This window comes from Mauremys reevesii, linkage group 2 (assembly GCF_016161935.1).
Source record: "Mauremys reevesii isolate NIE-2019 linkage group 2, ASM1616193v1, whole genome shotgun sequence".
NCBI classification, from domain to species: domain Eukaryota; kingdom Metazoa; phylum Chordata; order Testudines; family Geoemydidae; genus Mauremys; species Mauremys reevesii.
The window spans coordinates 14,157,414-15,146,394 of NC_052624.1; the positions used below are offsets into that span (position 1 = coordinate 14,157,414).

Genomic DNA, 988,981 nt, shown 5'->3' on the forward strand with positions numbered 1-988,981 from the left:
TTCCACAATAGGTGTATGTGTACCCAGTACACTCATGGAAACTTTTGCTAGTAGTGCTGTTGGAGTAGTGCACATGCTACATCATCATGCCATCAGCTCTCTTCCTCACTCTTTCTTTCTTCTCACTGTCTGGCAAGGGTTAGAACTTCCTGTTTCTCTTTGAGTCATAGTTCTTAGCTCGTGTTTTTTCAAGAGTTGTTTAGGTTTGTTTAGACGTAAATTTAGTCCCTTAGTAGGGTTTCTTTTGTTTGTTTCATATAACCAGGGAAGAGAGGGCATGGGTACAACTTCTCTGCACTTCATGGATCCCCAGCTGCCCATAGCAGCCTTTTTGGGCCATAGGCAGCCAGATACAACTGATAGCTTGCCTAAGTTTCATCAGTGGCTGAAATGGTCTCTGGCGAACCCTAAGGTTGCAACAGTGACATAAACTCACCTTATCCCCATGAACCTTGTGGTATTATGCTAAGCACATTTTAACCAGACTAAAGAATCTGACCATTAGGTCTACCAGAAGAATCAGAGCAATTCTTTTGCAAAGCAAATTAATTGCATTCAGTTCACCAGCAACTATCTGTTTTGCTGTAAAAAAACTCTTGAAGGGACAGAAGAGAAACTGGGACCCGGACCCCAAGTACTCATGTTGACCAACTGACAAGTTGCTGGTCCAGTCAGGATCAGAAGGGACTAGTGTTTGCAGAGACACATTTGGATATGATGCTGTTGAAGAGAAGTTCTACAGGAATGAGACTGTTTAGTAGATTGTTAGAAAAAAATAAATTAAAAGCATAGAGAAGAAACCACAAAGTTTTTGAAGAAATGCTGGAAGGGAGTGAAATGCTGTAGTTAAAGGAATTAGTCTCACCCTTTAATTCAACTTTTGAAATTTCTTGAGTTTCTTTCTATTAAAGCACAAGTTGCTTGCTTTTTTTTTTTTTAAATCTTTACCTGTTACATTCTAATTTGATGTAAAATTTATGATCCCTTGCTTTTCTATTTTTTTCTATATTTAGATTTGAGTTGCTGGTACTGCTATAATGTGAACTCTTCAGGAAGGGGCTGTATGTATCTTGGTACGTTGTGTAAATCACTGTGTAAGCTTATGGTGCAATATAAATGCTGCATAAGACATCAGAGCCTCATTCAGACACAGAGTCCTGTGGAATTTTGTGGAATATTTGATTCAAATCTGTAATGCAGAAAATTAGATTTGGTTCGAGTTCAGTCAATATTTACAAAGTAGTAGTAGTTTTGCTTAAAATTTTGTAATATCTGCAAACTTTTCAAAACTTATAAGTAATCTTTAGTAGTAACATCTTTCAGCGTGTAAACTATTTGGGCCAGCCATGTTTTTGCCAGGTTCATGTATCGGATAGTGCCAAATCTGATTGATATTAGCAGGGCTTGATTCTGTTTGGGCCTTATCTGCTGTACCTTCCCTTCTTTGTGTGAAATTCACGCCAGGACCTAGAGTCTGCACAACATCCTGTGCATCACTTAAGGCCAATGGATAAGTTGTATAAAGCTTTTTATACCAGGCCTCATGTCTCAGGCGCTCTCTTTCTACTACACCCCTGTGGTAGGCACCTTGGACTCTGATGACCTTAGGGGGAGCAGTGTGACTCATCTTCCATCAGAAGGGCAGATTTAATCTCAGTCAAATCCTCAGATTGTTGCTTCAGCTCACCATAAGCACCTAAAGCATAACAATAAGCACATAATACATTATTTAATAATAATAATTGTGGCTAAACAGCACTTATGCACAGTCTTCAATAGTTGTTTGCATCCATTTAGGAATCTGAGACCATGCCAAGTGATATCAAAGATGCAATTCACTTCCCTCTATATAATACAAAGGGTGACGGATTAGTGTGTGCAAATTACCAAGGGATCTCCTGTCTGTCTAATCCAGGTAAAGCCTTGGCAAGAGTCCTCAATCAGCTTCTACAACACTGTGTCAAATTTCTTTGTGAGAGGCACTTGGATACCTCGGTGATAAGTGCTTTATAAATGCTTGGATTGTCTGTCACCGAGTGGTTTCAGAGTACCACTGATGTGATCTTTATTTTCTTCCAACTCCAGAAAAGGTAAGTGAAGAATAACTAATATCATGCAGTAAAGGTAAAATAATAGCTGTGATTTTATTATTTATTGTTTTCCACAGTTTTTAGTTCTTCTTCAGCTGAGTACTATTTAATATTCTCAGTTATTTGATATTCAGCTGAATACAGTACTACAATACGTAAATTAAAATGTGGCTGATAAACATGAGGAGAGAGAAGGCCATTGTGAACATTTTCATGTGGTAAGTACCTGTCCCTTACATTGAGCTTGGTTTTCTCGAGGCCATAGAATAAGGCCAGATCCCCATGTCACGATATTTGCAGGGAAGGCAGCTTACTCACTTACTCCACTTTCTGGAGCTAGAGATCATAGAAGCGTTTTACTGTTCCTGGCCTCTTACATCTTAAAGTGTCCCATGAAATGCAATGATTAATTCTTAAGTCCTTGATCACCTGAGAGGAGGAAAGATGGCATCTCACTGTCCCCAAACACTGAGAAAAGGGGAGAGGCCTCCCTCAAAAATCCTACAAGGAGACTTACAGACTTACTAGTCATTTCTCTGATGGCAGGACCAGCACTCCTACCAGCTGCATATAGCAATCCAGTATCAATGCGTGGACCCTGAAAACCTTTGGAGGACCTTGCTTTTTGAGACCAGATGTTAAAGGGCAATAGAAAAGCACAGGGCCACCCAATCATTTCAAGAAGACCTGACACTAGATAGAAGGGGATAATAATGCGTGGATACTAGTGAGGAAAAGTCACATGGCTTGTGGTGCTGGGGCTGTATTTTTTTTTTAAAAGGATAATTCAGATAAGCATTCAATTCTTAGATGCTTATCTGTGCCTGAACTCTAACTCTTTGGAAGTTTCCCCATCATCAAGTATAGTCCAGTTAATAAGCTATTTAATTGGAAAAACAAGAGTAAATGTATCTGTATATGTGTGTGCATGCACATGTGCATAGTGTGTGTATATACATCTCTACCCTGATATAATGCTGTCCTCAGGAGCCAAAAAACCTTACCGTGTTATAGGGGAAACCACGTTATATCGAACTTGCTTTGATCCACCAGAGCGTGCAACCCCGCCACTCCAGAGCGCTGCTTTATCACGTTATATCTGAATTCGTGTTATATCAGGTCATGTTATATTGGGGTAGAGGTGTATTTATATACATATACAGATAGAGAGAGATTTGCCGTAGATTTAAACTCCAGTAAATAGCTCTCATGAATGGTCCCTGTTGAAATGTAATGGAGCCTTCAAATCACCAGAAATTCAAATTGACTCAACATTGGTGAGGATAGAAATATTAGTTTTAAATAGTAACTCAGGACTTCACACAGCTTTGTTGGAAAATGACTGTTGCTGACAAAGTACAGATATTTTTAGTGTTAAGAACCTAACAAATTTCAGAAACAAGAACAGGCCTTATAGCTCAACAGGTCACAATCTTCTAGTTCCATCAGTTAAAAATAGTAAAGTTCTGGATATCATCAGAAAAGAGGGTAAAATGAATGCTGAAACAAATCCTAGATATCTTCCATTTTATTTGTTGGTTTTAAAAATGATTTTTAGGAATGTTTTCCAAGAGGCGGTTGGAGGCATTTCTTTTAGCAGAGTCTAATTATGCACTGGCTTCATCTTAACAATATCTATCAAAGTGTCTCAGATGCTTTCATGTTTGCAATATATTGCTTTATCAGACCCCTGAGAAGGGAAGATTCGGACACCCCAGAGTCATCTTCTTAAGTAGGTGTTGAGCAAATTACCCCATTACATTTCGGCATGCATTAGTCCATTAAAGAGCTGGAGATTCCTTTGTGTAACCAAATGGTTCCAGTGTGTACTTATACTAGTCATTTACTGTAATCCCATAAAGAGCATTCCTATTATCCTGTATTTAAAAGATGATGAATTTTACAGGAGTGTAACTTTAAAAAAATAATTTGATAAAAGGAAATATATTGGAGTTACATTAGCTTTCTTCCAGTCATTGGGTACAGAGGCCGATTTAAAGGACAGGTTACAAACCCTAGTTAATAGTTCCACAACTTCACATTTGAGTTCTTTCAGAACTCTTGGGTGAATGCCATCGGGTCCCGGTGACTTGTTAATGTTGAGTTTATCAATTAATTTTAAAACCTCCTCTAGTGACGCTTCAATCTGTGACAGTTCCTCAGATTTGTCACCTACAAAAGCCGGCTCAGGTTTCGGAATCTCCTTAAAATCCTCAGCCGTGAAGACTGAAGCAAAGAATCCATTTAGTTTCTCCGCAATAGCTTTATCATCTTTAAGTGCTCCTTTTGTATCTTGATCATTCAGGAGCCCCACTGGTTGTTTAGCAGGCTTCCTGCTTCTGATGTACTTAAAAACATTTTGTTATTACCTTTTGAGTTTTTGGCTAGCTGTTCTTCAAACTCCTCTTTGGCTTTTCTTATTACATTTTTATACTTAATTTGGCAGTGTTTATGCTTCTTTCTATTTACCTCACTAGGATTTGACTTCCACTTTTTAAAGGAAGTCTTTTTATCTCTCACTGCTTCTTTTACATGCTTGTTAAGCCATGGTGGCTCTTTTTTAGTTCTTTTACTGTGTTTCTTAATTTGGAGTATACATTTAAGTTGGGCCTCTATTATGGTGTCTTTAAAAAGCGCCCATGCAGCTTGCAGGGATTTCACTTTAGTCACTGTACCTTTTAACTTTTGTCTAACTAACCCCCTCATTTTTGTATAGTTCCCCGTTTTGAAATTAAATGCCACAGTGTTGGGCTGTTGAGGTCTTCTTCCCACCACAGGGATGTTGAATGCTATTGTATTATGGTCACTATTTCCAAGTGGTCCTGTTATAGTTACCTCTTGGACCAGCTCCTGCGCTCCACTCAGGACTAAATCTAGAGTTGCCTCTCTCCTTGTGGGTTCCCGTACCAGCTACTCCAAGAAGCAGTTATTTATAGAGCAGTTTTTAAACTAGGAGATGGGGGAAAGCCGACTGCTGCAGAGGAGCATGTGGATCGGACACAGACTTCTCTTAGGGGAGAGTCTGATGATAGAGAATCTCCAGGTTATAGTCAGGAGCAGAGGACGGAAGAGTATAATGTAAGGGCCGGGTCAGATGATAAACAGTCACATAAAAAAGAATCTGGCACATCAGAAAAGGGCAGACAAATAAACAGGGGCAGGTTTTTAAAGTGCTTGTACACAAATGCTAGAAGTCTAAATAATAAGATGGGTGAACTAGAGTGTCTTGTGATAAAGGAGGATATTGATATAATAGGCATCACAGAAACCTGGTGGAATGAGAGCACTCAATGGGACACAATCATTCCGGGGTACAAAATATATCGGAAGGACAGAACAGGTTGTGCAGGGGGAGGAGTGGCACTATATGTGAAAGAAAATGTAGATTCAAATGAAGTAAAAATCTTAAGCGAATCCACATGTTCCATAGAATCTCTATGGATAGAAATTCCATGCTCTAATAAAAATATAACATTAGGGATCTATTATCGACCACCTGACCAGGACAGTAATAGTGATGATGAAATGCTAAGGGAAATTAGAGAGGCTATCAAAATTAAGAACCCAATAATAGTGGGGGATTTCAATTATCCCCATATTGACTGGGAACATTTCACTTCACGTCGAAATGCAGAGATAAAATTTCTCGATACTTTAAATGACTGCTTCATTGAGTAGCTGGTACAGGAACCCACAAGGGGAGAGGCAACTCTAGATTTAATCCTGAGTGGAGCGCAGGAGCTGGTCCAAGAGCTAACTATAGCAGGACCGCTTGGAAATAGTGACCATAATACAATAGCATTCAACATCCCTGTGGTGGGAAGAAGACCTCAACAGCCCAACACTGTGGCATTTAATTTCAAAAGGGGGAACTATACAAAAATGAGGGGGTTAGTTAGACAAAAGTTAAAAGGTACAGTGACTAAAGTGAAATCCCTGCAAGTTGTGTGGGCCCTTTTTAAAGACACCATAATAGAGGCCCAACTTCAATGTATACCCCAATTTAAGAAACACAGTAAAAGAAGTAAAAAAGAGCCACCGTGGCTTAACAACCATGTAAAAGAAGCAGTGAGAGATAAAAAGACTTCCTTTAAAAAGTGGAAGTCAAATCCTAGTGAGGCAAATAGAAAGGAGCACAAACACTGCCAACTTAAGTGCAAGAGTGTAATATGAAAAGCCAAAGAGGAGTTTGAAGAACGGCTAGCCAAAAACTCCAAAGGTAATAACAAAATGTTTTTTAAGTACATCAGAAGCAGGAAGCCTGCTAAACAACCAGTGGGGCCCCTTGATGATCAAAATATAAAAGGAGCGCTTAAAGACGATAAAGTCATTGCGGAGAAACTAAATGGATTCTTTGCTTCGGTCTTCATGGCTGAGGATGTTAGGGAGATTCCCAAACCTGAGCTGGCTTTTGTAGGTGACAAATCTGAGGAACTGTCACAGATTGAAGTGTCACTAGAGGAGGTTTTGGAATTAATTGATAAACTCAACATTAACAAGTCACCGGGACCAGATGGCATTCACCCGAGAGTTCTGAAAGAACTCAAATGTGAAGTTGCGGAACTATTAACTAAGGTTTGTAACTTGTCCTTTAAATCGGCTTCGGTACCCAATGATTAGCTAACTTCCAATGTAACGCCAATATTTAAAAAGGGCTCTAGAGGTGATCCCGGCAATTACAGACTGGTAAGTCTAACGTCGGTACCGGGCAAATTAGTTGAAACAATAGTTAAAAATAAAATTGTCAGACACATAGAAAAACATAAATTATTGAGCAGTAGTCAACATGGTTTCTGTAAAGGGAAATCATGTCTTACTAATCTATTAGAGTTCTTTGAAGGGGTCAACAATCATGTGGACAAGGGGGATCCGGTGGACATAGTGTACTTGGATTTCCAGAAAGCCTTTGACAAGGTCCCTCACCAAAGGCTCTTACGTAAATTAAGTTGTCATGGGATAAAGGGGAAGGTCCTTTCATGGATTGAGAACTGGTTAAAAGACAGGGAACAAAGGGTAGGAATTAATGGTAAATTCTCAGAATGGAGAGGGGTAACTAGTGGTGTTCCCCAAGGGTCAGTCCTAGGACCAATCCTATTCAATTTATTCATAAATGATCTGGAGAAAGGGGGAAACAGTGAGGTGGCCAAGTTTGCAGATGATACTAAACTGCTCAAGATAGTTAAGACCAAAGCAGATTGTGAAGAATTTCAAAAAGATCTCACAAAACTAAGTGATTGGGCAACAAAATGGCAAATGAAATTTAATGGGGATAAATGTAAAGTAATGCACATTGGAAAAAATAACCCCAACTATACATACAATATGATGGGGGCTAATTTAGCTACAACGAGTCAGGAAAAAGATCTTGGAGTCATTGTGGATAGTTCTCTGAAGATGTCCACGCAGTGTGCAGAGGCGATCAAAAAATCAAACAGGATGTTAGGAATCATTAAAAAGGGGATAGAGAACAAGATGGAGAATATAGTATTGCCCTTATATAAATCCATGATACGCCCACATCTCGAATACTGTGTACAGATGTGGTCTCCTCACCTCAAAAAAGATATTCTAGCAATAGAAAAGGTTCAGAAAAGGGCAACTAAAATGATTAGGGGTTTGGAGAGGGTCCCATACGAGGAAAGATTAAAGAGGCTAGGACTCTTCAGCTTGGAAAAGAGGAGACTCAGGAGGGATATGATAGAGGTATATAAAATCATGAGTGATGTTGAGAAAGTGGATAAGGAGAAGTTATTTACTTATTCCCATAATACGAGAACTAGGGGTCACCAAATGAAATTAATAGGCAGCAGGTTTAAAACAAATAAAAGGAAGTTCTTCTTCACGCAGTGCACAGTCAACTTGTGGAACTCCTTACCTGAGGAGGTTGTGAAGACTAGGACTATAACAATGTTTAAAAGGGAACTGGATAAATTCATGGTGGCTAAGTCCATAAATGGCTATTAGCCAGGATGGGTAAGAATGGTGTCCCTAGCCTCTGTTCGTCAGAGGATGGAGATGGATGGCAGGAGGAAGATCACTTGATCATTGCCTGTTAGGTTCACTCCCTCTGGGGCACCTGGCATTGTCCACTGTCAGTATACAGATACTGGGCTAGATGGACCTTTGGTTTGACCCGGTACGGCCGTTCTTATGTTCTTATGTAAAGTATTGAGAAATTTTGTCTCTGCATTTCTTCCCGAGGTGACATGTTCCCAGACAATATGGGGATAATTGAACCCCCCCCACTATTATTGAGTTCTTAATTTTGATAGCCTCTCTCATTTCCCTTGTCATTTCATCATCACTATCACTGTCCTGGTCAGGTTGTAGATAATAGATCCCTAATGTTATATTCTTATTAGAGCATGGAATTACTATCCATAGAGATTCTATGGAACATGTGGATTCACTTACGATTTTTACTTCATTTGATTCTACATTTTCTTTCACATATAGTGCCTCTCCCCCCGCTCCCCGCACGACCTGTTCTGTCCTTCCGATATATTTTGTACCCCGGAATGATTGTGTCCCATTGATTGTCCTCCATCCACCAGGTTTCTGTGATGCCTATTATATCAATATCCTCCTTTAACACGAGGCACTCTAGTTCACCCATCTTATTATTTAGACTTCTAGCATTTGTGTACAAGCACTTTAAAAACTTGTCACTCTTTATTTGTCTGCCCTTTTCTGATGTGTCTGATTCTTTATGTGAATGTTTTTCGTCTGATCTGGCCCTTACATTATCCTCTTCCATTCTCTGCTCCTGACTATAACCTAGAGAATCTCTATCAATAGACTCTGCTCTAAGAGAAGTGTCTGTCCGATCCACGTGCTCCTCTGCAGCAGTCGGCTTTCCCCCATCTCCTAGTTTAAAAACTGCTTTGCAACCTTTTTAATGTTAAATGCCCGCAGTCTGGTTCCACTTTGGTTTAGGTGGAGCCCATCCTTCCTGTATAGGCTCCCCCTATTCTAAAAGTTTCCCCAATTCCTAATGAATCTAAACCCCTCCTCTCTACACCATCGTCTCATCTACGCATTGAGACTCTGAAACTCTGCCTGCCTACTTGGCCCGGCGCGTGGAACTGGGAGTATTTCTGAGAATGCCACCATAGAGGTCCTGGATTTCAGTCTCTTTCCTAGCAGCCTAAATTTGGCCTCCAGGACATCTCTCCTACCTTTCCTTATGTCATTGGTATCTACATGTACCATGACCGCCGGCTCCTCCCCAGCACTACACATAAGTCTAACCAGATGCCTCGAGAGATCTGCAGTCTTTGCACTAGGCAGACAAGTCACCATACGGTTCTCCCGGTCATCACAAACCCAGCTATCTATGTTTCTAACAATCGAATCTCCCATTACTAACACCTTCCTTTTCCTAGTGACTGGAGTTCCCTCCCCCGGAGAGGTAACCTCAGTGTGAGAGGATACCCTAACACCATCTGGAAGGAGGGTCCCAACTATGGGAAGGTTTCCCTCTGCTCCCGTTGACTGCTCTGCTTCCCTGGGCCTTTCATTCTCCGGCTGTCTGACCGGAGATGGGACAATTCTACAGTGTCCCGGAAAGCCTCAACAACATACCTCTCTGCTTCCCTTAGCTCCTCCCGTTCCGCCACCCTGGCCTCCAAAGCCCGTACGCGGTCGCTGAGGGCCAGGAGCTCCTTGCACTGAACGCACACATACGCCACCCACTCACAGGGCAGGTAATCATACATGCTGCACTCAGTGCAATAAACTGGATAGCCCCCACTCTGCTGCTGGGCTTCTGCCTGCACGGTCTCCTAGTTAATGAAAGGGTTTTGTTTAACTCAAGATGTTTTGACTGTAGTTTCCACACTCCCTTGTGAAACTCCCTGTTAGCAGCCCCTGGTCGCAAAGCTCCCTGGTCGCTTGCACACTGCTTTATAAAGCCCTGGCCTGCTTGAAAGCCCCGCCCACTGACTAAGGCTCAGGCAATTAACAGAGGCTTCTAGCTTTCAAACCTTCCTTTGAAGCTCACAGCTTCCAACTGCCAGCCAGGGCCAGCTCCAGGCACCAGCCGAGCAAGCTTGTGCTTGGGGCGGCAGATTCTACGGGGCGGCATTCCGCCCAAACCTAGGACGGCACGGCTGCTTTTTTTTTTTTTTTGTTCCCTGCTCTGGCCGCCCTGTAAGGGGCGGCGGCGCGGAGGAGGGGAGCGCCCTGCAGCAAACTCGGCAGGGCAGCCCGCGTCCTTCAATCCCCGCCGACCGGAGCGGCGCGGAGCCCTCCCGGCAGGCGGCGCGGCGGTCGGGGCCACGTGGCGAGCGCCCTGCTGAAGCACTGGCCACCCCCCTTCTCTCTCTCCCCCCCTCCGCTCTCTCCCTCTACCCCTCCCTTCCACTAGACCGGCGCGCACTCTGGAGCACAGGGAGTCCCCCTGCACCCTGGTTCCGGCCGCCCTGTTTTTTGTTTTGTTTTTTCCCCCGCTTTGCCGGCTGCGCCGTTGTCCCCCCCACCACCCCTGCTTTGCTGGCCGCATCGTTTTTGTTTTGTTCCCACCACCCCCACACTTTGCCGTGCCGGCCGCGCCATGTTCCCCCCCCCCGCCCCCCCCTTTGCCACTCTGGCCACGCCGTTTTTTTTTTTTTTCCCCTGCTTTGCTGCTCTGGCTGCCCCCCCCCCTTTTTTTTTTTTTGCTTGGGGCGGCAAAAAAGCCAGAGCTGGCCCTGCTGTCAGCCACAGCACATGGTCCTTCAAACAAACAAACAGACAGACAGACAAACACAAGCTCAGCACACAGCAAGTAACCCCCAAACACAAACAAACACACACTACAGACAGTCACTTACCCCAAGGGTGCTGTATTTGCTCCTCCTTCACCTGGAGAACTCCCTTGCGAAACTCCCTTTTAGCAGCCTCTGTTCGCCCCGTCCATCTCTTTCTTCTCTGATTCTTTTAGAAAAGCCCAGTTATCTTTTCATTGTCTTTTTTCTCACCTAGAACATTTCATTCTTAGGCTATGGCTACACTTAAACTTCAAAGCGCTAAGTGTAGTCAAAGCGCCAGCGCTGGGAGAAAACTCTCCCAGCGCTGTCCGTACTCCAGCTCCCTGTGGGGAATAACGGACAGCGCTGGGAGCCGCGCTACCAGCGCTGGGGCTTTGACTACACTGGCGCTTTGTAGCGCCGCAATTTGCAGCGCTGCAGAGGGTGTGTTTTCACACCCTGCTGCAGCGCTGCAAATTTGTAAGTGTAGCCAAGCCCTTGGATGTTAAGTATGGCAAAAAGAGCCACGCATAGCTCCCACATAGACTGTCATTGCAGTTATCCATGATTGATTCATCTTGTATAAGAGGTGTACAGCAATGAGATTTTCCTCTGGAAAGAAGTAGATCATTTTGTAGCATAATTTTGTATGGATTATGTTCTGAAATTTTTAATTCCTTTTGCAGTCTCTTGACTTGAGTGGGAGCAGGATCTGGCATATACACCTCTACCTCGATATAACGCGACCCGATATAACACGAATTCGGATATAACGCGGTGAAGCAGTGCTCCAGGGGGATGGGGCTGCACACTCCTGGGATCAAATCAAGTTCGATATAATGCGGTTTCACCTATAACGCAGTAAGATTTTTTTGGCTCCTGAGGACAGCGTTATATCGGGGTAGAGGTGTATATACGTGTCTCTCATATTATATCTGTCTCTAATATGCGAGACAAATACTTAGACTGGAAAGACCAACTGCATCTAAGCAACTAGCCCATAGTTACCTATTCAGTTGGGACTTATGTGATTCCCAAAATACATTCAGCTTAGAATACATAGGTGCAGTTGCAGTATCATTATTTGAGTTAGTTACATATTTAGTTTTAAAACTACCATAAAATGGTGCACAGGTGAGAATTTCAAAGGGAGGGTTTTACTTGCAGGAAAAGTGTCTGGTGTGATCCGTGCTCAGACTGAGTGAAAAATGAAACTACAATATTTATGAGATAAGGAGCTTATTGAATGCTGTCCAACTCCCTCATATTAATACTGTTGCATCTGAGTGGGAGGAAGGGATACAGAATATATATTCATATAGTTCTAAATCAAAATATGCATGGGAACAAAATACTAGTTCAAATTAGACATATCAAGGAGGAAGGAAACCTGCTTTTATGGCTGGTTAATATAAAAGTGAAAAATAATTTATCTTCATTTAAGGTAAACAGTATTCTCTCTTCCATTCGAAAATATAAAGTATCTGCTCCCTCTTCTTATGTCGTCTTTTATCTCCCTAAATTTTCTATTCCTATTCCTCCTCCTCACCTGAGCTAGAGGGCTCTAACAGAAACTTTAATACAACTACAGCATTAATGAGGACAAGAAGATTTGACCTCCCTAATTTTGAAATATGAATTGGGTACTTTCTATACTGGGCCTCAGAGTCTTGGTTAAAATCTTTTTGAAACTGGGCTTTATTCTCCTCTCACTTATATGAACATGAATCAATATTAATCCATTTAATTAAATGAAGTTACACCATTGTAAAACTAGTGAAACTGAGGAGTGAATCAAGGCCATTATTTTGTTAAGTGGAGGAGTCATTTTTTTCCTCTTTTATGCAATAGAAAATGAATAAAGCATATAAATTAAATGTACAGAGCTTAACTCCCCACTCTTTTACTTTGGGATTATGCTGATTTACACTTGAATTACATTGATTCACCACTGTGTTACTCCAGTTTCCCACCAATCTCACAGGCAGTGAAGGTCAAATAGTGTTTCCTCTGCCCACCCTTTCCTCACTTCATAGTAAAATGAAAATCCATCCAAATTTTTATGAAAGTCAGATGTTGTCTACTGTGAGCCTGTTCTCTTTTCATGAAGATCATAGAGGCACATAAAACTCTTAACTTAATTGAAGTTACTCCTGATAATTCCACCCAAGCGAGAGAGCAATCAGGCTTCTGTGGTTTACTTCTTCATAAAAAGAAAGAAAGGAAAAAAAGCCCTACAATTTGGTTATACATTTTCCTGAGGGTGCTATTAGAATGGTTTCTTAGTAATGTGTGTGTTTTCATTTGATTAAGTCAATAAATAAATCTTTCAAAGAGGAAGCAGCCAATGGTTGATATTGTCAGGGCAAACCCGTAGATTTACTTAATCCCAGTTGGTACTAGTGATGCTCACTTCCTAACTTGACTTTGAGTCACTACTGTAACATTGTTTAGTTAGACCACTGAGAGGAGAAAAATGGAACTTCTACTTAGGTAGATGATAAGCAAATTTTCCTGTTGTTTGAAATGTGCATTAGACCATTTAGCTGAAGATTACTGTATATAACAGAATGGTTTCAATATGTACTTACAATGGAAGTAATTTCCTGTTATTCTGTAATACCAACTATCCATTTAAGAGTTTGGATTTTACATCAGTGCAATTTCTTATTTCATTCTCTGATAGAAGGAAATGAGAATCCTTTATACTAGCTCTTTATTTTGACAAAGATGCCAATTAACTACTTTATACAATTAGACTCCACTGTTATGTGGACTGGAAAATGGCTTGAATTTTCCTCTTAAAGGAAAACCACAATATAATATATTATAAAAGCTATTCTAGTCTCTGTAAAAACAATGAGGAGTCCTTGTGGCACCTTAGAGACTAACAAATTTATTTGGGCACAAGCTTTCGTGGGCTAAAACCCACTTCGTTAGATGCAAGGAGTGGAAAATACAATAGGCAGATATAAATACACAGCACATGAAAAGATGGGAGTTACCTTACCAAGTAGGGGGTCAGTGCTAACGATCCAGTTCAGTTAAGGTGGAAGTGGCCTGTTCTCAATGGTTGACAGGAAGTGGTGAATAACAAGGGAGGAAAAATCGCTTTTCTAGTGCTGAATGAGGCTGATGTAACCAAGGTGGCCCATTTCAAACAGTTGACAAGAAGGTGAGAGTATCAGCAGAGGTAAATTACAAAAAACTAATTGTTGTTTTTGCTGATACAGACTAACATGGCTACCACTCTGAAATCTAGTCTCTGTATAATTATAAATCACTGCAGATCACATAAGGCTATACTTTATCTGGGAATGAACCTCCCAGCTTGAGCACACAGATTTCTGGTGGTGTAGGGGTCGTACTCGCATGCTAAAAATAGCTGTATAGATGGTGCTTTGATGTTAGGTCTCGGGCTGGAGCTTGGGCTCTGAAGCTGAGCAACAGCAGCATGTATATAGCTATTTTTAGTGCGCTAGTATGAGCCCTGCTACCACAAGTCTGTGGAGCTGGGGCTAGCAGGGTTACTCCCAGATGCAGTGATGATGTACTCTAAATGCTTTTGTAAATCATTCCCCAGCCTTTAAAATGGGTGAGGAATCCCCTTTTAAATTAATGCTTATTATGCCAACCTTGACTTATGAGGGTTTCCCCATGGTACAGCAGCCCTGTTTCCCCCAAGGGGTAAGCAGAGTTCAGTGAGGAGGCTGGAAGTTGTGTGGATAGACCGGATCCCTGCAGTGTCAGGACACTATGTATATTGGGTGGAATCTCTGTGCCAGTTCTATGGGATTGAAGGCAACTCCCACTACAACATTGAACGGAACAGTAGGGTGGAACCTCTGTGATACCAGAATCACTGAGTTTTCTGTTTTCTACAAGGAATAAACCACTTGGGGGACAGTTTGATCTTTTATTTGCTTTGTTTTAAATGTGAATTAAACTTTGTTTGAAGAACTTTCTATTTCACTTAACCTACTGTGCTCTAATATGCCCACAGAAGTTGCAAAATCCCATTTTTGCCAGATATCTCTCTTAGAAATTAGAAATTCCAGTGTTTGCAAGTAAGAAGCTCTTCATTTTTATTTTAAATGTAGGTATACCTGTTACAGTATCCAAGAGTTTTCTTGATTAAATATTATACAGTTCCACACTGAAAGCGTGAAATCTGTCAAAGAATTGTAAATGGAAATGTTGGACATAACAGTGGAAGAGAAAGAACATAGTATTGAAAAACTCCCATTTCTGAATGTTACCTGAGAAACTATACCTTATATTTTACTAAAATTTTCCACATATACCTCATCTCTCAAGTATTACAACCTTGCCTTCCACATAAAGTCTACTTGCTCTAGTTATGACTCCTGTATCTCTGTGAGACAAAGAACATGACATAATTGTGGTTTATTTCATGATCAGAATGTTCGCATCTTTCCAGATATAGCTCATGCTAACCAATCCTACTGCATATCCTTAAAAATGGATTTTATTGAAATAGAATTTACTATGATGTTTCTGGCTAATGTCTAGGCCATCTGGAAAGACTTGAAGTTTATCTTTAAGGATTTTGATACCACATTTTTCAGGACTGCTTGCAAACACTTTCAGTGAGTTGCATGTCTAATTTGCTCTCACAATTAGTACAGTTGCATTCACAACTGTGGTAATCGTAGGAGCAGATCACTAGTTAGACACGGTTACAATAGTGATGAGAGTCATATAAAAACCTAGATAGGTAGTGTGTGCAGTTGATCCACTTATGTGTAATTCCCCCATTTTCTTATTATACCTACTCCTTGTTAGTTCTAAAATTAAATTGTAAATTCTTCATAGCAAGGACTTTCTATCCATACTACAAAGTGCCTAACTTACTGTAAAAATGTAATACAACAGATAAACTGTATATACAACCATCAGCAAACATAAGGAATTAAACTGTCAGTTTAAAGAGAACTAGAAATCCTTGGTGCTAGAATAATAAATGCTTTTTAAAATCTCTGTTCATTACCCCAAGGTTCTTGATACACTAGGGAGGACAATAATTATGAGGCCTTTGAGTCCAGTCATTTCAATTGAACATGAGGTTTTCTTGTAAATCACACTATTTAACGTGTAATAGGTGCTATCCTTTTTAGATGGTGAACAAATATAATATGTAACACTGAAATGTTTCTCTTATTTAAGTATTAATTTATCTTGGATTCTGATATCCATTAAGATCCACCCAGTATTTATTTTGGCTATTTAGATTAAGCCATTTTCTATGCCCTATCCACTCTAAGGTATATTGCTTAGTCTTTTAGTGCTTTTGGATCGTCTTTATGCATTTGCACTCTGTACTCATTATTATTTTGCAAAGCCTATCCAAATGTTTTCTTTCCATAGTGGAAATCTTTGTTGCCACCTCTTGTTTTTGCAAGGATAAGTTTATCAAAGCAGCATTTACATTCTCCACATTTCAGTTTTCATTAACCCCAACATACATTTCCTGCTAGCCTTGTTTCAATGGTACATGCTTCCTCCCTTCAGTTACCATCACAATTATTTATTTGAGGTCTAAGATTCTTCTCTTTTTACGTTGATGGAGGGGAGAAAAACAAGGTGGAAGTAGAGTGGGCCAGCATAGAAGTAGGGAGTCAAAGGGCTCACACACCATGGTTGGGGATTCAAAAAATGAGCTTGGGTGAAACAAGTCAAGGTGGGAAAGGGTCAGATCAAAAGATCAGTTGCTGTTCATGATCTTCTCCTCCTAAATCTGGTGGATTTCCCATAGAGAACTGCATTGGAGTTAATTCTACAATAGGTAGCATTAAATCTTGGTCCACACTTCTAATCCCTTTGGTGGATGGGACACAGGTGGACAGGGCATAAGTGCAATGGAGAGAGAAAATGACATTGTAGCTCATGAGGTGACCTTGCTGCCAGGAGGTAGAGGAATGCCAGGAATTATTGCAGAAAGGAAAAAGTTGCCTGGAAATGGACCAGGGTTTTTCACATTTCCCCTCTACTTTTCACACAGATTCTGATGATCAGTGAGGGATTGTGGCTCACAGGCCTGTCCTTTCCAGAAGACTTTAAACATCTCACCCTTTGAGAGGATCATGTGACTCTCATTCTTTGAGGTGAAACCTATGGAGGGTTAAATGTTGCTTAGTTTCCCCCTTCTAATGGGTAGTTCCTAGGGACGGATAATTCAGCACCTAGTTTTTTTCTTCAAAATGTGCACAAATAGAGAGATACAGATGTAATGAAACAGGATAAAGTATATGTTCTTTAAAAATGTATTGGAACATCTTTTCATTATTAAGAGCTAGTTTGTTTCTTTCAACACAGTCTTGAGAAAGAAGTGGTGAGTAATGTGCCCCACCCTAGGAGGATTTCTGGAATGCAGAGTGACTGAGATATGAATGTCTGAGTTTCTTGTCTTCCCCAGCTTGCATGGAGATGGTGGTAGTAATTCTCTGCAGCCTATACCAGTAACAAATTCCAATATGCCTTCTCCAGCTTAGCAGCACTGACCTGGGAGGAGTGTGGGGTGAAGCCAAAGCTGCTATTCTTCAGTCCACTCCTTACCCCCATGTGCAAGGGGATGGTAGTCAGCACACAGAGGCTGATTTTTTCAAGGTGTTTAGGCACTTAAAGATGTGGATAGGTGCCTAGTGGTATTTTCAAAAGTTTCTGGGTGCATAAATGGTATTTATTTCAATGAAACAAGGTGGCTGAGGTAATATCTTTTATTGGACCAAATTCTATCAGTGAGAGACAAGCTTTTAACCTTACACAGAGCTTTTCTTCAGATCTGGGAAAGTTACTTACGGTATCACGGTTAAATACAAGGTGGAATAGATGGGAGATAACATGTTGTAGGAGGTTATTCAAGATGAAGTGGGAGTTAACATTTCTGCAGTCATAGAACAAAGGTTTAGTCAGTTATAAATTGTTGTAATGACCCATAAAACCAGTGTCTTAGTTGAATCCATGATTTTTAGTCTCTAACAAAGTTAAGAATTTAAGTTCTCAGGCTTGTCTTTTGAAGGTATTGTATAGGTTGCCTTTGAGGACGAGGACAGAAAAAGCAGTTATGGAGTGATCGCTTGTGAATAGTGTTCATCCATGGGTGATATTTTTGTCTTTTATTATTTTTCTGTATGACTTCATTTGAGAGAGTAATGATAGTCTCATTACACCCACATAGTAGTTGTTAGTGGGACATTTAGTGCACTGGATGAGGTACACCACATGTTCTGATCAGCATGTATAGGACCAATGGATCTTGAAAGGTATGTTGTGAGGGGTATTGATCACCATAGCAGTCGGGATATGTCTGCAGCTTTTGCATCTTGTTATGGCAGGGTCTGGTGCTGTTTTGAGTTGGGTGTCTGTGGGGAGCTTGCTTATGATGATGAGCTTGGTGATGTAGAGGGTTGTTTGAAGGCCAGAAAAAAAGGGGGGTTGGGAAAGATTTTTGTTTCCAAGATGTGGTTCTCATTGAGTATGGGTTGTAATTGGTTAATGATACCTCATATGGGTTCAACTGAGGGGTGGCAGGTTATAGTTTAGGGCAATGGTGGGCAACCTGTGGCCCATCAGGATAATCTGATGGCAGGCCGTGAGACATTGTTTACATTGATCGGCTGCCTGCAGGTCCCAGTGGCCGCGGTTCGCCATTCCCAGCCTATAGGCGCTGCGGGAAGCGTCAGTCAGCACATCCCTGCAGCCTGTGCCGCTTCCTGCAGTTCCCATTGGCCGGAAGTGGTGAACTGCGGCCACTGGGAGCTGCGGGCAGCTGTGCCTGTGGATGGCCAATGTAAACACGGTCTCCTAGCCCGCCAGCAGATTACCTCGATGGGCTGCCTGCAGGCCACAGGTTGCCTACCACTGGTTTAGGGTGTGCAGTTGGAGGGCTCTTTTTCCTCCTCTGTATTGAAGCAAGTTCTCTTGGGCTATTTGGATAGCCCATTCTATGATGTGATCTACTTCTTCGATGGAGTGTCCTTTTTTGATAAAGGCAGTTTTCAATGTGTTAAGGCATGTATCACAGACTTTCTCCTCAGTGCATATTCTGTAATATATGAATGCCTGTCTGTAGATAACAGACTTTGTGGCTATTGGATGTGTGAATGCAAGTGCGGTGATCTATGGATTTCTTGTATATAGTTGTCCGTAAGGTTCCATTATTGAAGGTGATAGTAGCATCCAGGAAGTTGATGCTCGTGTGGGAGTGTTCTAGAGAGAGTTTGATGGTTCGGTGCTAGTTGGTGAAGCTGTGGTGGAAATCTATGAGGTCATCATCTTAGGTCATCTGTCCAGAGGATGAAAATATCGTCAGTGTATCTCAGGTATAACACTTGTTTTGTGGTGCATTTGATCAGAAATCCTTTCTTGAGGTGGCCCATGAAGAGGTTGGCATATTGGGGAGCCATCCTAGTACGACTGACCTTACTCATGGTTTGGACAAAGTGTGTGTTTACTGTTGAATGTAAAATTGTTTTGGGTGAGGATGAAATGGATGAGTTTTGGGAGCTACCATTATATAAGAGTTGTGGATCTGGAATATCATCATAATACACCTGTCTTAGCTGTTGTCACTGTCTCCTTCACTGTCTCCTAAGTGGCCCATTCATCATCACCTCTCACACAAATCTTGCTGGTTTTGTGAAACAATGTGCTATATTAACAAAGAAGGACCAAACCATAAGCATCAGTGCCAGAAAACTAAGACTTAAAGAAGGAATGAAACAGAATATGTCGAAGCATGTTGCAAGGTTATGTTGGAAGCCCCAGGAGTTTTCTTCCTCACCTCTACAGAAGCTGCCAAAATCGCTATTCACAGTGGTAAATTGTGTCATTAACCCTGACTGCCTGTAGTCCACAGCAGAACCAAGCACTGCATTCTCCATTGTTAAATATTGCTCACATTTTGAAAGGCTTTGATATGGACCCTTATGATGACATCCAGATACCAGATTGCTTTCATTCTTTAGGTCAGCACATCATAATATTTCCTCTGTTGATCAGATACCCTGAAGGAGACCTCATCCAAAACCTGTGAACCAGCCCCCACTTGTTTTTGGTATGAGAGAGTCATGAGAATGTGGGTCTTCTTCTGACTTAGATAGTCAGTACTTCATCTGCAGAAGAAATCTTCCTTTTCCCTTAAAACATGTAATAGTCTGACCAATGCTGAAATAAGCTACTCTGGATATATTGGACCTGGCCAACTACGGCTCAGGCTTGAACCTTCCATTCCTGAGCGAGCTCATTGAGAAACAAGCCAAAAGTTGCTTCAAGCTCATCTTGCCAAAGCCAATATCCTAGACCCTGTGTAATACAGATTCAGGCCAGGACATTAATGACAGAAACAGTAAGGCACTGATGGATAGTCTCTTGCTTGTGATGGATCGAGGTCAGATCTCCAGTCTCATATTCTGTAGCCCAGTCTCCCACAATTCTGAAATGTATGGACTATTCCCCTCCTATCTACAACTTCTAGAGGCAGCTCAAGGCAGTAGCAAAACCCGTGATAGCCATGCTCCATTCTGTGGCCTGCAATCGGATCTTCTGCCTCCATTGCAGCAGTCAAGTGGCAGTCCATTTTGCCCTAACCTTTTTTTGCCAGCTTATTATCCATTTTGTGGGAGAGCAGTAGTGAGCAGCCTTTCTTCTCCCTCTTCTGAATCAAGTATTTAACCGTGGTGTGGTCTCAGCCACTCAGAGCTGGCACAGCAGCATCTCCCTGCCAGATGCCTCTGTCCCCGCTCATGCATGGCAGAAGTGTTGTGCAAACACCACACTAAACTCAAGCAGTGTTCTGTTTGAGACAGCTTTTGCAGGCTCTTCAAATCACAAAGTGTGCCCTGCCTTTTCTCAGGCAAGCATGTTGGATTCCCCCCTCCCCCCCAAAGAAGCCACGATTCCAACACAGAAAGAAAAGCCTGAGCTGGAGATGCAGAGCAGAGCGGAAAGAGACTTCAGAGATGAGGAGGACTTGCCTTTCATCTAGCTCCAGGTGTAAGATCTGGGGCAGAACAGGACCAAAATATCCCCTTCTTCCCAGCTTGAATCAGGGAACTCCAGTAACGAAAGCCTATCCCCCCAGGACGGGGAAGTGGAAGAACACTGAGGGAGATATATCTAGAGGTCTCAAGGTGTTGCATAAGGTGAGACACAAAGGACCAACAACATGTTAAAAAACATCTCACGTCTCCTGGATATAGGCGCAATAGAAAGAGTTCCCTCAGAAGAAAGGATTCTTCAGGCTATACTCCATTTTTGTCACTATTCAGAAGCATATGGAGGGAGTGGGGCAGTGGGAGGGGGGAAGGTTAGAGCATTCTTGGATCTCAAGTGGGTTCAGCAAATGGATGAAGTAAACCATTATGAATGGAGACTAGCTTTAGTGTTAGCATCCCTATTCTTGCTTCTTGCTTCTGCAACCATTCAGTACTACAAAAGCTACATCTTTTTTTTCCTTCCAATTAACATGATATTTTTTCCCCTCTAACTTTGAATCTTATTCTTTCAATATATTTTTCAGACTTGGCATTCTGTACTATTTGGACTAATGCATAAGTTGAAGGAGATGGAATAAAATATTCATATATGGAAGTATTTACAGTCAAAGTGCTTGCAGTACAGGCAGGGAGAGCCCACTAGATGCAGAGAAGAGTTTGTAAAACAGATTTTGCCTTTGTATTTCCTACCCACTCTCATTTCTGCATGGATCGAATAATATTTTAAAGGAATATTCTGCTAGGAACCTCCCCAACTCTTTGCTTACTCGGGCTACAGCCTTTCCTATGAGATCTCATAAAATCACATTAGTTAATTTCACATCTAAACTCTCCTCCCTCTCTCCTTTCCTCACATATATACACCCTTGCTGACAATAACACACTCTCTGGAGTAAGAGCTTCGCCAGGGTGAAGAGGAATTGCTTATGAGGGAAATAGAGAAGGTGATACCATGAGAGAATTTTCTGATCCTCTGGAGATAACTGGACTGAAACTTTTTTTCCCTTTGAATATAACCTTTGTTTAGAAGATGTGGAAAAGAATATAAGTCTTAGATGCTTAATTACACTCTTGTTTCTTCTTGACAACAGGAAGATAAATGCTGGGAACTTTTATCTGCTTAAGAAGAATTCAGGAAGCTAAGTAAAATCTTTCCTCAAGGTGAGTAGTTTGTACAAGACATTAACAGTGAATAGGAGTTAAAGAAAATGTGAATATTTACTTCTCATCTAAGCAGAGAAATGGAGTTTTTCCCACTCCAATTTTGGTGTATTTTATGCCTGTGATTTCAGATGATGTGGATAAATTAGGGATAAAGATAACATATAAAAGTAGTAGTAGATGGATCAGTAATTTTGTATGCTGAGATGCTAGATGCATGACTGTTATAAAATAAAGATTCCTTTTGTATATGTTTTACTTCAGAATCCAAGAGCCTCATACAATCTGCAATTATTTCAATAAATTAAAGTTTGTTACCTCATTATCTTATCTGAAAATGAATAGGTTTATTTTATTTCATGTTAAACTGACTGTGAATAACCTTTATATACTGAAAGTGGAAAAAGAATAGATCTTAACATTCTTTAGCCATCTAAATCAAAAGAGAACAAGAAAAGAAGTGGGGCTACTATGCAGTGAGGATGGAAGGATAATCAGAGTATGGGCCAAAACATAAATGAATATCTTGCCTCACTTTTCAGTAAGGGTGATAATGTATAACATGGGGGCAAAGGCAGGATGGTGAATAGGAATTAATATGTAAAAACTTAAATTTCCACATCTGAGGTGGAAGCAAAACTCAAAGATCTTAATGAGCTCCGGTCAGGGAGATCATCTCCATCCCAGAATACTGGAAGAATCGGCACATGAAATAGCCAATCCAGTAACAAGGATTATTAATAAATCCCTCAAATTGAGGAAGACACAGTATGAGTGGAGAATAGCAAATTCAGTACCTATATTTAAGAAAAGGGAAAAATTGTTTTGGGCATTTACAGGCCAGTTAATCTGATCTGAATAGCATGCAGGGTTTTAGAACAAATTTTGAAGGAAAAAATAGTCAAAGACATGAAGATAAATGGAAAATGGAATAAAATGTCACATGTGTTTACCAAAAATAGATTGTGCCAGACTTAATTGATATCTATCTTTGATATGATAACTGATTTTTTTAGACAAGGGAAATCAGTAGATGCAGTCTATCTGGACTTTAGTAAAGCATTTGACACAGTAACATATGGAAAAGATGGGGATTCGTACATGAATTGGTAGATGGATACAGAACTATCTAAAAGGGTGATGCCAACAGGTTGTGCTGAAAACAGACATATTGAGCTTGAGAGAGGCTACTAGTGGAGTTCCTCAAGGATTTGTCTTGAGACCAGTCTTATTGAATACTTTTTATTAATGATCTTGGGACTGAAAGTAGGAATGGGCTGTCACAAGTTGCTAATCAGGGCTGGTGCAACCATTTAGGCGACCTAGGCAGTCGCCTAGGGCACTAGGATTTTGGGGGGCGGCATTTTCTTCAGCAGCGATCGCGGCGGCCGGATCTTCAGCCGCCCCGGTCACTGCCGGCATTTAGGCAGAGGGAGCTGGGGCAGGGGAATGCCGGGAGGGCCGCCTGCAGCAAGTAAGGGGGAGGCGGGGCGGCATGCAGGGGAACTCCCCGCTCCAGCTCACCACTGCCCCGCGTCCTTCCCGAGCACGCCATTGCTGCTTCACTTCTCCCGCCTCCCAGGCTTGCGACGCCAATCAGCTTAGGTGCCGCAAGCCTTGTAGGCGGGAGAAGTGAAGCAGCCACGGCGTGCTCGGGGTGGAGGCAGAGCAGGGATGAGCTGGGGTCAGGGGGGTGCCTCAGGGCAGACGGTGGGGAGTGGGGAGCTGCCGCGGAGGGAGGGGCGCCTCAGGGCGGGGGCTCGGGGACGGGGAGGGCACAACGTGCATCCTTGCACTGGCCCTGTTGCTAATGAGACAAAGTTGGAAGGCATTATCAATATAGCAGAGGATTAGAATATTCTAGAGGAAGAACTGGATGATCTTGAGGCCTGGAGTAATAAAAATGGAATGAAATGTAACAATATAAAGTACAAAGTCATGCAGTTAGGAAATAATAAGAATTTCTGTTATAAGATGAGTGCTTATCAGTTGGAAATGATAGAGGAGGAGAAAGACTTGGGTGTATTAATCAGTTGCAGAATGACTGAGACACCAATGTTATATGGCCATGAAAAATGAAAATGCAATCCTATGATGTATCAGGTGAGGTATTTCCAATAGAGAGAGAGAAATATTATTATACAAGGCATTGGTAAGACCTCATCTGAAATATTATATACAATTCTCATCACCCATGTTCAAGAAAGATGAATTCAAACTGAAAAAGATACAGAGAAGGGCTACGAGGATGATCAGAAGAATGGTGAGTCTGCCTTAGGAGAGGAGACTCAAAGAGCTTCGCTTGTTTTAGCCCAGCAAAAAAAATTTAAAAAAAACCCAAAAAACACTGAGAGGGGATATGATTGCTCTCTATAAATACATCACTGGGGTAAACCAGAGAGAAGTAGAAGCTATTTCAGCTAAAGGACAATGTTAGTGTAAATTGGTCATGAATATATTTAGGCTGGAAATTAGAAGGTTTCTAATCCTCCAAGGGGTGAGACTCTGGGACATTCTCCCAATATAAGTAAGGCAAATAACCTAATCCAGTTTTAAGATAAAGTGTAAGTTTATGAACTGGGTTATATGATGGGGTTGCCTGCAATAGTAGGGGACTGGACTTGATGACCTGGGAGGCCCCTTCCAGTCGCATGTCCCTACTTTAGGGTGGATTTTTTGTTGGTCAAACCAAAAACACTTAATTGGGAGACTTGGAGGATGATGGTTAGTGATTGTGGTTTTATCAAGATGGCCTGCAGGGCAGTGATTCCAATGAGCCCAGCACTGGTGGAGAAAGAAATTAAATAATGGTGAAGCCAAGAGGAAAGTGTCTGAGAATAAACTGGATAGGTGGTGGAATTTGAGCAGGAAAGTGAAGATAAAGTCTTGAAACACCTCTAACTGACAGATGCAGGTCTCTTTCCTTTCATCTAGTAGGAGGGATGAAAGGTCTCAAGGTTTGTGTTTGAGGTAGCTAATGGAGCATTTATCCCTAAAGCAGAGGCATGTATATATTCAGCTCACCACAGGAACAATGGATAAATCTCTGGAAAGATAGTATTAAGTGGAATAGAAGACTGTCAGTCCTAACAACAAGTATACCTGTAGATGTACCTAACATGAAAACTTTCAGAGTTGACTGTCGTTGGAGCTCCGTTTATGGAGCTTGTGTGCATTTCATAGTCTTAAGTGTTTTGTACTGCTAAAACCTGAATCATTTTTCAAATGTTGTGATTTTTAATTGGGATTATTTTCTGGGATGAGGGAGATAAAATGTTTATTTTTAGTCTTGGCTTTTTGCCTAGGATAAGTAAGGCAGGTTGAAACCTGGCAAGCTGGCAGCTTTCATTGTCTAGGTTGTCTTATCAGATCACATTTAATGCAAAATAAATCTTCATAGATGAATTCTGCTTATGAGTTTCAATTTCTTTAAGAAAATGAATTTAAAAAAATGAAACAGCCAAATTACTAAATAATACAGGATAGAATTTGATACAAGTTGTGAACTTTTTCCAAGTTGTAGTTCAAAATTTTCAGTCTTTGGATGATCTTCTGTAATTTTTTTTTATAACTGATCAATCAAATTTAATGCAGAGATCATTTAAAATAAGGGTATTAAACTCTTGTAGACTTAAGGTTTCCTTGTTTTTTATAGATTGTTTTTTCTGGTGTTTATTCTAAACAATGTATGGCTCATTTTGAAAGTAATAATTAAATTTCTGTCAGCTTTGAGGAAAAATATTTCCCTTGGCACAGCTTAGAGTAACCTCAGGGCTAAGGATGGAAAGATCTTTGACATAGATACTAGATAGTGACTTCAGCCACAACAGTGCAAATCCAGAGTAACTGCATGACTTCAACAGTTACACTGGGTTTACACTTCAATGTAACTAAGATCAGAAGCAAGCTTCTTGTAAACTGCTACAAATAGGTAGGTAAAATGGGGTGAGTTAAAGACAGCATGGTATTTTCAACTCTATTTCTTTCTTTTTCACCTTACTTTAAATATATAAAGTTATTCTAATGTGTCGTTGCATTAAAATTTCTTTTTTTAAATGGGAGAACTAAAATATGTCTTCAAATATAATAAGTGTATTGGTTTGCTTTAAAATATATTTTAATTACATTAATATCATACTGTCAATTTGATTCGTTCATTTAAAATTATCAGGGGGGGGCTCAGTCGTCCTCCTGCTGCAACTTTGGAATTGCAGCCGTGAAAGGAGCAGAACATGGGGCCAGCAGGAGGCCTCACGCCCACATCTCCTCCGACGCAGCTGTACCACCCCAGCCCTTCCACGCAGGGTCTCCTACATCTGTACAGCAGCCAGCCCCACTGGTGGACAGGGCTGGGGGGGGGGAAGTACAGTAGCCGCACAGGAGGAGCTTCCGCTGTGGGGCCGCCCGGTGGCCCCACATTCTGCTCCTTTCTCCGCTGCGGTTCCCAGGAGAGCTCTGCGGGGAAAGGATCAGAACGCTGGCAGCTCCTCCATCGGCTGGGCTATTCCAACCCCAGCCCTGTCCTCCGGTGCGGCTGCTGTTGGGAACCAGAGGAGACAGCTCTGTGGAAGGGCAGGGGCTGGGGCCGGGGGTTCTGCTCCTGTGGTTCAGGGCTCTCCTGGGAACCTCAACGGGACAAGGAGCAGAACATGAGGCCACCGGGCAGCCCCACACCCTCAGCTCCTCTGCAATTGTCTTGCTGGTATATAATTGAAGAATTTTGAATATACTATATATTTCTTGAATCCTGTGTGTGTTAAATACTGATAAGTTTTTATTTAGCTAAACTTTTGCTATCTCAGAACTCCCCATGAGTGAAAACTATATTTTAGAAATGCTTCTTCTCCCCTTGAAGTCAATAGGCATTTTGTCCCAGTCATCTGTGACAGCAAGATCAAGACTTTACTTCCTGTGTAGCACCTAACAGTTGCTCAGAGGTCAAGGCATTTGCACAAAAATCTAGACCAGAAAGCACACTCTGGCTCGATTCCCAGCTCTGGCCAAGGCACCATCAGCAGGGATTCCAGAGTCCTTTTTGAACCCTACCTCCAATTTTAGGCCAGCCAGGCCCTGCCTGGTCCCTACCCATATATTAGAATACTTTTGCACTAGCTGCTAATAGTCCTCAGGGGAGGATAATATAACAATATTCACTTAAATTTAAAGAATTTTTTGCATTTTGAAGGGTGTTTGCTCTCCCCTCCTCTAATATGTTAATAACGTCTTCAACAAAACAACAACATTAACTGTGAGGAGGCATTTTAAATAATTTTTTAAAAGCCTTTGAGACTGGTAGACTTTTATGGAACCATTTGTGCTGATGAGCTTTGTGTAATATTTGGCAAATAGCAAAGCAAATATTGTATTCCCTGTGTTGGTGTCATTAGGCATAACCCTAGGTAACTCGGGAGGGTGGAAGACCACGAGTGTCAATGAAGCCTTCCTGCACTAGGCCTGATAGAACCAAAGTCCCTCCATGTCTAACCAAAGCCCTTCCATGTTTGAACTTTAATCAACCTAACAGGCCAGCAACAAAGAATGGAATGTGTAGCAGCTAGTTATCAGTTGCAACACCGCTTAAACTGCAACTGATTATTACCAGAAGGTAATAATGAGGCCTGCATGCTTCTGGCTAAGGGGCAAGATAACAGATCAAAGAAAATACGACAAGATAACGGTTCAAAGAAGAGTTACTAACGAGCTAGACTTGTAGCCGCCAAGTATGACTTAACTGCTTAATGTAATTGCTATTGCACAGTGTAACTGCTACAGGGGGGTGGAAAAGGCGGGGGGAGGGGAAGTGGGGGAGGATAGAAAAAGCTTAGCTCAAGTTATGTATAAAAAGAGACAAGCTGCTTGTATAGGTGTGCTTGATTTGAGACGTGTTAGCCTCCTTGCACCCGCTTTGAGATCTCAAATAAACTTTGTCTGCTTCTCCACCCTGGTGTGTTCATTGACGCGAAGCACACCGGGCAACGAACCCTGCTGTTGCTGTCCTCGGGCACTCTGTGCCGGCAACAGTGGGGCTCGAGGCTGAAATTTAGCCTTGCCCAGACCCCTCCCGGCGGCCAACGGATTGCAGCGATGACCGACGCCCAGCGGGCACCGGTGACTTCATCAAGGGCCTCGGCGGAGACGCGGTTTGGTCGACCCCGGAGGGCACAACTGTGCAACGCGCTCGAGTAGTGGAGAAGCGGCTGTGGGCGACGGTGGGGAACCGGTCTCATGGATAAGGTAGGACCAGTCCAGTGGTGTGGACTTTTTGCCTGTTAAGACCTGGGGACACCCAGTGTCTCCCTAGAGTATGGGGCAGGGACAGAGTACAGAAAGGGCATGGTGTACACCCTCTGAATGCATTCTGGCGAATTGGAAAGTGTTTGAATCAGATCCATTGACTAAAAGTAAACTGAAAAGATTCTGTACAGTAGGCTGGCCTTAGTACCAACTAGAGGGCCAGGAAAGGTGGCCACCGGAGGGATCACTTAATTATAATACGATCCTTCAATTACTTCTGTTTTGTCAGCGAACGGGTAAATGGAATGAACATATGTATGCACAGTTGTTTATGTTGTTAAGAGATAGGTCAGATCTTTTGCAGAGGTGTAATTTGACTCCGACAGGTTCGGTAGTAACTACTATTAGTCCCCCGAACCCCTCCCCGGTTGTGATGGCAGAGTCGGTGTCCCCTTCGGCTCCAACAGCCCCACCATATAAAGATGAGTTGCCTCGGGTCCCAGAGATTGCCCCCTCAGTGGGATTCTATCCGTTGATTACTGAAACCGTGGTAGCCCGCCCAGGAGCGGACGGGCGCCAGGCCACTACTATGCAGGTTTATACCCATGTACCTTTTAACCCAGTGGACCTGGCAGCCTTCAAGGCACAGGCAGAGGAATTCTCAACGAACCCCAGCAAGTTTATTTCAGTTTTTGAGGGATGTCTGGCCAATCACAAGCCTGACTGGGACGACTGTAATATCCTCATGAGGACCCTGTTGTCTGAGGTGGAGCGGAATCAGGTTGTGTCCAAGGCAAGGGAGGAAGCACAGCAAAGACATAATAGGAAGCCAGTGCAGGTTCCCATAGCAGAAGACATGGTTCCCATGGCAGATCCAAGATGGAATCCTAATGGTCCCCTGGATCAGACTCGCCTCACTATCTATAAGGAGTTGCTGTTGCACGGACTCCGACACTCGGCTGTCCGACATAACAATTGGGCAAAGCCGTATGAGATAGTGCAGGAGCCAAAGGAAAGTCCGGTTGCCTTTTTACAGCACATTCGGGACACCATAAGGCAAATGACAAATGCAAACCCCGACGACCAGGCAACTGAGGCAATCATAAAGGGTATCTTTACCAGCCGGGCCGCCCCTGATATTAAAAGGAAATTGCAGAAAAAGGAGGACTTAATGGGCATGTCCATGGCACAGATTCTGGAAACTGCAAACAGGGCTTATAGCCTTAGGGAAACAGAGAAGGAAAAGAGGCAAGTGAAAATGATGGTTGCAGCAGTACAGGCCAGTGGCAAGGGAAAGTTTCAGGAAGGTGGAGGGGGCCGGGGAATGAGAGGCCGTGGACGTGGGCGCCCTGGCTCACAGGAAAGGCGTCTGGGTCGCAACCATTGTGCCATATGCCGGAAGGAGGGACATTGGAAAAATGAGTGCCATGAAAGGGAAGATATCTCTATGATGGCGGTGGAGGATCAAGAATAGGGGTGTCAGGGGAGATGGACTATCCTGCCCCCGGAACCCCGAGTAAAAACGCGGGTGGGAAATTCGGAAATAGACTTTTTAGTAGACTCTGGAGCAGCACAAACCGCCGTGAACCAACCCCTTCAGCTGCCCGTGGCAGATTCCCTCACTGTGGTGGGCGCCACAGGGAAAGGAACAAAGTGTCCAGTGTATGCCCCAGCGGAATGTGCTTTGGGAAACAGAACTCTATCTCACAAACTGGTTTACCTCCCCGATTATCCAACGCCTCTACTGGGAAGGGACCTGCTTTGTCGCTTAGGTGCCACCCTGCATTTCACCCAAGATGAAATAACCCTCACCTTACCCCCAGAGAATGCGTGGATAATGACCCTTGCAGTTGAGCCCTCAGCCATGCAAGCCCCAGAGTGGAGCCAGTGGGAAGACCAGGTTTTTCCTCTAGTATGGGCATCGGGGGTCCCAGGAAAGGCAGCCCATCAAACCCCCGTTAATGTTCAGCTCCTGCCAGGAAAAGGTCCGGTGCGAATCAAGCAGTATCCGATCAAAAGGGAAGCCAGAGAGGGACTGCAGGAGACTATAGACCAGTTCCTAAAGTACGGGGTACTTCAAGAATGCCAGTCAGTTTGGAACACCCCCATCTTGCCTGTACGAAAGCCCAATGGCACATATCGGCGGTACAGAACCTGAGGGCGGTTAATGAGTGGGTTAAGACTCTGCACCCCTGTTGTCAGAGTGCTACCGGTGTGGTGCTCTGCTTTCTCCAATGTTGATATCACTCGGCTGCGTGCGTGTGTTCCCTCTGTGTGCTGCCCCAGCTCTTCGAAGATAGCTGACATAGCAGACCCGACGAGAATCCCCAATGACCACAGAGTCTAGTAAGGTACGAAGGCATGTCGACCAGGTTTATTGCCGTATTGGACACAGTAATAGTTCCCCGTAGAGAACTTAGTCTACCGGGCATACTATGAATATGTGCCCACGGTCAATGGACTCGGCTCAGTCAGTGGCGGGACTTTCCACTGCCCCCTCGGCCAGACAAAGACACCGCCCCAGGGATGCATTCTTATACACAGGTACAAATAAGTTACACATCACACCTAACGTATTGAGGTGCAACTCCTCTACGCAGCAAGGTACAACCCCCTTACGTAGTAAGGTGCCACCTCTCACCTTGTACATGTTGGTTTGAACAAAACAACTCTATCCATCATATTACCCTTTTGGCCCTGTCATTGGGATGGGTCAGCCTGTTCCTTGTTATTTGTGTGGAATGTACAAGTATGTGAATGTTCTGATATCTAGTGTTCAGTGCCTTTTAGGTACGTATCTTCTTGCAGCATCAGCCCTTTCCTTGCCAGCTTCTGTGAGCAGGGCCTGCCTCTGGCTCACAGCTTAACTTTGCTTTATGTTAGCAAAGTCTTGACCATTACTTTAGTTTAGGCCTCAGGCCTCAACTGGGCCTTTGATACCAAGGTTATATCTTAGGGCCTCCTCTTACTACATTCCCCCACTTTTTGTCTTTTTATGGGGAGGATGTTTACCCATCGTCCCGGAAAAGCATAATGCATGAACTGAAGATATAACAGCGTTTAGCCTACTGGGTTGTGGTTATCTTATTTTACCATCCATACGCTCATGCCCCATCTGTCTGCTTAGTCTGCACATTCCCTCGTACGACTGTTAGGCAGATTTTATTATCCAATTATTTTTTAGTCCCTTATGGTGGGCCTGGGAATGTTAGGCCCGGGACCATGACTGAGGAATGTAATATTATGATTGAGCCTTAGAGGCACTCCCAAATAATTAATATATATGAATTATATGGATATGTCATATATATTTGTAGTGTGTATGGGCATATATGTATAGTATGTATGTGTACATATGACACTACCTTATATCCAAGCATAACCATGTTTTTCCAGCCTGCTGGTGTACTCTGGCCCTTTTACTTTGGTGACACAGATAGAAACACACTCTTATTAGGGCAATTCCAGTGACTATCTCTCTCATTAGTAGTAGTAGGCTGAGTGTTTTAAAATACTGGGATAGGGATTGTGATAGTGTGTCCCACACTGCTATGTATATGAGCAGGAAAAGAAAAATTTGGAGTAGTGACACTACCACTGAGGCCTTTATATATAAATATATTGTAATTAGTTACTACACAGTACTGTCCATTCATGTTATAGGTTATCCTTAAGGCTGGTTGTTACCCTCTGGTCAGGAAACAGAAGTGGGTAGCTTCTCTGTTCCATTAGTTGATGTAGATCCAGTTGTTTCTTATGGATGCTGTCTTCCAGATAACCTACTGAATAGACAGTAACCAATTTATCTGTGTCAGGATTTAATATTGGTACCCAGACACTGACCAAGATTATTTTGAATAACATGTGCCTCAGTTAGGATGCAGTGTTTCTGACCCAAATTATGACTGGTGCTAACAGGCAATTTGTTTACCCAATTTGTAGTTACTGTGTAACTTAGTTTCTTTACCAGTTTGTTTTTTCCTTGCCTTCATGTTGTTTGCTGCCATTCGTTTGTTGATTTTTACCTGTGTGTTGGTTAAACAATTTAGCAAGGTTATACACATTGTACATGTTGTACAGCAATAATATAGCAGTACAATGATAATACAGTAGTACAGCAATAATACAGTTGTTTTTACACAGTAACCATGTTGAAATTAAATGACAGTTTTCCCGGTCCAGCTAGTGGTTTTTAGCTGATTATTAACTTAATTGTCCATATATGGTAGGTAGAGGTGTATTTGACCAGTCTCTTATTTATAAAGCACTTCATTTTTCTTTTCTTGTTGCTTGGGGGTTTCTTCACTGTATACAGACATGAACTGGTGTCTTCAGGGTGTGATATTTTTTGGCGTCTTTGGTCTGTGGGATGCAACTTAAACAACTTTTGTTAGTTAACATAGTAAAGTTTTTTTTGTTTGTTTGTTTTCAGTAACCCAAACTTAATACACAGTTTTAACTTAGTTTGTTTACAATGTAATAAGAACAATGTAATAGGGACTGAGCCTTTTGTAACACAAGCTATACTTTTGCAATTGTATAGACATTCATTTTGATTTGGGGTGCATTACTAATATTTAATACTAAATGTAATGCTTAACGGCTAAAATAAATGTTTACAATCTTCCATGAGAAGGTATATTGCTTTCCCTTGCTGAACACTTTGTTTCAGCAAAAGAGTTTGTAACATAATTTTAACTAGCTGTTTAGAGTTAATTTGCTTGTGATACCAACTTCACTCTTGTTAACTGTTTAGAAGCACAAACTTTAACAACCATTGCTTCCCATTAATATAACATAACAAAAGAAAAGCATATAAAACTAAACCAACTATAAAATTAAACCAAAATAATTTTTAATACAGATACATGCAAATACTTTGAGGGTATTTGAGGGTATACTTTCATGATGCTCTGTTATGTTTGGGAGCCAAAGGTGGAAACCTGTTGAAAATGTGGAAACCTGTTGAAATTGTTTGGTTAGCTTTATGCATAAATTGTTATTTTAAAACATTTTGGTTATGACATTCTTATAACTATATTTAAAAGTGCAAAGAAGTTTATAATAAGCCCAAACAAGGAATTGACATTTTGTTAATATTATCTTTACCTTAATGTTGAGGTTTCCCCTTACATTTTTGCTTTGAATAACAAATTTAAAAAAACAAAACAAAAACTTAAAAAACAAAACTATGATTGATAAAAGAGAATTCTTTTTGTTTGCAATTGCATTATTTGTTGAGGCAGAAATATATGTACATATATTTGTAACTGAAACCTTATTGAACTTTGCACAAAAAATTGATGTTAATAATATGGTGTAGCAGGGTGGACCCTGCTCCTGCCCGAAGGGGTTTAAAAAGTGGCCTGGCAGGGCTTGAGAAGACAGCCTTCAGGCTAGGCTGATTGGGGAAGTGGCTGCAGCTGGGGGCCACGCCCCAAACAGAGCAACAGGGCCTTATAACAAGGCAGGGAAGCCAGGAGCCAGAGAGTCTCTCTCTGGCTATAGAGAGAGATGGGCCTGGCTGCTTAGGGCTTGAGACTGGATACCTGAGTGCAGCAGGGCTGGGGAAGGCTGAGAAGCCGGGGAGCTCCAGCCTAGAGAGCCCCAGGCTGCGGCCTAGCAGTGGGCCAATAGGTACTGGGGGTTGCAGAGGGCAACCTAGGGGTAGGACAAGGCAGCAGGTCCAAACCCAACTTTGCCTGTGATGAGTAGGCTGAGACTGCAGTCTGCCCCAGAGTGTGGGGCTAGACCATGACTGGCAGTAGCCAAATACTGAGGCAAGGTAGGGATAGAGGGTGGGGGTTCCCTGAGACAGAAAGGGAGACCCAGAGAGAAAGGGGTACTGCTAGGGGGCAGCACCCCATGTAAAAGGGCACCGGGTCCAGGGAGGGACACGGGGGGCCTACGGACAGGCAGATCACTGGCCTGCAGAGGGCGCTCCAAACGCTGGACTGAGCTAATTCCCGGAGTGACCAGTAGGAGGCGCCGCAGGGGTGAGTACCGCCCTGTTACATATGATTATACCCCAACCATGATTTTAAAATAGTGTGGTACCACATCTTATATATATTTTCAAAAGGGTATAAAATTGACTTTTGTTGCAACAAAATAAAAATAATTTAAAAAAAAAATAGTCACAAGACACACACATGACATACAGGCCAAACTTACAATTAAAAACAAATGGCGCCAGAATTCTATTCATAACAATACAAAATAACACAACCAAAAATAAAAAGTAAAAAGGGTTAAACATTTAAATAAACAAGTTATTACCTTATTTAAAACTTGTAGCATAAATTTGATAAAATATATAGTAATATTTGCCAAATGTATTGTATTAATTTGGTAACCAGGAATTTTGCATTACTTTATATTTAACATTATTTTAAAACTCTGCTATATGGAAATAAGAAAACCCATGTTTCAAATATTAGTTAGTGGTTAGGATTAGAAGCAGAGAGTGCATTTCTGTTGCTTGGCAACCATATCTTCAAGAAAGTTAGGAATAATTCCAGCTGTTGCATTCCTGAAGGGTTAAAATAATTAATTTACTGAATTTAAAGATTTTACCTTGTTTTCTTTTTGTTTCTTGTTTTGTTCTGTTTTCAATTGCTTTATTTTTTGGAGGTTTCTGTAAAAACTATAACTTTTAAAACAGAGAGAGAGCCGAAGTGAGCAGAGGCAGGGGAAAAGGGGAGGCGGGTGAAGAGCAACCTAGGAAGGTAGCAAGACCTGAGCTAAGAGAGATTAACTCTATCAAGGTATTTGAAAGTACAGGCAGCAGCAGCAGCAAGTTTAGCAAACTGAGAAAACATATAAAGGACAAAACTTAACTGGTATGTAAAAATATATGAAAAAGAAGGTTCTATTTTCAGATATGAGCGCGGAGTGTGGTTCCATGGGTCAAAGCAATTGGGAACCTGCACAGTTGGGAATTGCGCCCCTAGTTTTTATCCTGGCTCTGAGAGGAGATTGGGGGTAGTTACCTGCTCTTGTAAAACCTGAATTTGTTCCTCCAGTGTCTGTTGCTTTTGTGTGCCCTTTTTTGCTGCAGTTAACTGGTTTTGGGCAGCTCCATGTGTTAATGCATCAATTCTTGGTGTCAATCCACTTAATTTCAGTTTTTTACTTTGAAATGCTTTTTTATTCACTCCCCTGAGATCGAGTCGCAGCTCCTGTCTCCTAATGTGCTCTGTGAACTGTTCCATTTTTTCCTTCATTTGATTTACCAATTCAGTGAGAGTATTGTTTGCTACTCTTTCCTTCTGTGCACTTACTTGTCCCGTTCTGACAGGCACCAGTCTAGGTTCCGGTTTAAGTTTAACTGGAACCCGGCTTTTATCATAAGGTGTTGGTTGCAATGCAGTGGACCCAGTTTCATCTTTTAATTTTACTAGGGCCACCTTTTTCCACTTCTGTCCCCATTCTTCAGGCACAGGGTAGCTACCTGAAGCCTGCTGTTTACCACCAATATTTATAACAGGGGACGGCACATGTATTTTTGTAGGTTCCTTACAGCTGTTTCCAGTGTTTTATTCTGTTCCTGTACTGGTTGTCTCTGGGCTGCTTGCCACCCTTCACAGCTTAACTTTGCTTTATGTTAGCAAAGTCTTGACCATTACTTCAGTTTAGGCCTCAGGCCTCAACTGGGCCTTTGATACCAAGGTTATATCTTAGGGCCTCCTCTTACTACAACCCCCTTGTTCCAAACCCGTATACACTGGTGGCCTCTATAGGGGGGCAGTACACCCATTTTTCGGTCCTAGATTTAAAAGACACTTTCTTCACGATTCCGGTCGGCACCCAATCTTAGGAGATTTTCTCCTTCGAGTGGGAGGACAAAAGAAGGGTTAAAAAGCAGCTTTGCTGGACTGTGTTGGTCCACGGGTTTAAAAATTCCCCCACCCTTTTCAGCCAGGCTCTGGCTAGAGACTTGGAGGAGTGGGACAATGAGGGCAGGGTCCTCCTCCTGCAATATGTAGATGACTTGTTAATTGCCGCTGTGGGTCTAACCCCTTGCCTTAAGGCTACTGTGAGCCTCCTGAACTTTGTTGGACTCCGAGGATATCGAGTAGCACGGAGTAAGGCTCAAATTGCCCTCCCAGAAGTACAGTACTTAGGGTTTCACCTATGGCAGGGGGAGCGGCAGCTTTCAAATGAAAGGAAGGAAGCTATCTGCCAGATTCCTATCCCAAGCAATCGTAAACGGCTCAGGGCATTTCTGGGCATGGCAGGCTTCTGCAGAATATGGATCCTGGAGTTCGGACTGTGGGCTAAGCCCTTGTACGAATGCGTTAAGGGGGCGGATCACGACCCCTTTCACTGGTCCTCAGAAGCCAACAAGGCATTTAAAGTGTTAAAAAGGAAGCTGATGGAAGCCCCAGCCCTGGGTCTGCCAGACCTCTCTAAGCCGTTCCAACTGTATGTGCATGAAAGGGAAAGGGGTGGCCCTGGGAGTGCTTACTCAGTTATTAGGCACCTGGAAACGTCCCATGGCATATTTTTCTAAACAACTGGATCAAGTTGCCAAGGGGTGGCCGGCATGTTTGCGGGCGGTCGCAGCAACTGCCCTAGTGCTTGGGGAAGCAGAAAAGCTGACTTTGGGGGGAATTGTGCAAGTGTATACTCCCCATATGGTTCAAGCCCTGCTGGACACTAAGGGTGGTCTCTGGCTTACCCAGGCTCGGATAGCTCGATACCAGGCTAAACTTTTAGAAAATCCTGAAGTTACCCTGCAGACCTGCCCCTCCCTTAACCCAGCCACCATGTTGCCAGAAACAGAGGAGCAGGAACACGACTGCCTGGATGTAATGGATGCCCAATACTCCAGCCGTCCGGACTTAAAAGATCAACCACTCCCGAATGCAGATTATGAGTGGTACACTGACGGCAGTAGCACTGTTACAAACGGACAAAGGAGGGCCGGCTATGCTGTTGTAACTCTCCATGAAACTGTGGAAGTGGAGGGTTTGCCTGCCAGGACATCAGCCCAGCTGGCTGAATTGGTAGCTTTAACCCGTGCACTTGAACTGTCAAAAAGGAAAAGAGTTAACATTTTTACTGATTCCAGATATGCTTTTGGAGTGCTACACGCTCATGCAGGTCTGTGGAAGCAGAGAGGAATGCTGACAGCCCAAGGCTCTCCGGTCAAGCATGGGACTCAGATTCTCTGGCTTTTAGAAGCGGTACAGCTCCCCTCAGCGGTAGCAATGGTGCATTGCAAAGCCCATCAAAGGGAAGATCGAGATGTGACTAAGGGTAATGCCAGGGCAGATAGGGAGGCCAAGCGAGCTGCTACCCTGGAACCACTGGAAGCTGAAAATGCCCATATGCATGCCCTCATCCCATCAGTAGGTGAGCTTGCAGCCCCTCAGTACTCTCACGAAGAAAGGAACCTGGCCGACTCGCTTGGGCTCCAGGAAAAGGAGGGATGGCTCCACTCCACGGAAGGAAAAATCCTCCTACCTAAGGGCCTGATCCGGCCAGTGCTACAGAAACTACATCAGACTACCCACGCTGGCAGGGAGGTTCTCACCCAGCTTATGAATAAATATTTTCTAACCTCTGGACTCAGACCCTTAGCATCCCAGGTTCAGGCTGAATGCCTGATCTGCCAAAAGAATAACCCTCGACCAGGAGTGTCGGTGCCGCCAGCCACTCTGGAACCTACCCCAGGCCCGGGATTGGTGTGGCAAATAGACTTTACTGAGTTCCCCCGGACCCAGGGGTTCAGATACCTTCTCATCTTAGTGGATCGATTCAGCGGATGGCCCGAAGCCTTCCCATGCCGTAACAACACTGCTAAAACAGTGGCCCTCAAGTTTGTCAAAGAGATCATTCCACGATTCGGGCTTCCCCAGTGGATGGAATCTGACAACGGAACACACTTCACGTCACAAGTCGTTCAAAAGATATCGGATGCCCTACAGATCCCCTGGAAGCTCCATACTCCATGGCGACCGCAGGCCAGTGGAGAAGTGGAACGCACAAATCAGACACTGAAGCGACATCTGTCAAAGGTCTGCCAGGAGGCTTCTCTTTGATGGCCTGATGCCTTACCCCTTGTTTTGCTCCGAGTTCGCGCTCTCCCAAAGGGCAGCTTAGGGCTCAGTCCCTTCGAGATTATGTTTGGAAGGGCATGGCCTATGAACGGTACACCGGTCCTGTTAGGGGAGTGGGAGGTAGGCTGCGGCTTCTTATCTCAGTATATGTGCTCTCTGTCTGCTGTTCTCTCTTCTCTCCACAGATATACCAAAGATTTGCAGCCTCTCCCGCTGGATGCCCCTGTCCACTCCCTGCAGCCAGGTGACTCCGTTCTCGTTCGTACCTGGAAGGATGAGCCTCTCCAAGAGAAGTGGAAGGGACCCCACACCGTCCTGCTGGTCTCCCACACCGCAGCAAAGGTTGAGGGACACAAGAACTGGATCCATCACTCTTGTCTAAAAGCAGTGCCTGCTCCTGAACGGTGGACTGTCCAGCCTGTGGAGAAGACTGCCAGCGACGATCTGGGACTTAAATTGTTATTTAGGTGACAATAAGGTCTGCTGGGAATGCCCTGTGCTCCCTTTGGACAGCCGCAGCGTATTTCCCCACGAGGACTCTGAGCATTGGTTGTGCTTATTTTCACAGGGCAGGCCTAACCTGGTGGCCTGGTCCCTTTTTATTTTTAATTTGCATGCTATTGGTGATTGTTATTTTGTGGGTATTTGAGGAATTGTAATTGTTAGGCCCTAGGGTCACTTGCCCAATATGGATTCAGGTCCAGGGCCTGCCACTGTGTTACTCTTTGCCATAGGGGCACTCCTCTCGTTAACTCCCGTTTCCCCCCAAGCGCATGCAGGATGGAGAGGAATCCCTGCCAACTTGGAAACAAACACGTATGAGGCCCTGAAGGTTTGCTTTGCCCAAGAGTTTAACCTCTCTAACTGCTGGATATGCTCCCAAATCCCACACCACGCAGCTGGGTTGCTATGGAGAGTTGTTCCCCAAAATTGGTCAGACTTCTGTCAAAGGTGGATGGTAACTAAATACAGCACCTCTGACAATGAAAGTTTACGATCTAACTGTACTGCAGAGGCTCCTTATGGCCTACACAATGGCTCTTGGAATCCCCACTATGATAGCATTCTTAAGCCCCGGCCTATTCGTTTACGCTCTCCACCAGCTGGCCTCATATGCTTTCAGCAAGCCAGTACAAGTAACCATACCTAGTTTGCAGGCAGTAGTATGTGTAGATTTTACGTTGGTCCTGATATAGACTTCACTGTCCCTATACTAAATACCACCGGGTGGCAGACCGGCAGTGTGTATTTTACCCTTTCCCCACAGGCCGCCCTGCAGGACCAAAGAGGTGACAATGGAAAGGTCAGTTATGGCGAATCATTCTGGGTCTGTGGTAATAGTGCCTACAAATGGCTTCCTCATGGTTGGCATGGAAGCTGTTATTTAGGCTATCTTGCTCCTCCCCTCCGAGTCCTAGCCCAGGCCCCCTCAGGTCGCCCCAGATACCGTCGGTCCTTGTACGCCACCCCAGAGTCCATTGATGAGGAAGACAGACTTGGTATGATCCTCCTCCCATCTTATGGGATGGGACGATTTTCTCAATTTTATCGTAGGCTCTCTATATTTCTCACCAAGTTTGCCAACGAGACCTTGGCCATAGAGAAAAGCCTTAACTCAGAGCTTTATCAACTCCGGTTGCTGGCCCTGCAAAACAGACAGGCCCTAGATTATGTTTTAGCCTCCCAGGGCGGGGTGTGTACCCTTATTGGGAACGAATGTTGTACTTGTGTCCCGGAAAACTCACAGGACATTAACAGGCACGTCCTGTCGGCCGAACAGGCTTTCAAGCAGTGGAAGGCCCAGGAAAGGGAACCCACAATTTTTGATTCCCTTTGGAGTTGGTTGCCCAACCTGGGAGGTGGCCTTGTGTGTCTTCTCCTCACAGGTGTGGTACTGTGCCTGGTCACCCTCCTCCTGATTGCTTGTTTTAAACTGCTCCGTAAGCTTTGTGCCCCCCGTTCCTCAAAAGTCCCGACATACCCTCTCATTGATGACCCCAGCTCCATGACACTCAATCGCATCTTGTCCACAGAATATGAGAAAACTCAGCCAAAGGCTTGTTGAGTATTCTCAAAGGAGGGAATTGTTGGTGTCATTAGGCATAACCCTAGGTAACTCAGGAGGGTGGAAGACCATGAGTGTCAATGAAGCCTTCCTGCACTAGGCCTGAATGAACCAAAGTCTCTCCATGTCTAACCAAAGCCCTTCCATGTTTGAACTTTAATCGACCTAACAGGCCAGCAACAAAGAATGGAATGTGTAGCAGCTAGTTATCAGTTGCAACACCGCTTAAACCAGTACCAGAAAGTAATAATGAGGCCTGCATGCTTCTGGCTAAGGGGCAAGATAACAGATCAAAGAAAATAAGACAAGATAACGGTTCAAAGAAGAGTTACTAACGAGCTAGACTTGTAGCCGCCAAGTATGACTTAACTGCATAATGTAATTGCTACTGCACAGTGTAACTGCTAAAGAGGGGTGGAAAGGGGGGGAGGGGAAGGGGGAGATAGAAAAAGCTTAGCTTGAGTTATGTATAAAAAGAGACAAGCTGCTTGTATAGGTGTGCTTGATTTGAGACATGTTAGCCTCCTTACACCCGCTTTGAGATCTCAAATAAACTTTGTCTGCTTCTCCACCCTGGTGTGTTCATTGACGCGAAGCACACCGGGCAACGAACCCCGCTGTTGCTGTCCTCGGGCACTCTCTGCCGGCAACACCTGTGTGCATTGCACAGAAATAGTGTCATTTCATACATCATTCACAGCTCTCATTATCAATACCACAACATCTGAATTATCCGAACAACAAATAACAAATATGGGTTTGGACTTTAATACATCAGAGCAGGTTTCATTTTAATTTCACAACATTACAGGCTGAACTGATTTCAAAGTCACATACATAATACAAAGCTGTATATAGACAAAGTTGAATGTTAGGGTATGTCTACACTACCAGAGTAGTTCGATTTTACTTAACTCGAATTTGTGGAACTGACCTTACAAAGTCGAACGTGTGTATCCACACTAAGGACAGTAATTCGACTTTGTGAGTCCACACTAACGGGGCAAGCGTTGACATTGGAAGCGATGCACTGTGGGTAGCTATCCCACAGTTCCCGCAGTCCCCGCTGCCCATTGGAATTCTGGGTCGAGCCCCCAATGCCTGCTGGGGGAAAATATGTGTCGACTGTCGTCATTCAACCGTCACTCCCGCCCTCCCTCCATGAAAGCGCCGGCGGGAAATCTGTTCGCGCACTTTTCTGGTCAGTGACAGCGGGGCCGCCACAGCACTGCGAGCATGGAGCCCGCTGCGATCATCGCTGCACTTATGTCCGTTGTCAACTCCTCACACCTTATCGTCCACCTCTTCCACAGTCAGCTGCTGAGAAATCGGGCGAGGAGGCTCCGGCAATGCGGTGAGGAGATGAAGTGTGAGAGTGGCACAGACCTCTCACAAAGCATGGGAACCCGCGCCATGGACATCATGGTGGCAATGGGTCATGTTCATGCTGTGGAACGGCGATTCTGGGCCTGGGAAACAAGCACGGACTGGTGGGATCGCATAGTGCTGCAGGTCTGGGATGAATCATAGTGGCTGCGAAACTTTCGCATGCGTAAGGGCACTTTCCTTGAACTGTGTGACTTGCTGTCCCCTGCCCTGAAGCGCAAGGACACCCGGATGCGAGCAGCCCTGACTGTGCAGAAGCGAGTGGCCATAGCCCTCTGGAAACTTGCAACGCCAGACAGCTACCAGTCAGTAGCGAACCACTTTGGCGTGGGCAAATCTACCATAGGGGTTGCTGTGATGCAAGTTGTCAACGCAATCGTTGAGCTACTGCTCTCAAAGGTAGTGACCCTGGGAAACGTTCAGGTCATCATAGATGGCTTCGCCGCCATGGGATTCCCAAACTGCGGTGGGGCTATAGATGGAACTCCCATCCCTATTCTGGGACCGGCCCACCAGGCCAGCCAGTATATTAACCAAAAGGGCTACTTTTCAATGGTGCTGCAAGCACTGGTGGACCATAGGGGACGTTTTACCAACATCAACGTCAGATGGCCGGGCAAGGTTCATGACGCGCGTGTTTTCAGGAACTCTGGTCTGTTTAGACGCCTACAGGAAGGTACTTTCTTCCCGGACCACAAAATAACTGTTGGGGATGTGGAGATGCCTACAGTGATCCTTGGGGACCCAGCCTACCCACTAATGCCCTGGCTCATGAAGCCCTATACAGGCGCCCTGGACAGTGACAAAGAACTCTTCAACTACCGGCTGAGCAAGTGCAGAATGGTGGTGGAGTGTGCTTTCGGACGTCTCAAGGGGAGATGGCGAAGCTTACTGACTCACTCAGATCTCAGCGAAACCAATATCCCCATTGTTATTGCAGCTTGCTGTGTGCTCCACAATCTCTGTGAGAGCAAGGGGGAGACCTTTATGGCGGGATGGGAGGTTGAGGCAAATAGCCTGGCTGCTGATTACGCCCAGCCAGACAGCCGTGCGATTAGAAGAGCCCAGCGGGAAGCGCTGTGCATCCGGGAGGCTTTGAAAGCTAGGTTCCTCAGTGAGCAGGGTAACCTGTGACTATTAAGTTTGTTTACAGAGAAGCTGAACCTGTCCCCGTTTCTTTACCCAGTTAATGTTGACTATCCTCTGCAGTTACATACCCCATTCACCCCATTCCCCCCCTTCCAACACACGTTTAAAAATAAAATACATGGAACTTTGTTAATAAACACCGTTTTCTTTAGTACTGATTTCACGGTAAAGGGTTAAAACTGGGACACAGACTGTGGTGGGTAGGGTGTGTGGTGCTGCAAAGACCGCTTCTAAACTCGAGGAATGACAGGCTCCTGCTCCTAGAGCGGTGCGCGCTGGCGGACGGGTTGTTTCAACGGAGCCTGCCACCCCCTCCTTCTCGGGACTCTGTGTGTGGGGGGGCTATGTGACTTTGCGGCGGGGGAGGACGGTTACAGATCAGCTGCTGCGTGGCTTTGTGGTCCAGGATAAGGACCGCTGCATAAGATCTCTAACCACCCTCCCCCGCCACAAAGGCACATAGCACCCCCAAAACAGAACATGAAAACAACCTCCCAGACTGACCAGGGTGCCTAGAGACTGCACTGTGTGTGTGACCTGCTGCTGAACCTGCCCCCATATCTGTACCCTGGTAAAGGTGACTGACCTGTCCAATTACCAACCCCTTTTCCCCCTTGAAACACAGTCTCCTCTAAAAGAACATGACAGAAACAGTAATTAACAGAAAAGTCTTTTTTTATTATCACCTAGACAGTTAGGGGATGAAACTGGGATGGGGGCTTGGGTGAGGCAGGAAGGAAAGGACTTCTCAAAATTTAGGGAATGAGAGCCTTCCTGTAACTGAGCACTGTGCAGGGGTGGAGTGACAGTTTTCACGGCCCCTGGCGCCCCTCCTTCTTGCTACTTTGGGTGAGGGGGGTATGGGACTTTGTGGCGGGGGAGGGTGGTTACAGATACACTGCAGTGGGGCTCTGTCCTCCTGCCTGCGGTCCTGCAGAACATCCACAAGGTGCCGGAGCATGTCCGTTTGCTCCCTCATTAGTCCAAGCAGCGTTTGAGTCGCCTGCTGGTCCTCCTGCCGCCACCTGTCCTCCCGTTCACTGTGTGAGCACTGGTACTGAGACATGTTCTCCCTCCACTGGGTCTGCTGTGCCGCCTCGGCTCGGGAGCAGCCCATAAGTTCAGAGAACATCTCATCCCATGTCCTTTTCTTTCACCGCCTAATCTGCGCCAGCCTCTGTGTGGGGGATGCCGGGGCAGGTTGGGAAACAGTCGCAGCTGTGTGATGGGAAAAAGGGAGTGAATTCCTTGCAAAGATACATTTTTGCGAACAATGAACATAGTCTAGTCTGTCTCTGTGAACAAGACCATGCACAGCACCTATCTCATGTGCACTCAGGACAAGTTCGAATTTTCGGCCTTCGCATTCATTGCCTGGGGTCTTGCACTGGAGATCAGACAGGCGGGGCAGGACAGCAGAACTCGTGGAGCAGGCACACATGGTAAGCCATAGACTTTTGGCTGCTTAAACCTTAATGTATAGTAGTGCCCTCCTTTCACGCTCAAAGCAATGGTCATAGTGTTTGCAAGTTACTGCTGCTGGCAATCCGGAAAGCATGAACTCTGCCCCTGTTCCACCCCCTCGCGGCTGTCCCCGGGAAAGATCCCTGTATGCTGCCCCTCTACCGCCTCCACCACGTGACTGTAAACCGACGCTTATTGTAATGTAAAGGAACAGTCAAGCATTCCCAATACTAACATTCCCCTAATTCAAAGCAGGACGCCCTAGCGAGATCACCCTGAGGAGGATCACTGACAGAGATAGAGACCGCATGCTGCGTGAAAGCCAGCACAAACCAGGGGCCTATGCCGCCATGCTCGTCGAGGCAATGCTCCCAGAGTACCTGCTGATAGCCTGGTGCGGAAAAGTGTCCTACCACGGAGGACCCAATAAGGCCACTCTCCCCAGGAACCTCCTGCGGAGCTTTACAATTACTTCCAGGAGAGCTTTGTGGAGATCTCCCAAGAGGATTTCTGTTCTATCCCCATATATATTGACCTTCTTTTCACATAGTTAATATTCCTGCTCTGTTAAAAATAAATGTTTACATGTTTAAAGCACGTACCGACTGATCCTTCCCCTGATTCAGGGTCCGGGTTAATGGCTGGGGAGGGTTGGTAGGGGATCTCAGTGAGGGTGATGAAGAGATCCTGGCTGTCGGGGAAATCAGCGTTGTAAGCGCTGTCGACTGCCTCGTCCTCCTCATCTGCTTCCTCATCTTCCCCATCCGCAAACATCTCTGAGGAACCGGCCATCGACACTATCCCATCGTCAGAGTCCACGGTCAGTGGTGGGGTAGTGGTGGCGGCCGCACCTAGAATGGAATGCAGTGCCTCGCAGAAGCGGCATGTCTGGGGCTGGGATCCGGAGTGTCCGTTTGCCGCTTTGATTTTCTGGTAGCCTTGTCTCAGGTCCTTGATTTTCACGCGGCACTGCGTTGTATCCCGGCTGTATCCTCTGTCTCTCATGGCTTTGGAGACCTTCTCGTAGGTCTTTGCATTCCGTTTTTTGGAGCACAGCTCCGAAAGCACAGACTCATCGCCCCACACAGCGATCAGATCCAAGACTTCCCGGTCAGTCCATGCTGGGGCCCTCTTTCTATTCTGAGATTGCATGGACACCTCTGCTGGAGAGCTCTGCATCGTTGCCAGTACTGCTGAGCTCGCCACGATGTCCAAACAGGAAATGAGATTCAAACTGGCCAGACAGGAAAAGGAATTCAAATTTTCCCGGGGCATTTCCTGTGTGGCTGGTCACAGCATCCAAGCTCGGACTGCTGTCCAGAGCGTCAACAGAGTGGTGCACTGTGGGATAGCTCCCGGAGCTATTAGCGTCGAATTCCATCCACACCTAGCCTAATTCGACATGGCCATGTCGAATTTAGCGCTACTCCCCTCGTCAGGGAGGAGTACAGAAATCGAACTAAAGAGACCTGTATGTCGAACTAAATAGCTTCGTTGTGTGGACGGGTGCAGGGTTAATTCGATTTAACGCTGCTAAATTCGACATAACCTCCTAGTGTAGACCAGGCCTGAGATATATTGGCCCTGATTCATGAAAGCATTTAAGCATATGCTTTCCAGAATAGGGGTGTATTTAAGGGTGTACTTAAGTGTTTTTCCTAAACTGGGGCCACTGGCACACATCTCATCCCCCTACATTGGAAAAAAGCTTTCAATTACCAAACAAATTCAACTGCCCAGAACTTTTGATTTGATTTTTTTTTCTTCCTTTTTTGTTTTTTGGTTTTGTGCCTGACTCTGTAGAGTTACATCCTCCTAGCCTGGTGTTAAAGGCTACAGTTCTAGAATGAAATGCAGCCAACTTTCAAAAAATCTGAAATGGTGAAATAGTCATATTATTGATGACCAGGAAAGCTATTTTGGAACACAAGATCTGCAGTTTCTTTACCAGAGCAAACGGGCAACACTACCAGAATATACTGGGGAATCTTCCTGTGGTGAATTCAAAACTATGTTAAAATTGCAAGCTGTCACTTTAAGTTTCAAGGTGGTTTTTGGTCCTCTTTACAGGCTAAGGGTCTCTGTAGGGAATCACGTGAGCTGGGTCTTCAGCAGTTAGTCTGCAAAAATTTCAGCCTAGAACAAGGTGGGTTGAGTTAGACACCCTTGCCTTAGGGAGCATCCTGTTTTGTTTATCTCTGTTTGGTTCTTGTGTGTTAGGGTTCTGGATTCTAAGGAATAAAGGAGTGTTACATTGCAGCCTTCCAGAAAGAGTATTTTATATTTTTATTATATAAGTTAGATATAACTTCTCTGAATGTATGCTGTGAGCATAACACTTGCCACTATTTTTATTTTTTTATTAATTTTTTCAAGTACAACAAATATACCAAAATACAAGATTCATTATAATACACAAGGTAAGTAAGGAGGGCTAGGATCTATCTTCAGGGTCTGCATTAATCACAGACCACAAAAAAGTCAGCACAACTTGCTTTGAATTTTTCAGGCATTCCCCGTCTGCTGAATGGCAGTCATTCATTAGCTGTGAGATCAGTCATATCACTGAGCCAGACATCAGTGTTTGGTGGGCATAGACTTTTCCATTTTTGCAGGATTAATTTTTTTAGCAACCAAAGCTGCACATTGGAACCATGCCATCTTATTACCAGGTAACCTTCAGGTATCAGGAATATATCCAAGAACGAAATTTAAGGGAGTGGGCTCCAACTTGCATCCAATATCAAATTGGTTATTTGATCCATCTCAACCAGAAATTCTTGATACAGGGGAGATCCCTAAACATATGAGTTAATGCAGCATCAAAGGAGTTACATTTCCAACAGTTGTCAGCATTTCTGAGGCCCATTACCACTCTCCTTTATGGGAACCAGTAGATTTGAAAAAGTGTCTTTTGGTGAATAAGCCATAGTCACAGGTCTGTAGTTGATTTTTTTTTTAACTGTAGATACAATTGTATTCCATTGGGTCTGAGATAGCTGTTTATCCAAATCTCTGTTCCAAACAACTCTGAAATTATCAATCTTTTTGGAAGAGATTTTTGGGCCAGACAATCATAGAAGGATACCATTTGCTGAGTAAATCCAGGAAGTTTTCTCCAAAATAACAAAAGTTCTGGAATTTTGGAACTTGCAGTGCTCCCAGGCCAAATACATCTATCAGTAAATTCTTTAAGTGGAGGTATTTCCATGCTCCACAGAAGGGCAAGCCAAATTGTTGCTGAAGATCTGCAAATGGTTTGTTTAGCATTGTCAGTAAGCTGCAACATGGTCATAATTCCTTTCTCCGTCCAATCCTTCCAAATCAAGGTTTTGTCACCGATTCTAAGGATAGTGTTGCTCATTGGGATCACCTTTCCATGGAAGAACGGATGGAAGCGGAACTTTCTGCCCAAGGTTGACCAAGCTTGCGTCCCAGTCATTATTGTGGAAGTTCTGTAGCTATCAAATCTCAGATAATTCGATCCTACAGTACCTGAAAGGAAAAGAGGGTATGCCAATTCTCATTCAATCTGAACTCATTTGGGGGTCTTTGCAGTCATAGCTAACAGCCACAAAGATGCCTGTCTTAACAAAAAGGAGATATGATAATTTTTCAAGTTGGGAAAATGAAATCCACTCAAAGATAGGGAGAGTTGTAATTTTTTTCAGATCAAGTCTAGGCTTCTTACTTGCTCCCCAAAAGACCATTATGATCTTACCTTGAGGAGACTTAGTTTTCTTTAAGCTAGAGTCTTTCTGAGAAGAAAGTGTCCTTTTTCCATGAGCCTACACAAAAAAGAAGCTTACAAGAAGTGGAAGCTTGGACAAATGACCAGGGAGGAGTATAAAAATATTGCTCAGGCATGCAGGAGTGAAATCAGGAAGGCCAAATCACACTTGGAGTTGCAGCTAGCAAAGGATGTTAAGAGTAACAAGAAGGGTTTCTTCAGGTATCTTAGCAACAAGAAGAAAGTCAAGGAAAGTGTGGGCCCCTTACTGAATGAGGGAGGCAACCTAGTGACAGAGGATGTGGAAAAAGCTAATGTACCAATGCTTTTTTTGCCTCTGTCTTCATGAAGGTCAGCTCCCAGTCTACTGCACCGGGCAGCACAGCATGGGGAGGAAGTGACCAGCCCTCTGTGGAGAAAGAAGTTGTTCAGAACTATTTAGAAAAGCTGGATGAGCACAAGTCCATGGGGGCGGATGCGCTGCATCCCAGAGTGCTAAAGAAGTTGGCGGATGTGATTGCAGAGCCATTGGCCATTATCTTTGAAAACTCATGGCAATCCGGGGAGATCACGGAAAAAGGCTAATGTATGCCCGTCTTTAAAAAAGGGAAGGAGGAGGATCCGGGGAACTACAGGTCAGTCAGCCTCACCTCAGTCCCTGAAAAAATCATAGAGCAAGTCCTCAAGGAATCAATTCTGAAGCACGTAGAGGAGAGGAAAGTGATCAGGAATAGTCAGCATGGATTCACCAAGGGAAAGTCATGCCTGACTAACCTACTTGCCTTCAATGACGAGATAACTGGCTCTATGGATGAGGGGAAAGTAGTGGACATGTTATTCCTTGACTTTAGCAAAGCTTCTGATGTGGTCTCCCACAGTATTCTTGCCGGCAAGTTAAAGAAGAATGGACTGGATGAATGGACTATAAGGTGGATAGAAAGCTGGCTAGATCGTCGGGCTCAATGGCAGTGATCAATGGCTCCATGTCTAGTTGGCAGCTGGTATCAAGCAGAGTGCCCCAAGGGTCGGTCCTGGGGTCAGTTTTGTTCAATATCTTCATTAATGATCTGGAGGATGGCATGGACTGGTTGTAATCAACTCCAGCATAAGTACTTGTGAGAAATTTCCATATAGCATTTGTCACAAAGTTCAGTGTGAGGTAGTGGGACCCAGCAAGCTGTGACTCAGTTCTCCATACCAGAAATGTGGGACTGCTGGACTGTCCCTTCATTGGAGAGTCTGAGTTGTGATGGTGGTGGGTAATAACTGGAAAATGTCATGAAACAATTCAATCATTGTTTAACAACACTGAAAATGTTGTTGTCTGTTTACTACATATTGTAATAGAGTGTGCTCTTTAGTTTGTAACATCATATTCCTATCTGGTTATTGCTGCTGGAAAATAAACCTACTAGCTTTCCAGTATTTGCAATGATTAAAATTGATTTTCTTACATAGGAACTTTGACTTTTGTAAAAAAGAGAAGTTATTTGATCTGGGAGGGGGCATTTTGGGGGGGGTTGGTTATTTTTGGATAATTGGTCTTGCTCTAGTTACCACACAGTGATATTGGAGATGCTGCATTGTTTCAAATGCTCTCTTAATTGTTAGCAGATGTTGTTGTTGTTATTGGTAACCTTCATAGTTATAGCACTTGGAAGAAAATTATTGGTTTCCTGTGTGCTGTTATGCTGCATCTCTTCAGGGCATCTTTCAAAGCCTAAATATTCATCCAGGGTTTCTTTGTGGGTCTGAGCAGAGTGGAGAGGGTGTCTATTTCTGTGGAATTGTGGGTGTTTAGTGTTCTTGAACAGTGTATTTTCCTCAATTCTTTTGTAATATGTGCTTTAGCTATTGATGTTGCATGCGCTTAGCATGTTAAGTACACTGCACAAAATGTATAGGTATACTAATGAGTAAGTGTGAACAGTAAATAATGCTGTTCAATTTAGTTACTGTGGTTCCATTTTAAGATCGCTGGATAATTCTAGGTGTAATGTATTTTACATTTTAGAAGTACCCATTACTTTTAAGTTAGATGTGTGAGACTTTCTTTCTTTTCCTCTTCTGTTACTTCTCAAGGTTGTAAGAGTTACATGTGCCACGGAGGCTATGCCTTTAATCCCAGCAGGGAGCTCTTTACAGCGTTTACCAGTAAAGATTCTGGAGACTGTAATTGACAGATTTCAAGAAAAATAATGTTTATTCTTCCTTGGCTGGTAGGACTGTGGCTGAGATGCAAGGCCTCTAGGGTATGTTGAGAGTTTAAAGGAAGAAAAATATATTAGGAGGCACTCATAGATGTGGTTGATCATCCCTAGATCTCTGGAAAATTATTCTGTCAAAAAGTGCTGGTCACCCACAACTCCATTTCATCTATAATATACCTAAATCCTACCAGTTACATGTAATCTAAAAATAAAACCTTGTCATTTACCAATCAGGAATGTAGTGCAATTTCTCCCCCTCCCCCCCATTTTTCTCTAAGTGGGAACACTTACAAGACAATTGGAAAGCTAAATGAGGTTGTTTGTCATTGACAGCTTACCTTTTTGGTAGTCACTTATCTTGATTCTTCTTTTTAGTTATTTCCACTACTAGGAGGAAAATCTACTGCAGGAGGAAAAGGATGAAAAGATGGCTGACTTTTCACTACTGTGTTCTAACCATTTCCGCCAGTTCACACGTGAATCTTTGGCTGCTATTGAGAAGCGAATTGCTGCCAACAAGAAATACAAAGACCAGCAACCTAAAGAGAAACCTCGTCCCCAACTTGACCTGCAGGTTTTCCAAAAGCTGCCTACTCTCTATGGGAATCCTCCTCAGGAGCTTGTTGGGAAACCACTGGAGGATCTTGACCCTTATTACAATGATCACAAGGTTAGAGACCACGTATGCCGAGGGATCTGATTTCATCCCTCCTTGATCATTTGTCAATAGGGAGCCTTTTCTGCTTTAGGAGTCAGAGAGTTAAATTTGGCAGTGCTTCCCTTGAATGATTATATTAAGACAGTTGTATTCAATCAAGTTATAATAAAAAAGACATTATACTTTGATCACTATGTGATCATGTAATAAAACCTTAGTTTTAAACTCTACTAATCATAGAGAATGAAATTCATCAGCATGAGGCATGTGCACCATTTACATTAGGGGTGGGCAAACTTTTTGGCCTGAGGGCCACATCGGGGTATGGAAATTGTATGGCAGGCCATGAATGCTCACAAAATTGGTGGTAGCAGTGCAGGAGGGGGTGAGGGTTCTGGCTGGGGATGCGGGCTCTGGGATGGGGCCAGAAATGAGGAGTTCAGGGTATGGGAGGGGGCTCCGGGCTGGGGCAGAGAATTGGGGTGAGGGCTCCGGCGAGGGGTCTGGGCTCTGGGGTGGGGGTGGGGATGAGGGGTTTGGGGTACAGGAGGGTGTTCCAGGGTGGAACCGATGGGTTCAGAGGGTGAGAGGGGGATCAGAGCTGGGGCAGGGGATTGGGGGAAGAGGGGACACTCAGGTGTGCAGGCTCCAGGCAGCTCTTATCTCAAGCAGCTCCCGGAATCATGTCCCCCTCTGGCTCCTATGCGGAGGTGCGCCCAGCCGGCTCTGCACACTGCCCTGTCCGCAGGCGCCATTCCCAGCCAATGGGAACTGTGGGGGCGGTGCCTGCAGACAGGGCACAGAGCTGCCTGGCCGTGCCTCTGTGTACTATGTAGGAGCCAGAGGTGGGTCATGCCGGCTGTTTCCCAGGAGCTATGCGGAGCGGGGCAAGCTCCCGACCCCACTCCCCAGCTGGAGCTGAGGGCTGGATTAAAAGGTCTGATGGGCCGGACGTAGCCTGCGGGCTGTAGTTTGCCCACCCCTGATTTACATCCTGCTTAAGCCCTTCAAATAGGGCTTAAGTGGGACTTAAGAGGTATATGTTAGCCCTCTATACAAGGATGAATGTCACTCACACTGAATTTAACATAGGACAGAGAATATAAAAATCTGTTGCTGCATGATGACTGAAAATGGAGTTATTGGTTTTTATCTAAAGTATGATCAAGCCTACTAGACCTATATGTAGGCTGAATCAAAGCCTCTACCTTATATGCAGCTTCTCTCTCTATAGGCTGCTAATAACCAGAACCACTTAATACAGTCTGTTTCCCTATGTTACAAATTTTAATAAGAAAATACTGCCTGTAAGTATACATTTTTGTTTTCAAAACAACCCATTCTTCCAAGTACAAAATGATTTCTAGACTATATTTTAGCTTTTAAAACATGAACCCAGATCTCTCACATCTCAGGCTGTTGGCTTTACTAGGATGGCTTGCTCTAATTCTCTTTGTTTAAATAATTAAATATAATTGGCACCGACACTTGCCTGGGAAAAGTTTCAGGTTTGACAAATCCACATTTTTCAATGAAAAAATTGTTTTGTTGAAAAATTCCTGACCAGCTCTGGTCAATATTAGTGAATGCTGAGTCACTGGTTCAGCAAATAAAGGCCCTGATCCTGCAAATGCTCTCACATTTTATACATATATAAACTTGACTCACATGAGTAATCCCATTTACTTGAATGAGAATGTGCTGACATGAGTAAAATGACTTCAATGCACATTTTGTGGGATCAGGGCTAAAGGAAGAAGTTTCATAGTGAGAAATTCCAATTCAGTAATTAATTGCCTAAATTTACCTTTAAAAAGGGACATGAAAAGTGTTCTCTAGAGTACACAATATTCTTTACTGAAACTTTAAAAATGTGTGGTACAAATATATAATGAATCAAAAAAGGTAACAAACAAGAATTACGAGGAATCTTTCAATATAAACAAACAAACAAAAAGCAAGTCAACCATCAAACTTTTACACATAATTATTTGCAGTTCTGCCAACAATCCAAACCCTCAATGTCCACAGTTCACTTTCTGGAGAAGTTTCATTAATTAAGATTATCTCTGTTTTTTTCTTAAAGACATTTATGGTATTGAACAAAAGGAAAACAATCTTCCGATTTACTGCCACACGTGCCTTGTGTATACTTAGCCCTTTTAATCCGATCAGAAGAACAGCGATTAAAATTTCGGTACATTCATATCCTTTCAGTTGGTTTCACCTATTCTAGTTTTTTTTCTTATGGGTATGAAATAATATGGGTGTAATACTGACTGTGTCATATTTAGAACATATCCTGGATCTAGCCTGTTTCTAAAAGCAATAGTGCACCTGTTTCAGATAATGGCACAGATAATTGTGAATTATTTTAGAAATGACTGTTAGTATATGAAACAGGAAGTGTACAGGGATCCACCTACAGGGAGGAAGGATGGAAACCAGGTAATAGAGGGCCTAATTCTGATCTCACTTATACCTGTGTTTAACGCCATTAAAATCAATGGGCTTGGTTCACTGTGGTGTTTCACCAGTTTTATGCTGCAAAGTTATGCTGAAGTAAAACTGGAGTATCACAGTGGTGAATCAGACAAAAGGACTTGATCCAGCCACTGTGGAGATCTAAGTACCACCAGTCACGCAGAGCCCTGCAAGGGTGTCCTATGTATCTTGCAGAGCTGTGTGTGATCTTAAGCTCACTCTTGCTGCAGTAAACAGGCCTCAGTGAAGAGGTGGTGCACATGGCTCTGCAACAGTGCAGGGAGGGTGATTCTGTTGAAGATCACCTCTCCAGCATGCTGAGTTGGGGGTCGCATAGGCTGGCCAGCCTACTTCAGACATGCCCCTTCTCCAGCAGGGCTGTCTGTGTTCAGGTCCATGGTGTAGCTGATGGGTCTTTTGAGGTCCTTGTCTGTGAGGATGGCTCCTACAATTGCAGCTAGTAGGCATAGTGGAGGCAGGGGAGGGAAGGAATCTTTTTACACACACACACACACACACACACACACACACACACACACCTTCTTCCTGAAGTGCAAGGTGCATGGCACCATGCCCCATCTGCCCCCTGCACACTCCTCCACAATTGGTTGCACATGGATCACATCTGCTATGCGGTAACTATATGTGCCTAACTCTCTGCACCAGTTGCAAGTGGAGATCCATACCAGCAGGGTCACTGAGTTGTGCTCAGCGCTGTTGCAGATCTCATGTGTGTGGTAGTGTAAACCCCTTGCACCATCATCAGGATCAAGCCCATAGTTACTCTAGTGTTAAAATCAGTGTCAGTGCTATCAAAAGCAGTCCTCTGCAGTTTGTTCCTGGCTTTTTCTTTGTTACCTTGGACAAGTTACTTAACCTCTTTGTTTCTTGATCTGTAAAAAGGGCATCATACAATACCTGCCTCGGAGTTTCATGAGGAATTTGTTGTTAGTACCATTACTTGTACGGCAGTATTGTCCAAGGGCCCCAGCTAGATGTCGTACAAACACAAAGTCACAGTTCCTATCCTCAAGAGTTTATAATATAATTTAAGACAAGGCTCCACAAATGAGTGTAACAAATCGTAAAAAGGAAGAAAAAGGGTAGAAGGAGAGTAGTGCCAAGCAGTGACGTCTCCCATATATCTTGTTGAACAAACTATTCCTGGGTGAGGAATAATGATTTTGTGGCTCATGCATTGAACTGGGACATTGACATCTGGCTTCAATTCCCACCTATCAACTATCTGTGTCACCCTGGACAAGTCACTTAGGCCCAGAGACGCAAAGCTATTTAGGCTCCTAATTTCCATTTAAGCCTTAATACCATTGTGGATCTGGACCTTTGTCTTCCTATATGTAAGAGGAGGATAAAAATAGATCCTTCGTCCTACTCTTTGTTGTTCTTATTTGTTTAGACTGAGTTCTTTGGGGTAGGGACTGTCTCTTATTAAGTTTTACATACCGCAATGGAGTCCCAATTTTAGTGGCTTGGGTTCATTGTGGTCTGACATCAATATGAATAACATACAAATCGAATTGTTAATTATGTCCTAAAATTTGAAATCAAATGTTAAATCTACAATGATTTAAACATTTTTTGTATTAGTGGAATGTTTTGATTACACTGTAATGTTCTTTACCTTAACTCCTGTTACTTACATTGTTCACTATTTTTATTATGTGCACTATTTTAACCAATTGTGTCTTCATGGCTATATTTGAGACCCGTAGGAAGATTAAGTCACCTAAATTTCGTGACTGGAGAAAGTATGTTGAGTAAGTATTTCTGTAGGAATTTATTTTTCCTAATTCTCTAGTTCTAATTAATTAGTTAATTGGCCTAATCTTGTATTCCTCACACAAGATAACGTCATGTTGGAGTCATTAGGAATTTTGCTTGTGTTAGAACTTCAGGATTACTGTTTTGTGGATATAGGGCCATCTTCTGCTTTCATTTGCTGTATTATAAATCCAGAGTAAGTTTTTGGGGTCACTCTGGATTTTCAGTGGGGTAAATGAAAGCAGAATCAGGCATTTAGTGCCAAAAAAGTGCTAAGTTCTTTTCATTATCTTTTGTCCACATTTAATTGTTCTAAATCCTAAACTCCTCCCTTAATTTTTACTATTTTTTTTTACTGAGGCAAGTCTCCAATCAATGTCATTATTGACTAAGAGAAAATATAAGATTTTGAAATCCTTACTGAATTCGTTTCTGTAATGTTGATTTGTGCACTATTTGCTTTAATAAAATGGTCTGTCAGATGCTTCTTGCCCATGGAACTTTGTTAATAAGGGGCCTTTTCTTCAGCATTGGCCAGATCTTGCAATTTTATCACGAATATCAAAATATTCAGTGTTTTTTCTTTACGCTTCAACTCCTGAGGTCATGTGAAAACCTGAGAATCTCAAACTTCATTTAAAAAAAACTGTAAACTTCTATCCCTCTCAGTTTCAAAGTTTGAAAACGTGAACCCTAATAACCCCAACATCCATGGCAAAGAACCCACAGCCTATTACTTTAAACATTTGTTTTATGCCAACCACATGACTTGTTGGGGCCTGACTCATGATTTTCAAACACGCCGTGTTGACAATACTGAGTACTCCAATGAGCTGTATGCAGGAACTCATGTTTTCAGGGGCCTAGGGACAATCTGAAATGGAGCTCCCCCCCCACCCCCGATCCTTCCAAACAAATACCACTGAGGTGAGGCTGTGGGAAATGGGGGTGGGAGTTGGAGAGTGAGCCTGCCCTGCACTCCCGCTGCAGCAGTGTCTCCTCTCCCTCTGTGCATTGCAACCTGGCATGCAGGGTCACAATGCCACTCACTCAAGTTTGAAGCACCAGTCAGTTTGGGTACCCTCCCAAACAGGGGGCTTGTGTCAAACTAGCCCCTTTGCCCCTCTTTGGGAAGCCCTGGCTCTATCGGGTTGGATCCCTGTGCCTGCATGAATCCCATTAACATCAGTGCATCTCCCTGTGGGTGCAGGGTTCTGCCCTTGTGGAGCACGATACAGGATCAGCATCTAAATTAATAACTTCAGTCTACCAGGTCATCTACTTTGCTAACTGTAATATCTGAATAAAACTGTTTGATTTTAATATATATCCCGCTTTGAAAACTAGTGTACATCAATATGTTTATCTGCAAGGGGCTCAGAATTTAGTCAAAGTAATATATGCTATGGTAATTCAAATACCTTTCCCTCCCCACCCTCAGAAAAAAGGCCTACATTGCTGTCAAATAATTCCTGAACATATTTTCTGAATACCAGATGCCTTTAAAATTCTCTAATGAGATCTCAATCTTGCTGAAATGATAAGTGCACTCAGAAAAGCCAGCAGAGCTTTTACTGTTAGTTTCCATTTTAAAGAAAATGCTGCCTTTAAAATTGAAGTCCTGTAAATTTGTATTTCTGTGAGCTTTTTTCCAACATTCTTTAAAGAAAGTGCTACCAAATGCACAAAGTGAACAACATAAAATGCACTGAGCAGCCACTTTGCATTCTTGAACCAGTGAAGATATGGCTTATTGTCAAAAAAATTAAAAGTGGACAGTGATTTGGGGTGGCTCAAATTAGGGATGCCCAACCTGAGTCATGTTAAAATTTTAGCAAACAAAAAATGGTCACACGTAAGCAAGTATACCACAGACACAGATGTTGATAGCCACATGGAGACTGCTGGCAGCTAATATTTCAAGTTGCCTGTAGGAGTTAAGTCCTGATCCAGTACCCACTGAAATCGATGAGAGCCTTTCCGTTAACTTCATTTGGGGGCACTGGGTCAGGTTCTTGGGCAAAGAGTCAGCTCTGAGTGAGTAAACTGCCTGTGCCACATACCCTCCTCCATTAATTGCTAATGTTCTCACATTTCTTGGACACTTTACTCCCCAGGTACACGTTCACAGCCATTTACACTTTTGAAGTATTGATAAAAATATTGGCAAGAGGATTCTGTCTGAATGAATTCACTTTCCTTCGCGATCCGTGGAATTGGTTGGATTTCAGTGTCATTGCTATGGCGTAAGTAAGAACATGTATATTTTAAAGGGCTATTATGAAGTTTAAATTATTTTTGCTTGTGTTTATTTTCTCTAGAACTTTAGTGAAAAGTTTCGTACTGTGCCCTTAAGACACAACATTGTAAGGAGTGATAACTGTATCTAGTGCTCTTGTATTCCCTTTGTTGTATGGTATACGGGATATCAACAGCATGCCAATCCCACAAAAAGAGGGTAAGGGGATTGTACAGAGGGTAAAGATAGCAACATATATGATATAGTCAATGCCATCATATAGCCATCAGTAGCCCCTTTTTGTGAAATAGGAAAAGAGTCTGACGACAGGAAGTGAGATGTAATATCTATACTGTCATGAAGTATCTATGTGCCACATATGTGCAGACATCATGGTAGTCAGTGGATTAAATCTGGGATCGGCATCACCAAAACAATGTGATCTTGAACTTTCTGTAATTAGAAAGCAATAAAATAAAATTAATTAAACCACAGTATTACAGGCTCCTTCTATCATACCAGCTTGCCGAGAAGGTCTGCAATCCACAGGAGTTCAAGACCCATATGGGATGTCAAATTTTTCTGTAACTTTCTTTTACAGCATACGTAACAAGGGGGAGGCAGAACTTGTTACTCCACGGTTTGATTACTCCAAACTTGCCTGAGTGATGAGAGTTCCAAAGAAAGTAGGCCTTTCAGTCCCTTATCTTCATTTCCTTTTATCACAATAAGGCAATAAACAGACAATACTATCATCCATAGTGTTTCCAGTTATTTCACTGTAGATCGTATGAAGTGTACTCCATCCCTACAGTGACAAGAGTTACTCCCTGCAGAGGTCCTCTGAGCTGCCTGCACAGACAGCTTCTCATTCACTGTACTCCCCATGACAACACACTGACTGCAGCTCAGTCACCAGAGGTGAGATGAGGAACTTCCTACCACACACGGAGACAGCCACAGGACTTTATAGTTCCATTAAATCCATAGGTCCCTTTTACTAATTCCCAGGACACTATTGACAACCATTCTAAGGGAAGTGTCACCAGCCAAGGCCGTGGGTCATGCCACAGTTTCCCCTGTTGGTTATGTAAGTTAATCCCGAGTCAGACTTCACCTTCAATAACCCGTTGTTCAAGGAAGGACTTTATTCATTAATCACCATTAAATTAAAATAAAGAATTCCAGGTTTCAGTTTTCCTCCTCATCAGAGGATGATCTTTCTCACCATCTCTAATCAGTAATTTGTCATCAGCCCCTCTTGCATTCCAGACTTTCCCGGTCCACTCCCATCCACTCTGGAGTAGTCTCATGTGCTGCTATTTCTCGATGGAGAGCTAATGTCTTAGATACTTGCTTCATCTTCAGAGTGTCTCTGTCAGCACACTTTATATTCCTGCTTCCTTCCCGGGCTCAAACTGTAAACCTCTCTGATCCAGAGGTAGGTACCAACTCGCTTCCTGGACCTTGCTGATTGACTAGCTCCCCACTGTCTCCCTTCTCCCGTGATTCTGATAGTTCTCTTTGGGCTCTTACTGTCTAAGCTGCCATTCAGGGCTTGTCCCTACAGCAGCCTATTTCACTTCCTGTTGGTTCCTCCAGCCTGTTACAGTCACAGAGCTTCGCTAGAGAGCTTCCTCTTTATGCTGTTCTAGCAGTCTCTGTCAGTGAAGACGTGACTCATTCTAAAGTCTCCAACTCTACCTCTCACTTGGTTGAAAGAACAGGTGTGTGGGTGGATAGGTAAGTGTGTGTGTGTGTGTGTGTGTGTGTGACAGACAGACAGAGAGGTGAGAAGCAGAGGTAGCAACAGGTAGGGCTGAGAATCATAGAATCATAGAATTTCAGGGTTGGAAGGGGCCTCAGGAGATCATCTAGTCCAACCCTCTGCTCAAAGCAGGACCAATCCCCAACTAAATCATCCCAGCCAGGACTTTGTCAAGCCTGACCTTAAAAACCTCTAAGGAAGGTGATTCCACCACCTCCCTAGGTAACCCATTCCAGAGCTTCACCACCCTTCTAGTGGAAAAGTTTTTCCTAATATCCAACCTAAACTTCCCACACTGCAACTTGAGACCATTACTCCTTGTTCTGTCATCTGATACCACTGAGAACAGTCTAGATCCATCCTCTTTGGAACCCCCTTTTCAGGTAGCTGAAAACAGCTATCAAATCCCCCCTCATTCTTCTCTTCTGCACACTAAATTCGCCCAGTTCCCTCAGCCTCTCCTCATAAGTCATGTGTTCCAGCCCCGTAATAATTTTTGCTACCTTCCACTGGACTCTTTCCAATTTTTCCACATCCTTCTTGTAATGTGGGGCCCAAAACTGGACACAGTACTCGAGATGAGGCCTCACCAATGTCGAATAGAGGGGAATGATCATGTCCCTCAGTCTGCTGGCAATGCCCCTACTTATACAGCCCAAAATGCCGTTAGCCTTCTTGGCAACAAGGGCACACTGTTGACTCATATCCAGCTTCTCGTCCACTGTAACCCCTAGGTCCTTTTCTGCAGAACTGCTGCCTAGCCCTTCGGTCCCTAGTCTGAAACAGTCAATGAAATTCTTCCATCCTAAGTGCAGGACTCTGCACTTGTCCTTGTTGAACCTCATCAGATTTATTTTCGCCCAATCCTCTAATTTCTCAAGGTCCCTCTGTATCCTGTCCCTACCCTCCAGCATATCTACCACTCCTCCCAGTTTAGTGTCATCTGCAAACTTGCTGAGGATGCAGTCCACGCCATCCTCCAGATCATTTATGAAGATATTGAATAAAACTGACCCTTGGGGCACCCCTTGGAGCACAAAACCCAGGACTGACCATTGGGGCACTCCGCTTGATACCAGCTGCCAACTAGGCATGGAGTCACTGGTCACTACCCAATGAGCCCGACAATCTAGCCAGCTTTCTATCCACCTTATAGTCCATTCATCCAGCCCATACTTCTTTAACTTGCTGGCCAGAATAATGTGGGAGACCATATGAGAAGCTTTGCTAAAGTCAAGGAATAACATGCCCACTGCTTTCCCCTCATCCATGGAGCCAGTTATCTGATCACAGAAGGCAATTAGGTTAGTCAGGCATGACTTGCCCTTGGTGAATCCGTGCTCACTGTTCCTGATCACTTTTTTCTCCTCTAAGTGCATCAGAATTGATTCCTTGAGGACCTGCTCCATGTTTTTTTCAGGGACTGAGGTGAGGCTGACTGGCTTGTAGTTCCCCGGATCCTCCTCCTTCCCTTTTTTAAAGATGGGCTCTACATTAGCCTTTTCCAGTCATCCAGAACCTCCCCGGATTGCCATGAGTTTTCAAAGATAATGGCCAATGGCTCTGCAATCACATCCGCTAACTCTTTTAGCAGTCTGGTATGCAGCGCATCATCCGCATAGACTTGTGCTCGTCCAGTTTTTCTTAATAGTCCTGAACTACTTCTTTCTCCACAGAGGGCTGGTCACCTCTTCCTCATGCTGTGCTGCCCAGTGCAGTAGTCTGGGAACTGACCTTGTTCGTGAAGACAGAGGCAAAAAAAACATTGAGTACATTAGCTTTTTCCACATCCTCTGTCACTAGTTTGCCTCCCTCATTCAGTAAGAGGCTCACACTTTCCTTGACTTTCTTCTTGCTGCTAAGATACCTGAAGAAACCCTTCTTGTTACTCTTAACATCTCCTGCTAGCTGCAACTCCAAGTGTGATTTGGCCTTCCTGATTTCACTCCTGCATGCCTGAGCAATACTTTTATACTCCTCCCTGGTCATTTGTCCAATCTTCCACTTGTAAGCTTCTTTTTAGTGTTTAAGATCAGCAAGGATTTCACTGTTAAGTCAAGCTGGTCACTTGCTTTTCTGAAGTCCAGGGTCTGTATTTTGCTGCTCTCCTTTCTTCCTTTTGTCAGGATCCTGAACTCGACCGTCTCATGGTCACTGTCTCCCAGGTTCCCATCCACTTTTGCTTCCCCTACTAATTCTTCCTTGTTTGTGAGCAGGAGGTCTAGAAGAACTCTGCCCTTAGTTGGTTCCTCCAGCACTTGCACCAGGAAATTGTCCCCTACACTTTCCAAAAATGTCCTGGATTATCTATGCACCGCTGTATTGCTCTCCGAGCAGAAATTGAGGTGATTGAAGTCCCCCATGAGAACTAGGGCCTGTGATTTAGTAACTTCTGCTGGTTGCCGGAAGAAAGCCTCATCCACCTCATCCCCCTGGTCTGGTGGTCTAGAGCAGATTCCCACCGTGACATCACCCTAGCTGCTCACACTTCTAAACTTAATCCAGAGACTCTCAGGTTTTTTCTGCAGTTTCATACTGGAGCTCTGAGCAGCCATACTGCTCTCTTACATACAATGCAACTCCCTCACCTTTTCTGCCCTGCCTGTCCTTCCTGAACAGTTGATATCCAACCATGACAGTACTCCAGTCATGTGATTTATCCCACCAGGTCTCTGTTATTCCAATCACATCATAATTCCTTGACTGTGCCAGGACTTCCAGTTCTCCCTGCTTGTTTCCCAGGCTTCTTGCATTTGTGTATAGGCACTGAAGATAACTCGCTGATCATCCTGCTTTCTCAGTATGAGGCAGGAGTCCTCCCCTCTTGCGCTCTCCTGCTCGTGCTTCCTCCTGGCATCCCACTTCCCCCTTACTTCAGGACTTTGGTCTCCTTCCCCCGGTGAACCTAGTTTAAAGCCCTCCTCACTAGGTTAGCCAGCCTGCTTACGAAGATTGCTCTTCTCTCTCTTCATTAAGTGGAGCCCATCTCTGGCTAGCACTCCTTCTTCTTGGAACAGCATCCCATGGTCAAAGAATCCAAAGCCTTCTCTCCAACACCACCTGCATAGCCATTCATTGACTTCCACAATTCGACAGTTTCTACCCGGGCCTTTTCCTTCCACAGGGAGGATGGACGAGAACACCACTTGCTCCTCAGACTCCTTTATCCTTCTTCCCAGAGCCATGTAGTCTGCAGTGATCTGCTCAAGGTCATTCTTGGCAGTATTGGTGCCCACGTGGAGAAGCAGGAAGGGGTAGCAATCTGAGAGCTTGATGAGTCTCGGCAGTCTCTCTATCACATCGTGAATCCTAGCGCCTGGCAAGCAGCACACTTCTCAGTTTTCCCGGTCGGGATGGCAGATAGATGACTCAGTCCCCCTGAGGAGAGAGTCCCCGACCACCACCACCCACCTCCTTCTCTTGGGAATGGTGGTCGTGGAACCCCCATCCCAAGGTCAGTGATTCTCCTGCTTTCCAATCAGTGGAGTCTCCTTCTGTTCCCTTCCATCAGATGTATCATCTAGTCCTCTCTCCGCATTAGTACTTGTGGAGAGAACATGAAAACGGTTGCTCACCTGTATCTGCATTGCTGGTACATGGACGCACCTCTTTCTTCTTCTGGAGGTCACATGCTGCAAAATTTCTTCACCATCCCTCTCTCCCCTCTGCACAGCCTGTTCCGATTCTTCAGATCGTTGTGCCCGTAGAAGCATATCTTGACATCTGTCCAAGAAATCTTCATTTTCTCTTATGCAACGCAGGATTGATACTTGTTTCTCCAGACCTTGAACCTTCTCATCCAATATGGAGACCAGCTTGCACTTTGTACAGACAAAGTCGCTTCTGTTCTGTGGAAGAAAAACAAACATGGCACATCCTGTGCAGGGCATAACAGCTGATCGCTCACCATCCATATTACCTTCTTTCTAAGAAAGGGAATAGTCTACTATGGGAATAGAGGAGACTATTACAGGGTGGAATTGATTCATTTTCTTATAGTGAGGAGAACTGATGTAGGAGGAATTGATAGATTTATTGTGGCCTACAGAGGAGGCAAACTTTGAAGTATTACTTGGGAATTTGATCAAAATTAATTATTTTCTCCTTCCTCTGGCCAAAATACTTTTGATAAATATTTTTAATAAGTTCTGTGTTGCTGTTTTTGGCTAAATTTAGAAGTTCATGATATTGTAGGATGTTGGTAGCATTCATAGCCAAGCACTAATTTATAAGTATGTGTTATTTGCAATAATCAGGAAATGGATCCTTGATACATAATACTCAGGATGAGACCTTGACATTTGGTTTGTTAATGCTCAAGATATTATATGCTCAGAAGGGTTAGCAATTAAGAAAAGTTGTATAAAGTATTTCCACGGTTCATTCAATTCAATAGCATATTGTGTCATGTCTTTATTTTACAGATATGCAGGGGAGTTTAGTGATCTAGGCAATGTTTTGGCCCTTCGTACATTCAGGGTTCTGAGAGCTTTAAAAACTATTTCAATACTCCCAGGTAAGAAGCCCAGATTTTTGAATATTTTCTCCCAACTGTAAGTGATTCTCTCCTCCAACCATTTCATTGGTTTTGCACGTCTTTTGTCTTTTTTTAATCTGAGTGACTTTGTGTTACAGAAACAACTGAATTTGTGGATCAGAGTGGTGTCTCAGGATTGTTGGCCCAGTCAGAATAATTTAAACACTGGAAACGATCTGCCATTTTATTTATTTTGATCATGTCTTTAAGCATTTTGCTTGATTTTTATAATATCTGTTATGCAGAAGGCTGTTCTAATTGTTCTTGTTTATCATTGTTTGACTGTGCAATGTTCTTAATGACTCAGCAGACTTCTGTTTATAATTAATATTTATTATTATTGGGTCAAATCCTATTCAGTTTTTACTCATTCCTTAATCAGGCAAATCAATTAGGCATTCGCAGGTTAACAACTGTAATCAAATTGGATATGATTGATGGGTCTCTTTCTGATCCCCTTGTATTATTTTGCTGTATGTATCTAGTGTTTACAAGTCCTCCCAAAGTAGCATCATTGCAAATTTAATTAGCAGGATATTTATTCCCTTTTCTAGATTATGAAAATCAGATTCTCCCTGGTCCTTGCATGGCTGAGGGTACAATTCATACAGGAAGGACAAAAGGAGCCTTTCCCCCTCCATACACTGCATGCTCCCTGCAAAAGTGCTAGGGACAATTGCTTAGACTAGAGGAAAAACTTCTTTTCTTACTTTGATTACTTTTGTTTCATCTGGACTATGTTTGTATTGAAAAGATACAGGAAACACTGGCCAATTAACTATGAACTTGTGGCTGCTGTATGTTGTTTTGACTCTCAAAAAGAACGATACATGTGTTCCAGTTTTTTAGTCCTTATACTGCTGAATTTTCTCTCTCTAGGACTGAAGGTCATCGTAGGTGCACTGATCCAGTCTGTTAAGAAACTTACTGATGTGATGATCCTGACCCTTTTCTGCTTGAGTGTCTTTGCCCTCATAGGCCTCCAGCTCTTTAAAGGCAATTTGAGACATAAGTGTGTCAGGAATTTTAACTCCACCAATGGAACTATTTATTTGGATGACAAAAAATGGGGCTCCTTTGATGAGTTTATTAATGATACAGGTACGTTGTCGTCTTGTTTCCTTTTACCATGGTAGATTTTATATATATTTTGACTCCTGCACCTCAAATTATATTGAAAATACAGATGAACTGCTACCACAGGACAGTGTTAGTCTTTAAAATGCCAGAATGGTTTGCAAAGGTCCAGGAATGATTTCTGCCACTGATGCTACAATTCCTTTCTTCCCCCCCACCCCATCAACCCATTATTGGAAACAGTGTTTACAAAGTTTCCAATAATAGGCATCTGTGTTTCCCAGTATGATACCATAGTAACTGAAATGCATATTAGCTCATTCTTTGACGTAATTTACAGAAGTTCCATCTTGTACAGTGTCTTGGTAGTCCATCGATCCGATGATGACAAATCTGTGCAGATCATCTGTTGTTGGTCTCATGGTGTGCCCTCTGATGACTGCACAAGCCAATTCTAGAGGTGCACATTTTGCTGCAGATGGTGCATGGGAAGTTCGTGGTCAGTGGATTGTGCGCTGCTGATGCTCTGTGACGTCGTTCGCGTGCCTCTTGTAGACGCCGGCAGCGGTCTTCCTCAAAGGTGATCCAGGTATTTCTAACTGTTGCACGCCATTGTGTTCTGTCACTGGCGGCGTCCTCAAGGTCCCTAGGTTTGATACTGCTGTACTGCAGATTGGCTTTGATGGTGTCCTTGTAACACTTCCGTGGACGACCTATATGCCGGATGCCCTGGGAGAGCTCACATATAGAAGCTGGCGGGGGATTCTGTTGGCATCCATGCAGCTGACATGACCGGCCCAACGTAGCTGTGACTTCATGATCATCATTTCGATGCTTGTCGTCTGGGCTCTCTTGAGGACCTCAAGATTGGGCACTTTGTCTTGCCAGCGGATCTTCATGATGTTGCGGAGGCAGCGCATGTGGAATGCTTCAAGCTGCTTGATGTGACACCTATATAGTGTCCATGTTTTGCACCCGTACAAAAGAGTTGAGAGAACAGCTCTGTACATGTAACCCTTCTTCCCCTCTAAGTTGGCAGCAACAAGGGCCGGGTTCAGTATCCAGGGGTTCCGTTTCAATAACACAATGCAAAACCGGCTCGAGCTCCCACCCAGTGACCTGGGACAATTACCTACCACCACCCCCCAGGCGCCTCTAGGAGGCAATACTTCCCCACTCGCAAGCACAGAGTCCGAGTGTAGCAAAATCCTTTTAATAAAGGAGGGAACCAATGCGGCATCATGTTGGAGAGACACCACAAACAGGACTATACACAAACCATAAGCAAAAAACCCACCTCCAAGTACATTTGGCACTGTCCTTTCCCCCTTAGGGTCTTAAGTCCAATCACCCCAAAGTCCAACAACCCAAAAGTCTCTGTCTCTGGTCAGTGTCACCCCAGAGTTCAAAAGTTTATCTGCAGAGTTTTACACACACACCCCCCCCCAGCCTGGGTGGAAATGGGTGGGGGGGGCGCACACAGGGTGTTAAGGGACACCTTACGTGGGCCAGGGCCGACTGCCCCGCTTCTCCGTGGAGTTCTGCTGCAGCCTTCACCACGACTGGCTCCACTCCACCAGCTGTGCCACTCCTCCAGCCAACCCGTGAACCACGTCAGCCGTCCCCGTAAACTGCTCCACACTGCTCACTGTTCTATGGGCTGCTCCAACATGCTGCAGACTGCTCCGCTCTGCCAGCCGCTTAGTGATCGATCTTCAGGCTCCCCCACTCAGTGATCTCAGCTCAGTAAGCTTAGCTCTTTTAGTGATTTCAGCTCTTAGTGGTTTCAGCTTATAGTAGGGGAGCCCCAGTGCCACATTGGCCCAACGTGAATTCAGGTCAGCAGCCTCTAGATGGACTCCTAAAGGATTCAAAATTAGCTCTGCTCTTTAACAGTGGAGAGAGGAGGATGTGCAATTGGTGTTCCAGGCCCTCAAAAGGGGCCCATACCATCAGGTACACACACCAGTCCCCAACCTCTCTCCATTCACTGGGTTTTGGAACCCATGTCCTTTGTCTAGCAAGTACTATTTAATGTAGGTTGAGTCATTTCTGTCATAAAGCAGTCTCATAGTTCCTCATTCACATAATTAAGGTGACAGCACTTTTTTTCCTTCCTGCCCCAATAACAAAGAAATTGGGGATCCCACAGCTATGAAAATAACCATCCCAGGCTGCTGTGTGTTATGCTAAGTGGAGTCGGTTTACCAATGCAAATGCACATTCTTGAAATTCCTTTGCCCACTCCTCATAATTTACCACTGGATGTCAGGGTAGAGCTCATCCTGACTCTGCTTACATACACAAGCAGTTTTGTTGACATCCGGATGTTGTGGTGGTTTAAAACTTTGACACGCAGACAGCCAAGTGCCTGGCTTGCTTTGGATATTTGTGCATTGATCTTATTATCCAGTGATCCATCTCTGGATATAACACTACCCAGGTATTTAAAGTTCTCCACTACTTTAAGCTGAGTGCTGTCAATGGAGATACTCGAGACAAAAGCATTTGATCCAGGTGCAGGTTGATGAAGAACTTCTGTCTTTCCGAGGCTGGTAGTTAGTCCGAAGAGTTGCGAGGCCTCAGCAAATTTGTTGACAATGTGCTGAAGATCATTTTCAGTTTGAGCCATGAGGGCACAGTCGTCAGCAAAGAGTGCATCAAGAAGGAGTTTCTGCACTGTCTTAGTCTTTGCATTCAGGCGACGGAGGTCAAAAAATGAACCATCGTGCCGGTATTTCAAGTATATACCTCAATCCAGATCTTTCATTGCATGGTTAAGGACGCATGCAAAGAACAGGTTAAATAGGACAGGAGCGAGAACACATCCTTGTTTCACGCCGTTGGTGATGTTGAAGGGGGCTGATGTGGCTCCATCAGAGAGTACTTCGCCTGTCATGCTGTCATGAAAAAGGCGTATCATCTGGACAAATTTTCTTGGGCAGCCAAGTCGTGTTAGAATGGTCCAAAGGGCTTCCCTGTTGACGGTATCAAACGCCTTTGTCAGATCTATGAAGACAGCATACAGGTGCATGTTCTGTTCAATGCACTTCTCTTGTATTTGTCTGACAGCAAACACCATGTCGACTGTGCTCCGGCCAGGTCAAAAATCACATTGACTTTCAGGTAGATTTGCCTCAGAAATACTGGCTATTAAGCGGTTCAAGATGATGCAGGCGATGATCTTCCCAGCAACGGAGAGGAGGGATATGCCTCTATAATTTCCACATTCTGCTTTGCTGCCTTTGTTCTTGAAAAGAGAGACAATAGTAGCGACGCGGCGGTCCTGTGGTATGTTTTCATCCTCACAGATGCTGATGATCACGCTGTGGAACGCTGCTAGTGCTGCTGGACCTGCTGCTTTGTATATCTCTGCTGGTATCCCATCTTTTCCAGGAGCTTTTCCTGAACTCATCTGGCTAACAGCTTTCTTAATCTCATCTATAGTGGGTGGAAAGTCAAGATCTGTCAGAGCAGGTTGTTGTGGAATTTCATTGAGGACATTATTATTCACGGTTGATGGTCTATTGAGAAGGTTGCTAAAGTGTTCTCGCCATCTTTCGTTGATGCCTTCTTTATCTTTAATCAGCGTTGTGTTGTCTGATGAGAGCAATGGGGTGGTCCTTGGTTTAGAAGGTCCATAGACAGTCTTAATAGCACTGAAGAACATCTTTGAGTTGTGAGTCTCAGCATAGTGCTCAATTTCTTTGGCTTTGCTCTCCCACCAGTTGTCTTGTATCTGACGGAGGTCTTTCTGTGTTTTGCTCTGAAGGTACTTGAAATGGTCCCGTTTAGACACTGAGGAGGGGTCATTCTGCCATTCGATAAAGGCTTTTCTCTTTACTTCCAGTGCTGAGCATATTTCTTCTTGGTTCTCATCAAACCAATCCTGGTGTGTTCTTTTCTTTGGTCCAAGAGATGTTATTGCTGTGTCAGTCACTATCTGCTTGAACTGGTCCCACTTTTCAGTTACAGTACCGATCAATTGTCCGTGGGATGTCAGTTTGTCATCAAGACTCCTCTGGAAATTGTTGAAACACTGAGCATCCTTCAGTTTGGCTATGTTGAAAGCAGGTCGCACATGCTTAGGGCGTTTGTGCTGAGAGGGAGCGATGTGAAGTTGAAGAGACTTCCTGACTAATCTGTGATCTGTCCAGCACTCTGTGCCTTGCATTACTCTGGTGATCAGTACGTCTCGGATGTCTCGCCTTCTGACAATGGCATAATCTATCAGATGCCACTGTTTGGACCTAGGGTGCATCCACGTCGTTTTGTATTTGTCCGCTTGTCAGAACAGAGTGTTGGTAATGGTCAGGTCATTTTCAGAGCAAGGGCTCAAAAGGAGTAGTCCATTGCTGTTCATTTTGCCTACACCATGTGGCCCAGTTACTCCTTTCCAGTTCTCGCTGTCAGCTCCGACTCGGGCATTGAAATCTCCAAGTAGGAGTAGTTTGTCTGTTACAGGTGTGGCCTTGATCAGTCTGTCGAAATCTTCATAGTATTGTTCCTTTGAGTTGTCAGAGCATGTTGGAGTGGGTGCATATGCACTGATGATGGTGGCATGACGTTTGGCATTTAGTGGGAAGCGTAGTTTCAGCAATCTTTCATTGATACCCACTGGAAGGTCTGGGAGTTGATGCATCAATGAGATTTTTATTGCCAGACCAACTCCATGTATTCTGTCCTCTGTCTCAGTCTTACCCTTCCAGAAGAAGGTGTAACCACTTTCTGGTTCACTCAAGGAATCTTCCCCAGGCAATCTTGTTTCACTTAATGCCGCTATATCCATGTTGTAGCGGGCTAGTTCTCGAGCAATGAGAACTGTCCTTCTCTCAGGTCTTGCAACAGCTTCTCGATCCATGAGGGTACGAACATTCCATACACCAATGGTAAGTTTCCTCAAATTTTTCTTTTGGTTTCGGCTGCAGGTTGGGTTAAACTGCCAGCCACGGCTTGCTGGCCAGTTGTTGTAGGGCACGCAATTTTTAGGCCACCTTTTCTAGGCCTCTCCCTTACTAGGGTGAGCAGTGCTGTCCTGAAGAGGGCTGCTCAGATGCCTGGGATGCTGCCGGGCAACTCTGCTGCCCCAGGTACAGAGCTGGACAACCACCTATCCACAGGCTGCCTGCGTGCAGGATTGGGACTACGACTCCCAGTGGTAACCTCCACCTGTCGCTTTGCCCCTCCCCCATCGCCGCAGGACTTGGGTGGTATGATGATGATGATTGATGATTTGCACAGGACCTGTGCGTGAAAACTTTTTAAGTGGTAGAGCTGTTGCTTGGGAGCAATCCCACTCTCTCGACCTTAGAAGCCAGACACCAATGGTACAAAAAATCGTCACGACTGGTAACTTCTTTGGTTGCAGTGGATGGCCTTGACGTCTTTCGTGCCTCGTCAAGCCCTTCGCTGTCCACAAAGCATTGCAGAACTGCCTTCTTGGCCATTGGATCTTAGTGATCTCTTTCACCCAGTCTGCCAGAGCTGACGTTGCATGTGGGGTAGGCATATCCCTAATTCACTGAGGGTTTGAGTCCCATCAGTTACACTCACCTGGTTTAGCCGGCCTGTCGAAGCCGTTGCCCCGGGTGTTGCCACTGCGCATGCTGCGGCTACTTGGAGCCACAAGTGAGAGCTGAGTGGATGGATCACCCCTGAAGGGGTATGACAAGTCCCCCCCATCAGAGGTGCTACCCCTCCCTGGGCACCCCATACACCCCAGTGTACTAAGCAGTTATATACATACAGTTTGCTGTACATTTAAGAAGTCTGCAGATTTATGTGTGTTGATGTGGACTGTGAACAGTTTTAGCTGAACTAAATATTCAGCTAAAATGTATGTTTTTCCTTATAAATAAGTTATATATCTCTTTATTCCATATGTGTTTCTTGACTACAGTTAGTGCTGAAAATATGGATGAGTAGAACAGATATCTGAAAACACAACAAAGCATCTTCAGAGGAAAGAAAGTGTAGGTGCATCAAGGGAAGAAAGAGTTTTATGAGGAAAAAATATCTCAAAATACATGAGAGAAACAACATGAGAAAAAACATTTGCATGTGCTGAATCTGGGGAAAGTTTCACCACTGAGTGAAATCTCCAAATACACCAGGAAATTTAGACACAGGAGGATAGGTCCCTTCCAGTTCTAGGAGATTGGTATATCTCCAATTATTACCTTTTATTACCTATCAATAAGCACTGTGTGTGGAGAAAACTATACTTGTAAAGGGGAAGTTAAAATACACAAAAGAATCCACCCAGGAAGGATGCCTTTTGCATGCACTGAATGTGAAAGATTTACTGAGATGGGATCTCTCAAAATTCACCAAAGAATCCAGTCAGGAGAGAAATTATTTACATGGACTGATGGAGGGAAAACTTTTAATGGTAAGTGTAGAGGGGTTGGACTCACCCCCGCGGCGCCTCCTGCTGGTGACTCCGGGAATTAGCTCTGTCCAGCGCTGGAGCACCCTCTGCAGGCTGGTGATCCGCCTGTCCTCTGGCCCCTGTGTCCCTCCCTGGACCCGGTGCCCTTTCACATGGGGTGCTGCCCCTGGCACTAACCCTTTTCTCTCTGGGTCTCCCCTCCTTGGGGAACCCCCACCCTCTATCCCCACCTTGCCTCAGTATTGGCTACTGCCAGTCATTGTCTAGCCCCACACTCTGGGGCAGACTTCAGTATCAGCCTACTCATCACAGGCAAAGGGGTTTGGACCTGCTGCCTTGGCCTACCCCTGGGCTGCCCTCTGCAACCCCCAGTACCTGTTAGCCCACTGCTAGGCCGCAGCCTGGGGCTTTCCAGGCTGGAGCTCCCCAGCTCCTCAGCCTTTCCCCAGCCCTGCTTCACTCAGGTATCCAGTCTCTAGCTCCTTACAGTCAGGCCCTTCTCTCTCTGAAGGCAGAGAGAGACTGACTGTGCTTCTAGCTTCCCTGGCCTTCTTATAAGGCCCTTGGCTCAGTTTGGGGCATGGCCCCAGCTGCAGCCACTTCCCCAATCAGCCCAGCCTAAAGCAGCAGCTCTCAAGCCCTGCCAGGCCACTTTTAAAACCCTCACAGCAGGAGCAGGGTCCACCCTGCTACAGTAAGGGAATTCTCAAAACCCACTGGAAAAATCCACACAGGAACCGAGTCATTTACAAGCAGGAATATAGGAAGAGCCTCACTCAGAAGGCAATCTCTAAAAATACTAGTGAATTCACACAGGAGAGAGATCTTTTCCATGCAATGGATGTGTAAAAGCTTTGTCTACAAAGAGGAATTTCAAAATACACAAGAGGAATAACATGAAACAGAAACCACTGACCTAGCCCTCATTTTTTTCTTTTAATTTTTAAATGTTCCTTTACAAACATTAACTTTGCTGTGTTGGACATAATTTATATTTCATTGTAGGATACACATTTGTGATTCATAGTGTTGCCCTTCCCCTGAGGTGTGGCTCAAGCCTCTCTGGGGACACTTACTACTTAGAGTGGATTCTCCCTTTTCCTTGCATGGGCTGGTTCTGGGCTCTTTATTGTGTTGTCTGGTGCCTCCACCCAAGGCGACTCATCACTGTGCCCAGGGCACAAGGGGTGCTGTCTTTTCGAAAAATGACTAATGCTGCTAATGGGCAAGGAGTATAAAATCCACTACATAATGGCAGAATAAAGCACATCTACACAAAGCAGAGCAAAGAAATGACACACCCAGAAATTATAATATAACAAAGGAGGTCTTTATTCAGAGCAGGACAATGGCATCTGGGAAAGGAAAGCCCTTAGGGTTAACTTATAAGTACTAACACATCAACAAATTTCCCACCTCCCAGCACTCACTGCTCTTCTCAAACCACAGCTCCCTCCGTGGCATCTTCCCAGCCAGATGGCATGCTAAGGTTGAGTCCAGAGACAAGTGCTGCAGTGCTGTGAACATTGGCCAGCATAAACAAATGAAAAAGGATCCTCTTAGAGTGTCTTCAATTCTGGATGGGGCAAGGTCATCTCCTGGCTCTTTAGTCTGGAGTTCTGGGGGTCTTGGCTGGCCTTTGGTAGACAGTGCTGAGTTGGATTGCTGACACTCTACACACTGCTGTGGATAGGGGTGGAACTGCCTGAAACCATGCACTAGATCCCACGGCAGTTCAATTCCCTTTCTGGGGAGTGGGAGTTAGAGACTTCCTGAGCGGCTGTTGTACTTTTTCAGCTCCTTGTCCTCCCTCCACTGCTTCCCTCCTACTGTATGTTGAACTTGGTCATTTTATGTTACCTTAAAATAAATTGTAATTTTGGAGCATCAGAGTAGCACAATTTGGGGGGCTAGAGCAGTGCAAAGCAGCCAAAGTCCGTTCTAGGTCCAGTACTATTAAATATTTTCATTAACAACTTGGATACTGAAGTGGAGAGTATGCTTATAAAATGCTTACAAAGTACTAGCAACCCCGCAGAGGGGTTGCTAGCACTTCAGATGACAGAATTAGACTTCAAAATGATCATAGTAAATTGGAGAATTGGCAAAGGTGAAAATAGTTCCACTTGGTAGAATTTCCCTTTCTGTTCAAAACAAGATATTTAACAAAGAAAAAAAAGAAACTTAATAATTGGTTATTTACACACTATGCAATGAAATCAGTAAGATGAAAGTCAATAAAGTTAAGTGAAAAGTATGACACTTAGGAAGAAAAAAATGAAAATAACTGGCTAAGCAGCAGTACTGCAGAAAAGTAGCTAGGGGTTACAGTAGATCACAATTGAATCTAAGCCAACAGCGTGATACTGTTCCAAAAAAGTCAAGTATATTGTATGTAAGACATGAGAGGTAATTGTCCCACTCTTCTTCGCACTGGTGAGGCCTCAGTTGGAGTACTGTGTCTAGTTTTGTACACCACACTTTAAGTAAGATGTAAACAAATTGGAGAGGGTCCAGAGGAGAGCAACAAAAATGATGATAGGTTTCGAAAACATGATCTATTAGGAAAGATCGAAAGAACTGGGTATCAATGGCTGTTAACCAGGATGGGCAGGAATGGTGTCCCTAGTCTCTGTTTTCCAGAAGCTGGGAATGAGCAACAGGGGATGGATCATTTGATGATTACCTATTCTTTCATTCCCTGTGGGGCACCTAGCACTGGCCGCTGTCGGAAGACAGGCTACTGGGTTAGATGGACCTTTGGTCTAACGCAGTAGGGCCATTCTTATGTTCTTATGTTTCGTCTAGAGAAGAGAAGGCTGAGGGGGTATGTGTGCTAACAGTCTTCAAATATGTAAAAGATTTTACAGTAAGGATGGTGATCAGTTGTTCTCCATGTCCACTGTGCGTAGGACAAGAATTAATCGGATTAGTTTTCAACAATAGAAATTCAGGTTAGATATTATGAAAAGCTTTTTAACTATAAGGATAGTTAAGCAGTGCAATAGGTTTCTTGAGAAGGTTGTGGAATCCTCATCTTTGAAAATTTATAAGAACAGGTTAGATCAGAGGTTCCCCAACTTTGAGGCATGCCCCCCTAGGAGGGTGTGGAGGAATGTTCAGAGGGGCGCAATGGGGCCTGGGCTAGCCCTCACGGGGGGGTGAAGAAGGAGCACTAACTAGTCCTGCCTGACCCCCTAGCCATGCCCCGGCTCTCAGCCCCGCCCCCAGCCTTGGCCCCTGGCCATGGCTCTGTTCCTGGCCATGGCCCCAGACCCGCTCCCAGCTCCAGCCTTTGTTCATTTTCCTCCTCACCCCACCCCCGAGCCACAGCCCTGCTGCTACCCCAGCTCCCGCGTTATATCGGGGTGGAGGTGTATCAGGGGAGTGCAATACTGGAACAGCCTACCGAGGGAAACAGTAGGGGCGAAGGACCTCCATGACTTTAAGATTAAGCTAGATAAGTTTATGGAGGAGATGGTATGATAGGATAACGGGCTTAGTCAATAGGTCAATTAAGTGCCACACTGGTAAATAGTACAATGGGTCAATGGTATGATATAACCTTTTCCAGAGGGTTTGGCTGGAGAGTCTTGCCCGCATGCTCGGGGTTCAGCTGACCGCCATATTTGGGGTCGGGAAGGAATTTTCCTCCAGGGAAGATTGGCAATGGCCCTGGGGTTTAGTACATACTTTTATCAAGCATCCTTCCATAGCGGAAGCATCCATGTTGTTCCCTTCTTTTGGAAGAGTTGTGTTGAAGTCTCAGTTAAGGTAAACTCCGAATACCTGCCTACTCATATCATATCACTGCTTGGGAATTGCCAAAAAAGAATATATATAGTGAGAAACACTCAACGAAGAAAGGAGTTTGACTTGTACAGTAACTGGAGTTCTTCAAGATGTGTTGTCCATATAGATATTCTATGACCTGCCCTCCTTCCCCACTAGTACAGAATCCTATTACATGTGGATTCTGTGGTTGCAAAGGAACTGTCAGGTGGGCGTACACTGCCCTTGATGCCCCTCATACAGGATCACAAGGACATTCAGGGCACATGTGCAGACCTAATGGCCAAAAGACTCCAATCTCCAGTGCATGGGATGCATGTGAACCAAGAGTGGAAAAATACACACACACCCCTACCTACCTACCTACCAGTTATTGTACAGGTACGTAAACACATGTCAAATTTACCTTTTGTGTCTATGTGCCCTTGCCAATATTTATCTCACTGGATATTTATCGTGTCATATTAAGCTAGGAGGTCCATGTTAAAAAGTATTTTGAATGTATTGAGCTTTCATTTTTCTTGTAGAAAATGTTTTGAAGAAGAATGGCACCAAGGATGCCTTATTGTGTGGCAACAGCTCAGATGCTGGGTAAGTGCAGTTAACTTTTCTTGGTTCTGAACTTTTTTCTTTGCTTCAGTACTTTTAGCTTAGCTCAGCCCACCAGTGACTAATGTGAAGAGCAAATTTCAAGTTCCTAAAGGCAACAGTAATAGGAACAAGGATAATACAAATATAACAAATAATAAGACAGTTTAATGAATGCCAGGGGATAGAGTTCGAGTCCATGGTTTCTATACTCAGATCTAAATTCTTCCTAGGCCTTCTGGCAGATGTTCTTGCAATTGCTTTAACTTTTTTCTCAGAAATGTATTTAATACACTTCCATTTAGGGAATTAAATTTCAAAAGAATGAGAGGTGGAGATGGAAGTAGTGTTAACTTAGTGTTTTCTAGTAGGGATGGGTACATCATTTCAGAAAAAAATGAAATTTAACCCAAATCTGTTCCTACCTCAAGGGTGTAGAAGGAGAGGAGTGACAAATAGGTTGGGGAGGCTCAGTTGCACTGCCTCTCCTCTACCCAGGACATCAGACATGATTTAAAGGGTCAGGGACAAGATATAGAGACTTTTTATCTCTTGATAATGCAAGAAACTCCAGCCCCCTCACAAATTTCAACCCTGCAGGAAGGAGGCAGAGTATCTTCCCTTTCATTCACAAGAGGAGGAGGAGAAGTGAGGATGCCGGGGGAAGGGAAGAACTTGTGGGGGATGTGGGCAGATATAGGGGCAGAATTGATGGGGTACAGTAGATGTGGGGTTGTGGGGGCACACTGATCTAGGGTCTGGGTGTGGGCTGTAGGGCTGATCTGATGTTGGAGCTGGGGGACAGGCAGAATTGATATGTCAATGAGATGTGGAAACTTTGAGGACAGGATTAATTTAATACAGGCATAGAAATATAAATCTGGATGGGCTTCCATCCCTCCACGCTGAGGCAGTACCAAATAAACCTTGATTATCCCTGACAGGTGTTTGTCCAGCCTAATCGCAAAAAACACCAATGACGGGGATTCCACAGCCTCCCTTGGTGCAACCTATTCCAGTACTTTACTATCCTTATAGTTTGAATTTTTTTTCTAATATCTAACCTAAATCTCCCTTGCTGTATTACCCCCAAAATCAGACTCCAGGCACCCTCACAATGGCCTGCCTATATCAGTAACCCACTTGTCTATTTGCCGGTTTGGTAGGTGGCAGGGGGTGGTCCGCCCTAGAGGAATTGCCGGGGTTTTACTAAGGGTTTCTCTCTGGCCCTTAGAGAACTCCCCAGGGTAGACTAACTCTGTTGACTCTTGGGAGGACACAGATACAGCCTTCCAATTGAAGGATTGACACTCAGGCAGTAATTCTTCAAAAAACAAATTAATCTTAATTTAATATACCAATATTCCCTGATACAATAAACCTTAAAAGCATATTTCAAGAAACAAAAATACAAATCCCATTAGCACATGTATGCATATCAAAGTACCCAATATGGCAATACAATACAGTTGGAAATAGCTTTTAAGTGGTTACATTCTACGTGTAGTGATCAATCACATGTAGAATGCTGACAGCAAGTTCTTACCTAAAACATTAAAATTGTATACATAGTAACAAACATACATACACAACATCCAACTTTATCATCTCTGGCATACACACTCATATGTCTTGGTTCCTTATACTATGGTCATCATGCTTACTTCTCTATAGTTTTCTTTCCCTCGAATCTGACTACAGTCCTTTTGCTCTGTCATGACTTCTTAGCTGTCACTGCTGCCACAGCTCTTCCTTCTACAGTGATTTCAGCTCTCTTCTGATCTTCTTTCTTCCTCTTCTGTTTCTCCAGAATCCCCAGTCGACAACACTTAGTCGTTTAGTAGGTTCTAGTCTCAAGATCAGGCCCAATGTTGTTAGAATTACTGTTAAATTGGGAATCCTGACGTGCACAGTTACAACACTTACACTTAGAAAACCTTGAATTTGCAATAGTTTCATTAGCACAGTTAGCAAAATCACAAACCCTCCACCGAGGAAGGTAAATAGAGAGAATACAGAATGAGATCTGAGCATCCATAAATTCACACCATCTCTTGCAAAAACACCTGAAGTGTTAGTCATCCTCATCATGATTGTTATCCTCTCATCTCCCAAGGCACGTAGGCTCGGAAACAGCTTTTATAATATGTTACGCTGATGCAACTCTGCCTATTGCATATTCAGTCAGCCTCTGACTAGTTCAGAGTCTAAAGATAACCTTAGTTCACAGTGTAAAAGGCAGAAAGTAGGGATAAGTCCTCTAAACAGTTATCCAGCACCAATTCTCCCAATGATTTCAATCAGACTATGCACATGTGTAACTCCGCAGAATTGGGGCTGTGTTTAAGACAAGATGCACTAAAAAAAGCAGAGGAAATGTTAACTTAAAATGGGAAATAATACTATCTATATACAAAACAATATTTAACATATTTGTGTGTACGTGTGTTTTTGTATTTCTCTCTCTGCCCTTCCACTCTATGGCCCTCTTTCCCAACAAAATATTGTAAGGGTGTGGAAGAGATTTGCTTAGCATGGCTTAGTGTTTGCAGGTCTCACGGAAGAAGTGACTCCTTATATTTCAGTTATAGTATAACTGAGTGTATAATCTGAGTTTTCACAGGAACTGAAGCTATTTACCTTTAAATTTGGACATTTTAAGTTTTCATCACTTTTTATTAATCATCTGTAGCTCCTGTCCACCTCAATATGTATGTCTCAAAGTTGGGGGAAATCCTGATTTTGGCTACACAAGTTTTGATACATTTGGCTGGGCCTTTCTTTCCTCGTTCCGCCTGATGACACAAGATTACTGGGAGCGTCTCTATCAACAGGTATCAGATTTACTGAATTCAAATATTAAATAAAGCAGTAATGTAGGTGGATAAATTTATAAAGTATTTAAAGTAAAAAGAGAGGAAAAGAAGTCTAAAATTAAATGATGGGCGCAAGTCACAGAATAAGTGACTATACTGTGCACATCCATATGATGAGAGTACTACAGCTAACTCACGATACAAAGCTTCTACTTCTTTCAATAAATAATTTTTACAAGGAAATTAAACTTCATGAAAAACACTTAATAGCTTGTTGTATGATAGGTCAATAAGTACAAAGCAGAAGATTTTACTAGCCTGGAGGAAAGATTCAAAACATGCTACATATATATCCCCCAAAAGGGGGACTACAAGGAACTGGGAGCGGTAACCTAATACAAAGCTTTGCACCTCTGAATCTGACTAAAACTCTTCCTATTTGATGGCTGTTTGGCAAGAGCATAGCCTCTTCGTACGGCGGTGTTTGCCAGACTTCCTGCAAGGGGACAACAAAATGCTTCCACAGCCCTTTAAACTAACCTTAATGTGCTGCAGTCCCAGGGAGCGTAGTGCAGCAGAAGGGGACTGAGATGTCACCGTGCACTGCTCCAGTAGCACAACAGAGCCTTCCCCTCAGATGTGCAGCTCCCTTTCTGGTCACCCAAACTGAGCTCTACTGGCCACCATCAGGAAGGTCATTAGGGCTCATTGAGGGTGGTATAGGAAGTGGGAAAGGAAGCCCAAATAGGCTGTGGAGGTTTAAAGGGTTTTTTTAAAAGCATTTTATTCAGGAATATGGAAATGTAACCAAGGTTTTTAAAAATACCTTAAAATAATATTTACTACTTTCATATAATGCTTTACATCTTGAATGTGCTTTTCAATATTAATTAATCTAATTAGACATGAAATGTCATTTCAGACTTCTTACTGTAGTGTGTACTTTGTGCTTACAGACTCTCAGAGCTTCTGGGAAGATCTACATGCTCTTTTTTATGCTGGTCATCTTTGTGGGCTCATTTTATCTGATCAACTTGATCCTGGCTGTAGTGACTATGGCATACGAAGAGCAGAACAAAGCTACTATTGCTGAAACTGAGGCAAAGGAAAGGAGGTTTCAGGAAGCCATGGAACTGTTGAAAAAAGAGCAAGAGGTCCATAAACTATTCCCTTGTTAATGATTGGCACTCTCCATTTACAATATATAACATTCGTAGCGGAATTTATCAGTCCCTCCTTATCTTTGAGTGTGTATAAACAATGACACTATGATCACTGATGAGAACAGGTGCCGGCTACTATCTTATTCAACCTTATCAGAGTGCTTTCTAGAGCAAATAGAAACAATTCCTCACTCATAAATACTACATGTGAGTAGTGAACAGAAAAGTGTGAGTAGTGAACATAAAAATGCAACATTAGTTCATGGTACTGTAAGCAAAATAGTATTGTAAAGGCTGACGGGTCTAAAATTCCACCAACCTATAATTTCCATAAGGACACATGAACGTTTTCTTTTTTTATTCCATTGCTCAGCTGGCCCATTCTTGTGGGTAGGCTGGGTATTGAAACATACAATAATTCTATTCTTTGACTGCTTTAGATTTTGATCCTAAGCCAATTGGAGACAATGAAAAGACTCCAATTGACTTCAGTGGATCAGGCTCCTAGAGAGCAGGATTCTTGTATATTTGAAATACCGCTGAAAACACAGATTGGAGCGATGACAGCAGACCACTGTGTGACTGTGGTCCTGAAGATACCCAACAGAGAGGTTGCGATTTTCAGTATTTAAGTCCTCATTTTGGGAAGTGGACAGATGTGCTAATATTCAAATTTTAAACTGATTCTGTACAATCTGTAATATGTACACAGAAAAATAGGAGTTGAGTGGTATGAATGATCCAAAGTTTTATATTTTGCCTCTGACAGGGGGAGTATCTGTTTGCACACAAACACTGCATGTAACCAATTGCTCAATTCTCTATATAGAGTGGGAAATCCTTCCTAATACCTTCAGTGATCAGCTTGCACCAGAAACACGAAGTTAGTATTTTAACCGTCTACATGAAATGATAATTGTTAACAAGAATTAATAGAGCCCAGCAGTACTTTTCCCTTAGTGATATCCTAACTCTGTATCTAGAGTATCAGCTATGTTTTTTGTTTGTTTACTTTTAGGCATTGGCTGCTAAAGGAAATGATTCAAAGTCACTTTGCTCCTTTGAAATGTCACCTTTACCCTCCAAAGAAGTCAAAGATAGAAGCAATAGGAGAAATAAAAATATGTCCTTAGGGATAGAAGATTATGGGGAAGTTCAAAAAGTTCCCAAATCACAGTCCAGTAGCCATCAACAAAACCTGGTAATTATCTAAATCGAAAATCCTTATAGCTTTGTCAGTTTTAGAACAGAAATTGCTCAAAAGCACAAACACAGTCCCATTAAGAAATAGAATGCTGTATTTATAGATATAAGCTAGCATCTGCTTCTTTGGTCTTTAAAACTAAATCTCCTTTCACCCGAGAAAGAAGTGGATAATATTTCAATGCAAAAGGAAAACTTTTGAGAAAGTTATGTGTGAATGAAAGCAGAGAAGATATAATGAAAGTGAGGCATCAACATGCACTGAAGCATTTTGCTATAACAGAAATATTTTCATGAACATTTAAAATATATGTAGGTGAAAATATGTTAACATTCTGTGTAATACTGGGAAATTAAAAAAAAAATTGGAACTGGAATTTAATTAACATTCCATAACAGACTTTTGCACTGATGCAGCTGTGCCACTGTAGTGTATCTGGTGAAGGTGAAGTGCTCTCCTGTCAGCATAATTACTCCACCTCCATGAGAGGCGGAAGCTATGTGGGCAGGAGAGCATCTCCCACTGACATAGTACCGGTGTGGGAAGAGCTTAAGTCGATGTAACTTGCATTGCTCACACCCCAAGCGATGTAAATTAGATTGACTTAAGCAGTAGTGTAGACCTGCCCTAAATTAAATCATTTTATGAGTAACTTTATTTAATGTTGGATTTACAGACCTTCCATGGTTGATTGAAGTACTAAAAATCTTTATAATTCCCAAGAAACATATTGCACAATGCTATGCCATTTTTCCCTTTTTCATTTTTTGGGACTTTTATTTTCTCCTTGCACTTACTTGTGGTCCCAGTGCAAATCAAATGAAATGCAGGCTCAGCCATGAAAGCATATTCAATTTCCAGTTACCTGGCAGAGTCATTGGCTCCAAAACTGATTTTGGTGATGATGAGATCTTCAGTGCTTTGGAAAATGAAATCCAAGCAGGTCACTATTGATGACACCTAATGTTGGTGAAAACCAAGTGTGCAAAGTCAAGCGAGCTATAATTATGACTCTGCTACTCTAAATTAGAACTGGCAAAATTTCTAGTTTGTGTGAAATTAGATATTTCAAATTTTGGTTTGATGTGGACCAAACCCAAATTTTTTAAAATTTCCCATTAATTGGAAATTCTGTAACATTTTTGTTTTGGAAATACCAGCACTTGGTATTTCCAAAATGAGATATGTGCCCTGGGGCTCTATCAGCTGCTCACTGAAACTAACATGATTCACGTAAATTTCAGTGAGCAGCTGCCAGGAATCCCATGGTTCCTGGGAAGCCCCACCATGTGAACTGCTCTGGCCAGGGACCCTAAGGCTTCTAGACTCCCAGGCCAGCTGTCTCCCCAGACTGTCTGACTCTCAGGGAAGCAGGCTCAACAGGTTGTCGGATTTGTGCAGCCCCCAGGGCAGTCCACATGGTGAGGCTTCCCAAGAGCTGCAGAATGTGGAAGTCCTGTATCTCTGGCCCTGGGACAGTACACATAGTGAAGTTGCACAGAACTAGGAACACCAGAAGCCTGGGGTCCCCAGAAGTCCACTAGACAATCTGGCAGGAACCAGCTAGTCTGTGGTTCATTGAGCCTGACATGTTTCAAACTTATCTCTTGAGGAATAAAAACTTTCTAGGTCTGGTCTCTGCCCAGAGGTGAATTTTTTTTAATATGAAAAATTTGAGAAAAAACAGAGAATCCATTTTTTGAGTATGAAAAAGAAACACTACAGATTAGTTCAGGATAGGAAAGGCAAACTATTATAATCAAAGAGAAGTTTTAGATGGGCAGAATCTCATTAACCAATCTGAAGTTTGTTCAGAATGCTGGAAGGCAAATACCCTGGGAACTGTCATTGCCACAAGGGAGTCAGGCCTTTGTTTTTTAACTCATTCTACATGGCTATTATTTCCTATAGAAGAGGCCCATTTTTCACTGCATGTCATCATTCATATGAATGTCCATGGCTATCCCTGACTAATTCTTACCTCACTTTGCCCTGTTTTATATTACTAACCATGTTTACTTCTTTAAACAGACCCCTGTATGTGGTGAAGTGAGCAAGAAGCATTTGCCCCATCATCTGACAGTGGACTATTTTAATGAGCCACTACAAAGTCAAAGGGCAACTGGGGCAGTCAGTACCATTACCTGTGTCCTGGAGGGTAAGTCATTTCTCATCATTTTTTAATTCAAACCTAAGCATATGTTGATATGAAAGATCAAAATCTAAAAACAACAACAACAACAACAACAAAAAACGGATGTTGGGTGTGGGGAGAGAATAGAGCCTTTGCAAATGCGTCAGTTAGGAAATACCAGAATAAATGTTCTGTGCATCCTTAATTTGGCTCCCTTGTGAATATATACCTGTCTTTCTAGAGGGGACCTATCTTTAAAAAGAATAACAAAGAGGAGCCAGGGGATTATAGTCCAGTCAGCCTAACTTGGATACCTGGAAAGATATTGAAACAAATTATTAAACATTTTATAAGCACCTAGTGGATAATAAGGTTATAAGAAATAGCCAGCATGGATTTGTTAAGAACAAATCATCCCAAACCAGCCTAATTTCCTTCTTTGACGGGGCTACTGGCCTAGCGGATAGGGGAGAAGCAGAAGATGTGATATATCTTGATTTTTAGTATGGTTTTTGACACAGTCCCACATGACATTCTCATAAGCAAACTCGGGAAATGTGTACTAGATGAAATTACTATAAGGTAGGTTCAAAACTTGTTGAAAGATCATACTCAAAGGCAATGTCTACACTGCATATCACTGGTGGCAGTGTGTAGGGTATGTATAGCTACACTCCACAGAGAAAAGCGTGCTGCAATGTGAAAGGCTCTGGCAGGAGAGGCAGCGGGAAAAGTCTGTGGCATTGGGGAGCTGCCAGAGTCTTTACAGTCTTTCTCCACTGTCTCCTCACACCAGAGCTTTTTCTTGCTGCTGGAGCCTTTCCCTGCAGTGGGGAAAGACTCTGGTAGTGGATAGGCAGCAGGACACTACACTGCTAAAAATAGCAGTGTAGCTAAAGGAGGCACTGTTTGGGTATGTAGAAAGGTACATACCTGGGTTCAGGCCTTATTTTATTCACCAAAGCAGTGCATCACCGTCTATACTACTGTTTATATCTATGCTGGGGAGCATGCAGTGTGTTGTACTTTACACACTGCCATAAGGAGCATGTAGTGTATCCAAAGAGTAGTGATCAATATGTTGCTGGCAAACTGGAGGAGAGGGATCTATCTAGTGGGTCTGTCCCTTGGTCTGGTACTATTTCATATTTTCATTAATGACTTGGATAATGGAGTGCAAGGTATACTTATAAAATTTGTGGAGGGCATCAAGGTAGGAGGAGTTGTTAGAATTAGAATTGGATTAGAATTGGAAACAACCTTGACAAATTGGAGAACTGGTTTGAAATCAACAAGATGCAATTCAATAAAGACAAGTGAAAAGTACTGCACTAAGGAAGAAAAAAATCAAATGCACAAAAAGCAAAATGGGGAATAAATAGCTAGATGGTAGTACCATGTAAAGGATCTGGGAGTTACAGTGGATCACAAATGGAATATGAGTCAACAATGTGATGAAGTTGCAAAAAAGCTAATGTCATTCTGGGGTGCATTAACAGGAGTGTTGTATGTAAGACCCAGGAGGTAATTGTTCCACTCTACTCAGCACAGGAGTTGCCTCAGCTAGAGTATTGTGTCCAGTTCTAAATTTAAGAAAGATGTGGACAAGTTGGAGTAGGTCCAGTGGAGACCAACAAAAATGATACTAGGTTTAGAAATCCTTCCACTATGGCATGATGCTTGGTAAAAGTATGTACTGCAACCCAGGTAGTTGCTATACAGATATCCAAAATGGGGATGCTTTGCAAGGAAGCAGCAGAGGCTGCCTGTGCCCTAGTAAAATGGGCTCTAACATTGCCTGGAGGATCTAAACTAGCTAACTCATAACCAAGTCTAATATGCCCCAAAACCTAGTTAGATAATCTCTGAGCAGAAATTGGTTGGCACATTAGTCTTGAGAAAAGAAGACAGAGTGGAGCTGATAAATATGTTAAAAATGTTTATAAATAAGATAGTGATCAGTTCTCCATCTCTGCTGAAATTAGGATAATAAGTAATTGGTTTATCTGCAGCAAGGGAGATTAGGTTAGGTCTGAGGTATGGGCTTCCAGGGGAGGTTATGGAATCCCCATCATTGGAGGTTTTTAAGAACAGGCTGGACAAACACCTGTCAGGGATGGTCTAGGTATACTTGGTCCTGCCTCAGCATAGGGGGCTGGACTAGATGACTTCTCAAGGTCCCTTCCAGACCTATGATTTAATTTTGTGACCACATACTTTTTATTCTACAGGAGCTTCTTTTCATTCAGTGCACAGGATGGGCAATGAATGAGGTAGTGATTGCAGAAGGAGAAAGGATGTTCTCTTGTGTTTAAGGCACTAGATTGGGACTCAGGAGAACTGAGTTCTATTCCTTACTCTGTCATATACTGTGATATTGGGAAAGATTATCATAGTGCATATGCACAAGGGAGCCTAATTAAAGTTCTTCAAGTATATGTCCCTACAGGTGCTCTACTGTAGGATGTGGGCATGCCCATATACTCTGTTGGAAACAGCAAAGTAGTGTCCGTGGGCCCATGCCTGCACAGGGCAGCACCTCCTGCTCAGAAGGAGAGTATATAGGGAAGGTCAAACCCACCACCACTCAATTCCTTCTCAACCATCTGCAGCTTGAGATGGAGAGTTTTGCTGTCTGCTGTATTCAGCTTCCTGCCTTGTCTTTGTGAATTCTTTATTTCATTGGATACCTTTATTTTATTTAGCACTGTTGTGATAGTTAGGGAGTGGGGCACCTTTCCCTTCTCTCCTTCTTCAGTCATTTGTGTAAGAGCACAATTTGTCATGCCCAGGACCCCAGGGTTTAAGACCTGTGAGATTTCCCACAGGTCCTTTCCCCACAGTGACAGACACTCCAGCTGGCTTCAGTGTCTGGGGGACTCTTGCAGCCTTTATAAGTGCAAGGTCTGTCTGGGTTCCAAAGGCAGATCTGAGAAAGACAGGGAGGCTAGACTTAAGTTCCTATTCATGGACTATGTCCTAGCTCCAGAGAGGTCCACTTCCCGTACATGCATCAGCTTCTACATCACAGGCTGCCTCAGTCCCAATTATTGCCTCATCTGCAGCCGCAGACAATAAGAAGGAAAAAAGTCTCTCCAACCAAGGAAATGAAGAAGAGGGCCAGATCACTCCATAAGACCCATTCTCAGGTGCCCTCTCATCCCTCTAAGGGTACAGTAGAGGCATTGATGCCATAGAAGAAGCCCTGTTTGGCCATACCTACCACCAAAGCAACCAGTGCAACAGCACTATCTGATATATTGTGGCACTATGAAACACTCAGGGGTACCATCCATGCCCCAGTACTGGTATCTCACTGTACCCCTGAAAGGGGAGATGTCTCTACGATCACCTTGGTACCACAGAAGATTCCATCTCACCAGCCAGTACTGACCCAAACTTTCTATCAGAGTCCTCTACCTCCTTCCAGGTTCCTTTCATCAGAGGATCTCATTATCTCTGGTGAACCTGAGTCAACAGTACTGGGGAAATCTTCCAGTGTTATCTCTCTGGTACCACTGCAAAAGTAGCAAGTTGAGACTAGTTTAAGTCTCCAGCCTTCAGTACTGGTTAGAATACTGAAGGACCCTCCCACCTCCATTTTGTTCAGGGGAATATTCCTCGTGCTCAGTGATCTTGATACAAGGATCCATCCCAGTACTGTACTACCCGACCCCACCCCTATGAGTCCCTTTCATGAGGAGGATTCTAGGGAACTTACCAAACATCATAGGCTCAGAGATTATGATTATCACTGGAATCCCTTGTTTTATCCCTCACCATAGTAGGGTTACTGGGATCTCTGGGGCCACTATGTTGATCAACTCCATTGGGTGCCTAAGAGAAAGCACTGATACCATACCAGCCACCAGCACCTACATACTGTCCTATGATATCACACACATTGGTACTGCACACTTTTCTGGTACTTGACAATATACAAGAAGAGCAAGAGTCTCAGGCCATGGAGATCTCACCTCCATTTCCCTCCTACACTGATGATTTTAAGACCTTCCAGAACTTCATGAAAAAACTAATGGACTTGCTTCAAATTCCAGTAGAAGAAGTCTAAGAGCCAAAATATTCCTGGCAGACATCTTGAACATCAGTCCCAGTGAAAGGCTTTATCCTCTCCCTCTAGAGCACATTCCCCTCCAGAGCCTGGAATGGAGCTCTAGATTCCTCTGCTGTCAGCAAATGTCTCTGAAACCCACTGGCAAAATGTCTCCTCCATCTCTGGCCATGTAGAGGATAACAACCTACTATTGCTGGTCTCATGAATGCTACTCTGAAAAATTATATTCTGTCCCTACTTCTGCCACAGAGTTCCTGTCTGATGTCAGTCAAGTCACCTAAACTAGTCTTTTAGTCACCTAAACTAGTCACTAACTGTGTTTTCCTTACTTTCTGGCTGCCTGACTTGAGACCCTGAGTTCTGATTTGCAGAAGTAGTGAGCACACCTAGCTGCCACTGCATTCATTGGGAGCTGTGTTTTGAACATATGTAATAATAATTCTATACCTTTCCTCATCATATATTTTTGACAGGTTTCCATGTCCCGTGCCATGATATTGAACCAATTAGAACTGTGCACCACCCCTCCTTTTGTCCTGACCACTTTTTGTCAATTGAATTGACCATATGGTGTTGGAAGCCCTATCTCCCCTCTTTTCCCAGTTCCAGGACTCTTATGTATGAACATTTATGGCTCCATCATCCATTTGGGGTGGAATTATTTTAAAAATATTATTTATTATATCCTTCTGTGAAGCATTAATAAAATCAGAGAATTATAGGACTGGAAGGGGCCTCAAGACATCATATAGTCCAGTCCCCTGAACTCCTGGCAGGACTAAGTATTATCTAGACAATCCCTGACAGGTGTTTGTCTAACCTGCTCTTTAAAATTTCCAATGATAGAGATTCCACAACCTCCCCAGGCAATTTATTCCAGTGCTTAACCACCCTGATAGTTAGGAAATGTTTCCTAATGTCCAGCCTCACAACACACCTGCTAATACATCTCAGAATTATTTTTACTTTTTTGTAACAGTGTTACACTGTTGATTCATATTTAGCTTGTGATCCAGATCTGACCCTCAGATCCCTTTTTGCAGTACTCCTTCCTAGGCAGTCATTTCCCATTTTGTATATGTGCAATTGGTTGTTCCTTCCTAAGTGGAGTACTTTGCATTTGTCCTTATTGAATTTCATCTTATTTACTTCAGACCATTTCTCCAGTTTGTCCAGATCATTTGGAGTTTTAATCCTGTCCTCTAAAGCACTTGCAACCCCTCCCAGCTTGGTATTATCCACAAACTTGATAAGTGTACTCTCTATGCCATTATCTAAATAATTGATGAAGATATTGAACAGAACTGGACCCAGAACAGATCCCTGCACTCAATATGCCCTTACAGCTTGACTGTGTACCACTGATAACTATTCTATTGGAATGATTTTCCAACCAGTTATGCACCGACCTCATGGTAGCTCCATCTAGGTTTTATTTCCCTAGTTTATTTATGAGAAGATCATGCGAGACAGTATCAAAAGCCTTACTAAAGTCAAAATATACCACATCTACTGCTTTCCCCCATCCACAAGGCTTGTTACCCTGTCAAAGAATGTATACATATAGATTTCACATAGATTACCTTCCCCCAACACACATACATGCACTCAGAAAACTGCTGTGTAGCAAGTCCAGTAGTGCTGCCTGTATGCTATTAATTACTCTGTACTTGTGGATTTATGTTAGCTCTGGAATGATGTTTTCAGTGATGCACATCTTGTTAGTGCATTGTGTGATTATCTTAAGTTCAGTCAGAACATTCAGTAAGACAGTCAATTAACAGAAATCATATCCATACCTATAACACATACCTAATCTATTCAGAGACAAATCTATTATCTGAACGTGACCCCATATGCCTGAACATCAAGCAGCACATATCACAATGTCAGTATAATATCTGCATTACAATATATATTGCATTTAGTGCCAGGCCATCCTACAAAGTCCATCAAAAAGCAATGTTCCCACATCAGTATTTGCTGCCAACCCATGTGCAAATTGGAAAAGAGTTTCTATTCTGCTTTTGGAGGGGAGGACATACTGTATCTCCTGAAGTGTATGAGATTTGACTGTGGCTACTTCTCTTTTTAGAAAGACAGTGTTCATCTTTCTTCAGTATACCCATTAAGTGAGTAAGCCATATATGCAACAGTGTTCTTCCATCTGCTTATGATGGAAAAATAGGCTAGCAGCTGTTTGGTGTAATTTAACATCCAGCCTTTTGAAAAAAAAAAGTGCAACTTATATCCTTTTACTCAAATGCATTCCATACACCAGATGTAAAAATCATACCCATCTTTTTCCATCATTCAATGAGATCCTCCAAGATAGCTGTTAACCTTACTTCCAGTTTCAATAACCCTGTCCAAATCTACTGGCAGTTTGGAGCTTAATAAATGTTGCCTATGTATTTGTATTGAGTTTTGTCCCTGGTATTTAGACTTTAAGTGACCTGAAACTTTTGCAAAATACAGGAGCGTTTACATGTGCATGTGAATTAGACCTAACCAAAATATAATTGTAATACTGTTTCACTTTGGCACTAATCAATCAATGAGTTGTTTGTCGCATTCAGCATGGTTATTAATGATATTGCACACAAAATGAGGGACACAAGAACAAATGCATGTAAACTGGACACTAGGAAGTTTAGACTTGAAATTAGACGAAGGTTTCTAACCATTAGAGGAGTGAAGTTCTGGTACAGACTTCCAATGGGAGTAGTGGGGGAAAAAGACATATCTGGCTTCAAGACTAAGCTTGATAAGTTTATGGAGGGGATGGTATGACGGGATAGCCTAATTTTGGCAATTAATTTGGCAATTGATCTTTGATTATCAGCAGGTAAGTATGCCCAGTGGTCTGTGATGGGATGTTAGATTGGTGGGATCTGAGTTACTACAGAGAATTCTTTCCTGGGTGCTGGCTGGTGAGTCTTGCCCACATGCTCAGAGTTTAACTGATCGCCATATTTGGGGTTGGGAAGGAATTTTCCTTCAGGGAAGACTGGCAGAGGCCCTGGAGGTTTTTCGCCTTCCTCTGCTGCATGGGGCACGGGTCACTTTCTGGAGGATTCTCTGCAGCTTGAGGTCTTCAAACAACAATTTGAGGACTTCAGTAACTCAGACATAGGTTAGGGGTTTGTTACAGGAGTGGGTGGATGAGATTCTGTGGCCTGCATTGTGCAGGAGGTCAGACTAGATGATCATAATGGTCCCTTCTGACCTTAAAGTCTATGAGTCTATGAGGGAGAAAGCACAAAAGTAGTTTTAATTTTTATATTTCTTGGTGAATCGGGAAGCAAGGTGTCACCCCAGTCCTATTTTTCCAGTGTTGTAGACAATAGGAATGTATGTCTAAGATGAACAAGGTTCTGATTAAAAACCTGTTGAAATTCAGTGGATTTTGAATCAGGCCTTGTCTGAAGAGAACGAGTTTAAATATGAATTTATTGATCTGGGGTTTGTTTAAAAAAATGAATGGAAGACTGAGAGAGTGCCTTATATAGAAAATGAATGATATGATTGTAAAAAATCTCAAGAAGATGTGATGGGGTTTGGGTTTAATTTTTCTGTGCTTTCATTAGTTGCTGTTCTTCTCTTGTCACATAGGACAGCACTAATTACCTGGTTATTGCTTTGTTTTCTTTGTCATTTGTAACTTCAAGAATCGCAACAGAAATGCCCTCCCTGCTTGAAGGACTTTGCCCTAAAATATCTTATTTGGGACTGTTGTCCACTGTGGTTGAGAATCAAGAAAAAGGTGGCAATTTTAGTAATGGATCCATTTACTGACCTCACTATCACTCTTTGCATCGTGATGAATACTGTCTTCATGGCACTAGAGCACTATAAAATGACAAAAAAATTAAAAATCATGATTGACGTAGGCAACAAGGTAAGTGAATTCTGACATTCACTATCAAGAATGAATTTATATATATTTCTACCCAGAATACAAAGAATGGTAGTAAGATTCATTTATTCATTCTTTGTTTAATTTCCAGAATATGGGATTCTCAAATATTACTCTTGTTTCGCAGTTGTTCTAAACATCCTTTAGAATAAGAGCAGACATGGCTAGGGTTTTTGTTGACAATCTGTTATGATATACATGATAAAAGTAGGGTTTGCTGTTCACTTTACTGATGTACCTATATCTATGCTACTATATTCGTGGGAGGGTGGTCTAGAGAGAGATGCTCACAGTACCTTTTAGGCAGACGTGACTTACTGTTTCTTTTGTCACAGGTCTTTACTGGAATTTTTACTGCAGAAGTGATCTTGAAAATCATTGCTCTAGATCCCTACTACTATTTTCAGCAGCGCTGGAATATTTTTGACAGCATAATTGTCACCGTAAGCTTAATTGACCTGAGTTTACACACCAAAGCTAAAGGAAGAAAAGCACATGGAAACCTGTTAGTTTTACGTTCCTTCAAACTGGTAATGACTCATATATATTCAGTCTCATAAAACTTTTTGCATGCATACAATGGAGAGGATTTCAGTTCCCCCATTCAGTGCAATTTCTACACCCTCATATTAGGAACTGGAAACTCATTTTGTCTAATTTCAAACCCATTTAAAAGTTTGACAAACAAATATAGCATTTTTTTTCACTGTGAGATGATTTAAAAACATGGAATGAAAGGAGTAAAAGAAAAATCCAATGTTAAAATCTAGTTAATGTTGGAGCAGAGAATGAAAAACAAATTCAGAGAAACTGAGAGAAGAAATGGAGGAGAAAAAATGTAATAAAGACATATTTATACTCTATAATCACCATACACTTGTACTATCCTGGATTTTAGGGAGGTGGTTGGTTTATCTATTCGTACACTATATCACAGTCTTCTTTTTAGTTAGAAACACTTTCTAAACAAACAAATAAAACAATCTTGGGGAAAGTGTGATTTTTTTTTTAAATTTAAAGTGAAAATGGCTTGCAAACTCAATTTTTTTTTTTTTTTTTTTGTAAATCCTACAAACCCCTGAAATAGTATTTCAGGTTCAAGAAGTCTTCAAAATGCATATTTCCCCATCCTTACCTCATTTCAGTTTGGAATGGAAAGTTTCTGTTCTTCGTATTAACTATTGCAACAGCAATTGCTATACCATCTCCAGCAACAATATTTAGTATTGTCAACTAGTTCCTCCTCCCATGATGTACTTTTGCAAGTTGTTCTTCTGCCTGTCAGAGACCATCACAGCAGGCAGCTTCTGAGGTGAAAACCTTGTCAAAATTAAAGGAATGGCTAAAAAGAAAAGCAAATCATGTGACAAACTCTACATAACTTTTGAAAAGATAGGCATCTGACCCTGAGAGAGAGAAATGTGTAAGCCTTTCAAATAAATCAGTCTCCGGCTAAGATTATTATTTTATAGTGCCCACGTGAAAGAATAAGGGTGTTTTTCTGAATCTGGGCCTCAGGTCCCACTCCTACAAACACTCAAGCATGTAACTTTACACACATCAAGAGACTTGGAGTTACTCTTGTGTGTAACTATTCACAGGTTTGGGGCCTATGTGATGGATTGGATGGACAAAGGAGGATACAACATGCATCCTCATTTAAATGTTTTTGGGATGTCTCCTAAACACCAATTTAGGAAAGGCATCCCTGTTCCAGAAAGCACTTAAGCATGTGTTTAACTGACAAACACATACGTAAGTGCTTTCTCAAATAGGGATGGATTTAAGTGTCAGCTCAAGTGCTTTCCTGAACTGGGATTTTAGCTGGTATTTGTGATTTGTTTGACGGTATCTCACTTTCTCCCAGTGCACAAACAGAGATGTATTGTATCTATATGTAAACTATATAGGCACACACTTTCCCATTTATTTATTTCCCCCTTTGCTCTACCAGTCTACTGTTGCCACCTTGTCAATCATAGTTGTTACTGGTTCCTCTTTGTGGTAATTTTTTTCTTTTTGATTAATTAGCACTGAGAAAGATCCCATAAGAATTTTATCCTTCAAGATTGGAGATTTATCATAACATTTATTTTTGAAGAAAATTACTTACCTAGTATTATTATTTTCTGAATGCATTGTACTGTGGTTATAATAGATCATCATTCACCAGCTCAGAATTATAAGATGTTATTATTTTTACCATTTTATTTTCAAAATGGCAAGGAACTGACTATTTAAAAGATTACAGGCTGTGGAACCTGACATTTGCCAGAGGCAGAGATCCCAAGAATCATGAGATGTTATGTATCAGAGGGGTAGCCGTGTTAGTCTGGTTCTGTAGAAGCAGCAAAGAATCCTGTGGCACCTTATAGACTAACAGATGTTATAACTTCTATAAATACAAAGAACAAGAATTACAGATAAGTAATTACCTTTCTGCATCAGCACGTAGACCCTGATCGAGCAAAGTCCTTTAAGCACATGCTTAATTTTAAGCATGTAAGAAGAGCCATTGAAGTCACATACTTAAAATTAAGCATATACTTTATGTGGCTCGCTTGTTTAGTGTCTGTGATACTGTGGTGATGGATGCTATACAAACTTAAGATAGATTCTTGGCCTGATTTACAGAGGTGCTGAACAGCTATGACTCCTATTTATGTCAATGGGAATTGTGGGTGCTCAGCACCTCTAAAATTCAGGATATTTGCATATAAATATTTGGTTATTGAAAATGGAAATAAAGTACAGATTATGATAAACAGGAATTTAAGTTCTGATTCTAGAAGATGTGCAAATGCAGGAAGAAGGAAATGCAATAACTTGCTTGCCTGAGAAACTCACAGTGGAAGGTGGTAATAAATTGCTACTAGTGGTATGGTAAACATTTATGTTATGGAATTGTGCAAAGACCACAACCAGGCTTGTGGCATCATTGTGCTAAAAGACACACAGATGAAGAGAAGGTGACAGAGATACAACATATATACAGATCAGTAGTCTATATTACATTGATCATATACTAACTTAAAATACCCTACATTTCATAGTGTTTGAGTAGTTTGAAATGTCTGCATAATGTTTTTAAACATTTTTAAACAGTGCAAAATGAAGACTATCTAATCTTCTGTTGTCTAATGCTATGTTTTATGTTTATACACAGCTGAGGGTCTTCAAACTGGCAAAGTCCTGGACAACTTTGAATACACTTATTAAAATCATTGGTAACTCAGTGAGTGCTATGGGTAACCTCACCCTGGTTCTGGCAATCATAGTCTTTATATTTGCTGTAGTAGGAACGCAACTTTTTGGTAAAAGCTACAAAGAACATTGCTCTAAAATAAGTGACGATTGCAAGCCACGTTGGCATATGATGGATTTTTTCCACTCATTCCTTATTATATTCCGAATTCTGTGTGGAGAATGGCTTGAAACCATGTGGGATTGTATGGTGGTAGCTGGGCAACCATTATGCCTTATTATCTTCTTGCTGGCCATGGTGATAGGAAACCTAGTGGTAAGTTTCCAGATATGTTTCTATTTTTATTGCCTGTACAGTATACAATATATTGACTTTTATAGAGATAAGGTAGGTGAAGTAATGTTTTTTTTATTGGACCAACTTCTGTCAGGGAGAGAGACAAGCTTTGGAGCTTACACAGAGCTCTTTCTCAGGTCTGGATTTACCAGACCTCATAGACTTCAAGGTCAGAAGGGACCATCATGATCATCCAGTCCATAAGAACATAAGAATGGCCGTACCGGGTCAGACCAAAGGTCCATCTAGCCCAGTATCTGTCTACCGACAGTGGCCAATGCCAGGTGCCCCAGAGGGAGTGAACCTAACAGGCAATGATCAAGTGATCTCTCTCCTGCCATACATCTCCATCCTCTGACGAACAGAGGCTAGGGACACCATTCTTACCCATCCTAGCTAATAGCCATTAATGGACTTAGCCACCATGAATTTATCCAGTCCCCTTTTAAACATTGTTATAGTCCGACCTCCTGCACAACGCAAGCCACAGAATCTCACCCACCCACTCTTGTAACAAACCCCTAACCTATGTCTGAGTTACTGAAGTCCTCAAATTGTGGTTTGAAGACCTCAAGCTGCAGAGAATCCTCCAGCAAGTGACCTGTGCCCCATGCTGCAGAGGAAGGCAAAAAGCCTCCAGGGCCTCTGCCAATCTGCCCTGGAGGAAAATTCCTTCCCGACCCCAAATATGGCGATCAGTTAAACCCTGAGCATGTGGGTAAGACTCACCAGCCAGACACCCAGGGAAGAATTCTCTGTAGTAACTCAGATCCCTCCCCATCTAACATGTAAATTCAAAAGCTTGTCTCTCTCACCAACAGAAGTTGGTCCAGTAAAAGATGTTACCTCACCCACCTTATCTCTCTAATATCCTGGGACCAACATGGCTACAAAACACTGCATAATCTACTGACTTGTCTTTCTATAAATGGTAGGTCTCCAAGAGATGGTGGTAAAGGGGCCACCCCATGTCAATCATGCTCTAGTAAATCCCCTGTTTGTCTTTCACCCTGTGGAACTTGTGTTCATATTTAAAGTAAGACACTTTTTCCAATATTGCATCACTGAACCTTTTCACAGAATATTCATTCCAATGAGGAAAAATTTTCTTTTTCATTTCAAGACTTTGGTGGAAATAATCACTAAGGGCTGAATGCTCAAAAGGAGTTAGGCTCCTAGCTTCTATTGAAATCAGTGGAAGTTATTGATAGATAAAAATAGAAGTTAGACTCCTAACTTCCATTAATAGTTACCATTGATTTCAATGGGAGTTAGATGCCTAAATAGAAAGTAGGAACCTAACTCCTTTTGAGACCGCAGCCCTGTGTTTGCATATCACAACCTGGTTTTTGTTTAAGAACTTGTTTCTCTACTGAGTTCTTTGCAGGCAATCTCTGGGCCCAACTTGAACCCACTGAAATCAGGATTCTGCCAGAACATAGCTCAATGCAGGCTCATAGTTCAGTTCTCTTTAGATACAAGACATCGGATTTGCGTCTCCTCTTTCTTATAGTAGGCTAAATCAGAAGTAAATACACTAAAATCAGTATTATTGCCCTACTGTAAAAGTAGAGTTCCTGCAAGAAAACTAACTCTCAGATGAAATTTTTGTTTTGAATTACTTTTGTCGGCTTTCTGCAAATCAGTGGAATCTCTTTTGTGGTTTTTTTAAACAAATATTAAGATGTGAACATTGTATTTTGTGTGGGAATAATAAAAACCTTAATCTGGAAGTAAGTTTGAAAGTACATATCAGTAACTTAAGAGCCCCAAACATTATAAGGATGTTTTAATTTATCCCCAAAACAAGCATTACAAACCCTGGATATTCAGAGATAATGAAAAACATCAGCCTAGCATGTTTATATGGCATCCTCCCATGTATACTCCCACATTTGCAAGCATAGTGCAAAATTAAGTATATAAAAAAGACTCATAAGGGGATACAAGACCTGATTCTTCTTTTGCTTACACCAGTGTCAGGAGTTACTCCATTGGAGGAAGTGCAAGGAGGATCATGACCAAAGATTCTCATTTTACGTTTTAAAATAGTAGATTGGAGCTGGCAGTGATCTCTTTTAAAGAGAAGCTTAGTGCAATAAAGCCAGAAACACACAGGAGACTGGGAATGAGAAAAGGGAAGGGGGAAGTGGACAGGGTAATTTGGGTTCCACCAGTGGAATCTGGGTTGTGGGAGCTGCCAGTCTCTCTCTGGTGGAAGTCTGCTTGGAGATGCGAGGCTCATGGCTGACCCTACTGCTCTAAATGTGGGCAGGGGAGAATCAGGGTGGGTGAAGGACATGTATATCAGTGCATCTGCTTCCTACAGAGCTCCTAGGGAGTCCTGGATGGAACTTAAAGCTGTCAAAAATCTTTTGGGGAAGCAGGGTGAGGGGATGTATGGTACCCACCTGGGAATGACTGTCTCTCCGAAAGCAAAGCATCATAATAATCAGGGGGCTCTGTTCAGCTAAAGAATGTCCAGCAGAGGACTTGATAACCAGCTATCAGCACCTGAAGGGTTTAAACACCAAAGAAGTGGGGGGAGGTAGAGTTATTTAGTGTGGGTTTTGGACCCAATGCAAATCTAAAGCAGCTCCACTCAGGTCTGGTGGCGTTTCACCTAAGAAAACCATCGTGAGACTAAAATCAGGCCCTCACTATTCTTTACTATGCTGAATCTGTGCTTTTAGCCTAATACTGGGGGTGATAGTTGCACTGTACAAATAATCTCTAGCTTCCTGTTGCCAATTCTGGCCAGCTAAAGGAACAATGCCCCCATAATTATGTATATCTGTAACTTTTGTAATTGTCTCTCCCTCAAGGAATTGATGGAATGTTGTGATACACCAACTTTTTTTTTTTCTTTTACACCACTTGGAAGTGCTCCCAGGAGACTGACTCTGAGGCAAACATTAAAGGTTCTTCAGTTTCTAGGCCTCATAAGCTGCAGAACCTGGTGGGTCCCAATATGCACTTGGTGAATTGCCTCCAAATGCCATACTCTTCCCAGTTCCCTCAGACACACTGTCTCCCAGACCCTCTTCTCACCAATATCTTTCTAGCTGCCATAAAATCTTCTCTCCTTCAATTGACATGATTTCTCGATTCAACCATCACAGCTAATACTACTAGAATTTATTCCCAGACAAAAAATGTTAAGCAGGAGGGTGCATAACAGTGATTTAAAGGTAATAAACACTGTAAGAATGTTCCAATCATCCCCAAAACAAACTTTATAAATAGAATGTTCAGAATTCAGGATAAACTTAAAGGAAATCTAAACATATTAAGATATGGAAATGCACAGTTAATGCACCCAAACAACCTAACTCTTTCCTATGGTGATGCCAGGCAATAACTATAAAAATCATTGATGCATTTTAATGCTTGTTGTTCCAGATTAGATTAAAGTGATTTTAAAAGATGTGTTAGATTTGTTTAATCTTTTTTTCCCCCTCCACGTATCACCACAGGGCCAAGGTAAGCCTCTTTGTGTGCTGTACCTGGGTGTTCCATGTTTGGACTTTTTAAACTCAAGATTTCTCTCTGCCAAGTTTTGCATAGATAGATAATACATTAATTGAAAACATTTAAGATAAAAAGGGCTGACTGAGAGTGCTACATTTTTATGTAATTTTAACTCACGTGTTAATGGATTTACTTGTAAATGCTCAGACAATTCATTCAGTACTCAAAGAGTAAATGCTGTAATTTTGGGGGAAGATGCAGAGTATTCTTCATACACATACAAAAAGTTTAAATTCTTGTTTAAAGAGCAGAACTCCACTCAACCTTAATTATATAGTCATGACCACAATTTATTATTTTTTTACCATTACTATTATTAACATTTTAAAACACGTTGCAGTAAAATTGTGTGATTTTCATACACAGGCCTGTATTATAGAAAAGGTCAGTTTTATGCCACAAAAATATGTTTTTTGTTTTTTTATTTTTTGGAGGATCATGACAACAAACCCTTGTGAGAGCTAAATATGTTCCATGAAAAATTATTTTATGAAAAATAATAATTTTGTTTTGTCTTAAGGTTGATGCATTAAGAACAAATTGTTTAGAAACTGACTAATCTTCAAGCCTCCTATTTAAATTTCAAAATTATATTGCCATGATTTTCTTTTCACTTCAATTATTTTCAGGTTCTCAACCTGTTCATTGCACTACTGCTGAATTCCTTCAGTGCTGACAACCTCCAAGCACCCGAAGATGATGCAGAGATGAACAACCTTCAGATCGCATTTGCTCGGATCCACAAAGGACTTCGCTTGCTGAAACATGCAACATGGGATTACTGTTGTGGAAAGCTCCGGCAACCAAAGAAAGCCACCAAAAAGAAAATGAAATTGGCTGCTGAGAACACATGTGTGGAGATTGGGAAAGAAGGGAAGAATTGTAAAGAAAATCACAGAGACAATGTGACTGAGAAGAATGGAGAGAAAGGCTCTGTTAGCATTCTTGAAGATTTTATCACCAACCCCAACAAGTTTGTCTGCGTCCCTATTGCTGAAGCAGAATCTGATAGTGAAGACTGTGAAGAAGATGATAATAATTCAAGTACAGTCACAGAAATGGAGTACAGTAAACAGGTAAGAAGCCTATTCAGGAGAAGATGTTTGAGACTAAATGCTCTTTAAAGGAGCTGGCAAAGACATAGCATGATCCAGCTGCAGGAAGATTAATTTAGAAAAATTCAAAAGAGAACTAAAGTGTAATTTTTCAGAAGTGAGGATAATTACCCATTGGAAGAATTTACCAAGAGGTTTGGTCAATTTTCCATCTCTTGGAGTCCCTGTAGGTCTTCCACTTCAGGTATCAGGGCATCCTGGCGACATTGATCAGAGATTTACGGTAGCAGTGTCAGCGTGGGTCACTGGGTGCCATTGGTGCCACGTCTAGCATACACACAACCTGAGCCCTCCAGTTCCTTCTCAACTGTCCTCAGCTGAAGACAGAGCCCTGGGACAGTGTTCATCACTCTTCCAAATCTTTCAGAAAAAAATAATATAATTAGTTAGTCAGTCATATAGAAAGTTATAGTTAATGTAGTGTTAGTTTTTATTAACCCCCCCACCAAAAAAGTTTACTTTTTATGTTTATCCTCCCCACATTGCGGGGGGGGGGTTAACCATTAAGATGCCTGGCTCCCCAGGCTTTAAGCAATGCCGCCCCTTCCATGAAGCAATGCCCATTTCGGATGGACAGTCTTTGTGTGTTCGTGTTCTTGGGGAGGCGCACATCCCACAAAAATGTGCCCACTGTAGCAATCTGAAAGCGAGAGCCCAGCATGACCAGGATCTCAGACTCAGAATGATCTTGATGGAGAAATCTCTCCAAACTGAGAGAGACATGGGACAGGAGACATGCCTTCCTCTAAAAGACTAAGGAAAAGGGCACAGACATCTCTGAACAGAGCACCGCAGAAACAATGGTGGTCTCCTACCAGGTTGCTACCCCCGATGCCGACACAGTCTTGGATGTGCACCTACAATGCTCCAGGCACCTCTGGCACTGCCGAATCCTGAGTTAAGGAGATGGAGTCAAGGCACAGATGGTGACATGCCTCCTCCACAGCACCGAATTCACCCGTAAGGGACACAGTACCAAGCGTCTCCTTAGGCACCACACCTCCTCCCCCAGTGCTGACATCACAGAAAACCAAGTCAGCACCCATCGCGATGACTAAACAAACAACACCTGACAGCACTGGCATCAGCGCCAATGAGAGCCCCCCCATCAGTATTGACATCAGAACCACCACATAATCTACTGCAACAGAGACTTTGGCTGTCTCACCGGCACTGCAGTCCCCACTACTCGGTACCGAGAGCTCTCCAGTAAGTTACAGAGGAGATCCCCATACTTTTCATGGCATGGTACACTTGTCCAGTGAAGGCGATGATGATGTGCAGGAACCATGCACTTTCTCGCCGCACCACTCATCACCGAAAGAGCGTTGACCATCCTGGAGCTAGATGGGCCTAAATACCCTTTCAACTAGCTGGCTCAACCGTGGACTGCCGTGGATGTATCAACCTATGGCCTTCCCAATGCAATAGGCACATTGGGCACCCTGGGCAACTTACAGGGGCCCCCACTGCAGGCCAGCCATGGCTCACAGGAGAGAGCTGAGGAATAATCCCATGTCTCCCACCCAGCAGCCAACGGAGGCTCACAATGTTGGGGATGACACAGAAACAGTCACTGATGTGGAAGCGACATCTCCTGCTCATAATTCTTCCTCCTTCACAGATGAGGCAATCATGCCACTGCCATCTACCACAGCGGGCAACTTCAGACAGTTCCAGGAACTGTTTAAGTGGGTCACCAAAGCCAGGACATCCCATTAGAGGAAGTGCAGACAAACCAACACAAGCTTGTTCAAATCTTACAAGCGGCATCTACTTCCAGAATCACCCTGCCCATCATTGATGCGTTTTTGGAACCAGCAGAGACAGTATGGCAAACATTGGCCTCAATTTGGCCGACATGCAAAAGGGCAGATACAAAGTATTACATCCCCGCAAAAGGGATGAACTTCCTGTTCTCACACTTGCCTCCCAACTCCTTAGTGGTCGACACCACTAATAAGCGTGGCAAACAACAACAGTTTAGATTGACCCCACAAGAGGCTTGACCTCTTCGGGAAAAATTTAATCCTCAGTGACATTACAATTCCAGGTCGCCAACTGTTTGGCCTTGCTGGCCAAATATAATTATGATAATTATTGGAAACTTAGGTTGTTCACAGCGGTGCTCCCCATGGAGAAACAATCACAATTTCAGGCCTTTGTAAGTGAGAGTCAGCTCATAGCTAAAACAGCCCTCCTAGCATCTTTGGACGTCGCGGACACAGCAGCCAGAACCACAGCCATAGTCATGTGCCAGGCATCCTGGTTACAATCCTCTGGCATACCTAAAGAACGCCAACTATTTTCAAACAAGACTAATGAGGTCCTCCACTCAATGAAAGATTCTCAAGCCACTCTTCGCACTTTGGGGATCTACACTTCACCTGCTAAGAGAAGACGATACCAGCCTTATCGGAGGAACAGGGATTCCTCTTCCAACCGATAACAGTGTCAATACAAGAACCAACAATATCACCAAGGTCGCAGTGATGGAGAGCACCTCAAGCTCAACCATAGACTTCTCAATCGGCTCCACCTAGGCCACAATTTTGAAGTTTTGGTCTAGGGTCTAGATGACCTCCCTCACCAGGCAGCACTTTCACCTGATCCGTCCCCATGCTTTGGTCACTACCTTCACCCATTCTACCACATCTGGGCATCAATAACCACAGACCAATTGGTGTTAGAGATTGTACAATCGGGGTATACCATTCCCTTTACCTCCCAACTACCTCCCCTCCCCATCCCTCTTCAAGGACCCTTCTCACGAGCACCTGTTATGACAAAAAGTCGATCATCTTCTATAACTAGGTGCCGTGGAATGAGTGCCTTTGCAATACAGGGGGAAGGGGTTCTACTCCCACTACTTCTTGACCCAGAAGAAGAAGAAGGAGGAGGGATGGAGACCTATCTTGGATCTCAGAAAGCTCAAAAGGTCATACACACTCAAAAGTTCAAGATGGTGACACTGGGCACGATACTTCCAGTACTGCAAAAGGGGGACTGGTTTTCAGCCCTCGGCCTCCAAGATGCTTATTTTAATATTACCATATACCCTTCTCACAGGAAATTCCTGTGTTTCACAGTAGAACACGAACACTTCCAAGAGTTTTCTCCAAAAACCTAGCAGTGGCAGCGGCACATCTATGCAAACAGGGAATAATGATTTTCCCTTACCAGGATGATTGCCTTTTCAAAGGCCCAATTCAAGAAGAAGCACTGTACTCAGTCCAGATGATGATTGCACAATTCAGGGATCTAGGGCTACAGATAAATGAATGAAAATCCACTCTAATCCCTGTCCAACAACCGGACTTTGTCAGGGCACATCTCGCTGCCATAGAAGCCAAGGCATTTCTGCCCCGAACAGATTCACAACTCTGACAAATCTTATCTCAGAGGTACAATTCAGCACTCAAATACTGGCTCGTACTGTCCAGCAACTGCTAGGACACATGGCAGCCACAACATTTGTGGTACAACACGCAAGACTACATATGTGCTGCCTCCAGGGCTGGTTGAAGTCAGTATACATACCCAGCAAGCACAGCCTACACAAGCATCTGACAGTACCACCCCATGTCTTGGACTCTACGCTGGTGGACAACACCAGAAAATGTTTGCATGGGCATCCCATTCCAACAGGAACCCCCATCAATAGTAATGACGATTGATGCTTTGCTGCTAGGCTGAGGCGCCCACATGCATCAGCATATGGTTCAAGGCAAATGGTCTCTTGCCGAGACTCATCATATCAATCTATTAGAGCTATGCATGGTCCACAGTGCCTGCAGACATTTCCTACCTCACATAAAGAACAAATTCATTCACATCATGACCGACAACATTGCATGCATGTTTTACATCAATCGCCAAGGAGGCACTCCATCACACTTGATATGCACTGAAGCCATGAAACTTTGGAACTAGTGCAAACACCACAACATAAACATTTTTGCCTCATACCTTCCTGGGTGTCAGAACACAACGGCAGACATACTAAGTAGGTACTTTTCTCAAGACCACGAATGGAAAATGAATGGGGGAGTCTTACTGTCCATTTTCCGCCAGTGGGCCCTCCCCTCATCAACTTGTTCACATCCCCAATGAACCGCAAATGCGCAGCATTCTGCTTGAGAGAGGGAATGGGACTCCAGTCACTGTGGGACAGCTTTCCCATCAAATGGGATGCACACCTCATGTATGCTTTCCCACCAATTCCACTGATATCACACATGATACAGAACATAAGAACAGACAAGGCCCAGGTTATCCTCATAGTCCCGACATGGCCCAGACAAGCATGGTACCCTTACCTGATGTACATGGCAATATGCACCACTTGAGCTCTTCCTCATCATCTGGACCTGCTGTCTCAGAATAATGGTTGCACTCCTTGTGTCAAGAAAAACACGTGATGGCCTCCACAGCACCACTACCATTTGTGTTGGAATATCTACTGGAGCTGAAATGCTCAGGTTTAGCAATGAGCTTGATCAAAGTCCATCTTGCAGCCATTACTGCATTCCATCATGAGATTGACAGGACCTTGATCTTCGCACACCTAGTTACTAAATGCTTCCTCACGGGTCACCAGAACATTTACCCAGAAGTTTGTCAACCTACCCTGGCCTGGGACCTCAATCTGGTATTGAAATGCCTCACCAGACCACCATTTGAACCCTTAGCCAACTGCTCCCTGCTGCATTTGTTCATGAAAGTGGCCTTTCTGGTTGCTATTACTTCCACCAGATGGGTAAGTGAGATGGGGGAGTTCATGTCAATCCTCCCTACACAATATTCGTCAAAGATAAGGTCACACTACGTCCGCACCCAAGATTCCTACCAAAAGTAACATCAGCCTTCCATATGAACCAACCAATCCATCTTCCCACGTTCTATGCCAAGCCTCACAGCACTCAGACAGTGGCCATTCTGCATACAGTGGACGTTAGGCATGCATTAGTATTTTACCTGGGAAGGACCAACCTTTCCCGGAAATCTCCTAGCTTTTTGTTTCTACTACAGAGCATTCGAAAGGCTGCATAATATCAACTCAGAGATTGTCTAAATGGCTCTCCACATGCATTGATCAGTGTTATCATATTTGGAACATGGACCCTCCTGCGTACATCAGAGAGCATTCCACACAATCGGTTTCTACTCGATAGCGTTCCTCAACAATGTTACGATATTAGAGATTTGTAGATTGGCCACTTGGGCCTCTGTCCACACATTCACTGAGTACTGTGCAATCACTCCAGACTCTAGGGGCTGACACCATAGTTGGCCTAACCATACTTACCACTATGACTCAAATGAACCTGAAGTCCCTGCTGCCTTCTGAGGGGCACTGCTATACAGTCACTTGAAGTGGAGCACCTCCAGGACAGCACTCGAAGAAGAAGAAGAGAAGTTTACTCACTTTGTGCAGTAACTGAGGTTCTTTGACATGTGTGTACCTGTGGGTGCTCCACTACCTGCCCTCCTCCCTTCTACTGTGGAGTTCGCAGTTGGGAATCTGAGGTAGAGAAGGAACTGGAAGGCTTGGGTAGTGCGCACACTAAACGCAGCACCAACAGCACCAGGAGACACCTACTGTGCACACACAGACACTGCTACCGTAAATCTCCATTCAACGATGCTGGGACGCACCTACATCTGAAGTGGAGCACCCACAGGGCACACATCTTGAAGAATCTCAATTACTGCACAAGGTGTGTAACTTTCTCATCTATGTTCAGCATCAGTAACCTGGTGAAGAAGAAATGTATTTGTTGGATAAAGTACACAGTGTCAAGGGCTCAAACTGTGAACCTTTAACGAGGAAGCCTCACCTTTTTTGTCCTATCAGCATGTCCCAGAAAATAATCCTTAGAAGAAGTTTGATGGGTTAAGAATGGAATGCCTCTGTCAGACTTATGTTTATTATTTTATAGTGCATAGAATCACATTTCTTTATATTTGTCTGAATTTTTGCAGTTCCCTTTTAACTATGGAGTCATGACTGACTATGACTCTAAAATGTTCCCCTTCTGGTCCTGAAGGCTGCTACATAGTTATACTGAGTTCCTCACTAAGTCCAGGTGCAAAGATTCCCATTGACATCAGTATGCTTTGGATCAGGCCTGGCTAACCTGTGGGTTCCATAATTTATTTTAGGTCACCGATGAAGACTTCCCCCGCCCTCTTTGTTTCTTTCTGTAAAAATAGAGATACTGAAGATGAGCAGTTCAAGGTGCTTTGTGTTCCATTTGGAGAGTTCTACTTTAAAATGATGTGTGCCATCCTTCTGCCACCAAAAAGAAAAGAGAAAATAAAATAAACACACCTAAAATTATCTTCAGCAGGAAAACCACCTGAGACAGAGGGGAGAACAGGGGTCGGCAACCTTTCAGAAGTGGTGTGCCGAGTCTTCATTTATTCATGCTAATTTAAGGTTTCACGTGCCGGTAATACATATTAACGTTTTTATAAGGTCTCTTTCTATAAGTCTATATGATATAACTAAACTATTGTATGTAAAGTAAACAAGGTTTTCAAAATGTTTAAGAAGCGTCATTTAAAATTAAATTAAAATGCTGATCTTACGCTGCCGGCCTGCTCAGCTCGCTGCCAGCCTGGGGTTCTGTTCATCTAGGCCAGCAGCGGGCTGAGCAGGGCCTGCGGCCGGGACCCCAGACCTGGGTGGGGAGGTTTCAAGGGTCAGGGCAGAGGGCTGGGGGAGGGGGTTCAGGGCAGAAAGCTGGGGTGGGGGTTCCGGGATGAGGGCTGGGGTGTGTGGGGGTGTAGGGCAGAAGGCTGGGTGTGGGGGTCGAGGGTCAGGGCAGAGGGCGGGGGTGTAGGGGGAGTGCAGGGCAGAAGGCTGGGGCTGTGGGGGGTTCACGGGTCAGGGCAAAGGGCTCAGTGTGTGGGGGGTGCAGGGCAGAGGGCTGGATGTGTGGGGTTCAGGGCAGAGGATGGGTGTGTGGGGTGCAGGGCAGAGGGCTGGGTGTATGTTGGGGTGGGGTTCAGGGCAGAGGGATGGGTGTGTGGGGGTGCAGGGCAGAAGGCTGTGTGTGTGAGGGGGTTCAAGGGTCAGGGCAGAGGGCTGGGGGGCATGGGGGCTGCAGGGCAGAAAGCTGAGTGTGGGGGGGTCAGGGCAAAAGGCTGGGGATGTAGGGGTGCAGGGCAGAGGGCTGGGGGGTATGGGGGCTGCAGGGCAGAAAACTGAGTGTGGGGGGGTCAGGGCTGGGGGCATGGGGGATGTAGGACAGAAGACTGAGTGTGGGGGGGGTCAGGGCAGAGGGCTGGGGTGCTCGGCTTGTCGGGGTGCTCCCAGCCCCCTGCCCTGAGCGGCTCATGGCAGGGGGCTGGAAGGGATGTGCCCTGTTCCACCCCTTTCCCCAAGGCCCCGTCCCTACCTCTCCCTGTCTCCTCTAGGGAGCTGCCTGCACGCTGTTGCTCTTCCCCCCTCCCCCTCGCTAGGGCCATCAGCTGATTGGCGCAGGGAAGGAGAGGGGGCGGGGCAGGAAAGCACCACTCTGGGGGAAGAAGGGGGGGAGAGGGAAGCTTGGTTGCCGCAGAACCAAGCTTCTGCCTCCTGCCCCCGCAGGGGAGAACAGTGGGCGGGGGGGGGGGGCTGAGTGGGGCTAGGGGCAAGGACTGCAGCAAGCAGCTGCGTGCCGCTTAAAATCAGCTCGCGTGCCATGTTTGTCACGCGTGCCGCAGGTTGCCAACCCCTGGTGTAAAGGATCTGAGATTTCCTCTGAAGACTTAAATGAGTTTAACATGATCCATCCTTCCATTGTTTGTTTATCATCTCTACTACAAAAAGAGGTAACACTGTGTTCACATCTAACATGGAATCACCAACATTAGTTGATTTCTTTTATATCTGTTTCATTTTTTCAGAATCTTATAAAGATCATTAATCAAGAAATAATTTTGTACTTTAAATTTTGTATTTATTACCCTATTTTGTGTTAATGCACAAGAACTCTATAATTTACTAGTCATAGAATCATAGAAGATTAGAGTTGGAAGAGACCTCAGGAGGTCATCTAGTCCAATCCCCTACTGAAAGCAGGACCACCCCCAACTAAATCATCCCAGCCAGGGCTTTGTCAAGCCAGGCCTTAAAAACCTCTAAGGAAGGAGATTCCACCACCTCCCTAGGTAACCCATTCCAGTGCTTCACCACCCTACTAGTGAAAAAGTTTTTCCTAATATCCAACCTAGACCTCCCACCATTGCTCCTTGTTCTGTCATCTGCCATCACTGAGAAGAAGCCTAGCTCCATCCTCTTTGGAAACCCCCCCCCCCACTTCAGATAGTTGAAAGCTGCTATCAAATTCCCCCTTACTCTTCTTTTCTGCAGACTAAATAAGCCCAGTTCCTTCAGTCTCTCTTTGTAAGTCATGTGTCCCAGGCCCCTAATCATTTTTGTTGCCCTCTGCTGGACTCGCTCCAATTTTTCCACATCCTTTCTGTAGTGAGGGGCCCAAAACTGGATGCAGTACTCCAGATTTGGCCTCACCAGTGCCAAATAGAGGGGAATAATCACTTCCCTTGATCTGCTGGCAATACTCCTACTAATTCAGCCCATTAGCCTTCTTGGCAACAAGAGAACACTGTTGATCATATCCAGCTTCTCGTCCTCTGTAATCCTCAAGTCCTTCTTTGCAGAACTGCCAGTTAGCCAGTTGGTCCCCAGCCTGTAGCTGTGCATATGACTCTATCATCCTAAGTGCAGGACTCTGCACTTGTCCTTGTTGAACCTCATCAGATTTCTTTTGGCCCAATCCTCCAATTCGGCTAGGTCACTCTGGACCCTATCCATACCCTCCAGCGTGTCTACCTCTCCCTCCAGTTTAGTGTCATCCACAAACTTGCTGAGGGTGCAATCCATTGTATCATCCAGATCATTAATGAAGATGTTGAACAAAATCAGCCCCAGAACCAACCCATGTGGCACTCCGCTTGATACCTGCTACCAACTAGACATCAAGCCATTGATCACTACCCGTTGAGCCCGAAGAGTTAGACAGCTTTCTATCCACTTTATAGTCCATTCATCCAATCCATACTTTTTAACTTGCTGGCAAGAATACTGTGGGAGACCATATCAAAAGCTTTGCTGAAGTCAAGGTATGTCATGTCCACCGCTTTCCCCATATCCACAGAGCTAGTTATCTCATCATAGAAGGCAATCGGGTTCGTCAGGCATGACTTGACCTTGGTGAATCCATGTTGACTGTTCCTGATCACCTTTCTTTCCTCCAAGTGCTTCAAAATGGATTCCTTAAGGACCTGTTCCATGATTTTTCCAGGGACTAAGGTGAGGCTGACAGGTCTGTAGTTCCCTGGATTCTCCTCCTTCCCTTTTTTAAAGATGAGCACTATATTTGCTTTTTTCCATCGTCTGGGACCTCCCCCAATCACCATGAGTTTTCAAAGATAATGGCCAATGGCTCTGCAATCACATCAGCCAACTCCCTTAGCACCCTCGGATGCATTGTATCTGGCCCCATGCACTTGTGCCTGTCCAGCTTTTCTAAATAGTCCTTAACCTGTTCTTTCACCACGGAGGGCTGCTCACCTTCTCCCCATACCATGCTTCCCAGTGCAGTAGTCTGGGAGCGGACGTTGTCTGTGAAGACCGAGGCAAAAAAAGCATTGAGTACTTCAGCTTTTTTCATATCATCTGTCACTAGGTTGCCTCCCTCATTCAGTAAAGACCCACACTTTTCCTGACCACCTTCTTGTTGCTAACATACCTGTAGAAACCCTTTTTGTTACCCTTCACATCCCTTGCTAGCTGCAATTCCAGTTGTGTTATGGGAGTCCCCACATATCTTAGCCACATAGGTGTTCACAATTGCATCATAACATCACTAATACATTTAGCTGCATTTGTTGTATTTAGCTTGAAGTATTCTCTCTCACTGGTGAAGGGTAGAGTAAGTGGATTTCAGTGAATGGAAATTGCACAATGCTGTATTTCTAAATATTGTGTGATGAGGCAAGGCCAGATGGCTACAGTAAAGTAGTAAGGAACAGGTATGTTAGCCCCAAGCTAAACAAATCCCTGGTACCATGGTAACCAAATGGCAGTTACTCCAGGTTAATCAAGACACCTGGGGCCAATTAAGATCCTTCTAGAAGGCAGTGGAGATAGCTACATTGATTGGAATACCTGAAGCCAATCAAGGGCTGGCTGGAACTAGTTAAAAGCCTCCCAGTTAGTCAGTGAGGTGGGTGTGTGAGGAGCTGGGAGCAAGAGGCGCAAGGAGCTGAGAGTGAGAGAGTGTATTGCTGAAGGACTGAGGAGTACAAGTGTTATCAGAAACCAGGAGGAATGTCCTGTGGTGAGGATAAAGAAGGTGTTTGGAGGAGGCCATGGGGAAGTAGCCCAGGGAGTTGTAGCTGTCTTGCAGCTGTTACAGGAGGCACTATAGACAGTTGCAATCCACAGGGCCCTGGGCTGGAACCAGGAGTAGAGGGTGGGCCCGGGTTCCCCCCAAACCTCCCAACTCCTGATCAGACACAGGAGGAGTTGACCCAGACTGGGTTCCACCAGAGGGGAAGATCACTGAGGTGAGCAAATCCGCCAATAAGCGCAAGACCCACCTAGGTAGAGGAGGAACTTTGTCACAATTGATATAAAACATTAATAGGAAGAGAAATAGTCCTGAATTACTGAAACAATGTGAAATAATTTTATTCAAAAATATCACTATAAAATTAACATTGCCTACTGTATTTTTCTTGAAATCTGAATTATTGAAATAAAAAGGTGTTAAAAGATTATCCCAGAAAATTCTTGTGTGTCCAGTGTGTTCTTTCTATTTGAATTGGAAGAAGTTCAAGTGAATGCTGTATATGTAATCATGAGTATTAAGCTTTGAAAATTGCTCCTTCGGTCAGAGAAAGGAAACATACCCTGTGGCCTGTGAGACCAATCAAAACAGCTCAAATTTCAAACACAGAATATTTTAAATGAATTGCTCACAAATAAACTAAAGTCCAGTGATTATTCACAGAAATATTTTGAAGAGTAATTTTGAACAGTGAATATATACAATTTGGAAACAGTAAAAATAATTGAATAAATTATTAGTTATGAGTTATTCACACATCTCTAGTGGTGTGACATCTTAAATATACTGAAATAGGATGGAAGTCTATACCAGTGAAGAATACATGATGTGATTACATATTCTCCTTCATGTAAACTGCCATGGGCATTTCATAGTTTCATTCTGAACAGAAAGTTTTAGAGCTCTACAAAGTAGTCCTTTGATGAAATTATATTTTCATGTTTTGCCTTCTCTATTTTTTCATGTGTTGTCCTCTGTTTTAATTGTTTTCAGCCCTAGCTAGTAGAGTGTTTTAAAGCCTATCCATGTTTGAAAACCACATATACTTAAATGCAGAAAAATTGGAATATTCCCATTTGTAAGCTTTACTAGAGTGATTAATCTGGTTCCTTTAAATATAACTGACTTCTTTTTGAACTGATGTGGAGATATTGCAGGGATCACATACACTGTAAAGCAGGAGGCCATTCCAGGACTGCCATGTTATTAATAAGTACAGAACCCAACTAAGTTTTATTTTTTTGAATATTTCCCTTAATTATAACTGTTCACCAATGTATTTATTCAGTTTATTTTAAAGCACAATGACTGCATTAAGGGAAAATTGATGCATTGTCTTTTCTTGTGTAGCAGCTTGATAACATCAGCTGTTCTGAAGGCAGCACAGTAGATCTGACAAATCCTGAGGAGCTTCTGAAACAGATCCCTGAGCTGGCTGAATACTTAAAGAAACCTGATAACTGTTTTCCAGAAGGTAAGGATCTGCTGATTTCAGTATGACTAGGAAGTGAGAAGAACAGCCCACAGTAACCTGTTCTCCTAGCTAACGCTGAGACACTCAACACCAAGGCACTCTGTCTATTTGCAGAGTATTTAATGCTAAAAATAGTTTAATAACACATAATTACCTAGTACTTGTTTAGCACTTTTCATCCATAGATCTTAGTAATAGTGAAAATGTATGTGAAATAGGCAGAGAGAACTTGTTAGTGTTTGGTTGAATTTCTCTAGAATGGTAAGCCTGGAGGCCCACTTTAAATTGCTGTATAGCTTTTAGCTTTACAAGTTTATTTCATGCCAATATTTGTGCTCAATGCATTTTTAAATTTTCAAAGCTGGCTCCTTCCAGCCAAAACTATCTATAACAAGATTATTGTGGTTGTCGCTAGAGGAAAAAGTTAAATATATTAACATTTCTTTCAACCCCTTATATCAATTATTACTCTGAACAAAGGATAGTCTCCCCATCTATAGTGGATGTAATGGTGTACCACATGTTAACAAGGTCAGTTCACAGTTGGATTAATTTCCTTCTGGGTTACAGTGCTATACAACTGTAAAGGAACAGAGTTCCTGGATAATTAACTCTTTGATTTCAGGAAGCCTGGCAGTGTTCAGATCCCTTTCCCACAGCATCCTTGCTCCTTGGCACTTGCATTAGTTGACATGCTGTTTCTTCCTACTGGCTGCAGAGTACTATCATAGGGTGTCTAGATCCAGATAGGGAGACTCAGAGGCGACAGCCAGCTACAGCACAAGACCTTCCCTCTATCTCCTCAGCAAAAGGAGGTTTTTGAAGAGCAAGAGATGGGACCAGATGAGGAAACACCACCAGCAACAAATATATCTTACTCCAGGGGTAGGCAACCTATGGCCACTGGTCCGGGGGAGGGGCTCTGCATTTTAATTTAAATTTTAAATGAAGCTTCTTAAACATTTAAAAAACCTTATTTACTTTACATAGAACAATAGTTTAGTTCTATATTACAGACTTGTAGAAAGAGACCTTCTAAAAATGTTAACTGTATGACTGGCACCTGAAACCTTAAATTAGAGTGAATAAATGAAGACTCGGCACACCGCTTCTGAAAGGTTGCCGACCCCTGTCTTACTCTTTGTCTGATCAGAAAAGAATGCTTTCTCCTCCTGCTTGTAGAGATGACTTCAGACATTTTAAGAGAATAGCTGAGATTTTACAAATTTCATTGGAGAAGGTTCAGGAAACCCACCATCAGCTGGTATATATAGTCCACACCATTCCCTAAGGCAAAGTAATTCCACCAATAAATGAAGCCTTTCTTGAACCACCTAAAACATTGGAGGTGCAGTCGCTGGGGGATGCCACAATGTGCAGGAGTGCAGACAAAAAATCCTTTCTACCTGTGAAAGACAGAATACCTATTTGCATGCCCAACGCTGAATTTGTTGGTGATGGATGCTGTGAATGAGCTCAATAAGCAACACCACCACTCCAAGACTATCTCATGATAAGGACCAGAAATGTTTGAATTTATTAGGCTGAAAGAGTAATTTTTTTGGCTTCTCTGCAGTTTAGAGTGGCAAATTATCAAGCTCTCATTGCTAAATACAATTATCTCAACCATAATAATTCACATCTTTTATTGAATATTTTAGTAACAAAAACAAGAGTTTTAGGCAATTATTGTGTAGGGTCAGCTTATTACCAAAGCTTCATTGGATGTGGCAGTTACAGTGTCCTGCTGTATGGCAACAGCACTAGTGAGAAACTGGGCATTGCAGCTGCAATCCTAAAAGAAGTCCAGAATACTGTGCAGAATCTCATTTGATGGAACAAAACTGCTTAGTGATACCACGGACAAACCTCTCCACCTACAGGAGTCAGGAAAGGATTTCTCATTATGTTAGTTTATCTCATTTCCTCCCTCTGAAGCATGAGGGATAGCCACAAGATGGGACATTGGAAAGGGAGCACCAAGACTCTGAGGTTGCACTGAGCATTCTCTCTCTCAGGTGCGTGCCTGGTGGGTTCTTCCTGACATGCCCAGGGCCTAATTGATTGCCATACATGGAGTCGGGAAAGAATTTTCCTCCAGGTCAGATTGGCAGTGACTGTGGGGGGGTTTCACCTTCCTCTGCAGTGGAGGGTGATGGTAATTTGCCAGCATTAACTGGGTATATCTCAGTTAATCATTTCCCTGCCACTGCAGGGGCGTTAGGCATTAGAGCACCTTGGTGCCTCCTATTTTCTGCCTGTGGCACATAATAGGTTAGTCACCTTTGGACAGTAATACTTTGGTCTAATTTCTGTTGTTAGGTTGTGGGCACTGGGTGGCATTGGTGGCCTGTGATATATGGGAAGTCAGACTAGGTAATCTGATGGGTCCCTTTGGCCTCAAACCATGACTCTGACACTCTTTAAAAGATCTGAGGGAAATGCTTTCTTCACTCAGGATTTATACTCCTAACAAAAGAAAATACAGCAGGTCACAGACATACCAAATCTCATCAAGTTCAATTTCCAACTCATCAGGGCATCATAGCCACCTAGAAAGAGATCTAAGTTCCAGAAGAACAGACCTTCCACATCTGCAACAACACAATATTCCACATCTGGCAAGCACTCATTTTGTATGCAGTGTTGTTGCAGCTGTGTCAGTCCCAGGATATTAGAGAGACAAGGTGGGTGAGATAATCTCTTTTATTGTACTAACTTCTGCTGGTGAGAGAGATGAGCTTTCAAGCTACACAGAGCTCTTCCTCAGGCAGCTGGTGACCCGAGGAAGAGCTCTGTGTAGCTTGAAAGTTTGTCTCTCTCACTAGCAGAAATTGGTCCAATAAAAGATATTACCTCACCTCACATTGGCTGAGAGCTGTGAACCACTTCACTGTTTGGATTTACAGCTGCATTACCCTTCTACTTCACTCTTCCTACCATTTGGAGACCATCTTTCCCTTTACAAAGACTCATGGGAAATGTTATATCAGACAAATGGGCATTAGAAGTGAAAATCCATTCCTTTACCTCACCCACTTTCCTTGTCCCTTTTCAGGGACCCCCTCACAAGAAGCTTTTTAAGAAAGGCGGTAGAATCTCTTCTACAACTAGAAGATACAGAACCAGTTCTATTCCCCTATGTGGGAAGGGTATTTACTCAAAATGCTTCTTAGTGTCCAAGAAGGTAGGGTGGAGACCTATTTTGGACCTCAGAATACTGAATAGTTCATCAGGACACAGAGATTCAGGATGGTTACCTACGCAGCAACAATAACAGTAAATCCAAGGGACTAGTTTGCAGACCTTAACCTCCAGAATGAATATTTTCTTATAGCAAAGTGATTGACCATGATCACTTTCAGCATTGTGTACTTCCATTTGGCTTTTTGATTGTCCCCAAGGTTTTCATGGAAGTTTTATCCGTAGTAGCAGCCTACCTAAGTTATTTAGGAGTTGAAGTCTCCCCTTACCTAGATGACTGGCTCCTCAAGGTTGATCTTATGACAAAGTACAGTCAGCAATAAACAAGGCAATAACCTTATTCAAGACTCTAGGGTTAAAACGCAAAGGAAAGTCTACTTTGATATTCATTCAGCTCATTGAGTTTATAAGAACCAACTTGGACTCCAAAACTGCCAGAGGTTACTTATCAGGGGACAGGTTTGATACAAAGTCAAGACTCATTTTCCAACTGCACTTGAGTCCACACAAAACAGCAAGTAATTCTAGAGTCATTATGGCTATATGTACATTTGGAACACCTCATGCCAGATTGCATCTTCAATGCCTTAAAACATGGTTAAAGAGTGCTTATATATCAAAAAACACAGTCTAAACAGGTCACTGAGTTCCTTAGAGGGTTCTTGACTTGCTCAGTTGGTGGAAGGATCCAGAAAAGATGTTCATTGGAGTATCTTTGCAGACTATAGTGATAAATGCCTTTGTAATAGTCTGGCGTGCACATCTTCTGGATCATGTGATCAGAATCACGACAGATGACAAGGCGACCATAGTTTACATAAATCATCAATGAGAAATGAGATCTTTCTCCCTATGTACATAGGGACAAAACGTCTTGAAGAATTCCAGCTACTATCCAAAGTACGCAATTTCTCCCCCTTCTTCAAGTACATGTCCTTAAGGGTGCTTTGCTCTGTGTGACTCCTAGGTACAATCCCATCTAAGGAGGTGGGTACTCTGGAGGTCCATCTAACACTGGCTGAAAAACAGCTCCCTTGAAAGCAACATCTGCTGAAGTACTGTGCACTGTTGCATAGTGTTTAGAAAAGGTGTGAACAGAGACCCAAGTGGCAACTTTACATATGTCTAAACTAGAAATATTTTTCAACAAGAAGCTGATTGTTACTTAGTGGACTGGGCCATAAAAACTGAATGGTACTGAAGATTAGACAAGTTAAAAAAAATCCACAATCCTCTTTTAAAGTCTTTGGGTGGAGATAGGAGTTCCCCTCATCCAAGCTGCAAAGGAGATAAAAAGTCTAGGAAAAGGTTTAAAAGATTTTGTTCTTTCCAAGTGAAAGGCTAATGTCAGTTTACATACTCTGGATGTTGGAAGGACATCTGCCCTAGAAGTAGTGTAAAACACTGGTAACTATAACTGTCTCTGGCTTTGACCCTTGCCTTGACTCCTCACCCTGTCTCTAGCTCCAGCCCCCAGCTCTCGTTCCTGGTCCCAGACTCCAACCACTAGGCCTGACCGGCCATGCCTCAGTCCTCACATAGCTTTTCCCCACCTCAGAACTGTCCCTGTTCTCTCTGCTTGGGAGAAGGCCTATGCCCCCAGGGATCAGGGGTTGAAAAACTGTGTTTCCTGCCCTGCTCCTTCTCAGTCAGTGGTGATCCTGGGTGCAGCCTTTCCTGCCTTGGGGAAGCTTATATCTCCACTAACTGCAGCATCTGCTGCTCCTTCCCTTCTAAACAAGAGAGGAACAAGAGCTTCAATTGAGGAAGTTTCTCATGGAGAAAGCCATAGATCCCAGTAGGATCTGGGTTGGGAGGACTTAGTGCAGCACCTCTCTGAGCATGAGCTCCAGAACAGACGTCAAATCTACTAAGTCAAAGGACCCATTGTGTTGAAAGAAGGGGTACACTTTAAACACAGGACCAGCTACACTTCCAAATCTGTTTCCAAAAGAAGGGCTATCTTCGCCATCCCTTACTGATGATGACAGGCAATACTAAGAATTCTTGTGGAGGGTAGCAGCTGACCTCCAGATCCCACTTCAGCATAAGCTCCTGGGCATCCTGCAGCCTGCTCATCCCAATCGAGTGGCTCTCTCTCTAAATGAGGCCATCATGGAACCTGCCAGGGTGATGTAGCACATCTATATCTTGCACTGCTGCACCTAAAGGGGCTGAAAGATATTTCGTACCTACCAAAAGTAGAGGAATTTTTGTTCACTCACCCTGTTCGCAACTACCTAGTTGTACAAGCAGCCATAGAATGGTCCAGGCAGCAACATCTCAAGACTACCCCTGCAGACAAGGGTGCTTAATGCATTGACCTGAGGAAGAAGGTATTCTCACTAACCAGCCTCCAGTTTAGCATTGCTAAGTACCAGGCCCTATTAGCGAAGTATGATTTTACGAAGTACTCCAAGTTCCTGAAGTTTAAGGAGAAACTCCCTCAGTGACAGAAGGTCCAATTTCAAACCCACGTTGATGAGGGTAAACTGGTAGCAAAGACATAGTGGACATGGCTACTACCACATCTAAAGCCATAGCAACTCTAAAAGTTATGCAGCGTGAATTGTGGCTTCACTCTTTGGGACTCTCAAGGGAGGTTCAGAATACCATCAAGGATCTTTCCTTCAAGTCTAATCTTTTTAAAGAGAACACAGATGAGTCCTTACACTCATTAAGGACTTCAAGACAGTCCTCCATTGCACTGGCATTTATTTCCCTGCCCATAAGAGGAGATACCATAAACAGCTGTAGAAGCCAATTCCTCTCCCACTATCTTTCTACCACCTTCTCCATACAGACTGTGCTGCAAGTGCCAGAAGATCCAAGGACCAAAATATGTAGTCTCATCCACCAACATATCAGCCACCCAACCTCAACGCAAAGAGTTACTTTTGCTGAGACATTCAAGAGTTGCAAACCATCACAGACACCATCTCCTGCTGCTTCCTAAACCATTAGTGGCTGCCTAGCATACTTCACTGACAACTGGAGGGCCATAACAATGGACAAATGGGTACTAGATATCATGCACTCTGGCTACATCTAGTTTCTTTTCCAATCCCTCTTCAGAGACCACTCTCACAAGGAAATCCTCCATCAGGAGGCAGACTCTCTCCTCACAAGAGGCTATAGAGTGAGTGTTTTCTGCACATTGGGGGAAAGTGTCCTATTCCAAGTATTTCTTATTTACCAAGACAAAGGGAGGATGGATACCAATTCTTGACTTGTCAGCTAAATATTTTTATTTGCAAATTAAAATTCGTTTTGCTTACATTGCCATCCATAATTCCCTCCCTTGAAAAAGATACAGGGCTTGTGATTCTTGACATGAAAGATGCTTTACTTTCATGTGAACTTTCACCCATCCTACAGAATAGCACCTAGGGTCCTTACAAAGGTCTTTTCAGTGGTAGCAGTTGGGAATTTCACGTGGCGCTCTTATACTTGCTCCATCTTCTGGCATCTTTGGGAATCTGCCTAAATATGGAGCGATCCACCTTGATTCTCACACATACCATAGACTTCATAGGTGTGACCCTAGATTCAACCTCAGCAAGAGTCTGCCTCCATCTGGACAGATTCCAAGCTATGAACAGCCTGATCAAACAAGTCACTCACAGACCTCAAACTAGAGTCAAGGTCTGTCATTCCCTGCTAGGACATGTCCCTTTGTACTTACGTAACACTATTTACCAAGCTTCACCTCTGCTGCCTACAAGCCTGGCTTTGGTCTTTTTACTTACCAGACAGATATAGCATGAATCTCAAGGTGACAATCCCTGCCAATGTCATAGCGTCCTTCGCCTGACTGAAAAATCCAGAGCAAATGCACTCCGAAGTACCTTTCCTCCCTCCTGCACCCGACATGATTACAATACAGATATATGCCTCATGGGTGACTGTACAACACAAGGTACATGGACACCTTGGGAGGACAGGATGCACGTCAATTTCCTGGAACCAAGAGCAGTCAGAAAGGCCTGCAATGCATTCCTCCCACCTGTGCAGTCCCAACATGTCCAGATAATGTTGAACAACATGACTGTCTTACATAAAAAAGGAGAAGAAGTGGTACACTCATGGCATTGATATATCTGGAACCGTAACACTCTCAGCGACTTAATTCCTAGGCATACAAAACTTGCTGGCAGAGAATTTCACTGAGTACTTCTCCACCAACAATGAGTGGGAGGTTACACAATTCTGTGCTCAACAAAATCTTCACTCATTGGGGAACACTATCTTCGGACCTTCAAGAAGAACAAGAAATTCAACATATATAGGTCAGGATTCTAAGGCCAGTACACTTCTGATATCCTGAGGTAGACCACCTGAGGGTATGCTTTTCCACCCATTTCATTACTACCCCAGGTTCTGCAGAAAATTTGTCACAACAAAGCATGAGTCAACTGACCCAGGCAATTCTGGTTTCCAGACCTCCTGTGAATGTTAACCACTCCTCCCATCAGCATTTGACCCTTCCTGGATCTGTTAACTCAGGAGAACAGTGGGCTCAGATATCCCAACCTGGACTCTCTTCACCTCTGTTCACCTCTTTGGATGAGCTTTCATTTTCCAAGGCTGTTAAAACTATTCTCAATCACAGTAGAAAAAACTCCCCCAGAAAATGTTATCTAGCTAAATGGAGGCGTATCTCTACCTGGCTGCAACAAAACTAGTTGTCTCCATAGGCTGCAGATATTCCCGACTACCTCCTTACTCTCAAGACATCAGGACGTTTTATTAGCTTGCTATAGATCAACCTAGCAGTGCCTAGTGCCTTTCACCATTGGGTAGAAAGCTACTCTGTTTTTACTCAGCTGATAACAACTAGATTCCTAAAGTGTCTCATTAGGATCTTCCCACCAACACTGTAATGGGACCTCAACCTTGTACTCTACTTACTAGGCCATGCTTTGAACCACTGGCCACATGCTCAGTATCCCACATGTCTATGAAAGTCACTTTCCTTGTTGCTTTCGTGTCAGTGAGAAGGGAAGCTGGGGTCACTTATGGCCCACACTCCATACAGTACTTTTGATAAAGAGAAGGCATCTCTTCATCTCCACCTGAAATTTATTCCTAAATTAATTTCCAAGTTCCACATAAATCAATTTACTTGGCGGTTTTCTTTCCAAAATCTCATGCCTTCAGCAAGGAAAGGAGGCTTCACCTCTATGTCAGATAAGCTTTGGCATTCTATCTGCAAAGAGTGAAACCAGTTAGGAAAACCACTTAGATTATTAGTTGCTATAGCAGAATAAACACAGGGTCAAGCAATATTTGCTCAGAGATTCTAAGTGGATTTCTGACTGTTTCCTCCTTGCTTTCAGTTAGCACAGTTCCCTGTCTTGAATGGGATGAGGACCCATTTCACTAGAGCATAGATTACTTCAGTAGCATGTCTCCGAGAAGTGCCTATGCTGAACATTTATAAGGCAGTAATCTGGAGTTGCATCCACACCTTCACAAAGCATTAAGCTTTAATCCAAGCCTCTTCTGCTGATTTCAGTCTTTGGAACATCAATATTACAGAATCGATACCCTCTGCATCTTTGCACCTCCTTCCTACTTGACTACTACTTACCAGTCACCCACATATGGAATGCATGTAGGGACCAGCACTCAAAGAAGAAATGGTAACTACTTACTGTAACTGGATGTTCTTTGAGATGTGTGGCCCCTATATGTATTCCACTAACTGTCCTCGTTCCGTTCTGCTTTGGATCATGACTGGATTTATACTAGAGAAGGAACTGGAGAGGTGGTCAGTCTGGACCTCCCCTTACACTTTGGATACTGAGCACAAGAATCTCCAGGATGCAAGAGTTGACCAATAGACTCTGCTCACAAGATTTTCCAGTCTCAGGTGCACTGTGCTTATGAGTACCCATATGTGGAATACAGAGAGGGACCACCTTTCTCAACCTCCAGTTACAGTTAAGTAACCTCCATATCTTCTTTCAAGGTGTATGGTGGAAACCCAGTTGCTTTGTACATTTGAATCTAGAATGAATAAATGACTAGAAGTTAGAATGTAGGAAACAAAATAATACACTGTTAAGAAGGTGAACTAGATGACCCGACAGCTCGTCTTTATCTTTAATTTTTATGATGCAATAACTCCTTCTGCTAACTGCATTATCCTTCCGTATTCCAGTGCTAACCGTGCTGTTGAAAATGCTGGTAAAGCTATGAAATTAGTTATTTTATGCTGCCTTTGTTTTGTGAATCTGAACATCATCACTCTGAGGGTGTTGCCAGTGTTCTCAACAATATTGGAAAGGTAGCTCACTAAACGGTGCAATTATTCCTCATTGCTTAAACATATTTTTGTAGTTTGTTTTCAAAGGAAAATGGACAGAGAGATGAAACAGCAGAGACACAAGTTTAAGGTGATCAAGGACTTTCCCCTGAACTCAGAAATTTTTATAGCAGTCCTGGATGTTCATGTTCAGTTATTTACCATGTGTTCCTCTTTCAGGCTGTATTCGACATTCCCCTTGCTGTTCACTCAATACCACAAAGTTTCCAGGCAAAACATGGTGGAACCTGAGGAAAACATGCTACAAAATTGTTGAACACAACTGGTTCGAAAGCTTTATCATATTCGTGATTCTGCTAAGCAGTGGAAGCCTGGTAAATTTAACTTACTCTCATATCAAGTTGAATTATAAATGATTTTTTAGTACAGGAAAGAGGGTGTATTTTCAAAGCTGATGTGGGGAGAAGAAGAAGAAAACTGGCCTAGTAAAGGGCTAACTTTTTTTATAATAATTAGAAAAATGCAGTAAGATGAATGACAGAATGAGCAACTCTAACAAGCTGTGATTTCCATTCTGGTTGTATATTGATTTTTCTGAAGCTTTGTCTGGCAGTTCTTTCACACACAAAGACTATCATTTTTATGTTCATCATTAAGACCAAAGAGTCTTTCCCGGTGCTAATTCTCTTGGAACATGAAGCTGAATCTACTTTTGAACTAGATTTTTGTATCCATCTGAAAAAATACTCCCCTAAAAATTACTGAAAATAAAACTCCCCAGGACAGAAGTGTCATGTGTCTGTGTGTGAAAGTTACAAGTTAGTAAGTTAGTGTAAATTAAATAAGTGTAAAGGGAGCTAGGTTTGTGTAACTTATATATTGAGGGGCTGGAAGAATTAATTAATTTTTGTCTCCCTCTTGACTTACACTCTTAGACTTGGGATGCCCTGCACCTTTAAAAGGTTTGGTCATACTGCACTCAGGTGCAGAGACTCACTTTTATGTTAGTTTCTGTTTTGCTGCCAAAACAATAAAGTGGTCAGCTGTATTTAAATTAGCAGTCCCTAAGTCTATCTTCTTGTCTGCTGGTTCCAAATATAACATTGGAGCTTCTAACCCATGGCTGTCCAGTGCTCTCACTGCCTGCCCAAGGAGAAAAAGTAAACTAAATAATATTATTTTAAAAAGGAAAAAAGTCACTTTGAGGCACAGGTAGCAGACTGAAGCTTTTGTCCCAAGGGGACAATGTCATGCCCAAGCTCCTGTCAGTCCAAAGGAACTGCAGACAAAGTGTTTTATCTCAATTTGATGGATAGATTGCCTGTCACTAGTACAAAGAAACTGTTAAGGATGATGTGCTTTCTCTTATGAAAAGAATGGTACTACAAAGTACAGTGTTAGATCTCATGAATCCCCAGTTTACACAATTTGTGTCACGTCAGCCTGAATTATCTGTGAATCAAGGTTGCATCTTATGGGGTATCCAAGTTATCCTTCCAAAATCAGTTCAGTCTCATGTTTTAGATGCTCTTCATGATGGTCATTTTGGCACTGTATGGATGAAGGCTATAGTCTGGAGTTTTGTCTGGTGGCCAGGGATAGATGAAGACATTGAGAGGAAGGTGAAGTGTTGTACTACATGTCAGCAAATTCAGCATGAACCTGGCCCAGCATATTTACACCCTTGGTTCTGGCCTCAGATTCCTTGGAGGACACATGTTCATGTGGACTTTGCTGGACCATTAGAACATTCTATGTATTTGGTCTTAGCTGACACCCATTTGAAATGGTCAGTTTTCAGAATGACTTCTAACACAGTTATCAAGACCATTAGACATCTTCATGCCTTGTTTAGTCAATTTTGTCTACTGTTACAGTTGGTGAGTGACAATGGATTTCAATTCTGTTCAGAAGAATTTCAGAGGTTCCTAGCATCAAATGGAATTCAGTACATATGTTCTGCTCCATACCATCTTGCTAAAAATGGATGAGTGGAACACTTTGTACGAACACTTAAGCAAGTTTATTTTGAGTCATCAGCAGAAATTGGACAATTTCTTGTTTGTCTTCAGGAGTACACCATGTGCTACTACCTTGCAGTCAACTGCAACTGTTTTTTGAAGCAATCATTGGGTATCTTTTGGGACCTGTTCTGTCCTGATGTTGCCTTATGTGTAGTCAAATTCCATGCAAAGTGATTGATTACATGAGGTTCGTCATTGTTCTTTTCAAATAGGAGATGTAATGTGGACTCACAGTTGTTGAGTGAAATGGATACTTGGGGAACTTGTGAAATGTATGAGACCTTTTTCCTTCATGTTTAAACTATGTGATGGTACTTTGTGGAAATGACATATGAACCAATTGCATCCTCAACAAGTACCAGAATCCATGACTATTCCAGCAGGACTCTCTGCTCAAACCTCCTTCCATTCAACTCTTAATTTTCATGACTTGTTGGAACAAATTTTAGTACCAGACCCAGTTGATTCTGTACCACAGACTGTTCCTGTTGTACCAGACATTGCTTCCCTACCCCACCAAGAGAGTGCAAAAACCAGTGCTTGCACCTGAACTTATACATTGTTTAGTGTGACAAAGCTCTGTCCTTGTCTCCGTGGGTCCCGCATTTCCTGGTGGATTTCGCTAGCCTCAGAGGCTCACTGTGACCCTTCACATAGCCCTTCTCTCTCTAGAGGCAAGGGTCACAGCCTACTGAACCATTTTCATCATAAGCCAGTGAGAGGAGAAGCTATCCTCCCTTGCACAGTCTCTGTTGTTTCCCAGTCTCAGTGATTAATCAGGGGAGGGCAAAGGGAGGAGCCTGGGCCCACCCTCTACTCCAGGCTCCAGCCCAGGGACCCTAATAATATCAGCTATGGTAGCTGACTTTTTTAGAAACAGGACACACACAATTCCCTGAGCTATTTCCCCACAGCAGCCCCCACTTCCTCAAGATCCACTTCACCCTTACCTCAGGGCCTCCTTCCTTGTGCATGATATGGTGTGTACTGCTCTCCCACAGCACAACTTCCTCCTACAGCTCCTGACATGTGTACCTCACTGACTAACTGGGAGGCTTTTAACTGGTTCCAGCCAGCCCTTGATTGGCTTCAGGTGTCCCAATCAACCTAGCTATCTCCACTGCTTTCTAGAAGGATCTTAATTGGCCCCAGGTGTCTTGATTAACCTGGAGCAACTGCCATTTGGTTACCATGGTACCAGGGATTTGTTTAGCCTGGGGCTAACATACCTTTTTCCTCACTACTTTACTGTAGCCATCAGGCCTTGCCCTGTCACATTAACTAGAGTTGCTATTCCAAGGTAGAATAATCCCTTGCAATTTAAGAGTCTGCAATAGTCCACCCACAATTTTTAGTTAGGTTATATAGTGTTTTATGTTATCCACATAAATGATAATGTATATATGTTTGGAAAGTATTTTAATGGAAGGTGGAGAAATGAGATATTCTGCACCTTTACGTAGTTTGGTCACTCTGCACTCAGTTGCAGAGTCTCACTTTCATGTTAGCAAAAATGAGGAGATACAGACTAACATGGCTACCACTCTGAAACCTGTCACCATGGAAGTCACTTTCATGTTAGTTTCTGTTTTGTTAGCAGAACAGTAAAGCCACTACAGCAGACAGCCCCTTCCAGTCCCTATTCAAACTAGCCATCCTTCAACAAAAAAAACGTCGAAAACAGACTTCAAAGAGAAACTGCAGAGCTACTATTCTTTTGCACATTTAACACCATTAATTTGGGTGTGAATAGGGACTGGGAGTAGCTGGCTCACTACAAAAGCAATTTTCCCTCTCTTGGTATTGACACCTCCTCGTCAATTACTGGGAGAGGACCATATCCACCCTGACTGAATTAGGTCTTGTCAGCACTGGTTCTCCACTTGTAAGGTAACTCCCTTCTCTTCATGTGTCAATATATTTATACCTGCATCTGTAATTTTCACTCCATGCATCTGAAGTAGTAGTTTTTTTTACTCACAAAAGCTTATGTCCAAATAAATCTGTTAGTTTTTAGGTGCCACCAGTCTCCTCATTGTTTTTGTGGTAGTTGTTACTGAGACTATAACTATTTACTCTTGTATCAGGGTTCTCGTAGAGACGGGGTGCAACTCCCAAACTTCCACATGTAACATATTCAGTATCTGAGGGACATCACATCTACTGCTGCTCCCTCTCAAAATTCTCCTTCTAAGATTCTGTTTTCCCAGGGGATCTTCTTTATCTGAAGAAACATGTCAACTTTCCACAGGGGTGTATGGCTAGAGCAGAAATGCACACAGAGTTTTGATTAAGAACCTGCTCTTCGCTTGTTGAAATAATCAGCTATGTGTGATTACTTCATCACTAAAAAAAGTGGCCACACACAATGTCCTTTCAGCTTTCATACCTGGAGGATTCATAGATGCTGATGTAATATATGGAGAAGCATAAAATATAGCGAAGTTGGCATTTCCATCACTCATCTTCACTGACTTTGTATCTTCTCTTTTCCCATATTACTGTTGTCACACACATTTCTGCCAAAAATAGATTGCTGTGCCACAAAATACAAATTTACTAAAGAAGTTCAACTGTATAATGGAGCAAGGACTCACATTTTTTTAATGTACGGTAATATTTTGTAGCCCCTCCACAGTGTCTAATGTCCATTTCATCATGATTACCTTCAGAGTGACTACTATTGTGTAAAGTTAAACTCTTGTGTAACTGTTCACAACATTACAATATTCCATTGAAATTTCTGTAGAGTGGGTTTATATCTAAGGATTATTATTTCAGGCATTTGAAGATATACATCTTGAGAAAAGAAAAAACATTAAAATGATGTTGGAATTTTTTGATAAAATCTTCACTTATATCTTTGTCCTGGAGATGTTTCTGAAATGGGTGGCCTATGGCTTCAAGAAATATTTCACCAATGCCTGGTGTTGGCTTGACTTCCTAATTGTAGGTGTAAGTATTTTTTTTTTAAATTGAGATATACCTATCTCATAGAACTGCAAAGGACCCTGAAAAGGTCATTGAGTCCAGCCCCCTGCCTTCACTAGCAGGACCAATACTGATTTTGCCCCAGATGCTTAAGTGGCCCCCTTAAGGGCTGAACTCACAACCCTGGGTTTAGCAGGGCAATGCTCAAACCACTGAGCTATCCCTCCCCAATGTATTTGATCAGTTCTGTGGACTGGATTACGTAGTATAGAACACCCGAATGTTCACTTTTTTTTTTATGTCCCAAATTGAGGCACCTTCATGCATCTGATGAAGTGGCTATTCACCCACGAAAGCTTATGATTCAATATGTCTGTTAGTCTGTAAGGTGCCACAGGACTCTCTGTTGCTTCATTTGAAGGAGAACTAATTTTTAGAAAATACCGAGCACATCTACCTTTTAAAAAAACAGACCTTTTAAATATCAGAGAGGTAGCCGTGTTAGTCTGGTTCTGTAAAAGCAGCAAAGAATCCTGTGGCACCTTATAGACTAACAGATGTTTTGCAGCATGAGCTTTCGTGGGTGAATACCCACTTCGTCGGATGCAAGAGTGGAAATTTCCAGGGGCAGGTGTGTATATATAAGCAAGCAAGAAGCAAGCTAGAGATAACGAGGTTAGATCAATCAGGGAGGATGGGGCCCTGTTCTAGCAGTTGAGGTGTGAAAACCAAGGGAGGAAAAACTGGTTCTGTAGTTGGCAAGCCATTCACAGTCTTTGTTTAATCCTAAACTGATGGTGTCAAATTTGCAAATGAACTGAAGCTCAGCAGTTTCTCTACTTCTAAGAGAAACTGCTGAGCTTCAGTTCAGTAGAGAAACTGCTGAGCTTCAGTTCATTTGCAAATTTGACACCATCAGTTTAGGATTAAACAAAGACTGTGAATGGCTTGCCAACTACAGAACCAGTTTCTCCTCCCTTGGTTTTCACACCTCAACTGCTAGATCTTTTAAAGTGTCTCAATTTGGGCAATAAAAATAGTTATTTTGTTAAAATTTTGGCTTCAACATTCCTACAGCTTTAATAATCTAAGATAGCATTAGTAACACAGGTCAAGTACATTTGTTTTGTTGAAATAGATTGGGTGAAATCTTGCCACCCCTGAAATCACTGAGTGTTTTATTATTAACTTCAATGTGGCCTGCATGTCACTCATTATTTTATACCTGTTAGTGTCCCATTAAGGTGCATTTCTATTGTACTGTACAGGCTGCCATTTCATACTTTCATGGATAGGACTTTGTAAGCATGGTTAAAAAGGGAAAAAAGAAAACCAGAAGGCAGGATTTTGCTAATATTTTTTGTCTCTCTCTGTTCAGGTCTCTTTAGCAAGTCTTATAGCTAACTCACTTGGATATGCCGAAATGGAACCCATGAAATCCCTTAAAATCCTGAGAGCCTTGAGACCATTAAGGGCATTGTCACAATTTGAAGGGATGAGGGTAAGAGTAAATAAAGCAATTACTGAAGCTTCTCTTTGTGAACATCAAGCATGTAAAAGGACCCTATTTCATATGGGTTTGCTTTCATTATGGTGCTGCACAATAGTTAAGGTTACACTTGAGTTAAATGTTAAGAGGAGTTTTTAAAACTTTATTTTGTAAAAAACACACTGAAATGGCAAAAAAAATCAAATCGTGCTCAAAGTTTATATATGTTTGGATTTTTCATAGTGGTTTGAAGAACAATGAATTGAAACACAGAGAACAATAAGATTTCAAAAATCATTCCTTTTTGGCTGATTTTGACTGGATTCTCTCTCTTTTCTTCCACTTGAATTCAGACATAGAAACAGTCACAAAGTGTTTGAGAATTTTTTTAAAAGAATGAAGAAAAGTAACCTTACACTTATAAATCTGGAAAATTTATAAATAGATTTACAAAAATAAAAATAAAAAATCCTTTGATATACTTCAGTTTAAATCTGGAATGCCATAATTAGCTTGTAACCATATGACTTCTGTCCATTGTTTGTCCAAACATTTTCTTGTTCGCTTTTGCATTTTCTTGGTGAATTAATATTTCTCCAGGAGTTCTCGTATCTGTTTGTTTTTGTTTGATGATCTTACTAAGTCCACAGAACTCTCATTGACTTCAATTGGACCAGGATTTGACCTTTAGGGATCTGGATTTGTTATTTTTGTATTTCCTTTTTATCATTACATGATTAGCAAATTATTACAATTGTATTCTATATCAGCAAGTGCACCACTAATACTGCAGATCACATGGCAACACATGATATGTAGGTTAGCAGTGTAAGTAACATTTACAAATCCACATAAGATTTCTGATGCAGACCACATAGCAAGGCACCATATAATTTTTTCAATAAATGAAAGCAAAAACTATATTCGAAAACACAAAATCCTTAATTGTGCTAAGGAAAGATAACTACGTATTAATTATGTATAAGGCGACGGGGCGTATAAGACGACCCCCTAATTTTACAGTTAAAATATAGGTTTTGGCCTATACTCGCCCTATAAGACGACCCCCTCTTCCGAGGGGGGGAGCCCAGAGCCTTTTAAATCCCAGCCGCAGCCGGGAATCAGAGGGCTCTGGGCTGCCCGCTGCAGCGGGGAGCCCAGAGCCTTTTAAATCCCATCCGCGGCGGGGAGTCAGAGGTCTCTGGGCTGCCCGCTGTGGCGGGGAGCCCAGAGCCTTTTAAATCCCAGCCACGGCAGGGAGTCAGAGGGCTCTGGGCTGCCTGCGGGAGCCCAGAGCCTTTTAAATCCCAGCCGCGACGGGGAGTCAGAGGGCTCTGGGCTGCCCGCTGCGGCGGGGAGCCCAGAGCCTTTTAAATCCCAGCCGCGGCCGGGAGTCAGAGGGCTCTGGGCTGCCCGCTGCGGCGGGGAGCCCAGAGCCTTTTAAATCCCAGCCGCGGCGGGGAGTCAGAGGGCTCTGGGCTGCCCGCTGCGGCGGGGAGCACAGAGCCTTTTAAATCCCAGCCGCGGTGGGGAGTCAGAGGGCTCTGGGCTGCCCGCTGCGGCGGGGAGCACAGAGCCTTTTAAATCCCAGCCGCCCGCTGTTTATACCCGGCGTATAAGATGACCCCCAATTTTGGGGGGCTGTTTTTTAATATAGAAAGTCGTCTTATACGCCGGAATATATGGTAATTATATAAACTCAGGAGACTGGCATTAAGATAGGGAGCCTATTATATCTATATCAAATTCAGATTCAGTGTATGTTTGTATGAACTAAAAGTCATTAATATCTATAGGATGTTCAATAAGTTGATGGCCCCATTCTTGTTTCTAAAGTAAAATTGTCTGCATTAAGGTAACAAAACCATCAGAACAATTTGAACCCTTGTTGATATTACTTGCATAAAAGGTCAAGAATTCAGTGAACATGGAAACTGGAGATAAGTCCAACTCACAATATTCAGATCCGAACTTTCCCAGAGTTTGGAGAAGTTTAGACCAGAGATTATGGTTCAACTCATAAGAGAAAGATGCACCAACAGTGAAGTTTGAAACTGGATTAAGATTTCCGTAACATTTACCAAAGATTGTTTAAAGGTTTTGGTTTAGACCCATCTCTAATGCAAACTAGATAATCTCCCCTCTGCCTCCTTCTTCCCCCAACATAGTAATTGCACTTCAAGGTTGAGACATTAGTTGGATACTATGGGGAAATTTGTGCTATCATTAACTAATCTACATACATGTTCTATGGATATAAGAATTCCAGCTCCAGGCCTGCCAGTTCTGACCCTTTCACTAGAACTAAATTCACTAATTAATAATCGTAATTAATAATGAAAATAATTTACCTTGGTCACTCACAATATGATATTGTACACACTAGTGATAGAAAAAGCTGGGGATTCAACTGAGTGTCTAAAGTCATACTTTGCCCCTTGAATCTTATATGTTCACCTAACTACTATGACCCTTGCCTTCAGCATCTCCAGGTCACATTGCAAAAACTCACACTACTTGAAGCTAGTTGTGAAGGACACACTATACTGATTTACAGTAACTGAGGATCTGATCCATACCGTGCCCTTCAAGATTACCTGTTGTGAATGTGTAATGTCATTTTTCTGTGATATGTAGAGAAATACTATATTAGTAGTTTAGAAGAAAGTGAAATACTGTGATACGATGGAGACTAAGACCTGACATTTTCATACTCAGTTTCAAAAATAGGTAAAATTTCATTTTTGTGAATCAATATCACTTTGGCTCAGGCTCAGAAGTGTCAGAGAAAAGAGGAAAAAAAGGCTTGTGTCAGCAGAGAAGACAGTAATTTTGATAGCATGAAAGAACTGAGCAGCAAACTCATTCAAATATAGACTGGAATTTATAGAAAGACTATTAGATCATTGTATATGAGTGCTAATGTGAATCATTGGCATATAGTAGTAGCAAAAACTTAGTAATATAGTGGGAAAACAATTACATGTTGTGATAGAGGGTGTAAATGCATTTTTAGATTTCTTTTATGTTAAGTCAAAGTATTTTATGTGGCAGAAAGGCTTTGAAACCTGGATAACTGGTCCAAATCTTTCCTCAGTTAAAACTATGCAACCCCTATTGAATTCCACAGGAATTGCACAAGTGTAGCTGAAGGCAGTTTTGTAAGTAACATATCTACTGCTTTTCTTTTTTCTGCTAAGCATTACCTATATGTGGGAAGATCCTACATAAGGACTTGCCACTGCCAGGGGATCAGTTCCAGATCCTGGTAGATCCAATGAAGGTGATGTCTGTCACTGTGGGGGTCCTGTGCTCTAGACACAGCTGCTTCTTCCCCTCCCAGTCCTTTGGCCCCACGGCGTCAGTTGGAGAGCCTTTATTAGGATAACGGGAAAGAAAGGAAAATGTGTTGTAGAAGTGGCATTCTATATACCTGTCTTGGGCAAGCTGTACTATCGGTATATTACAAGTCTGATGTGATATCTTTGTTGTCTGTTGGCCATAGAGGAAAGTTGATACGGGGGATTGTCAATCATCTGAACTGTCTATGGACAGTAAGATGTTGATGTCTCTGATCTATAAAAGGGAAGTGAACCAAAAGATTATATACAATTGTCTGTAGGCCATTTGCGATCGGTGGTCCATGATGATTTTTAATCCAGACCGGAAATTATATGAAACAGGACAGATAGAGAGGAGGGTTTTTGGTGTATCAGTAAAGGCAGCATGAGGATATAGGGGTATAGTTAAGACAGCTTGTACAATCTTAACTACAGATTTGTCCCCAGTGTTCTAAAAATGTTGTTCTGAATCAAGATATTTATTTATAACCTTAACATTATCATTTTGTCTTGGAAATGCTATAGTTTCTGCTCAAACCATATAGACCTTGAAGGCTTTTCTGGCCATGTCAAACCCAGCAAGCACAAACTTGACTAGTACAACATTTGAGGTTTCTTTCCAGCTCTTTCCCCTAATTTGAAAGTTGTATGAAACTTGTAAGAAACAAGAAAAGCTTGCCTGGGTTTGGGATTTGTTATGAATCCGAAATGTATTCACTTGAATATAGGGTGAATGTCATGCTATACTTGCACTCAGTTTAGGACACTCCCACTGCACCCTCCCAATAAGCCCAGGCTCCCACTTGAAATATTTCTTGGAGGGGATTCCCAGTGGCCTGCTTGACTGCTCTTTTTCAAAGTGTTGCCTTTGGGAAGCTAACTCGCCCCACTGGCTGTGCTCTGTGTGAAGGTTAAAGGATCACCCATATCCTACTTTTGAGGGGTACTGGGTTCTACTTTGTCCTTTACTGGGCAGTGAACAGACGTTCCTGTCCTAAGCAGGAGGTGACAGCTTTGACATCTGTTTACTCTATGAGATCATTAGCAGAGGTTACTCCTTGAAACACCTAGCCAGATGTAATGAGATCCACTTTGGAAGTTAAAGTCGCCATCATGCATGAGTCAGAATGTGTAATTTATGTAAATTGGTCATAAGTTCTGCTATTTCCCCAAGAGAGATTATGGTAGATCTTTTTTTTTCATACCAGTGGAGCTTGTAAGTCTGCTCAAAACTTACATGCTGAACTGACACTTTCCAGGTTACTCTTGAATTGTGCAAAACGTCTCATGGAAGTTACAGTATCTGCAGCAACCTTTACATATCTATGAGAGATTCATTATTGATCCTCTAATAACTGATTTTCCACACAACATGAATAAATGTCATGCTGACATGAATCAAAACAGACCATTATATTAATCCTCATGAAGAAATAATGTATTTAGAATCTTGTTCAAAACAAAACAAAACAAAAAAAGGGAAGCTCCAAAAGTGAATATTCTACCATTACATTCAAATACTTTATTGTTATTCAGTAGTGCCCCCAAGTGCACTAGGTGTTTCACAGAAAACAAAAAACAGGTTCCTGTCCAGAAGAACTGACAATCGAAGGGCCTGATCCTGCCAACACTATAGAGTAAGAATCTTTACTCAAAATAGTTGCCACTTCAGTAAAAGTATTTATGAGAGTAAAGTTACTCATGTGTGTAATTGTTTGCTGAAATGACATGGAGTTGCTTAGGGTACGTCTTCACTACCCGCCATATCGGCGGGTAGCAATCGATTTCTCGGATTTCTCATCTAGACGCGATATATCGAACTCCGAACGCGCTCTCGTCGACTCCAGAACTTCACCACTGCGAACGGCAGTGGCGGAGTCGACGGGGGAGCCGCGGACGTCGATCCTGCGCCGTGAGGACGGGTAAGTAGTTCCAACTAAGGTAGTTCGACTTCAGCTACGCTATTCGCGTAGCTGAAGTTGCATACCTTAGTTCGACACCCCCCCCCCCAGTGTAGACCAGGCCTTAGATTTTCAAAACAGTTGAATGTAGCAAATAGCTGTTTAAGGCTTTGCACATGTAATACCTATAGTAACTGCATGTTTTTCTTTCATTTCTCTTAAGGTGGTTGTGAATGCCTTAGTAGGTGCCATCCCTTGCATCATGAACGTTGTGCTTGTCTGCCTCATTTTTTGGCTCGTTTTTAGTATCATGGGAGTGAACCTATTTGCAGGAAAATTTGGAAAATGCGTAAACTTGACTGAAGAAAAATCAGAAATAAATAACAGTATTAAGAACAAATCGGATTGTTCAAAGTATAATGACACGCAAAAAATATATTGGATAAATGTTACAGTCAACTTTGATAATGTTGGTTCTGGTTATCTGGCTCTTCTTCAGGTGGTAAGTTCTATTTTGCTGACTGGCACATTGTGGGGTGGGGTGGAATCAAGGTTTTTCCAGTTGCTTACCCACATCTGCAAGGAGTGGGAAGCAGTGGCCCTGGGGAGCCTTTTGTCTCATCCCCTCCCCATGTTCAGACCGGCAATATGGTTAGCCCATTCAGGGTCCCTTCCTCCAGTGTATGCACATATAGTGTCCAGTGGTGAACTATGAACTTATTATGTAACCATTTGAAAATGTGCTCCTCTGATTTGCAGCTGTCTCCTGGGAAGACGGCATGAAATGTTTATTATAATTTCATTAAACTAAATGCAAAATTCTCTCCTGCACTGAGTAAAGCTCAGTGCAGAAATGGGAAGTGAGGAGAGAGCAACAGTGGGCTGGTTCCAATTCCCTGATTTGTTGTGATCAACCCCCCCCCCCCAAAACAATTTAGAGCTGTTGTCAGGCAGCTTTGTTTTTTGTCATTAGATTTGGATCCTTAATCAGCTATAACCAATGGAGGACCGCTGTAGCGGTACTTCACTGCAACACATGTCCTTCTTGCCCCTGACATGCTTTCTACACTGGTAGGGGTGAGGGAGGGTTGACACCTAGAGCCCAACTCTGTCACAAACTTGTCAGTAAGGAGAATGCCTACACCAGAGGAATTCTGTGCTGGGCATTTCTGGACAGACTATAGTCCCTTTGCACCATCTCAGAAGCACAAAGATGTTGTAAACAGGCTAAATAATCTCATCCTAAAACTTGAATATGATTTTAATAATTTTTCTGTTATTCTAGGCAACATTTAAAGGTTGGACAGACATTATGTATGCAGCAGTAGATTCACGAGGGGTAGGTCATGAAAATTAAAATGTTCTCTCTTGTAACCATCTCTCCGATTTTTACTTGTGTTTTGTAATTTTCATGCTTATTAGTGTTGGTGAACACAATGTGTAGATCTAATCTGTTCATTGTTTTTTTTGGTGCTATCTACTCACTGAGCTAAAATGGATGAGCATCCATTTAAAATAAATGGTCAAGCATTATTTATTAATTATTATTATTATATTTAATGTCTGTATTACTGTGCCACCTAGAGACTTCAGTCAGGATTAAGGTTCCACTGTATTAGGTGCTGTACAAACACAGAGGAAGATACAGTCCTGCATCCAAAGGACTTAAATTGAACAAAATTACCAGCATATCTTCCGAGGAAATGAATGAGCTCAAATTGTAACCACATTCGAAAATAATTTTCTCAGGTTTATTTAAAACTTTTTGTTGCTTTTTTCCAACAGTAATAGAATAACTTTTCAACCAAAGGTTTAAATTGGAAGAACACATCTAGGCCAAGATTCTCAAAAGCAGAAGCTTAAAGTTAGGCTCCTAAATAAGTGACCTGATTTTCAAATTTTGGGCGCTCAACAGTTCTTCTTCGAGTGATTGCTCATGTCTATTCCACAGTAGGTGTGCAGGCTCACCATGTGCACTGGTGCTGGAAGCTTTTCCCCTAGCAGAACGAATGTGGGGGGAGCACCCCCTGCAATCCCTGGAGTGGCGCCTGCCTGGTGCGGTATAAGGAGAGCTCCCCCCAACCTCCGTTCCTTCTTGCCGCCAGTGAAGGTGCATCAGAACTGCTCTGCTCCAGCTTTGTTGTAGCTCATCCCCAGAACTGATTGTTCATTCAGCATTAGTACCTGTAGTTAGTTACCTGTTTAGTTAGTCAGTGAGCCCGGGCCAAGGCATGCCCCGCGCCCTGGGGTTTAAGTTGTGCAGCTCTTGTAGTCATTCTATGCCAAGAAGTGATCTGCACGCAGACTGTTTGTGCTGTTTGGGAGAAACCCATATCAGCGAAAGGTGCAAGATTTGCAAGTCATTTAAGCCTCAGACCAAAAGAGAAAGGGACATTAGGCTCTGGGCCATCCTGATGGAGTCGGCGCTGACCCCGACCCCGGCACGTCGCTGCGAACTGGTACCCGGCACCACGGCGTTAGTACGCAGTGACCCTCCGGTGCCATTGACCAGCTGGCACTGTTCCCCGTCCATGGGTCACGCCAAGAGGGCCAGGAAGACTCCCTCTTTGCAGCGGCACCAAGGGAAGTTTGGGACAGAGGCTAGGCCCATGTTGGGCAGTCCTTGATCCCCACCGGGCCCCAGGCCTCTGACTCAAGTTGAGCGGAGTAGTCCGGCCCCTTCGAGACAGGCCTCTCCGGATGTCTGGATGCCATCAATGCCTGATGCCCTCCAAGCAGCCCAGGATGTCATGTCCACGCCAGTGCCCAGAGTGCCACCGATGTCGGCCCCGCGCTCCAGAGGCAAGCCACCACTGGGATCTCCACAGTTGCCTCCAGCCCAGTACTGGTCTCAGTTGAGGAAACGTTCCCAATGCCGATCACTGCCCAGCGACCGCTCAGGGCAGAGTCCAGGTGGATCGCCCTAGACACCAACCAGACTGTCTGGCTGTGTCCCATACAGCCAGGACTCGCAGCATCACTCATCCTCAAGGAGTGAATATCGAGGGTACCGCGGCAGGCGTCGCCATCGGTCCTCGTCTCGGAGAGGGTACCACAGTCAGTCGTGGCGTGGTTGTCGATGCCTTTCCTGCTCAGACACCCGCTCCAAGTCTTCACCAAGACATCGCAGCCCCAGGGGTCAATCGCCGTCGTCTCGCCGTCATGAGTCCACCCATTGAGGCCATTCGCGGAGCAGCTATTACCATCGGTACCGGTCCTCCACATTGAGATCGCAGTCCCATGGCCATTGTAGATCCTGGCACTGCCTCTTCTCCCAGTCCAGAGACAGCAGCAGATCTTACACCAGCACAGTCTCCATTCATTGCAGTCCTTCTATGGGCCAGGCCAGCCAACCTAGACAGCCAGCCCCACCAGTGCCAGAGCATCATGGCCAGTCCAATGGTACCAGTGGGTACTCTGGCCTCCAGTGCAGCCCCCAGTGGGAGCTCGCTCGGTGGCTGGAGCTTTGGAAGCACCATCGGCCTCCCTTCCCAGACCCCCAAGAAAGCAGTTGGTAGGACATATGTCCTCGGCAACGTGTCCAGAGTCCGACCAAGTGGTGGACCCTCCAGTGTCGGCCGACACCCAGAACACCGCACCAACCTCTTGGCCTTGCCCGGAGGAGGCGATTGCAGCCCCTGCAGGAGGACTTCAGGGCCCACCAAGCACTCTTAAAGAGGGTGGCAGCAAGCCTACACCTCCAGGCAGATGACATGGAGGAGCCCTCGGACTCCCTGTTTAACGTATTGTCCCCATTGGCACCCCGTAGGGAGGCCTTGCCCTCTCCATGAAGGGGTGGCTAAGATTTCAAATGCCCTGTGGCAAACACCAGCCTCATTGGTCCCCATCTCTAAAAAGGCAGAATGCAAATACTTTGTACCCACTAAGAGGCATGAGTACTTGTATATCCACCCAACGCCCAACTCTCTGGTGGTCAAGTTGGTAAACCACAGGGAATGGCAGGTTCAGCCAGCCCCGACCCCAAAGAACAAAGACTTTTGGAGACTGGACTCTTTCAGAAGGAACGTTTATTCATCTTTGAACTTCCAGTTACAAGTGGCGAACCATCAGGTTCTCCTGTGCCGGTACGAATTCAATCTGTGGGGCTCCCTGCCCTAGTTTGAGGACTCCCTCCAGGAGCACAATAGGAAGGAGTTCAAGGTGCAAATGGAGGAAGGGGTAGTGGCTGCTAGGGCGTACCTGCAGGCAGCCTTGGGTGCTGCGGACATGGCTGCATGATCAATGGCCTCTGCTGTATCCATGAGACGGGCATCATGGCTCCTCCTCTCTGGGCTGTCCAGTGAGGCACAGTCTTCCATGCAGGATCTCCCATTTGACGGGAAAGCTCTGTTTGTGGAGGAAACAGATACAAGGCTGCATGGCATGAAAGACTCACACATGACCCTCCAGACTCTGGGCCTCTATGTCCTGTCTCTGGCAAAACCTAAGTTCAAGCCACAGCAGACTCCTGCCCAGGCCGCCCTCGCAAAGTACAAGGCCATCCATAAGAAGCAGCGGGACTATAAGAGGCAGTCTCAGCCTGCCATCCAGCCTGGGTCCTCCAAGGGCAAGGAGGTAAGATGGGATGCTTATTTTTGATGGGATGCTCAGGGGCACCCTGCCAGTCCTCATCAGGGATTCACCCCCAATAAAGCTTCCCTTCTCTAACCGGCTGTGTGATTTCTTCCACAATGGTCACGGCTAACCTTGGACCGATGGGTCCTCAACACCATCTCCCGGGGTTACACCCTCCAGTTTACTTCCTCCCCACTCAACCACCCCCACCCCGTCCCTCTTGGGGGACCCCTTGCATGAAGCTCTGCTTGAGCAGAAGGTGGAGTGGCTTCCAGGACTAGAAGCAATAGAGGTGGTGTCTGAGGAGTTCATGCGCAAGGGGTATTACTCCCCTTATTTCCTTATCCTGAAGACCAAAGGGGGGCTCAGACCCATCCTGGACCTCCAAGGTCTGAACCAGTACATGGTGAAGCTCAAGTTCCACATGGTCACCCTGGCCTCCATCATCCCCTCCCTGGATCCCAGGGACTGGTACGCCATCCTCGATCTACAGGACACATATTTCCACACCAAATATTCAAGGGCACAGGCGCTTCCTCCATTTTGTGGTGGGACAGAATCATTACCAATTCATGGTCCTCCCGTTTGGTCTGTCCACTGCCCCCAGGGTGTTTACAAAATGCATGTCAGTGGTAGTGGCCTACCTCAGATGGCGGGGGGTCCAGATATTTCCCTCTCTGGATGATTGGCTTCTCAAGGGCACCTCCTGGTCACAGGTGAGGGATGATGTGGCACTCCTCCTGTCCATGGGCAGTGTCTTGGGCCTGTTGGTAAACAACACCAAGTCCACGTTAGTCCCGATCCAACACATAGAGTTTATTGGGTCGTCCAGGGCCTCTTTCCTGCCAGATAGATTCAAGACCCTGAAAGGCCTCATCGACTTGGTCACAAGGTTCCACAAGGTGACAACAGCCAGGGTTTGCCTGCAACTCTTGGATCACATGTCAGCGTTCACATTGGCGTGCATGTCCATCACGCCAGACTCAGGATGAGGCCCCTCCAGCTTTGGTTGGCCTCAAAGTTCTCCCAGGCCACGGACAGGATGGACAAAGTCCTCACTGTGCTGGACTCTGTGATTGCCTCCCTACAGTGGTGGTCCGCACCAAACAACATTCTCCAAGGGGTCCCATTCAGGGACAGGGCCCCGTTGTTGGAGCTGGTGTCCGATGCATTGGACCTGGGTTGGGCCATGTGGGAAACTTTCAGATCCAAGGCCTGCGGTCAGCTTAAGACCTGACCCTACATATAAACGTCAAGGAGCTCAGAGTGGTACAGCTGGCATGTATGGCCTTCCGCTCACACCTGGAGGGCAAGGTAGTCAGAGTCCTCATGGACAACATGGCCCTGATGTTCTATATCAACAGGCAAGGCAGGGCCTGATCCTCTGTCCTCTGTCATGAAGCACTCAGGCTGTGGGACTTTTGTATAGCCCAGGACATCCATCTGAAGGCCTTCCACTTACCGGGCGCCCAGAATGAGAGGGTGGATTGCTTGAGCCAGGGGCGGCTCCAGGCCCCAGCACGCCAAGAGGACCAGCGGACCATCCGCAGGCAAGCTGCCGAAGGCAGTCTGCCTGCCGTGCTTGCAGGGCCGGCTTTAGGAAGTGCGGGGCCCAATTCGAACAGTTTTGACGGCCCCCAGCAGGGATGACTTTAAAAAAAAAACATGTAAAAAAACATGTGGGGCTTGTACTCACTGGACAGTGCTCCGAGTCTTCGGCGGCACTTCAGCGACGGGTCCTTCACTCGCTCCAGGTCCTCGGCAGCACTGAGGGACCCACCACCGAAGACCCAGAGCGAGCAAAGGACCCACCACCAAAGTGCCACCGAAGACCCAGAGTGCCGCCGGGTGAGTAAAAATTAAAAAGGCACCTCTAGCCAGGGAAAGGATTCTCACTGGGCGCGGGGCCCTCTTAGGCGCGGGACCCGATTCGGGGGAATTGGTGGAATAGGCCTAAAGCTGCCCCTGCGTGCTTGGGGCGGCAAAATGCCTAGAGCCGCCCCTGTTTGAGCAGAGATTTTTCCTAGCAACATGAATGGTCCCGCCACCTGGAAGTAACCCAACGGCTCTTCCAAAGGTGGGGAACTCCCCAGGTGGACCTATTCACGAACTGGTGATGCCCCGGTGGGGAGGGGGGGCATAGGGAGAGGAGACTGGAGAGGGGTGCTATCTCTGATGCCTTTCTCCTGTCCTGGTCAGGCCGGCTTCTCTGTGCCGTGCCCCCATTCCCTCTAATCAGCAGGGTCCTGGAGAAGATAAAGTCAGACAAGGCCCAGGTCCTCCTGATTGTCTTGGCGTGGTCCAGACAGCACTGGTATGGGACCCTCATGGGCCTGGTGGTAGCTCCGCCATGACCTTTGCCGCTCTGTCCAGATCTGTTCTCTCAGGACCAGGGCCACCTCCTCCATCCCAACCTAACAGGTCTTTACCTCACAGCGTGGCTGCTCAGTGGTTAGGTGGAGAGGAAAGGACATGCTTAGAGCAGGTTCAACGCATTCTCCTTAAAAGTAGACAGCCCTCCACTCGCTGCACTTATTTGGTGAAGTGGTCCCGGTTTTCTAGGTGGGCGGCTGACTGGGATGTCTCCCCGGTGACCACCTCAATCCAGCTTATCCTTTATTACCTCCTGCAGTTGAGGTCCCAGGCCCTGGCACCCTTGTCAGTCAAGGTGCACCTGACAGCCATATCGGCCTTCCATCCACCAGTGCAAGGGCACATGATATTATCCCATGCTATGACTGGCCAGTTCCTTAAGCGTTTGGACCGTCTTTTTCCGTATTCTAAACCCCCAATCCTGCAGTAGAACCTAAACCTGGTGTTGGCTTGTCTCACGGGGCCTCTGTTTGAACCACTGCCTATGTGCTCCTGGTCTCACCTCTCATGGACAGTGGGCTTCCTGGTTGCAATCACGTCGGCCAGTCGAGTCTTGGAGCTCAGGGCCCTGACCTCCGAGCCGCCCTACATGGTCTTCATAAGGACAAGGTCCAGCTCTGCACACACCCCGTGTTTCTCCCAAAGGTGGTCTCCGCCTACCACATGGGTCAGGATATTTTTCTACCAGTCCTCTGCCCCAGGCCTCACGGGTCCAGTGAGGAGCACCCTCTCCACATGCTCGATGTGTGGCGGGGTTCTGGCTTTCTATCTCAAGCAGACTAAGCCATTCAGAAAGTTCTCGCAACTGTTTGTCGCCTCGGTTGAGCGTGCAAGGAGCCAGCCGATTTCCACTCAGCGGCTTTCCAGTTGGATCACTTTGTGCATCTATTCCTGTTATAAGCTGGTGGGTGTTCCCCCGCCAACCATTCTGAGGGCACACTTGACTGGGTGCAGGCCTCGTCGGCTGCCTTCGTAGCCCACGTCCCCATCCAGGACATTTGTAGGGCTGCCACATGGTCTTCGGTTCACAAGTTCACCTCACACTGTGCGATCATCCTCCAGACCAGGGATGACGCTGGGTTCGGCAGGGCTGTCCTCCATCCTGGGAACTTGTGAACTCCTACCCACCTCCAACAGATATAGCTTGGAATCACCTATTGTGGAATACACATGAGCAATCACTCGAAGAAGAAAAGACAGTTACCTTTTCTGTAACTGGTGTTCTTCGAGATGCGTTGCTCATGTCTATTCCACATCCCACCCTCCTTCCCCTCTGTTGGAGTTGTCTGGCAAGAAGGAACTGGGGTGGGGGGAGCATGCAGCTCCCCTTATACCATGCCAGGCAGGCGCCACTCCAGGGGTTATGGGGGGCACTCCCCCCTCCAGGTACTGGTAGGGAAAAACTTCCGGCACCGGTGCACATGGTGATCACGCACACCTATTGTGGAATAGACATGAGCAGCACATCTTGAAGAACATCAGTTACAGAAAAGGTAACTGTCTGTTCCCACCGACCTCAATCAAAGCTGTGGGTTGCTCCTCGAACCTTTGAAAATCATGCCAGTAAGATGTGATTCAACTTTAATTGAAGTCAATAAAGACTCCTATTGACTTCAATGGAAGTTGAATTGGGCATATATTAAGTCACAATATATAGTTTAAACAGAAGGTTAAAAAGAGAAACTTTTTCTTGTGTCCTTGCATGAAGACAGAAGTGCAACTCCTCTCACTCTCCTTAAAATAATTAATTCTTCAAGCTTTTAATGTTTTTGTCAGCAGCGTAAATGGAATGGGAGATATTGTCCTATAAGTTTCTTAGCACAAGTATAATCAACATCAGTGTGAGGTGCAGTGATCTCTTCCATATGTGGACAGAGAAGACCTTAAAGATTGCAGAGAAATCAAAACAACAGACAATAGCAGTAATACCACTAAAATACATTGGGCCAAATTCATTGCCCATTTACTTCATTGACAACAGAAAATTAGGCATATTATTTTTAGAAGATATTTTCAGGTCCCCAAGAAGGATAGCCAAGTGCTAGGAGAAACATTGCTCTCAGTAAAATTGTCATCCACATCTTCTGTGGTGTCCTTAGATTTAACTTTATCCAACAGTCACACTGTAGATTTTCTCTCCCCTCCTCAAATGCACTCATGAAATGTAAGAATTACTTATTCCTGGGGGGATTCTGTGCCAAAAAATTCAAAATTCTGCATATTTGTATTTGTCGTAATAATACAATATAATCACCCCAGTTTCAATTGTTTTGGTAATTTATTTAAACTACAATACAGAAAAAAAGTCACAATAACTATTCAGCATTTCCTAAACATGTGAAAGTTAAGTTACAAACACTTGGTAGCATACCCAGCATTCTAGTTATAATCCTGGATTTTCATTTAAATTACATTACGGAACACCAAACAGCAGCAGCAAATAAAATAAAATAAAATAAAGTTATTTTAAAGTGCTCAGACTGACAGACATGAAAGTCATACAGTTTTGCTAATCATTGTCCTGGACCTGGCTGGGTACTTTCGGAAGTGCTTGGTTCTGATTGTCCTGATATTTTATTTGCCCTCAAAATCTTTTTTTTTTTAAATGGGTACGTAAAATAAATCCTGAACTGTAATCTAACTCCATTGTGCCACTTTGGAACAGGAAAAAAGGGAAAAAGTGCATAGATCTTCCTAGCTGAGGATTTCCTTACTGTCATTTATAAGAAGGCTCCTTTACATCACATTGGAAATGTAACAGCCTTAAAACTTTTACAGGTTTTATGCTCCTGGGGAAATTGACTGAGAATGGGAACAGTTAACTAACAACAGAAACATTAACAATGTTACTACACAGGCAGGCTGCTACATTTATGCCTTAGAGAATGAGCTCGATTAAACATCAACAGCAACTTTAACAATGCTACTACAGAGGCACGCTTCTACATTTGTGCCTACAGGACATAGCTAGCCTCATGCACAATAAAAAGCTCTACCCTTCCATGTCAGGAGCTGCAGTCTCAAGAAAGAGGGACAGATTCTCTCTCTCTCTCTCTCCTTGGCATGCATGTACACCTAGCCTCTACCCCCACACCTCGCCAGTGATCAACCACACAGGCATGCACACCCAGCCCCTCTCCCCCGTCTCTGTGGCTGCTCCAGGCACGCTGGAATAGATGCACTGAATGAGCTACCGGAGAAGAGGCATGTCCTCTGGCAGATTTTTCTTTCTTTCTTATGCATTTTTCTGCACAGAAATATGCAGGCCATATGAATTCTGTTCTCCTGCAGGGGCGCAGAATTCTGTCAGGAGTACTTATTGTTGACAACTAGAAGTTTTTATCGAGAAAACTTTTTTCATGATTTGTAGTGGTATAGTAAATTTGATATCCTGCAATGAACTCTGCACAGGGGGATCGAAGCACCGATTTGGAACTCATTCTAGGAACAGAGGCATATTGTTTTCAGTCATTTTTCATCTTAGTTATCATTTTTGCAGAAAGACAAACAGCCAATGAAGGAAGATAATCTATACATGTACCTCTATTTTGTGGTTTTCATCATCTTTGGATCTTTCTTCACACTGAATCTCTTTGTTGGTGTCATTATTGACAATTTTAACCAACAAAAGAAAAAGATAAGTATATTGGATATGTTTCCAGGCCCCTAATATATCCCTTACATGTTGTCTTCAACGTATAGGATGCCAACTGTACACTGAAGCTCTAAAACATTTATTTACATTTATTACATGGAACACCATCAGTATTGAATTTAATTGAGGCAGCATTACAAGTGTAAATGCTATGAAGTGCTTCCCCTTCCCCATGCCTTTCCCATGTTTCCCTCCATGTAGCCGTTGGCTCCAGAGGCAGCACTGATTCAAGAGGCTGTGAAGTCAGCTACACAGTCCCTTGAATGCTACTTCCCCTACCTTGGAGCTAAGCACTGTGGGACAGGGTCTGAGGAGCAGCTCTGGGATTGGGCAGTGCAACAGAGCTGGTAAGGGCAGCAACAACAGGTCAAGGGGAAGGGGACAAGTTGATCCCTCCCCAGGACTGGTGCAAGGATGTTTCGTGCCCTAGGCGAAACTTCCTTGTCCCCCCACCCCGCATCCTTGCCCTGAGGCGCCCCCCCTGTGGCAGCTCGCCCTCTCTGCCCTGAGGCGCTCCTCTTGCAACAGCTCCTCATTCCCCACCTTTTCCCCTGACCCCCAGACCCCAGCTTACCCCTGCTCCACGCATGAGCAACCTGAGCACGCCATTGCTGCTTCACTTCTCCTGCCTCCCAGGCTTGCGGCGCCTAAGCTGATTGGCACCGCAAGCCTGGGAGGTGGGAGAAGTGAAGCAGCCACGGCGTGATCGGGGAGGAGGCAGGGCAGGGGTGATCTGGGACGGGGAGTTCACCTGCGTGCTGCCCCCCCTTACTTGCTGCAGGCGGCCCTCCCCGCACTCCCCTGCCCCAGCTTCCTCCGCCTAAATGCCGGAGGCAACTGGGGTGGCCGAAGATCCGGCTGCTGCGGTCGCTGCTGAAGAAAATGGCGCCCCCAAATCCCAGAGCCCTAGGCGACCGCCTAGGTCGCCTAAATGGTTGCACCGGCCCTGTCCTTCCCTCATGTGCCTAGTCATTTTCCTGCTTTCTGAGCCAGTGGAGTGCCACCACATAACTTTTTAAAATGCATTTGATCCCAATTAGGTACTGTGAGAAGGATTAGTAACAGAAAGAGATAAAAAGGCAGAAAAAGAAATGTTAGCTTCCAAAATTTTAGACTCTTGCCTGGCAAGGATGTTTTTTTCTCATCAATAGTAACAGTATCATTATCTCCATATACTTAGGTGGACAAGACATCTTTATGACAGAAGAACAGAGAAAATATTATAACGCAATAAAAAAACTGGGATCCAAGAAACCCCAAAAACCTATCCCAAGGCCATTGGTGAGACCACTTGAGTTCTTCCAACTAAAGTATTTCTAGTCAGTAAAAATCCATAGTAAAATTAACTTAATCCACCCAAAAATGTATGTATTAATTAATTATATATAATGTATTTGCTTCCACTGATGTTCAGAGAATGTTCATAGAATTAATTCTGTACCAACAAATTGCCACTGAAGGATTATAAAGAATACATATTTATGAAGTTCTTTGCAGAAATATTTACCATGGAATTGATTATCCTTCAGAATGGGAAGGAAATTATGCTATCATTTTTTATACTCTACCTTTCTCCAATATATCTATCTATAATGGAATTAAATAACATTGAAACACATAAAGACTGCTAGTAAGTAAATACGCATGCCTAAGCATGGCCACATTTTCATAACTAATACTAAATACTTTTTTTCCCCTCCGCAGAACAAATACCAAGGGGTTTTTTTTGACATTGTAACAAGCGAAGCCTTTGACATTATCATCATGATTCTCATCTGCCTTAACATGATCACTATGATGGTGGAAACTGATGATCAAAGTATAAGGAAGACTGACATTCTTAACAAAATCAACATGTTCTTTGTTGCCATCTTTACTGTAGAATGCATCGTGAAATTATTGGCTCTGAGACACTACTATTTCACCAATGGCTGGAACATATTTGATTTAAGTGTGGTCATTATGTCTATTGTTGGTATGTAAAACTATTCCAACAACCTCAGTAATAGCCCTTTATATTTCACCACCATATATCATTTTATGTTTCCATGCCCCGTTCCTTTCTGCTCTAGGAGTTGTCCGTGTGGTTTTGGAAGTCCACTCCTACCCTTTCTGGATTCCCTACGTATCACATTTGGACCCATGTGCATTTTTGGCACCATTAGCCATTTTGAAAAACAAATAATTTAATTTAACTGGAAACATCAAAAAATGAATGAATAAATATAGATTTCATGCCTTTTCCTCGTTTTAAGAGGAATACATGCTTTTTTTATGCACTTAGTACATTTATGAATAAAGTATATTAATCAGTTCGACAAAGGATGCAAAGTGTTAGTGACAGAGGAAAAAGTACATCCTTAAAGTTTGTTACATGTTTAAAGGGCACAGTGTTTCTAGAGACATCTTTAGAAATGTCCAAGATGGCCTTTTGTGGAATTATTCAGCATAGCACATTAAAAAGTCAATGTATTAAATACCAATAAAAAGGACCATATATGTAGATTTCTTTATCTAAGTTATTACAAAACCTATGTAAAATTATCCATTAGCCTTTTTTCCACCAGTCTTAAATATGTCTACTCCCTCACACTATTAGACATATTTGCAGTAGCAATAAGAGTAGTGGGACAAATGTATCCTAATCTCTTCCTCTTCCTCTTTCCCTTTCTACCTCCTCTGTGATGACATAAGGGTGAAAACAGACAAGCAAAGAAGTGGGTCCCTGTAAAGCCCATAATGATTAGGAGAATTTTAAAATGTATCTTCTCTTTTAGAGAAGTATTTCTCTATAGTGCATGTTGCTTCAAGGACTTCCCAGCAAATAGCAAAAATAAATAAGTAGACCTAAAGGGAGAACAAGAGAAAGAAAACAGTTCTTCTATCATGTGAAAAAAAAAGTATAGATATTTCCATCAAGTTTTGACCAAATGATGTTTAGAAGAGCACCTTTTTCTTTCTGTTGTCGTATGAGACTACTTGGGGCTGCAGTGGAACACTTTAGAAAGACCAGAATAAGTTTAGCATTTCGTTGCATAAGGACACCCCTGGACTAATCATCTGCAGGGATTGAATCTAGGACATCTGGATTGAAAAGAATAGATTCTACTGCTAGAGAAAATGGAATTCTCCATTAGTTTGATGGCATTATCAGACTTATAAAGTAGTCAAATCACAAGAGAAGGGGACAAAAGTCACACTGTTAGCATGGATTACACTTATATTTACTTTATCTGTTTCTGTCTTGTCTTGCTTACATGGTTCTCATCTAGGCATCTGAGTGCCTATGATTCTGGTGTCATGTTTTGGTTTGTTATTTGAGCTTTGATTTTTTTCAACCTTTATGACCAAATGTTAAAACACAGTCACATAACCTACACACCCAGTGGCTGTGCAAAATGCTATACATAGAACACCTACTTACGTATACATGTGTGTTCTCCATGTGCAGCAGCTCACAGATTTTATGGGCACAACATACAATTCCATAAAGGTGTGTTATTTTTTTAATTTCTAAAGTTTTACAGATAAGCCATTAATCTTTTTTTAAAATGTGTAAGTTTTCCTGTAAGAGTTGTCAATGCTAGATCATCAACGCATTAATGTCAGGGACATACCAGTTTTACGAATAATATTATTTCTTTTAGTTACTAATTCAGAAGAAATTAGAAATTCTAACTGATTAATCCTTTTTTTTTTCTCTTTAGGTACTCTGGTTTCTCACATTGTTAATGCATTTGAAAATTACTTCTCACCTACACTCTTCAGAGTCATTCGGTTGGCTCAGATTGGACGAATACTAAGACTTGTCCGAGCTGCCAAAGGAATTAGAACTCTCCTTTTTGCCTTAATGATGTCCCTTCCTGCTCTTTTCAACATTGGCCTCTTACTTTTTCTGGTCATGTTTATTTATGCCATTTTTGGCATGGCTAACTTTGCTTATGTTCAGTGGGAGAGTGGGATTGATGACATGTTCAACTTCCAAACCTTTGCTAATAGTATGCTCTGTCTCTTCCAAATGACAACATCTGCTGGCTGGGATGGTCTTCTCAGTCCTATTTTAAACACTGGACCTCCTTTTTGTGATCCAAACATACAAGGTGTTGTGGGAGAATGTGGTAAACCTGCTGCGGGTATTATTTTCTTTGTAAGTTACATCATTATATCATTTCTCATTGTTGTAAACATGTATATAGCTGTTATTTTAGAGAACTTCAATGCTGCCACTGAAGAAAGTACAGATCCTGTGGGTGAAGATGACTTTGATATGTTTTATAAAATCTGGGAGAAGTTTGATCCTGAAGCAACTCAATTTATTGAGTATTCTGCACTTTCAGACTTTGCAGATGCTTTGGCAGAACCTTTACGCATAGCCAAACCAAACAAAATTGAGCTCCTAGCAATGGACCTTCCCTTGGCTAGCGGAGATAGGATCCACTGTTTGGATATTTTGTTTGCTTTTACCAAACGGGTGCTAGGAGAATCTGGGGAGATGGACAAACTAAAAGAACAGACAGAGGAAAAGTTTATGGCTGCCAATCCATCCAGGTTTTTTCATGAACCAATCACATCCACGCTCAGACACAAAGAAGAGGAGGTTTCTGCCATTATTATCCAGAGGGCCTATAGGAGACATTTGATTCAACGGTCCATGAAGCAGGCCTCTCTCTTATATCACAGAACTTGTGATGGTGACATCCTTGAAGATGCTTCACAGAAGGAAGGTCTCATTGCATTCATGATGAATGAAAATTATGGTAGGAATCTAGACAAGTCTGAGACTGTGTCTTCAACATCTTTCCCTCCATCCTATAACAGTGTCACCGGGGACACTAATGACAACCTCCAGGTAAAGACGGTGGACTCTTCCAAATGTGATGTACCTATAGGTTGTCAGCTATCTCCAGACAAAGATAAAGAATACATTGTTTAATATTTTGTTAATAATGCTTTAAAATATTCACAGAAGATAATGATGTAAATATACAGCAACCAAAGCAGCCTTCTTTTTAAACATTAGTTGCAAAAGAAACTAAGGTACTTCTATCCTTAACTATGGGAGTTCATAAGCTGTCACCTTTGACCTTGCTACATTCAACTTTACTCAATGTTTATATTTAGATATACCTAGGAAGTATCTGTGTAGAGTCATAACTGTTATATTGGTGGCAGTTGTGAATTAAGGCAGAATCCTTGGTATCTTATTACTATGGCCCAGTCACAGAGCTGATTAGAGCTGCACTTTGCTTACTTCTGCTAACCAAACACCCACCCATTTAGATTGGTTTGCCTCGTTGTGAACCAAGTTCAAGAAGTGGAAAATAAGTTTCAAGATATCTGGAAAGAAATAGCTGTCTGGGAAAGGAGTGGGAGAAAATATAATGGTTTGTTAGGGTTTTGAAGTAGGGGGAGAGGGTGTAAACCTGGTAGACTAATGACCCCCAATCTTTTCAGTTCTGTGACCCATATACTATAAACATAGCTATTGCATGAACCATTGATATGTCAAACTGTACTGGAACTCCTCCAATATGATGAATTTAAACAATAGCCATGGTATGTATACTATTGTAGTCAAGTTACTGCAGTATAATGACAATAAATGTAATACTTAACATTCCAAAAACAGTAATGAATTACATTAGAATTTTTTTTTACACAAAACTGAACTGCTTTTCCTCTGGAATTATGAAGTTGGCATCTTTATCTTCATCATGTTTTCTTTCTAAAGATCTTTGTGACTCTTATGACATCATGATATCATTAGCCTGGACTTCTCCACAAAGAACTCTACACCTTGGCCTGCCTTCAGTCTCTTCTACCATGTGTGTAAATACTTATTTGAGATGCATGGGTTCATACTTTCTGTATGAACCATTTTGCTTTTCATTTACTGATTTGTCTTCCTTTCTTTTGCATTGTTAGGTATTCAGAGCCACAAGACCACTCAAGTCTCTCTTGACACTTACACTGCATATTTAAAACTGTTAATTGTATATGTAAATCACTTTTCAAGATAAGATTTTTAAAAAGTGGCAAGATTCATGTGACTATCAAGGGTGACTGGTCCAGGGGAGGCACAGCTTTCCTTTCTTCCCCACAGTGTTTTCAGACAGAAAAAAAGCTTGGCTTTGTGGCTGAGGCACTGGACTGGGACTCTGATCTGGGTTCAGTTCCTTGCTTGGCTACAGACTTTCCATATGACCATAGGAAAATCACGTCTGACTGCAGTGCAGATGTACCTTAATCTGTCTTTCACTCAGTTCCTCCTCTATAAAATGGGAATATTAATACTTCCTTTAATAAATCTCCCTTTCTCCCACTTTTGTCTATCTATTTAGATTGTGAGCTCTTTGGGCAGGGACTGGCTCTTACTATGCATACGTACAGTGCCTTGCACAGTGTGGTCCCAGTCTTAATTGAGGCTTCACGGTACTATTTGAATACAAAAAATAATAAATAATATTTATAATGCCTTTTATCTATCTTTCTTTCTGTTTTATTCCCCCTGCTTCTCCTGGTGTAAATGGTCTCTCACTATGGAGTTTTGGGCCCATGCTGTTACTTTCTCCCTGTACTTTGAAGCCAGACACCATGGGCAGTATCCTTTATTGGTGTGAATCAGCATAGTTTCATTGAAGTCTGTGACTCTGTACTATTGAAATCAGTGGAACTATGCAGCTGACCACCGTTCACTACCCCAGCTCCGACTTCTGCTCCAGCCCCAGATCCAGCCGCTGCTTTGGCCTCAGACCCAGCCCATCCACTACTCCAACCCCAGCAGCTGACCACTGTTCGCTGCCCCAGCCCCTGACTGCTGTTTTAAAATACCCTCCAAAAGCAGTCAAATTTAAATTCCTGCACATGTCCTTGTATGAGGTAGGTACCTGCCCCATCTTGTGGACTGCACACATACAATATTTAGCATTCTGCACACCAGCGATCTTGCAAAGCTTTGAATTATGTGTAAGTCTATGAAGCCCCCATCATCTCACCTTGCGAAAATGTACAATTACAAGTATTTCCTTTTCATTTGTAACCCTCGCTGGGAGACTAGCCAACCTTCATCTTTACTCTTCTGTTAAACAAGCAGGAGACTCTAGGACACCAAAAGAACATAGATTCATGTTTGTATGTTAAGGGCAGAAGGGACCATTATGCTTACCTCCTCTGATCTCCTGCATAACACAGGCCATAGGACTTGTCTGAATTAATTCCTGCTTCAGAGCCAATTGTTGTGACTGAACTAGACCTTATCTAACCAATCTTGATTTAAAAATTTACAGTGATGGGGAACTCACCACAACCCTTGGTTCCCTCACTTAAAAAATTGCACCTCATTCCTAGTCTGCATTTGTCTGGCTTCAATATCCAGACATTGGATTTTGTTATCCCTTTGTCTGCAAGCCCTCTATTAAATATATTCCCTATGTAGGTACTTATGCACCATGATCAAGTCACCTCTTAATGTTATCTTTGATAAACTAAACAGATTGAACAGATTGAGCTCCTTCAGTCCCTCATATAAGGCATGTTTTCCAATCCTTTAATCATTCCTGTACTCATTTTTAATTCTCTTCAATTTTTCAACATCCTTTTTGAAGTGTGGATACCAGAAGTGGACATAGTATTCCAGCCGCAGTTGCAGCAGTTGAACCAGTGCTAAATACAGAGGTAACAGACCGTTCCTACTCGATAATCCCCTGTTATTCAAGGATTGCATTGGTCCTTTTTGCCACAATATCACATTGGGAGCTCGTGTTCTTGTGATTATCTACCATTATTGCCAAGTCTTTTTCACAGTTGCTGCTTCCCAGGATCCTGTAAGTATGGCCTGTTCTTTTATGCATTAAGCTATATTGAACTATACATTGTTTGCTTATGCCTAGCTTACCAGGTGATCCAGATCACTCTGTATCAGTAGCCCCTTCGTTATTTACCACTCCCCCAATCTTTGTGTCATCTGCAAACTTGATCCGTAATAATTTTGTTTTCTTCCAAGTCATTAGGAAAAATTATTAAATAGCAAAAGACCAAGAACCGATTCCAGCACAACTTCACCAGACACACACTTGCTTGATAACATTTTGTATTATCAGTTAACCTCTGACTGTGACAGAGCACCAGTAAATATCTCCATAGTAAAGGGAAGTGAAACTGGCTACAACCAGTGATACTGCAGCTCTTCTCGGTATACCTCATCCCACTAGCTTAAGTGCACACACCTTTGACAGAAAATTATAGTAATCACCATGCTAATTTCCTTTCACATGCACACGCTGATCAGAACATGAATTAACGGAAAGATTTTTGGACCACTTAGCAATAATCAGTAAAACACCCATTTCTGTTAGTTCTATCAGCAGTTATACCATGGGATATAATTATTAAAAGGAATCATTCTGATTATCTAGTCCATTGGTTCTCAATCGATGGATAGCAACCACCAAGGAAGCCATGAAAGGCAATCAGGGGGTTAGAAGGTGTTAGAAATTTTATTACAATCTAAAACAAAGAAAATCTCACTCCCTTACTTCCTGCACAAGCTTGCCTTTCAAGTTAGTTTTAATCTGTCCACTTTTCAAAACATACAAATTATATAGGCTTACCGTTGTTACCACTGATACATTTTTACTCTTACTTTTGTAGCAAATGTAAGGGGGTTGTGAAAATTCTTGTCTTCGAATAAGGGGTCAGCAACCTGAAAAATCTGAGCAACACTTAGCTATCTGACCTCCCTCATAACAGGTCATTTCACTCAATTATTCCTCCAATGAGCCCAGTAACTTGTAATTGAACTAGACAGAACATACCATTTAGAAATACTCTCAATCTTGATCTAAATTTGACTAAAATTACAAGGCAATTAGTTCTGGAGTAATTTAGAATCTGAGAACATTAGCAGCAGGTGGCATGAAACTAGAAACGCAGGCTAGATAAAGGTTAAACTTGCTGAACACTTCCACCTAGTGGTTTTGGTTAAAATGACTTATAAAGAGAAACGTTCTTAACCTTGCATTCATTAATATGGAGTAAGGATGTATATTGTATGCTTGAAGTTCTTGTTAATAAGATACTATGATGAAGTAGGTATTAAACTGGGTGAAGCCAAATGATGTGGTTATATGATGTACTTTTTACAGTTCAAAACTCAGTGGGGAGATAGGAGTCTGAGTCCTATTTACTTATCTAAGTCATTTTTGAAAATGGGACAGAAGTTCCTAAGTCACATAGGTGCTTTTCAAAATATTATCCAAAGTTTTAAAGGACTCCTGATAGAAAGGGGATTTTTTTTAGGATAGTCCAAGTCTACAATCAAGGTTACAGAGGTTCTATCCAATGAGTGTCTCCTGCCAGGTTGTGTTTTCTTAGCCACTGAGTCACCAGAAAATTCTTACTACTTTAATGCCCTGTTATCAGTAACAGGACAGGGAGGCAGGAACCCTGGTTTCTTGTCCAAGCTCTGACAAAAGCTTCCTGTGAAAGCTTGCACAAGTTACTCAACCTCCCTGCCTCAGTTTCCCCACCTATGAAAAAGTGAAAATTGTTCCCCTTTGGTTCCTCCCAGGCAGCCAGCCTTCACAGTGAGATGCTCCCTGTACCCATGCAACTTTGGACAAGCCAGCTCTTGGCTGTGATCCTGGTGTTTGGCAGCCCAAGAAGAGCACTGTAGAATTCTCTGCATCTGAGCGGCTCATGCTGCAGCCTCCGGGTCCCTTTGCGGTGCAGATTTCATGAGAGTTTTAAAAGATTTGTAACTAAACAGCTCTCTGTTTCATCACTGGTTTTGAGGTTTTTTTCCTCACACCTGCTAAACTCAATCCCCTCCTTTGGGCTTTCTGAGGATGGCTTGGAGGATGGCACCTCCTCTCTGAAATGGTAGGCAGACAACAGGCCACAGTGAAACCTGGCTCCCAGCCAATGTGTTGTTGAGGTCCCCTCGGAGACAGCTGAGCAGGCCACATGGAAGCTCCCTTCACTGAGAGCAGGCCAGAACAAATGCCATAGAGCTGGGGGGTACGTTTTTCAAAGCCCCCACCCCTCCTTGTTTCCCTCATTCCCTCAACTTGGAGAGCAAGCAGGAAAGTTTCAACGGAACCCCCTGAGTCAGAGGAAGAAATCTCTGATCTTGGTTAGCACATAGGCTAGGTCTGTGCTGTAATGGCTGAAAAGGCCACAAAGCTTTCCCCTTCCCACAAGCTACTTTACCTGCAAGGCCTCATGAAAGGTGCCTGCTCCTGCAATGTCTCGGATACCAGTGAGTCACTCGTATCCAATTGCTCTGGCTTATTCCTTGTTCTGTGCAACTGGCCTCCCCTCAGCCCGGACCCAGCATGAGGTGAAGTGATTCAGATCCCTTTCCCCTGGAGATTGGCCCCATCCTCTCATCTTCCAGCCTCCAGGATCCCACAGGAGGTCAGAAAGTGGCAACTATTTTCCTGAGGGAGACTTACAGAAAACCTGTCTGCAGACTGCCCTTTCAATTCTCAGGCCTGGTCTATACTACGCATTTAAACCGGTTTTAGGAGCATTAAACCGATTTAACGCCACACCCGTCCACACTAAGAGGCCCTTTATATCGATATAAAGGGCTCTTTAAATCGATTTCTGTACTCCTCCCTATCGAGAGGAGTAGCGCTAATATCGGTATTACCATATCAGATTAGGGTTAGTGGTGGCCGCAAATCGACAGTATTGGCCTCCGGGCGGTATCCCACAGTGCACCACTGACCGCTCTGGACAGGAATCTGAACTCGGATGCAGTGGCCAGGTAGACAGGAAAAGCCCCGTGAACTTTTGAATATCATTTCCTGTTTGCCCAGCGAGGAGCTCCGATCAGCACGGATGGCGATGCAGTCCGAAATCAAAATCCAAAAAGAAGCTCCAGCATGGGCCATACGGATGTGATCGCTGTATGGGCAGGCAAATCTGTTCTATCAGAACTCCGTTACAGAAGACAAAAGTCCAAAGCATTTTTAAAAAATCTCCAGACAGACGCCATAGCAGGGACTCAGCACGCTGCTGCATGACAAGCGTAACAGAAAGCCAAAGAATCAAATAAACACTCATGGAGGGAGGGGGGACTGAGGACTCAAGGTATCCCACAGTTCCTGCAGTCTCCGAAAAGCATTTGCATTCTTGGCTGAGCTCCCAATGCCTGTAGAGTCAAACACATTGTCCGCGGTGGTTCAGGGCATAGCTCGTCAATGTACCCCCACCCCACCCCGGAAGGAAAAGGGGAAAAAATCATCTCTTGACTCTTTTAAATGTCACCCTATGTGTACTGAATGCTGCTGGTAGACGCGATGCCGCGGCACTGAACTGTAGCATCCTCGCCCCCCCCCGTCCTTGGTGGGTGATGGTACACTATGGCAGATATCTGTTGTCATCATCAGCCTTGTGGCAGATGGTGTAGTGCAATACTACTGGTATCCATCCTTGTCATCATCCCATAAATACTCCTGACTGGCCTCCCGGTCATTCCCAGTAGACGGTACAGAACGGCTGGTAACCGTCTTCATCATAGCAACTGGGGGCTGAGCTCCATCAGCCCCCACCCTTCATGTGTAAAGAAAAGATTCTGTACTGCCTGGACTATCATAGCAGCTGGAGGCTGCCTTCCCCTCATTTTATTTCACTAACAAGTCACTGTTTCTTATTCCTGCATTCTTTATTACTTCAGCACACAAACGGGGGGACACTGCAACGGTAGCCCAGGAAGGCTGGGGGAGGAGGGAAGCAACAGGTGGGGTTGTTGCAGGAGCACCCCCTGTGAATGGCATGCAGCTCATCATTCCTGTGGGATCTGACATGGAGCGGCTGTGCTCTCTGGTTCTCTGATACACTGGATCTCTGGTACACTTGCCCCGTATTATAGGCAGGACTGATTCTATTTTTAGATACCCTAAAGGAGGGATTGACTCGGGGAGTCATTCCCATTTTTGTCTTTTGCGCCCCCGGCTGATCTCAGCCAGGGGCACCTATGACAGCAGCAGAAGATATAGTGCAATACGACTGGTAACCATCACCTCATTGCCAATTTACAATTTACAATGGCATGGTAGATGGTACAGAACGGCTGCTAACCATCTCTGCTGTCATGCAAAAGCAAATGAATGCTGCTGTATAGCGCTGCTGAATCGCCTCTGTCCGCGGCATCTAGTACACATACGGTGACAGTGACAAAAGGCAAAACAGTTTCCATGGTTGCCACGCTATGGCGTCTGCCAGGGAAATCCAGGGAAAAAGGGCGCGAAATGATTGTCTGCCGTTGCTTTCCCAGAGGAAGGAATGACTGATGACATTTACCCAGAACCACTCACGACAATGATTTTTGCCCCATTAGGCACTGGGCTCTCAATCCAGAATTCCAAGGGGCGGGGGAGACTGCGGGAACTATGGGATAGCTACGGAATAGCTACCCACAGTGCAATGCTCCAGAAATCAACGCTAGCCTCGGACCGTGGACGCACACCACCGAATTAATGTGCTTAGTGTGGCCGCGTTCACTCGATTTTATACAATCTGATTTACTAAACCGGTTTATGTAAATTCGGAATAATCCCGTAGTGTAGACGTACCCTTAATGACAATTGGGAATTAAGAACAATTTACTTAGATGCCCAAAAAAACACAATGCAGAAAGCCATATTGGTTAAAACAAAAATGACTTGGTTTAGAGGGAAAGTGAAGGCAGCTATAAAAAGTTAAATAATAATATATAACATGAAAGAAAGGAGAAGATTGTAATTAATATAAATCAGAAGCTAGGAATTGTAGAAGATGAATAAGGAAAGAAAAGAGACACAAGGAGAAATCTATGGCTGGAAGAGTTAAGGACAATAAGAAAGAGCTTATTAAGTAAACTAGGAACAAAAAGTGATTATATTGGTATCGGTCCAATGGTATGGGTCCATTACTAGATGGAAATGGTAGAATTATCAATAATAATGCAGAAAAGTCAGAAGAGTTCCATAAATATTTCTGATCTGTATTTGGGAAAAAAACGATGATGTAGTCATATATGATAGCACTCCATTTCACTATAGCTCTGGATAACGTCAAACAGCAGCTATTACAGTAGACATCTTCAAGTAGTGTCCTTATGGGTGCCCAACTTCAGGTGTGCATGTGCTCTGCACCTTTGTACAGAGATTTTTGGTAGCAGTGCACATTCAGCCCTCACATGCACCCTACACATTCTCAGGCCGGCACTGAGGCTATATAGGGATGTATGGGTGAACAGCCCTCAGTTCCTTCTCAATCACCTTTGGCCAGAAATGGTGTTTAGTGGGTGCCAGTTTTTGTCCTTAGGTTTAGGATATACTACACAATTGTTACTACATTAGTTAGTTGATCAGATATATAATAGTTGGAATTGTTTCCATTTTCTTTTTTCCCTAAAAAATTTCCCCGATCTTTTCTTGACTGTTGTCTCAGGATGTTGCTCGCACACTTCACTGCAGTCTGAACATTCCACAACTCCAAGTAACCTCAATAGTTTTTGGGACTAGAGGTGTCCTGTTCATCGGAAGTACAACAGGTGTTGTTAAACAGTGGGAAGGAATCTACAAGACAAACATCTCCAGAAATAGAAAAGAGATCATCTTTGGTGTAACTGCCATCATCTTTTTTCACAATCTTGGATTGCCTGTTGGATTTGAAGAAATCAGGACTGTCTGTGAGTTCCATCAGCCTTCCCCTGACCAGTAGAAGGGTTCTTAATTTTCACCCATCCAACCACCATGAGGTGCCCAAAATGTCTTATGAATATTTTTACAGAAATTAGAGATCCTACTTTGCTTTGGGATCTCGATGTTCTTAACCCTCTCATGAAACAGCTGTTTGAACCACTAGTTGCTCCTTTTTACATTTATCTATGAGGACGGCTCTCTGGTGGTCGTCATTACAGAATCAAACCATCCAGAAAGTCCCCTCGACACTTTTTGTGTCTGTTGAGGATAGGTTTATGGGATCCACTCTCTCCATGCACAGACTCTCTAATTGAATCTCTGGATGTAGTATTGGCTGTCATGGTTGGTGGTTGTTCAATCTCCCCTATGACTGACTGACTGCACATGAGATATCATTACAGAGGTGTCATTAGAGGAGCTTTTGGAACAAATTGATAAACTAAACAGCAATAAGTCAACAGGACCAGATGGTATTCACCCAAGAGTTCTGAAAGAACTCAAATGTGAATTTGCAGAACTACTAACTGTAGTCTGTAACCTATCATTTAAATCAGCTTCTGTACCAGATGACTGGAAGATAGCTAATGTGACGCCAATTTTTAAAAAGGGCTCCAGAGGTGATCCTGGTAATTACAGGCCCATAAGCCTGACTTCAGTACCAGGCAAACTGGTTGCAACTATAATAAAGAACAATATTGTCAGACATATAGATGAACATAATTTGTTGAGGAAGAGTCAACATGGTTTTAGTAAGGGGAAATCTTGCCTTACCAATCTACTAGAATTCTTTGAGGGGGTCAACAAGCATGTGGACCAAGGGGATCCTGTGGATATAGTGTACTTAGATTTTCAGAAAGCCTTTGACAAGGTCCCTCAACAAAGGCTCTAATGCATATAAGCTGCCATGGGATAAGAGGGAAGGTGCTTTCATGGACTGGTAACTGGTTAAAAGATAGGAAACAACGGATAGGTATAAATGGTCAGTTTTCAGAATGGAGAGCAGTAAATAGCGGTGTCCCCCAGGGGTCTGTTCTGGGACCAGTCCTATTCAACATATTCATAAATGATCTGGAAAAAGGGGTAAACAGTGAGGTGGTAAAATTTGCAGATGATACCAAATTACTAAAGATAGTTAAGACCCAGGCAGACTGTGAAAAGCTACAAAGGGATCTCTCAAACCTGGGTGACTGGGCAACAAAATGGCAGATGAAATTTAATGTTGATAAATGCAAAGTAATGCACATTGGAAAGCATAATCCCAACTATACATATAAAACGATGGGGTCTAAATTAGCTCTTACCACTCAAGAGAGAGATCTTGGAGTCATTATGGATAGTTCTCTGAAAACATCCACTCAATGTGCAGCAGCAATCAAAAAAGCAAACAGAATGCTGGGAATAATTAAGAAGTGGATAGAAAATAGGACAGAAAATATCATGTTGCCTCTATATAAATCCATGTATCTTGAATACTGTGTGCAGATGTGGTAGCCCCATCTTAAAAAAGATATATTAGAATTGGAAAAGCTTCAGAAAAGGGCAACAAAAATGATTAGGGGCATGGAACGGCTTCCGTATGAGGCGAGATTAATAAGATTGGGACTTTTCTTCTTGGAAAAGAGATGAGTAAGGGTGGGATATGATACAGGTCTATAAAATCAGGACTGGAGTAGAGAAAGTAGACAAGGAAGTGTTGTTTACTACTTCTCATAACACAAGAAGTAGGATTCACCAAATTAAATTAATAGGCAGCAGGTTTAAAACAACAAAAGAAAGTATTTCTTCACACAACACACTATCAACCTGTGAAACTCCTTACCAGAGGCCAAGACCATAACAGGATTCAAAAAAGACCTAGATAAATTCATGGAGGATAACTCCATGATGTCCATCAATGGCTATTAGCCAGGATGGGCAGGAATATACAGCCATCTTGCAGTGCAACCAAGGAGCCTATAGCATAAATGGCTTTGTTACAGAAGTGTGAATTTTTGCAACTCAGGCAGCTAGCCTTGCTGGGCCCAGAGATCTGATCAATTCTAGATGGCTTCTGGTTTAATAGAGAGAACACAAGAATACAAGGTAAACTCCCTGATATTTGCCCTGGATGCTGCTGCTGCAGACATCCTCCCGTGCTCTACCGCTCACGGATGAGGAAAAGAGAGAATACACCAAAGTGATCTTTTGGTGCCCTTTTCATACGCAAACAGAATATTGCATACAAGACAGTTAAATTTAAAACAGGCAGTTGTGACGCTAAGAGCCCCTCAGTGCCTACTAGCGGAGGGCCCACTATAACGTAATTCATATCAGGCCTGACAAAGGCACTACCCCCAACACAGTGTTGTCATAAACCATATCTAAAAGGTGTCACGTAAGATATCCTTTGTAAACTGTTGACATGCCGAACACAAAAATCCCTGTGTGATACATGTGTGGGTAGTGTATAAAGAGTTACATTTGTGTAGTGGAAATGTGTTCTTAAAGTGTGTCTGGAAAGCAGCTGAGCCCAGCTTAGAGAAGGGAATGTGGATTCCCCTGTCTAACTATCTTGATTACAGGCAGAAGACAATGAAAGTATGTTTACATACAGTGAAACGCCATTTAGCCGACCCGCCATCATCCAGCTCTGCGTTAACCAGACAACCGGCACGCTCAGGTCCAGAAGGGAACGATCTCTCCTGTGGCCGCTAGATGGCGCTGCAGCCTTGCACGTTCCTATTCTCTAATTTATCTGAATTTTTGATGATCGGATCTGGCCCTAGTCCCCGTTCGATCGTATAAACGGGGTAAACAAAGCTATCAAGCTAACACAGAGAAGTTTAGTGAGCATGCCAGAGGATAGAATCTGCACCACTGGAATCCTTGCGGGCTCTTGAGGCAGAGCAATGGAGTTTGAGTAATATAAGGGAAACAAAAAGATATTTTAGTTATCCATCACTTAGAGGACATAAAAAACAAAAGAGTCCACTTCCATACCACATTGACAAGACTGAAATGACCTTCACAGGGCTGATGGCCTCGCTTGCGAAAGGACAGCAAATTTTATCCCCATGGTACGTCAGAAAGAGAGGATCTGGGTCCTACAGGTACTCTCTCAGGAAGTGAGGACCCTCCACAGGAAACGCCACATGCAAGATGAAGCCTGATCAGACCCTCTCAAAGACTTGATCTTTAAAATAATGCTCAGGACTATTTAAATGGAATTGATAGGGGCACACCGTAGTATAAATAGTTTTTAAATAATTTCAAGATAATTTAGAATTTTTGGGGTAAGCACATCAGTTTATAATTTAATTTAATAAATTTATAATTTATTATTGTCAAGAAAGGGAGCTGTGGAGTGATCATATAGTTTTTCATCTTCAATGGTTACCAGAGAGGTCCATAAGAACGGCCATACTGGGTCAGGCCAAAGGTCCATCTAGCCCAGTATCCTGTCTTCCAACAGTGGCAAATGCCAGGTGCCCCAGAAGCAATGAACAGAACAGGTAATCATCAAGTGATCCACCCCCTATCGCCCATTCCCAGCTTCTGGCAAACAGAGGCTAGGGACACCATTCCTGCCTATCCAGGATAATAGCCACTGATGGACCTATCCTCCATGAATTTATCTAGGTCTTTTTTGAACCCTGTTATGGTCTTGGCCTTCACAACATCCTCTGGCAAGGAGTTCCACAGGTTGACTGTGCATTGTGTGAAAAAATACTTCCTTTTGTTTGTTTTAAACCTGCTGCCTATTAATTTCATTTGGTGGTCCCTAGTTCCTGTGTTATAAGAAGGAGTAAATAACACTTCCTTATTTACTTTCTCCACACCAGTCATGATTGTATAGACCTCTTTCATATCCCCCCTTACTCGTCTTTTTTCCAAGCTGAAAAGTCCCAGTCTTATTAATCTCTCCTCATGCGGCAGCTGTTCCATGCCCCTAATCATTTTTGTTGCCCTTTTCTGAACCTTTGAGATGGGGCAACCACATCTGCATGCAGTATTCAAGATGTGGGCATACCGTGGATTTATATAGAGGCAATATGATATTTTCTGTCTTCTTATCTATCTGTTTCTTAATGATTCTGAACATTCTGTTCGCTTTTTTGACTGCTACTGCACATTGAGTGAATGTTTTCAGAGAACTATCCACAATGACTCCAAGACTTCTTTCTTGAGTGGTAACAGCTAATTTAGACCCCATCGTTTTATATGTATATTTGGTATTATGTTTTCCAATGCATTGCAGCAGTGATCTTAATAGACATAGGAACTTCCTGGTCAGGGAGATCTCTAATTGATGCTTAAGGCATGGCTCTTTGTTTTTGTGTGTTCACACTACAGTAGGGATCATGTCTTTCTGTTGGTTCTATGAAGTGTTCGGCTTCCTATTTCAAGAAGTGAGATCATTCAGTGAAATCATGCTTTAAAATGTGCTGCTGAGCTGGACTCCAGTTGCCCTCACAGCCATTCCAGCAAGGGTTACCCCAGGAAAGATGCTGGAGCACATTCAGGGACAGCTGAGAAAGCAACAACTGGAAAAGGAGAACTGACCTGAGGAGAGAAGGCACATTGGACATCATTGTAGAGGGAAGAAAAATAAAGTAACTATGGCCCTGATTCTGCTGTCAGATCTGATTTCAACGTCTGGGTCCCTTTTTGAACAGCACCCTGCACCCATATGACACTTGATAATAGTAACAATGCCTAAGTATATGGGAGAAAGAGTAGAGAACAATGCAGGTGTGAAGTGCCAGGGCAAAAAGAAAAGATGCTATAGAAATCAGATAGGAAAGGGGGCAGGAGTCATTTTTTTAAATTTAATTTCCTGTAGATGTTTAAAGCACCAATCTTAGGCCCCAGTGCAGCCAAGCACGTTGTCATATTTTGCCTGATTCTATTCCCATTGAAGTCAATAAGCATTACAATTAATTAAGGATTAAAACCCAAGAAGAAAAAAGGCTGATGATTCACATTAAAACTGAAGTAAATGTACTGGAATGAAGTTAGTTTTTAATTATTTTTAAGATGCTGGAAGGAAGGGCATGTTAGATTGTAATGAAAATTGTAGGAATGAGAGTGTGGAATAAATGAAAATTATTTCATTATCTTCTGTTTGCCTCCATTCTTGGTGGTGTTCTTCTCATTAGCTGGGCCTCAAAGGCATCACCATATTTGACTATTTCTGCTATTTTTATATGATAAAAGGCAAAGGAAGGTTTATTTTAATTTTTTCCATAAAGTACACAGCAGGGAAGGAACCAGAAAACTTTTATTGAGCCCTCAGAATCGTGCACAGGAAGTGACCTCAAGGACAGAAGTGAGGCAAAAATTCTCAGGTTGACAGCCCAGAACTTAAAGCCATGGGGAAGTGGACTAAGGCAGCGATTCTGAACCAGGGGTCTATGGCCCTTTGGGGGTATGTGAAGCCATTCAGGGGGGCCACAGAGCCCCATAGCTGAAACCCGGTGCTTTGAGCCCCAGTGCTGAAGTGGTGCAGGGCTGAAACTGGCGGCTCCTCTGCCCCAGCCAGAAGCAGCGTGGGGCTAGAGTCGGTGCCCACTCCCCAGGGTTACAAGGTGTCTGGTTTTTTTTATCAGAACACCCGCCCGAAAAGAGACCCTGGCGGCTCCAGTCAGCACCACTGACCGGGCTGTTAAAAATCCAGTCAGCAGTGCTGTGGGGCTAAGGCAGGCTAGTCCTTACCTGTCCTGGGGCACCATGCTGGGCCCCAGAAGTGGCCATCAGGTCCAGCTCCTAGGTGGGGAGGCCACAGGGCTCCACGTGTTGCCCAAGCACCGGTTCCGCACTCCCATTGGCTGGTTCCCGACCAATGGGAGCTGGAGGGCAGTGCCTGCGGGCGATAGCAGCACGCACTGCGGAGTCTCCGCCCCTAGGAGCCGGACCTGCTGGCTGCTTCCAGGGTGCAGCACGGAGCCTGCCTTAGCTCCCGCGCTGTGCTGCTGACTGGGAGCTGCCTGAGATAACCCTGAGCCCCTGCCCCAGCCCTAAGCCCCCCCAAACTTGCAGCCCCATCTGCACCCCAAACTCCTCATCCCTGGGCCCAACCCAGAGCCTGCATCCCCAGCCCAGAACCCATACCCCTTCCTGAACCCCAATCCCACAGTCCCTATCTATCCCCTCCCTGCACCCTGAGCTACTCTCCTGCCTGGACACAGCCCCAGCTACCCCCTCCCTGCACGCTGAACTACTCCCCTCCCTGCACACAGTCCCAGCTACCCCCTCCCTGCACCTTGAGCTACTCCCCTCCCTGCACACAGCCCCAGCTACCCGCTTCTGCATCCTGAGCTACTCCCCTGCCTGCACACAGCCCCAGCTACCCCCTCCCTGCATCCTGAGCTACTCCTCTCCCTGCCCACAGTCCCTATCTATCCCCTCCCTGCACCCTGAGCTACTCCCCTCCCTGCACACAGCCCCAGCTACCCCCTCCCTGCACCCTGAGCTACTCCCCTCCCTGCACACAGCCCCTATCTATCCCCTCCCTGCACACTGAGCTACTCCCCTGCCTGCACCCCAAGCTATTCCTCTCCCTGCACACAGCCCCTAGCTACCCCCTCCCTGCACCCTGAGCAGTTTTTAAACTTTTTGAACTGAGTCCCCACTTTGATTTATATTTTTTGGTTGCTCCCCCACAGGCCAGACAGGCTAGGTGGCCTCCTGAGTGAGTCAGGGGAGGGAGGTGCTGCTTCCTCCCTGGACCCTGCTGTGGGGAGCCTGCTCAAAGCCCGTCAGCCCTTGCTCCCCCCAAAATAGAAGTAAAGCTATGCCTATGACCAAGAGTCTCCCCCCTCCCCGAAGCCCACACTCTCCCCTCACCTGCCAGGCCCTGGTGTTTTTATAGCATGTTGGGTGGGGGGGGGCTCATCAAGAAAAAGCTTGAGAACCCCTGGACTAAGGTAGCTTTAAAACCACCTTTGCACCCTCCCAATCCTGGGCTGCTTCAGTGGCGGGAGTGGCCCCCAATGTATCTTAGGCCTGGTCTACACTACGAGGGGGGGGGGGTCGAACTAAGGTACACAACTTCAGCTACGCGAATAGCGTATCTGAAGTCGAACTACCTTAGTTCGACTGACTTACTTGTCCTGACGCCGTGGGATCGAAGTCCGCGGCTCCAAGGTCGACTCCGCCACCGCCGTTCGCAGTGGTGGAGTTCCGGAGTCGACCGGAACGCGTGGGGAGTTCGAACTATCACATCTTGATTAGACGCGATAGTTCGAACTCCGAGAAGTCGAACTCTCCGCATCGACCCGCGCGGTAAGTATAGACCGTAGGTCGACGCGGGTCGACGCGGAGAGTTCGACTTCTCGGAGTTCGAACTATCGCGTCTAATCAAGACGCGATAGTTCGAACTCCCCACATGCTCCGTTCGACTCCGGAACTCCACCACCGCGAACGGCGGTGGCGGAGTCGACCTTGGAGCCGTGGACTTCGATCCCGCGGCGTCAGGACGGGTAAGTCAGTCGAACTAAGGTAGTTCGACTTTAGCTATGCTATTCGCGTAGCTGAAGTCGCGTACCTTAGTTCGACACCCCGCCCCCGTAGTGTAGACCAGGCCTTAGGCAACCCTGTGTGCTGATCTAAGGTACAGCTGCTTCCCTGGGCTGCTGTGCAGGCTGCATTGTCACTTGGAATCCTTGTTGTGCTGTGCCCCCATCCCTAATATGCCATTTTCATCTCCAGGCCTGCTCCCCAGCACATCCCCTACAGCATGGCTTGCAAGGAGATCCTCACAGGACAGAATATGGTTATCTTCCAGTGTCTGCCCCAGGGGGACTGTTCCTTTGGCTATAATTGGATGTTTAGGACCCCTCTACATTGCTCCAGACCTTTTATCCAGTGTGCAGAGGCTGGAGTAAGGGGATCTTTGTTCTACCAGCTGCTATGGGTAAGTGTGTAGGGGCTCTTTATTTGGAGGAAGGGGCAACGGTTATGCAGAAAGTTCTGGGTAGGGGAGAGCTGTGTAAAGAGGTAGGAAGTAGCAGTGTCTCTGCTTGTGTGTGTGTGTGTGTGTGTGTGTGTGTGTGTGTGTGTGTGTGTGTGTGTTAAGGGTGCACACCATTCCAGGGTTTCTAAATCTACTGCTCACGGGTCTGGAGTGAAATCAACTAGGATTGGCCCCAAACTGAATAATTTAAAATTATCACTAGACTTTTACTTTTAAGATAAGTGTTATTATAGATTATGTGCAAATCTCTGTGGGGGTGTGTATGCAGTACTGCCAAGACCCAGCATTAAAAAATCATGTGTCAGGCCTTGAAAAATGATTCATAGATTCTAAGGCCAGAAGAGAACATTGTGATTCTCTAGTCTGACCTTCTGTATAACCCAGGCTATAGAACTTCCCAATATTACTAGAGCATATCTATTTTAAAAAATTAATCTTGATTTAAAAATTGTCAGTGATGGAGACTCTGCCACAATCCTTGGTAAATCGTTATTTATCAGATTTAAAAAAAAAATAGTTCTTTTATTTCTCTTCTGGTTTTGAAGCCTTTAGGGTTCATGTTTTTAATGTCCACAATTATGAAGACTATAAACGTTTTTCAAATGAAAGCTGAGACTCACATATAATCACATGAATCCAGGAACTGAGGCTTTAAGTAAAGTATTACTTATTATGAACATACAAGGGACATAAAAGTCAATAAGAAGAGATACATTAAGAGAAAGCCAAAGCCAAAGAAAAGTGTAGGCTTACTACTAAGCAGAGAAGGAGAGCTAATAATGGATTTCACTCAGAAGACTGAGGGTACGTCTACACTACGGGACTATTCCGAATTTGCATAAACCGGTTTTGTAAAACAGATTTTATAAAATCGAGTGCGCGCGGCCACACTAAAAACATTAAATCGGTGGTGTGCGTCCATGGTCCGAGGCTAGCGTCGATTTCTGGAGCGTTGCACTGTGGGTAGCTATTCCCTAGCTATCCCATAGTTCCCGCAGCCTCCCCCGCCCCTTGGAACTTCCGGGTTGAGATCCCAGTGCCTGATGGGGCAAAAATCATTGTCGCGGGTGGTTCTGGGTAAATGTCGTCAGTCACTCCTTCGTCTGGGAAAGCAACGGCAGACAAGCATTTCGCGCCTTTTTTCCCTGGATTGCCCTGGCAGATGCCATAGCATGGCAATCATGGAGCTTGTTTTGCCGTTTGTGACTCTCACCGTATATGTACTAGATGCCGCTCACAGAGGCGATTCAGCAGCGCTACACAGAAGCATGCTTTTGCTTTTGCATGACAGCAGAGATGGTTACTAGCCATATTGCACCATCCAAACCCTTCCATAAATTGGAACTGAGGATGATCATGGCTACCAGTCCTTTTGTACCATTTGCTGCTAGTGCCCTGGTCAATCAGCCAGGCGCAAAAGCCAAGAGTGGTTACTAGCCATATTGTACCTTCCATCGCTTTGTACCATTGGCTGCTGTCATAAGTGCCCCTGGCCGATCAGCCAGGGGCTAAGCAAAAATTGGGAATGACTCCCTGAGTCAATCCCTCCTTTTTGGTATCTAAAAATAGAATCTGTGCTGCCTAATATAGGCAAGTGTGCTAGAGAACCACCTGCTCTGTGTCAGAGCCCGCAGAAATTATCTGTATGCTATTCACAGGGGGTGCTCCTGTAACAACCCCACCTGTTGATTCCGTTCTTCCCCCAGCCTTTCTTGGCTACCGTAGCATTGTCCCCCCACTTGTGTGATGAATTAATAAAGAATGCAGGAATAAGACACACTGACTTGTTAGTGAGAAATGAGTGGAAGGCAGCCTCCAGCTGCTATGATAGTCCAGACAGGACATTAAGCAGTGTGTAGGAGAGAAGCCCAGCATCCCACTGCTAGTCCAGGGGCAACTGAATCTTTTCTTTACACATGAAGGGTGGGGGCTGATGGAGCTCAGCCCCCTGTTGCTATGATGAGGATGGTTACCAGCCATATTGCACCATCCATCCACCAGAAAAAATTAGGGCCAATAGGCTGATGACGAGGATGGTTACCAGTCCTTTTGTACCATCAGCTGAGGCTGATGATGAGGATAGATTTCCATCATTTTGCACGATCAGCTTATGCTGATGATGAGGATGGATTTCCATCTTTTTGTACCATCAGCCGCCATGACGGGGAGCAAGGAGGTTGGTGTTGAGTGCTGCACTATCGCGTCTATCTGCAGCATTCAGTAAAGATAGGGTGACATGTAAAAGAGTCAGAGGATTGTTTTACCTTTCGCTTCTGGGGTGGGTGGGGTGGGTGAGTAGATTGCCAAGCTATGCCCTGACCCGGACACTGTGTTTGACCCTAGAAGCATTTGGAGCTCAGCCAAGAATGCAAATACTTTTCGGAGGCTGCAGGAACTGTGGGATAGCTTCAGTCCTCCAGTCCATGAGCATCCATTTGATTCTTTGGCTTTCCGTTACGCTTGTCACGCTGCAGTGCGCTGAGTCCCTGCTATGGCGTCTGTCTGGAGATTTTTTAAAAAGGATTCTGAATTTCATCTTCTGTAACGGAGCGCTGATAGAACGGATTTGCCTGCCCTTACAGCGATCACATCCGCATGGTCCATGCGGGAGCTCTTTTTATTTTGATTTCGACTGCATCACCACCCGTGCTGATCGGAGCTCCACGCTGGGCAAACAGGAAATATTCAAAAGTTCGCGGGCTTTTCCTGTTTACCTGACCACTGCATCCGAAGTTCAGATTGCGTCCAGAGCGGTCACTGGTGCACTGTGGGATAGCTCCCGGAGGCCAATACCGTCGATCAGCGCCCACACTAACCCTAATCCGATATGTTAATACCGATACTAGCGCATTCCTCTCGTTAGGGAGGAGTACAGAAACCGGTTTAAAGGGCCATTAAAATCGATATAAGGTGCCTCCTAGTGTGGACGGTTTTGGCGTTAAATCGGTTTTACGCTCCTAAAACCGATTTAAACGCCTAGTGTAGACCAGGCCTGAGATGTTTAATACCTCTTTTGCTTCAGTCTTCACTAAAAAAAGGTTAATTGTGACCAGATGCTTAACACATTTAATATTAACAACAATGGGAAAGCACCATAAGCCAGAAGCGGGTGGGGGAGGTTGATTACCACTAGGAGGCACTGCATGAAGAATACTGGAGCATACCTTTAGTGAGTGCTGGAAAGGGTGTACATCAGTGATACTCAAACCTCAGTGGTTTAGGAGCCAAATTAGCAATCAGCATTACCCAAAAGAGCCACAGAAGTGTGAATTCATTGTTTCATTTACTATAGTATTATATATTCATATTTAAACAGTATGGCATGAGAAATATTTTGGGTGTGCGTGTATGGAACTTGATGACCATATTTGCGTCAAAGTGGATGGAGGAAGAGGATGGAAAACTCCAGCTGTTCTAAAGAAATGATGGTATCACCCAGATCACACACTACTGAGACAGACTTTGGGGAATTCAACAGAAACTATCGGTCTGAAATTGATGAATGAAACGGAAACTCCACAACATGAAGAAAAAGGAAGCAAAATTTAAAGTCTCTAAGGCCTGGTCTACACTAAGGGGGGGGGGTCGAACTAAGGTACGCGACTTCAGCTACGCGACTAGCGTAGCTGAAGTCGAAGTACCTTAGTTCGGGCTACTCACCCGTCCAGACGCCGCAGGATCGAAGTCCGCGGCTCCAAGGTTGACTCCGCCACCGCCGTTCGCGGTGGTGGAGTTCCGGAGTCGAACGGAGCGCGTGGGGAGTTCGAACTATCGCGTCTTGATTAGACGCGATAGTTCGAACTCCGAGAAGTCGAACTCTCCGCGTCGACCCGCGTGGTAAGGATAGACCTACCCTAAGGGACTACTCTAATTCTTGCATGCTCCAAACTCTCCCAGTGAAGTGTGTTCAGTGAATGCAGGGCAATTACATAGAACTCACTTCTAGACATTGAGAGTAGCACCAGCTAGCACACTTTGTCACTTGACACTATTTGGTATCTAAACACTTTAAAAACACCTAAGAAAAGTATTTTTAAAAGAGTCCATCCCTTCAAATTGAAATGCTGACACTGGCATAGTGCTTCGTGGTTTGAAAACAGCCTGTATGCACCCTCATGCAGTAATGGCATCTCTCTCAAGCTACTATGTTGTTTTTCTGAATTTCATTTTTCATTTTTATAATAATAGGTCTCTACTGTTAGGGTTGTGAAGAAAGTCTCAAAAATGTGAACTAAGTGAAGCTGATGCAAAGATGAGTTTGCAGAGGGTCTGGAACAATGGCTCTGAGGATTGTTAACTGCCACAGGAATCTCAGTGAAAGGTTCACTCAGCTGTCCAGTGATGACAATTTCACTGTCAGAATTAACTATTTCATCCCTCGTGTAGAAAAGGAAGAATCACAGACCTATATGATTTGCTGTGAGTGACATCATCTTTTGGTGCCACATATGGGTGCCATTTGAGAGATACCACCAATTATTTATTTTTTCTCAATTAAGAAGGAGCCAATCCCAAGGAGCCTAGCAGAACCCATGGGCCTATGGAAGCCACTAAGGGTAGCCAAACTCGTGAAATCAAGTAGCACGGGTGACCATGTATTGAACATCTGCGCAATCTGTGAGTGGTGTCTCATTTTGGTATTTCACATGGGCAGAGTTTACTTTATGGGGATGGCCTGGAAGAGTACCTCCATCTTTTTCTCACTCCATTTTGACCCTTGGGTTGAAATAACATGGGTAGGAGCGGAACGATTTCTTCATTCCCTCCCTCAGAGTGTTCTCCTCAGTCTTCTTATTTTTGCTACATTGTGTCCATTATTTGCCTTACCCCTTCTCTCTCAGAGAAATCAATGCTACCTTTATTTTGTTGCTCCGTCAACGGCGAAGGCAACTTTCCATCCCCTACATGGTTGTCTCCCTCTATTCTTGCTCTGGTGCTCTTGGAATCATACAGTCATAGAATATTAGGGTTGGAAGAGACCAGAGGAGGTCATCTAGTCCAACTCCCTGCTCAAAGCAGGACCAGCCCCAATTAAATCATCCCATCCAAGGCTTTGTCAAGCCAGGCCTTAATAACCTCTAAGGATGGAGATTCCACCACCTTCCTAGGTAACCCATTCCAGTGCTTCACCACCCTTCTAGTGAAACAGTTTTTCCTAATATCCAACCTAGACCTCCCCCATTGCAACTTGAGACCATTACTCCTTGTTCTGTCATCTGCCACCACTGAGAACAGCCGAGCTCCATCCTCTTTGGAACCCCCCTTCAGGTAGTTGAAGGCTGCTATCAAATCCCCCCTCACTCGTCTGCAGACTAAATAAGCCCAGTTCCCTAATAATTTTCGTTGCCCTCTGCTGGACTCCAATTTGTCCACATCCTTTCTGTAGTGGGGGGGCCCAAAACTGGATGCAGTGCTCCAGATGTGGCCTCACCAGGGCAGAATAGAGGGGAATAATCACTTTCCTCGATCTGCTAGCAACTCTCCTGCTAATGCTGTTAGTCTTCTTGGCAACAAGAGCACACTGTTGGCTCATATCCAGCCTGTCATCCACTGAATCCCCAGGTCCTTTTCTGCAGAACTGCCGCTTAGCCAGTCAGTTCCCAGCCTGTAGCAGTGCATGGGATTCTTCCATCCTAAGTCCAGGACTCTGCACTTGTTGAACCTCATCACATTTTTTTTAGCCCAGGGTATCTTCCTCTCCCGCCAGCTTAGTGTCATCCACAAACTTGCTGAGGGTGCAATCCATGCCATCAGCCAGTTCATTAATGAAGATGTTGAACAAAACCAACCCCTGGGGAACTCTTCTTGATACTGGCTGCCAACTAGACATTGAGCCGTTGATCACTACCCATAGAGCCTGATGATCTAGCCAGATTTCTATCCACCTTATAGTCCATTCATCCAATCCATACGTCTTTAACTTGCTGGCAAGAATATTGTGGGAGCCCATATCAAAAGCTTTGCTAAAGTCAAGGTATATCACATCCACTGCCTTCCCTAGATCCACAGAGCCAGTTATCTCATCATAGAAGGCAATCAAGTTGGTCAGGCATGACTTGGCCTTGGTGAAGGGCAAATAAGAGGGAGCTAACAAAGAAGAACCGAGGAAGAAGAAGGGGAAATTTATTTCAGTGTGGGTTTTATATTGACTTTGAAACAGGTCTTTGACGTGTAAAGCATCATCAGCCATTTTCAATCCAAGGCCCAGAGGGTGAAACCACATGTGAATAAGAAGACAGCAAGTTATGAAGGAATCTCAGATGGTGAAAAGCTAAGATGGAGAGATCTGAGACACAGAGTTGCCGGACAACAAGATGTGACAACTACATAGACATTAATGAATTTATCCTCACAGCGCCCCTTTGCGCTAGGAAAATCCTATTATTCCCATTCTACAGTGGGAACTGAGCCACCAAGTGATTAAGTGACTTGCCCAAGGTCACCCACAGAGAATATGGCAAAGCCAGGGATTGAATCTATATCTCCTGAGTCCAAGCCTAAAGGCTTAATAAGAACATAAGAACAGCCATACTGGGTCAGGCCAAAGGTCCATCTAGCCCAGTATCCTGTCTTCCAACAGTGGCCAATGCCAGGTGCCCCAGAAGCAATGAACAGAACAGGAAATCATCAAGTGATTCATCCCCTGTCGCCCATTTCCAGCTTCTGGCAAACAGAGGCTAGGGACACCATTCCTGCCTATCCTGGATACTAGCCATTGATGGACCTATCCTCCATGAATTTATCTAGTTCTTTTTTGAGCCCTGTTATAGTGTTGGCCTTCATAATATCCTCTGGCAAAGGGTTCCACAGGTTGACTGTGTGCTGTGTGAAAAAATACTTCCTTTTGTTTGTTTTAAACCTGCTGCCTATTAATTTCATTTAGTGACCCCTAGTTCTTGTGTTATGAGAATATTTGTGCCATTCAGGTTCTTCAAACTGATTGGGTGCATGAACACAGAATTACCTAATTGAAGTAAGTTATCAAAGTACTTTTTTCATAGCCTTTTTGAGGGAGAAAACATAAAAACCAGGCCAATCTGGGGTAAATTTTGACCCCCAGTAAGAGGAGCTGAAACTGAAACCAGCCTGAGGAAAAGACCTCAATTTTTCTCTCCTGTCTCCTTTGACAGTCCTGAAGTGGTACAGGGAACATGGCAGAAATATGGACAATCTGTTAGATTTTAACCTTTGCATTATAGCATTGTTTCCATTCACCATAGTAATTACGGTTTTCATCAATGCTTGGGTGCAAGGCTGAAAATCATCTTCCTTTCCAGTTGGTGGAATGTTGTTGGAGGCAAGCTATTTTGTGGGGGTTTTGGGGAAGGAGGTTTAACACATCTTGCTTTAATAATGTGAGCTCTACTGTATGTTTCAGGACACTGAACATTTTCTTCACACTTGGACACATTAGTTCATTCAGGCACTCCCTGCCCATCAATTCTTCTCTTAAATTAGATTAGTCCATTTTAATATTATATCTCAGGGTTTGATTAAACAAATAAATCCAGGCATTATAGTTTTTCCCCACAGATCTTTGAGAGATTCTGCATTAGTATGGCATACCTAATTAAAAAAGAGAAACTGAAAACTCATACAGATGCATCCTGACATATCAGCTAAGTTTATGTCAGGATTCCATTGAACATGGAATTCAAACAGACAGATGAAAGGAGAAATAGAACCCAGTTGTCCATGGGGCAAGGAGTTGAATTTCCAAAGGAATTTGATGCAGCTTTTTATGCAATCTAGCTGTGTAGTTGTAGTTGCCATTTTGTTACATTCTGACACCATTAACAAATTAGTAGCATGACAGTGATATGATAGAGCTGATATCCTTTATCTGTCCCATACAACCTTCTGTTTCCTGCTCCTTTTTTGGTAGTGCTCAGCTGAAGATGGCATAAGAATGGCCATACTAGGTCAGATCAAAGGTCCATCCAGCCCGTTATCCTGTCTGCCAACAGTGGCCAATGCCAGGTGCTCCAGAGGGAGTGAACCTAATAGGTAATGATCAAGTGATCTATCTCCTGCCATCCATCTCCACCTCTGACAAACAGAGGCTAGGGACACCATTCCTTACCCGTCCTGGCTAATAGCCTTTAATGGACTTAATTTCCAAAAATTTGTCTAGTTCTCTTTTAAACCCTGTTCTTGTCCTAGCCTTCACAACCTCCTCAGGAAAGGAGTTCCACAGGTTGACTGTGCGCTGTGTGAAGAAAAACTTCCTTTTATTTGTTTTAAACCTGCTGCCCCTTGATTTCATTTGGTGGCCCCTAGTTCTTATATTATGGGAACAAGTAAATAACTTTTCCTTATTCACTTTCTCCATACCACTCATGATTTTATATACCTCTGTCATACCCTCCCTTAGTAGGGTTGGACTAGATGACCTCCTGAGGTCCCTTCCAACCCTGAGATTCTATGATTAGTGTCCTCTTTTCCAAGCTGAAAAGTCCTAGCCTCTTTAATCTTTCCTCATATGGGACCCATTCCAAACCCCTAATCATTTTAGTTGCCTTTCTCTGAACCTTTTCTAATGCCAGTATATCTTTTTTGAGATGAGGAGACCACATCTGTACGCAGTATTCAAAATGTCGGCATACCATGGATTTATATAAGGGCAACAAGATATTCTCCATCTTATTCTCTATCCCTTTTTTAATGATTCCTAACATCCTGTTTGCTTTTTGATTGCCACTGCACACTGCATGCACGTCTTCGGAGAACTATCCACGATGACTCCAAGATCTCTTTCCTGATTAGTTGTAGCTAAATTAGCCCCCATCATATTGTATGTATAGTTGGAGTTATTTTTTCCAATGTGCATTACTTTACATTTATCCACATTAAATTTCATTTGCCATTTTGTTGCCCAATCACTTAGTTTTGTGAGATCGTTTTGAAGTTCTTCACAGTCTGTTTTGGTCTTAACTATCTTGAGCAGTTTAGTATCGTCTGCAAACTTTGCCCCTTTCTCCAGATCATTTATGAATAAGTTGAATAGGACTGGTCCTAGGACTGACCCTTGGGGAAGACCACTAGTTACCCCTCTCCATTCTGAAAATTTACCATTTATTCCTACCTTTTGTTCTGTGTCTTTTAACCAGTTCTCAGTCCATGAAAGGATCTTCTCTCTTATCCCATGACAATTTACATAAGAGCCTTTGGTGAGGGACCTTGTCAAAGGCTTTCTGGAAATCTAAGTATACTATGTTCACTGGATCCCCCTTGTCCACACGTTTGTTGACCCCTTCAAAGAACTAATAGATTAGTAAGACACGATTTCCCTTAACAGAAACCATGTTGACTTTTGCCCAACAATTTATGTTCTTCCATATGTCTTACAATTTTATTCTTTACTATTGTTTCAACTAATTTGCCTGGTACTGACATTAGACTTACCGGTCTGTAATTGCCGGGATCACCTCTAGAGCCCTTTTTAAATATTGGTGTTACATTAGCTAAGTTCCAGTCATTGGGTACAGAAGCTGATTTAAAGGACAGGTTACAAACCATAGTTAATAGTTACACAATTTTCACATTTAAGTTCTTTCAGAACTCTTGGGTGAATGCCATCTGGTCCCGGTGACTTCTTACTGTTAAGTTTATCAATTAATTCCAAAACCTCCTGTAATGACACTTCAATCTGTGACAATTCCTCTGATTTGTCACCTACAAAGGACTGCTCAGGTTTGGGAATCTCCCTAACATCCTCAGCAGTGAAGACTGAAGCAAAGAATTCATTTAGTTTCTCTGCAATGACTTTATCATCTTTAAGTGCTCCTTTTGTATCTTGATCATCCAGGGGCCCACTGATTGTTTAGCAGGCTTCCTTAAAAAACATTTTGTTATTACCTTTGGAGTTTTTGGCTAGCTGTTCTTCAAACTCCTTTTTGGCTTTTCTTATTACATTTTTTTCACTTAATTTGGCAGTGTTTATGCTCCTTTCTATTTACCTCACTGGGACCTGACTTCCACTTTTTAAAAGATGCCTTTTTATCTCTCACTGCTTCTTTTACACAGTTGTTAAGCCATGGTGGCTCTTTTTTAGTTCTTTTACTGTGTTTTTTAATGTGGGGTATACATTTAAGTTGGGCCTCTATTATGGTGTCTTTGAAAAGTGTCCATGCAGCTTGCAGGGATTTCACTCTAGTCACTGTACCTTTTAATTTCTGTTTAACCTCCTCATTTTTGCATCGTTCCCCTTTCTGAAATTAAATGCCACAGCGTTGGGCTGCTGAGGTGTTTTTCCCACCACAGGAATGTTAAATGTTGTTATATTATGGTCACTATTTCCAAGCGGTCCTGTTATAGTTACCTCTTGGACCAGATACTGCACTCCACTCAGGACTAAATCGAGAATTGCCTCTCCCCTTGTGGGTTCCTGTACCAGCTGCGCCAAGAAGCAGTCATTTAAAGTATTGAGAAATTTTGTCTATGCATTTCATCCTGAGGTGACATGTACCCAGTCAATATGGGGATAATTGAAACCCCCCACTATTATTGATTTCTTTATTTTGATAGTCTCTCTAATCTCCCTTAGCATTTGATAGTCACTATCACTGTCCTGGTCAGGTGGTCGATAATAGATCCCTACTGTCATCTTCTTATTAGAGCATGGAAATACTATCCATAGAGATTCTATGAAACATGTGCATTACTTTAATATTTTTACTTCATTTAATTCTACATTTTTTTTCACATATAGTGCCACCCTCCCCCCCCCCACCACCACCACGCAACCTGTTCTATCCTACCGATCTATTTTGTACCCGGAATGATTGTGTCCCATTGATTGTCCTCACTTCACCAGGTTTCTGTGATGCCTATTATATCAATATCCTCCTTTAACACGAGGCACTCTAGTTTACCCATCTTATTATTTAGACTTTTAGCATTTGTGTACAAGCACTTTAAAAACTTGTCACTGTTTATTTGTCTGCCCTTTTCTGATGTGTCAGATTCTTTTTCATTTGAATGTTTCTCATCTGATCTGGCCCATACTTTATCCTCTTCCATCCTCTGCTCCTGACTATAACCTAGAGAATCTCTATCAATGGACTCTTCTCTAAGAAAAGTCTCTGTCCATTCCACGTGCTCCTCTGCAGCAATCGGCTTTTCCCCATCTCTTAGTTTAAAAACTGCTCTGCAACCTTTTTAATATTAAGTGCCAGCAGTCTGGATCCACTTTGGGTTAGGTGGAGCCCATCCTTCCTGTATAGGCTCCCCCTATCCCAAAAGTCCTCATCTGAGCAGTACCACTGGGTTTAGGAGCCTCTATTAACATTTAGTTCCATTGAACCAGCAAACTTAAGGAACCAAGCAATTCTCTAGAGCAGTGATTCTCAGCGTGTTTTGGTCAGTGACCAAAAACAGGGCCACAAAATCATCCCATGAACCCACCATCTTTCACAATCATTTGTGGCCATGTCAAAAGAAGAAACAATGGGAAGGTTTTGGTTCATACTGCTTTGGTATGGGAAGGTTGCTGGGAGTGGGTTAGTTCTGCTGTAGCGTGAACACTGGTATATTTGATTGTAAGCTTTACAAAGGAGTGACTGTCCATTACTCTATTTATACAGTGCCCAGCACAATAAGACACCGACGTTGGTTGGTCCTGGGCACTGCCATAATATATATGATTCATAATAACAAGATCCTTCTCTGTCCCCCATTCTTTCCTTCACCACAGCACACAGTGCTGCTTCAAGAGACTGTGAAGCCAGCTCTACAGCCCTTGAAGTGCTGTTTCCCTTGCTCTGGCGTTGAGCCTTGTGCAAGTGAGTAGCTGTTCTGAGATTGGGTGATGGGTAGGAGGGACAGGGAGCAAGGTGTTCCTTCCTTCCTTCCCAAGACCAGACTTTATCTGGTTCAGATTTTATTTTTTATCAAAGACCAAAGCAATGGTGGGGTTGCCAACTCTTGCATTTTTATCACAAGCCTCAAAATTACAGTTACATGTCTTAATTCTCCAGCTCCTGGAATCTTGGGATTGCCTGAGAATTAGATATTTCATTTGGGGAAAAAAAGGAAGTTTTTTTTAAAAATAATGATTTTAAAGCCAATCTCGTGATTTTAGGGGCCTGACTTATGAAATTTGCATGCTTGGGGTTGGCTATACTCTATTGGGCAACCGTCCATGACACAGTTCCAGTACATCCCTCCAGCTGAAAAGATCTGAAGTAGAGTTTCTCCATCACAAATGTAGCATGTGTCCATGTTTCCTTCTGACAGAATGGCATAAAATGACACCATTCAGTTGCCTAGGTTGCCAAGTAATCTTGTGCTACATTTTTTCATTAATTAAAAAGAAACACAATTTAACTCTTTGGTTTCAAACATTCCCCTACACTGTGTGCTGCTTTCACATTGCATCACTGTGCTAGTGCATGACAGCCAGATAGTGTACTGAATAGTATATTTTCTGCATCTAATCTGAGTGAAATGCAAGAGAGTAAACCAGCATTGAGTGGAAAGTAAATGAGATTTTAAAAATATAAGGTGCTGTTAGTAATGAAGGGAAATGGGTTGGGGTTTTTAAGTGATTTTCTTTAACCCAACGATGTCCCTTTAAAGGAGAACTGAACACAAAACAAAAAGGATTTTTGGTTCCTGTATTATGTTTAAAGATAAACTTAGCAAATCATTTACTTATTTTGACTTCATTATTTAGCATAGAAATATCAGGGATATTATGGGTTTAAACCTCTGCTTTTGATTTTGGCCAGTGTGAACAGGCTGAGTCCCACCCTCATCCACAACAGAGCACACAGGCTTGGAGTTAGGACCTCCTACTTCAAAGATTTACTCAAATACTCAAAGTTTTGCATTCTGAGTAGTTTCACTAAAATCACTGAGACTACTCAGAGCAAGTAAAGTTAAACATACATAAATATGTGCAGGATTGGGGCATTAGTATCTAAAATTGACTCCTTCCTGGGGTCTGCTTTGTTGGCAACTCAAAAGTAATAGCTCAGTTTAAAATTATGTGTAGTTCTGCTCTTCAGGCTGCTCCTATTGTTTACCTGCAGGACATACTCTGGCTCAGAGAAACATGCCCACTCCTTTGTTTCTTTACAGTTCATCTTTGTTTTAAAGGTAATTGCTGCCACAAGAAACAATATTTTCTTTAGCCAGTAGAGGGAGATGTTGGCTTGACACAGAATTATTCATAATTATTGCATCACACCTACTATAGGAGCAGGGGTTGGCAACCTTTCAGAAGCGGTGTGCTGAGTCTTCATTTATTCACTCTAATTTAAGGTGTTGCATGCCATAATACATTTTAACATTTTTAGAAGGTCTTTCTCTATAAGTCTATAATATATAACTAAACTATTGTTGTATGTAAAGAAAATAAGGTTTTAAAAAATTTAAGCTTCATTTAAAATTAAATTAAAATGCAGAGCTCCTCAAACCGGTGGCCAGGACCCAGGCAGTGTGAGTGCCACTAAAATCAGCTCACGTGCCGCCTTTGGCATGCGTACCATAGGTTGCCTACTCCTGTACTAGAGGAAGATTCTTAAACAGTTTCTGTTTTGACATGATAGCAAACTTCATGTGGAACTTTGTGACTTAAGCTCACAAATAAAAAGTAAGTTATGTATTGTGCTTCACTGAATAACTAATGAACATAAGAACGGCCATACTGGGTCAGACCAAAGGTCCATCCAGTCCAGTATCCTGTCTACCGACAGTGGCCAATGCCAGGTGGGAGGCAACCTAACAGGTAATGATTAAGTGGTCTCTCTCCTGCCATCCATCTCCACCCTGTGACAGAGGCTAGGAACACCATTCCTTACCCATCCTGGCTGATAGCCATTAATGGACTTAACCTCCATGAATTTATCTAGTTCTCTTTTAAACCCTGTTATAGTCCTAGCCTTCACAACCTCCTCAGGAAAGGAGTTCCACAGGTTGACTGTGTGCTGTTTGAAGAATAACTTCCTTTTATTTGTTTTAAACCTGTTGCCCAGTGATTTCATTTGGTGGCCCCCTAGTTCTTATATTATGGGAACAAGTAAATAACTTTTCCTTATTCACTTTTTCCACACCATTCATGATTTTATATACCTTTATGATAGCCCCCTTAGTTTCCTCTTTTCCAAGCTGAAAAGTCCTAGCCTCTTTAATCTTTCTTCATATGGGACCCATTCCAAACCCTAATAATTTTAGTTGCCCTTTTCCGAACTTTTTCTAATGCCAGTATATCTTTTTTGAGATGAGGAGAGCACATCTGTATGCAGTATTCAAGATGTCGGTTTCTATAAGGGCAATAAGATATTCTCCTTCTTATTCTCTATCCCTTTTTAAATTATTCCTAAAATCCTGTTTGCTTTTTTGACTGCTGCTGCACACTGCGTGGACGTCTTCAGAGAACTATCCACAATGACGCCAAGATCTCTTTCCTGATTAGTTGTAGCTAAATTAGCCCCCATCATATTGTATGTATAGTTGGGGTTATTTTTTCCAATGTGCATGTTTGTTGACCCCTTCAAAGAACTCTAATAGATTAGTAAGACATGATTTCCCTTTACAGAAACCATGTTGACTTTTGCCCAACAATTTATGTTCTTCTGTGTCTGACAATTTTATTCTTTACTATTGTTTCAACTAATTTGCCTGGTACTGACATTAGACTTACCGGTCTGTAATTGCTGGGATCACCTCTAGAGCTCTTTTTAAATATTGGCGTTACATTAGCTATCTTCCATTCATTGGGTAGTGATTCATAATCTATATGAAAGATCAGTCTGTGTTTGCCTGTTAGAGCCAGGGCCAGCTCTACCATTTTTGCCACCCCAAGCAAAAAACAACAACAACAACAAAAAAACGTTCAGACTGCTGCCACCCGAACTGCCGAAGCAGGAAAAAAAAAAAAGCCACCCGAACTCTGCCACCCCAGAAATGGACAGAATGCTGCCCCTTAGCATGTGTGGCCCCAGGCACGTGCTTACTCCACTGGTGCCTAGAGCCAGCCCTGGTTAGAGCTATCTGACCATTTTTCATCAAAAATTAATTTTGAAGAAAATGTTTTTGTCAAAGACAAAAAAGTGAAGAACACGTTCATTTTTTAAGAATTTTCCAGTTTTTCATTGCAAAATCAGAAACCAAAGTCCATTTTTTAAATCCAGAAACATTTTCTAAAACTTCAAATGTTTTTCAAAAGCCAAATATTTTTCAATTTTTGGATTTCAGGTTTTCCTTTAAGAAATATTTGTTTGAAATTTAGAAAAAAAAATCTAAATTTTCCACAAAATATAATTGGCATATTTGCAGCACCTGTGCTGCTTTCTGGTGATCCTTTTAGAATAGCTCTGATTGCTTAGGAAAAAACAGGGGCACATTTTTGAGAAAAGGGTGTGGGCTGGAAGGTAGACAACAACTGATCGATTGGCTCCCCTAAACATACACATTTTGCTTATATCAGCTGCTTGTTTTGAACATTTTAACATGTCCAAAACTTGCCAGCATATTTCCCTTAAAAAAATGTTTAGGGTGGCAGAAAATGTCTTTTTATTTTATCTAATTTTTAAATTAGATAAAATAAACCAGGTGGCCCTATTTTATTTATCTGATTTTTCCACTTTTTAAGTGGTTTCAGTTAATATTGTTTTATTATTTATTTGTTTGTGTTGCTGTAGTGCCTAGGTGACATTGTCATGGACCAGACCCCATTGTGTTCGGCATTGTACAAACACAGAACAAAAAGCTTGTCTCTGCCCCAGAGACTTTACAATGTAAGTAGAGCTTACAGTCTAAGTAACTGCCTTCAGTTATGTTCTTTCATTAACAGTTTTATGACTGAATATTCTGTATGTGCTGAAGTAATGTTCAGAAAGGAAGACACACTCAAATAGCATGTACCTTTTTATAGGGAAAGTTTATGAAACACGGGGAAGTTGATTTATGGGACGGGACCCTGGACTTGGGAGATGTGGTTCTGTTCTCAGCTCCACCACTGACCTACTCTGTAGCCTTGGGCAAATCATTTCCATTTTTGTGTTTGCCTTGCACCTTTTATTCATCTTGGCTATTTACAAGTAAAATAAGTAAATATTTGACTTTAGTGTTTCCTATCTATTTGGGTTAGTTGGAACAAAAGAGCTCATTTCATTATAAAAAATAAACAAATAATATTATTTTGGTGGGATGGAGGTAATTTCCCAATTTTTAAAGAAAAATGAATCGAAGATAAGTCCTTTTCCACTTGCTCCCAGCATTTCACCTGAGGTATTGTAACACCACATTTTTTGCTTTCATGATAATGATAGATGAATTTAACATTTATAGTCATTCGGCTCAAAAAAGCCTTGCTCTGGTATAAGGAACCAGATTCACCCTGAAGGCAAATAAAAGAGAGGGACAATCAAGTCATTGCTGGGGGGGATGAAGTTAGTGTGTGCATGTAAAATGCTAGTCAGCAAACCTCCTTAAATTTAGCATCACAACTTGCTACACCCACAATCCAGCATTTCCCATTGACTAAGGTTGCTAGCTCTATCCTTATTTGCTTCATCATGTTACAAAATGCATGTAAAACTGTATAAGTGTATCATCTTGGGAAAACATTTTAACTACAATGTATACATGTCATTGACATTATTTTTAGCAATAATTTTTCATGTATGATCCTGAATGAGTTTCCACTAAGATGGTGTCTCACCTGAGATCCCATGTGATTGTCATTGAGAAGGAGGGATCTTGTGCAGGTTGCACATGAGGAGCAAGAAGACTGAGGAATAGGAGTTGAGCAGTTTCCAGGAGAGACATTCATTTGGAGCAGGAACTGGAGGCAGCATTGGTAGCCTGATGGCAGAGCAGATAGTTGGGTAAATGAGAGTTGGGGGATAAGACCTGGGATGGGGTAAACTAGGAAGCAGGCTTCCAGAGGCAGTCTATTTTGTTAAAGCACCAATAAATATGTACCAAAGCAATAGGAATCTCAAATGCACACACATAATTTTCAGCACAAATACATATCACAATGATCAAAAAGCCAGTATCAGCATAACAGGGCTACATCTTAGACCAAAGCAGGATACAGCCAAGGCAGTGATGCCTAGTGGCTAGAGCACTAGACTGAGATTCAGGAGACCTGGTTTCCATTCCCCGCTCTGCCACTGGCCTGCTTGGTGACGTTGGGCAAGTCACTTAACTTCCCTGTTCCTTAGTTTCCCATCTGTAAAATGGGCATAACGATCCTTCCATTGTAAAGTGCTTTGCAATCTATGAAAAGTGCTATATGTTGTCATTCCCTTCTTCTGTAGGAAAGAGCAATAAACCTGCCTGGCCTGGCCTGATGCCTTATCATGGTTCCTCATGAACATGGGATAAAATCTTTAAAAGCATCTAAATCCCATTTTCAGAGGGGAGTTAGACACTTAGGAGCCTAAATTCCATTGACTTTCAGTCAGGGCTTGTCTGTATGGGAAAGTTATACCACTATAATAGATGGTGAGAATTTAAATGGCTTTAGCTATACCAGTAAAGTATATCTCCCTGTGTGGTTGCTCTTGTTCCTGTACAAGACTGCCCTTTTTCTGATTTATCTTTCTGTTGCTTTGGAAGTGGGTTAAGCTAAGCTGCAAAAAGCCACTCTTATTCTAAAATAAGAGTGTCCACTGCCCGCTGACATTCCCAGTCTTTGTGCCCAACCCAGTCCTCTCCCCTCTACCAAGTTGATCACTCTCCATGTGTTCCAATCAAATTCCTCCTCTCCCCTCAATCCCATCTTCCCGCTTAAAGCAGCACAACCATTCATTTCTCTCCCCCATCCCCACTTCCCCTTCACAGCTGCTCCACCATTCTCTCCTCTCCTTCATCCCACCTATCCCTTCTCATATGCTGCACCATTCCCTCCTCTCCCTGTCCCATCTTTCCCCTCAGAGCTCCTCCACCATTCATTCCTATCCTCCATCCCGTCTTCCTGCTCCAACCTGCTCCACTATTCACTCCTCTCCTCCATTCCATCTTCCCCCCACAGCTGCTCCACCATGCAGTCCTCTCCCCCATTCCTCCATCCTGCTCACAGCTGACCCACAATTCACTCTTCTGCCCTTCCAATATTCCCCCCGCGCAGCTGCTCAACAGCTCACTCCTCTTCCCCTCCCATCTTCCCATTCAGAGCTGCTCCACCATTCACTCCTCTCCCTCACTTCCTACCTCTTCCCGCACAGTTGCTCCAACATTACCTCCTATCCTTCATACTACCTTACCCCTCTCAGCTGCTACACAATTCTCTCCTCTCTCTGGTCCCATCTCCCCCCTCACAGGTGCTGCAAATTTCACTCCACTCACTTTCCCATTTTCCCCCTCACAGATGCTTCACCATTAAATCTTCTCCTCCATCCCATCTTCCCCCCTCACAGCTGCTCCACAATTCACCCCTCTCCTCTGTCCCACCTTCCTCCTCACAGTTGCTCCACCATTCACTCCTCTCTCCCATCCCATCTTCCCGCTCACAGCAGCTACACATTTCACTCCACTCACAGTTCCATATTCCCGATCAAAATTGCTCCACCACTCATTTCTCTCTTTCATGTCCTACCTTCCTTCTCACTGCTGCTTCACAATTCACTCCTCTCCTCAATCCCACCTTTGCTCTCAGTTGCTCCACCACTCTGTCCTCTCCCCCATCCCATCTTCCTCCTCACAGCACCTCCACCATTCCCTCCTCTCCTTCATCCCACCTACAGTCACAGCTGCTCCACCATTCATTCCTCTTCCAATCCCATTTTCCCCTCACAGCTGCTCCACAATTCACTCCTTTCCTCCATTCCATCTTCCCCCTCACAGCTGCTCCACCATTCACTTCTCTCCCCCTCCCATCATCCCTCCTCACAACGGCCCCAGCATTCACTCCTCTCCTCCATCCCACCATCCTCCTCACAGCTGATCCACCATTTCTTCTTCTCCTATCCTCCTTCCCCCTCACAGCCCCTCCACCATTCCCTCCTCTCCAACACCCCATCTTCCCCCTCACATCTATTCCATCATTCACTCCTCTGCCTCGTCACATCTTCCCCCTCACAGCTGCTCCACCGTTCACTCCTCTCCTCTGTCTCATCTTCTCTCTCACACCTGAACAATTATTCCTTCCTCTTCTCCATCCCACCTTCCCTATCACAGCTGCTCCACCCCACATTCGTCTCCACCTCCCATCTTCCCCCTCACAGCTACTCCGTCATTCACTCCTCTTCTCCATCCCATCTTCCCCATCACAGGTCCTGTACCCCTCATTCTTCTCCCCCTCTCATATTCTCCATCACATCTGCTCCACCATTCACTCCTTTATTCCATTCCACATTCCCTATTATATCTGCTCCACCATTCCCTCCTCTCCCCCATCCCATCTTTCCCCTCAGAGCAGATCCATCATTAACTTCTTTCTGTGTCCCCCTTCCACCTTACAGCAGCTCCACCATTCATTCCTCCCCCCATCCCCATTTCCCACCTAACAACTGCTCCACCATTCACTTCTCTCCCTCCCTCCCTTCCATCTTCCCCCTCGTAGCTGCTCCACCATTCTCTCACTCCCCCATCCCATCATCCCCATCACACTGGCTCCACCATTCACTCTTCCCCGCATCACATCTTCATCTCACAGCTCCACCACCATTCCCTCCTCTCACCCGTCCCATCTTCCCCCTCACAACAGTTCCACCATTCAGTCCTCTCCCTCATGTCCCATCTTCCCCCTCACAACTGCTTCACAATTCCCTCCTCTCCTCCGTCCCATCTTCCCCCTCACAACTGCTTCACAATACTCTCCTCTCCTCCGTCCCATCTTCCCCCTCACAACTGCTTCACAATACTCTCCTCTCCTCGGTCCCATCTTCCCCCTCACAACTGCTTCACCATTCACTTTTCTCGTCCTCCCATCATCCCGCTCACAACGGCTCCAGCATTGATTCCCTCCCCCTCCCATCCTCACCCTTCAGTTGCTCCACCATTCATACCTTCCCGCTCAAAGCTTCTCCATCATTCACTCCTCTCCCTCACATCCCAGCTTCTCCCTCACATCTACGTCACCAATACCTCCACTCGCCCATCCCATCTTACCCCTCATAGCTCCTCCACCATTCTCTACTGTCCACGTCCCACCTTCCCTCTCACAGGTCCCCCACCATTCACTCCTCTCCCCCATCCCACCTTCCCCATTGCACTGGCTACACACCATTCATGCCTCCCCCAATTCCCTCTTCCACCGCACAGCTCCCCCCCACTATTCCCTCCTCCCCCGTCCCACCTTCCCTCTCACAGCTCCCCCACCATTCCCCCCTCCCCATCCCATCTTCCCCCTCACAGCTCCCCCACCATTCCCTCCTCCCCATCCCATCTTCCCCCTCACAGCTCCCCCACCATTCCCTCCTCCCCCTCACAGCTCCCCCACCATTCCCTCCTCCCCGTCCCATCTTCCCCTCCATTCCTCCTCCCCTCCCATCTCCCCTCCATTCCCTCCTCCCCTGTTCCATCCTCCCCCTCACATCTCCCCTCCATTCCTTCCTCCCTGTCCCATCTTCCCCTCACATCTCCCCACCATTCCCTCCTCCCCGTTCCATCTTCCCCTCACAGCTCCCCACCATTCCCTCCTCCCCGTCCCATCTTCCCCTCCATTCCCCACCATTCCCATCTTCCCCCTCACAGCTCCCCCTCCATTCCCTCCCCCCAGTCCCACTGTCCCTCTCACAGCTCCCCCACCCGTCACGGCTTCCCCCTCTATCCCGCTTCTCCTAATACTCGCTCCACCATCCCGCACGGCTGCCCTGAGCTGATTTACCCACTGAGAAGCGGCCGGTGGCCAGCAGGGGGCGCTGCCCGGTAGCGCTGGCGCTGGGGGACGCGCTCCCGGAGTCCGGCGCTAGCAGGTAGCGGGCAGAGAGCGCGGGGCGGGCGGGGCGGCGCCTGCTAACGCCTCCCCTGGGCTGGACGGGCTGGGAGCTGCGCGTCCCCACACAGGCTGGCAGGGCGCGGATAAATCATGCAGCCTCGGGAGTGGGCGCCGTCCGGGATGGGGAGGAATCGCTCCAGGGGGAAAGAGCCGCCGCAATGAGCTGGAGTTTCCACCCCTGGGGAGTTCCTGAACCGGGAGTCCCGCTCTGTGGATACAATGCGGTGACGCTGGGTTAGCAGGAAATAGTAAATAAAGCCAGTAAGTGTCTCTCTTTGGTTTGTTCGTTGTTAGGGGAGAAAAAGTCCTGTTCTGGATGGGGCCGAGGAGGAGAAAGCTGGGTGGGGGGGAGGGGGGGGCTGATCCTTCCCTGCTCTGGGGCCCCGCTTCCCTTGTGGTGAATGGTTCCGACACCAGAGTTAGGAGACCCCGTGAACCCCCTGCTGCCCACCCCTCTCCTCTGCCCTTCGCCCGCTCAGGGCTGGGCTGTAGGGTTAGGGTGCAGACTAGCGTGTGACGGGGAAGAAAGATAAGTTGGATCAGCAGAGCTGGTGCTGGGGTGTGAGAGCCGCCGCTTTGCCGCCGACGGGTGACTTTTTTATTCAGTCATCGTCGGATTTACTTCCAGATCGAAAAGCACCATCCCGATAAAGAAAATCAGAACAATGTTTAGATAATGTGATGTCGGACCCAGCTGGTCAGAAATTAAATAGCAAATTTGAAGGGGGGGAAAGCCCACAGTGATTTAGATTTAAAAGTATAGATTTAAGGGGCCGGTGTGTGTGTGTATAGCTCGTATTCGTTATAAGAATAAACATAGTGTTTATCTTATTTGTCAAAACATAACCTAGGATATCACGTGTATTGTGGTAGCAGCCTTCACCCCAAAGCAGTTTGCAAAACACTCATATTTAAAAAGGTTTGGAAGATACCGGTCCGAATTGAGATCTCCACTTGACTAATGATAATATTAAAATGAAAGCATGGGGCGATCTGGAGGACTCCTGCCCGTGGTGATCATGGTTTTATCAGGACATCTGTGAGGGTGGCAGTGATATACGGGGTTGGGGGGGCACCGTTTGAGAGAAGGAAAGGAGAAGTAAAGCAAAATTTGTGCAACCGAAATGTGGCTGCAATGGGAATAAATCGGATTTTTCTTGGAGATTTGGGTGGGGGGCGGTGGATTTGAGCTTTTAAAAACACATAAACACGCACAGAGCAACAGGTCTGGTTTTGCTTCGAAAGATCGACTAAAGGTGATTTGTGGTGCTTGACCTTAACCTTTCCTTTTGAGTTTGGTGGTGTTGGGGGTGGGGTGGGGGTGTTAGCCAAGAGAGGAGAGGTGTGTTAAGAACTAGGGAATGCAATTCCTCTCACCACTTTGGCAATGAGTAACTCTCCCGAAAGACAGGGCACCTAGTGGACTAAACACTGGGTGCGATCCAAAGAGGATTTATCAGTACTAAAAATAAACAAGTCCACGGATGTGTCCAATAGGCTCGTGTCCCGTTTCAACCTTTTCAGGGCCGATTTGCAGATTTTTAATTGTTATTTATTTATTTATTGTTGGGTTAAATGTCCTGTCCAAGGTGCTGAAGTTGGTTTTTCCTGACATTTTCCTGGATTTAAATGTTTTGGAGGAGTGAATTCTGGATTCTTTCTTTGTGGTTTGAAGTGAACGGTGGCAAGGAGAGGAAATTGGGATGTGTTTTGAAACACATCTATTTGATCCTTGCTTTTGGCCTGGGAAAACAAGGCAGGTGGAGATGCAGATGGAAGTGGCAGAATCCTATAAGCTTTTGGTGGCAGAGACTGTAAAAGGTCAGAGCTGCTACGGAGTGGGGATGTGCAGTCCACTTATTTTAATGGCCTGAGAGGACAGTGTAGCTGAAGATGATGGTGCTGTTTTGGGAGACACATTATTGCCAAGAAATACTAAACTAGCTGCTTCCCGGAAAGTTGGGGAGTACCAGTATTGGGATGAGATGGAAGAGAGATCTGCTGGTTTGGGAATAGTCTCTGTCTGCATAGCCTCATCAGATGGCAAGTGCAGGAGAAAGAGACCCTCAGAAATATACACTGGTTAGAAAAAATACCCAATTTCTATGGGGAAAGCAGCTCAGTGATGAAATAATTTTAATGTTGGCCTGTGGTATACATTGTGATATTTTTAGGTTTATATGTCAAAAGGTTTCAGCCTCAAGAAGTTGAGTTTACGTAATTCTCTGTACGTGATGATGCTAAGAATGTTCTTATACAAATATGACACAATTCATCATACAGTCTGTGATGTGTGTTTTTCTCTGGTTCTTAATGTTTACTCTTAGGCAGTGGTTCTCAACCAGGGGTATGTGTACCTCAGGGGGTACACAGAAGTTTTCCGGGGGATACATTAACTCATTTAGATATTTGCCTAGTTTTACAACAGGCTACATAGAAAGCACTAGCGAAGTCAGTACAAACTAAAATTTGATACAGCCAATGGCTTGTTTATACTGCTCTATATACTATACATTGAAATGTAAATGTAATATTTATATTCTAAATTATTTATTTTATAATTATATGGTAAAATGAGAAAGTAAACAATTTTTCATTAATAGTGTGCTGTGACAATTTTGTATTTTTATGTCTGATTTTGAAACTTGGGGGTACACAAGACAAATCTGATGCCTGAAAGGGGTACAGTAGTCTGGAAAGGTTGAGAGCCATTGCTCTTTGGCAATCAATAATACAACTTTGCATTTCTATAGCATCTTAAATCTGAGGATCTCAAAGCACTTTACAAACATACAGTTCAGATTCTGTCTCCCTTTTTCACATGGAGGAATATTTTTCTCCACAAGTAGCCCCACGGTTTCAGGCATGCAACAACCCTATAAGACAGGGAAGTATTATCATCCTCATTTTACAGAAGGGAAAACTGAGTTTAAGTAACTTGCCAGATGTCACAAAGGAAGTCTGTGGCATCACCAGGAATTAAAGCACACTTCAATTCCTGGGCTTTGGCCAGAAGGCTTCCTAGTTCCAAATTCTGGCTCTTTAGTTGGGAGTAAATATCTGTTTTAAGTGATGAAAACATTGTATACCTGAATTATAGCACAAACTGCCCCCTGTAATCTTGGCTTGTTTTTTTTTCCATCCAAAACTGAAACTGTGAGTGCACTTTGACCTGACAGTGTCTCTTTAGGCTTATCTTGCAAAGTTTCTAAATGAGGATGGAAATCAGGTCACATTTCTGGCTCTACAGGATTTATCTCATTTCTCTTTTTTCTAAGTAATTAGAGTCGCTAGTAATGAGCAGAAGAAAACTCTTTCAGGACTGGAATGTCCCTAACCTTTCTTGCTTTCTTCTAGTATTTGTGTCACAGAATCAACCCAGGTGATGTATTAGGTTGTCATGTGAGGTCTATTAGTACCAATGTGTAGGAACTGGTTACCTTTAGGGTTCAGCATAGCTACTGTGGTCACCGTTACAAATATGCCTATTTTTCCTTTGATAAATAGTCTTGCCTTGGTATTTTCCTCTACTTACTGCAGGGAACAAGTAGAATACTGCAGATACGGGGGTGAAATTATTTAGGGCCAGATCATGCCTAATCATATGCAGCCATGCAAGGGATTAAGATCTACTGTGTGCTGCTTCCTCACATCTTATCTTGGGTTTAGGGGGAGAGGAGTAATGGTGGGACTGTAAACCTGATAATTCATATATTGCACAAGCTTTTTAAATGTAGAAGTAACATGCAGGAAGTAATAAAATAGCACCAAGATTCTTCTTTACATTGACACATTTAGAAATTCTGTAGTCACATTGAAATTACACCCTTAAACTGCCCCTTCTTGCCTATTCTCCTCCCAATCTAAAACTGGCCAGACTTTTAAAAAATATTATAATTATTAAAAGTAACAGTAATAAGAAAACATTTCCTCTGCTGAAATATTTATATAAACTTTCAGATCAAACTGAACTTTTCCAGTTCACTCATAAGCTTCTCCAAAGGAGTTTACATTGTTAATACTAACAGTCCCTTAACTACAGCAGTGGTACACAATGCTCCCATCATGTTACATAAGTCTCCCCAAAATTTCCAGAAACATATAGTTCTAATAATACTCTAAATCCAGGTTATCATTTGAAAATTATCTACAGAATGTGCTTTAACTAACTTTGTAATTTGATGCCACATTAATATGGAACATTTTAAAAATAGTAATAAATGTTCAAACTTGGGTGCTTAAAGTTAGACACCTAATCTAATTTAGGTACCTGTGGAGTGTCTGATGTTCAGAAGTGCTTAGCACTTCAAAAGATTCTTGGAATTACCAGACTGGATGGGACCAATGGTCCATCTAGTTCAGCATGCTGTCCCTTCTACTTTCAGATATTTCAGAGGAAGGTTTAAAATGCCCCTGCAGTAGGCAGTTACAAAATAACTTACCCCTGGAGGAAGTTTCTTTCTAAACCCATTTGTTAGAGAGAGAGAGTGAGAGAGTGTTTATAATGACCCTTCAAAAATCTTGGGTTTTTTTTATTCCTAATATTTTAACTGAATATTCTTGTTATCAAGCTAAAGGTCCATTTTTTTGAGTCCTGGTGCCTAAATATGCAAAATTTCTTAACTTTTGTTTATAACACACAGTCTTGGAGTCTAGTCCTACAAGCATTCCATTTGTTGACTCAGGGATTGTAGGATCAGATCCTGAATTGGTTCTATGTAACCAGCATAATAACATACATTAGAAAAAGACCATTTCTGCAACTTTCACTGGATGAAATTCACCTTTTCCCAGAGGGTCAGCACAAGTCCTTTGCACCACTTAAATCCTCAGAATAGGTCCTGTGCTGTAATTTCCCTCACAATGAGTAATAAATTCCTATAAAATATCAACCTGTTTAAAACAATCTTTGTGAGTTACTAGCATGTAAACAAGTTTAAAGTTTATATATGGAAATATATGGGAAAGATTTAAGATTATTAGTTGAAAAAGTGGTAGGATTAGAAATGTTAGATTAATACTTCCCATGTTGAAATCAAGCCTTGCAAATCTTGTTCACTTGGTGGAGTTGTGGTAACAGTTATTAAGGAAAAATAATTTATTCCAGTTTTACTAGAAATCAGCTTTAGAACGCATCATTTAAGTATCATAATGTGGTGAGGATTCGGCCGTTTAGAGTACTCGAAGGTCTGATATTTTAGAGGTGGTTACATAATGTACAATTAAAAAATCACACTACAGCCTCTTTAAAATACCTGCCTTATTATAACAGGATAATTATGCTGGTTTTAATGGCGCTGGGTGCTTAGGGTAAGGCAACTTTATGTACCAAAAGTACATTACTTTCACTGATATTGGCAGCGAGAGTGTTTATGAGGACTTCATAAAAGATGTAGTGTAGTGTGTATAAGTTTTAAAATACTTTGTACGTTTCAAATAACAGTGTCCTCCCCCTCACCAAATAGGGAGTTCTCCTGGTCCCTGTTATAGTCCCAAAGCTCGCCACGTTTGTGTCTTCACCCCAATTCCCATCCCTGCTATGGTTCTCATGTTACAGAGATTGTCTTGCCCTTCTGGCAGAGGATAGCTGGATGCAAGTACTCCCCATATTAGTATAGAGATTGCTACAGAATGATGCAGAGGCTCTCTCTGCCTCCTAGTGGCTAAGCATACAGCTTCTGCTACATTCTCAGCCCCAGAGTGAAGAGCTGATTTTGAGTTTCAAACATGGTAGAGCAATGCACTACTCTGATGCTGCTGGATTGGCTTGTAGGGTTGACGGTAAGATCTGCTAGAATTGGTGCATGTAATATTTTGCTAATACAAGGATATGGAAAGGACTACAAGTATCTTAAGGATTTTTCTTTCCCTTCAACAGTATTTCACTTTGAAAGGTCTAATCTCCAATTAATGCATATATGTAATTCTTATTCATATGAATATGGGAGTTACTGTATGCATGTGTACTGATGGGAAAATAACCCCTTAAATGTTGTAATATACCATACAGTTACCAGTGATGAAGGCTGTTCTTCACAAGCCAAAGCTTTAAATTCTTATGCAGTTTTTGTTCCCAAAACCGATGGGCAAATTCTCAAAACTGATGGTCAAATTTTGCTCCTTGTTCCACTGGTGTAAATACAGACTAACTCCTTTGACTTCAGTGAAACTAAACTGGATTTACATTAGTGTAACTGAAAACAGAATTTACCCTAAAGGCCTCCAGTTTTGGCTCTAGGTGACAGTTTGTGTAGTAGTGTCAACATATGTCCAGTTATATTCCCTGTCTCAAATAATTCATTATTCTGTAAAAGTTTCCAAGAAAGCTGTGTATTTAAAACACTTCCAGAAAAATTATCTACAAGAATCTTTAGAGGTTAATTTTAGAAAATAATGTTATCCCTTCTGCTGAAACTAGATATAATTTGAAAGATAATGTACTGAGATTAAAATATAGCATGTAATTATATATTGCACATGAAGAGCTTTCCTGATTTTTTGTGGGTTTAGATTTTTTTCAAACTTTCTCAACAGACAGCCTGTTAAAGAGAGAAGAGTAAATAATGTTATGAAACCGCTCATCTTAATTTAAAAAAGAAATCACCACAGCAAACTGAGAGAAAGGAAGAGAGAACTAAAAAAATCTCTCTCTCTCTTTTTCATACCCCTTCTTTAGGCACTACTATAATACAAATAAATATTTTAGGTTTTTCTGTAGAGCCAACAACTCTACAATACGAGAGCCTGACCCAAAGCACGTTGTAGAAAGTGGAAAGACGCCTATTTATGTCAGTGGGCTTTGGGTCAGAACCTAAGTGCTGCATAGGAAAATTAGAGGTGTATAGAGAGATTTATGGTGGAGTCTCTGGAGTTTTGTGTTTTTCCTTCCCATAGTTAGAAGAAGCTATGCTTGGGGTATATAATTTAATTTTATATGCAGTACATATAAGCTTTAAAGCACAAAGAGACCTTTTAAACAACCAAATGGCATCCAAACAAGTTATTGGGAATGAATACTGCTAAATATTGTTACATACTGGAGTACCAAAGATCTCTCTGACTCTTTTGGTGGATTGTAAAACATGGTTATGAAAATGTAACCATAAGTGGAACTGATAAATGCAATGTTTATTTCCCTTCCACTGTTCATTTGGTGCACTATTAAATACCCTAATCAGTACACAAGTATTGTTCTGTTTACTGAAAGAAGCATTTACGTTTCACAATACATTTCATATCTCTTTGTTGTCCCAAAGGATGCTAAGTTAATAGCTCTCGACCCATTTGCTGTGACCTAAACAGAGCCATAATCTTCCTGCAATGCTCTGATTTACTGGATTACTTCCAACGATTTCTCCTCAGATTCCAGAAACATGCCCCAAAGCACTGTGATTTACTATGCTGCCTCCTTTGAAGTGACCTGGGGAGTGGCAAAGAAGTAATTCTGTGGTCCTGCTGCAGATAGCATGAGCGGCTGAATGTGAGATTTTGTCTGAAAAGTTTGAAAGATCTTGTTGAAGAAATCAGTTGTGGTTTTATTTTATTAGTGAGCTAAAGTGACCTTCAAAAAGTGAAACCAAGGCTTTTAGGTGTGTCTCTGGTGCCTCACACCATGGCAAATCTGGAGCACTTTTCCTGCAGTCAGTGGAGCTGACTGTAAAAACCTGGTGGTGTAAGGGTGGAGTAAGTGAGATCAGACTCAGCCCCTGAGTGAGGCTGTATGTATAAACTAAAATCACCATGAAAAGTTAACACCAGCAAGTCACGGCACTTAAAACACATCCAGTAGCTTCATAATAAAGGGTTCCAAAACTATTGTAAGTGCTTGACCCAAAGCCCAGTGGAGTCAATAGAAAGATTCTTATTGACTTCAGTGGATCAGGCTCTCCATTTCTGAAACCTCATTCCCCCTCCTGAGATTTTCAGAAGTTTTTGTTTGGGTATTTTTAGATAAATTATGTCAAGTGTTGTTGTTTATTGGGTCATTTACTTTAGTTAAAGAAGGAAATAAACTGGTAATATTGAAACATGGTAGTTGTACTTTGCTATGTACTTAATCACTCATCAGTCAAACACTGCAATGTCATTTTTTTATAGCCCTGATGCCTAGCCAATGAATGCTTAACCAGCATACTGTAATAATACCAGCAGGTAACGGCACATATAGACCAGATAGAGCTAATCACATTGTTTAAAGCGGACGGAGATAAAATCCTAGGTGTTAAGCGTGCTGCTTTCAAAGGTTAACTGCATTTTAAAACACTTTTAAAAAGTTAAATCATAAGGACTCGGGCCTGATCCAAAGCCCTTTTTAGTCAATGAAAATACTCCCGTTAACTTCACTGGGCTTTGGATCAGAGCTTTACTTTGTTAATTTATTAGTAGTAGTACAGTAGTTTATGAATATTTGCATTGCATCAGTGCCTAGGAGCCCCAGACATGAACCAGGACTCCTCAGGGCTAGGCGTTGTACAAACACAGACAAAAAGACAGGCCCTGCCCCAAAGAGTTTATAGTCTGATAGTCCGATAGTAGTGGGCCAAATTCTGAGTTTTTATTCAAACAAAACTGTTGACTTCAGGTTGTGTTTGCCTGTGTAAGGACTGAATAAAAGCAGTTTTGGAAGGTGCTTGTCCAGTAACATCTACCTAGGGACAGAAAACTCCATGAGGTACCCGCTTTGTACTCTGGCTTGAGGTGGGGATTGGCCTCTTGAAGAACAAAGCAAATATCTTCACCCACCAGACCCACACACGAATCTTGGAGTGTCCATGGGGAGCAGAGGGCAGCTGTGGGCTTTATGTGGCTCTCCCTCATTTCTCTTGGAGCCAAATGTTTGGACGGCTCTGGGAGCTGCTGCACCATAGATTCCCTTCCTGAAGGAACCCTAATGCAAAGTTGAGAGGTATGGGAAAAGCAAAAGAGGCCCAGGATAGCCTGGAACTTTCTCTGGGGACTCTGTGTGTGGCTGGTGGTGGTAGTAGTGGTGGTGGTGGTGGGTGGGGGGCAATGTGTGTTCTCTCTCTCAACCCTGCCAATAGTTGGTCATCGCCCAATATGTCCCACCTGCTGCATGTCCCTGGCTTACACAGTTCTTCCCCCCATACCTATCCCCAGCTGATCACCAGTCCCAGAATTTGGGGGCTACAAATATGGTTTAAAACACCGTTTGCCATTCCCTACTTCGATCCTGCATTGAATGCATCAGAAACTGTCTGTGTTTGGATATATGGCTTGTTACGAAGTGACTGTATTTACGTATTGTGTGTTTAAAATTGTGTGCTTCAAATATTAATAATATAAGAAAACAGGTAGAAATGAACTGGGTAATGGATCTGACAATACAGAGTTTAGTTATGACTGACACAGCTGCACATCCCCTATGTTGCTGGAAATTGACATCTGTAGTTTGGAATTCCAGTAGACAGGCCCTACTGTGGGTTGTCCCCCTGGCACAAAGTTGCCTTAAACCTGGAGAATCCAACTCTCTGAAGATTGCCCATGTGTAAGAGGTTATTGGGGGCGGGGGAAGATAGATCCACACAGCTGCTTCTGCACCACCCCTTCTCCTGCCCACCAGTGCAAGTGGAATAGACAAGGAAAAATGGAGTGTGTTTGGGGGATCCCTGGACCCTGGTATTTTGCAGCTGCCAGAAAGATTTCTGGGAGCTGTTAGCACCTGGCATAGATTAGCACAGCCTGTTCTGCAGACTGGCCTGGTGCCAGGGCAGCCTCATCATTGAGTGAGCAGCTAGGTGGCTTTGGGCCCCTCCTCCTCAGCTGTGAGTCTGGTCCTTATTTTCTGTCACTATATAAATCTAGTCTATCCCTTGCAGTAGTCAGATCAGAAATCTCGCTTGTAATTTAAAACCTTATTTTCATACACATTTCACAGTTTATTCCTGGTGAGAAGCAATTCTGACCTTGTGAACTTTCAGGCTGCCAGGCTGCATGAAATGGATGCAATGAACTTTTAAAGTTAAGAGCATCCTATCAGCAGGGGGGAGGAGTATCTATGTGTGATGGCCATCATCTTGATTGACAACCAGACTGAACTGGGCGCCTTCAGAGCTGAAAGCTTGAGCTAAACAACCAAGGCTCTGTAGCTGTGGGGGTGGGGGGTGTACAAGACACAGTCTCTGTGAACCAGGCACAAGAGAGAGGATATGTAACAACGGCTGGCCAGGGCAGAGGAATGGAGTGGTGTGCACATGTGCTGATAATATTTAAAAAAAGCAGCCCAATGCCCTTTGTTTATTGTGAGTTGCTGAGCTAAGAAGCTTTATCTCTGTTGCAGCTGTGATTCTGAAGGGCTGATTGTTTATCAGGATCAGGAAGAAATATTTTAAAATGTTGTTATCTTTAGGCTTGGTTCAGTGTTAGGCCTATTGACTCTGACAGTTCCCCCAGGAACATTTTTGGAGGACATTTCCATTTCAATGGGCGAGTCCCCCTTTAGTGAGATGATGATATACTGTATCCCTTTAGCTGCATTCCTATTGTAAAGCTTCATTTCATCCCCTCACCCCCTCCTTTACCGTGTCTGATAATGACTTTTTAAATTAGTCATCACATGGGGTGTGAACTTCTAGAACTGAGTGCACAGCCCAAGGAAGCAGACTCTGCTCTCAGCCACATGTATGTAGACAGAGACCCCCTTTGCCCCAGCCAATGCCAAACTCTGCAGCTGCTACTGTGGGCCGGGGGCTGCTGTTCCCTCACTACGTGTATCTGCACAGATTGCAAATCCACCATGTACTCGCTTCTTATGCAATCATAGGGAATGGCTCCATGGTACATATAGTCCAGTACCCCTGCCTGGCCTCTCCACAGCAGTCTCACCACATGTTCCTTCTTCTGTAGTAGCCACAGTGGCATGGGGGGAGCATTACCTCTATCATTTAGATTCATTAAGTCCTTTGTTCCCACGTAGTTCAATGTTAAATGGTGGCATCAATACACCTCTTCATTTGTTGACTTTTGAAATATTTTTTCTCCCTCCCTGCACTGTCTCTCATGTCCTTGTTTGATATGCAGAGCTGAATTTGAGAGCTGTTCATCTTCAGTTCAGTTCCAAACCAGTTCTGTGAAGTAGGTAACAGAATCACTCTGTTACATGAGCACCAGGACTTGCATTATAGGCCTTAGACCGGCCATGTGAGCTACACGGCTGATCAGTTCATTTTATAAGTCGGGGATGGGGGTCAATCGTGCTACTTTTACAAGTTACCCCTTGTGGGATAGTCATGGAGTGACACTGGCTTTAGTTTCAGGGCCTCAGCAAGTTTTCCTTCTCAAATGATGCTTCAAGGCAGCTCTGTTGATTGCAGCAGGGAGTGTAGTAATCAGTGAACCTCTGAAAATCTGGTGGGTCCATTCAAATAAGCATCTGAAGTTTAGCTGCCTTTTTGGCCTAGAAATCATGCTAGAAATTGCATGAGTTCAGGTATTCTTAAAAGAGTTGCATTACTCCCTGATTCTAGCCAGGGCAGCTTTTCTCATCTCAGTATATTTTGGTACTTCTGGTCCTGAATAAAACCAGGAAGAATGGAAAAATAAGAAAGTAAAGGGCAGAAGTGTTATCAAACCCTACCAGCAGGGGTGGCTGTAGGCATTTTGTCGCCCCAAGCACAGCAGGCAGGCTGCCTTCGGCGGTTTGCCTGTGGAGGGTCCGCCGGTCCCGCGGCTTCGGCGGACCTCCCGCAGGCATGCCTGCAGGAGGTCCTCTGAAGCCGCGGGACCGGCGGACCCTCCACAGGCATGCCTGCGGGAGGTCCACCGAAGTCGCGGGACCAGCGGACCCTCTGCAGGCAAGCCGCCAAAGGCAAGCCCCCGCGGCTTGCCGCTCCAAGTACGCACTTGGCGTGCTGGGGCCTGGAGCCGCCCCTGCCTACCAGACACCAGGGTGGGATTAACTCCCACTTTAGGCACCTAAATCCAACATTTAGGTACACTGGCATTCACAAATGCACCTAAGTTTCCACTGTTACACCCACCGAGATGCCTACATTTCAGCATCTGGCCATGCACAATGCCACCTCAATCCTGACACCACTCACCACCTAGCTCACACCTCAGCCCCAGTAGCAAGTCAGACTTTCCCTCAATTATCTTGTCTTCAGGGCGTCATCTGGCAGACATGCTCATAACATGCCTTAACTTGCACAAAAGATGGTGTGACATTTTCTGGGGGGCCCCTTATTGTGAGGCACCTTCCTACCTCCGGCCCTTAGCATGAGAAAGCCTTGTCTGTACTCTCCCAGCTAAAGGCAGCACAAGCACTGCTCTCTCAGTCTACACAGGCTCTGCTGTCCCTCTCCAGGCTAGTGATAGGCATACACCAACCTCTGCGCATCTGCCTGCAATATCCAGCTCTTGATCCAGCAGACACTCCCAGAATTCTCAGATCCTCTACTCCCAAAGAAACAGGACCCCACAGCTTGCCAGTTCCACTGCAGAACACAGCTCTGCTTAACACACAGCACTTAGATTTGTTTATAGAGAAAGCAAGTATACGTTTATGTAACAAAGAACAGATATTCAAGTAACAGCAAGCAGAAATATTGGAAACAAAGGGTTACGTATACAATAGAACCATCCCATGCATTCTAGAGCCTAAAGATAACTAGAGCAAAAGCTCACCCCAAATCCTTCTGGCATACTACAGCCAGGGCTGGCTCCAGGCACCAGCTTAGCAAGCAGGTGCTTGGGGCGGCTAAGGGAAGGGGTGGCATGTCGGGCTCTTCGGTGGCAATTCGGCGGCGGGTCCCTCGGTCCCTCTCGGAGGGAAGGACCTGCCACCGAATTGCCGCCGAAGAAGAAAGCGGCGCGGTGGAGCTGCTGCTGATCACGATCACGGCATTTTTTTTTTCACCACTTGGGGTGGCAAAAACCCTGGAGCCGGCCCTGACTACAGCCAGCTTGCTGTGATCTTCTGTTCCCGAGACAAATCACACTGCCGTCTTGCCTTCACAGTGGAAGATGCAGAGCATGCCTTTGTCCATACAGCTACAGTCCAGAAATCCATTGTCTTCACTTGCAAACAGGACAACCCCTGCTGCTTGTGTTTTGCTATCTAGAATCTCCCCTGGAGACTTTGCAATCCCTTGATAAGCATTTTGTTCAGACTATAAATAGACGTTCATTGTGAAGTATACAATACTCCATTACATGTAGCCAGACAGATAGATAAACTGCTCTTGCCTGAAAGAAACCTGTTTCTCAACTTTGACGTGACCAGCCCCAAGTCACAGACCTGAAGAACATAATTTTCACTCTATATACATAATTCCTTACACATTATCAGTACATACATTTCACAGTGATTATGAGCACCAAGTAACTGTAGGGATCTTACATGAGGCTCTTTGGTGAACTAGTATGCATGGATCCCTGTAACCTGTATGCCCTCTGCCAGCTGGCTCCAAGAGGTCCCTGATTCACAGCTGGGGGGGCCTTCTAGCCCAGTGATTAGAGCCTTTATCCAGGATGTGGTACCCACCTCTGCCTAATAGGGAATAGGGATTTGACCTTAGATCCCCCACCGCACAGGAGTGGACCCTAACCACAGGGATATGGAGTATTCTGGAGCAGGCTTTTTTCAGTGACCCCTGCTGAAGCAATTTTGTATATAAATATTTAAATATTCCTTGGGCCAGAAAAAGAGTGATAATGGCTCTATAGCCCAGTGGCTAGTGCACTCACCTGAGAAGTGGGTGACCCAGCTTCCAGTCCCCTTGCTCCAGTATTTAATTATCTATATACAGTGGAGCAGCTTCAGCAGGAGAGATTGACACTATCCCATAGCCCAGTGGTTACCACCCTCACCTTAGAGGTGGGAGGCTCAAGTCCTTGCTATACATCAGGCAGGGGATCTGGCTGCCTCCCACAGCCTGAGTGAGTGCTCTAACCATTGGGCTAAAGATTATGAGAGGGGATTCTCCTCTTCAGTTTTTTTGCAATAAAGCACTAACCTGGCTTACGCACCTAACTCCAGGAGCAAAGCACCTCCCTCCATTCCAGACTTAAGTGCCTAAGTTCCCTTGGCTTTACCCTTCTCCCTAGAACTTACTATTGGCAAGCTTTAATAGCTCTGAATGCTGGCTTTTGTGACTCCCATTCTCAGGCGCTTAACTCTTCCCATACTTTGTATAGGAATCCTGGGTGCCTAATTCAAGGTTGTGAATTCCCATAGGTAGCAAAGCACCTAAGTCTCCCTCGTGAATCGCATCCAAAGAGCCTGATTTTGATATCACTTGCACCTGTGTAAATCAGCATAACTCAATTGAAGTCAGTGTTTATGGTAATAGGTGGCAGTACAAAACACCTAAAATAGAGTGGAGTTACACCAGGGTGAGTCATATCAGACTCAGTGCTTTGGGGTGTACCTGGCTATGTAATTAGATAAAGAGCAACAAAGAAGGATGTTCCTAGAATACCTTTGCATCTTAGAAGTTTAGTTCCAGCTTAGTTTGAATTTTGGGAAAAGGTTCAGGAGTTTGCTTATTTTATCTGAAACACTTTTGTTAATTTCTAAGGAGAGGCAAATAAATATCACTCTACTGGAAACAGAGAACCAAAGGGAAAAACTATAAAAGGTATTTCTGGCTGTTAGCAGGGAATAGTTGCTAGTAACTAGGCTCCATGAAGTAAGCTACAAGGGGAGGATGTTCCCTAGTGGCATTATCTCCCATTGATGGCAATGCCCCAGATCCTCAGATGTTATAATTCAGCATAGCTACATGGACATCAGTGGAACTACACTTATTGACAGCAGCTGAAGCTCTAACACAGTTAGTTACATGTTGATGAAACAAATCCTACAACAGTGGTTCTCAGCCAGGGGTCAGAGGCCCCCTGGGGGGCCATGAGCAGGTTTCAGGGGGGCCACCAAGCAGGGCCAGCATTAGACTTGCCGAGGCCCAGGGCAGAAAGCCAAAGCCCTTCTGCATGGGGTTGAAGTACAGGCCCTGAGCCCCGCCACCCGGGACTGAAGCCGAAGCCTGAGAAATGTAGCCTCATGGGGGGCCCTGTGGCATGAGGCCACAGACAACTACCCTGCTTGCTAACACCTAACGCCGGCCCTGGCTTTTATATGCAGAAAACCAGTTATTGTAGCACAGGGAGGCTGTGGAGTTTTTATAGCATGTTGGGGGAGGAGGGGGGCTCAGAAAGAAAAAGATTGAGAACCCCTGTCCTGGAATACTCAAGGAACTGACTGAGGAGATATCTGAGCCATTAGCGATTATCTTTGAAAAGTCATGGAAGACAGGAGAGATTCCAGAGGACTGGAACATAGCAGATATAATGCCAATCTATTAAAAGGGAAATAAGGACAACTTGGGGAATTACCGACCAATTAGTGTAACTTCAGTACCAGGAAAGATAATGGAGCAAATAATTAAGCAATCAGTTTGCAGACACTTAGAAGATAAAAAGGTGATAAGTAACAGTCAGCATGAACAAATTGTGTCAAACCAAATTAATAGCTTTTTTTTGACAGTCACAAGCCTTGTTTCTGGGGGGAAGTGGTAGATGTGGTATATCATGACTTTAGTAAGGCTTTTGATACTGTCTCTCATTACCTTCTCATAAACAAACTAGGGAAATACAACCTAGATGGAGCTACTATAAGGTGGGTGCATAACTGGTTGGAAAATCGTTCCCAGAGGGTAATCATCAGTGGTTCACAGTCATGCTGGAAGGGCATAACGAGTGGAGTCCCACAGGAATCAGTTCTGGGTCCAGTTCTGTTTAATATCTTCATCAGTGATTTAGATAATGGCATAGAGGGTACACTTATAAAGTTTGCGGACGATACCAAGCTATGATTCTATGATTCCGTGTTTGCATTGGAAGAAAAATGTACTCTGAACACTGATGGCACGTCAGTGGATACATTTGATGTTTTTATAGTACTCCAAATTAAGACGCAGTCCTGTGAAGAGCTGAGAGCTTTCAGTTGCCATTCACTTCAGTTGGAGTTGAAGAGAATCAGGATTCAATCCTGCAATGTACTGAGTGGGAAATCCTGCCTCTCATGAAGTCAAAGGGAGTTTTACCATTGACTCCAATAGAGCCAGGATTTCACCCTGAGTGATCCTGTGAAGTTAGCACCATCAACTCCCACAGGTTTTAATCAAGGGAAGCTGAAAACACTTATCATCTTGCAGGAGCATTCAGTACAAAACAGGATTGGGCCCTCATCACCTCACAGCTTTGGGTCCATAGTATTCCATATTGTACTTCAAGTTTTCCTTTAAAATGGCAACATCTGGGTAAGTTAGACTGGATTTCATATTCATGCTTTTACGTTTTCCCCACTGCAGTATTTCTTTGCAGTGCACTTCTGTAATGGTAAATGTGAAAGTCACTGATTATGAAGACAGACTTTTTTATAGCAATGTCATGATTTGTTGTGCTTTCTATCGATCTTAGCGTTTCCTACTGCACCTGTCATCATCGTATGCCACACCGTATGTCAATAAGTGACATTACTTACATAATTTTCTCTACTACAGCGAAGCATTATAACACGTGCTATAATATAGTCAATAACTTTTCTAAAAAGCAAGTTGGCTGTATCGATCAGTGTTCTTTGCTGTGGTTAGTAAACAGCATGCTAAAAATAAAAAATATATAATCAAGATCAATGTCTAATTGATTTTAAGTTGTCATGTCCAGTTGAAAAACAGAACCAGTGCTTTCTGGGATGTTACTAATGTTCTGGAGCTTTATAAAGCTCAAAAGTAAATGGCCACATTAATAGCAAGGTCTGAGATCTGTTGTTTTTGGCTTTGTACAGAATTTTAGGCACTTAAAAGTCAGAAAAAGTTCAAGTGTTCATTAAATACTTATGAGAATGTGCAATGTCAGTGAAATTCCTGTAAAAATACTTTCCTGTGAGATGTGCTGCCTGGGAATGGTGGTTTCTTGAATCAGAAGATGCAGGGTGATCCAGTGATTGTTCAGAAAAAGAATGCTGCATAATTCTCAGATCAGCTTTATAGTGACAACAATTTAAAATAAATACAAAATGGATGAACTCTCATGAGATCTGATCTTGCAAAATAGCCACTAACTTGGGTTCAACTCTCAATTGCATCACAATTCCTTTCTGTTTTGGCTCTGGTCTGGAACCAAAACCATGAAGGGCAGGAATGGACGTTGGGGTTCAGAACTGTACCCTCATGTCTCGAAGAGGTGTGGGTTCAAGATTCCAGTTTTGACCCATCTCTGTTTGTAGTCAGAGTCACTGGTGTCACTGTAGTACCTAGAGGGCAGTCCTCAGGGCCGGGGAAATTGCCTGAAAGTTTGAGGTTGGGCAAGTACCCTCTCTCTCTCCTCTCTCCTCTGTTTAAGCTAGCTCCTAGTCTCTCTCTTTTCTGCTTTTGCTGCTACTAATGTTTGTCAAATTGTTTTAAAAAATGGAGGTGTGCATATTTAAAAAAAAAAAAAAAATGGAGGACAATATAACTGTGCCAGTTTGATTTTACCCTGTGGGCCATGATCTCTCTTCCTCTGTGCATCTGCCATGCTCCTCTGTCTCTCAGTCTAGTCAGCCTCTCTCTGATGGGAAAGAGGTTCTAGATCTAGCTACTTAAGGAACTTTGTTGAAAGGTTTTTTTCTTTTTTTTGTTTTTTCTTCTTTTTTATTTTTCATGTTTACACATTTTTCATTTTTTTATTTCAGTCTTTTTTTTTTTAATTTTATACATATCACAGTCTCTCTCTCTCTCTCTCTCCTCTCTCTCTCTCTCTCTCTCCTCTCTCTCTCTTCATATACTCTTTTTTTCTACTTCTGGCTCTTCTCATGAGGCCAGTGAGAGGGGGGCTACAGAGAGAGGTCCCCTAGAGCTGCCTTGGTGTGTGGGGTGTGGGGTGGAGGAGGGGTGGGGGAGGAGTGGGAGAGCTGGAGATTGCTGGTGTGAGCTGCTGTGTGCTGTGCCTCATTGCTGCAGTTTATTCCTCCCACTGCATTATGGCTCACTTGTGGGGTGGCTGGGGGGTTGCTTGGATAGGCTTTGGAGTTGAGAGAGAGTAGTCTGTGTGTACAGTAGCCCTCCTCAACTCTCAAAAGCCAGCTAAGCCCCCCCCCCCCTACCCAAGTGTGCTCCCATCCAGCCCCCATCCATCCTTCCCTTCCTCCCAGCTGTGTACACCTGTGTATGGTCCTGTCCTGTCTGGCACTGGCTGTCATGGGAGGGAATGGGGGAATGGGCAATGGTCCCTGCCCCATTTGCTTCATTTGGGGGGGGGCACAGGGGGCAGCAGAGCCAGGTCAGTGTGTAACACTGACACACCCTACTCATCGGGACTGAACCTGGGACTTCTGGAGCTTAGTGCCTGAGCCTCTCCCACATGACCTAACAGCCATATGGCTGTTAGCTAAGGCTGTAGAGCAGGTTCATTAATCTCTCTCTAAGTGGTATTGGTGCCACTAGATGGGACAGAACACCGTGCCCAGAAGGTGTGTGAGTTACAGCAGCAGCTGAGACCACCCAACTACTGCAGTGACAGGCCTGCAGGGAGTTGAAAGCAGCGCCCTGTATGTACTGGCCCCCCTGCTGGACAGAGTCCTTTCCTGACCCAGATCCACTTGGGTTGTAAGGTGGTGTGGGCAAGAACCATCTTGTTTGAACCTTTTGCTTGTGGTCTGTTCCCTAGGTTTCATGACTGGTCTCCTCTAGGTGCTAAATAATTAAAATAAAAAAAAAAACCAAATGTTTGATTTTGATTGTTTTTTTTTTTTTTTGACTGCCAAAGAAGAAAAGTTTGTAGTTTTGAAAGCAATTTGTTTTGTTTTGTTTTTAATACAACACACACACAACACATGGGGTGTTCTTTTCATTCAGTCAGCATTGAATTTATCTTCCTCAGTCAGGTCAGTCTGTCCTCCAGGTCCTCCTCTCCTTCCCCTTCCTGGCATGTGGCCTTCCCGTGATTTCATTTTGTTTTTTTTTTGCTCTGCCCTGTCTGAGTGGTAGGAATCTGTGCCACACAGGCAGCATGAACTCTTTGTGGCTGCTACTGTGGGCTTTTGGCTACAGCAACCCCTGCAGGTGTTGTGCCCATTGCCATACAGAGGGGAATGGTGGCTGGATTAACATAGCCACAAATTCACTGACTCTGTTCCTCCCCAGCTTTGCTTCATATACCAGAACAATCTTGTATACTAGGGGCAAGGACTTCCCATGGAGCTTCAATGTGTGCAAAAGGTCTGGATCCATTTAATATTTTTGTTGTTTGTATTTTGGTATCGCATAAGACCCCCAGTCATGGACCTCATTGTGCTAGGCTCTGTACAAATACAACAAAAAGCAGGTCTCTGCCCCAAAGAGCTTACATGTACTGTATCTTAAAAATTAACCAGCTCTTTTTTTGTAAGAGTGCAGGGAAAGAGCTGCCAGCAAAGGCCATTTGCAGGGCACAACAAGTTTCACAGGTTGTACAAAACTCAGGAACTATATACACCTCCTGCTACACCTTGGGTTCCATCCACTAGCACATTATCTAGTAACTGTTTACATATGCACAGATATAGGACACTCCTGTACCACCTTTGGCACCATTAACCTAAATTACAGTAGCACCCAAGGGTTCCACTCAGGGTCAAGGGCAGACAGTTCCTGCCCCAAAGAGCTCACTATCTCAATTTTAAAAAATGCCAAGGGTGGGAAGAGATGGGTAAAGAGATCAGAGCAATAGTGGGCATGTGGGTGGAGCTTTTAAGATTTATTTTTGTAATCATTTCATTTGTTCTGTCAGTTATCATATGTACTTAACATTAGTATCTGAGCACCTCACTGCCTGGGAGGAAATGAAGAGCTACTATCACCATTTTTACAGATGGGGAACTCAGGGCACAGGGAGGCTAAGTGACTTGCCCAGCATCACACAGTAAGTCTGTAGCAGAGCAGAGACATAAAGTGAGTTCTCCCAAGTCTTAGGCTAGCGCCCTAACCACTGGAGAATCCTTCCTTACTAATGGGGCAGGGAGAGTTGCCGGAATGGGGGGTGGTGAGTAAATAAGAACAAGGGAGTGGGGGAAAGGAGCAGGAGCTGGTGAGAGGAGGGCTGGGGAATGAGGCTAGCAGTGGGGAGACTGAGGAAGAGGGCCAGGAGGGGGAGGTGCTTGCAGCAAAAATGGCTGCTGCTCAGAAAATAATGCCCAATTACTGTCGTAGAGAGCTGTTTGCTGCCATCACTGGTATCCAGGGGCTGTGAAGACCAAGAGTGGCCTCTCCCTGACTTACATCTGCAGCTGCTGCTGTTCCTGGGAGTTGGCTCCACCCCTGGAGATTCTGCTGTGCTACCCACAACTTTTGTCTGGGATACAGGGAGGCTCTCTGGTTGAAGTGTCCAGGAAGTCAGGGTCTGCCTTAGTACAAGATAAGATGAGCTTCTCCCGGCCCCATTGCTGATGCTCTTGGCTGTTGCGGTCGCTGGTCTGCCTGGATTCTCAGTGTTGCAGGCAGCTAGCTGCTGCAATACAGGGTCTGGCAGCCAGACACCCTCTGCATCTCTTCTCTGCCCATCCCACCCCCGAGCTGGTGCCTGCCCAGCATGGAGCCTCCAGGGAAGAGGAGGTGGTAGTGGTGGCAGCTGGTAGGAGAGTGAAGGGAGCAATGGGGAGAGGGGGAGTAGGCAGTGGTGAGGGGGTTTTGAAAGGGAGAATGTGTTGCTAGTTCATCCAAAAGACTGATTGTACCAGCTAATAGCAAAAACAACTTCATCGGCTTGTCACCACAGATAATGCAACAAATAGCCTTAGGTGTACAGTAACAATAAAACAATGGGCATAGTAAGCTGAAAGCTCATGTCACCTGGGCACTGATTACAGTCTGTGTCTTCATGCAAATATGCTTTTGGTTTAGCAAGTGGAGAAAACCAGTGATGTTGTTAAACAACCTCAAAGGCACATCTTGTCTTCCTTCTCCTTTAAGTGTTGTTCAAGACCAGGTGCTAAGCAGAGCTATTATTATTATTTACTATTTTATTTTTTTAGGAGTATTTATAAGGTGCCCATCCCCATGCTATCACTGCTTACTTTGTGATAGTTAAAATAGAGCAATCTTCATCACATGACTAGGGAGTACACAGCATAGCAGCTGACCCCTGATCCCAGATGGCAGCTGGAAGATTAAATGTCAGGATGATTCTAGACCTTGCCTTTCATGAATGAAGAGAGAGGCGCTTTGTGTCTTGCCCTGAACATGGCAGGGAGGAAGTCAGATGTATTTCCAGTAGGATTGAATTCCCCCAGGCTCTAAAGACCCCTGCCCTGCTTCCGTAGCTTCCACCATATGAGAATCATTATTCCAAGCACAGTTGTTGGGCTAAGACATCAGAGGTGAGGCAGGCTCTAAAACAGCTGAGGCCAAGACCATTTTAGGTCTTTATAACTAATGCCCTGTACCTTGATTTTCACTTAGGAGTGAATTAGCAGTCAGTTGAGAGTGCAGATCCCAAAGGGTAATATTCTCTTGTTGATGTGTGCTGTGCAGAAGGTAGGCAGCCTCATATTGCATTGGCTGAAGCTTGTGTGGTCCCAGGTAGATTATGTTGCAACAGTTCAGCCTGGAAGTGACAGTTGTCTGGATGACTAAGGCGAGGCTTTCAGTTTATAGGAATAGTTGTAAAGATATTCCTAGCCAATGCTGCTATCTGAGCACTCAGGTATAACCCTCAGATTGCAAACCACTTTAAGGCTATGAGGGTATAGAAGTCAGATGCCTTCAACTTGTTCAAGTTTTTGCCTTTGCCAGTTCTTCAGTGTTTCCTCTTCTGGCCAACATCAACCCTGTCTTATCTAGATTGAGCCTTAACCAGTTTGATTTCATCCAGGTCAGTCTCTCTGGCAAGTATTGAGAGATCAGGGAAGCAGTTCAATTAGGCTCAGTTGACAAGGAGAACCAGAGCTGTGTGCATATTTATTAAAGCCATTGTAGCCTGTATCTCAGTCTGTATGACTTTGGAGCCCATGTGGTCCTTAATGTTTTCAGATAAAGACTGATAAGGGATGGCAACAGGCTTGCACCCTGTAGAACATAAATCTGAGAACCTTCAAGGGGAAAGGGCAGTTTTGTAAAACTCAGTCTGTGATGTTTTTGATAGCAGTAAACTGAGACACTGCCCCTACCAGGTCTTGTAGTCAAATAGTGCTTCATAGTAGATGGTTTTCAAAGCCACTAACAATTCTTGGAATATCAGTATGCATTTCTGGCTTCTGTCCATTGCTCTGAAGAGGTCATTGACACTGAGGTTAATGCTGTTTCCAGAGCTGGAGCCAAAGTTTGTCAGGTCAGCTGAAAGTTGACCTGAACAGGTGGGCATGATTGCTACATCCTATGCCTGGGAGAAAAACACAGCACTTGTGTGGAAATGGCACCCTAAGCTGTCCCATGGTGATGGGAATGCCTGATGTGCCTCCTACAGGAACCATCAAACACTCCTGTAAGTCTGGTTGGAAGCCAGCTTAAAGTTCTTTGAACAACTTGTCTTCAAAGTGGAAGCCTCAGTTGAGACCTTCCACTGAGCTCTAGGACTCTGTCCCAGTGCTGCACGTGAGGATGTAGACCCAACATCCCACTACGCCAATCTATTTAAAAGTGCCATCCTTGGATGAATGTGCATCTCCTTGACTTCGGTGGGAGTTACACAGGCACAGCCAAAGAATCCTGCACAGTTAGTGGCATTGAGTACACTGGCAGAACTCTGTACTTGGCAGGGATAGAATTCTGACCACAGCTGGTAGTCAGGCAATCTGCCAGTATTTCAGATGCATCAGCCACTGCTCATGATCTGATGCCTAGCAGCTGAGCTAATTTTTTTATGCAAACGTTGGAACGTGTTGAACTTGTCATGTGGGCAAATGCCCTCTTTGCTTTACATTTGCGCACGCATACCATAGTTAGAAAAGAAAGCATGTGTGTTTGTCAGGTATTTTGTTTTGGCTTAGTAAGAGTTTCTCTCTCTCTCAAATTTGTTTTCAATGATGTGTTGTGGGAAATCATACAAAAACTAGTATTTGTAATAATATAAAAATGCTGATTCTAGATTCAGATGTGCAATATGACTTACATTGCTGGGGACTAAAATAAAATCAAAAGTGTGCACAAATGCAGAAGTCTATCTTTGTAGTTGTACTGTACTACATGGTGCTCACAGGAGACTGGAATCTGACCCCAGGGGTGTCTTCTTTGTTTGTTTACTAAGTGGACGTGATCCTCTGAGATCCTCTCACTTCTTTGTTACCCTATTCAAAGTCTTTGCACAAAGCTGATCCGTACTCCCAAATCAGGTAAGTTGGATTCAGTTGCTCTGCTTGTGGGTAACTGAAAGGGATTGCTTAAGAGTTGTGTAAGGACTTTCCTCCATATTAGGAAGGTGAGGGTTCTTCCATTGCAGAATTCCTAGGAGAAAGGGGCTAGACTGTGGCCATGATTTTGACACCTGCAAAGAAAAACTGATTCTTCCCTTCCAATTGTCTTACTGTAAGCTAGCAAAAAAGAAAATGTAGGGCAGGGGCCATCATGTAGTCCTCAGTATACCCTGTTGTGTTCAGCATTTGCAGTATAGTATATGATATCAGACACATTTATGAGCATTATGTGCATGACATAGTGAATTTAAAAATAGAGCAGTCCTTTTTCTCTGATCGCTTGTTAGTTTACATCAAACGTTTAATATTAGAACAGGACTGGGTAGCTCAGTTGATTTGATGTGACACTTTTTACTTCCCGGAGTCAGCAGTTGAAATCTGTCTCAGGTTAGTTGTGGCTCCAGGTTATTAGCATTTGATCATCATGTTGCCATAGGCCAAAATGGGCTGCAGCGAATCAGGCATTTGCCTTTTGGACCAGTCAGTAATGTGTGCTGTAAGCCAAACCAATAGGTTGGTCATGCTTTGTCCCACAACAGCCAACAGACCCAGGTTTGGCAGCTGAGTGATCTTAGCAGCTGATTGGCAATCTGCTTGCTTTGCCTGTTCCAGGAATGAAAATGCAAACATTTTTTGTTGAACAAGGACATGAGGCTATCCTGGTCCCAAAGCCACAGATCTCACACTGGCACCTTTCACAGAAGGCATCATTTTGCTGTTTAGAAGCTGTCAAACCAGTTTATAACTTCTGATTTCCAAGTTTTGGAAGCCTGGCCACTCAATTAAGTGTTATGTTCGGTCTCTTGTGACCTGTTGTACCCACTCCATGTGCCCAGCTAAGCTGATAGCACTTTGATTCCTGTCAATAACTGTGTACTTCTCAGATCAAAGAGTATTATGAAAAATCCCACTCTTCTAAAGGCAGTATTAAAAAGGGGATGGCATTAAACAAGAAGGTGCTGGGATGGGAGCCAGCAGCAGTTACGAGAAGCAGAAAAGTTAAGGACTGTAAGGATCTTAATACTTGCAGGTTCTAGGAGGCGAGTTTTGAAATGGTGAAAGGAAGGAATATGGCTGGTTTAGTGCTTTTATTTTGATTTATATAGCAAAGCTGATACAAATTTTTAAACATAACTACTAATCCAGGGACATTGGCTTGAACCTGCCACCCACACAAAGATAACCAGTGAGCCAGCTGGACAATAAATGCTTTTCCTTTCCTGAAATCTCAGCCAACCTGACAATCAGCGTATAGATGAGCCTTCCAGTGTGTCCCTAAGGTCAAAACATCTATTTCCAACTAGGATGGGGGAGTGAGTATCAAAATGCTGGGTGAAAAACACCCTCCCTCTAGCATCTTCCTTTTATGCCAGGGGGCTGATAGAGCACTTCCTTAGATTGCAGCAATGATAGTATCACACAGGGAGAAAAGCAAGCTCTTAGGCAGGCAGTTCACCAACCATTTATAGCTTTATAGGGTAAAACCAGTGCTTTGAACTCTACCAGGCAACTGGGACAGATGATGGGGAAGTGACATGATGTACTCATAGTGTGAAATAAAGTTTAACAAGCCAGCAACCTCATATTGCACTGAATTAAGTCTGTGAACAGTCTTAATCCACATTGCAGTAGTCCAATTTCCTTGTGACAAAGGCCATGTTATATTCTGTACTGAGAGGAAGCATGGCCGAGTGCACAGGGCACTGGACTGGAAGTCAGGAGACATGGATTCTAATCTTAGCTCCCTCTGGACTGCTGTATGACCTTGGGCAAGTTACTTCACCTCTCTGTGCTCTTGGTTTCCCTGCCACCCTTCAGCTGTCTTATTTTTGGGGGGCAGAGGGAACTGAACAGCTTTGCCCCACCCCTTCTCCGAGGCCCCACCTCACTCACTCCATCCCTCTGTTGCCTGCTCTCCCCAACCCTCACTCAGTGGCTCATTTTCACAAGGCTAGGGAGGGTCCCTTTTTGACCAGGTGTTCCGGTTGAAAACTGGCAACCTATACTAGGCAAGCACACAATGAGACTTGATCTCAGTTGGGGTCTCTAGGTACTTCTGTAATATAAATTATTAGGGCCGGGATAGGATTGGATTAGGGCTGCAGTTTTGGGTCTGAATATGATTGAACACACCTGAAAATGTTCCCCAACTAGGCACTGAAGTTTGTTTATTTCAATGCCTATGTTTGGGACTGCCATGTTCAATGTATTCATTAACAACATCTAAAACCCCTGTCTATGCAACAAAATCTTCTGGACCAAATTAATCCTTGGAGAAGTCACAAGAGGTAACCAAGAATTAATCTGACCCACAATGATTAAGCACCATGCTTAAACAGGGCCAAGATCTATATGCGTTAGAGCATAAAAGAGATCAACCTGTGTTAAACAATGTGGCTATGGGAGGGGAGGGGGGACTGAGCTAAATGGATGATATTTAAAGCACTGATTTTAATCATGATTTAAATAATCAAGCTGAAAACCTTGAGTTAAGTAATCAGTTTTCATTGTGTTTTGTACTTGTACTTTAGTTATTTTCCTAAAGAAAAGTTGATTCTCATTGGTTGGTAATCATTAAAACACGTTGATTTGCAACTAAATGTAGCCTTTATACTAAATTAGGTTCCACTTTTTGCTAACCAGCAGGATATACTACTACAGGATACTACATCTATATATACTTATATAAGCAATTCTATAGCTTAGCTTGCATTTATTCATCTTCTGAATTTTTAAATTTTTATTATATTAGAAAATGGTGAATGATGCATTTTCTCATTTAACTTTTTTTTTTCACTTGTGATTTGTGTCAACTCTGGATGGAAATTAGAAGTCAATTAAAAATGCACAAAGCAGCATTTTAATGTTTTAATTAAATAAAACTACCTTTAAATGTGCTGAAGGCATAGAAAAGTTTATCAAATCATGTTTTGCATTGAAAACAAACTGATTTATTAAACAAAGGAAGTGTTATCTTTAGTTAGTGAATGGAATGGATTGTTTCTGGTTATCATGTTCTTTAAGATTTTAGAGTTAGTAGATCTCATCCTCTCATGCCAAGTTTTTATTCATAGACTAGAAGAGGAAAACAATTTTTTGTTTTTTTCAACTCCCACTTGGTGTCTTCATTTTGAATGAATGCACTACTCATTAAACTGAATTAGTTGAATAAAGTGAAATGAAGAAAACATTCTCTCTGCACCTACAGAAGAGGCTGAAGTGTCAAAAGTTGGTTTAGCACTTCAACAAACTCCAATTCCAAGCGCTAAGCCAGTGACTTCCACCAGTTCTGTGGTTTGACTTTCTTTAAAACCTGGCAGCAAACACATATTGCTTAATGTTATTTTTAATTTAAATGATTATAATTTTAAGATTTAACATAAATTGTTAATTTTAAATTTAATTTTAAATTGTTTAAATACAAAAAAAAATGTTAAATTCATCTTTTTTTATATCCACCCTGAGGGACATGTAGTGTAAATGGGGCACAGTGAACCCTCAGTTTGAGCTGTGATGCTTTAAAGCATTGTCTTTCATTGCCACCCCATTCCTGGGACAGCACAAGAGTGGTTGTATGTCAGGAGGGATAATCTCTCCTGCTCGGTGTGCACAGGGGAAGTACATGCTGCAGCATTCATTAAGAGGGTACAGATTGCTTCCCTTGGCACCAAGCCTCTCCTTTTCAGGCAATTTGATCATCAAAGGAAGGAGAGGGCAAACAGTCCCTGCTCAACTGCTGTTGTGATTGGCTCATTCCTTAGGAGGCTTACATGCCTCACTGCACCTAGGTAGGAACTGATCATTGCCTGTCCCTATACATTCCAAAATGCCTTCAAAAGTAGCTTGTGCACGTTTCCAGTCCTTGCTCCTATGGCAGTTTAGCATTATGTAGGTCTGTTTCTCACAAGTTCAGAATAGTGACTTTCCCGCCTTTCCCCCCATTCTGTATACACAGCATTTTTACTGTGCTGCAAGAGATGTGGCCTTGTCTGGGTTGGGCCATCATGGGCCTGTCTTCATGCCACACACCTTGTTCCTACTTCATCTGCATCTCATCTTGTAGTTACCCAGTCCCTCCAGAGAAGCCCTTAGGGCAGTCCACATGCTTGATGCTGCAGAACCAAATGGATTAATGTTAGGAAAGAGGGACAAAGCCAAGCTAGCAGAGGGTTTTCTAGAGTACTTTTTGCAGGGGGAAGGTAGAGGCAAGTGCTATTGTGTCAGCCACCATTTTGGCAACAGACTGGGAACTGAACTGGAAACCTTGAGAGCTAAAAGCATAAGCTGTTGCTGTTTGAATCTGAGAGCCTGGTTGTTGCTGGAACAGATTCACACACTTTGAAGATTGGCCACATAAAGACACTCACTGTAAGGTTATAGTAGGAAATCTCATTAGACAACCAAGGGGCTCGATGAAGAGCTGTTGGTGTCTGTTGGAATTATTTTTTTTTTAATGGATGCTTTCTGCTACATGTTGGGGAAGAGCACTCTCATGAATGAGAAAATGTGGCAAAAGACCACCTTGGCTTAACCACGAGATCTTGCATGATCTAAAAAATAAAAAGGAGTCATATAAAAAATGGAAACTAGGTCAGATTACAAAGGATGAATATAGGCAAACAACACAGGAATGCAGGGGCAAGATTAGAAAGGCAAAGGCACAAAATGTGCTCAAACTAGCTATGGGAATAAAGGGAAACAAGAAGACTTTTTATCAATACATTAGAAGCAAGAGGAAAACCAAGGACAGGATAGACCCACTGCTCAGTGAGGAGGGAGAAACAGTAACAGGAAATTTGGAAATGGCAGAGATGCTTAATGACTTCTTTGTTTCGGTCTTCACTGAGAAGTCTGAAGCAATGCCCAACATAGTGAATGCTTATGGGAAGGGGGTAGGTTTAGAAGATAAAATAAAAAAAGAACAAGTTAAAAATCACTTAGAAAAGTTAGATGCCTGCCAGTCACCAGGGCCTGATTAAATGCATCCTAGAATACTCAATGAGCTAATAGAGGAGGTATCTGAGCCTCTAGCTATTATCTTTGGAAAATCATGGGAGATGGGAGAGATTCCAGAAGACTGGAAAAGGGCAAATAGAGTGCCCATCTATAAAAAGGGAAATAAAAACAACCCAGGAAACTACAGACCAGTTAGTTTAACTTCTGTGCCAGGGAAGATAATGGAGCAAGTAATTAAGGAAATCATCTGCAAACACTTGGAAGGTTGTAAGGTGATAGGGAATAGCCAGCATGGATTTGTAAAGAACAAATCATGTCAAACCAATCTGATAGCTTTCTTTGATAGGATAACGAGTCTTGTGGATAAGGGAGAAGCGGTGGATGTGGTATACCTAGACTTTAGTAAGGCATTTGATATGGTCTCGCATGATATTCTTATCGATAAACTAGGCAAATACAATTTAGATGGGGCTACTATAAGGTGGGTGCATAACTGGCTGGATAATCGTACTCCCTGTGAACACACCTCTGAACACTGGGTCTTTGCTAACCAAGGCCAGCCAACTGTGAGTGGGCTGCAGCAGAGGGAGAGGGGAGTGATGTGTTAAGGGACATATTTTGTCAGATTTTCACACCACAATTAATGGTTCCCAATCCTGTTGGAAAGGTATAACAAGTGGGGTTCCGCAGGGGTCTGTTTTGGGACCGGTTCTGTTCAATATCTTCATCAACGACTTAGATGTTGGCATAGAAAGTACGCTTGTTAAGTCTGCAGATGATACCAAACTGGGAGAGATTGCAACTGCTTTGGAGGACAGGGTCATAATTCAAAATGATCTGGACAAATTGGAGAAATGGTCTGAGGTAAACCGGATGAAGTTTAATAAAGACAAATGCAAAGTGCCCCACTTAGGAAGGAACAATCACTTTCACACGTACAGAATGGGAAGAGACTCTCTAGGAAGGAGTACGGCAGAAAGGGATCTAGGGGTTATAGTGGACCACAAGCTGAATATGAGTCAACAGTGTGATGCTGTTGCAAAAAAAAGCAATCGTGATTCTGGGATGCATTAACAGGCGTGTTGTAAGCAAGACATGAGAAGTCATTCTTCCGCTCTACTCTGCGCTGGTTAGGCCTCAGCTGGAGTATTGTGTCCAGTTCTGGGCACCGCATTTCAAGAAAGATGTGGAGAAATTGGAGAGGGTCCAGAGAAGAGCAACAAGAATGATTAAAGGTCTTGAGAACATGACCTACGAAGGAAGGCTGAAAGAATTGGGTTTGTTTAGTTTGGAAAAGAGAAGACTGAGCGGGGACATGATAGCAGTTTTCAGGTATCTAAAAGGGTGTCATCAGGAGGAGGGAGAAAACTTGTTCACCTTAGCCTCTAATGATAGAACAAGAAGCAATGGGCTTCAACTGCAGCAAGGGAGATTTAGGTCCTAACTGTCAGGGTGGTTAAACACTGGAATAAATTGCCTAGGGAGGTTGTGGAATCTCCATCTTTGGAGATATTTAAGAATAGGTTAGATAAATGTCTATCAGGGATGATCTAGACAGTATTTGGTCCTGCCATGAGGGCAGGGGACTGGACTCGATGACCTCTCGAGGTCCCTTCCAGTCCTAGAGTCTATGAATCTATGAGCAGTTGATATTCTTATTTAGTCATATAACTCTCCAAATTGACAAACAAAACTCAGTACAAACATTGGACTCTCTGCATAACCCTAGAAGTGATTTATGTTAACTGTCAGTCTTGAACGTTATACTTACAGTTCAGTATTACAAGTTGCCTGGCTATGTGATTACCTGAATATATCATTGCAGCAGGGCCAGTGAATGATACTGTGGGATTGCCACAGGTTTAGCATAATCAGAATGCTTGAGGGCATTATTCAGATATTGCAAAGAACAGGAAATCTTGATTAATATTGAGTTAGCGGTCTTTTTTGTAATGTGGTTTCCAGTCCAATGGACATTTTGATAATAGTGTTTGGTCTGAAGGCCTTAGACATATTGACGGTCACAGATCAAAATACCTTAACTTTTCATAAATTATGCTGCCGTATTTATGTTAATGGATGCACAAAAGGACAGAATCCATAAGAGTCTAAGGGAAATTCTAACAGATATTCTCAACAATGAATTATAATACTACTTCAGAGAGCGATAGTGAATGTGAATCGTGACACCGCCTTGTCCTCCAAAGTGAAATTCAGGGAAGGCAGTTGTTAGGCTTGACAGTGCCAGTTCATCTGCAGAACATGTAGCAAGATCACATAGAGTCTTGTTGGGTAGTCCTCACAGAACGCTGAATGTGTACTTCCCGGCTACATCGCCTTTCGTATTTCCCCCATATACACAGGAAGGCTATATAATTTACCTCCTTTAACCTCTCAATAACTCTCATTTTCTTTTCTTAGCCAATGAACATTTTAATTAGTTCACTATAGAATTGGCTACCAGCATTGCCTTTGGTGTAAGAGCTAGAATACCAATTGATCTGGGGTAAGTGACTGATCTCTTGGGACTGGGAGCAAACTGATGTGATGTGATTTTTGGTTTGTGACCTTTTATCACAAAGGTCAGTTTGTCTGGGTGGTAAGATACTGGTACATTTGAGAGTCTTAAAGGGACTGTCTGTGACTCCATGGTAAGACTGGTATAGTGATCCAGGAGTTCACATTTTGTTACTGGCTTGGTGAAATCTAATTATAGAGCACAGCATCAGCTAGGGGTGTCTGCCCTGCTTTCTGACACTCTGCCCTGAGGTAGGCATTCCCAGTTGTGATCCACTCCAGACAGTGTGACAGGTGGCATATGGCCAACTTTGCCTCTATCCCTGAAAGCTCGTTATAGTATTGTGCATGTACATTCACAGTCTTTATGTGGAGTACACATGTTGTATGTGAGGAGTAACAGTGGAGATAAGAGGATGAGTGCAGAAGTGTCATAGTATGTGATACATGTTTGTAGAAGCAGGTCGATGGCCAGAGGAAAAGCTCCCCCATAATAAGGTAAAATCTAAGTTAAAGAAAGGCTCTTCTCAGACATTTTGGTTTAATGTTTTAATGAATTCAAACTATACCTAATTTGTAGAGGGGCCTAGAGGACTGGGGGCCCGGAGCCAGGAATTCCTGATTTCTAATCACAGATCTGCCACTGACTTGGCCAGGTCATTTAGAGCTAGACTGTGGTGCTGGTGGGGTTGTGGAGGGACATTGCTGCTGCCAGTACCCCAGGAGGAATTGTAGCTGACTCATCCAGAATTCCTCCTGGGAGCTGCCTGAGAACACATACTGCCACAGCAACGCAGCCACCTGGGGAGAAGAAGCAGCATGTTCTCTTCTCTGCACCTGGCTGCTGAGCTGGCTGGCGATGAGGATGGGCTGTGCCATGGCCTATCCCTCATCTGCACAACTCAGACACATTGTCAGTCCCCTGTGCAGGGGTCATCTGAGCACTTGGCTTGTCTCGAGCACCTGAGCAGGACCAGCTACAATATGGCTCTTAATTTCTCTGCACCCCACTGTCATCAGGTGTAAAATTAGGTTAATGCCACTTACCTTGTGTGTGGGGGGGGGGGAGATCAGCCCGTCATAAGGCTCAACAAGAAGCATGGGTTTTGGAGCTACAGACTGGGGAAGGGGCACGGCCTCTGAATCTTGCTCATCCTGGAGCTCCATATGGAAAGGATCTCTGAGAGGTGAGCGGGTGGAAGTCACCCATGTGGTGGGGCTGCTCCACTCTCCCTCTTTCCACTCTCTCTCTTCCTTGGCTTTCTCCCTCTGGGTGGTGGGATTCCAATGGCAGAAGATGCACCATGCAGTATCACCTTTGTGGTGCCAGCCAGGCCTGAAATTGGCCCCAGTATGATAAGTTTTCCTCTAAGATGAAAGTCTTTAAATAAAAGCCCATTTAAATAATCAAGGTTCCAGAGACAAAATGCAACTGGCCCATTTGCCCAGGAGATCATTTTAGGATACTTTTATCCCATCATTATTCTGAGATTAAAAACAATTGGTATTCTGCAGTTTCTTGGATTGCAGACCATCATCATTTATTCATCAGAATCAAAGTGCTTTATGTTTGTATATGACTAGTTAGGCAGAGTCTTACTGTCTGCCTCCTTTTTGTTTTTGTTTACTGTGCTCCAAGGTTTTGAAGCTGTTCTACCAACAAAATCTAGAACCAAGGTTGCAGCTCACTAACTTTTTTGCTATAACCTCATTTTCAGTCACTCAAAATTCAGAAAGATCCTTTTCTCTGGTTGATGGTTTCCATGTTTGAGTCTAATTCTGAAGCTGGATTTTTGTACTTAAAACCTAAAAAAAGTCTGTTCTTTTGGTTTTTGAGTGAGACAAGGGGGGAGGTTGGGAAATGATACTTTATCAATTTAAAGTATATTGTCAACTTGAAATCTAATGAGTTTAAAATATTATTTATATTACACTAGAACCAACAGGGCTCCAGCCAAGATCAGAGTCCCATTTTCTAAGTACAGTTACAAACACATAGCAATAGATGTCCTCTGTGCAAAGATGAAATGACTCACCCAGGGTCACACAGCTGCTCGATGTCTGTTTGACTTGGAAATAGGACTCCGTTCTCCTGGGTCCCAGTTCAGTGCTCCTATTCATTAGACCTCATAGGAAAATGTTCCCACCTCCACCCACCCATACACACACAGAGAAAATCTTGGCTTTTCCTTGAAAAAACAAAACGTTTTCAGTTTTCAATTTTATTTGACAGAAAATAAAAATTTTCCATGGAGATTTCTTCATTAAAAACTTTTTGTCAAAACCTCCATTTTTTTCCATTTAAAAATCTGTTTTGATGGAATATTTTCAGCCAGCCCTAGTATTCACTAGACTATTCTGCCAACCCTGAAACGTAGCTTTATATAGTAGTTCTGCTTTGATAAGATCATGGAGGATAAGTCCAGCAAAGGCTATTAGCCAAGATGGTCAGGGACACCACCCTATCGTCTGTGTGTCCCTAAATCTCCCAAGTGTGAGAAGCTGGGGCTAGGCAACAGGGGATGGATCACTTGATAAATCACACTGTTCTGTTCATTCCCTCTGAAGCATCTGACACCGGTCACTGTCAGAAGACAGTATCAGACTCGATAAGGGGGCAATTTCCCAGGGTCCTGGGCGATTTAAAAGGGCCTGTGGGCCCCCAGATGCCGCCGCTGCTGTAGTAGTGGCGGTGGCCAGGAGCCCTGGGCCCTTTTAAATTGCCCAGGCAGGCCGCAGGGCTCCTAGGTGCGCATGACCGTTCCAGGGTCAGGCCCCATGCTTTGGGGGTCCCCATGGGCTGGTGCAGGGTTGGTTCCAGAAGTGACGGTAGGTCCTGGAAGTGACGGATTCATCACTTCTTCCCTGCCCCCCCTCCCCAAGGACAGCCCTGGCCCTGGGGCCCAGAATTGCTGTCAATTTTTGTGGTTTTTAATGGCACATTTTCCTATTTTTAAAAATGTCTTTTTCTCCCCTATTACTATGTGAAAGACCCACAGAAACCAAGGAAACTTCTTGTAATTGGTTTTGTAGTTTCCTCTGCATAGTCAATCAAAGTGCTATCAAATGCACAAACAACCAAAAACATGGAGTGAAACATTTTTCTCTAATCTTGTTCATTCATAACAATCATTGGTTTTAGTTTTTACCTACCCCTTGTTACAAGTTTCAGACAATAGTGATTTTTGTGGTCTTCCTTTTTTGACTGTTGCCCATCAGCTTAGTATTGGAGTGTCCCCCATGTATTTAAAAAAAGACAACAAAGAGCCAAATTCTCTGCTGATGTAATGGTTCCCAGTGGCATTTTGCCCATTAGCACCAGTAGTAAATTTTTCTGCAAACATTGAGCATGCCTCTTTGTAAAAATAATCCATAAGAATGTTTGCCCATAAGTAACTAAAGTGGCTGAACTTTAAAACATCAGACTTTTCATGTGGCTAAACGTCAGTGAGGAATAGACTCTTAGTGAGTTTAGTCAGGGGAACAACTTTCAAAATAACTAAGACAAATGATTAAAATTCTGTGTTTAGACACAAGCAATAAAGTATTTCTGTTTGACCTATAGTGATGTTATCTGCCATACTATGTGGTTGCTCTACAGTCAGGGTGGAATTGATTTAAATCACTAGTCAGGAAGATATGATTTAATCATGGATTTCTACGTAAAAGTGCATTCTTATTGGTTGTTATAACCTTAATACATATTCTTCACAACTCAGAGATGGATGTAGGTTTCATTTTTGGAAGGTACACATTATACATTTTTAAAGTGATTTATTTTGAATACTTTTCAGATTAGTTTTACAGCTATTTCAGAAAATGAATGATTTTTTGGTTATTTCATTTACCAAAGGTAATTGAAGCAGATATTTATGAAGTCACTGGGAGGTGAACTATCTCCAATTCAACAGGAGGATTTTCTTGCCATGCTGTATTAGGAGGAGGACATCACCAGACAGACATTTAAATTGTTTTATTTAACTATAACAACAACATTATGTATTTTGGATTTTTTTTCAACAGCAAACACAAGCATATACATTTTTGACCTAGTTAAACGTTCAAGTTTTTTAAAATCAGGTTTGTTTTTGTTAAAATTGTTTAAAACTAAAATAGTTAAATGAAATATTTAAAAAAAAACCCAAAATTAAATTGACTACGTCAGCCAGGTCAACATCAGAAATTTAAAATATTGGCTTCTGCAGCTAACTTGGTCGTCTTCACCTTCATTTTCCTGTTTGTTCATAATCTGGAAAAGAAAAACAAGCTTTCCTGCTTTTTCAGGTCCCAAATGATTTCTCAATTTGGAATGAATTAGTCCAAAGGAAGAAAATATTCTTTCTAAACCAGCAGATGAAGCTACTGCTGTTAAAAGTGAGATTATCACTTTAACAGTCTCTGAACCCCAATGCTTAAGTGACTTCCACCAGTTCACTGGTGTGACTTTCTTTAAAACATCATCAGCAAACATATATTCTTGAATGGTTCACCCTTAGCTCTGAAGTTTATTATAGTTGGCATTATGGAGGGATGATTGCTGGATGTCCATGTCATTGCCAAGTCCTCTTCTTCAGCAGTTAAGATTTGACCCTGATATCGAGTATTGAGAATATTTGCAAGAAAATGAACTGAAGATAGTGCTTGTCCCATTTGTTTTTTTAATGCTTGTAATCTAACTCTGTCATTGCATATTTCTCTCTTTAAGATCTCACTTAGTTCCTTCCAAATTTCAACAGCGTTGGCAATAAAACAGCTATTTCCCTGCATTTTGTTCAAGGCTACAGAAATAGACTTCAGGGTACTCAGCATGTATTCAACATTTCTCTTAAGCCCAATGTTGAGAACTTTGGCTGTGACAGTGCCATCTATTTTTTCACGATTTTGTTCACAAACTGTCATCAGATTAGGCCAGTTCTTGATACAGTGCTCAAAACAGTCCACGACTGAGTTCCATCACACATCTTGTGGGAGAGTTAGCTTGGTTCCTCCCACTTTTTTCAGAGCAGCTGCTGCAAAGTGGTTGTTACAGAAGTATTTTGCAGTTTCAACAACATTAGTCTTTATTTTTGGAAGGCTGAAGTCTTTGGCTAGGAGGTGCATCAAATGAACACTGCAACCGTATGTTGTTAGCTTGGGACTCTCTTCAGTCTCTTCTAAATTTCTTCTCATCTTGGATACATTTGCAGCATTGTCTGTGACCAAGCTGCGTACTAGACATTTTATTTTTTTTTCACAGTTTGTTATAGCTTTTACTGCTACTTCTTGTAAGTATTCTGCTGTGTGTGCATTTCCTGATGTATCAATTGTTTCTGTAAGGAAGACATTCCCTTCTTCTGTTGTTACACAAGCTTGGACAACAGGATCACTGTGGACATTGCTCCACCCATCAAGACTCAGGTTAACAATTTTACCCTCTAGACTTTTTGTCTACTGCTCAATTTCTCTTTCATACACTTTATCCAGCAATTTGCCTGCGACATCTGCTCTGTTGGGTGGACTGTATCCTGGTCTTAATGACTGAGCCATGTTAATGAAGTGTGGGTTCTCAATCATACAGAAAGGAGTTTGTTTCATAAACAGACTAGGCAATTTTTAATCAATTACCTCTTTTTGTAATCTGCTGGTTCTTATCACAAACTTATCTATGGTTGTTTCTGGATGAGGGAGATTTTTTTTTTCCTTTTTGCTACAGGTGATATACTGTGGCTATGTGACATACATGATGTGACTGAAACACTATCATTGGCAGATAACTCTGAAACTATAGAAAATGATGGTGATCTTAACGGTGGATAGTCTTCAGAATCCTGTATGTTAAGGGTGGATTCTCCTAAAAAAAATAATAAGTCAATGCAGTTATTTAATTATTATTACCATACTTCTTATTTAGTATTACTCATTGCATTCATTGACACTCAGTACCACTTTAAAGGTGAAATTGTAAAAGGAAGATCTGCCTATTTCAGCTATGTATTTTTTTATCACAACTGCATCTAAAATGACAGTACCATAGAGTAACAACTATAGTTTTTGCCCATACATGAGAATTCAAGAATAGTCCAGAAGGAAGACAGGCAGTCCTTAAGAAAGAAGTATGAAATAAAAAAGTTTACCAACCTGAAGATCCTGCATGTTCAGACATGTTCCTTTCATCATCTTCAACGTAGCTTCCTCCTGAGGAGGAGCACTTCTCATGATGTTGTTTCATTCGGGCAACCAGGCCTTGCATTTTTTGTTGCACTGTTTGCATTTTGCATGTATTCCTGTCTTACCACAGGTAGAGGAACTTCATTAAAATATTCCCAATCTACGTCTTTTACAGCCTGCTGCCATTATAGGTTTTCCCTTCTAGTGAGAGAATGGTATGGTAGATCTCAAATCAATCAAGGCTACGCTTAGAAAGACCTCAAGACTTCTGGAATATGCTGCTCAAACAGTTTCACTTTTGTTTCTACTGCCTGTCCCTCCATCTCACATTTATCTCCAGACTTCTTCTCCTTGAACTTTTTGAAACTTTGCACTTTTAGAGAGAGGTAAGGGATTGACTGTGTACACAAATTTGCAGAGGGACAGTAGGGCTGAGGTCTGTTATTTCTCACATCTATACATTATTTTAAAACATTTTTGCTGTTAACAAGCACATTATCTCTGGAGACACAAATCCACAGTTTGAGAACTGCAAAACTAAGCATCTCTGATGGTATCTTCTAAACTGAGCACTGAGTCCCATTGGGTAGGTCGAAAGATTAATCTATACAGGAGCCCATGGAAACCCATAAGATTGAGTCCCTAATCCATGAAGTATTGGAACTCATTTACAAACCTTTTCTTAAACATTACGTGAATATATAGTCTCATACTATAGAATTAGAATGTATAATCCCTATTCCATCATGAGATATCTTTGAGCTATAATGTATCTTAATTAAAACTATCTTTAGATAGGTTTTTTTCCTCAAAAAGCATTTTATCAAAGAAATCCAATATAGATTAAAAAAAATCTGATTTTTTTTGTTCTTTAAAAATCTTTTTTTTATCCACCCTGTCTACAGTGCCACATTGGGGAGGTCCACAGCTTTATTAAGGTTTCTCCTGTAACTACAGAGTAGTGTTCTGGAATGTGAAACCTCTGGAGTTGCAGAATAACAATTCAGGAGTTAGGGTTTTTGTGTATCTGAGAGACAGTTGTAGTTTCTGGAGTTATGTACAGCAGATTTTCATATTGCTGTAATTCCATAGCCATTCTTTTTTGGGAGGGAGGGAGAAATCCAGCCCCAAAGGAAATTAAATACAAAATCTATGAGGCTATAATGTTAATTTTGAAAGTGTAAAGATTTTTTTAATTAGAACATGGAAAAAGTTAGTTTTCTCCTAGCAATGAGTATTCCCTCAGATTACACACATTCTGGGCTAGACTATGTTAGGCATCCTACATGCACTTATAAGTGGGAATGAGGGGAGGGTTCAGTGAACCAAATACAACTGTAGTCTTTGTGTTGATCTTTATTATTAATTGTATTACCATTGCACCTTGGCCTGTAGTCATGGACCAGAACCCCATTGTGCTAGGTGCTGTACAAACACAGAGCAAAAAGAAATCTTGCCCCAGAGAGTTTACAGGCTAAGATAAGAGACAACTGATGCAGACAGACAAACGGGGGACTATGTCAGGGCCAGGAGTTAGGCAGCTGAGCCTTGTGGTTAGCATAGGGCGAGGGGCCAGGTCTCCACACCACCTGGGGTTCAGAACCAGAAGGTCAGGAACTGAGAGTCAGATACCAGAAATCAGTCTGGATCAGGATCAAGAAACAAGAGCACGTAGTGCTAGGTAAGAAGCCCTAAGTAGGGTGGAGCCCAGCTATATAGACAAATTCCTGTTCCTCCTCCTGACTTAAGTAGGAGAAGCAGCCCAACCTGGAGCTCTGGTGTTCCGCCAATCAGGCCCAAGGATGGAGCCTGCTATCTGAGCTGCGCTTCAGGGAGTTGTAGTTCTGGCTGATGCCAGCCAGGTGTTGAGTGGACACTCTCCACCCCACGGACACATGGGATCCTGTGGACTTTGGTTCAAGACCTGCAGGTCATGACATTGAACAATGAGACAATATTGGTTAGCATAATAGGCTGTGATCTCATTGTCAAGTATTTTGTAGGCATTATGAAAAAGGAGATGTTAAGGGGGGAGCTGAAGAAAGATGATGCATTAGTTTTGTGGATGTTTATGGGGAACTCTTCCCAAGTATGAGGGGGAGCACAGGAGACGGTATGAAGGTAACAAGTGGGCAAAGGAAACTCGAGCTGATATTTCAATAGTGAGTAAGAAATAACACGTAGAGTGGGGATAGGTTGTGAAGGGCTGTGAAAGTGAATAGAAGTACCTTATGTTTGATGAATTAGAAAAGGGGGAATGGAGGGATGAAAAGAGAGGGTCACATGGTCAGAGTGATGGGCAAGGAGAATGATCTTTGTAGCAGCAGAGCCAGTGCCAAGCACTCCAGATTGGAGATGTTGTGCTACAGGTGTACAATACCACAAAGCAAGTGGTATAATCAACTTAGGTGCATAAACTGAAGAGTTAAATACATGGGACTCTATTTTAAACTAGGTTACTTTTATTAAGGACAGAGATAGTAAAAAATTAAACAATTTTAAGTGGGTTTCTATATATTTTTATATGAATTTTCAGTTCAATTTAGATGTGGGAAAATTAGGAATTGGGAGGAGCAGTTGTGATTTTCAGCATTTTAGCTTTTCAAGCTAGATACTCTGAAAACTGATGTCAGGGTTGCCTTATAGCTATATAAGGTCTCTTTGTTGTAGAATTCCCTTAGTAATCTGCATTTCTCTCTGCTAGCTCATTCCTTTGAGGAGGTGGAGGACAGGGTAACTGAAATCATACTGACAGGTTTCAGAGGGGTAGCTGTGTTAGTCTGTATCCCAACAGCCTGGCATCTGGAGCTGGCAAACTGTGACCTGGACAAGGAAAGATGCCTTTTTAATTTTTCTGTGGCCTATTCTATAACGCTTCATAAACCATAACATAGTCCTTGCATCATACTCCCCAAAATAATTCAGTGCTCTTGATAGGAGAGGCCAGATCCTTCAGCCCTGATCATGTTGTTTTGCACCACTCTGGCAGGAAAAAGCAGTGTTAAAGAAGGTTTAATTGTCTATCAAGGGAATTCTGAGTAATTGGGCTGATTGACAAACTTCAATTTAAACTGCTTTTTGATGGAAAACTGGATTTTTGACTAAATTATTTTTTTAAAAAGTTTCTGCTTTCCCCCGACACCCAGAAAACGTTGAGTTTTTGTCAATTATGCTGCCCCACTGCCCCATAGGAATTGTATTTCAGTTGCCTCAAGTCTCCACTCTCTTCTATGGATGAGGTTCCCTAGCGGGGGTATATCTCTCAGAATTTACCATGGCCAGGTATATCCCTGATGCACAGCCTTCCCTCTCTGAGTCAGTTACTCGGTATATTTTTTTTAAAATGACTGTTCATTTAGGACGTCTGAACAAGTTTCCAGCTCATTCCTGTACACTTTCTGTTCCAAGAAGCATGAGATGATCTCCTCAAATGTTTCTGTTTTTACTCATTGACCATTTGGTCCCATAACCTAAATTAAGCAAGAAGCCATAATAGGGTTGCCACTGCTGCTCACATTCAGAGCATTGTAAGGTATGAGGCCCCTCTCAGTATTGCCAACAACCAAGCATGCACTATTTACTCACAAATGCATGTTTAGATTGACTTATTAGTCAATGTAATGTACACAGTAATTGTACTAAGGCTGATGAATGTTTAAATTTATGATTTTTAGAAAAAAAATTATGGAACATGTTCTTTATTAGGAAAAATAATTCATAGTAAACAGATGAGAAGTGTAGGGAAAAGGTATGGGGTAAGTTTTCAAAGGTGCCTAAGTGACTTAGGAGCCTGGATTCAATTTTCAAAATGGCTTAGGTGCTTAGGAGCCTAAGTCTCATTGAAAATCAATTCAGGTTCCTGAGTCAGTTAAGCACCGAAGCCTAGGTGTTGTTTCAGCATCAGTTCAATTTAAGTAAAAGCAGCCAGGCTATCTGCAAAGTACAGCAGCTGGGCTGGGAGAAAGGGAAATTGTAGCTTTTAGCCTCTGCACCATAGTATTTATTTTAAAAAAATAATTGAAAATAGAGAAAATAAAAATGTTTACCATCTCCCCTCCCCCACTTCCTTACCTTCATCTGTCTCATTTACAAACTTGGTTATAGCATTATGTAATGATAATCAATGAGCTGTCATTCAGCATCAGCTTCCACATGGGTTTTCCATGCAGAGGCAATGAAATTGTGAAATAGTATTCAAGGTGAGTGACAGAAATAAAATGTTTCCATCTTCCATACTCCTGGGGACGGCCCCAAAGCCCACTGAAGTTAAAGGAAAGATTCCTGTTGGCTTAAGTGGGCTGTGGATTGGCCCCCAGACCCTAGGTCAGTTCTTAACTTTCTGATTGCTAAACTTGGCCTCCAGACATACACAATTTTAGATGGTAAACAGGCAGACTATCGTTCCTCCTTAGAAAACAATAATCTCTCACTCTCCCAGAGAGAAGAATCTCTTTCCCTCCATCAGAGTGAGATATCCGCCAGCTTTTCCAAACAATACTGTCAAATCTCCATTCCACCAAATAATGAAGCAAATTTTCAACACATTCCAGCAAAGAAAGGCAAACTCCCTTTCTTATGCTCTCCTTCTGCAGTTTAAAAAAAACAGGAGTACTTGTGGCACCTTAAAGACTAACAAATTTATTTAAGTATGAGCTTTCGTGAGCTACAGCTCACTTCTTCGGATGCATAGGACCTCCACTTCCTTTACCCACAAAGCTAATTTTGCTACTGTATTTCTCAATGTGTGAGTTTGAATTTTGCTCACACAGGTCGCCTGTTAATATTCATATTACAGTAGCACTCAGAGGTCCCACTCAGGATCAGGGCTCCACCATGCTGGGCACTGTCCAAACATAGGTAAACACAGTCCCTGTTCACAAGCACTTACAATCAAAGACAACTGGGAAGAGGGCGACAGCAATAAGGTCACATGGACCAGCTATGTGTGCAACTTGATGGTTAAAACTCATTGCGGGGTGAAGGGCTGGAGTGGAAGAAGGTATGTGGAAGAACCCTGGTGAAAGGAGTAAGGGAAGAAAGAGGGTTTATGCGAGGTGGGGGTAGCTTTGTGGGGGTGATTTGTTGATGGAGATGAAAGGCAGGGTGAGAGAGATGTCCCAGGAGTAGGTAGGAAGGGGCTGAGAGGAAAAAGGAGAGGTGTATGGTTCCAGGTCTGAGGAAGGATGGGCTGCAGAAGGATGGAGGTGCAGTGGGGGACAAAAGGAAGTAGCTGATCACTGTGTCTGAGCAAAAATCAGCAATAAATAGCCCATTGATATTGCAGGCAGTTGGGAAAATGTGTGGTGGAGTCTGGTGCCCCAGACTGAGTCTATTGGTCCAGTGGAGCCATGGAGGGGTACTAGGGTCCTTGGTGCTTCCCATATATGCTGGACTAACTAGTCTGCATCTCCCATCTTTCCCCTCTCTCTCATATCTAGTATTCTCCTAGATCATCTAATTCAGTCTCTCTTTGTGTGCCTCATGTGAAATGGGGACTGCTATATTTCCCCCGGTTTCTGTTAAATGTGAAATTCATGCTTTATTCCTGTCCTAATTCAGTGCCAATTGATGGAGACCCTGTTTTTGCTCTCAGAATTCAGACCAACCCAATATGTAAATATTGTTTGCTGATTTGTTTCTGCAGCTCTATTATTTCTTCCAATGAATGAAAGACCTCTTTGTAGCTTTGATGATTAGATTGGTGATTAGACCTGTACTCTGTGGGTGATCTTACAGGTATCACAGTTCCAAAAAAGGCCCAACCAGTCACATAGAACATGACTTTAAGGAATCAGTGTACAAAGCTGTGTTTTATTTATCAGCAATGACTATCACATAGTAGTTGTAGGGAATGTTTTAATCATCATTTCATAACATCCTGTATTTGTTAGAATTTATTTTTGAAAGTACATAGGAGTGGCTAAATCTGGCATATTTTACTCATATGTGTAGTGAATGGGACTGCTCATGTGAGTAGTATATGTAGGATTTGGCCCAATATGGAGCTATTAAATGACATCATACAGGTGCTTCCTGTTTTCAAGGTAGTAACTGTATGTAGGGCTGAATAGATTCTGAGTGCTCCACTCCATTACACCAGTTTTATGCTGGTTTAGCGCCATTGTTTTCAGTGTAACAAAGTGGGAAATTGTCCTGAATCTGAAGTCTGAGTAATTTATAGTGAATTAATTTTGAGGTCAATCTCTGATGATTATGCAGAATAGATACCAAAACCTGTTGGGCTTCAGTGAATTGTATTATTTGGAAACCTATACAGATGTGCATCAGTAACTGTACAGCACTGCTTCCCTCTGACTTATTTGTATAATGTCTGTATAATTTGAAATAGCAGCACATGAAAAGAAAGCAGTATATTTTAGCTCACTAAAAGTAATATGAAGTATTTTATCATCAGAGAATTGCTACTTGCTACCAGTATTTAATTCTAGGCATAACATTTCAGTCTCCAAATACTACTACAATATGAGGATGAAATCCTCTGAATTCATTTCCTGTTAGCTCATGTTAGTTTTCAGAAGACTTTATCTTATCAATAAGTCAATGGTAATGTCAGAATGCAATGATTCTGCTACAGTAGATGCCAGCAAAACTCATTAAACTGGATTTACAAGCAGATACAGTGGAGGCAGAGTTGGTTGGAAGCTGATAAAGGGCTTGTGGGTCAGTTATTCAGAGGTTTCATTTTTGATGTACTATGGAGGCTGCTGCTTTATCCTGACATGAATGTAATTTAAGTTGTGTCCTTCCTTTATTTACACCAGTTCTGCTTTTGGTTTATACACAAGGTGTACAAACATGTCTGATTTTAGGAAAGAAGCGTCTCATTACTGCATTAGGTGATGTCATAACCTGTAGAGTTGCCTGGCAAAGCATGTAACAAAGAAACTGAGTCTCATACCTGGGTTTACATGACAGTATCAGTGTGGCCCATTACTTCAATATTGTGCATTTCCTAAAAACTATCCTCCTGGAATAATAAAAATCTTAGCCACTTCAGTGATATTTTGTTGGACAGTTTCAGAAACCCACACTTCTTAGTTCCTTTCTTCTGAGTACAATGTTTGGTATGTGTGGCTCAGGGGATTGGTAACATGATATAAAACCTTTCATCTGTAGGTCACTAGCTTGAATTTGACCCAGGTTAGTAGGGACTGCAAGTCATTACCATCTGTTAACTGTTCCCTGGATTATGTGAAATAAATTGGGGAATTAGTCCCATTCCTAACAAACAGAGTGTTTGTGTCCCAAAAACTACCACCACAATTGTCAATATCCCTGTCTGCACTTTCAGCTAAGAGGCTAAGTAAGGGCTTAATTACTTGTACAAGTGGGAACTCTCTTAGCACACACACCAAAGAAGAGTTAAGAATTTCAGGTTGCTGCTTGTGTTGTATTTATTCTAAAAATAAACACAGGCCTTCAGCTTCCTTTGCCTTTTGTATCTTTCATGAGCACTAATTTAAAATAAAAAACACCAGTGACATACTTTCTGACATATGTGGTAATCTTAAAGGTTTTTATATATTTTAAAAGCATTCCTTTCTGTCTATCTTTAGTCATAATAGACTACAACCTCTGTCATTATAATTGGTGTGGGTCCATTGAAATGAGCAAAGTTATGCTGAGTTACACCAGATGGCGATTTGGCCGATGATAATCCATGTTAGGAACACTCCCTAAGTAAATCATTTTTTGTGGACTTGACTAAATTATGCTTTTTGAAAAAAACCCACAAAAAACAGTCATCAGCTTTTGCAGAAGTAATGAGTGCATTCTCTGAAGTTTCAAGGACTTCTTTATTCTGTTCACCCCTCTTATTCTCATGTGTTATGCCCTCTTAACATATACATCGGTAGCAACATAGAAATTATTCAGTATACAGAGAATCTCCCATAACATCTTCCAACTGAGGAACTTGAAGTACTTTACCAATGTGAATGCACTAAGCTGCAAAATGCATCTTGTGGATTGTGATTAAACTTTTTGAAAGAACCTAAGTCACTTAGGAACCTAGATCCCATTGTTTATTCAGTGGGACTAAGTTCTTAAATGATTTAAGTGCTTTTGAAAACATTATCTTATCAAATCATCCCAAACTCCTGGCAATAGAACCTTTATATCACCCCATTCCATACCTTTTTGCATTCTTCATAAACTGGATAATAAAGTGTGTGCATGCACATATGAGTTTCTGTACCTATGCCAGTAACCCTAAACTGTATATGTTCATCATTCACTCTGCATGTCCCTATCCCAGTATTCCTATGTATTGCACCACTGGAGACAGCACTTCACTCTGGGGGCCAAAGGAAAATGCCAAAGAGATATCAAAGGGGGGGGGGGAAATGCAAGTGTGATGCACAGCATCAAATAATTTAAAAGAAACCCATGGGGCTTGTGCAGACAACAATGGCTACACTTCAACCTAAATATATCTTACACAAAAAATACAACTTTGGAATATTGGGCTCAGTTTGTTTTTGTTTAACTTTTACATCTAATATAATTCAAATGGAAATGTTATTGCTTGTTAAGGGCCAGATTCTGTCATGGTAGTTCATGTTTAGTACTACCTTATTCTGTGAGGCGTCCCATTGAAATCAATGGGAGTAATTGAGGAGTAACTTACTATTCAACATGAGCAAGGCTGGCCAAGTCTGGCCATTAGCCTTTGAACACTGACAATAGATACTTACATGCCTCCGCCTAGCATAGCATCTGCACTCCTGAGAATCTTTAAAGTATTTATCTTAACAACCTACCTGTGTGGTAGGTAAGTGCTATTATCCCCATTTTACAGATGGTGAATTGAGGCACACAGAGAGAGAGTGCCCTCCCCAAGATCACAGAAGGAATCTGGGGCAGAGCAGAGAACTGAACCCAGGTTCCTTAGCTCCAGATTAGCACTGGTGTCACCAGGCTATCCTGCCTCTCATTTAGGGCTAGATTGTGTCACAGAGTCACAGACTACAATAAAAAACTAGCCTGTTGCTGTGCTGCCTGAGGGGTACCTAAGGGAAGGAATTGTGACTCCCTGTTTCCCTCTGGCTCCAAGGGGTGGTAATTTTCTGCTAGCCATCACCAGGTGTAGTAGCAGGAGCAAACTCCTGGGCACTCTGGCTCAAGGTCTGGGGAGGAAATGGAGGAACATAAGGGCTTTGGGTCTTATTCCCCATTATCCCCCTGCACAGGTGTGCTGCCCAAGGTATAATCAGGCCCTTATGGTGGAAGTCACCCATGTGTAGTGTTGTATTAATTTAGATGGAATATAGGGGCCCAAAGGGTCGAAGGTGTGAACATTACCCAGTCCCTGTCCTACATTAAATGGAGTTAAACAAGGTTCAGGGTTTGTTATACAGAGACCTCAGCCTGCTGACAGAAGAAGAAGCAATGGTCTCAAGTTGCAGTGGGCGGGAGGTCTAGTTTGGATATTAGGAAACACTATTTCACTAGGAGGATGGTGAAGCACTGGAATGGGTTACCTAGGGAGGTGGAGGAATCTCCATCCTTAGAGGTTCTTAAGGCCCAGCTTGACAAAGCCCTGGAGGGGATGATTTAATTGGTGTTGGTCCTGCTTTGAGCAGGGGGTTGGACTAGATGACCTCCTGAGGTCTCTTCCAACCCTAATCTTCTATGCTTAGTACCATGTCAAACGCACCATTAAAAATCATTTTAACCTTTTATTAAAGATACAGGAAAGAAGGGAAACAGAGCATTTGAAATGTACAGTATTAAACAAGGCTTTTGCTTTAACAGCATTCCTTGTTCCCTTTTGCTTTAGCTAGGGAGAGTTCTTAGAAGGAAAAAAAAACCATCTTGTTTGACAGTCTTTTAGATAGTATTTAAGATGAGAAAAAGTGAAGAATTCCTAGAGATGCGTTGCTGCTGTTAAAGTCTGATCTTGTTTCTTAAGACAAAACAAACACACACAAAGTGGGGAGAGAAAAGAACAGCAAAGATAGAAATGCACCTTCTGTCTCGGGCACGGAGTTTCACTTGCAGCCTTACTACAGGAGAAACAGTGGCACAGCACAGTCTCATCAGCCATCCCAAAAATTGGCAAACTTGTACCAGCACTGGGCTGCTTATGGTATTGCTTTTAGCTACATCTTTCTGGTCACAGGCTTACAACATGGTTGCAAAATATCCAGTCTTGGCTGGCTAAACCAGATTCTTACTAGACAGAAGGAAAAAGGACAGGGATAGGAAAGAGTAGAAATAAGTTTGGGGAAGAAAAGGACACATGGAGAGGGGAAAGGGTAGGATAGACTGACTGTCTCACATCCCAGGTGGTATTCGGAATTTAGCTGGCACCGGTGGAAGTGGTGGTGTCATCTGGGTCCCTCTCTCTGGCCTTGTCAAGATATCTCTCAGGATTAGGACAGAGAAGATCTGATGTCCCAGGAGACTGTGGGTGTGGCAGCCATGATGGTGAAGTCTTTCCAGTAGCCAATTTTGATCAGAAGTCTCTCTCTCTAAGGGAGTGATGGGTGGAAGAGTCCATCCCTTCATATTTTGTTCCTCACTTAATTGATTTCTGGTCCTCTACTCTTCTTGTTTACCAGTCATAATCTTAACTTTGAATTGTATCAGTAGGTCTTTGTTTGTACTAATTCAGTCTTTCTGTCTTCTTTTGTACCTTTTCCCATCAACATTTGTTCTGGATAGTGTGACATTCCGTGAACTTTCACTCACTTCTCAAGTTGAGCTCACAATTAGGGTAAATGTGTAGACCCATTTATGCCAACGCTAGAGAGCCAGCACAAGCCTGTGCACCACATAAGCCCTGTTTTGAGAACTTGAGTGAGTCTTAAATGTTGCATGGATCTTGTGCACTGGTGTGACTTTACCTTTTAAGAATAAAAACTGAAAGTGGAGAAAAGTAAAAGAAGGATTACAGTTACCAGGGGAGTACTGATCTTATCAAATACAATCATTTTTAATGTTGAAAGCATTTTATTGATTGTTTCCATTCACTACTATGACATAGGAACCAGTTATGTTGGTACTTTGGTATCTGATCAACCCTGTTTACATAACCAATCCATTTTTATCAGCACAGGCTGGTGTTGCCAGGGTTTAAGTAGGATTAAAGAGAGAAATGTTCATTCCATGCATAATGATACTACAGAAACACAGTGTGTTGGATAGGTCTTTGAAGCCTCACACTTCAAAAATGTGCCTGAGAGGAGTGGAAATATACAGACTCTGTTGTGAAAAATGTGAGTCACAACAGCCATTATCGCATTAAAAAAACCCTGCATTTCAGTTCTTTGATTCAGTCATTGATGATTTTCCTTTTTAAGTTGTGTGCTTTCAAACTATATTTAGAAACATCAGGGCTGACCCAGGCTATTTGTAGAAATGTTTGTACTTCATAGATTAGAAGAAATTAGACATGATAAAGACCCGTTAAATCATTTTGGCCATTTCCTGAATATATCTGAGTTTGAAGAATAACAATGTTAAATATATACTTTGAAACATAGCAGGTTTGATAAGTGTAGTGTAAGAATGAAAAACATTTAAACCTTTTTCCAGCACGAAAATGATGGTAAATAGAAATCTTGATAAGAGGTTATAAAAGGAGTAGCAGTAACTGCTGTAATTAAGATTGCATAACCATTTCCATTCTAACACTTTAATTTTAGTCACTTAGAACTTTCTGAAACTTCCATCTTTTGGATTGAAATATTCAAGGCTTGATCTATGTTTGAAGGTTTTTTTGTTGTTGTTTTTTAAAAAAAGTTTGAGCAAAAATAGTTCAGCCATTTTTTAGCATAAAGAGAATGTAGAATTCCCTTTCCCATTCCCATACTCCTTAGGAGTTGCAGATGTCAGTAAGATATGAAAATAGCCCTCATTAAGGAGAAGTGTCTTAGAGTGTTCTGGTGAAAATTAATTTTGATGTGACTGTAACCCACACACCTCCTGTGTGTGGTGTTCTGTCCCATCTAGTGGCACTGAGACCACTTGGAGAGAGAGAGATTAATGAGTTTGCTCTACAGCCTTAGCTAACAGCCAGTTGTCTTTTAGCTCATGCAGTAGCAGCTCATACACTAAGCTCCAGAGGCCTCAGTTTCAATCCTACCCGCCAACCACTGGGATCTGTCGGCATTACAAGTGAGGTCTTGTCCAGGATTTCAACTGGGAAGTCTCTGAAGCTCAGGACTTGCTTCCTCAGCTAGGGGAAGTATGTAACTCTCACACCTCCTGCATGTGGTGTTCTGTCCCATCTAGTGGCACCGAGACCACTTAGAGAGAGAGAGATTAATGAGTTTGCTCTACAGCCTTGGTTAACAGCCAGTTGGCTTTTAGCTCATGCAGCAGAGGCTCATACACTAAGCTCCAGAGGTCCCAGGTTCGATCCCGCCTGCTGATGACCAGGGTCTGTTGGCATTATATGACCGCTTACACAGTAAACTTTCCACACATTCTCATGCTACATTTGTGAAGTGTACAGCTAAGGAAGGCTGCACTACTCATACATATGCAGCTAGCTCAGCTCTGTCAGCAAAATGCAGTCAAGGTGTATAAGGGCTGACGCAGAGTTTGACAGGAAGCCTTGCCTCATCATTGCATGTCTCGAAAGTTTGCATGGGCTGAGCAACAGAGGTCCTCTACAGCTCTGGCGATAACAGGGGTAGTATACAGGGGCGGCTCTAGGAATTCCGCCGCCCCAAGCAGGGCGGCGCGCCGTGGGGGGCGCTCTGGCGGTCGCCTGTCCCGCAGCTCCGGGAGACCTCCTGCAGACGTGCCTGCGGAGAGTCCGCTGGTCCCGCGGCTCTGGTGGACCTCCCGCAGGCATGCCTGCGGATGCTCCACCGGAGCCGCGGGACCAGCGGAACCTCCGCAGGCATTTCTGCGGGAGGTCCACCAGAACTGCGGGACCAGCGGACCCTCCACAGTCATGCCTGCGGGAGGTCCGCCGGAGCCGCCTGCTGCCCTCCCGGCAAAATGCCGCCTCAAGCACGCGCTTGGCGCGCTGGGGTCTGGAGCCGGCCCTGGTAGTATATAATCATTTCCCTTCTCCTCTGATAACAAATTTGGTTCCATGTTAGAATTGGGCCACTGGGACTGATTCTCCAATGCATTGTACTAGGGTCTTGATTCTCCCCTCACACCAATCTTGTGCTAGTGTAACTTCAACAGAGTTGCTCCTATTTTCATCAAAGGAAGAATTAAGCTTCTTGTGTAGTAATTTTCATCTGTGTACATGATTAATCAAAATCAAAAGCTATTACCTGTGTACATGAGTTGGGAATGCTGATTTGCTAGCATTCTACATTCACTTTGCACATCTGTGCACGTTCATGTCCAGAGAATCTAGCCCACTTAGACTAAATGCTGAATTTGCCCCTCTTAGTTCCTGGGTCCACAAGCCCATGATTTTCAAATGTTTAATTGTGATTGCAGCTGGCATTTGCTGGTTTCTCCAATGAAAATGATGGGCAGGAAATGGATGGTCAGAATTTGCTACCTGACTGTATTGTTTCACGGTTCTCTGCATTGCTTCTCAGAATCTTTTTATCTACTGTGGTGATAAACCAAGCCAAAGAAAAGAATATTCTATACTGTACCTCTTAGTCGGTTGGTTCATTTGATTATTTTTTGTCTCAGTAACAGCACTGCAGTTCCCTCACCTGATAGGCTCTGGGGTGCCTACTTCTGACATAGTTAGTTCAGGGGACGATTGTTCTTCTCTCTGTTGTGCATAGACGCTTGAGATCCATTTGGATACAGGTACACACAAACATGTTTACAGAATTACCCTATTCAGGCAAACTTCTGTCCTAAGAAACCACCCCCAAATATTCCCCAAATGTACTGGCTACAGTGCTCCACCTGTATTAGAAGACCACCACTGTTAACCAACCAATTTTTGTCATTCCCTTCAGCGTCACTTAAGACATGTTTCACACTATAAGGACAACAGGAGGATTAGCTGGCCCATGTCTGCTGGTGTTATTTATGGGAATGAAAATGCCATTTGCAGTTGTGGTGTTGAGTCAGAGAACAATGAGAGTGTAAGAAAACTCATTTCTGGTTTGTTGAAAGGCGTTTGTAATTTCCTGTTTTTTCATGACAATGGGGATACAAGGAGGGGAACAAGTTGGGGAATTTAAGGGAAGATATAACTGAAGAAGAGTATACAGATTATCTGAACCCAAGACCGTATACTAATTCAGCTGAACCCTAGCTGTTCAGATTGGCAGCAATGTGAAGTATGTTGTACAGGACAATGCAAGTCATTCCCCTATGATATGTCATCATCAATGACGATCTAATGAATTCATCTTAAAACAAAGTCAGAACAGGAAAAACAATAGCTATTTGAAAGACTCCTTTCCTCAAATAAATGGAGTCAATAAATATGCTCTTTGTCATACAGGGTCCAGTTAAAGGTTTGTTTGCTAACAAAAAATGCTGTCATCACAGAGCTTAATAGAAGTAAACTATCAGGATGTATCCAGTACAAATAGACAAATAATATTTGAAAACAGAGAAAAATAGTAGTAGCTGAACAAAACACATGTCCTGCATAAGCAGGCCAAAGCAATAGTGTACCATACTTCAAAACCTGAGTGATTTTGTTTGTCACTGAGTTAGATTTTAATTTAGTACCATTAAGTATGGTCTTGCTGCTGTGGGATAAAAAGCCTCTTCATTTCTCATGTAATATGTGTTTTATTGATACATATTAGAGAATGAAGATTACTCTTGCTGGCAAAAAATTTCTCAGCCCACCCTTGGGTAGGGGACCAGCTCAAGGACTCTGTGCCATTTAGGTCCCACTGAAGACTTCAAAATAGGGCTTCAATGGGACTTAAACAGTGCATAGATATTGTGCAGGTTCTTGACATGGGGATGAATTCACACCAGTTTTCTTAATAATAATAATAATTATTAATGTATTTTTACATTAATTTTAACAGCTATCACTGTGTCTTTTAGGGAAGATCTGTAAGTCCATCATTCCTCTGGTGTGATTTTGCATTTGCACTTTATTCCTGTAAGTTAATATAGATGCAAGAATTCCCAGTTCCAGTCACTTATTTTCCATTCTGGCAGGAATTGGGAATGTTGAGAGGAAGCATACTCAGGGCAAGATATTTAATTTTGGGTGCCAAAAGTTAGACTTTTAAATCAAACTGTATTTAGATAACTAAATAGTAGTGGGCTGATTTTGAGAGGTGCTGAATTGGAAGTGTTGATTGCTCAGCGTGTGTGAAAATCAGACCACTTTTATTAAGGTGTCCAAATATGGATTTAGGTGACTAACTTTATGCTTATCTGAACATTTGTTCCTCCACTTTTCTAGGGTGGTGGGATGTAAAGCAGGAGAAAACTTGTAGCTGTTCAGGACACTGATATGAATGTGGAAGATGCCCCTTCCTGACCCTGCAAGAAAATAAATGATGTAAGAAAATATTATGGAAGCTTAAGGTGGAGATTTTCAAATGCCCTTAAGTGACTCAAGATTCTCAATCCCAATGACTTTCAATGAGACTTAAATGCCTAAGTACGTAAAGCACTTTTGAAAATGAGATTTAGGTGCTTTTCAAAATTCTACCTTCAATCTATAAAATCTCTTCAGATTTGATCACTCAGACAACTCTTCATTTGAATTACTCTTCCAATTAGTTTTTTTTCCCTGGTGTTTTATTGGCCACATACAATTGGGCAAAAAGTTACCTGATTATTGCTAACTCATGCATTGTTCTGTTTGCTGGCTTGCCAATTCTGTAGTCACTTACCTTGATCCCTTTTGTTTTAGTTGTTTCCCCTACTTGGAGAAATGACCAGTACAGAAGAAGCAGGATGAAAAGATGGCCGACTTCTTGTTACCATCGGGTTCTAATAGCTTCCACCGGTTCACTCCTGAATCCTTGGCCGCTATTGAGAAGCGAATTGCAGAGAAACCTGCAAAGAATGCTAAGCAGGAGCACAGAGATCAGCCAGATGATGAAGAAAAGCCTCGGCCTCAGTTTGACTTACAAGCTTGCAAAAAGTTGCCTGGTATCTATGGGACTCTTCCTCCAGAGCTCATTGGGGAACCACTGGAGGATCTCGACCCTTACTACAGTAACCACAAGGTTAGAGCCTTCAGAAGTGTGTGTTGTTTTACGTTTGCTTTCTAAGATGGGAGATATTTTATGCGGGGACTCAGGTTTTGTCTTTCCTCATTTAGTAAAAATGGTTTCTTCTGCTTTAAGGATTAGAGAGCTAATGTGGGCAGAACTTCCTCCAAAGAACTAAAGAGAGGGACATAGTGGAATAAAAGCTTAGTTCAAGTAACATTGAGTATGACTATATATTGTTACTTGAGAACAGAACATTAGATGAGTTAAATGAAATTGTGGGTTCTATCTACTGTAAATTCCTTTCTTTGCCTGAAATTCATGCCAGGACCAAGGCCCTGTGTATTATTAAGCCTAACTAGGGTGATCAGATAGCAACTGTGAAAAAACGGGACGGGGGTGGGGGGTAATAGGTGTCTATATAAGAAAAAGTTCCAAAAAACGGGACTGTCCCTTTAAAAACGGGACAGCTGGTCACCCTAAGCCTAACCTTAGCCCTTCTTGTTAAGTGGTTGTGGGCCTGGCCCTGGCCTTCTGCACAGGAGAGGGAGGATATCATACACATATAATAAAGATATATATATAATCATTTCCTGAAAAAAAAAATAATTTTTTCTGCAGAGGGACAGCAAAAGCCGAGGCACCATTTCAGTCCCATTGAATGCCAGTCGCCGGTCCCGCGGCTCCGGTGGACCTCCCGCAGGCGTGCCTGCGGAGGGTCTGCTGGTCCCGCAGCTTCGGTGGAGCTGCGGGACCAGCGGACCCTCCGCAGACACGCCTGTGGGAGGTCCACCGAAGCCGTGGGACCAGCAGACCCTCCGCAGGCATGATGCCGAAGACACCTTGCCTGCCACCCTCCCGGCGACCGGCAGAGCGCCCCCCGCAGCATGCCGCCCCAAGCATGCGCTTGGCGTGCTGAGGCCTGGAGCCGCCCCTGGGTGTCATTTAACTGTTGCAGTGTGCTGCCCTTCTGCACCAGGGTGAATTTCATCCTGGAGTGAATATCACCTGGTAAGAATCGTGTGGGCGGGACCAGAGCCACTAGGGTATGAACAGCTCCCTCAAAAGGCTGTTGACAGCATGACTCCATAACTTGCTTACTACAACTTGCTTTTCTGTACTTCAAACATGTTATAACATGGATGAGAAAATAACACCCACAAACATGCATTCTGAGAATTTTCAATTTTTTGATGTATTCCTCCAGACTATATGTTTCTCCCATAAGCCTGTATGTAAAATTACTGTATGTTTCCATGATGTAATCACTGGCATTTTTGTTCATATGTTGTACAAATTTATATAGACAAAGTAACAAAAGTTAACTAGACACAGAAGTAGATTATTTATCTGAGATGTGTGGACTCAATCTATAATAATCTGTGGCTATTTAAATACAGTGTGCCCAGGCAGAAGCAACAGGACACAGATGTAGTATTTTAGTCTTAAAAGCCAGATTCTGAATGGGTGAGTTCCAGAATTGCTTAAAGCTCACATCTGAACTGCCCTTGCTGCCACCATGTGCAGGTCAGTCTCTCTGTGCACAGATAGGGCATTTTATTGGCTGCCTAGCTGTTTTCAGTCCCATGCTGTGCTGGCAGCAGGAAGGTAGAGCAGCATAAGAGGTTCTGCACTAATTTTCTGCCATCTGAGGATTCCTTTTGCTTGGGGTGACCTTGGGGTGAACCTTTTAGTCCCAGCCACGTTGGCTATGGGGTCAGATAGTGCTGGCAGCGAGGTGCCCATCCTATGTGAGACTTTGGCCAGGAATCTGCACTTGGTGAATGAAAGAAGGAATTGGTGGAGGGTATTATGCATGAACAAGCTCCTGCATGCAGATGACATACCAATTAATGCATCCTCAAATGGAAGATCTAGAAGAAATAGTAAACCAGTGGTATGACTAGTGTGATAGACTCAGGCCAGTTGGGTACAGCAGAATAGCAGAAGGCAGATATACTGGCCACTGGATTAACAGTTTTCTGTTCCCTGACTGACCAGAGCAGGGGCTGCTCCAGGCTAATGAGAACACCTGAATCTAATTAACCTGTAACGAGTCAGGTGAGGCCATTCAGTTAATGTGACCACCTGACTCTAATTAAGGCCCTGCTGATACTATAAAAAAAGAGCTCACTCCAGTCAGGTAGAGGAGAGCCAGGGGAGAGGAAGTGTGGCTGAAGGGCTGGTTACTGAAGACACCCTCAAACCATCATTAAAGGAGCCCTAAGGTAAGGGTGAAGAAGGGAGAAGCAGGAGAGCTGTGGGGAAGTGGCCCAGGGAAATGTAGCAACTCTGGCAGTGAAAGGTTGGCTGCCAACAACTGCTACCATTAGGGTCCCTGGGCTGGAACCCGGAGTAGAGGGTGGGCCCGGGTTCCCCCCCAACCCACCACTACAGGAACAGGTCCTGGAAGGGGAAGTCAGGTCCCTGTCAGGACAGGAGGCTGAACAGAGACTGTGGGAGTTCTCTTACCAACCTCCTTGCAGCCTATGATGAAAAGGGCTCAGTAGACTGTAACCCTGGCCCTAGAGAGAGAAGGGCTACGTGGAGGGTCACAGTGAGCCACTGAGGCTAGCATAAACCACCTAGATGCGCAGGACCCACGGGAGCAAGGTCAGAGCTCTGCCACGCTAGTTAAAATGGCAGATGAAAATGAGCATGACTAAGATCGAGGTCATGTGGGTCAGTGGATATGCCATTGGGAAACTGGACGTAGAGATTAATGGAGTCAGACTAAACCAGACTGACCAGATCAAGTACTTCTGTTCATGGGAAGATGGCAAGTTTGAACGTGAGATATAATCGAGATTGGGGAGTGTTGGAAGAGCATAGAATAACATCATAGGGGTTGTGTATGACAAGCCTATGCCACTGAGACTAAAACCCAGAACAGTGGTGCACCCCACAATGCTGTATAGTGCAGAAGCATGGGTGACAAAAAAAGATGGCAAGTTTGATGATTAGGGATATTTGAGACAAGATGTCTTTGCACTATAAGAGGAGTTTCACAAAGACATAATTTGAAATGCAAGTATTAGGATGGAAATCAAAGTTGTAATGTGGCTGACAAAATCCAAGAACTGTGACTCTATGGATTTGGACACATGCAGAGGATGAATGAAGGAGACCTGGTGAAAATATCATGGGAAGAGAGGGTGATAGGAAAGAGACTCAGAGGAAAGCTGAGGAAGCAATGGATAGACTGTATCAAAGAAGATGGAAAGCAGGCAGTTGTCGGAGAAAAACTTAGTTCTCACTTTGTGGTTGGGTACAGCAAAGTCAGATACTTTATTCTGTTTAGCAGCTACAGCAGGGAGAGAGTGCACTAGGACATAGGGTCTCCCCTTCCTAGACAGGTCTCTCAACAGGTAAACAATTACAGCAGCATTTATACTTTTGTTACAGACAATAATAAGCAACAGCTGCATTTTGTTTATACACAGGTCATCCTGATATCTTGTTTTTCTCACTTAAGAGACTCCAGTCTACATTTTGTATTATCTGCACATTATTTACACAAGGTCGAACCAGCTTCTCACACAGTTCTTTTCCACTCGCCTCACACAATCCTCGCTTCTACAAATCTCGCATTATTAGGGTTACAGTTAGCCTAACTCTTGCTAACAGAGACTGTCATGCATTAAGATCCCCTGCAAATCCCTGTCAGTTCTTTCTCTACTTCCACACAGTCCTTGGTGCTAACGATGACCCAACCCCAGCTGATGAGCTAAGGGGAAGAAGATGATAATTGTGCATGAGCATATCCATCATAGTTCAGGTAGATCAATTTGTCATCATTAAGAAAACACCTTGAACTGTCCTGGAGCATGAGAGTTTGTTGGGTTGATATGGCTCTCGAGAGCAGGCCATGCTACAGGATGGGATTCTCATGGCCTAGTCCTACGAGGTGCTGAGCATCCTAACTCACCATAACAAGGTCATCAGTTACCACACACTTTGGAATAAATGCAGTGTTTCAAACACCAGGGTGTGTGACACAGGGTTTCAGAGGAATCTGCATAGGAAAGGAAGGAATTTGCCGCTCAGGGGGAGTTATGGAGGGAGGTTTGGGGCATTTTTCCTGAGGCGGGCAAAGACTCTGCATTTGGGAAGGTCTTTTGGGGGACTGTCCACTGGGTGAATGGAAATTCGCAACTGGAAAGCTCTGGGAAGGGAATTAAGGGCACTGGGATGGGAGGGAATCTGCAGTTGGGAACTGGGTGAGAGGGCCCTGATGTATAAATGCAAACATTAAATGTTCTCATTTAATTTTCCATTTTGTTTTCCAGACATTTATAGTACTGAACAAAGGGAAGACAATCTTTCGATTTAGTGCCACTCATGCCTTGTATATACTTAGTCCTTTTCATCCAGTCAGAAGAGCAGCAATTAAAATTTTGGTACATTCATATCCTTTCAGGTGACTTCCCACCTTCTGATGTTATCTGATACAAGCAGATGTGGGTATGAGATTATTTGGTTTATCAAACTGTTTGAAAGCTGGATATTTGATTTCATTTACTACAGACATAACTAGAAATATGTTGGATTTTTTCCTAAATAAGATGTGTAAAATGGCTTTTATGGGAAATACAGAACTTGTCTTACTCATGCAAACAGCCCCATTAACTTAGATGAGACTACTTGTGTGAATAAAGTTGAGCAAGGTTTGGCCCAGAGTTTGTAAGAGAGGGCACCTTTGGGAGTCAGTGCAGGAAATTTGCTCTGATGCATCAGGGGAATCTAACCAGGATAAATGTAATCTGTCCCCTTCCCCAGTCTGAAGCAAAGTTCACACATCTGATAATTCTCTCCTGGGATGCATGCATATCTCCTTCAGCACTGTTCCATCCTCATGGGCTGTCCTTGTGGCTGAGTGAATACAAAACTGTGTGGGGCTAGCACTACTGCTGGCACTAGACATCCCACAGTAGGTGAAGAGAAGGCAGGATCATTGTCTCCTCCCCAAATCTATATTGGTCAGCAAATCATGGAAAGAAAGGCACAATGCACTTTCGGAAGGAAAGCTGGGTGCTGTTGCTGGGGATGGTGTGATTGCACCCTTACATATCCCAGTGCAGAGTAATCCTTAAAAGGTACGAACCTGCACTCAGTGATGAATAGTTCTTTAGGTCCTTCCCCATAACCTCCTAGTCATTTAACTGATGACAGGATACAGAATTTAGAACCTCACCCACACAGATATTCAGAATTCCTAGAATGTGATTTACAATACCGCTTAAATGAGGTGAGCTGCTGTAGCCCTGAGGGAGGAAACAAGCATATATCTGAATTCTTGCAAGTTAAATAATCTAAACAAAGAAAATTGCTCTGTAGTGTTAATGCTGAACAATTTACCAAGGGTCATGTTGGATTCTCCATCACTGACATCTTTTAAATTAATATTGGATGCTTTTTCTAAAAGTTCTGCTCTGGGAATTATTTGGGGCAAGTTCGATGGCTTGTGTTATACAGGAAGTCAGACTAGATTATCACAATGTTCCCTTCTGGTCTTGGAATCTATGAAAATGATTATTTAAAAAATTAAACATTTGTACTCAATAATCCAAGACCCAGCTTGTTAAAAATGTACATCATGGACCAGATCTTCAGATGGTGTAAATTAGTGTAGCTCAGTTATAGTCAAGGGCATATCCCCCTCTGAGGCCCTGGCCCAACGTCTGTCTATGTAACTGAACAAATATGCTATTATGTCTTAGCAAAAAACAACAGTATTCATTTATGACAATAATTATAAAAAGTATTTTATCTGACACTTTAAAAGTTAAAGATCTGGATAGTATAATATTTTTAAAGTATGGGCCCAGATCCTTTTCTCATTTAAGTCCATGAGAGTTTTGCCATAAACATCATTAGCAACAACACTGGGTCCAATAGTTTGAAGCTTTCTGAGACACAAATGGGATAGCTCTAAGAGTGAAATTTGCCCTTGTGCAGAGAGCCAGCACAAAGTCTGTGCACCACATAGGTACCACTTAAGCCCTCAGGGTAGTGTATAGGCCTTGTGCTGGCATGTTGAGCCCAGGTGAAATTCACCCAGACAAAAATAATTCATTTTAGTCAGTTTGAAAGTAAATGGGACTTGATGACATGTGTACTGTACCATCCACTTGAACTGGATCCTCTATTCGATTCTACCATAACTTCATTTGTATTCCAAATAACACAACTCCCACTCTTCAATCATTTTATGTGGGATGGAAATTTCAATTTTCGTTCTGCTCTAGTCCTGAAGAAATTTAACAAATGTACAGCCTTTAAAACATTATAATCCATTTTAGCCATCTATCTAGGAGATTGGACTTAGCTGAAACATATTTACAAACACCCATTCACCTATGTGGTAACAGATTCCTCTATTTTGTTTATATGAGCATCTATTATCAATACCACTGCCTTCTTTTTGCTTTATCAGGTCTCCCAAGGTCTTCACAAAGGTTCCAGTATTGATAGCCATACTGAGAGCTCAGAGAATACACACATAACTAAAATGGATAGATGACATTTTAGTATGAGCCCATTCCATACGAGAAGTGTCCATAGCTACAAAAGAGTAATAGCAGGCATTAAGGAGATATCACAGAATTATTGATTTATTATCAAATTCAGCAAATTCCCTTTAAATGGATACATTATCCAGCGGAAGAATTAGTTCATGCTCGTAAGTCATGCTCTGTTGCTCTCAGAGAAAATACATGTGAAGGTTCAGATGACAATAGTTCAACTTAAAAATGAATAGATAATACCATCCAAGACATTCCCAAAGTTACTAAGAACTGTGGGGTTGTGTAGAGACATTTCATTATGGCTAAGCTTCACCTGAGAACAGTTCAACACTTGCTGCTGGAAACTGGGGCATGGCTACATTACAACAGGTACATTAGTGCAACTTCGCTGAAGTCAGTCAAGATCAATGGAATTGCATTGGTCTGAGAGAAGAATTTGGTAACTACAATCTGTTAACAGAAAGCATAAATGCACAACTCTCAGTTATAGGTCTGGGGGCCCATTCTGCACTCACACAAAACCATGCAACCCCAAGTGAAACCAATAGAGCTTGTGTATGTATTGCAGAGGGCAGAAATATGCCCCTGGTCAGAAGTTGCCTGAAGTGGTGGTGACCCAAATGATAAGAATGCAGGAAGAGCCTGTTTCAGTACCTTCAAGAGTCAAAGCAATGAGAGCCTGGGGTGTACCCTTCAGAGACATATCAGAACAAGAAATATGGTCAGAACAGGAGCATGATCTTTTGGGAGTGAAAGGCCATAAAGCTAACAACATTTTAGTTCCAGAAACACCTCAGTTGCACCTTAGTAACAGCTGTCTCATACATCAACAAGCGGAAGGAAGGAAGAAAGAGATCCAGTCTCACTAGGATGGCAGTAGAGTTCCTACGTTAGGCGGCATACCGTTTTCAGTCGATAAAGGCTATTCACATCAAGAGAACTCAAAATACAAAGGGCAACTGGCTGAACAAGAAGTCAATATTCCAAGCAGAATGGAGCTTCAATTGGCAAGTACTCGAGCAGATAATATCATTGACATGAACTCAGGAGCTGGATCTCTTGTCTTGCATGAGAGTATTGAGCTATCTTTTTTCCTGTAGAGGGAAAACCAGAAGTAGCAAATGTGGTGCACTGTCACAAAAGTGTCTGAAGCAACTTGTTTAGTAGATACCGTCTCTCCATTTCCAATTACTGAACATATAGTGCAAGTGGAAGAGAATGGCACAGGAGGCTAAAGGAAGAATCCTCTTCCAGACAGGACGAGGAACCCAAGGTTCTTGGATGAAGCAGATTTATCTACAGCTCCTCCTCTGGGATTTCCATAGAGAGAGGATCTGATTTTTCAGGGACCTATTCAACCTCAGTAGTCCAATTTATCTTTGACAATCTGGCTATTTAGAAAGATGTTCTACTAGGAAAAATATCCATAGGATTTGATAACACTTTGTTAATTGAATTAATTTGCATTAATAATGGTTTTTAAGTGTGTTTTTTAATCTTCTCATCCATGTAATGCATTCAAATTCAAATCCATTATTTGATGCGGCCGTATTCTTGAGAACATCAGGCTTATGTACATTCTCAAAAGGCAGGAATATATTTCAAATACATTTGGAGGAAGAAGTTGTCTTTGGGGTGAGGTGGGCCTACTCCAGGGGCCCTTCTTTTCATATCAGGATTAGTCTGCAAGGAGATGGAGCTGTCTTCTTCTCTTCCTCCTTCTATAAGAGTGGTGTTGGGGAAGAAGGATCAGCTTCCACTTCCAACCTAGTGGCACTGAGGCTAGATCATATCTTGAAGGGAGACAAGTCTGACCCCACTCCTAAATGAGGGACACCAAAGTTACCTCTAATGTGTGGGGGGAGATAAAAGGGCCATTTCTGCTTTTAGATGATACATCAGTTCCCAGCTCCTGTCATGATAGAAGATATTGTGGCAGTGCATTTTTTTTCCATCAGGACAGGTAGGGGAGGCGCACATAGATGGAGCACCTCATCACTTTTCTTGCTGGTGCCAGCTTTCTCCCAGATAGTACCAGTCTTCTGTCACTATTCTTGTTGGAAGTCAGTAATGTTGGAGATTATTGCCCTCCCGAGTAGACTGTTTCCATTGTCACAAGCTCAAGACTGAATCTTGTTTGTCCTCATCCATAGGCAGCTCTATTTTTATGAGGAAATTCTGCATTAAGGCAGGGGGACAGGAAACATGTCTCTGGCAGATTATATATAAGGCCATTTGAACCTGTTCAGCAATTTGGAATATTATAATAGGTCCCAAAAGAAGATGGATTCGTGGGAAGAGGACAGTTCAAAGGGGCACAATAAGTTCAGTTCTCTAAAAACACCATACACCTGTGTTCTTATTTTGGGGTTCTAGCTTCCTAGTATGATACCAGTGGAACTCACAATTCATAGAACTTTGATCCTGGAGGAACATGGTAATGGGGTAGAACACAAGCCACATCCCCTAATGTCCATTGTGCGCCATTCCTCAGTGGGTATAAATTCCAGTATTGCAAATAATTTCCTGATTGTTGTAGCTTCTTAGTCACTCTAGCTCTTCAGATCTACTGTATCCTTTTTAATACTTACCCCTTCCCTTCAGTTCAGTGGGTTGCTTGAATTGTTAGGCCCTGGCCTGGCATTTGTGTTGATGGTTCTGGCATTTGGTCTAGGGAATCTCAGCACTTTGGCAGTCAGCTGAAGTGGTCTTGGCTCCCATTCTTGGTGACAGGTGCCTACCTTTGATACTTTCTCCAGGTGATTTCAAATTGATATATGCAGAGAGAGAGATTGGTTTGCATTTTGGGTTCTGCCCGTGACAGTAAAAGGGTGGGGAAGGTGAGAAGTGAAGTTTGAGTTCAAATCAAGAGCTCAAGGACTGAGAAGATTGGCCTGGGGTTTTTGTTTGGGACAATCAGTAGTTCTAACTTGCCAAAGAATAGTGGGGACTAGAGCAAAATGGCAGTCCAATAAAATTTGGATTAATAATAAAACAAAGTTTCTTAGACTCTCAAATTTGGATGCCTAAAGTTAGCTACCTGTTCTTCATCCATGTTTAAGGCACCTAAATAAAAACAGCCTAGTCTTCAAAGGTGCTGAGCACTTGACTTCAATGCCAGTTGCTCATGGTCAGTGCTTTTGAAAATCAGGTTGCTTTCCTTAAGGAGCCAAAATATGGATACAGATGCCTAACTTTATGCATCCAAGTTTTAAAAAGTTGGCATAAATTCCATAAGGTGGTGAACTGTTTTAGCTCATCCCATCAGAGTCTCTAATCCCTGTGATGTGCACCAGTAGTTATCAAGTACCTTAAACAGATCTCTTTACTGTATTGTGCATGTCTCTTTCTGCTTATTTCTATTGGTATATCTTGGGAAAGACCAGGAGTGTCAGGTGAAACATGAGTCAACCAGGCAATTTTTCAGACGTGGAGATCTTTCTGAGTATCACACCCTGGGATATTTCATTGGGGACGAGCACTGCTCAACACCTTTTGTGATTCTGAAAGTGTAAAAACATGTTCTGGAATGAATAAATTATAGGAGTCAGAGTAAGTAACAATTGTAGGGCTAGCAGATGGATACTTAACAACAGATGGTATCACTGATCTGAATAGACCTGATCTTTTTTAATTCTCAAAACTAAGCAGGTTTGGGCCTGGTTAGTAGTTGATGGTTAACTGCTTGATGATACCTTGTGTTCTAAGGTTGTTACTTTTTTATATTAGCAAGGTCTCTCTCTGTAAACATTCTTTGTTTATTAAACGATATGGAGGAGATTGGGCAGAACTATATTTAGAGCTGGAATGTGAAATGAGAATTCTTGGCTATTTAACACTGAAATCATAGAAATGTAGGGTTGGAAGGGACCTTGAGAGGTCATCAAGTCTAGCCCCCTACACTGAGGTAGACCCAGTAAATCTAGATCATTCCTAACAGCTGTCTGTCTAATCTGTTCTTAAAAACCTACAATGACTTGAATTCCTTTGGAAACATGTTCCAGAACTTAGCTACCATTATAGTTGGAAAGTTTTCCCTAATATCTAACCTAAATCTCCCTTGCTGCAGATTGAGCCCATTACTACTTGTTGTACCTTTAGTGGACATGGAGAAGTATTGATTTCTGTCCTCTTTATAACAGCCCTTAACATATCTGAAAACTTAAGTGTCTTTTCTCAAGACCAAATATGCTCAGATTTTTAACCTTTCCTCATCGGTCAGGTTTGCTAAACCTTTTATAATATTTGTTGCTTTTCTCTGGACTCCCTCCAATTTGTCCACATCTTTCCTAAAGTGTAACACACAGAAATGGACACAGTACTCCAGCTGAGACCTCATCAGTGCAGAGTAGAACAGGACAGTTAACTCGTATGTCTTACGCACAATAATTCTGTTAATGCACCCCAGTTTTGCAGCTTTTTCACAACAGCATCATATTGATGGTTCTTATTAAATCTGTTATCCATTAAAACCCAGATCATTTTCAGCAGTGCTACCACCGGTCCTAGCCAATTTTGCAGTTGTGCATTTGATTTTTCCTTCCTAAGTGCAAAGCACTACACTTACCTTCACTAAATTTCCTCCTTTTGATTTCAGACCAATTCTCCAATTTTTCTGTGTTTGTTTTGAATTCTAATCCTGTCCTCCAAAGTGCTTGCAACCCCTCCCATGTTGGCGTTATCTGCAAATTTTCAGTGTTCATATTGTGAATAATTTATGAAGACACGGTCATCTTAACTGTACATTAATTGTTTTCCTGGGGAATATATCTTTACTTCAAGCACCAGCCAACAATAAGTATGACTAAGGGACTGGTTCCGCATGAACATATACTTGGCTTCTGTTCTACATACCTTCACACAAGCTAATTTTAAGGGACTTGAGTGGAAGTCAGCAAACTTTTGTTTAATTTGGCCTTTTGGTATAGAGAGTTGTATCCTACTTTCTGTTTTAGTAACTGTTTGTCTGTGATATGCCTTTGACTCAGTGGAAGCAGGAGCAGCCCCTAAGGCCAGGTTTTCAAAAGAGTTCAGCACCCAACAGCTCCCATTTGGGCACCTGAATGGAGTGGCCAGATTTTCAGATGTGCTCAGCATGCAGCTCAAGCACTTTTGAAATTCTTGCCCCTTCAGTTTGGGGCCGAAGTGGGAATTAGAGCTCTTTTGAAAACCTGGCCTCAATTGCGAGGACTGAACACACTTGAATCTCTGGCCTTCGTTACCCTACTAATTTCACACACCCTACTGATATCAGATGCTATACTCATCCTTTTCTTCTCATGACTACAAGATATTCCCATCCCAGCTGAAGTCATTATTTAATTGTCAGCTAATATTTTTAAACTCTCATTAAACAAATTTTATTCTGTAAAAACAGCCCCGACAGTGGTACCACATAATATTCTTCCAAAGCTAAATATTGCAACCGAGTCCCATCTCTCTGAGTGTCCACATTTCCAGGACCTGACTGGTGGAATTCTCCAAGCTTTACAGTTGTAAATCTCTTAAACCATCTTGGCAGTAGGTGGTACGTACCCAACTCTGCTGAGGTGGATGTAGCAGCTCCTAAAACCTCTACATTCAGTTCCTTTCTCACTGCTGACAGAAAGCATCTCAAACTGCTGCTTCCTTTTGTCATTACATACAGATGTGCCTGTTGTCTTACAGCTTTCTGTAGGGTCCATGGCCCAGTTGATTCAAGTTTTTTTTTTTCAAGCTAAGATTTCATCAGACTTTCTTCCTTTCATCTCTCCCACCTGCCTCTGTGAGTAAATCCTGAAACAAAGACAAGTGTTTTGTTTCTTCAGATAGGACTTGTAACAGAGTTCTGTTGCCTTTGAAGCACTCAGCTCCTCCACCCAGGTTGGAGGTTGAAGCTTTACAATGCTTGAAACATCAGCATGTATCCCTGACACAGCATGTATTAGGTGCAGGTTGCTAAGGCAAGCACTGCCTCAAAGGACCTGGAGCAGGTATCGACCTCTAATGTGCCAAGGCAATTATCACTAAGATTACTGACAGCATCTCAAGTCTCAGGCCAAATGCCCAGTCAAAGCTTCAGGAACATAGATCAGCACTGCCTCTGGAGTAAAGTCATTCCCTCTTTCTATGTGAAGTTGCAAGAATACCCTTTGACTCTACACTATTATTACTCTTTTTTTCTATTTATATTATCATAATGCCTAGGGACGCAACCATATGGCAGGATCCCATTGTGCTAGGCACTGTACAAACACCAAACAAAAAGACATCCCTGCCCCCAAGGAGCTTACAAGCTAAGCACAAGACAAGCGACAAACACTTCCTCTATCCTTGACTTCTGCCCTTTGTTTTCCCAATTTTCTGGCTACTCCATTTCTGGCAGCATTGGGGTTGATGGGCCAGATCCTGAGTTCCAACCACAGTTTGATTTCTTATAACCTTAATTCAGCTCCCTTGTTCATATGCATCATGAAATAGTCTAAATTACAAAATCACATACTATTTTGTCCACAGCTCCTCTTACTCATTCTCAATTATCAGCAGTGTTCATAGATCCTTATTTCTGTTTCCACATTCCTTTTTCTACAATCTCCCAGACTCTTCTGACTTTCTTTTGACTGTCCTGGCTCTAGCACTCCAAGCTGGTGTCCTATTCTGCTCCTTAGGCCATCCTATTATTATTATTATTATTATTTTATTTTATTTATTTATTTTATTATTTATTATTTGTATCATGGTAGCATTTAAGAGCCTATGTCATGGGTCAGGACCCTATTGTGGTAGGTACTCTACAAACAGAACAAAAAAAAGATTCTCTGATGACCTTACAATGTAAGTATATGGTCTCCTGGCTGTCTCTGTCTTTGATCTCTACATTTTGATATTTTCCTACTATGTCTCTGCTCCATTTTAATATTGCATTGGCATTCCATGACCTCTCTGTGCTTCTGTGTCTCAACTTCACCATCCTCTGTAGTTAAGGTTCATTTAAAGAACTGTCCAAAGGCTTTCAGATTTTTGCTTCCAAGTGGGTGGTTTGTTGATGCAGGTGAAGTTTCATGCAAGTCACTGCACTTTATCATCATGTAGCATATGAATTAGAAAGATACCAAACTCAGATTAGTTTAAGGGGCTGTCTACAAAGTCTAGTCTACTTATAACATACCAAAGTACACACTATCGATATTTCTTGAATGTATGGACAGTGCCTAGGTCACATATAGGTTGATCTTCAAGTTAAAATAAAAACTGGTATAAAATCAAATATTCTAACAATATTTTATATTTGAATATTTATTTTTTTAATGAATAGGACAAAAATCTCACTGCCAATAAAGTGAAATGCCACCTAAGCACCTCCCTTGTCAATGTGGAAACCTCAGTTTGTTGGATGAACTGGCCTTCAAGCTGCCTTGTGCTGCCAGAGTGGGACCCTGAATGTGACCCCCCCACCCCACCAAGTGGTTAAATTATTTTCATTGGTCCCAAGAGCACTGCACTATGCAATATTTTAAAGCAGAAGCTAATCCAAGACCCTTATGAACAGCTCTGCTTTTGCCTTTCCCTGCAAACCCTCCTCCTCCTACACAATTCCATTATTACATGCTTTTTTTGTGTAACTTCATATGCCCAAAAATCTCCAATATTCTGTGAGAGGTTTGTTTCAATCTTGTCTTTTTGATAATGTCCATAGTATAGCCTTTCCCTTGTGTGGTATTGGAAAAAGGAAATTCTTAATGGATGTTCTCATGTAAGTTAGCTTTGGTTATCATAGATTAAAGAAGTAACTTTAAAGGCAAAAATTAATGTTGAAATACCCTGTGTCCAGTAAGTCTGAGGCGATGTTATAGTGGTTGTTGTATGGGCCATCTAAGAAAGACTCCTGTGTAAGGTTGGGGGGAAAACAATGATTTGCCAGGGTGAACTGTGAGGAAAGCCAGAAAAACTGAGCTGCAGTCCAGGACATGGACAAGTGTTATCTGTTTTGGTTGTAGAGAAGTGGGCCATATATAAAGGCATTGTCCTCAGAGGAAATGTGCTTACTGCAGGAAGAGATGCAGGAACCTGAGGAAGCAATGGAAGAAAGGCGTGTAGAATGATACGAGTGCATATGTGTAGAATGATACGAGTGCATACCCACGAGACAAGTGAACCAGGGGTGGTGCTGATGACAAAGTGTACAGCCATTCAAGAGAGCCACATGGAATAAGGCAAGAGAGATGAGGGTGGGGGAATTACAGAGGTTGACACAAGTCATATTGAGATTACTGTGAAGATGGATGCCATGGTTAGGGAAGTATCAGAGGGGTAGCTGTGTTAGTCTGGATCTGTAAAAGCAGCAAAGAATCCTGTGACACCTTATAGACTAACAGACGTTTTGCAGCATGAGCTTTTGTGGGTGAATACCCACTTCGTTGGATAATTAGTAATCACACCTGAGCGTGGTAGGGTGAGTTAATTTAAATAATTGACCCCAGCAGCAGAGAATCAGGAAGGGCTGCTTAAATAGAGCTGGGAACACCATCTTGGGGAGGGACCAGAGAGCAGGCAGACTGCGGTAGAAGGCCATGAGAAAGGGTCTGTAAAAAGACCCATAGAGATTAGTTTAGGCTCCTGTGGGGGAACTGTGGAATAGGGCCTACCAGCAGCAGGGAGATCCCTAAGGCAGAGGTTCTCAAACTGTGGCAAGTGGACCACCAGTGGTCCATAAGCTCCATTCAGGTGGTCCGTGGGTAGTTCCCTCTAAGATGTGCACCTGGGCTTCCGCGTACAAGAGAATGAAGGGCCACCCACCTAATTAGTGAAACCACGCTGGTAAATTATTATTAAGGTTTTTTTTATATAGCGCTTTATCCAAAGTGCTTTACAATAGTTAGCTAATGGTACAAACAATATTTGGAAAGATCATTAAGTGGTCCACTGAGACCCTCAGCAATTTTCAAGTGGTCTGTGGGAAAAAAAAAAGTTTGAGAACTACTGCCCTAAGGGAAGATGCCAGAGTCCCTGGGAAAGGGAGGCAGTGAGGGAATCAGATGGGGGAGGAAGCAAGATAAGAGAAGCTCTGCAGGGGTCAGGAGAAGGGGCCAAGAAGTAGAGGACTTCAGTAGAGCCTGAGAGGGGCAGAAGCAGTATTCGTTTGGGTATTTGGGGCTTTTGGGGCTTTTCCCTTCTGCATTTGAGTCAGGGGACTTTCTGCTCCACACTGACGGGGTGCCAGTAACGTAATCAATAACAGCACAGGAGAGAGAGTCTCCCTGCTCTAAATTCTGGTGCCCAGCCCCACCTTGGCCTGGAGCATCCAGAAGCAGCGCTTACAGAGAAAGTCCAATTTTGCCCCTCTGGCCCTGGGATGGTATATGCTCCATCATTCTTTGGGGGTAGTGCATGTAGAGTCTGGTTACATGTAGGAGCTGTGAGGGGATGGAGCATGCTAAGTCACTCTGTGGGGACTGTGAATGCACTGTCTGGTCGGCACATGGGTCAGTGAGAGGACTGAGCAGGCTCACTGGGGACAGAATCTGTGGAGATTTTAGCTGCTAATATCCAGTCTGTACTAAGCATGTGAGAAGTGTGATTTTTTTTTCCCCAAAGGCTTATAACTTGGTCAAATTGGGGCAGATTTTCACTGAGATGGAAAAAGACAGATACCATGAAACACTTCAGCTCAGATGGTTAAAATTTGGCACAGTTGTAAGCAACCGCAAACAGGCTTTTACAATGGCAACCTTAATAAAAGGCAATGCTACCAGCCCCAACTTTTCATACATCATAATGTTTAAGGCCAGAAGAGACCATTAAATCATCTTGTCTGACCTGTATATCCCAGACCGTCACATTTCCCCCCGTTACCCTGTGTTGAATCCAATAACTTGTGTTTGACTAAAGCATATTTTCTAGAAAAGCATCCAATCTTCATTTTTAAGACATTACGGGATGAAGAATCTATTACATCTCTTGGTAGTTTGTTCCAATGATTTATCATCCTCACTGTTCAAAATTAGTGCCTAATTTCTACTTTGAATTGGTCTGGCTTCAGCGTTGGTTCTTGTTATGCCTTAATGAGCCCTTTTCTGTAACAGACCTTCACCAGTATCCTTTCTGGGCTTTCTCAGTTAGCACATTGATGAAGGTGCATTCAAGATCCTACTCTTATGAACAATCAGTAACTCTAAAACAGGGAATGGTGTCTTTAATATATAGTGGCAACCCCTCACCCTCAATTTTTACCCATTGTATCCTCCTTTAACAGGTTATAACAAGTGATTTTAACATTCCAATCATCTCAGCAGGTTTCCATAATGCCAATTATGTAGCTCCTCTTGCTTTTTACTCAGACTCCTAGTAGTAGTACATAAACTACTGAAAAATATCTTCTTTTCATGTTCATCATCACATTGGTTCAATTTGTTTGAGACATACTGAGTTTTAGTTTGTACCAGAGCTGCTGCCTTAGCACCTTCCCCTGTGGTGTTAATTTAATGCCCTCTTGACTGCTCCAGCTAGTCTCAAACCAAGAAGATTAGCACCCCCAACCCCTTACCTCTAATAAAGGCATCCCTGGAATATTGCTTGATTCAGTTTCTTACTCAGTACGGCTACATGGCTATATAAGGCTATATGATATATTTTGGGGCCGAAACAGAGTGATTGCAAATCTTTCCTTGTTTAGGCTTAAACTGAAGATTTTGCTTGTTTGAAAAAGCCTGAAAATCGCTTGCTGTCCATTTTTTTTCATAGAATTTTCACTGTAGTTGAAAAGTAATCCACAATTTTCTAGGTGACGCTCAGTCTTTTTGTACCTGAAAATATTTAATAACCTAAGCAAGTTACTTGATAGACACAACCGTTACACTCCAATCTAAGCCTGAATTAAGAAAATGAGGCAGGCTCCCAGATACCCTTTTTCAGTCACGCATCATGAGCCATAGGTCCCTGCAGTGGAAAATGTGTTTGGGTGAGTATTCCCTTTGAGTTCAATTACTGGTTTCTAAGTTTGCACATGGGAATACATGGAGTGGTTACTACCTATTTGATCTTGCTATTGCGTATGCAGTAGATCAGAAAACATTCCATTCTGTATTCAGCAGAGATTGTAATTCCACAAAAGGATGATTTTCATGTAGCTTAGACACAAACATTTCAGACATACCCTCAAAACTCATGTGAGATTGCTATTCTATAACATAAAATGATCACAGAACTATGATAAGGGGGAGGTGAAAATGTGTGTATCTTTTCTCAATTAACAAAGGAAATTCTCATTCCAATTCTCTTTTCTCTTATGTGTATCCCAGGATATCGACAAAATGCCAGGTCATTTTCCTATGCCTTCTGTGCTTCCCACTTATGGATAATATCAGTAAAATGTGAACCTTTATAAACAAATGAGAATCCCATTATACTTAGTACTTTTCACAGCATACAGCTTTTGTTTTAAAGAAATTGATTCAGGAAACCCAATTTTCAAACTTGAGAACTCAATTTAGGATGTCTAATTCCATATTTGGGGTCTCAAATCAGCATCTAGGTGAGTAGAATGCATATTTGAGAGTCTGAATGTTGCTCTTCATTTCCTAATAGAATATTTGGTGCCCTAACTGAGGCAACAATATTTATAAATTGGGCCTGTACATGTGCAAAATTACAGTACTGCCATGCAGCTACTAGCCTTTAGTACCCTTCCACACCCAGGGCATGACTCAAAGCCCATTGGAGTGAATGAAAAGACGTGATCTAGAGTTTGCCCCATTGCCAAGTAAGTTCAGATGACCTAATACTAATAGAGCGGGAAGGTGGCAGCTTTGAGGGAGGGTATCAAGAGCCTGAAGATGAATACATGGTTTTCAGACAGTTTTCCTACACAGTCTCTCCCTGTATATTATTGTCTACTGATAGTTTCTTCTTTGTTTCAGGGTGCAGCATAAAGTACTGAGACAGAATTAGCAGACGAGTGGTTTCCCTTTTATAGTTTAAAATGCATAAATGCTCCTCTCATACTGAGGTTCACACCTAAGCACACTGTCACAAAATCCAAACCTTCACATGATTATATGTTTTGGGTGTTGTATTCATTGAATGCTGCACAATCGCTGCATCCATTTTATATTCAAAATATGCATAAAAGATGTAGGTAATGAAATAAAGCAGGATAGAGCCCAAAGATTTTACTGTGATTAGGTGTCCAGGTATTCCTTCATATATAATAGCACACAACTTCTATGTGTTAATGTTTACGCATGCTACAAAATATGAATGAGTCATCAGATCAAATGTGCAGTGCTTGAAAAAATTAGGGACCTTTTCTGAGGTCTTTTTACACAGTCACGTTTTTCCTTAACTCGTATATTTACATTGTTCAGTATGTTTATTATGTGCACTATTTTAACCAACTGTGTGTTCATGGCACAATCGGAGGTTCAATCATGGAATAAATATGTTGAGTAAGTATCTCTGCAGCTCGGTATAGGCCCTACCTTTAGCTCTTCTATACTCTTTCATTGTAGTCTTCTCATTTTGTGTGCTGTTATCTAATTTTTTCCATTAATACTGACTTCTATGCAATATTTGTCCTGACAAAATGTTTTGCCAGGTATTTCTCGCCTCTGAAAACTCCCTTAGAAAGTAAGTTAACAATTTTCAGTCTACCAAACTCATACTTTTTGCTAAATGCACCTGCTATGCTACATCTGAATGGAATCATGTTATGATTAGAGCTCCATTTGAAATTGGCCTGCCTTCCTGAGTTTCCATGTAAGGGATTCAGAAGCTGGATACAGTGGAATATGTTACTGGACTTCTAATTGAATGATTTCAGAAAATACTTACAGAACATACTTAGTTCAAACCTAAAGGCATAATCCAAAGCCCGTTGACATCAATGCAGTCTTCTACTGATATCAGTTGGGCTTTGGACCAAGGCCATAATGAAAAGAGCTATGGTACATACAAATAATTTCTAGATATATTTTATGAGAAACCACCAAACCTTTGGAATTCTCTGTGGGGTTGTCTGAATTTCTCAGATGGTCAGAGCTCTCAGAAAACCCTCAGAGCTTTCACTGACCGTTTCCTGTTCTGTTTGTTTTTTTTTTTTAAAGCTAGCTTTAAAGTTAAGTCTGGTAAGTTTGCATTTCTGTAAGTTGTTTCAAAATGTTCCTTGTGGAAATAGATACCAGATGCACAAGCTAATCAACATATAGTACATTAAACAATTACTTTGGCTCATTGAACCAATCAGAACAGACTTTTTATTTTTGTCTGACATATGATAAACACAGCCATCTGCTGTTCTCTAGCCTGGTGGCTGGTCTAGTCAGGGCCTTAGGGAGAGACAGCAAAGTGCACTTCTTTTCTTTAGGCTTCCCAAGATCATGCAAGGCACATCTTCTAGAAAAAGAATTGCTTCCAGAAATTACTAACTTTAAGCCAGCTCTGAACCTAATAGCTGATTTGATCATCATAATATCCTAATATCAGGATGCATCATGTATTTCAGTATGATTATACTACCTTACAGCTATGTCTGTGGCTTTCTTCCACACCCCTTCCCACAATGTTGTCTTTTTCCTGTTGGAAATTGTTACAAAGTACAGTACCCATCATGTATTTGACTGAAATATGGACATCATATGGATGCATGAGTCAGTCTACAGGTCTGTACTTTGGAATTTGAATGTTCTAGAGGGAAAAATTAAAGCACTAGACACTTCCTTCAGTGAGTAAAATGTAAATAATGTCTTCAGTGCACCAAATAGGCTGTGCAACAAATCATAGTCAAGAACAGAAGCATTCATTGATCATGCAGTATGGAATGAATCCTTCTCTTTTCTTTTCATAAAAAAAAATACCTCTCTGTCTTTCCTCCTCAAATTCAAAGCACAAACTCAAAGGTAGCTAATTTTGAAGACAAGAATGACCCGATGAACTTTAATTTAAGAATTATTTGTAAAATTAGACCAATAATACATTTTGAGAATCTAAAATCACTCTGTTTTGCCTTGTTGCCTCAGTGAGGATGCAGAACCCCACAATGAACAAGAGAGTGGTGCTCTGTACATATGTTATAAAGCACCACTTAAAAATAAGTGGTATAAACACTTACATTTTGAAAAAAAGAAATGGATTTAACTTGGCCCCAAAAGATCAGTTAGCAGAGTGGCTTCTGTTGTTATAGAAACTCTTGCATTGCTGAAGGACCTCCACATCCATTCAGAATTAGACGATGACTGTGAAATCAATTAAACCAGCTGACATGTTGAATAAAGGAAAGGTCTTTATCATTTTAACGAGCGTATGCACAGTGAAGTTATTTTTTAATTCTTTGTATATCTTTTCACATTTATTAATGAAAACATATGCTTAAAGAGCCCCTGTCAATTGTTTGGCCTGTATTTTGGATACCAGAAGCAGCACCAAATCTAGAAGCCATGAAGATCTCAGTAAAAGACGTACTGCCCCAGTGGGAGCTCTGAGAGGATTCCTCTCCCACAACTGCAGGGAGGCTCACAGAGACAGTGGGCCTGCTAGATCACACCATTAGAGGGGAGGGGTGCTGGAGCAATTTGTATAGTGGGGGTACTGAGAGCCATTGAATCAAAATGGAAACCACTTCAAACTTAGGGGTGTGGAAGCACCTGTAGTTCCAGCACGTATGTTATAGGGTGTCTCAAACACTCACGTAATGTCCAACTGAGCTCTGCTGGCTGGTATGGAGGGAGAACAGGGCTATTGACTCTTCAGTGGCTAGCACCTCCAGGGGCCCTGAGAGGGGCTTTAATTGTGTCCAGCTGCAGAACTAAGGGCACTAGTACAAGAAGACTTTGCATCCTGCCTCCCTCTTAGTGCACTCATGAAACAGCTGGGCACAATCTGGTCCTTATTTGCTACACCGCCTATTCTTGCAAAACACCAAACCAACCTGTGGTATTTGTGTGTTCATGCAATTTTATATGGTGATGTTTCCATTCTTTAGATTATGAGCACCGGGGTAAAATCTTGGCTCTATTGAAGTCACTGGCAAAGCTCCCATTGACTTTAATGGAACCAGGATTTCACCATGAGGGCCTGAGCTAACACCCATTAGTCAAGTCATGACTCCTGACTTCAGTGGATTTGGCATCAGGTGCTATGTGCCCACGTGTGAGCTGGCATTAATGGACCATGCACGTATTTAGTACACACAGACTAGACCAGACAGAGAATCAGCATTCTGGGGAATGAAAATTACACACAAACTGCTATTTCCAGTGAAGAGACCCATGTGGTAGCATATGAGTTGTGAGGCTTTTTCGTGCATGTGCCATTTTTTTTAAAATGGGGGCACACCTACAAAAATCAGAATGAGAATTCTGCCTGGTTATCAAATGCATCTTCACTTCATCAGAGGAGTTAAAAATAAGAGGCCAATGGGGGCAGGTGGTAGAGAGGGTTGTTGGTGATGTGTTTTTAAAGATTACTATTTATTATTATCTGAGGGGGGTGTTAACTTTGGGCATCTCTCTAACACTCACCAATGGAAAAAATGAGGCAGTCCAGTCTGAGATGGTTTGGTCACATAAAGCAGAGTCCTGACAACCAGGTGAGTAAAACAATCCAACAGATCAGAAGTGAAGGAAAAAGACACAGGCAGGCCCAGGATCCCATTGTGTTGAGGCACTGCATAAACACATAACGAAGAGATGGCCCCTGCCCTAAAGAACTTACAATCTAAGTTTTTCTACTGATGTTAGTAAAAATCCATTTCTTTTTTAAGTACTAGAGCTATATAATTTCAGTTCTTTATTAGAAATGGTCCTGAGGGGAAATCCCTAGACCTGACTAATCATAGGGTGAAACCCTGGCTCCACTGAAGTCTATGAGGCCAAGATTTCACCCATGAACTCTACTGGGTGAAATAGGATCCAGCTCTGAATCCCGTAGCTCAGGTCCCTGGCTACTGTCCATACAGAATGTGCTCAGTTTTGGTCCAACTATATTTATTGCAAAGGAAAACTCATGGAATACTTCTATCCATTTTGTCATTCACAGTGAAGAAGCTGTTGGTAGTACACAAATTACTGTGGTAAATAAAAACACACTGCTGCCCCCTTTTTAAATCCCAGCAGGTCCAAATCCTTACATATAATGCATATTTTCAGTTAGGGCATTACACTGCTATTTAATGCTTGTGACTGGTGTTATTTACCACAGACAGTGAAACATCAGGAACTTTGCAGTTGGGAATCTGTCTTTGTAATGCATTAGGTGAAGCTGAAACATTATTTCATCTATTGAACATTGATATGATCTGGATAGAAAGAGATGAGAGGTATGAATAGAATCACTTAAATATTCACTTAAATATGATCTATAACAAGGAATGCTACATAATCCATTCCTTTTCCATTGACTATTGCTGGCGTGCTTCAGAGTCCAGTAACGTAATGTTTCTAGATAGTTTTCATGCCTCACTCGGTGACTGCAGATTCATCAAGATACGCTGCAATGAAGCCTGCTTTCATTATAAGGCTGTCACATGTGCTTCCCCATTTCTCATATGTTCACCGGGTCCACACGTGAAGCAGCTCACGAAGGGCCTGATGCCACAACCATTACTCATATGAGTAATCCTATTGTAATGAGTAGGAATTTCTCATCTGAGTAGGATTGGGCCCAGAGTGAATAAGCTGAGTGTGCCTCAACTTCTCCATTAACTGCTAATGCTCTTGATTTTCTTGGACACTTTACTCCCCAGGTACACTTTCACTGGCATTTACACTTTTGAATCATTGATAAAAATACTGGCAAGAGGATTTTGTATGACAGAATTCACCTTCCTTCGGGATCCATGGAATTGGCTGGATTTCAGTGTCATTGTTATGGCGTAAGTAGCACTCCATTGTTCTTTTTCAAGAGCGTGACATGCAGTGTAACTACTTTTTACCTGTTCTTTTTAGTAACTGTTGTTCACCAATGTACCAGCACAATACTTCAGCTACAACAAATCTATATGGAATTGTTCCTGAGTGGTTCTAGAGCAGAGAACTTTTTCCTAGGTTCCAGTACAGATTTTGGCAGCTTGCTGGGTGATCTTGAGCAAGTTGTTTAACCTCTCTGTGCCTCAGTTTATCTATCTGTAAATTGGTTATAATAATACCTAGTTTTATGCAACTTAATTAATTCATGTTTGTAGGGTGCTGTAAGATTCTTGGATGGAAAGTGTTATGAGAATGCAAGTGATGAAATACATAAATATATCTGTTTAGTGATAACTGCATTGCCATAAAAATTGAAATGCCTTCTCCTTTGTAATACTTCCATCCCTGACACAGGCCACAGAGGTAGCTCTGATGTTATGACTGTCTCCCTCTTGTACACAGAAAATAGTAACTAGTATGCATAATAGGGATTGTTAACAATAAATAACACATTTTAATTAGTAGTTACCTAAAATAAAATAAAAATCCTGTAAAAATCTCACCCGACCCCCAATAATACACCAGAAGCCAGCAAGATAATAACACAATTAAAAAGGAAACAAGAAGTTATGAGCTTTTCCCTGAAAGATGCCCCTGCACTGCTCCGGCATCGGTAGAGTGGGGAAGTGCTCAGGAATCTCTGGCCCACAATGGACGTGGTATTGAGAGGAGGTTAGAACAGAGCAAAGCTTCGGGATTTGCAGCGCTCTCGGTCACCAAGCTAGACTGAGCTGACAAACTCCTTTCCCCCCGTGTAACTTAACCAATACTTTTTCTGTGGGAACTGAGGTAAAACCCCCTGTGTTTTTTGAAGCTAAACAGAAGCTTGTTGCATATACTGGGAACAAGGTCCTATCACTGCCTCCCACTCCATGCTTGAGTGCCCTCTACATTGTAAGTCAGTCTATTTTGGGTTGTGGCAATGCAAAGGAGCTGGTGAGCAGATGGATCTGTCCAGCCAAGAATATCTCTGGTCTGGGGGAGCTCTCATCTGACACAGAGTCACTCATGTCTGACTCCGTGCCCACCTCACCATCCTGATTGAGTGTAGGCAGTGTGTGTGGTCAGAATGCAGTGAATTCCACCAATCCCCTGCTGGAACGTGGACCCTTGAGACTGGGGCCCATGCAGATCATCTCAGAAAGTCGGAACTCACCAATCAGCTCCTTGATGCCCTCCCACATCCTGCTCCAAGCAGATCTCAGTGTACAGGGGAATCTGGGCCATTGATTTCAGTGGAATTACACCAGCATAAACCTGGAGTGATGCCCTGGGGAATGAGCCCCAAACTCTATTTTGCAATATCGAATACACTGTGTTTATTTTGTCAAAATATTATTTTCTCTCTTCCTCTCTCCTTCCCCATTCTCTCTCCCATCTTGGTATCTCTGTATTTTCTTTTCTCTTCCTCCATCCTGACCTGTTTTCTGCTACATTTTTCTGCTGGTTTTTTCCCCATTGAATTTTTGTTCTCTCTGCCTTCTTTCTCCTCCTTTGTTTAAAGTCTCCTTCCAGCAGAATGCAAACATTGATATTTGAGCTGAACTCCTGAATCATCATATTTGAGTGGATCCAAAATTAGGTAAAATGTGTCCATCCATCCCTGGTCCAGGCACAGCTATGGGGCATTGAAGTTAGTTGCAAGAGTCTTATGGGGGCAGGTTTGGGATATAAGTTTCTACTAATATTGCTCAAAAGAACAATATTTAGAGGTGTAAAATAATTGCCATTATTTTCTATAAAAATACTCCCATTGACTTCAGTGGTCTTTGGCTCAGACCTAGTATTAAGATGGCCAGATTCTGACTCTGTAATTCTGAGTTACTCTGAAATCAGCATCTGGGCATGCCTATGATAAGCATTTAAAAATGGTGCCCTAAAGAAGAGGTCCTTTTGGGGGCCAACCCCATGTTAGTTGTCCTTTTTGCATCAGTTTAAGTTAAATATGTTCCCTCTGTGGTGCTGTGTGTGATCCTTCTTTATTGCATTTAAAAGTAGTTTGGAATAATACCCAGGGGAGGAGTGGTACAATTCTGCCATCCCCTTCACAGGCACGGAATGCCAGCAAGTAGCAGAAGCAAGGTAGTGTAGTTCCATTGTCTGTGAGGTGGTGGGTGGGGCAAGGAGCTCATGCAGGAGTCTCCAACTCAGAAGCTGTGTTATTCAGCAGTTCCCTCTACCCTAGCAGACAAAGGACTTTGAGGATGGGTAAGAGTGGACCAGGAGAGAATAACGGTAAGAATGGTGGGCCTGCCATAATGCAGAGGCTACCTAGCCTTGAGGCTGCAAAGTGGCTGTGCATCTGCTGCACGGCTGCTTCTCAGCTGAGCGGGTGGGGGGTGATATTCTATTCTCATACTGCATCACAAAACTACTTGGACTGGGTGAAATTCACTCCTGTGCAGAGAGGGCCAGCACAAAACTTGTGCCCCACTTAGTTTACCTGGGACTTAAGCAGATCACAGGTCTTTGGTGGCTCTGGTGCACTAGGATGAATTTCACCCACTTGTGAAGACACTAGAATTTAGCCCATCGAGCCTACAGGACTTTCCCTCTTTGTGATATTGTGTGTGCGTTTTAGTTCTTGCAGTAGTATGAAAATGATTTGGGGTCCAATTCTCCTGCCAGTGGCTTCGTAGCACCCACACAGAAGGCCTCATTGTTCTACAGAGTATGTTCTCCAGCAAGTGTAGAGATGCCATACTTCCTGTGCACTGTAAATGCAGTCCTTGGGTTTCCTGGGACACTTCTTGCTGGGGCAGAAACAAAGCCCAGGACAGGGAAGTTGCTGGCTGCAGCTACACAGAGTAGTAGTAAGTTTCGTTACCTCCTATCTGTATATAGTGCCTGCTCATAATAAAGAGTTATCTTGAAACTGGTCTGCTTGTCAGTAAGATACTACACCCTTTGGCAAGAGAATAGGCCCCAGTATTTTGTTCCTAGGCTGCCTGCCAAATTACTGTCCAAATGATTTTTTAATCACTTAAGGCCCCCTAAAATAGAGGGTCTGCAGTGAAAAACAAACACAGATGAAACAAAATTATTTCAATAAGCAGATGCTTCAGAATCAGCTTATACTCCTGTTGGTGCCTATTCTAAGCCATTTCGTATTAACATATTTTAATCAAATGTGTTTTTAACAGAATTGAGGGGTTCAGTTATTGGGTAGGGCTGGAATGGAATAGAAACAATCGTATTCTCCTCCAGTAGGAAACAGTTCTTCAGGCACTCAAGTAGCAGTGAGAGAGTTAAAATTGATTGCAAGACAATCTGAATGCTATGAATCTTGTTTTCCAGGTATATTTAACAGCAGACAGTGAGAAGCATTGAATATTGGGCTCTATTCTGACATGATTTGTACCTTACATGAATGCAATTTGCAAATCATTAAAACCAGAATTGTATTGAATCTCAGGTAGCTCTACAGTCTTGTTTGCTTATTGTTGGTGTGATATTATTGGTAGTTCTGCCTATGCACCTGGAAGCATGAGCAGTGAATAGTGTCTGAGGATTTGTAATGGGATAGGGTGTGCTGAAATGTGCGAGGTTTTATCCCACACAAATTCATGGGTGTAAAGCTTTGATGTGCCCAGCCAATATATATAATGTTGGTCTGAGTTAACTGAACAGCTATCAGGAGATAAAGTTGTTTTGTTAGCAGATGTTATTGTACAAGTCCTATAGTTTCTTTTAGAGTTATTGGGTCATTACTATGAAATTACAGTATCTCCCCTCCTGAGCATATAATGGAACTAGTTGTATAGGTCATAGATACAGACAGCATCTTTTAGTTCAATAGAACAGTAAGCATTGCAGAATGTACACAGGGTCTGTTTTCCATATTGTATGGGAGCATACAATATACAGTACTACACTCGCTGTGCACTTGCTGGGCTTGCTCTTCAGTTTTTAAATGCCATACTGTGAACAAAAGGCAATATCACTTGTATCATTTGGTTATATGCTCATCTACAGATTATTAATATACTTTTACAAATCTGCAGTGAGCAAAACCACATCCACGTGCCATAGATCACTTGTAATTTCTGGACATTTGGGGAGCTGAATTACATACAGCTAGAATGAAATTCAAACAAATGTGGAGGCTCTACCATTGGGGATGGAATAGCAGCTGCTGAAGGCAGTTTTCACACCCCCTCCTGCTGCAGAAGAGGGTTTTGGTGTTAGCCTTCATTCGGCTGGAATAGAGAGCTGTTGAGGGTGGGCTAAGGGAGGAACCACTGATTAGGCAAATCTGTTTGCTCAGACTTTCCCATGAGACTCTGGAGAAGAGAACCAGTGTTGCTATTGCAGGTCATAATCTGGATTAGCCGGTGTGGAGAGGCTGCTCTGTAACCCCTCCAGAGGTATCTGCACAAAACCCAGTGAGCTTCATCCTTGAAACACAAATTCCATTGGATAGAGGATCTGCGGGAACTAAAATTTGCAAATATAATTTCCCATAATCATGCTAGAACCCAAGAGGTTAGAAGGTGAGATGGTGGACAGGCTGCATACACTACACTAGGTTGGAGGAAATAGTTTGTGAAACAACCCCAAATCAGAGTTCTCCAATTAGTTACCCTAGCAGGAGCATTTACACTCACATTTTACCTCACTTTGCATGAGTTTCAGTGACAACATGATGTGCAAGGCTGTAGAGTGTCAGGACCAGTATTTTTTATGAGAAATGCATTACCACAGGATTGAAAGTATAGTCCTCACTTAAAATCTGTCTTCTGCAATTTCAGGCAATAAATAACTACTTTTCTCATCGTCTCTTATATCAGTTGTGAAATGTACCAAAGCAATATATGAGAAATAATTCCCTGGAGTTATTTACGTTGATATTTTCTCTTGTATTATATGTGATTGATTTAATCTGTTATGTCAGTATTACAGGGAATATTGTAGACTTAATTTTTAAAACTACAATAGGAAATTTATTTTCCTGTTTTTTTTTAAAGTTTTCAATCATTCCTGAGGGGATTAAATCTGAAACAAGATGGTATAATGTGTATAATATGCACTGCTGAGCACTGTTAAAACCAACTCCTACGTATAGTTTTAAAGAAAGCTATGCCTGATTCGTAAGATTTATGATGTAGGGAACATTTAGCATCTTGTACGATATGATATACTCAGGAAGAATGGCAAATAAGAACAGCCTTATAAAGTGGGTGTACTGTTCATTCAGATGCATTCAGTCTTACAAGTGAATACCCTGTTCATTCAATCCAATAGCACGCTCTACTGTATAATTCCAAATAACTGTGATTTAATTCTACAGGCTTGTAGGAGAAGTTGTGAAACTAGTCAGTTTTGCACCTCTTCGGACTTTCAGGGTATTGAGAGCTTTTAAAACTATTTCAGTAATCCCAGGTAAGAAGCCCTGATCCTTGCATATTGGCGCTCAGCTACAAGTGATTCTCTCTCTCTGTCTCTCCTTGTCCCCTTGACTGTTGTTTTTTGCTGGCGTTTTGTCATTGTCTGTGTGTGACTTTCCCTTGTTACAGATACATAACTGAATTTGTGGACCTGGGCAATGTCTCAGCCTTACGAACGTTCAGAGTACTTCGGGCGCTGAAAACAATCTCAGTCATTTCAGGTGAAAATCAGGTTAAACACTCAGGCTGCAGTTAAAGCCTACATGCCATTTCCAGTAGCAAATACAGTGAATACAAATGACTTAATATAATAGATACTGATTGGGAATGGATGAATGTAGGGAATGTGACCTGTCAATAGAAGACGTTTTTCATATGTTTTTCAGTACTGCTTTGTGGGCAAAATGAATCACAATTGTTTCCAAAATGACAAAGCTCACTAAAACGAGTACTACTGTATAATAAGCTTTTCTATGCAGTGCATCGTTAATCATATCCATAAAGTACTCATTCATGAACCATATGAAAATGGCAATGAAGTTCCATTAACATCTTCAGATTTTTATATTAAAAATGAAAGAATAAATGATGGCCTCAAATATATTTATTAGAACTTCCAAGTGCCTTTGCAGACAAGTCAAAGTTTGTGCTAAAAACTGAACTCATTTTATGGCTGGAAACATAGGTGCCTTAATTCTTCTGGTGCTGTTTTGGTTATGTTAGATCACAACCTTGGCTGAAATTCTGGTCCTGTTGAAGTCAGTGGGAATTTTGGCATTGACTTCAGTGGAGACAGGATCTCTCCCAATTGATATTTCACATTTTCAATGAAACAATCCCAAAGAGAGTCAGTGTTTTGACACAGTTCCATTAGTGAATTAACCCCTTTTCCCATAGCGTTGTTTTAATCAAAACCTCTTTGATCCCATTTTTAGCTGTTATTACTTACTGTGATTAATAATAGTTTCAAATTAGTGATTTATTCAGAGATGAGCCCATTTCAGAGCTAGCTCCATGGAAATACATTCTTGCCAAGTGTTATCTATGGACAGGTCTCATTCAGCCTCAGTGTTTAAAAATATACAACCTGCATGGCAAGGTAGAGAAGATCGCAAAAACCGTGCATGGTAGATCCTGTTGATGATTATCCTGAACAGATGTTGGCAATTACATGTTTAAATATATTTGAAAAATTAAGAAGACTGCTCAAAATCAAGCACAGTCATTTAAGTGTAGTGAAATTTTTCAACCCAGTAGATTGTAAACACTTGCACTATGACACTAAAATCAAAATAAATGACCGAGCTTAAGTATGTATGGTCATGCATGTTATCAGCTATGATAACCAACAGCCACATAGAGCTTAAAATGTAGGCATAAATACTGTGGTTGGGATGCACACATTTTTAAGAACACACCTTGTACAATTAGAGCCAGATTCTGCAAATCTTACTCATGCTGAGTAGTGCCTAACTCCAGTCTTAGTGTCATTAAAGTCAGTGGAGCTACTTGCAAAGTAAGCTAATACTCAGTGTGAGAAAAGGTGGTAACACCTGGCCTTTATTGAGTAGTTTAAGAGGTCTGAGGCTTCTGAAAACCTGTAGCATTTATGTTTTTTATTTTATTTGTCATCCTGGAAGGGTAAACCCAAACAAGCAGAAAAGCTTTGTTAAGATATTTTACAATTAGGGTGTTCACTGTGAAAATATTTCTGCTGGGGAAAGCCGTGATTTAACTGCAAGCCGAGCTCCATGATTTACAGATCACGTAAGGCAGTAATAGCTAAGCAAAAAAAAAAAAACAACAACAAAAAAACATAACAACAAAAGAGCTCTCTCTCTTTTGCCAGTAATTTGAAGACTAACCTGGAGGGACAGTCATCTTCACAGGATGCCTTTCAGTTTCCATCTTGGCTTCAATCCTGAACCTCTTCAGAGCACAGCCTACCAATTTTGCTGAGTTATGTGTGGTAATTCTGTGATGCTTTAAGAAATCAGAAAGTGAGCTGAAGCTTGTTTGGACTTCAGACAATAAATAGAATCTATTTTGTAATGAGAAGAGGGAGAGTACAAGATATTATTTAAAATACACCCAAACCTGTCTGTATTATTAAATACCTGATTGAGCCATTTGTTGGTGAAAGAAGATATCAAATATAATTTATTAGTGCAATATGCAGTAACACATGTTCTCTCTTTTCGTCCTCTGGATGTAGACTCAGCTAACTTTCTTATAACTATTTTAGTATCATGATACTAGGGGCCGAATACTTTGCTGACATAACTCCATGGAGTTTTTCCAGCAGGGAATTTGGCCCTTGGATTTTACCATCAAGATTACCTGTGTTTGAGCATGTAAAATTACACAAATGGAGAGATATGAATGATTGGGCATCCATTTAATTGCTAGTAAAACAGAGATGCATGAGCGCTCTCGTGCTAGTGGATAATTTCAGGTGAGTTATCCTTTTTAAAGAAATATTTAGGTATTCTTAGAAGTCTATTTTGGAGCTCAGTTTTGGTCTTTAATAATAATATAGGATTTTGCTGAGATGAAATATTACCACACAGTTGATTTTAAAATGAAAAATGATGAAAAGTAATATCTTAAATGCCATTCTTGGGCTGCATTGTATTTTTGATGCCTTTGTTATTTCTCAGATAAGGAGGGTGATTGCTGGAATTCACTCTCTTTTGCAAAGTCCTGAGGTGATTTCCAATCACGTTTTAGCATCATCTGGTTATTTATTTACGGAAATACGGAAATTTGTGAGCTTGGGGAAATTGCTTTCCTGAAATTATGGACCAGATCCTGAGCTTATGTAAGGCTTCCACCCACCAAAGTGCTCAGGGGCTGATTTTCAGAAATACTCAGCATTAGCTTAACTCTGCTTTACTGAAACAATGACAGTTTTACCATTGACTTCAGTGGGAGCAGTTAGTTTAATGCTTAGTGCTATTGAAAATCACACCTTTAAGTATGTGCCTAACTGGAGTAGACCCACTGAAATCAAAGGATCCATTGAGTTAAATTATCTTTTCATTAGATTTCAGTAATATTATGCCATTTACATTTACACTAGCTGAGAATCTGGCCCAATCTGTCTACATTAAATAAATTCAAGTGCCATTTTAAAAAAAAAATCCCTTGTCTCTGATTTCCTCATATATATCCATCAACTTCAGATGCTTCACTTTGGAATAAAGCCCCTTAATGTAGGTGATTTTATTTATTTATTAGAACTTTGAATCTCACTTATAGTTATGGCAACTAGACATTGTCCATTTAATTTTAAAATTTATTCCTAAAATTCTTGAGCCAGCCCACTGGGCAACTCAATAACACCCTCAATGCCCCATGTTGGGCCTGACCTAAATCTCACTGAAGTCAATGGAAATCTTTCCATCAACTGCAGTGGACTTCATATCATGCACTTTATGTGCAGAGAAATCCCTCCAGTCATTGATAATAACTAATAAATAACATAAATTAAACATATTCATTGAAAATGGCCAATCTCAGGCTGTGGAACACTGTCAGCAGGAGCACGCTTCGTTAGCAGGAGCCCTCAACTACAGAGGATGAACAGCAGAGCCTGCAGTACAAACACTGCCAACAGGAGCATCTCAGCTTCAGTGATGAGATGTGAGGGAGAAGTGGTGTCAGAGATAAATAAATTCAAGGTCTTTGAGGCCTGATCCAGCTCCCATTGAAGTTAGCATGAGTCTTTCATTGACTTTGGGAATTGGATAGGGTCCTTAAATACTGTAAATAACACTTTGGTTATCATTCGGAACTGAATTTATAGGCAGAGCTCAGAGCACAAGTCTTCAGACCTTATGCGTGAAATTTGCCTATGTGTGAAGTGACAGCAAAAGACCCTAAGCACCACTTAAATCCCACTTAAATCCCATTTAAGCCCCACTTTAAAGACATGTTACAGGAGGTCTTGTTTTGGCCCTCTCCATAAGGCTGAATTTCATCTTTGTAGTAGCAACATACTCCACTCAAGAAGCAGGCAGCCCGTGGGAGGCTTCTGGAGGGCAGCAATCAAACTTGGAGGTGGCAAACACATGTTACATGTTAATGTCTTTATATAAGATGAGCCTGGAAAATAATCATACTCTTCTCATTGAGAGATGATCTGCAGAAACACTGACAGTCCTATACATTTTCCAAGGTAGTAAAAACCTGTTAGCTGTAGTGTGTGTCTGTGGCTAATAACGTAATACACTCATTGGAGTGTGTTCTTTTCTTGCTACATACACGTAACTCAAAGAGACAGTAATGACAACTATGCAAATCTCAGGAGATGAGAATAGACGAAGTGATAGCAATCATCAAGCAAGTCACACTCGGTGGTTTTGTTTTTCTTTTCTTTTCTTTTTCCCGGAATATGCATGAAAGTGTCTGATGTACAGTAAGTGATTGCCAACATCTGGTATGGATGATGTACTCAATAATGCTAATAATCTATTAAATTTCATAGGAGGAATAGATGGTTTTCGGGGATGTGACTGTTTTTCACTGTTTGGTGTTGCTTGCATTTTTTATGGTTTGCAATTTGCTTTTGAATACTTATTATTTCATTAATCCCTGGTGATGTTCTAATGTGTTAACCTCTACTACTATTAATAGTAATGTTTTGGGCCAAATCCAGCTTGTTTACTCCCTCTATCTAGGTACACCATAGCATCTGAACTTAGTGGCTCTACCCATGTGAGAGAGAAAAACAGGATTTGGCCATAAAAGTGTGGAAAGAATTTAGTCATTCAGAAGAATATTTAATTAATTAATCTGTAAGGACCTGATCCAAAGTCCATTAATGTGAATTGACTACTGACTTCAATGAGTTTTGGATCAGGCCTTAAGACTTTCTGCGGCATGCCGCCCAGTTTGGTGCTTGACCTGCAAGAGTTAAATAAATGCCTTTAATGCTCTATAAATAGTATATTCTATTAAGCTGTATTGCAGTGTTCTCATTGGCATTATTTCAAAGGAGGATTAGTTCCATAGAAGATTTAATAGTGGTCTAAATTTGAATACATCTAGCAATTACCTTTTTAAAAACAACAAAAGAAAACAGGGAGACAGGGAAATGCAAAGCACCTGCAGCAAGGTTCTGAGTGCCCTCAATTCCTATTGACACAGCCCTCATAGCACCAGTACATAGCGTTTTGGCTAGTGGTGACTTAAATAGTGATGCACACGCCAAGTGACTATGAGAATGACAGTTACTTTTCTGGCCACATCTTGATTTTGTAAGATGTGACAAAAATACAGTGATCCTGCCAGAAATATTCCAAGTTCCCTTATGGTTTTACCCAGTACAATACACCAGTAATAGTGAAATAAGAGTAATTTATTTTTAAGCAATAATTATAATTTTATTACTAAAGCACTTTCCACTAAATTGCTCATAGTCATGTAAGTTCTAAAAAAAACCCATGAATAAATAAAATGAAAACCCCCCTAAAATGGAGTTCCCTGATCTCTGCACAGATTAAACATATAAAGCGAACACTGGAGGATAATCATTCCGTTTAAAACCATAGTAACTAAACTGATAGAGTAAGTTTCAGAAATCGACCTTAACATTAACAGCAGTGGGTCCTGAAATTGCAAACCTTTCCTCATGTTGTATATAATCTTACCTGTGTAAATAAGTATTCTCAGGGTTGGGTCCTAATATTGTCCTTGCTCATGCAAGGAGTTCCATTCTTCTTTCTCATGTGAGTAAGGGTTTGCAGATTCAAGTCTCTAACTGGCACGTAGTGGGTGGGATATACACCACACTAAATTTCTGTGTGAGATACCTTGTGATGTGCCAAAATATATCAAGGCATCTGGCAAGTTAACTAGTGTTATCACTATACTAAAGTAATACAGATGGAAACTCTGAGTTTGAATTCATATTAATAAAGTGGATGTCCTGCAGGACTTTCACATGGATTACTGAGGGGAGAGTGTATAGGATTAGATTTTGTGGGTTAGCTCTAGAGTTAGAGCTCCCCTCTAAAATCCAATTCTTAGTTGTACATCCCAAGTTTGAGCAACTACAAAAAGGCAAATGGCAGTATATGTAAAGAGCAGCCAGTGATGAAAGCTCAAACAAAGCATGTTGGTGAGTTAGATAGAAAACAATTAGAAAAACTGCTCTAATGTATTTACAATTGATTTTTCTCACTGGCTGTTTTGTTACTGTTCAATTTAAAACCATTAACAGGCTGATCCTGTTTTTCTTTATACCCACTCTGCTCCATGGACTTGTGTGAGAGTGTTGCCTGAAGAAAACCCGCAGATTTGGGCTGTAACCAAACCTTTTGTAGATCCGCAGAAAGGGAAAATACATTCTCGCATTGGGAGACCTATTGATTCTTGATTTGTTAATCTGGCCCCAAATGAACATTATCAGAAGAGCTTTACTCCCATTTAGGCACCAAAGTAAGTGGCCAGATTTCCAGAAGAGCTCAGAGCACTCAAAAATCTGGCTCGTATGTAGGTGCCTAAATAAAAGGGGAGCACTTTTGAAAACGGCTGTGTTGTGGGTACTGAGCACTTGAAAATCTGGCCCTGAGCTCTTTTGAAAATCTGCTCTTGGATAGTGTTTGTTCTACACAACTTTTTTTTTTTAAGCCAGTGTGCAGAGGGGCAAATGTTGCAGCCCTTTCTGTCCCACCATGGCACAAACTGGCTTGGCACAGGGGATCCAAGAGAGGTTGATGGGGAAACATGGCCTTCCTACAGCCTAGTACTTCAGTATGTAGTGCCTGCATGGCCATTCCACTTCCATTAATACACTTAATGGCCTATGTTAACAGTTATACCCTGCACAGGAGTGTAATTTGTTTACGCTTGTGGATCTGTGTAGTGCAAGATCCACTGGCCATGCTGAGATTTCAACCAGCTTTAGAAACAGCAATTTCCTTTTGTTTGTGAAACAAGTTTGAAGAGAGAACAAAAAAATGTTTTGCTTTCTTACAAACCCTTGTGTGTTTTCTGTTTTGCTTTGGGTTTTTTTAAACCATTTTTTGATTATTATTTTTTTTTTTGCCCATATAGCTCTAATCCAACTTTCATGGCTGTTTAGTGCTATGGGGTGGAATTCCTGGGAATCAAGACCTAATATGTATGATGATGTTCAGTGGGCAGGTCAACTCATTATGAATATGTCCAATTTAAAAAAAAGTTACCTGCTTTCTTTTGCATTTTTTTTCTTTTACCTTAATTCCTTTTAATGCTACCATATTAGTGTTATTAAGGACCAGAAGCATTAGTTACTGGTTACTGAATATTCATTAAAAATGAATGTTAATTAAAAAACATAGCTGCTACTGGCATGCAATTGCTCTGGAAGTCCTGCTAGATATTTATGATGAATAAGAGGGCGTTTAAAAAGGAATAAATCTTCCTTGGTGCTGTTTACATAATGTAGCATTCAAATATCTCCATATTTGATCTCACACTAAGGTTCACAGTCACCTCATTTTATACAAACTAGTTGAAGTTAATGGGACTCTTTGCCTGAGTAAGGCAAGCAGGATTTGGCCTTATTACATAAAGTGTTCTGACATAAAGCAGTACACACATGCTTCTTCATGTGATCACAAGTGATACAATTTTCAAACGTTCCTAGTGACTTAGACTCCGAAATCCAATTTTCAAAAGTCAGTGGGACTTAGGCTCTAATCACTTAGGTACTTTTGAAACTTTGAGCATGCTGTTGACAAATCAGTTATCTAAATCTTTAATATGTTTACTCTTACATAGAATATGCACTTGAAATATTACATACCATCTATGCAGTTTTATTTTATATATGATCAGTTTTATGTCTCATTCCTTGCCTTTTAGTTCAATCAAATATTTTTTCTCTTTGTTTTTAATGGCTTTTTCATTTAAAAAATAATAGGAAGAACAAACATAAATAGGAAGAAATTTGTCCAAAATATTAGGCCCAAACTACGTTTTCAGATTAATCACTTCTGCCTTGTTTGTGCCATCAGGTTGCAAATATGTAATATAGACCCTTTGATTAGGCACTGTAGCTTCTGTGCAGAGTTTCAGCTCTCAAAAGGAATTAACTACACCTTTGTTCCTGCTCCTAAGTCTATAAACTCTTGGCTTTTATCTCCCTAGGATTGAAGACCATCGTAGGTGCACTGATCCAGTCTGTTAAGAAACTTGCTGATGTGATGATCCTGACCGTTTTCTGCTTGAGTGTCTTTGCCCTTATAGGCCTCCAGCTCTTTATGGGCAATTTGAGACATAAGTGTGTCAGGAACTACACCGAATTTAACTCTACCAATGGCACATTTGATTCAGGCATTAAGAAGTGGAATTCCTTGGATGATTTTCTTAATGATCCAGGTAAACTCTTCTCTTTAACCTTTTAAGTTAGTTATCTGTCTCTTTGCATTATGATAATCAAAACCTATGTACAAACCAATTACTGCCAAAAATATGGATGGACTGAACTCCTCTCCCAGAACAATGGGCCAGTGGTTTGGGAAGCTCCAGATGTGCCACCATATTTTTACTGCATTGTTGGAAGCAGTGCTACTAGTTGGCACTTCGTAGGCTCATGTGATAATGACTGAAACACTCATTGCAGTTTTCAGAGTAGCAGGCATGTTAGTCTGTATCAGCAAGGTGCCACAAGTACTCCTGTTCTTTTTACTCATTGCAGTGTTGCCATTTGTTGAGACTTTTTTATTTTTTGAGTCTCACAAAATTTGATATTTTTCTTAAAGCTCCAGTCAGGTGATTATATGAAACTCTCACCTTTTTTACTCTTTTTTTTCTTTTCTTTTTTTTTAATCTAAGTTTCTAGCTCTCATAGTTAGTGGGAAAAGCTTGAAAATGTGACCCCAAAGACTAAAAAACCAAAAGGCAAATAAAATGAACCCAACCTTTTTAATGTTAAAAATCTCATGATTTGGGGGGATTTAACTCCCTATATGGAGTTGGCAGTATTGCATTATCTGGTGTTGTGATAACATTACCAGAAGGTGTGCTTTCTATGTCAGTGCATTTCTAAACAATCTACAGGTTGCTTTTCTTTGAATTACAAGTAAAAATATGTTAACACAACTCCTGTTTTAAAATTTTAAAAATTGCCTTTCATGTAAATAAACTTCATAGTCAGAATGAATGCCTCCACTATTGGCAAAAGGCCTGATCCAAAGCCCATGGAAGTCGATAGAAGATTCTCATCAATTTCAGTGAGCATTGGTTCAAGCCCTAAATAATTTAATGGTGCTGCTGAGGAAAGGTAAATAATAGCAGCATGACAGATGTGACTCATGGCTAATGTATGAAAGGTGAAATCTGTGAGTATTTTGTTACTTTATTTATTTTGAGAGAAAGGACACTCTAGTGGTTATTTTGAGAGGAAGGGCATCCTAGTGGTTAGACACTAGCCTGCAATTCAGGAGGTTTGAGTTCAATTCTCTGCTCCACCACAGACTTCTTGTGTGACCTGGGGTAAATCATAGAATCATAGAATATCAGGGTTGGAAGGACCTGCTCAAAGCAGGACCAATCCCCAGCTAAATCATCCCAGCCAGGGCTTTGTCAAGCCTGACCTTAAAAACCTCTAAGGAAGGAGATTCCACCACCTCCCTAGGTAACCCATTCCAGTGCTTCACCACCCTCCTAGTGAAAAAGATTTTCCTAATATCCAACCTAAACCTCCCACACTGCAACTTGAGACCATTACTCCTTGTTCTGTCATCTAGTACCACTGAGAACAGTCTAGATCCATCCTCTTTGGAACCCCCTTTCAGCTAGTTGAAAGCAGCTATTAAATCCCCCCTCATTCTTCTCTTCTGCAGACTAAACAATCCCAGTTCCCTCAGCCTCTCCTCATAAATCATGTGCTCCAGCCCCCTAATCATATTTGTTCCCCTCCCCTGTACTCTTTCCAATTTTTCCACATCCTTCTTGTAGTGTGGGGCCCAAAACTGGACACAGTACTCCAGATGAGGCCTCACCAATGTCGAATAGAGGGGAATGATCACGTCCCTCAATCTGCTGGCAATGCTCCTACTTATACAGCCCAAAATGCCATTAGCCTTCTTGGCAACAAGGGCACACTGTTGACTCATATCCAGCTTCTCATCCGCTGTAACCCGTAGGTCCTTTTCTGCAGAACTGCTGCCTAGCCACTTGGACCCTAGTCTGTAACAGTGAATGGGATTCTTCCGTCCTAAGTGCAGGACTCTGCACTTGTCCTTGTTGAATCTCATCAGATTTCTTTTGGCCCAATCCTCTAATTTGTCTAGATCCCTCTGTATCCTGTCCCTACCCTCCAGCGTATCTACCACTCCTCCCAGTTTAGTGTCATCTGCAAACTTGCTGATGCAAGGGTGCAGTCCACGCCATCCTCCAGATCATTAATGAAGTTATTGAACAAAACCGGCCCCAGGACCAACCCTTGGGGCACTCCGCTTGAGGCTGCCAACTAGACATGGAGCCATTGATCACTTCCCGTTGAGCCCGATGATCTAGCCAGCTTTCTATCCACCTTATAGTCCATTCATTCAGCCCATACTTCTTTAACTTGCTGGCAAGAATACTGTGGGAGACCATATCAAAAGCTTTGCTAAAGTCCAGAAATAGCACATCCACTACTTTCCCCTCATCCACAGAGCCAGTTGTTTCATCATAGAAGACAATTAGGTTAGTCAGACATGACTTGCCTTGGTGAATCCATGCTGACTGTTCCTGATCATTTTCCTCTCCTCTAAGTGCTCAGAATTGATTCCTTGGGGACCGGTTCCATGATTTTTCCAGGGACTGAGGTGAGGCCTGACTGGCCTGTAGTTCCCTGGATCCTCCTCCTTCCATTTTTTAAAGATGGGCACTACATTAGCCTTTTTCCAGTCTTCTGGTACCTTCCCCGATTACCATGAGTTTTCAAAGATTATGGCCAATGGCTCTGCAATCACATCCACCAACTCCTTTAGCACCCTTGGATGCAGCGCATCTAGCCCTATGGACAGGTGCTTGTCCAGCTTTTCTAAATAGTCCTGAACCATTTCTTTCTCCACAGAGGGCTGGTCACCTCCTCCCCATGCTGTGCTGCCCAGTGCAGTAGTCTGGGAGCTGACCTTGTTCATGAAGACGGAGGCAAAAAAAGCATTGAGTACATTAGCTTTTTCCACATCTCAATCACTAGGTTACCTCCCTCATTCAGTAAGGGGCTCACACTTTCCTTGACTTTCTTCTTGTTGCTAACATACCTGAAGAAACCCTTCTGGTTACTCTTAACATCTCTTGCTAGCTGCAACTCCAAGTGTGATTTGGCCTTCCTGATTTCACTCTTGCATGCCTGAGCAATATTTTTATACTCCTCCCTGGTCATTTGTCCAATCTTCCACTTCTTGTAAGCTTCTTTTTAGTGTTTAAGATCAGCAAGGATTTCACTCTTAAGCCAAGCTGGTCACCTGCCATATTTACTATTCTTTCTACACATCAGGATGGTTTGTTCCTGCAACCTCAATAAGGATTCTTTAAAACACAGTCAGCTCTCCTGGACTCCTTTCCCCCTCCTATTATTCTCCCACCTACTAATTCTTCCCTGTTTGTGAGCAGCAGGTCAAGAAGAGCTCTGCCCCTAGTTGGTTCCTCTAGCACTTGCACCAGGAAATTGTCCCCTACACTTTCCAAAAACTTCTTGGATTGTCTGTGCACCGCTGTATTGCTCTCCCAGCAGATATCAGGGTGATTGAAGTCTCCCATGAGAACCAGGGCCTGTGATCTAGTAACTTCTGTTAGTTGCTGGAAGAACACTTAGGGCTAGAATTTTCAAGGAGTTTGGATGTCTAAAAATGCAGAAAGATGCATCTTTCAGCACCTAAATACCTTTAAAAATATGGCCGTTACTGTGTCTGTGTCTCAGTTCTTAGAGCCCCGTGCAGATACAAATTTATATACACGGATGCAAATCAGTATTCGCAGAGCTGCAGGGCTCTGCTGGGAACCACAGCAGCGAAAGGAGCAGCACATCAGGCCGCTGCTCCCAGGAGCCAGCAGCTCCTCTGGCCCACTGGGGCGGACATCAGGCTCACCGGCAGCTGTCCCAGGTCGTGCTCATGTGTTCAAGTGGCTTGCGTGCTCCCAGACAGAAGACACGGACTGCTGCATGGAAGGGACTCCTGTCTGGGAGTATGCACGCTGCTTGAACACACTGGGGATGGCTGGGGATGGCTGCCGGTGAGCCTGGTGCCCCCGTGGGCAAGGCTGGGGATGGTACAACCATGCTGGAGGAGCTGCCAGCATGGGGCGCTGACTCGTGGGAGTGGCGGCCTGACGTGGTGCTGCTGCTTTTGCCACTGTGGTTCCCGGTGGAGCCCTGCAGCTCTGTTGATATCAATTTATATCCACAAATATCTGCATCTGCAGATATAAAATTGTATCCTCGCAGGGCTCTATCAGTTCTCCATCTGCAAAAAGAGGGATAATACTTCTCTATCTTTCAGAGATATTATGAGGATAAATACATTAAAGCCTGTGAGGTGCTCAGGTTCTACAGTAATGGATAGCAGGATAAAGCCCTTGGATAAACACATAGGGTGGAGAATGGACGAGAATCTGGCTCACTGTATAAAAGTCAGTAATGACATACATTGAAATTGTCTCTGTACAAATATAACATGCTATATAATTAATGTGATGGGGAAATACCTTTTTTGGTCAGGGGAAATGTTGCCTATTATATGAATAACAGCCTTGATGGGGTGATGGATTTGACTGGGTTAGAGTTTGGCTGTGCTGTATACATAGTAAAAAATAGTAATACCAATTAAAGATTTTAACGTGTTTTCATAATGATGGAAAATGAAGACAGTGTGGGGTAGTAATGTTCAATTACAAGTGGCGGACAGAAATCATTTAAACAAATGGGAGGAAGTGTTGAGTCAGTCTGGAAAAGTATTGAGGGGCAAGGAGCCACGTGTCTTTATAGAAACATTTAATGACTTCAGGATGAGAATGATGAAGTGTTTCTGGAGATGCTGGAGAAGATAGCTCCAGCTATCAGAATAGGAGCCACAACATTAACCAAAAAAGGATAATATTTTGTGGTGTATCAACAAGAGTGTTGTATATGAGACATGGAACGTAGATGTCCACTCTGCTCAGCACTGGTGAGGCCTCAACTGGAGTACTGTGTCCAGTTCCAGGCATCACACTTTAGGAAAAATGTGGATAAATTGGAGAGAGTCCAGCAACAAAAACAATAAGAAGTTTAGAAAACCTGGCCTATGAGGAAGGGTTAAAAAAAACTGGGCATGTTTGATCTTGAGAAAAGAAAAATGTTATCAGCTTCACTCTCAATCTTCAAATATGTTAAGGACTGTTATAGAGAGGACTGTGATCAGTTGTTCTCCATGTCAACTGATGGTAGGACAAGAAGCAATGAGCTTGATCTGCAGTAAGGGAGATTTAGGTTAGATATTAAGAAAACTTTTCTAACTAATGGTAGTTAAGCTCTAGAATAGGCTTCCAAAGGAAGTTATGAAATCCCCTTCATTGGAGGTTTTTTAAGAACGGGTTGGACAAACCCCTATCAGGGATCATCTAGGTTTACTTGGTCCTCTGTCAGCCTTGGTGGCATTTCAAGGTCTCTTCAAACTTTACATTGGTATGGTTTGATGATTCACACTCCGGTGTACAGGAACAGTAAAGGAGACTAACAGGTAGTGCTGAGTGGATATATTATGTAAGGCTTGGGATTTTGTGCTATTGCTTTTAAAAGCACTAGTTAGCCTAACTTGGAGTAACGTATCAGAGGGGTAGCCGTGTTAGTCTGGATCTGTAAAAGCAGCAAAGAGTCCTGTGGCACCTTATAGACTAACAGACATATTGGAGCATGAGCTTTCGTGGGTGACATGCATCCGACGAAGTGAGTATTCACCCACGAAAGCTCATGCTCCAATACGTCTGTTAGTCTATAAGGTGCCACAGGACTCTTTGCTAACTTCGAGTACAATATCTAATTTCAGTCATCTTTGTAGTTAACTTGGAGAGAGATTAGCATCGAACAAGAAAGATGATAAATGCAACTGGAAATTCTTAGATATGAGGTGAGATTAAAAAACAGGGATTGTTTAGGCTTCCAAAATGACAAATGAAAGGTGACTTGAAGTATTTAAAGCATGGGTTATTATAAAATTAAACTTGTTGATTTGTTTGAAGCTCTTGGACAAGCTAGAACTAAAGGACATGGATTTCAACTTAGAGACACTATATGTAAAAATGTAAAACAAATTTAAGGTTTGGGGTCTTTTTTTTTTCCTTCAGAAATAATGTGAAATAGGTGGAATGGTCTTCAATGGAAGAGGGAGAATCAAGAAGTAGCAATGTATATAAGGAACAATAGGGTGCTGGATACTGAATACTACAGAAAATCTGCCCTTTATTTATGTACTTATATAGGAGCTGAGCTCTTTGAAAATCTGGCCCAAATTGCAGCTGCTGAGCACTTGAAAAGCTGGCCAAAAGCTTTAAAAGTGACTAATGATTTTGGAGCAGCAAAGAATCCTGTGGCGCCTTATAGACTAACAGACGTTTTAGAGCATGAGCTTTCGTGGGTGAATACCCATTTCGTCGGATGCAAGTAGTGGAAATTTCCAGGGGCAGGTATATATATATGCAAACAAGAAGCAAGCTAGAGATAATGAGGTTAGTTCAATCAGGGAGGATGAGGCCCTGTTCTAGCATTTGAGGTGTGAAAATCAAGGGAGGAGAAACTGGTTTTGTAGTTGGCAAGACATTCACAGTCTTTGTTTAATCCAGAGTTGATGGTGTCAAATTTGCAGATGAACTGAAGCTCAGCAGTTTCTCTCTGAAGTCTAGTCCTTTGAAGTTTTTTCGCTGCAGGATGGCCACCTTAAGATCTGCTATTGTGTGGCCAGGGAGGTTGAAGTGTTCTCCTACAGGTTTTTGTATATTGCCATTCCTAATATCTGATTTGTGTCCATTTATCCTTTTCCGTAGAGGCTGTCCAGTTTGGCCGATGTACATAGCAGAGGGGCATTGCTGGCATATGATGGCGTATATTACATTGGTGGACGTGCAGGTGAATGAACCGGTGATGGTGTGGCTGATCTGGTTAGGTCCTGTGATGGTGTCGCTGGTGTAGATATGTGGGCAGAGTTGGCATCGAGGTTTGTTGCATGGATTGGTTCCTGAGCTAGAGTTACTATGGTGCGGTGTGCAGTTACTGGTGAGAATATGCTTCAGGTTGGCAGGTTGTCTGTGGGCGAGGACTGGCCTGCCACCCAAGGCCTGTGAAAGTGTGGGATCATTGTCCAGGATGGGTTGTAGATCCCTGATGATGCGTTGGAGGGGTTTGAGCTGGGGACTGTATGTGATGGCCAGTGGAGTCCTGTTGGTTTCTTTCTTGGGTTTGTCTTGCAGAAGGAGGTTTCTGGGTACACATCTGGCTCTGTTGATCTGTTTCCTTATTTCTTCGTGCGGGTACTGTAGTTTTGAGAATGCTTGGTGGAGATTTTGTAGGTGTTGGTTTCTGTCTGAGGGGTTAGAGCAGATGCGGTTGTACCTCAGTGCTTGGCTGTAGACAATGGATCGTGTGGTGTGCCCGGGATGGAAGCTGGCGGCATGAAGGTAGGTATAGCGGTCGGTAGGTTTTCGGTATAGGGTGGTGGTAATGTGACCATCACTTATTTGCATCATGGTGTCTAGGAAGTGGACCTCTCGTGTAGATTGGTCCAGGCTGAGGTTGATGGTGGGGTGGAAGCTGTTGAAATTGTGGTGGAATTTTTCCAGAGTCTCCTTCCCATGGGTCCAGATGATGAAGATGTCATCAATGTAGCATAGGTAGAGAAGGGGCGTGAGTGGACGTGAGCTGAGGAAGCGTTGTTCCAGGTCGGCCATAAAAATATTGGCATATTGTGGGGCCATGCGGGTGCCCATAGCGGTGCCACTGATCTGGAGATATATATTGTCATCAAATTTGAAATAGTTGTGTGTGAGGATAAAGGCACAGAGCTCAGCAACCAGTTGTGCTGTGGCATCATCAGAGATACTATTCCTGACAGCTTGTATTCCATCAGTGTGTGGGATGTTTGTGTAGGGAGCCTCTACATCCATGGTAGCTAGGATGGTGTTTTCTGGAAGGTCACCAATGCATTGTAGTTTCATCAAATTTGAAATACTTGTGTGTGAGGATAAAGGCACAGAGCTCAGCAACCAGTTGTGCTGTGGCATCATCAGGGCCTCAGGAATCCTGTGGCACCTTATAGACTAACAGACGTTTTAGAGCATGAGCTTTCGTGGGTGAATACCCACTTCGTCGGATGCAAGTAGTGGAAATTTCCAGGGGCAGGTATATATATGCAAGCAAGAAGCAAGCTAGAGATAACGAGGTTACAGATCCAGACTAACACGGCTACCCCTCTGATACTTGACACCATGCAAGGCTCTGCATTTAGCTGTATGGAGTGGAAATCCATCAACCTCATGAAGAAACTTGTACAAATACAGACAGATATCATCTTCCTTTCCAAATGCAAACAGATGGACATCATACCAAATGGACTAAAGGTAAAAAATTATCTGCTATCTACATCCTACACAGACCACAGTGAGAGATTATGCCATACTCTATCAAAGAAACTGAGGAACCACCTGATCAGCATCCTATACAGCAAACAGGAAAACATCAAAAAAGAGCTCTCCAACCTGGAGACTCTCATTAATAACCAAACTTCCATACAAACGGACTTCACTAAAATAAGACAGGAGATCTACATTATTCACTTCACCTCTCTACAAAGGAAAAAGGACTGTAAGCTGTCTAAACTCCTACCTGCCACATGGGGCCACAACCGTGGTACCCCCTAACCCACCCAGCAATATCGTCAATCTATCCAACCACACACTCAGCCCAGAAGAAAAGTCTGTCCTATTTCGAGGACTCCCTTTCTGCCCTGCCACCCCACCAACATGATACAGTTCTGCAGCAATCTGGAAGCCTACTTTCGCCGTCTCCGACTCAAAGAATACTTTCAGGACAATACTGAACAGCGCACTGATACACAGTTACCTTCCCACCAACAGCACAAGAAGAAGAACTCCACATGGACTCCTCCTGAAGGTCGAACTGACAGTCTGGACCTATACATTGAATGCTTCCGCCGACGTGCACAGGCAGAAATTGTGGAAAAACAACATCGCTTGCCTCATAACCTAAGTCGTGCAGAATGCAATGCCATCCACAGGCTCAGAAACCATCCTGACATTATAATCAAAGAGGCTGATAAAGGAGGTGCTGTTGTCATCATGAACAGGTCTGACTACCAAAAGGAGGCCGCCAGACAACTCTCCAATACCAAATTCTACAGGCCACTTCCCTCAGATCCCACTGAGGAATACACTAAGAAACTGCACCATCTACTCAGGACACTCCCTACACTAACACTGGAACAAATCAACATACCCTTAGAGCCCCGACCAGGGTTATTCTATCTACTACCCAAGATCCACAAACCCGGAAATCCTGGACGCCCCATTATCTCGGGCATTGGCACTCTCACTGAAGGACTGTCTGGATATATGGACTCTCTACTCAGACCCTATGCCACCAGCACTCCCAGCTATCTCCGTGACACCACTGATTTCCTGAGGAAACTACCTACGCTACATTGATGACATCTTCATCATCTGGACCCATGGGAAGGAGACTCTGGAAAAATTCCACCACGATTTCAACAGCTTCCACCCCACCATCAACCTCAGCCTGGACCAATCTACACGGGAGGTCCACTTCCTAGACACAATGGTGCAAATAAGTGATGGTCACATTACCACCACCCTATACTGAAAACCTACCGACCGCTATGCCTACCTTCATGCCTCCAGCTTCCATCTCGGGCACACCACACGATCCATTGTCTACAGCCAAGCACTGAGGTACAACCGCATCTGCTCTAACCCCTCAGACAGAGACCAACACCTACAAAATCTCCACCAAGCATTCTCAAAACTACAGTACCTGCACGAAGAAATAAGGAAACAGATCAACAGAGCCAGACGTGTACCCAGAAGCCTCCTACTGCAAGACAAACCCAAGAAAGAAACCAACAGGACTCCACTGGCCATCACATATAGTCCCCAGCTAAAACCCCTCAACGCATCATCAGGGATCTACAACCCATCCTGGACAATGATCCCACACTTTCACAGGCCTTGGGTGGCAGGCCAGTCCTCGCCCACAGACAACCTGCCAACCTGAAGCATATTCTCACCAGTAACTGCACACCGCACCATAGTAACTCTAGCTCAGGAACCAATCCATGCAACAAACCTAGATGCCAGCTCTGCCCACATCTACACGAGCGACACCATCACAGGACCTAACCAGATCAGCCACACCATCACCGGTTCATTCACCTGCACGTCCACCAATGTAATATACACCATCATATGCCAGCAATGCCCCTCTGCTATGTACATCGGCCAAACTGGACAGTCTCTATGGAAAAGGATAAATGGACACAAATCAGATATTAGAAATGGCAATATACAAAAACCTGTAGGAGAACACTTCAACCTCCCTGGCCACACAACAGCAGATCTTAAGGTGGCCATCCTGCAGCAAAAAAACTTCAGGACCAGACTTCAGAGAGAAACTGCTGAGCTTCAGTTCATCTGCAAATTTGACACCATCAGCTCAGGATTAAACAAAGACTGTGAATGGCTTGCCAACTACAAAACCAGTTTCTCCTCCCTTGGTTTTCACACCTCAACTGCTAGAACAGGGCCTCATCCTCCCTGATTGAACTAACCTCGTTATCTCTAGCTTGCTTCTTGCTTGCATATATATACCTGCCCCTGGAAATTTCCACTACTTGCATCCGACGAAGTGGGTATTCACCCACGAAAGCTCATGCTGCAAAACGTCTGTTAGTCTATAAGGTGCCACAGGATTCTTTGCTGCTTTTACAGATCCAGACTAACACGGCTACCCCTCTGATACTTAATGATTTTGTATACCTTAGTTCTTAGATACCCAGTTGGAGAAGTCTTGGGCCTGATTTTCAGAAAGTGCTGAGCACACGGTGTCCCAGGTTGGGCACCCAAATATTGAAATGCCTGAAATCATTAGTCACTTTTGGCCAGGTAACTATAGGAAATCTGGTATGTTAAAGGGGTATTAGTTCTGTTTTGTGCAGTAGCTGATGTCCTTTTTGTGGGTCAGGAGAGAATTTTCTAAGGATCTTGCTTTTCCTCAAGACTAGCTATAGGGCTTTTTGCATGGCAGTATTTTTACTTTCCTCTGGCACTAAACTGTATATAAACCAAATGTCTGGAAAAGTGTTAACTTTAAAAGAAATCCATATGATATTGACTAGAGATGGCAACTTTTTTCAGCTTCACATTTATCAGAGAGTTTTTCACTGAGCTGGCCACAGTGATGGCCAATTCCCTTTCCTGAGCTATTTGTTATTTTAGAACCTGATATGGCATAAGAGTACTTCAGATTTTCTCCTCCAACTATATATATATATATATAAACTTTGCATTTATCAACATTGAATTCCATCTTTCACCATGTTGCCCATTCACCTAGCTTGGTTACGTCCCACTGATGTTCCTTCTCTGGATTTGATTTACCGAAATAATTTTATCATCTGCAAATTCTGTCACCCACTGCTCTCCCCATTTTCCCTATTGTTAATAAATATATTAAACACTACCTGTCTTAGGGTACCCTGCTGTTAACCTTCTTCTATGACAAAAATTGACCTTTTATTCATACTCTTTGTTTTCTGTCTCCGATTCTTTTGGATTACAAGTCTGAACATTTTCTTTCTTTTCTTTTTTTTTAATAGTATGAGCTGGTTGGGTTTTCCAGGTTTCACCCACTGTCTGTAATCATAAATGCACTTGATCCTTTTAAAGCTTTTGCTTTCAGTTTCATTGTATGAAATATGTCAGAAAACAACATTTCCAGCCCTAGCCAGCATATTTAAGCACTTCGCTGCATATTGATGTAAAGCATATGTCTAAACAAATGGTGCTCAATATGCCTTGGTGTTTTTTTTCATTCAGCCTACAGTTTTAATGGCTATGCCTGCTGTGACTAGCCAGCCTGGGAAATGTGGAATGAGATTATTTAAAGACTGTTAAAATACAGCATGCCTATTGATCTCTAGCTATCTCATGTCTCATCCGCCCCATCACAGAGTCACAGGATGGTCTACTATAGAGGGAGTAGTAGTGACCACTCTAGTGAAGGTTGTGTACGTCTTTCTCTTCCAACCCCTTCTTTTCAGTCATAGATAAATTTTGGAAGAGTCCACCTTTTGAGCTGTTAGTGACATGATGGTGGAAGGGAATCTAATATGCTTTTAAAAATCGATTTCATTTAATCTGGGACCACAAACAGTATTCTGCTAATCATAATAATCTGGCTATTGTGTGGCATCATTGGAGGGCAGAGTTAAGGTTGTTTGAGTGCTTTCACCTTACGTTTCCATAACGTTAATAATTTTGGATTTCTTTTATGATTAAACTTCATTTTGAATTTCCTGGGTTAGAAACACTTGGGTTTGGGATAGGGACAACATCATTGCATTGTTCTTACCCTTAGGTCATGTCTACACTAGAGTCCTTACAGCAGCACAGCTGTACCAATGCAACTGTGCCACTCTAAGATCTCCTGTGTACCCCTCTGTGCTAACGGGAGAGAGCTTTCCTGTTGACATAATCAAACCACTCCAATGATCGGTGGTAGCTATATTGGCAGGAGAGCATCTCCCACTGGCATAGCACTGTCCACGCCGGCGCATCTGTCGGTGTAACATATGTCGCTCGGGGGGGTTTCCATACCCCTGAACGACACAAATTACAATGACAAAAGTGCTAGTGTAGACATAGCCTGAGATCACTGGCGTTTACTCAGCATTAACTCTAATTTAATATAGTTTCTCTCTAGGACTAAAAATGAAGGCCTTCTATCATTGTTCAGATGTCTTTTGGACACCTAGTGTGAGATTACTTGCAGACAGAGGGAGATGGGGAGGGATAAAATGGCTTTAAGTCACAGGGGACTGGACTCGATGACCTCTCAAGGTCCCTTCCAGTCCTAGAATCTATGAATCTATGAATCTTTGCACCCTGACAATCCTGGGCTGCTCTTGGGGCTGGAAAGCCCCAGTATAATGTAGACAGTGCTGTAGATCTTTCTAATTGCTTCAGCCTCCCCAGGCTGCCTTATGGGTAGGGTCCTACCAAATTCATGGTCCATTTTGGTCAATTTCATGGTCATAGGATTTAAAAAATAGTACATTTTATGATTTCAGATATTTAAATCTGAAATTTCAGGGTGGTGTAACTGTAGGGGTCCTGGCCCCAAAGAGAATTTTGGGGGTCTTGCAAGGTTATTGTAGGGGGGTTGCGGTATTGCCACCCTTACTTCTGCGCTGCTGCTGGCAACATCACTGCCTTCAGAGCTGGGTGGCTGGAGAGTGGCAGCTGCTGGCCAGGAGCCCAGCCCTGAAGGCAGTGCTGCTGCCTGCAGAGTTGGGCTCTCAGTCAGCAGCTGCCACTCTCTGGCCACCCAGCTCTGAAAGCAGCAGCGTAGAAGTAAGGGTGGCAATACTGCGACCCCCTACAATAACTTTGCAACCCCCCCATTACCCTCTTTTGGTTTGGGACCCCCAGTTTGAGAAACGCTGGTCTCCCCTGTGACATCTGTATAGTATAGGGTAAAAGCACACACAAAAACAGATTTCCCAGGGGAGACCAGATTTCCTGGTCTGTGACGCATTTTTCACAGCCTTGAATTGGGAAGGCCCTACTTATGGGCTACAGTGCTGTGTGCTGCAGTCCTGCCTCTGACATGCCCGTCTTGCTCTCATGCCCCACTTTCAGCACACCCCTTACTCCAGGCCTTGGGGCGCCTTCTGAAGGCAGGCTTATGGCTGTTCTCCACAGTGCCTGCACCAGGGGATTCCTGCCCCCAGCTGATACTGGGGCTTTTGAAGTCCCTTCACCATTGTAATGGGGCTGGAGTAGGGGTGAGGATGTTAACCCTAGCAACGTGGACATAATATAAGCTCCTTCTGTAGCAAGGTTTTGATCAATAGCTGAAAAGTCACAACTGTTGATTTTAATGATCATTTTTCAAAAATTGCTGCTTTTTAAACTGGCTTTTGAAACTCCTTTTCTATGGCAGTGCAACTTGCTGATTCCCAAATAGCACTAGTAGCGCTGTGTTGAGGGAAGTATGGAGCAGCGTCACCCCAGGGAGGAGGCTACAGGTGACACTGCACCTTGGGGAGGCATATTTCCTCCTGGAATTTCATAATGCATTGTCCTAAGGCCTCCCCCATGCCTCTCCACATCTCCTATTGTTTAGCTAGTGCCCCAGGAGGAAGTGCCTGCGCCTAAGAGAGCTCAGGGACCCCAGCTATACCTGGCCCTTCCATGAGAGAGTCCAAAAGGGAAGGCTTCTTGTGCTCTGCCCACTGATGCACACACCAGGACTAGGTAAAATTAGACTCAGTTAAAACGCCTAATAACGATTTTTTTAAATGCAGCTTTGAAAGTTTCTTGTGCAACAGTGCTGGTTGTTGGGTGGTAGGAGGGCAGGAGACAGTAGATGGGAATGCTAGAAAGTCTGGGGGGATGGGGTGGGAGGGAGACAAAGTGGATGGAAAGCAGTGAGGGAAAGCAGAATATCAGGAGATGCAGTGCGTAAGGATTTGCAGAGGAGCCAGTGGGTACCAAGTGGAGATGAGAGCAGCAGCAAATATCAAGGCAGGTGTGAGGGGAATCAAGTCAAAGCCCCAGAAGTAGGGAGAGCAACAGGAAAGCAGCTGAACATAATTATATGCAACCCGATAGAACTACCTGGCAGTGCCATTTATTCCTGAGCATTCTTTTCTAACAATACCTTTGATACAGCGTGTTCCTGGCTTTTGTGTGCGGTATGTTTTTCATCTCCAAACTCCTTTTCTCTATTAGAGATTTTACTGTGTGTGATATATCCAAATTGCAATACAAGTTTGTTTTAATCACTACAGGTTAATCACACACTAGCAGGTATGTGTGGGAGGGAAACGGGTGGGAGAGAACTGGGAGGAAAGGTTCTTTGTTGATTGGTTTCTTTGTTGTATACCAGAGCTGCAAAATTATGGCGCTTTCAGAGTTATATTTTAAATTTGGGATCTGGACATTTTGGTGGCTTCCAGTTCTCACTGCTGACAGATATGTGAGGGGGGAAATTTACAAGCCAGCATACACCCATATGATCAAAACAGACAGTCCCAAATAATAAACACTTCAATGAAACTTTTTCTAGAAAGCCAGCTAGAGGGCTTTACTCTTGGCAGTGAAGAACTATAGTTGAACACCACTCTGATATTGCAAATGCATTTTATTTTTTTCAAAATCAGAGTACATTTATTGCACATCAGATGCATTCCATGTTGAACAATGAATCACAGCATCACCCTAGCTGGGCATTTTAAGAAGGGAAGAGGAGCTGCCCTCTAAAATCACATAGCTTACTAACATGACACTAACTCATTTCCCTTCAGTGGGTCAGAAGCCACTGACGTTCTTGATAGCTTTCCATCTTTCTTGTTTTTTAGTGTTGGCTTTGCAGGAAAGGTCATGGCTTTTTGCCTAGCAGCCCTATGTAAGTGCTGGATGCACAGTTCTGCCTTGTAGGTCTTGACATAAGCTGCTAAATATTTAAATTTGGAATAAATTACCTTTTCTGGTAAATTTGCCTTTGTTTACTTAACAGACTATGCTGAGAACATTCTAATTCTAATCAAGGAGTAGTGTGCACTTGCATAGTTTGGCCTGTCCTCCCTAATCTATATAGGGTGAAAAGTAGCCAATATTTTGAAAAAGCCATGTTCAAACAATTAAGATGACATTGTCCATAGTAGGTTTCTGCTTCAGTTTGATTTTTTAAGACATTTTTTTTTAATTTCAATAAAAAATGGTTTAACTGTATCCAAGATTTGAGTTAGGGGGAAAATTGGTTTTGTTCATGTTAAATTGTTTTGCTCATATAAAAACAAAAGAAAACAAACCATCCTACAACCATTACTTGGAGAAACTCTAGCACCTTCATGCTTTGGAGCAAGTACCTGAAATTTGGTTGGAGGATAGCCCTGGGGTCATGGAGGTGCCTTTTGCTGTCCCTTGTATAAAAATCACCCAGATTTAGCCAAGTTATAAACCCATGAAAATCACCATTTTCACATGCTCAGTAGCAGTTTGTTAAGGGTTGGCAGCAAAGATCTCCACGCGTTCCATCTGCTATGAGCTTGCTCCTTTCTACAGAGGTATATGCCAATCTCATTTCAGGCTGCAAGCACCATTGACCTTTATCTATGCTGAGCATGCTCCCTGAGCTCACATAGCTTGAGCTCCAAGTAGGATGCAGCAGCAACAACAGCTGCCCTTGTAGCCTAGGGGAAAGAGTGTGGGGAGAAAGCCATGTGTGCCATTATGCAAATTATGTAATGAACTATTTGCAAAAGTTTGCATAAAACACCTCTACCCCGATATAAGGTGACCCGATATAACACGGGTTCACATACAACACGGTAAAGCTCTGACACGCAGCTCTGAGCAGCATGTTAAGGGTGCCGGGCCAGGGCCGAGGGGTTGGATAAGGGGCAGTGGGTCTCGGGGGCAGTGAGGGGCTTCCCCCCCCAGGGTCTGGGGGGGCAACTTTGGGGGCCCCACAGTCCCAGAGTGGCTCGGGGGATTAGCGGGGGGACCAGGAGCAGCCCTCTCCACTTCCCTCGCCCCAGCCCCAGCTGTGTCGCTGAGGGAGGGGGCTTGAGGGAAGGGATCCCCCTCGCACTCACCAGCAGCGGCGGAAGCGGAGCAGCCCGGCCCCAGCCCGCTCGACTCCACCAGCTCCCAGCCACGGCGCTCCGCTTCCCGCCACAGGTGAGTGTGGGACCTTTCCCCAACCTCCACCCTAGCGACACGGCTGGGGCTGGGACTAGGGCTCAGGCTGCATCGATCCGCTTGCCACCACCGGTGAGTGCGGAGGGCGTCCTTTCCCCAACCTCCCCACACTCACCAGCAGCGGGAAGCGGAGCAGCCCAGCCCCAGCCCACTGACTCCACCAGCTCCCAGCCGTGGCGCTCCACTTCCTGCCGCAGGTGAGTGCGGGACCTTTCCCCAACCCCCCTGAGCGATACGGCTGGGGCCACGACAAGGAAAGTGGAGCGGGCTGGGGCCGCGTCGCTCCGCTTCCCGCCGCAGGTGAGTGGATGGGGTCGGAGCAGTCAGGGGACAGGGAGCAGGGGGGTTGGGTTGGGGGTGGGGTCCTGGGGGTGATTAGGGACAGGGGTCTCTGGAGGGGGTGGTCTGGGAACAAGGAACAGGGGGGGCCAAAGCAGGTTCGATATAACACGGTCTCACCTATAAAGCGGTGAGATTTTTTGTCTCCCGAGGACCGTGTTATATCGGGGTAGAGGTGTATTTAAGATTAGGGTTAACACACCCTGCTCTGAGCAATGGGAAGGGTACGACATGGACCTGCACAAAACCTGGCAGTGCTTTTGGGGTGCTCATGGGTGACTGGGGAGTAGCTGAGTGAATGCCTGCTACAGTTGTTGGTACCATTGTGCATAAGGACCTTTTGGGAAACAGAACTCCTAGGGAGGCGGGAAGTGCTGGGGCTCTTGGGCACTTGAGCCTAGGGAACTTGAGAAGCCAGGAGCTGTCTGGGGAGTTGAGAGCACTAGGCCAGCTGGGGATTTGAGAGCTTCTAGCGGGGCAGTGGATGCTGGGTTTGATGTGGGGGCTGGGTTAGAAGCTTCTGGAAGTTAGGGGAACTGCCAGGGGCAGTGGGTGCTAAGGTTAGAGGCTAATGGGTCTTAGGGAGCCGCAGGGGTCTCTGAGTGCTGGGGCTGCTGGAGATTAGAAGGCTGCCATGATGTAGTGAACTCTAGGGTACCTGGGAATTAGAGAGCTGCAGGGGCCAGGTGGGAGGGGGAGGTAGAGGCTGCTGGGAGTTAGTGGGCTATGGGGGGCAGTGGATGCTGGGGGGTGAGGCTGTCAGTGGTTAGGAGGATATGGGGAGCAGTGGTTGCTGGAGCTGGTGGGAGTAGAGGCTGTTGGAGTTAGGGGGATGGAAGACTACAGAGCATAGTGGGTGCTGAACCTGGTAAGGGGTAGAGGCTGCTGGGGGCAAGGGGACTGCATGGGGATGGTGGGTGCTGGGGCTGGCAAGGGGTAGAGGCTGTCAGTGGTTGGGGAGATGTGGGAGGGAGGGATATTGGGCCTGGCGGGAATGGAGGCTGCTGAGAACTAGGGGACTGTAGTGGGTTCTGAACCTGCTTGGGTGGGTAGAGGCTGCTGGGATTTGGGAGGCTGCGAGAGGGGCAGTGGGTGCTGGGGCTGGTGGGGTTGAGGCTGTTAGTGGTTAGGGGCATGTAGGGAGGCAGAGGGTGTTGGGGGTAGGCCCTGTGGTGGTTAGGAGGATCTGTGGGAGGGGATGGGTGCTGGGCCTGGTGAGGGGTAGGGTCTATGTGAGGATTGGGCGGTGTGCAGGAAGTAATGAGGTCTAGGCCTGATATGGGGAGGTAATGGGCTGCTGGTGATTAAGGGCTTGCCGGAGGCAGTGGTGCTGGGCTGGCAGGGTAGTGAGTGGTAGAGGCTGCTGGAGATTAAGGGGATGTGGGGGGCAGTGGGTGCTGGGGGATAGATGCTATTGATGATCAGGGAGCTGCAGTTGGGCAGTGGTTGCTGGGGGGCAGAGGATATTGAGAGTGAGGGGGGCTGCAGGGACCAGTGGGTGCTAAGGACCTTGGGGTGAGGGGGACTGTGAGTGCTTGGATTTGTGGAGGACAGGGGCCTCTTTGGGAAGCTGCTGATAGAGGTGAAATGATTGGGGGGGTTTGCTGGGGAGAGCCTGCTGCACTTGGCTGTGGAGGGAGGCTGAGAGCAATACCAGGCCCGTCAGAAACCGATGGCTGTTGCTGCCATCGGTTTCTCATGGAGAGGAGGAACTGGAGTTCCTACTTAGCAGGCACCACAGCAGCCGTGATGGCAGAAGGGCAGGCCTTCAGGCAAATGTCTGCTGCCATCCCTCAGCTCAGCTGGGTGTGTGAGAATCTGGCTGAGCTGTGGGAATGAGTGGCAGGACTGTCAAATGTGTCACTGCCAAATGATGAGTGATACTTGGCAGCCCTGCAGGAGGGAGCTATGAGTTCTAGGCTCAACTCTGCTGCTGATTGGTGTTAATAAAGCTGCACCCTTAGGGGGGAGGGATAACTCAGTGGTTTGAGCATCAGCCTGCTAAATCCAGGGTTGTGAGTTCAATCCTTGAGGGGGCCATTTGGGGATTGGTCCCGCTTTGAGCAGGGGGTTGGACTAGATGATCTCCTGAGGTCCCTTCCAACCCTAATAATCTATGATAGAGCACTTAATATAGAGCAAAGCCTTATTCCCTGCCTTAGGAAACAGGCAAGGATCATTCTTTCAAGTGGGTAGCTAAGAGATTCCACTTCTATCAGAAGTGATCTTGTGCAATATACACTATCAGAACAGTAGCCGTGTTAGTCTGTATCCACAAAAACAACAAGGAGTCTGGTGGCACCTTAAAGACTAACAGATTTATTTTGGCATAAGCTTTTGTGGGTAAAAAACCCACTTCTTCAGATGCATGGAGTGAAAATTACAGATGCAGGCATTATTATATTGACACATGAAGAGAAGGAAGTTTCCTCACAAGCAGAGAACTAGTGTTGACAGGACCAATTCAGTCAGGGTGGATGTGGTCCACTCCCAATAGTTGATGAGGAGGTGTCAATACCAAGAGAGGGAAAGCAGCAAAGAGTCCTGTGGCACTTTATAGACTAACAGACGTTTTGGTTGCATCCGACGAAGTGGGTATTCACCCACGAAAGCTCATGCTCCAAAACTTCTGTTAATCTATAAGGTGCCACAGGACTCTTTGCTGCTTTTACAGATCCAGACTAACACGGCTACCCCTCTGATACAAGAGAGGGAAAGTTGTTTTTGTAGTGAGCCAGCCACTCCCAGTCCCTATTCAAGCCCAAATTAATGGTGTTAAATTCACAAATGAATTGTAGCTCTGCAGTTTCTCTTTGAAGTCTGTTTTTGAAGTTTTTTTGTTGAAGGATGGCTACTTTTAAATCTGTTATAGAATGTCCAGGGAGATTGAAGTGTTCTCCTGCTGGCTTTTGCATGTTACCATTCCTGATGGCAGAACTGAGTCTCATCTATTTAGTCACCCAACCTTTCAGACTGAATGTTCCAAATCTCTGTGCTATTTGGAACAACTAGACCATTCTCCTCTCCAGGACCAGGAATCTGAATTCCCACCATCCTATTGCTACCTAGCAATTCGTTATGTGAGCCATTAAATAAGTGTATGTTGCATCATCCTCTGATAGCTGCTCCACAGAGGATAACAGCCTGGTGCTGCTAACAGTTTCTCCTTTAGCACAAGTAGTAGTGGCCTGTGCTCTAGTTATAAAGGTCCTGGGTCCAGGTGACATACTGGAATTTCAATATGGTGACATACTGGAATTTCTGATTTTTCAGTTTTCTATCTTAAAAATCCTAGGAAATTTCATTAAAAAAAAAACCTGTGTTCAACTTTAAGGTTGCAAAGTCAAGCACTTGAAAATCAGGAAATACCAGTATTAAGGTTGCCTGTGAAATCTTAATGCATATGCACAAGAAGGCTGAATTATAATGCATCACAATTCAGTTTGCTCTAGAGGATCCCTGCCTCGTTCAGTGTACCCTGTGGACAGTGATTAAAGCAGAGGGTTGTAAGAGGAGAAGTTTGTTTTCTTGGGGTTAAGACACTGGATGGGGACCCAAGAGAGCTGGGCAGGGCCGCCCCGGGGGGGGGCAAGTGGGGCAATTTGCCTTGGGCCCCACAGGGGCCCCCAGGAGAGTTTTTCAGGGCCCCTGGAGCAGGGTCCTTCACTCGCTCCGGAGGCCCCGGAAAACTCTCACGGGGCCTGGGTCCCCGGAGCTTCTTCTGCTCCGGGTCTTCGGCGGCGGGGGGTCCTTCCGCTCCGGGGCGGAAGGACCCCCCGCCGCTGAATTACTGCCGAAGCGGGACCCGCCACCGAAGTGCAGCCCGGTCTTCGGCAGTAATTCGGCGGCGGGGGGGTCCTTCCGTTCTGGGACTTGCCGCTGAAGGGCCCCGAAGACCCGCGGCGGGGACCCCCTGCCAGCGAATTGCCACCAAAGACCAGGTTGCACTTTGGCGGCGGGTCCCGCTTCGGCGGTAATTCGGAGGTGAGGGGTCCCCGCCGTGGGTCTTCGGGGCCCTTTGGCGGCGGGTCCCGGAATGGAAGGACCCCCCGCCGCCGAAGGGCCTCGAAGCAGGGGCCCCCTGCTGCCGAAGACCCCAGGCCCCCGGAATCCTCTGGGCGGCCCTGGAGCTGGGTCCTATTCCTGGCTTAGGTTTCCCTTAAATATTGGTAACCATAATTTGGCATAATTCCTGATTTTGCAACCTTAATGTTCTTTTAATGCAATTTTAATGTACCGCATTTTTGTATATAATAGATAGATGAAAAGAGTAAAACTGTGTAGTTATCTGTCCACTGGCACTTACATACTAATCTGAGGGATGTTATGGAAAAACCAAAGATATAAACATTGGCAAAACAACCTATATTTCCCTAACCTTGTTCTTGGAAATCCTGAACTGCTCCAGCTGATGCTTTCCAAAATATTCAGCCTGAAGCAATGACTCAGCATGGAAAATTTGAACCCAAATGAATAAAGCCCAGAAAAATGATAAGCATTTGAAAACAGGAGCTTATAATGGAAAGCATTAAACAACCGTAGCAATTGGTTTTGCTGACAGTTTATCCTATAATAAGCAGGAATATAGAAAAATTAAAAGTAAAATGTGGACAGCTGGCTAAGCAACAACTACGGGGAAGATGGGATGTTATAACAATCTACAAGCAAGGATGCAAATAAGAAAGAGAGAATGGAATGATTTAGGATAATAATGCAAAGTGTATGACTAAGAAATTAAGAAAAAAGAACAAGTAAGGTGAATATCAGGAGAAACTTCCTGGCTGAGATGTAATGGTCTGTGAATCTCCCAAAGGAAACAATAGAAACTCTGTCACTTGAGGCATTTAAAACTGGATTTGCAGAAACACTACTAAATGTATCCTGTCCTGCTTTGGCAGGGAGATGGACCTGGAGACCTAATAGCTTCTTTACATCTCTAACTCCTGTGACTCCCTAATTCTGAGAAGGGGGAGGCATCCCATACAATATGCAACCAAGGCTGCCCGGGGGGGGCAAGTGGGGCAATTTGCCCCAGCCCCAGGCCCCACAGGGGCCCCCACAAGAATATAGTATTCTATAGCATTGCAATTGTTTTTATGGAAGGGCCCCCCAAAATTGCTTTGCCCCAGGCCTCCTGAATCCTCTGGGCAGGCCTGTATGCAGCACTAACTGTTCTTTGGTATTGTTGCTGAATTAATCATGGGCCCAATCCTGCTCCCACTAAAGTCTATGAGAGTTTTTACAAGTGAACAGAGTGGGAGCCAGATGAGGATGCACATCATTCTCTTGTGTTTTACTGGAGATGGTGTGGGTCAGATGCTGGGAACTCATGCAGCCTAAGGGAATGTACCTTTCTCTCAGCTGGTGGTAGGGCTCTCTTTTGAAATTTATTCCATCTTATCACATTTCTTTCTGACAGTGGATGTAGCTAGTAGTTGCCTACAGCAGAGAAAAGGAAAGATGGTTCCTATTAAGGACTCAGAGAACAAAGTAAGTTGACAGTTATTGGTTTATGGCTGCATACAAATATGACACTGGACCCTCGTCAGTAAAAACATGGAGAGAAGAAACTCTTATTGTAATAATTGTGGCCTGCTCTGGGGTATATTCTTATCTTAGTTACACCTGTGTCAACCCAGAACTCCACTGGACCGAGTTATTTCAGATTGGCATAGGTGTAACTGAGAGCTGGATCTGGCCCCTTATCTTTTGTGCTGTGGTTGTATGAGGTCGCTTGCTTGTGATAGGAAAAGCAAACATTCCTTCCCTGCACAGTCACGCTGTTCTGCTTTATAAGCTCTCTGTCACATCGAAAGACATCTGAGCTCCAGTCAACACCATCACACCCAATGCCTCTGCGGGGGGGGGGGGGCAAGAAAGGTTAGAAGACTAGGTTAGAGAAATAGTCGTTCTCCACTAACATAAGTGTGTATGTATACATTAGACTATAATAGGGTGATAAGCTGGTAGCTTGGACTATAAGGCTAGTTACCCGATTTTCAGACTTGCTAAGCATCTGCAGTGCAAATTTATTTCATTGAACTCTGCATCCGTTTAGCACCTCTGAAAATCAAGCCCTAGATACCCAATTCTGGCCCACTGGCTTGGAATGCTCACTTAATGGGAATTGCAGTGTTGCAACAGAGGGTAAAATTGATTTAGTCCTAAGTGAAGCACAGGATCTGATTCAAGAGGTGAACATAGCTGAACCACTCAGCAATAGTGACCACAGTGTAATTAAATTTTAACATCCTTGGGGGGGAGTACCAAAGAAGCCCACTATGGCTAAATATTAGAGTAAAAGAGGCAGTTAGAGGAAAAAAGGCATTAGAAAAAAATTGGAAGTCAACTCCTAGTGAGGAAAATAGAAGAGAGCATAAACTCTGGTAACTCCAGTGTAGAAGAATAATTAGGCAGGCCAAAAAATTGAATAGCAACTAGCAAATCAGCAATTTGTTTTAAGTACATCAGGAAGCTAGCCAAATAATCAGTGGAGCTGTTGGATGATCAAGGTTCTAAAGGAATGCTCAAGGAAGATGAGGCCATTGCAGAGAAACTAAATGAATTCTTTGCATCAGTCTTCACTGCAGAGGATTCTTTGTAGGTGACAAATCTGAAGAACGGTCCCAGACTGAGGTGTCATTAGAGGTGGTTTTGGAACAAATTGATAAATTAAACAATACGTCACCAGGACCAGATGATATTCACCCAAGAATTCTGAAGGAACTCAAATATGAAATTTCAGAACTCCTAATTATGGTATGTAACCTATCGCTTAAATCTGCCTCTGTGCTAGATGTAACACTGATTTTTTAAAAAAAAGCTCCAGAGGCAATCCTGACAATTACAGGTGGTAAGCCTACCTTCAGGCGAACTAGCTGAAACTATAATAAAGAACAGAATTATCAGACACATAGATGAACACAATATATTGGGGAAGAGTCAACGTTCCTTTTGTAAAGGAAAATCATGCCTCCCTAATCTATTAGGAGTGTTTGAGAGAGTCAACAGGCATGTGGATAAAAGTGATCCAGTCAATGTAGTGTACTTGGACTTTCAACAAGCCTTTGATAAGATACCTCACCAAAGGCTTTTAAGCAAAATAAGCAGGGATGGGACAAGAGGGAAGGTCATCTCATCAATCAGTAACTGGTTAAAAGATAGGAAACAAACAGTGAGAATAAATGGTCAGTTTTCACAGTGGATAGAGGTTAATAGCGGGGTTCCCCAAAGACCTGTGCTGTTCAACATATTCATAAATTATCTGGAAAAGGAGGTGAACAGGGAGGTGCCAAAATTTGCAGACAATTCAAAATTACTCAATATATCTAAGTTCAAAGGTGACTGCAAAGAGTTACCAAGGGATATCACAAAACTGGGTAACTGGGCAACAAAATGGAAGATGAAATTCAGTGTTGTTAAATGCAAAGTAATGCACATTAGAAAATATAATCCCAGCTATACAAACAAAATGATGGGTTCTAAATTAGCTGTTACCACTCAAGAAAGAGATCTTGGTGTTATTAAGGACAGTTCTCTGAAAACATCTGCTCGATGTGCAGCAGCAGTCAAAAAAGCTAACAGAATTTTAGGAACCATTACAAAAAGGATAGATAATAAGACAGAAAATATAATGCCACTATATGAATCCATGGTATGCTCATACCTTGAATACTGCATGCAGTTCTGGTCACCCTATCTTAAAAATATATATATTAGAATTGGAAAAGATACAGAGAAGGGCAACAAAAATAAGGGGTGTGGGACAGCTTCCATATGAGGAATGATTAAAAAGATTGGTGTTTAGAAAATAGATGACTGTAAGGACATGACAGAGGTCTATAAAATCATGAATGATTTGGAGAAAAATGAATAAGGAAGTGTTATTTACCTCTTCACATCATACATGAACCTGTGGTCATCCAGTGAAATGAATAGACAGCAGGTTTAAAACTAACATGAGGAAGTACTTTTTCACAGAACGCTCAGTCAACCTGTGGAATTCGTTGCCAGGGGATGTGGTGAAGGCCAAAATTATAACTGTGTTAAAAATAATTAGATAATTTCATGGAGGATAGGTGTATCAATGGCTATTTAACCAAGATGGTCAGGAATGTAATCCCATGCCCTGGGTGTCCTTAAACCTCTGACTGTCAGAAGCTGGGACTTGTATGACACGGAATGGATCACTCAATAATTGCCCTGTTTTATTCATTCCCTCTGAAGCATCTGGCACAGGCCAGTGTTGGAAGACAGGATACTGGGCTTGCTGGACCATTGATCTGACCCAGTATGGCCATTATTATGTTCTTATATAAAATTGGGTCATGGTATATAAAACTGGTCAGCAGTTTTTTGTTTGTTTGTTTGAAAATGCTGATTTGTGGAACCAGAACTTTTTGCAGGAATGCATTGGTTTCAGGACAACTTTAGTCTGAAGTTTTTTCAAGTCCAGGATGTAATTTATGGTCAAAACCAGAGAAGGAGACATTCACTGCAGAATAGCCAACAGTCCAGTGGTTAAGACACTCACTTGGGACAGGAGCCGCAGGTTCAAGTCCTTGCTCCAAATTAGGCAGAATAGGGACCTTGGGTATTCCACTTCCCAGGTGAGTTCCCTAACCACTGGGCTATCAGCTGTTGTAGGGTAGATCTGTCTCATATGTTTCTTCACAGAATTTTCAGAGGGCTCATTTGGGATCTGATGTGGAACAAAAACAAGTTGTGAAACCTCAAAAAAACATTTTTTTGCAGAACTGAATTTTTTTTCTGGCCAGCCTTATTGGTGTACTGTGTGTTTATGTGGCTGAATTCTGGTATGCATGCAAATGTAAATGCACCGTAACCTTGTTGAAAATGAGTGCTTAGGCTCTTTAATTTCTGACTGCTGAGTACTAATTGCAGATTTTTGATATTTTTGAAAAACAGAGAAAGTATTCCAGTACCATCAAAGTAAATAATTCATATACCTTTCAGTTGATCTGGGGCCATTCTTGTTACGCCCTTTTGTTCATTGTTTTAATATGGCAAGATGCTTATCTTGTTCTTTTATACTCCTTTAGAAACACATATATACATATGTTTAGATAAAAGTGCATGGCAGGTTACACATAAACCCTTAAATACACTATACCTTTTAGTAGATCTGGCCATAGATTTTTATTTAAAACTTCTCTTTGACACACAATGGCTTTTTTCAGAAATAGAGTGGAGGGGAATCAGAAATCAGAAAAACAAACAAAAAAGTTCATGTAAAGTAAGAAGTAAAAAATTTAAAGAAAATGAAACAATTGTCAACATTTTTCACAAAACAAACTTACTAATTTTTGACCATTTCTACATTTCAGAGGTAAAATGTGTTGAATTTAAATAGTACTGTGTTGCACTGACTGTGCATGTTAATGATACAATCAAGTGAGGAAAAGGTGAGGCATAAGGGTGCAGTGGAGCATGATCTGTAGTGTTACGAAAGGGGTTCTGTTCTTCAAACAACAATGATGATTGCTTCTCAAAGATCTCTGTTTCCCCAGCACATTAGAATATGTCTACACTGCACAGAATTTATGGTGACATGTACAGTACATGCACTGCACACACCCGTACCACAGCTATAAATAGCAGTGTAGCTGGGGAGGTTCTACTTAGGCGAGTAGAGTACAGACATGCCAGATCCATAGAGGTATGTACCCTACACGGTTCTCTATGTGCCCAAGTAGTGCCTCCCCTGTCTACACTGCCTCCCCACTGCTGGAGCCTTTTCCTGCTGCAGGGAGCTGCCAGAGCCTTTTCCCACCCCAGGGAAAGACTCCAGCAATGGGGAGCTGCCAGAGCCTTTCCCCACTGCCTTCCTTCTGCCAGAGCCTTTCACTGTGGCATGTAGCTACACACTGCATTGTGGGTGGAGCCCACCTTTCAATGAAGCATGTAGCAAAATGTACCCTACATGCCAGCACCAGTGGCGTGCTGTGTAGATACACTTTTAGGCAGAAGACCAAACCAACTTCCTTTGAGTGATGATGTGACCAGTGTGTGAGCTTGTGATAATACAGCAGTTTTGTTCTTCAGTGATAATTGAAGGGAGGGGGGTTATAGTATTATCACCGGGGAATCAGCTATTCATCCCCTTCAAATTCAAACCTGGCATGGTAACGGTCACTCTTACAGTGCAGACTATCCTCCATTGCTTAGATACTTTCCACCGGCAGTGCCTCAGTACTGATTCTCCCCCATGCATTCCATAAAGCTCTTTGCGACTTAGCATCCTGTCTGTTTTAGGAATGTAAATGTTTAAGTCAACAGCAGATGACAGATCATATGTGTACTCCTGGGATTTTAAAACTCATCCTGAACACTGCGACTTGTTTGTACACATTCTGTCTCTCTTGTTCTTTCTCAGTCCTGTGCTCTTGTTCTTTCTGTATCAGCTTTTTGATTCAGTTGACCATGGGTTGTTGCATCAGTGTAAAAGGGACTGAAACTTCACACCAGTGGCTCCAGTCAGTCAAGGACACAGAACTCAAGCAGTGGTGAGGAGTAATTGTGCATCATCACCAAAGGATTTGAAATGAGATCCAAGGGCTGGAAGCTGAGGCTAGACAAATTCAGACTAAAAATAAGGTGCAGGTTTTAAACTGAGAGGGTAATTAGCCATTGGAGCAATTTGCTAACAGTTTTGGTGGATTCTCCATCATTTGCAGACTTCAGGTCAAGATTGGATGTCCTTCTATAAGATATCCTCTAGCTCAACCATAAATTATGGGCTTGATGCCGGAATCACTGGGTGCATTATGCAGGAGTTCAGATTAGAGGATCATAATGGTTCCATCTAGGCTTAAAATCTATAAGAAGTGACAACCCTCCAAGTTTATCATTTTCTCCATGTTGTTCAGCACCTAAATGCACTGATATAATCCTTAACAGAGTGCAAAGCACCATCAGTATGCTGTATTTCTCTTATCATGTGGTCTCATCATGTGTGCTCACTACCCTAGATGTATGCCAGGGCAATATATGTTGAGGGGATTGTTCAGTAGTAGTAAACAAGGTTAAAAATCTTGGCAGTGTTTTGGACCAAGATCTTTCCAGAGAAAAACCTATGTGTCGAACAAAGTACAAAAGCACACTGTATGAGCAGTGTTTGTCATTATTTATCCTATGTTGACTTGTGAAAACCAACAAATGACCTCATGACCACCAGGGTCACTGATTGTAATTTCCTCCTAGCAGTAATCAGAACAGGCCTTTTCATTGATTGCAGCTTATTTGAAATGCAGCAGCATATCTGCTCACTGACTTGAGCCCTGCATTCTTTGCATTGTCTGCCTATATAAGCCTTTACTCCTGGGCAAATTCTGCGCCATTGTGCACACACAGAATTCATGTCCCATGCAGAATTTTTTTTCTCTGCAGAAAATACATTCTGCCAGAGAGGTGCTGCAGTTACACCTGTTGCCCATCAGAGGCTGCTGTGGCACCAGAACAGAAAGCAGTTGCTCCTGGGCGGGAGCAGCCCCAGCTGTGGATAAGAAAAAGAAGAACCTGGGTTCCTCAGAGTGCACTGCCTGTGGGGCCATGTCAGGAGGCAGAGGATATAGGGGCACAGACAGCATGGGGCACATGGGGCTCCTGAGGGGGTGTCACAGACTGGGGTTCAAAAGGGTTAGTGAGGGGGACAGACTGGAGTGGGGACTGAATGGGAGTGGGGGTGCAGGGACACATGGGGATGGGGAGAATGGGTTGGATGAGTGGAGGTGCATGGCCACTGGGGGTGAGGTCAGGGGTGGCTCCAGGCCCCAGCACGCCAAGCGCATGCTTGGGGCGGCAAGCCGCGAGGGGCGCTCTGCCAGCACCGCAAGGGGCTCGCCTGCGGCTTGCCTACGGAGGGTCCGCTGGTCCCGCGGCTTCGGCGGACCTCCCGCAGGCGTGCCGTGCTTGGGGCAGCAAAATGCCTAGAGCCGCCCCTGGGTGGGGTGCAGGGACACATGGCGGATGGGGGGCTTGGCTGAGTGGGGGTGCAGGGGCACATGGGGATGGTGGGAGGGGTGGCTAAGTGGGGGTGCAGGGACACATGGGGACAGAGGATGCAGGGACACATGGGGACGGGCAGATTTGCCTGACTGAAAAAGGCTAGGGGTCAGCTAGGGTCTGCATGGGGGAGGCTCCCTAACAATCCCTCCCTTCCCCTGCAAAAAAACCCTTCCATACTTCCACCCACACCCAACAACCCTCCATGTTCACACCCAGGCTGCTTCCCAGCAATTACTTCCTTATCCCTCAGCTCCTCCGTTACCCCTGACTCCCCCAAGCCTTTGCACTGTTTCTGACAGGTGTGGGAAATGCATTTCTGTATTGTAGTTCAAATAAATTGTTACTCAAAGTTCTGTATTAATATGCCTAGTAAGGAATCTATTTATCAAAAACATTTCCTCAATCTTTTTTGTTGTCTGTCTTGGTACAGACATACTTGCTGACAGGTATTTTGAAATAAATTACCAAAATAATTGAAACTGGTGTGATTATATTGTGCTGTTTTGACAAATAAAATATGCAGATTTTTAAAAGATGGTGCAAAGAATTTTTAAATTTTTTGGCACTTAATGCCCCCAGGATTAATAAGCTGGAACGCTTGGTTTCTAAAACCATTAACAATTTAGGTTAAGGCTGCAATAGAGACCTCTTTGAGCATCATCTGGGAGGGCATCTCTGCTCACACAACACCTGCTGTGTAGGGCTCTCCCCTTCATGTGTTAAGTCAGCAGGGAATTACTGCTTTGCTATAGGATCTAGGATATGTAGAGTATGTAGGGTATGCATGTAGGCTAAGTAGGATATGCACCTTGCTCCTTGTTGAAAATCATCTCAATCCACTTTCACCTGCTTCTGGAAAGCATCTGTTATTATTTAACACTGATCAGAGATCAGGGCCTCATTGGGATAGGCTCTGTACAGCTACTTAATTTTTTTCCCAATTATGCTTTTTAGAATATCCATTGTTGAAAGCACACACACACACACACACACATATATATATATATAAACTTACCCTTCTATTCCTATTTCTTTTAATATCAGACTTGTTTGTTATCTGTTTGAATGTTAAAAGGATGTATTTTAATTATATTATTATTGCCTTTATTTTGTCTTCTTTGTGTTGAACAAAGGCTACTAATGAATTTTAAATACTGATAGCAATCGCTAAGAAGCATTAAAATTATACATTTTAATTTTTACAACTGATTCTACAAGAACTGAAGTATGTTTCTTCCTGAAAATTAAAATCAGTCAATCAAACAAAACCTTTTATTCATCAAATACCCAGATTACTGTAACTATATATGCTGTTTGGTGGATAATTTTCAGAGATTGTATTAATATGGGAATGTGCTTGTTAGAAAGCAGGTTGTCAATTCATGATTCCTTCACTTTTGTGGCAGAAAACTACTTCATAAAAAATGGCACTTCGGACGCACTACTCTGTGGCAACAGCTCAGATGCTGGGTAAGTGCAATTAAAAAACATCTTTGCTTCTTTTTTCTTTCTTTGACACATTTTGGTTCAGTTCTGTCCATTTCTAACTGGCATGGAGTAGGGATTTCAATTTCCCAGTGTCAGTAATAATGGAAACAAAGATAATGACAATATCATGCATAATAATAAAATTTTCTAAACACCAGAGGAAAGAGGTTGGTGTGTCTCACTTATTGAGGTCTGAATTCTTCAGTGACCTTATTACAAACTCCTTTTTCAATCAGTTTAATTTTCTCCTCAAAAAAGTGCTTGGTACTCAATAACATTTTGGCTGAGTGGATAGTAGTTTAAAGGAAAGGTGAAGAAGGAAGCAGAAAAGTAGAATGGGGAAATAGACTGATGATTAATTCCAGTATTTCTAGCAGAGGAGGAAGAACAGAATAATAAATTCAAACCTTTGGCCAGTACTGAAACCAAGATGTTTTGGACATGCAAAGACACTTTGTTAATCTGTGAGCTTCATGTGCATGTAATGCAGGTGTAGAAGGTATGTATTCCAGTTTCTCAAACCTCTGTAGGCAGCAGAAGGAGCAGGAAATATAGGCCTCTTGAGATGCAAATTCAGGTTAGCTGCACAGAGGCAGGGTGAAGGCCTTCCTTCACATACTCATCACCTGTACACATAGTCCTTCTCAACTGTCTTTGATCCTGATTCTCCAGGCTCACTGGAAGGTGGTGTTGTGATGGAGGGATTTTACCTGGGGAGTGGGTGGCTCTTGTGAGCCTGAGAGGATTTAGAAGGAGGTTAAGCTATGAGGTGAGGAGAAGGGCCTATGATGGGAAGGGAGAGGGTTTTAAGCCCTTGAGGGGTTCTGAGCTGCAGGAAGTTGGGTAGGAAGGAAGAAGGGGGATCTCAGTGAGGGGGTTTGTTTTTGAGTTAAGAGGGAGAGAGAATTCTGAGATTGGTAGGTGGGTGAGAAGAGAGGCTTTGGGCCTGTTTGAGAGGGAGATGAGCGGGTTGGGGTGGGCTGAATTGGGACAGTTGAGTGTGGATGAATGATGAGATTGGAGATGTGATTGGCAGGAACTCTGGTGTGTCCGAAGGAGGATGTGTTGGTGAGGGGAAGATAGAAGGAGATAGGAAGGTAAAATCTAGGCTGCAATGTGGGGAAAGGCAGAGAGAAAGAAGAGGTCAGAATAGGATAAAACAGTAAAGAGCGCCAGAGAGATAAGCACTTTTTCCGCCTGCCACTGTCTATATCTGTATTTACATGCACACAAAGGATAACTGGATGTGTCAACCTTCCCCCTGCATGTCTTGTATGTCTGATCTGTATTGCCAGGCTGATTTAGACTGTAAGCTCCCTGGGCAGAGGGCCATGCCTTCCTCAACATTTGTTTCAGGGAAGGTACAACGTCAGCACTCAGTAAACAAACCTGGATGATAGTAATACACTGCATTAGTCCAAGCTCAGGCTGGACTCTAAGGCTATAGGGGAATTTTCTAGGAGGTCTCAGGACTTACAAGTCCCCTGAGGCCCTCCAAGCAGTGGTAGTTTAAACACAGGTCCCACTGATATGTGGATTTGAGTCCTGGCTGGCAGCAGGATACCTAGGGCGCAGACCTTAGTTCCATAATGCCATTGGGGCTGAAGGGGAGCAATCACTGCTGGAGAAAATGGGGATCAGGAAGTCATGATTTAGAAAAGGTTGGGGGTGCTGGATTTGGTTTCCGCCCTTTGGCCCCGAGTTTGAATTTAGTGTCTGGTTCAGGTTAGTCAGCTCCTTTAAGGGCCTGTGAGCCTGCAGCCAGGCGGCCCTGTTTGATTATTGGACCCAGCTGCAGAGGGTTCAGATTATGCCTATAAAGGGCTGAGAGAGCTCAGCTGAATGTGGGGAGGGCATTCGCCCAATTATATCCTGGAAAGTCCTCTTTTTGGCTGGTTTGTCCTCTGTCTGGTAACTGGACATGCTTTTGTCTAGTATTGGATGGGGGACACCATTTTGAATAGCATGCCACTCCTCCCCCACCAGCCTGACCTCGCGTGCGGTGCGCTCTTGAAACTGGTGTCCCCTGTGTGGCGTGACCTCACACACACCGTGCATCCAATGTCATGCCAGCAGGGGTCATTCCCAGAAGTGCCAGAATGTCCAGTATTCTGGTAACGTGAGCAACCACCCTAGTTGGATGGAAGCTGCAGGAGGGAGGCTGGTTCCTGTGACAGGCCCTGGAGGAGGGTGAAAGGCTCCTGCAGACTGTGTTGGTGAGGGGAATAGCTTTGTGTGTGTGTGTGTTACTTTTGTTTGGATTAATAAACTGTGGGAAGAGTCTGAAAGTGACCTGGTCATGGTGTTTAATCCTTCCGGGGGACACACCAGCAGCAGTCTGCCATACCTTCTGGGCTGGGAGCTGACACACTTTCAGCTAGATTCACAAGTGGGACTTAGGCTATGGCTACGCTATAGCTTAAGTTGATATAAGTTATGTGTGAGTTAGCCACCCTCCTTTAAGTGCCGGTATGGACAGCGCTATGTCAGCAGGAGAGCTTCTGTCCTTTGTAAGACACAAGAGGTAACTTCCCTGCTATACTCAACACTAGTGAGGCCTCAGTTTGAGTACTGTGTCCAGTTTTGGGTGCCAGATGTGGACAAATTAGAGAAAGTCCAGAGGACAGCAATAAAAATGATAAAAGGTTTAGAAAACCTGACCAATGAGGAAAGGTTAAAAAAAGCTGGGCATGTTAGTTTTCAGAAAAGAAGACTGAGAGGGCACCTGAGAACACTCTTCAAATAGGCTAAGGGATGTTGTAAAGAAGATGCTGTTCAGTTCTCCACATCTATTGAGGATAGAACAAGAAATGGTGGACTCAATCTGCTGCAAGGGCAATTTAGATTAGATATTAAGAAAAACTTTTGAACTATAAAGGTAAGTAAGCTCTGGAATAGTCTTCAAGGGAGGTTGTGGAATCCCCATCACTGGAGATTTTTAGAAGCAGATTAGACAAACGCCTGTCAGGGATGGTGTAGATTTACTTGGTTCTGCCACAGTGCAGGGGGCTGGACTTGATTACCTTTTGAGGTCCTTTCCAGCCCTATATTTCAGTTATTCTATTTTAAAAGTCATGGAGACATGGTGGGATATATTAAAATAACTGTATGTTCCAGAAACTTTCTTCAGGACACCTGAAATGCTCCCTTTTTTATTTAATCAGTTCAAACACGTTTTTTTTTTAAATCTAACTACAGAATGTTTGTTCCACATGTATTGTTGTACCAAGCAGAATTTGCTGGCATACCAGGAATAACAGTGAAGTGGAAACGAGGTTTAGTGTTGGGAAAAGTGTTGGAATGAAAAGTCAAATGAGCATGGATCTTCCATTGTTGTTTGCATTGTTGTTATAGCCATGTTGGTCCCAGGACATAACAAAGACAAGGTGGGTGAGATAATATCTTTTATTGTACCAACTTCTGTTGTCTCTGTCTCTTCCACCAACAGAAGTTGGTCCAATAAAAGATATTATCTCATCCACCTTGTCGCTCTCAAATGAGTGTGGATGAGATCAAAGCTGTTCTTCTTCTCAAATTGAATGTCAGTGACACTTGTTCAGTGTTTCATGACAAATACATTCAGAGCACTTAGTTACTGGGGAAAAGAAATCCTCCCCTCTGAGAAATAAGCATGTGTCACCGAGTCAGAAGTTGGAAGTAGTGACACCACCATGATTTTTTTTAAATACTTTTCCTGTTGTGTGACTAATTCACAACCTTAAACATAGATCTGCAAAAACACCCCTGTGTTTGATTTTAAAAATATGGCCACCTTTGGAAATATCCAAATTGATTCCACTTTGCAATTACAGCTTTTGTATCCCATTTCTGATTAAAATAATAGGGACAAAAACAGCTATTCTTATTGCAAAAGAGGTTAACTGTTTAAAATATTGGGCGTCTTTTTATTCTGTTCCCTAAATCTATGACATTTTAAGCACCTTATTTTAAGAGGGGTCAGAAAAGATCCAGCACATGGATCAAAGATATGGAAGCTCTTAGTCATAATGATAGACTAAAAGCTGTTTCAGCACCACTGGTGATATTATGTGAATTGGAACCGTGTAGTGAGGCTGCACTTCCTCCAAACCTCTGAGTTTCTTAGTGGCAGCAGGTGATACTCTATACTACCTGTTCAGCAGCCAGACTGTAGATATTAACACAGTCTACAGTATGACCAAGAGCTGGGCATGAATCACCAGCCATCCCTCAAAATAGACGTATGCACCCACACAGCTGGCTTATCTTTGAAAGATCCCATGGAAGGCATACATTTTAAGGAGAGATTTGAATGAGGAAAGGGAGGTTGATTGATGCACTGGTTGAGGAAGTCTTCCAACCATGGAAGGAGGTAAACAGAACAGAGTGGAGAATGATACAGAGAGTGCTAGCAGGCAGGGTTGGGAGCAGTGGAGTTAATAAGATGAGAATAAATGGAAATGAGAACAGGGATGCAGGTGGTGCAGAGATGCAGAGACTCGTGGAGGTAAAGGACCGGAAACTTGAACTTGAGATGGAAGGAGAGGAGATTCCAGCGAAGGGACACAGGAGACTTGGTGTATTAGTGTAATGAGTGATCATTACTATTGTGCTATCTGGAGTGTCTCGTGACTGTGAGTGCCTACCTCAGGGTAGACTGTCAGAAACATGGGCAGACACTCCAGACTGGTGGTGTGTTCTAAGATTAGATTTCACCAAGCCAGTTACAAATGTGAAATCCTGGATCACTATACCAGTCTTACCATGGAATCACAGACAGTCCCCTTAGACTCCCTAGTCTCTCCTGCAACCCAGACAAACTGAACTTTGTGATAAATGGTCACTTACACCAAAAATCACACCGCATTCAGATTGTTTCCAGTCCCAAGAGACCAATCACTTAGCCCAGATCGACTGGTACCCTAGATCTTACATCAAAGACAATGCCTCTAGCCAATCCTGTAATAAACTATCTAAAGGTTTATTAACTAGGAAAATGAGATAAGAGTTATTTAAGGGTTAAAACAAGCAAACATATACACACACCTAAGTTACTCTCTAAATCCTAAGAGTGACAGAGTTGTAGTGATCTGACAATTTAAAGTGTCTTTCAGGGCAGACCCGGAGGCAGCCCCTGGGGATCTCTGGCTTCTGTTCAGAGTCTCTGGTCCTGTCAGAGTTCAAACAGATGGAAAATTATCCTGTGGCTTTGTTTTATTTCCTTCCTTCAGCTTCCAAATCTACAGGACAAGCTTCCTTGCACATAGCATTTCTCAGGTGTGATAGGGCCATTAACCAGTCCATTGTTGCTCTTATAAGCCTAATACCTATTTAGAGCAAAACTAACACACAGGTGAATTGGTCTGTCTCCAACTATCAATTTTTTCAGTTCTGAGTTAATGCCTGCAGCCTGGGCAAGAATTGGGATCTGGCCTGCCAGATTCACATCTCTAGAAAGGAGAGAAAAAGTATCTTGCAACAGTACTTGTTGCATTTTGGATTTAGTTCTTTAGTAATGAACAGGAAAGTGTGTATCACGTACTTTGGATTTAAAAGACAAAACTAATAACCTGTAGGAAAACAATGAGCCTGAACTCAATGGGAGTTTGAGTAAGGACTGAAAACTGAGTCAAGTCTTCAGGATTTGGCCATGCATTCTCTATAAATAGAGCTGTCTTGAGGCCTAAACTCCATAGGAAACTGTATAGGACACCCATTTTGTAGGGACACCTCCAGCCCAGTCACCACTCCCTCTTGCCCCCCTTGGAACACCAATGTGGCTGTGGCTGTGGCTCCAGCCCCTTTAAGGGTTTCTCCTTTCCTTGCAGCAGCACAGCTCTAGCCCATAAGCAGAGGTGGTGGCCAGAAGGGCACCAGAATTATAGGTGTTGACTATGACTTAAAAACAAACAAAAAAAACCCACCTACGCTAAAGATTTATGTTGATCTCTGGTACATGTTTTTAACGGATAACAATAAGGGAAAAATGTTCTTTTTCATTTAACCAATTGGCTGCTGCTGAGCATTGGACTAGAAAACACCTGCTGTGCTGCTGAATACCAGATACATGCCCATTGTCTTCACTGGACCACAACACCATGGCAGATGTGATGGTGGAGGGCTGGCAATGAAAGGATTCTCTCAAGTTACATCAAAACTCCTGTATTATTAATGTAGTCACATTATGGGATTGCTCACTTTTCCTACTGAAAACTTGCTAATTTTGTAAAAAATGCTTATAAACCTGGAGTCTGGTGTTTCCTTATCAAAATAGGATACAAATGTAGAGGAGCCACATCAGTCGATTATCTCCTTCTGACCTCACTCCCTAGCCTCCTACTCCAACCCCCCCAAAAAAATGAAAACGAGTTTCAGCTTCTCCACCTGTCCTGAGTCTTCTCCCAATTTTTGTGATTTTTACAATGACATTTTACTATTTTTTCAGATTTTTTCTCTCTCCCCTGTGGCGGTGTGAAAGATGCACACAAACAACAGGGGAAATTGTCTGCTAGGGGAAACTCTGAAACTGACTAGACACAAAGTGCTGTCAAATGCACAAAGTAAACAAACTGGGCAGCAAAAGATAAAAGTAGCCTTCTGTTCTGTTTGTTTTCATTTATAGTAATCTCACATGCTACTTGGGCCAATAGTAAGAAAACCATTTTTCCAAGCAGTGTGGTTTTTCAGTCAGTGGTGTTCTTTTCAAGTCTCAAGGTCAGACTGCTTAACATTTTTTTTCCCTTTTGCATGACATGCACTGTATATTCAGCTCTTAGGCTGTAGTCTACAGTATCATACTAACAATGCAAGTACATTTGCATCATGTCTGTACTGATATTGCCAAAAAGGCTAGTGAATGGGAAGAAAAATCGGCCTCTAAAGCTACTTCAGGATATAAAACGAAGGCACCTTTGGCAACTGCATCCTAGTAACTGTTGCTATAGAAACTTTAGCTACCTTTATTCTCACTGTGACCTTGATTTTTCTTAGCAGGCTACTTAAAAATAACATATAATATATATAAGCCTTTGTAACTCTTTTGCTCTCATCTTAGTCTATAAATAAAAGGAATTTAGAATGGAAATCCTCTTAAAACATTTGAAAGTTATAAAATGAATCCTAATCTGTTTTAAAGTATCTTTACAAAGGTATTTGTTGTGTTGCTCTGTTTCACTAAGGCAATCTATACCAAGACATAAAATTCCATCTGCGACCCCCCTTTTTTTCATAATTACCAAGTATACAAAAGTGGCATTTTAATGATGAGCTTTACTTACAGCCATATTAACAGCACTTTTGTACAGTGTATCATAGTGATGCTATAGCCTGATGCCCCTCAACTGTAGTAATAATCCTTTGCACTTACATATCCTCCATCCAATGATTTCACAGTACTTCACAAATGTTAAGACACTCACCATACTCCTCTGAAGAAGGTAAGTAAATGTGCTCCATCCTGAGGAATGGGATGGTTCATTTACTTCGTTTTATGTACATTGCTTTACACTGCCCTATGCTGCATTTCTCACCTGAACCATGGCAGTTTGAGAGAGGTGAATAACTTGCATGACCACAAATACCATTCAGTATACAGCATCCTCTCCCACAGCCGCTACTCCATTGACAATAAAGAAGCTGTGTCGTGTAACACAGCCCCAACTGTGCTGGAAACTGTTGAATTGAAGGGGAGGATATACAGATAGCAACAATGGAAGTTTCCTTTATTCTGCTGCTGACAGCTATAACAGCTGAGGTTTTTTACCCATGAAAGTTTATGCCCAAATAAATCTGTTAGTCTTTAAGTTACCACCGGACTCCTTGTTGTTTAAGCTAGAGCTCTGGTTTGCCTGAAATTAATAAGCCTCCATTTACTATTGTTGTTGTTAATTATGTATTGTAGCATCCAAAGGCTCCATTCAGGATTAAGGCCCCACGGTGCTTGGTGCAGTACAGAGATATACAGGGCCAGCTCCAGGTTTTCTGCTGCCCCAAGCGCCCCCCCCCCAAAGCTGTGGCAGCGCGATTGCGCCGCTCTACTCTTCGGCGGCAGGTCCTTTGCTCCGAGAGGGACTGAGGGACCCGCCGCTGAATTGCTACCAAAGACCCAGACGTGCCACCCCTATAGCGGCCGTAGTGCCGCCCCTTGGTATGGGCTGTCCCAAGCACCTGCTTCTTTAGCTGGTGCCTGGAGCCAGCCCTGGACATACAGAAGAGAAATCCCTTGGCCTGAAGGGTTTACTACCCAAAACCACAAACAAAGGGGTAGGGGTTAGGGATACAGGTTGGAAGTAAATTAACTTGGTGAATATTTGGCTCAGCTTTGTTATTTACCTGGGGGGAAGGGAGGGGAGGAAAGGGGGAAAACAATAGCTACAGCTCATTGGCTGCTTAACCATGATCATCAGGCTGGGTCTCCCGGGCATCTCTGCAGAGGTGAGTCTTAAGGAGAATAAGGAAGTTGGTTCTGGTATTTTATCAGGGAGTATTTGCCATGCACAAAAGCAGCCTGGAAAATCTGGAGGTGTTTGAGGGCTTAGTTATGCAAAGTGCTGAGCACGCATGCCCCAAACCAACAAAGTGTGTGCTTAACTTTAAGCATGAGTCGTTCCACTGAAATACGCTTCAGTGCTTTGCTGGATTGGGGCTGGTGTGTTCAGCATCTAACAGAAGTGAGCCCAGTTGGCTGATGTGTGGCAAAGGCTGGGATTGCTGGCAGAGCGAAGGCAGAGTCCCTGTTTTTCCTTAAAACTGTGGCATCTTAAAATGCCATTGAAGATGATGTCATTTTGTAAAGAACTAGATGCATTCTTTTAACAGTTGGAGCTCATGATCCAATTACAAAATAATTTAATAAGCAACACTAATAATCTTATTACAATCCCTCGTAGCGGATAGCATATTTTAAATTAACTTAACTAAGTTTTGATGTAACTAACACACTCTTCATCTACTTTGTGTTGGTTAAAATCATATTGGAATGTGACAGATGTGTTTGTGGCAGGAGAGCTCCTCACTTCAATGTAAAAAACCACAAGAAAGCATGCATACAATCTTGTGAAAAATGCTATAGTTTACAGGGTGCACACTTTAGTACCCCACTCTTAGGGCTAGATTGTATATTTGAAATGCTGCATCTATGAGTGGATCATTAGTGTCAAGGACTGAATTCATGATTTCTGGGTCTAAAAGCATGAGCCAGTACTACCTGAGCTAAAGTAGCCAGCTCTGTTGGTCCAGGGCACAGCGGACTCATCAACCGCACCGAGTGGGTGTGGGTTACACATTTACAATCTGCCTAGTTAAGGGTCAGTGCATTCCCATGCTGCCCAAGCAACAGAACAGGAGCTTCCCCCTTGCTACAAAGGTGTAGCAGTCTGCTGCTGGCCCACACCAGTAGTAGATTACAACCTCCCTTTGCTGGTTTGTGCACTAGGGGTGGAGCCAAGAGTGCCCACTCCCCACCCACCACCTTGAGAGGGCAGTTGTGGGCGCATAATGTTTGTTTACTTCTGCATGCCTGATGTCAGGGGCTGGAGAGGCCACACAGCGGTACTCCCATTTGCACGGGTGCATAGGTTTGGTCATGATCTGGTTCTCAGGGTATAGGATTTATATGTGCCTGAACTGAAAGCCAGTGGGATTTTTTTGTGGGGTGGAGGTGGGAGGGGATTTGTTTTGTGGTTGCAAGCCAGTGAGCATGCAAAGGTCTGTGGACAATCTGAGCCTATATGCAGTCCCCTCTGTGTGATACCTAGATTTCAGCTAATTGCCTAAGTTGCCAGAGCCTCTCAGGGAGCACACCCTCCTGTTTCACATCAATTATCATTGTTGGGCTAATTTAGTAAGTCCAGTAATACTCCCTATTTGGAAGTCCAGTGGTCCCCTCTGTGTGTGCATGTGTGTGGGGGGGGGACCTCAGGCTTTTACCCCCGCTGTGTTGCTACGGGGGTGTTTCTCATTCTATTAAAATTTACCAATTAAAATTTATTTCAGTGATTTCAGCTATAAATCTCTCCTCTCATTTTCAGAATCTTTCAGTTTATTGATATGCCAACCCACAACTTTTACAGGAGCGATGAAGATTCCTTATAGCAGTTTTTAAAATTTGAATAGTCCAGTTTGTACCTGTCTATTTGCCTCCAACTTTTGCTGTCTGTTTATAAAACATCATATGTAATAGATGGAGTTGGACTTTTGCTACCTAGGACAATTGAGAGTACAGACCTCTGCACAGCCTCTCATATGTTTAGAGACTTCGGGGGGTGACAACATTAGCAGCTGTGAATTGCAACCTCCTAGCACCCTATGGTATATGGTCAAGCTCTGAAATGCTGTGATCCAACACACAGTAGTTCACCAATCTTCTTTCACTGTAAAGCCCGAGTAGTTCATTACAGCCTGGATCAGCAGGTTCCTGGGTTTGTCCAGATTAAAGTCTTGAGCCAGAGCATTTTGTAATTATGGCCCTTAGCTATTACTACCTGGACTGCCCAATCTGTGTCATTATTTAAAATGAGGTTTATTCTTAGGTCCTTTAATTTTCTGAACTGTTGCCAGCAAACTATGGTGATTATGGCCTGATGGATGGATGGGTAGATTGGTGCTTTTAACTGTTCTTAATTGATGACACTGTAATTGTATTGTGATTAATTGTACAGCACCCTGTGAAGGATTTATATTAATGTAGCTTCTTGTGGTTGCCAGTCTCAGTGAAATCCTGTCAGACTCTTTCTCCTAGAGCTGTAGAGCCTAAAGAGTCTGCTTGAAAATCCAAAGAGGAAGACTTTAACATCCTAAGTAAAATCCTGAGATTCCTTTTTAAAAAGAAAAGCACCTCAGAGAGAATAGGGATGGTTCCCAAAGAATAATCTTAAACGGGAGCCCTTCCAGCTAACAAATCCCTTACGGCTTCTTCATAGAACGCAGCCACTTTTAAAAATTTTCTTTTCCATGCAGTGTTTCTAAATTGTATGCACATCCTATGGATCACCACTCTTTGTGGGGGAGTTTTTCTACAGTAGGCTCACTGGGAATCTCAGGTGCGAGCAAAGGTCTCCTTTTGGTGTAAGAGGATGAAAGGCTAGTACAGATATTGGTTAATGGAGTTCTTCAGCTCAAGTGATAGAGGCTCATGGTTTTAGTACTGACGTCCCTCAAGTTTGAACACTGCCGAGTCCCCGGAGGTATACTTTGTACGTGTACTCCATGGTCATACAAGAGTCTTTCGTATTAGCAATCTATGATATACCTGTCAGGTCATCTTATGTTAGTGGGAAGACTGCCGTATTGCAAGGAGTTGTAAGCGTAAGTAAACTTGCACACATTAGTATTGTATTACAAACAGAAGATATTAGACCAGGTTTCTGTCACTCCCTTCAGCACCAGAAGGGTTACAGCACCATTGCTAGTGCTTTTCAAAAGAGAAAACAGGCATCCTTTCAGTAAACTGCCCCATGTACATATGAGTAACTGGTCCAGTTCGCTTCCACTCAAAAAGAAGTCACCCCAAGCAGTGATGGTGCCAGTGAATCTCAAGGGGATCTTCTAGTGGCAGTGCAGTCCAATGTCATGGTGCCATGAGGCTTATCTGAGATTTGATGTGAGTGGCCAACAACTCAATATTTCCCCCCCTTTAGCTACAGCCCTTCACCTATTCATAACAGTCATTGAAGATGGTCTCCAGAGAAAAAAGCATTCCAGAAATCCTTTATCTGTGCTGTATTTGGAGACAAAAGTCTTGCTCACTTGCAGTCAATGGCAAAACTTGCATTGACTTCATTTGGAGCAAGGCTAGGCCCAAAGTTAATGAAACATGATATCCTTCAGGCCACATACAGCGCTCCTCAGATGTTTCAGCAACACCTGCTCTCTTCGGGTGATTAAAATAAACAAGAGCACAGTGAAACAACCCAGTGGGACCACTTGGGATTGTTTTTCAGTGAAGAACTGAGGAAAGCCTTTCCCTGCTTGGATTAAAAAAAAAAATCCCAAGCAAAGTTTAGTCAGTTTTTCTTGAAAAAGGGAATGAGCCTTACAAAAACTTCTCATGGCCTGCGTGGCCATGCTGCCTCAAAGAAGGCAAAATGAATGTTTCTTTAGAGTCAAGAAATCATTGGAAAAATATGCTAAGCATACCATGGACACTGTTAGGTGTCTGCAGTATCAGGTGAAAGACAGAAATCTAATGAATATCTGGCACCTGATGACAATACATGCCATCATGTTGGGAGATGGGGCTTACTTGAAAGTTCATGTTCCACAGAGGAAATGGTCAGACCACAAATTCAGAGTAAACACATAGATTTTAGAAAAGAGAACAGCTGGAGTTTTATTCCTTTTCCTCTTCCCCAAGCCTGTAATGATAAAATCAAAGTAATGCAGGACTTGTGGATCTCAACAGAGGGAACCAAAGTAGGAAAGCTCAAGAAGGAGATACTTTTCTTAAACTGGGAGCAAAAGAATTGAAAATGTCTCTGCTTTTTTCATGTAGCATAGTCAATATGGACTAGATCTTCAGAGGGTGTAAATCAGCAGGGCTCCACTGAAGCACACAAAATCTGACTATATTTTCATTTGCACAGTTAAGAAAATGTAAACTATGGGGTGGAGGGTTTCTACCTTCATCTAAAGTCCCATGCAAAGATAGATATGGATGAATCTTGCAAAGTTTCTTTCTTTTTCTTTTTCTTTTTCTTTTTTGTTTTTGTTTTTGTTTTTTGGCTTTCAAAGCAGATTTATTTAAAACCTTGTGCTTGACTAATGATATTAGATTAAGCTTCTGAAAGTGTTGTTGAATTCATAATATTGGTATCTGGCACTGGAAGACTTCAAAACCACCGACAATGCACTGAAGAATTATCTCAACCCCAAGATCACATTGCTACCTTGTAATATAAAGATATGATCTATACCATATATATAGCTGTTCTGTTCAGGAAACAATACCGTGACACTCCCCCTCTCCCCCCCCCCCAACCACCATCACCACCGCATGACTGACTTTGAATCTATTCTAATTTTGGCTTGAATTCAAAGATTTACTTTGATTTGCTTCTTATTTATTAATATTATTATTTTATTTTTTATTTATTATTACTTTTTGGTTTGGTGTCAATTTATATTTTGTTTTACTAAACATTGTGCTAAAAAGCAATTGTGATTGAAACACTCTATTGTGTAATGGAGTGAGAGGGTTCTTCTTATTCTGTCACAAGACGTGTCATACTTGTTGGACATGTTTGCCACTCCACATGACTGGTGAAGAAGTGTTTTACAGGATCAACTGACTGGATATTGCTGATTAATAGCCCTGACTATAGACAAGTTAGAAAAATTTTATTCTTCTTTTTCACAGGTAGAGGTTCAAATTCACCAACTCCAATGCAGAGTATGTTGCTCTGTTCAAAAACACTGCTTGGAAACTGTTCTTTGTCATTAAAATGCCTTCACAAAGCCACATTATTGTAGCCATTCCTAACCATGTCAACTAGAGCTTTTACAGAGCTCTAAGACCCTTACTAGGCTCTTACCTATCCAGAGCATAAGCAGAGAGTATCTGAAACAACTGTGTGGAAAAAGGCATGCAAGTTCTGCTGAGTTCCTCTTTTCCTGCCTGTTAGATGGATCTGGTACACTTACCAAATTGCTATTTACATGGTTGCTTTAATAACTGAGGGTAGGTCTATACTTACCTCCCGGGTCGACGCGTAGCGTTCGACTTCTCGGAGTTCGAACTATCACGTCTAATCTAGACGCGATAGTTCGAACTCTGAACGAGCTCCCATCGACTCCGGAACTCCACCACCGCAAACGGCAGTGGCGGAGTCGACGGGGGAGCCGCGGACTTCGATCCCGCGGCGTCTGGACAGGTAAGAAGTTCGAACTAAGGTAGTTTGACTTCAACTACACTATTCGCGTAGCTGAAGTCGCGTACCTTAGTTCGACCCCCCACCCTAGTGTAGACCAGGCCTGGTAGAATTAGTTGTAATTAATGTACTTTGTTGCTGTGTATGGCATGCCATAGTGTTTTAGGAGGAAAAAAATTGTAAGGAGTTGTGAAATTTAATGAGAGAATGTTTTGCTTGCGGCATGCCATGTAATAAAGGAATTTGCAAGATGCACGGACTAGAAGCTTTCCTGAGAGAAGCAGAAAAGTCATTGCAGCAGTTTAGGTAAGGACTTTTCTTGGAGTGGATGTGAAATCCCAAGCTCCTCTGGTGAGTGAACAGAAAGGTTGGACACTTAGATGAAAGGTTCACTGGTCCCAGAGAGTGAGAAGAAGGTCAGGCTGAAGGGTGGAGTGCTCGGGTCACATATGAATATTGAGCCAGATCCTCTGCTGTCATAAATTAGCACAAATCCAGTGGCTTCAATGGAGCTTTGTCACTTTACACCAGCTGAGGATCTGTTCCAGCATTTCAACAGTTCTTGAGATAATTGTAAGGGGTAAGAGAAGCCTATTTATTGTTATAGTTAGTGACCTGGTTATCAATCCTCAATTCACCTGTTTAGGGTGGATCTTCTCTGTGTACTGTAAGCATTCAACCTTAAATGTAATATGTAATCTGAACTTTCACATGAGATGGAACAGCTTGCCTGTATGTTTCTATGGCTGTAACTTTCAACTGAAAGCAGCCAGTGTCATCTGTAGGAAAACCAGTTCCTCCACATTGAAGCCACCTGTAATTAGCTTTATTTTCTATTATTATTTGTAGCACGTGTCCAACGGGATATAGATGCCTAAAGGCTGGTGAAAATCCTGATCATGGCTATACAAGCTTTGATACTTTTGGCTGGGCCTTTCTCTCTTTGTTCCGCCTGATGACACAGGATTACTGGGAGCGTCTCTATCAACAGGTATCAGATTTTTTTCATTAAAACATTAAATAAATCAGTCATCCACTTACAATGATATATTGGTCTGTCTACATAACGAGTTAGGGTGTGACTCTATAGCAGACTAGCTTGATGCGCCCTATCTCGCTGTGTGAAACAGAAGCATGTTGGACTGCGCTGCAGAACTTTTAGTGCACAAGGGCTACACAGCAAATTAGTGAGTGGCAAGCTAGTGTGCTGTAGATTCGTGCCCTGGCTTGCTATGCACTAAGTCACTGTGTAGACAAGTCCAAAGTCAGTAGTTGAAGTTAGGAGAAAATTGGTGGAGGTTAGACACAGAATGAATGACTATCCTGTGTACATCCTAGTCAGGAGCCATCAGTTGCTGCAATGAATTTTTAGGAGATGATTGTCAGTGGATGGCTAAGGGCGGTTGGTAAATTGGAGAAAGAAGCTCTCATTGGGTAACTTGTTTGAATCTGAAAGATGTCACCATATAGTGACTGTTTGGTGGCTGGTGTAAAATGAGTTGGTGATCCCAGTCCCGCTCAAAGGAGAATGGTTTGCACCTGACAAAAACCATCACTTCCCTTGGAATGCTTCTTGACAGAATTAAATGCAGAAGGAGAGTAAATTGTACCCACACACCTAGGAGTGCTCTCCCCAGAGCAAACTTTCCATCAAGGAGGCCCTGAGGTTCATGTGCAAAAATTGTCTGAGAATAACTTGTAACTTTCATGCACAGTTGTAGCAACTCTGTGTGCAAATGGACAGGTCAGCTAAATACTCATTCTTGCATGCATTTGCTGTAATTGTATGTGCAAGTCTCAGGAACTGCATGCAGAAATTAGGCACAAAATTGCATGCACATGGTTGTGTGTGCAAATGGGCTTGTGCCCACTGAAAATTTGGTTTTCCATGTCAAGATTGAAGCACTTTGGTATAGACCATGCTATACAGTTCTTCAAATAAACTGAGGACTCCAGTTTCCTGTGCCACCATCTACACAATTTATTTTTATCTTATGAAAACTAGTAACACATTGAAATAGAAGCCAATTAAATAACTGTAATTCATTTAATGGGTGCAAAATTACAGGTACAGATTTGGAAGGTTCAAGTTGCAACTGTAAAAAGGAAGGCTGAACAATTAGCATTTAGTAAATGTACCACTGTCTGAGGGCAAGTTCTGTATTAGCACAGAAAAATTATATTCAGATGGCAAGTTTCTGAAGGTCTATATTCAAAGGAAATCAGTGTGCTGACTTTTTAGGTGAAGAATGCTTTCTCTGCAATTACTGATAAGTTTATGTGTTATCGAACAAACTCAGACACAGTATTCATGAGAAAAAACACTCATTTTAAAAATGCATCTTGCTGCATGACACAATGATCACCTGATTAAATTATGGCAATTTCATGATGAGAGTGTAACTTCCTATGATGTGATTGTTTTTATATTGAATGGGTTTCTGTTCAGGCTGTTAGCAAAAATCTAATTTAATTAAAAGTAAATATAAATCTTTTAAAACATTGTAGAAACCTTAAACTTAACTATGCATCAGACTCTTTATTTTTGTGCTTGCAGACTCTGAGATCTGCTGGGAAGATCTACATGCTTTTTTTTATGCTGGTCATCTTTCTGGGCTCATTTTATCTGATCAACTTGATCCTGGCTGTAGTAGCCATGGCTTATGAAGAACAGAACCAAGCCACTATTGCTGAAACAGAGGCAAAGGAAAGGAAGTTTCGGGAAGCCATGGAAATGTTGAAGAAAGAGCAGGAGGTCTGTAAACTATTTTCTTGTTAGTCTTAGCCTGAACATGCAATACAACAACACTCAATCTTTATTCTAAACATATAAGCCAATGAAATAAGGGCTCTATTGAAAATGAGTTGCTGATTATTGTCTTAGTCAGAGGGGTTACAGTCTTTTCTAGAAGAAATGTAATGGTAATGTTTGTGACCAGTGGGCTTGCCTACACACAGAAGCTGTACTGCTTTGCCTCTACCAGTATAGTTAAAATCGTGCAACTTCCCCACACTCTCCGCCTGCCCAACAGCATGGACACAGTGATATTGGTAATGGTATACAAGGCATTTTTATACTGGTCTATCTGTGTCCACACTAGTGATTGTACCGTACATCTGCTTTGGTAAACATCATGCCCCTAACTGCAGTAGTTACATGGGAACAAAAACTGTGTGGAACTGGACTAAAGTAGCCACACTTCTCTTCTGTACATGTTAACTAACATTCTTTTTTCATTTGCTTTATTAATCTTACAGTTTCAAACCACTATTAATATCCTATTGTTTGACAAAAATGAGAGAATATGTAGGGTCACCTGTTTAAAATATTTACAAGTCTGGGCTTATACAGGAGTTCTCGGACTTATGATGCCCAACTTACGTCGGACGCCACTTATGATGGTTTTCAATTAACTGCTCGTTTCACCCTTACAACACTGATTTCGCCCATACGACACTCGATTTGCATAAAGTTCACTTGAAATCACTTCCTGGCTCCCAGTCCTCCCTTCATTTCCCTCCCAGTCCCATTCTCCTTGCCCAGCCAGTCCCAGTCTTCATCCCCCGGCTTCCAGTTCCAGTCTCTGTCCCCTGACTCTCATTGTCCTCATCCAGGCAGGCCCAGTCTCTCCCATTCCTCCCCACCTGCCAGCTCCCAACCAAACTTTGTCTCTACTCTCCTCCCCCACAGGTCTGTCTGTCTTTATTTTTTCCTCTGCATTTGAATCAGGCAGCTTCGTCCTCCAAGCTGTCTATGCCCAGCAGAGGGATCATTGAGAACACAGGAGAGGCAATCTGCTCTCAGTTCCAGTGTCTAGCCCTAGCCCACCATAATCCAGAGCTGTAAACGCAGGGAAAATCCTGCTCATCCCCCAGGCGAAAACATGCCCAGTGCAGACAAATTTTTTAGGGATTTGAATTGCCGAGCTCTAGCAAGTGTCTACTGAGCATGTGAAAACTGTGATTTTTTTCAAAGGCTTATAATTTAGCCAAATTAGGGCAGATTTTCACAGAACAGCAAAAGGCACATCTCTGATGCAAAGGACAGCCCCTTCTCAAAGTTTAAGTCCCCCCTTCAAAGCATGGGGACACTAGAGCTTCTTAAAGAAAAGGACACCAGAATTATTTATCATGGGCAAAACAATGTATTTTTTTCTTGGCCTCATTCTCAGAAACAGCTTCATCATTTTGGCTGAAACTTTCTAAAAAAAAAAAAAATCAGCCTGAGGCAAGCATGGGAAAAATCAGCCCAAACAGTTAAAAGTTTGGCAAAGTTATAAGCAACAGAAAACAAAGTATCATACTGGGAAGAGTAGGGCAACCTTAATAGTACCATTTTTGGAGATAAAGAAAAATGTTATGGCAAGCAGAAAGGAAAATTTAAACTGTTCAGAATGGCACTTATGCTACGTGATACAAAGAGAACGCAGCTCTAATTGAGAGGCCTGCTTGGGGCTGATCAGTGATCTTATGCAATTGGTCCAACACATTCCTAAGGCTGAAGCTAACTCCAAAAGAGTCATTGAGTCTTCAAGAGGAAAAATACCTCAGCATACCAATTCAATCAGTTGATGCAAATAGACAAGGTGGGGGAGGTAATATCTTTTATTGGACCAACTTCTGTTTGTGAAACACACAAACTTTTGAGCTACACAGAACACTTCTTTAGAAATACGTCATATGAGAACAATGCCCAGAAAAGCATCTGAAACCTCCCTCTTCTTCTCTGCTCTAAGAAGTTTGTTCATGGAATATGTGTCCCAAAAGAGTTAAGTTTTGCTGTTGCGTTGTAATCTGTTTAATAGAGGATAATAGAGCTGCCCCCACTCCTTAAAATACATAACTGATTCTTTTTACAACTGTTAACTTGCTGCATTACTTTGACTGATGCTTGTGGGAGTAGGGGTATGTTCTGTTTCTTAAGGGTGATTGCTTGTTTGAGTCTGGTGGCTTACAGAAAATAACGATGAAGATTCATTAGATTCTACTATACCTGGGAACCTATAGCATTGTTCAGTGATTATCTGATACCTTCTGTATTCTGGCAAGGAACCTGCAAATGGGGGCCCTGCTTAGTAGATAATAGTGTGACCAGACAGCAAATGTGAAAAATCGGAACGGGGGTTGAGGGGTAATAGCAGTCTATATAAGATAAAGACCCAAAAATTGGGACTGTCACTATAAATTCGGGACACCTGGTCACCCTAGTAGATAATCAGTGGCTGTGGCTTTTTCCAGTTGGTTGGTACCCCCAAAATTAATCTTATTTGTTTTGCTCAAGTCTGATTTTTACCAAGTTTTCAGTAGCCTCTTAGGAGGTTCAAAACTCCCTGTTTGTGCCTGAGAGAATCCCCAGCTCTCATCAAATGCTTCATCATGGGTCTGCAACTTCTTTTCTAATATTTTGATTTTTCTTTCCTGGCTTTCCACTGACTTTTCAAGACCATTGATTTGTGCTGGCAGGCTTTTTTTGAATTCAGTTGCAGTTGGGTTTCTAGCAGCTCGCCTGTTATCAGAATTTTTGTGCAGTGATTCCATAAGATAGCTGACGTGGAGAACATGATGCAGAGGCATGTGGAGTTGAAAAGTCTGTCTTATCTTCTTTTACACCCATGGTTTGCATTTGTCGCCTCGGATCCCTGATCAGAGCTGGCACTGTCACTGCTTGGGATAAGATTTCACTTATAAAAATGTGTCAGCCAGCGTACCTAGTGTTGTTAGTATCATCCTGTGAAGAGCACAGAGATCTTGCAATGCACAGCCCAATGGCAGCCAGCTGGGCTCCACTCTGATTCACCCTTTTTTATTAAAGGGGCACTGCCAAGGCTTGGTAGGCCTAAAATTCTACCTGTCTAGTTTATTCTGGATGGAAGACATACGTATGACTTGAGTGTATGTGTGTGTGTGCACACACGCACGCGCGCACACACACACATTGTGCTGTCTGTCCATACTGGAGACCTAGCTGTTGAAATATATAAGAATCGTGCTCTTGATTACTTCAGAAGACATTATTTTATATTGCCATGCCTCTGCCTAAGCACACGCAAGGAGAAAACTGCTTGGATGAGAACATGACATGAACATGTGCACTTACAGTTTTAGACTGGAAACTTAGTATCCTGAATGTATTGCTGGTGAGTCATCAAGTGGATAAGTGGAGATGTTAGATTATTGCAGTGTTGAAATGAAAGAGCTGATAGAGTTTTTTTAAGACCCTGGTAAGTCAAATGTGGTATTTTTACAGTTAGTTAAATATTGTGACTAGTCCCTTTTTATATAATTTTAACTTTCACCATGAGCTGAAACTTATCAATGAAAACTAATTGCCAAAAAGAATAATCATTATTACTTACTGACATCCTAAACTTGCAAATGGTATATCTGCTATGTTCATTTTTTTAGGCACTGGCTGCTAGAGGAATTGATTCACTGTCACTTAGCTCATTTGAAATGTCACCTTTAGCATCCAAAAATGCCAAAGAGAGAAGAAATAGGAGAACGAAAAAGAGGTCCTTGGGGGTTGAAGATTATGGGGAAGACCAAAAGGTTCCCAAATCTGAGTATGATGGTGGTCAGCGAAGAATGGTAAGTCATTATCTGAAATGTCAATGACAATTTGCTTCACTCTGTACCTTGGTGAATAATCAGGGCTCTGAATGGTAGTACTGTAATTAAAACAAAAAAAATCCGTTAACAATAAACAAGGATCAAACACTGAGCATCGTGACTAGCTTGCACAAATTCTATATGTTATAATTGCGGAGAAAAACTTATCTACTCTAATTTCAAAGTCATCTTTTTAAATGCCCACTAAAGCATTTTTGTCATTTTTTTGTTTGTTTTTAAAACATTTCAAAATTTCCCCAGTCTCATTTATTTTCATGGTAACATGTTCATTGTAAATTGTAATCCATCTAGTTATGGCAACCATATCCCTACTAATGGGCTAGTGCTTTTTTTGCTTTTTAATGATGTACAGCGGACACTTGAAAAGTTTTCTTTGCTTTGCTTTTTAATCTTTTGCCTATCACCTCTCAGTACAAATGTTCTGGAATTGTTTTCATTTTATACTGTAGGGGAAATAGAAGAATATAGGTAAGCCCATTGTTTAAAAAGTTATTCTATTAATATAATTGATATGTGTGAATGTGAATCTGCAGATACTGATGACGGTTTCAGATATTAACATTTTTCTACACTTAATAGGGGGCAAAGTTTAAAGCAGTTTATTTGTTGTTTTTGAATAGCCATGTAATGGGCTAAGTCTTTCAATACTTTATTGTCAGTAAATTTAGGGACATTTGGCAACCATAAAAAAGTGCATGGAAAATGTGAAAGTGATGTAAGTAGATGTGACAAATTAATGACTCCCCAGCTCACAACATTTATACATGACACATTATGGTTTTTTAATCCTGAAAGGGTTTTCTTGATATTGTTTAATTAGTTGAGTGGGTTGCATTACTAATTATACCATTATTAATGCTAGAATTGCTGTTTTGATTCATTCTGAGTGGGTTTCAAGATACCAAATACCAGAATGAACCAGAGCTGCACACTTGTTAATGTGTTTCTGAGGTTATATTTCTTGTTTTCATTTTTTCGCCCCTGGATGTCATATGCATGAGGAACATGGAAGTAACCTTTCAAAGCTTATAGTAAATCATCTTTGTAAGGCTGTGCTTGGCATGGTTTGAGGGAATAAGACTGACTCATCATCATTCAAATGAAATCTGAGCTGCTGTAAGCACACTGCCATCAGGAATCAGTTTCAATGACTGTATCGTGGAAATCCAGATATGGATTTTTGACCATTTAGTAAATGGTCTCAGTCAAAATGAGGTGTCTTTTTATACAGTCGGCCTGAATTTTTATAATTCTTACTTACACCAGTGTAAATCAGGAATAATTCCACTGGAGTCGATGGTGTATATCTTGTGTGAGATCAGAATCAAGCCCAGAAAGTTTGACTGAGATGGTAGATACTGAAAAAAATTGATCCTTATTAATAAAGATTTAGACCATGAAAAAAGTTCAGATGGAAGTAGTAAGTACACAGACCATAAAGGTAAAAAAAAAAAAAAACCTATATTTCCCCACCAAATAGTCTCTCTTAATTCATTCCCACTTTAGAGATAGGAGAGAAGAGTTACAGGCTCTAAGCCTGTGTGCATTTCCAAACGCTATTTTCAGTAAGGCAGTGTTCCTTTTTAGGGTTTTTTTGTAAAGGTTGTTCAATGTTGGGCTTAATCACTGCTGATGATTTCTCAGGTTTGTAGTCTCTCTTTAGCTGATTCAGTGTATCATCAAAAGAGCCATTGTTTAAGTACAAGGGATATTACCTTGTAGTTAGATGAGCTGCCCCTTGAAAGAGACAGTGATACACTTACATTGGGATAACTATTCCAGAATCCACCATGTCTTCTCTTCTCTCTCTGCTTTTTTTTCCTCTTCTTCATCCTCTTCCTCTTCCCTCCTCTTCTTCTCATTCTCCCTACGATTCATTTCTTCCCTTGTTTCTTTATCTCTTGCTCTCTCTCACTTCAAAGTTTGTTCCTTAGCCACCTGTGAAGATGTACTGTGACACCTTCAGCTGGGGCTGGATTCACCAATCCACACCACTCTTACACTTCTCGTCTCCTTCCCCCACGTCCTTTCACTCTAATCGCATGGAGAGGGAGCAGGAGCAAAGAAAGTGTTTTACTACTAAGTGAACACAGCCTTGGCCCTTTACATTTCAGTACATCTTTAACAACCATGTATTAAACAAATACCTCATGGCTAGGAATGGTTATTAAAACTCAAAACCGTATTGAGGTTAATACATCTAAAGTAAATCCTTATCTGAGGCACTTGATTTAAAAGGGACTTACTGATCTCCTGCAGTAGATGGAGGAACTCAAAACCTTCATCATTCCAAAAACGGTGTTGCAAATTGTTACTTCTTTTCCCCTTTTTCCTTTCTGGGGGCTTCCAGACTCTGCTTGACATTAGCTATGGTCCAAATGCAAACTCAGTGAAGCGCAGAGCCAGCCATGGAAGTATATTCAGTTTCCGATTCCGTGGCAGAGACATTGGCTCCGAAACAGATTTTGCCGACGATGAGATCAGCACTGCCGGGGAAAATGAAAGCCAGCGTGGCTCACTCTTAATTCCAAGGATTGGGAGACGTTCAAGCATGCAAAGTCAAGCAAGCCATAGCTCTCACCCTCCTACTCCAAACTACATGCAGAATGGCAAGAGGAACAGCTCAGTGGATTGCAATGGTGTGGTTTCCTTGATAGGAGGAGGCACCGGGGCGCACAACCCAGATGCAACATCTCCTTCAGGGTTACTGCTGCCCCCAGTTATTATGGAAAACCCTGGGACAGGCGACGTGGTGAGTACAGTATGGTTTTTGTATGGTTTACATTCTTGTTTCTTTCACCAATGTTACTGGCATTTGCTATGATATCTGTAAACAACCTCAAACAATCACCAAAATCCTCTCATACAAACCATGGGCCAAATCCCGCATTTGTTTGCACCCTGTGCAGTCTCAGAGAAGTCCATGACCACTGGATGGAATTTATTGAGGCATTCTGTGTGGAGGCTAATATTTGTATTTTGGTTTTAATCTGGATTCTTTTGCTCAAAAATGTGGATATTAATGAAAAAATGAAATCTCCCCACCCCATTCTTCATGTGGTAGGTGTCTGATGGGTTCCTTCTGCCATTTCCACCTTGGGCATTGTCTGGTGGCCAAAACCAATATTTTAAAAATACTCCTATGTGTATTTCATTCCATCCAGTGATTTCCACACACATACACCCCTCTACTCCTATAGGTTCCTACCTTGAAACATCTAGCCATTGGCTATTCTATAACTGTTGTGGGGAGAGAATTGCTTATAAATCCCAGGTAGCTCTCAGGGAGACTTTAGCATCCAGTTTATATAAATCTCAGATTAGAACTGCAGATGATTAACTGGGTTTTGACTTCATGAAGAGTCTTTGCCACAGAGTACTGGGGTGGAGCAACATAATAAAAATAAGTGGCTTTCCTCTCGAAAGGGCCACATTATTTAAAAAAAAAAAATAACAACAAGGATAGTGCTTTTAGGACCTCATTGTGCAGCATCACTTGGCAAAACATCAGCTGCCATTAGTAAGTGCCAGGTATAAGAGGCAGTGTGGACAAGTTGACCTGCATAACCTTGTTAATTCCCCTGTCTTCTCTGTATTTATTGTCAGATTATCAACAAGTGATACGTAAAGTAGCTTTTTTCCCGGAGCTGTGCAGCTTCTTCCATTTCCAGCTTTGGACTTGAGAGGATCCTGCACCCATCTAGAGACTCCCTGATCTGCCCCACCCAACGTGGAGAGATCCCCATAATGAGATCCCAGTAGGACTTCTAATGTTCCCTATACAACTCTCCACCTCCCCATCCCCCAGACATTCAGTACTTTTCAGCATGTCCTCTCAGCACCCCAGTACATTCCTGCACCAACTCTTTTATAGAATCCATATGTGCTTCTGCTTCACTAATACAGATATTTTACAAAACCTCTGATGGGTTTGCCTCTCTTCAATGTGCCATTCCATTGCTCCCTTTCTGGAGACTTTGTGAAATACATTTTGCTTCCCTGGACTGAGATTGTGACAGGCCCTTACACAAGCTTGCAGGGGGCTGGGAGTGCACAAGGACCTTCTCCTCTTGCATGGCCTGCAAAAGGGGCTGAAACAGTGGCAGTCCATGCACAGCCTTATGGGTGCACAGTGCTTCAAAGAGACTGTCAAGAGACAGGGAGGAGCCTGACCCAGAGCTCCAACACCTGCCCTCTGTGCTGGGCTAAGGAGCAAGTCAGTGCAGGCTTCACCATATTAAGTGATGGTGTACCCTGCACAGTCTTGCAAATAGAGCCACTCATTGTAAACTTGAAGATGAATAGTCAGTAGTACGATTAACAACAGTATTTGTGTTCTATTTTCTGCTCCCAACATTAAAGAGAAGCATATTCCCACAAATATTTGCACCTCCATTTTATGTAACTATTTTGATACATCAACCTATTTTTAAAAACATGGAAGAAGACCAGTTCTAAAAGTTGTTGCCAGGTGGGCCGTAATCAGGGGTCTTAGAAATCCACTTGCCATGAAAAAACATGGAATTTGCATTTTTACAGAGAGTCTTTAGTTTTTACATTTTGTGAAAAAATAAAAACATATATTAACTTTTTACTAAATTTTACTGAAGTCAGGATGACCGTATTTCCCAAAGTGAAAATGGGACACTGTGTGGGACTGGCCTGAGCCACTTTCAGGTGGGGCTGACTGCCTGAGCCCAAGCGCCTGGCGTCGCTGCTCACCTTTCCTCTGAACCCCCCTCGGGGGAGGGGGAGGTGTCCCACTTTTTTAGCAAAATTGGGCATCTGTCTCGTTTGCTCTTGCCATCTGAAGATCATCCGTTAGCAAGAGCAATTGAGACAAATGCCCAGTTTTGCCAAAAAAATCAGAATGTCTGGCTTAAAAAAGGGACTGTCTCAGCCAAAACAGGACGTATGGTCACCGTAGTTCAACTGATACCTATATATATTGTGGCTAGGGAAACTAAAGTTCAGTGTTTCATTTTAATCCTGGAAAAATGCAGATTTTTATGGGGGGGGGGTTATCGGAGACTTTTGGCTTTTCTAACATGGAAAACTAGGATCCCTGTTCATATTATGTTACTGACCCTGCTAAGATCATGACAGAAGCATGGCTGTGTAGTAGCTAGAGTAGGGACCAAGCCCTAAAATCCAGATGTGGATCTTTAACTCTTTGCAGTCTGAGGATATTTGGATATGGAATTTTTGTTTTGGCCCTTTAAGAAATAGAGACCATCCTCAAAATGTGGTTCAGGATCTGGGTTTGGGAGTAATGGACCATCTCCGGTTATACCGTACAGTATATAGTATAGCTGCAGAGGCATTTATTTAATGAATTATAATGCATCATTTGAAGGAAAGGTGGAAAATGAGTATAGTTCCCAATAATAAATAAAACAAAACTAAAGCCATTAAAATAAATTACATATTTAATCATACAGATAATGGGATTCTGAGATAATGCAGTATGCCCATTATAATTTTTAATTCATTTTTATTTATTTAAAGTTTATTAAGGTTGATCCAATACAACAAACTTTACAGTTTACTTTGATTCAGTTTAACTTTCTATGAAACATGCCACAACTGGAACAGCTGTGAAGTACAAGGTTTATGAAGGATCATTTACTTGTGTGTTTATGAAAATAGCCTGAACCAAATCAGAAAAATGATGATAGTTTAGTGGTGTTCCCTCTTTTGTCTGTGTGTGCCAATCCTGCAAGGTGCCAAGCACCCCCCATCTCCTGTGGTCAGAACTTCACAGGGGACATTTGGTGCTTTGCAGAACTGGGTTCTTAGGGAAATTTTGAACTCTGCTAGCATTGCTCTTTATTTGCCAGCTTCTTTTAAAAACATATGTTGAAAATTAACTGGGCTAGATGGTGGGAGGGAGCGCTGCTGGCACTTCTGTGGTTGTCTAGGAAATAACGCCAAGGCACTATAGCAACAGATGTTCATTTAGTGATGCAATGTGAAGGATGTTGTGTCTTCTGTGAAACAGGTTTAATATCTAATCTATCCAGAAAATGTGAGATGGAGTTAAAAGCTAATTGGCAGCAAGCCCGGCTTACAGATTCATTATTTAAGAGAACTGTAAGAACTGTGCACAAATTAACTAAACTGTGGAGCAAATGCAGAACAGCTGATAAATTGAACACTACTGTGTGTTTTGAGATAAAATGGCTCTCCTCTTGGTTTATTGTTTGTATTTTTTTAGTTTTCTTTCAAACATTTTTTAAATGAATTATGTTGCTGAAGAATGAAGTTATCTGTTTATATATAAAAAATAAGATACAGCAGTAGTGAAGCTGCAAGTTTCTCCATGCTACTAATGTGTCTTAACTCCAGACTTGAAAGGTCCATTGCTTGAAGTGTGAGGGTAGTCCACCTGATGTTAATGCATTCCCTGAAATGATGGAACCAATGCAACAATGAGTTTTGAGGAGTTCGCATCTTACAACTTTCACCCTCTATAATTTTGCATGGATATTTATTTATTTATTTAGACATTTCTGGGGTGGTCACCACATTAAAAAGATTTGAGTGTCTACATTTTTGAGTGCCCAAACTGAGACACAACAGGCCCCGATTTCAGGTCCTCAGCACCTTATGAAAATTGTGCCCATTTAAGGTTTCTCAAATTGATCACTCAAAAACTGAGGCATGCAAAACCATTAATCACTTGTGAAAATATTTGTTTGTCTATAGAGTTGGCTGGAGTAACTTTTGTCCTGCAGATTTTACGTCAGGTGCAGTAGTTCAGATCCTGATGAACAACTTGGCGGCTATGTGCTATTCAGCTGCCAACCAAGGGCTAAGTCAAGATCCTGCCCATCTTTGGGAGTGGGAAACATATGTTCCTTACTGTTTTTCATCTGATTGTCTGCAGCAGAGTTTGCTACTCTGAGTGTCCAGGCTTGTGACCTGCATGAGTGGTCTGAGAAACCTTTGTCTGCTACAGAGATGGGATACTGCTTAGATGAGTGCATAAACTACAGAAGTCAGTTCCAAAAGTTGTATGTTCTGCACCAAGGGGTAGGGGAGGGATTAGTTGTTAGGCACAGACAGCTGTGATTCTGCATCAGTAGGGAACCAAGTTTCTTTGTTTTTCCTCTCCTCTCTATAATTCCCAAGTACAACTACCAAAACAGTACAGAGATCATGTAATCTGAGTGGCCCATGTTTGGGACCGTTAGTTCTGTCGTTGAGAGAGACTCCATAGTCAGCAAACAAGATGTTCATCGATAGTGTTCTAACTGCCTATATTTATCTACGTCTGTACTGGTGGCAGTGTGCTTGCTCACAAGCTGCTCTGCCTGTCTGACTAAGCCACCATGCAGTTAGATGTACAGCCTGCTCTACACTAGAAAATTAAGTCAGTTTAACTCCATTGCTCAGCGGTGTGAAAAACCCACACCCCTGAGTGATGGTTAAGCCAACCTAACACCCAGTGCAGACAGCACTAGGTCAGCAGAAGAATTCTTCCATTGAGCTAGCTACAGCCTCTGGAGGAGGTTGATTACTTATGCTGATGGAAGAACCCCTCCTGTCACCATATGTAGCGTCTACACTGACGCACTGTAGTGTTTTAAGTGTCGACATACCCTAAGTAACCCCAAGAGCAGCTTCTCTCTCCAAGGGACAGAGAATTGTGAAAGCAATTGCTTCTTTGCTACATGTCTCTTCACACTTCACCACACCTGTTGATACTTACATGCCACATAAAAACACCTGAAAAACTGAAGAAAGGAAGACAGAATTCTCAGGCACTTGTACTTGCCAAAACAACAGCTTATTTTTCAGCTCGCAATCTAGAAAACGCATTGAGATCGCATGGGGAACAAAGTAATGTAATCTGCATGCACCTTGAGCAAAGGTAGCGCCGTGTCAGACAATGGCAGCTCAGTTACAAAGGAGGAATGGACATAGAATTTCAGACATCGTTTGGGAGTTCACTCCAAATTAAGTCCAAGTTAAGTCTGAGTAGTGAGCTGTCTTGGAAATTTCCAGTATATTTGATATAACAGCATGTTAAGTGGGGCCTGATCCTGTTATTGAACCCATTGTATTTACATAGTGTAATTCTGTTGACTTCACTGGAGTTAGCCTTGATGTACACCAAAGTAAGAGAGAGAGAAATTAAGCTCTTGTAAGTTCTGAAGGTTATGTCCTTTCCTCTCCTCAGGCATGCTGAGCACTGTTCTGGGATGCCTGGGGTACTGGTCCTTGGTCTTTAAAAGAAAATGCTTATGAATTAAACAAGCAAATTGATGCCATGCTGCCAGCTTAAGCTTCAGTACATTTGCACCACAGTTATTTGTACTAAGGTGTCCAATTGCTTTGTTGTGCCTTGGTAAGAATTTTCTTCATTATTTAAAAGGTTAGAATAACATCTTGCACACAGCAGGTTGATCAGTTTGAACAGAACTATATTAATGGGCTGTAGCAATGCTCTTTTCTGTAGTTTGACACATCAGATCCAGTGAGGATCCCTAAGCAAATAACAAGAGGTTTCTGCTTGCTGTATAGAGTTTCATTAGGGTTAAGTTATAGACAGAATTCCATCCTGTCTTGTCTTGTGGAGCCAGCTGGAGCCCTTTCACTAACACCGTGGGGAAATCTCAGGGTTTTTGGTATTGTTTGTTCAGTCAAACAATTGTTTTTGGAGGTTAGAATAGGCAGGGAGCTGGAGTTGGGTATAAATCTCTGGGGTCATTGTTATTTATAGCTTCTTAGTGTTTAGGTGTACACTGATGGTCAGCTCCAGTGTTATTAGTGAGTCAACCTCAGCAGCAATCCACATCTGGGACATGACAATAACAAATCCAGATCCAGACTAACACGGCTACCCCTCTGATACTTGACAATAACAAAGTCACTGATTAAATTGGTTTTGAACATAGAGAGACAAAGCTGTGGTAAAAGTACTTGAGCTGCAGCAGTGGAAGGGAGAGACTAAACATCACCAGAACTAGGCTCGCAGAGACTAGTTTTCAAATGGAGCTCCATGTTTCCACTCTGAACTGTCAGGCTGGCACGTTCTTTTAAGGATTGATCTAAAGCCTGTCAATAGGAGTCTTCCCTTTGATTTCAGAAGGCAGCGGATCTAGTCCTTAATGCGCCTCATTGCTAATACGAGCATCCAAAGGATGCATTTAGATGTCCTATTAAGGTGTCTGTTCAAACAGGCCCATTCATGAGCTTCCAATTGGTCAGAATTTTTTTCCTCTAAAATAACAGAAAAGATAGAAGTTGCTCACTTGACTTCAGTGGGAGCTGTTGGGCACTCAGCACTTTTAAAAATGAGGCAACATATTTAGGTGCCTAAATAAGGATTTAGGAGCTTAACTTTAGGCATCCATTTTTTAAATGCTAGGCCTCTGTTGTCACTAATACTAAAACCATTTGCTGACCAAACCAGCTTTTTATTGTTGACTGCCATATAGAAGCAAGGAGATAATTTTTTCTCCTAGCTTTACCCAAGACTTGTGAAAAGGCAAAATGTCAGTGCTTTCCCTATACCGAGAAAAAGTGCTTGTTGACAAAGGATGCAATCCAAAAATCACCACTCAGATGTAATATAGACAAGAACTAGCTAAAATGCTAAAATAATACCCTCTTAGTCCCTCAGTTGCTACCACTGCACATGCAGAGCTTTACATTGTTGCTAATTTCAGCTTATTTGCAAACTTTGCTTAGGCAAATCCTGAATGAGCATATACCTGCAACTAATTATTCAAATATGAGATAAACATTGCAAGCTGCTTTAGCATACAATGCTGCTTCTCCTTTTAGAATGGCATTTCCACAAAATTAAAGCCCTTCATTTCATGGTTGTGTGCTATGATAGTCTCCTTCAATCTTGTTAAACATTTGTGCTGTCACTTTATTGGGTCCATTGTTTATACTGTAGCCTGTCCACCCCCTTTTTATGCTTGAAAAGGCTTTTACGGTACATGGAAAATTAAAGTTGAACCAGCTCCAAATGCAGCCTTTAAAATGCTGCCATAAAGGAGCCTATCTTCAAGCAGCACTGGCATACCTCAGAATTGTAGTTATTCAGAACAAAATACTGTTACAGTGTTATATATCCTCATTTATACGTAAATTACAGTGTGTGTGTATACACACTTACGGAATACAAGTGAGAAACATTTCCAATGAATGAAATAACAGCACAAAAATAGTCTTGCTTGTCCTGCTGGAGATGACTTTTTTAAAACTCTGATGTAGTTTAATGGCTGGACTTTAAAATGATCTCCTGCATTACTTTAAGAATTGTTATTTTTGTTTAATTTCTATTGAAATATAAGTACTATGAACCATTATGCCTGTCTAATGATAATACTGTGTATTTTGTCCTGGTTGCTTGATTCCTGGATGTATTCTCAATCTCAGAACACCTCAACTGCCAGTTCTACATACCACTGTTAGTTATCTCTCTTTCTAATATAGAAAGACACATATATTCCTTACAAAGGATAACTGTTCATAAATTTCTCCGACTAACATTAATCATCTTCAAGAATTTGTATTGATGGAAACTTTCTTTCTTAAGGGGTAGTGGAATGTGTAACAGATTTCAGACTAGATTGGGACTTGGATTCAGACCTATGCAAGGGAGTAAGAACATTGCTTACACTCCTACATAGTCACCCAGACCTTGCATTCTGACGCTGCATTGGCATGGAAGAGGCAGAACTTTGGATCCACCCTTCACTCACTGGTCAGTGCAGCTGAGCAAGTGGGAGGGGTCTGTGTGTTGTAATTTGTTGCAGGTGTAGGTCAGCAGCAAATTACATGCCCTTGCCCCAACTGAGCTATGAGGAAGCAAGGAAAGAACTATAACTTAGATATATCTCCTTCAAAAAATATTCACCCTTACTCACACTGGATAGTAACTTACTCTGCAAATAGTCCTTTTAATATCAACATGACTATTTGCTGAATAAGGCACATTGTCTCAGAATTGGGCATACTGTGGTTATTGAGGAAAATAGAGAAATTTGAAAATCCAATTGGATTAGAAATATTCAGTTACTATAAATAATAAACAAGAAGGGAGTTCTGCACTCTGTATGCTTTTATGTTGCTAGTCCTACTGAAACTAAACTCTCATAGAGATAAATTGTATAATGATAAATGTAACAGGAAGTATGCCCATGAACAATCCTGTTGGAAAAGTAATGTGGTGCATATGTTACATTTATTGTTGCAATTTTGGACCCTAAGGAGTATATTCTCTGTGCACCTGGGAGTAAAGAACATGTTTTGCATAAGGGATGCCGAGGTGTTTCTTGACATGAGCACTTCTGCACAAGCTAGCAGAGGTATAGTGTTTTTCCTTATAATCAAATGTTTGGGCTTTCTGGATGGCACAGTACAAGAAGCACTACTTTTATGTGCTAAACTGTGTATCACAGCAAGTAGAAAGATGATATGATAATTAAAAAGAGAAAGAGTTAAATCAGGGGTTGGCAACCTTTCAGAAGTGCTGTGCCGAGTCTTCATTTATTCACTCTAATTTAAGGTTTCGCATGCCAGTCATACATTTTAACGTTTTTAGAAGGTCTCTTTCTATAAGTCTATAATATATAACTAAACTATTGTTGTATGTAAAGTAAATAAGGTTTTTAAAATGTTTAAGAAGCTTAACTTAAAATTAAATTAAAATGCAGAGCCCCCCAGACCGGTGGGCAGGACCCGGGCAGTGTGAGTGCCATTGAAAATCAGCTCACGTGCCATAAATTGCCTACCCCTGAGTTAAATAATCCAGAATAATTTGAAGTGAGAGATTTATTTATGCTTTATAATTCTGCAGAGGGAATTAGAAGAGCAATTTCTTCTCTCTTATTCATTTTCATTTGTTGTTTCTTTTTACTTTGAAATTTGTTTCCGTAGTTCCTTTGCCAGGTTATTTCTTTTCCTTTTGTAATATTTTCTTTGACTTTTATGTATTTTATTATGTATGCCAAATTGGTGTGAATGGCTATGTAATTTTGTAAATGTTTTCTTTTTTAATAAAATGTTTTTATTTCTTTGATTTGTTGAGGGGTTTTTGAAGGGGGAAAAAGTAAAGCAAGCTAATTTATCTAAAATCTTTCTCTCTCTCTCTCTCTGTCGCTCTCTGTTCCCTTGCTCCATAAACCCCAGATAGCCTGATGACTTCTTATATTGTTCACATTTACAGGATTTTGTTTAAATAGGTTTTGATTACAATAACTTTTCCTTTATTATGATTTTGACTTTGATTATGATTCTGTCAGTAACTTGATGTACACTGATCAACTTTTTTTTTATAAAAGAAATTAATAACACGTTTTTTAAAAAGCAATTGCTGGTAGCCTGGTTTAGCCAATGATTGAAGTGGTGCTTTAAAATTCTTTATAGTAGTCTTCTCTGGTCTGCCAGTGGTTGATATTTCTAGCCACAGAACTTTGATGCTATATATTGTCAGTATTATGATTATTATTTTATGTGTAGTGGCACCTAATGGTCCCACCCCCACTGTTCTGGGCTTTGTACAAACATGTAACAAAAGGTCAATCTCTACTCTGAGGAGTACACAACATGCATGCAGTTCTGGTCACTTCAGCTGAAAAAAAAAAGAATAGGAAAAGATTCTAAGGAGGGCAACGAAAATGATTAGGGGTATGGAACAGCTTCCATAAGAGGAGAGATTAAAAAGGCTGGGATGGCTCATCTTAGAAAAGAGACAACTAAGAATGGGGTATGATAGAGGTCTATAAAATCATGACTGGTATGGAGAAATTTGTTAAGAAAGTGTTATTTACCTCTTCACATAACACAAGAACTAAGGATCACCTGATGAAATGAATAGGCAGAAGGTTTCAAATAGACAAAAGGAAGTACTTCTTCAGTCAGTGCACAGTCAACCTGTGGAACTTGTTGCTGGGGGTGTTGTAAAGGCCAAAATTATAACAGGGTTCAGAAAAGATTTAGATAAGTTCATGGAAGACACATCCATCAATGGCTATTAGGTAAGTTCATGGAGGATAGGTCCACCAATGGCTATTAACCAAGATGGTCAGAGTTGCAACCCCACGTCCCTGAATCTCCAAATGTGAAAAGCTGGGACTGAATGATAAGGGATTGATCCCCTCAAAATTTCCCTGTTCTGTTCATTCCCTCTGAAGCATCTAGCACTGGCTACTGTCGAAAGGCAGGATACTGGGCTAGATGGACCATTGGTCTGACCCATGATGGCCGTTCTTATGCTCTGAAGAGCTCACAGGCCAGACCAGAAGACCAGTTTGCAGGGTTTTTGTTTTTTTCCAAAATGTCACCACTGACACCGAATTAGTTTTCTTGCACAGTCCCGTCTTTGGTGGAGAAGTCACCTCTAAGGGCGATCCTGGGGTACCTAGGGCCAGTGGGAGTTCCTGGTAGTGCATGGCTCCAATGATGCACTGTCAGTGAGTGTGGCCAGAAATTCCCTGGACACAGAGATGGTGCAGAACCACAAGGCTTCCAGGTTGATGATCAAGGCCTCCTCATGGTCACTGCAGATCCAGAAGGATCCTCATTCCTCATGGTCACTGCAGATCCAGAAGGTTCCACGGGGCTTGTGGGTGGATCTAGTAGCTCATTCCTCTGCAGGGAGGGACAAAAGCAGCCAGCTTTTCTCCCCTATAAAGCTTTGTCAGGGAAACCTAGTGGAGATTTTCTCTCCCTCACCCTCCCATGAGTTTTACTGTAAAACATCCCCTGGACCCATCGGGCCTAGAGGTCTGCATGGGCCTAATTTGGGGCCCAAACGAGAACTGGGCACAACTGACCTGACCCAAGTCTGGGAGGGTTGAGTGGTTTTCCGACCCAACCCTTGCCCCCAAAACAGAGTCAGTGACAACGATGCCTCCTACCCATGTGTTCAGCTCTCCTCCAGCCTGTGAGGTCAGCGTGGCAGTGACTGTGTGCCCTGGTCTTGCTGTCCACCACCCCTTGCTGTGCTGTGTGTCCTGTGGAGTGAAAGATGCCGCAGCTCCTCTGCATGCTGTGCTGCATGCACAGGCAGCGGGGTGGTGGTGGCCAGCAAGAGTAGGGCATAGATCTGCTGCCGTACCGACCCCACAGGGAGGAGACCCAACCCCAGCCTGAGAGGATCTGGTTGTTTTCCCACATGACCCAGACCCAACACTTGTAGTCAGGTGCCATTGGATTCAGGTCAGGTTGCAGGGTTCTCATCTGGCCTCCATTACTGTAGCATCTGAGCAGCTCACAGTTTTTAATCTGTTTATCCCTATCATACCCTTGTGAGGGAGGGAAGTATTATCATCTCCCCTTTACTGATGGGGAACTGAGCCACATGGAGGCTAAGTGACTTGTTCAAGTCACACAAGGAGGTCTGTGGTGGAGCAGGGAATTTAACCTCCATCTCCCAAGTCTGAGCACTGGATCCACTGTCCTTTACTTCTGTGGGAACATTGGCATAAGTAAAGCAAGCAGGCTTTGTCTCTGTATGAAGTTGTAGCTCGTACTAAAAGAATTCTTACTGTTTGCATTCTTGTAAGTGTGACAGTATTAGGTCTCATCTTAGATACCACATGTGCATGAGAATATCCTATCCTGTTGCCTGGCTCAGTATTGCCAACCCAAACCTTGAAAATCATGAGATTGGCTTAAAAAATCATGTTTTTAAAAAATTATAAATTTGCAATTCTTTTACTTGCCTTCTGTGTTTTGAGCCTTTAGATTTTGTTTTTTCAAATGTTTCTCTGCAGCCACGAAGGCTAGAAACTTATATTTTTCTTTAAATGGAAGCTGAAATTCTCACAAAATCCCAGAACTCCAACAGCTGGAACACCAAATATCACGAGATTGGTGATAAATTCCTAAGAGTTGGCAACACTTCAGACCAAGAAAAGCCATGTGATGAAGAGGCACTTTTCACCCCTAGCATTTGCTTTGTTTGATATCAAAGGCCAATAACTGGAGCTTTTGTTCAAACCCCTTTTCCTTTCGTATCCATATAATTAAACAGTTAACACATTTCAGAAGTAATGTTATAATTATTGTAATCAAATAGAGTTTCTTTCACAAGCTAAGAGCCTACTGAGTTGATGTTTCTCTGATGTTAGAAATACCCTTCCTCCTCACTTGCGTATTTTTACATGTTCAGTCTGGATCAGTGCATCTAGATCAAGTGGCAAAATTTTCAAAAGAACTTGTCTGACTTTGATGCCTAAGTGATATTTTCAAAAGAGACTTAGTCCCAGATTTTTAAGGTTGCTCTGCTCAATGTTGCAATGCCAAAGTCCCATTTTCAAAATAAAAGAATCATGAAACATAGGCTCCTTGAGTTTAAAAATTCTACTCCATGTCTGCCCTGACTTCATCCTCTCTTGTGCCTTGCTGACCAAGAATGTCCCTTTAAACAGACCTCTCCATCTGATGAGGCAAGCAAGAAGCAGCTTTTGATGCCCCATCGCCTTTCAGTGGACCATTGTGACCAGCCATTTCAAAGACAACGAGCAGTGAGTGCAGTCAGTATCATTACCAGTGCCATGGAAGGTAAGACATTCCTTACTGATTTCTTAATTCAAACCCAAGTATATGTTGGTAGCAAAGATCATACTGTCATAAATTTCAATATCTGTTACTACAGAAAAAGTTGCTGTACTAGAGGTTAGTGTGATCATTATGCCACAAATATAATGCGCTGGATTGTAACCCTACAATCCAGCCTAAGAAGAGAGCAGCACATAGGTGCACTGCCCTGAAAACAGGGCTGGAACTCGGACTGTGAGTCACAGGTTAGTTCCTGCTTCCGCCTTGCTTCAGGGGGAAGTAATCTGCAGGAGCTCTACTGACTAAAATTACTGCCTACTCTACCCCAGTTCTGGTGCATGGGCCAGTGCATGGACAAGGTGGAGTCAAGATTCTGCCCTCCATGCAAGCTCCAATGATATGAGCAGCCCATACAGGCGTGTAAATCAGGTTCCTACATCCAGCACTCCAAAGTGCATCAAATTTAAGTATATACAGGAAAAAGAGTAAATGACATACACTTTTTTTTTGTAAATAACAATCAAGATGAGATATTCAAAAATCTTCTCATTGCCAGTCAAGTGAACTTCATTGCAGGTGCAACTTGCATTAAATGTGTTTCCAAAAAACAAAACCAATTTCAATCTTTTCTAGAATTTTTCCTAAAAGCAAAAATCGTTTTCTGAAAATAGCAGAGTAGGTGAAAATGGTAAATTTTCATCTGCATCAAGTTCATGATGTTGGACCATCCCAACTACTAAAATGTTAGTTCAGTGGCAGAGATAGCAAAATCCCCACCGCAAGATTTGGATCAAATGTATCATTATTTTCAAAATACTAGTATTTGTCCACGAATATTTACAAGACAAAAATACTATTTTTCCCAACTCTAAATGGGAGACACATGTAGTATATAAATAAAGTGAAAATTGCTGTTATTTATTTAAGGTATCCTTATTATTTGTTTTTATTTAAGGATCTTTAAAAGGTTCTAGAACAATATTAGTGTATCAGATCGCATATACTATCAACTCGTTTCTGACTGCATCCTTAGTCATTATTCACTTGAGGGGGAGGTTATTTCATCCCTCCTTCAAAATTTTACATTGGCAACAACTGTTATGCTTCAAAATGATGGCCATAACTGAGAGAGTTCCAAATATTTCTTATAAAGAAATGGTAACAGGCACTACTGTATGGAACAGTACATGTAATCCACTATACAGTCACCAGTCTCCTATAAGTAGACACAATTGCTGGGTCCCACTTGCTTCCAGGCTACCTGTGTCTGGACAGAGTCTAGGCACAATTTCTTGCTCTTGTTAAGGATTTTTCAATTGTGTGGTTTAATTGGGTCTTTGCTCTTGGGACATTGGGTTCTGTTTTCAGTTTATAAATACAGATTATATTTCTGTCCTGTATATGCATCCAGATCATAGAATGGACAAATATTTATATACCTAATTAAATAAATAAAAGTGGCCTCTAAAACTAAGCACACATCAGCTGGCATGCACAAAAGCAGCAGTTGTGCATAAAAACTAGTATTTGCATGCTCAAAATGGGTAATTAGAGGCGGGATTACCCAGTCTGTATGCACAAATACGAGTTTGCACTTGCAAATTTGGATTTTGCTCACACAAAAATTTATTCACATGTTTTCAAGCCTGTTTTTAGTTGCCATTTTTTATACTATTGTGCTATATAAACTTGGTATATCTCACCTCAGTCAAAGCCATAATCTGCTTAATCTGGGCCATTGGCACTTATCCCACATAAGAAGGCATCAGTTTTCAGACTAATCCACTTTAAAATAGATTATAATTATGTTTCATGAATACAGCAAGCTTTATACATCTCACTTGGTACTCAGTGAGGATGCCATTGATGATTGTGGCCCTGAAATGGTAATAGACTCCTTATGGAGCCTCATTGAAGTCACATGTGGGTACACCTACAATGATCCAGCTGCAGGATCGGTACCTAGTCACAGTTTGGGTTCTGTTGTGTATTGCATACATCCCAAAATTAGGGAGAGCTTGGATCCAGTATTTTGTTTATAAACACAGGGACATTTTTGGAAATTCAGATCCAGTTCTGAGTTTAGTTTTCAAACTACCCCCCTCCCCCACCACCACCACCACAAAAATCAGAATATTTATTAGGTGACTTGGTGAGAGCTCTGATAAAGATAAGTGATTGTCAAGTAAACAAACTTTCTACAACAGCCATTTGTGTAATATTTATTGTGGACAAGCTTTTTTCTGGGCTTCAGATTCATGATTCTATCTGAATAAAATCTATTTGAATAGAATCTCATAATATTTTTCAGAACAGCTCTTTTATCACCAGTGTAGAAATGAAAACTCTTTCCTCGAAACACAGAAAGACAGTGGAAAGTAATTAAATTTCTGGTCTACAAATCATAAACAATGACAATGAACAGCCGTCCCCCCTCCCCACCACTTCTTCGGTTCAACAGCATTCAGTGTATCGTGGCTACTGTTTCATAGTAACTGATACATTGTTATTAACAGAAATGCTTTTTCAAAACACATCCTTCCACAAAAGGATTCACCGACAAGTCTTGGAATACGTATCAAAGAGGTCTGTGTTCAGAAACAGTTTGTGTTATACAGCTGTGTTACAAATCTTTTTTGCAAGCAACTTTGATGTGTAGGCCGATGAGCCCTAGCTGATATAGCACAGAGGGACTCACCATGTGTAATTTAACAGATATTGAGAGTTCCCGGAGTTTTGTTGCTAAACAAAATCTGAATGTTTGTAGGCTGAGCTGGCCAGGCTGGAGTAGAGGCCATGACAGATCATTCGGTAGGCGTGGGAGCCTGAACTAAGTATATCACTGCAGTACTGGTCATGGAGAAGGGAGGTGAGCGGGCTTATCTGCACTTGCTCCTCTTTCCATGGCAGCCAGCATCTATTCATATGCCCTGGCACCACCAGCACCAGGTGTCGTGTAGAAGTGGCTTTTAAACCCCCCAGAGCCTGTCCAGGGGAATACAAACTTCCTGTGGCTAAAGGCCAGTTACTGTGGGCTAAGGTTTCTCCCAGGTGAAAGGTACAGGCCACAGGCAGGAGAGAGGAGCAGACAATGAGCCCAGATAACTCGTGTAATAACTTGAGTGTTGCCCCTAACTCAAGTACCATCCATATAGAAAAAATATTAACCTGAGTGTCATGGTGCTTTTAACCCCAGTTAGCCTATACTCCCAGAGGGACCAGCCAGAGCTGGAGTCAGCACAACTCATCAGCTGCTAACACGATCACTCTGTGCAGCAAAGGGCCATTGGCTCAACATCAAAAATCCACTAGCTGAAGATCTGGTCTAATGAGTTAAATAGTTTGGCAAAAAAAACCCACCTTCCTCTCTGTCAGCTGCACGTGTTTCATTCCATTTACTCTTATGATCTCATCATATCACTAGTTCTCCACTGAGTCCTACAAGCTAGAAAGGACTTGAATTTCTAATTTAAAAAAACTAAACAGGAACAAAACCACAAACAAAACCAATGTTCTGTGTGTTCTTTATACACCAGAAGGAAGCAAAAAAAAAAGGGCATGGGTCCAATTTTATTTTTCCCTTTGCAGTTCACCCTTAACAAAGGCTGTCATAGCTGCCATGGGTTTCAGAAATTAATGTAGGTAAGAAATAGTCATACAGCTGACATGGTGTTTATCATATTAAGCCATGGTGCCAAAATCAATAAATCTGTAAGAAGCTAGATCAGTTAGAAAAAGTTGCATTAAATTAATTAGCTGGTATGCTCTAATGTTTGATGCCTACCTATAGGCATCCACTATTGCTCTTAAATTATTTTGACAAATGATGGTCACTCTTCCTGGGATATAGTAGATAGTAAATACTATCTGTATTTTTGTTTTATTAGAACAGGAGTGCTAGCAACAGGCCTGGAAAATTTCTGTATCTGAACTTTTAGTAAAATTGGTTGGGATGTTTGAATACCAGGAAAGTTTTTTTTTTAAATCCCATCCCTGCTTAAAGATGATCCTTGTGTCTATTTTTAAGTGTTCTGGTGCTGAAGAGACTGAAGTAGAAACTTAAAATTTGCCAGGGGGATAGTCCTCTTTGAGGAGAAGTGTCTTTGCGTATTCCAGGAAAATTGGTTTGATTTGACTGAGTAGTAAGTTTTATGATAGCAGCCCCATTAACAACAGTCTGCCAACTGGATAACTGATACTTTTGATGTGGAGGCCAAATTGAAAAATCAGGGGAAAAAATTGTTTCAGGTGGACTGAAAATGGAAATGTTTTTAATTGTTCAGCAAAATTGAAAAGTAAAAAAATAAAATAAATAAAGTCAAATACAATGTTTTGTTTCAATACTGAGGTTTTTTAAACATTTTAATTTTTTTCAATAAAAATGAAGTACATTTTGAAATGAAACATCTTTCTGAAACAAAAAGTTTAAATGTTTCATTTCACAAAATTCCAAAACAAACCAATTCAACATTTCTTTGTTGCTGTTGGGTTTTTTTCGAATTGAAATAATTTGCCAAAGTGGACCTGAATTCACAAATCATTTTTGTGGACCCAAATCTGCCTTTTTCAGTGAATAAATGATTTGCATAAAAATTTCACTCAGCTCTAGTTACAAAAGATTGTAGGCTTCAGTGCACATACGTACATAACCAATGCAGTTTGTGTACTCAATTCAGTTCCTTTTGAAATCAATGGGAATTTTTCCTTTGGCTTTATTGGATATTAGACTGGGTCCTGAGCATTTTAAAATATAGTCCGCATTTGCACATTGAGATCAATTGTGTCTAACTTTAGCACATGAGTAGTTCTAAAAAGCTAGCTTTAAGTGTGTCGTTTTTATTGTGCAAAGGAGGTGGAACTTGAATGGGGTGCTTTTACAATCAGTTCCTTGATTCAGCAAGGGACTTAAGTGCATATTTAACTTTAACTACTTGATTAGTGGAACTGCTTCAGCAAGTGATTTAAGCATATACCCTAACCCGTGCTCAAGTACCATGCTGAATCAGGGCCAGCATGAGAAAGGTCTCCATTGCAGTTCCACCCAATTCCTTGCATAGTAAAAATGGCCATCGACTGATACAAGACTCTGTAGGAGCTTGGGCATATGAACCCTTTATTCCATCAGCACAGACATTGTTCTACATAACTGAAAATGTTATGTGACTGAAAGGGAACGTAGGGTAATATCCCACAGCCTCCTCGCCTTTGGGACAGCGGTCTTCATTCCAGACACAGAAAGGGCCTATGTACAAAGTATATAATCTGGCCTGCGGGATGCAGACAGAAAACTCAAACTCACGGGTGAAATCCTGGCCCCATTAAAGACCCAGTGACTTCAGTGATTTCATCCTATATTTTTAAAAGTTTGCTAATAGAATCCTAATATGTGATACTGTAGTTTTGTTGCCCAGTGAAGAGCATAGAGGCTGCTGGCTGTTTATAAACAGATTGTAATTGGTTGACTGAAGTTGTTCTTTATCATTCAGAGTTCTAATTATATAGACCAAAACCTTTAACCAGCATTCCATGTCCATAAAGGAACCAGAAAAGAGGAACATTAAATAATTCTGTTAATAATAATCATTAAGAAGATAACTGGCTTCTTTTATTTGTTTCACTGGTCTATGCAAATTATGCTTGAGAGGCCATTTTAATTATTTCCTGTTCAATTAAAATGGATGAAATATGACGAAAATCAGAGAAAATAGGGATCTCAGGTACTGTTTTCAAAAGCAGCTAAGTGACCTAGGAGCCTAAGTACTATTTTCAAAAGTGACTTAGGCACCTATGTTCTATTGACTTTTAATGAGACTTCGCCCAGGTCTACACTATCAACTTATGTCAGTATAACTATGTTGCTCAGGGGTGTGGAAAATCCATTGCTACACTGCAAAATTATGTCGACCTAACATATGTCGGCATGCAGCCAGCGCAGTTACTAAATCGCTAAACCTGGGTCCTTGTGTTGGCAGTGCTCATACTCACCAGGAGCGCTTTTATCGATTATATTGTCAGTGTGGGGCATTATGGATTGGGTCCTGAAAGCCAGTAACAGTCGACGTAAGCAACACAGTGACTACACTGACATCGCGTCAACCTAATGACATCCACCATGACTCTACGCCACTCAGTGGTGTTACTAAATCGATGAAGAAAGGCACTTATATCAGCAGTAGCCAAATTTATGTAGTGACACTTTCACAGCTAGGTTAATGTAAGGCAGCTTACACCGACCTAACTGTGTAATGTAGACCAGGGCGTAATTATATTGACCTAACCTCCAGTGTAGACAGTGCTAGGGTTTGCTGTCCATTGTGGAGGACCTACACCAACAGGAGAAGCTCTCCCATCAGCCTACATAGCATCTTCACTAAGCACTACAGCAGGACAGCTGCACTGCTGTAAGTATAGACAAGCTCTCAAGCTCCTAAGTGCCTAAGTCACTTCTGATAATATGATTTAGGCAATTTAAAAAATGGTTAGCTTACATTTCAGTTCTGTGAGGTAAATTTAAATCAGCCAGATACCGTGTTCTCTTTCCCCCACATTCTAGGCTATCACCGTGAAATGGGAAGTAAATCTGATCTTTCATATTAAACTAGATTTGTGTTACTATTGTAATTTTATTGTTTCCTACTGTTACTCTTGAGACGTTATAGCGGGGTCAGCAGCCTTTGGCATGTGTCCCATCAGGGTAATCCGCTGGTGGGCCATGAGACATTTTATTTACGTTGACCATCCACAGGCACAGTCTCCCCCGTTGACCATCCACAGGCACATTCCCGGCCAACAGGAGCTGCGGGAAGCGGCAGGTTGCGGGGAAGTGCATTATAGGCTTTGAGGATTACGTCAACACTGTGCTCAGTCCTATGCAATATGTAAAAAATAAAGACAATCCATGTTCTCAAAGAGTTTATATTTTACCAGGTTGTTGGGGTAGGACTATTTGTCTATTAAAAAGCAGATCAATCATAGAATCATAGACTTTAAGGTCAGAAGGGACCATTATGATCATCTAATCTGACCTCCTGCACAACGCAGGCCACAGAATCTCACCCACCCACTCCTGTATCAAACCTATGTCTGAGCTATTGAAGTCTTCAAATCATGGTTTAAAGACTTCAAGGTGCAGAGAATCCTCCAGCAAGTGACCAGGCCCCATGCTGCAGAGGAAGGTGGAAAACCCCCAGGGCTTCTGCCAATCTGCCCTGGAGGAAAATTCCTTCTCGACCCCAAATATGGCGATCAGCTAAACCCTGAGCATGTGGGCAAGACTCACCAGCCAGGCACCCAGGAAAGAATTCTCTGTAGTAACTCAGATCCCATCCCATCTAACATCCCATCACAGGCCATTGGGCATATTTACCGCTAATAGTCAAAGATCAATTAATTGCCAAAATTAGGCTATCCCATCATACTTATCCATAAACTTATCAAGCTTAGTCTTGAAGCCAGATATGTCTTTTGCCCCCACTGCTCCCCTTGGAAGGCTGTTCCAGATCTTCACTCCTCTTGGTCATTCTTGGTCATTTAGATGGATGCTGGTGGGTTTTCTTCTGTGCTTTGATTCATTTAAAGTATTCTCTTGTCACATAATTCAGTATTATTTGATTATTACTTCACATTCTGCTTCTCACTTAGAGCTTGAGGAATCACAACAGCGATGTCCTCCATGCTGGAATCATTTTGCCGTTAAATTTCTCATTTGGGATTGCTGTCCATTGTGGTTGTTAATCAAGAAACATGTGAAGTTTGTGGTAATGGATCCATTTACTGACCTCACAATCACCCTTTGCATTGTGATGAATACTCTCTTCATGGCATTGGAGCATTACAAGATGACAAAGGAGTTTGATGACATGCTTTACATAGGCAATCTGGTAAGTGAATTTGAACCCAAAATTATATCTGGAGAGTTTACTTCTGCTCTTTCAAGTTCTGAAGGCTGAAAACTATGGAGCTAGAGGTCTTAGGAAGAACCCATTAGGTGTGCTGCCAGCACAACCTTGTACATGTCATGCCAAGCAAGGGTAGCTTGCTTTATTTGGTGGCCCTCCTGGCATTTGAAGAGAAATGAAGAAAGGATACGTATCTACTGTCACTAAGCAAGCATACTCTGCTGCTCATTAGTGGACTGTAAAGCGTCATTTCACTGCTGAGACCAATAGCTTTCCAGTGGGTAACTATTCTAGGAAGTGAAGGAAGAAAGATCTTTAAAAGTTTTTAAAAATCAATAATAAGGATGTATAGGTCACTGAATATTAGTGATTTTTTTAAGTTAAAGAATCCTATGGAAAAAATAAGCTAGTGCCCCAGTGGGGAAGTAGCCTTGAGTTATCACTTTTATAGTTATACTACAGCCAAGATTTTCAAGTGTCTAACAGAGTCATAAAGTTTAAGGCCAGACAGGACCACCAAATCATCTAGTCCAATCTCCTGTATGTCATAGGGCACCAAGACCACCCAGCACCTACACACTAAACACAACAGGTTTTCTCAGTCTTGGGCTTCCCAGCTTGAGACATCTACAGAGCTCTGATTTAAGATCATGCTGAACACCCACCTTCTGGAAATCAAGCTCTTTTAAGGGCTTTCAAGTTTGGCACTCAGAAATTGAGGCACTCAGAATCACTAAACCTTTGAAACTATTAGCCAATAATAAGACAGTATATTCTCCTACAGATTATCATCCAGAAAGAAGCACATACTGGATTTAAGGTTATTTTCATTTTTGTAAAAAAAAATTGGTACTAATCAAATATTGAAATACTTGAGAAAGTATATATGTGTCCATTCATACAATTCCACCAACATGGACTCCTGGAGCTGACAGGTACAAATAGACAGAAGCAACCATTAGGCTTCTCAGAGTAGTCCTTTTCTCTTGGAATCTGCTGACCACCAGATACGGAATTTTCCCTCACTACTTCTCTCCAGTCTGAAAACTGCACCAATTGACTTCCTCCAGAAGTGTCAACTACTCTACTAGGCAGATGGACCCATCACCAGATCTTAAGCTGTTCAGTCTTGAGAGATTTCCCTTTGTAGCTATGGTCAGTGAGGGGCTTCTGTCTTGCTCCAAGACCTGTGTTATTGCTCTTCATGGATAGCATCAGCTATACAAGGAGCTAAATAGCCCTTTAATTGAGCTGCATTGGCTCCCCTTAACAGCAGACCCATATTCAGGAATTTTGGTGCCTTATCTTATTCCCCACATGGACAAAATGGAGGTCTCCCAGCTCGTAGGGCTTCTCAGCATGTGATCAGGTGGCAATTCTGCAGCTGCCCACTCTGACACCCCAGGGCAAAGATGCTCATGTTCCCTGCTCTGCACTTGGCCTATCATCTTTTCCCCTTGCCTAGTGTGATGGGGCAGAGTGGCCCCGCACTGGTACAGCAGGGATTAACTCTTCCTTCCTAGCAGAGGAAGCCCCGCCCCGGAAGCTCTGCTGGGCATGCTCCAACTGGAGAACAGATATAAAAGCCTGCAGATCAGCTCAGTCTGGGCTGACCGCCGGAGGGGAAGGACGCATGCCGCTAGCTCCTGCAGAGAGAGGTCCTGCGAGCCAGGATCTGGGAGTCAGCCAAGCCGAGGCAATACCTGAGACCCTGTCGGAGGACACCACAAGAGAGAAACAGACTGGAGGACTCCCCGCCGCAGATGACCAAGTATTCGTGGTAGGAAGTGACCCAGGGGAACTCTAGAAACAAACGGCCTTAGAGCTGTATTGACGCTCGGCATGTTGTGGGCAGATCCTCGCCAAGTGAGTGGCAAGGGGAGCTTGCCACTACTAGGGCCCTGGGTTGGGGCTCGGTGGAGAGGGCAGTCCCGAGTCCCCCTACTCTCCCTCACCCCCGAACCATGAAGGGGGTTTATATGGACTCTGGCCACTAGGCTGCGCTACCCTGCTCATAAGGGGGTTTATATGGACTCCGACCACTAGGTTACACTACCGTGCCGGATGGAGTGATAGTAGGAAGGAAGGCCAAGAGGCCATCACTGACCACCCACAGTGAGGCAAACGTAAGGACTTCAGAGTGGTGAGGCGCCGGCACCCCATCCTACCCCTGCCACAAAGGGACGCTGGGGTGCCCGCTCTGCCACACCCAGTCTATAGGTAACTTTAGATTCCAGGAGCACCTGTGTGACTCCCCCACAATTCTGCCTGGCACTGTTTGGATTACCTATGTGTAACCACTCTGAGTAGAGGAGAAGACAGAGACAGGAAACAAAAGAAGTTGAAAAGCAGTTGACCTTATCTTGCTCCAAGTCTCTCAGTACTGCTGTGCTGGAGCCAATTCTCCTGTTTGTGGTAATGATGAAAAAATAAAACCAAGCAGGCATTCTTCTTGCAGTGCTGTTTGCAATGGGCTTCAGTGAAAGGACAGTTCTTCAGATGAAATATCAGTGGCTCAAGACCATCCTAGGCCCTTCCTCCTCAGTTTTATTAAACCCAAAATTAAATGGGTTATTAGCAGAGCTGGGCACAGAACGGTAATTCTGTCTCACCAAGGTTTTCAATAGCTCAACATTTGGTTTTGTTTCGATTTGGAATGAAAACCCCAAATTTCAAAGTTCTCCACAAAAGGGAATGGAGCCTCAGATCCGGGCTGGCTGGCTGGAGCTGTGAATATTGGAAGCTCTGGAGTTCCCAGCTTTCAGGCAGTTCACTTGGTGAGTTGCCCCAGAGCCATGGACCCTGGAAGCAGAGGCAATCTGCATAGCGGGCTGCCCCAAAGCCATGGACCCTGGGATCCCTAGAGCCCCGATGCCCTAAAGCCCTGGACTGGCAGTCCAACAGCTGGGATGCTGAGGAGCCAGACAGGTGAGCTGGCAGGAAACCTGGCAGGTTTTTGATGGAAGGTCTGTAGGAGCCCTGCCCGAGTTCCGCTGGAACATTGCTGAGATCAAACAGTCTCTTCAGAATGTTTCGATTTTGGCAAATCAGCAAATTCTGATAAAACAATGTTTCAACAGAATTTTTCCAACTGGTTCCAGTTATCAGCATGACTTTATGAAGAATTTCAGTCTGTCTCAAGTCTCCTTGCTGCAAGTTCCTAAAAGAGCAAAATCAGGATTCTCTTCTTCCTAGTCAAACTAAATAATGCTAGTAGTTCTCCGCTGCTTTCTGATAGAGTTTCCGCTATTGCTATCCCTCCTCAAGCAGGTAGGGTAGTATTAAATGGAGGGAAATAATAGGGAATAAAGGACCATTTGCTTTTTTTCTCTAAAGAAATCATGAAAGAAACAATAGAAAGAAAAGGAAACAAGTGTCCTTATCCTCTGAGAATAAGAAGGGAGAGTGCAACTCTTCATCTGGCACTTGTGAGAATCAGTCATGGAAGAGCTTCAGTTCTGATGATATTATTTGCATCATAAAATTATGCAACAAAGCTCTGGTTCTCTGACTCCCCAGGCTCATCATCTAAAGAAGATAATGTTTTTATCTGTATCAAGAAAAATAGCAGAATTATACTCACATCTCTGCATGCTTCATCTGACCAGGCTACCTACAGTGATGCCAGTTCTTCAACACCATAGAGCAATATTTTCTATATTTTTCATCCTTCCAAAGAAATCAAGAGGTTATCGATCTAAATGAGATTGGTTAGCAACATTACTAGTACTTACCATAATCATATACCATAACCAATACCAGTTTATGGCTCCACTCCTGAAGATAATGTCCAAGTAATCCCCTATCTGGATGATTAGTTAGTGAAAGCAGTTTTTTGTACAATCACAGCTAGCACTGAACAAGGTTCCAGTGATTTTGTGATACATTGCTGTTTGGAATTCACAACTAATACACAGAAGAGTCATTTCTGCCTTTAGAGATTCTGATTCCCTCAGAAGCTCTGATGTCTTATTAGCCCTAGAGTTTCCATCTCAAAAGATTATTGATTAAAAAGAAATTGTTCCTCCTGAGTCATCCCTCAGCAAGACAATTGCATGATGTGCTCAGCATGATATCATCAGTTTTTGAGTCATGATCCTGGGTACAACTTCACAAATATTGACTATGGTGTTTAATAGCCCCATGGAATTTTCACTCACTCGAATACTAAGTATCTCTAACCACAGTGACTCAGAAATTGTTAACTTGTTGGAAATCAGAGGTGAGTCTGTTTGGTGCAGTACCACTGCTGGAGACCAGCTGAGCTGAAGTAATTTAGCATGTTGGTCTTTTAAGAAGGATGTTTTGACCAGAGAAATTGTTTTGAACAGAGAATTTTTATCTTCCTTATCAGAAAGAGAAAGGTATTTTAGATATGGAAACATATAAAATTGCTATATGGAAGTCTGTCTACCTGTTGATTCGTTCCCCAAGCATTATAGAGTAAATGTTGCAGCTTCCTCAAATGCAGGTTTGGCCATTTGTTCCTTAGCATTGCCATTTTATAATTCTATATGATTCTCCCTTATCTCATTTGGTTTTCCTAATTGTTACTTAGAGCCCATTAATCTGTCTTGCTGGAGCACTATTGCAGAAACTTAGTTTATAGGTTAGACAGAATTTCCTCCTGTGTGAACATTACTGATAAACTTAAGTCCATAACATATACATATCTTCTGATCTCCAGTGTGCATTGACATAGGCTGTTGTATCATGGAAAATCAGCTGCTGCAATATGCAAATGCAGTAGATGATTTTTCAAGACACACAGTTGTGTGCACCTTTCACCAGAGGGTTAGACTCAAAATAAAACAGTATGTGAAAAACTGTGTGTCTACATACTACCTTCTCTTCTAAGCCAACTATTTACAACCTTGTACTTACGTATTTAAATCAGTTCTGAAGGTATTTTTAAAAGCATTTGGCATTTTCACAGTTTGTGAGTAGGGGTTCAAATAAGATACCTCCTTTAAAATCTGGTTTGCTATCAACAAACAGGCTCCCCTCCATAAATATGTGTATATTTTACAGAAAAAATGTTCAGATTAAAAAAGTTTCCCAGTGTAATATTTGAACGAGGTTATAAATAAACAAAGTGTTCTCAAGGCACTTTCAAAAGCAAATTGCCGTGTCTATTTTTAAAAGAATAATAAGACTCAAATTAGAGTCCCTAATCTCCATCACTGCCAGCAGTAACCTGAAAGTGCGAGGACTATGCTGCATGGGATTCGTGCAATAACAGAAACAAAAGGGCTAACTCTACAGGTATGCTGGAAACCAAAAGTACCTCTTTAACTGTGTCATGCAATCACTCTCACCTCCCCACTGAAATTGACGGACTTAAGCTTTTTAAAAAGCACCTTTATTCTCTCACCTTATTATTGATATCTGTTTGTATGATGGAGGGAGCTGAAAATTAGTGTCTTAATTCAAAGGCATAGCTCATTCCCTCCTGTTGTTTGTTGACAGCAATACTAATATTGTAAAAGGATCAGACAAGCCCAGAATATTGATAATACTGACAATAAGTACTGACAGTACATTAGAGATGAAAGAAGAAAGGTTTGCTGGAAAAATGTTGTTGTCTCTGTATTTTAATGCAACCTATCGGTAGGAAATCATTCATGACAGGAGATGTGTTTACAGACTGATTTCACTTCCTCTTTCCTTTCCACAGGTCTTCACTGGGATTTTTACAGCAGAAATGATCTTCAAAATAATTGCCTTAGATCCCTACTACTATTTTCAGCAGGGCTGGAATATTTTTGACAGTATAATTGTTATCCTAAGCCTAATGGAACTGGGTTTATCCAGCATGGGAAATCTGTCTGTTTTACGCTCATTCAGATTGGTAATGTTTCCTTATTCTCTTTTGCAAAACATAACCCCTTTCAAGAATTTATTAAATCCTCTTAAATTTACATTAATTAAAAAGGAAATTAAATTTTACAAATTAGTGAATGCCTGTAGTGACACTAATTATAGACTATGGGCCAAATGGAATTACTCCAGATTTACAACAGAGTAAATGAGAACAGAATTTGACTCTGTCTAGCTGTGTCAGTTACTTGTGACATATTTAAACTGAGTTAATAGAAAAGTCGGTAGATAATTAATGAACTGTGAAGCTCAAGAACTAGTAAGATGTTTCTTTACAGGTTTTTTATTCCTTAAATACATCATAAACATGCCACTGCAAAAGTGGATAGCCCTGCATTAATCACAAACTGATTTTTTCCCCCAGAACCTATCACCAAAACACAGAACCTGTCTTTCAGTGAAAATCCTTCACTGTCAATCCCTTTAAATGTGAAGGGGGGTGATACTCCATTAATGGGAGAATCTGTTGATGTATTGGAACAGAAAAGTAGTTTTCTTGCCAGCCTGATGCTTGTGTCGCATTCATGTACCAAGATGTCTGTGCTAATCATTCTGCCCATTATGTTGCTTCACAAGTTTTGCAAGACCATGAAAACAAACTTCTCTTTTCAAGAAGACTTAACTGCCCTAACTTTACCATCTATAAATATTTGCTCCCTGAAAATTGCAAAAGTATGGCCTGATGTTGCCAGTGGCTGAATGCCTCCTGCAAACCCTCTTCAGTAGGGATTAAATTAACCCCTGTGCAGAGAGCCAGTATAAGGCCTAGGCACCATTAAATCCTCAAAATAGGTCTTAAGTGGGATTTAGGTGATTTATAGGCCTTATGGTCCTAGAGTTGCCAATTTTGGTTGGATGTATTCCTGGAGAATTCATCACATGACATAATCTTTAATTAAAGATTAATCTTTAATTCTTGAAGACTCCAGGCCAATCCTGGAGAGTTGGCAACCCTATATGGTCCTCTGCACAGAGGCGAATCTCTGGGATTGCAAGGTAGCATCTTGCTAAGGCCTACTCGGGAACAAACAGGAGTTGCACCCCCCCTTTGTGGGATTGGGCCCTTAAAAGTCCAGGCAGCTTGTTTAAAGTTATCTTTTTTAAGACACAGGAACATAAAAGGTAGTGGTAAGGACTGAGACTATGTTCTCTCTCCCTGCTTTCACAACTACCTCTGCCCCTAACATTTAGTGGCAAGGAATTGGTCACATAGGACAGTGGTTCTCAACCAGAGGTACCTGTACCCCAAGGAGTACGCAGAAGTCTTCCAGGGGGTACATCAGCTTATCTAGATATTTGCCTAGTTTTACAACAGACAATATAAAAAGCATTAGCAAAGTCAGTACAAACTAAAATTTTATACAAAATGATTTGTTTATACTGCTCTAAATACTAGACACTGAAATGTAAGTACAATATTGATATTCCAGTTGATTTATTTTATAGTTATATGATATGGATGAGAAAATAAGCAGTTTCTCAGCGGTAGTGTGCTGTGACACTTCTGTATTTTTATGTCTGATGTTGTAAACAAGTAGTTTTTTAAGTGAGGTGAAACTTGGCGTATGCAAGACAAATCCGACTCCTGAAAGGGGTACAGTAGTCTGGAAAGGTGGACACACCTATCTAATCCTAATGCTGAATAGCATATTTTCTGAAAAAATTCATTGCCTGTCATGTGAGAAGCACAAATTGTACTGTAATAAGTATGGCTATCGTGAGTCTAACAAAACTGCTGCTAAAATCACTCTGTACTGCACATTGTTTCCTAGTATTAAAAATATTTAATATTTGTACCCATTTTTTTAACAATTCAGTACCAGAAATGTCTGTTGTTCTATTAACTGACACTGTTTTATGTTTTGTTCACAGCTGAGAGTCTTCAAATTGGCAAAGTCCTGGCCAACCTTAAATACTCTCATTAAAATCATTGGTAACTCAGTGGGTGCCCTGGGTAACCTCACCCTGGTTCTGGCGATCATCGTCTTTATTTTCGCTGTGGTAGGAATGCAGCTTTTTGGAAAAGACTACTTACAAAAAGTCAGCAAGATAAGCACTAATAACAGTTTGCCCCGCTGGCACATGAACGATTTCTTCCATTCGTTCCTTATAATATTCCGAATTCTCTGTGGAGAATGGATTGAAACCATGTGGGATTGTATGGAAGTAGCTGGGCAACCATTGTGCCTTCTCGTGTTCTTGCTGGTCATGGTGATAGGAAACCTAGTGGTGAGTTTTCATGATTGTTTTTTCCTATTTCTATTGTTTTTATGCCAATGTACTCCCTTTTCTCTCAAGACGTTGCAGATCTCCCATGATGCACAGGTATTATTTCATATCTGTTACTTTCTGGAAAATTGTCTACTTTCTTTTTCACCCAAAGAACTCTTTTTCATATCTCAAGGACAAAAACTGCAGAATTGCTTTACTGATTTTGAAAAACATTGGGCATTAATTCTCAGAGGAACATAAAGGTTTTCAGTAGAAAAAAGGAACTTGAATTGATGATAATGATTCCTTTTACTTAAGTTCCACTAAAGGCTTGTGTGTTTTAGTCAGATGTAAGTGATTCATGGGCCATGTGCTGTATACAAGAGTGAATTCACTTTGTCTCCATACCAGAAGCTATTTTTAGTTCAGTTCATTCTTGGACAAGAACATACAAACCTTACAGCTAACATTGTGTCTTTGCACTGTCTTTGAATGTGTGTAGCCTGCTTGGTCTATGGAGTTTAGGTTATGTTTACTGTAAAGTCGCTTCCTTGTTTGTTTTCTAGTAGAATATCCCATAAGTAAAGAATGAGTTACATAAGCTCTGAACCTATTAAGGCTGAATCTTATGTCCCTGCTGTCATTTTATAGAACACTTTGCTGGCTTGCAGTCATTGTGGAAATGTTTTGCTTATTCAGCTTACAGAGTGTCTCTGACATTATGGATCTGATGGGTTTGGTGTTGATACAGTAAGCTGTTTAACAGTGGATTTTGTCCCTGTTTGCTTTATACTATTCTTTTCAGAACTCAGCATTTTGGTTTGAAGCTCTTAGTGTAGGATACCATGACCATGGGGAAAGGAATTGAAGGAAGCAGAGTGAGGCATTTATATTTGAAAGCTAAACTAAATTAAAAAGATCAGATTTATATTGAAAATATTTGATAGAGATTGCAAATTATCTTTTATGGCTGTTGACTGGAAAACAATGTAAATATTAAAATCTGGTTTTACAAAAGTTAATGAAATAGCTTTTTAAAATTTGCACTTTTTACAGATTTTTTCCTTTGAAGCTACATTTGGCCTGAAGAATTAGGAGACAGTGAATTTTTTTTTCTGCATGTCGAATATGCTTCTTTCTTGAGGGTTGGCAGAGGACCTGGGAAATTAACCTTCCCCTGCCTTTCATCCAAACAATTGTTTTACTCTTATTTAAACAATGGACTCAACCTGTGTTAAAGAAAACTGAAAATCATATCTAATAAATATGAGAGATAAGAAGTTAATATACCAGATCATTCACTGTTACTTTTGAAGAGAGAGTGGTCAAGTCCATTTTTTCCCTAGGTATTAACACTCATTGGGTATCCTTAGACAGCCTGTGTGAGGATCAGGAAATATAAATCAGATTCAGATGAGATTACACTAACATGGTATATATTTAAGCCTGAGTGCTTATCAGCAAACCTTTCCAAATGGAAAAACAGATACTGACAGAGTACATCAGCATGGATAATTCTGAAGTCACCAGCCTATCGAAAATACAAATGCTAACTTTATCGTTTTCAGGAAACAATTTTGTAGGCATGCAGTGACTGCTAAATAATTTGGAAGTGATTTATTGTAGTTTAATTAGTTCATAGGAGAAAGGGTGAGAATGTTGGGGGCGGGGTTAACCTGACAGGAGAACGGGAAGTAAGTAGGATGACAAATTTTGAATCATGAGAGTTATGTAAATGAACCACAATACACACAGATTTCACAATTTTGGTCTTAGTTATCAGATAGCAGATTATGGGTTCTGTTCTTAAAATATGAGGGTTGGGAGGGACCTCAGGATGTCATGTAGTCCAACCCCCTGCTCAAAGCAGGGCTAAACCCCAGATAAATTTTCACCCCAGTTCCCTAAATGGCCCCCTCAAAGATTGAACTCACAACCCTGGGTTTACAAGGCCAATGCACAAACCACTGAGCTATCTCTCTGCCCTTTCTTACTGCAATCAGTTGAAAAATTCCTATTGCCTTCAAGTGAGTGTTGGGTAGGACCCAGAATCTTTTACTCACCTGCTAAATAGAATTAAAGTCACAAAGTGTGTTTAGAATATGATTAGCTTAAATGAATCCTTCATCCTTCAGTGGGAGAAGGCTCCAGTCCTGTGTGCACTAATATATATAGGAGACTTCTTTTTATAAGTAACTCTAAAGCACTGGCATCTTTGTCAACAAGGATTTCAACTCATTTTGCTCCTAGTTTCTTATCTGGGTTGCAGAGCTCAGGTTTGAAAAGAAAAATATTTTCATGTTGGATTGCACCTCAGTTGGACTCAGAACTCTTTCCTAGATTCTGAGAGCATGAAGGAATGCATACCATTTCTGCATATACAGTGGGTCTTCATGCACATAAAGATTAAGTATATGTGAAATAAATGGATAGGTACTTAGAATAGTGTCCATAGTGTCTTTCCCTGCTCCATCTCGAAGTATTCCCATAATGTGGAGCATATTTACTTTTTAAACTCCTCCAGTCCTCTTTTAACCAATGAACTGGATTGGCCTTCCAAGAAGCTATATATGTACAGGTGATTCAGAGGCATAAATGTTATGATTACATGACATTTGACTTCTTGAATCTGGCTTGTATATACTGTTGTGTCTCACGAACATAAATTCTGATGTACCCTAAAGGGGACACATGGTAGCTCACTGGGTGCCCTGGATAACCTCATGCTATGTAACAGTTTAGCTGTTGGTTGGCCGGAATTTTAGTAATTCCTAAATCTTCAGTAAAAAGAGTGATCTGGAGGATGGCGTGGACTGCACCCTCAGGAAGTTTGCAAATGACACTAAACTGGGAGGAGTGGTAGATACGCTGGAGTGTAGGGATAGGATACAGAGGGACCTAGACAAATTAGAGGATTGGGCCAAAAGAAACCTGATAAGGTTCAACAAGGACAACTGCAGAGTCCTGCACTTAGGACGGAAGAATCCCATTCACTGTTACAGACTAGGGACCGAATGGCTAGGCAGCAGTTCTGCAGAAAAGGACCTAGGGGTTATAGTGAATGAGAAGCTGGATATGAGTCAACAGTGTGCCCTTGTTGCCAAGAAGGCTAACGGCATTTTGGGCTGTATAAGTAAGGGCATTGCCAGCAGATCGAGGGACGTGATCATTCCCCTCTATTCGACATTGGTGAGGCCTCATCTGGAGTACTGTGTCCAGTTTTGGGCCCCACATTACAAGAAGCACATGGAAAAATTGGAAAGAGTCCAGCGGAGGGCAACAAAAATGATTAGGGGGCTGGAGCACATGACTTATGAGGAGAGACTGAGGGAACTGGGATTGTTTAGTCTACAGAAGAGAAGAATGAGGGTGGAATCTCCTTCCTTAGAGGTTTTTAAGGTCAGGCTTGACAAAGCCCTGTCTGGGATGATTTAGTTGGGAATTGGTCCTGCTTTGAGCAGGGGGTTGGACAAGATGACCTCCTGAGGTCCCTTCCAACCCTGATATTCTATGATTCTATGAATGAGAAGTACTTGTGGCACCTAGAGACTAACAAATGTATTTGGGCATATGCTTTCGTGGGCTAAAACCCATTTCATCAGATGCATGCAATGGAAAATACTGTAGGAAGATATATATACATGGAGAACATGAAAAAATGGGTATTGCCATACCCACTCTAATGAGACTAATCAATTAAGGTGGGCTATTATCAACAGGAGGGGAGAAAAACTTTTGTAGTTATAATCAGGATGGCCCATTTCCAAGAGTTGACAAGAAGGTGTGAGTAACAGTAGGGGAAAAATTAGCTTGGGGAAATAGTTTTACTTTGTGTAATGACCCATCCACTCTCAGTCTGTATTCAAGCCTAATTTAATGGTATCCAGTTTGCACATTAATTCCAATTCAGCTGATACAGACTAACACGGCTCTAAGTCTTCAGTGTAAATCTGTACTCCCTGAAAAGTGTGTTGGTGTATTATGGTGTAAATATGGAATTCTGCTTATTGCTAGTCAGTTGACATTGGAGTTATCTTTATAACTTTGAACCCTAGATCATAGCCATGAAATTATGGTCTGTGTAACTGTTTTTAGCACCATTATACCATGATGCTGTCATCACATTGCATTTCAAGTGTTACTGATGTTGCTCTGGAGGGTATTACAAAATCAGAGGAAGAATGTAATAGGCTCTCCCACACTTATAGGAAACAGCTTCTGAAATCTCTAACTGCATAATTATGTATACAGTAAAATCTTACAAATGAGTTAGTATATTTCAGATAGAAATTTAGGTCATTGAGGTTAATAAGGCAAACTATAGACAGACAAGTTATGTTCTGTAATGAGGTGCTGTCTCATTCCCAGCTGCTGTTAGTGAAATCTGCTTGTGCCTCATCATGTCATGTGGGCTGATGCTAAGGACCTACATCTGATGCCACTTGCCTCTCAGAGGAGAATTTTGTAAGGTGAATTTGAAAATGTTAGAATACTAGCACTATACTTTAAAATGATTGACAAAGCAATGCCAGAAGTAGCAACCTTGCAAACTGCTTGTTTGCGTGCATACGCTCCCACACTTCTCCTTTAAAAGCTTTTGCTAAGTATTTTCCCTTTTACTCTAACATCCTCTAATCAGAGGCCACCAAGTTATGCCTGCCCCCTCCCCTTTCAAGCGCCTCCGGGACATCATCTTCTTCAGCACCAGGGCCCACAAGCCTCTGTCAGATTTCACTGCTGCCTTTACCCACTCTCCTCTTTCTGGGGTTATAAACATCTCAGGATGCATTGTGTTTAATTAGGGAAAACAAAGGAAGTAATCAAGAAGTTGGCCAGCAGAACATATCTTAAAGATACAGGGGAAACAGGCTTACCCTGCCAGACCTCTAGGGTTTCCCTAGTTACTTCATAGTACTTTATGGAGCATCTTAAGCCACAGAATGTGGTAAGTAGCAATGGGACCTGCAGGAGTGGTACATAATTAAGAGGACTGGGGCATGAGGCTGATACATACAAGAACCACCAGGTGGAAAGCTGCAATATTAGAGGCCAGTTATTTAGGCTTTAATGTTTATGACAATTTTACCTCAAGTTGGCTTAGGACAATTTTGTTTAAAAACAAACTCTAACTGCAGTGATAATGTAAGTGCCTAGCAGCGGAGCTGCCCGCTCATGACTTAGATGAGGTTTGAACTGGCCTGCTTTAGTTAAACCCAGTGGAAACTTTTCTGTTTAAAAAAAAAGCTAGATGTGCCTGGAGCCTGTTTTTTCCCTCACTGTTTTCATTTCTCACAAGCCTTTAATGCATATTCTTTCTGCCTTAACATCACATGATGCATGATTGTGACACACTTAGAAATATGCAAATGTCAGCATTCTTGAAACAGAAAGCTCTGTTTTCAGGTTATAACTCTTATCATGCAGGATAGAGAATCTAATCAGAAGGTTCCTTGAAATGGAATTCTGGGAGGATGATAGTAAATTCAGGTTAAATGAAAACTGTAGTCTGAAAATGGTTTTATGCCAGCATATGTCAAGCCTGTTTCACCACTGTGTTACTCTACTTTTGTTCCATTGATAAAATAGTGTAAAACTGGTTTGGCTTCAGTAGAATTTGCAGCGCTGTAAGCAGAGAATCAGGGCCAGTTACAGAAGATATGATGATCCAAGCATGACATTTCAGCCTCTCTCCCCATATTCCATCACAACAGACATCAGTGAAGGGGCACTTGCTGACAGTCCCTTGATTTGTACATCCTCAGGCAGGATGGAGTAAGGCTTTAGACTCTACAACTCACTTCCCCTGCCGCTCACCCCAAGCAGAGGCTTAGGCAGATTCCCTGCTGCCTGGCTTATTGGTACCCAGCAGACCTTCCCTGATCTGAGACTAGACCAGATGAGGCATACCAAGCCTTGATTAGTCCCCATCTCCTGGAACGGTAACAGCACCTTTCCCTTCAAGGAGCAGGGTGTGGAGGAGACCAGTGAGAAGTACCCCCTCTCCTGTAGAGAAAATGGAAGAATCTGAAAGAAACTCCCTTTCCCAAGTGACGGAAAGTCTCGTAGGCTAGCCAGTGAGAGGGGACTTGTGTGTAGAGGGGGACTGTGTGTAGAACACAGATAGTTGTATGGAGGCCCAGCAGGGGTGTATGAGATGGCAGGGAGTGAGTGGGGGGAGGCTGTGACTGGGAGTGGGGGTGTGATAGAAGCAAGTAGTGAGTGGGGAGAGGCTGTGATTGGGAGCAGGGGTGTATGAGAGGCAGGGAGTGAGTGGGGAGAGGCTGTGATTGGGAGTAGCGCTGTGTGAGAGGCAGTAAGTGAGTGGGAAGTGGGAGATGCTGCAATTGGAAGTGGGGTGATGAAAGATGCAGGGGATGAGGGGGGAGAGGCTGGAATTGGAAATGGGGGGTGAGAGGTAGTGAGGGAGTGGAGAGAGGCTGTGATTGTGAGTGGGGGTGTGTGAGAGAGGCAGGGAGTGAGTGGGGAGGGGGAGAGGCGGTGTGGGGTGTGTGAGAAAGGCAGAGAGTGAGTGGGAAGAGGCTTCAATTGGGATGGGGAGTGGTACTGAGCATGGAGGGCTCATGGTGCTGGGCTCATGGTGCTGTTTTGTTAGTGACAAAAGGGAAAATAGAATCTTTGAAGTAACATGTTTCAGGTGTTCCATATGTGGATTCATATTTTCACTAACCTCCTAGAATGTTCTGGACTTTTGTAGAATCTCACGGAACCTTCCAGACTTTCTGAGAACTACGTTTTCCTCCAACCTCCTAGAATGTTGTCAGCCATGCCCTTACGGGTATTTAAGGGGTGGGGCATCACCAGTCAGACAGTGAGATATAAGATTGAATTGAAGTTAAGTGAGAGCCCTGCTGCAATATTGTGAACCTTGTTTTGTTGTGTAATTGTGAAAGTGTACTTGTGTTTTAGGACTTGAATGTAAGTAGTGACTAATGAAGGACATATTTAATGAAAGGCCAGAGATATCTATCGAACCCATATCTCTGCAACAATATAAAAGAAATACTGTTACTTCTTTTGCCATGTTTAACACATACTGTTTGATGACTTTCACAAGTGGTGAAAGTTGTGTGGTGAGCGCAGCTTTTCAAAGCTCAGACTCATTAAAACATATCTTTGATCGACAATGGCCGATGACAGACTGACATCGCTTTCTATTTTATTGCTTGAAAATGCCATTGGCCAGTCTTTGGATCTCTCTGATACTGTGCTTCTGTTCGTGAGGGCAAAAGCGAAAAAGCGACCTTTTGAACTAAAGAACTAGGGTTAACATTCTACGGCTGTCACCTACTGTAACACGATTTAATACTGGTCCACCCAGTGTTGGTGCACAGTTCAATTTCTTGATGTTAGTACGTTTCAGTTATTCTTAAAGTTTAAAAGTTTCTATAAGCTTGGAAGAAATGAATTTTTTTTATTTGCTTATATATGGCATGAATAAATACAGATTTACAGATCCTAGCATGCAAATTATATGACAGGGATAAATCATGCGTGTAAATTGTGCATCAAAGTCATGAAATGGAAACAAATGCAATAAAAAATAAGGTATTCAGAAGTTTAACAAATGGAGGGGGAGGATTGAAGAAGCTCCTCGCCTGGGGCGTCATTTGGTCTAGGGCTGTGAGAGAGGCAGTGAGTGTAAGCGATGGGCAGGGCTGGGGTAGTGAGGAAAGAAAGGTAGTGGGGCATGGTTGATGGCAAAAGCATGGCAGAGAACGGAGTGATGGAAAAGGGAAAGAAGGAAGAACACATGCAAAATAAGTTTAAAGAAGTTAGTGCTGAATAGACTTCTCAGTGCCAGTTAGTTAACTAAAAGAGACACAGTACCATGGAATGGGACCGAAGAGATGGACTGGGCAGGGTGAGAGGGAAGGCAGTGAGTGAGAGTACTGCAGTTCCTATCAGGCAGCCAAGTGCCTCAGCCTGGCCCTGCATTGCAAGGCCTTTCTGTTTGCTCAGGCAAAATTTTACCTGCTATGATTTTGTGAGGGGAGTGTGACTAAGCTGTCTCTTTCCTGGTTTTTCTTTGTTCTGAGATGCACTATTATATACTATGTGAATAAGAGCAACTGAGCTGAGCCACAAGAGACCTACTTCTTTACACTGCCTCTGATTTAGAAGCTTATTTTTTCAAAGGAAAGCCAAGAGTCCCACTGACTTTAATGGAAGTTGTATCAGGCCTTAAAAGGTACTATAGGGACTCTATCCCTGCTCCTGCCTTTTATTTCCCAGTGCTCCTCTCCTTATCCTCTGCGTACTCTACACACTTTGCTGCTTCCTTTTTCTCCTCCTCCAATTTTTCTCTTCCTGCTGTTTTTCTCACTGATCCATACACTTGGAATGACATTTCCCTTTCAGTACACCATGCGTCCTCACTCCCCACTTCCAAAACCCACTTCCTTCCCCTTGCTTTCCAGTGTTGTCCTTTGCACCTTCTCTCACCTACCTCATTCCTCATTAATAAATATCAGAATTTATACAGGAAGGATCATTGATAATACATAGGCTAAGAAGCATTAGATTTTTATCAGTACATGTCAATAGACATCTATCTCACTGGGCACACACAAACTGAAAAAAAAATATTTTCATCCACAATAATTGAAATTTACATATAGACAAAGTAAGAAAAATGCTGCTGGAGAACTTATTAGAGTTTGACTTAAGGATATTTACTTTGTGATATTGACAATTTATGTTTTAACAGTAAAACTTTAACTTTTTGAATCTGTCTCTTCTCCCATTAAATAGTTATTGTGACAGGCCCTTCTCTAACACCCTCCCCCCACTAATTTCCTGAAACTGTGAAAATTTAAAATTGATAGACATTTTAAAACTCTTAAAAATATAACACCAATATTATTGGTCAAAATTATATTTTAAAATCTTGAATTCTGCCAAGCCTAACTATATATAACCCCTTTTCCTTTCCTTATCTCTTATCTGCACTCTGGCATAAACTGGGCAAGGAACTGGCCCTGTAAAGTTGCTTCTATAGTTGTAATGCTCCATGAATATTCGAGAAGAATAACAAAGCAAATCCAGAATGGCAGCCAGGATTTTGTGGCTTCCTCAGTAGCTTATTTATCTAGTGCCTGCGCTAGCCCTACAAAAATCCTGGCTACATAGACATTTTTATAAAATGTACATTAATGTTAGGTCAGTCAAAATATGGACCTTTTCATAATCAGAACCTGTGTATATCACAACATCACCGTAATTTTTAAAAATATTTTTAAAAGGAAAATGTCTACAGCAAAGTCTTTAATATAAAAATTTACCTTAGCTAGTCAGTGTCAAGGACTGAGTGAATTTTACAAATAAGATTAGTCAATTTAAAAATTTTAAAAAACCAACAATTTACACAGGGCCCTATTCATAGCCCCTAGGATTCATGTCTGGATCTCCCCCTTTCCACAAGGAAGCAGGGATCAGCCACCATTGCCGCAGCATCTCCCTTGCTTCAAACCTCGCAGGTAGGCAGTGAGCAGGCCAGGTAATAAGGCGCAGGACTGAGTGGGGAAGTGCGTCTTTTCCTAACACCATATTGGTCCTGCAGATATGTCCTTCCATAGCCCCCCATTGTGAAGCTGAGAACACCCCTTCAAAGTGTGTCCCAAGGACAGCCACGAGTCCTTCCAGCATGGATCCAATAGAGAGATGCCACCAGAGAACGAGGGGAAGCGCAGTATGAAGGCAAAACTAGCATGGGGCCCTGGCCTCCCAATTATCTAGGGGAGATCCACTGGGTTTATGGGCAGGAACTATGGCCTGTTTGCAAGGGGCAAAGGAATGTGAGTGCAGAACTTTACAGCCAGTTGGAAAATGGGAAGAAAAGTCTGAGGAAAAACTCGTGGGGACTTCCTACCCTGAATCCCCTCCCATGGGTGTCTACCTGAGAGGGGACCATCAAGCCCTATGTAGGTACCTAGTAGCCAGTAATTATGCATTTCATCAAGTGGTTATGTACTTGATGAAAATGTTCAAATTGTTTATTTATCTAATCACATATAGTCAGGGTTGTTTTTCCTCTCTCTTTTTCAAGTACTTAACAAAGCAAAGGAATCTGCTGCTAACCAAAGCATTAGGGATGTGATAAATATTTGATTTTGATTAGACGGGCATACCAATGTTGCTTTTTGTTCAATGTTTGCAATCAAGTAAATAGAACATCAAGAAAAAGGCACAAATGATGAGTTGGGATGCATTTCTAATTCAATGTGTTGCACAGCTCCTGTGAATATCTTTTAGATTGCATACTTTCTGATGCAGGGACTGTCTCCATCTGGGACATGATGCAGATAATAAGGAAACTAGGGAAAGAGAGGGGACCATCAAGAGCTATGTAGTTACCCAGTATACAGTAATTATGCATTTTATCAAGTAGTTATGCACTTGGTGAAAACGTCCAGATTGTTTACCTAATCACATAAATTCAGGGTCGCTTTTTCTCTCTCTTTTTAAAGTACATGACAACAAAGCGAAGGGACCTCTTCAAGGCAAATATCAAATATTTCCACTCCTCTACCTTCAGTCTCTCTAAGGGAGGGGTCAGAAGGTGTCAAGTTTCTATGTGAGCCGCTGCCTAGGTGCAGTGATGACTCTCACTGTATATAAATCCTTAGACTAGCTCAATGGATGGGTGCATTTACTTCAAGAAGTCCTGGCTTGTGGCCCAATCAAAGCCCATTGAAGTCCAGAGGAAAGATTCCAGCTGACTTCACTGGGCTTAGGATCTGGCCCTTAATGACTAGGTCTGAGACATTACCAGACATCAGGAGTATCTGTACAAGGCACTGTTCAGCACCACTTGTTCGCTCACTCCTTGTATGGGCTGGAGGAAGAGCAAGGCGGAACATGGACTTAGACATGTGGGAATCTTCCCGAGCTGTACATGCCTGCAACTGCAGGTCAGAACCAGACCTGAAAAGGGCCTTTGTATAGTGCCATCATTTATCCCTGCCATAAGACCAGTGACAAGGGTCAATAAAGTACTTCTGTGCTCTCGACAGATGCGAATTCTAATAGGAATGGCTGGTGGAAGTTTTAGTCCAAAGGTCAGATTTCAAGAATTTAAGTGACAAAAGCTTGTTAGAGCTGTCACTATGGCAGTAAAGGGTGCGTGTTGGGGACCAAAGATAAGGTCAGTAGCTTTTGTTTGAAGCACAGATAAGGTCAATGACTGAAGGTCTGTCAAGATGCCAGCATTTTTAGAACACGAGAAGCATTTTGCAACAAATTTTCAAGACTTGGGCATCTTTTATTATAAAATTAATAAAGGATGCTTCATCCCAGAGGAATGAGGCCTCAATTCATTAAAGTTTCTTAGCCCCAGAAATGCATGAACATGGAATTAGTACACTGGCTACTGTTTATAGAAAGATTCCATAGGTTTTCTTTTCTTTTCAGATTTTCTTTACACCGAACTAGAACTGCTGTGGCCAATTTTCTTGTTTTTCATTATATTTCCCCAGGGATGTACCACCCAAAAATTGCAGCTGAGTTTGGCCCAAATGATGCAATCCTGAAATAACTAATTATTTAGCACTTAATAACAAACATTTTCTCATTTAAATGCAGGTGAAACATTTTTTTAAAAGGAAGAACTGATTAAGGGGGTTTCTAACAAGTGCCACTTCAAAAGTAAAACAATCTCCTTGGAGGGGAATACAGTATTTATAGGACAATTAACATAAATTAAGGCCCAAAATTGCAAAAAAAAGAAAAGTGTGTACTTTAGCAGAAAACTCTGGGGAAGATTTTCATGCCCGGAGTCTTCAGTTGGGATTTAGTAGGAACTTATGGAGAGGATGAATAGTTCTCTTCCCTGTCCCATGTGGCAGCAGTCTTCTTGCATAGGAATTGACCAGAGGTTCATCTAGTCTAATATCCAGTGACCAGCACCAGATGTTTCAGAGGTAGGTGCAAAAAAATTCAATAGGGTTTTGCTGTCTTCTGTGTACACTCACAAAAGACCCCATTCATTTGATGAGAAACCAAATAGGGGTAGATAACGGGTAGTAACAGGAGATGCCTAGTAGGCGGGTACTTAAACTGCATCAGCCCATAATTATGAAACACAAAATCTAAAGTTTCTCTTTATATTTCTCTTTGCAATAAGATTATTGTCACTGGAAATTAAATTCTTCATATAACCCTTTATTAAACTAGTATGGTCAAGTCAGCTCCTTTGGAAGACCTTCTTTTGAATTCCATTGTTCTTTCTCAGTCTTTTTTGGCTACATAGTCTGTATCATTATTTCATGCATGACATCGCCCAAGGTTTTCCAAAATAGGTGAAAGAATCTGTGCCGGCTCATCCACGTGCCATCAGAAGCAAGCTCTTATTGTAAAGAATAGAATGTAAATTGAAACTTACCCTTATTAGGATTAAAAATGGGTCGTGGCCAGGCTTCTTCATGCTTACAAAATGTTTACAAAATGAAAGAATTTATTGTTGACTTCCAAAAAGAAAAAGATGTAACATTGTGTACTAAAGGTGCATGAAATAGCAACGCCTTGCTAGTGCTTAGTTTCCTACAGTCCCAAATTTAGAGACTGGGTATATTTTACAATGCAAAATGATTCCATTTCCATTTTAGACAGTGACTATCAGTTTTATATTAGAAAGTCAACAGTGCAGTGTCTAGCCAGAACAGTCTTAAAGGAAAGTGAAAGACTCGCTCTATGATATCCCTAATTAAATAATTGATTCCTGTGTTAACTACAACATGGTGTTTGGTGTTGAGTAATTATGGTAACCAATAGTTTGGGATGTGTTAATATCTTGATATAAGAAGTGTACTTGGTAACAGTCAGTTATAGAGATTTGCTTTTTATTCATGGAAAAACTGAGCAAGTATCTTGAGTGTTGGGAGCAGTTGTATATTTGGTTTCAGCTTCACAGATAAAATTCAATGTTTGTACAGGATGTGTACTAGTGTCCGGGGACTCCTCATTAAGGAATCTGAACAAGATTTCCACAAGCTGATATGGCTTATTGGAGTGCAGCACTTGTGCCTTAAACACAAGAGAGACAAGGTGGGTGAGGTAATATCTTTTAGTGGACCAACTTCTGTTGGTGAGAGAAACAAGCTTTCAAGCTTGTCCAGAGAACTCGTCTTCAGGTCTGGGAAACCCACTGTGTCACTGCAAAACACAAGGTGGAACAGATTGTTAGCATAAGTAGTTAACATATATTTCAAGGGACCATTCCAGGTGAAGCGGCCTGTTAACACCACTCCAATGGTAGAGAGGAAAGGAAGTGGGGGAAAAGCAACTGGTGTTAGAGGGTTGTTAGAGGGTTACAGATTGTTGTAGTAAGTCCTTTCTCTCTGCACCTGAGTGAATTCCACCCTAAGGCCTCATTTCTGCATTGTTATCCATGCTAGCATAGCCATCAGCCCACTACACCAGACTGGGGCCTATGCAGTCACTTGCTAAGAACCTCCAGATTTACCCTTTTAAATTTAATACTGTCATTTTTCTGTTCATTGTATGGTAACTCAGAAGGCTGGTGTTAATATCAAGAGGCTGCTGTGGTGGTTTTGATGACACTTTTGATGACATAACACAAACATAATATTAAGCCCATAACATCCCTTAAATAACTGCCTTGCCAGAATAGGCTTAACAACACACTTGGCTGAGACCAATTTTGCCATTCTAATTGTCTTATTTTGTCTCTAGATACCTGCTTGAGCTGGCCTAAATAACACTATTAGAGTTCTAATTGTACTGGTGAATTATGGTCTCTTTTGATGTCTGTTGAGCACCCTGTGGGAACATGTGTGAATTTACATCATGGCTGCAGTATGGAAAGGATTATATCTGCCCACCACCAATATCTGTCTCTCTCTGTCTCTCACAAACACACTCACTCACTCATACACACACACACACACACACACACACACACACACACACACACGTGCTAGGTTACAGAAAGGGGCAGTGATTTTGCATGCAAGAAGCTGCTTGTGTGGAACTAGAGCACCTAGTGAATCTCTGTGGAAATGATGTCTCCAAGGCCTTGCAATATGCAAATTCCAGCTCTGGTGAGAGTGCGCCTCTGATGATTGGGAGTTTTCATTCTCATTGAGCCTTAGAGTCATCTTGGAGAAAACAACTCATCTCCTAGAAGAGGTGCCTGAGGTGTTTCACCTTCCACTGACTGCCACACACCTGAGGGGCTAGTGCTAAGAAGCAGGGAACTCTTTCCAGGTAATACTAGCCTTGCTTCCATTTATAGTGACATTCCTGGCTGAGTCTAGCCAGGACGTGGCAAAGGTTTTGTGTAGTTCCCCTGGTTAGAGAGATTGTTTTGTAAGGACCATACTGTGAGCCCCTTAACTCGCTGAACAGCATCCCATGTACCAAAGACAGCACCGGACTCCATTACTAAATGGAACACAGGTCGATCCAGTGGGATATAGAAGCCTGTGGGTGAACATCTCCGAGGGATTGTATCCCATCAGTGCCTCCTCCCCAACATCACATACGGCGGAGCTGCTGGCTCAGCTGCCTTCCCAGTGAATGGAAGGGTGTGTGTGTGTGTGTGTGTGTATGTACACGCACGCACGCCCCTGTGCCCCAACCCCACTCCCTGGCTGGCATGCTGGGTGGGCAGAGCAGAGCAAGCCCCCACATCCTGACCCTGCTGCCAGGGAATCAGAGTTTCTATTTTATCACCCAGCTCTGAATTCTATGGTGATGGAGGCCATTAATGAACAGGGTAGACTGCATAGCTCAAAGACTACCCTGTACAGAAAGGACTGTACAAGGCTCAATCTTTTTGGTCACCGATCTTTCAGGGGCAGCTCTAGAGATTTTGCCACCCCAAGCACGGCAGGCAGGCTGCCTCCAGCGGTTTGCCTGCGGAGGGTCCGCTGGTCCCGCGGCTTCGGCGGACCTCCTGCAGGCCGCGGGACCGGCAGACCCTGCGCAGGCACGCCTGCGGGAGGTCCACCAAAGCCACGGGACCAGCGGACCCTCCGCAGGCAAGCCGCGGAAGGCAGCCTGCCTGCCACCCTCGTGGCGCCGGCAGAGCGCTCCCCGCGGCTTGCTGCCCCAAGCACACACTTCGCGTGCTGGGGCCTGGAGCCGCCCCTGCGATCTTTCTCTTCAGTCATGCTTCAGTTCAGAATAGCAAACCATCAAGCACTTGTGGCCAAATACGATTATCTGAACTATAACAAACGTAATTCATTTATTGAGCACCTGCCAGAGGAACATCATGACCAATTTAAAGTGGTTATACAAGAGGGCCAGCTTCTGGCAAGAACATCGCTCTAGACCTCTTTGGATGCTGCAGATACATCGGCTCGATCGATATTCACGGCAGTGGTCATAAGGAGACCATCTTGGCTGCAGCTGTTGTGCTTCCCGAGAGAAGTTCAAAGCACCATCAAAGCACCTTCCTTTTGATGAGTGCAAGCTCTCTGCAGACTCGACAGATACATCCCTCCACACATTAAAAGACTTGAGAGGCACACTGCAATCCTTAGGGATTTATACTGCTTTAAATAAGAGATTTAGTAGGTCTCAGATGGCACAAAGAGCATGCCTAGCCCTGTATTCAACTTACTGTAGACCATCTAAGCCCCCATGCAAGAGGCCAAGCTACTCTGTAAAGAAACCACCTTCAGCTGCAACCATATCTTCCCGACCCTCCCTTTCCTCCTAGCGACAGTTTTGATGTATTGGGTCAGAGTCTCAACCGCCCAATCAACATGATTTTAAAGCTGTAACATAATATGCTCCCCCCTCCTTTTGGATGATGCCTCTCCTGCTTTCAAGCAACATGGGAGAATATAGCATCAGACAATTGGGTTTTGTAAGCCATAACATTTGGATACACTCTCCATTTCAAATCTATCCTTCCTACACGTTCCCCCTCCCCATCCCTCTTCAGGGACCCTTTTCATGATCAATTGTTGTTGCAGGAGGTTACCTCACTTTGATGTTTAGGGGCAATAGAACCAGTTCTTGTATAGCACAGGGAAAGGGATTCTGTTCAAAGTAGTTCCTGCTTCCCTGGAAGAATGGAGGATGCTGACCAATTTTAGACCTCAAGTCTCTTAACAGATGTGCAAAACAGCTGAAATTCAAGATGGTGACCCTTTCAGCAGTAATTCTCTTATTAGAATTAGGAGATTGATTTGCGACTCTCAATCTACGAGACGCATACTTTTATATTGCTAGCCACACTTTACACAAAAAGTTTCTTCAATTTCTAATCAACAACAAGCACTACAAATACGGGGTGTTTCCTTTCGGCCTATGTTCTGTCCCCAGAGTATTCTCAAGGGTTCTGGCAGTAGCTGCCGCCCACCTACATTGTTTGAGGATAGTAGTTTTCCCACATCTGGATGATTGGCTGATCGGGGCGGATCATATGAGGAAGTGTTGGTGGCAGTAAAGATGATGTGGTCTCTGTTTGGCAGCCTGGGTCTCCAAATAAAACTCAACAAATCCATTTTGACTCCCACACAAAATCTAGACTTCATAGAAGCTTCCCTGATGCAGTGAGAGATAGAGCAATACCTCCTTCCTAGCAGATTTTTCAGAGTAACAGATCTCATTTTGAGGATTCAGGGCAGTCCTGGTTTGTGGTATCTGAGTGCCTGGCTGTAGATAAGATTTTTTGGTGTGTCTGGAGTGGTTACTGCATCTGTGAAAGTAAGTGTAGTGATCTGTGGGTTTCTCATGTATAGTTGTCTGTCCAGGACAGTTGATGCTGGTACGGGTGTGTTCTACAGAGAGGTTGGTGGATGGGTGGTGGTTGTTGAAGTTGTGGTGGAAATCTGTGAAGGAGCTTAGGTCATAAGAACATAAGAACAGCTGTACTGGGTCAGACCAAAGGTCCATCTACCCCAGTATCCTGTCTGCCAACAGTGGCCAATATCAGGTGCCCCAGAGGGAGTGATCCTAACAGGTAATGATCAAGTGATCTCTCTCCTGCCATCCATCTCCATCCTCTGATGAACAGAGGCTAGGGACACCATTGTTACCCATCCTGGCTAATATGGACTTTATGGACTTAGCCACCATGAATTTATCCAGTTCTCTTTTAAACGCTGTCCAGAGGATGAAAATATCAGTATATCTCAGATACATCATTGGCTTCATGCTGCATTTTTCCAGAAATTCTTCCTTAAGGTGGACCATGAAGAGGCTGGCATACTGTGGAGCCATCCTGGTATCCATGGCTGTTTGGTAAAAGTGTTTGTTGTTGAATGTAAAATTTTTATGGGTGAGGATGTTTGGCAATGTGGTCGGAGTGGATATCTGAAGGCTGTGCTTTGGCTTGTAGATATTTGAGGCAGAGAGCAATGCTGTCATTGTAAGGGATGTTGGTATATAGGGAGGTGACATCCATGGAAGGATGGTGTTCTAAGGGAGGTTGTTAATGTTGCAGAGTTTCTGGAGGAAGACTGTCATGTCCTGGAAGAACCTTGCCTTTGTGTGGTATGTGGTTTGAGGATGGTTTCTGTAGGTACTGATATTCCTTCAGTAAGAGTGCCATGGCCAGATATGATGGTCTGCCTAGGTTCCTGTTGTTTGTGTATCTTGGAAAGAATGTGGACAGCCGGTGGGATGGGTTTGTGGGGGGTGAAGTTATAGAGTTTCTCTTGGGGTTGATCGGGAAGGATTGGATGATATCCTTAAATTCCTGGGTGAACCGTGGTGTGGGGTTTCCTTTGAGTTCTCCATAGTAGGTGGTTCTGGAGAGTATTGGTTGGCCTTGTTAACATAGTCATCATGGTTGAGAACTATGATGGCACCCTCTTGATCTGATGGTTTGATCACTATCTGGTGGTTGGATTTCAGGGACTATATCTGTCTGTTCAGTGGTGGAGAGACTGTGACAGGATGTTGTTGAGAATTTCACAGTCATTTTTTTTCCTGAAGTATTCAATGTAATGATCAAGTGTGTGGGTTCATCCAATGTGGGGTGTCCAGACAGATGATTTTTTTTTCTTATTACCATCGCTGGGGATCTGGTATTTCTGGGTGGTGGTATCATTATTGTGAATGAAATTTTTGAGGTGGAGTCAGCAAAAGAAGTCTTCTCATTTTCCACATGTTGTTGTAGTATCAAGTTCTGTGCTGGGGCAGAAGTTCATTCTCTTGGAGATTACAGATAATTCAGCTGCAGTTGTGGGTAGTCTTGATAAACTGATGATGTTGAGTTGTTGTACACATCCATTTGGTGGGTCCTGGTACTATGGTTTCTCCTGGAGGTGATGTTCTGTGCTTTGTGGAGTTGTTGTGGTTGGTTCTACTTTTTGTTTTTGTATTGGATGGCTTTCATCAGTTTATATATATATGTATGTTATATATAATTGTTTTGGGTTTCTTGCATGATAACTTTCAAGATCCCTGGGTCCTACACATGTCTATCACATCATCCAATACACTAAATGTCTCAATCATTACATGAATGAAACCAGAAAATCACTATGCTCTTAAATGAACTCACAGAGGAAAATGATAGCAGACAAAAACACCATATAACTGGTGGACGAACACTTCACAAAACAATCATTCCATATGTGACTTCTCAGTCCTTGTCCTCAAAGGAAACCGGCACAACACCATCAAAAGGAGAGCCTGGGAGCTTATATTCATAACTTTGCTAACCACTAAAATCATGGTCTTAATGAAGACAATAGATTTATGGCTTATTACAACAATCTGTAACTCCCTACCTCCCCTTTTCTGTCCTATGACTGCAGAGGTATTAACTGGCCACTTCACCTTGAAAGGTCTCTTACAATATAAGTTAACTATTTATGCTAAACAATCTCTTCCACCTTATATTTAACTGAGAAAGAGAGTACCTTTCCCATACCTGCAGAAGAGTTCTGTGTAGTTCAAAAACGTATCCCTTTCACCAACAGAAGCTGGTCCAATAAAAGACATTACATCACCTTGTCCCCCCATATATTTCTCACGCATCATACAAGGATGTAGTGAAGGGTAATTAATGGGTCTGATTCATCACTCTGTTACTCCAACGAAGTTACACCAGTGTAAAATGGGAGAAATGGCAGTGGTGACTCAGGCCCGTTAATTACACTTCACTATCGTCCCATGTGACAAGGGAGAGTGAGATGGGGGCAATTCTACCTGCCAGCGAAACACAGACACATCTGGGGGAGCACAGCTGTTTGTTTAACATCACTGATCTACCTTACATAATTTATTGAGGACAGGATGTGCAGAAGAATGTTGCATCTGCTCAAAACTGCAGGGAAAATGTAATATAATTACTTGAGACTATAACAGGGTTAAAAAAAAAGCTAGATAAGTTCATGGAGGATAGGTCCATCAATGGCTATTAGCCAGTATGGGCAGGGATGGTGTCCCTAGCCTCTGTTTGCCAGAAGTTGGGAGTGGGTGACAGTGGATGGATCACTTGATGATTACCTGTTACGTTCATTCCCTCGGGGATACCCGCATTGACCATTGTCGGAAGACAGGATACTGGCCTAGATGGACCTTTGGTCTGACCCAGTATGGCCATTCTTATGAGATGCAACCTACATCTCAGATATAGGATACAACCCTTACAAATAATGACATGGGATCTTTAATGGACCAAGTGATCAGAATCTTAATTTTACCCTCATCCCAAAGACAGCATCTCCAGCAGTGCAATGCCCGCTAGCACCATTCTAGTTTATTGATTCAGAACTGATTTACAAGATAAAATTAAAATTCTTTCAACTTCTTAGCTATCAAGATAGACGAATTGGACCATATTCTACTCTCTCTCCCTAGTGTAAACCATAGTAACTCTACTGAAACCATTGGAGTTACACCAGTTTTACATCAGCATATGAGACAGAAACAGGCCCATTATATTTACCCAGTCTTTTCTCTGTGGCTAAAATATCATTTTTATTAGCATAACAAATTGCAGGCCAGATCCTCTATGGAGCTATTCTGATTTATACTAGATGAGGTTCTAACTCACTGTTTTCATTATATTTCAGTTTGTTAAAATTAACAAATCAATAGACAGGGACATTGTTTTACAAATGTAACAATGACGAGTTGATGAGAGGAAGTTCCTACCGAATGTCCAGCATCACTGTGATTCATCAACATCAGCACCCAGGTGCCTTATGAATGTCTCCCATCCAAGCGTCAACCCATTTTGTAATGTCAAGCACAGTCACCTACAGACATGGTGCGCAGCCAAGAAAACCATATCCAAATTGGCACTTATTTTCATTGCTACATTTTTAAGTAATTGGTGACAAACTGTAAACAAAGGCTCTTCCTTCTCCATCCTGTATTCTCATTCTGTTGGATTGTGCCGTGAGTCCATAATGCTGAATTTGTGATATCACGATCATTTCAACAGCAAGAGACTGAGATGTCACAAGCCTTGGATTATGACTTCGCTGCAGGATAAAGGAGAAACTGGGCTGGGAGAGAATAAGCCTCTTATCCAAGCACGAATAGCTGAAATAATAGAAAAAGGAATATAGAAAATAACTGTGCATGTAAATTGCTTTTTGCAGAATTGCTCTCTCTTTGTAAATTTTGCCCCAGGGTGAAAATGTACAAAGGACTAGAAAATATACTTCCAATACAAGAAGTAATCCTCCGCTGGCAGAGAAATGGACTAGATGACCTTTTATTATACGTTCCTGGCTCTAACTTAGAAAAGCCCCACTCGGAGTTGTTTGTTTGCAGCTTCTTAGATTTCACTGTTGTAAAAAAATTATTATTTCATGGCATTTAGTTTTCTAAAAATCATACAGATCTTAAAGCAGGAGATTGTAACTTTACAGTCTGCCCTGAGTAAGGAGCAGCATGTAGCTACGCTACACTACACCAGGAGCAGACCAGACAACAAACTGTGACTAAAAGAGTCCCAATCCCTCTCCAACTCCCGTTTTGATCTCAGAGCATTTTACTCTGCTCATGGAATGTTTTACTCCTCTGCACCTAACTGGCTACTCTAGCTAGCAGGTGGGTAGGAGGAGAGTGATACTGCGCCCTTCCTGCCCCCTTCCCACTCACAGAAGGGAATATCAAATGAGTAGACCTTGGTCTCCTGACCACAGCCAGAGTCACAATCTGAGCAGGCCAAATATAGAGCCTTACTCCCACTTACTCACCTGCAGTTGAGTAAAGGCTTTAATAATCTAACCCCACATTTTTTCTTGTTTTGCAAGGCAAAGTGATACAGGTAAAATCAAATTTAACACAGGCCAGACTTTTACCACACTCCCGCTAGAAAACCTGCTTACCTGTCTATCTGGAGATTCCTCTTGCATATGGTGGAATCCTCAGAGACCTCATAGCAGCTCTATACTTTTGCTTCTGTCCCCCACCCCTTGCAGGAAATGTGATTGGGGTAAATGAGCAATCTGCCAGAATGGTCCTATAGGTCGGTGAGCAGCCAGGCATAAATTAGAGCTGCCTTTGCCCTGCTCTAACTTGTGTTCCCAGATTTGATTACCTTAAAGGTAGCTTAAAGACACCTTTGGCACCATCCCCCGTGTCCTGTCCATGGTATGGTGTTGCTACCCTTACTCCTGTGTTGCTGCTGGTGGTGGCTCTGCCTTCAGAGCTGGGAACCCAGCTTTGAAGGCAGCGCAGAAGTAAGGCTGGCAATACTGCAACCCCCCTACAATAGCTTTGCAACCCCTTTTGGGTCTGGACCCTCAGTTTGAGAAAAGCTGATCTAGAAGATAGAACACTGGACTGGCACTCCATTTCTGTTCCTGGGTCTCACACGGGTCTGCTGGCTAACCTTGGGCAAGTGACTTCAACTCTTTGTTCCTCCATTTCTCCATCTGTAAAATGGGGTTAATTATATTGCCCTCTTTTGTGAAGTCCTTTGAGATCTACTGATGAAAAGCGCTATATAAGGGCTAGCTAGCAATTATTTGGATACATATTTAGGATCATATATATCTCAATTTTGGGTTCCTAGCTTGAGACGCTGCAAAGGGAGCTCATTTTCAGAGCGTGGTGCCCAACACTTTCTGAAAATCAGGCCTCTCTGCACAATGTAGCATAAGGTGAAATGATGAGAATAGGTAAATATGGAGTACTTATAAAGCAGTTCACTCTATTTAAACACTGAACAATACACTTCTGATGCAATCTCTTCATAAAAGAGAGGGAGAATGATATCTGAGGTTTATTTTTTGTGAAAAGCATGAACTGTAAATAGGTCTTTGTGCAAAATGTCAGCTGCATTTCGAAGTAAATGATATTGACTTGATAACCCATGATAAATAATACTAAAAATGAGACCTACTGTATGCAGCTGCAGGTGTGTTTGTATACATTTATGCAGCTATGGAAAAGACCCAGAAAAGCAGTAATGAATAGACTAACAGCAAACTGAGTTTATTTCAATTAATGACAGCAGTAGTCAATCAGTAATAAACCATGATCATCTGCAATTTGTCATGTTCCATGCCAAAAGGGAAGTTGGTACTGGACCTGATTCCTTAGTGTGTTCCTTGTGTAGTCATTTACACATACAAAGTGGGTGTGAAGGGCTACTAAAATCAGAATGTTTTACATCCACTGTGCACAGGTGCAAGTGGCTGAAAAATGTGTAATACAGCAGGAAATCAAGTCTCCAAGATTTAAAAAGCAGTAACTTGAGGAAGATTGATATTGATTCCACTTCATCCTTAGGATGCATCCAGCAGATCTTTGAGATTGTGCTGTTTAGAGATCCTCTTACCACAGTGATGGATAGCTCTGCCTTTAGCAACTGTGTCCTAGGACCTACATAATGACTTTCTTGGTAGCTTGCTTACCATTATATTTTCTGTTTCTATGTATATGTGTCCAGATCAGTGTACAGCTGATATACAATACATTTAATTGCTTGGTTTTTAATTACCTGATAGGCTACATCTCTTTGAATACCTCCAGCTGAGCACAAGAGACAGAGAACTCTACCATGTTAAATGTTGAGTATGACAAAGGAGAACCACACACACTATTTGTCTTGCATTCTGAACTGAACATGAGTTTACAGAATCCAAAAGCTGACTAGGTATCAAACAATTAGCTTTAATTTCACTTTAGTTTGTAGCTTGTTCAAACGTGTATTTTAGGTTTCAAGAAAGACAAATATAATTCTTAATGGACATGGGGCATCTGCATTAATGCCAAATGTATTCATTATAATCATTGTGATTACAGTGAGTACTTTGTGAATTAATAATTATAGGACACTTCAGATAAAGTATTACCAATGTAATTAAGGCCATGCTAGTTTGCAAAATTCCAGCCCATACATTTTGAGTAATTAAAAAGAGAAAGAGAAACTTCTAGCTATCTGAAAAGTTTTGTGCCAGCATAAACACATTTTTGTATTATTTAATGTATACTAATAAAAATCTCAATTAAAAGTTAATCGGAAAGGAGGAGCTGACTTGTTTTTCATACAGACCTAAACTGTGGCAGTGTACAAGAATAAACTTCCTTCACAAAAGTCCATTGCACTGGGAAAGGCATTGAAAACTGGCTATGCTGAAAACTCCATGTGAGTTCCAAGGCCCTAGCTGGGGTTGTCAGCCCTCCAGGATTGTCTTGGAGTCTCCAGGAATTAAAGATTAATCTTTAATTAAATATTATGTCATGTGATGAAATCGCCAGGGATTTGTCCAACCAGAGTTGGCAACCCTAACCCTAGCATATATATTTCATTCATTGGTTGGTTGTTTAGGTAGAAATCAAGGGGATACCAGACTGTTTCTTAACATTTTATTTTGGATAAATGTCTTTTAACTTTTAATTTAGTCACAGCAACTGTCACAGTAGCAGAGCTAGCTGCATCTCTGCCTGTTTTCTGAGTGCATCCACTTTAGGTGTTCAGCCTCTTGTCTTTACCTGTCTGGGATGGAATCATGTGATTCTTCCACTCTTAGGCTATGTCTACACTACATCATTTACAGCAATGCAGCTGCACCGATGCAATTGTACTGCTATAGTGCTGCTGGTGAAGATGCTCTAAGCCAACTGGAAAGAGCTCTCCCGTTGGCTTAAGGGGGTAGCTATGTTGGTGGGAGAAGCTCTCCTGCCTACATGGCATTGTCCACACTGGCACGTAGGTCTGTATAACTTACGTCACTCAGCGGTGTGGATTATTCACACTCCTGAGCAATATGTTATACCGAAGTAATTTGTAATGTAGACATAGCCTTAGGCCAATGATCCAAGAATGCTGCCCCATGCTGAACCAGCCACTTATCACCCTGCAGGTCAGGGCCGGTGCTACCATTTAGGCCAACTAGGCGGTTGCCTAGGGCGCCAAGATTTGGGGGTGCCAAAAAGCGGCACCCCCCAATTTTTTTAAAGCATTTCAGCGGCTGCTGCGCTGGAAGGGAGAGGGAGTCTGAGCCGCTGCCAGCAGCCCGGGGGTTCCCCTGGGTCAGCACGCTGCTGGCAGCCCGGTGGTTCCACCGCGCAGTTGCTGCTCCACTTCTCCTGCCTCCCAGGCTTGCGGTGCCAATCAGCTGTTTGGCGCCGCAAGCCTGGGAGGAGAATTAAAGCAGGGGCAGCGTGCTCGGGGAGGACACGGAGCAGAGGTGAGCTGGGGTGGGGAGGTGCTGCACAGTTCCCGGAGGGGGAGCTGCCGCTCTGGGGGCGCCTCAAGGCGGGGGTGGGGGAGTGGGGAGCTGCTACAGGGCTAGGGTGGGGGCGCAAGGTGGAAGTTGCGCCTAGGGTGCGAAACTTCCTTGCACCGGCCCTGCTGCAGGTACAACTGAGTTTTAGGCACCTACTTTTTTCCCCTTGGGGAACTTGCAGCCAACAGCCTCTTTAGAACAGAGTGGTGTTATTTAGCGATTGCAACAAAGCATTAGAGAAAAAAGGAGTTTAAAATCAAAAACAACTGACACACACATTTAATCTAATCTTACGCTTCACTATAAACCTAATTAGATAGAGCTGAAGTTACAGGAACAGAATAGAACAAAATATTCTCCTAGCCAGCCCAGGTCTTCCTGTGTGTGTGTGGGAGTTTGTCTGGCTCTCTCCCTGTTCAAATTGCTTTTCTCTGGTCAGCAGGAGCATCCATTAGGGCCTATCCAGGAGGATGTCCCATGACAGCTGCTCCACTGTTTGGCCAATTATTTCCATTCAGTCTCAATGGGTTTAAATCATGGGCCTAATGTCTGTATCTCTCCTGTGGCTGAGAATGTTGGAACTGTCTGATCCCCTTTATTAGTCTAACACGCCATCTTAGAAGTCAATTGCATTTTGGTTACAGACCAAAATAGGCATTTAATGCAGCCACTTATGGCCCTATATTGTCACAGTTACGTACCTATCATCAAAAGAAAGGACTTGTAAGTAATAGAAATTCTGATTCTCTGACTAGTTATTTTGAAGGTGACTCAAACTTTGAAAAGTTGCCCAACCTCTAGGCATCTCGAGCCTGATTTTCAGAGGTGCTGAGCAGGGCAGCTCCCAGTAATGGCAGCTACATTGTGAATGCTCAACATCTCTGAGATTCAGGCCTAAGGTGTTTCAGTCAGACACCCAAAACCACAAGCAGCCCAAATCAGAGGCCAATTTAGAAAGTGTTGAACTTGGTATCTTATGATGTTATGGATCTGTAGGGTTGTTAGTGTGGTGCTTAGCCTGTATCGATTGCATATCAAATGTTTCTCAAATGTTAAAGTTTTTATTACCATCTAATTTACACCATAGTCTATATTTTTAAATGTAGAGGTATAGCACATGATGAATGAAGTCTAGATTAGGTTCAGCCTTTTCCACCCTTAAAGTCCTAAGTGAAGAAGGAGCATCCCAAATGCATTATCAGTGTATATTTGCTTCTGCTACATGGCATCAGAAATCCTTAAAAGTAAAGGAAAGTGTATTTATTTCAGTCTAAAACTGTTAAAACCAATGCAGAGACTTGAAAGTGTTTCCAAATTTATTGCCATCACTAAGTGCCATGAACATTTATGTCACTGTATACACTGTGAAATATAAATAACAATGTAAAGCTGAATAGAAATCAAGGAAGCCCTGGAAGCTTTTTTCTTACAGTATTCTAAGATTACTGTACTGTAGCTAAGATTACAGCTAAGTAGCTTCTTACCAGAAACCATTTAGCCATACAATTAGTCTCCTTCTTAAAGCTGGAATACTAGTCTTGTTGTCAAGCATATTCTGTAGTAATACTGTATATTTTCAACTATGTCTCTATATGAAAATTATCCCTCTCTTCTGTTTTTGAGTTTTGTTTTCTGCTTTTAAACTTTTTGGAGGATCAGGACATGTTACTGTCTATACTGAACTTTTGTTCCTGAAAAATATTTTTTTTTTAAATCTATGGGATTCTGATTCTCTTCTTACATTGCATTGTAAATCAGGAGGAACTCCATGGATGTGAATGGAGTTTTGTTGGTGTAAGTGAGATCAGAATGAAACCCTATAGTTTCCAAGCCTAAGTGTTAAGTTTCAAAATGATAGTACCATTGATTTTCTTTTGACTCTAATTAATTTCAGGTGCTCAACCTGTTCCTTGCCTTGCTACTGAGTTCTTTTAGTGCTGACAACCTTTCAGCACCGGATGAAGATGGAGAGATGAACAATCTGCAGATCGCTTTTGCTCGGATCAACAGGGGGCTTCAGTATGTGAAAAACACAACATGGGATTTCTGTTGTAATTTACTTAGGCATCCGAAGACGACAGCTGAAAAGAAGGCAATGATTAAACTTGCTGCCCAGAACACAGGTGTCCTTCACAACTATGTGAATAGCCATACCACTGGAGAGATTGGTAAAGATGTGGAGAACCACAAAGAGAACCATGCTGATGATGGGACTGACAAAAATGGGCAGAAACTCCCAGTGATTAGTGACAGTGATGATTTTCTGACCAACCCTGACCTGTCCATCTGTGTTCCCATTGCTGTGGGGGAGTCTGATATTGAAGATCAAGAAGATGAGGAGGAGCAGAGCACATTCACAGAAATGGAACAGGTAGGGAGCCAAAATGTTTGTTTGATAGCATTGGTTACTGAGAAGATATCCATTTCCACGTCCAACTCTAGATCCATGGCTCATAATGCAAACATTTAAGACCAAATCCTGCCTTGGATATGTACTTGCCACTCTCATTAACTTCAGTAGAAGTTACGTGTGCATATCCAAGGGCGAAATTCAGCCTTTAACAAAGGGACATCTCCTATCATTGTATGCTTTCGCTATGTCTAATTGAATTATATTAACAAGAGTAACTAAATTCCCTCACACATCCAGCCCCAGTTCTCCTTTAGTTCAAATCACAGGAATGTTGGAGAGGGCCCTTAGGTTCTCTGACAATTTAAAATGAAAGTTTCCATACATCAGGAGGGGAAGGTGGCTTGATTTGGTTTATGTAGCAGAACTTCAGCCCCAAGTAGTTCTGTTTAAAGGGGATGAGCCATGCAAATGCTGATGTGACCATGTGTAGAAGCACATAGTGGCTGATTTAGGAAGCACGTTTTCGAGAGAGGCAAAAAACGAGTTAGTAACATGCCTTAGTTTGACACTGTAAATGTATTTATTCTACAGAGCTCTCAATAGAGCTGGTTGGAAAATTCTGAATGTTTTGAAATTTTGATGAAAAACAGAAAAATCATTCACAACAAATCTTCTCTCTCCCCTTTTTGAACTGCTCTACCTCTCCATTTTATGGTTCAGAGTTAATCAGGTTGCAACCAAAGCCATTAGCTCTGATCCAGCACCCATTGATGTAAATGGAAACCCATGGACTTCAGTGGGCCCTTTGCATCAAGCTGAAGTTCTTTTGGGTCTCAGAGATGTAAAGAAGAATGTTCAAACACCAGCACTATTCTTAGAGATGTGTTATGTGAAGAAAGTATAACCAAATAACCAAGTAAAGAGTCACAAATAGATAAATGTTAACCTCTAATGCTTCACTATGGGAAAGCTTATTACATGCTGTCACCAGCCAGTATTGCTGTATTGATTGATGAGCTGATAGAAGATGGAGAACTAGAACTCTAAATGTTATCAAGCCATGTCATCCAAATAGACATCAGGATAATGAAATATGCAGTCAGAAAATATTTGGAATTACCTTTAAAGGGTTGTTTTTCTTTTACCTTATTTAAGAGTCGTGTATTAAAATCTTCGGTTTCAGTGAAGGTGGCATGGAAAGTAAAGTAAATTAAATCTAAACCTGAGTGTGACTATTTGCTGTTTTGGCTTTGTGCATTTTGGCTGTATTCTTAACAGCAGGTGCATTGTTTAAGCTCTCATAGGTCCTGTCAGTTGCTCCCTAGTTATAGCTAAAAGAAGGCAAGTAAGCATACGTAAAACAAATATGTGATAGTTGCTAAATAGAATGATTGCTACTGACAATGTTTGTGTTCTCTTTGAAATCTCTTTCCCCTCCTCCATAATAGTTGAATACAGGCAGAGTACCTTATAAGGTAAACCCTAAATACTGTGGCTTAGAGTATGGTGGCTTTGCTATTATTGTTTAATCTGATATTACTGATTGCCTGAAATTCATATTATTTTTCTGGAGATAGAATCTATTTCTAGCTGAGATTTGAAAAAAAAAGTTTCTTGTCTTCGTACATCAGTTCAAGACAGTGGGGTTGTGGTGCATCGTTAAACACTCTTGTTTGCTCATCAGATGAACAAAAAAGCGTATGTTCATTGACCCTTCACCTAGAAATATATCTAGTACTATATGCCATGCTTTTCAAGCTAATAAACGATAGTGGGTACAGTCACAACTTAAAATGTAGTCTCTTCTCATTGGAGCTTGCTGAAGTTTCACAACAGGATCTGAGGAAAAAGTACAAAAAAACTGATTTCTAGATTAGCAAGACTGCACTGCATTTTTACACATTCATGTAGCTGTTGGCCTCTCTCTCATAGGTAAGTATTAGCTCATTTCATGTTATTGTAACAAGAAAATGTACAATCAGAATTTTACTATACGTATTAGAGCTGGTTGGAAAATGGAATTTCCATCCTGCAGGAAATTTTGATAGAAAGTTGTTTACATCCCAAATTGGGATGAAAAGTCAGAGTTTTTGCAGAATGGAAATTCTAAAAAATTTCTAATGAGAAACATCAAAATGTCCTTATTGAACCCTTAAGGAAAAAATGTATCATAAAAATGTGAATGATAATGATGAATCAGTTAATAACATCTTACTACATGCCCCAAAAGCCAGAATATCGCAATCGAGGAAGAAGGCCATTATGGGTTGTTTTTTTTTTAAAAGTGACTTGCCTTAGAGGAGAACTTACGGCAGCTGTAATATATATTGGTAATGTGTGTGTGTGTGTGTGTATATTGTGATAAACTCAGAACAGACAGTTGCAAGGGGCGGGTAGGAGTCAGTCCCAGAGGGTTAAAAGGCCCTCCTCCTTATCAACTGAGAGACAACTACAGGTCAATCAGGTTCAGCTGAGAAAGGGTTACCAAGGTAGCAAATTAGAATCAGCTGAGGGGGAGCTACCTGAAGGTAATTAGGACCAGGTGATTCCAACTTGGGGCTGCCTGAGACCTTTTTAAACCCCTTCCTGGGAGGGAGGAAGGAAGGAAGGATGGGGGGGGGGAGCAGAGAGAGAGAAGGAGCCTGGCTGCCAGGAGTGTTGGAGCAGCAAGCCTCCCCAGGAGGAGCGGCAGTACACTCTCCCACAAGGCAGGAAAAAATTACTTTAAATAAGGCTGGTGGGAAGACAGGGAACAGACTTCCCCTGAGTCCTAAGGGGGACTGCAATTACCCAAGCCTGTCTCCCCAGGGCTAAAAACAGCAGAGGCTGGGGAGACTGAGACTGTACTTTGCCACAATATATATACACACACCCACACCAATGGTATTGGTACATTACGAGATAGAAATGGTAGAATTATCAGTAATAATGCAGAAAAGGCAGAAATGTTCAATAAATATTTCTGTTCTGTATTTGGGGAAAAATAGATGGTATAGTCCCGTCACATGGCAATGATAACATTCTATGTATTCCAATAGTATCTCTAGAGAACATTAAACAGAAACTACTAACGTTAAACATTTTTAAATCAGTATATCCCGATAGTTTGCATCCAAGAATTTTAAAAGAGCTGACTGAGGAGCTCACTGTACCATTAATGTTAATTTTCAGTTAGTTTTGAAGACTGAGGAAGTTCCAGAAGACTGGAAGAAAGCCAATGTACTGATTTTTTTAAAGGGTAACTGAAATGACCTTGGTAACTATAGGCCTGTCAGCCTGACATTGATCCTGAGAAAGATAATGAAGCAGCTGATATGGGACCTGATTAATAAAGAATTAAAGGAGGGTAATATAATTAATGCTAATCAACATGGGTTTATGGAAAATAGATCCTGTCTGTCATAGGTTTATTCCCAACTTTGAACTTTAGCGTCTAAAAGATGGGGACCTGCATGGATCCTTCTAAACTTAAATCCTAGTTTAGATCTGGTAACGCTGCCACCAGCCAGAGATTAGTGTCTGGCACACTTTCTGTTCCCCCAAAACTTTCCCTGGGGAACACAGATCCAAACTCCTTGGATCTTAACACAGGGGAAACTTAACCATTCCCCCCCCCTCCTTTCCCCTCCCTGGGTTGCCTTGAGAGACTCCACACTGATTCAAACTCCTTGAATCTAAAACAAAGAGGGATTCACCTCCCCACCTCCTTTCTTTCCCCCACCTGTCCCTGGTGAGTCAAACTAATCCCCTGGGGTCTCAAACAAGGGAAAAATCAAACAGGTTTTTAAAAAGAAAAGCTTTTAATGAAAGGAAGAAAAGTAAAAACTATCTCTGTAAAATCAGGATGGAAATGTTTACAGGGTATACAGCTTATAAAAATTAGAGGGACTCCACCCCCCCTCTTCTAGTATAAGCACAAATAACAGCAAACAAAAATAAAATATTTCTCCAGCAAAACACACATTTGCAAATACAGAAATCAATCAAAAAGACTAATCCGCCTTTTCTAATACTCACTATATTGAATAGAAGAGAATATTTCAGGAAGCTTGGAGAGCCTGGATGTATGTCTGGCCTCTCTTAATCCCAAGAGAGAACACCCCCAAAACAAAGAACACAAACAAAGACTTCCCTCCACAGAGATTTGAAATTATCTTGTCCCCTGATTGGTCCTCTGGTCAGGTGTTAGCCAGGTCCACTGAGCCTGTTAACCCTTTACAAGTAAAAGAGACCTTAACCCTTAACTATCTGTTTATGACACTGTCAAACTAACTTGATATCTCTTTTTTATGAGATTACAAGTTTGGTTGATAAAGATAAAAGTATTGCCGTAATATACTTAGACTTCTGTAAACTAGAACAATATAAATTAAACATGGCACACATTAAATGGGTGTAAATTGGCTAACTGATAGATTTCAATATAATTGAAAAGGGGGAATTGTTATTAAGTGGGTGTGTTTCTATTGGGGGTCCCTCAATAATTGGTTCTTGGCCCTGTGCTATTTAATATTTTTATCAGTGTGCTTGAAGATAACTTAAATAATTACTGATAAAGTTTACAGATGACATACAAATTGGTGGAGTCATTGATACAGAGCAGGGATTCAACATAACTCATCGATTCATAAGCTGGGTGCAAGCAAACTATGAGTTCTAATATGGCTAAATGTATACACGTAGGAACAAAGAGTGTAGGCCATACTTACACAGTGGGGGACTCTATCCTGGGAAGTAATGACCCTGAAAAAGATTTGGGGGTTGTGGTGGATAATCTGCTGAACGCGAGCTCCCAGTGTGATACTGTGGCCAAAAAAAGTAATGTGATTAAATAAACAGGAGAATCTTAAATAGGAATAGAGAGGTTATACAGGAGTGATAGACTCAAGGAGTTCAGTCTATTTACCTTAACAAAGATAAGGTTAAAGGTGACTTTGTTAGACTACAAGTATCTACCCAGGGAACAAATATATAATAATGGGCTCTTCAATCTAGCAGAGAAAGGTACAACACAATCCAATGGCTGGAAGTTGAAGCTAAACAAATTCAGACTGGAAAAAAAATTTTTAACAGTGAGGGTAATTAACCATTGGAACAATTTATCAGGAATTGTGGTGGATTCTGTATCATTGACAATTTTTAAATGAAGATTGGATGTTTTTCTAAAAGATCTGCTCTAGGAATAGAGGGGAAAGTCTCTGGCCTGTGTTATACAGGAAGTCAGACTAGATTATTACAGTGGGCTCTTCTGGCCTTGGAATCTATTAATCCATGACACATTTTGTTTTGATAATGTTAAAATGTTTCATGTCAAAGTATTATAATATTATATATAATATATTATATTATATATGTATATAATAACAATAATATAATATAAAAGTCTAAGCAAAACAAGAAAGTCAAAATAATCTATTTTGAAATACTCTATTTTGATTTTAACCTGTTTCAGATTTTTTTCAAACAAAAATTTCAATGAAATTGGCACATTGCTGGAAAACATTTTGATTTTGACAAAATGACCTTTTCCAATGGAAAACTGTTCCTTTTATATTTTGTTGACCACTCTAATACTTATATTCTGTAATGGTATACCAAGTGTTTCTATAATTCCTCAATGACCTGATGTTGTTCAGAGGTTTTCATAGATTCATAGTATACAGATAGGTTGACAATTTTGCTACCTGAAGTGTAATTAAAATTATTTTTCAAGACTAGTGTCCATGTTAAAATAAATGGGACTGGAAAAAGTTGGGAAAGAAATTAGTTAACTTTCTCTACAATAGATACACTGCTTTGAGTCATGATAGAATAGGTAACTCTCTTCTCCTTTGTAATGTCTAGTACCATAAAAGAAAAGAGCTCAACAGTAGAACTGTAGAAAACAATCTGTGTTTATCTGGTAATCTTTCCATTTGATTTTGCTAATTTGGGGTAAAATTCTCATGAGTCCAGAGATCCACCATGAAGCCTAGGCACTGCGTAAGCCCTAAATTTCACTATTGGTCAAGGGTAAAATTCTGGCATTTCCTGCCTATGAACATAATTTTTTACTGGAAAAAATCAAACTCTACCTTAAGACAATATGCAAAAATATTCACATCTTTCCTGTAATCCAATTTTTTTTTTAAGTTTTATAGAGAAATTGTGCAAGTTTGTGGAGAAATGAGCTTTTGATGATGATTTGGCAGGTTTTTTTATTAGGGTTGGAAGAGACCTCAGGAGGTCATCTAGTCCAGTCCAGTGCTAAAAGCAGGACCAACACCAACTAAATCATCCCAGCCTTTGTCAAGCCAGGCCTAAAAGACCTCTAAGATTGGAGATTCTATGACCTCCCTAGTAACCCATTCCAGTGCTTCACCACCCTCCTAGTAAAATAGTTTTTCCTAAAATCCAACCTAGACCTCCCCCATTGCAACTTGAGACCATTGCTCCTTGTTCTGTCATCAGCCACCACCAAGACGACCCTAGTGCCATCTTCTTTGGAACCTCCCCTTCAAGTAGTTGCAGGCTGCTATCAAATCCCACCAGCCCCGCTCTTCTCTTCTGCAGACTAAATAAGCCCAGTTCCCTCAGCCTCTCCTCATAAGTCATGTGCCCCAGCCCCCTAATAATTTTCATTGCTCTCCACTGAACTCTCTCCAATTTATCCACATCCTTTCTGTAGTGAGGGCCCAAAACTGGATGCAGTACTCCAGATGTGGCCTCACCAGTGCCAAATAGAGGAGAATAATCACTTCCCTCAATCTGCTGGCAACACTCCTACTAATGCAGCCCAATATGCCATTAGCCTTCTTGGAAACAAGGGCACACTGTTGACTCATATCCATCTTCTTGTCCACTGTAATCCCCAGGTCCTTTTCTGCCGCTTAGCCAGTCGGTCCCCAGCCTGTAGCAGCGCATGGGATTTTTCTGTCCTAAGTGCAGGACTCTGCACTTGTCCTTGTTGAACCTCATCAGATTTCTTTTGGCCCAATCCTCCAATTTGTCTAGGTCACTCTGGACCCTATCCCTACCCTTCAGCATATCTACCTCTCCCCCCAGTTTAGTGTCATCTGCAAACTTGCTGAAGGTGCAGTCCATCCCATCATCCAGATCATTAATGAAGATGTTGAATAAAACCGACCCCTGGGGCACCCCACTTGATACTGGCTGCCAACTAGACATCGAGCCGTTGATCGCTACCCATTGAGCCCAACAATCTAGCCAGCTTTCTATCCCCCTTATAGTCCATTCATCCAATCCATACTTCTTTCATTTGCTGGCAAGAATACTGTGAGAGACTGTATCAAAAGCTTTGCTAAAGTCAAGGAATAACATGTCCACTGCTTTCCCCTCATCCACAGAGCCAATTATCTCATCATAGAAGGCAATCAGGTTGGTCAGGCATGATTTGCCTTTGGTGAATCCATGTTGACTGTTCCTGATCACCTTCCTCTCCTCCAAGTGCTTCAAAATGGATTCCTTGAGGACCTAATCCATGATTTTTCCAGGGACTGAGGTGAGGCTGACCGGTCTGTAGTTCCCCGGATTCTCCTTCTTCCCTTTTTTAAAGATGGGCACTCTATTTGCCTGTTTCCAGTCATCCGGCACCTCCCCTGATTGCCACGAGTTTTCAGAGAGAATGGCCGATGGCTCTGCAATCATATCAGCCAACTCCCTTAGCACCTTTGGATGAATTGCATCTGGCCCCATGGACTTGTGTATGTCCAGCTTTTCTAAATAGTCCTTAACCTGTTCTTTCACCACTAAGGGCTGCTCACCTCCTCCCTGTGCAGTAGTCTGGGAGCTGACCTTGTCTGTGAAGACTGAGGCAAAAAAAGCATTGAGTACTTCAGATTTTTCCACATCATCTGTCACTAGGTTGCCTCCCCCATTCGGTAAGGGTCCCACACTTTCCCTGACCACCTTCTTGTTGCTAACATACCTGTAGAAACCCTTCTTGTTACCCTTCACATCCCTTGCTAGCTGCAACTCCAGTTGTGCTTTGGCCTTCCTGATTACACCCCTCCATGCTCGAGCAATATTTTTATACTCCTCCCTAGTCATCTGTCCAAGTTTCCACTTCTTGTAAGCTTCCTTTCTGTGTTTAAGCTCACAGAAAATTTCTCTGTAAGCCAAGCTGGTCACCTGCCATATTTGCTATTCTTTCTGCCCATCGAGATGGTTTGTTCCTGTGCCCTCAATAAGGCTTCTTTAAAATACAGCCAGCAATCCTGGACTACTTTCCCCCTCATATTAGCCTCCCAGGGGATCCTGCCCATCATTTCCCTGAGGGAGTTAAAGTCTGCTTTTCTGAAGTCCAGGGTCCATATTCTCCTGCTCTCCTTTCTTCCTTTTGTCAAAATCCTGAACTCAACCATCTCATGTTCACTGCTGCCCAGGTTGCCACCCACTTCTACTTCCCCTACCAATTCTTCCCTGTTTGTGAGCAGCAGGTCAAGAGGAACACGGCCCCTAGTTGGTTCCTCAAGCACTTGCACCAGAAAATTGTCCCCAACACTCTCCAAAAACTTCCTGGATTGCCTGTGCACTGCTGTATTTTTCTCCAAGCAGATGTCAGGGTGATTGAAGTCCCCCATGAGAACCAGGGCCTGTGATCTGGAAACGTCTGTTAGTTGTCCAAAGGAAGTCTCATCTACTTCATCCTCCCACCACAACATCACCCTTGTTGCTCTTGCCTCTAAACTTAACCCAAAAACTCTCAACAGGCTTTTCTCCAGTTCCATACTGGAGCTCTGAGCAATCATACTGCTCTCTTACATACACTCTTACATACACTGCTTGCATCCGAAGAAGTGGGTAGTCACCCACGAAAGCTCATGCTGCAAAACATCTGTTAGTCTATAAGGTGCCACAGGATTCTTTGCTGCTTCTTACATACAGTGCAACTCCTCCACCTTTTTTCCCCCGCCTGTCCTTCCTGGACAGTTTATACCTATCCATGACAGTTGTCCAATCATGTAAATTACCCCCCCAAGTGTAAATTACCATTTACTTTTATGCAAATAGTGAACAATTGGCGCAAAAACTATTTCATTTTACACTGAACTATGTTATATAGATAGTACAGATATAGTGACTAGTTTAGATTGGTCTCTGTGGGACAGTTCCTCATCTGGTGTAATTCAGCTTAACTCAATTTACCCCAGCTGTGGATCTGGCTCTGCATCTGTAGGAAACACTCACTTCCAAGTTAGAGGCATTCCGTGACTATTTCCTCAAAACTCTAATAAATGACCTTTGCACAAGTGTAACTAATGAAATATGGTGCAAGACAGTGGAGAAGCAGGTGCCTTTCTGGTTTTGACAGTGCCTGTTCCAGCCCCGTATGCTGTGTTAACCCACAAAAAATATCTTGTTCACAACACAGGTTACTGAAGAGGAAATGGTATGACTTAGAGTTTACTATTCAAGACTCATTCACTGGATTGAGAGTACCGGGCATTATAACTGTGATAACTTCGTTTTTCTGACAAACCTATCAGAAGCTGGGAAATGAGCTTCCCCATTCATGTTTTACTTTTAAAGCTTTGATCATGTTACACTCCCAGATTCTGCACTACTCCTTATCCCAACAAATGTCTGTGTTGCCATGATAACCACAATAAATCGTGCAAAGGGAAACCAAGAGAAATGCAAATGCAATTTACGTGAGTGCATTGAAAGACCCACAGTTATGGCTAAATATCTCTTTGTGTTGAGGGCATTATATACAATCGAAACAAGATCTCCTTGGGGGAGATGGTTATGCATTCAAATCGATTCTAACTTTTCCATATCTGTAATTCATTTTTTATATATTTAAGAATTTTAGAACAGGTGGGGAGAACGATTGTGTGCTTGTGTGTCTGAAGAAGGATGCCTAGAGGAGAAAATGTCTCCTGCTTCACTTGAAAGATGCTGGTTGAAGAGGGATTTACTAGTCACAGTTTGGCAGAGCTGCTAGAACCTTACTTTATTTTCTCCTGTTAGTAGAATTTGTTGTTGCTGCCTGGGAGAAGAGTTAAAGAAAGTGTCTATCTGAGCATTTATTAATGAATATTCCTGTCTGACATTCATGACAAGAAAACCCACAGTTCTGCCCACTCATTGCGTCCCATGGGGCTTCCAACAGTGAAGTAGAGTGTCTGCAGCAGAGTCACTGGAGATGTGCATTAGAGGGGAAAAAAAGCAATTTTGATGCATCTCATAAAATGTTGAGTTCAAGAAGAGATTTTTCTCTACATACAGGAGACATTTAAAATGTCCTCTCTGTGAAGCCAGTTGCCACTGTGATTAACCTATTATAGTGTGGAGTGTTTAGAATTTTGACGTACTTATCTTAGAAGTAAACACCTCATTTACTTCTGTGCTTCCCAAGTGCATCGTTAAAAGTATTAACACAGTGGGCCAAACCTTGTAGTCCTTTTTCAGGCAAAGTGCCTATTAAAGACATTGGACCATACTCTGCTCAACGTACGTTGGTGAAAAGCCAGAGTCAGCTGGCATAACTGAGAGGCTAATGACAGTTTGCCTAAATCAGAACTGCAAGATTGGATGCAGCATTGCTAGAGAGTAGGTATTTTTGGTGCAATCCAATCCTTCTGTCTTCCAGAGCCTTCACATCAAGGGTGAGTATCAGAATACTTCACTGGAAAGGACAAAAACCCACTTTCAAGAAAGACTTCACAGTTAAGTAAAACTGCACCCATGTGTTAAGTGTAGCAGCATGAAAGTTCAAATATTACAAAACCCTTCTACAACTGTATTTTCTATTCAATGTATTAGGAAAAGTTTTAATTTCAATTGGCATTTCTATTATCTCAGCCAATGCTGGCAGCAGCCATCTTGCTGAAAGGTACCAATTTGTGACACTCTCAGTATGAGAACCTGTAATAACCTAGTACACCTGTGACACCTTAATCTCCCTTTTGTAACTGAGATGCACTGACAGTAAAGAAATATGGAAGAGACATGCTTGCAGCCTATGCATATGGCAGAGAAAGAAAACAAAAATCTGCACAGATTCTATAATGGAACAGAAAATGATAGGTAGGACTTAGGTCCAGAAAATTTGGTTATATCGGAGATGCCTCCTCCCCATCCAAACTTAATGGAGCTGTCTTTTCTGTCATGTATTTTTAGGTGCCAGTCATTGTAGCATTCCCACTCAGTGCTTTAAGAGACGGAGACAAAACCCCCCACTCCTCATCAGTTTAACCCAGGGGTAGGCAACTGATAGCAAGTGTGCCGAAGGTGGCACGTGAGCTGATTTTCAGTGGCAATCACATTGCCCAGGTCCTGGCCAGCGGTCTGGGGGGCTCTGCATTTTAATTTAATTTTAAATGAAGCTTCTTAAACATTTTAAAAACCTTATTTACTTTACATACAGTTTAGTTTTATATTATAGACTTATAGAGAGAGACCTTCTAAAAACATTAAAATGTATTACTGGCACGTGAAACCTTAAATTAGAGTGAGTAGGGCACATACAAATCGCACCTGAGTTCATCCCTACACAGCTGTCTACCCACCCAGGCAGTGCCTTCCCACCTACACTGCTACTTTCAGCCATGTACACTCCACACTGCTGAAGCCTTTCCCTGTCAGAGGGGAAGACTTTGGCAGTGGGAAAAGTCTCTGGCAATCCCCTGCTGCTAGAGCCCTTCTCTGCCACAGTGAAAGACTCCAGAAGTGGGGAAAGGGTCTGGCAGAAGGGAAGCAGAGGGGAAAGGCGGTGAAAGGCTCTGGCAGTGGGGAGCAGCTAAAGCCTTCCACACTGCTTCCTTCACCAAAGTCTTTCACTGACATGTGTAGCTACACTCTGCAGTGTGGACCCAGCTTGTTCTTCATTGCAGCTTGAAGCTACACATGCCCTACTGTAGTAGGGTGGTCCCCGGCTTCTGCCCTGAAGGGCTTAAAACAGCCCAGGAGGGGGGTGTGGCTGGGGCAAGAAGCCTGGGCTGATTGGGGAAAGCAGGCTCAGCTGTGGCCATGCCCCAGTCAGGCCCAGCTGGCCCCTATAAGAGGCTGTGAGCCAGAAGAGGGAGAAGGGCCTGGCTGCAGAGAGCTAGAGACAAAGTACCGGAGTGGAGCAGGGCTGGGGACAGGCTGGGGAGCTCTAGCCTGGAAAGCCCCAGGCTGCGGCCTAGCACAAGGTCAACAAGTACTGGGGGTCGCAGAGGGCAGCCCAGGGGTAGGCCAAGGCGGCAGGTCCAAACCCAACCTTGCCAGTGATGAGTAGGCTGATACTGCCGTCTGCCCCAGGGCATGGGGGCTAGATGAGGACTGGCAGTAGCCTTATACTGAGGTGAGGTGGGAATAGTGGGTAGAGGGAGGGGAGACCCTAGGACAGAAAGGGGTTTCTGCCAGGGGGCAGCACCCCAGGTAAAAGGGCACTGGGTCCAGGGAGGGACACGGGGAGGGGGCAGAGGACAGGCGGATCACTGGCCTGCAGAGGGCACTCCGGATGCTGGAATGAGCTAATTCCCTGAGAGACCAGCTGGAGGCACCGCAGGGGTGAGTCTGCACGTCTACACCTACACACAGCCAAAGGTGCGGTAGAGTATAGATGTAGCCTAACAGTATGTCTACACAGCAGCCTAGGGTTGCCAGGCATCCAGTTTTCGACTGAAACACCCAGTTGAAAAGGGACCCTGGTTGCTCCGGTCAGCACTGCTGACCAGACCGTTAAATATCTTAGAAATGAAGCTTCTTAAATATCTGGTCAGCAGTGCAGCCGGGGCCCAGGGCCTGCCTTAGCTCCACGTGGATCCCGGAAGCAGCTGCTAGGTCCTAGTGGCTCCTAGGCACATGGGCGGCCAGCGGTGCTCCGCACGCTGCCCCTGCCCCAGTGCCGGTCCCACAGCTCCCATTGACCAGGGAACCTGAATCGACTCAATCAACATCAAACATCCATCTGCAGCTCCTGGAAAACAGTCACCTCCTTAGAGGATAAAGCTGACAATGCTGAAAATATAAGCCCCACATTTCAATATATGCTTCCAGTGTCTTCCTGAAGTAGTAGGAAAAGCCCAGTATAAGTAACTGTTTTTGTCAATAAAAGGTAATAATTGGAGATATACCAATCTCCTAGAACTGGAAGGGACCTTGAAAGGTCATTGAGTCCAGCCCCCTGCCTTCACTAGCAGGACCAATTTTTGCCCCAGATCCCTAAGTGGCCCCCTCAAGGATTGAACTCACAACCCTGGGTTTAGCAGGCCAATGCTCAAACCACTGAGCTATCCTTCCAGGAAATGGATCCCAGTTCTCTGTCTAGGTAGTATGCTGGTTGTTTATGCCTCAGTGACAGCAGCAGTGTTCTGCAAAGTGTTCTGCAAATGTACCACATGCACTGTGAAAGCTGTGATAAAGTTTTGCATGGGTCCTGTGCTCTGCAGAAATAACATCTTCTATATTTTCTTACACCGTGCAATTCCGAGCCAGCAGCACTTGCTCAGCACTTGTTTTTGAAAAATGCCATTATTGGTTTGTTACAATGGGGTGGCTAATTGGATCATATGGAATGTGCTTGCTGCCTGCTGCCATGAAGGAGTGCTTTACTGTTCCTTATACTCCCTTAAAGCAGGCAAAGGTAACTTTAACTTGCACCTCCCTTTGTATTTCATAATGGGCCAAATCTGACACCCTGCTGTGGCTGCTTTGTGCCACCCTGATTTTGCAAAGAAGCTGAAAAGCCAACAGCTTGAGCCAGCTGAGGATTCCTCCTGAATGGGGAGATCCTTACATAGCATCAAGTTGCTGTAGTGACTGCTAGGCCATCCCATCCCAGGATGTAGTATCTGGTGCAGGAACAGTTGTCTGAGGAAAGATGGCATACCTTTGCCCATTCCCCTGGGGTCCTGCACGGTCCTGCTTTTGCTGTCTTCCTAGTTTCTCATCTGTGTAACTGCACTGACTCCAATGGTGTAACATAACACCTGATTTACCCTGGTGTCAGAATCAATCCGATTGAGTTCCATGGGAACTGAGCCTGCTAATGCCACTGTTGTACTGAGTCCACCCAGTGAATACCAAGGTCCAGGTGACTCTACTTTGCTACTTACATTCAGTTTCTGATCCATGATTCTCCCCTTACACCTGTGGGTAGATCCTACTATCAGGTGCAGGAGGGCAACTCCCATTGAAGTCAGTGGGAGTTTCATAGGTCCCCAATATCTAGTTTACACTACTGTTTATGACATCAATAGAGCTGGTTGGAAACCAGAATTTCCATTCCACAGTAAAATTCTGACATTTTGAAATGTGTTTTCGTTTGGAATCAGAACAAAACGTCAAAAATTCCCATGAGAAAAGGTGGGTGAGGTAATGTCCTTTATTGGGCCAGCTTCTGCTGAGACAAGCTTTTGCGCTTACACAGAGCCCTTCATCGGGTCTTGTAACTATCAAAATGTTTTGTTTTGCTAATGTGGAAACAAAATATAATATCATAATATATAATATTAAAAATAATATTTAATAAAAAGGTTGAAACAAAATGAAACTCTAATGTCAAAGCAAAACTTTTTGAAACTATCAAAATGTAATGAGAATGCAGAACATTTCATCAAAACTGATGCATTCCCACAAACCATTTCAATTTTGATGAAAAACTGTTCCATCAAAAGAGTTTGACTAGCTCTAGTCATCAGCTCTGAATCTAAATCTAAAGGGGCACAAGTTGATGTAACTTACAACCTGAGGAAAAACACCTGGAAAAATACTGTAGATGCAAGCAAATTAGTGTGTCCTAGAGGAATAATTTTAACTTCATTGGCAAATATTAAACAACAAAATCTTTACATTTGTTTTCACATTCACATATGTGTAGGCATTTAGATTTGTTGCATCAGTTTAATCAAGACACAGCAGACAGGACTAGACTTGCTGTCAGTCTCTTCATTGATATGATTAGAGCAGTCACACTGCTAACAAAGGTTTTAGAGTGCTCATTTAGTATAAGATGCTTGGAAATCTATTTCTCCATAGCATAATGCCTAAGGTCCATGAAACACTGAAGGGCAATATATAAAAAAAAAAAGCCTGGCACTAAAAGAACTGATATCAGGCATAGCTGACTTGACAACATGCATTTGGACAAGTGCTCAGACCATGGACTACATGTCAGTCACGGTCTACTGGGTGCCATTTCCTAGTATCCATATCCCTTCCACCCCATCCCACCCAGCAAAATGCTGCCCCAAAATGAGCATTTCTCAGTTTCTCCCTTTGGTAAAGAACACACTGCTACTCAACATTTTTGATCCAGTTACAAAATGACTTACTTCCCAGGCCCAGAGATATGCGTGTGTGTATGCTTGAGAGAGAGTGAGTTTGAAATTGTCATGTCTGATGATAAATCCAAAATATCTAAATTGAAAGTAATGGCAACTAAAAGCCAGTCAGATGTTTTTGTCATTTTTGGATGTAATAGCAGGAGGCATTCTTGATGATGACAGATATATTAAGCCTTAACTCACTGAAAAAGTCTGTGGTTATTTCAGTCACTCTCTTAAAGCCTATTGTATTTCTAGGTGAACTTTAGAAGTACAACAATCTTCCAGAACTGAAACTTACATTGGAGGAGCCCATTTGTTTGAATTGCCCATATTATATTGTGGAGTGATCCCAATTACCAAAAGAAATATAAAGTGTCTAGTGATTAAACATCAGGATGCAATTTAGCAAAAGGTATTAGTTTGAACTCTGAACAATGAACACTTATGAAACACTTTCGCTGTCTATTTAAGCCTTTTGAATTGATAACAGGATAAATTAACTTTGGCAGTGCATCCCTTTGCCAAGTTTTCCTACTTAGACTAATTTTAAAACTGAACTCTTAGAAGAATGAAACTATCTGATTATGGACAATGTGCTGCTGGGTGTGGAAAATGATCATAGACCAACTAAGACTGAGCGATTAGAATTAATAATCTCTACTTTTCCAGGCCACAGTTCAAACTCTTTAAATGTTCTGGATTAATCTGGGATAGAGCATTGCAAAAGTGTTCTATTTACTTTCCTGAGGGAAGGCATTTGGCAAAGGATCCATATCTTGTGCAGAGACTAGGAAATTAGTTCAGCTGTGGCTGGGATGATAGGTACCTTCAGAAGTTTTAGTTATGATCTTCTCCAATACCTAAAACTGAAAAACAATAGGACAGATTCTCAGCTGGACTGAGTTCAGCAGAGCTATGACAATTTACATCAGCTGAGGATCTGGCCAGCTTTAACTGCATTGATATTTAAGGGCCAGATTCTTATACTCTGGCTCATGCTGACTACCCGTGGAGTAAGGTACTGTTCAGTATGAGTAAGTGTATCACAATCTAGCTACAAATATCTGAATTGCTCTAGTGACTTTCAGGAAAAAAATTGTTTAGAGATTTGGTGACCAAATTCTGCCCTCCAATACATGCACCCGTGTAGTCAATGAGCCAACTTCTGCCCTTAGCTACACTGGTGTAAATCCAGAGTAAGGACTTAATTGACTTCAGCGGAGTTACTCCAGGCACACACCAGTACAACAGAACACTATTGGGTGTCCTGTACATATTACCTGAGGGCAGAATTTGACCCACTGACTTTACAGATGAATATTAATTGTGTGCTACATAACAAGCCTACATTTGGAGCTCACAAGCAAAGCTCAAAGCTGGTATCTGAGCTGCTTCTTCTGCATTATTTAGTGATATGGTTATCTGTTTCTTTTTATAAACCATGTTCCAGGTAAAGTTTTGCATGATGTCATCTTTTAAAAAATCAAATCACATAGAATACATGACCAGCAGTTTCTAATTACGAGTAAATTGTTCCTACTTCCTTTGGGACAGATTGTATCTGGCCTTTGCACAGATGAACAATGGGAAGAATGGTATATAAGAATTGTTGAACTAGATTAAATTAGTGCTCCATCTACTTTGGTTCCCTTCTCACCAAAAGTCCCCACTACCAGATGTTTCAGACGAAGTGTACAAGAAACTCTTCCGTGACAGTTATGGGATATCCTGCCCTTAGGGAAAGTTTCCTCATAGCCCTGAATCATGAGGTATTATCCCTTCCAAAGCAGGACCAATTCCCAGACAGATTTTTGCCCTAGATCCCTAAATGGCCCCTTTAAGGATTGAACTCACAACCGTGAGTTTAGCAGGCCAATGCTCAAACCACGGAGCTATTCCTACTGAACATCTATTAGTAGGATCTCTGGTTTATGGTTATTTTTTCTCTCCTTTTTTAACCTACATTTTTCTAGGCTCTTTTAAAAAGTGAATTTAGCCTTTCTGAAAGCTCTCGAGAGTGCAGTCTTCTGTTTACTGGACCTCTACAACAGGTACATATAGGAAGCAGTGCAAACTTCCTTACACAGCAGCAGAAATGTGCACTGCTTTTCTTATCCCCACAGCTAAGAGTTAGATAGGTGTTAGTTTGGTTTTCGTTATCAGTTAATTCTTGGCCTTTCTGATGAGGAAGGGGGCCCAATTACTGGGTGCAAATTGTTGCAAAGGAATGGTGCCAGTCATGGTGATTTTATGATATCCATAGCTGTCCACTTGGAACAGGGCAAACATCTCCACTATTTCACATAGCCCTGTAAACAGCCATGATATAATACCTATATTTGATCACTGCTGAATTGGAGCAGGTACAATGAAGCCTCCATGTTCCATTATCGGTGTTTTTAGCCATTCAGTCCCTCCTATTATTACATTTTTCACATTCAAAGGCTGACTATTTGAAGGCTTTGAAGGTTAAAATGATCTTCCAGTCATTAAATCATTAATTACTGCCATGCTGACTTGTGTTCCTCCAGCAAAACAGTGATGACATGTCAGCCATCCTGCGTTGGCTAAAGTTGTGATGTCATTATTGGCAGTATCCTCTTCCGACAGTAATGACATGGCCATTTGACAACTTCCTACAATTATCCGGGTATTTTAATTCTTGACCATCTCAAGGGGTGCTGTGTATTCCTGAAATGCCAGCACAAACCCCATGCTCTATATAAATCCCACTTAATCTCTCAAAATAGGTCTTCAGTTGGACTTAAGTGGTATATAGGCCTGGTGCTGGCCCTTTGCACAGGGGTAAATTTCACCCTCAGTGCGCAGAGGCTCCCTGGCCACCCATGCGCCTAGGGGCTGCAGGGACCTGGCAGCTGCTTCCTGGGAGCTGTGATAAGCACTTCCTGGACCCCACCCCTCAACCCCTGCCCCAGCCTGTAGCCCCCTCCTGCACCCCAAACCCCTCATTCCTGGCCCCACTCCAGAGCCCACACCTCCAGCTGGAGCCTGCACCCCCTCCCATACTCTGAACCTCTCGGCCCGGAGTCCTCTCCTGCACCCCAAACCCCTCATCCTTGGCCCCACGCCAGAGCCTGCACTCCCAGCCAGAGCTCTTACATCCCTTCTGCACCCCTGCCCCAGTCCAGTGAAAGTGAGGGTTGGGTAGAGTGAGTGATTGAGAAAGGGGGGATGGGGCCTCAGAGAAGGGATGGGGCAGGGGGCGGGGCAGGGGTGTTCGGTTTTGTGCCATTAGAAAGTTGGCAACCCTACCCTCCATCCCAACCCTACCAGCATGAAAGCATGGTGCTAGCCCATGCGGGGCCCTAAGCAGGAATATTTTGGGGCCCCCCATACCACATATAATAAAAAGCGAATAGGAGTCCCCCATGAGCTACTCGGGACCATAAGCAATTGTTTAATTTTCTTATGCTTAGCTTCAGCCTTGCATGAAGGCTTTTTTATTGCTTTGATGTTTTCACTTTATAAATGAATAAAACAACTGAATCAATAAATATTAACATAACACATATTGCTGTGGCAACGCAGACTTGACACAAAAAATTAAAAACGAATTACATAAACCACCCACAGTGGGGAGCTTTAGTGGAGATAAATCTACTGCTGCTCATGCCAGAAAAACAGATTGTCTAGAATCAAAACAAAACCAAAACCACTCCCACGTTGAACAAAATAAAATAAATACACCTGGGTCTCTCTTTGGAACCGATGATGAAGCTTTGATGACCCTGCAATGTGTACTGGAAATGCGGGAGATCATGCCAAATGAGAATGGGTTTACCAGGGCTGGCATCAATTACTTGTAATACTTGAAGCTCACATCATCTCCTGATACTCAGAATGGGATTGCCAGCGATCCCCAGATTCATGGGACAAGCTGTTTTTTTTTCCACAGGTCTTCCCCTCAAGTGTAGCTTTCAGGACAAATCAAAAAGTGTGTTGTGATGATGTTCCATCCTGATGCAGTATATGGAATTTTGTCCCTATGGGACCGCTTTGGCACTACACAATAACATCTTCACTAGTAACTGACATCATGTCATCACATGTCATTGTGAATGTCGTGGACAGGAGGGGGTTAGGAAGAGTCCCTAGATCTGGATGCCAGCCCCGGCAGTTAGTAAATAGTGAAAAGTTTTTGATTGACTTTACCTTCGCTATGCAAGGTAATAATTACTTGACAATCCTAATGTTCTTCAGATCAACGGAGTCACACTGTCTATTCTCAGACACGTCACCATTTCTCATGTCTACAGGTGCATAGCCTTTAATGCACAAATGAACTTGAGATGTCACCCAGATTACAGTAAACTTTCAACATGAAACAGTTGTTTCTGTTGTTCTAGTGTTATAACCAATACTCTGCCATTAAGATTACTTGGTGCTAAGTCGCATGCACATTGCATTAAAAAACCTTTTATGGCTGAGTGCCTTACTTGTGTGCAGTGTGCTTTGCATATTAGCTGCTCCCCTGTGTATTTTACTGTTTTTAAAGATATACTTTTAGGCATGTAACTTTCTGACTAAGACAAAACTGTAACCCAATGATTAGGGAGCGCTCTTTGGCCTGTGTGCACTGATGCTGAGCTGTGCCTGGCAATTTTATGTAGCATATTCTTAAGCACAGGGTACAGACTTGGTCATGCATAATTTAATTTATTAAAGTTAAAATATACATTAGACCTCATGCCCTCTGAAGCAGGAAACCAGTAATTTAATTTAAAATTAATTTGCTATGAAAGCAGAAAGACATTTGAAAGGACCGGTACAAACTTGACATTCTGAGAACATTTGTATGAAAAGCAATTTACTTAACCAACCACTCTCCTTTTCTCCAGTGTTATTTCAGACAGTTATAGTTTTAACGAGAGATTTTTTTTCCTCATACCTTCTGCTGCCTTCTGCAGCGAGGTAGCTGTAGAATCAAGGGAGGTGGGGTATGTCTTGTGGGGAGGGAGGGGACAGAGAAACTTGTTTAAAACATTATTGTTAAAATCCAGTTACACTTGTAATCTTTTTCTCAGCATGAACGTCCCTGTAAGTATTTCAGCATAAGTCTTTGAAATCATCTTGAGCTTTATTAATATTTTAGTAGCAGCGGCAGTAATGACATGAAGTATGGTAATACTTTGTTAAGCTATTGGAGTTACAGGCTAGATTCTCAGCTGGTGTAAATGAGTGGAGTTATGCTGATTTATACATATCTAGCCTTACAAATTTAGGGTCCAATCCTACAAACACAACCAGGCATAATTCTTAGTACTCCGAGTAATATAGAATTCAGCAATAGTGATCATCGCACCTGCTAATAAGTGTCAGAATTTAATGGCACTACTTGTAGTAGTAAGCACTGTGCCAAGTAGTAACTATTGGCAGAATATGGCATTCAGTTTCATTCAGAATTGGGGCTCTGATTAAGCAGTCCAACCCTGTTCAGTAGAGCATCTGAGCATGTGTGTAACTTTAAGCATGTGGTTAAGTCTCATTGATTTTATTGGGCTCCAGAATGTACTTAAATGCTTTGCTGAATGGGATAGACTTAGTTCATGAATTGGGGCCTATGTAGAAATAACGATAACGGAAAGCTGGCCATAATGCGAGAAGGTTATGCTTCCCCATCTTCTGTTTTAAGATTGTTTTATCTTTTTCGATGTTCTGTGGGTTTCCTTCCTCTTAAATTTGTATCTTTCCTTCTTTTCATGTGGTTTTCTTTCTACCATTAAGTACAGATGTGTACGATACTATAGGATATTGCAGGCCTACCTACCTCTGGTGCTTATGCTAAGGCTGTCTAGCACTTTTGTCGGTCAAGGGTGTGAAAAACACCCCCCTGGTCAACATAAGTTTCACCACAAAAGTGCCATTGTGGACAGCACTATGCCAACATAGCTACCGCTGTTTGTTGGGGGTGTTTTAATTATGCCAACAGGAGAGCTCTCCCCCATCTGCATAGAGCGGTTACATGGGAGACCGTACAGTGTCGCAGCTTCAGCGGTACAGCTGTGCTTCTATAAGGTCTGTAGTGTAGACACAGCCTGAGTACCACTGCCTGATTTTCTGACTGCAGATTGCATCTCTCGATTATTTGGCTGAACTGAAATCACCTCTTTGTGTTGTTTCCGGTCACTGGCGACAAATTCTCTCGCAAAAAATAGAGACTGAAAATGGACAAGATTGCAAGACGATTCCTCCCTCTAACAACAATGCCTGAGAAGAAGGCTGCTCCCTCTTTTTTTTTTTTTTACAGCAAAGCATCTTAACATACAATTGCTAAACCTGAAAAGTTACAGCATAAGCATGTGTAATCTTGTTGCTTGCCATTTTGCCTTAAAGAGTCATCCCTCCGTGTGTATAGTTCTAGCTGAGGAGTTCTGCTTAAAAAATAAAAGCATGCTGCCAAAAAACAAGAAAATAAACATATCTAGGATTATCTCCAGCAGGAAAAACAGCTGCAACTAAAGGGGCAGCAATGCAAAAGCCCAGGAGTCCCGAGTCAGACCTCTGAGATTTGTGAAGAGTTAAGTGAGTTGTCCGTGGATAAACAATTGAAGGCTGAGCTGCCTCCACCACCACCACCACTACTACTAGGGCAAAAAGAGGTAACAGAAACAACTTTCCTACCTGATATTGCATGCAATCAGTAGACCAAGATAATAGTGCATGTGATAGAGATTAAGGTGGGTTTATTTGGTTTGAAAAAACAAAGAACCTCTCCAATGGCAAGGAAGAAATAATAGGTAGTAGCTTTGGTAGCCTTGATAAAGGAGCAGAGGTTCTTATAAAAACACTGAAGAACTTGGAAAATGCATTAAAAATAAAAAATATTTGCAAGTGGTATCCAAGTGGTATCAAGAAATGCAACCATAGAAGAAACTGTAAAGTTACCATCTGTGGCTTTAGGATCTGAGGTGCATGCTATTCCCTTCTGAAAAGTGACTATGTAAACAAAGAGCTGTTTCTTGGATGCAGTCAGAGGCATGTCTGGTGATTTCATTGGATTAAAATAATTTTTTTTTCCTTTTAGCACTGCAGAGCCAACACACAGCTATGAGAATTTAAGCACCTAGCACACAACTAATAAATAAATAGTAATCCCTGCTGTAATTCAGTTGGTGTCAGCTAAAGTGTGGGTTTCCAACTGCCTCTCAGACTTCTCTGGGAGGTATGCATATGTGACGATGCGGTTCTGGCGGGACCCAACTGAGAGTGCCAATTCAGGACAAATCGCTTAAACAGGGCAGTTACAGCCCAAGGCTGGGGGTTTTTCACCTCTAAGGCAAACCAAACCAGCCAGACAAAGAGGACTTTGGTCTCACCCCACTGGCTAACCACAAGTCACAAGCAATTCCCTTAGACACTCCAGTTTCCCAGTATCACCACCAGTGCCTCTCGCCCTGGGAATGAATGGTTATGAAAACCAACACCCCAATAAAAGAAAAAAGGTTCTCTTGATCCCAAAGAATCAAGCCCCAGACCCAGGTCAATATACACATCAGATCTTACCCACAAATCACGCTGTTGCCAATCCTTTAGAATCTAAAATCTAAAGGTTTATTCATAAAAGGAAAAAGATATAGATGAGAATTAGAATTGGTTAAATGGAATCAATTACATACAGTAATGGCAAAGTTCTTAGTTCAGGCTTGTAGCAGGGATGGAGTAAACTGCAGGTTTGAATCAAGTCTCTGGAGTACATCCCCTGGTGGGATGGGTCATTCAGTCCTTTGTTCAGCTTCAGTTTGTAGCAAAGTTCCTCCAGAGGTAAGAAGCAGGATTGAAGACAGGATGGAGATGAGGCATCAGCCTTTTATAGTATTTTTCCAGGTGTAAGAACACTTCTTTGTTCTTACTGTGGAAAATTACAGCAAAATGGAGTTTGGAGTCACATGAGCAAGTCCCTGCATACTTTGCTGAGTTACAAGGCGTATCTGCCTTCTCTCAATGGGTCAGTTGTGTAGCTGATGGTCCTTAATGGGCCATCAAGCAGGCTAGGCAGAGCTAACACCAACTTGTCTGGGATGTCTCCCAGAAGCATTACATAAGTTTGAAGTACAGACAGTATATAGCCAATATTCATAACTTCAACTAAAAAATGACATATGCATACAGACAGCATAATCATAACCAGCAACCGATAACCTGGTCTTAGACACCTTATATGACCCCCTTTACATAAGATTTGGTGCCACTACAGGACCTTGGTTGCAACCATGTTCTATACGGTCCCAGATAATATCAATAATGTCACAGCATATTATTTCATGAGTTTGGTAGAATTATTGTGGTATTGCACAAAGTTTGACAGTCAATAACAGAACAAAAATACTGACAAATTGTTTCATTACACTAGGTGACACCAGTGCTTTAAAGTCCAAACATGTTGATTAGCTATTTGCTTTTTTTCAAAAGAATTTAATATCTGATATAATAGATATATCTGTAGATAGAGATTGGTGTTGTGTTCTGTTTGAAATCTGGAATTCCATGTTTTGAGATGTATTATTTTTGTAGTTCTAATGTTGTTTGAAGGTAGGAACCGTTAGAGTTCCGTGGGAACTGAACTGGAAGAAGGGAAAGAAAGTTGTTCAAAGAGGCATCATTTTAAGGTCCATGCTTGCAAAAATAACTATTCCCCACCCCCAACATAAAATACTTAGAGTCTGAACCCAGCAAAGATCACAGGAAGGGATTTCTGTGGTATTCCAGGAAGCATGGGACATTCACTGAGCTAGTTCATCCTTTCTATACATATTGATTCCTATTTGTAATATTGTAACTAGAAAATTCACTAGCCATAAAAACATTTAAATTAGAGATATTTACACTGTTTAGTTAGAATAATTCTCAGTTTTTCATTTGATCCCCAGATTACCGTATTTTTCCGTGTATAAGACTATAACCTTATCCTAAAATAAAAAAAAATAGGCTCTCTCTAGCCCCCCTAGCCCCTATCCACCCCTGTTCCCCCCCCTCTCTCACCCCCCCCCCCCCTCCCCCCCCCCTACTCCCTGCCCCCTCCCCCTGGCCCCTCCCAACCAATCCTGCTGATGGCTGAGGCTGCTGGCGGGGGGCGCGGGGGGGGCGGGCTGGGGCGCGCGGGGGCCGGGCCCGCGGGCCCCGCCGGCATCCGGGGCCGGCGGCCCAGTGCCCGGGGGGGGAGCGGGCGGGGAGGGGCGGCGGGAGCAGGCCCAGCCGGCCGCTCCCGGCCGCCGCGCGGCCGGCCCGGCTCCCCGTCGCTCCCGGCCGGCCGGCGCGGCTGGAGGCGGGGGGGGGGGCGGGGGGGGGCGGGAGGGGGGGGGGGGGGGGGCCGGGGGGGCCCCGGGGGGGCCAGCCAGGCAGCCCCCCAGCCGCCCGTTCCCAGCTGCCCAGCCCCCCCGCCCCCGGCTCCCCCTGTGCGGCCGCCCGGGCGCGGTCCGGCGGCTGGGGGCGGGGGGGGGGGCGGGGGGGAGCGGGTGGGGGGGGCTGGGGGAGGGGGCGTGGCTCAGCCGGCGGGCGCCCAGCCCAGCGCCCCGGCCCCGCCGGCTCCAGCTGCCCGGCCCAGGAGCTGGGGGGCCGGGGGCGGCTGGGGGCCGGGGGCGGGGGGGGGCCGAGGGGGGGGGTGGGGGGGGGGAGCGGGGGAGCCGGGGACTGGCGGCTGGCGGGCGCTGCCGGCTCAGCCCCCCGGCTGCTGCTCCCGGGGGGCGAGGGCTGGCTCGGGCACAGGCGCTGGCGGGGGAGGCCGAGGAGGAGGGGAGGGGAGGAGGGGGGGGGGGGGGGAGGGGGCCCGGGCGGGCTCCCCCCGTCCCGTCCCCCGCGCCCGGCTCCCGGCCCCGCCCCCCGCGCGCGCTGCCCGGGCCGGTGGGGTGGGGGCTGGCGGCTGGGGACGAGGGGAGGAGAGAGGGGGGCGGGGGGCGGGGGGCGGGGGGGGGGGGCGGGGGGCGGGCGGGGGCCGGGGGGCGGGGGAGAGGGGGCGGCTCCGGCCGGGGGGCTGCGGGGCGCCCGCGGCGCGGGGGGGGGGCGCCGGGGGCCGGGCGGGGGGCGGGGGGCGCGCCGGGGGGCCGGGGGGCCGGGGGGGGGGGGCGGGGGCGGGACTGGGGGGGCCCGGGGCTCCTCTCTCCCCCCCCCCGCGCTGGCTCCCCCCGTCCCGGCTGCGGCTCCGCGGCGGGGGCGGTGGACTGGGGAGGGAGCGGGGCGGCTGGGGGAGAGGGGCCGGGGGGGGGGGGGAGGGGGGCCCGGGGGGGGCGGGGGGAGGGGGCGCGGGGGGGGGGGGGGGGCCGGCCGGGCGGGCCGCGGCTCCCGGCTTGCGGTCGGCGCCAGTGGGCGGGCGGGAGGGCCGGGCGGGAGGGGGGGGAGAGGGGGGGGGGGGGGGGGGGAGGGGGGCGGCCGGCCAGGGGGCGGGAGGGAGGCAGGGCTGGCTGCCTCCCCTCCCTCCTCTCCTTCCTCCCTACCCCCGCGTCCTCTTCCTGCCTGGGCCTGGCAAAGTCGGGGCAAAGGGCAGTGCGGGCTGGCTGGAGGAGAAAAAAAAAAAAAAAAAAAACCTGGGGCCGGCAAGGGGCAAAAAAAAAAAAAAAAAAAAACCTGAATTTGGGGTTAGAAAAGTGGGGGCGTCTTATACATGGGGGCGTCTTATACATGGAAAAATACGGTAATTAAAAGGGCCCTGAGTTTAAAAAGAAGGAGACTCAGAAATGATTAATATTCCAGCCTCAGGAAAAAATACATTCTAAAGGATGTAAGATCACAAGCTAGTAAGATCTAGAGATACCATTGGCTGAAGATGCAAGTCCATTTCTGGAATTGTTTGGTATAAGGAGTGAAGCCTTCTGCATGTCACATAATAGTGAGGAGAACCTAATTTCAGGTTTACATTGTGTTAGTCTGTTGTTTTTTCTGTCCCCTCCCCCCCTTCCTAAACTGTACATTTTAATTTCTCTATAGAGAGAGAAACTTGCACTAAAGCTGGAAATGGGACAGTTATGTCCCTTTGTTAATTTTGGAATGAAATGCTATGATTCTACTGGAACATTCTAGCTGTGATATATTCAGCAACATAGTGATAAAACAATAATCCCCATTTCCCCTCTCACCTTTAAATGGGTCCCAGAATACAAATGCCATCTTCATCTAGTAAAATACAACTGTTTCTATTTGTGGCTGCTCAAAAAGCGATGGAGAAACGTGGCAGTATTCCATGGAACACTGGAAACCAAACGGAAGTTCACATCAGGCTGTGAATTCCAGCATTAAAGAGTAAAGCCCAAAGGATGCTATTTTTGAAGGTCGGAGTCTGCATGGGCATTAAATGCCTAGAGTCCTACTCTTCACAAATAATCTCTGTGAGGTCTCATAGGGCAAATAAGGACAAGTGGATCTATTTGATAAATGTCCTAGGAACTTGTGAGTAGCCATATAAAGTAAATAATTGTTAGGAAGTCTCTTAACAGATTTGTTAGGCCCAAGAGAGAGGATTTTCAACGATTCATTCAGTAAGAGGAAGTCATAAGACGCATTGAATGTGTTGGGAATAAAACAATGTTGATGTCAGTAAAGAATAAATTATATGATTAAAAATTCATCTCATATGAACTGTCAGAGGCATTTGAGAAATAGAATCATTGATGTTAGAGATGGAAAAGACCTGTTAGGATGATCCAATTCATCATCCCTATTGAATATTGTCCTCTCTATCTTTAAATGTCTCAAGCAACTGGGATGTCACCGTTTCCCAAAGCAGACTATTCCCCAGCCTAATAGATCTCATTGGCAGGAATATTTTCCTGACAACTAGCCTAAATTTTGCCTCTCTGAATTTCATCTCATTATTCATTTGTACTATCATAAAGCATTCCTCTTCTTTAATGAATTAATACTTTTTAAATTTTAGAATACTTTTATAACCCTCCCTCTTCCCCCTCCCCCCTGCCCATTTGGTCTACACTTAACTAAGCTACACATATTAATTCTCTTGTTTAATCATTCCTCCAACCAAGCCCTCCATCCCACTAGTCATTTTTGTTGTTTTTCTTTCAACTCCTTATTTATCTCATTTTGGTGTTGAGACACCCAGAACTAACACAGTATTCCAGGTATAGGAACCCAACATCTGCAAAGAGAATAAATATTACCTCTGATGTTAAGACATGATGCTTCTGTGTACACATAGGTCTTCTGCATTGCTATATCCCACTGTAAACTCATGTCTAATTCACTTTCTGCTGTTACTGCAGGTGTGTCTTAGAGTCACAGGGGTCCATGTTTCTCATTTCCACTGACTATCTGTGCTTCAGTTATCTTTTCCCTGGTTTGTACTTTTCCAAGACCAGCCTCATTTTCCATCCATGTTTCTAATTTCTCTTTCTCTGTCCTTGCCGCAGGTCACCACTCCTTCCAGTTTAATATAATCTAGTAATTTTACTGTTCAGTCCCTCTTCTACATCATTCACGAAGATAAGGCTGGACCTAACACTGATCCCTGGAGTAAACCACTAGATACTTCCTCTTTCCTAGTTGCCGTTTGTCACTGTCTTATGTTTATGGTCCTTCAGATATCTGTCAATTAAACTGACAGTGGTTGAATTCAAGATAATTAGAATTAATGTTAAGAGTAGACTTTTGTGTGACACTGAATCAGATGCTTTACTAAGATTCATGTGCTGTATCTGCCATTTTCCTGCCATCCACTAATTTTGTGAAATAAGACTGGGATTTCAAGATATCCATCAACTTTCAATGGGAGTTGGGCATCCTGACACCCTGGAAGAACTTGCATTTTGGCACCCCGGGCACTGCTGCCTCCCTGGACTCCCCATGCACCCAACCACCCACCTGCCACCTCTGGTTCCTGCTGCCTGCCCCAGCCCCCGCATCATCTCCCCCTGTTCTCTGGGCCCACTGCCTCTCCAGGCTCCACCCCTATTGCCCCAGGCCCCTAGTGCCTCCCTATCAATTCCCCCATTATCCCTGGCCCCCACTGCCTCCCCGGGCTCCCCCCCCAATTGCCTTGAGCTCCCTTCCATGGCCTCCCACCCCAGGCTTGCCCCATTCCTTGTCTCTTGACTATAGTGCCCTTGACCACAGTGCCCTGACGCAGGCTCGTGAGACTCTGGCTGCAGGGCTGTAAAATTGCTGTGTACTTGTTTGGGCTCTGGCTGGAGCCTAGACACTAGGATCCTCCCCACTCATGGGATCCCAGAGCTCAGGCTCTAGCCCGAGATCCTGAACATCTACACAGCAATTTTTAGCATCACTGCACAAGTCCTGCCAGCCAAAGTCAGCTGACCCAGAGTAGCCACGGCCGTGCCACAGGTCTTTTATTCCAATGTAGATGTATCCCTAGTGGCATTTAGGGGAGACCTTACACCAGTGGAAGATCTGGCCTAGCAGAGTTCTGTTCTGCCAAATCTCCTCCATTCATGCCCTGCCCCTGACATGCCCTCTCTTTCTCCTTATGCCATGGCAGCTGGCATAGGAGGTGACAGCTATCCCAGCAGTATGCCAGTAAAGAGAATTCCCCTGCCCAAAGCCATTTTACAATGCTGTGGTGCACAGTGGCCTTGATGGTCTAGAGAATCCACCCTTAAGCCTTTATAAATCTATCTACAGTTCATGGTTCCATTATCCTCTAGGAGTTTACTGATTTTGTTCTCTTAATATTTATTCCAACGACTTAATGAATATCAACTGCCGGGATCATTCTCCTTTCCTTTCTTAATGTATATTGTCTGAACCTGCAGATTTATATATGTTCAGATGTTCTCAGTTTGTCTTTACTTGCACTTTAACATATACACCTCTACCTTGATAGAACGCTGTCCTTGGGAGCCAAAAACTCTTACCGCGTTAAAGGTGAAACCGTGTTAAATTGAACTTGCTTTGATCCACCGGAGTGCACACCCCACTACCCACCCCCTCTGGAGCACTGCTTTACTGCGTTATATTCAAATTCGTGTTATATCAGGTGGCGTTATATCGAGGTAGCAGTATATTATTTTTACAGGATCTTCTTCACTTCTTACTAGGTCAGACTTCTGTTATTTTTAATGTTGAACATAGATTTTGAAAAGGAGATAATTATCTTCATCATATTTGAGTTGTCATTAATGACATCTCCTTCATCAAACGTTACTTTGTCTCTAGAAAATATCTTTCCCTTCTTATTCCTTTTAGCTAGACGAGTCAGAATTTCATCAAAATGATTTTTTTGATGAAAAATGCCATTTTTGGCAAAATTGAAATGTTTAGAAAAGCATGTCGATTTTTGGGTAGTGGTACCAAACTGAGTCTGTTCTCGCCATCTGACACTTTATTTCTACTGGTAGGAAGTACATCCAAAATGGTTTCTCTTCTAGTTGGAGATTTTACTTTCTTTGTCATAAAGTCGTCTTGTAGTGTATGTAACTTAGGAAGCATTTTAACAATCTATGTTTGGCTGTGTTTATAACCCAACAGGTAAATGAGCAAATAAAATCCCTCATGAATGGGTATCCAGTGGTTCTGACTGCGCTGAAACTTGGCCCAGCATTTTTTTCATTCTTGTTCTCATCTAGTCTTGGTAGTCTCTAGACAGTGAGCCACTTTCATATTTTCATTCTGAATAGGGATTTTTAGAAGCTTTGCCCAATTAAGCCTGTGATTAACTTTTATTTTTGCCCTCTCTCTTGAAATGATAATTTTCTGCTTTTTAATTGTTTGTAACCCTTTTTCACGGGAAGTTCAGAGAATTGTAAACCCTGTCCAAGACCTGTGGGTTGTTGTAATTAATTGCAGATGAATAAGTTTTGTCCCATTTGGTAAGCATTTCTGGAATCAATTTGGTCCATTTTAATATAATTTTAGCTTCTCCTTTAATTTGGCTGTAGATTTTAAATGGACTGTGTGCATTGGAAAGCAGAAGGCTCATTTTCACATTAATAATAAGTATTAAAGTTTTAGTTGCTCTTTAACTGCATCATCCTCATTAAAAAATTTGTATATACATCCCACCTTTCACCTGAGTATCTCAAAGTACTTTACAAGCATGGGTAAGTATTATTATCTCATCTTGTGGATGGACATAATAGTATTACAAACTGAGACTCAAATAAATTCAATGGTTTATTAGAAATTACAGAGTGAGTCACTGAATGAATAACCTATGCCTCCTGACAGTTATTGTTTTGTATTATTGTATTGCCTAGTAGACCCTAGCCAGCATTGGAGCTCCATTGTGACAGGCATTATTACAACACATCATATGACACACTGCCCTTAAGGGTTTATAATGTAAACAGACAAGACAGGCGATGCTTCAGGAAAGGGATTATTATGCCCCTTTTACAGATGAGGAACTGATATGTAGAGAGAGGCAGTGTCACCTTGGGCAAGTTTCTGAAAGTCCCAGACCCAGGAATGAAACCAGATCTCCTAATCAAGTACCTTAGCCACTAGACCACGTTTCCTCATAATAGGGTTGCATGCTCTGTTCCAGTGCATGAGGTCTGAGGAAAGGACATATGCCACACAAAAATTGCTAGGGGCTCTCCCATGCTAAATCTCAAGATATGACTAAGTTACAAAAGAGAGCATTATTTTAATGAATAGGTAACGTTTAAAAATAATACCTCTCAAGTTTTTCTTATGAATAATTTTGTTGTAGATAACATGGTGATGGGCTGACAATAAACACATAGAGGAACAGGTAGAATTATTATCACAGATGGTGGACGCTATATACAATGCATGGCAGTTTTTTCCTTTGTTATAATTCTTTGCTGAGATATTGTTGAGCTGAATTCAAAACACTGCAGCTTCCTTAAAGGAAGATTGATCAATTTGTTTTCCTCATCTTTGCCCCTGTTGCCGACAAGCTTGATGAAAACAGTCTCTCTGAAGGCAGCACAGTGGATTTGAGAAATTCTGCAGAGCTACTGGAACGGATCTCCGAGCTGGCTGATGATTTAATGGAACCTGAGAACTGTTTTCCAGAAGGTAAGGACCTGCTTACTTCACTGTGATTGTAAAGTGTAAAACATGTCTCCACATTAACACCGAGGTGTTCTGGCTACTTGCATTAGTATTTCACCAATGTACTTCATTTCACAGATACTGTTATGCTCCAAACACATACGCAATAGGCAGCAGTTACTTGTTAACATTTGTCTGTGAATTTCTAAAGCCTGATAAGACTGGAAGCCTAAATTGCTGCACAGCTTTTAGCTTGATAGGCTTTTTGCATCATACTTTGTGCTGTGCAGCTTATTTTATGAAGTTGTTTTGACCTGGCTTTGTGTCTTCAAAGACGTGTGTGTACTAAGAATTGGTACAGAACTAATCTGAGCTCACTGGAAGGTAATAGGTTAGTAGATACCACCTAGAAAGTTCATGATTCCTGGGAATTGATTTGTATTTATTTTCCTGGCTGCTCCTTACTGTTGTTTGAAAGTAACTAAAATGTATTGTAAAAGACATTAAGATTAGCATGCTCACTAACTTCGATCTGACAGATGGTATGATACAAACAGGGCATTCAAGTAAATTATATTAGATAGTATCCTAATGCTTTTATGTATCCATCTTTAATATCAAAATATGCCAGCATTTTACCAATTTGAACTCCACCCATCACTGAAATGCAGGGATAAAGCACAACAACTGTATTGAGAGCCCTTAGCTTTAGTTAAATCCTTGAGGGAAATGTTTCTCAAATGTGGTTTCTTCTCAAAGTGAGTTTCTATTCCAATTGATTTTTCAATTAGATTCCACAGTTCCATTAGTTCTTTGTGGGGGAAAGACAGTTAGGTGAATTTTAGTTAATCAATGAGTTTTATTCCTTAGAAAATTCAAGGAGTATTATACTCAGAAACAGGGCAGCTCAGATGGGATCAGACAGGGATAATTCCCAGGGTATTTGAGAGCATGTAAAATCAGCAGAAATGTGTGTCTGAGTGTGAGATGATTGAATGAGGTAAGGGAGCCCTGCAGGGCTTACAAATGTCTCTAGGACCTAAATATTTTCTTGGCAGCTCTGCTTAAAAGCAATAGTCAAAGAGTAATGCAGCATGTACTATGAAGATAGCATGTACTATGCTGCAGCTATTCCAGTCAATACAATAGATTAGATGTGGTGTTTCCATTCTCTCATAATAGACTTCTTATTGAGGCGAGTGAGCCCTATTCCTTACTGCAAAGTTGCAATTATAATGGCACACAAAAATCCTACATTAAAAGAACATTATTACAGGTGCAAAGTCAAGCATTCAAAAGTTAGGGGTGCCAGAATTAAGGTTGCTCATGCTTCATGGTACAGTCTTTAAGTAGAAGCTAACTAGGGCCCTACCAAATTCACAGCCATGGAAAAACGCGTCACGGACCGTGAAATCTCATCTCCCTCCGTGAAGTTTGGTCTTTTGTATGCTTTTACCGTATACTGTGCAGATTTCACAGGGGGGCCCAGCATTTCTCAAATTGGGGGTTCTGACCCAAAAGAGAATTGCAGGAGGGTCAAAAGGTTATTTTAGCAGGGTCGTGGTATTGCCACCCTTACTTCTGTGCTGCCTTCAGAACTGGGTAGCTAGAGAGCAGCATTCATTGGCCAGAGGCCCAGCTCTGAAGGCAGCACTCCGCCAGCAGCAGCACAGAAGGGTGGCAATACCATACTATGCCACCCTTACTTCTGCACTGCTGCCTTCAGGGCTGGGCGGCTGGAGAGTGGCGGCGGCTGACTGAGGGCCTAGCTCTGCAGGCAGCAGCACAGAAGTAAGGGTAGCAGTACCATACCAGGCCATCCTTACTTCTGCACTGCTGGTGGTGGTGGCTCTGCCCTCAGAGCTGGGATCCCAGCCAGCAGCCGCCGCTCTCCAGCTGCCCAGCTCTGAAGGCAGCACTGTCACCAGCAGCAGCTCAGAAGTAAGAGTAGCAGTACTGCAACCCCTCCCCACAACAACCTTGTGACCTCTCCCCCTAGCTCGTTTTTGGGTCAGGATTCCTACAATTATAACACCATGACATTTCAGATTTAAATAGCTGAAATCATGAAATTTATTATTTTTGAAATCTTATGATCATGAAATTCACCAAAATGAACCATGAATTTGGTAGGGCCCTAAAGATAACTATACAAAATATTTTTTTCAGAGGACCCCTGCTTCATTCAGTAAATTAGTAATTATTTAATATTTCTTCATCCTTTCTCCTCCTGAAGTTCCCAGCCTCATTCACTGTTCATCTTCTAATATCTGAAACAAATTAGGCAGGGATGTACAAACAACAACCTCTTTACTACACAACCCTGATTTTTTTGAGAGCACCGTCCCTCAATATAATTAACAATTCTTTAAAAAAAACCAACAGAAATCCTTTCATATGGAATCACATAGCTCCACTCAGGTTATCAGCTCGTTTTGAACCTTTAGATCCACCCCACAGACCTTTGCCACTTAAGCTAACACAGTAACTGGTAGCAATAGTAAGCTGTTATCTGCTCTGTGGACCAGCACTCGAAGAGGATGAGAGACAGGCTTTGCCAGTTGTGAAACCACTATATGCTGGCCGCAGATGAATGCAGAATGTTGACCAAAACTATCTGTGAATTTGATATGATTATTTAAATTTCAACAAGAGAGGCTCACTGCAGAATACCCTACAGCTGAGAGGTTAGGGCATTCAGCTTCAGCATGCCAGACCCAAGTTCAAATCCCTCCTCTTCATTAGGCAGAGGGGGAATTGAACTAGATCTCTCACATCTTGTGTGAGTGCTTGAATGATGGGGCTACAGGGCAGGCACCACTTCTTTCTCCAGTGCCTTGGTGAATGGCATTTCAACCAAAAACATTTTTGTTTTGTTTTGTTTTGTTTCATCAAGAAAACCAAAAAAATTGTGATTTGGTTCAGTGCAAAATGAAATATTTTTTTCTTCAGCCAGTGGGTTATTCTTGCAGCCTGTTAGTGTGAAAGCAGCATCCACTCAGTGCCAGTTATTTTGGCATTTTTTCCTCCAGATACATTGCAACACTACTGTGCTGTTACTTCCACTGGAACATGTTCTCTCTGCATTGCTAGCAGAATTGCAACTGGTGCCTCAGAGAAGGTCATTCAAAGAGAACCGCTGGTCCCAGTTTTCTCCTCACTCTGAGTCTAAGAGGGGAGCAATTTCTCTTTGAGCACCTTCACATGTAAATTTCCCAGCTACAGACTCTTTAAACTTAGCAGTAGGCTCAAAAAATATCTTCAGAAGAATTGCTGGAGTGGATGCCATGCTCAGCAAGCACTTAGTACCAACTAACAATATCTCTGTTTTGTTTTGCTTAAATTATTGACTTCCATGAAAGTATATGACATCCACAACCTGACGTTTCAGAAACAATTAGAGTAGATATCATGGCTGGATAATTCAGTGGCAAGGTGAAATAAATCTTAATATCATCTGAATATCAGTGAAAATTCAAGTCACAACCCCTAATAATTGCAGCTAGTAGCAATTTTTAAATACAAAAGAGAAAAAGGGCCTCAGATACATCCCTGAGAAACACTGCAGCACAAATCTTAAACTGGCCCATCAAGACTGTCACCAGATGATGTTTCAAGTATGATTAAAACCAAGCCAAGGCCAACTAGGGTGACCAGACAGCAAATGTCAAAAATCGGGACAGGGGATGGGGGGTAATAGTAAAAGAAAAAGACCCCAAAATCGGGACTGTCCCTATAAAACCCTACGGCCAACAAAAGACTCTGAACATGCCAACAGGATACAGTGATTAACAGTGTCAAATATTGCCAAGAGGTCCAAAGAAACTAGAACAGAAAGAGACCTGGATAGGTTGCATTCAGTTGACTCTTGGGTGCCTTTCACACAACAATCTTTGTGTTATGGTGCAGTCTTAAACCTGGGAGAGAGGAAGTTAGTAGTTGACTTTGAATGACTTTTCAAGTATTTCAGATGGAAAGCACCAGATTTAAGAGTGAGCTAAAGTTAGACATGTCCTCAGCTACTGAAGTTGGCTTCTCCCACATAGGCCTTATTATTATAGCATGTTTAAAATGTGATGGAACAATTCAAAATTAAATGGATACATTCACAACCTTTTATTTTTAAATGGCCTGAAAGAAGGGAATAGGGGTGGAGGGAATCCATAGTCTGCAAACCCATTTGCACTGAACCATATGGGTAAATTGTGGCTTTGTAACAAGCCCATGTATGCATTATCCTAAGAGCAGACCGGGACACAGATTGTGATTCAGAGACCCTTTTCCTGGATTTGAGGGTGGAGGGGAAATTACCCTGTTCCAGCCACTGTCTGGCACAGCCAATAGCCCCGGATGTGCCAGTACAGCTGTGCTAGCCAGTGCATTTATGGAGCAATGACTCCCCCCAGTCCTGTCCACATGCATGGGAGGGAGAACATAGTGGATCTCTGCAGACAATTGGGAGTGCCTTGCACCCCATCTCCTCTCCTGCACAGATGTGCAGGACTGGCCATAATCTGGCCTATAGCAATCCTGCTTGGAAAAAAATGTTATCGCAGAGTTCTAAGTATATGACTATAGGAGTTTATATTTTGGGGGAGTTCTCTGGCCTGTGTTGTACTTGAGGTCAGATTAGATTATGACAATGATCCCTTCCGACCTTGGAATCTATGAATCAGTGAATCACATCAATACTGGTACATCCTTACATGTTCTACTACAGCCCAAACTTCTTGCTCAAATATAGTAAACGTTTATTGTCTTGAAAAGTGAGTGTAATTAGAACCTTATGCCAAAAGGTAACTACAAAATGGCTTTAATTTAAATATTTCAATAACCAAATATATTCTACCAAATATTACTCAAGTGGAGGTTATTCTGTGCCATGTCATGCAATAAATTAATCTGTTTTCTTTATTTACAACAGATAATCAGCATCCCAGTCCAACTGATGCAGTTTTGACTGTTGTATTTGTATTTTAAAGTATTTCTGGGTATTAAATAACTGGATTTTTGACAAAGGGTCTACAGAAAGTCTCAATGTCATTACAAATCAAGTTTTTAGTGTGACCTCATGCTTGTGTTTTAGCCTCTAGTTTTAGTTTCTAGTTCCCTTCACAGAAGATTTGCACATTGGAAAACTTGAATGCAAAACAGAATATTTACACAAACTGCATTGGAAATTTGCTATTGTTTTTCCATAATTCGTTATTGCAGACATTTGAGTAAGAGCTTTCTCTCTCAAATCTGGCACTGCCTTCTACCTGTTTCTGCAATGAAGTCTGATGTATAGGATACATCACCTTCTGCTCACAAGAAAGCTATTGTCAGGTCACAAATTTAGCATTATGTAATTTTTTATTTCACTATAGGAGACCACAGTGGGCAAAGGGAATAACTCAGTAGTTATGAAAAGCAGGAAAAAAGTAAATGACATTATGTTAGACTGATGCATTTGGAAATGTTCCCAGGTGAAAAGGTCCCTCTTTTAGTCAGAAATGACATGCACTGTTCTGATATGAATTGAAAACACAGCCATTGTTCTTGGGCCAAATTCACCACTATACAAACCAGTGCAAATGTATTGATTTAACAGGCACTGCCTTACACTAGCAATGGATTTGGCCCTCTCTGAGGTTCTGATTCTGCCACTCCATGCTTAAACTACTCTCTGGGAAACCATTGAGGCAGCAGGGTATATGCCCAGAGAAAGAAATGTAGGTGCCTAGGGAACTTTTACTGCAAAAACTTTATTTAACTGTCTACGGGGTTAGGTGGCAGTGAGTGGGAGTTTTATTAATACTAACTGTGCCTAAATCTGGGATATAAGTGCCTAAAGTGTCAGTTAGGCCCTTAAGTCTCTTTGTGACTCTAGACCTAAGTGCCTAAATCACTTTTGAAACTGAGACATAGGCTTCTACAGCATTAAGGCATTTTTGCAAATGTTTCCCTTAATCTTGTTCCTAGTGTTCCTAAACACATGACACAAATCGCCATCACTAATCACCCTTTTACCAATGTCAGCCAGAAGAATGGAATGGCTGTGGAGAGTGAACTAACCTTTTACCCCCAGACAAGGCTCAAGAATGAAACATTGATGGGATGGAGCTTTCCTTTGCTCAAGCTGTACCTGATCTGTAAAGAGGTAGCAGACTTCAGTCTCCTTTACCGTCAAACTGGCATCTTTTACCAACACTAAATTCTTTTAAAATATTTTATTAATTTAATATTCTTAAAATTGGATCTGGAATTGATCCAAGTACCAGAATGAAACTATACAAGGAATAGTCTGGGCTGGGCTTGTGCAAAGCTCTGTGTGCTGGAGACATTTGGAGGTGGGAGGAATTTAAGCTGAAATGGTCAATAGGGTACTGCAATCACGTCACAGCTGCTTGCCCACTGCAGGATTCCCTTAGTGGAACTTTCCCCATCGACATGCCCCGGCAGATCCCTTTTATGCCCCCTTTCCAAGTACATCCTGTCCTTCCCACCTCTTGATGACTCTCATTTCTCTGTGCAGTCCCACAGCATTCCAGAACATTGCACGATAGCCTGAATTGTCTTGTTTGGCCATTTCTTTTACACTTCAGATGTAAGTTAGTAACCTACACCATCTTTTAGCTCCTGAAGGATTTGGCATATCATATTTTATTACCTTAGGGACTGATCATTCTTCCATTGAACTTAGTAGCAGAAATCCCTTTGTCTTCAATATTGAGAGCAAAATTGGGGTCTGTATCTTGCTTTTCAGAACCACTTTAATTTCTAGGGTACGTCTTCTCTAGGAAATCTTATTGTATGTTAAGTAGTCTAATTAATTGACATGATGCTGGCAGATCATCGTTGACAAGGTAAATTATGGTCAGCTCCTCACAGTCATGAATTCCTACTGAAGGCAAACCTGAAGATGCAAGAAACGAGCTTTTAAACCAGAGAGATGGGTTTGTCCATTTCCATTTACACCAGTCTTTTTGGCATAGCAGATGATTGTAAAGATTGCTAGGAAAAGCCAGTGTGTTGAAGGATGGTGATAGTTGTGTATGTCTCAGTTTAGTACAACTGTACCTGTATCCCCCCTTGTATGGTCCAGCAAGGACACCCATTCTTAGGTTTCTGACTCCCCAGCCATTGCCTCTCTTGGAAAACACATCTCTTTTCCTCTTGACTTGGTTATTTCCAGACTGCAAAGCCTCCTGCATACACGTGAATTCCCCAGCGAAGTCAGACTGCCTAAGCCAGCCTGCTTTACTGTTTTTCTCTCAGAGATGGTAAACAGGGTAGTTGCCCACAGTTAAGCAATCACACTTTTAGTACTTTCTAAGCAAGCACATTTATTCTTGAGATAAAAACATTACAAAGAAAACATGTTTAAAACAATGAAAGAACCTACACGTGTGCTAATAATCTTACCAGAAATCACCACCACCCCAACTCCAAAAAGGGCTCTGGCCAGTGAACCCAGGCCAAATCCCACCCAGGGGCTTTCCTGTGTTTAACAGTTCATTACTCCTTTTGCTCAGAACATGAACACTCACGAATCTGTGAGTTACTTCTTTATACAGTTTTGAGGTCTTTGATCTATTTCCATGTAACAAGTGATCTGCAGACAAAAGGTCTTGCAAAGGTTAAAAGGTTGAGTTCTTGCTTAATTGAAGTAGTGGCATTTGCATACCCCTTCACCTAGAGATTTCCTTAGAAACCTACTTAAATAAGAGTTAGCTCTTGTGTCAGCCCATTGTTTAAAATAATCCATTCGAACTCATAACATTTCCCAAGGTTTACATGAGTCATGTCTCCTAAACAAGTTACATACAACCCCAGAACAATACATAAACATTTCCATTTTCATATAGGGAGCTCATAAGATACTTAAACTTACTTAACATAAGAGCAGAAGAGCTGCCTTACTGGGTCAGACCATGGTCCATCTTCCCCAGAATTCGGTCTCTAACAATGCCTGAGAAGGGTACAGAACAGGGCAATTTTGGAGTGATCCACCTCTGGTTTACACTTCTGGCTTCTAGTAGTCAGAGGTTTAGGGATGTTCTGCTGATGAGGTTGAATCCCTGACAATCCTGGCTAATAGCCATTGATAGATCTATCCTACCTCAACTTACCCAGTTCTTTTTTTAATTCAGTTATACTTTTAGCCATCACTACATCCCATAGCAATGCGTTCCACAGGTTAGTTGTCCATTGTGTGAAAAAGAGTACTTCCTCTTGTTTGTATTTAACCTGCTGCCCATTAATTTCATTGGGTGACCCTTGGTTTTTGTATTGTGTGAAAAGGTAAATACACTTCTCTGTTCACTTTCTCCACACTATTCGTGATTTTATAGACCTCTATCATATCCTTTCTCAGTCGTCTCTATTCTAAGCTGACAACCCTAATCTTTTTCATTTCTCCTAGCATGGAAGCTGCTCCATACCACTGACCATCTGTGGCAGGGCGCTGCAGGGGAAGCCCTAATCAGCTCTTGCTACTCCCGACCCAATCAGGGGAAGTGGGTTGGGGCTGGGCCACTAGCTAGGGCTGGCCTGTAAACTGGCCGCACCTGCCAGCCTCCTTAACGGGCTAAAAGCTTGAGTGAAAGTGAGTACGGGGGGAGGAGGGGAGGGGGCGCAGAGACCAGGAGGGGAGAGTAGGCTCAGAAGGAGCCAGGAACCTGCTACCCTGTTGCCACTGTGGCCTGTGTTAGGCCAAACCTATAAATAATCTGTAAATAGTTGGAGCTTGATGGTAAGGACCGGACACAGGAATAAAGAGCACGGGTGTTGCACCAGCTTGAAGTGGTCCTGACTCATTGGGGAGCAGGGCCAGGAGGGTGAACCCAGCGGGGCGCAGAGAGCACCCCTGTTACACCATCCTTGTTGCCCTTCTCTGAACCTTTTCAAGTACCACTATATCCTTTTTGAGGTGGGGTGACCAGAATTTAACACAATATTCAAGGTGTGGCTGCACCATGGATTTTTATAGTGGTATTATGATATTTTCTGTCTAATTTTCTCTCCCTTTCCTAATAGTTCCTAACATACCATTAGCCTTTTTGATTGCTGCTGTGCATTGACCAGATGTTTTCAGAAAACTATCCACCATGACTCCATAATCTGTTTCTTGGGTGGTAACAGCTAATTTAGACCCCATCATTTTGCATGTATAGCTGGGATTATGTTTTACAATGTGCATTACTTTGCATTTATCAACACTGAATTTCATCTGCCATTTTGTCGGCCAGTCACCCAGTTTTCTGAGATCCCTCTGTAACTGCTCGCAGTCTGCTTTGAACTGAACTATCTTGCATAATGTATCATCTGCAAACTTTGCCACTTCACTGTTCACCCCGTTTTCCAAATCATTGAGTAAGTTGAACAGCACTAGTCCCAGTTCAGCTCTTTAGGAGACACTACTGTTCACCTCTCTCCATGATGAAAACTGCAAACCGCGGCCACTGGGAGCTGCGGGCAGCCATGCAAATGTAAACAAACTGTCTTGTGGCCTGCCTGCGGATTACCCTGACAGGCTGCATCGGGTTGCCCACCATTGATGAAAACTGACCATTTATTCCTACTTGTTGTTTCCTATCTTTCAACCAGTTACTAATCCATGAGAAAACCTACCCTCTTATCCCATGGCTACCTAGGGCACGTTTACACTTAAAATGCTGCATCGGTGCCGCTGCATCGCTGTAGTCAGGGGCGGCTTTAGGCCTATTCCACCAATTCCCCCGAATCGGGTCTCGCGCCTAAGAGGGCCCCGTGCCCAGTGAGAATCCTTTCCCTGGCTAGAGGTGCCTTTTTAATTTTCTCACCCGGCGGCGCTCTGGGTCTTCAGTGGCACTTCGGTGGCGGGTTCTTTGCTCGCTCTGGGTCTTCGGTGGTGGGTCCCTCAGTGCTGCCGAGGAGCTGGAGCGAGTGAAGGACCCGTCGCTGAAGTGACGCCGAAGACTCGGAGCACTGTCCAGTCAGTACAAGCCCCACATGTTTTTTTACATGTTTTTTTTTTTTAAAGTCATCCCTGCTGGGGGCCATCAAAACTGTTCGATTTGGGCCCCGCACTTCCTAAAGCCGGCCCTGGCTGTAGTGCTTTAATGAAGACGCTCTAAGATGAGGAAAGAGAGCTCTCCCATCATCTTAGTTAATCCACCTTCCTGAGAGGCAGTAGCTATGTCAGTGGGAAAAGCTGTCCCGCCAAAATAGCACTGTCTACCTGGGGTGTTAGGCTGGGATAAGTACATTGCTCTGGGATATGGATTTTTCACACCCCTGAGCAACGCAGTTATACCAATATAGGTCTGTATTGTAGACCAGACCTTAGTTTTAATAAGAGCCTTTAATAAGGGACTTTATCAAAGACATTCTGAAAATTCAAGTACAGTATATTGACTGGATCACCCTTATCCACGTGCTTGTTGACTCCCTCAAAGAATTATCATAGATTGGTGAGGCATGACATCCCTTTACAAAAGCTGTGTTGACTCTTGCCCAACAAATTGTGCTTTTCTGTGTGTATGATGATTCTATTCTTTATAATCATTTATATCAGTTTTCCCGGTACATTAGACTTACCAGCCTGTAAGTCCCAAAATCTCCTCTGGAGTCCTGTTTAAAACTCTGTGTTACATTAGTTAATTTTCAATCATCTGGTACAGAGACTGATTTCAGTGACAAGTTACTACAGTTCTGCAATTTCATTTCTGAGTCCCTTCAGAACTCCTGGTGAATACCATCTGATCCTGGTTACTTATTACTGTTTAACTTATCAATTTGTTTTAAAACCTCTTCTACTGACACATCGATTTGGGACAGTACTTCAGATTTGTCACCCCAACAGAATAGCTGTGATGTGGGTATCTCCCCCATATCTTCTGCAGTGAAGACTGTTGCAAAGAATTCATTTAGCTTCTCTGCCTTGGTCTTGTCTTTCTTGAGTGCTCCTAGAACACCTTTGTCGTCTAGTGGCCCCTCTGCCTGTTTGGAAAGCTTCCTGCTTCTGATGTACTTAAAAAAATTCTTATTGATAGTTTTTTCATCTTTAGCTAGTTGCTTCTCACATTTTTCTTGGCCTGCCATATTATACTTGTACCTTTTACTTGCCAGAGTTTGTGTTCCTTCCTATTTTCTTCATTAGGATTTGACTTCCAAATTTTAAAGGATGCCTTTTTGCCTCTAACAGCCTCCACTACTTTGCTGGTTAGTCATGGTGGTATTCTTTTGGTTCTCTAACTGTCTTTTTTTGATTTGGGGTATATATTTAGTCTGAATCTCTATTACGGGGTTTTTAAGTGGCCTCCATGCTGCTTACAGGCATTTTACCCTTGTGACTGCCATTTTTATTTTCTGTCTAACTAGCATTCTCATGCTTGTATAGTTCCCCTTTTTAAAGTTAAATGTCACTGTGATGGGTTTTTTTTTGGCATTTCCTCCTCTACAGGGATGCTAAATTTCATTACATTGTGGTCAGCTATAGCTACCTCTTGGACCAGATCCTGTGCTCCACTTAGGACTAAACCAAGCATTGCCTTTCCCCTTGTGGGTTCCGGGACTAGCTGCTCCAAGAAGCAATCATTTATGATGTTTTTAGAAATCTTATCTCTGTGTCATGCCCTGAGGCAACATTTACCCAGTTGAAGTCACACATTATTACTGAGTTTTCTAGCCTCTCTAGCTTCTCCTAGTATTTCACAGTCACTATCATTATCCTGGTCAGGTGGACAGTGTATATTTCTACTGCTATACTCTTAACATTCACTAAGGTTTGTCCAGGAAATTGCCATACCTGTTACACACTTTGAATTTATTTTAGGTAGTTATATGGATCTTCTCTTCTATAGTATCTGAGTGCTTCACAATCTTTAATGTATTTATCCTCACAACACCCCTATGAGGTAGGAAAGTACTATTATCCCCCTTTTACAGATAGGAAACTGAGGCCCAAAGGCTTGTCTACATTTGAAAGGAGGGTTCTCTCATCACAGCAGGTAATCCACCTCCCTGAGAGGTGGTAGCTAGGTCAATGGAAGAATTCTTCAGTCTACACAGGGATATAGGTGGGCTTAATTACGCTGTTCAGCTATGTGGATTTTTCAGATCCCTGAGCGACATAGTTTTGATGACCCAATTTTCTAGTGTAGGCCAGGCCTAAGTGACTTGCCCAAAGTCACACAGGAAACCTGTGCTAGAGCACATTTGAACTCAGGGCTCCCAAGTTCTAGGCTGGTACCCTAACCACTGGGCCGCACTTTCTGTCTGAGGCCTGAGGCCTTTGTGCTTTGGAACAGCCTACCCTCACCTCCCTTTTAATCAGATTGTCTTTTTTTAATTAATAACTTCTGTGGTACCTTAATGCCAGGAATCTGCCCTCACCAAAGCTGAGAATGGTATTGAGAGTACTGGTAAAATACCGCCAAGAATCATTACACTGATCCTGCTACACTGTTTGTGTCTAGACAACATAACATGATAGGCCTGGTAGCACTGGTAAAGCATTACCGGTACTCCCTACACTATTAAAAACTAGTGGAAGGATGCTCTAGAAAGAACTGGCATCTCTAAATGGTTTTGATAGTTCTTTAGTACTGGAGTAGAAGCAGGAGTAGATAAGGAGAAATGGAGAAGAGGATGATAGAAAAAAGAAAGAGGAAAGAGTTTACAGTGTCTCGGAGCTTTGTAATCGTCCCAGATCTGAGAAATACACATGGTGGGCCCTTGGTCCCAGGGGGGAGGGATAGCTCAGTGGTTTGAGCATTGACCTGCTAAACCCAGGGTTGTGAGTTTAATCCTTGAGGGGGCCACTTAGGGATCTGGGGCAAAATCAATACTTGGTCCTGCTGGTGAAGGCAGGGGGCTGGACTCAATGATCTTTCAGGGTCTCTACCAGATAGGTATATCTCCAAATATTATCATTATTTACTCTTGACTGTTTTTCCCCCCTTTTAGTCTGCGTCCGATTCTTCCCTTGCTGTTCAGTGGACACCACAACATTTTCAGGCAAAATTTGGTGGAGGCTGAGGAAAACCTGCTACAGAATAGTTGAACACAACTGGTTCGAAACTTTCATCATATTCATGATCCTGCTGAGCAGCGGCACGCTGGTAAATTTAGCATAATCTCTCATTAGGTTTAAAGTGTATGTGTATCTAAAGGAAAGAGACGATGGGCTAGTTACATTCCACTTCAGGAAAACTCACCCCTTGCTGCTTGTTTCCCTAGAGATGATTAGTTTGGGAATAAAACTTGTCTTGTCCCTTGGTAAATTCACCGTCCTGTCTCAACATTTTACAAAGATGTTTACTAAAAACTTAGGTCCAGACCCTTCCACTCTTACTCCCATGCAGTAGTACTTTACTCCATGAGTAGTCCAATGGCAGCCAAACACCACATGAGTTAGGGGAGCTCAGAGATGGAGCAGTAGTTGTGAAGATTGTCTTCCTCACGTGTTGATTTCTTGAGGACAAGACTGTTGCATTCTGAAGGAATGTTCGGAGGTCGCCCCTTGCTGGCTTTCACTAGCTCAGAGAGACACGAATCTCTTTCTTAAGGTGTGACCCAGATGTTCCTTAGAGCATGGGGTTCAGAAGCAGGTCCAGGAAGGTTGGGCCCATCCTCCCTTTCTCTTATGCTGGCGGGGGAAGGGAGAGATCTGAAAATATTTTTTTCTGTTGTAACATGGGGTTCCAGTATGGAAAAGATTGAGAACCACACCTTTATTGCTTCCATGCATGTGATGTTACCAAACTCTGGGCTGGTCTACACTATGGGGGAAAATCAATCTAAGATACGCAACTTCAGCTACATGAATAACGTAGCTGAAGTCGAAGTATCTTATATCGAATTACCTACAGTCCTCACGGCGCGGGATCGATGTCCGTGGCTCCCCATGTCGACTCCGCTACCGCCGTTCGGGTTGGTGGAGTTCCGGAGTCGACAGGAGCGCGTTCGGGGATCGATATATCGCGTCTAGATGAGACGCGATATATCGATCCCCGAGAAATCGATTGCTACCCGCCGATACAGCGGGTAGTGAAGACGTACCCTCAGTCAATCCTGGCTAGATGATTATTGCCCTGAGTTCTACTTTGGGATCCTCTGCCACAGAGGTTTCACCCCATACTCAAATTATCTTTTATGCAAAGTAGGATGAGAATCTTAATTGCTGCCTTTGGCTGTTCAGAATGTTAGCATTCGACTTTTGGCTTATTTGTATTGGGCTGATTAACCAGTTTGCTATCTGGAACAATTATACAGGCTCTGTATATATGGACTGGGTTTGGAACTGACCACTGTACCATTCATTCATCCCCAATTTTTCTTTCCCTTTTGTGTTCCCCACAGTCCAAATTCAGGTAAAAAAAAAAGATCAGCACATTTGTGATTGTTCTTTAGGCCCTGATCCTGCAAGCACTTATGCACATGGGTGACTTTACACATGTGAGGAACACTACTGAAGTCAATGGCACTCACAGATGTAAAGTTAAGCATATGCAGATGTCTTTGCAGGATGGGGGCCTTATATTGTTATTTAGAAACAATGTGCTAAAAACTCTCCGTCAGGCTAACAAACACTAAACCAGTTCAGACACAAGAGAGTCTTGTAAATTTAGAATATAAAATATCAGTGTCCTACTGCTTGATGTCTGGTTAATTTAAAATATTTTCTCAGGGAAAAAAAGTTAAATTATGAGCATAAGCCTATGTATTCATTTTATTTTTGCCATGCCTATTATTTCATATCTTAATTAGATTTTGAATGGGGTAGTAATAGTTTTCACTAGCTCTGAGTAGCATAGTACTTTTTCCTTGGATCTCAAAACATTTTACAAATGTTAAGTAAACCTATCAACATGCCTGGGAAAGAAGTATTATTATCCCCAATGTACAGCTGTGTAAACTAGAAATAAGGGTTAACTAGCTTAGCCAAGGTTAGAATCATAGATTATTAGGGTTGGAAGGGTCACATAGCAAATCAGTGATAGGGCAAGGAATAAAACAAGCAATCACCATAGTTACCTGTCCTCTGCTCTATGTTCTATTCCTTAAAAAACATGGTCTCCTAGAATGAAGGGGGCATATGATAATGCGTTGATAATACTGGTGTAAAATCTACTGGGACTTCATCAGATTGAATATACTGTTTGGACTGTTCTGGGGAAATCTGGAATATGGTTGTGGGACACTTTGTAATAAATTAACCCTCTAAAGAGCTATAAATACTCAAGAAGGCTGGAGTTTATTTGAGAAGCCCCTTGAAGAAAAAGGAAACTGAGGCAGGGCATCTCCAGAGCACCTCAGGCCACAAGGTGGTGCATGGGAGGTGGTCAATGAGTTACAGGGATTTTCAAAAGTGCATAAGGGATTTAAAAGCACAACTCCTGTTGCCACATCAATGCTTTTGAAAATCTCCCCCAAAATCAATTTACTGTATAAAAATAAAGGGAAATGAATACAGCTTTCATGCCTAGGATTTCCTTCTATTTAACAGTCAGGTTATCCAGAAAAGACACCTCCATTACGTAAATCCTAATATTTCTGCTTGGCCACCAAGATACAGTTTTAAGTGCATCTTCATAATGAACAATTGCCTACAGGAAAACAGATAATTACTCATTACATTTAAAAATACAAGATATACATTTACTGTGGCTTCTGGTATAAGTGACATCAAATCAAACAATACTGTAGACTTGCACTATAATATGAACATTTTCCACTGCAGAGCAGTTCTAAAGCAATGCTTTGTACTTCCAGGCATTTGAAGATATTTACCTTGAAGAGAGAAAAAACATTAAAATCCTGTTGGAATATGCTGACAAAATTTTCACTTACATCTTTGTCCTGGAGATGCTTCTGAAATGGGTGGCTTATGGCTTCAAGAAATATTTCACCAATGCCTGGTGCTGGCTCGACTTCCTAATTGTAGATGTAAGTATCACTTTTGAAATATTATGTTTCTTGTGTTGATTATGCAGCATGCAGGAATGTAGATGAAGTTAGTTGACATTCAAATTCATGGTGATGACTTAAAATATTTACAAGTTGTTATGACTAACAGCTCCTTTCAATGCAAAACAATCAGCAAAAGTACCTATGTGAATTCATTTGCCATAGAGAAATCTCAGTGTAGCATAATAGCAAACGTACAATTACATTTCCCTTTCAACCTTATTGGCGTAAATGAAATGACCTTCATCTCTTAATGTTAACCAGGTTCCCCCTCTGTCCTGTTAAGTCTGCCAGTACTTGCACTTGTAAAATGACAGGCATTGTTCTGACGGTAAGAAGCAACCTTACATGAACCTAGATGTAAAATGCAATGCTTGGTATCTCATTGAGCATCCTCTGGCAACCAGTGTGCCAAAATGAAAAGCAACTTTGTATCATTACATGGAGGTGTTACAGTGCTAATTTAAGTCACACTTCATTTTCAGCCATAAGAACTCACTCTGTCTCTTAGCATTTCACATCTCATTCCACACTCCAGGCTCGCACCAGGTCTGGTTACCTCCGACTGGGTGGCACATGACCTCAGCCCACTAGGCTTTCAGCAGATTAGAGAAGCTATCCCCTGGCATGGTTCCCTAGCGAGGCTGCCAGAGGTACATAACAACATGTTCAGTACCATCTTCCAAGTATTTACAAGGGAAGGAGTCCAGGAGATGAAGGCATGAAAAGTTTTCTAGGACTGAAAGTGGTTTCTCCAGGACAAAGTCTTACAAAAGAATCTGATTCCCTCATGCCTTCAGATATTGAAATTCACTGTTCTTAGTTTTCCTGACCAGGAAATCTTTAAAACTAGACAGCAAGGCCAAATAAAGGCATGCCCACACTACAAGAATGATAGATCCAGATTTTCACCCTTTCTTCCCCCCAAGTTCAGGGTCTTTGGGTGCTGGTTACAGATAAGGACCAGCTGCAAACCATGTAAATCCCAAAGTACCAGAGTGCTTGGATGTGGGCTTTGAGCCTGTATCTGCAGCTTATGAACATGGCTGGTGAATTCACTTAAGACTAAATACACTGGGCCAAGGCTTCTATTTTTTTTTACAGATGAGCAGGAATTTTTAACTAGAGTGTATCAAAAATGGGCTAATTGTCGCAATTATCTCCTTGGCACTCTTACTAGTTTGACATATTTGTGCCTAAGGCTGGTGAAGCCCTACACATATGTCATTTATTTACTTTTAACAAATGCTGTTTTTCCATTTTACACCAGAACCTTGTGTCTAGGGAGAACTGTACTTTCTTTGACCCCAATCCAAAAAAGCACTTCACTGGGGCTACTCAAGTGTTTAATGTTATGACGGTGCTTACATGCATTGCTTGATCAGGGCTTCCCCAGAGCTTTAAAAGATTTTATCAGGTTCATTAAATTATACCTCTCTCTCTTCCGCCTATATATTCTGAGAAACCTCATAAAGAGAATGAATTTATTTTTCACAGAATAGCTTCAATGACAGAGCAAGGCATGGTTTAATGGTTTGACCACAAGATTGGTTTGACCACCAACTCCTGAGTTATAATCCCGAGAATGGCTCCCATCTGTGGCTTTGGTCAAGTCACATAACATTTCTGCCTTGGTTTCTCCATCTGCAGAATGGGGATAACAGGAATTACCCTTTCATGGGCATTACCTTCATGGGCATTCGGAGGATTAATTTCAGAAATCAATGTCTGTAAAGTGCTTTGGAAAATAGGAAGTACCACATGAGTGCTGAGTATTATCATTACTTAGTAAGAAGAATTGCAATTTGCACATCGAATGCATTGGAACAATTTGGAGCTTTAATGCGGCTTCATTATAAACAGTTTCAAATGAGTTTCACAGTTGTTATAAATACATACCTATTATAGCATTACATGGGTAGCATTTAATTAATACCAAAGGGAGTAAAACTGAGAGCCCAAGCTAAAATTCTGTCCACCATGTGGAAACCTCTCATTTAATAAGAGTGACTTGTGTATCCAAAGTCAGCATCTGACCCAGAAAGTTTATGTACAGTTCATGTATTACAGAAAGTTTATGTATTATCCCTTTGAGTAATGTACATGTAACACTATGTCACACTGAACATTTACACTCAAGTCTTTCTGGTTATCTAGACCTTTTGGTTTCTTAAAATATATTTTAAGTTTTGCTTTTGCAAATCCATTTAGTTAACCAAAAATTGCCTCTTAGTTGAGGCACTCAAGTTACTTTAACTGACCCAAGGAAGTCACTTGTCTATAGCGATCCCAGTTGACAGCTTTTCCTCTTGCATCTTTCTGATCCCCAACTCATTTTCCGATGATGTTTATGAAAGTCCTGCACTGATTTTTGAAGATTTTAACAGATGCTCCTCTACAGGCTATATTGTTTACCCACGCTGTATGACTCAGAATTGGCACAGTGACATGCTCTGATTTTCCTATGCAATTTTTTCCTTTTAATTTTAATTTCTTCTGTCCTTTGAGAACTAAATCTACAGCCACTGAACTGAGTCGGGGACTGAAAGGATGAATTAACTGTTCCAAAGAAACAGATGAGCCATTTGTCTGACTTTCTCAATTGTACACCTCTATCTCAATATAACGCTGTCCTTGGGAGCCAAAAAATCTTACCACATTATAGGTGAAACCACGTTATATCGAACTTGCTTTGATCCACCAGAGTGCGCAGCCCTGCCCCGCCAGAGTGCTGCTCTACCGTGTTATATCTGAATTCGTGTTATATCGGGTCGTGTTATATTGGGGTAGCAGTGTGTTTGTTATTGATAATGAGTCATTTAAAAATTATTGATTTGCCAATTGTTCATGAGCAATTTATTGTCAATATTCAAAATTCAAGGTGTGTTGGCTGATTTTTCATTGGAGATGTCAGTCACACGGTATCATCTGTGTTTTATGGTTGTACTAATGTAACTCTTACAATCAATTTTCCAATACTGACACAACCAGTTTAGAATTTTCTTTCAGCAAATATTCACTGATATGCACTTAAAATTCTATTTCTACAAACATTTCTGCTAGGAAATTAGCTTACTAGAATCTAAATGATAAGAACACAAAGAGGACATAAATTATGTCCCGTGCATTATTTAAGAAAATATTTGAGGGATATTTTTGAGGCACTTATTCAGCTCTGTGACAGACCTTTGACACTGATTTATGCCTATGGAAGAGCAGTTACTGTCTCATAATTGTGGATTAGTAAACTAGATTCTGGATATCAAAGCCTGGACACCAAAATTCCACAGTAATCCACATACTGGAGGCTATTTTTGCCAGATATAGAATCCTGAAGGATGATCTCTGATAATGGGCCTCAAAACATCTCAAAGGAATGTTCCAATTTAACAAAAAAATAAAAAAGGGTTTTTAAACACATTGCAATACAATAAGACCATGTTAACAGCATAGCAACAGACGTGTTGGAGGAAATGGCCAAAAAGCAAAATGCACACTCATTAAAACCTAGGACTGATGGGAAGGACCTTTCCAGGAGTCTGCTCAAATACTGGATACACCTATCTAGTTTGCAAGTGTACTACTAAAGACAAATCTAATGCAGTCAATTTACAGCGAACATGGATTTTTATGTGCATATGACGCAGGATGATGGTCAGTGTAAACCCACAGTTGATCTCAACTAGGAATATATTCAGAGATTGTAAAAAGTCTGAAGCTTAAATAAGTGTGATATCATTCTGATTTGCACCAGATAGACAAAAACAGTGTTTATACACAATTACCCTTGTTCTAATGTACATACCTATACTCACACAAAGAATAGCCATTTATACAAAGATTTATACAAACAAAAACTTAGAATCGTAGAAAGATAGGACTGGAAGGGACCTCAAGAGGTCACCTAGTCCAGCCCCCTGCACTGAGGCAGGACCACATACAACTAGACCATTCTTGACAAGTGGTTGTCTAACATGTTCTTAAAAACCTCCAGTGATGGGGATTCTGCAATCTCCATTTGAAGCCTATTCCAGTGCTTAACTATCTTTATAATTAGAATGTTTTTCCTAATATCTACCCTAAATCTCCAGTGCTGCAGATTGATCCCATTACTTCTTGTCCTGCCTTCAGTGGATGTGAAGAACAGCTGATCATTGTCCTCTTAATAACAGCCCTTAATAAATATATTTGAAAACTGTTATCAGGTCCCTCCTTGGTCTTCTTTTCTCAAGTCTAAATGTTCCCAGTCTTTTTAACCTTTCCTCATAGGTCAGGTTTTCTAAACCTTGTGTAATTTTTCTTGCTCTCCTCTGCGCTCTTTCCAATTTGTCCACATCTTTCTTAAAGTGTGGCACCCAGAACTGGACACAGTACTCCAGCAGAGGCCTCACCACTGCACAGTAGAGCAGACAGTTACCTCCAAGATGCTACATATGATACTCCTATTAATACACCCCAGCATAGTATTAGCCTTTTTTTTTTTGCAACTGCATCACATTGCTGGCTCACATTCAATTTGTGATCCACTATAACCCCCAGATCCTTTTCAGCAGTGCTACTGCATAGCCAGTTATTTCCCATTTTGTAGATGTTCATTTGATTTTTTTTCTTCCCAAATGTAGTACTTTGCACTTGTCTTCATTGAATTTCATCTTGTTGATTTCAAACCAATTCTCCAATTTGTCAAGGTCATTTTGAATTCTAATCCTGTCCTCCAAAGTGCTAGCAACCCCTCCCTGGGTGATATCATCCACAAGTTTTATAAGCATACGTTCCACTCCATTATGCAAGTCATTAATACTGGACACAGGACAAACTCCTGTAGGACCCCACTAGATATATCCCCACAGTTTGACAGCAAACCGTTGATAACTACTCTTTAAGTATGATCTTTCAACCAGATATGTACCCACCATATAGTAATGCATCTCAACCACATTTCCCTAGTGTTCTTATGAGAATATCATATGGGACTGTGTCAAAAGCCTTAATAAAATCAAGATATGTGATATCCACTAGGCCAATAACCCTATCAAAAGAAAGAAATTAAATTGGTTTGGCATGACTTGTTTTTGACAAATCCATGTTTGCTATTTACTTAACACTTTTATCCTCTAGGCTTTTACAAACTGATTTTTTAATAATTTGTTCCAGTATCTTTCCAGGTATAGAAGTTAGGTACTATATTTGTCCTTCTCCAGTCCTCTGGGACCTCACCCATCCTCCATGAGTTATCAAAGATAATACCAGATAGTTCCTTAAAGTACTCTAGGATATATTACATCAGGCCCTGCTAACTTGAGTACATCTAACTTATCAAAATATTCTTGTTCAAACATAGCAGATTAATAAAGGAGCATGAACATGGCCAAAGTTAAGAACTGTGTGGAATTCAAATAAATGTTTGTGAATGGTTTTTTTTAGGGTGTTTGCCCAGCTCTGTATGTAGGCATCCAGAAACAGCTGAAGATACAACAAAACCCAATGCTGTGAATTTTTACAGGAGCAGGTAGACTCCATCAACCATGTATGTTTTTGTAGTGCTTGATGTTCCTTTCAGTCGTTTTCTCCAATCTAGTAACATTATCTCAGCCTTACCTAGTTTGAGTTTCAGACAGCTAGCTCTAATCCATTCCCCAAGTTTTGTTGATACTGTATATGTCATTCCATTCAACTAGCAGGTTCACAAAAAAAATGGCAGTCTAGAGACCGGTGTCATTCAAATACTTAGAGAACTTCAAGATGTCATTCAAATACTTCAGGAATTTCAATCAGTAACTTCTTCACTAACCATACCCCAATGGATCTATGTACACATTGTACAAGGACGGAACAGAACAGTACCCTCGAGAACCATTCATGAAAGACTTTTTGGAGAAGATGAATAATTGCCCTAATCTATCTCTGGAAATGCTCAATAAAAAAAAGAGTAGTCACTTTTTCAACTTCTGTAAACATCTGCAGTACACTCAACAAATTCACTTAGTCAATGGTATCTGTGTCAGCTTATTATATCAGTACAGGCACATAATCTTCATCCATCTCCAAAAGATCATCAACCAGTCATCACCAAAGCAGCTTCTGTAATATCATCATCATCATCATCACCACCACCACCACCCCGGCAAATCCCAAAAGACATGGTCTCCTTGCAGATTAAGCACCACCTACATCTCTTGCTAGGTCATTAAGCTGGTCTGGCTGGATATTCAGTTTATGTCCATAACTGGCAATCTTATCACACCTCCAAAGATTTTGGCACCCACATGATCACTAGCCGTGTGGCGGCAATCATTGGTAAACACTTTGGAATTTCTTGGTTTTCCATTCTAATAATATATCCATACCAAGAAAGCCACCAAAACCAAACATGCTGATGGAGGCAGTTGCTGGGTTTGGCTTTAAATATCCTCATTTCTGATCTTGTCCTCTTGATATGGAGCAGCTGATGGAGATAACAAGAATTGAAAACATCAGTACGATGTTCTTCTGCTTTCATCAGTGCCCACAGTTAACTTCTGTGTAATAGAGTTGATATAACTGTCATTCTATAGATTTGCAGCTTTGTAGCAAGCTTGATGTTGCAACATCCCCGTAGAGGCTGCTGAAGTACTGCCTATGTCACTGCCCATATATTTGACAGTTGCCACCTGTTCAATGTTCGGCCCAGACAGGTTAATACTGATCTGATTGTAATCTAGAGGTTGCTTGATGGTAATGACCAGGGACTGAGTTTTATCCGGCTTAAACACCAAACCATTGTGTGCTGCTTCTTACCCAACTAGATCGGCCATCAGGTTCAGCAGTTCACCAGACTGAGCCAACAAGACAATCTCATCAGTGTATTGAAGCAGAATGGTGTTCAGCTCAACATCACCAACAGCTGCCTCCTCAACCTTATCCATTAACCAATTAATGCTAATATTGAACAATGATGGTGACAGAATCTAGCCTTGCCAAACTCCTGGGGAGATAGGAAACCATGCCATGTATCGGCCATTGACTGAGATGCAACTTGCCATTCCATTATAGAGCTCTTTTTTCAATGACATTATCTCCCCAGGGACACAGAGTCACCTCCTCAGGTCCCACAAACTTGCTCAATGCACTGAATCAGAGGTCAGATGGGAGTTTATAACAAGTGTTGTGCATGGCTTATTGAATTCAGTCATCTTTTCACAAAGTTGTTTCAAACTAAAGATCTGGTTGACAGCGGAACAACCAGATCTAAGGCCTGGTCTACAGGAGGGGGGTCGATCTAAGATACGCAACTTCAGCTACGAGAATAGCGTAGCTGAAGTTGACGTATCTTAGATCGACTTAGACTGACTTACTTCGCGTCCTCGCAGCACAGGATTGACGGCCGCCGCTCCCCTGTCAACTCCGCTTCTGCCTCTCGCCCTGGTGGAGTTCCGGAGTTGACGGAGCGCACGTTCGGAGATCGAGCGGGTAGTGTAGACATACCCTATAGCTGCACTGAGTTATCCCAATATGTGCCACAAAGAGCATTTGAGGCGTTAACACACAAGCGAAGACTTTCCCTGGGACTGATAACAGCCTAACACCTCTATTGTCTGCCTTCTCGGCCTTTTTTAACAGAAGCAGAACAACACCTTAATAACATCATTGGGGGTGATAGTAGTGCGCCAGGTGGTCTGGCAGAGCTTCTGCAGCCACAGTGCAATAATACTTTCACCTATCTTCAGCAACACGGATGTGATTTTATAAACCCCTGGTGCCATCCCTGACTTCAGCTTATGGACTTCAATCTGGATCTTTTCTTGGTTGAAGGAAGGTGGCTGTACCAGAACTTCCTGCCTCTCTTCAAATGAAAGTGGGACTGCAGACAGCAGACACTGACGAACTTGAGATGAGCTTCTGCTTACAAAAGTATACCTTTGACTTTGATCACAGTCGTTAATGGGCCAAAATTAGCCCAATACAACCAAAAGCTCTTATTATAACCAAACAATCAAATTGCTTTCTGTTCTGAACTGTGTGAGGCCATCAAAGCATTAGAGACTGAAATCTTACTCCCTTTGTCATCTGATGAAGGGTAGCATTGTTTCAAGTCATCAGTGCTGACCACTGCTAGCTCTTGAAATGTCATCCATGGAAATGCTCACTGCAGTTGGAGCTCAGAAAAAGGTGAGGCTACAATCTGAGTTTTCAATGACACGTTTGTCAAGAGCAAAAGCAAAGGCTGAATGGGTTTGACTTCAGAATGTCATCAAGTCATGTAAGAAAAATACGGAATCCTGATGGTTGACTCAGGAGGGCAGTTTAGAACCAACTGCCACCAGGCATGATCTCATAGAATCATAGAATATTAGGGTTGGAAGAGACCTCAGGAGGTCATCTAATCCAAAGCAGGATCAAACCAACTAAATCATCCCAGCCAAGGCTTTGTCAAACCAGGCCTTAAACACCTCTAAGGAAGGAGATTCCACCACCTCCCTAGGTAACCCATTCCAGTGCTTCACCACCCCCCTAGTGAAATAGTGTTTCCTAATATCCAACCTAGACCTCCCCCACTGCAACTTGAGACCATTGCTCCTTGTTCTCTCATCTCTGGACCCTTTATTCAGCTTTGCAATTTTGACGGGGAAATGCGGCACCAGCTTCTCCATTAAAGAATCTGAATGGCAGCAGCATCCAAAGCCTGCAGTATCAATGGGAAGATCATTCCAAGACATTGGTCAATTGTCCACTTCTGTGTTTTATCCCTGGCTTAAAACAAATTGAGCGTGGTAAAAGATGTTTTTCTCCACAAATTTCTGTCTGAGACAAGTGATAGTTGGAGAGACTGCCTCAGTCAAGAGATGAATGAATGGGAAGGAAATTTAAAGATAATCTCAGTATGGGCCCAAAACTAAATACTTTGCCTCAGTTTTCAGTAAGGATGATAATATGGACCAAGGGCATGAAGGCAGGATGGCTGTTGTACAGAAATGGAAATTACCACATCTGAGGAGGGAAAAAATTTGCTGATAATACAAAGTTGGGAGGCATTGTCAATAAGATCTGGCAGAGCTTGAAGACCTGAGTAACAGAAATGGGGTGAAATTCAATAGTACATAATTTAAGGTCATGCACTTAGAGTCTAATAATAAGAATTCCTGCTGTAAGCTCGGGGCTCATGCATTGGCAGCAATGGAGGAAAGAAACCCTGGTGTGTTGGTCGATCACGGGATGTCGATTAGCTACCAATGTGATGTAACAGAAAAAGGCAAATGTCTTTTTGACGTCAGAATGTCATCAAGTCATTGTGTAAGAAAGATAAGGAATCCTAGGATACCTAGGATGTATCATGCATTTCCAGTAGAGACAGAGAAGTATGAATGCCATTGTACAAGACACTGGTAGGACCTCATATGGAATACGGTATACAATTCTGGTCACCCATGTTCAAGAAAAATGAGTTTAAACTAGATCCAGTGCAGAAAAGAGGATGATTAGGGTAATGGAAGGTCTGTCTTTTGAGAAAAGACTGGAAGAGCTTGGCTTGTTTAGCTTAGCCAAAAGAAGGCTGAGAGGGAATATGATTGGGCTGTATAAATACATTGAGGGAACAGTCAGAAAGGGGTTTATTTTTCCTCCAATGTATTCTGGGGTGTGGGGTTTTTTTTTGTTTTTTGTTTTTTGCTCTTCTTACTCTGAAGCATCAAAGATGGGCACATCTAGAGATGGGACACTGAACGGAGTGGGCTAGTGTTCTGAGGTGGCACTGAGTATTCTGTCTCTCATGAGCTTAGGTGGCTGGTTCTTGCTCACATATTCATGGTCCAACTCTTTGCCATATGTGAGGTTGGGAAGGAATTTCCTTCCAGGTCAGATTGGCAGTGAACTTGAAAGTTTTTCACCTTCCTCTGCGCATGAGGTGTAGGTCACTTGCCAAGATTATCAGGCTTTATCTCAATCGTTCCTCTGCCACTGCGGGGGCATCAGGCCTTGGTGTATCTCGGTTCCTCCTATTCTTTTTTGTGGCACATAATAGTTTAGCCTCTTGTGGGCTGTAACACTTTGGTCTAATTTGGGTTGTTGGGTTTAGTGTGTGGATGCTGAGTGGTAGTGGTCGTGTTTGCCTGTGGTATACAGGAGGTCGAACTAGAAGATCTGGTGGTCCCTTCTGGTCTTAAACTCTATGACTCTATAACTATGTTTTCTTACGCAAGTGTCTAACATTCACCTTCTCAAGAGAAACTGGCATCTTGTTCTTTTCCTTCTGGAGGTATTGACAGTCATCTGCAACATAGGTCCCAACACTTCCTACCTAGCATACAAAATATCTAATTCACAGGTCTTGACCCATACATCCCCACTTGTCCCTCTGGCTGAGTGTCACCTACTAAAACTCTAGCAGAGAAGATTGGGTTTGTCCCACCCACACTTCCCAGAGAACCTGTTCTGCTATTATAGCACCAGATATTGCTCAGACCTGGAGTGAACTACAAAATAGTTTGAAAACCCTATAGAGAGAAACAGACTTGACTGTGTTGCCAGATGCTAACCAGCAAGATTACTAAGGCTGTCAGCTACTCAGATAGGGTCCACTAATTGGGATTTTGTAGTTGTTCTTGTGGAAGTGAAATAATGTTTTACTAAGTCTCCTGGCCAGCAAATTGTATCAGGAGGATTATCCCACTTCTTTGTGAATGGAGATGTAACAGAATGTGCTGTTGCTGTTGGCGTGATCTGATTTGCTTGTACTTAGAGACTTGTATTCCTTTGGGGACAACTTCCTGTGTATTAGTTTGAGAGCTGTTCACAGGTGTTCAGTCATTAAGTGAAGCATCATTTTCCACAGAGTGCTGAAATCAGACACAGAGCATTACTTTCCCAATTAGTTTCCTGGAAATGCTTTGTTCTAAGATTTCTACATTAAACTTAGAAGAAATCTGACTGCTGTGTGCATTAAAATCTAACAATCCTTGGTTTTGAGATTAGCAATTTGAAACTAGAAAATCTTGCTACTCAGCTATCCCCAGATCAAGAACTAAGTTGAATCGTGCCCTTGTGTTTGATTGTTTTTAAGTGACAATTTAAAAACTTGTCTGAGGTAAATGTTGATGGCTTGTGATTACTTTAATTTTCTACATTTGTATTCCTTGTTGATTAGTGAGGTGATTTCTGTTTGCTTTGCCAGTAATTGCACAATCTGCTGTAATCAGTTGTTCCCAAACAGCAGTGAAACCCTGTTTGTATTGTTTGGACAATATCTTAAAATCATGTGCTGAATTTCATCTCACCTTTGTTATGAAAAGCGTACAAGAACAGTGTGATGACAATGCAGGGAGCTGAAGGGAAAAAATAGACCTTTTCACATGGAGGAGTCCATGAGAATGAAATAGTTATTAAAAATCTACAGGATATAACCAAAATTATTACTGTACTTCAGAACAATATGAGCATTTTGTCTCGTTTTATTCCAATTCCACAAAGCAAATGTTGTTATGGGATTCTTTAAAGCTGCCCCAGCATGCATCTTTCTGGGTCTGAAAGGAAGAAGGTTCCTGCCCCTGAGATTTTACGACCTTTTCTTCAGTAGGAAAAAAGGTGTGTTAGCTAATGTGTAACTAACAGGAGGTAAAGCCCTCATGAAGAAAAGGCAACTGCACTTTTAAGGTGTGTTAGCAGGTTTAGGCGAAACCTAGGCTCCCTTTCCATTTGTTAACTCATGCGAAAACTACAGACTGCCTTCTCCTCACCAGGATTTTACCTGGTGTTAGTTTCCATGTGTTAACTAACATGGTAAGAACACACATTTTTTACTAGTGAAGGCACCACGTAGGTGCATTGGCAGGTGAACAAAACAGACAAACGGTGGGTTGGGAGGATAGCAAAACAATCAGCAGCAGAAGGCACAATTCCCCATGGACTTGCCAATCATAGTGAATTGTGGGACCTAGTTTCAATGACTTTTTAATAAGTATTCCTTATTTAAAAGAAAATGCCCCTCACATGGGCATGCAGTCTGTCTGCCATTTGAATGCACAAATGCCTAATCTTGCAGCTGATCAGTTCATGGGATGGTCATTGAAGGTAATGGAAGTTCCTTATACCAGTTAAATTCACCCAGAAGCAAAGGGCCAGCATGAGACCTGTGCAGCACTTAGAACCTATTTTCAGGGATAAAGTGGGATTGAAGCAGGACTGACAAGTTTAATGCATTGGGCATGACACTCACACATTTGGCAGCCCTGCTAGAATCCTGTGCATCCCACAGGGACTGCGCAGGATTATCCGACAATTACTCCTCGCAGCCATCAGAGATGTTCTGACACTCCGCTGCTCTCAACATTCACCTTGCTGGTGCCCAGTCAGCATGAAACTGGTGGCATGGAAGAGAAAGAGGAATCAGCAGGCTCCAGAAGTGACTCTGGCTGGGAGTTGCAGAGAAAAGCCAGGGGAGCGAGTGCAGGAAGGGGGCAGGGTTAGAATGGAGGCGGGGACAGGAACAGGCTGTGGTGGCACAAGGGGAGCAAGGACAGTCGGCAGTGACCAGGTATGAGGATGTGAACCAAAGGGAGCAGGCTGTAGCAATAGGGTTGGGGGCAGAATAATGGCGCCTAGTCCTGGCCTCATCCTGTATCCAAATCTGCCACTGGCTGCCTCAGGCTCTCTTGTCATTTCCTCCACCCTCTCCTTGAACAAGCCCCCAGATCTCCTCCTCCTCCACAGTTGGTCCCTGAATCCCTCAATAGCATGTTCTGTAGGCTCTACCGTCACCCCATTTGTGTCCACCTCCTCCTGTGGGGAGGGATAGATAGGTTTCTGCCTCCCTCACACCTGTCCTGCTGCTGATGGGCAGCCTGAGGAGGAAATAAGTGACCTTCTCACTGGTGAAATATATCACACAGGGAGTGGCACAGAACTTGGCAACTGTGCCTATGTAGTACATAGGCCTTGTGCTGGCCCACTGCACGGGTGAATTTCACCCATGGAGTGGCCACAGTGTCAGCCTTGCAGGCGGTTTGCACTAGAGAAAGCAAAAGTGAGGGTCAAAAGATACAATAAAGTCAATATTCCATGTTTGTTCTGCATTATAACTCTTTTTGAGATGCATTTCTTGGCAGAAGCGTAGAAACTGTATTCTCATATTTGCCATGCAGAAACAGTGTTCCGTGAGGTTTATTTGAATATAACAAAATATTACATATAATGTACCTGATTGTGTAGGTGGCAGACACATTTTGGGACCATTCAGTGCTGAACAAATTCACCTCAGAATTGGCATATTCAGTACTATAGAATCTTAACATAATTCAAAATTTTGCCTAAGAGTAGATGATTTTCCACATGGGAGGCTTATGTTTCCCACATCAACCTTAGAAATTCTAAGTTAAAAAAAAAAGAGGAAAACTAACATGATACATGGATTGAGAAAACATGCAATTTCAGAGCCTTATCTTGTGAAAACTTCCCCTTTGACTAATCTTATCTCTTCTTACATCGTGCCATGTGTAAAGTAAATCAGGGTCCTGCTGGAGTTAAGTGTCCCCAAGAGATGCCCAGGACCCTCAACTCTCACTAGTTTCAAAGGAAGTTCAGTGTGCTCGGCATCTTCTAAATTTGAGTCCCCAGATAAGTGGTTGTCTATATTCTCTCAGCAATTGCGCTACATACTTCTGGCACGCTAATACTGTATTCAAATAATAATAACGAATACCTCCTCCTACTCCTGACAACAGTGCTCAGTTCCAATGAGATTGCCAGGGAATTAGTTGGTCCATTTTCCTGCAGATTTTTAGGAAAAATATCTTTAAAAAAAAAAAGTTAAGCCACACTTTGGAAATCAAGCTTGTTACTGTACTGACAATAACTTACATGAGAGAACATTCTTGCACTGTAAGCTATGCCAGATGTGAAATCAGACTTTCTGAACCAGCTTCTCTCCCCGTTACACAAGTGCCAACCACTATAAAACTCACAGGAGTTGCAGAGATGTAATCAAAAGCAGTATCTGACCCTGTGTGTCAATGTTTGGCAGATCAGGAGGTGCCACATGGTTCTAGAAATTGTGTCATAGTCTTTCTCTCCCTATGTGGAGTTGGTTGTGTGTGGTAACAAGATGTGTTTGAAAGAGAAAGGGAGGATTTGAGAGGGCTGACAACATATCTGAAAATATTTATGTGGGAAAACTGCAAGTTGATAAGATGGCTGAGCTCTTCCCCTTCTAGCTGTGTGTGATCTCATAGTGAAAGACCATTAGGTTTGCCCTCAGAAATTAGCTGAGCTTTAATTTTTGATTCCCAGCCATCTGCCCTGGGAATTCCGCCTGGGGGCGGCGGAAAGCAGCGCGGGCGAGGGATGTGCTGGCTGCGGCTTCCCGCTGCCCCCATTGGCATGGTACGGCGAACCGCGGCCAGTTGGAGCCGCGATCGGCCGAACCTGCCAACGTGGCAGGTAAACAAACTGGCCCGGCCTGCCAGGGTACTTCCCTGGTGAGCCGCGTGCCAGAGATTGCCGACCCTTGATTTAAACCAACAGGAGTGACATATGCTATTTACAAGGCTGTCCTCTCAAAAGGAAACATTCCCTTGACAAGTGTATCAATGATAAATAGTGAAGCAACTGAGGACGTGGAATATTAATAAGAAAGCTTCCTGGCCTTGGTTTGAGTATTATGGGGAAAAATGAAGACAGCACAAGCAAAAGTGTCTTGGGGGGAGAAGCCCATCCACAGTCCTAATTTATTGAATTTCTTCATTTAAAATGTTTGGGATATGATTTTTGAGAAGTGGTCTCTGATTTTACAATTAATTGTGGACAAAAAATTCTATCTAGGTACATACATGACCCATAACATTGTAATATCTGTGAATACCTTACAATCAGTAATAAATTTCTCTTCACAACAGCCTGTCTGTTAGGGAAGTCATTCATTCATTTATTTATGTTGCAATAGTGCCTAGGATCTCCAGTCGTGGACCAGGACCCTGCTATGCTAGGTTCTGTACAATTTTTTTGTTAAAAGTAACTGCCCCACAGAGCTTAGAGTCTAAATATTTTACTGACAAGGAGGTAAGGCACAGAGAGATTGCAATTTGTTCAAGGAAAGCTGTAGCAGAGTTGGAAATTGAATCTAGACCGCCATAGTTCCCATCTATTGCTCTATAACCACAAGACTACTCTTCCTCCTTTGTGTCCATAATTGAAAGCACTTAGATACCTAATTATCTGATTTGCATCTTGCAAACAAGTAGCTAGATGACTAAGTGGTATGAATTGTACTTCCAGAATCTGAAGGTAGGTTGATGCCTTTTTAAAAAAATAAGGTATAATAGAAATAATGCTCATTAAGGAGGGATGTTGGAAGAAATGCCAGCTGTGCTATGATTCTTTAAGATTTCAACTTACTAATAGTATAGAAGTTGCAGTTAAGCTTGCATATATATTTCCATCATTCATAATTTTCTGAAATGATGGGGCTCAGTCCTGCTCCTATTTAAATGAATTGGAGCAAGACTAAGAATAAGAACAAGATTTTCTAAGCATAAATGGGAGTTAGGCACCTGACTTCCATTTGTGGCTTTGAAAATCTACCCCTAAAGCTTTTCTGTCCCTGGCCTCAACTCAAACAATGAATTTGTAAAGACCTGTTAAGCTAAATACACTTAGCCATTTTTGATTTGTGACTAGAAAAATATACTTTTTCCACCCAAAAAAAAAAAGTCTTAAGGATAACTTAGAAATGATAGGTTTTAGATTGGTATCCGTGTTAGTCTGTATCAGCAAAAACAGCGAAGAGTCCTTGTGGCACCTTAGAGACTAACAAATTTATTTGGGCATAAGCTTTTGTGGGCTAAAACCCACTTCATCAGATGCATGTAGTGAAAAATACAGTAACCAGAATGTGTATATATAGCACATGAAAAGATGAGAGTTGCCTTACCAAGTGAGAAGTCAGTGCTAATGAGGCCAATTCAGTTAAGGTGGAAGTGGCCTATTCTCAACAGTTGACAAGAAGGGGTGAATGTCAAAGGAGGGAAAATTAATTTTGTAGTGACCCATCTACACTCAGTCTTTATTCAGGTGTAATTTGATGGTGTCCAGTTTGCAAATTAATTTGAGTTCTGCAGTTTCTCATTGAGGTCTGTTTTTGAAGTTTTTTTGTTGAACAATTGCCACTTTAAAGTATGTTATTGAATGCTCTCCTACTGGTTTTTGAATGTTATAATTTCTGATGTGAGATTTGTGTCCATTTATTCTTTTGCATAGAGACTTTCCAGTTTGGCCAGTGTACATGGCAGAGGGGCATTGCTGGCACATAGGTAGATGTGCAGGTGAATGAGCCCCTGATGGTGTCCCTTGAATAGATACGCAGACACAGTTGGCAACTGGGTTTGCTGTAGGGATCATAGAATATCAGGGTTGGAAGAGACCTCAGGAGATCATCTAGTCCAATCCCCTGCTCAAAGTAGGGCAAAGCCCCAGGCATTTTTTTTAACCCTAGTTCCCTAAATGGCCCCCTTAAGGATTGAACTCTTAATCCTGGGTTTAACAAGCCAATGCTCAAACCACTGAGCTAGCCCTCACTGGGTTCCTGGCTTAATGTTTTTGTTGTGTGGTGTGTAGTTGCTGGTGAGTATTTGCTTCAGGTTGGGGGGCTGTCTGTAAGCAAGTACTGGCCTGTCTCCCAAGGTCTGTGAGAGTGAGGGATCCTCCTTCAGGATAGATTGTAGATCCTTGATGATGTGCTGGAGAGGTTTTAGTTAGGGGCTGTAGATGACGGCTAGTGGCGTTCTGTTACTTTCTTTGCTGGGCCTGTCCTGTAGTAGGTGACTTCTGGGTACTCTTCTGGCTATGTCAATCTGTTTCTTCACTTCACCAGGTGGGTACTGTAGTTTTAAAAACTCTTGATAGAGATCCTGTACGTGTTTGTCTCTGTATGAGGGATTGGAGTAAATGCAGTTGTATCTTAGGGCTTGGCTGTAGACAATGGATTGTGTGATGTGGTCTGGATGGAAGCTGGAGGCTTGTAGGTAAGTATAGCAGCCAGTAGGCTTCTGGTATAGGGTGGTGTTTATGTGACCATCACTTATTTGCTGCTCGAAGAGTTGCTTGACACTTACATAGCATGAGTCATTTTAAAATGACAGTGTTCTTTAATAGTTTCTAGATTTTGTTTTACTGCTATTTATTTTTTCTTTTGTAACTAATCAGTCTTGAATAATGCTCACACTTAAATGCTTACCTAACAGTGCCAAAAAAGTAATAATTTTACTTTCATTTTTTAGAAGTTGATTTCATAATTTCACATTTTTGAGTTAAGATAAACTAAGTTAAGTAACTTTTTTTTAAATTAGGCATCAGTACCTACTTAAGCCTATTGGAGACCATAAAGTCTTAACCTTTTTTGTTACTGTTTTAATAAGTTAGTGCTTTAAAATATTTGATTATTTTTGGAGTGGTCAAATATCCAACCCTACATATGAAGTATCCAGGAGAACCAGGGCTAGAACCCACTTCTTCATGCTTCTAATCTGGTGTGGCTTTAACCAGACTAGTGTTTCTTTCCTGGGGCTTAAGTATGCATGATGGTGACTTGGTGGGTGCTTTCTGTGAGGCACTGAGTACCCACAACCACCATTGACTTTAGCTGAGGTTCAACATTAGCTCACAATATTGGGCTCTGTGTTACATAGGCACACTAACATGAAACTGGTGGCATTGAAGAGAATGAAGATGAATACTAGAAACTTAGATGGTGTCTTTGGAACTATATAGATCTAGAAGTTTTTGATGGTGCAGGTACCACTCTCTGATTTCTGGTAGCAAAAGACACAACTTGCTGATGAATTTATTTAAACTGATCTTGTATATCACAGATTTCACTAGCCCCATTAAGAGCAGGAATTGGGGACTACAATAAAAAGCAAGATATAGCTGTTACCAACAGCTTAGTTTTCTGCTGAGGAGCAAAAACAAATAATATGGAAAGGTCTGGGAGGTATTCTACTCTGAATATCAAAACGGGACATGGCTCTTCTTATACATAAAAACCTGGTGTTTTGTTTTTTAAAAAGGCTAGTCTGTGCAACTCTTATCCATGCTCGTGAGCATTTAGGGACAAGAGCATTGCAGTCAGTGAGACTACTCAGGTGAATAAGTACCCAGACTAGCTACCATGCTCCCTTTGGCAATCCCTAACTCCATTCTTTTTAAACATTTGAATAATAGCATCAGTGGATTCAAATGGCAGAAAAAACACCTCTGGTTGCATAGAAATGCACTATGTGTCCCCAAGAAAGAAAGCAGTCATCACATTATCTAATCCTAAAATATGATTTTGGCCGTTGTGCACAGTATTGCAGACACATACAGATCTCCAGTACACGCATGCTGAGAGCCTGACAAGCCCACTGAAGTGAATGAAAAGACTTCCATTGTCTTTGGTGGGTTTTAGATCAGATCTGGGTTACCATAGAGCAGTGTTTCTCAAACTGGGGTCGCCGCTTGTATAGGGAAAGCCCCTGGCGGGCCGGGCCAGTTCGTTTACCTGCACCGTCCGCAGGTCCGGCCAATCGCGGCTCCCACTTGCCATGGTTCACTGCTTCAGGCCAATGGGAACTGCTGGAAGCAGCAGCCAGTAAGTCCCTCGGCCCACGCCGCTTCCAGCTGCTCCCATTGGCCTGGAGCAGCGAAACACGGCCAGTGGGAGCCACGACCAGGCGGACCTGCGGACGGGGCAGATAAACAAACTGGCCCGTCCCACCGGGGCTTTCCCTACACAAGCAGCGACCCCAGTCTGAGAGAAACTGCCATAGAGGCAGAATTGTTAATAGCGCCTAGACTCAGAGGTAGGCAACCTATGGCATGCGTGCCAAAAGCAGCACGTGAGCTGATTTTTAGTGGCACTCTCACTGCCCAGGTCCTGGCCACTGATCTGGGGGGGCTCTGCATTTTAATTTAATTTTAAATGAAGCTTCTTAAACATTTTTAAAACCTTATTTCCTTTACATACAACAATAGTTTAGTTATATATTATAGACTTATAGAAAGAGACCTTCTAAAAACGTTGAAATGTATTACTGGCATCCAAAACCTTAAATTAGAGTGAATAAATGAAGACTCGGCACACCACTTCTGAAAGGTTGCCGACCCCTGGCCTACACAAATCTCCACATCAGTGTGGTATTGTTCACTGGGATTTGTAATTACGCAAAGTCCTTGCTTTGGCCTACTACTTGGGGTTAATCTGGACAAAAATAAAGAAAAAAAGCAAGTATATCACTTGGATTCTTATTTTCAATACCACTGGACTGTTATGCTTTATGCCAGTGGCTCTCAACCTTTCTAAACTACTGTACCCCTTTCAGAGTCTGATTTGTCTTGTGTACCTCCAAGTTTCACCTCACCTAAAAATGACTTGCTTACAAAATCAGACAGAAAATATGAAAGTGTCACAGCACACTATTGCTGAAAAAATGCTGACGTACTCATTTTTACCATATAATTATAAAATAAATAGCTTGGAATATAAATATTGTACTTACATTTCAGTGTATAGTATATAGAGCAGTATAAACAAGTCATTGTCTGTATGAAAATTTAGTTTGTACTGACTTAGTGCTTTTTACGTAGCCTATTGTAAAACCAGGCAAAGATCCAGATGAGTTGATGTACCCCCTGGAAGACCTCTGTGTACCCCCAGGGGTACGTGTACCCCTGGTTGAGAACAACTGCTTTACTCAAATCAAATTCTACTAGAAATTTGATTCTGGTTCTTAAAAGGGCAGGTCTGGTGAACCTGTGTCAATTATTTTGAGGTAATACATTTTTAGATCCTTGAGGGTGGCTTACAAAAGAGAGATGTGGTCCTCCGTTCCAATACATACAAATCTGCTAGTTAACTCAGATGACCGCAGTGAGACATCATTCTGTAAAAGTTCCCATTCAGATCACTGGGGTGCAGGAAGATGTCATACATGCATCATTTCTGGTCAGATTACTAATATGTTACTAAAAATATCCAGTTGTCCGTGTACATAGGAAAGGGAACTAAACATTGGAAGGCAGATCCTCATGTGTTGTAAACTGTCATAGGAAAAGACGTAGTATGTGATCACATAATTAAAGACTGTATCATCAAGCATATGTACAAGGGGGAGAAATTATGCTTGCTCAGACCCATTGGCTTCCGCTGCCCGTGGATTCAGAGGACCCCACCACAGCATCACTTGATGCGCTCATCTGTGCTCAGGTGCTGCCCTTCCCCACCCATAGCAACTTCCCACCCTGTCCACTCCCCAGCCGTGCCAAACATGGGCCTCAGAATTTCTCCCTTTCCCCCAAGAATCCCTTTCCCCACCTATCACCTTAAGATCTCCCCCTTCCTTTGAAACTCCCCCCGCTTCCTCCAGGACTCTCACCCTGTCTGCCAGACTTGGGGCTTCATCTACCAAGCTGGGTAGGTGTGTGAGTCTCAGAGAATTAAACTGGGGGTTGGGCTGACCTCCCTCTAGCACAGGCAGTGGGTGGCTATGGCTTATGTTGTAAATAATGCTGGGTATAAATTAAGGCTGTCTATTTGTGCAGTTGTGAAATACAGACAGCACCTACATAAAGTACCACTGTATGTTTTGGGTTTGTTGTTTGATTTGTTTTTAATTTATTTATTAATTCATTTTAAAAATCCTTTGGATTTTTTTCCTTTTGTAATATACCAGCTTAAAAGAAAGTCATTTTGTATGTTGCAGATTCCTTTTCCCCACCTTCCCTCTGTCTTGTCTATAAAGACGTAAACTCTTTGAGGCAGGGTCTGCCTTTGACTCTCTATATAATGTGCAGCGCCAAACTCAGTGGGGTCCTAATCTTCATTGGGCACTACTGGGACATAAATAAATAAGAAATGGAATCTGTCATCTAAAGAACATGGCACCATCCTCTTTAAATATTGGATTTGAAATCCATGACAATCACTGAAATAAGCTTTATTTAATTCACTCCTAGACAATGAATAGTTTCCAGCTAAATATTAATTATTACCAGACTCTAAAGCTGATTTACAAATTCAAATGTTTATCTCACCAGAAGCAGTTTAGCAATGACTTTAAACATTTATTCATTGGGCTAGTTTCTTTTCAGAGTTCATTGCCAATATTTTAGCTCTGTATAATTCATCAATCATTCTTGCTGCTCCCCTGGAAAAAAATGCATATATTCTATAAAGGGACAGTCTGGGTACATGTTGCTAGTTCTGCTAAGCCATATAGATAAGAAGCCTGCCTATAAAACATTTGGCATGGGCCTGACGATCCCTGGGGTTGTCTGGAGTGGGCACTTTACTAGACACAAGATTTTGAAGCTAGTTTTTCTTGAGCACACCATTGAAATAACAGGAAATGAAAGTATTAGTAAATAAAGGTTGATAGCATAGTGACGGGACTAGTTTGGCTGTATGTTTCCTGATTCCAGGATGCTGAGAGCACCGCTAGAGCCAGTATCTGAAACCAGTTTCCTCTTAGATTGAGGTATGTCATCCTGCTTGGCAGGGGCAATCTGTATACATAAAACTGTCCGTGACCAATGAAAGTGAGGAGCCGGTGGAACAAACTACCCTAAATACCAGGATTAGAGGAATTTCAACAATACCTGCCTTGCTTCAGCAACATGAAAGAAACCAAGGTGGGGCAGGCAACATCATGTTATTTTGGTCTAAAGCCCCTGAGGTCTATTGGCAAATGTAACTCTGTCTCTGAGCGGGACATGTCATGCTGCTGTTTCCGAAGTGACATCCACGGAACAAATGTTAGGACGTTTTTAATAGCATTTGGGCTGACCTCTGGCTTGGTCCGTGCTGAGATGAACTGAGCCTGGGTGCAAAAAAAGGCGTCCTATTTGATTAAATAATATATATTTCATATTGAATGATTCTGCAACCTTACTCCTACTGCATAGCACAAGAAGTCTCATTGGGTGAAATCCTGGCCCCACTAAAGTCAATGGACTTTTGCCATTGACTTCAATTCATCCATTGACTTTATGGGACAATTCAGCTGAATTAGTGCTATTCGTTGCCTGTAAGGTTTTCAGTAACAGGCCTACAAACAGCAAATTCCATAATAGTGTTGATCAACAAAAACTGGATCTACTATATAGTCAGTAGTGTCTGTGGGACTCTTGCTCCCTGGGCCAATGAAGAATCAGTTGGATTGCCCAAATGATTTTTTATTATTATTATTATTTGACAGATGGGTGGGAGGGAAAGGAAAGAAAATAGCACTCTCAGGCAGTCCAGTTTGAGACACCTATTGCCATTTCATAGAAGTCAATATGCAAGTAGCCAGCAGCTGTGAATGTTTACGATAAGTAGTATTACATAATAGATGCGCTATAGACATGGGATAAATTAAACTCAGTGTGCATGGCACACTGACATAACAATAGTGGGAATGTTCAAATACCCCATTGTACACAGCCAAAACTGAAGCTAATGTCACTGCATAAGCACATGTTTGTACCTCAACCCCTGTGAGGCAGACTCGGGAAACTAGATAACAGTATAGATAAGGTTTATTCCCCATGCTCCTTCTTAGAGATTACCTTATTCTTCCTTCTCTTTCTTTCTCTCACCCTCCTACTCCCCACTTTGTGGTGCATCTTGGGAATTGTAGTTCCTGGACCCAAGGCTACAGGAATCTCCTAGGAACAAACTTACAAACACAAATTGGTGTAGCTGTCTGCATTAGCTAGACACCACATACACAAACCTGTAGCAGGAGTTTGTGCCTACTGAAGTACTTAACTCAGCAGCTTGTGCCCATGGTGTCTGCCATGAAGCACACAAGAATGTAGCTTCTTTAGGGCAGAGAACATATCTTTGTACAGTGCCTACCACTGTGGGGCCTTGATCCTGATCCTGCTGGACAGTTCTGTAATATAAATATTGTATAGTAGTAAGAGCTGCAGATGGCTTCTGTGTTTCCTGTAAGCTGCGGCAGCGTTTGTAGTTTGAAGCACCCATGTGTGTTGACTCCCATGTATAAATTAGTGCTGCCAAGGCATGGATATTGTGCCGTTTGTGGAGGGGAAGCCTTTACCTGATATCACTTTCTTCTCCAGCTCCTCCTTCATCCCACACATTCAGTGTTTCCACATAGGTAGTGTGGTGTCCCCTTCTTAGGGTCACCTGATGTATCAGCATCCTAGGTAAAAATTTCCCCCTTCCATCTGGAACCATCTGACAGTATTTGTTTGATTGAAGGGAGTTCAGAGAAGAGCAACAAAAATTAACAAGTCTTTCTAGGTCTGAGTCGTGATGGAAAAAGAACTAAATACCATGGGCCAAATGCTGACATCCCTACTCGGTTTATACACAGTCTTTACTCAAGCAAAACACTCACATGGTCTAGCTTCAGAGCAAAATGGTGCCTGAGTAAAGTCTGAGTAAAATCTGTATAAGGCATGTATATAATGTGTGTATGTAGACATGGATTAAGTAGCAAGTTAATGGGAACATGAAAACAGCCTAACCGCCTGCAGGTAATGAAGGGAGTAAACGTCAAGGACAGAGAGGGATTATTTGGGAATGTACAATGGAATATAACAAAGAAAGACTGGACTAAACTAAGGAAAGGAAAACGTAGACTGAATATTTGGAAAATTTTCCTAACAATATGAGATCTCTTGGGTTCTGTAAAATGCCTCAAAGGAAACACTAGAAGCCCCAATGCTTCGCGAATTAAAAATAAGACTAACCAAAACACCAGAAAATATGTAGTAGGAAGCAATCCTGCATTGTTAAGTAGGCTAGATCATCTACTCTAGGTTCTGTCATGGCCCCCATAGCCCACTACTCAGGGTTACAGCCCAGGGACCCTACACCCAGCAGCCGCAGTCTGCACAATCTCTAACCTCACTGCTCTTTCCCTGGGCTACTTCCTACTTCACTCCCACAGGCTCTCTTCTCCACCCTTCTGGGTAAACCCTTCCTTCAGGGCCAGGATCCCAAAGCTTCTCTCTCCCTGGGTTTCTTCCTTTTCCCTCTCAAAGCCCAGAGAGTGGCTGTCAGTTTCCACACTGCAGTCTCCTTTGTTTCTTTCCCTGTTGTTTTATGGTGCCACAATTTCAACATGTGAGGCTATAACCACTACCTAGCACAGTTTTCTCATAAGCAAAAATCTATATCCTCTTACCCAGTCCTGTATCCTTGAAAAAGCAAAATAATGCTTTTTAATGCTACCTCATTTTCCTGGTATTCTCACCAATCCTTTCAGCCTATATTCCTTCACCTTGAGGTGTCTCAATTTTTCATAGACAATCTTTCTGTCTGTGTAATTGTTCCTTCATTGCCACAGCAGTTACAAAACTGTTTCTTGTACTTTGAATATGTCTCACAACCAGTCTTTGTGCTTGTTTCATAAAAAAATATATAAATTACTATTCAGATTACAGTGACCTGTTAGCACTCTAAGTGTAGTTACTTCACTTCTTTTTTAATAGTAAGTATACCTTTGTCCTCAAGTTTAAGACCTATTCCATAGAACCTTCATCCATTTTTCTCTTTTGCCCATAGTTCTTGACATTCCATCAAAAGTTCTCTTAACTGAACTTTTGAAGTTTTGTTTACTTAGAGGGATCTTTATATCAACCTCCTCATTTTAAGGCATTTTTTGCTGCTTTATCTGCCATTTCATTGTCCAGTATCCTGACGTGCCGGAATCCACACTATGGATATATGTATGCCCAACTCCAGAGTTAAGAACAATATTGAATTGATTGTCATTCCTGCTTTCCCTTTCTAATTGCCATTATAGCCGATAAAGAGTCACAGTAGGATAGCAGTCATAGTTGGGCATATATCACTTACCAGGTCACTGCCAACAGTTTGCCCATCAATTCAGCCATCATAATGGCCCCAAAATTGGATAGTCTCATAGATCTCTTAATTCCAAATTCGCCATCCCCACTCTTCCTGTGTTATCTCTAGAGCTGTCAATATAAATTTGACAACAGTATAAATTTGTAAATCTCAGTCATCATATTTGACGGTCTTACTCTTCTCTTTGTTTTATTGTATAATTCCAGATCCACAACTGGAGAGACAACCATCCAGGTAGAGTTTGATTTCCCATGACTAGGGCCCTACCAAATTCACAACCACGAAAAATGTGTTACAGACCATGAAATCTACTCTCCATCTGTGAAATATGGTCTTCTGTGTACTTTTACCCTATAATATACAGATTTCATGGCAGAGACCAGTGTTTCTCAAATTGGGGATCCTGACCCTAAAGAGGATTGTGGGGGGTCACAAGGTTATTTTAGGGGGGTCGCGGTATTGCCACCCTTACTTCTGCACTGCCTTCGGAGCTGGGCAGCCGGAGAGTGGCAGCTGCTGACTGAGGGCCCAACTGTGCAGTGCAGCAGTGCAGAAGTAAGGGTGGCAATACCATACCAGGCCATCCTTTCTTCTGTGCTGCTGCTGCTGCTGGCAGCGTCTCTGCCTTCAGAGCTGGGATCCCCCCGAGCAGCCGCCGCTCTCCAGCTGCCCAGCTCTGAAGGCACTGCTGCCACCAGAAGCATCACAGAAGTAAGAGTAGCAGTACCACAACCCCCCCCCTACAATAACGTTGCGACCCTCCACAACTCCTTTTTGGGTCAGGACCCCTACAATTACAACACTGTGAAATTTCAGATTTAAATAGCCGAAATCATGAAACTTATGATTTTTAAAATCTTATGACTGTGAAATTGACCAAAATAGACCGTGAATCTGGTAGGGTCCTACCCATGACTAAAAATTCTAATTTTTTCCAGCCCATCCTTTTCACCCAAGTCTTTTACCCATCTTTTGTCCCTGCTGGCATATGGGAGTCTGTGGTGCCTAGTTACTTCTTGTCTACTTAATTCCCAACAGGCCTCGTATGTTCATTTAGTACTCTTATCTGCACTGTTTCCATTAACCTTAGCCCCAATGGTTAAATTTAACAATTTCATCCTTGAATGTGTGGGCATTTCTCCAGTTGTTACCTGCAGCACACACAATGGAGTCGTAGTGCTCCCACCACATGTGATTCACAGATTGTGTGCTTGTATCAGCTCTAATATTTTTAAGTATTCCTTTAGAAGCTGAATTAAATGCTTGACATCTATAATTGGTCTTATTAGTGCTCTATGCAGCATCAACAAATATTCTATTCTGCATCCCAATTGTTCCCAGCAATGCTTTTAAGCAGATTCATCCTATCTTTACATTTGGGAGGAGGGATAGCTCAATGGTTTGAGCATTGGCCTGCTAAACCACGGATTGTGAGTTCAATTCTTGTGGGGGCCACTTAGGGATCCGGGGCAAAAATTGGTCCTGCTAGTGAAGGCAGGTGCCTGGACTCAATGACCTTTCAAAGATCCCTTCCAGTTCTAGGAGATTGGTATATCTCCAATTTTTTTTTAATATTATCTATTTGACCCCTCCAGGTTAGTTGATTGTCGAGCATAACTCCTAAGAATGTAAAATTTTGAACTCCTTGTATTTCTTCTGTATGGAGATACAAGTTCCATTTCCCCACAATTTTCCTTCTTTGTGAAGATCATTCCCTTTGTTTTGGCAAGTGAGAACTTAAATCTCCAAGTATCTCTCCATTCTGAAATCCCCCTGAGCGCCTCACCTGTTCTCTACACAGCTATCTTGAGTTTTCTATGTTTGTCCCATATAGCACAGTCATCTAAAATAGAGTAATACCTATTCCTGACCATATACTCCCCAGGAGATTGTTAATCATAATGTTAAATAGAGTTGGGCTGATAACACTCACCCGTAGAGTATCATTAGTAAATTTATAAATATTCAGCAAAGCTGCCCCCAGCCTGACTTGTATGATTCTATCACCTCAGAAATCTATCCACCAGAACATTCTTTCTCTTGTTCCAATTTCGGCCAGTTTATACAGCAAGCCTTCCCTCCATAGTATGCCATACACTTTTTCTATGTCCAAAAAGACAGCTATCATAAACTCTGTTCCTCATAGATTTTTTGTATTTCTGTTTCTAATCTTCTTCTATGATCAACTGTGCATCTTCCTTTCCTTAAACCACTTTGTACACAGTTTATAATTTCATTTTTTCTAGGTATGATACTAATCTCTCATTGATCAGTCTTTCCATAATTTTGCCCACACACTATATGAGGGCAATAAGTTTATATGCATCAGGTGTTTGTGTGTAATTTGCCAGGTTTTCCTATAGAAATAACCACTGCTTGCTTCCATTCTGCTGGTAGTATTCCTTCACCCCATACATTGTTATACAATTTCAGATTCTTAAACTCCCTTCTGGTAGGTGGTTAAGCATTGTATTACATATGCTATCTTTACCTGAGGTTGTATTTTCACTTTTGTCTGTAGCTTTTTTGAGTTCCTGTATGCTGCAATTTTCATTTAGGACTTAATCTTCATATTCTACCCAGCCATGTAAGAGCTCACAGTTTTTCTTCAGCAAACATTCTTTTTTGTTCACAAAACTCTTTACTTTGATTTTGCATCATTACTAACTTTTTGGAACTCTTTTGCTAAAAGGTCTGCTTTTCCTAAGTTAGAACTTGCAACTTTATCATTTACTATGAGGCCAGGTATAAATTTGTTTTTACTCTGTATCCCATTCATTCTTTTAACTTGTGTATATATCTCCAAAACCTTGGAATCTTTGTTCATTTCCCACAATACTTTCTCCAACTCTTTCTTTGTCTTTTTAATACACCTTTGTGCTTTACCTCTTTTATAGTTCCTTAAGTCCTGCCTAGTCGTTGTACTTCTGCTTTGTATGCCTTATTTATTTCTTTAGTTGCTGCATTTATAATCTTAATTCCACCATGTAACTGGATTTCTGAGTTTGTAGCAATTTAATGTTTTACATATAGCTAGGTTGGGCACTGCTACAACTCCCTTTATTATATTATCATGAAATTCCTCTAGATTGTCACTTATACAATTGGTACTTAGATACTCAGCAAACTTACTCTTAAAGAGTCCCCAGTTCCCTTTTCTAAGGCTCCAGGTAGGAATTCCTTCAGAGTTTTCAACATTACTTTGGCTTTAATATGTAATTAGCATAGGGAAGTGATCACTTCTTTGAAGATTTCCCAGCTGCATTTACTTGCTGTCTTGCTTGTTGCAATTCCCAGATCTAAACATTAAAAGGCTCCATCCACCAAATAAAACCTAGTAGATGCTCCAGTATTGAGCAATGCCAGGTTATGCATCTCAATGAACTATTCCATGCATTTGCCATTATAATCAGTTTTCCTGCTTCCCCATAATTCATTATGGCTAATAAGGTCTCCACGATTAATATATGGGCCTTTGAGTCCTTTGCTAACTCTTCCAATTCTAAATTGTCTAGTTTTTCACACAGGTTGTAAAGTTTATAGATTTGTATAAAGGTGCCATTGTTCTGCAGAAGAAACTCAACAGTATTGTACCCAAAAATTGTACCCAAAACGTGAGTTCTGTATATCTATGTCAACATAACTAAGACAGTCCTCCTCTTATTTCTCTTTCACATATGATTACATCATATCCTAGAAGTCTAAACATAAGTTTTGTCACTAACCATTTTTTTTGTACGTCAGGTTTGTTTTCCATTTCAAAAATAGTTGTTTTTAATTCCTGACCATGTGTTATTAGACTATGTTCCTGCAAAAATGTTAGAATCATGTTGTTTAAACTACATTATTACCTACTGACGAACAGGAAGAGTATCTTTGGATACAAACTGGCTAACTTAGTGAGGCAGGCTTTAAATTAGGTTTGGTGGGAGCACTAGGTGAAAGCCCACAGGTAAATCAAAAACATGGAGATCTGGTTGACAGTTCAGAATCTGGAGGAAACATGGGACAAAGGAGAGACAAGAGGGAACACAGAGGGGAAATCAAATCACTATCTTAGATGTCTGTATACTAATGCAAGAAGTATGGGGAACAAACAGGAAGAACTAGAAATACTAGTGAATAATCACAACTATGGCATAGCTAGAATCTCACAGACTTGCTCAGGAAGGATAGGCTTGGAAGAAAGGGAGGAGGTATTGCCTTGTATATCAAAGATGTATACACTTGAAATGAGGTTGAGATGTAAATAGGAGACAAATTTATTGAAAAGTCTCTGCGTACTGGTAAAGGGGTAAAAAACAAGGGTGATATCATGGTAGGGGTCTACTATTGACCACCTAACCAGGAAGGAGGAGTGGCTATGGCTTTTTTTAAACAACTAACAGAATCATCCAAAGCACAGGACATGTGTTGGGAAAATAACAGCAGGGCACAGATTATCCAACAAATTCTTGGAATACATTGGAGATAAATTTTTATTTCAGAAGTTGGGGAAATCAAGTAGGGACAAGGCTGTTTTGGATTTGATTTTAGCAAATAGGGCAGAAGTGGTTGAGAATTTGAAGGTGGAAGGCAGCTTGGGTGAAAGTGATCATGAAATAATAGTGTTCATGATTCTAAGGAATGGTAAGAGGGAAAACAGCAGAATAAAGATTGCATTTTAAGAAGACAGACTTTAGCAAACTTAGGAAGCTGATAGGTAAGATGCATGGGAAACAAGTCTAAGGGGAAAAACAGTTTGAGAGAGTTGGTAGTTTTTCAAAGAGACATTAATAAGGGCACAAGTGAAAACCATCCCACTGCATAGGAAAGAGGAAGTATGGCAAGAGATCACCCTGGCTTACCCAGGAGATCTTCAATTATCTGAAATTCAAAAAAAAGAGTCCTACAAAAAGTAAAAATTAGGTAAAATTACAAAGACATAAAGGGTAACAAGAAAACATTATACAAATACTTTAGAAGTAAGAGGAAGACCAAGGACAGGGTAGGTCCATTACTCAGTGGGGGGAGGGGGAAGACAATAACTGGACATGTGGAAATGGCAAAAATGCTAAATGCCCTTTTTGTTTCAGTTTTCACCCAAAAAAAGTTAGTAGCCATCGGGCATTTAATATAATGAACGCCAGTGAAGAGGAGGTAAGGTCTGAGGTTAAAATAGGGAAAGAATGTGTTAAAAATTACTTAATTTAAATGTCTTTAAGTCAGTGGGGCCTGATGAAATACATCCTAGAATATGCAAGGAGCTGACTGAGGAGATATCTGAGCCATTAGCAATTATCTTCAAAAACTCATGGAAGATGGGAGAGATGCCAAAGGACTGGAAGAGGGCAAATATAGTGCCAATCTATAAAAAGTGGAATAAAGACAACCCAGGGAATTACCGAAATTTGCAACACCTAGAAGATAATAAGGTGATATGTAACAATCAACATGGATTTGTCAAGAACAAATCATGTCAAACCAACCTAATAGTTTTCTTTGACAGGGTAACATGCCTTGTGGATAGAGGGAAGTGGTAGATGTAGCATATCTTGACTTTAGTAAGGCTTTTGATACTGTCTCACATGACCTTCTCAAAAACAAACTAGGGAAAATATAGCCTACATGGAGCAAAACCAATCCCAGAGCATAGTTATCAATCTTCACAGTCAAGCTGGAAAGGCATATGGAATGGGGTCTCAAAGGGATCTGTCCTAGGTCTTGATCCGTTCAATATCTTCATCAGTGATTTAGATAATGGTGTAGAGAGTACACTTATCAAGTTTGCAGATAATGCCAAGCTGGGAGGGGTTATGAGTGCTTTGGAGGACTGAATTAAAATTCAAAATGATCTGGGCAAACTGGAGAAATGGTCTGAAGTAAATAGGATGAAATTCAATAAGGACAAATACAAAGTACTCCACTTAGGAAGGAACAGTCAGTGGCACACATACAAAATGGGAAATGACTGCCTAGGAAGGAGTATTACAGAGAGGGATCTGGGAGGTCATAGTGGATCACAAGCTAAATATGAGTCAACAGTGAAACACATTTGCAAAAAAAACCAAACATTCTGTGATGTATTAGCAGGAATGTTGTAAGCAAGACATGAGAAGTAATTCTTCTGCTCTACTCCATGCTGATTAGGCCTCAGCCTGAGTATTGTGTCCAGTTCAGGGTGCAACATTTCAGGAAAAATGTGGACAAATTGGAGAAAGTTCAGAGAAGAGCAACAAAAATGATTAAAGGTCTAGAAAACATGACCTATAGGGGGAGATTGAAAAAACTGGGTTTGTTTAGTCTGAAGAAGAAAAACTAAGAAGGGACATGATAACAGTTTCCAAGTACATAAAAGGTTGTTACAAGAAAGAAGGAGAAAAATTGTTCTCCTTAAGCTCTCAGGATAGGACAGGAAGCAATTATCTTAAATTGCAGCAAGAGCGATTTAGGTTGGACATTAGGAAAAACTTCCTAACTGTCAGAGGGGTTAAGCACTGGAATAAATTGCCTAGGGAGGTTGTGGAATCTCCGTCATTGGAGATTTTTAAGAGCATGTTAGACAAACACCTGTCAGGGATGGTCTAGTTATTATTAGTTCTGCCTTGAGTTCAGGGGACTGAACTAGACGACCTATTGAGATACCTTCCAGTCCTATACTTCTGTGATTCAAAATGGCATGAATGTGATTTATCGAGCGATTGCCTATATGAAAATATTATTCTGATACTTTGGGGGTTTTTATTCTTTATGTCTTCTCCTCTGTCTGTAAAGTGCAATTTATCACTTATATCATAAATGCTATACATTTCTCTTTGTTTACAAACAGTACATCTTCACCCATTCCCCTTAAATTATCTTTCCTGCCCTGAACTGTGTGCTATTTTACCAGTAGCTCTTTTCCCTCAGGAACATTTTCCTCCTCCTCCTCCACATTCCACTGTGAATATGTTTTTGGTTGCTTTTGCATAGGATATTTTATGGATAGTTTTAGTTTTCTCTATCTATCTTTCTTGTTCTGCTGCCACTAGGGCCATCAATTAGTTGCAGATAATCCCTGCAATTAACTGAAAGCAAAATTAACGTGGCAGAGGGGCTGGAGCAGCACCAGCCCACAGTTTCCCGAACAGGACAGGGGGCTGGAGAAGCCCCAACCCGCAGCTTCCCAGCTGACGGAGGGGCTGGAGCCAACCCTGCCCACAGGTCCCTGGGTGGTGGGAGGATTTGGAGCCACCCCAGCCCACAACTTCCTAGGTGGCTGAAGCCCCATGCCCTGAGAGGAGCTAGAGCCCCGAGCCCCATGCCCCGACAAGGGCTGAAGCCCCAAGCAGGGCTAAAGCCCTGAGCCCCCAAGGCTGAGTCTATATTTGAAAATATAGAACCCCCCCAAAAAACCCTATATATATAAATGGTATTTCAATATTGTTTAACAGTGCGATTAATTGTGATTATTTTTTTTAATTGCTTCACAGCCCTGGCTGCCACAAATCCTTTGTATACTGCACTGTGCTTATCCCCCCAAATGTTGCATTTTATTTCTCTTCCTTCCATTCTGTTCTCATACAAGTGTTCTCCTCCACATTTACCACACCTCGTTTTCCCCTTACAGACAGCCACCATGTGCCCAAACCTTTGACATATATAACATCTCAAAGGGGCCGGGATATATGAATATCCTATGTTAATTCTATTGGCTAGCGTTCTACCTTGGACAGCTTTGGCTGGTTTGTGTTCTCCCCCTATCCTGCTAATCAGTTGCTAAACAAACAGCAATTGGTCCTCACTTATACCCCTTTTAATTTCATCCTCAGTTGTGCCTACTGAAACTCCATACATTACCCCTCTTGCTTCTGTCATAGGCAGCTGGCAAATTAGTTTATTTTCCCTGAAATTATAGTATAAAGACGTTTCTCAGCCTGTTCCTATGTGTACATTCTACTACTAAATCTCCACCCTGCATTGTTTTAGCTTTCAGCATACCTCCAATACTTGGCCTAATCCACTGTTTTCAAGAGATTAACATCTCCCATCTTTACATTTTCAGCTAGTGATTTGATAATTATGAGATGTTAATCCTTTTCCTTACTCTTTTTTTCCATCCCTGTCTGCTCCCTCTTCTTCAGATACAGATATTTCTGTTCTTTTCTTCTTCTTCCTAATCTGAAGCCATTCCTCATCCTTTGCTTCTTCTCCCTCAATTTCCAACATAGCTTCCAGCCTTTCCCTCTCAGTCTGTATTTCCAGCTTTCTTCAGCCAGCCAGCCCAAGCCCCAGCTCTCAGCCTCTCCCAGTCTACACAGCCAGCCTGCAGCCCTGCAAACAGCTACCTCAAGCCCAGCCAGCAGCCCAACTAGCCCCCTTCCTCTTTTTTTTTCTTTTTCTCTCTCTATGGCGAAGCATACAACTAAATAGTCTATAGCCGCCACCATTTCTAATTCCTCAGTACGTAGCGGTTTAGATGCTCTCACTCTGCCCTGTGTCTTTCAGGTGATCTCTGAGCACCTTTTTAATAAGACTCCATTTCCCCGATGTTTTTACTAAATCACATCATATAATTTTTTTAACCTTAAGACATATGAATGCCTCAACAAACTTTTCCCTTTCTTTATCAAAGCCCTGACATACCCACGAAAGTGATCAATTGTTTCTTCCACTTTACAGAAATCACGTAGTCCATCTTTGTGTCCTTTTATTCAAAAAAGATTTTTGTTTAAGCCACAATGGCCAGTTAGTACTCTAAACGAAGATACATCATTAGTCCTATCCAAGTCCTGACATGTCGAAATCCTCCACTCTAGGGCACAATTCAAAAAATCTTCTTCCTCTTTTTTCATTAATCCAAATTTTTTGCCATTCCTCGTTTAAATGTTTCTGTACTATGCTTTTGAATTCCTGTTTACTCAAGGGTATTTCTATGTCGATCCTTCCACTTCTTACAGCATTTTTAGCTGCTTTGTCCGCCATTTCATTCCTTATTATCCCACTGTGCGCTGGGATCCAGGTTAATGCTACATGTATCCCCATCTGTACTAACTCCCTTATTAGACATTGATTATATCACTTCTGCATACTGAGACACCCGTTTTTATTGCCGTAAGGCCTGAGATTGAATTAAAAAAATGATCGCTGCTACTGGGTGTCCATCTCAGATCCAATTTAATGCTAGTATTATTGCTACTAGTTCAGCTGTCATGTCAGCTACATAGTCAGCTATTCTTTTAGATGTACTAATGCCCAATTTTATTATATAATATGCTATCTCTACTCTTCCTGTTTTTTTTCTTTTTTGGGCCCATCTGTATATATTTGACAAAAACAACTCTACTTTTCATGCATATACTGGTACACTTAATCTTTAATACTTACTGTCTCTTTTTTACCCTTAACTTTAGAAAAATAAATCTAAATCCACGTTTGGACCTGCAACTTTCCATTGTAGCTAATTTTCCCATGACTAAAAGTTTTCACTTCATTCAGCTTTTCCTTGTCTTTCAACTCCAGCATCCACACACTAAGTCAAACAGCATGCAGAGTTCTAACATCATATGCAATATTTCATCTATTGAATTCCCAGCAGTCCTCATCAATTTGTTTGGTACTTGCATCGTTGCAGTTCCAATTAACTTTGGTGCAGAGTTAGATCCAGTACTTTCATTCATTTCACTAGAAGCTATCTGTAGCACACATGTAGGTGTTGTAATAAATGCACCTCACACAATTTGTAGTGCCTGTAGCTCCCTTTCTGCTGCAAACTGCCTGGCTTTATACTTTAGCCACCTTCTCCCTCAGCTGGACTTTGAGGCATTAGTCATTTTCAATCAAGCCAGATTCTCCACCAGGTGCAGCCTATGAAATTAATTGGCCTTCTCTGTGCCACCTTAACCCCTTCGGGCTTAGTATGGGGGTGAATACCCCATCACAATGCTACTAAAATGTGATTGGTTGATGGAAACATTCAGACAAACTCCTTGTGAGATATGTACTTCACAGAGATGTGCTTGTTTCTCACAACTTTTTTAGAAGGGGACTGAAAAGATTTTTTTTAAAGTAAATGCCTTAGAAATATGTGTTCAAAATATATACTTGAATGCTCTGCATAGCAAGGGGAAAGGGACATGTGGCACATTTGGAACTTCAAGCATACCCTTTTCTCTTTCCTATTGACTTTTAAAGTCCAGACCCACCGTAGATCACTACTCCCACACGTAAATCACCCAATCCCATACTAACCTCTTGGATCTTGTCTTCTCTAGGGAAAAAAAAGCATGTTCTTAACTTGGGTTAGCTAACACATGGCAACTTACACAAGGTAAAATCTTAGGGATACCAAGGCAGCTTTTAATGTTAGCACATTAGCAGATCTATATAAACCCTAGGTTCCCACATAGTCTTTATCTTGACCTGCTAATATGTGTGAAGACTACAAACTGCCCAGTCATCACTAGGATTTCACCTCATATTAGTTATCACATGTTTGCTAACATGAGTTAACAACATGCTTTTTGTTTTTTTCCTAATGAAGATACACTTTTATGGAGACATAGAAGCTCCATAGGAGTAAGCTAAGTGCCATAATATTACAATATTTCATGGTTTTCAAATGTATTTTTACCTAGAAAATCCTATGGGCTATAAAATACAAAGATTAAAACAGTTAGAAAAATGTGCACTATTGTTAAAATTGGGGCTTACATTCTCTCCACCGGTGCTTTCCAGATTCCTGCAGGATTTAGGGGATAAGTCTGATATAATACAGAATATAAGGCAGTGAGCTACAGTGGCTTTGGTCTTCACAAGCTTGCAAAAGAAAAACACACATTAGAAAAGTGCTGACTTTCCTTTTGGCCGTGCTTATGTGGGGCAGTCAGCACTGATTTCGAAAGCTGTTTGATTTTTTTTTAATAGCCTTTGGGGTCACAGTTAATCAAATCCAAACAGCCAACTCTCTGCTGTAGTGATTTTCCTATAAATAAAATTTGACAGGGAGAAATCAAATACCTTTGAAATCAACAGTAGAGTATTTAGACAAGTTGTCTCGAACTGAGGACTGATTCCAGCCTTGTAAATCATTGCCAAATATCACACAGCTTGACGGCCTAATCCTCTGAATAGATATCTAATACTGTGTAAATCTGTGTCAGGAGGACAGCAGCACCTGTGATGTATTTCAGGGTGACATTTGTGGCACTCTAGAGAAACTGGTAACCCATTTTGAGCTGAAACCTGGTCTTACAGGATTTGAACAATGGACCTTTTGCCTTGAGCAGAGGTGGACCTATGGCCCATAAATCTGGGACTGAGGGAAGAAGAGAATAAAGCACATGTGGGGCAGGGGCACCATTTCAGATTTGGAGGAGGGGGAACTTTAACCATGATTCCTCAGGCTACTTAGGCACTTGAAAACTCTAAGTTTTTTGGCAGATAACTTAGCAATTAGCTGACAGGAGCCCTGTATCTAATTCCTTTATAAAAGAAAGAAAATTAAATAAATATTAGACACATTCAGCTCTAATAACAACATGTTCTGACATCTTGTGGCAAGTCACTTAATGGACACTGGTTAGGTTTAAAATTTTAATGTGTATTCTTACTTTATTACTAACTCTGTGGAGAGAGACACCCTGTCAGGACTTCTATCCCAGCTCTGGGAAAAGAGCAGGGTCTAGTGGGTTACAACAGGGACCAGATACATCTGGGTTCTATATAAGAACATCAGAACGGCCATACTGGTAAGACCAATGGTCCATCTAGCCCAGTATCCTGTCTTCCAACAGTGGCTAATGCCAGGTGCTTCAGAGGGAATGAACAGAACAGGCAATCATCAAGTTGCCCTGTTGCCCACTCCCAGCTTCTGGCAAACTGAGGCGAGGGACATGCAGAACATGGTGTGGGATCCCTGTCCACCCTGGCTAATAGCTATTGCTGGACTTATCCTCCATTAACTTACCTAGTTCTTATTGGAACCCTGTTATAGTTTTGGCCTTCACAACATCAATGGCAAAGAGTTACACATGTTGACTGTGAAGAAATGGTTTCTTTTGTTTGTTTTAAATCTGCTGCCTATTAATTCATTGGGGGTGACCCCTAGTTCTTGTGATATGTGAAGGAATACATAACATTTCGTTATTCAATTTTTCCACTCCTTTCATCATATCCCTCCTTCGTCATGTCTTTTCCAAGCTGAAAAGTCCCAGTCTTTTTAATCTCGTACAGAAGATGTTCTATACCCCTAATCATTTCTTTTGCCCTTCTCTGTACCTTTTCCAAATCCAATGTATCTTTTTTGAGATAGGGTGACCAAATCTGCACGCACTATTCAATATGTTAGCATACCATGGATTTATATAGAGACAATATGATATTATCCTCTTATTATCTTTCCCTTTCCTAATGATTCCCAATATTCTGTTTGCTTTTTTTAATTGCCACTGCACATTGAGCAGATGTTTTCAGAGAACTATCCACAGTGACTCCATTATCTCTTTATTGATGGGTTCAGCTAATTTAGACCCCATCAATTTGTACATATAGTTGGGATTATATTTTGCCATGTGCATTACTTTGTTTTTATCTACATTGAATTTCTTCTGCCATTGTGTTGCCCAGTCACCCTTTGTAACTCTTCCCAGTATCTGTCTTGAGTAATTTTGTATCATCTGCAAATTTTACCTCACTGCCTACCCCTTTTTCCAGATCATTTATGAATTTGTTGAATATATACCTCTCTCCATTCTCACCTTTTATTCCTACCCTTTGTTTCCTATCTTTTAACTGAAGTGCTTGGCAGTGCTTTCAGGATCATTAATTTACGTCAATGACAAGTCTTTTGTTATCTTAATCACACTGCCTCTGTTTATAAACAAACTCCCTGCCCCCAAAGGCTGTGCTGCTCACAGCTTCTGAACTCCACATGTTTCAGAGTAGCAGCCCTGTTAGTCTGTATTCGCAAAAAGAACAGGAGTACTTGTGGCACCTTAGAGACTAACAAATGTATTTCAGCATAAGCTTTCGTGGGCTACAGCTCACTTCTTTGGATGCATAGAATGGAACACACAGACAGGGGATATTTATACATACAGAGAACATGAAAAGGTGGAAGTATGCATACCAACAGGAAGAGTCTAATCAATTGAGATGAGCTATCGTCAGCAGGAGAAAAAAAACTTTTGAAGTGATAATTGAGATGACCCATAGAAGGTGTGAGGAGAACTTAACATAGGGAAATAGATTCAATTAGTGTAATGACCCAACCATTCCCATATCACATATCACACTCAAACTGTTGCAGTTAAGAGCTCAGTAGGGAGCTAGGGTGAGTAGATCTCCCCTACAAAACTCAGGGGGGGGCTAGATCCCTCCCTTGCCCCTGCTGAATGGTGCCCCTGATTGTGCCCGAGACCTGAAAACCTTTCAAAAGTTTTGCCTTTAACTCATTCTGGGTAAAGATAACAAGGGGAAAGGACTGTAGTTGCACTGCATTTTAATCCTTTTGTTGTAAAAATGCATTTTTTTTAAAAATGAGAGCTGAACTTTTTGGTAAGTTAGTTTCTCTCTTTAAATCCCCGCCGTGGACGCTGGTGCCGTCCAGCACGGCGTACTGGCTCTTGCTGGTACGCCATACCGGACCGGACCGGCTTACTTTCACCTCTGGTCACCTCCCTGCTATACCAGATGTAGGAGCCCCAAACCTCTTCCTCAACTCCTTTAAACGGTGCTAGGAAAAGGAGGGGGGTCGCGTCCCCTTGTACGAGATGTAGGGGCCCCAAAACTCCTTTACTCAGCTCCCTTAAGGAATGATTTCCTTCCAAGCCTTTTCCAATCCATGTTATCCGATACCTGAATTCCTCCCATACCAAGTACCTGCACTGGACATCCACAACAAGTTTTATGTAGTGAGTTGTGACATTATAACCTAATCCTCTTACTCTACCCCATTGGGTCTCAAACCAGCTGTTGGGAAGGTGAATCCCCACACATACACCTTGGTCAATCTGACAGTGAGGGAAAAATTCCTTCCCAGTCCTCCCCCACCTCCCAAGGGAAAGAGCAACTAGCATAATGTCCATACCAGGTCAGGGGGGAATCTGGTCCTTTTGCCATATTCAGGGTGGGTCTATGCTGCCACCTTGGTCCTCATAAAGAGGGCCTCTGCAGGGCCACTCTTCCAATCAGCAGGAAGGGCAGTGCACTTACTTTCTTCTGACCTGGGAACAACTGCTTCCCGCCCTTCCTGTCCGTCCCTGTAAATGTTCCCCTTTCTTCCCACCCATAGTAAGAAATTCTTAAAGAAGCAACACCCCTTTTCTCCCATCTAGCTGGACCAAAAAAACCCCTCACATGAAGCTTGCAGTGGACATATTATCAGTATTAAATTTTCCAAAGTGGGTAGGAGTAGAAATATGTCCAGATACCTTCTGAAATTCCTACTGGGGCAGTACACCTCACAGGGCTGTGTATCTCTGCTGTAGTGGAGTCCTTAGTATACAGGGAATACCTCAGTAATGCCAATTATGTTACAATGTTGTGTCTCAAATTGAAAAGCTATTTTATATATGCACGCAGCACATGTGCCCAATGCCATGGGCTGAATCCTACAATCCTTTCTCCTTAGCTGAGCAACATTCCCATTGAAGTCAATGGGTGGAGTGAATAAGGACAGCAGAAGGTGACTGTATGTTAATGCAATATCAAGGTCCAGATTTTAACCACAAACTTCAAGAAACTCAGAGTGAAAGGCAAACGAATATTAAATGAACACTTACAGTGCTACACATGAGCATGAGAGAGCGTGAAAATGAGAGACTACTTGGTGATGTAGTGCACTGTGGTTATAAAGGTTTCAGCAACCTGAGTTTTGGTTGGCTACATTATTAATGAACACTGAAGACAATACCAGGCTAGACAGAGTATCCCAAATGAGTGTCAGTAAAAGCTTTATACCACACTAATTCTAATGCAATTCAGAAATGTTATAGAGAGTTTTAAATGTTTTAGTAATACTATTTTTCATAGGCTCCCCACCTGTAAAAGCCAGGCTGACATAATTAATCATTAATCCCAAGTGAGCAAGCCTTAGAAAGGGAAAGAAAAATATCACTAATTAATATATGGAACCTATAAAAATCATCTACTTAAACCCAGCCTATGTCAGATCTCTCTACCTATTAAGCTTTTATACCATGCTTATCACCATGATACAGAAGCATTTATTATCAGTCTTCCTTCCACTCCTACCACAGGAGCTGAATCAGTGAGGTGACTTTGCCTATTACACTGTGTTAAAATGTGTATCAGTGGCTAGTGCTCGGTGCTGTACACCAGTGCTTCTTCCAGCACAGCTGTGCTGATTTTCGCCAGCTGAGAATCTGGCCTATTGTGTCTGCCCCTGGCACTATTGACTCCAGGAGCTGCTATCCTACTGCTGGCTGTGTCTAAAAGGTGCAATAGAACCATCAATTTATAAAACATTAAAACATTGAGTGCATTGAACAGAGATATTTAGAGATGATTATTGTCTGCTCAGCTTTGTGTAGTTAAGTCACTAAGCTTATAAGAGAAGGGATGGCCCAAGGGTTAAGATGCTAGCCTGGGACTTAGACAACATGGGGTCAATTTCCTGCTCCATCACAGACCTCCTGCATGATGTGTTTCTGGTCCCCTCTGTAAAATGGGGGTAATGGCATTTCCCTCCATTACAGGGGGGTGGTGAAGATAAACACATTCAAGACTGGAAAGCATTCAGATATTACAGTAATGGGGGCCATATAAGTACCTTAGAGAGACAGGAACGAAGGATTTGTCAAGGTGAGCAATGCACATATTAAGGTAGCCAGTCAGATCTTAATTCCTGGCAATAGAAAAGGTTGTAAAGATGGAACAAAAATTAATCTGTGTCTTTTCCTCTTGAAAGTCAGAAAGATGCTTACAGTGTATGGGAGTAGCTTCCTTTTTCACTCCCCAGTCAGTAAGAATTCAGGCTGTGAATATCATCTGTGGCTGTAAAACCCATTTACTTTGTGTTTGTTCATCTGACCAGTAATCTCAAATTCCATTCAATCTGCACAGATTTCAGTTGTTTGCCTGATAGCAACAACTCTTGACTATGACCAGCTGGGCGCTATGAAATCTCTCAGAACACTGAGGGCATTGCGGCCTCTCCGAGCCCTATCCAGATTTGAGAGCATAAGGGTAAGGGTATCTTTTAGTGTCTATCAAGTCTGAGCACTTTTAATGCCGAGCACCTTCTAACTTCCCTTACAGGAAAATAACATAGAATCTTCTCTTTTAGGTGCAGTGTGGGGATCCAGATAACGACAAAAATGGAAAGTGTCACACAAATGATATACATAATTCTTTTAAAGAGTCCATAATAAACTCAGATCTAGTGGCAGGTTAAGGGGAGATTTTTTTTAATTGGTATTTAGGCTTGATAATTCAGTTGACAATGGCAATCTTAAAATCTTCTACCGTTTTAATAAACCATTGGATCTTGCAGGATCTTAAAGTGATTCATAGGGAGAGCACTAAATTGTAGCATTTACATGATTTAATAATACTTCTAATGATAGATGCACACACACCTCTGTCAGCTGTAAACTAAATAAAATGTTGCTGCCGCAGAATAGTATTTTTGTAATTGTAATCTCCCCTTTTTCTGACCAAAAAGTTCCCGTTGACATTACTAGGCACCTATGTGCTTCACTAGAAGGAAATAGACTCTATTTCTATGAGTTTACATTAAATTGGAAACGAAGGCTTTATATTCTGAAGGCATCATGGAAAGAATTGTGTATATATATATGGATGTTAAAACTTCTTTTCTTTCTGCATTGATCTCATTCGATATCTTCCATTTAGGGTATTTCGTCATTGTCCCACTAACAGGTTTTTTCTTTTCAGGAAGGAAAGGCAGAAGAGAAGTAAAATGGTAGGATTGTGCTAATAGTTTGGACTTTTGCTTTATGTCTCCATTCAGGTCTCTTTAATAAGCCTCATAGCTAACTCACTTGGATACTCCGAAATGGGTCCTATTAAATCCCTTAGGACTCTCCGAGCTTTGAGACCATTAAGAGCATTGTCACGATTTGAAGGGATGAGGGTAAGAGTAAACAAAGCAACCATCGAAGCCCATCTTTGTGAACATCAAGCATGTAAAAGGGCCATATTTCTTTGGTTTTGGTTTCATTATGACTGCAAAGGAAATGAATGATAATACTGTGTGGAAAAAAACCCACCTCCATTGTATTGATTGCATTAGTATAGCTGCAGCTTTTACTCTCTGGTGGATTTCATGATAAGCTAATCCCGCTGCATAACTTGTCATACTATGTTTTAAAAACAACTTTTTGGCTGAGGTAACATCTGGCTAACAATTGTCTCTTTAATTATGAGGCACATCAGGGAAAATAATTTTGCTACAGGTTTGCTTCTGCCTCCAAATTGTATTAAAATTAAAATCAATCACAAAATTGTTGAGGACATTTTTACTAATAAAAAAAATGAGCATTAGAGGCACACTGTGTATAGAAAACAAATGAGCAAATTCACAAAAACTTTCCTCTAAAGTATTTGAATTTTAATATAGAATGCCAGGATTAGCACTGTAAGCATGTGATTTGTGTTCATTGTTCTATCTTGCATGTCTATCCTCTCCCATTTGCATTTTCTTGAATGTATGGATGTATCCACCAGTATCATACTTATTTATTTGTGCTTGATTAGCATAGCAAGTATGTTTAAGTATCTGGAGTTGGGCTTTGTTTTTTAAACTATTTTTATCATGCATGACTATCAAATGACCATAGCTGCATTCTGTACCAGTCAAGGGTACCACTAATACTGTAGATCACATGGCAAAACAAAACAAATCTCTGTATGGCACAACCAGTAACATTTGGGAGTATATAAGGTACCAACTTAAGCACCACTTCCAAGATTTCTGATTCTGATATATGTAAAATTACATCTGTCCTATCTGGAGACACCAAATCCCTAAAATATGTCAAGGAAAATGGTAAGATGTTAATAATAAAATCAATTTGGAATATGGCGTCTTTTGCCTCTAGGTCGCAAGTTCAAATTCAATATAAGTCACTAGCAATCAAAAGTCTATCAACAGTTCATGTGCAACAAGTTGGTGGTTTCAGCTGAAGTCCTAATGGTCCAGTTTCCATATCATAATCATACCATAGTAAGACAGCCAGAGGACTGAATGAGCCTAGAAATTGAGCTAACTCTATAAGTAGTTAAGTACATTGGTGGAGCAGTGTCGGGCATCCAAATTTGAACTGTTTTGGTTCAAAACACTGCACTCTTCTTAGTGAACCCAAACAATATCATATTTTAAAGAGTATTCACATGCAGAACAGTGCATAGGCCTAAGCAGCCAGATCCCCAGCTGGTATATATTGGTGCAGCTCTATTAAAGTTAATAGAACTACTTCTGTTTACACCAACTGAGGATCTGGTCCCTTATTTTTATTAAGTGTGGGTTGTGCCATATACCCAGCTTCACCTACTACAGACCACATTGCTTTACCACATTCAGGAGCCCTAGCAGAAACAGAGCAAGTATGGTGCAATTGAGAGGGACAAAGATCTGATCTAGATGCATCGTTGCACCAGTTTAGCTAAAGGTGTGATTTGTGCGTGGACATCTTAAATTGATTTAGACCTGACTTACATTGGTTTAGCTTAAGTTGGTAAATATACAAGCTCAATCAAAACCCACATAGCAAGTATGATAATAATATCCATACATGAGTTTAACTAAATGGTTGTTAAACCTAGCAACTTCTGTGTGTATTCCAAGTCCAAAGTATGGGGCATTTGAGACGCTGAAAAACTGAGAGAGTTGAGAAGCACTGAAGGAAGCTTGGTAGGATGTTTACTGAGAACTGGAGAAGAAGTTGGTTTGCTGTAAACCTGCAGGAGAAGACCATTTTCTATTACATCAGTCCCAGAAATGCTGTTCCTAAAATGCCCATATTCAGGGGTATCCCAGGTTTTCTGACACAAAGTTCTTGTCCTCCTTACCCCATAGGTATAGTTGGAATGTGTACAGTCTTTGTGCCTCCTTTTTCTGAGCTATCAGAGGTACTGAATTAACTTGTAAATTGTGATAAAGTATAATTGAGAATACGTTCCACTGGAAAATCAAATTATTATATTTTTAGCATGTCTAACCATACTTACCATGGCTAGGGACAGTAAGACCTTTCATTATTAGGGACTCATATGCTCCAGAATGCACAAGGAAAATTGCCAGAGGAGAGAGAGATTAAATAATGTTAATGTTGAGACGCAAACACACAGAGTAAGGAGATAATAATAGTTTATGTTTGTGTAGTGCTTTCAGTTAAGGAGCTCAAAGTACTTTGCAGAACTAAGATGTAAGCAAGAAAATTCTCATAGGGTGCTTCACTAAACTATATTGTACCTAGGCTTTGAAGTCAATTGGTCCTGACTAAAAGATAGAGAGGTAGACAGGTGATTTGGGGCCAGTGAATTAGAGGCATTGATAGGTTTGGAGGGGTGGTGTCTACAGGGTCCCACCCACACAAGAGCTCCAAGATTGCATGGCAAAAAGGCCTGTAATGACTAGACTTCAGAGTGGCCAGGCCCCATGCCCTCCACATTCCATTTCTTCCTGTCTGCCAATGGGCTGAGTTCCAGTGCAGGCAGAAGAAAGCCTCAGCTTGCTCCAGCCCAACAGAGGGTTCTAGAAGTTAGGAGAGAACTACTTTCCGGCTATCCAAAGAGAAACCCTGTGGAGGCGGCCTCCCCCAGGGAAACTGCAGCAGAGCCTTTAGCTGGTGCCTAGGGGTAGCCTAATGGTGCATGCACAGCTGCCAAACTCTGCTTACAAAAATTGTCTGACTGATAGATCTCAAAAAGTAATTGTAAATGGGCAATTGTTATCCAGTGATGTAATGTTTCTAATGTGGACTCAGGGATCTGTTCTTGACCCAAACCTATTCAATATTATTGTCAATGACCTGGAAGAAAATAAAAAATCATTGCTAGTAAAGCTTGCTTATGGTACAAAAATTAATGTAGTGGTAAATAATGTTAAAGATAGATCAACTATACTGGGCTCACTTGAACAACATTCATTTTAATACAGCCAAATACTGCATACATCTAGGAACAAAGAAAATAGGGCACCCTCGTATTATGGGGAACTGTATCCTGAAAAACAGAGGTTGAGAAGGGCTTAGGGGTCATAGTGAATAATCCACTGAACATGAGCTTCCCATGTAATGTGATGGCTAACAGAGCTAATGTGATTCTCTGAAGATAAGCAAGGGAATATCAAGTAGGAGTAGGGAGGTGATATTGCCTCTTAATACCGCATAAGTGAGTCCATTACTGAAATACTGACATTCTGGCATTCACATTTAAAAAGGGACATTGAAAAATTGGCAAGCGTTGGAAAAGAACTACAAGAATGATTCAAGGTCTGAAAAATCTGCCTTACAGGGAGGGAGTTAAGAAGTTCAATCTATTTAGCTTATCCAGAAGAAGGTTTAAAAGGTGACTTGATCAAGTCTATAAGTACTGACATGGGGAGAAGAGTTCTGTAGAGGGCTATTAATCTAGCAGACAAAGGCATAACGAGATTCAGTGGATAGAAGCTCAAACTCATCAAATTCAGACTAGAAATAAGACACACATTTCTAACATTGAGAATAATTAAACATTGGGACAATTTACCTAACAGTGTGGTGGCTTCTCCATCTTGAAATCTTTAAATCGAAATTGGATGACTTGCTAAAAGATATGACCCTAGATCAACCAAAAGGTATGGGCTTGATGTTGGAATTACTGGGTGACCTTTTCTATGGCCAGTACTATACAGAAGATCTGACTAAATGTTCACAATAGTACTTTCAAGCCTTAAAATCTATTGGGCAGAACATCAGCTGGTGTAATTGTCCATGAAGTCAGTGGAGCTATGACAACTTACGCAAACTGAGGATCTGCCCCATTATGAATCGGTGAAAGGAAATGTTGAAGATTTAGAGAAGTGGTTCTCAAACTGTGGGTCGGGACCCCATTTTAATGGGGTCACCAGAGCTGGTTTAGACTTGCTGGGGCCCAGAGCTAAAGCCAAAGCCCGAACCCCACCACCCGAAGCCGAAGCCTGAGGGGTTCGTCCCTGTGTGTTGGGACTCAAGCTACAGGCCCCCTGCCTGGGGCTGAAGCCCCCTCCTCTCCCTGCCTGGGGCAGTGGGGCTCAGGTGGGCTCAGGCTTTGATCCCCTCTCCTGGGGTAGTAATTTTTATTGTCAGACAGGGGTTGCGGTGCAATTAAGTTTGAGAACTCCTGATTTAGAGCACCTCCAGATGCCAAGTAGGGCATTGGGTGGCAAAAGGCTACCCCCAACAGAAGTTATGGGGAAGGAGGTTTCAAGCATGGCTGATAAGATATCAATGGGAATGCAGTGTTATAACATCATCTCTTATAGATGACTGTACTGTATAGGTTATTTCTAGACATACCAGAAATTTGGTCCTTAGTTTTGGAATGTTTGCATCTCAACTTTAACATAAATTCTTAATAGTTTCGTCTGGTTACATATTCAGGTCCTTAATCAGCTGTCACTTGCACTGATGTAAATTAGGAGTAGCTCCTTTTAAACAAGTGGTATTATGTTGGTGTAAAACAGTATAAGTCAGAGGAGAATTAGGCCCTTCATTAATAATTCATTCAAAGAGGTGTTACATGATTTGCTTCAAGTCTTGTGTCATATTTTATTATCTACACTCCACTGAACATAATTCAGCACAAGTTAAAAAGGAGGATGCATGCATGACCATCATTTGTATTGTCTAACTTGCATGATTGTGTTCTGTTCCTATGCATGATCATTTGCACTGTAATCTCTCTATCTCTAACAGCCATAATGTTTTCGTCTCTGTCACACATAGTGTAGTTGCAGTAGTTTGGGGCCAGCATGGTTGGACATTGAACAAAAACATCACTCTAAAGAGCAAATGAAAATTATTAAAATATCCATTTTGGCAGTATTCCAATGATCATTTGCTTTGGAAATTATTTTGCATCTTGGCTTACAAAATAAAGGTTGGGTTAAAACTATAAAGTTAAAAATGCACTAAATCTAAAAGTGAAAGATAAAATTAGCAAAAGGGACAGTAGTTGTAAAAAGTCTGCATATGGCAAAAATAGGTAGTCGGTCTTGCAAAAAATTTGCTCCTTTCAGAAATGTGCAAAATGTAGTTCCAGGACTTGAAAGAGTTATGTAATTGTTAGGGCTGTCGATTAATCGTAGTTAACTCACGTGATTAACCAAAAAATATAATCGCAATTAAAAAAATTAATCACGATTAATCACAATTTTAATCGCACTGTTAAACAATAAAATATCAATTGAAATTTATTAAATATTTTGGATATTTTTCTACATTTTCATATATATTGTATTCTGCATTGCAATTGAACTCAAAGTGTATATTATTTTTATTAGAAATATTTGTGCTGTAAAAATGATAAACAAAAGAAATAGTATTTTTCAATTCACCTGATACAAGTACTGCAGTGCAATCTCTTTATCGTGAAAGTGCAACTTACAAATGTAGATTTTTTTTGTTACATAACTGCACTCAGAAACAAAACAATATAAAACTTCATAGCCTACAAGTCCACTCTGTCCTACTTCTTGTTCAGCCAATCGCTAAGACAAATAAGTTTGTTTACATTTACAGGAGATAATGCTGCCCTCTTCTTATTTACAATGTCACCAGAATGTGAGAACAGGTATTTGCATAGCAGTTTTGTAGCTGGCATTGCAAGGTATTTACGTGCCAGATATGCTAAACATTCGTATGCTTCTTCATGCTTCAGCCACCATTCCAGAGGACATGCTTCCATGCTGAGGATGCTCGTTTAAAAAAAAGTGTTAATTAAATTTGTGGCTGAACTCCTTGGGGGAGAATTGTATGTCCCCAGCTCTGTTTTACCCGCATTCTGCCATATATTTTATATTATAGCAGTCTCAGATGGTGAACCAGCACATATTGTTCATTTTAAGAACACTTTCACTGCAGATTTGACAAAACGCAAAGAAGGTACCAATGTGAGATTTCTAAAGATAGCTACAGCACTTGACCCAAGGTTTAAGAATCTGAAGTGCCTTCCAAAATCTGAGGAGGACAAGGTGTGCAGCATGCTTTCAGAAGTCTTAAAAGAGCACCACTATGATGCAAAAACTACAGAACCTGAACCACCAAAAAAGAAAATCAACCTTCTGCTGGTGGTATCTGACTCAGATCATGAAAATGAACATGGGTCGGTCCGCACTGCTTTGGATTATTATCGAGTAGAACCCATCATCAGCATGGACGCATGTCCCCTGGAATGGTGGTTGACGCATGAAGGGACATAAGAATCTTTAGCGCATCTGGCACATAAATATCTTGCGATGCCGGCTACAACAGTACCATGAGAACACCTGTTGTCACTTTCAGGTTACACTGTAAGCAAGAAGTGGGCAGCATTATTGCCTGCAAATGTAAAAAAACTTATTTATCTGAGCAATTGGCTGAACAAGAAGTAGGACTGAGTGGACTAGCAGGCTCTAAAATTTTACATAGTTTTATTTTTGAATGCAGTTTTTTGTAAATAATTCTACATTTGTAAGTTCAATTTTCATGATAAAGAGATTGCACTACAGTACTTGTAGGTGAATTGGAAAATGCTACTTTTGTTTTTTTTTACAGTGCAAATACTTGTAATAAAAATAAATATAAAGTGAACACTGTACACTTTGTATTCTGTGTTGTAATTGAAATCAATCTATTTTAAAATGTAGAAAACATCCAAAAATATTTAAATAAATGGTATTCTATTATTGTTTAACAGTGCGATTAATCGCGATTAATTTTTTTAATCGCTTGACAGCCCTAGTAATTGTGTATTTTCTTCAGTGTACTAGAATAAACTGCCTGTTCTAAATGTGTAAAATCATTTTACTGTGCTCTTTTATCCTTTCCAGAACCACAAAAGTAATGGTGAAATGAATTTGATATTATTGGCTTGTCAGAAAATTGGGTACTAATATGATAGAAAACAACTGACATTTTCCATAACCAGATTCACAATTTAATAAAATTTCATTTTTGCAGATCGATATCACTTTGTCTCAGTTTCAGAAATGTAGACTGAGATGGGGAAAGGCTTAGTGTCTGCATATCAGATTCTAATCTTGAAAGCATGAAATAAACAAGGAGACAAATTCATATAGTAAAGTCTGGAATCTGTAGAAAGGCTGCCAGTTTACTTTGCATTGGTCCTGCAAAGTACTGTATTGGCAGCACTTAGAGTAGCTGTGGATATGTAAAAACTGTACAAGCCATTAATATAGTGTGAAAAAATACATTTTGTGACAAAGATTTTTCTTGAGAAAATGTCTTTCATGTTATGCTTAGCATGCATCAAAGGCTTTTACATTTTGGATGGTGGTTTAGAATGCTGAATAACATATATATATAAGGTGGTTGTTATATTAGCCTTATATTTTGGAGTGCATGTTGATATTGCTGATTTTTTGTGGGGACTACAGAATGCATATTGTATATTCTATTTGCTTTGGTTCAGATCCATAATGCAAGCATTGACTTTTGTTCCTATGCCAATTGTTTATAAGTACTTTAAGTGACTGGGTCCTTTCCTATACAATATTTGTATGTGTGGTTGTATATATGGGTTTGCACACTAATCCTGCCTGGAGCCGATGGGTCTCTGCAGAAAACAGAATTACAGAGTTTTGGTACAGTATCAAGTGGGGTAATGTGAGTCAGATATATATTAAATCAGGGTGTGTTGGCTGTTTTAATGATACGCACTGTAGAGATAGGAGTAGTAAGGTAAGGGATTAAATTGTAACAGTAGATCCTCCATATTGGCGGTCAGATATCCTCCATAGCTGCCCTGCTCCAAGAATTTCAGTGACTCCACTTTCTCACAGTAATAGTGGCTTCCAATCAGTGGTATCTTTGACAGATGGGACACCACTGGATCAATTACTCCTCAGATAATCAATACCCTTCATAGTTAGGGTTAAAATTTCTTGTATTGTGTAGGGGGCCTGAGTTCAGAAAGAGGTTTAGATACTTTGCTGCTTAGAAGGAAGCCTCTCTTCCTCTCTCCTGGTCCCTTAACCATTGTAAGAATATTTTTTTGTGCCCCGCTGACCTCCGATTATACACTTAACATATCACTAAACATAGGGTCCAATATGAAGCAGGGAGAATCCTGCTACCTTGCCCTGTTATGAACAACAATTGGTTGCTAACTGATTGTATGGGTGAGATACTGATACATTATTTTTAAGGTACAAAAAAGAAGAGTCTTAAGTGTTCTTAAATTTTTCAAAATAATGATCCAGATCTTCAGCTAGTTTTAATCCAGTTTACATCAGTTGAGGATTGGCCCAGTTACTTTAGTGTACAAAACAGCTACTTAGGGATGTTTTCATGTGAAGGCCTGCAGTAATTGTATGTTTTTTTCTTTTATTTCACTTATTTAAGGTGGTTGTGAATGCCCTGTTAGGCGCCATCCCTTCCATCATGAACGTTCTCCTCGTCTGCCTCATTTTCTGGCTCATTTTTAGCATCATGGGAGTGAACCTGTTTGCAGGAAAGTTTGGAAAATGCATTAACAAGACAGCAGGAGATATGCCTTTAGACTATAAAGTTATTAATAACATGAGTGAGTGCATAATCTATAACGTGACAGGCAATTTTTACTGGACAAAAGTTAAAGTCAACTTTGATAACGTTGGTGCTGGTTACCTGGCTCTTCTACAGGTGGTAAGTTCTATCAAAAACATTTTTTCTTGTTAGGTAGATATCCAGTGGTCCAGTCATGTGAGGTGCTGAGAGTCACCAGCTCTCGCTAAAATCAGCACCTCTTAGGATCTGACTCCAAGTTAACACCTACACTTTTCCTTTTTACCTAGACTGCCAAACATATGCATTTTGATTGGTGTAAATGAGTTATACTTTTGCTGATAAATCCATCTGATAAATATTTATTGTAGTTTCTGGTTTCTGGTTTTAGGCTCTTTTAGAGTCATCCTGAAGGTGCTCAAACCCCAACGGCAGATTTGAAACCATTTTGTTCTTCTTCCTGTTTGTAATCCAGAGCAAAATGGAGTCAGAGTTCCTACAATGAAAGTAGCACTGTGTGAAGGCATGTGTGCCAGGATACAGTTTATTGGCTTTACGGAACCTGTGATGGATCACCTGTGTTCCGGTTAGACCTTAAGTGAAAAGGGCCTGATTCTCCTCTCATTTACACCTCTGTAAATTGGCAGTAACTCAGATGAAGTCAGTGCAGTTAATACTAGAGTAAAAGTAGTGTGAGGGAGGAATTCAGCCCAAAGTCATTTACTAAAATCCTCTGATCACCTAGTAAAGAAGTCCCAAAGTTGTTATCCAACAACCACAGGTGGTCTGCATAGGACATGCTGTAGAGATCTGGCTGCTCACATGATGCTGGCTCCTCCTCCTCCTCCTCCTCCTCTCTTCCAGCTGCTAAATTTACTTAAAGGACAGCTAAATACCATGAAGGCCCAGATTCTCACCTGCTGTAAATCGGAATAGCTCCACTGAAGTCAGTAGAGCCTGGCCCTTTTATACCAGCTGAGAATCCTGCCTTTCATGCCTCCCAAATAATGCTTTTTCATGTAAACCCTTCCTTTAATTGTATGAATGGGAGAGGAAGTGATCCATACAAAACGGGAGACAATCTCTATTAAAATGCTGTCAACACGGTGAAAAAGTTTGACCCCTCCTTGATATACTAGCATCCAGATATGTTCTGGAGTGATCATATCTGAGCTTCATCTACTAGTTCTTCTTCAAGTCATGTCCCTATGGATGCTCCTCTTTAAGTGTGTCTGCACCTCTTGAGCCTTTGATCGGAGATTTTCCACTAGCCGCATCCTTCGGGCTGCGTATGCATCCTATACGTCCTCATGCCACACACCAAGGCTATAAAGGGCTGCTCTACAAACCATCCTCAGTTCCTTCTCAACTATTTCAGCCTTAGACAGAGCCCTAGCATATCTGCTTTGAATGTGCCATCGCTCACTTCTTGTTTATAGTGTACTACTATTTAGTATTAGATACAACAGTTGTTAGTAGATAAGTAGTGTGAGGATTAACTTTGTTCCTCTCCTTTCCTTCAGGGAGCCTTACTCTCTGGCAGGGCATGCCTGGCTCTCTAGGAGTCAAATGTTTCCTCTCTTGTCAGGAAGCTATTCTGGTTAGCGACAGCCACTCTAAGTGTGTCTGCTGTCTGGAAGAGTCACACATCTCCCAGAAGTGTAATGTCTGCCTGGCCCTTAAATCCAGGACAAGGAAGTACCAGGAGATCAAGTTGAGGCTGCTGCTGATGGAGCGTGCCCTTTGACCTACTTCAGAGTCAGGTCAGGAGAAGCTCCTCCCACCCCCACCCTGGAAATCTGTCTCTGGGCAGATCCAGCACCCCTTTGACCTCAGCACATATCTTCCCAGAAGAAAGGGAAGATTCTTGAGGCTTCAGTGAAGGCTCCCAAGAAGAGGAGTTTTGACTCCCTCCCATAAGGAGTATGTTCCCAAATTACCTCAGTCCCCTGCTAAGTGCATGATATCAGAAGCCTCAACCTCTCATCTTGGTACTGTAGAAGTGAAAGACTCTTGGAGATCCAAGGAGAAACACGGCTCTGACAGAGTCCTGGTACTGTCTACAAGGGACAAAGAAAGTAAGGATAAGCACTCCTCCAGACCAATACCATTGTGCACAGCTCCATCTTTGGTACTCTCCAGTCAGGACCCTGGGTACTGTGCAAACCGAAGCATCAGACACTATCGGTGCCTACTTCAGTATGCTCTAAGAGTACCAGCTCCTTCTGTTGTCAAGCACATTGGTACCAATCCTCCACTCAGTACCACAGGAATTTAGATACTCAAAAGACTTACCAGTGGTGGATGAACCAACATCTCCACTTTTCATGGGTACTGAACACCTCTCAGTACCGAGCCCCCAATCTCCAGACCACCATCACTCTCCAGTACTTCCAGACTTTCCACCTTGTTCTATTAGTACCCACCAGTTGGAGGATATTGAAGAGGAAGAGGGAGACCTCCATTCAGTCTCTTCCATCTCAGTGCAGGGTTCTTCTACCAACCCATACAAGAACTGATTCTTTGACACATGTAGGGAAGATCCTCATTCATGACACCAAGGTGATGAGACCAACCATGGATGCCACCCCCTCTCCTTTATGGACTTTCCCCAGTGGCTATATTGGGGTCCCTGGGCTGCGTACCAACAGCAATTTGCCAAAACACCAGCTCAGACACATTGGAAAGCTAGAGATATTCGATCCTCTTCTTGCCAACTCAGACCCCAACATGAGGAGACATTTCAGGAACAGGAAGATAAAGAAGCCACCTCTCAAACTATTGTCTCTTTATTGTCTCCAGATGAGGCCATGATGCCTCCACGACCATCCATGGCCAATGATTTCCAGCAGTTTCAAGACCTTATAAAGCAGGTAGCCAACATTCTTCAGATACCACTCAAAGATGTCAAGGATTCACAACAATCAGTGACACCCACAAGAGTAATATAATCCATTAATTAGGTGCTCTTGGACCCACCAAAGATTGTTTGGCAAACACCCACTCCCATTCCACCAACTTGCAAATTGGCAGATAAAAAATATTATGTCCCCTCCAAGGACTCCGAAATTGTATTCTCCCCCATTTCCCTCCATGTAATTCTCTGGTGGTGGATGCAGTGAACGAGCAGGGTAAGCAACACTACTACAAGTCTGCCCTGCATGACAATGACCAAAAGTGCTTAAGCCTCTTTGGACAGAAGTAATATTCATCTGCGACCCTGCAATTTGAGATCACAAACTATCAGGCAGTCATGGCTAAATATAATTTCACAAACTATAATAAATTTATGGCCCTTATTGATCATCTTCCACAAGAACAGAGGAAACAATTTCAGGCCATCATCATGGAGGGGCCAGTTATTAGTCAGGATGTCTCTTCAAGTGTCCTTGGTTAATGCAGACACCACTGCCAAGTCCATTTTTATGGCGGTAGTTATGAACAGGGTGTCGTGTCTTTAACTCCTGGAGTTCCAATGAGGTCTGAATCTTCCCTTTGATGTTTGAAAGTTGTTCTCAGAACCACAGATGAGTCTCTTCACACACTAAAAGACTCCAGGGTCATGTTAAGATCACCAGGTATATGTAACTCCTACAAAAAAAATAAAATTGAATAGGTCAAAAACTGCCCAGAGATCTCATCCTGGTCAGTTCTCTGGGTTTCACAGATCTACCAAACCCCCAGGAAGAGACATAAGTTCCAGAGAAAGAGAGCTTCTCATCCTCCTTCTGCGAGTACCTAGTGATCATTGAAACAACAATTTTGATGGGTTGGTCAAGTTCTCGAATCCTCCCACACCTCTAGTTTAGCAGCTGCAACCCTTTGCCCACTTCCTCTCTTTCCCATTTCCAACATGCTAGGAGGTGGGTCACTACAGACAAGTGGATCATAGAGGTCATAACATCAGGCTACTTTATCCACTTTGCATCTCTCCCTCCCTCCCTCGCATCTTCCTTCCCCATCCCTCTTTAGGAATTCCTCTCACAAGCTTCTACTGAGACAAAAAATAGACTCTCTCCTTAATTTAGAAGTGAAAGAGCCAGTTCCAGCTCCTCACAAAGGAAAGGGGTTCTATTTGAGGGTGGAAACCGATTTGAGATCTAAGACTACTAAACAAATTTGAAAGTCTCAAAAGTTCAGGATGGTGACGCTGGCAGCTATAATCCCTTGACTAGAGGCAGGAGAGTGGGCTTTGGACCTCAGTCTAAGAGACGCCTATTTCCATATGGCAATACTCCCATCTCACAGAAAATAACAAAGCCTTACAGTCAACTAGAAACATTTTCAATAATGAATACATTCCTTCCACCTCTTCCCGACTCCAAGGGTGTTCTCAAAGGTCTGCTTACCTTCTTTGGGAACCAATTTTAGTCTTCCCGTACCTCAACGACTGGCTGCTCTTATGAAGTGTACTGTCATCCACTCAGACAGACCTTTCCCTTTTCCAAGAACTGGGTCTTCAGCTCAATGTAAGAAAATCAACATTAATCTGTGCACAGAGAATGCAGTTCATAGGGGCATACTTGGATTCATTGACAGCCAGGACCTACCTTTCCACAGACAGATTCATAACTTTATCAAATCTAGTCAGAAGCATTCAAGGGAGTCCTTGAACCTCAGTAAGGAACTGTCTACAGCCCCTGGGTCATATGGCAGCTTACACCTTCATGACCAATCACACCTCTGTTGCTTCCAAGGCTGGCTCAGAACAATCTATTCACCAACCAGAGACAGTTTGGAGAAGCAAGTTGCAATTCCCCTTCATGTAAAGGACTCCCTACACTGGTGGAAAGATCAACTGAATGTTGGTGCAGGCATTCCTTTTGTTTGCCCAACTCCAGTAATAACCATGACAACAGATGCATCCCTGCTGGGATGGAGAACTCACCTCAAAACACTCACGGCTCAAGGCACATGGTCACCTCAGGAAATCATTCTCCTCATCAACCTGTTGGAACTCAGGGCAATCAAGAATGCTTGTCTCTATTTCCTACCCCTTATCAATGAGGATCATGATGAACAATGTGGTCTGCATGTTCTGTATGAATAGACAAGGGGGAGCAAGATCCCCCTCCCTGTGCACCAAAGCAATAAAGTTGTGGAACAGGTGTATAGCCTCTCAGATCCACATTTCAGCCATCTACCTCCCAGATGTTTAGACACCACAGCCAATATTCTCAGCAGGCATTTCTCCCAGGATTATGAATAGGAACTAGAGTCTCAAATTCTTCATGGTATAATTCCTAAACTGGGAGCTTTCAGAGGTGGACTTATTCGCTAACTCCAGGACAAGAAGTGTTTTCTATTTTGCTCAAGGAGTGGTCTAGGCCATCACTCTTTATCTTGGACAAAGGGACTCTTCTATGCATTTCCTCCAACACTGCTAAAACTGAGAGTGATGAACAAGATCAGATAGGACAAAGCTAGGGTAATCCTTATAATACCGATCTGGCGAAGACAAGGTTGATATCCTTACCTGCTTCAACTGTGCATCCCTCCAGTGACCAGAGCCAACTAAGGGGGATATGATAGAGGTCTATAAAATCATGACTGGAGTGGAGAAAGTAATAAGGAAGTGTTATTTACTCCTCATAACACATGAACTAGAAGTCACAAAATGAAACTAATAGGCAGCAGGTTTAAAACAAACAGAAGGAAGTATTTTTTCACACAATGCTTGGTCAACCTGTGGAACTTCTTGCCAGAGGATGTTGTGAAGGCCAAGACTATAATAGGGGTTCAAAAAAGAACTAGATAAGTTCATGGAGGACAGGTCCATCAATGGCTATTAGCCTGGATGGGCAGGGAGGTCCCTAGCCTCTGTTTGCCAGAAGCTGGGAATGGGCGATAGAGATGGATCACTTGATGATTACCTGTTCTGTTCATTCCCTCTGGGGCACCTGGCATTGGCCACCATCAGAAGACAGACTACTGGGCTAGATGGACCTTTGGTCTGACCCAGTATAGCTGTTCTTATGTTCTTATGCTTCCAATCAATCCTCATCTCCTTTTCCAAGATGCAAGTCATTTACTTCATCCCAAAATAGGGATTCTCCACCTCAGGGTATGGTTTGCAGGGTTAGAATCTACCTGCTCTGTCGAACTAAAAGTGTTACTGAACAGTGGAAAAGAGTCAACCTGAATGACTTACCTGCAGAAGTAGAAAAGATTCAACCATTGGTGTCAACACCACCACTCATCTCTGAATCCTTGTTGCTCTCAGCTATCCTGGATTACCTATTGGACCTAAAGAAATCAGGATTATCAGTTAGCTCAATTCAGGTTCACTTGACTGCAATATCAGCTTTTCATCCTCCAGTAGAAGGATTTTCTTTATCTGCTCACCCTATGTCTTCAAGGTTTATTAGGTGTTTGAGGAATCTCTACCCCCAAGTTAGGGACCGCAGTCTGACTTGGAACCTCTCAACCTGGTACTTAGATGTCTCAGAAGACCATGATTTGAACCAATGGCAACCTCTTCTTTGCTTCACTTATCCACGAAGACAGCATTTTTAGTAGCTATCACATCAACCTCTAGAATCAGAGACATTGGGGGATTGGTGGCAGACACCTTAACTGTGTTTTTCAAGGGCAAGATATCTTTATGCCCACACCCTAAATTCTTATCAAAGTTACTCTGGACTTTTTTCTTAACCAGTTCATTCCCCTACCAGTGTTTTTTCCAAAACCACATAAATCTCAAACTCCTCCTCCCTCCCACCCCCCAGGAAGGATAGCTAGGTTTAGCACCTTTGAACTGCCAAAAAAACAGCACCTCCCCACAACAAGACAAGCCCACTGCAACCCCAACTCGCAACCAGAAGGCAACTCTGCCATCCCACCCACCTTCGACAATCACTTATAGTATCCAGAGAGATAACATAGATATTGATAACATCACACATCTCACTCTCATGTGACTCAAGCCCACTCTCATGCACACGCACAGTGCGCTTGCCAGTTGGTGGGCAGACAGTTGCTGTATTTTCAACAGTTCTGATCTATCACTTAAGCTGCAGAAGTGGAAACACTGCAGCATGTTTAGCTGGACACAGAAACTTTTAACATTAGATATCCCAGTGTATTGTGATAATAATGCAAATCTTTAGAACCACATAAAAAAACCCAGCAGATTAAATTACGTTACAATTATTTTATGGCAACTGGCAAATCCATAAAAAAACCGACCAGACTGATCAAATACTGGCCACGTGGTAACCCTAGTGATAGCACATGCTACCCCATCACAAATCATGTCCATGGCATTACTCAAAAATCTTCCGGTATCTGAGATATGTAAGGCCACTAGAAGGGCTTCGGTACAAACATTTCCTAAAACACTGTGTTTTGAATCATGCCTCCTGTTCAGGTGCGACACTTGGTAATGCAGTCCTGTCTTCAGTTCTGGACTCAATTCCAAAGAACCCTTCTCCCTGTGGAAATACTACTCAGGAGTCACCTGAAGTGGAGCACCCATAGGGATGCTACTCGAAGAAGAAGAGGTTACTCACTCTGTGTAGTAACTGGTTCTTTGAGATGTGTCTTCCTAGGGTGTGCCACTACCTGTCCTCCTTCCATTCTGCATCAGACTATTCTCTATGGGACATTCGGATAGAGAAGGACCTGAGGGTGGTGCAAATCTATATTTGCACCACCCTGCAGATCTATATTTCCTCAGTGAACAGTGTGAGGATGCATTAGATGCATGCAGAGGCCAAACGGACCCTGCTAATGGAAAATCTCAACTCAAGAGCTCGAGAGGTGCATGTATACCTGAACTGGAGCACCGAGTGGTGGGACACATCTAGAAGAACCTGTTACTACACAGGGTGAATAAACTCTTCTTCTAAACAGATAATTTTCTGTGTGATACTGTCAATGAGAAATACACACATAAAGCACATTTCAAAGGACTCTCCACATTAACTGGTAGTGACCTCTCATAGTAATTAGCAAGACATCCTTTCAAGCCTGAAAGCCCACATATTTTCTGTTCTGAACGAATTTATCTGTTTTTCAAGTTCAATTAGTATAGATAACATGTAGAAAGTATATTTTGTTCAATATTAACTTAAGCCTAAGGATTAATTCTGAAAAATTAAGCACTTTTTCACACAGCTCTCTGATACTTGATTGAGGTGTGCATTGAGCACTCTGGTTATCAATACATATTTCTTTCTTACTTGACTTCCTTGTGACATTCAGGCTAGAATGCTTTGTCTTCCCTTCACTTCTCTGTCAGTGGTGACAACACCATCCCTTCCCAGACACTCAGACTGGTAACCTGAGCATCACCTTCAGCTCGTCCCTCTCATGAGAATGCACATCAGACTGATTTGCAACTTCTCCCCATTGAAGGTTTCCTAAATGAGGTGGGTATTAAATGGATTTGAACAAGGGGAAGGCATATACTTGGCATGGGGACAAGGAAGGTGTTAAAAACATCTGGCTGCTGTGACATAGGGCGTGACTTGAAGCTCAGAGTGGGAGAAGGAGACAAAAGTAGAACTATGTTTACAGGAAAGGCCAGAACATGGGAAGATAGAGGACAAGTAGCAGAAGAGAGTAAAGATGTACGTCTCTATGTAGAAGACTTGCACTTATCTCAAAGATTAAAAAATAGCATCATTTAAAAGCAAGGGTCACCCCAGATATTTTTTCATCTTTATTGTAGATTAAGTGATTTAGCTTCATCTTCTCACTCCTACGCTTTCCCAGCACTGGAATTTGCTTTTCTGAAGGCAGTGCTTCTTCTCTGTAACTGACTAGAAGTTCTGGATGTCTATGTTGGGATCGCACTCCTTTCTTCTTATTTGCTTGTACCTATATATACATTCTCCTCTTGGTGTGCATACGCTCCATACACTCGAGATTGGAATCTTTTGGCCACCCCAAATGGCAGTTGCTGATCCTCAACAATTGCAAGTCTTTGACAAAGAAATCCATCAGTCAGCTGAATTTGTTGTTGCTGCCATCAGGGCCAGCTCCAGCTTTTTTGCCGCCCCAAGTGGCAAAGAAAAAAAAGAAAAACCCAATTGAGCTGCCGCCGAAGTGCCGTTGAAGAGGAAGAGAGGGAGTGAAGGACCCGCTGCCAAAGTGCCACCAAAGACTGAAGCGGAGCAATGGTGTTGCTGCCTAATTGCCGCTGCAGACCTGGACGTGCCGCCCCTTTCTATTGGCCACCCCAGGCACCTGCTTCCTTCGCCAGTGCCTGGAGCCGGCCCTGGCTGCCATTGTGTCATCCTCAGCCAACAAAGCTGTGGTCGCATCTGCTCAACCACACGCTGACAGCTAAAAATCCTTTCAAGACCTCCTTCATCAGATGGCATATACATTAGACATTCCAACTGAGGTAATGCAGGAGAAGTCCTATAAATTATTAGATATCTTGCACGCCTCTGTCAGACAGTCTGGCTATGCCAGTAAATGAGGTACTCTTAGACCTGTACAGTTTCTGTGGCAGATGCCTGCATCTATTCCTCCAACATGTTAAAAGGTAGACAGAAGGTACCAGGTTCCATTTTGGGGATCTGAGTATTTACACACTCATCCCATACCTTGCTGCCCAAGAGAGGCTGAGAAAGCAGAGCTCTAAGATGACACCTGGAGGAAAGGAGCCCAAATGCCTGGATCTCTCTGGAAGGAAGAGCTATACTTCTGCCAGCTGTGAGCATTGCCATTTCCCAGACACTCCTTGCCACAGATGATTACATCAGTTGGCATAAGGTGTCAAACTTCACAGACAACTTACCACAGGATTCAAAGGAAGATTTAAGATCCTTAATTTCAGAGGGTCAGTTAAGAGCTAGGACCTCCTTACAGGCAGCAATTGATGCATCAGACAGAATAGCAAGGACAATGGCAACAGCAGTGATGATGAAATGGGCGTCATGTTTACGATCTTCAGGGAAGCATAGACTGATATAAAGAATTTCCCTTTTGAGAGTTGTGACCTTCTCAGCCAAAAGACAGATGATGCATTACACCCTTTAATTTAAAGGTCTCCCAAAATGCTCTTAGATCCCTGGATGTATGCACACGATAACCCAGAAGGAAACAAGTTACACATCCCTATCCTTGGCAGACTTCTTCCCCATTGTATCCTCCCTATCATAGGCCATCAGAACACCTTGGAAGAAATAAGGATTACACAGAAGATTACACTGCTTCTTCATCAGCACCAGTGAGACTAGTTCCTACCTTGAGACTGCCAGTTTGATGGTTTAGTGAGTCGAGAGCTGCACAGAACCACACCCAAAGGGTCTGTACCCATGACCTACCCCATTTGGAGACCATTTTTTTATTTTCAAGATGCCTGGACCAATATCACCTAGGACTGCTAGGTCCTGGAAGACCTCCAGGTTGTATATTCAGTCCAGTTTCAAGCTCTCTCTACTCCTCATCCATCCTTCCTGTCCCTTTTCAAGAACCCCTCTCATGAGAGACAAATGCAACAGGAGGTAGAGGCTCTGAGAGCAATAGAAGGTACACCTCTTCAATACAGGAAGAAAAGGCTTTGTTCCCATTATTTTTTTAATCTCCAAGATCCTATTCTGGATCTTCATGTGTCAAATCAAGTTCAAAATGGTAACCCTTGCCTCAATAATCCCATCTGTAGATCCACAGAACTGGTTTGCAGCTCTCAAGATCCAGGACATGTATTTACATATTTCACGTCACCTAGGATACAGGAAATAATTAAGAGTTATAATAGGGACTTATTTCTAATACAAGATCCTTGGATTATCAACAACCACCAGGGTTTTCTCAAAATGCCTTGAAATAGTAGCAGCTTATTTCAGATGGCAAAGAATACAGTTAAACCCTTGATGATTGACTTGTTTGAGGGAGTTCACCTCAATAGATAACAGACCATGTTTATCACATCCTACAGCTCTTTTCCACTTTTGGACTCAAGATCAATGAACTAGAAGTTATCTGTAGTGCCCATCCAGAAAATAGAGTTTATGGCAGCACTTCTACGCTCCACAACAGTAAGAGCATACTTACCTCAGCCAGATTTGAAGCCATCGAAGATCTCAACAGGTCAGTTGCCAAAACAACCTCAGATAACAATAAGAATGTGTCTGAAATTATTAGGTCACGTGGCCTTATGCACATTCATAACTCTATATGCCAGACTTTACCTTCATTTTATGCAAGGGTGGCTGAAATCTATTACCTTCTGAGCAAACATCATATAGATATTCCAGTCCATATTCCTCCACGTGTCCTAAGGTCACTAGAGATTAATGATGAAGAATCCCATTCAGGTATGCAAGAGTGTTCCTTTTTTCTCCAATACTGCCTCCAAAGACAATAGAGACTGATGCTTCCAGCCTTAGCCGGGGAGCACATCTAAATCAATATCAGCCTCAGGGTTTGTGGTCCCGAGAGGAGACTCGTTTTCACATTAGAACTCAGAACGATTCATTTGACAGAGAACACCTCAGCGATGTTCCATGTGAACAGGCCAGGAGGCGCATGATCACCCTCTCTATGTTTGGAAGCAGTCCAGCTGTGGAATTGGTGTATCCACCACCAGATCACCCTTACAGCCATGCACCTACCAGGACTGCAGAACTCTGTAGCAGATCACCTGAGCAGGAAATTTACAAATGAACAGAAGTGGGCGATAATGGACTCATAATTTGGAGAGCTTTTCACAGGCAGGGTCACCCATACATGGACCCATTTGCCACAAAAATAAACAAAAAGTGCCCTACCTTCTGCTCCAGGGAAGGCCTCATTCCTTCAACCCCAAGTCTCCTATATGTACATCCCCTGGTCCGTCTCTTACTGAGCGTCCTAAGGAAGCTCAAACAAGAGTCTGCTATAACGATCCTGATAGCACCAGCTTGGCCCACCTGGATTTCATGAGACTTTCAATTTATTATCCTGTAACATACCTGGGCTCCCTGGACAATGGGAGCATTTTACATCCAACCCCAGCCTCTCTACATATCACAGTCTGAATGCTGCATCTGTGGAGAGAGCTTGTTCTAGAGACATCCAAAACATTCTTATACAGAGTAGAAAAGAAGCAGGAAAGTAGAAAAGGCTCCCTTTGGGCAGAGCTACACAGTATGTCTCCAAAATAATCAAACATTCCTAATATTCTGGAATACTTAATGTCATTAAAAAGATCAGGACTTTCTATCAGTTCTATCATGGTGCACCTGGAAGCTATATCAGCACAACATCCCACTATACAGGACCACACGTGAGTTTTCACATCATGTAATGACTAGAGTCTTCAAAGGCCTAAGACACATATTCCCACTGGTTCAGGAACTGCCTCACTCCTGGGATCTCTATATAGTTATATTTGGATGAACGGGTCCTTCCTCTGAGCCTCTGACATTATGTTTATTGCACCATCGCTCCATGAAAACAGCCTTCTTAATGACTGTCACTTCAGTCTGTAGGATTGGGGAGCTGCAAGCACTCATGGTGGCCCTCCATGCACTGTTTCTCTATTAGGCCCTATCCAAATTTTCTTCCCAAGGTTGTTTCCGATTTCCATCTAGACCATGAGTCCCCTACCAGTGTTCTTCCCTAAACACCACTCCAGCCAAGGGAGGCAAGAGACTCCACTCTTTAGATATCTGCAGCGCCCTGTTGTTTTACCTAGATAGATCATAGTCATCCAAGGTCTTACCTACATCGTTCGTTTGTTGCCTTTGCAGAGAGAATCAGAGGCCAGGCCATTTCTTCTCAAAGGCTATCTAAGCGGGTCTCAAACTTGATTAAGCTTTGTTACTAGTTAGCTAGTTTAGATTATCCAATTGTAGCTCAGACAGCTTCTGCAGCCTCTTTCAGAAATGTTCCCATTCCAGAAATATGTAGAGCAGTTAATTAGGGATCTGTTCACTTATTCACAAAACATTATTCCCTGGTAGAGGTATCTAGTTTGGATGCCTCTTTTGGCAAAACTGTTTTATAATCTCTCTCCAGGTGAAAAAGCTACATGCCATGAAAGGCGTGTGTAGCTTTATTGGACCTGATGTTTACATTATTCTTTAGTGCCCTCCACAGCAAATGATCATAACATTAAATTAATATTAGTTCTAAAATAAAATGGACTGGAGACATGCAACAGTGAAAATGGCATAGAACAGAGTTAGCACAACAGAAAAAGAAACTTGTTCTTGCTTGTTGGTGCCATCTTAAATGTGTCCCTATGAGGAGCTAACCCTGATGAAGTGTTGAATGATTTGTTTTAGTTTTAAAATGCTTTTTTAAGCAAGAGCAATGTTCAAAGAAGCATTTTGAAAAGATAAAAATGAAACATTTCCACCTTCAAAAACAGCCGTTGGAGTCCATTGTGGCATCTATCTTGGATTTCCTCCATTTAAAGAGAGTGTCTCCCAGTGTCAAATTTAAAATGTTTGTTTTATTTAAGATATTTGCCTTTTGGTTTCCTGATAAATATTCTGAGGGCCATTTAGACACAGTCCACCTATCCTCTCCCTATGCTAATTTACTTCATGGTGTCTAACCAATAATCTAATAACAAAATGTAATCATGTCCCAAGATGAGTTTATCCACAGATAATCTCATCACAAGACAATTTCAGTTGAAAATAATGTTTCTCTGGATGGCTTCCAGACAGGATAATATCGCAAACACTCCCATGAAGATTTTTGTCACGTCTTAATTCAGTATGTAAGTGGCTACTAATTCCAGATAAATAATTTCCTTTCCCAGTGTTGTTTCTTTCATTCCTGACAGCTGTTCCTCTTTGCAGATGAAGTGTCTAAAGAAGTCTTCCAGAAGCCTAATAGGATTTTTAATTATCTCACTTGTAGACCATTTGCTAAAATATAAAATCACTGTCCTGCATTCCCATAATATTTTATCTTCATCAGATCATTTCACCAGCCACTGTCACTAAGTAGAACCATGTTGTATGCTAAATGTTACACTCTCACACTGGCTGGAATCTAGCCCATTTACTGTAAATACCAGGGATAAAATGCCTAAGGAAGATAAAAGCTTGGGAGAACAGTGCAAGTTAAGATCATATCCATTTGTAAGCATATCTTTTCTGCTGTCATTGACAGAGTGTGACCTCTAATTTCCTCCAATCCCAGCCTCGCGGAACAGCAGATTGAACTGTAAGTGGAAAGTGACAAAAAGAAGACTGGAAAGCCTTTCATGGAATTAGAAAAAGAGCAGCGAAAAAGAATCCATTAGAGCAGCTGAGAGGGGTCAACATGACAGGGTTAAATAATCATTTGTTTCAATGAAACCACTGATCACATCACCTGCCCTCTAAACTCTTCTCTGATTCTCTGAGCAGTTATACAGATTTTCCAAAAGGTGCTGATTTTCAGCGGTTAATCCGTTTTATCCAGTGGATGAGAACGGGTACAACATTATAAATACAGTTTTATATATATATTCATTAAAAATAAATTGTGTTGACCTCTCTATGAATTTTCCGTTGGCTAAGCAGGATTTAAAAGCAAGAATAGAATGCATTATCTTAAAGATTTAATTTAATAATGGAGTATATATAATGGAGTTTTTGAAAAAGCACTTTGGATATACCTGGCTGAACACAAAGGGCTGAATTCCCATTGGGAATCATGCACAAAATTCCAATTAGCATTATCTGGAATTATGTGCTTAGATGACACAATAAAAATTCAACCCAATTGTCCTCAAGATATTAAAATATGTTGGAAATGGTTCTGCTCTCCTGCACTCTTGCTCTCAATACACTGTTGTAAATTGAGGTGACACTGTGGAAGTAAATGTGTCTGATTCTTCCCTCACACCAATTTTAAAAGCAGTGTAAATCCATTGATTTACTCCCACTTTACACTGGTGTAAGTAAAATGAGAATCAGGTTCAGTGGTATTACACTGGTGTAAAACCAGCATAATTTAGGCCAGAATTAGGCCCAATGTTGTGCCAGGTTAGTATCATGGCTGTAGATTTTGATATTCTAGAAATAGGATTGTGGGCCACATTTTCATTCTGAGCTACACCAAGACCCTTTTACACTGCACTGGAAGCTTGAAACCTTAAATTACATTCACACCCACTTTAAGGCCTCTTTATAATGGCAGAGCAGTAAGGTAAGTGAGAACCAGCCTTGTAACTTCCCTGGTGTGTCAACAAGTGTGGGGAGCAGAGCAAGGATGGAAGTCCCTATTAAAATACATATCCTTATTACTAGCACCAGGGACACAAAAATCACTGGCCAAACACATTGTTTTGTTTTTTTAGAAATGTTCTTTTATTCAAGTTTCAGTGCAAAAAAAAAAATCCCTCTACAGAGCCATAATCAGCAGTGAAACCTCTGTAATGGCTTATCTCCAGACTATTCTGTGTTCTTTGCACAAACCTTATCTTTCTATGTGCATTTTTAAAATGAAATGTAATCCTGAGCCACTGTGTAAAATGGGAGCATGTTCTTTAAAACTTTCCCATCATCCTTTCTGCTGAGCTTGATATGCACCTGCACATTCACAGCTTTCAATGACTCTCCTCAAAGCTGAACAGACCCTGGGAGCCTGATTTTGCTCTTACTTATGTTATGTGACTCTATTGATTTTCATAGTGTTACTCCTGATTTACTCCATGAGAGCAGAATTGGAGCTTCACTGTGAATGCACACAGAAGACAGTGCTCACCAACATGAATAAAGGGTCTGTAGTTGGGCCCTAAGTCTTCAGAATCTTTCTAATGCTAAAGCAACGTGAGATGATGGTTGAAAAGGTCATGTCTGTAACCTCATAGCAGGTCCTAGTCCTCCTGCAATGTGGCAGATCTCATTCCCTCTGATTCTGGGTTATAGGGGGTGTAGCGAGCAGAAAGAGACGTGGCCAGAGTGCCTCTGATCCAGCAGGTCCCAGCTATCAGAACAGATCCCTTGCTAGCCTCTGAATCAGGAAGCAGCAAAGATAGGATAAAGCTCCCTTCCCTCCCACCTCCTTGGGTCTGAACTGAACGGAGCTCAGCCAGGTGCAAGAAACAAGGCCACATTTTGTTTTTTCCTGTAATCAACCAGGCATGTTTTTATTCTGCAGTGACACATTGGTATTTCCCATTTACTTCAATTTCTTACCTGCAGAAAGAAGCTGTTCTGAATTCTGGAGATTTAATTGCCTAAAAAAAAAATAAAGCCATTATTTTACCACTAAAAGTTTCAAGAAAGAAAAGAAAAAAATAGCATGAATAAGAGAACTCAGAAGGGAAAACCACTTCCGTGTGATCTCAAGTACCTATGTAAAGAAAAATTAATGGGTATATTTTGCTTTTTAAAAAAAGCAATTTATTAACAATGATGAATATGCTTACCGTAATATTTTCTAGAAAAACACAAAACAGTAGTGTAACCGTTTGAACATAATAGGCTTATGATTTTCCTAATTATGTGTTATTGTTTTTTCCTAGGCAACATTTAAAGGTTGGATGGATATTATGTATGCAGCAGTAGATTCACGAGGGGTAGGTCACTCAAATTAAATGCTTTCTTCTTTCATCCTTCTTTCCTGTTTAGTTGAATTTTGCGCCATTCTGGCTGGTTAACAGCAAAACTACCTATATGCAACTCACTTGGCTTCTTTGGGGATGCACCAAGTTTAACTTCAGGCAGATTTTTGTCTAATGTGCTATGTAGAGTGAAATGTAGAGTGACTGAAATGGGTGTAGGACGTGTACCATCATTTGTGTAGTGGGGTTTATATTATGGATCACTTTGGAAATGTAACAAGAATATTTAGAGTACAAGAATATTTTAAAAATATTAAAACCTGGGGCCCAACTCAGGACATAAATAACTTCCAGGTGACAGTTAACTGACCTCCTCTCCTGCAGCAGGAGACTGAGATTTGGAGGGAGCAGATCCTCGGCTGGCATAAATTGACATAATGGAGCTATGTCGATTTACGTTACACCTCATACTGTCTTAGGATTCAGTTTTCCAATCTGTTTAAGCCAGACAGAAAGCTCAATATAAAGGTGAATACAAACCTGAGACTCACAAAGATGAATGGATCTTTAGATTTTCCATAGATCTTATTTTTTGTTGCAAATTGTGTTGTATTAAGTGGAAGTTGTGATTAGAATGGTCACCATAAAGAAATTAACATTTACCAACAGATAGAAAACAGCTTTCACAATGATTTTCTGTTCTTAGTAAAAGAAAGAAGTTGTATTGTTTAAAATAGATGGACTCTAACTATACTGTAGTTTTATACTAAAGTGACTGAACACTGCAATTACATTGCAATTAAAATGTAATTACACTGTGGTTATGTTGCCCGGGTTATCTGAACTCAAAGCTATGGTAATGAATCTTTGTTTTCCAGGTGGTGTCAGGAAATAAATCAGTGGGGGACACAGCACCTCCATCTGATAAATGATTGGTACACACAAGAGAGCTTTCATTCAAAAGTCCTTGTTTTTACTGAGTACAAAGCACACATCAAAGCTAGCAATAGTCTAGAACAGGGGTGGGCAAACTACGGCCTGTGGTCCGGATCCGGCCCCTCAGGGCTTTGGATCCGGCCCACAGGATTGTCCCCTGTGGCGCCGTGGGCCCCGCACCGCTCTCAGAAGTGGCCGGCACCACTTCCTTGCGGCCCCCAGGTGGGGGGGCAGAGGGCTCCGTGCGTTGCCTTTGCCTCCAGGCATCGCCCCCCGCCCCTCCCCGCTCCCATTGGCCGGGAGTGGGGAACTACAGCCAATGGGAGCTTCGGGGGAGGTACATGGGGGCACGGCAAGGGCAGCGCATGTGGAGCCCCCCATCCCCCTTCAGACCAGGGGCCTCAACGCTTCCTGGAGCAGCACGGGGCCGGGGACAGGGCAGGGGTGCAGGGAGCTTGCCCTGGTGCGCGCCACTGCCACCCCGGAGCTGCTTTAAGTAAGTGGTGCCAGGCTGGAGCCAGAACCCCGCCTGCACCCCGCCCCTCAACTCCCTGCCCTAAGCCTCCTGCCTGCACCTCACACCCCTCCTGCACACCAACTCCCTGTCCTGAGCCCCCTCATACAGCCCGCACCCCTCCTCTGCCCCAGTCCCTTGCGCTGAGCCCCCTCCTGCACACCTCACCCCTCCCAAACTCCACACTCCCTCCCGTACCCCAACCCCCTGCCCCAGCCCTGCATACAATTTCCCCACCCAGATGTGGCCCTCAGCCCAAAATGTTTGCCCACCCCTGGTCTAGAAGCACCCAAAATATAGTTACCCAAAGTCTGAGGTGGTGTTGAGGGCCAGTTGCAGAGTTCCGGTGGCCAGCCTGCCTTCTGCAGCTGGAGTTTTGTTGTCAGACTCCCAAGCTCATAGAAATTCAGTCAAAAGAACTTCTTCCAGGCTTCTCCAAAGTACACTCTCTAACTAAACTCCTGACCAACCACATAATTCATAAGGGTTCCTAATAGGCTAACAATTTCCCTAGCAACAGCGAATAATAATTCATTATTTTACTTATCAGCAAAGCAATTTCAGCAAGAAACTTACAAATGCAGGCCCACCCAAACCAAGGTCAGCCATTCACATTTTCCCTCTTCCCCCATCCCCATTTTCATGAATCTGCCCTTTCACTTTATCTATCTTAGTTAGTAACACTGCAATTGTGTAGCTGTTTTTGTTCTGTCTGCTAAAGCCACGGCCAGATTTTTCCTGACTCTGTGGTGCCCTTGCTTCCAACTCCTGGTGGCTAAGTGCACAAGATCGCTGTTGTTAAATCAATTTCTCTTGTAACAGTTATTCTATTAATATCCATGATTACCACCAGTTCATATAAGCAGGAGTATAGCCAGAAGATTGATTTATTTGTTCCCCCTTTTTATTTCATATTGAATGCATTACGGTGGATATATTCTGAAGTTGCACTTTTTAGTACATGCACCCAGTACAAAATCTTCTAACCAAAGATTAAGTACATGAATTACACTCTATATTTACACTGAAAATACAATGTAATGATGTGATCATAATGGCAGTATTATAAAGTGTAACTGAAATGATCGTGGTATTTGAGATACCAATGGTGACCTTGTAATGGCAGGCACTGAATGCTTAAACACTGAATGGGTACTTAACTTTGATATTTTCTGTGTTATTGAGTGAGTTTGTTTTTAATCTTTTGATGTGTGTGGTGATGGCCCAGTTTTTCTCCCTCTTCTTTTTACATTTTCCTTTTATATTTGCAGTGTGAGGAGCAACCTGAATGGGAATATAATGTATACATGTACCTCTACTTTGTGATTTTCATCATTTTCGGGTCTTTCTTCACGTTGAATCTCTTCATAGGTGTCATTATTGACAATTTTAACCAACAAAAGAAAAAGATAAGTACTGTATATGCTGTATAGCCACTTGTGACTGCTATATGGAGGGGCAGTAGGAATGGATTTAGAAGCAGCAGCACAGCAGTCCTGTATCTCGATTAACAGAATATCCTTAGGAACCATCTTGCATTACTTTACAAATTCACAGTTGCAGCAGCCCTTTATCTCTATGCAGGGCCAGTGCTCTGAAAACACTGGAGTTAGATTGTGCTCTCACTAATCAGGAAGCAGTGTTAACAGCACCAGCCCAGGGGAACCTCAGGGATTAATTGTGCCTCAGGGACACATGCTTTCCCAAAGTCCCCAGTGTGCAAGAGATGGTGTATGCAAGTGGTCACCATCCTTTAGAATGTTGCAGCCTGTCCTCCCCTTCCACCTTTGGAGCAGTGTGCACTCAGGGATGGAGCTGTTCTTACATCCCCCTGAGAAATGTGATTGTGATTAGCCTTTTATGCACAAAGCGAAGGAGGGATGAAACTCCTAGCATCCTCCCTCACCCCATGTACCCACACCAAGATGTCACAGTCTAGCCCTGAATCACTGTTCATCCTTGCTGCCCACTAACTCCTGCCTTCTGCCTTAATGTGGATAACTACTTACAGTTCTACACCCCATTAGGCACTTATTAGATATTAAAAGGAAGAAAATAGAAAAGGATGGATACTCCCAATACCTCAAACTTAGTTTACATTGCAATAATACTTATCATTCAACGAAAGTAATAGCAGCTTTATCTCTCTATACTTAGGTGGGCAAGACATCTTTATGACAGAGGAACAGAAAAAGTATTATAATGCAATGAAAAAACTGGGCTCCAAGAAACCCCAAAAACCCATCCCAAGGCCACTGGTGAGAATATCTAGGTTATTCCAATTGAAATATGTATATTCAGTGAATGTCTTTCATCGAGTGAATACAATCCCCTGGAAAAAATGCCCTTTTGTAATATAATCTGTTTGATTCAGCCATTGTTTGAAAGTGTAGTGAATTGTGTGTCTTATAATCACCACTGCACTACAATGATGATTTGGGGTCAAATTCATGAATGATGTAACACCATTACCTATTGTGTCCTGTATTAAATGAACTGGGGATCTCAGTCCCAATCTGTAATAAACAGGTTACCATTCATAAAAGCTACCACTACTGTTGGCATGATTGTTGGTAGATTCAGCGAAGAGCCTTAGGATTGAATGAGCATGAAAATCCAACCAATCCATCACCCCCTTTACATTTACAACGGTCCATGTGGAAACTGTGACATATTTTCTTCTGGATTCCAGTTGCAAGGGGAGGGAATGATACCATTTTATATGATTTGAGTCTCGTAACTAACACTAATGATCCTTTTATTTGTTTCAGAACAAATACCAAGGTTTTATCTTTGACATAGTCTCAAAACAAGCCTTTGATGTCTCCATCATGATTCTCATCTGCCTTAACATGGTCACCATGATGGTGGAAACGGATGACCAGAGTCTAGAAAAAGTGAACATCCTTCATAAAATCAACATGCTCTTTGTTGCCATCTTCACAGCAGAGTGCAGCATCAAAATGTTGGCTTTAAGACACTACTATTTCACCAATGGCTGGAACATATTTGATTTTGTTGTTGTGATTCTATCCATTGTGGGTAGGTAACACTCAATGGCAGAGAAGTCTTTTTGCCAAAACTGAACAAATAAAAGGTGGAAACAGAGATGTGTTTGGACTGTATTAAATGCTTTTTGCAATATGGTGCTGAGCACCTGCAGCTAGGCATTGGGTACCCTCAGTTCCACCAATGGGAGAGCCACTTATGGGATTGGTTTCTAAATATTTTAATTATATTTAAATCCTATCAAAATAACACCGCATAACAATCAAATGTGGCATGACCAGGCAAAGGTAGAGAGTTTGGGTATACTGAACATAACAGATACATCCAGATAGAACATACATGCCCTGCTGCTAAAAGTAATAAGTAACACCTCCACATGCCCTGGCATTGATTTCAATGGGCATTCAGTGGCTGATAGGAACACGGGGGGAAGGGGGGTGTTAGAGAAATGGCAGTGTCATAGGTCTCACCCCCACTTAGAGCTGTTGGGTTCCAATGTGGGGACCTGCCTTGGTTTCCTTCTAAACTAAAATCCTAGTTTAGATCTAGTAAAAGCTGCCACCACTCAATCAAGTACGTGGATTGAGACACAGTCCTTCCCCAAAATCCTAGGGGATTCCAAGAGCCCCAAATCCATGGAGTTCTTACACCCAGGAGAAATAAACCATTCCCCCCTGCTTCCTCCCCCCTCCCTTTTCCTAGGAGAGACACCGGGATTTAACTACAGAGGGATACCTCCCCCTCCCCTTTCCCTGAGAATCCACCCAAAGAAAGATCAACCAAGTCCTTAATAGAAAAGAATTTATTAAAGAATAAAAAGAAAAGTCACTGTCTCTGTAACCAAATTGGAACAATATACAGGGTCTAAACTTATCAATCTCTGGAGAGAATTCCCCCTCCTTTCTTTCTCAGTAAAAGCAAAGTAACAGCAAACAGGAATAAAGAATTTCCTTTAGCAAACACACAATTGCAAATATAGAAAGCAACTCAAAAGACTAATCCGCCTTTCTAATTAATACTCACTATTAAATAGTAGGAACTACTCCAGGAGAACTTGGAGACATGACTGGCCTCTTTTAGATCCAAAGAGAGCTCTAACAAAGAACACAGACAAAGGCTTCCCTCCACAGAGATTTGAAATTATGTTGTCTCTGATTGGTTCTCTGGTCAGATGGTCATCAGGTACTGCATGTTAACCCTTTACAGGTAAAAGAGACCTTAACCCTTAACTATCTGTTTATTTATGACAGGCAGTCAGAGGATTATTAGTTGCAATGCGTCAGGGTATAAGAGGAAAAGTCCAAAGCCACTAGGGCCATTATTTTAGTATTTATTATTTGTATCGCAGTAGTGCCTAGCAGAACCAGTCATGGACCAGAACCCCATTATGCTAGGTGGTGTACGGGCACAGAATAAAACAACAGTCCCTGCCCCAGAGAGTTTACAATCCGAGTATGAACTGCCAATTAAAAAGAAAGTAACAGTTGGGAAAGTGATACAATTTGAGACGAATGACTGATCAAATGAACATTCTAGAGATTATTCCCATTAAAACCAGCATTTAACGCTCATATCTCCTAAAAATATTCATGTTACTTTATACTTTTTTGTTAAAGTAAATTTGGTCGGGGGGGATGAACACTGGGGTATTATAGTCTTTCACCTCAGGAGCAATGGCTCAAATGGTAGTGACTGAAAGCTATAACTACTGTGACAGACCCAGACCAGTGGGGTACAGGAGTCTGGTAGAGGGCAAATATACTGGTCACTGAATGAGTAGTTTTCTGTTCCCTGAGTGACCAGAGCAGGGGCTGCACTAGAGTAATCAGGAACCTGCTAGAACCAATTAAGGCAGACAGGCTGATTAGAACACCTGCAGCCAATCAAGGCAGGCTAATCAGGGCACCTGGGTTTAAAAAGGAGCTCACTCAAGTCAGGCGAGGAGGAGCCAGAGGAGAGGAAGTGCGTGTGAGGAGCTGGGAGCAAGAGGCACAAGGAGCTGAGAGAGAGGGTGTGCTGCTGGAGGACTAAGGAGTACAAATGTTATCAGACACCAGGAGGAAGGTCCTGTGGTGAGGATAAAGAAGGTGTTTGGAGGAGGCCATGGGGAAGTAGCCCAGGGAGTTGTAGCTGTCATGCAGCTGTTACAGGAGGCACTATAGACAGCTGCAATCCACAGGGCCCTGGGCTGGAACCTGGAGTAGAGGGTGGGCCCAGGTTCCCCCCAAACCTCCCAACTCCTGATCAGACACAGGAGGAGTTGACCCAGACTGTGGGTTCCACCAGCGGGGAAGATCACTGAGGTGAGCAAATCCGCCAATAAGCGCAGGACCCACCTAGATAGAGGAGGAACTTTGTCACACTACTTGTGGCCTATATTCATTGAACTGGTAATCTCAGTCCCAGTTTGTAATAGGCAGGTGTCCACGTCATAAAAACTATCACTTTTGTTGACATCTTTGTCTGTAGACTCAGCAAAGAGCCTGAGAATTGATTGGGCGTGAAATCCAACCAATCCATTACCCCTTAGCTGTGTTTCCCCTAGGACAGGGGTTCTCAACCTTTTTCTTTCTGAGGCTCCCCCAACATGCTATAAAAACCTCCACAGCCCACCTGTGCCACAACCACTGTTTTTCTGCCTATCCAGTAGACTAAAAGCCAGGGCCGGCGTTAGGGGGTAGGAAGCAGGGCAATTGCCTGTGGCCCTGCAAAGTTGAATTACTCGGGCTTTGGCTTCAGCCCCAAGTAGCTTGGACTTTGGCTTTCTGCCCTGGGCCCCAGGAAGTCTAACACTGACCCTGATCTCTGGTTTATTTTGGCGGACTCCCTGAAATCTGCTCACAGCCCCCTAGGGCACCCCGGATCCCTGACTGAGAACCTCTGCTCTAGGAGAAGCCAAAGGCGCAGTTAGTAGGACAGTTGGGGGAATGTTAATAGTTCTTGTTGATAATCTGGAATTATCATTTTATGAGCACATCTAGAATTGTTGCCCATGTATTAATTGGTTATTTGTTTCTTTTTTTCTTAAAGGTACCGTGCTTTCTGACATCATTCAAAAATATTTTTTCTCTCCTACACTCTTCAGAGTCATTCGCTTGGCTCGGATTGGCCGAGTCCTAAGACTTATACGGGGAGCCAAAGGAATTAGAACTCTCCTTTTTGCCTTAATGATGTCCCTTCCTGCTCTGTTCAACATTGGTCTCCTCCTTTTTCTGGTCATGTTTATTTATGCCATTTTTGGAATGGCTAATTTTGCCTATGTTAAAAAGGAGCATGGGATTGATGACATGTTCAACTTCCAAACCTTCGCTAACAGCATGCTCTGTCTTTTCCAAATTACAACCTCTGCTGGCTGGGACGGTCTTCTCAATCCTATTTTAAACACTGGACCTCCATATTGTGATCCGAACCTAAAAAATGCAAATGGTTCAAAGGGAGACTGTGGAAGCCCTGCTGTAGGGATTCTATTCTTCGTTACTTATATCATTATATCATTTCTCATTGTTGTAAACATGTACATAGCCATTATTTTAGAGAACTTCAGCGTAGCCACTGAGGAAAGTACAGAGCCTCTAGGTGAAGATGACTTTGATATGTTTTATGAAATCTGGGAGAAGTTTGATCCTGAAGCGACTCAATTTATTGAGTATTCTGTGCTTTCAGACTTTGCAGATGCTCTGGCAGAACCTTTACGCATAGCAAAACCAAACAAAATTAAACTCATAGCCATGGACCTTCCCATGGTCAGCGGAGATAGGATCCACTGCTTGGATATTTTATTTGCTTTTACCAAACGAGTACTAGGAGAAACTGGGGAAATGGATGCCCTTAAAATACAGATGGAGGAAAAGTTTATGTCTGCCAATCCATCTAAAATTTCTTATGAACCAATCACAACCACACTCAGACGGAAACAAGAGGAGGTTTCTGCCATTATTATCCAGAGGGCCTACAGGAGTCATTTGTTTCAACGCTTCTTGAAGCAGGCCTCTTTCTTATACCGTCACCAGGCTTGTGATGGCAACATGCTTGAAGATGAGGCACCTGAGAAAGAAGGTCTTATTGCATTCATGACGAATGAAAATTATGGTAGGCCAATAGACAAATCAGAAACTGTGTCCTCGACATCTTTCCCTCCATCCTATGACAGTGTCACCAGAGCCACTAGTGACAACCTCCAGCTAAAGGTGACAGACTCTAGCAAAAGTGATGAACCTGTAGATTATCTGCTATCTCCAGACAGAGATAAAGAATCAATTGTCTAAATGTTTGCTTTAAAATATTGTTTACAGAATGTAATGCTGTAACTACACAACAATTGAAGCAGCCTTCTTATTAAATATTAGTTGCAAAATAAACAATGGAGTTTTTACCCTTAACTATGGGAGTCGATAAGTTATAACCTTTGACCCTGCTCTTTTCACCATTGCCCAATGTTTATATATGCACAGGAAGAATCTGTGCAGGGTCATAGCTGTTATATCAGTGGTGTGATTATGAATATGCTAGACTGTAAAACAGTAAACACAGTGTATATCTATCCACAGATAAAGCCAGGCTGTAAACATTCATTTAAGATCTTACTCATATTAGTGTGTTTACTTATGGCAATGTATGACCTTGCATTCTAAAAAGAAAAAAATATATCACAGCTGCTGTAGCAAAATGTAACACTTACTGTATATGTTGTGAATGGTCTTTCATAAATTTATTATATTTGATATTTTTTTACTTAAATCAAATAATTGTCTCTTTTTCCATGGAGATAGATGATCCTTACACCCGACATGTTAAACTCTGAACCAAGGTAACAATAATTGGTGGGACTCCCATCATTCACAGAGGAAAGTTGTTGCAAAATAAAATATTTAATCAACAACATATATGACCTCCACTTTGGGACATGTAACTGCTTGTCATCAGTAATAAAAAAAATGATGAGGAAGAAAGTGATGTCAAATAATAAGGAGAGAAATGGTTTATTCTACCCTACAGGAAATCAGACAGTAATGGATGCTGCTTGTAAAACTATTAATAAAAATACTAATTTTTTAGTATGTTTCAAGAATATGCTTTGCTTGTTGTAATCAAACTCTCTTAGAAATGGGTTATGACCCTGTAATCTGATGTAAAGTGCCCCAAAGCACTAGGTATCCAGATAGATTTTCTGTTGAGTGAGTGGGATAGGATGTTTTCTCCAATGACATGGAGCTAAGCATGCGTACTGCAAGCTCTATGCATCAATATTACTCTCTAATGCTTTGATGCAGGTTGTGCAGTGAGGGAGGGTTATTACAGTTTTATCAATGGGGTGGGAGGGTCTGTACAAAAGTTCTGATATATAGAATCCCTTCTTGGTTTCTATTTTTCACACTACTGGAGGCTGTGTTTAGATTACTGGGGAACCTTCCTTTTTGCAGGCAGGCAGAGGAATATTTGCATGTGAAATACCAATCAGTCTCAGGCCAAACATCTAACAGCAATGGGGTCCCATTATAAGTGCTTTAGGAGTAGACATTTTTAGTGGTTTTATACTGTAAAAAAATGTAATTTATTATCAACCTTCCAGCTTTGGCAAAATGTGAGGAAGTGTCTGTGGAATATAAAGAGACAAGTTCATGATTACAGACAAGTCCTCTCTTTGTTACTTTCAAGTATCATGGTACTTGGGTTTGGTGGATCTTCATGGGAGGTCTTGCCTGAGAAGTCTGTAATGAGCGATTGCACCACAAGGGATAGTAGCCATGTTTTTCACCTTGCAGAAAAAGAATTATCAAGAATGTATTTAAAGTGTATCGTAGTTGACATTTAGTTACATTCTGGATTATAAAGGTGTCAAAATCCACATGGGGTTGTTACTGAGAATCTTAGCTATCCAGCAACAAGACCATGTTACAATGAAATTTTCCTGTGACCACATCATCTGTTGACAAAATGAGTCAGAATATGTGAAGAAAACACACAAAATAATATGACTACATATATGTTAATGAATTTTTCTTCATCCAATGAGAGGTGTTTCAGGCATTCAGTTTTGCAAGTGGTCGATTGGTTATTCAGGGGACTTGGTGTCAGGACTCCTGTGGTCTGGTCCTGATTCTTGCTGTATGATTTTTAGGTAAATAATTGAAACCTCTCTGTGCCTCAGTTTACCCATCTATAAAATGGGGATAATAATACTTATCTACCTCACAGGAGTGTTGTAAGACTTAATTAACGTCTGCAAAGCACTCTGAGGGTGAAAGGCACTCTGTAAGTATTATTATAATCATTCTCTCTTGTCTCTAACCCTCTCTTTATGGTATACACCATAGAGATTTTCCTTCTGGGATTTTGTTGCCTTTGAATCTTGTATGTAATTAGATTCCAACTTAAGGAAACTACTCCAATTGTGTTTTCAGAGTGGAATTTCTCCCTCCCCACAATGAATTTTGCTCACAACTTCTCAAGTTAGAGAACCTTTCCACAGATTCCTTGTGTAATTTATGCTGTAATATTATACTGATTGTACATATCACCCAGAAAGAATATGTGATATTTTATATTTATATGTGTGTATCATGCAAGTTTTTAGAGTGGCTGACACTCAAACATGACTTACTGATTAAAATTTTTTCTCTTGAAAGAGAATTATTGATCATTAGAAATGAGCTGCTGCCTCTAACTGAACAAAATAGTAAATACACATACATGCCAAACAAAACCACATTTATTAATTGACAACTAGTAGGATTATTTTCTTTTCAAAATTGAAGCACAAAATGGGGGAGGAAAAATGCTAATTGAATGGGTATTGCTCATCTAATTTCTTAATATAGAAAAAAATCCTATTTTTAGACCAAAGACTGAATAGCTTACATGATGCGGTGATAGGTTGTTCACGTTATTTTGTTATTATTTTAAATTATTTGTTACTTGATTTAGCAGACATATTAAAATGTAACTTCTTAATATACTATAAATAATAACGAAGCCAAATAATAGAATGATGTGATAAGAAATTAACTGGCTACTGATTATATTACAAGAAAGCTCTTCCAGCAATCAGTGGACCCCTGAGATGAGCATCATTTTAATTACTGCAAGACCCTACCATATCAATACAATTGCAAACTATACTATGTTGTACCCCAAAGCTGTAAAAAGGTGAGTCTGGAAGAGGGTCTTAACTATAGATATATCAGTAAATTTTCTAAAAAATAAATTGTAAATTGGGTTCAAAATGGACTTTGTAAAATGGAACATTGGTTTTCTATTGGATTTTCTATTGTTTTCTGGAACATTTCTTGAGAACTGAAGTGTAATTGCTGCATTTGTATTAGATATCGGACTCCCTTAAAAATGTCAAGTACCTTACCTGCAAGTCTTTACTAAAGGAGATACCGATCACAGTATATCAGTGGTACAACCTCCCAGTGTAGTGATATTGTAGTTAGTGACTTGATAGACAGTGCATACTGATTATAAGCATGATGGGTGCTGTCATTTTCTGCGGATTTGCTCAATAAAGAGTACAGCATGAATCATCAAACTACAAAAAGAGCACATTAAAACTTCAGCCAATTTCACAGGACATACCAAGCTATTTGTATCTGGAAAAAGCCAAGTTTACTATGTTTATTAAATAAATAAGGATAACACATACTTTCTGTGCCAAATTATTTTTTTTATTGTACCAGCTTTTACATGATTTTTCCAAGTCTTGTTCGGTAGCCAAATTTGGTTGAGAAATGCAGGGCAACTTTTTTCATGTGTATTAAGAGGTGAAGAATCAATGAAATCCACTCAAGTAATTCTTTCATTGTAAGGCTGACTGCTGCACGTTAAAGGCTAGATCCAAATCTAGTTAAGGTCAAAGACTCCCATTAACTCCAGGAGGATTTGGATCCAGGGCCGCCCAGAGGAGGGGGCAAGTGGGGCAATTTGCCCCTGGCCCCACAGGGGCCCCGCGAGCCCTGGCCCGGCGGCAGTCCAGGTCTTCGGCCGGCATTTCGGCAGTGGGGGACCCTTCAGTCGCTCCGGGTCTTTGGCGGCATTTCGGCAGTGGGGAACCCTTCAGTCGCTCCGGGTCTTCGGCGGCATTTCGGCAGTGGGGGACCCTTCAGTCGCTCCGGGTCTTCGGCGGCATTTCGGCAGCAGGGGGCCCTTCAGTGCTGCTGAAGACGCAGAGCGACTGAAGGGCCCCCCGCCGCCGAAATGCCGCCAAAGACCCGGACCGCCACCGGGTGAGTACAAGCGCCGCAGCTCCCCTGCTTTGCCCCAGGCCCCCTGAATCCTCTGGGCGGCCCTGTTTGGATCAGGCCCTAAAAGCTTCTGTCCAAAGTGAGTAATATATAGAACCAATCCTGCATTTCTAGCTCAACCAGTCTTTGCCAGTAGACTTGGTAGGAATATGGAGTGTGCTAGGAATGTGGAATCAAGCCTAAATGATGTAAAAAACGTTTGCACATGAGATGTCCTCTTGATAATAATACAGATTTGCCCCTATTTAATCATATTGTTACATATTGTTATGATTATTATGATTATTATATCTGCTTTGATTGAATCAGGACTTGTTTACACAAAGACTTGTACAAGTTTAGTTGAACTAGTGCAAACAATGGTTGGCACACTTTTATTTTGGTTTAAGAGTGGCTTGTTCCTAATCACTCTAAGATGCACCAAAATGAGATTGGTTTAAACTGAAATTAGTGTTCAAACAGTCTTTTGTACTGGTTCAACAAAACTGGTTTAAAATCACAGCTGGGTTTAAGTAGTGCAGCTGTACATGTAGACAAGCCCTCATTCTCCTTACAAGATGGAAGTAGTTCTGAAGAGTAAATAATCTACTGACTTCTGAGCAGTCATGGGGAGAAAGCTGGGGGTCCTGATACTCAGCTGGTATAAATCAGGGGCTCTTCACTGAAGTCAGTAAAGCTACGTCAGTTTTACACAAGGCTTAGGCTTGTTTTGCCTGTGTGTAAATGACTACACAAAGCACAAAAACAGTGGGAGATGAGACCCGATGAAGCTAACATCAGTGTGAGCTCAGAATCAGGCCCTGCATTTTCAGAGTTGCCCAAGGATTATTGTCATAATACTTACAATGACTTTAGTTCCTGTTTACTTTCATGGGATTTATATGGCTAAATTCATGGGCAACTTTGAAGAGATCGCAGTTAACAGTTTGGGTTAAATTCCTAGTGCAACATGAGTGCAGGTCAGTTTAGGGAGTGCTGCTATAGTAAGCTATGGCAACTTTTTTTGTTTTTAGCGAGACTTTTCATAATGACCTCAGCCAAAGCAGTAGTGGCACAAATAAATAGACACTTTGATGCTTTGTAATCAGAGGCAGGCCACTGCGAAGGTCTAGTATCAAAAGACTCCTCTGCAGAGTGACAGTAAGAGTGTTGTGTTGCTGACAACAGCAATGAATTTTACTGCTCTATGGTATGGGTGCTGAGATTAGACCAGAAAGTGGGTTAAATAGAGAGAAAACAGCCAGGAAAACAACACAGAAAAACAACCTTGAAATTGTAAATGAGAAAGTCAGTCTCTTAGTATTGATTTGTACATATTGTTGTGACATAAATTCCCTTTTTTTCAAAGAACAAACATGGATATCCTGCTGAATGTTTACATATGACAAAGAAATAGCACCCATGTCAAAGGGAAAACATGTGAAAGCAAATAGTCCAAGTGGAATGGCTCTTGGCAGCAAGTGAAAAATGCTTCAAAGTCAAACGTCACTGATAACCCTGTGAGGACTGAAGGTGTTGGGCTGCAATGAGGGTATGTTTTTGTCAGCACCTCCGCATAAGCTATTTTAGCAAGCTGACAACCCAGCCGTTTGAGTCAGTTCACATGCCATGTGCTTTTACCAGCGTGGAGTTCTTAAACCCAGTTCCATGGTTAGTAGGCGTATCACAGTTATGGACTCTACTGATATGACAGTGCCTTTCACTAGAGAGCTGGGATTTTCCAGTCTTGGGTGTTCTTTTGCTCTGAAAAGTGACTGTACAATGTTACACAACATAACCATTTGAAAATCACATCAGGTTTCAAACCGTTTCTAGGCCTTCAGGGTGCACTTGGGTCAAGTTTCAAGCTTTTCTTCAAAACCATGAGGGCTGGAAGGATTTTTATTAAATGAAAACTGAGGTTCTTACACAGTCACATGCCTCCACAAGCTGGGGCTTTAAGAAAAACATTGAATCGTGCAATGCTTGTGACAAAATTGTGAGAGGTGGGAACACTGGAAAGTGCCATGCCACACTGAAAAGGGACCATGTTCAGTGTCGTTTTCTTACTCAAGAGATCCACTCCTTGCATGAACTCCTGGCCCCATCGACGTCCATGGAAGTTTTGCCACTTACTTCAGTGGAGCCAGGCTTTCACCCCACACATCTGTATCCATGGTCCTAGCTACTCACCTTAGTGACAAAAATACAGTTTTACAACTCTTAACCTGCAGCATGAAAACAGCTAAAGGAAAATTAGGTCAGTTCAATTCAATTAGATGTTACTAGCATGACGTGCTGTACAAGTGTTGCTAAAGTGTGAAGGATACAGAGACCCCTCAGGTGTCGCTCAGAGGTGGTCCAGCTCATCCAGGATAGTATCATAACCATGTATGGGGTTTAAGCTCCTCTCTCCATCTGTCAGCAGTGCCCAGTCCTGATTCATGGGAGGTTGCTATGTAGTGTAATACCAGGTCTGCCATCTCACTTTCTACCAGATTTGCTAATTTTTCATAACTGCTTCTTGGACATCAGCAACGGCTTTTTTATTTAGCTCAGTTTACACCTGTGCGTCCCCACTGACTGTGTATTTTGGAAACAATTGGGCTGCATTACCCATAAAATGGGGGCATAATCTGGCCTGCAGAACCTTTATTATTCACGCTACATGAGGAGGAAAGAGCCCAGGTTGATTCTGCAGGACTGGTTATTAGGAAATCTTTCCATTTGTAACCTCAGCACATTTGATATGTGATTGACAGACAAACAAATTTGGAACCCCACAGTTCCATTTTTACAGTCGCGCTTAAGAACCTAACTGAACCATACTTTAAATGCCAGTCCATGCAGACATCTTCATTGCAGCTACAAACTAAGGTAGAGTTGCAAAACAATTTTGCACATGTGTCAAGGGGTTGTGACCAGGTGACTTGGCAATTTAAAGGCCATGAGGCCTGCGGCTAGCCAGCCCTATGTAATCAGCCCTACCTGTGCCATAATTAGCTCTCCCATCTTATTGGGCCTAGACTAATTTGGATCAACGGTGACAGCCTGAACCACCAGGGCCTCATAAAAGGGCAGAGAAAAATCAGGCTGGGGCAAAACCACAGGGAGCAGGCTGGGTTCCAGTGGAAGGTGCTGAAGAAGGGTCTGGAAGGGCTCTGGAGAATCACCACTCTAGCTCAGAGCGGGGAAGTTGGAAATGTGGCCAAGAGGGATTGAGACTGTGAGAGGCCTCTAGGGAAGGGAGCAGCCTGGGAGCAGCTCCATCGCAGAGGGGAGAGACTGAAAGGCAGCCCAGAAAGTAGACTAAAGAGGAGTCCAAGCACTGTGCAAGCATTGTTTGTTTGGCCTTCAGTCCCCTTCTAGGGAAGCAAAGCCCTGAGAGTGACCCACCTGGAGGACTAACCCATGTGAATCCCAGGGACAGACAGCAAACATGGGTATAGAGACCCTGAGGGAGTGCCATGCTTGGCCAGCAGGAGGTGCTACAGGATAGGCATGCTCTATGACATAGGGCCAATCTGTATGAGTCTCATACAGGCGCAGCTAGAAAGCCTTAGTTCTCTAGCTCAAGCTGTCACAGCTCATGCTTTTAGCTTTGGAGGTACCAGCTGGCCTGGCCCAGAGGGTGGCTGTCAGACAATCACAAGAATTTCAGTCACTGTGTTAAAGACTGAAGATCTGGATGCTCAGGGAGGATTCGGACTCAGAGTCTCTTCCCCTCCTTCCATTCTTTCCTTAAGTTTTTAAAAGGAAATGTGTCACCTCACCATTGCTCACGGTGTCCTGCCAGAAATGTTATTCCGTGAGAAGGGATCTCAATCTTAGGGGAGGAGCCAGAGTGTCCCCCTTTGACAGCAGCAGTGGGGGGCTGAATCTTGGCTTCTTCCTACAGCAGGTTATTCTGAGGCTCCTGTCTCAGCCAATGCTTGGGATAGGGCTGACAATAGGCAGCTGTCACTGCTGCTGTCTGCTTCCTTGTGTTGGCCCTGGTTCAGATGGAACAGGGCAGTTTCTCCTGCACAAGGGGCTCTCAGCCCTCCCACTCCCTCAAGCCGCTGGTTTGTGGCGGATGAGGGTGGGGTGCTGGAACTAGGGGTGCTTGTGGTGTGGCCTGAGAGTTAATACGTCCTCACATGTTGCGGGATGAGTCAGCCAAAGTGCTCCATACAACTGGCTGTGAGGTGAAGCTCTCAAATAGGATACACTTTCCCAAGTATGTGGACAACAGGGAATGCAACAAGTAGAAAGGATTTTCCCCATAGACTCACAGAAAGCTTGGAAAACCTGTCAAAATAGCAGGGCTGAGACCAGGGCCGGTGCAACCCATTAGGCAACCTAGGTGGTCGCCTAAGGCACTAGCATTTGGGGGGAGGGGCGGCATTTTGGGTCCTTCGGCAGCGACCCTGGCGGACAGATCTTCGGCCACCCTGGTCGTCATCAGCATTTAGGCGGAAGGACCTGGGGCAGAAGGGGTGCGGGGAGGGCCACCTGCAGCAAGTAAGGGTGGGGGGGTGTGGCACACAGGGCAACCGCTCCCTGCTCCAGCTCACCTCTGCTCCGCTGGCTTCCCTGAGCATGCCGCCCTGCTCTGCTTCTTTCCCTCCCAGGCTTGCGGCGCCAAACAGCTGATTGGCGCCGCAAGCTTGTGAGGCGGGAGAAGTGGAGCGGCGATGGCGTGCTCGGGGAGGAGGCGGAGCCAAGGTGAGCTGGGGCAGGGCGCTGCCACACAGCTCCCTGGGCTGGGGGAAGCTGCCGCGCGGGGGGGGGCGCCTCAGTGCGGAGTGGGGGAGCTGCCGCGGGGCGGGGCGCCTCAGGCAGAGGTGAGGAGCTGCCACAGGGCTGGCGGGGGGAACGCAAGGTGGAAGTTTCGCCTAGGGCGCGAAACATCCTTGCACCCACCCTGGCTGAGACAGAGCTACCCTCTCAGCCCTACAGTTGCTCCTTCCAGCTGGAGCGCTTTGGAAGAGTTGTGAGAGACATTGTCCATTGAAAACACAAAGGATTTCATTGGCTTGGCCATTCCAGACAGTAAAATACTTGAAAGATACCCCAAGCATTTCTGATTGTCAGGCTATTGGCCCTTGGTGTGTTTGCTGGGAATTATTATTTGTGATAGACCCAGGCCAGTTGGGTACAGCAGAATAGCGGAAGGCAGATATACTGGCCACTGGATTAACAGTTTTCTGTTCCCTGACTGACCAGAACAGGGGCTGCTCCAGGCTATTGAGAACACCTGACTCTAATTAACCTGCAAAGAGTCAGATGAGGCCATTCAGTTAATGTGACCACCTGACTCTAATTAAGGCCCTGCTGTTACTATAAAAAGGGCTCACTCCAGTCAGGCAGGGGAGCCAGGGAGTCAGAGGAGAGGAAGTGTGGCTGGTTACTGAAGACACCCTCAAACCATCGTTAAAGGAGCCCTGAGGTAAGGGTGAAGAAGGGAGAAGCAGGAGAGCTGTGGGGAAGTGGCCCAGGGAAATGTAGCAACTCTGGCAGTGAAAGGTTGGCTGCCAACAACTGCTACCATTAGGGTCCCTGGGCTGGAACCCGGAGTAGAGGGTGGGCCCGGGTTCCCCCCCAACCCACCACTACAGGAACAGCTCCTGGAAGGGGAAGTCAGGTCCCTGTCAGGACAGGAGGCTGAACAGAGACTGTGGGAGTTCTCTCACCAACCTCCTTGCAGCCTATGGTGAAAAGGGCTCAGTAGACTGTAACCCTGGCCCTAGAGAGAGAAGGGCTACGTGGAGGGTCACAGTGAGCCACCGAGGCTAAGCATAAACCACCTAGATGCGCAGGACCCACGGGAGCAAGGTCAGAGCTCTGCCACATATTATTATTATTATTATTGTTTGCTGTCTCTTTGGAGGTACCCCAAAGTCTGTCTCAGACCCCATAGCACAAGTAAGAAGATATGATCCAGGCCTGTTACAGAGCAAGCTAGGCCTTAAAGGGGAGTACAGGCCCAGCTCCCACCTATGCTTGGTTTTCTTCCCTGCAGGCTGCAGCAAAGCCAGCTAGGAAGGGGAAAACTGGTTATAAATAACTTCCTGCCCTTGTTAGGGAAGTAAGAGCCCTAAGACAGGTTTCCAAGGCCTGTCCTGCTGTGGTGAGGAAACCAGGAGCACAGCCTGTGAAAGGCTCATCTGAAGAACTCTGAGGCCGGTTGTGGTATTGGGAAGGATGCCTTTAAGCGCTGCTCTAAGGCTTTGGCTACACTTACACTTCAAAGTGCTGCCGCGGCAGCGCTTTGAAGCGCTAAGTGTAGTCAAAGCGCCAGCGCTGGGAGAAAGCTCTCCCAGCGCTGTCCATACTCCACCTCCGTGTGGGGAATAACGTACAGCGCTGGGAGCCGCGCTCCCAGCGCTGGGGCTTTGACCACACTGGCGCTTTGCAGCGCCGCAATTTGCAGCGCTGGAGAGGGTGTGTTTTCACACCCTGCTGCAGCGCTGCAAATTTGTAAGTGTAGCCAAGCCCTTAGTCCCCTCTAACGAAGGGAAATGCTCTAGATAAAATAACAGCGTCTTCAGAAGGTGGGGCTCTTGTGTGCGTTTCAGTAAGTAATCCTGCAATGTGAGCTCTGTGAATATGTACAATGGATGACTGCATGTCTGTGCAGCGATGACTCTGAGATGGATTTATCTGTGTGCCCTGGTCAGCTGAACAAGTCACCCTATATATGGCTCTTATTGTACAAAAGGCTGCACTGATTGAATAACACAGGAGGAGACAACGATCGGTACATTTCTCCCCAGGTAAGGATGTGTAAAGTTTGCAGTTTGAGTCCTCTGCCCGGTTGTCTGTATTCCTAAACTGCAGCACAGAGTCAGAATCAAACTCAACTCCCCTTATATCTCCAATGTGCCAAGACTGATTAGATTCCCTTAGTCTCAGTGACTTCTGTTTTTAAAACTCTGGGTTCAGTTAAAGGGCTTTGGTTCAAGTCCACCCTCAGACAGTTACCTTCTAATAGGGTTGTCACCTTTTTCCACAGACCAAAACCGGACGTATTTCTCAATTAGCCTAGGTCAAACACCCATACTGCCAGATCTTGGTACAAATCGTAGAATCGTAGAATCATAGAATATCAGGGTTGGAAGGGACCTCAAGAGGTCATCTAGTCCAACCCCCTGCTCAAAGCAGGACCAATTCCCAACTCAATCATCCCAGCCAGGGCTTTGTCAAATCAAATCAGTAATAAGATATGATTATGCATAATTTATTTTTGCAGATAAATCTGTATTTTGTAATTTAAAAATACTATCGTTTCTTAAAACATATTGACAAGATAAAAATCTTACCTCCTACTTCTTCCATGTGTACTTTCCATTTGATTTTTGCAGCTTTCAAGAGTTCTTTGTTTTTCAGTACAAAGTTATAAAATTCCCCACAAGACACACTGAAGTTGAACTTGATGCAAATTTCAGACTTGACCAGGTTTGAAGACATCCAATTTCTTTCATTGCCCCAAAGGTTTTGCATAATGCGGAACACTCGCTCCACAAATGCCTTGCTGACTGGAATTGCAAAAGCACATTCTACAATTTTCAAAAGGTTTGGTGCATCACATTTGTCAAAAGAATTCGCCCAATTCTGGTCCACTGAGAGTTCATCATTGGGCTCCAACTTTGGTAGTGCTTCTTTCAAGATGCAGTAGTCACTGAAGAGTTGTTCACCATCTATGTGTACAGCAAAAATCCTTGAAATCTCACATAGATTCTCAAATGGGAATGTGGATTTAGACTTCAAGCTGAGAATGGCAATTTTCTGTAGGTATGACTCTGGTCTGAAATTAAATCGCTTCTCCAAATACTTGGTAGACCTCTAAAGCATTTCATTTGAATGCCTCTTGTTTGCTTGGTGGCAGATTCTTCAGTGCTTGGTTAACTTTGAAACCAAAAAACTTTTCTGAAATGCAAGACTTTCGATTGCATAGCACTTTGTTTAGTACACTGAAGATCTCGGTGGACTGTGTGTTATCACGCTCCAGTTTCAGGATTGCAGGTTGAAATACATGAATGTAGCTGTGCACAAAAAAAAGTGACACCCATGGACAGAGAGATCTGTGTCAAGATTTAACCCTTCTTCTTGAGATTTCACAAAATCCCAGATAAGTGCCGGACAGCTTTATCCCCCCTGTTGAATGAAGTACACAACGTCACTGCAGGCCAATTCTTTAGAATCCCATATCCCATATCTACGGGGGGGGGGGGCATGCTACATGCCATTTGAAGGGCAGTAAATGAACAGTGCATATTTTCACATATTTAGCACAAAATAACACAAAAATATAGAATGTACATTTCAGCACTAGACAATATATTGCACTTAAGCAGTATGTTTGTTGATGTTGCTTATGCATTTTACTTAAAATTGGACATCAGGGGTTGTCAAATGGCACCTGGACCCAGAAGCCAAAAACCAGACTGTCCGGGTAAAACCCAGACAGGTAGCAACCCTGCCTTCTAATCATTAAGACAGGACAATATCTCTGAAATCCTACAGAATTCTGCACTAGTAGCACCACCTGTATTTGGGGCTAACTATAGTGTCAGGCCACGACTGTGGAATCTCCCTTCCTTTGTTAAGGACATGGCACTGAGCCCCCAGCTGCTTGTAGCTCAGCTAGAAGGCTCCAGCTGGAGGTTCAGAAAGGTCAGTTGTAACTAAAACTACGCATTCCAAGGCCCAGTTCTGTAACCACTAAAGCCAGTGGCAAAACGCCCACTGATTTCAGTGGGAAAAGGTGCTGGTCTACAGCCTGTACCTAGAGAAAAGCACTGGTTCTCCCCGCATTGAATTTCAGCCCCTCCCACTGAGCGAAATGGGTGCAGTTCTCTCCGCTATTGAGATCGCACTGCAGGTTTACAGTAAAATAGCGTTTCTCAGACTATTGCTTGCCTGACTAGAAAGAGGCTTTCTTTATTCTGCTGCAACCTCTTAATGAGTGGGGGGGAGACAGGGGGCTATGTACCAGGCTTGTGAAACTGGGATCACTTGGTCCCAGCTAATTATATCAAATCCTCTTAATGCAGCTGAAGTAAAGTCAACTTCCATTAAATCAGAGAGAGGAAAGAATGGTGCGTTCAAAGTGAAACCACCAGCCTTTTTTTTTTTCCAGCAGAGGTCATGCATGACTCAAAGGGTTAAGTACCACGTTGTTACATATTATAAAGCTAGTCCATCACTTTCTCTTTTCCCACCATACGAAGTGCCTACACTGAGTATGCCATAATCATCGGCTGAGCGCCCACAGCCATAAAAACAGTAAAATAATCCTCATTACCTACTGAAAAGGCACTAATGATGCTGCGTTTGGCAGCTGACAGGCCCTCAACATTAAGCTGAAGCATTCAGAGCGCCAGTCCAATGGCTTGCAAGTCGAAGGATGGCAATTCTCTGGGGTCGTAAGCTTCTTCTTAGCGTATGCTCAACATGCTTTAAGTGGCATGTGACCAGGATTCATCATCGACTTTGGTCTGCTGGTTGGATCATTAGCTTCCCCGGCCCAGGCCAGGTACTAACGGGGAGCATGATGTGAATGCTGATCCATTCCCCCCCACCCCATCCATTGGATAGGGCATTAACATACCGCAGCCACTTGAGGAAGATGGCATCCAAAGTCAGCACTTGGAACAACTTGCTCAGAAAATTGGCTGGTTCAACCTAGGAGCCGAGCACCCGAACACCAGCCCTTTCCCTCTGCAATTCAACAGCAGAGGACTGCGCTCCTGTCTGGTGTCACTTGTCTCGGACAAGGCTGGTCAATGTAGAGCTTAACAGTGCTATGCGTATTGTTACCAGGACTTTATGAGCAACACCGTTCCCATAGCTACCAATACTTAACAGCACAGCACCTTCACTGTGAGAAGGCCTCTGTCATGCTGCTAGCCAAGATCATGCTAATAGCAACCTGCCATTGTATGCAGGCCTCTTCAACCACCCACCAGCTCGCCTGTCTTCAAAACACCCTTTATGGGCATTTATGCCACCACCGGACATGATGGTGGAATATGTTTGGCGCAATGAGTGGTCAGCGACGATGGTCATTAAACACTCTCTCGTCACTGAACCAATCATCTGTCCGCCAGGTTTTGCTCTGCCAAGGCACCTATGGTCATCTCTGAACAGGTTTCAAATAGGACAATTGCGTGGCTAATCTCTTTCAATGGGTTTTTTTCTAATGACCCGCGATGCAGCTGTGCTTAACTTCAAACTATGTTACATCTCTTTGGTGAGTGCCCACTGACTTATTTCGACTGTGGACAACTGGCTTTCCGCCCAGCTGATGATGATGCCATCAAATGTCTGGGCACATTGTGTATATGCTGATATATACTGAAAAGGATCTTCTTAGTTCATTGGTGGTGTTTTGGGACCCAGGTATGACTCCCTCCCTCAGACTGGTCAGTAGGAACAAGCTCCCTCCCACCTTTCACTTACCAGCTGAAAGATGAGACCTTAACTGGATGATTAATCCTCAGGCTCATGGTGTGAATCTTCCTTCTGAGGCTCCAGCCAGTAGTAAACATGGGTTATGCCCAAAATTAACTAGGCCCAGGAGGGCAGATGGAAGTCACCCATCTTTATAAATGTTCAAAGTCCTTCTCCTCCTCCACAAATGCCCAAGAATGTAAAAATCAGTGAGCCAAAAATAATGAAATTATGGCAGGTGAGAACCTTCACTGTCTTGAAGCCTAGAACCATATTGGTCTTTGACTTCCTTCCCCTTGCAATGGCCGCCTTGAAGAGGTTATCTGTGGGTATGGTTACACTGTGATAAAAGACCCACACCATAACTGTGGCTGGCCCAGGCTGGCTGACTTGGGCTCTCAAGGCTCATGCTGCAAGGCTAGAAAATTGCAGTATAGACATTTGGGCTTGGGCTGGAGCCAGGGCTCTGAGACCCCGTGAGGGGAGAGGTGTAATGGGACGCTAAACTGTATTGTATTATTCAGGCACTAAGTGGCGCTGTGTAAAATGCCTTATTTAAATGAACCTCAGCCATACCTGGCAGAGCATTCAAGGATCTTATGAATACATCTGGTGTGTGTATAAGCAAGCTCCGTAGCCAGTCCATATCTGGTACAGGAACATGACATGGTGTCAGGAGTAAACTAAGAACAGAAACGGAAGGAACAAAGCAACAAAGGTTGCAGGATCTCATCAACAATCTCCAATGTCCCAGAGAACTTCAGCTTTCACAAGTCTTCACAATGGACAGTGTTTTGCAAGATTTTGAATTGCAAACAAACTCCACAAAGACACTGGAGATACACAGCTATCTTCTTCAGTTTGTGCTATTTGGAAGCAAACAGAACATATCTTTAAATCCTTTGACTTTACTGAAGACAGTCACAAAGATTACTGTCGAAGGGTTCTGGCTATGTTTGATGCATACTTTATACCTCAGAGAAATGTGGTTTATGAAAGATCATGGATTCACTAGAGAATTCAAAAATTTCAAGGGGATGATGTTTCTCTAGATAAATAAAATGCCTGGCAGTGGTGTTAGGAAAGTCATTTGTGAAGAAGTTGAAAAGTGTCGGTGCTAAAACTGAGCCCTGAGATAGACCATTGTTTGGGGGCCTTCGGGAGCCATTTCTTTGTCCCAGTGAACCTTGGAACGGCAGCCTCTTGCAACGCTTCCCCAGCCGTGACAACCCACTCCACTAGAACGAGTGGCAGTTTGCATAGTAGGCCTGTATGCCACAAAACCCTGAAGCTGTAAGGCTCATCCAAGCACTGACTCAGCACTAAAATGAAAGCTGTGATTGCTACAGCCACTGATGGCTTGGATTAAATACATGTAAATGCCTTTATAGCTACTGGCAAAATATGCTCGGACTTCTGGCCTTTCTCTCACTCTCCCAGGGTGTCAGGCCAATACTGTAACACTATGGGGCTCTATATTCCCCCAGGATGCCCAGTTGCTACCAGTCTCCCCCTCACCTAATATGCTTTCAGATCTTCCTGCCATCACTAATGTAGGCATTCCAAATGCCATGGAGCACAGACACCTCTTACCAGTGTCTTGACACCATATCCTGCTATGACTCACTCTGAGACACCTTTGTTGCTCCTCTGTGCTACAGTCTCCTTGGCCTGTCATGGAGCAGGACTAGGGTTTATATTCCAAACTCTCATCTCTCTAACAAGCTCATGGGTCAGACAGGTCTGCCCCCAAGGTACAGATTTTCTTAGCGGTATCATGTCACTGAGAGAGGCTCTGAAAAAGTGGCCCCTTAAATATAACAGTCCAGGAATTCTTGAAACATAGCACTCATTCTGCAGCTGCATACAAGGCCACAACAAGCATTAAGCAACATTATACAGAAATGTTTACCTCTGCTCTCCCCCAAGACTTGCCTGCTTATCCCTACAAACGAGTAAGCTATGAAATATAACTGTTCCTGAAGGAATCACTTTACACTCTGTTTGTCTCTTCCTTTAGCTGGGGGCTTCCAGATAATCCCAGCTGGAGTATGCATTTATTTTATTCTTTTTGCACTGCCTGTTAATCCCACTTGTCCTAGCATTACCGGGCTAAATTGGATTGATCTCCTACTCGGCATTGCCTAAGACTCTCTCAGAGTCATATCGTGGCTAAATTGATAGGAATAATCAAGCTCTTACATGCTCTTAGGAGTGATACCTTAATTTCCTCCATCTCTATCCTTATGAAGAGGAATTTTTGACCTCATCTAATCCATTGTTTCACCCTATTTGCACCCTTAACCATTCCCGTTTCAGAGCTGTGCCACACAATTTCCAAGGAAATTAAGACCAGTAACTGTAAACTGAACAGAGACTGACCTAGAGACAAGCACCCACCACACCCATGTAGCGTCTGAACCAACTGAAGTCAGTGGCAGGACTCCCATTCACTTCAGTAGGCTTTGATCACGCTCACGCAGGATCTGCTTTAGCAAACCAGGCAGTGGGCTTAAGGCAGCAGAGGGGTGGCCACATCAAATTTGAGTGCACGACATTGTGACTTGGGGTATGGGGTCGCAACGCCACTCACTCAAATTTGGCCCAGCTGCCCCTCCTTACTGACAGAGGGGCAGGTGGGCTATATCTCCTGCCTTAGGCCTATGAGGAGAGTGGCGTCACACTGAAGTTTTGTCTAAGGCAGATTGTCTTGAGCAGCCTCTGTACTCACCCAGCATAAGAGAGGCATTCATGTAGAGCCCATCTAGCTCCACAGGCTTTCACGAGGATGGGGTGGGGAACATGGTTAGGAGTGGTGTTTGTGGGGAGGTTGGGGGACTTCTGATTAAGTTTCTGGCTACATCAGGGGGCTTCTCCCACTGGCATAGGTACTCCAGCTCCTCAAGAGGCGGCAGCTAGTTTGACAGGAGAATTCTCCCAGCAACCTAGCGCTGGCTACATTGGGGTTCGATTGGTTTAACTGCATCGCTCCGGGGTGGCCTTTTTCACACCCCTGAGTGACATAGTCATACTGCCCCAATTTCCCCTAGTAGACCAGGGCTAAGGGATGTTTTCCCACCATACCATTTTTTTTGGCAAAAAATACGGATTTGGTGACCCTGAAACATTTTGCAAATTTGTGTCAGCTTTGCTGAATTGTTTCAATTGAAACAAACTGAAAAATTAAAACATTTCACATCAAGGCTTTTGAAACAAAACCCTCTTTGATTTTTTTTTAATTCAAAAACCACTTTTTGTTTCAAAATTTCCTTTGATTTGCTTTTAAAAAATAGGTATTTAAAATCTTAATGAAATGTTTCATCTTGGGGCAAACAAAACATTCTGTTTGACCCAAAATGATTTTTTTTTTTTACTTTTTGATTTGCTGAAATTTCCATTGTCAGTTTGACGCCAAACAAACTTTTTAATTGCCAGCAAACCGAAAAAAAATCCATTCATATATAAGCGTGTTTAAATCTGCTCTATAAACTGAAATAACATAGGGAAGGGTGAAAAATATGTACTTTCGCGGAGGTATTTCTGGGAGGCGTTCATCTGGCAAGGACGCACCTTTCCTAAGCTATGTAAATGATCAGAAATCATCTTACCCTCCAGGGATATCTGTGGGCAGAAATGTACTCTTTATTTTTAAGGACTGTGAATGTAAGATATATTATACTTTTAAAATGGATGCAGTGTTAAGAGGTACAAAACCTCAAAGGACTCAGTTACAATTGCATAGCAAACCAACCACAAAATAAAATGTTGGCAGAGCTCAAAGGACTGCTAGCATCCAAGTAAATGGCCAGAAGGAATGCAAGGCGTGGTCTTTGTCGTGCAGCCTCCCCTCTAGGAAAGGTCCAGAAATTTTCAAGAAGAAGCTGGCAGCCCAAGAGTGTAAAAGGCTTGGAGTTTGCTCTGTCCTCTTTTCTGTCCCCTTCCTACCAAGTACCTCACTTCACAAAGGTGATGGAGGGAGAGGGGACGCTCCTCCTACTACAGCCATTTGGTCTCACTGGCGACATAAAAGTCTGTTACACCGCCTGTGGTCAGGAACAAGCCAAGTGACTCTGACTCAGCCGAAACTGAGCGTTGCCCCCCCCAATCCATTGTTTCACCCTATTTACACCCTTAACCACAACAGCATGACTACTGCCAATCTGTAAAGGGTCATCTGGGCATGTGTCATGACTTCAGCTGGCTCTCCATGCAGAGGGAACAGGCATGTAAGAACTTTTGGTATGCCCCTTGCCCAACTCAACAGGAAAACTCAACCTGCACCCCAGGCTAAAAGTGATGTCTCTGCAGGCCCAAAAGGTTCAAGACCCAATAGTCCTTGTCACAACACACTAAAAATATGTAATATTTCAGTTGTAAAGCCAGTAAGGCCCATTATGTTAAGTAAATGTCATTATTTCCATGAATTGGTGCCAGAAGCAGCAGGCAATCTGTCAGTGTTGGCCTTAAGTTGACACTTGGATATTGTATTAAACATTCATGCCCGGTCGCAGACAGCAGTGACTGGCCAATTTCAGCCCTCTCACACTCTATTTACTGGGCCCAGGCTCATGACCATGCTTTCCAAGTGCCAGCTTCATTACTGAGCCAAATCTGGAGCTTGGTGCAGAGCAGGCTTAGCGCTCTACAGCTTAGCCAGGCTTCTATCCTGCAGGGTGCTAAGTGAAAGCCTGAGGGCCTACCCCAATGTTCTAGTAGGGGGGGTGGCTTTCCATGGTTGCATGACAGCTGGGGACACAGAGAGGCCAAGAAGATGGCTGGTCTAGTGGTTAGAGTGCTAACCTGGACCTTGAGAGAGCTGCGTTCAATTCCATACGCTGCTACAGCCTTCCTGTGTGATCTCTCTGCCGTCCCTACCTCACAGGGGTGGTGTGAGGATAAATACAGGTGTTATTGTGAGGTGCTCAGATACTATTGCAATGGGGGGCCATGTAAGTACCTGGGCAGAAGTCATTTTCTGCTTGCAGAGCCCATTGGGCACTGGGTACCTAAGGATAGGCCCCCAACCTCTCTAAGTTAACTTTTGGTGATGCTCTAAAAGTAGGGTGACCAGCTGTCCTGTTTTTATAGGGACAGTCCCATTTTTGGGGACTTTTTCTTATATAGGCAACTATTATCCCCCCCCACCCCTGTCCCATTTTTTCACAGTTGCTATCTGGTCACCCTATCCAAAAGCGCACCTCCATCACCAGCTTCTTATGTCTCTCTTCCCCTTGCCTCTATGAGGGGTTATTCTTACAAGGATTCATTTCTTGTGAAACGTGCCACCTTGACCACTCTGGAGCCTGATGTCCTCTAACCACAGAACAGGTACAACATGGGATCCACTACATTACTCAATTAATGTTCAGTATACAAGGCCTCTTCAATCTTAGACTCCCAAGGAGGCAATCAGTGGGGGGAAAAGGGGCGGACTTATTGTGAAAGGTGAAGTTGGCCTTTCATTTGGGTGTCTGGGGGCATGGATCAGCATTCACGTTGCACTCCCCATCCATACCTGGCCCAAGATGGGGAAGCTAATGATCCAACCAGCGAACGAAATTCAGTGATGCATCCTGGTCATGTGCCTCCTGAGGCATGGTGCACATATCCTAAGACAATTTGGGTGTCTGTTCCCTGGGAATGGGAATGGAGACCCCCAGCTTGTTCCATGGAGCCCACTGGTTAACAATGGCTTTTGGCTGTTACCCATCAGGGCTTTGACTTGCCAAGAGCAAAACCAAAGTCAAATGAAAGGACTATGAGCCTGGGCCAAGTCTGAGCATTTAGGCCCAGATTCTTGAAGGCATTGAGGTGCCAAACTCGCACTGATTTCAGTCAGAGTTAGGTGTCTAAACACCTTTGAGGGTCTGGGCCTTCAACTCATTCTAACTTCCCTGAGTCTCTGGACCAACTCTAAGCACTGCAAGCAAGAGACTTTTTTTGACTCTGCTCTATCAGCAACCTGGCCTGGAGTTACACCCATGTCTAGAGGTGAAAGATTCGGCATCTCCTGAGCCCATCTCCACGACTGTGAATATTTTTCATATTTTATAAGTCCATAGTATGGGCCCCAAACCAGGTATTCCCCGCTGTTCCATAGTCTTCTATCCTAGCTGGTTCAGCATTTTTTCCATTCAACCTATTTTTTGCTATCAACGGGTCGCTCGCTTGAGGTATTTTCCGCCTCTTTTCTTTCCGCTTGTTGGTTCCACTGCAGTGCCTGTCTGGTGATGGCTGTTGGCTGCTTGTATGTTGTAATGTCTCCTCCAGCCCCACCTTCCTTCTCCTTAATTTTCCTTTGATGGGATTTGATGGGGTGTCCTCTCAAGATGGTGTGTGTGGAGATGGTCTCTGGCCTGGCTGGATCTGGGAGAATCCTTCTGAGGCAGCTATTTCTGAAGGTCTGTTCTGAAGTCCTTGTCCAGTTGTTTGGTTTCTTTAAGCTCTCTCCAGGTTTCAGCTTTGAGTTGGAGTTGATTTATTCAGAAAGACTATTCTCTGGAGTCCAAAGACAGCCTCAGATGCTGAAGGGCTGTCAAGAGGCTGCTCTTTGCTTGATGTCTCTTGCTTACGATGATGCCTATTGATGTGCAACCCTGTGGTCGATGTGCTGATGATACTTCTTCCAGGTGACTGTTTCCAGAGGCTTCATTCAGTGGCTTCCAGGTCAGTGTGCTCTGTTGGGTTCTGGATGATGTTGATCCTGAGGCCTTGGACTGATGCTTGGGGCTGCCATCTGCTGTTTACTGCTGTGGCTCGTGTTGTTCTCTGTGCAAAGTCCAGGTTCAAAGTGCTAAGTACAAAGCAGTGAAAGTCAGGGTGGGTCAGGTAATCAAAGTATTTCACAATGAAATTTGGATTCCAAAGAAAGAGACGCTTGTAAAGATGAGTAAGACAATGAACTCGCATGCACTGTGGAAGTTGCACCTGAAAGCATCCTTGTCACTGTCCTCTGCGGATGACTCTAAGTGGTGCTTGTATCTCCATGGATCGATCTGGTTCACATGCCGTCTGCTGAGATCAGATTCCAGGGTATCCCCGGAGGATCCCTCGATCCACGAGAGGTCTCGGATCCAAGTCTCGATCAACGCTTTCTCACGCAACCAAGTTGATCCACCTGATCGTGATTCTCCCATGTCGCCCAGACTATGATGCGGGCTGCTCTATCTCCATGATGTGATTCTCTCTGCTGCGCATGATCTGTTCTGGTCGTAGCTGTTCATCGAGGACTCGGTTATTCACCTTCCCATCGGAGACTTGATCCTCCTGGCCTACCTCTGAGACCTTGGGTGTCTTTCTTGTTGGCACAGGAGCTGAGTGTCTCTTTCTTTAGTTGGGAATCACCTCTCTCTTCCTTTTTTGGGGATTTTCCTCTTCCCATATTTTCCTTCCAGTTTTCAGGTCTTCTTTCTTTTCAGGGCCTCAGGCATTCTGCAGGCTCAGCAGCTTCCTGAGGGTCATCCCCAGAGCCGCTCATGGTCTCTTCAGTCTGATTGGCTTTCTTTCTTCATCATGGTGATGATTTGGAGGTCTCTCTGGTCTTGGGGAGGTTGGGGTGCTGGTCTGTTTGGTGGGTTGTGGAAGTGGTGAGTCTGGTGGATTTGTGCTGGTCTGTCTGTTAGTTCCCTTCTGTGCTTCTCCCATCCGTTCATCTGCTTTTCTATTCCTTCTTTTCTTGCAGTTCCTGTGTCTCTTTAGGTTCTTCTGGCTTGCCTTACTTTCAGACAGTGCTATGCTGCCTATGCTGCCTGTTTGCTGCCTGCTGTGCCTCTGCTGCTTCTGCTTCTGCTGCCAGTCCATCATAATCTCTTCTCTAGTCTTCCTCTTCTCTGCTCTCTCTGCACTGCTCTTGCTGCTTTCTTCCTGCTGTTTTTTGCTTGCCTTCTTTCTTCTTTCTGTCTTGTCTTCTTTCTCTTTCTGTCTTCTATCTTTGTTCTTTTCTGCTCTCTCCTCTTAATTCCAAGCACTTTTCCTAATGCTCTCCTAAGTGTTTCTCCATCTTGTCAATGCTCTGTCTTCCTTCTGCCTCTCTCTCTTCCTCTGTCTACTCCTCTCCCTTTCCTCAGAAATACTGTAAAAATCTGAAATCTCTTATGGTCCTTCAAAATCTTCATGGTCTTATGATGTCTTCTCGTTTCAGCGTCTCTTTCGCTCTTCTTTCTTCTTCAGCTCCAGCTCTTCAGTTCTTCTTCAGCTGATGGCAATCTGCACGTCTGCTCCGCTCCGGAGTCCTCTCTTCCTCTTCCTGCTCTTCTTCTAACATGTCTGATCTTCTTCTTAATGGGTTTTCTGTGGTCCTGATGGTCGATCTGGTTCTGCCCAGGTACTCGATCCGAAGATGCTGCCTCCTGCTTTGAGATTATTAGGTTGTTGAGTGCACACAGATCCACAACTCTCTTCTCATCTCTCTCTCCTTCTCCATTCTCTCTCCTCCTCCTGACTGTCATGACTTCCTGTGTTATCAGGTCAATTTTGGCATTAAAGGTGGCCATAAGGATGGTAATGTCTTTGTTGGAGAGTGTCTGTATTTCTGGAGTCTGTTCTAAAAAAGTAGTGGTTGTCCTCCTCACTGTCTGTCCTTGGTTTGGAGTCATGCACTGGACAATTAGCATCAATCCTCTTCATTTATTCCTTCTTCTTTTTTAGTTGAAGGCTGATGTGATGATGATCCCAACCAATCCCCAATCACCATGTGCTCTGTGTGCCCTTGGACATGAATGTGTGTGTGTGTGGTGTGTGTGGTGCCTTCATCATGTGTGAACAGCTCTCCTCACCTCCTGTCAAGCTGTCAGCTTGTCCAGCCGTCCCATCTGTCTAATGCCTAGCCTAGTTAGGGGCTGTTGGTGGGTTCTCTTCTGCAACCTCTGCTCTGCTTCTCTGACCTCTCGACTGTGGTCACGCTCCACCATGCCGTTCCATGTCTCCTCCTGGCTGGAAGAAGGGTGGCCGGGGTGGCCTCGTGCTTTCACCACCCAGCGCCATGCATTCACCGCATCTTCGAGTGAGAGACCCTTCTTTTTCAGGCTAAAGTCTTCTATTGTTGGCGCTTGTGTAGCAAGCTGATTTTGATTTTTTTGATTTTAGTTAGTTGCCCACCCCCCCCCCCTCCCTCCTCCTTTACCCTGACTTGGGACAGGCAGATGGCCCCAAAGGACCTCTCTGGTGGAGTTTATTTTATAAGTAGCTTAAATATATCCAGTCAAACATAAACTGAACAAAGGAGATTAAAATATTATCCTAATGCAAGGAAACAATTGAAAACATTTACTTGCAATCCCCACTGGTCTCTTCTTTATGCTGATGAGGCCAATTCTCTCTCCAATGAACAGCCCAAGTACATGGCCACTCTTCTGAGGGAGTCTATCAGGATTATAGAATCCTCCACACACCATGCCACCAGTCAGGTATTGTCTCCTCAAATGTTATTGCATCCTTAGATGTGTAGCAGCCTCTACATTTGCTATGCTTTCCACTGAGGGGAGGTAATGAACTGGTAGCTGGAGAGGTGTATCAGCCCAGCCTTTGGTTGCCCTGCTGTTGTGGCTCAAGAGGTCATCTTGGCGCACAGCCCCATAGCAAGGGCTTCCTGATACCTGCCTCACTTGTACGATGTCTGTGCAGTAGAACAAGCTTTGGAGAGAAAGTGAAGAATGTATTCAGTTGGAACAGAGAGGTAAGAAGACTGTAACTCAAGGGGTTACACACTTCGTTAGATATCACAACACTAATAGGCTTGAAATTCTCTCACTTTTGTTCTTCCAATACCTACCAGAGGTACAGCAGATTCATAACAGCTGGTGTCAAATGGAGTGCTCTCAATCATCCCTGGGTTTGTATTACTCAGTACTGGGAGGACAAATGTTCTCTGGGTGGGCTATGGCTCTGGAACCGGCTTACCCCATTGGTCTGACTCAGCCTGTGGTTGGCACAATGTAAGCCTCATTTTTTCAGGGTCTGGGTTAACCTTCTCTCCTCTCAGCTTTTACCCAGGTGGGATGAATGTGGGACTGGACTGCTGATTCTTCAGGATGGGCTTAGATCCACTTGATTTATACGCTATATAATCTGTAAATGTGGTACGTGGGCCTTAGTGACGGACACATTTGGTCAAATAAAATAACATTGGTAATATTTCTTCAAAGCATCACTAATAGTTGCTTGCTTATATTTTGTTCCTGGTTCTCTAATTTTTCACCTACTTACCCCCTGCCCAAAAAACAGCACCTCCATAAGTGACAGGGCTTTGAAAAACTCCATGATGCGTAGGTGAGCTCCTTTGACCCCCATATAGACATAGGGCCCCATTTCTCCTCTCATGCTCAATTTACAGTAATGTAACTTCACTGGAATTCCTCTAGATTTTGTTTGCAAGTGGGAAGGCAATTGGGCCAGTAATTGTCACTACACTGCAATGAGAGCCTCCCTGTGATTGTTGTAGTGTTGGCAGACCCTGTATTCCTCCCTGTGGGCAAGGGGGGATTTGGCCATTGATCAGTGCTCTAGAATGGTCACACAGCAGGGTGGTGGTTTTGCCCAGTGGATCGATCTCTACAGTCCCAAGCCAGTGCTCTGAGTTCTAGTTCTGACTTTGCCACTGAGCTGCGCTGTAACCTTAAGTAAAGTCACATCTCTTCGCTGTGCTTCTGCTTCCCCTCTCACATTGTGCCGGTCTGTCTACTTAGTTTAATCACCCTGTGGCAGGGGCTGTCTCTTGCCATATTGTATGGGTCTCTTGCATTGGTTGGTGTCTGGCTGATACATAATACAAATACTTACAAGTAGAAAACCTGATGCTCGTGCAGAACATTTTCTCAGGCATAGTCACAGTCAATTGGTTATTAAGATAGTGTTTCTCTAGCTAAGAGTTACGAAATATCTCTTAGGGGCACAGTGATAAAGGCCGATGCCATTTTTAATGATGGCATTATGCTGCACATGCCACTCAGCAAAGTCACACTACTGAAAAAAGTAACTGGACACTTGATACACCAAACGAGGCAAATCACAAAGGAACATGAAGAAATATTCACTCAGAGCCTCAACCACAGGAACACACTAACCACCCTAGATGTTATATATCATCTTCCTCATAGTGATGATATGTTCCTGCCTAACAACTGTTACAGTCCATCAGTTCCAAAATGCAACCCCATAACACACATCCAGCTGCCTATAAATTGAGCTACTTGATCCAGACTAACTCGTGCTGTATTCACAACGTCAGGTTGTGTCTCTGCTAGAACGCTAGTCCAATTTCTTCTCCAGCCACCACATTTTTTGTAGGATTGGTTCCTCTCCACAAGAAGAGATATAGAGCTCTTTCCATTTTTTAGCCAGAAAAATCAAATGGGTCTAATCCAGGTAATATTGGAAGTCAGCGTGTGTGCTGAGAAGAGTGAACAAGAACCTCTGAGTTTCCGGAAAGGCAGAGTGAGTGAGACAATTCAGAATGACTGGCTCATTGCTTTCATCTGGCTGGCAGGGAAGACGGCATTTGTCAGAAAGCTTCCATTAGTTGTGCATTCCAGTGATAATCTCCCAGCCCTAGCAGGGTAGCATCTGTTTCAGAGCCAGTATTATATAACCACAATTGGCTTGCATAGAACATGTTAAAATTGTGTTTAGGAGAGCCATTGATTCCACAGCATAGGTGTCAGAACCCTTTTTTTTTTTTTTGGTTGTTGTTGCTTGAATAAGAATTTGCCATGAAAGTTTAACTTCACCAGGAACACCAGGCATAGTTTGTGTTGGGATTTTTTTTAAAATCCCCATTTTACTATTCATCAGTCACGTGAGAGTTCTTGCTCCAGAATCCCAATTTAGGCATGTGCAGGAAACTGCAATGTTCAGCCGTGATTAAAAATATTATTAAAGAGATTTAACAACTATTTAGAAATAGTGACAGCAGGATTAAGTGCTGAGAAACGCGAGTGTATCAAATGTGACGAGGCTAAAAATCTCTCTCGCTTTTTTTTTAAGTGATTGGCAAATAGTATTAAAATGAGACAGTCTGAAGCAGATCGAGGGATTATGAAGCAGCTCACTTAGGATTGTGAAATTCATTTCAGCAGTTCCTTTTTAAAACACTAAGTGACCCCTACGCATCTGCTGGAAGTTATATTGGAAGGCACCGTGCTGAACATTGGGTTGAACTTTGCATAATTGAGCAAAAACCTCCTCGTGAAACTACACTAGAATTACATCCAAAGTTAATGGGGCTTGAAACCAAAGTGTGCAAACCTAAAGCCAAAGGTGTCTCGGAAACCACGAGTGCTGACCTCCGGGGATGCGTGCATTTATCAGACCAAAACCAACCCAGGCTCTCCCGGCCACTTTGGTGACTCTAGATAACCTCGGGCCGATCGCACGCCCATGTGGCGGCAACTAAACTTTCAAATTTCTGCCCTTCTAGGAAAGGTTACTCTGCAACAGCAGTTTTAGGCATAGGGAGCCTGGCTGCAGGAGATGACAAAAAAATATCCTGTGCAACTCCCTCTGCTGCTCTGCACCACTAATGTGTTGGCATCTTCTGGCCCTTTAAAAGGTTCTCTTTCCCCATCCTGTGACACACAGAACCCTTCCATCCCATTGCAGTTTCTGAAAAATCCCCCCTGAGTGTGATTCTGGGGATGTGGGGGCAGAGAGGAACACCCAGTATAAAGATCCCAACATCTGCCAGGAGCGTTGGGCTGTTATGTGGTTACTCTGTATGGAAGTATCGATTTCAGTGGAAATAATTTGTATTTCAAGTGGAGCAAAAGTTAATTCTCCATGGGAGTGCAGGGTGTCGCCCCTGTCGGGTTACAGCACCACTGAGAATAAAATGGCTGCTCTCTTCACACGCCGAAATGTTGAGAGCACAGAAGAAAAGGCATCATGCTTTCAAACTACGTAGCCCACAGAAAAGAGAGAACGAGACTGGAGAGGGATTTGGGCGAGGAGAAAGGAAGAAGAGCGTAACAGAAAGGGGCTGGCCTCTCAGCTGGTGTGAACTGGTGCAGCGCCATTCACATAGGTGGAGCTAAGCTGACTTATACCAGCTAAGGATCTGGCCCAGAACACAGAGGTTCCTTAGGCCTGAACAGGGGCCAGAATCAGACTACGGGGAAGAGATCAGGGATACCTGTAAAGGGTTTCTAGAGGGAGGAAAGAAAACAGAGGAGGGGAAAGAAAGAAAGAAATTGGAGTGGGGGAGAAAAGCTACACACCCATTCACTTCATTGGCTTTAGAAGCACTTTGGGGCTGGGATTGTCATTTCCCATGCAGATGTGCACTACCTAGCGTAATGGGGCCCTGACCTGTGCAGGCCCCTAGGCACTTCTGCAGCAGGAGCATGTCTATTTTCATATCTGCTGTGCTGAGATTCTTTTTACTCTTAAAGGAATGAAAATATTACATAGTGCCAACCCTCTTGTGTTGGCTGTCAGGAAATGTCACTTAGCCCCTTAAGGCTGGCTTTGGCCCACACTTCTAAAATGGTTCATTCTGCGTCAGCCCCCTCACCCCAGGTAAGAAAACTGCCTTTTTAGTCCTGCCAGAGAGCACTTCCTTCAGTGCAGGCACTTGTGTAGGCTAGCCATAGGCTTCCCTGCACAGACCCCCTTGCAAGCCTCCTATGGGGTGTGTGCCCAGAGCAGGAGGGGCCTTGTTATGGGGAGGCAGGAAGGGAGTCCCCATAAGATACAGAACTGTGGAGATTCTTGGGTGCACAGGAATCCATAAGTATCTCAGAGTGGGTATGAGGGGAGGCACCAGAACTTAGAGCAGCTCTTGGTTGCTGTAAATTCCACAGGAGAAACCCCAAATGAGGACGGTGCAAAGGTAAGTGCCCCATTCCCAGTGGGCTGCACCTTTCAATCCTGTATTGCTGGAGGTGCAGTACAGCATCTCCCCCCGGGGCTATATAAATGAGAAATGTCTATGTAAATAAATATTAGCACTTGAGACTATGTACTTTGAGCATGAGTAGTTCCATTGACTTCACTGGGACTACTAATACTAGTTAAAGCTAAGCATATACCTAAGTATCTTGCTGAATTATGGGAAGGGGGTACTTGTAGGGACATCCAGCTTACACAGATGATGATGATCATCAAGGTTTCTAACCATCAGAGGAGTGAAGATCTGGAACAGCCTTCCAAGGGGAGCAGTGGGGGCAAAAAACCTAACTGACTTCAAGACTGAGCTTGATAAATTTATGGAGGGGATGGTAGGATGCAACTGCCTACAATGGTACATAGCCAATCTGCAACTGCTAGTAGCAAATATCCCTAATGGCCTGTGATGGGACACTAGATGGGGAGGGGTCCGAGTTACTACAGCGAATTCTTTCCCAGGTGTCCGGCTGTAGAGTCTTGCTGAAATTCTCAGGGTGCAACTCACTGTCATATTTGGGGTTGGGAAGGAAATTTTCCCCTGGGTCAGATTAGCAGAGACCCTGGGGTGAGGGGTTCACCTTCCTTTGCAGCATGGGGCACAGGTCACTTGCAACTTTAAACTAGTGTAAATGGTGGATTCTCTGTAACTTGACGTCTTTAAATCATGATTTGAGAACCTCAGTAACTCAGCCAGAGGTTAGGGGTCTATTACAAGAGTGAGTGAGGTTCTATGGCTTGCAATGTGCAGGAGGGCAGATTAGATGATCATGATGGTACCTTCTGGCCTTAAAGTTTATGCATGCATGATAGCATGAAATCTCTGAAGCAGTAGCCAAAAGCAAAGACAAAGAAAATGATGTTCTTATTTAATACCTGGCCAGACAGCCATTTCTCTGACAATCTACAGAAATAAGTCTTACATTTGATTTCAGTTTTCATTCCATGTGCCTGCCTAGGAGGAGGGGGAAAGAGCTGAAAGAGAATTTTCCTGGCCATGTTCATATGACTTGATCTGTTCCACTGCACCAGTAATCCTTCTACTGTGGTACCCTGGACTTGTGCTCCAAATCCACTTAAGGAATGTGATTTTCAACAGTGCCTGTCTCCAACAATACCAGATGCTTCAGAGGAAGGTGAAAAACCCCTGTAATGGATAAGTGTAGAATAAAGCATCTTCCTAGAACCAGGCACTCAGTGGTTGGCACATGCCTTGTAACATATCTTGCACTGGTTATAAAAATGTGTAGCCTATCTAACATAACTGGAAGTTTTCACTGTACATGGCGTTTTTCAATCCTGTCAACAATTTATTGGCCTCTATCTTATGGCAATGAGATAGATAGAGCAGGCCAGGGGTCTCAAACACATGGCCCATGGAGAGTTATTTGCTGCATCCCGCCAAGCTCCCCGCACCCCTCTTGAGTTATTTCCTGTGGCTGCCAAGCTCCCCTCCTCCCCCGGCATGCTGTGTCCCCACTCCTCTGCCTACCTCCAGGTGCTTCCCGCCGCCAAACAGCTGTTTGGCAGGGCTTAGCCCTTTCCGGGGGGATGGGGGGGAGCAAGGAGCCATGATCTCAGGGGAGGAGGCAGAGAAGAGGTGGGGCAGGGGCAGAGACTTTGGGAAAGGAGTTGGAATGGGGGAGGGGAAGGGGTGGGAAGAGGCAGGGTGGGGCAGGGCCTCATGGAAAGGGTGGAGTGGAGGTGGGGGCAGGGCTAGGGGCAAGGGAGGGGGCTTTTGTACCTTTGTATGAAAAGGTGTCAGTGATGCAGCCCTCGGGCCAATGTCCTAGTCCTCATGTGGCCCTCCTGGTGATTTGAGTTTGCGATCCCTGGAGTAGGCATTGTCTCGTTTTTAATAAGTTGCTGTTATTACTTTTTAAGCTTGCCTTTTTATGGCACTGATTGTACTCTTGTTTTTTGAGGAGAGGTAGTTTAGGCGCTCCCACCATATCATCTCTAAATCGTTCATTTTCTTATACCTCTATCACATCAGTGCCCATTAGTTTCCTCTCTAACCTGCATATAATCAAATGTGATTAGTGATTTTTAGGTGCCTTGGTTTTGGGGTGCCAGCATAAGACATCTCAGAAGGGGCTAATATTCAGAAGGTGGGTGTTCAGAACTTTCTGAAAACTGGGTCCCTTTAAGATGAGTATCCAGAAATCACTAGCCTGTGACTGTGCATAGATGAGAAAGAAGGTGGGTGAGGTGATATCTTTTACTAGTCCACTTGTGTTGGTGAAAGAGACAAGTTTTCGAGCTTACACAAAGCTTTTACTTAGGTCTGGGAAAGGTACTTGGGGTGTCACAGCTAAATACAAGATGGAACAGATTGTTTAGCATAAGGAGTTAACATGTAAGAGACCGTTCAAGGTGAAGTGGACAGTTAACACCTCTGCAGTCATAGGACAAATGAGGTTTTGTGGGTTATAGATTGTTGTAATGAGCCATAAATCCAGTGTCCTTATTGAGCCCAACAAAGTTATGAATTTAAGCTCCCAGGCTCATCTTTTGAAGAGGTTATGCAGTTTCCTTTGAGGATGAGGACTGGAAGGTTCAATATAGAGTGATTGCTTTGTGAACAGAGCTTGCTCATAGGTGATTTATCATTTTTCTGTGTGAGTTCATTCAAAGCATACTGACTGTCTTATTTCACCCACGTCGTCGTTATTAGTTATATGCATAGTTGTTACTAGTTATCCATTTTTCAGAATGGAGAGAGGTAAATAGTGGTGCCCCCAGGGGTATGTACCAGGACCAGTGCTGTTCAACATATTCATAAATGATTTGGAAGGGGTAAACAGGGAGGTGGCAAAATTTATGAGATACAAAATTACTCAAGATAGTTAAATCCAAAGCCAACTGTGAAGAGTTACAAAGGGATATCACAAACCTGGTGACCAGGCAAGAAAATGGCAGCTGAAATTCAGTGTTGATAAATTCAAAGCAATACACATTGGAAAACATAATCCCAATTATATGTACAAAATGATAGGGTCTAAATTAGCTTTTATCACTCAAGAAAGAGATCTTGGAGTCATTGTGTATAGGTCTCAGAAAACATCCACTCAATGTGCAGTGGCAGTCAAAAAAGTAAACAGAATATTAGGAACCATTAATACTTAGACTTTCAGAAAGCCTTTGACAAGGTCCCTCACCAAAGGCTCTTAAGCAAAGTAAGCTGTCATGGGATAAGAGGGAAGGTTCGCTCATGGATTGGCAACTGGTTAAAAGATAGGAAACAAAGGGTAGGAATAAATGGACAGCTTTCAGAATGGAGAAAGGTAAACAGTGGTATCCTCCAGGGGTCTGTAGTGGGACCTGTCCTATTCAACATATTCATAAATGATCTGGAAAAAGGGGTAAACAGTGAGGTGGCAACATTTGCAGACGATCCAAAATTACTCAAGTGTTAAGTCCCAAGCACATGGCGTAGAGTTACCAAGGGATCTCACAAAACTGGGTGACTGGACAACAAAATGGCAGATTAATTTCAGTGTTGATAAATGCAAAGTATTGCACATTGAAAAGTATAATCCCAACTATACATATAAAATAATGGGGTCTAAATTAGCTGTTACCACTCAAGAAAGAGATCCTGGAGTCATTCTGCATAGTTCTCTGAAAACATCCACTCAATGTGCAGTGGCAGTCAAAAAAGTGAATAGAATGTTAGGAACCATTAGGAAAGGGCTAGATAATAAAACAGAAAATATCATAATGCCACTGTATAAATCTATGGTACACCCACACCTTGAACACTGCATGCAGTTCTGGTTGCCCCATCTCAAAAAAGATATATTAGAATTGGTAAATGTACAGAGAAGGGCAACAAATATGATTAAAGGTATGGAACAGCTTCCCTATGAGGAGAGATTAAAAAGACTAGGACTGTTCAGCTTGGAAAAGGGACGACTAAGGGGAGATATGATGGAGGTCTATAAAATCATTAATTGTGTGGAGAAAGTGAATAAGGAAGTGTTATTTACTCCTTCACATAAGACAAAAACCAAGGGTCACCCAATGAAATTAATAGGCAGCAGTTTTAAAACAAATAAAAGGAAGTACTTCTTCACACAACACAAAGATAACCTGTGGAACTCATTGCCAGGGGATGTTATGAAGGCCAAAAGTATAACTGGCTTCAAAAAAGAATTAGATAAGTTCATGAAGGCTAGATCCATCAATGGCTATTAGCCAAGATGGTCAGGGATGCAACCACATGCTCTGGATGTCCCTCACCCCTGACTGCCAGAAGCTGGGGGTGGACAACAGGGGATGGATCACTTGATAATTGCTCTACTCTGTTCATTCCTTCTGAAACATCTGGCACTGGCTGCTGTTGGAAGACAGGATACTGGGCTAGATGGACCATTGGTCTGACCCAGTATGGCCATTCTAGAGGCAAATTGAGGTACCCAAAATACTAATCACTCAAACTTATCTTTTAAGTCCCTAACTACTTTTTCATTTGTCCCTGAACCTTCTTCCTTTCTACTATATCATCTTTTAACCCATTATTCCCATTGAGACCACACCATTGGCTTGTAGAATGGCATAGTGTCAGGATGAGTAAAGAGTGGGATAACTGTACATAGCTCTGCATGGAGCAGAGGGTTTCATTGAGCTGTTGAGGGTGACACCCAGGTTTTCCAGAACAGTTAATTTAGAACCAACAATGTATGAGCAGTTTAGGTTATTCCTTCCAACGTGAATTACATTGCATGTCAGTGAGCTTCCTCTGCCACTGTCCTGCCCATTCCCCTAGTTATTTGGGGCCCGGGGAGGGACGCTCACATGAGAGAGGGAAAATGTGGTTTCACTGAGGTTTGTGTATTTTGAGGAAACATTTCTATTTTCTAGTTAGGAAAACCTGAAGAGACTGAAATCTCCAGTTTGAAACAATGTTTTTCCTTCTACTTAAAACAAGTCTGATTTTTTCTGACAAATAAACTTTTGGATTTGGATTTCCCACCTCTCCCCGCGCCTCCTTTTTTTTTTCTTCACTCTTCCCCTTCCCGCTCTTTGAGAAGGGGGTTTTCACACTCATTCTTATTATTTTCCAACTCTTTCCAGGGGTGAAGGGTAATGGGGTCTGCAAACCCCATACTGAACATAGAGGTGGGGTGGAGAGTCCTTCCTGTTTACAAGCAAGCAGCTTGATCACAATCCCATGCAGCTGCCAATCATGGAGCCAGGCGCCCACAACTGCAAGCAGTAAAGGAAACAGGCCTGCTATAAAGGGCAGAGTGCAGCGAAGGAAAGGGAGGCAGAAAGGTCTGGGATAGCAAGGCGATGACAGCGCTGCACTAGGCTGCCGCCAAGAAAACAGCCAGGAGACTGAAAGAGGTGACAAACCCAGGAAGTGAAGGCCTGGCGGGCTAAGTGAAGGTGAGGGTCCAAGAACTGACCTGAGTGAGAGCAAACTAGGAAGGGTCTGTCAGGAGAAGCTGAGAGGCCACCCCAAGAGGCATTCACAAGGAGTAAAAACCAAACCCCAAACTGGAAAACCAAAACATATGTTCCAAAATCCAAAATGACTGACTCGACCTGGAACTTTCATTCAGAGACTAAAATCTTCTTTGGAAACCACCATTTCTGACTTCTTCCTAAAGCTTCCACAGGGAATAATTTGGGGGTTCTTCCTAAAGCTTCCACAGGGAATAATTTGGGGGTTCCTGCCTGCTCTAGCCTCCATTATCTTCACTGAGAGTTTAAAAGGTCAAAATTGCCATCCTACCTTAACACCACTTCTCCCTAAAGAACCTGAATGGAGCAGGGCTGGGGACAGGCTGAGGAGCTGGGGAGCTCCAGCCTGGAAAGCCCCAGGCTGCAGCCTAGCATTGGGCTAATAGGTACTGGGGGTTCCAGAGGGCAGCCCAGGGGTAGGCCAAGGCAGCAGGTCCAAACCCTCCTTGCCAGTGATGAGTAGGCTGATACTGCAGTCTGCCCCAGGGCACAGGGGACTAGACGATGACTGGCAGTAGCCATATACTGAGGCAAGGTGGGGATAGTGGGTGGGGGTTCCCCAGGGAGGGGAGACCCTAAGACTGAGGGGTTACTGCCAGGGGGCAGCACCCCATGTAAAAGGGCACTGGGTCCAGGGAGGGACACGGGGGTTAGAGGACAGGCAGATCACCAGCCTGCAGAGGGCGCTCTGGAGCTGGAACGAGCTAATTTCCGGAAGTAACCAGCAGGAGGCGCCGCAGGGGTGAGTTTGCACATCTACACTCCCCAACACAACTGCAGAGCAACACGGTGAGGCCAGTACCCTCTTCCGGGCTCCAGGGAAGTGGAGCATATTGTTCCTCCTCTTTTATGCCCCCCACATTCTCTTAAACTGGCTTCGTACAGCTTGCATTACCAGCTATACCAGTTAGAATTTACTCAGAAACAAGGCTTGACACCCTTAATCTGACATAGTCCTTGAGATCGCCAATGAGCATGTGTACTCATTGATCTCGTCTAAAAGACAGCAGTAATGTGCCTCCTGTCACCATGCTAGAGTATTATTTCAGTGCTGACCTAGCAGGAAGAGGCTCATCTGCCAAATCCTCAGCATCCCCAGATAGGAGACCTCCCAAGTATACCTGTCCAGGTGCCCCTGAGTCTGTCAGATCTGCCAGAATGGCAGTGCAAGGTGGCATGGCTGTAAGCAATGCCTGAAATGCACGTTTCCTCAGAGCCTGTTTTCATGAATCTACTTTCCTCTGAGCTGTGGTGATTGAAGAGCAAGAGAAGAAACAGAAATAAATATTTCCCTTTCAGCTGGAGAGAAAAACACAAGAAATAGCCCCTCAGCTCGCCTTTAGCAGCTAACTCCAGCTTCCTGTCCAGAGCAGAGAGTGATTTCCTACTTAAAAGCTGATTAATCCAAATGCTTTTCAATTTACAAGGCAGAGATCAATCAATAATTATCCTATTTAATCCCAACATAAATCCTTTAATTTTTTTTTTAATTAAAAGCAACCAAGTACCATCGGCTGGGATACACCAAACTGCATTAAACCCCAGCATCCTGGGGAGACATTAACCTCAGCTGTAAATTGTTCATGTGATTTTGTTTTCTCCTCTTATTCTGTCACTGCTGGGTTTATTGGCTGCTTTTCTTGTTACCCTCGAGAACTTGGGGATAAGTCTGGCAACTAGCAGGCAAAGCTGAACTCTCCTTCAAGTGGGAGGGGACTTGAGGACCAGACAACAATGCCTCATCTGGCAGTAGAATCAGAGACAGAATGGGGTAAACGCCACCAGATTGCTTCTTTCTAGCAGCAGATCCCCCAAGGAAGACAACGTTCCCATCTGACACTGGGACTGGAGATAGAAGCACCAACTCAAAGCCTGGTTTGCTGGCCCCATGTGAGCTTTTTGGCTTTGCTTGTGGTTGGCTGGCATGCCTGCACGTCACAAATCCAGTCCTGGGGGTGGAGACTTATTGTCCTCCCTAGTACCTACAGCTTGGACTGAAGTCTCTTTTCTTGACTAGAAATTAGTAGGTTGTAATTATAGCTCCAACCAATTATCTCGTGTAAACAACACAAACATCCCTGGAGCGCTCTCCCAGCTGCCATCAACTTGCAAAGCCGCAAGAACAATGCCAGCAACCAGTGTAGGCGAGCCAGTGGGAAAGATGGTGAATGCCTTTGTTTTCAGCTTTAATTTGGTGATTGATCAGGAGTCTTGTTTGCAACAGATTCTCAGCTTACTCGGAGTGACATTTCTATTAGTCCTAGCAATGAAGCTAAATCCACACATTTCTTTGAGATGGCAAGCAGATCTCCATTAAACGGTCACTTTACAAATGAATCTGATCCTGCTACAACTTGATAATAAAGCTTACTTTAATTCAAAATGCCATTGATGAAACTCATTATGTTGCTGGACTGAGAATTTTATACTCCACAGCTTTCCAACCTGCCGTGGTTCTAGTGTGGAATGCAAGCTACAAAGAGGACCAGGTCCTCCAGTACTGTGAGGTTTATCTCGGTAACAGAAGTCACGAGGGTCTGGTCCCGCTCACTGGGTGTGAATACCCCCACACTTTGAATTATGCAGGGTTCAAGGCAGGTAGCTCAACTTCTTCCCACACAAGCCCATTGCAGTGGACTTTAAGTGGCATTTGACTAGGAATATTTGTGGTGCTTTCAGTTAAGTACTGAAAGGGTTAACCATCCCACTAGTGGCACACAGCAATTAGCCACCATCTTGGCTGATATATTGGAGATTAAACCACAGACCGCCTGAGCATGAGCTGCTACAGTTTGAGCTAAACAGCCAAGCAACTGCAGCTGGTGGCTGGGACAATTCGTGTCCTCTGTGGAATGGCAGAGACGAGGACCAGTAGTGCATACACGCACCAGTGGATTACATAGGGACGCTAAATCTGAGAAATGGAAATAAGATGGGAGAGGGGACTTTCCATTTGTTTCTTGTAGGCTGGCGTCTCTGTATCAGGAACGACATCACAAACTGTGACCGAGCACACGCCACAGGTCAAAGCCAAGGCTGGCAGATGCGAATACAACCAAATAATGAAACACTCGCCTTAGCTTTTAGAAAGGCTTTACAATGATGACGCTGCAATTTTTCTTTTACCCTAATATGCCAGCCTTTTAAAGAGCTGTTGAGCTTTAAAAGGCTGTTTATATTAGGCTTAAAAAAAATCAAGTATTTGCAATGGTGTCCTGCTACAGTAATGTCTTTTCTGGCAACCATGGCGGAGGCAGCTTCCATTTAAATGGCTTATTATTGTTGTGCCTGCTGCTTTGTTTTGATATAATTTAACAGCCTCTAAGAGCAGGCCCCTCCCAGGACTTGTTTCTGCTGGCAACTGTTGCTCTTTAAAAGGCATTTGGGTAAAGTAGAGGTAATATATAGCACAATAACTTAAAATCCCTTAGGAAGACAACTATCCAATATACGTCAGAGCTGAGGAAAGAGAAATCCCCTCCAATGTACTTCCCATTACATGGTAAATAAAGCCACCATCCACATTAAACTAAAATGTCTTGAGCTCTTCCCCCAGAAAAGATTCCCTGGGTATACCTTAGTGCACTGGGAAAATTAGGGTATCCTTAAATCAAGGGACACTTGCATAGAAGTATGTTAATAATATACTGTGTGATATAGGCACTCATAGGCTGTTGGCTGTAGGGAGCAAGAATTTTGAAAGTGGCTAGTGACTTTTGTGTGCCCAGTTTGAAGACTGTCCCCTTTAAAGGTTCCCAAAGTGCTGATCACACACTCCCTCTAAAGTGTTTCACGCTGAGCACCAAAATCACTAGTCACTTCTGGAAAATATAGGCCAGTGTGTCCTAGATACTAAACATGGTGCCCTTTATTCTAGGCTCTTCTGTAGTTCTTAGTGAGGGTCTGTCATCTTGTTGACAATCTTGAGAGCCAGGAATGAGTAGGGCTGGTAAAACTTTTGTGGCAAATAGTATATTCAGTGAAAAACGCTATCTAGGGCAACCAGAACTATTCACGAACTCAGGTCAAACTTGGCAAATAGTTTCAGCCAGATAAAAAATGAGAAAAATGTTGAAGTCTAAACAGTTTGTTTTGACAGTTTCAGGATGAACCATTATGCTATATCATTTTGAATCAAACCATTTCTTTACTGGAATGGAGTTTTGAATTGTCCCAAATGAAAAATGTTTCATTTTGGTGAGGAAACCCTTCCCCCACTATACATCAGTCTTGGTTATAAACAAAGCAAATTTGGAGAGGGGATTTTTCAGTTTGGCCACCAAACCAAACCAAAAAAATCCATTGTTTGCTCAGTTCTAGAAGTGAGCACAGATAATGTTATACGCCCATTTGAACTGAACCTATCAACTCCTGGACTCAGTAGTATTTTATTTCAACAAATTATTGTCTCTTTACAAGTGAAGCTTAATTCCATAGATTTAATGCATTTGTTTTCCCTTTCAGGGTCGCAGCCACCTCTCAAACATTCAGGCATGCATTGCTGCTTAACTTGGCAAATCAGCTACTGTGCTGGATTATTGATGAAGTTTCGCGACATGATCCTTGTTAGAGAGCACTCTGATTAGAGTCTCTGCTATCTGACTTTTAAATATGTATTATCTGCCTGAAAAAACCCACTTGTGATGTCTGGGGCTTTCGTGTGTACAAATTTAGCATAAGTAATTAGAGAAATGGTGGTGAATAGGAATGTTATTATAAGTGACTTTGAAATTGTATTAATGATGAAAGTGCCTGGGTGGGAGATGTCCATAAGACCTACAACAAAGCAATGTCTGGTTTCACCTATCATAGAGAGTTTGACTTCATTTTGGGTCTTGCCCTGTCTTAAAATGCAGCTAGCAGAATTTGGAAGTGTCCTAATGTCTAATCCCCATCTGTGAGCAACACAGAGGACTAAATGCAGGTCTGGATGAGGCTCCTGCAACTCCCATTGACTAAGGATGAGCTAGTTTATGCTGCAGCTCAAATGGATCAACCCTGCCATAAGTCCAAAACTTCATTCCTTTCAATGAACACGGTTGGGTTGCTGCTGACTTCTGTAAGTCCTGCAGTCATTGTGGAGGCACACTGAATGTAAAGGCCATGGCAGGGCAGTCGATTGTCATTCTGTGACGACGTCCTGAGTCGCTTTGACTGTGACACTGGTGGCGAGGGTATCCCGTGCACCTGACGCCAATAAAAGTGAGCAACTAATTCCATCACCTACACTTTCTCTGGAATATATTGTCTTCTGGTGCAAACCACTTGGAGTGAAGCTTGTGCCTTGCATGTTTGGAGAGTGTGTATTTTGATCAAGCCAATTAGTGCCTCTGGAACCATTTTTTTAAATTGGAAAATCCTCGCTGAAATCTGACTTATGAAATCAGAACATAACACTATATTGTATAGTGCTGGCAGGTATCCTTCTGGGCTTCCTCCAGGAGGGCCAAAGGGGAGCATTCAGGACTCCTCTGTCTCAGTCTGATTTTGTTGAGGTGGTGATGAGCGATCTCCTAGAATTTCACTCATGCCTGTTTCTCCCCATCGTTTCCTCCTCAGCTCACTAATGCTCTGGGATTAGTGTTTTTGCCGACTCATTGCATGGCTCTGGCATGTCACTGGGACATGCTGCAGCGGCTGCTAGCGTACAGCAGATATGCTGTAAACTCATTAGCTGTTATCGCCACAGTGGCTCTTAGCACACAAGCAAAGGACAAACACCTGGGAAACGCAGGCACGTCAATTTCTCACACAGTTTTCGGGCATGTACTGCAGAGGGTTGGAGCTAAGGGAATCCTGGGAGTGGGAGAGGGGGTGGGGGAGGAGAAGGGAAACATAGCTTCCCACTGAGCTATTTTAATATCGGGAGAGATCAGAAGAAAAAGCAAGCTTCCGCTTAGTATTTTATACAGTTCTTATCCACGCACATCACCGTAGTAGCTGAGTGCTTTCCAGTAATACATTAAGCCATGTGACTAGCATCTGTCATGTTTGTTCCTGTCCTCTCCCCAGAGGAGACGTGTGTGCAATGGAGTGTCTTGTTTTGGAAATTTGTATATGTAGCGTGTGTATAGATACATGTGTTGCTATGCAGAAAGCAAGGCCAAAGAAACGTGTCTGGTGCTTGGAGCAGAAGGTGGTGAAGTTTGTGATGGTCCTTAGTACCTGGGGGAGTTCATTTCCCAGTCTTGGTCTGGCCCCTGAGAAAGATCTATGTCTTGCACAGACAAGCTTGACCCTTATTGTAGAAAGTTCTACTGTGCCAGATCAGTGAAGTTGTCAATTATACTTTTCATCCTGGAATGTTAGGCAGGTTTTTAAGATCTCTGGGCACCACTGAGCACCTTGAAGTTAAGGACCAAGACCTTGAATCTGATTCAAAATTCTATTGGAAGCCAGTGTAGGGCGGGTTTGATGTGCTCACAGTAGCCTGTGTTGCTGAGACATGTTGCAGCATTCTGTATCAGCTGGAGTTTCTGCGGAACTGAAGGCTTCATGCATAGATATATTTGTGACATTACCCAGGGTACAATCTGGACTGTTGAACAGCTGTGTCCTCTCAATTTTCTAACCTGAGGTGCCTTTTACACTGCTTCACTGTGAAAGCAACCACTCCTGGTCTGCCCAGACACAGCCATCCAGTCAGCCACCAATGAATTATATTACAGAGCAATACCAGCAAATTCCCAGTCACAAACTTGTCCCCAGAAATATATGTCTTGTACTGCCCAGTACCCTTCTGGGCAATATAAGCTCATAGAAAGTCTATTGTTTCATTAATAGAAAATGATATGCACAAATATTTTTATCCCAAATGAGGTTTCCAAACACTTCAATCCAAACACACTGGTTTAGATAAAACAATAAAACAAGTTTATTAACAACAGCAAGAAAGATGTTAAGTGATTACAAATAATGAGGCATAAAAGTCAGAATTGGTTACAAAGACATAAAAGGTAAAACACAAACTAATACCTAACTTAACATGCTGAGTGAACTTAAAGCAAAAGGGTCTCTCTCACCACACTTTCTAGCAATCTTACTGGCCAAATCTTTCAGCCAGGATCCCTCCCTGGTCTAGTGACGTTTCCTTTGTCTTTCAAGTGTTGTTGATGCCATGAGTAGAGATGATGGGAGAGATATTCTGGGGAGTTTGCTGCCCTTTATTTTAGCAATTCTCTTCTTTGAGACTCATCTCCAGCTAGAATTCAGATGACCGAAAGTATGTGGGATGGGACCTTCCAGCTGTTTCTTTGCCAACATATGAATTTCTTGCTCACACCCTTTTTCTTGCCAAAGAATGACCTCTTAAGCACGTGATAGTCCATTTGGTTTTACTGACACATGACTGAGGCATCAGTTTGCCTTTTGTCTCTGAGGAACTGGTTTGTGCCTGCTTTTCTAAATTTGGAGCATATCTCAGCAATGCCATACAGTATAATTTTATAACTTTACATATAATATTGACACACATATTTTACCAAGACGATAATGATCAGCACATTATGCGTTTTCACATAATACCTCACAAGGCTACATTGTATGAAATGTATCATTGTCTCGTGAAAGCGGAGCTCATAAGGGTAGAGACTGCCACAATATTGCACTGCTGTAGTCCAGCCAAAAAATGATGAAGATCAATTCTGATCCACTGGCAAAATTCCCATTGACTTCAGTGGGACCAGGATTTGGTCCTAGGTATTTACAATTTGCGCCGTGGAGTTATAGTCTGGGGAAAGTCTTAGCTCCTCTGATCACTGTTGGAGACAAAAGGCTTGGAACAAATCAGCCTTGGAAGCAAATGGGCCACATCTTCAGCTAGCGTACCTCAGTATTACTCTGAAGTCGATGCAGCTGTGCCAGGTTACCACAGGTAAGGATCTGGCCTCGGAAAGGGGAAAAATCGCAACAGCAATTCAATAATAACTACTAACAGGACCATTCTCCCAGGAGCCTCTGACTCTAGCACAGCGAGGCCTACGTGAAGAACATGCTAACTGCTCCCCCGTTGCCACTAGTTTCGCTGGGGTCTGTCAGAGGAACACCTACTGAATAAGCGCATATTATCCGTGCTGGCTGACAGGGTGAGACGACTGTGTTATACTACTGAACACCACTTCTGACAGCCTCACACTGCCCTTCCCAGTGGGAAGAGCTACTGTTTAGCACACAGTTCAGATATTTGCCTTATGGTGGTGATACCACAAGAATATTCCCATTAATTGGAGACTCCCCAGATAAAATCCAGTATGAGATGCTGGTGCCCTGCCTTTTCTTCCTATTGCTCAAAAAAAAAAAAAAACAACCTGGGACATTCCTTGCAAAAACCTATGCAAAAAGAACAGTAAAGCTGCCCAGTTAAGCAGGGACAGTTCCAGGGTTTTTGCCGCCCCAAGCAGCAAAAAGTAGAAGAAGAAGAAGAAAAAAAGCCACGATCGCGATCTGCAGTCTTTGGCATCAATTTGGGGGCTGGTCGTTCGCTCCGAGAGGGAGTGAGGGACCCGCCACCGAAGACCCGGATGTGTCGCCCCTCGCCGTTGGCTGCCCCAAGCAGCTGCTTGCTAGGCTGGTGCCTGGAGCCGGCCCTGCAGTTAAGCACTCAGTAGTCAGGAAATTAAGGTTGCATGTGTAAGGATAGCTGAATCTGACTTAAAAATGATTCTTAGCTGCATGATTGTTCTTTCCCTCTGAAATAATACAACTTTTTTGACATCCTTATAAGGTGCATGTGCTTAGGGCTTCCACAGGGATCCTTACCCCCATCCTTTTGTGTATAAACAATTTTTGTTGCCGCCATTTATTGGGCAGTACAAAACAGCCTGTTACAGGTGTATACAGTTGTAGGAAAACATTTTATAGTGTATTTTTAAAATATCACATGAGTGGACATGTACTATATCTCTGTGCTCCTTCACAAGAGGTAAAGTTGCACAGGTAATCTTAACTTTGGCTTAACTTAATTTCTTGAATTGAGTGCTTTAACAGTTATCATTTGTATTATTCTTTTAATCTTTTCAATACAATACACCTCCTCCCCAGCAATGACATCAGTTTTATAAGCTGTTGGTGAATAATGATATAAAGTATCTATTTTCACTTATTTGTATTCAGTATTTGTAGAAATGTTCAGTCCAAGCACTTGAGAATAGTGATAAGGCGCCCACATTTGCATTTGTATTTTGACTCCCCAAGGTGATTCATAAACTTTAGAAATGGATTCTGAAACCATAGAAAATCACTTTCTCAGCACTGGAAGTGCAGCTTCCTTTGGGGTGGTGCTTGTCAACTGGCAACAGCAAATAGCAACACTCCACAACAGTTGAGGACAGGAACCAATGTATCAAAGCATATCAGCTTATTCTTTTGTGGACCTGATGTCTTATTTTTCTCCCCCTTTCTATAGAACAGATAACAAGTTGTAGGTCAAAGTCCAGGACTAAACTGTATTACCAGATCCATGTGAAGAAACTTGCATCAAGCTTCTCTTCATGATACCTCTGCTAATCAGTAGTGTTAGTCTCATTAAAAAAGAAAAGAAATTCCAAATCATCCACATTTTTTCAGGGTAAAGTAATTTTTTTTAATGGCATGGGGATCAGACTCTGCTCTCAATTCCATCACTGTAAATCCAGAGGAAACTCCACTGCAGCTGGCTTTTTTTGCTGCAGCAACTGAGAATAGAATTTATGCCTGTCTTTTGCTCCTAGAGGCATCTCCATTTCAGTTAAAGGTCTGCTGCTGTGCGAATGCTTCAGGTTGCGTACTTAACCTGACACATTGCAACAGCTCTGTCAAAGTAGCTCTGATGTCTCATACCCGTCTGTAGGCTGTGGATATTAGACCAATCCTTGCTATGATATATTGCAAGGTTTCCTAAGTATGGTACCAATCCATAGAGGAGCATTAGGCGGATGTTAACTGTACAAGTCTAATTCAGGATCCATTAGAGAGACGGTTATGAAAATATTCTGATGATATATTACTGAGCCTGGCTGACTCGCCATTTCCAAACAGGAGGAGCTTGGCTATCCTGACCCATCAGTAGAGGCTTCCCTGCTGAGAAGCTCGGATTTTATTTCTGTAACAGCTTTCGGGAGGATGAAGAGATTTCCTCCTGGATGAGAAGAAAACTTATTGCCCTTATCGCTAGGCTAGATTCAATCCTGTGGGATGGGGGGGCAGCTCCCCCTATCAGTGCCTCTTTATGCAACACTGAAATGTCTGTGCTTTTTTGTTACATGTGTCAGGCTGATGCAAATAAAGACAAATAATGTGGCAGCCCTTCAGAAACAGACCTCGCTTTCAACGCTAGTGCTGCAAGCAAAGGGCTGGCTTGTCCCCGGCTCTCGGGCACGGGGAGTTTTGCCCCCAGGCAAGGGACTGCTCCTAGGAGCACTAAGCAGCCTGACCAGGGTACAGAAGAGACAGGGCCAAGGCTGTGACCTGCCTATAAAGCAGGCCAGGAGCAACAGTGGGAAATGGCTGCCTCACCCTAAAGTCACACTCTCTCCTGAGAGCTCCCACATGCCCCTCTAATTAGGGCAGGGCCTAACTAGCCTGGGTGCAAGAAACTCTTTATCTGAACTCGTGGCATCATTTAATGTACAGATAATTAGGGCTGGTCAATTTTGCACCAAGGTAACTCAATTGGTACAACTCTGCTTTAGTTAAATCAGTGCAACTGCCGGGTGAGGACGCGGCTCTGTGATATCAAAGTGTTCCAGAGCAGGCCACACTGCGAACACCTGTATAGCAACATGGGGCTGAGCCCCTCCAGCAATTCCCAAGGATCTTCTCGGTCAGTTCCCTGCCTCTGGCAGTGGCCATTGCCAGGTGTTGCAGAGGAAGGGGTGAGAGCCCTGCAGTAGGCTTAAAGTGCACTAGCTCCTGGACCCAGGAAATAAAACTTCTACAGCTCCAGTGGGGTCTCTGGGGGCTCCTGCCAAGGGGCGGGGGGAGAAAACCCCTTTGATTGGCAGCCCTCCCCACTTGTCTGCTTCCTGGGGAAGAGCAGCCAATCAGAGCCTCTGGCCCCACCTCCTGTGATCATCAGATGCTTGCATCCTCCTCCCCACCCCCACCTCTCAGTCCCTGAAGCACCTGGCCTGGGGAGGGGCAGAGGAGGGTGGTGAATCCCTGCAGCTGCCCCTTCCCCCACCAAGAAGGGGAAGGAGAAGCCGCTGCAGCTGCCCCTTCCCCCACCGAGAAGGGGGAGGAGAAGCCCCTGCAGCTGCCCCTTCCCCCAGACCTGTGGGAGGGTGTGAAGAGCCCCAGGAGGAGCCGAGATGAGGCTGATGGGGGGTGGGGGAGGCATGAAGCCAGAACAGATGTGGGGTACAGAACTGGAGGGGGGACAGGCAGATGTGATGCCACTTTCATTTCGGTAGAAAATGACTTTTTTCAGATGGCTTTAAGCCTGAATGTGAAATAATCTGTCCCCAACACACACACAGGTCTTGTCCTGGTCCCTAGTAAAGATCAGTTTAAGCCCTGAAACATGAGTTTAGCTCCATCTGCACTAGAGGGTTGCACCAACTTAACTAAATCTGTGCAAAACTTTGGTGCATGCAAGGCCGCAAACGCTTTAAACGGTGGGTATTGAGATGGATGGTAAAATTTTGGTGGCCATTCATGCAATTCAGATGCTTCAGGGTCACTGAAAATGTGATGTTGATTAGGGCTGGATGAAAACTTTTCATCAAAACTGTTTTTCAACAGAAAATGGGGCTTTGCCATTAAACAAACTTTTGTGGAAAGTTCCTGCATGCTGCAGAAAAATTCAGTTTAGGTCAGAAAACAAAACCGTGTTGAAAAACCAGGTATTTTTCAGCCAAAAAGGTCAATTTTGACCTTTTCTTTTTAACTTGTCAAATTTTGACCTTTTCTTTTTAACTTGTCAGTTTTTCATGTGCAGGGAACCCACTTTCTGAGCCACTCTAGGGCTGCTCCTGCTCCTGCTGAAATTAAAGGGAGTTTTGCAGATGGCTTTCATAGGGGCAGGATTGGACCCCTAGTAGCCAGGACTACTAACCCCAAATGTTGCAAAATCAGGGTCAGGTTCCCCCCCCCCCTCCGGACTCTTCTGCCCACCTAAAAAAACATGACCTTTTAAAAAAAAATTACAAATTTGGGTTTTTTATTTGCCTTCTGGTTTTTCAGTCTTTAGGGTTCATGTTTTCATGAACAAGGGCTAGGAATTTCCTTTTTTTGTTTTTTAATTAAAAAAATGAGTTTCTCATGTGATCACAGGACTCTGGAAGCTGGTACTTTAAGGCGAACACCAGATATTGCAAGATGTGATTACATCACAAGAGAAGGCTAACCTGGGTAGTTCACATCTAACAGTCAGAGCTATAAATTTTCTTCTATTGCTGGTGATTAGATTAATCACCAGCTTCCATTTAATCTGCAGAAACCAGTCAACCCCCCTTTATTTGAAACCATTACTTTCTTTAGTAGGCATCGAGCATACTGTATTACCACAATTGTAGACGTGTGCCACCCTTGGGCTGCCAGCATTTTCACAGGATGCATAAGGAATTGTTTTCTATTTTAACACTTGATCCCATGCTCACAATTTTACTGCAAACATCTCAGATGCTAGTGCCAATATATATATCTGCTTTGTATCTGGTAACCTTTGTGATTCTGTGGCTCCTGAGAATACATTTCCTGCCTTTGTACCACCTTGTAAAATGCTGACAATGAATGGTCAATAATACACAGATATTACTCTATGGAGCAACAATCTGATATTTAGAGTCAGGAGTTCAAAGAGGATTAAGAATAACTGGCTATGAACAACATGCATTGCTGGTGGATGTGGAAGCAGCAACAGCTGCTCTTACTTTTCATGCACTGAAATTATTTAAGCACCAGTAAGGGCTGGCTGTGGCGTTTCTTACAGCTACAAAAGCAGTTGACCTATATTTATTGTACTGACCAGAAGCAGAGGTCACAGAATCAGGAAAGGTATTCTAGATTAGCAGATGCAAATAAGTTTTTAGGTACTCTGAATGCAAGGGTTTATGTCATGTTATCAATGCACACAAGAGAAAAATCTGGGCTTTTTTGTTGATCTGGAAACTTACCATTCTATACAATATGCAAGAGTTTAATGCATTCACATCACTGCTAGAAATAAATCCAGAGAGATCAGGGATAATATCAAGACACAAGATTTCAATGGTGCTGTGGATAGAGGATGACAGTGTAGGAAAGATGCACTGTAAAATAAAGGGATGACTGATTCATGGAGCAAATTTACATTCTTAGCTTGCAGATAGAACTGAGACAGGACGTAACTTCCAGAGGGAGGTCCAGAGTGTTCCCATCTGTGTTTGTATGTGAAGGGGACTGCCTATGGCAGGGATCTTTCCTTCCTAGGGCACTTTAGATACTCTCTGCCAGGACTGTATCTAAGAGGTGTTTTGCCAAATTTTGCACAAGGGCATGAGGAGGTAGCATCTCCCTCAGGAGAGCCCACAGCTGTCTGAGTGGATATCTTGGCACAAATCAATGAGACTGAGCATGATTAACTCTCCCTGGGGCCCTTCTGCTACTGGCCAGAGAATCAAGACTATGGTGGCACCGCACCTACTGGAGGAATTCTGCCAGGAAGAGGGGAGCCCCAAAGGAACAGCTGCTCATGTGGACGGCTTCTGTCTCTGCAGACCCTTTCTCTGGGAACCAGGGGTTGGGAGCCCTCCCCTCCAAACTGAGGGGATTTAATGCAGGTGGTCCTGGCCTGGGAGTTGGGAGACCTATTGCCAGTTCTGCCGCTGACCTGCTGTATGGGGTCAGACTAGATGATCAGAATGGTCCCCTATGGCCTTAAATCTAAAACACAGGCTCTTCTTTCTGCTTTAGGGACAATGTTAAGTTCTGCCTTATGGAGGTGATTGGTTGTTTTTTCCATGTAGTTCCTCCCAAAGGGCTTGCTCGTGGGCGGCAGTGATCTGGCCCAGAGTTGGTCTCTTTCTTAAGGAGATCAGAATTCTGCTCCCTTTCCAAGAGAACACGCTGTCTTACACCGCTCATTGCATAAAGATGAAGTGATTCCCCAAAATTATTGAAGCAAGTATCTTTATTTGTGCTAGTGGTACCATGAGAGCCCCATTGTGCCAGGTGCTATACGTACATATGGTAAGCCTCATTCTCTGACTCAAAGAGCTTACAGTCGAAACAGATGAGATTAACAAAGGAAGTATCTCCTCATTTTATAGATCTATGGCACAGAAAGATCAAGTGAGTTGCCAAGGTCACATGGACATCTGTGACAGAGCTGGAATGGAATCCAGATCTCTGGAGGCTCACTTCGCTGCCTTAGCCATCAGACCAGCCTTCCTCCCAGGATGCTAGTACTTTTTATTAAAAACAAGCATCGCTATTACAGCCTCTGAACAGGTTCCAGTTACAGGAAAGGCACATGCTTAAATGTTAATGGCAGTCCAGGAAGGAAGACGATGCCAACATTCTCAGAGGATGCTTCACAGCATCCTGTATACAGCTCTGTGAGCAAGAAATCATCAGCTGATAATGGCTTAGGAACTGTCAAAAGAAGCTGAGAGGGAAAAATCCAGCCATTTCGAGTTCCTATATTCAGTAACTGAGCATTAGAGTGAGATGGCTTCATAAGCTTGTCACACTTAAGAGTTTTGAACACGCCACCTCAAGGCTTAAGCCAATGCTATCTTTTGGGAGTTGGAAGAAAACTTTCCCTTGGGATAGGCTATCCTCTAACGATCTATTGCAAGGTTTCTTGCATCTGCTACCTCGATACTCTGAGGGCTTGTCTTCACTGCCGGGGAAAGTCGACCTAAGTTATGCTACTCCAGCTATGCAAATAAAGTAGCTGGAGCAATCATGCCAAAGCCATGGAAAAAAATGCAAAAATTGGGCTTGTTTTTGGCTTAATTGGCTTGTGAGTTGCTTGTTGGCTAGTTTTCGGCTTGTAGCTTGTTGCTTGTAGCTTGTTGCTTCTTTTTTTTTTTTGATCGGCTCCCAGCAAGCAGGGGAAGGAGTGGGAGAGAATCAGGGGTGCACAGCAGACCCACCACAGTCCCAGACTGCATGCCGGGGGGAATCTAGTCTCATAGAGTGTTGGGGTTCTTAGGGATTGGCTTGTTTTGGCCTTGTTTTGAAATGGGATTGGCTTGATTTCTGGTTTATTGTGAAAGTCGGGGTGCTTATTTACCATGTGAAAGTTGACAACTGTGAGCTGGACTCCACATAGCTTAGGTCAATTACCGCAATGTCATCATTGCACTGGGTTGACAGGAGACACTCTCTGGTTGACTTACCTTACTCTTCTCAGAGAGGTGGAGTAAGGGAGTCAACTGGAGAGCACTCTGCCATCAATTTAACAGGTCTTCACTAGACCTGCTAAATCGACACTCACTGCATTGATTGCAGCAGCATCAATCTCCCCAGTAGTGAAGCCAAGCCCTGAGTCAGGTTATTGGACTTGATGGACTGCTACACTGATCAATATAATGTTTCCTATGTACACTCAATGAGTCTTCCCACACATTTTTCAAATGGGGAAGGAGGAAAGAACGCCTCACAGCCTGACTCAACAACCCAGATCTGCCCTTTGTATTGGGAAATGTCTTCCCCAACTAGGACAAGATCTGCGGATCCCAGATCGGTCTCATTAGCTGCCTCTGGAGTCACCAGCGATAACTATCATTTTATGGAAGACAATCATCCTTGAACTCCGAGGGGATCACCAGTGATATTCTTCATATAAAACATTATTTACAAACTTAACATGTTGGATGGTTATTCCAACCCCAATCTCCTGTCAGATATTAGGAATTTGAAGGTTTAATATTGAACCACTCAGCTCCATGGTTAGCATTGGGACTGGTCTGTCTCACTGCTCTAGAAGTACCAGCAACCAATATTAAGCATTGGCAACTGCACTGCTGACCATGCCTATAATGGATACAGACACTCCAGTGATGAAAGGAAACTTTTAAATCTAAACAGGTAGTTGGAGCCAGTAGCGTAGCTAGCGGGGTTCAGGGGAAGCAGCCGCTTCCCCTCAGCACGTTTTCAAAAAGCGGCGCCTGCCGGGCCGGCGCTGGCAGCAGCACAGCCGGAGGAGCCATGGCGGGGGGGCGGCAGGCATGGCCGGAGGAGCGAGGGAGCCGGCTCCTCGGCCATGGTGCCCCACGCTCAGCGCAGCCCTCAACTTCGCTGCAGCCACCTTCTGCGGCAGCGGCTCAGGGCTCGGCGGCCAAGCACTCCCCGCCTCTTGCTAATGCAGTGGGGGGAGGTGAAAGGGCCCCTGCGCCTTTAAGGTCACCTGGCTGGCGAGCCCCGCGTGGAGCGCACTGAGCGCCGGGAGCAGGCTGGGGCCAGGCGGCGGTGCAGGACAGAAGGTGAGCGGCGGGGGTCCGGTGCCTTGCACTGGGGGGTCCGGGCAAAGGGCTCCCTGGGGCTGGGCCCGCAGGGCAGGGGCGCAGGCCGTGCTGTCTGGACGGGGGGGCCTGGCATGGCGCAGGAGTCTGGAACGGGGAGGATGGGACCCCGCGGGTGGGGCCGGGTGGCACAGCCCGGCTGGGGACACCTGCAGAGTGCGCTGGGCAGGAGAGACTCTCCCAGGGACAGGGGGGTATCCGCACCCCCGGGAAGCCCACAGGAGTCCTGAGCCGGCCCCGGGGTTAATCTGGGGGGGAATGGGAGCAGTCAGGGGCGTGGCCAGAGGAGGAGCCAAGGGGGGGGCGCCTTTTTTATGTGTGCTCCCCCTACACTTATAACCTGGCTATGCCACCGGTTGGAGCCCCCACTCATACTTCCCCATAAAAAGCCTGGGCTCCCCTCAAGGAGAACACAGCAGAAGCCTCATCAGACAGGACAAATCAATGGGCCAGTTGGGTCACCTTCTTCCCTCTTTTCTCCCCATTCCTGATGACGGGGTACAGGATCCCATAGACCCCTCCCTCGCACCCCCTAGATCATATATGGCCCTAGGAGCTCCCAAATCTGTAATCTCCCAGGCAAATAGCTCAGTAATAGCAGCAGAAGGAACGACTCAGCAGCCTCAGAACCCGCTTGCAGTTCATGGATACCCATGAGCTGTTCAATGGGAAGGGAATGAAATGAGAGGGAAAGAAAGGTTAAAAATAAATTGGAATTAGACTGATTCATATAAGGTGACAATACAGGCTCTAGGCTAGGGGTGAGACTAATACAGGTAAAGCATTAAACGAGTAGGAAAGAGTAGGGGAAGGGGACGAGAGTGATGTAGCATCCCTTTCTTCCTTTACTTTTCCTGGAATTATCTACTTAGGACCGATTTTGGAAGAATCTGGCCCTTGAGCAGATCTTTGTCTTGAAGCGTTTACACTATAATTATGACGGTAAAGAACCTAGAACAGGGGTGGGCAAACTTTTTGGCCCAAGGGCCACATTGGGGTTGCAAAACAGTATGGAGGGCCAGGTAGGGAAGACTGTGCCCCCTCCCAAACAGCCTGCCCCCCACCCCTTATCCACCTCCCACTTCCTGCCCCTGACTGCCCCTAACAACCTCCAAACCCATCCAACCCCTCTGCTCCTTGTCCCCAACCGACCCCCTCCATCCATCCCCCCCACCCCTGACCGCCCCCTTCCAGGACCCTACCCCTTATCCATCTTCCCCCCCCCAACCCCTTTCAGAATGTGGCCCCGCAAACATGGGCGGAGGACTCAACAGGAGCAGGGGCAGCCGCACAGCCAGAGAGAAGCGGCGGTTTCCCCTTCAAAGGGCCGCTTCTCTCTGGCCGGCTGCGTGGCCTCCCAGTGCTCCCCCTGAGTCCTCCGCCTGCGTTCCCTGCGCTCCCGCCATCTGCACCGCCCGCCTGCATATGATTTCAGTGCAGCCAGTGTTGAGTTGCCCGAGTGCCCGGCCCTGGGTCCCCCTGTTGTTGGGGGGCCTTTGCCACGGCACCCTGTGTTCACTTGTAAATCTGCCCCTGCACCGCACCGCCCAGCCCCAGAGCCAGCCAGGATGCCGCGCTGCCAGCACAGCAAGCTGAGGCTGCGGGGGAGGAAGGACAGCCGGGGAGGGGCCGGGGCCAGCTGGGAGCTCAGGGGCTGGGCAGGATGGCCCCGCAGGCCAGATGTGGCTCGCGGTCCGTAATTTGCCCACCTCTGCCCTATCCACACCCCCGCCCTCTGACCACCACCCCGAACTCCTCTGCCCTCCTCTGCCCTCTATCCAACCCCCTCCACGCAGCCACGCAGCCGCCGCCACCGTGCAGCACAGAGACTGGGTCAGGCTGGGCTCCGCAGCTCGCTGCCCCAGGAGCTCGCAGCCCCACCGCCCAGAGCATTGCGCCAGCGGCGGAGCGAGCGAGCTGAGGCTGCGGGGGATGGGGGATAGCAAGGGAGGGGCCAAGGGTGAGCCTCCTGGGTCAGGAGCTCGGGGGCCGGGCAGGACAGTCCCGCGGGCCGTAGTTTGCCCACCCCTGACCTACAACATCTAGAGTGCCATATAATAATTAATAAAGCAAAACATTCCAGAAGCAAGCAGTACCTAAACTCAGCTGGTTATGCGAGCCAGGTGGGGGGTGGGGGTTGTACGCTGCGTTTACCAGGTTCCCAGCCGTGTCTTTTAATATCGTCAGGAACTTTATAATATCTTTATTTTCCAAAGACAGAAAACTATTTCCCCCTCCGTTTAAAGAGGGATTCTGCTGTTCTTTCTACGTTTGCCCTTTTGAGCCACAACCTCAAAATAAATAACCTGGACAATTGGCTTAAAATAGCAGCTTTGAATTCTAATGAAATTTCTGAGAGACTTCAAATATTCTGCTGTTATTCAACAGCTATCCCCAGCTGTCCTGGCACAGTTACAGATCAGACGTAGGCCCTAAGACGAGCTGGGCAAATCATGTAAACAGGCATTCGTTGCTGAAATAAATGTTTATTATTAGCGCTTACAGACCCCAGTCAGGATCAGGGCCCCATTACGCTAGGCGTTGTACAACGGCATAGGAAGACACTGTCCCTGCCTTAAAGTTTATGATGCAAGAAAATAAATGAGTTAGTGTGGAAGCTGGGTTGTAATTGGGGTCACTGCTGCCTGCCCATGGAGAGCTGAGAAACAGGAAGCTCTGTGGCCAAAGGGAAGACAGGGAACTTTTGCCAGAAGCTGGGATTGGGTGACAGGGCATGGATCACTTAATGATAACCTGTCTGTTCATTCCCTTTGAGGCACCTGCCATTGGCCACTGTCAGAGAACAGGATACTGGGCTTGATGGACCTTTGGTCTGACCCAGTATGGCTGGTCTTATGGTACGTGCATGCTTTTAGGTTGGATTTTCAACCTGTACTTGACCTACACACAGTGTGGGTGAGCAGGGGAGTTCAGACAAAAAAAATTCATTCTTAATTAAATATTGTAGGCTAGTCGTGGGTTTTTGGAAGGGGCGGGGGGGTCTGACACATGAGTTTTGAACTCTAGGGATGGTTTGTGACGTGGGCTACACACCCACACATGGCAGCAGAGGAAACTAAGTATCCCCCTCGTTATCCCCCTTGACCTTAGCAGTGTAACAGCTAAGAGGAGTCTTCTTCACCAGGCTCCATTTCTATCACTTTATATTCTATATACAGCTGCTGGTGCTACAAATGGAGACTGCATGCTAGGGTGACCAGGTGTCCACACCCGATCGAAAAGGTACCCTGGCGGCCCCGGTCAGCTAAAGGTCTGGTCAGCAGTGCTGCGGTGCGAAGTCAGGCTAGTCCCTACCTGTCTGGCTGGCACCACTGCGCACACCCCAGAGTCAACCAGCAGGTCCTGCTCCTGGGTGGGAGGCCTACGGGGCTCCACGCACTGCCCCTGCCCCAAGCACCAGCTCCACATTCCCATTGGCCAGAAACCAGCCAAAGGGAGCTGGGGGGGCGGTGCCTGCAGGCGAGAGCAGCGTGTGGAGCCTCCTCGCCCCCCCGACCCAGGACCCGGACCTGCTGCTGGCTGCTTCCGGGGCATGCACAGTGTGGTGCCAGGACAGGCAGGCAGCCTGCCTCAGCCCGCCCACTGCACCACGGACTGGGAGCTACCTGAGGCAAGCCTACGCCCCAACCCCTTGCCCCAGCCCTGAGCCCTCCCAGCCCTGGAGCCCCCTTCTGCACCCCAAACTCCTCATCCCCAGCCCCAACCCAGCACCCGCACCCCCCAGTCCAGAGCCCTCACCCGCCCCTGCACATCAACCCCCTGCCTCAACCCACAGCCCCTTCCCACACTCCAAATCCCTCGGCCCCACCCCCCAACCCACAGCCCCCACCTGTACCCCAAACTCCTCAGCCCCAGCCCCACCCCAGAGCCTGCACCTCCAGCCAGAGCCCACACCCCAACTCCCTGCCCCAGCCCAGAGCCCCCTCCTGCACCCTGAACCCCTCATTCCTGGCCCCACCCCAGAGCCCACCCCCGCCAGTTAGACTCCCACACCCCAATCTCCTGCCCCAGCACAGTGAAAATGAGTGAGGGTGAGGGAGAGTGAGCCATCGAGGGTGGGGGAATGTAGTGAGTGGGGGGCGGGGCCTCAGGGAAGGGGCAGGGCAAGGGTGTTCTGTTTTGTGCGACTAGAAATTTGGCAACCCTACTGCATGCTGATTACTTAGGGAGAGTCTCTCATACTGCCAAGCAGTACTCTTTCTGTCTGTGTGGCATGGCTGCGCACTGAGCACAAAACCCCAAAACATCTCTCATTCCCCCACTGTAGGCCCTAACCCCCTTCTGATCCTCCCTTGAGTGCAGCTGAATGGACAATCCCCACTTTATCCATCCACCCTCTGACACATACGGAAAGTCCAAAAACCTCAAAGGGACATGTTGCCAGCAAGCTTTGTGTCAGTCACTGCATAGATGGCCCTAATTGGCACTCTAACTGCCAACCTCAAGGATGATACCCCTGTTACACTGGGACCAAAAAAACCCAACCAAACAGCAAGTAAAAAAAAAACCCCAGCCACCAGCATGATCCACATAGTTCAATTTAGTGCTCCAGCTGTCTGGCCTGAAGTGTGTATACAGAATGCACCATAAGTGCTGCTGATAAGATTGAGGTTCCAGAATGTGTAATACTGAGAATGCTTGCTGCTGCTTATCAGTGAGCTGAAAAACTTTCCAAAGCTTCCAGGCCATCAGCTCTGACACCCTGATTCAGACCAGATGACAGGCAGATGTGATACCGAACAGCTTTCATGCCTCTGAGTGATACCAAAGTGGCTGAGAAACCAAAAGCTTAGAACAAGCTGTTGAGTTGGGTTTGCTGACATCATGGTTGTTGAAATGCTCCACGGACTGGCGGCTGCAGCTGTTCTTGGGCTGATATGTTACTTCTCATAAAAAACAGCAACAGTGGGCTCGGTCCCAAGCGGGACTTGGCACCACTGATTAAGCAAAGGTAGCTGTAAGTCATCATTACGCCGACACTGGGCCAGAACAAAGCTGCCCCATGCTCATATTAGAGCAACTTCAGGGTTGCTTTTACATTGGATAGACCTTGTAGTAGGAAGAGAGCCTGAGACATAAGCCCTTGTAGCAGAGGCCTGGTATGAGGCAGGACTTGCTTACAGAATTTGGCAAGAACAGGTCTGATATTGCAGAAATACACATCCCTAAGAAATCCTAGTCACAGAGTACTCATGCAAACACATCCTGATATTTAGTGGTACCAGAACATCCTGATATTATTAAGGATGGTACATTCCTGAAGGATAACAGGAACACACTGACCCCTCCCTAAAAGATACGGTCAGGATGACACTATGTAATAGAAAAGTTTAGATTGAACCACCATGTACAAGGTGCTGGGTAATAACTAGCCACATCAGGGGGCCGTAACTAACTATGCCAGAGGGGCAGCATTAGCTTGTTTGCATCGGGGTATAAAGATGTATCTCAGAGGGAGTATCTTTGTCTGGCCTTAGGGAAGAACGGAAAGTTCCGCTGTTCACTGAGCTGGTCCATTGTTACAGGCAGAGTGCGGCAGAGTCTTCAGGATACTAGTACCGTGCTTTGTCGACAATAAACCTGGCTGGGTGCCTTTGTCCCTTAATGGATCTTGTGGTCATTGGGAGGTTCGCTCAAGGATGGGGCTGCCGTGACAGCTGTCTGTGCAGGGCTGGGGCAGCACACAGAGGGAACACACACACACAGCCAAACATCTATCAACATTTAACCACAGTCCTCTCCGCTAGAGACCATTCTCCTGTCAGGGATCAGCAGAGCACACTGGACACTACCTCAGTCCCCTTCCTCCCTGTCACTCAGGGTAATTAAAGATAATGTACAAGGAATAATCCTGCAAAATGGAATATGCTGTAGTGTGGGGTGGCTGATTACTCTAAGCCAGTGGTTCTCAACCTATTTATCATTGTGGGCTGCACCACGGGGCCAGACCCTGCATCCAGCACCGCAGGACTGGACCCCACATCCCACCTCGTGGGGCCGGACCCCACACCCTGCCATGCAAGGCCAGGCAGCCGGCAGCTGGGGCCCGGACCCCACCATGCGGGGGCCAGATAGCTGGCACCCGGACCCTGCTGTGCGGGGCCGGGCAGCCAGGCCCCGAGTGCTGCTGTCTAGGGCCAGACAGCAGGGCTGGGCAGCCTAAAACTGCACCCCCACAAACCCCTAGTTCCCAACCCTCCCCTCACTTCCCAGAGTGCCCCCCCCCACAAACTTGCCCAGAGACTAGGGTTGCCAACACTCCAGGTTTGGCCTGGAGTCTCCCGGAATTGGCATCAAACTCCCGGTGACTACTGAAAGCAATCCAGGACATTTTAATAGGCTATTTTAAGAAAATGACATTAGGTCATGTTGGGGGAAAAAAATCTTCCAGTATAGCTTCAGTCAGAGTTGGCAACCGTACCAGAGACCCACTCCCTGCCCCCGTGCAGCACTCACCAGCCCTCTGCTGGCAGGAACGCTCTAGCAGGCTGCCAGACACTGTCTCCCCCTCAGCCAGCACCGCCCCCTTCCATACCAGAGCAGCAAATTTGAAGTTTTTTAGCACACAGGTGAGCCGCAGCTGTGTGCTAATTGGGCATGCGGGCCATGGATTGAGAACCGCTGCTTTAAACAAAAGCCATATGCTGGAGTCCTCTGATCGTAGCCCACTGCATTGGAGGGAACCACAACTGAAGGTCATTTAATGCAGGCGAGGCATGGTAGAGTTTCTGTTACCCTAAGCAGCCCCGACCCCGCTACACTGGGCAGCCCGGCCCCCACCGCGCCGAGCAGCCAGGAGCCCGAACTCTGCCATGCGGGCCGGCCTTTAGCACACAGCTAAGCTGGGCCACAGCTGTGTGCTAATTGGACCTCCTGTGGCCTGCGGGCTGTGGGTTGAGAACTGCTGTTATACACTATGATCAAGTCACCCCTTAACCTTTTCTTTGTTAAGCTAAATAGATTGAGCCTATCACTATAAGGAATGTTTTCTAACCCGCTAATCATTCTCATGGCTCGTCTCTGAACCCTCTGGATTGATAAACATCCTTCTTAAATGGTGGGTATCAGAACTGGACACAGTATTCCAGTGGCAGTTGCACCAGTGCCAAATACTGAGGTAAAATAACCTCGCTACTCCTAGTCAAGATTTCTCTGCTTATGTATCCCAGGATCGCATTAGCTTTTTTGATCACAGCGTCACACTGGGAGCCCATGTTCAGCTGATTATCCACCAGATCTTTTTCAGAGTCATTGCTTCCCAAGACAGAATCTCATGGTCCCAGATGTATATAGTTACATTTAGCCATATTAAAATGCATATTGTTTGCTTGCACCCAGTTTATCAAACAATCTAGATTGCTCTGAATCACTGACCCATCCTCTTCATTATCTTTTTTCAATTATCTTCATTAATTTTTGTGTCATCTGCAAACTTAATCAGTGACATGACAACTTTCCTGATATTATCCTGACCAATTAGGTATGCATTAAATGTTCATTAATGTAAGTACTGTTTGAAACAGCACTACATTGACATGCACCAGGGCACTTTTAGTGCACACTGGCAAGGTACACACAGGCTAATTAGTGGGCATTAGAATTTACACTGCTCTAATTCACAGTGTAGACAAGCCCTGAGAATCTGACTGACTCCATGGTTGCGCTGTTGCTGTCAATAGCCTACTGTGCCCAAAACCTCCATGCACACCGTAACCGTTGGATACGGTATGCTTGCTTCTGATCACACATGCTGGTGTAGTTACATTGGAGTAAAACTGTTGTGAGAAAGATTGGAATCGGGCCCATAATATCCCGTTACCCTACATGGCTTGAAAATAAACCATTATTCAGCAACAAAATGAAACTCACCCAAGTGTACAGTCTGACATATCTATCGTAGGAGTAATTACACCCCACATGGATCTGATCATTTGCTCCATAAAACTGGCATCTGACTTCTCAGCAGGATTTTGTGAGCATAAGCAGCTTTAGATTGGTTCCCGTAGGTGGCTGCCATATGCACCAGTTGGAGCTCAGACATGAAATCAGGCTTCCGCCGTGACTGTGCCTCAGGTGGTGACTGGATGTGCTGTGTGTCTCGCCTGTACTAACACTGCCGAGTCACAAAGCAGTAGCTCTACTGAGTGAGCAAAAAGGGAGCATAAGGTGCAGCATGGGGAGAGATTTGCTTGCCCAAAGCGGAAACTCTCTATGCAATTCCTGTGACGGCAGCACCATGACTCCCCCTCCACAGGGCTGTGGTGTAAAAATAAGTCTAGCCCCACTTGTGTCTAGCTGACATGTGCTATCTAGATCTTTCCATGGTCCCCATCAGATTAGCTAAACCACTCAAACATTAATAAATCTCTCTGCAAGGCAGGGAATATATACCCTCCATTTTAGAGGGGAAACAGGCACTGAGACTAAGTGATTTGTTTACAGTCACACAAGAAGGCTATGTCCGAGCTAGGAATTGAACACTCATCAGCTGAGTCTCCAGAAATGTCTAAACTACAAGCCCACCCTCCCACCTTGATCAATTATTTTGATCTCGTGTTACAATCCAGTGTCATCTTTAGTTGTTGATGTCAGTAGACTGGAAACTTCCCAACATACTGCCTTATTCTGCTCCTGAAATTAGTGGCAACATTTTCATTGACTTCAGTGAGAATAGGGCAGGACCCTTAATTAGGCTGAATGTTCAGATACCTATAACTGAACGAAAACTATGGAATCTTGAGAACGTCAGTGACAAGATTACGCAGCCTCTGCTCTTGGCCACTTCCATGTCAATCTGCAGCAACACATTGGCTTTGTTCCAGCTCTACACTCCAACAAAGGCCAGACTAAAGATCCACAAGTCTAGATGGAGTCTAGACAAGAAATTCAAGCCAGATTTGGATCCAAATCCAAACTTTTCCCACACTCTGTTGGTTTGGATTTGGTGTTTTGATTTGGCCCATAAGAGACAAGTGTGGGCATGATGTTCTGATCCAAAGCATCCTTATAGTTAATGGGATTTGGCATGACCTAGTGTTCTGGTGTGGGGTTACTTCTAGCATAAGATCTGGGGATTCAGACACCGGGAATTCTAGGTAATTAAGCGCTCCTTACTCATGCCCATCCCACCTGGACAACCTTTTTTAGAACTCCTATATGATTCAATGAAACCATCAGCAATTACATTGTAACTCCTCATGGGATTGTGACCATCCGTGCAATCTGGCTGTGCAATGTATGCATTCTGGCTGATACTGTGAAGCTGATTTTATGAAACTTGATGTATAATGGAATGTCTCTATGGTGATGTGTATTGTCACTGCTGACAAGCATGTCTCTCCCAGACTACATACAATGGAGAGTAGCTAACCTCAATGACTGTATGCTGACGGGACAATATGTCTGCTAAGGAGGTTGGCTGGAACTGGGAAAAGCCACTTCCTCCAGCTTATCTATAGAGGGTTTGGAGAATGGAAATTTACTAGTAGCAGGGCAAAGGAACCAGGTGTCACTGGTGTGGCACATAAAAACTGTAGGGACTCACACAGCCACACAGGTCTGGAGGGAAGAGATCGGCCTGCTTTTGTAGCAGGTGAGGCTGGTTTAGCTGTGGGACCAGTTTAGCTGCGGGACCAGCCAAGGTCTGAGAAAGCAAGCTGAGGGGAAGAGCGGCTCCCTAGTTCTGAAGTCCAGCCACGAGCTGCAGCAGAAGATCGTGAACATTCCTAGCGGACCCAAAAACTAGCCCAAAGAATGCTCCAAAGTGATGAGGAAACTGTGGCAGCGAAATGTGTGTAGGGTGTGTTTTTTTTAATAGATATGTGTATTTCTTATTTGCTTCTGGAAAGAGCAATGGTGGTTTAGAATTCTATGCAAAGTATGTGTGTCTGTGTGTTATGTGTTACATCTGTCTCATGCCCCTGAAGGATTAACCTGTAGACCCAGAATGCTCACCCAGCTGGCATTCTGAGAGAGGGTGTGTTCAAGCTATGGGAGAGCTTGAAGGTTCAGTACTGGTACCAGGGGGAGTTTGACCAGGAGCTCTCAACTCTCGGGGTGGGGGGTGCTAGACAGACTATCCACACCCAGAAAGTGTTGCTAGGGACCCCAAACCAGGGACAGTGCCTGGATTTGATTCCAACTCTGGTGGCTTAAAGTACATAGGACCCACCTCAGTGGGTCCCCTCTCAATAGTTTCATGAATGGCCAAGAGGGGAAACTCAACTAGATCTGTGACAGGGAAGTATAGCTTAGGCCTTCTGTGCCTGTGAGTAGGCTGTGGTTCAACAGACATTTAATTATAGGTTCTCATATCCAGGGTTACATTTCCACCTACAGTATCTGTTCTCTTCTTTCTAGACCATATTTTCACTTTTCTTTCATAATACAGGCTTCCATCACTACAACATCAAAATCTTGCTTCTAATATTTTGATAGGTCCTGTATATATTTAAATTTGTAAAGAGCCTCTCAACTGAAAATTATGTACATGTATATTGCTGGCTTAGAGCTTTGTTAATGAAAGCCACTATTGGCTTTTGTATGTTTGATTGCTAAAATTGTACACAGTTTTATTCCATAATGTCGGGATCACCCCTCTTTCAGATTTAAGGTCACTTTAGAGCTCAATCCAATTTTAGAAACATTTGGAGATAGACTCTGGAATTTCAGCCCATATATTTGCAGATATTTTGTCCCTCAAAACACCTTGTCACTTAATTATTCCATGCAGGAACTTTCTCATAACTTATCTCCTCTTCTGACTTGTTCACACTTAAAGGTCACAATCTTGTGTCTCTGATATCGCAAACTCGCCCAAACTGCAAAGTACAGTATGAATTCTAAGAGGAGACAAAAGCCTGCACGAGGGAGTCTCTTACAAGAGCATCTTTTTCAAAGAAAATTTAACTAAAACTAGAGTCAGTGTGCCTAGCACAGGGCAGAGCATATGGAATTGTAGGGGGACAGTAGAGAGTGGAAGAGCAGCTGTTTGGTAGCATCCCTCTGAGGTTAGCTCTGTACAAAGAGGAGAGCCAACAGGCTGGGGGAATTGGGAAACAGGTGCTCTTTACTAGAGCTGGGTGGGAAATAGTTTTCCAGTCCCGCAAAAAAAACTTGGGATTTTGAAAATTATTCTCATTTCACATAGTCATAAAACAGAGACATTTAGAAGTTGGTCAGAAGCACATTCCAGATTAGTCACCAACCCATTGGTTAGGACAATCTGCTGCAACATGGGAGCACCTAGTTCAAATTCCTGTTCTACCCGCTTCAAAGCAAAGACCTGAACCTGGGTCTCCCAGGTGAGGCCTTTAACCACCAAACTAATGCTTACTTTGGAGTGAGCTTCTCTCATCAGAAGTTCCTTTGTGGGTCTAGAAAAACCTTCCCCCAAAAAAGCTTTTTTGAAACTGACCCCTGTGAATTAGGATCCGTTCTGACAAACTGACATGTTCCAATGAAAAACATTTAGTCAAAAAATTCCCAACCAGCTCTACTCTTGACTATGATTATGATGCATGTTTCTAGGAGCCTGAAATGAATGAAGCAGCACTGACTCCCTTGCCTTGTTCAGTGACTTCATCACAAAGCACATTTACATTGTAGGAGGAGCCATGGCAGCATGGACCTCCAGCCTGAAGTACTGCCCAGCGTCGGGTGGATACCAGGAAGCTGTGTGTATTGAGGTAGGTGTTCCCTGGACTTGAGATCTACAAAGTCTCTGTGGTCTATTCCCACAGTTCTCTGGCCAGTGTGCAGTTTGGAAGCCACATCACCAGGGTTGCTCCATCCATGGATTTTCAGGAGCAGTCAAGCCATGTTTTCCAAAGCCTCTTCAACTGGGCCTACAATAATATATGCCCACAGACTCCATGTTTGCACTAAAAATGGATGTATTTGCTAAAAATACCCCTCTTGGGTGCTAAATTTTGTACTTGACACTGTAAGAGGCTAATGTGCAAAAATGCTGAGTATTCCTGTGAATTCTGCGATTGAATTTCTCTATTCAACCACTCACTGTCCCGGTCTGAATTCACTGGCTACATATGCTGGAGAAAAGTACTTCGACAAAATGAATACACTCAGACTGGCTGACCCCTGGGCTCTCACCTAGCTGATCTTTCCATGGGCCTAATCTTGCAATGTGGTCTGTCGGGCAAACTCCTGCTCCCATTGGGAGTCCATATGGATTTGATGACAGTATCAGGGCCTATGATGATGAGCATATCGCTAACCCAAATGTTCTGTCTAGTGAGGAGAACTTGTTTTGCCAAACATGGAACAAACACAGATCACTGGCTCGCGATTTAGACTAGAACCCCAATCACTTTAGGTTCAAGATTCATTGAGGGGTTGATAAAACATGAGGTCTGGACGCCTGTCTACTTTTACTGTTGTCAGTCCCCTAACAGTTCCAGGAGAAGGGTACAAATTGCTGTATGCAGTTCACACAGTACAGGTTTCCATTTGGTTGGAAATGTTATAGCTAACTGAGTTTCCCTTGGAAAAAGCAGAGGCTGAAGTGAAGAGACCCACGGTGTTGTGGAACACTTGAAAGTAATAAAGGTGTTTTAGAGGCTTTGAGAAAACCCAAATCACCATCAGGTTCTTGCAAACATAATCATATGCCAACTTGAAATATATAGAGAGGCAGGCAGGTAGAAAATGATAGAGGGACTCAAAAAGAGATGGAAGGGCATTTAGAGATAAATAGGGATTTGTAAATATTAAATGCAAATCTTAATGGACTTGTGTTCTTTGCCAGTACATTCACAAGGAAGGAGGATTAGCAAGCATGCAGTTTGAAATCAACAAAGATCTCCAACTACAGAGCAGATGTTCTGCAATTAGGAGAACCTGTTCACAGAGGGAAACATGTATTTGGCTAATCTGGGAACCATTTTTTGAAATCTACCTCACACATGCTGCCTTGCAAAGTATTTACTTTGTTTCTTTCCAGGATGAGTTGGTATACAGCTGCTCAGAACAGATTCTGCTCCCCGAGAGACCGAGTGCTATTATTGTAAAGGATTATGGCAGTGCTAGGTTTTATTATAACTGACTGCAAACAGTTTACAAGTTTTCTTTGTGTGTCTTAAAGCCAAATTCTGCTGTTACACCAGTGCAAATCAAGAGGAATTGTACTGGAGCAATGTATCTCTGCTTTTGGGATTGAAAGCATAATGCACAACGAAGTTGAACTCACGTCAGGAAAATTACATCTGATTTACATTGGTGTAAAATAGCTAAATTTGCCCCATAGAGGCTGAATATTCCTGTTGAATAGCATTTGGTAAAGTCAGCATAGATTTCCAACACCTAAAAATAATTTAGCAGCATCAAGACCATGGAGTAACCATGTCAGGTTACTGTAGCAACATCATTAAACATCATGGCTAAATCACGCTGTTTAGGTCCCAAGACAGCAACCAACTCAGTCTGCACTCCCCAAGGCATTGGCATAACTGGCCTTCAAACAAATAATTATTTTTCAACATGAGTTCAAGTCAAGTCTGCTGACCATGAAACTCTCAAGGTTTAAATTCACGGCCTCATCAAAAATCCTTGTAAATTAAGGAAAAAATCTGACAAATACTGAATTACATTTTGCCTTCCCGGACTGACTGTTTAATCAGCATTATAAAATCAAATATTTAACAGCTTTACGCTAGAGTAAATACCTTGGGGTGAGATTTGCCTTTTTAGCAATTAACAACTGATAGAACAGCTAGGGTTCTAGCTTCTTTAACACTCCTAAAAGATTTAGTAGCCAGAGCGCACTGGGTCTCAGACTAGTAGCTGCCACATAGGTAATGAATTGAAAATAGCTTTATCGTTCAAACCTTTATTGAAGTGAAACCTGTACAAGAGACCACATTTATTAGACACAACCCGCTTTAAAAAACGACCTCAAATTATCCCCCAAATATACACAAAGTACAGTTCTACTTCATCTTTATTTGGAGGCCATCTCTGTTAAAGGGCTGACATTTTTGGGGTGGGGGGCCATCCTTTCAGTAGTTGCTTAAAACAGATTAACTGTAATTTGAGTATTTAACATGTAAATGGATTGAAGTGTATCTTGCTGAGTTCCCAACAGGCCATAATGGAACACCAGGTATTTCTGATATCTATTGGCAGAAGATGAAGTCACCAAATAAAGTGTAGCTTCTACTCATGTGTTTTTTTTTTAAATAGGCACTAAAGTTGTCTGTAAGAAATACTGTTGTGCATATGCAAATAGGTAACGGAATGTGCATCACATAGGTAATTGTGCATGCAATGGGGTTTAGTGTGAGGGTGCTGGAAGTCTGTGGTACACAGGTCAGACTTGATCTGCTGGTCTTTTCTGGCCTTAGACTCTCTGATTCAATGTGTATTTAAGTAGCTGTTTGCTCATGTAAGTACATATTTATTTTTGGACCTATTTATCCAGTTCATGTCCATGCACCTTTTGTAGTTAAAAAGGTAGTGCCAAATCTTGCGAAATGGACGGTGGCACATGTTGGATAAGTGGTTCTCAAACTCTGAAGACCTTGTGTGGCACATCTGAAACTTAGTGGCACTTCATGCAGTATCATAATGATTTTAATCAATGTAATTGCAATCATAACTGTCTTACTAAACATGCCTGTGTGTCTGTCCGTTCTGCATGACGGTGCTCGTTTGGACTTAGTGCCAATTGCAAAGGCAACAGTCTTTGTGCCGGTGTCAAATCTCATCACCTCTCCGCAGCCCAATTTTCACAGGTTTTGAGAGCTGCTGGGGTAAGTTACAGAACAGATTTTAAAGGTATGTTTAAGACTTTGGCCCCAAACACACCAGCTAGCCTTGTTATGAATTGGTTTAGTGCACACTGGATTTATGAGGACTTAAATAATTAACAGTAGAATTAGAGTTTCCTTCAAAGCCCTAACAAGAGGTGATCCCACCACAATGGGGGCTGGATACTGGCACTAAAACCATTTCATAGAACATAAGGGTTAGAAGGGACCTCAGGAGATCATCTAGTCCAACCTCTTGCCCAAAGCAGGGCCAATCCCTGGATTTTTACCCCAGTTTCCCAAATGGCCCCCCCTCAAGGATTGAACTCTCAATGCTGGGTTTAGTAGGCCAATGCTCAAACCACTGAGCTATCCCTCCCCCCATTGAAACTATAGTTTTGAAATTTTTCAAGATTTCTCCTATTTGGGGGGTACATGTGGAGACTCTGTTGACTTGCCCCAGCCCCTTCCACCTTTCCCTAAGGGAACTAACCCAGAGACCAATCTGTTCCACGTCTTCAGATCAATTAGATGAGACAAGTCAGAAAAATATTTGAAGCCTGTGACTTTTAAAGTTCCAGAATAGCTCAGAGCTCCAGTCTTGTGAAGCGCGATGTATTTGTTGCAATATAATTAGCAAGCAAATGTATATATTGTAAAAAAAAACCAGTACCAGGATATGTTTGCGGTGCGTGCATGTGCCCAGAGCTGGGCACTGTTAAAAGGAGTTTGTGCTTAACAGCACGTCATGCTGAAAATATCCCCTCGACTCTTTTCCAAAACATGCTGCTCAGTATGCACAAGGCATCAACACAAATAACACTCACTGCCAAAACTGCCAACTATTAAACCTGTTTCCATCTCCCAGAAAGCTCTGGGGCTTACCCCTTATCTGACACCTGTTCAGGGGAGGTTGGGGGTTGTTTGGTGTAAGGTATAGCAAAGGGAATCCTGGAGAGGGGGATCCTTCCCCTTGGAAGCTGGAATTCATTGAACTCCAACCTTTCAGCCACTGTTAAAGCAAATCAGCTTCTGCAGGCCCTGTGAACCAAACTCCAAGGTTCAGTGTAGGAACATCATGCCGAGTCAAACACCGCAGGGTTTGCAAAGCTCTGTTTATTCATGGTTTTCAACTGCACGGAGATTATAATGAAGTTAAAGTATATGTAGGTCAAATGTAGCAACCGTAGCCTCATCTTGGAATTTAAAACAACTATTCCAAGCTAAGTCTGGTAGCCTGAAATGGAACATGCTTTACAAGTTGTGTATTTTAAAGGGCAATGTGGCCTTCATTCCAAAATTAGTTTTTAAATGATACTTCCAGAGAATATGGTTAAAAGACAACATCCTTAGTAACAATTCATACAAATAAACAAAACACAAAAGCGTGCATCGACAGCATGACACTGTTTTTATGTAGGACCTATACTAAGTGGTATGTTTGCTTCATTTATGCTGCGCTGCAGGGACCAGTTTTTCTTGTTTTAAACGATACTGAGCAATTTTTTTCTAAAGAGAGGGAGGGAATCCATTCAGCCATGAAATGTATAGCCGATTTAGCTGAATTAAGTCTCCATCACACACGTTGGCTATTACCCAGGAGCTGGATTCTCTCCTGCACTGAGATCTGCTCAGCATGAGGGGCTGAGGAAGGACTGTCAGGAAGCCAAAGGGCCCTGGCCCTGATGTACATTATGGCAGCTGGCTGTCATGCCTGAAGGGGTATATGGCAGCTGTGCATTGGTGCCATCCCTCCCCAACATGCCCCTGTACTGGGATGGGAGGGGAAGAGTTTGCTCAGAGGCCCAGATATGTGCCAACTGACAACCCTTTCCTACTCACATTCTTAAGGGAATTCTCATCTGGGCAGACTATAGCCTCTATGTGCCACTCACTGGTGACAAAGAACTGGGCAGGAAGTTTGGCCTTACGTCTCTAGGGTATCAGTGGGAGACGAGACGATGTTCAGGCTTTTCCCTAATGGAGCTGACACTGTCCTTTAAGACTTTAGAGTTATTGTGTAAAAGCTACAACTGAAAAAAGGAGTGAAACCATCATTGTAAAATCTATTTCCCCATGCATCTGACGAAGTGGGTATTCACCCACGAAAGCTCATGCTCCAATACGTCTGTTAGTCTATAAGGTGCCACAGGACTCTTTGTTGCTTTTACATTTTCCAACTATTATAGCTCCCAATGCAGATATAACTATTAGCAAGAAAAGCCATCTCTTAGTGCGGGAGAGAATTCATGGAGAGAAAGGGATTTTCAGTCATTGCTGAGATGCCTAGTAATAAGTTAATGATAAAAACAATCCATGGACAAAAGCAACTTTCTAATCCCCATTAATACAGTGGTCTGTCTTTTTTTAAAATATATAAATGATTCATTATAGAATTTTACTCCCATAAAAGCTCTTACATCCTCCTTTTGTACATTTGCCAAATGGCATGGAAAGCCAGAAGGCAATTAAAACACATACGGGTTGAAATTATAGGCCTGTTCCCACAAGGCCATGTGATAAGAAACTGGATTAAGATGTGCAATAATACAGAGTACATACAGCACAGGAGCCAAAAATCTCAGCTGGTGCAAATCAGCTTGGCTCCTTAATTGAATGCAGCTACACAAATTTACACCAGAGAAACACAACATAAGCAGTAAGCCTACTACTGCACATTCTTACACCCTGTGTAGTCATTCATCTCCATGTAAAGGGGGAGGTGTGGGGTGCTATTGTCAGCATGCATAGGAACAGAATTCTGATTTAGTTGCAGATACAGCTGGAGGCCCCAACGGACCATCCTCCTGCTCCTTGCTCCATGCAAAGTGAGTGCTGCCATTCTGAACTTGCAGAATTGTACACACCCACTTTGCACTGGTGTAGATAACAACACACGGTGCAGGATAATGGTGAATTGGGCCCACATTTTCATGCTTTGGGGGGGGAAGGGATATACCCCAGCTTTGCAGTGAGATAGCCGCTCTGTGAGCTGAAACTCACAGTTGGTGTCAGCCAAGCTTCATCTCAGCCTAAATGAAAGGTGCCGCTTGTGTGGGTGCACTGGTGGGGGGAGTGAAAAGGCTTTGCATGTGCAAAACCAGCACACACACATTTTCAAAAGAATAAAGACACAGTGCTTCTTAGACCTCTGTTGTCCTGACGTGTCATGAACTGTAGGGCGGAAAACCCAACGTTATGATTTCAACAGTGTTTTTCCTTAGAAAAACATGTGGTAGTACCAGCTCCTTCATTCCCCTTAGAGATACTGATTAGAAGTTTGTTGAGGCTAGTATTTTAAGATAGCTATAGAGGAGATATGGAAAGGTGGTGTTAAATTCCGGTTCCTTCCTGTCAAGCATGCGCCAAATCTTGCAATTCCATTGGGACTATGTAATGGGGTGGCACCCACCTCTCAGGAGAATCCCCTGGTTGAGTGTGTGCATACCTGCAGTTTTCTTAATTTCCTCCGTTCATGGTGCTCCCTGTCAGCTGGGTCTTCAGTGACTCAGCCCGCCGGCCAAGTCACACACAGTCCATGTGTGAAACAAACCCCTTCCAGGTTACTGTCTAAGCAGGCCTATCTCAAAGCCCTCAGTAATGTCCTGCAGCTCTTCCTGGGCTCAGTCCTTCAATAGTCCAATGGGGCCCATCACAGTACCCCTCCACTGACACATTGTTGTAGCCCTCCGCGGGCTCAGTCCTTAATCTGACCAACAGGGCCTATCTCAGTAGCCTGGTGGCCAGCTTACATATGAAGGTTCCTGCTCTGGGGTGGAGCAGTCCCCCAGGGCTTCCTCCCTGGAAGCTCGTTGTCTGCCCTTTAGTCCTCTGACCCCGGCTCTCCAGCTGGGTCAGTCTCAGTTCGGCTCTCTTCCAGGAGGGTAACAGTTCCATTTACAGTCCCTTCCCTGGATGTGTCTAAACTCCCTTCTCTCAGGACACAGCCACTTCCCCAGTGGCTATGAGTGGGAGGGGACCCGGGCCCACCCACTAATCCAGGCCCCAACCTAGGGACCCTCTAAGTGGCAACCACATGAAATGTCCCTTTAACTAACTGTATTTCCCTGGGCCACTTCCCCATGGCCCTTATCTTTGTCAAGTCCCAGCAACCAGCCAGGAGTACCTTCCTTACCCCTCACTCCCAGTCCCTGTCACCAACTACCTGCCTTGGTCCTTTCAGTCTCTGCAGCCAGCCAGGAGCACCAGTTGTTCCCCTAGACCCTGCCAGCAGACTGCACTCATTCTGACCCTGCACCTCCTTTTATATGAGTCTGATGGGCCCTGATGGGCTGCTCCATGCATCCTCTTTCTGGATTGGCTGCGTCCCATGTAGCCACTCTAGGCAGGTTGGAGGACCCTCTCAGGTGCCCTTTTCTGGGGTGGGGTGTGGCACAGTCATGAGGCCTCCAGCAAGGGGCCTCCGGGCCTAGTCCACCACGTCACAGACTGGAAGTACAGGAACAATGACTTTGCACCGCACACTGAATACATTTTGGAGGAGGAAGAAGACCTCCCTGATCACATTTAGCTCAGAGGTTAAAGTACTTATTTGGGATGTGGAAGGTTCCCAATTCAAGTCCATTGCATTCAGCTGAGCTACTCACATGAGTAAAGTTAAGTACATAAGCGTTTGCAAGATTTGGGCCTAAATCTGTTAAGTGCAAACCATCTTGCCACATTCACCTCACGTATTGAGACCAGAAGCCCTAATTTCAGTAATGGTACTTCCCAGACTTTATCTACACCCTAGCAAGTGGACAACCTTAAACACCCAATATTTTCTGTTGAAACATGATTTAAAGCTCTAGTAGTAAAGCACCAGAAAAACCCATGCAAGATCAACAAACATAAGCTGCTGCTCTTCTCCACCTCTTCACTATTCTAGCAGATGAATTCCTCAAGCAGACAAGTAAGACACAATTGAGTTTGTGAGCCTAATGCATATCAGTTCATGCACTGGCATCCAAAACTGAAAAATATACCATATGTCGTGCGTAGCTGAATGATTACATTTGCTTTGGTATGCAAAAGAAAATTGTTAGCCTGCAAAAGGTTGTGTTACCAGAGAAAATGTAATGAGTGTCTATGGGATTAAAATTCAGCAGTGTGCTAGTCTCTGTTTTCATTCTTCTCAAACCATCCTGTGTGAAGTTGGGCCACATCTTTTTAAAGACATTTCAGTGCTCCTCAGTCACACACAACTTTCGAACACTATTTACATAGGTATTTTTGCATAGAGCACCTCCCGCCAGCCCCTCCCCCAAAATGGCATTTGGGTTTTATCCTCTAAATTCACCTAGAGTTCATCATTGACAATATACTAAACATACAGGCCTCATGCCCCAGTTTCTTGACCCATCTATTAGAAATTGTTATATTGCTGTCAGCTTCCTTCTGGAGGTAGACTTAACTGTGGTACAGCAGGATCCTACACTGATATGGTAGAGGGAACTGGCTGTGTGGCTATTCCAAACATTTCATATGCTGTACAATGCATGTATTAATAAAGTACCACATTCTGCTACCTTTACTCACATTAAGAATTACTTTATTTCTCAAGTAGTCTCACTAATTTCAATGGACCAGATTATGACTCTAAAACTACTAGGTGAGCAGTTACTCAGATACTCTCATTGAATGGAACTACTCCGATGAGCAGTGCCTTGCATCTGAGAATCAGGGATGATTGAAATTACTAGCCTACTTTCAGTGTATGGTATCTTCTACATGGGTGAGATTCTTTGGCCTATGTTTCACAGAAGGTCAGACTAAGTGATCATAATGGTTCCTTCTGGCCTTAAGATTTCTTTTATCTATGTGTAGCAGAATGTGGCCCAAAATAAATGTACCAATTGAACGTGATTGAGAGTTTGCTTGTACTAGATATGTGACTGTTTTGTTCTATAACTTTAAACTTTGCCATACTTTTTGTACCTACAAGATACACACACTCACTCAGTGATAGCATAAAATGACTTAAATGGATGCTTCTACTAAAAATCTGAATTATTAATTGTATCAAGAAGAGGTAAATTAAAGGTGAAAAGCTGCAAGCACTTTGGATTATGATAAATACAAAGTAAAAAAGATCTTCCCCAGGGAATCCTGCTGATCAGTCTGGAAGAGTGCTGAAATGATACACATCTGCCTCTATCAGACTGGGGCAAGTCTATCCTGATTGAATGTGAGTTCTGATTTTGGGGACAAGGCAGGGATTCGCTGCGTAATTAAAACCAGCAGGGGCAGGCATGTTGCTGAGCACCAGGGGAAGAAACAAAATTACATCATCAGCTCGGTTTCCCTTTCACAGATGATTTCAGGAATCAGACATATAGAAGCAGTTTTAACAAAATCCCAACCAGAGTTTTATCTCATGCCTTAGTTGCCTGAGGATCTTTTGAATCCAGTTCCCCATGACCTTTCCTGTACAGCAAAAGCTAAAGTGTCAAATCAGAGTCTCAGTTATGCCTGTTCAGCGTGCATGCTGTAGCGTGTACCGCTGCCCTCTATGGGATGGAATGTCAGACCTGCTTTAGTGCCTCAGACATAGGTGTTACCCTGTATGGGTGGCAGCCCACAGAGACAAGAAGCTAATACCCTGGTATAGTTCAAGTGGTACAGGTGTGTTTGCAGAAAAAAATCCTGGCTTCTCTCCTACATGCTGCTTGTGTGTGTGATTTTTTTGATAGCCATAATGCTTGTACACCTCTACCCCGATATAACGCTGTCCTCGGGAGCCGAAAAATCTTACCGCATTATAGGTGAAACCGCATTATATGGAACTTGCTTTGATCCGCCGGAGCACGCAGCCCCCACTCCCCCGGAGCGCTGCTTTACCACGTTATACCCGAATTTGTGTTATATCAGGTCATGTTATATCGGGATAGAGGTGTATGTACGGTCTCTGAGATTAGAATAACATATGAAGAAAAAAGAACGAGGAGTCCTTGTGGCACCTTAGAGACTAACAAATTTATTTGGGCATAAGCTTTCCTGGGCTAAACCCCACTTCATCAGATGCAGAAAAGGTACTCGTATACATTTGTGTGTTGTATTCAACGCTATCTTTGTACGTGTGTAATGAACTGTGGCCAAGTACCTGTACAGACAATAAGTGATTGAACCTGGGAACCTTCAGCACCAAAAATTCAGGCCTCTACCACTTGAGCTAAAGGACAAATTCTTTAGCTGTGCAACAGTCATAGCTGGCCCAGCAGCTGCCAGACTACTAGTGCAAGACACGATCATGTGCACTAGGCCAGTGTATTATACCAACGCATCCATATTGTACAGGCACAATTTACAGTCTGTGACTTTTGAAAATATAGCCCTGAGACTGCTTCAGTGGCGGCAATACGCAGTCAGTGCTGCTGTGACCCTGTCCAGTTGCGAGAGGTAGTTCTTTTGGACCATATGATGCATGAAATTTTGTTTTGAGCAATCACTTTCCATCACCATTTCATTCTAGATCTTCTACTTCTTGAAAGCAATTCTCTAAACGCAAGCTAGCCTCAGCCCTCCAGCATGGCACACCCAGCTAAGTCCTCTAGTGTTTACACTTCGGACCCAATGAGTGATCAGAATCACTCCTATGTTCTTAGGTGGGGGGCACAAATAGTCCTTAACTCTAGAGGATTCATCAATACAACTTTGTGGAAGTCTTTAGCGGACACTGTTAGTGTCACATGCTGGATTAGGAATCCCAGTTATGAAAGCAAAGGCAGTCTTCAGACTGGAGTTTTCAAGCGAAACATCTTTATTTGGAAAGGTTTAGCCCTCTGTCAAGGAAATGCATGAAAGCAGATGTTCTGGTTACCTCATGTTCCTAAATTTCCCCCTCAAGTATCCAAGCTGCTGGTAGTTGGTATAGCTCCCCTGATTTCAACTGGGCTTCCACAGATCTACCCCAGCCTGAGGATCTAGCCCAGAAACTTAATTCAAAACCTCAGTCATTCTCTCCTCTGGGCTCCCTACTTTGTACTCTGTGCCTGTCTTATTCAGACTGTAACCTCTGCAGAAAGGACTGTCTTGTGTTGTACCTTGTACAGAGCTGAGCGCGTTACCAGTGCTTAATGAAAAAAAATCCATCTAGATGCTTTGATGGCCCCCATCACCAAGTAGCTGAGTGAGTCAGATATTTATTCTGACAGCACCTGTGTTTTAAGGAAAATACTCCCACCCGTACAAAAGGGCAAATGGTCAGTGAGTCAGCCATGGTCAACAAAGGAAATCTGAGGCAATGCCAGGAACCAAACACAGATTTCCTAAGTCGCAGTCTGGTGCCTTAACCACATGCTCATCCTTCATAGTCATACACTGCTTCACCTCCTAAATTTGGAAGGAGAATGAGGTATCACTGCTACTATGAGAGGCTCTTCCCACTGCATTTTTGCTGTGACTGGCACTAGGGATGACTGGGTGAAGTTCTATGCAGTATGTCAGACTAGATCAGGGGTGTCAGGCATGTGGCTAACAAAATGTATTTGTGGTCCATGTGGCATTCAGATTCTTCAGAATCTAAGCTTACTTTTTAAAATGAAAGTCTCTAGCCCTCCTAGCCATGAGAACCCTCCCATTTTGAACTGATACAGTGTCTGTCAGAGTCTGGAGCCAGTCTGCAATAATGAATCAGGTGTGTAAACTCCCCTATTGAACAGGTTGGAGTATCAATCGTAAAGCCCAATGATGACACGTCAGGGTCAATACTCACCATTTAATCGCTGCTCATTTTAGTGGATGCAATAAGATAAGGGGAGGGAGGGAAATCTAGTGGGTTGGAAATTGGGAGCTGCTGAAAGGAAGGAAAAACCGAGTAAAGAACAAAAGAGATTTGCAAAGAGAGGGATCAGGGAGAGAAACAGAAAAAGGGAGGTCGGGAAGGAAGAGAAAAAGGGAACAAAATCACAGTATCCAAAAGGGAAGCGGACTTCCTCACTGACTGATGAATCCAACAATGAGGCACTGAACACATAACCCAGGATTTAGTTACATACAAGCCATATTCTTCCACTGATCACTATGCAGACTTCCTTCTGACAGCAGTGCACTTCAGGGAGTATGAATTTATAGCCTGGCCCACAGACATAATTAAACACCATTCAACCCTTTCCTCCAAATGAGTTTGACACTCCTGCAGCAGATTATCATAATGGTCCTTTCTGCCCTTAAATTATGAGTATCGCAGTCTGTTTGCATTGCATTGCCAGCCCAATTTCAGAAGAGCACAGAAATGTGTGGATGCTTCTGCAAACTAAAACTCTGAACCTGATTTAGTTTTGCCCCGCACTAGTTACTATCTAAAATGACTGCAGATTGGAACCTTTTCTCCTCTTGGTATGAGCATATAACTCCCATTAGAGTTCTGTAGGCACACTGATGGGAGACCAGACCTCTATTAGAAAGGTGGCAGCAAAGAACAACACAGTGATTAAATGCAAAATTGAAATTATAATGAAAATTGGGGCACTGAACAGAAATTTAATTAAGTAAGCAACTGCAAATCAAACAGAAATGTATTCATTATTTAATCAAACAGTGAGTGCAAGAATCTCTCCTAATCAGGATAGTTTGGGGAGCAGACAAAGAAACAAATCAAGGAACCAATTTAGAAGCAATAAGAAAATAGTACACGTCCACACTATAAAAGAGCATTTGTCTGAGAAACACAAGCTTAGTTTTGACAAACATTATGTCTCTTATCACCACAGGCCTATTTGTATAAAAATGTATACGCTGAACTTGCTGATCCTATGTCAGACATATTTGATTTTTAACTCTGTATTCATAGAATAAAAATATCAATTATTTCCCTATTGCTATCTTTTCATTCTCATTCCACCGTCCTTGTTGGGCTGTAACGGGAATCTATGCTGCTATTGTAGCTTTTATCAGCTGTTTCCCTAAACCCCAAAACCAAAACATATATTCTCCATCTAAAATGACTTCTTGGTTATAATAATGGCAACAGAAAGAAGAAAAGTAAGGTTACCAGGAGAGAGCACATTGTGTGCCTCCTCAGTAACAGGCCACAGCCACTCTGAGAACAAGATGGCTGCTGAACAGTGCATACTACATTGATTTAAACTGGGCTACTTGCAGCACAGAATATTATTTAATCTAAGTAAGAATGGAAGAATCCAGCTCTAACACGTTAAACCTACATGTGGGGTTTGATCCTGTGTGGTGCATGTTTGTAGTGCGTTGGTGACGAGCACAAGATACAAAGTAATGAGTAGCATAGGGATGGCAGAGGGATCTGACCCATTATTAATGAGAGCACTGCTGCAAAGCTGCCATGTTACTCCTGCCTAAAGTTGGCGAGAGAGTGGTGAGCTAATCATCTTGTTCGCATGATGAGGATCTCACTTAAGCCAGGTGTCCTAAAACATGCTCATTCTCCACCCACACCCTACCTCTTTTTTGCCCAACACACATGTGAATAAGACAGTACATGTCTAAGTAGACCCTTGACTTCAAGGGAGCTACTTGCCATCTAAGGTTACTATGCAGTAGTAGAATCTGGCTCATGGTGACTCCTTTTAAAATTCTGCTATTTCACGGTAGCCAAATGAATCATAAGCAGCAAACAAATTACTTTCCCATCTTTTCTTACTTATCTATGGATTTGTAGTTATGCAAAAACCACAAACTCCAAAGAGAGTTGTGCTCCTTACCTGGCAAGTGTAGGCTTGTTTTCAGTTCAGTCAGTTGGGTATGGGCAGAATGAAAAGTTAAGGAACAATACAAGCACGTAATTTACCGCACTGCATGTCTAGAGCTTAATAAAAATCACATATTCAATTAGCGGCTTAATTTAGCATTGTGTGAATAGTGACTCATTGTATCAAGCAAGAGAAGATAGAAAGCTAAATATGCCTCACACAAAGGCTCTATGGAAAGAAAGAGGAGTTTAGGGAAATCACAGAGATCACCAGCATAAACCTGCTGGTGTTTTTAAAATGGAAGTATAGGCAAGTGTCTGTTCTATAGGTGAATGTAATTGCAGCTGTGCAATTAAAGGAGGAAGGCGTCTGCGTGGCTAGAGCAGGGAGCTCAGAATCAGGATTCCAGAGTTCCATTTCTAGCTCTGCTACTGACCTGTCGGGAGACCTTAAGCAAGTCACTTCTCCTTTCTGTGCCTCTCTAAAGTACTTTGAGCTAGGTACTTTTAATGGCCCCCCTAGCCATAGTACCAGAGTGCCTACAAGCTTTAAGGTAGTTATCCTCATAACGCCTGTTTTACAGCTAGTCTCACTGTGTATCTTAGTTTCCTAAGAGACTTTCCCAAGGCAGCTTTTGGATGGGTTTCCAGTGTCCAGGCCAGCACCCTAACCACGTTCTACCTTCCACTTCATTCATCAATGTAAGGTTTAATTTGAATTTAATTTAATTTAATTTGATTTGAATGAAAGGGACCATACGCGTGCAAAGTATTATGATACTCACCCAGAAAATGCCTCCAGACAGCACTGACACACAGAGTTGTCCTTTTAATGCTTTCAGCCAATTCTACCAACAGTTTGGTGTCCAACATCAAAGAATGGGAAAATTGTGGGCCAAATTCTGTGCTGATTTACTCCCTCTGCAGCTCCATTGACTTGGGGATATTCATAAAAAGAAAGACCGCCGCGCAGGAAAGCTCTTAAGCATGTGCTTAACTTTAAGTATGTGAACAATCCCACTGAATTCAAGTTAAAAGTTTAAGCATGTGCTTTGCTGGATCAGAGCCTAAATCAGTGCATATGGTGTCTAGCTTCTTGGAGACTCAAGCATGAAGTTAAATCTGTTGGGACTAGGGCTGTCAAGTGAATAAAAAAGTTAATCATGATTAATCCCGTGATTAATCGTGCTGTTAAACAATAACAGAATATTATGTATTTAAATATTTTGGATGTTATTTTTCAATTCACTTAATACAAGTACTGTAGTGCAATCTCTTTATAATGAAAGTTGAACTTACAAATGTAGAATTGTGTACAAAAAAAACTGCATTCAAAAATAAAACAATGTAAAACTTTGGAGCCTACAAGTCCACTCAGTCCTACTTCAGCTAATCGCTCAGACAAACAATGTGATCACAATCTGCAGGAGATAATGCTGCCCGCTTCTTGTTTACAATGTCACCTAAAAGTGAGAACAGGCATTTGCATGGCATTGTTGTAGGCGGTGTCACAAGATATTTACATGCCAGATGCGCTAAAGATTCATACGTCCCGTCATGATTCAACCACCATTCCAGAGGACATGCATCGATGCTGATGATGGGTTCTGCTTGATAACGATCCAAGCAGAACAGACCGACGCATGTTCATTTTCATCATCTGAGTCAGATGCCACCAGCACAAGGTTGATTTTCTTTTTTGGTGGTTTGGGTTCTGTAGTTTCTGCATCAGTGTTGCACGTTTAAGACTTCTGAAAGCATGCTCCACACCTCGTCCCTCTCAGATTTTGGAAGGCACTTCAGATTCTTAAACCTTGGGTCGAGTGCTGTAACTATTCTTAGAAATCTCATATTGGTACCTTCTTTGAGTTTTGTCAAATCTGCTGTGAAAGTGTTCTTAAAATGAACATGTGCAGGGTCATCATCCAAGACTGCTATAACATGAAATATATGGCAGAATGCAGGTAAAACAGAACAGGAGACATACAATTCTCTCCCAAGGAGTTCAGTCACAAATTTAATTAACACATTTTTTTTAATGAGTATCATCAGCATGGAAGCATGTCCTCTGGAACGGTGGCCGAAGCATGAAGGGGCATACAAATGTTTAGCATATCTGGCACGTAAATATCTTGCAATGCCAGCTACAAAAGTACCATGCAAATGCCTGTTCTCACTTTCAGGTAACATTGTAAATAAAAAGCAGGCAGCAATATCTCCCATAAATGTAAACAAACTTGTTTCATAGCCATTGGCTGACCAAGAAGTAGGACTGAATGGACTTGTAGGATCTAAAGTTTTACATTGTTTTCTTTTTGTGTGTAGTTATGTAACAAAAAAAAATCTACATTTGTTAGTTGCACTTACACAATAAAGCGATTGCTCTACAGTACTTGTATGAGGTGAATTGAAAAATACTGTTTCTTTTGTTTATCGTTTTTACAGTGCAAATATTTGTAATCAAAACTAATAATATAAAGTGAGCACTGTACACTTTGTATTCTGTGTTGTAATAGAAATCAATATATTTGAAAATGTAGAAAAACATCCAAAAACATTTAATAAATTTCAATTGGTATTCTATTGTTTAACAGTGTGATTAATCACAATTAATTTTTTTAATTGCAATTAATATTTTTTTAGTTAATCGCGTGAGTTAACTGTGATTAATCGACAGCCCTAGTTGGGACACATTGTGCACTGACCATAGCAGCTTGAAACAGTGACACTTCCTGCTCATCCAAGGATTTGGCTGCACTGTGTCACAGGTATGACTGCAGCATGTGTAGACATACCTGAGCTGGCTTTGCTTTAGGTAGCTTGAATAACAATAGCAGTGAAGCTTTGCAGGCTTGCTGCCTGGATATGTGCCCAGGATCCTGGGCAGGCTTGCACAGCTAGGTGGGGTGTGTCTAAATCTACATCCACACCCCACAGTACTGGCGGTGGCGTGTAGGATATATGTAGCTATACGCTGCAGTGAAAAGCAGGCTGCGGTATGTAACTACACACGGAAGTGAAAGGCACTAGTGGGTGGAGGGAGACAGCAGGTAGCAGAGAGCTGCCGAAGCCTTTCCTCACTGCATCCTCTCTGCCAGAGCCTTTTCCTGGTGCCTCCCCACTGCCTGAGCCTTTCACCACTGCTGGAGCCTTTCCCTGTGGTGGGGAAAGACTCTGGTAGCAGGAACGCAGCAGGACAAATAGCAGCGTAGACAAGGAAGGCACTAGCTTGGGTGGGTAGAGAGCAGTGTAGGCCAGGGTACATAGCCTAAGGTTCTGGTGTGTCTCTACTTGTGTAATCTGTGCCTCACCATCTACACTGCTATTTATACTTGTGCTAGGGGGATGTGTTGTGTGTGTATATACTACGCATGCTGCAGTCACACCTCTAATTACATTATAGACCACAAGCTAATGCTACATCAAAGAATAATGCTTCCTATGCTCTCGCACAAAGTTGCTGTGGATTCACCATCATGATATTGTTCTACACCATAAAAAGAAGTGATGCCTTCTTGCGAACTTCACTTGTGCTCTGGTGACAACATCCAGTGTGTCATCTGCTAAAGTCCCTAAGCATCTCCTTTCCTTCTCCTCCTCCTCTTTCAGATAACGTTAGCAGGAAGTAATTGTCCTGATCAGAATGAAAGGAAGCAGTACATTTGATCTGCGCAAACACAAATTCAAGATCACTGCAGGGTTTGTTTCTAGAAGACCATAGTTTATTAATAAGCAGAGATTAAAACCAACGCTGTTATAGTTCAGGCCTTCACAACAAAGCCAGAAAATATGACCATTAACTGTCACATGGGCCTTTGCCAAGGTACTTATTTAGCGTGGTAGATGAACAGAGAAAAGAAAGGAGGAGAGGGAGGGACAGCGGACAGGTAGGAAGAGTGGGAGGCTTCCAAAGAGCACTCTTCTCAACATGGTGGTTTTAATTCAGACTTCTTTCTAAGGGTGGGATTTTGTTCTTTGCCTTGCTGGTGTAAATCGGGGTTAAAACTATTGTCTTCAGTGGAATTACTCCAGATTTACTTCACTGTAACTGAACAGAACTGGCTCTTTATAACCATATGCCTTGTTAGGGGCCACTTATTCTGTAACTGAATTATAGACTGTCTCGTTCTGGGCAATTGCTGCATAACTTCAGGTCACCTCGGTGCCAACTGGAGCACTGACAAGATACCTAATAAAGCAATGGTAAGTGCCTATTGGGAGCTATATTATTATGTTGTATTATTTATGTAGCATCATTGTGCGCTAAACACATAAGACCAGGTGCCAGGTTCTGCTCTCATTTACACCAGCATGACTGAGGAATAGCTACGCTGATTTCCATAAAGTTGCTCTGGAGTCAATCTGCTTTCACATACTGGATTTGTGGGGCATGGATTGTTTCCAGTCTGTGCTCGTACGCACGTGGAAGACAGGCATTTCATGTCATCCAATGTCATCTGTGGACATAGACTGACACTGGGACAGGGCCTGGTTCAAGGATGATTTGAGCTCTGCCCCTGAAGATGGAAGCTGATATAGGTCCTTGTGAAATTAGCTGAGTAATAGCATTTCCAGAATTCACTCTTTACAAAGTTGGAGTCCTCAGCTCTCACAGGCAGAAGCCCATCTCCTGAATATGTTACCCTGCTACCAGATATTCTTAAGAATAACAAGGGCTGGGTTCAAATAGACAGGGGTCCCTCTTAAAACAAACTCCACCAGCTTAATTCTCCCCCCCCCCACACACACACAATTTCTGGGAACACTAAACTACCTTCCCTGGGTGCCCCTAGTAGGCAATACTTCCTGCTTGGGAGCACTGAGGCTGTGTATAAAAGAAGGAAAACTTTAGGGGGAAAGGAACCACAGCACCAGCTTGGGAAAACACAGCAGCAGGTGAGTAAGTAAAACACTCCCCCACAATAACTTTGTCAGTATTCCATTAACCCAGTTCCCCACCCACCAGTGTGACTGTCCAGTAGGCAAATGTCCCTTTATCATGTCCCTTCCCTGTCTGCTAAACCAAACGCATGGTTTGGTGTCAGTGGCTAGTGTGGGGCCAGAGTCCTGTCTCCAGTCCCTTGGGAAGTGCTGCCTGGGCCTATCCCGAAGCTCCCCCACCGAGCCCAGTGTCACAACCTACCCCTGCCTAGAAACACGCTTTGGCCAAGACTGGCGCTCTGGGTCGCTAGTACCACCTTTAACCCCCTACATGACATTCAAGTGGCAAATTCATAGAGCTGGGCCTACGGTTCTCTTAAAGTGGCTCTGGAGGAAGTCACTTCTTACAGAATAACTATTTCCATTGCTGTTCAATCCAAGACTTCACTGAGAGATGTTCAGATGCTGATTGGATGACACTGGTTGTGCCTCAGCACATAACAGGGCTAGGGAGGGTTGCCGACTTTCTAATTGCACAAAACTGAACTCCCGAGCCCCGCCCCTTCCTGTAGGTCCCGCCCCCTTCTCCACCCCTTCTCCAAGACCCTGCCCCGCACTCACTACATTCCTCCTCCCTTGGTGGCTCACTCGCCCTCATCCTCACTCGCTTTCACTGGGCTGGGGCAGGGGGTTGGGGTGCAGGAGGGGGTGAGGGCTCTAACTTGGGGTGCATGCTCCAGGGTGGGGCTGGGAATGACGGTTTGGGGTACAGGAGGGGGCTCCAGACTAGGGGGTGGGGCAGAGGGATTCAGAGTGTGGGAGAGGGCTCGGGGTTAGGCTGCAGGGGGGGTGAGGACTCTGTCTGGAGGTGCAGGCTCTGGGGTGGAGCTGGGGATGAGGGGTTTGGGGTGCAGGAGGGGGCTATGGGTTTCGGGGGGGCTATGGGCTGGGACAGGAGGTTGGGGCTCAGGGTTGGGGCATGGGCTTCTTACCTTGGGCGGCTCCCGGTCAGCAGCGCAGTGAGGAGGCTAAGGCATGCTTCCTGCCTGTCCTCACTCCGCGCTGTGTCCTGAAAGCAGCCAGCAAGTCCGTCTCCTAGGTGGAGGCACAGCAGATGGCTCTGCGTGCTGCTCTCGCCCACAGACACCACCCCCACAACTCCCATTGGCTGCTGTTCCCGACCAATGGGAGTGACGGTGCTTAGGGCCAGGGCAGCATGCAGAGCCCTGTACAGTTCCCCCCACCCCACCTAGGAGCCACCACAAAACTTGGCTATGGTTGCATCAGCCTGGGGCTGCAAACCCAGTGAAACATTGAAACCTGTAAGTCTCAGCTGGAGTGATCACAAGAGCACCCGGGGACAAGTCTACTACGTTCAAAGTGCGCTGAGAGTTCCAACAAATAGTCACCTCGTCACCTGCCTCCTTCGCCCATTATTGCCCTTCACGGGTGAGGAGGTAAATAAGGCCCTCGCACTCATGAAAGCCGAGAAATCTGATGATGTCATTCCAGAATCTCTTAAAAACCTTGGAGCCGAGAGACAGAAATGGCCAGCAGCACTATTCTCCAACAGCTGTTCCTCAAGGCTCCTCCCAAGGACGTGGTGGAAGGCTATCGGTATTGCCACTGCCTAGTCCCGGGTTTACAATGGTGCCGGGCTACCACTCAGGAGGGGCCCCGGTGCCTGGACCATGGCCCCACTTCCCCCCTGCACCGACACCCCGCTCCGCGTCTTCCCCACAAGGCCCTGGCCACTGCTCGCTCTTCTCTGCCCCTCCCCCCCGTGCTACTGGGGCCTTGGGGGGAAGAAGCAAAGTGGGGTCGGGGCCTCAGAGCACAAGCAGGGCCTCGGGGAAAAGAGGCAAGTCGGGGCGGAGCCTCAGGATGGAGTGGGGGCAGGGCCACAGCCCGGGAGTTGGGGCCCACAAAAGTTTAATTGGGCCCTGCCACTGCCAAGCCTGGGAAGCCAGGTAGTAATTCCTCATCATATCAGCCTCATTCTCTGCATGTCATACAAGCTCCTGGGGAGAATATTACTGGAAAGGATTACGCCACTTGCAGAAGCAATGTTACTGAATGAACAAGCAGGTTTCCAACCAGGCCACAGCTGCACTGACCAGGTATTAGCTTTAACAACACACACACACACAGGCGGAATTCCTTTAAAAAATCAAGACGGGGGCGGCTTTCTTAGATTTATCTGCTGCCTATGAGGAATGGCCTTCTTCTGAAAGCCAGCAAAATTATTCCCATGCAATGAAATGATAAAATTCTTCTGAGAGGTTCTGACCAACCATAGGTTTTGTGTTGTCTTTGGTGACCAGGTCAGCACAGCACGCACAGCCCTAGCACCAATTCTGTTTATTGTCTACACCAGCAACCTTTCCCAAAGATCAGCATGAAATGTATCTATGCTGATGACATTGCTTTGACCACACAAGCACAGGATTTACCTACCAGAGAACAAATCCTAACTAAGGACCTTAAAACCCTGGAAAGGTATTTCTTATATTGGTGTCTAAACCAAAACTCCCTAAGGCTGTTATGTCAGTATTTCAGCTAAACAATCAAAAGGCTAGGGCAGAACTGCACATGGATTTCTGTGGCCAGCAAATAAAGCACAATCCTACCCTGAAATATCTTGTTGTGCCATTAGACCAAAGCCTCATATACCACCAGCACTTGAAAAACGTTCATGACAAAATAAAGATGCATGTAAATCTCATCCAGAAAGTAGCAAGAATGATCTGGGAAGCCAATGTAAAAAACTCTATGGACCTCTTTACTGACCCTTGTCTACTCCACCACAGAACATTGCCACCTATCCGGACACATAGCTCCCACATATCACTCGTCAGTTCTCAACACTCTCATGTGAATTATTACAGGCACAGTAAAATCAATGCCACAACCATCGCTTCCTGTACTGGCAGATATCCACTCACCTGAAACTGGTTATGACATGAGACTTCTTCACGAGTTTCATCGTATTTGAGGGAACAAGACCTTCCAGTACAAAGACTTAAATAATATACTGAAATTCCAACTCAAAACCAAAAAAACCTTTTTGGCTTGCAGCACAAGAATTCGAAGACATGGGCTTTTCCCCTGAAGATCAATGGGGAGCCAAGTTGGAAGGATGCCCGTGTCCTGAAGAAACACCTCAAAGACTCAGCCAAAGAACCCAATGGCTTTTCACTTGCATGGAAAATGTCCACTTTGAACCACATCTGCCCATTGCATGGCAGATGTGCCTACCTTCTCCATAAATGGGGACTGAGATACAGTCCTAGTTGTGATGGTGGAAATGGACTTCAAACTGTGAAACACCTCATCAATATCAATGTCCCAAATGATCATATCTCGGTAGTATCTGCCATTCACTCCATGTTACTGGGAGCAATCAATTGGATCACCAACCTACACTTTGCTTTTTTAAGCCATACAAAAGAAAGAAGAAGATCCCCTAAGCTTCCTCTCAGAACACTTGCCTGTAAATCTTGGCCAATCCTGGCTGCTTTTCCTAACTCTGTTTCAAGGGCAATGCAGATCAGACCCCACTGATTTACACCTTTGACTTCTGGATTTGAAAAATCCACTGAGCTTTTATTTCACCAGAGTAATTATAACATAAACATAATAATAGCTTTCAGTAACCCTTCTACTTCTTATTCCCAGAAGGAAAGCCTGATTTGATCCAAGGTTGGCAATGCTTTCCTTCCTGATAAATCTGGCTCTCCGACCCCTCCCCTAAAGGTAATAATTGGAGATATACCAATCTCCTAGAACTGGAAGGGACCTTGAAAGGTCATCAAGTCCAGCCCCCTACCTTCACTAGCAGGACCAATTTTTGCCCCAGATCCCTAAGTGGCCCCCTCAATGATTGAACTCACAACCCTGGGTTTAGGAGGCCAATGCTCAAACCACTGAGCTATCCCTCCCAACCATCTTCCACCCTCTCTCTTCAGGAGCCAGCTGACCATCGTTCAAATTCAAACCCCCGATGGTACCAAACAGGCAGCCCAGGCACGGGGGAGCTTCTGTCCAGGAGTCCAAGCCTCTGTGTCTCCGCACAAGCGGCTTTACACACCCTCATATAATTTTGCTTAACAACATTTATCCTATAAAAGCTTCTCCTACCATACTGTAACCCTTCTGCCCCTCTGAGTTGGCAGCAACAAGGGCCGGGTTCAGTATCCAAGGGTTCCATTTCAATAACGCAATGCAAAACCGGCTCGAGCCCCCACCCAGTGACCTGGGACAATTACATACCACCCCCCTGGGCGCCTCTAGGAGGCAATACTTCCCCACTCGCAAGCACAGAGTCTGAGCATAGCAAAATCCTTTTAATAAAGGAGGGAAACAATGCGGCATCACGTTGGAGAAACACCACAAACAGGATTATAACACAAACCATAAGCTGAGATCACTGAGTGCTGTATTAACTAGTGGGGGAGCCTGAAGATCTATCGCTAAGCGGCTGACAAAGCAGAGCAGTTTGTAGCATGTTGGAGCAGCCCATGGAACAGTGAGCGGAGTTGAGCGGTTTGCGGGGACGGCTGGAGCGGCTCACGGGTTGGCTGGAGGAGCGGCACAGCTGGTGGAGTGGAGCTGGTCGTGGTGAAGGCTGCAGCAGAACTCCACGGAGAGGCAGAGCAGTTGGCCCTAGCCCACTTGCAATGGATGTATCAGTCACATAAAGAGGGCTACCATGGAAAGTTTTATATACTAGCAGCTCTTTTGAATCCAGACTACCTTGTGCTCTGTAATGCTGCATGTCAGACATCAGCTAGGAGATTATCAACTATTTTTGTAGGGGTAGGATTTAGATTGGCACTGCTTTCCATGTTGGTATTTACAGGAAAAGTGTGAGAATTATTTATGTCGGTAATTAATTTCAGTTTCTAAATAGTGAGTTTCCAAAACGTTGCTAGAAAACCAATGTTACATTTTTGATGTGTTCATCTTCAGAGCTGGGGAAGGCAGGTTTTTTGCCAGTTTGGCTTTTGCACTGAGAAAGCTCTCTCACACCTGAAGAAGATGCTCTGTATTGCTTCAGCATTTCAGGTGGATTAGCCAACAACGCACCAGGGACCAAGTAAAGAGCAAGAAAGTCACAGGAAGCAGCATTGCTGATAAACTGGTGGGGTTCAGCAAGTGTATTGATTTCAGACATACAGATTACTGGAGAAGGAATGACTCAAAGGCTGTAAGTGCACTGTTACATGCTATTAGCTGGTGCTCTTCTATTTCCCAGAATTCAGACTCACTTGTATGCAGTAGTTTCCTCTTACCAATCCACAAGGAATATTACAATGCTCTGGCTTTTTCGGGGGGAGGGGAAGGAAAGAGCAAAAGTGCAAGAAAGTGCCTCCTACATCTATGCATGGAAGGAAGGGAACCTGCATGCACAGATTTCCCCTTCCTACCCCTTCCAGTGCAGAAAGAGGTGGGAGTCAGCTGCTACGACAGCACAGTCGCCCCTTTCTCAGCCCCCCCCCAAAGGGAACTACATAGTGGGGGAGCAGGGATTGGAGGATTCACATTGTTCTCCCACCAGCCTCATGAAGAGCACCTGGAGAATGTAAACTAGCCAGGGGATGTAATACCTCTCCCTGGTGGGGAATCCCCTTTAAGGGTTCCCCTTTACAGGCACTCCCAGCCTGTGGGGCAGTCCAGTGCAGCCACATGCCCAGGAAGCATATGGATGGGTGCTCCAAGGCTAACGTGGAGAGAGGGAACATCTGTGCAGTTGGCTTATGCCTCCTGTGCATCCACTGAGATTGAGAACTGGGCCCTTGGCTGGTTTGGGGTGGGGCAACTCCCCCAATGGGACAATTGGGGGAAAACTCCACAAGGGGATCCCCTCCCAGGGGGGTTTATTACAGAAGGGAGGAATCCAGTCCAATGTGTTCAGGTTTTAAATGCCCAACTGCATGTATGTGAAATTCTATTTGTTCTAACACTAAAGAGGTATCCAGGAAATCAGGAGCTGGCCCACGGGGCACAGATCAATGGTTCTCCCCAAAGATTCCTGTCTCCCAGGCCAAAAAGTGACAGTGATGGTGCTCCTTGGTCCACGAGCATCAGACTGTAAACACATCTTTGGATAAATTCATTTGCGGGTGCCTCTCTGCCTGGCACTACTGAAACACACTGAGCCAAATGCATCCCTGGTGTAACTGCAAAGCAGTCACTGGCGAAATACCAGGGTTGAACTTCACCTGCTGTTTTGTAAACACAATGTGTGTGTAAACAGTGCCCTCTGCCTTTTAGAGGGAGCAGCTTTGTTTTTTATTTCACTTTCCCGGTGCATCATTGTAAATGGGTCTTGCCTGAAATATTTTGGTTTTCAGAAGAAAGTGTTCCGCTTTTGTTTGTTTTGGGGGTGTTTTGCGTGGAGGGTAGGGGGAGAAGAGAATTTCAGACCAGTTCTAGTAACAACCTAGTTTGTTCTCATATTATTTCCCAGCGCATAGTACACGAACACCCTGGCTACAGTTTTGAAAAAGCCTCAGCTGATCTTTAGCTCCCACACCAAATCAGGTAACACAATGGTCAGTTTCGGCTTAGCTTTGAGGGGGGCTCAGTTTTGAAATCCTAAATGCAAATGAAGTGTCAGCCCATGAAACCAAGGTAAAAGTCTATAACTCCCTGCAAACTGGTCCTGCTGAGCTCCAGTCAAAGGGCCCCGGTTATTTTTACTGTACAGCGGTGGCCACGTCTTATCTCCAAAGCTTCATAGCCCATAACCTACAGTAATAATCAAAAGCTGTTGCTCAGCCAGGACAAGATCTGTTAGGGCTCTACACAGGCCTGCGGCAAAGATGCATGTGGATTAGAGATCTATATGAGAGGCCACTGAGCAACAACCGCAGAGGTCCATGGGCAATGGGGAAAGATTCCAGTCAGCACAGCCGCATTATTCATGTGGTGTCCCTGATGGCCATTTCACAAGGCAGCATTGGTGTCAGCTTTTCCGCTCTCACAACAGGCAGTAAAGTGGTCTATAGTACTTCAAAAGGCCTGGTAAAGGAGCGTTACAGCAGTCACCAAACAGGCCACTAACAGTTATCTTTAGGGATGAGATAAAACATCAAAGTGATTGATTCCTGGCTCTCTCTGTCATAGCTGAGCATCAGCACCCAGCAGCAGTATATGAATCCCCTGGCCTGCCTTTCAGCCGAGTGTGAGTGAGAGAGAGTGTGGGGGTGGCTTGTCAAATCCTCAATGCCCTTTTTTAGTCAGATTGATCGCCTCATCCTCTGCAGCAAGCCTTTTGGAGAATCCAGTGGGGCTTTAAAAAAAAACAAAAAAAACCCAACCCTTGAAACTACACTAGAAAACATTCCCAGAGAAATGCATAGGTGCCCTGACAGCTAGACGTACAATGGTAAATGGTGACCACCCGGCAGCTAAAAGTAATGTACATTTAATGAACCAAAACAGTAAAACAGCCCCATAGAGCACCCCTAGGAACATCCCATACCCCTGGCCCCAACCTTCCCCCCAATCCTTAGCAAATACATAGCTTGTAAAAAAAATCGCTGTTGTTTTACTAGATGGCATTTTCCAGGCAGTGGGGGTGGGGGAGAATTGTGGACAAGAAGGGAGGGAGAACAACTCTGCCCTGATTTAGTTTGAACTAGCTCGCAGATTAGTGCTGATTGTCTACTTGAGAAGCTGTTGCCAAGCTATTTCCCCCTCCCCGTCCTCTTTCCCCATCACCTAATACAGATCATGTCATATGCTTCTCAACGGGACAACAGCATGTCACATTGTGAACCTGGAGAAAAGAAGAACAGCTCTTATCTGAGTCCCGCCTACTGTGGAGAAGGTGCTGGCTGACAGGAGATAGGAGCAGGCTCGCCTGAGAGACCCTTCCTGGCTCTGGGTAAGCGTTTGGATGGTGGCTTCCTGAGTCACGCACTGTTGAAGAACACGTGGTAATTTAATAAAAACTGCATTGCTTCATAAGGCCCCTTTAACTATATTCTGGGCCAGAGCCTCAGCTGGTGTAAATTAGCCTCCCTTCATTTGCTTCCGTGGAGCCATGCCGGCTGATGATCTGGCCCTCTGTGCTGAGGCCACACTGAGAAAATCCGTCTGATTGCGTCAGTCACATGAGGGCTTAAGGCCAAAGTTTAAAAAATGGCCTCTCCTTTTGGACGGCTCCGTTTCTGGGTACCTGACCATAGACACCTAGAAGGCAACACAGTTAAAAGCCATTTTGTACAATGGGAGTTCTAGAGTGAATTGCAGCAGGTAACGTTAAAAGGAAGTTGACACTATACAAAACTACTTTCTTGGTTTGATCGGCAGAGGAAACATTACTAACAGAGGCAGTGACAGCTTGCTGTCTGATCCTGGGGCAAGGTAGATGCGCTATGTAACTTTCACAGATCAATTCTCCGTAAGAGACTGTAGCAGAAAATACATCACAGCTACACTGCGCCACCCAAAAGAGGGAGATAAATTATTAAGTGTATAATGGACTGACACAAAAAAGGGAAATATTAAGGTCAATTTTGCAATGGGATTATTTTCAAAGGGAGGTTAAGGCAACAACATTAGAGACGTTGCAAAGTAGCCGAGATGAAACGCTGATGGATTGAGTGTAGAGGTCTGCCTTCCATTAGTGATGGGGAATGGCTTAGCCGGACCCAAGAGGTCACGTCCACCTAGACCAGCGTCTATCACTTCACGATGAACAATGAAAAACTGTGATGCAATTTGATATTTGAATGTGAATAATGGAAAGCTGTCAACTAAGCGAGGAGAAAAAAAATATGTGATAATGTTTAGCATTGTCTGCCTGTTTAGCCTGACGTAATAGTAATGTTGAAGGCCGGATGGCGAGGGGGTTAGTAAGGGGCAGGGAGACTTTCACCTGTTCATCACTTGTGTGACAGCTGTTTGAGAGCCCATTTAAACTGAGTTGGGAGTCTCAATACAATTATTAGTAGGCAAATATCCACATCTTAAAGATATCACAGTAACTGGCCTACAGGCCAGAGACAGGCACCTCCTCCACTCAGGCTCCTCAGCCACAAACCCCCTGCTGGAGTTGGGCACCCAAAACAGGCCAGCTCCTTAGGGAGCCAAAGTGTCTGTCTCCTGCTCCCACTCACCCTACGGTTCCCTGCCCCCAGCTCTCTGCTTGCAGGTACTATGCTGCCCCCACACCCTCAATGAATCGGTGTCCATCCCTTCTGCTGGAGCAGCTGACAGATCTCAGAGCACACCTACCAGATCAGGCCCTGCTGGTAAGCCAGGCGTTCCCAGCAGCTCGTTAGCTGTGGGGTGAGGTCGGGGTTAGGTGGTTTTACAGATGCTGACTGGTAGAAACATTAGGCAGCAGCTGATTGGCAGTTTTGAAAGTGTCAGTGGCACCTACATGGTGATCGTAAGCTCCTGTGGGAGGTGGTGAGGACTAATGGAGAGAGGACTTGACAGGGATTCAAGAGACCGGGGCTTTACCCCAAGGTCGCCCAGCAAAGCAGCAGCAGTCAGTTCCAGCTCGGTGCCTCAGTTTCCCCTTCTGTAGAATGGAGTTAATGATGCCAGCCTTCTTTGTAAAACACCTTGAGATTTACACTATACAATAGCTAGGTATTATTATAAAAAGGCACAAAGGTGCCTAAATACCTTTGAGGATGTGGCCCTTAGCCTCTCTGGCCCAGCTCTACAAAGGGACTTAGGCATTGCAATGCCGGGCGTCATGCCGCTTAAATTTTAGGTGCCTAGATAATCACAGGAACAACACCGCAATCCACACAGCCTGAGTTCATCACCTTGGCTCCTATATAATGAATGGGGAGAGATAAGCACCTTAGAATGTAATCCACAAAAACCAGCAAGCGAGGCGGGGAGCTGCCTAAGCCAGCCATTGGGAGATGCTGACCACAGGGGAGGGCGGTTGCTAACCCCCACCCCTCTCTTGGACATAGGTGCCTAAATCTGCACTGCAGAGAGGTGCCTATCTCAGATCAACAAGCCACAAACAGGGACCCGCTGCCTTGAGCATCTTGTGGGAATTAGGTAGGTGCCTGCCTTGCTCCACACAAAGCAGCCAGAGGAGAAGGGGGAGGAGGAGGATGTAACTTTTAGCCCAGTGGCTACAGCACATGCCTGGGATGTGGGAGAGACAGGTGCAATTCACTCCTCTGCTTGACAGGGAGAAAGGATTTGAACAGGGTCTCTCCTCTCAGGAGTGCTCTAACCACTGGGAGAAAGTATAATTGGACACCACCACCATCTCCTAGGTAATAAAGGTAATAATTGGAGATATACCACTCTCCTAGAACTGGAAGGGACCTTGAAAGGTCATCGAGTCCAGCCCCCTGCCTTCACTAGCAGGACCAATTTTTGCCCCAGATCCCTAAGTGGCCCCCTCAAGGATTGAACTCTCCTCTGGACAGATTTTGACTAGTACCCAATCCAGTAGGTGGTCCCATTCATGAGATAGGCGAGTGAGTGCCTGTATTCCCCTGGCTCATGAATGGCTCTGGGGCTTAGGTAGGAGACGCCTAGAGGGAGGCAGCAGTGTGCACACCAAGAGGCTGAAACATCAGCGCCTAGGGAGCTTTACTCTGAAAATGTAGGCACCGAGTTATTTTAGGCACCTATAGGGTTCAGCAGGAGTTCTGTGATTGGCAGTGGAACCTAAACTGGGACTTAGCTTTGTGGACTCCACCCTCTGTGCCTTAGTTCCCCCATCTGTAAAATGGGCCCGGTAGTACTTCTCTCTCTCCTGGGGAGCGGCAAGAATAAATGCACTAATGATTGCGAGGTAGCGGGATACTCTGGTGATGGGCACCATTAGTACCTTAGGTAGATAGAGTCTTTGGTGAAGGGGCTAGACTGCATTAGAGGCGTGGGCCCAAGAATGATGTTCTTCTCTTGGCAAAACACAGATACTGAACCAACCTTTAAACAGGCCTGTTCTCTACTTCCAAGGAGGCTGGATGATTGTGAGGTGATCTGGGTCTGGGGCAAGAGGAGGCTTGTATAAAATGTGAAGTCTCTCAGGCTGTGTTTGAAGTAGCCCCAACACTTCTGTTGGAGAGGAGTCGGTTCGGATACTTGCACAATTGATACAGCTATGATACATCTTATTGCGCCAATAAACCATAGCCTGCAACCCAATTAATGTAATTTACAAGAAAATTATTGTAGGCGTTTATTTCCCAGGGATTTTTGCCCTTTATTTTCTCTTGCCATAAAGTGGTCAGAAAAGTCTCTTGTTGCTCAGTAACCAGGGGATTAGAGCTACATAGTTCACCCTCCGACTCAGGGAAAACAGGCTTAAATTTCAGAAAATGTAGATTGCCAGCAGTTTTTTTTAAGGTCATCTTGTGCAAAATTACTTACTGAGTTCCTAGAGAGATCATCTTCTCATCTCTCCTGGAAGTGGATTATAATGATCATGTTTGTGGTTCTGTTGTTTTCAGACCTAAAATACAGTAAAAGCTGTTTTATGCGGCATGTTGGGGGAATGGGGGGTGCCAGTAAGTGAAAAATGCCAGTTAACTAAGTGGGAAGGAGTTTGGGTGTGGGGCAGGGGGTTGGGGTGAGCTGTTCCGGCTGCTCCTAGGTGGAGGCGTGGCAGGCTGGGAACTGTGGCCAATGGGCACTACAGGGGTTGCACCTGCAGGCAAAGCAGCACACAGAGCCGCCTGCCGCGCCTCCACCTAGGAGCAGCTGGGACAGGATGCCGCTTACAGGAAGCCACCTGAGGTGAGCACCCCCCCGAATCCAGCACCCTGGACCCCCTCCCATGCCCCAAGCCCAAACTCCCTCTCATAGCCCACGCTCCACAGCCCCTCCTGCGCCCCAACCCCCTACCAGCCCCGCACCAACCGCACCATAAACCAGACTTTCAATGAAGATCAGAAATGCTGGTTTATAGAGCTTTCCGGTTGATGAGGTGCTGGATAAAACAGCTTTGACTGTATTTGGATACATTGAATACACTGGGCCTCATTTTTTAAAAACAGCCTTTTTGTGCTGTCAAGGCTGAATCCCCACTCTGGCACCTCGAGTGCAGGAAGTGGGGGCCCGCAAGGATTTTAAAAATTAATACTGGCCACTCCAGGCTTGTATTAAACTCCCAAGGTTACAGCTTCTCTCTGACTTTGGCTTGGTAAATGCTGCCACCACTCAAATGCAAAAAAAAACCCTTTGAATCCAGGAAGGAACACTTGGGAATTCCTCCCTGTGGGGTACCCTCAAGCTCTTTCTCTCTCACTCACACACACATCAGGAAGAGCTGAGAAAGGAAACAAAGGAAATTAGCTGTGGCTACCAGCTAATCAAATAACATGCACAAACCTCTTAGGACACCTAAAATCCAATCCTGTTCTTTAAAAAGGTAAATTTTATTAAAACAAAAGGGAAAAAAATTATCTGGAATGTACGCTTTTTGCTAGATCTTAAAAGAAACAATTACAAAAATTAAGCACCCAAAATAGCTTTCTTGGGGGTTCAGTTTAAAGGTTACAAGCAAACAAAAGCATCTGGGGTTAGCACAGAGGAGATCCACAAGCCAAAATAAAGAGAATAAACCTGATCATGTCTAGCTAAATATCCCTAATTTACTTACATATCTAGGGAGTTTCCAACAAGTAATTCTAGGTCTGATCTGATGAATTTTCATACCTGGTTCAAGCCTTACACAGTATTCCTGCTTATAGCATTGCTGCTTCGTGTTTCCTTCTCCGGAGAACAACAGACAAAAGGAAAGTTTTTTTTCCCAAATTTTAAAAAGTTCTAGCCTCCCATTGGCTCTTTTGGTCAGATGCCCACTTCCTTTCCTTTTAACTGTGGGTTAACCTTAACAGGTAAAGCAAGTAGAGAACAGCTACTAAGAGGAATTTTATAGCTAATTGGCGGCTGGGTGTCCATAAACAGAAGCTACCCCCACTTCATTTATCACACATGCATACAAATTTTGCCCAGTAAATAATTGCACTTGAAATATGGACACATGTTAACATTTAATCTTCTGACTACCAGGTTACATCAGTAATTCAGCCAGTCAGACTTAATAATTTAGATGCAGATACTATGTACAGGGCCAGAGCAACCCATTAGGTGACCTAGGCGGTTGCCTATGGTGCTAACATTTGGGGGGTGGCGACCGCGGCAGCCGGACCTTCTGCCGCCTCTGTCGGGGGTGGCATTTCAGGGGCGGGACCTTCCGCCGCCTAGGGCAGCAAAAAAGCTGGCGGCGCTCCTGACTATGTAAATTGCATAGAGTTGGCATATTTGACTGCTAGGTGAACATTTAAGGTCAGATTTTCAAGAGACCTCAGCAGCCACAATGGGGGCCAGTTTTTCAAAAGAGCTCCAAAATAAGTGTCCAGATTTTCAGAAGAGCTCAGCATCCTGGTTACTAAGCTCTCTCGAAAATCTGGGCCCTGCTGTAGGCGCTGGCACTTGCCTAGGGAGAGAACACAACACTTTTACTAACCGCTTGGATTTCTGGGATCATCTAGTTCACACTGGGCACGCTCAGGGGTCCAATGCAAACTGCATCACAGTCAGTCTGTAGCGAGGTGGTCACCCGCTCCAGCCCTGGAAGGGTTAAAGCCAGCCCTGGGAGAGGGCTGAGGCTGTGAAGGGAAGCCTGGGCTGATTGGGGAAGGCAGTAACAGCTGGGGCCACGCCCCAATCAGGCCCAGCTGGTCCCTATAAGAGGCTACGAGCCAGAAGCCCAAACAGTCTCTCTCTGCTTGTAGAGAGAGAAGGGCCTGGCTGCTAGGGAGTCAAGCAAGGTACTGAGAGTGGAGCAGGGCTGGGGGAAGGCCATGGGAGCTCCGGCCTGGAAAACCCCAAGCTATGGCCTAGTCCAAGGCCAATTGGGTACTGGGGTTGCAGATGGCAGCCCACGGGTAGGCCGAGGCAGCAGGTCCAGACTCAACCTTGCCTATGATGAGTGGCTTACACTGCGGTCTGCCCAAGGGTGCAGGGGTGAGTTGGGCACAGTAGCCTATAACTGAGGCAAGGTGGGGGTAGTGGGTGGGGGTTCCCCTGAGTGGGGAGACCTGGAAAAACAGTGGGGGTACTGCTAGGGGACAGCACCCAGTGAAAAGGTCACCTGGGATCTGGGAGGGACACGAGGGCCAGCAGTAGCATGACACTGGCCGACGGAGCGCTCCGGAGGCTGGAAGCTAATTTCCCATGATGACCAGCAGGAGGTGCCACAGCACTGAGTCCCAGACTGTTACACAGTCCTACAATAGTAACTTTATACCTACCCTTACTGTTTGCAAAGGACAAGTTTCTGCTTAGCTAGGGGAAAAAAACAGGTTTTTAATTGAATTGCCCTTGATAAACCATGATGTCAAGAAATTTAGGAGAAATTTTTACATGGAATTCCCCAAAAATGTTTCCTATAATTGTAAAAATGTTGTTTTAGACATTATGTGAAACCTAGAACCAAGCTTTGGTTTTTCCCATCTTCCGTGTAAAGCACGCTAACATTTCTTAAAAATAAAAATTGTATCCATTTTAATAAAAAACCAACCACCAGTGCATAACCACAACCAGAAGTCAGGGCTTGATGCAGGAATTGCTGGGGGAGGTTCTAAGGTCTCTGTTAGACAGATGATCAGTCTATGTATCTTTTGATGATGTTACAAGATTTGTTGATGAAAGTAATAGTGTTGATGTAACTTCCTTAGTCTTCTGTAAGGTGTTTGACTTGACACCTCATAACATTTTGATTAAAAAATAGAAGGATATAAAATTAACATGGCACACAATAAGTGGATTAAAAGCTGGCTAATTGTAAATGTAAAAATTGTAAAAATCACGACTGAGCATGTGTGTTTCTACTGGGGTCCAGCAGGGATCAGTTCCTGGCCTTATGCTATCTAACAGATTTATTAATGACCTGAACAAAAACATAAAATCATCCCTGACAATATTTTCAGATGACCAGAATTTGGGGGAGTGGTAAATAATGAAGAGGGCAGATCACTTGATCCAGAGTAGTCACGATCGTTTGGTAAGCTGGGTACAAGCAAACAGTATGTGTTTTAATATGGCTAATTATAAATGTATACATCTTGGAACAAAGAATATAGGTCATACTTGCACAATGGAGGACTCTGTCCTCAGAAGCAATGACTGAAAAAAGATTTGTGGTAGATAATCAGCTGAACATGAACTCCCAGTGTGATGCTGTGGTCAAAAGGACTAATACAATCCTTGGATGCATAAGCAGTGGACTCTTGAGTAGGACTGAGAAGTTATTTTACCTCTGTATTTGGCACTGGTGTGACTGCTGCTGGAATACTGTATCCACAATTCAAGAAAAATATTCACAAATTGGAGAGGGTTAAAAGATTAGAAAAAACATACCATATAGTGATGGACTCAAGGAGCTCCATCTTGTTATCTTAACAAAGAGATGGTTAAGGGGTGATGATTACAGTTCATAAGTAGCTACATGGGGAACAAATATTTAGTCATGGGCTCTTCAATCAAGCAGAGAAAGGTCTAACACAATCCAATGGCTGGAAGATTAAGCTAGAACAGGAAATAAGGCATTAATTTTTAACTTTAAACATTTAATTAAAATTAACCATTGAAGCAATTTCCCAGTGGTGATGGTGGATTCTCCATCATGGGCAATTTTGAAATCCAGATTGAATGTTTTTTCTAAAAGATTCTCTAGGAATTTTCTCGGAGAAGTCCTATAGCCTGCGTTATACAGGTCAGACAAAATGATCACCAGAGTCCCTTCTGGTCTTAGAGTCTGTGAATCTATGATCATAATAATTCCTTCTGGCCTTAAAATCTAAGAGAAGCGGTAGTAAAGTCGTGGTATTTCTCACATTTTGCAGATTCACTTAGAGGAGGTTCAGGAGTCTCCACCATAAACTGCTAGACACTTCATCAATGAAGACCACCATTCCAGTCAGTGGCAGATTAGCAACAGGGCCCTAATCCTGCAATTAGAGCCTTACCTTTATTGTTACAACTATACTAGTATAACTCCCTGTCTGGGCACTTATTCCAGAATAAAAGTGCCTTCTTCCAGTTTAGTTTATATCATTTCCAAAGTGACATAATTCCTGGCTATACTTGGATTACCTCTCAATTGTGTTAATAAGGCAATTGTGTACTTGGGGACCCGCTCTCTGAGTGGAGTGGGTGGGAGATACAGACTACTGTGAAGCATGAAAGGGTCATTTTCTTCCTTCTATGGGTAAAGTACAATTTATTTATTTTTTTTAAAAAGCTGTTATCCCTTTAAGATTTGCTCCAAGATGAGTGGAGGAGAAGGTCTTACGCCTTTAAAACCGTTGACAACTCAGGTAAGGCTTTGCGTTGCCAGCCTCATGAGCAAACTGCTTAAGGCTATTCATAATTCAGCTTTCAAAGGTATTCAAAACAGCACAGTGAAGATACAGCTTCCAGCAGACATATCCCAATTTCAATCTAAATAAACAAGCAAAACATTTTGTATACTCAGGCATTTGGCTAAAAACCTCCTTTTTTGCCTCTGCAATTACAGCAACAATTAAAACTCGATGGCTCTAATTACGCCAGCATGGGCTGTTATTTTCCAATCAGTGCTAAAATGTGTTGATGTTAACAGCAGCGAGCCATTTTTTTTTCTCTTCCAATAACCTCTGTTACTCACCATCTGATGAAAGGAATATAAAGATTGGTATTTGACTTTGTGGAAAAGCAATATCTGCTCCTGGAAAAGCTCACCCCAGAGCAGAACAAAGCCGCTGTTCTACCTTCCCTTCTGGTTTACTTGTCTAATTTGCTACACATAATAACCTTGCCAAGCTCCCAGTCTTTTTTCAAGAGTGTATACACTTTAGCAGTCCATCTATTCAGCCCTCCTGAGTAAAGTGCTATTAGAAAGAACATGATTTCCTTTAACTTCAACAAGGCTCTCTAATACTTGGAAAGCCTCTGCTCACAATTCATAGTAGCAGAGGGGAAGTTTTCTGGCCTGAACAAAAGCATCAGAACCACAGGTGATGCAATTCGATTAGAAACTGCTGAGGCTTAAATTAAACAGAATTATTTATCAAATCTCTGTGCCATTAGCCAACTCTTAAAAACAGAGCCACATCATCCGCTTCACCTCCACACACATGCTTCTCTTTTCCTCATTGGATGTTATAAAGTCTCAGCCCAATCCGATAAAATTAAATATTTTCACTTAAAAACCAAACAACAGTTACAATAACAACCACAACAAAAAGTCTTGATCACGTTTGCAATATTTTCTGCATCGGCCGTTTATTGCTATGCAACTGAGGCTTTGCTGTATCCCCAGAGGAAAAACTGTCCTGCCCACCTGCCAGGATCCACGTGGGAGTTGTAAGCACAGAAGAGATCTTTGCTTCTGTTCTGTAGACCTTTTCGCTGCCCACAGCGGCCTGTGCAGTTTGTGCAAGCCAGCTAAGCCTCAATCTGAGTAAATGAATGAGTCCCAGGGGACAAGTTTACCATGGGTCCCGCTTCTCACACTGGGGAGAGAGTCACACTCACAGGTGAGTTCCTTCCCCCACCCCTTCTCAGAGACACCAGCAGCCAATCCCCTCCCTCAGACTGTGCTGCAGGCAGCGCATTCGGCTCTTTCTAGGACCCAACCCTGCTCTTACATGCTCCACTGCTTCCTGTCCGTCCAGGCTCCTGGCAGAGTGGTGCCCCGGACAAACTGGTGCCCTAGGCAGCTGCCTATGGCTAAGGACAACCATGTTCTGCAGTCTGATAAATTCAGGCTGATATAACTGTACATACTGCAGCCATACGTGCTCATTTGCTCCCTCCCGCTCCGCTCGGAGCTTGGGGCCCAATGCTGTAAGTGGCTGATAGCTTCCTGCAAAGTGAAGTCAATGAGCGTTGAGGGCAATCACCATCTCGTAGGCCTGAGCCTTTCAGAAACATCCCAGTAAACTGGCTTCTGTCGGGCATATTGACAATCATGGGAAGCAATTTCAGGCCACTTTCTGTTCCTTTGCTGAAGTGAGGTGACTAGGAAAAGCACCCATTGCCCTCTTTTCATTTTAGATGGGAGACACATTTAGATTTTGCACATATGGGCCCAAGCCTCAGCATTCAAATCCCAGATCCAAATTTTCAGAAAGGCCAGGAGTATTTGGATCATAAAGGTTGTGGTTTGAGCAGGTGTGACACACAAAGGAGTGCCGGAAAGAGACTGACCTGGCTCCAGTCACATGAGTTGGGCTGAGGCTACAAAAGGTGATTCTCAGGCATATGGCATGTGTCAGTAGACACAGATCACAGGGGCTGGGCCCTTCTCCAATTCAGTATTGCTGACCCCAAATGCTCAAAAAATCCTAAATTGGGGCTCCAAAAATCAGCTTTTAAAAAAATAAAATGTTTGATCTTTTTCTTTGCCTTTTGGGTTTTTTTTATACTCAGAACATATGTTCAAGCTTCTCATTAACCACAAGGGCTGGAAACTTCTTTCCTACTGAAAGCTGAGATTCTCAGGCAATCACTTGCCTCCAAGAGCTGGAACTTCAAAAAAACCCACCACATGTAAGATTCATGATAAAACCACAAGAGCTGGCAACACTAGTTATTTGGATGACAGAAAGGACAAGTCATATGATTCAGTTCAGCTTTGATGCTTATCTATTCTTTCTATGTATTCTGAAGTAACCTACAGGATCTGGAACATTTTACTGCGACATAATAGAGCTGACTAGTATGGAAGCTTAGCTCACATTAAGGGCACCTCTTGCTTTTCTGCTAAAGTGAGTGAGCCCTGTTTTCATGCTAGTGCCAATCACTTGGGGTTCACGTCTGCCATTCTTACTTACATTGAGTAGAGGTACGTACTTACATTGAGTAGCACTTAGCCTACAGGGATTCCCATTGATTTCAGTGATTCTACATGCAAAGTAGTATGTTATTCAAAAAAATGGAAGCATTGGTCCTTTGATGTGTTATATTTGCCATAGTGTTGGGTGAATATGAAAGGATTCAGTTCCATTTTCATGCTTATTGGCAGGTTAGCCAAAATTCTTTGCCCTGGAACGCTGAGTTCAGTGTCACTCATGGGATTTGCAAGGCATTCTTCTTTCACCCAGGCCAGAAATACCAAGACACACCTGTTTTCAGGTTAAATTCTTGCTTCTGCTTGCAAATGAAAAACAGAAAGTGCAGATGCATAAGGTCGTTTTAAGGAGTGATATCACTTTAAACCTTGAAAAAGGCACAAATCAGTTTCAGGATAAAAGCCTGGCTCAGTTCTGATTTGACTTGAATGGGTTTGTTTGCCCCCAATTTGAAAACAACAAGGGAGCTATGGGTACTTGCTAACTGTGGGGAACCAGTTCAGATTTAGAAATATGGAGAATCTGCAGAGCTTTCATGAAACCCCTAGAACTGAGCTATTCCCTTTAAGAAACCTAGCATTTTGTGGAACAGTTTGAGCTTCATTAAACGTTTTCTCCTGAGTGTAACCCATTAAATTTCATCTTTTAAAAATGTATTTCGTACTGATTTGAAGCCTGAGATGATACCTAACCACCAACAGGGCCAGCTCTACGGTTTTTTTGCCGCCCCAAGCCAAAAAAAAGCTCTTTGGACTACCACTCGAACTGCTGAAGCAAAAAGAGAAAAGCCGCCCAGACTGTGCTGCCCCAAGAATGGACGGAATGCCACCCCTTAGCATGTGCTGCCCCAGGCACGTGCTTCCTCTGCTGGTGCCTCGTGCCGGCCCTGACAACTGATCAATGATCTTGGCAGTGCACCAAACAGCGGTGTATCCAGATGTAATATACAGGGTTAAGATAAGCATAGCAGTTGCTTAAATAGGTACGTGAGCAATAAAGAATCTTGTTTAAAAGCTTTTTTTGCCTTGTTTCTAGGGCTGGCAGGAAACTCAAATAAAAAATAACAAAAAACTGCTAAAATGTAGCAACCCAGAACTCTCCCTTTGCCAAAGGCCAAACAGAACTTGCATGACAAATGTTTGGAGGTCACATCTGAAGACAGAACTCATGATTTTCTAGCGGATTCGAAGATTGGCAAAACAAGTTCTCCTCTTTCTGCATTAAATCGTAATCTGAAAATAAAGGGCATTTCAAATGTCACTTGATGTATCTATCTGACATGTCTGGTTTTTGTTAGGAATCCTAGCTTTTGTTCTCACACGCCCTCGAGTTTTGTCCAGGGCTCAGCATACTTTTGACACATTTATAATAGGTGGGGTTGGAACCCCTGCCTAGTAGTAAAGCTGCACGACACTTCCCATTGTAAGACCCCTGTTTTCAGTTGCTTATCACTTTGCCAGACAACCCTTTGGGCTGACGTTTTCTATGCTAGGTGTTTGCCAGAGGAGGATTTTGTTTACATTTTAGCCAAAATGGTTCCCAAAAGAAAGCTAGAGAGAAATACAGTCGTGGAACTGGGAGGGGGGAACCGGGACTGGCTGGACCAGGACACTGAAACTCAGATGAGAAGCCTGAGGTGTGGAGACTGCAATAGTGTACACGAGGCGAATGAGACAAGGAGCCAGGAGTGGGGCAGAGACAGGCCTGAGACAGGGATATGTTAGAGGGAAAAGGGCAGAAGGGCTCAGGTTTGGGTCAGACAGAACAGTTTGTGCATTCGAGTACACGCCCCTCCAGTGTCAAAATCCCAAGATTCCTGAGTCTCAATGTTCCTTGCCATCAGCAAATATCTAGGAAACCTACTGGCAAACTGTACGTGACATCTCTTTCTAGTGCTAGTCCACACCGAGGATGACAACCCACTACTGCTAAGAGTTACCCCATTGGCTCAAGTGGCAGAAGTCTGTGGGGTGTATCTAAGGTTCCAACTCTGCTGATGAACCATATGGGTGTAAATACAATGCTACGGGATTAGAGCTGTTTTTCCAGTTTGCTTTTTTTTAAAACCTGGGAGATCATACTGTTTCTGTAACACAGTTTGTGTGCTAAGGCTGGAAAGTCGAGCCCTGAAAAGTTAGGAACTGCCAGAATTAAGGTTGCATGGCTGGTGCTCCATTAACAAGCAGCTCTTCAATACATCGTTTTCTCCTCATTGTTCAATGTCTCTCTCTCCCTCCCCCCAGGCCTTATTTTCTGCATATTATTCAAACCGTGCTATGAAGACAGAATTATTAATTGCCTCATGGACTTTTCTATGGTGCTTATCACTACAGCATCCAAGTGCTTCACAAACATTTACTTCATTTATCTTCCCCTCCTCTCCATGGGGGATTGTGGTATTTTTATCCCCACTTTATAGTGAGGGAACTGAGGCACAGAGAGAAAAAAAAGTACTTAGCATTTTATAACACTTTGTCTATTCAAGCACGCCTGTCACGGACTGCAGCTGCAATTGTGAGCACTCAGGACTTCTGCAAATCAGGCTGCAGTATCTCAAGTTGAGCACACATGAAAAGAGGAACACACTTCTGAAAAGTTTGGTGTGACTTGCTTAGCATTACACAGGCATGCTGTGACAGAGGCAGGCATAGAATCCAATTCTCCAGGGCAGCATTCAACTGCCTCAACCATGAGACTATTGTTTCTCTTCCTGCAGCCTCTTGCCTCCATCACTATCCACCTTCCAATTTCTGCAACCAATGTAGCATGGGTCCTACTGACAACAGTCTCCTTTACTACACAACCCTGATTCATCCCCAGTGCAGGTCCATCCTGTGCACTGAATAAGGCAGAAGTCCTGTGGAAAAAGTGATATGGAATCACATAAAGATTATCTCATAATGCATATGCACAAGGGGTCAAATACAGGCTGCACCGGCAACCTTCATTCAGTCATTCCCCAACTTTTGTCTGTTTGGCTTTGTAACCTTAGTCATTTTCTTTTAATGTCGTTTGTGTGTATAATACACATAGCACCTTATTCTCCACTGCCTTGCCCATTGTCTAGTCATGTAGAACTGTGTCAAATGGGTATAAAATACTCCAAGTCTGATTCGGTAGTAATTTATACTCACTCTGCACTGCTGCAAATGACAACAAGGCTGTGGAATATCAAGCTCAATAAATACTAATGATCACTTTCCATTGCCCATCGTTTGATTCTTAATGCTGACTGGCCTGCATTGGTTTATGACTTTAAAACAACATTAAATTTATCTAGTTACTGCTTTGTCCCAATAAATGTCTAGCGTTCAGTATGATCTACTTTTTCAGGCTATATGGTAGTAATAATAATACCTAGCCCTTGTACAGCGCTGTCCGGTCATTTGTTTTAGTGTATAATTCGGCAGTTTTGTCCCGGTGCACAGTTAGTATTATTCTGTTTCAAACTCTGTCGACAAAATATGTGTGTAACAAGAGAGGGCTTCTCGGCAGCTTGCAAAGGATCCACTGCCACGCCCACAGTCTCTTTTAGGCAGTTTTATTGTCCCAGACTTACACAAACCAAACAAATATTTCTTCAGCTCACCCTGGGATCTCCTCCCAAGGGGATATTCCTCTTTACTTCTCAGGCTGTCCCTGCCTGACCTTCCAGGGAACTCTGGCAGTCCTGCTTCATGCAGCCTCCTAGCCTCTGACTCACCAAGTCTTCTCCTCCTTCTCCAAGCCCAGCTGCCTGCCCTCTTTTAAAGCCAAATCTGCTTCAGGTGCTGCAGCACAGGTGCACCAGCCCTGCTCCTTCTTCTTCTATGGCCAGCGTCACCCTGTGACAGTGTGACCATAAAGAATCATTGATTTCCACTTCTATTGGTTTTTAATTACCTCTTTAATCTGCTCCTTTTTTAAAAGACTATTTTAAACACACCCTGCTTCTCAGAGTAGAAGCTGGGACAAGACAGTGGTGGCCTATGACAGAACAAGGAGCAATGGTCTCAAGTTGCAGTGTGGGAGGTCTAGGTTGGATATTAGGAAAAACTGTTTCACTAGGCGGGTGGTGAAGCCCTGGAATGAGTTACTTAGGGAGATGGTGGAATCTCCATCCTTAAAGGTATTTAAGGCCCAGCTTGACAAAGCCCTGGCTGGGATGATTTAGTTGGCGTTGGTCCTGCTTTGAGCAGGAGATTGGACTAAATGGCCTCCTGAGGTCTCTTCCAACCCTGATCTTCTATGAGTCTGAGATTCCCATGTATGGTCTTAAGGGAGAAATGGAGGAAGATTTTCAAAGGCACAAAGAGTAAGGTGCCCAACTCCCATTGGCTTTGAATGAGAGCTCGATACCTAACTGCCCTTTGTGCTTCTGAAAATCTCCCCCACAATCAGATATTTATTGCCTGGATTTTTAAATGTGCTGAGCATTCACATCTCCCCGTGAAGACAATGAGAGCTGCAAGTGCTCAGCACCTTGGCAAACCTGACCCAGTCTAGCATCTCTGCTGATGACAAAATTCCCATTGACTTCAAAGGCAAAGGACCAGGCCCTCAATCAGCAGAGCAACCTTGCGGGGAGAAAATGATGAAGGGAGAAGCTCAGGGCATGGCTACACTGCCATGACACAGCTGCAGCTATGCCACTATAGCACTGTAGGTGCTCCTACATGAGGGGAAGACAGTCTTCCATCAATGTTGTGAATTCACCTCACCTAGAGGAGGTAGCTAGATTCATAGAAAACTCTTCTGTCAACTTAGCCACGTCTATACCAAAGGTTAGGTTGGCCTCACTATAGTGCTCAGGGCAGAAAATTTTTCACAGCCTGAGTGATGTAGCAAGGTCGACCGAAGTTTTAGGCATAGACTGGGCCTCATTCATTCAAGAGGTTTCCCCACCCTCAAGACAAACTCTCTGAGTCTGTCTGTGAAAAGCAGATGGCTCAGTTTTTCCCTTCTGTAGAATTGCCTCCAAGCCAGAGTGCAGTTGACCAGCAGCACAAGATGCATTAGCACACGTTTGGTCTGGCTGGAATTTGCGCTGTATTTTCATGTTGTCAAATTAACATTTGCATCAATTTAACTTCCACATGAGTCATCATTAAATGATTCAATCTCTAGCAGAACAGCCTTCAAATAGCACTGACCTTTCTTTTAAAGCTTGGGCTCAGGTAGGGATTTAGATGAGAAGAGGGAGAACTATTCAAATGCAGATGCCAGGGTCAAACAGCTTAGGTTTTCAGCATGTAACTCACAAAGGAAGGGGATTGCCAATGCATAGTGAGCACTTGACATGCACTTTCTCTATATGGTTTCATGTCTTCTTGAATGAATTTCAAAAAGTGCAACATACACAGAACTATGGCAGGGAGGCAACTGCTGGGGAGGCAGAAAAACGAACATGTATATGAAATGTATCCCTGGACAGAGGGCCAACCCAAGGCCTATGGGCTTAGGTGAAACTCAAATGGTGCGTAAGCCTTTTGCTGTCCCTCTGCACAGGGATGATTTCTCCCTAACTGAGTGAGGAACCCATGATGTTATATATCAACTGACAGGTATATGGGAGAATTTGTTTGGGACACACTCATTTTTATCAAGACATGAAGGTACAAAAGACCTTTTGGGGAGAAGGGGGGGACACACACTTTCAAGCTAGCCTCAAGTTGCACAGGTCAATGTTTTTTACTTAGAAGCTTCATTTGCACATGCCAGCAGGCATGTGTGCAGGCAAGTGATGTAACTGAGGCCGGCGGTTTTGAAGCTTAGGCACTGGCAGCCATATTTGGGTGCCGTGATTTTGCAAGGGTTCTGAGCATGTGCAGCTTCACTGGGTGATCTTCGCCTCTGAAATGTAGGCTGCTTGGGTGCCAAGTGCGGAGTTCAGTGCATCACTTCAGGCCCTCGTTATGAAAATTTTGGCCCGGGTGTGCAATGACGAGAGTTGCTACCGCAGCCATACACCCCAATTGTCATACTAACATGGACTAATGGTTCATTAACAGATGCTAATCCATACTAAACAGGCCAAGCACCTGAGCCAAAGTATGCCTGGCGTATGGATACAGATATCTGGCTGAGTTCAAAGGTGTCTTACAGTGGTCCTCCTTCCCCTTATCTTCCCTGCCTCCACCTATGTCAGAACAAAGAGGTGCAGTTGTGCTGCTTGTTCCTGAGAACCTGCTTTTGTTCCCTTCAGAGCTTCACTCTCCTGACAGCTGCCCAGATTCTGCTTCATTTGAAATGGCGTGAAAGGCCTGAAGCCAGCGGGGGGCGGTGCCCCCGCCATGCACCTCCCTAAACAATGACTAGACTGCAGCTCGAGCCGACATACCCAAGCTAGGAGTCCTGGGGCAGCACAGCTGCAGCAGCGCAAGCTTTAGAGCAGGTTGAACAAACCCACCAGACCCTGGGGAATTAGTCCCACGGCAGCTCATGCTGCCGCCATTTCCCTGCTCCAGAACCCAAGCTGGCGAGAGTAACGCTGCCGTTAGCATGTCAGCTCGAGCTGCGGTCACACCCAGGAGGGCAGTCGGCACAGATTCCCAGTGAGCTGCCTCGTCCTGAAAATGGATGTAAGCACCTCTCCCTGAGACCACACCCATCCTTGGGCACTGCACACACCCAGCTGCCCCCTCTGGAAGTCTTGCATGTCTGTCTCCTGGTTGGCTCCAACGTATGAGCCACCTATGGGGATTTGGGCTGGTACCAGCTTTTGGGGCAACCAGGTGCATGGCTGCGTATCCTCCTCCATTATGCCTGTGTTACGGGGCAATGATTAGCCAAACAGAGGCACCGAGCTTTTTGAAAACAAGCTGGATCTAAAAGTCCAGGCTTCTACTGAAGTTGCTTTACTTAGTGTCTCCCCATTTTCAGAGGCTTGTGATTATTGGCTCGCCTCTTATCACATAAGCTGCCATTGGCAATATTCATCATCCCCTTGTGAAAAAAAATATCCCAAGCGTCTTCTCTCACCCAGGGTTATGTAAGTGTCACGTGGCTTTCTGCCATTCCCTCCCACTCACTCACAAGTGTGCTTTTATATCTCCTTATCCATGAACTGGGAGTTCCAGACGCAGTTTCTGTCTCTTTGGCTGCAGGATCTCATCACTTAGGAAATCACTCTTCCCTTCTCAAGTTAGTCCTCAGCTTAGAATGAAAGCCTGTGAACTGATGTCTGCTCTGAACGCAGGACAGCGGGTGGTTCATGCCGTGTACCCCAGGAGTTAGCGCTGGGTGGAAGGCTGGTATATGTAACTAAGATGCGGAGGCCACTGACTTATTGGGAATGTTCACAGCTCACATCCCCTTTTGTGCTGTTCATCTTTTAGCTCGTTAAGTGGCTGGTGCACAAACAAGGAGGGACACCAAAAAGCCAGATTCATCTGATGCTCCACTAGTAACCCCGCAGCAAACCCTCCCCTTCCTCTTGTTCGCTAAACGACAAAGGCCAAAACAGAACTCTAGCCACAAGCTTCTAAAACAGTATTATAAACAATGGGATACAGGAGAGACACACCACGGCTGTAAACTACATGGGCTGTTGCTATGTTCCAGGTACCATTCCAGCAGCCAGGGGTCATCAGGGCATAGGGATTCTCCAAGCATGTCTCGTTAGCCCACAGACATGAACCCTGCACCAGGGTGTGGGCTCTGCAAGACCCTCTACAGCTTCCCAAAGAGTCCCATAGGCAGGAGACTCCTCCATTAACACCTAATGGATTTTGCACAGCTTTGCACTGGGCGGCTGGAGCAAAGCTACTATAACAAACCCAAGGACCAGGCCCTCAGTGTTCTTCAGGCCACCTGATCTTTTGTAACTCAATGTTAACATATTAGGGATACTTTTTATATATCAATATTATTCAAAACGGCCCCTACTTTAATGTGTGCCTAGCTGTATGCAGACTGCCTCAAACTTGAAACCGTGGGCTCTCTAGACAGCAAATGCATACGGGAGCCTGTGCCTCTTGATTTGGAGCCATGAAGGTCGCTTTGCATTGCGCTAACAGTGTAGGGGGCCCTTAAAATGGGTGTCACTGAGATCCAGAGCCAGAGAGCAGAAAGGTGGTTTAATGTCACCCTATTTCTCTGCCTGTTCCTGCTGCAAGGTCAGGAGCAGAAGCCCTGAGAACCAGGACCTAAGTGCTGTCAAATGCACAAAGTAAATAAGCTGAGGGAATAGCTCTTGCCTGGTGTGAGAAATTGGGACTCACCACTGTGGCGCCTCCTGCTGGCCATCCTGGGAATTAGCTCTCAGCCCTTCCAGTCTGCCTTCAGCTAGTGATGTCACACCTGCCATCATGGCTGTCTCCATGCTTTGGACCTGGACCGCAGCATCCTCTTCTGGGCACAGTCCTCCAGCTGTGCCCCCACTCTGGTATCTCCCCCCTTCCAGGGGACCGGCTGTCCTTAGTCCCACCACTTGCCTCAGCGGCCAACCGCAGTCCAAGGTCCAGCCCCTCACCTCAGGGGCAAACTGCAGTCTGGATACCAGCCACTCTCCTCATTGGCAAGTGGGGTGCAAAGCGGGGAGGGGACCCAGGCCCACCTGCTACTCTGGGTCCTGACCCAGGGACACTATAGCCAGCAGCCACTTACTGCCCTCCCCCAACTTGCTGCCTATTTTCCCTGGGCCACTTCCCCCATAGCCCAAGCACCCTCTCAGCCCTTGTCGCAAGGCCCCAGCCTGGCAGTGGTCAGCCAGCAGCTCACCCTCACACTCTGCTGCCCTTATCTATGGCACTTCTTCGGGCAGCCAGTCCTCCTCCCTTGCCTTCCAGGGTGAGACTCTCCTCTGCTCTGCTGAGCAGCCCTTTATATATAGCCCTCGCTGGCCCTGATTGGCTGCTCCAGCAAGACTTCCCTCTATTGGTGGGCTCAATAAGCCCTTTCCTAATTAGTGGGTTCTGCACAGCCTCCCTAGTGCTGCTTTTAACCCCTTCTTCTCCCTGTGTGAGGCAGCCGTCCCACCACACCTGATCTCTTCCAGTCCTAGCACTCTGCAGTGTGATTCCTAACAATGGGAGGTGCAGCGGTTTCCGATGGTGATGTGATATTCATGTTGATGGTATCCCTTTCAAAGCTTTGGACTTTGTCTCTCTGACTTGCAAACAGCTCTGTTTCCACAGCTTTCAATGGCAGCCTGACAGCTCTTTCATTTTCATAGACATTACATGCTCCTTATTGCTAAGGTGACCAGATGTCCCGATTTTATAGGGACAGTCCCAATTTTTGGGTCTTTTTCTTCTATAGGCTCCTATTACCCCTCACCCCCTGTCCCGATTTTTCACATTTGCTGTCTGGTCACCCTACTTATCACTTTTGTCCCTTACATAGACAGCCTGGACATGGCTAATCTTCAGCAACACAGTTGATGCCATACAAGGAGGTGAACATCTTTCAGAGCTGACATTTGGTCTCTCTCAGTCTCTGCCACATACTTAAAGTTTATGATTAGTACATAAGTTCAATGCACTTGTGTCATCAGGGACATACAATGGTAATTATTCAGCCATTCAGCTTATTCCATACAGTGTTTCTTAAATTGTTTCCTTGTGCTGGTCTCCAGAGTCAGGTTTCCTCAATTTTGGCTCTTTCACTTATCATTCATGGACAGGGGCCTTTCCAGACCAGTTACATTCCCATTTTAGACCTCTGGTGTTTGGTAAAATCTCAAATGCCCAAATCAATGAAAATAAAATAAACGATCAAATAATTATTTTTTTCACTTGTGGGGTGTCTCTGTGTGCATGTGTGTTAAGCAATGATCGTACAGCCAAAGAAACCAGCCTTTTCGGACAATGATCATCATTTTAAATGCTGGCCTGCAGGGAGCTCCTAAAACGAATTGTACAGTAAAGGGGATGAGAGGTTGTCCTATATCTCCGCCTCAGAAATAGTTTGCATAAGCAGAAAACTGCAGACATTCAGTACTATATGAATTACATTCTGGATTTCTACATGTGTGCCATTTGCCTCAGGGCTGGTCAACTAACAGTAATGATTTTTTCAAGAAAAATGTCACATATTTTGAAATAATTTTCAGTCCGCCAGTATTAGGAAAGAAACAATATTTTATTTATTTGACATTTTTTGACAAAAACATTTGGAGGAAACTTTTGGAGTTGGTTTTTTTCCCCTCCCTCTTTCTTTCTCTTTTTCCTCTTCCATATAGCGGAGGAGAAGGGGAAGGAAAAAGATGAGCCGGCCATCACAATTGTTTGGGATGGTGATGCTGGGTAAGTCAGGTTATGCTTCGAAGTCACTGGGGCCCAGATCCTTAAAGGTATGTAACTCCCATTGATTTCCATTAGGAGCTTTACATTAACTTAAGTGAGAGCAAGATCAATTTTTTTGCCAAAATATCTCTCCCATCTTTTCATCTGGGTTGTTTTCTTATCAAGATCTTTTCCAACCAAACTTGTATGTAGCTTAGAAATTAAACCTTTTGTTCCAGCTTGCTCCTGGGTCAACTCCTCAAATGTGGTTAAAGGTCTAGATAGAGCCGCCTTGTATCCAGATTTCACAATAAAATATTGTACTTGTAAATACTGAAAATATAGGCTCTTTATATTATTTACATTATTACAAAACTCTTGGTTTGATTTCAAATCAGGACCCAGGAATAATCAGGCATAATCTCAATTCTTACCCACAAGGAACAGTCAATTGATATTTCCTAGGGATAAATTCCTGATTATTTAATGAAAATAACTAAGGGATAGGCCTCGGTGACAGGAATTTTAAAAGCTGGCAAGGTGGTCTGGATGAATGAGTCATTATTTTTTATTTTTGGTGACCTACATTTCTTTTTCACTCAAAAATTAATATAAATTGCTCTATTCGGGCTCCAGTCTTGATCAAGTTTTACACAGTATTTGGGTGGTCTATTGTTAACCCATGCATAACAATAATCAACCGAATTAGGGAAAGCTAGTCTAGCCCACTTTGCAGGCTTAAACAGAACTTTAGCGCTCACCCTTTGTCTCTTATGTTTCCATATTCCTTTTAATAGTGCATCCTGCACTGAAACACGACTAGTAACTTTGGAAGGACGTTCATCTTTACTGAGGCCACCTTATCTAGCCAAGAAATTTCATGTTTGTTCTAGCCCCTTGGATTTCATGAGGAATTGTTATGCGGGGTGAATAAGTCAGCCAAACATGTTTCAACTGAAAATTTTTTGCCCATCTCTAGTCCCTAAATGAGCAGAATTTGCAATGGATCCATACTGAAAAGACAAGTTATGTTGGGGCAAGTAATATATGTGCACTTTGATTCTCTCTCTTTATTAGGGACCAAGCAAACCATGTAATGACTGCCTTGCTCAGACCCTGCTGCAGCCTTATTTCCATTGGGCCTGTGAAATCAGTGTGATCACTCTTCAGTGTTTTATTAATATGGGGATTTGGCTATCCCCGCCCTAGCTAAACAATGCTTGATCGATTATTTGAGTCACACTCTATAGCCTACCTAATAGCATCTTTGTTTTTAAAAAAAGGTGTGTTACTAAGTCCAGTAATGCACTATTTACAAATAAGCCAGTTCTTCTGAAAAGCTGTTAATGGTGCCAGGTTTTTGAAACAACATAGCTGTTAAAATCCCATCTGGGAGAAAAACAGGATGAAAGGAAAAGTGGTGTATTTCCTTCTCTAACTCTCAATGTTTACTGTTCTAATTGTTTAATGCACTAAAGTGGACACGTATTTGTCAATTTTCTCTTCACTTTAAAGAACGAGCCAGTGATGCCAAAGGAGACATTGCGGGGCATAGTCTCTGCTGGCATGAATCGGCACAGCATGAGGTCAATGGAATTTCTTCAGGTTACACCAATGGAGAATCTGGCTCTGTAACCGTGAAACTTCCGAAGAGCTAATTGTATGTGTCGATCAGGTTCCGCCTCTCAGTGGAACTTGTTTATTCAAACTCTTAAGTAAAAGCACATCACTGAAAAGGTTAAATCAGTGGGCTTGGCTGAATGCTGCAATTATCAGTGGTTCTCTTGTCCAAGAACTAGAGAGGTGTGCCAGGATTATACCTAAAATAGAAATCCTTTGCCTTTCATTCATAGAACACACAATATGACTGGGATTGCTATTTTGCAGGTTCTGCTCTTCATTTTCTTCAGCCACGCCCTCTGCACTGCTTAATAACCCCCATATTGAATTAAACAGAAATCATATGCCAGATGCCCAGACATGTTACCAGTCATATTTCCTCCACTCTACAATAATCTAATTATGGCTGGGTAATTAAAGATTGCCCCTTACTAGCATGTTGAGCCTTATCTTTTGTAATGTTGGCTTTGTAATGTTGGCGTTGGTAATCTGCTCTTCTCCACATATTGAGTGGCCCCATCCGTTTTGTACAGGTACCCAAGATGCCATTAGGAGTGCAATCCAAAATGAAGGAGAAAGAAATGAAACAAGGAGCCAGAAGGAAAGAGAGAGAAACGGACGAAGGGCAGGTGAAGAAAAGGGGACAAAAAACCCTAGCGAGCGAGAGGATGGAGAATGCAACTGCGACAAATGACTTACACACGATCTACGAACTAAGAGCATCGCTGTCCATTGCCGTACCCCTGGTGTCATGATAGTGGCACGATCCATGTATGTGTAAATGGCAACCCAAAGGGCAAGCAGCAAAGGGTCGGGCCCAACGACATATTTTCAGAAGCGATTATGAATGTTAATGTTGAGTAATGAATGTTAGAGACAATCAATCTACACAATTTGGGAGTAAATGACAGATTAGACTTTTCTTTTGAATTATGGCCTTAGAATCGTTCATCCTGGTTTCCAAGAAGAAATGCAGTGCTTTCTAAAGAGCCCTGTTTTACCAGCCAAACACCTTGGTTTATAAAGTGAGGCATGAAATAACAAACCTCTCTCTCTCGGCTCCCCTTTCTCGGCTCTTTCTTCTTCTCACATTTGTCTTCGTTTACGTGGTCCTCCTTCTCCTCCTCTGTGATTTTCTTTTAAAAATCAGAGTAAGATTTTCAGATCTTGTATGCTTAAACGGAGGATCCTAATGCCCTATTTAAGCACCTAAATAAGTGGCCTAATTTTTCAAAAAATGCTGAGCACACAGCGCTCTTAATGAAGTCGGTGGTGGCGGCTGAGCACTTCTGAAAATCAGACCACCTCTTCAGGTGCAGCTCAACCAATTATTTAACTTTAAGCACAAGTAGTGCCTTTGACTTCAGTGGAACTACTAACCACACTGAAAGTTAGCCAAGGTCTTAAGCACCTTATTAAATTAGGGCCTTCGGTGCCTAAATACAGACTTAGGAGAGTAACTTGGCCATCAGTCATAATATATTAATGTTTATGTTGCGCCATATCTGTACTGAAGTCTGAAGGCTGGGCATTATAGCTGATGATGTTTTCAGTTCCTGACTTCTAAGGCCTGAAGAGCCAAATTCCTCTTGTCTGTCTTATTCATATGACCAGCCCCATTCAAGTCTTTGGCATTACTCATGTGAATATGAGTTTGCATGATCATGTCCTAAGACTGTAAATTCCTTGAGCAGAGACTTTAACTTCCTACATGTGTAGAAAGTGGTATGGACATCTCTGATTTAATAAATAATAATTAAGGCCTATATTCTGCCACCCTAACTCACATGGGTAATACCTTGCCCCTGGAATAGTCCCATTAAAATGAATGAGTCCGCTTGTCAGGTAAGATACCATTTAATGTGAGTAAGGTTATAAGAATTTAGGGCCAAATCAGAATCAATGGGACTATGTGTAAAAGAGTCAGACCTTTAAACAGCTAATACTTAGACTCAATTCCCTACTTTGCCACAGGCATCTTGTGTGACCTTGGGCATGTCACTCAGCCTCTTTGTGCCTCAGTTTCTCATCTGTAAAATGGGCCTAACAGCACTTCCCTACATCCTAAAGGTATTGCGAGGATAAAGCCATTAAAGCTTGTGAGGCATTCAAATACCATGCTAATGGGCCTCAGATAGCTAACTACTCAGTTAAAGCAACCTAACATGGCAGCAGGGGGGACTGAGCTGCAGGCAGAGGGAGACATAGATTAGGCAAAGCCCTTTTTCCTTCTCGTTGCTATTTCTTATTCTTTTAATGATTTATTATTAACCATCTGTAGTATGGGGACGCCCAGGGAGAACTGAGCCCCATTGTGTGAGGCACTGTAAAACAGCCCCCAGGAGCTCACACAATGCACACGACAGTCACCGGGGAGGGGGACGGTACAGAATGCACAAGCAGGGTGAACAATGTGGTGGCAAAGAGCACGTTAGTGCCACAGTTTTTCTTTTTTGGGGGTGGGGTTTAGTTAGAAAGACAAAAGCTGGAGCAAAGCAGGTGAGATGAGGGGATAGAGGAGGGGAAGAGGGGCAGGTGTGGAGTGAGGCTAAGGTGAAGGGCGGTGGAAAGGAGGCCACAGCCATGGCATTTTTTCCACCCTCCCGTGAAGCAAATCCTTCCCCGCAGCACGTACCAGCACCCGGAACAATAACGAGACTGGTCATAAACCGGCAATGCTCCTGTGGTAATTTCCCGCACACTAACGAAGATGGCAGCAGCTGCTCACCTGGCTGCGACACTGCCTCCTCCCCGATCTATTCTCCAGGCCCCGCCCCAAGCAGTTCCGGGCTGAAGCCATACCAGCTGTCCCTTGAAGTGTCCCCCCATTCTGGCTCCTCCAGGCCCTCTGCCCTTGGCCAAGTAGCATCCCCATCTGGTCTCACAAACCCACATGCTTGGGGTGGTGCTGAGCACTGGTCAACTCCTCACAGTAGTGGCAGGTAGTCAGTGTGTTGCCAGACTTGCCTTGTAAAAAGGTTTTGATTCTTTCCCTGTCTGGTTAATCCCCCCGACTCCCTGCCCGTCAGCCTCTTGGAGATGTACGGCTAGAGGTGCTGATTTGGAGTACAACTCCCCAGCTGCAGACTTTACTGAGCTCACACTAGAGGTCTACCAGAACCTTGGTGTGAACCTCTAGCAGTATGTTAGCATGATGAGCTCCCAGATGGCATCTCTGTAATCTGCACTGAGTGCTATAGAGAAATGGAGCCAGCCATGTGGAATGTGAGGTTGAAATGTTGCACCAATATATATATATATAAGCTGGTAGGTGATATCCAGGGCAGAAGAAGGGAATAGGTAGGAGGACAGGGGGGAAAAGGCTTCAGGGGAACTGTGGGAAGGCATCTGTGGACTATCAGCACCCAAGTTAAGGAACCAGGTTACAGCTGCATCCACACTGCAAAGCGGGCAGAGTACAGCCTCAGCTGAAGCAGCACCTGAGCTCCAACCTATAGGTGTGAAGCCAGATATGCTAGCCTGGGTTCACAGCACCTCCAAACTCAGGTCAAAAGTTTGTGTGTGTGGAAGGGAGTGGGAGTTAGGGTTAAAATTGGGGTACGAGCCTGGTTAACTCTGCAGTGAAGACACCCTGTGAGGGGAATGGGGAGGGGGCTGGCTTGTCTTTCATCCCATTTGTCTGATCAGGGACTCACTCATTGTCCTGTGCTGATTCCATCTATTGCTTTTTTAAAAATTCTCTCTCCTATTCATGCACGGAGGAAAAATGGGAAGTCCTGTGCAGAGCTTTGCAGGACAAAGCCAGCCAGGAAAAGTGAGTATCCAGGACACCGTTTAGCCTATATTTTTGCATTTAAACTCAAAATCAACCCAAAACACAAAGAGAAAATTGTACAGCTGCTTAAAAGTACAAACCAACAAGGAAATGTGCACACTGTGCAAATAAGGAATGGGGCTTTGTCATAATGCGTATCACAGAGGACTGTGTATATGAGCTTCTGTTTACTTTTTCACCAGAGGTACAGGTGCTTCACAACAGGGTTTTTCTGTATGCGAAATCAGCATTGTGGGAAATCATCATGGAAAAAAGGGTTTTTTTTAAAGTAAATAAATACATTTCATAGATTCACTGAATCTAGGGCTGGAAAAGACCCATTAGGTTAACTCACTACATCTCTGTCACGGCAGGATTGTTCCTTAGTGGAGAAGTATTAGTGCTTTACGTAGTCTAGTTTTTAATGTCACATTTCATTTCCTGCCACAATTATAAGGAGCTTTTACCTGCGTGATGTGTGGGGGCGGGTGTTTTCATTCTTGTATGTGAATGTATTCTTAGGTACTGTCCAACGTACTGGACAAGTATTTGCTGTTGAAAAGAAAAAATGCTAATATTTCAAAGACTAAGTATTGTCTCAGATTGCTCACTTTGATATGCAAAAAACCAACCAACCAACCCACCCACCCAGCCTTGCACAGCACCTCGTGTAGTATAAAAAACAAGTGGATTTGTGTGAGCAAGGCTGGTCTTGTGTGTTTAAGGTATTGGGCTGGACTCAGGAGCTCTGGGTTTAATTCCCATCCTTGCCACAGATTCTTTGAGTGCCCTTGGGCAAGTCACTTAGGGTTAGGTTCACAAAGGGACTTAGACACCTAAAAGCTGCTTTTGGTGCCTAAGTCCAACATTCAGGCACCACTGGCATTCACAAAGCCCCTACTCAGTTGCTACTTAACCCTTTAGGTGTCTAAATTCCTGCCGGTGGGCGTGTGCAATACTGCCTGAGTCTGAGCAGCTCAGTGCTCTAGCTCACCCCTAAGCCTCAGCGGGATTCTCAAGCTAGGCTTTGCCCAGCTCCTGCAGGGCCCAATCCTGTAGGCATGCCCAGCGCATGCCCTAACCTGCACAAAAGACAGCAGGGTATGTAGGGATGTGTGTGTGTCCATTATACCCAATAGGCCACTGGTTACAGCACTCACCTGGAATGTGGTAGACATATGCCAACCAGCGGCAATTTAGTTGCCCACTAGGTCAGGCAGCAACTGAGTGGCAGTTTTGAAAATGTCAGTGGAGCCTAAATGGGCGACCTCGGCCCCTAAAGAGGCACATGGGTAGCTAAATGCCTTTGAGGCGCTGGGCCTTGGTCTCTCTCTGCTTTCCTATCCCATCTGTAAAATGGGCCTGATAACACTTCCTCATCACAAGAGTGCTGTGAGCATGAATTCAGTAAGGTGCTCAGTTGCTCTGATGGTGGGAGGCATTTAGATGTGAATGAGTCTGACCCATGTCATGGCTGCGGTCATTCACTTTTCTATAAAATGAATACGAAGTGCCTGGTTTTCCACGGCCTTCCCCCTTATTTAGTCATCCAAGGTCCACTGAGGCCAACGGAAAGACTCTCATGGACTTCAAAGTGCTTTGGCTTGGCTCATTCTGATTGGGCAGCATTTTACACTCACACTGCACTCACTTCACACCCAGGTGACTGGCTCCACAAAGGGCAAGGCAGTGGAGAATCAGGCCCGATGACACCGTTATGGCAATACAGAGAGTACAATTATTTCCTTTACCCTGTCTTCAAAGGAAAGAGCTGACCTGGCTCCCCAATTACCCAGCATCCTTTCTCTAGTACTTTTCAGGCTCTCGGGCATTCCTGCAGGTGTTTCCTGCCAGCATTACCTTTTTAAAATATCCCCCCTAATCCCTCCTTTGTTAATGGTTCCAGCAGTAAGTCTCAACGATTGTGCCTGTTAAAGTGGCCCTGCAAGAGCCTTGGAATGCAGTGTGTTCAGATGTGATTAGGGAAGGAAATTTGTCAGCTTCTTCCTTTCTAGCTCTGCTTTATTGCCATTTAATAGAAAAGCCATCTCTCCAGATAACCACTTAGTAAATTTATTTCCTTAATACAGCATAATAGGTATTTGTTTTAGAGCTTAGTTTGAATACAGCGCTAGAGACAGAAAAAGCAGCTAAGTGGGGCTGCAGCTAGTTTGAGGCCTTAAACACAATGGTTTGGGGAGGGGGCGTTATTTTCATTAACAAGTCCTAGGGAAAGAACACTTTTATTTTGTTTTATACCCAGAGCTTGCCTGGCGCTGTTGTCAATTGCTGCTACCAGTTGTTGACCAATACTCAGAAGCTGGGGAGTAGAGCACCACTGTGCTCCACTGGTTCTTAGGTGGCAGCTTTAACTTAGGCGGGGCCAGGAGTGGTGTAGATCAACCCAGAGAAGCAGGAAGCCAGGACCCTGACAGCTCCCGTTGACTGACACACTCCCTCTCCTGTGCTGTGCAGATCTTGGTGCAGGAGAGAATTGTCACCACTGTTTTAAATTTGCAAGGCTGGTGGATGGAACAAATGGGGTGAACTGTTTAAAAAACATTGAACTAACCTTTAACAACATGCATCCCTACCCTAAGTCGGAGGATCAGGTGCATCCTCTATACTTCTTCCCATCCTTCTTCTATCAGCCACATTATCCTCTAATGGAACAAATTAGCAAGGGGTGTGGTGGGTTCGCCATTGCTTGGCGTCATTAAATCCAAATTGGATACCTTCCCAGAACATACACTGTATTTCGACCACAAGTTGTTGGGCTTGCTGCAGGAACAGTGGGTGAAATTCAGTGGCCTCTGTTATGCAGGTGGTCAGTCGAGATGATGGGTTTGTACATAACTGTGTCATTGTCTGCTAGTGGGACTACTAGCCACTACTGTAATACAAATGAAAAATAATAAATCGGCCCTTCTGAAATCAACCAAACACATACAGAAGAGACTAATTTGTACGGTCAATGATTCTGTCTCTCTAACCAAAAAAAAGCTAGTGACTACATTAACAAAGTCACTCCAACTTTCTTGCTGTTTTCTTCTTCACCTTGTACCTTGTGGACTGGGAAGGGTGTGACCTACCAACAGGAGCGGTGCCAAGGTTTCTGGCGCCGTAGGTAGAATTCGGGGGGCGGCATTTTGTGCGCTCCCCACGGGGCACGCGGGAGCTTCTGGTTCCGCTCCCATTGCGCCACCGAAGAAGGACCCTCCGCCGAAATGCCGCAGGCGACAGCGGCAGTCGTTGAGCTGCTCAATTGCCTGCCACTGTTTTCCGCGGCACGTCAGCAGAAGGTCCTTCTTCGGCGGCGCAACGGGAGCGAATCCAGAAGCTCCCGCGCGCCCCGTGGGGAGCGCACAAAATGCCGCCCCCCAAATCCTGGCGCCCTAGGCGATCGCCTAGGGTCGCCTAATGGAAGCGCCGGCCCTGCCTACCAAACCATTCATGAGAACTGGCCAGTAATATTACATGCACCTGACCTCCTTCAGGAATGTCATTGATCTCACCCCACCAGCCGGGCCCGAGGACGTTGGGGAAGCATCCTCAGGTTTGATGTAAGGTGATGAGTCATCCCTGACCTAGAGCCTGATTCAGCCACAAGCGGTGATGAGTCATCCCTGTGCCAGGCTCCAGCCAATTCACAAGCCAGGAGCTGGTGTGGTGCCTCTCAGCACAGGTATGTGAGCCCCACAGGAGACACAGCAGCCCGGTCTGCCCAGTGGCACTTCAGGGCTCAGAAGTCTCCCCTGTCTGATAGTGATGACAGACTCCACAGGCCTTGTCCTGCTCCAGCCCGGCTTGGACTTCAGCCTTGTTTCCGGTCCTGCTCCAGAACTGCTCTTCCACCAGCTTAGCTCCCAGCCCTATTCTTGGCTTGTTGACTCCTGATTCCGGCTCACATTCTGGTTTTGGTTCCTGGCCCGGCTGCCACTGCACCAACCACTAGGCCTGACTCTCCACGTCTCGGTCTCTGATAGAACTCCCACTGGAGTCAAGGGGGTCTGCTGTCTGCCTGAGGGGGAGTTACATGAGTGCATCGGCGAGCATGTGGCGGTTTTGCTGCTGCATCCTGTGTAAAAGTGATGCTCTCTGATCTCCATGGCCTTCGTGTCCCTCAGTGCAAACAGGGAATGTGCTTCAGGAAGTTTGAGACCATCCTGCAGCGTCTTCTCATCCTGCTGATGACGCGGTGCTGTCCTGCCCTGCCCTCTTCTTCCCACTGTCAGACCGATGTTTAGCCTGCGTTAGATTTCCGTTTAAGATTTCATAACGTCCAGCTGTATTTGAGGTGAAAATGTGTTGTCTAAAAAAAGTAATTCACTGAGAGGCGCTGGCTGGAAATCATTTTCTGACCCACCGCACAGTTTTAATCAGAGGACCATGCTGTATCCAATCAAGGGAGGATTTAGGAAGGAGGGAGAGAGGAGGGGTTCTACTGTGGCATTCCCAAGGGAGCTGTAAATCCAAGCTCTGCTTCAGGAAGACAGGATATCATGGGCTTCACATTCTACCCAAATCTAATTTGCACTAGAATTACATGGGCATTACTAATGTATACAGTAACTCAAACTGATTAGCTTGCTATTAGTAAGAGCAATGTGCTCACTTGGTAGCTGCGGTTTCCTTTAGAGTAGGCGTTTAGTAGGCTTAGATATAATATAGTAGGGACTGGTGCCTCGTTTAAAATATGCATGTTGTAATAAAGAGGGCCGCGTTCTGAGAGATGAAGGGCCATGCAATGGGAGCTGCTAACACCCTGCTACTTTTAGCACATTAGCCTGACCTGTGTGTGTTACCCCCCAGTGCAAAAAATTGACCTGAGTGGCCCATTCCTGCTCGTGTTGAAGTTTTACTACAGACTGCAGTGGCAGGGAATCAGGCCCAAAGTCTGTTTTCATTCATGACTGTTATTACTTGAAGAACCTCCTGCCACCTACCCGTTTGCTATTTCTAGGCTGTGCACCATGGACACTCGGAGCTCGTGCCTTGGCTATATTAGACCATGGAGAACATTTTCAGAAGTGCCTAATTTTCAGAAATGCCGTGGAAAACATTTTCAAAAGAGCCCAAGTCCCATTTTCAGAAGTGGCTTTGGCAATTTGAAAGGTGATGGAAGAGAGGCTCCTAAGGCCCAGATCCCCAAAGGCACAGGGGTGCCTGACTTCCATTGATTTCAATGTGAACTGCAGGCTGAAATACCTTGCGGATCTGGGCCTAAGTCACTTTGGACAATGGAACATAGGCTATGTCTACACTGCAAGTGGTACAGTGGTGCAGCTCTAGCTTCATAGTGTAGATTCTTCCTACAGCAACAGAAGGGGTTTTTCCATGGCTGTAGTAAATCCACCTCCTCAGAAGGCAGTAGTTGGGTCGACAGAAGAATTCTTCTATCAACCTAGCGGTGTGTAAACTGGGGCTTAGGTCAGTTTAACTACGTCTCTATGGGGCGTGAACTTTTCACACACACCCCCGAGCAACGTAAACCAGGCCTCAGGCTCCTAAGTCAATTAGATGCTTTTGGAAACGTTATCTTTTGTGTATGTTGGGAATCAGCCCCAATTCCAGCACCTGTGGCCACTGCACCCATACAGCCTGCAGGTATAGACAAGCAAAGCTGCTGATCCCAACAGGTCTGATAACTGCTTGGAGCCAGGGTAAGCACATCGCTAAGGCTAAGATTTTGTCACAGTATCTTTAGTAAAAGTCAGGGACAGGTCATGGGCAATAAAGAAAAATTCATGGAAGCCGTGACCTGTCCCTGACTTTTACTGAAAATATCCATGACAAAATGGAGAGCTGCTGGGCAGCTGCAGGGGCCTGCTGGGAGCTCTGGGAGCCCCCAGTACCTGGGTGGCTTGGAGGTCCAGGGTCCCTCTCCACCCGCAGCTCAGAGCTGCAGGGCATCCCGCTGCCCAAGGTGGCAGGGAGCTGCAGGGGGCCTAGCTAGGAGCTGTGGGGTGTCGTCGTCCGTCTTCCCCGCAGTGGCTCAGAGCCCCCTACTGCCCGTGGTGGTTGGGAGCTATGGGGTACCTCCTGCCGCTGCGGTGTCCCTCCTGCCGCTGCGGTGTCCCTCCGATCCTTGGCATCCAGGAACTGAGGGGTCTCCCCCCTCCCGCAGTGGCTCAGAACTCAGGGGGCCCCCACTGCTGGTACCCTGCAGCTCCCAGCTGCCGCAGGCTGAAGTCACGGAGGTCTTTGGAAGTCACGGATTCCCATATCAGGGAGCTCCACCTATAACTCAAAGCCCATGTGTGTGTGGGTCATCAGCAGAGATTAAACCTGGGAGCTGTGGATCTTAAAGTATGTTACTCTGCTGACTGAACTAGAAACCTAGCTTTGTTAGCCACATGCTATAGCAGATTCAGGCCTGTAGGGGGACGTGACCCATGGGTAAGATGGTATTTTACGCCAGCTGAGGAGCTGGCCTCTGAACTTTACACCTTGAGCTGATCGAGAGTCAGGTATGAAGTTGTGTCCTCACTAACACAAGTATGTTACTGACAAATGTGCTTTGCTAGGAACTGGACAGGTTAAGAGTTCCTCCAAGCGTGAAATTACATCTCCACAGCTCTTAAGATGAGCCAGGGAACAACATCAGTGCCCTCAGTCCTCAATCTTCTACATGGAGACAAGATACTGGACTACATGGGCCTCTGCTCTGATCCATAAGGCAATTTTTATAGTGCCTGCCCATCCATAACCTGTCCCTTCATGCTGACATTTGGGGCAGGTACAGAGGACCCTCCAATGGCGCACAGGGAATGAAGAGACACCTCCCACCTGCCTGACTACTCTGCCCACTGACTGCTATAGGCCCCCTGCGAGAGCTCTAAGGGTTGCAGAAGGTCCTTCAGCTGGCTCTGAAGTAGGTTGTGTTTTAGCCTAAGAGAACAGCTGATGGCTGAGGGACGCAGTTTGGCTGCCTGTACTCTAGCATTGCCATGGGCTAGGTCAGATTTTTGCCTAGCTTTCACTACTTCACATTTCATGTTTTTAGCCTGGTTTGCACTTTGCAATTTTCTTGTGTAATCAAAATCAAGTTTAAACCTATTTATATAGCCAACTTGTTCAGTTTCAGCTTGGGTTGCATTTCATTCCACTTTAATTTTACTGGTGTAAATCTGGAAATGGATTTGCAGCCATTTTATGGTATGAGCACGTCTAACTCTTCTACAGCACATGCTAGCCAGAGATCTCTAATTGCTTCTCAAAGGAAGGAAAGTATCTTTTTATTTGTATTTATTTGTATATTGTGAGCAGTGAAGTGATTTATTCAGGGTCACCCACAGCAAGTCCTTGGCAGAGCTCAAGCCCACACTGCCTCGTAGGCTGATGATGTAGGGGGAAGTAGAATTAGGCCACAGAACACTGGGAACATTTTTGAGGATCTGAGCCCTACAGTGGGAGCCCATCTTTGAGTTTAATCCGATTTAGCTCCATTTCCCTTGTTTGTTTAAACTATGATCAGTACAGTGCATAGGTGCTTTGGGATCCATACAGAGTTTGGGCCAGTGCCTCAGCTGAATAGCTGGTGTAAATGGGAGCTTCGGGGGAATTATGCTACTTCATACCAGCTTATGATCTGGCCTAATGAATGGAGCCTCCCACTGCTCCTGGGAAGCAGGAAAATCTTCTGCTGCCCATCCCCACAATTCTCACTACCTGTTTGTGTTTTGGGATGGCTTGGTGTGTCTGAGCTGCAGGCTGTGGCCTCATTCGACCTGGCTAGCTGAGTGGAAGACGGAGGCAGGCTGGCAGGTGCTGGTCAGATTCCATAAGGTATTTTACTCCAGATGGATGCATCTGCACACAGTGAGTCAGGATTCAAGACTCTTAGCAGTACTGTGGGGGGCCCAGGGCAAGACAAAGTGCTCTAGCAGGTTGACTGGCTTGTTTGACTTTCTCCCAGCTCTCCAGCTACAATCAAGCCCAAGTTTGCTGCACATTACAACTTGCTAAGAGAGGCATTAGCAGAAATTTGTAATGGCCTTTACTCCCTCCTGCTTTGGAAATGATTTGCACAATAGTTCCTCTCTATGTTTGGGTAACAATCCATGTCCCGTTTCTTAAATAACATTAGACACGCATCATTCAAGATCCTTTTGCTGCTTTGCTCCTTGCCTATGGAAGGCACGGTCAGTGAAAGTGGGAATGCCAACGGTTGTGCCTTTCCAACTAGCGTATACAAAGTCGTTTCATTCAGCTTTTTGAAGTGATTATTTTGGGACTATTATGTGGCCATAGCTGCTGATTTTACACTCGGTGGGTGGGAAAGTGCCCAGACAAGGCGGCATGAAGGGCATAATGCAACGCGTGCTTGAGTTGCTGCCCTATTTCACTATATGGGAGCGCAGGGTTTTACTTATATATACAGTGAACACCAACACTACATACTTAACCCAGAGCATCAAAATACAGACTTCAGATATTTGTAGGTACGTACTCTGAGCTACTGTTCACTGTTTGAATCTGACTTATGGCAACAGCGGATAGTCCATTAATTGCACGGGCCATTAGTGAACACACGAGACCTGGCTCCTCCAGAACTGTGTAGGTGGGGCTGATTAGATAGACCTGAAGCACAGAAATGAACATTTTCTACATCCCTGCTGATTACTGATCTGCGTGGCTGTGTGACTGCAGGAGAAGCCCATTCAAAAATAACAGCAAAATTGCTCCTCACTTCCCCACTGAGTCAGGTCACCCGCAGAGCACTTTGGGGTTTATATATAATTTCTATACAGCTCCACTGCCAGGCAACAAACACTGGGGCAGATAGACAGACCGAACTGACACTTCTGGTTTTTTAAACACACAGACTTAAATGTGGCAAATCACTTCACTTTTCTGTGCTTTTGGTTCCTCTCCCAGCTTTTGTCTGCCTTATCTTCAGGCCAGGGACTGTCCCTTACCATGTATTTGTATAGCAAATAGCTCAGTGGGACTGATCTCAACTGGGGATCTCTTGTCACTGCTGTAATACAAATCTCAGCTGGGATATGGACTAACACCACAGTCAGCTAATGCCTAGAAAAATAAAAAGCAGTTTTAAAAACATCCCCCAGTACATTGCACGGACAGGTACAAATTAACAGCATTACAAAGTATTCACATAGTATAGAATATCCTCATCTGCAATTACACTCATAAAGAAGCAGAATCTGGACTTGGCTTAGAGCCAGACATACAAAATGAAGACATCAACCCCACTGGTAAATCTAGTACAGGTATGTTAGTTCCACAACCCTTTTCATCTGGGAGGGTCATGGGTTTGCACTGTGCACAGCTGTCTAGTGTAATAAATTAAATCATAATTCTTTAAAAAGGGGTTATAGTAGCATTACAAGCAGCAAAGGCAGTTGTTAGCATGGGGGAAACAAAGCCCAAGTGTCTGTGTTATTTACAGCTATTTCAGTTGAATCCTCCATAAAACATTCAGCCCCTTAAAGTTTATATGCAGCTGGAACAGACAGTAGCCAAATATCTATTATAGAGTTCAACTGCCCCCTAAAGGCCAAATATCAGAACTGCATTTACATTTCATACTACTGACAAAATGAACACAAATGAAAATGAAATGATGGTGGATTGTGGTTCGTGCCAGTAAGTAGCATTGAATCCAAAAGGAGAAGGTACACCGCTGAGAGGACCACTTGGGAACAAGAGTTTCTCCTTTTACTAGTCTCTGCATATTAGCAAATGAAAACACATTGTTTACCAACTCGCAACACGCTCTGAATCCAGGTCTGAGAGAATGCAGGAGAACAGCAGGTCAAGATCAGGAAATGATTGTATCAGATTACAAATGGTGTAGAATCTAGATGTCACCACCCTACAACTCTCTTACTTTAGCCTTAGAGGCCAAAACACTGGGACAGCAAACCACTGCTGGCACTTTTCACCCCCGGTTTCTATCACAATTAGCCATTTTATAACCTCTCCAATGAGAACTGGGCATTTTGGTAGACCTGGATGATGGCTAAGGCTGGAAAACGAATATATATTGTACAGAAACTCTAGTTAAGGCATCAGCATTTAACAGTCTGATCATGAGGAATTTTGACACAACTACTGATAGCCACTAACTCTGCTGTACATGGCTCAGAGCATATCAGGTAGTTATTTATGCTTAGAAATAAACAAGCCAGGAGATGTCATTATTTATGCTGTATTTTCTGTTTCACTTGGAAATCCCTATGACAGTGAGGGACTATAAATAAGCTTTGTTACAGTGGCTAAAGTTATTACCTCAATTTGTGAAACAAGCAAAGTAAATGCCTATGATTGTATTCTTTGGTTTGTACCAGATAGGGATGTGGTTTTGCTAGGCCAGAACTAGCTATTTACCCAGGGCCTTATGGTCCCCTGTCCTGCATGCTTCAGAGGGGAATCCAGGAGCAGCAACTGCACTCAGATGGAGTTGAAAATCCTAGGAGAAGATTCCACATGGTGAGCCCTTTGACATGAAAATCATGCTAAGTGGGCCCTGCAGGAATTCAAGGGGGTATGTAAGACCAGGAGTAGGTGCTGAAATAGAGTAGGTGCTGTGCAGCTTGCTCCCATAAGAAAGTATGTGCTACAGCTATGCGACTTGTTAGGAATGAAATTAAACCACACTCTGTCCCTGAATTCCTACTTCCACTTCACACACCTGACAGGTAGGGGTGGATAATAACGAATAGGAGCCTGGATCCACAAAAATAACAGACCCCTCCCTCTACTAGTAGGTGCTTCCCTATTACCCATGAGATAGGGTAAGTGCAGATTTACATTTATACTGAAACAAAAATGAGAGAGTGGCCTATCCTGACGGGTGGAGCAAACTGCTTCCTCCAAAAAGAACCCTCCTTTACAGGCCTCTGCCTTTCCTGTGGCTATGCTTTGATGGTAAGACCCATCCTGAACCCTGATGGCCGCAGCTCAGGTATGTCTGTCTATCCCATCCCCTTGCCAATGGAATCATGGGGATACACTGCGTCTCCAATATCCTGCTGGGCTGTGTTTGCCAAGGCCCCTAAGGGGATTCCAGGCCAGGCACTCTGCTGCCTCTTGGACCTGGTGAGGTGAGGTGAGGTAGCTTGTTGTGTTGTGAGGCACTATGCATTTCGTTTTACTTAATGAAATGAATGGGAGAAATTTTGGCCTCACTGAAGTCAATGAGAGATTTGCCACTGACTAGACAGTGGTTTATAAATGTTACAGGATTTTTTAAAAAATCCATCAAGTAAAAGAAAAATTTCACGTCAGCATTTCTTTCATTAAAAAACAAAACAAAAAAACTCCACCTCATAGTAACACCATTTATTCTACAGCTTTTGTATTAAAATACATGTGTAGGGTCAGTTACATTTAGACAGATTCCAGTTATACTCCCAAGGTGTCCACTGTCTATTTTTATAATATTCCTAGAAGGGATTCCATGCAGACCCCAATTCTGACGTCTGGTTTAGAAAATAGTACAAAGCCTTTTTCAGAGGCCCCATAATCCAGTCATGCCAGGAAAGGGTCATTTTCATTTCCCACACGGTACTGTAGCAAATCATTCATACATCATGTTACAAGAGAATGAACATTACCCTGAACGCAAACTTCTAATTGTTTCCACATTTTTTTTAAATGGCCAAATCATGAAATCCAAATGGAGTGTGCGCACGTGCCTCCTTTCTGAGAGTATAACATTCCAAATAGATTTTCTGAACCGCGTACTCAACCAGCTCTCCCTTCTCTAGCTTCCATTTGCTTTTGCTGCACTAGTTCTTCCTCCTTCTTCTTGTAAAGCTTCACTAGATATTCGTCAGGCTCAATTCCCGTCTCCCTTAACTCTGACATGACCTTTTCCAGCCTGTGCAGTGTTCTGGCACTGTGAACTTTCCGGGTGGTGATGTACAACGTAAACTCATCAAACCCCATCAGTTTACAGGTGTCTACATCACAGATATTTTTAACATCTTTGGTTTTGTCCACTTGGGGGAAGAAAACCAATCCTGACATTTTCTCCAGGTCTTCAATATGCACTTGAAATTCAGGTAGTTGGTGACTGAAGCCTATGGGATCGTTGGGCACCACAAAGGCGCCCAGCACCAGGGGTTCCGAGGACATTCTGCTTCGCTTGGCGAGAATCACCTTGTAGAGATGTGATGGCACAGCCACATCGCCCTTGCCGATTACCTAGCAACAAAAGTGTTACATTAGAGATACACATCTGAACCGGAAATTAGGCCTAATCCTACTACATCTGGAAACGAGCTACTATCAGCACACAATGCATAACTAAACACCAAGGAGATCATGAAAGCTATATTGGACTACAGTATGCTCCCTCTGTATCAATTGCTATGTAACTCTCAACACAACCCATCCTCATTGGTGAGCAGAGACACACAAACATGGCAGAGAACACACAGGAGGAAGCTACACGGACGTTTGGTTGTTTGAAGATTTTTTCCAGAACATTGTATTGTTCCCTCTCATCCTGACATCCTAATGCAACCCCTGTACAACTGATTTTCCATTACACTTAAAAACAAAGAGGATTCTAACTTGTATAGGACTGCAGAGGCAACAAACATCTACAGAAGCTGATGATCTGTATTCCCAACTGTGCAGATTATTTCCTTTTTACCATCAGCCATGCTGAATGGATTATTTTTAAAGTGAGGATCTCATATACTGTATATGAAACATCAAAAATCTAGGCTACAGCATTAGTAAGTACCCCATTTATACAACAATACAATTCAATTAATGTAACACAAGCCAGCAAACAAAAAGGAGAAAGGATCAAATCAGGACATAGATTTCCATTCCCCAGAACTATCTGGTATGCCTGGCATAGTGTCTTTGCTTTCATGCAGCACTGCTGCTGAGCTCTGTCCTGCCCCTTTGCCAACATTCTCCATACGATCTGCTCATAGACGTCGATGTTTCTACAGCTGTTCCTTAGGTGTGCCTGCACCACCTCTTCTCCCCACAGGCCAGAGGTGGGCAAACTACGGGCCACATCCAGCCCGTGGGACCATCCTGCCTGGCCCATGAGCTCCTAGCTGGGGAGGCTAGTCCCCAGCCCATCCCCTGCTGTCCCCCCTCCCCAGCAGCCTCAGCTCGCCGTGCCGCCAGTGCTCTGGGCAGCAGGGCTGCGAGCTCCTGCTGGGCAGTGCAGCGGCGTGGCTGGCTCTGGCCAGGCTCTGAGCGCCATGGTAAGGGGACGGGGAGCAGGGGGGTTGGATAAGGGGCAGAGGGTCCTGGGGGGCAGTCAGGGGACAGGGGGCTGTTGGATAGGCGTGGGAGGCCCGGGGGGGGCTGTCAGGGGGCAGGGGTGTGGATAAGAGGGTTGGGGCAGTCAGGGGACGAGGGGTTGGATGGGGGTTAGATAGGGATGGGGTCCCAGGGGCGGTTGGGGTGGGGTGGTCAGGGGACAAGGAGCAGGGGGTTCTGAGGGGGCAGTCAGGGGCGGGAAGTGGGAGGGGGCGGATGGGGGCAGGGGCCAGGCTGTTTGGGGAGGCACAGCCTTCCCTACCCAGCCCTCCATACAGTTTGGGAACCCGATGGGGCCCTCGGGCCAAAAGTTTGGCCACCCCTGCCATAGGCCCAGGAGATCCAACACTTCTTGCCTGCTCCAGGCAGAAGTGTGTCTAGCAGCTCTCTGCTCATACAGCCAGCACGGCTGGACAGCCAAACGCAAACAGCAAAGGTGTGCGCAGAGGGGGGCTCACTAAGGTGAGCAATCAGGAAAACGCATTTCAAAACACACGTGGGGAGTTTTAAAGAGCGCCGGGGTGAGCTTCTGCTGTCTGACCTCAGGGCTCTGAATTCATTTGAAGCCTGTAACATGCTCACACACATCCATACACAGAGGGCTACCCTTACAGCTGAGAGCCCTTCCTGTGCCACGTATCCAGCTGGCAGGAGACACAGTCAACGAGGGACAGAATGTTCCCATTGCCAGGAAAATGAACTATTCAAATAAATTACGTTCAGGTGGGCATTTTACTAGGACCCTTTTCTCTGCTATGATGTTTATCTGGCATGTGGACAGAACACAGTCAGTCAAGAAAGTACAGCGAGGCTTATGTCTAGTAGATTTGAGTTCTGTTTAACCCTTTGTATATCATTATATTTTAAAAACACAATTACAATGGCAAACAAGAAAATGAGGTAGATTATATGAAGATGTCTGTGTGTATGCACAAAATCCAGAAGTGGTTTACAGTATATGCAAAAACAAAGACACTGGCAGTACATTTTCATTTCTTTACATCTTTGTGGCATGGCTGCTTTCTTTGGAGTCATATTTTATCTATCTATCTATCTATTTCACTCTTGTGATTGATCCAATTAATTACAAGCATTTTTAAGTCAAGGTAATGGTTGAAATGTACTTTGGCTCAGCGGATATTCAGCATAATTTAGTTATAGAATAATCATCATCTCAATATATTTTACTGGGATCGTATTGAGCACTTTTGCACAAGATAATGCATTTTTAAAACCCAACCTTGCCAATGGCTACTGAAGTATTCAAAGTTCAGTTCAGTCTGTTCCAATATTTAACTCATTTAGGTTTCTGGTAGCACTGTGGTGGATTCTTTTAGTGTTTGAAATAGTTCTTCACATCCTGTTGCAATAATTAAAACCCTTAAAGCCCAATGAGTTAGAAAAAAACCACCCTGCCCTTAGGAGAAAGGAAATGGAAATCATAACTACAGAGTTTTCCTTTTTGGTGCAGTTACTTGGCAACAACTTCACGGCTGCTCTCTCCGTATCTCTCCATACAGATCGTGATCTCAATTTTCTTTAGTTTACATTATCAACATTATCATAACAGCAAGCATTCCTCTCCTCTTTAGAGGGTTTCCTAATGGTAACAACTTATCAGCAGGTGAAGACATACTGCAGTCTACAACTAATCTTCCCTTTGCCCCCAACCCTTTCCCAAATAAAACCCGCCCTATGCAGATAACTCAGGAAGACAGCGCCAGGAAAAGCAATCCCCAATTCCCTTTCAATGAGGATAGATGTCTTGATCCTAGAGAGTCGGAGCTCTTAAGCTTCAAATCACTTTGCATTTAGCATTTAGAGTCCGTGAAGCCAGACTGACAGCTCCCAGGCATGAAGAGCTTAATCAAAAGTGATTGATGTGCAGGTCATTTTAAAATCTTTATTAAAAATTACCACTATCCCCAACCCCAGTGTTTTATCTGATGGAGTCAAATTGAATTGTAAAATGAACAGTGTTGCTCATTCTAGGTGAAATTCAATCCTCTGCAGGAAGTGACCAGCATGAGGCCTATGCACTGCTTTGTGGGTTCCAGGGAAACTGAAGTGGTACACAGGCTTTGTGCTAGCCCTGTGCATCAGTGTGAATTTCACCCACCGTGAATAAAACACTGTTCCAATGCTTTTTTTCCCTTGACAGGTTTCAGCATAGTCCAAAACAGTCCTCTTATGCTATCCAGAACAGGTGTAAAACTTCTATCCCAGCCCCTTCCAGCAGTTTGTAAACACCCTTTTTTAGGGAGAGTTGTGGGGAGCGGATGCATGTCCTTGCAAATATGTTTCTTTATAAGAAAAGTCTTCTGGAGTATAAAGCCTACACTGACCATACACTCTTGTATTGCAGGTACTACTGGCAGCAAAAGTGACCCAACAGTGAATGTTACAATGACAGAGTGTGGCTCTTAGAGTGAGCCATAATGGCAATGTTAATGCACTGGGGTTTAATTCAATATGCACACAATACATGACTTTGCATGATGGTCGATACTAGCGGTATTTGCCCGTAAAATGCTGCGCACGTATACTGCATTGTATAATAAAAATGATCTGTTGAAAAACGTAGCCACAAGAAGAATCTTGCCTACCTCCATCATTACCCGGTTCTGCATAAGTACCTGCCCTGTCATACACACTATTACTTGCCTTTATATGAAAGAGGCTGTAAAAGAATACTATGTATGATTCTATCAGTTGCCCAATACGCATACGCACACCTGAATAGTCAGCAAGTGGGGTAAAGTATGGTTCTGCAGAGAGAGCAAAGTTTGAACAGGAATAATAGGAGAGCACATGATCAGTTCATTTTAAGGTAATAAAAGGTAATAATTGGAGATATACCAATCTCCTAGAACTGGAAGGGACTGAAAGGTCATTGAGTCCAGCCCCCTGCCTTCACTAGCAGGACCAATTTTTGCCCCAGATCCCTGAGTGGCCCCCTCAAGGATTGAACTCACAACCCTGGGTTTAGCAGGCCAATGCTCAAACCACTGAGCTGTCCCTCCTCTTGGTGCCACCTTGCGGAGTGTCTTGTGTAACTGCAGCAACAGTCAGAATCACAGGGCATGTCTACACTACAAAGTTAAGTCAAGTCGACATCAAGCCTCCACATTAAGTCGATCATGTGTGTCCACACCACGCTTACTGTCTCAGTGGAGTACGTCCTCACTAGCAGCGCTTTGCATCGATGCACAGAGCAGTGCACTGTGGGTCGCAATCCCACGGTGCAAATAGCCACACAGGGTTCTGGGAAGGGCTTGCAAAGCCTCATGGAACCAGAACATTGTTGCGGAGTGTGAGGGGGGAATGACAACATGGCTTTGGCCTCCCATGATGCACTTTCCTCCCTCCCCTGATATCAATGGCAAACACATTTTTTTAGCACCTTTTTTCAAAGGTTTTAGCAGCACATACGCAATAGCCTGAGAAGCACGGACCCTGCTCAGCTGTGCACTCTTGTTGTGAGCATTATAAACACCTTGCACCTTATCCTCAGTATTTCCAGAGCCAAGACAGGAGCCGCAGCACGGAACATTGCAATGTCACGCACGCAGCCCTGCTGCAAGCCATAGAACAAAACAATTCCCGCATTCTGCTGGCAGGCACGTATCAACTGAACATGGTGAAGCGCCGTTTCTGGTCCAGAAAACATGCATCTATGGGATGATGAGCAGTGGCTGCAGAACTTTCGACTGTGGAAGGCCACCTTCCAGGAACTTTGTGCAGAGCTTTCCGCAGCCCTGAAGTGCAGCAACAGTAAAATGAGAGCTGCTCTGACAGTGAAGAAGCGAGTGGCGATCGCTCTATGGAAGCTTGCAATGCCAGACTGTTACTGGTCTGTGGTGAATCAATTCAGAGTTGGTAAATCCACTGTGGGAGCTGCTGTGATCCAAGTGTACAGGGCCATTAATCAACTTCTGCTAAGAAGGGTAGTGACTCTGGGCAACGTGCAGGACACAGTTGATGGTTTTACTGTGATGGGGTTTCCTAACTGCAGTGGGGCAATAGATGGCACATATATACCTATCTTGGCACCAGACCACCTTGCCAAAGAGTACATAAACCACAAGGAATACTTTTCAATTATGTTGCAAGTGCTGGTGGATCACAGGGGATGTTTCACTGTGGGAAGATCAGGAAAGGTGCATGACAGCATCTTTAAGAAAACAGGTCTGTTCAGAAAGCTGCAAGCAGGGATTTTCTTTCCAGACCACAAAATAACCATTGATGACATTGAAATGTCAATTGTGATCCTGGGAAACCAAGCCTGCTCCTTGCTCCCATGGCTCATGAGGTCGTACACTGGTCATCTGGACAGCAGTAAGGAGTGGTTCAACAATAGTCTGAGCAAGTGCAGAAAGGTGGTGGAATGTGCCTTTGAATGTTTAAAGGGTCGCTGGTGCAGTTTGCTTACCAGGTTAGACCTCAGTGAAAGCAATAGCCCCATTGTTATTGTTGCATGCTGTGTGCTCCAAAATATCTATGAGACAAAGGGAAAAAAGTTCTGCTGAAGTTGAGGCAGATAGGTTGGCAGCTAATTTTGAGTAGCCAGATACCAGGACAATAAGAGCACATCAAGGGGCTCTGCACACCCATTTCAGTAAAGAGCCACGGTAATGTGTGCCGCTTATCTGCATTGTGCCTTCCCAAACCATCCCCTCCATTACATGGGTTTCCCTGTAACCCCCCATTCCCCATGACTGGAATCAATAAAAAACATTTCTTTCTTGAAATGTTTACTTTTATTGTACACACAAAAAAACTGAAATAACAGAAAAATAAGTTAACCTTGGGCAAATGGGCTTATAAAATTGGGAGGGGAGAAAAAAGGTCAGCTTGATTTTGAAAGCACGGCCTTCTTGACCACCAAAGGTCTCGGAATGGGTGCCTTCTGTTTCTTGTACCCTCCCACAGGGTTGAGTGGAAGGGATACTGAACTTCCTGCTTTCTCCCCCACCCCCCCAGAATGTTTGGGGGAGCAGGGCGATTCTTGCAGGCAGTTCTACAGGGGTTGCAGAGGAAGTCTAGCTTCAAGCTGCTTTTCTTGAAGCTCAAATCAGACGCCTCAACATGTCTGACTGGTCCTTCATAATCTTCAGCATCTCCTCCTGCATGGCACGCTCATGCTCCTGGGATGCTCTCCTGCTCTCCACATCCATGTCCAGTATCTCAGACAGTGAAATCCTCCAGGCTCCATGCTCCTTCTCAGCTGTCCTGGAGGCATTCATTATCTCGCTGAGCATGTCATCCCATGTCCTCTTTTTCTGCCTTCTAATCTCTGAAAGCCTCTCCCCCGGTGTGGCGGATGTGCTGAAGGACAAGATTTTCTCTGTAAAGCATGCAAAGCACAAGACAACCATTGTCAGCGCATACCCTCAGTCTAGTGCAAGGTTGCTATTTAAAGAAAACCCTCCCCTTATTACACTTCAGTGCAAGCCAGAACATAATCAGAATTCCTAGCTATTCAATGAGTCGGTTTGCTGTTCCAGCCATGGTGAGTATAGCCCTGTGGCATAGGCGACAGGCCCTGTGCTGCAACTTCTGGCATACCCACGTTGGGAGCATAGCTGGACAATGCCCCCTTCCCCAGCAACAGGGACCACCATTAAGACTCCCAAATTGCTGTCTTTTTTCCAGGAAGCTGCGGGGGAGTGTATCCCCCCTTCCCTTAACACTGCTGGTACGACACTCCAATCCATGCCAACCAAAGCCAGGGCACATTAGGGAAAGCGTGGAAGAGGGACCCAGAATTCACTGGGGGGAGGTGTGGGGGTGGATCAAATACTCTACTGTTTGCAGTATGACCACTTGTAATGAGAACTTCCCCCGTTTCCCCTAGGTGACCCTATGTGATATCAGTCTCCTAAGGGTAACAGAGGCGGCAAGGGAGCAGATGCTGCAAGCACCTGGGTACAGAACTGGTCCTTATGCTGCTATGCTGCGTACCGCAGTGACGCCAGCAATGACATCACTGGAGCGGCGGGGAAAAGTGTCCTACCGTGGTGGAAGAAATAAGCCAGCCCTTCCCAGAAACCTTCTATTAAGTTTCCTAGAGATCTTCATGGAGGATTCCATGGCCATTCCTGTGCATGTAAACAGGCTTTTCTGGGGAGCGTCCTCTGCGTAGCTGGAGTGGCCACCGGGAAGCAGATATCCACTGCACCTCATTTTTTGTTCAGATTAAACATAAAATATAATAGCATGTAACTCCTACACTTTGATTGGAAATGTGTACTCACCAGAGGTGCCTTCCCAGCATCATGCTCGGCCACCACTCTGTCCTGTGACTGGCTGGGCCCGGGGTTAAAAACAGCTCCTGGCTGTCGGGGAGAATGGATCCATCACTCGCCTGTCTCCCATTCTCCTCCTCTTCCAGAATGTCCTCCTCATTGTTGCCTGCAGCGGCCCAATACTCAGACTCCTGGAAGGTGTCCACGCTGCATTGTGGGTAGTGTTGGGGTTGCTGCTCAAAATCGCATGCAGGTCATTGTAAAAGTGGCATGTCTGTAGGGCAGAACCAGAACCATTTGCCTCTCTTGTCTTCTGATATGCTTGCCAAACTTCTTTTATTTTTATGCTGCACTGCTGCGTGTCCCTGGTGTAGCCCTTCTCCCCCATAACCTGTGCGAGCTTTGCATAGACGTCAGCATTTCTTTTGCAGCATTTCTGTGCAGATTCTTCTCCCCACACAGCAATAAGATCAACCACCTCCTGTGTACTCCAGGCTGGAGCACATTTGGGGCATTGAGTTTCCATAATCAGCTGTTCTGGAGAGCACTCCACGCTCATCAAACAGGAAATGGGAATTCAAAAGTTCCTGGGGCTTTACCAGGCGAGGGGCTGTTTCATGTGTACCTGGCTGCTGTGCAGTGGAGCTGAAAACGATCTCCAGAGCGGTCACAGCAGAGCATTTTGAGGCACCTCCTGGAGGCCAATTAAGTTGAATTACACAATGTTGTATCTACACTGCCTCTCTGTTGATCCATCAAGATTGAATCAAGCACTACGCCACTCCTGGAGGTCGAGTACAGAAGTCTATGTTACAGGTGACTTAGATCTGTGGCAGGAACCTGGTAGTGTAGACTCATACATTATTAAGTCAACTTAAGGTATCTTCTGTCGACCTAAGTTTGTAGTGTAGACCAGGCCACAGTGATCTACAGTATTTTAACTTGTCACATTCCTCTACCTGCATCCCTGAGTCAGGTAGCATATTCCCCTATTGTAACTCAACAGAAAACAGTTTAAGATTATCCATGTGTACATGTCGTCTTTGATTTATGCTAGTCTATCCACAGGCAGAGGATGATCTTTTAACAATCACCATTTGCAACAGCTGTCTGTCCTGGCTGGAAAACAGCAGTAGCTCTTTTATGGTATTTGTGACTCATAATAATTCAGAACTAATACAAATCAGGAAACACAGCAGTGTTTTCAGTTTCTGTTTCTGTCCACATGCTTCCACACCTTATGGGGTCCTGTTAAGATTAAAGAACTGAACAGCACATGAGATTGCCTCAGTCTTGAACACTTACAGGTCTCAGCTTCTATAAAATTTGATCCAAGAAGCTTGTGAATCAAAGTTTTTTTTTATTAACTCTCATGACCAAAAATGCCGTTGTATATATCCGACTAAAATTCTCTTTTTTTTAACCTTAACAGTATTCACATCTCCCTCATTATTGGGAATAGCAATCTCAAATTTCCCATTTCATTTCTCTTTGTTGCTCCTATTAGTTTTGCTACCAACACTGATTAATAAAAATGTTCACTGACCCATGACACTCTCTGGAGTTTCCTATCACATTCACTTTTGCCCTGGATTTTCAATATTCTTGCTATTTCACCAGCAAAAGATTAGTTGTATGATTGAGATTGCACTGTCCCACGCTGATGCATTATTAGACCCGTTTTCAACACAAAGGCTTGTTGTTTTCACAAGACTTTGAAATTCCTAACAGCTACAATCATTGGAATACCATATTTGGATTCCACAAATGAGTGTGCAAAACTTACATCTGTATGATAACTAAGGCTGGACAGTTGTCACGACTGTCATGAATATCCTGGTTTTTAAAATGCCAGTGATTCTTGACATTTGGGCATTTTCACATACAAACAAGTGAATGTGCAGGTGAACAGTTTTACAGACTTAATGAAGAGATCACAGGAGACGAGTAAAAATCAGGGGATCAGTACCCATACTTCTTCACAAAAAGGAGCAGAATGGGACTCAGCTGTCTACTTCGATAGGAAGGATGGTCCTGTGGTCAAGTCACTGGATTGGGACTTAGCAGATCTGGGTGTTGTTCCTGAGTTCTGCTTTCGGTGTGATCTTGGCCAAGTTACGTAATCATTCAATGCCTCAGTTTCCCATTTGTAATAATTCAGGTGTCTTGTGAGGCTAAATTCATTCATATTTCTTAGATGTTCAGACACTAGGCTGAAGAAGGCCATAGAAAACCTATAAATAAGTTAAATGTATCTATCTTCGGTACCTGATACTGATAGGGTTAACAAAAAGAAATTTTATGAGGAGGATAAGGGGAGTTGAATAGGTGTAGTAGTGAAGTACCCAAGAGGTTATTAAGAAAAATATTTAAGAGACCTGATTCTGCTAACTGCTAAAAAGCATGTCCACGACTTAATCACCGTTTTTGCTGCGATTTCCATGACTTGTCACATGGTTACAATATCAGAGGGGTAGCCGTGTTAGTCTGGATCTGTAAAAGCAGCAAAGAGTCTTGTGTCACCTTATAGACTAACAGATGCTTTGGAGCATGAGCTTTCGTGGGTGAATACCCACTTCGTCGGATGCATCATGCTCCAAAACGTCTGTTAGTCTATAAGGTGCCACAGGACTCTTTGCTGCTTTTATGGTTACAATGATACCTTGGTGACTTTCACCCTCACTTACTACGACAAATCTGAAGCCTGAGACAAACAAATGAGTAGGATCCTGCCTTAAAATTTTACCAGGTCAGAGCAGGGCCGGCCCACAACATTTTGGCATCTGAGGTGGGGAGCTCAAATGACACTCCCATCCCCCCTCACTTGGGCCAAAGCTTTGAAAGGTCTCAATTCTGCCTTCTTCCTGTTCTACTCCTCTCATGGTACTGCTCTGCTGTAAAGGAGAACTAACAACTTAAAATGCTTTGTTCAAAAAATTTAAGTAACACTTAACTTTCAAACTCCTGAACAGCAAATGTAACTTTTCTTGTCTGCATAGTAAACACTGGCATTTTTATCTGTTTGAATAATCAAAGTGGTACTTTCCGTGCCTTCTTGGTTGCAAAGATTTGAACTGCTTCCTGAAGGTCCACAGTCTGGGCCAGCTCATGCTCTATTGAGATAGTTGCAAAGCCGACCAGCCTCTCCTGTGTCATTGTGGCCGCAGATTTTTTTTTATTAACTTCAGCTTGGAGAAGCTGTGTTCTCCACTGGCAACTGTTACAGGAAGTGTTAGAAGTATGTGCAGAGCAACAAAAGCATTTTGAAAGAGGGTGGTCATCTTATTTGTGCACATATATTCCAGAACAGTCTTTGGAGTTGATCTTGCTGAAATGTATCTTGAAAGGGCTTTCAGTTCATCACCTAAATCACTTGCATCAATGTCGTGCATGTCATCATGTGTTAACACTGTCTCCAGTGCCCTGCATTGCTGGTGTAGGTCTTCTTCAGGTATAGTGAGGAGTTTTGGAATATCATACAACATTCCAAATATACTGCTGTGTTCCTTGAGCTGCATGAAACGTTCTTCAACTGACTGTATTGCACAATCTAGCACCTGGTTAAAGAATTCAACTTTGAATTGTTGTTTGGGGTCTCTTATGAGATTATCCCGTGCCTCGTAATCAAAATGTCATCTTCTTCGGTGACTCTTGTATTCTTGAATGGGTGGGAAAATAGCTTCAGTGTGAAGTTCCTCTGCCAACTTCTGTGCCCTCTTCAGAACGTTTTGAAATCCCTCATCTGACCGGTAAGACTGTAAGTATGACTTTGCTTTGTCCAGTTGTTCCATTGCTCCAGATATAGCAAGGTCAACACCTTGGAGTCTCTTGCTTACAACATTTATTTCAAACAGTATGTCATGCCACTACACTAAGCCACACAGAAATTTGAAGTTATGAATGTTTCTGGTGATTCCATTTCCCGCTGCCACTGTTCTCCCATGAACAGTTCCTGTCATAGCATTATCCTCCATAATGGCAACTATGCCATCATCTATCTTCCCAATTTGGTGTTTGATAGGCTTTATCGCCTCCACTCGACTTTCCCATCGTGTGGCACTCAGTGATTTCAGTGTCAGAGAGGATGTTCCCAGATATTGCTTCAAAATTTGCCATTGATGAGTGGATGCTGAGAAAAATACATAGATGCTTTGAATTACATTAAAAAATTCAGCAGTCTCACTAGAAGCTGATGCTGCATCACTGACCACCAAGTTCAATTAATGAGAACTGCATGGGACAAAAAAAGCTTGAGGGTTTAACTCTCGGATCCGTGTCTGCACTCCTCTGTTCTTTCCTCTCATGGTGGCACCATTATCATAGCCCTGACCTCTCATGTCAGCTATTGCAATTCCCGTATCTTCCAGCTTTTTAAGAAGCACATTTGTCATACCAGCTCTTGTAGTATCATCAATGTCAATAAATTCTAGAAAATGCTCTCTGACAGTCACCACTGCAGGGACATTTTCACTAGGTTCTGTTGTTGTTACAAAACGCACCATTAAAGTCATTTGTTCCGTATGGCTGATGTCAGGTGTGCAGTCCAGAATAACAGAGTAATATCTTGTTGACTTCAGATCTGCCACAATCTCCTGTTTGACTTTTGTTGCCAGTAACTGTATGATCTCATTTTGAATTGTTTTTCCAAGGTAGTGGTGTGTGTACATTTCTTGGGTGGTGACTCTTAGATGCTCCTGGAGTACAGCATCAAACTCAGCCATCAGCTCCACAATTTTAAGGAAGTTTCCATTGTTTGGCACATACAGCTGATCTGAAGTGCCACACAGTGCTAGGTTTTGGGTAGCAAGCATTCTCACAATAGCAATGAGCCTTTTCAGAACATTTTGCCAGTAAAGAGACTCTGATGCAATCTTCTCTTGATGCTGATCATCTATGATGGCCTTTAACCTTAGTCTCGTCTCAAGCTCTTTCCACCTATGAAAAGCTCTCTGGTGATTTGCTGCCTTCTCATGGGATGCCAGATTTCTAGTCAGATTTTTCCAGTCCTTTGTTCCTGTAGAACCCAATGTGGCTGGAATATTAGACTGGAAGAGTTTACAACAAAAACAGTATGCAGCATTCTGGGGTTTTGAGTACATAAGCCATGGCCTCTCCACTTTCGCACCATTGGGGATTTCACGCCAGTAATGTGTTGGATGGAAACTTCTATTTTCATTGTCTTTGGGAAACTAAGTTTTTCACTTGCTGTGGCGCATGAAGTACAAGGAAGCCCCTCAGGCTACTGCTCAAGTGGGTCCACAGTCCTGGATCATCTAGACTTGAGGAACTAAACTCAGAAGCAGCTGTTTCTTGTGCCTCCATCACACTCTGATCTACACTTTTCTTCAGGAATGTGCATGGTTACATACATTTGAGATGGAGATATGGATGCTGGAGTAGCTGCCAGGTCACCTGCACTCTAACTGGAAGATCAGGCATCTCCTCACCACTCACATCCTCACTGGGGCTGGAAGGCTCACTGTGCACATTTGTGTCTATGTATCTCAGGAGAGCTCCTTCCTGTTTAGATAGAAAAGCTTCCTTTGCTCTTTCTTTTTCTGAATGCTGCCCAGAAGGGTGTTTTTTTCTTTCACTCATGACTGCTGTTCTGTCTCAGCTATAGTGGCTCTCAACACTCAATTGAAGGGGACAAATAAGTAGGCTGGTAGCAGGGCCTAAGTGAGGGAAGATATCAGCATCTTAAGGGTCTAACTGGCTCCTACTACTTCAGTTGACTGCCTGTTCTCCTCAAGTGGGTTCAGGGAAGCAGCAGGAAACAGGAAGCTCCCTGAGAAGCTGGTGTTAATCAATCCAGGCTCCTGGGGGTGTTAGCAAGGTACATAAGGAGGCTCCTCCTCTCTCTCCCTGCAGCTCCTGCTGCTTTCTGTTATTGCCTCTCACCTTTTCTCCTGCCTGCCTGTTATGTCTCTTGTGCCTTCCTTCCTCCAGCACAGCACTCCACCATCTCTGTGCATCTAGAGCAGAGAGAATATATATGCACCAGCAGCAGACACAATTTTCTACACTCTGGGTCCTAGTGGCATCCACCCCTAAGTCTGGCACCTGAAGCGGCCGCCTCAGTTCGCCTCATGGTAAGGCCAGCCCTGGGTCAGAGTTAGAACAGGAGGCAAGAAAAGGGATTCTCTCCCAAAATATAAGCTGCCCCTTTCTTTCTTAAGAGTACTCAAACAGGTTTATCCATTTTGCGCTCACGTCAATGCAGAGGGTTTGTATTACTTACTACTTTTATTTATTTCAGGAGAAGTAGGATGAAGCTGAACCTTTAACGTCCAACTACTCTACAGAACACAGGTATTTCAACGTACAGGTACACCAGCAAGCACTTATTGCATTTCAATTCTGAGTTTAAATTTCTCTCAACCATTACAGATTGCTTTATTGCTGCAAGGTCTAGGGAGGATGGTGATTTATGAGCCTCTCCACAAGTCCATAATGACATGAGCTGAAAAGCAACAAGAATATGCAGCTCCACTATGGTTCTTTAAAATGACACTGGCTTGGGCTATGTCTACACCAGTGGTCCCCAACCTTTTTGGCACAGGGACCGGTTTCGTAGGAAAAAAAAATTTCCGCGGACCTGTGGGATGGTTTTGGGACGATTCAAGCGCATTACATTTATTTTTGTACTTTTATTTCTATTATTATTGTAATATATAATGAAATAATTATACAACTGACCATAATGCAGAATTCGTGGGAGCCCTGCCCCCTATCTGACCCCCACCCACTTCCTGCCCCCCCGACTGCCCGCCCCCCTCAGAATCCCCAACCCATCCTGCTCCTTGTCCCCTCACCATCCCCCAGAGACCCCACCACCCTGGGACCCCACCCCTGCTCCCTGTCCCCTGACTGCCCCAACCCCTATCCCCGCTGAGTCCTGACAGACCCCGGAACACCCACAATCCAACCCATTCCCTGCCCCTGACCGTCCCCCAACCTCCGCCCCTCTCTGTGCCCTGACTGTCCCCAGGACTCCCTGCCCCTTAGCCAATCCCGCTGGCCCCAGCCTCTTACCCCGGCTCCCTCCTCACCGGAGCCTCAGTGCCTCGCCCGACAGCTGCAGCGTGTCCCCGGCGGGGCTTGAGCTCCGTCCCGCTCAGAGCCGCGTGGTGAGGGGCGGGGTGGGAGCTCCACGCCGAGCGGAGGGAGCTGAGCTCAGCCCGGAGCTCGCAGCCCCGCCCCCTGGCCACGTGGCTCTGAGCGGGGCAGGGCTCAGGGGCCCCGGCGGAGGCACACCGCTTGATGTGCTAGGGGTTGGTTCGCAGCCCGGTTCCTAACAGGCCGCGGACCGGTACCGGTCCGCGGGTTGGGGACCCCTGGTCTACACTACAAAGATAAGTCAACCTATGTTAGGTTGACTTACAGCCACCGCATTAATTACTGCAGTGGCTGATGTCCACATTACTCTCCTTCTCTCAGTGGTGTGTGTCCTCACCAGGAGTGCTTCCACTGACTGAAGAGAGGCAGTGTGGGTGACTGAGAGTCAGGGATCTCAGCTCCACGCAGGTCCCTACCAGGATCTCAGCTGTTCCCTGGGGCTTCTTGCTTCCCCACTCCCAGCCAGGTGGGGGAAGCCACCCGGGGCTCCTCATCCCTGCACTCCCAGACAGGAATGGGGTGGCAGCCACATGTCGATGCTTGTCTCTGCACTCCCTGCTGGGAGCGGGGAAGCCATCCAAGGCTTCTCGCATCCAGCGGGGAGATCTGCACCCAGAGTCCAGTCAGCTGCTGTGCTCCCAGTGGGGAGCTAGGACACCAGGGGACAGCAGGGCTCCCAGTGAGGAGCCTGGGTGGCAGCCTGGCTTGGAGTAGAGACTGGGCAGCGGTGTGGCTCTAGAGCCGACTTTTTAGTCAATTTCACGGCTCCACTGGAGCACTCCTGGAGCCGTGAAACTGACAAGGAGAGCCAATGGTTGATGTAAGGAATGCAGTGTCTACACTAACTCTGCTTTGCCCTAACTACACTGACATAAGCCCTACACCTCTCACTCAGGTGGTTTTATGTCAGCATAGCAGGGGAGTTATATCAGTGGGAGGAGCATTTCAATGTGTACACCTCCACTGTCTTGTCGAAAAAAGCTGACTTTTGTCAGCAAAAGTGAGTAATGTAGACAAGGCCTTAGTCTTCTCTTTTCACAATGCTGTCAAGTCTTTCCCATGTTCCACTATCATTTGGGTGTGTACACCAGACTCTGCCTCTTCTTGAACACATTATTTGGCCACACCCCTGTACATGGAAGCCTCTGTTCTCAGCAGCACAGTATGTTCGCAATTAGCACAACAGAGCCCTCTTAGCCCAAATCCTTTTATGGTTGCAGCTCGTTTTAAAGTGTGTACCTGTTTTCCCTAGCGTGGCCCTGGAATTACATCATCTCATTTCCCCTTGCTCTCACATTGCCCATCTTCTCTCTGTGCTTTGTTTAAATAAGTGATGGGTCAGGTTTTACCTACTTTTCTTTGAAGTCCTATAAGCTTTTCCCCAAGGCCACAAGAGCTTACCAATGCTCATGCTAAAACCGTTCCAAATTTTAGAATGGATTCAAACAGGACAGAGAGGGGCAGGGACAGGAGTTAAACTAAAAAGACAAAGAAAATATATACCTTGCATTTCCCAAATAACAACAGCTTATGAATTTCTCAACATATAATGGAAAAAATCATTCTTGTACTGTGTAAGCAAGATTACCCAACTCCTGCATAGGTGCATCAGGACCTGCCCAATGTGAGGACTGGGCACAATAGCACAAATCAGGAAACAAAAGGGAGGGTCCTGAGTAACCCTGCCTTGTCTCAGCAGCAGCCAGCAGACACTGCACCCACTGCATTTCTGAGGGCATTTGCATTTGTTTCAGGAACAATGCCTCTCAGGACTCCCACAGGCGCGAAGCACCTCCACACCAGCCCCAATACAGGACACAGCAGAACCCTCTGCAAGCTTTTTAAAAGGATACGTACTTGTAGTTTTAAACACAAGCTTTACTGTATTTTTATTCTACATCCAACCCAATTAAAAGGGCTATTGCTGCCCAGTAAATTCAAGAACAGAAAGCAAGTCTCCTCCAATAAGGTAGTAATACGTTTGCATGAAAAGCAATGATGATGTTTGAAAAGTTGCACTGTGCCATCTAGTGACGAGAAAATGCAAAACCACTGTAAACAAAATTAGCAAAAGGCAGTGGGCTTTCATTACAGGGAGCTCCAGCTCTGAGGTGGCAATTACCTGAGATTTCTGCAGGACATGGTCAATAGAAATCAAATTCCATCAGGACTTAGCTGCCAGTACACATTAACCCGTCTTGCACACTTTCCCTGCATCAGGCAATATTGTCAAATACATTAAAACAATATCTACAGAAATTTCCTCTGCACTACAGTAACCCTTTCCTCTCTGTGTGTGTTTTGAAGCTCTCTCCATATAACAACTATGGGGTAGCTGGAAATCCGTAATCCAGTATCTCTTGGAAACAGAGTCAACTCTCCTGCTACTTAAGTCTACACTCTCATCAAGGTCCAGGAATAGCAAAATTAAGGGGTCAGTTAAACCTCCAGGTCATCTGCAATGCCGTCCCCTGAACCTTCAGACACATCCTCCCTCTTGCTCTAGATTCAGCCTGTGGCCTCCTCTGGTCCAGTGCCTCAGAGAAGACACTTGATTTGCTTTACCGATAACTTCAGGGACGATACTGACCAGGCCCATTAGATGTCTTGCTTTAGATGACATCATTCCTATTGATATTACCGCAGGATTAACTCAGTAGAGCTTTATCATAATTTGATCCAGGATTCCTTATAGAAACAGGCTTTCTGGAATCCTCCTTGCTGTTAGTGCATTTTTTCCTGGCCTTGATTTTCCTGAACATCGCTTATGCTCTCCATTCCAGTCCCATTGTCCTTCTGCATTTGTGTTGCTATTGGCCCTGTTAGAGCATTAATTCTGTTCTTATAGCCCAAGTTTCTCTGGTTGATAGGGCTCTGTCACATGCCATTATGAGGGAGTGAGGAGTCGGAATACAGTCCTGTTCCAAGGGCTCTTTTTATTTTATTTGTAACGTATTCAGCATTTGTTTTTCCTGAGGATGTGAACAGTAATACAGAAAAGATACACATGCAGAAAAGCTATGCTAAAAAAATGTTCCAAGAAACCCACCTTGGAATAGCCCATAGCTTGATTCAGAGTAGGAACCTGGGTCTTCCACATCCCAATCTCTTTCTCAATCTCTCCAGTTGGAGTGGTTCCACTTGGTATAAATAACTAAATAAGCATTGGGTCACAGGGAGAGAGGGGGACCAACACTATAGCTTGGTTCTGACGAAACATTTTCCAATGAAAAAACGTGTTGTTGAAAATTTCGGAATCAGCGTCACGTAATTCAGCCTTCTTGAACATATATAATATAATACAGTCTTTAATAAATGATCACATACTATTTTTTCCACAGAAATTGTGCCTCGTTCGGTGTTAGCAATCTAAATATAGTCGTCACTACAACTTCCCCTATGACAAGTTTAATATGTTTAAAAAAAAAAAATACAGAAAGCCTTGCAGATGTGTGCACTGCTAAATGAAAGCAACCATAGGAGCCTATCTTGTAACCTTTGTCTTCCTTTTTACCTCCCCAGTGTTTAAATTATTTTCATTAGTACATCGTGTCCAAATTTAGGGGCTGAGGGAGCTATGCACATTTACACCAGCTGAGATCCTGGCCCTTAGGGGTAGGAACTGTGTCTACTACTTGTTTCTATAGTACTGAGCATATCTGGAGTGCTAATAATGGTACCAAAGTTTGCTTCCTTCTGTGTTGCAGGTTCTTTTCCCTTGTAATGTCTAGATTAAAAGAGATTGAAGAACCTCTCAAAGGTTTTTATTAATCATCTTTACATCACCATCACACACTTGAAGAGGTGCTGTTAGGGTTTTAACCACCCATTCCTCAGTTGCTGGTGTGGATGACAGCTTTGCACCGCATCTCATATTGTTGTTTTCTGCCTCGTGTTAACAAAATGTATTAATTCAATTAAATCAACATCTTTAAACATTAAACAAAAGACAAATACTTCCAGTAATTATTATATACTTTGTTAAAAAAAGCATCAAGCAAAATGCCTTCTCTGAAACAAACAAGATCTCAATTGTGCTTTCTTTTGACAACAATTGCTGGAAAAAATTGTTATGATTTAGTATGATTTCACTGTGAGCAAAGGGTGGAGAGAGGAGTGTGATGCAATAAAATTACTGTACAAGTCATATTTAAAACCAACAATCTGCCAACAGAGGAAAATCACTAAACTGACATTCAATGGAAAATGGCAATATATAAAACAAGACAACGTCATTTTGATTTGCTCTGGACAAAGATGAAAAACCTGCATCTGCTTCTCCAGTGACACAGAACAGATTCTTCCTGTTGGCATTCTATTTTACATTTATATATATATATATATATATACACACACACTCTGCAAATGTATCTCTCAAATACCAAGCACGATCATCCATCTATCCTTTGCGATAAAAGCGTCCACTGGAGGCAGATGAGCTGACAGAATTTATCTTGGGATACAGCAAAGTTCAGCCAATAGATAGAACAACATCGGCATATAAGGAGTTTGAGGTTAATTCCCTTTCTGGAATTAAACAACAAATGGTACAGCAGTCCAAGCAGGAACTGGGAACAATGCCATGGCTGCTGCTCTGACTTTCCTCTAGAGCAGAGGTTCCCAAACTTGGTTCACTGCTTGTTCAGGGTAAGCCCCAGGTGGGTCGCGAGACACTTTGTTTACCTGGAGCGTCAGCAGGTACGGCCGCTCGCAGCTCCCAGTGGCCACGGTTCACCATTCCCGGCCAATGGGCGCGGCGGGAAGTGATGGCTTGGCCTGCACTGCTTCCTGCAGCTCCCATTGGCCGGGAACGGTAAACCGCAGCCACTGGGAGCTGCGAGCGGACATACCTGCGGACGCTCAGGTAAACAAAGCATCTCGCAGCCCGCCAGGGGCTTACCCTGAACAAGCCGTGAACCAAGTTTGGGAACCACTGCTCTATAGTGATCTAAAAATAATGTTTTGGGGATATCCGTGATGAGAAAATCACCAGCCTTGCCACCAGTGGGTCTATATTTCACTATTTGAATAGCCAAGAACAAGAAAACACAGACTGAAGAGTGGACCAGGAAACAGATTAATGCATACATGCACATTTTAGTACTTACACATCTTTTGTGTCACAAAAGAAAACACTGGAGGAGCATAAAGATATGAGTAGTCCAGCCATAGCATTTACATTGTTAGGGCTTGGCTACACTTGAGAGTTGCAGCGCTGGGAGTTACAGCGCTGGTCGTACAGCTGTGTAGGGAAAGCGCTGGTGTGTGGCCACACTCACAGCTACCAGCGCTGCAGTGTGGCCACATTTGCAGCATTTGCAGCGCATTATGGGCAGCTATCCCAGCGTTCAAGTGGCAGCAACGTGCTTTTCAAAAGAGGGGGGTGGGGTGTAGTGTGACAGGGAGCGGGGGAGAGAGAGAGAGTGGATTTTTGGAGCCGACACTGTGTATCAGCTCCCTGCCTTGCAAAATCAGAAAATTTTCCCGACCCCTTACTCTTAATTGCAAACAGCCTGCAGACCAGATAAGCAGCTGCTCCAACGGACTCCCTTTCTCCGCCCCGCCCCCGCTGTTTCTCTCGTCAAAAGCAAACACTGAACCCCTGTGGATGAGGCAGGCAGGGGGATATCTCATTTGATTGTTCACAGTCAGTTACAGATTGATCACAGCAAACAGGAGCTGTGTTTGTTTTTTAGATAAGCAGCTCCCGGAGACCCGAGTTCACAACAAAATAAAGAGAGGCTGCATAACAAAACAAAGAGAGTAATTTAGTTAAAAGCATTCTGGGATATCTCCTAATACCCTGGAGGCCAATAACAGCGCTGGTGTGTGGCCACACCTGACGAGCAGCGCTGCATCACCAGCGCTGCACTCGTTACACCTCAAGCAGACCAGGTGTACAGCCAGCGCTGCAGCCAGGGAGTTGCAGTGCTGGATGTGCCTTGCAGGTGTGGACAGTTACTAAATTGCAGCGCTGGAAAGCCTCCACCAGCGCTGCAACTCTCAAGTGTAGCCAAGCCCTTAGATCCTCGGTATGTAATTTCAGTGCTTGAGTTTACAGTACAGTGTCTCTCTTTAAACAACACCTTCAAAAGAGTGACACTTTCCCACGTCATCCTCATCGAACAAACAATGAGATTAGAGGCTGGCTGTGGATTACGGAACCTTCCATTTCTAGGTCACTGGTCTGAACACAACGCAGGTCACTAAAGGGTACTCACCAGTAGCAAATTCTTTGGGTTCCTGGTTTTAGGGGTGAAATCCTGGCCTATGAAATCAATGGCAAAACTCCCATTGACTTCCCAGGGGCCAGATTTCACTCCAGATATTTATTTTTAATGAACTTTTATGTGTGATTTGGCAAATTACGCCCCCTGTTTTAGGAGAGAGAATTAGTTTTTACTGGTGAATAAAAAATTCCTACACTCCAAAGTCTTGCTCCCCAAGGGACAAACTCCTAGTGAGAACAGTAAGAGTTTCTACTTCAAACAATATGCAAAATGACAAAAACTGAGGAATTTTAGATATTTTCAGTGTATATTTTATTTACAGTAAGGGAATGAACCCTTTAAAAGCACCTGAACACAAGTGGCTTTGCCCATATGCTACAAAGCACATTTGCAAATAGCAAGTTCTTCCTAGTAAGAGTCTATGAGTCCCTTCTCAAATTTCAAAGAGAATCAGGCGCCAACAAGCACCTAGCATTCGTGCTACTGCAAATAACCAAACAAATACACAGCTGAGTGGTTGCAAGTTGAAAAGACTACATGTTCCTTTAAACAACCTTGAGAAGCAGCAGAACTACAGCCACATTGTAACCACATTAGATGGAAATTTAGCTTGTTTTCTGTTATATTCTATCCCCTTTCATTTTCATGAAATTTAATAGTGATTCTTTCTAAAATTCACAAACACAATCAAAACGCCAGCTAAAATAAACTATAATCTATATACATAATTAAAGATTTTAAGTTGAAATAACTCAAATAGTAAAACTAATTAAATTACTCCCACCCTCGAACTAAATATACGCTAGTTTGGGAATATAATACAGAAATTCATGACAAAGTGTTAAGTTGCAAAGGAATCTATCCACTGTATCTCATTCTGGAAAAAGGTAATTTACTAAAGAGGGTTTAATAAATGTGACCATCACTTTGCCATTTCCTATCCCAGACTCTCATAAGATCGAACTTCACTTCATAGCTTGTATTAAGACCAAAACTGATACAACATTCATAAAAGATGTGAGTTGTCATCAAACCCAGGGATGATGAAGATGTCTTGGCACCAGACTAGAACAAAATGATAAGGTAATCAAAGCCGCAGGGACACATTGTGCTACTGTGTTATTCAATCATAGTATACAGGTATCAAGTTACTTTTAATAAAGGCAGTAAGATACAAAGACTGGTCTTATTTTTACCTGTGGAGTGCTAAAATTAACGTTTCAAAACTGATACCCAGAGTTAGAGTGGTTTGTTTTTTTTAAATATACCCTTCCTTTTCTACTGGGAGGAGACACTGTTCCTCCAAAGACACAATTTAGAAAATGCTGACTAAAATTCAACATAGTGGAAACAACTGCTAGACTCTGAACAATTCTACAGATTGCTGGAAAATCATTGTCATTTTAAAAATATTCCCAGGGTCCATCCTCTGGATCCCAGTTGATTGTTAATTCTTTGTAATCCAAGATAAAAATCTTTTTTAAAGGATAAACAATTGAAACTAAACTATCGTGATAATCAAAGTGAAGCAAAGTCTAGTGGGCTATGCACAAGCCTGGACTCCAGAACATTCTAATCCTAGCTTTGCTGCTGTCTTGCTGTGCGGCCTTGGTCAAGTCACTTAACCATGCTCAGTTTCTCCATTTGTAAAATGAGGACAGCAATTACCTACCTCACAAGGGTATTGCGATGATTAAAGGTTGTAAATCTTTATCTCTTAAGATGAAAATTATGAATTATTATTTATTTGCATTATGCTAGCACCAAAAGACCTTAGGCAGGATTAAGGCCCCATTGTGCTAGGTGCTGTACAGTCAAAGATAGTCCCTGCTCTGAACTTACACACATACTTACCTTTAAGAATAAGAGCAGTTGGTCAAGCAAAGGGGGGGGTGGGGGGGCTACCAGTGAACTCAGTAGCATTTCTCAGTCTCTTGGCTTGTAATGCAATAATTTCTGAAGATCTTGTCCAAAATTTCAATGAGCATTTTATGCATCAGTTGGTGTAATAAAAAATAAGTGGTGACAGGGTGGGAGGACAAAGATTACAGTGATAAGGCTGCATCCAAAGCCTATTGAATTTAACTGGAGCCTGTCAGTTGATTTCACGGATTTTTAGATCAAGCTTTAGGACTGAGATTTTAAATGCTGGCGAAGGGATTTGGACAACTAATTGCTGTTAAAATTAATGGGAACAGGGCATCCAAAACCGTTCCGTGGCTTTGAAAACCCCACGCCATGTTAGCGTTGTGATGGTTCAGAGATGTGTAATTTTAAAGAATATATAAATAAATGATTAAATAGATACATATACATCAGCAAACCCCACTGGCCCTCTACCTAGCAGTTATCTTGCATTATAGAAGCACTAAGTACATTTAATACAGCTTTATAAAGAAGCATTTAAATGCCCTCTATTACATAAACAAAATAAAGGATTTTATAACATAATTCACTGCAGCACGATTTCAGAGTGTAGGCCAACTACAATAGTGCTAATGTCTATTCCAACATTTTGCAAGTACTTTAACTTTGTTTTAACCAAACTGCAAGACAATTATGTTTATTTGTTTCTGTTTTATGTAAAGATACTGTTAACAGTGACTTTCAATTTAGTGTGTAACAATAGCACAGGTACCTACCTGATAGGTAACTCTTTTCTTTCCATCATCCCCTGTCTGAGGCAAGGTCAAAGGTCCAGAAACTATCCAAACATCCTCAAATCTCTCTGTCAGCTCCCGACAATACATTTCCATTCTGCGAAGATATCCCTCAGGTCAGGGAATGCCAGCGGGTGAACTTTAATTTTTTTTTTTAAAAAAATCATGCCTAGATCATAGAGGGCAAGACAAACTACTCTCAAACCATTTTGGGCACATTTTCAAAAATATGGGCCTAAGCTGCATGCCAAAAATGGGTAAATGTACGCATAAGTTGAAGTTGTCGTCCCATCTCCTTCATTCAACCCCCATTGGTTAATTTACAGTCGGTCATGCATTTTCTGCACACATTTGATCGGCAGTTTTATCACTTTCCCTCAAAACTCAAATTCCCCATTCATTTCCATTACTGAGTTCTTGATCACTTTGAATAAATAAGAATTTATGGGGGGCTGCATCTCATTTCAAAAGGTTTTTTTATATTATTTTTTGTTTGCTCCTCCATATTTTAGAGGAATTACGGTCCTTCAACATACTGTCAAATATTTTTGTAAAATATATAACACTGGTCTACAATTTTTGAGAAGTTGTCTGCTTCAGAGATAAAATGTGCTATTTATTATGTATTTTGATGTGCTGAATTCAAATATGACAATTAAAACAACTGATTGGCTACTGTTTCTAAGATATTTAAGTTTTTACATTTTATGTCTATGTATATTGTGTAGATAGTAGCGTTTTAATCATAAATTGTAAACCTAGGTCTTTTCATGTGTTTATGGTTGCTTTACATGATAATATTTCACCTGTCCTGTTTATGTAACACTTTAAAAATCAGCAAAAGGGTTATATAAATAAAATTTATTATGAAACAAAAGGCAAAAAACTATTATGTACGTAGTTTAGTCCTATTCAGTGTCTACTCGGCACTTCTTGGCTTGTCTCTTGTATTCATTAAATGGAGCATCTCTTGTCACTGTCCAGCAATAGTCTGCAAGCATTGATGGGCTCCATTTGCCCTGATAGCATTTCTCCATTGTTGCAATGTCCTGGTGAAATCGCTCGCCATGCTCGTCGCTCACTGCTCCGCAGTTCGGTGGAAAAAAATCTAGATGAGAGTGCAAAAAATGTATCTTTAGTGACATGTTGCAACCAAGGCTTTTGTATGCCTTGAGGAGGTTTTCCACCAACAACCTGTAGTTGTCTGCCTTGTTGTTTCCAAGAAAATTTATTGCTACTAATTGGAAGGCTTTCCATGCCATCTTTTCCTTGCCACGCAGTGCATGGTCAAATGCATCATCTCGAAGAAGTTCACGAATCTGAGGACCAACAAAGACACCTTCCTTTATCTTAGCTTCACTTAACCTTGGAAATTTTCCACGGAGGTACTTGAAAGCTGCCTGTGTTTTGTCAATGGCCTTGACAAAGTTCTTCATCAGACCCAGCTTGATGTGTAAGGGTGGTGGTAAAATCTTCCTTGATTCAAAAAGTGGTGGATGCTGAACACTTTTCCTCCCAGGCTCCAATGACTGTCGGAGTGGCCAATCTTTCTTGATGTAGTGGGAATCTCTTGCATGACTATCCCATTCACAGAGAAAACAGCAGTACTTTGTGTATCCAGTCTGCAGACCAAGCAAGAGAGCAACAACCTTCAAATCGCCACAAAGCTGCCACTGATGCTGGTCATAGTTTATGCACCTCAAAAGTTGTTTCATGTTGTCATAGGTTTCCTTCCTATGGACTGCATGACCAACTGGAATTGATGGCAAAACATTGCCATTATGCAGTAAAACAGCTTTAAGACTTGTCTTCGATGAATCAATGAACAGTCTCCACTCATCTGGATCGTGAACGATGTTGAGGGCTGCCACCACACCATCGATGTTGTTGCAGGCTACAAGATCACCTTCCATGAAGAAGAATGGGACAAGATCCTTTTGACGGTCACGGAACATGGAAACCCTAACATCACCTGCCAGGAGATTCCACTGCTGTAGTCTGGAGCCCAACAGCTATGCCTTACTCTTGGGTAGTTCCAAATCCCTGACAAAGTCATTCAGTTCACCTTGTGTTATGAGGTGTGGTTCAGAGGAGGAGGATGGGAGAAAATGTGGGTCCTGTGACATTGATGGTTCAGGACCAGAAGTTTCATCCTCTTCCTCTTCTGACTCAAGTGAGAATGATTCTGGTGCATCAGGAACCGGCAGTCCTTCTCCGTGGGGTACTGGGCATATAGCTGATGGAATGTTTGGATAATGCACAGTCCACTTTTTCTTCTTTGACACACCTTTCCCAACTGGAGGCACCATGCAGAAGTAACAATTGCTGGTATGATCTGTTGGCTCTCTCCAAATCATTGGCACTGCAAAAGGCATAGATTTCCTTTTCCTGTTCAACCACTGGCGAAGATTTGTTGCACAAGTGTTGCAGTATATGTGTGGGGTCCACCTCTTGTCCTGATCTCCAATTTTGCAGCCAAAATAAAGGTGATAGGCTTTCTTAACCATAGTGGTTATACTGCGCTTTTGTGATGCAAAAGTCACTTCACCACAAACATAGCAGAAGTTATCTGCACTGTTCACACAAGTACGAGGCATCTCTGCTCACTTTGGCTAAACAGAAATGTGTCCCTTTGCAAAATCAAACACTGACAAATAAGAGAGCACGACACTCTATGATTTCTAGAGCTGATATAGGGCAATTTGTTCAGCAGAGTGATGTAAGCTTCGTTATGATTGCATCATCCATGACTTCTAGGAATAACATGATGCAATTCATATCATGTATGACGCAATACCAGCTTCAGATTGCATCATTCATTGTTTTGCCTAAAAAGCAAGTACTGTCATAGATTTATTCATAGATCCAGTCAAAGATGTATTTTAGTCATTTCTGGTTTAAATTGAGATCCCTTCCCTTTATAACTCACTTATCCTTCGCCATTCCCAAGTCAAGGGTCGTATATACTGACCCAATAGCATATCTTGAAAACTAGAGCCAATCAACAATTTTAAGCATCACTTTCGTTCTCAGTGACCCAGAATTAGTAAAGTTTGACTACATTTATTTCAGAAGCATTTTGGCTGTAGAGCAGTGTAATTAGAGAATTTTGCAATCTGCATTTAGAATCTTAAATGTCAGATTGCAAGTGTTCCAGGCATTCTCTCACATGCACTGATGCCTATTGCAGTCTCCAAGCCCCTTCTTGCTCTTCTGTGTGAAACTGATTAGGAACAATGTAACCCTGCCTTTGGGAAAGGTATCAAACCAAACTGCATGTTTTTGGGGTTCAGAAAAATACTTAAGTGAATTTAGTTTGGAGCATGAAAAGTCTGTCCAGGTGAACAGCTTGCCAAGTCATGCCTAGTTTTCATAAAATGGAACTGATTATAACCACTCTTTATATGGTTCCTACAGGTCACAGCAGCTGCTTACGTCAAAATGATCATTGTGGGGACCTCTACTGGACAGGAGAGGGGAGTTGTGTCACATTTGGTTTGCAAGTCTCACTTTGGTCACCTTTGAAATAGTCAAACGTCCAAACAGTTATTTCATATACTTGGGTTGGGTGGGAGAGAGAGGGGAAGAAATTGATGGGATAAATTAGAAAAGAAGCATAGTAGTGAGAGAGATTTTTGGTGGGGAGAAGTAAGAAGATACAGAAAATATAGAGGTGGCAGATAAAATGTAAAAGAGAGAGAGAGAGATAAGGGTATTGAAAAGAGAAAATGAAAAAAGAATACAGACACTGAAAGACAACACTAGAAATAATCAATTATAGAAAAGAGGAGAAAGGAAAAGAGAAGCAAAGCCAGGAAGGGATAGAAGAGAAGTGAAACAAAAGCTAGAGACATAGTACGTTTCAGCCTTACATTTGCATCATATAGAAAACTGACTGGCAATATGAACTGAATAAATAACACAGAGTAGTTTTATTCCTTTAAATTGGAGGGGGCATGGCACTGGGGGAGGAGGGGAGTGGTAACAGTGATATTTAATTCTACTTTGTAGGCTAAGATCTTGGGGCTGTAGGTGCCTGATGCAATTTTCAGGCTCTCCCCATGATCTCCTGATTAGCCAGAGTTCTCGGCTGAGAGGAGTAACAGAAGTTCCCAACTCTAAACTGGCACGTGCCTAGCTTTAGCATCAGTGAAAACTTATGCCCAATTTCCTGAGGCATTAAAACAATTGAATAACTCTTAAAATGTCATAGTGCGTTATTTATCCATAAAATCATATAACCTTACTGAACGCCTCATATGCTTTTATATATATTCCTGTAAAAGTAGAGAGCAGCGTTTGCAAGAATGATGAATCATTTCCTATGCTAGATTTTTAAATGTAATATTTTACATTATTTTACTATCCTCTCCTTGATTGAGCCTCGTAAAATTCATCACTCCCTCTGATTTCTGAGCCTTAAAAGATGTTGAGTCCCACACAAGTACAGAATCAATGTTTGTTTCAGTTACTAATTAGTTTTCACCTCAAAAGAACAAAGGAAAAGAGTCAATATGAACAGTTAATACACATCATCCAGTTGCATCACCTCAAAGCTGCGATGCTGCCAGTCTTCACAAGTGAAGATTTTGGCTGGTTGTTACTTGGATGCATGTACTCCTGTAAGGCCTTGCAGGTCTCGAACCTGTAGCCGTGGGAGTGCTGGGGAGGAGTCATACTCCAGTCTTCCACCTGGCAGCTTTCAGACAGGAACCAGGGTTGATGAAGCCCAACTGGGGCACAAGCCACGCCCCTATGCTCTGACTGGGAGAGCTCCAAGTCTCCTGACTGGGCCATAGCCCCTATTTAAGACAGAGGAGAAAAAAGGAAATTTTCCTCTGGTAGTAGGAAGAGGGCCTGAAACATAAGCCCTTTTATTAGAAGCCTAGTATGAGGCCTGAGGCCTACACTAAAGTAGTGGTCAAAGCTTTGCTGCTATAAAGCAAAGTTAAGTTGTGATGAAAAGGCAGGGCCTGCTCACAGAGGCTAATATTGCAGGAACAGACATTCCAAAGAAGTGCTAGGCACAGGCCATGCATGCAAACACATTCCAGAAGGGTGGTACCAGAACACCCCAATACTAGCACATTCCCCAAAGATAACAGGAGCATGCTGACCCATCTTAAAGATAAGGTCAGAATAACAACACGATGGATAGAGATGTTTTGATCAAAACAACAGGTACAAGGTGATGGGTGGTAACCGGCTACGTCAGAAGGTGTCAGTTACATCAGAGTGGCAATATGTAACCTGTTTGTACTGATGTATACAATGGAGTCTCGGGGGAGTGTCTTTGGCCAGCCTAGAGGGCAGTGGAAAGTCCTGCCACTGATTGAGCTGCATCCATTGTCATGGGCATACATGTGCTAGTGTAACTATAGACATTGATCCAGGGAGCTAGGACCGTTCTTCATTCACAATAAACCTGGCTGGGTGCCTTCGTACCTTAACGTATCTAGTGGTCATTGGGCGGTTCGCTCGAGGTCTGCTGTGCCAAATGTCTGAGCGGAGCTGGGACAGCACACAAGGAGAACACACACACAGCCAAACATCTACCACCACCTACAACTGGACTTCACCCTGCCACAGACTGTTGGTCTGGCATTTACCTGTTCCTGACCTCCTGGTATCCTGACTTGGCCTGAATCTTGGTAACTGCCTCCTGGTTCCTGCCCTCTGGTTTGTCTCTGAATTCTCATCTCCTGGTATTCCAGCCTGGCCTGATTCCTGGTAATTGGCTCCTGGCCCCTCGGCCTGCGCCTAACGTTAATCCCTAGGCCAGGCCACCCACGTCCCAGTCTTGACAGCTTGTACAGACCCCTGTAACGCACAGGAGTGGGCCCTTGTGAGAGGAATGGACCTGGCAGCCCAGCCGCTGCCTCCAGAATCACTGGACTCACCAGAATGGGCCATCTGCCTTAAGGTGGCTAACCAAGTCCTGCAGGATTGGGTTGTACAGCTGAGCTGACTCTTGATCCCTGCCCTCCAGTTTGTCACTCAATTCTGATCTCTTGGAGTTCCAACCCGGCTTGACTCCTGGTAACTGGCTCCTAATGTTAACCCCTAGGATAAGTAATTATATTCACCTACCTAAATCCCTCCTACAATTTCTATTGGCTAATTCATCAAAATGATTACAAATAGCTCTTGGCACTGCCTTTTCTCCTGGAGGAGGCTGCAGTATGTATATGCAGTATTCTTGCACATGGCTTGCAAAGTGCTTAGGGATCCTTTGCTCTATATATGTAAGATATTATTAGTGTTTTACCACTGACTTAAGCTTCGTCTTCATCTTACACTTAGTCCATCCAAAAGTAACATCTCACCTGTTCCAGAATCCAGCATTATTCTTGTAATTTTGGGGCACAATGTTGGACAGGTAAAATGTTTCAGCCATAGCTTCCTGTATAAAGAAAGAAAATGGCACCATATTATTGAAATGCTATTGAGATGGGCTGAAAACAAAGCCAAAATTTAGGAAGGTTTGGAATCAGAACCCATATCTAGATCCAAACTTCACAGATGGACATTATTCACAAACGGGTAAAATCAAAATCCTAGATCAGAGCACCACCGAAGTACTGGGGCAGAAGTAGAGATGGAAAACTGGGATATGATCTTTGCAGCTCAGGCCCATCTATCGTTCTACAGAAAAATTCACAAGTGTATCCATTTTTGGAGCCAGCAGACAAACAAAATAATACTTAAGCATAACATTGAATGACAGTATGGAATTAAAGGGGCATTAGTTTGTAATTAGTTTGGGAGTAGCTGGCTGCCTTTTCTGAAGGGGAGGGAAATTTGCACTTACGGTTCTTATTTCCCAGATTGGTTCAATATGTTTTTGCCTTTATTCGTCAGGAAAGGTTTTACATTGCCAACATTTTACAATTTTAAAAAGACATAGGGTGCAGCTGGTGGAATGGTCATCAAGACCCTGATCATGCAAAGGCTTATGCACCTGTTTAACTTTACAAATTGTGAGTACAGTTAAGTAGGTGCATAAGCATTTCAGGATTGAGGCCCAAGTAATTCCAGAGAAGTAGTAATCTTGGCCTTCTTCTGGTCCTATACATTTACAAATATGTGAAAAAACATGAAAGTAAAATCTCAGGCTCTTATCCTGCATCTTATTATTTTATTTCATTTTTAAGTGCTCTTTCAGATTCTCCTGATTCATAGAAGTTAAGGATCTGGCAGTAATATTTAGGACAATGCTTAGTACAGGTAGTGGTTGTACTGTGAAATATTCCAGTTAACATATCTAACCCTATTTAAGTCCTGGGCTTCATTGCACAAGCTGCTAAACATGTTGAAATAGCTGGAAGAACAGACAAAGTCCATCAGTGCCCCTTCCACTGTAAGTAAAATGACTAGTACATTAATCTACTACATAACAGTGCTGCCATCACCCTGCTCCACAGCATATTACATTTCAGGACAAGAATGCACTTTCAGTCTGCTTCCTAAATAGCAAATCATCTATATTATGGAACAAAATCAAACTAGGACCAGATAGAATCAAGGATGCTTTGTTAGTCAGACAACAGATTAAGGGACCAATATTTTGGCACGCTTATCTTACGACTTCATAGATCAGGTAAGAAAAGATACTTTTTGTAGACTTTAAGAGGACATCTAAGGTAAATGGTAAGGCAGTCCCTTAATGCACTGGTTTTCAAACTTTTTTCTGGGGACCCAGTTGAAGAAAATTGTTGATGCCCACGACCCAACGGAGCTGGGACCTTGGGCCGGGAACGAGGGGTTCAGAGTGTGGGAAGGGGTTCTGGGCTGGGGCAGGGGGTTGGGGTGCGGGAGGGGGTCTGGGCTGGGGGTGCAGGCTCTGGGGTGGGGCCAGGGTTGAAGGGTTTGGGGTGCAGGAGGGGTTCCAGGTTTGGAGGGGCTAAGGGATGGGGCAAGATCTTATCTCCAGCGGCTCCCAGTCAGTGGTGCTGCCTGGGTGCGGAGGCAGGCTTCCTGCCTGTCCTGGAACCGCAGACCGCACTGCACCCCGGAAGTGGCCAGCAGCAGGTCCAGCTCCTAGGTGGAGGCACGCAAGCGGCTTCGTGCAACTCTCATCCACAGGCACCACCCCCGCAGTGCCCACTGGCCGGTTCCCAGCCAATGGGAGTGCAGAGCCAGTGCTCGGGGCAGGGGCGGCACGTGGCGCCCCGTGGCCCCCCTGCCTAGAAGCCGGACACGCTGCTCGCAGCTTCCAGGGTGCAGCGCGATGTCGGAATAGGTAGGCACTAGCCTGCCTTAGCTAGGCAGCACCGCCAATGGGACTTTTAATGTTCTGGTCAGCGGTGCTGACCAGAGCGACCCAGTGCCTGACATACCATGACCCAGTACTGGGTCGCGACCCGAATGTGGAGAAACTCTGCTTTAATTCACTTCATACACAGAATTAGAAAGGGAACAGACCTTTAATCCATCTAAATTATTCCCCTGCCAGTGCAGGTCAGCTCTTTACAGTATGTTTGCTAGTGCTTTGTCCGTCAAGGTTTAAATATCTCAGTACCTGTTGGGTAAGAGGACAGTGCTGCTTTCCTCCACTCACTTACTAACTAAGCATCAGAAGAGACCTTTAAGGTGTGATAGGTAAATCATCCCCATGTTACAGATAGAGAAGCCAGGGCATAGAAAGTTGTGAGTTGCTCAGTTTCACACGGCAAGTCTACAGCACAATCAGGATGAAAACCCAGAACTCCTGATTCCATATCTTGTCCCTCAACAAGTAGGCCATGCTTCCTCTCAAAAAAAAACAACCCATTATAAATAAATTTTAGATCACCCTCCCACTGACAGACATACATTAAGAAGGATTCTTACTGTTGAAAATTTGTTATCTCCTGCTGGTGCCATATGTCCTCGTGACCACCCGCTCCCAACATAGTCTTCATTGACAGCACTAAACATGAGAGGGATACTAGGATCTGGTCTGAATTTGCAGTGCCTTCGATCTGCGTTGCCTGAGGAACAATATACTAAATAGTTAGGTTATTAGCGAACCATCATCATTACAGAATAAAAAGAGCTGTTTCCCAATGTGCCTTCCCAAACTGCTTACATTTCAGGTTTCTATATGTGATCTGAGTATTATTTTCCACCTCAATTTTGACAGAACTATGTCTTAATCAGGGTAGCAATCAGACGTATATCAGAATTGCATGTCTCAAGATGTTTAATCTCAACTGGCTGGTTAGTTTGATTCTGATACTTTGGACAACGTTTTAACATGTCAGATGGTTATAGACACTTGAATACAATTGCAAAATTACTGCTTTCATCTTTTATGAACTACTGAAATCAATGGGACTACTTATAGTCAGTTCTAAGTGCTCTCAGCATCATGTCTGTAGTTTTGAAAGCTACCCTGAAGATTGTGACTGAGATATAGCTAAAGGGATGCTACTTATTTTGCAGTTATACAGGTACCTTTGTTACCAATAACAACTTGCAATATTAAAACTTAATAATTCTATAAATTTAAATTAAGACGGTTGTATATTATTTGCATTTCAGTCAGATGGTGAAAACAGTTTAGTGGAACTGAGGCAATATAAGTAATGGGTTACAAAGAGTATGTGTTACATACTGAGTAACATATGTAATACAATGTGTTACATTCATTATTTGGTTTTGATCAGTTGATCAAAATGATTCAACTTTCCCAAAAATGTTATTTCAGGGCTACATATTACATACTCCTATTTTTCTGGCACTTTACGTTTTATCTAAATCTCTCATAGAGCTATTCTGATTAATTCAGCCTGATCCTGCAAAGACAAACATGGAGTAGATCCTCAACTGGTGTAAACTGTGATAGCTGCATTGAATAGAGCTAAAACAATTTACAGTAGCTGAAGATTTGCCTGAGGATCACCTTTAAGAACTTGAATAATCCCACTGCCTTCAATGGGACTGTTCCAGTGAGTGAAGTTAAGCATGTTTGTAAATGGGTGTGGCCTTGGGGCCTTAGTTTATGTAGTTTAATTTTACATTGGTAGCCTCACAGTCATTAACTTGACCTTTTAAGACCCACTTCTGCAAGGTCACCTACAAAAAATGAGTGTTTCAGATGTACACATAGCCGCTGAATCACCAGCCATGTGTCTGTGTAAACTGTACAATCACCTCATCCTGTACCTGTAACTCTTCTCCTTCCTGACCCTCCCCTTCAAGCTGTATGGAATATACTCAAACTCGTCACATTTGTCACGTAAGCCCCGATCCTGCAGAGAAATCCTTCAATATGATCCCTTCTGCCAGCTCATAGTCCCACTAAGGAAAATGGGACTCAGAACAGGCACAAGGACTTGCACTGGCAGATTCCTTTTACAGGACTAGGGTCATTAATCCAGCACTTCCATGTAGCCTCACTGACTTTGGTGAGACTGAGTGGGCACAGGGATCCACCTCCACAGAGCTCATTGCAGGAATGGTATTTTCTGTGACGTGCCTATCCCACTTGTGGGTGCCATCAAAATAAACAAGCACACACATACATACCCAGTGTCTTGTGTTTTGAAATATGTTCAATCACCCATCTAGGCACTCGTTTTGCCTGATCATAAGACAGTGCATGATTTGTGTAACATCTGGTCTCTGTTCCAGCTACAGGGAATCCATACTGTTCCAGCAGAGACTCTTCCACTGGTTCTAAGGGGGGAACAAACAAAAAGTGACCCTCAGGTGACACAGGGATTAGAAACAAAAGAGGGAGGGGAATGTCTCTCAGGTTTCTATACATAGTATTGAATAACGCTCTATTTGAGTTGAACTGAAAACATATTTAAGACCAAAAAAAAGACACTTAAAAAAATAACTCATGTCCACCAGAGAGACGTCCATGCTTGACACCAAACTTACGTTAAATGTCTGGCTGGTGAGTCTTGCCCACATACTCAGGGTTTAGCTGATTGCCATATTTGGGGTCAGGAAGGAATTTTCCTCCAGGGCAGATTGGCAGAGGCCCTGAGGGGTTTTCGCCTTCCTCTGCAGCATGGGGCACGGGTCACTTGCTGAAGAATTCTCTGCACCTTGAAGTTTTTAAACTATGATTTGAGGACTTCAGTGGCTCAGACATAGGTTAAGGGTTTGTTGCGGGAGTGGGTGGGTGAGATTCCGCGGCCTGTGTTGTGCAGGAGCTCAGACTAGACGATCATGATGGTCCCTTCTGACCTTAAAGTCTATGACATTTAGAGTGCAAACCTGCAAGGATAACCCCCGCAATGAAGCATTTCGGCAGCGAGGGGTCCTTTGGCGCCGCGGAAGACCCGGAGCGGATCCCCCATTGCCGAAGTGCCACCGAAGCCCTGGACCGCCGCCAGGTATTTGAATCGGGCCCCGCAGTTAATAAAGCCAGCCCTGAGTTTGGATGCCAGCATCATCAATGCTGTCTGCATCACAGTGGCTTGCTGTGCTCATCACAATCTTTGCAAAACCAGAGGTGAGCCATTTCCCCCTGAATGGGCCTATGACAGCGAGGGGCTGCTGAATCGGTACCCTCAGCCAGGAGGGACACCAACCACAGCTGGAGCTGGATGCACCCAGGCCACAGAAGTCAGGGATGCTTTGTGCTCCCACATTATGGACTTGTACAAGCCAATGATGTGATGGAGAAGAAGCTCATTGATTGTAAGAGGGGTTCAGTGCCGGGGAGGCATGGGGGATGATTGCCATGCAATGTACTTACGAATGACATGACAACTTATCAAATGGGGGGTTGATTTAAATATAGATTGATATAGCTAATTGTATTGAGGAACAGGGTTTGCATATTAATTTCTAATTGTCCTTGAGCATGTGCTCACCTTTATTATTTGAAATACACTCCGTAGAATGTGATGCAGTGATAGCAATAAGCTTTCTTTGATAAAAAGCTTTATTTATAAATATGTATTTAAAAAAAGTACAACCCACTGCCCATTCACCCACTGCCAGGCAGGCCAGCAGCCTATTACCACACCAAAACACAAGTAACAACAGAACCTCCTGCCGTTGTGTGTCCTCCAGTCCCCCTTCCTCTCTTCCCTTCTTTCCCCGTTTGCTGCACTGGGGGAGGTGGTGGAGGTATTGACAGGGGAGGGGGGCAATATAGAGAACTGCATGGGGCAAAGTTGCCCTGCCCAGCTATGCATGAGGCCCAATTGCATGGGCCACCAACCATGGAGTTTTCCACACTGTTTCTGGACAACATCTTAAGGTATCCCGGAGAGGACTCAGGCTATAGTGTGAGTGATGCAGCAGGAACCAGCACTCTTGTAGCCGTTAGTGATATCAGCTGCTCAAACAGTTCTTTCTGCTTAACTATGTCTTCCACCCTTAGGCCTGGTCTACACTACGCGTTTATACCGAATTTAGCAGCGTTAAACCGAATTAACCCTGCGCCCGTCCACACAACGAAGCCCTTTATATATGAACCGATGGCAGACGGTGCAATAGGCTTGGTAACCGTCCTCATCATCCCATGAGTGCTCCTGGCTGGCCTCGGTGAGGTCGGCTGGGGGTGCCTGGGCAAAAATGGGAATGACTCCTGGTCATTCCCTTCTTTAAGCTTTGTCTCCTGGAGATTCAGTCCTGCCTGGAATATCATAGCAGCTGGAAGCTGCGCTCCTCTCCCCCACTTAATGTCTAATGGAGATTCTGTCCTGCCTAGATTATCATAGCAGCTGGAGGCTGCCTCCCCCTCATTTTCTCTCACTAAAAAGTCAGTGTTTCTTATTCATGTATTCTTTATTACTTCATCACACAAATGGGGGGACACTGCAACGGTAGCCCAGGAGGGGTGGGGGAGGAGGGAAGCAACGGGTGGGGTTGTTGCAGGGGCACCCCCTAGAATGGCATGCAGCTCATCATTTCTGTGGGATGTCTGGGGCTCTGACCCGGAGCCGTTGTCCTCTCTGGTTCTTTAGTAGGCTTGCCCCATATTCTAGGCAGGACTGACTCTACTTTTAGACAAAACGTAAAGAAGGGACTGACCCGGGGAGTCATTCCCATTTTTGTCCATGCGCCCCCGGCCGACCTCAGCGAGGCCAGCCAGGAGCACCCATGACAGCAGCAGACGGTACAATAGGACTGGTAACCATCATCGCCAATTTCCAAAGCAGCAGACGGTGCAATAGGGCTGGTAACCGTCTCTGCTACCTTGCAAAGGCAAATGAATGCTGCTATGCAGCACTGCAGTACCGCGTCTGTCAGCAACATCCAGTACACACACACGGTGACAGTGACAAAAGGCTAAGTGGGCTCCATGGTTGCCATGCTATGGCGTCTGCCAGGGCAATCCAGGGGAAAAGGGCGCTAAATGATTGTCTGCCGTTGCTTTCACGGAGGAAGGACTGAGTGACGACATTTACCCAGAATCACTGTTGTTGCCCCATCATGCATTGGGATCTCAACCCAGAATTCCAATGGGTGGGGGAGACCGCAGGAACTATGGGATAGCTACGGGATAGCTACCCACAGTGCAATGCTCCGGAAATCGACGCTAGCCTCGGTACATGGACCACACCGCCGAATTAATGTGCTTAGTGCGGCCCCGTGCACTCGACTTTATATAATCTGTTTCCAAATACCAGCTTCTGTAAAATCGGAATAATCCCGTAGTGTAGACATACCCTTAGTTGCCTTGCATGTTCCAGGAACTGCAAAGCAAATGCCTGCTCCTGTGCTGAAACCCTGTTCTCAAGCTGTGCAGCCAGCCTGAACCTTTCTGCTTGCCTCTTCCCATGCCTTTCCTCTAACTTGGGGTACTGATGAGGTGAGAGGAGGTCGGTCTAGGGCGCAGGGCAGTGAGGAGGGTTTTGAGGTGCTGATGAGGTGAGGGGAGGTTGGTGTAGGGGAGTAGGGCAGTGAGGAGGGTTTGGGGTGCTGATGAGGCATGGGGAGGTCGGTCTCAGGGGGAAGGGCAGTGAGGAGGGTTTGGGGTGCTGATGAGGCATGGGGAGGTCGGTCTCAGGGGGCAGGGCAGTGAGGAGGGTTTGGGGTGCTGATGAGGCGAGGGGAGGTCGGTGTAGGGGGACAGGGCAGTGAGGAGGGTTATGGGGTGCTGATGAGGTGAGGGGAGGTTGGTCTAGGGGCAGGGCAGTGAGGGGGTTTGGGGTGCTGATGAGGCCAGTCTGGGGAGGCAGGGCAGTGAGGGGGGTTTGGGGTGCTGATGAGGCATGGGGAGGTCAGTCTCAGGGGGCAGGGCAGTGAGGAGGGTTTGGGGTGCTGATGAGGTATGGGGAGGTTGGTGTAGGGGGACAGGGCAGTGAGGAGGGTTATGGGGTGCTGATGAGGTGAGGGGGGCTGGTCTGGGGAGGCAGGGCAGTGAGGAGGGTTTGGGGTGCTGATGAGGTGAGGGGGCGCAGGTCTGGGGGGTGCAGGCCAGTAAGGAGGGATTTAGGTGCTGATTAGGCGAGGGGTGCAGGGCAGTAAGGAGGGTTTGAGGTGCTGATGAGGCGAAGGGGGGCAGGGCGCTGGGGGGGCAGCGCAGTGAAGAGGGTTTGGGGTGCTGATGAGGCGAGGGGCAGGGCACTGGGGAAGGGCACTGGGGTGCTGATGAGGCGAGGGGGGGCAGGGCACTGGGGGAAGGGCACTGGGGTGCTGATGAGGCGAGGGGGGGGTCAGGGCACTGGGGGGGCAGGGCAGTGAGGAGGGTTTGGGGTGCTGATGAGGCGAGGGGGAGCAGGGCACTGGGGGAAGGGCACTGGGGTGCTGATGTTAGGCCTGAATAAAGATATAGCAGACAAAACAGGTATGCCAACCTGACTGGTTTCTGGGTAATCCCAGAGTGGAAAAAATACTGAAAAGCAGCATTGTCTCACAAAGCCCTGGGAAAGAGTAAGATAAGTGAGGGGCTGGTACCAGCTGCGTTGTGTTAGGAATAGTGTCTGAAGAACTGATAAGGACCCTAACTGATAAGGGCCCACAGTTCAGATTCTAACTCCCTGGTTGAGTTATCGGCTTGTTTAAAACTCCCCTGCATTCCTAACTTTTGGTGCTTGTTAAAATATTATTAATAATCTAATGCTGTAAACATAAAGACTAGACATGTGTGTATATTAAAAGTGTCTAGTTTCCAGTTGTTAGACAAAGGAGGGTGGGTTGCTCAAGTGAATGATGTATGACGTAATAAAACTGTCTATATAGGCTAATACTAAGCTGTAAAGAGGAGCTGGTTCTGTCTGGAGGCGAGCTGCTCTCTATTGACTCCTGCACTTGTCAATAAAGAGCTTCTGATCGGACCTTGCTGGTGTTGCCTGTTTCTCTGTGGTCAGACAACGAACTTCGCTGTCGGGGTTAGAGTCCCTGACACTGATGAGACGAGGGGGGGCAGGGCCCTGGGGGGGCAGGGCAGTAAGGAGGGTTTGAGGTGCTGATGAGGCATGGGGGGGCAGGGCACTGGGGGAAGGGGCAGTGAGGAGGGTTTGGGGTGCTGATGAGGCAAGGGGGCAGGGCGCTGCGGGAAGGGCTCTGGGGTGCTGATGAGGCAAGGGGGCAGGGCGCTGGGGGCAGGGCAGTGAGGAGGGTTTGGGGTGCTGATGAGGCGAGGGGGCCAGTCTAGGGGCAGGGCACTAGGGGAAGGGCAGTGAGGAGGGTTTGGGGTGCTGATGAGGCGAGGGGGGACCGGTCTAGGGGGCGGGGCACTGGGGGGGAAGGGTAGTGAGAAGGGTTTGGGGTGCTGATGAGGCGGGGGGGGCAGGGCGCTGGGGGAAGGGCTCTGGGGTGCTGATGAGGTGAGGGGCGGGCGCTGGGGGCAGGGCAGTGAGGAGGGTTTGGGGTGCTGATGAGGCGAGGGGAGCAGGGCACTGGGGGAAGGGCAGTGAGGAGGGTTTGGGGTGCTGGTGAGGCAAGGGGGCAGGGTACTGAGGGGGTTTGGGGGTGCTGATGAGGCATGGGGACCGGTCTAGGGGGCAGGGCACTGGGGAAGGGCTTTGGGGTGCTGATGAGGCGAGGAGGGGGCCGGTCTGGGGACAGGGCAGTGAGGAGGGTTTTGGGGTGCTGATGAGGCGAGGGGGAGCAGGGCCCTGGGGGCAGAGCAGTGAAGAGGGTTTGGGGTGCTGATGAGGCGAGGGGGCGGTTTAGGGGCAGGGCGCTGGGGAAGGGCTCTGGGGTGCTGATGAGGCGAGGAGGGTTTGGGGTGCTGAGGCGAGGGGGCCGGTCTGGCGGGCAGGGCACTGGGGAAGGGCTCTGGGGTGCTGATGAGGTGAGGGGGCCGGTCTAGGGGCAGGGCACTGGGGGCAGGGCAGTGAGGAGGGTTTGGGGTGCTGATGAGGCGAGGGGGGCAGGGCACTGGGGGAAGGGCAGTGAGGAGGGTGTGGAGTGCTGATGAGGCGAGGGAGCAGGCACTGGGGAAGGGCAGTGAGGAGGGTTTGGGCACTGGGAAGGGCAGTGAGGAGGGTTTGGGGTGCTGGTGAGGCGAGGGGGGCAGGGCACTGGGGGAAGGGCAGTGAGGAGGGTTTGGGGTGCTGATGAGGTGAGGGGGGCCGGTCTAGGGGGGCAGGGCACTGGGGGAAGGGCAGTGAGGAGGGTCTGGGGTGCTGATGAGGCGAGGGGGACCGGTCTAGGGGCGGGGCACTGGGGTAGTGAGAAGCGCTGGGGAAGGGCGCTGGGGCGGGCGGCGCCGGGGACTCCCAGGGCAGAGCCGGCGGCGCTGCGCGCGGGCACTTCCTCCCCCCGCCCCGCTCTTACCCTGCGGCCGCTCGCGAGGGGCCGCCGGCGCGGGGCCGGGCTGGCTGCGGAGGAGCCGCAGCGCGGCCAGGCCGGAGGCGGCGGCGCCCAGCGCGGCCCCGCAGACGAAGCCGCCCAGGAAGCGGCGCTTGGCGAATCGGGCGCCCGCAGTCCCCGCCATGGCCCGGCCGGGGAAGGAGGCGGCGGCTCCGCTCAGCGCTGTCCCCACGGAGCCCCCTGCCGGCCGGCCGGGGAGAGCAGCGGAGCCGCCCGGCCAGCCCCGACCGCGGCCTGCAGGGGGCCGGGAACCGCTGCGCCAGGGACCGGGCGTGAGGCCCGGGGCTCCCCACTAGCCCCAGGAAAGGCCCCTCGGTTTGCAGCCTAAGCCCGCTTCAGAGAGAGGCGGGAGGAGCAAGCTGGGGAAAGTGTTACAGCTGCGGGGGGGGGGGGGGGGGGTAAATCCCTGGGGTTCCTTTGCTGCAGATCCTCTCACTGAGGAGATTGGAAATAATACACCAGAAATGTGTCACCCTGAACGTAATGAACGGTGGGAACAAGCCACCCGCGCTCATGCGGGATTTTCCAGCACCTGCAATTTTTACATTAAGAATCGCTTATTTTTTCCCTAAAATCTGCTGTGTTTAGGGAAGGGCTCTAGCCTGTTATGCACGAGGTCAGAGATGATCGCAAGGGTTGGTTCTGGGCTTGGACTGTGTTATTCTAATCTGCACCTGACCCTTGCTGCTACCCGGAGTAGAGCGTTTCTGTTCAGTAAAAGAGGCTTCAGCTAATAAATTTAGTCTTTAACTGATATGGGTAATGCCGTGAGACCAAGGAATCTATGCTTAAGAAAAAATGAGGAAAAGTAGGGGCCAGGTGCCAGGCTTTGCCGTACAGAGGTTTACCTACAAAGATTTCCATTTTGTTTAGTTTTTTTAATATCTAAGTACTTTCCACAAGGTAAAAGACATACAAGCTGACTTATGGCAGTAAAGTTAGATCCTCACCCTTCTCCTCCAGCCCCCAGAAGGTGTAAATTACATGAGAAGTATGGAAAATACACAAAGATGCTAATAGTTAAAGTTGTTGTGTGGAAAAGCACAGGGGAGCTGTGATCTTTAGATCCTGTGGTAATGAGTTCTAAAGTCTTGGGCCCCATGTGAGAAGCACCCTGGCTGCGGGCTTGTCTACACTACAAAATTAGATAGACTCAATTTAGGTCAACCAACTGCCACCACAGTAATTCAAGCAGCTGTTGGTATCTACATTACCCTCCTTCATTGGTGGGGTGTATCCTCACCAGGAATCACCACCAACTGAAGTGGGGCATTATGGGGGCACTGACAGCCATGCAGGACTCTCAGCTGGAGCCCCCCAACCTAAGGTTACAGCCCCAGCTGTGAACCCAGCCCACTCAATTTCATAACAGGGAGCCTTACCAGCCTTGAAATAGACCAGGGGTTCTCATACTAGCGTCAGGACCCCTCAGGGGGTCATGAGGTTATTACATGGGGGGGTTCACAAGCTGTCAACCTCCACCCCAAACCCTGCTTGCTTCCAGCATTTATAATAGTGTTAAATATATTAACTCCTCCAGTATTTATAATGGTGTAACTCAGCATGATGACGCTGGGTGGTGAAAGCCGCGAGGAAGCCACTAAGCCAATCACCCTTCTTGCAGCCAGGAATAAATATATTAAAAAGTATGTTTAATTTATTAGCGAGGTCACCCTCAGAGGCTTGCTGTGTGAAAGGGGTCACCAGTAAAAAAAGTTTGAGACCCCACTGAAATAGACATTCTTGCTATTGGCTCTGGTTCAGAGTAGAGGCATTCAGAGCTGTGGGAGCTCCAGGGGGAGCTAGGAGCCCATGCTCACAACGGGGATCTCTGCACACGGCTGAAAGCCTGGACTTTCAGCGCTGGGCAGCCTAGCACCAGGCTCGCAGCTCGGGCTGTCACCTCAGAGTTGAGGGGTGGCTCCAGCTGTGAACCTCACTGGGCTCGAGTTCACAGCACAGAGCCTACCAGCAGCAAAACTGACATTCTTGTCAATTTACAGGCCTAGCTGTGAACCCCAAGCTGCTGACAGAATGACAGCTAACAGCTGAAGTAAGTAGTGCACTGCCTATAAGGATACTTTGTCACCCTAACTACACTGGCATAAGTGCTACGCCTCATGTGACAGCAGAAGCGGAAGTGTAGCAGGCCACTTACTATGGCAGAAGCAGCATTCTAGTGTAGACACTGTCCTAATTAGATCAGTGTAAACTGCCTTAGGTCATCCTAATTCTGTAATGTAGACCAAGCCTCACGCACACAAGCTTGTGGCTCTTGGCAGATCTTTTCATTGTTTCTGAAAAGCAGAGCTGTTGGGCTACTCAGTCCTTCAATTCCCTGGTCCTCCAACTAAGGGCCTTGAAAATAAGGATGGAGGGTAAGATTTAATGGGTGCTCTGAAATCCATATTTAGGCATCTAAAGAACTGGCCTGATTTTCAAAAATGCTGAATGCTCGGCAGCTCTCACGGCCTCCAAATGGGCATGCCAAGTGGAAAGAGGACATGTTCAAAAAAGAGTAACTATATCCCTTATATAGACAGAGTAATTTGCAAAAATATTATGTGCTGATACTATTAACCATCCTCCAAAGGAACACACAACACAACCCAAAGTCATAACTAGAGAGCATGTCAGCACTGAGAATCAGACCAGGCTACCTTGCTTAAAATCCTTTTCCACACACATTTGCAAAAGAAGTGCTCATCTCGCTGAAATTTTGGTGATATTTAGTTTCTAGCATCATGCTGAGTTACATAAGCAGCACAGAGATTCCAGTTGTCAATGTCCAGCACAATTTCCTTGATGTCTTCCTTCTCCCACCAAGGTGGGAATCAAAGATGACATGGGGACAAGAGGAAGCTGCAGTTCCAATGCTAGCTCTGACCTCCACTCCATTGTCCAAGACAACCATCTCTGTACCTTAGCTTCCCCATCTATAACACAAGGGTAACACGCCGCCCAGGGGAACATGAGTTAATAAATGTTTGCAGAACACTTCAAATATGGTTTTCAGTTAATCCTTAGCACTGATGTCCCTTGGTAGCTGATGAGGGCTTTTGTTGGCCAGGTACGCTGCTCCTACACCTTATCCCAACATGCTCATGCTGTCCATTTCCATGAATCTTGTCTGGGAACACTAGGATGGCAAGGAGGCCATACACAATGAAAATGCTCTGCAATATATTTTGAAAGCAAATAATTCAGGCAGGCAAAGAAGAAAAAAAGGCCTTTAGAGGTTGCATCAATAAAAGAAGAGCTTAATATTTGTAATTTATTGTTTATTTTCATATACAAAAAGATAAACTTGAAGTAGTTCTTTCTAGTTTTTTTCCTCCTATTTGTTGGGGTGTAGCTGCTTCACACAGGGCAAACACTACATTCATACTGGTTTATTCGGGCACCCAGTGCAAAGCTGAAGCAGCAAAACCCCAACTTGGCAGATCTAATTTCAATCTTGAGACTCATTTCTAAAATACCACAGTAAAAAGGAACAAAGATCCACTGCAAATGTATGAACTATGATACAATTTTCTTTCCAAAACATCTTCATTTCATAACTGCAATACAATGGATGTCTGCTTTAGGCCATTTTATATATGTGTATATATATATCTATATGTAGATATATATAGAGATATATATAATATATATAAAAAATCAGCACACTTCAATCCAAAAGGGGTTACAGCAACGAGCTTAACTCCATATACTTTTTTTCTTTAACAGGATACTTCAGTATAACTTTTGTTAACTCAGTAGTACAAGCTAGCTCTGTTCTACATTTTTAATAGCTACAAGAGTGAAATATAACCTACAACATTTACATTTCACATATCCTGGTATACAAACAGTATTTATTGAATTTGAGCCAAGGACCAAAAGAATCTTTAAAAATTATTTCACCATCTGATAGAGCTTCCTGTGATTTACACTCAGTTTACTTCTGCAATCTTCTAAGTCTCATTGTCAGAGTTTATTAAATCATTCAAACTGGAAATCCTGGAGAAACAGGTTACTGCAAACTCTTATGTATATTCTATATATACAAGTTAAGTAACACAGCGTAATAAGACTGATATACACATCCTAAAACTGATATACACATTTTTCACTAAGCTAGACAAGTCTTAGGATTCTTTAATTTTTTTTAATAAAGCACAAATTTAGAAGTAGCTGGTAAAACTGATAATATGACAGTTTAAAATGACAAATGGTTCAGATGAAATTTCTTTCTGCTGGTGCCAAAACATTTTCAGTTTTGTACTATGCTGTGTTGTTTAACTGTATGTGTCTAATGTTACATGCAGAAAGCTCTTTCCACAAAAATTGACATCAAACTGTACGTAAGTCAAGTCAACTTTACAGTATAAAATTAGTCAAATTTCACAGAAATGTGAAAAAAATATTAGCAGGTGAAAGATTAAGCCTTCAACTCTATCATGAAGATCATGCAGAATTCATAAGCAGATATTTCGAACAGATTGACAATGGCATTGTGCGGATTTATGGCATAGAATTAAGATCAAGAAGCATGTTACTCAGGGCTTGTACACATTAGCACTTACTTCAGTATAACTTAAATCACTCAGGGGTGTGGAAAAGTCCCCCCTCCTCCCCAAGCAACGTAATTTACACCGACCTAAGCGCTGGTATGGACAGTGCTATGTCGGCAGGAGCAGCTCTACTGCCGACCTAGCTACCACCGCTTGGGGAGATGGAGTAATTTATACTGATGGGAGAGCTCTCTCCCGTCATCATAGAGCATAGGCACTAGCAGCGCTACAGCTGCACAGCGACATTGGTACAGCTGTGCCACTGTAGCAACTCTAGCATAGACTAGCCCTTAGTCTGCAGTAACCACCTCCTTAAATTCGGATGGACCAAACAGCTGGTTTTCCACCATTACATAAGTGCATGGAAAGGCCATCAGTGTTCTAAAAAGTATCTTCTGGGAGACTTTAATACTTTGTAAAAGGTGTACCAAAGATTCCCTGTAACCATCAATAGCCACACACACACTTAACACTAACACTGATGCTTTAAAAAAAAAAAAAGTCACAGATCACCTTCCTCCCTTTAAATTACTTCATGTTTGGATATGAAAGTTACTATTTCATATGGATAAATTGCAAACTGTATTGGCGTATCAGGTATCTGGCTAAAATTAAAACAAATTTTAATCCACATTTCCCAAAAACATGACCAGTGAGAACGTTATATATTTTTCCTTCAGGAAAAACTGTTAGGGCTGTAATTCCCTTCAACCAGACACTGCTATGGAATACTCTGTTAGCGATGAAGCTGATTGTATTAAAAAAAACCCAGGGGAATAAAAAGGTAAAGTCCATCAAGATGCCCTCTGTTATCCAGAGACAGTTGTTTTAGCTATTACACACCATGGACATCCTAAACCCTTACCACCTAGCCATTTTTTTTTTTAATAAGTTAGAGGGTAAATTTGCAGCCTAGAAAGGCCACTAACTACTACTCAGTTAGGATTTCACAGTGACTCTGTGATGGTCACTGGTTAAGCTTTAGTTCATGGAATAGTAGAGAAAGTTGAACAAGCTACAACCGCTGCTTTCCTTTTTACAGAAACAAAATCTACAGAAATCTTCCCAGAATGCACTGTGGCATACTATAGTTTTACAACACTAATCTTATCGGAATGTTCTACACTGAGTTTTTAACAACTGGAAATGTCACTGAGCCCTCTGCTTCAGAAAAGAGCAAAAACAAATGCAGGAACAGCATTTTAAATCACATCTGTCCCAATGAAATACTGAAAATCGTAGAAATTAGAAGACGAATAAAGGAAGCACTTTTCAGATAACACCCTCTTGATATATATCCAGCACAATGCCATTAGAGAGCTTTACAGAAGCCGTTTTGGTTTCAATATTGGAAAACGAAAAAGTTTGCTTTTCTTCAGTCCTTGGGGATCTTTTTCATTTATATATATTATATATATATAAAAACACCCATATGTAGCAGGGTTCCTGTTTGTGTATGTTACAATATTGTAGTATCAAGGAGAATCCAGATAGCAACACTGTATGAGGTTTGAGGTAATTGGTTCTTGAAATACCTGGATCACAGACTGCATCCAGAAATAACAGCTGGGCAATGAAAAGTGGGTTGTTTTTCAGACAGAAAAAAAAGTTAAAAATTACAGCAGTTGCTTTTACATGTTAAAAGCCAAAGGCACAACAGAAGAGTGTTACATATCAGAACTGAATGGACATAACAGAAGTATAATCTTTCAGTGGAATTGTCTCAATAGAGAAGATTACTACTTACTTCGTGGATTATTACTTCAGTTATCAGAGCAGAATTTTAACCTAAATCAGAAGTTTTAGGGAACAAGAAGTTACACGTATTATTGACCAGGCACTTTTAAAAAGTGCTCCAGGAACACATTTATCTACCTTGGTTCAACTGAAGTCAATTCAACAGGGCCAAGATTTTACTCAGGGCATGTCTACACTGCTGCAGCTATGCCACTTGTGCGCCTTAGTGTAGATGCTGCCTATACTGACGGAAGGGGTTTTCTATCATGTACTTAATCCATCTCACTGAGAGCCGGTAGCTAACGCGACGAAAGACTTCTTCTGTCAATGTAGCTGTGTCTACACCAGGGATTAGGTCAACCTAACTACAGTACTCAGAGAGCAAAAATGTTTACAGCCCTTAGTGAACAGCCAATATAAGTAAATTTTAGTAGTACATTTTAGAATTTTTTTTTAAAATTCAATAACACCTTTGATTAGTAACAGATCAGGAAATTTATAGGATTTTTAACCTGGCAGTGTCCCACCAGTGCTTTTTAAAAGAACAGAAGAAAAAGCATCCCTTACATTGCCAGAGAAATCCAACATCTGAAAAACAGAACACTTGTCTCAATATCCTGGAAAATGACCTGTTTATGACATCTATACACTTTGAAGGGAAGGGATTTCTAGAAATTTGTTTTATTGGGTTTCTGCTGGCAACAGTTCCTTAGAGATCATATCATCAATGCATCAGAAGCAGCTGCTATAAATGGACATGTCAACGAGTAAAGTCAACCCAAGTATTTGGTCTTTGAAAATTCTTAACACGCTGATTTCACAATCCACTGTAGCATCACAGCACATGCATGACAGCACACTGATCACACATGGATATGTGAAAACTGCCTTCTTGGTTAAATCTAAGATGGCCATTCAAAAGCAACAAGCTTCTTTTGCTGAAGGGATGAAACATGCAAGATAACCAATTGGAAATATACAGTGCGGTCCCCAAAACATGTCCATGTACTTCCAACCTGCTTGTTAAATTAGTTTCAGATTAAATTGTTCCATCCTCTATACTTTGATGTAGCGCAGAGTTAGATTAAAAATTATATATTTTACTGTGGTTACACAAAACTTCTCTCCCTTTTCCCTGCAGAAAGATATTACACTTTACAAAAATAATTTGTGGTATAAAAGAATAGTCACACAATGTAGAATTTTTGCTTGTATTATGTAACTAAAAATATATATTTTTTCAAAAGTAAAAAAGTTAAAATGTTTTTATTTCCCTCACTTATTATATAGTCTACTTTTTATTTACAATGTTACCAAACAATATTCTGTATGCAAAAGTGATATAGCCGGGGGTGCTTCTTTCTTAGTAACTTCTCAACCAAAGTACTACTTGGACAGGACTGCAACAACTGCATGCTCACAATGTTATCAAGCAGTAACTTGTACAATTTAAATTTCTTACTTTCATAACAAGAGATTAGTTCTCTCTCCCGGAAAACTGGGTAAACCTCTTAACAGTCTGTCTAGAAGGTAGTGCTATTGGAATTAAATACTGGTATGTGTTTTTCAGTTTAGATACTGTTAGAGGAGAAATCACTACTCCTGGTAAGAAGGGCCCTGATCCTACAAGGTCTGCACATGGGAATTCCCACCAGGAATTCTGCATCCAATGAACTTCCAGGATCAGTCAGTGACTTCAATGGGAACAGGACTGAGACCTCAGTACTGAGTGAAATGTAACTTGATAATCAGAGAAATGGGGAGGAACATTTGCTGCATCTTGCACCTGAAACTCAGAGAGATCGAGCATGCACACTTGGCATTTCCACAGGTGTAATTCTTATCTAATACTTTTTGTGGGGGCAGGGAGAGGAGCAGAATTTCACCTTACAAGTATGAGAGAAGTCTAAGACACTGCATCTCAGACCTTAATAAAAATGACTCTATGGAGACACAAAGGTCCAAACCTGTATGGCTTTTTTTTTTAAACCCTTTCCAACTTTGGTCTGTATCCTCCTTCACTTATCTCAACACCACAACTTGGGGCTTGTGGAAAATTCTGAATGCAAGTGGGTTTTATACTCATCTTTGCACGTGTTGATAGACCTAGGGAAATTAAAGCATCTTAGATGAACCAATGATTCCAGGAACTCAAAATGTGGAGAGATGCTCTTGAACATTAAAAATGCTTATTCATAGACATAACACATACAGTAAGGGCCACCACCTACACTCAAACACTCTCACTGACCTCAGCGGGAGTTTTGCCTGACTATAGAGAGCAGGACTGGGTGGCAAATTACTACTATGATTTAATATAGGGAGTTGTTTAGTACTTCTATAGTGAGAATTGGGCTTACGTAAGGTTTGTGTGGTAGTATGTCTATATTTTTTAAATAAACTGTTCAAGAGCATAACAAAACTGCAGGAGGAATTAGTAGTTGACTTTCACCCAGGATGGGTTTAATTTAAAAAAAAATCATTTACATTAAAATTTCACTCACTTAGCCAATCAGTAGTATCAGTAACACAACAACAAACTATGTTTTAGATGGCAATCACTTAGAAGGGTCTATAAATTTTTAGGAAGGGATTGATTCATTGAATTTTAAGCCTCTCTCTAATAACAGGCGCTAGGACCACAGTGCATGTCTTAAAATTCTTATTCTGATCTAGACTGTGATGCCCTAGCTCACACTGAGTAGTACCCTTATACCTCACTGACTGCAATATGAAGAAAGGACTCAAACCAGCCCTAATTAATTTTACAAAATCTTGATCTGATTTGTGGGTGGCTGCTTAGTTCTATTGCAACTGTAGCCCCAAAATTATTCATATTCTTTGTCTTTTTTAGTATAATAGAAAATTGTCACTGGCTTCTGCTAGGAAGTTAAAACCATTTTAAAATCACTTTCTATAATATACTACTCTGACACTCATATAAGAGACTTGTAAGGGGTGACAGAACAAGACAGCTGTGTTGGTGGCAACAAACTGAATAGATTACTTCTTTGATAGGTTGGTAGAGATTACTTGGTGATGAGGGCAATATAAAATCTGTACTCAGCATGAATAAATTAAATGCTGCTTATCAAGGACTAATTCCCAGCCTCCCTTATAAAATGCACATATATTTAAACATTCATGCAGTGCACTAATTCCAGCCTTGGTACACTGATATTATCATTGTTTTAGCAGATCTATCCTGTATAGACAATTTCAGCTCCTGTAGAATTTCCCAGCTTAAAATGTGAACTCATACTTTAGTCAGCCAAATAACTAACTAAGTCAACATGACAAATTCATAACCCGAGTTAAGATAAATGCTGATGAAATCCTGGCTCCCTTGAAGCCAAAGGGAACTTTGCCATTGACAATTGCCACCCAGGATGTTTAAAATTAACATTAAACTATGAATTGCAAATTGAGTGATGATTCCCAACAATAAGATGCTGCAATGAAAATTTTAAAGAGTACATTTTAAATAGGCTGTCTTAAAGTCTGTAAATGCAGTGATCACTAGCTCTTCAAAAATGAGACTATATGGTCAATCATATTCAAAGAGGTGTTGAGGGGAAATGGTTGCAATTGCTTGTAACTGCTACACCTGTGGAGGTGCCTTATTGCTGTCTTAGGAAATGTCTTTACAATACTAAACAAAATTCCAATGGATACTGTAAAATGACCGTTCAAATGCTGGATTAGCAATGATGAAACTACTCGCTGGTAATTAGAAACCTGTGCAGCTGATGAGAACATAATCATCGACATGAAAAACCTGCAAGTTTAACTGAAACGTGTACACCTTTGTTCAAACTGGGGCAAATTTTTATGTAGACAAGACTCAGGACTTCCTTCTCTGACATACTAACATGCAGGCACACACACATTCATCCCACAGTCACATTTAAATTTGTAACTGAACATATAGGCCCTGCAGAAACTCCCTCTTACCAGTTACTGAGTTATGTTCACACAATGATCTATAAGGAACTGTAGAGCCAGAGAAGATGCTAGTATCTCACAACCAGTGTTTGGTCAAAGTTGGTATGTCCTTACAGTTCTCTGAAGTAAAATAAGCTACACGTTAGGAGTTTGAGATTATTCTTCCTCAAAAGAGACTGTTGAGGAAGAATGTCTAATAGGCTATTGAAAATCATATGGCACTTTCAATAAATACTTTAAAGCTTCTTAAATAAATCAGTTTTTTTTAAAAGCAACTGCTGTAATAAGCCTGTTTTATCCATAACACATAATTCTGAAGGAAAAAATCCAGAACAGCACAAAGATCAAAATAGTTAAAAGACAGTACAGCTTTTACTTTCCATAACAATCTGGACTGGATCCCATTTCAGGAAAAAACCTAAAAAACTACAGTTTATTCAATCTTAAGTCTTATCTAGAATCCCACCCCAAAGCTTACATCACTCCTTTTCAAACCACTAAACCACACGTATATAAATCTCAGTGCAGAAATGTATTCACAGAGCAAAAGAAAGGCCCCAATCCTGCAAACACTTATGCACATGCTTAACTTCAAGTATGTGAATATTGCCACTGACTTCAACAGAACTACTTGCATGGTTCACTTTAAACACTATGGAGTTTGTAGCATTGGGGCCAAAGATGTTAACCATCAACTAGGCCATGAACTGTGCCAGAATTTTATTACTTTGCCTGTGTTTTTGTCCAGGTTTTCTGAACAGGGTCACATTAAAAAATCAGAAACATCCACATACACAAATACACTTACATGTGTGCACATATTAATATGCAAATATACATTCAATAACTTGAAAGAAGTATTTAAGATTTTATTTAGACAGACAAGTTAAGGCAACTACCTTACTGTCTCTCCAATATCAAGGACTTTATCAAGGTTTTTAAAGCCATGCTTTTGAGAAAAATAATTTTAATCTATTTTTTCCAGTTGGTAATTTTGTTTGCTTAATGATTTACACCTAGACCAAGATTCCCTGTTGATATTTTGTCAGTGACAAAAAAAATCCCAATTTGTTTATATAATATATATTTTTACATCATAAGAAGGTCATTTGTTTAGGGCTATATTTTGGTATAAAAGCAAATGAAGTTTAAAAGTTCTGGCAATCAAAGGAGGAAAGATAACTTTCAGTTGAGCAAGACACTGATTTTTGTATTGATGTTATGTTCTGAGAAAAAGTAAAATTATTAAATAAAAAGATGTACTGTCCTTTCACTGAAACAGACCAAACACAAAATGGAAACAGCCTTCACAAACAAGAGTGAATAATGCCCAGATACCTTATATAGGCAGTTATTCTACAACTGTATACAGTTATTTACAATGGTGCTTTATAAAACAAAAAATGGTAGCACTTCCTAAAAGATTTTGGAACTTTTTTTCTTTTTTTTCTTTTTTTAAAACTCCCTTGTCATAAAAGCCAACTTACATTAAAATAGACTTACTACAAGACAACACAACTAACAAAATATATAATAAAACTCATACAAGTAGAAAATTCTGAGGTATTTCTGGTTTGAGGTGGTCTGTGGTCATGAAGTTTTTTTTTTTTTTTTTTTTTCAGTTTAAACCTCGGAAGCCACGTAACGTGTTGTGTGTGTGTGTTTTGTTTTTTAAACATTGCATGTTTTGCAAATTAAAAAAATATTTAAATGTTGAATCAGCAGCATTAGGAACATTCACTGACTAGAGCAAGTTTATGGCATACTAGAGTAACGGTATTTTAGAATATGCACCACTTTAAGACAAAAGAGTTTAGTCACAGATAAAGAGAAAGCTGAGTCAAAGAAATTGGTTTAACAGATTCTATGGTTAATGCTAATGCTGCTCTGTTACCTCCCTATATTCTGCAATTGTACAATTCAAATGCTTCTTGGGTGCAACTGTCTGCCACTGGCCCGGGTAATTTTTTCCCCTCCAGTTAAAAAAAAAAACAACAACAACAAAAGGCCTTTCTACAGAGCCACAAATCACACCACTTCTTTTTAACCATCTGCACTGGTAGCTTGGGCTAAGCAGTTATCCAGCCCTGAGGCCTTATTCCCTGAACTGCTACTGTATTTAAAGCAAGATATAAATGCTTTCAAATCTTCCAGTACTTTACAGAGAGCTTCTGAGACTATGCTGTTGTCTCTCTCAATTACACTGCTTAAAAGCATCTTTTTCCAATACTTACCTGGAGTTTTAAAAATTTATACACCTATGGTTTGGTTTTGTTCTTTTAACACCCAAGCCTGAGATATTGGGGGAAGTAAGAACTAGTACCTTGCTTATCCCATTGGCTCATTGACCCAACTTTCTCGATATGCTGCGGTGATAAATACTCTGCCTCAAAAAAGTTCTTCCCCTCATTAACTGGTTACCTGAGAAGTAGCTCCATAGCAAATGACGTTTCTCCAAATGCTGCAAAGTCCAACATCACTCTCCCCTTCTCCTATACTAAACACCCCCCCCCTTTAATTTTACCACCAAAGAGTTAACATTCTCTTCCCAGTTTCTTGTGTTTTTTCCCATTACAATGACACCCGTTAGATCCGTAAAAGACACATCTGCTGTTTGTTTCTTTTTGAAGCTCACTGTCTAAAAAAAGAAAATAGGGGAAAATAATCCTTTTGAGGAAGGTGTAATCTTATGTAACAGTCTTAAGTTTCCTCCAAAGTTTGCAGCATTGCGTTTTCTAAGATGGTACGTGGTTTTCCTTTATGTCAGAGATGCTCTGTGTTGAAGACAGACCGATAAAGAGAAACCCAGAAAACTGAATAATAAAAAAAAAAAAACACAACTGAAGTGAGTTTGTTGAGGTTCTGAGGTACCTGCACCTTTTCTGCATTCATTAGTCGGCACCTGAATGCTTGCTGAGATGTCTTTTTTTTTTTTTTTTAATACAGTAGAGCAATGTGCTGGTAAAATTGATCCAATCCAAAAAAACAACAACAACAATAATAATAATAAAAAGTCAAGATAAAATAGCAGCTGCATTCATGTGTTTGTTGGGTTTTTAAACTTTTTTTAAATCCACTGAGTCTGGAAAGACAAAAGTGAACCAGGACTTAGATACTAGACTCTTTGGGTGGCAAGTCCACGTTGGTGACAGATGTCACGATGGAAACGAGGCAGTCCGAGGTAGTGCCGTTTACTGATTTACGGATCTGAGAAATGCGCTCCTCGACACAGCCTGCCGAAAGCCGAGCCTCTGCATCGTGGTCCCAGCATTCTTCAATTGTAACACAGAGCTGTGCCAAACCCTGTGGAGTCAAGAGAAAACACACATTTAGCAAATGGATTCTCGCTGAAATCTTGTTTGCAGGGGGAAGAGAGAGGGGTGGCATGTTGAGCACCACACAGAGCCTGGCAGCAGATGTAGGAGAATCTGGACAGAGCTCTTTAACAAAAGATCCTACGGGCTTGTCTACAAGAACGGTTAGTTTGTGGCAAGACAGTGTAAATTTACCCCTCACTAGTCTGCTGCTGCACACTAAAAGTTTCCTAGTGTGCTTTGAGCTACCCTGCTTTAAAACAGGAGCAGATCAAAGCACACTAGGAAACTCCCCATGCACAGCAGCAGTATCCACAGAGACACTTAGAGCGCAGCAGGCTAGTGTGAGGTAGATTTACTCCAAGCCCTTCTATTGTCCCTATGTCAGTATTGCCAACTCTAGGTTCTCAAAAATCCTGAGTTAGGCCACAAAATATAAGATTACTTTACAAAAAGTTGTGTGTGTTTTTTTAAAATAATATACTTAAGTTCTTTGTCTTATGGGTTCTGAGCCTTTAGGATGCACTCGGATCAAGCTTTCCCCTACAAACACGAAGGCTGGACTCTTTTTGTTTTGTTTTGTTTTGTTTTTGTTTGTTTGTTTTTAAATCAAAGCAGAGATTCTCAACTAATCACTTGATTCCAGGAACAGGAATTTTAAGAAAAAGAAAAACAAACACCAAATACTGCAAGACTTGAGATAATAGCACGAGAGTTGGCAACTTTGATACAAGTACCATAAAACTCATCTTCCTAAAGAAATACTGCTTCTTTTGTATGGATAAACTGTTACATTATTTATTCTAACTGTATATTTTGTGTGTGTGTGTGTGTACACACATACATATAGTGCTTAGTCATCCTATAATATTACTAGATTAAACACCCCACCTTCTATACAGCTAAACGCAGGTCACAGATCATCTGAATTTTATCCAATTTTGAATAATCAGGATTTACCCATATATTACAACAACAAATGTCCCTGATTTTGGGAAAAGCAACAAAGAGTCCTGTGGCACCTTATAGACTAACAGATGTATTGGAGCATAAGCTTTCGTGGGTGAATATCCACTTTGTCAGATGCATGTAGTGGAAATTTCCAGAGGCAGGTATAAATATGCAGGCCAGAATCAGTCTAGAGATAACGAGGTCAGTTCAATCAGGGAGGATGAGGCCCTCTTCTAGCAGTTGAGGCTAGCCAACTACAAAAGCAGTTTCTCCTCTCTTGGTGTTCACACCTCGACTGCTAGAAGAGGGCCTCATCCTCCCTGATTGAACTAACCTCATTATCTCTAGACTGATTCTGGCCTGTATATTTATACCTGCTTCTGGAAATTTCGACTACATGCATCCGTCGAAGTGGGTATTCACCCACGAAAGCTTATGCTCCAATACTTCTGTTAGTCTGTAAGGTATCACAGAACTCTGTCGCTTTTTTCAGATCTAGACTAACACGGCTTCCCCTCTGATACCTGATTTTGGGGAAACAAAGAATTTAAACCATCTGAGACAATAGCAACAATGTGGCTGAACATAGCGGTATTTAGCTTCTTAGCTAGTGCACGGGGACTGAACAGCTCAGCGACTGAGCCTTTTACCTTTAGGCCATCATTTTTAATTCAGCGCAGGTATCTCATCTGACAGTTCACTGGCTCGTGTGCAATGACTTGGAGGTCTCAGTTCAATTAGTGGACAGGTGTACAAAGCACAAAAGACTTATCACTGCAATTAGCACCTTTGTTGGCATTTCTTCAGAAAGAATGAGACTATATACTCTCCTGAACAGGGCTGAGACATGTTGGCTTGCAGAATGAGGAGGAAGCTTGCACTGCCACTGCACATGCATGGGCCTGTTCTATGGATAAACAGAGGGCTTTGTTTTCCCGATGTCAAACTGGCCCATTTCACAAGCACTAAGCTTCAAAAAAGCTAATGCCAAGGGGCTGAGAATCCTTTTCACTACATTAATGCACAAAAAGTAACAAAATATTCCATCTCTGCTTATGCTGGTGAAGGGTGAAACTGCTTTAAAAAAAAAATCCAATCAGTTGATTAAAACCACAGTAACGGAAAGGACAAACTATCCAACAGAATGGGGACTGCATAAGTGTCACATGACCTGGGTTCGATTCCCAATGCTTCCACTGCCCTTCTGACTGACCCTGGGCAAATCACTCAGTTTCCCTATTGGTAAAATGGGGATACGATACTGACCTCATTTGTAAAGTTCTTTGAGCTCTGCTACTGAAAAATGGTATACAAGAGCTGCATACTATTATTTTTAGCTATGGATTTTTCTTCTTACAGTGATATTCTACATCATACCAATGAAGGGGTGAGGAGGAAGAAGTCAGGGAGAGAGAAGGCGACAGGGACTGTTTTTAGAGGTGCTCAGCACTTGTAGTTCCCATGGAGTTGTGGATGCTCAGCTCCTTTGAAAATTAGGCCCAGGAGACTAGAGAAATAAAGTTCATATGTAGTTTAGTTTATTCCTCCAGACAGTTCCGTTCTGCCAAACTGTTAAAAGATAATTTCCCTGATGTAACTGGCTTGAAGTTAACATCCAATGCTCAACTGCATTGCTAATTCCAGTCATCAGGGGAAACATTTTAAACTGTTAACGAGATGGGACATACAGGGTGTTTCAGCCAGTGATCCTTGAAAGCAGGCCGCATCTTTTTGTGAACCACCACTTCCTGCAGGTCCTCAAGGGATGGATGCTGACCTATCTCCTCTTCAAAAGGCAGCATATACTCATCCACTGGACCTGAGGTATATGGAGAGAACTATGTTAATACAGAGAAGGACTCTATTAAGTAGATGTATCTTTTCACTTCGTCTGAACTGCAATTCCATGGCAACAGAAAAACTCAGTCAAAGCAAAGCATCGCATACTACGCAAGTCACGTCATTTTATACCAATGTGATTTAAATTCCCCCTTCACAAAACCATTCTGCCATCACTGCTAGTTGTCAATTCATGAATTTGCTATGAACCCCAAATCTTGCACAACACTCCAAATTTTGCCTTTTTCCTAGTTGAAAATCAGTGTGGCATTTTGTAAAAAAAAACTAAGCAAGTTAACACCAAATCCCAGTTGATTATGTTTGATGCCTGACTCCAAATACACACAATGTCCTGGCAGCAGATATCAATATGCCAGTCACTTCATTTTAGTCCCTGACTTGCTAGGTCAAACACCGATGAAATATTTGTCATTTGTTCTTTCATGACCTAGTCTGATCATAGACTTATGGCAATAAAGCAATAACACAGTCATTTGTTTTTAGTTACTACACTGCAGTCGTGGTCCTGAGAACCAACACTTCCCTAAAGAAGCCAACCCTGATTAAGTGACAGCCTGCAAGGCATCATCAATTTAGGTAGCGCTAGCACAGTTATGCTATTGACAGTATTGTCCATGTAACAATGCACAGCTTGGGAATATTCGGATAGTTCTTGCAATTCTTTCATGTTTCAATGGACCTCTGCATAAATGACCCAAGATGGAAAGCAGGAATGTAGTAAGGCTAAACATAGCTAGGATCAACCCATAATGTAGGGCCTCAAACATTTTAATGTATTCAGGCATATGATGAACTTAATTTTTGAGACACTTTAGGGAATAGGATCTGGAGAAACTTGATCTGGGTCAATTCTGCTTTGAATGGTGGTTAACTATAACAGGACAGCAACTTTCAGAAATCTGATTCAGCATTAGACAGCTAACTACACTGTAGAAAAGTACAGAAGCTTTCGTTTTGACCCTTTTCTGTACAGTTAAGTCTTAATCTGCACTGGGAGCTGGACCATGCCAAGCACAAATGCATTCTGAAACAATGTCGTTCTGTGAGAAAAGGGCTTGAAAACTGCAAAGAAGATAGTTTTCCAACAGGAGTAGAGGCATATTTTCTTCTCCGGGGAGACTTTTTGTTTTAATTGTGCTTTAGACTAATCTCCAGCTAGTCCATATAGAATGATTTCTGAACACTTCAGCTATCACGAGTATGGCTGTGAACTGCTCTGAACCACAACAGCATGTGAAAACTTTTCTAAGCAGCAGTCTGGACTCCCAATTGTGGCAATAAGTTTGGTTTATTGAAACATCATTTGGCATATCATAATGCTTAGATGCACTCTAACAAATAGCACGCCAACTGAAATGAGGATTTTTTTTTTAAGGGTTCTTGTGCATTACTGCATGGTCTCTTTAGACCAAGAAGTGACCTCTTTCAAACCGGACAGTATTTCACATGGATTCCTTCAAACTGAAGGCCAAAAAAAAAAAAAAAGAGCTGCATATTTTTATCTGCTCATGAACTGTAAACCATCAAGACTACAATATTGAAATATGTGGCTATTACTCTGAAAAGTGACTAAAAGACCATTTAATGTTTCCCATTTACGTGGTGCCAATCAGTAAAACAAATCTAAATATTTAGCCCCCAGATAAGCCATCTCCATTGATGGGACAATGATAATGACCTTCCTACGCATATCCCCACCCCATCAAAGTATCAGGACTGTTCCAACACACCTTTAGGGAAAGCCTGAATGAACATTTGCAACATGCTGTGCACATCAATAAACTCTTGCTCCACTGCAGCAGAAACAGAATAAAAGAGGCCTTAGCTTGAGCTACCTGCTGGTAGCCACCTGATATACAAAGCTTGAACTGTTGGCACAAGCACCTGGCTGATCTCAAAATGACAAGAAGAAAAAGGAGGAGAGAGGTGATCTCAAAGAACCAAGGAGCCAAACCATAGGTCAAAACAAACACCTGAAACTGAACTGGAAACTAGCTCAGTCTATAGAGCACAGGTATAAGCAGCAGCACTGGTAAATCCACTAAATTTGCAGGCAGCTTAGGGTATGTCTACATTGCAATTAAACACCTGCACCTGGCCTGCGTCAGCTAACTTGGGGCTTGGGCTATGGGGTTGTAAAATTGCAGTATAGACATTCAGGCTTGGATTGAAGCCTGGGCTCTCAGATCCTGCTGCCTCATGAGGTCCCAGAGCTTGGGCTCTAGCCCAAGCCCAAACATTTACACCACAATTTTACAGCACCACAGCCAGAGCCCCTCTAGCCCAAGTCAGCTGACACACGCCAGCTGTGGGTTTAACTGCAGTGTAGACATACCCAGTATGAAGGGAAGGTATTTTTGAAGTTTCCAAGGACTCTTCAGGGACAGTCACACAGTAGAGGTCATTGCAGTAAGCCTGGAGGCATTATGGGGTCATTGTTTATTAGTCTCCAATTATTTCCAAATCAAATATGCTCATTTTTATAAGTAATAACATGCTCCTCATAGACACACTAACTGCCAGCCTTATAAACTCAACCTGGACTCGCAAGCTGAGCAGGGTTCTTTTTGGTGCACACACCTCCAACAATAGAAAGTTCTGCAGGCCAAATGTGCCCTTAGTTACATTTGTGCATACTCAATGTCCTGGAACTGACATGTAGTCTGAGGTCACTGCTGAAGTGCGAGTCACAGTGCCATTCATCTCCATGTCCCAGCGCTGTATGGGCTCTGCATGACCAACAAGACTAAACATTCGGCACAGCAGACGTGGCTCTGAATAAATGCATGGAGCAGATCCATTGAGTCAGAAGGTGCCTGTAGCAGAGAGGCGTGACCTCCCTCAGAAATTGACAAAGAGGGAGGGCCAGAAGCCCTCTGGTGGGCGGAACCAGGAAAGCCATGCCCACCACGCCAGAAGCAGAGGGGCAGGACAGGAACAGGAAGTATATATGGCAGGCCCTGTAGCTCAGTTGAGGGAGGCAGATGCTTCCACCCTGCTAAGGACTTCTGCTGCCCCAAGGACTCACCCTAACTGCCTGAGCTACCAGACGTGCCCGATGCTGAGGAGCAGCTAGGATTACTGTTTGCAGTGTACCCAGGGGAGACAGAGGACAACCCAGAGATCCAGGTACATCCCAAGGGAAGAGTAGGAAGTGGCCCATGGACAGCTGACTATGGTCTGGCTGGGTTGCTGCCTGAGCCCAGTTCAGTGTGTTGCAGCTGGATCCTCGCTGACCCAGTGGCAGAGTGGTCTGCCACAGTTAGTGCCCTGGGCTGGGACGCAGTGGAGTCAGGTGGGCCCGTGTTCCCCTACCCACTGCCATCCCTGGGGTGCCAGTCACCCCACCTTCAGCCAGGAGGCCTGTGGGAGTCTACCATCTGCCTGAGCCCCCTAGACTGTGTTGGGTGCTCGCCCCTGCCTGAGGGCTGGAGCCCTAGACTGCTGGTACCCCGCTCTGCTTGACAGCTGGGGTCCCTGGATTATTCCCTGCTCTGTCCTGCCTGAGGCCTGGAGCCCTGGACTGTGCTTGGTACCCTGCCCTGCCTTAGGGCCTGGGGTCCCAGACGATACCTGGCTCTATCCTGCCTGAGGGCTGGGCTTTAGACTACTGGTGTCCTGCCCTGTCTCAGGGCTTGGGCTCCTGGACCACTCACTGCTCGACCCTGCTGAAGGGATTGAGCCCCCAGACTACTAACGTCCCCCTTGTCTAAGACTTATTCCAGGAGCGTGACAGCCAAGAGGCATGGCCTCCCTTGGAGATTGACAGCAAGGGAGGGCCACACATGCCTACATGTTTACTGTGCCAGTTACACATGCACGGACAGGAGAACTGCACTTTGGGTTCAATCCAACTCCGACTGAAGTCAAAGGAAGTCTTTCCATTGACTTTAATGGGAACTGCATCAGGGCCTTTTGAAGTTGTATTTAATAAAGGGAGATGGGGGAGATCCAAACGGATGTTCTGAACCAGACTGAACCATAGGAGACCTGCGTTATATTCCCAGCTCTATCACAGACCTGCTGGTGGGGCAAGTCCCTATCTCTGGGTCACTGTTTCCCCTTCTTTCCCTTGTATGTCATGTCTAGGCAGACAGTAAGCTCTCTGGGGAAGAGACTAGTCTCTTACCATGTGTATGTACAGGGGTCCCAATTTGATTTGAGTCTCTAGATGCTACTGTAATGCAAACAAACAATAATATTTGAAACCCAGGGGAGTCAGCATGTTGAGGACTGGATGTCTGTTCCATAACCTGATTCCATACAAAAAGTGAGGGGTCTGAACAGGTAGTTGTGGAGCTGACAGAAATGAAATGACTATTTCTGCCTCCCCTCAGTCGTAACATCAGCAGGCAATCTTCTGCACATGGCAAGACTGTCACCGATTAGCAGATGCACTATTTCCACATGACAGTTCTTGCTGACAGACTAGAGGCTGCCCATTTTTCAAGCACTGTTTTGATGAAGGAACATTGAGAAAGTCAGGCGATGCGGGGAAAGCAAACTCTTGTGGCTAAGGCTTTGATTGCCGTAACTTAAGTGCTTAGGTTTTTGTTCTTACAGTGTAGACTGCACTCTCCCCTATACTACATCTCAGAGAAGGGAAGAAAGAGCTGATGTATTAGCCTTTCACATAGGTTCAAAACTTGCTTAGGGAACAAGTGAAAATGAACAGGTCTGACAACAAACGAGACCCCTTTCATTGGAGAGACAGTGTACAGGGTACATTTAATACTTTAAAGTAGGCCCACTGTCAACTGTTGAACTATTTTCTCTCTCATCTCATTCGCCAAATTTTTTATTGGGCTCCCAGGCATTACGCAATATAATCTGCATACTGTTAAAAGCACTTTGGACCTTAACTCTGTGAAGTCCACTGTTTAGAGGGAATGACAGTTTATTGGAAAATCCAGATTAGCATCTTAATAAGAACATGTCACTGATTTTATGAAGACAACACCATTCTCTGGACCACATACCCCTGCTGAAGCTGAGCTGGGGAGCTTTACACTTACCATCAGCTGCTGTGCACCTGGAGATTAACTCCCACAATACTAGTCCCATTGCATACATGTCTATTCTCAGGAAGGCATCTCGCTGGAAGTTGATTGCCCCCTCTAACACCTCAGGAGCCATGTACCTCCTTGTTCCCACCTATACACCAAAAGAAAAAATGCAACTTAAGTTACAAGAGATAGTTGGGTGTATAGGAACTACAGCTGTTCCATCAACCTCAAAGCTACCTCTCTGCTAAGATGGCTGTGTACTGGCTCCAAACAAAATGGGTCCACTCTTTCTGGCATCACTCCTCATTAAAATCATTTCGAGCTCCATGAAACAGTTGTAAAAAGACTCCAAATGTGTGGATATGTATATGTTGATCATTCAGTGGACACTAAGGGTTTGAATTAAATGCAGTGAGGTAAGATGACTATGTCTGAAATTCTGTCATCCATCCACCCCATTGCCTCTAGCTACTGCAGCACCTGCTGTATGTAAAAACAAGTTAGTCTTTGGAGGTACTCCAAACACCTTAAGTTCAAGTCAGACTCTCAGTTATTGGATCATAATTGATAGCTTAATGCTCCCTTTATAAATTTAAAAAGAAACGTTGAGCTGGTGAAAGGTTTGGTGAATAGAGGTTTGACAGCCCTGATACAAGTCTCATTCATCCAGAGGACAGGTGTAATGTGGACACTGGAAGCTTCACCACACTGTCCTGCCAATCCACCTCAACCATGTTCTGGAGACCACCTCTAACCTTGAGAGAGTAGCTCAATCTCCGTTACATGCCACTGTTAAAAATGTTTAGTACAAGAGATCTTTACAGAGGTGCTACAAACACATGTGGTGGAATACTAAGCCATGATGATGAGTGGGGAAAGAAGGGGTCTGGAGCGGAAGGGGCAATCACCTGTCCGATGCAGAAGTTAATTTTCTTTTTAATAATTTTCCCCTTAGGGAATTCCTCCTCATAAACTTCTCATCTTGCAAGGGCCTGACTGTGGGACAATGTCTAAGCACAAGAAGATGTAGAAGCAGTTAAAGGTCTAGAGAGAGTTGACCAAAATGGTCAGAGCTGTGGCTGGATTTACAGAGATGTTAGGAATAGGCTATGTTTATGTCATGGAGGTCACAGAACATTCTCTCCTTCAGCCCCCGGGCTGAGAGACTGAAGCTGGGAGCCAGGGGGGCCTTGAGAGGGTTCCAGCTACCGACAACAGCCTCCTCATGGGGCCCCCTGCAAGGTTCCAGTGACAGGTGACAGCCTCCTGAGGGTGTCCTCCTCAGGGTCCAGCGACAGGTGATAGCCTCACGCAGGTGAGGAGGTTGCCTTGGGCAAGCATCTGGGAGTATCTTGTTTTCTCTTTGGGAAATATGGTCACGCTGCAGCTCCCAGCCGCCGTGGGTGGAGGGGGCCCCCCCATGAAGCTTCCAGCTGCCTTGGGCAGAAGGGGTACCCCACATCTCCCAGCCACCGCGGTGGCAGGAGAAACCCAGGAGCCAGAGCAGCAAAAGTCACAGATCACAGCTTCTGTGAATTTTTGTTTATTGCCCGTGACCTATCCTTGACTTTTACTAAAAATAACCATGACAAAATCTTAGCCTTAGGAATAACTCATTGCTAATTCATAGTGGGACAGAGGAAAAGTAGTAGACAGGATTTGATTGGTATATTAAAAAATATACAGATGTGTAAAGGAAAATTATTGGCTCCTCCTTTAAGCCCACTGTAGAACACAAGAATAGGGTGTCACTATGAAATTTAAAGGTAGCAAATTCAGAACCATTAAAAAAGTAGGGTGTTTTTGTCTGTTCGTTTTTAAACACTGTGTAGTCAGCTTGGGATATTTATTGCTGCTAAAGGTCTCTAGGCAGCTACAATGACTGGACTTTTTAAAAAAAACTGAATAATTTTATGATTCAATATTTAATGCTAAAACCAGTAATCAAATCTCATGCTGCAAGGTATAAACTGAATGCCTTCAGGGGTCAGGATGGTCTCCACCTCCATGCTATGCTGCCTTGCACAAATGTCTACGTGCACTATTGGAGAGGATAAGAGGTCGCCTTCCTCTGCAGTAGCAGATAAAGGGTACTGGTGGAGCCAAGTTACCGTAAAATGGCAGGAAGAAAGTGCCTAGTAGTGCAGGAAATGTAAAGATCAAGTGCCATTCTTTATGGAAAGTGTCTCTGCTCATTTGTTCCCTGATTCAGTATCTGGGATAAAGTAGAAGAACAAGCAGTGTGTGCAATATAAAATATATAAAAGGTAAATCTGGGTCATCCCATACCCTGCTCTTTGAGCAAAAACCACCATTAAAGCTAATATAAAAATCAGCAATTAAAAAAGCATTTTGTATCTATTGCCCCTGCAAATTATCCAAGCTGAGCAAAACAATGCCCTTCTGCAATTTCCTGTCCCCCAGTATACCGTCCCCATATCCTGCATCTGAAGAAACGCTGCCCACTCCCAGCAGATGTGGTAAGCCCCACATTTATTTCTAAAAGGTAATTGTTACCTGTCCATGGGTGTCCCCTGGAGGCTTTCCAGGCTCAAACCGTACAGCCAGTCCAAAGTCAGCTAGAACTGCTGTCAAGTCATTCTTCAACAACACATTTTTACTCTTGAAGTCCCTGCAGACAGCCAGGAAGCAAGTTTGAGAAGGATTTAGTATGGCACAAATCCCATCGTTTTTAAACAAACATGTCAAAACTTGACTGGCTTAATTGCCATGCTCGGGATGAGCTCCGTGACACAGTGAGAATCCAGTATGCTGAAGATGCACCTGTCTTACATCTCTGAGATCACACCTGAATCTATGAAAGCAACAAACTACAGCCCTCACTGCTCCTGACCATATTTAATTGATTTCCTTCCCCTCCACCATATATTTCTGTGCGCACGTTTTTACAAAATACTCCAGTTCAAAAATACAAAGCATCTAAGGCAGAGTCAGGCTGACACACTGCTTTAGGATTGGCATTAGGGAATTGCCTGCAAACACCCATGCTGGGCCCGAGTGGTGTAGAGGCAGATTTTAGCCTTTGCACTGATGTGAGGCTACTGCTCACATTTCATTGATGATCTGGCAGTTGTGTGCCTTTAGCGGCCCACAGGGTGACTGTCAGCCTCTCTTCCCCCAACCTGAGGGAGAGGATTATAGTGATGGTGCCATAGAGAAAGAAGGGCTCGTGTGGCACCCAATCAGGATGGAGGAGGTATGGCCATTACACTGGTTCCAATATATAGACCAAAATTGAAGAGGAGAGAAATAACAGCAGAAGCAAAAGGAATCACGGGGGGAGGGTAATTTCAGAAAAGAATCAGAGCAGGATAAGGAAAACAAGGAGAAAGCAGGAGTACAGGAGAAATTAATGTCAGAATAAAACCAGGGATTAAACTAATGGGATCCTAACATTATTTATAGATACACGCATACCCCCCTCCCCCAACATGCCACACATACACAGAGGTATAAAAAAGAAAGAGACATGAAGGAAGCTCCCATGTTTAAAGATTCTACCATTCATGCCTTTAGGGTGACCAGATAGCAAGTGTGAAAAATAGGGGTAGGTGGCAGGGGGTAATAGGAGCCCATATTAAAAATGCCCCAAATATCAGGACTGTCCCTATAAAATCAGGACATCTGGTCAACCTACACGCACGATACAAAAGTCAGCATTTCATACTAATGGGCAAACCCCTCCTTTGCCTGGCATCCTCAGCAATGTTCCCTCAAAGAGGCGTTTGAGGGGTGGGGGAGGGCACCCAGATGTGATAAGAGGTTATATTACAAGTTGGCTTTGCCAGAACTACCTACAGATTGTTCCCTTATACATACTATGTATATACACATTCTGTATACATTGGGCTTTAAAAGTAAGTATGGAAAACTGGTCTCTTACTCCATTCAAAGTCAGCAGTTTCTGTAAAGTCTGGCTGCAATTTTTAATTAGAAGAGAGCTTAATCAAGTTTCTTGTTAGTTTGTTATTATAAGCAACCCACTATCACCAACAAACATACTAGACCCTTTTAATAGTTACTGTATTCATTATGCCCATTAATTTATGAAGCAAATGTTACATTTATATATTTATAATCCTTTGTCATCTTAAAGTAGTAGCCCTTTACAAAACAAGGCCTCCTTGGAAACAAGCTGATGTGAGCTGAGTTCAGCTCACTCTTTCTACAGGCTTCAATCGTTTTGTGTGACGGAGATCTATTACACTGAATTTTTGAACTCCTGGACCAGCACTATCCTAGAGATATTGACCGTACTAGGTGTTGGACCACTAGTCATTGACCGAGTCCAGATTCCCTTTGTAGTGGTTTATTATGGGTTGAGCGGAGTTTCATCCACAAGCCCTTCAAAGCCATGTCCTTACCTTAGTCTTATAGTCAGAACGTGAGTAAAAGACCTAATGAGGAAAAACCTCACTCCCTGGCCTTTCCACATTTTCATCAGAAAAGAGATGTTTGTGAATATAATTAAGCTACAAACCTTAGACAGCAGATGGCAATGCCCTGTATGCACCGCATCATAATTTTCCTATATTCTTTCAGTTCACTCAGTGACCTTGCTGAATGCAGGACACTGCTAGCCTGCATAGCAATTAATGAGGTCAGATACAATTGTTTTATACTAAAAATGATCTGTCAAAATACTCTGGGAAGAGAGGAATCACTGGACCAGACAGTGCAGACAGACCAGACAGGGCCTACTGCATTTCTGGGTGTCATAAGGCCACAACAAAGGCAGGTTAAGCTGCTCAACCCCCAAGCCTCAACCTTCTGAGAAAGGAAATAACTCTTCCTTACCACAGCCACACACAAAGCTGCATGTTCTAGTTCGGGAGAGTCTGGCTAGGTGATTACGGTGGGGGACGTGATTTAGCCCACTGTACAGTAAAGCAGTTATTGGAGACATTTCTGCAGTGTAGGATTTGTTGTTATAGCATATTCACAACAAAATTTAAAGAGTGCTTAATTGCTTTAGCAAAGCTGTGCTCGCCTGGTTCTCCTTCATTGAACTACGACTCCATTTGGCAGAGGAGTTAATTTATGACAGACTCACTAAACCACAATAATACACTGCTCCGCCATCTTAAAAAGTAAAAATGAATGATTAGATGCACACACAGATAAATCCACACATGTACGTGCACACACTCTCTTCAGGGCATATTGTGCATCTATCTCATTCTCCATGCTCATATATAAAGAGGTAAAAACACTTAAAAAAACCATACATCCAAACTGGCCAAGTGGCCAAAAATGTCAAGGAATGACTCCACAGCCCACAAAAAGAAAAATAATCCTCCAGAGAAAGAGCTGCAGGCTTTCGGCTGTCAAAGAGTAGGACAAGATCTATATTTATGCGCTTAAATAAAAACAGTCCGATTTTCTGAACAACTGAACATCTGGTGACTCCCACTCAGACCTAAGAAATAGGATTTTAAGGCACAGCCAATCACTGGCTTGGCAACATGACCCCACGGTCAGCAAGCTATTCAGTCAGACCAGGGAATGGCGAGGAGGATTAAGCTCTAGAGTCAGGGACCTCCACTGAAAATCCCTTCCTGAAAAGCCTCCTCCCATAGAGATGTGAGGGTGGGTCCATTTGAGTGTCCTGGCTGGTAGGTAACAGAATGCAGCAAGAGAAGAATACTTCTTCCATAGTGCCAGTCACACCCAGATATATCCCAGAAGCCACCGGTAATAATGAGTAAAGATTAATACAACTTTATTTTATTATCTGCTGCTATCAAATAAAATGTGAGTTTTAAATAAGTCAGCACCCTACCATTGTGAGCTGAGAGCTCACACATCCAGGGTAAAATGGCATTTGGCTCACAAATGCCTATAAACTTACCTTCTCCCCACCCCACCATTATAGACCTCCCCAACACAGTCAGTGCTCCGGCTGGAGGTGTGGGCTCTGGTGTGGGGCTGGGGATGAGGGGTTTGGGGTGTAGGAGGGTGCTCCTGGCTGGGACCAAGGGGTTCAGAGGGTGGGAGAGGGATCAGGGCTGGGGCAGAGGGTTGGGGCTCTGGCCTCTGGGATGGGGCCTTACCTCAAGCAGCTTCCGGAAGCAGCAGCATGTCCCCCCTCTGGCTTGTAGCGTAGGGCAGCCAGGAGGTCCCACGCAATTCCCCCATCCCAAGCGCCAGGTCCTGCAGCCAATGGGAGCTGCGGAACTGGTGCTTGGGGCCGAGGCAGCGTGCGGAGCCTCCCGGCTGCCCCTACACATAGGAGCCAGAGGTGGGGACATGCTGCTGCTTCCGGGATCCATGGCAGGCAGGGAACCTGCCTTAGTCCTGCTGTGCCGCTGATCAGACTTTTAACAGCCCGGTCAGCAATGCTGACTGGAGCCACCAGGGTCCCTTTTCGACTGGGCGTTCTGGTCGAAAACCAGACACCTGGCAACCCTACCTTCTCCTGGGTTCAGGGGCTGCCAGGATCCTCCCCACACACACCAGCCGGTACTAGTCATGGCTCCCTGCCTGGCTGGTCTCTGGGCAGTACAGGGGGTGGGTTACTGGGCTCTCAGAGCTCATCTCTCCACCCCCTGCTATTCCAACTTTATCCCCTTTGCTGGGGTGCCTCGCTCCCTTACAACGTGTCTGGGACCCCCCAAGCCACTCCCTTCAGGCCCCTCCTTCCCTCTGGCTGTTGTTCCCCCCTCCATGGACCCTGCCCGCTGGGTCTGTCTCCTTGTTCCTGGTGGGTTCCAGCCCCCTGCACGACCCTCCTGCCCCTGCTCGCTGGCTCTCAGACGTGTCACTGGGCCATCAGGCAGCCCCCTCCAGCCTCCTACATGGTTCTTTGCCTGCTGACTGACAGCCACAGAGCCTCACCCACCTGGGGCTGCTCTCGCTGTCTCCCTCCCTCAGCACACATGCAGGCAGGGACTTGAGCTGGGGGGCTTCCTGATTTGACCAGGCATCTGAGCCATGATATTGACCTGGGGTGCTGGCTACTCCCCACTGGTCATGGTCTAGAGCCCTCTGATTGGCCAGAGGCCCTGTCAGTCCCAAAATCCCATCTCCTTGGCCCCTTCCCCTCTCTCCTAGTATGGAGAGAAGGCACCAGAAAAAACAACAACAAAGAAACCCACAGGGTTTTAGTAAGGGGCCAACAGTGCCCTTACACATGGGGGAGAGGGACACCTGTTAAGCAGTGCAGAGTCCAGCAGCCTCAGAAGACAGTAACCCAGAGACTGGGGTCTCAGTGCCAAAAGGCATTTGGTACCCACAAGAAGCGGGGACTCCGGTTCATCTGATACCAAAAGGTCCTTAGAGTGCTGGAATTCCTGCAGTACCAAGAAGGGATCTGGTGCCGAAAGGGTAGCTCAGACAACAGCTGCTGAAGCAGATAATACTGACAATCGCACCGCAATGGAAGATGGGCATTGTTGTTTGCGCAGTGCGGACGATGCTGAACACACTGGTACCAGTCGCTGGACAGACTACATCAGTACCAACAGTTGGATTAAAGGGCACAATGGTAAACTGGTTTCATGTACTGCTATGTACTATGGGCCAGATGCATCAGTACCAACAGCTGGGCCAAACTCGCCCTATGCTTGCTCTCTGTGCTGGTAGAAGGTACCAGGGCCCTATCAGAGCCATGTCTCTTTTCCTTGGAGCTCCAGCACTTCATAGTCCTGCCAGTACTAGTGGAGGAGCCCTTGGCTTCAACCGTACCTATGGTGACTGGAGGCTTGGCTGAGCACCACAGCTGTTTCCTTGGAGTGAGAATCGGCATTCCTCTTTTTGGGAGTCTTCCCAGAAGCCTCCAAAGTCTTCCCTTCCTTTCTGGGGAAGTCTGCCCGAGGCAGAAGTAGCACTGGCTCTGTCCAGGGACAGATATGGTGGGGTGAGAGAGGTGGTGTCTCCTGACCTGGTTCTGGATGCAGAGAACATTCTATCATGAACAATCCCAGCCTGAGCTCCTTGTTCTTCCCTGCCCTAGAGTTGAAGGCCAAGAAGTTGCACTTCTGGGAGACATGGGACACCCTCAAGCAATGGACACACTTAAGAGTGGCCATCGCTTACAGGAAGAGACAGCATGTCAAGCATGGCAGGCCAAGAATGCCCTGCTAGGAAAACAAGTCTCTCTGGGGGAAAAAGGAGAGTAGAACAAAACAATCTTCTCACTACGTGTACAAACTAACTCACTAACTACACTAACAACTACTAGACTAAGTATCTAAACCAGGGGTTAGCAACCTTTCGGAAGTGGTGTGCCGAGTCTTCATTTATTCACTCTAATTTAAGGTCTCGCGTGCCAGTAACACATTTTAATGTTTTTAGAAGGTCTCTTCCTATAAGTCTATAATATATAACTAAACTATTGTTGTATGTAAAGTAAATAAGGTTTTTTAAATGTTTAAGAAGCTTCATTTAAAATTAAATTAAAATGCAGAGCCCCCCGCCCGGACCAGTGGCCAGGACCCAGGCAGTATGAGTGCCACTGAAAATCAGCTCGCGTGCTGCCTTCGGCACACGTGCCATAGGTTGCCTACCCCTGATCTAAACACTAAGGAATAAAAAAGAGAAAGGCTGAGGCACGCTCAAGGCAGACGCACTAAGGAAGGGGTTCTCAACCCGTTTTTCGCCCCCTCCCCCCCATGCTATAAAAATTCCACAGCCCAGCTGTGCCACAACAACTGCTTTTCTGCATATAAAAGCCAGGGCTGGCATTAAGGGGATGCAAGAAGGGCTAATGCTAAGCTAAGCAGCTCAGGTTTTGGTTTCAGCCCGAGATGGCAGGGCTCGGGGCCCCAGGCTTCAGTACTGCACAGCGTGACTTCGCCTTTCTGCCCTGGGCCCCAGCAAGCCTAATGCCGGCCCTGCTTGGTGAGCCTCCAGAAACCTGCTCGCTGCCCCCTAGGGGGCCCCAGAGCCCTGGTTGAGAACCACTGTTCTAAGGCAGGTTTCAGAGTAGCAGCCGTGTTAGTCTGTATCCGCAAAAAAACCAGGAGTACTTGTGGCACCTTAAAGACTAACAAATTTATTTAAGCATGAGCTTTCGTGAGCTACAGCTAGGGTGACCAGATCACCCAGGTCAAATATCGGGACATGGGGGGGGGGACAGGGACAGAGGGGGAAAAAATGGCGGCAGAGCAAAAAAAAATAAAAATAAAAAAAAAATCCCCCTCCTGCTAACGATAGCTCATCTCAATTGATTAGACTCTGCCTGTTGGTATGCATACTTCCACCTTTTCATGTTCTCTGTATGTATAAATATCCCGTCTGTGTGTTCCATTCTATGCATCCGAAGAAGTGAGCTGTAGCTCACGAAAGCTCATGCTTAAATAAATTTGTTAGTCTTTAAGATGCCACAAGTACTACTGTTCTAAGATTCCATCTCAGGCCAAGGTGGTTGAAAAGGCACTGATGCGGTTCACCTACACACCCCTATATAGCTTTGGCGTCTGACATTAAGAGGCTGAACGGACACTCCTAGGTGAAAATCTCCAATCACTGGCTTGAGAGGCACGTGTGTACCTGAAGCAGAGCACCCAGAGGGATGCTACTCAAAGAAGAAATGATATTTGGCAGCATTAGATTCCACTGATTTATACACCAATGCTCTTACTATAAATTTCCACTAGAGGGCACTACAGCACTGACAAGCAAGATTGTGATAATTACCACATTAATCCTCCTTTTATGCCAAAGGCCAATGGTGTTAAGGCGTTAGCTGAAGCTTTTTATGGCAGTAACTCACTCAGACTTAACTGAGAATTCAAGCATTTTAACAGTACATTGTCCTGTGCTATTCAAAAATATCACCCAACTTGAAACAGATTTACTCATTTATTTTTTTAGACGGGGAAAGACAGTAAAATATACCCATGCCCTGAAACTACATGCTTCTTAGATGGTAAAGTTTACACATGGGGAATGAATCCCCCCCCCCCCTCCTCTTCCCTTCCCCTGCATCATTTGCTAAATCTATTGTGACACTAATTACCATGGTCCACAGCTTCAAGAGTTTTGCATGGCTTTTTCCCTGCCCCACCCCTAGGAATTTCACATATAAATCACTGCATTTATTTTACAGGGGCAAGTGTCAAGGAGGCAGAGTTCCCCCACAAGCAACTGAAATGCAGCTGCAGGCTCTTGCACGAGATCACATTTCTCAGAATTCTCTTCCTGTTTTGGGGGGCGGGCACACAAAGTCACTGAACAGAAAGCACTTTTCATAACAGATTTAAGCTTTTTTTTTTTTTTAACCCATCTGAAAATCAGTCTCACCAAATCAAATACAGACGACTGCAATTGAACTTCATGTTTCAGCCCAAGCTAGAGCGCAGGGCAGTGGGGAGGAGTATGTCCTGGGACTGCCATGTATATAGCCTTTCACCTGACTTAAATCCTTCCTGAAAACTCACCTATCCCACAATGCCTGGAGCAAGCAAGACTATACTATCTATATTTTTATTTTAGAACTAGCTATCCAGAACCATCAAGACATGCAGACGTATAAAGTGAGTATCTGACTGTTGCCATAACCCTCATCGTTCTGCACTCCAGCAATTCGCCCTGCCACCCTAGCCTGCATCATGTCTAAAATGTGCTGTAAACTCTTTGGGGCAGGGATCTTCTCTTCTTGTATCTTTTGAACAGCTCATGGCAAGCTAAGTGCTATAAAATAATGAGTAACAGACAGCAGCCATTTTCTATTTCACTCATTCTTTCCTTCTGAACAAAAACTCAGCTGGGGAGGATAAGACTAAGCATCAAGTTTGAAATAATTATATTCCCTGGAATCACCGGTTTAAATCCTTTCATAGTCAAATAGCCATACGGAATATACAGACTACAATATAGTTTATTCAGATTATAAAGCCAGAAAGGCCAGTTTGGATCATCTAGTCTAACTTCCTGTATAACACAGGACTTCCCTGAATTAATTCCTGTTTCAACTAGAGCAGATCTTTTAAAACACATCCAATCTTGATTTTAAAATTGCCAGAGATGCAGAATCTACCACAACAGTTGACAAACTATTCTAATGGTTAATTACCCTCGCTGTTAAAAATTTCCACCTTATTTCTAGTCTGAATTTATCTAAATTCAAGTCCCAGCCACTGGATCTTGTTATATTTTTGTCTAGACTGAAAAGTCCTCCATTATCAAATTTCTATTCTCCACATAGGTACTTACAGATTGTGATCAAAGGGTACCCCTTAAAACCTTCCCTTAGTTAATATAAACAAATTGAGCTCTTTGAATCTATTGTTATAAGGGTTGTTTTCCAATCCTTCAAATCATTCTTGCAGCTCTCCTCTGAACCCTCTCCAATTTACCAACATCCTTCTTGAATTGCGGACACCAGAACTGAATGCAGTATTCCAATGTGTAGGTCCTTTAGATAAGGACTAAATCGAGATCCTATCTACTCTGTTTGGACATTAAACAGCCTCTGGGGCTTTCAGTGGAGGATCTGTCCCCCCATGGTTTTGGCCTAAATTCCTTTATTCTACAGGGGCTCTGCAGTGTGGGGGCGGCACAAACTACCTACCTGGCTATTACTGTATGTTATCTTTTGCAAAATACTTAGGATGAAAGGCACTACATAAAAGCAAGATCTCCTCCCTCCTCTATTCAACAAAATTGTCACCAGAAGGTCATGTATTTTAGAAAGAGACAAGGTGGGCGAGGTAATACCTTTTATTGGACCAACTTCTGCTAGTGCAAGGTTCAAGCTTTTAAGTTTCACAGAGCTCTTCAGGTCACGAGCTGAAGAACCATAGTTATGCAAAAATACAATACCTGTGTGCTATGGCAGGTTTGTGTCCTTCCCCTTTACACCAGGGGACATCTTCATGTAGGTAGGACAGTCCATGGGCCATCGTTTCTGCAACATGGCAGAGTTCATTCCAGCTGATAATATTCCCCTTCAGGTAATCTGTCAGAGAGCCCTGAGAAATGGGACATCATATGTTCTTAGAACTTAATCACAGACCTTGGTAAGTGACAGCTGTGCCAAATCATCAGTTTAGAGAATGGCTTTAATGAGTGCTTGAGCAGTTTGAACTTTGATTTGACAGAAAAATCCACTTGCAAAGAATAAAACAAAAAAGAAGAGAAGAATGTTGGTGAAATACTATCACTTTCCCGGACTCATTGAAATAAAAATACCTAATGGCTTTAAAAATTAGTTCCGCCAGGTCTAGCTCCCTCAAGGAAAAAAACTTGAGCAGCTATACAAGAAGGGGAAAGCCTTAAATGAGAAAAGATATTACATTCTATTAGCTGTCTATGGAAATGAATGACTCCATGAACCTTGGATTAAATACAGGGGTAACATTGCAGCTCAAACCTGGATTTGTGCATGTTTGTTTTATTTTAAATGTTCTTTATATTTGACAACTAAAGCAACCCATGAAACCCAGATATGCTGTGAGTTTTAAGTAAATACAGAGCCTATCTGAAAGTGCAGAGTAAGGACTGCAACAGTCTGATTGTCAGCTCTGAATGCTATCTCTCAGGTTTGCCTACACAGGTGCAAGGTTACTACTGCTTACAAGTGCAAACACTGGCCTTTTCCACTTCTCCTCCTGTCCTGCAGATCAGACCGATTTTCTAAAGCCAACAGTAGTTCTGAGAAATCTTTAAACCAAGGGTCGGTTTTCATTTTTTCTCTCAATAAACTGAAACATAGCTCACAAAAATTAGCTACAAGGCGAACAGGACATTCCAAAATGGCTGTTCAAATGGTAAACACCCATTCCAAATCCTGCATAGTTATCCCAATAGGCATCAGTCCCTTTAGCCCCCAAATGGAGATGTGGATATATGATACCTTGTCATGGAAAGCTGTGATCAACCATAGCTCCATCTCCAGGTTTGTTCCTCGCTTCTCTGCTGCAATAAACTGCAAAAGGTTTTCGTGCTTCATGCCAGGGGTGTTGAAGATTTCTCTCTCACTCTGCCAGGATTGTTTATCCTAAAGCAGAGGGTAACATGATCAAAGACCATTTCTAAATTCAACCTTCCATTTAAAGCAAATAGCTGCCATGACACAGTGCATTGCTGATGCTCCTCAAAGTTATTCTCAGACATCATAAAAAGGAGTACAGATGCCTTTAAAATTAGGCAATTTCCCAAAAGGTCTACATGCCAGAGGGAGAGAAGACATTCCTGTACTTAACCCCTCCCCAAACCACCTCAGAAAGTGCTATAGCCTCATTAAAAAAAAAGTGAAAGCCGACAATATAAAGTCACGGATTAAAAAATGTAGCCAAAATTTCTGTGAAAGCAAGTAAAAGAATGAAGCCTATGCAAATTACTACCTAGATTTCTATTTCAGCTCTAATTGTTAAGATTATCATAAACCAGAATGGATTGTGTAAATGTCCGGTCTGGAGAGAGGATATAAAAATCTCTTTCCATAAAACCATGATGAAAAACACAAGGAAGAGGGGTATTAAAGAAGAGGGGTTTAGGGGACGAGCACAAAGATTTTTCAATAATTTTTCTTCAACTGGACATATCTGATTGTTTTGGTTTTTCCATTTGCAATTCTTTGAGTTTTGAATGTCCAAAATGAAATATACAACTTCTCAGCACACTAATGTTCCCGTACAATGAGTCTTCACATCATTAAGACTGTGGCTTTGTGAGCTGCAAATTACTTATGTTCAGGTCTGGATTCTCAATTTATCCAGGCAACAGTCATGCAAGATCTGGGATTAACATGGTCTTTTGTGCACTCTTTGGGTATTACACTGCATGCTGCCTCCCTGAATTTCTACAACTCTGAACATTTGGACCACAGTTAAAATGCCCTGTAGATTTCAAAATGGGATCATTTGCCCAGCTTGAAACAGCAGCTGCCGCAGGTGGCATTTGCTAATGAGCTAACCATATTCAAAGGCATATGGAGGTCCTTGAATTTCTCTCACCTGTATGGGGAAGATTTTCACAGCTACATAGTCATTCATCAGCTGAGCCTTCCAGACACAGCCAAAGCGCCCCCGAGCTTTGATCTCCAATAATTGCAATGGCTTAAGGCCAACCAATGGAGAAGGGGGTGGTGGACCAGGATCCTAGAAAACAAAACAAGGATAAAGATGTAGGTTACAAACTGAAGTCAAACAGTGAAGCCAGGGGAAAAACGTATTTTAGCTGACTGAAATTTTACTGTTCAAAGTAAAATATGACTTAGTAGAAGAGCAGTGTGAAATTCACATTTTGTTTTGCAGAATTTTCACATGAAACACTTTGCCATTTGGTGGCATTTCCCACCCTCAAATGTGGTTTATATGAAATGTTAAACTACTTTTTGCATCAAGTCATGGCAAAAGCTTGAATTTTCTCATGTCTTCAATGCAAAAGCTGTCTTCGCTTGGAAAACATTTACGCTTTATGATAGCTCCTGCAAAAATATGCCACCTTCAGTTTTGTTACAAAATAGCAAAGTACACCTAAAATTTCAAATAGTTTTGCACTTCATTATGAATACTTCATACCATTCTAATGAATAGCAAGTAAGTCTTTAATCCAATCAGGCACAATAGGCTTCCATAAAAATAACCTCAAATGTTTGTATGAAAGATGCTATTTACAATACAATGTAGCTTCATGCAGAAGAGTAGTTGGACTCCTCCGACCCAAATCTATCTTCCATGTTTGAAAAGCTCATTTGGCATAGGCTCTGTCTAGCCATGCAGGAATAAAAAGGTGTTCAGCACCTCAAACTAAAATTAAGCCATAAGACTTTTTTAATTCCCGCCCCTCCTCCCCCCAGAAAAATACTAGGTTCTTATAGCATGTGCTAAGATAGCCATTATGAATTCCGGCATGGTATTGCAACATTTGTTTAACAATTTAACAAAGCAAAGAGAAAGTTCTGCCATCTTAAATTAATAATGTGCCATCCAAGGACAATCAATCTAAGAAGGTTGAAATACTCAACCTGCTTCTGGTAAACAGTGAAATTACGTTTACAAAAGAGAAAAAAAAAGTCAACTCTTGCCCTTCAGTTTTCAAGGTATCAGGCTTCTGACTCACCTCGTTAATGTCAACGTGCCCATAGGGGGGCTTTCGGTGACGGTACATCCAGAAGGCCAAGAGAATGGCCATTGACAGAACAGCAATTGGAAGCAGAGAGTAAACCAGAATGTTGAGTAGTGAGGGTGTTGGTGGTGGCGGCTCGTATATTACTGTAAGAGGGGAGGGGGAACAGTAAGTGAAACAGGACTTTTTATATTTGCAATGGGATTAGTGGCTGGAGTTCCAGACATACACAAGCATTCACCCTCCCCCAACTCCTTAGCGGAGCACATTTGCTGGTGTGACACACATGCTCTTGTAATGAGCAATTTATTAATAAAGATCTAGCCATGCATGCTCTAAAGTACCACGTTAGAACTTCCCCAGAAAAGTTCCCCAGACCGGAGTGAAGTAGAAAATTGCCTGCTGGAGTTTCTAAGTCTACATGCCTGCCTGCTGTGAACCCTAAAAGATGTTACGTGGGCACGGATGGCAAAGACCCTTCCCCACCACTGCCATTATCTAACAAAGAGAAAGGTTTTCCAGCCATAGCAATAAGATGTCAGTTTAGAGTAAAATACTGCAGAAGCCATCAGCAAATGTACCGTCTCCACAGTAGTACCAATTCCCCATTACATCAGTAAAGCTGATGAACAAAGAATGGGAAGTCTAAATAGAGCCATGTTGCTTCACTGGAGACACAGAAGGATGAGGGATGGACAAATATCAATACTTGCCAAATTAAACAAAAAAAATCAGTAGGGAAAGGCTTATTTTGTTATTATGAGGCTATGAAGGGTATTTTAATAACAATAGGTAATACAAATATGTAAACAATTAATAACTTTCATAAAGTCCTGGCAAATTTGATACGGATCTAATAAAAGTCTATAGAAATTACTCTGAAAAATCTATACAGTTCAGAGAAAAAGATGCTTTCTATAGATTCCTTGAGATCACTCTATAGAAGACAGATATTTTCTATTAACATTTTATAGGATAGTTTAAAAGACACCTATAGAAAAATATAATTTAAACCCTAATACTTTTCCATAAAGGAGAACTTGCCCTTTAACTTATATCAACAAATGTTGGAAATCACCACAACTGCATAAACATTCCTTTCTCATCTCCTCAGTCAGCAAAATATACTGGAAGTTAGTTAAGAGGGACAGTTCTGCTCCCCCCCAAAGTGAGTCACTTACCTTCTGGACCAGTTACTTCAGGTAAGTGCGTAAATTTCTCATTGCAATAGTTCCCCTCACAGCAGCAGAAAAACACTTGAGGGTTCTCTTCTGTGGCTACACATTCTTGCCTGTATCGGGAATGGGCAAGAGGAACAGGGAGGAGGGGGAAAAAAATAGTGAATTGCTTTATACTGTTCAAGGAAGTGAAGATTTGGCTGCAGTGAAGTTTCTGTTTTTCTCCTCCTCCTGTTGCATTCTGCAGGCCTATAGTCTCTTAAGCTAGAAAGTTTTTTTTTTTTTTAAAGGGAATAACCAAGAGACTTTGCTGTAGAATTCTAGTTTGCGGCCCTTGTACACGAGTGTACAAAAGAGTAAATTAAACCCAGGTAAGAGTGAACATTCCAGGACTTTTGGCAGACAATCAGTGTGCACTTCCTTCTCTCTTCCTAGATCTTTAGTCACAATTTTTTCCCTCACTGGTCCTTTGCCTCCTTCAATGCACTGGATGGACAATGCTCAGGGAAAGAATTGGGCTGTTGTGTAGTGAATGAGGTGGAGGACTCTTGTCTGATTTGCTCTAGCAGTTAGAAGATGTGTACAGACTAAAGTAGGGGATTGCAGGAAGAAAAAGGATGGTCTTGTGGCTAAGGCAGGTGAATGCTGCACAGGAGAACTCCGTACTACCCCTGTCTCTGTCACAGAGCTTTTGTGTGATACTGAATAAGTCACTTTAATTAAAACGTGGGCAGGTGGCCACTACTTAGGTGTTCGCCATTTTCTGGGTTCCCAACTTGAGACACCTGAAGGCTGATCTGCAGAAGGGCTGAGCACTCACAACTCCAGCTTAAGCCAATGGGAGCTGTGGATTCTCAACATGTCAGTAAAGCAACGTGATCTAGAGCAATGAGTACAAGGTTGGGAGACAGGCAGCCCTGAGTCTAATTCTGGCTCTGCCACCAATTCACCGCATGGTCTCAGGCAGTCTCTTTGTCTTAGTTTTGCCAGCTGTACAACAGGGAGGAGAATGTTCTCTGAACTTGCAGTGGAGATAAATTCACTGATGTTTGTGTGGCACTCATACCATAGTAGCAAGCACCCTAGAAAAGACCACAAAGAAACAAAATTCCATATTCACTGCAGGCTTTGGATGCTGTGCAATAAATAAGGCTGTGATCTCTAACTGAATGATAAGTATTAAAATACCAAACAGCTGCTCCATTCCCTGAGCACTCTCTGTCCTGTGCACTGACTGAGGCAGGGATCACATGGGGGGGAAAAAAACAGTATATGATCATGTAGTTGAAAACTGTATTGTAATTAATATGCAGAAGTGGACCAAATTAATGTTGCACAGGCAACCTAAATTCTGGCATTTCCTAACTTTTGAGTGCTTGACTTTGCAAATAAAGGAAGTTCTTTTAACATAATGTTTTTGGAAGGGGGGGGACCTATTTTAAGGCTGCTCAGCTTCAATTCATTAGCAACATTCTGATCCCCATGAATTTCAGAGCCCTTAAAGGCGTATTATCCAGGCACTTCAGATCACTAGACTATACTTTGGTTTTGTTCTTCACATCTAACTTTAAATCTTGTAATTCAGCAACACTGGATAAAAATCATTACATTTAAACAAGGAGGCCAGAAACCCTTCTTGAGCCAGCCCCACCTTTGTAGTTACTGTATCTAACTACTGTGTATTCTCGTTCATAAGCCGATTTTTTTTTTTTTAAGTAAAAAAGGGAAGCACCAGAGAAGGGGGTCAGCTTATGAATGGGTGTAGAGAGGGAGAGGTGGGACACAGCCCCTCCCCCCAACAGAGGCAGCAAGGAGAAGCAGCACAGCCAGCAGAGCCAGAAGGGAAGAGGTGGGGCCAGAGTCTCTCCACTTCTGGCCACCCTGCTTTCCACCAAGCCTACGAAGCAGCTGCAGCTCTGGGGCTGGCAGGCTGCGGCCATGCCGCTTGGCCCCGCCTGCCAGAGTAGGCTACAGCCAGGCCAGAGACATCTTCCCCGGCCCTTCCCAGATAAGGTGGGAAGGGATGGGGAGAATGTGGGGGGTGGTCACAGGGGTTACTCCCTGTCCCCCACTCCCCCCCCCCCACACACACACACACCATTTCCCCACCAGTTGCTGTCCCGGCTCATCAGGGTAAGCAACTGGCGCGTCGGGACACTTTGTTTACTTAGGTTTACCTCCGTGCCTGCGGACGCTCAAGGTAAACAAACCATCTCAGCCCACCAGCAGCTTATCCTGATGGCCTGGGAGCCAAAGTTTGCTGACCCCTGAATTATAGGGTCAGCTTATGAATGGGTCATAAAAAAATTTCCATTTTTACTTATTCATCTTGGGGGGCGGGGGGGTCAGCTTTTAAATGAACTGGCTTATGATCAAGTATATACAGTATTTCCATTTTATTGGTCTGTCCTCTCTAACAACTACCTGCATTAGTTATCTTACTTGCAACTAATAAAGAATGTCTTATTCATGTACTTAATATAGTTTCCTACCTCAAGTAACTACTAATTCGCTTTAAAGAATTTCCACCTAAACATTAGTACCTGTCTTTTAACAAATGCAAGTTGTAGTTCTAAATATTCTCAGTTGCCTCTAGTTCAGATAGCACTGCAGGTATCTAGCCATACTGTTTCAATATTTTGTATATCTTAAAGAGATTCTCATATAGGTATCAAACAAACGTCATCAGTTTTCCACACATCCGCTTTCCTGCCAAGTCAGTGCAAAAGATGTTCCAATGACTGTTGTAGTATTCTACTACTCACTTCCCCCCCAGTGCAAGTTGCTACTGTTTACAAACACCTGCTTGCTTTGTCAGTTTTTTACCCTCTCCAGTATATTATCTAGTTACTTAGATTGCAGATTTGTGCTCTATGAACTGTATTAAAAGATTTCCTAAATCCAGCTAAATTTATATGCCTAACTTCCTTCCCTCAAACACACTGAGGAAGTAATAAAACAATCATGTGTCTGACTTTATTACTCTATCTGTGAATCCATGGCAAGCCCCCTCGATTGTGGCATCAATAGCACATAGCTATAAGTAAGGGTGAAGAAGGCTCTTTTAATCCATGGCACTATTCTGAGTGGTTTATTCCTTCATGGAAAAAAAAACTGCTTTTGAGCTGGAATTTCTCATACAAGATCTCAGCCAGGAAGTAATTTTGTTTTATTTTTTAGTTCAAAGAAACATCAGCCATTTGAGTTATCCAAGAGACGATGTTTCAATAAATTAAATAATAGTTCCATATACCTTTTCCTGAACTCAGACAACATAAAACATTTCAATTTAATAGCATTAGACTTGAGTATTTGTAGCCTTCAGTGGAGAATGCATGTTTTGCAAAGTCTGTTAGTTAAGAAATTAAGTTAATGAGTGAAAACAGCCTACTCTGCATAGGCAATTCATTATTTCCCTTAATTGGTTCAGAGTGTGCCCAGGTACACAACCCTGGGCAGCTTGACACGCTACTTAGCAAGCAGTAAAATATAATATAGTGGGAGAGAACTACACTTTTTTCTATAGCTGTAAGTGTACATTTTATAGTAATTCATATGCTCTTCAAGTGAATTTTAATACTTCTCCTCCAGCGAGATTATGCACATAAATGAATTGCGCGCTGTTCATTTATTTTTAAATTGTACCCTTTTCTACAGCTTTAAATGCACATGTGCCATGTTATGGCATATTTGTTGGGTGATCACATAATGAAACACCGCTTTAATGCACAAGTACAAGGGGTTTAAATATTGTAATGAACGCATAAGAATCTATAAAGATTCTTACACCACATCCATGCCCTAACAGATTAGATGAGATTAAAGGTCAGAGTTAAGATTGCGCTAGGAACCATAACCCTAAATGTCCTGACCTTAGCATCATTAACATCTCAACCTTGGTGTTGCAACAAGGTACCGTTTGGCATACAACACTAACCATTATCTACATTACTAAGCAAAAGACACTAGAATTTGATAGAACATGTAGACTGTGTCCTTTTTCCAGGCGACACCTCATAGGTAATGATGTAGCAACATAACTGCATCCCAACAAGATTGCTCTTGGGAGCCCAGCAGCTTGAGTGTGTGTGTGCTGAACACAAATGCCAGTAAAGGCCATGAGGACATTAATGCAGTTGCATTCGTTGTATAGGCACGTTTGTCACATTTTATCATTTCTCCTGGGATCAAAGCACAACAGCATGGGGCAACTAAAAGGCCACCATTAAAATACAAACTGAACACTCAAGAAGTGTATAATTAAAACTGACTTGGTTAATTAAAATCTTTCTAAAAGTTCAAAATGGAGTTTTAACCATTTATGTTGCTTGTTAACACCTAGTATCTCTCAGCTTGGACCATGAAACTAGACTGGTCAGTTTGTACCTTCTGGTTCTCATGCCACAGGGTTAGTGTGTTGTAAGCATGTGTTCTCGATCTCGGGCATTTGAACAGGTTTTAGGAGATTGCAACCATCCTCTCTTTCTTTACAACTAGATGAGAGGGATTGGAAGGTCCAGAAACATTCTTCTGTTGTAATACAGGATAATAGTATGGAAGAAGTTGAGAACCAGTGCATTACAGCATGGGGGCATTGTGTTATACCATGCACCTGTCACAGTGCTGTTGTATTTGGGAGCATATGCTATAAGAGGAAATCTGGTTATGCTAAACACTTCTGTTTGAAAATAGAAAATGGTAGTGAAACGTTCCCATTCTCATGAGGATCAGCACTACAATGACTAAGGAGTCTGGAAGGACTGATTTATTGGGTGGGGGAAAAAAAAAAGGTAAAATCTAAATGAATATGGAGCTTGACTATGCAACTACTAAGATGACGGGTGTGGCGGGAAAATAAGCCAGCTACAAATATTTGAAGGAATAAGAGGAATTACTTATGAGCTATATGGTGGGGCAGGATTGCTCAGAGGAATGGGATAGAGCTAGGAACAACTTCAATGAACAGCACAAACTTTTTAACTTGGGGCCAAATTTGGCCCTGACTTAACCCTAGAGATTTCAATAGGGTTGCACAGGAAATAAGTTCAAGTAGAATTTTGTATGAGACCTTAACTCCAGAATGGTCTTTCCCAAGTAGTAGTGGAAACCTCATGTCTTAGAATACTTAAAATCAGACAGGATAAAAGAACTAGGAAATATACAGTTGGGAATAATCTATTTTCCTGCAAAAGCAGGATTAGTTCTATTTTGGCATTTAAATTGTAGAACCAGATCATCATCCTGATGGCCCAGTAAGTTTTTGCCCATACCTCTGAGTGCTATGATTCTTATATACCACCTTTTAGCTACAATTTTTTAAACTAAAAATGGGCCCAGAACTAGTGGACAGTGTTCCTTCAAACTTTGAAACTAAGGACAACTTTTAAAAATTGCAGTTGTTCTCTTTTGATAACACAGCATTGGGTTACCCAAAGCTTATGCGGCATGACCGTATTTTCCTAAAATCCAAGCTCTTTAATGCATCCACACCCTTCACACAGCAGTGCCCATTTTCCCTACAGCTGGCTACAGACAGCACCACACCCCAACACACTTGTACTTCCATGGTCCATCCCCTCAGTCTCTGCCAGAACTACAATCCTACCCTCAACCCAGCTAGCAGGGACAGGGAGTAAAGAAACCCTTTACAGTATCATTAAAGCAAAAACATCCCAAACCCTAATACCCCTCAAGATCTACGTTTTTCCTAGACAGCTCCAAATGACTCCATATTTTCCTTTATGTAGCCAAGTATTCTTGGAAGAACATATTGCTCTTCACTCAATGGTACAGGACACATTTTTCAGAGCATGCCAGAACTGCTTAGCTTTCCTGTAAAAAAAACAACCCCAAAAAGAGCCTTTTGCGGCTTCTATACTGAAAGCAAAGAGTTGTTAAGTGAGAATTTTGAGAGATATACAGGCAATTAAAGCAAGTTAATGGGGCCCAGTTGAATCAGGCTGCTTCTGGACATCACTAATGCAATTTGCAAGCCTTTCCCACTTGAAATACAATTTAAATTTGTGGCTATTACCTGTCATAGCAGTTGAAGTCATCTAACCAGCAGCCTTTCTTCACCAACTCAATGGAGCCAGAGTTGTTTCTCCAAGAAGCATAGCAATGGAGCCGTTTGTCCTTCTCTCCTTCACAGCGTTCCACGCCGCTCTGATTGGTCTTCTCCAGCTCCCAGTTGGCATTGTAGTAGATGCATTCTCTCGTCTCTGCCTCCCCATGACCTGGCCCTGGGTATCCAAAACCAAAATATGCTTACATGAAACCACAGTTTAATACATGAAAAAACATTTCCACATGCTTAGCTGCTGAGCGTCAGTGAAGTGGGTATACTACTTAGTGTGCATGTTTTATCTTTATCCATACTTTACATGGAACACAGCACTGTAACAGCTGAGCAGATCACATTTAATTAACTCATTTATCTTCCCCACCCCTGTGAGGCAGAGAAGTATTATTCTCATTCTACAGACAGGGAACTAACCCACAGAGAAGTTATGAGATTTACTCAAGGTCAGATAGGAAGTCTATGGGAAAGCTAAGAATTGAACAGTGATCTCCTTGAGTGTCAATCCAGTGCCTTAACCACAAAATCATCCTAGGAGGAGGTGTAATGTTCAAGTGACGAACGTCCTGCAGAGATTTATGTGGCCTCACCTTCAGTACAGGAATATAGCCCACAAAGGCCTAGGTATGGAATGTGTTGTGCCACCTTAAACTGGGGAGGGATAGCTCAGTGGTTTGAGCATTGGCCTGTTAAACCCAGGGTTGCGAGTTCAATCCTTGAGGGGGGCCACTTAGGGACCTGGGGCAAAAATCAGTACTTGGTCCTGCTAGTGAAGGCAGGGGGCTGGACTTGATAATAACTGGAGATATACCAATCTCCTAGAACTGGAAGGGACCTCAAAGGGTCATCATCTTATGAGTGGGCTCCACTTAACTCAAAGCAGAGCATTATGAGATGCACCTTCTCATTAAATAGGAGGGATGCTGGAATTCTCCTTTACCATGGAAACCTAGTGAAACCTAGGGCCCCTGGAAAGTTGTTACAGGTACGCTTGGGATTTCCCTGGTGTAACAATGCTGGTAAATTAACACAAGTGCAACCAGCATTTCAGTACTATTAGTAGGCCAGTTTACCAAGAAAATACACTTCCAAAACTCATCATCATGCCTAAGTGGAGTATATGAAATTCTGTATGCCCTAACCATCAAAGGAAGATAATGTTTTGCTGGACCCGCATACAGTTAATCACTCTCCTCACCAAGACAGGAACATTCTATCTGAAGGACAAGGTTCCTTTGGTGTCTGAGGGAATTATTTGTGAGGGGTGAAATTCACCCTGTGCCTCACCAAAGTCCCACTTAAACCCTATTATAATAAATGAATATGCATTTCTACGTGTTCGGCTATTCTGAAGGTGTAAATGGGACAGCAGCCTCAGGCTGGGTCTCTGCACAGGGGTGAATTTCGTTCAACGTGATTCCCCTCTCCCCTCCCCACATTAACTTGACTGAGGCATACACTGTAACTGGGTTGAGTTAAATAAGCCACCATGAACTGGTGCAAGCAAGGAGTCTCATCATCCTACTGATACTAACTAGAAGCCAAAGTAGTAACAAGGCCTCACTGGATTCAAAATGAGGTGCTGCCAAAAACTGTTACACTGATCCAAAGTACCAAAAGAATTTTTTTGAATTGAAAAAGGGATCAAGTATGAGATGAACAGATCACACTCAGACATGCACAGTCTTGTCTTAAAAATCCTAGCTTTGTTAGAGACATATTCTGTATGAGGTATCTTAAAGACAAACGTTAAAAGTAGGAGGAGAAATCAAATGCAACAAGACATCAAGAACAGAGTATAAATAGAAACCCCAGAAACATCACCACTGAGCCACAAATAGCAGGTTGCTTTTTAAACTCCTGCTGAGATGCTGAACTATAAACACATTACACACAACCAGAAATAGTTTAAGTTTTCAAATTAGTATTATCTTCTTAGGCTGTAGCCATACCACTGTGGGATCACCCAGGTTAAAACAAGGTCAGGCCTGGTCATTACTTTGACAGGTTGCTTCCAAGGAAAATCTAGGTATTGGCAAGTCAGTAAACAACACTGAATCAATCCCCCAGCCTGGTGATAAAGGAACAATCCTGCTGCTAGAAGTGTCATTATCTGGCTGAGATGTAAAAATCAAGCTCCTGACTCCTTGTGGCCAATGAAAATCTCAATGCACTTTCAGGGTTCAATTCTGCCCACTTTACAATCTGCCTTAGGGTGAAGGCACTTAGTCCCCATTACTACAATATCTGAGCACCGCACAATCGTTAACATTTATCTGCACAACAACCCCACGCGGTAGAGCAGGGCTATTATCCTCACTTCACAGATGAAAAATTGAGGCACAGAGAGAGACTAAGTGACTTGCCCAAGGTCATGCAGGAAATCTGTGGCACAGCAAGGAATTCAACTCAGGTCTCCCAAATTCCAGACTCACATCTTAACCACTGGATCAGTCTTCCTTTCTACAGCCTGTAACCTTCTGATGTGCATTAAATCTTCCTCACTTCCTCTCTGAATTGTTGTAGGGTAGTAAGATTTGCCTCCATTTCACTGGTGGGTGTACATCTGTAGAAAGCTTGGAGAGTGGTCTGCATTCGAGGTGCTATCCTAGTGTAAATTTAGCCTTGTCCACCAGGAAATTAGCCTACTACTGACAACTGGCGCTGAACAAGGTCTAAGTCCAAGGATGGACCAGGACAAGCCAGGGCTTCTGAAACGGTGCTGAACATGGTTTGCCCTGAGCCATTCTTGCAATTAAACCTTGCTCTGCACCAAGTCAGCTGCCCTGGTTACTTAACTTGACCTATCAGCAGCACTGGGTAATTTCTCTGGTGTGGAGAAGACAGACTGGAGGAACTCTTTATATTTTTAAGAGGTGTTTAATTCTCCAATACCTTCCCCGCCCCCCCCCAAGAAGAATGTTTAATCTATCATGGGAGAGATTTAAAAGGGTGGGAAACAGCCATAAAGTGGAGCTTTAAAACAGAAAATTATATTCAAAACACACACAGAAGAGTTCAATTTTAACAGCATCTGAAGGTTTTATCAGCACTTGCAAATCTCCATCCAAGTCCTCCTCTGACAAGTTGCTTACTATAGTAAAAAACAGCCACAAATATCCCCAGACACAGAGAATCGTCAATATTGCTGCTTCTCCACAAAGCCTTTGCATTTGATCCGTTGATTTACCTCTACCCTGATATAACGCAACCCGATATAACACAAATTCGGGTATAACGTGGTAAAAGCAGCACCGGGGGGGCGGGGCTGCACACTCCGGCAGAGTAAATCAAGTTCGATATAACGCGGTTTCACCTATAACGCAGTAAGATTTTTTGGCTCCCGAGGACAGCGTTATATCAAGGTAGAGATGTATTTACATGACAATTTGTTATAGAATTAAGCCTGTCTGTTAAATACCCAGTGAAATCAGCAGCAAATAATGAATTGTCGTCTTGTGTGCAGGAAAGTAAGGGATGCCTTTTTCTTCTTTTAAAGCTATGAATGAATGTCTTTGCTTTATTGTAATGTGTAACATGGCTTCCATCTTAGACAGTTGCTAGCCTATATTTAACAATCTCCTGGTCTTCTCTAGAAAATGACTGTGCAATCAAAGGATGCATCAGGATGAAGAATTCCATAAAATCTTCTCCACAGAACCAAAGAGGGATAATATTCCCCAACTTTCCACTAAGCTTACTGGAGTGAGATTTTTCTCTTCTCTACCCAAACATCCTAGATGGCAGCCTCATCTAGTGAACCAAACAGAGGGGTGGTTGTCCCCAATTCTAGTCCCAGCTCAGAGAACAATGTATAACCTCAGGCACAAATGCATAACCTCCACTAGCCCCTCTGTAAAGTGGGGACAATATAATTTGCAAGGATGTTGTGATGAGTAATGTTTGCACAGTGCTTTGGAAAGGAAATGTAAAAAGCAGTAGTTGTAGTTCTGGGACCAGGAAGCAACAGATACTTGAGCATGAGAAATTCTGTAATGAGCCTGGGGCATGCCCCCCCATAGAACACAGGTCTTCTCTGGTGCAAGCTTCAGACTAAGGGTAAGACTTCCCCCCCCCCAAAATAAAAATACTAATAAAATAAAACCAGAATTCAGTATAACACTGGGAACATCAGCCACAGAATGTGTAGAAGGAAGATTAGCTTGAGTTCTGTTTTCTGTCAATAGACTAGGTAGTTCCCAAGACAAAAACTCTGAAGTTTTCTGTCAATCAGTGGCTGTTAAACAATTCTCAACATATACAATATCACCATGGTAACCCATGGTGATGTCATTACAGCCAGTCTCAAAAGGACAGGAGGCTTTAAGTCATTTTCTTTTAAAATTAAAAAAGGAACTTCGTATTAAGAAATGCATCCTCTCTACTCACCAGGGATGACAATAACCAGGGGCTTCTATATTCACACCATGACTCAGACTTCACCGCTTCCACAGACATCTGTGTAGTGATTCCTTCTCTCTCCCCCACTATTTTTTTTTAAAAAAACTTGGGCTCAAGTCAATTAAAGATAACAAGGAAATTATTCAAAAGAATTAGATTACACTCTTTCTCAAACTGCTAATATAATGCATTTCTTGAAATATAGGGAATATATTTTTTAAACAGACATTAGCAGCAACTTGGGAAAAGGATGCAATAAAGATTTAATTCTTTTGAATAATTTCCTGTCATTTTAAATTGACTAGGGTTTGTTTCTTTCACAAAGACTAGAAAAAAAGAGCCCATGAAAGACCACAGAAGCCCAGAATTGCTCAAAGTCCATAACACCAGGCAGGTATTCTTGTTTACAGAAATCAGCTCAGTGACATGGCAACATTATCTGATTTACTGAAATATTGCGCGCGTGCACACACACACACACACACCAGTGAGCCTACTCTGTTGTCCCAAAGCAGAGGATCACTCAGGAAAAGGTTTAACAAATCATTGCTTTGCCTAGGTAAAACTCATCCAAGAAGGTTTAGCTAGGTCATGATCATTAGCACTCTGCACCAGTAAAAAAAAAAAAAAAAGAGCGCATTGCCAGTAGTCAATTTCTGGAAATAGGGCATTTTCAATTTCAGCTCAAATGGTCATTTTCATATTTTGTTTAAAGGAGGGGATCATATTATTCATCCATTAGGAAATTCTATTTTGTGTAACCTCAGTTAAGGACAAAGCCAAAATGTAATTATTTTTTCCCCTTTACATCGCTAACTATATCGGTCTCCTCAGAAAGGTTTTGGTTCTTTAATAAAAAGACCAGGGAGATCAATCAAAAGCATTTAATGCCTTGTTGCTCCTGCAGTTCACGTTTAAATGCTCTTTGGGTCACAAACGAGGCAATTTGGACAGTCAGAGCTCAAACTGGATTAGTAATCACAAAAACCCAGTGGGGGATGTGTGTTATATTATTTGCAGTGGTGTTGTAGCTGTGTTGGTCCCAGGATATTAGAGAGAGGTGTGAGAGGTAATATTTTATTGGTCCAATAAAAATACATTACCTCACCTACCTTGTCTGTGTTATATTAGACAGACAGACCAGTGCTGTATCTAAGAGGACAAAACACCACAAAGGTTAGGAAATTGTGCATTAGAGTAAAGCATGGCCACACAGCACTTGCCTCCATATATCTCAATGTGTGGAGGGAAGCATGGAGTGTGGCACAATTGGGATTTGTTTATTAACATCCTAAGGGATGTATGCTTCTGTCGGACCCTTGCCACAGAGTTAACAGGCAAATGCCAACCATTTCTCCATTAACCCTACTCATGAGGAGGTGTCTCCACAGTTTCCTTGCTTCACTAAACCAAGACATTGCCTTGATTGACAAATGATTTCTTCAGGCGGCCTTTTTTCTCTCCCTGTATCACTGGATTTCAGATACGCATCCGTTATAGAGGGCAAGCTGTTGCATAGCACCATGAAATGTCTTTTGGGATATTTCTCTTAAGTCTATCTGAAACACACTTTTATATCAGCATGCATTATGAGATTATTATTTCTTTGTATTGCCACAGCACTCAGGAGTCCAATCACACACCACAATCCCATTGCGCTAGTTGTACAAACACCTAAAAATAGTCTGTTTCTGCCCCCAGCTGCTTACAATCTGAGTGGAGGAAAATCTGAGATTTTAAAAGTGAGGGGTTTTTTTTATACATCCTAAAGGCGTTTCCTGTTAAAGTCAACCAAAGAGAGGAGATACTTCCGATCAGATATCATAGATAACGATAACATTCCATCTCCCTGCTCACTACCCCATACCACTGTTTTGAACCCCAGGAAAACCCTGTCAGAGATGGCTCTTCATTGCCTAGCTCTTCTCCAGGGAGAGAGTAGTCATGTGTCTATAACATGCAATGCAGACCTACAACAATGTAGAAATAAGAAGTCTCTGGTGAACTGCCATTGCCAGAAAGCTTCAGCGTCTGAACAGCAGCACTTCACATGCCACACATGGTCCTCTGAGTTTCATCAGCAGGGACATTTCAAATATGCTTTCAAATGTGCTGAGTCTATTAAGACTGGGCCCAAAGTGCTTTTCTACTGATTCTACTTGACATTTCTAAATATCACAATTCCAAATTTAATTCACTGGTAATTGGAAAAACTGTAATGCATGTAAATGGACAAAAAGATATTGAAGGTCAGGCATCAGGAAACTGTGCCCTTTAAATAGTGGCTCCCAAACTATGGGGTGCGCCCTTTAGGGGGCTTGGCTAAACATTTGGGGAAAGCACAGCGGGTTCAGGACCAGCCCCCACGGCGGGCAGGGAGGAAGCACAGGCCAACCCAACTCTGCCCCAAGCTCTGGTCCTGGCCCTGGCCCCTGCACCAGGCCTGTTTCCAGCCCCCACCACAGCTTCCAGGGGAGCATGGACGAGATAAGGGCAGGGGAGAGTGAGCAAAGAAGTTTGGGGACCTCTGCCCCGCAAACGAAAGTGTGTGTCATCTTGACACCCTCTTACACTTGACTAACCAAAGCTTAAGTAAGAGTTTGGCAGTGTTTTGGCAGGATGTACAAGAAAGGAAGTAAAACAGTACAATCTCTCTTTAAACTGCCAGGACAGATCATGTAAAACATGGTTTTTAAAGTCTGCCATAAATCAAAACCCAAATATTCTGGATTCTCTGTCCTGTCTAAAAGGAGATGCAATGGGAGAAACCTGCCAAGATATAAGTGACCTAACTACATTGACAATTTCTAGCAAGTAATGGATATGAAATATATAATGGGAGTGTAGTTCCTCCTAATATTTCAATGGCACTATTTCAACCCAGTCACTTTGTATATAGTCACTTTGTCAGCAAGTTATCTGGGGAAGTAGGAGGCTCAATGGAAGAGTTATGTTGATGTATCTATGGTAGCTAACAGGAGATTCTGTATGCTTGGAAGTTAATTTCTCCAAGTTCCTCTCTACTACTTTGTGGTTTGTAGGGTTATTTTAACCTTTACTTGCCATCAGGCTCACAAAGGGGAAAAGGAAGTCTTGTTAGATCTTTCCTCTCCAAAGGCAAAGGACACCAAATCCCAATTCAAGTCTCAGAGAAAAATTAATTTTCTGGCTTTATGCTAGGGCCTCCACTTTGTTCACATCAGAAAATCAAACAGCAGCAAGACAGTCTCTGTTCAAGAAAGGCAGAAGGAGCTAAATGAGGAGAAGTGCTGTAGATTGAGAATAAAGGTGGCAGTTTGCTTGAGCAGCATCAGCTTCAGCAGAACACAAGCCTTTATTACTAGGGTCCTCATCTGCATAAGCACACAGGGTGAAACTTGCTGTAGTGTGACCGGCGAGAGCACAGCCTTCTGCGTGGGTCCGGCCCTGCAGTAGAGAGGTCAGGTGGTGGATGTTGCTGGTAGAAAGGTGTCTAGGTTGGCAGAACAGAGCTCATTGCCTATGGTAACTGCAGTAGAGCCGTGTTTCTGTCCCCAAACCTCTCCACTTCTTCCACCTTGCATAAAACTCAGTGTCACTTTATTAAAAAAAAAAAGCAGCACCGTGGGTTTGGAAGTCTTCAATCCAACCTGCACGTGTGTTCACGGGGAGTTTCTCATCATCTGCTTTCACCAGTGGCTGAAACTAGCCCTGAATAGTTCCACCATATCCTAGCCATTGTAAGAGGCTGCTAAGATCATCTACACTGTTTCTTTTAGGCTGCAAGCAGACTGATATCTGAATCAGACAGTTGGGGTCCCAGTTTTTGAGGACTTAACTCAGCTTCGCACTAGCAAAATCATCGCCCAGTACTCATATACCTTTCCAATGCCAGACAGCATCCACCAGCAAATGTGGCCAATGCCTTTCTCTTCGGTCAGGAAAGGTGATTAGTTTTTGGCCTGACTAAAACATGCACCAGGACTCCAAAGTCAGGCTTGTGGCTCTCCCTATTCTCATTACACCAGTTTTGTTCAGGCAGCAAAGTCTTAACTTCCTTCCTTATACGATCATCAAAGACTGTTAAATTCTATGGAAGCAGGTCCTCTGGTTTATAACCAGAAATTGCAAACTGATGAGCTCACTTGATGCTGATCTGCAGCCTCTTTTTCCATCCAGACTCAATAAGTTATAACAATAATTCTGCAGACCTTCAATGACACCTTTAATTCCAGCAAAATCCATACACGGCTGCCTGCAGACTGCTCTGATGGACGCAAAGCCGGTGCAATTTTAGTGGGCTAATCAAGGCACTCTGGGCAAAATAAATAAATAAATCCTAGAACAGTACATGGAGCAGAACTTTCCTCACTGCTTCAAGTTTTGTTTGAGTAACAAATTGTGGATTGTAGCCATCAGTCAGATTTTAGAAGCAACATCCTCATCAAGATGGCTTACTCACAAAGCCCTTGTGCAGGGGAAGCGCTATTTCAGGGAGCACACTGAAAACCAAATGCTTGTAACAGTGAAGAATGATCTTCTTAACCTTATAATCAGTGTTTATATTGATAAATGACAAACATGCACTATATCCCAAACATCAATTCCTCAATTCAATCCATTTGAGGGCATTTGGGAACTTCAGAGGATTCACTGGGGGCAAGTGACACCTTTTATATTGCGTTCCAGACTTCCGCAGAGTGCAGTTTCGCTATCAAGAAATACGAAAACACTTACACTGGTTTTTTAAAGCATCTTCTCCAACTTTCACTGGTATTTCAAGAGTTAATTAGCTTCAAATCAAAGAAAGCAAAGAGGCTGAACCAGAGAATGAATGAAAAAAAAGGAGCAAAGAAAAGCAACTCTCTAGCCTTTGCAATCGTACACTAGCCTTAAGCCCTCCAAAGGAAGTCAAGACATTCCTGAAATTCTTCAGAGGATGAGAAGCAAAGCAGTCAAATAAGATGCCAATTTCTCCAGCCTTTTTGTTCCTAATGGTAAATCCCATATGAGCAATTCTGTCAGCCCCTTTTGCAATGAAGTTTACTCCCAAGTGGCTACACCACATTTAGAACCTATTTCATGTTTACAGAAATTTACCTTTCTTCTTTGGATCTATTGAAACAAGGCTGTAACCAAATGACCTGATGAAGGAATGTAGCACAATCCAATACCACCATGAAACTTCCAGTGATTGTTTCTAGTACAATAATGAAAAGTGTGGAAAAGAGGGCTGGATACCGGCAATGATTCTTTAAAGACATTTATAAAAGGGTGAAGATCTTTTATGTAAAGAGTAAATAAATTAGTTTCCCATATTATCCTTCAGCTTGATTTCATGCACCAACCAGCAGCTGCGTATGGATTCCACTTTGAAATCTATATGTGTTTGAGTACGAGTACAGTCCAAGAGATTTAAAACCCCACTTGTCTATCCCAGAGATGGAATTCCATTGAACAACTTTGAGTTCCTGTACAAAAGAGACATTCCCTTCCTCTAAAGCTACAGATGTGCATAAAACAATCCAGACCACGCAGAAGTAACACACACCAAACTCAATATGGACCAACATTTTTTTCCCACATTCCTATCCTGATGTCATATACTCAATAGCCTCACTTAAGGAAATTGAGGCATTGCGCCTTAGCAATTCAACTTTACATTTAAACACTGGTTAGTTCCCATGGTGATTAGATTCAAATATTTCAGAAACAACATGAAGTTTTATAAGGAAAGAACAGGAAGTCATCCAGGAACATTTAACTGTATTGAATCTGATAAACCATAAGGCAGCAGGCCTGGGGGGTCAATTTTGCTGCCGTTAAAAGAGAAATATGAGAGACTCATTTGAGCTTTGTTATGGAGGTCCCCAAAACTGCCAACATGGACGGTGCAACTGTAACTCAGTGCTGAGTCTTACAGGTCCCCCTATGTGCTGATCCACAGAAGATATGAATTGCTTCAGCCCCCAACTTCACCAGCTTGGCTCTTTCGTTCAAGCTATAGCACCTCATGCGTTTAGCTGAGGAGAGTCACCGGTTCAATCCACAGTGTTTCAGCCAAGATGTCGGGCTTCACACAATCATCACAGCTCTTTAAAATCTTCTCTGAACACTTTCAGTGTCCCATAAACCCAACTGTTCTCCCAGACAAGCCCAAGGGCTGTACCCAATTTGCACAGACTATGCAGCTGCTAACTTCTTTAACAGGGCTAAAGACTCTGAGCACGCAGGGCTCCCCATGAGACACCACCACAGCTGTGTACAGCTTGAGCTGGAGCCCTCTTCGTTTCTGAGAGAGAGGTTCAAACAAGACCCTCTGTGAAGGTACCTTGACACAGGAGCTCAGTTTGAAAAATCCTGAATCCATACACCTTCAGGACACACTGCAATTCTCTTCTGATTATCACTACAAAAGTATTTTTTCTCCTGCTGATAATAGCCCACCTTAATTGATTACTCTCATTACAGTTAGTATGAGAAGACCCATTTTTTCATGTTCTCTGTGTGTGTATCTATATCTATATCTATATCTTCCTACTATATTTTCCACTGCATCCATCCGATGAAGTGGGTTTTACCCCACAAAAGCTTCTGCTCAAATAAATTTGTTAGTCTCTAAGGCTATGTCTACACTACCCGCCGGATCGGTGGGTAGTAATCGATCTATCAGGGACTGATTCATTGCATCTCGTCTAGACACGATAAATTGATCCCCGAATTGACACCCATACTCCACCTCGGCAGGAGGAGTGAGCGGAGTCGAGGGGGAGCCGCGGCAGTCAACTTGCCGCCGTGAGGACGGCCAGGTAAGTCAAACTAAGATACTTCAACTTCTACACGAATAGCATAGCTGAAGTTGCATATCTTACAACGATCCCCTCCAACCCCAGTGTAGACCAGCCCTAAGGTGCCACAAGTACTCCTCGTTCTTTTTGCTGATACAGACTAACACAGCTACTACTCTGAAAAATGCTCTCTCAGCAATTCTCACAAGAGATTTACCACTGGGAATAAGCAAAAAACTAACTTGAGTCTCTGCAATGAAGAAACAGGTGGCTGCATAGCACGCGGTATTCTAGGACTGCAGGAGATGTTCCAGCCACCCACGACTTATACTCCATGTAGTGTTCATCAGATCCTTTTCAGATCAACGGAAAGACTCCCACTGAGCCCCAAACCAGCAAAGCATCTAAGAGGCGGCATAACTAAGGCTGGATCATCAAAAGGCTTTACCCCCAAAAAAACCTTTCATGAAGAAAGCATCAAACTAAATCTTCTGAAGAGACTCAACACTTTGCTCTCTATGATTTTTTTTTTAATTAAATGTATTCTGCATCACTTGCAATATTTTCTTACAAGTCTGAAGTCACGGAGTTTTTGTCCTCATCCATATGGCAATAACTCGGTGTTTCTTTTAGAACTCCATCAGCAAGACATGGCTGCCTTTTGTTTACCTCCATTTACATGCTGGCCAGAGGGGACACACGCCTGCAAGAACACACACAACTCTGGGAAACCAGACAGTAACCAGAAAAACTAGAGCCACGCACTCCTCTCCTTTCACTGCTTCCTCTCACGTAAAAAGACTGTTACATGCAATAAGAGATGTTAACAGAGGCTGGACACACATTGTTTATTGGCACGAACACAAATTGATGGGTTTTATTAAACTCAAATACCTCCCAGAGATAAGAGAAGAATTTTTAATTACTTCAAAGACAAGACTAGGGTTTTCACTGCAAAAACAGCCTATTGAGCAATAAACACCAATAAGTTAACTACTAGGTTTCTGTGCCTTTCAGCCAATTTTCATGAACTTTGGTAATGCACTGCAGTTGTCCAAGGACAAACAGAAAACTTTTTATAACTTTTTGAACACGGCGCTGAATTGCCCATCTGCTTCCAATGTTGTAACATGCATGAACAGGTTAATCCTGTCAGCCAGATGCAGGACCACAAAGCAGAATTCCATGCAGCGTGGCCACAAAGAGGGCTGAAAAAACTGACGCACAGCAGCTTTTTGGTCGTTAAAGTCTTCTGGGGAAGAGAGCTATGAGTTTAGATGGATTTCTTCACAGGGACTCACATCCTTATTTAAAGCTATTTAACACCAATAATCTCTGCTGGTGCAGCATTCAGAGTCTTTTCAGTTTAGAGACCTGGCAAATACCACCAACTATTCCAGCCTTTTAGAGTAACTTGTGAGCACCAAGATACCCTATTCCCTAAAATATGCAGAATGGACAATAACGTTTAATAATGTGTACTACCCTCCCCTGAAACGTCAATCTCAAGAGTGACTGTCTCCTCCTAGTGACTGGCCCGAGAATTTAAATCTAAATATTAACACTTAATTGAGAGTCTATTTCAGCTCAAGCAGCATGGGACTGAAGACAGAAATTTTGATTTTCAGTGTGTGAGTACGTACACACACAGGCTGGCCTGTTTGAAGGTAGCCACTCATTACACATGTAAACTTCTCACAAGTTTTCCTTGCTTGTCTTCTATAATCTTCACAATAAATATCATCACCCCTAAATGAAAAACATTCCCTTAATTAATCCTATGCACTCATCACTTCTCAACTGTGCAGCACTGACAAATGTACTGTAAGGTGATGCTATTATTTTGTAAGTATTGAACAAATTATATATCTACCATCTATATCAATTCGCCTCAAGCTGGAAAAATCTTATTTTAAACTCTTTCTTTAAAACATATGCACTTCAAATGCTTCAGATAAAGTTGATAAAATACTGTACAGGATTGTTTTGGTCTCTATTTTTATCTGATATATCAAGGTCAGCTATTTAGCATTACCATGAGGGTTTAGATTTATGGAACCAGTACACTTGGGAGATTGCCTCTTCCCCAGTTTGCCACCTGAGCTGAGCAGAATTGGAACAGCCAGCTGTTGAGATAATGAAGCATCAGTAACTTCTCCACTGACCTCCTGTGCCCTGCTGCCCACTGTATGCCATAGTTCATCTTGAGCCTATTTTTAGGGTGTGAAATTTACTGGCAGTGTTGCCATTTTTACAATTTTTTTTTAAGTTGCTGGGCACCAGGGTGCCTGCCATATAGAGAAGCAAAATGGCCTGTAGTAATAATTCATAACAAACAGCTCATGAGTGACCTTTAAACTAAAGTGGAAAAAGCTGGCAACAGTTACCCAGCTTCTGTAAGAAAATCTAGGCCATGATTTGCAGAAGTGACTAATGATTTTGGGTGCCCAATGTGAGACATTTTCAAAAGGGCCTGATTTTCAGGAAGTGCTGAGCATCCACCCTCTCAGAACCAGGCCCCTTTAAGGTTTCTCAAATTAGACATCCAAATCACTAGTCACATTTAAAAATCTGGGCCAGCACAGTGCTCAATTCCTTCCCCATATCCTACAACCACCTTTGATTCTGGCAGCTCTCTCTTCTGCATACGAGGTGAATAAAATTGCCAAAACTGCCAAAAAGGTGTATTTTTACTGTGGGATAACAAACATGTCAGCTATCCCACTGTAAAATCCTAGTGGACACAAGGAACTGTAGTTTTTATTATGATCAAGTTAGATGAGCTGAACCACAGACGGGGCTACAGTGCTGTGACTAGCTACCTCACCTCAGTCTCTCTGCTCTGGAGGAGACACACACAATTGTCCCATTCTAAGGGCTTGTCTACACTTAAAACGCTGCAGTGGCGCAGCTACACCAATGTATCTGCACCACTGTGGCACTTCAGTGAAGACTCCACCTACTCCGACAGGACGGCTTCCCGCAGGGCAAAGGTACTTGGTAGCTGTGTCAACAAGAGACGCCTTCTTGTCAACAGAGCAGTGTCTACACCAGGAGTTAGATCTATTTTCCACACCCGGAGCCACAGTTATACCGATGTAAGATGCTAGTGTAGGCCAAGACCAAGAAGGGGTATGGTCTCTTCTGGATATTGGATATGAATACGAAACAACATGAGACATAAGCAAGCAAGCAGTAGAATAAACTGCTAAGCATGATGGTTCAAAGCAATGCTGTGAGAGAGTAAGACAGAAAAATCGAAGTCCATCTACCAGTCAGCAGAATAATTTATGAAGTAAATATGACACACAAATCAATTTACACTTAATACAATTACAATTCAAATGGCAAAAAAACCCCAAGAAAAATGGAAAAATGTAATTGCCTGTTCTAAAGCAGCATGTGAAATTTTGCTAGTATTGCTGACTCAAACTTCTGATCTGGCTGCTATAGCTGGTGACTGGAAAACAAACCCAGCTATGTTTATTCTTTAGACAAAGTCCAGTTAAAAATGTATCCAGGCTTGAACAATCTGTGTAACAATGACCTCGAAAACCCAAATACAATATTGCATTACACCCTTTAGGAAATTTCCCAACAGTGTAAAGTGTAGCAAGTTGTCAGAACTGGGCTTCACTAGATGATTCCCAGCAAGCTCACACTGATTTAAACAGACACAGCAAACACATTTTCTCTTAAAAATAATATTTTGATTTTATCCAGCTCTTTTTACTATAATTTGCATTCTAGTCCTGCCCAGAGGCTTGAATATAAATCAGGGCCCCATTGTGCTAGGTTCCCTGCAATGCACTACACAACAGTCCTCACCCCAAAGAGCCAAGTCTAGACAGAGGAGACAGACAATGGGTGGGGACAGAAAACAGAAGCACAGAGAGGTGACATGTCTTGCCTAACGTCACACAGCGCTCAATGGCAGAGTGGGGAACTGAACCCAGGTCCTGTGATTCCTTTTTAGATGACTTAATGGTTCATCCAGCCTCTTCAAGTATTATTCCCACATATGGAGAAACTGAGGCAGGGAGAGAAAGCGATTTGCTTGAGATTACACAACAGGTCAGCAGCAGAGCCAAAAAGAGAATGTGTGTCCCCTGAACTCCACTCTGTTGCTCTGTCCACTAGGTACCACTGCCTGCGCTCTCTGTCCTTAAGCATTATACAATCTATTGGCTTTGGTCATTTTCTAAATCTCTCCGCCAAGGAAAATAGATGGGGGATTCATATATTTGTAAGAGTTAAGTATTCAGTTCAGGACTGGACCATTTTCCTAGTCAGCAGAATAAGTATTTCTTTGCATTTTTAATAAATGCTTTTTTAAACCCATGATCTACATAAATGTGATTCTTTTAAAAAAAAATACGGCGGAAACAAGGCTCAAGCAGAGGCCTGACATAAGATACTACCCCTGCTAGTACAGACACGTCACTTACTGGAGCCAGCCTCACTCACAAACACGCTGTCTCCAGCCATGGTGCTGGCCCTAATCCCTCACCACTTCAAACCTATCATACTAGACAGCGACTGGGGCTGTGCAGACACTGATGATAAACTAGGCAGAGTGCCTCAGATTGTCTGCACAGCCAACTAACCCTTTCTCTTCCTAGGAGAAATCTGGGCAGCCAGAACAATTTCACACTTGTATTAAGGGTGTCTAGGAGGTAAGCGGAAAATCTCATTCCTCACAAAAGGGCAAAACGGCTTTCTCAATGCAGGGGCCACTCACAGTGCTGCTTTTAGCAAACAGAGAACTGTTGACATGCCCATTCTTGCATCCATTTTAAAACCACCTTAAAATAGGGCAAGGTTTTGAGTCTCTTGGTCACATTCTGGAGTAAGCAACATAACCCCTGCCAGGATCCTAAGCTTTCAGCAGCTCGCTTTTCACATCAGTTGTATACGTGTTTATCCCTAGTTAATTACCTGAACCTCCTCAGTTTGTGAACGCTCAGCAATACTAAGAATGAAAGAACAGACCCTGAACTCTATTTTTTACGGTAAGGGCGCACATGGAAGAGTATGTAACTGCACAGCAAGTCATGCATATGACAAAACATCAAATTGGCTGCATGCATGTGTGCATGGAGCATTCTGCAGCTCTTCCTATAATTAGTCCTTCAAATGCTACAGGGGGAAGAAATAAATTCAAAGAGGTTCCACTTTGAAATTATTCATCGACTTCCAAATCGAAACAGTTGTCTGTCAGAGATCAACATGCCATTGCCCCAAGAATATCAAAACACAAACTGAAAAGTCACTTCAGGAATCTGATCGTCTTTCATTACGTTTATATCACCTAATTCATTTTAAGAGGATATATTTAAATTAGTCTGTCCTTCCATCCCCCCACACTAGCCCAGTACACTCTTCTGAGCAACTTCAGAACATACTGTACACATCAAGGTGACTCCCTTGTAAGACAGTAGCTTCCTGGCACTAGGCCAATACAGGCAAGTTTTTGCTGCTGTTTAGAATGGTCTTACTTTTCCCTTTCAATTGCCACCCTTAAGAGATCAAAAAAATCATATCAACTCCTTGCCCCCTCGCCCCCCACAAAAAAAAGTCAAGTTTTTTTGGTATTGGTTTCTGAGCTTTCAGATACACTCACTTTATATTTTCAAGCTTCTCTCTACAAAAATGGGGGGTAGAAACTCACATTTTTTTAAAATGAAAGCGGAGATTCCCATGCACCCTCTTCTTGATTCCAGCAGCTTTCTCTTTAAAAAATACACCAGAAATCATAAGACTTGTGGTAAAATCATGAGAGCTGGCAACAGTGGGCGTGCATAGTGATGACCAGATACTTGTTGTTATGCTTCTGGTCCGAGAGCTCGCAGGACTGCACGGGAGGAGAGAGATTAACATCTTCCAACAGGCATATCAGATGCAAACTGCGCTTTCCTGGGCTATCCTGGTTCAATCAGGGTCAGAAAGATTCTGCCCCTTTCACTCTCCAGAGTAAAGAAAAGTAATGGAAGGAGCAAGCTGTTTTAGTGGCCTAGCTGATCAAGAATGCACTTAGCCATCGAGCTTCCTAGATTTACGTACCTGCTGTAGTGCTGGACCATGACACTATAAGAAGGAATCTGTACTGGTGCCCAACTGCCAGGAGGCAAAGGGGGATCGCTCTCACTGCCAGCATCTTGCTATGGCATCTTTTCTCACTGAAAAAGCATTTTCCTTGAAATTGACCAGTGTGTGGCATGAGCTTGTGAGGTGTCTGTCACAATGTGCATTGGAGGAGGTTTCTGCAGTAGGACTGTCTTCAGAGAACTGTTTACAACCAGCCAAGTGTTTCCTGCCCCCCCCCCCCTCCCTGTCTCTCACACAGGCTCAGGGAGGAAGGGAGAGTAAATATTTTCAGTGTACTTAAACTGTTTGCTTTGCTCCAGCCTCCTTCTGGGAGTTCATTCAAATGAGTTTGACATGTTTCCTTTGTAGGTGAAAACTTGCAGAAATTATCAGTTTTGGTAAAGGTCAATGATGAGGGGGCTAAAGAGGAAATAGAGGGATTTCTACTAGAAATGAAATAGCATGGTGGAGAACCCGAGGAATATCTGATGGGACTGAGCCTTTGGGACATGGAGATAAACATCTTGGAGGTTGAAACAAGGAAGCCTTGTTTCTCTATGGTAGTTGCCAGGGTCCATCCTGAATTGTTCGGTATTTCAGGAACCAATTCACCGATCTCAACTTCAGAATCCAGGTAGAATTGTGGCACCGAGGATGGTGAGATGTAGCAGCATTATGACTAACTAAGGCAGAGAGAGGTTAAGTGATTTGCCCAAGATTATATAGGAAGGTGCGGCACAACTGGGAAATGAACCAAGGTTTTAGACCAGTGCCTCAAACACAAGACATCTTTACTCACCCATTCAAATAAGGTAGGTGCGGACAAGAAACAAGCATCTGGCTCCTGGGAAAGGTGGAACCCCAAGGGTTAATAGATCACAAGGTAAAAAGCTCCCCCTGCTTCTTCAACATTAGCTAGAAAGTGCATTTAACTTTGGGTGAAAGGAAATCCACCTGCCATGAATAATTGGTATCACTTTGTTGTACGAGTCAGAATGTGAAAGTTACTCTCTGGTCACCACAAAAAGATCAGGAGGGTCCCTCCGTATGGACTCTCTCATACGTATAAGCTACTTGAGAATGAAGGTTCTCCCCTGAGTAAAATTTGAGATAAATACAAGCTGTTAATTTTCTGATGTTTGTATTCTATATGCACATTCCTGTCACAGCTATCAAATGGTTTGTCTACATGAAAAAGCTTTTTCTGAATAACCTGAACAAGTGTGAATTTAAAATCAAAATATGACACAGATATCACCCTCCAAGTGGACCCTTTCTGGTGTAGGGGTGCCTTTGCTGGATTAGTTTAAATTCCTTCCCAAGCAACATAAGATCAACACAAAAAAGGCGCTCACACTGGAAGAAGAATATCTGCATGTGGGAATATCCCAGTATAACTATGCTGGCGTGTAACTGGTAACGTTTCTCCTGTGGAAAAGCGCAGTATCACTCAGCAACTTTGATTAATGTTTGTGTATTTAGATTATTCTTTAATACTGACAATATATGTTGCAATAAAAGTTTACACTTGTTTCAGTGAACTGGACACTGGATGTACATTTTCTGATCACAGATGTACTTCCTTTAGGGTTTGCAAGAAAGCTCCATTTCCCTCAATTTGTTGTATTTTAAACATACTTTCATAGAAGCATGTGTTACCAGGTGAGACAGAGTAGAGATTTTCTGGACATTCTAGTAACTCTACTAGAGAATAAATCTTCAAGCCCCAAACTAGACTCCACTTGTAACCACTCCTGGTAAAATGATACAGACAGAGCAATAGAAACCACCAGAGGCCCTACAGCACAACAGAGATTTCATGGTAAGACTGTTGTTAGCGGTCTCTGCCCACATACCTAGAGAAAGGATGTTTGAAGGTGAACGGGAGAAACCAGGAGGCAATTGGACACCTCTTGGCACCCATTCAGCTGCTGTCCCATCACCACCACCGCCACCCTTTCCTGACACTGAGGCTCACAAAGAGAAACTCCCCACTAGCTATCTTAGGTTGTGCTGCCCCCCCCCTTTAAAAAAAATACTGCACCTCTATTTCCAGCCTCCCCAACTTGTTCACTCTCAGGCACTCAACTTCCTGTCCCCCTCTAGCGCTGTGGAGAATCATATGAAACCTTCCACTTCTAGAACAAAACCTGAACATAACCCTCTTAAAGAGGCAGGGACTTCTTTAGAATCAAAATCAGCTTTAAGAAGCAAAGATTTTGATTCTGTTCCAATTTCCAACCCACATTACCTATAAAGATAAAATGAAAGCTTTGAGTCCGACCTCGCAAACCTTTAAGATCAAGTGCTGCCCCATTGACAGGACCAGTACCTAGAGCAGGGGTAGGCAACCTATGGCACGCGTGCCGAAGGCGGCACGCGAGCTGATTTTCAGTGGCACTCACACTGCCCTCCTGGCCACTGGTCCAGGGGGCTCTGCATTTTAAATGAAGCTTCTTAAACATTTTAAAAACCTTATTTACTTTACATACAACAATAGTTTAGTTATATATTATAGACAGAGACCATCTAAAAACGTTAAAATGTATTACTGGCACGCGAAACCTTAGAGTGAATAAATGACGACTCGGCACAGCACTTCTGAAAGGTTGCCAACCCCTGGACTAGAGCTTGTCTTCACTGCTTTAAAAAAAAACAAAAACAGTGTTTTTACCTGGGGGTAACTAACACATGGGAGCTATCCCAAGGTAAACACACAGCGAAGACCAGGCACTTCAGTTTTATCCTGAAGTACGCTAGGCAAGATCAACCTCACGTGGGGTATAATGCTGGGCTGCTGCTGAATAGGGGGGAAAACAAAGACAAGAGGAATGTATAAATAGCAGTGGCTGAAAGCATAACAATGCATTGCCTCTGCAAATGGCTGAGCCAGCCACAGGACTCGGCACTGGCAGAAATTAAACATTTTTTCTAAAAGGAAAAAGCTACCGGCTATCTTCTCTGATCAGCCCCTGCTTTATGAGAGACTATTTCTAAGCCGCATGCTGATTGAGAGGGGGCTATCCATTTTAGTTAGTGCTCTATAGGAGAGCAGTGTCAGGCAACCACTCCTCCACCTTGTGCGCATGCACACACACTCCAGGCCACATGCTCTCCCCTACTGAGAGCAGTGCCTGTCCTGCTAATGTAATCCCTCAGCCCTGCCTAGCAACAACTGCATTCAGTGTCCTCACACTGAGATCAATGCCAGCCAGCCAGCATCAGCCACTAGCACAATGCAAGCAATGTATGCAAGGGGGCCCGGCCAACAAGTGTTGAATTTAAATCCTTATGTAACTGAAGACTGAAAGTCTCCGCCGCATCGACCAAACTTTCAAACACTATCACCATATCACCTGTACCAAAATCTGGTTTAATACTGACCCAAGGAGACATTTTATGGTTTAGGACTCTTACAAATACATGAGTATGGAGAGAAGAGACTGAGATGGAGGGAGGGGGGTGGGGAAGCTTCAATCAATCAATCAATCACACTTCTTGCCACCACATGTTTAAAGGAAAACAGCAGTGATCACTTATACCCACTGAATTCCCAAAACAGCTTTAGCATTTACCATTCACTGGATTTCTGTGACTCTCAATGGAAACTGACAGTGCACTGGATACTCCCAGCAGAGCTAACTAATTTAGGTAGGATAGAATACAGCTCCCAATAACAATGCACCAAAAAAAAAAAGGGGGGGGCAGGGGAAGGGAAGAGGAGGGAGAAGTGTTATTTATTTTGAAAATGTTGGTTAATCTTGCAATACTTAAGCTACACCAGGTACTAGTGGTCAACTGTCGATCTGATCATGAACTCTTTTACATTCAAGTATTTGTAGCTACTTACTCTCTGCAATTTGAATTGTTTGTATGTCACTCTGTAATTTTCCTTTAAGTGAGGGTGTTCTGTTTTCCAGCCTGACTACTGGATTTCTGCAAGCTGCTCACCCTCAGCTGGGAACTAAGGGTGCTATTGCTGCTCCTCCTTCCTGCCTGACACTCATCTGACATATCTACTGCCAAGGATTTTCCACACCAAGGACTTCCCCCTCAACAGCATGCCACAGAACTGCCAGTTGAAATAATAGCTACTAAGCAAATTTAAGAGCTATGTGGATTAGAGGAATGGATTTTTTTGAGCTAGTTTCTTCAATCTAAAACTGATCAGTTATGCCTAGCAGTACCCGAAACCAGGTGAGCAAATCATCTGAACAGTGGGGAAGTTAGGCTAAAGGGCATAGTTCTTCATGCAGTTCTTCCAAATACAGCATCCAAAGAGGCTCCTGGAGACAGCAGCAGCAGGAGTTCTCTTATAACTAAAGAAACCTTCCTTTTGGCCCAATCACAGGATAAATTTTAATTACTGAAGTACAAAGCAGCCTCTCTTCTCCATCGACTTCCCTGATGAAGAATCAAAGCTGCTAAGAGTTTTGTCTCAGCTCAAGGTATAAGTCAACCTCGCTGCTAACTCAACTCCCATCAACACACAAAAACCTCTAGCTGGAGTTAAGTGGTGTTTTAAACTTGTGGGTATGGGTTGAAGCTTGTAATGCAGTAGGGATGCAGCTACATAATACAGCTCAAGTTAGCACACTTCAACTACTAATCCAATCACACTGTACAACCTGAATGTTGTTTCGCAGTGCGGATGCTCGCACTCAAGAAAGATTAGCTCCAGTTGAGTAATTTGAGTATCCTAACTTGAGCTAACTGTTGCAGCCATGCCACTGTAGTGCTTCATCATAGACACTAGCTGCTTCCTCCCCAAGAGGCAGTAGCTAGGTTGACGGAAGAATTCCTCCATGGACCTAGTTCTGTCAACACTGGGGGTTAGGTCAGCTTAACTATGTTGCCTGGGGTGCAGATTTTTCACAGCCCTGAGTAGGGTGACCAGATGTCCTGATAAAATCGGGACTGTCCCAATATTTAGGCATTTGTCCCACGACACGACCAATGTTTGGTCGGGACGCAATTTGTCCCGATATTTCACGATACTCTGGGGTCTTTGTTTGGGGTTTTTTTCCCCGCTCCCCCTCCCCGCTCCCCATGTGTCCCAATATTTTCTTCCTCTCATCTGGTCACCCTAGCCCTGAGTGACGTAGCTGGGTCAACCTAACCTAACCGCGGTAAGTCGACCTACGTTACACAACTCCAACTACGTGAATAACGTAGCTGGAGTCAACATACCCTAGGCAGAGTTACTGCAGGGTCTACACCATGGGAGGGTCAATGGGATAAACTCTCTTGTCAACTTACTTTACTCTTCTCGTCGGGAGTAGAGTACAGAGATCAACTGAAGAGCGATCTGCTGTCGATTTGACGGGTCTTCACTAGACCCGCTAAATTGACCACCGGTGAATCGATCTCAGACCAATCGATCCTGGCTGTAGTGTAGATGTAGCCTCAGTCAACACCAAGCACACAGCCTTTTGACCTGTATAGCTTCCTGGCACACCATAATGTGCTATTTCTTGACCTCCTCCTGGGTGCCATGTAAAGTTAGGATTTTCCCTTGCAAATGGTATTGCTGTATTTCAACCACCAGTCTAGACCTTTTGGGTCACTTGAGCTATGTCCACACAGCAAAAACAAAAACCAAGCCTACGGCAGCAAGTCTCAGAGCCCGGATCAACAGATTTGGGCTTGCACTACAAGCTAAAAATTGCTGTTGTAGGGGCTTGGGCTGGAGCTCGGGCTCTAAAACCCGGCGAGGGTCTTGCAGCCTGGGCTCCAGCTTAGCCCAAATGTTTACAGAGCCCCACGAGCCTGAGACAGTTGACCCGGGCGCTGAGACTTGCTACTGCAGAGCTGTTTTTTAATATGTAGACGTACCCTCGCTGTCAGTATGAGAGTGCACCCTTTGTTGAGAAACACTAACTTAAGGCATGATCCAGACAGATGTACATCACTGTCCCTGTGAAATCTATTAAATCAAATAAATACTAGGCCTTCAGCTGGTTGACTAGCATTGTCATCTGGTGCCTGCTTCCTTGAACTGCTACCCTATCGTGTTTCCAAGTAGCATGGGCAAATTGTGTTTCTAAGCGCATAGGCAAAAAGACAAGTTCATCATAAATTCTGCTTAAAACAGCATCTCTCTGCCTCTATTTGACCAGGAGAGGGAGTCCATTTTACTAGCTGCAGATAAACTCTGTTTTTAAAACATACTGATCACAGTGAAAATGAGACAATCACCCTGCACTTCAAAATGAAACGTTTTTGAGTGTAAAACATATGGTTCAGGTAGAAACTTGTTTCTCTTAGTCATGAAGTGTTTCTCCCAGCTGGCCTTGTAAAATGTCATAGTTAATCCAGTCACATCACTCCTCTCTGGCTGTGGACATTGTTGTTAACAAATCAAATACAAACGAGTAATTTTATCCAGAGAAGGTTGAATTATGAGGGGGTCTGTGCGTCAGCAAAGCAGACTGATTTCTTCAGGGTGCATCACATGTGGTCAGAAATGGTTTTAAAAACAGCCATGCACAGGCAGCCTTTTCTACCCAGATTTCTTGGAGCTGTTGAAGAGCTGCCTTAGAATTGTGGGATGCATGGATAGCAGTAGCCAAGTATCCCTAGAAGTGTTTTCTTATGACCATTCTCTATTGTGTCCAAGGAGGATGCTTGATCCGTGAGTAAAACTGCAGAATTAGGAATGAGAAGCAACAAACCAATTCCACCAAATCCACACCATAAGTTTCATGTAAGCTTCTGGAGGAGGAGACAGTGCCCATGGTGTAGTACACTGTGTATTGCCAATTTAAAATGGATGGGTGAATGGGAAGGACTTTGTTGGAGCTCACCCTTCCTCCTCATGGATTCTTTGATCAATGGGAGGAATCATAAATATGTCCCATACGACTAAGGTCCTCCAAATGTGACCTCATCTCCCTCTTCCCCTAGGAGGGTCCAGTTTGGAAGGCGAAGAATAGCACATGTCTTCTTGCCTGAGCAAGCTACAAAGAAGTTATTTAGTAAAGAGAATGGCTAATCACCTGGGCACTAGCTCAGAGCATTCTTTGGGATCAGATTGGGGGAACTGTAGGTGGAGCAAAGAACTTCTCTATACAAGCCTCTCCTGTGGAGAGAGGCTGGAGCATGTCTGAGATGGAATGCTGTTCACCAGTAATCTTCTTCCAACTCTTCTCCATAGAGTCAGCCTGTTCCATCTACCAAAGTGGGGAGGTGAAGTACTTTCTAAGGAGACCTCCCAGTTCAGTCCTGATTCTGCCTGCTGCTACCTACGCCTTGTCTCTGCAAGTCTGGAATGAGGGGTCCAGAAAACAGACTGACATATAAAAGCAGTTGGAAATCAAGAAGGAGATGCCAACCTCCCTCCCTCTACAACCACCACTGCTACATCACGGGGGGGTGGGGGGTGTGTGAAGGTAAATACCATTTTGAATGTGAGGTGCTCAGATAACTATGGTAATAGGCGCCATATTGGATGGATGGATGGATAGATGGATAGATAGATAGATGGATAGGCAGGCAACAGGAACCTGCACTAGGGGAAGAATGTCAATGGGAGCAGAGACCAAGGCAATTAGAGACTATGTCCAGAGAAGAAAAGAAGCTAGAAGCAGGAAAACATGCAAGGGAAGAGAGAATGGGATCAGGCAGTAGAGCATATAACAGGTGAGGGTGGGTGGGGGAGAGATGGGATGGGAAGATGAATTAAAGGGCTGAAGGAGAAGTTTAAAAAAACAAACAAACCTGTGCTTTAAATGTTCCAAGCAACTGCTGTAGCTGTTACAAGCATATACCAAGTTTCGAAAGGTGCCTCAGTCCATGAGATTGGTGGATAGGTGTCCATGAAAAAATGTCTAGACTAAGATGTAGTCCACACCATGAATCCCTTGCTCTAACCCATACAATGTTATTTCAATGATGATACAATATGCCAAAAAGAAACACCACGTTTCCAGCTCTGAGTATCAGACCAGGGAGACTATCATATTGAATTTGACAGCCAGAATGCTTTAAATCTAGCCTGCATGATTACCCCACCCAAACAGCAATGAGATTCCAGCAGATTCTCTAATCTGGATTCAGATATCAAACACCTCCTCTCTGATCCCACACTCCCTTTTGCCTCTTGCCTTAAATACATTTTTTTAAATTAGTAAACCCAAGCACCTGTGATCATTCTCCACTACATTTATAATCATGGTACAGTTAGATTGAGGGTCCCGGGCAAACTGAAATCCATTAGCAGTCTGGTGTACAATGCTCTGCTAGGAGTACTCTTCTGTACATTGTGAAACATGGACAAATCATTAACACACTTATTTGCAAGAGGAACTCCCTGCCCCTTCCTCATTTATCATATTTTTTGCTGAAACTAATCCACATTCCTCAATCGATGACTCCATAGAATCCTACCTTGTCCCTGTTCTTTAAGAGACTAACATTGGGGCTATTGCTAATCTTGATAACATTGCCTATAAGAGCATCGACAGACTTTCTGCAGATTCACCTCGACAATCAGAGTCACAGAATGCAATTTACAGGACTGTAATACAAACCAAAGAACCTAGACTCCCACTGATTTCTCACTCTGTCCTGTAAAAATATTACAGTACCAGGAATATCAGTGTAAAGCACCAAAAACTACCAGAAGGGCCTAATTCTATATTTACTAGCAACTGCCATCTTTTAATCAATTTTGATTAAACTCTCTACCACTGGAGGAATTAATGCATAGGCAGCACATACCCATAATAGAAGAATAAGCCTGCTTAGAAGTAGCACATCTGCTCCTAGCATCCTCAGTGTATTCTTCGAACAATAGAAAGAAAAGCCAGCTTCTAGGAGCAATGACCCTCGCTTCATTCAAACAGTGCCCCCTGCTCAATTCATGAAAGTTTGCCTTTCCTTTTCAAGTGAAAAGACCAGAAGAATACTTGGGAAAAACAAAAATCACTTGAAAAATTATTCTAACTGCAGGAGTCTGCAAACTACCAAAAAACCCAAAACCCACAAACTTTGTTTAAAAGAAAATTCACAACAAGCTAAGGCGCAGGGGATTTGGTTTTGGGGAACAGGAGAAATATAATTTTTCATCAGTCATTCCACAAAGAGCCCCAGGGTAAGGAGATTTACAACACTAACGTGCTGAAGCATAAACAGACACAGTGACAAAAAAACCCATTCCCCTTAAATGTGCTAATAAGGCTGCTCCTCTCTCAAAATCTTTGTTCTTAGGAGGTTTCTGCAGGGAGTTCATGTCTTTCGCCGGGTGGGGAGGGGGAGACCACATCATCTTATGTGGAAATAAACATTCTGAATACATTCACTACTTCCTGGGCCCTCCGACCAGTGATACAAACTGGGATATGGGGCAGTGGGGGGAATAGCAGGACAGAGGGGGCGGGGGGAGAGAAAGGATGGTTACTGTTACAATGAAAAGCAGGCCTGGTAGTTTAAAATAGCCTAGACCAGAAACACCAAGGGCTTACAGCACATAGTACAATGGGATCCTGGTCCTTGCGCTAGGTGCTGTGTGGTAAAATAATACACAGTTCCAGTACTATTAAAATGCCTGAGAGAAGCAGATCATCTATTCACAGTTCTCTTTCTACCTGCGCAGGGACAGCCATGTTTAAGAAGCAAGAAAAGTAGAAATCCTAGGCTGAAAATACCTTTCATGAATAAGAGAACTTAAATCACAAGGTTAAACCAGAGACTCCAAAGCTCACACCAAAACTGTCCCCCAGTAATGTATGAAAGTGATGGACAGACAAGGGAATTGTAGAGAGAGTCAAGTCACTCAATCTCTGTACTGATGTTAATGCAAAATATTCAATATCCTGCTTGAAAGGAGAGATCTTAGTGTTGATATGGATTAAACCACAAACACAAGCTCGGGCTCCTCCTCCAACATATGTACATGCAAAATGCTATGCTAATAAGCCGTAGTAAAATATGTTCTACCCTGCAGCCATATATAAATGAAATTAATTTGAACTTCTGACTCTCTAACCTCTGGATGTTCCTGCTTTGGCAGGAAACTGGGGGAAACAATAACCTCCTGCTGCCACTTCTGAAGCCATGTGTGTTTCTGCTCCCATTCCTAATACTCAAAAGTGGAATACTGGGAGATTCACCAATTCCAGCCCCCCTGCTGCTAGCAACACCACCACACCCACCCTCCAAAAATAGGCACTTGATAGCTTTGACCTTTAATAGAATACAAAACTACAACTGTACATTTGCGGTCCAATCCTGTAATCCAGCCGGAAGTTTGCGCACACAAGGTATGTGGGATAAGGTCTTTATATGTACACCATGCACGTTTAATAAAATAAATGAAACCTTTGCCAAAAAACCTTTCTAGATGGATTACATACCCAACTACTTCTCTACACAGCCCACTCACAGCTGCTGACTTGTATCAGGGTTACAGGGTAAAGGAAAAATTCTTTCAGCAATATTTTTAGCTGAATGAGCACTGCACTTATTTTTGAATAAAAGAACTTCTCCAAAGCTAAACAACCATTACTGAGAATAAAGGGAGAACTCTACCCCCACCCCCACCCCAGTAAATAGTCCATGGGAGAGGTCTCAGAGGAAATCCTTTTGGTGACAGGACATACCCCCTCAACATCTCCGAGGAAACTGGGATTCTCCCATCCCCAGAAAACACTTCGGCCCCCTCCCCTCACTTCCCAAATCTAGTGGATCCTCGACCTGCCCTGTGCCTTTGCACCAGCTCTGATGCCCAGTGGGCCATATCCCAGTTCCCTGGTATTATTTGTATTACAGTAACACCAAGGGACCACAACTGAGAATGGGACCCCACTGTGCGAGGTGTTGAATTGACACAGTAAGACAGTCCCTGCCCTGAAGAGCTTACAGACATCCTACCACACCCTTTTTAGTGAATGTGGCTGCCCCCACATAAAAACCTACGCTCCAGGTGCTGGGGGAGGGACAATGAGCACTCCCTGCTGCTCCCAACCACAGTCAGTCACTCCCCTTCCCACAGCCCAGCTTGGGCCCTCACTGCCAAGCTCTTCAGCTTGGTCCACATCACCCTCTGGTCCAGCTCCAAAACAAATGGCAGGGGAGGTGGAAAGTAGTGCTGGTAGCTTGTAACGGAACTAGCCCATACAAACTCCTTTTCTCCTCTTCCCTTCTCCCCCAGTCAAGATGCACGTGAGACCCTCACACGCAGACTGGAGGATAGCAGATCTGTTTGTCCCTTTTTATGGTTAAGAACGTCTACCACGACTAAACTGAACTCAACAATAAAAACAAAAGGAGCATAATACACATACAAAAATCTGTACAACTTAAATACACCACTGTGTGCAAAATCCATTTCATCCCCTCGGACAAGTTTTGGGAAAGGGGGGGGGGTTCTAAACCATCAATTTCAGCAGAGTCCTACTTTTAGTTAAAAAGAAAAAAGGAATGCATTTCTAGCCATTAGAGAGGCTCAGATAATTGTACTAATGTGAACTGATAGAGCATCCACTTTCTAAGCCTTCAGGCAACCCAAGTGCCTCCACCCCTACTTAGAACTCTGCCAATGACTTACGGGGTGAAACTGACCTGATGACCAGTTTCACTGCAGCTCACAAAGCTCTAAATAGTAGTTCTCTCTGCTGCAAGTTGGGAAAGCTCGAGCAGCAGCAGCTGTATAGGAGCTGTCGGTCCGTTACCGGAACAAGGGAGACATCACTGCACTGGTTTATCTACAGTTCACATTTTGAATACTCTTTGCGATCAGAAGCGTGTTTGTTTGTTTTAATGAAATCTCAGCAGAAAACTCCTTACTTGCCATGGTAGAGTGGATTTTTTTTTTTCAAGCCCTGGTAAAACTACCCATTTGGATGGCACTGTTGGGAAGTAGCAAAAGATACAACAAACTCAAAATCAGAGTTCCCTGTTCAGACATGTGGCCTTTTAAAAAAAATATTTGACTTGAAAGAAGCCTGAAAGCAGAGTCCCCAGGCCTGCACAATTCTAGAAGGAAAGGAAAACTAGGATTCCAAAACAGTGGTGAAATTAAAACCCTCATTCAATACAAGTTCTCCCCGACCAGGCTCAGACAGGCAGTTTGGGAGGGAGGGATTTGATTCACATCCTCCACTAACTCTGTGGGGTCATCTAAGAGCCACAATTCTCCCCTTTTAGCTGACATGTGCATGTCAACCTTTTCTACCATCCATTTCGAATTCTGATGTAACCAAGGCTCTCTTAAGGACAGGAGTTCAGATCATTTGAGCTCATCTCACCCAGAGTCATTGTAATGAATCTGAACTATGCTAAAAGACAAATGAGACCCAGACTCAGTTGCAACACTCTTTGTCTGAGCTGAATTCCCATGTCAGCCATTTAACAGGTGCATTTAAATTCTAATGGGTCCGTTTCTTCTGTTTAACGTTCATATTAGTAGCCTCTGGCAAGAAATGCTTCATTAAAAAAGCTTATCAAAGTGCACTGGGAGTCCTTGGCTCTTTGAGCTAACACTAACACAGACAAACACGCACACACACCCCTCTCTTTCCTCGCATGCCTTTTTTGGCTGTGAAACCAAATCCCTGTTCAACTGAGTCAGAGCCAACTTACCCAAAGCCAAAGTTAACTGGCACTTATCCCCCCTACATGCTCAGCCCTGTCAAAGTGCCTGCAAACTTGAGTGTTTCTATCGGCAGAGCCAGCATAGCTTCATCAGCACTTTCTTGTACTTTCCAAACACAAAAGAAGGTGGCAAACTGAAAGGGACTTGGATTAAAGGATAGATCAATGCTGCACTGAGAGTTCACTTTAATTTTCACCTCTGGTAGCAAAAGGTGGAAGGCCAAAATTCAATTTATACTGGCTGAAATTCAGTATACTCAAGCAATAAGGGATGAAAGGGGTACGGATCACTCCCTTGGTTCATTATGAAGCCAAGTTGGCTGCTTCCAATTCCTGTAACATGCATGTTTAACAAAGAATGAACCTACGCTGCAAGCTTTTGATCACATTAGTCCTTAATAACTAAGTCTAAAAAAAAAAAACCCCAACGTAAAGTCAGACAACAAGCAGTCCCATAAACATTGACAAAAGTGCTCAACATTTAAGATCAATGGCGTATCTCTTAAATAGCAAGAATAAAACACTCATGCTTCTGGAGGCCATGCATATAAAGATGATCTGTATTAATTCAAAGCATAAAAACAGCTACATAAAAACCCATTTCAAAGACCTAAGAAATTTGTTCCAGGGGGAAAAAAAATTAAAAATCCAACTATTTAAATTGGAAGCATGGGGTTTGTGTCCATTTAAAATAGTCCACACACTCGCGATGGTCCGATCAATTGGCTCTTGGCAAACTAATACAGTACAGAAGAATGTTTTCGATCACTACAATCAGTAAGCGTAGTTATCACCCGTAAGAAACATGTTTCAGGAAAGGAAATAGTTGCATGACCATAAATTTGAGCAGAGTATTCTTTTGAAAGTTTAAACCTTTTCTGTAATAGGACAGGCTGGGGCCCTTTAAGGCAGACTTATGGCACAATCCTGCTCAAGTAGCACGACCTTCTAGTATTTGTAGTCCAGAAGGACTGATGTGAGCTATAATCTTGGCAGCAATGCATACTGGGAAAGGGGGTGTGGCTGTAACAGAGCTAGAGCTCCCTTTTCCCCCAGTAAGGGAGAGATCAGACTTAGTTATTAAGGACGATAGAGAGAAAACAGTGGCTGGCGAGTCTCTCCAAGACAGGCCCTAGAAAAAGCCTGAGCATGTGGTTATACATAAATGTTAGAAGTCTAAATACTAAAATGGATGAATTAGAGTGCCTGAGATTAAATGAGGCTATTGATATTAACAGGCATCACACAACTTGGTAGAACAAGGATAAATCAGGGGGACATGTAATAGCAGGGTACAAAATATATATGAATGACAGAGTAGGTTGCACTGGTATGGGAGCAGCACTATATGTGAAAAACTATACAGTCAAAAAAAGTAAAAACTTAAATGAATCAAATTGTACCATAGAATCTCTATGGCTAGAAATTCTCTGCTTGAATGATAAGAAAAATATAGCAGTAATAATACAATACCAACCCCCTGACCAGGATGGTGACAGTGATTATGAAATACTCAGAGATTAGAGAGGCTACAAAGGCAGAAAACCCAACAATAATGAGGGATTTAACTATCATGTTGACTGGGTATTTGTCATCTCAGCAAGGGAGGCGGAGAGCAGCTAGTTCTGGAACCCACAAATGAAGCACTAAATCAAGAATTGCCTCTAAGTGGAGCACAAGGATCTGGTTCAAGAGGTGAATCTAGCTGAAAAGCTCAATAATAGCAACCATAATGTAATTAAATTTATCACTGGGGGAGGAGGGGAAGATGCCAAAGAAATCCACCACAGTAACATTTAACGTCAAAAAGGGAACTGCAGAAAAAACGAGGAAGCTATTTAAAGGGAAGCTAAAATGCACAGTAACAAAGGTAAAATGCCTGCAAACTGCATGGAGACTATTTAAAAATGTAAGTGGCTCAAACTAAATATGTACCACAACTTTACTTTTTATTTTATTAGAGAACCTAAAAAATTCCACTAGGGCTAAACAGAGCAAAAGCAGCAGTTAGAGACAAAAGGGCATTCTTAAAAATTGGAAGTCAAATCCTAATGAGTAAAATAGAAAGGAACATAAAATCTGGCAAGTCAAGTGTAAAGGCAGACAAAAACAAATTTGAAGAGCAACTAGCTAATGACACAAAAGCAGCAAAAAAAAATTCAGTATATCAGAAGCAGGAAGCCTGATAAATAATCAGTGGGGCCACTAGATGATCAAGAAGCTAAAGGAGCACTCAAGGAAGACAAGGCCATTACAGAAAACTAAATGAATCCTTGTCATCTGTCTACACTGCAGAGGATGTGAAGGAGATCCCCACACCTGAACCATTCTTTTTAGGTGACAAATCTGAAGAACTGTCCCAGACTGAAGTGTCAATAGAGGCGGCTTTGGAACAAATTGATAAATTAAACAGTCATAAGTTACCAGGAGCAGATGGTATTTATCCAAGAGTTCTTAAGGAACTCAAATGTGAAACCACAAAACTGCTAGCTCTGGTATATAACCTATCACTTAAAATCAGCCTCTGTGTGAGATGACCAGCAGACAGCTAAGGTGACATCAATTTTTAAAGAAGGATCCAGAGGAGACCCTGGCAATTACAGGCCGACAGCCTAAACCCTAATAAAGAACAGAATTATCAGACAAATAAACAAACATGATATGCTGGGGAAGAGTCAACATACGTAATAGAAAAATCATGCTTTACCCGTCTATTAGAATTCTTCGAGGGTTTTAACAAGCACGTGAACAAGGGTGATCCCCTTGATTTAGTGTACCTGGATTTTCAGAAAGCTTTTCACAAGGTCCCTCACCAAAGGCTTTTCAGCATACTAAGGCTATTTCTGTCTACACTGGCACTTTCATCCTTAAAACTTTTTCCACTTGGGGGTGTGAAAAATCACCTCCCTGAATGACAAAAGTTTTAACGATGAAAAGCAGCAGTGTGGACAACACTTCACCAGCAGAAGTTGCGCTCCCGGCAACAAAGCTACCGTCCCTTGTTGAAGATGGTTTTATTTTGTTGCCGGGAAACCTCTCTCCGGGCAATAAAGAGTGGTTATACAGCACACCTTCAGCGGGACAGTCATGCCATTGTCAGGTGCGCAGTGTAAACACAGCCTAAGTCATCCTGAGATATGAGGAAAGGTCCTCTCATGGATCAGTAACTGGCTAAAAGCTAAGAAACAGTAGAAATAAATGGGAAATTTTCACATAGAAAAAGGGTAAATAGCAGGTTTCTCAAGGATCTGTACTGGGACCTGTGCGGTTCGACACATTCATAAATGATCTGGAAAAGGGGGTGAAGAGTGAGGTGGCAAAATCTGCAGATGATACAACGTTATTCAAGATAGTGTGACAAACTCAGACCTGACAGTTCTTGATGCATGGTCCTATTGGGTTCAGGGAAATGGGCTGCTAAAGGACCCTCCCCCAGCCTTTGGAGAGGGTCCACAAGGTCCAGAAACTCAAATAATGAAGGGGGACAACCAAAATGTAACAGGGGCAGGTGTGAAGGTCATAGGGTCAAACAAAGGGAACTTGTAGGGGACACTGAGCACAGAACCCCAGACAGCGCCCACTGCTCCTCAAAGGTGTCAAGGGAGCCAGCAGATGCTGCCCAGAGGAACTCTGCCTGGATACATGAGCAAAGACAGAATCAGAAATAGGCCCCAGTGTCACAGGAACCCCCAGCAGACAACCTCCTCTCCCTGGTTTTATAGATGGCTACTTTGGCCAGTGCTAGGAGGAGGCTGACAAGGAGGTCCCGTGACTTTGTGGGGCCACGGATAGGATGTGCGTATATGAAAAGGTGAGGGGAAAAGTGCAGCCAGAAACGTAAAAGGATGTTCAGGAGGAGCCAGAACAGGGGCTGCAACCTAGCGCACTCCAGGTATACATGCGCCAGGGTCTCCCTCACGCCACAAAAGGGACAGGCGCCAGGGACGGGGTGAACTCCGCCAAGTACATGCCCATGCTCACGGCTCCATGGAGGAACCGCCAACTGATATCCCCGATGGGCCTTGGGACTAGGGCAGACTATAGGCTGGCCCACCAGGGTTCCTCACCCTCAAAAGGTGGCAATAGTTCTTTCACTTTGTATTGGGGTGGGACATGAGGGTGAGGAAATGAAGGATGTGAAACACAAGCGTGTACAGATGTTTCCTCAGTACAGTCCGGAAGTGAACCAGCTGCTAATCATGCAGCCAGCTCGTGGTGTATGGGTGGGATGGCCGGGGGGACTCATGGGGTAGGGTCCCAATAAAAAGGTTCAGAGGGCCTGGGGTGCAAGGAGTTCCCTCCTGCAGGACCCGGCTGAGGTAAACCCGAGCAGCGGGCAGTAAGGCTGCCCTCATCTCCTGAAATACACGCCGGGGAGTATGAATGGCAGAGAGCCCCATGCACTGAGCGAGCGTCAAGGGATCCACCCAGTCTCCTTGGTCATAGTCCAGGGGGTCCCTGACTCTGGTGACTTCTGCCAGGACCAACCTCTGGCATACTGAGGGGGACTCTGCCACCTGCACATGAAGTTGGGTATTGTGTAGCAGGATCTCCGCGAGGGGATCTACCCCCTCGTTAGCCACTGTGGACCGGGTCTTACAATGGGCTAAAGCCCTTTTTCCTATGAAATAGAAGATTACCTCAGGTTAATTATGGACACCTGTGTCTAATTAAGGGCAGCCTGTGTCCTTTAAAAACCTTTTCCTGTGAAAGTGAGGAGGAAGACAAAGGAAGAGAAACAAGCTGCAGAAGGACTATGTGCAGTGAAGGGGAAAGCTTCTCTTAGGGAAAGAGCTGTTTTACCGTGTAAGGGGAAATTTTGTGTTCATTACTGTTTGGAAACAGGGCCTTGGTTCCCAGCACAGGTGGACCCAGAGTGGGCAGCTGGTGATTGGTAGCCGGCATAAGAAGAGGCAGTACTCCACTAGAAAACTTTCTTTGTTTAAAGAAGCCTTCAAGCCAACCCTAGGCCTACCCTCTAAATATCGTAAATCAACCAACCTAACTATTAAAACTCCAGAGGTGAGACTGATTTCCTCCAGACCTCCTCAACACCAGAGGGGGAAAAAAAAAAAACACTGAGCCCTGATAGGACAAAGGAATTGTGTTGTCACAACAGTTAAGTCCAAAGCATTCCAGGAGGAGTTACAAAGGGATCTCACTAAACTGGGTGCCTAGGCAACAAAATGGCAGATGAAATTCAAGGTTGGTAAGTGCAAAGTAATGCACATTGAAAAACAATGCCAACTATACATACAAAATGATGGGGTCTAAATTAGCTGTTACCACTTTAAAAAAAAAAGATATTGGAGTCATAGTGAATAGTTTTCTGAAAACATCCACTATATAAATCCATGGTATGCCCCTGCCTTGAATGCTACACACAGTTCAGGTTACCCCATCTCAAGAAAGTTACATTAAAATTGGAAAGGCCAACAAAACATGGCTAGGGAGACTAAGGCAGTGGAGAGACACAGGGAGTTGGCCAGCTGAGTTCACCAGCAGAAGTTGGTAGGGAAGTAGGTTTCTGTGTTGTTTTTGGTGTCCTTAGTTTGCAGGTACTCTGTAAGAACTAACCAGTCATTGAAGGAAAATGGCACATCACCAACACTACTTGCTAGCTCTTCCTCTGCCTGCAGCTGTGGGCGTCCGGCCAGATAGGCATCCTGATCCTGGATGCTTTACACCCAGGCCCTGGTCTTGACTTGCTGGGAATGAGGCCTGCGTATTACTCTGCCCACAAAAGCCAGGCAGGAGGAACCACCCAGTGCAAGAGGTATTTGCTGGCAAAGTCCCTCAGGAAGCAGGTAAGAGAGCTGCAAGAGGAGGTGGCTCATCTGCATAGCATCTGGGAGCACAAGGATTTCACTGACAAGCTGCAAATGGAGATAGATATCTGGGATAGAGGATGCTAACTGATTACAGCAGCATCAGAAGAGGAACGAGAACTGGCTGCTCTGCAAGGAGGAGACTAGTTGCTGGCCACCTTGGGCAGCAGACAGTGTTCCATCCCCTGTCCATTGAGGTGAAGAACCCGGGGCGGGAGCTGATAACAGTCTTCAAATATGTTAAGGGCTGTTAAGAGGATGGGGATCAATTGTTCTCCATATCCACTGATGGTAGGACAAGTAGTAATGGAGCAGACTCTGCAGCAAGGAAGTTTTAGGTTAAATATTAGGAAAAACTTTCTAACTATAAAGTTACGCTCTGCAGTAGGCTTCCAAGGGAGGTTGTGGAATCCCCATCATTGGAGGTTTTTAAGAACAGGCTGAACAAACGCCTGTCAGGGATGGTCTAGGTTTACTTAATCCTGCCACCGCGAGGTCCCTTCCAGTCCTACATGCCTGTGATTTTATAACAATTGATTAGGGTATTTAACAGCTTCCATACAAGGAGAGGTTCAAAATATTGGGACTGTTCAGCTTAGAAAAAAGACGACTAAAAGAGATATAGTAGAGGCCTATAAAATCATGAAAGATGTCAATAAGGGACTAAGGAAGGGTTATCTACGCTTTCACATAACACAAAAACAAGGGGTCGCTGAATGAAATGAATAGGCAGCAGTTTAAAACAAACAAAAGGCAGTACTTCTTCACACAATGCACAGTCAACTCATTGCCAGGGGATGTTGTGAAGGCCAAAAGTATACCTGGCTTAAAAATACATTAGGTAAATTCATGCAGGACAGGTCCATCAATGGCTATTAGCCAAGATGGTCAGGGACACAACCCCATGCTCTGGGACTCTCCAAACCTCCAAATGCCAGAAGCTGGGACTGGATCACTTGAAATTGCCCTGTTCTGTTCATTCCTTTTGAAGCATCTGGCACTGGCCATTGTCAGAATATCATATACTGGACTAGATGGACCATTGGTCTGACCCAGTATTGCTGTTTTTATGTTCTTAAGGTAGTTCTTTTATTTCAAGGGCATTTAAAGGACTTGGTCTGGCGAGTATTCTGGGTGAAGGATTGATCCTTGACATTGAAGGAGCTTGTACAAAGCAGAGAGGAAGCAGTGGCTTCCATTTCAGAGGGATGAAGTCCCTCTTCACTCAGTCCTCAATAAAGTTGGATTGGAGCTGATCAGATTCCCAGTGGAGAGTCTTGCAGTAGAGCACCCATAGATCTGGCCAAACACTGTTCAGTTACCTTTGATCCTTGTATCCCAGCCACTGGGAGAAGTTAGGTCTTGGGGGAAACAATGGGGGAAAGGAACTGGTCAAGGAGGCAGTTTGTTTCATCTGAGTTTTGTTTGGGGTGGAGGTGGGATGAACTAAGTTTGGCCCGAGGGCTAAACCACCTTTACCTGAAATCAAACCGGTGCTGAGCAGATGTTTCCACCACAGGATTAAGTAAGAGCCATGAAAGATGCCTCCCTAGCCGGTCTTTCCTTAGCAACTTCCACATCTGCCCTCCTCCCCGCACTTTAAGAATTCTAAGACTAACTCCATCACTGGAAGAGTAAAACATAGCTAGGAGAGAGAGCAACTCCATATTCTTTTACAACAGCTCAAGAATGCTTTCTCAATACAAAAGATTCAAACAGATCACAATCCTATAACCTGATCCACAAAGGTGGACCTTACTCTACAAGAGTCTCATGGACTTCACAGCGAGTAAGGGACCCCCCTTACTCACAGGTATCAGCATCTGGCCCTACGCCTTTTACAGAGAAATACACAAAGGCACAAAAGATGAAGGGCCAGATTCTCAGAAGCGTGCATGTGAGGTCAGACATGTTCATGCAAATAGGTCTGCGCACACGCAAATGAGGAACACACTAAAGGACAATCTGGAAAACGTGGCACTAAGTGACTTGCCCCCAGTCAGACAACAATCCATTGGCAAAGCAGAGTGAAACCCAGAAGTCATGACTTACTCTCATATGTGATTCTAATGTTTACCAGTTAAACTAGCCCTTCAAGTATACTTATATGTTTTTATTGCATAAAAACCATTAACTTGGACTTTAGGCACAAGGGACCAAATTCTTAACATGCGAGTGTTAATAAGCATCCCTCATTCAGATTTCTTGACAATCCAAAAATACATGCACTGGTTAATAAAGTAACTATTAATCATATTATTATATGTAACTATATGTTAACAGAACACTTTCACACTTCACAACCACCCAAACTCCTGATAGATCAGAAAGAGTCCTACAAGCTGAAAGTAAACAAATTTTCACATCCATGGGACTACTCAGTCAGGTGCTACTCAATGTGAGCAAGGCTACCAGAATCTGGTCCTAATGGCATGTCTACACTAGGTAGTTTTGCTGGCAAAGCTATGTCAGTTAGGGGTGTGATACTTTGCCAATATATTATGCCAGTAAAGGCCCTAGCAAAGCTGGAGTTCTATCAGGATAGAAGTGGTTAGACCAAAATGCCACTAACGTTACAGTGCATCAGCAGGGTCTATATGGACCAATCAATGTGCAACATGTTAGTGCATACCCCCATACTATACACAAGTCCATGGTACAAGGCCCCACCTCAGAAAAGCAGCCAAGCACATACTTAAATCAACCCCTGTTCAGAACAGCACTTTAGCAGGCAGTTTTTATTAATTAAAGTTAAGTACAAGCTGCTGGACTCTATTGTGGAGCACACACTTCAAAAATAAAGACAAAGGAAGAGATGACTGCTGGGATTTTATGGCAATTTGCCCAAGAAAAGGGGGCGAGACAGCTATTCCAATTATCAAAGACATACCTAGATTATAGCTAAGGCTATATTAGATGGATGTGATTATAAAACACATTCTCATTCCAGCTGCAGGTCATACCTGCCTTCTGCCCCAAAGACTAAAAAAAATACTAACTCCTCATTTTCAGAATATCTCCCTTATCCTTGCAGGAATGAAGGAGGATGAAATTCAGCCACAACATTTAGTTGCAGTTGGCTTTAAAAGAAAATGCACTGAATCACAGGAGAACAGTTAGCCAATTGAGAAACCTTTTGACACAGTCAGCAATATGTACTCAAAACTCTGATGCTATGGCTCTCTCGCTCTCTCTTTCACACACACACACACACACACACACACACACACGTACACGTGTAAAGGAGACGCTGTCAATGGGTTACTTTCAAGTGGAACTTTTCAATTTATCTCCACAAATGCACAAAATCCATTACAGCTAGAGATGAAGTCAAAACACTTAAAAAGGCAGCGGCTGCAGCGCACTGACTGAAGGTCCTTGGGATCTCAGCGTTTCCAAGTGTGCACAATCAACCAGAGATTTGCAGAATACTGGCCATCAGAGAGCTGACCTGAAAAGCACTTCTTTCTGCTAAAGGGCATCCTATGCTGCAGCAGACAATATATAGATGGTGCGCCTCTCCTCTCTTATTAGGTTATTTTATTGGCACACTTTAAAAAAAAAAGTAGGAATCCATTTTGCAAACACTTTTTTTTAAAGAGATGTAAAAGAATGATTAAACAACTTATTTAAAAGTAGTTCCAAACATGGAACTACTTATTTAAAAGTAGTTCCAAACAGTAGTTCTATATCTGGCTGAATGAATTTGTGAGCTAGATTGATTGTGCTCTGGCATTAGACAACTAGGGAAAGAGCAACACTTCCTTACCTTGGCCTAAATATGTCCAATAGTAACATGCAGCCTAATAACTGTGGCTAGTCATTAAAGGCTCCAATTCAGCAAAGGAAATACCTGCATGCAGCAGCCTCTTATACAGTCATGTATTCTCAACTAAAAGAAATCTGCTCATTTAAATTGCTGCCGTGAAGATTCTCTTAAGATGTGGTGGTTTTGTTTTGAAAGGGGTATTACACGGTTTAATCAATTAAATACTGGTCACTCTTCCCTCAAAAAAAGGAGGTAAAAAACTTTTTTTCTGACCTATTGAAGCCTTAGGCTTGGTCTACACTTGAAAGTTATGTCAGCATAGCTACATCAGTGAGGGGTATGAAAACATCATGCACCTGGCCATCCTAACCCACAGAGTAGAGGTAGCTACATCAACAGAAGAGTGTTACCATCAATGTCGCTACCATCATTTGGGGGCATAGTGTTCCTAAATGGGTAGGATAACCCTTTCAGCTGATGTAGGCTACATCTATGCTACAGGGTTATGCCAGCAGAGTCTCTATAGCAGACATACCCTTAAAGTATCAATCCTTGTTCTTTATAACCCGCTGCAGATACAACCTGACGTAGACTGCAGAGGATCAAATTCTCCCTCAAAAGCAGTAGCAGCAGCCAAATGTGGCTCACATGTTAAATGCAGCCCACGAAGTTTCACTGCTTGGCATCTACAGAGGCGCATCCTGCGGGGAGATCAGGTTCTGGAATGAATTCTCCATATTGACTCAAGCAGAGGCCACTCACATCTAGATGGAGCACTGATTGCTGAGAGCTGTCTTCACAGCTCTGTATCTAAAAGGATAGCAGTCAAATCACATGGACCCTGTTGTTTGCAGTAAATTGCCTCTGCAAGCCTAAGACCAGGTCTACACCACAAAGTTAGGCGGATGCAAGTTGCTTTCCATCAAATCTTCTGCTTGTGTTTACACTCAAATTTGTCTTTGGCCAATGTAAGTTACCCGTGGTGGAAATGCAATAAAACCACCTCCCCAAAAGGCGTGGCAGCATGGTCGACCTACCAAGGTCGAGGCACTGAGTGTAGACACTGCATGACCTGTGTCGACCTCAACAGTCCTCCAGCAGCTGGCCCACAATGCCTCATTCCCTGCAACAGTGACCACTCTGGTCACAAGAGTGACCTCCACTGCCCATGGGTCAGAGACTGGAAGCCACCTTTTTAAGATTCCCAGTGTGTTTTTGAAATGACTGTTCCCAACTGCACACCATGGAGAGCACATATAGCAACTCACCCTTGTCGTGATCAACTGCCAAAATGACTGTGCCAGCTCCACGCACTCACTCTGCCGCCAGGAGTAGACAAGAGGTATTGATCTCCTGGTCCTGTGGCAAGGAGAGGCTGTGCAGGCACAGTTACAGACCAGCTGTAGAAACGAGCCATCTGTGAACAGATTGCATGGAGGATACAGGTGAAGGGGTAGCACAGGGATCAGCAGCAGTGATGTGTGAAAGAAGAGAAAGTTACTCACCTTGCAGTAACTGAGGTTCTTCGAGACGTGTGTCCCTGTGGGTGCTCCACTGTAGGTGACGGTGCATCCCGGCGCCGTTGATCGTAGATTTTCGGTAGCAGTGCCTGGTCGGGACGCACGCACTTAGTTGGTATCTCCTGTCTCATTGGAATCTTCCTGAGCGTGTGCGTCCTGCACCCTCCTCAGTTCCTTCTTTACTGTGGAGAAATCATACTAATGCTCCAAAATAGAGGGGAGAAAGATGGAGAGTGGAGCACCCACAGGGACACACATCTCAAAGAACCTGAGTTACTGAAAGGTGAGTAACTCTCTCTTCTTCTTCGAGTGCTGTCCCTGTGGGTGCTCCACTGAAGGTGAACGTAAAGCAGTACCCACTATGGTTGGTGGGATTTTGGAGTCGTGTGAGGAACAAAAGGTAGAAAGTACAATATGGCCGACTATGGTGTCGGCTGTAGTATCCCATGCGATAGCATAACGTTTGGCAAATGTGTGGTCAAATGTCCACATGGCCACCTTGCATACATCTGTAACAGGTACGCTGTGGAGGAAGGCAATGGATGTTGACATTGCTCTAGTAAAATGTGTCCTAACACCCTCTGGTGGTTGAATATTCTGGGTCTAATAGCAAGATCTGATGCAGGTGGAGATCCACTTGGAGAGTCTTTCCTTAGAGATAGCATCACCCTTTGATCTCTTGGTAGCAGAAACAAAAGCCTAGAGGATTCACGAAATGGTTTAGTTCTGTCAAGATAGAATGCACGAGCCCGTCGGACATCGAGGGTAAGTGATCCAGCTTCCTGTGGAGTTATGTGAGGGTTGGGATGGAATACATGTAAGTGTATTGACTGGTTAAGGTGGAAGATAGACACCACCTTGGAGAGGAATTTGGGCCAGGTTTGTATGGTAAGCTTGTGTTTAGAGAAAATGGAGTAGGGAGGGTAGGCCATCAGGGCGCTTATTTCACTAACCCTTCTTGTTGACGTTATGGCAACCAAGAAAGCCACTTTCCTGGACATGTGGAGCAGGGATGAAGTGGCCAGGGGCTCGAAAAGAGGTTTCATAAGAGCGCAGAGAATTAGGTTGAGACTCCAGGAGGCTACTAGTGAATGAATCTGAGGGTAGAGGTTTGGCAGGCCCGTGAGGAAGCGTTTCATGGTGGGGCATGTGAAAGTGAATAGCCGTCCAGAGTGTCATGGAAGGTGGTAAGGGCCGCGAGACATACTGTGATAAAACTGAGTGAAAACGTGTCCTGTTTTAGTTTGAAAAGATGGTCTAAGATATCAGGGAGGGTTGCAGTCTGGGGTATTAAGCATCTGTGGAAGCACCAGAAGGAGAAGCATTTCCACTTTTGCAAGTAAGTCTTAAGAGTGGAGTCCCTTCTACTGTGCAGGAGGACATGTCGGACCTGTTCTGAGCAGGCTAATTCGTGGGATTGAAACCTTGAAAGAACAACACCGTCAGATGGAGTTTCCAGAGCTGCAGATGAAGAAGCTGACCGTAGTTCTGGGAGAAGAGATGTGGTCTGTCGGGGAGAGTACGGGGAGGATGGATGGACATGCGTAGCAGGTAAGGATACCATGTCTGCCTGGGCCTTGTCCTCTGTGATGTTCAGTAGAACCCTGGGTATGAGTGGAATCAGTGGAAAAGCGTACATGAAGGAGTTGTTCCAAGGAATGAGATGTGTTTCCGAGTCCTGTTCTGGAGCAAAATAGATGGCATTTGCAGTTTGAGGAGTGGCAAACAGGTCTATCAATGGAGTGCCCCAGTGGGAGGACAGCTGTTGGGGTACTGAGGGATGTAATTCCCATTTGAGTTTCTCGGAGAACTGTCTGCTGAGTGTGTCGGCGGTAGTGTTGTGACACATGGGCAGGTAGGAAGCGGTGACTTATGTGATGATGTATGCACCAATTCCATAGTTTAATGGTCATTGTGCATAGGGAGTGAGATTGTGCTCCTCCCTGCCTGACAGTTCGGAGTTCTAGGAGATTGATGTGCGGACATGTCTCTAATAGGGACCAGCGGCCCCGTGCCTTGTGATTGCCTAAGTGCACTCCGCAATCTATCTGGGAAGCGACCATGGTTAACATGAGTACTGGGGAGTGTGGATGGAAGGGAATGTCCATGCATAGGTTCTCTGGTCTTGTCTACCAATGTAAGGAGGCCAATATGTTCAGTGGTGGAGTCAGTGTTATGCAGAAAACTATGTCTGCTGGGTTGGATGAATGTATATATGGAAACAGGCATCTTGTAGGGTGAGAGCTGTGAACCAGTCCCCTTGTGCAGTGTGGGTATTACTGTGCCCAATGTGACTATCTTGAATTTTTGCACCTGTACAAGCATGTTCAGTTGGCGTAGATCCAATGTAGGTCTCCACCCCCCGCCTGTCTTTTGGGAGTAGAATCCTTTTCCCCAATGTTGCATCAGCACATGTTTGACTGCATCTAGGTGGAGAAGATAAGCCACCTCCACGCAGAGAAGGTGCTCATGAGAGGGGTCCTTAAGAGGGACAAAGAAGGAGAAAGGATAGGCAGGAAAAATAGGAAAGGGATGAAGTAACCTGACTGAGCTATTTCCAGGACCCAATGGTCCTGCATGATCTGTTGCCAGACATGGTGGAAAGTCTGGAGGCGGTAGCCAAATGGGCAAATAGGCGGTGGAGTCAAGGGGTGGTTGCATGTACCCCCCGACCAGCACTTCAAAATTGTTTGTTACCCAATGGTGGGAAGTAGTTGGTTGTGCCTGGGTTTGCCTGCATCTAACAGGTCTGTTGCGGTTTTTACCAGTGTCATACGGTGTAGACTGGGGTTGGTGATATTGTTCTGCGCTGGGCATTTGGTAAGGTTGATACCCATCCCTCCCCAGGAGACAAGGGTAAGTGCCCAATGTGCAGAAAGTGGCTCTAGAGTCTTTCATAGTGTGAAAGATTTCATACTGGGTTTGTTTGTTTGTTTGTGGGAAAAGAGGTTATCTTTGTCAAAGGAGAGAGACTCCACTTTGGACTGCAAATCTTTGGGGATATCGGATGCCGAGAGCCAAGAAGACCAGCACATCACCACTGCAGTGGTGCGGGCTGCTGGATCAGACACGTCCAGGGATGCTTATAGTGCCATGCTAGACACCAATTGACCTTCAACGAGGACTAACTGGAAGTCTGCTCTCCTGTCCTTCGGTATATGGGAGGCAAATCTAAGAGCTTGTTGTAGTTGTCATGGTCATAGCTTGCAAAGAGGGTAGAATAAATTTGCAATTCTAAATTGCGAAGTAGAAGAGTATAAACCTTGCAGTCCAGGAGGTCCTTGGACCTGCAGAGTGGGTCAGTAGCGTGGCTGCTTTGTTGTGTGTGTTGCTGCATCAACCACAATAGAATTGGATTGTGGGTGGGAAAATAAGAAATCAATGTCCCTCGCAGGCATGTAGTATTTATGTTGAGCTTTCTTGCACGTTGGTGAATGGAGGCGGGGTCTGCAAGAGAATACCAGTTGGTTCTAGGAGAGCTTTCTCTATGGGTAGTGCTATCTTTGAAGGTGCAGACGGTTGGAGGATTTTGAGAAGCCTATGTTGTGTCTCCTGGATTTCCTCCAAAGGGATGTCCTGAGTTCGTGGAATTGTATAAAGCCGTCCATGTTTTGTGGAGGTGGAGGCATAAGGGTGACTTCTGCAGCTGATGGCAAGCCAGTAAAACAGGGTAGGGGTCATAGCCCACGTCTTCAGGAGGGGGTTCAGGAGCTCTATTTGTTGATAGAGCTGGGGATATAGGCATAGGATGAGCTTGCGGTCTGGTAGAAGGAGCGCAAGGAGAAGCAGTGGCAGGAGCCGACCATGGGTACCACTGAGGCCAGGGCATTGGGTAGGGGGAAAAAAAAAAAGGGTCCCGGCCACTGGGGGACAAAGTAGGGAAACTGAGGCTGATTCTTATGATGCCCCATGTCTTGGGGTATATATGGCTCCGGTGGGGGGGGGGGGGGGTGAGGAGACTCAGACAGGGAGAACCCTGCCTGCTGCTGTGTGCCGTTCTCACTATCAGTGAAAGTATCCAGGTCACATGGGGAGAGCTGCTGTTCAAACAATGAGTGCTCCCTGTCCCGGAGCGGAGAGTCAGGCCTAGGGGCCACAGAGATATCCTGCTGATGCAGGAATTGTTGCTGCTCCCTAGGCTGGTGTGCTGCAGAGCGTGAAGTCTGAGCGGCAGCCCGGAGTGATTTTTAGTTTCACTTTGGCAGGACCCGAGAGCTGTTTGTGAGAGCCCCGCAGAGGGTCTGAATCTGCCGGGGGAAGCAGGCAGGCTCGGTGCCAGGGGTGGAACTCGTTGTCGGCACCGGGTCCATTGTCGGTGCCGGAGAAACCGGTGCTGAGGAGAGCTTCCCGCTGCGGGAAGTCGGGTCTCTGCTTTAGAGTCCCGTGAGAGTTGTTTGTAAAAAGTGCAGGGGCGGTCAGAGTTGCCTGCTCTCGGCGCTGACAGCACCAAGGGTAAAGACTCTGCAGGAGATCAATTACCCTCTTGAGTATCTCTGAGAGGAGACATTAGGGCTTCCTGCCTCTTCACGTGAGAGGGTGAAGCCGGGCTCCTGGTCGGTTCTGACCTGGCCGGGGAGCATGAGGGAGCGGGTTTACTGCCCTGCTCCATAGGCAGCTGCAATGCTTCTTGCCTCTGCTCCAGAGAGGGTGAAGCCATGCTCCTGGTCGTTCAGACCTGGCCGGGGAGCGTGAGGGAGTGGGTTTGCCATTACCTGTCTCCAGAGGCGGCTGCAGGGATTTCTGCATGAGAAGCAGTTTCAGCGAGCCCTGGTTTTGAGGCTTGTGCAGTGGACACACTTGGCAGGGACATGTGTCCACTTCACACAGTGCGAGTGCCCATTGGACATTGGCATAAAGTCCTGACAGGAAGCACATTCCTTGAATCCTGAAGCCCCTGGCATTACTGAACCAGTAATGCCAGGGGAGAGAGTCTCAGTGGGAGACAAACCTGAGGAATTTTTTTTTTTTTTAACTAAGTAACTATTCTAAAGGAAGGGAAACAACTAGGATATTACTAACTATTTCTATGTAATTGTTTCATTCAAAAACCAGGGAAGAGGATCAGCACTGCTCCGAGTCCCGTCTTCGGCCGAGGACGGTTGAGAAGGAACTGAGGAGGGTACGGGACGCTCGCGCTCAGGAAGATTCCAACGAGACGGGAGATACCAACTGAGTGCGTGCGTCCCGACCAGGCACTGCTACCGAAAATCTCTGATCAACAGCGCCGGGACGCACCGTCACCTACAGTGGAGCACCCACAGGGACAGCACTCGAAGAAGAAGGAACTTTGCCGGGGATGACACAAGCCCAGGGAGTCGACAATCGATTTGGTGCTGAGCCACAGATCTGCCTCTTTTGCAACAAGCTGCATGCCAAGCTTGGTGGCCCCCCGCAGACCACCATGGATACCGCCAAGGAGCTCGAGCCAGAGACCCATGCCGTAAATAGTGAGGGGCAAAGGGGGACACGCAGCAAGGGACCCATTTGAGATTCCACCACAGTCTAGCCTGTCCTGCCACCTGAGCACAGATGAGCCTGATGAAGGGGAAGGGATATTGGGTAAGTCTGAATATGCATTTTTCCTTATAATATTTGAATTTAAAATATAAAATTTATATTTAAATTTATTTCCAGCCTTGAGTTAAGATAAAAGGTAGCAGCTTTTCGTTATTTCACTCGTACAAAAGGTGGCCGTACAACGAACGGAGAAAGAGCTGGCATCAGCTTTTCATTCTCCTGTTAGATTAAGGGTGGGGAGGCCACCAGGAGCAATTTGTTTATCCTCTTGAAAGATCTCAAACTTTTGTGAGGATACTCTGCAATCCTCTCCCCAAAGATTTCTGAAGATGGGGATGCCTGCCTTATTTCTTCCTCCATGCTAGGCGGCCTTCCCATGCCACTCTGTGAGGAGTTCGGCTGGCACCACGGCAGTAAACAGGCTAATGGCATACAAGCCTGGACGGTTTTGGGACGCCAATAGCAGCTATGCTTTCTGTGCCTTCGTTATCTTCAGGAGTGAGATACAGCTAAAATCACCACCATCTGTGGAAAACAGTGCCATATTTAGTGCCATTACCTTATGCTTGTACTAATGGAATAGAGACCAAAATGATATAGCGTCATGCAACAGAAAATCCTTCTCTCTCTTTGCACGTTGTGGACCATGCTCAGAATGGCTGGGGCTGGAGAGCGGCACTGTGCCAAGCACTCTAAAACTGAAGCGTCAACAAGCATTTTTTAGTCTAAGTGGTTCTGGGAATAATAGAAGGGAGTTTTAAAACTTAGCTTTTCCTTTCTGTGGTGACTGTGAACCAATGATAAATCTGTTTTTATCAGCAGCTTCTGGCATGGTGGCCGTGAGGGGTGCCCCCCTTCACACTCAGAGCACCTGACCCGGAGAAGAAGGAGGAGGAGACGACCCCCACTAGGGAGGACATGTTCTGCAAGATCCTGCAAGCCAGTGCTGCATCAGTCCACGAATAGAAAGCCTGGAGGGCCAATATGACCAACAGCATGGAGAAAGACTGAAAGGATTGGAAAAAGGCCCAGAAGTCCCAGCAGGACAAAAAGACGGATATGCACCAGGAAATAATGGGTCTTCTCAAGCAGCAAACCCATATGCTGCAGACCGTGGTTGACCTACATATCCCAAAAGCCTGGACTTTGCAGTCTTTGCAGAACTCTTTGGTCACTGCTCCCTACACCCCCAATATATCACGTGGCATGATGGGGTGCATCCTTATCCCTACCATTCCACAGCAGAGGACAGCAAGGAAAACCAGTGTCACATACACTGACCTGTGAGAACCACAGCTCGTGTACCTGTAGCCACAATGGACTACACTGATGCACTCCAGTGGACAAATGCTTACTCTCCTTCTCATTTTAAAGTTCCACCCCATTAATTAACGTTAAAAATTTGTGCACAAAAACCCAGAAATTATTTTTCCCATCCGCGAATGCCACCAACAGCCTTGAATTGTTTTTCCCTATGTCCCTCAGCAAACTGTCCTAGAAAAAACTGTCACGCCCCTAGTTGTTGTGGTACTTCCTTCAGCTCTGCAAATACAGGAGAATCTTGTGTCCTGTATTTGCAACATTCATGAGACTCACATAGAGTTCTGCAGGCTCCGTGCTTCTATCAGAGATGACAGGAGCCAAAAGAGCTTTGTGGGTTTGATGACTTTTTTTATTTAAAAAGGAGTGAAAATTATGGGATATGGATGCAATCATGCAATGGAGAAAGTTGCATGCTGGAAACTAGACCCTTAGCTCCCAGAGACCCCTGGATGAAACATTTCTATCCACAATACGTGAAAATGTCATAAAAAAGACATTGCACTGGACGACAGCACATGGCACACTGGGATACCTACTCATGGTGCACTGCACTTTGCATCAAAACAAACACTCCTGGTGAGCAAGTCCAGCGCTGACACAAGCAGGCAAGTATACACGCGCACAAACTTCAGCAGCTACATGCCAACTCAACTTGCGTAGATCACAGTTTGTAGTGTAGACATGATCTCAGTTCCACTCCACACTCAGTACTTATTTGAGAGAGAGCATGGTCCTGTACTGATTTAAGTTTCTGGGTTATAGTCAAGAGTTCAGAGGATGTCAGGGACAAAGTTACATTAATTCTATTGTTTCTGGGGCATTTCCAGCCATTCAAAGGCAGGGGGGATTAGTGCCGATTATCTATAAATTGCCCCTTCAAATAAATGGATTTATTTTGAGTGCAGTAATCTAATCTTCTAATGCTTCTAATAAGCAAATACAACTTTTTCCCCTTAAATAAATACAATCCTTCTAAGTCTTCATTTAAAATTATACATAAATCTCTCAAATTCACACATTTAAAATGTGTTACATCATATAGCCATTCCATTATTTATGCAAGCTTTCAGCTATTTCCTTTAGACCTCTGTGCATATGTACAGATATTCAAGAGATCAGAAACATGACAATACCTTGGAAAATCTTATTATATATCTTATTAAAAGGCACTAAAGCATTTTATTAAACACTAAATCTGCACTCTTATGTTACACTGAGCTATGTTTTGCTATTAAAGAAAAACATAATATGAAATATCTTCCAGTCAACTTCACTCTTTGTTTGACCATAACTAACCTCAAAGACTCCATAGACTTTCACCAGGCCAATTAAGAGAAATAAAATACTACAGTTGATTACTAATTAATGTTAGTTTCAGCAGCTGACCCACCCTGTGCAAGACTTTATACTATCACTGTGCAATTTTATTAGGATCCTATTAATATAATAGGAATTACATATTTTAATTAGTCAACCAAAGAGCTAAAGATTCAAGATCTCTTTAGAGCTATGCATGCAACACTCTATCACGGGGTGAAAGTGGTGAGGTGGATATTGTCAAGCATTTCAACGGTGTCATCTTAATCAGCCTTCGGCTTTTCCTACTCTACATGCATTTGACTTACTCACTTAGAATGTGCAAACTAGAATGCACGATTGACCAGATCTTCATGAACCAGCAGCAAGCGTTCTATAGATCAATCGTGGCTTATAGACCACAGCTGCAACAGGCTATTACTAGAGGCAAGGTAATTGACAAGAAAGACCAGTAGTGTATTATTCCATTATAGTAACCTATATTTGTACTACAACTGATCAAAAATTGAAAACCTAATTTCACACGTTTGACATTTCAAAATGTTTTAATTTCAAATTAGCCAACTTTTCTTCATTTTGAATGTTCATGCAGCTATTTCAAATTTTCATCCCAATGTTAGTCAAAAGGGTAATTGACATTTGGCTTATTGAAGTTTCAATACCATTTAAACAAAAACACTGACTTTTTAAAGCACAGCACATTCTTTCACAGAAGTAAAAAAAAATTAATGAGATTGACAATCCCCCCCCACACACACACAATCTGTTTTTTAGAAAGGGTTATTTTGTCAAGAATGGCCAAGAAACATAATAGAAAATAGAGCTGATCCAAAAAGTTAAAGAGCTAGGACTACATTATGGCTGGTCTCATGCAGCTAAGGAGAAGGGGGGAAACGGATAAAGTCACGAGTGTTAAAACACTCCCAATTAATATTAAGTTGTTAAAAATAAGAGTACAATAAAACCCAACTTCGTTTTCAGGTTTGACCCTCTAGGTCGGGTACGGGAAGTTTATTTAGTAGAGAACCACTCGGTGACACACTGGTTTTATCAGTAAAATTTTATTTGAAAGGAAAATTATTAGTTAAGCAGTCATGTAATTATCATTTACACTGTTTCATCTTGGAGTGTAAGTACAATTATAGTTTTGTGTGTCTGTGGGTGATCAACCCACTGATAGAGCAAAACATGGCCTTATAAACCTGGAATCGGTACCTTTTTGATGTTAACCGGAACTTTCCTGCAATTTAGCAAGGCTACTCCTTTTATACTCCATTATAATACTAAATAATATTAAACTGTCGCTTACCATAATTATATTTCTGCCACCTTATTGGCTTTTTACATTACACATTATTTAAATTAACATCTGCACCAATATCCTTCCCATACTATCTATATAGCATTTTAATAAAACATTCACAATTCTTAAACACTCAAAAACCTTGCTGAAACCTGTTATAACATAATGGTATCGTAACCAGGGTCATGGGAAAATAAAAGTTAGCAGGGATATAACCCTATCTCCAATTTATCCCTAATTTTCTCACACTAGTAACTTCAATTTCCTATACTCCTCCACCTTTAAGCTAACTTCAGCCCAAATCCTAACTTCTACATATTTCTTAACCTAAACCATCCTATGGGCTACACTTGGGAGTCTTTCCCTTTACTCCCCAGCCATAATCAAAGAAGAGGGCAGACGCTGTGGCCAGGTCTACACTACAAACTTCTGCCAGCAAAGCCGCATCAGTCAGGGATCACAACTCTTCACAGCCCCTAGGGGAGACACATACCAGTATAGCTTTTTTCAGTCCTAAGTGTGGGAGCAGTGTTGGTTTCACTGTATTGGTATGAAGCCCAGCTATGCCAACATAGTTGTGACTACACTAGAAACACATTGCCAGTATAATATACGAGTATTCCTTTACAGTAAAGTGTTCCTAGTGTAGACATAGTCTGTGCTAGGTCAGAGCTACCAGCAGCACTTGCCCTATCTGCCAAGTGGAGAAACATGGAACAAAGTGCCGAGTGCACCTTAAAACCACAGCCTCGTTCCAAATGTATCACAGTTAACATAAGCAATTTTTAAAAAAATCAGATGATTCCCCATTTACTCAAATTGGGGAATAATTATATTTACAAAAATGTATACAGAGATATGTAGAGACTTAATTAAGGTAGTCTCTCAATATCAGGCCTTATTAATTTAAGGGTAAAATCAGTAAACACCTCATAAAAAAGGGGGGACCGAAAGAGCTAATGGCTTGCAAAGTTTATCATCTAAATCCATCTGTGATTTACAGGACCTCTAAGCAATTGCCCAAACCCAGTAAGCTTAGTGATAGAGATTTTCAAAACACTTTAAATTCCCAAGACTGCTTTAAAAAAAAAATCTGTCTTTACAGTGCACAGTTATTTTGTACTGGACCAGAACTCAATGCACAAGTTTAAAATTGTTTTTATCATGAATGATCTTAATCCTTACAAATATAAACTTATAAATAAAAAAAGTGCTGACACCCACACACACCCATTCCCTTAAAGTGCTGTCATAAGCTAGTATTAATTAACAAATCCCATCAAGCTATTAAAAAAAAGAACCCACTTGCAACATCTGTCTCTGGAAGGCGTTCTTCTTGCTAATGTTTGGTCATACTTCCTGCCCAAGATCCACATGGAAAATCCCCAGATCTCAGGGCATCCTTGGCGGCCCAAAGGATTCAGAGTGGCCAGAAACCCTTAAGGACTAGGGCAGGGGTTCTCAAACTGGGGGTTCTCAAAAGGTTATTACATAGGGGGTCATGAACTCTCAGCCTCCACCCTAAACTCCGCTGCACCTCCAGCATTTATAATAGTGCTAAATATTTTTTAAGTGTTTTTAGTTTAAAAGGTGGGTAGCATTCAGAGGCTTGCTGTGTGAAAGAGGTCACCAATACAAAGTTTGAGAACCACTGGACTAGGGGATGTTTGATTTTTCAGCTCGTGGCAAATCAAACATGGCAGGGGTCGGCAACCTTCAGAAGTGGTGTGCCGAGTCTTCATTTATTCACTCTGATTTAAGGTTTCACATGCTAGTAATACATTTTAACGTTTTTAGAAAGTCTCTTTCTATAAGTCTATAATATATAACTAAACTATTGTTGTATGTAAAGTAAATGAGGTTTTTTAAATGTTTAAGAAGCTTCATTTAAAATTAAATTAAAATGCAGAGCCTCCCAGACCGATGACCAGGACCCGGGCAGTGTGAGTGCCACTGAAAATCAGCTCGCGTGCCGCCTTCGGCACATATGCCTTAGGTTGCCTACCCCTGCCCTATGGTATAATGTACAGATACACTATGCTCGCTTGTAAATGAAGGGCGATGTGCAGAAGTGCATCTCTCAAGACAGCAAAAGAGACGGTCATATCACTGAAATTAAAGAGTAGATAATTCAGGACCAGGATTACAATTAGCTGGTCTCCAAGCTGCTACAAATGGTGACTGGAGTGAAGGAAAGAATCAGCTCCCAAGCTACCTCCTGATTATCTCCTCCTTTGGTGGGAGAGGGAAGAGTCATTGTTTCCTATCCAGTCCCGCTGCCGAAGAGCATGAGGGGCCAGCTTGTGAGTCACAGAGCTTGCATAGGATGTGGATAGGGCTCTCCTTACCCATACGCAAAATACGCAGCTGCGTAGGGCACCAAATTTCCTGGTGCCCTGCGCAGCTGCGTGCTGCTCCAGGCCCTGCTCCGGCTCTTCCCTATGGCCCCTGCTCCACCCCACCCCCACTCCCCTGAGGACTCCAGAAGCCATCGGGCCAGCACTCACCGGTAAGTAGAGTGACCCAGCCCCAGCCTGCTCTGCTCCCCTGGGGGGGGGGGGTGGAAGTTCCCTCCTCCCCCCGCCCCAAGCCTGGGAGCTAGGGGAGCAGAGCAGGCTGGGGCCAGGTCACTCCACTTCCTGCAGGAAGTGGCCAGCCCCTCCCCTCCATCCCCCACGAAGGCCTGGGGCCAGCTCTCCCCCGGCAGAGGCCTGAGGTAGGGCCCCTCAGTCCCCCCACAGAGGCCTGGGGCCAGCCCTCCCCCCCCACGGAGGCCTGGTGCTGTGTAGGGCACAAAATAGCTAGAGACAGCCCTGGATGTGGAGGACCCAAGCAGAGGATGGACATTTTGACTCTAGATTAGCCAAAGTAAATGTTCTGGCGAACAATATTTCATCTGTGTAAAGTGTGAAACTGCACTCAAGTTTTTCTGGTGGGCTCAAACAGTTCAAACTCGCATTTACTGAGGGTAAATTTGGAATGTTGGTTAGGGATGGGATTTGTGCAGAATACACCCAGTGAGCTTTTCCTCTGCTTAAGTATCAGAGGGGTAGCCGTGTTAGTCTGGTTCTGTAAAAGCAGCAAAGAGTCCTGTGGCACCTTATAGACTAACAGACGTTTTGCAGCATGAGCTTTCGTGGGTGAATGCCCACTTCGTCGGATGCAACATTCACCCACGAAAGCTCATGCTGCAAAACGTCTGTTAGTCTATAAGGTACTACAGGATACTTTGCTGCTTTTTCCTCTGCTTGTGCTTAAGGCCTGGTCCCGAGCTAATTGTGTTCAACAAGTTGATGGTTACACCGCTGCAGCTGTGCAATGCTGTTAATTCTTTCCTTAAGCCAAATCTTCAGAACTCCAAAGGCTCGGCTTGACCTCTGACCCCCCCAGTGCCGTATGGTTTAAAGCAAGCAGCTGGCCCGCTTTAGCTGGTTCAAGGAAGGTTAAAAACAAACAAAGAACTCCCAGAAAAATCCATTTCGGTGATATTTTAAAGTGAAACAGAGACCCAGTTGTCCATAAACGACTCTGTACATGCCATCGCTTGCTCTACCACAGGCACACAATATATTAAATCATTACAATATGCCTTTTCTTGAAGACCCCATTGTTTCCTTTACTTCAGCCTCCAAAAAGGAAGACGCACAGTTCTGTTCAGTCTTGCATTACAACAGTTTGCACCACATGGAGTTGTATTTGTGGGGGGGGGGGGGTAAATTTCTTAAATATATATTTATACCAATTGCAGTACCTTTCCTCCCAGAGACTCTGGGTACGGGGAGGGGAGGGTGAGAGAACCATCACACATTCTGACATGTGTGAAGAGGGATGAAAAGTCCTTCATGGCATGTTCACAGCTTGTAGCTTCAGGGGAGAGTGGAGAGCTCACTGGGTGTATTCTGCACAAATCCCATCCCTAACCAACATTCCAAATTTACCCTCAGTAAATGCGAGTTTGAACTGTTTGAGCCCACCAGAAAAACTCGAGTGCAGTTTCACACTTTACACAGATGAAATATTGTTCGCCAGAACATTTACTTTGGCTAATCTAGAGTCAAAATGTCCATCCACTGAGTCACTGATGAGCCTTCCTCACTAACCAGCATCCCATTAGTGGAATTTTCAGAACTTCACCATATTTTAATCACTCAGCAGGAGAAGGTATGAGAGCAGGTTGCTGAGGAAAATTGATAGGCCACCTTATCCTCCAAAGCACTATTCTGGAGAGCTACTGAGTGAAACCGACAACAATATAGAACTACCTACATGTGCCTTTTTAAACCATGTTTCTGGTGTTTTAGAATAACTCTTGACATTCATGTTTGAAACTTTGTCCATTTAACACAACTGGGTCCCTAATCAGCATTGAACAATAAAAGAACAAAGTTATAACAAAGTGTTCAATCAGTGTGGACAACAGTATATTTCCCTCCCCTTTGACCATGTGAAATTCTGACCAATTCTTCAGGCCACAGTACTTTACATAAAGAACTTCCACTGACCACTACAATAAAGTTGTCCTGCTGATTTTCATTTTTTTAGGAGAGGGGGGTGGGTTGAGTGTGTTGGTATTAGTACAGGTATCTGAACTATTCACTCATGAACAGCATCTTGCATCTGCCATCTCTCAGCCTTCTCTTAGGCTGTAACAAAACCCAACCTTGTTTCACCACAAAGTCAAATCTGTTTCAGAAAAAAGGCTGAACACTTAATCTGATAAAAATTTAGTGTCACCCTACACTAGGCTAGTGCAATTTAGTCTTGATTTCCAATGCAATGTACCTGCATCATTTTTCTATAAAGTGTGCATCTTGGCTCTCACGTAGACATATTTCATTTAGAACATTATGGCAACTCAGTTTGAGGCACCCGTAAACACTGGGCTTTATGGATCTCTTTAAAATTTCAACCTATAAATTTGTTGCTCCCAAGATAGTTTCAAATAGAGCAAAATTTCATTATGATAATGCTGACAATCTCGGGTCTCCAAATAATTACAGGTAACTAGGAATTGTCATGTTTTGTCCTTGAAGAAAGCCTGTAGAATGGTATAGTACAGGCTCTTCTAATTTAATCGCTAGATTTCATTACATACATATAGAAAAGATGTTATGTTACTCTCTCTAAAAATTACAGAAGCAGCAATAAAGAACATTTAGAGCTTTGATTAGCTGGGCTGAAACATTTGTATACAGCTCAATTAAAACTGCTGCTATTATGATGCAAAAGCCTTTTAAGTCAACCTAAGTAGTTCCTCTAACAACCTATAAAAATGAATTTCGTTATTCAGATTACACCCATTTGAGGAGATATTCAAAAGCTTGATACAAAGCCCAGCAATGTTTATCTTAGGTACTTGTCTGACTCCCATTTTAGCACCTCAAAATCTTTAATGTACTTATCCTCGCAACACCCCTGTGAAGTGAGAACAGATTGGGAACTAAGGCACAAAAAGGCTAAGTGATTTGCCCAAGGTCACACAGGAAGTCTTTTGGGGACTTCCAGGCTAGTGCCTAACCATAGAACTATCCTTCCTCACTCAATGGAAAGACTCCCCAAGATACCACGCTGGACTTCACACACAGCAGTGCCATACTCTTCTTAAACTAGAGTGAATTTTTTCCTTATTCGCCCTTTGCAATACCCTTGTAGAGTTGTTTACCCACATCTTTTCAAAAGCCTGTGTTTTGCTAGGTCTATCACTTCAGAAAACAAGATGATTACTGTCAATCTCCTTTTGTCAGTGCACAAGCATTTTTAATTTAACTAAGGAAGGTAAATCCTCTGCGGAACAGTGAATCTTACTTAACTACAGCTGAAAACCAGCAAGGGGCACTCTGCTTTTGGTGGATCCAGGGGTGCCAGAAGAGGGGGGGGAGGGAGCAGGGCCCATCCACTTTTCGGCAGGGGCCCCGTTCCCACCCCTTCTCTTCTCTTCCCCCTGTGGAGCCTCCACCAGCCCTGGGTGGGAGGCCTGTGGGGCAGGAACACGGGCCGGGGGCTGCTCTCAACCACCCCTACTATAGGCAGGTGGAGGGTCTGCAGCGTGGCTCCCCACAGCTGCCCATGTGGCTCCTACCATGGCCAGACTGCGGCCCCTCCACATGGAGCTGGGTCCAGGTAAGAGCCACAAGCAGCTGCGGGGAGCCATGGACCCTGCTGCCCCGGGAAGGGGGCCTATGGGGCAGGAACATGGGCCAGGGGCTGCTCTCAACCCCCCACCCCAGGCAGGTGGAGGGTCCGTGGCTCTCGGCCTGCTCCGGTTTCCCACTTGGCCAGGAGTGGGGTCTCAGGTGGAAGAGGCAGGGCAGGGGGCCTCTGTCCCTTCCCCCCCCCCCCCGAACACACGCACTTTGGGGCAGACTCTGCCGCCCTTGGGTGGATCATACACCAAAATGGTGGGTTACTTATTTCTCTTGGCTAACTATTAGTGTTGGATATTTAAAGAAGAAAAATAAGATATTTTGATTCTAGATGCTGTTTCATGTTAGGAAATAATTAAACTGAAAACAAACACTAGATGCAATCAAAACCACAGGCACAATATTGAGGGAAGCACAACCAACGTAATTTCCAGTTTGGGTATTTAGCCACACCACCAGGATCAAAACCCTCTACGTCAGGTCATGTGAATCATGCCTAGAAACCTTTAATGACAGAAAAAGCACACAACTCCACACAAGAAAAAAAAATGTAGCAATAGAGAGCTTGAAGTGCTCTGACTGCCTATTTTTGATAGCAGTGGCACCATCACCAGCAAATGAAAGATTGCAGATAAGAATCCTTTAGACAACAGCACTTCCCTCTACCATCAATCTGCATTGTGTCAAGAATGAGCAAATTTAGGCCTTGTCTACACTACAGTTTTGTTGACGCCGAGGATCATAAACCACTATAATTACATCACTTGTGCATGTTCACACAACACTCCTTCTGTCAGCAGAGCGCATCCACACTTGGTGCTCTAGCACCAACAGTGAGAGCAGTGCACTGTACTACTTGCCACCTTTTGCAGCTAGAGTTGTGGGAAGGCAGAGTGGATCGCAGCGCAACATGGGTGCGGGCTCAACGTCCCATGATGCAGTTCTTTCTGTCCCAGCATTCCATGGGCTTCCAACTGCATTTGGTGGCATTTTTCAATGGCCCAAGTTTTACTGTACACCAACCATCTCTGTCCGAAAGGATGGATCCTGCACTGCTCTCTACTGTTGTAGTTACTGTTATGAACACATCACGAATGGCCATGCAGTATATCATGAGCACCCAATCAGAACAGGAATCAGAGTTGCCGGACATGCTGTGTGCCAGGGAAAGAAACACCACCTGATTACTTTCCAGGGCTCTCCTCTGCTGCACCATGCAGAGTGGTCAGGATGGGCATTTGTGGAACACCTCTGGGAGGCCATTTACAGCAACATAACCAAGCATGGTGTCTATACTGACATTCAGTCAATATAACTTTGTGGCAAAAATCTCTGCGCCTCTGGTCAAGGTGGTTTTATTTTGTAGGCAAATCAGGAGAGTTTTGCTGGCAGACAGAGCACTGGAGTGTGTACACCTCCACTGTTTTGTTGATGAAACCTGACTTTTGTCAACAAAGCTCTGTAGCGTAGACATGGTCTTAGTCAACTGGATATCTGAATGGAAGCAGTTTAACACAGTGAAACCCATATGCTGCCCTAGGCTCAGTCCACTCAAAACATTTACTCTAGGCTAAAGTTTACCTTGTCTAATAGTTGGGCTTTTTGGTAAACTAAGAACTATTTCTATCTGATGTCGCTTGCACCTCCACATTCATGCAACCCTTATACTGGTCACATAACCACAAAGGGAGAGGTGTGGTCTGATGATGGAGCAGCCACAAGTTAAGAGGATTAAATACTTCAAAAACGATGTTACAACCTTAAAGAAAATGGTAAAAAGTTTATATTTATGGAGAATATAATGCGTGCAGGATCCTATTCGATCTCACCAACATAATCACCAATTAGGATTTTAAAAGGTTTCTTGATAACCTGGAGATTGATTAGTTACGGTAAGGTCCATTACTTGTTTGGGGTAGAGTACTTCATTGTAAAACCCTTGTGCATTTCTGAACATGTACATTTCAGTTTCTCTAAGTTCCAATTCAGTGCTTCTTCACAGCTACCAAAAATGCCAGGACAATCAATTTTTCAAGTCGACATACACTGCTGGGCCTCTAGGCACTAGCCTAACACAAATTAATAAATAACTGTTTATGCAGTTTTGACCCTTTCCAGCAAACTCTAACCAGAGGCTATAAAACAAACTATAATAGAAATATATGAGAAACAGTTCAAAATAGAAGTAATTTTGAAGCCATTAAATCCTTGGCACTTATTTGAAGTCTAATTTTACCACTGTAGGTTCTTTTCGTTTCAATGAGATTCTCCTAAGGCATTAGCAGGACCACTTTCTGCCATGCCTGTCTGAACGATATAACTAGAACTAAAATGACAAAATTAACATGGCACACGTTAGATGGATTAAAAACTGGTTTACTGGTAGGTCTCAAAATGTAACTGTAAATGGGACACTATCATCAAGTAGATCTGTTTCCAGTGGGGTCATGGAAGGATCAGTTCTCAGCCCTAGGCTATTTAACATTTTTGAACATGACCTGAAAGAAGAAAAAATCACTGCAAGTCTTCAGATGACACAAAAATTGGGTAAGTGGTAAATAACGAAGAGGACTTGGCACCAATAGAGAGAAATCTAGATTGGTCAACGGGGCACAAGCAAACGTGTATTTTAATAGAACAAAAGGCAAATGTACATACCTGGGAACAAAGAACGTAGGCCATGCTTCCAGGATAGGGGCTTTATCCTGGGAAGCAGTGACTCGGAAAAAGATTTGGTGGGGTCATGGTGGCCAAGAAAGCTAATTCTATTCTGGAGAAAATGGATAATCTCGTGTATGAAGAGAGAGGTTATTTGACCTTTGTATTTGGCATTGGTGTGACTGCTGCTGCCCATAATTCAAGAAGGATGTTTATAAATTGGAGAGGGTTCAGAGAAGAGCCAAGAGAACGATTAAGAAACATGCCTTCTAGTGATAGACTCAAGGAACTCAATCTACTGAGGATAGGTCTACACTGCGGCGGAAGTGGGGGTTGACCTAAGATACGCCGACTTCAGCAATGCTATTCGCGTAGCTGAAATTGCGTATCTTAGATCGATTTACCTGGCCACGAGGACAGCGGCAAGTCAACCGCTGCCGCTCCCCCGTCGACTCCACTTCCGCGTCTCGCTGCGATGGAGTTCTGGAGTTGACAGCAGAGTGATCGTGGATTGATTTTATCGCGTCTACACTAGATGCGATAAATTGATCCCTGATAGATCCATCACTACCTGCCGATCCGGCGGGTAGTGTAGTCATACCCTTAGTTTAACAAAGAGAAGGTTAAGTGGTGGCTTGCTTATAGTCTCAGTCTACTCTATAAATACCTAGATGGGGAACAAATATTTAATAATGGACTCTTCAATCTAGCAGAGAAAGGTATAACATGATTCAATGGCTGGAAATAAGACATACATTTTTAATGGTGAGTAATTAACCATTAGAACAGTTCACCAAGCATCATGGTGGATTCTCCATCAGCGGCGATTTTTAAATCAAGTTGGATGTTTTGCTAAAAGACGATCTACTCTAGGAATTATTTTTTTTGGGAGGGAGGGGGATTTCTCTGTCTTGTGCAATGCATGAGGTCAGACTAGATTACCACAATGGTCCCTTTCTGGCCTTACAATCTATGCATGTGTGTGTCTACATTAGCATTCCCCAGGTTACTCCACATTGCAGCTCCACTGGTGGTAGCTGATGGTACAAGAGCTACCACAAAAACTGGCTGCCTCCATTTTAATCCCCATTTCACTGAAACCTGATCTGAATGGGTCTACACTACGTAGGGCTTACTACACTGGCATGTGGAGAGGATGGATAACACCAGAAGGCCAAACAGTTGCTGTTTGGCAAACTGAAAGTGGGCAACTGCATACAAGGTAGCCAGAAGAAAAGTTTCAAGGACACACTGGAGAATAACTTGAAACAGTGTAACACTGACATGGACAGCTGAGAGTCGCCACTCAGCAACAGACAGATCACGCTGACAAGCAGAAGTCAAGGACAGGGTTGCCCAGTTCGAGATTAACGGCTGTATGGATCTTGAGGCACCGAGGCGGAGTCGTAAACTGTGGACAGTCTGCAGGCACGGCCCTGCCGTGGTTTGCCGTTCTGACCAATGGGAGCTGTAGAAAGCAGAGCCTGAAGACAAAGGGGCCCCAGGGACATGCTGGCTGCCGCTTCCCATAGCTCCCATTGCCCAGGAACAGAGAACCGCGGCCACTGGGAACTGTGGGGGCAGTGCCTGCAGACGGTCAACATCAGCAAAATGTCTCGCGGCCCACAATCAGATTACACTGATGGGCCACATGCAGCCCGTGGGCTGCCGGCTGCCCGCCACTGCCCTAGGGCGAGGGATCAATGTAAAGCACAGAAGTAGTGGTTGATTCCAGTTAATGAGGTGGCAGTCCCACTACCTTTTGCAAACTCCTTTCTCAGGCTGGCATTTGATCTTTGGCCTCAGTTAATAAACAACCCCAACAAGAACAAATTATTTAAAAAAAAAAATAGCAGAAAAGCCATGGGTGGCTTCTTTGTTTCTCACACCAACATTCTTATTTGTGAGCATTAACCTTAATCAGGAAGGGGTCCCAGTCCAAATACCAGAGGTCAGGACCTTTACTCAGTTTTAAAACAGGAATCTGTTGACCTTTATCACACAGATTCCACAAATGGAATTTCCTCTCCATCAGCATCAGGTCTCATCCCACCCCCATAGATTCCTCCCTTTGAAAAGAGCTTTTTAGCCATTTAGAAAAAGCTTAATCCCAGAACAAGCCTCCATTTTGGTGCATCTTACACTTCAGTAAGTAAGATCAAAGCAGCATCAACATTACTGTAGTGCAAAGACAGCTCACATTTGACATTCTCTCTAGCACAAAAAATCATGTCACAAGCCCAAACTGATGTAATTCTACTGTATCCAGAGAATAAATAAAATATCTATAAAAATAAGCATCAGCATTTCAAAAGGTGGTAGATGCTTTCTGCATTTCACAGACATCCACATAAACCAAATGGATAAAAATATACCGGAACACAAACACAAAAAGGCTTTAAACACACACATGCCTTCAAAAACTATAGGGCAATTACATTTTTTGCTAATTATTTTAAAGAAAGAAGGTACAATTTCTGCAGTTTGAGAGTATTCAATTACACAAAAGAATTCTCTGGCCATATTATATGGTTATGGCTGAACAATTATTTAATAAAACAGTTTTTTTTTAAATCCACTCATTACCTTATCTATGGTATATGATGAGTAACATAACTAGCATGATCTTTCAAAAAGCTTTGAGATGAGAACCATCAGATCACACGGATTTTCTCCAGCAGACCACACAGCAGTTCGGCAAATTCAGGAAATGGAAGGTTTTTTATAAATTACATTAATCGCCACATCCCAGTACACCACAGCTAAGAATTCCATAAACTTTTAAAACTACACTAATCTGCCACACAGGAATCACTGACTCATTACCATCTCTAATAAAAACGAATACCTCCCTAATCAGCAAATCAGCATCCTAGATTCCCCAATGTTCTTAAAGACTTGCTTTGCTTAGCGTGCTGTCTCATGCTATTCTCACATAGAAAGTTCAACCTCATTAGTTAAGTGGTTAATTGTCCTTCTAGCAGAGTACCCTATTTTATTCAGAACATTTATAAACATTTTATAACCGGAAGCAGAGAAAGAACTAAAGACTTCCTAAATGTTTCTATTCTATGCCCCTGTTTTCAGTAGCTTAGAGTTTACTGGAACATTCACAGCTTTTAGAGAGCAATTTCCAGGTTTGGTCTTTGCCAAAAAGCAAGTTATTTATTTTGAAATTGAACCCAAATGGCTCAGCCATTCTTGCCTGTGAAGACTTGGGAGACCTTGATTCAATTCCCTACTCTGCCACAGCTTGCCTGTGTGGCCTTACGCAAGTCACTTACCCTTCTCTCTGCCTCAGTTCCACAAGTGTAACATGGGAACAATAGCACTGCCCTATCTCACAGGGGTGGCTGTGAGGATATATACAGTAAAAGCTGTGTTATCCGGTCCTGTATCAACCAGAAAACACGATAAACCATCATTTCTAATGTTCCAAGTTTGGTTTATAATCCAGTTGGCGTGGGGCCGGCAGGCTCCCTACCTGGCTCCACGTCCCTGCTTCTGGGGAGCCACATGTCCCTGCTGCTCCTGAGTGGAGGAACGGACACGAAGGGTTCAGAGTGCAGGGTGCGGGCTCTGGGAGGGAGTTTGTCCTGAGCCCCCTCCTGCACCCAAAGGGTTGCAGCATGAGAGGGGTTTTGGGGTGCTGGATCCAGCGGGTGCTCACCTCAGGTGGCTCCCCGCCAGTGGTGATCTCTCTCTGCTGTTCCTAGGCGGTTCCCAGCCAATGGGAGGTGTGGAGCCAGAGCTCGGGGCGGGGCAGGGGCAGCGCACAGAGCTGCCTAGCTGCACTTCCGCCTAGGAACAGCAGGGACAGGTCACCGCTTGCAGGGAGCTGCCCAAGGTGAGCGCCAACTGGTTCCAGCACCCTGAAAACCCTTCCTGCACCCCAACCCCCTGCCCCGAGCCTCCTCCTGCACCCAAACTCCCTCCCAGAGCCCACACCCCCTCCTGTGCCCCAAACCCCAGCCCCACACCCAAACTCCCTTCCTCTTAGTTAACTGGAATTTTTTACTTACTGTCATCCCCCATTGCGGGTATAAAAACACTTTTACTGTACATTAAAGATTGTGAGATACTCAGTGATGGGAGCTATAAGTACCTTAGACAGCAGATAGAAAAAATACTTTCTCCACAAAAATTTGTGACACCACTCCTGCAAACAGCTCCATGGCTGAAACAGCTGGGGAAGAGAAAAATTTGATAGGGAAACAGTCTTTACTGAAGAGAAGCGCTTTATGAGTGTTCTAGTAAAAATTGGTTTGATTTGACAATAACGAGCCTTTGATTAATTCACTTTGCACATGCTCAGTTCAACTGGCATGGATCTGAATGCATTTTTAGCAAACTTTCAGAGTAAAGGTAGATTGTTATGTACATACACAGAGAATAAGGCAGGGCTCTACCTATACATATTTAGATTGTACGCTCTTTGGGGGCAGACCTTTTTGTTCTGCATTGTACAGTGCCTAGCAAAATGGGGCCCTGGGCCATGACTGGGGCTCCTAGGCACAACGGCAATACACAGTAATAGGTCTAAGCACCTGAAGCAATTTACCCAGAGGGACAGGGAAGAAGAGAGCTCCTTTTCTCTGTCAAAAGGGCTATCAATGTAGAGAACAACCTAGTGTTTCAGAGCTGGGTGGAACCAGGAGCTCTACCCCTAGGATAGGAGCCAATGACTGGTGAGCAACCAGAGAGACAGGGCCAGACACTGGAGCTATTACGACTCTGCCCCAACTTCCCTAGGCATCCTACTAGGACCTTTGAGGCCAGAAGGAGCTTGTCCCTGAAGCAGTCAGAGGTGGTGGCAGGAGATTCTCACACCCTGGGGACTTCCCTCTGAATTAGCCTTCCTTGCTCGGTAATGGACAGATTAAGTCACAGGGGGGGAAGAAAACAACTGGCTGGGAGTAACAACCTTGCCACAGGAAAAAACAGTCCTAAACAGATTTAAAGTTTATTAGAGAATATTTAAAAATAAACGATACAAAGTGTTTGAAGCGTCAGTTATTGTGTCATTGGGGGTAACATACAGGTTGTAGGGGGATGTTAGCATTTTGGTATTGGACGGCCTATACGTATACACAGTCTGTCATGTCCCCAATGCGGGGTATACGGTGGGTGAGTTCAAGGTACAGCCAGCAAGCAGTGAGGGTACATCACTCATACAAACAGGTTATGGATAGTCATGGGCATGAATAAATGAGCGGACTGGGTAATGATGATAGGATGACCCTCACAGGGCAGAGTTCAGTTTGGTTGGTTCAAGGCTCAGGGGATAAAGTCCAACAGGGGAAGTTTACAGGTCTCTTCCCCCTTGTGGGTGCACGAAGTCACGCCGGCTTACTCTTGGTATTGACGGTGGCCGGTGACGTGCTCTGTGTAAATGTCTCTGGACCACCGAATAGCGTCCGAGACCATTAGGCATCTCATGAGCCGCGCGCAGCGACAGCCCACCCCACAGATCCTTACCTCACTCACTCCTGTGGGAGGAGGTTACCTGACAGCCAAGAGCAGAGGCCCCTTTGGTCTTATCTCTGGGCCACACACCAACCACAGAGAACACTGAACAAGGGAAATCCTTCACAGTACCCTCTCCCTACTGAACTACTGCTAGGCTGGAGGGAGGGGTAGGGAGGTGTGGGAAAGAAGCCAGAAAATCCACCAGAGATAGAAATGCCTCAGATAAGGCAACTGGCCTCTGGATGAAAGTGCATTGATCCAAGCAAAGAAACTAGCAACTAGCTGAAACAACAAAACCCCAAGAGGAAGCTCTGTGGTGTGGGATTAGAAGTGGAAACCCATCATTTTCAGGGCTGACTCAGTTGTGGGTACTCACATGGGAGAAATGTATTTTTAAATAAGAAAGAGGCAAATGTGACTAAAGCCACAAAGACTGATGCGGGGAGGGGGGGGGGGTGAAGAGAATCAGAAGCAAATGGAACCAGAAACTATTTTTAACTCCTCTTTGACAGTGAGCAGGTTTCAAGATGTACATGCCTCCTGACAAGAAGTAAACATATCTACAATTATGGTTGGTTCAATGGATGGGGCTCACCTCTGACTTTCTGTCTCTTCCATAAGCTTCAAAGCCTGTCACTAAAACCCAACAACATTACTACTTGGATTAAGCCAGCATCTAGAGACCATAAAACAAGATTAGAGCCCCATCGTGCTAGGCACTGTACAGACACATTATGAGAAAGAATCTCTATCCTGAGGAGCATGCAGTCTAAAACAGCCAAGACAAACAAAGGGCAGGAGAGGAAACAGGCCCAAAGAAGTGACTTGCACATGGTCATACAGCAAGTCAGTGGCACAGCTGAGAACAGAAACCAAGTCTTCTGACTCCTAGTCCAATGCCCTGTCCATCCAGGTGCTTCTGTGGATAGGAAGAAATCAGTCTCATCACACTCCTACTCTACTACAAAAATATTTTAAAGGCATATCTATATATATCTATATAGACACAGATATATAGTGTTCAATCTCCAGCATCATATTCCAACGAATTCTTGTGTGGAAGACACTCATGCTGCTCTAAAGTAATTCACAGAGCAACTATACTAAGTCATTCATAAAAAATAAAAAAAAATAAAAAAGGCAAACAAAAAAGACACCTCTAACCAGAGAAAGACCATCTTACTCTCTGCTCTCCTTCCCACGCTACCTCAACACACTCATCTGCTGAAGCAATCCACTGCTTGGCTGCCTGCCAGCTGGAAACCAAAAGGGGCTTTTCCTTTCCTGCCGCTCACCCTCATTCAGGCACTACTTGCTCATACACAATGCTATTTATAGCTGCTGGCGAGAAACCAGGCACAACTCAACCGCAGAACCACAGCTTTAAAAAAAAACAAAAACACTACAATCATTTTGTTTTTGTTATTGCTTCGTAGTGAACACTGTCACATGCAAATGAGATTCCAGGAGAGAGAAGAATTGCAGAAGTGTAGTTTGCACTCTATTTTAAATTAAAAATAACCAAGCCCAAAAAAAAAAAAAAAACCACAACCGTACCATAGGGAAGTATGGCCTTTTACTACTACTACATTATACATGTTACTAACTAGGTAACCCTCTTTGTAAGTAGGTTTTAAAAGCAAGTAAGGGGGGATTGGGGGGAGAGAAAAACACACACAAAATACAAGCAGAAAAATCTCAGTCACAGACTAGAAAAATGCCACCTTTTTCAGTAACTTAAAACCTTTTGATCTCAAAAACCAAAAAGTCACATTCCACCAACCACCTCCTCCCAGGAAATGGATTTGAAAGAAATTTGGGGAAAATAGCCCCTATTCTGTTGCTGAGGCAGATGTCTCACACTCCCTTTTTAAAAAACAAAACAAAGGGAATAAAAAAGGATGTGGTTTCATTAAAAGACAGGCCTGAAATGCAAGATACAACAATGTTTTTAATATAGGGAGAAAGCATACAAATCATAAGAACCATAAAGCCAAAACCTCCATGCATTATGCAATGATACCTTTCCACAGTACTTCCCTTGCTGTTCTATACTGTGCTTGTTAAGTGCCAGCAGCGCGCACGGAATAAACACAATCTTTGCCCCTGATATCTTACAGCTTGTCTTCACAAGGACATTTTAATTGTGTTTAGTCAATTTAAAACATGACATTGGCAGTGACTGACTGTCAGTACAGACACAGACAGGTCATATTCAGCACCAATGTTACTTACCTCTGGATCCCAGAGTAGCCAACCCAGTGCAAAACACAACCTAGTTTGGAATGTAAGCTGTTTGGAGCTAGGGCTGACTGTGTTATGTGTTTGTAAAGTGCCTTACACAATGGGGTCCTGCTCCTGCGTACTACAGTAACACAAAAAACAACAACTTGAGCTAAACCAGGATTAGGCAACCTGCGGCACGCAAGCTGATTTTCAGTGGCACTCACACTGCCTGGGTCCTGGCCACCCGTCCGGGGGGGGGGGGAGAACGGACGACACTCTGCATTAAATTTAATTTTAAATGAAGCTTCTTAAACATTTTAAAAACCTTATTTACTTCATATATAACAATGGTTTAGTTATATATTACAGACGTCTAGAAAGAGACCTTCTAAAAATGTTAAAATGTATTACTGGCACGTGAAGCCTTAAATTAGAGTAAATAAATCACAATAGTTAGAAACAGAATTTAATAGGGTGACCATATGTCCCATTTTGGCCAGGATAGTCCCTTTTTTAAGCCCTGGCCTGGCTGTTCCGGCTTTTGGGGCAAAACTGGGCATTTATCCCTTTTGCTCTTGCCACCTGATCATCAGAGGAATAGGGGGCAACGCCAGCCCTGCGTGGGAGTGAGGACTTGGGAGAGCAGCTTAGGCCAGGCCAGCCCCACGCAGGCAGGCAGCAGGGGGTCTTGGGCCAACCCCGCATGTGGGGAGGGCCCTCGGGCTGGTCCCAAGCAGGCACAGGGCAGTGGTGGACCTCAGGCCAGCCCCAAGCCAGCGGGCAGGGCTGAGGCCAGCCCCAAGCGCAGGGGAGGAAGCAGGGAGGGCTGGGGTAGGGGGCTCGCAGGCCTTGGGCCAGCCCCATGGGGTGTCCCATTTCCCCTTTGGGAAAATACAGTCACTCTAGAATTTAACCAAACTACACAATTCCCAGTGCAAGAAAGGCCTTAGTGTAAGAGCCTGAGCCTGCCTATAGTGCTTACTACTAAGATTGGCGCAGGACTCCTTCACGGTCATAAGCACTGTACCTCCCCAGTAGTACATTCACAGGACTGTCCTAGAAGATGGACATAGAGAAGAGTAGCTGCACTGGGACAACACAGAGAAGCAAGGTAATTTATTCCTTATCATTTGTGTCTGTAAAAGCAGGGACCTAAAGGTACTAGGATTAAGAGGGGATTCCAGGCACAGAGGCCTTGTCCCCTAAGGATAGCAAATGGAACACAATTTCACAAATGATTTCCTTGGTTTTTATAATATACAAGGAACCATGAACCTCTTTACCAACTCAGTCTCTATACACTGCATAAAAGGCTGAAGCAAAATAAAGTCATACTGTCCAGAGAAGGCCACAATTTTATCAAGCACCAATTCTGACCAGTGAAGTAATGTCATGAGCAACAAAAAATAAGTGCTACTAATGAAGACAGACATGTCATGAATTAAGGCTTGAAAAAGGAAAAAAATTTCTAACTATACCATTAAGCACAGAAACAGGTTATCTAGGGAGGTTGTACAATGCCAGGCATTAGAGGTTTTTAAGAACAGGTTAGACAAACACTTGTCAGGTAAGGTTTAGGGATACATGATGCTGCCTCAGCAAGGGAGGGCTGAACAAAATGATCTGTTAAGATCCTTTCCAGCCAGCCTTACATTTCTAGGATATCTAGCTCAAGATTTAAAATGAGATTTTGGATCTGTTAACAGGTTTTCTTCACATTAGCAAGCTTAGTCTATTTTTTTTTAAATGAAAGCTCTTTGATTTTGCCAAGACAGGTGTTTCAGATATTGCTTGAAAGCTAATTAAATCATATCTGTAGCTTGAAAGCTAATTAAGTCTTTATTCCCTATTATAATAGATAATTACAATGCACAATAGGAAACAACTTGTCAGGTTTTCTGTTAAAATGTCCACTCTTTATAAAGATAAGGTAAGGGGGAGATAGTTACATGGGCACTCCCAGCCCACTCTGATCAACAAAAATTTCCACATTGCAAAAAGCTTTCTTGAGATGGTGGTGGAATCAAAACAGGAATGATGCAAGTCTGCAAGCAACCTTGCGGAGACAAGGAAGAAAAAAAGAAACCAATGGGTTAATGTTTGATACTTAAGTATTCTTTGGGATGCATAATCAAAAGAACATTTCTAGAGTCCAGAAGGACCTGTATGTATATAAACAAATGAATTACACAGGAAGGGAGTGAATTCCTTTAAAGGCTCATTTCCTGTGCAAGGTTTGGTTTTATACGCACTACATTCTTGTTAACTTTCTCTTTTTGCTGTGTTCTCCAACAGGACAAATTTTCTGCAAAGCCTTAAAAACCTTGAGGAACAACCCACCCCCTCACACACAGCTTTTTCTTATTCTACAGTTACAGAGACAATGGGCAAATGGAAGAAGATGTTTCTTACCACTGGTCTCCCCTATTCCTCCAAAATTACTCCATACACTTTTGTCATTCCTGGTTTAATTCTGTCTAAGAATCACGCTAACATGGTGACTTACAGTAACCAGAAAGGGTAAATGAACACATACACCCCACCAGTCATTACCAATAGTACAGGACCCATTCTCTACAGAGCTCTGCTAAATGCTAGTGTTCCCCTGCCCTTTTCTTTTTCTTATTTCATGGTGTTCAGCCAAAAATACTTATTGCTAGCAATTACAGCTGCTGTTTCTACTTGCTCTCAGACAAGATGGCAGTATAGAGCCTTGAGTGACTGCAAAGAAGTAGTTGCTATTTCAGCACACTAGAGGGAGTGCAGGAAATAGTTAACCATGCTCAGCAGCTGTTTTGAAGCTGGTGTGTAAGGCTTCATAAAGGGCAGATGTTCCTGTATCTCTGCCCACATATCCCTGAATTAGAAGGTGGAAGCTCCTGGCCCATGAGTAGTGCATGCTGTTCAGGGTACAAAACAAAGCCATTTTGAGCACCGGTCAGGCCCAACTCTGCCCTGCAGGGAGAAGACAGCTGCATGGAATCGGTGGGTTGGATCTCAATACAGTTTCCTGTCATTTTACAGAAGTCAGTGAGATTGAGCCTGCAGAAAAACACCATAGAAGAGGATTTGCAGACTGGAGGCCAAATGTCTGTAGGAGATGTACTATATCAATGAATCAAAGGTAGTGTGTGAACCTATCAGCTATAGTAATTGCCAAGTTGTCTTTTTTCAAGTTGTGTATCTGCTCAATAGCGTGGCTAATGAAACAAGTGGTTAACTTTGAGTCAGAGAGGAACTTCATAGCACAGAATTAGTAAGTAAATTGACTCATCTCCCCTCTACATAGGTTACACTAGCAACATCACCATGCTTCTAATGTCTTGCAAATAATATGGTAACTGGGGGAGGGGAATTCTCATACTGCAGTTTGCACCAAAAAAAAAAAAAAATTAATCTGCACCCCAGAACATTTCAGTAAGGCTCTCTCTGTGTTACCATTCCGCTCTCCCTCAAGCTCTGCCTTTGGAAACAGCTGAAGACAACCGCTCCCAGTTTACCTGTGGAAGTGCTGAACATGTTCCCACACTACAGAAATTGCAAAGAGTGAAATCCTACCACCAACACTGAATGGACAAAGGTGGTGGCTTAATCTACTGTGACGGAAAATAGTTTCTGCCTATCTGGTAATCCCTACAAGGAATTAGTCTAAACTAATCACAGTCTTATTGCATCAAACAAACAGTTTCCCATTCTTTTCAACCTGTTTTCTATCATTTTTCTTCTAAGGGCTCGTCTACACCACACAGCTTTTTAGTGACAAGGCTGTGTGGACACAGCTTTGTCTCTAAAAGTCAGCGTGTGTAAATGCTCTTTGTCGGCAGGAAAGTGTTCCTACCAACAAAGCCGCATTCACACTGCCACATGCCTTGGCAAAACTTTTGTCTTTCGCCGGGGGTGGGGGGGTGGGGGGGTGGAGAAAGCGGGTGTTTAAGTACCCATGAAAGACAAAAGTTTTGTCGACAACTTCGCAGTGTAGACATACAAGCTTTATTCAGCCTCTCCACATCAAGATCTGAAAAGTATGACCTGCTTTGAAAACAGCTGTGCTTTATTATTGTATTTAATGTTAAACGACAGATCACACTTGCTGCTATAGGTTTGGTAGTTTAAGGATGAATCTAGTTCAAAAAACAGGTGTACTAAAACAGGTGTACTGAAACAGACAGATCTGGTGGAGGGCAAGTTTCATCTGCTAAAAGCACCTTTCAGAAACAGCCAGCATTCAGCAGCCATTCATACAAGGAACTTCATACATGAGCGTTCTTCCTTTTGAATGGTAACCTAGCACCATCCTCTCAGATTTCCTACTGCCACTATATACAGCATTGATTGGCATGCGCTACAAGGCTTGCCTTACCAATTTCAGATGTAGGATATACAATACTCCGGTGACAAAGTTCTTTTTTGTGGGGGTGGGGAAGGCAACAGGGAAATGGCCATCATTGAGCGCACACACAAAAAATCATATATATAATTGTGCACATGGGTCATTTTCATTTTAAAAAGTCCATCATTAAAAATTATATCTATCTTTCCATGATGTGTAAGTCAGTGAGAGTGCTGGGAAACAGCATAGAGAATGTCAGTGTGATTAGAAGCTAGTTGGTTGTCAAAATTCTTCACCACTCTGGTCCCATCATACTTGACATGTCCCCTTAGCAAGACACTCTTGAACAGAGCCACCAAGAGGCCAGCAGGGGACCCACATCCCAGGAGAACTCTGCAAATTATAGCTTAGTTCTCTCTCATGCACCAGCAGAGGGAATAGAGGGTGAGAAAACAATTCATTGACCTCCTCCTCCACACTCTGATCAGGACACTGGAGGAGAAAGGGAAATCCTAGCCTAGTTCTTCCCCTTCCCCAGGCTGAACACCTGGGGCCCTGCATCTGCACTAACAGAAAGCAGCCCAGATGACAAGCACCTCTGAGCATAGTCAGAGCACAATTATTCCACATCACTCCCTTTTAAAGCACATTTCAGAAACAAAAAAAGGTCAACACACCACCTAATTTGAAAACTGAGATGGTCTGTCACAAACAGAAAGTCTGGAAAGGGGTGGGGGATGGGGAAATTGTTCTAAAAAAACAAACAATTAACTGTTCAGCATTTGTTTATATATTAGATTAGTACATTCCAAGGAAATTAAGCATATTTGACAAGAGAAGGCCCTATGGCAAAGTTTACTCTATCTTTCATGCAGTTTATTGCCATTGTTTTGAATTGGTTTTCAATAAACACAGCTTACTAAGACAATATTTCATGTGTTTACATGAAAGATTCACACATCCGTTAGTATAAATCCTTCACACAAGAGCTGTTACCTAAATTATTTTAAGATTAGACAAAAAATACTGTGTGCATAACAGTATATAAATGGCACTAATGGGAAAAAAAACCTTTCCCCCCTCTCTCCAAATATATTTTGTAAATTTATTTTATCCAAGTTCATATTGACACAATGTCTTTCCTTATGTTCAATGAAATCCAAGCAGGGTTTCCACATTTCCCGCCCCCCCCCCCCACCCCCATGAAATTGTTTGGGCCAGATTGACTTTCCATTTTCCTACAGCTATCATAATACTCACCTCTTCCTCTACTGGTGGTTTATTCTTCCATTGTCAACACAGAATATAGTTTGTCACCAACAGGACAAACAAACCAATATCTAAAATCTCAGAACCTGCTGAAGTTTAGGTTCTGGATTGGATTTAGAACTAGAAGAGGGCTGTTTTTTGGTTATGGTCCAGATGTGTGACTTAAATCAAGCAAGAACAGCTCTCTTTCAAATGATTTTGAAAAAGATGCATCTCTAACCCAAGCTTAAAATCTAATCTTGCTCCAAACATTGCTTTCCTGGCTTCTCTAGTCAATAGCTCTGGATCCATTGGACCGGTCTCACAATGTCCTCCACCATTTTTACTTACACTCTATTACTAAATAAAGTTTCATACTGGCCCATTCCCATATTTATGTAAAAATCTAACACTTACTCCACACTATCAGCAAGTTTTTTTTCCTTTTATTCTCAGTCAGAATATTTTTAGACTCCAATGTAACAAACTCAAAACATAATTAAGGAAGCCCTGTCCTGAACTGCTTTATAACTGAACACTACTAGTTTACACCGTCTGGAGACATAATGGCCAGTATTTTTCCAAAGTTAATTATAGCAGTGCCTCAATTTTTGGGTGCTCATCTTGACACACCCAAGATGCGTGCAATTTTCAGAAAGTGCTGAGTGCCCAATCTCTGAAAATCTGACTCCTAACATGTCTTAAAATCAATAGTCACTTCTGGAAATCATTGGCCAATGTTTTTTACAGTAGCTTGCTCTTATGAGCAAAGATTTTCAGTGGGATCTCACCTGGTCAACAACACCCCTCCCCCTCTCCCTCTATATTTTTTTAACATATTTAAAGTGGTTTCAGAAAAGTTACAGGAACTATAGAGAATGATATGCAATCTGCTTACCAATTTGATATTATGGTATGTGTAACTAAAACAATTTAACAACTGAAGTCTATTTGACATCTAATTAATCTGTATTGCAGTCTAGTCACCAGTAGCATTTGAGACGGTGGTACACGCCAATATTTTTCATCTTTAGTTAATTTGTAGTCTCCACTGTTTTATTTATTATACTCACTCAAGCATTTTCCCTGTCAACTATTTTCCCTGTCGACTATTTTCCTTTTCTCATAATGAAAACACTGTTTTCTTTTCCCTCCACTCTGTACTTCCTCTGTTACACTGAAACTGACATATCTGGCCTTGTTTACTTCCCTGGTTTGGGCACTAGCATCATTGATTATGTCAGCACAGCTCTGGGAGAAGCAGAAGCATGTTAAATTGTGTCTCCATGCCAGCACTGTGCATGACAAACCACCCATTCAAAGGCCCAGCATCACGCACAAAAATTCTTATGGGAGAAATTGCTAAGTGTTAACATTTATATTTCGTAGGAAATGGATAGTGGCAGTTGAAGCAGTTTTTGTTTATATTCTAATTACATCTCCCAAAGCACAAGGCACTGTCCAGGCAGTTAGAAAAATGCAGTTCGTGCCCTAGCCTAAGGCCCTGATCCTGCACTGTGTAACACAGCAGTTTTCACAAGTGCTACACAATGCAAGGCGGGGCCTAAAACAACAAGCAACATACCACATCCTAAAACAATCTAAGGCCAGAAGTACCTGACAATATTCCTTCAACGTGAGTAGAGCTCTTCAGATTTGAAGATCTAGTGGGAATGCACAGCAAGAATTAGTTGCATGAGATTTTTAATATGGATGGCACCTATGCTAGCTGCACAACCCAAGAAAGTGATTTATCATGTGTGCATGGAGTGATGAGTAAGGAAGGATAGTGCATACTTAGAGATTTGACATCTTCTGAAGAGCAGCTCTGTTCACATAAATAGGCATTTTAACACCTCTGGAAGCCTGCATTTTAAAAAATGTAAATTAAATATGTATTTTCAGGATGCATCAGGTGTACCCAGACACCAAAACCACATACAGACAGATTAAAAGACCCAGAGACACTAATCAGTACCAATATCAGCCTCAGAAAGGCATGCTCCAGAATAAGGCCAACACATTTCCCATCACCATGCCCCTCAGGCAAAAGCCTGGAAACACTGAAGCTTTAAACTGCGCTGGGAATGTCAGACAGATTCTGGGTGGGTAGGATCAAGTCTAGGGAAGTGAACCCTAGAGTCAAGGACCCACCACCATTCACATTCAAGGCTGATGTACAGGAGCTCGTACTTCTGTGCCCCTCCCCCAACTCTTCAAACACTACCTAAGTTCCTAGTGGACCACACATGGAGAGCCCCTCTGTTGTAAGGGAAAGAATTTTGAAACTAGGCACTTATTTAAGGGGAGGGTAATTGGCCACGTTGCACAGCTAGAAGAGGATGAGGTTCTGGACCACATACTTGTGTGGGATGTATGGTGAAAGTGCTAGGAGGCTTTGAAAGGAAATATCAGAGCCAGATATTTGCCCTTGGGAGAAAATGGGGAACGTTGGTTTGAGATTTGGAAGGGTCCAATTAGGTGTGCTGCTCAGAGTACATGTCCTCAGCCGTCCAAGAGTTAAGAACTTTCCAGCCTTTAACAATTTGCTAAATTAAATGTTTGTATTGTTCTAGCTTGTAGCTTCATTTTAATTTGTATTGAGTAACTGCCTGATGTTATCTCTGTCACCCTGGTCCAACCTCTCCTCTTGTGTCTGTTACCCTCACTTGCGTCAGTTCTGATTTTTAAGCCTGGTCTAAACTAGGCTGTTTAAAAGCATGAGAAGGTGCCTAGCCTGATCTAATCAGCACCTTCTGAAACTCTAATCAAGAGAAAATAATTTTTACTTCAGCAGGAGCTAAACTAATCTAGTTAAACATGCTACTACCCTGCAAAAGAAATGGAATGAGCCAGGGAAATTTGCTAACTTTCATTCTGCTGTGCAGTAGATTGTTTTCAATACTTCATGTTGACCTACCACTGCTGGGGGGGGAGGGGAAAGGGAGGCATTGGAGTCAATGCAGGCTCCTGTGGCTCTGTGTAAACTCAGCTTAAAATGTATGTCAAGGCACTTGATCTATTGACATGGCAACTGTGAAAACTTGAGCCCATTTGAAATTTAAAATAGTGTTTCCACCCCTCTATTAATGCCAGCAGTAGGGTGGGCCCCACAGCCCTTGTTTCTAAAATGCTTTCACTAGAAGACATCTCCCACAACAGAATGCCTCCAGACAACTGTTCTCCTCAAAAGCAGGCAGCACAACTGATTGGGGCTCCATTTTGATGCTAATTCATATTATTCTGTCCTCGAACAGCAGGTGTTCAGCCATGCTTTCCTTTAAAAAAAGGACCTAACTTCCCCACCACCACACACCCCGGGTTCCCCACTAGTTCTTACCCTTTTCAAACTATGTGCATGTTAAAGATGCCTTTGGAGCAATGCACAGATCAGCACTATGCAGTAACATGATGCTATGCTATTGTTGTGTCAACAGGACTTCTGCTGAAAACATCAAAAGCTACATGGCAAATATGCACAGTGCTGTTTTGCAGAAGCGTTGATTGCTAGGCTCCTTTCGAACCAAGGAGGATGCCTGCTGAAGAGAAATGCGAGTGGGTGGGAGGGAGGATTTTGTTACTGATTTCAGTTGAGTTAGGGAGCTGGAGTAATACAAGGCTTTAACAGTGATCATACTCCAAAAGCAACCTACCCAACCCCTCAGAAGAAGAGAGCTTTATTCTATCAAACTGTGGCCATAAGGAAAATAAAATGGTTCAATCCTACTTCAAGGTTATGCATGTTTTATGTAGAATATGTATACACACTCAGCCAGCAGAGTGAGCACAAACTAACCCCAGCACCGTGCCAAGAATAATTCAACTGACGATGCTATTAAACAAAAGATAATTAGCAAAACATCATTAGATGAAAAGCACTATGTTATTATTTTTACTGCTGTAATGCCCATAGGCTCCAATCAGGATCAGGTCCCCATTCAAAGATTCATAGATTCTAAGGCCAGAAGGGACCACTGCGATCATCTAGTCTGACCTTGTGTACAACAAAGGGCACAGAACTATCCCCAAAAAATTCCTACTAGTGGTGCCAGAACCGGGGGAAGGGAATGGGGGAAGGGCTCCCACTTTTTCAAAATGGACAGGCCTGGCCCTTCCACTTTTCACCGGGGCGGATCCTGCCCCCCTTCCCCTCTTTCCCCCGACCCCACACCCCGTCCAGGCCAGTGTAGAGCCTGGCTGGGGAAGCAGTTGTGGGAGCCACATGGATCCTCCACCTGCCCAGGGTGCAGTGGACCTGAGAGCAGCCCCTGGTCTGCGTCCCCACCCCCCGGGCTCCCTGCCTGGCCCTGGGCAGGTGGAGGTGGAGGATCCACGAGTCTGTGCTGGCTACGCACAATTGCCTGCACAGCTCTCCCCGAGCCAGCTCCAGCCGCGGGGAGGAGAAGAGAAGCACCCTGGAGCTGCAGTCCAGCCATGGTAAGAACCGCGCTGCAGGCAGCTGTGTGGAGCCGCAGGGGCCCTGAGGGTGGTGACACAGGCCGGGAGCTGCTCTCAGCACTTCCCCCCCAAGAAGGTAGAAGGTCCACACGGCTCTTATGGCCGCACTGCAGCTCCAAGCCCCCTACCCCCGGCCAGAGCTGGGTCGGGGAGAGCCACAATGGCAGCTGTGGGGAGCCTGGGTCCCTCCACCTGCCCTGGGCAGAGGGACCAGGTGGTGGGGACATGGGTTGGGGGCTGCTTTCAGCCCCAAACTGGGTTTGGGGGTGTCCCTGGCCCCACTCCGGCCTCCTGCTTGGCTGGTGGCAGGGGCCTTGGGGGGATAAGGAGGGACAGAGGTCGCGGGGGTGGGGCCTCCCAGGCCCCCACACTTTTGGGAAGGCTCTAGCGCCCTTGATTCCTACTGCATAAGAGACTTTTAGAAAATCATGGATATTTTAAAGTTGCTAGTGATGAAAAATCCACCACAACCCTTGGTACATTGTGCCAATAGTTAAATTACTCTCAGTATTAAAAAATTACCCCCTATTTCCAGACCTTGGATCATGCTTTAGCTCTATCTGCTAGATTGAATAGCCCATTATCAAATATTTGTTCCCCATATAGGTACTTATAAACTAATCAAGTCATCCCCTAACCTTCTCCTTGTTAAGCCAAAAAGATTGAGCTCCTTGAGTCTATCACTATAATGCACATTTTCTAATCCTTTAATCGTTCTCATGGCTCTTCTCTGAACCCTCTCCAATTTATCAACATCCTTCTTGAATTGTGGGCACCAGAACCGGACATAGTATTCCAGCAGCAGTCACACCAATGCCAAATAATGAGGTAAAATAACCTCTCTACTCCTCCTCAAGATTCTCCTCGTTATGCACCTAAGGATCACATTAGCTCTTTTGGCCAGAGTGTCACACTGGAAGCTCATGTTCAGTTGCCTATCCACTATGAACTGAAATCTTTTTCAGAGTCACTGCTTCCCAGGCTAGTCTGACAAGCATGTAAGCATGGCCTATATTTTCTGTTCCAAGATGTATACATTTACATTGAACCGCATTGTGCTAGATCAGGTGTGGGCAAACTTTTTGGGCCAAGGGCCACATCTGGGTGGGGAAATTGTATGCATGACTCAGGCAGGGGGTGCAGTGTGCAGGAAGGGGCTCAGGGCAAGGGATTGGGGCAGAGGAGGGTTGAGGCATGTATGAGGGGGCTCAGGGAAGGAGCAGGAGGGATCTGGACTGCGGGAGGAACTCAGGGCAGGGGGTTGGGTGCAGGAAGGGTGTGAGGTGCAGGCAGGGGGTTTAGGGCAGGGAGTTGGGGGGCAGGGTACAGGAGGGGTTTGGGCTCCGGCCCAGCGCTGCTTACCTCAAGCGGCTCCAGGGTGGCAGCGGCATGCACCAGGGCCAGGGCAGGCTCCCTGCACGCCTGCCCTGTCCCCGGCCCTGCACTGCTCCAGGAAGCGCTGCGGCCCCTGGGGGAGTGGGGAGAAGGGCTCTGTGTGTGCTGCTCTTGCTGCGCCTCCAGGTACCTCCCCCGAAGCTCCCATTGGCCACGGTTCCCTATTCCCGGCCAATGGGAGATGTGGGTGGTGGTGTCTGGAAGCAATGCATGGAGTTCTCTGCCCCCTCCCCCAGCCCAGGGGCCGCAGGGACATGGTGCCGGTGCAGGCTGTAGTTTGCCCACCCCTGTGCTAGATGCGGGTGCAGACTGGAGCCAGGAGGTTGATAAGAGTGTGTTGGTGCTGTCTGAGGAGCTCATTGGAAGGAGTTTTGTGACATTAGCTGCAGCAGGGGGCGGGTGTGGAGCTGCTCGGTTTCCAGTGCTAGTAGCGCCCGGAGCATGTCCACTTGGCGCTCCATACCGTTTAAAAACCACTCTGTGGCTTTGTTCTGGCTCATCATGTTCTCCTTTCAGTCCTTTTTCTCGCTGTCCTTGTGATGTTGCACTCCATATGTTTTATGGAAATATGCTAATAAGTGTAAATATGATACAACTGGAATAAGCTTTATGCAAAAGGTCTCTTGTAAGGTACCATTACAAAGCTTATAATCTACTGAGTGTGTTCATCCTATTTGTATAAATGTATCATTCTTGTATCTGAAATTAAGAATATGAAATACAACCCTGAGGTCCTATTGTAGTTATGCAAAGTGTGGGCCATTAATGGTGGTAATCTTGATGGCTCCCATTAACTAGGACAATTGGTTGTGAATGGCTCTGTTTACTTGCAAAACTTCCTGGGTATGTACTGGCCAGCCTTGGAAGAATGGAGACTGAGGGTCTCACAGGACATGTGACCATGTCACATGATATCAGAATCCATTTTAAACCTGGTGCTTTTCCATTTAGAAGGAGGCGTGGGAACCCAGAGAGAGACAAAGGATTTCTGCTTTGTGCCAAAGCTATAAAAGGGTGTGGAACAGAACCAACGGGTTCTAGCCATGTGGAATCCCCTGCTTTTCACCTAAAATGCCTGCTGGAACTAACAAGGATTGTACCAGGGGAAAGGATTCAGCCCAGACTAGGAAGGAGTCTAGTCTGTGAAAGAAGCTTATTGGAACATCTCTGAGGGTGAGATTTACCTGTATTCAGTTTCTTAATGTATTAGGCTTAGACTTGCGTGTTTCGTTTTCTTTTGCTTGGTAACTTACTTTGTTCTGTCTTGTATTACTTGGAACCACTTAAATCCTACTTTTTATACTTAATAAAATCACTTTTGTTTATTAATTAACCCAGAGTAAGTTGTGCATCTCTCTATCAGTGTTATAGAGGGCGGACAATTTATGAGTTTACCCTACATAAGCTTTATACAGAGTAAAACGAATTTATCTGGGGTTTGTATCCCATTCGAAACTGGGTGCCTGGGTGCTGGAGTTAGGTGCCTGCTGAGCAGTTTTTGGTTAAAGTCTGCAGCTTTGGGGGCATGGTTCAGACCCTGGGTCTGTGTTGCAGCAGGTTTGCATGTCTGGCTCAACAAGACAGAGTTCTGAAGTCCCAAGCTGGCAGGGAAAACGGGCTCAGAGGCAAATTCAGCACACCAGGTGACAGTCCCAAGGGGGTCTCAGTGACTGAACCCATCACACCTGCCACTCCTTCAATTCTTGTTTTTCAGCCGTGGAGTGCATCATGACATCACGCAGAAAGTCCTTTTTAGTTCTTCGTGGCCACTTTCTAAATCTGCACAGCCGTTCAACCAGTGATAAAGAGGGAGGCTGGGCTCCCAAGGTCATATCTGTGAAGCCAAAATGCAACATTTTACAGAAGAAGCAGTATTGTTTGTAACGCACACAACACTGATTCAGTGATTTAAAACACAGCCACTATTCACATACCTATCACTAACTGGCTGACCCCTGGCAAACACATGAGCCACAAGACCCCCAGAATGGTGAGTAACCGCAGTGGCAGGACTGTACTGTACACTGGGCACGTGGCTCCTGGGGAGAGCCAGCACTGTAGCAGGCGGCCTTATAATCATTACTGTCCCCACAGGCTGTGTTCATTATGGAAGATATCTCGCTACTAAGGGTGAGCAGGGAATCAAGGGAGGGTCTTCCCCAAGTCTGAGGCTTCCACCCAGGCCCTTATGCAATAATGATTCTGTCCCCCCGTGACAGCAGAGTGGCACAGGAAAGTTACCCTTAATGGGGCAAGAAACAAAGCAGCTCGGCCAAAGAACCTGCAGCAGCAGATTGCCCAGTATCTCCATGAGCGTTTCCTGGAGATCTGAGGCAGATTCCCATGAAGTGAGGGAGTCAATCAACATATTGTTCCACTGCTCAGACTAGGCATGTGGTGGTACGCGCATCATACAGACACAAGCCTGCTTTCTGCAACCCTCCTGCCCCCAACACCACACTTCAGCGATTCCCAAAATCAAAGCCACTTACCAGGGACCTCCTCTCCTGTTTGTGCTTTGCCAAGCTCAGACAGCTGTGACTGGCTAGCCGCCTCTGGGATAGAGAAGAGCTCCTGGCTGCATGTATCTCTGACCTCTGGGTCCCCCTCTGCCTCAGCGCAGTTTCTGTGCACTAAGTGGCTTGCCGGTGCGTACACCTCAGGAGTTACAACACAAAGCTGCTTTACTGTGCAGAAACTTGCCAGTGTACACAAGGCCTCAATGTGCGTTGTGTGACAAAATACTTCTTTTTGTTTGTTTTAAACCTACTGCCTATTAATTTCATTTGGTGACCTAGTTCTTGTGTTATGAGGAGGAGTGAATAACACTTCCTTATTTATTTTCTCCACACCAGTCATGACTTTATAGACCTCTAAAATATCCCCCTCTCAGTGATCTCTTTTCCCAGCTGAAAAGCCCCAGTCTTTTTAATCTCTCCTCATATGGCAGTTGTTCCATACCCCTAATCATTTTTGTTGCCCTTTTCTGAACTTTTTCCAATTCCAATACATCTTTTTTGAGATGGAGCGACCACATCTGCATGGAGTATTCAAGATGTGGGCCTACCATGAATTTATAGAGAGGCAATATGATATTTTCTGTCTTCTTATCTATATCCCTTAATGCAGGGGTTCTCAAACTGAGGGTTGGGACACCTCAGGGGGTCGTGAGGTTATTACACGCGAGGGGGGATCGCAAGCTGTCACCCTCCACTCCAAAACCCCACTTTGCCTCCAACATTCATAATGGTGTTAAATATAAATTAAAAACACTTTTATATAAGGGGGGTAGTACCCATGTGAAAGGGGTTACCAGTACAAAAGTTTGAGAACCACTGCCTTAATGATTCACAACATTCTGTTCACTTTTCTGACTGCCATTGCACATTGAGTGGATGTTTTCAGAGAACTATCCACAATGACGCCAATATCTCTTTCTTGAGTGGTAACAGCTAATTTATATGTATAGTTGGGATTATGTTTTCCAATGTGCATTACTTTGCATTTATCAACATTGAATTTAATCTGCCATTTTGTTGCCCAGTCACCCGGTTTTATGAGATCCCTTTGTAGCTCTTCGTACTCTGCTTTGGACTTATCTTGAGTAGCTTTGTACGAAACATGAATAAAAAGCCAGTACCTGCCCCAAATTGCTTACCCATCTAACTTAGTGCAGTTGGATGAAGCAAATAGGAAGGGTAGGTGGAGGACAAAGGTAGGAGCTTTAAAAAAAACAAACCAAACAAACAAAAGAAATCAACAGCCTGCCTTGGTTCAGTGAGCATTAATTATGGCTTGGCACCTGCATCACTAATTACAAAAATATGCTGAGGATACCACATCCAAAGAGGTTTTTCAAATTCTTGAAAAGGGCAACCTGTTCACGTTTGGAACAGCTTGGCCTAGAAATCCAGCTGGAGCACAGAAAGCCAAACTCAAGAGCTTCTTAGTACAGATAAATTAGTGCCCTTTGGAATTAACATACAGAGCCCTGGCCACAGCAGTAATATGAAAGTGACTTGTCACATTTTACTATTCAATGATTACACCAAAAACTCTTCTTCCTGTCTTCTCGACCACACTTTTACATGACAGAGTCACAGGGCGGGGAAAGCTAATCACATATTTCTAACCATAAGACTCTACCAAGAAGAATAGATCTTATTCACAAACACAAAATGTCAATGCTCAACTCTTCCATAACATCATCTTTTACTCCATTTGGAGGAAAAAACATCTCAGAAATAACCAGGTTGTTTGAAGTAAGAAGCAAGCTGAAAATGTTTTTAATAAATATATATTGGTAAAATATGAAATATTCACAATGTTAAATCCTGTCTTCATTTAAACTGACACATAGTACTTCTAAGGTATCACTAAGCTCTGCTATACACCTCTACCCTGATATAACGCGATCCGACATAACACAGTAAAGCCGCGCTTTGGGTGGGCAGGGCTGCGCACTCCAGCATATCAAAGAAAGTTCGATATAATGCGGTTTCACCTATAACGTGGTAAGATTTTTTGGCTCCCCAGGACAGCGTTATATAGGGATAGAGGTGTACCAGCAATACGATTCCCCTACTATCCAATACACTTCAAGAGGGTGGCAAGAGACACAAAAGAATAGCAAAAAGCCAACTGGATCTACATAGAATAAAATGAAATACAGGAAGGTGTTGAGTGCTATAGAATTTTCAGTTGTCATCGTATTGAAAGACCTGTGCTGAATTTGCTTTCCAAAACTTAATCAGGTCACTAAAATATCTAAATTGCAGTATCATACACACTAGCCTTCCTAGAATGAATTCAAGTCACATGGTCCAGTTTTAATTGCTCCTGACTACAGTTTTAAAAAAAGAAAAAAGAAAAAGACTGAAGTGTGTTTATCTTCTAAACATAAAATTAAAGTGCATAACATTCCGTGGCATCCAACTGTGGCCTGTTTTGTCTTCTGCAGCATTTAAGAACTTCATTTTTTCCCCACTGTTGATGCTTCTATGAAAGATAATTATGAATCAAAACCCACAAAGTGACTAGAAGATTGTGGTTGAAGATTGTAGGATATTCACTGGTTCATGCAATACATCTACTAGTCCCATAATATAAAGATATCTTCTCAATGTTCAGATTTTTAGGGAGTTTATAAAAAAATAAAAACTTATTTACATTATCCTTTAAAACCCAAATGGCAAAACCTGTAAATGTATATTATGAAAATTATTACTGTATCATCATCATCTGCACTGAAAACTGAACCAATCAGAACAGCCAATATGGAGTATCGGTTACAACCAAGCAGAAACAATTTGTCCTACTTTGGCAGCTTGACAGGAAGAGATATAGGCCTGGATTCTGTTACTCTGCACCTTGTATAGTTATCTGCACCTTGTATAGTTATTTGCACCAGTATAAAGCAAGTGCAAAATTATCCTAAACCAGGACGATACCATTTTACACCCTCTCTTTACATGAGTGTAAATGATTACTCAAAGTCCATGCCAGAGATAATCAGGCCTGTAAACACTTGTCTACATGGGGACACTAAGGAAAATTAATCCAAAACAACTGTTAAAGTGGATTAGTTAACCGCATTAATTCTGAATAAGAATGCCCACACAGAGGTTTAAAGTGGCCTTAATGTGATGTAGCTTCCAAATTTGGAACTGAATTGAGCTAAATAAAATTAAAGCCACTTAAATTCTGAATACGTGTCCACACACAGGCTTAATGCAGTTTAAGTAATCCATTATAAATTCACACTCTCTATTATTCTGGATAAATGTTCCTGAGCACCTCCATATAGACATGCGCTAAAGTCAGCTGTCATTTACATAACCAACTGAACAGTACGCAGTAATCAAAATATTAGTTCCATGTTCATTCTTACAGCTGCTCAACATGGAAAGATTCCTCTCAGTTTGGAGATAAAATTTAAGAAGCCATGCACAACTTTGTCAAACTTGGGAGCTTAAAGTCTGGTACTTACATTGACAAGTGGCCTGATTTTCAAAAATGTTGAAAATTTTAGCCTGGGATTTTAAAGTTAATTTTCAGCTAGTAAAAGTATGATTTTATTCAGCCTCAAATCACCTATTAAATCTTTAATATGTGTTTGTTAAAAAGACCAGTACACTATTTCTAGACCACCCCCAAAAAATAAGTCATTACATCTATCAGCTAGTTTTTAATCTTGGTACTTAAAAGTAGAGGGGATCTGTCTGTCAAAAATGGGCCAGGTATGAGCTGTCTCTGATTTGTGCACCAGATTTTACAGAAGTGAAATAAGTAGCATCAAACACTCCCAGCTCTTCTTGTATCGACCCAAGATTTGATAGAAAGTAGCTCAACAGAAAATCAGGCAGCAGGCCACTACAGCTTGGATCAAGGAGACTGCAAAGATGACTAGATACCTAACCCATCCTGACATTGAAAGCAGCAAAATGAGAATGAAGTGGCCACCTATACAAGCCTCTTGATCTGAAGGAAGTACTCTTCTTTAGAAATAGCTAGACAACCACCACTCACGGCCAAATACATCCAAAGGATCCAATACCTCTCTAGCCAGAGGATCCAATACGTCTCTAACGGCCTCACTAAAATACAGGAAGAAATCTACCTGGCAGCACTTAGCTTTGAAGTAGAAAGATCCTGCTTTGCTGCCTCGTACAGGACCTTCTGTATAAAACATTAGCAACTCCTATTTGCATTTTTACTATTCTGGTTCAAAGACGGTAGAGTCTACAATACAGAAGTTTACACATTCCCTAAGGATACCACCTCCACACTATTTTTAGGACACTTGTGGGTTTTCTTCCCAGGACATGAAAAGTAAATGTCTGTCAAGAGAACATTACTCTCTTTTTCACTGTCCTCCATTGCTTTAATGTAACAGGAATTGGAGCAGGTGTGGACCACAATCTCTCCAATTTCTCTTGAATTCATTTCCCCACTGAAAGGAGGTTCTTCCTTTACCAGTGAAACTGGACTCCTACCCAGGGATCTGATAAGCAATGCTGAATTGCTCTGATAAAAGTCTGATCTATAGTCATAGTTGCAAACTCAAGGCAGATCGCTAATGCGATGTCAATCCAACAGTAACAGGCACAGAAAAGGTATTACCCCAAACCTTGCTTAATTAAGCTGTTTCTAGGCCCTAACACTATCACTTATTGAGCGGAGAGATCCCCCTAAAATAAGGCAATAAACTGCAAAGTTTTACATTTAAAATATCATTAGACACAAGATAGATGCAAGGCCACATCATGCCATCTTTATCCATGCAAACTTCTACTGAAGTCAATGGCACTTTGCTTAAGACGAGCTGTATTTTGCCACAGTGCTGTCATACATATGCCCATCCTGTGTTTTATATCTTGCTGATCTTTACATGCTGTTTTTCCTTGTACCACTCCTAGGAATATTTATTGTGTCCATTCTACACAAAAGGTAAACAGCTAGAAAGAGCAAAGTCATCTTTAAAGCACTTCAAGGCAATTGTTAAATCAAATTGAGCCAGACAATAGAAAGATTATCCCTGGGCCATAAAAAGTCACAAGGATCTCTGTTGTGAAACCAGATCAGGCCACACAACCAGGGGTCCTTTAAATTGATCCCATGTTTGTTGTCATAATTCCATGGTTGTATTTTGGTTGGTAGCATTTTTAAGTATGGGTTTTTTGTTTTAAGAGACTTGAATTCCTTGTCAGGATCCAAAAGCTTCATAGTCAAAAGATGTATTATTTTTTCTTTGTTCTAGTGAAGCCACAAAAAGGGACCTCTGTTGCAGTACAGTTTAAAATACTACTGTGTTAGTGTACCACTGCCTTTTATCCAGATACTATGTCTGATACGCTCAAGTATTTGCAACTATAATTGCAGTTCAGTGGCTGGCCTACCAAGAGGCCATATGCGGTAATACTGTTGACAGCTAATGGAGGATTACTTCTAGCTTAAGTGGCAGTACCAGGTCTTGGGTTTTGATGTAGCATGTGGTGTCTAGCTGTTAACGGGATGTCTGTACAGTATGTATGTGGTCATCAACCCATCTTTAATAACTATAGTGAGTCAACAAATCCCTTTTCTTTGCTCAGTTCTTGGAGATAAGACTCAGATAGCGACCTAGGAATTTAACTAGCAGAAGAATAAGTGTCCCCACTGTCCATTCCTTACAACTCAGGAACCAGACAGATTGTTATGAACATTTATTTTCTAACCTACAGGACTAGCCATCTTTAGGATTATCACCTCTACCTGTTGATGACTAGCCAGGGGTCTGTCAGCTCTTATACTTATTTGGAGGCAGTGAGAGGTTTGAATCTTATATCCTCTTAAGAATCTTTGCTACAAAGCTTCTCACTCTGGAGAGGCAAAAACAGAGTGCATTTCAGATCCCAGCTGTCCATAGCTAAAAGCCCTACTTTGTTACCACACTCCTTACAGCCAGATATTACACAGTGAGATTATCCAAGTACAATGTAACTAATTCCTTTTGACATTCTCTTATGCTCTCTCACTTACAAATACTTTGGAAACTTGACACTGGTTGGAGCACATAGCACCTCACCTAATAAATGTTTTATTGGACTCAATAGCTCAGAGGATTGGAAATGAAACACTCAACAATGACTTGTATCCTTCTGTGTCCCTGGTTCAAACCCTAGCCCCAATCAGCAGCAGCCAGAAGTAGATACCACCCAATGACTTTTAGCCATCTGTGTAAAATGGTGACCTTAATCCAATTCCTAACAGAGATGGGTCCATATCACACCACCAGGATTTAACAACAGACTTAGGAAACTGAATTGACATCTCACCACTAGAGATGGTCAATCCACAAGGGGGCTGAGAAAATCTGACAGATGTCAGGATAGGAAACTGTTGCTGCTTGCTATAGATAAAAGACTTCAGTCAGCATGGCACTCTCACAGGCACTAAGTTTACTTAATTTAAAAATTAGATTTACACTACAAACTGTTCAAGAGGGAGCACACAAGAGTCTACACATTTTTCCTCCTGTATCATTCTCAGAAGTTACAAACTCGAAAGTTTCTGAAATATGTTGTGTCTCAAGCTGCCAGTGAACATGAGCAAACTATGGAATGCTTAGAAGCCATATGTACGTGCTGATCTACTCAAATGTTTATTTCTTCTTTAAAGCAACACTAGGAATTCAAGTGTTGCTGATGTTGTGTGTGATCACAATGCATCCAAATATTTGAATTCAGGTAATGCCTTCTTTCAAAATTAGAGCCCAAACTGCAGTTTGTTCCCAGGGTACATGAAACACAAATACAACGTAAATCACAATTTCTTTCAGAGAGAGAGAGAGAGAGTGTGTCTTTTTTCTCCATGCCTTCCCAAGCCAGGGATTATGAGGCAACAGAACAGCTGCAGATCTATCATTTTTGTTGGTCCGGTTCCCTGACACACTGAAAACTGCCTCAGTTCTCATCACCAAGAATGTTTGTGTAGACTACAGGATATAAATCTAGCTCTCTGTGTCACATTACTCTATCCATGTGGGTTAACATCCACATAAAGCTTCTATTTGTGGGTTGGTTTGTTGGTTTTTTTTGTTGTTGTTTTTTTTAATTGAACCTCACTGTTCTGTGTATAAGCCTTCTACATGAAGTAAGCAGCATCACAATGCATTCCTTAACACTAGCTGACCCGCTAAATAGCTGCTTGTAGTTTGACGCTGAAGCAGCTGGGTATTGGATTACAAACTAAAAACAAATGCCAAGGCCTGGCCTTAATGACAGAATCATTGGGTTAGAAGGGACTGCAAGGGTCATCTAGTCTAACCCCCAAATGCACAACACATTGATGGCCAACTGCACAGAACGCCTTGCATTTAAACAACTGAAGTCAGAAATTAGCTAATCTAAACCACATGTCCAGTCTAAGGATTTGGGGATTGGAAATAAAGAAAGATGGTGTAATTTGTATTTGCAACACTGAAAAATTATGAAGTAAAATGTATGCCTGTGCTGAAGTAAGTGCAAGCTTGTCACACAACTCTGGATCCTGAGAGTATTATTTTTACTGTTCGATAATCAAGGGAAGAGGGAATCAGAGGAAGGAGGCTTCTTCTCTAAAAGCTTGGCCGGGGGGGTGGGGGGTGGGGAGTTGCAAGAGCTACAGCAACAATGCTATGGAAAGGATTTTCTGCCTTTGACGCTAAGGGTAAACCCCTACTGAAGTCAGTGGTAAAACTCCTTTTGACTTAGTGGTGCTAGGATTTCACCCAAAGATCATAGCTATTTGAGAGCCAACATCTCTCTCTTTCCAAAACAGTTTGCATAGCTCAGCAGTTCTCGAATGGCCCCGTAAGTACCACAAAAGACATACAGGCCAGTCAGGTGGTACAAGGATTGGTTTATAGTAGCAGAACAACTGCCCGCTGTAACTACATGCAGTAAAATTAAGAAGGTGATTTGCCAAGAGCTTCTGAGTTTCAGATGTGGTATGCTGGGCCTTAGGCCTTGTGTAAACTACGGGGAAAGGTCTGTTCTCATCTGGGAATTAGTTATCTTGCTGTAACCCACACATTTTTTGAAATTTGAAGACACAGCCATAGTTTTAACTCATGTTAGCTGGTCCAGGTAAACTTTTGGGGTGTGATGGAGCCTATGGCTTACCTTGGCCAGCTAACGTGAGCTAAAACGATTGCCTCGTCTCCACTGGGATTGTAACACAAGTTAGCTGGACCAGGGTTTAAAAATACACTTTTTCTCCCTTCACGAAAACAGCATTAAAGTCGGAGAACTGCTCGCCTACGAACAACAACAGGAAAAGTTTCATTTTGGTGCAGTAACAATAGCTACTGGAGTTTGTGACTCATGACCCTGTCATGAACCCCTCAGGAATCCAAGAAATAAAGACCAGTCTTACCATTACTTCCAAGTGTCATCCCTTATTATTAAATCTTTGGCAAAAATGGAGCAGAAAACGAGAACTGTTGCATTTCTAAGGCTTCCTGAAGCAAGTGTTATTGAAGACAAATCATTTAGGGAGAAATCCTTCACACTGCCTTACGCGACAGGTCCAGAAGCACTGGAAATATGCAGTAGGGAAATGAAAGGGATTTAAACTGTGACAGCCATTTGAAAATTGGTGGGGCAATTGACCATTAGGTTACAGAACTATGCAATAAAGCTAAAGCACATGAATTTGGACAGTTAAGAGATGGAATAATTGGGAACCGATCTGTGATGTAGCTGACAACCAGGTCAAAACAAAATTATGGCATTGTATGGCAAGGGTTAGTATCTACCGACTTCGATGTTACTGGTACATCTGGAGAGAGAAATCCAAGAATCTAGTCCTGAGAGTCTCTAGCCCAGACAAAGAAAAAAAAATACAGTCAAGCCACCTGCATTACTCAGGAGGAAGAGAGTGTGAAATGCAATACTCAGCAGCCAAAAGGCCACATCATACAGTCTTTGATGTATGGTAACCAGAATGAACGAATGAATCAAGGCTCAAGAAGCTGCTTTTCTTTCAGACCACAATACAGAGAATCCCCTCAAAAGGCAGGAACCTAATCTCTAAGGGACACCTTTTGCCGGGGGTGGGGGGGGAGGGGCTTATAATAGATCCTAACATGGGCTTAAATTAGCTTCTGAAATATATCCTTTCAAATTCTGTTGGAGATTTTGGGAGAAGAGAAGAGAAGTCTGAAAAATAAGAGTCAATTATTAGTCTGAAGGGAGGGCTGTGGAATAGGTCATGATTAGGATTAAAAGTGTATTTGTTTTTGAGAATAAGACAGGCTTCACTCGTGGTACATTCAAGCCCATTGAGAATCTTTAGCAACCGTTTGCAGTGTCCTGGAAGAAGAGGTGTTAAACAAACTCAAGAGGAAATGTGCATCTAACATAACCAGTCCCGTGCCCTAAAGGTGACTTCTCAGATTTTATCAGCTTCTCAGTATATTGGCTGCACTATGGCACTGAGTTTTGATCACAGCTTTAAAAAAGGATTTCGTTCCTCCTTATATTCAAACATCCTCAACAACTAGGCATTGCAGCTGGATTCCTTCAGAAACCAAAGGGAGTTTTTCCAAGCCACTAACGGAAAAGGCTGCAGTTGGACTTTGCTACCAGACACTGCAGAGCAGAGAGAATAGAGCAGCTGGCTTGGGCTGCAACTGGCTGGGTTGAAGGCAGTATGGGTGACCGTGTGTTGCAGGCAAATATGGCAAGAAAACAAAAACAAAATTCCCCTCTTCTGTGCCCGCCTGATTGAAAGCCCTTTGGAAAGAGGTGATCCATGCTGGAATGGAATTGGGGGTGGGGGGGCGCAAAGGCATCCAAGGAGTGAGTCAGACAGGATTCTCTCACTGCACACAAAGAAAGAGGAGAGGGGGGAAGAGTCATATGCTGAAGGATCCAGCACTGACAAGAATACTGCTGCAACAAGTGAAAATCTGTAATGGAGATTTCTGCTTGTGACCCCTTCCCCCACCCAGCAGAAAAACATCTCAAAAGATATTATCACAACTCTGGTCTTGGGTCAGATCCAGAAAGTTTTGTTTCCACCTGTTGGCTTGGCAGAGTCCTGACTAACCTGCCTGGCTAGATGTATGTGAGAATGCAGCAAAAAATGTGTGGCTCCAAGCTACTACCAATCAGCAGTGTATTTCCAAATGCCTCCCCCAGAAGGCAAACCTTTCTAATTAAGTCACACATGGGAGCAATGCGTCTATTATAAACATGGAGAATGTGATGGATTTTAGAGAAACGAGGCAGAATCCAAGAGCCTCCTGTTATGACAGGTCTCCGAAAGACTATTAGAGAGAAAGGACACGCACATCCACCACACTTGAGCGTGTGTGTGTGTGCGCGCGCGCGCACGCGCCCCCTCCACTCCTCTCCTTTCAGATACTGTCCTGAATCATCTACGTTCATTCTGCTTTTATTTCCTTTCTATCTGGGCCATTCACTAATCACAACTGAATGAAAATGAAAGAGTCAGCACTCTAGAAAAAACAACTGAAAGGAAAACATTCCTAGCCATGAGAGGAAAGTCCACTCCAGCTCCCTCTCTTCTTTCCCCCACAAATGTGTGCCATTTCAGGTCATCTGCCAACCAACACAGGCAGAGAAGCCAGCTGTCAAGCTGTCATTAAAGACATGATCAACCATTTGCATGGCAGACTTTAAGCCTTTTCACTGTGTGCTAAGAAAGCTCAACAGTCAACAAAATTAGAAATTTAAAAATCAAAGTGACCAAAGTTTATTAGCTTTGAATTTTAAATTTTTTAAATTTAAAAACGTGATTGAGACTGACATGGTCTCTCTCTAATCATTCAAAATACATATAGGTACATACCACAAAGATACTATTAGGTTCTGAAACCTGATCTGGCAGGAAGCTGGTGGGGGAGGAATGGTCTATTGTTACAGAATTCCTGAAACCCCAAACTACACCAATCTTTGAAAAGATTTTGTTTGTAGCAGAGGCAATGCAGTCTAGACCTTTTTGTCTCAATAATAAGGGCCTCATCTTCAAAGCTCTTTGCAAACTTTAATCCTCACAACACCCCAGAGAGTATGCATATGTGTTTTATCCTGATTTTACAAATGGAGAACCCGAAGTCTTTCCCAAACCGTCTGGGCCAGGGCTGGAATTATAGTTTAGTGTTCCAAAAATAGGAGACAGGAACACCTGAACTAATACCCTCTTGCTCCCCCTTCAAAAAAAAAATTACTTAAAACTAAATTTGGGAATCCCCAATTTTGCAAACATTTACACACATTTAGAATCATAGAATCTCAGGGTTGGAAGGGACCTCAGGAGGTCATCTAGTCCAACCCCCTGCTCAAAGCAGGACCAAACCCAACTAAATCATCCCAGCCAGGGCTTTGTCAAGCCTGACCTTAAAAACCTCTAAGGAAGGAGATTCTACCACCTCCCTAGGTAACCCATTCCAGTTCTTCACCACCTTACTAGTGAAAAAGTTTTTCCTAATGTCCAACCTAAACCTCCCCCTCTGCAACTTGAGACCATTACTCCTTGTTCTGTCATCTTCTACCACTGAGAACAGTCTAGATCCATCCTCTTTGGAACCCCCCTTTCAGGTAGTTGAAAGCAGCTATCAAATCCCCCCTCATTCTTCTCTTCTGCAGGCTAAACAATCCCAGTTCCCTCAGCATCTCCTCATAAATCATGTGCTCCAGCCCCCTAATCATTTTTGTTGCCCTCCGCTGGACTCTCTCCAATTTATCCACATCCTTCTTGTAGTGTGGGGCCCAAAACTGGACACAGTACTCCAAATGAGGCCTCACCAGTGCTGAATAGAGGGGAATGATCACATCCCTCGATCTGCTGGAAATGCCCCTACTTATACAACCCAAAATGCCATTAGCCTTCTTGGCAACAAGGGCACACTGTTGACCCATATTCAGCTTTTCGTCCACCGTAACCCCTAGGTCCTTTTCTGCAGAACTGCTGCCCAGCCATTCGGTCCCTAGTCTGTAGCAGTGCATGGGATTCTTCCATCCTAAGTGCAGCACTCTGCACTTGTCCTTGTTGAACCTCATCATATTTCTTTTGGCCCAATCCTCTAATTTGTCTAGGTCCCTCTGTATCCTATCCCTACCCTCCAGCGTATCAACCACTCCTCCCAGGTTAGTGTCATCTGCAAACTTGCTAAGGATGCAGTACACACCATCCTCCAGATCGTTAATGAAGATATTGAACAAAACCGGCCCCAGGACCAACCCTTGGGGCACTCCACTTGATACCGGCTGCCAACTAGACATGGAACCACCGATCACTACCCGTTGAGCCCGACCATCTAGCCAGTTTTCTATCTACCTTACCGTCCATTCATCCAGCCCAGACTTCTTTAACTTGCTGGCAAGAATACTGTGGGAGACCGTATCAAAAGCTTTGCTAAAGTCCAGAAATAGCACATCCACTGCTTTCCCCTCATCCACAGAGCCGGTTATCTCAACAAAGAAGGCAATTAGGTTAGTCAGGCATGATTTGCCCTTGGTGAATCCATGCTGACTGTTCCTGATCACTTTCCCCTCCTTTAAGTATGCAAGTAGTCTCATTGGCTTCAATGGGGCTATTCAAGTAAAGTGAAGCATCCAAGTGTGTGCAGCAGCGAAGGCTTAAGCTGACAAAAAATAAGTATAGGGATAAAGATCCTCACATGAGTGTATCTGAATTCTCTCCTAAGATTTATATGAACCGCAGTCTTTAAAAATACAGAAATACCCACGCAACTTTTACAGGAATCGTCTCTCTTCAAATATGTAAAATGCCAGATAGCACCAGGTCAGCCTCAAATGGGCTCACTAACTCTCTCCCTCCCCACTTTGATTGCCAGCTACTTACACTGCTTACCTTAAAAGGACATGCAGGGTGGATCAACTGAGGTGAATTCTAAAAGAACAAAGGTCACATTATTTCTTTCACAGCTGAAAGGCTGCACATATACACAATAACCTTTGTGTTTTCTAGAGGAGATAATTTCTTACTTGAAAAATAAGGTTTCTGTCAGTCACTGCCACCAATCTAGGAAGAACGAGCAAAACAAACAGGTAGAGAAAGCTACTGCATACTGTGGACCTTTCCTCTTTACATTATGCAGCGGTCATCATCTTAATATCAGGCCCCAGTGTTATTCGTGCTGAATAAAAGTAAAGTATGCTGTCAACAAGTGGGAGAGCAGTATCTAGTGCCTTTGCAAGAATCCACTCAGCAGACCAAGGGCTACGCAAATACTGTATACAGGAGCTGCAGACATCAGAAATGTTTTTAGTTTACCTGAAAATAAGACCATGTCTACACTATAAACTAACATCAGTATAACTATTGTTGCTCAGATTTGAAAAATCCACACCCCCTCCCCCAAGCGACGCAGTTATACCAACCTAACCCCTGATGTAGACAGCTATTGACTCTTGAGGAGGTGGATTAACTACGCCGACAGTAGAAGCTCTCCCATCAGCATAGTACTGTCTTCACTGAACGGCGCAGCTGGGCTGATGCAGCATTTTAAATGCAGATTTGGTTTAAGACTTGGGAGCTGAGACCAGAAAGGGAAAGTGATGGAGAGAAGAGGGAGTGACAGACCATCTTGTTTCCTCTTACAAACATCCCTATTATTTCCCCTCACAACATATTAATATTAAGCCTCTTTTCAGCAGCTGGGCCCTCCAGACCCCTAAGAGGGAAAGTGTTAGCTTAATAATCACACTTTTTTAAAGAAGTCCTTATGTGTCATTAATACTGTAGGACTACAGTTATTTTCCCCCTTTGCTCAACTTGGACAATTAAAATAGACTGATCAGTTTCACGTTCAGGTTCCCATGTGCTAGTAGGCAGAGCACTAGAATGTGTAGGTTGCAAACACTACAGGAGAATGGCATTTCTTTGGAGTTTTTACTTTTTCAATATTCAGCTTTGTAAAAAAGAATCTGTTTAAAAAAAAAAAAAAAACCCTGTGTTTTGGGCCTAATTGGACCTGACACTTTAACCATATGAAGTTTTGGCAAGTAATTTTAAGATCACGATCTGCTAGAAAAGATCTGCTAGTCAGTTGAATCACACTCTCTTTTTGTAATGCCTTATGAATTTAAGAGGATATAACTCAAGAGTGTCTGTGGTGGGGGAACAGGACTACATCTGTATATCTGCATTTTTGAGTTCTCTCATGCAACATCTGTAGGTCACAGCTAACACCCATCTGTTCATGAGCTTGCCCAGACGTCGCTAAAATGCAAAAAGCGACCTCCTAATGGGACGCAGGAGGCAGATGGAAGGAACTGCAGTTACCTCTCTGGCAGCCTTGCTGAGAACTCACCCCAGGAGGTGGAGGAAGAAAGAAAGGAATGGTTTTGATCAAATTTTCTCTCTACAGCCCTTTGAACACAAGGAGGAGGAACATGTGTAAAGAATTATAAGCTCTATACATGGTCTGCCCCCAAACAACCATCTATACTTTTTAGAAATATAAATAGAAGTCTTTATCACCCATGGTTTTCAGGGCTCTGTACTAATGACAATTAATCTAAAGCTACAACAAAAAAAAACAAAAAACAAAAACACTCCATCCTTAAAGAAAGTGCAAAACCAGTGGGACTCCAGAAGGAAAAGACAGTTACCTTTTCCGTAACTGGTGTTCTTCGAGATGTGTTGCTCATGTCTATCCACAATAGGTGTGCGTGTTTGCCACGTGCACTGGTGCCAGAAGTTTTTCCCCTAGCAGTATCTGTAGGGGAGCACCCTAGCTACCCCTGGAGTGGCGCCTCCATGGTGCGGTATAAGGGGCGCTGCGCGCTCCCCCCACCCTCAGTTCCTTCTTGCCAGACAACCCCGACAGAGGGGAAGGAGGGCAGGATGTGGAATAGACATGGGCAACACCAGTTACGGAAAAGGCGTGGGTGGAGCTGGACCTTATCTTTATGAAACACCGTGTACGGGGGCTTGGAGGTCAAGGCTCTGCGTTCTGAGACCCGCCTAGCTGACATGATCGCAACCCGGAAGGCCACCTTCCATGAGAGGTGTGACCAGGAGCACGTGGCTAGCAGCTCAAAGGGGGGCCCTGTGAGACAGGCCAACACCAGCTTTAGGTCCCACTGCGGAACTGGGGGCCTAGCATATGGGAAGAGATGATCCAACCCCTTAAGGAATTAGCCAGTCATAGCATGGGAGAATACCGTGTGGACCTGCACCGGCAGATGGAAGGCCAATATGGCTGCCAGGTGCACCTTGACTGACGAGGGCGCCAGGCCCTGGGCTCTAAGGTGAAGGAAGTAGTCCAGAATAAGCTGGATCGGGGTGGCCACCGGGGAAACGCCCCGCTCATCCGCCCATCTGGAAAACCAAGACCACTTTGCCAAGTAGGCTCAGCGCATGGAGGGCTGCCTGCTTTCTAGGAGGAGGCGCTGAACCCCTTCCAAGCATGTCCTTTCTTCCCTATCTAACCACTGAGCATCCACGCCATGAGGTGGAGTGCCACTAGGTTGGGGTGGAGGAGCCGGCCCTGGTCCTGGGAGAGCAGGTCCAGGTGGGACAGCAATGGCCACAGTGGGGCGACCGCCAGGCCCATGAGGGTCCCATACTAATGCTGCCTGGGCCATGCCAGAGCAATCAGAAGGACCTGTGCCTTGTCCGTTTTTATCTTTTACAGGACCTTGCCGATTAGCAGGAATGGGGGAAAGGCATAGAGAAACTGGCTTGACCAGGACAGGAGGATGGCATCGGAGAAAGCGCTCTGTACCAGCAGCCCACGGAGCAGAACAGGGGACAGTGATGGTTCTGCCGAGTTGCAAACAGGTCCACTTGGGGAGTTCCCCACACTTGGAAAAGTCTGTGCACCACCTCTGAGTGGAGAGACCACTCGTGCAGAGAAGAGAAGTCCCTGCTCAAGCGATCCACCCGCACATTCCGGGCGCCTGGCAGATGGAAGGCCTGTAGGCAGATGTCATGGGCTATACAAAAGTCCCACAGCCTGAAGGCTTCATGGCAGAGGATCAGGCCCCACCTATCCTACTGAAGTAGAACATCGAGGCTGTGTTGTTCATGAGGACCCTGACAACCCTGCCCTCCAGGCGCAAGCAGAAGGCCATGCATGCTAGCCGTACCGCCCTGAGCTCCTTTACATTTATGTGGCGGGTCAGATCCTGAGCCGACCACAGACGCTGGGTCTGAATGTTCCCCGCATGGGCCTCCCATCGTAGGTCTGACATGTCAGACACCAGCTCCAGCAATGAGGCCCTGCCCCTGAATAGGACCCCTTGGAGCATGTTTCTCGGGGAGGACCACCACCATAGGGAGGTGATCTCTGGTTGGGGCACCATGAGGACTTTGTCTATCCTGTCCCTGGACTGGGAGAACACCGAAGCTAACCAGAGCTGGAAGGGCCTCATCCTGAGTCTGGCATGATGGACCACATATGTGCAAGCCATGTGACCCAAGAGCTGAAGGCACCCTCTGGCTGTTGTCACCAGAAACCTTGTGACCGTGTCGAGGAGCCCCTTCAGGGTCTCAAACCTGTCCAGTGGGAGGGAGGCTCTGGCCGACAAGGAGCTCAGGAGCACCCCAATAAACTCTATGCGTTGAACCAGGACTAACGTGGACTTGGTGTTGTGTACCAACAGGCCCAAAGTGGTGCAAGTGGACAGAAGGAGCGCCATGTGATCCCACACCTGCGACCAGGAGCTGCCCTTGACCAACCAGTCATCCAGATAGGGGAAGATCTGGACCCCCCCAGCGCCTGGTGGTAGGCCACCACCACCAACATATATTTAGTGAATATCCTGGGGACAGTGGACAGGCCAAACAGAAGGACCGTAAATTGGTAGTGTTCCTGCCCCACCGTGAAATGGAGGAAAAGTCCGTGCCCCTCCAATATAGGAATGTGGAAGTACGCGTCTTGCAGATCGAGGGCGGTGTACCAGTCCCCAGGAGGGGACGGAGGCGGCCAAGGAGACCATGCAAAACTTGAGCTTCACCATGTACTGGTTCAGGCCTCGCAGGTCCAAGATGGGTCTGGGCCCCCCTTTGGCGTTTGGGATAAGAAAATAGCAGGAGTAGTACCCCTTGCCTTTGAACTCCCCTGGTACCGCTCCTAGGCCCAGGAGTCGCCCCACCTCCTGCTCGAGCAGAGCCTTGTGCGAGGAGTCCCCCAGGAGAAATGGGGATGGGGGGGTGGATGGGCAGGGAGGAAGTAAACTGGAGGGTGTAGCCCCAGGAGATGGCCTTGAGGACCCATCGGTCCGAGGTCAGCAGCGACCACTCCGGTAGGAAAGCACACAACCAATTGGAGAACAGAAGCTTTACTGAGGATGGATTCCTGATGAGAACTGGCAGGGCACCCTCGGGTGTCCCATCAAAACCGCCTTTTCCCTGCTTGCTTGCCCTTGGAGGACCCAGGCTGGGGGGCAGGCTGAGGCTGCCTCTGTGGGCGCCTCTTATAGTCCTGCGACTTCTTATAAGTGGTCTTGTATTTTCAATGGGTAGCCTGAGTGGGAGTTTGCTGCAGCTTGAACTTAGGTTTAGCTGGAGCCGGAACATAGAGACCCGGAGACCGGAGAGTCGTACAGGAGTCTTTCAGGCCATGCAGCTTTGTATCCACCATTCGTTCTGCAAACAGAGCTCTGCCATCAAACGGGAGGTCCTGCAGGGAGGTCTGCGCCTTGCTGGACAGCCCAGAGAGCAGAAGCCATGATGCCCTTCTCATGGACACCATGGAGGCCATGGACCACGTGACTGTGTCCGCTGCATCTGAGGCTGCCTGCAGGGTTGCCCTGGCAGCCGCTGTACCCTCCTCCTCCAGCGCTTTGAACTCCTTCCTGTCGTGCTCCTGGAGGGAGTCCTCGAACTTAGGCAGGGAGCCCCACAGATTGAACTCACACCGGCCCAGGAGAGTCTGGTGGTTAACCACCCGTAACTGGAAGCTCGAGGATGAATAAATTCTTCTTCCAAATGAGTCCAGCCTCCTTGAATCTTTATTTTTCGGGGTAGGGGCTGGTTGGCCCTGCCGTTCCCTGTGGTTGACCGACTCGACCAACAGGGAGTTAAGAGGAGGGTGGGTGTACAAGTATTCATGCCCCTTGATGGGTACAAAATACTTGCATCCCATTCTCTTAGAGATGGGAGCCAATGAGGCTGGGGTTGCCACAGGACATTTCAAATTTTCTCCACCCCTTCATGGAGAGGCAAGGCCACCCTGCCCGGTACCGAGGACCGTACATTAAACAGGGAGTCTGAGGACTCCTCCATCTCCTCTGCTTGGAGGTGGAAGCTTGAACTCTTTTTAAGGGTTCTTGGTGGGCCCTAAAGTCCTCCTGCAGGACGGAGGGAGGAGAGGCCGTAATCCCCTCACCCGGAGAGGGTGAGGAGGCCGGCACGGTACTTTGTGCGTCCACCAGAACCAGAGGGTTCACCACCTGGTCAGTCTCCGGGCACGGTGCCAAGGATATACGTCCCACTGACTCCTTCCTCAGAAGTCTGGAGAGGGAGGCCAATGGTCTGTTTGGCCTGGCCCATCGGTGGACGACTACGAAGGGAAGCCGGGCCGACATACGACCTGCCACTCTCCCTGGACCAGGAAGAGCGGCGGCAATGCCGACCATGGGACCGCGATCCTGATGTGGAGGACCGGTACCGTCAGTAACAGCTGCTCTGCAATCGGCTCCGGCGGGCGGACCCGCGACAGCGAGATGCCAGCAATCCATGCCTGGGGTTGTGGAGGCAGTGCCATGGCAGAGTCCTGGAGCGAGACGACAAACGGGAATGATGTTAATGTTCATGCCATGACTGGCTGTGATAGCCTCTCCAAGACGAGGACCTTTGGCGTCGTCTGCTTCAGTCCCATCAGTGTTCGGTCTTCGAGGTGGAGCGGTGCCGAGAGTCTCGGTCAGACGGAACCCAACCAGACAGCCTGGTGGGCATCGAGAGCGACCCACATGGACTTTGCCCTGAATGGTCACTGGGTGGCAAACGGTTTCAGAAATGTTCCCTCGACCAAGACCGGTACTAAGCCAGGGGTGACTGTGGAGATCCCAGTGGCGGCTTACCTCCGGAGCGCAGGGCCAACATCGGTGGTGCTCCTGGTACCGGCATGGACATAATATCCCGGGCCGCCTGCAAGGCCTCCGGACATCCGGGGAGGCTTGCTCCGAATGGGCCGGGCTACTCCGCTCGACTTGAGTCAAAGGCCTAAAGGCTGGTGTGGATCAAGGACTGCCCAACATGGGTCTAGCCTCTGTCCCGGGTTTACTCCGGTGCCACGGTGAAGAAGGCCTCTTCCTAGCCTTCCTGGCATGCTCCGTGGACGGGGAGAGGTGCCAACTAGTTGATGGCACCAAAGGGTCACCGCACACTGACACCAAGGTGCCCAGTACCGACTCGGAGCAGCGCACTGAAGCCGGGGTCAGCACCGACTCCATCGGAATATCCCGGAGCCTAATGTCCCTTTCTCTCTTGGTCCAAGAACATAAGAACGGCCGTACCGGGTCAGACCAAAGGTCCATCTAGACCAGTATCTGTCTACCGACAGTGGCCAATGCCAGGTGCCCCAGAGGGAGTGAACCTAACAGGCAATAATCAAGTGATCTCTCTCCTGCCATCCATCTCCATCCTCTGACGAACAGAGGCTAGGGACACCATTCTTACCCATCCTAGCTAACAGCCATTTATGGACTTAGCCACCATGAATTTATCCAGTTCCCTTTTAAACATTGTTATAGTCCTAGCCTTCACAACCTCCTCAGGTAAGGAGTTCCACAAGTTGACTGTGCGCTGCGTGAAGAAGAACTTCCTTTTATTTGTTTTAAACCTGCTGCCTATTAATTTCATTTGGTGACCCCTAGTTCTTGTATTATGGGAATAAGTAAATAACTTTTCCTTATCCACTTTCTCCACATCACTCATGATTTTATATACCTCTATCATATTCCCCCCTTAGTCTTCTCTTTTCCAAGCTGAAGAGTCCTAGCCTCTTTAATCTTTCCTCGTATGGGACCCTCTCTAAACCCCTAATCATTTTAGTTGCTCTTTTCTGAACCTTTTCTAGTGCTAGAATATCTTTTTTGAGGTGAGGAGACCACATCTGTACACAGTATTCGAGATGTGGGCGTACCATGGATTTATATAAGGGCAATAATATATTCTCAGTCTTATTCTCTATCCCCTTTTTAATGATTCCTAACATCCTGTTTGCTTTTTTGACTGCCTCTGCACACTGCGTGGACATCTTCAGAGAACTATCCACGATGACTCCAAGATCTTTTTCCTGACTCGTTGTAGCTAAATTAGCCCCCATCATGTTGTATGTATAGTTGGGGTTATTTTTTCCAATGTGCATTACTTTACATTTATCCACATTACATTTCATTTGCCATTTTGTTGCCCAATCACTTAGTTTTTAAAATTACTTGCAAATCTTGCAGCGATCGCTTAGATGGGTTTCCAAACAGCGTAAACAGTCCACATGCGGATCACTCACTGGCATAGATCGCCTAAAAGTCCATAAATGGCCTTTAAGTCACACGACTTAAAACCCCGAGGCACGGGGCATTCCCCAGCCCAGGCGTTCTAGCTAAACTAAACTAACTACAGGTACCATACACTAAAACAAACAAGCAGTTTTGGGGACGAGCTACAGCAAAGCTGGAGCAGAGCAGTTCCGAAGCATCTTCACTGGCAACAAGAAGGAACTGAGGGTGGGGGGAGCACACAGCGCCCCATATACCATGCCATGGAGGCACCACTCCAGGGGTTGCTAAGGTGCTCCCCTACAGGTACTGCTAGGCAAAAAACTTCCAGCACCGGTGCACGTGGCAAGCACGCACACCTATTGAAGAATACACGCATGAGAAGAAAAGGGGGTTACTTTAGGCTAACAGACACTAAAGTGGACCTCCCCTGCCCTAAGGTAGATGCTGGGAGTCAAGTGAAGGTTGCAATTCAGTGGCAGCCACAATTTGGGGGGGAGGTGACTCAAAATATGACCTAGCAAACCTATGGGGATTCTATATAGCCATCAACCATAGCTTTCCCAAAGCAACTCAAAATCAGAGGTACAGGGTTAGAAGGAACCACAAAGGTAATCTAGTCTAACCCCTTGCCAAGATACAGGATTTGTTGCATCTACACCATCCAAGACAAATGATTATCAAGCCTCCTTTTGAAAACCTGCAGTGAAGGAGCTTCTACGACTTCCCTAGGCAGTCTGTTCCATTGTTCAATTGTTCTTAGAAAAAACTTCCTAAGATTTAATCTAAAACTGCTATGTTATAGTTTGAACTCATTGCCCCTTGTCCTACCCTCTGTGGCAGGAGAGAACAATTTTTCTCTATCTTTTTTGGCAGCCTTTCAAGTATTTGAAGACCGCTATCATGTCGCCCCTTAATCTCTTTTCCAAACTAAACATACCCAGTTCCTTCAGCCTTTGCTCATATGGCTTGCATTCCTCCCCTTTGATCATCTTGTCATTCATCTCTGGATCCTTTCCAGTTTCTCTACAACCTTTCTATACAGCGGTGACCAAAACTGGACACAGCATTCCAGCTGAGACCTAACCAGAATCGAGTAGAGTGGAACTATCACCTTCCCTCACTTGCATATTATGCCTCTGTTAATGCAACCCAAAACTACATTCTTTTTTTTTTTTTTGGCAACAGCATTGCAGACTCATGTTGAGGCTGTGTTCCACCACAACTTCCAGATCCTTCTCAGCAGTGCTCCTGCCAAGCCAGTTATCCCCCATTCTGTGCTTGTGCATTTGGGTTTCCCTCCCTAAGTGTAGCACCTTACATTTGTCTTTGTTAGGGTGACCAGACAGTAAGTGTGAAAAACCGGAACGGGGGTGGGGGAATAATAGGAGCCTATATTAGAAAAAGACCCAAAAATTGGGACTGTCCCTATAAAAAAAATCAGGACATCTGGTCACCCTAGTCTTTGTTGAATTTCATTTTGTTGTCTGCAGCCCAGTTCTCCAATTTATCAAGATACCTTTGAATTGTAGCTCACTGTAGGAGTGCTAGCTATAGCCCTGTCCTTCTCTGAACTGCAGGCCACCCTTTCCTATATGCTCAAAATGTAACCCATGAAACATGGGACCATTCCCACCTTTCCTCTTCAAAGGGGCCTGTTTCCCCAAAGCAGCTGCCGCAAAAAAGCCCCAAACCGGCTAGCAATCAAGACTACACCCTCCCTATGCCCTTTCTCCAGGCCCAGCTTTTGTCACTGTGACAAGTGAGAAAACAGTTACTGAAGAGCACCTGCAGTTACCTCTCAGATACTGTCCTCAGAGCAGCAGAAAAGTCACCAGAGAGGGCAAGTTGGAGAACAGATGGTAGAGAAAACTGGTTCCCAAAAATACACCTAGACACAACTGATTTGGTTTCATGTCAGAGTGAAAACTCCTCACAAATAACACTGAGGATGCAAAAAAACCCCAGGATGCCCTTAGAGATGGGCAGCAAGCCAGTGAACAAGACAGGAGTGATACAGTCCTACTTCCTGATGCATGAGAGTGATCCAGCAGCTTTCTGGACTTCCTGGCAGCTCTTAAACACCAAAAGGCAACTAAACCCAGTAACTCCTCTACCACTAGCACAAGAGGAAAACCGGTCTGTAAAACAAAGGCTTGTAAGGCTGGAGCTACCAAACACATGGATTGCCTTTCCATGGTAGATCTGACCATCCACATAATACTGAAGGGCACTTGTCCACATTTTCTTACTTTTGTGGAAAGTAATGAAGCGGGACTGGAAATCTTACTCTGCTGTGTTTTCACTCCACAAGTAGCAGGTTAAGTTGTGGGGTTAGAGTGCAACCAGGTGAAACAGGCTGCTTTGGCAATGTGCGTTGAAGCAAAATAAAAAAAGTTTTATTTGAAGGAGAACTGCAACAACAGACTTTCACACACTATGAAGAGTAGCAGGTTCACAACTCTAATCCAACATGTGTATCTGCCTGCCCCCAGTGTTACCATCTCCCACCATTTTATTGTACATCTTGCAATGCCTGGTGTGGACCCGAGTGCTCCTTGAAGGCTCAGAAACCAGAAAGCAAAGACAAAGAACCCCAAAGTTATTTTTTATACATTCACAATTTCTAAACCAATCTCATGATTTTTCCCCCAACTCATGATTTTTAAGGCCTGAGTTGGCAATACAGTCCTACTACAAATAAAATCACACACCTTTTGTAGGAGTGGGGACAGGGATGGGACAAGACGATGACTCGTTGCATTTAACATAGGAATTGCTAGACTGGATCAGACCCATGGTCTATCTAGTCCAATATCATGTCTCTAACACTGGGCAGTACCAGATGTTCCGCAGGAAGGTGCAAGAAACCATGAAGTAAACAGAAAGGTGATAGCCCTCCCACAGGAAAATTTTCCTTCTAACTTCCCATAGTTAGAGGTTGATTAAACTAAAGCGCTGCCGCGGATGACAAGCCCTAAAATCCCAAAGCACAATGGACTGTATCCTCTAGTTTTCAGCCACAATGTCACTGTCAAGGGGTTTACTTTGTTTTAACAGTTGCAAGGGTTGAGACACTGACAGAAGTTTCCATGTAGGTAGAAGACCTTTACATAGCATAGACCAGTGCTCCTCAAACTGTGGGTCGGGACCCCAATTTAATGGGGTCACCAGGGCTTACTTAAACTTGCTGGGGCCAGAGCTGAAGCCTGAACCCCATCGCCTGGGGCCAAAGCCTAAGGGCCGAAGCCCTGAGCCTTCGGCTTTGGCCTCCCTGCCCAGGGTGCTGGGGCTCAGAGTTTGGCCCCTCCACCCAAAGCGGCAGGGCTTGGCCATGCTCAGGCTTCAGTCCCCTCTTCTGCGGTGGTGTAGTAATTTTTGTTGTCAGAAAGGGGTCATGGTGCAATGAAGTTTGAGAACCCCTGGTATAGACCAACATGACTCCAGAGGGTAAAGAGCTTGTGATACATTCACATCCTTATACTTTCATTACAGACTTGTAGCCCAAAGAATTTCACGCCGTCATTATAGCTCTTTACAAAAAGAGTATTTTAGTACATCTCAGAGAAACCTGATGCGAGTTACCGAAGGGCACAATCTTCTGTTTCAGTAAAATGTGAACAAGTTTAACATGCATGATTCCTGAGGGACAGCACTATAGATAAAGTCCCCCTGCCATACAACTGGTGGAAAGACATCCATTAAGTCAGACAGCACTGGTGACGGACTCATTTGCTTGTACTATGAAATACCTTTCTGTGGTGTTGTTTTTTTTGTTGTTGGTTTTTTTAAAGTACAATCCCTGTCTAGTGCCACAAAGCAAATGCACAGACCCACACCAGATGAGGTGTACTTTTCACAAGACTTGCATTTGCAGGTGAAGCTGATACTGCAGTTAACCCTACTCTGCCGTCCGAAGGAAGTTGTATTTCCCAAGGACTCATCTGGGTTCCACTTCGACTTAAAGGTACTATGGTAATGTTACATTTGAAGATAAATATGTTGAAGCCAATGACTGTAGTCTGTTTTTCCTAGATCGCCAATGCTTTATGCTTCTCTTTTATCAGCTCCTCTCTTAAATCGCACAACGGACTCAGGGAAGCATTATGGTGATGACTGATACATAGACATTTCCTACAGGATTCCCCAAGTCAAATTCAGATTCTCACACTCACACACACACACACACACACACACACACACACACACACACCCCACAATGCAGTTCAGAGGAAGGATAATCCATGATTCAGACAATAGACTGGTTTTCTGGAGACTTGAGTTCAAGACCCTGCTCTAACAGACTTCCTATAGGACCCTGCGCAACTCATTCAGACCAGAGCTACACTAAAAAGTTAGGTATACCAAGCATGGCACTCCGGGGTGTGAAAAATCCACAACCCTGAGTGACATAGTTAAGCCAATCTAACCCCTGGTGTAGACAGTGCTATGTTGATCTAGCTACTAATGGGGAGGTGAATTAACTATGATGGGAGAATCCCTCCCATCACTGTAATGAGTCACTGAAGTGCTACAGCAGCCAAGCTGCAGTGTTTCTAGTGAAGACAAAGCCTCAATCTCTCCGTGTCGCACTTCCATATCTGTAAAATGGGAATAACAGAACTTCCCAAACTCACAGAGGTGTTTCAAGGATAAATACGTTAGAACAGATTCTGAGGTGCTAAGAATTCGGGGGGGAGGGGGGCACAGCAGGACATAAAATAGATACTATTTCTCTAAAGCAGTGGTCACCAACTGGTTGATCACCATCTCCAGTGGCGCAATGCGGCTGCCGTTAAAGCAGACTCCCTGCCTACCCCGGCCCCACGCCACCCCCAGAAGCGGCCAGCATAGCCTCGGGGGGCAGGGGTCTCCCTCTGCGCGCTGCCCCTCTCTGCAAGCACTGCCCTGCAGCTCTCCTGGCTAACAGGAGCTGTGGGGGCAGTGCTTGCAGAGAGGGGCAGCACGTGGACCCATGTGCCACCCACCTCTCCCCAGGGTCCACCAGGGAACGATGGCCCCTTCCAGGAGCCATGTAGGGCCAGGGTAGGCAGGGAGCCTGCCTTAGCCTCACTGCACCCGCTGCCGACAGGGGGCCACCGGAGGTAAGTGCTGCCTGGCGAGAGGCCGCACCCCAACCCCCAGCCCTGAACCCTCTCCCAGAGCCAGCACCCTAGACCCCCTCCTGCACCCCAACACTCTGGCCCAGCCTGGAGCCCCCTCCTGCACCCAAACTCCCTCCCAGTGCCTGCACCCCCCCCACACACACTCCAATCCCCTGTCCCAGCCCGATGCCACCTGGTGCACCCAAACTCTCTCAGAGCTTGCACCCGTCACCCCCTTCTACACCCCAACCCCCTGCCCCAGGCTCAGCCCAGAGCCCCCTCCCACATTGCGAACCTCTCAGCCCCAGCCCAGAGCCCGCACTCCCTCCCAAACCCCAACCAGGTGAAAGGGAGAGGGGGTGGAGTGAGCAGGACAGGGCTTTGAGGAAGGGGCAGGGCAGATCCTGAGTTGCCCTTAGATTCAAAAAAAGTGATCTTGGGCATAAAAAGGTTGGAGAGCACTGTTCTAAAGAGACAACTAACATCACTGCAGCAATAACCTCCAATGCCACTTGATATAGTCACATCTAGGCTACCAGAGCAAACAAGCTGATCACTGCTTGATGCACCCTTTTTAAAAAAAATGAATAAAGTAAGAAATTACAGAGCCTCCAAATCCACATGGCAAACTGTGCCAAAACACAGTTCTGCGCACTGCTGTCAAGGTTATGCCCAGACCAACCCAACCCACACAATAGGTGACAAAGATCCATCCCTCTACCTTACTAGAAGATGTCAGCCGGATAAAGACACAGAGTGATCAATAAAGGAACTCTAAGAAATGTCTAGGTTTTATGATCCAGAAGTTAGAGGCAGAGCAGATACCCACATTAAAAAAAAAATCCAGGTCAAGCACTGACTGGAAAATGGAAAGTATAGTTCACAAAAATGTGTTGAAAAAAAAAATATCCCACCCACCCACCCCTTTTTTTTTCCCCCCAACCAAAAGTTGTCACAGACACTCTTTGGTTTTTAAAAAACTGGACTCTTTGGCTACTTTTCAGAAAAAAACCTCTGAATGCAATGAAACTTCTCATTTAGAAAATGTTCACTTTTTTTTAAAAATAGAAAAATAACCTAACATTTTCAACTAGCTCTTTCCAGAATGGCCTCTTCCCATTCAGTCTTTATGAAAAGAAAGGACAAGGAGAACGAGAGCTGAAGTGTACTAGCACATAGGTTACCTGTTTGTGATTGAACGAAAACCCTGGATACCAGAAACTGGTGATTTCCACCCTGACCCTCCTGTAGACGTCCTTCTCTAGAGCAGTGGTTACCAAACTTGGTTCACGGCTTGTTCAGGATAAGCCTCTGGCGGGCCGCGAGATGCTTTGTTTACCTAAGTGCCTGCAGGTACGGTCGCTCGAAGCTCCCAGTGGCCACAGTTCGCCATTCCCGGCCAATGAGAGCTGCAAGAAGTGGCACGGGCCGGGCCACTGCTTCCTGCACTCCTATTGGCCGGGAACTGCAAACTGCGGCCACTGGGAGCTGGGAGTGGCTGTACCTACGGGTGCTCAGGTAAACAAAGCATCTTGCAGCCTGCCCAGGGCTTACCCTGAACAAGCTGTGAACCAAGTTTGGGAACCTCTGCTCTAGAGAGACAGAAAAGAAAAAAAAATGCACACACAAAAATACATTTAAGACAGAAAAGCACAAGAACATTGATTAAAATGTTCTTCTGCTTTATTAGAGAGCTTAATGATGTCCGAATTATAGCAAAGCTCAATTGTGTAACCAAGGAGCCTAGATTTCATCCTTGATAAAGACATGGATTTCTGTCTCTCAGGAGAAGTCTGTAGTTCACTAACAAAGATGACCTTTATAGGATATGCTTCAAGGCCACAATTAGCTGGAGAAAACACTGTACTTACTTGGCAATATGAGCTTTTGTACCCTGTGTTAATTTTCTAGCACAATCCTCACCAAGCCCATTGCAGCATTCTACCAACAACCAAAAAAAAAAAAAACACACCACAAGGAAAAAACAAAACCCACTGTCTCCAAAATCACTCTCAACAATTCAATCCAGTTTTAATTAAGATGATAAAGTTAACTGACCTACTATCTATATCCCACAATGACCAAACCAATAAAAGGTAGTGAATTATAACCCACAAATATATCCTGATTTCATATCCATGAAGAAGCATTCACAAACAGCTAGAATTTTAAGCATTAGCCACTTTTATATCATTCAAATGATACCTTATAAGATATCTCACTGGTAAAAATAGTGACACTCATCAATACAGAACGACTTTTCTTAGACTAACATCTACACAGAAAGATTTGAAAAGGCTACAATTACTCTGACAATGTTTCTACAGCTAGAAGGAATTTGGGGGTTGAAATAAATGGTTTCCTTCTCCCTCTTTGCCCTCTCAAAAATCAGCTGTATATATTTGAATCAGAAAGTTGATCAAAGAATGCGCTTGAATTCACGTCTTTAGAAACATATTGTATATCTCTGATGACTCCACTACACCCATACCCCAACAGAATGCTATCCTCAAGAGCCCAAAAATCTTACCGCGTTATATCTGAATTCGTGTTATATCGGGTTGCGTTATACTGGGGTAGAGGTGTACTTCTCATTAACTCCCATCAGTCATAAATGAAGGAGGGAAAATTCAAAGCCATATTTCACCATTGGAAACTAATGTAAACAGGGCGCAGGAGTTTTAACCATGCCATCGGACCCTGCTCAGAGCACAGTAAGTAACTAATAGAGGAGGGAAGGCATTGGATCGAGGACTGCACATCATGCTTATCCAGAGCAGAGCAACAAAAATGTTGAGGTTTAGAAAATACAACCTACGGGGAAAGGTTGAAAGAACTGGGCATGTTTAATCTAGAGAAAAGAAGGCTGAGGAGGGACAGTCTTCAAATATATAACAGGTTGTTATAAAGAGGACAGCGATCCATTCCTCTCCACATCCATCAAGGATAGGGCACAAAGTAATCAGCTTAGTTTGTAGCAAGGGAAATTTTAATTAAAATTTTAGGAGAGACCTGTTAACTATTCCTATAGCAAAAAGAATGAGTACTTGTGGCACTTTAGAGACTAACAAATTTATTTGGGCATAAGCTTTTGTAGGCTAAAACCCACTTCATTTATTCTTTTGCGTAGAGACTGTCCGGTTTGGCCAATGTACATGGCAGATGGCCATTGCTGGCACATGATGGCATACATCACATTGATAGATATGCAGGTGAACAAGCCTCTGATGGTGTGGCTGATGTGATTAGGTCCTATGCTGGTGTCCCCTGAATAGGTATGTGGACAGAGCTAGCAACAGGCTTTGTTGCAAGGATAGGTTCCTGGCTTAGTGTTTTTGTTGTGTGGTTGCTGGTGAGTATTTGCTTAAGGTTGGGGGGCTGTCTGTAAGCGAGGACTGGCCTGTCTCCCAAGATCTGTGAGTGACGGATCATCCTTCAGGGTAGGTTGTAGATCCTTGATGATGCGCTGGAGAGGTTTTAGACTGTTCCAAAGCTTATCTAAAGGTTGTGGAATTCCGGTCAGTGGAGGTGTTTAAGAACAGGTTAGACAAGCACCTATCAGGGATGGTCTAGTGTTACTTAATCTTGCCTCAGCATTAGATGACCTCTTAAGGTCCCTTCCAGCCCTAAATTTCTAGGATTCCATGCTGACCCAGTCCGAGATTAATCCTGCATTGGGAAACTTGTTTTCATTAAGTAGCCTTTCCTGTTGCATCTACACTGGGAAAATATGAAGTTTTTCAGGGGCAGTAGCCATGGTGTAAGAGGCAATATAGACAGGGCTCAAGTTCTTACATACTTTATCATCTGACCCAGGTGGAAAATTATTTCCATGTGCAACTGGATAGCTCAGCAGCCCCCTAAGATGCACAAGACCACTGGGTACAGAGGAGGGGGATCACCACATTGTATTCTACTATAAAGGTACATCCTCTCCCATTATTTTAAATGACAAGTGGCTACTAAAGCAAACTTCCAGCAGGTGGAGGAAGGAGAGATTAAAGCCAGCCTTCCTGTTTCTACTGCTCTTGACTCAGTAAATGTTGTAAGACTCCATGCTAATAATCAAAACAAAATCACTGAAACCCCATTAAAGCAAAGGGGTAGCTATATCCAGTACAAAAACCCCTCACATAGACAGGCCTGTATAGTGGTGTTATACCAGTGAAACTCAGATGACTTCAAGTTACTTTGAAGTTCAGATGGAGTAAATGAAATCAGAGTCAAGCCCTGTATTAGCACTTGACAAGGATGGAGACTGAGATTAAATACAAAGAAATCTACATGTCTAAAGTTAGAAGCTTTTAGACACTAGTCTGTCAGGAAACTAAGCACACAATAAAGATATCCAAATGATGCTGAACCATTCAAGTGTTCTGAGAAAAATTGACACATTCTTTAAGGACAAGTGCATTTAGTAAAACTTAAAACAATAAACCAGGAGGTTTTATTTAAAATTATTTACACTACCAGTTAACTGGGAACTTCCCCCACTAGACGTATCTAGGGGGGAAAAATGCACAAAATTCAGGTGAGAGGTTCACTTTTTTTTTTTAAATGAGCAAGCGCAATCCAAATGGAGAAAGATAAAATTCCCGTATAATCCTCCACACAGGCTGCTATGAAATAACTTTTGTTTAATTATTACGCATTGGATGGGCAAACACTATATCCCAATGGACACAGAACAGCTGTTACTATAACTGAAAGACACTCATCTCCCATTCCTGGAACCCTGAAATTCTATCAACAATGCCTGTAAAATGACTCATCTTGCTCAGTTTTCAACTAGCTTTCATATATGGAACTATTTTTAGAGAAGTTTAGTTTGTCATACTCCACTTCAAAGTTTTATACTTTGCTTATTTCAACTGTATTTGTAACTGACCTGAAATAACTGAACAGCAGGTAACTCTGCAGCATACCCTGCATAGTGCATTCACCCTTCTCAGGTTTATTCTCCTATCAGCATTTCACTGCAGTTACACACTTTTACCATATTTACCTAACAGGAATGGTGAACAAACTCACTTTTGGGGCTTATAGTTGCCTTTGAAGGGGTTCCTTTAGCAGATATTCATGCTACAAATACAGAATCTGCATTAACAATGAGGAGTCCTTGTGGCACCTTAGAGACTAACAAATTTATTTGGGCATAAGCTTTCCTGGGCTAAACCCACTTCATCAGATGCATGGAGTGAAAAATACAGTAGGCAGGTATATATATTACAGCACATGAAAAGATGGGAGTTGCCTTACCAAATGGAGGGGGGTCAGTGCTAATGAGGCCAATTCAATCAAGGTGGACATGTCCTATTCCCAACAGTTGATAAGGTCTGAGTATCAACAGAGGGGAAATTATTTTTTGTAGTGACCCAGTCACTCCCAGTCTTTATTCAGACCTAATTTGATAGTGTCAAGTTTACAAATTAATTCCAGTTCGGCAGTTTCTCGTTGAAATCTGTTTTTGAAGTTTTTTGTTGAAGAACGGCCACTTTTAAGTCTGCTATTGAGTATCCAGGGAGACTGAAGTGCTCTCCTACTTGTTTTTGAATGTTACAGTTCTTGACGTCTGATTTGTGTCGATTTATTCTTTTGCATAGAGACTGTCTGGTTTGCCCGATGTACATGGCAGAGGGGCATTGCAGGCACATGATGGCATGGTAGATGTGCAGGTGAACGAGCCTGTGATGGCATGACTGATGTGGTTAGGTCCTATGATGGTGTCCCTTGAATAGATATGCGGACAGTTGTCAACAAGGTTTGTTGCAGGGATTGCTTCCTGGGTTAGTGTTTTTGGTGTGTGGTTGCTGGTGAGTATTTGCTTCAGGTTGGGGGCTGTCTGTAAGTAAGGACTGGCCTGTCTCCCAAGGTCTGAGAGAGTGAGGGATCATCCTTCAGGATAGGTTGTAGATCTCTGATGATGCGCTGGAGAGGTTTTATTTCAGGGCTGTAGGTTACAGCTAGTTGTGTTCTGTTACTTTCTGTGTTGGGCCTGTCCTGTAGTAGGTGACTTCTGGGTACCCTTCTTGCTCTGTCAATCTGTTTCTTCACTTCCTCAGGTGGATACTGTAGTTTTAAGAACACTTGATAGAAATCCTGTAGGTGTTTGTCTGTCTGAGGGAATCTGCATTGGTGATTGTGCAGGATAGGAAGACCTGTTTCTTTTTTGTATTATTTTTATTTATTTTTTACTAACCCAGAATATTTAGCATTTACCCTGTCCCACCAGGTGAAGGAGGAACATATCTGTATTTATAACATTTTCTATAGAACACTTTTCTGGTTTCTTTAGGCTAAACAGTTCCAGAAGTTGACAGACACAAGAACAGGATCACACCACTAAAAATAGCAATATTGAGCCAACTTTTCTGCTGATGTAAACTGACACACATGCATTGCCTTGGTTAGTTTATGCCAGCAGTGAATTATACACACCATCATGTTACCCTACACTTGGTAAGAGGCTTTGGACAAACATCTAGCCACTTTTAGAGCACGCTGGGCAAGCTTCCCTTACTCTATAAAACTTAGTCCACTAAAATAGCCATCCAGCAATACTAAGGACACCTTTTAGCAGTAAAAGGCTACTCTTCACTGCCTGCATCAAGAAGCACATGACTTAAGAAGGGCAAGATTACCACTTTGCTTCCAAGAGACCAGTAGGTGAGTGCAACCCGCAATGAAATTTGTGTCACAGGCGATTCCACGTTTGTCATCTGCGCAGACTTCCACAAAGGATTTCTGCTCCATAGACCTTTACTTTTGAAGAAGTTTCAAGACTCCAGCAAAGACATCCAGCTCTTCACTCTAGTAGTTGTCATTTTCAAAGAAAGATTAAGCTACAGTTTACACTGGTTAATAAATAATGATGTAATGGTCAAAACTACAGTTTGACTCACAGGACAACCTAAAATGTGAGGCTCAGCACATCTCTGAGCCTGTTTTGTGCTTACAAGAAAGCAACAGAGAGTATTTAGTTTCCAAGCATTTTGACATACCAGATATATAGTTGTACAGCAGCCACTGTGACGCTGTACAACTGCTCACACTTGTAAAGGACTGCACACTAAGCCAAAAGGAATTTATTCCATGAAATGATATTTTAAAAAGTCTCAGGGATGAAATTATTCCCACCGCTGGCACAAAAAGTTTTTCAGGCCATAAGACACAGTAATTAAGAAGAACCAATTAAGAAAAAGGGATTTTTATTCAAGTCTTTACAGGTCTTTGGATTGGAAGGCCAAATTTTATATTAAAAATTACATACAAGTTTAGACCCAGAAGAGCTTTCTTCACTGTTGTATATTATTTATATTACAATAGCCGCTGGAAACCCCAAAGTGAACACAGAGCCTGCCACTGTGCTATACTCACCCATAGTATGAGAGTCCCTAACCCAAAGAACTTACAGCCTTAACACAAATGACAGAGAAAAGAGTAAAGGAAAACAGAGGCAAAGAGAGGTGAAATTACTTGCCTAGCATCACAACAGCCTATTCATGGCAGGGCAGGGAATTAAACCCAGGCTCCCTGAGCCACAATTCAGTATTTTAACCACTGCACCATGCTACCGCTCATCATAGCCATAAACTCTGCCACAATCTGGCTTTTGTCCTATTTTATAGAGGGAGAGAATACATGTAGTGGTATAAATTCTTTACACACAATGGTTTGGGATGGATGCTTTACTCACAATGGGCACAGCTATAACTAATTTATATGGTCAACCCAAACCACAGCCAATAAAACCTTTCTGCTACTTCTCTCTATATTCTGTAATGCCTCATGTTACAGAAAAAAATATTTTAGGAATTTGTTTAAATATATTAGGGCTATTTTTCATATACTTTTGACTGTAAAGCCTTATGCCTTAAATATCGTAAGTTCAAATATACAGGGCTAAGAAAAATGACCTGAGATCACTTTTCCAAGCTTGATTTTAGAGCCTATTTCTAGGGCGATAAGTGAATTTAGGACCTCAGTGGGAAGCAAGCAGTCTCCTCTCCCCAATGGTACATAGCTCCAATTTCTAACCCTGCAGGGCTTAGGTGCTAATACTACAAAGCAATAAAATAATAATAGTGATAAAGTGAAAACATTTCTCTGGCAGGTTGATTTTAAAAACTGGTGACTGTTCGAAGCTTCTCAGGGTCTTGGAACATTAAACCAGGTATCAAGAAGCAAAGATCAGGAGCAGGCAACGGGTGAGGTAATCGAAGGTGCATAATAAGCACATTTATTTCCGTGGCTCTACAAGGTATCCATATATGAAGCATGCGTGTTCCTATACTTTAATGTTGGATAACTGCATCAAGTTAAGTAAAACAGAGATTCCTAAACTGTATTACACCACTGTAAGGGAGCATGAGATTTAATATCAAAATGAATAACCATTCAAGATACCTAGTGTCTCCTCCCTCACTTTCCTGGTTGCACTAATTAAGTGCTACCAGTGTTTGCAAGGAATTCAAGCGTTTCCCTTGACCACAATGCATATTCTAAGACAATTTTATAAAAGGAAGAAAAGACAGCAAGCTAGATAGAAATGGTGTTTTATTACCACCAGCCCAAAATTGTTATTTAGTCTCAAATTCTCGATTACTGCCAAACAGATGTGTGAATGAGCAAAAACGACTGGATGACACATTTGGGAACATGTGCGGTATCAGGCATAAGACCACTGCGGCTTGAACAGAGCCTTTTCTATAAAAACAAGTTACTCACATACAGTATGTGCATGTGAGAGCAAGAGAGACCAAGTTCAAACTTTAGTGAAGCAAAGGGCTACCCAATGACAGGCTTAGCTGCAACCCGATACTCCTACTACCAAAAGCGCAAGGACAACTGAATTTCTCAGACCGCACATATAGGAGAATTAGCAATCTTAACCCCTTAACTATTCTGCAGACTTTAAAAATAAGCTAAATTTGAGGGATTTGAAAGTCTGCTGTCTTTCAGTCAGTCATACCATTCGGGAGAAAAGAAAACAAAACTGACTTTAACAAACAAACACACACACACAAATACAGTTTACATTTCATTTTAAATCCTCCCTACAACTGAACTCAATGGGACAAAATCATCCCTGAAATTACACCAGGCTCACATTTGGCTGAGTAGCCTTGTTTCAAGGCAACTGTAACTTCATTCTTTTCCACAGTTATAAAGCTTTGTATAAAAGTGTCTAACATTATGATGTCTCAAGCAAATAGTCACAGCAAACACCTCACGACTGATTACACAATACTGTAGTTGGCAGCCTCTTCCCACACCAGTCTCCTTACAACTTTAATAATATAGTATTTAGCTTCCTTTCTCCGATAAAGGCCTTGACATCATCTTTTCAATGCTTAAATGTCCTACTTTCAAAGAGGTATCAATGGCGGCCAGGGCTACTGGGGAGAACTGTAGATGTGCAGACAACTCAAGTAAACAAAAGAACTTGCTATCAGTGTTCAGAAATGAGAAGGAGCTCATAGAAACAGCACTAAAAGGCTTAGCATAAAGTGCACTCACTTTATAAAATAGTTTTATAATCCACAAAAAGGAGAGAGGGGGAGGGTTGATTGAAGTAAAGGTGTTCAGATTCATGTTTGCATTCTTTCCTCTCTAGGAATGCAAAGCTGTGTCTGCTATGTATTATATGATCCACAGTGTTTCTAAAAGCCAAATTAGAAAACATTTCTGACATCTGTATATAAAAATGGGCTTGTCAGAAAACAGGGTAAACTGTTTAACTTTACTATTTGATAAACAAGACAAGCTCTAAATTAGGGTGGAGACCACCAAATTAGCAACACAGACATCAGAATTGAAAGGTAAACTTTTACCAACACTTACAAGACCGGTTACCTCAGATACAGTATTCCCTACGCTAAAATAGGAAATGTGAAAATAAACATAGCATCTAAGGTACCGCTGTGCAATAACTAGACTAATACTGGCCTTTTATTTTAATGGCAGCCGCTGTAGCTGTCTAGGAGAAAGTACAGCCTAGTGGCTAGTACACAGCACCAGGAATTCTATAGATTGTTCGATTTGTCACTGGCTTGCTAGTGGCAGGAGAATAAATACATGAAAGACAGATGCCCAAATACTATGGTAATAGGGCCCACAAGTACAGACAGATAATCATTTCAACAGGGCTTCAATGACTAGTGACTCTAAATTTGTTAGACATAGCACACTACAGACTGCTTAGCGGTCTTATTTCAGTACCTTAATATTTCTATTTAGTTTATTCGGTGTATGTTCTCAACCCATGCTCATCATCACAGTATCTGAGTGCCTTCATTAAGCAATATGACTACATATCTGTCACAAGTTGTTTGTTCTCTCATCCTCTCCTCAGGAAGAGAAACACATGTAGTGGAGTATCATATTTTGGAGGTTTGTTTGGGTGGGTTTTTTTGTTTTTTTTTAAATAAACCTATACCCACAGGTGTGTGTATGTTAGAGAAGGCAGGTAAAAAGTGTGTCTTGTACTTGGGGAAGAAGGCATTGAGGGCTGTGATGGACGTTGGCAACTTGGGCAGTTCATTCCACAATCACTTTTGTACTCTCCCCAGAGAAATTTCTGTCTCTTTTCTTTATAATCTCATCTTCTGACTAAACTGTAAACTCTTTGGTGCAGGGACTGTCTTTTACTCAGTATCTGCACAGAGCCAGGCACAGATCTCCAGACACTAGACTTAACACAAAACAAGCCCCCACCTTTGCATAGCAGTTTGCCACACCATCATTTGTTGTTTCCAGCCAATGGGACCTGTGAGAGTGGGGGTGGGGGTGGGGGTGAGGGCAGCATGCAGAGCCACTTCCCCCCCCAATCACGGGTGTGCAGAGATGTGCCAGCAGCAGCCGGCTCCTTCCGGGAGCAGCGTGGGGCCACACCAGGCAGGCAGCCTGACTGAGCGCCCTGCTGCGCCACAGGACTTTTAGTGGCCTGGACTCAGAGATTGTAAGGGGGCAGAGGAGGCCAGACAGAAGTGTTAGTCATGGTGGGATGGACAGAAATGTTAGATGGGCTGGATTTTCCCCTGGGCTAGTCACTTAATTTCTCCATACCTCAGTTCCTCACCTGAAAAATATGGATAATAGTAATACTACTACTTTTCTTCCCACCCTTTGTCTTATCTGTTTAGCCTGTGAGTTCTCTGGGGCAGGGATATCTTGCTACATGCACAATACCTAGCAAAACAGGGCCCAGATCTTGACTAAGGCTCCTATGTATCACCATAACAACATAAAGGAGTACAGGAATGCACCATGGTGGGCCAATGCCAAATGCTTTAATGTAACCAGAAGTCATATGAAAAAAAAAATACATGAATTTTAAAAAGGTCTAAATATTGGCCAAAGTTTTTATTTTATTTTACACAGTACAATGGCAATTGCTACACAACGTTTTTAGTTTTCAACAGAAGTAGCACTGCTATAGCCAAGTAAAGAGTGAACTGTGAGAAAAGGACATGTAATTAGTACAAAAGACTAAACATTATATTCGAATCTAAGCACAAAATTTGCCAGGTTTGCAGAATGCATGGACACAAAATGTTTCATCTTTAATTTAGTTTCTGACCCTTTGACTTCAACGGCTCCAAGAAATCTTACCGAGAACGTTCAGGGAGAAAAGTGGTGTATATTATTTAATCTACCTCAAAAGGTACAAATGGCTAAACTGCTTCAAATTATTTCTAGTTGAAGTACTAATGAAGAGAGGATACAAGACATTAGCAAAGCTTTAATATTTAAGTGTGGGGTGGAGGAAGTTTGTAGTGGTGAATACTGTTCCATAAATCTCTCACTTAAAGACATCCAGTTTCGCTGTTGTGAAAATCTCAAGAAGGGACAGGCAAGAAGTCCTTAAGTGGGGACAGAGTAAAGAATGGCCAGTACTACATTGCACAATTCAATTCCAGAGAATTCTATTGGCCAAGCAAGACCTCACACCCTCCTGCTAGTTCTAAAATCAAAGGCTAGGTGGGATAAAGGGGAAGAGGACATCTTTTTAAAAGAGAGATTACACTTTGGGGTTCCTCTTTCCCAGCTTCCCTATAATAAGGTTTTGTTATAGACTGCAACTGAGCCAGAAGTACGGTAGCAGCGCCTAGAAGTTACACTATGCTGCCCACACTGCTTCCTGCAGCTAACCAAGAAACTAAAAATGTTTTTACATCGTTCATTCCACTGAATGAGAAATAGAAATGCTGACTTTGAAGCACATCCCAAACAAACTCCATGGCACTTGGGCTCTGTTTAACAACAGCCTCTTTGTCAATTTGTAAATAGTTGTACAATTCTTAAAACCCATCTGTAAAGATAAACAACATTCTCTGAAGAGCTGTTTAGTTTGAATTTTGAGTAATGTGAAGTCCAGCAAGGTGTCTTCTCTTTTCACCTCTTTCTTTTTTGTTTTGTTTTAAGTACGAGATGTCAGAATTACAAGACTACATCTTCAGTGCTATTTATTCTCGGTGCCCAACTTGAGAAACTTTGAAGAGGGAAGATCTTCAAAAAGTGCTGACCACCCACCTTCTGAAAATGAGCCCGCACCAAGGTTCTACAAGTTGGGCACCCAAAAATGAAGACATCCAAAATTGCTACTCATTTTAAAAACATTTAAATCAGGTTATTATGCTTAATATAAGACAAGTATCAGAGGGGTAGCCATGTTAGTCTGGATCTGTAAAAAGCAACAGAGTCCTGTGGCACCTTATAGACTAACAGAAGCACTGGAGCATAAGCTTTCGTGGGTGAATATGCCACATGCATCTGATGAAGTGGGTATTCACCCAAAAGCTTATGCTCCAATACTTCTGTAAGTCTATAAGGTGCCACAGGACTCGTTGCTAATATAAGACAGTTACCAATGTGCATTTGGCTGAAAGGTGCCGAGTTTTACATTTGCAAGATATTACTCTGATCAGAAGATGATGGGAAACTCTTAGTTAATCAAAGCAGCCAGGTGCCATTCCACAAATGGCCACCTTGTGACCATCACCTCAATAACTAGAATTTAGTATGCATTTCTGAAGCTAGACCCTGAAACATGAAAGGCCCAGAATTACTGCCTTAAAAAAATTACAGTGATTTTTATTTTAAATATGCACTGACTTTTAAGGAATCTGCATAACGGGTATTAAGCACCTGCACCATTTTTACTGGTGGGCCTACCTAGAACAAAATTCATTCTGCAGTAGTAAATTCTGAAAATGCCTCTTGATTCTTTTAATAAAGTACTTATGTTCAAAGACAGAGGTGCCCCACAGATTAAAGAAGCCAGACATGTGGAGTGGGGCTAATGTTACCCCATTAACTCCTCAAAAATCCTGTTGGATTTGAGTTTTCAAAAGTGGTAGTCCTGCCTTACAAAACTGGAGAAGCCCGTATACTTATCTGCGTTGAACAGTAGGGGAGCGGAGAAGTAGAGATGACAACAAAAAATGAGGTGAGGATTGTTTCTTTCTTCTGTACGTTCTATTAAGTAGCAGCAGGGGTGCCCTAAGACTATTGCATTGCTTAAAACTCAAACAACTGACAAGCATGTCTTTGCTGATCCACACCAGAATGGAGACCAGAGTGGATAGGAGGGTGGTGACAGCTAGGCTGTTGGCAATGCAAGAGCTCTGCTTTAATTGGCTGTTTGTGCTCAGTTGATGAGACACTAAGAAAAATGTTACTACCTGGATAGGTTACTCAAAGACACAAAATTGGCATAAATTTCAGTATATAAATGCTTTTAGTTGGATGGCAGGGCTGGTGTAGACTGTCTCTCGCTGTTCTAGTGAAGCTGATTTTCATTAACCTTTATTAGCAAACAAAGCACACTCCAAAGAGACTGCATGAACAGAGATGCTCTAAAATTTTCATTGTTAAAAAAATACAAACTGCATAGAGCACTGAGAGTGGATGTTATAATGTCACTAATCTAATATATATTAGACACAAACACACCTTTAACATAAGCATTGTCACAGTCCTGCAGAGAAGAAAACTCTTGATCTTGGGGGTATAATTATCTAGATTTGATTTTTTTTAAATATCCCAGCCACCCGGTTCAAAAGTTTTGTGTTTTTAACGGCAATCATCATTAACCTTGGACCAGAAGCTTCATTGTGTTTAATTAGTAAGGTAATGAAGCCAATCTTATTCTCTTTCTCAAGCACAAGAGGATAAATACAAGACATTGAAAGAGCAGACTAGATTCATTGCTACATGGTGGTTCTTATTTTGGAATGAGTTTAAATCCTGCAATGTGTCAGAGAAATATGTATGTAGTGTGTTTTGCAAAATAAGCCATTTTCCACCTTCTATGTTATCTAAATTTCATAGATTAGAACACTATTTCTGAACATTTGGGCTGTAGAAAATTTGCAAACAAAAGGCTAAAAATGAACATAATGTTTTCATCAACAAATCTTCAATACTCCAAAAATTAAGCACACAACAGATACTTTTAAAAAGAATAGCAGTCTGTGCTTGTTTTGTTAGCCAGCCAAGGTAGCACAGAAAATCCATCAACAATGGAGGTTGAGCTATTTTTAAAAAGCCCACCACTTTTCCACAGTCCTAAAATACACACACAAGATACCTCAAGCAACATACACCCTGTGAATCCCCACCAAAAAGCTGCAACTTTGTTCTCTTTTCTGACACAGCTGCCTTAGGAAAAGCTGGCGGACAAGGAGGGTCATAACTGCTCAACAAACACAAATACTAGATGAAATGTGGAAGAGACAATACATAAAAATAGATTTACAATGTTGCTGGTGCTCTAATTTGATGATCCACAGACCTTTCAAAATAAATATGATTATATACATTTTCTTTTTTAATTAAATTTTCAGAAAAAGTCTGTGGAGGTACGTCCTAGTAGTTCTACCTTTTTATAACAACATGATACACACGGGCAGCTTACAAGGTCAAATTTTTTAGGCAACTTTGTTTTTCTCCAGTTGGATGTTTTTGCCATTATATGAAATTACAGGAGCAGATTTTAACAAAAAGGGGCCATCTCACTTGACAGCCACATGAGCTAAAAAGACCCTAGTACACAGAAAGAAAATAAACTGGCTCCAAAAAAATCCCTTTTATGCACATAATAGAATTTTCCAGCCAACAGAGCTGTTGTGATTATAATAAGCTGAATACCACTGTCCCAGCTATCCTGCTCCTTCCAAAATACCTGATCTTGCTCGGCATGGCTATGTAAATATAATCACTCATAACCCCCTTGTAAACACAAGGAAACAAAGCTGTATACAAGTGCCTTATCAATTAGCTGCATGTCCTAGCTGGCTTGATTTCCACCACAAATTAATTTTTCTCTGTCCCTGCTCCCCCCACACCACCACCTTCAGTATGACTTTAAAATAATTAAGAGATGGCATTGTTTAAAATACAAAACCCAGGCAGTGGCACTGCATATTTAATGGGCACTCGGAACAAAGAACCATCACCAGCAGCAAGAACCTTGCGCCTGGTAGATTTCAGCTCGCGCGGTTCCTGGGAGCACATTCCACAACAAACCCAACCCGATCTCATCTCCTCTGCCCTCGAAGAAACGGGGCAGGATCGCCTCCCGGTTTCCAATGGGAAACCATTTAACCAACGCATGGGGAAATCTCTTCTTCTTCCCTGTCTCTCCAGATTTAAAATAAAAATATTCAAAAGGAAGAGGAAACTGCATTCCCACCAGACGCACGCAGCAAGCAAAGGGCACAACTGCAGCACCATCCCCCACTTTAAAAACACAGCAGATTCTCTTGTGATCCTTTATCCACAACCCCCACCCCACCCCTCTCCGTCCCCTCCCCATACACCAAAATACCCACCACACCACCCTTTCCCTGCTCGGTAATGGATACAACGTAACAAGTTACTACACACAGCCTTCCCCTACCAGAGCACCAGATGTGACTAAATAAAGATCAGCTTTGGATCCATTATGTTTGGAGGGTGAGGGGGTGGAAGGAGATAAAAAACAAAAAAGAAAATTGCCGTGTGCTAGTGGGAAATCACCCCTTTCCCTTACAAAATGATCCTCCTTGGAAACAGAGGGAAATACACCCATTTGGAGCTCAAGTAACTTCAAGTCTTTGTATTTTGTAACAAGCCAATGCTATAGCAGCAACGTCAGTGTATGTATCGATACACAAGCTTGTGTTTCTGTATGCGATCTGTAACCTAGATCATTGTTTTACCAATCCCCCAAAGGGCGAGCTCTCTTCCTCTCTCCACCCCTCATCAAAACAAGGAGGGAACCACACAACAAAGCAGCCCTGCAAAGCTAAGGCTCGCCACCCAGAAATGGCTCCAGATAAAAAGCCGCCCCTTTGACAAAGGGAACACCCCGCTTTCACAACAGCTCAATAGATCTAGCAGAATGGGAATAATTTCATAACAAGCAGCACGCACCCCTGAAACATTTAACTACCCCCCAAAACCCACTATTACAATCACATGCGCTTGCCACCATGCCCCTTTCACCCCAAAAATCCAGCTCTTCAGGTTGAAGCAAATGAAATGCATCCCAACGCTTTGGGAGAGTCATTTAGTAGCAGGGCCTTCTGGTTTTGCCCCGTGGCACGTCCAATGTTTACATTAAGTTCCATCATGCCACACAATGTCCCTATAAAAATGCAAGCCCTGCAGATTTATGCTGAAGTTTGAAAAGGACCACGGAGGAAAATTTAAAAGCAAACACACACAAACTCTCAAAGGTGGGTCCCTTTCGCTCCCCTCTTACAACTTTCTATTATGTCACCATGTCACAAATCAGCCCAAATGAATCATCTCATAAAAATAGCAAAAGCCTATGGGATCATAACATTTCATTAAGGGGGGTTGGGCGAGGAGAGACATGCTTCAACCGACTTTCAGCACCGTTTAACTCTGGCAAGCTAGTTAAAAACAGTCCCTTTCAAAGAACTAGAAGACACAAACCAAGAAGAATCTGTTACGAAAAGGCGAGCAGCATTTCCCAAGGACTAGTAAAATCACACGAAATTAACACATTAATGGAGAGGAGGAAAGGGGGGGGGAAATCAAGCCAGTTACACAACATCCTTGCAAACCCCAGAGTAAAAAACCCGCACACCACACATGGCTCTCTACCTGAAAGACCAAACACTAACAACCAAACGGTTTCTCAACTTGATTCCCACACACACAACGCTAACATGCCATTTTGACGAAGTTTCTTATGAATCTGAGGCCGGGAACATTGTAATTCATTCACACACTCTTTAATTAAAGGGAACACGAAGCAGAAATATAACCCATTTGTATCATAAACAACCAAAATGTGAAGGTTTCTTTAAAAAAATCTTAATCTTATTTTTTTTCCATTCGTTACAGTTTAGGGCTATTTTAAGGGGAAAGGTAGGTGGTTTCGAATAACTGCATAATTTAATCCTTTTTCAAGGGTTAATATAAAACGGTTCAATGGATATAGACATAAAATGTACTTACCTGCACAGAAAGTTCCACAAAGAAAGGCGAAAGTCAGCCACGAAGCAATCATATTCCTTTACTTTTTTTCCCCCCTTGTGTATCCCCCTCTATCCCCAAGAGAAAAAAAACGATCGGGAGAGTGAAGGGGGGGTGGAGGAAAACGAGAACCGCTACCAACAAAAAAACGAAAAAAATAAGGCTCCTACAAAATCGAATTTAGTTCCTTCACAGTTGCAACAACGTCTCCAGTTCGAGGGGCCACACAATTGCAGCGCCAGGACAGCGAGATCGGCGGCCGTCCGGCTCCCGGCTCCGAGCTTTCCAAGAGTTTTCTTTGCCGGGGCTTTTGTGCAAGGAGAGAAGCGTGCAGCACACCAACAACTCTCTCGCTCGCTCGCTCTCTCCCACCCCACCCCAACCCCTGCTGCCTGCCCAGCCGCAGCAGGGACTAGGGACACACACACGCGCGCACGCACCAACCAACAACAAACAAACCACCACACACACACACCACACACACACGCGCGATCCCACAGCCGGGCGGCCACCACCAAATGCAAAGCGGGCGGCGGCGGCAGCAAAACTTTGCAGCAACGTTACCAACCCAGCATCCAGGGAAGCTGCTGAGCAGCGGGAGGCACCAGCCCAGCGGCTGCCGAGGAGGAGGAGGCGGCGGCGGCTGCCCCGGCGGCTGAGAGGAGGCTGGGAGAGGAGGAGGAGGCGGCGAGGGAGCGGGCTCCGAGGCGGGCCGTGGCGCGCGGGGCTGGCTGGGCCGAGGGTCCGGCCCGAGGCATCGCTCGCGCTGGCGGGCGCGCGGGGAGCGGGCGGCGGCGGCCGGCGCGGGGCAGAGCAGCGGCAGCGGCAGCGCCTGGCTCTGGAGGGGCCATGTACGAAAAAAAAAAAAAAAAAACCTGAACCGCGTCCAAAATGGCTGGGGGGTGGGGGGGGGGGAGCCGAGCTGGAGCCGGCGGGGGGACCCGGATGTTGGATACAAAGGGAGGCTGGGCGGGAGGGGGAGAGAGAGGCTGAGAGGAAGCCCAGCAGCTGATTGGGGGGAGGCGCTGTCCGTCAAGGCGCGGGGCGGGGGATCGGGAGGAGCGCGCGGGGTCCGGAGAGGCGCAGGGCAGCCCCCTCTGGCCTGTTTCCTTCCCGCCCCCCGCCTCCTTCAGCCAGTGACAGGCCAGGACTTGCCAGCCCAGCGGCCCTTGGCATCCCCTCACCTGGGGCTAGGGCCAGAGGCTTCCCAGGAAGGTGCCCCGGCGCTGACGTGGGCATTTAGGGGCTAAGCTGCCCTTAAGGGAAATTCCTTCCTCACACCCTCCCCCCAGCCCAGTGGAGGTTGACTTCAGCCCTGAAGCTTTTAGCTCTCTTCCAAACTTTGGCTGTTGGTGGTAGCATCCCATCTAATAGTCCTGTGCACCATGTGCCTGTCCTAGCCTCTCTCTGAAGCCAGCTAAGCTCTTTCTCTCATTATCTTGTGGCAATGAGTTCCAAAGACTATTTGTGCCTTTGCTTAAAAAAAACCAAAACCTCTGTGTACACCACTGCCACCTTAGTGGATTCTGTCACTCTGCTGGTGTGCAGAAGTAAGGCAGATAATACAGAATCAGTGCTAATAAGCTAGAGATGGAAATTGGGAGCCACAAGAGTCAAAAGTGGAGAGGCACAACTGTGCCGCTGATGTGATAGAGGAGGGATTGAGGTGGACAGTCACCTTCTACTCCAACATCTGAAAGCAAGAGAATGCAAGAAAGCTGTTTTCTCTGTCAGAAATCATAGAAGATGTTATCAGAAAGTGATGAGGAAAGATTGTCCCTGGACCAATGACAAGAGATGGCAAACATGCCCTCATTCTATAAAGCAACTGCCACTGAACCAGAATGCACAGTAATGACAAATGGGATACAGCGGATCAAACACAGAGGAAAGCCTTCCTCTGAGAGATATTTAAGGAGTTTGTCTCAGTTGCACTTTGGCAAGACTTGAATAGCTTGTTATGGTGATAAAGTCTTAGGGTGGGAGTTTCAAAAGCGCTCAGGATTGGCCTAACTCTGCTTCCATTGAAGTCAATCATAAAACACCTATAGACTTGAACAGGAGATAGGCTAATGCTCTGAGCGGTTCAAAATCTCATTCTTACTGATTTGCGGAGATGTGCATATTTCAGTTATGTGTATTGCAGTATTGCCTAGGAGCCTCAGTTACAGACCACAGACGAGGCACTGTACAAACACAAAACAAGAAGATGCCCCCTGCCCCAAAGAGCTTACAATCTAAATAGTGTAGTGTAATGGCTGTTTAAATGTGTAGCAGGAAGTTTGAGGCTGGAGGAGGAGTTGGGGAGGATTTTAGGCAGAAGCGCTACAGAGAATTGAGAAACAGTATTTTTACCTTATTCTAATCAGAGTCATTGCTCACTATTAGAAGAAAGCAACTTTCTGTGATGCTTTAACATTGACATAAGACATCAGAAGTTGATTAGTTTTAAGCTAGTGTAAATCAAAGGAAAAGAAGATACTGAAGCTCAGTCCTCCCCAAAACTCTCAGTGTGATAAGCTCAGAGCAGGCTCAGAGTGGAAGGAGCATTTCACCAGACTCTGAACAGCAACAAATCTTAACACAGAGAGCAGTGAAGTGCAGGTCAGCTCGTTAATTTATCCAGTGGGGAGTGAAGCTGAATATATTTAGAAATCATTTGCCTTTGCTGTATTAAGGAGATAAAAGTAACTATGAATCATTCCTTAAAAAGTTTGATGAGCATTTTGTTTGTTTGTTTTTTAAATGTAATGCATGAAGTTTTTAACAAAGTGTGGAGGTGCCCTGTGAATGCTTTTATAAGAGCTTTGGGACAGGGACAGTCTTTTTGTTCTGTGTTCATACAGTGCCTCGCACAATGGGGTCCTGCTTCCTGATTGGCACAACTAATAAAGAGCTTCCTAAGAATAAATAAATTATTGTGACTTTGGTACCAGTAAAGAAAAATGCATATGAGATTACACAGTAGTTATGATTTTACGTAAGGCACTTTCAGAAAACTTACAGTGAATGTTTGTGCTAACAGGCAATGCACCTGGAATGGCTAGTGAAAATGCAAGTCACCTACCAAGAAAGTAGTGGGAGCAGCAGTCCAAGTAGCAAAGAAAAACTCCCACAGAGCAAAGAGAAGCACCATAAAAAAGGTCTTAAGGGGACAGATATCACTGAGGGGGCATGTCTGCACTACAGGGACTATACTGGCATAGCTATGTAAGCTTAACCCCATAGTGTAGATGCAACCTAAACCAACAGAAGGGAGTTTCCTGACAGTGTAAAGGTACATCTACACTACGGGACTATTCCGAATTTGCATAAACCGGTTTTGTAAAACAGATTGTATAAAATCGAGTGCGCGCGGCCACACTAAACACATTAAATCGGTGGTGTGCCTCCACGGTCCGAGGCTAGCATCGACTTCTGGAGCGTTGCACTGTGGGTAGCTATTCCGTAGCTATCCCATAGTTCCCGCAGCCTCCCCCGCCCCTTGGAATTTCCGGGTTGAGATCCCAGTGCCTGATGGGGCAAAAATCATTGTCGCGGGTGGTTCTGGGTAAATGTCGTCAGTCACTCCTTCCTCTGGGAAAGCAACGGCAGACAAGCATTTCGCGCCTTTTTTCCCTGGATTGCCCTGGCAGATGCCAGAGCATGGCAATCATGGAGCCTGTTTTGCCTTTTGTGACTTTCACCGTATGTGTACTAGATGCCGCTGACAGAGGCGATTCAGCAGCGCTACACAGCAGCATGCTTTTGCTTTTGCATGACAGCAGAGATGATTATCAACCATACTGTACCATCTACCAATCCATAAATTGGTAAAAAGATGAGCATGGCTACCAGTCGTTTTGCACCATTTGCTGCTGTAATAAGAGACCCTGGCTGCTCTTAGCCAGGGTGCAAAGCAAAATTGGGAATGACTCCCAGAGTCAATCCCTCCTTTTGGTATCTAAAAATAGAATCAGTCCTGCCTAGAATATGGGCAAGTGTACTAGAGAACCACTGTATCAGAGAGCACAGCTGCTCTGTGTCAGATCCTGCAGAAATTATGAGCTGTATGCTATTCACAGGAGGTGCTCCTGCAACAACCCCACCTGTTGATTCCGTTCTTCCCCCAGCCTTCCTGGGCTACCGTAGCATTGTCCCCCCACTTGTGTGATGAAGTAATAAAGAATGCAGGAATAAGACACACTGACTTGTTAGTGAGAAATGAGTGGAAGGCAGCCTCCAGCTGCTATGATAGTCCAGACAGGACAGTAAGGAGTGTGGCGCAGAGGAGCCCAGCATCCCTCTGCTAGTCCAGGGCAATTGAATCTTTTTTTTACACATGAAGGGTGGGGGCTGACAGAGCTCAGCCCCCTGTTGCTATGACGATGATGGTTATCAGCCATACTGTACCATCTACCATGAAAAATTAGGGCCAGGCACCCTTGATCGACCTAACGGATGCTAGTCTGCATGGTTACCAGTCCTTTTGCACTGCCCCATGTGCCAATAGGCTGATGATGAGGACGGATACCAGTCGTATTGCACCATCAGCCACCCATGGCGGGGGGGAGCAAGGATGTTGGTGTTGAGTGCTGCAGCATCGGGTCTATCTGCAGCATTCAGTAAAGATAGGGTGACATGTTAAAGAGTCAAGAGAGGATTGTTTTCCCTTTCACTTCTGGGGTGGGTGGGGGTGCGTAAATTGCCGAGCTATGCCCTGACCCACCGCGGACACTGTGTTTGACCCTAGAAGCATTTGGAGCTCAGCCAAGAATGCAAATACTTTTTGGAGACTGCAGGAACTGTGGGATAGCTTGAGTCCTCCAGTCCATGAGCGTCCATTTGATTCTTGGGCTTTCCATTACGTTTGTCACGCAGCAGTGCGCTGAGCCCCTGCTATGGCGTCTGTCTGGACATTTTTTAAAAATGATTTTGAATTTCATCTTCTGTAACGGAGCGCTGATAGAACAGATTTGCCTGCCCTTACAGCGATCACATCCGCATGGTCCATGCAGGAGCTCTTTCTTTATTTTGATTTTTAACTGCATCGCCACACGTGCTGATCTGAGCTCCACGCTAGGCAAACAAGAAATATTCAAAAGTTCGCGGGGCTTTTCCTGTCTACCTGGCCACTGCATCCGAGTTCAGATTGCTGTCCAGAGCGGTCAGTGGTGCACTGTGGGATACCGCCCGGAGGCTAATACCGTCGATCTGCGGCCACACTAACCCCAATCCGATATGGTAATACTGATATTAGCGCTACTCCTCTCGTTAGGGAGGAGTACAGAAACCGGTTTAAAGAGCCCTTTATACCGATATAAAGGGCCTCTTAGTGTGGACGGGTGTGGCGTTAAATCGGTTTTACGCTCCTAAAACCGGTTTAAACGCCTAGTGTAGACCAGGCCTAAGACACTACCTCCCTGAACAATGTTGGCTACACCGACAAAAGCATTCTCCTTTAACCTGCCCATTCTATATAGAACACAATCCCACAGCAGCAGGTTTAACACCTTTGCTCTTTTCATTCCAAGATCTCAAAGCACATGTATAGACATTCCTTAATTAAGCTGCATGACCTACCTGGAAGCAAACAGAGGACCAGAGAGAGTAATTGATTTGCCCAAAGCCATAAGTGAGTTAGGATCTCTGGGTTCTAATCCTGACTCCTAATCTAGTTCTCTAAACATTTAAACTCTGTCTCCATTCTCCTCTGGCCACAAATAGGTGATTCCCAGAAGACCCAATTCTTCACTGTCTTGCACTTTCATTCACACTTATGTAAAGTGGGTATAAAACACTAGCAATAGCATATCACATGCACCCAGTTTGCACTGGTGCAAATGACTACCCAAAGCACAACATGCTGTTTGGGGAAGAATATTTGTCACACAAACACCACTATGCACTTCCTTCTATTACATTGTTTCATATTTGGATTTTTTCATCATACAAAGTTAAAATGTTTTCTGTACTTGCAACAAATTTAAAAAAATAACCACATTTCCCAGGGAGTCAGTACTGTCACTGATTACATTTTGATACTGACATGGTGATAGTGTCACAGCCTTTGCAGCATGACTCTTTTAAACTTTCTGCCATTCATGGGGAATTTTCAAAATATTGGTACAGAAGGAGAGGATTTAGGTATATCCAGTTACATAATTCAACGGTGTGCTTTAATCAAGACTTTATGGTGACAGCATAAACTACAAACTCATTTTAAGCTTTTTTTCTCACCTAAACCCAGTGATCTAAAAAACACTTTCAAAATAAGGCTCCAGTTGTGATCCACTTAATTAGATCCTTGTGTCTATGCAGAACCCCATAGGCACCAATGTGATTTTATGCAGGCGTATGGCTCCTCTAGTGCAGTAACACTTGTCAGATAGGGAATGCAGTTTGGGTTATTTTTAAATAATTCTTTATACCAGAAACAAACAAAACAAAAACCACCAGAACAACCACCAGACCTAAAATAAACTTTTTTGTGGACTAAAACAGTTTGACAGTGTGTGACATTTTCTGTAATAACATATTCTGTCTTTATAATGCTGTGACAGTCCTCACTTGGGGGTTGGCTAGTCAGGCAGTGTTGCGTAGTGGTCAGGGCTAAGGCCTGTGACCTGCAGTGGGGATGTTGGTAGGAGAGCCTGGGCCCTCCAACCCAGGGCCCTTTGAGGACTATCGGTACTCTGATAGCTGAGGTTCCTTAAGGCTGCCCTCCCTGGGCTACTTCCTATCTCCTCCCCTGCAACTGTCCCAAAGTCACTGTCTGGGTTAAGGTGGTGTGAAGGGTGCCCACCCATCACAAGGCACCCTTTGGTGGCAGCATGCAGCATGACAGCTTTCTTCCTCCCTTGGGTGGCAACTCTCTCCTCCCCGGGTATGGTCCACCCTCCTGGGCCAGCTCAAGCCTAGGGCTTTCCCCTACTGGGGTAGTCCAAACAAAAACTAAAGGAGATTACCCAAGTCCAGAGTTCATATGAGGGGGGAGAGGGGAATGCCTCCCTCTCCGGCTGTCTCTGTGGCATGTCCTCCTTTCCCTCAGGGAGGGACCTTTGGGCAGTTGTTTTAGGGAGGGAGTCTGCCTTCCCTCTGCTCTCCTTTGCTGGTTGCAGGTCTGCTCTCTTTCCTAGGCTGCCACCAAATTAGCCGTTCCCCTGCCTTTGATCTCCTCTTCCCCTTGGAGCATTTGGGCAGGGCAAGGTGGGACCAGCTAGGCCCAGAGTAGTTCCTTAACCTCTTGTTGCTCAGTGTGGGGTTTGTACACCCATCACCCACCCTCCCCCTCAAAGTGGAGACAGGGGATTGCCTTCCCTCTTCCCTGGAGAATAAGCCAGCATTCTGGTGGGCTTTGATGACCCAGTGCTGAATTTGGAACACGTAGGGCTGGAGAGACAGGTGCCAGTGCATAAGCCGTGGGTTTGTGTCCTTCATAGCATTTAACCGTCTTAAGGGAGCCTGGTCAGTGATGAGCTTGAATGGGTTTCCCAGGAGATAATACCAGAGTGAGTCCATGGTCCATTTTACTGCCAGGCTCTCCTGCTCTACAACAAAATAGGTTCATTCCCTTAGGAACAATTTGCGGCTTAAATAGGGCACTGGGTGTTCCTCCCCATTTATTTCCTGAGACAAGATGGCACCCAGTCCCACATCCGAAGCATCTGTCTATAAAGCGAATTCTTTGGAGATGTCAGGAGTGAATAGGACAGGTTCTTTACACAGGAGCTCTTTAAATTTCTGAAAGGCCTTTTCACAGGCCTTAGACCAGTGTACCCTTTTGTGTCTGTTTGTGATTAGATCCGTGAAAGCGGCTGCTATTGTCGAAAACCTCGGTACAAACTGGCGGTAGTATCCGGCAAGTCCTAAAAAGCTTCTGACCTGTTTATTTGTGGCTGGGAGTGGGGCTACTTTGAGGGCTTGAACGTTATCTATGAGGGGCCAGACCTGTCCTTTCCCCCAAAGTATAGCTCAGATTGGAAAAGAAGAAACCACCTATCTTACACTTTGCAGGGTTTGCTGTTAGTTTAGCCTGCTGCAGGGACCGAAGCACGGCAGCAACTTGTGCCATATGTAGGCTGTTGTATATGAGCTTTGTGGCTGCAAAACCTGGTCCATGAGGCACTGGGATGTCATGGCTGCCCTGTGGAGGCCAAAGGGCATAGTTCAAAATTGATGGAGGCCAAATGGAGTGGCAAAGGTGTTTTTTTCCTGTGAGGTTGGTGAGAGTGGGATTTGGCAATACCCCTTTGTTAAGCCTGATGTTGTGGTATACTGGGTCTTGCCCAACCAGTCTAGTAGTTCATCTACTCAGGGCATGGGGTAAGCATCAAATTTGGTGATCACATTGATCTTCCTGATGTCAATGCGAAACCGGAGAGCAGCATCGGGCTTTAGGACTAATATCATGGGGCTCCACCACTTGCTTTGGGATTCTTCAATGATCCCTAGCTCCAACATGGTCTGGATTTCTTGCTTCAGGGCCTCTCGCATTTTCGAGGGAAGTGGCAGGGGATTCTCCCGGACCAGCTGTCTGGGTTCTGTCTGGATGTGGTGATGTCCAAGATGAGAACACCATTGGGGAAGCTTTCATGAGGCTCCTCACCTGGGCCCTTTGCTCTGGGTGAAGTTGTTCCCCCACCTGCATAGCATCTGGGGATGGCATAAGGCTCTTGAGGCCCCAGTTCCAGTTTCAGGGTGATACAGGGCAATAAATAAGCTTTCTCGCTCTTTCCACAACCTCGGAAGGTTGGCATAATAGATCTGGGTGGGCCTCCACTTGTTGGGCTGTCTAATCTCATAATTAACCAGCTTGACTTGGTGCACAACTTTGTAGATTCCTTGCCACTTGGCCAATAGCTTGGACTCTGAACTCGGGAGTAGAAAGTCTATCTGATCACCTTGCTTAAATGTGCATACCCGTGCTCCGTTGTTATAGGAGCACTCCTAGGTCTGTTGAACGGTGAAAAGGTTTTCTTTAGCCAAGGTTCCCATGGTCTCAAGTCTCTTCTGGAGCTTCAACACATACCACAGGACATTCTCAATTCTATGTTCTTCCCACATCTCCTGGATCAGGTTGAGGAGTCCCTAGGATCAGCTCCCATACAAGAGCTCAAATGGGGAGAATCCAGTAGATGATTGTGGGACTTCCCAAATGGCAAATTAGAGGCAGGGAGGCGGGAGAGGAGGAAGGGTGAAAAAAATCAGCTAACCCCAATGGCACAGGTCCTCTGTCATAAAGGTCAAATCTTCTTCTTGGTCAGGCTGAAGCGTTCAACCAGGACATCCATCTGTGGGTGATAGACTGAAGTGCATAAAGTCTTTATTTTAAAAAGACTGGAGACTTGTTTCAGCAAGCAAGTCGAGAAGTTCATGCTTTGGTCTGTGAGGATCTTCTTAGGAATCCTCACTTGAGCCAAGACTTTCAGCAGTTCTGTGGCAATAGTTTTTACATTGGTGCAATGCAGGGGGATTCCCTCAGGATAACAAGTAGCATAATCAACGATCACTAATAAGCGTTTGTAACTGGTTGCACTTTTTTCCAGAGAAATGCTCCCAGTCCCAACCCAAGATAACTGGGTAGGCTAGGGTGGGGGCTAGCCTTACTTCAAGGGGCTTTGTGTTCTCTCCTATGGTTACCTGTACCCGGCACTGGGATAGGGGTTAATGTTCCCATGAATGCACTGCAGGAAGATGCTCTCCCTGGGGGCTTTAGAGCTGGGGACCAAGTTGTCCTGGGTCTTCCCACACCCAGAGTCTACTAGACCTGTTAACTTGGTCCCCTTTATTTGCTGGGGACCGTTACCTTTGTTGGAGTGCATTTCCAGGCCCTCTGCTGTCCACACTTGCCCATAACTGCTCTCCATATGGGCCATTCTTGATAATGGTGACCCTGATGCCCACATGAAAAACAGGTGCCCATGATTAGCCAAGGGTCTGCTGGCTGGGAGCTGGGACATTTGGGGGTGTTCCACGTTAGGTGCTTGGCCCACTCCCCCCTCCAGGCCTTAGGGCAGGGAAGTCCCTTGGGGTCCCCAGGCTTTTTGTTCAGGCCAAGGTTGGAGAGACTGGGGTTTCCTCCACGGTCACGTCCTGGGCTCATGGGCCAGCTGCACCCCTGATAAGCTGGGGCCTTGGGGATCACCCTGTCTATTTTCTGGTTCCCATGGCTGGGTTCTCACTTCTGTTGAGGAGTGTACTTGGCATCAGGCAGTGGCTCAGGTGCAGTAGTTAGAGCTGTCTCAGCAGCCAGATAGTTCTCCGTCAATCCCACAGTGTCTGTTAGAGACTCAGATCAATGTCTAAGCAACCAGTGCCCAGCGGCGGCTCTAGGTATTTTGCTGCCCCAAGCACGGCAGGCAGGCTGCCTTCGGCGGCTTGACTGCGGGAGGTCCCCAGTCCCGTGGATTCGGCGGCACGCCTGCGGGATGTCTGCCGAAGCCGCGAGACCAGCGGACCCTCCACAGGCATGCCGCCGAAGGCAACCTGCCTGCCGCCCTTGCGGCAACCAGCAGAGTGCCCCCCGTGGCTTGCCGCCCCAGGCACGCGCTTGGCGTGGTGGTGCCTGGAGCCGCCCCTGCCAGTGCCTACCCCTGCTTGGGAGGATTTCGGCAAACTGCTCCACCAGCATGAGCTTGACCACCTTGACTCCTGTCTGCGTCTCTGGCTTTAGCCACCTCCAACACAGGTCTTGTTGTTTCTGGGTGACAGCACAGGGTCGGACCCTTGAGGGTACCACTCCCTCCGAAACCTCTGGTGGAAGGTCTCCTCCTTGATGGTGAGGTAGTCCAAGATGGCCGTTCTCACCTGGGCGTAGTCTTGGGCAGACTCAGCATCCAGTCCTCGACATCCGGCCTGTGCCGATCCCATCATGTATGGGGCCAGCAGGGGGCCATCGCCACCCATTCAAACATTGTCAGGAAGGCCTCAGGGTCGTCCTCAGGGCTCATCTTTGTGAGCGTCACTGGTACTGGTGGGGCCCCTAGGCTTCAGCTGGTGGCTCCTGGTGGAGAAGTCCTGGGGGACCCCTGGGGCTGTATCAAAGCCACGACCTGCTGAACTAACCATTGCTGCTGTTCCTATTGTTGGGTCCCTAAATCCCAAACCAGCTGCTGCTGCTAGGCAGTCATTTTCTGCAGGAGCTCTTGCTGCTGCTGGTTCTCCATCATCCATTTCAGCAAACATTCTAGATCCATCATGGCCAACCTACCAGTCCATGTTGTTGTAATTTGGGCTGTTTGACCATCTAGGTCAGTTAGTCCTCCCTTCTCTCAGGGGTGGGACCAATGCCCACAATCTCTACCAATTTGTGATGGTCCTCACTCGGTGGTCGGTAGGTCAGTCAGGTAGTGTCACCTAGTGGTCAGGATTAAGGCCCGTGACCTGCAGGCGGGTTGTTGGTAGGAGAGCCTGGGCCCTCCCACTCTATTAGGCTCTGACCCAGGACTCTTTGAGGGCTATCAGTGATCTGGCAGCCCAGGCTGCTTAAGGCTGCCCTCCCCATACTACTTCCTATCTCCCCATCTGCAATTGTCCCAAAGTCACTGTCTGGGTTAAGGTGGTGCACCCTCTGGTGGCGGCGTGCAGCATGGTAGCTTTCTTTTTTGGGTGATAACTGCCTCTTCCTGTGGTATGGCCCATCCTCCTGGGCCAGTACAGTCCAAGGGCTTTCCACTGCTGGGGTCGTCCAAACAAAAAATAAAGGGGATTATGAGAGTCCAGAGTTCATATGATGGGGAGCGGGAAATGCTTCCATCTCAGGTTGTCCCTGTGGCATGTCCTCCTTTCCCTCAGGGAGGGAGCTTTGGGCAGTTGTTTTAAGGAGAGAGTCTGCCTTCCGTTTGCTCTCCTCCCAGGGCTGCCACCAAATGAGCTATTCCCCTGCCTTTTAACTCCTCCTCCTGTTGGAGCATTTGCTACAGGAGTGGCAGGGTTGTGCTGGCTGAGCCCAGAGCAGTTCCCTTGTTGCCCAGTGTGGGGTTTGAACACCCCATCACATATGCACATTGTAAAGGGTGAAATATTAAAAAACTAAACTCATGTATTTTAATAACCGGAACACATAACAGAGATACATTGGTGCCATGCACCTACACAGCTATATTTGCTCATACGTCTCACACTTTAGAATTCAGATGTGAAATTAGGAATTGTCATTTGTTCAGTGAAAACAAATTGAGTTCTTCGCTTTAAATTTTCATGCATTCACTCATTTGGATTTATTTATTTTTTATTTCAGTATAGTTTCATTGAAGTGCCTGAAGTTGCATTGCCTACTTGGATAAAACTCCCATTATTTGCCATAGGAAATGTATACAGGACTTTAGACTGCAAACTATTTGAGTGGATGCAGCTTGCTGCTAAGTTAGTTTTCACAATGGCTGTTATTTGTAGGAAATAACCCTAAAAACTCCCTGCACCCCAACCTTTGTCTACCTAGTCTGAAAGACATAGTTAAATAATGCAAACTATTCATTGGCATAAACCTGCTATTGTATATATTCAAAAAGTGTAACTAACCCCTTCCTGATCATATTTACTCAAAATCCAAGGAGGTTTCTAAAGCAGTCAACATTTCAGGTCTCAGATGCAGCCATAATTAGGCAGTTTTTAAAAACTGCCATTAATTAATTAATTTGATAGTAGTTATGGTCCAGTTAGAAACCAATGAAAAAAAGATGGTGTATCACTGAACTCTAAACCTGTACTGTACATCCATGGGGAAGCTAGAAGTCTGTAGTGGAAGATAATAAATTATGAGTGACCAATATTTTACCAATGGGAGTTCTGAAAGCTCCTAATTGTTGATCTAACTCTGCTCCCATTGAAGTCATTGGAAGTTTTACCACTGATTTCCATTAACTTTAAGGGGAGCAGAATTGAGCCAGGGCTAAACACTTCTGAAAACCTCACCGTACTTTACTAAGGATTTGGTTCTGTAGCTTCATCATCAACAGGCCTCCAGCTGAAGTCAATGGGATTTCTCTATTTGAAGCAGTTCTAAATTGGGGCCTGAGCCTACATTCACTACTGGGAGGCAGGTGAAGGGACTTCAGTCTAAAAAACAAAAACAACCTTCACAGGCGTGTCTTTTTCTGTCATGGGGCTTAATTCATGTACCACTTGAGTGCTCTTTAATCTAGCAGATAAAGGTATTACAAGTTCCAGTGGCTGGAGGTTGAAGTCAAAGTTTAAACTGGAAATAAAATACACATTTTTAACAGTGTGAGTAATTAACCATTCAAATGCTTACTAAAGGGAGTGGTCAATTCTCTTCCACTTGGAGTCTTTAACTCTGGCCTGCATGTTTTTCTAAAGATATGCTCTAGTTCAGCTAAAAGTTGTTGGGCACAAGATGCAAGACTTTGAAATCCTATATTATGCTCTTTATGGCCCCTTCTGGCTTTAAAATCTATTAAGCTGTCAATTAGTGCTCACAGAGCATGCTAAGATCCTTAGATGGAAGTCTCTATAGAAATGCAGAATACCAGTGGAAGTAGCAGTTGCCCCAGCACTAAATCATTTCATTTGCACAATGGTTGTCTACATGCCTGTTATGTAAATAAAAGGGTGATAGAGGAAAAAAGAGTGAAAATACAACAGAAAATGTTTCTCCCCTAATTGTAATGATAGCCAATGTGCTGTGCTGGGTGGGTCTTGGGGCAGAGAGTTGCAAAACAAGCCAATTTAGGATATGTCTTCACTACCGATGTTAAAGCGCTGTGGCTGTGTAGTCGCCAGGGCCAGCTCTAGGCACCAGCAAACCAAGCACGTGCTTGGGGCAGCACAGTTGCAAGGGCAGCATTCCAGGGGTGGCATTAGGTGACCCTAGGCGGTTGCCTAGGGCGCCAGGATTCGGGGGGCGGCATTTTGTGTGCTCCCCATGGGGAGCACGGGAGCTTCTGGTTCCGCTCCCATCGCGCCGCCGAAGAAGGACCTTCTGCCGATGTGTCGCAGAAAACAGCGGCAGGCAATTGAGCAGCTCAATGACTGCCGCTGTCGCCTGCGGCATTTCGGCAGAGGGTCCTTCAGCGGCGCGATGGGAGTGTAACCAGAAGCTCCCAAGCACCCCATGGAGCGCGCACAAAATGCCGCCCCCCGAATTCTGCCTAGGTTGCCAGAAACCCTGGTGCTGCTCCTGGCAGTTGCACTCTCAGAGGTTTTCTTTTTTTTTGCTTGGGGCAGCAAAAAACCTAGAGCCAGCCCTGGTAGTCGCGGCACCAGCACTGGGAGATAGGAAAAAAACCCACCCTCATGAGGGGAGTGGCTACCAGCGCTGGTGCACTGTCTACCCTGTCACTTTCCAGCGCTGAAACTTGCATCGCTCAGGGGGGTGTTTTTTCACCCCCCTGAGCGAGAAAGTTTCAGCACTATTAAGTGGCAGCGTAGACAAGGCCTTAGTCATTGTTATTGAGCTTCTTTGTGAAGCAGCTGGCAGAGGGGAGCAGGGCCAACATGGCCACCTGCACCTCCTCTATGCCAGGGACCTATTTGGAACAAAGGGCAGATTAGAGCAGTCTCAAGAACTGCTTTAACTTGCATGGCTGCTAACAGCCACTGTGGGTTGCTGCAGCAGGTGGGAAGAGCCTAAGAATACAATAATCCTTGCATTGGAGAGCCCTGCAGGTGGTCTGAGGGAGGAGTAGTGTCTACACAGACCTTATCTCTGTCAAGGACTTCCCCTACTTTCAGAGAATTCAGGTTGCTCTATGGCCAGGGCCAGTAGGTCAATGATGAATGCAGCTTTCTGAGCTGTAAGCCCTGTTTGGCCACAGGATACCCTGAACGGCTATAAGCAAGTCCTCTCTGCTTGGCTCTCCCTCACCCGGAAAGTGGGGATAATACTTACCAGCCTTGCATTCATCAGTGCTTTGAAAATGTAATGATGGTGCATTAAAGTACATACTGTGGGCCACAGCAGCAAAAAACCAATGCCCCATCGCATTACCCCTCACCACGGCCTTCTCTCCTACTGCCCCTCCGCGGCTGCACACGGCACACTACCACATCGCCACCTCAGCCCAGCCAAAGCACTTTGCTGGCAACTGGGCTGCTTTGAGGTTTTACTTTCACTAGATTTACCTGTGGCCTCATGCCTCCCACCGCACTTGAGGTATGTACAGAGGGACCCATAAAACATTGCCCTGGAGTGTTTTAATGGTATATTTTTAGTAGTTGTCCCAGATTATTGCCCTTTGTCCCAGATTTCAGTGTTTAGAGCATGAGAAGCCAGTATGAGAATGCCCAGTAGGGCCAAGCTGAAGTGTGTGTGTGTATAAACAGAGTAGTGGCGCAAAAGACTTTGTACAAAATATTCTATTTTAACAGCACATAACTAACAGATAGGGCCCAGTGCTGGCCTGCAGTATAAATGGTATGAGGCAGACACATAAAAAGCCTTCAAATGCAACATATATTTTGCTATCATACACTTATGAGCACCATGCCAGTCTTATTCAGATTATTCCCACTTGGACAGTTTTGCCATTGATTTAGCTGGGAGCAGGATTAGGCCCATGAGTAGTTTATGCAGCAATGGGTATTGCTGAAAGCCAAAGACGTACATAAACAAATGTTCAGCCCCCACTGCCAGGCTGTGTCCCAGAATGCCCTCTGCGGTTCCTGGCATGGAGGGCCGGTTGAGTGGTCTCTTCACAGGAACTGGAGGAGCCAGAAATAAGACAGTATATATCCACTTCCATGCTTTACCTGTCTGTACGTTTCCTGGTAGACACCAGCCCAGAATTTGGAGGTCCTTGGGAATGAAATGAAATCAGAACTACTGCATGGATTGCTGTTTATCTAAATTTTGTAATTAACATGTTAGCCAGCAATTGCTCAGCGATCAAAGTGTTTCAGTGCTAGAGAGCTGGAGATCTCGGAGCTTTTCTGCTTCCCTAGGCCTGGCTCAAACCCTATCAGCAGTGCAGAGCTTCCTCCTGCTACATGCCACCAGCCAGGCAGCTGCAAACAGAATTCTAGCTGGGTGAGGCTTACATGGCCCATTGCTCACCTACCCGGCTCCTTCCATCACTTCAGCTCCCCCACCTACCTACTCCTCTGGCTTCCCCCCCCACTTCTTATCTTAATTCCCCATCCCCACACCTACTCTGCTTCTCTCTTGCTCCCATGCCACTCATAGGCACCGACTTCCCCTCTGCCTGGGGGGTGCTCGACCCCCCCGCCTCTTCCCACCCCTGCACTGCCCCCATTCCACCTTTTCCCCAAAGTCCCTGCCCCACTCTGCCTTTTCCCACCCCAGCCCTGCCCCCTTTCCCCAAGTCCCTGCCCCTGCCCTGCCTCTTCTCCGCATCCTCTGAGTGCGCTGCATCCCCGCTCCTCCCCATCCCCTCCAGAAAGTCCTAAGCACCGCCAAATAGCTGTTAGGCGGTGGGTGGGAAGCACTGGGAGGGAGGGGGAGAAGCAGGGATGCAGCACGCTCGGAGAGGGAGAATGGGGGGGGGGAGCTTGGCTGCCGGTGGATGCAGAGCACCCGCTAATTTTCCCCCATGGGTGCTCCAGTCCCAGTACACCCACAGAGTCAGCACCTATGTTGCCACTGATCCTGTTCTTCATCTACCAGCAATCACAATTTACTTCTGGGGAAGGGAGGGGGAAGAATTCGTAGAAAGAGGCTCAATAATCCAACAAGCCTGGCCTGGGGGCAGGGCCTCAGGGGCCAAAGAGCTGCAGCCAGTCCCTGGTAAGAGCTGCCCGGGCAGCTGTGGGGACCCGCAGACCCTGCACCTGACCTGGATGAGGGGCCCAGGAATCAGGGACACAGGCTGGGGACTGCTCTCAGGCCCCTCCACCCTGGACAGATGGAGTGTCCATAGCTCCCCACAGCTGCCAGGCTCCCCGGGCCACTCTTACCTCGCTTCTGGCCTGGCCGGGGTGGGGGGGGCACTCGGGGGTAAAAGGAGGGAGGGCCATGTTCCCCCCCCCCCCCGTTCCAGCACCCCTGCCATGAGAGGACAGCTTCTGGGGGAGATACAAATCAAGAACTGCTGGGAGGGGGGAAAAATAGAAGATTTATTAAAAAGAATAAATACCAGTGCATCTTCCATAACAAGAATTCAACACTTTCCCTCCTTTAATTTTGTGTATGATCAACATTTTAAAAATAAAGAGACTGCTAATATTAGATGAAATGCATCTGAATTCTATAACAGTGGAGGAAATTAAAGATGCAAAGTAACATTATGGTGTTAACAGAGATTTTAATAATGATTCTGCCTGCAGTTGCTGCTGTTATTACATAGAATGTAGTTCACTAATGAAGGAATGGAGGAACCACAATTTTTATGGCAATTAAATTAAATTAAAAGAAAAATTTAATTTTATTTTATTTCTTATGAGTTTGAAATACTTGCAAGTAGCAAGAGTGCAAGCTGCCCATGTCCCAGAGCTGAGACTGATCCCCAGGGTGGGGTCCACCAGGGAAGTAATAGAGCAGGGCAGCTAACACTACCTTTGGGTAGGATGAGGGAGAGTTGAGGGCTATGAAGACAGTAGGTCAGAGGGACGCCAGATGAACGCAGGTGCCAGGGGGAAGGAATTGCCTCAGGTAGTTTATCAGCAATCCCACCAGCCATTTAAGGAGCGGTGCTTACAGGCCTTGAAAGCAGCCTCATCCCATCCTCTTGCACAAAATAGCCCAGCTCATCTCCTGTGAGGACTCTGGGAAATTTGCAAGTGTGCACTCGCAGAGTTGCTACCACATCATCAGTTAGGGAGGGAAGTTCAGCCCCTCCTCAGGCATGGAGTTTGTCTTCCCACACATGGACATGAACTCCCCAATGGCTATTGCCCCCAAACCTCCCCTCAGAGAGGGAGAGAAATCACAGAATGGAAGAAGACAATGAGTACAATTATGCTGAGTGAGTCAGTGCTATGGGTTCCTGAGTGATGTTGTGGAGCAGTCATTCTCTCCAATGTCACCACCTCTCTCCTCCCACACTTAGCCTGATTCTCCCAGAGCACCCAGGAAGGAGCTTCCACAGGCAGGGAGGAGATTATGTCACTCAGGCTAGATGCTGCCTCTGGTCATTTCAGATCCAAGTCCCCTTTGCTCATAGTACTGGAGAAGTGTAGTTCAGTAGCTGTAAGTCAGGGCCTAGGAGGAGGTGAGTATTAAAAGGGGGAGGGGGCATCAGACCATTTCTTAGGGCTCCTTAATAAAGTAGAACCCCTGACCCTAATGCAGAAAATCTGGAATGAAACTGCACTTTAGTATTTAAATTACAAGGCAAAACAATAAAGAGATCATTAAACATTATTATATGAGAGCTCTGAGCATCACCAGGACAATTTAGAATATGTAATTAAGAGTACAATACAATTTATTTTTATATCACGTTCTCCATACAAACCAGGAAATCCTATTACTTACCCAAAAATGCAGAGCAAACTGCAAACAGTAATTTAAGAGATGAAGACAAAGTGGCTATTGAAAAACGTACGTCTTACACTCCCTTAGATCTAGCAGCAATCGTGGTTTAATATTTTAACTACTGTGATAGGTTATAGTGCTGAAGAAAAGTGCATTAATTACCATGGGAAATCTTTAAAAAAAATCTAATTATAAAGCAAGAATAAAAATCAGTCTTATTGACTGGGAAACAAATAAAGCCATGTAAAGGGAAATGAAGGATGCAAAATTTTAAAACACGATTATTAGTCATTTTGATCTGCATTCTTTAGAATCTACAGCTCTCTTTGATCCCTTGGAATCTTGATTTAAACCTGGTTATGGGGCTCTCTGTGGTCAGTGATCTTTAGGTGATAAAGACAAGGCATCAAATGCACATGTGTTGGAAGCAGGTGCTAATTGGGTGCAGTCCAAGGAACTGAATCTGGTTTGAATTGGGTCCAAGGTGTCCACGCTGAGGCCCACTGCCAGCTTTTGAAGCAGTTGGACCTGAGGGCATTGATGCATTTGTGGACTCTGGCAGGTGTAATAGAGCTGCTATCTTGATTGGCTCCAGTCTTTGCTCTGAATGGTCCCAGGGGGCAATGTTCAGTAACTGCTCATCTGCACCACAGATACTTTTGTATACCACAGTGTACTCAAGAATATCAAAGGCTGCTAAGAAAAGGCATGAGATAGTTTGGGATGCAGAACTCTGGGCCACTGCAGGTCTCCATTCATTTCAATGGAGTTGCATCTACTTATACCAGAGTCTAAATTTGACCATGTCTTGGTTTTCTCAGACTTGAACAGTGCTGTTTGTTGACTTTCCTTAACACCCAGGAACACAGCTAGCTGGCTGATGCTTGACATGGAAGAAATAGGAGAGATGTGGTTTACAGCCCAGGGGTCCTGCTGGATCCGCAGTTGCTCCTAGTGTTTTAAGTAGCGACAACAGCTGAGAGTGCAAGGATGTTGTGACATTTCCTTCTTGGTGTGAAACTTGACTTGATCATCCATGGCTTTGTCCCATCCCAGACTGGATTCTTGAGACTATACAGTGCTTGAAGTGAAGAATGCCAGGTGCAGTTCAAAGTGTTAGTTTTAATTTATAAAAGACCGATATTGTTGGGTCCTGGCTATTTTAGAGACTGCCTCTCTCCTAACAAGAATGATTAAAGGTCTTGAGAACCTGACCTATGAAGCAAGGCTGAAAGAATTGGGTTTGTTTAGTTTGGAAAAGAGAAGACTGAGAGGGGACATGATAGCAGTTTTCAGGTATCTAAAAGGGTGTCATAAGGAGGAGGGAGAAAACTTGTTCACCTTAGCCTCTAATGATAGAACAAGAAGCAATGGGCTTAAACTACAGCAAGGGAGGTTTAGGTTGGACATTAGGAAAAAGTTCCTAACTGTCAGGGTGGTTAAACACTGGAATAAATTGCCTAGGGAGGTTGTGGAATCTCCATCTCTGGAGATATTTAAGAGTAGGTTAGATAATTGTCTATCAGGAATGGTCTAGACAGTATATGGTCCTGCCTCTCGAAGTCCCTTCCAGTCCTAGAATCTATGAATCTATTGCTCCAGCCAACCAGCTAGGAACCCCTGGGATGCTCTCGCTGACAGTTCTTTGGCTTACATGGCTTGGGGCTGCTGGCAGGCTTCCCTCACTGGAGGGGAGTAGCAGGCCAGGCCAAACCAAAAGCCACATCCACGCATTTTTCCTAAAGATTCACAAAAAAAAGCTTTCCTTGTCAAAGGTTTTCTTTCCCATTGCTTCAGCAGTTAGCATGGGCGGGCCCTCCCCAAAGGAATCCTTTCACAACGGTGTATAGACTATTCTCAAAATATTTGGTGCTTTTCTTAAAACCCCAGCTCCTGGAGATGTGACTATGTGGGAATGTCAGCTTTTATTAAAAAAAAAAATAGAGTAAGTTTCTAGCTCTCAAGCTGAAACACGGGAACTCTAAGTGTTCAAAAAAGCCTCAGAAGGCAAATAAAAAGAACTGAACATTTTTAAAAAATCTCATTATTTTTAAGCCACTCATGTGTTGTGATCCTGACTCATGATTTTTTTAGCACTTGGGGGTGGCAATACTGTAAATTTACTCTCCCCCAAAGAGCGGTCTGCTCCAAAGTCCTTTTTCAAATGGGGTGTATCTCAAATAACTTGCTCTTCATCTAGGAGAGACACTCCCTTCACTTTGATTGGAGAGACACATGGAGAAAGGATCTCTGTATGTACCCCACTCACTGTCTTTCACAGTAGGTCTTGTTGAAACCCTGGACAACTGCAGCCATTCTGGGAACTACAACTTCCAGCATGCCCTGCTGTCTTGGTCAGGTGAGGGAAGCTGTCTGGAGTATTATTAAAGGAGAGATGAGTTCCAGCCCCCTCTCCATTTTGGAATTCAAGACTCTGTCCCTGTACAAAGATAGCACTCTAGATTTCTTCTCCCAGCTGTCTCTCTCAGACCACTTCTTCTCTCTCAGTGATTGCATCTCCTGTCTGACAGCTATGCCTTCCAGAAACCCTCAGACAGGATAATGCTAGGTCAGGAGGCTTCCCTCACTTAAAAAGATAGTATATCCTCTTCCAAGTGCTCTTGACTCTAGAATTTGTTTTCCCCACTGGGCTGGCATCCCAAGTGTCAGGGCCCATTGTGAGACATGTGTATTTCCCCATGTCTTTGCCAGAAGGTGCCAACTGGGCAAACCTCAATCTCTCTGAGGATTTAGGGGAATCCTGTTCTGTCTGAGGTTGTGTCATTCTAGGCAGTGATGTACTTTGTGTGGCTTACTACTGTAAATGGGCTACCCATCTCCTACAAGGTGGGGCTGGTTTGAGACTTAGCCTGGCAAAATAGAACTAAAACAAAGAATTCTACTGGAAGGTGGTGCTGTCTGTCATCTGCTCTAGAGGAGGGTATCAGTGCTGTGTTAGGGGTTGGCCTCCATTAACAGCTTGGAACAGGTTGGAGTTTTAGATAATGTGTGGTCTTCTCATTCCTTCAGATACCTCTGCTGTTCCCAATTTGTTTATGTGGGTGCTGAAAGCAGGTTAACAGGTACATGGTATACACAGACAAACATATAAGTACAGTTGACATATTTTAGTTTATATTCATCATCATTCATAGATTTTAAAGCCAGAAGGTCAACATTAGGTTATCTGATCTGACTTCATGTATAATACAAACTATAGAATTTCACCTAACTAACCCCATACCGAGCCCAACCTATCTACGTATAAGAGCAGAGTATTATTAATTCAAGGGTCCAACAAATCTGCCAAGTGTTCAAAATCTCCCATCCAAGCCATTGGGAACCTTCCCATCAGGACTGTGGGATGAGGCCATATTTTGGCTAGAAAATAAATTGAAATCTTTAGGTTTAGCCTCAAAACTATACTTTTTAATAATGTAGTCCTGTGCTGAAAGGCAGGACAAGGCCAAAGCATCATGTCAGATCTATGTTGATGGCTTCACTGGGACTCACATGGTGCATTAGCCGCGTGCTGCTCCTGCCTGTGGATTGAATTTCACACAGCATGCATTGCTGGAAGGTAAATATATTCCTCTGCAAATAGGGTCATGATTTGATTAATGTAATAATCTTTTATTCCAAACACTAATGTTTTAGTGTAGTTATCTTCCAACTGTTAGTGCATGAGATACTCCAAAGAAACTAATCAATAACATAGTAAAGTCAACTGCAAGTTGCTAAATGCATTCTGTTTTCAGCACCAAACCCCCCAAAACACTCAAGCGATATCACTCGGTCATCAGTGGACCAGTTTATGACATTCCTTGCAAAGCACACAGATTGTCTCACAAAGGGCGTTGCACAGACAGTGTGTGTTAGACCTCTGCACAGGGGTTGCCAAGGCAACATCTAACAAAAAATCTGTAAGACACTGAGGGAAAGATTATGTCTGCCTTCTCAGGGCTGGGCCAAGCACAAGTTTTATTATTTGTGTGGCAGTGCCTAAAGGTACCATACACAAGTATGAGCCCCCCACTGTATTACGTACTGTACAAACAAAGTGATTCATAGACTTTCAAGACCAGACGGGACCATTATGATCATCTAGTCTGAGCTCCTGCATGACACAGACTATCGATCATCATCTAATAATTCTTGCCTTAAGGTCAATATCTTAGTTATTAGTTTACAATCCAACTAGACAAGAGAGACAATGCATGAGGGGGAAACAGAAGTACTGAGAGATTAAGTGACTTGACCACGGTCATGCAGCAGGGTGACAAGGCAAAGAACAGACCCACTCCTGAGTCCCAGGCCAGAGCCCTGCCCCTGGGACCACCCTGCCTCTCTTTTTACAGCTCCAAAGGATCAGCGTGGTTATAGATCTTGCAGTCACCTGCATAAAGACTAGTGCGGCTGTCAGTAGAGAGGAAACCATTGTAACCCTGGAGTTCTGGCAGACACTTAAAGAGAAGTGCACTTCTGCATTGTCCCCATTGCAGGGCTGTGCCTTCAGGGGTCTATTATAGCTCATATCAAGTTTGGTTGTCATCATCACGGTGTCAAGTATCAGAGGGGTAGCCGTGTTAGTCTGGATCTGTAAAAGCAACAAAGAATCCTGTGGCACCTTATAGACTAACAGACGTTTTGCAGCATGAGCTTGAATACCCACTTCTTCAGATGCAAGTGGTGGAAATTTCCAGGGGCAGGTTTATATATGCAAGCAAGAAGCAAGCTAGAGATAACGAGGTTAGTTCAATCAGGGAGGATGAGGCCCTGTTCTAGCAGTTGAGGTGTGAAAACCAAGGGAGGAGAAACTGGTTCTGTAATTGGCAAGCCATTCACAGTCTTTGTTTAATCCTGAGCTGATGGTGTCAAATTTGCAGATGAACTGGAGCTCAGCAGTTTCTCTTTGAAGTCTGGTCCTGAAGTTTTTTTGCTGCAGGATGGCCACCTTAAGATCTGCTATTGTGTGGCCAGGGAGGTTGAAGTGTTCTCCTACAGGTTTTTGTATATTGCCATTCCTAATATCTGATTTGTGTCCATTTATCCTTTTCCTTAGAGACTGTCCAGTTTGACCGATGTACATAGCAGAGGGGCATTGCTGGCATATGATGGCATATATTACATTGGTGGACGTGCAGGTGAATGAACCGGTGATGGTGTGGCTGATCTGGTTAGGTCCTGTGATGGTGTTGCTGGTGTAGATATGTGGGCAGAGTTGGCATCGAGGTTTGTTGCATGGGTTGGTTCCTGAGCTAGAGTTACTATGGTGTGGTGTGCAGTTACTGGTGAGAATATGCTTCAGGTTGGCAGGTTGTCTGTGGGTGTGGGATCATTCTCCAGGATGGGTTGTAGATCCCTGATGCTGCGCTGGAGGGGTTTTAGCTGGGGACTGTATGTGATGGCCAGTGGAGTCCTGTTGGTTTCTTTCTTGGGTTTGTCTTGCAGTAGGAGGCTTCTGGGTACACGTCTGGCTCTGTTGATCTGTCTCCTTATTTCTACTGTAGTTTTGAGAATGCTTGGTGGAGATTTTGTAGGTGTTGGTCTCTGTCTGTGGGGTTAGAGCAGATCCGGTTGTTAGCATCACGGTGCTAGATCATAGTGCAGTAGCTTCTTTTGAGACAGTCTCATGCCATCAAGTGAGATACTGGATGTGTTATCAACCTAAAGAAAGTGTATGCTAAAAAAAATGATTCATCTGCAGACATTTATGACATTAAAAAAAAAGACTCTAGAGGGATGTGAATGGCAGCTTTTACAGTTTTGTGTATGTACAAACACGCTTTGCCCATTGTTTCAAAAATTCCATCCCCCGTCTGGTATGATCATTCTCATCTATTTGTAATCCGTGTGTGTTGGCGTGCATAGCGTTATAACTATGAAAGTGTGCATTCTTGTTAATAGGTATACTTTAAAATGATTGTTAGCTGAGTATAAGGCCTCATTCATTGAAAGTGACATATGGCAAGGGTGCATAATGATTCACTTTGGCTGCTAATTTGTGATCCTATTCATGGGGAAAAAAACCACTTCTTTGCAGTCAGGCTTCATTCTTTCTGCAGTGTGTTTTTTTAAGCCAGGCCGTTCTACAAGTACTCCATAGAAGAGATTTCCTGCTCTCATGGGTGTGTATTCAAAGCTCTTTTCAAATCTACAAGGGCAGGTCACAGTAACAAAAGCTGGAATTATTCAATGAAAGGTTGGCCATGTACTAGCTCTCTTTTAAGTGAATGTAGTGTTTGTGTAAGGTGGCAGACTGACTGACAGCCCTGGAAACTGAAGCACCACCGTGAACAGGTACAGCATGGGCAATGGAAGGATAAGTTTCCCTAATGCCACAAAAGTAGCATGCCAGAGTTTCTGTTGACACTTCCACTGTTGTGAGAGTGGCTTTGGAATCCACATAGACAGACTACAGATTCCTTTAACCTGGCAAAAACTTTGCAGAAACGATCATGGGATTTTACCCATCACAAGTGGTCAGGACCTTAGTTTTAACTCGCATCAGAAAGATAATACCTCCAACAGCACAGCACCCCTACTCATTATATTTGGGCATTGGGTTGGAACTGAGTCATGTCTTCACTAGGAAAAAGGAAGTATCATGTTAGCTGACACAAGGTACAGTCCTACTGAAGACAAGTTAGGCTGTAGTTTTATCATGAGTTAGCAGATCATGGTGAATTCTAGGATCCCCTAGTCTTTACCTAGACCTCTGAACAGATGTGAAAGTTTCACTAGTATTTTACCTCATGTTAGCAAACATGTGAAGATGAGTCCTCCGAGATTGAGTGCCTCCCAGTGAATCAGCCATGTTGCTTCAGGCAGACCCTTAGGCTTTCAATAGAGGTCTCCCAATCAAACAGTGACAAGTGCCAACCCAAGAGAGTTTGTAAGGGAAGACAGCACAGCTCAGAGTCGTAGGTCTATAGGCATTCATTCATAGGTGCCCCGATATGCAAGTACTTATGCAGTAGTCTGATCAAGAGCATACACATAATACACTGGAGATGGAATCCTTGTACTTTTTACTCACAGATGGACTAGTACACTTTTCCGATTGGTCTCTCCCGAGGCTAGGTGACAGACACTATCCAGCCAGCCCTTTGACAGAGTTAAGTAACCTATTGGATTGTTAAGAGTCAAATCAGACTTGCTCTATGATCACAATGAAGAAGTATTGCTCTTCAAGAAGTTGCTCTCGATGAAGATGTCCAGAGAATTTGCCTGTAGCAGACAAAACAGTATCCCTTGAATAAAATGACTCTTTTAGACACGCCAATAAACTGATGACTTTCATTAGATCTGTCAGCAGTTTGTTTATTCCATGGTCGCCACTTGCCATGAAAGTCTTGCCTGCTGAAATATCTCCATTTATTTTCAGAACACAATGATCAAAAAACAGCCAGCAAACAGTGTATGACCTCACTAGTTTTTCAGAGAGTCTATGGTTCAGTGGGTGTGGCTCATTGTTTCCAATCTGTTGCGCTGTACATAGTTTACAGTGAAATCTACCTTATACATAATAAAGAGAAAAAAGATGAAAACCAAAGCCTGTTGACCATAAGTCTACTGGCAGATGACTGCTTATTTTTATGAATGCTAAAGAGATGTGTAAAACCCGTGTTCATTTTGAACCTGATCCTGATCTCACTAATGTCAATGGTAAAACTCCCATTCACTTCAATGGTACCGGATCAGGTCCTTTGAGTGCAAGAGTTTGGGCTTGTAAGTGTATGTTTCTCACAAAACTAAGTGATTGGGCAACAAAATGGCAAATGAAATTTAATGTGGATAAATGTAAAGTAATGCACATTGGAAAAAATAACCCCAACTATACATACAATATGATGGGGGCTAATTTAGCTACAACGAGTCAGGAAAAAGATCTTGGCGTCATCGTGGACAGTTTTCTGAAGATGTCCACGCAGTGTGCAGAAGCAGTCAAAAAAGCAAACAGGATGTTAGGAATCATTAAAAAGGGGATAGAGAATAAGACTGAGAATATATTATTGCCCTTATATAAATCCATGGTACACCCACATCTTGAATACTGTGTACAGATGTGGTCTCCTCACCTCAAAAAAGGCACTATAAAAGGTTCAGAAAAGGGCTACTAAAATGATTAGGGGTTTGGAGAGGGTCCCGTATGAGGAAAGATTAAAGAGGCTAGGACTCTTCAGCTTGGAAAAGAGGAAACTAAGGGGGGATATGATAGAGGTATATAAAATCATGAGTGATGTGGAGAAAGTGGATAAGGAAAAGTTATTTACTTATTCCCATAATACAAGAATTAAGGGTCACCAAATTAAATTAATAGGCAGCAGGTTTAAAACAAATAAAAGGAAGTTCTTCGGGCAGTGCACAGTCAACTTGTGGAACTCCTTACCTGAGGAGGCTGTGAAGGCTAGGACTATAACAGCGTTTAAGAGAGAACTGGATAAATTCATGGTGTTTAAGTCCATAAATGGCTATTAGCCAGGATGGGTAAGGAATGGTGTCCCTAGCCTCTGTTTGTCAGAGGATGGAGATGGATGGCAGGAGAGGGATCACTTGATCATTGCCTGTTAGGTTCACTCCCTCTGGGGCACCTGGCATCAGGGGCGGCTCCAGGCACCAGAGCACCAAGTGCGTGCCTGGGGCGGCAAGCCATGGGGGGCGGCCTGCCGGTCGCCATGAGCATGCCGCCGAATCCATGTTACCAGAGGACCTCCCACAGGTGCACCGCCGAAAGCCACCTAACTGCCATGCTTGGGGTGGCAAAATACATAGAGCCGCCCCTGCCTGGCATTGGCCACTGTCGGTAGACAGATACTGGGCTAGATGGACCTTTGGTCTGACCCGGTATGGCCGTTCTTATGTTCAAATTACCGTACTGAATACACAAGCTGTAGCAGATTCCACAAGATACGCTGCATTGTGTGCTCACATATTTAAGACCTCAATTCAGCAGGACACTTAAAACCATTTAAAAACATTTGGAAGACAATCATTTCAATAAAAGAGATGTTCATCATTCTTATATAAAAGCTTTTAAATCTTCAAAGCGCTTAGCCAACATTAATTACCTGTAATTGACTTTTCTATATAGGTCATGCAAAATGCACCTTTGCATTTCACTTATTTGTCACTGTATCTCATTCACCACTGCACAGCTTCCTGAAAACCCACCTGGGGCCTGATCTTGCAAAGCACCAAGTGCCTCTTGAGAGGTGCTGAACACCCTCACCTTGTGCTGAAGTCTAATATTAAAATCAAGAGCGCCGAGAGAACTCAGTCAGGATCAGGGCCACCCCCATTACTAAATTTCAGTGTATAAGGATCCCGGAGTGTCACTTTCCATCCTGTTTTAATACTGTAGTATTACTAATTAGTAATACTCATTCTTATTTACACATAGCTCATTACACCTTATGATTGCTTTAGTCAGACAAGTTATTGGGCTCAATACAGGACTGAGCGGATGAAATTCTCTGGCCTGTGTTATACAGGAGGTCAGACAAGATGATCACAATGGTCCCTTCTGGCCTTGGAATCTATGAATCATGTACCCACATGAGGGCCCATTCACACCGCTAGAGTGGCATACAGGAGCCTTAGTGTTAAAGATGAATGTCAGATTCTGATTTCATTTAGCCAGCGTACATCAAGAGTGACACCTTTGGCTTCAGTGGAAAGATTCCTGATTGACACCAGTGTGTGTAGACACGATCCAAATCTGATTCTAAAGTTCTTCTGGGGACTAAACCAGTGTCGCAGCAGAATGGCAAAAGGCTTACAGTCTCTGACATAGGACTCCTCATTCTGCTGGTGTCATAAATCCCTTCCCCCCGCCCCCCAGCAAGACCATTATTGCTACTAGCAGAAGGAAGGTCAGAAATGTCCTTTTTTAACTGAAGAAAATTCTAATTCATGGTACGCATAAGGCAAGAGAGGTTTCTTACCATGCAAACTTTCAGAATTCAGCCAAGCAACCTGGGTTTCAGACTTAGCTGCCCCTAGCATTCAGGGCTGATAAAAGAGAATTTGGGAAAACCTGGTCATGGAAGCATTAACCTTCACTGACCCCAACCCTAAGTAGGAATCAGAAAACTCGCTCAGTTTTCAAGAGAAAAAAAAATCAAGTACTGAAAGACTGGATCATTTATGGGGAACATTTTTTGCCATAGACAACCAATGGTTTGAGGAAAAGCCTCATTATAGATAGAAAACCAACCCCAGTGACTAAGCATGTATAATGACACCAGAGCAAGTCAGAACTATTGGATAATTCTTACCAATGCTCACTTTATTTAAGAACATAAGAACGGACTTACTGTGTCAGACCAAAGGTCCATCTAGCCCAGTATCCTGTCTACCGACAGTGGCCAATGCCAGGTGCCCCAGAGGGAGTGAACCTAACAGGTAATGATCAAGTGATCTCTCTCCTGCCATCCATCTCCACCCTCTGACAAACGGAGGCTAGGGACACCATTCCTTACCCATCCTGGCTAATAGCCTTTAATGGACTTAACCTCCATGAATTTATCCAGTTCTCTTTTAAATGCTGTTATAGTCCTAGCCTTCACAACCTCTTCAAGCAAGAAGTTCCACAAGTAGACTGTGCACTGTGTGAAGAAGAACTTATTTTTATTTGTTTTAAACCTGCTGCCCATTAATTTCATTTGGTGGCCCCTAGTGCTTATATTATGGGAATAAATAAATAATTTTTCCTTATCTAATTTCTCCGCACCACTCATGATTTTATATACCTCTATCATATCCCCCCTTAGTCTCCTCTTTTCCAAGCTGAAAAGTCCCAGCCTCTTTAATCTCTCCTCATATGGGACTCATTCCAACCCCCTAATCATTTTAGTCGCCCTTTACAGAAACCATATTGACTTTTGCCCAACAATTTATGTTCTTCTATGTGTCTGACAATTTTATTCTTTACTATTGTTTCAACTAATTTGCCCGGTACTGACGTTAGACTTACTGGTCTGTAATTGCCAGGATCACCTCTAGAGCTCTTTTTAAATATTGGTGTTACATTAGTTATATTCCAGTCATTGGGTACAGAAGCCAATTTAAAAGACAGGTTACAAACCATAGTTAATAGTTCCACAACTTCCCATTTGAGTTCTTTCAGAACTCTTGGGTGAATGCCATCTGGTCCCGATGATTTGTTACTGTTAAGTTTATCAATTAATTCCAAAACCTCCTCTAGTGACCAGGGGCAGCTCTAGGAATTGTGCCGCCCCAAGCAGGGCGGCGTGCCGTGGGGGGCGCTCTGGCGGTCGCTGGTCCCGCGGCTCCGGTGGACCTCCCGCAGGCATGCCTGCGGATGCTCCACAGAAGCCGTGGGACCAGCGGACCCTCCACAGGCACGTCTGCAGGAGGTCCACCGGAGCCGCGGGACCAGCGGACCCTCCGCAGGCATGTCTGCGGGAGGTCCACCAGAGCCGCCTGCCGCCCTCCCGCGGTACGCCATCCCAAGCGCGCGCTTGGTACGCTGGGGTCTGGAGCCAGCCCTGCTAGTGACACTTCAGTCTGTGACAGTTCCTCAGATTTGTCACCTACAAAAACCAGCTCAGGTTTGGGAATCTCCCTAACATCCTCAGCCGTGAAGACTGAAGCAAAGAATCCATTTAGTTTCTCCACAATGACTTTATCATTTTTAAGTGCTCCTTTTGTATCTCAATCATCCAGGGGCCCCACTGGTTGTTTAGCAGGCTTCCTGCTTCTGATGTACTTAAAAACATTTTGTTATTACCGTTTGAGTTTTTGGCTAGTCGCTCTTCAAACTCCTCTTTGGCTTTTCTTATTATATTTTTACACTTAATTTGGCAGTGTTTATGCTCCTTTCTATTTACCTCACTAGGATTTAACTTCCACTTTTTAAAAGATGCTTTTTTATCTCTCACTGCTTCTTTTACATGCTTGTTAAGTCATGGTGGCTCTTTTTTCGTTCTTTTACTGTGTTTCTTAATTTGGGGTATACGTTTAAATTGGGCCTCTGTTATGGTGTCTTTAAAAAGCATCCATGCAGCTTGCAGGGATTTCACTTTAGTCACTGTACCTTTTAATTTCTGTTTAACTAACCCCCTCATTTTTGCATAGTTCCCCTTTTTGAAATTAAATGCCACAATGTTGGGCTGTTGAGATGTTCTTCCCACCATATGGATGTTAAATGTTATTATATTATGGTCACTATTTCCAAGAGGTCCTGTTATAGTTACCTCTTGGACCAGCTCCTGTGCTCCACTCAGGACTAAATCCAGAGTTGCCTCTCCCCTTGTGGGTTTCCATACCAGCTGCTCCAAGAAGCAGTTATTTAAAGTATCAAGAAATTTTGTCTCTGCATTTCATCCTGAGGTAAAATGTTCCCAGTCAATATGAGGATAATTGAAACCCCCCACTATTATTGAGTTCTTAATTTTGATAGCCTCTTTAACTTCCCTTATCATTTCATCATCACTATCACTGTCCTGGTCAGGTGGTCAGTAATAGATCCCTAATGTTATATTCTTATTAGAGCATGAAATTACTATCCATAGAGATTCTATGGAACATGTGGATTCACTTAAGATTTTTACTTCATTTGATTCTACATTTTCTTTCACATATAGTGCCACTTCCCGGCCCCCTGCCCCCCGCACGACCTGTTCTGTCCTTCCGATATATTTTGTACCCCAGAATGATTGTGTCCCATTGATTGTCCTCAGTCCACCAGGTTTCTGTGATTCCTATTATATCAATATCCTCCTTTAACATGAGGCACTCTAGTTCACCCATCTTATTATTTAGACTTCTAACATTTGTATACAAGCACTTTAAAAACTTGTCTCTATTTATTTGTCTGCCCTCTTCTGATGTGTCCAATCCTTTATGTGAATGTTTCTCATCTGATCTGGCCCTTACATTATTCTCTTCCATCCTCTGCTCCTGACTATAACCAAGAGAATCTCTATCAATAGACTCTCCTCTAAGAGAAGTCTCTCTCCGATCCACGTGCTCCTCTGCAGCAGTCGGCTTTTCCCCATCTCCTAGTTTAAAAACTGCTCTGCAACCTTTTTAATGTTAAGTGCCAGCAGTCTGGTTCCACTTTGGTTTAAGTGGAGCCCATCTCTCCTGTATAGGCTCCCCCCACCCCAAAAGTTTCCCCAGTTCCTAATGAATCTAAACCTCTTCTCTCTACACCATCATCTTATCCATGCATTGAGGCTCTGAAGCTCTGCCTGCCTACCATGGAACTGGGAGCATTTCTGAGAATGGCATCATAGAGGTCCTGGATTTCAGTCTCTTCCCTAGCAGCCTAAATTTGGACTCCAGGACGTCTCTCCTACCCTTCCCTATGTCATTGGTACCTACATGTACCACGACCACTGGCTCCTCTCCAGCACTACACATAAGTCTATCCAGATGCCTTGAGAGATCCGCAACCTTCGCACCAGGCAGGCAAGTCACCATACAGTTCTCCCGGTCATCACAAACCCAGCTATCTATGTTTCTAATGATTGAATCTCCCATTACTAACATCTGCCTTTTCCTAGTGACTGGAGTTCTCTCCCCCAGAGAGGTAACCTCAGTGCGAGAGGATCAGGGACGGCTCTAGACATTTTGCCGCCCCAAGCATGGCGGCATGCCGCGGGGGGTGCTCTGCTGGTTGCCGGTCCCGTGGCTCCGGTGGACCTCCCGCAGGCGTGCCTGCGGAGGGTCCTCTGGTCCACCGAAGCCGCGGGAGGTCCACCAGAGCCGCAGGACCAGTGGACCCTCCGCAGGCATGCCGCCGAAGGCGGCCTGCCTGCCGCCCTCCCAGCGACCGGCAGAGCGCCCCCTGCGGCATGCCGCCCCAAGCACGTGCTTGGCATGCTGGGGCCTGGAGCCGTCCCTGGAGAGGATACCCTAACACCATCTGGAAGGAGGGTCCCAACTATGGGAAAGTTTCCCTCTGCTCCTGTTGACTGCTCTGCTTCCCTGGGTCTTTCATCCTCCTCAACAGTGCAGGGGCTGTCTGACTGGAAGTGGACAATTCTACAGTGTCCTGGAAAGCCTCATCAGCATACCTCTCTGCCTCCCTTAGCTCCTCCAGTTCCGCCACCCTGGCCTCCAAAGCCCGTTCGCGGTCTCTGAGGGCCTGGAGCTTCTTGCACTGAATGCACACATATGCCACCTGCCTATAGGGCAGGTAATCATACAAGCTGCACTCAGCACAATAAACTGGATAACCCCCATTCTACTGCTAGGCTTCTGCCTGCATTGTCTCCTGCAGCTACCTAGTTAATGAAAGGGTTTTGTTTAAAATCAAGAAGTTTTGAATGTAGTTTAGTTTACAGGTTTTAAAGATCAGCAAGTGAACCTTGCCCCCTTCCCACTCCTCTTCTGAACTCCCTTGCGAAACTCCCTCTTAGCAGCCCCTGGTCGCAAAGCTCCCTGGTCGCTTGCACACTGCTTTATAAAGCCCTAGCCTTCTTGAAAGCCCTGCCCACTGACTAAGGCTCAGCCAATTAACAGAGACTTCTAGCTTTCAAACCTTACTTTGAAGCTCACAGATTCCAACTGCCAGCCACAGCACATGGTCCTTCAAACAACCAACCAGACAGAGACGACAAACACAAGCTCAGCACACAGCAAGTAACCCCCAAACATAAACACACACTACAGACAGCCACGTACCCCAAGGGTGCTGTATTTGCTCCTCCTTCACCTAGAGAACTCCCTTGCGAAACTCCCTGTTGGCAGCCCCTGTTTGCAAAGCATTTACAAATGTAATATCCCAGAAGGCTGCTCTGCATCTCTCCACGATGCATGTAATAACAGCTGCAAGCTGTCTACACCCACGTTCAAATTTAATAATTTAAAGGTGTGATTTCATTGTAATGGCTCGTGATCTGGTACAGTCCCTGCCTTCTTTCAACACAGACATGCACACAAGGTTGGTGTCCAAAACTCACCTATTGTCTAAGAGTAGAAAAATAAGGCATAGCGTGAACGTCTACTTGAGATGGCTGTTTCCAAGGTTATTCCTTGAAAGCCTTCCTATCTCATCCTGCCCCCATCCCCAGCCACACTCCTGACTGAGAGACTCTCCATCTTTCAGTATCATGAGTTGTAGATAGTAAGACCTAGGTGGTGTGGCCCCGGCTGAACCAGGAAAATAGCCCTGCCTCTGCAGGTAGAAGATCAGGCTCTAGGGCCCATGACAAAGCCCACGGGGTTGAGGTTTAAAAAATTTGATTTAAAAGCGCAAGTCCTGGTGCAAGTCAATGGAACTTACTCTAAGTTCCCGACCAATGTCACTTTCCTCTCCCTGACTGGACGGTGGTTGTAGTTTGAAATATGTTCAGAGTTTCTTTCTTAAGCCTACTATTCAGCTGGCAGAGATTTAAATATTTTTGAACCCAGTTTAGTTGGGCTACTCCCATTCTTAAACTTCAGCGTGTGCTTAAATACTTGGCTGGATCGGGGCCGGAGTGCTCAGCACCTCCCAGCATCAAGTACTTTTGCCTGTTCATATTTGCCTTTAAACAACCCATAAACAAACCCGGAAAGCTAAATGCAGAGTTACTGAAGATGATCGTGGCAGTTTTTGAATGACAAAAGCTTTCAGAATAAATGTCAAGAGTCTGTAGGCGGCAAGCTTATGTTTCAAGGAGAAACAAGAAGAAAGGAGGAACAATAAATCAGAGATGCAGCTCACTCAGATGTTGTCTTTGAGGTTTCACCTCTTGAAGGCCATGTCCCCCAGCATGCTGAGGGCCACTCCCCTTTGATCAAGCCTATTAATTTCTGTCAAGCAGTGAAAGTGGCGGCTCTGCCATTTGTATCCAAGGGCCATGCAGACATTGCTTTGTTTGACATGTGCTGTGCATTTATGGGGTTAACATCAAACATAGGCTGATTTATAATTTTTAATCAAAAAAGGATTATAATCTAATACATTTTAATAATATATTCTCTTTGGAGGCTAGGTGATGCAGAGGGTTAATGCACTGACAGCCGTTCCTTTCTGAATCTGGGGACCCAGGATAAAGTCTGACTTAGGTCATTTGCACGCCTATAAACTAGTCTCTGGAGATGCTTCTTCCGATCAGAAACTACCATGCAGCATGGTGCAGCTGGTTGCTTGCTTTCTGGATACAGGCAGTATTGGTATTACAGGGCATGAGGTACACTGAAGGAAACACATGGGATGGGAAAGCTTGCAATGTCAGCAGGGCCGGCTTTAGGAAGTGTGGGGCCCGATTCAAATAGTTTCAATGGGGTCCCAGCAGGGATGACTCACCCGGCGGCGCTCCAGGTTTTCACTCCGGGTCTTCTGCGCTGAAGACCCGGAGCGAGTGAAGGATCCGCCGCTGAAGTGCCGCCGAAGACCCGGAGCGAGTGAAGGACCCGCCGCCAAAGTGCCGCCGAAGACCTGGAGCGAGTAAAAATTAAAAAGGCACCTAAGTTAGGTGCTTTTCTTTAGGGTGCGGGGCCCTCTTAGGCATGGGCCCTGATTCAGGGGAATTGGCCTAAAGCCGGCCCTGAATGTCAGCCTGTACTATTCTACTGCTGTCATCTTCTCAGTGTGTGGACGAACTCACCCAAAAATTATTACTGTTTTAATTTAAGCATTTCCCATCAAATATGTCAGTTATGAAACTCAGAGCCTTGTATCCAATGGAATTCTAGACAAACTGCCAGAGGTGAGGGGTCAGTTTGTGAGGAATAGGGTGACCAGACAGCAAATGTGAAAAATCGGGATGGGGGTGGGGGGTAAAAGGAGCCTATATAAGAAAAAGACCCAAAAAATCGGGACATCTGGTCACCCTAGTGAGGAACCAGGATTTTGTTAATTTTAATAGCAACTGAGCACACCAAGCAGAAATTAATCCAACTATTGGATTTCCCGGACACCAGACTTCCCACTGGGCAGATAGGTGTTATTCCGAGGAATGTATAAATAAACCAGACCAGTCAATTATCAATAGGGGATTTTTGAGCATTCTGGTCCCAACAAATGATCCTCATCTTTTTTTTCCCAATCTATTCTCTGCAAAAGGCTATCCTGGAAGAGAAGTTCTGCCTCCCAAGAGACCTAATTAACATTATGACAGGTTTCAGAGTAGCAGCCGTGTTAGTCTGTATCCGCAAAAAGAACAGGAGTACTTGTTTCACCTTAGAGACTAACAAATTTATTTGAGCATAAGCTTTCGTGGGCTAAAACCCACTTCATCAGATGCATGAAGTGGAAAATACAGTAGGAACATATCTTTATACACACAGAGAACATGAAACAGTGGGTGAACATGAAACATTATAAGACTAATGAAGACTAAGTATAAATTTTATTAAAAAAATTCCTTGATTGTAATGCTACTTTATAACCCTCCACTACCAGCTCTACGTTTGCATTCAGTGGCCTGGTCTACACCCACACTAGGAGGCACCTTATATCGATTTTAATGGCTCTTTAAATTAACATATCGGATTAGGGTTAGTGTGGGCGCTGATCGACGGTATTGGCCTCGGAGCTATCCCACAGTGCACCAGTGACCGCTCTGGACCGCAATCTGAACTCGGATGCAGTGGTCAGGTAAACAGGAAAAGCCCCGCGAACTTTTGAATATTTCCTGTTTGCCCAGCGTGGAGCTCCGATCAGCATGGGTGGTGATGCAGTCCAAAATCAAAATAAAAAAAGAGCTCCCGCATGGACCATGCGGATGTGATCGCTGCAAGGGCAGGCAAATCCGTTCTATCAGCGCTCCGTTACAGAAGATGAAATTCAGAATCCTTTTTTAAAAATCTCCAGACAGACGCCATAGCAGGGACTCAGCGCACTGCAGCGTGACAAGCGTAACGGAAAGCCAAAGAATCAAATGGATGCTCATGGACTGGAGGACTGAAGCTATCCCACAGTTCCTGCAGCCTCCGAAAAGTATTTGCATTCTTGGCTGAGCTCCAAATGCTTCTAGGGTCAAACACAGTGTCCACGGGTCAGGCATAGCTTGGCAATCTACTCACCCACCCCAAAGGTAAAACAATCCTCTGACTCTTTTACATGTCACCCTATCTTTACTGAATGCTGCAGATAGACTCGATAGTGCAGCACTCAACACCAACATCCTTACAATATGATGGAAATCCATCCTCATCATCAGCCTCAGCTGATGGTACAATAAGCTGGAAATCCATCCTCATCATCAGCCTATTGGCCCTAATTTTTTCTGGTGGATGGATGGTGCAATATGGCTGGTAACCATCCTCATCATAGCAACAGGGGGCTGAGCTCCATCAGCCCCCACCCTTCATGTGTAAAGAAAAGATTCAGTTGCCCCTGGACTAGCAGTGGGATGCTGGGCTTCTCTCCTACACACTGCTTAATGTCCTGTCTGGACTATCATAGCAGCTGGAGGCTGCCTTCCACTCATTTCTCACTAACAAGTCAGTGTGTCTTATTCCTGCATTCTTTATTAATTCATCACACAAGTGGGGGTAGCCAAGAAAGGCTGGGGGAAGAACGGAATCAACAGGTGGGGTTGTTACAGGAGCACCCCCTGTGAATAGCATACAGATCATAATTTCTGCAGGCTCTGACACAGAGCAGCTGTGCTCTCTGGTTCTATGATACGGTGGTTCTCTAGTACACTTGCCTATATTAGGCAGCACTGATTCTATTTTTAGATACCAAAAAGGAGGGATTGACTCAGGGAGTCATGGCTGATCGCAGCTAATGGTACAAAACGATGGAAGGTGCAATATGGCTAGTAACCAATCTTTGGCTGATCGGCCAGGGCACTAGCAGCAAATGGTACAAAAGGACTGGTAGCCATGATCATCCTCAGTTCCAATTTATGGAAGGGTTTGGATGGTGCAATATGGCTAGTAACCATCTCTGCTGTCATGCAAAAGCAAAAGCATGCTTCTGTGTAGCGCTGCTGAATTGCCTCTGTCAGCGGCATCTAGTACACATACGGTGACAGTCACAAACGGCAAAACAAGCTCCATGATTGCCATGCTATGGCATCTGCCAGGGCAATCCAGGGGAAAAAGGCACAAAATGCTTGTCTGCCGTTGCTTTCCCAGACGAAGGAGTGACTGACGACATTTACCCAGAACCAAATGATTTTTGCCCCATCAGGCACTGGGATCTCAACGAAGTTCAACTATGGGATAGCTAGGAATAGCTACCCACAGTGCAACACCACCGATTTAATGTGCTTAGTATGGCCGCGCTCCACCCGATTTTATAAATTCTGTTTTACAAAACCGGTTTATGCAAATTTGGAATAATCCCGTAGTGTAGACGTACCCAGTGCCTGAGACATCCAAGAAGGGTTGTGGTGGAGGTCCAGAGGTATTTTAGAGCAAGCGTAACTATTTCACTGTTACCTTACACAGCCCTGGTCTATATTCATCTGTTCTCTTATCCTCAGACTGTAAGTTCTTTGGGGGCAGCGATGGTCTTTTCTTTGTATATATGTACAGTGCCTAGCACAACAGGGCTTTGATTGATTGATAGTTTTCAGGCATTACCACAATATAAATAATATTTTTTTTGCCATCCAATGCTACCAAAGAGGAATGGCAATGACTGGAACCCCACCAGGGAGGCTGACATCAATCCATTCTTCCTTATCTCAAGAAATATTCACAGGCATTCATCCTAATTAAGAGAAGATTTTCAGACTGCAGGCAGATCACACAGGGCTAAGCAAGACCACTTTACTGAGAATTGCTCACAAGTCCCAGGCCCATAAGGGAGCAATCATTATAGATGGCTCTGTTGCAACTGAACAGTTTGAACAATTTCTGCAGGAAACCAGAAGTTGGGCTGACACAGGTGTAAATGGAAAAGGGGCCTATTGTTAATGTCCTTCAGTGTGTTATTCTTGAACTTCCTAGTTCAGTCCTTAATGGTCAGGCTAGTAAGTGCATTGGTGGCAGACACCATCTTGGCCAACATACCAGAGAACTGCAGACCTAAAAGCACAAGCCAGTCCAGCTTGATCTAAAGAGCAAAGGCTCTGTAGCTGGAGTAGGGTTGCCAGGCGTCTGATTTTCGACTGGAACACCCAGTCAAAAAGGGACGTGGGTGGCTCTGGTCAGCACTGTAAATGTAAACAAACTTGTTTGTCTTCGCGATTGGCTGAACCAGAAGTAGGACTGAGTGGACCTGTAGGCTCTAAAGTTTTACACTGTTTTGTTTTTGAGTGCAGTTATATAACAAAAAAAAAATCTACATTTGTAAGTGCACTCTCATGATAAAGAAATTGCACTACAGTACTTGTATGAGGTGAATTGAAAACTACTGTTTATTTTGTGTATTATTTTGAGTGCAAATATTAATAATAAAAATAATATGAAATCAGCACTGCACACTTTGTATTCTGTGTTGTAATTGAAATCAATATATTTGAAAATGCAGAAAAACATCCAAAAATATTTAATAAATTTCACTTTGTATTTTATTCATTTTTTTAATCGCGATTCATTTTTTTGAGTTAATCACATGCGTTAACTGTGATTAATCAATAGCCCTAATAAAAAACAAAACCTGGGAGCCAGATTTTAGAATGTGTAACTGGGTCTGTACAGGCAAAATCCCAGCACTGGGATTTCTTTGAGCCTAGCTAACTACAGGTACACCCTCATTTTACAAACTCCAATTTTACAAGAGTCCCTTTCACCCGCAACACCTCCCCCCGTCCCAGTCACAGGCTATAGAATTGTCCCTGATTTTACAAAGCTCTGCTTTCACCAGTATTTTAAGAGTTCCCTGAGACTTCTATAAGACCGAGATTTAGAATTGCTAAGAAGCTGTAATAACTGGAAAAACTCCACAGACACCATGGTATTAACATTCTGTTTGTCCCCCTGTTAGAAGAGACAGATCTGAAGAGTCAACTCTAAAACAGTGGGCGACAACTTAATGAAAAGTTGAGCTCTGCGTTTAATTTCCTTTTAAGTTTAGTTGAGCATTCTACAAGATCAAAGAGACGTTGTGGTTTGCAAATGATCTATTATATCAGAGAAACCGGTTATAACTCAGGCAGCGTTTGGAATTTAAGTAAGTATCCTTTTTTAATACCAATGTTTAAAGTAGGCTAATGAAACTAAAGCACAATTTTCTATGATACAAGTCTATAATCCAGTTTACTGTATCAGTCTAACACTAAAAACAGATTATGACTTGAATTCTACTAAAGATTTTACCTGTTTGGAAAATATTCTGAAGATACCATAAAAAATGTCAATAATAAAATGCTCTTTTAGATTGTAAGCTCTTTGGGGCAGGAACTGCATCTTACCAAGTTCTTGTATAACGCCTACCACAATGGAGCCAGTAGGGTCTAGTGCAGTGGTGGGCAACCATCATGGTAATCTACTGGTGGGCCACCAGACAGTTTGTTTACATTTGCATGGCCGCCCACAGCTCCCAGTGGCCGCAGTTCACCATTTCCGGCCAATGGGAGCTGTGGGAAGTGGCTGCTTCCCACAGCTCTCATTGGCCGGGAACCACAAACCACGGCCACTGGGAGCTGGGGGTGGCCATGCAAATGTAACCAAACTGGTGGCCCGCCAGAGGATTAGCGGATTACCCTGATGGGCTGCATGCAGCCCACAGGCTGCCCACCTCTGGTCTAGTGTAATACAAGAAGATACGCAACAAAACATTAAAATGTGGATGTTGAGTGAGTGTTACACTGCTGCCTTGAATGCTAGAATTCTGTCCTCAACCTACAGCTAAATTCTCCTCTCATACATCCACGTAACTCCATTGAAGTCAGTGGGCTTGCTCAGGTGCAAAAGGGCAGAAATTGGCTCCTATGCCAACACGTAACATAGCTTACATCTCCAACATGTAAAACACAGCTTAGATATTAGACCAAAAGAATATGTCAGGAGGATAGAGTCACAACTCTAACTCTGAATTTCCTTCCCTTTTTGGTAACAAATTAGAGTTTTATTAAACCCCTCTCTTTTAAAACCCATTAGCTAGAGAGCTGGTTGAAATCAGATTTTTTTGAAAATGTTCATGAAACTTCCTGAATTTTTGGGACCGGCTCTATTCAAAACCTTAACATTATGTCCCAGTTTTTCAGCGGATCTCTCTATTGTGTAAGTACATCATTTGCCTGCATACCCCGTTATGCTCAGCTGGGTACTAGCACAAAGTTTTGCTCACACGTCATCCAGAGTTTCTCTGAAGATTAATGTCACTATGAACTTTGCAGCTAACTTGCTGTCAAGTTGTCTATGGGAAACTGAGTCAAGAAATAGAAGAGATTCATTACTTTTGATTGGCGCAGGTCACTAATTTAGAAGCACGAGCCTATTTGCTAGCCTTGTGATGAAGCAGCTCCGTTCAGAGCAAGTTTCATTAGGAATCTTAGAGTTAATTTTGGATGTCATGCTGTCGATGTCTATGCATTGTGCTGCCATCTCAGATTGGGGCCTTTAAGAAATATGGCCAGGATTGTCAAAGGAGTTAGGTGAAAATCAATGGCTGTTGTGGACTTAATTCCATTAGGGTCCTTTGAAAATCCAACCCTGCATCTCTAATTCATTTCTTTTTAATACATAAAAATGTGCCCCTCCCAAAGCTCTGGGTGCTCTGGCCATTACTTAAAATTGCATAATACAGGAAGGTGGCATTTGCTTCCTATGGCTGATGCAGACTCTCTTTCGAAATACTATTAGGCAGCGCAAAGCAAACTTATCATCAAAGAAAAGTTAAAGATCTAGAGAGAGATGTGGACTAATGATAATGTCAGAGACCTGAAAGACAGGAATTGAGTCTTAAGCCTGGCTAGGACATGTCCTCCTTCTCTAAGAGTCCCCAGCTGTAAATAGATAATTGCCAAGCACCTCGGAAACTCAATTTGGTCACCCCAAATTAGCAGGTTCGTTCATGCTGCTGTGCTGGTGAATGTGCATTACAGGTCCCCTTCTAAGCCTGACTCACATAGAATATGATTCCATTGCAACGCCAAGTAGAGGGCCCCGTGTCTTTAGCTTAAGCAGTAGCAACTCGTGCTTTTAGCTGTGGCGATCCCCCCATTCAATCCCTGCTGTTGGTCAAGATGGCAGCCATCACACTGACTTACGTGTTGAGTAATACCTTCCTCTGAGTAACCCCACTGAATTCAGTGAAGTGACTACTCAAGAAGTATAAAGGTGGCAGAAATCTGGTTCTAAACAAAAAACTTCTGCCCTTCTCCCAACTGTGATCTCCGTGTCCCCCATTCTCAATGCTTTGGTCAGATCTGATGCAGTAAAGAAAGACAGACTACATTTTCTTGCTTTGCCCATCTCATCCAATACCCTTTGCACACATTTCAGCCAATGGCATGAGCACCAAACCTTCCCTAACTAGATAAATGATCCTGAAGCCAGACACGACTCAAGCCAGCAGCTTTGCTCAGCACAGGAGACACAACTAGGAGAACCAGGAGACTGTAGTTTAGATTTATTTTAATTCACTATTAAAGTATGAAAACTGGGTCATCATTTGTAATATAATAGGGATGATAGAATGGGTGCTCAGTTTTCTCATCATTAATCCAGTTGCCTCACTGGGATAAACTACTCAGCCTTGTAGTTAATCTTCAAATAAATATCCTTTTAATACTCAGCGGGCATTCATCTAATACAGGATAACTGTCTTAGTGAGGCTAAATGAAATGCATTTTGGTAAACTTAATTTAGCCTGTTACTGGAAAGGAGGGACTACTCACAACTCCCGTGGGGTACAAGGATTGCTTTCCTTCCACCACGAACACAGATGGGTTTGTATTCTGAAAATGGAGTCTGTCTGTGGGATCTGAAGATGTCCCTGAAGATACGAAAGCAGTACAGACACCCAGCTCTTACATGCAGCTTTTCATCAATAGATTGCAAAGTGCTTAACAGAGGAGGTCAGTATCACCACCCCTGGTTTACAAATGGAAATTGAGGCACAGAGAAGTGAATGGATTTACCAAAGTTTGCACAGCAGGCCAGTGGCAGAATTAATTTTCAGTTTAGAATTTGCTGCCTTTAATTTGATTGAATGTCCCCTTATTCTTGTGTGATGAGATTGGGGAGGAGGGACACGACAGAAATTCCCAGCCAACCTTCCCCTAGACCATTCATTATATTGCAAACGTTTATCAGATCACCCCTTATTCATCTCTTTTCTAATGTAAACAGTCTCAATGTTTTCCTTCTCTTTTCAGGAAACGGTTTTTTTTCCCCTCTCATATTCCTAATTATTCCTGCTGTCTGTCTCTAAACCCCCTCCAACTGTGCAATATCCCTTTGGAGACGGGGGTGACCAATATTCCACACGGTATTCCAGCTGAGGGCAAATGTCCACATTTGTACAATGGCATTATAATATATACTGCCTTTCTTCCCCATCCATTCCTTATGCATTTTAAGATCTTGTTTCGTTTTCTTTGTTTTGACTGCAGCTGCGCATTGAGCAGAGGTCTTCACTGAGCTGTCCACATGCTCAGCCCCTTTCCCTGAATTGATACTGCTACATGTCAATACAGGAGTCTGTCATGCATATGCAAAAGAGTCTACTCATTGCAAGCATGCCCCTTTGTGGGGAGGTGTGCTGGAGCGGCGCGGCTCGCCTCCTCCTCTGGGATCCCTGCAGACAGCTGCGCTGGCCCTGCGGTGATGTGCCCCCTTCCCATGACTTGGCCCTCCAGCCAGGTCACTTTAGTCCTGCCCCTTCCAAGGAACTCTGAGTCCAACACGTCACTGGTTTAGCAGAATCACGCCAGAGGTTTGGCCTAACTTCACGCTTTTGGGTCTGCCAGGCCTGGATTCCAGGGTCTTCACACACCCCTCCTAGGTGGGCCAATCGGGGAACCCAGGCCAGCCCTCGGCTCTTAGTTCCAGCCCAAGCACCCTGTACAAAACAGATGAAGTATGTTTGTTCAAAACCTCCGCTGTACCCTGGGGTCCCTCCTACTGTGGTCTGCAGCTAGGCCTTTCTCACAGTCTTGTTCCTGGGCTGACTCTTCTGCAGGTCCCGGAACAAAGGGGACCCAAATTAGCTGAAGAACAAAAGAAACAAAAAGATTCTGCACCAGGCCTATGTGCTCCAAGGCAGCTCTGACACTTAGGAGTCTATATATAGGCTCTAGCCCCAGCTGATCCTTCTTTCCAAGCAGCTTCAAGGCAGTTAGGCTCTGGCCCCAGCCAGGCTTCCCTTCCCAGGGCTAGCTCAAGAGTCTGACTCCCTTTCCCACTTAGTCACCGCTGAGCTGGGCTTTTCCTCTTTTATCTCCTCCCTCCAGACGTGACATCTTGCAGAGGTGTAATGAGATGGTGCTAACTGGGCGCACAGGCTCTCATTAACCCCTCCTTAGTCAGTGAGGGGTCAGTCTACCCCCATCACAGAGAAGTTCAATTTCTTCCTCTAATGTGCATCACATTAGTCAACATTGATTAGATTGCAAACTCCTTGGAGCAGGGACCATCTCTTTATTTGCAACATCTAACACTATGGACCCTGATCCATGATTAGGGCTACTAAGTGCTACTACAGCTAATTCTAATAATTTAATCTACCACTGTGTTGCTCATTCACCTAGCTTGGTTAGGTCCCTCTGAAGTTCCTCACAGTCTTCTTTTGCCTTGACTATCCTAAACAATTGTATACATCTACAAATTTTGCCACTTCGTTCCTTTTCCAAATCATTCATTCATTCTCTTTCTTTAACTTCTGTCTACTTGTCTATCTGTCTTTAGACTGAGTTATTTGGGGCAAGGACAACCCACTCTCCAATGTTTGGAAAGTGTCTAGCATATGGTAGGCACTACCATAAACAAATTATGAATAGCCCCTTTATGTAGTGTTCTACAGAAGTCAATGGGCATGCTTGTGGTTAAGGAATGATACAATATGAGTAACGGTACTGGAATCTGACCCTAAGAGTTTGTCCTAATTAATGTTATTACAGCACATACTAAAGGCAATAATTTGCAATTGAAAAGATTATGAATGTAGAATGTCTAATGACATTAACGTTAAAATGTGATACCTAGTTTATAGAGCCAGCATGAATGCTCGATCAATGAATGTAGCGATAGCTAGTGATGGGGTGAACTGGTCTGTAATTAAGATTTGATTAATCTCTAAAACTCAGTTTAACTTAGATTAGACGTCTATTGATTTGTATTTCTTCACAATTACATTCTTAGTATAGCAAGCTTCCATGCTCATTATGGTGCTGATTATTACACTAGTAGTGAACTTAAAAGGTCTGTCTAATCTCTGACAAGTGTGTCACTAAGCAACCTGAAGTAAGCAATTACACATAAAGGACAGGGCAACGAAATCAGCCTGTGACTAACTTGGTTTGAATGTGCCATAATGAGAGACAACAGATACAGCAGAGAAGGGAGTGCATGAAACTGCTGTAGATTCCTTTTGGATATATATGCCCCTCGGCCCCCTCCCTTAGTGTTGCATGATAAAAATCCCAATCCGATGCTTGTTGATGTCAATAGGTGTCTTTAGCATGGATCAGGAAATGCAGAACATGGCTGTGATGTCAACCAAGTTTACTTGCTTACAGACAGCGTCAGGAGTTTGGTACTGCCATTACTATAAAGGTTTGGTTACAAGAAGTTGATGGAAAAAGGACAAAACAAACAGATGGGGGGGTTCAGTCCAGAGGATAGTCAATCACCTAGGGCTAGGACAGGGATCAGCAACCTTTAGCACACGGCTCACCAGGGAAAGCCCCCTGTCGGGCCGGGCTGGTTTGTTTACCTGCCACGTCCACAGGTTCAGCCGATCGCGGCTCCCACTGGCCACAGTTCGCTGTTCCAGGCCAATGGGGGGCTGCAGGAAGCGGCGAACCGTGGCCAGTGAGAGTCGCAATCAGCTGGACTAGGATTTCCCAAAGGGCAAAAGAGAGTGAGATGCCTGTGACAGCTATGTTAAAATTACAAACTAGTACTTCAAACTCATAAGGGTTTTCCTTGTCCTGCTTGTAGGCTAGGGGGCTCTGTGAGAAAGTGTGTGATCTGGGCCTTAAGCAGCTATTCTGCAAAGAGTCAACCTAAAGCAAGGTGGGTTGAGATGAGCCTCTCTGCCTTAGAGAGCAGCCTGCTTGGTCTTTCTCTGGTTTTGGGTTCTTCTATATTAGAGTTCTGATTTCTAAGAAAAAGCAGTGTTACTTTGCAACTTTCCATAAAGAGTATTTTATGTTTTTATCTCTTTGTGGACAATGTGAACATAACAGTGTCCATCTCCCATTAATTGGCATGTCCCTTATGCTCCATTGAAAATACCAGCCTAACAGCATAAGAGAGAGGATACAAATCTTAAATTCCCACAAGGAGCCAACATCATAACAGTCATTTCATGACTAATAAATCAGATCACTAGAATTTTCTATGGAACAAAAAATAATTTTAAGGGCTCAATTTTAGACCGACTGAGAATCCAACTCTGATATTAGTGGAACTGAAGATGCTTACAACAGGTCTGACTATTGCTCTTAATGTCAATCATAAAAAAAATACAAAATTATAATAAAGAAATGCAGGAGCAATCTGCGGATGACACAAAGCTGGGAGGTATTGCCAATACAGAGAAGGACCAGGATATCATACAGGAAGATCTGGATGACTTTGTAAACTGGAGTAATAGTAATAGGATGAAATTTAATAGTGAAAAGTGCAAGGTCATGCATTTAGGGATTAATAACAAGAACCATTGTTATAAGCTGGGGCGGCATCAGTTGGAAGTAACAGAGGAGGAAAAGGACCTCGGAGTATTGCTTGATCACAGGATGACTGTGAGCCGCCAATGTGATATGGCTGTGAAAAAAGCTAATTCGGTCTTGGGATGCATCAGGAGAGGTATTTCCAGTAGAGATAAGGAGGTGTTAGTACCATTATACAAGGCACTGGTGAGACCTCATCTGGAATACTTGTGCAGTTCTGGTCTCCCATGTTTAAGAAGGATGAATTCAAACTGGAACAGGTACAGAGAAGGGCTACTAGGATGGTCCGAGGAATGGAAAACCTGTCTTATGAAAGGAGACTCAAAGAGCTTGGCTTGTTTAGCCTAACCAAAAGAAGGCTGAGAGGAGATATGAGTGCTCTCTATAAATATATCAGAGGAATAAATACCAGGCAGGGAGAGGAATTATTTAAGCTCAGTACCAATGTGGATACAAGAACAAATGGATATAAACTGGCTATCATGAAGTTTAGATTTGAAATTAGACGAAGGTTTCTAACCATCAGAGGAGTGAAGTTCTGGAAGAGCCTTCCAAGGGGAGTAGTGGGGACAAAAGACATATCTGGCTTCAAGACTAAGCTTGATAAGTTTATGGAGGGGATGGTATAATGGGATAGCCTAATTTTGGCACTTAATTCATCTTTGACTACTAGCGGTAAATATGCCCAATGGCCTGTGATGGGATGTTAGATGGGGAGGGATCTGAGTTACTACAGAGAATTCTTTCTGGCTGGTGAGTCTTGCCCACATGCTCAGGGTTTAGCTGATGGCCATATTTGGAGTTGGAAAGGAATTTTCCTCCAGGACAGATTGGCAGAAGCCCTGTGTTTTTTTTGCCTTCCTCTGCAGTGTGGGGCACGGGTCACTTGCTGGAAGGTTCTCTGCAACTTGAAGTCTTTAAACCATGATTTGAGGACTTCAATGGCTCAGACACAGGTTTGATACAGGAGTGGGTGGGTGAGATTCTGTGGCCTGCATTGTGCAGGAGGTCATACGAGATGATCATAATGGTCCCTTCTGACCTTAAAGTCTATGATTCTATCAGGGGCGGCTCTACCTTTTTGCCGCCCCAAGCAGTCATGCGCGGGAGGCGCCCCGGAGCTGCGGGAGCAGCTGACCTCCCGCGGGCATGACTGCGGAGAGTCCGCTGGTCGCGCGGCTCGGCTGGACCTCCCGCAGCTGCGGACGGTTCGCAGGTCCGGCGGCTCTGCTTGAGCTGCCACAGGCATGCCTGCGGGAGGTCCAGCCGAGCCACGGGACCAGCGAACCGTCCACAGTCATGCCTGCGGCAGGTCCGGTCGTCCCGGGGCTCCGGTGGACCTCCCGCAGGCATGACTGCGGCAGGTCCGCCGGCCTAGCCTGCCGCCCCCCCGGGAAAGGGCTGCCCCACGCGCGTGCTTGCCGCGCTGGGGTCTGGAGCCGGCCCTGTATTCTATGAACCTCAGGCTCATCCCTAGGATTTTAAGTAGTTATTGTCATGGGACAGTGGTATGGAATCACAGAAAGAGTCGCTTTCTTCAAACACTGAACAAGAACTGTAAGAACAGCATTATCCCTAAAGCTACTGTCACTTTCTGCTTAATTACAGAGCTTCTGCCTGAACCTTCCCCAGACTTCCCCACCCCCCCAAAGATGTACACATCTCCACAGTTTTTGGGGCTTAGTCACTTCCTAGAACTGTGGGAGACTCCTGTTTATTGGGCACAAGTTACTGTAACATGTCTATACCCTGCCCGATTTGTATAATGTCATTATTAAAATATTACCTCCACTGTCAGGACTACAGTAGGCTGGATGATCAAGTTCAGACATGCTCTGAAAGCTTTCCTTTCTCCAGTATCCTGAAAACTCAACCCAACCCCCATAAGGCTGTTAAGTATGGTCCTATATCTGAGAGGAAGGAAGGTCCTCTTATCCAGCTTCTAAAATTACCATCTGCTAAACAACTCCCCGGATCAAAATCAAAGTCTATAGATGCTATGGAGTTAAGATTCCAATGAACTAACACAGTCAGAATAGAACTGGATTATTAGGAGCATTCATGATGGATGCCATGGTGCGGTTACACTGAAAATCTGCTTTGTGGAGGTATCTGGTTGAATAATTTTTCCAGAACTGATTGCCTAGCGTTTAGTAGCCTATCACCCTGACATGGCACATGTAAATGGCCAATTAACCTCCACAAAAAAGTATACCCACCAGTAAATAATATTAGGTGCACATGTAAGTGAGGCTGGTAATGTGAAGTTGTCAAATCCCTTACAGATAGAACAGCTGTGTGTTAGCCTCTCCCTTCTCTCCTGTATTGCAGTGCCTCTGTCTAGTAGTTTCCCTTACCGTTTTAAAAGTTACTTTAACAAGATTCCTAAAACAGTGCTGCAGCTAAAGTCACTGCCCAGGAATGGCGATTCAGTTCTGCTGGGCATGTCTGGCCCAATGGAAAACCAATGAGGCCAATGAAATCTCAGAGTTCAAAGACCCCTCCAGACACTCCAACTCTGGGGCAGTAGCAACACTCAGCAAGTTGCACACTCGCCGTTTTGTGTAGCCACATGATCTTTATCAGCATTACTCTGAACTTCCTCCCCATTCTCCCTCCTATTTGAATTCACTTGTTATGTCTTGGATAGCAAGATCTTCAGGGCTGGGACTCTCCTCCTCTTAGGTGTTAAGAATGCACTACCACAGTACTACAACCAAACACTATTTTCCATCCAAAATGTGAATGCAAGTACACACTCCTCACAGCTACCAGCCCCCTTTGAAAGAGAATACAACTTCCAGGAACATTTCAGGATCCAAGACCTCACCTACATTGGGGATTTACTCTGACTCCACCAACTGATGACTAGCTGCCAAAGTAGCTGTCCCTAGGAAAGTGCCAAGAGCTGACAAGGAAAGCTGTATAATAATAATTGGAGATATACCAATCTCCTAGAACCAGAGGTGGCATTGAGTCCAGCCCCCTGCCTTCACTAGCAGGACCAATTTTTGCCCCAGATCCCTAAGTGGCTCCCTCAAGGATTGAGCTCACAACCCTGGGTTTAGCAGGCTAATGCTCAAACCACTGAGCTATCCCTCCCCCCTTAAAAAGATCATCAGGGCTGGGACTCTCCTCCTCTTAGGTGTGATTTACTCCAGTTGAGAGTACCCTAGTTTCAAGCAGGGCTCCTCTCCACCAGGGTAAATTCTAGCTTGCTTTGTCTGCACTGGAGCAACTTCAAAAACCATGCATCTCCACGCATCTAATGAAGTGGGTTTTAGCTCATGAAAGCTTATGCCCAAATAAATTTGTTAGTCTCTAAGGTGCCACAGGACTCCTCGTTGTTTTTGCTGATACAGACTAACATGGCTTCCACTCTGAAACCTTTCAAAAAACATAGCGACTCATGCCTCCCCATAGTGGAAGGGCACAATCTAAAGGGGAGGACACAGGACTGCCCCATGTATCTCCTCTCTGCCCAGTGACCCCCCTCCCCTGTGCCCAGCTCTGGGCCACTGTGCTCTCTCCTCCCCCATTACCTGCAAGGGGTGGGGAGCTCTGTCCTTCTCCCGCTGCGCCACCTTCCCCCAGCCAGGCCTGACTGGGGAATGGGATGGAGCCATTTCTCACACGGCTGAAGGTGGGCACTCTAGGTCGCTGCTCTGTGCAGCGCACCAGCTGCCTGAGAGAGCCTGGCAGGGGAGGTGGCAGTGGGTCGTGCCACACCCCCAACCTGAGCCCAGCTGCCGGAGACAGGGGCCGAATGAGCTTGAAATGTGCCAGGGGGAGAGGGACTCCGGCTCGTTCGGCCCCTTTCCCCAGCAGCCAGGCCCAGATGGGGGCGGAGGGCAGCCCACTGCCGCAGCCAGAATCACTCAGGCAGCTGCTGCACTGAATGGAGCAGTGACCCAGAGCAGCTGGCACGAGAAGTGGTTGCTCCCACCCCCTTTTGCTCCCCATCCAGGCCTGGCTGCCAGGGGCTGAGCGTGCCAGGAGGCAGGTGCAGCGAGAAGACATAGCCTCTCTCCCTCCCACCAAGCAGGCCAATCTGAGGGGGCACTCGATCCCACATGCCACCCCTACGCGTCACCTTGGGCAACAGTGGTTGGCCATCGCTTACTGAAACTGGGGCAAATTACCCGTATAGACAAGGCCTTAGAGACCATTCAGTGGAAGTGGCTGAAGCCTGAACTTTTACATTTTGTTCCTTTTTATTAAGAAAAAGGTTGTGTCTGCTTAAGTGAAGCCCATGAAGGTGGCGGCGGATTCTTTAATCTTTGCAGTGTGTATGGTGAATCATTCTCTCTTGGAGAGATCATTCTGGAGAGTCATGTAAACAATATGTGGTATCTGGGTTATAAAATGAGAAGACTGATTACTATAGGCGAGTTAATATAGTGTGTCTGTTTTACTTTATCACTGTTCCAGCCTGCCATGCAGTCTGCTACTGGAGTTATAAATTATAAGAGTGCACCTCTGGAGGAGGAATACTTTTGCCCTCTAGTGAATTATTCCTTTTCATTTGCTCTTTGAAATAGGCTCCACTGCATGTGCAGAGGCCCCTGCAAGAAGGGGGAAGCAGAATAGGATTTAGAGATCCAGGCAGGGTTAATGCAACACTGCATATTTGGAGACCTTCCTGGGGTGGTAGGAGACGGGTTACTGTGCCCTACTGCACAGGGGTGACTTGGGAGTGATGATGGGGCACAAGAGGGATGAGTGTGGGACTTAAGGGTGCACTGCTCCGTAGAGCCACAGGCCTTTCCTCTCACAAAAGTTACTCCAACCCTGAGACTGTGCAGAGGGTCCTACTGAACATCGGCAACAGGCGAGTTTTCATTCCCAGAACTCCCTAGCGCTCAGTTTAACTACTAAGGTAGTGAACTGGGATCGGGATTCAGACAAAAACACCATCAGTTTCTTCACATTACTAAACCAAGGAAATTTGGTCACAAAAATAAACTTCTGGGCCCTGAGTCTCCACTAGTATTGATCTATGCTCAGATGTAGAGTGGTGACTGCAGGAAGTCTGCTTCAACTCCCAGATCTTCAATTCTACTGAAAGTTAGACCAGCAGGGGCCCTGCTTAAGTTCCGTCGCTGGGCTAAGGTCTCGCATGTTTCTGCATCAGTCACGTTTTTCTATTTCGCAGTTTGTCTCTCTGCTCCCGCTTGTATCTGCCATTTGGACCTTGGCAGGCTGAGAGCTGTGCACCCAGTCATGTGCCAGCATTTCTATTTTGTTGTTTGTATTAAAGAATATCTCACTGATAGTATGGCAGGTGTCATCAGCTAGTGCTCATGCATGTAGTCGACCAAGTTATTTTCCTTAGGGTGCAAGCAAATGTTCCGTCTTGAGGAAACATGCTAAGTGTTGCTGGTTTTGGTTCTGCACCGAGGGAGCTGTGTGAGCAACAAGAGAGTTTGCTCTGAGCCTTGTGACATGACTGGAGGCAATTCTTGAGACTGAGTTGCTCCTTTGGAACTACACATTGCTGTTGGGCTGAAATCCCTGTAAGAGGGGATTGCCTGCATGCTGTTTGTGACCACCTCTGCTCCAGGACTGGTGGAGGTGTGTAAATAAAACAAGATACACTTAGACTAGCCCCAGAATCTCTCTCGTTGATTTCTCCTCCAGTGGGGGTGCTGACCTGCAAGGCCCTGGACACCTCCTACCACTTATCAGAGGGGCAACATGGGTGTAAGAAGGGACATTAGGATTGTTGCCCTTCCTTCTGACACCATACTGTTATAAGTTTCCAGTCATCTCAGAACAACTCTGTTACTACTACAACCCTAGCTGAGCTGCCCCTTGAGAATGGTCACCAGGCTGCTGTATTGAATTGAAACATTGGATCCCCTGTGCTTTTAAGCTTACTGAGTCTGGGCAGCATCCAGACACTGGCTGTGGCTGGCCTTTCAGGCACACTCCTGGGGTGCAGACTTCAGTGTCGGTGCCCCTTTCCTGGGATGTAGAGCCTTGCAGCCCAGCTGTTGTAGGGCTCCATGGCCCAAGAACAGCGCCTAGCTTGTTCAGCCTAACCGAATGAAGGCTGAGGGGAGATCGGCTTACTCTATAAATACAGCAGTGGGGTAAATACCAGGGAGGGAGAGGAGTTATTTAAGGAAAGGGGCAATGTCGGCACAAGAACAATTGGATATAAACTGGCCATCAACTAATTTATGCTTGAAATAAGATGGTTTCTAACCAGCAGAAGAGTGACGTTTTGGAACAGCCTCCCAAGGGGAGTCCTGGGGGCAAAACATCTAACTGGTTTCAAGACTGAGCTTGATAAGTTTATGGTATGATGAGATTGCGTCCAGTGGCATGTGGCCCATCTGCAACTGCTAGTAGTAAATAGCTCCAATGGCTGGTGATGGGACACGAGATAGTAATTCAGAGTCCTCCCAACAGTGAATTCTTTCTCTGGTGTCAGGCTAGTGGGTCTCACCCTTATGCTCAGGGTCTAACCAGTCACCATATTTGGGGTCAGCAAGGAAGTTTCCCCCAGGTTAGATTGGCAAAGACCCTGGGGGGGTTTCACCTTCCTTTGCAGCATGGGGCGGAGGAGGGCAGATCATTTGCTGGGTTAAACTAGAGTCGTGTGGGTACTCTGTGACATTTAAAGCAAGTGAAACAGACTTTGCAAAAACACTTTTAAACCACTCACACTGTACTCAGACACAGCACAAGAAGTCTACAACTGTATGAAAGAATAACTAACACCTCCACGCAAAACCCTGCTGCAGTTTCCTCTCCCCTCCTCAGAATTCTTTGGATCCTTCCAAGGAGTTCAGGATTCTTTTGCCCCCTCTCTCCTCTTGCCCAGTCTTGTCTTCTGGTTGTGCTCCTCTCCTCTGGAGTCTCCTTTTGACACAGTTCCAGTCCTGGCTCTCAGGTGACACCCTCCACCTGAGCTGCTTCATGCCGCTCATCAAATAGATTAGCAAAACAGAATGGGTTTTGGACATTGATAGACATATAGTAATCTGTGGGTAGTTCTCTGTAAACATCCACTCAATGTGCAGCGGCAGTCAAAAAAGTGAACAGAACATTGGGAATCATTAAGAAAGGGATAGATAAGAAGACAGAAAATACCATATTGCTGCTATATAAATCCATGGTATACCTACATCTTGAATACTGCGTGCAGATGTGGTCACCCCATCTCAAGAAAGATACCTTGGAATTGGAAAAGGTTCAGAAAATGGCAACAAAAATGATTAGGGGTATGGAACAGCTGCCATATGAGGAGAGATTAATAAGACAGACTTTTCAGCTTGGAAAAGAAATGACTGGGGGCGGGGATATGATAGAGGTCTATAAAATCATGAGTGCTGTGGAGAAAGTAAATAAGCAAGTGTTATTTACTCCTTCTCATAACACAAGAACTAGGGGCCATCAAATCAAATGAATAGGCAGCAGGTTTAAAACAAAGAAAAGGAAGGGTTTTTTTTACACAATGCACAGTCAACCTGTGGAGCTCCTTTCCAGAGGATGTTGTGAAGGCCAAGACTCTAATAGGGTTAAAAAAAGAACTAGATACATTCATGGAGGATAGGTCCATCAATGGCTATTAGCCAGGATGGGCAGGGATGGTGTCCCTAGCCTCTATTTGCCAGAAGCTGGGAATGGGTGACAGGGAATGGATCACTTGATGAGTACCTGTTCTGTTCATTCCCTCTGGGGCACCTAGTATTGGCCACTGCCAGAAGACAGGATACTGGGCAAGATGGACCTTTTGTCTGACCAAGTATGGCTGTTCTTATGTTCTTAACTGGGTATGTTTAATTTGGAAAAGTGAAGATTGATAGGGCACATGATAATGGTCCTCAAATATTTGAAAGGTTGCCATAAAAAAAGATGGAGAAAAGTTGTTCTGTCTCGCCATCCTGCTTTAGCCACATGAAATGTCAGGAGATATTTCAATTTCAAAAAGCAGAGGAATTATTTTATTTTTGCCTTTCAGAATCGAACACGTGAACTTCACCCACACAGCAAATGTAATCAAAATTGTATGAACTAGATTTACATCTGGGAAGTTAGGATCTTGCAAGATACAGCCAGCAGAAAAGTCAATTCGACTTGGCTAGCCCCAATACAATATGTTTACTTCTTGTATGCTATCGTAACCTTTCATTGGGCAAGAGGTTATTTCACTACCCCTCTCCTAATGCTTCAACTCAACTCGTACAGAAAAGCACAGGAAGACCCAGAATTCAATCACTGAGGATTTTCAGCAACAATTGCACAGGGTCAACCTCTCCACAATCAAGTCCAAAAAGAACAAAAGGAATGAACTTAAGAATTAAGCACCAACTTTATAAAACCTGATAAAGATAAGGAATCATAATAGCCTTGTTATGTGGTAGAAATTAAGCGACTTCAGACACACTATCTTCACAGTTAAATCTAAACAGGTCAGTCCCCACAGAAACACAATGGGAAGTAACTCAGAGTTCCAAAAGCTTAGGTTGAGTTCAGCTGAGTCTCAGTTCGAGTCTTTGTCAAAGCAGGTGCTAGGCATAAGCAGACTAAGCTCAAAGAGGACCCCTATTAATTATTAGTATGTGTTGTGTATGGAGGGCCCCCAATGGGCTAGCGCCACCACTGGTCTTTGTTCATCACCTCTACACAGTCTCCTGAGCATAGGCGGCAGGTTCGTATAATTTTTGGTGGGGCCCAAAATGGTGGTGTCCCCCCCCCCGCTCTCACCCTGTAAGCTGATATAAAATGAAGCTACAATGCGTCAGCACTACAAGATTACAAGGGTCAATTAAAAGTGGAAAGTCAGAAGCAGCACTTGCCTGCTTTAATATACAGTATTAAATTTTGTTGCACCTGTTGTGACAAAGTGGGAATCTTCTTAATGTTTTCTCTGAATACTGTGTGGGTGCCTCAGTTTCCCCTGCAAGATGCCAACTGACGGTGTTGGGGACAAAGAGATCAGGTGGCCTCCTTGTCCGGAAGAGACACAAAGGCCAGATGAGGGAGTGTCAGTTTGGAGCTGGCTGGGGAAATCGGGAGAGGCCCAGAACTTGGGTCTGGGCTCCCCACCCCCCAAGATGGACCTGACTGAGGGGTCCTGTTTTCTGTACCTACAAGCTCTGTTTTAGACTGTGTTCCTGTCATCTAATAAACCTTCTGTTTTACTGTCTGGCTGCTGGCAGCCGAGGACCTGGAGAGCCCCCTGGACCTGCTGCTCTTCAGCCTCACGGTGCCCTGGCCCAGCCCCGGCAGGAGGGAAGGTAAGGATCTCCGGCTGCGGGGCTACCTGCTCAGCACCGACGAACCCAGCCGGCCGCTCACCTCCTCACACATTCCAGGAGCCCCTCGCCGCCATCGCAGCCCGGGCTCGGCTCCAGGGGACCCCGTTTCCGTCCCTCCCAGCTCCTCACACACACTGGGTAGGGCCGCCCAGAGGATTCAGGGGCCTGGGGCAAAGCAATTTTGGGGCCCCTTCCATAAAAAAAAAAAGTTGCAATACTATAGTAACATGTATTTGGAAATGTAAAAAATAACTAGTGAAAATTAATTTGTAATAATTTGAAAATACACCAAATACATTATTTAAAAACATTAAATGCTTTACTGGTCTGTCTACATTTGCAATTACATAAGGGGCTGTTGCTGGGTGATGGTTGGTGCCAATGGGCTGTCACAGCCTGGAGGTGGTGCTGCTGTTGCCCAGGGCTGGGTGGGGAGCTGGGCTCTGGGGGGTGCCTGGCTCACAGGGGCTGGGCTCAGGACTGTGGGGAGATGGGGTCGGAGGTTGTCTGGCTCAGAGGGGCTCGCCTCGGAGCTGGTGTCAGGGCTGTGGGGGGAATGGGTACAGGTGGGTGTCCGGATCAGAGGGCTGGGCTCGAGCTGGGGTCAGGGCTGTGGGGAATGGGGTCAGGGGTGTCTGGATCAGAGGGCTGGGCTCGAGCTGGGGTCAGGGCGGTGAGAGGAATGGGTCCAGGGGGATGTCCGGATCAGAGGGTCTGGGCTCGGAGCTGAGGTCAGGGCTGTGAGGGGGATGGGGCCGGGGGTGTGCCCAGGTCCGAGGGCTGGGCTTGGAGCTGGGGTCAGGGCTGGGTGGGGAGGATGGGTTTGGGGGTGCTCACCTCAGAGTGGCTGGGCTTGGAGCTGGGGACAGGGCTGGGTGGGGAGGATGGGTTTGGGGGTGGCCATCTCAGTGGGGCTGGGCTTGGAGCTGGGGTCAGGGCTGGGCCTGGGGGTAATGGGGTCGGGGGTGCCTGACAACCACCTCCTGAGACCCCCAATCCAACCCCCTTCCTGGCCCCTGACCGCCCCTCCCCACAGAACCTGTGCCCCTCCCTGCCCCTGAGTGTCCCGGGACTCCCTGCCCCTTAGCCACCCCCTGCCCGGCTGCTTACCCCGGCTCACCGCGCAGCAGCCGCATGGCTCCGGAGGGGCTGAGCTCTTCCCGCTCAGAGCCGCGTGGGAGGGGCGGGCCATGAGCTCCAGGCTGAGCTCAGCTGCCCCTGCTCGGCCCGGAGCTTGTAGCCCCGCCCCCTGACCACGCGGCTCTGAGCGGGGCGGAGCTCAGCCCCGCCCCCCCAGCCAAGCTGCTGCCGGGCTGTTTAGGACCCGGGGAACAAGCAGAGGAGGAGCGACCCGTCCTCTGCAGCCAGGCGGGGCCGCGCTACCGGTAAGGGGCCATCCCTCTCCCCCAAGCGGGCCGGGGCGCGCCTTGCCCGGCTGCAGGGGACGGGCCGCTCCTCGGCTCGCAGCGGCAGGATGAGCTGGGGCCCCAGCTCTAGGCACCAGCTTGTTTTGCTGGTGCCTGAGCCGCCTGCCGGGCGGGAGGGGGAAGCTCCAGCCGTGGCGACGGTGGCGGCGGCGGCGGGGGGTGCGCTCCAAGCAGGGGAGAAAACATTGGTGGGGCAGAGCCCCTGCTTGGGAATATTCCTGGGGCTAAAGCCCCAGAGCCCCATATAAGTCGGCGCCTATGCTCCTGAGTTAAAAGCACTGCAACTATATCTTCCCGCCTCTTTCTTGCGGAAATCTCCAGTTGGAACCCATCTCCTCCTCTGCTGGCCTGTGGAATCATTCACTTAGCTAACTAATTAACCAATCCGTATTAAGCATATAAATAAAAAAGCCAGTTAGAAGAAAAAACGACAAACCTGTGACTAGCAAAATATAAATGACTCCTTTCCCTATCATTACATTCAAATAAGAAAGAGTTGCTACATCGTACAGGTTAGATAATTTGACAAAAACAATTTGGCTAAAATCAAACATTCAAGGTATATCATTAAAATAAAATCAGAGGGGTAGCCGTGTTAGTCTGGTTCTGTAAAAGCAGCAAAGAATCCTGTGGCACCTTATAGACTAACAGACGTTTTGCAGCATGAGCTTTCGTGGGTGAATGCCCACTTCGTCGGATGCAAGAGTGGAAATTTCCAGGGGCAGGTAAATATAAGCAAGCAAGAAGCAAGCTAGAGATAACGAGGTTAGATCAATCAGGGAGGATGAGGCACTGTTCTAGCAGTTGAGGTGTGAAAACCAAGGGAGGAGAAACTGGTTCTGAAGTTGGCAAACCATTCACATTTTTTTGCTGGAGGATGGCAGATCTTAAGGTGGCCATCCTCCAGCAAAAAAACTTTAGGACCAGACTTCTAAGAGAAACTGCTGAGCTTCAGTTCATTTGCAAATTTGACACCATCAGTTTAGGATTAAACAAAGACTATATAGCTACATCTCTCAGGGTTGTGAAAAAAGCCACATCTCTGAGAGACAGAGCTATGCTGACTTAACCCGCAGAGTCGACAGTGCTAGGTCAATAGAAGAATTCTTGCAAGAGGTGACTTGCGTATGGAGAGGGCAGAACTCCTCCCATCACTGTAGTGAGCATCTATGCTGTAGCATTTCAAGTGTAGACATAGCTTCAGTCGCTCCACCCAGTTGCCAACCCAAACTTAGGTAATTTTAAGGTTGTTAAATTTATTCCCCACATACAAAAACAGCTGTGAAACATGTTACATGTTAGTTATAAAATGTCTGTCACAGGGCAGGTTGGGCCCTTAAAGGGAGTTGGGCTCAGCCCCACCTGTGCCTACTTATCCATCTCTCAGGCTTGGACTTTATAGTGCTTCAGTCGAATAGCCAGTATCACACAACAGTAGCCTGGAGCCCCATGCTTGCCAACTACATAACCAGTTTCTCCTCCCTTGGTTTTCACACCTCAACTGCTAGAACAGGGCCTCATCCTCCCTGATTGATCTAACCTCATTATCTCTAGCTTGCTTCTTGCTTGCTTATATTTACCTGCCCCTGGAAATTTCCACTCTTGCATCCGACGAAGTGGGCATTCACCCACGAAAGCTCATGCTGCAAAACGTCTGTTAGTCTATAAGGTGCCACAGGATTCTTTGCTGCTTTTATTAAAATAAAAGTTTTCCTTCCTAATTTCCCCCATTTCTATAACTAACACTGCCAGTGCTTCTCTCTTGGAAAGTTAACAAGATCACTAACCTGCTGCAAAACGCTCAGAGTTCGGGGAAACAACCTGCTTTCTGCTCCTGGGACTCTGCTTCTCCCAACCCATGCAGGTCACATGTCCTTTTGTAAAACAGCTGCCCTACTTGCCATCAATGGTGTGTATTAATCCACTACAGTGAGCCTAATGAGCACGCCCCAACCTCCCACACCCAGTTCCAGAAATTTCTGGGCATGGAGCGCTAACTGTGCATCTGCCCAGCAGCAATGTTCTGGACTCAACTAATTCCTTACCGCCTTCTTGTAGATCTCTTAAAGACATATATCCCTATTAGGCATGTGGGTTACACTATTCAGCCATTAGATGCCTATATAACCCATGTTAATGGGGGTGACGAAAAAGGGAGCAAAGCTTGCTGCCTGGTAGATGAGAGATGGGAAAGACTGCAAGGGGCTCATCTTGCCAGGAGTGTTGAGTGACTCATGACTGGGCAAACCCTGGAGGATGTACGGCTGACTAAGGCAATCAGAGTGGGGGGATGACAGGATGAGAGTTTTGCTCCAGCTGTCCCTGACTGCCTTGCCTTGCCTCTCCTGGGGTGTCGCCTATTTTGCCCTGAAAGGGGTTTGCTAAACTACTCTGGGAGAAAGCAACTGGGCTTAGAAACACCAAGGTGGGACTTTCCCAACTGATAGTAACTACTATTGCTGCCGCAGAGAGATTAGCCCCCAGGTGAATTAACTCCCTCACAATCTTGCCACACTCAAGCGCCTTCAGGCCTGCAATGACTCATCAAGGCACATGAGTTCCTCTACATAAAAGAGCCCACTAATGTGGAGTAAACTGCACTAGTGAATCCAGGGAAATCCACCCTGGGTGGAATGTTACTTGTGGGTTGTATGGTGTTACTGATGTATCCACTCCAAATCTCTCTTCCCCTTTCCTTCATATTTCCCCTTGTAAATTAAGTGTACATTGATTGCTGCTTCATCCCATTTGGAGGTATCAGAAGAGTGTGTGAAACACACACGATGTCAGGCTAGTCAAGGGGTAAGTAGCAGGTTGGGGATAATTGAAACCATGTAGGGAGGTACAGTAGGGTGCCTGACTACCTTAAGCAGTCAGGTATAGGCAACAATAGTTAACAGCTACGAACCCAGGCTATTGAAACCTACTGCAGCCCAAGCAGAGGAACTCTGGGTAAGGGCTTCTCTTGATGATTAGCTGCCCTTAGGGATATGGCGACATATAAAACCCTCTTACATGTAGAAAGAATACCAGGCAGGGTGTTGTCCCCGGTAAACAAGAGACACAAACTAGGAAGGCACACACATTTTGCCTCTGTATATAGGAAGGTAGTCCTGGATATTAATTGTCATTATTGCACTTCCGAGATGACAATCCACACATTCCTCCAACTGCATGTTCTGCAGATTGAGATCTGTTTTGGGTAGGTTGGCTCTGCAAATTATTTCAGTAGCTGATATTTCCTCTAGTCTATTTCTAAACCTTGGTCTAGCTTGCCAACATCCATTTCACAGAATATCAGGGTTGAAGGGACCTCAGGAGGACCAATCCCCAGACAGATTTTTGCCCCAGATCCCTAAATATCCCCCTTAAGGACTGAGTTTACAATCCTGGGTTTAGCTGGCCAATGCTCAAACCACTGAGCTATCCAGCCAAGCCTGTCTTTTAGTTTAGCTACAATGGGTTTAACTGGATTGGAATAATGACAAGAGAACATAGTAAACAAAATAATAAAGATAATACAGCAGAAAGGTCCTTGTTTAAGCCCAGCCTCATTTCATTCTTATGTTCAGTCTCCATACAACTGACCAACTTCAGCTACAACTGCTTCCAATTGACATGTCTTTTGAATGCTGCATGTTCAAAGCTCTATGCACCATATAACTTGCCTGCAAAGAGTTATGAAGGTCTGATTTCTATTAAAGCCTCTTTGTTACCCTGATCCTTTAGTCAATGACCCGCCCTTCACCTAATGACCCTCATGATGCCTCAGATATCACAATAATGAGCTTAGCACAGATAGATATTTATAGATTAAACTAAAGCATTTTCTGTGCAAGTGTAATAAATACGTCCTCATGGGTTATCAGCAGGGTTTGAACAACCTGGGACCTTCATCATACACCTCTAGACCATTTGAGCTAAAGTAGTAACTCCATTAGCTGGTAGCAGTAGTAGGCTGTAATCCTCTAGTGGACTGGCCAGTGGACGAGGACGACACAGAACATTCACTTTTCCTCCCTCATGCTTCCCCGGCCAGGGAAGAGCATCTTGAACCCCACTGGACTAGCTGCACATTGGGCACCACATTGTGACAAGCTCTGCATGGTTGACGAGAAGGAGATGAACGTAGGACCTTCTTCACTAAATGCATGAACTTCTGTCAGCTAAGCTAAGGGAGAAACTCCATTAGCAGCGGCAAGCAGTTATTCTGTATTTGATCAGGCACTAGAAGGGGACATGACATACTTACTTGTGTAACACACTTATAAACTGTAACCCCAAAATTGCACAGGACACAATCTAGGCAAAAATCAATTGATGAGCAAGAGACAAGGTGTATCAGAGGATGTATTAGAAAAGGTATTTTTCTACATCTGTCACAGACATGTTTGGGTTTAAGCATTAAGTAACTTACATAATTAGTGGAAGATGTTCTGTTGTATTTTTTAGCCACAAGCATTTTTCCTGCATGAATTCAGACAAGTTAGAGATAGAAAATATCTATTGGAAAATCTATTTCATTCATGTTCCCTATAACATTTTCTGGTGATCTTTTTTAGTCTAGTTTTAAATCTCTCAAGTGATAGGACTTCTGCTTGGATATCATTCCACAGCCCAACTGATCTGTCCGTTAAGAAATCTTTCTGATAGATGGAGCCAAAGTGCGCCCCAGTTCAGACCACAGGGGTGTGAATAGCTGTGTGCACCCAAGTGCTGAACTGTAACTCCCCGTATATGCTGCGAGTGCAAATGAAAAGATTCCTACTTTGCATTAATACACAGTCCTCTTCAAACAGGACTATAAACATGAACTGGGAGCCTTTTAGTTTGTAACAGCAGTGCCCACACAGGGAAGTTACAGAGAGTACTTTGATGTGCACCGCTTTTCATATCCTTGTAGTTTGAACTACAGGGCAATGTAGACAAGACCTGAGTTTCATTCTATTGCTCCTAGTTAGACCCTCTTGTAAGACACTTAAAAAAAAAAAGTGTTCTCTCCTTGATGTTTCACTCTTCAGTATTTGTAGATAGCTATCATGTTCTTTGACAAATTTAGTTTTTTCTATTACAGTAGCACCCAGGGACCCCAATCACAATACTGACATATTCAAAATAAAAATCACTGTATATTGGAGCTGGTTGAACTGTTTGTCACAGCACTGATGAAAAAGAGCTTTTTGAATTGTATGAACATGTTTGCAGAATTTTTTTGCTTATTTGAAATTCTGGACTTTTTAAATGAAACCGTTCAAAACAAAAAAAAATACATTTGGAACCAATTGGAAATGAAAAATTATTTTGATCCAAAAATCAAAGTGATATTCTTTTGGTTTGGGGGTTCATTGTGACCCCTTCTCTCCCCAAAGGGAAAGGAGTAATAGGAATTTTTTTTTAAATATTTGAAAATTTGGGGGGAGGGGCAGGGAGGAATTTTGAACAGAACGAAAGTTTTTCACTGCAATTTTTCACAGAAAAGAATTCTCATTACCAGTCCTACTGTACACAGAAAAGCCAGATTTAAATCTAACCAGCGGAACCTGAGCTGTGGGGACTGCCAGTGTGAGTCTGCCTGGAGATAAGAGGCCCAGAGCTGACCAGCACATCTCCAAATGCAGGCTGGGCAGAAGATGCAGGAATCAGTGAATCTCTGGGGAGCCCTGGATAGAATTTAAATGTATCAGAGACGGTGTGTGACAAGGGGAGGTGTGTATGGTACCTGCATGGGGATGACAGTTTCTTGCAGTGCAAAGCATCACAAACGGTCACGGGACTGAAAAGATTAATTTGTGAGGAAATATTAAGTGATCTTACTATCCATAGCTCTGCTAAGGATGACCAGGAGGGGACATGAGAATCAGCTACCAGTGCCTGAAGGATGTAAACATCAAGGAAAAGGAGGAATTAAGTGTGATACACAAGATAATGGATGAAATTGAGGACAATTTAGGATGACTATCCGGGGGAGGAGATGGGAACCATATCACCAGGAAATCCAGTCTATAGGCGCATCCAACACCCAGTAAAGTTAGCGGAAATAATCCTGTTGACTTCAATAGGAATTGGACTGGCCTGTATGAGATTGAGAGTTATTCTCCCAGAGGGGAACATCAAAACCCTAATTTGGATCATTTAAGAGTAGGCTGAGCCAGAACCTTGTTGTGGCTGACAGGGAGAGACATCAGTCCTGCATGGAGAGGGTGCAGATCTCAGAGATCCTAAGCAATGAAGGCCACTGGACCAGTTGCATGCTAAGGGGGAATTATGCCCAAATAAGGACTGAGTAGGGATCTCAAGATCTGTCCTATTAATCTCATTAGTGTTACACTCTCTCTCTCTCTGAGGAGGTTTGCAGAAATCCCCTATCCCAGTAAGTTTATAGTCCAAGTAGATGACATATGGACGAGTGAAGGAACATTGACGACATATGGACACGTGAAGGAACATTGAGACAAAGATCACCATGCCCTCGTGGTGCCTGGTGCTTCATTTCCCTTCATTCAGCTCCGGGCACTGCAGTCTCCCACTCTTGGTGGGCCAAAACCAGTGTTTCTGAATGACTTGGCCCATCAGTCAAATCATAAAATAGTTCATCCCCCAGGCCTCTCACTCAGAGGAGGGGAGAAAAGAAAGTCCAGCAAAACAAAGTCTCTTCCCGTCTTCACTCTCAGCTATGTATTCCCCACATTCTTCTGAAACTCCTTCCCAACCATCATCAGGGCACCGGCTACAGGCTTTCGTAGCCCACAGAAGAACCCCCTAGCAGGCTCCCTTTTATAGGAAGCATGGGGCTCCAGGCTACTGTTGTGTGATACTGGCTATTCGACTGAAGCACTATAAAGTCCAAGCCTGAGAGATGGATAAGTAGGCACAGGTGGGGCTGAGCCCAACTCCCTTTAAGGGCCCAACCTGCCCTGTGACAGACATTTTATAACTAACATGTAACATGTTTCACAGCTGTTTTTGTAAGTGGGGAATAAATTTAACAACCTTAAAATTACCTAAGTTTGGGTTGGCAACTGGGTGGAGCGACTGAAGCTATGTCTACACTTGAAATGCTACAGCATAGATGCTCACTACAGTGATGGGAGGAGTTCTGCCCTCTCCATACGCAAGTCACCTCTTGCAAGAATTCTTCTATTGCCCTAGCACTGTCGACTCTGCGGGTTAGGTCAGCATAGCTCTGTCTCTCAGAGATGTGGCTTTTTTCACAACCCTGAGAGATGTAGCTATACTGATGTAAGTTTTCAGTGCAAGCCAGTCCTGAGAGTCATTAACCTCTCACAGACATTTGCTATGGGTAATGAACATTTGGTCTCACATGGGTCTCTTCTGCCATGGAGAGGAGAACCAACCACTTCAACTGAACCTCTTTGGCAATTCCAGTACAGAGACCAAGTACAGACTGAGCAGAGAGACTGAACTATCTCCCTGCTCCACAGAGGTGGGTCCTTCAGGTCAGGGTTGAAGTACATTGGCTGGCCAATTTGGGGTAACCTGCACTTCTGCTTCCTGATCTGTAAATGTCCAATGGATAGAGGATGCACTACATGGACTTAAAAATGTCTTCCAAAAGGCATTTGAAGGAGTAATCTTGATTTCTTGAGCCTCTATGATTTTTTAAAAAAATACAATAGATTTACCACGTCAGGAAAAGCAGATATCAAATCAAATGCATTCCTGGCGTAATTCTATCAAAATCAAGAGAGTTAAATCAGAGATGAATTTGGTCCCATAACATCATCTACATCTGTCACATCTGTCGCAGGTATTTCAAAGATGCTTATTACCATGGTAGCAAAACACAGAACATAATGTAGGTACCATTAGGAACGTCCTAAGGTAACTCATCTCTCATCTTTCCAGAGTTCCACTCTCTGGCTATATGTAGTTATACAGAAACACTGGATATGGAGATGATCTCATCTACTTTCCCTAATACTGATTTTAGGCCTTTAGCAGATATAAAACCAATTTTCATATGAAAGAGCTAATTGAAAAGTTGTTTTTTTTTACATTATCTCACATTGCAGAGAAAAGAATATTCCAGAGAATGCCGTAAAGAGGCCATGAGGAAGAAAGTTAAAAAAAATATAGGCCAAACACAAGGACATAAAATAACCCACAGGGTGCCAGTTTAAAATGTTAAATGAAACACTGGATTTGTTTTCTTCCAGGTGTTATGATCTGCGTACATGGAGAGGAGAAGAGAAATCCTGAAAGAGAGTGAAAGTTGTCAGTACTAAGGAGTTAGGGTGATTCATCCACGTCCAGAACAAGAACTAGGCACTACTTAAGTCCCATCTAAACATTTAGGTAGCACATAGACTTTGTGCTCACGCCATGCACAGGAGTGAATTTCACCCTAGCTGCATAAGCCTCTAATGCAGAGGTTGGTGCCAGATACAAAATGCCTATTTGCTCAGGTGCCAACTTTTCAAAGTGTCAAGGGGTGCTCAACCCCCAGCCCCCCCCCCACTCCACACCTTCCCACAAGGCGCCACTGCTGCCCACCTCTTCCCAGCTCTGCTCCACCCCCTCCCCTGAGCGTGCCGCATCCTCACTCTCCCACCCCCCAAGCCTCCTCCAGGCTGCAAAACAGCTGTTCACAGTGGGTGGGAGGTGCTGAGAGGGAGGGGAAGGCACTGATTCATGGGGCCCACCAGCAGGCAGGAGGTGCTGGGTGGGGGGGCTGATAGGGGGACTGCCAGTGGGAGCTCAGCACCCACCATTTTTTCCCCCAGGGGTGCTCCAGCCCCAGAGCACCCATGGAGTCAGCACCTATGCCTGTTTGGATGTGGATTTAGAACAGCTTGGAGTTTGACGGTGTTTGGTTCTACAGTTTGTGTTCGATGCATTATTAAGACTAGAGCCATGGGTAAAATACAGATCCAATTTTCATATTCAGATCCACAGTTTCAAGTACAGTCTTCACGTCTGTGTTTGGATCAGGGGTTTTGGTTCAGATCCCCAGGATTCAGCCATTCTCCTTAGTGATAATCCTTCATCCTTCCTGATGGTTTAAAACCTATGAAAAAATATCAGTGAAGAAAAAAACAAAAACCAACATGCTTTCTGACCGTAGCCATTCTGAAGGTACATACCTTTAATCATTCATGGTATTGGGTATATTATTTAATAGATGTATATATTTTAAGACCAGAAGGGACCATTCTGATCATCTGGTTTGATTTCCTGCATAACACAGTCCATAGAACCTTATCCAGAGATTCCTTCATCAAGCCCCTAACTTCTGGCTCAGCTACAGCTTTTAGAAGGTAATCCAGTCTTGATTTAACAACTCCAAGTGATGGAGAATCCACCACGTCCCAAGGTGGGTGTTCCAATGCTAAAAAGTTGCACCTTATTTTTATTCTGAATTTGTCTAGCATTAGCTTCCAGTCACTGGATCTTGCTTTGTCTGCTGGATTAAAGAGCCCTCTAGTATCAGAAATCATCTTCTCATGTAGGTACTTGTAGACAGTGATCAAGGAACTTCTTAAACGTCCCTTTGTTAAGCTAATTAAAATAAATTAATGGATTCCTCTTTTGCTTGTCCCTTTATGGCCACAGCTACTGCCAGGAATTATGGGATGCTCTAAATCCCAGAATGCCCCAGTTTTGTGCTATCTGAAGTGCATCTATTTCTTGCTTCCTAAAGTTGGAAGTTATTAAAGATGTGGGGTTTTAGATACATCTGAAGCAGGGATTTTAGACACACACAAGATTCTGCAGGCTATTTACACTGACATCTCTGTAAAAGTTACTGGGGCTATGGACATTAAAAAAAATAGTTCTCCCCAATGTCTTGAATGGCAGCTTTTTATTTCTGACTGTATTTAAATCATTTAACTCCAAGTATGTATTTACTTATGATGGGACAGACTGTGGCCCACCCTACATGCCTGTGCAAGAGAGTGAGGAGGTACCTTAATCCCTTTCACCTGCTAACCAGCCCATGGATGACTTGGCAGGGTGCCACCAGCTGCTGTAGGGTTGTAACATCCCACACAGGCAAGTGAGCTGGGGTGGGTGGAGAATGCTCCGCTCCATCAAACACATTAGCCAGTGTGCCTGCGACAAACACTATGCCAACTCTAGAGTCAATTTGTGACTCAGGCAGCTGACAGGAAAACTGCTTCCTGGACTGCTCCTGGGGCAGCACAACAAGCAGCCCTATACCCCAGGCTTGTGGCAAAGCATGAGCGAGCTCTGATTAGTTATTGGTTTTGCTTTATAGAGGTGGGTGGCTTTCAACGCTGGAGATGCCTTGACAAGTTACTACAAAGCAGAAATACACAAAATAGTATCTTATCTCCCCAACAGCCAGCAGAACTCAGCCACTACAAAAGTCTCCTCCCCATGCAGATCTAATGCCTACTGCTCCATAGCAACTCAAGTAAACACATGCACCGAAGGTCAATAGATTCCAAGGCTATTCTAGATGGAATCTGGAGCTGGTTCCACAGCCAGGTCCCCTAATGGAGAACACTAACACCAGCACCCTCTATTTTAAATCTAGCAGGTTCCAGCCTAGGCTCTTCCACTGACTGCAGCAGTAAGTCATGAGAGGTGGTTTCTTAGGTAAGAAAGACCCAAACCATTTAAGGGACAGTCATGGGGTCCACTCACCACTAGTGGTACCTTCTCCTGCCTGCCCTGGGAATTAGCACTGACCAGGTGTCACGCTCTCCTCTGGCAGTATCTATCCCATCAACCTCTCGCCCTACAGACCACTCTCATTCCAGGAACCTCAGCCTCCTCTTTGTGACTCAGCCCTCCAGCCAGGTCCCTATGTGGCTCCCCGGTTGAGGGTGGGGGGAGAGAAAGGATGTATCAAAGTTTTTTCAGGACAAATTATTCCAGGCAATCCACTGTCCTCTGCCTCGTCTGTGCCACATCTCCAGTGGCTGGTAGGGGAACCCGGGCTGCCCTCTACTCCGGGTTCCAGCCCATGGGCCCTCTAATCAACAGCCACGGTCTGCACTCTCCTATACCATGCTGTTATTCCCCTGAGCCTTCGCCTATCTACCTGGCTTCCCCTCTCTGTGCTTGCCAGCCTCCCAACTCCCTCCTCTCAGGGAGTAACCATAGCCTGCCCTCCATAGTCCTGAGCACACCTTTCTCTTCCCAGGGAGTGACTATAGCCTGCCTTCAGGCAGTCCCCAGCTCCTGGGCTTTATAAAGGTCCTCCCTGTTCCTGACCAGCTGAGCCTGCTTCCAATTAGCCACTGCTTTGCAGCCTTAATCTCTCTCCTGCTCACTGCTTAATTGGTTGATTGGGCCTGCCTGGCCTAATTTGGGGAACGCACTCCATCACGGGGACTTAATGTCCTTCTGTATCCTATCCCTACCCTCCAGCGTATCTGCCACTCCTCCCAGTTTAGTGTTATCTGCAAACTTGCTGAGGGTGCAGTCCATGCCATCCTCCAGATCATTAATGAAGATATTGAAAAAAAAAAAAAAACAGCCCCAGGACCGACCCTTGGGGCACTTTGCTTGATACCGGCTGCCAACTAGACATGGAGCCATTGATCACTACCCATTGAGTCCAACGATCTAGCCAGCTTTCTATCCACCTTATAGTCCATTCATCCAGCCCATACTACTTTAACTTGCTGGCAAGAATACTGTGGTAGACCATATCAAAAGCTTTGCTAAAGTCAAGAAATAACATGTCCACTGCTTTCCCCTCATCCACAGACCAGTTATCTCATCATAGAAGGCAATTAGGTTAGTCAGGCATGATTTGCCCTTGGTGAATACATGCTGACTGTTCCTGATCACTTTCCTCTCCTTTAAGTGCATCAGAGTTGATTCCTTGAGGACCTGCTCCATGATTTTTCCATGGACTGAGGTGAGGCTGACTGGCCTGTAGTTCCCTGGGATCCTCCTTTTTCCCCTTTTTTAAGATGGGCACTACATTAGCCTTTTTCCAGTCATCCAGGACCTCCCCCAATCGCCATGAGTTTCAAAGATAATGGCCAATGGCTCTGCAATCACACCCACTAACTCCTTTAGCACCCTCAGATGCAGCACATCTGGCCCCATGGACTTGTGCTCATCCAGCTTTTCTAAATAGTCCTGAACCACTTCTTTCTCCACAGAGGGCTGGTCACCTCCTCCCCATGCTGTGCTGCCCAGTGCAGTAGTCTGAGAGCTGACCTTGTTCGTGAAGATGGAAGCAAAAAAAGCATTAAGTACATTAGGTTTTTCCACATCCTCTGTCACTAGATTGCCTCCCTCATTCAGTAAGAGGCCCACACGTTCCTTGACCTTCTTCTTGTTGCTAACATGAACATGAAGGCAAGAGGATGGGTCCTTGAGGTAGAAAATCAAGGGTGTTGAAGTTTAGGGTGGCCATTCGGGGTAGAGAGTTCTGTTCCTGTGCCGTCCCTTCCTCATCAAGCTCTTGGGAGGCCCCTGCAGCTTCGGCCAGTGAGGCCTCTGGGATGCTCGGTGTAGGTTCTCCCCCTTCACCATTCCTTTATGCAACGACATAGGGATCCAGTACAGTGCGGGGCTCCCAAACAGGACGTCTGCCATACACCACTTCAGCCTCACTCTCTGAGGAGTTGGGCATCCAAGCAGAGTGGGTAGATCTCTGCCATTGGGACCATGTCCATCTTGTGGGACTGAGAGGCTCAGAAACTGTGGATTGTCCTTATCAGGAAACAATACTTGTCCCACAGGTAACAGATGATTCTGGTGGAGAATTTTGGTGGGGCTGTGACTGCCCTCCAGGTGTATCCGATATACTGATAGGTCCCCCTGTTTCTCCTCTATCATGTATGGGTGTGACTCCCAATGATCAGCAATTTTGTGTTTTCCCCGTATTGAGATTCTATACCAAAACTCGATTGCCAGTCTGGAGCTCCTGCTGCCTCACTCACTGGTCATATCAGGCTTTGCTCTGTTGATTCTGAGGAAATATCAAACCAACCTGATAGCTTTCTTTGACAGGGTAACAAGCCTTGTAGATAGGGGGGGAAGTGGTAGATGTGGAACATCTTGACTTTATTAAAGCTTTTGATACTGTCTCGCATGACCTTCTCATAAACAAACTAGGGAAATGCAACCTAGATGGAGCTACTATAAGGTGGGTGCGTAACTGGTTGGAAAACCATTCCCAGAGAGTAATCAGTGGTTCACAGTCATGCTGGAAGGGCATAATGAGTGGAGTCCCACAGGGATCAGTTCTGGGCCTGGCTCTGTTCAATATCTTCATCAGTGATTTAGATAATGGCATAGAGAGAACACTTATAAAGTTTGCGGATGATACCAAGCTGGGAGGGGTTGCAAGTACTTTGGAGGATAGGATTAAAATTCAAAATGATCTGGACAAACTGGAGAAATGGTCTGAAGTAAATAGGATGAAATTCAATAAGGACAAATGCAAAGTACTCCACTTAGGAAGGAACAATCAGTTGCACACATACAAAGTGGGAAATGACTGCTTAGGAAGGAGTACTGCGAAAAGGGATTTGGGGGTCATAGTGGACCACAAGCTAAATATGAGTCAACAGTGTAATGCTGTTGCAAAAAAGCGAACATCATTCTGGGATGTATTAGCAGGAGTGTTGTAAGCAAGACACGAGAAGTAATTCTTCCGCTATACTCCGCACTGATTAGGTCTCAACTGGAGTACTGTCTCCAGTTCTGGGTGCCACATTTCAGGAAAGATGTGGACAAATTGGAGAAAGTCCAGAGAAGAGCAACAAAAATGAGTAAAGGTCTAGAAAACATGACCTATGAGGGAAGATTGAAAAACATTGGGTTTGTTTAGTCTGGAAAAGAGAAGACCGAGAGGGGACATGATAACAGTTTTCAAATACATAAAAGGTTGTTAAAAAGAGGAGGGAGAAAAATTGTTCTTCTTAATCTCTGAGGATGGGACAAGAAGCAATGGGTTTAGATTGTAGCAAGGGAGGTTTAGGTTGGATATTAGGAAAAACGTCCTAACTGTCAGGGTGGTTAACCACTGGAATAAATTGCCGATAGAGGTTGTGGAATCTCCATCATTGGAGATTTTTAAGAGCAGATTAGACAAAAACCTGTCAGGGATGGTCTAGATAATCCTTAATCCTGCCATGAGTGCAGGGGACTGGACTAGATGACCTCGTGAGGTCCCTTCCAGTCCTATGATTCTATGATTCTGGTGACCCGAGGTTTATGTCGCTATCTGATATGCCTCCTTCAGCTGATTCTTTAGGTGAATAACATACCCCAAATAAGTTTCCAGAAGTGCCCCATTTGAAGTCTGGCCGTGAATCTTGAGTGCTCCTGGTCGTCTTTGATACCAGTAAACTTCCCCCAACAAACTCCTCCAGTGCCCTCTTCTGCCGCGCTCTGCAAACCCACACAGATTGACTAACTCCTCACTTAACTAGCTACAGCCTCCCACCTTATTCCCAATGCAAAGTCACAAGCCCTGGTTCTCACAGCCCCATACAGCTCTGGGTGACAGTCTATACTGGGTCAGGCCCCGGCTTGTCCTTCTGATGGTGCTCCTCCTGGCTCCTGTCCCGAGATGTCCCTTGGACAGGTTCTTGCTGCTTCCCCACATGAATCATAGAAGATTAGGGTTGTAAGAGACCTAAGGAGACACAGACATGCACCAACTGTCACTCTCCCTCTCTCCACTCTCTGCCCCTGGAACAACCAGCACTTCCTCTGCCTCAGGAAAAGGCTTTAAGGGGGCTATGCTCTCTAAACCTCCAGGGGGTTACATATGGAAATCTGATGGTAAATTATCTTTATATTCCTTGATATTACTACAGTTTACAGTATTATGTCAGGGCACAGTTTTCAAATTAAAGTTGGAAATAAAAGCTTCTAATTCTGCCCAAATCCAGGACTGGGTTGTGCTTGAGACGCCAGATAGACCTTTAAAAGACATTGTGTAAGTGCAACGATGCCCCTAAAAAAATAAATGTCTCTCTGATCTGAGGTTTGTTTCCCTATTGTCTTTCCTAAGCAGCCTGCTAACCCTGCTGCTGTACTGTTTTGCCATGCCCTATTCAGAAGGAAACCTCTTATACAATGGAAGTTTGTTGGCTCAGGGACAACTGCATGGGTGCTGATGTGTGAGGAAAAGTGTCAGTTGTAAGTGTGGTTTAGAGAAACACGGGATTTTGTTCAAAACCTGGCTTGGAGACAGAGAAGAACATGTGCCATAGTTCCTAGGGTGTCAGAGTAGCAGCCGTGTTAGTCTGTATCCGCAAAAAGAACAGGAGTACTTGTGGCACCTTAGAGACTAACAAATTTATTTCAGCATAAGCTTTCGTGAGCTACAGCTCACTTCTTCCTAGGGTCGCTCTGGAGTCCAGCAGCACTTTGTAAATGGCCTCACTAAGGTATTGTGTAAAGTGGGAATACGTCCCATTTCTGGGAATCAATCAATGCCCAGTCCCTGGGTTAGCGGCCCCCAGGGCGGACAATGAAAGCCATGAATCCTGCTGACTGCTAACTCTGATTTAACACAGGGCTGTGTTGCAATGGGGGAACTGAGCCTGTGCCTGGCTACACTGAAGGTTGCACAGGAGCAGCTGTCTGCCAGCGGCTGTAGTTCTCCGGTAGCCTAGTTCCCAGTCTAGGCTAGACAAGCCCGTAGCTTCCGATGCTGCAAGGGGCTGAACTGCTCCTGCAAAGTGCTGAGTGCTTCCACTTCCACTGACTTCAGCACCTCACAGCATCAGGGCCTCAGTCACAAGAGCAGGACGGCAGAGAGGACGTGTGTCATAGGCCCCATTTTAGCTGTTCCAGTTGTCAGCCGCGTTCTTGGCCAGATTTGTGTTTGGAAGGAAATATTTTGTGGCACTCTGGATGAATACAAAGCTTACATGGCTCCTCAGAGCAACAGTGATTTACCATCTTGGAATAAATGCGTAAAGTAGCTTTTGCAGAACAGTAGAGCACTAGCCAACAGGCTATTGCTTTGTATGTATTTGTGAACAGCAGAAATTGGCATTCATCTCCCCAGGCAGGTTTCTGAAATGTATACTGTCCTTTAACTGACTCCTTAATATTTAATATCATGGTAGGATGAAGTCTGATTTTATGGTTAAAAATGTCAATTTTCACAGCTGATTGAACTTGTTTAAATGGCAAGCAGTTTACTTGTATTGAAAACTATATAAACAGATCAACTTACTTACTGACATTAAGAGAATAGAGTACTTTATACTCTGAAGTTTTGGTTTTTTTTTTTTAAACTGAAAATTAGCTGAAATGGCTAAGTTCATTTTGCATTTCCTGCCACCCCCCCCCCAACACCCATGACAGATAGATTGTAGCTTATAAAAGAAGCCCAGGTATCTGGCAGCAAAAATAATATCGTAGTCAGCTAAGCTACCCTTTCAAAAGTTTTCCATAATTAATTATCAGCTACTTGCAAGTCCATTCTATTTTAGCTTTTGCTTCTATTTTTAATGATGAATATAATATACATACAATAAGAGAGGCAGCATCTTCTAAACACAGAAATAAATCTTAAGTCTTTAGCAGGATTAAGCAAGTTAAAAACATTGAAATCCAGATGCGTGGACTCGGAGAAATCAGCTTTGATAGTGCTTTCCTAACTCTGAAACAATTCAAGTATTCATGGACATGGAGCAACTGGGATTCATTACTACTCAAATTCTTTCCCTCCATCTCATTTTAAATATAGCTGCCACATTAAGACAAACAGTTGTGCTTAAAAAAAATCTGGTTTGGGGATGGGAAGGGCTTTGATATGGAAGATACTGTAATGAACCTGCTGTCTCACTACTGGATACACACCTTAGGCCTGGTCTACACTACACGTTTAAACCGAATTTAGCAGCGTTAAACCGATTTAACCCTGCACCCGTCCACACAACGAGGCCCTTTATATTGATATAAAGGACTCTTTAAACCGATTTCTGTACTCCTCCCCGACGAGAGGAGTAGCACTGAAATCGGTATTGCCATGTTGGATTAGGGTTAGTGTGGCCGCAAATCGATGGTATCGGCCTCCGGGTGGTATCCCACAGTGCACCATTGTGACCGCTCTGGAAAGCAATCTGAACTCGGATGCACTGGCCAGGTAGACAGGAAAAGCCCTGCGAACCTTTGAATTTCATTTCCTGTTTGTCCAGCGTGGAGCTCTGATCAGCACGGGTGGCGATGCAGTCCCAAATCCAAAAAGAGCTCCGTACGGGAGATACTGGATCTGATCACTGTATGGGGAGACAAATCTGTTCTATCAGAGCTCTGTTACAGAAGACGAAATGACAAAGCATTTGAAAAAATCTCCAGGCTATGATAGACAGAGGCCACAGCACAGTGCTGTGTGACAAGCGTAACGAAAAGCCAAAGAATCAAATGGACGCTCATGGAGGGAGGGAGGGGGTACTGAGGACTCCAGCTATCCCACAGTCCCCGCAGTCTCTGAAAAGCATTTGCATTCTTGGCTGAGCTCCCAGTCCAGGAAAAAAGGGCGTGAAATGATTGTCTGCCGTTGCTTTCACGGAGGAAGGATTGAGTGACGACATTTACCCAGAATTACCCGCCACACTGTTTTTGCATTGGGATCTCAACCCAGAATTCCAATGGGCGGGGGAGACTGCGGGAACTATGGGATAGCTACGGGATAGCTACCCACAGTGCAATGCTCCAGAAATCGACGCTAGCCTCGGTACATGGACCACACCGCCGAATTAATGTGCTTAGTGTGGCTGCGTGCACTCTACTTTATACAATCTGTTTTACAAAACCGGTTTATGTAAAATCGGAATAATCCCGTAGTGTAGACATACCCTTAGTCTCCAGAACGAGTGGGAAGGAAAGGACTAGGCAGCAACTCACTTTGATAAGGTCAGTATCTAGCCACTAGAGAGCAATGTGTTATCCAAAGTGACTTCCAGAGGGCAGAGAGCTGGTGCATTAGTGTGAGTACCGGGCTTGGGGGTGGCTGTAGAAGGAAGTCTGGGTAACAGGCAGCCTGAGAGCTGAGACAAGGAGGCTGGTTAAGCAGCTGAGCAGGTACAGAGGCTGTGGCTGACAGAGACATCATCAGCAGCAGAAACTCTTTGCATGAGTGTCAATCTACAACAGATTTTGTTCTGTTATACTGAGCCTGATGAGTTGCTTTCAGGGACTGTTGCTCATATTTTCTTTGTTACCTACCACAATGCATCTGATCCTCCTAGCTATCCATGTGCAGAGCTTCCACTGATCTTAATGGCAGTTCTTCACATATTGGGCTTTCTGGATTGGGCCTAATTAAAATGATTTATGAAAAAGTGTGCAGATTTTAATTTCAGGACCTTCCTTATTGTGACAGGTTTTAGAGTAGCAGCCGTGTTAGTCTGTATCTGCAAAAAGCTTATGCTCAAATAAATTTGTTAGTCTCTAAGGTGTCACAAGTACTCCTGTTCTTATTGTGACAGTAATTTAGGATGAGATTTTTCAAAGGCTCCAAAACAATCTGCATAAAAGTTAATGGGAAGTGGATATCCAAATCTGCTACTTGGCTCTGAAAATTTCAGAGACTCACTAATTACATCACAATTGTATTGGACTTCACTGGAGTTATTCCAGATTTACATCAGTGCAACTGAGAATAGATTCTAGCTCTGAGCATTTAGCATGCCATATAAATGGTTACACATATACCTGACTTACTGAGTCTTGTCTCCATCATGTCAATATTTCATTCCAATCCTTCTAACACCCCCCTGGCATTTAGATGTATGACCATCCTGTGCTAAATATTTTATTTGCATCCCACATAGCTGAAACAAATGAATGTTAAATGAGAAATGGTGGCATATTTGAGCAAATATTTTACACAAAACCCTTCTTGTGTTGAAATGAGAAGCGGTTAGTTTGTTCAACAGAGCCACAGTACCTGCTGGAATTTAATTTCATAGTGTTACTCAGATTCCTAAAAATGTGCTCATGCAGTACTCCGAGCACATGCGCATGAAACACCAGAACAGATCAGATCAAGAAACCAAAAACCAATCATGAAGTTCTCCCCTCCTCAACAGCCTGTCCACACCTCTCAACCTGACAAAGGTGGCACGCAATACATAGCAAAGACTCAAAGTGGGGGTGGGGGGAGGGGAGAGACACAAAAAAGATTCATGCTGAAAACTTAAAATGCGGTGGGATGTTTCCTTTAGTGTAAATGACTTTCTGTAACCTTCATGATTCTTTATTTCTGGTGGAGATCGTTTCCAACAATACAGGGGAAGTGGGCACAGAATTGGCCTGGAACATAGGTAACTATGATGGGGTGCGCTACTCACCACTGGGTGGACCCTCCTCTTGGCCATTCTGGGGATTAGCTCTGCCAGGCCGACGCCCCTTCCTGTGGTTGCACTCCATCAGTCTCTGTCTCTTTCTCTCTCTGCAGCCCCTCTCTCGTTCCAGGAACTGTAGCTTCCTCTTCATGACTCAGCCCTTTGCCAAACTCTACTTTGCCGAACTGGCCAAAGTCTTTCTGGTCAAGTGGTGTCAGGCAGCCCTAAGGCCTGCCTCCCTGGCCCTGTCAGTCCTGCAGTAACCCAGACAGCCCTAAGGCCCACCTCCCTGGCCCTGTCGGTCCTGCAGTGACCCCGGCAGCCTTCGTTATTGCATCTTTACTTTTTAAGATACGTAATTTTAACGTTCAGCTACTTTGAGACTGAATCTCAGTTCCCAGGTCTGTCAGTGCTAGTGACACTTTTTCCTGTGCTTCCTGGTCGGTGAGACTGTGGTCTGTGATCATATATTATATCATGGACCTCTGCTGTTTAGCATGCAGAGAAATATACATCTATTTCATTGGAACGACGACTCATTCACAGTTTGGACAGATATATTAAAGCCTTTCAAGAAAAGGAGAGGATAGATTAGGCATGGGTTAACAAATCATTTCCCATTGACTCTTACCTAGTAGGGCCAACTAGAAACAATTAAAATGGACCTAATGTCACATGCTCTTAGGGGAAAATCTTGCCTAAGAGGATTCCTATGGACAGAAAGAACAATCAAGAGCAACAGAAGGACATTAGAGAACATATGCTACAGGTGCCAGGGCTGTGCTTCACAGGTTCATGCCCCCTAAACTGCAAATATCTATACACCACCCTCCCACAACCTCTGCAGAGATTAGCCCTACTTTTATTAGGAACAGATTGTGCAAGGAGGCTGTGGGTAGGGTTGATCTTAAACACACACATGCTGACACTATTTTGGCTTATGTTTAATGTACGTCCATTGGTTGGGCAAGGGGGAAGAGCCAGAATTTGGCTCACGTCTTATCTAAAGCTGGTTGAATAGTTTTCAAAAAAGTGTTTAGTACCAGCATCATCTTTGTAGCCTTGTGTGACTCTGTATGGAATATGTGAGACCATTTATAATCTTATTGATACAGATATTACAGAATTGCAGTGAATCTTACAGGATATGCCATGTAAGGTATCGGGGGAAAGTTATGATTTTCCAAGTATGATAATCTTGTTTATGTTTGTATCACCTTTGTACTGTGAGTTATAGATATGTATGATATATCTGTATTTCCAAACTTGTGCTATGGTTCTGGCTGACACCTCCAGACAGATTGACATCAACACTGCCTGGCCTCGCTGGCCCATCAAGGGTCATCAGCTGTACAATTAACCCATTAAGAGAAGGCAGGGGCTACACCTTTGAGTCAGCTAGACATGTAGGGGCAGGCCTATGGACAGCAAACGCTCAGGCTTTTCCATGCCATGTGCTGTGAGCTGGTGTTTGGGACAAAGGAAGTACAGGTCACATGGCAAAGGATTTAAAAAGGCAGCTGCATCTTCTCAGTTTTGTCTTCATTCCTGCTTCTTACCTGTGGAGCAACTTTTCTACAAACAAAGCTCTGAACAAAGGACTGAATGACCCATCCAAGCTGCGGCTGTATTCCAGAGAGACTTTCAAGCCAGCAAATTCACCAGTACTGCTAAGAACCTGATATATGGAGTTTGGAGTCTCTGTATGTATCTGAGTGCTTTATCATTTAACAATTCTCTTCTTGTTCTTTCTTTTTCCTTGTAGTAAACCTTTAGTTGTAGACACTAAAGGATTGGCTGGCAGCGTGGCATTTTGGGTAAGATCCAAACTAATATTGACCTGGAAATGTGGCTGATCCTATGGGGTCAGAAGAACATTTTGTATATGTGAGCAGAGTTTTTAAATTACTTCTCACTATACTGGTCGGGAACCAGAGAACTGGAATGCAATAAAGGGGGCTGTGTGATTTCTTGTTTCAGCTTCTCAATAACCAGTGTGGGCGGATCAGCAGCACAGTTTGAGACTGGGGGATGAGTTTAACTTCAGTGTTACTCCCAATATTGGTGGTTATCTGCTCTCCTTTTTACAGTCTGACCCTGACCTTGACATTTTCAGTGAGGGCTGCTTCAGGCACACCAGATCACACCTTGTTTTTTGCCCCTCTACATTGGCCAACAATGCTGGGACAGACTGACTGAGGACCTTGGACAGTGTGCGGAGAGGAGATTAAGGAGGAGTTTATTTTAAAAGAAAATCTAACTAACAAGACTGGCACCTTTAATGTTTTGTTTGTGTGTTGTCTCTTTCTTGGTCCATCTTACCTGTTGAACCCCAGTCCCACAAAGACCAGTGCAGATGTTTCATTTTAGGCAGAGTGAGGAATTCCACTTTCAGCACTGAAGTTAAGCATGTGCATGAATGTTTACAGAATCACAGTTTTAGACTGAACTCCTTGTCTTCTATTCTGTGTTTGTACAGCTCCGAACGCCACGGGACTCCAAAGCCTTATTGAGGCTTGTAATAAAAATCAGAATTTCTAATTGTGTCCAATTATTGTAGTAATAGATGGATAATAAATAGAAGACTAAAATAAAATCAGCGGAGTCAGTTTTAATCTCATGCATGAATGTGTTGCCACATGGAACCTTTGAATTCATGCCTGGCTCAATGTTTCACCAAATAAATGGAGCCAGCTACCCTCGGTGAAGACCAACTATGATAAATAATTGTGGTACAACAGGAATGTCGGTGGGGTCTCTCAACCATCTTTTACTTTATATTCTTCTTAAGTGAGACAAAGTTTTACAGTTAAAAGTCAAATACTCTCAAGTCATCTATTGAACTCTGTTGGGAGCGATAGGGTATTTGCTCTTTTTTGGTAGAAAAATCTCTATTTTAAGGATGACTGATATCAGTTAGGTTCAAAATGAAAGACAAGCTGTCACTTTGTATCGGGAATTTAATTAAAAGCTCTGTACTTAGTCAGAAGAGAGTTTTAAGGATAAAATTGTATTCCACTTTGGGTCAATTTTCTGTTATGTTTGTATAATGCAATTAAAGAAGGACCTGTGCCAACCAATACTTATACTAGATCTGGCTGTAAAGTGCATGATCAGCCCTCCCTGTCAGTCTCGGAGGGAAGCCATGCCTCCTCGCTATAACACCTATACCAGCAATCTGCAAAGGAGGGAAATTAGCAGTCTCTAGGCCCTCAGGCAGGGCAGAGCAGTAAATAGTCTGTAGCCTAACTTCCTAGTCCTGGCAGACAGTAGACCAACACAGGCCTCCTGGCCTAAGGCAGGGAGGCTGCCACCCCAGGGATGGGGTTGGCAGCAGGGGGTAGGGGACCCGGGCCCACCCTACTCCACCAGGTCCGAACCCAGGGTCCTAATATTGGTGGAGTGACCCACCACTGAGTCAGCAGGGATCTGGCCACAACACGCTGACCTGAGTTCAGGCAGCAATGCAGCCAGATACAATCGGCTCTTCCTGGGCTACTTTCTCCCCTCAGGGTGTACCTGGATCCCGGCATCGTCTTCTATCTCTTCGGGGTACACCGCCAGTGGAAGTCCCAGTAGCTCCTCGATGTCTGGCAGCTCTGGAAGATCTGATCAGTCCTTGGGGCAGCAGAGGTCTGCTTCAGATTCCCACTCTAGCTGTGGATGGGAGGTGTCTGTCTCCCTCCGCGGCTCCAGCCCAAGTGAGCTTCAGGGCTCCCTTTTGTATTTCCTGTACCACCCCTCTGCTTCTGGCATGGTGGGCGTGGTCTTCCTGGCTCTGCCCACCGGGGGGTGGGTGGTGGCCCTCCTTGTCAGTTTCCGAGGGTCGCCATGCCACCTTGCTGCACAGGCATAAAGCTGTCCACGCAAAACAATAACTGGCTCATTCAGCTTTCAATATATTAACAAGTATTGGATACTTAAAATAAATAAAAATAAAGTACAGGTTAAAACAGGTGCAGGTTTAAATCTAAGAGGCCAAATACTTCTCTGTGTTTAACCAGTATGAGGTGTATCTAAATTCATGGTTCCCACCTAGGAAAAGTGCAGAGAAAGAATAGAAGCTCTCCAGCATACTCCCCTCTTCAACCAGCGTTCTGTGAGGGCCAGGCAGCAGCACGCTGGGGTAGGAAGCATACATATCAAGAATAGGGCCACACTCCACCATTATCCCCTCCCCAAACCTGAGTAGTAAATCGGTAAACGTTGGCATTGACCTAAGGCTGATCCGAAGTTCACTTATGTCAATGGAAAGATACCCCCCACTCATGTCAATGGTTTTTGGATCAGACCCCACGCAAGCATCAACTTGTGTGACTTCCCTCATCACTCTGTCGAAGCCATCACAGAGATGGGGTGCAGGGAGCAGTCGTGGGAATCTTGCTGGAAAGGGGCTGGGGGCAGACTAGATCTGTGCAAATCATGGGGGAGCCTCATGCATCAAGATGCCAAACTCACTACTACTTCCATGGCAGGGTGGGGTGAAATGGCAAACTGCCTCTCAGTGAGGAAACTGTGAATATGGACTTATTCAGTCCCCAGTACGCACTAATATATAGGGGAACTGGGGGCCTTTGGGGCTGATCCTGAGAGAAGAATTTCATAGTGTCCTCCAAGGGGGTTTTCCTTAGCATACATTTTGTGGTGTTTAGATGTGCTTGTAATTATTAGAACTGGGAGCACTGGCTGTTGGGAGTCTGAAAGGACAGGAAACAGGAAGGGGGCAGGAGGAGTTGAGGAGGCTGAGTGAGAGTTATGGAGAGTGCAGCAGCAGCTTGGTACACAGGTTTCCACTGTAAAAATAAAGTCCTGTTGAAGTTGTTAGTACCTTGCTTGGTTGATACAACACATTTATAGTACAGTATGGCTCATGGGAGACCAACTAAAGTAGTCATTTGAAAGCCTACAGAGACTCCAGGGCAGTCTGCATTCCAATACACTGTTTTCTGCATCTCCCAGGACCGTAGTGCCTGCAGGAATACACCGCACCTTTGAGGTGAGAGTCTTAAAAGCAGTCAGCATTGGCCTAACTAATTCCCACTGACTTCTATGGGAGCAGAGTGGAGCTAATATTTGTGCTCTGCTGAAGATGCCACCCATAACTTTACGGTAATGGCACAAAGCCAAATGCAGAACATGCACAGGACAGAGCAGGAGCAGCGTTATCATTAAACAAACCGTGCGGTGGCACACGGGAGGCCCCCAAAATGCAGGACAAATATCTGACAACCTGCCCCCAAGTCCTGGCCGGCGGCGCAGCAGGGCTCAGGCAGGCTGCGGCCGGTGGCCCCACACTGCTCCTAGAAGCAGCCGGCTGCTGGCACGTCTCTGCGTGCCCCTGGCGGTGGGGGAGGCAGCTCCCCGGGCAGTGCACGGAGACCCGCTGTCCCCCTCTCCCCAAGGGGCGCCCAGAGATGTGCCAGCAGCAGGGCTAAGGCATCTCCCTGCCTGCTCTGCCTCCCTCCCTCTGTGCCGCTTTGCTCCCTGCAGCCCCTGGGGAGAAGGTGTGTCTCCACATGCTGCCCCCACCCCGAAAGCCAATTCTGCGGCTGCCATTGGCTGGAAACTGACCAATGGGAGCTGTGAGGGCGGTGCCTGCGGGAAGCAGCACATGGAGACCCCTTGGCTCCCCCTCACCTAGGGGCCACTGCCGGAGAGGTGTGTGTGCAGGTCGCTTTGAGAGCTGCGCCACCCGAGGTAAGCGCCGCCCCACTGCCCTCCTCCTGCACACCTCACCAACCCCCGCCTCAACCCAGGGCCTGCACCCCATACCCAAACTTCCTCCCAGAGCCTGCACCCCTCCTCCCACACCCCAACCCCCTGCCCCAGCCCAGAGCCCATACCCTGCACCCAAACTTCCTCCCAGAGCCTGCACCCCTCCTCCCACACCCCAACCCCCTGCCCCAGCCCAGAGCCCATACCCTGCACCCAAACTTCCTCCCAGAGCCTGCACCCCTCCTCCCACACCCCAACCCCCTGCCCAAGCAGCACCCAAACTTCCTCCCAGAGCCCACCCCCCACACTCCCTCCTGCACCCCAACCTCCTACCCCAATCAAGATACCTCACTTTATTTTCATTTACTTCCCATTACTTATAATATAAGAGGATGAAGAAAAAAAAAGAATGAAAAACAGGGAGGGGGGAGAGATAAGAGAATGTTATTTTTCTTAGCTGGGTCTTGAGGGGGGGCCCCAAAAAAACGAAGCTGCGCACAGGGCCCCACTAACTCTAAATCCGCCACCAGGAGGGGTTCTGGGGGCGCAGCGTGGGCAGGGCCACGCCTGTCTGTTTGGGAAGGCACAGCCTGTGATACCCGCCACCCACAGTGGTGCAAAGCATCGTGTGCTGACCCTCTGTGCTGGAGAGAGGGTCACTCTGACGTGGTTTATGATGTACCATTTTAGAAAGAGAGGCTGCAAATCATTGCTCTAAGTGAAAATTCAGTTACAATGTTACAGGATTCACCAATCTGTTCTGCACTTCATTTCTGTATGCTAAGGGGGAGAGGATTGTGGGGTTTTGCAAGTGTTACAAACCTGATAAACTTTTACAGAGGACAAAAAAAGTATCATTTACCAGCTCAGATTTTTTCTATTTTATACACAAGAAAAGTGGCTCTTTCCTTGTAACAAAGTTGTACAAACCCTTTATTCCATCATGAGCAACTGGCAAGAGAGACAAGCTATCAAGCCACACAGAGCTCTTCTTCAAAGACAGAAATTGGTCCCATAAAAGCTATTCCCTCACCTACCTCGTCCCACCAAATAGCTAGGCAGCCTGTGGTCCTGGTCATTGTTAGTGCATGAGATGAGTGACTGTCAATATACAGAAGCTTCTCCCGCAGAGGGGTCCGCCCCAGGACTATGGCCATGAAGGAGAGTTTTACCATTGATTGGAATGGAGCAGGATTGGGCCCAGGATGAGGGACTTTCTGGACATGCCAGATGTAGGCAGCCGACAGTTTGATGCAAGTGCCCTGATTTCTAGTACTGCAGAGTGAATAGGAACTCAGTGATGAGTGAGAGGCCCGTGCTTTTATTAGCTCAGAAAACTCCGCAGCCAGCCGGGACTTTCCTTGGCAGGCAGAAGGGGCAAAGTGGCAAAGGTCAGTGTACTTTGGCAGGGCCGGTCTGTCCTTAATTTCACTCATATTATGGTTCTACTGTTTTTCCGAGTTTATCATTAATATGCTACTTACTTTTGCAATGTTTCTGAATTTGCGTTAAAACCCCACCCCAAACTTGTCACCACCTCAATAATAATAATAATAATGATGAATAAAAAATTGTAGGAAACCCAAGGCAAATATTTGCCAAGCAGGCACTTTACTATTTCCTTCCCTTACACAATGATCTGTAACAAGTAAGAGAGACAGGATTTTCCCCCTCACACAAGCCAAGGTGGCTTGACTCTTTCAGATTATAGTTTTCCAACAATTCTATCCTTAATTAGCAGCAACGAGTCCTGTGGCACCTTATAGACTAATAGAAGTATTGGAGCATGAGCTTTTGTGGGTGAATACCCACTTCGTCGGATGCACGAAAGCTCATGCTCCAATACGTCCGTTAGTCTATAAGGTGCCACAGGACTCGCTGCTGCTTTTACAGATCCAGACTAACACGGCTCCCCCTCTGACACTATCCTTGATTAGACTGTCCACCAGCTTCCTGGAAGCCAAGCCAAGTCGCATCAATTTGTCATTTCCAGGAGCTTCCCATAAGCCCTATATTTGCGGCATTCTAATTGTCAGGTCTCCCTAGTTGCTGTTGCAAAGAAACAGTAGTCATCCCAATTAGAATTACATTCTTTCTTTGACTTTCTGAAGGACCCTCCTTCCTTCCTAGCCTGATAATAACTTTTGCTAGATCAACCTGTCTCATCACCATAATATCTGAGCACCTCAGACTTTTAATAGATTTACCCTCACAACACCCATGCCAGGTGGGGAAGAACAATTATCCCATTTTATAGATGGAGACCAGAGAGACAGAGAAATGTAGGGCCAGATTTACGAAAGTGCTCAGCTACCAACATGCTGGGTTCTGTTGAAAGTCTGACTCCCAACTGTGGTTGCTAAGCAGTTTTGCACATATCCTGTCCAAAGTCAGGAATTGAATGAAGACTCAGACTTTAAGGCCAGAAAGGACCATCATGATCATCTAGTCTGACCTCCTGCACATTGCAGACCACAGAACCTCGCTCACCCATTCCTGTAATAGACCCGAGTTACAGACGTCCTCAAATCATGGTTTAAAAAAAGACTTCAAGTTACGGAGAATCCACCATTTTAAACTTGCAAGATCTAGTTTAGTCCTTAGTCCCAGGCCACTGTCTTAATGACAAAACCATCTTTCCTCCCCACAGGCTAGCTGTGTCTCCAAAGCAGATTCAAAATAGGCTAACCCAGTCACTGACCAAACTCCTTAGACAGCAGATTTCCTCATCCCAGGTGGAGGTAGCCACCATAATTCTTTCCCTAGCCCTCACCGAGAAATAAGAGATGATGCGGCGATTTCAGCTGTTTTATCCCAACTGCTTTCGAGAGTTTCACTGTAGAATCAGTTGCTGTTCTAGCCAATGGGATGCTAGAGACTAACAATTCTAGCTTTACTGTTTAGAACATTTAAAACCATTACCACTTGGAATGTGCGCGAGGCAGAATGGGAAAGAAAGCAGAGAAAAACAATTCATAGCCAAATCCTGGTTCCAATGGGAGCAAGATTAGCCTAAAGCAATCACTGAATCATATGAGAGTTGTGGCGCAGTGTACACAGCTACAGATGCCTGAATGCACTGTAACCACTTCTGATTCAAGCCAATGCACAGCAGGACGCTACTACGTACCCAGAGGCTTCTCTGTAGGGCACATCTTATTTCTCTTCTCGTTAGGAGTAACATGTTCGTGATACTTGGCTCTGGCTTGCCTTTGCTGTGTAAGGCAGCGTCCACATTAGCTGGACTGTGGCCCAGCTCGTTTTCTTCTTGTTTGTCATGTTTCCTTTGGTCCTCATGCGCACCCTGCAGCATTAGAACGGCCAAGCTACAAACACATTGGTACGCACCATGACTGGATGCCATCTAGCTATCCACATCACATGCACTACTGCTTGTACAAGGATCACTTACCATCTGCATGCATGATGCTTGCATAATCACCTCTCCAGGACTTAGGCCTTAACCCTTCTGTCCCACACAGGCTGGGGCCCTCTGTGCATTGCTACGCGAGTCTTAACTCTGTTATTTACACATACATACTTTAAAGCCTTTGAGGTGCACAGATACGACGAGCAGGGTAGCCGTACAAGTACCAGAGATGGAGAGCTTTGCATTATAATCCCATAGTCTTACTTTATGGTGAGGCTTCCTCCACAGTTTTAGACTCATTAGAACAGTGTCCCCCCACTAACAGCATCTGCAGTGGGCCAGCTTTTTAAAAACAAAAAAAAACCCCAAAAAAACCACACCACATTTTGGAGAAGGAAAGGGGAAAAACCCTCATCAAAAGCCATTTTAACACCCACCTACTCCTCATACACACACTTAACTAAACCTGGAAATGAAAGAAAGAGAAGTAAATGCTTAATGAGTGGCTGCAGGAGATGTGCCACTTACAAACATTGGAGTTAAACTAACGCAATCAATGCGTGCTTGCCAAAGAGCGAAAACAATCATCAGCTATGGGAGAGAAGTGGGCCATTTTCCTAATCACCAGTGTGCATGTAGGAGAGCAACATGGAGAACAGCCCAAAACAGAACAAATTCCCTCTCGTGTGGAATAAAATTTAACAACATAAACACACCCTTGTGTCCCAGCTTTCCAATACACTTTACTGCACATTTCAATCAGGGAGCTGGTAAAAGGGGTAACATTTCTTGACAATAATTCAGAGAGCGGGAGTTCCTCTCGACCCAGCTAGAGTGAAAAGACTTTGAGTATTACGGTTGAGAACAGTCCCACCAGGTGCCACTCCATAAAGAGTTACCAATAGGGTGACCAGATGTCCTGATTTTATAGGGACAGTCCCAATCTTTGGAGTTTTTTCTTATATAGGCACCTATTACCCCCTCACCTCCATCCCAATTTTTCACACTTGCTGTCTGGTCACCCTAGTTACCAACTTCCTCAGCAGCCTATTTATACCATAGCACTGATCTGTCCTGTCTTCTCTTACAGCTGTGCAACGGAAAGGTAAGTCACCCGCTTTCCTGACCGGTAACCTATTCAAAGGCTTTCTTGTGTCTGCGCTGTGCATGGGTGAGATTCTCTCTGGCACTGAACTTAAGACACATTGGGATAAATCTAACTCTCTGTGCAATCTCCTGACTTCAGTGAAGCTACAATTCCAACTATTAAGAAACACTCTGTCTGCCCCCCCATTCTCTGACCCTCAGGCAGGCTGAGAACCCCTCATTTTCCTACCTAATCTCCCCACAGCTCAATCAATCCCCTTGCACTGGGCTCTCACCCACTGGGTGGTCCCAGGATGAGAACCCCTTACATGCACACACACACAATCTTCCAGATTCAGAGCTCTTCCCTGGGCTCAGAACCTTTTCACCATCTACGTGATGACACACCCACTACCAGGTTCAGAATCCCTCCCTTTCCCCATCTGAAACTGTGACCCTTCCCTACTTGCTGTTCATTCTGAAAAAGCAGGAGCTGAGGCAACTGTGCCTGCAGGGAGACCTGTGCGCTGAATCCCCACCAGAGAAACCTGCATTCCCGTCTTTTCAGTCTTCTCTCTCTTCTTCCCGAAAGCCACGTGCTGCAGAGACTCTAGGGCAGGAGTACTCAATAGGTGGACCACGGGCCAAAGCCGGACCACCAGATGCTTTTGAATGGACCCTGAACTATTTTGTTTACTTATTTTTTTTTTAAACTATTTTCTCTGGAGTCTGGATCTTGACTACACCTTGACCAAGAAATTTGGACCTGGACCTGCTGTAGGGGCTGGATGCTGCAGGAAGCACGGGCAGAATCTCAGTTTGTAGAGCCTCATGTTTTCCACAAATAGGAAACAACAAAAAGTTCACCCTGCAGCAGTGGATCCTGCAGCTCCTGTCCGGTGGGGTTGGGCCTGGCTCCCCACTCTGGGCATCAAGACAGAATGGCAGCCTAGCCAATGCCGAGCGGTGCTGCAACCCCGAGTGCCAAGTTGCGACACCCAGCAGGACAGGCACTGCTTCTGTGGGGTCAGTGCAGGGTGTGCTTTGCTCGGCAACCCTCTCTTCTCCCCAGGGCCTTCTAACCCCTCCACCCCCGCCAACTTCCCCAAAAATAAAATGAAAAATTATTAAAAATACAAAGAATTTCACAGGGCTCTGACAAGTGGCCTCTCAGCAACCTGTATGATCTGTGCCGCCGGCCTCTGCTGAAAGGCCAGAAGTTCCCCTGAGGCGTGCAGGTAGACAGCATTCTCCAAGGGGCCGAAGCCCTGCCATGAGACCCCCCGTGGCAGCACATGGCTGATGCTCTTCAGGGTGAGGTACCACACTAGTTCGCATCTGTAGTATTATTAATGGGGCTTATCCCCATTAGCCCCTAATGACCAGCTGCCCCTTCACGCCCAACCCAGAGGCTAATGCATCACTCCTACATGAAGCTCCGTACTGATTGTTCTGGATGTGTGCATTTAATTTCTCACTCTTTTTAAAAGGAACATATTGGAAAAAGGTAACAACGATGTAACAGTTTTTGAGGGGCCCAATCCAAGGCCGCTTGAAGTCAACAGGGATCCTCTCATTGACTTCAATAAGCATGGAATTAAGCTCTTAAGGAACAGGCCTCAGTGGATGAGAACCCTGCAAATGAAATTACTTCTCATGCTGGTTTTGGAAGGCCTTGCTAGCATTGTAATTTCAAAAGGAGTGCTCTTACAGGAGTGCTCTTAGCATCAGCTGGAGCAGGCGCTGGAGAGCATTGCATAATGGATCACATCTTTTCTGTTTGTATCAAGACCATTTTCTCTTAAAAAACACGGTGCAAACCAGGTTCCCACTATTTCAAAGAGGCAAAGTTTTCTTTAAATTTCCCCCCTGAGCGCAGCCACTCCGCATCAGACGTATTCTCATCAATATTTAAAAAAAAGAAAGGAAGGAGGGGAGGGAAAAGGATGTTTCAAAGATCATGACAGGCCAAACATTCTTAGACATCCCAGCTTTTCCCAAGAAATCCTTAACAATGTAGAAATGGAAACACTTCAAAGATAAAATAAATAATTTAGTGTTCAGCTTCTCCAAAGGGTGTTTGAACAAGTTTTAGATTTGCCAGTGAATGTTTCCCTTAGGCAGCAGGCCAGAGGAATAAAGGCAGAGTACGCCCCCCCCCCTTTCTCTCCTAAGATGTACTCTATGTTGTTTTATTTCTTGAAAAGATCCAAATACGATTCTTGCTTCCTTGCCCCATCCCCACCCCCCAAATAAAGATTAGTTTTAGAAAAGCAGAATACAGAGCGGATATAAGTAACACACAGCAAAACAAAAACAAAAAAATTAAATGTATCCAACACTGTGGCAGGCTGTTTCCACATCTTTCTATTTGCTTCAATTAAGATTGAATATGGGGACGCATCCCCAATGATACAGCAACTTGATGTATTTAGAGGGAGAGTGAATGAAAATCCCAACTGTTTTCTGGGTAAGCAAGAGTCTACTCTGCACCAGACACGCAGGCTTGCAATGAAGATACGCAAGGACAGTGCGTGGATATAGTAGCTGCAGTACTCCTGAGAAAGCCGGGGTGGTCTCACGTTCCAGTGAAAAGCTTTCATTTAGCAGTTACATAAACGGGCTGGATGAAACTTTATTAGCATATTACACAGAAGCCCCTAAGATCTGTGAGCCAGATCCTCAAAAGGTAGTTAGGCTCTTAACTTCCACTGAAATCATTGACACAAGGTAGAGGAGGTAATATCTTTTATTGGACCAACTTCTGTTGGTGAGAGAGATGGGCTTCTGAGCTACACAGAGCTCTGCCTCACGTGACCTGTGTAGCTTGAAAGTTTGTCTCTCTCACCCACAGAAGTTGGTCCAATAAAAGATATTACCTCCCCCATCTTGTCTCTCTAATATCCTGGGACCGGCACAGCTACAACAACTCTGTATTCTGAAATCAATGGAAGTTAGGAGCTTACATACCTTTGAGGACGTAGACCAGTCTGTCTCCATCTCTCTCTCTAGCCTACATCCTGTTAGATACAAGGTGGCACTGTGCCACAGGAGTCATTGCTTGATTTGTGAGCATGGGGGCAGAGGTGGCTCTAGGAATTCCACCGCCCCAAGCAGGGTGGCACGCCACAGGGCGCACTCTGGCGGTCGCCGGTCCCGCGGCTCCAGGGGACCTCTTGCAGACGTGCCTGCGGAGGGTCCGCTGGTCCCACGGCTCTGGTGGACCTCCCGCAGGCACGCCTGCGGATGCTCCACCGGAGCTGCGGGACCAGCGGACCCTCTGCAGTCATGCCTGCGGGAGGTCCGCCAGAGCCGCCTGCCACCCTCCCGGCAAAATGCCGCCCCAAGTGCGCGCTTGGCGCGCTGGGGTCTGGAGCCGGCCCTTCATGGGGGTTACTGAGTCCGTAAAACAACTGGAGACATTTGACCTGCAGCAGGTGGCAAGCACAGTCCTTCCAGCTACACTGAGCAAGTGGACACAGGAATGCCAACTGTCCTGCTGTCTACCATGGTGTCAGCCTCCTTTGTGGTGCTTAGTGATGCAGACACTGGGAGTGAAATCCTGTTTCCACAGAAGTCAATTGGTACTTTGCCATTGACTTGAGTAGGCTGAGGATTTCACTCTCTGGCTCCCTCAGGTGATGAGGGAACATCTAGCTGTGATTGTTTTTCCTTCTGCAGCACCCACTCAGCATTAGCCCTCCTCCCCCTCCCCCAACACCCACGCTGGGGTGTTACTGCTAGCAGGGGAGGGACTATCATGTGCTTTTCTGTAAGCAATAATGTGCCATTTGGAACGGAGTTGTGACTGAAGTCACATTAGGAACCGAACTGAAAGGTAACACTTAAAATGAGCCCAAGCCAAAGGTGCAGGTGGTGGGAGGAGATGTAAGGAATAGTAGGCTATGTACAGGACTTCCCCTTTTCACGAGAACAGCTCAGCTTCCCTTTGGGTAACACACTTAGACCCACACACACCCCATAACTTATACCACATCTGTGGCAGCTCTGAAGTTAGTAGGTGCTGGGTGAATGTTAACAAGAAGTTGCTGGGCCTGATTCTGTCCTGATCGCCATTGTAAAGCTGGAGTCACTTCGCTGCAGTCAGAGTGACCAGCATAAAACCAGTGAGAGCAGGCCCAGCCTAGGGTCTCTCTATGAAAAGGAGACTGGATAGGAAGAAGTCAGGTCTTGGCAAGGGGAACCCAGGACTGAGCTCAGAAAATAGGGTAATAGGGCCTGCTTTATCAGCTATTTACAGCAGGGTAGATATAGAGTAACTCCACTGAATTATGGTAGCATAAAACTGGTGTGAGTGCAGCAACGGGTTCTAAACCGTGCTGACGCTGTGTCCGTAAAAAGCCTTTTGAGTTATGTAACTTGTGGCACACTGATATTTTACCAGCATAACAGCTTCCTTTGACTGTTTTATTGCCAGTTCACTTTAAGCTGAACTATACAGATACATAATATTATCTTTAATGTGCACGATCATCTTCAGGTCAAGTTATTGTTCACTGTGGAGGCAGCATATGGCCAAACAGAGGGATTTTCCCTTCTCTGCTTTTCCTTGAATCTGGTAGAGTCCTTGATATGCTTGGGGACCACATAGAAGGCCCAATTCTGAGCTCAGTTCTAGTTTTAGGATTGATCTGGATTTGCACAAATGTCACAGAGCAGAAGCTGGCTCGGCATCTGGCTCTCTCTCACGCGCACACATCACGCTGCAGGATTCTGCTCTGACTTCAAAGCAGACACAGTATGTAAATTAAAGTGCTACACCTCAAAGGAAGTCGTCATCAGGCACAGAGCACTTCTTTTATGATCACACATAATTTATCAAAGAAAATCAAATTAATTGATCAGTAAGAGAAACAGGATTTTCATGAATTCAGACACCACCACCAAAGGCTCTGATGACACAATAAGAGAGACTCAATTAATCAGGCACAGCATCTAACACAGGGTTTGGGAAAGGCAGAACATTCCTTTAGAACCATTGTACTTTCAGGACCCCAGTCAGCAGCTTTGCCTTTGTTAGGCCAGGTGTTGTACCACTGCCAGCTGGCAAAGATCCTTTTCCAGGCCCCATCCCTGCAACTGGATCCATATGGGCAGAGCCATAGGCCCAGGCAAAGGTTCACCGCACTCAGTGGGGACTCCTCCCAGGCACCAGGGCCTGCTGACATGGATCCAACTGCAGGCTGGGGATTGAGTTTTGGGGAGCATGGTGCCAGACCCGTGGCAACAGTCCCCTGGCTACTCAGCAGCAGGATGAGCAAGGAACGTCCTCGGAGCCAGGCAGTGAGGCGAGTTCATGGGCCCTGGCGTGGTGCTGTGGGCAGAGTCCATCCCGAGTGCCGCCAATGAGTCAGCCCCATCCCCAGTGTGGTGGCAGCAGCAGCAAGTCCAGCCATTCCTGGTGCGTGCCAGCAGAGCTGGGGCTGGTGCCAGCGAGAGAGGGAATGAGACACAAAGAGGAAAGGAGAAAAGGGGCTGTAGAGGAGTGTGATGGTGCAGGACTCACCCCTGTGGCACCTGTTGCTGGTCATCTCAGGAATTAGCTCTTCCAGCCTCTGGAGCACCCTCTGCAGGCTGGTGTCCCACTGCTGCTGGCCCCTGTGTCCCTCCCAGGACCCGGTGCCCCTTGTGTTTGGGGCACTGCCCCCTGGCAATACCCCCACAGTCTCAGGGTCTCCCCACCCAGGGGAACCCCCCCAACCCTCTATCCCCACCTTGCCTCAGTCATGGGCTACTGCCAGTCACCACCTATCCCCTGCTCACTGAGGCCGACTGCAGTCTGTATAAACTAGTCATCATAGCAGGTCAAAACCTCCCTTTCCTGCCTTTCCCTGCAACCCACTACCTCCAGGTGCCTTGTACAAGGCTCCCCAGCTCCTCTGGCCTTTCCCCAGCCCTGCTTCACTCCAGTACCCTTTACCACTCAGGCAGCTAGGTCCATCTCCCTGCTCAGCTAGAGGAAGGCTGCTTGCTCCTGGCCCACTGCCCTCTTATAAGGACCACCTGGGCCCTCATTAAGCCAGCTACAGCTGTGGCTGCTTTCCCAATCAGCCCAGCTTTCAGAGCTGCAGCCCTCCCCAGGGCTGCTTGTACCCTTCCAGGGCTGGAGCCGAGTCATCACCCCGCTACAAGGAGGGAACCAGACACAGCCACAGCCACACAACTCCCTGCACTTCCAAGCTCCCCTGCTCCCACAGTAGAATCATAGACAACCAGGTTTGGAAGAGATCTCAGGAGGTCATCTATTCCAACCCCCTGCTCAATCCCCCAACCTATCCTTCCCACAGCTCCCACCCACAGCCCTCCAACCCCCAATAACCCCCACCCAGCCCCTGCTTGAACATGTCCAACTCTCAGCTATCCAACCCTGAATAAACACCCCCCAAAGAAATGCAAATCCCACAAAATCTCCTACCACAGCCCCCGGCCATTCTACCTCTCCACCACATCAAACCCTCCCCCCACCATCTCCCTAAATAAAGCCACCACATCACACAGCCCCCCAAATAAATGGCCCCATAAAACATTACCCTGCCCAAACCCTCCCTCTACTCCCCAAACCCTCCCCACCACTGCCCACCATCTCCACCCCCAAACCTCATTCCCCAGTAAACCCACTTCTTAATAACCTCCCCTCCTTCCTCATCCTCAAGTCACTTCCCTACCCTAACTGCCCCCTTCTGGCCTGATGCTCCACTGCCTCTTATGCCCCCTCCCCACCCCCGGACCTTTCTGCTGCCCTAACACCCTAGTCCATCTACCCTACAGATCAGACCACAGTTCCCAGTTCCTGGCTGCACCTCCCCTCTCTTCCTTCTTCAATTGCTCCAGTGTTCTATGGCTCAACCAGGATCCCTCTCATTGGGCCCCTCAACCCTTTAGCTCTTGCATGAGAATCCCATCTTCACTTTGGAGCATTATGTGGGGCTGCTGACCTTTTCTTCCCTCCTCTGTCCTCTCCATCCTTGTCTTCTTGGGTGGTAGGACAGCTAGCGGGGAGCTGCAAACCCCACATGACAGGAGCCTCCTCTGTGGGGTGAGTGCGGAGCAGGCTCACTACCCAACTGCCTTCCCTGGGCCTTCCCCTCCACGCCAGGCCAGGGTAGAGACAATGACACCTCCAGCCCCCACAACACACCAGAGAGTGGGGCTGGACAGTTTTACTCCATCCCCCACAGGAATATTTTCCCCAGCTGCCTATGGGTTTATGCCCCACTTTGAAGACGTAAGTAGTGCAGAATCCTTGTGCTGGCTCCCCATGCAGGGCTGCATTTCACTTCATACCGGTGCGGTCTCCAGTAGCTTGAACAAGGCAATGGGTTCCAACAACTTGAGTTTTAATCTTGGCTCTGTCACTGGCTCCCTGTGTCATGCCAACTCCCTGCCTCAGTTTCCCCCTTCTCTAAAATAAGGATCAGGGACCTGATTGGCTGTTTACCTCTGCATGATGCTCCACTGTGCATCACTGTGCACCACTGTGCACTGATGTAAACAATCACACAAGGTGCCGGGGAATACCAAAAGAGGCCCAATAATTCTGTTTGTCTTCAGGCTGCACACCTGCCTCCTGCTCCAGACTTTCCAAGTATTTGTATGCACCACAAAGGAAGACTGGGAAGATTAATGTTCCCAAAGTGCTCTGACCACTGAAAAGTGCTACATACATGCTACACTCGATTCTTTATTTGCCTATGGCTACGTAAAAGGCATTTAAAAAAATTGCTATTATCTTAATTAATTTTAGAAGCAGGAATCATGCCACAAACAGGCAAAAAGAGAGAACAACAGTCTTGTCTTCAGGTGACACCAACAAATGAAATAAACGACAGGGATGCTGCAGCAGGTTTCTGTATGTACAGAAATGTGATGGATAAAATAACATCTTACATGCATACACTGTTGAACTTGGACTTAATGTGCTGGCACACAATAGATGGGCATTGCAGAGACTGCGTGGGGTAGCATGCCTAGTGGTGAGAGCAGGAATAGGTTTCAGAGTGGTAGCTGTGTTAGCCTGTCTCCCATAGACCTTGGAAGACAGGCCAGTCCTCGCCTACAGACAGCCCCCCCAACCTGAAGCAAATACTCACCAGTAACTACATACCACACAACAAAAACACCAACCCAGGAACCAAACCCTGCTACAAACCCCAGTGCCAACTCTGTCCACATATCTATTCAAGGGACACCATCATAGACCTAACCACATCAGCCACACCATCCGGGGCTCATTCACCTGCACATCTACCAACGTGATATATGCCATCATGTGCCAGCAATGCCCCTTCTGCCATGTACATTGGCCAAACTGGACAGTCTCTATGCAAAAGAATAAATGGACACAAATCTGACATCAGGAATCATAACATTCAAAAGCCAGTCGGAGAACACTTCAACCTCTCTGGCCACTCAGTAACAGACCTAAAAGTGGCAATTCTTCAACAACAAAAAAACTTCAAAAACAGACTCCAACATGAAGCTGCAGAACTGGAATTAATTTGCAAACTAGACACCATCAAATTAGGCCTGAATAAAGACTGGGAGTGGCTGGGTCATTACAAAACCTAAATTTAATTTCCCCAATACTAATTTCTCTTTACTGTTACTCACACCTTCTTGTCAACTGTCTGTAATGGGCCACTCTCTTACCACTTCAAAAGTTATTTTTCCTCCCTTCGTATCCTGCTGTTAATTGATTTATCTCGTTAGACTGACCTCACCCTTGGTAAAGCAACCCCCATCCTTTCATGTCTTTATACCTGCTCCTGTATTTTTCACTCCATGCATCCGATGAAGTGGGTTCTAGCCCACAAAAGCTTATGCCCAAATCAATTTGTTAGCCTCTAAGGTGCCACAAGGACTCCTCTTTGTTTTAGCCAGGAATAGGAGTCCAAGGTCCGAGCCAGAGGCCAGATGCAAAGCCAGAGTAGAGGCCAGAGTCAGGAGTCAGAGCCAGGTTACTTGGAGTGATGCAGGCTGGGTCCAGAGCAGGAGTAGCCACAGGCTAACATGTTGAGCAACTGCTGAACTGCTTCAGTGCTTAAGAGCTGGTCTGCTGACTCCTCCCAGCACTCAGGCCATAGAGCCAATCAAGCAGCTACTACAGGCCAGCTGGACTTGTTAGGTTGCCTAGAGACTGGCTCTGCTGCAGGCCCAGATTCCTGACAGGCAGAGCTATAATGGGTCAAGTGGTGCAGTTGCACCAGGGTCCATGAGGTTATAGGGGACCAATTAAAGGAGGTGCTGGTGGGGAGAGCAGGGCCCACTGGGCCTCCCAGGGCAGGGGGAGGCTGGGATGTGGGGCCCCTCTGGCCAGGGTGAGCCTCGGCATGAACAGCTTGCTAGAATACATAGAGAAGGTGTGGGGGATCGCAGCACCGGGGGATGCACAGAGGCTCAGGTGGGGCCCAGAGACAGGAGATGGGGGGCTGGACTGGGGCTGGTGGGTGGAGCTAGGGCAGTGGCTCTCAACCTTTCCAGACTATCCCTTTCAGGAGTCGGATTTGTCTTGCGTATCCCCAAGTTTCACCTCACTTTAAAACTCCTTACTTACAACATCAGACATAAAAATACAAAAAAGTGTCATTGCAGCTACTACTGACTTTCTCCTTCAAACCATGTAACTATAAAATAAATCAATTGGACTATAAATACTGAACTTACATTTCAGTGTAAAGTATATAGAGCAGTATAAACAAGTCATTGGCTGTACGACATTTTAACTTGAACTGACTTTGCTAGTGCTTTTTATGTAGCCCGTTGTAAAACTAAGGAAATATCTAGATGAGTTGATGTACCCCCGGAAGACCTCGGAGTACTCCTAGGGGTACGGGTACCCCTGGTTGAGAACCACTGAGCAAGGGGAAATAGATTGGGGTGGTGGGGGACCTGACGTGGGGGGTAGTGGGGAGCTGAAGGGGGGCAGATTTCAGAATTGGGAAGGGGCCCCCTAACCTATTTGTGCACCAGGGCCCTCTGGGGCCTTGTTACACCACTGTTGTGATTTACACGGGTTATTTCACCAACCCCGGCAGCCAGTTCAGGAATGAGATGAAGACAAGGTTTTAAAAGTCTACAGAGCCACTGTACCACAGGTTATGACCAAGTGATTTATTCAGTCAAACCTGTCTGGGGGAAAGTGACTAGGCAGAGTCTCATTATCCAATCTGGATTTTTGCCAGGACTGTAGGTTAAGTCTCCTACTTTGGTTAAACCAAATGCCATGGGAACTCTAGTGATGGCAGGTGGTCAGGAGGGCCTTGGTTTTGTGTTTCCTCTGCATAATATCTCCAGCATCACCACGTCCCCTAACACCTTTAGCTCACTACTGACTCAGAGGGAGAAGTGCTACCTAGTGAATCAGCAGCAGCACTGCTGCAGCATCCAGGTTTTGGAGGTTTCCATTGAAGCGCTGACCTGGCTGGCTGTGCCTGTCTCTGAGATCTGATAGACTATCAGCAGCAGGGCCAGCCTTAGGGAAAATGGCACCCTGGATGAACTTGTATTTTGGTGCTCCTGGCCCCCTGTAAGTGCGGTGTCCCCCTATTGGCCCAGCCCCAATGGGTGCCCCTCATTGCTCCTGGCACCTGTGGGCTCTCTGGGCTCCCCCCATCACCCCTTGCCCCCCACAGACTCCTCGCTTCCCCAGGGCCCTGCTGCCTCCCTCAAGTGCTTAATTTGTGTTGAAAGAGGTGCTGGGAATCAGCCCCAGCAAGCCCGGCACAAATTAATCCCTGGCTGGGTGGCCAGAGGGTGCACTAATAAGGGTGGCATGGTCTTTGGTGTATTTCCACCCTTACGTTGGTTTCTGCCTGCTCCCAAAAATAGAGGAAGGGAAGGAGGGAACCTAGGCAGACAGAGGGGCAGAGGCACCCATCTTGTGCCAGTGCTGAGATACGTTAGTCACTGATAAAATGGAGACGTATGTCTGAAATTATTTGTAAAATGCACAATAACAATGACAATGATCCCTTCTTCACTAACCCCTCCTGCACCCCTTGTCCCCTAGCCCCTGTACCCCCATCCTGTGTTAGGGTGACCAGACAGCAAGTGTGAAAAATCGGGCCGGGGTAATAGGATCCTATATAAGAAAAAAAGACTCAAAAATCAGGACTGTCCCTATAAAATCAGGACATCTGGTCACCCAAGCCTGTGTCCACCTGGGAAACTGACCTGCATGTATGGAGTGGCTGGTACGGCTGCTGGCTGCCCCCCGCCAAAGCTGCATGCCCCCCTAGGGGGATGTGAGCGGGGGGGAACAAGGAGCCATGGCAGGGATCTCTGCATCCAGGTCACTTTCCCCACCTGGGCTGTGTCAGGGGAGAGCAGCAGCTCATAGCATAGCTCATGTGGGGAAAGTGACCTGGATGCAGAGAGCCCTGACACTGCTCCTCGCTCCCCCCCTCACAGCCCCCGGGGGGGGGCATGGAGGAACATTGGGTGGGAGGAAGCAGTATCTGTGCATCACCGCTCGCCTTTCCTTCCCCCGTTCCTCTGCTGGGAGGAAGCAGGGAGAAGTCTGGACACCCTGCACACACACACACACACACGTCGCCTCTGCGAGTTTCTGATGCGCCCCTGCCAGTTGGCAGCATGCACCTCTGCACTGCTGCATGGCAGCCTCCTACGATGGTGCCCTGGGTGGTCGCCCATGGCCCACCCCTAAGGCCGGCTCTGATCAGCAGCACAGGAGAGTACTGCTGCAGTCTTAGTTTTGTGAACCTAAATGTAACTACCGGGCACATGTGAGGTTTCTAGAATCTTTGGCAAGCTGATGGAGTCTGTTAGGGGCTACCAGACCTGAGAGAAAAAAAAGACAAGATAATATTTCCTGCAGCCGTTCCTTCGTGTCTACGTATTAGTTATTCCTCAATTGAAACGTGCATGTAATGATAGTCCTCGCACGCTGTCCCTGCCCCGAGCACCGGCTCCGTACTCCCATTGGCCAGGAACCATGGCCAATGGGAGCTGCGGGGATGGTGCCTGCGGGTGAGAGCAGTGCACAAAGCATAGCCTGGTCCCCCCACCTAGGAGCCGGACCTGCTTCTAGCTGCTTCCGGGGCATAGCATGGAGCAAGGACAGGCAGAGAGCCTGCCTTAGCCCGGCTGCGCCGCTGACCAGGAACCACCTGAGGTAAGCCCACGCCCCAGCTCCAAGCTCCAAGCTCCTGCCCCAGTCGAGTGAAAATGAGTGAGGGTGGGGGAGAGCAAGCCACTGAGGGAGAGGGAAATGTAGTGAACGGTGGGGGGGGGGGGTTTCAGGGGAGGGGCGGGACTAGGGTGTTCAGTTGTGTGATTAGAAAGTTGGCAACCGTAACTTCTGGGGTTGCAGGACAATGTGGCTGCAATGATGGCAGGCATGGTACAAGAACCTAGACAGGCAGAGCACAATTCATATCCACTCAAGCTTGTCCCAGTTAATGAGAAACAGCTGCCCCGGTTGCAATATATATGCTTTATTAACTCTTTTTTTTTCTTATGCTAAGAGCCACCCTACACTTTCAATCTAAAATGACTTATTTTACTTTAAGGAGAACAAGAAAGAACCAAAATAAAGTCTATGAGAGAGTGTCTTGCTTATAGCAATAAACAAGGTATAGCTATGCCACAAAAACTTGGGTGTTGGTTTCTCCTCCCTTCCCATTACTCCTATTGATTTGCACGATGAAATTATTCATTTCTCTGTTGATCTGATCATCGGTCACGTTTGGTGACTTCATCCAAACTGCCTGGTGTATTGGCAGATGCGACACAAATAGTGCCTTCTGTCAACCTGGTCTCCTTCATCTGCCTGTCACATTGCCACAGCTCCAGTGGTCAGATAAATCGCCTTCATTTCCATACCCTTTCAAGTGCGACACAGTTCAAATGCCAGGCAGTCCTGGGTCATATCCAAATCACTTTCAGTGACACCAGGGCCCAGATTTTTAAAGCCTAAGTCCCATTGGCTTTCAAGTGCCTAAGTCATTTTTTAAAATGGGACTTAGTCATTTAAGGGGAAATTTGTAAAGGTATGTAGGTGCCTAGCCCCCATTGAAGTCAGTGCAGAATAAGGGCCTAAATACCTTTAAAAATCTGGCCCTTAAGCCTTGCAACACTGAGTGGAGTTTAAAATCTGGGCGTAGATCGCTATGTTCTACCTTAGCCGCCCGAGCAGAATTTCTCAGATGAGTCAGATGCTTAGCGCTAAACTGCAAGTTGTCCTCACGTTCCAGTTTTAAATCTCTCAAGTTCTTTTTATGATCCCAGCTCCAAAATATACAAGCAAAAAAGGAGAGAGAAGAAGGCCTGTCAGAGAGGACGGAGGGTCCTTTGCTTAAGACACCGCTGCAATGAACTCCTACCTCTGCCACAGACTTCTTGGATGACCTTGAGCAAGTCACTTGTTCTCCAGGACTCAGTTCCCACTCTGCAATATGAGAATAGTAATCTCTCCTTCCTACCAACTTCTCTTTCTCTTGTCTATTTAGGCTCTGATCTGGCAAACACTTACATACGTGCTTAACTTTATGCATGTAAGTAGTTCCTTTGACGTCAATGGGCCTCCATTAAGCACATGCATGTTTGCAGCTTAATGTGCAAACTCTTTAGGGCAGGGACTGTCTGTTTCTATGTGTTTGTACAGCCCCTGGCACAATGGAGCCCTGATCTCTGTTGCAGCTTGTAGGTGCTAGGGTAATACACATAATAAATCAGAACAGCAAAAGGAAGTATTCCTATAAACTCAAATGCCAACAAATTATTTAGAGGGACACGCTGACATTTAACTAGATAGTCTTTATGTTCTACCTTAGTTTTCCTTGGGGGTCTGTGCTGAACTTCCCTAGATTATATTAAAATGTGGGTAACTTAGAGCCTACATTGAAATTTCTACTGTATTTTTCTGAAGCTGAAACTGCACTTTGCTGAAAACAGAAGTCTCTAATATGCCACCCCTCCCCCATTTTAATACTGGCACTTCCCCCACCCCCATTTAACTGGTTTTATTACAGAATTAGTTTTCTAATTCCTGCTCTCTGGGTCACTACCTTGCTGGCCCAGGGGCTAGCAGGGTGAAGTACTAATGATGCTACAAGTAGTATTTCCAGATGCAGCCTCTGGACAAAGAGGGCCTGATTCTCCTCTCACTTATCGTGGTGTAAATCAGGAATAACTCAGCTGAAGTCAATGAAATTACACTCGTGTCAGAAACTGCAATGACTGGCTTCTAAAGCCCATTGAAATCAATGTTAAGACTCCTATTGGCTCCAGTGGTCTTTGGATCCGAGTGAGAGGAGAATCAGGCCCTTGAAGTTAAGGGAAAGCTTTTCCCCTCTACTCCCTGCAATGGGTCAGAGTTTCATCTTGGTTACACCTTTGTAAATCCAGAGTAGCTCCAGTAAAATCAATGAGGTGACTCAACATTTACAGTGGTGTGTAGATGAGGTCAGAATCCGGCCCCAAGGCTCCAAACTGGTGCACTGATGAGCTGAGCAGCAGCAGGACTCCAGTGGAACTCTGCTTGGCAGGGAAGGCCCAGGTGTGGGGATCTGATTGCCAGATCCAGCCCCAAAGTAGTACAGTAGTTAGTCCTACAGCATGTATTCAGAATTGCAACACAGTAGCTCCCAGCTGTGGAGCCAGGAGATAAGTTTAAATCATAATCATATTTTAAAATAGATGTTGGCCCATTACTCTTAATTCCCCTTAAGATTTTTGTACTCAGAATAAATGAGGGGTGTGTGTGTGTTACTGGATCTTCTACTGCATTACTATCCACCGGCAGCAGTAGAATGGGAATTAAATGTAATCTTAAACTACGTGTACTCTGGAAAAAAATTAAAATGACAAGAAATCAGTTTGCTGCTTTAAAATGTGGACCCTTCTGTGTGTTCCCCACCCCACCCCCCTCTCTCTCTCTTTGCAGTTTGTTTTTGTTTAAATAAAACAAAACCAAACCCCTGTGCATGAATGCTGCAGAGTCAGGGCCATGGAAGCACATTTCAATGGTGGTCTCCCAAAGCAATACTCAAAAGGAAAGGTCATTTGCAGTCTTCAAGCTTCTGAGATTATTTATGGAAAAGCAGCCACTACACTTATTGTACCTACTGCTCTCAATGGAATGCATCATTCAGTGCTGTTGAGCAGTTGGGAACAATTACAGAGGATAAACTGAATGAAATATGTGAGGCTGTGAATATGTCAAGATTTTGACTGGTGGAATTTACATACATGAATAAATATTGAATACTACTTAGTAACGAGGCTCGTGCGTAGCCTCTGCATTGGGCATGTTGCGATGTAAAGTAATTGCTGCCTTTATTATCTGTTACCAGCTTTAATAGAGGGAAAGTAAAAACTTTGAGTCTGTAAGACAAATAGGAAATGAGGGGATGCATCTCCATTTGCCAGTACAAATAGCAGAGCCTGCCTTTCAATGTCTATTTCAGTTATAGCTTTCTCATTGCCTAAATCGAGACTACAATGAGAGGGAACATGAATATGTTATGGACCGAGACAAAGTTCCCCAAGATGTTGATGCAGAATAACGGGGACAAAAGAAGATGGATTCCTAAAGTAGTTGGATCAAATCTATTTTTCACTGAAGTTGTAAGATCTCTAAGCACTCAGTGGCATGGCTCTAATTTCACATTCCTGGATGAGGTTCTGGGAGGTTTATCCAGAACACTTACGTAGCCACGCATTCCCTTCAATTCATTGGGAATTTTGCTGGAATACTGAGTAAGGACCTCAGAAATAGGCCATATAAGAGCGATCATAAAACCTTTGGTGCCATTGTTCAGCAGTGCCAGACTAGTATAGACACAGCATGAAGAAAGAGGAGCATCTGTCCCTGATGACTGAGATAAAAAATGAGCCCAAGGGAAACAATGGTCTTGTGCCTAAGATACGACAGCCGCAATTCAGGAAAGCATCTCTGTTTAGGACAGCTCAAACACCTGCTTACGCCCAACAGAAATCAGTGGGACTCTTGTGCATGCTTACAGTTAAACATGCTTTTCTGGGTCCTAGACTCGGATTGGGGAATGCGGGTTCAGTTCCTGGCTCTGCCACAGATTTCATGTCTGATTTTGGGCAAGTCACTTCATCTTCCCTCCACACTTCAGTTCCCCAGCTGAAAAATGGGGATTGTACCACACTACTGATTTCTCCCACTCTTTGTCTGACCTGTCTATTTAGAATGTAAGCTCTTCAGAGCAAGGTCTGTTTCTTACTATGTGTTCGTATAGTTCCTAGCACAATTGGGCTCCTACAGTGATCTGCCTCTTTCCAACTTCACTTGAGATCAGAAAGATAAACTGAATTCTTTTCTTCTGATCAGAGCCACTAATAAAGGTTTTACAGGCCAAATTAAGCCCTCAGTGACACCTACACAACCTCATTAGCTTTGGTCAATTTCCACAGTGGGAACGGTCAGGCCCTGGTAGTGGTGAAGTTAGTTAGTAACTAATTCCAATTGCAATGCATAAGAAGGGACAGAATCCAGTTTACTCTGCCATAGCTTCTTTGGCGCTGCAGGACTAACTTGAGTAAACTTTGCTAGTCACTAAAGTCAGCAGTTATGACTCTGAGAAGACACAGGAAGCAGAACTGTGTGGCCACTTTTCAGAACCACATGTCAACAGCAGTTCTTTCAGAATTGGTAATCATCACCAAGAGCTTTATAAGTAGTTTGAGGTACAGATAATCGGTTATAAAACTGGGCTTGAAAAGATGACCTGACATCTACTAACCCATGGACTAAGACCGCCAGGCAAGGTGAAGAATAGTTATGTTGATACCATGCCCACCAGACTATGCCACCTGCAAGTTTAAAGAATAAACATAGCTGTGTACTTTATAATATCCTGAATTTAACAATAACATTATTATTATGTAGCAAGTGGATTCACAATTTTTCCTAAAAATGTAGCTCACTACATCTTTCATTTTTCTTATGCCTACCCTCCCCCACCCTTTTCTTGAGGGGAGACAGTTATGAGGAAGATCTTTCTCTCCCATCCCATGAATACCTCCAGTGTCCACCTCTGCCACTTGCTGCTCAAGGCTCCTCAAGCAGTGGCATCAGAGTGAAATTGACCCAATTCTTGTCAGTTTCCAGATGCTCAGGGGATTTTCATTTGCAGCAGGGAAAACTGACAAGGCTTTGGCCCCTTTTCAATCTGCAGCAGCTCCGTAAAGCTACGAGCAGCAGCAAAGGCAATGGAACTGCCTATCTGCAGACTCAGGAAGAGAGCACTGTATCAGCTTATCCTCTTTTCATGTTGGAAAAGTTATCTTTGCAACCTATGTTGCTAGAAATTTGATTTTTCTTTTTAAGGAATATTTAGATTCTGCAGCCATGGATGGCAGCTTATCTAGGATAATTTCCTACTTGCCACAGGCAAGTGGTTTTTTCAAGCCCTGCTTTAAAAGTGTCCCAGAGTTTCAGAAGTAATTAGTGGTTTGGAGGCTCAACTTTCTGAAAATCTGGCCCCTTTAAGGTGTTTCAAGTTGGGCACCTAGAAATACAAACACCCAATGTACATGGCCCCTCTGCCATGTACATTGGCCAAACCGGACAGTCTCTATACAAAAGAATAAATGGACACAAATCTGACATCAGGAATCATAACATTCAAAAACCAGTGGGAGAACACTTCAATCTCTCTAACCACTCAGTGACAGACTTGAAGGTGGCCATTTTGCAACAAAAATACTTCAAAAACAGGCTCCAAAGAGAGACTGCTGAACTCGAATTAATATGCAAATTAGATACAATTAACTTAGGTTTAAACAGAGACTGGGAATGGTTGGGTCATTACACTAATTGAATCTATTTCTCTATGTTAAGTTCTCCTCACACCTTCTATGGGTCATCTCATTTATCACTTCAAAGGTTTTTTTTCTCCTGCTGATGATAGCTCATCTCAATTGATTGGACTCTTCCTGTTGGTATGCATACTTCCACCTTTTCATGTTCTCTGTATGTATAAATATCTCCTGTCTGTGTGTTCCATTCTATGCATCCGAAGAAGTGGGCTGTAGCCCGCGAAAGCTTATGCTGAAATAAATTTGTTAGTCTCTAAGGTGCCACAAGTACTCCTGTTCTTTTTCCAAAATCATTAGTCACTTTTGCAAATCTTGGCTTAGCCTTTTCTCAGTAATTATTTTCAATGCAGTTTTACTGTAACATGAGACACACACAATCACAACTGCCACCAGTGCTGGGCTAGAGACCAATGATTGAATTGGCAAACACTGTACCTTTCATCCCAAATACATCCTTTCAACCTAGTCCCCTCCAGAACAGACGTAAGGCTTATTAGATGGCAGAGCTTACCCTGTTTGCTGTCCATGCTGCACTGTTCTGTTAACAAGCCAAGTCATCGATCTGGCACTTTTTGCCAGCACTAAATTAACTTTAAAACTTTATAAACATGAGCAAGATAGAAAAACTTATTTCAATATTCATCTAGCCAATAGAAACGGCTTCCCATGCCTTTGGGAAGCAATATGCATTTTATAACCTTCTCATAAAGGTTTTATGACTTTTATGGTCTGTTTGCTTTTAAAAACAAAACAACAACAACAAAAATCCAAAGCAACTGGAAAGAGTGAACATTCAGATAATGTTTAAAATGGAGATAAAGCGACAGAACTCTGGAGAGTCTAAGTTACGAGTGACATTTTGTCCTTTTCTGCGAAAAAGGAGGGAGGAAAGAAAATAAGTGAAATAAAGCAAGAAAGGTATTTCAATCTTCCCTTTATATATCAGGGTTTCTGTCAGTTTGTGTCACAATTTGTCATTTTAACAGTAAGTTTCTTTTTTTTTTTAAATGACACTATAGCATCTCCAAGCATCACCATTTACTGCTCTCAATCTCTTCATGAAAGAAACTATTTTTTCTTTTTAATACACAGTTTTTGGGGTTTTTTTTAAGTTGTAGCACAATGTTGTTACACATTCCCTAGCAACTGGTCATAATCCAGCCATCTGATCCCTGTGGGGATGGACCCCATGTCTGCCCAGAGCTGCATTGATTTTAATGGGATGCTGCATGGAAGCAAAGGGTATGCTCATGCAGATCACATTGTAGGGTCAAAGCCTTACAAATTAACTGTAATGGTGCTAGTAAAACTGGACATCACCAATGGAAGTGAGACCAGGCATGGAGGGATGGGGGAAAACTACTTTTTCACCAGGGACTAGGTAATTAACTCCTGCTGATCTTCCCCCATCCTTTGCACAGCTGCTTCGGAGATGGATAAGAGTGGCTGCTTGGAAGGGAAAAGGATAAAAAAAGAATGCTTTTAGGATGGGTGGATCATAGGACTCATAGAACAGGGGTAAACCTCATGCTGGGGAGCTTTTCAGTTCACTCTTTATGTTAACTTATTTTACTGATCCCCGAGGAAGAGTCACCATAGATTCGAAGGCTAGAAGGAATCATTCTGATCATCTGGTCTGACCTCCTATATAACACAGGCCATAGGATGTCCATGAAACAATTCCTGCTTGAACGAGACCATATCTTTTATAAGAATATCCAATCTTGATTTAAAAATTCCCTATGATGGAGAATCCACCACAACCTTTGCTAAATTGTCCAGTGCTTAATTACCCTCACTGATAAAAATGTCCACCTTATTTTTCGTCCAATTTCTCTAGCTTCAGCTTCTAGCCATTGGATCTTGTTAGACTTTTGTCTGCTAAACTGAAGAGCCCATTATCAAATATTTCTTGCTATATAGGCACTTATAGACAGTTATCAAGTCACCCCCTTAACCTTCTCTTTGTTAAGCTAACTAGATAGACTGAAGCAGCTCAATCACTATAAGGTGTGTTTTCTAATTCTTTCATTCTTGTGGCTCTTCTCTGAAACTGCTCCAATTGATCAATCTTTCTTGAATTATGGACCCCAGAACCGGACCCAGTATTCAAACAGTGATTGCACCAGTGCCAAACTCAGCTTGCTGCTGGTTTTCCTGCTAAATCATGCCAGCACTTCACAGGAAAGCTTCAGTCTAGACCAGTTAGGAGTGAGAAAACTTGGCAAATTATTTTGGAGGAGGAGGAGGAAGTCAGCTGTAGTATGGAAGACATTATGTAAGGATCCAGTTTGGTTCTCATTAAAGGGCATTTAAACATTCTTGGCTCTCTCAGGTATGGCCTTCCTTAAGGAAGTGTGAAAAAACTGTGGCCTCTTGAAATGTAAAAGGTGTAACTGGTGAAAAACTTATTTTTTTCCCATAGCAATTCATGGATATGACAAAAAGAAAACTGAAGCATTTGCAACGTGATGCTGGCAAAGATCCTAATGTATCTCTTGAATGGAAAACGAGATGAATGCCTATCTTAGAAATATTATTGGAGAGAAGCAGACCCGGATGTCGGAAATCAACAGATGTAAACTTATGTACTCTGGTCACGTTAGGCGTAAGGATGACAACGTTATTATGGAAGAAATAGTGGAGGGTCATTGCAGTAGGGCAGGATCAGTGAGAAGATGGATGGATGGTGAGTGGAAGGTCAGCTGCTGAGTGCACATTAGTGATGGATTGTGAAGGCTTTAGAAAATTCTGCTATGATGTCACCGACAGTCAGACATGAATACATGGATTTACTTACTTAAATATTCTTGTCTCTACCATTATCTCCTTTCTAACTATTTACTAGCATTAGCAGACTTTCTGGGTAAGTTTGACTTCTCTAGTTCATTGTTGTTACATTTTTTTGCATGTTGGTAGCCGCTAGGAACTCAGTTCAAAGTCCAGGACTCCATTGCTTTAGGTGCTATAGAGACAAAGGCAACAGTTTGAGAGAGCTCACAGTCTAGGTGTCAGACAGGATGGGACAGGTGGACTAGGAGGATAAAATAAATAGGACAAAGGAGGGTGGGAAGATGAGGTAACAAAATTAATTGTTTAGCAGGATAATGGATGTCTTAGCTCGCCCCTTGCAGAGCCAACACCAGACACGAGTACTGAAGAGTTAGTTCAAGAATTAGTGCAGGGAACTAGTGTGGCCAAGTGGACTAGGCACTAGAGGGGGAGTCTGACTTGGTTCTCTTCCTGGCTTTGCCACGGTCCTGCTGGATGACCTTGGGTAAAAGTTTCACCCCTTTGTCCCTCAGGTGATTTTTAGAGGGGATAATGATACTTGACTCCTCTATAAAGTGCTTTGCGATCTACAGAGGGAAAGCTCTATGTAAGAGTTAAGTGCTATAATTACATGGCACTATATAAAGTACCTCATGGTTTTGTTTGATTGGTTTTTATTGTTGCTGAGATTGGGAAAAATAAGGTTACTGTTACAAATAATTGCAACATTTTTAGGAAACATATCCCATTGTTTCAGGTTTTTCCCCTCAACTTTTTAAATTTAATAATTATGCACTGAAGTGCTTTTTTTCTTCTTCTGTATTTTCTTCATGGTGGTTTATCACTAGACAGTCTGAAACCCAGCAGATAAAATGAAAAGTAGTAAATAACTGAAGTCTGCAGCATGAACTAAATCATATTTTATTACCATTAGTATTTCAATTGTGTTTTAGCATGCGAAAGAGAAGAACATAGTGTGTTCAACAGCTTTCAAAAGCTGCCTTTCCCTTTCCTTGCTTTCTCCCCATATATAGCCACCCCTGGATACTCAGGCCTCACTTTTCTTGCCCATGGAGAAGCAGAAGTTTGTCTGAACGATTGAATCCAAATTCATTCACACCCCAGTATATCAGGCTCTGAGACCTCTCAATCTGAGTGTAACAATCGTAATAATCTTCTTTCCTTTCCGTTATATCCATGGGGCCAAATTTTGCCCCATTTAAACCACACTGACTTCTGACCTCAGAATTTAATGTATATCCAAAATCTGATAGGCCAAATTCATCCTCAGTTGTAATCCTATTGACTTTATACCATGGATGAATTTGACTTTATATCAAGGCTGAATCGAGGGGTGATCATAGGCACCAAGTTAGACAAAGGTTTGCAGTATTATGTGGCTGCAAAAAATATATCCTCTGGATGCTGGGATGAAAAACCAGAGTATGGGATAGGGCACTCAATCCCTCGCTATATGGATTTGGGGCAACTGCACCTGCAAAGTTGCATTTGGTTCTTGGCACTTTATCCAACCTGTCAGTAACTTTTGTGAACTCTACGAGAATGTTAATTTCACTCCATAAACTGGAGAATAAGAGATTCAGACATAGACAGTTTAGTGGAGCATCACCGAAAGAAACGAATAGGTTGTGAAAAGTCTCTTGGGGGAAGAGTTGGAAGCTCCAACACTTGGGACTTAAAATGAGACTGGACAAATCACTAGAAAATGGTCTGTAGGAAATAATTTTCCAGTAGCAGGGAGATTGACTGGATTGTCAAATACAGGGGTTCAGGAATCTTTTCTTATTGTGGATCACATCATCATAGATTGACTCGTGGATCATCTCCCCTTTCAATTTCATTCGTGTTAACCAGCTCCCCTCCCATTCATGTTGTGATTTTTCACCGGGATGATATAACATCAATTGGCTCCAAGGAAAAATAACATTAGGAAAATGTGTGTACTCTGTCTTTGTCTGTCTTTAAAGTGATTTAACAGCTGGAAATGAGAAGCACTAGATTCATATGTCTAGTCAATGTTCCTCAGACAACTCGTCACAGTTTGAGACACTCTGGTCTAAGATTTTTTCCATCTCTAGTTTGTAGGATCTGTTTAATGTATAGCTAATAGCAACTGGCTTGGAAAGATTAGTTAATTAAAATTATTAATTTTAGTAGTAACTTTGGGAGCAGGAGAAAAATGTATGTAACCCCCAAGCAGATTACCTAGAGTCCTGGAGCTCTGTCTGCTGGCAGCTCAGGGAGGAGGAGCCAAGGCAAACTCAGAGTCTGCCCAGCAACCAATAGGGAGTGGAGATGCCCCTCCCAGGGAGTTGAGGCGAGGGGAGAAGCCATTTTGAGGAGAGGCTGGAGCCAGCCAGGGCAAGGGCCGAACTGGCTGTGAGGGGGGCTGGTGAGTCCCAGGCCTGCAAGCAGGGTTCCCCCTGAGAACTGGCCTCTAGGGACCTGACCGCAGATCCCTCAGCTGGGCTTTTCCTTCCCCACGGATGATTCCCAATTGTTACATTTGCTGAGAAATTTCCCCAGCCAGGCTGGGTTCACCTCCAGCTCCCCTGGTGAGACCAGTCCCCACACAGTCAGCACTGCTAGTCCAAGGCTGATTCCTGCCTGAGGAGGATCCCTGCCAGCGGACAGCAGCCCCTGAAATCGTCCAGCGTCATCCTCAACCCTGAAGATCATTTGGGGAGTTCGTGAGTGCCTTGTCTTTAGTTAGTTAGTCAGGGAATTTGTTTTGGGGACCCTCTACTCCCTGAACTGTGTCCTCAAGCCAGGGAGTGAGGGTTGGAGGATTTTATAATCTACCGCTTATTACACCTGTGGAGGGATTCACCACCTCCTCCCACTTGTGGGTCTTTTGGACTATACTGAACCCAGTCAGCCACACTGCTACACCTCTGCAGCGAATTGTATAGGTCATCAAGGGCCCCAGCAAGGTACGCGTACCAACAGGACACTAGTTTTACATTTGTTACATCCAGACACGGGTATTTTAAGTGTGGGCACCCGTGACCCTAAAAATAGTGTTTCCCCTATTATGTTGTATTTGTTGCCTGTTTAATATAATTGTTGTGTTGAATATATTTTTATGTGTTGTGCTATTTCTTGGAAGTCTCCAACTATCTGTCAAATAAGTGGGGATTCCTCTGTAGTTAGAATTTTCCGCCCAAGCTGCCCTGGTGACCCTGCCAGGAAGGAGCGAGGGGGGTGGAGGCACCGCCAACTAATTTCATAACCAAAAAAGAAAAAAGATTCACCCTGCTGACTGGGTGGCGGGATCCAAAAGAACCCAGACCTGTCCATCAGAACATGCAAGCGGATTGCCATTAAAGGAGATAATCAGGTGGAGAGGGGCGCTACATGTATACACCTCTACCCTGATATAATGCAACCCGATATAACACAAATTTGGATATAACATGGTAAAGCAGTGCTCCGGGGGGGCAGGGCTGCACACTCTGGCGGATCAAAGCAAGTTCGATATAACACGGATTCACCTATAATGCTGTAAGATTTTTTGGCTCCCAAGGACAGCGTTATATAGGGGTAGAGGTGTGTCATAACAATAAAGGGAGGAAGGGTAACAGCCCTCCTGTATACAATTCTATAAAATCCCTCCTGTCCAGAGGCATCAAAATCCTTTTACCTGTAAAGGATTAAGAAGCTCAGGTAACCTCGCTGACACCTGACCCAAAGGATTGATAAGGGGACAAGAAACTTTCAAATCTTTGGTGGGGAGGGAAAGCTTTTGTTTGTGTGCTCTTTGTTTTAGGGGTTGTTCGCTCTTGGGACTAAGAGGAACCGGACATCAATCCATGTACTCCAAATCTTTTTGCACAAGTCTCTCATATTTCAAACTTGTAAGTAACAGCCAGGCAAGGCGTGTTAGTTTTATCTTTGTTTTCTCAACTTGTAAATGTTCCTTTGCTAGAGGGAGGTTTATCCCTGTTTTGCTGTAACTTTGAAACTAAGGCTAGTTGGGTTCCTCTGGGCTCTTTGAATCTGATTACCCTGTAAAGTTATTTCCATCCTGATTTTACAGAGATAAACGTTACCTCTTCTTTTAATAAAATCCTTCTTTTAAGAACCTGATTGATTTTTCATTGTTTTAAGATCCAAGGGTTTTGGATCTGTGTTCACCAGGACTAATTGGTGAGGGTATACTCTCAAGCCTACCCAGGAAAAGGGGTGTTAGGACTTGGGGGGAGAAATTAGTCTCAAATCTGCCCAGGAAAGGGGGGGGGGTTAGGGACTTGGGAAATATTTGAGGGAAGGCAGAGTTCCAAGTGGCTCTCCCCTAAGATTTGGAACACGCTTGTTGATTGCAGCTTACTGTTAACCTAAACTGGTGAATAAGCTTAGAGGGTCTTTCATGCAGGTCCCCACATCTGTACCCTAAAGTTCGAGTGGGGAAGGAACCCTGACATGGTGGCAAAGTGGTGGGATCGTTTTAAACCAAAAGCCAGTAAGATTTTTTTTCTCCTTTTTAGCTGCTTAGAAAGCAGAGCTGAAAGGGGAGACAGATCTTCTCTCTCTTTGCCTGAAGGTAGAGGTGTTAAGTTTTTTTAACAAGGGTCTTTAAGGGAAGGTTTCAAGCTGTGAGCAAGCAGCTAGCAAAAGGAATTTACAAGCTGAATTTTTTTTTCTTTCTAACTCTCCGGTATAGCTAGCTTAGACCCAGAATGGCTGAACACTGAATGCCCTGAAAGTCTCTGTTAACTAAGCAGCCCCTGAGCTGAATGCATCCCAGTTTCAGTGAACTGCAGAGGGATGTGACCCAACACAAGAAAGCAGGAAAATGAGTACAAGTGACGCCGCTAATAAACTAGAGCTGGCCAGACTAGAAGCACAAGAGAATGAAAAGAATCATAAGAGACTGCTCTAATTAAAACAACTCGAGAAAGAAGCTGCTGAAAGAGTAAAGAAAGCCAATGAGGCTGCCCATACAAGAGCTATGGAGAAAGAAAAAGAGATGGAGGAGAAAGAAAGCGAGAGGAAACATGAACTGGAGTTAGAGAGGGTAAGGACTAGGCAAAATATACCAGATAACCCTAGCAACCCCTCTCCAGGTACCGCTTCCCATCCCAGAAAATTCCCCACCTACAAGGCAGGCAATGATACTGAGGCCTTCTTAGAAAATTTCAAAAGGTCCTGCCTTGGGTACAGTATCTCTACAGACCAGTACATGGTAGAGATGAGGCCGCAGCTCAGTGGACCCTTAACAGAGGTGGCGGCTGAAATGCCTAAGGAAAACATGAACAGTTATGAACTTTTTAAAAATAAGGACAGAATCAGAATGGGGCTAACACCCGAACATGCCCGTTGGCAGTTCAGAGCCCTAAAGTGGAAACCGGACGTGGCATTTTCCCAACACGCCTACCACGTTGAAAAAAATTGGGATGCCTGGATATTAGGAGCAAGCGTTAAATCTCTGGAAGATCTGTCTTTCCTAATGCAAATGGAGCAGTTCTTAGAGGGTGTTCCTGAGGAAACAGACAGGTACATCCTAGATGGGAAGCCCAAAACTGTAATCAAGGCAGGGAAGATTGGAACCAAATGGGTGGAGGTGGCAGAAAAGAAAAAAAAACCTAGTAGCAGTTGGAGTGAATATCAGAAGGGGCAACCCGAAAAAAAACCTTATCACGGGGCGCAACCTAAGGCCCCACCTACATCCCAAGGAAAACCCCAGACACCTTATCGTCCCACCACACCAGTCTCCAGCAACCCACCTTGCCCCAGTGACCAGTCAGCTGGGCGATGTTTTAAATGTAACGAGCTGGGGCATGTGAAGGCCAACTGCCCCGAGAACCCCACCAGACTGCAGTTCATTACACCAGTCACACCAAAGGTCCCCAGGCCCAGATGCCTCCCAGGTACCCTCAGAGAGAAGGGAAACTATGAGTGTGGGTGGGAAGAGGGTTCAGCGTGGAGGGACACTGGAGCACAGGTGTCAGCTATCCACCAATCCTTAGTGACCCCAAATTCATCAACCCAGAGGCCCAAGTGACGATTCAACCATTCATGTCAAAATCTTTAAACTTGCAAGGGCTGGTCAGAAATGTGGACTTTTGCAGTCTATGATGATTATCCCATTCTCATGCTGCTGGGGGAAGATTTGGCCAACCATGCAAAGCTAGCCAAGAGGGTGGGCATGGTCACTTGCAGCCAGGCTAAGCAAGCTTTCACACCTATCCCTGTTCCTGAGCCTTCCACCAGGGCCCCGTCTGTGTTACCAAAGACCCAGACTAAGATGGTGGAACTGGACCCCATGCCAACAACTCCAACAGCCATAGTGAATCCAGTCCCAGAGACCCAGCCAAAGCCAGTCCCAGAACCAGAACTGGCGAAGCAACCAGCACCAGAACCATTGCCAGCACTGAGTCCAGCACTTGCAAACCCATCTACAACTTCAGCACCAGAGGGCACCACCGAGCCTGCACTGGCAGCAGCAGCAGATAACCCTACACAAGAGGCTCAGCCAGCGCCTGAAATACCACATTGTGCACCAGCGGAGAGTGGTTCACAGTCAATGGAAACAGCTCCATCACCTGCATCGCTTCCAGAGGGACCAAGCCCAGGTCCACAATCCAGTGAGCAACTGATGTCTCCAGCATCAAGGGAACAGTTCCAGACTGAACAGGAAGCAGATGAAAGCCTCCAGGGAGCTTGGACAGCGGCACGGAGCAACCCACCGCCTCTGAGCTCTTCTAATCGATCCCAGTTTGTTGTAGAAAGAGGACTTTTATACAAGGAAACTCTTCCTGGTGGGCACCAGGAAGACTGGCATCCTTAGAGACAGTTGGTAGCAGGGGCGGCTCTACAAAGTAGGCTGCCCCAAGCAGCGCGGAGCGCTGCGCCGCCCTTCCCCAGTCCCGCGGCGGGTCCCCTCTTCCCGCGGCTCCGGCATCCTGGGGAGGGCGGCATTTGGCCCCGGTGGAGCTCCCGCCGGCATGCCTGCGGCAGGTCCACCGGAGCCCGGGACGAGCGGACCTGCCGCAGTCATGCCTGCGGCGGGTCCCGTCTTCCCGCGGCTCCGGTTGAGCTCCCGCAGGCATGACTCATCCCCAGGATGCCGCCCCAAGCGGGCGCTTGGCCCGCTGGTGCCTAGAGCCGCCCCTGGTTGGTAGTTCCAACTAAGTACTGGGTAAAGCTCTTGAGCTTAGCCCATGATCATCCTAGTGGCCATGCTGGGGTGAACAGGACCAAAGACTGTTTGGGGAGGTCATTCCACTGGGAAGGAATAGGCAAGGATGTTTCTACTTATGTCCGGTCTTGTGAGGTGTGCCAAAAAGTGGGAAAACCCCAATACCAGGTCAAAGTCCCTCTCCAGCCACTCCCCATAATTAAGGTTCCATTTCAGTGAGCAGCTGTGGATATTCTGGGTCCTTTCCTAAAGAAGACACCCAGAGGAAAGCAGTACATACTGACTTTCATGGATATTGCTACCCAATGGCTGGAAGTAGTAGCTCTAAGCAACACCAGGGCTAAAAGTGTGTGCCAGGCACTAACAGACATTTTTGCCAGGGTAGGTTGGCCCTCTGACATCCTTACGGATTTGGGAACTAATTTCCTGGCAGGGACCATGAAAAGCATGTGGGAAGCTCATGGGGTGAGCCACTTGGTGGCCATCCCTTACCACCATCAAACGAATGGCCTGGTGGAGAGGTTTAATGGAACTTTGGGGGCCATGATATGTAAATTCATAAATGAGCACTCCGATGATTGGGACCTAGTGTTGCAGCAGTTGGTCTTTGCCTAAAGAGCTGTACCACATCCCAGTTTAGGGTTTTCACCTTTTGAACTTGTGTATGGCCGTGAGGTTAAGGGGCCATTACAGTTGGTGAAGCAGCAATGGAAGGGTTCTACGCCTTCTCCAGGAACTAACATTCTGGACTTTGTAAGCAACCTACAAAACACCCTCCGAGACTCTTTCACCCTTGCTAGAGAAAACCTAAAAGAGGCTCAGGAAGAGCAAAAAGCCTAGTATGATAAACATGCCAGAGAGCGTTCCTTCAAAGTAGGGGACCAGGTTATGGTCTTGAAGGCGCTCCAGGCCCATAAGATGGAAGCATCATGGGAAGGGCCCTTCACAGTCCAAGAGCACCTGGGAGCTGTTAATTATCTCATAACATTCCCCACCTCAAATTTAAAGCCTAATGTGTACCATTTTATTCGAGAATAAAAAGTTTGTCAAGTTCACAGCCCAAGGAGGAGATGATGCAGAGTGTCCTGAAGGTGTCTACTACGAAGGAAAAAGTGATGGTGGTGTGGAAGAGGTGAACCTCTCCATGACCCTTGGATGTATGCAGCGACAGCAGATCAAGGAGCTGTGCATTAGTTTCGCGCCGATGTTCTCAGCCACCCCAGGACAGACCGAACGGGCATACCACTCCATTGACACAGGTAATGCTCACCCAATTAGAGTCCAACCTTAACAGGTGTCTCCTCATGCTAAAACTGCTATGGAATGGGAAATCAAGGATATGCTAATCCGCCCCTCTGACAGTGCATGGGCATCTCCAGTGGTTCTAGTTCCCAAACAAGATGGGGAGATACGTTTTCACGTGGACTACTGTAAGCTAAATGCTGTAATTCGTCCAGACAACTATCCAATGCCACGCACAGATGAACTATTGGAGAAACTGGGACATGCCCAGTTCATCTCTACCTTAGACTTAACCAAGGGGTACTGGCAGGTACCACTAAATGACCCCGCCAAGGAAAGGTCAGCCTTCATCACCCATGTCGGGCTGTATGAATTTAATGTGCTCCCTTTCAGGCTGCAAAATGCACCTGCCACCTTCCAAAAACTTGTAGATGGTCTCCTAGCGGTATTGGGAGAATCTGCCATCGCCTACCTTGACGATGTGGCCATCTTTTCCAATTCGGATCAAAGCAAGTTCGATATAATGCTGTTTCACCTATAACGCGGTAAGATTTTTTGGCTCTCGAGGACAGCGTTATATTGGGGTAGAGGTGTATTTGGGGAAACGATGATACAGTGAGCCTGGGAAAGTTGTCTTACTTACAAATATACAATTTCAAACCTTGCTTCATCAACTATTTTCACAAAAGGCTTTGTAAGTTAGACTTTTTAAAATAAGCAGATCCAGATAACTTGCATCCAAGAATTTTGAAAGAGCTGGCTGAGGTGCACACTGGACTATTAAGGTTGCTTTTCAGTAAGTCTTGGAGCATTGGGGAAGTTCCAGAAGACTGGAAAAAAAGCTAATGTTGTGCCCATTTTTAAAAAGGGTAAATGGCATGACCCAGGTAATTATAAGCCTGTCAGCTTGACATAGAACCAGGCAACATAATGGAGCAGCTGATATGGGACTCAGTTAATAAAGAATGAAAGGGGGGTAATGTAATTAATGCAAATTAACATCGGTTTATAGAAAATAGATCCTGTCAAACTAATTTGATATTTTTAAATGCAAGTACAGGTTGGCTTGATAAAGGTAATTTTATTGATGTAACAGACTTCTCTAAGGTGTTTGTCTTGGTAACAACACATGATATTTTGATTAAAAAACTAGAATAATATAGAATTAATATGGCACATATTAAATGGATTAAAAACTGTCTGACTGATAGGCCTCAAAATGTAATTATAAATTGGGAATCATCATCGGGTCTATTTCCAGTGGGGTCCCGCAGGGATTGGTTCTTGGCCCTAACCTATTTAACATTTTTATAAATGACTTGAAGAGAACATAAAATCATCACTAATAAAGTTTTCAGATGACCTAAAAATTTGGGGAATGGTAAAAAGTGAAGAGGACACTGATTCAGAGTGATCAGGATCACTTAGCAAACTGAGTTCAAGCAAACAATATGTATTTTACTACGGCTAAATGTAAATGCATACATCTAGGAACAATGAATGCAGGCCATAGTTACAGGATGGGGGAATCTGTCCTGGGAAGCAGTGACTCTGAAAAAGTTTTGGGGGTCATGGTAAATAATCAGCTGAACATATGCTGTGGCCCAAAGAGCTAAGACAATCCTGGGATGCATAAACAGACAAATCTTGAATAGGAGTAGAGGTTATTTTACCTCTATATGTGGCGCTGGTGCTACTGTTGCAGCAATACTGTGTCTGGTTCTGGTGCCCACAGTTCAAGAAGGATATTGATAAGCTGGAGAAGGTTCAGAGACGAGGCAAGAGAAATGATTAAAGGATTAGAGAACGTGGCTTTTAGTGATAGACTCAAGGAGCTCAATCTAGTTAGTTTACCAAAGAAAAGATTAAGAGGTGACTTGATTACAATGTATAAGTATCTACGTAGGAACAAATATTTAATAGTTGTCTCTTCAACAATCTTAGCAGAGAAAGGTAGAACATGATCCAATGGCTGGAAGTCAAAGCTAGACAAATTCAGACTACAAATAAGATGCAATTTTTTTTTTAAACAATGAAGATAATCAACCGTTGGAACACTTTACCAAGGGTTCTGATAGATTCTCCAGCACTGACAATTTTTACAACAGGACTCTCAAGATCCCGGAATTATTTTGGGGAAGTTCTCTGGCCTGTGTATAGGAGGTTGGATTAAATGATCACAATGGTCCCTTCTGGCCTTGGAACTATGAATCTACAGGTTCACACAAGTATGTCAGAAGATTCCAGTGAAATAAGACGAGGATGATCCCTCTTCACAGTTTCCTGGAAAAAACAATCTTGCCTGACATTTTCTCTTACAGGAATGATGCAAATCTGCATAAAAGGTGCCATGGAACGATACACACAGACAAACACGTCATTCTGTAGCCTCTGTGCAGCTACTGTCTCACCATTTCAGGCTTTCATACAGCCACCCACGTGTCTCTTCATTTCAGCAAAATCCTTAAGAATTTCCGCAGACAAAACTGTCACTGAAATAACAGAGTTTTGCCTGAATAAGGACTAATAAAAACTGGGTAAGGACTTCAGCATATGAATTAGCAAGTCCTAGTCCAAAGCACTTTTCTAAAAGCATGCACTTTGGTTCATGTTCTCCCTTTAATGATAATGTTGTTTTGGTTTTCTCTCTTTGTTGTAATATTCACCATTTGAAGAAGCTGCGCCTGATTTCAGAAGTGCTGAGCACTCACAAATCCTGTTGAAGTCAGTGGGGCTGTGGGAATGCAGCAGATCAGGTCCTGCTATTTTATTGTTTCCTATTGCTTACCCCACCGCCATTTTAAATTTCAAATGGGATAAGTCCCTCCAGTCCCGTAAGTCCCTCCAGTCCCGTAACTAGAGCGGATTGAAAAATCCTATTTTATTCCTACAAATTTTTTTTTCAAATTAAACTATTTTGCACAATTTCCCTCCCTCCCCCAGAAATAAAACTGGAGTTTGATGGAAAATTTTGAAACAAAACAACATGAACATTTTTGTTTCACTTTGTTTCAAACCTCTTGGCTTTCAAAAAATCCCCTTTGTTGTCTGCTTCTGTCTCCCTTCCCCCAATTTTACAGGTAAAAAAAATGGGGCTGGGGAGGAAGGGAGAGGAGAATTCAACCCCCCAAATTTTTCAGTGTTTGAAAACCAACATGTAAATTGCAATTCAGAATGGAACAAAGAATATTTTCATTTTGTTTAGTTTAGAATTTTTTGGGTCAAAAATGACAAATTAATGTAACATTTCAGTACTGATGAAACTACATTTGCTGCTTAAAACTTTTCAGTCAGCTCTACCAGTATCCAGGCTTTGACAATGGCCTCAGCCAGCTGCTGCAGAAGGAAGTGTAAGAACTCTGAAGTGAATAGTTAAAAGTAAACTGCTCCTAGGGAAAGTTCCCCCTTCACTCCCATAAGAGGCTGGCTTATGTCCTGATTATATAATGTTTTATTAAATACATGCTTCCCCTCACCCCCCCCCCCAAATAACAAAGAATTAAAAAATTCTATTTTAATTTTTGTCCCCAACTTACTTTTCTCCAGGGAGGAAATAGTTTCAGTGGCAAATAGCTGGCAAAGTATGGACCTAGTTAAATACCAAAAAAGTACTAATTGAAGATCATTTTAGATGAAAAATAGCAATATTCACTGGATAATGTATTGAGGGATATTACTGCAACAGCTCTAAGGATCTGTCAGAATGATATCTGCATCCAGCCAACCAGGGACCGAGCAGTCCTTCTGCATCAGGTAAAGCGGCAAATATTTGCTTCTATCAGCCTACAGTCATCCACACAGACAGGTGTTTGTGCTGTTTGTGCTGTCAACATTCTTAAGCCAACACTCTTACTCTCAGTTGCTGTTACCCAGGCTTAATTTCACATTGCTGCTAAAGTTCACACTATGGTGAAGAATATCAGCCATGGATCGGCACAGCATTGCAAGAATCTAATTCCTCACTGCAATGTTTCAGTGATGAGATATACTTTCTCGTAATATATGTACAGGTGTTAAAGCAGTGGGAATAAAATAAAACAAAACTCAGCTCTGTGAGGTGTTCATGTGCCAGCACTGACATACCTTGAGAAAATCATTTTTAGCTTCATTGATAGGACTATATCCCATAATTGTGGTGGAGGTGGTATTAATTTGCCACCATACAAAATTAGCAATTAATCCTTTTATAAGTGGTCAAAGGAGGATCAAAGAAGAAAGATGTTTTTGTTGTTAAAGGCCTGGAATAGAAGTCAGGAGATTGAGGTTGATTTCCCAACTCTCCCATAGACTTGTGTGACCTTAGGAAGGTCCCTTTATCTCTCCAGTCAAGATTTGCAGAAGTGACTAGTGATTTTGAGTGCTCTACTTGAGACATCTTAAACGGGGCTCATTTTCAGAAAGTATTGAGCACCCCCCTCTGAAAATCAGGTCTCTTTATGGCATCTCAAGCTGGGTGCATTTAAAAAAAATAAATCTTGGTCTCACTGCCTCAGTTCCCTATCTGCAAAATGGAGATAATATTACTTCTCACCCTCCAAACTCTTCTGTGAGGTAAAGTTAATTAGTCCTAGAGAGACATTTTAGTGGTAAGTTTCTGCAATCAGTGATTTCTCTCCACCAATAAATGTACTAAAAACAAAACACCCACCCCCAACCCCATAGTTAATCAAAACTTACTGAGAAGGAACATTAAAAACTGAAATGATGTTGCAGTAACAGACAGCTGGTATGCTTCTGCTGTCAGTTTGCTCTGACAATCAATGTTATGCAATGCTATGATTATTATAAAATACCATGATGTTAATTCCAAATCTGTTATGAATCCCATCTCCTACAGTCATTGCATTTCAGCTAAATGATCATCTGAGTTAAAAAACCCTCCCTTCTAGAAGGAAGGCACCGTGTGGGGGACACGCAGGGCTACCTGCCCCCCAGATTTGCTGCTTTTGGCTTGTACTGAGGATGCTCAGTAATATCTGCTGCAGCCACTGCCCTCTCTCTGCCCCCCTTTCCCCAGCTATCTGCAGGTAAGGGTCGTCTCTGCTGCTAGGTGATAACTAGCAAGAAGGATTCAGGTAGGCAGAATGGTCAGCTCCAAATGGCAGGCTGCTTGGTGAACTGTGGCTTTCCTCCAGTCAGTGGCAGTAGTAAGTAATGCACATCATGAGGGGTTGTTTTTTTTCTGTACAATGTGGATAAGGTTGCTTGGATCAGAACAAAATTTGCAGCTTCCCTGAAAGAAATGCAGTTTCTGGAAGGGCATATCTTTATTTGTATTACAGCACTACCTGTGAGAGGCACAGTTGAGACCGGGGCCCATTGCGTTAGGCATTACACAAATACACAGCAAGAGACAGTCGCTGTCCCAAAGAGCGAATAGTTTAAGATTAGGGTTTGCCAAGTGTCCAGTTTTCGACTGGAAAGTCTGCTTGAAAGGGGACCTGTACAGTGTCCGGTCACATGTACTGTCCGGACACCAAAAGTCCAGTTACCACAGGTGGGTGGGGGGGAAAGAGAGGAGGCTCTGGGTCATCAACCCACGGCAGCCTCTGCTCAGCTGGGGGCACCTCCTACCTGCATCTTGTGTGCAGGCAGGCTCCTGTCAGCCCTGGAGCAGAGGGAGCCCAGCTGGTGTGGGGGAGGGAGTTGGACAGAATCAAGTGAGGAGAAAGGGAGAGGGGTAGGGTGACCAGACAGCAAGTGTGAAAAATCGGGACAGGGGGTGGGGGTGGGGGGTAAGAGGAGCCTATATAAGCAAAAAGACCAAAAAATCAGGACTGTCCCTATAAAATCGGGACATCTGGTCACCCTAGAGAGGTGGGAAGGGCAGCGAATTACAGGGGAAAAGGCAGAGCAGGGGTGGGGTCTCGGGGAAAGAGGGGTGTTCTGGCTTTCCCGCTGTAGTATCCGCTTTTCAGAACTTAGGAAGTTGGCAACCCTATTTAAGAAGACAAGAGAGTGGCACAAAGACAGGGAGTGACATGCCCAAAGTCATACAGCAAGCCAGAGCCTGGAATAGAGCCCCGTCTCTTGAGACCCAGCCCAGTGCACTATAGCCAGTAGAATGTGCTGCCTCACAAGTGCATTTTTTAAGTCTCCCGAAGAAAGACGTTGCAGTCATTGCAATGGGGGGGGGGCAGGGCGAGGGGAGTGTCAGTCTAATTATTTGGGATCTGTAACAATGTTAGGGTTCAGAAGTATCTGAGCATGAGAATTTGGAGTAGTAGATTTCTGAAAAGCATTATCAACAAAACTGCCTCTTTCTAAGCTGTATTTGATCACACGAAGGGTAGTGATTTCATGACACTGTCTGTGAAACCCTGCAAAACACACCTGGGTTTCATTTCACACTGGAAACTCAACTGCGGTTTTGTCAAAGGGTTCCTGGAAGCCGAGGACTAGTGTGTGACCCACAGCTGACTTACGGCTTTGTGGTGAAGAAGCCATGTGAAACTTGGTGGGTTCCCACACTTTGCAACCAAAATCAGGAAAAATGCAGTGCATTCAGCTAAGATTTGCCTTGAGTTTTGGGGTTCCAATGAATTCCAAAAAAACTCAAAGATTTCTGGGGGGTGTTTGAGTGTATGCGAATCACCAAAGATCAAAAACCAAATGAAACCACTTGTACAAACCCCATGGACAAAACCATCAAGTTACTCACAACTCTAAAGCGAAAGCCAAAGATTCACTTTGTATGATTAAAATACCCCTCCCCCCCACTGGTCTTAGGTGGTGTACTAAAAAAAAATCATTCCTGTGCTACTTGCAGGGGCGGCTCTAGGCATTTCGCCGCCCCAAGCACGGCAGGCAGGCTGCGTTCGGCAGCTTGCCTGCGGGAGGTCCGCTGGTCCCGCGCCTTCGGCGGACCTCCCGCAGCCGTGCCTGCAGGAGGTCCAGAAGCTGCGGGACCAGTGGACCTCCCACAGGCAAGCTGCTGAAGGCACCCTACCTGCCGCCCCCGCGGTGCCGGCAGAGCGCCCCGCCGCGGCTTGCCGCCCCAAGCATGCGCTTGGCATGCTGGGGCTGGAGCTGCCCCTGGCTACTTGCCTCAGATGTTGACTAAATTAATGGCTTCACTTTTGGCCAGTGATTGATTAAGTTCATCCTCTGCTCTCCAAAGCTCCATAATCACAGGCTGAAATCCTCCCTCAGAGGGATCTCAAACACAACCTTTTGTGCTTTACACCAGGCTGGTGTGAGAGTGCAATGCTAGTCAAGGTGTTGGCTTCCTCATCATGGATTCCATCTGTTCTACAGCTGGTAATGATCACATGAACCAAGCACTAAGTATCCCTACCCCCTCCAAAGGATTTTTACCTTATGGTAATGTTGCTCAGTCTTTTTCTGGTCTCTCACAGGACCAGAGGATCCACGTGCAGGCTCTCTAATTTGTTGCCTTAGACAAGCTATGCTAAGGGAGTTTGTCTTTGGATAGGCAGGGGCTCAGAGATTTTCAGACAGAAACAGAGGGTAGAATTTTCATTGACTTTCTCAAAATTCTACCCATTGTATTCATTCTGGACTGATTTGTTTACTCCTCAGAGCCTCTCTCCTTCTAGCTCTTCTGTCTTCTACCTACTGCATATTTATTCATAGATGACAAACTGAAACCTATAGCTCAGGGGCTCTGCATTTTAGTTTAATTTTAAATGAAGCTTCTTAAACATTTTTAAAACCTTATTTACTTTACATACAACAATAGTTTAGTTATATATTATAGACTTCTAGAAAGAGACCTTCTAAAACGTTAAAATGTATTACTGGCACGCAAAACCTTAAATTAGAGTGAATAAATGAAGACTCAGCCCACCACTTCTGAAAGGTTGCCGACTCCTGCTATAGCTGTTAGAAACCTCCATTCAAATAAAAAGACAACTCCAGAAGCAAGCACCAAAAGATGTGAAAGCAATTTAAAGGCTTGCACATCTTGTTCCCAGCACTACACATTTCTGGGTGCCTTCGGCTCAGCAGCTCAGGCTTTTGAGTTCCACACCTATATGTGAACATCTAAAGTCCTAAAGGGCTTGATTTTTTATGAAATATGAACCTCCACCCTCTGAAAATTAGGTGCCGTTAAGGTGACTCAAGTGGAGCATCCAAAAATGGAAGCACCCAACACAAGTTCACTTTTGAAAATCTTAGCCTTTGTGTACAATCCAAATAGTTAGACTCATAGGTAAATAAGTTTGAGTTCTTTGTAATGCTGACAGACCCCGGTTGTCAGCGGGCAGGATGGAACCGGGGACCTACGCAGCTTACTGCACGAGCCTCTACTGCATGAGCTAAACGCCAACTAGCTGTTAGCTAAGTCCGTAGAGCAGACTCATTTTCTCTCTCTCTCTAAATGGTCTCGGTGCCCCTAGATGGGACAGAACACCACAGACAGGCAGTGCTGGGTTATAACAGGATAACCACAATGGACCTTCACCCAATCCTCTAAGACAGCTGGCAAAAAGCTTTCTTCTATGTGGCTGAACATTTGCCTAAGAGCAAATACTGCTACTTTTCCCCTCCTGACAGGTACGTAAGCCTAAGAGGTTTGACTGTCGTATTACTCTCCAAACCACAAATGATGGGCAATGTGAAGAGCTGGATTTTCTGATACACATACACACTTTACATCTGCTTTACTACATCAGAGACAGAATTAGTTCTAATGCTGTGTTTGTATTAAATAGGTGGATTAATGGAGCTCAGTAAGAGAGTGCTGAATTAGCTCTTCTAGTCTCCAGTGGATTTAGACTATGCCTCTCTGTACAGAGACAGATGGGTGGCTTGTTATATTTTGTATTTTGCACTTGAAAAAACTACAGCATGGTATTAAATCAACAGTGCCTATTATATCTTACAAGCTAAGCAGATTTGGGCCGGGTGGGAGACCCACAGGAAAACACCTAAGTGCTGATGGTTCAGCAGCCAATACTCCTCCCTTTAAATCAGTACTGACCTAATGCCCCAGCATAGTATTAAGGTCACCATACTAGTAGGTGCTATGTTTCAGAAGACATGTAAAACCAAAGTCCTTATCACTTGTGGTTGTTAAAGATTTCAAGACACTATTCAGCCTAAGAGTAGGTACATTCGCACCAGAGTGCTGGCCAAAAGCCAGTTCAGGTAGTTACATTCAGCTTATCGAAATTCTTTCTTCCATTTCAGTGGTGTAGAGCATTCTTCTTCGCTTCCTGACCTAAACAGATGTTTAATGTTGCAGTTTGCTGAGGAACAGCTGCTGCATTTCAGTGATGGGTGAAGTGATTCCTGTGTGTGTATATATTATAGATATTATGTTTGGAAAAAGCTTTGGGAGCTTATGAAATGAAACAAACCATATAAAAGTGACCTATTCATTATTGTTACCAGTCTTCCAAATGGAAGTTCTACCGTACTTAGTCCAATCGAATAGCAGGAAGGTTTAAATTTTAAAAAAGGAAAGCAGCATTTCCAGCTCTGAATCACTATGTGAAAATAAAGTCAGATTCGCGGTTGGTCTTTCCAAACCAGCAAAAGCAGCAGCATGTATGACAGCAGCAATGGTGGATCTCTGTGTTCCAGACTGCCACCATTCTGCTGTACCACTAATTTAACAATCACACCTTGCAGTGGCTTCAGTTTCCCTCCTTCCCCAGTCAAACCAACCACCACGACTGGTGCATTTGTGTTATCCTCCCTGGTCTGGTTTATTAATATAAAAACAGTTTAATGCAAAACCTTCCAGCCTTCTTCCTCAGCGTCAGCTAATCCTTTCAGTACATAATAGGCTTCAATAATCCATTGTGCCCCTCCTGAGCATCTAATTCCCTCTTAAGGATTTTGTTCCTGCCCCTCACTGCAGGTAGCTCTAGTGGAGCCTCTCTCTCAGATTACTACGGGAAGCTTCTTTCTTTGTTCCCCTCTGGGTCCCCTGAAGGAGCCTCAATGCAGGTCTCTCTCTGCTCTTCACCTTGGTATCAGGCCCCAGATCTCTCTGATCAGGGGAACGCTGGCAGGGCAACCCAGAGTCTCCTTTCCTCAGTCCCAGTCTCTCTTTCTGAGGAAATAGGCTCCTGCTTATAGGAAGCTCCCTGTGGTGCCTGGTCACCTGAATTAACCATTGGGCCAAGTCCAAACCCAGCACCTGTGAGGTGGAAAAACAGGCACAGGTGGGACTGAGCCTAACTCCCCTGGCCAGTCCGCTGGGTGACACTTGTATACCATTTTATTTGTAGAATCTGATCATTTGCTACAGTCGGTGTATGCAAAGTGCACAGAGTTTGATGTATTAAAACCACAGTTCCAAATAAAATAATAAAATAAAATAAAATAAAGAGTTTGCCTAGTAGGTCCCACACTCTGACTCAGTCTACCCTTTGTTTGCTTTGTCTGCCATAGGTTCCAGTCCTGCAATTCTTCTTTTTCACAAGTAATCCCACTGATTTGAATGGGTCCACTCATCGACACAATACCTGTGCTCAGAAATCAGGGTTTGCATGACCTGGCACTCAGGTTATAAGCTCTTTGAATGTGTTTTACTCTGTGGGCCTGATCTTGTTTCTGTTGAGGCCAATGAGGGTTTTGCATTCATGACACTTAAAATGGATTATTTGAATTGGAACGACCAAGCTTCCCCAGCCAATACTGGGGACCTGTTGGGCTGGATGCTGTACAGACACACACAAAAGAAACATTCCCTGCCCCCAGAGTTTATAGTCCAAGTGACAAGACAAAGGTGTGAGAAAGGAATTATTATTATCCTCACTTTATAAGTGTGAACTGAAGCACCAATAGATTGACTTGTCCCAAGAAGTCATTAGCAGAGATAGGAAATGAACACAGATCAGCTGAGTCCCAGTCATCTAGGTGTCAGCTGAGTCCCAGTCATCTAGATGGATCCCAGTCATCTAGGAAGATGTGAGCTCCTGCCATAGTTGAAGGGACAGAGTGAACAATCTTCCACAAAGATATTTCTCCAAAACATTCAGTACTCAGAGATGAAGAGGTGCCAAACTCATACGAAGAATTTTTAAACAGAGACTAAAAATCCCTTCTGCTCTTCGTATCGGTCTCTTTTGATCTAATGATGTTATGTCACTAGTTCTCCAATCACTCTAGAATCTTCCAGACTAGAAAGACCTAACTTTCCAGTGTGGAGAACAAAGGCCTTTTCATGTCTTCTTTTGCATCATAACACAGCAACAAAATCCACAAGTCCAATTTTTTTTTCTTTCCTTTCAAGGTCATCTTTAATACTTCAGCATTGTCTACTGGGATTTCCTGCCTTCTGACACAAAATATCGACAGCACTAATACAGCGGCTGTGAACTAACTGTGTGTAGGGCGTGCAATGTGCTCTGTGGTTATATTGTGTATAGGTTTTTAAATAAGTGACACTTGATCTATAACAACACATACTAGTGGGAAAAACAGTTCTGGGATACAAATGTTGTCTCAGGGAGTGGCAGTGGAGTGGAATGAGTAAAAGAAAAAAGTGATACGAAGCAGATATTTTCGTAATGTTCACACTGCCACTGGAAAGCTATTATTTCATATGAGTAGGCACCTCTGCCAATATGTACCATTAGAAATACACACATACATTAAAAAAATCATTCCAGTGATTAGATCCTATTCTCCAAATCCTGCTGAAGGTCCATTAATGAATGAAGAAGATATAAATGCTTCCAAAATGAATGAAATGATCACCCAGAAATTGGCAAGATACTGAACTCCATTAACCTGCACCCACCACCATCTTTTACAAGAAAAATGTAGGAAAAAAAAGTGTGAACGATTAATAAGGAAAGAAAGAATTACACCCATCAAGCTATGCATTTAACTAATCCCTCTCACTATGAGATCTTATCACTGCCGTGCTCATCCTCTTGCTCTCCTGCCTTCAGATTATCTGTCACACCTATTTCTTCAGACCTCGTCTTTTATTAGATTGCAAGCTCTTTGTATCTGAGACCGTGTTTCTATGTGTTTGTGTATCATCTAGCACAATGGGCCAGTAGGGAGGCGGAGTGGCCTCCCTCCGAACTGGAGAGTGAAGGACCACTACACTCCTCCTGGTGGGTGGAGCTAAATCTGCCCCACCCTCCTCACCAGAAGTCCCGGGGCAGGACAGGAAATATAAAAGGAAAGCCGTGGAGTTCAGTTGGGGCTGGATCATGGGAGGGAGCAGATGTTTCTTCCAGGAAGCTGAGACCGTTACAGGATCCTGGACTAGCCACCAAGTGGAGCTATGCCCTGCTGTCAGAGGAGGCAGAAGACACAAGGAGGGACTGAAGTGGCTGCCGCCTGACTGCAAAGTGACGAGACATAGTCCCTGCTTGATGGAGCACCAGCGATTAAGTGGGGTAGGATGTAGTCCAGGGAAAACAGACCTTGACCCAGTTGGGCTGCCAGAAATGAGGCAGTGTGGGACTGTCTACCACTGATAAGGTGCTGGGCTGGGACCTGGTGAAGTAGAATGGGCTTGGGTCCCCTATACCTCCTGCTGTCATCCCACACCTGGATAGCTGCAAACTCATTCTAGACCAAGAGGCCTGCACCAAAGACTGTTTGTACTCTGCTGTGCCCAGAGGGCCAGAGCCCTCTTATAGATTGTTAATCATTGTCTGCCCCAGTCAGGAGGCTGGGGACTAAAGACTGTTTGTGCTCTGCCCCTCCCACAAGGCCAGAGTTTCCCCCATAAGTTATTGATTACTGGCTGCCTGTGGTGAGGTGGAGTGGCCTCCCTCCCCACTAGAGAGCGAGGGACCGCTAAAGCCTAAAGCCTGACAAGGGACTCAGGGTAAAGCTGCTTGGAAAATAAATTCTCCCCTCCCTGCCCATGGGAAATTTCAATAGATGAACATAATTTGTTAGGGAAGAGTCAATGTGGTTTTTGTAAAGGGAAATCATGCCTCCCCAATCTATTAGAATTCCTTTGAGCGGGGCAACAAGCATGTGGAAATAGTGTACTTAGATTTTCAGAAAGCCTTTGGCAAGGTCCCTCATCAAAGGCTCTTAAGAAAAGTAAGGTGTCATGGGATAAGAGAGAAGGTCCTCTCATGGATTGGTAACTAGTTAAAAGATACGAAACAAAGGGTAGGAATAAATGGTCAGTTTTCAAAATGAAGAGAGGTAAATAGTGGTGTCCCCCAGGGGTTTGTACTGGGAACAGTCCTATTCAACGTATTCATAAATGATCTGGAAAAATGGGTAAAGCGTGAGGTGGCAAAATCTGCAGATGATACAAAACTACTCAAGACAGTTAAGTCCAAAGCAGATTGAGAAAAGCTACAAAAGGATTTTACAAAACTGGTTGACTGGGCAACAAAATAACAAATGAAATTTAATGTTGATAAATGCAAAGTAATGCACATTGGAAAACATAATCCCAACTATACATATTGTGACAAAGTTCGTCCTCTACCTTGGTGGGTCCTGCGCTCATTGGCGGATTTTCTCACCTCAGTGATCTTCCCCTCTGGTGGAACCCACAGTCTGGGTCAACTCCTCCTGTGTCTGATCAGGAGTTGGGAGGTTTGGGGGGAACCCGGGCCCACCCTCTATTCCGGGTTCCAGCCCAGGGCCCTGTGGATTGCAGCTGTCTAGAGTGCCTCCTGTAACAGCTACATGACAGCTACAACTCCCTGGGCTACTTCCCCATGGCCTCCTCTAAACACCTTCTTTATCCTCACCACAGGACCTTCCTCCTGGTGTCTGATGACGCTTGTACTCCTCAGTCCTCCAACAGCACACCCACACCCACACCCACACCCACACCCACACCCACACCCACACCCACACCCACACCCACACCCACACCCACACCCTCTCAGCTCCTTGCGCCTCTTGCTCCCAGCTCCTCACAAACCCACCTCACTGACTAACTGGGAGGCTTTTAACTAGTTCCAGCCAGCCCTTGATTGGCTTCAGGTGTCCCAATCAATGTAGCTATCTCCACTGCCTTCTAGAAAGATCTTAATTGGCCCCAGGTGTCTTGATTAACCTGGAGCAACTGCCATTTGGTTACTATGATACCAGGGATTTGTTTAGCCTGGGGCTAACATACCTGTTCCTCACTACTTTACTGTAGCCATCTGGCCTTGCCCCATCACAATATAAAATAATTGGTCTGACCAATTATGGCTGTTCTTATGTTCAATAACATTTTAAAAAATCATTTGTCAAAATTTTCAATGGAAATTTACTTTTTCTGAAAAATCTGGAAACTGAATTTTTGGCTCGAAACATTTTCAGTTTTTACAAAAAGTGGAAATTTCTGGCAGAAAACAGGATTTCCATGAAAACAGTTGGTTCATCAAACCCCCAATTTCCCCCTGAAATACATTTTTGATGGAAAATTTGTGATCAGACCTATTATGGGTACTAGTGTGATGAACCAACAATAAAAGCTGTTGATAAAGAGCGGACAAGGGAATACATGGAACATGGGAAGATATGCTTATCCTCTGGTTTTGTTGATACGTATCCTAAAGGTATTAAGGGAATTTAACAGATGAACTTACTGCACCATTGACTTAATTTCTGAAAAATGCTAGACAACTGGAGAAGTGCCAAAAACCCCAAACATTCTCCCCCGCCCCCGAATGAGAGACTGATTTTCAGAAAAAAGTCAGAAAGTCATTCTAGTAAAGCAGTCATCAAGGGGTTAATTGGGTTACTCAGAGTACTGAGAGTTGGAACCATGATCCATCCCTACCTTGCTTCCTGTTTAGTTACAGCTTGTGTTTTTTCTCACTCTCTATATATACTAGAATAAAGCAACATGTTCCCAACCTGCAGCACTGTAAGTAAAGCATGTTTCTTGTGCACTGAGCAATCCCTTTACAATAGTCCTCCTGGCAATTACTGTCCCTTGTCCAATTTTCTATAATTTCTACAATAATGGAATATTAAGTCATTAATAATGGAATATTAAGTCATTAACCATTTAGAGGATAACTCATCCACGATCAGTAATCCTGATATTTATTTTTCTTAATGGCTCAAACCATCTCGCTGTGCACCATGGGTGCCTATTGCTGTTACCCTCATCCTCTCTTCCCCATGCACCTCCTTGTTTGTCACAGCCAATTGTTAGTTAGTAGTACCCATTTTGCCTCTGGCGTTTAGGGCAGCGATGAAGCTCCTCCATTCTGCTCTGTTTCTGGCAAGTCTTTCAATGGTTCCACAGCTGTGCCCCAGGTTTTTCAGCTCAGCTTCCACAGCTCTTCACCATGCTGTTTTGGGGCAGCCTCATTTTTGCTTGCCTTCAGGTGTCCATCTTAGTGCTATTCTGGTGATGGAATCAGTTTCCATCGGAAGCACATGGATAATCCATCTCCAAGGCCTCTTGGTAATGATGACGCTTTTATCTTCTTGGATGCACTGTATGAATAGGTCTTGGTTTGAGATTGTTCTGAACCAAAAGATATGGAGGATTTTTCTGAGGAAGGTTGTATGGAATGAAGAGAGTTTGGACATGTCATGCTTTTTCATTCCCCAGCCTTCTGCACTATAAAATAGTGTTGAAAGTATGCAGCTCTGATAAATCTTAAATTTGGTTTTGGTGTTGTATTTTGATGATTTCCAGACTGTATTTAAGCTCCTAAAGGTGTTCCTGGCTTTATTGATTCTGTTCCAGATATCCTGGCTTGTTCCACCATCCTGGCTGATGGTGCTGCCCAGGTATGTGAAAGTTTCTACACTGGTGAGAACATGATCCTCTATACGTACTGGTGATGGTGAGGCAATATTAAGGGTCATGATATCTGTCTTATTGTGGTTGATTTTCAGTCCGATTTGCTGGCTGAATGTGTTGAATTGGGTTGTTTTTTCTTGTATATGGTGTTGGGAATGCGATAGGAAAACAAGATCATATGCAAAGTTCAGGTCTTCAAGAGATGAGAAGGGTGTCCATCTGATGCCTCTTGGTATGTCTTCTGTTGTACATCACATTACCCTGTTGATGGTGATGTTGAAGAGGATTGTAGACATAACACACCCCTGATGTACTCCTGTTTTGATTTCAAAACTGAGCTAACTGTGATCAACTCTGCATGTTGGAATATAACCTTTTGATGATGATTATACAGGGATTCCATATGACCACAGAATGCGCCATAGGCTGGTCCTGTGAATGCTGTCAAAAACCTCCTCAAAGTCTACGAAGAGTTGCCATTGCCATTCTGAGCATTGTTCTATTATCTTTCGTAGAGTGAAGATCTGGTCTATGCATTCACGCCCTTTCCAAAAAAGTCTTCCTCTTTTCTGAGAACGTTATCAACTGCCTTTGATATATGCTGGACTATGAATTTACACAAAACCTTACTTGGCACAGATAAAAGGGTGATACCACGGCAGTTATTACAATCACTGAGAGCTCCTTTCTTTGATATATTCACTATAACCCCGTTGCTCCACTCATCTGGCACTTTTTCCCTTTCCCAGACTGATGTGAATAGAGGGGACAGGATAGATGCTGTTAACTCAGGATTTAACTTGAGCAATTCTGCATTCAAGTTGTCCTTGCCAGGAGCTTTCCTATTTTTTAAGGATTTGATGGCTTGGATGTTCTCTTCCTTTCTTCGGGTGTCTGTGCTGATATCAAGATCTTCTTTTGCCTTCCAGATGTTTGCTTTCTCTTTAGGTAGCTCCCTGTTCAACAATTCTTTGAAGTGTTCTGTCCAATGCATTTCTTGTTCTTTTTCTGTTGTCAGTAGGTGGCCTTGTTTGAGTGTGTTTGTTGGTGTCTGCCGTTTGCCACTGATAATCTGCATCATTTTGTAGACTTCCTTGTTCACCACGGGCAGTACATCCTCTGCTTGTTTTGCCAGATTATCAATATAATGTCATTTGTCCGCTCTCACAATGCGTTTGACCTCCTGGTGTGCCTGGCTATACTGCTCATGGTATTTGTCCTTTAGCTTCTGGGATTATGTGTCTAAAACTTTTTTCTTCAGGGCTCGTCTGGTTTCTATGGTGTTCCAGGTGATGGGTGTCATCCACTCCTTTCTTGTCTTCTGCCTGTAGCCTAAACAGGCTTCACTGCTCTGTTTATAGATTGTTGTTACTTTGTCCTACTTCTTGTTGATCTCTTCATCTGCATTCCCCTCCTCTTCATCAAGGTCTGCAAATGCCTGAAATCTGTTCTTTAACTGCAGAACGAAGGCTTTCTGTATTTCAGGGGGGAGAGATAGCTTAGTGGTTTGAGCACTGGCCTGCTAAACCCAGGGTTGTGATTTCAGTCATTGAGGGGGCCACTTAGGGATCTGGGGCAAAATCAGTACTTGGTCATGCTAGTGAAGGCAGGGGGCTGGACTCAATGACCTTTCAAGGTCCCTTCCCGTTCTAGGAGATAGGTATATCTTCATATATTTACTTTAGCTTGTCAACATCATAACATCTATGTCCTTTGTTTGGTGGACCCACACTTTTCAGTTTTAGCTTGATGGAGGCTGTCACAAGATGGTTTGGTTGCTGCCAACATCTGCTCCCCTTCTCACTTTTATATCCATCAGTGAACATCACCATTGGCCCTTGATCATCATATGGTCAATCTGGTTCTTATCTCTGCCATTTGGAGAATACCACTGTGACTCCCTGGCACGCCAATATTAACCTCTATCATGTAATTAGGATGTGTTTTGTACAAAGTACACCTTGTGAGGTATCATTCTAAAAGTCTTGATCTGTCCGACATTAATATCTTGTTGGATTGTATGTGCTACCGTCGTATGTGAAGTTATGAAATTACTGAAACATGTTGTGAGGTGGAAAACACCCACAAGCAGCCTTTCAGGTGCAACAGTAAAAAGGCCAAACAATATTAATGGCTTATTGATGAAATGCACACAAGCACAAGGATTACTCCAGGAACTGTGTACAATAGAAACCTCTCAGAGATACCAGTGCATGGGAATCATAACTGGTTTGAGGGAGGGAAAGCTGTTGTATATCTTCTTCCACATTGAGGGAAGAGGCGAATTTCATGAGCTTATGCTGTATAGCTCTCTGTGCAGTGCAAGATGGTGTAATTTTGGGTTTACACTCCATGGGGGGGGTGTGCACTTGAATGACTGGGCAGTTCCTTAGCTGAGTCTTCTCATGCAGCGCTGATCTCAGCATCTGTGTGTAAAGCTGCAGCTGGGTGTGTCCCTACCTGTATGTGTGCTGATTAAGTGCAGTCTGAAGCCTGAGGGAGGGCTTGGCTGGCTTGCCTCAGCAATACAGTGTAAAGGGAGCCCAGGCTGGGGGGTCAGGCAAACTCAGTGGTATCCCAGTCCCAATGGCACCCCGGGGGTTGGGGGGAACCCGTCACAACCATGTCAGCTTTTGAATTTCACAATGTTGAAATAGGGTTCCACCAATGACTAGGTCATTCATATTGCATAGATCAACAAGCCTCTGTCCATTTTAATTCCTGGTGCCACACCCATGTCTTCCCATTGCTTTGTCGTTGTTTGTGTTGTCCTTACCGATCTTGGCATTCAGGTCTCCCATGACGATGGGTCATGGCATGGTACTCTCTCTAACTCCGCCTGTAGTGTAAGGTAGAATTTGTCCTTTGCTTCTTCATCACTTTCATTTGTTGGAGCATAGCACTGAATCAGGGTGTTGTTATGTTTTCCTTTCAGTCTGGCTCTCATAAGTTTGCTGCTGATGGACTTCAGCTCAAGCAGGGACCGCTCCACTCCCTTCTTCAAAAGGATGGCAACATCCCCATGGTGTTGTCCATCATCCCGTCCAGAATACAGCAAAGTTTCTCCCAAGGCCGTTATTAGTCTTCCTGATCCTGTCCATCTGCTCTCGCTGACACCCAGGATGTGTAAGCTGTAATGTATCAGCTTTGCTGTGTCCTGAGCTAGCTTCCCTGTTTCGTACATTGTCCGTACATTCCAAAATCCAAGTTTGTTTTTTGTCTTGGAGGTGAGCACTTCAGTCTTCACCACTGGCAGTCATACGGATTGTTGACTCTTGAAGGCCATCACACAAAGTAATGGTCGATTTCTTCACGGCTGTTTCCGTAACATATTTTGTTTTTTTGTTGTTAGAACCCTGTGTTAGGCACCCAATCATTGCATCATGTTAAATTAGACTGTCAACTTCTCAAAGCAGGTGATCTTTCTCAATATGCATTTCACTAATACCCTGCACAATTGGAACCCAATCCTGATTGAGGCTTCTAGGTGCTTTTCTAATACTAATAATGAAGAAGCAGCTTGAGTTGATAAGGAATGGGCTTGTAAGGAATGCATCATATGAACTGGACGACCCTTCTTCATAGAACTTCAGTTATCAAGGATGAAGGAAGAGCTGCAGCTATAATGCATTTGGATTTTAAAGCTTTGCATATCATGCCTCACAAAATCTTTGCTGTGTGTAGCCCTCTAAATTTGCAGTCTCAAACAGATTAAAAGTCAGTAAAAGCAAGGAAATCCAAGGCTAGCATTGTCACAGTGGATCCATGAAACTCAACTGGACCTGCCCTAAAACTGATTTGGTTTTGTGACTAAAAAGCCTGATCACTATGCCCTGATTCAGCAAAGTACTTAAGCATGTGCCTAACTTTAAGCATGTGAAGAGACCTATTTAAGCATCTGATCAGTTCCATTGACTTCAGTACATTGCTGGAATGGGATCCATATCAAAATACAAAGTGCATATTGCTTGAAATCACTTTAATGCAACTTTTGTACAGATAAGGTTTTGTGGGGAAGTGTCTAGTCTCCATCAACATCCTTCCTTTGCTCAAAGCAACAGGCAAAAGAAGTCACACCCTAATCTATGGTACTTCTAAGGCCCCGCTCATCCTAGGTTCTGAATGCCTCAGGATCTTGAATGTATTTATTCTCAGAACACTCCCGTGAGAAAAGGAAGTGCTATTGTCCCCATTATGTAGATGGGGAACTGAGGCACAGGGAGACAAAATGACTTGCCTAAGGGCACCCAGGAAGTCTGTGGCAGAGTAAGTACTTGAATTGCATTCTCAGCTAGTTCCCTAACCAACGGGACCATCCTTAATCTTCCAGATGGACTACAGTTTGGGAGTTGCTATGCTCAACTGGCTGGATTCACCACTGCTTTACTCACTTTTATGCTGGTGTAATCTCATTCCGTCAGCTGAGTTGCACAAATGGAAAAACTGAGTAATACATTGGGGAATCATGTCTCATATTTATACTGTCTGACAATAGGGCAGGGAAGCTTCAAGGAAAGTTCAGCTTCTGGATATTGTGAAAGAATATAAGTGGTGCATAGACCTTTGTGGTTGGCCCTCTGCACAGAGATTAATTTCCCCCTAAACTCAGATCTGTACAAACAAATATTGCAGGCCCAATTTAGGTGTCAACAGATGAAATTTTGCCTCTGCTAAGCACAAAAACCAAAGACTGATTCCTGGAAACGAGTAGGGAAAGCTGTGGGAGACGTTATAAAAACATCTAATCCATTAAAGAAGTTGGTGTCTATGGTAGCATAAGAGTTGAACTCACCACCCCCATCGTTCTTCCCGTGCCAGACACAAGACCTTGTGGTCCACTCTGTCAGAAGTGGATGAGCAATCCAAAAATAAAACAGCTGACTGCAAGTTGTGATCAGCATACTAGACATATGTAAATCATTGCTGACCCTGAGAAGAGCTATCTCTGCATTATGATAAGGTCTAAAACCTGACTGAAATTTCTCATAAAGGGCATTGTTTTGGAGGTGATCCTTGGATGACTGCAGCAACAAACCCATCAGCTGCTTTTCTCAATCATCTGAAAAATAGGTTTGGAATGAGGAGGGCATTGGCCAAATGAGTTTCTTGAATTCAGTCTCAAGCTTTTTCTAGCACTATCTGCTTCCAATATCATTGGACTAGTGACGATAGCATTCTGAGACACAAGTGTACAGTTATGCTGATAATGTGCAGGCATTTTTCTGGGTTTACCGCCACGGCGGTTCTAATTTAATTGGGAAAGACCCTTCCTACTAATGAAACGTTAATGACACCAGAGAGCTCTGGATGCAGTGTTGCATCAGTTTATCTCATTCATGGGCGGCGGGTATCGTAGGCATGGGAAGGCATTGCCTTCCCAAACAGCCTGACATCCCCCTGCCCATGCTCCACCCTCAGATCCCATCCTGCCTGCTGTTCTCTAGGGCAGGCAGGCTGGGGGCTGCGGTGCACCCCTGGGGCTGAGCCGCCTGCCCAGTGCTGGGGCTGCTCCAGGGCTGGAGGTGCTCCAGCCGAGCTGCCTGCCAGCCCAGCTCTGGGGCTGGCAGATTGGCTGGGGGGTGGCTTCGGGGGAGTTGGGCCCAGCAGCACAGCGGGATGCTGGGGGTGCTAGCCTGGGTCAGGGGCTAGCGGCCACAGTGCGGGCTGGGCTCTGGTGGGCGTGGAAGAGGTGGGGCTTTGGGGGGAAGGGACAGGGCTAAACTCCCCAAGCCAGGGGTTCACCCACTGCCCATGCCCTCATTGGTCATAGATCCCTGTCAGAGTGACTGAAAGGCAGCTGCAGTAGGACTCCAGTGGTCTCCATCATACACACTGAGGTTGTAAGGATTTTTATTTACTAATAAAGCTGGTCAAAACATTTAGAACACTGAAGTTGCTTCTGTTTTGCAGGGTTCAAAACAGACCACTTCTATGAAATTTTAAAAAACCGAAACCGTAACCATTATCTAAATTTGTTCTGAAAACATCATGGGCAAATAGAGGACACAGAGAGTAAGGGGCTTCCTCTGTGATGTAGATCTACAGAAGCTTGGAAGAGCACATTGGTAGCCACTGATAGAAAGGTGTAGGATTCCTCGGCGGCCCTGCTGTTGTTGGACTCCAGAATAGCAGGTCCTCCGCCTATGTCAGTGCTCCTGCACCTCAACTGTTCCCAGTTGTCAGCTTCATGCCCAGCCCGTGCTGTGCCTCAGATGCCCAGCACACCAGCCAGAAGCCTCTAGCTAAGTGCCCCTTCCCATCAATGCCTTGCTCTGCTCCCTGGGTCTGTGGCAAAATCCCAGAGGTCTGTGCAGTATAAGATGTGCTCCTCTTCACATGGTTGGTTTCTCCCATCGCCTGCCTCAAATGGTCCCGTCTTGAATGAGGTGCTGCACGTGTGCCAGCAGCAGCAGGCAAAACTTCACACAGCAGGAGACTGGGAGTGAGCAGCATATATGCCTGCCCTGCGTCCTGAGGCACCCAGTGGTTATTATGCTGAATACGGCCATCTTCAGGTGCTGCTGCTGACCATTACTGGGTGGGGTGTCCATCTTGCTCATCATGCTGATTGGTGCATGTCGTGTGCCCCTCAGTGACATGAACTGCACCTTACTACATTTTTTTCTCCCCTTCTAAGATACTGTAACCCCTTTGGGGTTTAGAGAGCATGGCCCCTTTAAATCTTTTTCCCAGGGGGAGGGGGAGAGTAAGAAAAAAGGAGGGAAACTCCAGGGGGTGGGTCTGGAGCTCCAGGGAGGAGAGAGGCAGCCGGCAGGCCCTGGAGAAGGAAGCAGGGAGAACCTGCCTGAGGAGGACAGGCCCGATCGGGGACAGCCTAGGACAGGAGCCAGGAGCAGCCCTGTGCCGGGGGGAATCGCCCGAGAAGGACAGGCCGGAGCTGGACCCAGGATCACGGCTGCCCAGAGCTGCGTGGGGCTGGGAGCACTGGGGCTTGTGACTCTGCACTGGGGACAAGGAGGGAGGCTGTAGCTAGTTAAGTGGGGAGGTGGTCGCTCTGTGTGGCTTTGCAGAGAGCGGCAGAAGAGGCACCGGAGGGGTTTGCTGGGGAGAATTCACTGGCCTTGGTTTGGATGCAGCCCTGTTTTACTGCTCCCCTTATATTTCCTCTTGTTGTATTTCTCCTCTCATCCCTCTGTAAATAAATATCTCCCTTTGCTATATCCATTGTACTTTTCCTGTGGGTGGGTGTGTTCACTCTGGGGGGTTTGGAACAGCTGTCCCTGGGGTGGAAGGGATTTTTCCTGCTGCATTCCTGTGCGCGCTGTCTCTTGGCCAGAGCTGCCTGCAGAGCAGACTCCATCTTGGCCACGAGGGCGCTAAAGTTACACTTGGTGGCCCGTACGGGGAACTCTGCAGTACACAACCCCCCCCCTCATGTTGCGCACCCTGGGCTCTCCTTCACAGAGCAAAGAAACTCCTGAGTGACTTTCATTTCAGTAAAAAAAATTAAAAAATGGAGAGAAGTTTATTAGAAGACCTGTGCCGAGGGGCACGAATCCCAGTAACCAAAGCTGTGCTGGTGGCAGGGTTCCCAGAAGAGATGGAACCAAATGAGATTGAGGAGAGCCTAGATGCAGCTGAAATCCTGGGGAGGGTAAAGGTCCACACCTGTATTTACAATCGCAAAGTTCAGGGCTTGGTAGCACTATGTACTCACTCCAAGGAAACAGATCTTGATAAAGTGCCCAAAGAGGTGCAAGTAGAAGGTATCCCCTGGACAATTCTGGGGGCAGAGCAGTCCCCTCCTAGTGTGCCCGTGTCACTTGAGGTGGATTCTTTAGAGCAGAAATTGCAGGCTCTGATGGTGGATGAGAAGCGGACAAGAGAAGAATTAATTTTGGCATTAGGAGGGGCTCCAACACCTACAGCATCCAGCCTGGTGGGATGGGCCAAAGAGCTGAGAAACGCTCTCAAAGATGCATTGAAGCCGGTATGTGACAGTGCTCCATACAAGCAGTTACATTCTTTCTCAGGGGTGTCACCTGTACCCTCAGGGGAGGATGATTACGAGACCTGGAGGGATTTTACGGTGCCGCTTGTCCAAGAGTGGGAATGCTCTGATGCTGAGAAGCGGAAACCTGTGCTTGAGAGTCTGAAGGGACCTGCCATGAGACTTATCCGAGCCCTGAAAGACTCCCAACCAGCTGCCACAGTGCAAGACTATTTAACCGCTCTTGAAAGTGTCTACTGTGCTACTGATAGCAGTGAAGACCTGTATTATCGTTTCCGCCATACCTATCAAGAGCCCCACGAACGATTGTCAGATTTCATCAGGGAGACTAGAGGATTTGCTACAACACGTAGTGCAGAAGGAGGGCATCCCCATCAAGCGCATTGATTCTGCTAGGTTGGACCAAATCCTTCGGGGCACCCGACAGGATGGGTTGATGTTGTGGTGACTGCAGCTGAGGGAGCGGGCCCCAAACCAACCCCCATTCCACAAGCTCATTCGAGAGATACATGAAGAGGAGGAGCGATTGCTGCAAGTGGATGCAGTGGTGCAGCCGAAGATGGCAGCGAGTCACACCACCACAGTGCTTGGAGAGATGGAAGACGCCCCGTCAGTGGCAGCAGCACTGAGAGATTTGACCCGAGAAGTGGCCATGATGAAGGCTCAGGGACATACTGTGCCATCCTCAAGAGGGGAGAGCAGCAGGATGAGTGACAGCCGGCGAGAAGGTTTCTGTTATAACTGTGGAAGAGATGGTCACTATGCCTTGGACTGCCAAAACAAGACAGATCATGCAAGGGTATCTCAGAGATTGCAGCAAACCATTAGGAAGTTTCAGGGAAACACCAACAGGGCTTGGGGAAGGAGCAACCCAAGACCCTTGAAATTCCAAGACTCCCCAGAAAAAACCACAAACAGGGGTTACACTGTTTGTGCTCTTGTCAAGTCTGCTCTTGGCCAGAGCTGCCTGCAGAGCAGACTCCATCTTGGCCACAAGGGCACTAAAGTTACACTACTATTTATTGAGTAGCATGGGCCAATTTCCATTGGGAAGACAGGCCAGATCACCAGGCCCTTCCAGTATCCCCAGCCAGTTCCCCACGTTTCCTCTCTCTCAACACTGAGTGGAAGCCATGGACCACTACTGATCCTTGGTTATGGGCTTGATTACTATAAAAAAACCAAAAACCAAAAAACCTACTACTGATAGTCCCTGTTCTCTTGAGTTTGGGGCTATATCTACTCAGCAAGTGCTGCTGTTGTACACCTGTTCTAGACTCTGTTAGAACAACACCCCTAATCTCTGCTGTTAGGTAGGAATTACAGTCTGTGAATTTACAACTGTAACTAATAAAAAAAAACCCTAGGTAAAGTAAGAGACTTAAAAACCCCGCAAAACAAAACAGTTGAGGATTTAATATAGCTCAGTGTTAGTCATTGTAACAAGCATCCCTGGGGGCGACAGACATGATTTAATACCCACAGGAATTAAAAGAGTTGTTTTATCCTTTAAAAGGAATTGTTTAAAGGAGTTGTTTTGTTTAAAGGAGTCATTTGAAAAGGAACCCATAATATTCCATGAATGCAATGAAAAGAGAGAAAATTACAAAGAGGGGTTCGGGAGACTTTGAACTGGATAAAAATGGCTGTAAGGTCCAAACAATTGCGGTCCCAAGACCGATAGTAATGGAAAATATTGTAAAAATCTTTCCTTTGTCTCTCTGCATTGTGGGGTTTGGTTCTTTGGAAAGTCTCTTGTCAGCACCAGAAGGACCAGAGAGGGAGCTGGATGGAACCTATTTACTGAAGACACCACAGCCCATACCAGACATTTTAACTGATGTAAAGCTTAACGGGAGATTTCACCTCAATTAAGAACAAGGAAGCTGGGAAACAGACATTTATGGCTCTCACCGTTCACAGCGAATGCCACTGTACGTAGCAGCACACGGAGGGAGGGGATTAAATGTCCTATATTAAACACTGAAGATCTCTGTGACTTTAAATCAAATAACATTGAACGAATTTCCCCAGCAAGACAACACCGGCATCTATTTCATTTCATAGCCCCAATACTTGTGACCTATTACAAATATATTAGACACTACGCCATTTTTAGTAATTTACGATGAATGAATGTATAAGGTGTTGAGGGGGACACCTCTGTTTCAGGTGTACTGCCCATGTAAGAATAGTATCACAGAGAATCAACCACAGTGTTGGTAAAGAACTGTGCACATTCATCAAAGTTGTTGTCACATATTATTTTCATCTTTTTTATCTTTCAAAAACAGGAAGCACAATCTGAAACTCACAGTTTATCAGCATCACTAAGCACTGTAAGAAACCATCTCTTCTACTTTATTGCATGAACAGGATGATGGTCTCCCAAGAGATAAGTTTAAAGTTGTGAGTAAGGGCCAACATTTTCAGATCTGGGTGCTTAAAGTTGAGCTCCTAAATCCATATTTAGAAACCTAAACGAATTACAGTGTATGAGTTCTTTCATTGGGAGCAAATAGCAGGTATTAAAGGGCTTTTTAATCTAGCAGAAAAAGGGCTAACAAGAACGAATGGCTGGAAGTTAAAGCCAGACCAATTTAAATTAGAAATAAGGCATAAATTTTTAAGTGAGGTAATTAACCATTGGAACAAACTACCAGGGGAAGTGGTAGATTCTGCATCTCTTGATGTCAGAACTGGATGCCTTTCTGGAAGACATGCTTTAGCTAAACACAAGTTATTGGGCTCAATACAAGGGAAACGAAGTGAAATTCTATGGCCTGCATTATACAGGAAGTCAGATTAGATGATCTAATGGTCTCTTCTGGCCTTAAAGCCTAGGAATCTGTGAAACTGAAGCTTGACTTCAATAGAAGCTACAGGAGCTCTGATAGAAAATCAGGCCACATGTAGTTTAGGTGGTTACATTTGGTTTTAGGAGCCTAACCTTAAAAGCCCAGGTTTGAAAATGTTGGTAACTACCCTAATACAACGTCACAGCATCTTCAGCTGAGGAATTTCCCCCTTGCTTTAACCAATGCAGCCAGATTTAACAAACATTTCAACTTGAGATGAAAACTCCTAGTGCAACGTACGCACACAGTTTTGTAGCCTGATAGGCTGTCCAACCCCTGCTAGAGATGATGGCACCACATGGGTGCTTACATCCAGAGGTGAAAGTAAGCCGGTCTGGTCTGGTACAGAGCCGGTACACCGCCGACCCTACTGGTGGGGGCTGCTTCCCCAGGCCAGTGATTTAAAGGCTTGAGGCTCCCGGCAGCAGCTGGAGCCCTGGGCCCTTTAAATTTCCGCCAGAGCCCTGCTGCTGGACCCCCCAGGTAGCGGCAGCGGCTGGGAGCCGTGGGGCTCTGTTGGCAATTTAAATAGCCTGGGGTTCCGCTGCAGTAGTGGCGGCCAGAGCCCTGGGGTAGCAGCGGCAGCCAGGGGCTCTGGCAGTGATTTAAAGGGCCCGGGGCTTCCGGCCACCGCTACCACAGCGGCGCCCTGGGCCCTTTAAATAGCCACCAGAGCCCCACTGCCGGAGCCCCGGGATAGCGGCAGCAGCCCAGGGTTCGGGCAGCGATTTAAAGGGCCCAGGGCTCCTGGCAGTGGCTGGAGCCCCGGGCCCTTTAAATTGCTGCCTGACCCCTGGGGCTCCCAGCTGCCTCCACAGCTACCACTACCATGGGGCTCCGGCAGTGATTTAAAGGGCCTGGGCCTCCCAGCTGCCACTACCGCAGCCAGAGCCCTGGGCCCTTTAAAGCTCAAATTTAAAGGGCCCGGGGATTTAAAGGCCCCGCTTCTTCTGGTTGAGGCCCCACCCCTTCTGGTTGAGGCCCTGCCCCCCTGCTCAGGACTCTGGAGTACTCAGGGCCGGCTCCAGGCACCAGCCCAGCAAGCAGGTGCTTGGGGTGGCCAAGAGGAAGGGCAGCACATCCGGCTCTTCAGTGGCAATTCGGCGGTGGGTCCCTTGGTCCCTCTCGGAGGGAAGGACCTGCTGCCGAATTGCCGCCGAAGAAGAAAGCGGCGCGGTGGAGCTGCAGATCGCATTAGCCGCTTTTTTTTTTCTTTTTCGCCACTTGGAGCGGCAAAAACCCTGGAGCCAGCCCTGGGGATACTGGTAAGTTCTTTAAGTTACTTTCACCCCTGCTTACATCTAGTCAATACATCAAAGCAAGAGAAAAGACAGAAAAGAGAGTTTGGGAAACAAGTTATTGTGCCTGGTCCTGCAGCCCTTACTCACATGACTAAAGCTAAAAATGGATAATGCCTCACTGCCGGCGTGAGTGAGGCCTATAGAACTAGGTGCAATGAACGGATGTAGCCGTCCATTGCTGATCTCCCCTCAGACAGCATTTCTGCTCTTGCGTACCTATCTAATTTAGGGCCCAATCCTGCTTTAATTTAAATTAGTGGGAAAACCCCTATTGTTTTCAAAAGGATCAAAGTCCACCACTTAGATTGGAAGCCCCTGAGGGCAGGGACCATGTCATCCTATTAAGATATGCCTGAGCTCACTCCAAAATTTGAATCCAGTTTGAAATCCAGATATAGGTGGGGTATTTTGGACCTGGAGGTCTGGTCTGGCCAATGGTAGAGATGTTAATATGGAGCTGTGTAGTTCTGATGCAGGTCGTGATCCAGGTATGAATTCACCCAAAACTCAAGGGATACATGGATCTGGGACTTTGCCTTGATTTTATCTGAATTCCCTATACATTGGTGGAGCATCAGATACAACTATAGCTCCACATGAATAACAACAGAGTACAAAAAAAATATTACTAATAAAGTACAGCAACTCCCATGATGTTTTCATCACAAAACATGCTCCGCCGACCCCCGTATGCCATTGCTTGGTACCTCCTACCTCCATACGTGAAGAACTGCCAGCAGAGCGGAAATCAGAATTCAGTGCGCATCTTCTAACTGGAGCTGCCTAAACCATATCCAATCTGACCTTCTACTTAGGTCTGACCTACAAAGAACAAAGCTAAATTATGTATAATGGTTTTGTGATGAAAAGCAATGCCAATTATAGGGAACATGATGAGGCCATAAAGATACACACATAAAAATCAGAGAGCAAACTTTAAGCCCAGTCCCAGGACCAAAAGATTAGTGCTTTAACCACGGACTGTAGTCAAAGCTTCCTTCTGGAAATGAAGGTTAACGTTCTTCTTGCGTTCCCACTGTGTGGTTAAGAGAGTAATTTACATGCTCGCAGTAGTGCAGAGGATAGGCTTTTCATCCTTATTCTTTGGGATGTTTTCTCCTTTTAACACAGTATTTTTCAATCAGAAATCAGGCAGTTTACTTGTGAAGCTAAAAATAGATAATGACTTTTCGGTCAATTGCTTTTGACTGTCAATATGAAGCTTGCATTACCATTCCACAATATAATTAAACAATCAATAGCAATTAGTGTCTAGTCAAGCCTGTTGTTTTAATCATTTAAATCAAAATGCTCACAAGTTATTGTACGTAAATATTTGAAGATGTTTATACTGGGGTGAATTTAATCCAACTAATCAAGGGATCTAGAGGAATTAGTGACTAAAAACAGAGATTTGGGGTCTGATTCTCAGTTAATCTGTCCCTATGCTTGAGGCAGAGCTGGAAGGGCAAAGCCATCTGTGTACTTCCTGGGTGAAATCCTGCCCCAGTGAAGACAGTGGGAGTTTTGTCATTGACTTCAATTGGGTGAGGATTTCACCCCCTGTATTCTAGAGCTGTAATTTGACCTGCATAGCCCCTGGTGTAATTAGAGCAGCCTAAGTGATGCTCTAATTTATGCTTTGCTTCACATGGCCCACATTGGATCCTGGGAAGCAGAGAATAGCCATAGCACAGTGCATTCTGGCTATGCCCTCAGTCTGCCCTCTATGCCAGGGCCTGGGAGTAGGGCTCACACAGAGTCCTTAATCTAGCCCTGCAGTGGCCAAGACAGTCCCCAGTACAGAGAGTAATCACGGGGGGTGGGAATTTCTGCTTAGTTTAAGGCTCTTTGGGGTCTTTGTGTAACTGGAAATCAGGCCTTCAGATTGTGGAACATTTAGCATCATACTTCCCCTAGGACATTTTCTGTATTCATGTGCCAGAAAATACAATAGTATTTTTGCAAGACCAGGACTTTATATCCAGGGACATTTTGCTGATCAGTGTTTTGTAACTTGCTTCTGGTTATGACAGTGATCACCATGTAAATGAAATGTGTCTTCTGACTGGCTTTCTGTTGAACCAGATTATTCAAGAGGTCCCTATTTGCTAACTGTTAGGGCCAAATTCAATCCTGGTGTAAGACTACTGAAGTCAGTCCAGGGATGCATTTGCCCTATTGTGAACACATCAAAAATCATACAAAGTTGCATAATTTGTGTTGCTTTTTAAAGATAACGGGGCAATTCCTTCCACTCAGATGCACAGAAGCAAATAACCTATCCAATAATTAGCAATGTCACCAATACAAATATATCCTTTGGACCTGATCCAACACCCACTGAAGTCAATGGAAAGACTCTCAAGTGACTTCAATGGAATTTGGATCAAAGCATTTTAAGCTCCTGATTTGGGCAAGAGGTCTTCTCCGTAGCTAGTTGGGGATATGTGCAAAGCTTCTGTGTCCCATTTCTAAAGCCTTGTGGGAAACAGCAGCAGGAGAAGGTGCCTGGAGTTGCCTCAGTTAATAGTCTCAGACAGGTTAAAAAGGCATTAGGAGGGTATTAGAGCACTAAATGGGATATTAGCTGGACAAAGAAGTTTGGAAGAGAGATAAAGGGGCCATAATGCTTATGTTTAAGGTTTAATGTGGGTCATTGCAAGACAATTCAATTAACAGATTGAGCCAAAGGAGAAGGTTTTTGGAAACATGTAAAGATTACAGGGTCTTTTTGTGTGGTTAAAAAAACAAACAACCACGTTAAAAGGGTGAGGCACTAGGCATAATTACAATGAAACCAACACAAAGCAGCACAGTAAACATATACAACCAGCCAGCCCAGTGTTACAGCTAACCCTAACCAAAAGATATGGCATAAGGGGAAACCCAGTAGCCTACAGGCAATGCTCTCCAGCAGATGAAAAACCAATTTCCAATAAATACAAGGGATGGGGACTAAAAGGGTGTAGAAATATGAAAAAACCCATAGCACAGCATTCCGTTATCAGCTTCAGAATGACAACAGGCTGAATCAATCTCATTGGGATTCAGTTCTAGGGAGTCTAAATATTTCAGGTCTGCTACTTAGATCACTAAGCCACCCGCTCTACTTTACTGCCCTCATTGCTAATTTAGGTCTCAATCCTGCAAAGATTTATGCATGTGCTCTAAGCACATGAGTAGTCCCAGTTAAGTCAATGTGATTGCTTGCATGCCTGTCTTTGCAGGCTTGGACCCTTAGATCCTTCTGACATTTTCTCTGACAATTACAAAAAATATATATTTCAACAGATTTTTTCCTCCTCATCAACAAGAAGCAACATGAGTGTTAACATATAATGCTAAAATGAAT

At 43.8% G+C, this 988,981-nt stretch overlaps 5 protein-coding genes, 4 long non-coding RNA genes and 1 pseudogene across 17 annotated transcripts; 6 read left to right on the forward strand and 4 right to left on the reverse strand.

Annotated features, from left to right (window-relative positions):
• The first annotated feature begins 1,058 nt into the window (after positions 1-1,058).
• Positions 1,059-149,192, forward strand: LOC120396915 (sodium channel protein type 5 subunit alpha-like). 2 transcript variants are annotated; one of them, XM_039522144.1, is made up of 28 exons: positions 1,059-1,073; positions 1,916-2,090; positions 21,927-21,996; positions 50,677-50,971; positions 53,046-53,164; positions 55,105-55,221; positions 57,343-57,471; positions 63,657-63,748; positions 64,649-64,870; positions 75,557-75,620; positions 78,310-78,451; positions 79,390-79,587; positions 80,615-80,797; positions 82,832-82,958; positions 90,681-90,910; positions 91,264-91,458; positions 94,095-94,448; positions 98,630-99,076; positions 110,830-110,953; positions 120,648-120,802; positions 125,234-125,407; positions 126,762-126,884; positions 132,338-132,616; positions 133,400-133,453; positions 142,562-142,699; positions 143,894-143,998; positions 144,422-144,692; positions 146,425-149,192. In XM_039522144.1, exons 4-28 carry the CDS (start codon positions 50,729-50,731, stop codon positions 147,648-147,650), a joined length of 5,511 nt encoding a protein of 1,836 aa, XP_039378078.1. In that variant the 5' UTR covers positions 1,059-1,073; positions 1,916-2,090; positions 21,927-21,996; positions 50,677-50,728; the 3' UTR covers positions 147,651-149,192. The 2 variants fall into 2 exon arrangements, with proteins under 2 accessions (XP_039378078.1, XP_039378077.1); XM_039522143.1 differs by lacking the exons at positions 1,059-1,073; positions 1,916-2,090; positions 21,927-21,996; ... (2 more) ...; positions 55,105-55,221; positions 57,343-57,471 and having other exon boundaries at positions 63,672-63,748; positions 146,425-147,566; positions 148,449-149,192.
• On the forward strand, positions 30,592-40,770 carry LOC120399660 (annotated as a pseudogene).
• LOC120396916 lies at positions 76,989-100,089 on the reverse strand. Of its 4 annotated transcripts, none has more exons than XR_005593530.1 (8): positions 99,931-100,089; positions 99,227-99,475; positions 96,881-96,983; positions 92,064-92,270; positions 91,247-91,405; positions 90,809-90,861; positions 79,388-79,566; positions 76,989-77,975 (listed from the first exon to the last, which is right to left on the reverse strand). It is a non-coding gene; the product is annotated as an uncharacterized LOC120396916 (long non-coding RNA). The 4 variants fall into 4 exon arrangements; XR_005593529.1 differs by having other exon boundaries at positions 79,365-79,566; XR_005593531.1 differs by lacking the exon at positions 96,881-96,983 and having other exon boundaries at positions 79,365-79,566.
• Positions 136,200-185,244, reverse strand: LOC120396918. 3 transcript variants are annotated; one of them, XR_005593535.1, is made up of 5 exons: positions 185,151-185,244; positions 181,035-181,177; positions 149,713-149,816; positions 137,334-137,453; positions 136,200-136,461 (listed from the first exon to the last, which is right to left on the reverse strand). It is a non-coding gene; the product is annotated as an uncharacterized LOC120396918 (long non-coding RNA). The 3 variants fall into 3 exon arrangements; XR_005593533.1 differs by lacking the exon at positions 185,151-185,244 and adding an exon at positions 184,433-184,486; XR_005593534.1 differs by lacking the exons at positions 149,713-149,816; positions 185,151-185,244 and adding an exon at positions 184,433-184,486.
• Positions 185,245-185,377: 133 nt separating this feature from the next.
• On the forward strand, positions 185,378-510,704 carry LOC120397007 (sodium channel protein type 5 subunit alpha-like). The gene is made up of 29 exons (XM_039522350.1): positions 185,378-185,522; positions 238,064-238,382; positions 242,657-242,775; positions 257,227-257,316; positions 261,609-261,737; positions 267,348-267,439; positions 275,358-275,588; positions 305,966-306,029; positions 320,741-320,882; positions 322,449-322,646; positions 326,297-326,479; positions 328,872-329,273; positions 341,920-342,052; positions 349,691-349,929; positions 355,625-355,798; positions 357,700-358,056; positions 384,577-385,053; positions 406,757-406,915; positions 416,141-416,261; positions 429,171-429,325; positions 431,979-432,152; positions 473,044-473,166; positions 473,954-474,076; positions 482,529-482,810; positions 499,081-499,134; positions 501,841-501,978; positions 502,723-502,827; positions 503,341-503,611; positions 506,609-510,704. Exons 2-29 carry the CDS (start codon positions 238,116-238,118, stop codon positions 507,841-507,843), a joined length of 6,237 nt encoding a protein of 2,078 aa, XP_039378284.1. The 5' UTR covers positions 185,378-185,522; positions 238,064-238,115; the 3' UTR covers positions 507,844-510,704.
• Positions 510,705-569,690: 58,986 nt separating this feature from the next.
• On the forward strand, positions 569,691-608,349 carry LOC120399436. Its single transcript, XR_005595157.1, has 5 exons — positions 569,691-569,719; positions 593,313-593,550; positions 594,814-594,887; positions 596,079-596,235; positions 608,222-608,349. It is a non-coding gene; the product is annotated as an uncharacterized LOC120399436 (long non-coding RNA).
• A 25,732-nt stretch (positions 608,350-634,081) lies between these two features.
• On the reverse strand, positions 634,082-675,208 carry EXOG (exo/endonuclease G). 2 transcript variants are annotated; one of them, XM_039527774.1, is made up of 7 exons: positions 671,929-672,345; positions 668,819-668,968; positions 667,139-667,278; positions 664,633-664,709; positions 662,856-663,108; positions 658,289-658,403; positions 634,082-634,963 (listed from the first exon to the last, which is right to left on the reverse strand). In XM_039527774.1, exons 3-7 carry the CDS (start codon positions 667,207-667,209, stop codon positions 634,502-634,504), a joined length of 978 nt encoding a protein of 325 aa, XP_039383708.1. In that variant the 5' UTR covers positions 667,210-667,278; positions 668,819-668,968; positions 671,929-672,345; the 3' UTR covers positions 634,082-634,501. The 2 variants fall into 2 exon arrangements, with proteins under 2 accessions (XP_039383708.1, XP_039383707.1); XM_039527773.1 differs by lacking the exons at positions 662,856-663,108; positions 671,929-672,345 and adding an exon at positions 674,987-675,208.
• A 6,511-nt stretch (positions 675,209-681,719) lies between these two features.
• On the reverse strand, positions 681,720-843,412 carry ACVR2B (activin A receptor type 2B). 2 transcript variants are annotated; one of them, XM_039525662.1, is made up of 11 exons: positions 843,168-843,412; positions 718,640-718,847; positions 712,609-712,718; positions 711,422-711,573; positions 710,314-710,457; positions 709,212-709,355; positions 708,179-708,327; positions 698,909-699,023; positions 696,401-696,539; positions 691,214-691,344; positions 681,720-688,563 (listed from the first exon to the last, which is right to left on the reverse strand). In XM_039525662.1, exons 1-11 carry the CDS (start codon positions 843,355-843,357, stop codon positions 688,369-688,371), a joined length of 1,677 nt encoding a protein of 558 aa, XP_039381596.1. In that variant the 5' UTR covers positions 843,358-843,412; the 3' UTR covers positions 681,720-688,368. The 2 variants fall into 2 exon arrangements, with proteins under 2 accessions (XP_039381596.1, XP_039381597.1); XM_039525663.1 differs by lacking the exon at positions 843,168-843,412 and adding an exon at positions 842,582-842,981.
• Positions 843,413-909,826: 66,414 nt separating this feature from the next.
• Positions 909,827-920,676, forward strand: LOC120396647. The gene is made up of 3 exons (XR_005593274.1): positions 909,827-909,959; positions 920,412-920,463; positions 920,627-920,676. It is a non-coding gene; the product is annotated as an uncharacterized LOC120396647 (long non-coding RNA).
• Positions 920,677-980,969: 60,293 nt separating this feature from the next.
• LOC120399673 (paraneoplastic antigen Ma1-like) lies at positions 980,970-981,854 on the forward strand. Its single transcript, XM_039528138.1, has one exon. It carries the CDS (start codon positions 980,970-980,972, stop codon positions 981,852-981,854), a length of 885 nt encoding a protein of 294 aa, XP_039384072.1.
• Positions 981,855-988,981: the final 7,127 nt, after the last annotated feature.

Excerpts from the sequence above, each read along its gene's own strand:
- LOC120396915 (XM_039522144.1), top strand. The coding sequence starts at position 50,729 with ATGGCTGACTTTTCACTACTGTGTTCTAACCATTTCCGCCAGTTCACA. Across the intron at positions 55,222-57,342 it reads GACTGGAGAAAGTATGTTGA|GTACACGTTCACAGCCATTT; the intron begins GTAAGTATTTCT and ends TTTACTCCCCAG. Across the intron at positions 125,408-126,761 it reads TTGACTTCCTAATTGTAGGT|GTCTCTTTAGCAAGTCTTAT; the intron begins GTAAGTATTTTT and ends CTCTCTGTTCAG.
- LOC120397007 (XM_039522350.1), top strand. The coding sequence starts at position 238,116 with ATGGCCGACTTCTTGTTACCATCGGGTTCTAATAGCTTCCACCGGTTC. Across the intron at positions 261,738-267,347 it reads TTCAGTGTCATTGTTATGGC|ATACATAACTGAATTTGTGG; the intron begins GTAAGTAGCACT and ends CCCTTGTTACAG. Across the intron at positions 474,077-482,528 it reads CACGATTTGAAGGGATGAGG|GTGGTTGTGAATGCCCTGTT; the intron begins GTAAGAGTAAAC and ends CACTTATTTAAG.
- EXOG (XM_039527773.1), bottom strand. The coding sequence starts at position 675,146 with ATGGCGGGGACTGCGGGCGCCCGATTCGCCAAGCGCCGCTTCCTGGGC. Across the intron at positions 664,710-667,138 it reads GAGATAACAAATTTTCAACA|GAAGCTATGGCTGAAACATT; the intron begins GTAAGAATCCTT and ends TTCTTTATACAG. Across the intron at positions 634,964-658,288 it reads AGAAAAGAGTTACCTATCAG|GTAATCGGCAAGGGCGATGT; the intron begins GTAGGTACCTGT and ends TTTTGTTGCTAG.
- ACVR2B (XM_039525662.1), bottom strand. The coding sequence starts at position 843,357 with ATGCCTCGGGCCGGACCCTCGGCCCAGCCAGCCCCGCGCGCCACGGCC. Across the intron at positions 718,848-843,167 it reads GCAGCTTCCCTGGATGCTGG|GGCCAGGTCATGGGGAGGCA; the intron begins GTTGGTAACGTT and ends TTGGATACCCAG. Across the intron at positions 710,458-711,421 it reads GGCACGTTGACATTAACGAG|GATCCTGGTCCACCACCCCC; the intron begins GTGAGTCAGAAG and ends TTTGTTTTCTAG.
- LOC120399673 (XM_039528138.1), top strand. The coding sequence starts at position 980,970 with ATGGAGAGAAGTTTATTAGAAGACCTGTGCCGAGGGGCACGAATCCCA.